The sequence below is a fragment of the Anser anser genome (genome assembly GCF_964211835.1).
Source record: "Anser anser genome assembly, chromosome: 9".
In the NCBI taxonomy this organism is placed as follows: Eukaryota; Metazoa; Chordata; class Aves; order Anseriformes; family Anatidae; genus Anser; species Anser anser.
The window spans coordinates 11,151,845-12,291,904 of NC_139729.1; the positions used below are offsets into that span (position 1 = coordinate 11,151,845).

The 1,140,060-nt window shown below is 42.9% G+C and overlaps 33 protein-coding genes and 7 long non-coding RNA genes across 174 annotated transcripts in view; 21 read left to right on the plus strand and 19 right to left on the minus strand.

Moving 5' to 3' along the window:
* Nucleotides 1-26,249: 26,249 nt before the first annotated feature.
* On the minus strand, nt 26,250-69,816 carry UGGT1 (UDP-glucose glycoprotein glucosyltransferase 1). 4 transcript variants are annotated; one of them, XM_083849331.1, is made up of 42 exons: nt 69,709-69,816; nt 69,500-69,631; nt 68,436-68,574; nt 66,901-66,983; nt 66,217-66,347; nt 65,275-65,387; nt 63,936-64,110; nt 63,033-63,129; nt 61,262-61,340; nt 60,954-61,054; nt 60,052-60,151; nt 58,881-58,941; nt 55,803-55,894; nt 54,992-55,142; nt 54,591-54,710; nt 53,711-53,796; nt 52,639-52,774; nt 51,774-51,905; nt 49,855-50,019; nt 49,556-49,676; nt 48,668-48,766; nt 47,312-47,335; nt 46,689-46,783; nt 45,840-46,046; nt 45,109-45,240; nt 44,028-44,158; nt 41,477-41,572; nt 41,054-41,156; nt 40,501-40,580; nt 39,576-39,765; nt 36,971-37,129; nt 35,166-35,251; nt 34,712-34,796; nt 33,582-33,670; nt 33,036-33,140; nt 32,433-32,517; nt 30,984-31,166; nt 29,612-29,772; nt 29,017-29,131; nt 28,198-28,314; nt 27,698-27,857; nt 26,250-27,244 (listed from the first exon to the last, which is right to left on the minus strand). In XM_083849331.1, the coding sequence occupies exons 3-42, from the start codon at nt 68,558-68,560 to the stop codon at nt 27,219-27,221; spliced, it is 4,596 nt and encodes a 1,531-aa protein (XP_083705457.1). In that variant the 5' UTR covers nt 68,561-68,574; nt 69,500-69,631; nt 69,709-69,816; the 3' UTR covers nt 26,250-27,218. The 4 variants fall into 4 exon arrangements, with proteins under 4 accessions (XP_083705457.1, XP_083705454.1, XP_083705456.1 ...); XM_083849328.1 differs by having other exon boundaries at nt 69,514-69,631; nt 69,709-69,764; XM_083849330.1 differs by lacking the exon at nt 47,312-47,335 and having other exon boundaries at nt 69,514-69,631; nt 69,709-69,768.
* A 51-nt stretch (nt 69,817-69,867) lies between these two features.
* On the plus strand, nt 69,868-89,631 carry SAP130 (Sin3A associated protein 130). Of its 5 annotated transcripts, XR_014588405.1 has the most exons (22): nt 69,868-69,958; nt 70,363-70,480; nt 70,625-70,860; nt 71,236-71,394; nt 72,471-72,582; nt 74,030-74,154; nt 75,005-75,129; nt 75,693-75,843; nt 76,075-76,165; nt 76,426-76,530; nt 77,628-77,769; nt 78,037-78,158; nt 80,784-81,086; nt 82,050-82,227; nt 83,483-83,587; nt 84,343-84,704; nt 85,952-86,200; nt 86,503-86,628; nt 87,557-87,660; nt 87,898-88,030; nt 88,340-88,453; nt 88,674-88,799. XR_014588405.1 is itself a non-coding variant. In XM_083849332.1 (21 exons), the coding sequence occupies exons 2-21, from the start codon at nt 70,369-70,371 to the stop codon at nt 88,830-88,832; spliced, it is 3,180 nt and encodes a 1,059-aa protein (XP_083705458.1). In that variant the 5' UTR covers nt 69,868-69,958; nt 70,363-70,368; the 3' UTR covers nt 88,833-89,631. The 5 variants fall into 5 exon arrangements, 4 of the variants coding, with proteins under 4 accessions (XP_083705458.1, XP_083705460.1, XP_083705459.1 ...); XM_083849332.1 differs by lacking the exon at nt 87,898-88,030 and having other exon boundaries at nt 88,674-89,631; XM_083849334.1 differs by lacking the exon at nt 87,898-88,030 and having other exon boundaries at nt 85,955-86,200; nt 88,674-89,631.
* Nucleotides 89,632-90,279: 648 nt separating this feature from the next.
* AMMECR1L (AMMECR1 like) lies at nt 90,280-104,901 on the plus strand. The gene is made up of 7 exons (XM_083849417.1): nt 90,280-90,460; nt 91,923-92,367; nt 97,717-97,827; nt 98,316-98,430; nt 99,143-99,233; nt 100,222-100,318; nt 101,475-104,901. The coding sequence occupies exons 2-7, from the start codon at nt 91,961-91,963 to the stop codon at nt 101,584-101,586; spliced, it is 933 nt and encodes a 310-aa protein (XP_083705543.1). The 5' UTR covers nt 90,280-90,460; nt 91,923-91,960; the 3' UTR covers nt 101,587-104,901.
* LOC310904533 lies at nt 103,856-108,853 on the minus strand. The gene is made up of 2 exons (XR_014588431.1): nt 108,138-108,853; nt 103,856-106,232 (listed from the first exon to the last, which is right to left on the minus strand). It is a non-coding gene; the product is annotated as an uncharacterized lncRNA (long non-coding RNA).
* A 274-nt stretch (nt 108,854-109,127) lies between these two features.
* POLR2D (RNA polymerase II subunit D) lies at nt 109,128-112,666 on the plus strand. Its single transcript, XM_083849419.1, has 4 exons — nt 109,128-109,439; nt 110,344-110,524; nt 111,041-111,136; nt 112,064-112,666. The coding sequence occupies exons 1-4, from the start codon at nt 109,367-109,369 to the stop codon at nt 112,140-112,142; spliced, it is 429 nt and encodes a 142-aa protein (XP_083705545.1). The 5' UTR covers nt 109,128-109,366; the 3' UTR covers nt 112,143-112,666.
* Nucleotides 112,667-113,051: 385 nt separating this feature from the next.
* On the plus strand, nt 113,052-181,246 carry WDR33 (WD repeat domain 33). Of its 11 annotated transcripts, none has more exons than XM_083849370.1 (22): nt 113,052-113,210; nt 130,527-130,751; nt 132,451-132,519; nt 132,960-133,064; nt 133,679-133,774; nt 134,269-134,420; nt 136,180-136,277; nt 161,919-162,045; nt 163,106-163,260; nt 163,395-163,473; nt 163,978-164,088; nt 164,902-165,014; nt 165,881-165,967; nt 166,209-166,348; nt 166,719-166,871; nt 167,207-168,253; nt 172,941-173,043; nt 173,323-173,785; nt 177,380-177,546; nt 177,677-177,769; nt 178,611-178,796; nt 180,585-181,246. In XM_083849370.1, the coding sequence occupies exons 2-22, from the start codon at nt 130,548-130,550 to the stop codon at nt 180,815-180,817; spliced, it is 3,981 nt and encodes a 1,326-aa protein (XP_083705496.1). In that variant the 5' UTR covers nt 113,052-113,210; nt 130,527-130,547; the 3' UTR covers nt 180,818-181,246. The 11 variants fall into 11 exon arrangements, 10 of the variants coding, with proteins under 10 accessions (XP_083705496.1, XP_083705499.1, XP_083705500.1 ...); XM_083849373.1 differs by having other exon boundaries at nt 164,902-164,996; XM_083849374.1 differs by having other exon boundaries at nt 164,902-164,996; nt 173,524-173,785.
* SFT2D3 (SFT2 domain containing 3) lies at nt 177,583-185,311 on the minus strand. Of its 4 annotated transcripts, none has more exons than XR_014588421.1 (3): nt 184,393-185,311; nt 181,412-181,500; nt 177,583-177,746 (listed from the first exon to the last, which is right to left on the minus strand). XR_014588421.1 is itself a non-coding variant. In XM_083849418.1 (1 exon), the coding sequence occupies exon 1, from the start codon at nt 185,299-185,301 to the stop codon at nt 184,693-184,695; it is 609 nt and encodes a 202-aa protein (XP_083705544.1). In that variant the 5' UTR covers nt 185,302-185,311; the 3' UTR covers nt 183,521-184,692. The 4 variants fall into 4 exon arrangements, 1 of the variants encoding a protein (XP_083705544.1); XR_014588423.1 differs by having other exon boundaries at nt 184,155-185,311; XR_014588422.1 differs by lacking the exon at nt 181,412-181,500 and having other exon boundaries at nt 184,155-185,311.
* Nucleotides 185,312-185,429: 118 nt separating this feature from the next.
* Nucleotides 185,430-218,795, plus strand: LIMS2 (LIM zinc finger domain containing 2). Of its 4 annotated transcripts, XM_083849413.1 has the most exons (11): nt 185,430-185,729; nt 186,001-186,091; nt 199,182-199,341; nt 200,124-200,190; nt 200,605-200,725; nt 210,744-210,893; nt 211,742-211,892; nt 212,715-212,807; nt 213,646-213,694; nt 213,881-213,956; nt 214,781-218,795. In XM_083849413.1, exons 3-11 carry the CDS (start codon nt 199,186-199,188, stop codon nt 214,926-214,928), a joined length of 1,011 nt encoding a protein of 336 aa, XP_083705539.1. In that variant the 5' UTR covers nt 185,430-185,729; nt 186,001-186,091; nt 199,182-199,185; the 3' UTR covers nt 214,929-218,795. The 4 variants fall into 4 exon arrangements, with proteins under 4 accessions (XP_083705539.1, XP_083705538.1, XP_083705540.1 ...); XM_083849412.1 differs by lacking the exons at nt 185,430-185,729; nt 186,001-186,091 and adding an exon at nt 186,625-186,759; XM_083849414.1 differs by lacking the exons at nt 185,430-185,729; nt 186,001-186,091 and adding an exon at nt 190,134-190,195.
* On the minus strand, nt 200,732-210,737 carry GPR17 (G protein-coupled receptor 17). Of its 2 annotated transcripts, none has more exons than XM_083849416.1 (2): nt 208,630-210,737; nt 200,732-204,080 (listed from the first exon to the last, which is right to left on the minus strand). In XM_083849416.1, the coding sequence occupies exon 2, from the start codon at nt 204,044-204,046 to the stop codon at nt 203,012-203,014; it is 1,035 nt and encodes a 344-aa protein (XP_083705542.1). In that variant the 5' UTR covers nt 204,047-204,080; nt 208,630-210,737; the 3' UTR covers nt 200,732-203,011. The 2 variants fall into 2 exon arrangements, with proteins under 2 accessions (XP_083705542.1, XP_083705541.1); XM_083849415.1 differs by having other exon boundaries at nt 200,732-206,881.
* Nucleotides 218,443-275,972, minus strand: MYO7B (myosin VIIB). The gene is made up of 49 exons (XM_083849369.1): nt 275,164-275,972; nt 271,318-274,824; nt 266,224-266,266; nt 264,757-264,870; nt 263,772-263,924; nt 263,097-263,281; nt 261,670-261,791; nt 260,833-260,975; nt 260,629-260,742; nt 260,006-260,159; nt 258,992-259,068; nt 258,550-258,669; nt 258,183-258,325; nt 256,398-256,608; nt 254,970-255,105; nt 254,543-254,703; nt 252,238-252,375; nt 251,158-251,310; nt 250,531-250,629; nt 249,890-249,984; nt 248,226-248,310; nt 247,300-247,449; nt 246,259-246,438; nt 245,288-245,497; nt 244,274-244,438; nt 243,915-243,995; nt 243,224-243,351; nt 241,585-241,711; nt 240,264-240,383; nt 239,249-239,422; nt 238,103-238,330; nt 237,509-237,676; nt 236,820-236,937; nt 236,605-236,731; nt 235,693-235,862; nt 234,902-235,083; nt 234,006-234,133; nt 233,311-233,468; nt 232,678-232,831; nt 230,626-230,781; nt 227,231-227,336; nt 226,982-227,095; nt 226,009-226,096; nt 224,742-224,848; nt 224,145-224,330; nt 223,252-223,368; nt 222,370-222,453; nt 221,547-221,666; nt 218,443-220,752 (listed from the first exon to the last, which is right to left on the minus strand). Exons 3-49 carry the CDS (start codon nt 266,239-266,241, stop codon nt 220,669-220,671), a joined length of 6,351 nt encoding a protein of 2,116 aa, XP_083705495.1. The 5' UTR covers nt 266,242-266,266; nt 271,318-274,824; nt 275,164-275,972; the 3' UTR covers nt 218,443-220,668.
* On the plus strand, nt 230,730-249,879 carry LOC310904534. Its single transcript, XR_014588432.1, has 5 exons — nt 230,730-230,976; nt 232,374-232,530; nt 238,081-238,452; nt 246,159-246,305; nt 248,115-249,879. It is a non-coding gene; the product is annotated as an uncharacterized lncRNA (long non-coding RNA).
* An 84-nt stretch (nt 275,973-276,056) lies between the features above and the next one.
* IWS1 (interacts with SUPT6H, CTD assembly factor 1) lies at nt 276,057-295,233 on the plus strand. 3 transcript variants are annotated; one of them, XM_083849395.1, is made up of 15 exons: nt 276,057-276,234; nt 276,679-276,794; nt 282,918-283,593; nt 284,166-284,358; nt 284,600-284,657; nt 284,997-285,097; nt 285,854-286,004; nt 287,477-287,559; nt 287,844-287,973; nt 288,838-288,955; nt 289,684-289,795; nt 289,987-290,043; nt 290,227-290,338; nt 290,948-291,106; nt 292,747-295,233. In XM_083849395.1, the coding sequence occupies exons 1-14, from the start codon at nt 276,201-276,203 to the stop codon at nt 291,074-291,076; spliced, it is 2,070 nt and encodes a 689-aa protein (XP_083705521.1). In that variant the 5' UTR covers nt 276,057-276,200; the 3' UTR covers nt 291,077-291,106; nt 292,747-295,233. The 3 variants fall into 3 exon arrangements, with proteins under 3 accessions (XP_083705521.1, XP_083705520.1, XP_083705522.1); XM_083849394.1 differs by lacking the exon at nt 290,948-291,106 and having other exon boundaries at nt 276,059-276,234; XM_083849396.1 differs by lacking the exons at nt 276,057-276,234; nt 290,948-291,106 and adding an exon at nt 278,936-278,990 and having other exon boundaries at nt 276,710-276,794.
* A 784-nt stretch (nt 295,234-296,017) lies between these two features.
* PROC (protein C, inactivator of coagulation factors Va and VIIIa) lies at nt 296,018-321,374 on the minus strand. Its single transcript, XM_083848096.1, has 18 exons — nt 319,505-321,374; nt 318,346-318,429; nt 317,808-317,968; nt 317,052-317,076; nt 316,400-316,510; nt 315,573-315,713; nt 315,086-315,195; nt 314,011-314,128; nt 308,899-309,465; nt 307,597-307,630; nt 306,083-306,186; nt 303,696-303,856; nt 302,052-302,076; nt 301,806-301,919; nt 300,515-300,649; nt 299,218-299,867; nt 297,712-297,829; nt 296,018-296,784 (listed from the first exon to the last, which is right to left on the minus strand). Exons 1-18 carry the CDS (start codon nt 319,587-319,589, stop codon nt 296,207-296,209), a joined length of 3,321 nt encoding a protein of 1,106 aa, XP_083704222.1. The 5' UTR covers nt 319,590-321,374; the 3' UTR covers nt 296,018-296,206.
* A 1,311-nt stretch (nt 321,375-322,685) lies between these two features.
* On the minus strand, nt 322,686-392,301 carry DGKD (diacylglycerol kinase delta). Of its 11 annotated transcripts, none has more exons than XM_083849383.1 (30): nt 392,191-392,301; nt 372,581-372,691; nt 370,389-370,469; nt 353,783-353,887; nt 352,806-352,938; nt 351,952-352,058; nt 351,259-351,384; nt 350,058-350,160; nt 349,397-349,559; nt 347,189-347,297; nt 346,290-346,429; nt 345,498-345,582; nt 344,821-344,915; nt 344,625-344,724; nt 344,199-344,472; nt 342,160-342,321; nt 340,773-340,901; nt 339,709-339,805; nt 338,688-338,798; nt 337,809-337,905; nt 335,654-335,761; nt 334,933-335,046; nt 334,453-334,587; nt 331,590-331,741; nt 330,706-330,817; nt 330,449-330,541; nt 329,934-330,053; nt 329,496-329,613; nt 328,121-328,251; nt 322,686-326,980 (listed from the first exon to the last, which is right to left on the minus strand). In XM_083849383.1, the coding sequence occupies exons 1-30, from the start codon at nt 392,284-392,286 to the stop codon at nt 326,891-326,893; spliced, it is 3,597 nt and encodes a 1,198-aa protein (XP_083705509.1). In that variant the 5' UTR covers nt 392,287-392,301; the 3' UTR covers nt 322,686-326,890. The 11 variants fall into 11 exon arrangements, with proteins under 11 accessions (XP_083705509.1, XP_083705512.1, XP_083705506.1 ...); XM_083849386.1 differs by lacking the exon at nt 392,191-392,301 and adding an exon at nt 389,251-389,271; XM_083849380.1 differs by lacking the exon at nt 392,191-392,301 and adding an exon at nt 388,433-388,611.
* Nucleotides 390,407-411,788, minus strand: SAG (S-antigen visual arrestin). Of its 2 annotated transcripts, none has more exons than XM_083849409.1 (13): nt 407,091-411,788; nt 406,489-406,549; nt 406,352-406,396; nt 405,902-406,095; nt 404,601-404,660; nt 403,374-403,441; nt 403,040-403,175; nt 402,619-402,703; nt 401,309-401,381; nt 400,265-400,402; nt 399,890-399,967; nt 398,432-398,496; nt 390,407-391,362 (listed from the first exon to the last, which is right to left on the minus strand). In XM_083849409.1, exons 1-13 carry the CDS (start codon nt 407,178-407,180, stop codon nt 391,319-391,321), a joined length of 1,137 nt encoding a protein of 378 aa, XP_083705535.1. In that variant the 5' UTR covers nt 407,181-411,788; the 3' UTR covers nt 390,407-391,318. The 2 variants fall into 2 exon arrangements, with proteins under 2 accessions (XP_083705535.1, XP_083705536.1); XM_083849410.1 differs by lacking the exon at nt 390,407-391,362 and adding an exon at nt 392,441-395,800.
* A 152-nt stretch (nt 411,789-411,940) lies between these two features.
* ATG16L1 (autophagy related 16 like 1) lies at nt 411,941-433,655 on the minus strand. Of its 7 annotated transcripts, none has more exons than XM_083849402.1 (19): nt 433,367-433,637; nt 432,630-432,721; nt 432,405-432,498; nt 430,073-430,178; nt 428,498-428,571; nt 428,048-428,299; nt 427,139-427,204; nt 424,782-424,871; nt 423,963-424,019; nt 422,900-423,002; nt 420,165-420,270; nt 419,976-420,046; nt 418,409-418,480; nt 416,280-416,400; nt 415,355-415,460; nt 414,703-414,852; nt 414,308-414,355; nt 413,847-413,948; nt 411,941-413,434 (listed from the first exon to the last, which is right to left on the minus strand). In XM_083849402.1, exons 3-19 carry the CDS (start codon nt 432,425-432,427, stop codon nt 413,341-413,343), a joined length of 1,641 nt encoding a protein of 546 aa, XP_083705528.1. In that variant the 5' UTR covers nt 432,428-432,498; nt 432,630-432,721; nt 433,367-433,637; the 3' UTR covers nt 411,941-413,340. The 7 variants fall into 7 exon arrangements, with proteins under 7 accessions (XP_083705528.1, XP_083705527.1, XP_083705523.1 ...); XM_083849401.1 differs by having other exon boundaries at nt 432,621-432,721; XM_083849397.1 differs by lacking the exon at nt 432,630-432,721 and having other exon boundaries at nt 433,367-433,655.
* A 211-nt stretch (nt 433,656-433,866) lies between these two features.
* LOC310904532 lies at nt 433,867-488,453 on the plus strand. 7 transcript variants are annotated; one of them, XR_014588424.1, is made up of 7 exons: nt 433,867-437,751; nt 440,641-440,906; nt 444,053-444,188; nt 446,786-447,051; nt 457,756-457,940; nt 472,637-472,759; nt 474,279-488,453. It is a non-coding gene; the product is annotated as an uncharacterized lncRNA (long non-coding RNA). The 7 variants fall into 7 exon arrangements; XR_014588425.1 differs by lacking the exons at nt 457,756-457,940; nt 474,279-488,453 and having other exon boundaries at nt 472,637-474,267; XR_014588426.1 differs by lacking the exons at nt 472,637-472,759; nt 474,279-488,453 and having other exon boundaries at nt 457,756-458,708.
* On the minus strand, nt 441,177-494,050 carry INPP5D (inositol polyphosphate-5-phosphatase D). 2 transcript variants are annotated; one of them, XM_083849393.1, is made up of 28 exons: nt 493,640-494,050; nt 488,466-488,529; nt 468,752-468,902; nt 466,337-466,508; nt 464,939-465,079; nt 460,068-460,155; nt 459,406-459,486; nt 459,121-459,192; nt 458,718-458,841; nt 457,483-457,589; nt 456,854-456,956; nt 455,849-456,045; nt 454,925-455,042; nt 454,329-454,425; nt 452,803-452,941; nt 452,004-452,112; nt 451,762-451,850; nt 451,444-451,525; nt 450,144-450,233; nt 449,851-449,964; nt 448,655-448,737; nt 447,528-447,615; nt 446,653-446,802; nt 445,789-445,882; nt 445,441-445,548; nt 444,568-444,837; nt 442,904-443,480; nt 441,177-442,217 (listed from the first exon to the last, which is right to left on the minus strand). In XM_083849393.1, exons 1-28 carry the CDS (start codon nt 493,771-493,773, stop codon nt 442,215-442,217), a joined length of 3,645 nt encoding a protein of 1,214 aa, XP_083705519.1. In that variant the 5' UTR covers nt 493,774-494,050; the 3' UTR covers nt 441,177-442,214. The 2 variants fall into 2 exon arrangements, with proteins under 2 accessions (XP_083705519.1, XP_083705518.1); XM_083849392.1 differs by having other exon boundaries at nt 444,568-444,840.
* Nucleotides 494,051-498,664: 4,614 nt separating this feature from the next.
* NEU2 (neuraminidase 2) lies at nt 498,665-537,064 on the minus strand. Of its 16 annotated transcripts, none has more exons than XM_083849216.1 (8): nt 536,936-537,064; nt 535,488-535,572; nt 532,940-533,092; nt 531,980-532,104; nt 517,722-517,767; nt 516,318-516,382; nt 501,514-501,718; nt 498,665-499,777 (listed from the first exon to the last, which is right to left on the minus strand). In XM_083849216.1, the coding sequence occupies exons 4-8, from the start codon at nt 532,042-532,044 to the stop codon at nt 498,839-498,841; spliced, it is 1,320 nt and encodes a 439-aa protein (XP_083705342.1). In that variant the 5' UTR covers nt 532,045-532,104; nt 532,940-533,092; nt 535,488-535,572; nt 536,936-537,064; the 3' UTR covers nt 498,665-498,838. The 16 variants fall into 16 exon arrangements, with proteins under 16 accessions (XP_083705342.1, XP_083705333.1, XP_083705341.1 ...); XM_083849207.1 differs by having other exon boundaries at nt 533,405-535,572; XM_083849215.1 differs by lacking the exon at nt 536,936-537,064 and having other exon boundaries at nt 535,488-535,807.
* On the plus strand, nt 512,431-563,555 carry NGEF (neuronal guanine nucleotide exchange factor). 4 transcript variants are annotated; one of them, XM_083849204.1, is made up of 17 exons: nt 512,431-512,720; nt 520,250-520,308; nt 522,867-523,246; nt 526,662-526,782; nt 536,911-537,075; nt 537,180-537,286; nt 541,768-542,042; nt 548,949-549,109; nt 549,310-549,462; nt 551,415-551,544; nt 552,293-552,367; nt 554,315-554,404; nt 555,977-556,140; nt 557,104-557,259; nt 559,725-559,804; nt 560,229-560,333; nt 560,942-563,555. In XM_083849204.1, exons 3-17 carry the CDS (start codon nt 522,979-522,981, stop codon nt 561,112-561,114), a joined length of 2,223 nt encoding a protein of 740 aa, XP_083705330.1. In that variant the 5' UTR covers nt 512,431-512,720; nt 520,250-520,308; nt 522,867-522,978; the 3' UTR covers nt 561,115-563,555. The 4 variants fall into 4 exon arrangements, with proteins under 4 accessions (XP_083705330.1, XP_083705329.1, XP_083705332.1 ...); XM_083849206.1 differs by having other exon boundaries at nt 512,433-512,720; nt 522,867-525,396; XM_083849203.1 differs by lacking the exon at nt 520,250-520,308.
* Nucleotides 563,556-564,036: 481 nt separating this feature from the next.
* On the minus strand, nt 564,037-575,082 carry SNORC (secondary ossification center associated regulator of chondrocyte maturation). Of its 2 annotated transcripts, none has more exons than XM_083849224.1 (3): nt 572,661-575,082; nt 564,340-564,522; nt 564,037-564,175 (listed from the first exon to the last, which is right to left on the minus strand). In XM_083849224.1, the coding sequence occupies exons 1-3, from the start codon at nt 572,755-572,757 to the stop codon at nt 564,066-564,068; spliced, it is 390 nt and encodes a 129-aa protein (XP_083705350.1). In that variant the 5' UTR covers nt 572,758-575,082; the 3' UTR covers nt 564,037-564,065. The 2 variants fall into 2 exon arrangements, with proteins under 2 accessions (XP_083705350.1, XP_083705349.1); XM_083849223.1 differs by having other exon boundaries at nt 564,340-564,525.
* A 152-nt stretch (nt 575,083-575,234) lies between these two features.
* Nucleotides 575,235-653,912, minus strand: GIGYF2 (GRB10 interacting GYF protein 2). 8 transcript variants are annotated; one of them, XM_083849198.1, is made up of 29 exons: nt 653,800-653,912; nt 641,425-641,503; nt 638,555-638,684; nt 636,188-636,283; nt 630,507-630,615; nt 623,572-623,683; nt 622,897-622,937; nt 602,811-602,990; nt 597,901-598,100; nt 597,637-597,799; nt 597,350-597,550; nt 596,649-596,839; nt 595,825-595,984; nt 593,715-593,881; nt 593,223-593,311; nt 592,085-592,192; nt 591,433-591,530; nt 590,850-590,950; nt 589,865-590,026; nt 587,939-588,040; nt 585,048-585,206; nt 583,696-583,932; nt 582,976-583,098; nt 582,157-582,360; nt 581,824-582,029; nt 581,370-581,524; nt 579,875-580,044; nt 579,345-579,492; nt 576,651-576,991 (listed from the first exon to the last, which is right to left on the minus strand). In XM_083849198.1, exons 2-29 carry the CDS (start codon nt 641,463-641,465, stop codon nt 576,924-576,926), a joined length of 3,921 nt encoding a protein of 1,306 aa, XP_083705324.1. In that variant the 5' UTR covers nt 641,466-641,503; nt 653,800-653,912; the 3' UTR covers nt 576,651-576,923. The 8 variants fall into 8 exon arrangements, with proteins under 8 accessions (XP_083705325.1, XP_083705328.1, XP_083705324.1 ...); XM_083849197.1 differs by having other exon boundaries at nt 587,939-588,037; nt 597,901-598,118; XM_083849195.1 differs by having other exon boundaries at nt 597,901-598,118.
* Nucleotides 602,997-617,259, plus strand: KCNJ13 (potassium inwardly rectifying channel subfamily J member 13). The gene is made up of 2 exons (XM_083849225.1): nt 602,997-615,669; nt 616,440-617,259. The coding sequence occupies exons 1-2, from the start codon at nt 615,192-615,194 to the stop codon at nt 617,060-617,062; spliced, it is 1,101 nt and encodes a 366-aa protein (XP_083705351.1). The 5' UTR covers nt 602,997-615,191; the 3' UTR covers nt 617,063-617,259.
* A 167-nt stretch (nt 653,913-654,079) lies between the features above and the next one.
* On the plus strand, nt 654,080-659,701 carry LOC310904214. The gene is made up of 2 exons (XR_014588119.1): nt 654,080-654,434; nt 655,072-659,701. It is a non-coding gene; the product is annotated as an uncharacterized lncRNA (long non-coding RNA).
* Nucleotides 658,051-674,212, minus strand: EFHD1 (EF-hand domain family member D1). The gene is made up of 4 exons (XM_083848621.1): nt 673,835-674,212; nt 666,323-666,470; nt 660,809-660,943; nt 658,051-659,698 (listed from the first exon to the last, which is right to left on the minus strand). Exons 1-4 carry the CDS (start codon nt 674,128-674,130, stop codon nt 659,564-659,566), a joined length of 714 nt encoding a protein of 237 aa, XP_083704747.1. The 5' UTR covers nt 674,131-674,212; the 3' UTR covers nt 658,051-659,563.
* A 254-nt stretch (nt 674,213-674,466) lies between these two features.
* On the plus strand, nt 674,467-714,274 carry SCLY (selenocysteine lyase). Of its 5 annotated transcripts, none has more exons than XM_083848596.1 (13): nt 674,467-674,755; nt 709,439-709,614; nt 709,689-709,789; nt 709,880-710,027; nt 710,404-710,531; nt 710,661-710,825; nt 711,137-711,243; nt 711,368-711,404; nt 711,772-711,855; nt 711,987-712,089; nt 712,256-712,331; nt 712,958-713,149; nt 714,012-714,274. In XM_083848596.1, the coding sequence occupies exons 2-12, from the start codon at nt 709,452-709,454 to the stop codon at nt 713,115-713,117; spliced, it is 1,272 nt and encodes a 423-aa protein (XP_083704722.1). In that variant the 5' UTR covers nt 674,467-674,755; nt 709,439-709,451; the 3' UTR covers nt 713,118-713,149; nt 714,012-714,274. The 5 variants fall into 5 exon arrangements, 4 of the variants coding, with proteins under 4 accessions (XP_083704722.1, XP_083704721.1, XP_083704723.1 ...); XM_083848595.1 differs by lacking the exon at nt 674,467-674,755 and adding an exon at nt 708,828-708,966; XR_014588118.1 differs by lacking the exons at nt 674,467-674,755; nt 712,256-712,331 and adding an exon at nt 708,828-708,966.
* LOC310904213 (autoimmune regulator-like) lies at nt 697,824-704,325 on the minus strand. The gene is made up of 12 exons (XM_083848622.1): nt 701,318-704,325; nt 701,040-701,214; nt 700,787-700,939; nt 700,620-700,691; nt 700,262-700,381; nt 700,020-700,144; nt 699,806-699,883; nt 699,427-699,659; nt 699,145-699,345; nt 698,956-699,052; nt 698,627-698,695; nt 697,824-698,446 (listed from the first exon to the last, which is right to left on the minus strand). The coding sequence occupies exons 1-12, from the start codon at nt 701,456-701,458 to the stop codon at nt 698,366-698,368; spliced, it is 1,545 nt and encodes a 514-aa protein (XP_083704748.1). The 5' UTR covers nt 701,459-704,325; the 3' UTR covers nt 697,824-698,365.
* Nucleotides 704,479-708,843, minus strand: LOC310904211 (uncharacterized protein). The gene is made up of 2 exons (XM_083848620.1): nt 708,703-708,843; nt 704,479-708,087 (listed from the first exon to the last, which is right to left on the minus strand). The coding sequence occupies exon 2, from the start codon at nt 708,052-708,054 to the stop codon at nt 707,188-707,190; it is 867 nt and encodes a 288-aa protein (XP_083704746.1). The 5' UTR covers nt 708,055-708,087; nt 708,703-708,843; the 3' UTR covers nt 704,479-707,187.
* Nucleotides 714,275-716,112: 1,838 nt separating the features above from the next.
* Nucleotides 716,113-722,895, minus strand: SLC35G2 (solute carrier family 35 member G2). Of its 21 annotated transcripts, none has more exons than XM_083848618.1 (6): nt 722,458-722,895; nt 720,978-721,028; nt 720,053-720,445; nt 719,307-719,355; nt 719,101-719,174; nt 716,113-717,906 (listed from the first exon to the last, which is right to left on the minus strand). In XM_083848618.1, exon 6 carries the CDS (start codon nt 717,882-717,884, stop codon nt 716,649-716,651), a length of 1,236 nt encoding a protein of 411 aa, XP_083704744.1. In that variant the 5' UTR covers nt 717,885-717,906; nt 719,101-719,174; nt 719,307-719,355; nt 720,053-720,445; nt 720,978-721,028; nt 722,458-722,895; the 3' UTR covers nt 716,113-716,648. The 21 variants fall into 21 exon arrangements, with proteins under 21 accessions (XP_083704744.1, XP_083704726.1, XP_083704736.1 ...); XM_083848600.1 differs by having other exon boundaries at nt 720,053-720,235; nt 722,369-722,895; XM_083848610.1 differs by having other exon boundaries at nt 722,369-722,895.
* A 369-nt stretch (nt 722,896-723,264) lies between these two features.
* On the plus strand, nt 723,265-910,745 carry STAG1 (STAG1 cohesin complex component). 10 transcript variants are annotated; one of them, XM_083848709.1, is made up of 35 exons: nt 747,006-749,199; nt 752,525-752,669; nt 762,676-762,811; nt 769,521-769,623; nt 779,091-779,270; nt 793,171-793,267; nt 821,335-821,411; nt 827,047-827,251; nt 829,977-830,128; nt 834,751-834,824; nt 838,879-839,002; nt 845,323-845,421; nt 850,222-850,301; nt 852,830-852,937; nt 855,071-855,185; nt 858,080-858,197; nt 859,338-859,441; nt 862,387-862,479; nt 862,602-862,691; nt 862,873-863,076; nt 865,091-865,161; nt 870,521-870,608; nt 872,142-872,222; nt 880,920-881,012; nt 885,457-885,631; nt 888,804-888,943; nt 889,842-889,943; nt 891,576-891,724; nt 894,282-894,410; nt 898,689-898,894; nt 902,223-902,394; nt 905,410-905,520; nt 906,465-906,579; nt 908,278-908,358; nt 908,452-910,745. In XM_083848709.1, exons 3-35 carry the CDS (start codon nt 762,783-762,785, stop codon nt 908,473-908,475), a joined length of 3,789 nt encoding a protein of 1,262 aa, XP_083704835.1. In that variant the 5' UTR covers nt 747,006-749,199; nt 752,525-752,669; nt 762,676-762,782; the 3' UTR covers nt 908,476-910,745. The 10 variants fall into 10 exon arrangements, with proteins under 10 accessions (XP_083704839.1, XP_083704838.1, XP_083704835.1 ...); XM_083848713.1 differs by lacking the exons at nt 747,006-749,199; nt 752,525-752,669 and adding an exon at nt 723,265-723,410; XM_083848712.1 differs by lacking the exons at nt 747,006-749,199; nt 752,525-752,669 and adding an exon at nt 724,024-735,962.
* Nucleotides 910,746-913,304: 2,559 nt separating this feature from the next.
* PCCB (propionyl-CoA carboxylase subunit beta) lies at nt 913,305-942,744 on the minus strand. Of its 4 annotated transcripts, none has more exons than XM_083848719.1 (15): nt 942,543-942,737; nt 940,759-940,878; nt 938,427-938,495; nt 936,504-936,560; nt 932,925-933,038; nt 930,100-930,210; nt 928,755-928,863; nt 927,686-927,806; nt 923,882-923,963; nt 921,692-921,815; nt 920,613-920,720; nt 916,217-916,317; nt 914,953-915,051; nt 914,629-914,722; nt 913,305-913,577 (listed from the first exon to the last, which is right to left on the minus strand). In XM_083848719.1, exons 1-15 carry the CDS (start codon nt 942,720-942,722, stop codon nt 913,456-913,458), a joined length of 1,611 nt encoding a protein of 536 aa, XP_083704845.1. In that variant the 5' UTR covers nt 942,723-942,737; the 3' UTR covers nt 913,305-913,455. The 4 variants fall into 4 exon arrangements, 3 of the variants coding, with proteins under 3 accessions (XP_083704845.1, XP_083704846.1, XP_083704847.1); XM_083848720.1 differs by lacking the exon at nt 942,543-942,737 and adding an exon at nt 941,798-942,482; XR_014588137.1 differs by lacking the exons at nt 913,305-913,577; nt 914,629-914,722 and adding an exon at nt 915,192-915,343 and having other exon boundaries at nt 914,985-915,051; nt 942,543-942,742.
* Nucleotides 921,751-930,211, plus strand: LOC310904253. The gene is made up of 2 exons (XR_014588139.1): nt 921,751-921,849; nt 929,917-930,211. It is a non-coding gene; the product is annotated as an uncharacterized lncRNA (long non-coding RNA).
* A 139-nt stretch (nt 942,745-942,883) lies between the features above and the next one.
* LOC310904252 lies at nt 942,884-948,365 on the plus strand. Its single transcript, XR_014588138.1, has 2 exons — nt 942,884-943,457; nt 943,935-948,365. It is a non-coding gene; the product is annotated as an uncharacterized lncRNA (long non-coding RNA).
* Nucleotides 948,366-954,809: 6,444 nt separating this feature from the next.
* Nucleotides 954,810-970,554, plus strand: MSL2 (MSL complex subunit 2). The gene is made up of 2 exons (XM_083848822.1): nt 954,810-955,085; nt 967,091-970,554. The coding sequence occupies exons 1-2, from the start codon at nt 954,944-954,946 to the stop codon at nt 968,686-968,688; spliced, it is 1,740 nt and encodes a 579-aa protein (XP_083704948.1). The 5' UTR covers nt 954,810-954,943; the 3' UTR covers nt 968,689-970,554.
* PPP2R3A (protein phosphatase 2 regulatory subunit B''alpha) lies at nt 967,342-1,026,535 on the minus strand. Of its 9 annotated transcripts, none has more exons than XR_014588197.1 (15): nt 1,025,610-1,026,534; nt 1,011,908-1,014,361; nt 1,001,174-1,001,434; nt 998,777-998,880; nt 996,400-996,502; nt 994,680-994,754; nt 989,505-989,591; nt 986,963-987,119; nt 985,074-985,122; nt 984,442-984,531; nt 983,008-983,183; nt 982,366-982,484; nt 980,609-980,715; nt 975,671-975,734; nt 967,417-967,480 (listed from the first exon to the last, which is right to left on the minus strand). XR_014588197.1 is itself a non-coding variant. In XM_083848793.1 (14 exons), the coding sequence occupies exons 2-14, from the start codon at nt 1,013,891-1,013,893 to the stop codon at nt 967,474-967,476; spliced, it is 3,321 nt and encodes a 1,106-aa protein (XP_083704919.1). In that variant the 5' UTR covers nt 1,013,894-1,014,361; nt 1,025,610-1,026,534; the 3' UTR covers nt 967,342-967,473. The 9 variants fall into 9 exon arrangements, 7 of the variants coding, with proteins under 7 accessions (XP_083704919.1, XP_083704920.1, XP_083704918.1 ...); XR_014588198.1 differs by lacking the exon at nt 967,417-967,480 and adding an exon at nt 969,517-973,137 and having other exon boundaries at nt 1,025,610-1,026,535; XM_083848793.1 differs by lacking the exon at nt 975,671-975,734 and having other exon boundaries at nt 967,342-967,480.
* A 1,833-nt stretch (nt 1,026,536-1,028,368) lies between these two features.
* On the plus strand, nt 1,028,369-1,036,913 carry DBR1 (debranching RNA lariats 1). The gene is made up of 8 exons (XM_083848826.1): nt 1,028,369-1,028,606; nt 1,028,686-1,028,810; nt 1,028,897-1,028,977; nt 1,030,276-1,030,361; nt 1,031,231-1,031,455; nt 1,032,309-1,032,389; nt 1,033,307-1,033,452; nt 1,034,001-1,036,913. The coding sequence occupies exons 1-8, from the start codon at nt 1,028,410-1,028,412 to the stop codon at nt 1,034,674-1,034,676; spliced, it is 1,617 nt and encodes a 538-aa protein (XP_083704952.1). The 5' UTR covers nt 1,028,369-1,028,409; the 3' UTR covers nt 1,034,677-1,036,913.
* Nucleotides 1,036,914-1,037,858: 945 nt separating this feature from the next.
* On the plus strand, nt 1,037,859-1,100,851 carry ARMC8 (armadillo repeat containing 8). 8 transcript variants are annotated; one of them, XM_083848814.1, is made up of 23 exons: nt 1,037,860-1,038,032; nt 1,039,843-1,039,919; nt 1,054,184-1,054,255; nt 1,067,244-1,067,386; nt 1,067,488-1,067,585; nt 1,069,482-1,069,574; nt 1,073,516-1,073,575; nt 1,074,780-1,074,860; nt 1,078,551-1,078,641; nt 1,078,732-1,078,822; nt 1,082,374-1,082,434; nt 1,084,365-1,084,565; nt 1,087,206-1,087,301; nt 1,089,086-1,089,168; nt 1,089,488-1,089,569; nt 1,090,256-1,090,342; nt 1,091,081-1,091,173; nt 1,091,675-1,091,824; nt 1,093,672-1,093,767; nt 1,095,451-1,095,546; nt 1,096,011-1,096,083; nt 1,097,388-1,097,481; nt 1,098,283-1,100,851. In XM_083848814.1, the coding sequence occupies exons 1-23, from the start codon at nt 1,037,985-1,037,987 to the stop codon at nt 1,098,314-1,098,316; spliced, it is 2,100 nt and encodes a 699-aa protein (XP_083704940.1). In that variant the 5' UTR covers nt 1,037,860-1,037,984; the 3' UTR covers nt 1,098,317-1,100,851. The 8 variants fall into 8 exon arrangements, with proteins under 8 accessions (XP_083704943.1, XP_083704940.1, XP_083704945.1 ...); XM_083848815.1 differs by having other exon boundaries at nt 1,037,861-1,038,032; nt 1,078,566-1,078,641; XM_083848817.1 differs by lacking the exon at nt 1,054,184-1,054,255 and having other exon boundaries at nt 1,037,859-1,038,032.
* On the plus strand, nt 1,054,263-1,063,477 carry LOC310904311. Its single transcript, XR_014588201.1, has 2 exons — nt 1,054,263-1,054,793; nt 1,056,120-1,063,477. It is a non-coding gene; the product is annotated as an uncharacterized lncRNA (long non-coding RNA).
* Nucleotides 1,100,852-1,101,609: 758 nt separating the features above from the next.
* Nucleotides 1,101,610-1,109,623, plus strand: NME9 (NME/NM23 family member 9). 5 transcript variants are annotated; one of them, XM_083848836.1, is made up of 6 exons: nt 1,101,610-1,102,368; nt 1,102,590-1,102,715; nt 1,105,564-1,105,621; nt 1,106,086-1,106,189; nt 1,107,234-1,107,305; nt 1,107,610-1,109,613. In XM_083848836.1, exons 2-6 carry the CDS (start codon nt 1,102,683-1,102,685, stop codon nt 1,107,739-1,107,741), a joined length of 399 nt encoding a protein of 132 aa, XP_083704962.1. In that variant the 5' UTR covers nt 1,101,610-1,102,368; nt 1,102,590-1,102,682; the 3' UTR covers nt 1,107,742-1,109,613. The 5 variants fall into 5 exon arrangements, with proteins under 5 accessions (XP_083704962.1, XP_083704961.1, XP_083704964.1 ...); XM_083848835.1 differs by having other exon boundaries at nt 1,101,611-1,102,715; XM_083848838.1 differs by lacking the exons at nt 1,101,610-1,102,368; nt 1,102,590-1,102,715 and adding an exon at nt 1,102,722-1,104,004.
* Nucleotides 1,109,624-1,109,742: 119 nt separating this feature from the next.
* The window catches only part of VPS8 (VPS8 subunit of CORVET complex), a 77,553-nt gene continuing 47,235 nt past the window's right edge, over nt 1,109,743-1,140,060 (plus strand). For 2 of the 4 annotated variants that reach the window (XM_083848785.1, XM_083848786.1), the window contains exons 1-24: nt 1,109,743-1,109,978; nt 1,110,399-1,110,467; nt 1,112,184-1,112,314; nt 1,113,622-1,113,715; nt 1,114,678-1,114,710; nt 1,116,069-1,116,123; nt 1,123,382-1,123,506; nt 1,125,014-1,125,100; nt 1,126,137-1,126,204; nt 1,126,848-1,127,001; nt 1,127,102-1,127,161; nt 1,128,002-1,128,109; nt 1,129,539-1,129,619; nt 1,130,803-1,130,973; nt 1,131,451-1,131,525; nt 1,132,197-1,132,232; nt 1,134,471-1,134,561; nt 1,135,717-1,135,763; nt 1,136,661-1,136,750; nt 1,137,090-1,137,136; nt 1,137,660-1,137,882; nt 1,138,090-1,138,179; nt 1,139,572-1,139,623; nt 1,139,910-1,139,952. In XM_083848785.1, the coding sequence (XP_083704911.1) occupies nt 1,109,841-1,109,978; nt 1,110,399-1,110,467; nt 1,112,184-1,112,314; nt 1,113,622-1,113,715; nt 1,114,678-1,114,710; nt 1,116,069-1,116,123; nt 1,123,382-1,123,506; nt 1,125,014-1,125,100; nt 1,126,137-1,126,204; nt 1,126,848-1,127,001; nt 1,127,102-1,127,161; nt 1,128,002-1,128,109; nt 1,129,539-1,129,619; nt 1,130,803-1,130,973; nt 1,131,451-1,131,525; nt 1,132,197-1,132,232; nt 1,134,471-1,134,561; nt 1,135,717-1,135,763; nt 1,136,661-1,136,750; nt 1,137,090-1,137,136; nt 1,137,660-1,137,882; nt 1,138,090-1,138,179; nt 1,139,572-1,139,623; nt 1,139,910-1,139,952 (2,168 nt within the window). In that variant the 5' untranslated portion in view covers nt 1,109,743-1,109,840. Of the gene's footprint in view, nt 1,109,979-1,110,078; nt 1,110,295-1,110,398; nt 1,110,468-1,112,183; nt 1,112,315-1,113,621; nt 1,113,716-1,114,677; nt 1,114,711-1,116,068; nt 1,116,124-1,123,381; nt 1,123,507-1,125,013; nt 1,125,101-1,126,136; nt 1,126,205-1,126,847; nt 1,127,002-1,127,101; nt 1,127,162-1,128,001; nt 1,128,110-1,129,538; nt 1,129,620-1,130,802; nt 1,130,974-1,131,450; nt 1,131,526-1,132,196; nt 1,132,233-1,134,470; nt 1,134,562-1,135,716; nt 1,135,764-1,136,660; nt 1,136,751-1,137,089; nt 1,137,137-1,137,659; nt 1,137,883-1,138,089; nt 1,138,180-1,139,571; nt 1,139,624-1,139,909; nt 1,139,953-1,140,060 lie in introns of those variants that run through there. The other 2 variants (XM_083848787.1, XM_083848788.1) reach the window with 2 other exon arrangements.

Below are 1,140,060 nucleotides of genomic sequence, written 5' to 3' on the forward strand. Positions count from 1 at the left end.
GCAAATATGACAGAGTAATTAACAGAAGTTTTTTTGTTTCATGTTTAGAAGTACTTTCACCAAATGCAATTTATAGAAACATTCTCAGAATGTTTCAGTTACAGAACTGAAATAAATTGTGGTAGGTAGACCTGCACCTATTTTCAATATAGTGAAAGTAATATAGTAAGTTAGGGGATAGGAAAATGGAGAATTACAAATGCTTTACTGCTTCTTAAATGAGGCTACCTAGACTTTATTTATGCAAGAGTAGCAAATAATACTATTTTACCTGAGCATCATTACACTCTACAGTTTTCACCATATATGCTGGAGGAACTAGAGGCATTAAATATATACCTTCCAAGCTGTGCTGCTTGGGTTTTCTTTTTTGCACCTGTGAAAATCAGCAGTAATCCCTTTCAAGCCAGCAGAGGCCCAACCATGTGAAACTTATAAATACTGCTCGCAGGAACAAAGCACTGCATCGATTCATACTGCTGCAGACTTGACTCCCAAGTTCCCAATTTTGTGTGCTGCAGCACTGGCAGTACTGCCAGCCTCCCATTGGCGTGGTGATACCGTTGCGCTGATTTGGAGGGGAGTGAAAGCCCAGAAACTTTGCAGTAATTTACTTAAGGTCATGCTGCAAGTCAGTTGCAGCCTTCCAATCGTGCTCCTCCAGCTTAGAGCCTTTTGCTGTAACCATGTGAGGGCTCCTCAGCTGAACTGTTAGATTGAATCACTCATCTGTTTCTCTTCCCCACAGCCACGGCTGCTGGAAGAAGAGTCTTCTCCCCCGCTTGCGCAGCTCAAACGCAGCGTAAAGTGGGGGCCGCACGATGGAGACTGACAAGTTCCAAAGGGACTGGGCTTTCAGCTCCAAATTTTATTTGTCTTGGAAAAGCAAGAGCAGCTCTTCAGATATGTTTTAAGTGATGGAGCGCCTCGCGAGCATTCTGAAAAGGCTGCTCAGGACTCATGGCAGCCGGTACCCCTGTGCAAGGAAAAAGCCCACGCAGCTGCCGCGCGCCCTGGGGCACGTGGCAGGGCAGGGAGCCGATGCCTCACCACTAGGCCTCCGTTGGCACAGCCCATTCGGGAGCCGCGGGCTGCCTGCCGCTGGGGCCAAAGCATGAAGCCCCAGGCAGAGGGGGCGCCATGCGGAAACTTCCAGAAGCAGCCAGAACCCCAGCGCCTGCCGCCATGCTTCCCCTCAGCCCTAAAATGGCGGCAGCAGTGCAGCGGCCTCAGCACACCGGTAAGCGCGGCCCTGTCCCGTCCCTCTAGCAGAACCACACGGCAGGGCCGCAGGAAGGCGCCGTGGGGTGAGCTGTGTGTGTTTCCCTCTGGGCTGGGCTGGGCTGGGCTGGGCAGGCAGTCCCACTGCAGGCTTGGGCACTTCTGCATCCGAACCAGCCCAGCTGGGAGCGGGGCCCGTGGCCCTTCCAGGACTCTAAGAGGGCACCGCAGCCCAGCAGCGGGCACAGCTCTTGCTGGTGGACAGAGGGAGCTCTGTGCTGTGTCACGGCTCCTGTGTGAAAGTGGTGCTCGTCTCCTCCTATGTCTTCCTTTCCCCAAAGCCTGAACGATGCTGTCAGTCACGCAGAGTCTGCAGGCAAAACGCTCTTATTTGCAGGTGGTCTTTCTGCACTTTCTGCACCATGTTTCAAATGTTTTTACCCCTTGATCAGTGCTAGAACACCAGAAAAGATGTAGGATAGCCAGCAAGCTGATGGAAGGGGGTCTTTGAATTCTTGCAAGGAAAAACTGGTGTGGGATGGAGAAAGCAGCAAAAACACCATTGCAGGAGGATTAAAAAAAGCAGAGATATTACTTACTGAGGGGAGAGCTCCCAAGAGTGCTTTTTGCTTGTTTTTTTTTTTTTTTTTTTGCCTTTTTTTTTTTTCCTTTTGCTGGAGCCTTGGTTGCACTGATGATTGTTCAGCTTCCTTATGCTCAAGTCCAGAATGTTCCTGTTCTATTATGTTTGGTCATTGTACATTATCCAGCACCTGTCTCTGGGGGATGTGCTGCCTCAGGTTAATTGGAAAGTGCCCTCCCTTACATCCTGCTGTTAGGCTAACAATATGCAGTCCCTAGCTGCTCTGCTGCCCCAGGTGACAGCCTGCTCTTCCTGAATGGAAAAGCCGATCCTGACAGTACCCTCTCGGAGGAGGTGGTGCTGAGCTCTTGTCAGAGGGTTGTGGTTTGTTTCTCTGGCTCAGGCACTCACGCAGAGTTACTTTAACTCTTTAATAGCATCTTTCTTGTCTTAGTCTCCAGGAGGAGGAAAAGCAGAGCAAGTCTGCTTTAAACACCGTAGTGCTAAAGTTTTTCTGCATTAATTGCTCTTTGGGTAGTACAGCTTTCTTTTTCCTCATTAAGCATTTTTGGTTGGATCCACGTAATGCTGAACAGACTCTTCGTCAAAGAGTAGAAAGAGGGGTGGAGATGATTTTATAATTAAATGTATATCAAACAATGACCGCATGTTTTTATGGACTTTGTAAAAGTGGGCAGTTTAGGAGAGCACTGTGCATGATAGTTCACAACACTTTATGACGTGTAAGTGGTACAGTAGGGATGTAAAAAAATTACATGTAGTAGATACATTAAAATTCTGGAGCTTGTACCTCCGGAAATGTTCACAGCTAACCTGGACACATCAGCTCAGACCTGCTCCGCTGCAGGGAGAAACCAAGACAAGTTCATATGCGTACAAAGTATATATATATATATCATAGCCATAATAATAAAGCAGTTTGAGTTTTACTGTAATTGTTATTTCATAGACTTCAAATTAAAAGGAGCGGTCAATGAAATAATCATGATTTGAGCAGTATTTAATAGATCATTGCCATCTGTTAAAGCCATCAGAGGCTGCAAGTGATGAAGGCTTCACTAGAAAAACCCTGCATACTTCAATTGATCTGAGAAGTAAGTGGCTTGGAAAATAAACTAAACATATTCATATTTTGCAAGCATTATCTACAAGCCTAATATGAATAAAATTGCCATTTGAAATTAATATTAAGCAGACCATACTCTGTAGCATATTCAGGTGCTTTGATGTGTGCTGTTGTTTCTTAGGCATTAGAAATTCTTTCCCCTACATGATTTTACTCCTTTTTGGTTATGCTGTTCTCAAAAGTTTTTTGTTTTTTTTTTTTTCCCATCTGCTAAGACTGCTTCCATATCTCTGCCCGCTCTTGCCCGCTCCCTGGCACTGCTACCCAAAAGGTCTAGCCCCAGCAACTGGGGATGTGGAATATCTCAATAGGGGATCCTGTGCCTGTACAGAGGGAGCCGCAGAACTGGACTACCAACACTTAGGAATCAATGCCCACCCAACAAGACAAAAGCCAAATAATGTGCTTCAGGAGCTGGGAATGGATGAGTGACTGCAGTGCTTTGCAAATGTTTAACAAACTAGATGGTATTTATATAATTATTTTGCTCTCCCCACTAATACCATTTTATTGGGCTATGGTTATGGAATCCAGATGTTTGTGTTATAAATGAGTGGTAATGACAAATAATAAGCATTTAATTCATGCTGCTTTAATATATTCTAGTTCTTACTGGATTCAGATTAAAAGATCCTTCCTTGTATTGACTTAAACCAAATGTTATACTCAGTTTCTCTGTAAATAGTAAAGAAATTCCATGTGGCCTAATCTAGTTAATTCAGGCTGGATACCAGGTACTGAAATGAATAGGTGGTGATCAGTCATCAATTTTCTGGCATAGGCAATGACAACATGTATAAATCATATGGCCTTTGTGAGAAAGTAAATAACTTCCCTGTAGGACCCTTTCTTTGGGATCATATTATTATTACCAGACACTGTTTTCAGAACAAGAGCTTGCAGCCAAATTAGTCAGTGCTCAGATGTTTTGCATACTGTAACAGCCCCTATCAGTACATGTTACTGCTGACCGTGTGTTCTTTTGTTTCCTTAATCTCAAATATTTTGATGCTAAATAGGAATTTATAAACTCATGCCAATTAGCCATATCTTCTTGTAGGCTATTAAATTTTACTGGGCTAATGCACAATCAAATGTGTCACGTTCCTGGAAATACTAAGACCAGCCGTGCTGCTTAGCACTGAATTCCGGAGCAGTAATGGAGGCTTTGCTCCAAGAATGGAGAATTTGGGTCTTGATAACCGCAGATGAGGTGCGGTGCCACTGGGAGAGACAAGTGGCTGTCTGGACTGGAAGACCTGTTGTGAGTCTGGTGAAGTGTCCTGGCTTCTTCAAATGGGGAATAATTGCAAAAATATTGCAAGAATATTGCACATTCAGCGGTGTGTGGTCACCTGCTTTGAGGGCAAGTCTAGTCCCCTTCTGAAGTAGCTAAAATTACTGACTTTCAGTTATTTTGGGAGTGGAGGCGATGGTCCTGTTTGAGGAGCAATCTCTTGATAGGAACCTAGCTAATTAGGAGTATCCTCTGTCACAACTCTTGCATAGTTTTTCCTGCACTGTGTTTGAGCCCTGTTGTGAGGCACGTTGATTTTCTCCTTGCTTGGAAAGCTTGTTGAAAGACAGTGTGGAAAATTAGGAGCCAGAGTGCTGACTGAAGACCTGGCCCTGATGGACAGGGACTGGTGTCTAGTTCTTGGTGGTCAGCCATCGAAAGAGAAGCCTATGACCTTCGGGAAGCAGCATTCAATCTGAGCAAGTAGTCAGGCTTCTCGTTTCGTCTTTGAGATACCTGAATAGCACAGGGGCCATTTTGATTCTCCATCTGCCAGGAGGAGCCAGCCCGTTCTGGCGGGTGCTGGTGCCCTGGCATGGCAAGGCGTGCCAGAGCAAGCAAGGCAGGGGAAGTAGCACAGCTGCCTTCTCCAGCACAGGGACAAAGCCGAATTAGCTATGCCAAGGTAGCACATGAAGACAGGGGCAAACCTCTGTCGGCAAAAATGTAGGAGTCCTAAATGCTGGCCCAAACTGCGGAATTGTGGCATGGATTGCTTGTGGTACAAGCATGCCTCTGGTGGAGATGTCTGTTAGCCTGACAGCTAAGTTTTGCAGGTGTTTGTGTGACTCCCTAATAAGCCTTCAGAGGATTCTCTTTTCCGTGTATATATATAAACATATGGAAGTTATAGTTATAGACAGTTCTTCTGGAATGTCGGTCTTTCTTTACTCTGTGCTTCATCAGTTCTCCATTGCTTTAAGAGTAAGTAATGCGTTTAAGTTAATCATTCATTCTAGGAACATACAAGACCTACGCATGAAGTTTTATTTGGATGTTTTAGTTTCTCTTTCGTTTTTAAGCAATGCTTATAGTTCTTTTAGACCATAGGCTTTGACTTTTTATACGTACATTTAAGGACCTGCACAAGAAAAACAGAAACCACATTTGCTGGGAGAGTATACCGGGAGCAACAACTACAGCAATAAGTGAAGCTTTCTGCTTGCATGCTGGCTAGCAGACTTCAGTGACATCAAATGGGCTGTCGTTTGTTAACAGTTACTTGTTAGGGTCTTTCTCCTCTAGGTTCATTCTTAGTTTTGTGTATGTATATCTTTTGGTCATCTTGACAAGAGAAAGGAGCTATATTAAAAAGCAGCACTTAAAATTCACAGTGTCAGTGACATCTGTTGCAGGATTAGAATTAGAAACCAATCAGCATATTTACTTTTTTAATTTTTTCCTCACTTTGGGAATCTCAATAGCTATTTTACATTTTTGCTTGTGGGTTAGACAGATAGGAAGAACTAGTAGTTTTGCCTGTAATGCGTCTGATGCTTTCTGCATTTCCATATATTCACTCCTATACTGGTTTCTTTATTTAAAGTAGAAATTTCTGTGACTGAAATGATGCTGAAATGTTTCAAAAGCTGGAGGATGAAGGTGGGAGAGGATGAGCAGAAGGGGATAAAGATGGACAAGCTGATATTCAGCAGACCATGTCTTCCTTATTAAGTTTAGGAGGGAACCCAAACATCTCCCACGGTTTTGTGTTGACAGCAAAGGCAATGTCACTGAAACCCAGTGCAATGTGCTGCTGTTTCCTGACCCTGATGTCAGTAACCATATGGAAAGTTCACCGCCTGAGATCCAGTGCAAAAGGCTCTGTGGGAGAAGCCGACTGCAAGCAACTTCTTGCCAATGGGACTGCTACCCAATAGCTTTAATAACTGTAGCAAGTTCATTAACCTTTCTTTCCTTCCTGCCCTCATAGAGAAGCACACAGATTCATACATGCTCTGAACTATACCCAAAAAGTGTCTACCACCTTCTGGAAAGCAAGGCTGGGATAACCAAGAATTCTTCCTTGCCCCTGCCAACAAAGCTTTATTTTTCCTTATGTTTTCCTCGCTTCATGTAAGGAGGAGGGTGACAGAAAGGCAGCACACTATCCAGTCATTGTTACAGAGGGCCCGTTCTCATCCATTAATCCTTTACTTTCTTTTCTTCTGTGTCTCACCTGAAGGTAACACAGGAGGGGTTTTGGTTGGGCTGTGGGATAATGGAGAAGATCAGGAACAGAAGTGTCCGTAGTTAGTGTGCGCTGGGCACTCTGCAATGCCATATATAAAACAGGTAATACAGAGAAGTTCTGATCTACAGTTAATTGGAAATACGCCAAAGCAGGCTGATGCACAGGCTGCTGGTAGAGATCGTGCTCTGTGATAAAATGAATTGAAAGGTTGTCTTGATTAATTGCCTACTTCTTCTCGCCCTCCCTCTATCTTGATCTCCCTGCCATCTTGATTACTGCAGGCACGTCTAACTTCTCAGCCATGTCAGCTAGCTCCCGTTTAAATGTGAGTAGCGGGTATAAGCCAAATTATTCTTCCTCTTCTGTTTCGCAAGGTGCTTCATGCTGTTAGATTTTGGTGTGCGATAATACAGACTTGCAGGGCAACGTTCTTAAAACACTGAAGTAGGAGGGGTGTTTCTCTCCTCTAGGAACTCAGTTGTCTCCCCTCTCTGTGTAGCTTCTGGCTTAAAAAGGAAGAAAAAAAAAAGCATCTCTTGTTTTCTGGTGTTTTTATTATTATTATTATTGTTTTATATATATATACATAGTTAATGCTGTAGGATTTCACGTATCTTATTATTTTGAAATGCTGTAACATTTGTATACCAGTTCATAATATATGCCCACATTGTGCCATGAAAACTCAGAGCAAGATGAGACCCTGCCTCAGGAAGCTGTTACTTAAATCAGGAGAAAGGAGAATTAGTTTTACCACACCCATGGGCTGTGGCAGCATCAGTTATCTTTGCATTAACAGTAAGGTAAGATTAGGAGTTTCTCACTGTTAATAGTGTGAGGACCTGCAAACTTGTCTCATTAAGAATAAAGAAAAGCTGGCTCTAGTCTGACTTATGTTTAGACCCCAAAAAGTGTTTCTAGCTTCAAAAAATTTTCCTTAAGTATTTTTAAAGTTGGCTTATTGGGGCATGTAAAAACACAAAATTTCTCATTACAGTTATTGTCACCCTGTTTAAATTAATCTATCATGCTTTCCTGATCTACAGAGCAGGGAATGGGTTATAATTTTTGAGAGGACAATGATGCGATGACACTGATGAGGGAGACTGAAGTCTCAAACTCCATCAGGGTGCATGAATCACAAGTTTTTTCCTCTCAAGTTAATTAGTCATTTCTCCTAGAATAATGAAGTCCAGTCTTTGATTTTGGAATTTTTGCCTCTTTTCAGATTTATTATTATCTCCAGATGGTCTGTTCTTTCTCCCCCCACATTCTTCTCGTGTTATGAGGTCGTTTTTTTTTATAAGCATGTAATACACTAGCTTCTTTTCTTTGATTAGAACTTCCCAAGGTTCTGTTTCATGCAACTAAAGAGCTGAAACTACAGCTTGGCATTTTATAGGCAATTATCTGCAGAGAAGGATGCGTTCGGATTTGCACTCTATCTGGGGGCTATTAGAACACAACTAAATACCAGTTTCTGACCTAAAAGCAGATCTTTCTGAGTGCCTCCAATGGCTGCTCCCCACGCAGCGCTGCTGCCCGCGTGCTGCAGTGCAGGAGCCGGGGAGGGCTGGGGACGTGTGTTTGGCGAGGCCGCTGCGGGCAGTGAGACCACGCACAGCGCCTCGGGGGCTGTTAGAGCACAGGGAGATCTGAGGGGGATGGCCAAGATTTTCCTCGGAAATCTGTGGGAGAGCTTAGCTAAGTATCAGCGGTCACCTCCATCTCTAGCAGATGCCCTGGCTCCAAGCCTTCTGTCTGTGTGGACATCCACTGTTTGTTAGGGTAGCGTTGCTGGGGGATTTGCATTATTTTGAAGGAGTATTTTTAAAACTGGCCCATCTCAGGGAGCTGGAAATGAACATCTTGTAGCAGCTGCTCTCTACCATGTAACCTTCCTTCAGAGTGCAAGGGCTCTCCCCATCTCCCTGTCCTGCACCCAGAGCAATGCTGATGCCCTCAGCAGCCGTCAGAACTTCGCGGTCTGCACCTCCACATCTCTCATGCGCTGGAGCAGGCCAGGTCTGGGCACGTGCATGAGCAGCATGAATTCTTAAATCCTAAGGATTCAGAGCTTGCAAGGGTGAAGAATGTCGTTTTGAAGTCAGGGCTGAAAAGAGTGGAGATAGCACAGTTAAACAATAACCCAACATCCAGGGCCATACTGCCAGCTGGGCGGGAGAGAGGTGATGGGATGGTTTGGGAAGTGAAATCGTGCTTGGCCCTGAGATTCAGAGCAAGAAGTGTGAAGGCGGTGCAGTGGAGGAGGAAAAGACAGCTGAGGGAAGGGAAAGGAAAGGAAAGGAAAGGAAAGGAAAGGAAAGGAAAGGAAAGGAAAGGAAAGGAAAGGAAAGGAAAGGAAAGGAAAGGAAAGGAAAGGAAAGGAAAGGAAAGGAAAGGAAAGGAAAGGAAAGGAAAGGAAAGGAAAGGAAAGGAAAGGAAAGGAAAGGAAAGGAAAGGAAAGGAAAGGAAAGGAAAGGAAAGGAAAGGAAAGGAAAGGAAAGGAAAGGAAAGGAAAGGAAAGGAAAGGAAAGGAAAGGAAAGGAAAGGAAAGGAAAGGAAAGGAAAGGAAAGGAAAGGAAAGGAAAGGAAAGGAAAGGAAAGGAAAGGAAAGGAAAGGAAAGGAAAGGAAAGGAAAGGAAAGGGTTAGAAAGCCTGAGCTCTAGCTCAGGGAGAGGGCTGCAGGCATCAGGCCAAGAAGCCCCAACACCCTTAGCAGCAAGTTTTCATTATAAAGATGCAGAAAAGAGATGGCTTCCACATTTTTTTCAGTAAAGTCCATGTTCAGACATGGTCTGTTTTCAGTTGTTATGTTCATAAGTGGCTACTAATAAAAAGTGTGCAGAGCTAGACTTGTGTAGGTATTGAGTTGCAAATGAAGAAATGACAGAGAGAATCTGAATCTGTTCTGATGGCTGCATCTGCCCTGTGAGGACTGCGAAGCTTTCGCAGGTATCAGCACACCCAGCACAGCAAGTAGTGTATTCAGCAGCACAGCATTCCCATTGCAAGCTACCTCCTTGCTCCGACTTTCTTATCCATGGGCTGCTTCTTACAAATGAATCATTTCTTGCTCCATTCCAAAGTTTGGTTTTGTTGCCGTTCAGCCCCAGTTCAGCTCCTTTTAATCACCCCATGCTTTCCTGTAGCTATTAGATCTGGCACAGCAGTGCAGCATTGAAGGAATTACCAGTCCAGAGTCCATAGAGAAGTCAGGGGAATAAGTAAATTTTCTTAAAGGTAAACTGTGCCTGCATCCTGTGGGAGTGGAAGAGAGCCAGGGTTTATTTAAGCAAGGATTAGCCGTACCTGCTGTCAAAGGCAACAGTTTGGTTCGGGACGCTCCTGCCATCCTCCGCTGGAGCAGACGCTGTCTCTTCCCATCGCCTCTCCCTTTGGCACTGCCCCAACAATACCTGCTGCGTTTATGCCTCACCAGTCCTGCAGCGACAAGAGCAAGTGCTCCTGTGCTTAGGAGTTTTTTGGGACTCAGGAATACATTCTGGGCCCATTCCACTAGCTTCATACAAACCTGTTTCTGCTGAAGACTTACGAAGATAAGTGAGGACTTCTCCCCGAGAGCTGAGAGGAAGTATCGATACCTGCGGGCTGTTGCCAGACTTGAAAACACAGAGGCTTGTGTTCAGTCCTCAAAGTGTTTTGTCCAACTGGGACATCAGTAAGTATATGTAGAAACGAAAAGAGAGCTGGGAAATTACTCATGCTTCCCTGTTTAGAAGTGTGCTGCTGAGAAGGAAAGTGATCTGCTCCATTTGGAGCTCCAAAGAGGAATCTTTCCAGATCAGACATTTCCCACAATAACGCTAGGAGGGAGTTTGTTGACCGCTGCTCCGGTGCAGCTGGAGAGAGCTTGGTGTTCAGCTGTGTGTTTGTGAGGTCGGCGAGAGGTGCTGCGCTCTGAAGCAGGACTTGAAATCTTCAGGAAATCTACGTGAGCTTGTGGAAGGCCACATCCAATTTTTATCTTGATCTCCTATCATAAAAAGGACAGGAAAGAGGATTTAAAAGAATATAAAATGCTTTTGACTTGTAATGAGTATTTCTTGGTTTTGGACATTGAAGGGACTCGGTACAGGTATAAGAGCCTTTCCCAGGGTGACATCTCATACATAAAAATGCTGAGGTCCTGACAGGGCTGCCACGGGGAAGCACGCACACTTAGCTGCTGGATGTTTGCATGCATGACCACCTCTCTGCCCTCCTCTCTCAGAGGGAGAAAAACAGCTCTGCTCCAGAAAAGGAGGGAGGGGAGAGAAGGAAAAGAAAATTTGGAAAGTAGATTGAGTGAGTAACGTGTCTGGAGGCCTGCCTGCCCGTCCTTAAACTGCTGAGCAACTGTGGTGCTGTTCCTGAAGTACTCAGGTGTGCGGAGCCACGTGGTAGGGGAAAAAAGTGCAAGTCCAGTCCTGAAAATGAGATCCTAAATCCATGTGTCTACTTAGGGTGTCTGAAAATCTTCGTCAGTGTAGTCTGAAGCTTACGTATAGAGAAAAGTGCCTGGCATGCAGCCTGGGTAAACCTTTTCAGTGTTATGCTCTGCACAGTTCATCTTCAGCCACTGATAGAAAGGGGCCTTAGGTGGCAGAAGTGGTCTCACTCTATTTTCTGTGCAGCTCAGCTGGAAAAGTTACTGTCTCTCTGCACCACGTGAATGTTATTTCAAGTCTTATGGACTAGGTTTAAGAAGCCCCAAGTGGCTCTTCTCTCTCATTCACTTGGTTTTGGGATCTGCTTTCCTAAACAGTCTGAGACAAGTGTTTGTGTTTCTTAGAAACTAAGGTCCTGATCCAAAAACCATTTAAATTTTCAGGAATGATTTCACTCCGTGGAAAACTGCCTCTCCCTACCTCTAGGATGGAACAAAACAGCTCACAGGCATTGACTTCCAAGACCCACAGCAGCAGCTGTCATATTGTCAGCCAGGGAGAGGGTGTGGATCTCCTGGCCTTTTCAGATTTCATGACGTGCCTGAAACCTCAGCTCGTGTGTTCATCCTTCCTGCCCCTGCAGCCAATTCCCATGCCGTGCTGTTGAGATTGTAGCACTTGCAGGAAAGTTGGTGTGAGCAAGAAGGTGGATGAGGGACCTAAAGTGCCTGTCTTGGGTTGATGGGCAGAGACTGGTGTTAGCAAAGCCCCTCCATTAGCGTGAGTGCCTGGCGTTTTCTCTGACGCCTGCAGTGTCCTGACCTCCCTCCCTGGAGTCTGGCCAAACATGTGGCCTTTGGCCCCGCACTGGCTTTGAAGAGGGAATACAGTGTCAGTGTTGCAGAGACAAGCTAGCACTATGGCCATGGTTTTCAGGGAATTCATTGTGCATCTTTTGTTTTTCCCCAAATACTCCCTACTGTTTTCAGATATTAATGGGAGCAAGGCTACAGCTTGGCTGCTACCTTTGGTATAGAAAAGGTGTAGAGCAGCAGTATGCAATTCCATTTTTCACAGGCTAATAACTTGTATTTTCCAAAATGGTTGCGCATCAGTTGCTTAACTGCCAGCAACAGACTTGTGTATTGTGGGTGCACTTTGTGAACCTCAGAACCTGTGGATTCTGCTTATGCCACAGTCTGTCAGATCAGAATAGCCAGAGAGGGGTATGTCACTTTCAGTACAGCTGTTCATGTGGCAATACATGCTGAATGACTGAGCTACAGCATGCAGTGCTTTGCAGGGTTGAACTTCTTGTCATCTGCAGCTTTTCATTTCAGAAACATATTATCCGTTAGAGGGCCAGACCCAGCCATGGTCAGTTTAAACGTTACTGGTTTAGATTAACCAACAACAACAAAAAGCTGTCTGCTGAGAACTGTAGGGACTGTGGGGGTATAAGGATCCTAGTGAAGGCCGTGGCTGACTGAACTGCGCTCAGACCTGGCTGTACCTCCCGGTGCTGTTTGCCGAGGGAGTGGTTGCACGAGTGAGTACCCTACGGGTTAGAGTGGTTTGCATGGAGTTTCCTAACCTGCCTCTGCCTTAACAGAGTGATTGAAAGCTCATAACCAGGCAAGCTTTGCCTGAAGTGTTTTACATGAGCATCTTGATGCTGTTTGAACTGCAGAAAAAATAAGCATGCTGGGGATGTTTTCAGGTAGCACAGCTGTTGGCAAGGTGCGTCCCTGTGCCTGCAGCACGAGATACAGACGGCAGACGTAGCTCAGGTTCTTATGTGCTGTGTTACAGGTGAGCATGTGCTCCGTTTGTTGCAGACAGACCGTGTGTATGTCCTGTACTAATAGCATACATACACAGACTGTTACTACAGAATGATATACTTTAATATCTGACGGAGTGCTGATGAGTGAAAATGAAAATTCAAAGTCACTGGTCAGTGTGAGTGTTTAGTTTGGTGATGAAATCCTTTCCTGTGCATGGCCTCTGCACTAGCCAGGCCTCAGATAAGACTTGATGACATGTTTTTTGCTGGTATCTTCACTGGGGGAGCAGAAACTCATTTAGGACAAAAATCATTTTTCCCCTTGCTACTTGATGAGCTGTGAAGTTCTGCTTCAGCTGAGTGGTGTGAAATTATTGCCTTGAAACCACTGATTAGACTGAGCTCTGTGTTTCATTACAGGTTCTTTGATAACAGAGAAAATGGACACCTCTTCTGGAGCAGGTCTCAGAAAATGCCTGGAAGCTTATGCCTGTTGATGCAGCACTCCTCTCCTAGCGGGTAAGTGGCATTTATCTCTGTCACAAATTGTCTTTCTGTTGACCTTAAATCAACAGCAAGACCCTGGTTCTCTGTTAAGTTACTTTCCTTTGCTTTTAATGGTCCAAATAAATAGTTCGGCAGACTCATGCAGCTGTGTCGTAGTTGTTAAGTTTGAAATTTGTTGGCAGTCTTTTGCTTGATCTTATCATTTGCTGCTCTCATTAATTAACTCACAGTTCAATGGCAATTAGCTTAGGATTCTTTCTCTCTGCAGTTCATTGCAGGGACTTGATGCAGTTCTGGAATGTGATTATACTTTGCTGTAGTATATTCAAGCGTGTTTAAATAATAGGTGGGGATTGCTCAGTAAACACCAGTAATGTGAATGTGTCACACAGCACCAGAGTAGTATGTAGGAAATTTTTTGTAGACTGCTTATTTACAGATCTAATGGAACTAACAGTTGTTAATGCAGTAACTTGGCTCAGGCATCAAGAAGTTAATTTGTATTCTCAATAACAGCTACAGTCTGGCTTCATTTAAATGCGTATTTTTACTTTAAATGTTTGCTTCTATATTGCATATAATTTTATGTTAACTTTCAGCAGGTGAAGAAAATAACAATTTAGTCCCAGCTCACCACCTCCTCTCTGTCCTTCCATTATATACATATATTTTTAATTCATTTGCTTCTACCACTTTTGTTTCTGTTGTATTTGGTGATGATGTGTTCTTAGAATCAGCCTGCTTGGTAAGTTGGCCTGTCAGAAAACAAACCCACTGCCCAAAAAAGCATTTATTTTCATCAGATCAACTGGATGAATCTCTTTGCTTTCAAGGTGTGCAGTTAATTCTGTGGCTGAAAGGAAGGGGGCTGAAGCCAGCCATTTCTGGGACCGTACTTGAACTAGGTGCAGGTCAGACTGTACCTGTGTTACCCACTCCTGCAGTCTACACACAATGAGATGCTCAGATGGGATTGATTTACAACTTTGGTAATACTAGCAAAAAATCTTGGTATAGTCCTAGGTTGATGGTTTTTTTTTTATTCCAAATTTCACCTTCTAAAGCTAGAATGTGCCTCTGTTTTTTGTTCTTATTGTGTACTTGGCTTCTTTTTTTTTTTTTTTTGGCTCTGGACATGCCAAGTATGATTACATGATGTTGCTTTTACATGAACAAATATGGTATTTTGCACATTGGATGATGTTGGATGGTATTGTGAGGGACAAGCCTTTAAATGAATGGCACTTGCTCTTTCACTGTCATGAAACGCCATTTCAAGCAAAGAAAAAGAATGGAAGTCAGTGGATTGTGTAATTTGTGTGGGTAATACATTCAATTTTATTGTAACAAATTCAAATAGTTGGTAAAGTTTTGCAAGCTGTGGCTCCAAAAGACTGCTTGAACGACAGAGGTGGTATTCTGTATGGAACTCTCTCCAAAATTCTGGTGCCTTGATCTGTACTCATAGCAGCTGAATTGAAATTTACAATTGACTACTTTCGTGTTTGCTTTTTCTCCAGAAATTACTTTAAAACATTTTTTTATTGTTTTATAGGTTTGAACTAGTCTGTGTATGCAGGTCTTAGCTACCATTCAGAAAAAGTCTCAAGTGTAATAAATTTTTAAATACTCACTGGGCCATACAAACAGACAAAATTCAGTTGGTGTGACTGAATACATTATTCATTGTTATGTGTTATTAATAACCTTGTAACTCACCAGTGACAGCAAATCAGAGCCAAAAGTGAATCAAAAAGGACATAAATTATTGAAATAAATAATGTATCTGCTTTCAGGTCATGAGTCCATCATTTAAACCACAGTGTTTTTCTTTGCATCCTTTTTATTTCTTTGCTATTTAGTACTTTGCCTCCTGCCACTAGGTTAGTTAGAGAAGGTTGTTTATTGTTTTCTAATCAGGTGATGAACTGATTCTTTCCCGTCCCTCTCGTTCTGCTTTGTATTTCTATCATCAGAGTGGCCTAGCTACTGATTTCAGTAAAACTTTAATTATTTACTTGTTGTTCTCCTGTGACATACAGACTGAGACGATGCAGAGCACTTGTTTTGGAGCAAGTCTTATGTCTCTGAACTCTTGCTGCAGGAAGCATGGGAAAACTAGTTTGTGAAAACTCCGTCCTCTCCTCCATGGGCATGCTGGGGTATCTTCTAGCCAGGTTCAGCAAATGATGTTTTGGAAAGATGCTTTGAATTGTGGGTTCCTGTTGTGGTACAGGCGTATACCTCCTTCCCCAACCCCCCTAATCCCAGGAAGCTAAAGATCCGAACAGAAGGGAGTTTGGGTCTGAGTTTGAACGTGATGCTCATGCTGGGGTTCCGTAAAAGCCAGAATATCGAACTCGTGGGTTGAGATAAAGGCAGGTTAAGAAAGGGGTGGGTAGTGGGGGAGTAGGGAAAAAGAAAAGTGGAAAAACAAATGATGCAAAATTCCACTGCAACGTTCTGGCTGAGCACAAGGTTCCGTGCTACGGGACAGCCCTTTGGCCAGCCCGGGCCCACTGTCCTGGCCGTGTCCTCTCCCTGCTCCCGGGGCACCCACCGGCACCTCGCTGGCAGGGCAGCACCAGGAGCTGGCGGGTCGTTGGCTCCAGGTGAGCACTGCTCTGCAACGACCGACACATAGCTGTGTTACCAGCACGTCCTGAATCCAAACCACAGCACCATACCGGCTGCTGGGAGGAAAACTAACTGTGTCCCAGCTGAAACCAGAAAACCATGACAGCAGAGTCTGTCAAACTTAGCAAAACAGATATGATGAGGTGTTTTGGTAGAGTTATCAGTCTGAGGGACATATTTCAATGTTAAAGACATTGGAAAGCTTTTCCCTGTCTAGAAATGGTGTTTTCCTTGCCACATCAATTCTGCTGAAATACCAGAAGCTGATGAGTCTTGCTGATGGTAGGGCTGGTGTGAGAAGAGAAGGCCGTCACTGTGATTCCCCAGTATAACTTGGCATAAAGTGGTAACAAACCAAAAATACGCCTAATTCAAGGGCTTTAAAACCAGTTAGTGAAAGTTTAGGACACTAAGAAGTAGCCAAAGCAATGGCTTACTTTCTCAAATTCTGGGCTGTTTACTAGCAGCAGATGTATTTCTGGGAGCATCTCTGCATGGCATGTGCCCTGGCCAGTGTTTTGGTTAATGTGCCAAGCAGCTACTGACCTGTAAGTGCAGCTTCTCTCCTGTTTTCTGCTACATGGGCATTAAGCATGTGAATGAGTGAGCAAACAAGCTGGACAGCTTTTAGGTGGTTGCAAGGTGAGGTCCTTACAAACAGAAACTTTCTAAGATTTCATTCCTTTTCACCTTCATCCCTGAAACATCTGGGCTCTGCTGAAAATCAAGTTCCAGATGTTAAAATATTCAGCTTGTGTTTGATGGGGCTGAAGCTGTCCTCAGATCACTCTCCTGCTTTTAGAATGCAGTTCTTGCTTTGATCAGCAGTGCTAAGCAATCCGGAGCAATTCCAGTGCTCCACAGATCCAAGATGGCCACAGGTTTCCCATGTACTAGCTGTCTGGCAGAGGGAAAGCAGGGGAGGCAAGAACTTCGAAGATGAGGAAGAGAAAGATCATATTTTGCTTCCCAGTGGGTTTGTCCAGAAAAATAAACAGCCAGGTACTTGGGAAAACAGACAAAAATGTGCTTCAAAGCGTCGAAAGAGCATACCTTTAGCTCTCATGTACGACTCAGATGGCATGTACTTTTGTGACAGAACTCAGTCACTGCATGCTTTTGTATGCTTTAACACTGTATTTCTGGTGTTCACAAACCCTTTTGAAAAGAAAGCAAATATATATCACTGGACAGAACAAAAGCCTTGAAAATGTATGCTTGATTTATAGAGCCTTATATGAGTCTCACATGAGTTACCCAGGCAAAAGCGTTTCTCTAAGTGGCATGTGAGAAAACAGCATCTCTTGGAAGCATGATCCTCCTGTAAGAAGTACTAACTTCTGCCTTTACGTCCAAATTCATTCTGATGTAGTGGGAGGTAGGAAGATGGTTTTAAAAGTATGCTGGGGGTTTCTAAACTACTTTCTACATAATTTTTTGCCCACTTTATCAAAAAGCTTGTGACAGTCATAATCAGACGCAGGACAGTGGCCCAAATAAACCTGGTTCAACCTTAGTTTAAAGATTTCTGTGTTTCCAGCCCATTTCTCCTAGAATCAACCAATTTTTGTAAAAGAGGTGGCCTAATTCTAGTGTAGTGCTAAAAAGGCAGGGTAACCTTCATTTGAATGAATAGATTGGCTCTTGAGTTGCACTAGAAAGTGGATGGTAAGTGAAATGGAAGTGGCTCCACAGGATTTTGTTATTAATAAATAGTGTGTGAAATAGCGTGTGCGTGTGTGGTCTCACTCTGTTTTATGTTAAACAACAACAACAGATCCAGAAGTGGATCTATTGGCTGCTCCTCTTCCTGGAAGCAGTTAGACTTTTCAAGGTAACTGTTTTTGAACTTCACCGAAAGCCTTTATAATTTAATGGCAGAAAGTCTAGCAAATGTACCAGTATTTCCCGTAGATGGTATTCCTTGCATGTCTTACCATGCACGCAATACAGCCAGTGCAGCTGCAGGGCATGACAGTGTGTTCTTCCTATTTGTGGCTGATTTGGGTAGAGCTTGCCAAGCTCCAGTTTTCTGTCTTTGTACTTTTTTTTAAATTTTTTTTATTTTTTTTTTAATCTGAATGTCACACTAGGCCACATGGGACAAATATTTCCCGATTTATAAAAATTGCTGGGAATTGCTAGAAAGGGGTCAGTTGTTGTTCTTCTCAGCAGTGCAAGTGCTCCATCTACAGGTCAAAAAAATCTGCTAATAAGGTCATTCAGCATTCAGCCTATTGAGACTGCTTTCCTTCAGGGTAGCAATAAAAGCACAACGCCCCTAAAGAGCTACCTCTGAGTCCACCAGTGTCAATCTGAGTAACCAGCGTCCAACTGAAAGCTGGGTCACCTACCGAAAGGTAGCTTTTTGGGAGAAAGAATTTGGCTTGTTTCTTCAATGAGAAAAGGGAAAATTGCTGCATGTGAAGGAGGAGCGGGGTGCCTGCAGGGATTAAAAAAAAAAAAAAGCTGTAGAAGTTAACAACAAATGTTCTCGTGAGGGGAAGAATGAGTGTGCTGTTACCACGTGTGAGGTTAGGTTGGCAACTGGAAGATGATTTCCATTACTGTCAGTGTGGGGAGGTTTGAACAGCTTCCCAGTAGTGGGATGGAGTAAGAAACCCAAACCTCAATTTAAAGTGATCTGGGTAAATTTGGGAATGGGGATTTTGCAATAACAGTTGTGGAATTCAGGTACCGGGTTTGGTGACTCAGGTGGTACCTTTCAGGCCAGCAGTCCACTATGCTGAGACACAAAATTAAAATGCAGAGACATATGGACTCGTACTTTTTTTTTTTCTTAAGACCCAAGTCAAATGGCCTGTGAAAACAAAACAATGTGTTCTTACACAGATCTGGACAGATCAACAGCAGTGAAGAGTTTTCTCATATAACCTTGCCAGCGTGCCTCCATTCTCAGTTAGAGACACATTCCTGGGGTAGGAGCATAATTCGGTCAGCATGTCTGTTAACTGGCCTCTGTGGCTGCCAGTATAGCAGCTGATAAGGCCTTATTTACCGAGGGAGAGAAACAGAGTATTGAACGCATCATAAATACAGTTCAATTTAGGGACAAGAAGTAGTACATTGAGAAAAAAGTTCTTAACCCATTTACGTTTGTTACTAGGTGAAGGTGACAATTTTAAAAATGAAACCAGGATAGTCCCTATGTGTGTGCTATGTGTGTGCTATGTAGAAAGAGTCCTAGTGGTGTGCTGTAGTTCCTCTATTGATAGCACTCCTAGCTTCATCAGTCTGATGCAATACATGTAAAGCAGCTAACGATTTTAAGCTTTTTTTTTTTTTTCCCTGAAGGGAAAACTCAGAAACTGGTATTTAAGAAGAGTATGAGGAGGTGACTGGGAAAATCACCAACCCAGTCATGCTTGTTTTTGATAACTGCGGAAGGCTGGTGTTCCACAAAAGGTGAAGCAAAGGGTTACTGGTCCAGACATCTGACACAACACAGGGGAAGCTCTTGGGACATCAGTGATGTCTTGAGAGCAGAAATGACTCTTGAGAGGATTTTACAGAACATAGTTCTCATCTGACAAGTGTGACTTTGAGGAATGATAGGTTTGGGCTTAATAACACCATTGAATGCATATATAAATCCTTCACAAAAGCCTAACTCGTTGCTCCAAAATAATGTTACTATATAGCCGCTCTCCAGAGCATGCATTAAAAGGATTAAGAACCTGCTAACAAAGTAGCAATAATTAGTGGGAATCCCTATCAGGTAGGTGTTTGAGATTCTTTTTTTTTTTTTTTTTTTTTTCCTGTAAAGGTTCTGCAGTGATCGGTACTATCCAGTGCTTTCATAAAGGTCTGGAAGTAATTGTGGTGACAGCTGTTTAGCGGCAGTGAATCATACACAGCAATGCAGATTTCTTGGGGCCTCTTTCTGGAAGGGAACAAAAATATATTAAAAAAAGCATTTCAGTAAGGCAAATTGGAAATTACACATCTAGGAATAAGACACACAAGGACTTCCTAGAAATAGGAAACTACATTTTTGAGTCAAAAAAAAAAAAGGATTTAGTGATTGTAGCAGACAAGCAATTCAAAAGAAATTCTCAGTAGGACAGGCAGAAAGCCGCCTGTTGTGCTCGAAGATACAAAAGGCAAATGAGCGTGAATACACATGCACACACATGTTAACGTTTTTCTTTGTGCAGTGTTGATGAAATTGATCCTGGAATACTTGGAATAATATATTCAGTTTTTGTGCCAGAAGTTCCTTTTCTTTATTTAAGAAATCAAAAATCAAAACCTAACCAACCAAGCAAAACAGAAAATATTAGGAAAACAGTTTAAAGGATGAAGGTACTATGTTGAACTCTGAAGTCCTTACTTTCTTTGTAATAAGTAACACAGGTGGAGAAAATGTTGGAGACTAACAGAATAAGATCTTAGAGATGTTCTTTTCAGCTGAGAAAGGAGACGTAGCAAATTTGAATGGCAGAAACTTTCCCCAGAAAAGGCAAGGGGAAAAAAAATGACAAAAAAAGATGCGTGGTTTTACTGTTGGGAACTGATTTAAGCAAACAAAGCAATTGTTTCTCCATTTTGTGGTATCTTGTAGCAGGGAGCTGCGAGTGTGTGCTGTACCAAGGGTGGCTGTGCTTAGTAGAGGGGCAATAGTGAAAAGTACAATGGCATCCAGCGGAGATGGTACCAGTGAGCTCTGAAACCGGTGACACGGTGCGTGACGTTCAGCACCCTCGTAGCTAAGGAACTGGCTGCCCGCTCCTAAAGATGGGTGTGTGTCTCAGCCAGTCCCCTACCACCTCTGGGAGCTGGGAAAGCTCAGTGGTGAGGATCTGGGCTAAGTGCTTGCCAGCGGGTGCCAGGGTGCTTCCCCCGTGCTTGCAGGCTCAGCAGTGTGGTCAGGAGGGTCCTGCACCTCCAGCACGTTTGCGCTGAGGTGCAGTAACGGCAGCAGTTACAGAGGCAGAGCACTTCCTTGTCACAGCCTCTTTCCTGACCTGCCCAGGAACACAAGAGGACCCTGCTGTGCTATTACCAAGTGTATTTCAGAGTTCTTTATTCCAGATCTTCACACAGAAGAAATGTTGCTTTCATTCCTCATCAAACCCCAAGCTGACTGACGAGGAACAAATTCAATGTATTCCAAGCACTAGGTAGTATGTCTTAGCAATGAGCCTAATAAAGTCCAGTCAGCAATAAACCCTAGCAGTCAGAAATGATTCTCCTTGAGTTTCCTGATTAGGGAATGCTCTTCAATTATCTGGATTCCAACAAGCAGCTGGCATACACACTGCAGACGGAAAGGGAGAGTGGGGGGAGAAGTCTTTTAATTATCTTCAAGTCAGCAAAGATCAGTATGTTGAATCAAAACAGATGGAGCGTAGAATCCACCAACAACGGTTGTGGTTGGGTAAATGCAGGTATATGGCTAAGAGGAGGAAGGCAAAGCAGACGCAGAGAGAATTTCTTTGAATTCTTTTGGCTTGAATGTTAGTATATTCACACTGTCACCGCTAGCCAAGGTGGAAGCATTAAGTGTAAATACAGCATCAGAATGAACCTTTCTGTGGTAACTCAAGGCAGCTCTGTGGAAGCTGCAGGGTGTGGGAAGGTCGGCTCTCTTTGAGGGACCTGTGCTTTGCATTGCTCCTGTAGCGGCTGTGGTAAAGAGGTGGCATGTTGCTGAGCGTCTTCGTTCCAGAGGGCGCAGGTTTAATTCCTTTCCTGGGGTGCACTTCAGGCATTTCTGCAGTGACCGCAAGTCAGGCTGGACTTGTCAGAGAAAACATTTTATGGTTATGAGTTGGTGAGATGTGTGACTGAGGAACCGTGCAGCAGCTGGGTGGATTTGTAATGGTGGTGGGAGCTCAGTTCTTTCCGAGTCCCAGCCGTGAGGTTTGCACCTACGCTCCGAGCACCTCCACTCACCTCCACGTGGTACTGGGAGTGACTAGACAACCTCGTCAACGTCCAGCAGGAACTTCCAGACAGGGGTTCCTGTAACTACTCTTACTGATTCATGGGGTTTCCTGGTGTGATGCAGATGGCAGGTGTCTGCTACAACAGGGTTAAAGCCAACAGCCCTTCCTACAGGGCTCATTGTGAGCCACTTATCTAGCTGGGTATTAGGACATCGAGCCAAGTACAGGCGAGTTTTGGTGATGGGACAGGGAGGCTCGTGGCACCCGGAGCCCAGCTGAGCAAGCCTGTGTGCGCACAGCATGGACAGGGATGTCTGTCTGTGCACTGGCACTGCCGCCTGTGGCCAGGCCGAACCAGTGAGCGAGGATTCTTCAGGCTTGGGGAGGTGGGGGGAGACTTGCACCGAGTATCCCTGCTGCTGCTTTTAAGTCCTGATGATAAGGGCATCCTAACTACTGTAACTTGTATCTCATAGCAGTCACAGGTAGCTTTGGGCCTCTGTTTTTCAACTGTTTTCCCTTAAACACAACCATGAGAGAAAACAAGCATCCTGCAGGCCTTACCTCTTCTGAACTGAAACAAGCGAGAAACAAACCATGTTTTCCTCAACTGCAGTGCAAGTTACCTGGTTACAACTTCCCTGCATCTGCCTCCCCTAAGATCTTCTAACTTCTATTTATTAGAACTATAGAATGACTGAGTCAAAATTTGGGTTTCTAAAATTTTGCAAATTGTTTGCAGTGAAAGACGTCTTAGGCTGAGTGGCAGAAATTTGTTCTGATACTGTAAAAGCAAATTCAGAGGTGAAACGCAGCAGATGGTGACAGCCATTGGTGTCAGGCTGCACCACGGACACGCTGGTGCCTACCTGTACCATAGATGAGCACTGTGGCCTCAGCACGGGGTGGGCTGGATCCCCACGAAGTCCTGTTACAAAGCGCACTGGATGACTGAGTCTCCCCAGGCTATTAATTCCGAGCAGGTCGGTAAGTCTTTCAGTGGAAAAGCTTGCTCTGCTTATGGATGAGAGTGAGCCGTAGTTGCTGGAAATTACTTTTAAGATCACTGTTGAGAAAGTGAACTGGCAGGCTGGACACTCAAGTAATGCCTTGCACATGTGGCAAGAGGTCCAGAGGCAGGCAGAACATGGTGGGCTGCTACAGCAACTCGCTGCTGCAGCACTGCAGGAGACATCACACGCCACGTGGCGTGACAGCCCCAGCTGGAGGAATGCACTTCCTGACACATCTGCGTCGAGCTGCATGTGGTGTGGGGCTGAACTTACCAGCATGTATTGGTAAGGTCTAGGGGGAAGGAAGAGGAAAGATCCTGGGTCAGCAACATCATATGCAGGCTAATATAATTTTAAAAATTGGGATTTGTACAGAAAGATTCAAAACTACTACTTTTCCCCCTTTAGCTAGCTCTTTGGTGTGAAGGGAAATCCATCTCAGATGTAAAACCATGCCTGTACAGTCACAGCCATAAATATATACTTTCAAAATTAAAAGGGAGGGTCTTACTGCTTGGGGAGGCATATGGCATGCATTTATTTTTTTCTTGCTGCTTCCTTTTCTGCTTTGTCTCCTAGGATTTGTTCTCATTTTCCAAACCTGTGCAAGTTCAGACAACCTACTGTAGGAGACCAAATACATATTTCTATGACATTCAACTGCATCTTCTGTGTAAAACTGTCTACGTTTCAGTTTTTTGAAAAATAAAAGACTCTGGTTTGGAGCCTTTTGTCAGCTTCCCATATGAGATTCCCAGAACTGACAATGAATTCCAGAGACCCAGACCCAGCTTTGTAGTTTTAAGAATTACGATTTGAGAACAGTAACTTTTCTGACTGTTTACTCTGAATTTAATAGCGTAATACTTAATCAGAAGAAGAAAACTAACCTGGAAGCACTATTTTTTATTAGTAGGTAGAGTTGAAAAAACCCCTCTACCTTAAATGTAAGATTTTTTCAATAATCTCTTTAAAAGAAATATCTCAGTTTAGGGGTTACTTTAATACCATTCTCAGCAAGACCAGCATGGAAGAGGAACTCTAAAACTCTTCCCCTGTAGAATCTTTTCAGAAAGTATCACAACTGAATACAAGAGTAAGTGAACAAAACATACTGCGAGTAACTCCATTAAAACATCAGTTATCAGAACCAAAATAACTGACAGGAGAAACATAGGTAAAGAACAGAAAATTTATTCTGTTAGTCGTCTTATTGTTGTCCCTGAACTGGGAAACTCCCTGTAATCTCAGTTCAGGTAATATTCATTAGAGAGTAGCTCCCGGTGTATTGGTTCACCAGGTAGCAGTGCCACAGAGGTATGGCATATTCTTTAACAGATTACAGAAGCGGAAAGGCCAGATGGTTTATGAAGGGTTTGGTTCCTAAAAAAATGACTGGATTGTTACTTTTTTTTTTTTAAATCCCACCCCTTTAATTTCCTTCTTTTACAAGAAATCCACCAGTAACTCAACGAAGAGATATCTTAACAACAGACTTTAGTATTTCTCTACTTGTTTTCCAGTAAGGCAGTGAAATCTTCCTTTTAAAATAATGTTTTTTTTTAGCGTGAACATCTCACCAACAGGACGAACTTGTTAGAGCCAGAGATCAGAAACAGCATCATCACTTTACCACAGAAGCAGCTTTCTAGACTGACGATCCAAAATTATGCTGCAACCTCTTTAACCTCAATTTTCTATTTCTTATAAGTTTTACAAGTTTACAGGAACAGGCCCTCAGTGGCATGATCAGAAACAGCTCTGTTTCAGTAATCATCTTGGAATAAGATGCTTTTTTGATTTATCTGGCTGAAGATTTTCTTTTAAGGCCCAACACCACCAGCAAGCATACGCACAGATCCAAAACAAGTGAATATTCTCCTTTCATTGTTATTCTTGTGTGCTAATAAATAGTAGCTTCCCAGGAAAAACTGTAGTAGTTCACATTTGGAATGACTAGTACCATGTGGATTTTATAATGTACTTGAGAATAGGTACAGGACTCTTAGGAGTATGGCAAAATGTACAAAATTTCACAATACATGTGTTTCTGGTTTCTTTCTATTCCAATTCATTTAGATTTTTTTTTTTTTTAATAAAATCTGAACAGGAGAGCATGGTCTCTGTTAGAGAGGGGGAAAAATTCTCTGTAGCCTGCTAAAAAGAAAAAAACAAATAGTGACATGGATGTTTAAGTGCATACATTAACTATTAAAATGGAGGGGCACATACTTAAAATAATTCGTAACTGACACTTAATTAAAAAAAATATTTTCTTCCTATCCAACTCCAAACAAGGCCTTGGAAATACTGTGCTAGATTTCAGAGGTTACTCTATTTTCTAGCTTCAAATAATATTTGAAAAAAGTGAAGCCAAAGATGTTTTTTGACAGCAGAAGGTCTTGTTTTGCGGAAAACTTGCAATTTCCTTGTTTTGATTGCTGGGACAGACTTTTCCCCCCACCCACATACCATCCATCCTATATAAGCCTCCCCTGCCGTCCCCTGCTTGTGTGCCATTCCATGTGCTCCAGAGAGGTGTAAGTGGGGTATAGCTGAGCACAGAAAGGAAAGCATTACAGGTGGTACATTATCTCTTTAAAACAGGCTAATTAACATAATATTGAGTGATTTTAATTTGTTGGCAGACATGTTACTTCTTTTTACACTAGAAAGAATCCTTCTAATGTAAGTCTGCTTAGCCTTAACCAGAACAGTTTGACAGCGAGCATGAGCCACGTGTAACTTACAAAGCATCAGGCAGACCACTTGAATTGAAAACCCCACAAAGGGGAAGATACCTAAGCTGAAAACTCATACTCAGTTCATGGGTCGATATCTACCTACTTACTAGAAGTATGCATGCAGCATGACTGGTTAGTTTACTGACCTGTTCAACAATGACAGTGCTGTGCATTTAAGGGACCCTCTTTATTTTCACCATCTTATTTAAGAGTGTGGTTAGTGATTTGGGCATTTTCTTAAGCTGCCTATCCGTGGCATTACCCTTTTGAACAGTTTGAACTCTACAACTGCTGTCTTTCAGATTTCTCCAAGACATATCACATACAGTATTTCCAGGCAAATATCTTAAGTCAGGCTTATCTTTAGTGTGAAGCTCTTACAGAACATTTACCTGTATAAAAACAGGAGATGGAAATGATCCCAGTCTGGATTTCTAAAGAAGCAGCGTATAAGGAGCTACATTTTACTTTAGAAGAGAAATGCTAGTTTAATTCTTGTATTTCAACTATTCAATGTCTCAGTGCTCTAGGGAGTAGACAATAACCTTACTGAATGAGAGAAGCAGGGTTTAAGGATTTCTTTAAGGGGTATGTTTGTACAACAGTAACTATTGCAGTTATCTTTAAAAATTAAACCATGAATATGAATTACAAAACTAGCCCAGGATAACTTATCCTCAGAGCAAAATGTTTCCTTGGCTGTAGAGTAAATTAAAACAAATGCAAGTAAAATATTCAAAAACCCAAAAATCAAATAAGGAGAATAATGTGTGCAAGCAAAAAAAAGAATGATGAAAGGACTGAATGTAAACTAAAGTTTAAGACCTAAGAACTCCGAAGTTTTTATTCATGTGACAACATTTCTGTTTAAAGAAAAATAAAGAAATTTACATGATGAAAAGCTTCCAAGCTTCCACAGATTTTTTCATAAACAAACAAAAACATTCATGAATCAGTGAACCACAGAAATGGTAAAACCCTACCAGTTTTGCAGATTGGTTTAAATTTTGAGCAAGAAGGAAGGAGGGCACTTTTATTTCCAGTCAGATGGGCTAGGATGAATTGAACTGTCAGATTCAATGTTCTGCTCACATTGTAAGCTTAGACATTTGTATCTGGGATGGGCATTTACACAGATTGCAGTAGCTTTACATTAAGCCCAACCTTCAAAAGTTGGGCAATAGAAGATGACAGGAAATGGTGACTAGGTAATGCTGAATTTGATAAAAAATGAAAGGCATACTGAAGAAATCTGAGAAAGCATTTTTGACTGTTTGAAAACTTGCAGATGAAACAGTATCCCAATTCAAGGCCTGATGATTCTGAGTCTTTTAAAGTCACCTGGAAAAATTAACTCCATCAGTTGAGGTTAGGACTTATGTTCTAGCCAGTTCAGATTGTTCTAGTCTAGTTCAGATTGCTGTGTCTGCATTTTCCAGGCTCTCAAGTTAGATCTGAGGCTAACAGGATCTTCATCAGTTGTGGAGGTAGCAACAGCTGAAGGAACAGGCTGTGGCTTTTCCAGTGGATTCTGAAGTTGTGATTCTGAAATGCTAAACTCCATCATGGGCTCTTTCATTGCCACCACAGGTGCAAAAACCAGTAATGCTAATTCCAGCAATCCAGATCTTATTTCATATGCAGAAATTAACCCATAGGCAAGTAATAAAAATGCATACATCATCCCATTCAATTATTCAGCAGTTTTGCAGACATACCGGAAAAAACTAGCTTTCAATATAAAAATTGTCTATGAAACAGTCTAACTTGAATTTTTCTCCATGGATCATAATTCCACATGAGCTGCTTGATCTGTAGAAGAGGAGAGAAGAATAAATACTGCATTTCCAGCTTCCTTAATTCACAAATTGGTTTGAAACTTAGTATTCAAACCCCAGACACTTGTTCTTTGCAAAGTTACCTGGGACTGAAGAACAATTAATTCCCCCATATCTATAATGGCACTGTAATTAAGGGTTAAAATAAGGCCAGGTTCATAAAATTGCAGGAACAGGGAGGATCTTTAATGGAACTGAGAAGAGTGAGAAATAGATCTCTGCTCTCTAGGTTTCAGCACGAATTTAAGTTACACGTGCCTGACTTGGCAAAGTGCTTCTGTGCCATTAAAATACGCAATTATTTAACGCATCCTCCATGCAAGCCTTTACATGGTGCAAGCTTACAGTGAATGAGCACGAGGCTTTACCCCAGTCCAAACAGGTAAGAAGGAGATTGCAGAAGAAGGAACACAGTCAGAAAGATTACCTTGTGTGTGTTGTCCTGACATCTTAGCTGGTGTTCCTGTTTCTTTTTCTTTCTGGAAAAGACTCTGGAGCTGTTTGATTTCTTGATCATAGTCCTGCCATTCTGGAACTATACGCATTGCTGCTTGCAACTTGGGCTCTTTGGTCATTGGGTTATTACACTGCAAACAAAACGCACCAACTGTTCAGACACTTAATGCATAAATAAGCTCTATTTACTGAACAGAGGAATGCTTCCCCCTGGTGGAATTAATCTGTTGTTAGTGAACACTTAGTACATGCCAGTATTTTAGCTAGAGTGCAGTGTAAAGACTCCTCACAAATTCATGATGCCACTCCTCTAAGAAAAATACAGAATATCAAGGGGGAAAAAATGAAGTACTGAAAACACTGAAGTAAAAATATATAGGATGAGGCACCTAGATCTGAGATTAGGAAATGCCCTAAAATTTATCACTATTTCATTGTGACATAAGAATGAGGGAGCCATACTGTACTTACTAGATCAATGGTTTTTGCTCTCTTCTTTGAGGAATCATCACACCATGTTTCACACCAAAGCCACTCCTGTGGCAGTGATTTAATTGGCACCTGGTGGATCATGTTGTTAGGCAAATCCTGTTGTGAAGAATAAGATTTAGTAGCAGTTTCCACAGGGTGCAGTGCCAGGGGGGAATAACTGTCCCACCAGACAGCATTGAGAAGTTTTGTGATTTCTGTAAGTAGAGAGGTTTGTTCCCCAGGACAAATGAAAAATGATGCATCAACCTTTCATTCCAACCAAAGTCCTTCGGAAAAAAAAACGAAACTGAATAATACAACTGTTAATCTTACTTTGTTGGAACTTAAGTCTAAGAGCAAACATGATTAAAGTAGTAGTAACAAACCTGTGTCAAACCTGTACTGGACCAGTTTGAAGACCATTGTTAAGTAAATAAAAGTGCCGTGTTACTTTTCTATGCTTGACAGTACAAGCCTTATTTCCACGTTATCAAGTCAGTACACAGTAAACCACTTGGAGCCAGACAGCTCAAGAAACATTCAGATACATTCTTCTTAACATTCAGCTGTGTTACATATTTACCTTAGAGTATACCGGAAAAACTGACAGTCTGAAGACATGTAAGAGGAAACTGTTGTTTCCACCTACCATCTACATTTGGTTCTATGCATATGTGCCTCATTTGATGGCAGGGAGTAATGGGACTGCCACTGGCATTTGGCTTTGGTAGAAGTTTGGCCAATACAGGAGAGGTCCTAATTTGCCATCATACCACAGTACATGCATGCATGCATACATACAATAAAATAAATACACACCTGATCGAGGTTAGACAGACTGTTAGGGTCCTGACTAAGACCCTGATATTGTCCTCTGAGTCGATCTCCAGCTGCTATCTTTCTGAACTTCTTCAGATCCACAACATACAGGGCACTACATGGAGATGACATAGTTAGCAGTGACATTTGACTGACGGGAAACTACTGCAGCGCCAGTAGACCCTGAGATTTAATATGTTAAAAACAATTTGATATACTGCCACCAAGAGATTATCTAATATAAGGAAGGAAAGCAGTTCTAACTAAGGTCATGGCACATACGTAAAAAAATACTCAACAAATCTATCTTAGCTTTGTTGTCATGCAGTCCCTTCTTCCAACATTTGTTATTAACAAATGAAGATGCCTGTTTAGTTAACACTTCAGTTCTTCATCTGTAAAAGCTGTATCATACTTAATAACTTCAGTGTCCCTAGTGCTTCCAATGGACCAGAGGCAATGGAACCTTAAAGAAGCAACAGTAAGCAAAAAGTGGTTCACTGCAGTGCTGTGGACCTCAGCTAGTTTTCTGCTAATTCTAATTCGTAGCAAAAGCTTTCTACTTGCATTTTGGGGGGGTGGAACTTTTCAGTACCTGATATGGTATTTTCTTCCAGCTAAATGACTTGCCCAGTATCCTGATTTCCAGAACCTGTAGCCATCCATTTCTCTTCGACTGTCACAGAACGGAGTATATCCATAAGGAGCACCATCTAGATTGAAATCTCTTAATTCCTTGAGATCTGTGCGCACAATCTGAAGGGAAAGGACGGTTTATTTTTATTTGTAGAAGCCTGCCAAGGGTTATTTTGAAATGCTGGTTAGGATTTAATTCAAACGGAGCAAACAGTGAAAAGAAAAATCATCTGTTACTCTTCTCTACCATCTTCTGCATTATGCATATGTAGTACAAAAACAGGGCACCAAGTCCCGTCTCATTGGAGCTGGGTCAATTAAACTGGACCTTAAAGTAATCTGATAGGGGTTTGCTTGACAGCTGAAGTGCCAAATTGTTGCTTAGCAAGCAGCAGAAGTTCTCACTATAAATGAACTCTGCTATGATCCCTTTGGTTTCCTTTCTTCTTGAAAGTTTGCAAACCCTTCAGAGATGAAGGCTTTTTAATGTCTTTCTGACACAGGCACTGTGGCAGTAATACTACTCTAAAAACACCACTCTAGTGGAAACAATCTGCATTAATATATCTTTTAAAAACAGAGCAAAAACTGGATAAATTGAGAACAGCATAGCTTGGAATTTAACCTAGGTGATACTTAAGCATAAGTTGTAATGGTTTTAACTGACATGGGATCATGATGTACATATGCCAAAATGCCGAAGGTATTTTATATTTACATGTTGATAATCCGTACTTCTCAATTTCATATAAGTTTTGGAAGGAATTTTTGTTGGCAGTTCTCACTGCACATGCACCGTGTACTTTCAAACCATTCAGGCAGTAAGTGCAGACAAAGCCTTATAGATATTGTTTGCTTTGCAGCAGGGCATGGCTTCATGCCCCAGGGAATTACTTTCTCGCTCCTCTGCAAGCCATTCAGATCTGGCCAAGTCAAAAGCAGGGGAGTGGGAGGAGGAGGGTGTTTGGTGACTTAGGAAAACACTGTGTGTGGTAAGTGATCTGCAGCCTGGGAGAACAGAGAACTGGAACTGGAGAAGAGGCAGGGCAAAATCAGAATCTGTTTGGCAAACTAGCTGGAATCACAACAGCAAGTAAGTGAGGAACCAGAGAAAAAGTAAGAAACAGGCCAACAAGAACAAATTTTCTGGAAACAGGCAGGAAAAAAACACATACTGAAGCATGCTATAGTTACAGAATCAACCTTCAGTCACGCCTGTGAAATGCCCAAACTTGCAACCTTTGTAATAACACAGAAATTGTATTCAAGAATATACTACTATTAGAGAGGAAAAAAGGAAAAAGATCAGGCAATTCCACCCTCTGTGTTACCTGATCAGCATCCACAAATAAGATTTTATCAACAGCTAATGGGAAGAGCACGTCTAGAAAGAGGATCTTGTAACCCCAGATGATACGCTGTTTCTCTGTTTGCTGATGAAGCCAACGTGGCCATTTATACTGGACAAGCTCATACTGGAAATTATACTTCTTTGCCATGTATGGGATGAACTCCTGCAGAGGGATGGGGAAAAAAGTAGATTATCTCAGTTCTTTGTTACACTGCAGGAAAAATAAAAGTGCATTACAAGAAATAGACTTCAGTCCCACAGTAAGTCACAGAACATTAGAATGAAGAAATTAAACAGCACAAAGAATAACTACAGTTTCATGGTTACTTCAGACAGATAATGACATAAACCCAAACTGTACAATCAATATAGATTGTAAAGCCAACTATCATGAGACAACTATTTTGGCATCCTTTCACCGCAGAATTCCTTATAAGCCATTTTATAGTGATCTATATAGATCAGTTTAAAAGAATGCATTACTCAATTTGTAGAATTCAAATACAGTAGAGATATTACTTAGAACTGTACAAATCAGTACATGGAAATAATAAAACTAGAAAAGAATCGGGAGAAATCCTTTACTGGAACAACTTGTCCCACTGTTCGATCCGATCAGTTGACATTCACGTCTGTGAGGCCTCCTCTGACAGTGGGAAAGCACACATTTAGCCAAGAGATACTGGTAGAACATGACCATTAGCAAGGGGGTACCATGTTGCTGCATCACCCCAAGAGCAGTCACAGCACAGACCATTTTTGTAGCAACAGGGACACTGCTAATTATTTCCCCTTGAGCTCATAAACTGGTAAGATTCTCTAAGAAAGGCTGCTTCCTAATATTACACGTTAGAACTTCTAAGTTCCTGAAATACACAGTTTTGACATTCATTTACTTCCGGGTTATGTTTTGAATTCTGCTATTTGATTCATGAGGTATCACAGATGTTAAGTATTTCCAGGTACATTCCTCTAGAGCCCGTAGCACTCTAGCATGCACCACTCATGTACTCCAGTCAGTCTGGAAAGATCGTTTTAATAACTACCTTATGAAGCTCTCACCATACCTAGTTGGTAAGCCCTTGCTTCTCTGGTAGTTTTTTTTTCTATGCTCTTTTCAACCATTATGTATTAGATGAAAGTTTATAGCCCTGAATTTCATCTCAAAATCTACGCCATTACCATGCGAGTTAAAAAAAAGGTTCAAACTCTTTCAAGTATCATTTTACTAGTAAGTGCTTTTCTCTTAAATATTTACCTTCAGCAGGAGCCCACTATTTCCAAAAGCTAGTTTGATGCTTTGTCAAAATAGAAGGTATACAGGACAGGAAAGCGTACATATGTTTACGTAACAGTATAATGCACAATTCAAAACATTTTTCTTATTTACTTTTTCTGCAACAGAATAAATTTCTAATTAATAACAAACCTTGAATGTAGGCGATAAGTAGTTCTTCAGAAACCAAAACTTTAAAGGAGTCTTGGTATGTTTCAGCACAGACAACATCATTATGCTATCAAAAGAAAAAATAAAACATTTACAGGAATAGCTACCGCCTGCTAGAGATCAGCTGCTTAACAGAGTACAAATTGCTATTTTAAACTAGACTAACTATAGTATGTGAGATTACTGATCTTTGTGCATGAAGAAAAAGTGGGTAGCTTCACCCTATTAGATATTGCTTAATTTTATCTAAAATATAAAATCTGTTGGTTTTCACAGTCTGTTGAGAACAGAAGTTCAGATTCTTTTCCAAGGCAACTATGACTTATAATTTCTTAACAAAATATTTGTATTTAATTATTTTCTAGGGAGAAATTTCTAGGACAGCAACATGCTATCTATTAAATTAAGTCTATTTTGAACGTCTGCATAGCATGCAGACAAAAGTTACTGTAATACAGCAGAGGCAAAAAAGAGGACTTGAGCTTTTTTTTTTTTTAATATTCTTTCAAATTCTAACCTTTTTACTTGTGAACAGCAATGCACATTTACCATTTGAAACCCCCAGAATATAAATTCTGAACTAACCGTAGGAATCGTTCATAAAGGTGTCCTGAAGCCACAGAGAATATATTTAATACATCATCTTTATCCTGTTTCACATCTTCATTCTTTTGTCCTCCTGTGAATCCCCTGGAAGGATGAATATGTTTGTTTAATATAGTACAACTGCATGGTTTGGTGTCCTCCTCCCCAGTCTGGGCATCACAGTCCACAAGGCAGAGCACTGCAAACACCAGCGTGGATGACCTGGTAGCTTATATGCGACCGCCTATTCAATTGAAAGATTCCTGGCTGAGATACAACTCTTGGAAACAGTGTTTTCAGACTTCCCTGTAGCACAGGTGGTAAGGGAACCTAAGCAGGGCAAAGCAGTAACCTCAGTTCTCTAGAAACAGAGGGGACCTATGAAAGACAGGGAGTTTGTGATGCACCGTTTTGATGAGTCAAGCCCTAAACTCAAGCTGTCTTACCAAATGGCTATGAAATATCACGGAACTAGCTGTGTCATCAGAAAAGCAAACACTTTTCCAGTTTCAAGAGGCTTGCAGGTTATTATTGAATCAGCTTTACCATTTGAGAGATTCCCAAAATCCAGATTCATTCTCACTGGTACCATCACTTAGTAGATCTTCATTCATCATGTCTAGTTTTTTCTGAACCTGTGAAACATATCACTGCTTTAGTGAGTGGAACTAGATATTGGGCAAACAGCTGTGGAGCGTTGTTTTGACACTGTCCCTGTTAGTACCCATTTCAGTTATGTCCAGTTAGCTGATGTGTAACCTAAGCTGTCTGGAGAAACAGCTCAGTAGTGAACTGACATTTTGAAAATAGATTCCAAAGCTGTTCTCAGATAACCAAGGGCATGTTAGTCTAGATGGTTAAAAATGCTTTGCTAAGAGGTATTTAGTGACTATCTTTGTTGGTGGAAATTAGCAGAGAAAAAAATTCATACAAACCAGCAACCTGCCCCAAAAACAACACAACACCTCAACATCACTTTCTGTTTTTAGAAAGTGTTATTGGCCATTGAAACTCCCAAGCAGTTAAGTAGATGAGGCAGAAAAAAGGAAAGGCAAAAAAGGGAAAAAAAGAAAGGCAAGAGAACATCCCAGAATTACTCCAACACAAGTAAATCCTGTGAGGAAACATGAGCCAGATGTGTCACAACCATCATTTACCAGTCATCCTCATTAAGCTTTTCAGCTATATTGTTATATAATAAGCAACCCTAAAAAGACAGTAGATTAATAAATTGCCTTTTTAAAAAAAAAAAAGGTATCCTCACCTATTCTATCAGATTGATAGATAATGTATTACCAGATGAGTAAATTTTATCTGTAACAAAAAATACTGGCTCAGCAGATACGTGGAACATTTATAACTCCACTTTATATATAAAAACAAAACTGACTTTTTTTCTTAAGTAATAAGCATAACTGAGTCAGTAAAATTTAAGCGTAATTGTTTCTCACATGCATCCAAAAGGAACAGCAGTTACATGTCATTCTCTTCTGCGTCAAAAGAAACAAAACCAAGTCTACAGACAATTCCCTCTATCATAAATGCTGTGATGTGAACATTTTGCAAACTGCTTCTAATGTAAGCTTGTAGGAAGGGATTATCAGGCCCTCAACAGTTCTTCCCCCACTATTGGTCAAACAATCTTTTTTAAGAGCAACTCCAGTTTTTATACTCACTTTCACTTTAATAATTTTGCTCTTGAAGTTGTTGAGAACAACAATAACTTCATTAGCTTCAGGTGGAGAGTCTGTGCCATCATGGCTGAAAATACAGCAAAACCACTTATTTAGTTTTTTTTTTTTTGAAAACACTGCCTTTACTAAAAAGTAGAAATATGTCCTTTATTTCTTCTACATGTTTTTCTACATACTATTAAAGCTTAGCATCGTAAGACAGGTTTGAGACATGCAACAAGATAAAGTTACAAATACATATATTTGAACACAGACTGAGTTTTGTAAAGGAATTCATTTATTTCATCTCAATTTACGTTCAGTAAAAAAATGCAATTTGCTGTACAGTTCAATTACACTTTGGCAAATGAACTGTTAGATTCAGGTATTAGCATGCATATATCTAATTCAAAAGTTTCACAAGGAAAATATCAAAGTATCTCTTGTGCTGTCCTACCTGTAGATTCTGTAGATATCCTCAGATCTGCCCTTTCTCAGTCTTAGAGTCCATGCACCAGGATTGGCTTTTAACTGGAAGTAACCCTGTAAAGGGAAAAGAGTATCTGCCAATTTCCAGAAAACACAAATGCAGAAAAACAGGTTTGTAAGTCATGTATTTTGACCCACTGTTTTATATCTGGAAATAGTTATTTGTAAGCTAGCTGATTAATATAACGATAAGGCCTTAAAACCCAGAGAAGTAAGCATGTATGGGTGTGGGTAACACCACAAAACTCAGAAGTTCCATTCAAAATCCTTACTTTTTTCAAAGAGAAAGATAATTATTAAAAGGTCCAGCTTAATTTTTTAGATGACAAGAAGTCTTCAGAGTGTCTTGGTAGGAACAGCACAATTGTAAAGTTGTTTCTGCAAAAGTCTGCTTTCGTGAAGGAATGAGCCAATTTCTAAACACTAGTTGGCAATTACACAGCAGTCTGCAAAACGTTTGCCTCTAAAAATACAATTTTTATCTATTGTGAAGCTATACAGACTGGTATTTCAGCTACAGCAGGGAGTAGTAACATAGGTTATATATTACAAGATTTCTCTTCTACAAAACCTAAAAAAATACAATGTAAAATTCCAGTACTGCATGCATTTCTTGTTGCATTTTCAGGTTCCAGATCTGAGAATTTGATGTAGATTATTACACCAAAAGTAAACAAAACATTTGTAGCAACATCTCAATGTCCCATTCAGTTTTTTACTTTGACCCCACAGGCACGCAATTCCACATATGAACCAGTCTGTGTTAAAAAAATAAAAAGAATAAAAAATACAAAAGACATTCCTGTTCTCTTCATAGCCCTTCACGGTATAGACACTGAGGAAGAGGATTAGCATTAATTAGAAAAAAACACCTCCATGTCATTAAGCTTTATTCCCTAGCATATTCATACACAATGTGATCATAAAGAAAATAAGGGTCTTTCTACAGTTACAAATATCACATCATTAACCTGGCTAAGCAAAGGCTTAGAGAAATAGAAAATAAATATAAGAATTTAAAAACAAATATTTAGAGGCAGTGGACATTTCATCATTATTTGTTCTTCAATACATTCAGAGATTCCAAGAAATACAACTGACAGGTTATTTCAGTTTTTCACTAGAAATGGTTAACTTCCCTTGCCATAATTTCAGACTATCACCTCTCACAGAGAACAGACACTGAAGAGAGACTGACCCCTTATGCATCTACCTTAAAGACAGCTGCAGGGCACAATCACATACTTGGATTTCAACACTTTTCCTCAACTAAATTGAGAAATTCCCCTTCTTTCACACTTCCTTTGTTTTCTACAATGTTGATCATTCCTGCTTATTCTATCCATTTGTTCTGTAGGTCTCCTGAAGAAATGGGTTACAAGTATGACACCTGTCCACCTGAAGCTTACAATATCAGAGTGGATGGTCTAAGGAGTACCGTCTATGAAAAATAGAACTGCCTGACCTGTCCTGGAAAGAGGTTACCTAGAGATATTGGCATAATTTTAAGATACTCCAGAAGTTCCTTCTCAGTAAGCTGAAGGGAAAGGAGTGCATCTTTAAAAGGTAACAGACAAACAAGTTTATTGCAGAGTTTTAGACATCAATGTGAGGAATGATGTGGTTCTGATATATTTGCAAGCAACTGTGGAGTGCAAGTGATGTCATATATCCATAGCCTACATACTAGAAGATATTTAATGGTTTAACGTAAGGAATTGTGCTGACTGGAGAACCCAAGTTATTTGTTGCCAATTTCAATCAAATGCTTACCAAGTTGGCCATAACAATGGTATCTACGATGACAGGATTGGTTGAAGTTCCCAGTGTAAACTGGAGTCCCCGAGGTGGCTGTCCAGTAGTAATATCATAGCAGTGTCCTTCCAAAAGTAGATACTCTAATTCATATTCTGCAGCAACAACGTTATCCACCTGTAAGGAGAAGATATTGCTGAATTTAGCATTAGCTCTAGAGTGCAATTCTTTTTTAGTGATTCAGTTACTATCTAAAATAGCCATAGAAATCAACTAGCACTTTACTGTACCCGAGTATTTCTATTAGACAAATACCTAGAAAACCTTAAAAAGCTTGGTTCCATTGAAGCAAAAAGTTTCATGACATGTATTGTTAAGACTGTCCTTTATCAAAACTCTCTTAATCTTAACTGGTAAGATGCTAGGATAACAAAAGTGAAGGACTGTTGCTCTATCTTACAACTCTTTTCACAGTTATTGTAGGATTTAGTCAAATAAGTGATCGATCTCACAAGAAGCCTGTTGACAGGCTTCAGAACTTTGAACCGAAATCTCTGTAAAGCTAATCTAATCTAACATCATCTGAAACAAATGTTTTATTTTGCTCTACATTACTCTTGCAATGTGCTAGGGGTACTGTCGGAAAGACTGATTCCTTTCTTCTACAATAAACAAGAGTCCTCTATACCTTATATAAGAGTCCTCTGTTCATATTTACCCTGAGGACGCAACATAAGCAAAATATTAGTCTAATCTCACAAAGCATCTTCTCTCATTCCCACCCCCCCTCCCTCAGAGTTTCAATTCATCTAAGTTGTGGGGGCAGAGGGTGGAACAAATTCAGAGGTTTGAAATGCATGGCAGTACCTGCCATTTGGTGGTTCATTTATGGCTTTACAGTTTTGTTTTGCTTTTCATCTTGGAACCTAACAAACAAAAAAACCCAAAACCCATGCAACAACAGCAAAAGCTCCCAAGCTCCCCCACAAGAAATCTGATTTCCTAGACTTCCAAATAAAGTCGTGCAGGCTTAGCAGTACTGGAGCACTGCACCAGATCCCCAAACACTACCAGAGATGTGAGAGTAAGGAGAGACTAATAGTAGGATGTTCTGTGATGAAGTAACCCACATTTGTAATGACCACAAGGCTGTCCACGCTGTTGCTTTGCAGAAGGCCTATTTGTAAGGAGCGTGACCATCTTGTTACACGTGCAGCAGGTGGGTTTCCATGCTGCAGGTGTGGGAGGACACTGGGGCAGGGAGCTGAGCTTCCCTCTCACCTCTAGAGGTGGCTCCTCCAGCTCAGGGCTAAGGCACACTGGTGTGAGGACGCTTGTCCTGCCACTGCCCACGCCACACCTTTCTGTGGATAAACAGAGGACTTGAGCCTCCAGAGCTGTCACATCTTTTGCATACAATATTATTTTTTACTCTCTCCATATATGCTGTTTTTCAAGGCCAGCTACAAAGTGGGTTAAATATTTTCCCTTAAAATAAGCATCTCCTTAGGCTATTGGCTTCACACCCTTAAGTCCAAAATTTTATACTTCACATCACGTATGGATTTTCTAACTTTTAGTATGTGCTTTTAGTGCACATTGTAACAGATTAGCATAGTGCATTTATAACTGTTTATGAGCCCATTATTTTTAGAACTTCTAAAAATTATTAAAGTCCAAGCTAATTTTTAACAGCAAGAGGTTAATAATTAGCACTGAATGATCTATCCCATTCAAGATTAAGTGAGAATCATCAGCTTGTACATACAGATATCCTTCTTTCGTTTTTAACATCATTTTGATACTAATTTCACCTCCTTGGATTTTCTTTTCTTCTTCACTTTATCCTTTAGTACAGGGGCACACTGCCCAGACCAATATGCTAGCGGTCTAATTCAAGGCCTGTTCTAATAACAACCACCTCCTAAAACTACTGCAATTGAGTGGTTTTCTGTTGCATCAGTTCCACTGTTTTATTGATACTGCATTCCTTTGTGGGTCACAAGAGCGTTTGTTGGTAACACAAGCTGTGAAAATGAACAAGTAGCTAAAACATGTTTGGTGGCTTCTCAGAGCAACGAAAAGTAAGTGGAAATCACTTACTGGAACAAGACTCAGATCTTACTTCAGTATTTCTAAGGACAAGCTTAAACAAAAAAAAAAGTGTCTTATTTTTTGTTATGATGTTAGCCGTAGGGAGCTCCAATGAGAAATACATTTTTTAATTCGTAAGTTAAGATGACCAACAAAGTTTGTTTCTGGCTCAGGACATTCTGAAATGTTATACACGCACACACTCAGAACACACGCGTATATATACGTACACACACGCGCACATACAGTCAAAACAGCACGTCTGTAGAATCTGCTTCAGACCTACAGTATTTTTCAACCTGTGGTCCCCAGGCATCCGTGAATATCTGAGGGCAGCAATCTGCCAGTGAACTTTATCTGCAACCCTCACGTAAAACTTTCAGGGGTCTACAAATGTATGTGTTAACATCTACACCTTTATGTTTATTATCATTTTAAGATTTGAAAATTCTTTCCCACTACAAAAATACCCCCTGGAAAAATCAACAATACCTAAATGCAACTATAGTAACATGTTGATTTCACATACCTCCTGTAAGTAAATATTATCAAGGTCATATGGGGTTCTGACAGATTCCACCATCCAGCTCTCAGGAGTATTTAGGTTCAAAGTGAACAGCGGAGACTGAGGCATATCCAAAAACTTTGCAATTGGTCCAGAAGCAAAGTTGTTATCTGCTGTGAAAGAAATTTCTGGCTCCAAAACATAGCGATAAAAGCTGAAATTTCAGAAAGATAATTTCAGAACATGTTTCTGCCGTACTCTGCATATATTTCACTGTTTGAACTTGCTGACAGCATCAATTTTTCCAGAGCTCCAATGTCTTCAAGAAGCCCAATATGGAATTTTTATTCCCTGATGTGTACGGAAGGCTTTGTCCAAAGCATCATGCTTAGAACAATCCAAATTTTCATCTTGAAGGAGCAACCAAAGTTTACACGACTCAACCATGAAGATTAGCAAGTTATTTACCCTTGCTCGTAGATATACAAAGACCCACCCAACTCGTAAACCAGCAGAATTGCCTCACGCCATCCACAAATTTCTATATTCTCTATGGGAAATCATGTCATTGTACAAATGAGTTGAAAGCAGTTAATGAGACCTTCCAATGGACATCCGACATGTCTGTGCTTGCACATTCCAACAAGTTTATCTTTCTCTCTCTCTCAAGGTTTTGGATTGTGTTTGGATGTTTTGTTTGGTTGATGGCTTTGTTTTTGGTGTGGATGTATGGGAGGGTAGGAGTAGAGGTTTGGGAAAAACAGCCCAGCAGAGTTGTGGAACCTGATAAGGGTGGTTTGCTCAAACAGGCTACACCGTAACTTATGACAAGTCTTCCAAAGGGTCACTGCCAACTGCACTGTTGTAAGCACATGCTTCCATACTGCTATTTTTCAGGTGTCTGTTTTTTTTTTTGTTTTGTTTTTAACCCCAGAATGGTATTGCTTACCTTTTCAGAGGCATGTCAGAAAGTTTGGACTGGCAGTTCATAAACACTCTTAGGTTCATATTTATCAATTGGTTCAAAACCTGAAGTAACAAAAGAGACATCTCTTAAAATTCTAACTAGGAACGCTGACCAATGTTTTCCTAGACAAGACCTCTCAAGGAGGCATGTAACCTGCTCGTTTCTCAATCATCCTTTTTCGTTATTTGCTTCACCACACCCATCTTTTAGCTGCTTGTTTTAAGTAGATCAGTTACATGCTCCCTCACACTGCAGGCATTGTTTTGGGGATGCAGAGACTTTCTTTCTCGAGAATAATTGTTGCAAACTGAACTTAAAATGGTGAAACTAAATGCTGACTAGAAGATATCTAAGCATGATCTTGCTAGCATGTAGTGCAGAGGAATTCCAATAATGCATTGTGCATTTCAGCTGCATTAAGAGAAGGCCAGTGGTCACTACAGAGTCAAGGTGGAAGACAAACATTGCAAAATTACAGATCTGGAGAGCACTTTCTGAAATTGTCATAAAACAAATTAGAACACTGTATACATACCAAAAGTAATGGAGCAAGTCTTTGAGCATCTCTGGTAACTGGATCAACAATAGCCACGACATCAAAGTATGTCTCCCCCTCTTTTGGTCTCAGTTTAACTGCACTAAACAGAAGAAAAAACAAGTTTAAACTATCAAATATATTGGATAAATACAGCAAAAACACTATCCATCTCCTTCTGATGTCAGATTACTTTCCAAATGCTATTTATCTTCTGAAATTAGATAGAGAAGAAAATACATATATACATACACATGTATAGAGATAGGTACACAGACGTGTAATTTATGAAATCTGACTGTGCTCTGAAAACTGTTGGGGACTTCCCTATTGCTACTTGGATTTTTTTTGACATTAAATGTAACTTAAAAACATGGGAATGTTAAAAGACAAGGAAGAGCATATTGCTTAGCAATCCTATACCTGTATCGTTCTTCAAAAAAGTGATATTCAATCCTTGCCTCTCCTTTTGGTTGAGCAGAGAGAAGAGCATCCACTTTCATTACCAAGTCACTAGCACTGAAGAAGGAAAAAAAGAAGTTTACAGCTAATCACAAAATGCATGTACCTACTATGTTTCTGTCAACTAGCAGCAAAAGAAGTCAGAACTGAATTCACATAAACTAACAGTTCTACCACCTCTCTTCAAAAGCATTTCCCTGCTTGCACATATTTATAATTAATTAATTTGAAAAACAGTAGCGTGGAAATAGATGATCAGTGCTTCTGAAAACACAATTTAATCCAAAATATGGTGCCCTTACTGTCCTCCTCCTTTTACTCCAAGGATTCTTTGAAGTAGCTCTGAAGAATTAAACAGATGTAGGAGTTAATCTACCGGTAAGATAATTTAAATGAGTTGCAGTCTTCTTATCCCTGATGGTACAAAAGGATTTAACTAGCAATCACAGAACAGCTGGCATTTTAGGTGTCAACCATGCTGCAGACACTGCATCCCTTAACTTGACCAACCTCTCTTAGATCCGTAAGAGATTCAGATCAAACCCTTGTTTCACAGCAGTCTTCTTGTTCTATACTGTAAATCTTAAGTAGTAGGAAGAAACTTTCAAGAGAGAGGGGTCCTATCATTAAAACATAATTACTTCTGACAATTTCTTTCTTTTTATTATTCCCATAAATTTTCTTTAGCTTTACCAAGAAGCAATGCTGTACTTAAAGGTCTGTCAGCTTTTCCTTTATTAACTCAGTCTCATAGATTTATACTGACAGCTGTTTAAATTGTTCATACCAAAAACATAAGGCTGGGAAAGCCTGCCAAGTTCTACAGTGTTTTTCAATGCAGCAGATCAGTTCAAAATTTTGCAAAAAACCTTGGCAGCGTTCAAATAAAACACACGCAAAAAAAGACTGCTCTGTCCAAAACTAGCCAATATTCTCACTATGACATCTTCTCCCACCCTATTATCCAAGAAGTCTTATATCCCTCTGGATTCCCAATACAGCAACGGATGTAAAAGCATTTGGAACACTGTTAAAACCCATCCTCTTCGGATTCAGAATCACAGATTCCTGCACAAAAGACCATATGCTTAACATATCTGATTGGCCTCTAACAGCCAAGCAGTATCACAGAAAGATGTAATGCAAAATGGGGGAAATATCTTAGTGATAACCTCCATCCCCCCCCCCATGTGCTTATGGACTTCAGATTTGAACCAGAAGATGTCTTTCATCTGAATACCTCGCCTCTGTTCTTTTTGTAAGAATTATCTAGAACTATGATTTTCACTATCTCATCTCTACCTCTTTTTCTGTAGTTTCTCTTTAAAAAGTTAAAAGCAGTTTACATGATTCTCTAGCACTGACAGCAAAATGTATTACTAAAGTGTTTCTGATATTGATAGGCCAGCAGCAGGTAGCTGAACTAGAAACAGATTCAGAAAGCATACTCCAGCATCTCATTTTCTTCCTTTCTTCCTCCTTTTAAATAAGTAATCCTACATATGAGTTATGAAAGCCTGGCACGTAGGAGGTAGATCGTTTAAAACAGTGTGTCAGTTAAGATTTAGCTGGGAGAAAAACCCACGATAAGTCTGAAGGCCTTAATATTAACAAGAAGTTAGACTTCTGTTTCATTTAGAGAAGCAGAACAAGTAATCCAGTGAAGAATGCATTTTCAAGAATAAATGTAATAACATATAGCAACGTATACCACTTCATAACACATACCGCAGCAGTAAACAACTCTCCTTTGCATATAGACAGTTTCTCTACTAGTAAAGCTGTCACCAATCAGTCTCGTAAGCCTCAAATGAAACTTCAACACACAGCAAGGAATTTAGCCAGACCCAGTAAAATGCACCACCACCCTCACTCTTCATTTTTTCAATCCACCTGTATCTTTTTTTTCCCCCTCATCCAACAAATCATTTCCAGATAACACAGCAGGCTGTTGCTGTGATCCAGGGATTACCTCTGTGATTACCAACCAATGCATTTACAGTTTCATGTTCACATGAACAGTTTTATGGTAAATTCCTACTGTCTTGAGCTCTTCCCCAGTTTCTTGCTGCTTGTCAGTGAAGCTTCAGCCAACACAGCTCCTTCAACTTCATTACAAGACATGCAGCCATGACAGATCGCTACTAGATATAGATAACAAATCAAGAATGAAGAACTCTGAGCACAGTACTATATTAGGGGTTGCTAGTACTCCCACTACAGCTTCCTGAATCTGGGGGATACAGTTACAGCTCCATACCTACACAAGATTCTGTGAACTATTCTGTGAACTGCAAAAAAGTCACTAAAACACTTTTAAACCCAACAAAGACAATTTACATCTCTGTCCTTTCCGACTTGCTCATCTGAACAGCTGAGCCTTGACCATATCAATACGTGTTAGTTTATAACACCTATCCAGTGTGTACTTGATAAAAGCTTTCTCTAGGCTGCAGAAAGGGACTTCATCAGAATACCACCACTTTTTGCCAGTTTCTTCATGTTTACTTACAGGTCTTCTTCAAATCCCAGCTGCTGAATTTGAGATTTGATTTTCTGTCCTGATGTCTTTAGTATGATATTCTCAAGGAGATGGAAATCATCCTGATTGAACATCTCACCATCCTCTAATGGGCCAATAATCTTTATTAAAAAAAAAACAAAGTGGGATCAGCACTAGTAGGTAAAGGCTACACTGAAAAAAAATCGTATATATATTAAATACTCAAGCCCAACCTTGGTTGGTTGTCAACTTTTCAGGCAAACATTAATGTCCGTGGCCACAAAGTTTAACAAAGAATTCTATTTACTTACAAACAAGAACAAAAAATACCCCAGTCATAAATTGCATGCTTAGAATTTTCACTGAGTGCTTGATTTGCAAAAATATAGCTTATTAAACTATACATGCAGTATTATACCTTGAAGGGTTAACAAAACACCAGGCCAATTGCAGTAGACCAGAAAAACTCCAGCAAATTTCACTCCTCTAGCCTTCAAAAGACTAAAAGCTTACGTAGACAATTCTTACTATTTTGCTAATGACAGAACTAGAACGCCACAACCCATCACTTAAAATTCTTAACCCACTAAAGTATGCAGAGTATACAGCAGCCACTGGAACTTTCTTCCCCCCCAAATCCTTAGCTAGCAAGCAGGTGGCAGAAGAAAACTAAATGGGTATGCGGCTGGGTTTCATTATTGGCAGTGAAATACTCTTGTAACACAATTTGCTTAATCGAAGTGGCTCTTGTAAAAAGAGCTAGTGGAAGAGATCAAGACACCAACATTGGGCAGTGAACAATCTACAGCACAATCACTCAAATTTATCATCCCCTTCAGCCCCTGGACTCAATTCATTGCCAACATGAGCGCAACTGCTATTGACAGAGCTGAATTTGTATGCAACACTAACAGCTAACTGTACACAGTACAAAGAAGAGGTCACTGCAGGTCTGAATAAATGAATTTGGAAGCAGTCAAGTGGCCTAAAGAAGGCAAACTCTCTGAATCTGATCCCTAGGCTGCCACTCAACCTCTGTGTCTTTCCCACATCTGGAATCTCTCTTTCACCATCTGGTGATTGATCTCACCCTTCCATTGCTGATCACAGCCCTCTGCCCCTTCTTCAGCTTTAGAACATCTCTGCAATATATAGCATGGGACAGAATAAAATCCACCTTAGGAGACTCAAAGGCTTCTTTGAAAATATTGATATCCATACCCTGAAAGAAAAGAATACCTGTCATTGAAATAGGAAGAAAAATACTCCTCTGAACACTTTTTAAAATACATCTTTTTTGTTTCTGTTCAAGAATATCTTAATGCCTTGCTAAGATTTATCTCCAGGCCCCTTCGTTTTGTGGTCTTAAACCTCGTTCTTGCCAGTCACCTTCAAACATTATCACAATTTCTGATGTGAAGGGCCACAACCCTAGTAGCTGTTGCTAGTTAAACCAGTAGTTCCATTCATTTGTTCTTAAGAGATTCTTGCCTAACCTTTTAAGACTAGTTTGAGAAAAACAATTTTTTTCTCTGCTTTTTAAAGAGATCATGAGATTGAAGTTCTCTCTTAAACCCCAAGAAACCACTCACTCAAATAGATCCCTGAATCTGCATTCGTTTGACTTTTTCAAGTTGTGTAGCTTTGATGTGCATTTTTAGATGGACTGTTTTATTTAGGTAAGCTCAAACTTTCAGAGCAATATAAAAAAAGTTACGTTCCATTGTTACTTTATCTTATCTTTATCTGAACATACTACAATAAGAAATTCATTAGATGAACAAGTACCCTACCTTTGTAAACACCAACAGACATGCTTACCCCAACAGCAAATTCTAAGATGTCAGCTCCTGCCTCTAGCGCCTTTGCAATTTCTTCTTTTGCCATTTTGGTGATGAAGTTCTTGGCATTATTTGACGTTTGTGTCTGTAGAGCTGCCCAAATGGCCTTAGCGACAAGCGTGTTCTTGCTGTTTGGATCTTCACTGGGATTATTAATCATGCTAATCCGAACATTATTGCTGGATTTCTGTGTTTAACCAAACATGCATTAGGAAAGCTTTAGGTTTCAGCTTTCTTTTAAATGAAAAGTAGTCCATAATATAGTAAACTCCATAGCAAAAGTTTGTAAGAGTTATTTTAACCAGAAAACCAGATTTCAAATCAGGCAAATAACAGCACAAGGTTAAAAGGCTGAACGAACTAATTTAACTTCAAGTATTTAGTTTACCTACAGGCATCACTGTGATATCTTCTAGATAATACTGTGCCACACAAGAGATTTAGGACCATGGCCAGCACTCAGAGAGCTGGCAAAAGCGTGATTTATGAGTAAGCTACGTATTTTTGTAATTCAGTTACCTCCCTGGAACAAATAAGAGCAGAGAGCAATGCTCATGTTAATCTCCAAACAAAAACACAGACATCTTCAATTTAGAACCAGAGGCTTAAAAGAACATCTTTTCTTTATTGTATTAGCATAGTGCCGAGAGCGGATTCTGTCCTAGTACATGAAGGTCAGGGATGTTCCAGCCCCCTTAAACAAGCTGGAAAATAAAAAACCTATCTCCCCAGGGTCATACAACTGGAAGAAGCACAACTTGTGTTTTTCAAGGCTCTTTCCACTGTTTTATTATCAATTCTAACCTGTGCAAGTGAAAACACTACTTACCTGGTGTTTAATGGCATCATACAACAATTGCCTCCCTGAAGGTTTATCAAAATCACCAACAATCCAAAAAGTAACTGGTCTAACAAAAGAATCATCTGCAGAAAAAAAAAAAAGAGGGTGCGGGGGGAATATTTGAAGGTGAAGGAAGGAAAGCTTCAGGTTTTCTTTATTTGGAGGAAAAACAAGGTGCACATGCAAAGATTTCAAAAAAAGTAAAAAGATATACGAAAAAAGTGGAGAAGGCTAAGCTAAAAAGTCTGGCAAGAGAGGAACAGTAGTATTGCTATCAGATTTCATTTACCTCATTCAGAAATCCCACATTGGACAGCATGCATTACTGTTTCTAAACTGGATTTCTTTATTTTTGCTACCGATTTAATTTAGAAATTATAAAAGGAACCTATAAAATAACCTACTGATTCCACCTAGGGTACAGACATATCTCTCCTTTGTACTGAAGCTGTTAGTTCAGAAAATCAGGTTTGTATAAAGAAAAAAAAGTGGTGAACCAAACATGCACTTAAACACCTTTCTTCATTTCTTGCTGGTACTAAAGCCAACGTTACAAAGGAACCAGAAAATTCCCAAAACAACAACATATGGAATGCTAAAGCATGTTTTACCATAAATCTCCTTGGAAGACATTCCTGGTCAAAAAGCAGAAAGGAAAAAGGGAAAAGGAAAGAGGCATTAATAATTTGACAGTAATCCTAATGCGTATCAAGAAGTCACAGCACTGTGCTGGGCATAATTGAATCACTGAAGCTCAGTTCCAGCAAGCAGCAGGTTCACCTTAATTTTATCAGAATAAACTTTGACACCTTCTCGCCACCAAATAGATTGATGCTTTATTTCCGTACCACAGCACTAGTCATAGCAGTTGCACAACACCCCATGAAGGTATTATTTTTAAGACCATTTGCAGAAAATGCTGTGCCATTATGACTTGAATTGTTTATCATCTTCCCTCTTCAAAAACTATCAAGACAGCACCATTTCAGTTCTACTGCTGAGCCAACAGTGAAGTTATATGTACAGATATCTTTAAAAAAATAAATGTGCTACAGCATTACTATAATCAGGTACCAGTTATTAAGTATCTTAATTGACCCAGAACTGTCAAGCCATGGGATTGCAAACTAATACACACTTAAAGGAGCATGTGGAGATAGAGGTTTAATTAATAATCTACAAAGAGAAAGCAAGAAACTCCTTCAGGTTTAAGTGGCAACACAACTCAAAGGCAAATACTAGACAGAAGCAGTGGGAACACTTAAGGTTCCACATGCATGCAGGTGGCTGAAGTACTACTGGGGAGACTTGTGAGAGCCTAGTAAAGAAGAGAGGCAGGAACAAGAGGAATTGGTTCAAATGACAGCAGCTTACTTATGATTCCTAACAAAAATGCAGGAAAGGCCTGATTAAACTCTGTATTATGTCTGTGCATGCATTTCTTATAATAAGCAGTATAGCTGAGTTTTAAGACTAACAGGGGACATGATGTATACCTATAATAAAGCAATGCCATCATTAAAAAAGCAGTACGTGCACTGGGGAAATAAAACCAGCACAGACCAGGTTGGCAGTTGTCTTACATAATGGGCAATAACATTTTTTTTCTGAATCGATACGACTTTTAGTAATTTTGAATTAGGAAAACGTTATAGTCCCCCTTTATATTTTTTTAGTCAGTGTAATTGGAGGACCAGAGCTTAACATTGCTGTGTTTCTGGTGGTTTTATGAATGCAGCAAGAGCACGTTGGGTGGGACTCCATTATTAACAGGAGGCTGGGTTTACAGAAGGGAACATTTTTTTTCTATGCAGATGTCAAGCCCTATAAAAATGTTTATTTTTAACACTTAGATCGTACCACTGTCCACAGGCCTGAACAAGGTTCGGTGAGTGTCTCGAGTACTGTATGCATGCTTGGAAACATGCAAGAATAAATTTGGGTTCATAATCCACTGTAGATGTTACCTTTCTTTGTTAAGTAGGTCATGCTGTTTGCTACAGCAGCTGTCTTCTCTTTGGAATCCAACGTGGTAAATCTAGCAAAGTCATCCACATAAAAATTATCTGACAAAGAGAAAAAGTATTTAGATACCAAAGCAAACAATTTCCATGTAAAATGAAAGAAAAAGGACTGCTATTATGAAAGCAGTAAGAACACATCCCACATTTTTTCCCCTGTGATACTGCTTTTTAGATTTAATTTCCATTACTAATATATAATAACTTTAAGAATGTATTTTTGTGTCATAAATTAATAACTACATTGCATTTTTATATGTAGAAGTTAATTGAAAGAATTATTTAAGTGTCACTAGGTTCAAGTTAATTTATGTAAACAATATACATTCAAAACCCTATTGTTTTACTATTTTTCGAGAAAGGTAGTTGAACAACTGTATTTGCAGCCCTGACATTATAATGCAGAGTCTCTGGATGCATTGGGTGTTATTACTTAATACTTTATCCGTGAGAAGTTCTGCTAAAATATATGGCACAGCAAATCCTAAGTAATTCCAGAGATGACTGTCATGCTCTGCTCAAAAGGAGGTTAGAAGAAACAAAATGTTGCTTTATATATAGAATACATGACTGTATTGTTTCTGACTTTTGCTAGTGTTCCTCAATTTCATTAGTCATATTCCCCTAAAGATCTGTATAGAAGTAAAACAAATTCCTGTTTTGAGAAGTTTGCACATACTGATGCTGTTATTGTATGTAGCATCTCCCCCAACATCAGGACTAGGATGTTACTTGGGGTGCTGTTAATACTTTGCCACTAGAGTTTTCCATTGGGACAGCAAACGTCTTTGAAACAGATATTTCAAGTTTAATTGAATTAAAAGCATCCCTTACTCATTGCTGTCAGATCTAGGTACTCTCTGTCAGACATTAAGATCCTCGAGTTAATTCTTGGAACAACGTTAGGCTGGTTCATGATATACTCAACCACATCTTGATCATTAGATAATTCACCCTGAAGAAAAGAAAAAAAGGTGATATTTAAATATCACACATATATTTGCCGTAGCTTAATAAAATACAAGAAATTTTGCAAATTAAATTGTTTTGTGTATTGCATATTTATGGACTTCAGAGAGAAACAAGATTTGGAAAAAACTGACTCAAAAGTCACAGCTGAACTCAGCACCTACCAGGTATACAGCTCGCTGGAAGATGCTTGTGGTTTCCAGGATTTTGTGCATCGTCACGGTTTCTAGGTCATCAGGATCCAGCTGATCTTTTTGAAAAGGCATTCCATTGAACAGCACTACAGGGAGAGGACCTACACCCGTCTGCTCATAGTAAGCTCTTGCTGCCTAAATCCAGGGAAAGAAGTAGCTTTACCATGTCAGCCTGTTACCACAAGGGTTCATAATGTTTCTACGCAATATCCACAAATGTCTGTTCTAAACACACTAAGATATCCTTTCAGCATTGCGTAAAACACTTTTTGTATCTTACATGCAAATGTCGTCCTTGTCTTTCAGAGTTTCAAAGCAAAGAGTTGTTTTATACTATGGAAGTGCAGTGGACTATCAGAATATCCCATTAAGTTCATACCGTAAACAAGTTGATTCTAATGAGCATGTTCTAGTAATAGCAAAAAAAAAATGGACAATATGAAACCTGCATTTCCCATTTAGTTCTCATGGAACTATGCAAGCATTGATATGTGCAACACAAGACAGGGTAGGATTTTTTTATTTTTATTTTTTAAGAACATATTGCATAAACATCTGAAAAACACGTAGTTTTAGGGCAGGGGGTTATTATGTCAAGACAAATTTCCATAGTTCGTGTAACCACTGAAAAATGTACCATCAATATCGATGCTCTGTTACAGATAGAAGTTAATAGCATTCTACTGTTTAGGGCTTTCAAGACCTCAAACACAAATCCTCACCTTATAGTTACTTTTTAAGGACACAGACAAATATCACAAGGCTTAGATCACATGAAAGAGTTCTCGGTATTGGTTTTGTCCTTTATACAGAGAGAAGCTCTCTCTAAAGGCTTCCTTCCTTATCCAAAGGCTTTTCCAGTGTTTTAAGACATGGTCATGCTGAATGGTGTCAGGTACAACAGTTGTAGCAAGGCCTCCAGAATGGCCTCTTGAGTCTTCTAGAGGACAGCCACTCACATCCGTTAGGAGCGTCTGAGGGGTTGCTGCTTTTGTTTTGGTTGGTTTTGATTTGGTATCCAGTACGTAAACTGAAAAGACTTCTCCTATCATTCAGTAATTTCTGCCTTTAGTAGGTTTTCATTCTCAGAATGCTTTCCCTCCACTTTCCTACATAGTAAGAACTAAAATGTCTACATACAATTCAATTTATATAACCCTGACTGCATTCCTTACATTTGAAGATGCAGGCTGTATCGTAAGTGTTACAAAGTTATTGGAGACAGTATTTTCATTCATTCTTCTAGAATATTCAACAAAAATAAACACTGATCCCCTATAGAATCCCAAATAAGATCTGTCTCATCATCACATAAAAGTGATCCAATAGTTATTTGCTCTCCCAACTTTCTCCACATAGGAAAGAATCAACCCTAAAAACAAGTTATTTGAGGAAGATTATTGAATGCCTTGCCATAGGAAGGCCATTTTGAATTCATCCTCATTGCTTTGTTTCATACAGTATTCAAACACTGATGATAATAATAGAGAAAACCCACACCAGTCCCTCCCAAACATTAAGCTCCTTGGTCTTCTTATGAACCATTCCAGTGCCTCAATTTTTTTGATGCAATTTTAAACTCTACTAAATTCTACATGCCAGAATGAACGTAGGATCTATGAGTCACAAGAAAGTTATCTTGATTCCTGTACTACAGAGATTTTAGAAATCATATAGTATATATCCAAAACATATTCTAATATATATTCTATAAAACTTTGCACTGAACATAAATACCTAAAGCATTATTAAAAGTCACACCAGTGTGTTAATTTACTAGATACATGCTTAGTAAATAAGAGAGCTGCATGAAAAAAACATACATAACCATAAATTCATAACAGTGTTGAAGCAAAAATGTGAAAATGTTCTATTTCCTGAATTCTTACCTTTCTGTTTTGATCATAGGCAGAATCAATTCCCAGAATGCTGTTCACTTCCACATAAGGATACTGTTTCTCAAGGACACTAACCACATGCTCCACTTTCAGCTGATCTCCTGTTTTTACTTTGTTATATATCTGGAAGGGGGATACAAATACAAGTTTGCAGGTAAGCTGACCCACCACCTGTATTCCAGTAATGGCATAAAACATTAACATTTGCAAAACATATTTTCTGCTGAAACACAATTATCCACTGAAATAACATCTTCTAAGTACAAAGCTAGAAATTACGAAGTACTCACAGCTGTGAAAATTATCCTGCTTTACCTTATAGTCATTCAAATGACTATTCTGCAAACGTATCTTCAATTACAAAAGTAGGACTTGGAGAAAGAAATGCTCAAGTAAAGCATATCCAAAGAGCTACGTTTCCCTTCTAAACTCCAGACGTGCTCATGAACAACTGAGTAAACCTCACATGTAAAATATACAACTGATTATGTTTCCTTCTTGAAAGCACAAGATTTTGCTTATTTGACTTAAAATTATATATTAAAAACAAAACTGAGAATAAAAGTCATTGTCTTGAAGCTACCAGCAGTATAATATCACAGCACACCCCAGCTTATAGATTTATAAAACAAAGTCAAACCACAAGTGAAAATGCATTTGCTATTATCTATATCACTTTACAGGGCAAAAATATGAAGCAGGAGCTATTCAAGGTAAAAATTATATTACATTGAAGATATACAGCAGTTTAGAATTCATTGGCAGAATGAGGAGGAATTAGAAAAACTTACCACACTAATCTTACATATGTGGAAAATATTAAAAATACTATTTTCCATTTTAAATGAATACTTACAGACATGATTGTCTGGAAAGCATAATTATTGTCCATTTCTTGTGCCACATAATTGTACACCCTAAGAAGGGCAACACCAGGATCCTGAAGTCCATCAACATCCTCTGAGTCATTAACCACAAAGACTAGTCCTATCCTGCAATCAAACAAACCCCCATATCGTGAATCTATTATACTAATAAATAATCAATTCTTCATACAACTGTGGGATACAATCACGATCTCAAGCAAAGGCTTTTTCCTAAATAGACTAAACAGAAGATTTTGAGCAGAATGGCCTGGAATCAACATTATGATGTACAATCTCTAATGGTGAGTCCATCAGAATCTTGCTTTTCATCTGTCTTTCATCCATAGTACTTGCTTTTAAGTTTGTTTTGGACTGCTGAAGAAATTTTTATTCAGCTTTGTTTTTCTAGTAGCAAAAGTTACATTCAAGAATTTTTAAGAAGGAACAATGTTCAGTAAATGCCATTCCCAGACACCAATACAAGATATTCAACATGCTCAAGCAAGTCCAGAGAAGGGCAACGAAGCTGGTGAGGGGTCTGGAGAACAAGTCTTACGAGGAGCGGCTGAGGGAGCTGGGGTTGTTCAGCCTGGAGAAGAGGAGGCTCAGGGGCGACCTTATCGCTCTCTATAGGTATAGGTACCTTAAAGGAGGCTGTAGAGAGGTGGGGGTTGGTCTGTTCTCCCATGTGCCTGGTGACAGGACGAGGGGGAATGGGCTAAAGTTGTGCCAGGGGAGGTTTAGGTTGGATGTTAGGAGGAACTTCTTTACTGAAAGGGTTGTTAGGCATTGGAATGGGCTGCCCAGGGAAGTGGTTGAGTCACCATCCCTGGAGGTCTTTAAAAGATGTATAGATGTAGAGCTTAGTGATATGGTTTAGTGGAGGACTTGTTAGTGTTAGGTCAGAGGTTGGACTAGGTGATCTTGGAGGTCTCTTCCAACCTAGGTGATTCTGTGGTATTTAGATACTTAACATTTCTAAAGTGTTCTAGCAGTAAGTACTTTACAATTGCAAAAGTCACAAGAATAAACATTAAAAAAGCAGAAAAATACAGTAATTACCTCAGTGGGATGTGGTTACTGAAGAACATCTCTGCCACATTCAGTAATTCTGCTGTGGTCTCGTGAGTAGGATCTACTATCAGCACCTGCCCATAAATTACAAGTGAAAGGTTTCTATTCCCATAAGAAGTCAAGATACTGTTTTTAATTCACATTTTGTTGCAGAATTATCATCAATCCCATTTTATACACTGACAGAGAGATGAGACCCACTAAGTCAGAGTTTCTCCTAAAACCTTTAAGAAATCCAAAATCATAATCAAAAATATCCCATCCAAGCTGGTCCTCTACCATTTACCTTCTAGAGCTACCATAGAGATCTCACAAACTCTTTATTGGATCTAAATATAACCAGTTTGCCCAGAGACTAAAAGGACACCCAGGATTAAGCTGAGGACTGATGATCATCTTTTGAAGTCTTGGTGCAAGAATGCTTTCTAACTAAAACAACTGAAGCTGCTCTTAACCCCATTAAGGAAATACTAAGTAACAAACATGAGGCATTTCATGAACCAACTTCAGGTATTACAAAGTTGTAATGCATACAAATTCTCCCTTGTCAGATGATAGTTTGTTCCACCAGTGGAGCAATTTGTGGATGTTTAAGTGGCATACACATGACCAGTCTAATAGATGCCAGAGAATCATGTGCAATAACCTCTGAGTCTCGGTCGTAGCTCTCTAGTAAAACAAAATATTTTAAGAGAGATCTCAAGATATTTAAGTGGCAGAGAATCCAGAGCACATGTAGGTTAAGTTCCAAAAGCTAATGTCCCTACGTTAAAAACAAAACAAAACCAACCAACACAAGAACAACAAACAAACAACAAAAAAACAACACCCATCAACGCATTTCATTTCTAGTCAGAATACTACTTACAAAGTTATGGAAGTTTTTTCTGATTTGTCTGATCACCCCTGGAAATGTGGGACGCAGCAGTTCTTGCACATTGTAAGGCCAGGAATTATACCGACTGTCAACTTCCAGATTGTTGATCCACTAACAAAAAAATAAAGGCATTTAAATGACTGTCTGTTCTTGCTCAAGCCTGAGATTCTAGAATATTTTAAAATCAGATGATATATTGAGTACTATGTGAATAAAAACAAACTTTTGAGAAGAGCTAATTACATTTAAAACACAGCATTTGTTATCCATACTGTTGTTCTCTTTTCTTCACTGCAATCGATTACGAGGTAAGAACAGAAGTTCCCCTGCCAGCTTAAGAATGCACCGCTCAAAGGCAAATAAGATATTTCCTTTATAAAAACCACACGCACTGAAATAGCAGGGCTTCTGATGTCCACAGCATAATCTGAATCTGATGGCTGGATGTTCAACTTCAGAACATTGTGCAAGGAAAGACCCTCAATTCCTAAGCTGTGCAGGCCTTCCATAACACGGGCTTCATTGCGTAGTACATCAATCAAGCTGCAAGGAAAAGAAAAAATTGATGAATGTTAAAGATGCAGCAAATAATTTGCTGTATCCCAAGACTAACAGGTGAAAGGTATAAGTAGTAGTGCAGAGGTACAGCAGACGTTTATTTTTCACCTATTTCTAACTGTCCCAAGGAACTTGAGACAACTTAAAGCCACTCAATTATATTTCTAGGAAAAACTACATTAAATAAAGATAAGTAAAGCATGAGACACATATGTAATTTCAATTCCATACTACTGAAACAGATCTTGGCAAAAATATAGGGTGGTTTTCAGATGAAAAATGTACAGGGACTTATTCTTTGAGAATCAAATAGTCTACTATCTTCAGAATAAAATATGAAGATGGTCCCTGGAAAACAAAATCTTACTTGTCCACAGGATGTATCACAACAATATAAAGGTGACTTCCCATTCTGATATTCTTGGGTATTGCACTTTTCTTATCAACATTTTTGTAAAACAAACTTGTTTGCATAATGGAAGGAAACATGATTTGCATTTTCTAGCAGTTAACTTTTAAACCTAACCTAAATATGCAGGCATTTTGAAGAAGATTCAAAACTGTCTAAATGACTTTACTACCCATACACAAGCAGTATACAAGAATCTAAATATGATACAATTTTTCTGAAGAAAACATTCCTACCTAAATATGTCTTGAGTGTCTAAATCAATAAGTAGTCCATTGATGAAGAGAGCAGAATCTCCCGGTTGTAATCCTAATGTTCCTTTGAAATACTGAAAGAAAGTAGAAAGAAGGGCATTAGAAGAACGCTGTGCACAGAATAAATGTTACTAGAGTTCAGTGTCAAAACTGTGGATTTTTATCTCCATTATTATTCCAAATTGCATCATATTACTTCCCAACTACAGTCTTTATTGACTTTGTGCACACACTCATACCAGAAGAAGATGCAATCGAAGCTATCTAGAGCATAGACACATAAATGAAACTTCTATTTGTTTCTACATGACTCACTAGCAGATTTGGAAAGTTCCTGAGTAGATTTTTAAAAGTAAATCAGATTACATCATTAGAAGTGCTTGGGAGATGTCATTTAGTGGATTGACAAAGTGGATTGACAAATAGCATCCAGCTAACTCTCTTAGCTTTTTAAAGCTCAGTTTTGAGCAAAGCAGATGTTTACATGCTGGATATTGAATGGTACTAGCTACTGTGTTTAAGGTACCAACTAAGTCATGAGCTAGTGGATATGTCATCAATGAAAAGCAGATGAGCTGTCACTGTAGTCTGATCTCCCAAAGATCAGGCATCCCACAAACAGAAAACTCTTATCAATACATCGGAATTTCTTCCAAGTACCTCTAAGCAGTACCCCAACTGAGTGGATATTTGTTGCAGAGTTGACGAACCATCACAGAGAACAACTTTGAACCAGAAGAGGTAAATAAAATACAGTCCTCCCAAAGCAAAGTTCACAACTCTAGCAAAAAAAAAGTATTATTTTTTTAAACTTAGAAGTGTCATTGCTGCCTTCCAGTACCTCTTGCCATGCAGTATCAGTTTTAAAATTCCCTTAAGAGGCACAATGAACACTGAAGGAAAAACACAGCATTTGGACATTAAAAAGCCTAATATCATGAAGAAGAAGAGCAAAGCAAATGGAAGAATAGCAAAGGACCAAATAAAGTACCAAGAATAAGAAAGCAGCATCTAGTCTGGAAGAATTTAAATATTTTATTAAATAATAAAATCTCCCAGAGAAGAGCTGAGTACATGCAGTGTTAAATTATACCTTTTTTGTGAATAATTATACACTAAACTATAACTTACTGAAGGCAGTGAACTTTACTACCAGGTAATATCCAGACAAACCGACAGTCATGCAAAGAATAGCTTTAAAGGGCAGGGTTAGATCTAGCCAGATCTGGATCTGGTAACCTAGATGTATTTGAAATGAAACCACATCCACCAAACCATGGGGGGTTACCTGAGGACCAATCTGATCTAGCACAAAACAGAAAAGCCACCAGGTAGCTTTAACTTGCACTTACATTCTATACTTTGTCCCTTCCAGAACCACACCAGACGACAGTGTCAAACCGCATCCCTTCTTTTCTCATTTTATCGCTATTGAACAACAAGGGATTTCTCTTTCAGAACAGGAATCTCAGGGGACTGGTAAGTAGCTTCCAGGTAACTTTGCATTTACTATGAGACTAGCGAAATATCATTGATCAGATTTTAAACAAAGACATAACTGTCTACATTTTATAGCAGCACAGATAATATACCAAAATCTATTGTTTGGCTTTGTTTTTATTACCATCTTAAACTTGTATTTTGTATTCTATCCAGACTGCACTACCATATTTATTTTAATTGTACTGTACAAGATTTCCTAGTGTTTATTATTTTTTTCAGTGCTTTGCTAACGCCAAATAAACAAGAGCTGTTGAAACATTAATCAATGACCTCCACAGATCCCTCACAACATTTGTTTTCATTTCAAAACACATGTAGACTTATTTAGATAACTTAAATTTTTATTCCTTTACTATTTTCACTCTCAAAACAACAGCATTAGGACTACTCCTCCACATAGTGTGGATCATTTTAAGACAGAAGTTTTCATGTTTATTATACTGTTTCCTTGTAAACACTGATCCATTCAGATATCTAAGCACCATCTCAAACTGGGTGATGAGAAATAAATTTCTTCTGCATCCTCAAAACCTATTGAAAGGTGCTTAAAACTTTTAAAGCAATAGCTTTCTAACAAGCTACATTCCATTCAGCTCAGAGGTTTTAAAATAATCCAATATAACTACCTTTTCACTAACAATTTTCACTAAAAAGTGCCCACACTTAATATCCAGTTGCTTTTGAGAAGTTCGAGATACAATCAAAACTAACAATCACTAACTTGAAATCAGTGTAAACCTCTTTTTAACTATGAACCAGAATGAGCAGTGCTGTGACATTCAGATTTTACATATCTGTTGGACTGTTCAAGCAAATATAAAGTCAGAGACTTGAAGGAACAGCAGAGACAGTTCTACAAGAAACTTATTAACAATATTAACAGCTTGAGCTAACAAGCCATCACTACAAGGGCATCATACTTGGGTGGTTGCAGAAGAAGCAAGGACTAATGTGACAGACATCACAATTTCTACTTCATTACTGATGCAGTCCTGTCCCGATTATAAGATTAAGACTGTCTACATGAATATCCTAAGAACACCTAAGCCATATGTTTTCAGAAAACAAATGGAACGAACATTTTCCCCCCTGGTTAAGAGTATAGTACCTTCATTGTATTTGAAGTTCATTTTATAATGGTAAATAAATACAGTTAACAGATTCTAAGTTCAGAATGTCACTTTCATATACATTAAAAAGTGCTTGCAAATAACTGTCAGAGCACTTGATTACTGTGAAAAACTATTATAGGGGCAGCTCTAAGAACAAAATCCCCATACCATCTTTCCTCAACATATTCTTGATCCTACTCGAAGAATTTTTTACCAGCATTTTCATATCTGAGTAAACAACCTAAATAATGTTTTTAACCCACGTTTGAAAAATTGAGCCCCTTCTTTGCTCCCCAAATGCATACTAAGACAAAGTTGTGTGTGAAGACAGTGTGTCAACATTTGGAGCAAACTGTGAATTTTTTAATAAATTATTATTTTCAAAGCTTGAATTTATATTAAAATATAAGCGCGAAAGCACTACATTACATTCTGGAAGCATTACCTTTTGGTTCTCTTCAATTTCTGCTCTAAGTTCGGAGGAAACAACTGTTTTTGTTATGGCTCTGCAGAAATAAAAACATGATTCTGTGAATCACCTTTCTGCTCTTCTAATGGATAGATTAGATATCTAATTATCCCACTTTTTGTACCTTAAGTATATTTAGTATTCTAATATACAGAGCTACAATCAGAAGAACTTGCACTTTGTGGTATCATCAAGAATTATATATATATATTTCAGGAAAAAACGCAAGAGAACATAAAACCATTATTCACATGCCAACTGCACCAGGAAAGACAAGCTTTTGACTCTCAGTGTCTAGTTTCATATTAATCCCATAATAAAAGTGGGCAGCTTCCAGAAAGGTAGAGGTGGAATCTGACAGCACGAAGTATGGGGATTTCACTCTCTATTGTGGGCTCCCATTCCTTTCCTTACATCGGATCTAGAGATTGCACCGTCACAGAACGGGCAAGTTCAGCTCACAAATATGACCAGAAACTAGGTGACAGGACAATGCATACCTTAAGAAGTTATAAAGAGTACAATCATAACATCCATCACTGGGGATGAGACCAGAACTCAGTTTTTTACACTCAAGTATATCTGCATCTACTCAAAAAAGCAGCTCCTATGTCATCATTTTTACAACCTGGGTCATGAAATCTATCAAAAGTAATCTATTTCTTCACTGGTTGGGCAGGCCAGATTATGACTGAATTACTTGAGAGTATTCAAATTAATTTCAAGAAATTGACAAAGTGCAAAGAACAGTGGAATTGCACATCAACATCTGACACAAGGTTGACTGGGCTGTCTGCTGAAGTAGATCCCAAAAGAGTGGGATCCAGTGAAAAGGTTAAGCCTAAGACACCAAATGGGAATCCTGTCCAATAAATTCTTGAGGACTCAATACAAAAGGTAGCATTTCACACCAGCAGCTCAGTTAATTCTGCCAAATTTTGTACTACTCCACACCAACTGCCAAAGAGAAACACTGTAAGATCCTGACTGTAACCATAAGCTGAAGAACTTTTCTGCATAAACCTTCTCTGGTGTTTGCTTTCAGCTAAATAGAAATGCAGACATTAACCAAACCACTGTTGCCCGTCTCATGTTCTGCTGAGAAAAATGACAGGAAAAAAAACTAAGTATTCATTATTGGAATTACCTGGCCTTTGTAGGAAAGTTCTGACTGAGATCTTTCATGACCATCAAAGCATCCACAGGGGGAGCAGTCAAAATGCGTGCAGCAGTTTGAAAACTTAAATCTACAGGTGAAACAACAATAAAATGTAAACATGCAATTGCAGTCATCTTAATTTTGGCTTTCAACTTCTTTGCTCATTGGTTACATAAAAAAAATTCTTTTCCACCTGCACCTTTAGATACCTTCTTTTGTCTTCTTCCCTTCTATTACTTGCCTTTCAGTATGAACCAATACCACCTACAGGTAGTTTCAATGAGACTAGACCATCACTTTTTTTTTTTTGGTCTGGGTAAGAGGATCTACCCTTCAGAAGGGGCCTAGGGAATTATTTCACAAGCTAGAGATACAAATACCACTTGATTGAATATAGGTAGATTCACTGTGGCTACAACACATGTTCAATATTTCCTATTATTTTTTTTCAGAGGATGAAAAACCCTTCCACAGACTTCTTCTGATGATTTGCAAGGAAATAGGTCACAGCTGCATGCAGAGACTCTTGAAATATATTTCTTTTGGTCTTGAGAAATCTCAGCTTTCCACACCAAGGATGTGATCGTGGAAACTTTACATTCCCTTTGCTATTCTGCATTTAGTCAGTTTAAGAACAAGTGGCTTTCTATTCTTCACAATATAGAAAGAAAACCTCACTTTAGAAGTCCTGTGAAATAATCTTTCACAAGGTATTTCAACAGGGCTCTGTAAAGAAGCTTTAGAAAGCTGGTTGTTTCCAGTGCAGGAATTTACAGTCAAGCGCTCTGAACTGTGTGCAGCCACTACCGGCCTCATTTTTATAGAGCATGGGAAGATAGGTTTACATTAAGTTTTTGCAATGCTGTATTGAAGCTGTTCATACAGATTACCTTGTAACTGCCATACTTTCAAAGGTGCCATTTCATTGGTACTCTCCACGAGGTGTTTTCTAAGTTCTTTCAGCTCTTCCATCATTTCAGGATACAACTGCCTAAAAGGGAATAAGGGTAAAGCAACTCTGGGGTTTCCTATAAGCAAGTCTGCTACTAATTTGAAGAAACTAACATATGAAGAAGTACGCTGCTAACACATATGGATAACCCAGACATTTAGAAAACAGTAACAAAGCAGAAGATTGGCACCTCTGCATTGAGTTCTTTAATGTGACAAAGAGTAACAATTTGCAATGGAGTTTTACCTCAATTTCCCAAAAAGAAATCCTTGCACTTCATCGATGGGGTCATTTTCATCTATTACTGTAGCATTCACATCCGTGCCTATAAACACAGAGAAGGAAAACACTACCAAACTATTCAGAAATAGTTTTCATGCCTATTTTGGTAAGTTCAACAAAAATGATACTGCAGTAACTGAGGAGAGGAAAAAAAAGGCAAGTTTCAGGTTCACTTTGGAACCTGTATCCAGGACACACTAACTGTACAAATGAAGACTATAACAGCTGAAATAAAACCCAGTCGGATTGTTTAGAAGCAAAAGCTTAAGCTGAATGGAAATCTCAGAGACTTCGGTGCTGCAGAAGAAATCACTAGGGCCTAGGAGCTTTCATGACATGCAAGTTTTACAGAGTAAGTGAAAAACTCCTATCAGGAGCATAATCCTGATTTTAGCCCCAAAATACAGGATAAAAACCAGGCTTAAATAACAAAAAGAGATCTGTGCAAAAGACTCGCACAATCTCCTAACTAGCTGGACACAAACCAGCTCCAATCTACAAGTTTCATTCTCAAGTCTAATCAAAGGTCCCAACCTTTTGGACGAGTGCTTGCTTATGGACAGGCAGAAACGGCACAGGCACGCATAAGAGACTGACCAGAATCAGACAGGAGTTTGATGAAAACCATACACCTCTAATCTGCAGCTTATCCACATGGTTTGCCTATTTTCTAAAGCATTTTTTAATCACTGCATCGATATTAGTGTAAAACTTTACAAGCTTACAGATAAACTTTTCCCCAGAATTACTTCCACACACACACTTGGAGACAAAGGCTTCCGACCTCCTATTTTACAAGCAATAACAGCGCTTTTGTATGACTTCTTGATAAGGTATTAATGGAAATTTAAACACTAGTAACAAAAATCGTAAGTTGAATCACCTGCTTTAGTATGCTTGTTCCTCTCAAAATTACATCTTTCTAAAAATAAAGACCAATAGTTTTGTTTGTCAATACTCTAGACCATGGCAAGATATTTTAAGTCAGAGTTTAGATCTGTATCTAGAAGCTGGATAAACTGCAAAACTCAGTTCAAAATCTAAGTTCTGTTCTTCACAGCTGTTATCTTTAACTAAAAAAAAAGTTTTTTTTTTTAAACGAAGTCATAAGTAAAAGCAGACAATTCTGTTTACCTTCATGTGTGTGTGTATACATATTCATCTGTATACAGACACACAATAAAATAGTTTTGGCAGATGCATGAGAGTTTGAAAAACAGATCTGTGCACTACAGAACAGCAAAAGCAAAAAAAAAACCTGCAGAGCATTCTATTTTTCCAAAGAACAACAGGAAACATTCTGCTCTGAGGATGGATAACCTAAGGGAACTAAAAGTAGGGGAAGGGAAGGGCAGTACATCTGCAAAGAAATCTGGTTATCTGGTGAAAAATTAGTTGTATTAATAGTGCCACTAATAAGATCTAGTGCAGTGCCGTGACACCGTTCTGCCCAGCATTTCACAAATAAGGAAAACAAGTGCCTTAGCAAATATGCGATTCAAAGAATGGAATCCCCAAAAGAGAGAGGACAGTGATTTTTGTGATTTCAGATCAGAAGGACAAGTATCTGCAATTCAGTCATTCATATATATACTCATATATATAAATATCCCTGTAAATATGAATATATATACAAATCCCATATACATTATAAATAATATATCTATATATATATATAAATATATCCCTGTAAAATTAAAATGCTCACATTAAAGTAGTCAAAATAAGAATTCACCTTTCACCTGTGTATCATCCTTGGCCTTGTATTCTGTACTTTTAATAGCCAGTTCCACACCATAGCCAGAGAGGTAGACTTTTTCTTTACTGGGATTCTGTAAGGAAAAGCAAACAGTACAACATTGCCACTCTTTGTTTTGATCTACAAATTAAAAGCTGCCATTTCCCAAAGCTAAGAAATTCCAAGCTCGTACCCATTTTAAACCCAACTGGTAACACAATTCAGATCCTAACTGCAAGTGAGAAACAAATACAAGTGATTCTCCAATACTGTACTGTAATAACACAACCGTACCAAGACCTACTGCACAACGACAAGGATAGACAAGTTACTTTTAAAAAGGGAAGTGGTGTATGCAATGTATGATTATTTTATCTGATGTCACTAGAAGTGACTTTTATTTTTTGCATTCAAGTCTGGCTACTAGCTGCTCTGCTGAAGGTTTTAGCACCATTAAACAATATTCAGAAAAAAGTCAAATAAAAGTCCAGAGCTTTTAAAATGTAGAGTTAAATATCAATCCAGTGGTTAGGGGAGGGAGATGGAAAATGGGACAAATTGCACTAGGACTGGCAAGTGGTTCTGTAACAAAATGGCCTTTCACTTGAAAAGTGGACCCTAAGGTTAATCTCTGCAACTCGAGTGGCCTGACTGTGGAAATATCTGACTATTATTTGCTAGAGCAATATTTTTCTAGGTTAAACTCCGTAATTTATCTGCATTTGTAAAACCAAATGATTCTCTTACTTAAACAATCAGGAGATGTTAAATAGTATGCGGTCCTCAGCCACATGCAATAATGTAATAATCTGTGAGTATTCCAAATTATGATCAAGCAGCAATGCATTATGTAAACGTAAATTTAAAGGAATCAAACTTTTACTATGCAAATATACTTACGGCAATATAGTGTCTGAGGATGTAAGTGATTTCTCCTGCCTCAGCCTTTAAAACAAGCTGCCTATGGAATCTGTAGAACTCCTCTGTGCCAATCTCGGCATAAAGTATGACGATGGGACTTTCAGGATTTGACGCTGGGTACCTGTGGTCCCCTTTGAACAAAAATGGCTTTGGCCTAAGAGTAAACATTGAAAATTATCACAGTGTGATTCATACTGTGTCCTTACTCAGTGCAAGATTCATCATTTCTTTTTCTCATGTTTAATCGCTGTTTCTGTCTTCACTGAATACATGTCAAGTTACTCCCACGTATTATCACAGTTGACAGCACTTGACGCATGTTGATAAAGCTTCATTAGAAACAGACATATGAAAATACAACAAGCATCTAGGTGCTATTTTTAATCTAATGTAATACTTTTTTTTTTAAATGGTAACTACTTCCTTTAAATTTTCTTTTTTGATTCAGAAGTTCTGTATAGAAATAAAAGGCTAACACAGCCAACGTTCTATGAACACAAAATCATGGGGACCCTGTCCTTAGCTGAGTATACAAATAAGAAAGTGAATGAGAAGACTATTTTCAACTTCTGTTTTTAAATCACGTCTAAGATACAATGAAGTATTTAAAATATTCCCAGTGAGTCAGCGTTAACAGCATATGATCTATTGATGCAATATGTCTGCATATTAACAAAAATAACTTATTTTTGCAAAAACAGAACTAGAAAGATTACTATGACGACAAACCACAAGACTTTTTTTTTTTAGGAGGAATTATATTTCACAGTTTATTTTTGTTACTAGAAGTTACATTCAAGTTTTGTTCTTCATCTTGTAAAGAAATCTGATTTTGAAATATATTGCATGGTAATAGTTTTCATTTTTGTTAACACTGAGAAAATTATATAGGGGAAAAATACTATGCATGCTTTAATATAGAGATAATTTTAATATAGAGATAACTTTATGAATGGATTAACTATCATTTTAAAATGCAGCCCAGATCTTTCTGTTCTCCCTGAATTCTGAAGACTTTACATATTTCTGAGAATTGTTAATGTCCTTCAACAAATTGTTTCCAATTTGTCCAAGCACTTTCACAGCATTCTTCCTCCTAACAACATATGAAAGAGAAAGGGACCAGAAAATACCAATTCCATCTTGATTAGCAAGAACTAAGAGACTGCCACTCCTGTGCAAGAAATGGAGAGGATAAATCAAAACCGACAAAGGTATAAACTACCAGAACTACCAGTGTATTACAGTCTCTTTACAGCAGTGAGTCTATCTAGGTTAAGTTAAGAGATAATTTTACGTTTGGAAGTTAAGCAAATACCTTTCTGAAGCTGTCTGTAAAAGCTTTCCGAGAGATTCAAATTCACATGTCTTCTCCCCATGCACAGCAAAAAATAAGGTACAGCCCTTTGGTGGAGGTTCATCTGCTGCTATCTGTATTAAAATGTTTACAATAAAGTAAGTCGAATGTTTGCCCTTAGAACAAGTGAAAGTGTTAACAGCATAACTCTGTAACAACTGGTCGTCTTCACCATTTATTGTGTAATTTAAAGACAAGGTAAAAATCACAAAACTAATAATTAAGTCCTAACTTTTTATAAATATTTTTTCCAGCCCATTAGCTGTAATAATAGTTTCAGGTACAAAATGTGAGGTTTGCAATTGTGGTGTGTTTGGGGTTTTTTTGGTGATTTTTTTTTTGCATTACATATCAGAAACCACTGTATTTGTTAAACGGCAAACGATAAAATGATTCAAGATGAGAAAGGAAGATGTCTTATAACATTACCCCAACGAAGCATACTATGAGGAGACAACTTGCAGTGAACTGTGTGACACCAAGTTTAAAAAGGAATACCAGTATAACCATCAGTCAGTGGGTCTAAATGTTCGAACCACATATTCACGGGTTACTATCTTTGAGTAAAACTGAATAACGGGAACATCACTAGCGCCATAAGCATCAGCAGAGCTGTAAAGATTTTCCTCATAAAAATCTTCACACATTTGTTAGTGCAGAGGGTACCAAAGATATACAAACATTTCAAAATCCCAATTCTTTAGTCTACTGTATACAGATGGACTCAGATTTGGCACACAATGAAACCAGCATATACCTACGTACCTTAGCTCCAGTGTACGAAGCGCCTGTCAGTTCAGGATTTTTGATATTCTGAAATGTTTTGTAACACAGATACCTCCTTCCTGGGCCTTACACAATGCTCTGCAAAACGTTTGAGGATTTCCCCTGTGCTGCACTAACCTGTTGAAAAGCTTGAACCGTTGCAGAATAAGAGCGTAAAGACAAGGAAAATTTCAACAAATTCTGCTGCAAAGGTGACAAACTCTGGCAGGCTACTTTCAGCATTCCATGGTAAGAAGTATAATCGGTACCTGCAAAGTCAGAATACAAGCGGTCATCTTTCTATACCATATTCCCATTGAAGAGGGGCTTTTCATCTTACTTGTGATTTATACGAACAGAAACCTATGACATGAATTGTAAACGTGCATTTGACTCTTCCTCAATTTTCATTACAACTAGTTCAACAGATGGAAGAGAGCTGACTTCAATAGAGATGCATGAGAAAACATGGACACATACAGATTCTTAAGTATGCAAACAGACTTGGAGAGGAGGGAAACAGTAAAGAACTCCCATGTAATTTCAGTTTAGAAACAGAAACACAGACAAAAATTATAAATAATGTTTTATGCTTAATGCTGAGACAAACTAGTGAGTAAAACACATTTCAGGCTTGTCGGCTACTGCTTTTCCCAAATGGATATCCAAAAGCCTTGGGCACTTTCACAGTAAAAACATTACTGAAATCAGTCCTGATTGGATTTTTATAATGCTATGCAATGGAAGACAAAACATTTTGGTTTATTTTTCAACCGTCCCAATTTCCAGTCATCGTTCAAGAAAAACATTATGAAAGCTTACCGTCATGTTCAGGTGTCTTAATATTTTGACTGGCTTCAACAAAGTTCCAGAATTTTTCTTGACCTTCTTCTGATAAAAATTCACTGAACAAGAAGAGAGGAGATAGCTAGGTCTTCAAATTTTCTCCACATTACAATGCTACTACGTTGTACAGCTTTACAGAAAGTTAGCTCCTACTGTATGTTTACCCATATCAGAAAAGTGTATGTTACTAGAAAAAGCAGACCAGGAAAAACAAACAATACCAAAGCAATTAGTAGGTGCAGGCCAGGACAAACACCTACTACATGAAAGAACCTTGCAAAGCACCTATTAAACTCTCAAGGCCCGCTAGCAGTTGCGTACATTCTGGCAGCTTTCCTCCTTCATGTATTTCTTTGCTAACTATCTTTTACAAGAAACATACATTTTTGCTTACTTTGTTGTAATAACCTATATTTCATTACAACTACTGGCTTTAGAGGTGTTTTTTTTTTTTTTAAATGAACAAAAAGAGAAGTCACAGCTTCAGACCATGGCATAATTCCCCATATATTAAGTATACGATTATGTAGGTATAGAGTGTTAGACAGCAAAATAGTTCTCTCAACTTTGCTAACAACAAATACTTTATCAAGTCTAAACTTGCAATGTGCTTCATACGCTAAAGGATGTTATAACACAAGCTTTGGAGCCCACTAGCTGCCACAGTAGCTTGTGTTTTCGTTTCAAGACATTCTAACCTAACGTGACAGACATTAATTTAAGCAATGAACCACAGGGCTGGGCTTAGTAAATCAAGCTCCAGAAGTAACTCGGCACTGCAGTGCTCTATCATTCTGGAGTTCAGCCCAGATGAACAATCCTACCTAAAGTCTTTCCTAATGGTTAGGTTACAAATGAAGTCTTTGGCACGTTATTACTGCTTACTATTTCATAGCCTTCTAGGGAGAGCCTTCCTGCAAGTCCCTCTAAGTTTTCCCCAGCAGAGAGTTTGACATTATCAGGGTCTTTAAATCCTGGCATTAACACCTGTGCTTTGTACTGTATTGCTTGAGCATTCTTCAGTCTTCAAAAGGAATTTCTATAGAGAAGGTTACAGAAAAATAATTTCACCTCAGACACCCCTATCTTGTCACCCAGAGCCATGCCCATTTAAATGAAGCCCATCAGCATCCAATTGTTTTCATATGAAAATTGCTGCCCCAAATGCAGCAACTCCCTGGGAACACCGGGGTACGTAAAGGTACTCAGGTAGAAGCAAATGGGATTTTTCTGACTACTTCTCAAGAGCTGACATATAGGAGTGTTGCCATTATACAGTCATGGGAACACAGCAGCAGGTCTGTGTCATGTGAAACGGAAGCAAAGCCCTCTGTGGCATGCTGCAGAGTTAGCCACCTGATGTTAGTGCTTATAACTAAGCTGATACATCACATAATAATCTCGCGGTAAATGGTAAAAACGTAGTTTACAGTTTTTAAAAACAGATAGATTAGATTATTTTATCCTCTAAGCATATTCTGATTTGCGAATGAAAATCACAATGCACTTACCTTGTTTCAAGTAACAGAGGAGTTGAAGACCACTTTGTAGTTAGAGATGTTGTCACAGCCTTAGAATGTCCTTTTACAAGTGAAGAGCTGAACCAGACTCCAAGAATTGCAACAAGTATTCCCATTTTATAGGGGAAGCCTAAAAAAGATGAAGAAAAAAGTTAGCTTTGCCTTGTCTCTTTTTGTAAGTAGAGAATCCCACATATCCAAGTACATTAAGGCATTTTAAGATTCAGTGGCCTGTTTCATGTAATAAATCAGTTAAATAATCACAGTCCTACCCAGGCTAACAAAAATCAAATTACTATTGAAAACATGAAAAGAGGCAAAGATTTTAAAAATCTGACCCCTAAGCTACAACTGAAGCTAAGCCGATTTCAGCTTCCTGTATGTTTGTGCGTTCAAATAAACTCGTTTCTGTTCTGGGACACACACGCCATATGCTACTCGCTTTAAGAAGACGTACTACAACCATAGAATGGCCTGGGTTGGAAGGGACCTCAGAGATCATCTAGTTCCAACCCCCCTGCCATAGGCAGGGACGCCACCCACTAGATCAGGTTGCTCAGGGCCTCATCTAACCCGGCCTTGAACACCTCCAGGGATGGGGCATCCCCAACCTCTCTGGGCAACCTGTGCCAGTGCCTCACCACCCTCTGAGTGAAGAATTTACTCCTAACCCCTAATTTAAGCTTCCCCCCTTTCAGTTTAAAGCCATTCCCCCTCGTCCTGTCAATATCTGACTAAGCAAAAAGTTGCTCTTCATCCTTTTTATGAGACCCCTTTAAGTACTGAAAGGTTGCAATGAGGTCCCCCAAGAGCCTTCTCTTCTGGAGGCTGAACACCCCCAGCTCTCTCAGCCTTTCTTCCCAGGAGAAGGCTCCGGCCCTCGATCGTCTCGTGGCCCTCCTCCTGACCCACTCTACCAGCCCCACACCCTTCCTGCGCTGGGGGCTCCGCAAACGGCAAGCGCTTCGAATGGGGTGGCGAAACAGCCCAGCGCTTGCTTTACGGAGGGTAACGTCCCGCTTCGCGCCCGCACGGACACCCCGGCTGGCACCAACCGGCGCCAGGAGACCTGGGCGAGGTGAAGGCTCCCGAGTCAGCCCCGCAGCGTGAGCTGGGCACGGCCAACGTCTGTGCGGAACGAGGAAACGGGCATCTCCCGGTGCGCTCAGCGTCGCCACCTCCAGAAGCTGAAAAATTAACAAAGAATCAGACGGTAACAGTTACACCGCCGCCCCCCCGCCACGGGGTGCCCTCCGGCCCGCACCTGCCGCCCTCAGCCCCGCGCCGCCGCCGCTTCCGGGCACGGCGCTTCCGGTGCCGGCCGGGCGGGGCCGGAGCGCGGCCGTGCCGCCATGTCGGCGCGCGGGGCGGGGCCGCGCGGCGGCAGCCAATGGGCCGAGGGGCCGCCGCGGTGGGCGGGGCCGGCCGCAGCCAATCGGCCGAGGGCGGCGGCGGCGGCGGAAGCGAAGCTCGGGGCTCGGTGGCGGCGGGGCCGCGGCGCGGAGCGGGGCCAGGTGGGGCGGCGGGGGGCGGCCGGGGGCGCGGGGGGACCGGAGGGGCGGGGGGACCGGAGGGGCGGGGGGACCGGAGGGCCGGGGCCGGGGCCGGGGCCGGGGCCGACGGCGGTGCTGCGGGCGGGGATGGGGCCGGGGAGCGGGGCCGTGCCGCGCCGAGCGGGGCCGGGCCGGGCCAGGCTAGGCCGTGCCGTGCCGTGCCGCGCAGCCCCGGGCCGGGCGGGGGGTGCGGGCGGCCCCGGCCCCGGCTCCCGCCCCGGCCCCGCTCCGGGAACATCCGGGCTCCGCCGGGCGGCGCAGGGGGGCGGGGCCAGTCGGGGCGCGGAGGGGGGGGGGCGATGGTTCGGGGGGGGCGGGGCCGTGACGCAGCGCGCGCCGTAACGGTAACGGAGCGGTGCCCGCAGGCGGCCATGAGCTCGCAGCAGTTCCCCCGCTCGGGAGCGCCGCCCGCAGCCCTGGGACCAGCGCCGCCGCCCAGCCCCGCCAGCGGCCCCGCGGGGCTCGTCGGGACCCCGGGCACAGGTACGGGGAGGGCCGGGGGCGGGGGGGGGGGGGGAGGAGGCTCGGCGGGGCGCGGCCCCGTGCCCGCGGTGCCCGCCCGGGGTGCTCGGGAGGCGGGGCGGTGTTTGTCTCCCCGCCGTTCCCTCAGCCCCTTCTCTCCCGCAGCGGGCGATGAGCCCGGCCGCGACGCGGAAGCCGCCCCCAGGGAGCACCTGGGCGCCGGGGCGCCGCTGCCCGCCCGGGAGGAGAAGCAGGAGCCGGTGGTGGTGCGGCCCTACCCGCAGGTGCAGATGCTGGCGCAGCACCACCCGGTCCCGCCCGGAGCCCCGGTGACCGTCACGGCGCCGCCGGCGCACCTGAGCCCCGCCGTGCCCCTCTCCTTCTCCGACGGGCTCATGAAGGTAACGGGGGCGCGGGGAGGAAGTGCGTTTGAGATGGGAAAGGGGAGCTGGGTTCTGGTTTATTTCTTCCCTTCGGGTAATTCTGAGATAGCTGCGGCGGTATTTCTGTATTTAATTACTGAAGTGCTGGGTATAACATATAAATGTAAGTCATAGCAAGAGCCTCGCTGCTTTCGGTTCTTGCTCTTTCCCTTTGTCCCATGCGAAAATGGAGTGGCTTTAAACAGACAACATCCATGTTTTTCAAACACCTGACTATGCTTATCCTTGGGCAAAGCAGGCTTTCTCTCCAGGCTGTCGCTCACAGAAATGTTCTTTTCAACACCGAGCTGTCACTTGGAGTTGCCAACGCTCCTGCCCTGGTGTTTCTTGCAGCCTCCCTTGAAGCCCACTATGCCCAGCCGGCCCATTGCTCCTGCTCCACCCTCCACTCTCTCGGCTCCCACAAAGGTTCCTGGACAAGTCACTGTCACCATGGAGAGCAACATCCCGCAGGCTCCGACAATTCCTGTGGCAACAATCAGTGGACAACAGGTCTGTTCCTTCTGTTCCAGCTCGCTGCAAGGTCAGATCAATGCTAAAAGCAGGGCTCTTGCAGCAGGAGGGAAGGCAGCGGGCAGACTTCCCCATTCAGTGGCCACTAGTTGTTGATCAGTTGTGCTTGGAGCACTAAACCTCAGCCTCAGTTAGTGCTAGCTCTTTAGAAAGCTGCTGATTTGTTGTAACCATCTGACTGACATAGCACAGAGGTTTCTGCTATTGCAGCCACAATCCAAAAGCTGTTAACGCAGCTGACTCTTTCCTCAAAAGCTCCTGCTGCTTCCCTGTTACTTGGAGCATTCACAGTATAGGCAACCTGTTGGGGTTCATTACTGCAGCGTTCTTTAGCTTTCCTGAGAGCAGACCAGAAGATATCGGTGAGCAGTTCAGTTTTGCAGTGTGTTCTTACTAAACCGCTAGAGACAGAATTTGGGGGGATGGAGGTGTGTGGATAACGATTTAGATTTTTTTTTCCCCTTCTAACTTTGAGTGCAGAGCCAGTCCTTGTAATTTAAAGCTGGTGTGCCAGAAAGCTCATCACTAACCCTCTGAAGTCTCAGGGCTTTGTTGCAAAGTACCCTTAAGTGGATTTGAGTTTGGCTGGCTAAGAATGGGCTGTTATCTTCATGGATATCCATAGGAAGTCCAGCCTTATTAAAAAATAGAATTAATTTGTTGCAGCATTTGCCAGGGTGCCACTATTCTTTTGCCTTTAACAGCAAGGCGGTATGAGTCTGTGCCTTAAGAGTCACTAATGACTGAACGGACATCTCTCAGGTTGACGTGTGCGTGACTGCTGACTGTCATCCATGTGCCAACCAGAAAAATAGGTCTCCAAAATGTGGACATCTTCCATAAACAGTGTCAGCCATCTTTAGTTTCATCCCATAGAAACATCTCACTGTTTCTCTGCTCACTTGTAATGCATGTAACCTCTCTACACCATGTATTTCTGCAAAATCTCATTTCTGTGTTTGGTTCTCTATATGGTAATGCTGTTAGCGTGGCCATTAATTTTCATTAATGCAGCTTATAGCTTATTCTGGATTTCTTTCTCTTTAACTCTGCAGGGCCATCCCAGTAACTTGCACCATATCATGGCTACCAATGTACAGATGTCTATCATCAGAAGTAGCGCTCCTGGGCCTCCGCTACACATTGGAGCTTCTCACCTGCCCCGAGGTAAAGATCCAGCTGTGCTGTCGCTGCCGTCTGTGCGGGGCCTCTTGGGGGCAGTGCACCTGGCCTTCTCTGAAATTCTCCTTGCTGCTAACACAGCCAGTATTCCAGCTGTTAAGGCTGCTAGCATAAACAGGACCTGAGGCAACTGCTGGCCTTTTAAGCATTATGTTGCCTTCAGTCATTTAAGGCAGCAGTATGTGACAGTTTCTAAAATGCTGGCAGGTGGCAGCACTTGAGTTACTCTACTTCTGTGCTGTTAATAGTGAATGCTAGGGAAATAGGGAAAAACACGCGTTGGTATAGAGTGGGCTGTTGTGCAAAACGTCACGCTCTTGGTAGTAAGCGTTGCTCACCTGTGACCCACCACTTCTCAGTGGCACCTGAGCAGTTAAAGTTCTGAAGCATGTTCTTGTACCCACCTGACACTGGATCTTTCATGAATGCAGTTGCGCATGCTGGTACTTTGTGTGCGTTTGTTTGCCCTCGGGTTTAGTGCTGATGCTAACGGCAGGCTCCTGTCTCCCAGGATTTTGGTTGCTATGGCTTAGAAAACAGATCAGCCCCTTAAAAGAAGCTCTGTGCTCAGCACACTCTCTGATTTCTGATCAGTTTTACTTTTCAAAGGCTTATGGGTTGGATTTCCAGTTCAAGTTTAAACTGATCTGATTTCAAAGTACCATTTATATTTTTATTTCCTTTCATATTAAATACAAAATGTATTCGTAGCTGAACTAAAACATATTCTTGTTCACCTGATTCTTATGTGACAAGAAACACAAAGTTTTTATTTTCATTTAGCATATTTTCTTTGCTCCTGCTCTCTTTCTCTCAGCTTGAATACTACCTTTTGAGGTAATAATTTAAATTAGGGATTCTTACGGAAGCTATGCAGTCCAGTCAATAAAATGATTTCAAGGCCACTTACCTTTCAGAGCTATTTTGTATGATCAGCAGTCAGCAAACCATAGACAAATAAACCACAGTTCTGTCCTGTTGCAGGTTTACAAGCCTTTTTTTTGTTCTTGTTGTTTTGTTTTCCTTCTATTTATTGTGCATGTATTTTTCTTCTGAACTTCAGTAGATGCAGGAAGATTGTTGTTAGTATCGGGTATTAGGCTTATTTACACACTAGCCCACTAATCAAGCTGTTCAAATTATTTGTACTAATTTCCATAGCTCAGAATAGAAGAAGATCAGATTTACAATATGAGGTTATTATAGGGGAATGAGAAGCACTAACAAACACAATTCACTCAAAGTGCCTGCCCTTCCCACATACTTTTGTGGATCTCGAGTATTTTTGTTGCAAGTCGTATTTGTAAACCAAAGTCATCTGAACTGAAATTTGTTCAAACTGGAATACGTAGCAGCTAACGTAGGAGCCTGTCTCTGCAGTCGCAGGGGAGCCATTTGGGTATCTGGTATTTTAACACACTTTGTTTCCCAGGTGCAGCGGCTGCTGCAGTGATGTCCAGTTCTAAAGTAACTACAGTCCTGAGACCAGCTTCACAGTTGCCAAACGCAGCTACAGCTCAGCCAGCGGTTCAGCACATCATTCATCAACCAATCCAGGCAGGTAGCAGCCAGGCAGCTCTGCAGAACACTAGCCACCTGCTCCGAATTCTTCCTGGCACCTATTTGTGATACAGAACCTGTCATTGTGTGTTTCCTGGGATGAGGCTATTGTCAGCTCTTCCAATTCAGTCTTTCATATATCAATTTCTGAAAGCAAGCAGTGAAAAAGTTGCATTAGTCGTGTGGTTTTATTTCCTTTGTAGAGTTGGTACTAGACGTCCTTGTTTGTTTAACTGTTAGCAATGTGCTTACAAATTGAGAAGACGACTTACTATAGATCTACACAAGATTTAGACTCTGAAAGGCCGAATGTGTTATGCAGATGAGGGTTATTCTTAAATTAATGTATTGATGTAGAATAGAAAATCATCTTAATACGCTGCTGTGTATCTCAGCTTATTTACGTGTGTAAGGAAAAAATGTAGGTATCTTCTCTCTGCAGTAGTACTAGTGTTCAAGGTAAGGATCAAGGGTCAAATATCTTTACTTCATGATTTCAGTAAGGACCCCAACGTAATCGTCTTTGACTTCGTGACTATACTTAGTACAGGGTTTATTTCCATTCTGAAGGGAACTGACCTTTGTTTTTTTCTCCTACAAACGCTCAAAAGTACTGCATTATATTCGTACATATCTGGTCACTGATTCCCTTTGGTGTACGTGTTTTAAAAATCAAAATGGATCTCGTAAGGAGCTTGCAGATCAAATCAGAAAGACTGGAAACATCTTAGAATGCCAAAAATGAGTGATACAATCTAGAAAATGCAGTTTTTGTCAAGTAATTCCGAGTTACTCTCTAAATCGTAGAATTTCTTTTCTGATCTCTCTTTTGTATTTGTTTTTGTAGTCTCGTCCGCCTGTGACGACTTCAAGCACTATTCCTCCTGCTGTGGTGGCAACTGTCTCGGCCACAAGAGCTCAGTCCCCTGTCATAACCACAACAGCAGCACATGCTACAGAGTCAACCCTCAGGTAAAGATGCTGAAGGCAAATTCTTTGAAACCTACAGTGCTCTAACTTTACAGAGGCTGCAGGAAGAGGAAACGTGTTAGTCATCACAAGCTGATTATTCTCTGGATGTGGGATGATATAATACAAAAATAGTAATGCTTGCACAGCGTGAATGCTTTCAGTTCTGTGAATAAAAATTACTATAAACGTGAACTGTTGCTCTGCCTTACAAGAAAGAAAAGGCTTAACAAATCAGTTGTGAGCTGCTGCTTCCTGGAAAGCAGAGTTTCTCTTCTAGAAGTTGTGGCTAATTCAGCCCATCTTCTTTATGAAGACACGGTGAAAAATGACACACAAATGTTGTAAAGCATCCCTGACAGAAAAAGCTCTTTTTACAGAGCTACTTAGGGTGGATGCATGATGACAGAACAGGGTAGTTTGAGTTTTTTGTGTCGCTTTGCCATGAATCTGATAGCAGCGCTGCTCTCAGTGAGGAGGAGAACAAAGCCAGGTGTCACTGCACTTTGTCTTTCGGATTCAGTGTCCACAGGGCTGTCTTCATGATTGTTTCTCCTTCTCTCCAGCCGACCCACGCTGTCTATCCAGCAGCACCCGCCTTCTGCAGCTATCAGTATTCAGCGGCCCGCGCAGCCGCGGGACACGGCGACTCGCATTACGCTACCGTCTCACCCGGCTATTGGAACGCAGAAGCCACAGCTCCACACCATGGCCCAGGTAGACTGGAAGAGGAGGGGGGAAGCCCTTGGGCTGCTTTCAGGCATCTTTCATTTACATTTGGCTGGATAAGATTAAATTTGGGAAAAGAGTATCGGGTTAGAAATTTCACGTTCTTTACAGTCAGTGCAATGTGATTCCAATCTAAGTAAATATTAAGTCTTAAGGCTTAAATATTAAAAACATACTGGTCTCTTAACTTGAAGCTTTTTTTTCTTTTTTTTTAAATAGAAAACCATTTTCAGTACTGGTACTCCAGTGGCAGCAGCAACAGTGGCGCCTATTTTAGCAACAAATACCATTGCTTCAGCAACCACAGCTGGTGAGTTCTCATGATGCTATTGTGAGGGAGTTGTTGTTTTTCCTCATTGAAGATGGACCCTAGTTAGTGTTGAGGGAATCTTTCTTTATGGTAAAGACAGAATTTGGATGTGCATGGTCATTGTTCAGGAGATAAATTCCTGAATTCTTCAGGGGGTTGTCCAGGTTGGGTTTTTTGCCCTCTTTATTTGGGTATAGATATACTTGTGTGATTGGGCTCCATAGAGACATCTCGTATGTTGTGTTTTTATTCTTTCTTAGGTTCTGTTTCTCACACCCAAGCACCTACAAGCACTATTGTCACCATGACAATGCCCTCCCATTCTTCCCATGCTACAGCTGTCACAACGTCAAACATCCCAGTTGGTGAGTGATTTTGGTTCCAAGAAGACCGTGTAACTAATGCTTCAATTTTACTGTTTACGTTATCAGTGTTTGTGTATATTGGCAAATTAAGGAGGGGAAGAAAATCAGTACAAGCTGGGAGAAGCTAATTAACAGGTCTGCTGTGGCACAGCTTTTGTTTTTTAACACCAGGAAGAAATAGATGCTCTAGGAGGAATAAGTAATAAAATGGCTCATTAGCTTAATTGAATTTTTAGACAAAGTTGGGTCTTTTGGCATTTCAGAACCTGCATTGTATGTACTAGGAGTTGAAGCTGCTTGGTGATAGAGTATAGCTTTCTTAGCTGATTTTTGCAAGTTGCTTCCTATGCTTTTGGAGGCAATAGGGAATAGCCCAGTCAGGTTGTGTTAACGCCTTCACTTGAGGGTAAAACAGCTCAAGTCTAAAAATGTGGAAATTATTTGCCCAGATGTAGAATCTGCCTGAGATGTTTCCAACAGAACTGCTTAAGCTTCCGTTGTTCATCTCCTCCGTTCTCCTGCCCACCTCCTTATGTTCTTGTTCTCTTGAAACTTTTTAATATCTTTCCCTGCTGTAAATTTCCAAGGAGTGAAGTTCCATCTTGATACACCAGTGTTAAGCTTTCGTAGGTGTTTTATTTCTTTTCTTTGCCTCTATGTATACTTGCCTACCTTTTTTCTCATTTCCCTTGGTCTCTGTCAAGCTTTGCTTTGAAAACTTAGATAAATAAGTTCTTGACAGCAGAAAGGATAGAGCTGATTGTTTAAGAACAAAATATAACTTCAATTGAGTTCTGGAGTAACTCAACCTTCTACCAAATAAAAGTTACATATGCATTTATAATGTCCTTGAATTCTGGTACAAATCAGTTGGGGGTGGGGGGAATGAGGTGGATTTACTTAGTTTCCCATGTTCATTCTTCCTATTGAGGAAATTTGTCATCACTGTGGATAGGACAATACTGGGGAGAGGGGGTACCTTGGGAGCAGGGTTGGGTGTTTGGTTTTTTTTTTTAAGAGACCTAGTCTCAACTTTGCAGTGTCTGTACCAACTTTTCCTTTGACTGTTCACTGATTACATGTTTGTCTTTGCACAGCTAAAGTGGTTCCTCAGCAAATCACGCATACTTCTCCCCGCATCCAGTCTGACTATACAGCAGAAAGGAGTAACCTCATACCCCTCTCTAGTCACCGGGCGTCTCCAAACCCAGTAGCAATGGAAACCAGGAATGACAACAGGTGAGGGGATAACATTTCTATGAACCAGGGAGTGTGAGTAGATTCTGAGTGCCTTGCTGCTTTTCTGGGTTAGGATATACAAAAAAAAAAATGTGGTTTTGAAAACCTGCGAGGGATTTAGCAGTTTTGAATTAATCATGAGAGTTAATATACTTGATAGCTTATGACAGATGAGATTACAAAGCTTAGGGAGTGGCCCCAAGGCAGGGGTTGAAGATGAACGGTTGAAATGGTGTGTGTGATGCTTGTTCTCTTTGTTGCCTACAGGCAGTCGGTGCCTGTCCAGTTCCAGTACTTCTTACCAACGTACCCGCCCTCTGCCTATCCTCTGACTGCGCACACCTATACCCCCATCACCAGCTCTGTGTCCACCATTCGCCAGTATCCAGGTAAGAGGAGCTCTGGGGCGAGCCGAGGCTTCGGTGGGTTGTTAGTTCACGTGCAAGCATTAGGGATGGAAGCAGCTACGAGGTTTGTGTGCTTGACTCTGACAGCTTGTCACAAAGTCTTTGACTTCTTGTTGGCTGAAGGGAAAACATAGGCAAGGAGTATTGAACTACTTCAGAGGCTTACTAAGCACAGCTAATAATCATTTTCCCAGGATTTTCACATTTGATATCCAGATATTTTGCTTCTCTTGATCTGATTTCACAGATCAAAACCAGTTCAATTCCTCCAAAACAGATGAGCTCTTTATGCATCTTCATTCCCTTATCTTTAAATACGTAGTTTGAGAAACATAAACCAAAAATGGAGAAAACAAGTTGCACTGCAAGCAGTTGTGTTCTATTTAAAAGAACTAGGCAATTAACAGGTTTGAACTGGTGCAGTAGTTTGCAGGTTGGCTCACATTATACATGTTTTTTGCCTATATAGTCATTCCAAACTTAAATTACTTGCCTGAGACAAAGCTTGAAGCACTTCTACCTTACTGAGTGGCTTAGGAGAGTTCTCTATGATATGGTAATTCCCACAATCCATAATCTGGATTTTTATGGAGTATCTGTGTCTGCTGGTAGCACGTTACCCTTGACCAGTACAGAGGGGAGTTGGAAGGACATGGAGGCTGCAGATCCCATTTGCTGAATGGGGAAGTATGCACAGGGAATTGGTGCAGTACTGCAGCCTGTTCTTTGTCATTGAGGTTGGAAATCGTCACTGAAAGTACAGTTGCAAGTCTTGACTATAAGTCCTGTCTGGATTTGAGGTGGGCTTCAGGATGATTAAATGACTTGTGATAGGGACGGGGGGCCTCTCTGTACCTTCCTGCGCTTTGGCTGGAGTTGTTTTAAAGGAGGATATGCAGGTGAGGGGCGCTACTTGGTGTTGGTAGCGGTGACTGAGTGCTTACAGAGCCCCTGATGAAAGCTTTTTTGCATTTCTCCTACACTCAGCTGGTAGGAGGGAGTACAGCAGTGTGCTGCAGGGCATCAGGCAGCAAGGACAGATGTCGGAGGAGTGTCAGTGTTGCCACAGGGACATTGTGCAAGCCCTCAAAGCCGGCTGTCAGGAGTTTCGCTACTGCTAGCATATTGGGCCAATGACAGGATAATACTGACTTCTAAAAAGATGACGTAGCTCACTGACAGAGACATTTTGTTTATCAAATTGGTTGGAAGCATCAGTTGACAGTACTAATTAGGGCAGTAACTGATGACACCTCAAAGTGGAGAAGTCTGAGTGTCAGGAGGGACATGAACCCCTGCTGAGGCAGCCACTGGAGGACTTAAAAGCATAGAGCAGACTTGCTAAGATCACTGAGCTCTGAGGAGTACTGCTGTGCTATTTTGAGGAAGGATGTTGAGAAGATCCCGGGCTTTCCAAGGGCTTGGTTGTGTTTACATAGTCTCAAGAATGATTTTGTTGGATAGACAGTCCTGCAACAATTGTTTCACGTAACATGTACTACGAACAGAATTAATACAGAGAAGCCACGTTCAGGGACCTGGTGCTGTATTTCAGGCTTTTGACAGCTGTTTTTAGAGTGACTTGTTAGCACAAGAACTTCTTGTTGAAATCCTGTGACAAAACCAGCTTGGTCTGTGGTGAGAAGGTTCGCTGTTGTTTGCAGGCAAGCCTGCTGTTAGCAAGTTAGCACTTGATTTTACTGTGCTGCTGTAGAAATTGCATTGCTGTTCTGTAACTGTAACTCTGGAGATCCAGGAGCTGCAGGTAGCCCAACATCACTGCTAAGTGCCCCCGGGGAGGAGCGCAGCAGTATGCCCCTCAGTAGATCTGGAAAGATGGAATTGTAGCTGCTCAGAGCTGGAAATCCAAATAAATGAATGGAACTTCCAAGGCAGGCGCATCACTGGGAACGCTGTTCTGCCGCAAAGATTCCACGATCGTTTTAGCTGTGAGATCCAGCCTATAATTGCAAGCCCTGTTCTGAGTCAGACAGGATTGTACTCAAGTTCAGAAGTTTGTCCAGCTGCACAAAGGAAAATTGCTTTGTTTATGTGGCCGGGGAAAGGAGAGAGAGAAGTAGGCCTCATTTTAAGGTACTTACACTTGAGTCTCTGTCTTCTCCACTTGCTTTTGTACAGTCAGTGTTGGTCTTCTAAATGATGCAGTTAGCTCTGTGAAAGACCATCTTTTGAAAAGACGGTTTCTTTCTAAAACTGATTTGACTTCTAATTTAAGCTGGGAAAACACCAAGTATTGATACTTATAAAGCCTTGCGTAAAAAAGTTAATAAATGCTGTAGTGAGCAAGAATAGTACACAGATTTCTGAGACTGGGTATGGAAATGTAACTTCAACTTAACTTTAAAGTCGATCTTTTCTCTCTTGCAATACGGAATGAAAATAAACAGTAATTTTAAATTCTTCTGGCAGACAACCTGACCTGTCCACTCTCAAATTTACTACTGCTTCAAGCAGGTTGGCAAACTATTTATTTTTTTTTAAAGAAAAATAGTCTTTGAGAGTAAATACTGGAGTGAAAGTGGGCGGGGGGGGGAACCACAGCAACCCGCGGTTGGAGTGACGAGGTGTCTGTGTTGCTGCTCGCAGTGTCCGCCCAGGCGCCCAACTCGGCCATCACGGCTCAGACTGGCGTCGGGGTGGCCTCCACCGTGCACCTCAACCCCATGCAGCTGATGACCGTGGACGCCTCTCACGCCCGGCACATCCAGGGCATCCAGCCGGCGCCAATCGGTGCCCAAGGGATCCAGCCGGCACCGATCGGCGCACAGGGGATCCAGCCGGCGCCGATCGGCACGCAGGGACTGCACCCAGCTGCACCGATCGGCACGCAGGGACTGCAGCCAGCACCAATCGGCGCCCAGCAGCCCCAGGCCGACCCCAAGACCTCGGGTGAGTGCCCACAGCACCGAGCCTCCAGCCCAGCGAGCCCCCAGGCGGCGGGACGTGACCCCATGGTCTGTAACCGCCCCGGCAGGGTCTGCGTCCCAGGGCAGGTGCAAAGTGCGTGCGTCCCAGTGCTCCCGTGGAGAACACTTCTTACCTCAGGGAATGGCATTCTTTCCAAAGCGCACCAGGGAGAGCTGCGGAGGGGGTTGGATAGGTTATTTCAGCAGGAAAAAGAATGGCAGTGCCTGAGCTTAAATGGTTCCTTCAATAAGGCCCTGTGGGGAGAGCCATTTAAGAGTAGATGATGCTTACTGAACTGCTCCACCTGTGCGTTAGATCACACGAGCAATTAAAACATGGCTAGGTGCCTTCAGCAGTCTGTAAATTGGTCTTGGACTGTGATGAAAACACACTTCATGAAAAATGATCGGCCCGACGAAGTCCCAGTGACTTGCTGAAGCAAGGGAACACGGCAGCCAAGCCGTGCGCTGTTTGCGGTGCCGGTGGAGGTGTCGCATGCAGCTGCCCAGGTGCTCAGCACCAGCTGGTTGGCCAGGCGGGCTTTGGCGGAAGGTCAGAACACAAACACAGCTCACAGTGCTCACCTACAAGTTGCCGCGTTGGCCAGGAGTTGTCCAGTTGCCAGGAGTGTTAGCCAGTTGACCCACCTGTGTTGGTGATCTCCGTAGCAATTTCTGTTTCTTCGGGACGATACATTTCTGTAGCAACAGCTGTGAGACCCAGTATTTTCCTTCTACCCGGCAGCTGGTCTAGTTACCAAATTGCTTGTAGTGAAGGTACTGGTTACGAAGTAGTGTGAAAGCACTGCTGTTAAAGATTGAGGGAGTCAAAGGAGCACAGACAGCGTGTGCTCTGCAGGCGCCTCCTTTGTCATCACACTTCCTTAAGTAACTGCTGCTTTTCCTTGTCTGTTCTCTCTCCCATGTCAATGCCTGTCCTCCCCAGCAGTAGTCTTGGCGGATGGAGCCACCATTGTAGCCAATCCTATTAGCAACACATTCAATACAGCTTCTGCAGCAACTACAGTTGTTCAAACCCACAGCCAGAGTGCCAGTGCCAGTGCCCCAGCCCAGGGCTCTTCCCCACGCCCAAGCATCCTCCGGAAGAAACCAACTACAGATGGGTGAGTGGGATTGAAGGTGACACACAAATGATACTTCTGTGCGATCCAGTCCGGCTAAATGGAATCATTTTCTGTAGATAAGAAAAGTTCTAGCAGGTTATTCAGTCAGCAGTGGTTGTGAGTAACCTGCTGATCTGTGAAACGTGTTTTCTTCTCCCCCGGGGCAAGCTATCGTTTCCTCTTACTCTCAGTAATAAGATGTCTCCAGCTCTTGCAAGTGACCTTTTGAAGGAAAGTGTTTTTTATTAATCTAAGCCAGAAAGTCTCAAATCCAAACAGCTCAATCTACTAAAATTAGAAATCTGTGCTTTGATTTCAGTGCTTTTCTTGGGAGAATCTGTGGATGGGTAGTAAGGACAGGATTAGTACCCTGCTGTGAAAATTGATTGGGAAAAAAAAGGTGGGGGAAGTAACTTAAGCCAGAGAACACAAAATATTTTCAGAGTTTGATTTTTAAATGTCTGAATAAAGAGGCAGGAGACAGCATTAAAATTAACAATCCATTTCCTCCTGACTAACAACTGAAAATGCTGGGAACTGATGTGTCCTATGAGACTAAAATTGCTTTCTTTTTATTTATTTGGGTGGAAACCTTTTTCTAAGACAGGAAAGCTGCAGGCTGTAAAACTGAAGCGTAAATGAGAGAAGCAGAGGTAGATCGCTGAAGAATTTTTCTATTTGAGAGGCTGACTGTTTTTGGTCAACAGTTTCACTTTCAGCACTGCAGGAGATAGAACAGCCTCTAAAATGCTTTTCTGCATGCAGCACTGTGCTGTCTAACATCCCTGTTCAGGGTCTGGAGATCTTGGAGTCAGGCTTTGACACAGCCTAGTCCAACTAAGCGAAGCAGCTGCCTGGCTGAGCGCTGTGGAGTTCCAGATAGTTTGCTCAGACCTGTGACAGCAGTGGAGGGCACTGATGTGGCCAGACCTCTCTTTTTTTCCCAACACCTGGAGCCTGGCAGTCTCAGTAACGTGCCCTGACTGGCAGGATGAAAGTAAGACTGGCATTTCTGGAGGAGTCCCAAATGTGAGGGAGACTGGGCCAGATAACTAACCTGTTATCTTTAAAGAAAGTAAAACTCAAAGACTAATTCGGTTCAAAGCCGAGACTCTTTCGGTAGCAGACCGGTTATATCTGTGTCGTTGCACTCAGCTTAACTCCTCTCCTGCTTTTTGGGTCGATTCCTTTGCTCTCAGTGGTATTTATCTTTGTATCAGAGGGGTGGGAATTTAGATCTGTCCATGTCTTACAGGCTGGCAGTCCGGAAAAGCTTAATTCCACCTCAGCCACCTGAAGTAGCTAGCACGCGTGTGGAGAATACTATGCGGAGCACATCTGGATCACCAAGGCCTGCTGGGTAAGACTTCGAGACAGCCAGCTGCATTGTACCGGTTTTATTGTGTGTGTTTGACTTGTGGTGGTTGGGTATTGAAGCGTGTTCTCTTGTGAAATTTATTTTGTATTTGTCCGTGTGACAACTTTGAACAGCCTTGAGTAACTCCGCTATTGTGAAGCTGAGGCAGGAACCTTTTGAATGATGTGCTTAGGAGCTTTCAAGAGGTGGGAGGGACATGACACAAAAAATATCATGCTGTGTTAAAGACTGTGCCTTAAAGATTTTTTCTAGAATTCTTGGGATTTAATCCTAAAGAAAGTTAAATGGATCTTCTACCCTGTTTCAGTGGTCGTGTCCAGTTGCTTTATAACTCATCGTTTTAAAACTACTAGCCACAGTGGGAACTCCCACAAAGTGGATGAGGGGCAGTACAGCTTTGGGTAGAAGTTCTTCTTGTTTGCACTGTGAAAGTGTCGTGCTCCTTTTTAGAGTGTTTGGAAGCTATCTGGAATTAGTCACGAGATTTACTTGTACACTGCGTGGAAGAAAACAGCATCCAAAACAAAGGGTTAGAGGGTACAAGGGGGGAAGAAAATGTGTTGGAGACGATGACACCTTCTGCTGTCACTGCACTCGTTACTGAGCCAGGTGTTATTTACCGGCGCAGGAAAACATAAGTAGTCTGAATCCGGCTTGGCTCAATCACTTTGTGCTAGAAGGCCATGACTGCGATGCCATTAACTTCACTTTGTTGTGCTTGTTTTCCAATTTCACAGTGCCAAGCCCAAACCCGAAATTCACGTGTCCATGGCCGCTCCGGTCACGGTGTCTATGGAGGCAGTGTCTAACCAGGGCAGCGAGCAGCCCACCATTGCGGTGCCCCCTTCCTCCCAGCAGCCCCCCTCGGCCATCCCAACGATCATCGCAGCAGCCAGCCCCACCGCACAGCCCGCAGCAGCTCTGTCCACCATTCCAGGAGCCGTCCCAGCTGCTCCACCGACTTCTACCACAATTGTGGCTGCACCTGCTCCTCCATCCACCATGAGCGGTGCCCTTTCAGCAGTCCTGGGGCCTGCAGTACCGGAGATAAAAATCAAAGAGGAAGTAGAACCCATGGACATTATGCGACCAGTATCTGGTAGGTTGCTGTTAAGCATCAAGTTTTTTCTCTTGTTCTTGAGACAGTGGAGAACTTAGGATTTCAACACAACCATCCTGAAAATAAAATTGCATCTCTTTCGTGGCAGCACATAACACAAGTCAGAGAGTTCCTTTATACTTTCTTTCTCACTGTTGTCTTCCCTTCCCACTGCTTTCCAGTAGAGAATAGGGACATGGTTTAGGCGATGTGATCAAGATATGAAGTGCTATATGAATAGAGTATGAAGTCTTAGTGGCCCAGTAAATGGAATGGAAAGCAAAGATTTGGTTGACAGTTAAGCTGAAACTTCAGATCAGCTTCTAACTCCTAGGAAGAAAGGGCATTGCAATGTCTGAGTTGGTTCCTGTCTCAGATATTAAGAATTGCAGGGTAGCAGCTTGGTGAGTGCATTTTTTTTTCCCCAGAGTTCTTCTTTGCCTTCTCCTTAACCTCCTGTGAAATCACTCAATGTGGGCACTGTTCGGCATTTGTTCTTGTTCAGATGATCCAGTTCCAAAGAGTCTGTGCGAATTGCTTGCTTAAAACGCGGTCATCAGTAGTGCCAATATAATACAAATCAGTACAGTTAATTTTGGTTAAGAGATCTCATCCCAGAAATTCTGCTGTGGATTATGCAGCACATTTGTCTCAGTCACGGCTGATTGAGTTTTTCCCTGCAAATGTCAAGGAGTATTCCCTCCAGCTACCTGCCGCTCTGCTGCCAGCCTGAGAGGCCGTTGGTGTGTGCAGTAACCTGCTGACGCGGTGCTGTTGACTTGGCAGTACGAGAACTCTTGGGAGGAGAGTACTGCAGTCCCAAGTTGACTGCATCTGACTCTATACTTGCATTGCAAAGGGAACACATTTGCTATTGACTGATCTGTGCTTTGAACATCCATTCAAAGATGTCGTCTTCACAGTACTATTAGCACAGATTCCTTTTTGTAGCATTCAACTCCATAGGTTTTGAAAAAGAAGGAACCGAATAAGAACTGTCTGCTCTCATTCTTTATGTCCTTCTCCGTGTCCGTAAGGATCTTAGGGTATAAGCATTGTCCTAATGACTGGTCCTGGCTTAGTATCTGCCCTTGTACAGGCGTGGAGCTGAGGCGCATCTACAGTGGAATGCGCGCTCCTCACAATGCACTGAAACAGCAAATAGTGGTGGAGATGGCATTCAGGCAATGCCAGTGTTACCTTTATGCTGCTGATAGCTTGACTTCTTTTCCTTTCTTTCTTCTCAGCAGTCCCTCCTTTGAGTACAAGTACTGTCTCTCCGTCTTTGGCATTGCTGGCCAACAACCTTTCAATGCCTCCAAGCGATTTGCCACCTGGTGCCTCCCCAAGGAAGAAACCCCGCAAGCAGCAGCATGTCATCTCCACAGAGGAAGGGGACATGATGGAAACAAATAGTACTGATGATGAGAAATCCACTGCCAAAAGTTTGCTGGTGAAGGCAGAGAAGCGCAAGTCTCCTCCAAAGGAATATATAGGTAATGTCATCTCTGCTGACTTCTTTTCCTCCCCTATGCAAATGTCTGTACTCTTTCTTCCCCTTTTCTCATGGCAATCTGTCATTCTCCTGCTTCCAAAATGTAACTAATACAGAATCCAACTATCTGATCCTCAATGCTTTCTAGATAGTGGTGTTCAGGGGAAGCAACCTTTTTGAAAATGCAGAGTATCAATTTGTATGAGGTAGTGCTTCCTCATCTCTTGCAGTTACTGTCATGTTGATCTCCCGCTTTCACCTGCCTAACGATAATAATGCAGTTATTCCTGAATGCTTTTCTAGATGAGGAGGGTGTGAGGTACGTCCCTGTGCGCCCAAGGCCGCCTATCACACTGCTTCGTCATTACCGCAATCCCTGGAAAGCTGCTTACCACCACTTCCAGAGATACAGCGATGTCCGCGTGAAAGGTCAGTCTGCGGCTCTGACCGGACACTCAGGCGTGCGGGGCGAGCGGCTTCAGCGTACTTGGTGACAGTGTCTGAAAAACACTCCTGGCTCCTCCACGTTGATGAGCAATACCACAGAAATTGCTTTCCTTGCAGTTGGGGAAAAACAAGTGATCAAGTGAGCTCATGGCTTCATTAGCTAGCTGTTGCCTGAATCTCTCTCAAAACAGGGAAGACAGAAAGGAAGGACCCTATATAGAATTAGACAATTTTGTCTAATTGTCTAAGATCGTACGTTTATTGAGAAATGTATTTATTTAGAAGGACAGAAACTTACTAAAGAAAGGAATTCTTAAATGATATGCTATGGTGATACGCTCTGGTTTAGTTTTCAGATCTTACTACCTAATAAACCTGCCAATTTAATAAAAAAAAAAATCTAGGTTTTGCGTAACAAGTGTTTTGAACTAACAGATGGGCCTTGTGGGCTTTTAAATCTCTTTTGCTCTATTAAGAGGAAAATTGAGATCAGATACGGTTTTTTAGGCTGTTTAGCTCACCTTAGACTCTTTAAGTAGATGTCTTTTTTGCAACTGTCTAAAGACATCAAGGAGGGAGTGGATATGTATTTCAGTGGGATGGGATGGACCACTCACTCTTCCATATAGGATACTTGAAACAGTGCTACATTTTTGAAAAAAAAAGGAAAACACTCCTCAACAGTGAAAAGAAAAATTCTGGAAATACATTTAACCTGTTAAAGAGCGAGAGCAGCCTTCAGATATGGGGCAGGTGGGCAGCTATTTTCCTGCCCCAATCAAAATGTTGCTTATTTCTGCTTACTAGGACGTGTAAAAAGCAGAAGCTAGGCTAAAGTTTTTGTTTGAGAACAGAGGCCTGGTGAATTTGTGAAATTTGAGTAACCGAAGTTTGCATTTCTTGGTGACAGAAGAGAAGAAAGCAATGCTACAGGAGATTGCCAATCAGAAGGGTGTATCCTGTCGTGCACAAGGGTGGAAGGTCCATCTCTGTGCGGCACAGCTGCTACAGCTGGTAGGTGAAGGGGACTCGCCTGCTACCTACAGCACGGGGGAACACCGGAGTTGTGTAAGACAGGGTGTTTTTACAAACTCAGTACATGCTCATCTGACACTGGGATACCATAAGCTGGTGTGTAGTGCCCAAAGGGAGTGGGATGCGCTTTCCCCTTTCTCAGGAATGTGGCATAAGTGGCTTGGAAACTTAGTGTTGATTTTGCTCCAGACATAAGAGCTGATGTATTTTGTACAGATGATCAAAATTGGCAACTCCCTCCTGCTGATGCACAGGTCTGAAGAAGCGTCTGTTTGGGATGGTGCGGCTGATCTGAGGAGGCAGCACTGATCCACATTCCTGGATGCTTCTGTTTCAGGTTGGGGGTGAGGTAGGTGCTCTGCATTCTAGCACCAAACTCCCCAAAACCTCTGCATTCCTGGAATAGTATTGTGAGAGAGAGGGGAAACAGTTCTGGTTAGGTTCCATACTTGTTCAGAAGTGGAGCAATCCTGTAAATAGGATGTTAGTACGAATGAATAGTGCCACACTTGACATCAGAGGCTCCATCTTCTGAATTACTAACATGAGCAGCTGAGAGGGGAACAGATTATCGTCATCTCTGTGTAGATTTCTTAATGTGGGCAAACGTTTTCTGGCCTAGTGGCGAACCTTTTCATGAAGTGCTAATGTCTTTTAGACCAACCTGGAGCATGACGTGTATGAGAGACTGACTGCCCTACAGGAGGGACTCATTCCCAAGAAAAAGGCAGCGACTGATGATGACTTGCATCGAATCAATGAACTCATACAGGTAGGTTCCCGTGGCCTCTCAGCCCAAAAGAATTGTTCTAGCCTTAATTACAAAATATCCTGCTGTGGTTAATGAGTGCTAAAGCTGGCTTGAAATAAATAAATAAATCAGAGAGGTACTCTTTCTGTGTTTGAAGCATCATCGGTTAAAGGTGGTGTTACAAAAGGAAGAGCGATTGTTTAGACTGGATGCTGTTAATGACGGTAGTATTTCATTTCAGGGGAATATGCAGAGGTGTAAACTTGTGATGGATCAAATTAATGAGGCTCGAGACTCGATGCTGAAGGTCTTGGATCACAAGGATCGTGTTCTGAAGCTTCTAAACAAGAACGGAACTGTCAAGAAGGTATCCAAATTAAAGCGAAAGGAGAAGGTCTAAAGCCAGAATAATGACTCTGGAAATGGAGAGCATGTACAGAATGGAGTTGGAACCTTTTGTAGTTTGGGTTTATTTCTAAGAAGAGCAGAAGAGCGTCTGAATAAAACGGATGAGTTTAGGGAACAGCTGGCAACAGGTGGACACGTGAAGCCTCGTGACCTGAAGGGATTGTCAGTGATCTGTCATAATGAACAACACTTTCTCTCAGGCTCATCCTTTTTTTTTTTTTTTTTAGTCTTTGCGGTCCCATTTGTTTAACGCTCCTGATGTGTCAGTGCCTACTAATTGGAACTAGTGCTGCAGTGTGTGGTGGACAGTGCTGTCCTTCTGTGCTGCAACTTAGGGGTTAAGTATCCACCGGGTGCGTGAACAGCTGTAGTAGATTCTGCAGGAGACATCAAGAAGAACCAAACCCAGACAGCCGTGCTCTGAAGCACTGAGAGTGACACTGCTTTCAGTGACCCCGTTCAGTTCTTGTTCTTCTGACCTTCCAGTGTCCGAAGTAGCCTTCTTAAGCCAGTGCCACCGCGCTGGGAGATCTGCCACGTTCAGAATCTCCCATGGTTCACAAGTCCTAGCTGTCAATTTGAGAAACAAAGAGGAAAAAAAAAATGGGGGGGGGAAATCATTTCAAAGTGATTTTTGTAGTGTCCGTGTGTGTGTGTCCATGTTGGTGTTCTGGGATACTTGTTCTGAAGTACCTCTTGCGGCAGAGTACTTCCTGTAGCTGGTGTAACGTTAACTGTATGTACCACATACATCTGAAAACATTAATAAAGGACGTGGGCGTTTTTGTATGTGAGCAGTTTGTACAGCTTTGTACTCCTGAGACGGTTAAACCTGGAACCTCGCCCCCAAAGCTTTGCAAGAGGCCTGCTGGGGAGGGGAAAGGAGGCTGGGAGGCGGTCAGCCGGGTGTGCTGCGCTGGGGCAGGGAGCTCAATTCGCGTCACAGCTCCTAAAGGTAAAGGCGCAGGTGCCACTTCTGTGGTAAAAGTCACCGAACTGGTTCACCTCCCGTGTCCCCAGCGCTCCCACAAGCCCTTCCCTCTCTCCCCCGGCCCCTAGAGGTTTCAGGCCTCCCTCCCGTCACCCTGAGGCGCCCCCTCCGCAGCCGGCCCCAGGCGGGCGATGGGGGCCACGCCGGGCCCCTCAGGGGCCGCCCCCGCCGGTCCCTCAGGGCCGGCCCAAACCCCGCGCGGGGGGCAGCGGCTCCCCCCTCCCCCGGGCGGCCAATGGGAGAGCGGCACCCCCGTCACGTGACGGCATCCCCGCCCCCCACCGCCTTTCTGCCCGTCACGTGCCGCGGCGGGAGCCCCGCCCCCCCGCCGGGCCGGAGCGGAAGCGGCCCGCCTCTATGGTTCCGCGCGGGGGAAAGAGCGCCCCCGCTGCCCGCGGCGGGGCCGACGGGAGGCGGGCGGACTATGCCCATTCCCGCGGCCGGGCGGGCGGCAGGAGGCTGCCGGGATCGCGGCGGACCTGCCCTCGGCCCCGCGCCCCGCTCCCCTCGCTGCCGGCCCGCGGCCCCGCCGGGCACGCGGCGCCCTGAGGCGGCGGCGGCCGGCGGCGGCGGGGCGGCGGCGGCTGGGCTGAGGCGGCCCACGGGCGGCGGCCGGGCGGGGGCAGGAGGTGGGCGAGCGGCGGGGCCGGGGGGCTGAGGGGGGCCGGGGAGGAGGCATCGGGCGCGGGGCCGCGCGGGGAGCGGTGCCCGCGGCGCGCCCCCCCCCGGCTCCGGGCTGGGCCCCGCCGAGGCCGCGCGGTGCTGGGGCGCTGGGGCCCGGCTCCCGGGGGCGCCCCGCGGGGCAGCCCGCAGCGGGCCCGGCGGGAGGGCGGCGCCGAGCCGGGGGGCGGTGTGCGGGTGGGGGGGGGTGTGCGGGTGTGTGTGCGTGTGGCGGGGCTGCGCCCCTGCCCCGGGGCTGTGCTCTGGGCTCCCCGGCCCGTCAGGTACCGGAGGCGGCCTGGGGGCGAGGCGGTGGCCTGGTGCCGGGAGCCGGCCCCCCAGCTGCTCGCGGGGCGCCCCGTGGCGGGGGCGTTGTGCTCGCAGCCCTGCCGGCGGGCGGGGTTGGTTTTGTCCCCGTGCGCGCAGAGCTCGCGGTGGCGGCGGCATGGCACTTCAGCTCCTAGCCCTGCCATGCGGTCCTTGTCTGCCCTCACGGGTTTTTGTGTGCACACGCCTTCCTCCCTGCGTCCTCCCACCCCTTTCTGTGATGTATGAAGTAGCATTCTCTGCTTTGCAGGCAAAACACGGTGCTGCTTTGTTTTATTCACGTATCTGCTTCCTGCTGTCACCACTTCCCTCCTTCCCAGCCCCGCTTGGTCCTCAGCCCTTCCTCTCCTGCATACCTGGGCAGCGCACCCACTGCCTCTGCCTCTGGGCACTGTCGGTTTACTGACTGACAGAAGTACGTGCAGGTTCTGCTCCTGGGCTCTGGGCAATGCCCAGCTGTTCACAAAGCAGCGCTTCAATGCTCGTAGCTTCTCGTTGGGTGTTGCTTGGGCCAGATCTACAGCAAGGGCAGCACCAAGCCCAAAGGTGCAACCCAGAGCTGTTGTTGTTACCCTTCTGCTGGGGACAAGGAAGGGAGGTGCAGTGGCGATGGTTAAATAGTTGTTGTCGTTGGTGCAGCTGTTAGCCAAGGGGGAGCAAGTGTTCTCAGGAAGTATTGAACGGGATATATCTATAGTCCATATCTATAGTCCAAAATATTTTTTTCTTCGCTTTTTCCCTGGTTTCCTTTCCTTTACGGGAAGGCTGGTCATGGTTTGTTTTGTTGGTGGGGTGTGTGTGTTTGATGAGGTGCCTATTTTCAAAGTGTTTAGTAAGCTGTACTGATAACTTTAGAAGCATGATTTGAGGTTGTGTATGCACGCTTTCGATTTATGTGTAAAAGCACACATTGTGCTCGCTGGATTGATTTTTGTTCTGTCTTAGAGGCACGTTGCAAAAAAGCTGCATGTTGCAAAGGCTTTCTTCCTCTCTTTCTTGCAACAAACCCAGCAACTTTGCAGAAGCAAGGAAGTAGCTGCTGTTTTTTCACCTGTAACTGTTCTGTGTATTGGTTTTTTTGTTTGTTTTTTTCCTCCTTGCCAGGGTTCTGCAGTGCTCCAGGAAGCAAGTTTTGAAGCAGGATGGGAAAAAGACGCTGTGTTCCTCCACTTGAGCCCAAGCTGGCAGCTGGCTGTTGTGGGGTAAAGAAGCCCAAATTGTCTGGGAGTGGAACGCACAGTCATGGGAATCAGGCCACGACGGTACCGGGCTCCAGTTCAGGTCCTCTTCAGAACCACCAGCATACAGACGCGAACAATGGAAGGGAGAACGTATCTGACTTGACTTTGGGCCCGGGAAATTCCCCAATTACTCGAATGAATCCCACTTCAGGAGCTCTGAGCCCACTTACTCGGCCCAATGGAACTGCCAACAGCACCAAGAACCTGGTGGTGACAGCGGAGATGTGCTGCTACTGCTTTGATGTACTCTACTGTCATCTCTACGGTTTCCCTCAGCCACGACTTCCTCGATTTACCAATGACCCCTAGTGAGTAAATCCATCTCTGGGGGAAAGCAGAGAAACCAGCACCTAGAGCTCTGCTTTGGTTAGGGGCAGCGGTGGGGGGAGAAGGGTTTCCACTGGGGAACAGGAAAACTGGCAGGGAGTTTTCCTGTAGAAGAAGGAAAGGGAAGGGGAGGAGGAAGGGGATGTTCTTCTGCTTGGTCTACCAGAAACAAAAAGGATACCTGTGAGTGCATGAAAGAGCAAAAACGCTCTGTTACGTTTCATGGAGATGAGTGGAGCTCTGAAGAGCAGTGTTCAAGTGGGAACACCGCTCTACAGAAGGAGAGCTAAGCAAACGTATGAGGAAGTGTGGTGCTTCTTCAGCTCGTGGTCTAGTGTGTTGCATGAGACAGTCCAGGCTTTTGTCGGGGAACGCAAACCTGCTTCGTGATAATGCTCTGCAAAAGTTGGCTCTCTGCTTTGCAACAGACTCCTCACTCTGCAAATAATTAACTGCACCATGCCTTCCGTAAAAGTGTACTAAAAGAACAGACAAGAAACTGAAATCAGACAGTTCTCAGAAAACAACAGAACAAAACGATTGATTTGAAGAGGGTTCTGCCTCTTAAGCTGGGCACTGGTTTGTTAACAGGACAAGGGAAGAGACGTTCTTCTGCTAGCAAAGTGGGAAGGGGGTTAAATAAGAAGTTGAAGCAAGTTCCTGGCTGATCCTGAAACGACAGCTGAGCTAGTGAGAATTGGGCAAGGACACCCCAGGGTGTTGGGTTGCCCAAGTTAATGGATTTACCAGGGAAGGGAACCAAACACTTGCAAGGAGTTGAACTGAAAACATGACTGTTTTGGAGATAGTGCTAGCTGGACTATACGGGGAGAAACAGAGAGTTGGCTTTCAAGGACGATACCGAGATTGAGAAAGGAGGAGTGTATGAAAAGAAGTGAGAAGCAGGATTTCAGGAAATGTTACCTGACATCTTGCCGAGTGAGATTTAGCCAGCCAATGTTTGTCTGAAAGTTGAATGTGTACGTGTGGAAATGTTAACGTTGTTAAAATGTGTGGTGGAAGGGTTGTATGGGGAAGATCGAAGACAGACAGACCTTCTGACGCTCCTCTAGGGACCACCTCCAGAACAACACATAAAATACAAAGTTGTTTCTGTCTTTAATTTAAATTCATGAATTTTAAATGGATGTAAAGGAGTAATGGCTTAAAGAGGTCAAGGACTTTTTCCTTGTATTGAATGTTTCCCCACCTTGCCGGCTGTCAGCGTAGAACCAGTGGGATGTAGGTTGTGTATCGGTTATTATCCTGGCAGGATTATAGATTCATGTTCTGAATGCTGCTGCAGGCTAAGCTGTTTAAAGTTGTAAATACAAGTGAATGGAAACATGCCCTGGATTGGAACGTAGAATAGTTCCGGGGACGCCCTAGGCTGAAATATTTCTACCGATGCTTCTCAGGCCTAAACTCATCATGCTCCTTTTAGAACATAATGCATTACTTTATTATTTGGTTGCTTGAAATGCAAAGGGGTTTTTTTTGTTCTTTAGTCAGTAAGGGAGATTATTCTCATATGGCTTCGTTATTTTGGCATCAAATCAAATGTCTAGCAGGATTTTGTTGCTGTTTCTGTTGACTAGGTTCAAAAAAGGCCCTATTTCAGGAACGTTGGTTGGTTGAATTGTGTGTCCGAATTTGAAAAGTTAAAAACTGTTCGTTGGGCATTTCTGCGCTGATAATTTGAAAAAAAAAAAAAAAAGTCTCTTAGGTCATCATTCCAAAGCAAGACCAGCTCCTCCTTTTTCTTCCCCATCTGGTCAAACGCCTGCCTGAATTTTCTTGTTTTGGCATCCGTGCTGTTGGTCGTAGCACGTAGCTGCTTGTACCCCAGGGAAAGGCGTGGGTTTGCTCCCAGGTAGAGCAGTGCGCAGGGATGATTTGTCACCCTTGGGCTGGTAAGGTAATGAACTTCAAGCCAAATGTTATCACGTGTGAGAGTAAGCAAAGTGAAAATACAAAGATAATTTGTACTGTTGTCCTTTGTAACGTTGCAAATGTCGACGTAAGAGATGCTTGAACAAAACAGATATATACCAGAAGTCTCTCAGGAGGGACAGAGAGACAGTTGCTGGAAGGAATAGAAAGATTCGCAGGCTTCTCCTGACCTAATTCTCAGATAGCATATTTTTTCAGTTGTTGCTAAACCCTAAAGATAGTAGTAGTGATGGTCAGGATCCCGCATAAACAGCGTGATAATGTGAAAGCTACAGGGCTATGGCTTGAAAAGCACCGTGAATTCCAATTACCAGCGTGAGAGGATGTGCATGTGGACGGCAGTCGTGATGATAATTGTGGGGCTGATAGGTGCCTGCAGAGCGCAGGGCCTCACCTATGTCTGAACAGCGAGGTTCACAGATCAGCGTAGAAGTGGCAAGATTCTGAGTTACGCCTAAATTAACTTGGTAATTGAAGAAAATAGTACCTTTGCTACTCACATGACTGAAAAAATGACAATCTTGAAGCTGCATGACATGCAGATAGTTAACTGGTTACTTCTGCCGTTTTAGTACAGCGGTCTGGTGGGTTTTATTCAATAGCAGGTATTACAGACTGATACTAAAACTGTACCGTGCAAGTTTCTAATTGCCATGCAAGACAACAAACACTTGCCCTGTACAATCTGTACCGTAACAGTTTTTTTCCCTAGTATAAGCAAGTGCTGGTTTGAACAAACCGTGTTTTGTGACTTTAAATGCCCCTTGTAGTTGCAGCTGGAGAAGCTGGTTTTTAGTTGCTGAAGCTCGCCTATGCTCAGCCATGCAAGCTGTAATCAGACAAAGGTAGGATGTCGTGGCTGGAGGGAAGTGGTTGCCATCATCTCTTCGGGATATGATTGCAGAGTATTGGAAAGTGGTCTTGGGTGAATGTGGGCAAAAGGTTATTGTGACTTGTCTTAAAGCATAAGGGAAACGCACTTCTCTGGGAGGGTCTACGGAACAATTGCCCTATTGTCAGCTGGACTTGTAATTTGCTAAGTGAATTTATGCCTGAGATAAAGAAGTAACATCTCTTCTACAGTGAAAAACTTTAATAGTGAATTTTTATGTACTTGTATGAAATTTTATACCTTTTTTATGCCTCAGTTGTTATGACCACATTCAAAAATGTTACAAATGAGATCTTTTAAAATATGACAGCCTTCTGAATGCAATTATCCTGTCCTTTCTGGTAATACCTCTTCTATTATAGATGCAGAAAGCTGTGTCACAGCTCAGTGGAAACTTTTTTTTTTTGTAAGGGGAAAGAGGTGAATTGGAAATGTGAACCTGTAAGATGAATCCAAGAAGAGAAGGAACTTACCTAGATTTGTATTCTATCAGTAGTGCTTTTCATTTTCTCCCTTCCCTTTTCTATGTGGGCAAAGTAACGGTTCCAAAACTTTAATTAGATTAAGCTATTTTTTCACTGAGCTTGTGACAGTAATGCTTCTCAGAAATCTACTTTGTAAGTTTAGTATCTTTTTTTGGTAAGCTTTCCAATGTGTTTTCATACGCTCTGTTTCTGTTTTCTCTTTCAACATATGGTAGCTAGATGAAAATGTAAAGGGATGATATCCTGAAAGTGCCTTGAAGCGGTGTTGGAAAACTAGGACAGTAAATCCTCTGGCTTGGTCAAGGAGCCGTAAGGTGGCTGATAGTTGCTGAAGAATGTTTCCGCTTCCTCTGTGGGCAAAGTGCTGCACAATTACCACTGACAGACAGGTTGCTATTTTGGGTAGCACTGCTGCCATTGGTCACAGCTGGCAACTAGATCCTGAGTGCTGGATTTATGCGGTGATCCAGTCTTGTAATTCCATTGTAGCTCTGGGGAACATCACTGGGCATTGCTTTGTCACTGCAGTGCCGGTAATGTTCTGATGACGTAGGCATAAGAAGCTCTGTTGCCTGTGTTTGAGGAGCCATCCGTTCTCCGTGCTGGTTTTGCTGTCTATATAGAACATCTTAGTGTTGTTGTTAATGTTTGCTGCAAAAATGCATTGCTTACACAAGCTTCAAGAATTTGAGGAAAGTGATTGCCTATGCTCTGATGTAGAATCAGTCCTTCAGTCTTCATGTTTTAGAACTTTTGCCAGTATTTAATTTCAGAACATGATTTTCTTAACGCTGTGTGTTTTCTATCATATTACTTATCTCTTTAAGTTCCATAGAAATCCACAGACTGATGTTTGGAATCGATAATGACCAACTTTCTCATTTATGCCTGGGTTCAAAGTGACTGCTTCTTTCATTCAGTACTCTGTAATCCAAAAAAGTAAGATCAATTACCCTGTTTTTATAATTAGATCAGCATCAGCAGTTGCCTTGCACAATTTTCCAGATGTTCAGACATTTTTTGTGGAGCTGCAGCCACCATTGTCTTTTCTTTACTGTTTTTCTCCGCAGCTGTTTGCAATTTCACTCACTTTTTTAAAAATGAACTTTCTGCCTTTAATATTCGCTATCTTCTTCACCTGGTCATCTCTCCACAGAGCTCTTTTGAATACTGTTTTTCTGAGCCTCGTGTTTTCTTGGGACTTAATCATGACTTTTGGCTTAACAGACTGAAATCAGCCTGCTGAATTTGAGAATCTAGTGTTATGCCTGTAGATTTATGATAGATCAGAAAATGCCAATCTGTGTGATGTTTAAGTAGGAAGGGTATAGTGATTTGGATATGTGTTCAACAGGAGAGAATGTGTGGAAATGTAAATCAAATGTAGGGTAAGCAAAAGGAGATGTGAACATGAGCTGAGTGCTAGGGATGGACCCAGAAGTTGGATCCTCACGGAAATAACAGGGTAAAAAAACAGGCTTGCTTTTTACCCATTTAGAAGAAGAAAAAAAAATACACAACTTTTATTGCAAACCTGAATAATAGATGGTTTGTAGAATGATTGGGGGGGTCTTTGAGGTTCCAAAGTACTATAAATAAGGAATCTTTTTTGGCTGTATTAATTTCAATTGTCATATAAGCTATCAGACGCTGCTGAGTGAGGTCACGATTCACAGAGGTGATGAGTAGGGTCAGATAACTGTATTACTCCTCAGAAAACAGCGCGGTCTGGCAAGGAGGGAGCTGCTGGAGACATTGCAGAGTACTGGTGGAGAGAAGGAACTACGCTGAAAAGGTGTGAGGAGGAATGCTGTTTATTAACATTTGGGAGTGTGTGGTTTTTTATTATTGTTAGATGGCAGGTGCAAAGAAGTGCCTGTTAGGGTTTATTGGAGAGAAAGCAAGTGCGTGCATACCTGCTCTCTTAGACCTTATTGGTCTCTCCTTAACCAAGAAATATCTCTAGAGACTGCAACATTTCTCTTTTTTTGCCTTTTCAGTCCACTCTTTGTGACGTGGAAGACGGGGCGAGACAAGCGGCTTCGTGGCTGCATCGGGACCTTTTCAGCCATGAATCTTCACTCAGGACTCAGGGAATACACATTAACCAGGTAACTGTGTTGAAAATGAAATAAATCTGAACTTACTTTAATTTGCTGAGGATCTGTAAGGGTTCAAGATAAAGATATTTTATTGGACTGACATAGTTAAATTTAATATGCTTCACGGTAAAATAAACACGAGAATTGTATGACAGGGTGAGGCAATATGGTGGGATTTAGCACGACGTATTTGTGACGAGTGAATTTGGTTGATGTTTTAAAGCTAATGTTGAGTCTGTCTTGCGTCCTAACAGTGTTGACATCTTATGTAGCACGTAACTGCTCTCCAGCTGCAGTAACTGGAGGGCAGTGTCAGGAAGCTTGTACAACTGTTTGCATGTTACAGTTCACTAGATCAGGAGTAGATGAAAATCACGTTCTCTGCAGTAGCAAATACAAAAACTTTTAATGGAGGCATAATCAACAAGGGAATAACTGAGCATCTGAGAGTTTCATCGGGCACTTGTAATCAGGCAATATATCTTCTCTTCCCCTAGTGCACTTAAGGACAGCCGATTTCCACCCCTGACCCGCGAGGAGCTGCCCAAACTCTTCTGCTCTGTCTCCCTCCTCACTAACTTTGAGGATGCCAGTGACTACCTGGACTGGGAGGTGAGAACAGGTGCATTTGGAACTCTGCATCACTCGTTCCGTTTGGGTTCGGGTTAGTACATAGTGATGTGTCTCCTTCGTTACCAGGGGGTAGGGGTAGTCAAGCTGGGAATAGAAAAAACGGGGCTGGGAAACCAGAAGAGAGGAAGGCGATGGGCTAACAGTATGGTTTTGGTTGGGGGGGATCTTGTCAATGAGACAAAGTGTTTAATGGATTTGGCCCAATAGGAGATAGGTTTAGATGTGTGTATGTAAAAACCTGGGAAGTGTTTTGACACTGTACATACAAACTGGGAGTAAAAAGTAGTTAAGACCTAAGATAGATAATTTTAGGACGTCGTACACAGAGGCGTACTTAGTTCAAAGAAGATTTAGTAGTCTTTGTGGTTGGGCTAAGTTAGGCGTGACTCTTGTTTAGGGATCCTTGTCTTGCTGGACCAGCATAAGAGATGGAAAATGTCAGACTTCTAACAAGACATACGTCAGGAGAAGTGGCAGGGAGACTGTCTGAGAAAGGCAGCAGAGGTTCCTTTATGCTGCTGCTTGTGAGACCTGTCTGGCCAGGACAGAGTGGGAAGAGAATGTCTTTCATCCAGGCGAAAGGCAAAGTGGTCAGTGATAGAGAAGTACACAGTGTTGCGGGAATGACAAATCAATCATGAACGTAGTCATAGCAAACGCCTCTTATTTGGCTGTTCATTTCCATCTATAGGTTGGGATCCATGGGATCAGAATAGAGTTCATCAATGAGAAAGGTGTCAAACGCACAGCCACATATTTACCTGAGGTTGCTAAGGAACAAGGTGGGTTTGAGATGACAGCTAACCACGTCAGTATGTTGTGTCACAGAATTGGGTAACATAAATCTGTGGATTTTGGGTTTGGATTGTAATGCTTTCCTCATAGTAGTGCCATGGATCCACCAGACTTAATCTGGATAACTGACACCTGATACAGCTGCTGCTGGGTCTTCATCTGGCCTGTCTCTCATCCCACATCTGTGCACAGCTGTATCTTAGTGTAAAAAATGTTTTAGGGCTTAAGAAATAGAGGATCTCAAACTATGGATCTTCCAGCTTCATTTAGCATTGCATCTTTCCTCTTCTATGTTTCTCCCACCAACTAGGATAACTGCAGGCTGCACAGCACCAACAGGAGAGTCCCTTTCCTCCTCATTGTTGCTAAAGTAGCATCCTCCAGATGAGGGCAGGAAACAGGGCCCCTCTGGAGCACACTTCCCATTCAAATATAGTAGCGGTCACCATGGTAACTTCTCAAAATATTGCCTCCTTTCCTCCACCTAGCAGAGTGGAGTGGTCGCATCCTCCTGGCTCTGGGGCAAAAGACTAAGGTAGGAATTTTAACTCTGATCTCTCACATAGCAGTGCACTGTGCTATCACTAGAGCATCAGGCTGATCCCAATTTGTCTATGTAAAGCTAAGTATTACCTTATTTTGAGACTTAAAGAGCTAAAACTGAGTGGCACGTGATAAAACGGTTTGGGGTCCCTGCAACAAAAGCAATGCACGGACCTTTGTAAGAAGAGAGGTCAAACGGAAAATGGAATTTCTGTTTTATAGACCACTGCAGTTTCAGTATGAGCTAAAAGGGGTTAGCATGTGCAGGCAGTGTGCATGCAAAAGGCCATGTATGTCCAGTTCAGCACTGGTATCTCTAAAGCTCAGTTTCCTGTATAGTTTGCTTCTCTAAAGGCCTTTTAATGCATCTCCTCTCTTCTTGAAACATCGTTTTTATGCTGAAAATCATCCCTTGCTTTTATTTTTCAATAGACTGGGATCAGATCCAGACCATAGACTCCTTACTCAGGAAAGGTGGCTTTAAGGCTCCCATTACCAATGATTTTAGGAAAACGATTAAGCTCACCAGGTAAGGTGATGTATTTGTTGCCTTTTATTTTATAGTGTTTTGTGGGTAATTTAAGGTATTTGTGCTTGGTGTGTGTCTTCATGCTCCTGTCAACGTGCTAGGCATAGGCTGAACGACAAAATCATAAATTCCATGTGTTAGGCAGGTAATGTGTTCAGTCCGTGCAGGATCGAAGTGAGCATTTTCTAAGAGAAGTGTAACCGTCTTGTAATATAATCATCCACGTGAAAGATCAAACGAAGCAGAACACTTGAAAGTTTAAATGGCTTATTTTCCTGTATGTTTAAAACGGACTTCCTTTTCTCAGTGTGCTGATCTATGGATCGTGGCGACAGCTGTCTTAAATCCAAGCCATACTCAAATATGGCTGCTTTTCAGAATTTGCTTTTCTATGCCCCTAGCTATCTATCCCATTGGTTTCAATTCCCTTTATGTTAGTTTAAAAAATAAAAATAAAATGTATAGAAACACCCTAATTTATCAGGTTGTTCCCTACCTCTGGAGAAAAGTTTTCATTAAAATCAGGTGTAATACAGACTTAGTGCATTTCACAGCCACTTTGAAGTTACCTCTTGTGTAGTATGCTTATAAGCACCTCTGGGAATCTCTGGTCTCTCAGAAGGGACTTCACAGTTTGTGAATTCTGATTCTATAACACGGTCTAAGTCACACGTATGCTATAACAAACCTCCCCTTACCCAACTCTGTGTCATCTGCTTTCACCAGCCTTTCAAGTATGAAGATCTGGAAAGCAAATAGTACTTAAATACTGGTTATTTAGTCTCCTGAAATGTTGAGTTTTCTGCTTCCAGCAACTCATGTCCTTTTTTTTTCCTCCCCGTTCCACAGGAAGTAGCTAAAAAGAATACAAATTAATCAATTGTTTCCCATATGCCACTTCAGGAGTCCTCTTAATTATGATTGCCTTGAATAGGGCTCAACTTTTGTGACACCGAAGCTAGATCAAGCTTCAAAGTTTATTTAACCAAACTCTCACATGAGGCGATGGCAAACGAAGTACCTTTTGAAGTCAGTGGGGGCCTCTTTGCCATTGTTAGCTGTGATCCAAAAGGTGATGTCGGATCAATGGTTTTTGCCTAGCCCAAACTGCGCGGTCTGCTTACGGTTCGTGTTCTTTCTGCTGCTGTGTCCACAGGTACCGCAGTGAGAAGGTGACAATCAGTTACGCGGAATACATGGCCTCCCGTCAGCATTGTTTCCAGAACGGCACTCTTCATGCCCCCCCCCTCTACAATCATTACTCCTGACACACGGCTGCATGACCAGTCCCACCCCCCTGTTGCTGCCAACGGCTACGACATCATTGGGGCGGATGCCTCCTCTTCCTGGTCCAGTTACTTCTATTACTGCACCATTTTATGATGCTAGCTTCCGTTGCCAAGTCTGCCTTCCAGCTGACCTGGGGGGAAGATGAGAGCATGACAGAACTTCTGGGGCCCAAGCCTTATCTCAGCCTTCCCTCCATGCGGGGGTTCAGTTGGATCGGGGCTCCATGCCTATGAACTGTTGTGAGGTGCGGAAGACCTCTCGGAGTGAAAGTGCCGCTTGAGACTGGTCTGTTCTTGTGCGTGACCGACACTCCAGAACCTCGAGCTGTTGGTTATGGAACCCCCCAGATCAAGTAGGAGCATTCCCCTGGCAGCCTGGGCAACGGAGTCCAACAAAACATTTTTTAGGTTCTTTTTAATTTTTTTTAACCTCTGGTATCTGTTGTGTACCAAGAGCTGATTGCAGTCCCCATACATCATATGGGGAGGGTTGAACATCTGGATAGCACCCCATCCTCACGGACAGAAAACAGTTAAAGATGTGAAAAAACCTCTGGATGGTATTGCAGATGAATCCAATATTTAAATAAACCCTAGAAGGCTTTAATTCTCAGATTCCACCGTAGGTTGGACTCTCTAGAACTCCTTTTGGTTTACCATTTGCTGGGTTTTTAGACAGTGCTTTGTAATGTAGCCTGCTATGAAGTAGAATGCTGTTAGGCCTCTAAGAGCAAAATGTGGTGCTGCGTATGCGAAGGACGAGGTACTGGAGTGCACCCTGGACAGTCTGCTCTGTTATTACCAAGTTTTGTGTCGAAACGTTTGTAACAGAGCCTGATTGGATTAGGGATGGGGGGGGGGGGTGCAGAGAATTGACTGTAGTCATACAAGGGAAACAAGTGACTGAAATTTGTTTAATTTAAGAAAACAGTCTTGGGGACCTTCCTTTTGATAGGACAGCCACTTTCTCTAGTGTGACTTTTGATTGTGAGAATTGTCAGCGTTCTAGTTTATAGCAGGCCTTAGGAATAAAACTGCGTAGTTTTCTTGGTAAGCTATCTTATACAGCTTTTCCATTACCACATCAAGGCAATGAGTGAGGAAAACGTATAGTACCCGAACTGTATGGAACTCACATGCACTCTGTACTTCTCCTATCACTGAGGACAGCAAGAAGTACTCTAGGAGGAAGGTATGTTATCCAGTTATTTCTGCAGCCTCATTGAGGGACGCCCTCTCAGTGAGGTCACTGGACTACAAAATGTAATTTTTTCCAAATTCCCAGAGGGTCAGCAATGATGAGAAAGGAAAATACAAGTGCATAGCAGAGTAGCGGCTATTTGGCTGCACATAGCTTTAAAGTTTGCTTATATGTGGTAATGATGACTTTTTAAATTGGCTGGTGTTCCAAGCCTGAAATTCTCTCCTGGCGTGGCAGGGAACAGGGCTGGTAGAAAGCTCAGAACTGCATGCTGCTGCTCCTTCTGGTCCTAGAAAAGCAAACAGGATGGTGCAGTTTTGCCTGGTGGTGGTGTCGTGTTCTGCTGCTGGAGGAGAGACGTGAGGGAAAGGAGGGGGTCCTAATCTGGAAAACTGTGCAATATCGACCCAGCTTTCCTCCTGTACTGGGTCATTCTTCTAAGTTGCCACTTTTCCCTTGTGATGTTGTTGAAAAGCAATCGAAGATTAAGGGATTGTTTCATGATTTCCTGCTGCTGAGAATAAATCGGTCTTGTTACAAACTTGAGTGGTTTGTAATTACTCTCCCAGGTGCCCTGCAGTGAGGGGGGAGGGTGGGGTCAGCTCTGGACATACCATTCACCTTTCAGCTGTCAAACAGTATGATACATAGGGCTACACCCATTACTGTTCAAGTGTTCTATGTTAGAATTTAATTTCTAAAAGGTTTAAAAAGAGCAAAAAAAATGGTGCTAAAACTTCACCCCTGAGCACGCTCAGTGAGACTGGTCATGCAGGCATTTAGTGCCGGGCTTCTCAACTATTGTTTCTTTTTCAACTGTTTGCCCTGTTCTGTGTCTTCAGCAGTGTATAGTGTTTTCCTGATTTCATTTTATTTGAATAGGGGATGACTAAGGGGTGGGGTGGGGAGGGTTAGCTGTCATTTTTAAAGAACAGAATTTTACGATTGAGTGACTTGGTTGGTTTAAGCTTGAAGCAGGCTGGATGGTTTGGGACTGAGGAAGCCTTATCCTCTCCCACTTCCATTTCCCTGCTCAGTCTGTTTAAAAAAAAAAAAACAAAACACAAAAAAACAAAAACACCTCTAAATATGTACTGTGTTCTTGTCTTGCTGCAGTGAGGAGAGGAGCTAGTAAATCAGAACCACTGGTCTGCTGCCTAAGAAACGGGCCCTCTCAGCTTTAGTCCCATAAGGGTCCAGCTCTAAAATCAGTCAAAAAAAAAAGTGTCGACAGTTAAATTAGCTCAGAAAAAATGTATGACAAGGACAGGTGGTCTCAGGAAATAATCCCATTTCTAGATCATTACATGGCAGCTATGCATAAGGATGAAAGAAGTGAACTAGAAACAAAATGTACTTTGATTGGCCTCAAGGTGGAGGCCACAAAACCCAGCGATTTAATAATTTTTTTCTGGGGTTACTTTGCTGGGACAGCATGTTAGAAATACTCCTTCTCAAAGCAATTGTCACCTGGTTTGATCTGGATTTATCTCATCCTTAGAAGCAAGTGCCTTTTGGTCTAGAAGGGCTTATTCTCATGATAACCACAGCTGAGAAATAATCTCACTGCAAGTATGAATTGTCTTTGTTTTACAGTAAATACAGAAGAATGTCTTTGATCACTGGAGTCTGTCAGTGTTGGAATGTTTCCACTGTGAGGTTCTTAAATTTTTTTTCATTATGTTCAACTGTCAATCTCAACTGAGATCAGTTTGGGAAGGTTTTATGGTCAAAATATCACATCTACAATTTATAAGAAAAAATCTGTAAGAAATCTAAAAGTTCATTTTAACCTTTGCACAGGATAATTTGTTTTCATAGTATACTAACGAACATCTGCAATCTTCACTGACTATTAGTGCTGTTTTCTGTTTGTATTTTGGAAACTACATGTTGTTTTGTTTTGGGTTATTTTTGGTTAATTTATTTCCTTAAAGCAGGAGACCTCTTTTGACCTTCAGTGCAGAGATGTCAGACCAATTATTTGTATTACACTTGGTTGCCTCCTACCTATATAATAACTTCTGAGTGTAAATAATTGAACTCTATCCTCTAATGAAGTATTGTAGAGAATAAATCATAATGGAAAAAGATTATTTGTACTGTCCTCTTTGTATGGTTTCTCACAGCATTTATAGGACATGACGAAATCTTTCTCATCTAGAAAGCTGAATAATATGCTATCTGTACAAATACCAAGCCTCCCTCCAAATCCTATTATACATTCAGGACAAGGGAGATTGCTAAAAAAATTGAATGGTAGCTGCCTGGAAGCATAAAAATAATCACGGCAGGCTCACTATAAGAAAGTAAAGAGACATAGTTGGAAAATTAAAAATAAAATTTAAATATTTTCATTAATATAGCATGATTCATGATACAGCAAAGAATCTTTGTATCCTCAGATAAAGTTCACTTGGCAATAACTCCGTTCATTGTCATGATGGTGAAATAAATACAGCACACACAAGTTGAATTCTTTAGCATTCTACAAATCCTGGATTTCTAAATCTGACTTGGTTTTGGTCTTTTAAAATGAACTAGTGAAAAAAGATTATCTGTACTTTACAGGTTGTTGTCCTCAAGTGATCTTCAAAATAAAAAATAAAATTAAAAAGAAAACAAACATTTCTAGTTTCTTACTAAGTACTTTAATGGCTGCTTTGGGACAAGATCAACTGATTTTAGACACACACATGTTTTCTTGTACATACCTCTGACTTAAATGTTTTTCCATACATTTTCAGGCTACCGGTCATTTCTGTCGTATGGCAGACATGTAGTTAAAGATCCTACAGTTCACATTTGTGGTTGTTGGGAAATGCAGTCCTGGGTAACAGTGAAGAACAGATTAAGACCAACAACAAAAATAAATATATACCCTAAGAAGGAGTATAGTTTTGACTCAAATATGCCCAAGAAACTTAGTGACTTCAGGGCAACTCCAAAGCATAAAACCTAGCAATTATATTACCTTGGAAGATTTAAGTTAATGCAAAAACTTATTTACCTTAATTATACTTCTGATACTAGTAAATATACATTTCTTATGCACTATGAGGGCTGGGTTAAGAAGGAATCTGTAGCTAGCATGATTTCCAGGTGACTTGCAAATTTTGAAGTCAACCATAAAACTAGCATCCACGGTTGCCGTGTGCCCAGATATGCTATCAGTTATATCCTCTCAGCTTCTTTGTTAACTAGAATACAGTGACTTATTTTTGTATATTTTTAATGGCATATATGTTTTTCCTTACTTCATGTGGGGGGGGGGGGGGGTCACATTTAATCAGTCAGACATCAAATCTTTGTCCAGTGTCTTTCATCAGAGGTTCTTGTACACATGCTTCTTTCTGTGACTGCAGTAACACTCAGCAGCTCACTGTGAAGATGAGGTCAGGCAGAAGCAAGTGTGTGCTTCATTCTAGAAGGAAATTACGGAAAGGTTAGGAGAAAGTTCTGTAAGATATTTCAAATGAACAACACTTGAGTATTTTTATTCCAAACATAAATTAGATGGGGGGGGGGGAGCAGGAACGAAACTTATATTAAGAGCTATCTAATTGTGATGGAGAAATGCCATGCTCAAAGATAAAAATTAAAGCCAGGACTCTCCCATCTTTCCCATGTGACTCAATAAACTCTATTAATATGTATACTGATCTACGCATTGTGAGTATTGCTCTCAAAATGACTTACGGTACATAGAGCAGAAAAGTTCCTGAACTGTTTTTGCCACAATCCAGGAAAAGATGAGTTGTGAATATGTTTGCTGATCACTCTCAACACAGAAAGCCTGGAAGACCTTTGTTACATGTTCCTTCAAACAAGTATGTAATGCTACAAACTGACGGGTACCCAGATTGTTGACCCATCATTGTTTTTGTTGTCAGTGAGGCCACTTTTTTTTAACAGATTAATTCTGACATAAATTATGCATTATACAACCAGTTGACAGCATGTTTAGATATCATCATATATGTATTTAAAAATGAAACAAATCATGCAAAAGACAGTTTTGCGTTCAGAAGCTTATATTATTATTATTACTGGGTATTAATACAACTTTGTATTCCTTATATATTAGATGTATTCATGATATTATTATATATAATATTAAAAGGAGTAAAAAATAAGGTGAAATTATGTGAAAAAGTAAACTTGGATAGCTATACTTTAAAAACACATTAAAAAAACACATGTAAATCTTGTGCAATAATGACTATGATAGCAGCTGTCATTCTAAGCAGGTGATGTTATCTCCACAACAATTTTGATCCTCTAGCACGTTAGAAATATAAATATTGATGACAATGAGATAAAGGTTTCAATATCCTAATCTTATCACTTCTAATAGATCAAAAGCTGCTTTCTTAATTAAAAAAAAAAAAAGTTGGGGGCATTGACACGTCACACTAAATAGAAAATTATGGCTACAAAGCTTAAAAAAATAGCTAGGAAGTTGAGCTTTATTTTGCTGGTGAGTCAGAAGGAAGGATCACAGAATACAGTTAAACTGATAATGGAACATCTGTGTTCCAAGTTCTTCCTACATTTTACCTCACAGAGATATTTAGCTAAACTTGTTTTGCTTTGATTGGTAAAGAGCTGTATTTGTTTAGTTAGTTGTTACTGGGTGTTTTCAAATTGAGGAAACTAAGAAATTACCATGGTAGGTCTATCTAACAAACCACTGTCTTATATGCTATCTCCAGCAATAGTCAATACTTTCTGCACTGGAATATGCAATAGCACACTCACGATAAACAAGATTTGTTCAACTTTTTTTTTTTTTTAATCAGTTCATTTTTAGGATGTGGATGGTCAACATGCCTGAAACTTCTTAAAGTCATTCACTTTGTTTTAATCTAGCGCAGCTTACTTTTTATGCACATTTTTCAATCTAATTCATAAATGTCAAAACAGGCAGCAAGAGTAGGTGAGGAAGAAGCCATTGCTTTTTAAAAATAAAAAAGCCTAGTGCTCTGTTATGCATGGTTAGTTGCAGAGGCTGAACAGTATTTACTGTGGGTTTCTTTAAGTGCATTTTTAAAATTCAAAAAAAAAAAAAAAAAGCGCCAGGGGAGTGGAGGAGAATCAGGTTCCATTCAGGAATGTTCTTATTTGTCTAACTCTTGAGACCTTAACCAAACACATCAGTGACAATGAACCTTTATCTTCCATGACAGCCCCTTTAGCTGTACCTTTAAACTCTTGCAAGTATCTGGCTTTCCCTTAATTGTTTTAGTTTTCATATACTTAAGTAGACCAGATCCTTGGGGGAAAACAAAGGTGAAATTCATAACCTAAGCCTCTGCAAGCTACCTACTGTTCTGAGAATCGTGATGTTCTGAGTAGGTGGGTTATTCAAGAAGCCGTCGGGATTCCAAGTGATTTTAAAGGCTTCTTTCCTCAGTCTGGCATGGATTTCCTTGTTTTCTTGTAAACGTAATTGAAATTGTCTAATTTGCCAGATGTTCCCTGAGATATTTTTGTTCTATTGTCCTCGTTGTACCACTTAAGAAATTTCTATCAGTTTCTCTGCCATGCTTGAATATTGTTGGCAAATATTAAAGCTCAACGATTTGATCCTGTAAATATTTCTATAGTTTACACTTAACATGTTCCTTTTCCCAGCACGCAAGACGCAGTTCACCTAGCATGGATGCAAGTTCATGAGAACAGGAGTGGTTTCAGGACAAATTCTCCAACAGTCTGATTTTGCCTTTCTTTAAGGGCGCAGGATGACATTTTAAGGTCTGGTAAGATGATTACTTTAAGAGTCTTAAGCCTTCATGTGAGCTCTCTAAGGAAAGTACTACTCGGTAAGTTATTTTGTTGGCAGTCTTCCCATGACTAGTGTCAGGAGAAATATAACTGTTTTCAGCCTCCCTATCACCTTACGAGGTCTATAGACTAGTTCTGGGTGGTCTGAAGACGGTGACCTCCCACCCAAAGCGTGCTATCAGTTCTCCTTCCTCCCCAACTCAGGTGTATTTAACACCGAGCTAGACAGAAATTCTGGTGTGGGTAGTTTTCCTAAGGAGATGGGTTGCTACACTTCTGGTGTCGCTGAAGCAAACCAGAGGCGCCCGTAGCTCCTGGCTGCGCTGCGCTGTGGGGTCGGGGGCTGAAGGTGCGTCTGTTGCCTCGGTGCTCCTCTGGGCAAACGCGTCCCGCTGCACTGGTTCTAACACCGGGCCCGGCGCAGTTCTGAGCTCTCCAGCTATTTCCTGAACGACTGCGGGAGCGCAAGGACCGTTCACTCGCGTGAGATACGAGCGCGGCTTCCTTCAGCGCTCACCCCACGCCTGCTCACTCGCGCCTCTGCTTTAGGCACCGGGAGATTTCGGGCCCCGAGCCCTAGCTCTGCCAGGCCGCCTATTTCCGGGTGACCCTCACCGCACGCTGCGCTCCGCGGGGCGCTGAGGGGCGCCGCTCCTCCCGGGCCTCGCCACCCCCTCAGCCGGGCCCGCCCCGCCCCGGCTCCCAGCGGCGGGGCCTCGGGGCGGCCGCGCCGCTTCCGCTCGCGGGGTTTCCGCTGCCGGGAGCGGGGCGATGGCGGCGGGCGGCGGCGACCCGCGCACGGCCGACGTGGAGGAGGACGCCTCGCAGCTCGTCTTCCCCAAGGGTGGGCGCCCGGCCGGGCCGCGCCGCGCCGGGACGGGAGGGAGGCGGCGGCGGCGGGGGCGGGAGGCGAGAGGGAGGCGAGCCCCTGGCTGTGACTTTTTATAATTTTTTTTCAGAAAATTATTCTGTGTAAATCCCAGAGCTGTATTTACTACTTAATGTCGGGGGGGGGGTATGCGTGTGCGTGTGTGTGTGTGTGTGTAGGAATGTCGTCCTGAAAGAGTTTTTTTTTTTTTTTTCCCCCTCATGATTTTACTCTAAAATCGCCACCCTGCCCGTGGTCAGCCCAAGTTACTTCACGGCTCCGTGCTTAACAGGGGTTGCCAGGCCCTTTCGAGCCGTGCCCTGCCGCTGGGGGCTCTCACGAAAGGGTGCTAAGGGTGCCCTGGGATAGATGCCCCCTCTGGTTTTCTGATAGCACTAAATTTCAGTGGGTCGATCTATGTTTCAGGCTCGTTAAAAATGTTCAGCAGCGTTCCCATTTACTTAAAAGCTCCTTAGAGGTCCTCCAAGACCGTAGGTGTCACTTGTGAATAATGCATTTCAAAACACTTTATGCCTAAACCGAGTCATACGCTACTGAAGTTCTGCCAAAAGTAGGTGAAAAAAACATCTTGCATAAGTGTGACAAACCAGGAGGCTGTGGCTGCAAAAGTAAAGTGTGTAATCGAAAATACAAACACATTGGGTAGTCATGAAAAACAGAGTAATTTAAATTTATATTCATACCTATATATTTCAGAAATTATGTCCAGTCATTGGCAAAAGGGCTTGCACGATTACAGTGAAGCACAATGTTATTTCCTTATTTTCTAAAGCTCAATTACATACAAAACTCCCATAAGTGGACTTTTTAATCCATGCTTTACCTGTTTTTATGTTGGTGTTCATTCATTCGAATGTAGAATTTGAAACTGCGGAAACTCTTCTAAATTCAGAAGTGCACATGCTTCTTGAGCATCGTAAGCAACAGAATGAGAGTGCAGAAGATGAGCAGGAGCTTTCTGAAGTCTTCATGAAAACTTTGAATTACACAGCGCGTTTCAGCCGCTTCAAAAACCGTGAAACCATTGCCAGTGTTCGTAGGTGAGTGGAAGAATTAGGATATAAGACTGTGTTGGTGAATTTGAAATGTAATATTGACATTGTTTTATATAAGTACAGTTTAGTGGTGCTTCCTGATTTGGACTCATAAATCTGAATCTTGTCTTTCTGGAAGGGCAAGACCTTTTATCATAATTCTTCATGTAGGGTTGTACTTGGTCTCAGTCCTGCCTTCTGAACTGCTTTGACAGCAGACTGACAGCAGATTTCAGTAAATGGGAGGCTTTTCTAGACTATTTGTAGTGTAATTCTGGGGGAAGTGGGGCTTCCCATGGTGGTGATTTTTTTTTCCTGTTAAATTATGTAATGTCTTTCTTTCTGGAATATAAAACCCAACAACAACAAAACAACAAAAACAAACAACCCCCCCAAAAACAAACAAACAAAAATTAATTCAGTGCCATAAGCATGGTAGTTCTTTGTTGTCTGTTTGGTTTGTGTTATGCCTCTTTATGTTTCTGTCTTGTAATTTCACCAAGTTGTTGTCTTCCCTTACAGTTTGCTGCTCCAGAAAAAGCTCCATAAATTTGAATTGGCATGTTTGGCTAATTTGTGCCCTGAGACAGCTGAGGAAGCCAAAGCTTTGATTCCTAGGTGAGCATTTATATATTGCAAAAGGACTGCTTTATACTTTCCTGTGATCTAAAGGTAGCTACGGACAGATACCTTCTTTTCAATATGGCTCTGTTGATGGAGAAGCTTTCTGTCTCAGTCTTTCTTCACCTATTCATTGATCTGACAGTGAAGCAAACTTTCTAAGTATCCCTAACGCACTTGAGATAAAATTTACTGGAATGAGCCAATGGCTCAAATTGTGGCTCTCAGCCCACTCAGCTATGTGTTTTTTGTTTGTTTGTTTCTGTTGGAGCAAAGAACAGTTTCCCTGTTCTGCAATGTACAGGTGGGACATAAACTTCTTCCAGTATCATATTTTGATTTGTTACTTCGTGGCCTGAGAAAGAGGAGGAAATCAAACACTGATCTGAATCGCATTTTCTTCCTTGTATGCTAAGATTTCACAGAACAATAGAATCTTTCAGGTTGGAAAAGACCCATAAGATCATCAAGTCCAATCATCCACGTAACTACCAAGTCTACCACTAAACCATGTCCCTGAGTGCCACATCCACGTTTCTTAGATACCTCCAGGGGAAGAGACCTCATCACTTCCCTGGGCAGCCCATTCCAATGCTTAACCACCCCTTCTGGGAAGAAATTATTCCAAATGTCCCATCTAAACCTCCCTTGGTGCAACTTGAGGCTCTTCCCTTGCTTTCTTCATAGTCTGTACTGGCTGATGAGCATGAGGCTAAGTGGGCTTCATTTAGAGGTCTGTTTAAGCCAGCATCTGGGTTGCCTTTTTGATACAATGATTTGAAATCATTCAGCAGAAAGTTCTGGAAAGGATGCAGTTCTCTCACCTACACAGAGGGCATTGCATGGGTATCTGAAAGGAATATAGAGGGTAGCAGGGAGACTACTTCAAAAACCTTTAATAAACCCTCGTTTTTTATCTTGCAGCCTGGAGGGCCGATTTGAAGATGAGGAATTACAGCAGATTCTTGATGACATTCAGACTAAACGCAGCTTCCAGTACTAAGGTTAACGCTCAACCCTTCCGTATAAGGCAGAAAAATCTGAGAGCTTTGGTTGTTTCTCAGCCCTCTGTACCAATCCAGCTCCCGGACTGAGTAAGGGAGTTGTGGATGAAGGGTACTCCAGCACCGGCACGTGCAGACGTTCTCGAACTAGGGATGAGTTTAGTCCTCTTGGTTTGTTCCATGTGTGTTTGGTTAAGGACTCCTGTATTGTGAGGGCCAAAGAACCTGAAAAGTCTTAGTGGCTCAAGTATTTGTTTCTTCCATGCCCCTCTCCCTGATTTGGGATTGTTCTGTGTGTTTCTGCTTTTTGGCAGAAATGTAGATGTGACTTTTTTTTTTTTTTGTGAACTTCCAAAAGAGATGGGGACGCTGCTTCTTGACTCGTGGAGACCTGACTCTTGGAAGATTGAGGGACAGGCAGAGTCAGTTTCTTTTTTAATCGTTCGATCGGGATGGTGGAATTTTACAGCTTCCGTAATTTTGTATTGCTGTTCAGTGTAAATTAAAAGACATTTCTAATTAACGTCCCGTGTTTTGTGAACGTTGGATGCGTGTCCTGGTTTTATTACGAGGGCCTTTTCAATAAACACTAGCATGGAAGGAGGAAAAAAAATGCTTTCGGGTGGGAGCAGCGGTGACGGGGGGTAAGATGGCCGCGGCGCGGCCCCGCTGCTGACAGGGCGCAGAGCGCGCGCCGGGCGGGGCCGTCCCGTCATGGCTGCGCGACCCTGCCCCGCCGCCGCCCCACGTGACCCGAGGCGCGGGGCCACCGGCCGCTCAGTGCGCACGCGCGCGCCGCTTGGCGCCTCCACCCGCGCGGGGAAGGAGCGAGGGGGCGGGGCGCCCGGCTTCCGGCACGTCGGGCGCCGCCGCGCATGCGCAGTCGCCGCGGCCTCTCGCGCCGCCGTGCGTCTTGACGTAGCGCGCGTGCGCCGCCCCCGTCGCTGGTGGGGGCAGGAAGATGGCGGCAGGCCGCGGCGGGGGCGCGTGAGGCGGTGGCGGGACGGGAACGGGGACGGACTGGACGGGACGGGACGGGACGGGACGGACGCGACGCCGGCGGGACGGTGAGTGCGGCTCCGGGGCTCGGGGGCGGGCCGCCGGCGGTGCCCAACGGCTGGGAGCGCGGCTCTTCCGCCATGTTTAGGCCGCGGCCCAGGCGTGGGGAAGGGGCCGAGCCCCCGGGCGCGGCGCTGAGGGCGGCGGGCAGGGCACGGCAGGGCAGGGCAGGGCGGCCAGGGGGTTTCCGGGGCCTGTTGTCGGGACCGGGGGGCGGGCGGCTGGGCCTCTCTCGCCTGCTGCCCGGCGTCCGCCCCGCGCCTCGCACGGCTCTCGTGGGCCTGCCTCTTCTTGGTTCCCCCTCCCGCCCTCCCCCCCTTTTTTTTCTTCTTTAAGCATTGCTGTTTCTTCTTCAGCCTTAGATTTGAGGCTTGGCGTCAGGCTGTGACCGCTTGGAGACGCGGGTTAAACAGCCCAGGCCTCTGCGGGCTGGGTAAAGCCCCAGGTGGTAGGCACTTTGTGACTCTGGAAGGGAGGGTGGGCTCGGTAAGTGTGTGGTGGCACATTCTGTCAGTAATTTGCCAGTCCGAATGAGTAGTAAACATAGGTGATCTCTTGAAGTAAATGCTAAAAACTGCTTTTCTTTTTTCAACCAGAGACAACTCACTAAACTTTGTACGTTCTTGAAAGTGGGTGTTAATTCTCTCTTGCTGTTAGATTCTTTTTTATAATTACATACTTGTATGCCTTGAAATACAGTATTTTACGGTGTTGATACTCATTTGAGTGCATCTGTCTTACAAAACTTGTCGTAGGTAAGTAGTTCTGTACTCTGCTGGTTTCGTACTTCATGAGATTCTTAATCACCATTTTTGAGCAGCAGTTGGGAATCTGTTTTTCTGTGTAGCTGTTAGTCCCTCATCCTTATTGCAACCGGTGTTTATGCTTTTATACTTTTCCTAACTCAGAAACGCTTCTGTGCTTCCTGTAGGAAAGGCACTACCACATCCACATCTGTCAGAAAGCTTGCAGTATGTAGACAATACTGTATGAAAATACTCGGGGTTTCTTCTTCCTGACTTATTTGTCAGCAAAATTGACTTTTAATTCTGAGCAGTTCGCTACAATTTTCTCATATCATCTGCAGTATAACAATACATAAAATATCTTTAAAAATCTAGTTCTTAACATCTTATTCAGTTATGCTATAGTATTCCTAAGGGGAAGCTCTGAAACTGTGATGAAAATACATTTTATTTAAACACACTCAGCTTAGTAAGAACAACTTGTTGTGCCTTTTGATTGATTTGCTGTTAGCATTTTTGGAGTTCCCTGCCCACCTGCTCCACACTTTAGAAGCTGGGCTTGACTTAATCTGCGGGCATTTGACTGTTTCAGAAATTGATGGAGTTAATCAGATTAAGGGCATCAATTTTGAGGAAGAAAAAATACTGACAGATCACGGAGGGGCATCACTTTGAGCTGCACAGAACGTTATGTGAAAATAACTAGTGCACGTTTGTCCTGGAACCATAGGATGGGTTGGGTTGGGTTGGAAGGGACCTCAAAGCCCACCTGGCTCCAGCCCCCTGCCCTGGGCAGGGCCCCCTCCCCCTCCCCCCAGCCCCGTGCAGCCTGGCCTTGGGCACTGCCAGGGATGGGGCAGCCACAGCTGCTCTGGGCAGCCTGGGCCAGTATCTAAACAGCATTTAATCTAATAAGAAACTCTTAGAGTTGATGAAACATTTTAACTCTTTGTAGTATCTGACACTAAAAGTTTGCCTTGGTTACATGAAGCCTCGGTCCTTCACTGGATCCTTGCTCTTTCAAGTTGTAAAAGAATGTCAGCCAAAAAGCAGCAGTACACATTGCTGTGTTTAAAACATGGGAATTGGAAAATTTCTCATCGTTTTTTTTGTTCCTGTTAGCAGCAGACCAGCACAGGAAGTAATAACGTGATCATAAATTAAGCTTGAAATGTAGGTAGTTTTTGACAGCAAAAAGAGGCTTTGATCAAAGGAGATGAGAAAGTTTCTGTTTTGTTTCCGTCCCTGGCAGATGTCTTAGTCTTCTGAGTGACGTGAAAAAAAATAGGGAGAATACTTGATTGTGTAGGGACGTGAAAAGAAGACAGTTTAACTTTTCACTGAGATAGTTCGGAGCAAAATATTTTACTTGTTGCATCTGCTAGCTGCAGGGTTGATATCTAGGGAATTTCTGTAGTTTGTTCATTAAAACTGAAACAGAAAATAGTTAGTGTCTTGCCCAGATGTTACTCTAGCTTATATTTTCAGGAAGCTAGTCATGTCTTTGTGCAGGAATATTCAAAAAGCAAGTTGGAAAACTGTCTGTAGTGTGTCTGTGAATTTTCCCAAGTTTGTTGTTGATTTGCCATATTTTTCTTGCTGTTATCGTATCATTTTGTTAATGGAAATTTAATGTAAAGTAAAAACACAGGTGTGCAGTTTGGCATAGTTAATGAGAAAAATTCATTGACAACTAAACTGCAGTTAAAATGAATGTTGCTAGAGCTTAATAATGGGGCACGGATATGGTAAAGGTCTTCTAAAAGATTAAAACCTTAACATTGCTTAAGTTTTCTTCTGTCACCTAGAGAATCTGTGGAAGTGAGAGCAGAGAAGTAGACTTCTGATAACTAAGCAGTTCTTGGTTTTGTGTTACTCACTTCACTTCAGCGTTGAGAACCCATGGTCCCAGGCTTCTAGAGTGACGCAAAACGTACCTGCAGTCCGTTCTTGCCCACTGGTGTTTAGAAACGACACTTGCTGGAATGCCACTTCTGGTTCAACCTGCTCTCCGCATTCTGGCTGGGTGGACCAGTCATTCTGTTGTGAAACTTGAAATGGGATACCAACTATATATTTACCAGGAAAGAAAGCAAGCCAGTCTCTCTTGTGCGGTATTACTTTTGATAACACCTTTGGTATAAAGACACTGCACGCACTGTGATGGGAAGTACTGATTAAAATGGTTTTTCGTTTTGTGGTAGGGTAATATAAATTGACGTTTATAGTGGGGAAAGGTAAGGCCTGAGTGTGTTTAAGCATAGTAGGAGCTTGCATTTTTGTGGAGGTTGTGATTAGAAATGTTGTCAAGTCTTCCAGCCCTTCATTGCTGGTTTTTTTCATTATTATTTTTTTTTAATTTCAAGTCTCTTGCTTTTGTCTAAAGGGGACTTGGTCTACAGAAAAAAACAAACAACCAAAAAGCTAACCACCACGCCCAGACAGTCGTACCTCTGAATGGCTTAAGCATAAGTCTGGACATATGACTTGAAACCTATGAAGTTTGTTATTACTAAGTTCACACAATATTTTGGGTTGGAAGGGACCTCAAAGCCCACTTGGTTCCAGCCCCTTGCCCCCAGCCCCACCCGGCCTGGCCTTGGGCACTGCCAGGGATGGGGCACCCACAGCTGCTCAGGGCAGCCTGGGCCAGGGCCTCACCGCCCTCAGAGGGAAGAATTTCTTCCATAAATCGAACCTAAACCTACCCGTTTTAGTTTAAGGCCATTACTCCTTGTCTTACCGCTACGCCCCCTATCAGAGTCCCTCCCCAGCTCTCCTGTAGCCCCCTTCAGGCACTGGCAGGCCGCTGTGAGGTCTCCCGGGAGCCTTCTCTTCTCCAGGCTGAACAACCCCAACTCCCCCAGCCTGTCTTTGTAGGAGAGGTGCTCCAGCCCCTTGATCATCTTCGTGGCCCTCCTCTGGCCTCATTCTAATGCTTCTGTGTCCTTTTTGTGCTGGGGCCCCAGAGCTGAGCACAGGCTCCAGGTGGGGTCTCACAGAAGCAGAGCAGAGGGGCACAGTCCCCTCCCTCGCCCTGCTGGCTGCGCTGCTGCTGGTTCAGCCCAGGGTACAGGTGACTTTCTGGGCTGAAAGCACACATCGCTGGCTCACATAGAGCTTCTTGTCAGCCAAAGTTGATGCATTCCCTCAAGCTGTTTTATGGTTTTGGTATAGTTCCTTCTTATTTTAGAGTCATCACAGTTATTTGTAATGCGTTCTCCGAATATGGAGGGATACTGGGGATCAAATCATTTTATGCTTTGAAAGGGAGCTACTTGGTACTGTTACTGTTTCCCTCCAACAATGCTACTCCGCCTCACATTATACAAAGAAATACGATTCTGTGTAGCAAGAATGGCCCTGATCTACAAAGAGCATGTAGATGGTCTTTACTAATAAAATAAAATAAAAATCTCATGTTCATAAAGGTACCTTGTTGTTCAGGAAGAATAAATGCTAACTTCCACAATATGGGAAAACCTACTAATAATGAATTGTACTGAGGAAGTTACAACAAAATCTTGCCAGGAATTGGGTTTTTTTGTTCTAAGCAGTTTCAGTAGCTGTTATTTTTATCAAAATTTCTCTCCTGCAGGAAGAAAGACTTACCGTACAGTATTAAACTTCACTGATGAATAACCCTGGTAAAACTTGTTATACACACATATTGTTTAATTACATGGAAGTGTTCATATACATGCATATAATACAAAAATTGATTTTTCGTATTTTTCAGTCATAAATGAAATAATTTCTTCCTCTCTGGGTGCTTGCATACTGCAACAAGTAACCTTGGTACATTTTTTCCTAACAGACTTACAAATTTATCTTCAGTTTCGTTTTTTCATTTAAATGTGATTTTATCCATGCTGTTCCTCAAACTGAACACGTTTTCTGTTTACTTTTAATTAGTGACTTCATTTTGATATGAAGAACAGTATTTGTTGTGAGCTCATTGCTGTTAACTAATCTTTGCTAAAATGATAGATAGTGGATAATAAACTTTATTTTATATAAGCTCTCGAGGCTTTGAAAATGTGTTCCATAGAGCTGTGAATTTGATATAACCTAGAATTTTTAGTGCTTTTAAATAATTTAAATTTAATTTAAAAGTTAAAAATAATAAACTATGCTTTGCTGCCTCTTCTCTCTTGGTTCCAGAGTTCATGCAGTTTCCCAAGCAGCTGCACAGGGAGAGCATTTCTGTGAGTGAAAGAGAGGCTTTTTTGGATAACTTTTATTCTGTCTCCATTTTCTGCTTTGGCCTGCACCTTATAAATGCTGGTTTTGGAGCAGTTGAGGCAGTAGGGAAAGAAGTGCTGCAGGGATCCATCCGTCTGTGCAGCAGCTTTGGCTGTTGCAGTACTGAGCGGCGGTGACCATGTCTTGGTAGGCAGGCTGCACTATTTGTGTTTTTAACTAATGCGGCAGCTCGGTCAGCTCTTCTGAAAATGCATCCCTGCATGCTTAAAAACATCTCAGGTCAGTAGCAAGCTGTAATGTAAGACAGTTGGTCATGAAACTTGGCTTTCAGATTGTGTAGTCCCTCCCCTGCAACTTTATCCGAAAGTGACTACCCCCAGTGGAATAAGCCAGCAGCGGGAGCTGAAGTGGTTCTGCAGCTACAAGTAGAGATGGCTTGAAACTGAGGTTCTTTTATGTGCTTCACGATGAGCACGCAGCCTTAATATAAAGCACGCACTTGAATTAATCAGTGTTTCTTTGGTTTAAATGCTTGTTTGAGGTTTTCTTTAAATCACTTCCCCAAATCAAAAAGAGGCATGCAGCAGATGTTAGTGTGCTCCTTTGTAAAGGGAGGCCGGGGACTCGATGGATAACAAGCAGTCCGCAGGATTTTCTGTGTTTGGTTTAGTTCTGGTGTTTATTAGCAAGCTTTGGCAACTCAGAGATTTGCATTCTGCCGTTGGTGCGTGAGTATTTGTCAACAAATTTGAGTCTGGCAGGAGCTGCGTTTTGGATCGGCTGCGTAACGGCCCAGCTCCGGGGGATGCAGTGCGTGACTTAGCCTGGTGGCTGCGTGGTGCTGCTGCAGCTCTGTGCCGTCCTTCTGGGCTGTCCAGGGGCTGTTTGTCATCCCAGCTGGCATGGCAGCCTGCAGTGGTGACTTCCCCTGCTCCTCCTTGCCATTTGTTTCCTCATCAAATGTCTGTCTGTCTGTAGGGGCATTCCTGCAACTCGTTAGTGAGTTGAGAAGATGCTTTGGATTTTGACTAATGATAACAAAAAAAGGTCTCTTAACACCTTAGGTTCCTTAGGTGGATGGCCAGTCCGGTCACGCAAATCCTCATTGGATTAAAGGAGGGGTATTACAGGGCGGGAACATGCAGTCGGGGGCAAGGCAGGACTTTATTTGGTGTCAGCAGCTTTAGGTTTGGTTCAGGTCATGACAGAACTTGATCTAAGCAATCCTCCAGGCTCTTTGTACTGAAGTTCACAAGAGTAGTTATCACCACATTTGTGTGACCAGGATGAGGAGCTGTGCTTTCCCACATTGTTCCCCTTCCCCCAAACCCAATAAAAATCAATTTCCTTTCAAAATGCCTTTCTTTCTATAGAGTCATGTTTGTAAGCAAATTGTTATGATTCTTTGCAGAGACTACTCACATTTTGTAGCAAGAAAGATCATAGATTGACCAAATCTGCAAGTAAAAGGGCTGCAGACTCTAAGTGTTAATACAGCGTACTCGTTCTCAAATGTTTGTGCAGTTCCTAAATTGTAGAGCTGGGAGTTAAACTCATACTTGAGCCAGTCCTCAAACCATGTTTTGCAATCTCTTTCTTCTGGTGGATGCAAATATTTCTGTGTCTCAACAAATTTGAGCCTAATAAGCATGCTTGGTCTATTTCTGGTAATATCTCCTGTAGAGCCTCGAGCGGTAAAGCTGCCGAGTATATTAGTACGGTAAGATGAAAATACCGGCCTAGAACTGCTGAGAGGAGTGCTGGTTTTGCCAGGAGAGCCAGCTGATATTCTCAGGGCAGGTGATGTGAAGTAGGAAAGAAATGCCAAGGGATTTTAGACCTTTGGAGAACTTAGTTTTCTGACCTGCGGCTCTGTGGGGACGTGTTCTCTTACTGAACTGCTGTTCTCATGGGGAGCCTGACTCTTCCTGTAACTGGGGGAATTGTGATTTGGCAACCTTTACTCTTTAAAAGGCTTTGTGCAGAACTGATGTATGTGAACTTGAATTTTCTTTACCGAAAAATGTGTTGGTGGAGAAGATGAATGGATGTGCTTTTATTGAACAACACTAAATGGTAAATACTAGTTACTAGAGAAGCTTAAGTGTGGTGGTTGAGCAGTGTACATAAGTCACGTACAGGCTTCGTAATCACACATAGGATTTGTATGCCTCCTGATTCATGAGGAAGGGCATCTGGATGAGATGCCTGTGTGATTTCAGCTAACACAAAATGTATTTCTAATTCATGTTTGTTAACATGGTTATGTTTCTGAATTTAGTGTTCAGTAAAGATGATGCAATTCTGTTCATTCAAGTGACTATAATGTAACCACATGAACTGGGCCTGGCTCTTTTTGTGCTGAGCTAGCAAAATGAAATGTCTTGTTTAACAAAATAAGAAAGTCTACAGTGCATAGTTGACTTTGCCAGAGCTGCCAGAAGTCTTAAATTCATGTTTGAAGGTTGTAATCTCTTTTTACTTCTTCGAGAAAGAGTAACTATAGAAAATAAGTGACCTAAGACTTAGTTTACACTGCATGACAGGATTGTATAATACCAAAAATAAAATTTACAAGAAGAAACAAGTCTTACAAAAACCTGAAATTAGTTATTTGGTGGCTCAGTTGAGTGAGTATGTGGTATATACATCAGCTATCACTGTACAAAGTGTTGTGTTCAAGGTTCCTGGGTAGGAGAATCTCCATGTGGGCTGTTTTCAAATAGGCGTGTTTCAAATCAAGCTGCTAGAATGGCTCAAGTAATGTTATACAGACTTGCAGACACACAGAACTGATGATTACAATTATCTTTTTTTTGGTTATTGTCAGCTTGTTCCTCTTTAGATAGTTTCTAGCCCAGTAAGTAGCAAACAGGGTTTATACATTGACCTTCCACAGCAAACTGGCAAAAGTTGAGTTTACAAATATGCTAGACTTAAATCTTAACTGGAATAGATAATGGGAAACTGAGCTCTGGAATTCTGTCTTTATCCATGTAACTAATGTCACAGTCATAACTCAATTCGATCAGAATAATTCAGAAATGTTTTCTTGCACTGTTTCCGTAATTTAGGGTTTTTTTGGTTGGTTGTCTTGTGGTTTTTTCTTTTTTTTTTTTACTTGTTTGTTTTTGAACTGGCCTTCCCTGACTCACCAGTAAGTTAACCCTACAGTGTAGTGTGGGGTGTGAATTTCTGTAGCAGGGTCTGTAGGAGTTATTTAGCAACATTGCATGATTTGGTAAAGTTTGAACTGTTCTCACCAGTTCCTCTATTCTTGATTAAACGTGTTTCTTCAATAGCTGTGTTGGGGCATAGCAACTGAAGGTATGTATTTGCATTTTTTCCTGTAAAAATAGCTGCTTATTTAACTGCACCAAACCCTGGGTTTTGGTCTGGGGAGGGACAACAAACAACTCTGCGTTTCGGATGCATTTCTTGTGTGCATCTACTACGTGTTTTCATCAAGAGAGCATCAAAAACCTTTGAAAAAAATCTCCTTGGATATTGCTAGAATATTCCAGTGGGCCAGTATGTTACAGGGCATTTATTCTGCAGCGTGGCAGGAGCAGTGTTTAGAATCTTCTCGTGTTGACTTCACGAGGTAAGGATGTGTTGAGAAGATGGGGGCTCTGTCTTGCAGAGGTCTCCGCTTCTGGATGTGAGTTAGCCAGGCTGCAGACATGGCTGGGGAATGATTTTGAGCATTAAAATACACAAATAAATAAAATTTTCTCTTGCAATGTTCTGTTCAAGTATAAAATCTTTTTGGAGAGAGAGGTAGAAAAGAGTTTGTAATTATATTTAATAAGTACTGAAAAAATCTCATCTTTTGCTTTTAGTTGTATTTATCACGAGTCTTGCTTCCTCTGTAAATGCACCTTTTCTTCACATGATTACGAATGATGGCGTTATTTTGCTTCCTCCTGCTGTTCTTGAGGGCTTCAGTTTCTTAGTAATGGAAATTTAATATGCTGTTCTTCTATTTTTATTTGGCAAAGAATCTGGTACGGCAAACAGCACTGCAGAAGACTGGCCAAGTAACGCCAAGGAAAAAGGAGCGTTCTCTGGGTCATCATGTAGAGATTTCCGTAATCCTTGTTCTTTGCTTTTAACGTTTGCTTTTATGTAAAAGCTGTATGAGTTATGGGTATGTTTGCTAAGTGTTCAATAGAGAAAGGTTATGAAGGACAAAGCATTGTAAAAAGTTTCAACTTATTAATTCCCAAGTCTTTAAAAAAAAACCCACAACTTCAATATTTTCTTGTTGTCATTGAAGTTGCAGTTCATAGGTACTCAAATACTCAAGTTTAATATTTTTAAAATGTTTGCTTCTGTTTCATGGCGTGAACAGAATCAGACTGTCATTAGATGATGTGGACTTCATTTATCAGCTGAATCTCAGTAGATTGTTCCTGAATCAAAGATAGCAGCTGCTGTGTTTTGTCCTGCAAACTGCTGTAGTCCCGCTGGTTCTTTTTCCCCTACACTGATCATAAAATTCTCAGAGGACTTTTTGTAGGATTTCTTTTCATTATGTTTTCCTGTTCTCTGCTGATTGTGTGTATTATAAAATGAGGGCTTGAGTCTTTTATTAAGGTCTCTCTTGCCAGGAGCTGACTGTAGCCAAATGAAAGCACAGTGGCTATGTTTCTTCCCTGTGGTGCCTACATCATAATTTGTCTCTAGAATCTAGAATCTTTAGAATCCAGAAAAGTTCCGGTTCAGTCTTAAGTGCGATGAGAAGGAAAGTTGATGACAAGCTGGTGGTTTGGGAGTTTACATACCTAGACTGCTCTTGAGTCGAGAGAGACCTAGAAACAGCAGAAACCTTGTGAAGATGAGCAAGGAGACCTGCAAGGTCTGTACCTGGGGCCTGGCCTTGTGCTCTTGAGCATCCTTAGCAGACGCAGCTGTTACTTTTTAATTTGTTTCTTGCTAAGATTATCATTAGTTCAGCAAGTCCTGATATAATGCCTAGCTGAAGAAGAATATCTTGATACTTAGGGTTAGCAAGCATGAGAGAGGCCTTTTGTGCTTTTAAGTTGTCTTTCCTTTGCTGTTTTTAGTGTTGTCATCCTGTGTTAAGTGATCTAAAAGTTAGTCCAAATTTTGCTTCCTAGCAAAGTAAGCTTCAGAGTAAAGCAGCATCGGTAACCACTTGTGCATGAAAACAAAGCTGGACAGCATTGCAGCGAGTTAAGATGAATTGCTATTGTATTAGTGACTCACAGTGGTAAAAGAGACAGACTGGGTTATAATTTAAATGCAGCTCTTGTCAAATGCCACGTAGGAGGCAAGATGAAGGAATTAATTGTTAATTCAGAGAGGAAGAATATTGTTTTAGTATTAAAACTGATTGCAAGTATTGCAAGTCAATTTTAATTTATGGCAAAACTATCAAATCAGTAACACTGAAATCATAGCAGCAAACCAAATCCTGTGCATCTTCTAGCTGAAGTCTAGTGCAGCCTTGCAAACATCCATCCTCGTTTGAAGTGCATGACAAGAAACTTGCTGTACAAGTCCCTTTTGTGGGGTGCAGAAAGGGAGTTGTTCTGGGGCATCTGACTTGGGGAAGCAGTTTTCTCTCCTGTGGCCAAAGCAGTAAAGCAGGAGATGTCTCTAGAGTCCAGTGAACTGAAGTATTTTGATTTTTTAATAATGTATTTATGCACCAGTCTTCTGCAAATGACATGTCTGTTCAGAATGAGTCAGGGGTTTAGTTTGAGCATAAGTTGAATTACGTCTGAGATCATCTTGGTTATTTGGTATTTACTTATCACTCGAAATGCAGATTTTGAAGAAACTGTTAAATGTATGTGTAAGTTAAGTGCAGCTGAGCAGACTCAACTGTTCAAGATCCTCAGGTTAACTAAGCCTAGGAGACACTTTCAGTCTGTAAAGTTTTTTCCCTTTGTAGCCCATTCTCCCTTGGGCTTTTAGATGTCTTTATTTCAGATTCTGTCTGCCTGCTTTCTCCAATGTTCCAGAGAGTCTTGGGGTTCGTGTGTTTGTATGTAAAACTTGAAAGGTGTAGGGCTTCCTTTGTCAATCAAATATTGACACTGCTTCTCCTCCTGCAGAGAATAAATCTTTTGAATCAAAATCAGCATCAAAATAACTGTATTTTTCCAGGTCTTGCTCACAGTATGGTGATTTTTTTTATATGCTAAAAATGCTACGTATTCTATCGGTATCATGTGAGTATATGTGTTTGGGATGCGTGAGTACAGAGCTGAAATGAAGGGGAAAAAGCTGTCAATGTAGTAGATTCAGGGCTGTGTATGAAACAAATCTTTCAGGTGTCTCCAAATAGGAAGAGGTTGTTAAGACTTTAGGGCAGAGTAATAAATTTTGACTTGGTCAATGGTTACTTTATCAACCTCCATATTTTTTCATGCAGGTGTAGACGATATTTTATTATTTTACATCTGTTGCAACAGAATGGCCAGGACTGGGAAAGCTACCAAATCCTTTGCCCCCACTTTGTATGGTCCGAATTCAGACCCCATTCACCTGGAAGTTCTTGTTACAGATAGAACACAGCAGTGATTGAATGCTAGTATGTATGAGGGGTGTCTTTAAAGGCAGTAGAGCCCTGGGGAAATCCTGGGAAAATGTTGATTAAAAGCAGTCTTGTATGATATAGGTCAGTATTTTTGTCTTTAGTTTTGTGATTCATGTTTTAGGAACATTTTTATTTAATTTTATTATAAATAATTTATTTATAATAAAATAATTTTATAAAATTTACTTAATTCAAAATCTGACTGAGATTTAAAAATACAAAGGACAGGAATTTTATGCATTTTCTCCTGTTACTGTAGGATTTTTTTCTTTTTTTAAAAAGTATGTCATTGCATGGTCACGGGGCTAAGTTATGCAAACTTGTACTGCCCTGTTGCATGTCAGTGACCAACGCAAGCTTTCCTTATCACTGCGTTGCATGCTCTTTTTTGTCAAAAGTCATGTTCTGTTAAGGAGCTACTTTTGTGTTCCTGCTTAACGTAGCCATTACCTCACTTGGGTAACTACCGGGAACGACATCATTGAGGTGTAGAACTGTAAATTAGTGCAAAAACTGTAAATCAGATGATTTGGGTTAGAAAGGACCTCAAAGACCACTGCCCCCAGCCCCATCCAGCCTGGCCTTGGGCACTGCAAGGGATGGGGCACCCACAGCTTCCCTGGAAGGGAAGGGCCTGGGCCAGGGCCTCATCACCCTCATAGGAAAGAATTTCTTCCTTGTATCTAATCTAAATCTGCCCTCTTTTGCTTCAAAGCTGTAACTCCTTTTCCTGATCCTGCACTCCACTGTAAAAGTCCCTCCCCAGCTCTCCTGCAGAGGCTCCCTTTAGGCACGTGGCTTCTGTGAGGTCTCCCGGGAGCCTTCTCTCCTCCAGGCTGCACAAGCCCAACTCCCTCAGCCTGGCTCCATAGAGAGGTGCTCCTACCCTCTGAGCGTTCTCGTGGGTCCTCCTGGGCCCCAGAGCTGAACGCAGGGCTGCAGGTGGGGTCTCACAGGAGCAGAGCAGAGGGGCACAATCCCTTCCCTCACCCTGCTGCTGTTGGGGCAGCCCAGGGTATGGGCGGCTTTCGGGGCTGCAAGCGCACATTGCTGACTTGTGGTCAGTTTTTCCCCCAAATCCAACCCCAGGTCCTTCTCCTCAGGGCTGCTGTCAATCCACTAATTGCTCAGCTTGTGTGTAACATAATGTTACTTTTTGTATTATGAAAAATTCATCGTTTCTGCTATTAATTATTTATATTATTTTTAATTATGAATTATATTTTAGTTTTATTTATTTTATTATTTTTAACATTACTGTTAAAAGGTAATAAAAAGGACTGATTAAATTGTTTGAGATTCTTGAGTGCCTCTCACACTTGTAAAATTTTCAGACTTCAGATAATTTTTATACTGTAAATGTAACGAAACATTTTCCAGTAAAACAGGAGGTTGAAACACAAAGTAGTTTGAATTGGTCAAAATAATATCTTCTTTACTAGCTCTTTAAATTAGCATCATTTTTTTAATGTTTTTTCCCTCTTTTCCCTGTGGAATTTTGTTTTGTACTGTGAAGGAAATGTGATCAATCTTTTCTTCAGAAAAATTGCAACGTCTGTGTAGAGCAGAATCAAAGTTACCTCTGCTGGGAGAGTTTAATTCATTGGCAGCTGGATCAATTGCTTTAAGCAGATTCCCAGTGTATCTTCAGGAAAGTGTAGTGGAAGTTGCTGTCCATGCTGTTTTTTTCAGCATTTCTAGTGATGTGTATTTCTAACATTTGTAGATTATAAGCGTATCTGCTTCAGCAAATGAAATAGGGGAGATGCAAAAATGTTGATTTAATCTTTTGCTCAGGTTTGTTCCCTCTTTAAAGGAAGAATTATTTTCAGAATGCTGAATTCAGTTAATTTAAAACATTAGGAAGACAGTTTACTTCAAGATTACATGACTTGCAAAAATAAAGAATCCTTTTTTATCTAACCCTCCCCCTGGTAATTTTGTGCTTCCAAGACAGGCCGATGAGTCTAGCAGTCTGTCACAGTTCAAAGCCCTTAGCCACGATGGTTTGCTCCATTCCCATGTAGTGGAGAGTAAAATGAGTGGTGTGAACATATCTGTGGTTTTGTTCTTTAAAACCTGAAACACTTTGCTAAAGATGGCAGGAGTAGCATGCATAAAGAGTATGTTCTTCCACATAATTCTTTTACAATGGGAAGAAGATTCCCAGGTAAGGAAGAACACTGCATGGTGAGATCTACAAAGAGGTTTCCCAGAAATAACATGAATGTTTCAGGAATGGGAAAGACATGGAAGTGCCCACTGCTGGTCCCCAGAGCAGAGATGGATGTTGTTTCAAAGGATGAAAAAGGGGAGAACGTTTTGGAATGCCTTTACTTGCAAAGCTTCAGCACTGAATAACGCGTTGGACTTGGTCTGATGTTTGTTATTTAGATATACTTAAGGATTCCTTAATGTAGAAGTTAAATGCAGAGTGTTTGTTTTTTTTTTTCAGAAATGGTTATTCACCGTAGGATTTTTGAAATTGGACAAGCACAGCTGTTAAACGTACAATGTATAGATGTTGCTTTCTTTCCTTTTAGTAACATTTCTCCAGTCAAAGAAGTGGGCGTTACTGATGTGTTGAACAATGACTTGTTATGCTGACTTTGCACTGTGGTGCTACCTTGTATTTTCTGCCTGGGAAAGCTGAAATAGTTCTTCTATAAACTTTTTTTTTTTTTTCCACTGAATGACCTGAATCATATTTTGGACTCCAATGTGCTATTGCAATGCAAATAATTACAGTTAATTTTCACTGTTTCTGTTATACTGCAAAAGTGTTTTCCTTTAAAGCTTTGTTTAACTTTACAGACAGTTTTTTTAGCTGATACAAGCAAGCTAAGGGAGAGACTGTAGAGACATTGGTCTCAAAAGCACAAGACAAGTTAGGGTACTGGTAGCTTCAATATTAAACTGCTGTGTTTGACTCAAGTAGAAGTTCTTGGAGGTGAATATTCAGTTTTGATCTGATAACTGACTGCATAGGCAAACCCTTCATTTCCAAAACTTCTCTGGAAACGTCGTTTGCTGTGTGTATATACACACACACCTGCACGCTATAGGTATGACGTATGCAAAGACGACTTGGGTGTAAGGATATTACGTGGATAAAAGCATGATATTTGAGGCATTATTAGAAGGACGTGATTATGAGCAGCTGGGTTAAATCCTTCTGTAGATTCATACAGTTTGCAACTGCACGTAGGAAGCTTTTTGTGATGGAGGCAGTGATCTAGGAAGTTGGAGAAAACAGTTTTTTGAAAAAGAACATAAAGCCTTCATTTCCTTAATCCTGTGCCATCTCGTGTTTTGTCACATAGTCTTGTCACAACCACGACCTCAGCGAGCAGTGTCTAAGTGTGAAGAGGTGTAATTAACATCCGTATATGCCTTTGATAACCATAAACCATTGTTTCCATAGATACTCCTGTTAGGTGAATGGTGTTTACAATAATCTGAGCCAGAGACTGCTTGCAATAGCTTTGGGAATGTCCAGTCTAAAATGCTCACATAGCAAATGTTTATTTACCTATGTTTGAAAGAGATTTTTTTTTTTCAGGAGATCCGGTTTTCTGAAATACGAGAGTGATTGGTGAATTAACCTGTTGCTTTGGAGCGTTTCTCTAAAAAGGCGTTTTTATAAAATGTCTTCTTGCAAATACCTGATCAGAGTGTTTTGGAAGCTGCAGCATGTGTGCGTCTGCATTCTTGCTCTTGGTTCTTCAAATTCATTTTTCCATTACCTATAAGGGAATACAGATATTGTGTGCGTTTGAAAAGTTACCTTTTTTTTTTTTTTCCCTCTCTGGCTTAAAGGTATCTTTAGACTTGAGAGTGATTAGAACTGGATTTTTTTTTTTTTTTTTCTTTTTCTAAGAGTTGTAGGAGAACCTGAGATAGCGTTGGGGTACTTGGCATACTTCCTGCGTCAGAAAGTTCTGCCTCCTTTTTCTTGTTTCAAAGGAGCTTAATGTTTCAGTAATGGTGTGGTGACAGCGATGTTACTAGGTCTACCTCCAAACACTATCTTATTAGGCCACCTGGTACTGAGCAGCTTTCAGGCAAATATGAAGGCTTGTTTACGTAAAAGTTCTTCTTTTTCCAATTACACAAGTTGGTCTAATGAAAGATGCTATTCCTGCCAACAGTCTTAAATTTTCTGACCTTATTTAAGGAAATGTGTCATTTTAGTTCAGACTTCTGTCTTCGGAAGTAACAGCCAGATGTCATCGGTGATGCGTGTTACCATTCACCTGACGCACATTCGGTTAGCAGTAGGAAGGAGTGTATGACTGCTAGGTTTGCAAAGCCTGTGCAGGGTCAGCCCTGCCCCATACCAACAACTGCGTGTTGGAAGGGCAGCCTGCACCTTGGCACTATTTCATACCTTCTTTTACATCTAACACGTCTATCTTACCTTTATTGCGCTGTTTAAAAAATTGAAACGTTTTTCAATTACTGAGATAAGAAAAGGCAAGATAAAGCTGTAAGCTCAATGATTGAAATACCTTTCCAGCTCCCTCAAATTGAGGGTCCGAGTACTTTAATTAAACAGGAAATTGCATTCATGGATGTCCAAGCAGATTTCAGTTTCTTGTTCTGAATGCTACCAGTTCCATTTTCATTCCTTTTACTAAATGCACGCTGACTCTGTGTAAGCTTTTTAGCATTGGTGCAAATAAGATTTCTCAGCATTGTTTGCTTTCTTCAATTTATTTTGGCTTAAAGCTCATGCCAAACTACAACTTGTGGACAGAGGAGTGCTAGCTGAAAATTAAGTGTGAGTTTTCACTGGTTCAGTGTGTGTCAGTACTTAATCTGAAGTCAGTATTTACATTGAAGACGGTATATTTTGTAGTCTTCAGCTGTGAGGAGCTTGCTGTGGTATCACTTGGAGATTTTACAGAAGTAAAAATTACTTTTAGGCTAGTTTCTCTTTGTCAGAAAAAAAAATTCGTATTGCTGCTGATGGTGAGCAATGGCATTTTGCATCATTAGATTTGTAAATTATTTTTGTTCTTATTTTTTATTGCCCTTTTTCTGTCCTATTAAACCTTCTTTATTTCAACCCACATTTTTTTTATATTTTTTTCCCTGTTTCTTTCCCCCATCCCACCTGGGATTGGTTGGTTGGAGCGAGTGGATGGCTATGTGGTGCTGAGCTGCTGGTGGGTTAAACCTCAACAGGGGCGATGTTTGGTTACACTTATTAGAGAATCTTGAAAATTACATAATTGATTTATTTTGCAGTAATGCAACTGAAAGTGTACCTTAAGGCAGAAAGTGATCTGTGGTATGTTTATTATAAGCTATGTAAAGGAAATGTAATTTTATTTTTGCATCCTAGAGTAAGGTTTTAGGGTAGTCCTTTAAAACTTTTTTCCTTGTTAATAGTTTAAATGGCAAGTACCATGGTGTTTCCTGTTGTATACTGAATCTGAAGCATCACGTTGTTTGGAAGGAGCTGCTTGTTTCTTGCCTGTATTATTCTTATTGAGGACATTATTTTCCTGCACAGTTAAGCAATAATAAAACAGACTTTATAGTGATCTGTTTCAGTAAAAAATTCCTCTCAGTACCTGATCAAAGTAAGTTGATCACTTGATCACTTTAAGGTGAGTGATGTGTGACACAGAGGAAGAAAAACACTTGTTCAGAGAACGCCGCAAATGTAACTTCAAGAAGTACTGTTTACTGGGTAGAAGCATTATTTATACTTGTAGACTTAAGTTATTGGAGGTACTAATATTGCAGTTTTATCGTTATTGTGTAGTAACCTATTGTTTCACTTTTTTCAGTCTTCCAGAAACAAGATAGCCATGGCCACAGAAATTGGCTCCCCGCCCCGATTTTTCCATATGCCGAGGTTCCAGCACCAGGCGCCTCGGCAGTTGTTCTACAAAAGACCTGATTTTGCACAGCAGCAAGCAATGCAACAGCTTACTTTTGATGGAAAACGAATGCGAAAAGCTGTGAACCGAAAGACTATAGACTACAATCCCTCTGTAATTAAATATTTGGAGGTTGGTTAATTTTCTGGTTTTGTTTGAAAAACATTTTTCCTTCATGAAATGTGGAATTCCGTTTTCCAGATGTTTGTAGAGCAGTCTGGAATATTGAGAGATCTACTGCTGCATTTTCAAACCAAGTGACAAATGCCTGTAAACTTGGTATAGGGTGAACACACGTTTTCGGTTATTCGTAATAAAACTGCACATATACACAACTGAATTTACAGTTAAATTGTAAGCATCAATTTTAACATTGTCTGTCTTGGAATTACAACTTGGGAGTGCATATTAATGTCTCGTGTGATGTTCTGAGTTCTTGGTGGACACAACTCAGTGTAAACAATGTAATTATTCTTTTATTTTGAAATAAAAAGTTCTTGAAGTGGGAAATAAACCATTTCCCTTTCTCCTCCAAAACCAGATCACCATAAAATGTATTTTCATTTTACTAAATAACACTGTTTAGAACTGTGGTCTCTGAAAATCCTATTCTGTACTCTTAAAAGACAGAGAACAACTTTAATGAAATTTTCGGAAGAAGTGGTTCTGTGAAAAGTGATTTATTAGCTTTCCTGATGGGGTGCTATTCATTTCTTCATAAATAAAATTCTTTGATCAAGATGTGCTCTACAAATGCTGACTATTAGCTCAGAAGACAAAGAATCAAATCAGCAGATAGAGGAATTGTTCAAATCTCAACAGCAACATTGCAAAGGTGTGATGAACTGAATTTGGTCTGCTGTGGCCAGTGCATGATTGTAGTTTGTAGATGTTAAAAATTCAAATGTTTTTCTTACTTAAATTTATAAGTTACTGTCTAAGATCTGTTTAAATACCAAATATTAAAACATTCTTAATATTTCAGGAATGCCCACCCCGAAAAGAACTCTAGTGGACAAATTGTAAAAAACAATTGTAGTAGCTCAGGACCTCTCTTTCACTTTGGCAGAAATAAGCTACCTTGTTGCCCTGTTTATTAAACACGTAAATGAGAGAGAGGAAAAAAAAAGATTTGTTTTGAGTGCTTGGGATATACCAAAATTCCACTTCAGTCACCATTTCTAACACTAAGATGATTTGATGTGGTCCCACAAAAAAGTGAATAACGGTTTATACGTAGTTCCTTCTTGGCTTAAGAAATTCTGGCAAACTGTAGTAGTGTATGCTAGAAATGTTTTAACTAATGTTCTAGCTTATGTTTCTAATATGTACACATGCAAGTTGGTAATATGAAGCCAAAATTTTTCATTTCTATTTCAGGGGAGGTTTAGGTTGGAATTTCTGAGACATTTATTCTCAGAAAGAGTAGTCAGGCATTGGAACGGGTTGCCCAGGGAGGTGGTGGCGTCACTTTTCCTGGGGGTGTTTGAGAAAAGGTTGGACTTGATGCTTGGAGATGTGGTTTAGTGGGTGACATTGGTAGTAGGGTGATGGTTGGACCAGATGATCTTGGAGGTCTTTTCCAACTTTAATGACTCTGTGTAAAGTACTTTTTTAAAGTTGGTGTTTGGCATGTCAAATTTAACACACCCAAGGTATTTTTATCACTGGGTCTTCTAAGTTTTATGCATTTCAATACAATGTTATCTTTACTTGATGCTTAAGCCACAGTGCTTTGGGATTTGCCAACCAGGCTGTCAACACATTATTTTCTGTTGTTTAACCGTGAAGTAGTGGAGATATGAACTAGGAGTTGTTTTCTTCTTTCCAGAATAGAGTATGGCAGAGAGACCAGCGAGATATGCGAGCAATCCAGCCTGATGCAGGATATTATAATGATGTAAGTAAAATCTTTCTTCTGAAACTGATGACGTTCTGTAGGTAAAATTGGTCCAGAAAATCAGAGCAACTCTGCCTGTCAGCTGAGAGTATCTTTTTGTCCACAAGAGGTCTCAAATATATGAAGGGAGTTTTCTCCCTACATTATTTTGTTCTGTTGAAATTTGCCCATGAGAAACCGCAATTGGGTAGGCTTTTAATTTATGAACATAAACTCTCATAACACAGTGAGCTTAGTACATTGCTCTTGAAGATGCTGGTTCTGCATGTTAGAAATGGTAAGTCATACAGACTTCTGCTTCATACAGTCTGCTTCCACGGACTTACTCCTGATAATATTCCTGCAAATGAAAAACTTGCTTTTCTAGAAATGGGTGTTGAGAATGCATGTTTTCCTTCTAGTTAGAAATGTCACTTCTAAATCTCTTTCTCTTTTTGTAGTTGGTCCCTCCCATAGGAATGCTGAACAACCCTATGAATGCTGTAACAACAAAATTTGTTCGGACATCTACTAATAAAGTAAAATGCCCAGTATTTGTTGTCAGGGTGAGTATAGTGTTGGATTTACTTAGACGTATTGTCTTATTTTAGAGTCTTGATATTCTTAACTGCAGAGAGAAACAAAGGATCAGATCAGTTAAAGCATTTTCAAATAAAACTAACATGGGATACGTGGATGACTACTGTGTCTACTTCTAGTCTTTTTGTGGAGGATTTTAGGAAATCAAATGGTAAGGTCTGAGTACAAAGTACTTCTTTCCGACCTTGGGGTGCATTTAATCTTTTTCGGATTGTTTTGGGGACTAATAATCAGATAAAAGGCAGTTAGGTCTTTGTGCACCTTGACTCTTGTAGAATCTTTTAACAACTTTTCCATTACGTCAGCAGTATTGTTTAGTATCGTCTGCTAGGAGTGTGTTGGTGCCAATAAACTGTTTCTTCCCTTTGGTTAAATTGTTGTTGCTTCTATAGCAGACTAGCTTTGTTCTCTTGTTAGAAAAGTCAAAAACTCTCTGGCTTCTGCATTTTTGTCTATTTTGCATTCACTGGCCAATCACTTAGTAAATACTAGTTCTGAAATTCCCTGGAAGAAGCTTGAGATTTATTTAGAGGATTGTGAAGAAATGCTACATTTACACAGTTAAATCTTTCTTTTGCAGTGGACTCCTGAGGGGAGACGCTTGGTTACTGGTGCATCTAGTGGAGAGTTCACATTGTGGAATGGACTGACTTTCAATTTTGAAACAATATTACAGGTAAATTCATCTGTCAAGATCTCTGTGCATTTCCTTGAGGTCCTGGAGCATGTTTTGGGGAAAATTTTTTCACCTGCTCCTCATCTTGGGCCAGTGGTCTAAGAGTGGTAATGGGAGTCTCTGGGTGGTTGTTTTTTTTTTTTTTTGGTTTTGTTCTGACCCTATGTCAGACTGTGGCTATAGGCAATTCACTTAATGCTTCTCATTCCATTTGCGTATGCTTTACTAACTGTTCTTAGGGATTCACTACTTATACTAAAACAACACAATTTGGAAACGAAGTGTATATACTCTTTATTTAGAGGGCAGTTGTATACAGTATAAGGGAATGTTTTTTTCCCCCAGCAAGAATTTATTGAATCTCACTGGATTGTTATTGTTCTCATTTTTTTTGTTACATCTGTTTAAGTAGGAACTTTTAAAAACTTTGATGTTTGTGTGAGTCAGACAGTATTTGAACAAGTTTGCTAGATGTTTTGTTTCTGAATTTACAGGCTCACGACAGCCCTGTAAGGGCTATGACTTGGTCACACAATGATATGTGGATGCTGACAGCAGACCATGGGGGATATGTGAAATACTGGCAGTCCAACATGAACAACGTCAAGATGTTCCAGGCACATAAGGAGGCGATTAGAGAGGCCAGGTTTATACACAATATACCATTTTCTGTAGTACCTATTGCCATGATTAGACTGTTCTCTAAGTGTATTCTGGGTGAAGAAATGCATGGGTTCTGTCAGATTCTGGGAAACTTCCTGCACCACATAAACACAATATTTTCTTTTGTTTCCACATTCTCACCGTTTTGCTGGCACCTTTCTGAATTAGTATTGTCCCAGTATCGGCCTCTGCAATATGTTAGAGATGTATTTGTCTGCCGCATTTTGCACTGGTATTCTTTTCATTTTTATATGGTGACGATGTGTATCAGTTATTCCTTTTTATACGCACTGTGTAAGACAACAATTTCATTCCAAATAAAGAATTCAGTCTTTAATAACGTAACTGAATAAAATATAAAGCCTTCAGAAATAAAACACCTGCATAGTTCTCACAAAATAATAAAACACTAAATAAAGTGAAGAACTGCTTGGCTTGGTGAAGCCAAGACTTCCAGTAATACTAAATACCCACGCAGACTGCCACATACAGAAGTCTAATGTTAATACTGAATGGGTTCTTCAAGCCTGAAACTGTAAGCAAGCCATTGAAAAGAAGACTATAGGATATTCTCTTGGTTCAGTGTTGATGCCTCAGATGTGCAAATGTCTATACATATAAAAAATGGAATCTGAAGTGATACTATCAGTAAGATGTAAATGAAGGATGTCTCTAAAGCAAACCTGCATATAATCTTTAGTAAGATACGGAAGTAGAAGAACTGTTTTTAAACTAAGCCTGAAGAGAAGCTGCAGACCCCAAATGAAGCTAAAGCAGTGTTTCTTCGGGTTCAGGTGCTGGCCCTTGGTGGTAAAGGTTCACTGCCACTAAAACGCGTTCCACTAAAGTCACCATTTTTCTTTGATAGGGTGTAGCATTTTCTGTTAGTTCGGTTATGAAAAGTGCTTATGTTGGATTCAGTTACTGTCTGACTATATTGTGGCCATACACTGAATTTCTCTACTATTTTAAGCTCTCTCCTGATCATAAAGATCCTAAGATTTCAAGAGGGCTCTCTCATGGACTTTCACTGCATCAGAAAGGGAGGGAGTGCTGTCAGTTGCTGGGGATGTTCTGGCCTTAATCACATGGCTAAATAACTCCTTGCTTTTCCAGTGACTTCCATCAAGTGATGTTGACTGCTCAGTCTGGAAGCTTCTGTGTCTGTAGAAATCTTTTCAGGGTGTTGATGGGGTTGGCAATAGAAGGGATTTTTTTCCAAATTCCATTTACAATAAGTTTTGTATTTGTTTTATGTATTATTTTTTTCCAACTAGCTTTTTCCTATGACCAGCTTTCCCTTATTTTTGCTTTTCTGCTGCAAAGCATCTGTGGCTGAAGAGGAGTTTTTTCCTAAGAACTGTTCTCCCGTGCCTCTACACAGATTCACTTTCTATTGGTATTGCCAAACATGAAAATCTAGGGTGACAGTTACCAAGTCATACTGACGTTGCTTCTCATCCTGCAGAGAAGGCACTACTTTATGCAGTCATAGGTAGGAAGGTGCTAAGAATAAATTCCGGATTTCCTATTTGACCGGGGACTGCAATGCAATAGTAATCCTATGCTAAATTCATGTCTTGTGATGAAGTGGCAGGCACCGTATTCACTTAAAAGTCCCTATGTTCAAATGCATCTTTCAGTGTATAACACCTTACAGTATAATTTTGCCCTGTCTGAGAAGCATAGATAATCTGTTAAATGCTGACTTCTTTCCCCTGCTGTGTGTCTTCATGTAACAGTTTCTCACCCACGGATAATAAATTTGCTACATGCTCTGACGACGGCACTGTTAGAATCTGGGACTTTCTACGTTGCCATGAGGAGAGAATTCTTCGAGGTATGTGTACCAAAAGTACTGATTGGGGTATTTCAGGAGGGGGAAAACCTTTTTTTAACTAGGTGTTCACAGTACAGAAATATCAGCTTGTCTACATTTTTGTTTTACATCCCTATCTTAAATCCTCCAAACAATTTTTTGTTTGGCTGCTGTCGTAGGTGCCTTAAGCTCAGACTTGCAGTTCACAATGGCATTACTTTCTTTACTGTCCACTTAAACTCTTAACGATGGAGGTAGATAGAAGGACATTTTTCTACCCCTATTGTTTTTCTAGGTCAGCAATACATTTACCTTTCTCCAGGCTTGAATCTTTGTGACCGCTTTTCCTTCAGAGCACACATTTTCATGTTGAGGATTCCATGCTTTTCATGGGAATGCCTTTCATTCTGATTTACTTGGAGGCAAGGTAGTTGCTGTTTCTCAGCTCTTAAGAGAGGGAGAGCTTAGAGAAAACAACTGCATTTTGATCGCATCATGCATAGCACATGCGAAGGATCCTAGCTCAGTAGTTTTCAGTCCAACATCTGTGTACACTAACTTCCGGTGCATTTCCGCTGATTGTGTAGAGCTTGCTCCCTCTCTTGCTGCAGTCTTACTGAATTGCAAAAATAGTTTTTGACAGCTATTCCTTTCTTGCAGAATACATCAAAGGTATATAGGAAGAGAATATATAAAAGGGTGCCTTGAGATTGGGGATTGTAGGCACGTAGAGAAACTGCAAAGAAGATATGCAATGAAAACACGGAATTAAGCTTCTAGGTGTTTGAGCTCGTTCACTGCTTTCCCAAACTATGGATTTTTCTTTTCTCTTATGAAATAGACTCTGTTTCTCTTGACTCTTAAGCTCTTCTTTTACTAATGTACTACTTTCAAACGCCGCCACCTTGAAAAGATACTGTGCTCCAGCATTCTTGCAACAATGATTTTCTATTGGAAGCTGTGTATAGGCATTACTGTAGACGTGTCCTTTACAGGAGCTGACAAGCGAATTTCTAGGTGGTATCATTTAGATTCATTATTCCGGGAGGACCCAGACAGTATTGGGACGTTTTGCTTGATGCTTTACAAAAGAAGTCGTTCTGCACTATACATGTGCTGTATCCTCCTCCAGGTTTGTACTTAACTACTCACCTAAATTGTGTGGAGGAAATGGGGATTGCCTGCACACACAGTTGTCAAGATTACAATAAACTCAAATTCTCATACGTTCTTAAAATGTTCGGCGTAAAGTGGAAGGAGTGAAGCATTTAATGTACACCATAGAAAACAGAACTTACACTACCTTTCCTTCTGTTACATTGTGTACTTGAACACTGTGACCACATCTTAAATAGAACTATGCTTTAATTTCTTGTAGTTTATATATAATCACAATCTGCAATTTTTAGTTGGCAGAACAGCTGTCTAAAGAAAATCTTTGCTTCTACTTGTACAATGTACCCACAGTATACTTTGTTATATAAGTTGGAAATATTTTCAAAACTTCACATCTCTGGATAAAATTAGACAGGCCAGGTTACTTTGTTTCTGCTGCTAGATAAGCAAGGTCTGCCAAGTAAAAACACCAAAAACAAAACAAACACAACCAACCAACCAAAAAAAAAGAAACAACCTAGAAACGCATACACTGGGTGTTTGGGGAGTGTGGGGGGAATGTTTCTATAAAACATACAAGTTTAGTTTTGGCTTTATTCCCTAGCACTATTTAAGTGATCAGAAGACATATTTGAGAGAGCTGTATGGGAAACACTTAAATAGCTTCCTTGGTGAAAAATACAGACTTTCATTAATTATTTGGAGTCTAGTGTGTATGGCTTTCAGAAACTGATCTTCAGCTTTTTGCTTTTCCACATGCATTTTGCCTTTAGGTAATACTTTGCTTAGTACAGCCTTAAAAATCTGAATTATTTTGTAATTGCCCTTCCAAATTTACAGTGATCTGCAAATTAAAATTCTGGTGGCGCTTCACTATACTTCATTATGTACAAAATTTTTTTATATCAAATACCCTGATAAATGGTTTTTATTACTTTCACAAACCATGTTTCAGCTGTTCTGGTTAACATTGATGCTGTGAAGTTTAAGTGATACTACAGTATAGTTCAGATAAAAAAAAAAAATCACTTAGTATGTTATAGTACTCTTCAGGTTATCTCACTCAATTACAAATTCAAATGAAATTGTCAATTTGCAGTCACATGTATTCAAAAGAAGAAAATGTACCACTCAGGGATAAAACAAATATATCGTTATTGTACTTCTCTATTTCTTAGTAGCCAATTAAGGAATGTAGTTTAAAAAAGCAGACTTAACTTTAATGCTAGAGAATGCTTTTAAAGCAGTTCTACGAAGAACTTTAAAGGTAGTGGGATAAGCTTTGGTATAGAAAGGAAAATATTCTGTGGACTTATTATAGACACTTCTGTTTGCACTGGAATCAACTGATACAATTTATTTCCATTATTGAATGAAATGGTTCCCTTTACTCAAAAGTGGTCTAAACGAGCAATTCTAGTCATAACTTCTAAGGGTTGAGAAAACAAATTGGAAGTGGTAAATTATGTGGGACTTCTTGTTTTAAAGGTTTTGCTGGAGTTCTTTCAGCTGTCTGCAGCAGGCTACACAGCGTAGCTAAAAGCTACATACAAGCTAATAAATAATACATATGAGCTAAATCATTCATTAAAGACATTTTCTGCATGAGGCAGAACGTTTTACCTGTCCAGCTTCCTTTTTGGTCAAAATGAAAATAAACAGTGCACCCTGTTTTGTTCTTCATACATAAGCCATAAGTTCTGGATCCTTTTTCTTTAACCTTCCTAAGAGACCCTTTGCTGCCTAGCTTTTCACTGATTTATGTTGCTTTCCTGCTGTTTCTACCATTGTGGCTTTCTGTATGGGGGTTTTCTGTTTTGTTAGGAGTATGTGCAAATCAATCAAGCCACTTTTTAATAACATGAAGAAGTAAATAGGATAAAAATCGTCCATTCTTTGGGGAACCATCCTTAAGTCAGTCATCTTAAAGTGAATTATCTTGCAAGAGTTTGAAGGTGGGGGCAATGGCATCATGTCAAAGTCATTTATCTTCTTGCTTCTCCTCAAACTAATTGTGGTCTGTCTTTTCTCTTGAAGCAAAGCTTTTGTTCAAATTCTGCACCAGTAGCTTCTGTCTATGTTAATTTCTGTAATGTTATTTTAAAATGATGGTAACAGGTATATTTGGTGTACTTGCTAAAAAGCACTGGTTGGAATTTAACTTGTTGAAAACAATTTAAAAAAAAAAATACGAGGGCATATGAAGCAGTCAATGGAATATCAGTATGTTGTTTTCATGTCAATAGTCTGTGACTCTGAAGGGCATTTCCTGTAATGACACATAACAAAACACTGTTTGATCTTCAGTCTAAGCGACTGCAGTGAAGTTAATGCCAGGACTCATATAAACAGTTCCCAGTTCTGTGTGAACTTACATGTCAATGGCTTTTAATAGTGCTAATTACACCTGAAACATTTTTTTTGAAAAAACATATTCATCAAGTGAAAGCTTGATGTCCCTTTTTGTTTATCAAGAAATTAATGTTATCAATGAGTTGGCAGGTGGCGGGGGATCTCTGGGTATTGGGTCTGTGCTTTTGTATTCCTGAAAACTTTTTAGGTAGATTATTTGTGAACATGTGATTTCTTAATTACTTCCAGCATGAAACCATTGGTTAGGAGGCTACAAATTCAATTTTCAATGTTGTCAATTTCATTGTCACTCCTTCTTTCTTTCACACTGATGCACGCAACATCTAGTTGAAATGGATACTTGTGAGAACTGTAAGGTTCTCATTCTGAAGTCCAGGTTAGCTGTGTGTTCCCAGGCTTCAGAGGTTTTCTGGCTTAAATAGATCTTTAGGAGAAGGTGAGTCCAGCTCTCTGAAGGATGGTGACCCAGGATTTAAGATGTTTTGTAGACAAATTTTCTGTTTTTTTTTTGACTGGAGAACAGAATAAATTCTCTTCCATCCAACATAGTAGATGAGGCAAAAGATTTTTCTTAATTTAACTTGAACAATGAAAAGCAATCATGATTCCTGTATGTTCTTGCTGGATTTAAAATTTGCGGTTTGTAACAGTACATAACTTCTTGCCAGTGCATGCTTTACTCTTATAGAAAGTCTTTTTGCTTTTATCTTCAATAACATTGTTCTGCCAAGAACTTCTTGTTCAGGCTTAACACCAGTCTAAAACCTCCTTACCAACAAAACAACACATATGTTGTGTATGTGCACACTTGAAATCGCTACAGTTATGGTAAACTATATTATTTCTCATTTGCTCACAATATCTGCAAAACGTATCTCCACAGCTATGATTTTTTTACTTCTTTTCTTCCTTCCTTCTACTCTGTTTTTTGGGTCTTCATAAACAAATGAAATATCATGTAATGTCTCTAATTGTTTAAGTAGCTTGTACTGGTTGTATACTCTGAACTTTCTGCCTGTAGGTGAAGGATCTCTTCATAGTTCTTGCTATCTGCTACCTTATTGAAATGGCAAATCTTGTACTTAAATTTTGGAGATGTGTTCAGTAGATGAAAGGAACCTGAGAACCAGAACCATATCTTCATATTAGTCCTCCAATTTTAAACGTTAGTAGCTAACTCTTAGCCTTGAAGCAGTGTAGCCTCAAATTGTTACCTTTTCCTGGAATGTGATAGAACTCTGTATTGGATGATGTAAAAGAAAAGATGGAAATAGCAGTATCGAGATTTCTTTTTCCCTCTCTTCTATATGAGGTTTTTCTTCTGTTTTTGTTACATTTGTAGGGATAGAAAACCCAGCAAATTCAAGAAATGCATTTATGCTGATGCTGTGTAAAGAAGGCAAGTCCTTGAATTTTTGAACTTAAAAAAAAAAAAAAAGGTATTTGAAATGTGAGTATAGAATCAGTTAAAACTCTTCTTTGTTGTTGGGCTTTAGAATGCCAGTTACACTTCAGGTCTTTGATCTTTGTGAATCTTCATTGCCAAAGCAAATTTTGGGATGGGATGAGGGTGGGGACTAGGTTGCAGCTAAGTCTGTTGAGGTACAGTTATACTCCAAACAGCTGTGCATCAAACTTCTCATGTGTTCTAGACACAAATAATGTTAGGGATCTCAGTAGGATGTTAATAATGACTCTGTGATGTGAGGGTCTCTTCTCCTCTTCACAGTGTTCAGGTGATTTTTGCTCCATCTGACATATTTGGGTACTTCTGGTCTGCTATATGTGTAGTGCCGGCCCTGATGCTTCTTTTTTGGAGTTGTGCAAGGTTCTTGACCCAGTCTCAGTTGTCTGCTACCATTCACTTTTTAATTTCATTAGGAAACCTCTCAGTTGCCTTTGTGAGATTGAGTTAGAAATACTGTACACAATTTCCAGCTTCATCAGTGGAAGTCATCAAGCAAAATGTATTTTCCTAGTGTCTTTTCTTTACTCTTTTCCCAGAGTTAAGTAACACTAGGGATTTGGAATGTGAATAAAGATACTTCCTTGAGTTCATAAACTGTATCAATCATTCTGATGCTTGTTAGGATGTACTTGTATAGTCCATGTGGTCGATGGGAAGAATCAAACCTCTTCTGGCATGAAGCTACTAAAATATGTTCATGTCACCTCATAACTCAGTTTTATTGCTGAATGTGCCTTTCAATGCTACAGCATCTTGGTTTTCTCTATAGGAGATTTTATTAAAATACCGAGTTCTGCTTGTATTGAACATAAATATGTCTCTCTGGGAGTTGAGAAACTTCCTGCTATGTTGGCTTCTATTGGGTTTCTATTTGAAAAGTGTTCCGTATTGAACAAAACCCTTTGTTTTGATCAACTACACTTGAGTTCCTTGGTTTCTATGACTAAAAGGCGGTGGTTAGGAGGTAGCTTCATGATGCTTTTGCTCTGATCCTAAAGCAGCACCAGGGGAAGTGAGAATATCAAAGACTGCTCTTGGGGCTTTCTGTCTCTGACAAGCCTGTAAGGTTTTGGTCTTTATTACAGTTCTGTTCTGAATTATGGTTTAAGTACAACATTCGAAGTCTTACAGTTCTGATTTTCATCTAGAATCTAGTGTTGAGTTACCAAAAAAAAAAAAAAAATTCATGAACTAGCAATATGAAGGATTCTCAACTGATGTATTAGAGATCATGAAAGATAAACCACAGCACCGTGCTTTAAAAAAAAAGTTAGCAGACACTTCTGTCAACGTTTTCATAATACAAGAATGAAGAGGCACTGTGTGGGAATGGGATTATTTTGGATTCAGCTTTGAAATTATTTTTTTCCTCCTGGTAAATATCCTGAAGTTGAAAGTTGCATAATCTGTCACATGGAGTCCAAGGGCAGATCTCACACTAAAAGAAGGTTATATTTGCTAATCTATTCTGTTAAGCTTGGAGGGAATGTTGGAAAACCCTAATGTTTCACAGGACAGCCAAGTCTTAGCACTGTTGAGATAACAGATGCTCATAAAAGAAGTTATGTAATTGTGTCAGTAGGGTTTCTTGCATCTACTTCCTTTTTTGTGTTTGGTAATTACAGGGGGTAGGTGAATACTGGACTAGGTGAAAACTTTCATGCAGCTTGTTAGTATAAATACTTCAGTGGTGAGAACTTCACTGTTACTTGTTGTGACTATATTCAAAACGAATATGATATGTCGCAACACTCTGCATAGTGTTCAGGATCTCATCAACGGTGAGAACCATTGATGCAGGTGTGTTTTATCCTAATGTTCTGCTTATTGTTTTTGAGAGGAAAAGCAACACTTTAATCAGATTTCATTTATATTAATGAAAAAAATCCCAAACTACATAGGCATTTAAATACTGATGCTAAGATAAAAACATTTTTGCTTTCTCTGTGCAAGTGTAATTGTTGAACAGAATGTGGGCTGTATGCAATTAGGAGTGGTAGCTTCCTTATAGCTACTCACTAGTAATAGTCATATTAAAGGTTCTTAGCAGAAACAAAATGGTCTGGAGTTACTCTTACAAAAGTGTTGTAACTCATCTTCTGATAAAATCTTACGTGGATATGTACTCAAAATCAGGCACTTCTTTTTTTTAATGGAATCTAGACTAGATTCCTACAGAAATACGCAATTTCCGAAGAAATATCAGAGGTTGTCAAAAAAAGAAAATCCTCATCAGTGCATAGAAGCTTTCCTTGCAGGCCTCTTGGTTGTTTGTTTTGTTTTGTTTTTTTTTTCTTGTGTGTGTGGGTTAAACAGACTTTTTAAACCATCCTGTAGTTACTGTACTCAAAAACTTCTGTGCATCTAGGCAAGCATAGATTTTACCAAGCTTTTGATATTTTATTTCACGTAATTTTAATTGCATGCTTAAATTACCTGGTATATTAATCTCTGAGTGATATTCTGACTTTAGTAGTGAGAGAGTTCAAATTTTATTATATGAATAATATTGTAGTTATGATACTTAACATTACATGTTCATAAGGACAGCCAGGCACCGGAAGATAGGGGGAAAGCTTGGAAACGTTTTCCCTAAAACACGGTGGCTCTTTTTTTTCTTTCATACTTGCCTGACCTTATCTTCTCGTGAAAAAAAAAAAAAAAGTTCTGCTCGTCGTGTTGCATTTGTAGGAAGACACAGAGCCAAAGCTGAAATTGGGGTGCATGCTGAAACGGGATTATGGAGCAGACCAGGAGAAAGGGACTGATAAGAATCCTGAAGTGGGGAAATAAAAAAAAAAAAAAAAAAAAAAAAGGAGGGGGTGGGAGGGAGGTGAAAAGTACACATACACGTACTTTTTTCACTAATATCTTTAAAATTTTATTTTCTGTGTCATGACTTTGAGAGACTCGAGTGTGAGTGCAGTTAGGAACACATTCTGTACTCATTTTGGCAATGAGTTTGGAGCGCTGTTTTAGCGAATGATGCCATGGCTCCTAGCTGTAAAGAGATAAAGCTCTCAGTACAGGTTTATTCAAAACTCAAGGTTTTTATCACTCCCTAAGAAGTGGTGTGGATTCTCTTTTTTTTTTTTTTTTTTAGAGTTTTGTTGATCTAACATCTTTAAAATATCTAATATTACTAGACTGAAGGCCTTCTTTGGATTGCTTCGTTTGCTACATATGCAAAGCACACACGTGCTGCATAGTTCTGCAAAAAGTGATTGGTTAGATTAAGCATGCAAACATGATTAATCAACATTTCTTTTCAAAGCAGAATGCCAGAACATTCCAAGTGACAAATTCATTTTACATTGAAAATCCAAACTGTTATTTAATTTTGCTACTTCCAGATAAGGATTTTTTAATGAAAAGAAAACAATTCTGAGGGGAAAATATTTTCATTTCTACTGCTGAAAGTATGTGTGTGCATGTGTATTGCAGTTAAAGTAACTGACAGAAATTTTATAAATTCAAATTTGATAGAGGAAAGTATTTTTGCACTTTTTTTTCTGTAAGTTAAATGCTGGGGCCGTTAAGTGTCACCTTCCAAAGAAGCACAGTCTTAAGGATCAGCAATTCAGCCGTATAGGAGAAAGTTACAACTTTAAAAAATATTTTCTTATATGAGAAATTTTACAGATTAACACTTCATCAGTTCCAGAGAGTTTAGTTTACTATTTGGAATGATTATATTGATGAAAGCATCTGATACTTCTAGTTCTGCAGGATGATATTTTCATACAATATTTAGTCCTTCAAGTTCTGGTTTATGTGATACTACCAAAACACAGGTTAGTTGTATTTTTCTTTAAAATGTATCTTCTTAATGTTTGTCATATTGTATATAAATTAATTTTAGTAAAGATATGTAGGTAGATAGGTAGAGCTATTCCAGAAGATAGCTACAGCCACATAAGGAAGTGGTTGTATCACTTCAGAATATTTTTCTGGTGTAGCCAAGCAAGGTCTGCAAGTATCTTGTATATATTGTCTTGGAAGATACAAGGTTATATTTAAGTAATTCTTCGTAAACATTGTATAATACTCTGTTTTGACCATTCATTTGACACTCATAGTATGTAGGTCACCAAAATAAGCTTTGAAAAGGAGCGTATGATTACTATTTAAATATGAGCCTGACCTGAGAAACTGGAAGTTATCAGTAACAGGGGACTGGAATATGAACAAGATGCTCCTACCATGTTCCCAAAATCTCAAAGTAAACTTATTTGCATTCAGAAAAGCTGAGGGATGTGTTCCCTTGCCGTCTTAAAATTGGGAAAAGTATGCTTTAGTAAAAAAAAGTAAACCCTGCTTTCTGGTATGTGATGTCAGATGCACATTTTCTATCTACCACATGTGGAATAATGATTTTCCTTGCCTTTTTGTTTAGAATGATGGAGAGAGAACATCTGATATTGCATTAAAATCTTACTTTTTAAACTTCCATCACTTTAAAAAAAAAAAACTTCCTGTAAACACGAAGTCATAATGCTCAAGAAACTAGCTTAACTATAACTGTTCTAGTCCTCAGAATATAAGATGAATTGGGGGAAAAATGTAGCTCAGGGTGTAGATTCTGTTGTTATTAATAGTAATTTCTAGACAGTGTTAGGGAAAATTAAGTGTAAATATTTATTAAAAAAAAAAAAAACATTTGAAATTCTCATTATAGCTGACTTTCTGTCCTCTCAAAGGCGATCCTATTCTGGTTTATTTTTCTGTGTGCCTCAAGATTTAAGGAAGGCATGGCTTTGATAAGTATTTACTCTTCTCAGGTTGAGAATTTACATAGCAAGACTTTTTCATTGATCCTGGTTTAACACAAGGCCTAATTTTCGTTGAGAACTATTTTTCATCAAAAGCTGATTTTTTTTTCCAATTCAGTATGAATTGGAAAATTCATTTCCAATTCCAATTTCATATGAAAGTAAAACATTTTCTTTTGAGAAGAGAATTTCCACAATTCTTTTATATTTAGAGATACGTAGCACAGCTTGATGTATAATTGGTATTCACAGGTAAGTAACTTACCATTTAAATACAAGTCTAAAGTTTGAGTTGAAACTCTTTTGATGTTCCAGGTATGTTGCCACTATGAAAATAAGTATTATGGATAAGTTAGTAGTTCTTAAAATGTATATACACACACACAACATCTCTCTCCTCCAGTCCAGTGGAAAGCACATTTAAAATCCCATGTTTACTTGGGAGATTTTTCATGTTTTTTGCTATTCTCTTACTGGTGTAATGAGAGCTTAGCAGAATTTTAGATACTGTGCTGTCTCTGTCTCTAGAGGCTTTCGAGGTGAAACTGGATAAAACCGTGAGCAACCTCTTCTGACCTTATAGCTTTGAGCAGGAGGTTGAACTAGAGAACTCTGAGGTTCCTTCCAACCTGACTTATACTCTGATCTTATGATACTGAATTCCATCTGGCAAAACAGAGGGAAAGAAAGGAACAAAAAATCCTAATGATTTAATTTTTAATTTTACTTCATTGTTCTGTATACATACCTACATATTTCAGTCAGTATTTATAAAGATCTAGCCTTTATAATATTACCCAGCAGCACACTTTGTATTTTAATATTAGTTTTCTGCGTCCTTGTTTGTGTCCAAATTATCTGGTCCTGAAATATATTATGTATACAGTGTTGTAAAGCCTCAAAATATGTGCAAAGGTAAAACAGACTGCTTTCAAAAAGAAATTAGATACTGCTTTACTCTTTAAATTGAATGAGCATCATTTTGCCTATCTACTTTGTTATTACTGTTCTTGAAAGTATATTTCTCTAGAGCATCTTTCTAAGTTCTGCAGAGGAGCTATAAGTAGACCTCTTATGTTTGTAAACATCATTCTTTCTGAATAGGTGAAATGGGTGTTAAATATATTTTTTTCTCTCGAGCAACAACATAAGGATGGTCATGACCAATTCAGTACACTATCCCAAGTCCTGACTGTCCTTTATCTCTAAGACAAAATATTTAATTTTCACGTTTAGGCATATTAACAAAGACTGTAAAATATTAGAACTTTGAGACTGTAAATAATCTTAAATAGGAAATCAGAAGTTACTTTGTCTTGAAATATGCTATTTCAAGCACTTGAAAAGTTCAAACTATATTTACTCTGGTGTTTCCATTTTTCTCTCAAAAATTCCATGCTTCTGAAGGAATAACACAAATTCAAAGAAACTGAATTTGAAGTGCCATGTGGAGAAACTGTGAGAATCCTTATGGGTTAGTAAAGATGAGTTTAGAAAGGAATAAGCACATCAAAATCTGTAGATGTAATTCTTCCTTCTGAATTGTAATTACTGACAAACAGTTGCACATGAGATAATTCGTGGGCAGCTACCAGACACATTTATATACAGCATAGTACGTGATGATTCTATTTTCTGAAGATTGACACGGTCTGCTGTTTGGTATGTTGCAGTGTGTTACTGCTGGCTGTTTGTGCCTGGTCAATAAGAATCCTGCCTTTTTCTTTAGGCCTACCTTTTTGTCTTATTCATACAGGATGCATAGGCAGAAATAATACTTTAAATTAGACCAGCTGGTGTAGTTAGAAAAAAAGATTAAAATAAAAATGAAAAAAAAAAATCCACACCTGTCCTAAGGACTCTAGATTGCTTCATTTTAGGTCAGCTGACATAGCTGGTATTCATCAGGTGTTGCCTTTTTCCAGCAGATCTCACTCTGTGGTCTTAAACTCTCACTGCAACAGTTACATCTTGCTTTGCTAGCAGGAACTGCACCTACTTAAGGTGAATGTATAAGGCGTTCTCTCTGTCAATGCATATAGTCCCATAATCATTATTAGTTTGCTATTTCCTATTCTAGTGGTTAGGAATATCAATAATGTCAATGAAAGTGCATTTCTGTAGATCACTTTCTCCATTGGGAAGTCCCTGTTCTCCAGAGACTTGAAAGTAAGCATATGGTATCGAGACTAGGAAAATAAAAAGCTAAATTTGCTCAGACACCTTTTTTATTACGTTAAATTGAGTTATGCTCCACAGTTGTAGTCTGGAGATCTCTGGGCAAAGGTAGGTTCTCTTTCACACCATTCAAAACTTACCAGGAATATTATTTGCTTCCAAAGAAACGGAGAAAAAATATCATTCCTATCATCTATGTAAACATTTCTGTAGAATGTGTTACACTTGCTGATGATTTAAAACCAGGCACTTATAAAAACATAATCAGAATTTTTAATGCTAATGTTAAACTTAGAATTTGTGTTCACACTACAAAAATTGGAACGGTAGAGGCTTTAAATAGCAGGTGTTGTCCTGCCGTTTTTGTAGATATGTAACTGCTGCTTCCTGTCTGCAAAAAAAATCCTGCTTGCTCAAAGGCTTCTTCACATGCTGTGTGCTTCTCTCCAGCTACCATTTTATTTTTCCTGCATCAAGGAATTCTTCAAGAAATATACAGTCTTCCTTCCTAAGAGCACTTAACTGCATATGTTTCGGTCTCCATTTTCATCACAATGATCTCTGTGCCCAGTAAGTCTAGATGGAAGTACTGGTAATTAAATCTCTGTTCTGCATGATGGTCGAACTTGCATTGGTGTCTGCAGAACTCATCCTAACAGGTATCATCACTGGAGCATCTAGCAAGCCATAGCGCTTCACTGAAACTTAAAGAAGGTTCTAATAATAATATTTTACTCCATAGAAATTATTTACCAGAAATACTAGAAGTTATTTTTAGCCTATTATGAAATATGTTACGGAACAAATTATTGTATTTGATTTTTTTTGCAAGATGTCAAAATGCAAGTAAGGAGTAAGCATTAGGCAGGTTTCCTTAAGAAATGCTTAGGAAGATTTCTTAAAGCTGTGTACATCACAGCTATCTAACAAAAACAGTTTAGTAGACATATCTGAAAATGAGCAATATGGGGAGTTGTTATTAGAGTTTAATGTTAGATTACTAATAGGGGACTTTGCTTAGAAATTTATGTTGAATTTAGTAGACATGAAGAACATCAGAATATTTTTCCTGCCACGTCTACTCTTTGCAATCCTTGCGCAGACAAGAGGACTCATGCGTAGGAGTGAAAAGCAAATTAATGTTTTCAATTTATTATAGTCTCTACTCCCTGGAGACAATTACTGTGAACTGGACATCTGTGTGGTAGCAGCTGCTAATCCTGCTGGTTTAAGGAATATGTTCTACTGATCAGATGTAAGGTGAATGGAACTCCAGTTCCAACCAGTCTGAATAAATTGGTTGGTAGTGGAAGGTGGTAAATTGTATTAATCATGTAGGACATCTGTCCCTCAAAAAAAGTTTCTTTTCATTCACTTAGAATAAAAATCTCTTCATAAAACTGCGAGGTATGTCAGGCATTTATTTAAAGTCTACTTGTTTGCATATGGTAGCAGGAATAATGTTTTTTGCTGTTTATTTTGCCATAGGATGCATCTGTCATGCATCGCGTGTCTCACTGTAAAAACTTAGCCCCCCATGTTTCCTCGTGTGAAAGATGCACTGACGCAGAGGCACAAACCACCTCACTGTTGTGCTGTCTTGAGAAGGTTAGGATACTGCTGAAGGCATACAAATAATTAAAGCCCAGTCTCCGGTAGGTGAAGAAACTTATCCTTAAAGCCAGGTATTTCCGAACGTGCTGTGCCTTTTCCTCCACTGTAGTGCTTGTGTCGCAGTCACCATGTTCATGACACATCGACACTTGTAACACTGCATCTAGCAGCAGATAATTCACAAGGGAATATGTGATCCAAAACCAGAGGCTAGTCTAATGAAGGTGTATTCTGTGTATTAAAGCAATAACTGTATTTTAAATTGCACTGAAAATAAACTGTTGACATGGGATTATACCTGCTAAAGCTTCCTTTTTTTTTTTTTTTTACTAACTTTTTAAGGTTAAAATGCTTTTTGATGCTCCCGAGTACAGGGTTGCTGTATTAACCAATATATTAAAAATCAAAATGGGAATTTGACAGAGCTGTCATCTTTTTGCATCATTTTGCCAAAAAATACCTCTTTCAGTTTCCTCAGTGGTTACGTTAATATAGCCTGTTCGAAAACAAAAATGATGCTGTCTTCCATGAAAGTGATCTTTTTTTTTTTGGTCTCTACTTCTGTTAGCATTTGAATGGGACTATGTACGGAGAATTATCTGTGTAACTGGAGAGGAGACTTAACTATTTCTTGCGAAGTCACTAACTCTATCAATAACTTTATTTTACAGAAGATTTCTAAAGTCCAGCTTCCTAAAAGAGAAATACTGCACTTTTCCATTCCGCAGCCTGAGTATTTGTACACAGCACAGACAGTACTGTAAAATGCTTTTTATTTGAAGAGCACAGATCAGTTCCATTCAAGGGTCAGGTTAGCAACCTTTTCCTGGTGGTGATTTTCCCTCACTATTTATATTCTTAACCTGCATACTTTGTTCCTTCTTTTATTTTGCAGATGTCCCATTTTTTCCAAAAGTACTGCCTTTTTGCTTCTGTCTGTACTTTCATATACGTTCCCAGTTCATTGTTATTATGTGGACTGGTTTGTACATTTCTGAGCCTGGAAAGGTATTTTATATTTCCTTTCTCATTTCTTCATGTGAGATTAAAAAAAAAAAACAACTTCAAAAACCGCTACAAAAAACATTGAGAGTAACTTAGATTCCTTAGGAAAGAACTTATTTCTGAATCACATCCATGCAGTAAGCACTTGTTATGTTTAGCCTTTTATTTTAAACTGATTATCTACTTGGCATTTTCTTTTGGTGGTTTGAGCCCACTTTTTTTTTAAAACACATCTGTTGTTGGCTTTTGCAGGGTTGAGGTCTAGCAGATACCTTTTGTGGGAGTGTTTTCATATAACATGCTGCTCTAAAAACAGAAAAATAATCGTGTCCCATAGATAACTTGTTTATATTTTCAACTTTTATTTCCAGAATAGGAATAATAAAAATCTCTAGTACTAATAAGATTGCTTCTGTCCTATTCTTGTAACAAAGACGACTGAGTTAAAAATCTGCAGGCAAGATGAATGTTTCAGAAAAAAAAGTTTTCTTTTTCCCTCAGCATTGATGAGGAGATAATCTGTTCTTTTCTCCTGTGCATGCACTTTAAAATAAATGGACGTTCTTTATCCTGGATTCTTCTTTTTGTCCACATCACTTGGCTTTGCATATTTTGTATAATTATTTAATTTCTTCCCTGCCTTTTTTTTTTTAAAGAAAAAAAAAGATCAAGACAATGTTTCTGGTGCTTACATGGAGGAGCATACAATAACATTTTGAGTTATTTGCCCCAGCTGTACATGTGGCTTTTGAATCGAAGGCTTTTCTGCTTAATTCACAAGAATATCCACTTATTATATATGTGTAATTGTTATGTTTTTATGATACTTTCCTGCAGACCTCCACATCATTCTTCCTATGCTTGTTTTGGAGCTTTTTAACATGCTACCGTGTGCATGCCCCTCTAGATTCAAATACAGATTCAGTCACAGACTGCATTACAGAGGGAAACAACACACTTAATGCTGGTTACAAAACAAATGTCTTTTTTATTGTTATTTCTTTGAAAAAAATAGTTTAAAAAATAAAATCTAACCTGTAGTCATTTCAAGAAACGTAGGATTCAACGAAACATCCAATCCATCTGTATTTAACATGGTGTGGTAGGGCTTGTTTAATTGCTGTATCCTCTATTCCAATCTTGAAAGAACAGTCTCTTAATGTGATATCATAGGCAATCTGTTTCACACCTGTGGGTTTTTTACATGAAGAAAAGCTTTCTTTTTTTTTTTCCCCTGCACTTAAAATCAAATCCTGCTGATTTTGTTCACATTGCTTCTGATGTCAGTAAATGGAGCTGAAAACAGCATTTTCCACCAATTGTTTTCAATGCTGTTTGCAACCCTATTTAAATTGTTGATAGGTCCCCTTGGCCTTTTTGTCTTATAACCACCTATGTGGTCTTTTATGTTCTCCATTTTTTTTTTTCTCCTGATTTTTATGTAGCAGAATTATTTAAGATCTCTTTGGATCGTTTTATCCCGTTTCTTCCTGTTGACATCTCTCCCTTTCTTTGTTAGGTTTTATCGCGCAAAATCCCTGGTAAGTTTTCAGCACCATCACACGCAAAGAGTTTTACTGTTTGATCCATTCATGTGCTTGTGGAATTTAAAGTGGTACATGGGTGCGCATGGTGTTTTATAGAGCTTCATTTATATTTATACAGCCACACTCTCTACACAGCAGTTGCTTAATTAGGGGACCTATTTTTAGAAGATAAGTAAGTTTTGGGTTCCCCTGCTTAAACAGGGACTTCAGTATAATTTTTAAATCTGAAAGAGGAAAAGATTATGCAAAAGATTTCAAAACTAATAGGGGACTGGAAAGAGAACTGAGTCCACAGACGTAGTGGTGATATAGGAAAGCTCAGAAAAATGAGAGGAAGTAAGGGCATCAATAGTGCAGAAAATCGAAGCAAGACGATGAAACATTCCCTGTTTCTGTCTCTTGTGAGCTCAGCTTTTTCTTTGCTGCTTGGAATTTCAGTGGAAGCTATTAAAGCTCTTTCAAGTTTCTGCAACACTATTTAAATCATTTTGCTCCAGCATTTTAATTACATTTTTGCACTGAAAATGTTTTTTTTCCATGTTACTCTCCTTGTTTCTCTTCATTAGCCCCAAGATCAGTAACGCATCGGACATGTTTGTAAGTCACTGTATATTACATGCCATTTTTTTCTAATTTTTGTTGCTGGTACACTACTCATTTTGAGTGTTTGTCTCTCTTCATAATTTACAGCCCTTTCATTTTTTTGTTGTTTGAAAATTGGTCCCTTGCCCTTGAGGTGAGAATTCTCCAATCTATTCAGCTTTTTTTCTGTATAGAAAGAACAGTGCTTTTAACTCAGGCCAACGTCACGTGCAATGCTTTCTGCCGCCAGTTTACTTCAGTAGACCTGCTGCTTCCTAATTTGCTCAGTCTCGGTGGTAGTTTAGAGTGCAAAGAGCAGTTTAAATGATCTCTGTATATCCCTTCTTGAATCTCTTGTACTTACTAATTGCCTGGATTGCTGGCTGAAACCAGTAAATCCTTTCCTAGAGGCTACACCAAATTTGACCGTCCTTCTGTTGTCCCCCCCACCTTACCCTTGGGTCAGCTGTTCACTTATTATTGAGAGCAGTTGCTCATGGGGTATTTGTCCTAGAACCAAAGAAGATACTTTCCCTAACTTCTTTTTACTTAAAATCATTATTTCTTCGCATAAAATTATAAAGGTCCCATACTTATGGGATGTTCTATATTAGTAAAGTGGCTATCAAAAGTAGCTTACCTGTTTTTTTGTTGGCAAGAAAAAAAGGTTTGTGTATATATGCTGTTCCTTAAAGTGAAAAGCTACCTGAACAAGCATTCCTCTTCTGTGACTGCCCAGATGATCATCGCTGTCTCTAAAAGTAATCTTTCTAGTAGAGGAGAGAGTTGGTAGTATCTCTTCTCTCAATGGGATTTAAAGTAGGAACTTGCCCTTTAGTCCTAACCACAAATGACATTGAAACCTATTCTTTCAGTCAAGGAAGATCAAGTTAACTGAAAGATGTTGGTAGTCCTTCTGGGTAGGGCATTTTTATTAAAGGATTCTGTGTTCGTTTGGGAGCAAGGGTGTATTAAGTTAGATAAAAAAAAACTTCTCATCACCTCTTTAGCTGTGGTCCACCAAAATTTTTCCTAGGCTTTAGCAGCTTGCTAAGAATGTTGTCTGCTCATGTGGTCATAACAATGGTTTGAAACTTGAATTAGCCTCTAAACTAGGTATTTGAACTCTGCTTTTCTCTTGTGACAGACATAATTGCCAGCAGACCTTTAAAGAACTAACAGGATGCTAAAGAAAAGAAGTACTGAAAATGATTATTGATGGTTACTGTTAGCTTTTGTGGAAATACGTTTCTCTTCCCTGAGTTTGGAACTAAGTATTCCATCTCTACTGCTTATGTCCTTGACTGAAATTGCAATCAGAATCCAGAGCTTGAGGCCAGCTGGTACTAAATCTGCAGTGTGCCCTAATTTCCTTCTTTTCCCCTACTTTTGCTAAATTGCCATGATGAATTTTAGGATGCAAAAAAAATTTATATGATAGCTTCAAGTTAACTTACAATTTTGTCTAAATCAGTGCTGGTTTTTTGGTGTTCCTTCTTTGTGTTACTTCTGCTAAAAATCTCAGACTTTCCTTAGTGGTGTGTTTAACACAGGTTAGGTGTAACAGGCAAAGGCCCGACGAGCAGGTGGAAACGCTGGGGATTTTGACATCTTGGTGGCAGCAAGTGGGTGGTAAACATTCTTAATAATTAAGTGATGAGCAAGTGTCTTAAGTATGCATTTAAAAAGAAATAAAACAAAAAAAAACAAACCACCACTGCAGCTACTGTTGGGTCAGTGCATTTTAAATTTACCTCACTTATTGGGCATCAGTTTTTAGTACGTTTCCCCCCCCCTTTTTTTTAAGTGCATGTTCTGACTGAACAACAGTTGAGTAGTTACTTCTGAGGTAAACTGTCGTGAAGCTTCAAATTATTTGACATTCTAATCAGACTTGTGACGTTGCTTCACTTTTTTTTGAAGTTGGCGGTTCACACTATCAGCATACTCCAAAAACACCTGTTTAGTTTATGTTTGGAGGACTTCACTAGGAACATTTTAACGTGGAAGCTCACACTTTTCTGGGATATGTTTGGTTTTGTTTTTACAACAAAAAAAATGCTGCCCAGCAAATTTGTTTTATGCCCAGATATAAAGACACGAAACTGTGGACTAACGATCAACAAAATCATTGATTTTTTTTTTTCATCTTTCAAGTTTACACTTTTTCTTCCCTTGAGGGACTGCCAGTTTTTCTATTCCTAGACACTGTTACACTGATGTGATTTCTGCACGGCATTATGTAGTAATTGCAATGCAGTATTAAACTAGAGAGCCATCTTGTCTGATGGCTTCAGACTGCAAACACTCATTAGATGCTGTGCAAGCTATTTCAGATCCAGTGGCTAGTAACAGGTACTTGAAAGGAAGGTGCCAGAAAACAAGCAGTATAAAACTGTGGGACAGTTTCTCTGTGAGGGAGTGGTTTTTTTTGGCCCCTGTGAGCTGATTATGTTATGAAGGATGAGAATTTTTCTTACAATTACTGTTCATTTTTTAATGTCTCTTGTACGTTTATTTTTAATATCATTAAATGTAAATACTGTTCTAAATAAATGCTTTCTGTCAATGAAAAGCAAGTGTGTTGCTGCTTTCGAAGTAGGCTGGCTCATTTTTGAACAGAAAATATCTTGTCCTAGCTACTTTACAGATACAGTAACAAGAAAAAAAATAGTATACTATCCTATCTTTTTAATTTTAAAGAAGCCCTACTGATTCTCTGATGAGTAACTGGAAAGGAATTGCAAGAAATGTCATGGGAATTTTCCCAGACAGGTGTGCCTAAGCGTGAAGTAAAATCCAATCTGCTTTTTCATAAATGTTTTAACTCTAACACTGTTGAAAAACCTGTCTTTGTCCACACTAACATATTTATTGAATAAGGTGTCGGACAGTTGTCATTTGGTGCATCTTTCCCTTTTATACTGTCCTATTTCTCCTATAATTTCTTTTAAGCTAGCTCTGAGCTTCCTGACTGCTTCCTATTTAAAACTGATGACTTCTCTATTAGAAATAATGACTGTCGCACTCCACTAAGCATTGTGCTGCATTTCAAAGCATCATCGCATAGGTGAACTCTGTGACAGAGATCCACTTAATGTTCTGCATGATTTTTTTGGTTAAGTGCATAAAAATAGTGGTAAGCTGAAAATCTGAACACGATTAAACAAAATTAATGAAAATGTTATATTTTTACATACTAAACTTGCTGATAATAATTCTGTGATAAGTCTACATAAAACTTAACTATGTCTTACGATTAGCAATTGTAAAACATGCATACTTCATGGACTGTCATGTAGTCCTCGCTGCTACGAGAATGTTAAACAGCTCTTTGTGTGTTACAGATGCTCTTCCCGTTACTTCCAGAGATATTGCCCAACCTGCTCTCAAGCTTATTTTGTCTCCATATGTTTTGCAACATACACAGGAAGTGACCTGATTGGGTGTAGATGTGGTAATGCTCAAAAATAAATTCAGAAAATTTTTAAAAAGGCAAATCCCTTTAAAAGGAAAGGTGTCTCTATAATGATTGTAGATTCTACTGTAAGTGTATTCAAGGATTTAGGAAAAAAAAAAAACACACAATCCCTGCCTCCCCCCCAAATCTAAAATAGACATTTTCAGTTGCATAATTTTTGTTTCTGTTCAAAGCAAAGTATTTCAGCTTTGGAAGTTGCTCAGTATTCTGCCTTCACTGAAGAATTTAAACATTCCCTTTAACATGTGAGTAGTCCCTTATTTGAAGACTGAACCCTGCATGATCCAGTTTCCATATATACTGGAACCTAAATGTTTTTTCCCCCTCTGTATAAATCCCTATTTAAGACATTGTCATTGAATTTCAACTGATACAAAGAATTCAGATTCCTGCATGCCGTTACTGGTAATTGCATTTATTGTAAGACGTTTTCAGGGTTTTTGCAGTGCATTTGCCACTATGTGAGCGCATAACTAGCGTTATGTTCAAGCTCTTTCTTGCTAACTGTTGTAGGTTTTTGCAGAATTCAAACTATTCACCAAATGGTATTAAGTCTTGTTGCACATACACTAGCACATACAAATTCTAAACTCATTTACAGAACTGCATTTTGGGGGCTTTTTGACTTCTCATGTTTGAGTCTGATTACCTGTTCAGTAGGGTCGAACTGGGAAATCTATTGTTTACTCACACCTGTTTTGTTAGAGTTTACCAATATTTTTTATCTTCTGATTTCACAACTGATAAAAAAAAAATTATCCTGTTCTAAACAACTTTTGTCTGGAAAAAGAGAACTGTAAAAATGGGCTTTGTGAACAAGACTTGATTATGTCCTGTTTAGCTGCTAGTCTACAGAAATATTGGTGATACAGGAGACATTCCCTATGGGTAGATTAAAACTCTGTCAGTCTCTCCAGATACCATTTTTATAACGTAGTAGAGAGCTAGAGAAAGATTCTGTGAGCAGATTCTGTGTTCAGAAAAGAAAACTTAACTTTAGGGAACGCGGATCTAAAAGTAGTTTGAGGCATTATTGTTGCAGGCTGAAAGGACCTTTTCATTTAATTTCTTATTCATCAACCTCCCACGTTATGCTAAAAAGAGAAAGCATACTGTGTATGTAGAGGGTTTGTGCAGGATTCATGTTTGGAGTGGAGAACAGGAAGTCACCTTGCTCATAGGGCAGCTTTCAGGGGGTGCGTAGTTCTCATAACGTGATGGGACGAAGAACAGAAGTTCCTGGAATTAAAATATCCTTACCCTTATTGCTAACCTGGTCAGTGTTAGCTAAACGGTACTTAAGAGTAGTAGTCTCATTTCTGATAGCCAGGTGGTGTTCAGGTCCTAAATGGGATGTGCACGGAAGCAGGGAATCGCTGGGTTAACGGATAGCTGCCTGATACAATTTCAAAAGCCTTCCATAAGGATGGAATAAGCAGAATAATCTAATCTGATAGCGATCCGGAAGCAACTAACGAAGTCTAAGGGAATTATATGGAGAACAGAACATCTTTTTGTTAACGTGGCTGTTTTCAGTTGTCTTTGATTTGCAGATGGTCTCGTTTCTATTGTGCTCTATTGTGGATGCCCTGGAAATAGTCCCATACAAAGGGCCTGCTCCTCTGAGGGGTGTCTTATTCTTTCAGGGATACAGATTACAGGAAGGGGAGCACTAATGTGCGGTGAGGAAAAAACTTCAAGTCTGACTAATTCAAGTGAAGGGTACACAGCACTATTCACCCCCCGTTTAAAATAGCCTAAGAGAATGATGAGCTCTTGTTTTTTTTTTTTTTTTTTTTTTTTTAAGTTCTAAGGAAGAAAGAAACAGCATTGTTGCAGTTAAATGTCTACGTTCATTCTTTAAAATATATGCTGTTAGAAAGGTCCATCTGTGTTTGAATGTGGATGTTACAAAAGTACAGGAAGATGCTCTAAAGTAGTGTCACCTCAGTATGTGTATAAACTTCAAAAATTGCTGAGAAGGATCTAGAAATCCTACAATATCATCCATAACATCCGCTTGCCCATTTACGTGCCTTTGAAACGGGGCTCATTCCTAGGGGAAAGGAGGCAAAGGAAAAAGTTGAGCTACACCATTAAATGTGGTATCTATACACAGTTATATTGTAAAATATATAGATCTGTTTACACGCTGATAAAAAGACAGTGATCTGCAGCAGTGATTTTTTTTATACTATATATAGAATTCACTAAGTCATACATGCAGAAAATAGGTTGAGGGAACAAAATAAGGTCTTAAATTTCTGTGCACTTTTTCATACTTGTATCCTGCTGGATTTGATCAAAAACTACTACACATCATCTTGTCACAGCTTGATACTCTTTTTCTACCAGCCAAAATGTCTGTTCAGTGTTCTTTAATGAACAATTCTTGAAATATGTTATCTAGAAGTATTAACAATCAGTATTTTAATTATCTAACTGGATTGTGACTATTGTTACTTTTTTCAGAAACTTACGTATATGAAAAAACATTAGAGAATATTCATATATGAATTTTTTAATGCATTGTTTTTCACTGATTTTTTTTCCCTGCAGAATTTAAGATTTTGAGTAGCTTTAGTACACTGAAACTGACAAATGTTAGTATATTGTTTTGTGCTCAGATGTTCTTAACGTGATTTTAAATGAGTTCAGTTTATCAAAACTCTCCTTTCAGTTGTTTATAAAATTACCATGATTTATAAACAGTTCCCACACTTCAATTCATTTGTCCTTCAAGCATCCTTGCAAGATAGGAAACGGCCAGGAAAAGCACTGTTCAGACGGTGCAGTTCCTATCCTGGCCCACTGGCTCTCCTAGGTCAGAGATGTCTGTCCAGCTGTTGGAGTTACAGAGCAAAAGCTGTGAGAGCCAGCAAATAAAGAATGCAAACTACAGAGGTTTGCATGATTTTTTTCTGAGCATGGTGCTTGGTGGCAGGGATTCTGTACCACAGGTGAGTCTGGCTCCCTGCTCTTAGCAGATCATTGTGATTAGCTAAAAAAGGAGGGTCCCGTGCTTTCCCTACTATTGCTGTAGTACAGAGCCCGCTGGTTGAAAGATTGATCTCTAGAAAATTTTGGTTACCTGTCTTTACGATGGCTGTGTTTTTCCACAAGTGGTACACTTGGTTTCTTCTGATCGCTGTGGTCAATTTTCATAAGCTGCTGGTGGTTAAATCCTGCTGATCAGTACCTATTGATTTAGCTGCTCTGGTTAGAGGTTCCAAGTGTCTTGGCATTTTGTTACTGCCTTTTAACTTTGTGGTTTGGAGTTAATATGCAATAACTGTCCAGTCTGGCCTCCAAGAAGCTCATCACTCCTGTACTGCCCATCATCATCACTCCCTTTTGAAACTTTTTACAGGATGGGTGCATCAGTTGCTCTGTTTCAAAGAGTGGCTCTGAACTTGAACTTGAAGGCTCAGTCTGAGCCTTTCTTTCCCTAGGATACGTATTTGGGTTGGCTTAGCTCATGTTAGATCTCCAAAGAAAAGCCTAAATCAGGCATTGCACAAGGTGAGCTTTTATCCAGAGATGGCCTTTTGCCAGCATCACTCATTTTCCAGATGCAATCTCACCAAGCAGAGAGTAGCTCTTTGTCTCTAAGCATTGTTCCATTACTAAGTCTCTTTATTTCAGGAGCAGCAAGGCCAATGTAATTCATGTCCATGTGGGTAGTTATTTTATTTTTTTGCTGGCCTTTTTTTCATATCTATGATATTACTAGAGTATTCTAGTCTGAGCATATTTTCGTATGGTTCAGCCAGTTATAGACCGTAATAGAACATTTCTGTTGTTGCCCTTGCTGTCTTTCTGGGGGCTGCAGGATAACAGGTGCCTACAGAATATTGTCAGTTGAAAACTTGCAAGCATGAATTTGCTTTTCACTATTGAGGGAAAGTTCTTTCTTCCTGCTGGCAGAATTGCTCCTCCCAAATAAACACACAGAAGCAGGACTTGCTCAGCCTTCAGCTTCCTGTTTCATCTGAAATGGACTTAGCCAGAGCCAATCCAGACAGACAGAACCTTCTAGTTCTTTCTGTTCCAGAAGAACCAGAAAGAGAGAAGAAACAATACCTCTCGGAGTGCCCCTGTGTTGGTAGGAAAGACCAGCACATGTATAGTCTTTGCAGCTTGAGGATCCTGCTCTTCCCTGAGACCATGCGTGTTCTGAGGCCAATTCTGCCTGCTGTGACTGGGGGAGGAGAATTGGCTTTCTTCATCCATACTTTCAATCCATTCAATCCTTGAAGTTGTTACCTGTATGTTCACCAAAGTTGTATTCACTTCTTCTTGGGTCAAGAAGTTGCACTCATTTGATGGAAAGTGTGCTTTGTGTGTTTAAATTTTGCTTGTAAGATAGAAGTATAATGCTTTTCCTAGTTGGAGTTTTCTGTGCCCTCAGGAAAATTTCAAGTCATTAATTTCTAATGTTTTGTTGAGTTGAGACCTACATTAAGTAAGCTTGTGCTGCTTCAAGTTACGTGTTCCACCTTGAAGGAAGGCAGTACCTGGAAGAACTGTCTGATAGGACCTATTTGGCTTTGATGCAACATGCTACCATTTTTCCATACCATTTTATGACTTTAGCGCCTCTTTGTTACAGACAGCCCTTCTTTTCTCATCTTGCTTTTTTCTTTACTTATTGCATGCTGCCTCATTCTCTGGCATTGACTGTTGCTGCTGGCTTTCTATTGAAGTGGGATGGCATGGAGAGATACTAGAGAAAGAAATTATCATTCATTACTTCTTGTGTAAATTCCTATATTTCAGCTCAGAAACCTCCTCATTTTATTGTGTAGCAGTAATAAGCATTTCTTCTTGGCAGATTTTATATCACCTGAGCAGCACAGATTCTCTGGTAAGGTCAGTCAGTCAGTTTAAATTAAAACGATATCATGAGGGTTTTTCTCTCCTAACTCTTGACTGTTAGAAAAACCTGAATCCTTTTGGCCTGATAACAGGTTACATCTCATAAGATTTCTTTTCATCATGTGCTAATTTAGTTTTCAGATCCATTATTTAATTTCTTTACTTATTTTCTGACAAAATGACAAAAGAGTACTACTGATAGGATGGGAACAAATACATGTTTGCCTTTCATTTCTACAGTACTTTACAGAAAGTGAAGTGTCACAGTGTATTTTCCTTTAATGCCTCTGTGGAAATGCTTCTTCAGCATGTGTTTAAAATACTGTGTAATAGTATGGGGCCAAAGCCCCCCCCCCAAAAAAGGAAGTATCAGTTTTAGCAGAAATATCTTAGAGAATGTTTATGTTGAAGTGAGCTTGGTTTATGAGCTGTAATCTGAGAAGATGCTCCCGGTGATTAGTACTATCTAACTATCCTGGGAGAGTTTTTCTTTAGCTTGATTTTGTGTTTTGTGAACTGTGCTGTGAGATTTTTTTTGTTTAGTTTTACATTACAATTATATTAAGTATATTAAGTAACCCCTTAATTTTTGGTGTCTTTTCAATTTCAATTAAATTTCTAAATGAATGGCTTTTATATTATTAACAGGACACGGAGCAGATGTGAAATGTGTTGACTGGCATCCAACAAAGGGTTTAGTTGTGTCAGGAAGTAAAGATAGCCAACAGCCGATCAAGTTCTGGGATCCAAAGACTGGCCAGAGCCTTGCCACTCTGTAAGTTCATGTCACAGACTTTGCTTTGCTCAAGTACAAGCTATCTGCATAAAACCACTGTCTCTTTTTAGCTTTTTGCCTCATGTCTTTTCAGCCATACACAGTTGCTTCAAGTAGAAAGCTAGTGCTTTAGCTGTGCCAGAAAATCTAGAGATTAGATCAAGTCTGAACTTTGAAAATTGTGACTTAAATGTTCCTTCTTTAAATTGACTTTGTCCTTATTCATAGATCTCCTAGTCACACAGTTCTCATTTGAAAAACAAATGAAATATGTGTTTAACTGACAGATCAAAAATTTCTTATGCTGCAGTAAAAACACGAACAGTAACTGAATTCTGTTTCAATGAGCACTACCAATTCCTCTGAAATACAAAGAAACAATATCAAGGCACAGGGCCTTTGTACAGAAAGCTGTAGTATTCTGGTTTAGCAGCCTGAACTAAGTGTGCCCAGTTCTGGGCTCCCCAGTTACCAGAGGGACAGAGAAGTACCGGAGGGAGTTTGGAGGAGGGCTCCTAAGAGGATCGATCAGAGGACTGGTGCACCTGTCACACAAGGACAGGCTGAGAGAACTGGGCCTGTTTAGCCTGGAGAAGAGGAGACTGAGGGGAGATCTCATAAACATATATTTAAATACCTGAGGTGAGGGTGTCGAGAGGATGGAGCCAGTCTCTTTTCAGTTGTGCCCAGCGACAGGACGAGAGGCAACGGGCACAAACTGAAGCACGGGAGGTTCTGGCTCAGTAAGAGGGGGCACTTCTTTACTGGGAGGGTGACAGAGCACTACAACAGGTTGCCCAGAGAGGATGTGGAGTCTCTTCTCTGGAGATATTCAAAACCCGCCTGGGTGCCATCCTGCGCAAGGTGCTCTAGGTGATCCTGCTCTGCGGGGGGGTTGGACTAGATGATCTTCAGAGGTCCCTTCCAACCTCAGCCATTCTGTGATTCTGTGAAGTACTTTATTGCTGACCTAAATATTTGGAACTGGTAAATAATCATGTTTGATTTATCTGAGAAATTGGTTTCTGTACAAACAGTGCTTTTCTTTCTGTACTTGCAGACATGCTCATAAAAACACAGTGATGGAGGTGAAACTGAATCTGAATGGCAACTGGCTGCTAACTGCTTCTCGTGACCATCTCTGCAAGCTCTTTGATATTCGTAATCTAAAAGAAGAACTTCAAGTCTTCAGGGGTCATAAGAAAGAGGCCACAGGTCAGCTTTTCTTACATTTTGTGAATTTTTATTAGTAAGTTTGGATTAAAAATGAAAGTTTTTGAGATCCTGATTTACATGAATTAGGAGTTCTAGCATTGTACTTTCTGATTGTGGTTTATTTTGTGTTTCAGCTGTGGCCTGGCATCCTGTTCACGAAGGGCTGTTTGCCAGTGGGGGATCTGATGGCTCTTTGTTGTTCTGGCATGTTGGGTACGTGGCATTTTTACCAGCACATTGGAAAAGATGTTGATCAGATGTGCAAGCCATAATACCAAACATAAAATATACTTTTCACCTTTGAATGCATGTGTCCTTTGAATGCATGAATCCTCTGTCACTGAGGATGTTTGTGAATAGGCTTCATTTCTGAAGTTTTTCTGTTCGGTTACATTTTTAAAGGATACAATAGCTCATACAGAAAGCAGTCTTTTGTTGAGGGGGTGATGAATGATTGAAGCTCCTAGTTTCTTAGAGTGGGTTTCTCATGAGACGTTGTAATTTTGCTTTTAAATATACAGTTAAAAAAAAAATTCCTATGTGACTGAATTCCCTACTAAGTACATCTGGGTACAATGGATTCATGCAACAGAAAAATAACTAAAGTTTTTAGCAAAGTGGGGGACAGAGGAATAGGAACAACTGAATAGCAAAAGTTTTATATTGTATCTGTAGCAGACATTCGTGTGTGTAACAATTGATGTTTTGATGCATCAGGGTTGAGAAGGAGGTTGGTGGAATGGAAATGGCCCATGAAGGAATGATCTGGAGTTTGGCATGGCATCCCCTTGGACACATTCTCTGTTCAGGCTCAAATGATCACACCAGGTATTTCAAAGTATTTAAAGAAAAGATCTAAGGGAATGTACGGGCATTTAGAAACTGAAAGGGTGCATGACATTGGTGAGCAAAGAATAGATCAGGATAGTTTGGATACACAACCAGTAGGGGAAGCAGAGAGAACTTACTTAAGTGGGAAGGCACTGATGTGTTTTACATGAAAATGTAGAGTGTTATCTCACTTGTCTTTCACCTAAGGAAGCCTTAAGAAATGAAAGGTTTGGGGATTGTGTGAGTTTTGAAATCTACCAAGAAACTTGTTAAAAAGGAAGTATTGTTTTTTGGCGAAGAAATATTCCCATCTCCAGTGTTTTTCCCTCAGGTCATCTGCTGGTCATGTCCGTCTTTTCACATTACAAATGTATTTTGAGGCATGTAGTTTGTGCTATGAACCTTTTAGGTAGAATATGCTGTAAACATGGAGTATTTTATAAGCAGAGTGATTTTTTGTGTATAGATATGTGCTTTGACAGGGTTAGTTTTATGTGAAGAATGTATGTAAATCAAGTTGTAAGTTCTTGGAACGGGCTGGATATCGGTGATACTGCTGCATTGTACTTGCATCCCTTATGCATTGAAGCATCTTCTGAATTGTAACTATACAGTTCAGTATGGTAATTGTTGGGATTTTTTTGTTTGAACCTCAGAGCTGATGTTCAGATGCAGTGCTGAACTTGATGAGGAGGAGCTGAACCCTTGTATAATCAAGATACTAAAATTTAAATAAGCAAGCAGTAATTACGTTAAAAGTACTTAATATTCTTGACTTTCTACTGAGATCGTATGACTTCCTTTTGACAGCAAGTTTTGGACTCGAAATCGGCCTGGAGATAAAATGAGAGATCGTTACAACTTGAATCTGCTGCCTGGAATGTCAGAGGATGGTGTGGAGTATGGTAAGGCCATTTCCATGAGTATGGAGAAAAGAGGGTTTGGGGTTAGGAACAAGCCTAGGGCATTTAGCTGACATTAGAATGCAGCTTCTGGGTAAGGTGATGAAACAGTATAGTATTGGTGACTAGCTAGATAAAGGTATCCTTTTTTACATAAATAATCTTATTCCCCATGTTTTCAGCAAGCACTATTCCAACAATTTGTCTTCTTTTATTCTACAGCTCCAGGAGGTAAGACGTGCTCTGTCAGTCACAGAAAGGAGGTTTGGCTCCCCTCTGGCACTGTCTCCAGATTACTTTTCTTCTTGGAAACTTCATGTGACTGCAAGACTTTCCTCAGTCCTGAACTACACCAGGAAGACCTTTCAAATTATTCAACTTGACTCAAATCTTTAAAATTTTACCCTCCTCCCTCTTAAGAATTCTTCTAATTTTGTGCTGCTCAGGGTTGCCCAGCTCTACAGCATGCGTCAGCAACCTTTTAATTCCCAGGATTGCATCTGTTTATTAATGTTTCTTATTACTTGCCCCTTTGGGTTTGGGAATGACAAAATGCATTATTTTAATCTGATTTAAGTTTTAAACTACATGCATTTGTTGTAACAAAAATGGGAATGGGTATGAGATGATATTTCCTTTTCGGACCCCCTACACTAAATATCACTTTTCTTAAAAGTATATAATTTCTGTTCTTTTGGGGTGTTTTATGAATCTGAATTGTCAATTCTTTTAATATCTGTAATTCATGTATGAGATCTAAAAACTGACCCAGCAGCTGTGAAATGCATAATGGTGTCGACGGAAAAAGCATGTGAGAATCTGAAAGAATTAAATTATAATGTAAAGCAAAAGTTTTTCAAGTATAAATATTTATTGTTTTCCTGTAGATGATTTGGAACCCAACAGCCTAGCAGTTATCCCTGGGATGGGAATACCCGAACAATTGAAAATAGCCATGGAGCAAGAGCAGATGGGTAAGTAGTAGGTATAGGGAGGCATTTTCCTGAGCCATCCAGATACTGTGTAACTCCTCTTTCATTCCTTTCATATAATTGGGCAGCACAGCTGTTGTTTTTTGAGGTTCTTAAATGCATATTTTCAGTGTAAAGGAAGAGTTGAGAACCTCGTGGTGTCTTTTGTTAAATAACTTGTAAGGAGAATAACAAGATTACTCTGTAACCTGTATTGCACTGTATGTTTTTCCTGGTGTTAAAGGGAAAGATGAGTCCAATGACATTGAAATGACAATCCCAGGACTGGATTGGGGAATGGAAGAAGTAATGCAAAAGGACCAAAAAAAGGTGCCACAGAAAAAAGTGCCCTATGCAAAACCAATACCAGCACAGTTTCAGCAGGTAAGTACTGATAAACAACAAACACTGGAACCACTTATAATCCCAGCTTCAAAATGTTTGTGGCTCTTGGAGTGTTTGGATTTCCGACATCATCTCTTGTATCAACATCCAGTGCAAAATAATTTACCACATTAGTTAAATTATTATTTAAGGATAAAATATTTGGTTAAATCCCCTGTATCCTGTATCTGTATGTTACAAGTTTGTAAGATATGGATGTTTTATTCAACCTAATCTTCAGCTTTTGAATATCCATAATGTTCAGCATTCCGGCATACCTTTTCCCAGTGCAGTGTTATATTATATTACATGTGTAGCATTCCTTAGTATTAGTATTAATCTTAATCTTAAGTTTACTAATTCTTCGTAGGCATGGATGCAGAATAAAGTTCCTTTGCCTCCCCCACCTGAGCCACTGAATGATAGAAAGGAAGATATTAAGCTGGAAGAGAAAAAGAAGACACAGGCAGAGATTGAACAGGAAATGGCAGCACTTCAGTACACAAACCCACAACTCTTGGAGGTATGTATGTAAAGCCAGTTATTCATTGGAGCTCAGCACCAAAATGTGTAGCTTGCTTTTGTAGTCTCGTTTTCGCTTTTTCTCAAATACGTCTAATTGAATGAGAATTGGATTCAATGCATGATGCTATGATGCCACCAGTAAGGTTTCCACATTTCAGTTAGTTATACCTGTTTATGGATCTCTGTAGTTGTATTTCTGTTAATTAAGAGAAAAGTACTAAATCTTTCCAAACTCCTGAGAACGAGGTGGCTGCTTCTGATTTTTAGTTGTTTCATGTTTTTCTGTGCTTAGTTGATTTTCTGGTTCACTTTTTTTCTTTTTTTTTCGGACAGCAATTGAAGATTGAGAGACTTGCACAAAAACAAGCTGAGCAGGTGCAGCCACCACCTCCAGGAGGTTCACTTCATGGACCCCAGCCTTTTCCAGGGCAAGGCCCAATGTCACAGATGCCTCAAGGATTTCAGCAGCCCCTTCCACCTCAGCAGATGCCAATGAATATGCCTCAAATGGGACCTCCTGGTCCACAAGGACAATTCAGGCCTCCAGGACCCCAAGGACAAATGGGACCTCAGGGTCCTCCATTACATCAAGGAGCTGCAGGTCCTCAAGGGTTCATGGGACCACAAGGACCTCCAGGCCCCCAAGGACCTCCACAAGGAATGCCACGGCCTCAGGATTTACATGGACATCAAGGAATGCAGAGACATCCTGGCCCTCATGGGCCAATGGGGCCTCCAGGTCCACAGGGTAATGCTGGTCCACAAGGCCACTTAGGACCACAGGGCCTACCTGGGTCTCAGACTCATTTAGGACCGCAGGGTCCACCTGGCCCACAAGGTCACTTGGGTCCTCAAGGTCCGCCTGGTGGTCAAGGATTGCAAGGGCCACCTGGTCCCCGAGGAATGCAAGGACCTCTTCCTCATGGCATGCAAGGAGCTCCAGGATCTCAAGGGATGCAGGGTCCTATATCACAAGGGCCGCTGATGGGACTTAATCCAAGAGGGATGCAGGGTCCACCAGGACCCAGAGATAACCAAGGACCTTCTCCACAAGGGATGATGATGGGTCATCCGCAAGAAATGAGAGGCCATATGCAAAGTGGTTTACTAGGACATGGTCCCCAGGAGATGAGGGGCCTACAGGGACCCCCGCCTCAAGGTACAATGTTAGGACCGCCACAAGAATTGCGTGGGCCACCAGGTCCACAAGGCCAGCAGGGACCTCCACAAGGCTCTTTAGTAGGGCCTCAAGGAAACATGCAAGGACCTCAGGGACAGCCGAATCCTTCAAGGGGGCCGCACCCTTCCCAGGGCCCTCTGCCTTTCCAGCAGCAGAAAACGCCTCTGTTGGGTGACGGGCCTCGTCCCCCGTTTAATCAGGTACGTGTCAATCTGTATAACAAGGAGAGTGTTCAGAGTGTAGGAACGGTAATGTCACATGGTGCAAATGCTGAGCAGGACCGGAGGGTCTGGAGGTTAAATGGATTTACAAGATACATTTAACAAGATCCGCCTCAAGAGAACCTAAATGATGATGAAAAAAGTTATGGAGCTTGGAAACAGCAGAGGTAATGGGAGAAAAGGGATTACTAGAAATACTGATAGAGAAATCAGTATCTATTAGGCAAAATGTAACCGTAAGAGAAACTCCAGATTTTTTAGTTAAAGGACGCTGAATTGTCTTAAATGTGGTATTTCCTAGGGATGTAGGTAAGCACTAACAAAGGTTGAATTTAAGCGAACTGAACATAAGAAATGTGTTAATTAAAACAAATTACTGTTGACTCTGAGTTGTCCCAGAGTAGTTTATCCAAACTATGGGATGACTTTGCTATAGATGCTGACACACCTGGAATCAGCGTAGGTCTGGTTGAGCTTTCCAGGTCAAACTAAATGCACAGGAGCACAACTATCCTGCTCCCTACACCGGTGTAGAAATTGTTTCACCACCTTTATACCTTCTGGGCCACGAGTTAAGAGATCGGCTTTGCGTGCCTGAGCTTGTTACTGCACCACGTGCTGCAGAATGCAAGGAGGGGGCACAGGTATCAGGCAGGGCTGGGTAGGACCAGCCCGGGGCTGGTGGGGTGGGCGCTGGGCTGGCAATCAGGTGGCCCTGTGCGGTGCTGCCACAGCACTCAGCTCCAGCAGGGTTCAGCGGCTCCGCAGTATGGCTGCACTCAGCTCACCTGGCATACTGGAGAGTGTTGTTTGTAAAGGCACTGATGATTAAATTTTCAGGGATTAAGTCTGGTTCAGCACCATCCTGTCAGGTGCAACCTGCTCTGCCCTCTTCAGCACCGTTATTACGGGGTTATTCCATCTTGTAATCACCACAGATACGGAGAGCTTACTGTACTTAACTACTCCTTACGAGTTCCCTGTTATCATGGCACTGGTTTTGTACTTAAAACTTCTTGTTTATCTTCAGCTTTAAGGTGAATTTTGAAGGGGATGTTTGGGAAACAAATCTAGTTATACAACTTTAAGAAATGTGGATTTTTTTTTTTTAAATAAAATAAAATTAACTCTTAGACTTGTCCTGAACAGTTCCTAGCTAAAGCTTTGGGCAGATATGGATATACTTCTTCATGTGGAGTCCAGCACCAATTGCAATAATGTGTGATGTCATTGAAATGAACTTTGTCAGTGGCTGGACTTCAGATGGACCAGAGTAGTCTACAAATTATGTATTCGTTTGAATATTTTTTCTTACGTATCAGCAATAACTTCCTGCAGACATCTGTAAATGTGTCACTGTTACTCAGGTTTCAGAAACATCCAAGTTAAGAGAACAGGAATTGGTTCCACAAGTATTACTCATCTAATGCATACTAGCAGTTGTGGTTTTTGCTGTTATCCTCAGGAGACTAATTTCTCTATCTAAAAATCCTTACTGAGCATGTGTGTGTTTACATACCTGTGTTGGGCTGTCCTTTCTGACCCTGCTGTTAACACTCAGGTCAGAATTCAGGAAGTTACTTGTGACAGGTGAACAGTTATTTTCAATAAATACTGCTCTCTGAAAGTCTTACAAATACTAAAAAAAACAAAACAAAAAAGAACATTTTGACCATTTTTTCCTTCCTTCTTTAGCTTTAGGAGGCTAATGTCTTTAGAAAATGAACAGATTTTAAAATTCATAACATTCCTGTCAGGTTTTGGTCTTGTTTGCTTCTGCATAATATAAATATAATGGTAGTTCCCTACCTTGGAAATCTTTAACAGTAAGCTTTGTCCTTTTTTTTGGTCCTAAATTTGATATTTCTCTTCTGTAAATTTGTACAAATTACTGACCTTCCTTTTCAATAGCAGGAGAGTAGGAATATTTATTTGCTTCATCAAGGGCTTGTGAAATTAATACTGCATATTTGTAAAGGTTAATCTCTGTACAAGATAGCAGTGTTACCTGCAGAGGTTTACTGCAGTTGTGTGGGCGAGATGCACATCTCTTCCTGAATGTGGGATCTGCTACTTCCTGCAAATACGTAACGGAACAGAAAACTGGTGGAGAAGGAAATTGCCTGAGATGTGGTTTGGCAAATTGTATTCTGGAGATAGGCACGTTGGTACTGAAATGCAGACGGGTAAATACAGAGTGTTCCCAGCTTAGCAGAAGTACTTTGGAGCCTGTTTTTGCTATTGCTAATTCAGAATAGTTGATTGTCCAATATCTAATCCTTCTGGTTAGATGTGCATCTCACTTGCTGGTTGGGTGAGTCTCGTCCACACAGTGGCAAACTTTCGGAACTTGTGTTTTAGTTGAAATGCATTTTTTTTCTTTGGGTCAATACAAAACATTCTTTCCCCCCTGGGCGCATACATTTAACTACTACAGATGAAGTGGCTGTGCTCTTTGCACGTAGAGGCCAGACAAGCCGGTAAGGTGGAACAGTTTCCTTTGCTGCCCCGGCTTACCTGAGCTGTGCAGAACCTCAGCACGCCCCGGGGAGCCCCGAGCTGGCCGTACGGCAGCGGGAGGCAGCTCAAACACGGCCGCCTCCAGGTGCTGGGCATGCGGGGCCGGTGGCAGCTCTGGGTGCAATCCGTCCTTCCGAGCTGTGCAAGTTAGTTTTCCGTAACGATTTTGGGACCCATAATGTATTTTAAAATGAAAGGCATGTAAAAATGCATTGTTACGGTTCTGTCTATCTTGTCAAAGCAGAGTTTGTTTGGAATAGAGGGTTTTGGCAAACACTAGTGAACTTCATGTAGTGCCTACTAAGAACTGACAATTTGGTTAAACAACAGTGACATGTTTAAGAAGTTCAAGAGTTTATTGTTAGTTAACATATGTTAAATACATCAGAAATTATAAAACGCCAGCAAGGTTTTGGTCAGGATTGGCAGAAGCACTGTGACAGCTGGATCTTTCCTAGACAGGCATTTTATTTGTTCTGGACTCAGGTCGTCATTCATTCCCTAGGGAAGTTGTGTGCTTTCTTCTTTAATAGACATTGGAAACAAGCCCCCCCCCCCCCCCCCCCCCCCCCCAAAAAAAAATGCATTACAAAAATACTCAATGCAAAGGTGATGTTTGTAGTACATGTTTTTGTGCTTTTTGCCACCTATATTGCAGTTCAATCTAAAAGTCTAAGAATATAAAAACAGTGTATAAAAACGGCATTTCAAGATATGATAGGAAAAATGCTCAAATGAACTTACTGCTACTCTGCAGCACGCACACCCCCCGCCCCCAAATAGCAGGATTTCACAAAAGTAGGTTCAGACCATGAAAATCATTTAACTTAGATTCATGGAGAGCTGAATCAGTACAATTACAACAAGGAAGTGTAGTTTTCAGTGTATTTGCAAACTGTCTGCATCTGGAAGGTTTTTACCAGCCAAAATGAAGGCCAAGTCTAAATCTCTCACTTGAAACATTTTAGGAAAAAAACCTATGTGTTTAGGGTTCTCTTGTATGTGATTTAGGGGGGATTTTTTATAAACATAAAAGGTTTTATGTACCAATCATGCAAATTTCAACTGTCTTGTTCAGTGATACATTTTTATTGTTGGATAATGTTGCTAGGCAGTAAGTTGTATACATGCCCCTTTCTAGTTTCAGTCAAATACAGTCCCCAGATGTCGACTTTTTATCTGGCCTTTCCTGCTGAAAGGCAGAATGAGACAGTTCAACCATGTTGTTTCCCAGTCATGTTTTGTAATTTGGTACCTGCAGAGAAATCTTTCAGGGGTCCCGTAATAGTGGTGGAATTTAAAGAACGTTACCTTATCCTTTAAAACAAACAAACAAAGAAGATAAAAATAACCAAAGGCTTTACATCTACTTTAGTTTTTCTTTGGGATGCTGAAACTTCCACAAACCTCTGCTTACTGTGTTTCTGCCTGAGAATAGCAGGTGACTGCAGCTTCTGCTTTTAGACCTGTCATTGGTTAATAACCCATTAACAACTTGTCTCGTTGTGCTTAGCCAAGCATCCTAAGGGTTTTAATACTTTTCTTTTGGTTTTAACTTTAGAATCAGGAAAAACAAAATTGAACAGCATGTTAAAAATTAAACTCACGTATTTCCATGTTAAGCATTTACACAAGTTTATAGCAGAGATTCTCTGATACCACCAGCAGTAGTTGGTGGTTGTTCCCCCACCCCAACATTGTTAATATTCTTATTTTTTTATTGTTTCATGTTTTTTTGTTCATTTCCAAAGCAAGCTTTTGGTCCATGTAGCTCTTTAACAGCATAAAAATCAGTACTTGTATTTTTCAAACAAATATACACAGTTCCCTTGTCTTTTCTAACAGGCAAATAAAACGTGAGCTTTTATCATCTTTGGTTGTCATGGATAGAAAGTTAGTCTTTGAAATGCTAAATTTTCTATAAAATTATGTATGCTGCTCAGACAGGGAAGGAAAAGAACAGCGTTAGTGATGTGAGCCTCTGAAAAATGAGGCTGAAACCACTGGAAAATCAGCTGTTCCTATTGTAAGAAGATGTGGTCTTTGTTTAAGCAAATAAATTTGGCCTACCCCCTTAGAAAATGCTTAAAAGCAAAAATGCTCATGCATGCTAATTCATATGGCTTCTCTTGTTATATGCTAATAGGACGGACAGAACCCAGGTCCTCCACCACTGATACCAGGACTGGGGCAGCAGGGAGGACAAGGTCGTCTTGGCCCTCACAACCAAGGACCTGGTCTTAATAAAGGTAATTAAATACATTGTCTGTTCTTCTGTGAGTAATTCTCCAAAAGGAAGCTGTTGAAGTGCAGTGCCTTTAGGTAGAAAAGGTTACAGCAGAACAAAGGGCCTTTGCTGAGAGGGAAGCTTCCATAGGCTTGGGCTGGAATACAGAGGAAAAGTTTTTCCCCAAAAATTGTTTAATGTGAAATGTGTGGTGTATGCTTTCTAGAACTGTACAAACTAGAGCATCCTAGAGCATTTTTAGAAAACATTACAGAAATCTGCTATGATTTTTTCCCTCAAGGTGAATCCCGTGGTCCACCAAACCATCACATGGGCCCTCTCTCAGATAGAAGGCACGACCAGAACAGTGGTGGTCCTGATCATGGGCCTGAGAGAGGGTTGTTTCGAGGTGGCCAGGAGTGGGGTGATGGTAGAGACAGCAGGGGCATGCCAGATAGACGAGGACCTCACCCAGATTTCCATGATGACTTTGATCGACCAGATGACTTCCGTGACGACTTCCATCCAGATAAGAGATTTGGCCATCGATTACGGGAATTTGAGGGGAGAGGAGGCCCACCATTGCAAGATGAGAAATGGAGACGAGGTGGACCTGGGCCTCCCTTTCCTCCTGATCACAGGGAATTTGAAGGAGGGGGTTCAAACCGTGGCCCTCCTGGTGCTTGGGAAGGAAGGAGACCTTCAGATGATAGATATCCACGGGATCCTGAGGATGCACGGTTCCGAGGAAGACGAGATGAGAGGTAAGGATACATCAACTCATTGTTTTTGGGTAAGGGGTGAATGGAGGGAATTCTTTTTTTCCTGGTTTCCTTGTCATTAAGGAGTCTATCTGTTTCAGATTTATAAACTGGAAACCAATAAGGAAATGAAAACTCTAATATACCTGAGTTATAGAGTCCATAAAATCATTCAGTAATAGAAGAAAACTTGAAAAATGGTCATTGTACACAGCAGCTTCCGTGTCTGTAAACAGTAAGTAAAGAGAAGGGAGGAAATTTGTAGAGAAGATCCAGTGACACAGGATGAAGATTTGAGATCGTTTTGATGAAAATTGAGAGGAAACTTGAAGGTTAAAGTGACAGACTTTTGAACACTAGAAGTGGAATTTGAGACTTGTCTCCAGTCACAAACCACAGGATGACTGTGGAGACTGTAGAATGAGATGTAATATACTTGTAAGGAGCAGAAACAGTGATCCTACTATCAAATATAAGGGGCAGAGCTACAGCATCTGTTGGACTGTTGAGACTATTTTCTCATGTTTTTGCTTGTAGGTATTTTATTTCTCTTTCTGACTGATTTCTTAACGCCAAACGAAGAACTCAAAAATAATCTAGTTTATAGCAATGTCCATGTCATTGCTCGCAGTTTCCAAATAAATCACAAAGGGATGACTTTGCTTCTAGTTATTACTGTAAATATGGAGGAATTACTCAGCTGGCAAGATTACCTGTCATTGAAATTGCTCCAGATTTATGCTAGCTTAACGGAGTTAAATTTGGCCTCCCAGGTCTAAGCCTCTCACTGACCACCAACTCCACATGTATAAAAATGTGTACTTGTACGAATATATTGTGGTCTCCACATAATGTGAATTTCGTGTGTTTTAGTTGCCTTTTTAATCATTTTCTTACATTCCTTTTACTTTGCATCTATACAGCTCTTCTTTTAGCTATTTTCTACCTAGCTCTGTAAAGACCTACCTTCCTTTTGTGTGAAGAGTATGAAAAGAAATGAACAGTAACTAAAAGAAGGTAACAATTAAAGCCATTTAAAAAACAAAAGTAAAAATAGAGAGAATCCAAGCTGAATGGTCTGCATTATATAATTCTAAAAGACATAGCAGACAACATTTTTAGAAGCTCAGTAGAGACTTTTGGATCTTATATTGGAAATGTGTAGGGTCTGGGAAGTATTTTTTTATTATCCTGATTTTAAAAAGGTTTCAGGAAGAGAGTCCAGGAATGTTTTGACCTGTGAATCTGACTTCTGAACTAACAAGAGTCTGTTTGTCACAGTGCAAGTGTTTGTACAGACCATTTAGTTAAAGAGAGTCAGCACAGGGCTGTAAAAGGCTTATTGTGCTTACAAGCTTAATGAATTCATCTGAGTGAAGCTGAATTAGATGCCATTTACTGCAGATGCTGAAGTGAACCTAAGAACCCCAACTACTCACTTAGCTGACTTGGTTTGGAATTTAGATTGTAATTGGTTTGATCAAGCATGAGAGGGAAGTGTATGTATGTGTGTTTCTCTCTAATTTCCCGTCCTTTTCATCCCTGTCCTGTTCTTACTCTACCTGTGCCTATCAACATGATGCTTCTACCGCAGAGACCTGCCTCTTCCTGCCTGCTAATCTGCAGTGTATTGCTCTGTACATTAAGGTCCTAGGCCTCAAGGAAGAAGATCTGAGAGCAGTCAAACAGGAACTGAGCCCTATATAAGGCAGGGTTTTACATGTGACTGATATGAAAAAGTGAAAAAGGAGATACAAAACACAATATTAGGAGCTGTGGCTATGTCAGGCATAGGCATGATAGATTTCAGAGCTAAACTTTGTCCATGAGGTTGCCTGGAAACAAAAGGCAAGGCCCTATTCCTGGTAGCCATGGGACCTCGTGTTGCAAATCTTGGTAACTTACAAACTAAGCAGAATCACACCAAGTCAGTATTAAAAATGGGAGGCCCTCTAAAGAGTATCTAGAGGACTGTGCTGTTTCAAGGCTAAACAACATTGCTATGTGGTTATTTGAACCATTGGTACCTGAAACTGTTCAGTTTGTTTTCACAAATCATCCAGGTTAATGTAAAATGGTTCATTGTCCATATACAGCACTCCCTCCATCCACTGATGCTGTACAGGCACAGCAGCCTCCTTTCTGTATTGTGTTTGTTTTCTGGGAGGTGGAGACAGACCTATTGTTTTTAATTAAAAAAATGTAAAAGTTTAAAAATATTGTATTGTGTTATGACTACTGTTAAAATATTTAAATTTGTAATTAAAAGGTTAATGTTGTTAAAATTCTAAATAAAAGTATCTAAAGTTTTGCTTGTAATAGGATGCACTGTGTCGTTAATGAGCTGGGGAAGGGGATGCTGCACAAAGCCACGACCACCTGAATATTATGGTGCTGCGGTTTGGCCAGTGTGGAACTGGGAGAAGAGGGGAGGTGGGGGGCGTCAGTGTGAACGGGGAAAGACAGAGCTCTGCATTATCACTGCTGTCACTGAGGGGTGGGCAGGAGCAGTGTGGGAACGCACTGTGAGGACTCCTGAACCAGTGTGCCAGTGCCACCTAAACATCCCAGCTGTGCTCGCACAGAAATTGTAGGAGCTGAGCTGTAACCTGAGAGAGCCCTAACAACCGGTGGTAGTGCACACCTCTGCAGTCGCAGTAATACACAGAGCACGTATGCAGTTTGACAAGCACTACAAGTGTTTAAACTGGTACTGTAAAAACCAAAACTGCTAGTATTCATGCAGCCATCTATAGGCTTACCTGAAGTGGCACCGACAGTTAAGAAGGAACCGTTCTCCTCTCTGAAGGTCTGTGTTTAAAGCCCCAGTGTGATACTGGAGGAACTATACTTATTTCAGATGAGATGCAGAACTCAGTCCTATCAAATTACTGAAGATGCCATGGTACTTACAAGAAGGATATTACTGACTTCAGGGTCATAACTACATTTTGCAAAACAAAATTATTTGTTACTGCGGTTGGATAAGCTGCTCTTGAGGTTGTAAAGGCCACTGTGCACACTGCTCAGCGATCAGCATCCCTACAGAGCCAAGTACAGGCTAGAATCATTTCCTAAATCTGTAAACTTAAAAAAATCCTCTAAGAATGGGATGAATAGGAGAATGTTCTAGCAAAAGAGTCCAAAATCAACAGGAATTTATGCTGGAATGTTCACTGTAGCCTTGACTCTCATTGCTTGTATTTTTTCACTTTTTGATCATTAAAAGGGAAGGGAAAGTAAGACCACCACAACTAAGGGAAATTCACTTGTCTTTTTCCTTACCTTATATCTATCATCACTCGGTGATTTTTTGTTTCCCTTTTCATTAAGTTAATGCAATATGTTTGACAGTATTTTTTTCTTGTGTGAAAAAACGACATAGCAGAAGAAAATGAGGAAAAATATTAAAACAACAAAGTTCGCAAAGGCAGAAAATAAGCACTTTTCCACCCACAAATCCTATTTGAATGATTGTATGGTGCTATAGTATTAAGTGAAACAGTTCAGAAAAGGATTATTAAGCTGAAGCTATCTCAAGTTTATCCATGTAAATTCTGCCTATAAACCAAATTTGTACCATGTTCTTTCTTGTAGCTTCAGAAGAGGAGGACCCTCAAGACATGAGGGCCGGGGACCCAGGGGGAGAGATGGCTTTCCTGGTCCTGAAGATTTTGGGCCAGATGACACTTTTGACTCTCCAGATGAAAACTCAAGAGGAAGGGACCATGGTGTTCGGGGGCGAGGTCGTGGTGCACTTAGAGGTGAGGGGAACATTCTTCCACATTGAAATACAAGGATAAGGAACCAAAGACATTTCTTGGGCAAATTTCAGTAATTTCATGAATATGATGTCTCTTCTCATTCTTGTTCCCTGCATCTCTTACTGCTCAGGGGGCCGGAAGGGTCTACTTCCTACTCCCGATGAATTTCCACGCTTTGAAGGTGGGCGGAAACCAGAATCCTGGGATGGAAACAGAGAACCAGGTAAAAAAAAAAAAAAAAGTTAAGGTTTGCTTCAAATAATAGACTAGACTTCTAAAACATAATCACTTCAAGAAAAAAGACACTATTTTGCCTGTACTTCTTATGCTCATTGTTAGTCTTTTATCACCAGAGAAACAAAAGGTAGTTCCTTGGACTTCTAACTTTAGAAAACACTTAACCGTCCAGAATTTTACTGTCACTAAGTGCAGCAGTCTCACTGAACAAAAAATGTTTGTGGTTTTAAAATCTTAAGTTAAAATCTTATACAGTCCAAAGCTGCACGTTGTTTTTCACCTGTGGGTGACTGAGGCATAACTTGTAGATTTTTGAGATATGTATTAATGCCAATAGGAATCTTTCTCTTTGATGCCATCATCTTTATTGTTTGCAAAATAATGTTTTTAGCTGCAGTGTGACAGCATATTGATACTAGTATTTGTGTTACTAAAGGAATGTATATAATTACATATAGGGTCAGAACCAAAATTTAGAATGTCATGGAAAAAGTGAGCACAAATGACACATGAATAATGAAGGTGAACTTGTGATCATCTCTAAAATACATGAAAATATTTATACTGAAAAGAAAGCTTTAAATCCGTCACTACTTTCTTCCTCATCATCTTTTAAACCTTTCTTATCTTTAGATTTCTTGCAACTTATTCATCCAGTGTTTGCTTGTTTGCCTTTTTAGCAGGTGGGGGAAGCTTTATGCAATTTTAACTCAAAATTTTGTGCCCTATAGCATGGAAAGTGTGTACGTTTATATGACTGCCTCTGAAAATGAGGGATAATGATCAGATGAACATTACTTAATGATCCTGTTTTTTCTCATGACCAGGTCCTCGTCCAGATCATCCTCCTCATGACGGGCATTCTCCAGCTAACCGAGAACGTTCTTCTTCGCTCCAAGGCATGGACATGGCCTCATTGCCACCACGTAAACGTCCCTGGCACGATGGACCAGGGACCTCTGACCACAGAGAAATGGATGCTCCAGGCGGACCCCCAGAGGAGAGGGGCAAAGGTAAAAAGTCCCTTGTATTGAAAACCTTATGTAACACTGGTACATTTTTCAACAGTAGTCTTACTCAGAATTTCTTTAAGAATCATAAACTCTTGACGTACACAACATACACAGATGCAGCTCTGGAACTTAACTGCTGCAGAGTGCTTTTTAAAATAAATTTTAAAAAGTAAAATGCTGCTTTTCTCTTGTTTTAAGCCTGTCATTCACTAATTTAATTCAGTGATGTCTTCCGTTTTAATTGATCTTTAATATCTCTGAATGTCACCTCTTACTGTATCAAACTTCATGTTTCCAACCTGAACTAGCTCTTCTCCATGTCAGAGCTCTGATCTGCTCATCTTTTGTCTCTGGAACGCTGTTCTGTATCTTTTACTATCCTTATTACCTTGCCTATATCTTTTTCAGTTTTAAATGGGGTAACTAAGAATTGCACAAACTACTTAAGATGTGGTTTAACCATTAATTTCTTCAGTTCACTTGGTTTTACTGTATTTCCTCCATTCTTTCCTAATAGCTCCTGATAATCACATTTGACTTTTTAACTATTACTGAACATTCACATGACACCTTCTTCAATTAGCTACTGCAACCCACGAAGTATCTTCTTTGGAGTCTAAGAGCTGGTTCAGAGCCTATGACTATGTATGCAGTTTCCAAAATAATCTTAGCAGCCCCACACCAGTTCTTGGGCCCTTTTCTTCTTATAAATCTGATTGCCGTTATCTTTTTAAATAATGTCCTTATACTGATTACCAACTGTTCTGTAGCGATTAGTAACCCTGATCCTTCTCAGTTGCTTCCAGACGTGGAGCTGCCAGCCTATAGTTGACATTTTTGTTGTCAGTCCTCTGCTGCACAGCTTTGCCTTTGATGCCATTCAATGTCATCCTGCTTCTGTTATTGTAGTTCCGAAGCTCATCTAGTTTAGAATGTATGCCAGTCCTCTGTGTGGACTGTATTTCCAATGCTGTATTAACAGCAGGTTTCGTCATTAATTCACAGATGTTTTTAGTAAAACTCCACTGGTAAACTCCCTCTGTATCATTATTTTTTCTTTCAAAACAGAATGTTGTGTTTTCCCAGTTAGTCATAGCACGTATGTCCATAAAGCACTTTTACTATTTATTTTTTGAAAACACTGCTTCTGTTATTTTGGGCTAATGACCTTTTTTTTTTATTCTTATGATTTTAACTTACATATCAGTACTAAAATGATCTGTGAGAAGCAGAAAATCCTGAAGCTCCTGGAAGTAAGAGCTTGTGTAGTTTATATTCACACATAGTAATAAAATAGAGCATCTTCCCATTATTTCTAGAAAAAAAATGGAATCTAACAGTAATGTTACTCATTGTTCTCACCACCAACCTCAACTGATCCATCAGTGCAATGTTGTGTTTAGGAGAAAAAAAAAAGTATTTTGCAATAAACATATACAAAGAACCACAGATGGTCTTGAAGGATAACAATCAGGCATGCCTGGCAGTTTTGAGGACACCATGACTATCGTTGATCTGACTTATTTAAGTACTAGCTGACTAGATCAGACATAATCTCCTATAATCCCCAAAAGATTGTTTGATTGCTGTTCATCTTCTGGACTGTCACAGAGATACTGAATCTATGTAAGAAAAAAATTGATAGAGGGAGCAGGCAAAAAACTACAGGTCTCAACTATATTCAGTTTCTGACTGTTTGTACCACCAGAGAGCTACCTAAGCAACAGCATGTCTGAGAAGAGGTGTGGCTTCGACTTCAAAATCAGTAATATTGTGCTTCATTTTTAGGACGTGGCAATTCAGGACCTTCACAGAGAGTGCCAAAATCTGGGAGGTCTAATTCTTTAGATGGAGACCATCATGATGGATTCCACAGAGATGAAGCTTTTGGTGGAGGACCTGCAGGAGGCAATAACCCTTCTAGAGGAGGAAGGAGTGGAAGTAATTGGGGAAGAGGAAACAACATGAACTCTGGTCAGTCAAGAAGAGGAGCATCTAGGGGTGGTGGAAGAGGCCGATAGAAGAGGCTTTGACTGGGTCACACCCAGTCCTTGCTGGACAATATTTAAATAGACTGCTACTATGGACTCAAAGAGAAAGTAACCCTGCAACAACACAAACCTGGATTCTTAACTGGGATAACTGAATGTGCATTAATTAGTTCCTAACAAGGGTCTTTTCCTAGATCAGTCAACTGCTACTAGCTGCAGTATTGCAGCTAGCTTTCTGTTTGTCCTCTCCATCCCTGATTTCCTCACCTTCTTTTACCTACTTTGTTTTGTGAAGAGCTGGAATTTTTTTTAGTGTTGAGACATGGAGCACCTCCACAGATTTCAGTTCACCTCCAGACAGAAACTTGTTTCTATATGTACAGTTTGTCAGAAGAGTTACGTTGGTTTTTTTGTATGAATACAGAATGTAATTTGTGCAAAAATTAACAAAAAAGTCAACACTGTGTGATTCTTTACTCACCTATTACTATAAAGTGTCATCATTAAGCAAACTTGTGTATCAGATGGAACAATAGAACTACCTCCTGCAATCTCAACTGTTTAAAATACTAACAGCTTATTCCTAGCTTTTTGGTTTATCATGTACAGAGAACTTTTTTTCACCTTTAAACACAGCTGTCTATGAAAACAAGTGGTGCTGACGTTAAAACTCCAAAACACAGGAAATCACTGCTGCTTGCTAGTCTATCACCCTGAAAGAGAAAAACGTGGAACACTGTTTAGAAAAAGTTGTCATAGACATAGTGTGAGTTACAACCTGGACTGCTAGCAAAACAGACAGCACGACAAGTATTGTCATTCTACACTTCATCTGGGTGAGTCAAATATATGTGTTCGCAGGAGCAAAACACTTGACACTTAAAGAAATTGGGGAAGAAGTTTAGGTGCTTGATTAATATGGATGCATGTGTTTTACAGTGGCTGTAGGATACACTGCTTAAAGATACGGGTGTCCAGCAGAGTGATCCATTCAAATACTGAAGTGCAAACCTTGATAGTTGATGGCTTTCATCTTAACATTTCCAAATACTTTTAGGGTATGGTTCCCTAGTTTTACTGGGGGGGGAGATGAGCAGAAGTTATTTCTATTTCCCACATTTCATAATAAAGCTGCTTACCAACCACAACTTTCCAATTTCCCCATAAACTGTTCACATCAATCATCTCCAGTCACCAGGCTCCTTTAATGTCTAAAGCCTGAATGAAAAGTTTATTACATAAGGAGGTACTCTAAAGGCAGCTCTCAGAAAGGTCCTAAATTAAAAGTATAGGACAAAGTATAACAAAAACTATCACTACCTGGCTTTTTTTTTTCTCTCCACGTGAATTTCAAAGAATGGTTTCTGTTGGAAGGGACCTTAAAGACCACTTAGTTTTACCCCACCTGCCCGCAGCTCAGGCTGCCCCCAGCCCCATCCAGCCTGGCCTTGAACACCTCCAGGCATGGGACGACCACAAGCTGCTCTGGGCAGCCTGAGCCAGTGCCTCACCGCCCTCATGGTGAAGAATTTCTTCCAAATGTTTAATCTAAATCTACCATCTTTTAGTTTAAAGCTGTTAGAATATTCATGATAATAAGGCAATGTAGGTCTGTAGCTGACAAAGCTACTGCAACAACATAGCAATACGCAGCAGCTATTTTATCTTGGCTTAGGCAGTCACACTGTTTCTTAAAAGACTGGCTTAAGTCCTTACGATCTACCTTTTTTAGAGAGATCAAAGTGTAGATGCTAAACTGCTGTTCTCTTGATTTGGTCACGACTAGGTTTTTTTCTTAGTTTTTAATTTGTAGTGTGCAAAATGGCATGCGAAAATTGTAATAATTAACTGCGATCGTTAGCCTACAACATCCTTCTGAGAGTGCTGTAATGAGACAAAAAGATCTGAAAGGAGTTGACTGGGGAAAAAGCTGAGATGCACCTGATGTGACAGTTTTTCCTTTGAGGAAAAAAATACGTTGTTTTTACCTCTACCTGTAGAGGGGCTGTGGTTGCTTTTGGTGTACCTCACGGAGTTAGGATCTCTCTTTTAAGTTTTGATGATTAATGCTGACAATTTAATCATCAGCAAAGGAGAAAGCCTTTTTTTTTTTTTAATATAAGTCCTATGTATTTTGTATATGCGGCTGAAAGTGACTCTTTCCTAGTAGTCACATTTGATTTAGAGGATGAGCTTTTGGCCCTTAATTAAGCTACAGTCCTCTGCAAAAAAATGAGTGTACCTAATAACAGGAAACACAGGTTTCTGTATTTAGACAAAATGGAAAACGCTTATTGTACTTGGTGTTACATTCTTCATGAGTGCCAGCTTTTTAAATTAAATAAGATTTTTGAAATAGTCCATGGCCAGTCAAGAGAAAACTGGACTGTTAGCTAGCTTTCATATAAAATCTTGAAGACCACAGCATATCAGAGGAGACAGAAGAAGGTTCCCAGTCTGACTGCTGAAAAATGGATGAAATTATTTAATGGGAATATGCTTCTGTCCTCTCCAGGTAAAGTTCTTTCACCAGCACTGCATGTAGAATCCTTACGCTCTACCTGCTGGTTTACAGCTTCACCTTGTCTAACACTTATTTTGATACTGCTGCTAGAAATAAGAATAATTTTATATACTATCGCTTAGGAGTTATAAAAGTGAGAAGACTAATTTAATGCTATTCCAGATGGCTCTGACTTACATTTTTAAGGAAAAAAGTGACCAGTAGTTGAATGTCTATACTGACATTCGGTACACAAAGAGTTTTATTAAAACAATCTATGTACATTTATGTACTCCCATTTAACAATTTTGGTTTAATTAAGAGCAACTATAATGTTAATAGGTTAAACCCTAAGTAGCGATAGCGGACGTGTATTGCAGTGTTTGGCTTTGTGTTGTATGTGAGGCACGTACACTCAACGAGGTATCCACTCGGGCCCTGAAGGGGTTAGGCCAGGCACTCCGTCTGTCTGCAGTAATGCACTGAAGTACCAAGCACTCCAGGGACTGCCAGCCACCTCTGTAAAGCTGCTTGGTTTCTGGATTGAAACGGAGCTGTGCTAGCTGAAGCAAGCTCTGACTAGTAGCAAATCTGTTTTTGAAGGTCGTGCTGTGACAGCAAGCGGTTCCTGACCAGTTTGAAAAAGTAAAGAGAAACATATATCCAGAAGAAAGTCTTAAAAGCTGAAGCTATCCCTTTGTGGTCCGAGTATTTGGTACCTCACAGCAGCTGTATGGCAGCACTCGCTGCGGAAGCCCTAAGGTTAGCACCTTTCGTTTGATCACCGCCATGCAAGACAGGCTACCCTTACAGCTAAGGACAGGCTTTATGACCCGCGGCCCCACCAAAGCTGGTTTCACTTACTGGATAGCATTTTAAAGACGGCTTTTCTCTATGCGGTTTAGGGGCACGCGGTGCTCACGTTCACTACCGGTCCGGGTGGCTGATGGCTGCGCTGCGCAGCGCCCGAGTTTGTGTTCAGACTGGAGGGCTCAGCACACGGGGGGCAACGTTAGAGCCGCTGCCTGGCTGTGAGCTCGCGACCCCGGCCGCGGCCCGGTTTGGCTGCGTGTCTGTGTTGGCACCGGTCAGTCCCACGCACCTCAGCCGCCTGCTGGCCGCGGGGCGGCCGGGCCGTCGCGTCCCGCTGCCGCCGCTCTCACTCACGCTTCGCAGCAGCCACGCGGTCCGGTACTCGCGGGGGGGCTGTGGGGTGCCGCCAGCTCCCACCGGCGCGGGGGAGGCTCCGGGACGCGGCTGCGGGGCTGACTCAGCGGCGAGGCGAGGCGCGGTGCCGGGGGGGCCGCGAGCGGACCCCGGCGGGGGGCGAGGCGAGCGGCGCGGGCGTCCTCCTTCATCCTTCCTCCTCCTTCCTCCTCCTCCTCGCCCCGGCCCGGCGGGCTCACAGCGGCAGCACCCGGCGGCGCAGCGCGGCGCCCCCGATCCCTCCCAGGCGGCGCAGGCCGGCGGCGCCCCCGGGCAGCGCGTCCAGGAGCGCGGCGGCCGCGGCCCCGAGCTGCGCGGCGGCGCCCAGCGCCGTGAGGGGGGTGCTGCGCAGCCCCAGCGCGGCGTACAGCGTGCCGCCCAGCGCCGCCGCGTACAGCGCCGGGCCGCGGCCGGGCCGCCGCAGCAGGGCCGGGCCGCGCAGCAGGGCGGCGGCGGCCAGCGCGCAGAGCGAGCCGAGGGACCAGAGCAGCGCGAACTTGCGGGCGCGGAGCAGCAGCAGCGGCACGTAGAGCGCGGCCAGCCCGAAGCAGAGGGCGGCCAGCAGCGCGCACAGCCCGGCCGCCGCCAGCCGCTGCCAGCGCGACAGCCCCGGCAGGCACGGCTCCGCCTCGGCCGCCCAGGGCCAGCCCCAGCCCGGCTGCGAGGGGCCCGGCCAGGCGCCCGCCCCGCCGTCCGCCGCCGCCTCCTCCTGCTGCTGCTGCGGCGGCTGCGGGCCGGCGGCGGGCGGGGCGGGGGCCTGGTGCCGCGCCAGGTACTCCCGCAGCTGCCGGCCCAGGTCCGCCATGGCCGCCTCGCCCCCCGCGCTACCGCGCGCCGCCCGCCCGCCCCGCCGCCATCTTGCTCGGCGGCCGCATCCGGGCTCGCGGCCATCCGCGGCCGGGCGGGGCGGGGCGCGCCTGCGCCTTGCTGCCAGGCGCTGAGGCGGCAGCGGGACCGGCGGCGGCGCTCGGGGGCCGCCGCGGGAGGAGCGCTCTCGGGGCTCGTGGGAGCCCTGTGAGCCTCGCCGCCTCACGGTGAGAGACGGGTGTGCCTGAGCCCCGTGGCGGCAGCAGGCGGCAGCAGGCAGCCGTGCCCTGCGGTCGCTGCCCGGGGCGGGCAGGTGGCACCAGCCTGGCACCACCCCGGGTCTCCTCACGCTCAGCCCCAGCAGCCTCCCGTTTCTTCAGAGGAGGGCTGCCAGAAGGCGGGCGCTGCCTGCTGTCAGGCGTTCAGGTGCTGTTACAACGGGAGAGACAAAAATGGGTGGGCTGACTGCAGACTTGGCTGTGCGCGCAGCCGGCTCTGCTGAATTGTTGGCTGTTAATTCATGAGATTGTCTCTTACCCATTTTCCAAACGACCGTTAAAATATGAGCATCGATCTCAATCCATTACCCTGTTTTAAACAAAGAATTAAAAATACTCAATCCATTACCTGTTTAAATAAAGTATTAAAAAATACCAAATGCTAGTTTAACCTGTATGATTCTAAATGTTTACCGCAGGACTGAAAAATGAGATGTTCGGGCACCATGAAGCACAGGGAGCACAGTTTCCATCATCAGCCCCAAGCTCATAAGAATATTTGTGGCAACGGTGAGTCATATCGCAACAGGCTACCTTACAAGCTACAAATAAAGTTTTAAATCAGTTTCGGACAGCAGCTCCCTGCCCCATTAGCATCGCATTACCCCGTCAGAGCACCCAGAGCTATTTAAGCACCCAGGACACAGCTCGGTCCCTGGCCGGAGGGGCTGGGTGTTACAGGTACCGCTGCACCCCGCGCTGGGGAGCGGGATCCCAACGAGGGGACCACTGCCGCCTCGCTGCGTTTCAGAAGGTGGCCTTCGGACGGGTCTTCTGCCGTCTGAAGCGAGTGTGAAACCCCCTCACGGCCGGCAGGAAGCGTGGCTCCTCGGAAAAATGTCCCGCCTGGTTTGCCAGCAGTAACTGCCCGCCGGGTCACGGCTGCAGGACCACGGCCGCCTGCCTCCCCCTCCGGCCCCGCAGCAGGCACCGGGCCGGGAGGCGGGCCTGGCCCCGCCGCCTCGTTGCTCAATTTTTCTTCCCTTTATAGGAAAAATATGCGCGGGGCCCGGGGGGGCTGCCCTGAGTCACCGGGGGCCGCCGCTGCCGCCCACGCCCAGGGGCCCGGGCCGGGGCGGGGTCTGCGCTGCCCGCCGGGGCCGGGGCCGAGCCGAGCCGAGCCGAGCCGAGCCCCGCCGAGCGGCTCGGGGCCCCGGGCGCGCCGCCATGACGGGCAGGTAAGGCCGGGGCAGCCCCCGGGGAGGCGGGCGGGGAGCGCAGGGCCGGCAGCCGGCCTGGCGGAGGGGCAGAGCCGGGCTGCCCCGGCGCGGGTCGCCCCGGCCCGGGGAAGGGCTGAGGGTGGGACGGGGCCGGAGCGGTTCTGGGCTGAGCCCCGCTGTGGCTCGGGCCCCGGCAGCCCGCTCCCGATGTGCCCCCACGCCGCCACCACACACCGAGCCGCTGCCCCCGTGCCCGTGCGCTCGGTGACCTCTTCTTTGGGCTGGCCTCGCGGATGCGTGTTCCGAGAACTCCTGAAATCGGGGGTTTGGTCCTCCTCCCGTGCTGTCTGACACTGGGGAGCTCTGTAATGTCCCCGAATTGACAGATGTGGATGAGAAAAGCAGCGGGGAAAGCGTTTGCTCGCATCTTCTGAGGGGTCGCACAAGTGCGTTAGTGTCTGCTCGCTCCTTTTCCCATCCGTAAAATAAAACCCTGATATTATGAATCAGTTTGAAAATAAGCTTGATTTTGTAAAGTGTCTTCAAAGACGTGAAGAAATAATATTAGCAGAAGTAGGATGCTTTTTTTATGGTCGTCATCACCCTGAAATCTGCTGTCATTATCGTGATTCTAAAGCATTGTCATTTGTGACCAGAAGCCCTGATACGGGGTAGTTTGTCTCTAAGTATTCACTCTCTTGTGTGAAGTCTTTATGTCTGGATTGTGCTGCTGCTTACAATTACTTGATGTATATCGTATTTGGTGGGTTGTTAAGTATGATAATGCACTGAATAGTCGTTCTGTCCCAACCAATCATTTTGACCAGTGTTATTTTTGCTGTCTGTGATGACAAATTGTTGTTGATAGGTGGTTGTACATGCTTAAAAAACTTTGTTTTTTTGCCTCCTGTCATAAGGTTCTTTTTCTCTGTCTAAATGACCACTTTTTGTTCTTCCAATGTGTCACATAGGTGTGCATTTACAAGTTCACATAAATTTATCAAAACTAGAGGAAGACTGAAGAGTCTTAAATGTTCACAGGTCATGGTACCCATGCAGCTCCTAAATAGAGACAAAAAAGGGAGGACCTGGGAAGAGTGTTGTCTGTGAAAACCCAACTTACCTAATTCCCGTACAGCTTTGGTGTGGTACTGTTTAGAATGACGTGTTCACCTCGGGTGAAATCACGCAACTACGGAGGACAGTGGGAAATGACTGCGCACAGCAATCCTCGTCTTTTCTCCTGTGCTTCTTCAAAAACTTGCCTTTTAAGTTACAAGAAGTTATTACTGTGTTCATAAGAAGCTCTGACATGAGGCTTGAGGCTGGGTGGAATGTTCCAAGGAAGCTGAGCAGGGAGGGTAGAGTGCACAGTTCTCCAAAGTAATGCAGGACTTCTGTCTCCTTTCCTTCCAATGTACTTCAGAGGGTTGTTAAAGTGAGCAGGCCTTGGCTTTGCTTTTGAAAAGTCAGTTGCATGAATGCAAGTGTTACTTAAAGTTTTCAAACACATTTATACTGGAAAGTTTGTCAATTATGAACACTTGTGAATTTCCTAGGACAGAGTGATTATCTTAGACTGGCTGTTTCTCAGCAAAACGAAACCTGCCTTTGGTTTTCAGTGTCTGGGAAACATTGGCACGGCTCAGCACCTCGCCTGACTGATGCCGTTCGGCGAGCACCATGTTCAGCAGCGGTTTCAGGGTAGGCCTGACTCCTAAGTCACGGGGAGGAGTTCAGCATGGAGAACAGGCTTCCTTGGACCAACCTGTGGGTCACTGAGCTGAGCTTTTGCTAGATGTTGTCTGATGTTTGTTATGTGGTAGTGCTCAAAATCTGTCTACAGTATGTAGACAGATCTCAAGCTTTTGAGATTGAGGGCTTCTGAGGTTCCAGAAGGAGACGAACTGCTTCACAGCTGGAGCATCTCCACAACATTGAGCAGTGGGAACCTTCCAGAGGCAGGAATACGACACAAACGTGTCTCTAGTCTTGAAACCGTTGACACACCAAAGGGGATGATTTTGTTTTTGTGATGGAAGGGGATGATTTTGTTTTGTTTTGCTCTGTAAAGCGAGGAAGACTGTAGGGAGGATGTGCAGTGCTGACACGTAATTATTTTTCGCTTCACTTTTCTTGTCAAACAGGAAAAAATAGGAACTCACTTCTAGGTACTGTGATTACCGCTGCATTATTAGCGATTAAGATAGGTGAAAAATAAATCAATTTTCATTTTTAAGTGTTCCGTCCTTTTTAGGTGCAGAGTGTGTCTTCTGAATTTAAGTAGCTACAGTAATTTGATTTACTGATTTCTAGCATTAGGGAAAAATATAGTTTCAGAAAATACAAAGACGGATGTGTACTTATATGTATTCATTGTATAAAATTATCAAAAATAAGTGACTATTTAGCAAGTGAAATCCAAATACTACGTGTATCTTATTCTGAGCTTACATTGCTAGTATGTGAGGATTTGTTTTATTAGAGAACACTGATAAGCAGATCACTGGAATTTGCAAATGCTAGAGCTGAATGCTGTGTCTTGACAGAGCAGTTTTACTTCCCTGTATCTTGATGTTAAAGGAGCTGTTACAGCCCCTAATTCCAAGAGTAGTCTGTGGTTTAAAGGGATGCTGTCAGCTTAAAAAACAGAACAGCCTCTGTTTGAACATGGCTGTTCCAACTAAGATTAAAAGATAATAGGACAAAAATAATTAGGGAAATATATATTAATTTTACTAACTTATGTATTGTTTAACTACATTTGGAAATAAACTCTGAAAGATAATGTAATATAAATATTAGATACATATGTGTAAAAATCAGTATGTTTCTAAGCAACCTTTCTATATTTTGCAGTGGTGAGTAAAATGCAATTTAGATGATTTTTGGTGCCTTTAGCACCAAATGCTACAGTACTTCTTTACAACTAAGTGCATGAAGACAGCTTGTGTACTTGATTTGGTGTGTTTGCTCCATCTCTTAATTTTTGCCTTTTTGAATATTGTTTTTTTTTTGTATGTGTCCCTCTTTCCCTTCCGTGTTTTGCCTAGTTTTCTTTGTTGGTTGTGACAGAATCATTCCTAAGAAAGAGGAGCAGTGAATGACCAGTGGGCAAAACATTGTCAAATGCCCAAAGTAGGAAATAAAACAGAATTGAAGATAATTTCATTAAGACTTTACTGCTGTGCTGTTGCGTAGGGATATAAAGGTAAAAAATGCCTGTGCTGTATTGTGTTGCCTTTGGAAATTAGTATAAAGATAATAAAAAGGCCAAGGAAAAATGTTCCCTTAGTGCATGTTTCAGGGCATAATTATTTTTGTAAGAGATCTTTGTCATCACTATGCTTGGTCTAATTGGGATCTGGATACGCCTATGTACTTCCTGCAGTCAACAAAAGAAGAACAGCTGCATTTACAGATCTGCTTATTGATTGTTCCTAATCCAGTTGAGGTAAGAAATAAGGGTATATTATTTACAATTAGCCAGTTTTTGACTAGATGCTTTTTAATTCATTAGAGAGCTGCTGCTGTGCTTGTGCTCCGTTTTATGAAGTAATTGCAAGTAAAAAGGTTTGATGGATGAGAAGGAGGCGAGAGTGTAAAGGTTGGGAGTATTAAAAAAGGTTCTTTGTGCAGGATAGAAAGTACCTGGATCAAACTAATGGATGTCTCATCTGAGTTATAAGCAGCCATTTCTACTTTTGGTTTGGAAAAAAATGTGGTTTTAATGTTACCATTTTTCCAGCTAAGTATGTTCTCTGAGACTCTCCAGATGCATTTTAACTTGTTGAAGGATCCCTAGTAGTCTGTTCTGGGGACACAGAGGTGCTTCCCTGAGGAGAACTACTTGTTAGTGCCTAAAAGGAATCTAGCTGCTTTCTGCTCTGCTTTGGCCCAAAAGTAATGTGCTGTCAGATTTTGTCATTGACCCTCTCTCTTAAAAGTGATCTGTCAAGAGGGAAAGAAAACCAAAACCATGCATTTTCACTATTTATGTGCAGGGCAGTAAGAACAGGAATAGGAGTGAGTGAGCACGTGTGTGTTTCAAGGGACGGAAGACAGGATGGTTATTGTTTTGATTCCCCCCCGCTTCACTCCCCTTGCGTTGTTTTTTGAACAAGGGACTCACAGTTGTCTGCGGAAGATTGGCTATTTGAAAACCAGTAAAATCGTTCTGTAGCAGCCCGGATGGTAAAAGCTTAGGTGTTTGAGAGGGGAGGTGAGTTTTGGCCAGATTGCTTAAGGCTGTGGGAGATAAAATGGTGCAGTGGCTTGATGTTTTACTTTATATTAAAAGTAAAAAAGGTGACTTAATATTGCATTAAGAAGTGTTTTATCACTTTAAAAGGTCAGCAAAATGACTCATGTTGGAGGATATTTTTATTCTTCCTTTCTATCTTCTGTATTTTATTTTTTACAGTTCCATTTATTCTTCTGTTCCGTAAAGTAGGAATGAATAAAGAACAAATGCAGTCTGCTGGAACCAGTAGTGGCAGATTGCTGTCAGACCTGAAACTTGCAACAACATGTAGGTTGAACTGTAGACTTTAGGTTACTGAAATGATCGTGTTCCCTGTTAGTGCCTTTTCTGGTGGATCCCAGTAAACCCTTCTGGTTTTATTTAGAGAACAGAAAGGATCTCTGCTGGTTAACGCTTACCTAATACTTATGAAATCATCACTTCTCCTTCTTTTACTTATTTTTCCTCCTACAGCTTGCCAAACTGTAGTCACAGAAGGCATTTCACTATCATGCTACAAAAATCCTCCTTTTTTGTAATTTACCAGAAAATAATTTGTTGGTGATGACTGTTGAGATGGGTTTCATGGTGATGCTGATCAGATGACACTGATTCAGCTGTGCACATTGTCCTCCATTCCTTTCCCTTTGTTCTTAAAAACTGACTTCTGTATTCTCGATTTTTTAATTCTTTTTATCCTCCCTGCTCACTGTGCCCCGAGCCCTTTGTGCTCTGTAATCCTTTATCTCCCTTGCAGGGGTGGGTGGAGAGGGGGAGCGTTAGAAAGGGCGAGCTCCTGGTTGGGGCCCTGCTCGGTTCCCTTCCCGGCAGAGAGCTCTGGAGGCTGGAATGCCAACTATGTGCCTTCTGCCTGCTTCCTGACCCTCCGCAGCACGCGGCTTCTGCAGGCTGCAGTGTGTCCGCAGAGCAGGAGCCTTTATGCTCTTGTTTCTTGGAGCATGCTTTCTCCGAGTGGAAGGAATGGCTCTGCTGCTTGCTGTGTCCTCAAGGCACTGCGAGTTGCAGTGGCCAGCAGGCAGCCACCGTAGAGCTGCCGCGGGCTGGTACTGAGCTGCGGTAAGCTAAAGTGCTCGTGGGCAACAGATCTAGTCATCGAGTTTGCTTTTCTGTATTTCTCTGTTGCTTTGATCAGAGAGTCTTGAATTAAACGGATTAATTACGAGAAGACTGAGGATTTTTTTTTTAATACAGTCTCATCTCCTGGATGATGGAATTTGTCCAGGTACGGTATGCCAGTCTAACGGAACTAATTGCTGGTGTGGACTCCTCGTGTGCTGCCTGCAGTAGGTAATTACCAGTGGAATACAGGAAAGAGGTTGTCTGGTCTTGGAGACTGTAGCAGAATGGCAGATGAAGTGTAAGAAACAATGCCTGAGCAGAAGTGTATGCATCCTGCTTTAGCTCTTCTAAAATGTAAAGGCAACTCCCCAAAGGAAGGTGACTCACTGAATATCAGTGCTGCTGGTGTTCTCTCCAGTCACCTCTCTCCATTCCCCTCCACGGTGGCATTGGGTGCCATGGCTGGCTTGAGGCTGCAGGGGCTGGCATCTTCCAAACTGTACCAACGCCGGCAGGATCGGCTAAGTGGCACAGGGTCACTCCTGAGCAGCAGGACAGATACAGCAGCTGGGAGACGTGGGTATGTCTCTGAGGTGAAGGGAATGGTGTTGATGAAGCATTTCCAAGATTTGATAGACGTTCATTTTCGGTGGTGGGTTGTTCCTTTTTTTTTGAAGTGGGAATTGTATGCACACAGCAAGAGGGGATGAATCTGTTTTTATTTCCAAGAGGCTTATGAAGGAAAGGACTTTCCTGACGGGGAAGCTTTCAGTTTTTAACAATAACAGGAAAGCAGTAATGGAGAACCTTTCCCATTTGGAAGCACTGTGCTGGACTGTTCAGATCCAGTGTCAGGGCTGGTCTTGTTGATGGTGAAGTGTTTAGGTACTGTGAGAATAAAGTATTTCTTTCACTGTTTGTGAAATGCAGTCATTTTTCAAAATGCTGATACAATTTTACTGTGCCTTGATTTTTAGGGCTCAGTAGTCTGTTTATTCTGTAGATAGCAGGCTAGTTGATTTTACTTTTTGTAAATTAGTCCAGTCTATCAGAAACTGAAGCTTCTAGTATAGCTGCTTCTCGAGCTTATTTAGAGCGCACCAGAAAAAGCTTCTTAAATCTGCCCAGACACCTACATGGCTTGGTTCAGTGGGTAATTTTCCTGTGTTTCAGACTAAAAGTGTAATTGTCTCCTCAATTTTCATTGAAGTTAACTTTGGGCAGAAATTAATTAATATTTAACGCTGAACACATTAATTCAAATGTAAGTATTTTATTGCATTTTGGGAGAATTGTGAGCTGCAGCAGAAGTATGGGATGTGAAGTCTGCGTCACTGGCAATAGCGGTGAGCATGCAGCAGAGGAGATTTTCTTCTGGCAGCCAGAAGTTCTGCATTTCAGTCTTTTCTTAGCTAGAGGTAGCCTTGATGCTTACCCGCAATAGAGCAGTTGGTTTGGCCACTCGGTTTGAACCCTGCATCCCTCAGAGTAGGAGGACAGTAAAGAAATGTCAGCCCCGTTGAGGGGAGAGGATGCTGATCAGGAAGAGTGAGAAGCACGTGAGGGAGTGGTGAGAGAAAAGAAAATAAGCATTGAAAAAGCAGCAAAGAAACAGACCTGTAACAGAAAACCAGCGAGACCTGATGATAAGAAGGACAAGGAGATGATGTAAGATGACAGCATTTTTCAGCGTGTGGTTTGCTTTCAACTGTTTGACTTTGTTGGTTTATATCCCTTCTTCACGCCCAGGACAGTAATCCAAAAGCAGTGTTGCTACTCCTTGGTGGAAATTGATGAACCCATTTGAGAATGATGTGTTTTGCCAGTGCTGGTGAACGCCCATCACAACATAGTCATTTTGGTTCCTTTGAGATCATGGAAGTGGAGGAGGGACATACAGAATGCGTGTGTGAGAAGTTGTTTATCAGGTACACGGTGCGGGTGAAGCGGTACATGCCTGATAATAAACGGGTGGTTCTGGTGTGCCAGAGGCAGAACCTGTTCAAAACATGCACGCTTCTTGGTTGTTGCTGCTTCCCTGGGCTGGGGGAAGGCTCTGCTAGGTGCGTGTCTGTTGAAGTAATCAGTCAGGGGTTGCTGGAACTGAGTGTTGCACTACATCGAGGGGGGCTACTAAGTACTTGTGGCATAGGATTTTTTCCGTGTGAATACCGACAGATTTCCATTGCTGCTGCGGGTCTCAGAGGTCTGCCTGCTGGTGGTTTCCCCTGCAGGCCACCTGTATGGACACTGAGGTCTGTTCTCAGCTCAAGTGTGTGAAGCAGCGGAATCGTTTTGCTTTTAAAATCTGTCTTCTACAAATAGCAAATTGTTGTAGCTGGTAGGTCAAGGAGTGAGTGATGAGAAGCTATAAAGATTTTTCTCCGTATTGTGACTGTAAGTTGCATTTGTATGTTTTTCTTAATTATCCTTTGGTAGTAAATAATATGAAAAAATGTTTATTTCATGGGGAGGTTGGGGCTGTGTAGTCAAGAAGATGTGCTGAAAGGCAGAAGGAGAAATTCTGAAAATGTTAAACTATGCTCGGGTTATCAAATGTACAACATCACACATTTAATACATGAGAATGCGTTTTTTTTTTTTTCTCCAATATTTTAGGACAGGTTTAATAAAATCATTTTATATTTTAATAAAAATACTTTGAGTTTTGAAAATCACATAACGTATTAATAATAACCGTAAAGAAGTTGAGCTAGTTTGAAAAATGTATCCAGGGAAATATCAACTACAGTGAAGAGATTTTGAAAGAGTGATAAGTGTAGCTAAAGGCTATTTTTCAGCAGTTCGTGACCTGATACACTTCCTCTTACTTCTTATTTTTATTGGTCATTATCTGTGAAATGAATCATAGCCTGGTATTGTCCCAGTAAATACTTTTTTTTTTTTTTCCTTTGGTCTTTGTCACCATTAAGGACTTAAAGCCCCAAATGCTCAACCATGCCAGGGGGACGGGAAGGAGCCTGGAGTGCTCCAGTTTTTCTCTCAGCTACGGGCTCTCTGACACAGACACGTGGTGTTTCTTGGTGTTGTGGTTTAACCTGGCCAAAAAGGGTAAAATGCTTGTGGGTTGAGATAAAGACAGTTTAATGGGACAGAAAAAGAAGGGAAGATAATACTTATAATAACGACGATGAAAGAATACACAGAAGAAGTGATGCACAGTGCAGCTGCTCAGCACCCGCTGACTGCTGCCCGGCTCCCCCGGCGTTATGGCCTAGCACAAGTACTTTTTTTCAGCTTCTCACCGGCGCTGCATCCCTGGGGACAAATGTGTGAAAAAGAAGGTAACATTATAGAAGCTGGAGCATTTTAACCAGCTGTCTTGGTGGTTAAGTCCAACTTTTTTTACTGAAGTAATACAGGCCCAGTTCCCAGAATCTAGAAGAGAATGTGGTGTAAGAACATGACGTTTGACAGACAAAAGATGTCTGAAACTATTTGTGGAAAATAAATCCATATTGACTTCAGTGATCTAAGAAGGTAGAATGCTTTCAAATCTTTCTACAGTAACTGTAGCAGCGGCACAGAATAGGTCTCCTAATAAACTTCCACTTCATGCAAAGGATGATTTTTCTTTTGGAACTTGCCAGCAATGCTGATACTTTACAACTAATATTTCTGAGAAGTCAAAGCGTGAGAAGCCCTCTCCTAATTATTATGGTAACCAACTGGTTCCTATAAAGTAGGCATTTTAACAAAGACAATTAGTTAAAGGTAAGGCGTGTAATGATTAGAGATTGGAAGGCGTACTGTTGAGCGCTGGTACTTTGTTGGGTTTACACCGGACAGGAGAGCCTCAGGATGCTGAGCTGGCCATGTTCTTAAAAGCCTTTCCTGTCTTTGTGTCACCCGCTTATTGTTAAAACAGAAGAGGATTTTATATTTCGCTGTGTTGCAAAAAATTGGTGAGCAAATAGAATGCAAGAAGCTTTGCACAGTGGCGACTGTCTTTTGTGGGAAGGACTCATATCTAAGTGTCTTAAGATTGTCACAGGAATTCAATCTTCTGTGTTCATGCTTGGAATCACCACCACAAGGAAATTTTTGGTGTTGCTCCTCCCCTCCCCATGCTACTGTCACAAGTGTTTTTGCAGCAGTGTGGTAAACTGGATCAAAGAAGTGCTCTGAATTAGAACTGTCCTCCCTCCCCCTTCCAGCCTTGGTTAGTTTTAACCTTGATCTAGTTGAAGAAATGCTTGCTCTGTCGCAAGGGAGAGGGCACACAGGGGTGTGTGATTGAGGGAAATTGTTAAACTATGGCATATGTGAGGGTGGAACTTTAAATAGATGCAAAGTCATGCACTTATGGCAGTGCCAAAGTTGCAAATTTTAGCTTGACAATGATAAAACATCTTAAAAACAGATGCAAAGCTGTAACTGAAGAGACAGCGGAGAGGTAAAGCTCAAGCTCTGATTGTCAAAGATCCACAGCTGCTGGTTTGTATCACAGGAGATATTGCTGGGGAGATCATGTACCGCTGTACGTGTCCTGCGCAGCTCTCACAACAAATTTCAACCGCCTTGTAATTGAGGCAGAGAACTGTGTTGTTTTGTTTTGTTTTGTTGTTTTGTTTTGTTTACGGGCTCTTCATTTTATTTTTATTTTTTACCAGATTAGTAGTTTCTCTGATGCATAAGAGTTGCAGTCGTTAGCGCATTTGCACAGTGGCAATTCTTGGGCAGCACTGGCTGTGTCACAGTCACCTTCCTTCGGCCGTTAAGGGAATCTTGTCTGCAGCAACCAAGTTCTTCTAGTGCAAACATTTTCATTTTGTTTTAATGATTTCCATTTCCAGCTCTTCGAAGTTTTTGTTTTATACTAGATTGCAAAATCTCTAGTGATTTTTTTTTTTAGCTGCACATCACATTCCACAGCTCGGAGTTGGACGTTTTGCATCACTGCGCATCAGCACAGTGGGGAATAGACTCGCGGGACTCTTGATGCTTCTGCAAGTGAGTGAGGGGAATGAATTTTTGAGAGTTAGAATAAATTACAACTCTGGATTTAAGGTCTAAGAGAGGACAGTGAGAACAGAACAACAGCACATTTGATTTTCACTTGGAATTTAATTTTCCAATAGATTTTATATTTTTTAAAAGTTAGGGTTTACTGTGAGACTCACTGAGACAGTTTTTTGCTCAGTTTTCTCCCATAACCCAGAGTAAGTTTTTCACTGGTGTAAATGTGAAGTTGTCTTAATTATGGCTTTTGGCTAGCTCAAGTCTTGGAATCCAGGCATCAAAATCTTCAAGAGAGAAGCCGTATTTGTTGGGAAGCTTGTATTTTCAAGTACTGTTGCATACTTGGTGCATGATTTAACTGGAAGAGTGGGAATTGAAAGTAAGCTGATTAGATCAGAGGCACGATCTCTCAGCTTTGGTGCAAGCACTGGTATTTTTGTGTTGACCTAATCTTTTGCTACTCTGGCAGGATAAAATGTTTCTTTAACCCATAGTCTGTAGTTTATAAAGTTACAGGATTTCCTGCTGGTCCGTAATTCCGGAGCGTGTCCGTTTTTTAAAGCTCCTTCCTATTGCAATAAGGAAACAAGTTCTAACTGGTTTCTTATAAATCGGTTCTCCATGCGTGAAATGATGGCCCTCTCCCTTGCTCCTTGGAGCCCGGGGAGCTGCGGTGGCAGGGGGAAGGTGTGCCCCACTGCCTGCCCCGCTGCCTGCCCCGCTGCCTGCTCGTCCCAGTTGCACTCAGAGCCCAAAGCGCAGGCATACGAAGTGCAGCGTGTGTTTGTAGGGATGCCTCTGACCAGAGGAAAGAGAATCTGCTGCAACTGGAACGTGGTTTTTGAATTACCGCTCTCTGTAAAGAGATGTGGAAAGTAGAACATCGGGTTGTAGAATAGCTCTAACAAAGGAAATGCAGCTTTTTACTACAGTAACAGTTATCACATCTTGAACAATGATGGTTCTGACCTCTAAGTATGCAAAAATAAACAATTTAAGTAGCTTTGTGTATGAAAATAAATTCTATGATTCTATGATTAAAATAAAGGAAAATAAAAAACTTTTAAACCAAGCCATCCCTTATTATATATATATATATTGTATATTGTGGTTCAGGAAAACTACTGCAAAATATTTCTGAGATCTTTGATGTGCTGAAAATTATTTATTCCCTTGCCTATAAAACTGCTGTCTTTCCAATGGTTAAAAGAAGGATTCTATCGAAACAAGCAACTGAGAGTCTTTCCTTATCATAGTTTTTTCCATCCTGTTTTGGACACGAGATACAGGATTTTAAAACTATGTTCTCTTACTATATAGAGAACTTAGATTACCATGGTGGCAAACATAAAAATCTCTTTGGAAAATGTTAGGTTCGTTCCACGTTTTAGGGGAGAAAGATGAAACAGTCTTTTGCATGACTTGGAAGTGTGGCGCTTGTTTTGTTTTGTTTTGTTTTTAGCCTTGCTTTCTGAGGAAATAAAGCTGATGTTACTGATACTTGCCAAGCGAGTCGGGGGGGTGACTTTCTTCCAGACATCTTTAATCCTTTGACAGTTTTAACTAATTTGTCAGGAAGACAGAGACATTGTATGTAATTATTTTTTAGTGAATCTTGTATGTAAAATGTATCTTGCGTACATAAGCTGCTTGGTAGAGGGGAAAGACCCTGTGAATTCCCACAGTGAAGGGGAGGCTGTGGTGGGAGCTCGATGCTTACTACACATTAGAAAATCTGAGAAGTGTGCATCCTGAGACCAGAAATCCTGAGAAGTCAGGATTTATTGGGTTTGCTGCTCTCAGAACTACTGGTTTATTTTAAATCGTGGATATTTGGTGTGAGGATGACATAATGGGGTGAAAGACTGGTGAAGCAGCCAAAAGTGTGCAATAGATATATCTGCTACATGAGTTCATTTAGCCACAAGGGCCACCCTGTGTGAGTTGCAAGAACATTATTCCTAACTGATGTCAGTGCTGAATTGACTTACTCATTGTTATTTTTTTGTGTAAAAGGGAGTTTAAAGCAATGGAAATGTTGTGTTTCTAGATGTTGGGGAAACTTGGATGGTATAAGTATACTCGTGGTTAGCTTGTGGCATTGCTCATGTTCTTACTCTTGTCTTTATTCCAGTAATATGTCTGATGCTCTTGCAAATGCAGTATGTGAACGCTGCCAGACTCGATTTGATCCTGCCGAGAGGATTGTGAACAGCAATGGGGAGCTCTATCATGAAAACTGCTTTGTCTGTGCTCAGTGCTTTCGTCAGTTCCCAGATGGACTTTTTTACGAGGTGAGGTCGTAGACTGTGTGTAAGAATAGGGAAGTATCATCAATAAAGGCAAGGAATTAGGTGAAAATTGTGGCAGAAATAGGAATTCTCATCTTTCCTGCATGTTTAATTTCTTAGCCCTAAACCTATGTTAATATTTTTTGAGGGATTTCCAACTTAGTTTCTTTTTTTTTTTTTTTTCCTTAAATACTCCTTCTGTTCATCAGTAATGACAAAAACTTTGTTTGCTCTCTGGGTAAGAGACATATCGAAAAGAAAACCCAAAATATTTCTTAATATTTCATTAGACTTAAGTGATTTTTTGTGTTTATTTCCAGATATTTTTTACCAAACTTTTCCATTTAAAAACAAAGTTTAAATATTTTTGCAGAATCTGTGCAAGTATATATTTTGAATTATACATTATTTTAAACGTGCTGCATTCTTAATTTGCTGTGGGTACATCTCATGCAGAGTACTTCCAAATACGTGATTTAAAGAAAAAAAAAAAAGACAAGTCTAGGAAAAGGGCTTGGGACACCTCAAGATTTTTGTTGTTTCATAAGAGCATTGCTATTGATTTAACTGTTTGCTAAATGAATTCACTAAAAGGCTGAAACCGTATCTGGATGTTGCTTTAAGAAAATCCTTGGGAGTTTAAAAACAGGTGAGAAGGGAGACTAGAACTCTAAAATGTGACTTACCTTGACCGATTCATCATTTCAATGGAAAATCATGCTGAACTATTCAAACTGAACATGGTTCAGTTATTCATGAGGACTACTTCTCTCTTTTGTTTACAGTTTGAAGGCCGGAAGTACTGCGAGCATGACTTTCAGATGCTGTTTGCTCCTTGCTGTGGGGAATGTGGTAAGGTGTCCAAATACAGATCTGTGTAGCCTCATCCAGCTATGGATTTACTACAGCTAACCTCAAGGCTAGGGGCAAGTGGCCCTTCTTTTAGCAGTGTCTCCCTTGCAGCATATGCATCCTTGTCAACACCACAGAGTAACAGCTACAGGGTTGTGCAAACCTTCCATCTCTGAGTGCTGTCCAGCCCTGGGCTGGGATTGCTGGAGTCATTTTAAGGAGCAGAAACTCTGGAGAGAAACAAAACATCATCAGCAGTGATTTGGGGCATCCTGGCTGTGGGAAGAATTATTTTTTCTGAAATTAGAATGTTGCAGTTCTTGTGGATTTAAAAGGGGAGAATTATGAAGGGCAGTACATTTTTGATAAAACTGTTTTCTGCCTGCATCTCAAGGTGTTGCTTTTCTTTTGTAGGTGAGTTCATCATTGGGCGTGTTATCAAGGCAATGAACAATAACTGGCACCCAGAATGTTTCCGTTGTGAACTCTGTGATGTAGCACTTGCTGACCTGGGTTTTGTGAAGAATGCTGGCAGGTAAGATAGAGCAGGAGCTCTGGAAGTTGTGTCACTATGTTATCAATACAGTAGGGAGATGTGGAGAGTGGTCGGTTGACTGTATACTGGGAGGTAAAGCTTGGAAAGGTAGAGGAGAAGCTATAAGGAGTAGCCTGTTAGAAGATGGGAAATGGAATGAAGAATAGTGTTCTTCATTCAATGAAATGCGTAGAAAGCAGAAATTCAAATTTTAGTAGTCAGTGGATAGGCTCTGGAAAAGAAAGGGATTATAGGCAAAAGGCCAGGTAGCAAGTGAGAAAAAGGGATTATGTGATGCTGGGTAGGCTATTTGTCAACTAAGCTGCAGAGCAGCAAATCAAGGCATAGCAAAAGTCCAAGAGAATAACATGAGGATTACATCAAAGCATATTCAGCATAAGATTCCACTGGTCTTCAGAAACCATTCATTTTACATATACAGAAACATAAAAATGGGTCCTAAGGTTGATTAATGCGTTTAATTTAGAGGTAAGAAACTAAAAACATAGAAAGAAGCTTGTACAAAAACAAATCATAAGAAAACAAAACTCTCTAGCAGATAGCACCCAGTGTTGCACAGTTCACAGTTAATTTCTGGCTGTCATATGTCTTGAACAGAGCTTACTAGTTTCCTGGAGTTTATATTTTCACTAGCTGAATGGTGGGGAAGTAAAGGTTCTGTATTTGTATCCTGTGCAGTGGGAAGCCGTCTCAGTCGCTTTTCTGTCCAATCCTGCATGCAACTTCTGTGCCTTAATTTTTAGAGCTGGGCGTAATAGATTTTCTTTTGACACTTTAGCTTGTTAGAATTTGTGCTGTTGTCGTAGCACCTAGGAGAGTTCCTGGGTGTTTTTAGGAAAGCAGCTAGGATTGAAACAATTCAAGAAAGAAAAAGTAGGTTTGATTTCATAATTTATGGACCAAACCTAAAATGGTAAGTAGCTCGTTCCTAAAAGCATAGAAGAGGGATGTGTGTGCCTAGGTATGTGTTTGTCCAAAATATAATTCACCTATCGTCATTTCCACTAACATTTATCACTATAGCATAGAAGCTTTCTGCTAGTAAATACTATCGGAAACTCTTGGGTCCTTTTTCCACTTTCTCATTGTGCCTGGTCTTGCCTGGTGTGTTTGTCATTCCCAGACATATTCCACTGGATGCAGTTTATATCAGTGAGGGTAGTTAAGGTAATCCCTACTTCATCTGCAGTGAATAAATAGTCTTGCTAGATAAATTGCAGAAATTAAATAAATGTAAAACATCTCAAAGGTAAGGATCTCCTTTGGGCAAGTGGGACTTCAGTACACTGGAGGTATTTAAGAGGCATGTGGATGTGGCGCTAAGGGGCATGCTTTTGTGGTGAGAGTTGGTAGGTCAGGTTGGTGGTTGGACTTGATCTCGAAGGTCTTTTCCTACCTGAACAATTCTATTGTTTTTTCCTGTATTTGCTTTTCTTCACCTTCACCATTTTTTAAGACAGAAGTTCACAGTACGTAGTAAAGATGAATGCTGTGTTCCTAAACTGCCCTCTTCCATTCTTCAGTTTGAGTGTTATCAAGACAGCTGATGTTTTGCATGGAACTACGTAAGAGATAAGGTGTAGTGGATGTTGTCTGGCCTTTGTCTGAAGCCATGGGGCCATGGCAGAGGGTAGATAGAAGTAGTAGTGTGAAGCTTAGAGCTCATCTCCAACTCTGAATGCTGGGAAGCAGTTAAAAAATTGTGAGTACTATCTGAATTCCAGTCCTGGTTGGGAGCGTTGCAGTATTTTGCTATTTTTCTTGCTATGACTTAGCATCAGTTTTCTGTCTGTGATGTATAAACACTTTGAATTTGCAACTTGAACAAAATGTGCAAGCACGCTCTCTCTTCAGGCAGATCTACTTCAGGAATGGGTCTCTACTGCTGGTACAATTCCAAAGTAGGCTGTATGCATTGTGCATAGGAAGAGTCCTTGCTGAATGCTTTGGGAATTAAGTCCTTTTGAAAAAAGAAGCTGTCCATTTAACAGCCTCTTTGTTCCCTTCCTTATTCCTAAGTGTTCAGCCATGAGTTTCGCATCTTGGAAATCAGTAGGACTGTACTTGTGTTTGCAGTTTCACTAAGACAGGAGCATGTGATCTCAGTTGTCAGAGGGGTTCTTACTAATTCTAGTTCCATTAAAATGATGGAACTTCCCTCCTCAGGAGTGAGTTTCACTTTGGGTAGACTGTCATGCTGCATATCTGCACTCTCTGCTGATTTTGGTGGAACAGAGTGTTCTCATGTTGAAGCAGTGGTAAAAGTCACAGTTCAGATTTAGCACTTAGCGAGCTTTCATTTGTCTTACCCTCATACGTTTGATGCAATATTACAGTCTTTTTACCACAAAACAGGTTGCACAAAGCATCACGGAATTTCTCAGCTACAAAAAAGTACATGACTGGGTCAAAGGCACCATTCAGACTCGTGAGGCAGGAAGTGATACGGTTACTGAGTGCTAGAATGCGCTGTGTTTCACAGGAAGTTTTGGTCCCGTTGTAATGGAGAATATAAATGTAGCGGTTGACATGATAAGGTACAAAGCAGATCATAAAGATCATTAGGACCATGATGATCATTTTGATTGCTTTTTCCTTCAGGTGTGTCTCAACTCTGTTCCCACTCTTCAGGCTTCTGATGATTAGTAAGTAGCAGGTCACTGTGGTAACAAATGGGAAGGTGAATGCAACTGCTAAGGACACAAGAGCATGACGTGATGCCTTTTCTCTGTAGAGCTGCAGGCAGATGGTTGTGTTGTTCATCTCTGCTGTCTGCACGCTGAGCAGCAGAGGTGCCATTGCAACACCAACTATGACCCATAGAAAGGCACATGCCACATGGGCATAAAGGGACCTGCGAAGCTTGATGGACTTCACAGGATGCACAATGGCTAGGAAACGGTCAACGCTGATGCACATGAGGAAGTAGATACTGGCATACATGTTGAGGTAAAAAAGGAAGCCAGTGAGTCTGCACGGGATCTCACCAAATGGCCAATGATTACCAGAAAAATGGTACACCAGGCGGGTGGGAAGCACCAGCACAAACGACAGGTCTGCCACAGCAAGATGCATCAGGAAAACGTTGGCAGGTGTGCCAGACTTCTGGTCCCGGATGAAAAGCCAAAGAGCCAGGGCGTTGCCAACAAAAGCCAAGATGAAGTCTAGGAAGTAGAAAGTGGCAAAAAGTATGTTCTCAAGGTGTGTCTCTTTGCCACATTGCTCTGAAGCTTCCAAAGAGAAGTTTGATTGATTTGAGCAGTTGAAAAGCAGGCTTGAGGGATCTGCTGGGCCATTCATTTTTCACCACAGTTTTGAAGTACAAAAGAAAAACCTGAAAGAATTGAGACAATATATTACAAAAAAGCCTGGTTCGGGGGGGAGGGGGTGGGAGGAGGAGGGGAGAGGGAGAACACAACACAACAAAACACATGGAAAGCAGTGATGTCTCACGTTTCCTGATACAGATATTTTATAGGTCATGTCAGTTTGAGTTTAATCATTTATATAAAAATTCTGAATACCTCCTGCTCAGCTGGGATTCCAGCCCATTAATTCCTGTTGAAGAAGCCACCATAAAGAGCTAGCTAGTTGTTTATGAGCTTGTCACCAACCTGTGCTGAGATCAGGTGAGTAATAGTCACATGCTTATGTGTCTGGTTAATGGAAAAGTGGAAGTGGGTTCTGCATGTCTAGCTAGAAAGTACTTGCTTTGTTTAATTTGAAAGACTGATATAGGACTGAAGAGATCCTAATGAATCAGCTTTTCTGAACACACACCTGTTGTAAGGTGACCTACAACAGTCTTGTTCATAAAAGGAGTAGAAGACAGGTCAGGTATTGCTATTAAAAAAAAAAAAAGAAAAGGAAAAGCAAGTTTCCTGAAAATCTTTGATGATTATTATTTTAGTCTGATGTCCTGTATTTGTGGCAAGCACATAGAGTACCGATATAAAGGGAAACTTTTTGGGTGGGTAGCAGCATCTCATTTGAACAGCAAAAAGCACTACATTGATTCAGAAAAGATTACTTGTAATGCCCATGCTGCCGGTTACTGTCAAAGTGCCATCCTTCCCTTACAGCTTTCTTCTTCTCCCAGCATAACTTTCTCTCTTTCTCCCTCAAAAGGCTGAGCTCCACTATAGCTTATCCAGGAGCTTTTCCAAGTTGGAGCATGGTAAAACTCAGCTTAGCTTTGCCAGTCTCCCTGGTGTCTGCAGGGTCCTGAACAGCATCAACAAAAGGCAATTAGATTTTTCTGAGCACCTACCCAGGGCTTTTTATACATTTCTTGTCTGTCGGTGTAGGTGGTAGGGCAATGCAGGCAGTCTGACTTCCCAGCACTGCCTGTTTCTTGGATTCCTCAGAGGTGTTGCAGTATCCACAGCAATACCTCCATTGTGCTCACTGTTGCATGTTGTACTGATTGACCATTGCTCCATAATACTCAATTCATATGCAAAGGATAAGCAGCTAAGGAAGCTGAAAAAAACTGAGGCAATGTTGTGCTCCAGCTTCTTCTTTCTGTGTACTTTTTTAGCGGTCATCAAGGCAGTGGCAAATACAACTGTATTTGAAAAGCATTATTAAAAACACTGCAGTAATGAAAGCTAAAGACAGGAAGAATTTTCATTGGCTTGAGTATCTGCTTTGCCTAGGGAAACAATGAAATGTCTGTTGTTTCTTTGACACCTTTGTCACCCATGAAAATGTCTTTTCTTTAAGATCGGCCTGCTCCATTTTCCTCTGCTGAGACTGACATTTGAAGATGGTGGCTGACATTATTACCTAGAATATGTAGTCTTGGGCAAAAGCTGTGCTATGTGCTGAAATCTTACAGCATTAGACAGCTGATCCAAGGTATTAGACAGTGCATCCAACTTGCCAGTACAATTTACAATTAGAATATTGGTGGCTGATTGAGAAACTGAAATGGGTGATTTAGAACAGCCCAGTACATTGGAAAAAGTAATTCCTGTCTTTTGTTTGGCTGCTGTCACTTTCAGGTGGGCAGAAAACTACAGTAGCTAGAAATGAATATGCTGGACCACTTTGCTTAGTTCAGAGTTAAAGAAACAAAAGTCAACAGAAGGGAGAATAAAGAAAATTTAGAAAATGAAATTTCTTCACATGGCCACAGAGGGGCCTTCTTACTCCAGGCACTGCCTAGCTGCACTGTATGTTTATGGCACAGAAAAGACTAGGTTCGACTCTCTGGGTTATTACTGCCTACTGCCGGCTGCGTTCTAGTTCGTAGTCCTAGAGAAGGCAACCACTTACTAGCTTGGAATCACTAGAAGTGCACATGCAAAGATGACTTTTTTCCAAGGGACATTTCATTTTATAAAAATATGTGACATCTTCTACTATGCAGTTCCTGCTACTTCCATGTACAAAAAAGAGAACTCACTGTTGCTGTTTTCTGTGTGAATTTCGTGGGGTTGCAGAGGAGCCCGCAAGTTTTGTTTTTAGTGTTTGTTTGTCCTTATAAAGGAAAACCTGCAAGTATTTTTTGAACACAAGAGTTTGTGGTTTCTATGTGTTACTAAAGTTGTATGCTCAAATATTTGTCCTGTCTGGATGGAATTAGTTTAAATATGTATTTTTATATTGCATAGCAAAGAAGTATGCCTTTTTACTGGCTGTTAATCTACAGTGGTACCTATCTTCTTTCCTTATTTTTTTTTTATGTGTAAACAATGTAATGAAGTGGTCTTTGTATATACATACACACTTGCCAGTGATGAGGTGGTCTGATGGTTAAGTGTTACTCTTTATAGGGTTGTGACACCATTGAAAAAGCAGGAAATGTTGGACTAGACCAGCTGAAATGGCTGAAGCGAGGGGAACTGACAGGGATGTCGCTCGCCTTGATGACAGTCATTTAAATCAGTTCAGGAAACAAAGCAGTAATCCCTGTTCACAAGGTAGATGCTAGGGGTTTAGCAGCCTGACACACCAAACGGGTTCTTACTTGAGCTTATTTCCTGAGGAAGATCTTTGGAATTCAGATTCAGCTGACTGTCAGTGCAAGCCGTGGAATAGCCAAGGCATTAAGTCAAGGGTTTTTCCTCGGTGATGTCAGTGTTGACTCTGCCATTGATTTCTATCTGGACATGTTTTCACTGCAAAATACTGTGGGGTGGAGGAGAAAGGAGAAGGTTAGACTATCTAGAAGCCCAGTGTGCCAGTGGCAAGAAGGGGGAGTCTTAGGGCAGATGACAAAATTTAAATAGATTCTGTCTCCTGCAAATGAGTGCCTTCACATGAGAGCTGCTGTTACCTTATTTACTTTTTAGATGAAGGTGAAGGAAGATATTTTTCATTGCCTGTTTGAAACTGTAGAAAAGAGAAGTGGGTCTCTTTCTGATTTTGTGTAGGTTTTGAGTTAGAAAGGAGTTTATATCACGTTTTTTATTTTCTTTACATTTCTGTTTGTTGACATGGAAAATTATGATGTAACGCTTGACTAGGACAGAAAAAAAGTTTTGCTAGTGCTAATTTGCTAATGTTTTGCGAGAATTAATTGTTGAGCTTATATTTAGAATTGTGTAGTTTTCAACAGCAAGCTGCAACTTTACAAAAATAATTACAAAAATGACAACTACAAATATACAAAAAAAAGTTTTTGTATATTTGTAGTTGCAGACTGTAGAAAGTCCTTTACTGTTATTTAAAGCTGCACTTTTGTTTTGCTTGTTTCTATCCTATCAATTTAAATAACTGTGTTTACTTTTTAGGCTTTTTCTTTCTTTTTGGCTTGTTATGCCTACAAAAAAGCACACTCTTAAGTCCTAGAAAACCTGTTGTACTCGTCTGTATGAATGCTGACAGCGAACTAGCAACTTTCCCAAATGGCCTAGAATGTGTAGTTTGTGCTAAGGCACATAGCATAGTGCAAGAGGCTTTGACTCCACAGACAGAACACTTCTTTAGGAGTCTGGCTCATTGTCTGCTTGCACCCTTGGTGTTGTGTGAATATGAAGTGATTTACGTATTGCTGAACAGAGCACTATTCTGGAGTAAGCCATTATCCCAGGCCTCCCAGGACTGAGCTGTGAGAGGAATGTCACTTCTCATTTGAAATGCAAGCACACTGACCATATTTTATGTGCCTCTTTCTCTTTGGCTCAGAAATAAGCAAGAAAAAATCCACAAGGCTGTCAGGATAGGTACAACATGGCTACCTTTTCAACAGATGCTCAACCTATCATTAATGCAACAATTAATAAACAGAAAAAAATAATTAGCTTATCATATGTTATTTCCCTGGCTAATTTGGAGATTTTGTTACAGTGTCCACTGCAGGTAAGTGTGAAGTATATGCTGAGGTTTGTGGTGGATTTCAGAAATTACTGTTCTCATGCTCAGCTAGAGCAGTTTCTGGTTTGGGAATATGCCAGTTTGTGGTGTTGTATGCTTATGGTTGTAGTGTTTTGTCAAATGGGAGTGTCTCCTGTCTTTCAGTGAAAGTACTTTTCGTTAGAAATAGTCCAGTTCTGACTGATATTATTCTCCTGAAAGCCGCTCTCTGCTGAGCCTCCCACCCTTCAGCTGAAATATTAGTTCCTTATAAGCATCAAAGCAGTGTCAGAGTGTGCAGGGCACACCACGTAACTGTCAGTTTTCCAGGCACAAATGGATGGACATGAAATACAGAAATTTGAAAAGTTTTATGTTTTGGAGCAGTGATGTAAAGAAGAGTGAGGATAATGAAGTTATTCTTTGAACTTGAAAAGATGCTGCCTGTTCTTAGTTTCAAACATTTCAATTTCATTCATCAGGCTCTCCATGTGTGTCTTTCCACCTCGCTCACACCAGCTAAAACTAATGCCACTAGGAAAGTTCCTTCATTATTCTGCTAACAGAAGTTTGTCTCTTACCTCTTTACAGTGCAGTCCTATGGGTGGAGTATAGGGTCCTTCTGGGGAAAATCTCAGGGAACTCCTGATGGCAGCAAACCAAAAAGAAGCAGCAGCGGTGAAACTAGGAGACGATCCAAAAAGAGCACACAGTTGCAGAGTTGCTGAGGGTGGAGAAGGGAGCCCCTCTATATAGTGTCCTTCTAGCTCTGATAGTGCATTATCAGCTCAGTCACACAACAGAGCAGGGGAGAGGACACCCCTGCACTGAAGAGCAGTCTTCTTCCCAGCTGAGCCCTTGGCATGGGGTTTGCTGCTGCTGTTACAGATATGAATATACTGTATGAATATTCCAGTGTTCATGGTGCTACTGTGGTAGCTACAATGGCTACTACTGAACTCCCAGCCTTTAACACAGACTTCTTGGAGTCCCCTGATTATTTTAGGAGGGTGGAGAGAAGCATTGTTTGGGGGAAGTCGGGTATTAATAGACACAACAGGACATTTCAGAATGGGATAATTCCATAATGGTGGGAGTGCGGAGAGGGAGAGGGGCGGCTGCTATGGTAACAGCTCAGCCTGTCCAACACTTCCCTTTGCTTGCAATAGAGGAGGGTCTATGGGGCGGCTGAGAGGGTTTGTGAATGAGGAGGGGTTGATAATGGTTTATCAGTGCAAATGGGTGAAGGCACCTTATTCAGCTGAATGAGAGGGGGCTCTTTCAGGACACTTGCTTCAGGGTCCCTATGTCCTGCCCCATATAATTACTCTCCATTTGACAGTGCCGAATAAAATTGATGCCTTTATGCTGAGATGAGCACAGCTGCATGTTTCCTTATAATGGGATGCTGTCTGCTTTTTCTGGACTCCGTCTGGGCAGACAGTAGTTCCAGCCCTGGAGAGAAACTCTTGCTGACAGGAGGGCTCAGATTTGGAGAGAATAATAATGATACTTAGCACTAAGACAGGCGCCTGCCAGCTGAGGGTCATAAATGTTTGACGTCTCACAACAACATCTGTGTTGTATCCGTATCCCCATTTTACAGATCTAAGGGTAAGTGATTCATCATACCAGAATTTTGGAAGGGGCCCTGCAGTGAACCCACCATCTCAGCCATAAATCCACCCTTTCTGTTTGAACTTTTCCTTTTGTCTGTGTCTGTTGAGAATGACCTGTAAATCTCAGAGTTTCTCATAGTGATATTGTGAAAGGAATTAAACAGGATTCTCTGTTTTGCGATTGTGAAACCAGCAGAACTCATTCCTCTCTCATTTTTGTTTTACCATAAATTCTTCCCAGCCTGCAGCATTGCTGCTAGAGCAGTAGGCAAATAAACTGAACAGTTTCTTCTCTGAGCTTCTAAGCAATTGAGATAAAACTGGTGGATTCCTTCAGCCTTTACCAAAGTCCCTTTTATGCCTTTCCCCAAGTTTTGCTACTGCAAATTTGGCTTATCTGCCTGTTCAGGGCTGTACTTATAATATGTTTTAGAACAAGAGATAGAAACAGTTACGTTTGCCATGTAAAACAGCATAGTTCTTTTTTTTAATTTATTTATTAAAACTTAGGACTAAAAGGAAGTTGTAGACAGAGGAGCTAGGATTCAATAGCTTCTTGTTTGTCCTAGCTGTTGAAGACTAAGGAATCCAGCCATGGTAAAGGCATTCGAGCAATGTGCTGTGGTTTAATAGTTTTTAATTATCATTCCTCAACTTTCCCCCCTCCCCTTCCCCCAGTCCTGTAATGCCTCTGATATGTCTGGATGCCATAGGTATTAACAGAGAGAGGGTGTTGCCACCTTTCCTTGTCCACCTCTCAGAAAGGATTGGATCTAGAAGAGCTGGAAGGACTACCTGGAAGACTGTCAGGTGATGGTAGCTGTGGAACATCTATAGTATGGTATATAAATCAGAGACTGTTGGAGGAGTGTTCTGAGGAAATATTGCTTGGAGACTGTTCTATCTGCATATTATTTTCTGTGCGACTGGTGTGACAGACAGGATACTAAACTAAATGATGTTCAGTTTTACCTCAGAAGATATTTCTCCGATTACATAAAGTACATCTTACAGCATGCAGTATACGTTTTTTTAGTAGAAAGAATTTCCTGATGTTTTCTTTCTTTGTTAACCAGGCATCTGTGCAGGCCATGCCATAACCGTGAAAAAGCTAAGGGCCTGGGCAAGTACATCTGTCAGAAGTGCCATCTGATAATTGATGAGCAGCCGCTGATGTTTAGGAATGATTCCTACCATCCAGATCACTTCAACTGCACCCACTGTGGGTATGTTCTTGTATTTAAACCCTGCCAACAAAGGAGAGAGACAAACAGTACAGTCAGCAATGCAGCCCTTTCCAAGGCCTAAACTTCGCTGCCTTCACATTGTTGAACAAACAGACATTCTTTGAGGAAAAATGGAGACATTGGGAAAGCCCAGAACTGCAGTTTTATTTTTCTGTATGTTGTTCTTCTGTCCTGTACTGAAAATGATAACAGTTCCTTGGTGTGAACTTACATCAAAGGCCGTGTGCAGATTATAATCAAAGTGCTGTACAAAGATAGTATTTACCAGTCTACTCAAAATAGTTCCATTTTGCATTTCTGGATCGGAGAAAAAAAAAAAGACTTGGAGAGGTGTGTCTGTCTTCTGGCACAGTCTATTATTACCATGCTGATACCTGTCTGACATAAGTTACTTCTCAGAGAGGCAGTGTAACTGGAGCATAGTACTGCCCTTGTATGGGTAACAGTGCCGAGGAATAAGGTAAATTGGTTGCTGCTGACCACTACTGGAATAGTCCTTTTACCTGAGCTATCGCATTCAAAGAAGCTTGAGTCTTTGCATGACACAATATCATTGCATGTAAGTGCACCTCATATTTCTGCCAGAGTATCTAGCTGAAAACATGATACTCCATGTGTGTTCTCTTGTAGCAACCTGAGAAAGAAAATTTAGAAAAAAACAGTCAACAATAGCTGTATTTCGCTAGCTGAATTTAATGACGCAGTATTTACAGCATGAACATTGCCAAAATATATTAACTTTCAAGCTTAGTCTTCTGAGATATCATCTCAGGATTTAAGGAGCTTCACTTGGTGTTCTTACTTCAGGGACACGTTTGTGTTTTCAGGAAGGAGTTGACTGCTGAGGCCCGGGAACTGAAGGGAGAACTGTATTGCCTGCCCTGCCATGACAAGATGGGAATCCCCATCTGTGGAGCCTGCCGCAGGCCCATTGAGGGACGAGTGGTCAATGCTCTGGGAAAGCAATGGCATGTTGAGGTAAGGCTTCTCTGAATCTGAAATGTCCTTCAGGAACCATTTTGGAAGAGGACTACCGCTCTTTGGAAGCTGTAGATGATTATGTGATGTGTAACGTAAGAATTCAGACAGGAAGCAATTGCTTATGTTTCAGATTTTCTTCACCTTATGTCAGTGAATGAGTATAGCAGGTTCATCAGAATTGCACTGCAAACCTTCTTGCAGAATATGGTTCACAAAATAGCATTTACTTACTAACAAATTTAAATAATTATTTACCTGGATATACTAACGTATATTCTTTCCACCCCTAGTTAGAAGGTTTGTTACAATTTTAGAATTTGTAATGTAGGCAAAACCAGTGCAATTTTCACCTTTAAAGCCTTTTCAGGTCATTTTTTTCTATAACTTTCAGCTGAGTTGTCTCAGCTTGCTCTGAAGTTTTGTACTGATTTATGTTTTTGGTAACAAACCTCCCAAGGCTGAACTGTGAAAGAGATGCTGCTGCTCATTTGGACTGCATTCATACCAACCCTATTTTATGTTCCTGTTTCTTTTCTCTGAAACAAGCAAGATAATATTCCACAAGTCTATCAGTATAGACACAATGTGATTCCCTTTCAGCAGGTGTTCTACTTATCTTTAATGTAATTCTTAGTTACTAATAACAGACTAAATATTTCCTCTTTCTTCTCACTCTCATAATTTCCAGTCCCAGTTTTATTAAATCATTAAGTCTCCTTTACTGAGCTATGATTTGCAGACAGAACAGTACCCATGCAAATTTTTCCCTGGTGATGGAAAAGTCACATTGCTTGCCAGTGAGTCTTCTTTCTTTTACAGCATTTTGTTTGTGCCAAATGTGAGAAGCCATTCTTGGGGCACCGACACTACGAGAAAAAAGGACTGGCTTATTGTGAAACTCACTATAACCAGGTAAATTCTGTCATCTGTGCTGTAGGCACACACTCTGGCTGCCGAATGCTTTGGTAATCTCAATTGGTAGAGGCACACAGTATTAAGAAATTACTGAGATTTAACTGAAAAATATAGGTTTTCTTGGTAGATGTGAAAAGTGATGCTGAGAACAGAATAGAAATGTCTTGTGGAGTTTGATTTTTCTTTGTTCCATTGAGAGAAGAAATACTGACTATAGGTAGCAATTAAAATCCCTTTAATTCTACTCCAAAACTATTTGTATGGACTTCTTTGTTAATTACTGACTTCTGTGGGCCTGAAATTTTTGTTGTGCTGTCTAACGCGTAAGAAAAGTATGTTTCACAAGTCAACACAAATGTATTTTTACTGTACAGTGGGCAGCTATGAATTTGGTATTTTCTTCTCTCAGATAAGTTAGTCTCTTTCTTTTGTAAGAGATAAGTGTTACTGTTTTGAAAGTAGCTGTAGGTTTTGTTTTGGTGTTTATAGTTTAGCATCAGGAGATGTTTGTCTTCAATGAGTGTCATACTTTACAGATCCTGTAATACTCAAATTGTCCCATGTACAGGACTTTAAGATCACATAACAGTGGTAGAGTGTGAAGCATCAACAAAAAAGGTCTTGTAGTATTTAGTAGTATGAGATCCAAATGAACATAGAAAATTTGGCAAGTGTATGAGAAGTTATTCAGAAGACTTAAATTGGTATATCTGGGGGCTACTGCAATGTCTGGTAATTCACTAAGTAGAATTTAATGTTCCCACCAGCTGTGTGATTTGGGGAGCATGAGCAGTCAGTAACATGAGTTCCTGTTCTTATTTCTTTTGCTGTGCAGCTCTTTGGCGATGTCTGCTACAACTGCAGCCACGTGATAGAAGGAGATGGTAAGATTTGTTCCCTACTTGTTTTGGGTCGCTGTCCCTTTTCCATTTGTTCGTGCAGCTGTTGCAATCCCACAGTTGCAAGGCACAAGTGTTTCTTTACACATCTGGCCTCATTTGAATTTGGATACAAATCCAAATTCAAATAATCTGGCAGTTTCCTTTTATTTTGTGCTTTTGCTTTTGCAGTGGTATCAGCTCTTAACAAGGCCTGGTGTGTGAATTGCTTCTCCTGCTCCACCTGCAACATCAAGCTTACACTGAAGTAAGTCAGTGTTTATAGTTTGCCCCTGAGGCAGGGTATCAGCTTGGGGGTGCCATGAGCCAGTGCCCCTCTGAAGGGCGATGTACTACTGACCCACTGAGCAGTAATGCTTTTTCTCTGTGGGAGTGGGTATTTTCAATCCCTTGGATTTCAGAACTGCAAGAGAACTGGGACTCAACGTATTCTCTACTTTATTTTCCTTCTGTTCATGAAGGAAGAATCTGTTCTGTGAGAAGATTGAGTAAGAGGACAGCTCTACAGAAGGAAGGCTTTAAACTTTAAGTAACTGCCTGTCCTGAAATACCTGTAGCTTCCATGGCTCCTTAGTCTGTATGCTCCCCTCACTGACAGTACTTGCAATTGCTTAGATTAGCATAATATTTTCTTTCAGATTAGTTACCCCAAATATGTAGAAGAGGAATAGAAAACAAAGTGATCCTACATTTTCTTTTCTCAGGTTCAAACCCCTTAACCTGCTATGCTGGATTGGCCCTACCGGTCTTGCATATGAAGGAGCTCTAATTCATCACAAAGGGGACCTTTGAAATTATATTTCCATTCCAAGATAGCATTGCTATTCTAGGCTGTTAAGTACAAATGCATAGCAAAATCTTGCTCCTTACTAAGCTAGCAATACTGAAGACCCTCATTCCCTGATTAAAATCTCATCTTTATACTTGCATGAGCAGACAAGGAGGTGAGGTGTTTTACAAATGCAGTAGAAAGCAAGCAGCTGCATTTATGTAGATGCACACAGACTTGATTTAGTCAGGGATATAGTTTGAAAATAGTGCTTTAATAGCTCTCTGTTCTTTGTGTTAAAGGAATAAGTTTGTGGAGTTTGACATGAAGCCTGTATGCAAGAAATGCTATGAGAAATTCCCACTGGAGCTGAAGAAACGCCTGAAGAAGTTGTCAGAGCTGGCATCCAAGAAGGCACACCCCAAAGCTCTGGATTTAAACTCAGCTTAAACAGGTCTGTCAGTCTACTGACTGTACTCTTACAGTCATAAGATGCTGCTCACAGCAGCTATTGACGTCAGAGAGAACAAGTGAACTAAGAACAAGTGAAAGAACTAAGAACAAGTGAAACCAAAGATAAGTAGTACCTTCCCCTGCTTCTGGTAATGTGGCTTGCATCTTTACTATCCCTTTTCTCAAGCAATTTTCTATTAACACTGGCACAAAGAGCAGTTTACAGGCTGGTTATTAATTTGCTAATAACTTTTTTTGCCTTTGTTGAGCTGTACACAATCTTTCCTTCTTCAGCTGAACTGTACTTCTCTTTCCAGTCCTCTATAGTCTAAAGAATTTGGAAATACTGGTTGAGTGTAGGGGTGGAAGAAATGTGTGGTTTGCTCTTTTTTTTTGGTTAAAATATAAATATTTCTCTTCTTACCCTGGGCGAAGACTTTTTTTTTTTTTTTTTTAAATATCCAGGCAAATACTCTGAAAGCTGTCACTCCTTGCTACATGCAAGATGCAGTAGTCATTGTCCAGATTCCTCCTGAGCATATATGGATGCTGTACAGTCCTCCTGGTTTGCAGGTTTACTGAGTAAGCCCAGAAGCCAATAGTTATTGTACTTGATGGCATCTACATTGCCTACTTGTCTGAGTCAGGACCAATGATAAGGCAGCTGAAGAAGTTTTCTTTGCTGCTTCCCTATTCAACAGTAAGAAGATTGCAGTTACCAAGGCCAAGTCAGCTTCTTCAAAATAGTTGGGCTCTCCATAAGGAGGAGGTGGCTATGGAAAAGCACAATTATTTTTTTTTTTAGAAACTGACACTATAATTTTCTCAGTCTGTTCTCTACTACATCATGGGTACTAGAGCTTCCAGTGGTCAACACAAAGCATGTCCTGTCCACTGACACAGCTGATGTTTCTTGAGGCAGTGTGGCTAAAGCTGTAGTCATTCTTTTGCATGATGAAATCCAGTTTATAATATGGTATTAATTTAAGTGCTTCAGTTTCAAATCCAGTCCTTCTCACTTTTGAAAGGTGAGAATATACTCTTAGGTCACTATCCAGAAAGCGTAGTTACATGAAGGAATTTCTAATATTTAGAGTTGATAGCAGATGCAATTTTGTGGAGAAAAAATAGTAAATATTTTTCTTAAATTTTTCAACCAAGTAAGAGTTACCCATCAACTTTCTTCTTAAGACCTGAGTGTACTTAAAGAGAGGACCTCAGACTTCAATCTGTACCTCTTAAGAGTACAGTTTTGCTTCCAGGTTTCTTTCTGCTCCATAGTTTTCCCTGTCACTAGTGCAGTTTCACTGGTCCTACTGCCTCTGCTAGTACAACCCAAGGTGCTGAGAAGTGTATTGGTTTTGAACATTCTCAGTACTTCTTTAAGGGTGAGCCATCAGCAGAGCTGTTCTGAGTCCACCTGTGAGCTACTGAGACCTTTGAAGGTGTGTCCTGTGGTTTCCTGTGCTGAACTTAGCTGAGCAGCCTGAGAATCCCTTTCCATGAATATTTGGAGACTATCTGCCCTTTTTGCAAGGTGAACAGGATGGAAGGCACTGGAGGACTGCTGTCCCATGTGTGACTTAAATCTGCCAAAAAGTGTATCGTTTAGTAGGTCAAACGAAGAAAGCAGTTGGGTCTTGGCAGCACCCTGCAGCCCCAGGTGAATTAGTTAGCAAGAAATTAAAGCTTCCTCACTTTTGACGTGTATGAGCAGCAACTGGGTTGGGGCAATAAGCTGCCTTAAAATTGCCCTCACTGCCATCGTACTCTGCTCAGAATGGATCTACACGAGATGATAGCTAAAGCACTGATAGCTGTTAACATGCGTGCTGTAGCCACTACCCATGAAACTGCAGCAGCGATATATCGTAGCAGTGGTGAGAAATTCTGGTTAACTGTGTGCAGGTAAGAATCCCACCATCTCTTAGATACTGGCTTTCCTAATTCAATTTCCTTCAGCTGCTTTGCTTTTTTGTTGTCTTAATTTACCATAAGCTCTTAACTGGGGTATACTGCATCCACTGTAACACTATGAGGGGATAGGCTTTAATCTGATGGTAGAACTCTTGCATCGTCTTCTGACCAATGTGCACTGCAGATTACACTAATAGTAGCTGCTTTTGTCACTGCTTTAGGAGAACATGTGACTTGTGCCTGTTCTCTCACTAGCCTTTAAATGGTCTTTTAGTTAAGGGCACAAAGAGCAGCATGTCTTTTAGTGCAGTAGTATGTGGCCACTGAAAAGACTGGTCTTGTAAGCCTATTGTTTGGCATTTGGTTGACACAGTAAAGCACAAAACTTCAGATCTAGGTGCAATTCACTATGTTACGCAGATTCTTCTCAGCACAAAGCATGGAGGTCTGTTCCTATAATCTTAGTCACAGGCCACACCTAATGCCAAATCTGAGCAGCTGTGTGTCTTCAGCTTCCTGGGAAAATGGTGGAGGAACACAAAGCTGTATGCTTACTGGTAAATGCAGAATGGCTGGTTAACTAGCTGGCAGTAGGAAATACTCTTTTAGTGGCCACTCAAGTTCAGCAATGGAAAATGCATGCATGTAGAGGCAAATGGAATTACTACTGCAAGTAGAGATTTAGTGTGTCCTCTCACTTTGTCTCATGTTAGAAATTCAGTAGGCCAAATAAGCTTCAGCATTCAAAGGATAGTCGATATCATTTTCTTTCATAAGCTGTTCAGTTCTTTACAATCTGGATTTTGCCCTTCTCTTCAGAGCATTTCTCAAAATTAGTGGAGGGAAAAAATCATCATAGTCATTGATCTCTATAAGTAGCATATTGTGACGATATGTTAGCATCTCTTGAATTATTATTTTTTCACAATTACCTTTCTTATCCTGCCATGTGCAGAGATAGAATAATTAACGTTACTCCTGTACCTTTTGTGAGACAGTGGAATTGAGGGAGTAAGAGAAATAATTATAAATACTTTGAAGAAGTGCATCTTCCCTTTACCTTTTTGAGTCTACTTTTTTAGAAAATAAGTAGAACATAATGCAGACTTAAAAATTCTGCTTAGTGTGTTGACAGGCTGACATTTTTTTTTTTTTTTTAAATAAAGTCAAGGTCTTGGTCAGAAATAAGCTGCATGCTTTTTTCATTGCTGTAAATAGACATTCTGACCAAATTCATCCTACGTGTCATACCACTGGAGAGCATAGATTTATATCAAGGCTGAATTTGGCTCAGAAGTCTATACTGACTAAAAGCTGTTGTCTCATTACATACATTTATAGTTTACATTCATATTTATACTGAATTACAATGACTAATATTCACTGACTACACTTGAAAATGGTTATGCTTTTAAAAATCACAGCATGTGAAGCTTATTTGTATTAAAAGGGTATGTTAATCACTTGCTGTCTTTCTTCATGGCAAACTAATCTGCTATCTAGGGTTTGCATCCCAGCCTTTATTTTCACAACAGTCTGTGCAATGTATGCAAATGTCCAGCCTTCTGTACAGAGAGCTTCTAGATGTTGTGTGTTTTGTATTAGATGATGTGACTGACGCTTTTAAATCAGTGGTTAGATGGTGAAGGAATAGGTTGCAGACGAATGTAATAAATGCAGTTGCACTAGTCTGTAAAGCACCATTAAGTGCTAAGGATGGCACAGACTGAGTAAAAGAACTAGCAGCTATTAGTCATGGTTCAGGCCTTGATGATAAGTGTAGATTCTGCACAGTGTGGAGCTCTCGTTTTATCACACATTGCTTATGCTGTCTAACCTAACGTGACTGTGGATTGAAATACTGTAATACTATACCTGTTTGTGTTCCTGTAATAAAGTTAATTGTAATACATTTTAAATCTTTGCACAAAAAAAAAAAAAAGAAAACCAAGTTGTATATAGTACATTTACAATTGCAGTGCTGACCAGTGGAGCATTACACATCATGAGGAGCTCTGAGGATTGCCCAGATCTGATTCAATGTTGTGTTGTGTTGAATTTTTTGGATGTGTTGCTTCAATGGTGATGTGTTAATTGATGAAGTTGTGCAGAAAAGGGATATCATTCTCTTAGAGGTTATGCCGTACAAATTGTATTGCATATACAAAAAGTAGATGAGATGCTATGATCATTTACAGACTGTAGTGGACAGTTTAAGTTGCATCGATCTGGAGTGAATACTCACTTTTCATGTTGAAAAAGACATCGTGGTTGATTTTCTGCAGAGTTTATTTAAAAACCAGAAACAGTACATTTTGGATGCAAAATTTCTTTTTGCACAGGTGAAGTATTGAATGCTTCTCACTTACAGTCAGTTAGATCAGACATAAGATGACAAAACAACTCAAAAGTCATTAGTCTTAAAAAGTTTCCATTGCCAGCAATGGACATTACAGCAGGAATATCTAATTGCTTGCAAAATGATCAACTATTCTGACAAGTGTGGCACTCATTTATATGCACAAAGAGGATGGGGCTCTTCCCTGCCATGCATGTACAGAACTCCGAAACAAGGGAACCATTGTGCATACATTGGCAAATTAGTGAGAGATCTAGCGGAGCTGCTTTTCCAGCGCTGCCAGATTGTGTCTCAAGGAACTTGGTGTAAATGCTTTAAGACATGTCCATGTTTCACCACATGCAAAGGAGGGCTTGTCACTGAGGAATGGCTGCTTGTTCTCTGGTGGGGTAAGCATCTAGGCTTACTGTCACTGCGGTACAGATGCTTTACGTGCTCTGGTTCCTGACGGTTCAACGCTGTGTTTTTACTAAGGTCTGTGAACAAGCGCTGAATCAAATTACCACTCAGTGCCTGAAGCAGGAAACAGCTTTAATTTTGCTTGATCTTTTCTACCATTCTTGTCTTGTGAATGAGTGTCTGCATAACTCCAAGCTGAGAACATTTCTATATAGCAGAAATATGTCTCTTTTCAACAGATATCTGTTAGACTGCGTTCTTCAGTTCTAATTTGCACTGAATAAGCATATCTATAACTTGAAATAGGAGCAACTGAGTAGAAGTAATGGGCCCAAAATCCAGATCCATTTCAGAGTTTGTTTATGCTTAATAGAAATTGCGGAGTAGAAAGCAATTATTAGTTTCTGAGTGTTTTATGAATTGTTGGAGAAAGAAAACAATTTAACCAAGGCAGTGATAAACTAGTGGACAGCCCACTAATTTTGCATCACACAGGAGTGACATTTATATTGTGACAGTAAATGGTTGTCATAGTCTACTGTAACTTCAGTACATAATCTAGTGGTAAAAGGATGAAAAACGTTATCTTGCCTTTCAGGCTGTCCAATTATCCTTCTACTAAAGGGCATTTATCCACTTTTAGAATTTCCAGTACGAAGGAAAAGATGTTACCTTTATTTGCAAATTATGCATTTGGTGAGAGTGTAGGAAACTAAGGGGGCTTTTCTGTCCAAAAGGAAAAAAAATCTGTTAATGTGTCTCTCTCTTTGAAAATGGAGGAGATCTGGAGTATTAGATTAAAATAGAGCTAAATGTTCTCTGAATCCAAAGACTGAATGGAATTCTAATACTACACCTAAGAAAGAGAAGTGCTGAAGATATTTGAAAGCACGTGCTCTGTGGAGCTTCTCTTGTGGTAATATTTCAGCAGCACAGTTCAAATTCAGTGTGTGATCAGAAAACTGATCAGCAAGATTAATATTTTTTAAATAGTTTTTCTTCTGGGAGATGAAATTACAGGTAGTTTGGCACTGATGTAGGTCATGGATTCTGTTTTTGCTTTCAGGCTGGGAGGCTCTTTTGCTTGTTTACAGCATTCATTAGCACACGTACATAGGATGTTAATAGGTCATCCATTTTGTAACCCTGTCAGAAAAGAAAGAAATCTTAAGTCTCTCAAATAGCCCCATAAGCAAAAATAACTGTCATTTCCTCTCTGTTTGACCTTCTTAGATACTTTACTGCATGGATGATGTCTATTCCAACAGCTATTACTGGTTTTATAATTATTTATCTATTCCTCCCTCCAGTCTTCCTTTCATAGATACAGAAAAGTTTACAGAGCACAGCTCTACTGTCATTGTTATATCCTTGTCATTCAAACCGAAATTTGACACTATAGCTTGACATTGTACTTAGGAATCCAAGGGTTTCTGTGAGAGAAGTTAGACCTTAAGTGTTTTAAAGTTTTCTTCACAATTTTACCTTTTACCTTTAAATATCAATACAATGATGCTTGTCTGAGTCTGAACAGTCTGAAAACAGTTCTTAAAGAGTCGGTACCATTCATTTAAAAGAGGAAAACCTTACAAGATGTCATTGTTGTATAGCAGATTAAACCACAGAAGATGAAAATCCTCTTAGATAGTTTTGTGGATAAGTGCAGTCGTTTGTTTTTCCCAAACAGAGAGAATTTTGATGTATGGGAAAAACTTGGGAATTTACTATTTTTCTTCATTTCTGTGGCTTGCTTTTTGCATCAGATAGCATTGCATAGCACCGAACTGGTTCTAAACTGCAGTTATACTGACATTAACAGTAAATGTTTTTGTATCTGCACTGGTTTTAATGGTCTGTTTTGGCATTACTGTTCTGTAACAGGTCTGGATTTAAAAGAAAAAAATAGGAGGCTCTTGTCTGTAATTTAACAAAATCCTTACCAGAGATGTCTCACATAAGATCCGGTTTCCTCGTACCAGGTTCCCTATTGTCATGTGAAAGTACGTGCTCCCACTGCTCCAATTGGAGATTTTGTTAAAGGGATAAACTGTTAAAATTTCCTGTAAGGAGAAACAAACCGATTTAACTGAATTGTACAATGTTTCTCAAATGAATATAGGCTGTTATATACAAAAACCTGTAGAGCAAAAGCATTGTATGCAGTGGATCAAGGTAGGTCTCGCATCCACACTAGTGGTATATGGTATTCTCACCACGCAGGTGTGTCTTAATCACTCTAAGGGACTTCCTCTTATTATGCGTTTTTTTTTTCCTTCCTTATCCTACTGCCATCGTATTTGCAATAATCTAAAACTCACTGGATATTTATTCTCTTATGAAAAGCAAATAGTGATACTTATAAATGTTTTTGCCTGGGAGCCTGGTAAGACCAGACAGTTTGGCTAGGTTAGAGGGCTGGTAAACACCATCATTTGACATGATCTTTTAGATAGCTTGTGTTTCCTGCAGAGCATTTTTCTGAAGCAGGCTCCCTAGTATATCATCCATCAACCTGATGCTACCATTTTGTGTAGGTCCATCATTATAACCATCTCTTTTTTCAGAGACACTCTACACTGTTCCCTTTTCAGTGCAGAAACTGCAAAGAAGTGATCTGAGGCTATAACATTTTCTTCAGTTTGTCACAAAAAATGAGTAGAGGGACTGGACTCTATCCTCTTCTAACACTGAGGTCCTGTTGCTGTCTCTAAATTAGGAGTGTCAGTGAAACCCTTGTTTAGATTCTTGAGAAGCAACTGTTACCTTTGTCTTCTGATGCATCAATGAGACTCCTTGCTTGTTGATTGCAATCAGCACAATATCTGGGAAATTTGGCTCGGAGGTTTGCTATAAATGAGCAACAGAGCAGAAAATAAACACAAAATGTGAAAAAATTATCTGTATTAGGTGTGGTGACACACGTAACGGCGCCCAGCACTGCTTGTTCTCTTTGCCAAATAAACACTGAAACTTGAAGCTCTTCAGTATTATGTAACTATTGCTAAGGATGAATTTTCTTGGTGTATAATTATGACTTGAGATACGTAACTCACTGCTATAAAAGCAGAATCAGGTCCATTATTTCCTAGGCTGATAGTAGGCTTAATGGTTGGTTGCAGATTAGTCTGGTAGGAGCGTAATGAGGAGAAATTAAAGGTAAAAAAGGGGGAATGATCCCTGAAGGTATACAGAGTCAGACCCCAGAAACAGGAGATTGGGCAGCATTTTGTTGTGGAGAACAATGACAAGACAGTATCTACATAACTCTCCCCCCGCCCCCATTTGCTATGTAGTCATAATATTGGGTATTACAACTGGATATAATGGTATTTGTACTACCACTGTGTTTTACAACTGGTCATTCCTCAACAGTGCATGTAGCAGCATGATTTCTTTGCAGTGTACTCCTACGTTTGGCACTTCTGCCCCTTCCAGAACCAGAACAATACAGCCAGTAAGTAACAAGCATTGTTCCGAAGGGATAAAGTAGTTATCTCCCCACTTTCAAGGAACCGCATTTTCCTCAGGGTATGATGGGAACCCAGTTTTATAATGAATTCTCACACAGATACTTTATTATGGTCCATCCATATCTCCTAGTGCTGGTCTACTACCAAAGCTGTTCATACAGGCCTTTAAACCTACCTTCACCTCAAAGAAGGCTGATCCAAACGTTGGCCACCGGTATATTATTTTCAAGAAGGCAATCTTGGCCTCGTCCACAGTTTTTTCTTCATGTTTGCTATATGCTGCAATAATGCTCTGTTTAGAAGAAAAGATACACAGCCGAGTCAGCTGGAGACAGGCACGTTTCCACTGTCTAGCATTAGCACTAGAGAAGGCATCAGACCATCAGCAAGGTCAGTCTTGTGCCCACAGCAACAGAAGACCATGAAAATCAGTTGCCTACCATGCCATGGGGCAAAGTGGGGCCAGAACTTCCCCAGCGTTTCTTACTAATGAGTTGTGTGAAGGAAGTCCAAGAGCTCAAGGGAACAGATTCCAGGGCAGAGAGGTGGTACTAGTGTTCCTGGCAGACATAGATCTCATTTTCTACTGAAACATTTAGGGGGGACCCTCCCTCTGTTTTTGAAGTATGTGCTGAAGCTTTCTTGCCTTTTGGTGAAGAAAAGAGCCTTTTGCTGTGAGTAGCATGTACACAGTGCAAGGTCACTGATTTGCTGGCCAACCTTTTAAATATTTAGCATGTCTTAATTTTCGGTTTCTGTACAAGGTCCTCAAATCACCATGCCCATCACTGACTTTCAATATCTAACTCTTCTTCTGGACATAGACAAGAGATTAATATCTCCAAGAAAAATGCACATCTCAAAGCAGTCCCAGGCATGCAGATATCTTTCAAAGGTTTGGTAGAGATGATGACTGCATCTAGATCATAAGTGGCAAAACAGCATCACTCTACAGTGCTTTCAAAGATTCAAATCAAAAAAGTAGTGTGGATTGATGTATTTCTTCTCTCATAAAGCTCTATCAAAGTAGTAAGAATAATAAAAGCCTTAAGAAGTGCTTTTTCTTACCTTCTTCCACTCATCTGCTGAGATTGCTCGGAGCAGATTGTCTGGCACCAGCTCCTTCAGGATTTTGGGGATGATTGCCAACTGTGTGCGGTCATTGTTAAAGCGCACTTTATAAATCAACCCTGCCAGCTGGACAGCTTCGTCCTTGGAACATTTGTGGTAGCCTCTGAGGTACTTTGGCAACTCCTGGAAAAGACATGCTCTGAATCCAGACAGAAAGGGCTGAAGCAAACACTGACTTATGCATACTAAAACTGTGAGGTCAGGGTGTGGGTCTCACCAAGCACATTCCAAGGGCATTCCAAGAACTTTTGGCTCCTTCTGGAGTTTCTCCATACAGTCATGGAGGAAAATGAGCATGTCCAAGGAACAATTAGGTTAAGGAGCTGTGCTCTTGACATAACTGTATAGCTAAGGCATGAACAATAAAACGTAAATCTGCTTCGGAGCCTGAACTGTGCTTCCCAGAGGTGTTCCTCCGGAGGCTTTATAATGTAGGCCTTGGTGAGTGAGAGGGTAATACTCCGGCAGGCTTACTTTTTCAGGAGTATTTCTTGGCTTATTGCTGATACATTTACACTTTAGGGAGCTGGTTACCTGGTGGTAATGAAAAATTGAATCAGCTTTCAGGTCCTTCCCAGGAGTTACGTTCAACCACAGCTTTCTCATGAAGTACACTTCATAAGCCACAGACATAGCAGCCCCTAAGGAAACAACATCTTGTCATTGTCCTCTGTATCACTGTAGAGTTCCACAGTGAGTGGAACTCCAGTTGTGAGTTTCTTCAGAAATACAGTTCTGCATTTAATAACAACAAAATTACAAACAACAACAACAGCAAAAACAGCACAGAAAAGGACATTTTAGATGGCCAAGGAATTGTGGCTAATTGTCAGTTCCTGGACACCCATCATGCAGTGATCTGAGGTGCAGCATTAGACTCTTCAGAGGTGGATGAATAATTGAGGGTCCCAACAATATGAGTGTTTGTTATTTCTTGCTGCTCGTGACAGCTATTTGCTGATCTTCAGCACACTTGAATTCTGTTACAGTGATGCTGGTACATTCCCCAGTGGATGTGTTTACAGAAATGAACTGTGATTTAGTGCACTGACATCTTTATGCTGTGTTTTTCAGAGATCCTAACAGCTGCATCAGGTGTGGGGAGAAGAGGGAAGCTAGAAAGTCTCTTAGATACCTAGTGCTTCTGGAAGTTGAACGTCACTGTCCTGAAATAAGCAAATGTCAGGGTCAATGAATATGAAATTTGAAGGGAGTTTGAGTTTGCTGTAGATTTCAAAATGTAAGTTATACATGGGGGTGAAGTGGAAAGAATTGCTGTCATTACTGTTATATTTTTTTATGCTAAAAACACATTCCTCTAGCAATACAACTTGTGGTCTGGTTATCACCAGGTAGTAATGCAGACAGCAATTTTCTAATGACCGAAGGAATGGGAATGACACTTTGTAAAGAACCTATTTACATGTATTGGCTGATACCTGATCTGGCAATGTATGAGCCTTGAATCATAAGCAGGATCAATCTATCTAACTTGCATACATCCAGATGTGTGTTTTGGATGCAACAAGTCAAAGAATAATTTGTACCAATTTAAAATCTATGCAGAGATCCTCAGACAAGATATTCTGGTGTTTCTGACAGCCAGTGGCTGGCTGCATGAGGTCACTGGATCTTAATGCTTGTGCAGGCAGGAACTGTGTATGTACAAACAAAAATGGTACTAAGACAACCTTGTCACACATTTGGCAAGATGGAATAACCCCTACTGAGTAAATTTGCTGCTTTTCCAGTTCAACACATCATTTCACACAGGTTCTTGTCATGCTGGTACTCCCCTTACCATCTTTCACTGGTTTATTCCTCCTGTTCCAATCTGTCACCTGCCTTAGCGAGTCAAAGAAATAGTCTGCTTCATTCTGACTGATCACCTGGAAGACACCAAGCAACGAAGGGGAGAAAAGAAGGATTAGTAGATTGTATAAAATACTACCTGTGCCCACATACGCAAATATTTTCTTTCCCTTTCTACAGCAAGACAGCACGATTACAGCAGGAAAGACGGAGGCAAGGGGAAACAAGTGGAGAAACAGGAGAAGGAAGAGGGCTTACATGATTTCCGTTTCACATGGGAAGGTTTATTCCATCTTCTGTTGCTTTTTTCCTTCCAACCTCCTTACTGAAGTCAAGCTGAAGATGCCTACCTTATCCTAGCTATCTCATAATAAAATATTGACAGATACTGGGTTCCTCTTCTCAGGAACACAGCACATCAGAAACTCCCTGTGCTTGGACTCAGTATTGCTTTTGCCACGATCACAATCCTCAAGCAGTTCCAGAGAGAAGAGACCTCTCAGCAAAGCAGCCTACCCAGACTTCAGGGAAGGCAAGATTTGAGAAACTAGAGAGCAATGACTGGTGCTGGTCAGCCACTGCTTTCCCTAAGACTAGTGAGTACTGCAGGTGTACAGCGTATCTCTTGGGAAAGCCTGAGTTCAGAAAGGCTGAATCCAGCAGTATGCAACATGCAGTTTGCTACCATCCTAGCAGCTGCAAGAAAAGCTATGTCCTCTGCTTTTAGTACCACATGTGTACCGGTAGACTGATAGAAACTCTGCCTCTCCATCCAGCTTCTTCAGGAGACTCAAGTGTCAAGTGCTAGAATTTCTAGACTAGGTTGTATCCCTTCAGCATGACAGAAGCAGTAATGACTGGCTCTGTTGCTTCACTTCATATATGGTTACTTAGGTAGCCTGGAGGAGAAGTAAGAGAGGAAGAGGGGGTCTGGCTACCCTGCCATAGCTGAGAAAAGTTACCTTGTCTGCAATCTTGACAAAGAGGCTGAAGCCTTCCCAGGAGCTCAGCTGTAATTTGGAAGCGATGTTCTGACACAGAGTCCGGATTTTGGTATTTGTTCCCACATCAAATGTCTGTGAGATAACAAGACTTTAGTCACAATGAGGAGAGGAACAAGTAAGGACACTGAACATCTTGAAACGTGTTCCTGCATAAATACATCATGGCTGGGAAAATGGTCAAGGCCGGGAAAACAAGTAAGTTCTCACCTCTTCTGTTTCATTGGGGAAGCAAATCTTGTGTGAGATCTTGGTGTTGTTCTGTAAGATGGCCTCAACCTCCACAGGATGAGGTGCCCACTTCCTGGAGCCACTCCTGGAAAACGCCACCACCAACATAAGAGAGATCAGTGCTGGATGTTTTAGGAGTTAAATGGTGTTTCTTCCAAACAACAGATTCCATTTAAAATGCTTAGCTCTGTGACATGGGGAGGGCTCTAATGGACCTGTGCCCCAGTGCAAATTCATTGTATTAGGAGCAGAAACTGAGGAGCTTATTAGCATGTATATTACAAGGCTGTTCTACTCTGCAAGGAGGCTGTATGAATAAGGCACCGTCCTACCCAGTACCAGCAATCCTGTGTATTCAGCAGCTGTTTTCCTTACTGTTACTGAAGTGTGAAGATAGTGGCCATTTTATTTTAACTCTTGCATCAGCTAAAAAATTTGCATACAGATATAAAATGAATATTACAGCTCAGGATACAAGTGTTGGAAAAGTTTGGACAGCTGCTCTAAGCATTATGGTTTATACAAGAACTGGCATGTAATCACTGACTCATGAGGTGCTGAAGCTGCACAGTCCCAGTTCATTGAAATTATATCTCAGAATAGAGCTGTCCTTTAACCAGAGGAACTGGGCCTAGAGTAGGAGTCATGCAAAAGCCTTGGTATGGTTAAAGCGAGGACAAGCCTAGCACGTTACCTTCCAGGGCTGGTCTTTTCCTGTCCTCAGTGGCATAGGGCAGGCTGTTGGGAGATGTTACATACTGTAGCTTTCTGCACCAAACTCTTCTCTCACATGGAGTCAAGCTCTTAGGAAGAGAGCTTAGTCTGGCATCCAGCTTTAGTTATGTAGTTTTGGAAACACTTTTTTCCCCAATCAATGAAGTAGCAGTTGGAGAAGGAAAACCTGACTGTAAACCCAAGTTGAACAGTATGTGTTCTGGTACTGCACAGGCCCTGTATGGACTGTGGACATTGCCATCTATTCCTGGACATGCTGCAGAGGGAGGCCACAGGAGACCAAGGATGTGCAGCAGCTGGGCTGGAGGCACAGGGCCATCTTCCCTTGCAGCCTCAGCTAGGAATTCATTGCTAAAGAAATAGCTGCTTAACACCCATCAGAATGCTCTCTGTTTCCCTAGCCAGGAGTCTGGGGATGAAGCAGTAAAGCTTCGTGTTTGTGGAGGAAAAGGTGTACCTAAGGGCTCAGTTGGCTTCCACTCTGTGTAATTGTAGGTCAGTCCTTTGAGCTGTCTGCTCACCCCTTTCCAAGGAAAGCAGGTTACTCATAGGGAGAAAAAATAAGAGTGGGTGCAGGAAAGCAAATGCTCTCAGAAAACAACATTTTGTCTTCGTTCCTCTTCCCCTCCCCCAGACTCCAGATCTGGGGCAGTTTAGCAAAAAGATCTCTCCTCCAAAATAGTCCATTATGCTTTCCTCTCCCTGGTTCACCACTCTAAAGAAGCTCTATACAGCTCAACAGGGCTTAGAGCATGAATAGCATATGATATAGGAAGGTGGGAAATTTTCAGTCTTCTCCATGGAAAGAATAATGAATAGCATTCCTCGCCATGCATTTTTTCATGCATTTCAAAGGCACATTCATTGTGCAGTGACATTTCTCCAGCAGTGCCAAAACTCATCCACTGCAAGGGGGGCAGCCACTGTGTTAGCAAATTCCTTTCAGTTTGCGTTACTGGACTTTTCTTTTAATTCTTGTAGCTCATCACTGTCTAAGGAGTAGCACTGCCATATGGCCATGCGAAGTGGCTTCCACTCCCAGCAACACAGAAATGATGGCCCTTGCATCGCACTGAATTGCACCCATCATGCAGAGCTGCAGAGCTTGGGAAGCACCATGGGCTGGACGCCCTGCTGCTCCAGCCCTCACCAGGACAAGGGTAATGCTTAGCACTCTGAGAAGTGCCCTGGTGTGAACAACCATGGAAGTCTCAGGGCTTTGCTCATTTGTGTTTCTTCAGAGAAAAGAAACTGACTGTGTTGATCTTTTCCCGGCATGGATCTGCTTTACTTCACAGAAAACCAACAGCCACATTAACACTCTGCAGATCTCAGTGACTTCACTGGTGTCACTCCACTGAAGTAAAACTTAGTATTTTACTCATCACATGAGTAAAATGTAGTATTTTTAGCTGCAAATGTGCAGATCTGTGCTACTGAGATTCAACAAAATCAAGACTAATCCTCAGGCACATACGAGGGAGGTAAGGACATGCTGCCTCACCAAAGGAGAGCAAGGTCAAGACCTCATCAGTGACGCCTCAGGATTTCATTTCACAGAATCATCTAGGTTGGGAGAGACCTCCAAGATCACCCAGTCCAACCTCTGACCTAACACTAACAAGTCCCCCACTAAACCATATCACTAAGCTCTACATCTATACGTCTCTTAAAGACCTCCAGGGATGGTGACTCAACCACTTCCCTGGGCAGCCCAGTCCAATGCCTAACAACCCTTTCGGTAAAGTTCTTCCTAACATCCAACCTAAACCTCCCCTGGCGCAACTTCAGCCCATTCCCCCTCATCCTGTCACCAGGCACGTGGGAGAATAGACCAACCCCCACCTTGCTACAGCCTCCTTTAAGGTACCTGTAGAGAGTGATAAGGTCGCCCCTGAGCCTCCTCTTCTCCAGGCTGAACAACCCCAGCTCCCTCAGCCGCTCCTCGTAAGACTTGTTCTCCAGACCCCTCACCAGCTTCGTTGCCCTTCTCTGGACTCTCTCGAGCACCTCCATGTCCTTCTTGTAGCGAGGGGCCCAAAACTGAACACAGTACTCGAGGTGCAGCCCCACCAGAGCTGAGTACAGGGGGACAATCACTTCCCTAGACCTGCTGGCCACACTGCTTCTTATGCAAGCCAGGATGCTGTTGGCCTTCTTGGCCACCTGAGCACACTGCTGGCTCATATTCAGCCGACTATCAACCAATACTCCCAGGTCCTTCTCCGCCAGGCAGCTTTCCAACCACTCATCTCCCAGCCTGTAGCGCTGCTTGGGGTTGTTGTGCCCCAGGTGCAGGACCCGGCACTTGGCCTTGTTGAACTTCATACAGTTAAATTTCAAAATGCATGTCTTTTAGTGTGTTTGACATAGCCCAGCTCTGGGAATTGAGTGATTATGTGTAATGCTCAACTTTTTAAAATGTTGCTAACACTGAAAGAAAGGAGTGAAACTGTGACATGGACCTCTCTTAGTGGTTCAAAGTCCCTAGGAGAATTAAAAGCAATGACCATTTCAAAGAAGAAGATGTACAGAGAGAAAGGAAAGTATGAGTACTGATGTTTTAGTCCATGCGATTTTCTGGCACCCGATTCATGATGTTTGAACATTTTGGGTTGGCTATATCTAGGACTGTGTACCTCATCACTGTCTGAATCCTCCGACTGCACTCCATGGCCAGTGGCTCTTTCTTACGCGTCTCCACAAACTTCTGGGCATGTTTCAGCAGTGACTTGCTGGGTGGGAACAGACCGGTGCAGAGCCAAAGCAGCTGCCAGCCCTTGGTCACACTGTACCTGTGAACGCAAAGCAAATGGTTCTGCTGTAGCTGCACGTAATTCTTCCTTTGACCACACACCAGCTTTAGGGAAGAGAAACACACTCGCATCATGGCACGCGGTGGCATTCAGCAGAGAGCTGCAAATCAACAGAGTCTTCACATAGGAGCTGACAGCCCTTTTCTGTGCAACAACCACAGCCCGTACGTGAAGGTAATGCTAAATCCTGGCTTATAAGTATCATAGCAGTTGCAAATCTCATGAATAAATACAAGCTCCAGTTTAACAGTCATCTTGGCAGCAGTGACCTTGGTGCTATTCTCTGCGAAAACCACTGTCAATTTACTGTTCAAGCTAACAGTTGTTTGGATTGTGTTATATCAGGCGTTTTCACCTGCCCTCTGTGCTGGGCAGCTTTTTTCAGAACACAAGCACTTTGCTTGCAATTTACTTTCCCTTACATGTGCTCCTCTTCTGAAAAATGAGCAAGCAGATGACATCGTGTAGTGAGGTAGTTACAGCTCTTAAAAATGACAGTTCCTCCAGCCTCTGGGTCTGTGAAATTTGCCAGCCAAAATTCTTCTGGCATCTCACCCTCATCAGTAAGACTCTGTAGGTGGTCAGTGACTCTGCTTTCAAAGCCAGGAGCAGAACACACTTCATCTGTGTCCCAGGGATTGCTCCAAAATGCTAAGTGATGTTGCTTGAGAAAGCCAGTGGGTCTGTCTCTGTATTGGCACCAGGACTCTGCAGAATAAAGAGGTCCTGGCTTCTTTATTCCCATTTACTTTTCCAGTTTTGCAGATGAAGAAACACTATTTCAATCCCATTTATACTGTATAGATCAGTGGTGTTATATATAGATCAGTGTCTGTTTGAGAGCAGGACACAGTCCACAGGGCAGGAGCCTGGGAAGGATAAAAGATTTGTTGCTGTGGCTGTTCTAGTGAAAATATATGGAAATAGCCACCTTTCAAGCATTTTCTCCACCTCTGATCGCTCTCAAAACACTGAATGACCCACAGGACTAAATTGGTAGAGTATAGCAGGAATGGCACTGGCACCATGGTTATAGACTGTGCATTAAATATCCTGTAAGCTTTACTGCATGCAAAATTTACCATTTAATAGTTACACTCATGGTAAGAGTTCCACTAAGTTTAATATTTGTACAGTAAGAAAAAAGACTCTAATAAATAGAAGCTCCTTCTCTAACTTTTGCAGTGACACAATGCATCCAGAAATTGACAAACCATTTTGTTAATAATTAGAATTGTTTTATTAATATCTTAAGCTTCTTTTTGCAATTCAATTCCTCTGGAAGTAGGTCAAATTACCATTTTATAGGCTGGGAAGCAAAACACCAACCTGTTTCCGAGACTTACCTGTGTGTAGGGGCTCTTGTGTAACAATGTGTTCTGCAAGCCTGTTGTGTAAGCTAATTAATGTAACTATTCAGAAGGATTCACTGGTGGTAAAAAATTTAGTGTGAACTACATGCTTGTAAGAGGGAAATATTGTCACTGGGAAGCTTAAAACAAATGGAGGGCTGGCAGAATGGTCACTGAAAGCATCCAAGAACTCTCTGCAATGCCATGTTTTCTCCACAGGCTGCCTTGGGACAAAAAAGGCTTCAGTAACACCTTTCTGGCCATAGCGCACAGAGATGAACAATGAATGCTGATGGGAACAGCTAAAGGGGGATGAATAATGGTCCCACTCCATGGCCTAGCAGTGCCAGTCAGTGGTTCTGAGTGCTCTGCAAAGGTGAGCCCCACAGAAGGTATCAGCCCATTTGCACACCCTTCTGCCTGTCCCCACCCTATCACAGGTGTAGCAGAGTTTCCTGATCACCACCTGCACTTAAGAACCCTGGGTCCTATAGAAGCAGACTGTTTGCAGTTAGGTGAGTACCTGTTTCTGTTCTCAGTTAGCTGCTTCATGATCTGACAGTAAATTTCATCCCGCAGGACCTCTTCCTGAATAGCTGCCACAAATATCTGGTCAGTGACTTCCACAGAAGAGTGTGCCTGTTTTGATGGGTAGTCCCCCATGAATTTCATGATGGGTAAATGTGCTGTTAAGGACAAAAGCAGGTCATTTTTGAAAGATAAATGGGAAGTCTGACCTGGATCCTAACATGTTAAGCTACTCTGCTGAGGTATGAGTGGGAAATACTGAGAGAAAGGTCTGGAATATATTCTGTGATCATCCCCTTTCCCTGGGCAGCAGTCACTGCCTGTTCTGGGTGTATGTAGTAAATCCCACTCACCCCTATACCCCCATTCTCAGTTAAGTAGGTCATCACCAGTTGTGGAGCATTGGGAGGAATAGGAACCTTTTCTCTGTAGACAAGAGAAAAATGTTAAGTTATGTAGAGCTGACTTAATTAGAACTCATACAAAGACACCATCCCTCCTCTGCTTAACATAAGTGAACCACCAGTAATGTGGATGTGGTATTATCTCAGTGGAGGTGAGTTTAGTGGAAGCAGCTCATCTTTCCACCAAGAGTCCTCAGGTCCCAAAAACAAAAGTGAAAGGATATCAATGAAGGCCTGACAAGCTAGGTCCCGAAGATCAGGGTCTGTGCATGCTTTCTTCAGCAAGGGCTGTTTTAAGGGCTCCTTAGAGTGTGCCCACAGCTGATTGCGTCCACGAGATTTCTGGAGAACAGCTTTGCTAATGGATTCCTTCTCAGGAGTCCTGAATGAAGACAAGTGCAGGCAACACAAAATTACTGGATCAGTATTGCTATGAACATAGATGATGATCAAGAAGAGATATCTCTAAGCATATTCTTTCCCAAGACAGTGATTTCATATCCCCTTTGATTATGCAGGTCAGCAAAACCCAGGAAAATGTAGCTTCTTTAAGATCCAGAAAGGAGGATGGTACAAAACAAAGAGAAGTTTTAGAAGTCTAGTTTTTCTCCCTCAGATTTTGTGTAAGTGGTAAGTGCTAACTAGTAAGTGCTGAAGAATGGATGAGAAGTAAGCACAGGGCCTGCTGGAAAGACAATAAAAAGTTCCAGCTGGGATTCTTCTACCTGTCCCTTTGTATTTCTGCAGACAAAAGACAGAAGCAGGCCATGTGACAGAATCTCTGCATGTCCAAAGTTACACTTCATGACAGGGAACAAAGAGAAGAAACTCAATCAGAAACTGATTACATCCTAGTTGTTCTTCAGTGATCCTTAAGCCTAGAACTTTCCTAGGGCCCATGCTGCACAGGGAGCTTCACCTGAAGTGTTCATAGGAGAATTCCTCCAGGGTGTAAGGCTTCACTTCGAGATCCTCTTCATCAGGCTCATCCATGTAGGAGTTCTGTGAAGCTGTCCTCCTCTGGTCTGGAGACATCATCAGCAAACTCTGAAAGGACACAGCCATGTACAGATGTCACATGGACAGGTCTCTGCACAGCTTGTCAAGTGTTACTCAGCATATATGTGCAGATGGTATATACTAAGCTTGAGTACTGTATGCTGCAGGAGATCTTCTGTCTCCTAAGCAGCATCTACAGAGGCTCAAGAAAGACTTGGGAGTAGGAGACTCAGGGAAGTGATTTCCATAGTCCCAGCAAAAGTAACCATCATAATATGAGGAATTATCAAGAGCATAATGCATATTAAAATTGCACCTGCTTAACACTGGTGTGGGTTTTTTTTTTTTGCCCACTTTGTCAGTTTATAACTTGTTAGCACAGTAACCAATATGCTGAGTCTCCAAAACTGAAGAAAAAATTGTTAACAAACAGTGATCAATGGGAAACCTTGTGTTGAATCCCTAGAAGATCATGTTCTTTTAAAGCACCCTGCTACACTTTGCAGGAAAGCATTTCTGCAAGAAAATTCAACTGCACATCTATTAATCGCTACAGGTTCCATGTACTGAACCCCCTAATAGTGAATGGACCATTATTTTGAAAGTCATTGCTGTTGTGTAAATGCAGTCTTCTCCTTAGCGTTTGGGCTAGGTTTAGTTTTGTTTTCAGAGAAGACAGAATAAAATGCCTTGTTTCACTGGGAGATATAGAACTTGTCTGAATTCAGAGGAACGATTAATTTCCATTTATAAATTTAATCCTATTTAACACTTATTTATCTTCCAGTCTCTTCAAAGAGTGTACAGCTTTCTTACCAGCACTTGACTAGAGGGTTTTGTGAGAGAAGGAACAATGTAGATCTCTTCCAAAAATACATTCCCTGTTTTGCCTGTCCTTTCATTCTGGGCATAAATCCAACCAGAGCTTTCATCTAGTCTTTTATCCTCGGTCAAGATTAGCAAGTCTCCCTTCTTGAAGGACAGGATGGCAGGATCTTCTGAAAAAAACAGAATAAGGGAGTACTGTTCAGGCTTGACAGTCCAAGAAATGTAAAGGCATTTCAACATGAAAGACAAGGGAATTGTATTTCGAAGGTCTGAATTCAATTAGCAACAGAAAGTGATTTGTGTAAATACAGCTAATCGTCCAATAACACTTCATAGAAATCACTTAACTTTTCTCTGCCAGACTGATTTTGATTCCAGTGAGGGCAAAAGTAGAACTCCATTTGAATCAAATGGATACAGAATTTTTGTCTAGAGCTGGCAGTAGAGCATGGAAAGAAATTCCAGTTTACCACCTGTGAAAGTTTTCTGGAAAGTATTTCCAGGGAACCCAACTCCAGCTTCCTACTATAAGCAGGCTGAGTTGTTGGCCACCTATCTAAACAAAATATACACGAAAGTAGAAAGTAGACTAATCTGTAAGTGAAGGTCTTGAATCACATTGCCTTACACTTGGCATAACTGTGCTGATCACTGTGCGTTCATCCTGGAGCAGAGCGACTCTTGCTGAAGTTCTCCCACTTCTCTGAGCTCTTTCAGAGAAGTGCTGTGGGTTCTCTGAAGGTTTCTTCCCTACTCTGTTGAAAAGTTCTAAAGCTTACCTTGGGATTTTTTCTCATTCATTGCCACTGCGAATCGTGATCTCTTCTTTAGTCCTTCCAGGAACATGACCACCAGTTCAGCAATCACAATGCTGTTTACAGATGTCAGGACAAACTCCTCGGCACGAAGTGTGATGAGAGTGCAACTCTGTCCAAATGATTTCACTGCCCTATGTGTTAATGAATAGTTTGTTACCAGAGTGTCTGAAAAACTTACAGAGCCGTCTGCAATCACAGTCAAGGAACCTACACCTCCTTGTAGTAGACAACTGCCTTAGAGTGAGCATTGGTAGATCCTAATTTGTCTTCTCATGATTTGGTAGGTCTCAAGAACTGACGTGCTTCAGGTTCTTTGGATTCCAGTGTCTTATGTACAAAAACGCTTCATTCTAGATAACACCTTTCTTTTGGAATAACTGGGCAACTAATTAAATATGTTTTCATCCTCACAGAGGTATTCTTCTTGTATGTAAGACCCTAAGCTCTAAATGATCTGATGCAAGGATGTGTGCCCTGAATGAGCCAATGATTGCACTTTTTTTCTCTCAGCTATTCTGTTCAGCTCCATCACACTTGAGAATTATATGAACTCCCCGCTTGTACAACTGTTGACGGCTTAACTATGCTATTTGGGCCATTCTTGTCTTACACATCTGTGCTTCCTTACACCTTTCCAGTTGAGCAGGGTCCTTTCACCGATCAGGAAGATTTGGCCATTTCAGTATTTCCTTTACAGGCTGCTCAGAACGTGCCCTTTTTGTTTCCCAGACTTAGGCTAAACCACCATTCCAGGCTCAGATCAAATCACTTAGGGGGATGGCAGAGAAAGTACACCTCCCTCCTACATGGAGGCCCCTTTCTGAATGTGGGCAGGGCTGCCTTCTTCAGATCTTGTATTTCTGGGGCACTCACCGATTGGTGTGGATGCCAGTTATCTCTGGGAAGGTCAGATCAAGGATCTGCTTTTCTGACTCATCCAAGAAGCAGATACCTTTCCAATTTACAGCAAGTATAAAGTGGTTCTTGGGCAAGCTGGGACCTGGAAATGCAGAGAAAACTACTCAATGCTATACAAGTCCTTCTCTATTGATCTTTTTTGTCCTCTACTCCTAGGCTCGAGACATTACCTGAAAACTTAGTGACTTCAAAGAATCTGGAAAAAAGCAAAGGCCACTGAAAGCGAGCAAAATCTACAAGTTGTTCTTTCACAGTCTGACGGGAAAGATGATCCTGTGTGTATGGGGCCTGCAACAGAAAAAGATAGCCGAATTTTTCTCAGTAAATTCTGATTTACATGGTCTGCAGACAGTAAAGAGCAAGTTCATTCCAAAGGTTCCCAGCAGCCCTCTGCTATTACTGATGTCCAGAGTACCTGGTGAAATTCAAATAGGGAACAATCTCCAGGGGACCAAACCACACGCAGCTAAGGCTGCCCACAGGCATGTGGATTTCAGATTTCCCTCAAAACCCCACTGGTGGGTTAAAAGTATAACACATTCTGGGTGCCATGAAAATTACCCAGGTAACCTATTTCCAGACCAAAATTATTCTCCATCCAGTGCCCATTCTGACTCAATTGTCAGATGGGAAATAACCTTAAAAAAGAGATTTAACTGTACTTTGTTCGTTCTGGCTCCCTGTTGAGCCCTATATGTAAGAATGGTTGGAAAGGTTCTCCTCTCTCCCAGTCCTAACTATTTGGGATAGACAAACAGATGTTTTTCCTTCTTCCCTCAATAGAATAGAATAGAAATGGTGAAAGATGCAGAAGCTGGTGCTCGAGAGCAGTTACCCAGCAGTGCCAGACGAACCTTACCTTAGCATGTGCGTAGGTTATAAGGCTCACCCACTTTTCCAGGGGCTTGGACTTCAGCTGTTTCACTGGGATGCAGTCATGGAGCACTTTCTGCACAAGTTCATTGTGGATGGAATCTCCAAACTGGATGTAACAATATTTTGCACCTATCTCCACCAAATCCTCCTCCTGAAACAATTAATCCATTAGAAGAGGCCTAGAAAAGTGTCACAAAGTCCAGCTAGCTTTGTTCAACCTTGAAGGCAGTTTAGGAACTGTTTTTTTTTCCCACCTTTTTCTGGATAACTCTTGACAGCCATACAGCATAAGGAGAGACTAACTTCATACAATCATAGAATCAAAGAGATTATTAACAAAGATATTTCAAAGGGACACAAATTGTTCCTCTGAACATGCCTCCAGTTGCCACACGAACTGAGCTACAGAAAAAAATCTATTACAGCTTCCAGCATGACAGCTGGCATAATCACCTTGACAGGAATTGTCCATTATACGGGAAGAGTTGTTCACAGCCATTAGAAACTTTGTTCATCCTCTCACTTTCTAATGTTCATTCAGTTTTGTCTCTTTAGGAGGATGAACAAGGAGACCCACCTTCTCACAACGGTACTCTCCAAACCGGATGCCACGAATGACTTGATGGTAAATGAGATCTGTGCTGATGGGATCCTCCTGGGAGTTGTGCCAGGGGGTGAAGATTTCCTTCCGAAAGTAAAGCCTCCAGGGTGCATTGCGTTCATGCGTGCCCTGCTCCTTTGCTAGCTGCTCACACTGAGAGATGGCATCTAGGACATGATCTCGTCCCCCACCCAGTGACCAGACCTAGAAGAAAGGGACACTGCATTTACTGGCATGTCTGCCTTGCATCTGAGCAAAGGACAACAAGCCCAAACCTCCTTAGTCTCCTGACAGAAAAAACAGCAACAACAAAAACCTCTGAAAAGGTGAGCAGATGGATGTGCTTTGGCAATAGTGTGTATTTTTAAGTGCAGGGATGGTACTGGGAAATATAAGTTAGAAGATGAGATGAGACAGCTCTGCAAGGTTTGCAATCTTCTGTTTGTCTCCTTTTACTTCTGCTTATCCCTTGTATATTCCCTTAAATGTGCATGCAAGTGTTGCTGTAATCTAAACAAACGTGCCATCTCTGAAATAATTTTTTTTGCAATTGGTACCTAACTCTGAGCACCAAGATGTCATCCTGCTGTGTATATCCGTTCCCCAGTATTACTGTTAAAAGAGAGAGACAGACAGACAGACAGACAGACAGAGAGAGGGAAAAACAAAACAAAACAAAAAGGAGGCTAAAATGCCATCATGTGAGCTAACAGTAGCAGCCCTGCTGCAAAGCTGGTGGCTTTCAATGCATGTGCCACGTGGCAGGGACTGCATCAGCAGCACCATATGTAACACAGGACAAGAAAGTTGTGTGCAGCACCACAGGTAGGAAATAGGCCTTTTAACAGGGCACCCTAGTATGTGAGACCTGCTAGCTTCACCCCATTACAGCAGTTCTGCAGTGCTGCATGCACGGCCAGCTGTAGGTGGGATCCTAGAACTGGGGGAGAACTGGGGGAGACCATAGTGCTGCACTGCCCTGGTATTCAGCTGGTGTTCAGAACTGATTTGATTCAAGCACTAGGATGGGGACAGACACGCTTTCAGAAGTCACAGGGATTCCTCGCAGCTGTAACCCACAGAAAGAGAAGGCAGCTTCAGTTCTAGTTTTCTGCACCTTACCTTATCAAACACAGCAATATAGAGTGAAAAACCAAACACATCCTTCAGTTTGGTTTTATCTGCTATGAAGTGGCAGATCTCTTTTGCAATGGAAGCAGAGTCTGCAGGGACAGTGATGCTTTGGCCGTTCATCAGGGTGACATTAAACATAATGGGTTTCTTCTGCTTTGTTGCCTGTAAGTCAGATGTAAATGAGAGAAATAAATTAGGGGCAAACCTTATTTTTCCATAGAAACTGAAGAAGGCATTTAGATTTAAGAGCTCCACACTCTGTACACCCTAGTCAACAATCTAAGTGAACCTCGAAAGCCCACCCAGTTTCTTCAATGCATAGTGAGTTTTAAATATAAATGACCTCTCTGGAACAGCACTGGAATCAAGTTCACAGCTCAGGGGAGCTGATCATTACATATCAGTGTGGATTGATAGACTTTTCCTGAGTCCTTTTTAGCACGTTGACTTTTAGGTGCAGCCTTATATGCATCAGTGGACAGATAGCCTGCAGCAAGCATTTTGCCCAGGAAGATGCATGTTAGGCAGTGGGGTCACTCAGGTTTAGGAAGCACTTAAATAGGGGTCTTAATTTATGGCTTGTGTGACTTCTGATTATTAGGTTGACATTTAAAGGAAGGGGGTGGGCAATGTAACAGTATCATACGCACTTCTGCCCTCCATTTTAAAAGCACAAGCCCTGCTCAGTTCTTTCCAAAAATATGTAGAGCTTCCCTCAGTAGATGGTTCTGGCCTGTAGCTCCTGAGTGGATGGAGATATCTCACTGCAAATCACGTGGTGTAGCTCTAACTTACGTTCTCCATTGGATTTAGGTTAGTGGAACAGCCAGAAAACCCATAAGAAACCTTAAGAAGCTACACAGACTAAGGCAGTTGGTCTTCAAACCCCTTGCACAATTCATTTCCACCATTGGACTTAGGAAGATCTGTTTGCACAGATTAGTAAACGCAATCCAGCATAAAATGACACAGTTCAATATAACTAAGCAAAAAGAGATGCTACCTGAAGTTCCAGCCAGCTTGGAGGTTCAGTCCTTGCTCCATTGACACAGGTACGCCTCAGACGTTCAGCACAATACGGTGCATAGCCTGTGGGCCCCTTGTGGATGAAATTCAGCAGGTACTGTATGCACAGAGCATAAGAAAGAATTAGGAAACAACAATGGCCATAAAACACCAGAAACCCTCTTTAGCTAATAGAATATATTACAATGATGAAGTATACCTGCATTCTGCAGAGTTTTTAGACTGAAAAGGAAGGCTTGTGTCAGTATATGTCTATTGTTTATGTTTAACTGTACCAGAAATACTAGACAATTGAGAGTGTTTATTCCTATGCTTATGCTATGGACAAGGGTTAGTGTTTCCAACTGAGGAGCCTGAGGTCTTGTGACATTCTGTATGAAGAGAGCTAATGGCAGGTTAGGGCGGCTGATTATGGTTACTCTTAGTTTTATTAAGTTCTCTGGTAATATAAATGGTTGAAATCCATGATTAATGGAAGAGAAGGATTGGAGGAACTGAGTTTTTGGAGTTGTATGGTTCAGTTACCTTGGATGATGTGGTATAAGTGTGGACTTACACCCCCAAGCAAGTATTTACATACTTGACTTGTATTTATTGCAAGTGTGGGTCTATGGCTTGTGTTTGGCTTTTGCAAATAGTGGCCACTTGGCAGCATTTATGAGTAATCATTTGAGCAAGGGTATCAAATAAAGAAAGGCTGAAGATTCAGGGATATCTATGGATTCTGTATGCCTCTAAGACTTAGAAGGAAAGCTGATGTCAAGTTGAAGCCATGGTTTGTTTTTCTTTTTCTGTGGTGAGGTGGATTTATCAATCTAAATTTAGAAATTAATGTATTTTAAAAAATGATGAAAGAGCCCAAATCCAAATTTATTGGATTTTATGGGGCTTGGAGATGTACGGTAAGAACTGGTAAAATATAGGGGGTGATTCTCCACTGGACTCCTGAGTATACTTAATCACTTGGATTGTAACTGAAGATAGGTTTTAAATGCTGGAAAGGCAGGAGTGGAGAGGGTAAAATCTGCTAGATTCTTTGCAGATTAAAGATCTAAAACGAAGGCTGGATCAACAACAATATCTGACTCATATGTCAAGAAAAATAGTTTAATGTGAATACAGTGATAACTTTTTAAATTACAAGATAAGCCTATGAAATGAGATTGTTTCTGCAAAAATCACAGTGCCAACTGCTATGGCAGCCAAACAGTTTACATGACTATTTGTATCAAAACACTACCATACAAAAGAAACGAGATCAGCTGAGGCGTTTAAGCTGCTATAGGTGAACAGTGTACCTTCAAAAATGTGTCTGAAGGAGGAAAGCAACCAAGGCAAAGTGACAGAAGTATCCAGCCTCGAGCATAGCTGTTCCTGTTGCTGTTTTCAGTGAGTTGTTTGCAAATCTGGCAATAAATCTCATCTCTGTAATAAAACATGTGAAAGCAACAGATAATGATGATTAACTGTCTTTGGCTACATTTCCATTACAAGCTTGGCATAATGAAGTAGATCTGAGCTAGATTTAACTACATTAACTAGGATACCACCCGCAGTGTGTGACAGAAAATAACTGTGTTGTTGCTTTGGTAGAAAAAGGCTCAAAATAAGCCTACTGTCCTTTGAAACCCCTTGTTACTCAAGCAGTTCAAGTGCAGTTTCCATGCTGGAATACCTCCCATGACAAGCGGGGGGACTGTGCAGGAAAACCAGCTCCCGGTTTATCCAGATACGAAATGGATAAACCAAGCATTGCTGCCTACCCCGTGTGAAACTTGCTCTAAGCTCTCCACAGTACGTGGCTTTTTTCTCATGGCTCTTGTTTGTCAGATCATATGTAGGTTTTGAGATAAGAGGGGGAGAGGGAGGGACATCCTGCTTAATTATATTTTTAGGAAACTTGGAGCAAATGGTGTGAGGCCTCAGACAGTAACAAAGAAAAGGGTGCTTCAGAGTAAGCTTCTGAAAAGGCAAGTTGCCTGCAGCAAGGACATATGGGAAACGGATGCAAAAAGCTGCATACAAACAAAACGCGTTTTAAGTTTTCTCTTGGAACACACATTTGATGAGTTTGATGTGGGAAGATGCAAGGCAGATGAGATTTTTGCTCACAGGTAGCGCATATGATGAAAAGCAGACTGAGGGAGCAGATAGTTAGCTTGTGGCCATTATGATACATTGATTGAAGGCAATTTTTGCCAGATGGGTATCTGCTTCTGGGAGCATTTTGACTGAAACAAAACACTAAGGTAGAGAGGAATGCAGCCCATGGCTGAGGCCAAGGCAGGGCCTGTGCCTAGGCACATTTTAACAGAAGTGTGTTGCATAAGCTAAAACAGGCTAAAATGGAAGGGACAATTCACAAGGTCCAGTCAGAAACAACCAGACTGTCTCATCCTCACACCATGCTTAGGCTAATGCCCAGCCTCATGCTGCTTGTGAGCAGAATTCCCTGTTTAGTGTCTGAGTTGCTCAGCAAACCAGCCAGTCTTTGATTTGAGTACATTGCTTGAGGCCCAGAAACAGGCCATTGAGAAACTGTGGTTATGAGCATGTCTTACACCTAGCGTTCATAAACCCCATATTTCTTACTCTCTCTTAGGTTTTCTTTTTCCTCATACAAGGGCTGTGTTCCACCTGCATGTGTTATTGGGTTACAGCACTGAGCTCTGCTCCATTACGTACCCGTGGGAGATTCAGAAAGCCATACATGGAGGCAGCTGACCTAAACTGTGAGAAAGGTGAACCATCCTCTGAAGAGGTGCTTGGCCTGGAGTCTCAGTTGTATGTGTCTAGCTTGGACTTTCAGTCAGGAACCCCCAGAGATAAAAGTGGGACATTTCCAACATAAGGAAAATGCGCCAGGGATTTAGAAAAGGGAATCCCCTTGATATAATGGGTACCTGATCCTGGAAAGGAGAGGTGCAAGTTTCCTACCTGATGGCAGGGCGCAGAATTGCATTGCCAATGATGAAGTGCACTTTTTCTAAGTTAGACATAGGTCTCTCAGAGATCGAGGTGTCCTCCTGGAAACCCTCTTCTCCACTTCTCAGCTGGTCTGTCACCTGAAAGAAGCCAACCAGAACTCCTGAGCACTTTAGAAACCTCCCCTCTTACCAGGCAACTCTCCCAGAAATGAGAGACATTCCCTCTCAATCTTTCTGGCTAAATCTCTTCCTACTCAGTGCAAAAGTGGTTAGGACCAGACCATATTTCCCCCCTCCTCCCAAGCTAAGTCATAAAATGCAGTATTACAGCGCTATTATTACTGGCTAGGAAAATGTTGTACTGTCTTGTACAGCCCTAAGCACATGGTGGTTCTCAGTCTGTACAGGACTTTAGACAAACTGTTCTGTAATACCAACAGTTCCCAACCATAAATTGTTCACTGTGTTCAGGAGTCACTCTCCAGGAGGAAGGGATGAAGGGAATCTGCCAGATAATGAATGATATCAGTGTACGTGGGGATAATTTCAAAAGGATAATAGTGCACCAGGTATCCCATAAACACAGCTGACCTTGCTTGGCAAGGGAATGAGTTCCCAGCCAGGACGCTGCTGTCACACATCTGTCAGACAGGCGGCCAGACAAAGAGACTTAGGGGATGCCATTTATTTCCAGCTCTTACCTTCCCTGTCAACTTGGAGGACCGTTTCAGCTTCAGGGAAGAGATACCCTTGGAAATCTTGTTATCCTTTCTGCTTTCTCTCTACAACACACAGTACCATTATAGGAAATTACTTTAATGCACAGCAAGAACTATTCATTAAGAAAGGAAAGATGATCAAATAGAGATGTTTTTGTTTTGTCCTCTCTTGCCAGAAGGAGCTGCTGTGTCCTAGGACTGACAGGGGCCCTTTTGCACTTCTGGTATTTCAAGTACTGTAGCACGCAAAGGTTCGTTTGCTTTTCTCAGTCTCAGTAGAACACCAGAGAAACCAAGGAAAGCATATGAAAATACAAACATAGCCTCATAGCTCATCTTACCATGCCTGGGCTGTCGTTCTTGAACTGGACCTGGTTTTTCCTGCCAAGCGTGTCATATATCTGTGTCATCACGGAACTGTTCTTGGTGACATTCCTGGCAAACATTGCTGGCTCTGGTAGGTCCCCCATGAATCTCAGGATGATTACCCAAACAACCAGAGAAGCCTGCAGTGACAGAAAGCACAGAAGAGAATTAAAGACCTCATGCCATTTCTTCCTCTTTAGATTAGACCACTTTCTTCTTTTACCCAGTCCAAGCTGTTAAAATCCCGTCTCTCCCACTATTTACACCTAAATTTTACTTTCATGTCATACCACATGTGAGCAATGTTCATGACACTCTCAGGAAGAGGGTGCAGCTCTAGTGGGAATATCAGGTTTGCTCTGTGGTTGCTGAGCCTTCACCATTCTCGTTACTGGCACTTTGCATGTGTGCTGCAGCCAGAGCGGAACAGAGAAACTGTCACTGCACTCTGCATTTACCCACCCGGACAGACAGCAATGCAGTGAGCTCTCCTAGGAGCCTGACACCCAGAACTAGGAAGCCAAATTATAGCAAAGTTTTTGCAGCACGGGATCCTCCATTCTACAAGGCTGCTTAGCATCAAGAAAACTCCCCTCCTCCATCCCCCTATGGTTCAACAGGAAAATCTGGTGCACAGGCCTCCTGTCCACTTCTGTGCTAACTCACAGAGCAGCAACCCTAGCAAGAGATGGGTGAGCCCTGATGCATTCCTCTCTCCCGTCCACTTTTATCTCCAGTGGGTATCTGGAGAAGTCAAAATAAGCCTCGGAGTTCTCTCTGTTGGCAGACTAAAGGAGAACAGATATCTTGTGCTGGGGAGGTATCTGTGTGAAATGCCTGCCTGCAAAGCACCACAAAATGCTGATGGAAACTACTACTTTCATAAAAATGCTTAGGAGTATTTGCTTGACTCTAAAGACTCTGGTTCCTAGGGCTGTCTGTGCCTGAGGCAGGGGGAACAGGTTCATCGACAAGCAGGAACAAGATACCAGGACGTTGTCTTTATCATCATGGTAAAGTAGCGGGTGCCGCAGTGGTCTCCGGATGTGCGTATGTGTAGACGACCCCTGAAAATAAGTAGCTGCAAACTTTGGGAAGGTGTACTCTTCCAAGCCATCTGTTTCCTCTTCTAGCTCCACACTCATGGGAATCGTGTCCAGGTCCACCTCTTCCAGCCTGTGGGGCTTTGTTTCCAAGTCCTGTGCAGAACATGGGGAAGAAGTATATTTTCTTTCCCTCTAACCCGATATTCTTATTTTATGGTTTTTTATGTTCTTTTTTTTTTCCTTTTATTTTTTCTCTTTCTTTTTCTGCTTAGCCATAGGTCCTCCAGAATGTGGCTTTCCAGTTAAACCCAAAGCCATTTTCAGCTGATACCAATAGACTGCTGGGACTCAGGGCTTGTTCTGAGATGCATCCACTCTATATGGCCTTCCTGCCCTGGTCTTCAGCTGGCCAAGAACACTGCTGTTTGGAAAATGCAGATACTCTCCTATTACTCATATCCTGCGCTAATTCAGACTATTCTGCTCTCCCTACCCCATTCTATCCTCCACTGTCAGGACTAGTATATTTCAAATTTTGCTTTTCAGAAAATGGGGTAATTTAGGTCATAAACTTCCAGCCTGTGTCAGCTGGAATATCACTAAGAGCAATGGCAGCAGATCATATGGTTGGTGCCAAAATGGAGAGAATGGCTCTATTTGGTGTGGGGGGTTGCTGGAGCAAAGAAACAAATATGAAGTGGCTTTTGAAGACACACAGTTCTTAAACTGCAGGTGATCAAAAACTTCCGGGAGATGATCTCTGAAAGCAGTTCCTGTCTGGATGACTAATTTGGGTGTATCTTTCACTGTACAGAAGTCCATTAAACAGAATTGACCACTGGTGAAATTCCAAGAAAGTTGATGGATTTACACAAGGAATGAACATGACCCATTACCACTCTGCAGCTCCATACCTCAAAGCCCAGGGGAGCCTGTCCTTCTTGGCCTCCGATCACAGAAGGTAAAAACCCAAAAATTTTGTCAACCATCTCTTGGTCACTGATAACATCATCATTTGTTGGTCTGTTGGCAAACGCGTCTTTCCTCCTTTGTCCTTCTTCCTCCTCGTCTCTTTCCAGAGTAGACGGGTGTTCCTTTAAACATAGAATTTGGTTAAGCATAACCGGAACATCATTCTGCTAGGAAGAATGGGTGCAAGCCTGAAAGGCAATTACAAAGGTGCTATGACAGTGAGGTCCAGCTCTGCTAGTGCAATGCTGGAATGTGAAGCCAAACGTTGCTTGTGCTAAGCAGTCACAAAGACGTATCTCATCAGCAGGGCTTTGTTCTTACAGCTGTCCCAATAGACTGTCGGTCTATTAGTAATAACATACAATTTTGAAGAACTGTATCACTAAAAGAAAAAATAAATCACTTTAGGAAAAACAAAGTATTCCTAATAGCAGAAAAAAAAAACACACCACAACACAATATTTAAAATTTTAAAATGTTTTGTGTCAGGAGGCTGTAATAGCATTGTGCATGCTTGGCTAAAGTGCCAGGTCATATTGCAAACAGAAATGTGCATGTGTTTACCTAGTCTCATTTCTAAATCATCCTTACAAGTAAGTTTACAACTCTGTCTGCCTCCTACTGTTCTCTAAAATATAGCAGTATTCAGGTCTTTAAGCAAGTCCACATGTAAATTGGGCAAGCCATCTTGTCAGCCAAACTACGTAGCGTTCAGTGTTCCTTAGTTGACATGCCTACCTCTTCTAACCTAATAGCTTCTTTTAAAACTCAGCTTTCATACCTCAAAATAAAATATTCCAAAATTAATATCCATATCCGGTGCTATCCAATGGCAATGCTTGCTGGTCATTGACTCTCAGAACCTCATAGAAACAACATCATATTCATGAGGTATCTGGACAGATACGCATACCTCCCTCTTCATCCTTTGCAAAATTTGGCAAGCAAACATGCCCCTTGCATTGTGCCTGTATAAGACATACCACTTTCTTCGATGTTACTATTTTTTGACGTATTAGATAACCACGGCATGCAGCTTGAAACCTGATGACACGAGCCCGGGCTGTTTCATACTGTTTGGCAAGCTGACGGCTCCGGTAGAGGGCCTGCAGGCGCCCAAAACCCAGCATAATCTGTAGGAGGTGGGAAAAAAAAAAAAGAAAGAAAAAAAGAAGTGATTGGTATTCAAAGCAAGTGAAACTGGGGTTAAGTTGGGATGAATAGACAATAACAAAATTCAGTAATTGGATAAAGCCACTGGAAGGGGTTAATGGGATACTGCCATCTATAAAAGAATGCTTTAATTTCTTCTTCCAGTGATATGCTTTTAAAACTAGATGAGACAGAGTTCTTTTGAGGAGCTTTTCTAGGGAGTGGCTTCAGGCAGTGTCAGCCTGAGATTTTGACAAGGGAAAGAAGAGAACAGAAATGAAACTAAGTATATCGGGAAAAAAAAGAACAGCATGGACTTGGGAGAGATAGGTACGTTAATCCTGATAGAAGCAGCAGAGTAGGACAGGGCCAAGTCCAGGACAACACCCTGGCTCTTCAGATAGGAATTGTGTTACTTTGATGCAGAATAGAAAATGTTTCTGACTGAAATTGGCAGTTTCTCCTCTCATTCCTCACAAATGGGTTGTTCTCTTATATAGTAATAACAATCTCTCCCATACAAATACACAATATGTGGGCACCGCCAATATGGTGTAGCTTTCCTCACCCACAAAAGTCACCATCTGTAGAAGTTCAGCTTATTAATTTTTATAGATTGATACAATGATTTTTTTTTCTATTACAGATTCCCAGTTTTCCTATAACAGTTGTGGAAGACCCTTTGCTCACAACTTGGTAGTGATGCGCACACACACACACACACACACACACACTTATATATACACCTTCCTCTTACCATTCTGAAATTCTTCCGGCAGCAGTAGCCTCGCCAGGCTGCCTGAATGGCTACAGCAGACTTCCTCTGTTTCAAAAACTGCTTCCTAAGCAAACAGACAGGTGAGGTGACAAGGAGTACGTTATTTCTGCTGCTTCATATGATAAGAATAAAGAATAAGGGTGGTGTTTTTTTGTTTATTCATTTTTTAATGTTTATGGGATTTCTAGACTCTGATCTCAGGCTAGACTCAAGCTAGACTGCTATCTAGGAACACTAGCGTCAGGAAAACTATTGTTAAACTTACTAGCTCAGATACTAGTAGCTTGCTAGAGCAAGCTTGAAGCACAGCAAGGGCTGTTCTTGCTTATGAGTAGCCCAAGAAAAGTATTATGTTGCAGCACAAAGGTTAGTCTGGTCAGATACTTTTGTACCATGTGCATCAAAATTATCCTTTCTCAAAGCATTTTGTCTGCTTACACCTTCTCTATGCTGATGGAAATGCCAGAAGAGGCTGTTTTGCCTGACCTTTTCAGGACGAGGGCCTTGAGGAATTTCACCAGGCTCAGCTCATCCTGCTAGTGAAGCAGCACCATGAATCAATCAGTTGAGCTCTCAAAGTGAGAGCTCTCATGTTTGGTTTGCTATCCATTTGCTAGTAGAAAGGATGAGACAAAAGTATTACTAATCCACCTTTTTACATCTGAGCTGACTTTGCCCTTTTATGCTGCAAAAATATTCATAGCAACTGCAACCAAATTCATTGCTGTAGTAGGAGAGTTCTGTAAGAGCTGAAAAAGTCTTCACATAAAGCAGGGATAACTTTCCCATCTAATGACCACTTGCTTCCCAATGTCCTAACTGCCAAGGCTAGGAGCACATGTGAGCAAGAAGAACTTCCTATGGTAAAAGCTGTCACACAGTGGTTGTCAAAGCTTGCACATAGCTCTGATAGTCTAAAAATAAAAGTCAGGTGAGTTTTTTAGAGAGGGGCAATACTCTGTTAGATAACAGGCAGAGCTAGAAAAAAAAAGGGAGAATTTTATTGGCATTTGTGTCCTGTGTTATAGTTATTGCTTCACCATTGTCAGGAACATTTTCTAAACCAAACCAGGAGTTAGTCTTATATTATGGTTCTGTTTGGGCAATACAAAATTAATGAAAAAAATATCATGATGTAAAGCGTTTTAGTGAGGGCAACAATTTATCTGACAGTGACTAAATTTTAGTTCTGGAGATATTTCAAACTAAACTAGAATTGTGCATCATTGTCAAGGAGAGGGACTAGTTAGTTTTCTATCTTTCCTATTCTTTTCTACCTATGTCTCATATCAAAGAAGCATTCTAAAATAGAAGATCCTACCTGCCATGCAGACTTCCTGCTCTCCAGATACCTATCTCTACTATTTGCTGTAAAGATTAAGTGCAAATCCTCCTTCCAGTCCTTCCTCTACGTACAAGTTGCATGTCCTGCATTTTGAAGAGCATCATGATACTAAACAGATAGTACGGATAGAACAAATCTTTGTGCGAAGTCTGCATGGATGCAGTGTTACATGATGAGCATTGAATTGAGAGGTAGTGGAAGGTATGAATTGATACATTTAATACTCAGGAATGCTTCACTTAGGATATTAAAACCACACTACAAACCAAAGCAAGTCCCATTCTGTGAGATCACTGACCTGTCCTTGAATCCTCTCATCACCTTCTGGATAAGAAGAACCTTATCTGTGAGTATCTTTTGTCGTTGCAACTCCAATACTGTGTCATGGTGATCCTGTTAAAAGAAAACATTGATATGCCAGCTGAATAGACATCTCCACAACTTCTGAAAACTGGACGCATGTTCTGAAAAAGACACAGAATCAGCATGACAGTGCAAGCTGTGATTAAAATGTGTTTGTGGAGCTGCAGTAGGAAGAGTTGTCTCTATCTGGCCACACCATGTCTGGCTATAGCAATAAACAAGCACAGAGTCTGTCTAGGAAAAGGCTGCTTTTACCTTGCGTAGGGCAAGGACTTCCCCTGGGACGGTGTGTTGGTATCCATTGTGCTTTGGGCTTGAGCAGAAACCAGTACATTGCTCTGTGCTATTTCAGCTGCACCACTGGAGCACAGGAAAAGGATCAGTCCCTCCTACACTAAGCTTGTGTCCATCAAATTACATGGTCTTCAGGAACACAGATCCGGTCTCAGATTCAAGAGAGAGTTTATAAGAGAACCCAGTCCTTCTGGTTCACCACTCTTACATTGACAAGTCAGGCTTAACTGTGAAATGCTCAGTTTTTCAGGGGAAGAGGTAATAAACTGTCCTTTTACTTACTTTAAGGAAAATCTTGGTCTCTCCAGCTTGCCAGCTGTCATCCTTGCCCAGCACTGCTTCAGAGATGCTGATACAGGACTGTCGAGCATCGTTCTTCAGCTGATGTGCAAAAGCATCATTATATTAGGACTTGGTTGGACACACAGTGGTGGTACTATTTAAGGATCTACTCCCTTGCATTTCATAGGGCAAAGAACACAAACAGTATGAGGTCCGACAGACTTCTGGCCTGACAGGATAATGAATGAAAGTGGTTCAGCTCAAATGGTCAAGAAACAGAGGAACATTAGTGTTTGGCGAAGCATTCCAAAGTTAAATTGCCAGGAAGCATGTCAGTGACCTCAGAAGTGTGTGATTACAGAAAACGAAATATCTGAGGGCAGTAGATATGCCACCATGCCTGGGATGTCTATGTGGAGCAACTCCAGGACCTAAAAGCATCTCTATTGTTTCAACTAAGGTCAATTGAGCATGTAAGTATTTAGAGTTTTTTGTAATTTACAGTTACTGTGATGACAGCTGTCTCAGCTGTGCGAGCAGTAATCCAAGAACTTTATACTATGGGAAAGACTATAGCTTCATAAGGAAAAGTTAGATTAGCCTTAAGTCAAGCTTGTGCTAACACACCAGTTTTTGAACAGACCACGGCAGGAGAACTCTGTATCTGTCAAAGAACTCCTCAAAGGTGTAGCGAATTGGGTAGCCAGCTTTCCTGATCTGAATGGTCTCCATCATCCCTGAATATCGCAGCTGTTTGATACACAGCTCCCGGTCAAATAACTGGAAGAGAAAGCAGACAAAGATGAGGCTTAGTACAAAAAGAAGCTGCACGTGCAGCATTCCTCAAAATATGTCTATTAACCTGTGACCTCCGAGGGCCTTTAAAATGGCCTACTATGGCTTTTCTTTATTGCACTTCTTATTTCAGTGTCCTAAATTAATTCATTACAGGCATAAACATGTCACTCCAAAAGGTCTTCAAATTTGTGTTTATTGGCAGTGGAAGCAGTCCATTAACTTCAGATTGTCTTTAGCAACCATTTCCAATTCTATAACTGTAATTTCAGGTGAACAATAAATCGTTCATGTTGTTTTGCAGGTGTGAGTAACTGTAGTAGAAACTTATGTTCTTTGGGTATACATAGCATGAGTGCTGCTTTTTTTTTTTGTAATGCAGATTAAAAATAGGTTCACTAGGCCACATGCAGTACTTTAAAAATGATTAAGTCACTTGACAAACACCATACAAGGATTTGGTGTAGAACTGGGTTGTGATCTCCCAAGTTCTAGCCAAGTATCTTAACAATAAACTTGCTCCTCTTCTTTTGTAGTGTCAAATTAGGCTACATTACCCCTCTCTCAAATACCAACAGCTCCCTTCATCTCTCTCAGGCTATTTCAAAATATGATCATGGCTGAATCCTTTTTTTTTTTTCATTTTTCCCCTTGATTGGGCTAGAAACTCTCCAGTTCTCTCCTTATCTTTACAGGACTGGCTTTTACAGCTCCTCCCAGGAACACATCTGTGTGCTTTTCTTCCATCCATCACTCTATTACTCTATCCTATTGCCCTTTTTCTTACAGTAATGGCTTGTACTCCAGCTCTTTTTGGCTGAAGTAAAGACAGAAAATGCTACATAGCAACGGATACCTTTTTATCATTAAAAAGTTTACTGAAAACAAGAGCTCATAATGTTAAAGCATTACCAGGGGTTTCTTGTAGTCGTTCGGTTTGATGCAGCGGATGAAGTATGGCTGGCACTGACCAAGGATTTTCATGAGTTTTTCTAGGGATTGCTTGAACTGTCCTCCCAGAGTAGAGAGCCGTTTGGAGGTATCCAAGCCCTGGGAAGAGTAAGCACATGCTGACTGCTACATCATTCATTGTCAGAGAGCCAGATGATAAATCTTCATATTTTTGTACGAAGTAATGGTATCAAACAGATGCCAGGAAAAGTTAATCTACCTATATGGGAGCTAAATCTGTCATCTGCATCTTATTTGGGAAGATTCTTTTGAGGAAACCCCACTGAGCTCCTTTACCTACTTGGGCAATAATTTCTAGCAGTGGGGGTGGCTGTGGTGGAAGAAATTCCTCCCACGGGGGCCCACATAGGCCTGTCTCTTCCATTCAAGGCTGTGCTTAGTGTAGGGCCTGGGTGTCAAACCATTATTCATGGATATGTGCCTGAAAGTTTGGTAAGAAACAGACATTTCCAAAGCAATAATAACCTCCAGGCCAGGCATTTTGCTGCCAGTTCATAGCTAAGTAGAATTGCTAAGGATTCCAAGCAGCTTATTCCTTAATGCTTCGGATGGTCTCCTTGCTCATTAATGCTACAGTAAGTAGTGAAAAGGCAACCTTCTACTGGAGGATAATGTAAAAGCTGCTCTGTCTGTGGCTGCAGGTACAGTGCTTTATGTCTGACAACGCCTGGGTTGAATTTTGCTTACAGGTGCAATAGTGTAACCCCAGAGGGACTGCACTTGGCTGCAGTTAGCTCCTGACTTCCCCTGCTTCACTGCAAGCACAGTTCTACCTCTTTTTCCACACAGATTATCACAATAACCCTTAGCTGCTGCTTCGATGTTTTAAGAGCATATTAAATTACAGTGACAAGAGTGCAGATTCCAGGTAACAAAAAGATTCCACTGGCCTTTTTCTTACAGGCTTTTTATAAGCTTGGAGCTAATCTTTGAAACACAATACTGCTATATATAAAGATGTTTTTTTCCTTCCCCCCCAAAAGCCCCCATTCAAAATAAATAAACCATTTAAAGCCCAGTGGCTCCCATCGCTTTAATGGTCTTTATAGTACCTCGTTACTCTGGTTCTTACATTTAAAGTCCCCTTTTTAACACTTAAGTTGCCACTTTCTTCTTTAAGCTACAGGACAATGCTGCCCTCCAGCGACCAAACCCTCATGCCTTGGAAAATAGTTCCTGGGAATGCTTCATAGCAGCTCTGATGCATTTTAGGGCTAGCAAGCTCCTGTTTGAAGTGGACAGGATAACAGCATATAGATGTTTAAGCTGTACGAGAGTTAAAAGCAATTTGCACTCTCAGACCTTAGAGGCCTTTCTGCTGTACCACTAAATCAGCGGGACAGTCACAGAAGGCTGAGGTCCAGGCCCTCATGGTCTCACAGACCACCTTCAAATACAACACTGTTAACCTGTCTTGTTGCTGGAATGGTGGTGAATTTTCTCCCCTGGTGAGTCAGCAGAGAGACTCTGAGACCTCAGAAAAGCACATTTTTTTTTCTGGCACTTCATTCACTGTTCTTTTCTGTAGGCTGCTTCTTAGGCTCCCCAGCAGTGGCCCAACCTATTTGAAATTAGTAGGGATGTACCACCTGACTTCTATGCATTTTGCAATAGACAGTAACCCACATTTAGTAGCTCCTTTCTTGACATGCTACTTTCTAAATGTTCTCCTAAGGAAAGTTTTTTTTCCAATAACACAACCTTCTTTAAAAAGACAAAAATCATCAGAGCAATACAGGTGGGCCTGATAGTTAATCTTAAGTTGCTCATAACATTTAATAAATGCTAAGCTATTTCTCGGTTGCTGCTTGTACCACTTCTTTCTTCTCCCACAGGTTGTTTACCTGTCCGTGGCCAGATGTTCTGAACAGCAGAAAACCACATTGAGATAAAGACTGAGGAAGAAAGAACAGGATCAGAAAACAATGCCAGGAGAATAAGCAGATAACAGGTAAGATAGCAAGCTGACTGTTTGCCCTCTACCCTGAGAAGGAAACTCAGGAATATAAACACTAAAAGCACTCCTGGGAGACAGGGCTGACATTACATTTCTTTACAGCATGAATGCCAGATCCTGACTTTTATTCCAGACTCCTTTGTTGAAATGGGTTGAAGGAAAGGGTATGCATGAAAATGTATTTGCAGAGACAGTGTAATAAGAAGAGGAGGAGGTCAAGAACAGCCAGAGCATTATAGAAAGGAGGAGAAATGAGTTGTTTCTGCAACCCAGTGTCATTTAGCCAACCTTGTAGGCCTGGTCACTTCCAAGACGCCGGATGGTCCCACGTCCCAGACTAGGTGGGGTTGTTTCCACCTGGAAAATCTGCCTCAGGAATTTGTTTTTGGAGGAATGAACCATTTGCATTATGTTAGCACTCAGTGTGTCCCGGTTTTTCCCTAGGAAACCTATAGGATGGAAAGAAAATTACAAAAATCTCTGCAGTCAGCTGGCTCTAGTGCTACTCTGGCTAGCTAAAATCTATTTCATCTACAGTAACTTGCTGATTAGTTTAGAGTAATCCTCCTGATCTTCTGACTTCAGCTAAGTAAACCTGAAGGTTTTGAACTCCCATTCTGAGAAATCATAGATCAACACTACCCTGGAGTGCTATACGCCCATGGCAAGCCATGCTTTTCTCTACACCCTCCACATCCAGCAGTGACAGGCTCACCTTTTGATTCATAAAAGACAGCCCCAGCAAAGTGGTTAATGCCAAACTTGGTGTCATGGTCACTCTTAGGTGGGATATAAACTTTACTTTTGCCATGGAGGGAATTGATTTTGATGAGCATGGTAGCATCTGTGCCCTAGAAACAAACACAGGCAGAAAAAGACAGTTAAGTAGGTCCCCTGTCCGCACTGGACTATGCTCAGCAAACAAACAGACGTGGTGCTCAGAGATAACAAAGGCTTAAATTCTGCTCCTAACTTGTGTAGCAAATCTGGAAGAAGTCAGTGGCAAAAGTATCTCCCCTTTTACACAGACCTTCCTCTCAAGCATCAGGACAGAACACAGCACTAGAGGTGTACAGCCCTAAAATACTAGGCCTTACAAAGGCTCTATAACATGACCAACATCACCAGGCATGCTGAAAATTTCCCAAATCTTTGGTGCTCACAAGCAGAATTCCCCACCAGCATTCCCATGCCATCCTAACCAGCCATGGTCTAAGGGGTGCATGCTCCTTCTTCCAGGTAGGGACACCGAGCCTTCTTTCACTCCCCAACTGGTATAAGACTCAGAAATCCCCAGAAGGCTGCCGAAGCAGATACCAGTCAGCGTGCCCAGATTGTGACTTCCACAGGCAGGCAGCTTCTCTTCAAGTGATGCCATCACACTCTCATCCCCTTGCAGTGCATGTGAGGCTAGCTCTGCTCACTCACCCATGCTAGGTTAGTGCTGTGCTATCTGAGAAGCCACGTGCTCTGGGAGTCGGAGAAGAGAAGGACCACCCTCTTCTCAGGGTAGAAAGGGGAAAGTTGTCTGTCTGTCTGTCTGTACACAATCCTCTTAAATTTCTGCCTGAGGACTGCAAGTGAGCTGAGGCAGGGGCTTGCTTTTCTGGTAAGCTGATGTTGCCATCTAATTCCTGTACTAACAGTCCTGCTTACCCTCACCATGCTCTGGAGATGAGGAAAATGTTCTGCAGGAATGTTTGAGATAGGATCTTCAACCCCTGCTCTCCTGTTTGAGATGCCTGCCCTTTGTAGAATGACATTTTTCACAATGACATTGCACAACTGTGACTGTCATACAGGAGAAGAGAAAGCTGCCATCCAGACCAACAGCAGAACAATACTCAAACAATATACAAAACCAAATATTTCATAAAAAGGCACTTCTAAATGATCAGGAGTCCTTCCTTCTCCGCTTGGAACAACTATAAGAGTTTCAACAGCAAGATACCAGGAAGAGCACACTCCAGCAAAGACAGAAGTATTCCTATAGCTAATTTAAAAGGGACACCTTTAAGGGGGAAGACATTGCCTCTCATGATGTCTCTGAGAGCGTTTTTGCACTCTTCCTTGTTAAGTAAGCCAAGCATTACTGATGAGCTGTGGTGAAAACCAAACATTACAGGTGAAACCTTAAAGTTACCTTTGGGAACTTGCTCTCTTCATCAATGAGGGAGATGATGTTCATGGGTTTGAGTGCAATGACTTCCAGAGCCTGGTGGTTGTCAGGGAATTCAATGTTGTTCCAGGCAATGTGCTCTGCAAGGTATTCCTCTTGTTCCAGCTTGAAGACATGGTGCACGAAGAACTGCTGAAGGTGCTCATTGGCAATGTTAATGCAGAGCTGCTCAAAGCTGTGGAAGGACAAGGTGGGAAACCATGGTCATCCCTGGACCTCGGCCAGTGCTGCACTGCTCCGTGGTATTTGTTCACTCTGTATTAAATATGTATCCAGATATACTACTGCTATATTCCACAGTGTTAATGATTACCACCACTGCATGTTGTCAATCTTAGGAACATAAGGGACACATTTTCTGCTGTGATAAAGACGAGCATAAATGAGCCAACTGATGACTGAGTGTTGCTGGGTAAGCAAGAAAAGATCGTGTATGTGTTTCAAGAAACTCTAGAGTAAAGGGGAACATATAACTGTGAGAATAGCTTGACTATATGAATGCGTGACCTATTTTTACTTGCACTGGCATTACCGCTTCTTTTGTCAGTTAGTCCTTAATGCTGCACCTGAGTTTCATTACCTGGTAATTGCTGTAGCACAGTGTGTGCCTGTGGAGTACTCACCACAGTGAGGCCCCATGTGGATTGCAGCCTTTGGGAACAGCATAAAGTAATAGATAGATAGATAAATATAGATAGACCGTGAAAGATGTAGGCTGTCCTGAACAGATCTTAGACTACGTTCCAGAGGTCAGTGAGGAATAATATCTTGCTGAAAGCAAGCAAAGTACATCTGTTGAAATGAATTGGAAAAAATTGCCATGCAGAATTTAGAAAGAATGAAAAACATGGAACGTTTTAAGTGATTTATCAAGGAGGGGTGACAAAGGTGGAGGGAAATAGAATGAGAGAAATAATACTAGTAATATTAATAATTATTACAATATTTAATATTGTAATTAATAATAATATTTGCACACAGTCATTTATTACATCCCTGACTGTAGCATACCCTGCTACAATAGTGCTCACATGTTGTCTGTGTCACAAAATGGAGAAAGCTTCTCTACTCTGGCCACCAATGTTTGTAGACTGCAGAGTACGGATGATGGTTTGTAGAGTACTGGTGATATGGTACCTACATACCATACAAGTTAGAGAATTGCTGCCTCTGTAAAGAAGGGCATATAGAAATGGTGCTTTGGGACTGAAATCACCAGTAAGAGAGGTAGCAGTGGGACAACAGTATACTAACCAGGTGTTTTGCTGACCTGTCTTTATAAGCAGAGAAATTAAGGAGCCCCCAAAAAAGCAACAGGAGAGCAAAAACACTGAGCAAAATAGAAGTATGGGCTGAAAAGGGAAACCAAATACAGCCTCTTTTGTACTATGTACAAAATGAATCCCAAGAGACATCATAAAAATGTTATGGTACACAGACAGGGGGCATCTGCTTGTAATGACTGCCTGCTCGTAGCATCTCCTCTGAGCAAATTCCTGAGGTTCTGGAATAGACGTGGCAATGGCTGCACCAGAAAGAAAGCTGAAGGAGAAGGCAGAAATGTGACCAAGACTGAAGACAAATGGTATCTGTGCAAGATCATCACTGGGAAAACTCAGTGATGGAAATTTCACTGCTTCTCTGAGAATGAGGACAATAATGAAAGAACATTTGTCTGTTTCTTCGTTCTTTCCATTTACATCAGCTGCTTTTCAGCTCCCCAGTGGAAACGAATCTAGAGCCTCTTACCTGTTGTTGCTAAAGTTTTCAAACCCAAAAATGTCCAACAACCCAATGGACTGATGCGTATTTTTAGGCTTCTCAGAAGTTGGGTTGGAAATGGCTGAGTTGATCTTATTCACTATCCACAGGAAAATCCGTCCATATATACCCTGGGGAAAAATTAAAGAGGAAATGGAAGACCATCGTTACAGTCTTTGGAGATATCTCAATGCTTTCCTTCGTGCTGCAACAATGATGTCAGACTATGCCTGAAGACTAGGAGGGAACAGAGCCCACTGGGTGAATATTTATCACAAAAGGCTCTTTCACTAGTAAGACAGACAGCTTTGAAAGCATTCCCAATCTTAAACAGAGAATACATAAGAACCAATACCTTCACAAATGCGTCCCTCCCATCTGCAGCTTGAGCTACGCTCAGAGGCCTGGACACACTTTCTCCTCGGACAATGATTGAGAGGTTTGTGAGACTGTTCTGAAGTTCACTGGAGTCCACCTGGAGGAACAGGAATGGCAATCTGGTCATTCAGGTGGATAAAGGAGATCCAGCAAAGGAAGTCTGTCTCAGGAAGAGGGCTGTAACAAATTGCCTGTCCAGCAGCATTCATGACAGCATTCTGCTGTCCCAGACTGAAAGCTCTCCTAGCTCAGACACATCTGCAACAGCATCACTTGAGTATCAGTGGGAAGAAAAGCCCTTTTTATGTGCTTCCATACATAAACACTCTACAGTGTTCTAATGTTCTAATCATGCTTTGTCAGTGCACTCAGGGAGCATGGATGAAGGAGAGAACTAGTAGAAGATGAGAGTCCGTTACCTCAAGCAATTTGGTTGCAGTCGAAAAATGTGGTGAATCCATCACATCAGAGCAGTCCAAGTTGTCGTACACAGCCGCTGGAATGAGGAAACAGTCAGTCTTGGGGTGAATCATTTCTGTCGGGGTGGGGGCTGTGCTATTATTGCAGCCGTATTTCTGTAACCCCATAGCTCTGGGAATGTGACAAAGCAATCAGTTCCCTGACGAAGCTCCCGGGTTTGATGATTTTACTAAGATGAGTTCTGATTTCAGTCAGGGATCCTGGCATGTATGGGGTCCTCCCAACTCCCGAACATCAGGCTAAAAGTCGCAGCAAAACTGACAAGGTTATTACTTTTAAACGGTAGCTATTGGAGATCTGGAGAAGTTATATCTGACTTCAGAAAATGTTTCTGAAAACATTTTTTCCTTATATCTGGCTTATGGGAAATTTAGACAAAAAAGGTTGTCTAAATGTTCCATTTTAGCAGCCAGCATTACTCCAAAGATCCCTGCTGGCATCACTGTACTGGATCCTCTGCATCACAAAGAGAAGGAGGCCTTTTCTAAAATGTGAGAGCTCCTGGCATCCTGCTGCTGGGTGTATGAGGCTGTACCTGTGCCATACAAGAATTGCATTCATACAGGTGGGTGTTCACCGTACCCAGCCAGGAGAATGACTGCTATCATATCCACAGCAAGCATGACTCAACTGCTCTTCTGTCCTCTGGCTCGTGGAGCACTACAATCAGCAAATGTAGCGTGGCATTATATTATCTAGTGTTTCAGTTTGCGTGATAAGGGTTTATTTGTAGCCATGGAAACCTGAGTGTGACAAAATTAGACGGATGTTTTTCAAAACATTACCTAATGTTTAATGGTGCTTATCTGCCTGCCCCTCCAACCCTGTCCACCTGCCTGTTAATACACAGCAGAGGAGCACAACCTAAGCTGTACAGTGGGAAGCAGACAGCATCTCTAGGCCTTTAACATTGAGTCTGAGGAAAGACCAAGCACAGACAATACTGAGTTTACCTTCAAACTCTACATTCCCCAGGTGCAGAATAGCAGCCAGCAGTTTGCTGATGTCCCAGTGCTCAGAGTCTGAGAACATGAGGATCTTCATAGCCGAGCGGATGTGGGCATACTCCTTCGCATCATTCCGGCCATCACAAGATGTGCAGTTGCCCTGCAAGACACCACACTCAACAGGCAAGGAAAATCTCTTGTTTCTCTTCATATCATATAAATATCAGATATAAGGATGAGGATTTTTGACATTGTTTCTGCTTATTCATTTTCTCCTAAGGTATACATACTTGATTAGCTTTCTCCCTGGCATTCATCTGAAATCTAAGTGTCTGTGAAAGCGGGGGATATTTCCTACATGCTTTAAGATGTCCTTTATGTTTCTTAAGGCTGACTTGGATAGAAGGCTTTGAACTGCCACAAGCTGCTTCTGTGGTGGACAGGTGGACCTTACAGTAAGTCTCTGAAACTGAGACTCACAGCACTTTTGATGTTACTGCTTCTGGTACTCTAAGGAAAGGACTGCTGATACTTGGTAACTACCCATCTGCAGCTCCTATTGATGGTACTTGTTTGCTGGAAGAAGTAAATGGCAAAGGGATAATGCAGAAGAAAGCAGAGATTGTTACCGTAGTGAGATAAGTGTACTCTGAAGCAGTTCCCAGATTCAGCATCTTTTTCTGCTCCAGATTCATCCCCATTAGCATGCAATAGAAGATGTGATAGTTCCTCTCCTCTGGAGCCTAGAAAGAAAGGAATAGGCCAATATAGCCTTGTTAGTACAGGCTTGTAACACAGGAGCGGGCAGAATGGACATCTGCAAGTGCCCTCACCTGCCGGCAAACGCGTGACTTTTCCAGAAGAAACTGTTCTATCTGGGCTCCTTCTATCACACCACTGCGGTTGAAGTAGATATCAATGTATTTCCCAAAGCGACTTGAATTATCATTTCGAACTGTCTTGGCATTTCCAAAAGCTGATTGGCAAAGGGCAGAGGTAGTATCTTGATTACTGCAGTTAATGAACATTGTGTCTATTTTTAAGTCTCTTCTGTTTTTCTGCTGGCATTTTACAAGTTGTGCACCAAATGATAGTGCTGACAAGTACTAAAGAATACAAGGACTAAGGCTCCCTGCTGAAATGACAGGCAGGCATACTGTGCATCCAGATAATTGGGCCCTAAAACATATATATTCAGATGATCCGCATATACACTATATCTGACCAGCCAAGGGAGCTGAGCACTTCTTAATTAAGACCTGCAAAAGGACTTTCTGGGAACTCACCCGATCCCTCTACTGAGAAAGATGGATGTCTTAGGGACCTACCCTACAGATGTATCTATTCGTAGTCACTTTTCCACTATCTGGTGCAAATGCCAAACAAGGGGGCTTTACCAAAAGGTCTCTGCCTTTCCAAAGGCTTTTGTGCTCCCTGCAGTTCTGAGTTACCTGCTATGGTGGCACCTCCTCCTGCAGCATGGGAGCTGCTGTGGACCTAATGGGGACATGGCAGAAAAATCTAGAGAATTTCTACGCTACATTGTCAGTACTTTAGGGTTTTTAGCTGTTATGCAAATACAGCAGTTCAAGGGTCTGTTCCTGAATTTTTCCTGACATAAAATTCCTGTGATAAGGGTGGTAAATCAGGCCTTTTTGCTAAAAACCCACCTTCCAGAATAGGGTTGGCCTCTAGGATTTGCTGCTCTATCCAGGAATGCTGGCCACTGACAGCTGCCAAAAACTGTAGTATTAGCTTTGTGCTTTCAGTTTTCCCAGCTCCAGATTCTCCACTGCATAAAGAAACAATATCATTAATGGTTTAATTTCTTCTTTTTTGGCTAGGGTGGCAAATGGCAGACTAAGGTGAAAAAATAAATCCTACTTATATTTACATTGTGGATGGCAGATCAGGCTGTCTTTCATGGAGGACTAGAGTATGGTAGTTTTTCAACATCTTATCTGCTAAAATTTAAGTTGTTTTTTAGACTAAGGTTGAGGATTAAATTCTCCCTCTGATTAAAAATGAGCAAATCCATGAAAGACATTCTGTACCAGTAGAAATTAAATGACCACTTGCTTTTATTTAATACATTGACAGATTTTCAGTGCTGGTGTTAGCTGAGGCAACTCAGTTGATGTACTATGGTCAGATATTATTGCAATGAGACTCTGATTATTCGCACTGATGATTAGCAGAAAATGGATACATGTTATGTGTTTATAGGATAAAGAAAGTTTCCCCTCCATTTTCAGGTTAGCAGTTTTAGGCCCCTCAGTACAAGAAGGGCATTGAGGCCTTGGAATGTGTCCAGAGAAGAGCTACGAAGCTGGTGAAGGGCCTGGAACACAAGTCCTGTGAGGAGCAGCTGGGGGAGCTGGGGTTGTTTGGTCTGGAGAAGAGGAGGCTCAGGGGAGACCTCATTGCTGTCTACAACTACCTGAAAGAAAGCTGTGGGGAGCTGGGGGTCGGCCTCTTCTCACAGATAACTGGTGATAGGACTAGAGGGAATGGCCTCAAGTTGCACCAGGGGAGGTTCAGGTTGGAAATGAGGAGGTATTTCTTCTCAGAAAGAGCAGTCAGGCATTGGAATGGGTTGCCCAGGGAAGTGGTGGTGTCACTGTCCCTGGGGTTGTTTAAGGAAAGGTTGGACCTGGTCCTTAGGGACATGGTTTAGTGAGTGACATTGGTAGTAGTATGGTTGGACCAGATGATCTTGGAGGTCTCTTCCAACCTTAATGATTCTATGATTCTGAGTTTCTATGATTCAGGAAATCCCTGCAAAAAACACAAGTAGCACAAGTATCGTGTCCCCAAGGTGAAGGATAGCCTTACACCACAAAGGATCAGATGTGCACAATGTATCACCATTTTCAAAGAGTCTGGGGAAAAACAATGGACTTTGGAAATCCCTTGCGTATGTTCTACCTTTTGTAGCCCTGACTGAAAATGAAGTAGCAGGGGAGAAAACTGTTATCTCAAGTCTTACTGTTATCTCAAGTCTGTGCCTTTGCATTTGGAAGACTTCCTATGTCCTCAAAGGTGCCCTAAAAACATGCCAGACTTGGCTTCTGCCACTCATCCTGAGTCCAGTCACCTGATCACACAGCACTGGTCTCTCTTATTCCTCTTCATATTGAAGTAACAATTGTCAGCAATGGCGAAGACATGAGGTGGCAGCTCTCCGATCCTCTTGTTGCAGTACAGCCTGATATAATCAACTGTGTAGAGAGGCAGCAGCTGGTATGGATTCACTGCTACCAAGATAGATCCTGTGTAAGTCTGGAAAACAGTTATGAGCATTACCTCTAGCAGCAAACCTGCAAACAAGAATACAGCCAAAGGCAATCACAGTGTGATACTAAGCAGAGGCAGGAGGGAAACCTGGGAGATCCATAGCAACACTTAGGTAAAGCCTAAGTGCTAAGGTCTGGTTGTTACTAAATTACCCAGGGTATCTTTTTTTTTTGCAGAAGGAATAATGATAACTATAATCTCCTGGCCAAATCACAGCTCACCTCGCTGTCTCAGGCTAAAACACAAAAGCTCAAATTGGCATGGCATTTTTCTGTGGTATCATAAGATGTTTTGTAGTGATTTTTAAGCTGCTTTTCTGTTCTGATGCAGATGTAGCTGAACTTTGCACTGGGCAAAGTTATGGTTGTGGGGCCCTATGCATGAAAGAAGGCATGCAGGCAGCTCAGGTCACCCTACTAAAGGTGCATTAGAAGTTATTGCTAGAAGTAGCGTGCCTGGTAACCTTGGCACTCACATAGATTTTGTGCTGCTGGTGGCGGATGAGGAGGTTGTGCACCATGCCTGCTTCATGAAGATCCCCAAGGCGGATCATGTCTTCCACCCCTTGGACAGAGGATGGGTGCATTGGGCGCACCATGTGCATGTTCTGGGCCATGATCCAGTGCTCCTGAAAAAGGCAAGGCAGAAGTTTTAATGGGTTATGCTGTTACCTAGAGGCAAACAAAGGAAAGCACCATGTTAGACCAGAGCAAGCTCGAACGTAGTCCACACTAAACCCAGCGTATTCTAACAGCTGACTGAACTACAGAAATTAGCAGGTGCGCTGCTCCACAGGACTGGATGATTTAAAACCTTAAACAAAGCCGTGTAGGTGAGTTCTGGACATCACAGAATCTTAAAGATGATCTAGTTCCAACCCCCCTGCCATGGGCAGGCATGCCACCCACTAGATCAGGTTGCCCAGGGCCTCATCACACCCAACCTTGAACACTTCCAGGGATGGGGCATCCAGAGCTTCTCCGGGCAGCCTGTTCCAGTGCCTCACCACCCTCTGAGTGAAGAATTTCCTCCTGGCATCTAATCTAAATCATGAGTGTTCACAGTGCAGTTCTGTCAGATCATTACAGCCAGAACATGTTTGAGGTAGGTGTGAAACTCCGGTTCAACAGACTTTAGCGGGATCATGATTTTACCTAGAGCTCTACTAAATTTAGGGATTGTAGCTTGTCTGTTTCCTGTTCTTAGCTACTTGGTTATAACCACTAGCTCAAGAAGCTCTAGATGTTCATACTGTTGGGATCTGTAGATACTAGGGAAGCATCACCCTATGTTGGCCTTATTTTTTATATTATTTCTTTCAGTGTATCTCGCCAGTCATTATCAAAGTCAGACTGTTTGCCTAGATGAAGCTTTGGTCTGATCCAATAAGTCCGTTCTTTTGTACTTTGTACTTTTGATTTTTATGTTTATCTTCTACAGAAAGTTGTAGCATGGCCCACCTTGCCTTCATCATCCTCCAACAAGATCCGTCCTGAGTCAGAGTCTTTCACAACTGCCCCAATTGGGACATTAAATTCACTGTTCGTATGAGTCTCCAGCCACACATGATCACCCTGCAGGGGAAGAAAAGTCATTGTCAGGTAATGTGACAGACTTAATGCCACGTAGTTCACATGCATATGTGTCTTGGTCTTAGTTTTCTATTGCTTTAATTTCTTCTGCACTGTCTAACTGGACAAGTTCTTACCACTTGCAGGTAGTACAGTCTAATTGTGATAGCATTGGGATCTTTGAGTACTATTCCCAGCACCACAGCTGGCATGGAAAATGGTTTTGCCTGAGTCATCCAGCCTAGTTGTATTACAAGAGCAAATAACATAACGCCTTTTACAAGGACAGTGATTACTCAGCTCCACTACCTCCTAGAAATTGGTGGGGGGGCGGCACTGTGAATGCTGGTAATGTGCCTTGGCAGCCTCACAGTAGTTGTGGTATTCTTTCAGGTGAGATGCTTGAAAACAAAAGCGTTCTTGGGGAAAAAAAGATGGACAGACTAGATGCCTGGAAGCGCAGAGAGCCCCGTTGCAACAGTTTTACATGTATTTTTTTCTGCTATCTTTCAAATCACTTACAAATGTGATTGCATCTGTGATCTGTCTTAGGAAAAAAATGCATTGTTTGTTCAGCCCAGCTCCTCTTTACATTTGTGGAGTCATGGCAACATCCTGCCTGCAGAGCCAGCATGCAGGACAGCTCTGCTGTCACTGGAGGAAAGGTGTGAGCTATGGCTGTCCTTTCCTAGGAATAAGCACCATTGCAGTGTTGCCTGAGCTACTGCCCTGTTTGTACTCCCCAGGCTCCCCAGGAATACCTACTCTTGCTCCAGGCATTAATTCAGATTCGAACAAAAAAGAAGTACTCCAATGACTAGAATGAAAATGGAACAAAGCTGTAGGCTGGATCTTCAAGGGGGTATGAATTGGCTTACACCTGCTGCGGAACTGGCTTTCCAGCTGACTGTCTTGTTGCATACAAACTTTGTTCTGAACATAGCACTTACTGTCAATGTTTCAATTTTTTTACTGAAAAAATATTTATTTTTCCTCTTAAAATACTTTATGGGCTTATGTTTAAAACCAAATAACTGGAGCGTAAACGTCTGTAAACATCACACAAGGTTATAAAGAACATTACAGTGCTCCGATTTGCACTGAATAAAATTCCAGAGGTAATCTGCAGTTTCAGTGCCACACCTTGTGACAGAGGTCACCAGCTCAGCGTAAGCACAGCCAGGCTAGCCCAAAGTTGGCATGACGCTTTTGCATTTTTAGTCCAGATTATTTTATATCTTGTTGATACGGGGTTACTTCTGCTGTTCTTTTTGAGATGAACAAGGATGTTAAGGTCCTTTTTTTCCTCTTTGGGCCCCAGCTAACCAGTAAATAATAGCAAAGAATAGGACTTACCTTTCTAAAAAGGACCATTATGTTTCAGATCACTGTATGCAACCTGCAGTCCCAAGAAGAACATAACATTAGGCCAGAAAAGGGCTCAGGCTTTGATCAGAACAGGCAGTGCTTCCTCTCCCATAGGCTACTACAGGTGGAATTTGGAAGATTCCAGGACTGTGATTTGCTTGCTACCACTCTTGGTACAGCAGGAAGGCTGCTAGATGCCTTTTACTGTGTGGGGGAAATCACAGGCAAAGGCTCTTCACAAAGTTCACTTTTAATGTTTGCAGAGTGTGAAAGGCTTCGGCTGAGACTAAGCCCTAGAAAGTAGACCACATTTAAAACTCTGAGTAATCTCTCATCACTCATGCAGACTTACAGTCCAGATAAAGAACACTGAGGAATGAATTAAAACATGATGTTGACCATATTTTTTTAGCAGTTGATAATGGTGAGCTGGCTTTCAAACTTCCACTGTGCAGGTAGACTGAATAAAACTCCAGTAATTGCTGAAAACTCTGCAGTAACTTGAGGAAGGCGTATTCCCTCATTCTCCGGTGTATCAGAGATGAGGAAGCACTCCTCTGTAGCAGAGCACACAAATTACGCATTCACATATGGCTCTATTAAACGTAACCTGGGTGAGTTCATGTCTGCTGATCCTGTGCTAAACAGTGAGTCCAGGAGTGCAGTCCCTGCAGCTCGCAACCTGTGCATCTGAGGAAAGGCAGGTACAGCCACAGGACTGGAGCGTATAACTAACAATGATTTGATTTCATGTATTCTTTCTTCCTCTGCTTGCTGCTTTTGGCTCCAACTCATTGCAAAGCGAGCTAGGTCCATCTCCCCACCAAAAGATAAGTTTTTTTGTTTTGTTTTGTTTTGTTTTTCCCTGTTATCTCTTCCTACTACGCAAAAGCCATTCCTGAATGTAAGGCTGATGAATAATTTGTGATTCAGTAGCTGGTGTGTGTCCAGGCCTCCACAACCTCATATTCACAAGCTCCTCACAGCTGTGTGACCCATTCTCCACTTCTCTAAAGGATCACTCCCCTCGCCCGTTGTTCCAGCACACCCAATGAGAAGGTTCAACTCAAAGTTCATAATAAGAATAAAATACTTGCAATAAGCAAAGTGTTCTGCAAAATGCTAACCTTGGACCAAAATTTAATTCTGTTTCTACCCTTTTATGATCTATTATTAATGATGTTTTCTTAGCATTTATTTCAAGCGGGTTTTACAACTTCCTGCTTGGATGATGCTCAACGAGGACATATTGAGTCATCTGCATCCCTTCTGTACATTCCTGTTTGATGGCAAACCTCTTGTAAACCATTTTACAAGAAGACAAGTGGACACTACAGGACAAGAAAATGATCTTTGGCACTTATTCTAGCTAAGTCCGTGATCTCTTGGAACACCCCCCATGAAGAAGAGAGACACCTGCCCCAGTTTTGTCTTTATACTCAAATTCAAGTTTCTTATTTTCTCATTGACTTTTGAGAAGTTATTTTGTTCTGGCCCTAAATTAAGATAGGATTTTGGACAGGTTCTCTGGAACGTTTGTGAAAAACAAGAAAACCAAAGATTAACTGAGTTGAATGTTCTATTTTTTACCTTTGCTATACAGATAATCATCAAAATCCCAGTTTGCAGTGCCATTAATGTAAGTGATTGATGGGATAATTCGTAAATAATTTCACTGAAACCCTTGAGATTTTTTTCTCTTTATCATGTGTACAGGCTTTAAAATGTTATGGTTAAATTTTATGATAACTATTTACAATTCTATGTAATATTTTGTATACATATTTTTGAGAGGTACCCAGATTTCATTATTTTTCTGATTTAATACTTTCAATTATTTAATGATTTATCATCATTTTATGCTGCAGCTATAGGAGTTTCTGAGATTTAGAAATTTGCAACTAAATTACTAGAAAAGTGTTTAAAGTAATTGTTTGATTTTGGAAATTCATACACTTGAAAAATGAAAATCAGCATTAAAGAAACCTTAAGCTATAGTTTGGGGACAACGTTGGTTTCTCCCTCGTGTTTTAATAAACTTTTGTATTTAGTGTTGGAAGAAAAGTCTGTAGTGAGAGAATTAGGGCTCATTTTATCATGTGCTTTCCTCTAACTGCCAACTTTTTTACCCCTGTTATTTGGGAAGGTATAACTAGCTTCCGTAAATCACAGCCTTAGTTAAAATTGATGGGTGTGTAAACCACCTTTTCTTCAGACTAAATGGAAGGAGCAATTATACCCCTATATGCAAGATACTGCCACTGTGTGGGTTACATCAATGTCCTAAACAGAAGGAAGGTTGTTATGGTAGCAAAATGGAAACTAGGAAGTACTTTGGCAAGCTGCACGATCTTTGTGCCCTATTCATGGCTATAAAGGGCTATATAGTAGCATGGATCTAACAAGTTTCTGAGCAAGCCCAGAACAATTTACCACTTTAAAATCATCACAAAATATGTTAAAAATAACCAGTTATCAAAATTCCAAAACGTATCTGTGACACCAAGGTAAAAAATATCAAGAGATGTCATCAAGAGAGGACAGACTATTGCAGTAGAAGTCCAATGCTAACGCACATTTTAAAGCAGAAATTTTAAATGCAATTTTCACATGTGACCCAATAATGGGAAGGGAAGTAGAACGTCACACAACAAAACGTGGCACATGGAGAAACAGCAACTGCTGTGTACAGTACAACATCTGGTGACTATATTAAGAATTCCCTGTGAGACTAGAGCTGCCTCCAGAGCTCATCTGTAACTAAGATGATTCTGAGTTTTGTTGCACGCCTATGAAAACTTAGCACTGCAACGTTCTTTCTGGCTGCCATTTTTTCCCCCTGTTCTTTATTACACTCTCTCAAGAAGGACTTTCCTTCTTTCAAGACCAATTATTCTTACGACCACATCCTCATGTCCGTATTCATGATGTGGGAACTGGATTTGCATGCTAGCTTCCAGAAGGGGTGACCTGTTACTATGAGTGAAGCCGGGTGGTACAGAATCACAGTACGTGGCAAACAAGACAAAGATGAGCCACGGTCAGCCACAGTGACTCACAATTGATAGGTACTTTCTAACCTGAGCCAGAAACCAGAATACTGCAACAAGGCAGAAATGGCTGCCCAGAACAAAGAGGAGTGCTACAAGTAAACATGAAGCACAGCCCTGCTGGGTCAGATCAAAGGCGTAGCTACTTCCAGACCCAGTATATAACAGTGGCCAAGAATGGACATATAGAGAAGAGATCCCAAATAATCCCAGGTTACACAGATTCAGCACTTGAAATGCTTATTCCCAGATAAATCATGATTGACCAACTCCCCTCCTGCTTGAATGGCAGCTTTCCCACAACACCTGGCTGTCTCTGTCGATTTTCTTTCTGAAGTAATGCAGCAATAAACCAATTTGCAGCCCACAGGATGGGAAATTACCTCTCCAGAAGAAATCTTCACTGTATGGTTTCTGCAGCTTAGTTCCCTGTTTTTCGTAAGCATAGGAGTAAGAAGGAAAGGGAAGGTGAGACTGGCATGGGTGCCATTAAAGGATCCCTCACCAAGTGGCAGTTTTCTGCTGCGCAAAGGCGGAAATAACTGAGGCACGGTTATTTATTACAGGACTTTGCTCCCAGTTCAGCATATATGTCATTTGCAAGTCAAGTGTTCCAATAAGCAGCAAGGCTAATTCTTGCCTGGCTGAACCTTAAACTTCAGTCTCTCCTCTGTGCCTGAATCCTTTCAAAATATCTGAAAAGCACTCCCAGTAGGAAACTCTTTAACATCTGGTCTTGTGCTGCTCAAACGCCACTGACTTCCCTGAGGTTCTCCTTGAGTGACCCTGTTAGATAAGCGGAAACTGGGCCCGTGTCTCTCATCTCTCCCTTTGGTGTTGTGCAGCTCTTTCTGCAAGGTCAGAAAATGCACATCAGTCAATGTTGGACTTGGACTTGGACTGTTGTGGACTGTGTTTCACAGTACCTAGAGCTCAAGACAAAAAGAACTCGGGGCACTTAACTGAAATACTGATGGTCACACGCACATCTAAAGGGACTGGGATTTGTAGTCTGTTTAAGACGTCCTGGTTTTGTTATCACTATCTCCTAACAAACACTCTGTCCCTGTGTTCTAGCATCTAGGCGCAAGTTAACTCCCTGGAAGTTAACTCCACTTCTCTCTTTCCACATTAGGACAGGATGGCTAGGAGTTTCCTACTTTCTGGTTGCTCCAAATGCACTCTCAGCAATCCTGTGCTCTTCTTGCATATGCTGTTAAATTCCAGCGCAAGATGTGATGTCTGGGAAAGAAACAGAAAGGTAGTATACCTGAAGTGAGGCAGATACAGGGTTTCTCCAGCTAGAGCAAGTAGCCAGGAGTTAGGCACATTTCATCCTTGAACTGCAAGCCCAAGCAGTGGGGATGAGTTTTTTTCTAGACACCCTAACCTAACTGCATTACCTTCCTTCAGGGCATTGTACGCAGTGGGTGGTTTGCCTCGCTATGCATTATTCTGTATGACTCTTATTAAATATGCAAGTGAAAATGTGCAATAATTGTGAACGTGTCCTAGTATACCTAATGCCTGAATTCTTATTTTCTGGTTTCTTAGGTTCAGTTTAGCTGCAATGTGTGATGGGAAAGATAACAAAAAGCCTCTGTGTCTGAGATTCTTGGGGTTCCAGCTGTAGTTCCATAGTGAAATTGGAGGTAAGCATTCAAGCATAGGAGTAAGTACGTGGGAGTAAATTGTGCTTATCCATGTTACATCTTTGTGTTTTAACGTTAGCCTCCTTACCTGAGTGTTTTGTTTATGTTTTACAGCAGAAATAGAGCATAGGCCCTTCAGGGCTCAGAGGCTTTTAGACAGTCAGGAAACCACAAAGCAGAGGGCATTTTTTAAGTTTCTAACTGTGCGAGTCATTCTGACTTGAGGATTTTGCCTCAAGCTAGTTCTTTAACAGACTTTTATTTCTGATACAACAGTTTTTAGAAGTCTATAAGCCGTATGTGATTAACAACATCTTCTCAAGAAGTTCTGATTTTTTTAGATGCAGGTCAAAAATCAGCAAATAAATCAAAGTACATACCTTTATAGTGCCAAGGTAGAAGTCTAAAACAAAAGGTTTTTGTGCAATTAGACTGCAGGAAAAGGTGCCATACATGTTTCTTCAGCAAATGAAACGTACCTGCTGAAATTCGAAATGCAGCATGTTTTTGGGCAGAGAATCACATTCTAGAACAGTACATTTTTAACATTTGTGACTGAAACACAGTAGCAGTGCTATTTCAGAGAGGACTACGGTATTTCTGTACTAGCACAACATGTAAACAGTATGAGATGGAAACACAGGGAACTCAAAGTGGTCTGAAGTAAAGCATAACTCATCATATGGCTGAAATACGTATCAGAAGGGAGGTGGATCTCCACAGTTAAGTCTAGACATACTGAAGAGGCAGGAAACGTAAACTAAAGGAGCAGAGACTTGATATACCAAGCAGAAGCAGCCTTGTTTTTTTGTAGTACACATGTACCTAGTGAGAGACGAGCAGGCAGCTTGCTACCGGCTTCTTCAACAGAAGTGCCTGTGACTGAATAGGGGGGAGCTCAGGTCAGGGCCACTGAGCTGTGTGAATATGGAAAGATAACAAGAGTTTGCCAGGAGTGAGCAACTCTGTTTACTGCTGAAGACAGTTTGGTAAGGGACTCTGCGAGGCATAGACACATTTGTAGTTGTAACTAGGGGTAACAGAGGCACTGGAGTAATTTGCAGTACATTTTATGCTGATGAATAATGCACAGAGAAATGTGACAAATTAAAATTGGATAATCCCAGGTGAAATTAATACTACCGTTGTGCAGAGCAATAGGTCTATCTGGATAGACATGTGTTAACAGAACTGCCTCTTTCTGACAGCTTCCTAATTAAGAGATTGATGTCAGGATCAAAGGGCTTAATTTGCACATAGCACTACCTCTCACATTTCCTCTCTAGCTAAATCAAAGTGGCCTTGTCATTTCCATATCACCGAGTCCTAGATGCCAAGGATCATTTTATGTTAAACTAGTTATTTTGATGAGGCTTCTGAGGGGAGGTGGATTGGGTATAACAATCTCCAATGTAAACAATTCATTCGGAAGCCCTCCTGTCTACAGTAACCGCCTCCCTCTAAGCAGATTTGTAGCTTTAAGTCACTGATGTCTGTTAACTCTGAAAGGCATACTGCAGGGACAAAGCAAGCTAAATAAGAAGTACGTACCAGAAAATGATTTTTCAAGTGCATCCCTTGATTGTCTTGAGCAGTCTGTCCCTCAGGGAAAGGCTTATTTCATTCCAGCCAGTTCATGATGGTGTACAGAGAGGCAGACTGGTGGGGCTCTGGGATCTGTGTCATTACACACCTCCACACACGCCAAGTGGGTGCTGCGTACTCTGTTTGCTAGAAGGCAGGTCATTCTCCCCCACTGTGCAATCCCATTATGGTCTGAGTGCCACTCCATCCTTCCTCTTGGGATGCAGCCAAGAGGGTATTACAAGAGTATATTATAGGCCAGCAAGTGCCACATGCTGGCTCAGGAGGGACAAAGACATGTGCACGCACGCTTGCGTGCTATTGCACACACAGAGATGTTACCTGCAGAATGGCTGTCAGAACTGATGCCTGACTATTCACCACTGCTGAGATGAGGTTGCTTAAGACACTGTCGCACCCTGTCCAGCATGGTGCGTGTGGGATGTCACAACAGTAGGCCTGGGGTTAGGTGGTTTCCTTTCAGAGACATGGGGAATTCATTACTTTTAGGGAGAAAAGTCTATGCCTCTTTTCACTTTCAGCAAATGCAGAAATTCTTTATTTTCTCATCTCAGCCTCATTACAGATGGAATTTGAGACAATGGCTTGACATCACTGCAGAACGTGGTATATTCATAAATAATTAATTAATAATTAATTTCCAAGGAGGGTTTCCATCATAATCTTATGCTGCTTTAGAACCCAGTAGGCTTCCATGTTTCATAGGCACCTTGGTACAATTCCCAGGTACCTTGGTACTCATTCAATCTCTTTTTTGTTTGTTTCTATTTATGTTTCCCCTTGTTCATTATTTTCTATGACATTACAGGTCAGAAAATGACAGGTATTTCTATAGACTGGGAGAAGAAGAACTTGAGAGCAGCCCTGCGGAGAAGGATTTGGGGGTCCTGCAGGAGGAGAAGCTGGATGTGAGCCAGCAGTGCATGCTTGCAGCCTGGAAGGCAAACTATGTCCTGGGCTGCATTAAAAAAGGAGTGGCCAGCAGGGAGAGGGAAGTGATTGTCCCCCTCTACTCTGCTTTTGTGAGACTCCACCTGGAACACTGCGTGCAGGCCTGGGGCCCCAGCACAAGAAGGATGTGGAGCTCTTGGAACGGGTCCAGAGGAGGCCCACTAAAATGATCAGAGGGCTGGAGCACCTCTCCTGTGAAGAAAGGTTGAGGGAACTGGGCTTGTTTAGCTTGGAGAAGAGAAGGCTCCGGGGAGACCTCATTGCGGCCTTCCAGTACTTGAAGGGAGCATATAAACAGGAGGGGGAATGCCTGTTTATATGTGTTAGTAGTTGTGTTGGTAGTGATAGGACAAGGGGGAATGGTTTTAAACTAAGACAGGGGAGGTTTAGGTTAGATATTAGGAGAAAGTTTTTCACTCAGAGGGTGGTGAGGCAATGGAACAGGTTGCCCAGAGAGGTTGTGGATGCCCCATCCCTGGAGACATTCAAGGCCAGGCTGGATACAGCTCTGGGCAGCCTGCTCTAATGGTTGGCAACCCTGCCCAGAGCAGGGTGGTTGAAAGTAGATGATCTTTACGGTCCTTTTCAACCCAGGCCATTCTATGATTCTCTGACTACTCCCAACTTGTTATTTCCTACTTTACTGCTTTGTCTGCGGAGACCTTTATTTACCACGTTGTTATAAGTCAGATTAAAGTTGTCATTACTTCTTTCTATTTAGTCAGTTGTAAAAAGCCATTAAATTTGTTTAACAAGTCAGATAAGTGAAACAATGGGAGCCTTCCGTCATATACTGGCACATGTGCCTGCTCCTTCCAGAGAAGATCCCAGTGAAAGCACACAGTGTAAAAAGATCTAAAAGCTGTACATCACATAAAAGAAGGGAAAAAGGGACACGATACCATTAAGAACACAATTCTGAGGAGAGCTAAGAGACCATGGAGGCTATCTGCAAACGAGCTGTGAAGAAAGAAACCTTCTTTTTATGTTTTATGTATGCTGCTTTTCAGGAAAAAAAAAAAGCCTTTTTGCTAAGAATATAAGATTGTGTCAAAGAATCATTTGACAATGTTTCCACTACCAATTTCTCCTTCTAAATGAAACACAGAAGATTCTGACACTTTGAGTAATGACTCGAATCAGAGAGTTTAGCTGTATTTAACATGGTAGAATTAACTTCGTGCATTATGACTGTGTTTGCTGCTGTGGTGTATGTGTTAATAAGGGCTTAACCTCTCTGCCGTCCATTCTGAAGTGTCCATAGCACAGAAGAAATGATGGCTCATTTTCACTTCAGACCAGAGTTCTCAGCTTGCTGAATTTTGATGTCCCTGAACAAGAGAGAAGCATGTAGGATTATAAAAATCACTGATGTTTATCAGAAATATCCCAAATGACACTGCTTCAACAGATGTTGTTTTCTGTTTGTCACACAAGAGCCTGTACCCCCTGAGAAAATTAAGATGTTTTGTCACTGAACAAGAAGAGGCAGATGAGCATCACATGGATATATTAGGCTTTCTATTTTAAAATGACTCATCAGTGACAGAAGTTGTACCTCGTAATCCTGCACTGACATATTGTAGGTGTTCCAAATAATTGAATAATGCAGCCACTCAGAGGATAAAGGTTACTAAAACAATTCCTGAAAAAGACATAGGTCTTTCTACCTGTTTACTCCGGAAGTCAGCAATTAAAAGACGTCTTTAAGGCCAACTTTCAGTTGAGACTGAAGGCTAAATCTGGAGGCACCACCCACACATGAACTGGATTGAACTGCAGCTTCGGATAGGGCAGGGAGACCTAAATGCATACAGACAGCCAGGCCTCGATTTCCAGAGCCAGCCTCAGGTCTCCTGTTTGGTCTGCAGTACCGTAACAGCAGCCAGTGCCCATCAGGGCATCCAGAGCCCACATGTGTGCCTGCTGCTGAACTCTGGTTTTGCTCTTCTGCTTTCTTGTAGAGATTCAAATTAATTCTTGTTAACTGGATCTGTGGGGAGCAGATCGGTTTGGCTATTTTTTAGATGGTAAAATCTTTGTTATTTAAGGCCACAGCTGAAATTTTGATCTCCCATCCTTTATCAGTCTTGGAAGTGTTTTTACCAGACGTTCCTTAGACCAGCTGAAGGTAAAAGTTGGGTAACTAGTTTAGTTCTGGATTGCGTTTTAGCAGTCACCTAATATTTTCTGTGTTTTAAGTCTGTTGGAAGTTCCCCAATGCCCATACAAGGAATCACCTTTATTAAAACAACAAGCGTTTTACATTTCCATACTCATTTCCATGTTGATACAAGGACTCAACATAAGTCTTTTTTTTCTCATAGCCTTCTTCAATTTCCTCAGTACTTAACTAAAGCTAATTTCTAGAACAAGAAAAAAAAAAGAAACTAGAAATAAGAAACTGAGCTAACTTCACTGCCTTGTACCCGTTGATTACACGACGCGAGAGCACCCCCTCACACCGTCCCCCCCACCCTAAGATGGCAGTCGCCCCCCCCCGAAGTCCCGCGAGAGCGGCACCGCCGGGGCGCTAGGGGAAGGGGGCGGGCGCCGCTGGCGCACGCGCAGTCCCGGCCGCCGGCCGTTCGGAGGGGAGGCGCCATCTTGGGCCGGGCGAGCCGGGCGGCGGAGGCGCAGGTCGGTGAGCGGCGCCCCGGGGGCTGTGCCCCGCCGCCAGCCCCGAGGGCCGAGGCGGGAGCCCGCCATGGAGAGCGAGTACTACGGCGGGGAGCAGTCAGGTAGCGGCGCCGGGCCCCGGGAGGGCGGGCAGGCGGGGCCTCAGCGGCCGCGGGGAGCGCCCAGGCCCTGCCCCGCACCCTGCCCCGGGCCGCCTCCGCTCGGCGCCCGTCAGCGGCCGCGGCCGGGCCCCGCCGGGCTGGGACGGGACGGGGCTGGGGCCGGGGCTGGCCCGCAGGGCGCTCTCGGGACCCCGAGGGCATGTGGAGCCGCTGCGGCCGTGCCGTGAGGGCTCTGCGGGGTCCTCCCGTTCTGGGGCTCCGCGGGGCGCTTGGTTCTGCTCCCGGCCGTCCTTCCCAGGGGCTCACCGCCGGCCCGCCGCGCTGCTGGGAGTTAGCCGGCTTCCCGGTCATCCATCGCGGCTGTCAGGGCGCTTCTCAGTGCTGCGAGACGTCACCGAGTTTCACTTATTTATTTATTTATTTATTTATTTCCATTTGGAGTAGATGATGGTGGAGCTACTCCGGTGCAAGACGAGAGAGATTCAGGATCTGATGTTGAAGATGAAGGAAATGAGCAGCATTCTGGATCTGAGAACGGAAGTGTAGGGCACCACTCAGAGGTACCGTGGGAACTTTGTCTAGATAAGGATGCTCTCTCATAAACTGATGTTCAATTTAGAGACATATCACTCTTTTAACTGAGACTTTTAAATTTATTGAGTTGTTCTTAAGTGTTCTGTCTGGCAAAACTTTTCTTCCCGAAAGGGTTGTGTCACATAATCTCCTGACCAAGAAGCAGGCTAGTATCTCTTTATTTCAGTCCTAAATTGTTATAATAGCATTCCCTGTTTAGTACTAAAAAAAAAAAGTGTAATATTGCTGTATTTGATTGCAAAAAGATAAATTTTTTGGGTGTGAAACTGTAAGCAACGGATTTTGAGGAATTCGGAACTTTGCTTTAAAATCTGCAAGGCAATGTAAAACCATGCATTATGGAGCATACGTTTCATTACCAAAGAATAAATGCTTTTTTGTGTTTAATCTTTCTTTTTGGATGTGAGAGTTACCGCTGAAGACACTTTTGTCCTATATTTTTTACTTTGTCATTCACAAAGGAGTGGGTCTCTATGTGGAAAGCCAGGTTGCTAAATGGCATTTGTCTTCCCTCTGACAAAAGCTTTTTTTTTGAGAATCCTACCCTATGAAAAGGGTGGTGGTGTTTGATCTGGGGTTGTGTTTGGAGGGGAGACACTTAACTTGTGGTTTGATTAGCGTAGTTGGAAAGAGATTCTGATAAAAAATGAAGGTTCTGTGTCTAGGACAATTCTGGGGTTAACAGTAATTTTAAGGATTTTTTTGTCTTGAGATAGAATTATATCAGGTCTTTATAGGGCCTTCTAGGAAGGAATAATTTTGGCTTTGAAATCCTGTCTTCTGTCAGCAAAGTTCTGTTATGGAAAGCTTTGTGATGCTCTTCAAAATTGAAATCAAAGACATTATACTCTGTTTTGCGAGTTCTGTTGCATGTTGTATAAAAATCAGGGTTGACTTTGAATGGGTTTTCAGTGGTTGTCCACTTTAAAATCCGCTTAAAATGCGTGATACAATCTAACATAGAATCATAAAGGTTGAAAAATACCTCCAAGATCATCTGGTCTAACCATCCTCTACCTCACCTCTGTTGTGGTATAACTTGCAATCCTTTTTCTTTTTTCTTTACTGAATTTGTAGTTTCATCAGAGTTAGAAAGTAAATGAATGTGTTTTTAAAGAGTATAAAAGGGAAGTTCTTCGCACTTAGTTGAATTTGAGTGTAAAGCAGATTCGGATTTTTTTAAGCTTTGGTACTTATTTACAGTGGAAGAAATTGAGTTGTTGTCAGGCAGTATTCGCTGTTGTCATAACCAGGATTTCAGTGGGGGAAAACGTATGGTTTTGTGTGTGACAGAAATAACTGTCTTTGGTAAGGATTAAGTGCTTCTGTTTTAGTGGAAGGAAATTCTGATCAGAGCATGGAGAGTCATGTTGCTGCTACAGTTATGTTAAGCTTTTTCTTCAGTTTATGAAAACTTGGTCAGTTGTTCTTACTCTTCTGTACTCCTTTTGTTTTAAATTTTGCTTACTGTGGTCAAGTAATTGGAAATCTGGCCTAAAGAACAGAGTCAACTATTATTTACATCTCTGGCATGACTTTTTCCAGTTTAAATAATCAAAAATACTAGGACCTGTTATCATTGCTTACGGATCCTCTTCATGTACCTCCACTATTGTAAGGGCTTTGTTCTGCGATGGCTGTTGAATCTTCCTCTGTAGATAAAATAATACAGAAAGTACATTTAAAAAACACAAACAAAAAAAGAAGGATTTTTAAGATTCTAACCAAATCGAATCAAGTGCTAAGGCTTGAAGGTTCACGTTCACTATCAGACGCAAAGTTTTAAGTACTTTCTTTTGTTACGAACTTTTACGTTCCTAGTAAATTGATGTTTTCCGTACATCAAGTTCAAAGTGCAACTCAACTGATAATGTGGAGCTGCTGCCTGTGAAAGGAGAGTAGCTTTCAGTAACTTATCATTTATCTTAAATTTTCTCATCCTCTTATTTCCTTCATCTTTAGGAATATGTGGGAGGAATGACACTCAAAGGTAATAATACCTTTGAGACAGCCCAATCAGTTAAGTCTATTTAATTACTATTTCGTCTCTAATTTAGAACACAAATGTAAAGAACTGAAGTTTTAAACTTTCCAACTTTTTTTTCAGGTTCTTAACTTTAAAGAAAAGGGGAATCCTGAGGAATTACTTATGTAGGTCTCAGGTATGTGGGTTTTTCTTTTCCACAATTCTTTTCTGGCTTTCCTTCCCCCAGTCCCACTTTATCTATAAATGTTCTCCTTGATGTCCTTACTGATTCTGTTTCAGACAAATAGAATTAGATAACACATAGTTTTAGTACAGTAATGAATATTAAATCACATTTACAGTGTTTGTACGAGTCAGGCTCATACGGAAATCTTTAATGGCTTAGATCTTACACTGTAACCAAGTTGCTGCTGTCTTCTTGATTTAAGTTATGGTTTGACTGTGACTGTTAAGAAACACACAAATATCTTACATTTCTGAAAACAGAAGCTTCCTGATCTGCCTGTGAAGGTTATGTATACCTTAGTTTAACACATGTCATTCATAAGACTGTAGTGGATGGGTCAATTCTGTTGAACTTATTAAACTACCCCAATAGTACATCTTAAAAGTGGCTGCATGTTGATCCAATAAACTACTTGCTGACTGAAGCTTTTATATGGAAGGATAACACTGTAAATTTGATTTTTATGTATTCCTTACTTTATACTGTACTAAAGCCTCATGTTATAGAATTCTTTCAGTTAAAAAAATTAAGGACATCTCAATTAAGAAGTTTATAGATAAAGAGGAGGAAGAAAAGAAAGCAAAGGAATTAGAGAAAAATGTGGTAGCAATTACCTGAGACCTACTTGTTTTTGAGGATGTCTAAACTTCTAATTAAGTAATTGGAAAAATAAAAATAGAAAACTCCAAAATTACGTAATTGATTTCTTTGAACACTCCTTTTTAGAGACAAATTAGTTTAAAAGAAAAGTGGGGAGGGGAGGTAGGGGAGAGACGCAGGCGGACTGTCCTGCAGAGTTTAGTCATCTCATTGTGAAGTTGCACTTACTTACATGAAATACATTCCAAAACATTCACAGATGCATTAATTTATTCAGAAGACCTTGCACCAACAAATGGCTGTGGACAGGGCCTGTTTGTTTTGCCTGGGTTCTGAGCGAGTCAGGTGTGTCTCCGCTCCGCTTTAGAAGCTGCTCAGTTGTGTTGATGTAGTGCTGAGTCCGAGGTAGCACGTGTCATCCCACTACAGGGCTGGCTGTCTTGGCTCGTCCAACTGTGTGCTTTTGCGTTAGCTCGGGTTGTGCTTTACAGGTTCAGGACTAGAGTAGATGGTATCTGTCTGTCCAACCTGTGCAGGGACACCTCTGTTACCTGCTTTTTCCTGAGTTCTCTCCTAAGTGGTTCTACTGTAGGTGATGGTATCTCAGTGGAGTTGAGAAGCTGTAATTACTATCGTGATTCTGTGGTGCAAAACACCGTATGATCGTGGTGTGAGCTAATTAGGATGCGTGGATGCTTCCCCTCCCCAGATAGCTTCCTTCTGAAGAGTGACTGTCAGTTTGCATAACAGGTTAGAGGTTCAGTATGTTGTAAAGTACTTTAGTAATACTGCTATATAATTGGAATGATTTCTTACCAAGTATTTTGCATAGGAAGTTCTTTGTAGTTCAGCAGTATATTCTGAATAGGTGCATACGTAACCTGCAGCTATGCTTTCAGCCTTAGAAATGTTGAGTGGCTAAGAATCGTCATAGATTCAAGTTGTTTTTTTAATTCTGTTTACTTTTTTACTGAATACTTTCTAGTCTGGTAGATAGTAAACCTAACAGCTTAAACAGAAATATTTCTATTGATTTCTTTGGTTTTGTTTAGCAAAATCCTTTATTGCTGCTGATATAGTTATCAGTACCTACTCAGCATCAGCCATCTGAAATCAGGAAAAATCAGATAAAACCACCAAACATTAAATGGCACAGAAATAAGGGTTGAAGAACTTGCATTTTAGTAAACGTCAACTTAAGTGTAGACCTTTGCGTTTCTTCACCTCTCAGTGATCCAATCTGTAACGGTGTTGTAAAATCTGCATTTCTTCTTCCCTTTGCAGCTGTAGCTTTTTGTTTCTTCTTCGCTAATACTGTAAGAGAAAATACATCACAAATGCATGCCCTTAGTTTGTTGTTGGGAGATATTGGGTAGGAGAGGGCAGTCATTAATATTTTGATGAAGAGCACAAAATAAAATCCTATGAGAAACAGGGAGCAGTTTGGTTGTCTGGTGTTCCTCAGTTGTGCACTCTCAATTCTGTAACTTCTTCCTATTTAATGCTTTAAAATTCCAATTTCAGATTTCTAACTGAACTGTGTTTCCTCTCTGTAAGGAGAAATGAGAAATACCGAATGGTGCCACCAGCATGGTTCAGAAGGCTGACATCACTGTAGGGTCACGTACAAGCAGGAGACTGAAAAGTACTTGAGTTATCACAGCTGCTGTTCTATAGCTAGCGTTAGGTAACATGGAAGCAGTGAAGTGGTATTTGAAGTGTGTTTTAAAATTATGTAGTCCTGATTTTGTTCCAGTGTGTGGTAACTTTCTGTTAGTAACTTTGCAGTTATTTAGAAGTTGTCAGTTTGTCAGGTACTAGCCAAGGGAATAAATGCATAAGATCCAGAATCTTAAAAAGTGATGTTATTTATCAGTTAATATAATTCTGGAAGGAGTAATTCGTAAAAGCTATTATTTGTATTATTTAAAAATTCCTTCTTATTCATATGTAATAAAGATTAATAATACTGCTTGTCATACCTGTAGGATAGATACACCTGCATTGTTGTGTGTGGCTCTGAACGCGGGGGTGGAATGACCATAGAAAATAAAAAGTCTGTCCTTTCAAGGAGAAGAGATTGCTAACAAAAGAGACTTGGAAGCTCTAGGACATGTAGGTCTTAAACTATCTCGTAGGACAATAAACACTCAGTTTGCAAAGGTGCTAGTGAATAGAGTCCACAGCTGAGAAGACAGAATCACCCCTGAAAAAAGCTTCTCTGAGAAGTATTTAGGAAAGAGGTTCTTCTCAGTGTTCTTTTCAGTTGAAAACGGGATTATTGTGACAGTGACTGCTGTAGGCATGCTGAATTAAGGCATGAGAGTTCAAGAGAGTCCAATTTTGTTTTCTTAGGCAAATGCATTTTTTTTCCAAGTGGAACTTAGATCTTTTAGGAAAGATAAAACTGCATTCTGTCGTCAGTCAGGATAGGGACAGGTGGCTTGTTGAAGATTTTTCCATAAATGGAATGTTTGGCTCTGCTGTTACTGTGTAGAAGACAAAGGATTGTGTTTCACTAGTTTTCAGAATTTTGGTGTGTTTATACACACAGGTTATCTCGGGTATCCGTGTAGGCATGGGAGCTGTGAGCTTAAGGGAGAGAACCGTTGAACCTGTTCTTAGGTTTTTACCACTGAAACACAAAGCTTCTTAATAATACTCTTAAGGGTCCGACTAAAACTTTACTCCTGTTTTTTATAGGCCTTTGGTCTTGGCGTATTGTTAAGTAAGGAGAGGGTGCAAGCTCTCTTGAGCTTCACTCTGAAAGTAATGCATGCAATTTCAGTAAAATGTATTTCGTATGAAAATGTGTATTTGAGATCTTCAGAAATGACCAGTGTGGGAGGCTGTTTACTTGCCTTATTCTGTGGGATTTGGACTAAACCATTTTGAAGGCCCGACTTTTTAAAATGAAGTAATTAAGTATTTACACTTGAAGGACTGGACCCTTCTTGGGCCTCTTCACTTGAGATGTTGTTTTTTTTTTTGATTCTGTTTCTAAAATAGAATTGAGTAGCAGGATGGATGGTGTTCTGTTGATCTCTTAATATTTTTCTTGATCTGTAGTATATGATAGCGAGTCCTTTGACTCAAATTGTCTAATTTCTGTATACATTTCATATATATAAAAAAAAGTATTTCAGTCTGCAGTACCTTGGGCAATCACGTGGGAGGAAGGACAAGCAAAAACTCAAAACACTTATTGTTTTCTTTTTTTAATCTTTTTTATATAGATTTTTGCTTACTTGCCTAAAATTACTTTTCTTTTTTCAGAATGAACACAGTGATGGAGAAGAGGATGGGCAAACGGGAGAGCCTCATATGACAGACTCTGAAAATGAAGATGTACCGAGGCAAAAAGACAGTGACTCAGATAATGAGGAGCCTCCAAATCACAATGTAAGTGATTCAGACAATGAAGCAGATCGTGGAGGGAAAGACAGTGACTCTGATGCTGAGGACCGTCCAAATCAGCATTTAAGTGACTCTGAAAATGAAGATGCCTTAAATCATCAAGTGAGTGACTCTGAAAACGGAGAACCTCACAGGGATCACAGTAGTGATTTTGAAAATGAGGAAACACAGAAGCAGCCGGCCAGCGACTCGGAGAGCGAGGAGGTCCGCAAGCAGCCGGCCAGCGACTCGGAGAGCGAGGAGGTCCGCAAGCAGCCGGCCAGCGACTCGGAGAGTGAGTCTGCTTCCAGACACAAACAAGAAATAGAGTCTGATGACAGTGATGGGGAGGACAGGAAGGAGGAGGTGCAGAATGACTCTCATCATTCAGATAACGAACATGCGAGGGAAGGATTTCGGGGCTCTGACAGCGAAGAGGAAGGTCCTAACAGACGAAAAATCTCAGACAGCGATGAAGATGAGAAAGAGGAGGAGAAGACTGTGAAGAGGAAAACAGCTATCCTGTCTGACAGTGAGGATGACACTGAGAAAGCACGTAAGCAACTTTAGGATGAAAATAAAAATGTGATGTGACAAGTAGTAACGTTATAGTTAATTCCTTATTTTTATGTGAAGAAAGCATCTAAGATAAATATGAAACGTGGTTTTGCTTTTAAAGTACAACTGCTTTTGGAGAAGGTATTGTTCTAACTGCATTTCTATGTGAATACATATCTAATGTATCTAATATCTAATACATATCTAATTTCTATATGAATACATATCTAATGTTTTGGAGTAATAGGTAGGTTTAACGTGAGTAAAAAATATATATATATTCTGCAATAACATTGCTTTACACTGGCATCTGTTTTCATGTTGAGTATTTCCAGTGTACTTAACTTCTTTACTTTGCTGTTTTTTCTCTATATTTTCTAAGATATACTAGGGTAAGTTCTGAAAAAAAAAAAGTTCTTACTAGAGTAAGTTCTGAAATTACAAGTTTGTATGGATGGTGTACTGTATGTAGTTAGTTACCGACTGATTAAAACAGATTTTAGAATGGACATGATTTTTTAAAATGGCAGTTGTGTTTGGGCAGGCAGTAATGCTTCTTTCTGTTGGCAGCTGCAAAAAAAGTACGAATCCTTTCCGATGTTGAAGAATCAGATAGCGATGCTGCCTCAGAGAAATCTGATAAAAGGAAGAAAAATATGGTATCGGATAGTGAAGAAGAGGAAGAAAGAAAAGAGAATGCTGGGAAGAAAAAAGAAGAGAAAGATCTGTTTGGCAGTGACAGTGAATCTGGAAATGAACAAGAGTAAGTGCTTCTGGGAATATGAATTCCTTCAGGGCTGCAGGTAGTGATGCTGGTCATGGATGGGAAAATGGAGGAAAACCAACCGGAGAACGAATGTCTGCTTTTATTGGTAGTGCGAAGAGGAAGGGCATTGTGGCAGAATGGAAGGTGGATCTCCACTCAGTCATATTAGAAATTTCTCAGGAAATGCAGTTCTCACTACTGCAGTATAAATAGATAAGTGTTACTATTACCTTCACAGGAACCTGATTGCAGATATATTTGGAGAATCTGGTGATGAGGAAGAAGAGGAATTTACCGTAAGTGCTATTGGGGATATTTCTTATTCGGTTGCCAGATCGAATCTTCATGGGAAGCTATTGCCAGAATGTCTGTTGGGGTTTGCGTTCATGTTCAAGGATGTACTGTTTTTGGATGGAAGATTTTTATCTGCTGGACTCATTGAGGTAGACTGAGTTAAATAACCTTCACAACTCTACTACTGGGAGAGCCATTGGTGTGACAGTCATAGGTGAAATTAGGAATCCTTTGTTCCTCGTTCAGGTAAATCTGAAGAGGATTTAGAGTATAAGAGTCAGGCACCTGCATAGATGCTTGGTCTTAATCCCTGCACTGACTTGCGCTGCCTTTACCATCAGGGCTTTAACCAGGAAGACTTGGAAGAAGAGAAGGGTGATGCAGAGATGAAGGAGACAGCAGACGAGTCAGACTCTGATGATAACATCAAACGAGGGAAGCAGTAAGTCGATATGTTACATACTCCTTTGTTAATAGCAAATGCAATATTTGAGCAAAAAGGTTCATCCAAAACCTGGGTAGACTTCATGAAAGGCAAGGAAGGGGCTGTGTGTCTACAGAAAGCATGTTTTTATAGACCATGAATTTCTCTGCTTGTACAGTTCAGTCACTTGGCAATCTATAGCAGACTGCCTATGCTGCTGCTCCTGCTCCAGAGAAGAGTATTTTGTAGGTCATATCAAAACCTGAATGAAACAAACATCTAATCAAACAAACATCTAACCCTGCTCCTAGCGTCGGGCCATGCAAAGGAGCACTGGAGTCACAGTTTTGTTTCTCTGCTGGTGTAGGGGATAAGGTGTGGCAAGGCTTGACCCCAGCTTCTCTCCTCTTTCCTTCCTGTCTGATCCAGTAGAGTTAGAGGAATGTATTGCAGGTACAGGAAAGCTAAATCTTAGTTAGCTTCAGTGACAACTTTAGCACATTTTCAACCCTGAATGTGTGCATCTCCTTAGGCGTTTCAATAAGGTCTTTTACAGACTTCTGAGGGCATCTCAGAGCTGCTGAAGCCCTTTGCTAGTTTCCCAGTTAGCATATTGAGGAGATCTAATTATCTTACGGGGGCATTGAGACACAATGCTTGTAGAGTTCTTGGAGATTTTTGGGAAGGTTGTTAGAAAAATACAAAATATTTTCTACAAAGATGGTGAGATCAACCCTCTTCTGGCCATCAGCAAACTTTCTTCTTGCATTTCAGTATGGACTTCATGTCAGATTTTGACATGATGCTGCAACGAAAGAAGAGTATGAGTGGCAAGCGTAGACGAAACCGTGATGGTGGAACTTTTATTAGTGATGCAGATGATGTGGTCAGTGCTATGATTGTGAAGATGAATGAAGCTGCAGAGGTGAGTTTTCTAGGTTCCAAAGACAACAATTTCCCCTGTGCAGTCAGTAAAATAGAGGTATCTGGTACTCAGAAGTAGTAATCTGTATGCTACTGAAAGCTTCCAGTATCTAAACAACTGTTTAATGTCATTTTGCTAGTCTGAATTACTGATTTGTTTTAAAGATGATATTTAGTTAACTTGGTAAACTGATCAGCTGAGATCAACTGCCCTATAAAAAGGGATGAATACATGTTATATAAAATGTGCATATATCAAATACTGAGATAGGGACTATGGTTTGATTTCACTCTGCAATTAGTAGTATATACAGTACTTAATTGTTTGTTCCTGAGAAGAAACCTTTTCTGAAGGGCTTGAATGACAATAACGTGGTAGATGATTGTAGAAAAATAGAATTATCCCTTGGCAGACTCTTTCAAGGAGTTGTGTTTAATTACCAGCGTCTTGCCTTTTGTTATTGCTGTACTATTTTTGGAGTAGCAGTCAATTTAACAACATGGTGAAACTCATTAAAAGCAATTGGGGGGCAATTTTAGAAAGAGGAATCTTTCTTAATGTGTTTGGGGAAGGAGGGCAGAGTAAGATAGTGATCTGGGAGACAACTGTGGTTTTCTTGGTCATCAACAAGATGGTGGTCAAATGTTTTAAATGAAGCAATGAAGTTTGGAATACTGGAGAGAGGAAAAGCTGAGCTCCGGTGCTGTGGTATCTGTAGTTGTTTAGCATGTGCCTATAAAGCTATTCTGGAGCAGAAGGGCATTAAAAGAATCTCCTCTCTCACAATTAAAAAAAACATCGTGTAGAAAGAGCCTTCAGTGAGTTAAGCACCTGGAAAGGTACAAACACAGCAGGAGACAAATCTGTTGATTGTAGTGGGTCTCTCTGATATTTAATCCCACATTTTGAATAGATAGTGAGATAATGGACTTGGGTGATTGTCACATCATTTTGAAACTGAGACGGCGTTTGTTCTAGCACTTCATGCACGTCTGCATGCTTTAATGTTAATTCCACCATGCGTCCCTCTAAACCACCAGGTTTTACAGTTAGGTTCTTAGGTGAAGTGAATGCACGTATTTTCACTTGTTACTGTTATGGCTAGTTAGTTGTTGTAGTTTGGGTGAGATTTGCTATGAGCGTTTCTAGGATAGCTACACATAGCTAGCATGGAGGACCCTGCAGAATTCCAGTTTATTGCAATAAACGTAAATCGTGAAGTAGAAACACAAGTCATTCTTTCCAGGAAAATGTTGATTAAGGTGGGGATTTCTTTTTTTGAAGAGAAACTATTGTATAAAATGTATTTTGGAACTGTAGGAAGATAGAGCCAGGTTGTAAAGTTAGTGTGGTCCTGCTAAAGGTGAATTCTCCAGTAACTTACTACTGACCTTTTTCCTGTAAATACTGCAGGGGATGGGAGTTGCTGATTTCTTCTTTTGATTGACTTGCAATTCTTCAACTCTCTACAGGAGGATCGACAGCTGAATACACAAAAGAAACCCGCACTAAAGAAATTAACTTTGCTACCGACTGTAGTTATGCATCTTAAAAAGTGAGTCATTCTTCCAGATGATTATCATCTTTGGGAATATTGGGAACGTGGTAGATTTCATAGGGTGACATTACAGTTGTATTGAGTATGCAGTGAAACACTTTTCTTAATACCAGGTAAATGCTGGAGCTAGGTGACGTCAAAAAAATGAAAAACGATCCCTAATTTTACCTGTTAAATTAACAAACTCAAACATACTGTTGTGTTTCAAGGACCATTGCATCTTAAGATCTAGATGTATTACTATATGATGTCGTGGCTTATCTATACATTAAACTTTCTAGGCAAGACCTCAAAGAAACTTTCATCGATAGTGGTGTAATGTCTGCCATCAAAGAATGGCTCTCTCCTCTTCCAGACCGAAGTCTGCCAGCACTGAAGATAAGAGAGGAGCTTCTGAAAATCCTGCAAGAGGTTTGAAACTGACTTCTAACTGTATTTGATTGGTAGCTTCAGGTTTTTATGGTCATGCTTTATGGAGATGTGTGGTGATAACTACTGATGGTGCATGCAGTGAAATGCAGGAGGAAGCAAACAGCAAGTTACATACGTTTGGTTTAAACTTCACATCACTTTTAATGAGTATTCCTTATGTTGTAGATATGCCGTCTATCTGAGCAAAATTTGACTAGGGAATTTCGGACACGTAATTGTTACAAAACTTTTGCTTGTGTTCACAATAAAACAAATAGCTCTGCTGGCAGTAGGCCAGGAGATGTTTCTGTCTCACGTGAACCATACGTGTGAAGTTCCCTATCCTCTATCAGGGAGGTACCTGCTATGGCTTTTCTAGATTCTGGATGAATCTAAATGGCTTAGTGACTTACCTTCCCTCATTCTCTGTGGCTGATATATTGTGATTGTTCACTTAAGTAGCCTTTGCTGCGTTTGTAAAATTAGCGTGGTATAGTCTTGATAGCAAAGCAGAAGTTAAATTTCTCTTGCAGCACGACTACTTGGCTCTATTGACTGAAGCTTTAGAAATTTGTTGTTGCATAAGAATTTGCACAAATTCTGACTGATTCAGGTTATACTTGAATACGTGGCTTTTGCCGTGTAAACTTTTATCCTTGTAAGATGAATGCTTAGAAGATTTTTTATGTTTGGGTGTTCAATACTTGAACCTTTAACTGATTCCTAGTGGAAAAGTGCAAACACATATTTTTTTTCCAAGATTATTGTGAAGATAGGTTTTGGTTTTTGCAAAGTTCAATGACACCATTAAAGTTCAGACATCATTTCTTGCTTTTTTTTCCTGACTTTTCCTTTGTCTTATAGCTGCCCAGCGTGAGCCAAGAGACTCTGAAGCACAGTGGCATTGGAAGAGCTGTGATGTACCTTTACAAACACCCCAAAGAATCAAGACCTAACAAAGATATGGCAGGGAAGCTAATCAGTATGTAAACCTTTTGTCTTCCTTCAGTTAGATTTCACTGGTAATTTAATTTCTGCATCAGTCTTTCTGTTGCATGTTGTTATTGTCTGTACTAGAACTAACTCTGCAATGTAGGAATCTCGTTAATCTCTGATAGTTTTGTTTGCAGAGCTCTTATTGAACACTGTTACATTAATGTCTGCATGCAGTTTTTCCTGTTATGCTCTAAAACCAGATAATAGCTTTTATGTTGCCCAAATTCTCTCTTGGCTAGTTCTGAAGACCTCATCTACCTGTTACCAAAGGAGGAAGGTGCTCCATTTATTCCATGGAGGAGAGGTCTTAAATGACCATCTAAAAATTTACTACTTAAACAGCTGTAGTCATGTGTAGTGTATTCCATCCTGAATGACTGCAAACTAATTACATAATTGTTCTGTTCTTCAGGAAGTATTTTTCGTATTTCTAAAATAACACTTACTGTGGCATCCAGGAGTTTCTGACACTTAAATATTTCTAGAGCTAAGAGAGATTCCAAAAAAGCAAGCAATAGCAAGAGACTTTATGGATGAAAGCTGTTTGTTATTGTCCACAAGGTTGGATTTCCCTGAAATATTAAGAGTTTAAAAATCATCTGTTTGGTTGAAGGGAAGTATAAGTGAACATTGAAAGCTGTGTTTAGTCATCAGAATGGTTTAGAGATAGAGAACTTGATATGCTCAGTGCTTATTAACCTATTTATTTACTAGATGAATGGTCTCGACCCATCTTTGGCCTTACCTCAAACTACAAAGGCATGACAAGAGAAGAGAGGGAACAGAGAGATCTGGAACAGATGCCTCAGCGAAGAAGATTGAGCAGGTAGGAATACCAGAGAGAAACATCAAATTTGCTTTCTTTCTAAGACTCCAACAAGAAAAGTTGTGTGTAAGTAACAAGGGAAATAAAAAAATAATGATTTCTGATCTCTTTCTTCTTTTACCGCACTTGTCTTTTAAAGTTGCTATCTTTCTCTGTGTGTGTATGCCTGTAAAATCTTATTTTTCTTGCAGCTCTGGTGGTCAGACTCCCCGCAGGGATCTGGAGAAAGTATTAACAGGAGAGGAAAAGTAGGTTGGATTTTTTTATATTACTGTTTTGACTAAAAAAAAGTATTTTAATAGTGCTAAAAATGTGCAGTTTGAGTTTTTTAAAATCAGTGGTTGTGCCCTGTTTCCAGAGGTAGAACACTATCTGTAGTGCTCCTTCTGTGTGAGATTTCTGTGTCTAAAAGCAACATTTCTCTTCTGCAGGGCTCTTCGACCTGGAGACCCCGGTTTCTGTGCCCGTGCGAGGGTGCCAATGCCTTCCAACAAGGACTACGTGGTCAGGCCAAAGTGGAACGTGGAGATGGAGTCCTCCAGGGTAAGCGCTGCAGTGCAGGGAATAGCGTAGCCTCTTTTAGTGACTCTGTACCTCAGCTGTCTAGGAATAAGCCTGGGAATCTGTCGCCTTATTGCTGTAGTTACTGTACAATACAACAGTTCTTCTTATGTGCCTCTTCTAATTTGAGTAGACAACAAGTTCTGCTATCAAATGGTCTGTGTTAAACCCATCAAATTCTTCTACTCAGGTATCATTGCTTCTCTTACCAGAAAGAGATTTTCATGCTGTCTGTTCTAGAGCTTTTCTTTAGGGGTAAGAATCTGATTATAGGCCTCTTAATTTTAGAACATTTTAAAATAAAGCAGCAGTTTAATTAGTATGTCACCAATATTTTTATCTTTCTTCCATTTTTTTTGTATCATGTTCGTTCTTAAGATGATTTTCCAGTTTGTGAAAACTTCAAAGTTTTAGCAAGCTTCAGTAGAGGCCTTTGCCTTGTTTTATTTGGTTCTTCTATCTACCTTGTATGACTTTAATCTAAAGGTTGGTGTATGTGGTAGAACACATGTAAATGGAAGAAGTAATAATTATTGTGATTTTTCTGCTGTTATCTTTCCTTCTTTGCATTAATTGAGGTATTATTTCTAGCCCGGGACTATTAAGAGAGGTATTAGTCGCTTGGAAAAACACAAGAGACGGTTTGCTGAACAGAAACGACTCAGCAAAGTGCATCGGGCCATCAAGTTCAGCATTGAAGGCAACAGGATGCCCCTGTAGCCATGACACTGCCTTCCCGAAGTTTGAGAGGTATCCCTCAAGGGAGGTGTGAACAGTGCATGTGCTTCAGCTGTTGGCAGTTTGCACATACAGGAAAGGAGTGTGTACACCCTAACTTAAACTTGGAAAACTCTCCTTGTACTCTCTGAAGTCTGTACCAAACCTAAATGGTAACTTGTGCAGGAAAACGTACATTGTAGCACAGAACATCTGCTATGATACCTGCCTCTGTGGGTTCAGGGTGTCCAAATGACAGGTATTAAGTGAAAATACCTGTGCTCAGAAATAGCTTTGCACCTGTAGTTTTGGGTGCTCAACACCAAGATGAGCAAGACTGAGCATTGTGAAACCTGTTCTCATTTAGGTTCTCCAGGTTTGCCTGACCTGACACAGGAATTCTTAGCTCTTAATGTAGGACTTCGTGGCACTGTGTACTAACACCTGTGCCTGTTTTACTGGTGCAAAACAAGGTACTTTTCATGCCTACTTTTCTAAGGTCACTGACTGATGTGAGAGTTCGGGGGTGTTTGACAGCAGGAGGAGAACAGGGCAGAATTCCCTGCTGTGAATGGGGACTGGAGGGAGATCAGTCATTGCCTGATCATCATGAACACGAACATCAGCATGAGAATTGTTTGGGCAATATCTTGTCTTGTTTCAGTTCTGTGAGCAGAGGTGTCACAAACTAACAGTGACAGAAGGCTAGCTTCATAATTATTTCTGTTAAAAAAAAAAAAATCTTTTGGAAATCAGTGAAATCCTAGATACAACTTCAGTGGATAGTTTTATGAATAAAGTTCATTTTAAATGAGGGTCAGGAACCCCACCTCAGAGATGGGATCAAGCTCTTCATAGATGGTTTTGTCAGGTATTAAGTAGTATATTCTGGATATCATTTTTTCCCAAACTTAAAAGGTTTGAAGTTGCCATCGCTGTTTCTGTTGTCTAGTTGAGGGAAATTCTTTTCTAGAAAGAAAAGGGATCAGAAGGTCCTTGTTGCTCTTCAGCGGCGTTTCTCTACAGAATTACTGTATTTTTGTAAAAAAGCTGGCTGTGTCATCTCAGTTTCTCAGCTGCAATTAAAATACAGAGATGAAATGGAGCAACTTTGTGGCAATGTGTATAGTCAGCTTTTCTCAGGCATTTCTTTTGCTTCCAACCTTACCTCCTTCTTTTCCAATAATTTCTTGCTTTTTAAGTACTAATCAGTGACTTTTAAAATAAATTGCAGTTTGGAATTGATATGTCAACTCAACCCACTTCAGTTACTGTGTAGCCATATCTAAAATCTTCCACCCACAGGAAGCTTGTATGTAGTGAAGTATGTTTCTGTCGTTAAACTCCAGCTGATACAGATATGAAACTATTCCAAACTGTATATTCAGCCAGTGTGTGAACAACTAACATGGTTATTAATCCTCATAATGGGAAAGCTTTCCCCCGTGATGTGTGTGTGACCACTTCTGTATATGTGATGCCTATATTGGGGGGATTATTTATCCGCTGGGGCGAGAATGTGTGCACCCCCTCCTCACGCCTCCTGGCCCCCACACCAGTGACCTCATCAGATCCTTCTTGCAGGTCCAGCCTTGCATGCATCGCTTTCTTGAACCTTTGGGACATCTGCTTTTTTTTTTTTTCAGTGATAATTATTAGTTTTATTTTTTAAGTTCCAGGGGACCTCTAAGAAAGGGGTGAGTCGACTGGACAAACAGATGCGGAAATTCACAGATATCAGGAAAAAAAGCAGATCGGCCCATGCAGTGAAAATCAGCATTGAGGGCAATAAGATGCCATTGTGACCCTTCATTGAATACCCCATGATCTCTGCTGTAAGACAATACACCCATAGACTCTTGGGAGACCTTTAAATTTTTTAACAACTTGGTTGTTTTTTTTTTTTTAGTGAATCTTTAAATTGTTGGTTCAGGTTCTGGTATAAGATGATGTCCAAGGACTGTGAATTTGGGGACTTCTTTCTCCTGATTGTATTTAAACTTGCTCTATTGTGTCCTTTGTACAGATCACATATTTGTTGTATTGCAATACTTTAGACAATAAAACATCTTCTGTTTTTTTTTGGGGGGGGCTGTCTATTAATTGCTCAAGACAGTGTACGCATGGAGTCCTGAGAAGACAGTGGATATCTGAAATTTCCCCCAAAAAAAGTGTACTTGACATGTGGAAAGGTTGATAATCATGAATTTTGTTTACCATTTTGCATTTCTTATTTGTTCAGTGATTTTTAATATAAGTCAGTGTATCTGTCTTTTGAGAGATGCATATTGGAATTGATAACAGAAATACTGATCATCTTCCGCTTGAAGGATTCCATTTTTCATGAATGCATGATGCAAAGTTCAAGAGAAGACCAGAAGGCTGACTGCAAAAAAATCCAGCTGCCTCCAGTTAAAATGGTTGGTGTAAGTAAGACAACAATATTCTACTTGTATTGATCCTTTGTGCTAACAGCAAAGCCTTCAACAGTGACTGCTACTGGAGAGCAACTGACTGCAGCTGGAGGGCTTTTCTGCGAGGCACCAGAGCATAGAGTATGTGTACAGTAAGCCATACTTTGGAGTCAAGGGTGTTGAGACCGCTGGGGAGGACTGCCAGATTGCTGGGCACTTCTCAGAGTGCTCAGCTCAGGACTCTGCCTGTGTGGAGCCTTGACTGCTGGTTTTGATGCTGCCGTGACTTCATTTAGTACAGTTGAAAGACGTTTACCTTTTTTTGTCCTGCTGTAATGTTTGGGTGGAACAAACATGTTGTTTGTAGCCTACTAAGGACTTTGCAAAAGGCTTATTTTATCAGTGGTAAGGAGAAGGCTCCTGTCTCTGCATTAGGTAGATAATGCTGCTATTTGTCCCTGATGCTGCAGAGCAAAACTGTGTACCTCTGCTCTGTACCATTGCCTCTGAAAGTCTTTTTGTCTGCTGAGCTTGCCTACAAGAAAAGGATGACTTCCTGCGTGGAGAACTGGCAGCTGGCATTTCAGTAAGAACGTTGCCTTTATTCCAGAGGAACGCAGCCTGTTGGCTTATGAAGACTAACGTTAATTCTGTGAGGTAGGGATCTTGGTGTGGAATGACATAAAAAGCACTTAGCATCCCCAGTGTCTGCTGGAACTGCTAGTGGAGAGAATGCAAGAATGTGGGTGCTTGCACTTGAAATATTTGACAGTGGGGGGGCTGTGATGCTAAAGTAAAGCTGTATGTTAGGACATGAACGTTGAGCACAAACTGAAGAATGCCTGCGCTGAAGCCTGCTAAAGGAATTCCAGTTGTAAGATTACTTCATCTGCTCTTAGCAGTTATACTTGTATGACTCAGTAACTTATCTCAGGTGTGTGTTTTTTGGTTTTAGTATGGTAAGTGTTCCAAGTTTGTTTTTTTTTAAATTAAGAATTTATTGAATGATGGGATTCTTTACTGCCATATTGGCAGGTGCAAACTAAGTGAAAATAAGTGCAGTATGGATCTGTTCCTGCCCAAGTTTCATTTGGTCCTGGTGACCTATGGATTAGGATAGCTTTTTACTTTGTTTTTTTCAGACTTTTTTTTTTTTTAGTTCTGGTACTGCAGTCTGGTACTGCACTCGGGGTCGGGGGGGAGTTGTGGGCTGTTTTAGCTTAAGCATTTCCTTGAAGTACAGACCCTGGTGGTCTTGGGTTGCCTCAATATGCAGTTTCTTGTCATCAAAATTAATCACAATAGTGCTATATCATATGTTCTGTAAGACAGACAAACAACAAGGGTTTGTTTATTACAGAGTGGGAATAATGGACTTGTATAAAGCTGTGAACAAAGCTGAAGAAGAGACCTAGTAATGTACATCTTTTTTTTTAATTAGAACTTAATAGTGAATTGCAAGAAAGGTCCCCAAATCAAAATGTCTTTGGACATAGGTCACAAAGACCATCTGTTAATTGCAGCAGAGAAAAGTGATTCTGTGTTTGGCAGCGTAGGTACGCAAAGCAGGTAACTAGTTGGGGGATCTTACTCTGGCCCACGGGTATTTTGTTCCATCTGCATCTTTGTCATTGCGCACTTGTTTGAAGCGTGTGGTGCTTCTAATGGTATGTGGAGAAATAGCCTCTTAGAGGAATGGCTAGGTGCACATAGTTAAAATGTTCTATCATAAAAGGAAGTTGTTTATATGTGTGGGTTGTTTTTTTTGATTTCTTTTTCTCTCCCCAGTCAAGCATGTTCACATTCTTTGTGTTTGAAGGGCTGGTTTTCAACACATACTGTGAGAGCTAAATAACATCACTGCGTAGGGGGTGAGGGAGTCTTTAGAATAATTTTTTTCCCTTAGAAAAAAGGTATGAAAAATGGACAGCTCTGTTTGTCTGCTGCTCCTGCAGCTCCATGTTCTGTGGTTCCACTTCTGTAGTACTCTGCCCAGAGCTGGATGGGTGAGGCACACACCCCATCTGCACACCTTTCCTCACCAGCTGCAGCAGTTCCTTCTTCCTCTCACCCCATTAAAGTAACAATTTTCTTTCAGAACTCTACCATGTAATTCTTCTGTTTGTTTAGCTGCAACCAGGTGAGCTCTCTCTCCTAGAGTTTATCCAGTGCACTTTGTAATACAAGATTCTATTCAAATGTTTTTGTATCAGAAAGCATTTGTATTTTAGTAAAATGAATTGTATTTGAAGTAACAGTTGCACACATGATGAAACTTCATAGAGCCTGAACTACTGTATCCAGCATGGTGTTTGATAACCATAGAACAAACACTACTAGAAAAGCACGTCATTTTTAAAGTGACTAATTCTCGTACAGGAACCGTAGCTTGCTTTTGTGATGTGAATGTATTCTTGAAAAGCAGAAAGTTTATCTTTCTCTAAAAACCAAACACAACCGGGTAACAACAACAAAAGTACAACCAAACAAACCCAAACCTTCCTGAGAGGAACTTTACATAGACAAAAAGTTGCAGTTGTCTCCTTTGTACTTAAAGGATCAATTCTTTATTATACATAAGTATTTTGCTTAGTAATACTTGAGTCTCTGTTTACCATAGTTTGTTAAATTGTTCGTTCTTAATTGTTCATTAAGGACAGGAACTGAATCGTGTCTCAGACTCAAACACTGTAATAAAAATCACTTTTTAAAGATGCTATTAAGAAAAGTTAATGGAAAACTTTTCTGAATCTGCTACACTGTCAACAGTCTCTTTAATCCATGTAATGTAATTGGCTACTCTTGTATACACACCGTACTTTCCTTTTTCAGCACAGCCCTCACCCCAGCTTACAATGCCTAAAAGAAACCAAGTGTTGTGGTAAGGTACTGCAAAAGGGCCGCCACTATCGCCCTTGCAGGCATCTGCAGCTTCAGTGGCGTAGCCTGCGCAGAACATGTTATCGGTAATGATTCTGTCCGTCGCCTGCTGACACGTGTCCATGTTTACAATGGGCAGCCTGACTTTCATGAGGAAGCGCAGAGTTGAACCCCTGACATGAGTGGCACCCCATCCGCTTACCATCCCCACTGTGCCTTCCTCAGACAGCAGAGCTGCCAGGTTAGGGCTAGGAAGGCAGATGGGAAGTACATACTCATTAAAAACGACGTCACTGCTTAAGTACAGCAAGGCTATGTCACCGTTGTAGTTATTTGAATCGTAATGTGGGTGTGTCCAGCTCTGTTCCACGCCAATCTTCTGTTCATTCAGTTCTCTGCGATACTTGTCAAAATCACCTGTGGTCACAAAAAGGTAAAATGTGACGTGAACTGTAAATGGCCTGTACTGTATCCTCAGGGGCTAAAAGGAAGTTCAGTGGATTAATGCTTTGACCTTTAGTCCTAAGAAGACACAGATGAAAACAAGAGCAAGCTCTGTAAAATAACCTTTTATATTGCAGATGTGATTTCCCCCAAATCAAACTTACCAGTTTGCTCTTTAGGGGCAAAACAGAGTTGTTGATAAAGGTGTAGATAAATAATGTAGATAAATGTGTAGATAATGTTGATAAATGTGTGTAGATAAATAACCATTTACAGAGAACAGGGATTCCTGTGTAGGGATTTTACCATAAATCCTGTCAATGCCTTTTAGTAGGAACTGTATTTTGAACAGTTTGTCTAGCCTTGCAGTGGGCCTCAGGAATATGACAAACATTAAGATGCAGTCATGGATAAAGCTGAAGAATTGTTTCTTACCAGTTACCAGTGTTGTATTCTGTTTGCTCTTGTTGCACATTTCTTTTCCAGCGGTTTCAAGCACAAGACTATTTATGGCAGCACGCCTACTGCAAGGGCATCTAACTCCTGCTATTGTAACCTGTGCTGTAGTACATTACCAGGGTACAGGTGCTTTCTGCTCTGAGGCAGTTCTTGGCAATAAAAAGTGGGCCTCTCGATAAGAAATTAATCTTAAAGCTGACGTGAGAGTAAACCATCAGGCATCCTCCTTCCTTCTGAGAGGTGCCATGGCTAGGGCACCAAACACAATGAGTTTGCAGAAATGGGAGACAGAAAAATGTAAATTTCTGCCATACAGTGTCAAATTCTCGTGAAAACTGGCTGGTTGTTTCTCAACCAAACCTTGCTTATGTACAATGCAAAATATATTTTAAGAGATTACCTCTAGGTTTATCGAACATAGAGCGCAAGAACAGTACTTACCCACAGTAACATGGTGTGGCCTAACGAGATCGAGGCAGTGAGCAGCTGTGACCACCCAGCGGCTGTTGATTAAGCTCCCTCCACAAAAACCATTTCCTCCGCTACTTCGGATCAAAACCTGTATGGAAGAAGAGGAGCAAAGTGTTATTAATCGGTGCAGCTACAGTGCATCTAGCAAAGATGATGACGCTAAGACTAATGAATCAAAAAGCTGTGAAGAGCAGAAACTGACGATGACCTGATCGGTACTCTGCAGTTCCAGAGAAGTGAATCATCAGATGGTAGAAAAAGCAGCAACAGTCTGGTCTAGTACCTTGGTCTAGTGCCTAGAGTAACGTCATGTTTTACATATGCCATATTGACTTAATTCTGGGTGCTTGTAATGCTTCTAATTCTGACCAATAGTGCTAGAGTAAAAACACTGAAAAGTAGCAAAGAAAACAACCTGGAAAATTCTGTTTTGGAGATAAATAGCAAGCATGAAAAGTGTTTGAAAGATTCTTCTTAAGAAGGGGAAAAAAAAATCTACTCCCCCTAATTGAGATAATGTAAATTTAAAACTTCCGTAGTGGTAACACTTTGTATTTGAAGAAGAAACTATACTTCAGCAAGCATTCAGCCCATATTCCCCTCTTGCACCCCAAAATCGGGGCTCATTTGCTTAAGTGGCAAGGGGTAGCTTTCTTATTAGAAGTGTGTAAGATGGTGGAAACCAACACAGTTGGTAGTGATGCTTCAGCTTGCAAGAGTCCAAAATGAGTGCACTGTCCTTACACGTTGAGCTTATTATTGGTCCACCTGTAAAACACCTCCGGATGTATGGAAAGGGAAAAATGTCAAATTAAAGCAGTAAAACTGACTGACAGAACTCTGAGGGTTTTTTTACATCAGTATGTTACCCTTCTAAGCAGAAGCCCAGAAATAAAAAAGTATACTGACGGAATGGAGACAATATAAATAAGCAAAAATTAGTAACAATGAAGGACACGAAAAAAGCAGAATAATGGAAATAAGGGAAACACTTCAGCCAAGTTCCCTGATTTGCCACATGCCACTTGCCTTCAGTTTGGAGCCCTCAGTTTTACCTTCTTACCTGTAACAAGTATGAAAAGCTCAGTGCACGAGTCTCACCTGGTGACAGAAAACTTTTGTGAACATACCATCAGCCATTCCAAAAGGAGTCAAGCATCAAGAGCCTCAGAAACAAAGAATCTGATTAACAGAGCAAGAAAAGATCTGATTTATTTAGTTAAGAGAGAGTGTACTAAACTCTGAACACAGAAGTGCAGAAGACAATGCTGGGGACAAGGGAGAATGATGAAGATGACAACTAAAATGTATACACTCAAAAAGAACTGCAGAAGTTTGAGAAGTATGTTACCTCTATAGGTAATATACTTTTCTGTAAAAAAAAAAAACACACACATGCTTATAATGATTGGTGAAACCTGCAACAGATGGTCCCCACGATAAAGAAAGCAAGCATTCTGTTTTGGTATTTATTACCTGCCAGGGGCAATGTCCGCGATGACACAACGTTCCTCCGGTTATCCTGGAGCTGTCGTGCTCTGAGGTAGAGCTGATGTTTGGCTGGTTGTGCTGAGCCATGCCTGAAGCGTTTGTGGCATCACTGCTCTCATTAAGCCCATCGCACATGGTTTGAATTGCCCCGGTTTCGTTTTGGCACATGCTCTGCCCTGTTCGGTTCTGCCCAGAAGCATTTTCCACTGTTTCTTCCTGCCTGGCAGCAGCTGCTGCGGTCTCGTTGTGCTGTGCAGGGCCCTGGGGCGGCTCACTCCACCGCAGCCCAGGCCTGGCTGTCCCCTCCGTGGCTGCGTGCTCAGGGGTAGCCCCCTCCTGCCCCAGCTGCTTCTGGGTGCCAGAGTCCACCGGCGTCTCGGTGCAGCTGGAAGCATCTACTCCCACCTCCTTTGGTCCAGCAGCATCCTCCACGATTGTGCTTTGCTCAGAATCATCCTCTAATGTTTCATTTTCCCTGACAGTGCTTAGCTCCATCTCAGAGGGCTTGACTGTTCCTGCCATGCTCTCATTCCATGTGGCCACATCGTTCCTCAGCTCCCTTGGGATCCTTGTTTGCCCCAGAGGCTCCTCTCGCACGGCACGCCTGGCTTTAATCAGGCCACACGGAAAGGGTCCTGGAGGGAGCAAAAAAAAGCTTTGAGCTTAGGCTGCTTGGTGTGGTGTCACACAAAAGCAGTACTTTTCCTGTCAAAAAAATCAAACTGACTGTAAGAGCCCAGAAACGACCCGGATGCCTTGATGTCAAGCGCCTGCCCCCCAATCACCCAATCAAGGTGCATCAAGTTAATTAGTGAAAATCCCAGCACATGGCTAGGCCTCTTCTGAGCCACCGGCATCAGCCCTGGCTGGTACCACAGCACCGCCTGCCAAGCGCTCGCTTCAGGACAGAAGGGGAACCCACAGCGCCCGATGCGACATGACGCGTTGGTGCCCTAACACGGACTTGGGCAGAGCCCGCGCTGTGGTCGGGTCCCTTCTCCTCAGGAAGCTGAAGGGTGGCGTCGGCACGCAGGGAAATGGCTCTGAGGCTACGCTGCCGTCCAGACCGTGCTGCCCCTGGGCCCCTGCTTGCTCAGGGGGGCACTGCGTTAGAGAAAAACCTAAGGTGCACCTTAATACTAAAGGCAAATAAATGACTTTTTCTATGCGTTAAAGCAGCTACACAGTGTGTAGCTCTTCTACAGCTAGTGAAAAGAAAAAGAAAAGGCAGCGCCTGTCAATCTGCGCCTTACCCAACGCAACTGAGCTGATCACACCTCACCTGCTTGCACGCACCTCTTCCCGTCCTCGTGCAGGGTGTAGTCCTTTGTGCAGGAGCATTCCACATGAAAGGAGCGACTGCTGTCCCTGCAGTACTGCCAGCACCCACCGTTCTTATACCAGCACTCGAACTTTTCTGTGAAGGAGACAGGCAGCTGCTGGGTTAGTGCTGCCAACAGAGCCTGAGCAGCTCGTCGCTGCTAGCACTGGGGAAGAACTGTGTCAGAATGTCGGGAAAAAACTGCTGAAAACTGGAATGGAAACAGCAGGAACTACTCACAGGCCCAGAAAAAAAACACCCTGATCTGTGTAGTAAAACAAGCACGTTGCCATATGTCTACTTTAGTTCTCCTGTTTGTACCATTTTATTATTTATTTGCCTGCTTTGTTCCGAGGCCACAGCTGAGCTCTAGGCCTTTCTGCCTGTAAAGCAGGAGCAATAACATGCCTGGAAGACCCCACGCTTCTACATGCATCCACTTTTGATCCTTCTTCAAATCTTTCCTACCGTATTATAGCAGATTTAAAGAGCTGAGTATTTTGGTGGGAAGCCAAGTCTTGTGGAAAACTTATTTATGACTTGTAGTTTCCACTTCCGTGATTTCATGCTTCAGTCATTTGCAGACTGGACATAGTATTTCAGAGGACCAAGAATCTGGTAAGAGACATGCGACTTTTCTATTTCATCCCTCATGATTCTCACATTACAACATAAATACAGAATTTATTTTCTTTTTCTTGTTGTTGTTCTTTACAACAAGCTTTGGCTAATTTGTCTGATGGATTTACTCAATAAAATTAAAAAGAGAACAGGGCTTCACCATGAAATACAGGGCCTCACCATGAAAGATCGCCAGTGCAAGCTTCTATGGAGTTGCTGAATTTGTTATCACTCTAAAGTGATAAAAATAACTAATTCCTTGCCCTTTCTTGGGGGAAGATGGGAGATGGACATGTGCTTTCCTCTAGGCTTGCAAAGATCAGCAAGAGCCCAGAACTGCAGCTGCTGTGTGACACAGGCTGTGCCACCCTCCTCTGCACAACACAGCTAGAACCAGCTACAGACACTGTCGTGACTCCCTATGGTGTTGCCCCAGTGCCATGTCCAAAACCACCATTCTAATGTGTTAATCTTAAACAGCAGCCCAGATGTGTATGGGACACATGAAGTCAACACTGATAACCTCAGTGAAAAAGCTTGTGTAAAGGCTCAGCTCAAGTGTCCAAGGAGCAAATTCCAGCCTTAACCCTTCCTTCACAAAGAATGTCAAAGTGTGTTTTCCTGTACTCACCTTCTTCACAGGTGTCTCCTCCAAATTTTGGGGGGCAGATGCAAAAGTAATTGTAGTGTCTTATTTTGCAGACTCCACCATTTTTACAGGGATTTGTACTACATGGATTTAAACCTAAGAAGAAGAAACAAGCCATAGCGTAATTCCAGGAATTAAGAGAAGTCTGTTTTTTAACTTCCACATAATTCTTTGTATCGAGAAGGAACACAATAAATAGATTTTTTTTAAAATTCCTTTTATACCTACCTTTGTAATTGAACCAAAACTCCATCTGCAAGAAAAAATCACAAATAATAATAAAAATAAATAAATAAAAACCAGTCATTAAATGGCCATACTGGCTACTTGTCATTTAGAAAACCGTCTATCTAGGGCGCATTATAAGATTTTGATTAGAACAACGAAATATATTCTTGAAGCAGATCTCTTGATCAACCCCATGCAGCTCTCTTCAGATCAGCCACAGAATGCATAAACTGGATTGTACTGGGATGAAAATCAAACAAAGCTTAGACCCATAAATCCTCCAGCCAGTGAAAGGTCTGTGGCACCATCCTAGTAGTTTGAAACGTACCCCCTGCACCTTCTACCCAAAATGTGCCCATGCAAGACCCTCAGCATCAACTGCTTCACTCTTAAGAGCCATTTCTACTGCATAGTACTACCTGCTAAGTAGATGCCACCTAGGTAACTCAGGGTAGAGAGAAATCAGGCACCTCTAATTAAAACTGCAGTTCCAACTCCTGCTTCAGCAGAAAGGTCCCCAGCAGAAGGCCTGGAGCCCCACCTCCCAGCTGGGTGCTAGGAGGCCATGAGACCAAGGTGCTCCTTCCATGTATTTGGAGGGATCTGATGGATCATGATCAAGCAGGTGCCCTCTGAAAATGCCAGAATCATGTTTGTGGACTGAGGCTCTGACTAAAGTAAGTTTTGTATACTTTAAAGGAATTGTGTTAACATTTATCTAACAACCTGATAATTACAGCACTTGCTTAGAAAGCAAGATCTCACAGACTGCCTTGATTGACTGTCCTGACTACGAAGCTGCAGAATCCATAAGGATCAACCTGCCAGAGTCAGGCCACAGGCTGCAGCAGCTTTGCAAGGATTGCTGCTGGTGCCTGTCAGAGCTAGCAGGTTTCCCAAGGTGGGTCCCAAGTGAACGTCTCTGCCTGCTTGCAGCTCTAAGCTTGCCGGGATCTGGCAAGGGCCAGAATTCCAGTCTGAAGCAGCAGCTTTTCCAGCTCTTCAGTGCACGGATCTTCCAAGGCCCTTGTCAGAGGCACCTGCCCAGAAAGGGTAGGTGAAAAAGAAAGGGTGCCCCTGCGCACCCTATACCCAGAAAGCAGCCCAGGCTCCTTGCAGTGTTCTGGACAGTCCTGTAGGCTGGATGCCTGAAGCTAAGTGCTGCAATGTGTGAACAACTTTAAGCAAAGAGCTGCTGAGAAAGCCCCTCTGTTCAGCAGTGCAGACATCGGTTAAATGTGCTGGTTAACTGGGGACAGTAAGAGTGAAGCAATTAATGCCATTTTAACTTTTGCAAGACACAAAAATTACCTTTTTCTGAACAAGATTAAGGCAAATGGACCATGTAGCCCCAGAGTAAACCAGTGTTACGTTGTAACGAGAATATCCACACTGCAAGTTCATCAGGAATATCTACTCCACTTCCCATACACCTTCCAACTAAGCCCAACTTGCCTCCACACATTTTCTGCATTGTGGTTTTATAGCTGATTAGATAGTGGGAACTTTGAGTAATACACAAAAATAAAAAGGATAGAATATTTTTTCCTATTGGTAAGTCATTTGCAGTTAGAGTACATGGTTTATCTTTTGGTGGAGTCTTGCTGAGGGCAATTCCTTGTATCTCACCATTAATTTCCTCACCGTTTTTTCCTGTGAATGGAAGATCTCCTTAGCCTCCTCAAATGAACACTTTTCCTCATTGCATTCTCTCTCCAAGTTCCCTGGACGAATCTCTTCCAGAAAATAGTTAGCACGCTTCTGGACTTTCAGCACCTGATGTGCTTTGTCTCTTGTCATGAACACTAGAAAAACAGAATCAAACAGTTAATGACAATGGAAGACCACAAACCTGCATCATTACAGTAATAGCCATGCATGCTTTCAGTTAGACAAACAAAATAAAGTATAGGAAAAAAAAAAAGCAAGCTATATAAGCAGCACAACTGAAAATAAAATTAGTCTGTGTCCTAACCAAAGGCAATAGTAGTTTAAGCTTTATTTTAATGGATTTAAATGATCCAGCTCATTTAATAGAACCAGATCCATGACTTTGAGTTTTTTTGCTTTTTTTTTTGAAACTGTGCCAATCAACAGGCACTGTAACTGAAGATTTACTAAGTGAAATAATACTAGATATTCTTAGCTTGCTTTCTCCTGTGGAAAGGGCTTAAAAACATTATATAAGACTATCCCTAAAATATCTTGCTATATTAAAGATATGATCACCCTCATAAGGAAAAAAAAGCCAACAAAACACAAACAAACCACAAAACCTATTATTGTGTTTCAACTTAGGTAATTTGCAAGTCTGTGGCAGTCACGCTGTGGCTGTCGGCATGCCCTGTCACAGCACCAGCAGCACTGGCTGTGTCTCAGGAAGAGACGCAATTGCAGAGCAGCTTCCATTAATTCAGAAACTTCACACCTCTGTGCCGCTTGTTGGAGGAATTCAGACACCTTGCCCAAGCCTGGGCAATGACATTTAGAAGCAAGAACCTGCTGGTTCATTACTGAGACTTGTAGACTAGCACAGGAATATTTTTTCCCCACAAGACTCCTGAGTATTGCAGCTTCTTTGGAGCTGGTTGTATTTTTCTGCCTCTTTCCTGATTCACAGTGATTACTAGTTGCCTGGCTGCGTGTGCACATGGAAATAAAGCTGAAAGCAGAAATTTGATTTCTATTCAATGTCACCTTTTTTAGATGTTCAGTAATGGAGACTTTCTGGGTAGCTACTGTGGACACAATAATACAGATGCCACTCCTTCATTAAAATAAATACATAAAGTGTCAGTTTTGTACTTATAGTCAGTTCATTTCCACTTCACTGCACAAAGCTATCTGCTGCAATGGCTCAACAGCTATTAGTGCCAACAAATGAAGCAAAGAGTGGCCAGAAGAGGGAATACCGCAGTAAGGTCCTCCCCATCTATCTCCTGCTGATGCTACCAAGCCTTTGCTATTGCATCTCGAGCTGAAGCACAGTGACCCCAGGATTGTCCAGCCAGGATGCTCTGAAGGAAAGTGAGGGCTCGTGCAGCCCTTGTGGATGTACCGATACCAGGTGCCATCTCAAATACCTCCAGACAGTTACATGTGGTGACTGAATTGAGCCCTGAGTCACTACTTAGAGTACAAGGAGATTTTTGTCTTTCTGTAAGATGTCCAGAAGTGGGGATCTATATTTAAAACCCATCCATATGTGATAAAACGTGAAAAAATGATGGTAAGAAGTGTTTTAAGAAGTAAGTTCATTCTCTGACAACGAGCCCACTTTTGCAGATGGACCATAAGTTCCCACATTTCTTTGCAGTTGCAGGATCAGTATTTACAGCAATGACTGAAACTCTAGAATAATATCAAATTGCTTCATTTCTAGGCGTCTAGAAACAGCCCACAATAACTCTTAGCTGAGAAAAGCTTTGGACAGATCCTGATGTCCAGTAAAGGCAAAGTTGTCTTTCACCTGGATCAGTGAAATTACCTTTTATCACCCTTTGAGTTCTGTAGTAATCTTTAAAGGATCTACCAGTTCTAAGTACCATCACATAGAGGATATGCCTGCTGTAAAGCCCTCTGACTTGCAGATACCACTTCTACTACTGGTATCTTCTTCTGCTCCTCCTCCCTCTGCAAGGATGGCCATAATGACCTGTGAGATCCTGCACATTCTCACACGTGCTCTAAAGCTCTCTGAAACCATTTCCAAATCTTGTATAACTGTAGTAAAATCAACATTCGTCCGAGAACACATGTTGAAAATGCCTAATTTTAGCTTCCCAAATTTAAAAACATCGCCATGCAAATAATAATTCAGATTTTGGTTCCAATGTCACAAAAGGATACAGGAAAAACAGGATAGTGGTCTAAGAAGGAAGTTATGAAAGGCTGATTTCTCTCGGAAATACACACAAGTACTCATTTTTCTCTGATGTATTTCAAGAAGTGTTTCTTGAACCTCTAGGACCTTGTGCTGAGATTCTCACAAGAAAACAATTAGGTTAAAAATGTAAATCAGAAGCACCTACCTGAATACGGACAGCTGCTGTTGACAGAGCACATTAATAGGAGAAACATCACAAGCGAGGAACTGCTCTCCATTCTACTGAGCATTCGGAAAACTCTGACTTTCCTTCAGAGGGGAAAGGTGAATGAAATTGGTATATGGTCACAAAACCAGCAAGGGTGAATTAGACTGCAAACAAGACAAAGACAAAATGAAGTGCAAGCAAGGGGGTAAAAGAAGGAAAAAAGAGGGGAGAAAGAAAGCAAATTCTACTGAGCTCATTGCGATGGGATTTCCATTGTTCTCTAACACTGATGCTGCACACTCTAACAGGAATCCCAACAGTTTGCAAGGCAAAATGCACAGATTGACCTAGCCCAGGAAGTGGCACAGGGTCTGATCCAAAGCCCACGGAAGAAATAAAAAAGCTGCGATGAACACGGCAGGCTTGGATCAGGCCCAAACTGAGCAGAAGCCAGTTCCAGCGACAGCCCTGTTCAGCCTGCGAAGGATCCCAGGCTGAGGTCTGAGCCGCACGCTTCAGCCAGCAGCTTCTAACGGCAGCGGCTGTTGTGCAGTTCCTGGTGGTCCTGTCAAGTAAGATCACAGCTGCAAACTCCAATTAGGAAACCATTTACCACATACCTGGCAGTAAAAATTACGTGAGAGAAGTTTGCATTTCTTCACATTACCTTCACAGGCTGAATAATTTATGGGGGCTTGACAGCACATACCTCTTTGGTATCTGTGTCATCTTCCAAAAAACAGGCTCAGAATGCATTTGCTTTTACATAGAAGCATGCATTTATACTCACTTTCTTTTCTTTTTTATTTTTAGGGGAAGGCAGAAGAGATATTTGGATGCACACCAGGAACAGCCATGAGGTCAAGAGGTTGATCATTAACCAGTCACAAATATTGACAGAGCAGAGACAACCTTCTGGCTTCTCTGAAACTGACTTGCAATCCAAAATAAAAAGAAAATTGTGTTGCTACACACATACACGTGTGTTTGAACTAAAAAGTCATTAAAAACATCCTCCAACAATAAAAGCCATTTCTTTGTAACAACGCTCTTCAGGAGAATTTGTTTCTTTTTATAGAAGATTTCTGACACTCCATCTTCTTTCAGTAGGTAGGATCAATTGATCTGGGAAATACATAAGCTGCTCTTTGAAATATGTAAACCTGTGAGTGTGTAGGAGGATTCGTAGCAGTCACCTGCAGGAAGGCAAATACTGCCTGGTAACAATCACAGCTATTCACTGACATCATGATTTCTGCCTTTAATTAAACCCATGCTTTACTAGCTTTGAACACAGTACCGTTTTTCCTTGTAATTCAATGTCTAGCAATATCAGGCTTTTCAGAAGCTTGTATTCTTGGTACAGGCCTCGTCTGGAAGGCTGCTGCTCAAAGAAGTGTAGTTCTTTGACATGTTGATCCTTAAGTCCAATACCAATTAAAAAATGGGAGGGGAAAAAAGGACAAAGAGAGACAGAGACAGGCTGAATGTACTCTTCAGTTGCAGCTTACCTCCAACATGAAGCCCTTGGCCTGTCTGTTGCTTCTTTTATTCATGAATCAACTGCAGCAATTGCTAAGGAAGTATGTGAGCAGCTTGTAAGTCAGTAAGACTAAGTCTACAAGCTTAAGAGATACTACACTTCTTTGCTGACAGCATATTAAATTTCTTACAAATTCTAATACAATTTTGTCGCAACTGAGTCGTTTTTTCATTTAACAATCTCATCACAAGAGCAGACTGACATTCTTCGCTGATCCAAACAGGGGTCCAAATATTGACCGAGATGTTGGAAACCTGTATCACTACAGCAGAGTTGGTTTCACCTTGTATCTACAAGATTAATTATATTTAGCAGGCTTATATGCCAAGATTAAAATCAGGTATAAATTGTGTTTGTATTAAACTTCATTTTGACTATTGCAACTTCCTATGAACTTATTGGTGCTATATATCTTTGTTACTGGTATACACACATGTATAGATATAGATGCAAACACATACATACACACTAAAATCTATCAGTAAGTATTAGGAATGCTAATTTAGCCTGCAGCTGATTGTGTTTAATAGAATAGGAATGAACAAAAGAGTTTGCCTAGCTTGCTGATTAGATGAGATTTACAGACATTAGGATAAATAGAGCATGCAAGAGTTTGGAATTAAACCTCCTTTTTGAGTAACAGCAGAGTTCCCACTTCTAAGGACTTGTAAGGAAGTCTGGTGGAGTAAAATCAGGCACTGGATTTGCAAGGAATAGCAAATATGGAGATCTACTGACCTGCTGAGTCGCTTAACGTTTGAGCACTGGATTAAGACAAGAATGAGTGGAGGCAGTGAGGAAGTTATTAACACTGCATTTTGTTGAAAGAAAAAATATACAAATACAGAGCAAACCACAACAGTTATTGCGGATATGTTAGAGTAAAGCTGAAATGACAGAACTGTTGAATCAACTTAGAATCACTAAGTTGATTTTTTAAACATTTTTTCCTAAATAGATCTCTGTTTCTCCCCCTCAGCCCAACCAATTCAGTCATTTTTCACTTAAAAGATTTGTTGGACCACAGACTATCTTACTTTCTACAATGCTGTACAGCCTCTCAGCATAACAGGGTACTACTATCTTTATAAGGCCTAAGCAGGACCATGCTACGAATAAACAACATAACCTGGAGAAAGTACCAAGGAAAACACTACACAAGGTTAACATATACTCAATATTTAATACTGAAGATCTGACAGTACATTACACTGCATACTGTCACTGGCACATAGCCACAATATTCCAGGCTCGCAGTACCAGAATCAACCCTTCCAAGAAGGTGACATCTCATCTATGTGGTGCTGGATCCATTCTAAGTACTGACTAACTTTGGTGTAGACTCCAAATTTCTCCTTTTTTCCACAGCCTTCACCCCAGCTCACCAGTCCTACCAAAAACCAAGTATCCTTATACTTAGTGATCATAGGGCCTCCACTGTCACCAATGCAAGCATCTTTTCTGTCTCCTAAAGTCCCAGCACACAGCATGTTGTCAGAGATAACATATCTCATCACTTGTGCACACTCGTTCCTGGGAACCATTGGGATCTCGATGTAGCTGAGGAGAGTTGAGTAATTCTTCTTTTCCATATCACTTGTGCTGCCCCAACCAGTCACTATCATCTGCCTCCCGTTCCTTGTCAGCTCGTGCTCTGCCAGGTCCCGTGTGGGAAGGCAGATAGGGAGCGCATATTTGTTATACATCACAGGCTCAGCCAAGTGCAGCATGGCTATGTCATTATCGGTGGTCTCCTTGGTGTAATTTTCATGGCTCACACATTTATCGACCCAAATGGTTTGCTCATTTGCCTCAGTACGGAGACGGTGGTATTTACCTGGAGGAGTAAACAAGAAGATGAGAGATGCTCCTGAACATTCTCATTTGTCAAAACAAAGGGAGCCTTCCTTCACCTTGGCCACCAAAGCACCTGCAGTACAATGGGGCTTTAGGACTCTACTTCACGTTTTTAATTTGCTTGTAAAATAGACACTTGTTCATTTTATGTTATAGGTTAACAGTTTTTTACTTGATGCACACATTGTAGACCTTCCAGATTTGCCTAATTCATGAATACACACTGTACTTAATTAGTTAGTATCCTAGAGCTACGACCATCAGTTGGGAGACTGAAATTGCCTCTGTATTGCCCTGTTGTGTTCTTATTACAGTACACCTGCTCAGCTGAAGAGATGATCTTGAGAAGGAAAACAATCTTCTTGGAGTCACCATTAAAAGCAAGGAGAGCAAACATACAGCAAGGCAAGACATTTATAACAGTACGTTACTTTTTTTTGCTGTATAACCATTGTTTAGATTGACTGACCTTCAGGATTTAAAGGATAAACGTGACTGATTGGTAAGACTATTCCTTTCTAAAATCATGCATCTGTATTTTAAGGAATTTTTGATTCTCAGTTTCTATTTGTGCTACATGACCACGGACACTTCATAAGCCATGCAGTCAAGCAAAAATAAGCAGGAAACTAAGTTGAAAAGAGACAGAAAGGCAAAAGCAAGTCATTTGTGTGTGATACACTAGAAAAGACAGGAAAAGATCTCTCTGATAGAATGAGAAGTAGCCACAAAAAGCAATTAACAGTGGTTGCTGCATTTCTGAACTGTGCCATCAGTTAATTTAAGCTTACATCCAATGCACGTTTCAGTATTTACTGGATTAAAATACTTCTTTGGAGATCTGTCCACTTTGCACATTCAAGCTGCAGGAAGGCACGCATCTGAGCACACGAGATGGCAGGACACCCAGGCTGGCACCTCACCTCTGCCCATGCTGCAGGAGTGTGACAGTGGCACGCTTTCTTCCTTCTCAGTCCCTCTATAGGTGAGTTCAAAGTTGCTCTTTATTACCACCTTTTCAGATGTGTGCTTCACAATACTGTCCTTCGCAGTTGTTGCCCCCCCAATTAACTTCTTACTTCCTTCAATTTTACTTTAATCCTTCCAGACACAAACCTTAAAGTTCCTCTGACTTTGCATTACCAAGGTCTTCTGGAGCCTTTTGCTGTGCTTGAATCTGTCAATGGGGTATTGCTGCTGTGTTTTTTTTTCTGTACAAGAGTGAGAGTGTCTCCAAGCACAGGGACTTTATGACCCACAGCAGTTCCAGAAATAGATTCTCAAAAGACCCTGTAACTCCAGCTTTGGATCTTGGATGTCCAGATCAGTTATTTCTGAGACTCTCATCTTGTTCCTTTGTCAACGGCCACTGCCATTTCATACATGGCCTCGGTAAACAGCTCAGACTACTGAAACTGCTCGAGTGATCACCTGCATCATGCAGTACCAGAGCCTGAAGGACTTCTTATTACCAAGCCGTCACACACAAATCAATTTTTTTCTGCGATCTCCTCTTTGTGGTGGCAGTGTCCCAGCACCCTGGGAGCACATTTCCTTGCTACGTTCTCCCACTCTGCAGCCACTGCGGCAGGGGGCTGACTGGTAGATTTCCGAGGATAAGAGGCAGGGGTTTATTCCTGTCTTCACAGATACAAATCTCTACTTTGGGGCTCAGGAATAATTCTAGACTCGATCACTGTCAGAGCACCTCCTCTTGAAGAAGGCAGTTTAGTTGCGTAGGAGCTTCACGTGCTCTGTATACAAGCATGGCCATGACTATCTGTATCCTGAGAGACACCTGTGAACAAGCAGGGGACAGCTCTAAGATGGGTGCTACTGTAGCAACAGTTCCCCCTCACCTCTCCACAAGAGAATACCATCCTGACTTCCTATCCACACCTGGACATACCAAACCTGGAGCCTGTGTGAAAAGCACCCAGTTCCTCCCCCACACCGAGGAGAAGCATAATCTTTTTGCTGCTGGCAGAAAAATATTGCTGTGATGTTCTACATAAACGAGCAAATGAGGAACCTGTTCTCTGATGGCAGAGACGGCATTCTGAATTGATGCAGATATGATTACATTCACCTATCATCTTGGAACACACTTCTGGATGCAAACTGGAGATGCAGGAACAAAAGCCACAAGAAGAAAATCTGGGATGTTCTCAAATTTATCTTCCAAAACTTCACCTACTTTGAGACCTAAAGAGGAGGCTGAGGGGAGACCTCATCGCGGCCTACAGCTTCCTTACGAGGGGAGTTGGACTCAATGATCCTTGTGGGTCTCTTCCAACTCAGGATAGTCTATGATTCTATGATTCTCCATTTCAGACACTAAGAAGCCATGTGAATCCTGCTACAAGGCTACTCTCCAAGCTCACGAGCGCAAACCCACATGCGAGACTCCCCTCCAGTTCCACCCTTACACATCGTGAGCAGAAAGGTGCAGCAGGACGAGGCCGTAACATTGATGGGCATCCCAGACTGATGGAGGCAGGTTTAATATCACCTGTGCAGTCTTGATACAGACACATTCACTACCATCATCGGGCTTACATCTGCCCTCACAGGCATGGCAATGTGTCCATTCAAAACTCTGTTCCATGTATCTCATGGTCTTAATGGTGGATATCTCTACAGTTTAGAACATGTGTCCTCCTCTGATGAGGACTGCTTTCTTAGTTGCAGCAAAATGCCCAATAGGTACATGTAAAAGGACAAACACATGATGCTTAGGTGAATCTTTAAAAAGTTCCTTTCTTCTTGACCAGGGACATCTGTCCCGCATGCCCACCTCTTCTTCACCAACCCAAACAACACTAGAGGACCCTTATGTGGTTCCTATTTCACCACAGTATGATTCCTTGAGATTTAACAAGAGGGGTTCTCTCATAGGTGATAACTCAGTCTATGGCCACACACTTGCTTCTTCCTCTATTAACAAGGAAGGTCTTTCGGGCAGCTGGGAGAGGGGGAGAAATTTGAGCCCTTACTGGTGATTATCCTCACACTGTAAATTACTCTGTATGCTCAGCCCAAATTTGTATGTGAGGTGTTTCTTGAGTTTTATTTCAACCAAAAAATTGATCTTCCCAAACCATGGTTCTCAAGTGCTGACAATTTTCTTTGCCCACTGAAAATCATTTATGCTCCATCTTTTTATTTGGTTACCACAAGACTCTCTTGACGGATACCACCCCTTGTTTCTTTCCTGCAGAGAGATCTTTGGGCACTCTATCCCAGCTGAAAGCTTGTCACACTGCATAGATCTCTACCAGGACCTGCAGTATGAGGCCGGGTGGAGCCTCAGTATTTCCCCTAGTTAAAATTTTCCCACTAACCTATCTCCTTCAAGTTACATCAAAGCTCCATCTAGCACCGCTGAGCATTCAAACACCACATCTGATGATTGCTTTTCCCTAAAACATTCCAAGACTCTTTACCAAGTTACCTGCACAGGTTCCCGCTTCTTGGGCCTCACTGTAACTGAATATACGTATGTTAAGTGATCACTTCACAGGGAAGAAAACTTCTCAGCAGTAACTGGAAGTGCTTGGGGATGTGCAGTCTGCATGCCTATTTCCAAGCTAGCACATTCACTTCTACTTGATGTCTCTCTTTGGAAAAGGTGAATATTCTGGCTCTAAAAGGTCACAAGGGTATATCACATGGTTTTTTACATTCATCCTGTACGTTGAACAATGGATGATAGACATAAACACTTCCACCCACACGTGCCTTAGTGTCTCACGTCTCAAATGTTTGCACATCCACAGTATATATGGAACATGCATACAGACAGCACATTTCCAAGACTTTCCCAATTACTGAGAACAACCTCTCTTCATTAAAGGAGAAAGAAAGGAATTGAGCTGTTATGTCTCTAATGTCATCAACAGTAGACAGAAAATACTAATCTGAAAAATAATTTCTACTTAAATGTGAATGGAACACTGATTATTTTTGTTTGTTAATTGAGAATTAGTACTGTATTCAGCAGAGGTTTTCTCATGCTTAAGAGCAGCAATGCCAGTAATGGCAGTGTTGCTGCAGTGCCTTTCCTGCTCTGCTAAAACTCTCTGAAGTAATGTTGTTCAAATGTATCAAAAGGCAGGAAGAGGCACTGTGACATTCTCCTCTTGAGCTCAAGACTTCATATACGTTTTGTAAAGAGTGGCTTTTTTTTTTCAGTACTGGAACAACCTTGAATACTTTCATCAACAGAAAAGTTCAAGCAGAAGAGATTTCCCCAAATGGACTTTTCAGTCTTTCTATTGTATAGACAATCAACAGTGCTCAGAAGACATCAGCCCACTTCCACAGTAAGGTTGATACAGGGTCAAATGAAATCAGGTGGTTTTACTGATCTTTTTTGTTTTGTGCTAAGGTGCATATTAAATACAATCACACTCCGGCATCCAGGACTTCTGTCTTTATAACCTGCTGGTCTTTCTCCTGAGATGATAAACATTGGGAATTAAAGAGTCGTATTTAAAAAAAAGGGATGGATTTTTTTCCATACCAATTCTTACTTTGAAACCCTCTCCTGAATCAACGCAGTGTGCTGCCGTTAGGACCCAAGATGGATGGATGAGAACACCCCCACACAGAAATCTCCCTTTGCTATTTTGCAGCATAATCTGAAACAAAGAAACAGAGAGGTCTGACACTGCAGGAAGCATGGCTCACAAAATATGGTACACATTCTTCTTTGTGGTTGCAAAATGTACAGATGCATCAAGCACCAAAGCATGTCATGTTCATTGAAGCCAAAGCTCTACAGTGGAGCAAAAGCACTGCGAATACAGTCTCAGTGGAACACCCACAAAAATTTTTGAATATTCTTCCCAAATGAAGGCTGGCTTCATCCAAACCAGCAGAGGACTATGCTGGTCACTGTAAGAAAGCACTTTGGTACTCCAAAACTTTGAAAGGCAGAGCTCAAATGAGGGGATTATTTTTGTGTGCACAGAACACCAGAAGACAGTGTGTCATCTCATGCTGCAATTCTCATTTGATGGTGTAAAAAGGCCTTATTGTCAGAGACAGATAGGCTCTGATTGTATGCATTCACTAGTTCCATAATATGGTCTGCGAGGTCTCCTCTTTCTCTGTGACATCCCAACCTTCTCTGTAAAGCTATGACTTATTTAGCTGATTAAATCTGCTAACTTGAATTTACAACAGGCAAGGCTTATAAAAACATATACCTGCAGAAGAGGAGAGATTACCTCACACTCCTACAATAATGCTGTTACAATACCTGGAGTGGGCATCAGGCAGCATGAGCTGCAGTGATTAAGTGTCATTCCCCAGCATGGAGTGACAAAGCAGGTATTTGTCATCACTATCCTCTCTCTTGACATTCTCAACAAGGTAAAAAACTTGACAACAATGGCAAGGCCAAGAGTCTTAACAGATATTTCTTCTTGTTACTCCAACTTTTTGGTTGCTTTTGAAAGAGCTGAGCTAAGGGAATCTTAGCTTCACGTGATGCCACAACTAGCAATGTAGGAGTCTCCTTGGAATAGGGAGGCAGGCAGAGCTGTTCCGGAACGGCATGAACTGTCTGTTGTGAAAGATTCTTTTCTCCTTACCTGCCAAGGGCTGTCTCCCCTTCTTCCTGCTTTTCCCTCAATGAGACGGATATTGAATCCTGCTTTGGCTTCAATGTAGTCCATTTTCACTCTTCCACAGGGGAATTCCACTACAGAAGATGCAGAGAAGTTAATTAGCACAGACCAACTCACCCAACATAAAACCTCTTCTAAAAGCATTCCCCCCGGCTCCCTAACCTGGGCAATACAATCCATTGGCTTCAAGGAATTCCCTCAACACTTGCAGAGGAGGTACTTTTCAGATTGCTCTATGTGTCTCCATGATGCAAACACAGGCACAGGTTAGACTATTAGTGGTCATAAAGTGGGTATGGATTTGGGAAACACAGGCACGGAATAATTCTGCATGGAATGGCTGTTGTGAAAAGTAGTACAAAGTGCAGTGCAAATACTTCTCCTGCAAACTCCCCTTATTTCACGTTTGAATAACCCTCTGTCAAATCTCCTGGGAACATCCTTCTCTTACCTACAGGCTTGCACGTGGTATGGTCATTTACCAGCTGGTACCCAGATGCACAGCTGCAATAGCGGCACTGGTTGGCAGGGTCATCCTTGCAGAAATGTTCACAACCTCCATTATTGACAGAACAGTTGGTGTATTTCACCTCTGGGGAAAAAAGGAACAAGAGGCATGAGAAGTTGGAAAGCCAGAGTCACAGGAAGGTAAAGTGGCAAAATGACATCTTGATTCAAGTGAGCAACAGCTGACAGTGGATTTGGGATGACAGCTGCAGGATTTAATGGCACTAGGGCCCTTCAGACAGCAAATAGACCTTGGTCCAGAATAAGACAGTGGGGAGACTGGGAACCCAGAGATTACTGTCTGGGCAGGCAGACTGGAGAACAGAAAATTCTGTCACTTAGTGTGAGTCAGATGGTGGAAAGCATTGATGATACATGGTGTATGTACTCCTAATTAAATACACTATAGAGCTTTTCTCTAGGGAAGACATTGTTACAGTAATGACAATAAAATATTGCAGTGGATTTTTTTTTTCTCTGTATTATAAAAAAAATAAAGTAACATCACTCCTATCCCATTTTACAAAAATATCAGAAATAGTTCTGTAAAACACAGATATCTCAGATCTCCAAACGCTTCCCATGGCAACACAAACTTCATTTTGCTTTAGATAAGCACAGATAATCCTTCTACCACATCATGAAGTAACAGAGAATTCACATCAATAATGAAAGCAAGCATACTGTGCAATGCCAGAAGTGTCGATTGTTATACGCTGAGATCCCTGTCATGAAGAATGTTATTTTATCGTGGATTAAAGACAGCATTACCATAATTGCACAACACTCCCTCCCAGCCTTTGTTACAGATGCAGGAAAACTTTCCAATATTGTCCTTGCACATCCCATTGGAACAAGGCTGTGGCTCACACTGATCTCCATCTGAAACAGAGGCAGAAAAACTCAGCCCTTGAACCACAGCTCAGATCAAACATTAACATGAGCAGATCCTCCCCAGATTCCCAAGTACCACACACCATTTCTGCCACTGAATGGTGGTAACTCTGTGGTCTTAGCCCAGACAAGGGCACCTGTTTAGGTTTTGAATTACAGCTCTAGAGGGAGCGAGCAGAAGGGAACAAAAGAGCAAAACCTGTGGCAGACAGGGCAGAAGCAAGTTATTGCAGAAGTGGAGAGCAATGGTGGGGCTCCTCTTTGGACCCATGTCAGGCAGGGTCAGAGTATCAGCAATCACTTTTGACCAGTGCCCTTGCTATGAGAAGGTGACTGATGATAGACACAGATGCACCTGAATTTTTTAAGAAGTTGCTTATACAATATGACAGGAAAACATTCTTTGCACACCTCATATAAAAGAGAATGAAAATATAAATCAGTATGTGATATGTGGCAGCAGGAAGGCGGAGTACCAGCTAACCTTGAGGAAACAGGGAGAGATGATTAGGAAAGTTTTTTTGCTTACCTACGTATTTGCTCCAGAAATTTAGCTGTAGAGAAACAAAGTTTATATTAAAACTAGAAGCATATTTATCACAAGCAAGGGATTTGAAGTGAATGACGGCTTTGGCCAACACAGCACAGCATTCTAGCCAACAGTGTTGGTCAAATTCTTCTTGGCAGTATAGCAACATACACTACAACAAAACTGGCCAACCCCAACATTCATGCACTGCATGGCCCTCCTCAGCATAGATCCCCCCTGCCCTGCTCACCCATCAGCACCACAATCCCTCAACATCCCTACAGACTTTGTTTTCTTGTCTCTTACTGCCAGGTAAGTCACCTGTGTTGCTGAAATAAAATCACACTTGTGCCTAGTTAGGCAAAACAGGGGCATTGTGAAGACTGTAAAAAGAATCTGGTGTCTCAGGGACAGCAAGGACTGGTTCATCCTATATATCTAGGATAGGAAGGACTAGGAGAAACTCAGTGGTAGCAAGAATAGCCAATGGGGTCATACACGGATTGGGATTACCTAACTGGGACCTAAAACTCAAAACTGGGCCAGGTGGGACAGACATGAGCAACCAAGTGCTGCGGTGCAAACAAGCAGTGGTATAACTTGGCAATCTCTGTCAAGCAATTACATTCAAAAACATGTCTCTACCTTAGGAGTCAGGAAGGCTGACAGCAAGATCTCCCACATCCCAGTTTGCAATACGTTAAGAAAATAATCTATTGGTTAAGTCTTATATTCCTCCTTACAGAAGCAACTTACTGTTGCTTCCCTGGTTTCAAATATCTCACTGGCTTCCTCAAAGTCACACAGCTCTTCCTTGCACTCACGCTCCACAGAGCCTGGTTTGACCTCCTCCAGAAAAGAGTTTGCCCGCTTCTGGATTTTCAGGACTTGGTTTGCATCTTTGTAGCTGTAAAATACTAGAAACAAAAATGTGAAAGCACAAGCAGGGAAGAGAGCTGGCTGAAAACTGGCAGTGGTCCTTCTTCAAGAATGCTATTCTCAGAGCAACAGCCCCTCTCCAGCACTGCAAGGGAGCTTGCTCTAGAAAACATGGCCTGTCAGTGCTGCGCTGCAGAAGCAAGCCCAAGCCTCTGCTGTGATGCTCAGCTTGCAGGGCTCATGGGCGCTACGCCAAGGCAGCCATCATGGCCCTGCACTGTCTGTAAACCTGTTAGAGGAATCCAAATCCCTTAATGGGAACAATTCCAGCCACTCCCTGTCGCTGACAGGGAGCAAGAAACACGCTTGCAGCAATTGGAAGAGGGTGAAAAGTACCTGAAAAATGAAAACTTACTTGAGGTACTACACACTTGTGAAGAGCAGGCAGCCAGCAGAACACCTATGGTGACGAGCTTCCACATACTGCAGCAGAAGTCCCCTAAAAAAAGAGAAGGCAGGTGTGAAAGGGACTGCACTACTGAGCTGCAGCAAAACCCCCATGCTGGAGACTCAGAGCTCAGCCAGTTCCTTCATTTATTTTTCACACAGCAGCTCCCTCACTGAATGCTGTGTTGTGCCATGATTTTCTCTTTGATTTCGGCTCCAAAGCAGCCGCTTGTTAGAGGCCCTCCAGACTGGTTTGCTAAGTTCCCTTTAACCCATCAGCAGCTTACCCAGAACATTTCTTGTCTGCCCAACATCCTCCCCTTGTCACCAGACATTTTTTACAAGCTTCATGCTTCATTAAATAAAGCTGTACTGTGAAATCCTGAACGATACAATACTTTTGAAGCACTTACTGCTTTATTCAGTGTGAATCAGCGTGATCTATTCTTCCGCCATGAGCTCTGCTGGAACCTAGTTAATCCATAACTTCAGATATTTACTCTTTGGAGTGACATGAAGTGCTTTCTTTTTAGTCATTAAACAAACACAGCTCAGGGGGAGCTTGACAATTTACCTTCGTGTACGAGAAAAGTGAAATAGTTGAGGCATCCTTTCTGCCTTTTCCAAATCTGTTTTGTGGTGGTAGTTTTTTTTTTTTTTTTTTTTTTTCTTTTGACTCTCTGGCAAATAGTAATGGTTATATTCGGTTTGAAAGTGTAACCACACCAGTGCTGAAGTCCCTGAGAGATCCCCACCTCAAAGCCCTCAGTCACTCCATGTGGACAGAGATCGCTGTTTTTAAGTCTTTCCACATTACTTTCTCATCAAAGTTTCCACCACAAGAAGTCAAAGCCTCTAACCCTCGTTACTGCTGCCTGCTTTGAGAAGGCAGGGCAAGAAGCTTGTGCCAGCTCGCTGCATCTTTTGGCATACTGGATTAGCTCTCATCTGCACAAAATCTTCTAATGCATTTTGAACGTTCAACATTTTAGAGAAAAAGCACAATTCTTTTCAGAAATTTTCATAAATCAGAGATGGTACGAACCAGTGCTCCCCTTCTCTGAGGGCAGCTCTTGCAGCAGTACCTCTGTGAGCCATACAGCCTATGACATCCTCATGCAAATTACCTGCACAGCCACGTGTCCCTCTGGTTCCCGCATCAGAGAATGCCACCCCAGTGTCGGGAACAGGTAGCCTAGGCTTCTCTACCATCTCAGCTCACATCTACTGACACTGTTTAGGACAGTTCCAACTGCTTGAAAAACTTTTTTCGTTCTCCCTTACAAACTTGGCCGTGGACTTTAAGTTCATCCATTTCAGACTCATGCTAAAAAAAAAAAAAAAAAAAAAAAAAAAGCGGCATCCAAAACTGCAGTTGTGAAAGACATGTGTGTACAGTGAAGCTTTGCTGCTCAATTCAACCACTCAATAAAAAAAATCATCTGAGATTAATGATAGCAGACCTTTTTCTGAAATTAAGTTTTATGAAACACCTGACCAACATGAAACAAAATAGGAAATCTAACAGGAATCAAGTGTATTATTATATACTCCACCTACTACACAACTAATATTTGTAGCTGACTTGGCTATCTAGAAACAGTGCTTTGTTGCCGCATAAATTGCATGTTTTTCACTACGCTTTTGCTTCCAAGAGTTGGTATAGGTTGGCAATTTAGGACAAGCACATCAACTATCAACCTATAGCATTTAAAATCAATACATCAGCCTTTTAAGAACATTTTCATTTTCTTATTTTTATCTTATACTCAGAAAGAACGAACTTAATTCTTCATCAGCCCTTGCATTTTGGGCTCTTAAACTCCTCCTTTGCCATTTCTCTTGCTACCACAGAATATGTATTTTAAAAGCCCACACTTGGGTTCTTGCATAAACATTTAACTCCAGGAGCAGGGAATTCAAGAAAAGATGCTCCAGAATACATCGAGATTTGCCCAGTTTTGCATGCCAGGGAACTGTTTCAATCTAAACAATTACAGTGCTGGGCTCACTACTTTCTAAATGACTTTCATTAAAAGAAGAGCAATTTTTCTGAGGAGCACTACAGGATTGTAAAGAGGAACAAACAGAGAAACTTCATGAGAGACTGGTAATACAGAGGAGGCTCCATGTCATTCTAATTAACACAGTGGAAAGTCATGATTCACACAGTATTAAGGACAGGAATAATCGAAGGAAATCACTTCCCCAAAGCAAGGAAGTATCATGGATGTTTCAGACTTCATTTTTTTTAAAGATATTCTGCGTATAAAGCAGCCAAAAGCTTTGCTTTCTTCTTCTAGAGGAAATTTTCTGGAATTTTTTGCTCTCTGCTTAACTGTATACCCACTGGAGGCTGCAGCTGTGCATGGCTTTTAACACAAGGGAGACACTCCTCCTCAGGCAGCCTGGTAGCCAACCTGCTTATGAGGACAAGAAGCCTAAATCTTCCCCCTTCCCCACACCCCTGAGGAAAAGCTGTATGCTACAACTGACTCTGACATCAACAGAAGTGCTGTGTCTTTTAGGTCATATGCAAATTCTTCAACTTTTTCCTCTCTTGTGAAGACACTATGACTTACTACCTTAAAGGTCACTTGATAAGACAGCATAATGCTGGAACTCTTCAGAGAGAAGTTGCTAGAAAACTAGAGTATACTTTTTACCTATAATGACCGTTTTATCTTCATTCTGCCCACATGAGAATTAAATATCTCAGCTTGCCCAAGGCCCAGAAGGGCACACAGTTACTAATCCCAACAAGGTACAGGGCAGCCAAACAAGGAATTTACCTTATGATGCTTAAGCTACTTTACAAGTAAGGAATGACAGGGCTTGTTCTAAACCTGTTTGCTTCCAGTGTTGCCCATTCAGTGGGAGCAGATCTGGATGGCTCAACTCTCCTGATGCTTTATACTGTATTTAAAAAAAACAAAAAACGTAAGAACTGCAACCCAACAACACACAGGACAAGATGGGGAAAAGCCAGAGAACACTTTTTTTTTTTTTTTTTTAAAAAAAACAACCCTCATTGGTACTTCAAGATCTTTACAGCACACCTCCCTCCCAACCCATTCCACCATCCCAAGTTCCATTAGATCGCTATCAATCAAACCAAGAGGACTGCAGCCCTGATAACCCAGTAATGACACACTGAGTGGGGCAAAGAGTTTCTTCCTATCACTTTCTGCCACCTAAATAAAAAAGACCAAAATTAATTACCTGCATCAGAGGAGTAAACGTACCTTCTCTCTCTGCTGCTTCTTTCTTTGCATGTTTTCTCTGGTGCTTATTGCAGAGCCTGACACTCAGGTCCAGTGTGTGTGAGCAAAGGCAGTAATTTTTCTTTTCTCTTTATGACTAGAACTAAGTAACTAACATTTTAATGATGAATTTTTACCATTTTCGTCTTGCTACAGTATATAACATCACCATGATTTCTTATGTTCCTGTCACATAAACTATTCCCTCCATAAAAAGACAAAGTATATCCTTCAGTTTAACTGTCAAGCACAAGGTCTTTTACACAGAGAAAATATTCACAACCTTATGTTACTTTCCATTTGCTTTTGCAACAGCACTGTGGAACTCTATGACCATCCTCTCAGTTTAAAAGCAGTCTGTCTGACGTTTCTTGTCAACATCTTACAAACACATCAGTCAGTACAGATGGAAGAGAAAGCCCATCACAACGAGATACGTGGACTGCTCAGCTGAATCCTTCAGCTTCAAGTTTACAGGTATCATTTTATGGCAGTCAATTTCCACATTTCATGAGAAAATTAATTTCTCCCACATTTTTGTAAATATTTTTTCACTTGTTCCAGTTACTGTATACATTACTGCCTGTAATAAATTGAAAGCATAGAGGCCCAAGCAGAGTAGGGCAACAACTGTTCCCCTCTCACCAGGGCACTGCACCACCACGATCAGGAAGCTGTGGTCACACCACACAGACTCGAGAGGTCTAGGAGCACATGGGAATTTCAGTTGCTCACTCCTGACAGCACAAAAGCAGAAAGACTAACTGACAGACAAATGCCATGCTGAGTTTCTGAGAGTGCTTCCCATCCAGCTGTGGGTTTGCAGACAGTGGAACTACAACCAGGACGAGAGACTGCAGAACCATCATTTCTTAAACACCTCTTCTTTTGTTCACTGCAGATAGAGCCAATAAAAAATTAACTACATAAAACTACCTCACACCAATTACACCAACACAAAATTAATCTACAACAACTGCATTTACCATTTCACTTCTCTCTAAGGAACAGCTCCGAACTTCTGATGCAACTCAGGATAAAGCCATTTTATCACAGCACAGATTTTTATTAGCTGGTTCCCACCAAGTGGGCATTGCAGCCTTCTCACACAATGAAATCAGTAACAGAATATTTACTGGAAGCTCAGAAACATGTTTACTTTATATACAAGAAAAAACTTATTTACAACAATCAACAGTAAACTATGTACAAAAAAATACAAGAGACATTTCCATGATAACTGTATAAATTAACACAATAAATAGGAGGGAAGCAGGTCCCATTCTTAAGGCACAAAACCTTCTTCCCAAGACTGTACAGGGATTCATTTGCTTCCCTATGCTTCTGACAGGATCACAGGAATGGCGCGGAGACCCCTGAGGAACAACAGTTGGTGGACGGTGATACAGACATGCAGTCACTGCTGACAGTTGTAGAAAAACATCATTTTTCATCCTTTCTTTTTTTTTTCTTTTTTACAGTACACACACCTTAAGATACAAAATATTTTGTGTAAACAGTCTTTTTAAATCACATAGATAGTATGCACATTTTTAAATAACACTAAAACAACGAACACAGCTTTCCGTACGATTTGGTGCAGAAACGTTCCCAGGACGGGCAGCGGAGGCCCCGGCAGGGCTGGAGGCTCTTGCAGCACGCCAGCACCCCTGGGCCCCGAGCCACAGCTCCGCTGTGCTGCAAGGCTCCCGCAGTAGGGCCGCACGCTCTGGGCACCACAAGATCCCACACGCAAAACCAGAAGGACTGCATTAGCCTAACAGCCCTCCCTACGGGCAGAGCAGGACATTGCTGATAGCTCCTTCACGAGCCCAAACGCCCTCTGGTCTCCACTGCATGCAATCCCACTGAAGCAAATCATCCTAACACAGGGCACGCTACTCCCCAGAACCTGCCATTCAGGGTGAGTTTCCAGGGCAGTGCCAGAATGAGAGACAACATACTGAAAACTCATCCTAGCACGTGGAACCATTTGCCCAGCTCACCGCAGACACTGCCCCAGCTCCTTCCAAATCACTGCCAACAGGGAGGGTTGATAAACAGAGGGTGGCACAAAGCTTCCACAAGAGTAGCGTTTTTAGGAGACTAAACATACACGTGATGTGTGCAGTTCTAGCTTCTCTCAAGCTGGTGTTTTACCTGAGACTGCAGGAGAGTCTCTTTTTTTTTTTTTTTTGGCAAAACAGATATGTCTACTGTCTAATCGTCTTTCCTGAATTTCTCTCCCACAGAAAAATGATCAGATGCCAGAAGAGGAACTCAGAATAACGTAGCCAGAAGTTCAGCCTGACTGCCTGCTTTGCAGATAGTTCTCACTGATTTTTGACACAAATCATACTAGTCTACTCACAAAATCTCTGCAACCGCAATCTGCATTTTTCCCAGTGAGACACATACAGCTACAACTTTTTGTTAGATATAAACCTTAATACATATTCAAAGGCACTCAGGTTAAATATGGATCCCATTTTCTAGCTCTTAAAAGAAGGTAGAACTCCCTCCCTGCCTTCAGTAAAAAATAGACAGGAATATACTGGCTATGAACGCTTTGATAAAATGTGCACCTACACAAAAAGTATTTGAACCTATCAACAGGACAGAATATAAAAGTAAAAGACAGGAAAATTGGTCTCTGCAGGAATCATCACCCATAGCACATGGCTAATGGCCTTCAGGCCTCTCCAGATATGGCACAAATGAAGGAACAAGCCTGAATGTAATAACTCTTTGGATTCCTGTTACTCTGAGCAGGAAAAGTACAGAGGAGCTGTTTCTAATGAGGCAAGAATCTATCCCCCAGAAACGCCAAGAAGGCAAGTGCATACTGTTTATACACCTTAAATCATGACGTTCCCCGGAGAAACTTCACAGCAACAACAACTCCTTCAGCAGGTAAAGGAGCAAACAGAGCTACAGAGCTACAACCTGCCTTGTGCGCCCTGCTGCGCTCTCCGGGGAAACACATGAACATCCTGACCAGGCATGCTCCTGGGGACAGGCAGTGAGCTGCACCTCGCTGCCACCAGTGAGGAAGGACGTGTCCTGGGGCTCTACTTAGTGAAGGTTTCTCCTCATTCTCATGCAGATGCTGCTCAGTGTCCCAAACACTTTATGTCTACTATTCTTACTCATCCGACACCTCAGGAATTCAATACAGTAACAGGGTTTTGTACTGACAAAGAAAAAATATGGCCAGGGAAGCAATTGCTGATGTATAGATAGAAGAAACAAATTCAGAGCAAAACTGAACATATTTCTTGTTCAGTCCACAGTATTTATACCAGAAATTTTGCTAGTTTGATGAAGCATGTTTAGTCTTCTGCTAACTTCTCATGAGCAAACCCTGTCAACTCACTAGGCTGAGAGGAAATGTGTGGCTGAATGAGTTAAAAACAGATAGGGAGAGTCAGAATAATCCTTGGTGAAGCCTTAAAGAATGCAATGGAGTTTGCCCAGCATGGTATCAGCCCACAACCTTTTGAAACAGACAAGACTTTACATAAAATAACTTGGTTGATTGTTGTTGTGACTACAGAGCTGATGTCAGGTTGATAAAATCCTTAGAAACAACAAAGAAAAAGACGTCCTCAGGAAATTATCTCTCATGCCACTGTGTATGTAACCATTTCTTTGTCTGCAGCCATAGGTGGACAACTGCCACTGTAAAAAAAAAAAAAAAAAAAGAAACAAAAACCATACAAAATTACAAAGTAATTAAAAATTCCTGCTGTCTCTCCAGCTTTACAGCACTGAATATTCCTAAATTCCTTCTGCAGTGATAAACATGGCAATATAATTATGCATGCTGGTCTTCGGGCTTTAACAGTCACCTGACTGGGGTCAGGCAATACAGCGGAAATTTGAAGGCCGTCTAGGAACTCTGAATCAGAGGCACTGATTTTTCCATGCTCCACTGTTGGTGGTACCAAAGACTATTTACCAACATACTACAGTTTTCATTACGATGCTTGTCCACTCTGTAACAATTCTCTTTATCTCAGGGCTCTTACAGGAGCCCTGATGTTTGACAGGACGATTGCTCTCATGGGGGTACAACCCAGGAGGACTGAGGCACCCTAATCTTTTGGTATCCATCTTGGGGTGAAGGAGCAAGGCAGTAAGAGAAAGAAGCAAGGTGGAAAAGCTGCTGGAACCAAGACAGGTCAAAAGACGCAAGTACTATGAATAGACCATAATTTTTGTGACAGAAATAGTTTTCTGCAACTACAAGTTGAAGAAAAGCAAGAGCTTTGTTTTCTGTGGCCACGACAGTGGGACCAAATGGACAGCAAGCCACTCCTGGCTCTTGCCAGTCATGCTGCTCCCCACGTCAAAGTGGAGCAACTTGTTCCATATCTTACTTCATTACATTACATTTCTTGCATGGCCCAAAAAGCTAGTTAGTGTTCCTCTCCCCTTCATTTGGTCTCCTGAAGATAAATGCAGTCAGAGCGGATTTCCTGTAATCTTTTGGCTCTTGAGAATTTTGTCTTTAATTAGTGTCAGGAATTTCCAAACAATTGTTTGTGATGCCTGAAAACCTACACGTTGTACCATTGTGACTGGCTGAAAGAGGAGAGCCAGGCCCAGTGGAAGACCACGCGGTTTTAACCACATGCATTGTTTGTTGCAAGGCATACGTGAGTGAGGATCACTGGGAGTTCATTGGTAAGGGGAGGTCTATACTGGCTTTGAATTTCTGATGCAAATCACATGCAACTACAGGCTTGCTAAAAATGGGTTAGTAAGACACAAGGACAAGCTCCGTCCCACTGAAATGCTCTAAGATACAGGTAAGACATACAGATGAGCAGGAAAGTTTTCAGTTTGAAAAGACTGTCAGATGCTCCTGAACTAAGACTGGCCAATATATCTTTTGCCCTGAATAATTGTACTGTGATGAAGTTATCCAGTAAAGGTAGCTGTGTTGCAATTGTCAGGAGTCCTGCACTATCACTGGAACCAGAACTTCCCACATTGGAGGACATGGTTCTTCAAACAGCAAGTGAGTTCTCTTTCGGGAGGCTCTGCCTCAGTGCAGATAAGGTGCCTCTTGACTGTATGCAGCCGTACCCCACAGGAAAAAAGGTAGCACCATGCTTGGTTGATATGAGCTCTGAACAGCTGCAGTTTGGCTGTTCAGTAGAGACAGTTGTGAGCACATCTGCTCTGTGAGGTGACTGCTGTGCAGTTAGTGGGAATGGTAGACACAGGCTGTGAAAACAGAGGCTAAACCTCGCTGACAGGAGTATTCCGGCTCAGCTCCTTGATCCCGTGTAATATTCTCTTCATGTGGCCCACTTTGGTCACACCCAGGTCCTGGAAAAAAAGAGAAAACCTTACCTTAAGAGAAAGTGGGGGAAAAACACCAGGTCACCAAGCAGTGGTTACAAACTAGTCAGCCAGTTACAGAGAGGAGGAAACCAACCAAAAAGATTACAAACTTGATGGTTATATATGGAACCCCAAACCACATGTCAAAAAGCGACCAGAGCATGACAGGGTAAGGAACAGTCACAGAGCAGGAACAGAGCAATGGAGAGAAACAACTGCAGACCATTAGCCAGAAATGCAAATTGCTTTGACTGTGAAAGGCCAAAGCAGGAGAAAAGAAAGTGCATACAGATCTCAAGGACCTAAGCTTGTAGCCAAACACATGCAGGAAGAACCAACCGACCACTGGTCACATCAAAACACGTGTGAACACTTGGGTGCCATGCAACAAAACACACTGTAGCTGGATGGCATGCTGAGGAATCAGCTACGCAAATTAGAGCAAAACTCAGAACAGAAAGATGGTTAAAATCACAAATGAAGATCCAAGGGCCACTCAACAAATGCTATGCACTGCTTTATAACAAAATATTTTCCTGCTATATGCAAGTCACTAGAATGATGACAAAATTATTTTGCACATGCAAAGAACCATCACTTTCAATTTCCTCTTCAGAGAAAGCATCTCCTGACGAGAAAAGTTGTACAACGTGCTTATTATATCAAAGATTCTCTCAATCTAGCAGTGTCATCAAAGACCATGACCATTTTTTCTTGTAACAAAGAAATGCAATGATCTATTTAGTCCAGTGACTACAACTTAAGACCCAAATTTTCCAAACCACAGCACGTTCTGCAAAGATGGTACAGCAGCTGAGAAGTTGAAAATCCCATTCCATCATCAAAATCAGAGACTCTCAAGAATACTGTCTGCAATCTGTGTGGACTTCTCCAGGAAGCTGTGAAGAATTAGACAGCTGGTCTCTCAACTAACTGTTCTACCTCCCTGCTACTAAACATCAGGTGACCTGAAATGGTGAGAAAATAAAACAAGGCCACAATGAACCCATTCATCTTGCCAAGGCATGTGGAATGAAGAGTGGGCAGACAGCTTCCAAGCACATTCAGCACAGAAGGTCATGCAGATGCAGCTGGCTATTTCTGATGAGCCAATCATGAAAGTACCTTGAGGTCCCTCCGTTCGAGGTGCAGGAGCTCAGAGCCCCGGACGTCATGCCGGATGAAGATATCCTTATACTCACAAAGACTGAGATGCTCAAGCCAGGCCGCAACCTCCTCCGTTCCCCAGAGGTGAACTGTTAGAGATGGAAAAGCAGGAGTGCATTGAGTACCCAGAATCCCAGGAGAGAGTGAGAGGTGAGGACACCATCAGCACTCAGTGCCAGAGAAGGAGGGCAAGCAGTACCACAGCCTCAAACCAAAGAGAGGGCAAGGACTGGTAGCACAACCTACAGTCTCAAACAAAGGAGGTAGGGCAGAGTAAGATCAGAGGTATTCTCTTAAGCAGAGGCTATAGCTGTAGTAAAGCCAGGAGGAAGCACATGCTTGTTCTGACAGGATTGGATAAACTTTTTAAAGTTTACCCCCACGTTTATGAGTAAAATCTTGAAATTCCTCTGCTTACAAAACAACAGAGTCATAAAATGTATAAAAAAGAATCAACCACAGGTTAGTTTGCTATTATGTATGAACACTTGTGGTCTGTAAACAAAGTGGCAACCTCTCTATCTGAAGTCTGAGGGAGAGAGGAAGAGCTTGGACTTCCACCTTCTTGCACAGCCTCTAAATAAGAGACGAATAAAGTTCCCAAATTCTGGGGGGCAATGGATGAGCACCAGCACATCAGACAGAAAGAGACTGTACCCACAATTCCATGGCAGAGGACAGGACCCAGGAACCCACAGAACAGATAGTATTTCTGAATTTCAGAAGAAGAAGGTCTTCATAAGCACAATATAAACCAAAAATCAACTAACCCAATTGGAGAGAAAGTGTCTTGACTGACAATTTTATGATTCATGGCCAGTTTTTATCTACTGACCAGTAGGATTAAAGGTCAGGGCTGCACCTGTGGTGATGCTGATCCCCTTAGACATGAAACCTGATTAAAGCCTGAAGGTGAATCAATGAAAGAAACATCATTAACCGTATCACAGAAAATCAGCAGTGAAAAGACTGGAGTTATGCGGACTTGGGCCCCACAGTCGTTTTGATACCTAAAATGCCAAAATACTCAAATTCACTGCATTAAGCACCTTCTAAAATGCCCCTGAAAATGGCCAGATGTAGGCAGAATTCTTCAGAGGGTACCTCCTGTTTCTGCTCAGGAATACCTGTTTAGTACTGGGGGATCATGACTCAGACAGAACAGAACCATAAACTACTTTGCCATGTGAAAAAGACATTATACTCAAAGAAAAGGCAGATAAGATGCAAGTGAAACAGAAGAGGGAGAGAACATGAGAGGAAACACAGAATGGGTAGGGTTGCGACCACACTAGTGTGACAGAGAGAGACAATGAATGAGCAGACTTGGTACCCGGCAATCCCATGCTACTATGAGTCTCCTTATTTTTGTTGTTTTTCTCCTTTTTAAACTTGGTCACCAGACGGAATTTGCCACTGCGGCTGCGTTTAGAATAATCCAGCATCTGGTTCTATAGGAACAAGAAGAGAAAATCAGGAAAACATTCATAGGTCCCCCTGAAACGAGTAAAGTCAAGCTCAGGTCCATAACTCTTGTAAAAGAGGAAAAAAACCTCTAAACTCATTCTGACCAAGACAGAGAAGGAAACAGAGAAAGTTGATCCCATGTCAGTCAAAGGACATTAGCAGGAAATTACTTTCTCTAGCCTTAGGGAGTCAAGTTTCCTTCTTAATGATCTTTTCTCGTATCAGCTCTATATTCACAGAAAGGCACACAACAAACTAGTGAAAAAGAGAATAGCTAGGGAAATACGGCCTTGGTCCTCCTCACCTCCTCATCACAGGGCTCCATAAGCTGCCACAGCCAAGGGATGTCTGCCAGTTTCCTCAGTTGGAGGTCCATGTCTGCCAGGGCTGCTTGGAGCTGCTCCTTCTGGGGAGGATCTAATTGCTGGATCAGAAACGGAAGCAAAGCAGAGTTAAAAGCCACATGGTGGAATGTATAGTCATGCCTTTTGTCTTGAAATTCCTTGCTAAACAGAGCAGTTCCTCCTTTTAAAAGGAAGTGCACAGCAGTCACCCTGCCCAGACATCACCAAGTTCATAATTTGTATCTTTTCTGAGCTCCAAACTTGGAGAAACTAGCCTGACTGCTCATCATACTAATGTAACAACACCATCCTAATTCCTGGATGGAATTCATTTGGAAGTTATTTTCATCCTGGAAGTCATTTTCATTGACTTGTTACAAAGAAGACAAAGACCAGCAAAACGTTGCTTGCCAAGGCCACAGTATGAGATGAGAAAAAGTGAGAGGCTGCTTTACTCTTGCTTTGTGCTTCTTACCAGCGCCATCTTGCCCGCCAGCAGCAGCTCTGTCTCATTATGCAGGGCTTTGACATTATTCACCATCTCTACAACAAGGCTGCAGTTCAGGCCCTGCGGGGAAGCAATTCATGCGCAAATTAAGCCTGGAAATGCAGAGGTCTGAGCAGTCAAAGGAAGAAGTCTTAGAGAAGCAAGCCCTACTTTTGGTCAATCAGAAAGGGAGACCAAGAGCTATGGAACAAGGACAAAATGAAGATGCCAAGTGAGTGAAGTACCTCTGTAGACTTGGATTTAGCGTAGACTTTGTCCATAGACTTGGAGCTGGCATTGACAGCATGGGCAAGCTCCTGTTCCATGTCCTGATAGGATTGGGCTATTTCCCGAATGCTAAAGAGAGAATTACAGATTGCATCAGCATATGCTCAAAGCAGAGATCTTTTCTGACTGGGTATCTCCTTTAATACCCATCTGACTGACAGGAGCAGGGATAAAGCATGGGAGAGGTACAGGCTCTGGCAAAGCAGGGCTGTTTTCCCTGCTACAGTGAGCATGCATACGCAAAGCAAGGCAGATTTCACATGCACAACTCCAGATGCATATTCAATTCTGCACACGAGTTGGAATCAGTTTGAAATATGATCCAGACATTTTAATATGACCATAGTGATGTGAAAGGCAGCTGCACACACTGCAGTTTAATTAACACTTCACTGATGAGACTCTGGGCATTTTCCCTCAGAGGCCCAGACCAAGCAGCAGCATGTCTGAGTAAAGGATGAGCAGATGAGCATAAAGTGACTTCTTCCAGAAATCTCTGCTGGGCATCATGGTTACAAGAACCCAGCTTGTCAACTGAGCTCTTAAAGAGGACTTTGTTTTACTTCTGATAACAATCATTGACATTCAAAGCCATTGGGTTGTTTCAGGATTAAATGATCTGTGATTGCTCGTGAAAGCGATACATTTTGTTCAGGATGACCTATGACAGTTTATACAATTTCAATCCTCATGCAGCCGGGACAGTGCATAATGAAAGAATGGTACCCCAGCGACATGGACCAGCACTGCCCAAGAGAAGAGTCTCCAGGAACAGGGTGTCAGACAAGAACTTTGGGCACCAAAGGAGGGCTCTATTCACTAAAAGCAAATTGAGACCCACCTGTGGATCAGAGCACCTGCAGCTTGACCAAATTGGTTGATCTGGGTGGATTCTTCTTCTGACATGATCTCTGGTTGCAGTGAGAAAGAGGAGGGTCGGGACAACTCACATTTCTGTTTGTCCTCCCAGGACTTCAGGGTGCTCTCAAATGCCTAAAACCACAGCAAGCAAGCTATAAGATACCTTATGTATCTCCTATAAAAAAACAAGGTTCTAAGTGCCAATGACTGTAAAACACTTTTCTTTGGAGGACCCAGTTGTTCAGCTGCTTGTAACTTTGCTAACTTTAGCTATTTGGGTTGAAATTTTCTATGCCACGTGCTTGCCTTGGTTTAATTTTTACTTAAGCCTTATTTTAGTCAAAATCATTAGGCCACTTCTGAGGACCAGACCAGAAGAATCCACCAGTACACTAGTGGTGGCAGCCTTTTCTTTGAGTACCTATGTTGCCTCTATACCTTGAACCAGAAACCAGAATTTTGACATGTATGCCCAAGGAAGAGCCTTTTGTTATTCAGTAAAAACCCATCCAATTCAACTAATTACAAGCTTTGTGGAAAGGAGGGAGCAGCAGTATTAGTGCACATCTCTTCAAGTGACATCTTTGAGCTGGAAATCAGAAATGTTCAAGACTCCCCCTTATCTGGAAGTAAACTGGGCTTCCCCAGTAATTGGTGGACTAGCAGCTGAACTCTGAGGCAGAACTTGTCCCACTTGCACTCTTACTGATCCTCTTGCTGCCATCAGCTAGTGCTTCAGAAAAAAAAAGAAAAACACATCCAATGCAGAAGGCTCAAAATTGGATATGGTGAGAAGGAAAACTGACATGTAGAGCCTCAGGGCAAGGAGAGATGAATCGAGTGCAAAAAATGGGAAGACAGATGATTAGATGAGAGAAGGCACTATGGGAGAGGAAGACTAAAACAGGAAGCAGAATTCAGAGAAGGGGAGGATAATGATCAGGAGTGCACAGCATTCACGGGGAAAAAAAAATCAGCATCTGGAGAGCCAGAAAATGAAAGGAGACTGAGTGTGATGGGTGGGGGAAAGAAAATAGTAGTCCTGGATCCTGGTCCTGGGAATTCAAATGAGATGACTACAGAATAGGTAAGGGGCACAGGACTAGAGGGAGAGGAGATGGATGTCTGGAGAGGAGATCCAGTGTCTACGAGAACACAACTGCCATGGGGGCAACCCAACGATCTGAAGACACATCATTTTCCTGCATCTGCAAATACTTGTGAAGACCTGTGGTAAAGCATTCCTTTCCCCTACTGCTTCTCATATAGGACAAAAACAAGCTCCGCCAGCTCTGTACAAGCTATCTGCTGATCTCAGCCTTGCTGATGACTCTTCAGTGGTCCAGAGGAGGCCATGAGGGAATATGAGTTTTTCCATCTTCTGCTTAGGAAACCAAATATCCCAAATCACATTTGAAAAATGCTACCAAAGGTACAGGGTCACCAACTCAAAAAGAGGACCCCACTTCATCTACTGCATAGGACAGACTGGCTCTGTGAAGGAAAGGGTGTGCAATGATGACCACAAGGACAGCAGGAGAATCAGGGATAAGCCCATGGTCAACATGAGAGCTGAATGCTGCTCTGCAAACTTGCAACTTGCTCCTCAGTGGCAGTTCCATGCCTGCAGAACCTGGTTTGCAGGCAGGGAGGAGAGGGGTAGCACAATCACAGCCATGGCTTCAGCTGGTCCAACACACACAGCATGCTCACTAGGGACTTGTGTGTCCTGTCTGCCTTTTGTGCTTCACTCTCCTTTCCCACTGTACCCACACGTAGGCTGCCTCTCCTTTTCTCTCTCCCACCTTTACAGCAGGAACTCTGTTCCACCTGACTCTGTCCTATCTCCTTCACTCATCCCACTCCCCTTCGAGGTTCAGTGTGACATTGCAGAAGCTTTCCATCCCTCCAGGGAAGAGTCTGCTTGCTATCCCCTTCTCCTCCTCTCCCCACCATCCACACCAATACCCAATGTTCTCTCCCAGCTCAAGAGGTCTTGGGTATTTCCCTGTCCTACCATGACGGGGGCTCTGTAGTCCCACTTTTGCTTTCTTTTCACACTATCATACTTGTAACTTCCTGCCAGGGAATGTTTCCAATCTGTATCTGGCTGCTTTTCCTTTTTTCCTCTTGGTTGTTCTCTCATTTCTTGTTATTCAGCAGGTGAGTCCTTTGCGGAGGACTTCAGTTTGCTCTGGAAACTGGGTAAAGGCATATTATTCTGGGAATTTTTAAGAACTTCTATCAACCAAACTGTTTATCCACATAAAATTACATAGTTGGGGGAGAACCATAAGCCTGTCTGTACCACAGCAATACCTTTATCCTTTCCTTTAGCTTCCCACCATTCAGTAATACATTAAAATGGCAAGGACACTTCCTTATATGCTGGTACTTATCAGGTATATTTGAGAATTAGGAGATCAGACAGACACAGACTGATGAACGAGGCATGAGACACTGCTTTTCTTGGTCAGCGAGGTATAAGCCACATTCTGAACAATAATGAGAAATTAAGATATTGAACAGCTGAATCTAGACATTCCACAGCACTCAGCGAGTCAGGCATCCTGTGGGAAAAACAGCATGCAAGTATGTTAAGAAATGTTGTGTCACAGGGCACCTAGAAAAGGATGCAAAATAAGCTTGCAGAAACCTTACTTATTTGATTTCCCAATTAGTGAACGCAAGTTTAGCCGTGTTCTTTCCAGAGGGTTTTATAATGTATAGCAAAACATAATTCCTACATCCACCAAGATAATCATTCATATGTGGCCACTGACACGCTCCAGGAACAAGTAACATCGAAAGCATGAGTACAGTGTATCCAAGGCTGCTCTTACCCTGTCTCGGGTCAGGGTCTGTGCCCTGTTCTTATGAACAATCCAAATGTAACCTGGAGGCTGGATCCAGGCTTCTCCATCCACTTGTACAGGAACTCCCTCTTCTCCCAGGATTGCTATCTTCACAGTCCGACACTGCAAGAAATGATTGCATTACAGCTCTAAAATGCTGTTTTTTTTCAAAAGCATGAGACATGCTCTTTCTTTCCAAAACATTTCCCCAGGTAGTGTACAGGCATTATTTGCTATGTCTTTGGATTAACCTGTATTTGAATTGCTAATCTATCTCCTACCACAATGAAAGCTGGCAAACAATTCCATGCACCAATTGCCCCTGAACACACACCTTTTCAGCTTTGGTGGACGTTCCTTCCATGGACAGAACAGAGCAGAAAGGAGGGCTTTACAGACTGAAACTGGCAAAAACATCACGCACTGGAGATGGGGGAGGCAAGCAGAGCTCACAAAAGCAGCTGATACCTGTGCAATCCGGTGATGCTGTAGGTTTATCACTCGTGACACTGCCATCTGCATGCTACCAAACACGGCTACCACCTCCAAAATCTTGTCATCAAAGGAAGGGGCTGTAAACGTCTAGTCAAATACAAGGGAGAGAGAATTCAACTGACATACAGCTCTGATAGGGAGGTTTCCTTTTCCCCACTGGTGCACAATTGGTGCTTAATCTGTACAGAATTAACAATGAGGCTAGAAGGTGAAGATTTGCAGTGACACAGGAAAGAGAAAAAAGAGCCTCAATATTCCAACTGTGCTGTCAATGGCAGCTAAAGAATAAGTCCAATACAAAGACTGTAGTCACAAAGGAATAATTCTTCTTATAAGAGTAAGCACTTTCTCTTTCATTTCAAACAATACAATGTTTGTGAGTGGATATAACTGCCTTTGCCTTCAAGGGGCTTTACTCCTCAGACAGCATGAGGGGAGAAGGCCAATTTAACACGTTTCCTGGAAGTCTAAATGCCCTGGACAGCATCCGGTTCCTTTCTGAATCGCTACGGATTGCTTGGGTGCATAGCTGCTGAAGATTGGCCTTTCGGTATCCTATCCACCTCACAGAGAAAGTACATGCAGACAAGCTCCCTGTTGTCTTCTTCCAAGCACTATGGGACAGTCGGGGGCTATGACTCCAGAAGCAACACTAAGTTAAAATGTTTCTTGGACTGTCTTAGGAAATACTCACATCATCTTCCTTGGTTCCCCCCCAGAAGTTGGTGCCTCCTGCATAGCTGGGAATGTTGAGTACGGCAATTCCCTGGAGACTGGGCAAAGGGATTGGCCTCCCATCACACTGTACAGAAAAAAAGGTATCATTACTCTCAGCACAGCAGTAGAGAACCCCTCCAACCACAGCATATGCTCTGCAACTGGAAACAGCCTGCACAGCTTAGTAATAAATTAGTTCAGGTTTCTTCAGTTTATTCTGATTCTGTGGGTAGCAACCTGATTTAGTGGGTGATGTCCTTGCCCATGGCAGGGGGGTAGGAAATAGATGACTTTTAAGGTCCCTTCCAACCCAAGCCATTCTATGATTCTCTGTCTATCAGAGTAGAAGAATGTATTCATTCATGTCTCGTGAATCACCTCTCCTCTGGCAGACACAGGTTTTAGAGAGACTTGCTTCTCTTCCCCAAACAGGAATCACAGAGTCACAGAATCACAGAACTGTAGGTGTTGGAAGGGACCTCAAGAGATCATCGGGTCCAACCCCCCTGCCAAAGAAGGTTCCCTAGGACAGGTTGCCCAGGTAGGCATCCAGACGGGTCTTGAATATCGCCAGAGACTTCACAACCTCCCTTGGCAGCCTGTCCCAGTGCTCCGTCACCCTCACCGTGAAGAAGTTCTTTCGCATGTTGGTGCAGAACTTCCTGGGCTCCATTTTGTGGCCATTGCCCCTTGTCCTGTCCCCACAAACCACTGAAAGGAGGTTGGCCATATCCCTCTGTCTACCACACTTCATGTATTTACAAACATTGATAAGATCCCCCCTCAGTCTTCTCTTCTCAAGGCTGAACAGAGCCAGGTCTCTCAGCCTCTCCTCACAGGGGAGATGCTCCAGGCCCCGTATCATCTTTGTGGCCCTCCGCTGGACTCCTTCCAGGAGATCCCTGTCTTTTTTGTACTGGGGAGCCCAGAACTGGACACAGTACTCCAGGTGAGGCCTGACTAGGGCAGAGTAGAGGGGGAGGCTCACCTCCCTTGACCTGCTGGCCATGCTCCTTTTAATGCACGCCAGGATCCCATTGGCCTTCTTGGCCACCAGGGCACACTGCTGGCTCATGACCTGTCCACCCTCTCCAGCAGGTCGTCCCCCAGCCTGTACTGATACGTGCAGTTGCTACTTCCCAGGTGCAGGACTCTACACTTGCTCTTGTTAAACCTCATTTGGTTTCTTCCTGCCCAGCTCTCCAGCCTGTCCAGGTCTCGCTGAATGGCGGCACAGCCTTCTGGTGTGTCGGCCACTCCTCCCAGCTTTGTGTCATCGGCGTACTTGCTGAGGGCAGACACTATTCCCTCATCAAGGTCGTCGATGAAGATGTTGAACAGGACCAGACCCAGCACTGACCCCTGGGGAACACCGCTAGCCACAGGTCTCCAGCCAGACTCTGCACCGCCGAACACCACCCTCTGAGCTCGGCCAGTCAGCCAGTTCTCAACCCACCTAACTGTCCACTCGTCTATCCCACACTTTCTCAGCTTTGTTAGCAGGACGTTGTGGGAGACAGTATCAAAAGCCTTGCTAAAGTCAAGGTAGATGACATCCACTGCTCTCCCCACCATCTACCCAGCTTGTGTTGCCCTCATAGAAGGCAACGAGGTTGGTCAAGCAAAACAGGGTACACCAGAGGCCTGGCAGAGCCTGTTGGTCTATTCATCTAGACAGGCATAAAACTTCTGAAAAACCTACACAGTCTCTGTGATAAGGGTCTCCTCTTACAAAACTACTTGTTTATGCTGTCAATGGGCCATACAAGAATATCTTCCTGTTTGATCCACATTATAGCACAGTTAAATTAGCAGCTTTCTTCCACACCTATGGACTAAAATGTTTTTACAAAAGACATCAGATGTAAGGCAACAATCCTATCTATGCTGAATACCTTGTTGGGGATGGCTACTGCATTGCAACAGGATGACACTTCCTTTATCAGCTGAGAAAACAAGTTATCTTCCAGAACCAAGAAAAGCCACTTTTAGCTAGGTGAGACAGAGCAAGTACATTTATCAAGCAGGCAAAGGAAATGCCCTGAGAATCACCCTGCCAAAATCCAAGTGTCTGAAGGAGATGCAATTAGGCACCGCAGTTTTAGCAACAGATGGATGTGCTAGTTCCTCACCTCCAGCAACACTTTCTGCTCCAGGTTTTTATATGTTCTGTGCAGCAGCTCCTTGGTCCCCAATACTCCGTACCACATCATATTTTTAGTACGACTTCTAAGGGAGCAAAACAAAAGAGAAAAGGTCAGGACTGGCATTTAGCTGTTCACTTACAGGTGAAATAGCCTATATAGTTTGAAATGGTACCTCCTACATCCTAAAACACAAATGTGCCTTGCTTCCAAAAGGGTCAAGCACTCAAAATGGTCATAGATTATGCTAGGAAAATATTCTTCTTGAAAAAAAAAAAATCACGTAGGAATTGAGGATGACTGAGTAACACACATTACCAGACACATACAGATTCCCCAGCACAGAATTGGTCAGTTTCATACACCAGGGCATCCACAATGTTTTGCGGTATTAGCTCAAATAAGCATAGCAAATGTACCAGTCCCAGGCTATACAGAACATCCTGTACTTGCCCAGATATGCAAAAGTGCAAAGCCTGTGACTTATACAGTGGTTTGTATTAAGTTAGGATCAAGGCCAAAATCAACCTCTGTGGCGCTGAGATGTGATTGTTTCTGAGCCAAACAGCAAGTCCAGGAGAAAAACCCGTGAGTGAGATCATGAAGTGAATAGAACCAATACACTGGATCCACACTGATGCAGCTAGTCAAAGATCTTATACTATCCAGAACAGCGTAACAAATCAGTAATAAATCAGTAACTTATCCCCTTCATCATGATTTCAAACCCTGAAGATGATGCAGACGAGACTGATGATGTAACTATTCAGCACACTTTTAGACAACTGGCTTCAAAAGCACCCATGAAAACATGAAGTGGTCAGAAGCGGTCACTTCTGGCCAAAGGTCTGTCAATGAAAAACCCACCTGCACTTCTCTGGGTGCTCATCACGTTTGTTGTTGAAATCCAAAGAAATCTTCGCATCCAGTCCAATTCCAAAGTAATTATTCATGACACACTTCTCTGTGTAACATTCACTGTCAAACAAAAAAAAAAACACACTAAACTCCCATCCCTAAGTCTACATACCACTTGGTATACATCTCACGTGCCTCCCTTGGCTACCTTGCATAAAAATGTGAAGAACAAGACGACTGTACGCCAACACGTCAGATAAACACTGCTGGGAGCTGCCTAAAACCCACAGGGAATACCTTAAAAGTTGCTGTTGAGCAGTGTCCCTGGCCTGCAGCCTCTGACCATAGCCAGAAGATCTGTAGAGGAATTCTCCCCTTACCAACAAAACATACACTGAAGTCTACACTTGATTTACAAAAAGCTATGCTCCTGGTCACTGGGGTTGTGTAAAAGGACTCAGAAAACCTTAGGAATGCTAATTGCTAAAGCATGTGTATGTTAGGTGTTACTTACAGACAGATTGTCAAATAAACTCAAGTGTCCACTGGTAATCTCAGGGGCACTGAGATTAGGAAAAAATATTTAAGTGTGTACCAACTGAATTTTTACTGTTAAAGAGTTTAGCAGAAACAGCTTGAGAAAGTGTTCATATCACATCTCCCACTTGTCTGCCACAGTGTGGCCTGCCCATGAGCTTTCTTTGGCCTCCACGCTGGAATGGTGCTAATTCCCCCACAAGTTACTGCATACTCACTGGAAGCTGGAGTCATCCCTGAGTGGTGGGAGAAGACTGGTCTGAATTTCATTCTCTCACCTAAAACCTAAAATCTTCTTCTATGAGTCTGATACATCACTGTATGTCTAACTACATAAGTTGATCCTCACTGGCATCAGCATATGAATTCGTTTACATAACTCTAGGTTGCTGCAGTCAATTATTTAGCTCTCTAAACTAATCTAGTTCTCACAGCACAATGCTGACATTCATTTGGAAAGACCCACTCCCTTCAACGTCCTGAGCATACTCACAGATTTTCAGGCTCAGAGTTGAAGGGATCAGCATGGATCAACAATCGGCTGATGACAGAGCTCCCAGGCAAAGACCCAGACATGCCGGCACGGATATCTGTAGGAAAATTGACAATGGGGAAGACTGTGATAACAATAAACAGAAAACGTAATTTGGATCTCAGACTATATTAACTCCAGTCACTCACTGTGGAAAGCAACTAGCAATAGTGCTTTCTTCCACTCCAGGAGGGTTAGCACTCTCAGTAAAGAGAAGGGTTTCTAGGGTTGCCTATGGGGTTTTGGAGTGACAGGATATCCCGAGGCCAACAGTGCATGTGAATGGGAAATAGGAGCGTATTCACTGCAGTAGCTATGTGCTCCAGGGTGGGACATGCACCATCCTTGCTTCAAGGAGCAGAGGGAAAGAAGGAGGACTGAAATTATTCTCCAAGTCACTCAAGAATTACTGCCTCCTGCTTCTAAAATTATTAGCTGGCAACACAAATATGAGCTTTTTCAGAGAAAAAGGAAATGGCCTGCTTCCAGAAGAAACAGTTTGAGCAAGTAAATTGGGGGAAGAGGTGGAAGGACAGCACTGCAGTGATGTGGAGAAGCTGCAACACAAGATGCATGAGGTGGGAATTGTGCATATATGCTGGATCTGTGTATTATCCAGTGACTTCAGCTTTCACACAAGGGGACTGCTGCTCCCCATCCATGGCTGCCACCCTTCAGAAACCTCTCTCAGCCACCTGGCACCCTACCAGCATTCTCAAGGTCCCTTAGAGCTCAGAATACCTTTGTAATCGATATCTAAATTCTGTCACTGCACTGTGTTAATAAAAATCTGTATTTAGGTTTTCTCAGCTGCATATTGATAACTATTACTAATTCCTTCAAGTCTCCACTGTTCTACTCTAGTGGAAAGTTACCTACAAAGGGATTTCTCTCCAAGTGGACCCAGCAAAAGAACATCAGGCAGAACAATTTTTGTGTTTTCATACAGAGAGTTAAGCCTGTGCTGTTGTCACCCATACTACATTTTGCTGCAAAAAATGGGAAGTGGTGGGTATTACACTCACTTGGATAGAGGATTTTTGTGTTCAGCATTGGCAAGTTGTCCCGGTTTCCTGTCTGGGGAGGAAGAGATGCAGAGCTGCCCAGCGACAAACTTCCTTTGTTTATTTGTCTTTCGCAAGGAGACTTGGACGCTGTAAAACACAACACAAACATGGCTATTGACAAACATGACGTGATTCAGGCCAGCACATAACAGCACAGCCCAAGCATCAAGACTGGGCTACGAATCACTCAACAGCAAAACACTCTAGCCACTGTAAAACGAACAGCTGACAGAACAAGTCAGTAACAGACAGAGATGTGGCATATGTGCAGCCGGAAAACTTCACAGATTGGAGGTACAGAAATATGACTCTGCAAATATTAGAAATGGAGATGAGAAAAAGCTGGTGACAGCAGCACAACAGACAGGGTAGTTGGCTCCCAATCCATACTCACTAGGTTCCAAATATACTTGGAATGATTGGGGATCTCTAACAAATTACTCACATAACACAGTTATTAAACCAAACTGGCTTCTGTTCTGTCATCTGCAAAAGCTGGCAGGGGCTTACAGAGAAATGTCATCAGGTAGATGACATGAAAAATGCTCAAGATCATCTTTGTCCAAGCACAGAAAGCCAAGAGAATGCAGATTACTGCTAAATTAAAAAAAAATAAATACCTGAATGCTAGTTGCCATATGCTAAGACCACAAACCAGCAGCCATCAAAAATGTATTGAAACTGTGTGCAGTTCTGGGCATCACAGTACAAAAAGGACGTGAAAATGTTGGAGAGTGTCCAGTGTAGGGCTACAAATATGGTGAAGGGCCTAGAGGGGAAGACGTATGAAGAGTGGCTGAGGTCACTTGGCCTATTCAGTCTGGAAAAGAGGAGGCTGAGGGGAGACCTCATCATGGCCTACAGCTTCCTCATGAGGGGGAGCGGAGGGGCAGGCACTGATCTGTTCTCTCTAGTGACCAGCAATAAGACCCGAGGGAATGGAGTCAAGCTGCGACAGGGGAGGTTCCGGCTGGATATCAGGAAGAGGTTCTTCACCGAGAGGGTGGTCGCACACTGGAACGGACTCCCCAGAGACACAGTCACTGCACCAAGCCTGTCGGAGTTCAAGAAACATTTGGACTGTGCTCTTAGTCACATGGTCTGAATTTTGGGTAGACCTGTGTGGTGCCAGGAGTTGGACTTGATGATCCTTGTGGGTCCCTTCCAACTCGGGATATTCTATGATTCTATGATAGTGTGTATGATGCACAGGGTTGCACACAGAATTGTGCAAAGAGTAGCATCTGAGGTTTAGAGCAATCATGCAAAAATGAGAGAAAAACAGGACTCGGAACAGTGTAACGCTGTTACATGCAAGATCTGCATGGTGGCAGCCCCAGAGTACCTTTCCGTTGGTTCCTCACTTTGGACACTCCATAGCTGCTGCTGTGTGATGACTGCAGGGAGATTTTATCCTCATTCCTTAGCTCCTTGCCCTCTTCAGAAGCTGAGAGACTAAGGAGGAAGCCTTCCTGCTCCTGAGTCTGGGCATTTTGTTCATCTACAGCTGTAAAGAGAGAGAAAGTAGGTGGTTACTTCACAACTTTTCCATCAAGAAACATCTCCCACTGACAAAAATAACAACAGAATGAGACCCTAAAGGTCCTGACTCTTTAAATGAAAGAATAGGAATACAGGAAAGCTCTCCTATATCATTTGTCTCACCTAAACCCAGCTCTGAAGGGCTTTTGGAACTGGGATGGTTTAGCCTTCTGTTCTCTCTGCTGAGATCTTCAGCAGCAAGGTTCTAAGTAGAAGTGTCTGACTTAAACTTTAAGCCTTTTAGTCGGGCTTTCCACGATGTGAACTGTGCTACAGTTGATGGGCTTCCATTTAATCACATTTAGATGCCAGAAATTCTAACCAGAAGGACAATAAATGATAGATTAAACTGAATTTTCTGTTTGCTTGATCTGCGCTAGGACAATAGGATAAGTCACTTGAAAAGGACACTTGGACACACATCATCAGGAGGAAGAAAACAGTAGTTGGTAAAAAAACAATACAAACAAAATAATCAAATTACATACTTCGGAAGAAGAAAAACAGTTTGGATAAGTTGAACAACTGGAGTAAGTAGAATTTGCCCAAGAGCTGGCAAGAATTAAATGCTAGCATGTTGCCTAAAGAAATCAAAACTTCCTTTCTATGTAAACAACAGTCCTCCCCAGCAAGCCCTCACAGAATGCAACCGATTTACCACCTCACTGCTTCTGAAGGGTGACAAGCCCCCTCCCTTTCTTTCACGCTCTCTTCCCCTTCTTTGTGCTGATTCTGCAATTCATCAGAACTATCCACAAGGAAATCCAACCCACTAGCCCTGCAGAAAAGTAAAACTTCTTGCTGAATTAAGCAAATTGGCTGGGCTCCAAAAGAACTCCAAAAAGCATCAAATCAGCATAAGATAAGCAGCAGCAAAGTGGGGCAGCAATGAAGTCAGGACCTCTACTTCACCAGAAGCAGGCTGTCTGCTCAACTTCCATCACTTCATATACCTTCACCTTCAGGGTAGGTTGTATACAATATTGCCGTGCTGGAAATCCAAGTAACATTACAATGATCTACAACTTACTGCACAGTTGTTCTTCATAGTGCACATTTCGGTGCGCATGGACATCACATCTGCAACTTCAATGCTTTTATCTCTGGTAATAAGCTGTTAAATACTTCCTTTGGTCTAAGTTTAACATCACTGAGTTTATGACTAACATCTGTGACACCGACGCCTTTCGAAGGAAATGAAACTCTGAGCTACAGGGGTGAATGGCTGGGGAGAGATAAGGGCCAAGATGGGAGAAGAGGGTCACCTTCCCTGGTATTTAACATAGTAACAGGATTGATTTGCATCAAGGTACAGTATTATAATGTTTTCCCAGTAACAAAGCTCATTTAAGAAATTCCTGCTTTCTCTTGCCTCTGTGCTACAGTTCATTGCACTTTCAGTTGTACCACTGCACTGTTTTACTGGGCTGTACTATAAAGGGATTGCTGAAACAATCCAAGTTAAAATACTTAAAATATTTTCTTCCCAAGTATTTTCAGATCTGTTTTACACCAAGGCCACACAAACAGTTGCAGTGACACAATTGCGGTATGGGTGGAGACAGACAGGAAACTCAAACAAATAGAGTGTGGGAGGGTAGTAACTTCCTAAACCAGCCCTACGGGAGAGAACATACCTTGAACTTCAGGTTCATTTACCAAGCAATGTTTCAAACAGGTGGGCTTGGCAGAGATGGAACTAGGCAGCCAGGCTTACTGAGCAGTTTCTCTAGCTCAGGAAAGCTGTTGTTAATAAAAAACCCTACTCCCCTCTGGAATACAGGAAATTTATACTTCTCAAGAGCTCACAATAAGCCACAAGTAGGACACCTAACATGTTACCTTTTTCCGCATGCTCTATAATCTGACGAATGGCTTTTTTCAAGCTGTTGGCTCTCAACATGAGCTGCTCCCGGGGGCGAAATATCTGGGGCCGTGCAGTACATGATGAGCCCACCGACCGGTCACTAGAAGAATCACAAGCACTGCCTGACCCATCACCATCTTCGGTTTCCTCTGCAATGGTGGGAGGAGGATTTGGCAGAGATGAAGATGCTTGAGATTCATCATTCAGTGTCTTCAACAGTGAGTCCAGCTTCTCCTTTAGGACAGAGCACTACAAGGCGAAGAAGAAGTTTTAACCAGAACTAACAGTAAACTTAGCTAGCTCAAGCTTTTAATGCCTGCTGGTATGCCATTATCCTATTTCCCTGAAAACAAAGTTTTCCGCTTCAGAAGTAGAAAGCTATACATTTTTTCCAATTTTACCTTTCTGGCCATGACCTCTGATTCCTCTGAGCTTTCTGTTGCCTTCTCATAGGCTTTCCCTACTCGAGCCACAAAATCTTTCACTGTCTCACAAAGTACCCTAGACAAAAAAGGTAAGGAAAACAAAATCATGCAAGGATCATCTCAGGATTTTCACAGTGCAACTTTCACTTAGAGCAATTTTTTAAGTACTCACTTGGCTGAGGAGATGACCACCGAATGTTGGTCAGAAGTCAAAATTTTGGACAAATGAGCAGCCACAGAGTCTTCATAGAAGAGAATCTTCTGCACCTGGTGACAGTCAGAAACAAGCCACTTGGGGTGCTGCTTCCCAGCAGTAAAACACCTGCTGTGTGTCTCTGGCTCCCCAGAGAGTACCTATCATTCTATAGCTTCTTTTTGCCCTGGAAATGTTCTGTGGCTCAGGGCTCATTTACCCACTGAAGACCAGAATTTGATGAAGATGCTAATTCTGCACCTAGAAATCATCAGCAGTGCAGTCCTTATGAGTCTCTCATCAACTGTGGATTTAAACACTGAGCTTTTTACATTTCCTTTAACTGCTACTCAGCTTTCCACAATTTCAACAACATCCTGTCATGACAGCAGGGTAAAGTCAATCATTTCCTCTCTCTTCCTGTTCCAAATCATCTTCTCCTCATCCCCCATTACAGCTGTTGACTCTGGTAACCCAGCCTCCATCCTTCCCTACAACACTTCATTAATTTAAAGGCCCAGGATCTTTGTAGCTCCTACTACCCCCCAAGTCATAGCTAAGGCCTGCTCCATTTGAACTCAGCCACTGTCTCCTATCTCGTCCATTCTGAGGCTGTTGCTCCCAGTTCCCTGTCCCCTCTGCATCTTGCGAAGTACCTCAGAATCCTCACTGAAATCTTCAGTGACCGTGGAAGTGGAGGCCTGGCGTGGGAGTTTGGTTTCATATACCATGATGCTCCACCTGTTGAAAAGGAGGCATCATAACTGTCACTACAAGGCAGACAATTTCTTCCTTTATCCAAAGGACGTAACAGGTCAGAATCTCAAGCAGAACAAACAGCACTTTGTTAGGGGCATGAATGATGCAAAGAAGCCATAGGGATGCACTGAAACTGCAGAGGGGCTGAAGTGAGGCAGAAGGAGGGATAACACTATGAACAAGTATCCTACAGCACAAGCACATTCTCCGTCCTCCTTCCCTCTCTCACAGAAATCCTATGGTCATAATTTGATTCAACATGCCAGAATACAAATCTAAAGTCAAGAAATGTTTTCAAAAGTAAAAAGATGTAAAGGCTTTATCAATACTAGGGGTAACGATTTCTGTTTCTGTTTTCAGCTTTCATTTATAAGCCAAACTTGAGATAAATTGCTCCAAATTTATTAAGAAAAAATAGTTTAAAACATCACAACTGTGGGATTGTCAAATTCAATTGTCAAGAACTCTGGAACACAAGAGATGACACTGGACATCAGACAGAGCGACAATTTCACCCATTACTATTCTGCAGCAGTGACACAGAAAGGAAGACTATCTTTTTTTGACAAAAGGTGACAGAAGATTATCAGTAAAAAATCATAACTGGAACTATAAAGAAGCCCAACAGATGGGCAAAATCAAGCTCTCCTAGAATGATGCTTTCAAGCAATTCACTGTTGACTACTCACCTGTCCAACATTTTGGTACTCGCCCTCTCCAGCTTCTCCAGGATCTGGGGGAGCTGGGTATCGTCATCACAAGCAGACCCCCAGCCTAACACACGAGCAAGGTCATTCCCTGTTCCCAACGGCAGCACTCCCAGCTGGCACTGCAGCAGAGAAAAGGAAAACAAAATTGATATTCAAATAGGAAAACGCAAACCACTAACAGTCAAAAGTAACATGACTGATTCCTTACAAAGAGCAGTGGTTGAGAACTAGCTAGTCCCAGGGGGAGGGGGAAAGCAACTGGATGAGGAAAACAGCCAGAACAGCATGCAAGCAAAGACAAGTTCCCTCTGCTTTTAGGTTGTTACTTGAGAGAGGAGTGCATTACAGCTGCCACCCAGAGAACCTTGCTAAAAGATACTTCATCCTGCAGATATACTCATTTAACCATCAGGTGGTGCTATTGCCTTTTCTGTAAAATTAGCATAGCCCTCTACAAGACAAAATGGAAACAAATTAAACCCTGTAAATTATGTCTAATCCAATGAAGTTTCTAGCTATCCGAGGACACAGAAACACCATGAGAATTACAGGGAATAGATGAGGATTGCTACCCTTGTTGAAATGCTGGTTTTCTAATTGCAGCCCTTTCCAAGTTTAAGTCCCTGGTGGCAACGGAGCAGGAGTAACTCAACTACTCTAAAGACTGGATACAAGGGAGTTGGAGAGGAACACTGTAGATAGGAATAGATAAGTAGTGCTGCTCCCTGCAGAAAATTATTGCAAGAACACTATTGTGGTAAGCTTTCAGCAGCTTCAATCCTGGGGCAAACTACATCTGTGTGATCAAAGAAAGTCCTCTTCAACCCATGTTGTTGTTCCTTCTTTCTTACAACCAACCAAGCTCATTGGGCAGGTACCTGCTTGTGAAGATTGAGACTATCAATTTCGGAGAGAACCCAGCCAACACTTCCATCCCCACCGCAAACTAGAATCCGGAAAGTGTCAAATTTCTGGAATAAGCGTAAACTACAGAGAAAGGAAAGAAAAAAATCAAAAGAGAAGAGCAATCAGCTGTTACAGAAAGGAACGATAAACAATTCCAATCTAGGCTATAAACATGTCGGATTCACTTAAAGTAGGCTCTGATTTTGTAATGAATACAGGCCACTGTCAGAATACAAATGAATTCAAATAGTTATAAATAAGGAATTATAAATACAGCTAAGCAATTTACAATGGCTATTCACCACAGATATACACCCCAGACACATTCTCCTTCTAAAGCAAGGCACTTTTGTCTGAACGGAAGAGGAAACAAGCATGTGATAGCTGATTATCCATTGAATTAACTCCTTTTTGCAGATCTGCTGCGTTCAGCCTAACACTAGTTATTTGTCACTATCTGGAGTGCTCTGATGTCACTGCCTCCGCACTAAGGCCACGCCAATTAAAGCAAAGCTTGAAGAGTGGGAACTTTATGCAGTCATTCAGTAAGCAGACAACTGTAAGAGGATATAAAGCCTCAAAATTTCAGTCCTTCTGGGAAAGCAACATAAACCACTGCTCTGGCACCTTCTCTGGCCTGCAGGCAGGCAAACAACTCTCCAGCAATACAAATGTGAATTTATCTTATTCACTCATTCCAGAATATTAAATGTAAAAACAACCTCTCCTTGAGCTGTTTGAAACTATGTTTCTTAGTGAACACCCTCCAGAACTACTGCATGCTTTTATTTATTTGTTAAGTAAATACATATATTTATTATTACCTAAACAGGATTTGCTGTAGTACATGAAAATCCTTATTTCTTCAACCACTACTGACACATGAAAAACAGCTATCAGAAATGACAACATCTTATGGTACTATTTGACTGGCACAAGTTTAGATTACTTAAATTATTAAGAAGTGGTCTTTACCCAGTACTATCGTTTGCTTTTTAAAAGAGCAAAGAGCAGCTCTTTGATTAGTGTGCATCACAGCCTGAGAAAGTAATTGATTCCTTCTCTTCACTCCTGATTAAAGGCAAAATTCTTCTCTACAATCAGTCCAACTGGGGTGAGGAAGAAGAAAAATATTTAATTTTAAAGTTTTCTGTAAATTATTTATCAGCCAAGCACATCCCTTGGACTGCATGCTACAGTTTTAAAGGCCAGTCTTTTGCAATGCACTGTGGCAACAAACAGCTTTTTACAGTTCCAACTATAGTTCTCAGCAGATCCTAGTGGTCACTCATCCACTCCCCAGATTTAGCACCCTGCACCTGTAGGTTGTAGTAATAGACTTTGAGTCAATCACATCAAAATATGATAGAGATTCATCTTGTGTTGGCTCTTATTTATAAGAAGTACCAATTCCTAAGAAAGTCACCCAAATTTGATGCAACAGAAACGTTTAGAAGAATCAAACTGGAGACCTTTTTTGTTTGTTTTAAACAGAGTTGCAGAAACAGTAAAGAAATTTATTCCACAGGTTGCTTGCTCTCTCTTTTTTTTTTTTCCTTAATCAATAGATTTTCTAGTGAAATCTGGTAAACAAGCCTGAAATGTCACCTAGATCCCAGGGCATAAACAACTTTAGTGAAAGCATTCATAAGAGATGTTTTTCCAACATCACCATAAAATCTTTAAGGAATGGATGTTTCACGAACTTACCAGGTTAAGTTACTTCTGAATAAATCTCATTTTGACAATATTCATTCGCTATCTGTGATATCCGATTGTTCACTCAAGTTAACTCAAGTTTAACTCAAGTTAACACTCGTTAACAGTACATTAGGATGCCTGTTACAAGTCTGTTGTCAGTTTACTTCTGGATTCACAATTTCCATGCTTGGTCTTCTTCCAGGGGAGTGTTTCTGGAATTCCCCCAAAATCCCTCAAGCTGTTCTGCTGTTACTGATGAATGGACATAACAACCTTTTTTCAACAACATGTTTTGTTTTAACTAATCAATAACACTAAACACAGAGAGGGGAAAACCCCTCCAAACTTTGCATGTGCCCAGTCTTCTCAGAGGAATAGGTTCCTTGTGACATTTGAGGATGACCTTATAAATCAAATAAATCCTTCGAGCTTTTCTGGTATTTACAGGGAAAATATGCCTCTATAGAATATCTGCTTACCCAAGGTGAGGTCCTCCATTCATGAGGTCAAAGACCTGGGCTGGATTCAGTAGCTGTTTGAATCTTCGTAGAAATTTTACTCCCTGGTTGTCTCCACTTTTTGAGTTGACAAAGACCAACAAAGGACTTGTGCAAGAAGGTGGGCAAGTAGCTTTCCAGAAACCTATGTTAAGGAAAGAGGTAGCAGGGAGGGAGGAAAAGCTGAGAGATGGGGTGAGGAAAAAACCACAAAACACCCCATACTCTAGCACAGCAATGAAGAAGCTAATACTTTCTTTGTGCTTATGGCACTCACTGGATACATGCCAAATGCACACAGCCCTGAATCCAGCACGAACCATACCTCATGCTGCCAAACGTCACACTTATCTCCTAGCAGTATGCCAAAATTTTCAGCTTCCCCAACCTTCCCAAACTGCTTCTGCAACATAGTCGTTCTCAATAAATTGTAACAGCTGCAACTCAGCAAATACTGACGTTACAGGGTAATAAGCAAAACGAACAGCTCAGCACCATACTTCAGCAAGATCTTCTAGTCTGGAATTTCAGCAACACCAAAAGCAGAATCGTCAGTTGACAGAGCCTGGGATTAATAGTGTTATCTGGAAGGACCATGACTGAGAGGAAGAGAAAGAAGGCACTACTTACTAGTGATACTTACCATCTGAATCAATGCTGTTAAGAGCAGTAGGAGGAATGACAGATACTTTGCACAGCCCAAGAGGGCACTTGTTTGGCAACAACTCTTTACATGCTGTGTGTACCTGAAAATACCAAAAAAAAATAAAAATAAAAAAAAATCATTCGCACCCTTTTGGGCACTGTGGTATAACTCATAGAGCCACCCAACAAGAGGTTGTAATGGATAGGTAAGAAAGAAAGAAAGAAAGAACCCAAGGAAATGTCATTAATAAGGTCATGTTAAAGAATGATCTGATCTGTTTTCTACCAATTCTCCTCTCCTCTTTCCATTAGCATGTGCTTTTTCTGCCATCTGAATGCAGGAGACAAGCGTTTTGAGTGCTGAGAGGACCAGATAACAAATTATGTGGTTTTAAAAGCCATCCGGTACTCTGCTTTCAAAATCCTAGCCTCAGCTGAGATCCAAGGAAAGTAATAGCTTCTTGAAAAGCCACAAAAAAAGATGCTGAGAATTCAAGAAAACGAAGTAGGAGCACATAAGGGACACAAGAGGAAAGAGAAGAAGGGATTAGAAAAGCTAACCAAAAAAGTAAATATGAAGTAGAGTTAGGCACTTCAGTCATTTCTAGTACATGAAGACTGCAAGACAGAGGGGTCTGCTTGGGGTCTGAGCACCCACCCCAACTCATTATAAATTTTGTGATACTTCCATTATTAACATTATAGACAACTGGAAACATAGCAAGATCTAACTACAGTGTTTATGTAAGAGAAACCTATTATAATGGGAAGGGAAATCACTATTATTAAAATAACTGAGTATTATCATCTTTTCCCCCCTCTCTTTTCAACTTGTAGAAATGCCAAAAAACAGCTCCTTAAAATCAAGTATCTCCCATGCCTGAGGCATTGATTCATATCTAGAATAATTGGATTCTTTTATGAAAGCACACTATCAAAAGAAACTGAGCTTGCAGAGAAGGCAGGAACTTATTTCAGGTCTGTCTTTTATGCATCACAGTGATGCTTTTCATCACAACTTAAACTTCTTTCTCTTGCAGGCTGTTTATCACCTGCAGCTTGAACAATCAGGTCCTTCCTGGCAAATACTGACGGCATTGGTGGAGATTTCATTTTAAGTAAATGTCACTAAAAGAACACATCATAGAGCTGATCAAAGACTACCCTTTTACTGGAATGGTGACATTTATTCAACTCACCATGGCTTTGCACCAAAGGCAGCGCCAGTCTTGCAAACGCAGGACGCTGCCGCAGGTTTTATCACACACAGTGCATTTGGCACTCACTGGCAGGTTTCCTTCCAACCACTGATGTGGCATCGAGATCTGCAAACGGAACAGAGGGAGAGGAGAGAACCAATATGGACTTTCCATCATGCAATTTAAGGTCACAGGATACACTGTGGCTTTCAGATATATACAACTGAAAGCCTTTACATGCACTGTTTGAGGACAGCAAAGGTAATTTCTAGAAAACACCTAACCATCTTTTTTGGCAGTTTACAACATGCTCGAACACAAAGAGACCAGGTGATTTACCCCAGGCTATCGAGGAAACAAAGACTTGCATCAGACATCCCATATGCTAAGATACTGTTCCAACCACTCATTTATCTTTCCTTTACCAAAAATCAGGCCAGATTCCCTGTGCCTCCAACTATCTAACCTCAACTCCCCCTGGTCTGTAGCAGTTTTCTCTTGCTATTTAGGAGTCCTTGGTACCCTGGTCAGACCTTTTGCACAGAATCTTATGCTCTGACAGTAGAGACCTTTCCCATATCACTAACACATAAAGGCACAATTACTACTTGTACAGTGCAGAAAGCTGCGTAGAGCACACGCCAGTGCTTCAACATCAAGATTAAGGCTACAGGAATTGACAGTAATGCCTACCCCATCTTCATCCTCAATGATATCCTTCCCGATAGAGGCCAGAGTTGTCCACTTGCAATTATTAGTTGCCCGCACGGCACACCGCTTGTGGGCCTTAAACTTGCACACTAGAGAGGAAGAGAAGAATATATTAATCCAGCTTCAGAACATGTAATGTGGCAGTCTGTGTGAAAGCTTTCCCAAGTGACCATATTTGGCTCCAAAAGAAAGCATAGGCACACACTACCCTTGTTAGCACTGCCAAAACTATCAACTCTAAGCATACTGAGTAAGATGAGCTAGCTATTAATTCTTGCCTCATCACTTTTACTAGTTCCTTGTACAAAGCTTCGTTATCACCTTGTTAAATTTGACGTGATTTACATAGTTATACACTCCGTCATCCTTTTACACAGTGTGGGTGTAACCTCATTCATACTACAAGTACGAGCTGTCCGCAGGCATGCACATCTGCTATGCTAAAGCTAAAAAAATAACCTCCTGGCATTTAAACACTTAACAAGGACTTTCTTATGAGTATTCTTATGAACAGGAGAATTCTTATGAATATTTAATCTCATACCTCAGAATTACATACCTGTTAATTTCAGAAGCATCATTTTAATAAGGGATGTCAGTATTTGGGTAATGAAAAAAAAGCTATATTTCTGTCAAGTCTAATACTAAAATCAGCATGAAAACATCATCATTTCTGTTATTTTTATATTTTTTTTTTTTACAAAATACCAAGAATCTGATTCTGTCTTGTATGGAAAACAGACTGTTAACAAAATTCCTCTTAAAAGATCTCTAGAACGTGGCTTTGAGCTATAAAGATGACACTCCCAAAACAGGAGACAAAGAAGCACTCTTACCTTCACATGAGAGCCCATGTGACGTGACTCCAGATAATGCCTCCCGACACACATTGCAGTATGTTGGCCGAGCATGTGAGCAGGCGTACCAGTTGTGCATCCCTGAGAAATGGTCCATGCTGTACTGGGTAGACTAATAAAATAAATGCATTACAACAAAATCTGAAGCAGAGACACAAGACCACTTTTCCTTAGAACAAAGACTCGTGCAGAGCAGTCAGGAAAGGCAGAAACAGAACACTTTACTAGGGAAGAGCTGGCCGCATGCAGTTTACACACAGCAGCTCTAGGTGAAGAAGCTCTTTAAGCCAGAAGAGCTCAAGCTTCTGCTTGAAGAAGAAGCAACACCTTCATTCTGGCTCCTGTGCTATCTCTCGTGCTTGTCTCACTACAAGTGTGCGTAGGACAATGAACTGGAGAATTTATCTGCTGAAGTCAATCCTTCCCTTCTCCATTTTTTTTTTTATTAAGCTTTCAGCAGGATCAGTTCCTCAATCCAGTTCATTGCATAGCAGAGGAATGTTTGTGCCAGCATAATGGAGGGAACAGGAAGACAATCATCAGAGTGAGAAGAACTCAGGACAGTTTCTTTTGCTGGCAGTTCTGGTCTAACTACAGTCCCAGAAAGCAAAGATATGCACTGAAACAGGCAGAATAGCAAGCAGACAAGGTGCAAATTAGGACAGGGAGCATAACAGAAGAGTGAAAAGACAATCAAAGGAGAACTGTGTTTCATAATCCACCTACACTCTCAAAAAAAAGTGCTCTCAAAGTTACTAACAGAGTATATAAAGTATACTCTTCGGAGAATCATTTCTGTGTATCTGGGGTACTTTTTACAGAAGGCCTAATGCTATAACCACTACAGTCAATAAAAATTACTTCTGTTAATTTCACTGAAGGCTGACTCAATCTCAAAACAAGCTGTTATTTAGCAGAGGATGCACAGAGTATAAAGGAACACATTTTCCTATTACCTCAAAATGTTCACGGTTCTGTACAGTCTTCAGTGCTGCAATCCAATCTTCCATCTCTTTTCTGTTATCAGCACAAAGGATGAGCTTCCGACATGGAGTAATAATCTGAAGGGAGAGAGAAAATTAATGTGTATTCTGGGCATGTCAGTGAAAGACAGTGAGAGAATGCGTTATTGCTAGTATTGAAGCTATTTTCAGAAGCAATGAGATTCACAGCAGAAGTCATTTACACCTTTGAACTATGTTTCCTTTCTGCCAAAATTTACATTAATTCTTTTGATAAACTTACAGAACCACAGAGATATTAACTCTCATTCTCAATATAGAACTGAATAAAGATATGTCTCATATCCCAGTAATAGCACAACGCAAATCAGGCACTGGACAGTAAAAGTTAATATATCACATGTGCAGACCTTGCATACTTTTTTATGTACTTAAAGACTTTCTAAATTGGCATTAAATTTGCAAAAATATTTTGTTAACAGCTTAATGTACAAGTTTCTATCAATTAATATATAACATATTTGTTAAATTAGACTGAAAGCACAATACTAAGTATTTAAGAGGGAAAAATCCTAAAACTAGTAGACAACATAAATTTCATCAGATCAGTGACTAACATATCAAAAGAATGACCCATAAGGGCTGTTTTCCTTAAAAACTGGCCCATATCCCCTATTCTGTGGTTTCTTAAGTATACTATACCATACCCAGCTACAGTGTGATTGTAGAGCTCACAAACCCTAATGCTCCATCACATCATACTAAAAAACAGTTTAGATTGATGACAAGTGAGGAGAGAGGAGGAGAGAAATGAAGCAAAATAAACAATCTGAAAGAGAAATGACAGTACTTTTAATCCTCTTGTCTTCTGAGAGCTTGTTCTACATTTGGGACAGAAAAGATATTCCAACCAAAGTTCCACCAGCAGCTTGGGGTTGTGGTGAGTTTGCCTCCTATAAATACTGTTTTCAGTCTGCTTCTACTCTAGGCTAACTCTGATGTGCTGGTTGCCCCATGTTAAACAAACAGTTCAGTGTTTAACAAACAAAGTAGAAGACATAAGTGGTGCCAAAGCTCCATTCTGCCCAGGAAGGCAGACAAGCCTGTGTGTAGCCTACCACCAATGTTCTCCTGGTTTGTCAGATGGCGGCAGTAGAGAGAAATAAAAGGTCCTAACTTTTCAGGGGACCTTGTCTGCTATCCACAGGGCTGTCCATTCAGCTGGGGTCCCAACTTGACAATAAATCAACGTTTATTCTTCCAAAGACAAAAGTGTTTCTTCTCCACACTATACTAACACTGCTTCTTTGTGTACAAGTCTGTCTGATTTCCATCCAACTGACTTTTTAAATAAGAACAATATTGAAGTGTTTGCAAGACCTGGATTTAAGAAAATCCACATTAAGGTTAAGCATCATTAACAAAAATCAAAAGGATCTCCTCTATGTCGATGTGGTGGTTTCACAACAATGGACAGCTAAACTCCACCACAACTGCTCTCTCACTCACCTTCTCCAGAGGAAGAGGTGGAGAACATACAATAGAAACAAGAGTTGAGAAAAGGACAAAGAAATTGCTCAACAGTTACCATCATGGGCAAACCAGATGCATTGTGGAGAGATTAATATCATTTATTGCCTATCACTAGCAGGCTAGAACAGTGAGAAACCAGAAACAAACTCAAAACACCTTCCCCACCACCACCACCCTCTTCCACGTCCTTCCCTAAGCGGCGCAGGGGAACAGGGAATGGGGCCTGCGGTCAGTCCCTGATGGATGCTTCATCTCCGCCGCTCCTTCTTGGTCACTCTCTTCCCCTGCTCCATGTGGGGTCCCTCCCATGGGATGCTGTCCTTACCAAACTGATCCTGCATGTGCTGCCCACAGCAGCAGCTCTTCAAGAACTGCACCCACATGGCTTTGTACCACAGGGTCCATCCCCCAGGAGCAAACTGTTCCAGCATGTGTCCCCACGGGCGGCTGCTCCCCCCAGGCCCCCTGCTCCTGCGTGGGCTCCTCTCCACGGGCTGCAGCTCTGGCCCAGGGCCTGCTCCTGCGGGGGCTCTCCATGGGCCGCAGCCTCCTCCAGGCCACATCCACCTGCTCCACCGGGGCTCCTCCACGGGCAGCAGCGTGGAGATCTGCCCCATGTGGGACCCATGGGCTGCGGGGGGACAGCCTGCTCCAACAGGGGCCTCTCCACGGGCCGCAGGGGAACTGCTGCTGCGTGCCTGGAGCACCTCCTGCCCTCCTGCTGCACTGACCTGGGGGTCTTGCAGGGCCGGTTCTCACTCCTCTCTTCCAGCTTCTGTTACAAAACAGTCTTTTTTTTTTTTTTTTTTCCCCTTTCTTAAATCTGCTCTCACAGAGGTGCAGCCAGTGTTGCTCAGTGACTCAGCCCTGCCCATTGGCGGGTCCCTTCTGGAGCTGGCTCTGATCTGACACGGGGCAGCTGCTGGGCTCCTCTCACAGAGGCCTCCCCTGCAGCTCCCCGCTACCAAACCCTTGCCACATAAACCCCATACAGTCAACTCTAAAAAATTCCAGACACTCCTTTATCCCTCTACATTTTGTATATAAAAAAAACCCATCATTTTCATTTCCAGCAAATTGTGCTGTAACATCTGAAACAACAGATTAACACAGACTAGGACTACATTAGGTTGATGAGGCCGGTGTGACTCTCACAAGCATGCCACCAAAGTTTTGTTAAGCAGCACTAAAAAACCACACACGCGTCATCCCAGTATGTAACCCGTTAACTACCATTTTCCGGTCCATTTCTCATTTCTCTCATTATGATTCATAAAACAGGTTAAAAATAAAATCCTCTGAAGCTGAAGATCAAACTTCTTGTTGATGTCAGAATAGCTCAGAGAGTGCAGTAAGAAATGTATACGTAATGACAATAAAAAAAGATATATCTGTAAAATTCTGGGTTATTTTAAGCCCTTCAGTTTTCACAATATATATTTCTTTTTATAGGTTAGACTGCAGCATTCAACTGCAACAACACTAACTATGCTAAGGGGTACTACCAGTAACTAGAAAAGCACGCCACTGCCACTAACATCAAGTAGACAACAAATGGAGCTAAATGCCTTTTCCAAGCAAGGACTGGCCATTTATATTAGGAACAGTTTCAGCACGTAGCATTCTTTTTTGAACAAAATTATCCAATCTGTATCAATTGTAAAGAAACAGAAATAAGTATTTACAATTTTCTAAAAATAAAACTTCAAAGGACTTCTTCCCTTTTCCCTGAATTTTCCTTTAAACTATTCTAGTTCTGACAAAATGTATTCTGAAAGAGGGCAATCACAGGAGTCTTTCTCTTTCCTTGGGAAAGAGGAAAAGTGGGAGATTAACTCTATTTCCATCTGAGATTCTGCTATGTAAGAAAGGTTACCCTAGAGAAACCTTTTATGGAGCATAAAGCAGTACTGCTAAAATCAATGTGAAGTTGAAGAAGAATGAGCAGCATCTCTGAAGTCCTGCTAAGAAGAAGCAGTGCAGGGCCTCACTTTGGCTGCAAAGCCAAGAACATCTGTAACTGCCTATGTACAGCAGTACCCTATGGAAAGGCCAAGCATCCTAGGACAAGAGTCCAAGGACCTTTCATTCCTTTGAAAAGAGCAACTTTTTTATGAGGAACTACCTGTTTATTTAACAAGTCCCTGGCACGCTCCTGGGCAGTGGGAAAAAATATTTTAAAACAGCTAGTAAAATTAATTATCATCAGGATTCCTATTTCAGAACACTCCCATACAGTGCTGTACCTTTTACTATTTCTCTCTATTAAAAAAAAAAAAAAGGCAAATGCACAGAATCGCTTTTAAGTCACCTTGGAGGACATGAAATCTAAAACAGTGGTAAAAAATATAGAAATGTAGATACTTTGGTTGAGAACTCATTTCTGAGACTACAGACTGCACAGATCACTGGGGAGACTGTCAAATATAGGAATCACTAATTCCTTCTTATACCATCTACTACAGCATCTTAAAAATCCCCACATTCAGCGTTAGACAATCCTCTGTTCACAGAGTAAAGTTAAGGTTTATAAGGCAGAGGACAAATAAAGAGATCAAGGAGATTTTCATACTTGAATCATCCAGAGAGACTCACAGAATTAAAATAAAGGGTCTATTGTGTAATTACAGAACTGTAAAACACAGCTGTAAAACACAGCTTTGTGCACAATAAATTTATGAAGAACATTCTCCATTAGTCAGTGCTAAATCAACATTTGCACTGGGATTTAGCAGTATCATCAGAGATCGGAAATAAAAGAATACAATTGCAAACCTCACTCCTAAAGACAAACTGGGACAATTCAGTCTTCACTGTGAAGGACAGATAAGATTTTAACATAACTAGCGTAACAATTCTTGGGGGAAATTAAGAAAGCATACAAACCTGTTTTTCTGATTAACCCGCAGTGGTGTTACAGTTAAACATTTTAATGAGGATAATTAGGAATGCAGGAACACATTAGCAATAACACTTCCTTCTCGGAGCAGTTCAGCAGTTCCCATCTTTCACACAGCCTCACGCACCCAGCGCCGCGCACCCAGGGAGTGCTGCTGGCCTCTCACCTGCGCCGGCTGATGCGCAGCAGGCACGTCACAGCACTATTCCCAAAAAAGGCACCACTGAGATTACAGAAACACATTCTCACTCACAGGGAATGAAAATCACTCATCCTACCACTTTGAACTCCTTCTGCATGTGCCAGTAATTTCAGCTCCAGACATCCACCTGTTGAAGGACACTAACACAGGGACAAAGGCTATTACATACTCTGTGCTGTCTAGATGAGGCCGACGACCAGTTGAACGTCTCACATCAGAAAGAAGCCATTCTTAGCATCTCCAGAAGAAGCCACAGCAATCTTCCCCCTGAAATCCTGTCCTCTTCCAGACAGGGAGTCTGAGTGTTTGCTCTCAGCTACAGCCGCGCTGAGCCGATGCTCTGGAACACGAGACTTGGTCATCCCTGTTGGCAAGCGTGGCTAGAAACAAGCATGGCCCAGCTATTTTTTTATGTTCCAGCTACAGCTTTTGACTAACATCCTGGAACAGCATATTCCACAGGATGACGACGCACTAGGTGAAGTAGCATTTCCTTCTATTTGTTCTAAATTTACAAAGCAGTAATGTCATCCAGTGACCTCTTGTTCTCATATAAAGGGAGAGCACAAAAACAACGATCTGATTGCTTTTGAGCTAGGATGGAGGCTGTCTTGCTACGAGTTTAAAAAAAATCAACAATAAAAAGTCCTAAGATTTATTTATAATCTCATACATTTTTGGCTTACTTGGGGATTGGCAGAACTCTGAGTGTTCCTGCCCTGAAACAGCACAGAATTTTATCTAGATATGAGCTATTATGTATATTAAAAGTGCTTGCTCTTCCTAAAAAGGGAATATTAAATAAGTTTTGGATCCCAAATGCTACTGAGCTTTCTGGGCGGGGTCCTCCAGATTTCACTTCTTAGTAGGAACTGGATGCCCGCCCAATTGCAGCTGGGGTCAGAGCTCAGCACGTGGTGACTTTATTGAGACTAACACTGACCAGCAAAAGAGCTCAGTAACAGTCATGAAAAAAAAAAAAAAAAGAAAAAAAGCTGCCAATCATCTCATCGATCCTGAAGAGCCATAAGGATGAACGAGAATGGTAGGAAGGCTGAAAGACACATCAAAACAGGACGCAGCCTCATTTACAGACTCCTCGCTGAGAACGAACCCCCTGAAATATCTTTGGCGGAACCACGGTGACAATCAGCCCCTCTGTAGGCACTTATGTGCCCTCCACAAGTCTGCCAGAGAAACTCTCAATTTCCAAGCCTGCCCACTCGAAATCTAAAAAAACCTAAATCTAAAAAAAAAAAAGCCATGCCTTCATCGACTTCATCGAATGTCAATACTGACATTCCGCTGATACTTTTCCAAAATTTAGCTTCATCTCCTCCATCTCTTCCTCCGCCAGCACATGCCCTCTTACCAGGCTGTAAATCCTCCCCCCCACCATGTTGACCCACACTCTCCTGTCCAAAACTAACACCAGTTTTCTGACATTTCGAATCGGGCCAGCTGGCAAACAACAGAGCCAACCAAAGAAAATTTCTCATTTCACGTTCTAAAAATGGACTGGATGTGCCTGGATGTCCTTCCCCAGTGAACAGCTGTGAATAATTGGATTAGAAAGGCAGCCCAAAAAAGACTACTTATATTACACCAAATTTTAAATAGAAATCTGCTATACTTCACCCTTTTGGTGTTTCCCTGTACTGAGCAACCTTCCTCCACCCAACAGCCAGAGAATAATCTTCATCCTCTGGTCTTGCTGCCACCAGACAACTTTATCATCTCTGCTCACTTCCTCCTTCAGCATTTTCTGGCTGCCCAGAAACTTCTCAGCAGAGAAGTGGCAGCCTAGCCAAACACGCAGTTGGACTGTTTGTTATCAGAGTGGATCTGGTGAGCTCAGTGACCACAAAAGACAGCAAAACAAGTTAAGATCACACTGGCCCAATCACGGAGCTGGCTGAAGAAATGCTGCAGGGGGAGCTGGCGGGGGGGGGGGGCACACAACCCTGCTAAATATAGTTTTTCTGATGTGATACATTTCTCAGAGTAGCCAAAAGTGGGTGCATGAGAACACCTGCTCATTCTGACGGCTTCCTTTTACTCACATCCTGTTCAAATATAGTCTTATGTTCAAAGGTGTTAGCCATAAAACCCCTGAAGAGATCCTGGATTATTCAAAACAGTTGAGGATTTGGATGCAGGGACAGCAGGAATTTCTGGAGCTCAGAAGGCCAAGGAACTGCAACCACAAAAATAAAAGAGCTAAGAAAATGGCTTGATCACATAGGGCAAAAGCAGGGAAAATGTCCACCAGCTGCAGCTAACTACTACATCTGCTTCTGTATTTTGGAGTAAGCTCTTGGTATCCCTTGAACCCAAAAACTCAGGAAGGAAAGTTGTGTGAGATTATACTGAGGACCCAACCATTTCATTCACTTCAGCTCCTGTTCTGGCAACAATGACAGTTAAATGAACAACGGCATGTGTAAAAACACCTCACCTGGCTCTTCAGCAAGATTCACAAACCAGCAAAGTCACTACACGTTTTGAACATGACTGCTAAACTCACAGAGGGCAAAATGGACTAAGCGTAGATAATATAAGTGCTACTCCCTCAGCAAATGCACAAGGTTAAAAGGAAGGCCAGGCTGGATGGGGCTTTGGGCAACCTGGGCTAGTAAAAGGTGTCCCTGCCCATGCAGCGGGGTTGGAACGAGATGGTCTTTAAAGTCTCTTCCAACCCTAACCATTCCATGATTCCATGAAAACGAGAGAAGAAAGGAAAATGAAAGACTGAGTTTCAGACTCAAACCAGTCAGTCCTTTACAGCTAAAATCTTAAAAGCCTGACGGCAGTTTCTGAAACAATGTGGAGCCGAGCATTAGGAAAGGAAGGCCTTAGGCAGCAAAGCGACAAGATTTTAGGAGGTCTCTGAAGTCTGGAAGAGAGAAATAATACGAGTATCAACACTTCAGACTCATAGGGGACTGAGGCTTGCCTTCCTCCACAGACAACATCCCTCTTCCCATTTGCAGCTCAGCCTTCAGTTTTGCCAGCAAATTCAGTCCTGATAACTCAGTGCTTAGATCAGTTAGAGCTCCCTAGACCTAATCATCATGGAATATTTACAAACATCAATGCACACCCAAATCGCACCAATCCTCTCTCCTTGAAATCTGGACGCTATCCTAAAGGGGGAAGAACAAAGAAGCTTCTCATATGACACTGGACTATGACTCTCCAGGAACATTTTTACATGATTAGGTTCAGGTGGTTACACACTACAAAGCACATCTTCTCTGAGCCCTGCCATTGGCACTTACTGCTGCTTCGCTCTCCCCGCAGATAAAGTTCACTCCTGTTGACCCTCCATCTGTGCTTCCTCCCAGTCCCCATCTTCCCTGTGATGCTGCAGTGGGAAAGCAGACCAGACAGAGCATTCCCTGGGAAAATGATCATCTCTCATACCAGGGTCACATTCCTACATGCCTCTGGAAACTCTAATCCTAAACAAGGCACATTCCTGTTCTTGGCAATCCGTAAGAGGAGCACAGACGGGGAGATTTTAGGACTTCTGTAACCACCTCGTAGCTGTCAAAACCTAGACTATGCAAGAAGAACCTTGTCACTGTTAGCAGGTATGAAATGCAGACAATCCCGATAATGTGTGCATACTAATCACTAGAATTCTACATGGATGAAGAAAGAAACTGGGAATCCATAGGGCTGCCACACCAAGTGCCAAAGCACATTAGGACAGCTCCATCACCCACCCACCCTCCTCTTCACGGAGCAGATGCGCACATACATCTTCTCTTCATCTATTCTCCAAAGGATGCATTCCTGCCAGGAAGAGTTCCCAAGCACAACCACGCTGTTCAGAAAGAGCAGCACATTTGGGAATGTAAAGGATATTTCAGAGAAACCTTCCTATTCATCCAAACAGAAGCAAAACCATGAAGAACAGAGGGGTAGGTCAATGTTCACCAGGGCTAGGGCTGCTGTCTCAGTGGTCTCATGCACATCAAGTCTAGCAGCTAATAAATCACAAGACTGAGCAATAAAAGACCTTGCCTACGGGTTACTGACAGCTTGTTGTTAGTAGCAGCTCCTCACAGAGCCCTATCCTCAGCTGCATTGAGAAGAGGCAGGTAGCTAGCACAAAAGGAGAGGAACAGCTTTCAACAGCCTGAGGAAGCCGACAGCTTTCTGCACTGGGTACCCTGCAACGACCAGTCTTGTTTTGTGTACAGCAGTGAAACCATCACAAGCATGACAACTGCAGAGAGACCTCATTGCTGTGATTATTATTAGCAAACCTCTCCTTGTCCATAAAAACAGCCAGAGTAAGGATGCACATAACAAAGAGTCTTTCTTCTAGAGCAGCTCCTATGTAAAAACAAACCCATCTTGTTCTCAAACAACCTCTTGTTTACCGCAGGTTTTTCTGCCTTTGTGTCCTCACCTGGAAGGGGGAGAAGGCACTGGAATCTGCAGACTTGTTCAGGAAGGTGGATAAAGCACCAAACACAGCACGAAGGTTACAAAGAGCAAACAGATATCAAACAAAAGCTCCCATTGTTCAGGCACACGGGCAATAACAGACACTAATTTCAAAGCAGTAAACTTTCCTCTAGGGAAAAAAAAGCTCTTCACAAACAGTCCCTTTCACTTTCCAGCTCTCTATCCTGTCTCACAAAAACGTTCATAAATCGCAGTCTGACCTCTTTCTCTTACAGTAGCTTCATCTTTTTTAAGAAATCTCCTAGCATGTTTTTGAGTCATTCTGTAACATGCAGCAATAATCACCAGGTCTCCCCACCCAGGGCAACTTCTTCCAGGCTCTCTAACTCTTTCGCGTTTGTCCTCACTTAGATGTGCTTTTCTCCAGATTTTTTCCTTCTGTGGTGTGAGCAGACTACTGACCAGTTCCTGCAGGAGACTGGATTAAGAGTCTCAAAAATACTTGACATGAAAGGATTTTAAATGACTATTTTCACTGACTAACAGTGACTCAGAAGGGTCTGTTTACCGAAGGGCTTTTTCTCAAGCTGAAAAAAAAAAAGTACTGAAGTCTGGATTACAAACTACTAAAATAGCAAAGTATTTTGAAATTGCAGTGGTTCTGACAGGAAATGGGGACTGAACTGCACTTAATGAAGGGAGGGGGGAAAAGAAGCAGAGAGACTCTAGACATGGCAATTCATGGCTTTAGTCATATTTTCAGTTGCTTATAAAGGAAATTCTGACAGCTGCCAATATAAACAGAGTAAGTGCACTAGCAGAGTGTACGATTTCTGAACGTGTACACACATGGGTGTGGAAGAGACAACAACCCCCAGCAAAGCCTGACTTTCCAACGTGCACTGTAATTTTTTCCAATTTAGAGAAGACAGCTTAAAAAGGAGGGGGGAAGAACCATCCTGATCGTGAGACCTCCTTTTCTAACCTTCCCCTTCTCCAAACCTTAACAAGGCAATCCAAGACTGTGTACGAAGAAGTGGGGTGAGGAACCATCTCCCCCAGGACACTCGGTGATTCCCCTACGTAACTATGTCTGTCCCAAAATTAATAAGTCTTTTTGCCCACTTCTGAGAGCTGACGTCTTCCCTGTAGGTCTCTCAGCCCCATGCTGAGGAAGCAGAGGAAGATGCCCTCCCTCACTAGGAAGCCCGGTTACTCTCTGCAGCATAGTTTTAATGTCCATCTTTTTCAAAGGGCTGAGGCCACATGGGGCAGACGAGGAACCTGTGCAAGTGTCAAACCACACTCTTTTCCCTGACTCCTGCGAGCCCAAGCTGGAAGAGTCCAAGCCTGACTTTCTGCAAACAGCTTGTAACAAAAGGTCTTATATTCTTTCCCCCGTAAAAAGCAAGTCACATGCCCTTTCCTGAGGCTTATATTTCAACCCAGCACAAGTAACCTCTGATCCAGGTTCCTCCTGTTTCTAGTTCGTCTTGTTTCAAGTTCCTCTGCTTTGAGTTCTGTGCTTTACAGGCACACAGGTCCTGAACTGAACACGAGCAGCAGACTTTGTCTGACACGCAGCTTCAGCAGCTCTGTTCACTCTGTCAACAACAAACTCTTCATATTAAAAACACTAACACAAATAATTTAATTTGACACAAAACCACAGAAGAGGCAAAGGCACTTTCACTTCATTGTGAAATGAATTTGCAGACAACAACATACTCTCCTCATCAGGAAGCACCTTCAGCACTTTTATCTTTTGTTAAAGCTCAAGCACTTTGCCCTGAGTTTTTAGGACAGGTTAATTACCCCAAAATGAAGATTCATGCTATTTTGCCACAGCAGCAACAAGTCCTGGGACAATACAGCAAAAACACAGTCTGAAGGAGATCAGACAGTCACATAAAACTTCACAAGACAGAAACTGGCATCTTTGCTGCTGAATAAACTCAGTTCTGAGTAACAAATTAGTAATAATAAAAATTGTAGCACACCTCAGGCTTCCATATGGCTGGAGAGTGAGATCCACGTTGCTTCTCAGGGATGACAGCATGCCCTCATTCAGGAGCACCAGCAATTCTCTGTTCCTCAACCTGCCACAACCATTGTTGCCTCCAGTCATGCAAGTGCTCTGATGGAGAGGTATTACCCTAATCTCAACACTTCCTCTCTCCTGTGACACAGGTTAGGGTGAATCATCAGTTAATAAACAGTATTTCTTAACTGATGGGTGCAGCATTTCCAACAGCACTGCAGGCACATTTACCTTTACCCCCGTTCTGAAGAACTTATCTACATAAATCCATACAGGAGAGATCACCTGAACAGTAAGAGCTTGCAGCACACTTATTCAAAAGAATCTGAGCTCCCGATGATCTGTTAGGCTGGCACAGGTGCTATTTTTCTCAACGCTCAGTCCAGAAAACTTAAGACTCCTGCTCTTACCTTTAACGTTCAATCTTCCTCTAAACTAGTGTCCAGAGCAGCCTACTCCCCTAGAAAGAAAGACTAAATAGGTTGCTTGACACGCGATTAATAGGATTAGTCCCCTCTGTGGCCAGTCTTTCTGAGCTATGTTCCACTTGCCACAAGCTGATTAGCTGTCTGCTTAAGGAGGAGCTGGGATAAGTTTCCTTCTGGCAGCAGTGAAGTGGAGAGGCAGGCACTGACTGTAATAATATGCTGTTTCCTGTCTGTGGCTGAGCTGAGAGGTACTTCCCAATAGAAAAGGGTTTACAGGAGCACAGGAGTTCAAGCTCCACCTCTTCCAGTGAGGAGCCTTTAACTATGGAGGAGGGACCAACACCATGGCTCCTGGTGCTTAACAGCATGCTGTGTCCAAACTTAACTTCCACTAAAGCACCAGAAAGAAGAAATCAAACTACCCACATCCCTCTCCACAGACAGAAGCTTTCTGACGGGATCTCAGAGCTCTCAGTAATGGGATGGGAAATGAATGTTGAAATGTTGTTGAATGTAAAAAGTTACGTGAATGAGGGTAAAAGTCCACACCACCAATTGCTGTCAATAACTGGAAAACATTCACAAAAACAACATATGAAAATCATACTGAAACAGAACATATGTACCTGAAAAGATCTGATGGCCTTCCTAGGCCCCCTCCTGTTTACGACAGGTATTGTTCATTATTATTAAATAATACACGTATTAGATGTTTCCCCTTCAGCTTCACATAAATCCTGCACAAGCCAGGGAAGGGTCAATGAACTGATAAGGACTCGCTCCATCAGTTGGGCCTGTCCTACTGAAAGCAGCAGGATTGATTCCTTTGGAACCTTATAGAAAAGAGCAGATCTTCAGCTAGCACACCAAGCTGAGAAGTAAGAATTTGTTCACCGCATAGAAATTTACAAAAATGTGCCTAAGGAGATGATGCAATGTCCTTTCAAAGACTCTTGAGGGGCTAGCTGTGCTGGCAAAATGCCTGCCTGAGTAACAGGCAATAAAGCAATTTGTACCACCCAAATCTTAAGGGCTTCATAATGGGGAACGGGGATGCCAGATAGCTCCTGTCCATGACACAGGTAAAGCAGTTACCTCAGTGGCAAACAACAGGCAAGAACACGTGAAGCTCTCTCCATACCCTGGTGAAGTGATAAAGCTGTATAAGGCCTGCCAGCACTTCTGCAGAGATACCAAAAAGATCTGGAAGTCTGCTCCAAAAATAATAATATTTTACTGAAAAGCAAGAAATGTTCAGGCAGTGGTGATTTAGCTAAAATCTTTGCAACAAAGAGAGATGCTGGTGATTATTCTTAATAGACCAAAGGACTAATCTCCTGTCCCAACACAAGGGTGCTATGTCATCTATTTGGGTCTAGAACGGTCCAACTTTCACACACCATTCTCAAACAAGGTGAAATCCATAGGAACAAGGCAGAAATTTTAAGTAAGCATGTCCCACCAAACTAAGGGCACAAATGATAGAAGCTCTGCTTTCTGTCCAGAGTCAAGGGAACGGAGAACTCCCAACCATGCTGGATCTGGGCATTACTGAAGATTCCCAAAGAAAGTGAAAAGTTTTTTAATGCTGTTATAACAAAGAACAGAGAGTTCTGTTCTGTTCTCAGTATGACAAAATGGTGCCTGGAGGTTTAGATAAACTACTAGGTAGTTTTAGCATTGCAAAATACTTCACTACACTGATTCTTATACCTGCAATGGCAATCATCCTTTTGTGTCTACAGAATGTAACCTTTCCAACCACGTGCTGTGGAGAGAAGAGAAAACTACATCTGGTACACCATGTAAACTAGCTAGAAGTGACTATTCACTAAAAAATTCACCAGGAAGACCGCTGTGGTGCCACCACAAAGCTTAAGAGTGCATAACGTGGTTATCCTTGGGTTTGTACCACAGCAGATCTTCTCTGAGGCACTGTGTGAGATAGCAGCTGAAGCAAAATCCACTGGTGGGAGATCTGTACTCCAAGTACTAGGGGATAATACATGCGAAGAACCAGTCACTTTCAGCTCAGACATCTAAAAAGAATTTACCTTGTAGACAGATGGGCAGATAGAAGGGCAGAGATGTGACAGAACTGGCAAATATTACATCTACAATCCCCCGGTTGTGGGGTTGCTATGTGATTTGTTCCTAGAGGCTTCCTGCGAAATAACTCCGCAGCCACTGTGCTTGACCTAAAGGAACAATAGCTAAACATAAAGCTTTTCCTTACACCTCTCAGGGGACACAGCTGCACAACGTCTTAAGCTCAGAGACGCCCCTAGTCGCATGCTCCCAGACCATTTTATGGTCATGCATCCATTAACTTTGGGTAGCAGTCCTGAAAACTGTTCTGACAGTGCAAACAGAATACATTCGCTGAAAGACTGACTAAGTAAACAATAGTGGAACCCATATTACATTCTCTTCTTTTTAAAGGAAGAGGTCTTCATCTTAATATCACTTCTCTGTCTCTCCTGCCTGCTCTAGCAAACAAATTAGCTGTCAGATTTATGTACTATGTAAAAGGTTTACTGTCATCTTTGTTTTTTAACCTTATTTTTCTATCGCTCCTAAGTGCTTTATCCAGTGTTTTTGTTTTCTGCCTCTTTTGTTAGTACCTAAGGAGTGTCATTCATGCAACTCTCAGAGCTGATCAACTCTCTAATGCCTTCAGTTGTATTTCTCTATTTAAAGTAAAATCAAGAACTGACCAATGAAAGTCATGAAGACTGAAAAGAGAACAAGTCACAGTGATGAGATTCCACCAAGAAGCCCAGCTTGGAGACTCAGAGTGTCTGCATAATGCAAATGATCTTAGTGCAAAGATTAGGTAACCTGGACAACAAACATAGAAGAAGCAGACAATACCAAGTGTGAGTTTATACCACTTTATGAACTAAGTATCTCCAGCCCTGCAGAACCTCTGCCTGAAGCAGTATAAATGCCTGAAAAGTGGATGAGTTTCCTCAGAAAAAAATCAGTCTTTCCTAAATCCAAAACTACCGGTCTCCCTTGAAGAAAAAGAAACAGAAAGAAAATCAGAGCATGTGCAACTCCAAGATAACTGTTTTACAACACCGTATGTTTGACGTTTCCAGTTTAGGACAAAAACACAGTACTGAATACCGCTGATTTGAATCAGGAAAAAATGAATCAAAGAACTCTGAATTTTAGAAAGAAACTGAGGTGGGAAGATTCAGAGGGGAAGCAGAGTGCTCTCAAAGAAAACCGAGAGAAAATTGCAAGGCTGCAAGGAATCCAAAGCACTGACACAGTGATGTGGCAGACCAAGAGCAGCAACACTAGCCAACCTTTTGATTTTCATAGTATTTTTATAGCTCATGGTAAACCACAGTCAAACCCCTCTATAAGCAATGACAGATGGAGTAGACAGAAATTAAGAGAGGAGGGATGTTTTTCCTGTAGTTTACCTGGGCACCCGTGATACAGCAATCAGCTGGAGACAGTGCAAACTATCTCTGCTGCTCGAGCGTCAAAATAACCCTATACCCTTTCACCCCTTACGGAAGAGAAGGCAGGGACTGGAGGAGCCTGATAGTGTAGTCATGGAAGTAACTCCTCACTGCTGGACTTGGAAACAATTTGAGAGAGCAAACAGTGTTTCCTCCCGTGCCTACATCCAGTGTCTTTGACAGAGATTAGCTCTCTCCCAACTGCAACAATAAACAAATCAGAAAAAGTTCTTAACCTGAAAAATCACCCTTATTTTACATATGGAAAAACTAATGCAAGATCCTAGAAAAAGGGTATTATTAACAGGAAAATAGCTCCATAATCTTGAAAATGTATTTCCTATAGAAATCACCACAAAATCCTTCTCTCTGTGCACACACACTGATACCTGTTATCAATATTTAGTGTCAGATGCAGATGGGCCTCCAAATTGCCAACTAATGATGTAGAAAGTGTTTTCAAACTTGCAGAAAGTGTTGGGGTTAATATGGGCATAGGGATGGTGTGGCAGCTGCTTTACCCAGGTACTTCAAAGCGAAAAGTTACAGCTATGTAATGGAAATAACCTTTGCTAGACGTGTCTGTTTAAAGCAGTGGGTCGCTACCATCGCACAGCAAGCCATACTGCTCAGCCCTGGTCACCACCTGCAGGTCACCACCTGCAGGATCAGCTTCCTTCCTCCACCTGGATTGCTCCCGCCTTCACCTTGCCTTAGACAAACACTGTTTCCTTTCTCCACTCCCTCTTCCCTCTCAAGCCCTCAGGAGGCTGCCTGGAGGCTACTGCAGTCAGCCAGCCCCAAAGCTCATCACACTGCTGCTTCGCACTTGCCCTGAACAGCCGCTGTTGCTGGCTTTTCTCATGCATAGCAGGAGCGCTGGCACCAGGCTGGGCCAAGAGGAACCAGGCTGCAATTCCTGTCCTGCACACCAGGCATTCCCGCAAAATGGAGCTCAGGTAGCACCTGCACCCCAGAAATGACTGTGTCTTTTCTCCCAGTTGCTAAGGTCAGGGAAAACGGAGCAGCGACACCACCACCTTTCCAAATTGCACATATTTGGCATATTTTTCACATCTAACAAGTATCCTAAACCAATTTCACAGTTATCTCTGCGTGGCTTCTTTCTGTTCCTCCTTTTGCTTTGCCACTATATATAGTGTGCGTATATAAACACACATACATCCACATACAAATAAAGTCAGAGAAAGAAGTTTACATATTTTCAGGCCTGAAGGGAAAACTAAATTCCTTTAGCAAGACCTCCAGCATAAACATCACCATCACCCCCAACTCCCTCAGCATAATAAATTTTTTTGTCTTGCTGTGTAAATGGATTCTATCAAATCCTCCTAGCTTATAGGTAAGAGCTTCCCTGAAAGCAAGATTTTAGCACCATACATAGTAAACTGAAGTATTTCCCATGTGCATGGAGATGAGTTATGGTTGCTGTAAGGAAAAAAAGATTATGAGTTTTTGTGTAAGTAAAAGAGGCTGTGAAGGTTGTTCGTATGTTTTTGACCTACGCAAAAGAGAAGAGATGTGGGTGAAAGACGCAAGAAGAAAGGAAAATAATGCAAAAATCTTTAATCTTACCGTGAAGCTGTTGTTGACATTCTTAGTGCTGGATTCTGCCACACTGGCATCTGTCAGATCCACCTCATCAAAAATAATGGACTGGAAAGAAAAAATTCAAACCCCCAATGAATCAGTGAATCCGATGTATACACAGCAGATCCACTTCCCACTGACAGGAAGAGGGGAAACATAACCCCCATTTTTAAAAAGGGAAAAAAGGAAGACCTGGGGAACTACAGGCCAGTCGGTCTCACTTCTGTACCTGGCAAGATCATGGAGCAGATCCTCCTGGAAACTCTGCTAAGGCCCGTGGAAAATAAGGAGGCGATTGCTGACGGCCAACATGGCTTCACTAAAGGCAGATTGTGCCTGACAAATCTGGTGGCCTTCTACAGTGGGGTTACAGCATTGGTGCACAGGGGAAGAGCAACTGATGTCATCTACATCAGTTGTACATGTGCAAAGCATTTGACGCTGTCCCCCATGACATCCTTGTCTCTAAATTGGAGAGACATGGATTTGAGGGATGAACCACTCGGTGCGTAAGGAACTGGCTGGATGGTTGCACTCAAAGGGTTGTGGTCAACGGCTCAGTGTCCAGGGGTCAGTACTGGGACCAGCGCTGTTTAACATCTCTGTTGGTGACATGGACAGTGGGATTGAGTGCACCCTCAGCAAGTTTGCCGACACCACCAAGCTGCATGGTGTGGTTGACACACCGGAGGAAACGGATGCCATCCAGAGGGACCTGGACAGGCCTGAGGGGTGGGCCTGTGCGAACCTCATGAGGTTCAACAAGGCCAAATGAAAGGTCCTGCATCTGGGCCAGGGCAACCCTAAACATAAATACAGGCTGGACAATTAGTGGATTGAGAGCAGCCCTGAGGAGATGGACATGAGGGGGTTGGCGGATGATAAGATTGACATGAGCCAGCAATATGCGCTTGCAGCCCAAAAAGCCACCCATAGCCAGGGCTGCACCAAAAGCAGCAGGGCGAGGGAGGTGATTCTCCCCCTCTGCTCTGCTCCTGTGAGACCCCACCTGCTGTGCTGAGCTCAGCTCTGGGGCCCCCAGCACAAGAAGGGTAAGGAACTATTAAATGGCCAGAGGAGGGCCACGAAGATGATCAAGGGGCTGGAGCACCTCTCCTACAAAGACAGGCTGAGGGACTTGGGGTTGTTCAGCCTGGAGAAGAGAAGGCTCGCGGGAGACCTCACAGCGGCCTGCCAGCGCCTGAAGGGGGCTACAGGAGAGCTGGGGAGGGACTCTGATAGGGGGCGTAGCGATAAGACAAGGAGTAATGGCCTTAAACTAAAACGGGTAGGTTTAGGTTAGATATTAAGAAGAAACTATTTACTCTGAGGGTGGTGAGGCACTGGCACAGGTTGCCCAGAGAAGCTGTGGATGCCCCATCCCTGGAGGTGTTCAAGACCAGGTTAGATGAGGCCTTGGGCAACGTGGTCTGGTGGGAGGTGTCCCTGCCCATGGCAGGGAGGTTGAAATTAGATGATCTTAAAGATCCCCTCCAACACAAACCATTCTATGATTCTTCAATTGATTCAAAGGGACATGCCTGTATGTCTGCCTAAAACACTCCATCAGAGCCTTTTGTGACCTGAAGGAAAGGCCCAGCACCAGCAACATGAAGTCTAGTTCCAAGCAGAGGTGCTCACATTTGCCTGAATTCAGTCAGCAAATCCAATGACTTGACTTTCATTAGGGAACTACTTAAAAAAAAAAAGTAACAAAAAACCAATGGGCTTAGTTCTTGTGAAAGGAGCCAGACTGATATCTAGTGAACTATCAACGTACTAAACCAGATGCATGGCTGCCTTATGGTTGTGTGATAAGTTCCCCTCCATTTCTTCTTTTCATTCATATTTTCTCACTTCTATTTCAGCTTCTATTCATTCAGTGACTATTAGCTAATAAAACACACCAAGGGATTGAAAAAAAAAAGGTGGAAAATCAGTATCACAGGTCCACATGATGCTTTTCTTAAAAAAATAAAAAATAAAACAGGATTTCAAAGCGTGAGGCAAAACACGGGGAACTTCTAGCAGCTGCAAAACCTGAAGATGGGTGCTTTCGGATCACGTGATCCTTTCTGAACTGAGGGCTGCCTTCTCATAGACACCCATCTGCCTCCAAGGGTCCAACACTGACTTTCTTCTTCCCTTGGAATGGTATAATATTTTCAAGACCTTACCTTAGCAGTTTTTGCATAGTAGAGAGTTCGTCCTCGCAGCTTAAAATATCGTCTCTTCCAGCGCTGGAAGGAGCTGGTCTGTTTCATCAGCATCCCCTCTTTTATGATAGTCTACAAAACAAGGAGAGGGGAGGGGTGAAGCACACATTTTACTTTCAGGCATCTTTCATGCTCTCCCAGTATATATCCATGCAAAAAAGACTGCAATTTGAGATCAGTAATCTTAGTGCCCTCTGCTGGAAGTGCTTAACAATTTCATTCACATAAGGAAGCGGAACTTATCAAGATTAAACCATCACAATGCATAACCCACGCTGGGGTGGGGTTTCATCCTTGTCTCTGGTGCTATCACAATATCAAAACCAATAAATAACTTATGACTGTACAAGCATCTCAAAGTCTAACAAAGACTCAGGGAACGTAACAGTTAAACTCACTGAGGTCAGATTTCAGTTGCCTTTCATTTAATTGATATTTGATCACAAGCACGCTCACGCCACAGCATATCTGCCCTCGTCTCCAATTCTGCTTTGTGAAATTATCTGCCTCTACCTGGCACAGAGCTGACAAGCTGCAGGCACACAGGATGAAGAAGGAAACTAGAGCAAAGAGGGAGCTATATCCAACTCCAGCATTTGGTATTCTTCAGATAGTCTTGGCTCTGCCTCAGTACGCTCTGGCTGGCTGCCATTTCCCAGGGCTGGAGTGCCAAAACTGTCTACGCACACTGCTTTTTTTTTTTTTTTTTACTGCTTTATAACTAGGTTGACATACCAGCATACACAGTCCCATATGCTCACTCACATACTATGCATACATAGGGGTATGTATTTAATCCACATGCACTTCATTCTACTTCGTCAAATACGTTTGATTCCTTTGCTGAGGACAGATTCTGAATACCAACAGCTACCTTCAAATAATCTCAAAGGCTGTAGCTCAGAAAGACAGAGAGCAGGGAAGTCAGAGCTGAGGGTTCAGCCCCATGTTACTGACTGAAGGTATTGCCTTGGAACAGCAAATGGTGCTGTGTGGTACCATGAGAAACCCACTTCTCTCCCCAGGAAACAGCCTCCAGGAACCCACTTCTTGCTGAGAAAGCCCGACGCGATAAACACACAGTTAAAATGCAGGAAACAAATGGTCTGGCTATCTTGTAAGACAGGTTATTCTGTATCTCGATGCCAGGAAAATTACACAGCTTTAACATACTTGAGGTCTCCATACAACCCAGGTTTGTAGCAGTTGGGTCAACCAGTGAGCATCAATTAATTCACAAACGCAGCGTTACACATCCACTGCCAGGCTACTACAGAGCACAAAATAAATACTCTTACTGATCCAAAGGGTTTACATTGTTTTAGAAATCCCTTCCAGGGCACTAAACTTGCTTTTAAAATGCTATATATATTTCTAATGCGGGTCTTTCCTTTTTGAAACAGCTGCAGATTTTAATACTTTCCACACACACTGGCCCTTGCCAAGCCCAAAGTTTCCTCAAAAAGCACTTGGAAAAAAATGCTGACTATAAGAAGAAACATCCGCCTGACAATGCTGCTTCTCTCTTGCTAGACTGAGCCATCCTCACGCTGCCCTGAGAGCTCAGAGGCTGGAGCACCACGGCGATGCCTGTACCCACAAGTGGCTGCAGAAGAGTGGGCTCCCGAGTACGCCCAGATCCCAAAGGGAGATGCTGGCCTCAGGAGCTGCATCGTACCTTCCTCCACTGGGTTGGAAAAGAGAGAAGGGTGAGAGCTCCCCAACTTTCTCCAAAGCAAACACCACCTACCTCGAAGCCTGGGAGCTGGCCCACCCCCATGCTAGTGAGCCCCAAGCCTCACCACTTCCCAGTGCTCTTTCTGTTTCTCCGAGCCACCTGCACACCGGTAGAAATACCCGCCACTGCTCAGGCAAACACCAATGTGCCCGGTTCAAATGGCAATCTCCATGTCCCACTCTGTTTTCAGCAGAACGAAGAGGGAAAGAAAACTCACGGCCAGAGACTACGCTGACAACAAAGATGGCCACCTCCCACAGCAGCTCCCCGCACCCCCGAAGCGGTTGCCAAAAGGCACCTTGGCACCATCTCCCCCCATCACGGCAAGGGCACCGCTGTAGGAACACACTCCTGTAAGCCGTAAGGCACCTGGGAGTGGCTTTAGTGTCCAGAATTTAAATGCACTGCGCTGATAGTCAGAAACAAGATGTTAGGCTAACTTGGAGCTGGTGCTGTGCACTACCACGCAAAGAATCCCAAACTCAGCTGTGACCTTCATCTGAAGCTTCAGCGTACGAGAGAATGAAGTTCAGAGACAGACCCCGCAGCAGCCCTTGCTGAAGCCACCCTGCAGGCTAGGCCAGAGCTGAAGGAACTGGGAAAGGTACGCTCACTCCTACTCTGCCGCGGGCTTTTTACGGGATCCCAAAACCATCATTTTCACCCTGCGTGTCTCCATCTCCCAGCTCCAAGTGGAGCAAACAGCACTGCCCAGCTCTGTGGGGTCCTACAAGAATACGTACATACGTCTGTCTGATGAGTTACTTCAGCCTCCAGCACCCGTGCATCAAAGCGACAGATAAAGCAACAGCATCTGACTTACCCTGCGAAAGAAATCACACATTTCTGCAGCTCACTTTAGCCTGACACTACAGGGAAGGAAATGGAACAGTGGCAAGAGATTCTCCAGATTAAAACAGAAACACGGAGGGATCTCTGTGCATTCCTTGGACAAAAACACATATAATTAAAAGAGGAGATGGAGAAAGTAGCTACTGAATCCTGCAAAGTCCTGAACTGAAGTCAGAAAAGAACTGAAAAATTCCTGGGGAAGACTCCCAGGCTGCAAAGCCCACAGATACCCAGCCAGCCAAGAGGCTGATCAAAAAATAGCAATTCGCAGGAGATTGCAGGCCTCTGCTGCTCTGCTTATTCAAAGAACTACTTCAGCCAGGGCCAGCCGGAGCCGCGCGCTCCCCAGGCTCGCTTCGCAGTGCTCTGGCCGCTCGAGCTCGTGCCCAGCCCACCACAGGAGTACCTCACAGCACGGCGCGGCCTCGGCCTTCCCGCAGCTCCCGCCTGCCGCGCTCGGCTCCCTGCACCTCAGCGGGGCTCACTCACCTCTGCACAGGGCGTGCAGTCCTCCATGCCTCTTTTAAACAGCACCCTCTTTTTTTTTTTTTCTTGCCTTTTTTTAAACCAAAAGGCAACAATCCCAGAGGTCACCTTGCCCCTCCCTAAGCAGGGGTTTATGTCACTTGCCAGTCTCTATCTATAGCAAACCTCATGGCTTCCTAACTCAGACATGAAAGGCCAGTGAGGAGCGAGCTCTCGCGCTCTCGTACGCACGCACTGCTCAGCGAAAACAAGGCTCTGCTTCAGAGCTGCCCATCTCTGCACGAGAGCTGCTGTTCTATTTATAGGCACGCAGCTCACGAGAAGAGTTTGGTGGGTTTGGGCGGAAAGGGCTGGAGATAAGATCAAGATGACTTTATAAAATGATTCAGACATTGCTGCCTTTCCCCTCCTCTATTTTAATTTTACAGCCAAAGGACTTGCTACTTGCAGAGGAATGCAGCTGAAGAAAATTAACTGGGGAAGGACCTGACAGCAGAGTGACAGAATGAAATGAAAGGGGGAGCTGAACCGTTATTTCTGTTCACCAGCCTCTCCGTAGCACGGTTAATCGAAGATCTACTCTGATCAGATTACTAACCATGCAGTTCATCCAGACAAATGTGGAATTACTTCTCCCATACAGGAAAAAAGTAAGAATCGAAGCCATTTTTAGTGTCCATTTTAGTTGGATCCCATGGGAAAAGCTGCTGCCCTGAAGCACGATGAGGTCTGATTAGGTGCATCCTACCGGGGATAAACACAAGTACTGTTTGTGAAGGAACTACCCAGGCTGCTTTCTGTCCAGCTGTGCTTCTCTCCAGCACGTGTCCCGTGGCGTGGCATTCCACGGGCGGACAGCACCATGAAAAAAATAAAGTATCTCCTTGAATCAAGCCCACAGTGATGTGCTGCTGGTTTCAGCAGTGACCCCCTTTTCTCCTGTGACAAGACAATATAAAAAAGGCTGCTGAACAAACTGACCATTTAAAGCAACAATGCACAAAGCAGAGCCTTAAGCATCTCTGCAAAGAACATGATTCGACAGCTGAAAGGCAGGGCCTAAGAAATTTCTAGCATTTCATCATCTTTTATCTTTGGCCTTGAAGAAAAGTGACTTCCTGCAGAAAAAAAAAATCAGTTCACCATGAGCAATACACAACCCTCCCCCTGCTACCACTCCTCCCCATTTAAAGCTTGACATTTCGGAAGGTAAATAATAAGTTCTCAAATTTCTCCTGTTGAAACGGGTGCAGTGTGTAGGCCTAATCCTGAAGTGACAAAACAAAAGTTTTGCCGCTGGCCCCTGTGGGAATGGTGTCAAACGCCTCCAGGGCTCGACTTCCCCTCGGCGCGATCCCACCACCGAGAGCACGAAACCAAACGACTAGCAGCAGTCACACACCAACCTACGAGACGCGGCCGTGCTTCTGGTAGCACGGCTTGCCTGAGGTGTCTCTGCATCCGCTAACCCACATCAGAGACCAGAGAGCTGGCCTACACAGATGAGCTGCTTTTTACGCTGATAACGTGGATGACTCTAGTAAAAGGAACGATCGCATCGCGGTTCAGCTCTGCTCGGAGTGCATTCCTTTTCCTCCTGCGTGCAGCACTACCCACGACGCCAGCGCAGGGGCAGCCCATCCTTTTGCGAGGCTTAGGCCTCCAGCCCCCTTTGGAAGCAGGACCTTTGATGCACCCAAATTCCTAATGGGTAACACCCGACCTCGCGAGCCAGGCTGAGGGCAACCATCAGCCGTAGGCAGCTGTCAGACTGGCAAGTGTCCTGTGGCACGGGGAGGCGCCAACTGCGTTCGATATGGAGGGCGAAGAACAATGCAACCTATTTTACAGCTGAGATCATGACATATTCTTAGGGACAGTTACTCAGGGCAGCGCATTTGAAACGAGAATTTTGCTCCGGTGGTATTTCTTTCCAGTGTTTTGCAGAAAAGAACTGCACAAAAGTTGAAAACAATCATTCGAAGCTATCTAAACAGCAACTAAAGAATCCTATATACCAAAGTCTCAACATCTGGATTTCTCTGTTTTCCATGTGTCTCCAGAATGTAAAAACTTCAGGGCACAGACTGTTTTTATTTGTATGTACTATAAAACTTCGAACAGGCTGCTGATGCCAACAACAAATAAATAACCAAAGAAAGAACTAATTGCACAGAGAAGGAGAGAGCAAAATAAAAATGCAGATGCAGAACTGACAGGCTGTCTTTACGTATCTTGTTTAGGAATTTTTGTAAGGGTGAGGGTGGACGATCCCTGGGGACCAAGCAACGCTGTCTAGCCACTGACTCTGGGCGAGCTGTGGCAAAGGAGATGGGAGTAGCTGCAGTCACCCCATAAACACAGCAAGATACCCTTGCCAAGCTAAGGCAGGTAGGGATTTGGAGTGCTGCACCTTGCTTTGAGTAAAACAGTTTTAGTAGCTGGTTCCATAAAAGCTCTGTGGTCATAAATACAGAACTAATACAGATAATTTACAAAACAAATGAAATACACAAAATCTGACAAAGAAACTACAGGAATAAATCTAAGCAACCCTGCAGAATAAGACACGAGAGGTCAAAAGGCTAGGGGTTAACAAGCTAATCCGAGAGCAACATCCTTCCACCAGACAGTGGTCACACCCTGGAAATTAACTCCAGGAAGCTTCGAGGGGGGAAATGCAGATCAGTAAAGCAATGCTAAGTATGGGACACACAGAGAGCTGTACAGACCTATAGCGGAGCACAAGCAACTTACGGGTTACTTGGTCCTGTTTGGGAGCTCCACATGTAAAGCACCTGGATCTTGCAAAAGCGAAAAACACATTGCGATTTCTTCCACTGGGACAAAAAGGACAAGACATCATGTGAGCTCACTGCAACAAAAGGACTTCAGAAGAGGGGAAAATATAAAAGAAAATCAGAGGTCAGCCACAGGAATCAAATGCCAAAAGAGAAGTGAGGGCTGTGAGTAGACAGGCCAGTAACAGAAGCCGTGCTCTCCACTGAAGGGGTATGGCCTATGCTGCTGGTGGACATCACCTACGTACACTTTGTTTTCATAACTTGTGTTTTACGAACTGGGAAGCACCCGTGGCAGGCTGCAGCACAGGGCTCAGTGCAACCTCCCGTGGCAATCACCATCCCTGTCGTGCCTCAGCCGCGCTGGCAGAGCCGGGGAGCTTGGCAGGCAGCTGCAGCACAGCCCCAGCAGCCTCCGCGCCCAGCGGGACCCGGAGCCACCTGCAGCGCTCTGCCAAAAGTGTAGCCACGGTATCATGACACAGGAGGCTCAAACTTATGTCCTGGTTCCAGTTAGGACAGAGTTAAGTAGCTCATAGTAGCTGGTAGGGTGCTATGTTTTGGATTAGGATGAGAAGAGCGCTGATAACATGCTGATGTTTTAATTGTTGCAGAGCAGTGTTTACACCAGGCCAAGGACTTTTCGGCTTCTTGCTCTGTCCTGCCAGCGAGCAGGCTGGGGGTGCAGCAGGAGCTGGGAGGGGACAGACCCAGGACAGCTGACCCAAACTGGCCAAAGGGGTATTCCATACCATCTGACGTCATGCTAAACAATATATAGGGGTGGCTGGCCGGGGTGGGGGGCCGGCTGCTCGGGAATAGGCTGGGCATCGGTCAGCGGGTGGTGAGCAATTGCATTGTGCATCACTTGTTTTCTTACACATTATTATTGTTAATACTATTACCATTATCACTATTATTATTATTATTGTTATTATTATTTTCCTGTCTTAATAAACTGTCTTTATCTCAACTCACAGGCTTCACTTTCCCGTTTCTCTCCCCCATCCCAGAGAGGGAGGGGGGAGGGTGAGCGAACGGCTGTGTGGTGTTTAGCTGCCAGCCGGGTTAAACCACAACACTTATTCTTGGGATCGCCAGCAAAAAACAGGAGTTTGTACCAATCGGGCCGCAGCTAGAATCAGCCTTGGAACCGATAAATAAAAGGTTCAAGCACCTCGTTCTTTGTCAGTGAACGCTGTGGCTGGTAAACAAGGAGTAGGTCTTGAAACCAGCTTCTTTTCGATACCACATTCGCTGCTACTGATGTGAACGATTCTCTTCTAGAAGGGGCAAGCACTCGCAGAGTGAAAAAATTAACACAGAAAACCAACTCCGAAAGCAGGCAGAAAGGTTGCACATATATGGGAAAGGAAATACGACATAGCAGCATATCACCACGCAGCTCCCTGGTGAAAGTAGCTGGGTTACAGAGCTCCAAGCGAAGCACTTAAAATAGATGAATACTCTGGTCAGCAACCCAGAGCGCAGAACGAACAGCACACCAGCACTCTCTGATTCAGGATGAGTTAGTAGCTGGACAACTCCAGGCACGCTACCGGTGTAAGCCCTCAGTATGCTTTCCATAGGCTCTGGGCATCCTTCCCAAACACATTTATCAAAGAGGGGAGCTGAGCATGAAGCTCAAGTCACCCCAGCACACTAAAACACAGATGAAGAAGAAGGGTTCGAATCTATCCACAGAGATAACCAAAGCTAAAAAAGCAATGGTTTAAAAGTTACCTGAAAACCTTGGAGCGAATTAAAATTTTAAAGGGCACTAATTAAACATGAACTTCATACATTTAAAGGCAAACATGAAAAAGCATTCTGCTACTTTTTCTGTCATCTTAATTACATGTGCACGCCTACATCCCTTCCTTAAGCACCAGATTAACCAAGCTGTGTTTTCCCCATACACGCAGAAAGCTTTGTAAAACATCACCTGCTGTGAAACCCCCAGCTCCGAGAGCCGCCTGTCCCACGGCCCCACACCAGCACCGCCGAATCCCCACTCCCAACGCCGGAGCACGCTGCTCTGCTGCTGAGAGGCAACAGCCAGCAGCGCTGGAAGCAGTGCTGGAAGCAGTGCAACCCCGCGCCGAGCCATGGCGCTGCACCCGGCACAGGGGAGCCCTCCAGTGCTACAGCCTGCGGCACCAGAGCTTGCTTAACGCTCTTGTTCCCGCAGAGCCAAATTATTACCCCAAAGCACGGCCGTCCATCTCAGCCCTCCCATCCGCTTCACCGGCCGGCAGAACAAGCTGGGCACTTACCATAGCGGCATGTCAGGGCCATCTGGTAAAACAGTATCAGGCAGGGAAGGCGCGCTCGCAGCTAGTACAATAGCGAACGTCAGGGAAGGCACATCCAGAATACAGCTGGGGATCTCATCCTCACAGTCATAACCACCCCATCCTTCCCATCCTGCTAAATGTCATGGAGAGCCCGGCCAAGTAGGAAGGAAAAGCCAGCAGAAAGTACCGGTATGGGAACCTCGGGACACGGCAAAGTGAAAGTCACACCTTGAGGAGGGAAACTGAACCCTCTTCCCTCGTGTCAAGGAGGCTCGGAGAACAACAGGGCTTCCTCCCGCTGTGTCTGGATTCCCATCAACTCTGCTACTGAATCCTGCGAGGAGCCTTATTTGGTAGCGGCTGGTAGAAGTGGGGCCAAATCCTGATCCTTTTACTCCGACTGGTATTCCATGGGATTACACTGCTGAGAGCAGAAAGCAGCTTTTGGCCTTTGGCCATTTAATTAATACTTAAGGTATCCTAGAATTTATTTTTATCTCATCTGTAACAATCGTCGTTATCAGATTTTCCATATTTATGTATTAAACAACCTATGCTTTTAAGTTTTTTTTTCCTCATCCATTTAACATAGTTTTTAAAGGATACTCCGAAGTTTTTAATTTATTTTTCCATTTTCCCTGTTTTAATGTCCTGCAAATACCTCTGACCATGCCAAGACATCTCGATCAGCACCAGCAACAACAGGGAAGATTAGCACAGCCCTGGGAACACCGTTTTGTTAACTTTGAGCGAAACAGAACAGAAGGGTCTGGCACGAGCTCCCAGAATGCTGCTTTTTAATAAAATCTCGGCAACAGATCTGCACCATCTGAGACAGTGCTGTGACCTGCCTTGGAAGAGAGCAGTTTGAAAAGCAGGCAATGCGTCCCTCCCGAGTTATCTGCCACGCTTCTGTCAAGAAGCAGCCGAGAAGGCTGGCCCAGGGGTCAGGACGCTGCCCCGGCGCTGCAGCACCTGCCCGAGTTCCCAGCTCCCCTGGAGACACCCAGGGTGATGCCTGCATCTCACACAGGACGGACGCATCTCAACGCTGCGTGTGGGAAGCGGAGGTGGTATCGCCTCTCCCCACCAGGATACTGCAAGGCTAAAATTATCGGAACGTTTGAGACTCGAATGCAACGTGTGTGATACGAACGTTATGTAATCAACACGGTGTTTCCTCTTGCAAAAAAAGCAAACCACAACATCAAAACAGGCAGCAGATGCAAAACTTCCCGATTTAGCAGAGAGACTGTGAGTAAATAAGATTTCCCCTAAAACCAGAGGGACTACTCGCATATTAATCGATCACCTAACCCAGCAGCGAGCTTGCAGCCTGGCACGCCGCCTAGCTCCTCCGTGGCAGGAGGGCAGCAAGCTGTGGTCCCCGCAACATGCTCCTTGCTTTCAGGACTGCCTTACGTGAGAAGGGAGCACAGGAGATGGCAGCTGAGGGGGAGGACTGCTGCTGCTGCCCCAGCTGTTTGTCAGCCCGAAGCCGAACTGTCCCCAGGTAACGGTCCCGCAGGGCTGCGGAGCCAAGCAGAAGCATCTCCCTTCATTAAGAGGCACCTACATAAATCTTCAGGGAAACACGAAGCAATGACCGCTCAGAGTGGAATAAGCAGGGAACAAATAGTTCCAGTGGAGAGTTAAGTCGAATTCATTGAGATAAAGGTTTGTGAATTTGAAACCCTGAAAAAACATTACAAGAGGAAGGGGTTTTCTCCTCACATGGTATTTTGCTCTGAAATTTCTGATGCTGCTGTGACAATACCTAGTATACATCTTAAACTCTCAGGGAAATGGAGAATACAAAAACCTTTCATCTCACTTCTGTTTTCCTTTAAAATAGGAAGGTGTATCTGCTACTTTAGAAAGAATAACCATCAGATTCGTAATTTAAGAAGGTAAAGCCATGCAAAGTTTTAGACGGTATACTGACTTTAATTATCAGGGAAACCGCAGATAAACATTTCACAATTTTCATTCATAATCCAGTACTCATCCAAAGTAAAATATAAAAAAATATTTTTTTGTAACAATAGGTTTTGGGCGAGTGAAGTACTCTGAACAGCTGATTTAGTTTTGTTTTAAAAAAATAATACTTCTTTTATTTTGTCTCTAATTTTTTTTGAAAGAACAGCTACCAGCCTCACAATGTACTTTTTGGCAATGTGGTCTCGGTAAATCTATGTTCTCAAAACGTGCAAAAGTTTGATGTTAGCTCTTTAGTTCCTGGAACCAGAACTATAGTTAGAAGGAGAAAAGCTGCAAGTGTGTGTGGTTTTGTGCTTTGTTTTGTGTTTTTCTTTTTTTTAAAGAAGGAAGTAACAGCTGTTGCTTTCACATAGCATCCAAAAATCTCCAGCAGCGAGGCAAACATACAGTACACCAATGGTAACGCAGCACTGGGAGGCTTCCCAAATTTTGTCAGAACAGATGAGTCTGAAGAGCATGCAAAACATAACGTAGTTTAAAAGGCAAAAACGCTCTTACAGCAGTGTAACACAGCCTAAAATCCTATCTTTGTCCTCAGCATTCAGAGAAGGAACAAGTCTGTGGTGTTAATCCAAGGAAATACACAGCTTTAAGCCTGTGTTCAAGAAGTTCGCTTTGGATTCAATCACAAAAACTGCTCTTTCGCAGCAACTACGTCTCTTAAGTGAAAAGTTCCCAATTTTGACCAGAACTAAGGCATGAACCACCACAATTTATGGGATGTGAAGCCATAAATGAAGCCATAAATGTGAAATGTCCTCTTCTAGACATCCTGTTAGAAGACAGCATAGCAAAATCAGACATCTCAATATGTTTTAGCAGAGGATGCCACAGACAGAATGTGAATTAAACCATAAATTCCTGAAAATTCCCTCCTTACTTGTGACACTTTTCTTTTACAGTGTCTCTTTATTGAAATGCACTGTTTCTAACCTTAATACTGTTTTTAATACTTGTATCACAGAATCACAGAATCATCTAGGTTGGAAGAGACCTCCAAGCTCACTGAGTCCAACCTCTGACCTAACACTAACTCAAACTAACAAACTGCTCATTTTCCTCATTCTCATCTTTTCTGAGAAAATCTTAAAGCATTTGCCCTCCAGAAATAAAAATAACACTTCTTTACCTATAAAAAGGACATTTTTATCTATTAGCCTATACAAGGAGAAATCAAATGAGCTTTCTTCATTTGCTTATGCTGCCTGCCATATGTTTGAGAACTCAGTTTGGTCTGCTCTGGGAGCTTGCACAAAGATGTGGAGAAACATTCTGCTTCCCCTTGTTTTTCCTTGCTCGTACTTTTCAGGGTGGCTCCTAGACCTCAAAGCTAGTAATCAGAAAGAGAATCCCAACCTCCCACGGCGCCAAGGTCTATCTATACCATGGGCTGCTACACAGCATCGACATCAAAAACTCGCTAGTTCAGACACTGCACAAAGCCTGTCCACAGCAGCTGAAAGCTTAGTACCAGGTAATTTATCCCGCTTTTCATAGCATAAATTAACCTGATATCTCTCTGCTCCTGGAGCTAGACAGACCCAATACCCAGGCTTGGAGCGCTGTTCGCTCTGTTTGCGAGTCTGTTGAAATACATACTGCAAATCTGTCTTAAAAAGTTCAAGGTAATGATGAATGGGTATAGAACTGAAAAGCTACAGAAAAAATTGCTCATAAAAGTAAACAGAAGTTAGACTGATAGTCTAAACAAAACCTCCTCCTGATGCCACCCAAGGACATTGCTGAAATCCTGTCTGATAAACAAACTGAAATCTCACCACAGCAAAAGGGGCACGCTGGGAATTACACCCAGCTGATGAATGAAACGAGAGGACGACCTATTCATCCCTTCTCCTGCTTTCTGAGGTTCATAGCGCGACACTTCCAACGAAAGGGCAAGTGTAAAGGAGGAAGAGCACTTTGTTGCCGGAGCCCATAGAATGTGCGCTGCTCCTCTGTTTCACACCCTCAGCTCCCAGGACCACTTTTGATGTTACTCTGCCTTCGCGCACAGCTGGTCAGGACTGAGCTGGTATTATTACCACTCAGACGAGTCCTCAGTGCTGCTCAGAAGGTGGGACTTGGGGCTCCTGCTGTCACCCCACCTCACACGCATCGTCCTCCTCTGTTTTATTTTGGCTCTTTCCTAAGTCCCATCCGTTCAAAAATACTTTATCTTAGTTGACCAACCGTTTCTTTGCCTGCACCAATGCAAGCCTGAGACCAGGAGAGGGGCTAAAAGCGGTGTTCTAAGCAGCCCGATGCTGGTACAGGTCCGACAGGTCTCAAAATGGCTGATCGAGCAGTCTGTGCAGTCTACTTCTTTGCCAGCTCAGACAGCAGCAGTTACACTACAAGCTATACCTTATTACGCTAGTGCTTCTTCTGTCCCCAGAATAATAATCATCGAGACGCTGCTAAACATACTTCTCTGCCTATCTTCTTCTCTTCCTCTGAAACTCTTTCTAGCTAAAAATAAATAAGTACATTAACACACAGTACTCTACTTTCCAGACACTTAGCTTTCCGCTCCCCCGGCCCGTATCTTCGCAAGGGGCAGATTTTTCAGTTACACACATACAAGCTGTGATTTGTCTTCAGGCCCTGCACGCTGATTTCAGAGTAGCTATAAATCCAACCAGCTCTATCTGCCCCACAGTATTACTACACCAGTGTATTTCAGCAGAACACAGCTGGGCAACCTGCAGGCTCTGAAACAAGCCCACTGAAGTTTGCTGGTCCTGTGAGCAGTTTTATTTTACAGCTTCTCTTGGGAGAACCCAAGGTGCAAAAACCAGAAGAAGCAAAACACATCTTCAAAGTGCTCGCACCTGACTCTGACAAACAAGTAAGTTCAGAGGAACTCCACGGCTACAGCAGGCTTCACACCCAAGCTGCCTTAACAGTAAGCTTCTGTTGTGATTTAACTGTACTTACAGGCACGGTCTCGAGCTAACTGCAGCAAAAGATGTGGTTAGATGAGATTTACAGCCTTGGGGCATGGTAAAAGTCTTTCTGCATCTCTTACTGTCACTCTGATGGACCTGTCCAACAGCTTCTACAGCTTACTGCAGCCTGCTCTCCATCATTCAACAGACAAATTAAAAATCAGGTCTGCCTTCACAGAGGAAGCAACGTCCTCAAAGCCTCATCAGAACAATGAGTAGCCATGAAGATGTCTTCGCTCCCTGCCCTAGGGGCAAGGAAAAGTACACATACGGCAGCGTACAGAAAAGATGACAATGAAATAAAAGGACATCAAAAAGCAGCAGAAGCAATCAATCCTCAGTATCATAATACCTGGGCTGACTTACAAGATTTGACAGTGTTTAGTTGAAGTCTTCTGCAGATTAACACACAGGAGGCTTAATAGCTGTAGACAATATCTGTTTATAATCCTCGTTCTTAACATGTTTATGTTCACGTAGTACAAGTGGCTGGTTTAGGCTTTTTCCAGCCATGCTGACGCAGGAAGTGATGTAAAACAGGGCAAATGATTAAGTAGGAATATGCGGACGTGTTCGGCTTTATTCAAACAAAAGTAAAATTCAGTGCACCTTTTACCTTAGCATCTTTAACACCCTGCCATCAGCATGAGGTCCCACACTAGCACCGAGGAAGGCATTGCTCTTGCTCTTATCAGAGACACCACCACAGAAATATTAAAGTTAGACCCTGGCATCCTTCCTCCCTGCATGCACGAGCCCCCTGCCCCACGTGGTAGTCAGAAATCACAAGGCTCATCCATTCTCCTGCAGGACAAATTGCTGCCATTCAGCACCCCCATCGTGCAGGAGATGACCACAAAAGGCTTCTCTTTCCACAGCCGATGAACAGACCAGCTCAGGTCACCTGAGGCTGCAGCAGGTCTGAGATCTACCTGCTGCACCCAGCACCACCCTGCTCAGAGAGCTTCGCCGCTGGCTGTTGTGGCCGAACGAACCGTCCTACCCACCCGGCGCAGACCCTCGGTGTCCAAACCGAAGGAGGGAACGGCGGGGTCAGCGCGCTCGGCAGATGGAGGAAGCAGCTCGGCCATGCGTGATAAAGCGAGCAAACGGGCCTCGTGTCTGACTGCGCTCGGCTGCAGGGGGGCGGGTTGGAACTGGGACCAGCGTAGCAAAACGACGGCGAGCAGAAGAATGGCAATGCGTATGTGTTTAGCAGCATGGCAAACTAGCCAGCAGAAAAAGATCCCTGTGAATAACGCTTCAGGCTCTGCACCACGCACAGACGTTTGCTCTCCTTTGCAGCAGAAAAATGATAAGCATCGTCAGCACCAAGCAAGCCTCCTGCATCCCCACAGCCGCAGCTGTGCCTGCCCATGCCCCAGGGACAACAGTAACGCGATGGCAGAAGAATAACTACCCTGGCATTTCCAAGCAGAAACACATCACACAACAATCGAAGGGTTACACAGGACTTTCACTGCTACAGAGAAAAATCATGCAGCTATAGTAAAAATAGTACAGAAGAGGGCAACTCCCTGTGGGTGTTTCCTAGCCTAAGACCGAAGGAAATCTTCACGTCTTCTCTTACAGTAACAATACGGAGGAACTACAACTACAGCTCCTCCTGGGGAGCAAAATACTGTCACTATCCCTAAAAATGGCATTATTGCTCCACAACGAGCCTAAGGGAAAAACGCTCTAAGAGAATCAGTGCAGAAATGACTGCTGCCAGACCAGGGAGGTGAAGTGAGGTAGAGAAAGCTGGGAACAAAGGCTAACCAGCCACGAGACCAGTGCCTGACCAGATTGGAGGCTAAGCAGCACCGCTGCACAGCTACAGAAGGGAACAATAGCAGAGAAGCAGATGGGGAGCACTGGGACGCGACCACGACAGCAAGGGGCAGATGCTGCGGGAGGCACGCACCGACCACAGGGGATACCAGCAGCAGCTGCACGGCTCGGAGCAGAGCTGGGAATGGGGTGGACGTGACAGGGCTCCAGCCTGTCCGACAGGGCGAGGGGCTTGGGAAGGGGACAGCGGAGGAGGGCACGGCGTGACAGGGAGATGAGTCGGGGCAGAGGCCCTCGAGGAAGGCACGGGGAGGCGAGGATGTAGGGGAAGAAGAGAGCTGCAGCCTCAGGGGGTGGGGGGGGTACGTCCTTGGGGGTCAACCCTCAGGTACCGGGGCGGCCCTGAGGGGGCAGCTCTGAGGGGGCCGCTCACAGCCCTGTGTGCAGCAAGAGGTCACGGGGGGGAGTTACAGCAGGACACGGGTGAGGTCCGTCCCCCGCGGGACGGGACGGGACGGGCAGCTCCCCTTCCCTCCCCTCCCCTCCCGAGCCGTGTGCCGGGGCGGGGGTCGCCGGCGGGCCCTGAAGGGCACTTGGGGGGCAGCCGCGGCGGCACCTGCGGAGGGTTTGCGGCGGGGGCGCCTCGGGGCCGGGGGCGGGCCGGAGATTCGGGCTGGGGGGTCCCGAGCCGGTCCCGGAGGGCGGGGAGGGGGGGGCAGCAGGCGAGTCCCCGAGGGGCGGCTGGGGGGGGTGTCCCCGGCCGGTGCCCGGGGGAGGCGGCGGGCAGGGCCTCGGGGGCGAGCTGGGCCCGGCCGGTCCCGGGGGCGGCGCAGGCCGGGCGGGGGGAGGCGGCGCGGAGCCCGAGGCCCTGCGGAGCCCCCGCCCGCCGCACGCACCTTCTGGCGGATCTGCCCGGACGTGGAGACCTTGCGGATGAGCTTCTGCGGCGAGCCCGGCTCCTGCTCCGGCTCGCTGTCCGACGACTCGTCCGCCGCGGCGCCGGCGGCGGCCGGCCCGGCCCGTGGCTGCGCGGTGCCCGCCGCCGCCATGCTGCGCCGCGCCCGGCGCCCCCTCCCGCCCCGCGCCGCGCGCTGCAGCCGCCCGCCCGCCCGCCTCACGGCCCCGAGCGGCGCGGTGCGGCACGGCACGGCCCGGCACGGCACGGCCCCGCACGGCCCCCTGGCGGCCGGCCCGGCCCGCGCCCTCCCGCTGACAGGGCGGCAGCTGCCGGCCGCGGGGCACGGGACGAACGGTCGCGGCCCGGCTCGCTGGAGCCGGAGCCAGGAGAAAGCCCCTGCAAGCAGCCCGGCACGGGCTAACGCGACAGGCGGGAGCCTAAAGAGCTTTTTTCAGTCACAAGTAGCGAGTTAGCCCTTGTGACTCCACCCTTTCCACAGCACAGCGCAGGGTGACTTTGTGACTGAAGTCATCGCCACAGATGCACGTGAGAGGAAAAGCGTGCAGAAACAGATGTCTTACACGCTTGACACACACGAAGGAGAAAAAAAAAAAAAGGCCTCTAAGCGTGCTTGCAGGTCCGGTAGCCAGGAACAGTAACGGAAAAGCCTTTGTGGGAGAAGCTGCACTTCAGAGGAGGATGGAGAAGATTGTCACAAACTAGCCCCGCTCCTCTTTTTAATATCTTTAAAGGAGTTCCTGAGCACCAGCTCTCCAAGACCAGCTTATCCACTACCAACATTTTGCTCAGCCTTACCGTACCAATGTGTTCTTGAGTCACCAAAAAATTAATAATACCAGAGCAATCATTCAAAAGACCTTTCCAGAAATTCAGGTACAGAAGCCTGACACCCCCACCCCAAAACTAAAATGGAAACCACACGTTATACTGACTAGGAACACCTGAAAATGGTTGCAGTGATTCTTTAGCAGCACAGTACACGATGCCGAGAAAGAGCAAACCAAACACAGTGCCTCTTGCAATTTCACCTAAGGTGAAAGAGCTGCAACAAACAAACACCAACAGGTGGTGTGAAGGCAGAGCACTGATGGAGCTGTGGAGTCAGCTGTGGTCTTCAGCTCACTGCTTTCAGCATCTTAACACAAGCCCAGTTTACAGAACATAATAAAGCAAAACAGAAGGCTTTATTTCTAACCAAATCTATTTATAAGTGTTAGAGGCCATGTATAAGGTAGTTTGGTTAAAGACTTTGGGCCATTTCTAAAAGTAGGGCTTGTAACCCTGATGGTATCAGTAAGAGAAAACGTGCAAACAGGAAAAAACAAAAAACAAAACCGATCTTGCTCAAAAAATGAGACCTAAATATAGCATCATTCTTCAGAAATGCCTGAGAGCAGCCCACGTGTTTCTCCAAAGCAGACTGCTTTCACAGGTTATAGTTACCAACAGAAACCAAAGCCAGAGAGCGGGAAAGCTAAGTTTATCCAACCTCTGCAGTCTGAAGCAGGACGGAAGTGCAACTTGCTTACAGCAAGCTTTCATGAGAGTCCCACTCCTGCTGGGAGGAAATGGACATCTCTAAAACGTGTCCCTCATTTTCTTCTCTACGAAGTGGTCATCATTGATAGCTAGGATCTAAGAGGGAAGCTCTTAAATCCAGTTTCCAGTGCATAGGGTGAGATACATAAATTTATATTATTTAACATAGGCCCAGTATTCAGACTTTCCAGGAGAATTGAAACCAGAGACACTGAAAAACAGAGAACAAAAACAAGAAAAAGAAAACACCTGTCTTTTTACACACAACATGTAATTAGCTGATACAACTCACTTCAGCAAAAGTCTACATGAGACTTGGGAAAGGATTAGACATTTACACAGATAATGAGAATATCCAGATCAACAAGACGCACCAATGTTTGCAGAGTACAATCTCATTTCTTAGAGCACAAACTGATCTCTGGCAGATGGATGTAGGGAAAGCCTCCTCAGGGCAGGCTGCCCTGTGATTTCCTCCTTAATTTTATTGTACCCTCTTCTGAAGTACTGCTGCATATGGGAAACTAGATTATATATAGCATTAGTCTAGACTACCAGTTCTCTGTTTGGGGTTGTATATAGGGATCTTTGTTAAGAAATTCATGTACAATGCACATTTCCCTGATCTTTAATAACATAACTATTAAACATATTGCAAAAAAGCTAACATAGTATCTCAGCATTACAGTTGCTGTGAAAGATGACTTGCAATACATTTAATGCTAGAGCAAATGGATGTAAGCAATACATGGGGACAGTGCAAGCACTGAAAATATTAACTAGATGAATTTGATAAAGGAAAAATGCAAAAGCAAACAAAAGGAAATAAAATCAATTTTGCATAGTCCACTGAGGAACTTCAAGTCAAAGGCAGCGAGCCAGCCATTCAAACTAGAACTTAGTTCGCTAGCATTTCAAAAGCAGAGACTCCATGACCCCAGCTAAGTGTAAGCAGGCTGCACAAGCCATCGTTTAAGCCCTCATCAGTGGTGAAAGTAACCACCATTTTGTTAGGTGCCAGTGAAGCAGATGTCACAGCAGAGCAGCCTTCCTGCCCTCCTCTGGTAACTAGAGTAAGCATCGAGTGTTGAGTTTGCTACATTTTTATGGAGCTAAAACTTTTAGTAAGCAACAGAGATTCATGATTTTATGTCTACTGATCCTTGAAAGACAATGTATGCACTCAGAACATGCAGTTTACCAGGAACCTAGGTCCTAAATTTCTAAATGATGCCAGACTATACAGATTCTCTAGCAGCTTGCTGTTTTCATCACTCATCAGTTGAGGAAATATTCTTGTTTTCTTCATCATCAGGCATATCTTTTAGCTGTTGACGAGCAAACTCCTCAAATACCATCTCTGCATCACTGAAATTGAAGAAACACAGGTGTTTCAAAATGATGACAGCCATTTTTTATACCAGTAGACTGAAAGCAACATGCTGGAGGAAGAAGAAAAGCCTGGAGCAGTCTCTGGTGATGTTTCTTTTATCTCCAGAGGGATTTGGATCATATTCCCACACATACTATCTTCGTTGGTGCTATTCTAAGATAGTAGGAAAAGCAGTTGATGGAACAAAGCAGGACACAAACTGAGGAGGTTTTCATGAACCTCCTGTACCGAACCATCCTCATTCCAGCTTAATATCTATCAGCTAGCTGAACAGTCTGCAGCCTGAAAGGGTCTTTGTCTTGAATTAAAATGTGAAACCTTTCATCCTTATTTCTTCTGTGCTTAAAATATAGGCACATGGTTGAACCTATTGAGTTCCTAAAACTACAGAGCATCAGCTGACCACAGATATCTCTTTCTGTCCAGCTGTCAGGCAAAACATGGTCTCAAGCAACTTTCACATGGTCGGTCATTGCTGTTCAACTGATAGCAATAACTTGTCAAGCCACATTAATTTTTTAAGCTCACACTCTGTGAACCCTGTGGATTTTTGAACAATTTTGAGGAGCTTTCAAAGAGTCAATGCACAGCTGCAGTTAGAATTTGAAATACCATTAAAAGAAACTTACCCATCCTTCCCTGCAGTCATCAGCATGCAGTAAAGGAGGAGAAAAGATACAGCAAATAGTTAGAACAGTGGATGCTAAAAACAGCAAAATATTTATAAACAAAACAGTGACAAGCAGCAGGATTTGCAGCAATACAAGAAATTCTGGAAAGTCTCAACATGTATGTGCACACACCTGCCAAAGCAAAACTAGGTCTCCCCAATGGAAGAGCACCCCAGCAATGTTGCCTAAGACATCAGAAGAGCTGAGAAACAAACAGATTTTTCCCATTTATGCTTGCTAGCAGTCACACCTGAGAGAAACATCTGTGCACACGCTTCTCAGATCACAGTGCTCGCCTGACATTAGTCTTAATTGGTCTGTCACTGTGGTTTAAGTAGCCAGCTGATGGGAAGACGTTCTCATTCAATAAACTTGAAGGTACTGAAATCGAACAGAGGCTGGAATACAGAAAGGATTAGGTGGTCTCTCATCAGGCAGATTACGCATATGAGAAGCAATACTCCTGATTTCATCCTTGCCTAAACATAATCCTGAGACCTCTGGCACTTTAATGTGTTCCTTTGATGGGATCTTCGCTAACCACACTGTAACAAAACAGCATTCAGGCTTGCTAGCAGGATCCCTTGGAAGGTGTTTCAACACGGCCTGAAGTAAGCAGAACAGACTACACTGCAGTGAAGAAATGGGAACATGGATTGTTTTGCTCTTACAGTTACTTAAGCTTTAGCAAGAAACAGTTGCTTCACTGGCTTATTTCTCATGAGTTTAAGTGAGGGAGCAAAGTGCACTAAAGCCATTGTTCCACAGAAGTCACCAGGGATTTGGGATGCCTTGGTGATTGGGTAACCTGGAGACTTCCCGCCCACAACACACAGAAATCAAAGGCAACAAGTGGTGATTAGCATTGCTGGAAAAGTCAGCATTACAAGTGTGCCAAGTAGGGCACTGTAGCCAAAATGCCTCAAACGACAGATCACGTAAAAGCGTTCATGATGGTATTTATCCAGACTCGGAAAGGATAGCTTCCTCTACTCACAGAGGCCAAGATGAAGTCTGGAAAGTCTCAGTGCACCCGTACTTGATCGAAATGGATTTAAAATGAAACGTTTAGAAGTTTTAAAGTTTCCAACACATAAAGCAGGGTTGTCATTTTATTTTCCTCCAACTTGTAGTCTTTAAATAGTCCACCCTCTTTCCCCTCTCCGGAGTGTACTCGTTACTGTGGGAACAGTGACATTAATGATATGGGCAAAGCTGAACAACATCCACCAATGTGGTTGGAAGTTGATTTTACAGAATGGGCTGAGGGGAGAAAGAGGTATTGCTTTGGTAAGGCAAGTTCTTTTCTGTCAGATAAGTACTTACTGTATCAATACAAAGGTAGCGTGGCAGTATAGTAATACTTCTCATATAGCTTATATATCAGATTACATTCACAGATGCATGGACACTATTTTACTTCGAGGCTGCTGTAGGCTTGTTAAATGTCTATATTACCACTCTAGGAGGAATTAAGTCCACTCCACAGGGTTATTGTGCTGTCCCATGGTTTATTTAGCATTAAAACATTGAAGAAGTCTCAGGAACCTGAAAATGGGTTGTTGGGTTTTTTTTTCTCCTTATTTTTAACTGGCATCCCAGCAATCATTTTGAGGGCTGGGATGGGAGGGGGCTGTGTTCAAGGACAGATGAGGCTCCTGAACGTCATCATACCCTCTGCAGAGGGTTTTCTATAAGCTTTTATTATGCAGCCACAGGAATGACTCCATGTAATTAAAGTTGTGACATATGGTAATTTTCATTATAAGCTTGCTTTTAACCTCTTTTAGCTTCGTGGTGGAAAGAAAAAAAGAAAAAAAAAGTAGGTTATGTTACATTTCAAGACATTCAAGCCCTTTGAAAATTCACTAATTTCTGAAAGTTACAATATCAATCCAGGGTGGGAATAATGTTAATGTTAAAGGGATATGGTACTTATGGGTTTCTTGGAAGGAACCCTTTCATGCAAGTTTAACAAAGAAGCAGATAAATGACCATTTGTTGAATAACAGCCAAAACAAAGGTCAGTGTACAAGACATAGGCCCACAAAATGTGAAACCTCAAGACAAGGGCAAGAAAACCCCAGACCAAAGAACTCACGCTAAGAGCACAGCCTTGAAAAAAATCCCAGCAGGAGCTGGGCTAACTGCTGACAAGGAAAGGTCTTGAAAGCACGAAGAGACATGGCCCAGTTTGACTCTGTCTTTAAAAGAAACAGATCTATATCCATTTTTGTCAACAGGCAGAAAAGACAGGCTGCCAATGTGACAGGAGCTGCTTTGCCTGAAAATAACCACCTGTGAAACACATGGGTCCAAAACCAGTACACATGTAACATGCAAATGCTGGCCTACAAGAAGTCCAAGACACAGAAGCTAAAAATAAACATGGGAAAGGAAAGGTAGCAAGAAGGAAGAGCAAGCAGTCAGCAAGAGCCATGCACTCTGACAGACCTGCTTTTTACTGAGGGATGACTGCTTCAGAGCAGACGGACAAATAAAAAGGGCAAAGCAATATACTGTGAAATACAGTACAGTGCAGCTGATCACACTTGCCCCCATTTGGCCCTAAAAAATAAAACTGTGTTCTTGTGAAGCTTATTTTTTCTGACGTTCTGAGGTTCTCTACACTCAAGTCAGCCCTGCACAATTAAATACACTGATGCTACACGTTTTGTTTATTTTTGCCATAAATCAGCTAGAAAAGAGAAAAGGATATTACCCCTCTGCAAGGAATAAGCCATAAAGTCACAGTATGTGACATTTCTAATTCCACATTAGCCATGACTTTTCCTTTCTCCCAGCTGCAACATTAGTGACAGTCAAGTAAGAAGGGAGGTGCAATGGACAAATTGGTTACTGACTCATCAGTAAAAACAAAAAGGAATGGAAAAAGAAGATAAGGAGTGATCTCAAAATTCCCTGTGCATGCACCCTTGCCTACACCCATTGCACAGGCTGCTGAACAAGCCATCAAAACAAAATTATATCTTGTGGGGCCTTTAAGAGTCTAAACACTGTTTGCTGAAGCTCCATCTCTGCAATTAAGTCTTGTTTTGCTCGATTCCAAATTGGATGTAATTTCACTAATGAAGCACGTCTTATTTTTCAGAGTTTATGACCTAAGGTGGCAGAATAAAAACTGCATCTCCAAAACATGAACTCACAATTAGAAACGGTGATTAGGCACAGGACACGGAAAGCCAGTAAGAGTTTTAGTTTACTGTCTTCACTCGGGAGGCTGTTTTATTCCCTGTAATGAGCTGAGACACCACAATCCAGCACAGTTTTCAAATCAGTTATGCAGGCTTCAGAGAAATTTTCTTTTGTGTTAGTTTTCTTGTTTGAAGAGAAAGCATTTATTTCTCCAGTTAACTGTTTGTAGGGCTTTCCCATGGGATAGCTCCTGAAACTAACTGCATTTCTTTTTCAAGTTACCCAAAACCTGCAATTTCCATCTGAAGAAAATGCATGAACCACAGCTGTCTTCTGACAGAAAGCTCCTAGAAGGACTTTGATGTAGCAAACAATATGTGGGCTGCGCCTTTGGTAAGAGGATGTGTTGGGGGAAGTGATCTGAGAAATATTAAAGTTTTCCATTTCCCTTGTAAGTCTTCTGCCCACATCCTTTTGAGTGTACTATATAAAAGAGTATATCAGCCATCCTTCGAAACGATCTTAGAAGGGAGAACTGACTTCCATTCTTCCTCAAGCTACAAATGCTTCTGCCAAAATTATCTGCCTGAAGCACAGAAAATAAAAATGGGGTGGTTGCATTAACACCAAAACATGGTGTCATGTCCAAAAAAATCCACACTGTTCTAAAAATACACACAGAATTCTTTACGGTTCCCTGATCCTCTAAATAGTCCGTGTTTAACATTTTCAAGCTTTTCTCTGAACCCATGAAAGCCCCAGTTGCAGCCCTGAGCTGCCCCCCCAGCACCTCTGCCACGCGAGGCTCCCCGTGGACACTAGATGGCTCTCACCAGCCACCTTTCCTGGGCCCACCAGCACCAAAAAGGTCCCTGGCCTTCGCCAAGCTTGTAGCCAGGGGGATTCCTGCAGGAAAGTCTGAGGGAAATACTTCAGTATGTGCAAGCTACCGGAACAGCCATGAAGACCCTTTCCAAAGCCGCTCTCCTACCACGAATCCCGCCTTGAGCTCACGATCAAGCGAGCAGCAACCTCAGTGTTTTGCTGGCAGAGCTTTGCCAGCCCACAACATGGAACAGAAGCCCACAGCACGGGCACAGCTGTGCCAACAGCAGCATTTGCCCCACAGCAGCTTCCCCAGCGTGGTCCAACCTTATGAGCCCTACAGACCAGCCCTGAGGACCTGATTTCTGGAAGCAGATGCAGTCTGCTTGCAGCTGTATAGCGAGTGCCCTGTGCTACCCTTCAGCGACGGGGCTGCCTTCCCTCCGGCCACAGCAGAACGGGAGCGAGGGGAAAATGGGCATTGTGGATTTGTGCTGACAGTACTTCCTGGACTCACCGTGCTGCTCTGATGGAGGTGCAAATGCACAAAAAACTTCTCCTATGAGCACGCTCTGTGTCTGTGCTGAGAGGCCCTGCTGGCACAGCTAACAGCAGAGGTTTTCTAGGGGAAATATGGGTTTCCTGTGGTGCAATTCCCTCACACTGATTCCTAGCCAGAGCACCTGAGGATAGCCAGTCCCTCTTCTTGCCACTCAGGTTTGAGTCCTCCAACAACTGGTAATAGAATAGTTCAGATGGAAGGGACCTTCAAATGTCATCAAGTCCAACTGCCTGACCACTTCAGGGCTAACCAAAAATTAAAGCGTATTATTTTGAGGACATTATTCAAATGGTTCTTGAACACTGACAGTCATGGGGCAAGCACCACTTTGCTGGGGAGCCTATTCCAGTGTTTGACCACCCTCACATTAAAGATTTTTTTCCTAATGTCTAGTCTGAATCTCCCCTGGTGCAGCCCCGTGCCGTTCCCTCATGTCCTTTCATCAGTTATCAATGAGAAGAGACCGGCACCTCCCTCTCTGCTTCCCCTCCCCAGGGAGCTTCCGAGAGCAATGAGGCTGCCTGTTAGCCTTCTTTTCTCCAGACTAGACAACTCAAGCATCCTCAGCCTCACCTCACAGGACATCTCTTCCAGCCCTTTTACCAGCTTTGTTGCCACCCCCCCCTCCAGATGCTTAACATCCTTTTTATGTTGCAGAGCCAGAACTGTACACAATATTCAAGGTGAGGCTGCACCAACACCAAATACAGTGGGAGAATCGCCTTTTTTGACCAGCTGGCTTTGCTGTGTTTAATGCACCCCAACCATTTAACACAACAAGGACTAAATCACCCCTTTCTAATGCTTCCAGTACAGAACATAGAACCTATCCCGGGTAACTCCTTTCATAGGCTCCTCCATCTTCTTCTAGTAGTCATGTTCCTAGATACAGTGGCTTTAGATAAGTTTAGATGTTTAGATAAGTTTAGTGGTTTTAGATAAGTTAGCCCAATGAAAAAAAAAATGCAGTGCAGAAGCAGCCCTGGTTTTATGTTTGAAGCCTACACAACTCCATCCAAACACAGATGGCAGGACAAGGTGACTCATCCAGAACAATCCCAACATCGAAATCTGGCATAATCTTTCGTGTTAAATAGCTGCCCCAGATGCTGTACAGGAACTTCTGATTTAGTCTAAGCACGTTGCAGTTTCCATACGTTCACCATTACAGAACAGAGCCAGTCAGGAATTGAGGAAGCAGGAAGACAAATGCTCAAGACAACCTAAAGATTTGGCATCCACTCCTAAGATCTAATATTCCCTGGGAAAGGTAGCTCCTTACACTGTACCATGATTTATATATATTTATTTATATATATATTTATATACATATATATATATTGAGAGAGAGAGACACTGTGGCCAATGCCACGTAAACATAATAGGGACACTGTAAAATCCTGAATGGTTTTATCACCTTATAACTTTGCTTAGAAATATTTTGCTTTTTATAGTGTTGTGTGTCTTAGGCATTTTCTGTGACATTCTCATTTGCTATATTAGAATCTGGATAGGAACTGTTAACAGCTGCATCCAGGGCATTTTGCACAGTAGTCATGAGATTTAACTGTGCAGTGTTTCCTTAAGTCCCTGTGCTTTCAGTTGTGATTCCACAGATGAAAGACAAAGGGAACATGACCCATTTCTACCTTCTTCCATCTCAGCATCCCTTCTCCCTCTTACACTGTGCCTTGAGGTTTTCTCTCCCATACACATGCAGCAGCCCCCAGCGCTGGCTTCCAGACACTAAGGGCTAAATGTCTGCAAGCCTAGCAATGGTAAGAACTCACCTGAGACAATAAAAAAAGGCAAAAATGAGGCACAACTGACCTGCTGGGTTCTTTTCCTCGGGTTTGGGGTGCATGAGACGAAACGGCAGCTCTGTGCCCACTTCACTTTGGGGAGAAGAGAGAATGCATCAAATCCACAGCCCCAGTCATGCCTGGTTCAGTCTCCCTCCCAGCTCAGGCCAGCTCAAGCCTTCAACTCCAAATTTACTCATTCTTTCATCATTTTTCTAATCCTAACTCCCCCTTCAAAAAGAGTTAAGCTCAGATTTCTCCACAAAAAAGAAACACAAAACACATATGCATATCCACCCTAATAAGCTGGGTTTATTATGTGCTGAACATTGCGTGCACATAAATTTGATGCATTTTTGCAATTGCCTCATTTTCACAGCTGAATTTGCATATTTCTTATTTCTATCAGCTTAAGGGATAGTTAGGGAGGTGGGAAGGAGAATAAGAGGGTAAGAAGACAAATTAAGAGCTATGGCTACATGGTCTGAAAAGAAGACTCTTACCTGGAGGTGAAGTCTCCCAGCATACTACAGAAGACGACAAGAAATATATAAGCCTATTTAATGCCTTCCCATTTTGGCACTCTAGCAAATAGTGTTTTACTGGTGGACTATTGAGATCACCTCCCTCGTATATTCTTACTTGCCTCAAAGCTTAACCTCCAAATATACTTGTTTTTTAAAAAAGGCGACTTTAATTTTTCATATCCTTCCCACGGTGAAAGAGTAAGTTTCTGAACCCCTGACCAAGCGTTAGCAAGGCTCCTTTGCTGAGGGCCTGAGAGTCAAAGGACACGGGCAATCCAAGCGGACCACAGAAGGCAGCAGTCGTTTTTATCATGCTTTAGGCAAATCGTTGACTTATTTTTGTATTAGAAAGAAGGATAGATGAATTGAAGACAAATGTAAACAGTGACTATAAGCAACGCTTCTTATCCTCTTTTGCGCTGTATGCTGGGAACTATCTCATGGTGATACCATTAGCTTCTCCCATAAAACTGGCTCAGTACAGTACCTTAGCTACGGTATTTATGACTCTCAGGCAGAGATGCACCTACCTTCTGCTCTGGGAGAACAAGAACAGCAACAAAGGTTCACACACAGTTTCACTTAAGCCTTCACAAACTAAAAATTATCGCAATGAAATAAAATTGCATTGCAAACCACAGGTTTCTACTTCAACCTCTGGTCATATGGCCAAAGTCTTATCATAGCTTTCCTTAAAAAAAAAAAAAAAGCTTAGCTTTCTATAGGTAAGGAAAGTAATCCAACACCTCTGGCTCAAGAAAACTTTTCTGGCTTTTTTTTAGGCCAAGAAATACACAACTTCAAGGAAGTTCATGCTTTAAAGTTAACCTAATATCCCTACAACATACGCCCTTTCTCTTAGGGTGGAGTGTCCTACCCTCTCCCCACTAGTCATTGGGGTACACGCACTTCCCTCTCCTAACTCTAAACAGATGTAGCAAGAAGTCTGGTACTCTTACCCCGAAACAGTGAGCTTCACTCGGACCTTGTAGGAAACGAGAATCCCCATCACTGTCTTGTCTATTCCATCCTTAATACTACCAGAGAAAACAAAGTGGTGTTAGATAGTACTGCAACAGAGCAGCCGTACGTGGCAGGAACGAGAACTAGATGAACATTTCTTTCTCCTAAAAACTATGGAGCAGAAGAGCCTTAGGGACAGCCAATACCTCTCCAGATCTGTGATCACGCTTTAGCCTGAACGACTATGATGGGTAGGTCATGCAATCAGATGGACCCATCAGGACAGGTACAAACATCTGATAGTTCAGTTTCCTCCATCCTCCCCTCTTCTTTATACCCTTTACCAGTTGGGACCACTTAAAACCACTCACATGGTACTAGAAGCCAAGTTGGTGTCCTCATCCTTCAGCTTTCCATCCAGGGCTATTTCCCGGGTCTGCCGGTTATTTGCTAGCAAGGGCAAAACTGTCAGTGTCTTGGTCAGGCTGCTGTTTGGCTGCACCTTCTCCCTGAAAATAAAGAGAGGCGAGAGGGAAAGCGATACACTCTGATCTGCCTTACAAACCCAACTAAGGTAATTTCAGAGCAGATTACAAAGCCATCCACAAGGAGTGGGATTTATCTGTCCAGATTTAGATGTCTACAATGCAAATGTCTACATCTGAACTAGTCAGAAAAGTTTCCTTCGTAATCAAACAAGTATTTGCAGAAAATCATTAATTTCACATTAAGGCATACATCTAAAAGTAGGTCAAACTATGCTGCAGACCTCTACATTTGGACAAAATGAATCCAAGTTTAGAAGACCAGTACAAAAAGGAAAACATGGCCCTAAGGTACAGAGCAAAAACCAGAAAAATATAAAATGTATGGGTGTACCCAACCCTCCTCACAAAGCAAAGTTCAATGCTGCACTGCCAACACACTGCAAGGCGTAACAGCAAGGGGTTCTCCACACCATCAACAGTCCCCGAGGTTTTTGTGAGCTAAGGCCAGCAGAAACCAAGTGAAGTGTTGTGAGAAAGACTGACACCAAGCTAGAGCATCCAGCATTTCCAGGCAAACAGCAGCACTTTAGACAAATGTTGCAGCTCTCTTTAAAGGTTTCAACCAATGGAGAGCCCTACATAGGCCCTGCTAAGCTTTTCCAGTAGGTAATTACTCTTCAAACAAAGTAGCTTTTCTGCAACCTCCCCCTGATCTCTGAAAAAAGGAGCAGGGTACCTGCTGGCTACACGAAAAGGAGACCAGCTGCCTCGACTACAGCTGGTGTCAAGACACACACAATGTAAAGAGAGCAATGTAACAGCCGGCAACTGCCAGACTACGGCTAGGAGCACTTCCCATAACTGAGGAGGGTAATTAAGAGGGAGGAAGGAGTGTAGCAAGAACGGATAAGCAGAATATTCACTCACTGTACTTCCTCAGCAGCTACCACTTTTGTATAGTAATCACTGGAGTACAAAACCACATTGGCAACCTGCTCCACTTGGCGAGAAAGAAGAAAAGGGACAATTAGTTGTGCGTAGGCATCAGAAACAACATAACTGTCCCACTGAATCTCAGGAATGGAAAACACGAAGACAGCAGAAAAATCCATACATTTAGAGTCTGAAGGGACCACCAGGTCAGGCAGCCTGATCTGGATAGACATTGGCCACTTGTGTGTTGCTGGTCTCTGTCTTGCCTGAAACACATCCAGCCTTGATTTGCAGATAACAAAGTCAGCAGCCCATGGTTTCCTTGGGGAGCCTGCTCTTTCCGTTTTGAAGATCTCCCTTTCTAAGTGTGTTTGCTTTCATCTCTGGTCACTGGTATCTCTTGTGTTTCTATAGCCTATGCATTTGCATTCATGAGACACCAGTATCAAGCAGACAGGATACCAAACTACAGTCAGGATCCTGTGGCAACAAATGATTTGTATTCTCCAGTCCTAATCTAACACCAGAAAGGATATGGTAGTTTTGACTGAAACACTGATGAGAAAATCTGAAACTACTAAGTCTTTTTAAGACAGGCAGATGCGTGCCAAGCTAAAAAAATATTTGGGAGTTACTAGACAGTGCATGCAAGACTGACACTGAATTGGCTACGAAACCCTCAGCTACTTTGTTCCTTTCCTGCTTTCTTTTCTCTTTCTCATCGTTTGTGTCTCAGATTGTCTTCCCCAGGCCCAAGAGCAACAGGGTTTGTGGGATGAAAACAAGCAGTCCTACAAATAAAGCATAGGCAGTACTGAAACTCAGGCCCTGCCCTCAGCTTCCTCGGGAGGAATTACACCATCACTGGCAGAGTGGCCATTCCTCACATTGCCAAACATTTCTGAAACCCCAGGCAAAACTGTACACAACCTGGGCATGTTTACTGTTAGCAGGAGCATCCCACTGACAGGGTAGCTCTTCCCACCAGCCTCCCAAAGAGGCAGATTTCCCCACAGCACCTGCCTTGCTTACCATAAGTGTCTGTCCCTTCCTGCTTAGATTGTACATACAGGTGCCCGAAATTAAGCCAGGCAAGTAACCATGAGTCAGGAAAAAGGCTGCAGTGTTTCACTTGATGAACAGCAGCAAAGAAACAGCAGCAGAGAGGGTGGATTAAACAAATTCCTGACGCACCCCATGCTGCCTGCTTAAGTAGTTACAAGCACTAAATTCTGGCTCTTTCAGCCCTCCCACCAAAGAGTCTTCCCACCCTAAGAGAATACCAGATAACAGTAAAAACCTACCCAGGACTTTGATCTTCTTCACTGTTTTCTCTGTGTTGTTGGTGACTGTGATAGTGACTGGAATGGGCTCGCCATGGTAGTACACCTAGGAGGAATTCAATGCTCAGAAACCCAGTCAGGAGGCTTCTCCCAGGCCCTATACCACTCCAGTCCACACGAATTCAATCTCCTTCACAGAGACCATATAAGGCAAGGTGACCCTTCCTTCAATGATTTTGTCTCAAATGGCTGATAACAGTGTCCCAGGCTCCACCAGCAGTAGCTACTGACAAAAGCTACATTAAAACCCTCGAGTGGTAGGGCAAGTCGGTCTCAGCTGAGACAGAGTCTGGGTAACACACAAAATAGCTGCTTTAGGCAGCAAAACACATATTGGTATTGAAATACTATGATGTTCATACCCCAGGGGCAAACTCCTCACCTCTTTACTGAGGCAAGCTTTCAAGTTTAACGGCTTGCTGGACATGAAGAATTGCCACGTGGTCTCTGCGCAAGGTTGGGGTCCTGGCTGTTCTGGAGCATATTGCACCTTTCGGATCAATAGGCGTGCAGAGTTCCTGAGAAGCAGCAGAAGACAACAGGGTGGTACGTTGTGCTTGGCAGAGGCAGGAGTTTTGCACTCATGTGCTTACGCTCAAGAAGTCCACTGGCAAGTGGAACAAAGCTGAACAAGCAACCACGGTGCATTACTGAACGTTCTGGCCCTCTTTAAGAGAGGCACAGCTGAAGACAGACAGACACACGTATTTTATTACCTCTTATGAATTCTCTCTTCCACATTCTCTGTTGAGAAAGCTTTCACCTCAAAGTCCACCCCGCAGCTCTGCCAGAAAGAAGTCAGTGTCACAAGCCAAGAACATCTGCGGATGTTCAAACATCTTCCTGTACACTAGAAACTGGCAGATTCCTGCCAACTGCAAATTCTTCTGGCCTCCAACCATTGTAACAAACCCTCGCCAACTGGTGTGGCAGCGCTCACCTATTCCATGCTCCTCCTGATAAATAAGGCTTAGTTCCCAACCTCTGACAAATGACATCCCTACTCCTAAAAGGCTTTCTGTGAGAGCACTGTTGTAGAGGTCACAGCATGCTACAGGAGATAACACTGACCAGCCTGCAAGGCTCTTCGGTCCACCCTGAGTTTCTGAATTGGCTTTGTAATGCCAATACCTGACTCGGGGTCAAGCTTTTTACTTCCCGGTGTATAAGGGCTAGGAGCGATCAGGCCAAGCTGATCTTTGCTTTAACAGTCGCCTTCAACACTGCAATGGGACATCTGTGAGAGTCCCAGATAACTTTGGAGAAATATGTTAACTTTTGCTACAATATCAATCCTTCCGAAACACATAGCTTGTCCCTGTGGCTCTGCATTCTACAACTTGCATCCCATCTTGCCTGGTTTTAGTCTAACCCAGATGTTCAGAGAAGCATCCCGTGAAGTACAAAAGGACTATTTTAAATGCTGTCAGAAACCTTGCAGAACATCACTTTATCTAGCGTTTTTTCCTCCAGGACTTTTGTTTTGTTTACACACGTGTAAAACAGCCTGTTTCTGTATTTGTTTTAATTCAGAAGCAGATCTTAACACATGCTATTTATAGGGATCTGTGAGAATTCAGGCACTCAGTCTCCTTTTCTCTCACGTGACTGACTAGCTAATGGAAGCCTGCCTGACATTTTTGTGTGTGTTATTTTGTGTGTGTCCAACCCACAAATCATGTGGTACCCTTAATGAAATTACAAGCACTGCAGATTTAGCAGTCTTGCAGCTATTGAACTACATTCCTTTTCTTATTCTGAGGAATTGAATTCCGACTCTGACCCACACTGTAGCTCTTAAAAGTCAGGTTCCTGACATTGGTGGCATAGCACAACAAACCAGAGTATCAACTTATTCCTCTCTCAAGTTAGCCAAATAAATTCACATGACGTTTTCCATACATCCTCAACCATGATAAGCACAAGTGTCCCATTTGTCTCACCTTATCAACATCACGAGGTGCAGGCTGCAAACAGACTGAACAAGGCAGGTAATCTGGGAACTGTGGGAACAAGGAGAGAAAAATAACCCAAAGCAATATTATGCAGATTTCCAACTCTGTGATATTCTAATTAACTTGCTGCTTACAAAAGGTACAAAACAACCATGAAGACAACAGGGCACTTGCTGTAATACAATAATCCTTTGAAGTTCCAGCTGAGACAGAAGCTGAGCCTTATGCTAACCCTGTAACAAAGTCTTTGTGGAAGAGAGGGGCTAAACATAAAGAGCCAAGAAAAAGCTGACAAAAAGTAAAAAAAAAAAAAAAAAAAAAAAAAAAAAATCCAGACACGTGAAGCTCCTGAGCTAAAAACCAAGCACTAGAGGCACAGCTCAGATTAGAAGCTGGGACATGTGGCTCCCCCACCCAGGATCATCAACACTGCTCACAGCTGTGCCAGTCATCACTGCTCACATGGGCTTGAAGCTTGAGCAAAGCATTCTCTATTCTGGAAACACAGCTAAGGCCACAAAGACCAGCCAGCCACCAGCCAGTGTCCATTTGCTTCTGGACTAGGCAGGGCCAGCAACTTCAGACATCAGCTGGGAAGACTGCAGAGCAGCTCATGGAGACATGGAATGCAACACCCCATCAAAGAATCCAGCAGTTTGGAGATCACTGGGTTGTATTTGAGTGGTCAGCAACATATGACAGGTACCTATCCACTGAGCAGATTCAAAGACTTATTTATTGTTATTTCAGAATATGTGGTTTTCAAACCTGGATCTCCCTAAGGAATGCTAAGGCAGACATGTCAGTGACAGTACTGGAAGCACGTCCTGTCAGATTCAGAATTTGGCAATGAGCTGTTTACAATGTCTGGTAACAAGCTTTTCATTTGTTTGTTTGATTAAAAAATAAAACTTTTTTTTTTTTCTTTTTTTTTTTTAAAGGAAGAACTTGACACTTCCTTTGTAACCACTGTGGCAATGGTATAAAGTATTCCAACCCCCCTGGAATTGGGAAGACATGGATATTTGGAGCTGTGGCTAGCACAAGGCCATTGTGTAACTCCTTGCCTCTTACAAGTACATTTCACACACAGTTAGGACAGTTAGGATATTCTTGCAGTTTACCACTTGGTAATAAAAAAAAATGGTACATTGCCTTTTCCTCAAAACTTGAGCCTCACATAATACGAACTTAATATTAATCCCTGTCTTCAGTCCCTCACTGAGTGTCAACAGCCCAGTAATAAAAGACAAGGAGGAGAGGGTCAGAGGCTCTTACAGGATACTCACTGTAAAGAAAAAGGGATAGGCATTTTTCCCCAGCTTCTTTAACAGAGATTCCTGCAAGTGGGTGAGAGAGTCTGGCTTGTCAGCAGGTGGGTACAGCTGGACCCTAGAGAAGAACAGGTCCCGTCGGAAGGTGAGGCCAATCACATCAATGTCTTCCTGGCCATACCGGAAAGCACAGGTCAAGGTCACGTACACTGAAAAGAAGCAAACGACAGGTAAAGCATGCAGCAGACTAACAACATAGCCAGGGTGGGATGTAAAATCCTGCACTGGAGTCATGGAAACCCATTTTAACACTGTTATATGTGGTATGAATCCTAACTGGGTTACACAAGAACATATGTTATGTTGAATAAGAAGCCCATTCATTGGGGAAGAGTTATATTAGAACCATTTTACATTGCTATAATGGTACAGACTCCAACACATATGTTGCATAAACTCTCAAACCTTTTTTCCCCTTGATCATTGCAGGATCCACCAATACAACACCATCTGAAAGAAAGGCAAAAAAATGAAGAAAGATTACCAGAGAATAATCAGGGTTAAGAGAGCAGAAAGGATAGCGCGTATGCTTGTGGACTTACCTATAGGTTCCACAGTCCCCATGTTGTCAACAAAGTCACGCTTTCCCAGGTAGATGGTCAGCTGTAGGGAGAAGTAGTACATGGTTGAAGTTCAAAGTGTTGATAATTTGGAGAGGGGGTGGGGGGGCAGAATGGAAAACATGGTGTGGAGCTAGAAATCTTGTAGAGAACGATTCCATTTTAAACTTTTACTTTTTTTCCCAAACGAACATGCGATCCCCAAAAGACAATATTGCTATTCACATGTTTCAGGACTTCAGAAGAGAGAACCTAATGTGTAGAAGAACAACACAAATACTCATGGGATGGGACAAAGAACTATGGATTTAAAAATTTTTGATGCCATCAGAAACATAGTGCATCAGCTTTGTTTTAAACATTTACAGGCAGGAGTACAATCTAGGAGGAGTGAGAGGGGAGCTGCCTTCCTATGCAAGACCTACTGTAAACTTGGTTTATATTGTGTTTTCAAACTTAGCACTAAACACAGACCATGGTCCTTCTTCAGAAAAAAACAGTAAGGGCAGGAAAGATTTGTAATGTTTCCAGCCTGACTACAACTGAAATTCATACCTACTTAGACCCATTATTATGGTACTTACAGCTTTATCACGGCTGCTTTTTTTGAAGATAACTTGTTTTTGAGGGGAACCAGCATTCTTCCCTGTCTTTTGAGACTCAGGGCAGCTCATGGCCAAAGATGGGTATGTGACCGTGGATGAATGACGCTTTTCTGCCCCAAAGGCTCCTGGGAGAAATATCAGGAGAAAAAAAAGGATATGTGGATGAGATAAAACTAATTACACCTGGTGGGTACAGCATTCTACTCCCATGGTATAGTTCACCAAATGGACTATTTAAATGGGTATTCAAGTGCAGCACAGATGGTGGGCTTTTTTTTTTAAATAAGGAACTGCTAAAATGAAATCTATTTAAAAACAGCTCTTCAGAAACATTACAGAAGACCTAGAACTCATTTTTAAGTCAAATTCAAAAATTCAGTAGATCAGTTGAAAATATATGGGGGTAAGAGAGAGAGAGAGCTTGGCCTCTGCAGAGATTTGTAGAGAGATAGTTTGTGAAAAAGTCTGCAGGAGTAGAGATGAAGGTAAGCTGGATCAACACAAGGTACTTCAATTTTCAGAAGGTACATGAAGATTTGTCATCAGAGGCTCTAAATTGAGATAAGAAGAAAGTTCAATCTCAGCCAATTGAATAAAATCTAGGAAATGATATCAATACATGTGAGTTTTGGCTGCTTTCTGGGTTTTTCAAATTTTCACCATTGCAAGTATACAATAGCACAGCAGCATCTGTCCTGGGACATTTGCTATTGAACGTAGTCTTGAATGAATGCAAAAAAGCCTAGATAAGGAGTGAATAGTCTGCCCACAAATAGAAAACCACCTTTGATTGTCAAAAAGTTGTCTGTGCTAAGTTGGAGGAGTGCATCATGAAAGAGACCGGATATGCACCGAAATACCATTTATTCTATGACAGCAAGTGCAAAGTATCACACTCGAGGAAAATGCAGCCACAGTCTGACATGTACAATCATAATTGTCACTACGTAGGAAGAAAGTCTTGACGTAACCAGAAAAGTTATTAGGAAATTAACCAAGAGCATAACAGAGAATGTCATTTATGCTATTTTAGAACCCCTGATGTATAAGCATCTTGGAGACAGCATGCTTAGTTTAAGACCCAGAAAGGCGGTATATATTGGTAAAGAGTCAGACCAAACCCAGCATGAGAACTCATCTCTTCCACCGTAAATTTCCTAAATCAGAACTGAATGTAAACCATTACTTTCAGAGTGTCACTGAATTTGAAACAGAAAGCACCTTAATATAACAGTCCAGCTACTTGCCCAGGAAAGTAACAAGTATAACTGGGGGGTAAGGAACAACTTGCACTGAAAAACAAAGCAAAAAGGTGCAAGCAACAAAGCAATAAGATTCTTCAGGGGAAAAAATAAGAAAAAAAAAGGCGAGTGGAAGGACCAAAAGGACAGGAGAGATGTCCAAAAAAGATGTCCAGAAAACTTGAGTGGCGCAAAATGGAGAGACTTTTGTTTTTCACTTTGTCTTAAGTCAAAAACTATCAGCATCCAATTAAGTGGACAGTAAATTGAATATAAAATGAATCTTTACCCATATAACACAAGATACAAAAGTACAATGCGTTATTGCAGAAGGCTCTGGAAATCAACAAGGTAAATAGATTCACAGGATTAGACATTCAGAGGGAAAAGGTTTTTGACATATGTTGGACAGGATGATCCAGGTGCAACCCTAACCCCATAAGACACTGAAGCTGAGAAGCAGCATCAGGAAAGGATGATGCTTCACGTGTTTTACTTGTACCCTTCTCCCTTCTGTACACCGTTGGAATCAGCGTACTTTGATATGACTGTGTATGACTGCTTGCAGTTTTCCTCTATTCTGGTTTTCTACTTGCTTTTCCATTTTAAAACTGTTTCAAGAATAGAAACGGTTTCTATAACGTATTTGCAAACTCTACGCTGCAGAAAAAGGAAATACTTCCCTTAGACCACTTGAAGATGTAAGGTGGAGATTAGAGACAGGCATTACACCTGCTCGAGAATCTGTATTTTATGAAATATAAGTAGGTTTTCCAAGTCTGGAGTAGTATTTGTGGTCAAGCAGTCACCCTATTCACACTCTAGACCCAAAGAACAAACCAGCAAATAACATTAAATACCTTGCTGTGTTCCGAACACCACAGGAGCTGCCACAGGACAAAGTCGTGAATCTTAAACCGCTGAAGAAAGATGAATTTTCCACGCAGTTGTGTCCTATGCTTCTTCCCATCAACCAGAGAAAATCACTAACCTCTTAGCCAAGAAGGAAGACAATTTGTAGGGGATTTGAAAGCACGTCTCTAGTTGCGTCCTTCCAGGTTTTCAAGAATTAATCCCCCTCCAAGAGCAAATATTGTACCTGGGCTAAGATTCAACTGGAAAGTGGTTAAGTCAGCAACATAAAGCATTACCTAAGGAAGCCCAGATCGTCAATGAACAGGTCTACAATGTCATCATCACATGCTTTGTAAGACTGCAGACTTACATAGAACAGGATGGTTACTGAAAGCAGCTTTATTCTAAAGCTCTTCCTCTATCTTCTCCTTCCTAGGGTTGCAAGTCACCCAGCCTGATAAGAAGCTAAACATAGAAGAGCTGTTTATGAAAAACGGAGTTTATAAAACAGCAAACTATCTATAAACACATGCCATTAAAAAGGGCTGCCAAACATTATGAACAATATATTAATTCAATCACTAGGCAGTTTATCTATTATTGCTCCACCAACACCCCATTGGCTTGCTGTTGGGAAATACATTGCTCGCCACCTTTCCTCAGTTTGCTTACAAAAAGTGAGTCTCAGCACTGAGGATGTAAGACACATGAACTTCAATCAGTTTAGCTTTACTGTTCATGAATGTTCCAAGAATGCTCCTCGACCCTCCCCCCTCAGTGATTTTGGTCTTGATATTATACACAACATGCAATTTTTGTTTTGCAAGCTCCATGAACAGCTGTAGCTTTCCCTTGGGCTGCATCTGTTAGTCTGATTAGAAACATCATGTCGTGCCCTCGCCATTTGCCAGCCCGAATAGCACCCTCCACTGCCCACAATCCTGTGGTCACAGATCAAGCTTGCTCGTGCAAACAATCACCAACATTTGCCTGAATGTAGAGGCCCCTGTACACAAATTATATAAAAAAAGAATGTAGAACAAGCATTCCTCAGCTCTGTCTGTCAGTGTTTTCAAAAATTCTTGCCACGTTTTATTATCTAGAGGTGGATTATCTGGGGAGCTTAACGACTACTCTGGCAAACAAAAAACAACCAGCCCTAAAACAAGGAAATTCACGTGAGTTCTTGATGAAAAGCTAGATCCTCTTTGTAGGTGGTAGGGAAGAGGCCTCACAAATTACCCCAAAAAATTAATGCATTATATTCAATCACCAGTACCAAAGCAAAAAGGAGAGTTAGTTAACTCTGTGCTGCTGGCACTGCAAGATGATCAGCCCTCCAGGAGGGGAAGGGGCATTCCTGTTACTGTTGTTACTCCTCTGAGGGCCTGGGAGATGCAGGCGCATGCGGCAAAGGTCTCTGGGAGAGCTTGGAAGTAGCTTCCCCATAACACAAATGCTTTCTGTGGCTGGAGAAAGATATCTCCCCCTACCCCCAACCACTTGAAGCGCAGCTCCACCTTTAGCAGAGAAGCAGTGCAGCGTGACAGCCTCTGCACAGCAGGTACCTTCATTTTCTCTTCTTCCCTCTGCAGGTTGAACCAGAAGAGTGGGCAATAAAATTAATTTAAAAAGTACAGCAAAATAAAAAAGTTGAAATTGGTCACTGGAATTTCCTAGAAACCATGCTCCTAAGGAATTTCCACTTAAAATGCTTAAGGTTGTAGCTAGCTAGCCATTATCCTTGAGAGTGTTGAATATTAGCCTATTTCATAACAGCATCAACAGGCAAAACAAAGCCCTTTAAGAATGTATGTCCATGTTGTAGAAAAATACAAGTGTAGTAGCCTAAATTATAGATGTCCTAAACCCATTCTGATCCTTCTCAGCAGAGCCTGCCGAGATTTTATTAATTAGCTTAATCTCCCAATAATCTTTCATCATGCTGACTTGTCATTTAGTGATCTGCTTTCCTGCAGTAACCCAGGGTCACCTGGCCTCTTGGTAGGAGCCTTTTGAGACAGACCTTCCGCCACAGCAATGGGCAGAAGGGAAAAGCACTGTCTGCAGAAATGCCTCAGAATACCGTGTTTTGTCTTTCCTTTTTGCTATGGTTCTCACTTCCAAGAGCTGGCCAGAAGGCTTCTTCACTTACGAAAAGGAGAGTGGTCAGCGAGAGCTCATGGTTGTATCTGGATGTTAGCATGTTAACAAAAGCAGCTGAAGGCTTTCCCTCATTGCTCTGAAGTAGGAACCAGAGCAGTATTCAACAAGGTTCAACAAGGGGTTGTGTGTTCTCCAAAGCATGCAACTCCTATCACTGTCTTAAAAATTTAAGAAGGTAGCAGTCAAAGTACCACAGGACAAAAAGCCTTCTATTCTCAGTGTCCAAAGTAGAAATACTTAATTTCTTCAATTCAGTAACGTGTCCAAAACACCCAACAATACCTCAACCTTTCAAGGACAGCGACACTTAACGTGGCGAGACTTCCTTCAGTCTCAAGACAACATTCCTGAGACAGGGCAAAACAAGGTTGTATCTGCTGGATGTCCAGCTTGAAGCTAAGAGCATTATCCTCTTTCCCCCCCATACCAAATCCCACAATGCGGCTGAACCCAAGTCTACGATTCATCAGGAAAGCAGCATAGAAAGACATTTCTGTCCCCACTCTTTGCTCATTCAGAACATCTCACACACAAGCACACACACAAATGAATCAGAACATTGTGGGGTTTTTAAAAGCAGAACACAGGTTTATTTACAATCAAGTTCTTATGGGCAGCTGAATAAATAAAAAGTTTGCCCTGTATACTCTAATTCCCCTCGACAGAAGGTGCCTGAGCAAAAGGCTAGGTTAGTGAGACGCCTGTTACAGCAGCTGCCCACTAACCCAGCCCCTCCAAAGAACACACTTCCTTAGTAAAACACAATCAGGAGAGAAGAAAATAAAGTGCAAATAAAAAGGCAATAAAACGCTGGTGGCTTGTCTTGAGGCCCAGACGATGTGGATAGGTTTAGCTGGATAAAGTCACCAGGTAGCTCACACCCAGCCACACTGTGGTTTTGGATGCTTTAACAGGGACAGAGCCAAGACGCTGCTCCATAGCAGAGAGAGGGCTCCAGCGCAGACGGGAATATTGCACATGTGCTCAAGAAGGAGAAAAGAGGCCTGGAATTGCCAGCACCAAAACAATGGAATTGAGATTTAACCCCGCTGCTCCCCTGTGTTCTACTGACAGCCTCCAGGACAGGACGGATGAACAGAAGAAGGGACCAAACATCTCTGTTCTGGTACTGAAGTCACAGTATGACTACATTCCTTAGCACAGCAGCACGGCAGAAGCTCAACTTCTCTCATCACACCCACTAACCCAATTGCCTGTGGAGTAAAAAGATTTAAGATCTCCTATTTTGTGGTACCCCAGCTGTTGAGGGGCATTTTAACAAAAGGGTGCTTAAGTCCTGAAGAACAGTCTCCTTAAAATCAGATAAAACTGATAGGAGTTTGCATGACAGCACTGGAGAACCTGTGTCAGAATCAGAGCAGCTCTGAATTGAGCTGATAACTCAAAGGCAGAGCTGCCAGAGCTACTGGAGATGCTACCAAAGCTTCCCAACACTTCAGCCTGCCTAGGACCCATCCCCATTTCAGGATCTTCTCACCCCACACCTGAACTAGGCCACAAAAATGGAACACAGGAGACAGGACATGTATTAAGCCAGCATACAGAGTAACTTCTTTCCAACATTTCCAACTCAGAAGTGCTGTAGGTACATTTGTGTGATAAGAGTATTTGGCACAGCTGTCTGGTGAGGAATCCCGCTAGTATCTTCAGCTCCACTTGGTGCATAGCTACTGCACGTAAAGGCATGACTAAGTAGCATTCTCCATCCAGAACAGCTAATCCCTTGCCAAGTCCGAGTGCCACAGTGTGGTTACAGCCATAAGAAGTCTCTGACTCAGGCTCCTTCTCCACTGCTTTGGAACTTTCCTCTGGAAAGCAAAGCCCACGCACTTGTCAATATCCCCGTTCCGGATGGATCTGGGCTCGGGTCTCCATTCTGCTTGGCCACGGACCAGCACCGCCATACACAGAGGCGCCGGACGCTCTGCCCTCCACCCTCCGTCCAGTCAAAATTCAGCCCACAGGACAGCCTTGTTTCCTTTGTCCACACTGACCACATGGGCACCTGCTGGTGACCACGCGACTGCATTGATAGAAGAACTGAAAGGGAAGCCAGGTATAAGTTTAAAACAAACAAACCAAAAGCTAATTCCACAACAGCACTTAACAAGGGAATGAAATATTCTAGTACCCTGACTACAAAAGAACAAGCACTTTTATTCTCAACTCTCAGGATAGTCCTGCTTTCAATAGCCTAACAGGGATACTGTTTTTTCCAGAATGTGTTAAATGTACTTTATTAGAATCATATGTCAATTTAAGAAGTTGAACAATAACAAACCTAACCTTAGGTCAATCTTGAGAATACTGACAAGAATTCACAAAGAATCTGAATTAAAATTCTTGCACACCAATGTGAACAGTAAAGCTGTATGACTACAGTTCTTTCATCGCTCATCAAGGTTCACAACCTAGGTCCCTGCTTCAGATTAAATGGCCAGCTTCCCCTCACCTGTGATGCTTTGCAAGAGTCCTCTCCAATTTCCCAGTGAGCACATTCCAAATGTAGAGGGCCCCGTCAGCTGAACCAGCAGCCACGTAGTTACCATCAGGGCTACGAGGTCAGAGGAGTAGAACGCACAAAACATTTTCTTCAAGTCAGCAATTTATAAGTACAAATCATCATTTCACGTTCAACTTCCTAAGCAAGCAACTTGGTATTGTGTATTCTTTAAAAAACTGTGTTAGCATCTGCTAAGAGCAAAAGAACTTATAAATCAGAAAGCCTCCAAGAAAGTTGATCAAGACGTACAGATACACTGTCTTGAATAAGAGGTAGCCTTGAGCAAATAACAAATTCTGTCCAAAGTTTTTCTAGCTGTAAATGGAGACAATACAGCCAAACATGATGAATCTCTCACTTGCTGGGGATCAGATTTAAACAGAGGATATCTTCCTTATATCTGACCTTACCTGAACACAACTCTCGTCCAGTCAGAGCCACATTTGAACCCTTGGGCACTGAAAAGTTAAAATCAGATAACTGTAACATCATTTTTACGAAGATGGTTCAGAATAACCTCCAGTACCCCTTTATCACAATTCCTGTTTCTCATACACAAAAAAATCATGTCTGAAGTAGTTCTTTCCTTTACCTTTCCCATCTACCTCCTTTATAGAGGCAAATGAAAAGACACACCATAACAGAGCTTTGCTGTTAGACTGCAGAGAACTTTGCTACCAATGTGGGATTCATAAAAAGATAGGGGACAAAGCAGTCCATAGAAATGTTGAAAAAATCCGATATTGAGAGCAATCAGCAACCAGAGGTTTGAAATTCCAAGTGTTCTTGAGGGGAGCACGCTCACCTGAATGTTTGCTTGACAGCACCAACCCGCAGATCAATGATCTTTAGTAGATCATCACGGGAACAGGTCAGCAGCTCTGTTCGCTCGGAGTTCAGGTCCAGAGCTGTGATCCTCCCAAGCAGCTCCAGTTCTTTTACTATGCTTTCGGTCCTAAGACAAGATGGGAAGAAAAAAGAAAACAGTAAACCAGAGTCCAGAAGCCAAACCATTGCATCAAAACGTTGACTTATCTTAATGTGAAAGAGGAAGAGAAAGAATTACTGGCTTATTCTCACATTTTGAGTTTTTCCCCAGCAAGATCCCACTTTGTGGGCAACAATACCAGCCAACAGCCAGACCCTATTTTCCTCACAACTCCACCCACTGAAAAACTAAATAACGTCTAGAGAGGCAAGTATTGACCAGCACAAAATATCTGCAATGAAGCAGACTGCCTTTCCAGGAAAAAAAGGCATCCTAAAAAAATCCCAACCCCACAAAAAAAAAAACCACACAGTAATAAGAGCAGTAACAAATGGTTCTTTCACTAGCTTTCTAAAACTCAGACTAGTCTCTCCAGCTTCCACGCTCAGGAAGAAGAGTGGCCTAGCAGCTTACACTTGGACAACAATTCTAGAGCTATTGCTGCAGTGTAAGCACTCTCAACTTTTACCTGATGTCCCAGAAACGAATTTTCTTATCGAAATGTCCACTCATTACACATTGCTCGGTACATACGATGTCATTGCAGCTAGATCCTGCAAACACTGTTTTTATACCTAAAAAGGATAAATCAGATCTGATGAAAACAGAGTCAGAAAATAATCACTATACACACACGTAACACAGCAGCTACACAGAGCAGTGCCCACAGAGCATCACAGGGCAGTCAAACTATCTTAGAATAATCCTGACTTAAGTCTTCAGCAACCTCTTTGCCCTTTTCAATCTCCTTTGCTGTATCTAAAATCCCTTTAAATGCTCCCAGGACAGCTGCTTTACTTCCACTTCCTATTTAGCTAGCTATAATTTGCTACTGCTAAAGAACGTGAAACTGTCAACATGACCTATGTTTGGGGTATGTATTAGGGTAGCCTTGTATCCCGATTCTTCTCTCGTTCAAGCAAGTTCAAGAGCCATCAGTAGAAGAGCAGATTAGGAAATAAAGTGTTTCTCACGAAGAAAAATCTGAATCTGAGCAACTCCTTCATTTGATACGTTCTGACACATTTCCAAGAGATATTTCCATATACCTCAGGGTTAATAAAATAAACAACTGAGTTGGCTCCAAGTGGAAGCCTTTTTAGTGGAAGACTAAAATACCCACTCCATAGATTGATAAACAAAGAAAGCTCACAGAACACAGCTGCTCTTAATATAATAGCATTAACAGTGCTTCCTGTATACATGATTTCTTATTCTTATTTTAGGTAACAAGCAGAAAGAATCTGATTACTGGAACAACAACAGAATGTAGCATGGCTGCTGGTTTTTGCTTTTTTAGACTAAGAAGAAGATGAAATTATCTGGTTTATGGCAGACTTCCATTTACATCCACTAGAAACAGAGAACGTGGATGAAAAGTTAGGCTTCCTTACAAACTTTGCTGCGGAGGTCCCAGAGCTTGAGGGTCCGGTCATGACTTCCCGAAACAATGCGTGCATTGTCCAGCAAGAACTTGGCTGACAGAACTTTACCGCTGTGACCTGTCAGAGTGTGCTGAGGAAAAGAGATTTACACAGTAAAAGCGCACAGTTCCACTTGCTCGTTTTCTCATAGGTTACCAATTCTATACAACAACATCACAACCTTAAGTCACGATTTTCATGTCTACTGCATTGCATGAAAAAAAAAGATCTATATATAAACAGCGATCAACACTGAGTAGGAATGTTAAGTACCGCAGAGCTCAGCCTGAAGTTTTGAGACACAGGTCACCCGTGGCTGCAATTTCTTTAGCTATCCAGGGAACCTGTGAGCTCTCCTTCACAACACCCCATTACACCCTAGTTTCATGGGTAGATGGCAACTGCAGCACAGCCTTGCATGAGAAATGAGGAGAAGGGATTACTGAAGAGGGAAATGGTGTTTTCAGGTTTTTATAATGAGATCCTCTCAAGGATACGGCAGGATATCTAGTCTCATCTGTTGTTACATTCTCAAACCTGAAAGCTAAGACAACCAAAGATTTTAGAAAAACTCCCTCCAGCAGTTTCTGTAACTGCCTTTGTTTTCACCCAGTGCAGGGGAAGGCTCTCTGGGGCTAAGAGGAACATGAACTGCATTCACTTCAAATTGCTGAATATTTACATGCCAAATCACAAAACAAATAATGAGCGACTGAAGTAAGACCTTTGGGGAAAAAAAACACAAGAGAAATCTCTGGTATATAATCAAATTTTTTTTTTTTTTGAAATACTCAAAGGACTGTCAAATTACACGAAGCAATCTGGGATGGGAAATACAGAAGAACAAACCTGAGAAGAGAAAGGAATGTGAGCAAAGCTTGATAAAAAACACACAAAAAACAATTAAATCCACAACAAACTCTGAAGCAATGCATCATCCCGTAAAGACCACGTGGTCTCAAGAAAGGACACATTTCAGAAAGGAAGATCTGCATCTCTTTTCTGCTGTTGATGCACAGTCATTACATATACTTATTTGCATTTAAATACTGAATTTGTGGCAAAGTTTACCATGATTTCAGCTTCACTGCCTCCTGCTCACGTGCAAGGCATGACAAATCCATACCACATACTTGAAACAATGCAGTATTTTATCTCAGCGCTAGCAAATGAGCAGTGAATGCACTAGTCACCAAGACTACCAGAAAAATTACAGGGCGATATTGTGAAGCTAGATAGATGCTTGTGGGGATTACTCATCGCAAAGAAGTTAGTTATCGCTAGCCTGCTAAACTTTTACTCACAATAACTCACAACCAACTGTAGAATTTGCAGCCAAAGAAAAGCTGCAAAAGAACCTGATGCATTCGTCACTTCCATAAACAAGGCCTGACTTCCCCAGACTGGGAACTACCCAGTGGATTACAATGCAGCTGTAGGTTATAATTCACATGTGACGTACCAGAAGATTCAAATCAAAGTAGCAGCTTCCTAAAATAAAAAGTTGAGGAAAAGTGTACATAGGAATGGTAACAAACAAAGCCTTATGGAAAGCTGAAAAGAGATTTTTTTTTTTATGGTCAGTCACAAGTAAACCCTTCTTTAAACATGAGCTAAACTGTTGGATAAGAATGTGAGTACGAAGAAGGAATCTTTCAAAAGATATTGAGAATAAATTCAAGCACCTTTAGGCTTGCTGCCTTTAACAGCTAGGCCAAGGACTCAAGAATACTGCCTCGACTTCCACAAAAACAAACCCCTTTCCTGCACCCCCTTCTTCAGCAGCTCTCTCCTTAGACTGAAGCTAAAATATTTAAGTAGCTCTTCAAGAACAATAAGAAGCATTTAAGTTTCCACATAGAGGGATGTAAAGTTTCATATTAAGTAAATACGTGGTTACACAGAGACCAATACTTTATTTTAGGTCTTGCTGCAAAGATTTTTTAATTAAAGAGAAATAAAGATCTGTTTAACAAAAAGAATTGTTGAAAGTGTCTGTAAGTGTCCAGCTTTCAAAACTATACTGGCCCCCTTAGACACAAAACTGGAAATACAGGACAAAAACATCCTGAGCTCTTTGACTTCTTCAAGAGACTCACCCGTAATCGATTGTCATCAACCGTCCAGATTCTGCTGGCAAAGTCATTTGAAGCTGCCAGGAGGTAAGAACCCTGCGAATACAAGATTAATTTAAAACTACTGCTGCTAGTCAATATGGAAACGAAAAGTATTAAGTATTTCCAATAAGTCATTAGAGCCGTATTAGTGCTATATTGCCAAGGGGAAAAAAAAAAAAAGAACAAAAACCTAATAAGCACATAACCAGCAAGGAAAGCTAGCGTGACAACTTTCTAGAACGCCGTAGCTTTTTCTTCTCACCAAACAGTGACAGCGAATTGTGGAATCATGACTACAGATGAAAGGAGTTAACAATAACCAGACCAGAAAGTACTTTCTCCTTCTTCTGCCCCCAGCTGCTGCAGTGAGGAACTGAATTCTAGTTCACCCTTATCTATTCTTTTTGCCGTCATGTTGTACAGGGAAGAACCCTCCCAATAGCAGCATTCCTCAGAGGAGAACTGGCCCAATTCTTGCCATTTTCATTACAACTCTAACATATTAAGATTCCAAGAACTACATCCATTCAAGGACAGACAGGTAGATTTGTGCATGGCTTTATGCTTAGGGCTTTCAAGTCATCCCAGATGAAAAGTGCTCACTGCGAGATTCACACTTATACTCCTGAGAAACTCAAAGACTTCTGTGAGGCAAAAAACAAGTCCTTAAAGTCCATCAGCATCTCACCTCAGGCAGCTCTCACCTCAAATGTGTTCCACCTTAAACAAATAAAAATCAGAACTAACTTATCATGCAGATTAACCACCCCAGCAAATCTCTAATGAGCTAGTTAACATCCGAAGGAAAAATGCTATGGATGTGTGTCAGTAAAGTTCAGCACAGAGAATCACCAAATTGATGAAATTACTTCAGCTTTGGTCTAGTCTCTATGTGTTGTGTTATGGAAGCAGCCCTGGCAGAAGAGACAGATCCTATGTCCAGATGTAACAATCCAAGACCTCAAACTCCTTCAAGTAGGTCTGTTGGATGCTGATCACAATCCTATCTGCAATACTTTAGGTTAACAAGAACCGAGCATACCATGAGCTGTCAGCAAACATGCTGCCAGTCACACCAGTATTGTGGTGTGACTGTATTCTGGTGAGAAACTGCTGGGAGAAAAGGTAATGGAAGTGCAAGTCTCAAGACAATGAGAGCTTTTGCTATTCGTCACAGACCTCAGCAAAGCACCCGTTAAAATAAAAGCTTCACAGAAGTAAAGTCTCAGTGCTATTTGCTGCTTTTGTGCTGTTATGTCACCTTTAGTGGAAAGACTGATTCCATGTTACACAAAGCCTAAAGCATTTTATCAAAGTAGCCCATAAAAGCTGATGTCTGAGCTGCATCTGAGTTGCAAAGCCAAGTTCAGAATTACACAGACTGCAGCTTATCTCTTGTATAATTTTGGACCATTTGCAGTTAACTCTTCGTAAGTGTTAATTCATACCTTAACTAACTTCTCAAAGCATCAGAATGCTGGTAGCAGAGCACAACATGAGTTTCTTAATTTATACCCAATTACAAACAGTGGATATCACAGATACTCACAGCACTATCAAATTCTATGCTTGTAATCCCAGCATTACTACCAGAGAGGGAACCTTTGGGCTCACATCTATCTGCACAGAGAAAGACAAACAAAACTTAAGCAATGGATTAGAACAGAAGCTGACACAAAGTGAACTATAACATGAGTTTATTTAATACCCCACAATACCCCACAGTGAAAACGTTTACCTCCCAGGACTTCCCAAAGCTTAACCCTCCGGTCCATGCCTCCTGTTGCTAGTAACCGGGAGCCAGGGCTGAACTGCACTGCATTCACCTCCCCATCGTGTGCATCCTGAGGAGCAGGAGGAACAGAACAACCACCCAAAGTGGAGTTAGCATAGACCCAAAGCCCACGGATTAGAAAGCTATAGAACTTAAAGGCAATACAGAACTACAGTGGTAAATCTTCCAGCAGCACATCGGAAATAAAGCCATGGGCTGAAACTATGGTTGATGGCATACAAACAGAGCAAAAAGGCTGTTTCTTATCTAAAGAAATCAAGAGCCTATGAAGGAAAATACAAGCAAAGGCTTAATCCTGACAATAAACTACCAGAAGCCTTACAATGCTTTGTAAGTTCAGTCTTCGTAAGTTACAGCTTTTATTTTCAGTTATAACAGAAAAAAAATAAGGAAAGGAGAGAGAACATGAACTGGTGACAAGTCACAGAAGGAAATTAACTTTTTATTTCTTCACCTAGAGCCAGCAACGGAATATGATCCAGCCAGTTTATGCAACCACAGGACACAAGTCAGGCTTGAGTTTGGAAAGTCTGCTTGAAGACACCATAACAAATTAAGTGCATTCATGCACTGTATTGGAGATACTGCAGCCTTGTATTGCAATTAAATAATAACAGCATGGTTGTGACTTGGAACAGCACTTCGCTCACAGGGAACTTGGGTTTAAGCCGTGGCTCCTATTAACAGGCGCAGCGTTAAAAGCACTTTTTAAAGCTTTTGCACAGCTTGATGTTTTGAAGCTTGGTTTGGCCACTTAATAGTGATTCTTAACCTTCAACAGGAATGGTAATTTTAGTATCAAAATCCTTTTTTTACCCGACAATTTTACAGTCTTACAGTACTTACCCCTTTTCTTCCCCCACAATATTAATACCATGTTCTTCACTCATTTGCTGTACTTCTATTTTTTATTTTTTAAAGAACTGTCGGTAAGTGTTCTTGTGAAATCAGTTTTCTGGAAACTTTTTTTCTCCTGGAACTTGTTGCTTCAACTTGTTCTGTCAGCTCATATTTAGTGGTCATCACAGTTCAAAAGCCTGGTCTTTCTAGAAGTGCAGAAGAGCCATTCTGAACAAAATTAGTCAAAATTCTTGCTCAGAAATGACATCCCACAATGCTGGCTGAAGTGACAACCTCCTCCTCCCTACCAAGCCTTTTCTGCTTCTCTCTCTCCAAATATGAGCCCTCATCACTCCTTGAAATCCAAGACTCTCGACATCTGCCAAACGTCTGACAGACTCCTTCCATTCATTTTCAGAATGCTCTGCACTGCTCTATTGGACCTAGACATGTCCTCATACTCCACCTGGGCTCCAAAAACAGGAACTAAAATGTAACACAGATCATCTCCAGGAGGAACATATGGGTTGTCATGGAATGAGGAAGCAGTTTTTCCTTTCAATATCTCTCTGCTAACCAAGCATCACCTCCATCCTGCCAGTCTGACAGACTTACCACTGCGACTGCTTCTATCCCTGCTGCAACAATAGGGAATTAGAACAGGGCAGCATTTGCCATGTTGCCAAGATTAAGGGTCAGCAGAGTTTACTGTGGCTTGCCCCCTCACACTGTGCTGCTCTAGAAGTTCAGACGGTGTTACAGAAGATTCAGAGAAAGGTACAAACAGCCTCTCACATGGGTCTTGAACACCTCATACACGTATATGACAAAATTACTTAGGATTTTCATTTATTAATCAACTCCACTTGCTGTACATAGCCAGAGGAGGAGAGAGGCTTTATCACATACCATAGTCAGGAACGCCTCCTGTGAAGCTCCCTACTCAAGCCAGCTCCACACTGTCACATAGGTTATGGCCCTATTCTCACCATCAGGTAACACAGCTACCACTCCCTCCACCACACAACTTCCACTAGAGAAGGAAACAGAGCAGGCCAGCAGCACACAAGCCTCCATGCTGCTGTGAACTCTATCTATATGGCCACTCCATTTTTCTGAATGGAGAAAAAAAAATCAAGTAATTTCATATCTATGGTAGCATTGGAAAAAGCTTTTGATGGACCGCCTGAGAAAACTCAAGAGGAATGTCCAAACAACTATTTTACAAGACGATCCACCACAGTATCTTTCATTTCATTCAGAAGACAACACCCATCATGGAAATTTAAGTTTGGCCTCGTGAGGCCACAGCAATGCATAAAGGAGGTCTCAGCTTGAAAACTTTAGATCACACACAACCAATGAAGACACCCCACTACCACAAGCTCCTCTTAACCACGTCTGTTGGATGACATTCAGTGCCACAACCCCTTCACTGTGGAGAACTGGAACTGAATTAATCCCAAACTGTCAGCAGTCTCTTCCTCAGTCATAGCTCTACTACGGCATGACAGAACAAGGACTGCTGGGAGCCGAGACGGTAATGGGGTGTAACTCCCCTGTGCCATCAGACCTTTTACTAGTCATCATCGACCTCAGCAAAACAGACATCAGGGACATGTGGAACAGAACCACACCTGGGAACGCAAAGGTTCTGAGAAACTTTTGGGCTAAAAATTAAATAGGCTGAACTACGCTACAAAATCAAGAATTCCTTCTCGTTTGGCCATGTCAATGGAAGCAGTTTCAGGAGATCAATGTCCAGGATGCAGATAGGATTCACTTCCTCCAAAGACAGTAAAAGGGATGGTAGAAATGGGAATTCCTTCTGTACTTACAAAGACACATATTGCAGTAGTGGGCACTCTCACTTCTTTACTGGCACCCGGATGTGGCTCTGCGCTATCCTGGGGAGCAGGGTACGAGGACAAAGAACGTCTCCTGAGATGAAACAAAGAAATATTTTACAAACAAACTTAATTAACATGGTTTCTCCTGAGTTCATCCAGATCTGTACCTGTCACTTAACTACACTGTACAGGGATAAAAAAATGGGGGGTGGAGTTTTTACTTTCTTTTATCCAGTCTTTCAAAAACATTTATCATACAGCACTACATCCGCTTGTGGCTTTAGATATTTCACAGTATGCCAGATAAGTTACCAGAACTGATTACTGACCTCATCTTGAAGCAGACATCTTTTTCTAATAGCACAGAAACATGGGAGTGATTGCAGCTGAGCTTAGCTGGAGAGACTGCAGCTCTGTCACTGTGTCTAGGGAGACTGAACATCACTGCAGCACTACGTTCCAGGCAGCAAAACACTCCAGTCAAAAGCTCAGGCTGCACCACTTAAGCAAAGACCATCCACCTAATGGAGAGCTTGACTTAGAAGGTCTGGCTCCACTCTGGACACTAAGCACAGAACCCAAAGACTTATTTTCAAAATAACCCTATTAGAGGAGCTAAGTGCAGTGGAAATTAAGAGCAAATCCCACATATTCTCTCCGCAAAGAGGGGCTCATTGCATCTCTAACTGCAGACAGTTTCTAGCCAGGGATATCAATATCTGAAAACTAATCAGGATAATGCAGGTTTGTTCCATGTCAATCCAACGGAATACATTTACATGCTAGACTAAGAGCGGATAATGTTTTTCACCTGGCAGCATCAGAAGATTGATGTCCCAAAAGGGGAGAGTCAGACAGACTGGAGGGAAAGGTCAGAGGTCAGCACACGGCAAGATGGAAGAAACAGGAAGTTGAGGAGAACAAAAAAGAAAAAAAGAAAGGCAGAAGCTAGAAGAAAGGCTGAAACTGTTTGTATTCCCTGCATCACCAAGATTTTGGTGTACATTGAAACCAATACATAAAACAAGGAGGTGAAAGTGTTCTAACCTACCCAAAGATATTAGTGATAGAGTCCAGAAGGCCTCCAGCTGGCTGGGAGAGTCGCTTACTGAAGGAGGGGAGGACAGGTTTAAACCTTGTGAATAGCTTCTCCAAATAAAGATCAAGACAAACACAGTTCATAGCACCAAGTCTCTGGAAAGATTCCCTCCCGCACAGACCCAGTCCCAAGTCAGAAAACACCAAAGGCAGGCATCAGTACAAAAGCCACCAAACTACAACTCAGAGCACAGCTGTGAGGGGAGTTTCTTCAACTGCCCTCAGCATCCACTCTGTGAATTACTGATTTTAGATATAACAATTTGCCAAGTATTAAGTTTCAATCAAATTAATCCAGGCTCTCATAATTCCCTCTTACTTTCCACTCATGATTTTAGGAAAAAATGAATTTAATCTAGGTGAAGATAGTTTCAGTATTTCAATAGAATCCCAAAGCCCAGCTGTTTGCAAAGCCATGTTGATACCTTGCACAGTAACAGATAAAATAGAACAGGCACTGTGGTATCCATTTTATTGCCCATTTTAGTTTTAAACCTTTGTTTTTACCATTACCACATTTTCAGACACTAGTTTAGCTTGGTTAAAACAGCAAAGGGAAAACACAACACATCTAGAGCACAGTAACAGAAAACACAGCCTGTAGCGAGTTTCCTACTGGAAAGCAGGAAGTACCTAAGAGGTGGAAATACTGAACTGTGCTCCAGATAAAGGTGAGTAAAAACTAAGTAATATTCCCAACATCATTCCTTTAATTGTTCTAAATCTCTTGTTCTTCCTCAATGACAGGGTACAAAAATCTCTGTGCACAAACCTGGATGCTCGGCTAACAGCTCGCACTGGAGACGTCTCCTCAGCTGTGTCGGAGGTTTCATCCGCAAGCACTTCAATATCATCATCCCTGCTGAAGTAAGAGAAAACACCTCGTTTCCAACCAGCCACACACAGCCTCCCGTAGAAGCCGCCTACTGATGTATGGGAACCGAATGGTTGGTACTGCTTGACCCCAGCCCACATCCAGGTTTACTCAGCTGGGTGACATGGAGGTAGATCAAGACAACAGACACCGATCTAGCTGTCGCTCAGACACTACATTCAACATACACTGTTGGAAAACAAGCACATGCAACACAAATTCAGGTTTGTTCTTTCAAACTGCCAATTATACTCCTCAGTGACAGTTTTTCCCCTCTGTATTTACGCTGACAGGCACATTTTGCGGATTCTCTTTACTACAGGCATTGTATCTCAGCCTGCAGTGCTACATATGCTGTAAGGATCCAAGCAAGACTTTGCTACTCTATTAGATGAAACAATTACCAAACAGCAAAAAATCAGAGTTGTCATTGCGGCCCCAAATATAGTAATACCCTATTTACATTTTTCCCTTTTTTTTTTTGCCTTTTTTTTTTCCAAAACAAGGTTTTATTAGGTAAGCAAAAGGGCTTAAACTCTCCCTCTTCATCCACAGCAAGTAAGTCCTAATACTTTCTATACTGTAAGCACGAGCATGTTTTGGGTCACCACGTTATTTACACGCCAGTGTATAACTGAAGATAACTGTGAGGTTCCAATTTATGCGCCATAAATTAATCCAGCTAAGCTGTTTAGCGAATGCCAGAAGGTTTTTCTCCCATTAGTTATCACGGGCTCTGACAGCCTAGGATTTTTCCTTCAAGCACTGCTGATTTTGCAGGACAAACTATTTTTAAACATATTGTGTCAACCTGATGACATTTGACTGATCAGGAAGTTTAAATTTGGCATTTAAGTACGAATAAACTAATGCCTGCCATCAGGAAAGACTATCTCAGCTGCAAAAGCGCTGAAGAGGATGGGAACATTTTAAATCTCACATTTCATAAACATAGCTGTGATTGAATTTCTAAAATTTTGGAGGACAGCGTGTATGAGGAGGCTATGGAAAATACCTACCCTGGCTGATAGTAGCAGGTTGATATTTCTATAGAACACCCACACGTTTTGGAGATACTTGTTTTTTAAAATCAAAATCTTAAGATACTAAAATTGTATATAGCAAAAGAACTTCCCATGTTAACTTCACATTTTTGAAGTGAATTTAAACATCACAGCATACTTCTTTAAATGCTGCAGTTTTTCCTTTCAGTAAGCAGCGTATTTATACAGTAAAAACCCTCTAAAATTATGAAATCAAAAGGAAATCAAAAACATCTGTGAAGCAGAGTTTGAATAATTTATAAAAGTATTTTTTTTTTTAAACAGGCTTCTTTCCAACTTCTCAGCATCTCATATCAAATAATTTATGAAACATTGAGACCATCATCACCACAAGAGGAAATAAAATATTCAGGACATTGTGCCATAGGTACCTCTGAGCTCAGCTCTAGGATAGGAAAGTCTCTTTGGATAAAGGAGAGGAAGAAGCTTAACAGGGAAGATAGCCACAAAAAATCGCACAGATTTCCTCTCTCTGTACAACCTGGTCTAGCGGGAGGTGTCCTGGCTCATGGCAGGGGGGTTAACACCCTATAACCTTATCAACCTGGCACAAAGCACATATACCACCAATTTCCCATTTCAGTCAGCTGATTAAAGATTATCCAGGAATAAACACGGCAGTGAATATTCACGTGCAGCTGGCTGCTGCAAAGAACAGTAGACTTGAGATGCTTATTTCTGGATTGCCAGGAAAAGTAACACCGCATCTTTCTAAATTTTTTTTTCCTACAGTATAAACCTATTCCAGTATGGAATTGGTCAGCATCTTTTCACCTCAACTCGCACAGCACCTGTTCCAACAGGAAATGCATGAGCACAGCTATTTGTAGTTCACGCACATGAAATGTAGCTCTCTCCAAAGTGTATTGCTCCATGATTACAGAACTATTTGGAAGACCAAGAGCACTACATAACAAATGTTCTCCTGCTGAGATAAGGATACATATTCACTGTATGAACTGTTCTTAGGACTTTGAGTCCAGATATCTCTTTTTAGTCAAAACAGAGTTCCTTCTTCTGGAAATTCAACTAGGGAGAGTTACTGTACATTTTTGACTTTACACCAAAGTTTAAACACCCCTCTGCATCACCAAATTTAGAAATAACACAGATGTAATTTATCATGCATCTGCATAAAACCGAAGCAGGAAGTGATGAAGGAGAGGAACTCCATAAATCAAGACTGCTTACGGTTCAACAGGCAGGGGTTCTTTGGCAGCCTCTGCTAGCTCCTTCTGCAACCTGGCTTGTCGTCTCCTAAGAAGAGGAAAACATGGTTATTTTAAAAAAATCCTTAATCTCATCTCAAAGATTACTGTACACAGTTCTGATTGACTTCCTAAGATTAAAAAAAAAAATCTGAATATTGCCCCAATTTTATCCTGCTTTTCCAGATACTCAGTGCAGAAGAGGCAGTTTTCCTATTGTGAACAGTCACAGACAATACCGATAGTTGAGCTAGATGGTATGGCAAAGTGCACTTACAGCATACCTTCAGCACATCAGCCCTTTATGACCCATATAATTGCAGATTTGCTCAGACCAAATAATTGCAAGAACTTTAAAGAAAAAAGCTTATGTTAGTTGAAGTAATACAGAACTACCACATAGTATGATATTTGCCTTAGAGCCCTTGGTCTCCAAGTATCGTTAGCTGTTGAACAAGAGGTAACGTGGAAGAAAAATTATTTGCTTTTACACACAGTTTAGTCTCATGGCAACTCCTCCTTTTAACAGGATGCCAAAAAATTGCTTAGGCTAAAAAAGGCTAAAACTAGGAGTATTATCAAGACTCAACACAAACAAAAAGTGCAAGTCTAATACTACAAAAAATGCCAGCGTGATTTATGATCTTTAGTCCATAGTCCATTGTTGCTCAAGAAACAAAAGAACATGTTTTATTCATTTGAAAGACAAATATTTTCAAAAAGCATTTAACTGTACTGGCCAGAGGAAGTAACACAAAGTTCTGGACTCTCACTGCACCGTGCGTAAATCCATAGGTCTCGAGATCAAAGCTGGATGTGGTTTTATTCTATCCACTCCTAACTATTCAAAAGCATATTAGGAAGTAGTTTATCAAAAAGAGATCAATCTCACCTTGAATCCTTTTCATTTTCTGCATTCAAGCGATTGGCTTCTTGTGCTTTCTCTGCCATCCAACGTGAGACCAGCTCCTGGTTATCTTCAGTAGTTTTCCTCAGTTTCTCCTCCAAGGCATTGAAGGTGATCTGGAGAGCATCATATTCATCTTTCAGTGTCTGATTAGCTCGCTCAAGATCTTGTAGTTTGCTACGCAATTCCTGGCACTCTGTCTCCAGTTCAGAGATTTTTTGCAAATACTCCGCAATCCTGAAGGACAACAAAATGTACAAAACAATGAGGATCTCCTTTGGGACCTATACCATCACCTTTGTGCTATTTGCACAATGCACAACAAAGGAGTTTTTAGCCCGTAGGTAAGACTCCTAGAAAATATCTTAACATGAATTACCCAGAGAGAAGTTTGGGTCTCAAACCAACCACACAGAAGTAACTGTTCCTACTCACTTTGCTTCATTCATCTGCATCTCTTTGTCCTTCTGCTGCATTTGGTTATTCAGATCAATTACAGACTGGGCCAACTACGGAGAGAAGAAATTTGCATTACAAAAATGCAGGGTTGCCAGCTAGACAACAAATACTGAGCAGTTCCCACTGAGAGCACAGACCAATCTATCACTAGAAGCACAAAGCATACCTTTCGGGTCTTTCTTGATCTTCTGTACCAATTTGTTTATTGTCCCTATCACACAGGGGATTAGATCAAAGAATCTACTTTTAAAAATGATTTTTCAAAAAGTTATTGTCCTTTGGCATCTCACTCTCTTCCCCCATGTTTCTTCAGTAAAGCCACAAACAATGTATTTACAGAAAAAATAAATAAATAGAAAAAAATCAGAGTAACTAGAAATTGCCAAATTAGCAAACCAACAAATAAGTATCAACAACCAAGCATCGGTCTTTCAGGTACTCATGGACAGCCATCACTGGAGACGTGCAACTCACATATTGTAAATATGTGTTTCATAAACAGCTTTGCTGCAAACAAAGTTGCTAGGGGAGCCTCTGCAGAGCACAGGAAAACAGAGGGGCAGAGGCCAACGCTAAGGAACTGCTGCTACCAGCTCGCAGCTACCCAGGCAGTGAGCAGCAGAAAGCCCTACAGCACCCAGAGCCTCGGCTGCCTGGGAAGAAGGAAGACTGTTTTGAGAAGGGGGCCTGCCTGGGTAGATGGCTCAGGACACCAGGCTGGGGGGAAAGAAGGAATTTTCAGCGCTTTGACTAGCCAATGCATGCTTCCTGTAGAAAGCTACCTGCTCTTTGAGAAGCTCAGGATTACTGACACTAGAACTTCTCTACAATTCCAGTGAGGTGTCATCAAAGGAGCGTGACTTTCCCTGGGTCATTGCCATCTCCCTATAAAAGTCTGAGTAGCATTCAGGTACTAGGTCCTCAATTTATTCTCTCCACTGCTGTGGTTTTTACACACCCAACTCTGTTGGTGGAGCCTCTGCATTTTCCCATCCAAAAATTGCACCTTTTCTCACAGGCCCAACTCATAACTGATGGAACTTCTGGGCTCCCTATTGCATTTACATGGCAGAACCAGTGATCCCTTTTCAGTTGAACATCATAGCACTTTGAACCTTTGCTTGTTTTATCCACTCCTACCTATCAGTAGTCCTGCAAAGTGAGAGAGAAATGGAACTACACATAGCCACTTACCCCCCTCACTTACTCTGCTCATTTAAAGTCTTTCCAGTGTAGAACTGGTGGTCATTTGCAGCTCTAAGCTAGATTAATTCCTTCCTCCTCTAATAAATACAGTTAAAAGCACTGATGAAACACAAAACTAAGCAATTCTTAGAAATAATGCTATGCTAACAATGTAATTTCTTATTTCCTGGCAGCCAATTTGAAAGACCAACCATCTCTGATTTATTTTATTCATCAGCATGGGTTGCTTAAAAAGGCTGTACATGAAATGATGAAAAAGCGATGACGAAAGAACTCGGTACAATTAAGGCCATGTTTGTAAAGGGCCACGTTTGAACCATACAAAACACAAGAGGACTTTCTAACCTCGCCACGTTTCTTATGTAGTTCTGTCAGCTCCTCTTGATGCTTTATCTTCAGCTGTGCCAGTTCCTGCAACTGAGCATCATTCCATGTGCCGTCATGTCCTGGACTGCAGTTTGAGAGAGAAAGAAGAGATGTCACCAACTAGAATCCAATTGCTTCCATGCCTTTGCCAGTTGGTCTCAGGACACTATCTCCCTTGGATTTTCTACACTGCCAAGATACAGTTCATCCATAACAAACTAAACCACAGCTAAACTCCACAACAATACAACTCTCACTAACCAAAATGCCTTTATACAGTACTGTAAAATTAAATTTGCTGAGGACTTCATTCACTTTTTTTGTACGTTCCTAAAATAGAATTGAAACTCAAATGAAAGATAGCTAGTCTTTGCCTGAATTTGCACCAAGGCAAGTAACTTTTAAAAGTACACTCTCCAAATGCTGAAAGAAACAGAAGCGTTTTACCAAATCAAATCTGTTTCGGAGGGTGCTGGTGGACCTTGAAGATGCTCAGTATCCGGAGACAGTATGCCATAGTGGACAGAGCCTCCAGCTAGGGAACAAGTGCCTTGGGTTTTACAGTCCGAGGTGTTGCAAATCACTTCTCTATTGCCCCAACTGTGTTCTAGCCCCTTGTGGTAAGAAGTTTTTTAAAATTATTGTTTTTGTGTTTGAATACATGCCAACCCCCCCCCCCCCAAGAGCTATGATTGTAAAGGTGATCACTCGCGTCTTTGAGAACAGAGACATAAGTTAGCTTTTTAAAAGCACATGCACACATATGTATCACACCTGCACAGAGACTCTGAGCAGCTGTATTTTAAATTATAGTTTTTCAATAAAATAATTTCATTCCTATAATTGCAAGAAAATTGCAAGGAAATTGCAAGCATCTATTTCTGCAGTCATTCTACGTGACAGCAACCCAGAGGATAGTAGATGATGATTCAGAAGCTGGAAGGCCCCACAGTGGCATCATTAACTTAGTGGTCTTCTCAAAACAAACAAAAAACACCTCGCTGAACCCTGAACCAATGCTGTAATAGAAGACACTGCACTTCTAGAAAACCGTTGTCTGAACAGGTAACAGGCTAACTCCTGTGGTGATATCCAACAGGTCCTATAATTCTGGCCGTGCATAAATCTATAGCCAGAACTAGATACTCCTTCTTTCTGTTATGGTAATTAAAGGCATTTTTCTTCAACTAATTTAGTATTAGGAAATTCATTCAGTTTGAACGAACTGTCGTATTCCAAGGGCAGTATCAGAATTCTGCTTAGTATTTAGTTTGAAGACACTGTTCATTTCTTCTTATTCTCTTCTACTCTCAGTCTCATCTTTTGGAATAGGTGTTCAATCAGGATCTGATTCCCATAAACTACAGTTGGTTCCAGACAACTACAGTCATCAGAAAGCTCCTGAGAACAGTCACAAAGGTGTTAACTCCAGCTTGCTGGCCAAACACTGAAGTTCTGCCCACAATTCCTGGAGAATGAGTTGTACTTTCCTTACCAGTGGTAGCAGTACACAACAGACATTTATTTGCTTTTCATCCCAATGAGACACACATACAGCATTGTGTCATACAGCAAAAAAAAACTTCAGATGCAGCAATTCTTATGGAAGCAGGTAACTTTGAGCTAACTAAGGAGAACCCAGTAGTCCTTACGTGCTGGAATCTGCGTGTTCTCCAGACAACAGAGACGCTGCTAGCATACTGGTTTGCAGTGGATTCAGGTGCCAACAGAATAAACAGCATGACTGCTGCCTGCAGCACTAGTGTTATTTCCACATTAGAAAGGAAGTTTCCTGATAAAATCCTGCTAAAAGCAGGCAGATCATGTGTTTTCTTTTTTTTAAGCGTAAGACGATTGCTTAGGACTGACATTTCACAATCATGCATTTCTCCACTGCCCACTCTACACAGTAACACAGCCTCCAGACTGAAACTAAGACAATGGTCTCTCTCTGCAATGCTTTTAAGATTGGACAGTTTCAAGAGTCAGGTCATATTCATTATGTATTAACAGCGGGCAAACACAGGAGAAGTAAGAGCTCAAAATGGTCCATTTCCATACTTGGAATTCATGGTAAATTACTTTCTGTCTAAAACATGATCAAATCTTTCTCCACCACATAATGTAAAAGTACTGTAACTTTATCACATTTAGAGTTTTAGCTTATTTTTTAGTTCAACCTGTTTTTCACTTTATTTAACTCCAAGTTACTGTAATAACCTAGAAGTTGTCTGTACAATGCGTCAATCAGTGGTTCGGGTTACAACACGCAGGACAGACAGCTGACTGACACAAAAGAAGTTTTAAATACCTGATCTCATGTCTGCTCTGCATGTCGTACTTTTCAGCTTGCAGCTTATCAGCAAGCACTGCGTGAAGGTCCGACTTCTCTAGTAGCTTGTTATCTGAAAGGACAATAAGAAAATAACCAAAGAGCAAAACCAGATTCCCACCCTGTTCTTTTCACCAGCTAAAACTTAGTATCTTTAATTATTCGGACATGACAAAACATTACGTAAGTCTATACCACACTAACGAGCACTCCTCTTTGATGTCAGCAGGCTAAGGCAGTATTCAACAACAGCTCCAAGAATTCCTCCTTAGTTCAGATGCTGTGAGGGACTGGATCTATGAAAGTTTGGTAGGGAGACTGCTATTACTTAAGTGTATTGATATCTGATTAAATGCAAGAAGTTCAAAGTTCAACCTCTTTATAGTCCCTTATCTGACAGCAATGAAGAAAAGAGCCCTGCCAGAGAAGTGAGCCCTGGTCACACTCAGCACTGCACACAGTCCTGCTGAGCTCTGTTTGCTTCTCCCCATAACAAAAAGCACCTCTGCGTGTGAACCAGCAGCCGCCCGGTGACCCCTCCGCTTCCCCTCGCCCTGCTGCAGCTGGGGCAGGAGATGGATGGGCCAGGAAGAGCTGGATGGGAACCTGCCCCTGGGCCGCCCCAAGTCCTACAAAGGCTCACGAACATGGGCAGCAGCGCGACTGTTCGCGAATCCACAACCCCTGAGGTGGAACCACGCAGACAATTTGAAGACAATCCTCACGCACAGAATAAAACTGGCTTAGTGGGCGAGGGGGCTGGGAGAAGCAACTACTTATTCTGCCAGTAAAGCCAACAAACCAAACTGAGCAACTTCCCTCGCTCTAAGAAGCGACCCGCAGCCACTCCTCTGACAAAGCGACGAGCGAGGCCCCGAGGTCCCCACCGCGGCTCTCTGCCCCCTCTCCCCGGAGCGACCGGGACGCGGCGGCCCGCTTACACTGCCCGATGATCTCCTCGAAGGCCTGCCGCTGCAGCCGGTCCCGCCGCCGCAGCTCGGCCGCGATGTGCCGCTTCCAGGGGGGGAAGCCGGCGGCGCGCAGCCCCGACGCCATCTCCGCGGGGGGCAGCGGCGAGCGGCAGCACCGGGGAGACGCCGGAGCTGGGTCCGGCCCGCGGCGGGATGGGACCCCTCTCAGAACCGAGGCTCCCCCGGCGCGGCCCGCAGCCGCCGCCCCACGCCCGCCATGGCGCCGCGGCCAAGCTCCGTCAGGGGCCCTCGCACCGCAGCGGCGCGCCGCAACGGCGACAGAGGCTGCCCTCGCCGCCGCCTAGCGCCGCCCCCGCCCCGCCAGCCCTCCCCTCCGCGGGCAGCGCCGCGGCTGCTCGGCAAGCACGGAGCCAGCCCCGCCGCCGCCACCATCACCATCGCCGCCACCGCCCGGCGGGTGGGCGCCCTGCTGAGGAGAGGGGGCCTCGCACGGCGCCATTTTGTGCGCCCTCCCCGCAGGCGGGCCGCGCGCTGCCGCCATCTTGAGAGCGGCGAGCTGCGGCGTCCGCCCCGCGCCGCCATTTGGAGAGGGCGCCCCGCGGAGGAGGCGCGTGCGCACGGCCCCGGGGCGGGCCGTGAGGGGAGAGGGGGGAGAGGGGCCCCGAGCCCCTGGGAGCGGTCTGCCTCGGGCCGGTGCTCCGTCAGGAGAGGGTGCTTGCTTTCCTTCCTCCCTTCCCTCTGAGTCATGGGGAACGAATCTGGGAATTCCTGTAAACTCGGAGAAGTCGCTAGTAATTAAGTATCACAAGAGACCTCTTCCAGCAGTTCTTCCAGTATTTTGAAGGGGGATGAAAAGACGCTGTTTCAACAAGCATGACTCACAATATATAAAGAGCTTCCCTGAAAGAATAACCAAAGCGTTTGCTATTAAGTCACATAGCAGAGCTATGAAGAATGTGAGACTTTGCTGGGGCCTAGTGAGCCCAGTCACCAGTGCACGTGCAGTAGTGGGCGCAAGCCGTCTGACCAGCCCGCCTGATGTTTGTGCCTTGCCTTTTATTTTTAAAGCGAGCACACAGAACGTTAAATAGTTAGGGAAAGTTATATAGTTAACAGAAAGGTAATGTACTGCATAGCCCAAAATAGAGAGGTCTACAATACGACTTTGTTTTTTCCCCAAATCTCCACTATAAGCCAAACCTCCAGTTACAGTGGGGCACACAGAGCAATGCGGTTTCAAACCTTTACTTATGCAGCTGCCCAAGGAAGGTGGTGATGAAGCGTGGTTTGGGGTTTTTTTAGATGGGATTACTTTGAAAAATTATTTGGAACACAGCATAAACTACAAAGGGAGCCTTCACTGCAGCAGTGCATCCTGTCCAGTGTCATGAAGACACCATACATTCTCTGGCAAATGTAAAAATGTACAATGTCTTGCTTCATTGCTTTACTTTAAACTGCTTAATGTATTAAGTAATGTGTTAGGTAACCACATTATTGTAACTTAATTTCAAACCGGGCAGAGTTCATAAAGCTTTTTGTCTCAGACTATGCCAAATTGTTTTGTTTTTCTTTTAAGTAAATGAATGAAGATGCAATTATTAAATTGTAACAAAATAGATTATTCACTAGATTATTACACCGGAGGAGAGAGCACTGCTGGCTGAGTTAATAATAGTTCATGCACAGCTCTGTCTTACCAAGTACACAATACACAAGGTTATACATGTTCTCTACAAAACTAATTTGGCCAAGTGTAAGCACACAGCCTACGTTTTCGTCTGTTTGTAAACCATAAACTCAAATTAGATGTTAAAAAATGTAAAATTACTTGTAATTGCATGCTTAAGTTCTAATTCTATTGATACAGTTACTGGACTCTTGACAGGCAGAGCTGAGAGAAATTCATCCTTTCAAATTGTCTCTACATTTTAACCCTCTGCAAAGAAAGAGGAAAGCAAACATGAAACATGAGAAGGGAGAAGACTCAGTTGCTCCTTTCCCAAGGCTTTTTCTTGTCCTTAATATGTAATCAGCCCCAAAGTCATTACCTTTTAATTGATAACCACCTGTTTTCTTTCAGCCTCCCCAACAAAAATCCTTCTGCTCAAATGTGAGTAGTCTTTTCTCACTAAAACTGAGAGAAAATAATTGTCCACTATTTCTCTTGGTATAAAAAAATTGTCCTCAGGCATTACATAAATTATTGAAAACACTGTATATATTTTACTGTTTAAAATAATGGCTAGACTATTCCAAGGGGAAGATTTCAATAAATTGTCATCTGTACACGTTTAAATCTTAGAAAAATCATAACATATTAAAAATGCTCGCTTTTCTTTAATCTATGATTTTCATCATGGGTAGGACATCCTGATTTTTTACAATACCTGCTAACACTGCTTTTTCCACTTCAATACAAAGTTCCTCTTTCTTCTTAAATTCAGCTTATGCTTCTGGCAGTCTTTCTAATAACAACACATGCCTGCTCCATATCATCATAAACTTGCTGTCCTTTTATATCAAGAAGGGTTACAAGAACACATGATAAAACAGGGCATTCAAGCTGAGAATGGCTCCTTTCTCTATTTGAAGGATCTTTCTGCTACCATGGTTACTAAAATCTGACAACTTGTCCAAAAATTTAAAAAAAAAAAAACATTAACAAATTTCATAATTTTCAGAAAACTCATTCTGCAGTGCAGAAATAAAAACTGTGGTTTCAATGAGGTTATGTTTCATTCTACATACATAGAGGCTGAAACTTCCCATGCAAAGCCTACTGTGTGTTTGGTGGGTATATATCCATGCAAAGGAGAAAAAAAAAACCCTTCAGCAGATACTGAATAGGGTGAAACACAGGGAGGAAATTTCAGATGTTAACAGCTGTGAAGGAAAAGATACTGGCACTAGACATGTGAGATTGCTTAGAGACACAGAAGAGGCTCATATCAAAATAGCTGTCAATCTATGTGCCATGAGGGCCAGTTCTTTACCAGATGACAGGCCGGCATGAAGTGCCTCTTGAAGAGGTTCTTAGTGGAGCTAGGCACTGTGCTAGTCATGGTATATGATAAAATAATAATAATAATAATTATTATTACTTTTATTGCTGGGAAAACTTCCCTCTGCACCCAGGTGTCCTATGCGTGGGGCCATGCCACATCTCCACCAGCCTTTGCTAATGTAAAAGCTGATGAAGTCTGCTTGTCCTAGCTGTGTTCTGAGGTTAAACCTCCTTGGGACATAGTGCCCTTTTAAGGGTATAATCATAGACCAGATTACAACAGTTTCTGTATTTAATTACTTTCAAATGAACAGGAGATGGAGAAGCAGCAACATGTAAAAGTATCCCAGCACCGTGTTGTCACCAGAAAGTGTCACTACAAATGAAAGCTCTGTGCTACGGTCTGCATTTAAGAAGGTTTTCACTTGGAGTCTTTGCGCTTGCCCCTTGTGCAACTGCAGCACTCCTAGAAGGTACCGTCCACTTTGTGAGATCTCTGTTGCGTTTCTGAATCCATTTCTGTTGCTGATGGCAAGCCCCTGTTTTGCATGTTGTTGCAGACTGAAGACTTCAAATATGCCAGAGAGTAGGTTTCTAGTTCAAAACTCTCGTGACAAGCAGGATGCTGTAATGCACGGTACTACCTTAGACGGGAATAATTCAGCAGACAAATACAGAAAGGGCTGTAGGGAAAGACCTAAGGTTTGTATTGGTTTACCAGCTCGAGTCAGCCACGGTGTACTATCACAAAAAAGGCAAACCTCATCTCAAAGAGATAAACAGGACTGTCATCAGCGAAAGGCATCAAATGATCCTTCCCCTTTAATCAGCAAGAACAAGGTTTCTGGTGGAGACGTATCCAGCTTTAGCCAGCATATTTCAAGAATGATGTGGAAAATCTAGGGTATTGAAGTAGACTAGCAGGAAAAACTGAAATATGACCCAGAGGAAAGATTTAAACAGTTGGAATTGTTTACTCTAAAGAGGAGGAGGCTGATGGGAACCATGAGAGCAGTATACACACAAGCTGTGTAAGAAAATGAAGACAGTAACCTGATCTGATTGTTCACAGGGGACAAAACTAGACTAAAAGAGCTTAAAATACAGCAAAAACGCACATCGGAGATTAGGAGAGAGTAGTGAAGTTCTGGAAACAGACTGCTTGAGGAAGATGAGAAACTCCCATACTTGAGGCATATAAAGCCAGTTAAAAACAGTCCTCTGTGAAGAATTTTGTAGTTTACCCTTTATTGGTGTAGTAAATGGACTATATGGCCTTTCAGGGTCCCTTCCAGATGTAATTTTCAGGGATGATGTGCTGAGATGGCTGTTTTGATTTCTTAACTACTCCTGACGCTCAAGTGATGAAATGGATCCTTGCAGAAAGGTGAGTGGAAGAGTTTCTCATCCAAAGTTTCCCTTTAGACCCATTGCGAGGTCAGGCTGAAGCTTGCTGAGCTGATCAGTTACTTGCTGCTTTCTGACTTAGAACATAAAATATTCTTTTTTTTTTTTGGAAAGATGTTGATCAGCAGTGTTCTTCCCAAGGACTAAGCTAGATTGAAAGCTCCATTTTCAAGCTGGGCTTTGTTTTGGATCTTCGAGTTCACATTTTAAAAGAGAGACTATTTCCCACACCCATTTGCTTTCTTCATACTTACAAACTACAATTATGAAGATGCAAATTGCTGTAAAGTATGGATTAGACATATTTTCCATGCACACTCTTTATGCTTTCTGTTGCAAAGCTCTCATTTCTCTTCCATTTTCTTTGCTGTGTCTTTCCTTCTTCCTCCTCTGGGTCAACTGTTTCTACTGGAGACTTTTTACCCTTCTGCTGGATTCTCTTTCATTCCACAGATTCTCTACTCACTTTTCAGCAATCTTTCTGCTTGTTGCTGGACCCTGTCTCCTTCATCCATTCCCATTCACTCATTGTTTCCAGAGCACATTTAATACCTTGTTGTCTGCAATCTTTATCTCAGTTACTTCTGATATAATCTGATGTTCTATGGTATGCAAGGTTAATTTACTCTGTATGTAATGTAGTCCAGACCTTGAAAAAAAATGTAATAAAGTGTTAATAATAATCATATTGTGTAGCAGATCACCATCACTGGCACAGAACGATTTCACTTAAACATAAGCACAGAAGCACAGCATAGCTGAGGATGGACATTGTCTAGTCCAATGCCCAAAATCCCAGCAAATGCTCATGGCTAATGTGCATGATGTCTCCTGCAAGACAGGATCTTTGAGAACACAGTTTTGATTACAGTTCTCTGAATGCTACTGAAGAACGTCAGTTATTTTTCACTTAAAAGGATATGTTGAAGCCCTTCCACGTGTTTGCAGTGACTGAGTCTCTTCATGCAAAACTTTATTTTATTCATTGCTCAAAGCTGAAATCAAATAAAGCAGAATTGTGACAAAAATAAACCATGGACTCATACCTATGACCTTGTGAACCAGTGGATAGTTCTGCAGAGCTGAATTAAACTCTGCATGTCTAATGCACCTTTTGTTTAGTTGCCTTGGGAGCTAATGCAAAGATGATCTGTAAATAAAATTAATAAAGCAGGATAATGGTAATGAACTGAGTACAGAACTTCAGAGAAATATGGTGATGCATAATGAGATAAAACATTACTCTGATAATGCTTTATCTCATTATGCGTCACAAAAAAAACATAGCAAATTACAGTAGGTAAAAGGAAATCTCTTCCGTCAACCTGCGATTCAACTGGGAAAGAATTTTTTGAAAGACTTCAGAAGTCTTAACACAAATCCAATCCTAAAATACTTTTTATTAAGAGCCACATTTGCAACAACACCATGCGCACGGTGGAATTAGAAAGATCTTTTTCATATTCATGTGAATAATAATCTGATGTTTGCTTATATATAGAAAGAACATCGTGTACCTCTACAGCTAACACCTCTTCTACGCTCGGGAAATTTGGCATGTTGAAATGACTACTTGGCTTCTGTAGCACTTGCATAACAAGTCCCCTTCAGGAGCGCTCACAGGAAGGCACAGGTGACTGGGTGGCAGATGTGAGCAGCTATGTGAGACATAGCTCCAGCTGCACTCAGCTCTTGCTTCAGCTGTGCATAGGAATTAGAGAAAACTACTAAGTCCTTCTTTCAATATTTCAGCCTCAACAAAACGAGCATCATGCAGATGCAGCTGGCATATATTATGGCACCAAACTGTTGATTTTTACTGCAGCTCAAGAGCTTTCACCTTCACCTCAACTTTCCTAGTACACAGTTGACCAGTCCTCTCCTGCTGCATCTCTACTGTATGTTTTAACCAAGGGATACAACAAATAAGGATAGGGGTGGAGTCCCTTAGTCCTTTTTTCTTCTTCTATTTTCACTCCTTGAGCCATTTTCTGTATGACTCTACACCTTTAACAGAAAGTAAATAAATAGCCCAGTACAGCATTTTAGGAAAAGCCTTAATAGAACCCTTTGATAGTTTTACAGTTGAAAGTACAAATAAACTCGTGTTAGATTCATCAGGTGCAGGCAGGAAACAGGGTTTTTAAAAGTCACTGTGTTCTACAACACTACAGCCTGCAGCCAGGTACTTAAAACGTTTTTGACAGCTGTGTCTCTATGGAAATAAGTACACCAAGACTGCAGCTATTATAAGAACTTAAAATAAAGGACATTGGAAGGTTGCAGATAGGTAACATCTGGGGAAGATCAGTGAATTTTTGGACAATTCATACCCTTCGCTTCCTATCTTCTACTTGTACTGCCTGTACATACTTATTAGACTGTAACAGAGATTGAAGAAAAATGTTTCTGGTTTGGCAAGAGAGAGTCCTGCACCCAGGGATATGTGAGAAAGAAGTTAGCATTCAGTCTCAACCAGTTTCATCTGGTTCAGGACATGGGTAGTAAAACCAGGAGAGATCATCTTAAAGGCTTTGACAGAAAGTATTTAAAAAACAAACAAGCCATAGGCACAAGACTTATTTGTAAAATTCAGTTTTCTAATATTCACATCTAAAAAGCTTTCACAGCTTAGGGAGTCAGTGGAAAAACACTTCCATCACAGACGAGCTGAGTCTGTTTCATTATCGAGACGTTAAAAGCTTTTCATAGAAAACCTGTCATGTTTCCATTTCCAAACATACATGAGCACACCACAGACCTTGTAAGAGCTGATCTAACTCTTCAGAGTGGATAGAAAGCTCACCTGCTCCAGGAAGGTGTTTATTTATTTTGTTTAGTTTTGTTTTTGTTTGTTTGTTTTTTCCAGTGGCTGTACAAGTTCTCCTGGAGTCTGAAATAGAAAAGCGAAACCCTCCCCAGGGCCAGGGAAATACCAGAGCTTTTGAATCAAGGGAATTATGCATGAAGGATTCTGTTGAATAAAGCAAGAGGAACGTAAGCTGATGGACTGTCTAACTTACGAGGCAGCAAGAATCAGGTGTTTCAGCAATGATGCCTTGAAAATCCAACCTATACAAGGTTTGTACCTACAAATTATCACCTCCCACCTATGCTTGGCCTCTTCTACCCCAGGTAAGCTTTCAGTGTATTTTCTATACTCATACAATTGGTAACTGTACCTGCTAGCAGGTGCTAGAATTTCTAAATCAGCTGTATCCACAAAGGGTCTGTGCACAGACACAAATACATCCTAGTTGCAGTATTGAGCAGCAATGTTGCAGCTTCCCCGCACACCTCGGTGCCTGTTGTGTTTCTTCTGGGCATTGACTACAGTCACTGAGTGAGCTGATGTAACACTGAGCTATAGCTGGCAGGCAGTTCTGAATTTTCAGCAAAGAACGATCAGAAAGGTGACTATTTTATTATTTTAAAGTAATCAACATGGAAACAATAGCAATGAATAAGTCACAAACAGGCATAGCCTAATTGTAACCACTGCATTAATACTTAACATGAATATAACAGAAATTACAGTTGTGTTAACATTATTCATTCTCAGTCAATGAACAAAAGTGTACAGTAAGGTCAGCATTAATCTATTAAGAATGCTACAAAACCAGCCAGCCTTTATCTTTCAAAAGCAGAGTGCTGGCCATAAGAAAGGCTGGACCGACTGCTGCCCCTTCAGGCAGCTATACTCATAGACTACGTACAGCCCATCTGTTCTTTCCCATTTCTGCACATAATTCTGACATCTCGCTTTGTTTGTTAGGGGTATGCACTACCTGCTAGGGAAAACAAAAAAAAAAGAGCTACAGTGTCAAGGGCCAGCCCTCACACTCTGCATGAATGCATGCACGCAGCTTGGGAGCTCACACGAGAGGCCAAGCCAGCCCCATTGACAGTGTGACATTCATCAGAATCTGCTATTCGAACTCTTTTCCCACCCTCCCCTAACTCCTTGCTCCATGGATTTGACATACTTTGGAGCTGTACCGCTTTCAGAATACTTTCTTTTACATATCACTCTTTATTAGGAATTCCATAACACAAAATAAAAGAAAATTGCTTTTGTGAAAAGGGGATTCTTTAAATACACCCCTTCCATCTTCTAGTCCTTATGCCGTACCTTCCTCTTTTTCCAAAACATTTACCAATGCGTGTACTTAACCACCTGCCTCTTAGTAGAAGTACCAAAGTGACAGTACAAAAGGCTAAATTGCATTTGTTATTGTGGTCCTGGCTCCTCTTGGTCCGAGCAACATAGGCTAAACTTCTCAGCTAGAACACTTTCAAAATCACAGAGAGGGATACACTCTCAAAAATAAAAATTCCCAGTCTTTTTAGGACCAGACCAGAGGTTATCAGTGTGAACAAAGCAGTAATCGCCGTCTTTCTTCCCACCAGGACTCCTCTAGGGTGCCATCTGCCATGTTGTTTTCACTGTAGAGACAAGAGTAGACATCAGCTTGTCTATTGCCCGTTTTTATGAAGAAGAAAAAAAAAAAAAAATCAAACTTACAGCTCACTCACTCTTTTTGTCCCAAACCCACTTAAGATCTCCCCTACTCCTCATTCAGCTCATGACCTTCTGAAAACGACAACAAAAACAGCCCAGGAAGGTAGATGTGTGATTATTCCTGTAGAGGGCTCAACGATGTCTTTGGACAACACTGCTATTAGTTGTTAAGTGTTTCCCCTAGATGAGTACTTTTAATAATCTTTCTATTAGTTACAGCAAAGCAAACCTATCAGCCTGGACTGCAGTTTTGTGCTGTGAGGCCAAGTTTGGGCATTCTCAGAAACAATGCAGTATGCACCAAACAAGCAATAACAAAGTAGCTGACGATTAGCATTCCTCTTCTGGCCATCAAGCTTAAATGGTTCAGGACCAATTAAAACTCTATGCAAAACTAAGACTACAGTTTCACAACATAAAAACTGCTGCTGCTTTAAGAAATTCCCTCACATCCCCTGCTCTGCAAGCCCTGTAGGTCAGTGGGACCGTGCTCTGAGCTTGGTCAGGAAATACAGAGGGCATACATTAAGCCAGTACACTTCTTGTAGTTTTCTGCTGTGACACCACAGTCTAATAAAACTCCCACCCCTTACTCCCACAAGAAACACACCGGTGTGGTTGTCCTGCCGACTGGCCCCTCTTCTGTCCGATGCTTCCCGGAGTGTGGCAGCTCTGAGCTGTCCCGATAGTCTCGGCCCTTGGAGTTCTGCATGTCCAGCACTGCCCGGCTCTTCGAGGGAAGGGGCGGCTTGTTGAGCTGTCCCTGGGTGGCTGAGCTGACTTCAGACCTTGAAGGTTTGACTAATTTTTTGAGTGGTGCTGAGTTTTCTGATGACACAGCCATCTTCGTTTTGCCTTGAGTCTTTTCACTTGTATTCTTTTCTTCAGATTGGCTGGAGCAGGTATAGGAGCGAAACCGCTGTGTGGGGACCAGGAACGGGGGTGATGGTTGTTTGCCGGAGGTCTTGCTGCTCTCAGGCTCTTGCAGCTTTGTGAGAAGAAAGCTCTGATCAGGCAGCGGCACCTGCTCTTTTCGCGAGGCCTTGGGGTAGTCCTGTTCTTTCTTTGATGCCACCTTGCCCTTAGAGCCCATACAGCCGTACAGTGGGTTCTCAAACATCTCTGGTTTTTGCTGTCCCTCCTCCTGAAACAAAGGCTCTGCCATGTTCTTCCCCAGTTCAGGCGGCCTACAATCATCAAAGCAGTGTAAAAAGGAGACTTTTGAAGAGCAGGCAAGACACAGTGACTGATTTAGGAGAAAATGAATAAGAAATGAACATGATAAAATTAAACTGACTGCACAAATGGGTAACAGGATAAAAAATAAACTCAGGGGGAGAGAGCAGAATTGTATATGGCTTCTTTTGTCTTGTTTAATCTCTGAGTGCAGATAGACATGGTGCTGTACAAACTCCCTGCTGGACTACAGTCTTGTCAAAGCGATGCTTGGCTTCTCTTTCAAACAGAGATAAGATACTGAGCCAAACTGTACGAAGTGCTTTGATGGCTATGTGACATACACAAATCTGAATTGAAATGTTAATAAGAATCTTCAGATCTGTCAGGGAGGACTGAAATGGCTGTCTGGACAGTTAACAGTTAAGAGTTCACATCATGCTAGATCATTTTACAACTAGGTCAATCTCCTCTTTTTACCAATATCATCTGGTATTCCTACGGAAGGGATAAAACTGTACCAGGTACATAACAGACTGAGGCAGTGTTTGCAGCTGTGACTCCTGCAAGTTCTGTCTTACAGTGTGCTGAATACATTTACCAGTGAACGCTAGCCCAGACTCAGAAAGCAGCTGTCACTATGAAGAAGAGGCCTGGAACGAGGACACTGAACACATGCAAGCACTAGGGTAGAGTAGTCTCATCACTCCACTAAGTTGGTAAGTACTGGATATCTTCAATTGCAGAGTGGGAATTCTGCAGCAAGACTTGCGATAGATGCAGACATCTATAGAGAGTTGGACATTTGTATAGTAGTGCAAGTAGAAATCCTACTGAAGTACTGCACACCCAACATGTGACAGAGCTCTCCTTCCCATCTTAACTCCTAAAGCTCAACTCCTAATTTTAGTACGCTAGTTTCTTTTGAGTATGTGATGCCTGCACTTGCGACCTTCCCTTACCTATTTCTAATTCTAGAGATAAAAGGCTGAAACAATATGTTCCGCCTTGAACTATTCTTACAGGTAATGAAATAGCAACTGTGCAGAATAAGAGAAGAGAAGGGGAATAGCCCCGGTGCAAAAGGCAAAGACTCACAGATGCTCTTGACTCCTACTAGAGATGCTTCTGTTTACTGTAGGCTGGAGGGACGGTTTTGGAGATAGAGGTGACAAAGAGGGTGATGTGGAGGATGACTCCCTCTGTCCCATTACACAGGTATTCTCTTTGGGATTCTGCTCGTAGTTCCAGAGAGAAGATAGCTGGTCTGGTGAAGGTATCTGCTTAAGCTGGCTTGCTGCAGAAGGTTGCTGAGAGAAAGCAGCCATCCCCAGGTAGTTGGGGTTACTGATGTCTGTGGGAGTGCAGCTGCTGAAGAGAAGAAATATTGTTAGAAAGATACATGCAAAAATATATTTTTTTCTGTCTCTGTGCCAGCTACAAAGGAGTTAGTGCCCACTGACTGCTTTGATTCAATACCACCTACTGTGCCTTTTTTTTTTTTTTTTCTGTCACTGTTTTTTCAGAATCAGAGAGTAAGTGGGAGTCCTGCTAGCACCTAGCTCCCCTGGGTCACTGGAGAGGAAGCAGCTAGGTCCAGGCCACCTCCACCAGCCCCACAGTTCCTCTGGCATGGCAGACACTTCCATTTCCAGGCTGCAGAGCGCACTAGTGCTCAGCTTTTGCAGCCACATACAGGGGCAAACAACACTTGTACGGGGGGGGTGGTTTGGGGCCCAGCAGTTCAGCTGGCAGCTGCAGCAGGATGGCTCCAAGCAAGAAGCAGATCACAGCACTGGACAGCATTGCACCGTGTAGAAATATGCTGCTGGAGCAACAGGAGAGACATTTGGTCTTCTGAGGTGTACCCACATAGATTTGCGGGCAGAGGGCAGCACTCTCAGAACGGAAGACAGGCAGTTTAAGCATAGCTTCCCACTTAAGCTGGCAGAGGTAAGGCAGCAAGATTACCGTAACATATCCTCCTTTCCCGGGTTGTCTGGAGAAGAGGAAGCACTCCCCCAGTAGCGAGCAATGGCTGCTGCCTCTTTGGCCATCAGATGAGTAGATTTTGGTTTTCTGTTGGAAATGAAAGGACCCTTCTTAAGGAGAGGTGTAAATGGAGAGCAGGTGCCCAGTTTGACTTAAACGTTCTCATCTTTCAAAGTTTTGAACTCAGAAGAATTGACCAGTGCTGACCAGAGGGCCACAAAGGCAGCAACCCAGTGCTCATCATGCCTATTAAAACCCTTCCCACAGCAAGCCCAGCTTTACATTTTTTGAACCAACTAGTTTTCAGTAACTGATTTACCCATTTACCTGTTAGCCTGATCCCAGTCTTTGCTAGGCTCTAAATTGCTGATGTTCTTTGGTTTCTGCCCAGTGATTTCATCACGTTCAACCTTGACAAAATCTGGAGGAAAGAAAAGGCATTAAGGAGTGCTTGGGCAGCTTCAGAGTCCAGCTCCCTAGGTTTTCTGTATTACTGCTTTTATTAAGGCATCTCAATGTGTATCAGAATGACAGTGAGCAGGTTCTAAACAGTTGTTGCTGTTATGTTTTTAACTGCCCACTAATTCATATCATGTTTTGTTGACATAGGAAAGACAGTGTCTGTCCTGAAATACAAACAAAGGTTGCAAGCCCCCAAACAGTCATATACAGGTCATTATCAAGAATAGTAGTAAATATCATTAGGCCACTTTTGTATTCTGAAAGAGAACAGCAGGCAGCAAGGTGATAAGACGACAGGTTTGTGATCTTTTAGCTGAGAAATTGCTCCTTGAGAGCCTCACATACTGTTTGCAGATGTTCCCTGGGTTGACTAGTGGAGGGACAGCTTTGGCACTTTAACATATAGCCACTGCGAGTGGAAATACGGTATCATCATTCAATAAAACCAGTATCAGTGACAGACAGGGGGCTCTCTCAGTCTGTCAAATTTACTTGAATGATGAAAAAGAAAAACCCAAATGGAATTGCTGTGAATTTCTGACAGCATGGGTATACTCCTGAGAGCTAACAATAAAAAATATATCTTCTTGCAGTTAGCATCAAAAACTCTTACCTATTTGGGACTAATAGCACTGCAAGGATAATTTTCAATTCCTTGATAGTTATCAGACATCTTTTAAAATGGAAGTACTCTACCGTGAGCGTTACAGAGATGATCTAGTTCCTTACCATACAGTTTCTCTCTCTGCTTTCCTTGCGATGTTTGCAACTTGATTTCACCTTGGAAGACCCCTGTTTTCTCACCATGGTGTGTCAGCACAGTATGGATAGGAACTAAGGATTCTGTTGCTTCTATTCGCAGGGCAATGCAGCCTTCCCCTAGAAGATGAAAAGTAATAAGCCTCGGACTAAGAAAAAAAGCACTGAATTCCCTTTGTCATGTCAGTCATCTACATCTGTGCAGACAGGGCTAAGATTACTGGAAAGAATCTGCTCTGGACCACAGTAAAGGCTGTCGTATTTCTTTTACGCTTCCTCACACGTTTGTGAAGGACTTGGACATTCCAGACACCAGCAGGCGACTACAGGGTTCTGAGCTTCCATGACTGATAAGGAAAACGTGAGCAGGTAACTGCCATGTCAGTTAATGTGATTTCAGCAGAGAGCCTTCTCTGGACAAGGACTGCAGGCTAGCTGATTAGTACTTGGAAGCAAGCAGCAGTGACAATGACTTTTCTGTAGCCAGGAGAAATGCATCAAGTAATTGCAAGTGAAACAGGATTTGCATGTGCTGAACAAACCCATTTAAACAGACTGACTCCTGGTTTAATTCCAGTAGAGTACTTTCTTTTTAAGCCACTACTCTTTTATGGCTTGTAAAGTTTATACAGATTGATGACTCTAGTTCATAGTCCTCTAAACATCATAACCTCATAAAATATTGCCCACGATGTATTTTTGTATGTATCGAGCTCTAAATCAGAAGCCGGAGCATCATAGATGTTCAGTCTGTAAGAGTTTTCTGTTCTCTCCCACTCTTTCAGCGATTTGGGAAAATCTAAGTAGATTTTGACTCATCAAGAACTTTATAGCTAAGCATTTACCATAAGATTCATCACTGTCTGATGACTTAATGCTGATCAGGATGTGTTGATCCAGTAGGTATTCAGGGTCTGAGATAATTGGAGTCAGCTGAAAGACAAATTAATGTGGGTAAATACAACAGGTGGTCTACATGAACCAAGTTCTCCCTGTGCCTCAATCCCAAATGAACAAAATTCAGCTGGACAGACCTGTGAGGGTATCACATCATGCCCAGGTTCAGGCTCTTCAGTCATGTTTGGAGGTCTGTGATAGGATGTTACACTTTCTAGAGTCCCCTGCTCTCACACCCCGCACAGCAGCTAGGATGCTACAAATCACTTGTGTTGGGCTCAGCTTCATTTTTGTCCTAAGGTGCAGGACTGAAAACTGCTCTAGGAGGAAGTGATCTAGACTGTCATTACAGGCTGTTCCCCAAAATCTGTTTGGCTCTTATTACAATCACTTATTGTAGAATCTTTCCCCAGCCTCTGAGTGTAAGGCATTCTTTCCAAAGTCAGCAGTTCCTCTTTTGGGCTATTCAGAAACATACTGACATACATATTTGTTCCAAGTCCAATAGCTCTGATAATTCTTCTAGCTCCCACCATGCCAGGAAACAGAGAATGGCTCCAATCTCAAGGACCGGACTTGTCTCTGACACTGAAGTACAGAACACTACATGTGGCCACTGATGTTCTTTTTAGCACAGGTAAAAAAATACTTAGTTAACTTTTCACAGAAATACCAAGAAAAAACTTTTTCTGACAGGGCAAAGAAACTCTGGGGCAGAGTTACTCATTATTCTGTTTTATCTTCCATCTAAAACAAACAAAAAACCAGACCTGTTTAAAAGACTTGTCAACACAGTTGTGTTCACTTAAAAGGGGAGGAAAAAAGTCATACTCCTGAGTGACATAATCATGCCAGCAAAATTCCTGATACAGATGGAAGTGCACTGGCAGGCAAGTCCTTTCCTTCTTACAAACTACTTGGCTTAAGCACATCCTGCATTCTTACGGACTATTTTGGGTGTAAATAAGACCACAACAATATTCCTGAAAACAGTATTTATATGAGCAAAAGGGTTAATGTTGCTTATGGGATGCAAGTGGAAGACATCTCTTCCATATGGATATTTCCAGCTTACCTTTGGAAGAGCGTCAATGAACTTTACCACAAGCTCTCCTTCGTTTCCATCCTCATTTTCTCCTTCCTGGCTCTTTACAAAACCTACAAAGTGATGAGAAAGGAGATCATCAGAAGAGAGACAGCAAGAACTTGGCAAGAACTTGGCCTTTTCAGATGCTAGATCTCCAAAAGGCCAACATTTATTTTCCTACTTGGACACACGTTTTAGAAGTATTAAGAAGCTTATGGTTTGAGCTACAGGTGAACATTTATATGGAAAATTTACAAGTGATCTTAATGGGGCATTGTTAAATGGTTTTATTTTACAGTTCAACTTGGCACTGAAAAGCTCAGTGCATACATGGACTGGAGGATAAGAACATGACAGCTCTTCCTACGCCACTCAAGATAGCACACTTTTGAAATTCTAATTTAAGATTCGTAATACACTGTTTCCATAGAAATTTATGCAAATTTTGATACAGCCAAAAAATAATCTTTTATGGAACTGTCTTTGACACAGCTCTCTGACATGCGATAATGTGATGAAGCGTACACCGAAGGCATGCTGTCCCACTTAGAAGAGCAGTCCTGTGATGGGGATTGCTTAAAAAAAGCACAGTAAGGGCATGTAGGCTTGCATTACATAAACAGCTGAGACTCAGCCCTGCAGCACATGGACAGAGAGTAAAATATGTAGTGCTGATAGGTACACAGTCCCATTTACAGAGTCATCACACCATCTTTCTGTTCACTTTAAGCTGATCCTCTGATTTATTCTTTTCAAACCAGGGGAATCACATTGTATTTATTAGACTAATGCAGATGCTTTATTTTGAAAGCACCTGATCGCTTGTAGCAGGCATGATTAGAAGTTTAATCAATCGTGTGTTAGCTAAATAGATATTTTTTTGTGTGCAGAAACAAGAACAATACACATTTCTCTTCAAAGAAGAGATGATCAGATTGCCAGACAAGATGGAAGAAATGGCAAAAGGTTACGTGTCTAAGCATGGATTACAGCTAAATGGCTGTAAGTATTGCTGACAGTAAAGGATGACTTGCAGAATGCAACAGATCTCTAGGACATTCCTTTTTTGCACTGAGACAAGTGACCTACACAGCCATTTATTTAGATCAAAGCCAAAGGAAGGGGAATTAATTCAAACAAACAGGGAACTTTAACAGAAAGAATAAAGATGGGTAAACCCATACCTTCTAAGCAACTAGAGTGAAACTCAATGTAGAACTTGGTCTGGGACTTGGTCTTTAGAGTAGCATAGCAGTGCAGGAACTCGATCTCCCCTTGAGAGTCTGTATACTTGGAGTCTAGGAAAGAGGAGGGAAAATGAGAATATTTTCAGTAGGAGAAAAAGAGAGGGCATTTTTGAATGGACTATTTGAGAATCAGCTTTTTCTTTCAATATACACAATATGTGGCATTTTATATCCAAAGATACAAAGACAGATATATCCAAAACAGTACATTTGCATTCAGTCTGACTAACCATTCTTTGAAACAAACTGCGAGGTGACTCCCACTTCAAAGGTGGCAAACACAGGACTGTGGTCACTTGTCATGATATCAGTGGTGCAGCCTGCCAACAAGAGAGGGAAAACAGTTACCACCCTGCATTTCTGCCCTGCTCCATTGCCACTGCAATAGGAATATTATTCAGTAATTTTCCAGAAAACATAACTGTCGCTGTGGTAACTGCTTCTAGTCAAAGGTGTTGTTTCTACATAATCTCATATTAGCATATAGGAATGTAACTCTTCTATCAAAATACATGAAGATTTATTTAATGGACACAACTTTACCACATCATTTTGCAAGCGACTATCAATGTTAAATTTCCCCAATACCGAAAACCCTTGTGGTGGTCTTGGTTATGTTTGCAAGGTGCACAGCTACCTCAAGCTCTAATAGGGCAGGCAATCACACAGGAATACATCATTGCCACTTCTGCACTACAGAGCCACTCATGGCACAAAATTAACAGCGGAGTAAGTAATGGCTTGGCATTATCTAGGCACATAGTGAGTTCCAGCTAGCCCAGTCCATTGAACAGAAGGGTGTATAGGCAGACGCCATACTTCTAGACGTGCTTAATTTAACAACACATTCCATCATCATAGGCTCTGTGATCACATCAGTCCAGCTTATCCCGCAAGAGACTTCTACAGCCCTCTTCTCAATCCCATGCAGAGAAAATCATCATCATTATACCTACATGTTTAGTACTGCATATAGTCAATGGAATTTCAGGAACTAGTATCTAGGTCTTTTTTAAACAGGTCTTACAGGTTTCCCCTCTTCCCTACGCTGTATTTTTGCAAAGCTTTTTCTCAGCAAGAAAGGAACAGGCAAACACTCCTAGTACCACACATCCTTCTGGAATATGAATTGATAGAAGAGAGATGTTTGCAGCTCCAGCCTCTGCAGACTGGACCATGTACGAAGGGTCCGTCCTGCTGGCACCAACCAGGAGCTCCTGGTGGCAACTGCATAGGAAAAGTGCAGTTGTTGTTGCCAAGAAATAACTGGTGTAAAGGGCTCCTATAGTGTATCCTAAAGCTGGACAACTGCAGCTGCCTAAGTGGTATTCTGCATATAAAAGAGTAACAGAATTAATTCCCAACTTTGTAAGGTTACAGGCAGAGAGATTTGGATTCAGTCTGCATGGTTTAACATTAGGTCCCTGTATGCTGAGTGCCTGGCAGTGCAGGGAGATTCCTACAGACTGCTCTGAATCATTTCCGTTTCAGACTGATTGCTTTGCTATCTACAATCTGTTATCTACCCACCATAGGACTGACAGACAACGTGCACCATGGGGTATGATTTCCAGAGCACTCGATCACACCAGGACGGCAAATTGTACTTCATCTGCAAACCAAAGGAGAACTGATGTCAAGAAGAAGGGAAAGGACAGGTTCACAAAAGAACAGGAAATTCGTTTGCCCAAGCACTATATTTGTGTTAAATCTTTTTGTCTGGATTGACTCCTTTCAAAATACTATGAGTGCAGAACATGGAAAGATTTGTTTTGGTCACTTCCTTCAGTAGGTGTCACTTTCCCTGCTCTGCTATATACTCATGAAGTGAAATCAGTTTTCACCTACCCCTGTAGCTTTTTGCTTGGTGTAAGCATACTTCTCCCGGGTACCTCTTTCAAAACGGTAGGTTGGAGCAAAAGTTATCTCTTCTTCCTCTAAAACAGAGACAGCTTGGTTACAATTTGGCCTGTTGAGATCCCTCAGCTGGACAAGACAGCCACTGCTCCGTGCACCCTGTCCCACATCAGCTCTGGCAGAGAAAGTTGCTGGAACTGGGAGAGGAACCTACCAAAGAACTAGAATCTTACCAAACTGCAGAAACACCTTGTGGTCTTTCCTCTCTATGAGAAGCTGGTCGAAAGCCAGCAGCTCCGGATACTGCTGCTGCCTGATCTTCTGGATAATATTCTCCGCTTCCTGCCAACAGGGAAACAGCAGAGCTGCAGATGATGCAGAACCTTCCTATAAATACTCCTTCATGGGTGAGCAGGCAAGTGCTTCCAAACTGTTTCACAGAGCCATACCCCTTGTCACCTGCCCACCTTTCCGTTTACTGGAAGGCCCAATCTTTGCTGTCTGGCTGAACATTTCCCTGTTAAAACCTGCATCAAAATGTTGACATATCCCCTACATGAGCATGCACACACAAAGCCCACTGAGGCCTATCCGATGTTATCCAAAGCCACACTGCCCACTGAGGCCTATCCAATGTTTATTATGGCTAGCCTGTTCTGAAGTCCTGTTCTGAGCCACTTGAAGCCAACCAAGCAGAGCAGAAAGAATCTCTGCATCTAACTGTTCAGAGGCAGATGCCTCTTCGCAGTGGGAGGGAAGTAGGGTGGTGCAGGTTTGGGGAAGCAAAGCAGAAGCAGCAAAGCATGCCAGATGGCATTCCTGGTGTGCCCTGGGTCCATTAAGCCTTAGAAAAGGCAAAGGGGATTTCCTTACTCTCCCTCAGCTGGTGTCACACTCGTGCCTTGGGAAATCCCTTCTGCCTCCCCTCTTTCTACCACTTTTTATGCCATGTTGCCCTAGATTAGAAAAAGACAGTGCTTCTATAGCAACACTGTAGTTTGTCTCTCCGGGGATTCATGCAGAGGCCCTAACCGTTGGGGGCTGTTCCACACGGTAGTTCAAGTCTCCCAGCCAGAAGAGATGAGTAAAGCGATGAGTGATGTTAAACGGACTCAGTTTCTTATCTCCCAGTGTCAGGAAGCGCAGGATGTTCGTGTAGTTCTGGTTGCGTCTGTCAAGACAAGAAACATCTGCCTGACATACTAAATTGCCATGCAATTTCTAACTGCCTGGGCTGGCAGAGTGCCACTTTACCAGGCAGAAACCAATCTGGCTCAACACTTGAAGAGCAGAGCTGAAGATGACAACTTGCCATCCCTCTCTCGCTCTGCACCTCAGGGGACAGGCCCAGGTAATGTGCTCAGTGTCTCCTGGTGATCCAACCTACTTCATATTATCAATAACGCAGCACAGATGTAACCTGGGGAAGGAGCAGAAGCTGGTGCAGGTACATGTGGGACAGCACAGGCTGCTGCTCTCATGATGCAGCTTCTATCACACGTGGCCTGGGGAGCTAGGGGGCAGTGGCCATGAGGAGGGGGCAGTGGCATTTATACCAGCTCCTGACTGCCCTACCTTGGGTGTCAGGCTGTTTCCACCTGAACTGAAAGGGTCAAAACCTGTCCTAAAGCCACTTCTGTTGCCTCCTGCAGCTGTGCTTTTCTGAGCTGCACGTCCTAGAAACCCAGCATTAGACTGTTGCCTTCAGCTTTCATCAGGAAACACATAACTAGATTTTGGCAGCTATTCCAGGCACTGGGGAACTATTTCATAGAAGTTAACTCCATCAGTGGCAAAGACCCTGTGCAGAAATCCCACACCATCTGTTTTCTGGGTCCTGGACCAGGAAAGATGGCAAGGCAAATGACTTCATTTCAGCTCCTCTTTGCTTTCAAAACAATTCCTTCCAACTGCTCCAGCTCCTCCCAGCATGGGCATGGAACTCCCACCAATGTGAGATCTTTCCCTTCCAGTCCTGTGCTGCACAGGACCTCTACCTACATCACAGCAATTAATTTCAGGGCTCAGTATAGAAAATTAGCCACCATGGAAATAATTCTTAGCATTCCTCACAGCATGTTCTGCCCAGCAGGATCTTTCTCAGGTGTGCCTCAGAGTGCAACAGAGCTCTAGTGCTCACAGCACTTCCTACGGTGAGGCACACAGACCCCTTCAGCATAGTATTTCTGGGTGGGAATGGCCTTCCGGCAGCTCTCCACAACACTGTAAATCAGGGAACTGTTTTCCTTGTGTACTGGGCTTGCATGACAGGTTACACAGGTGTTGTGCAAGATCTTTACACTTGGCGCTTCAATCATTTTGCTGTTCTCTTCACCCGCACCCATGTGGTGTGACTGTATAGCAGAAGTTGCTCATTTAAAAGGTGACACTGTAAGCAGGGTGTTTAGCAGAGGTTGCTCTGAGGAGACATTTAACATATGTTTAGGGTCAGGAAAACATGCCTGCAGCTGTCTGGTGGGGGTTCCTTCCAAACATGGCCCAGAGAATTTCACCCTGGGTCAACATCCATTTTTGAGAGGGGGGAAGACGTATTTTACCTGTGTTTCTTTTCACTCCCTGAAGTCAAATGGCTGTTAACAAACCCAAAGGAGGTTCCATTAAACATGAATGACACCCCCACGGCTCCTTTATTACCTGGGAAAAGATAAGCCAAAAAGGTCAAAAGATCAATCCACCTCCAGGATGAGTCTAGCAAAGATAAAAAAGCAGCTAGCACATCTTAAGTGAAGTGGAGGTTGGAGAAGAGAAGTAAGGTGACTTAATCAGCAGAGAAAAAATTAGTACACGCTGCATACAGTGTGGTAACAAATTTTCTAAAGGATGTGAACAAAAAAAATTAGCTGAAGTGAAAGAAGTGCAATTTCTTTGTGAAACCCAAGAAAGAGCAATCTTTCAAATGCCCAAAAGCATTTGCTGGGAATATATATATAAGCTAGAGTATACACACAAACAGATTTCCTCCCTTACAGGGTACGATATGATCGGTGCTAATGGGATATAACTTCAGTAACACTAGTGTCACATAAGTGTACTCAAAGGAGTCTTGTGGAGAAAACTGTTCCATTTCAAGGACGGTATCGGCACAGACTGAATAGGTAACAGTCGTTTGGACACGGCGGGGTCTGTTCCTTACCCAGCGTGTTTGCGATGCCCGTCTTGACATTGTCTGTGCAGATGTGGCTGATCCGGTTCTCGTGTTCTGGCTTGGCCAGTACAACAATCCTGATGTTCCAGAGGGTATGGATTGCTATCTGCAGGAATGGGAAGGTTAGAGGTTGTAAATCTTCACAGATCTGCAAGCTGTGCTGTAGCTGCAGTCTTCCTGACTCCTTCTCTAGTACTCTTCCTACACAATTTTTCTTCCTGTGCTCAGAATCTGCTCTCAGTCATTTTAATCAAAGGTGGGAGGAAGGACCTTGCTATTTTCTAGTGCTATTTTCTAGTTAATTGTTGGATTGCCTTGCTTGCACAAAATACAGTTTTCCAATCACCATGAGAGTCATTAATAAAAGTTCTGCTTTCCTGTGGCCCTCCAGATATGTTTACATTTGTTTCTTGACACTACTAAAACTTAGAAATGTCCATACCTGGTCTTAGCAATGCTCAGTTTCTCTTATGATTATACCTATGTGCCGTGACATCCTGGTTTGGAAGTGCAATAGCCTAGGGTGAGATCTAGGCTACAACTCAAAGTTTTCATCATCTTCTTTATGAAGGCCAAAACATCATCACCACTTGACTCAGGTGCTCAGCATCTTCCCCTTGCTCCCAAGCCGGCAAGCAGGGGAACTTCATGGCAGGGGCCATGCTGTGGCAGAAGGGCAGAGGGGGCACTGTCCATAGCAATATGCCCTTCAGCCAGCTCCAAGAGAGGACTTCATGGAGTCCACAGACAGATTCAGTTTGCTCTCCCTTAGCCAAATGTGATGAAAATAAGGGGAGGGAAGGAGAGGAGGAGTAGGCAAAATGCTTTTTATTCCTGTGTCTCTTTTATTTGCACAACATGTGCTCTCCTCCTATGCCTGAGTTATGCACAATGACTGGAATAACCCCTCACCACTTTGAAGCTGATGCTGGTGATTTCCTGCAGGGATTGCCTCAGAGTCTCCAGCCATTCCTTCTCTCCTTGGGGATCCTCCTGTGTGCCAATCACATAGATGTCATGAGGAATGTAGTCAGCAGTGTCATCACGGGTCTTCCCCTGCCCCTTGGAGAGAAACCAGGAGGAGATCTTCTTTGGGGGAGGTGCAGCACCTTTTATTAATAAATCAAACACCACAATAAGTCAGCGTATGTTCAAACACAGGACACCAAAAACCCATTTATACACATGCGGGGACAGAAATAATAAGCTTCACATTTGCTTTGTCCCGTCAGTTTCATATCAGCTAGGGCAGACTATTCTAAAGTGACAAAGATGCTAACTCCACCGGACTCTTAGATAAGGACTGACTCTGCTTTGACCATCTTCCTTGTTTCATTAGCTTACCAAGGCCAAGGCTAGCTGAGTGTAAAGGCTGGCGGCTGTTCTGCTGGTCTGCCCCGGCCTTTACCTTACCTGTGAGCTCAAACAGCAAAGCTCACAGTCTTGAAACAGACTTTTCTCCCATAATGTGAAAAATAAATTCCACTGTTCTCAACTACACCCTGACACCTTATCTAAATATCACAGATACTCAGCTTGCTTTCCAGACTGGACACAGTCAGCTTCAGAAGTGTCTGACATGCAGTTATCGGACATGCTCCTGGCCCTTCTGCAAGACAGGTAATGGTGCAGACTGCTGCACCACCCTCATGCCAGCCATCATTTCCAGCATCATAGGAATCTTTCAGTACCCGTCTAGGCCAGCTTTATGATCTTTTGACTAGAACCATGGAAGATGTCAAACCACACACAAGAACAATCCTAGAGATCAGCTTCCTTTCTTCCTGTCCCACCGGGATCTCTAATGTATATATCTGCTCATGAACAAACACGGTATCTGGACTTGGCATTGCAGGTGAGCACAGGCCTTTTTTGCAAGAGTCTGAAGGAATGACCATGTCAGAAGGGAGCCCATACCCATATTCCAGGTCCCAATGAAGATGGTGATCATATCAGGCTCTGGTTGCTCGGAGTGTTTATTCTTCATTTGTTGCAGAAGTTGACAGAACCCTTCTCTCTTCTAGACAAGGAGGAGCAGAGACAATTAATTAGAAGCTTAACTCCAACAACACAACCTCTTGAAAAACTAGCTGAACCAGGAAACTCCCAGCACACTTGAAGGGCAGACTAGCTCTCTACCATTCTGAAACCTTCAAAGAGGCTGTCTTTCCTGTGGTATTTCCTTAGGCGCTTTAGCTTGTGCATTACTTTAACAAGTGCTGAGCTGTTCAGAAGGAAGCTTCCTTCTTGTTTGTCTTTAGGAGCCTTTTTGGAGCTACCCTCAGACTCCTCTCTCACTGCTTTCTGACTCTTTGTTCTCTTGCCTCAGTGACAGCACCTACATATGTTTGCTGTCTCCAGTATCTCTCTTTACAGTGTACTTATGTTCATTTTTTGGATGTTTCCAGAACAAAGGACAATATTCATTTTTGCAAAGCCTACTGCCACCTTTCAACAGTTTCTCTTTCTGCTAAGGAATGCCCTTTGTATCTCTCCCACGCAGATACCTGATCCAGGCTGGCGAGTAGGAAATGCTGTGTATTTACCTTGGAATCAGAAAAAACATATTCCTTCCGCTGTGTTTTTTCTTTTTCTGTTTCCAGCACGATGACCAGTTTGTTAGGGACCTTCTGGGACTTGATGAGCTGCAAGACTAAACAGAGACTAAGTGTCATGAGCTACAATCACCAAAATTAGAATTCCACCAAAACTAACAGAACCCTGCTCCCAGGCTCAGGACTTGCACAGTCCTTTATGTCTGAGCCTTACTTTGTTCTGCCTAACTACACTTTAATGTTGCTTAATCTTGTTCCCTATAGGAAGTGATCTTGACCTTGAAGGAAAAAGGACCCCCAAAATCCCTCCTGCTTGGAACTCGTCCATACCAAGCCCTGCAGTCTGATGTGAAGACTTAGCTTCCTGCAGCCAATCTCTCTGTATCCTGACCCAGCCTACATATATTCTTTCCCCATCTGTCAAAGAGGAGGTAAAACTCTATTTGAAGGTAAAGGTGATTTTTCCCCATTTAAAATAGCAGCTAAGTAATTACATACAACAGCTGGAGAAGACTGTATGTGAAAGTTAACATTATCAATCGCAGCCAGCAACAGGTTGATTTTCTATAGAGGAGAGAGCCCAAGGGCATAGTTTCTCTTTAACAAATCCTTCTGTGTTTGGCAGCGGGGTTCATGGAAGATTAGGAAAAGAAAAAAAATCAATAGAAATATTCCATGAGCTGTCTGTCCAGAAACATCAGAGACACAGGGAAGTTGTTTAAATTGGGTCTTTACAGACCAAACTAGTATTGCTCATCAGTAAAGATATTGATTCACATACAACAACAAAAATCAAGGGGAAATTCACTGAACAATGCTACTGAAGCTGAGTATCTGGCTTCTTACCATCAAAAATCATCACAGAAGTCAGTATGTTCATGCAGACTGTTTTTTTTCCAGTGACATTGCTTTTCAGCAGAAAATGGGTCTGTTGCAACCAGCTCTAAGTGGAATCTTCCATCAAAACCTGCTCTCACTGTCTTCGTTTAGACCAGGAGGCCAGACAGTTTACCTTTTAAAACAGCCTGTGAAAGTTGGTTACCCCAGTATCGATTCCCTACCCTCTGCTGGCTGCTTTGGGGATGGACAGTCTGGACTGATGAGCCAAGCAGACATTCCTGCACTCTGGACCAAACCTTGCCCTGAGTGGGGTCGAAGGGAGACCACCCCCCATCATCCATGGGACCAAAAATCTAGTCCAACATTTGTGACCTTAAGTATCTTACTTTTCTTGTGGGTATAGAATTTGTCTTCTGGACCATCCTTAGCTCTCTTGATAATTAGTTTTCCCATTTCCACATCAACCTTGAGATGTATTTTTGAGAAGATTCCTAGAGAATCAGCTTTCACCTACCAGAAAACAGAGAGATTTTTCATAAGCATTCTTCTACACTTCAGTCACATGTATTACAAAATGCAACACTTGCCTGAATTCATAGACACATAACGTCGTTATGCCAATCCCTCTAGACATCTCTTAAGCATTTGAATGGTGCTAAACAACATCCAGGAATAGCTGTGTTATCTCTGTGGCAGCACAGCAAAGATCCCAGAAACTGAGATACTGACATAAATCTGCTTTACTGCCCTTCCACATTCTGATTAGCATTGTTAAAGAAGAATGTTTACCTCAAAAGTGACAGGGGGTATAAGGGAGCGCCAGTGTGTTGAATCAGGACCTTCAATCAGCAATGTTTTCACCTGTAAAAAACTCTGTGTGTACTGAATTGCATTTGGTGATTCTACACTACACCGAGAGCAATACAGTCAGAGCAAAGAAATCTTACTGTTGCAGAGGATTGCACTGATGATGAACAAGAGGCATAAGAGAAGCATAACTAGAGGCAAAAGATGACAAGAAGGTAACATAAAATAGCTGTGTATGTGTGTATATATATATATATATAACTCTACCTTTTCTTCAATGGAAGACAGCAACGAGATCAGCTGGTTAAGTTTCAATACAATATTGACTGGACTAGCTTCACCAAGCATCTGATAACCACAACATAGAAACAAAGAGAGAGAGAGACGTGTGATTACCAAACCCACAGAGCATGGCCTGGAAGTGCAGCAGTCTCACCCCAGGAACCCCTCGCACACAGGGCAAGCAGCACTGGTGCCTCTGCCACTCTCATCTGTAATGAGCAGCACAACAGCACAGGGTGTGGCTGAACATCTGCAAGTGTGGCAGGGTGAAAGGGCAAATTTACAAACTCTGTGTGTAGTTACAGGCAGCTGGACATGCAAGTGGAGTTTACAGGACAAATGTGCGGTCCCAGCCCACAGGCTGAGGGAGGATAGGGAGACGGAAGCCTCCAGGCAGTTTGCTGCACTTTCCTCTGGGCAGAAAGGGGAAGCAGGCAGAGGAGACCATGGGATAAGTGAAACTGTGAGAATGTAACTCACTGTGTGCCCTCTACACTGAAACCAGAAAGAGGCTGAAGAGACCAGAAATGGTAATTTATCACCTGAACCCCACCAGTCACTGCCGTGAACCCAGAACCCTTCCCTTCCCTGGGTGACAGCCACCCGTACTCCTCTGTTCTCCTTTTCCCACCTTCTGGCCGACTTACTTGTGAGCGCTGATGGATACCGGGGTGCAGCTGCTGCTCAAACACCTTCTGGATGGACTCCAGAGAAGGGAGAGTCCGAGAGGCTTCACTGGGAACAGAGACATGGCAGAGGTCTAAGGCTGAGGGCCGGTCTTTGGGTAGGTCAGCACTTGCTCTTTGGACAAGGCTGCACAGCAGCCACCACAGGCCTGCATTTGCACCAGGCCTGCTCACGCCACGTGCCGTGCTCTCAGCCCCTACTGCTTGCTGCCCTCTGAGCTGTGGGGACGGGAGACGTGAGCATTTCTTAGTGCCCTAGCGACACAGCCGGTGAGGGCAGATCAGAGCCAGGCACCCGGCCTAGCCCTGTGGCAGCTGGGCAGGGGCTGTTCCGCTGGGTTCCCTTTGGAGATGGCAACTTCCTACATCTCTCTGGAAGATGTCCCAGTCTGGGCCAAACCAGAGGACATTGTGTAAAACCAGCATCAACACAACAACGGCAACTGACAGATCAAGGTGCACTCAAAAACCTCAAACCCAGCAAAGTCTGGAGCCTGTGAATGCCCCAGCAGGAGGAGGAGCTTGGTTTAGCAGAGTCCTTGCACAGCTGCTGACACTGACTCAGGATGCTGGGAACACTGGCGAAGAGGAAACTCATTTTCAGATTTTTCAGCTCACATGACAAAGAGAGGCTCTGGGCGCAGCGAGCGGGTGGAAGAGCCAGCCTTTAATCTCTTGGACGGGAACCTTTTGTGAGTTACAATGAGATTCCTTCAGCATTTCCCAATTATATTCCACAGGATGCTCATTTGTCAAACCACTGTTATATGAATTTGGCACAGAAGCCACGGTCTGATAATGACAAGACTTATCATGGAAAGAGCACACAGGGAGTGCAGGTCAAAAGGAAGGTGATGGTGGGGAGCAGTGCTAGGATGCCTGCACTGTGCCTAGTCAACAGGGGATATTAATGATTTCCCTCACTTTCCTAAGTCTGCATGGACCGGATTTTGCTCCCTGTTTGTTGGGGGAAAGTGCTCTGAAGTGAAAGTGTGCCTGACAGTGTGAAGATTAGATATTTGTCTAGGTACTGAACCATGGATGATTAATTACCTAAACTAAGCACTGAAGTTTGAAATTTTAGTCTGAAAGCCTTTGCCACAGAGCACACAGAAGTACAAGGCACATTTAGGAACCTGCTGGATCCACTAAACCTAGTCCTGCAACACCAATATTCAGCTTTGGATCAACTAGAGCCAATGTCACTGCAGAATGCTCTGGCCCCCAAAGCCAAGACTCCCATTGATTTCTGTGGGCACAAAGTCAGGCCCCCTGAGGCAGCAGGCAATTGCAAGAGTACTGGGTTAAATTCAGTTTTGAAAGAACAACAGGATATTTACTGTGACCAAAAGTGCAGGACATATAGCCCATCTCTCGAAAACACAGAGCAGCAGCTGCTTGAACCAGTTCAGAGAAGATTTCTCATGGGAAAACTGCCCTCTGTTTACTTTATGGTGCAATATGTAGTGTGGCTGTCAGGATGGGGGAAGAGCATCTGCAGGCGTTCAAACTCAACAAAACCACAAAGTGGTTTGAATTGCACTTTTGTTTTCTTCTCTTGATAGTATAAAGGAAATATATGTAGCGATCTTTATTGAAGTGTCAGAAGCCTGTGCGTCCAGATACAATTGCACAACTGCTGGTATCACAAGTGCTTGGAAAACTACCTTAAAAGCTCCATGTGGAAATTATCCAGTGAGGAGGAATAAAGAGGCATCTGCAGAGCTGCGATTGATGACCAAATGATAGCTTCACACAGTGACAGACTGAATAGGCCACTATTAGGGCTTTTCATTGGTAGGGCACTCTGAACAAAGTCCACTCACATGGGATCTCCCCACTCCTTGTTGCACTGGTGTTAAGCTCTCCACGAATCAGCTTTCCAGCCCCTGGAGGATTCTCCCGACTAAGGAAACCCTTGTATGACAATTTACTTTAGCACTGAATACTTTACAAAAGTACCCATCAGCTTTACAAGTTTCTGCTCTGCTTCAATTTTAGTATACGAGCCACCGAAGAAAAAAGCCTCTCCCAGGAGGGTTGCTCTGCTGTTCCCTGGACTCTGATAAGAAGATGTGCCATGGCTGTCCTGACCCCCTCGCCACAGCTAGCCCTAGAAGGTGGGAGCAACTTCCAGCAGAGTTAAATCCAGCCTTCAGTATCTTTAATGCACACTAGGGTCTGGCCCTTGCTGAATTAATCAGGGATCAGCGGTGAGGGGGGTGAGGGGAAGAGATCACAAACAACACTTTGCACTTCTGGTCTGCTGTGGCCCACTTGTGCTTGAGTTCAGAAATGAGCCCTGCACCTGCCCGTGGATAATACACAAACAGGGAAATGCACGTGGAGTTCACAAGCAGTTGGTCCAGTTCCTCTCCTAACCCCACGTGCACCATAAGCTGTGCTCCTCTCCTAACTCCCGAGCAGCTCTAATCTGCATCCCCACTACCTTGCTAAGGCCGGCAGTCACTGCTTGCCCACATCCCGCTAAGAAAACATGGAGGTGAGTCAGTCAAAGCGCACTGGGATGCTGTTTTCACAGTGATGGCAGCATCCTGGTGCCTGAGAGTAACCCAGAAGATGGCACAGCTGGGCTCTGGGAGACTGCAAGAAGCCAGAATACAGCATTGCAAAAACCAGCTTCACAGCAAAGCAGCCTGGCTCAGGGTCAGCTCAGGCACAGTGTCTGCTTGCTCACTCTTAATCCTCAGCAGTGCCAGGAAACGCAAAGGTGCTTAAACTCCAGTGAAAGGGCTCAAACTGTGCCATTTTTTTTTAACCTAACCCTAAATATTGTGAAAATAATGAAATAGAACATTACTAAAGGAAAAGAGGAGACAGCCTAGCAACACAGGAATTATCTGTACCTTCAGCTGGAATCCCTGCACGGCTGAAGAAAGCTGAGGTAAATAAAAACTAAATTTAGGTAATGCCACTGATTGAATTCGAGTTCAGAAGTCTGATGAGGGAAGGAACATAAAGCCCCAGACAATCTCAGGGATTCTGCACAAAACAATACAATGTCAAAGCATGACGATTAGCTGGCTCAAGCTAAACAAGCAGCTTGGCAGGATGGTACAGATTCATGGGACAACTGGAACAGCAGCAGAGAGGTCCCCCAGACAGATCTGTCTGAGACTGAAAACAGAACCCGTATCTATTAGACACTCATGAAAAAGAAAATGGGAAGGCAGCTTCATCTGACTGAAATAAGGGGCAGATAATAAGGCAGAACTGGGGAGAAAATGCTGGAGAGCAGGAGAATTCCACGAGGACGTAACATTTTCAGAACTACATGCAGCCACTAAAGGGGTGGAGGCCAGGCTGCTTGTCCCTTGCTGTGTCTGGTGGTGCTGTGCCCCTGTGATCAGCAGGAAGAACTGCAGAAGAACTGACCCAGATCTGTTTGAGGACGATGCTTTGCAAAGTCCAGCCACCAAAAATCCTACAGAAAATCTGGAAACGTAAAAGTTGTCCTGGCACTGTAGAGGACTGTGAACCTGTTGCATCTCTTTCTTTCTTGCCATCCCATGCACATTTCTGAGGGTTATGAAACCCAGAGAAGGTGAAGGAAAATAAGTTGGAAATGGAAAAAGCCAGCCATCATCAGAACAGCAGTACTGGAAATATTTTAGCAGCACAAACTTTCACTTGTGATTTCATTAGATTTTAGTTTCCATTGATCAGATTTATTCTTAGCTGGCCACCTGGGTCTCCCCCATGTGGGCGTAGAGAAGCAAAAACTCTCACGCAGGGTGCAGAAGAAGGGCAACTCTTTGTACAGCCCATTCTCAGTCCTGCTGGGGCTCATCTGTGGGTGGCTGGCTTCTGGCAGAAGTAGCAGGGCGGCGTACGCCTCGCCCTTCGCCTGGTAAAATGTGCACTGCGCCCACCCACGTCTTCAGGGGAGTAATTGTGGTCCCAGGCAGCTAAGAACGTCACTCACTCTCTGCCTTCTGTGCATGGGTTAATGCTAAGCAGATCACCAGTATCCTACCCTCATTTTAGCTCATTTTAGCCTTGGTGAGCTCTAGGAGTACAAGACCAGGGCAGCAGCACTACCAGCCTCACTTCTAAATACTTTGGAGAGAAGGATATTGCAAGCCACACATAAAAACGTGGAAGTGGGCCCTCTGCCATAGGGTGCTTTCTTTAACATCTTTGTGACAGCGTGTGCTAACCTCATTTGCTTACAAAAGCAGCAAAGAGGGGAAATCACATCTTTCCAGCAGAGAAAATACAGGGAGCTCTGCAAGGTTTTAGTTCCGTATTGGAGTTTTCCTATTTGGGGCCTGGAAGGGCTATAAATGGGAAAGGTAAAATTTGTAGAGTCTTCGGCTTATTTCTCTTTTCCTTTGAGCTGGACTTTACTGACATCAGTGGAATTGCTCCAGGTTCACAATGCTTTAGTGGGAAAGAAAATCAGTGTTTAAAACATAACTATACACCAATATGTGCTTGTTTCCATAAACAACTTGTGCTTGACAATTCTGTGGGTGTCATTTATGCATTACCAAATTATGCAGTTAATCGGTTATAGTGAATTTTTTGCTTTTTTCTTTCTAAACAAAGAAAAAAAGCCCTCCACTAAAAACTCCACTGACTGAAACCACCTACAGGTAAACTTCACTGTCAGAGCTGTGTCTTTTTTACATAGATTTCACATCTTTGGGCCAGAATCACAGGTCATGAGATCCAAATACAATGTTTTTGAGGGTAAGCAGGTTTACTGTGCCAGCAATGCAGGTTCTGAATGCATGCATGTGGCACCTACATTAAGCTACAGCATTACCACATTATACTGTTATCTCTGAAAATCAGCCTGTAATTACCTGAAGAGTCCTTTGCAAAGAAGCGTAAGCAGTTTCTTCAGCTGGGGAAGATTGCTTGAGCCAGTCTGCACCATCTCAAAGTCACTGATGATGTGAACTCGCAGGTAATCCTGGATGAGCTTAAGATGCTCATCAGAGACACTGGGAAAGAAACATAAAAGTCAAAAAACAGCTCTCTGCTCCCAAATATTAGGCAGCTTTATAGCTTTTTTTTTTTTTTTTTTCTGAAACATCCAGTGCCAGCACAGACAGATGGGGGCAGTGTGCCTTGGATTTCAGTTCAAATATGCAATTTTCAGAATTGGACTATGGATCCCTCCCCCCACTGCTGATACCTTCTCCTCTCTCCCCTTCACCACCCTAAATTCTCTCCTTCCTGACTGCTGAGCGCTCATGCCAGGGGAGGTCTTGTGATGCCTAGCTTTGCCAGAGCCACAGGCAGATCATCAGCCCTGGAAAGTGAAACCAGGCTGCTGAGAGGTAGCTAATAGTTGACAATTTGGGGATTCTGGGGAGATGAAGACCCCTTTTCATCTCATCATATCCCACTTAGAAGGCTTTATTCCAAAACAGTCTTGAGGGCTGCGGAGACTGCAGAGCTGTATGGGAAGCACTGCCTCTGTGGTGCCTGGACTCCAGCACCACAAGAAGGGATGAACCAAGCAGACTGTATGTGCTGTCCTGTGCTCTGACAAATGCAGAAAGTCCCAGCTGGCTGACAGCAGATGAAGTGGTGCAGGCAGCCAACCAAAACTGGGTTTCTCCCAGTGAGCCAGCTGCTACTGGCTGACCACAACAGGACCTGTGCTGCCATGCACTACCACTGTTTGCTCACCCAGCCTCCCACTGCCCTGCCCACAAGCACGCCTTCTGATTATATTATTTTTTTTTTTTTAGTTTTGTAGATTTGACCATTAAATGTCACAAAGTTTCCTCTAAGGCTTCAGTGGATGCCCAGATTTGACACACCTAGCATGTGGGACAATGTGAGTCAGACCTGTAGCTGCAATAAATCACTTTGAGCACCTGTAAATCCACACAGCAGTTTATTCTTTTTGAGGACTTGCTGATGGCTCCTGATTCAATCTGCAGTTTAAGTGCAGGGCTAGTATACCACATTCTCTCAGATATCACCACACTCCATACAAAAACTATAACTTGGTGGAGAAAGTCTATTGTTGATTTTAATACTTCAAAAAAGTATCTTTCGTAGATGACAGCTTGACCATAAGGTGTAGCCAACACACCATAGGTCTCAGTCTGTTCTCTGTTCATTAGTGTAAATGAAGAGTACTTTGGCTGAATCTTTGGGACAGCTGGGGACCTATTTGAGAGACTCCAGACAGTACAGAGCTGGCCTAAAGGCTGATTCTGCTGCTTGTGACTTGCCAACCTCACCTGCTCGTGTCCTGGTACTGCAGTCGCTGGAGTAGTGTCTCAGAAAGGGACAGCTTGTTGACATCTGCCACCCTGGAGTTTTCAGGGAGAGAAGACACATCCTTCGTCTCGCTGCTTGGTAATGCCATGAGGATATTGCGCGGGGGCAGGATGGGAGGCGTGGGTACCAGGTCTAACAAGGAGGAAGGGACAGGCACAGTCATCCCAGCACAGCAACGTGACCACATCCCCCTCTCCCACAGGCAGGGCAGAGTTTGCACCACAGTAGCAGTCATTGCAGAAACCATCCATTCGGAAAGGCCTGCGGTTCCACAGCTGGAAAGCTCGGGGCTCGATACTGGCCCAGTCATACCCTCAGTGATGTGAGACCAGCAGGCTGAGCCACCAGGCTTGGACCTCCTGTGCACTTGTGCTCTGCCTTGCAGTACAGCCTTACCCAAGCCACCCTGACTGTTCCATCTGCAGAGCAGCTATGAAGGCTAATTAGTTACTATGAATATAATGCTTAGAAAGCATAGCTGTACCTCATCCATATCATTACTGTTATCATGGAGATGTGCTGCTGGGGCAGAACGGATGGAGGGGCATGTTAGGAGGAGCACCGGAAGCTGCTAATGGAAAGAAGCAGACAGCTGAAGTAAGCAGACATGGATGGAGAAAATGTAATGCAATACAGAGGGACTGAATACCCTGCCTTGTCCTGTAGCCATCCAGTTGGAAATGTGAAGTGTTTTCCTGCTCTCTCAGACCCCTGTCATCTTGCTGCTCAGCATATTATCCTTCCCTTTCCTGGGAGAAGAGTGGGCCTCTCCATTTATCCCAACCCTTGTTGCCTTTCTTTTCATACCTACTGCTCCAGCACTTTGTTATGCCTGTCCTATGTAGCTGGTTGAGTCAGAATCACAGAATATCCTGAGTTGGAAGGGACCCATAAGGATCATCGAGTCCAACTCCTGGCACCACACGCCACCCAAAAATTCAGACCATAAGTTGACCAAGAGTTGTGAGGGTTTTTTTTTTTTTTGGTTATTCCTAATGGTCGAATTTTCATTATTAAAAAAAACCACACCATCAAAGAACTGATCCTTTGCTCCTGGGCAGAAGCTGTGACTCACAGAGCTACCACAACCCTGAGCAACAGCATGGCTGAGCAGTGCATCTGTGGGGTATCTGGGTGCTCATCTGCAGACAGAGGCACCTCTGCAGTTCTGTGCTTAGGACGGGCAGGCATCTATAGGCCCTACATGGGTCCAGGATGATGGCACCAAAAGCCTTACAAAATTAAATTCTGTATATAAATGGCCCAGCCCACGTGCTAATATCTCTTCATCTAAAGGCTCTTAGTCTTGGCTAGAACTTCACTCCCTGCTGCTTGCTTCTCTGTGTATTATTTTTGCTGTAGTTCCCTCCCCCGCCCTGAGAGCAGGAGATTTAATGCAGCTGGCCAAAAAACAGGAACATCTTTCCTGAGCAGCTTTGCAAAATTTTGTTCTGTTTCTTCATGATAATTGCAAAGCAAAATCTTTCAGCTCCTATTAGAGATCCATTGGATTGCACAAACATACACAGGCATATCAATCTGTTTTAGTGAAGATGCCTGTCTGTCATGGGGAGCAAGTCCTTCAGGCAATTTTTATTGTAATGCACATCATTTCCGGACAGACATCAGAAAGGCCAGGAAGGATGCCTCTGTGGGCACGACCTTCCCCTGGGATTTCGGAGAACAATGACAGATCCAAGGGATGATCTAGGAAAAAAAATCCAAGGAACGAACCTAGACCAGTGAGTGTCAGGAACTCACAGTGACATTTCATATATAACATTTGGGATGATGCCAGTCACACCTCTTCATCATACATCTGCCTCTGTACAAAGAGCTAGACTGTCTGCCACTGTGGGATGTGTGCCCTCTGGCTATGATGGTTAGAGACTTCCTCTAGATCAGAGCAGAACAGGGGGGCTGAGTTTCAGAGGGTCCAAGACCCACAGCAACTGCAGGCAGATGCAGTGCAGAGAGACGCGATCCAAGTTTCTAGGGGAGCACCGCTGCTGCTGGGACAGCAGTCCTACGGCTGCAGTGCAGGGAGAGAGGTGCAGAGACATGAGAGACGGCTGAACATAACCCAGTCTGAGCCCAGGTGAAGGACAACAGATTAGTCAGGCCTGCACCCAGGACAATACACTCTGCAGAGAGCCTCAGTGTATTCCCTCAGGGAGCTAGTGTTGCTCCAGATGCAGTACCTCTCGGGGGCCATGGGGATGCACTGCCTCAAGGTCTTGACAGCTCAGGTCTCTCTGTGCCCTGCACCAGTTTTGTTGCACAACACCCTCTAATCCTCCTGCCAGTACAACTACCTCCAGTCCAGAGTAAGTGTCAAGGGTCTGCCTCATCGAGTCACATCGTGGGCTTCTTACCAGCATCCTCCTCTGGCTCATCTGGAGCTTCTTCCTCTTCTCGCGGCACTGGATATTTGAGGTGCCATACCAGACCCATGTTCTCTTTCTTGTAAAATTCTATCAGTTCCTCCAAGTTCTCAAAATACTTCACGGGAACACCCTCTGATGCCTGAAACAAAAACACAGAGGCTGTCATGGCCTGGGATTTCCTACCACAGAAGCGTTGCTCCTCACAAGGGAAAAACAAAGTCATAGAGAGAGCAAAACCCACGCTCACTGTCCAGAGAAAGCCAGCCCAGCTCTTCCTGCCCATCAGACCACTGGCTCTGTGCAGAACAACACTTGCAGTGCAAACAGAAACAGATATGCACACATGTTCCAGCCAGTCTCAGCAAAAATGGCAGCCTCAAAGGTTCAGTGAAGCCAAATGGAAGAGCTCTCTCGCTTGATTCAGTGTGCTTGGCATCAAAGCAGAAGAAATCGTTAAAAACAAAGAACTCTCCCAGATTAATTTTTTGCATTCCCTCTTCTGCTGAGCACAAACCCCTGGACTATCTTGTATTTTGTGGCATCCAGGAAGAATTTTTCTGTGAAATTGCAAGGTAAACATGTCTAAATCTAGATGTTAGCATCCTATTCCTTCCAGGATTCAAAAGCTCAGAGCTACGTTCAAATGCAACAAGCTGGCAAGGCACTGTCATGTGAAAAAAAGGTGCTCAAATGAAGATTTCAGAAGCTGAGGACACAGATAGCACTGTGAATGCATCAGGCAGGCATGACACTGAGCTTGCCAGCTGAATTTTAACTATGACTAAACCTGTTTCTAGCACAGCCCTGGCCACCAATCTCAAGAAATAGATACTTGTAAATGGCAAATATAGGGAATAAGGTTTTAGACATTTGCAGAGGCAAAATTTTAGAGCAATTGTATCTATATATCCGAAGTTGCTGTGAACGGTAAATCTGTTGGGTTCGCCAAGCAGGAACAGCAGCCATCCCTGCAATCCTGCTACTTTGCTCCAACCAAGGGCCATACCCAGGGCAGAGAAATGCTTTGTCACGGCTCTGCACAGACCTCCCCGCCTACCGACACGAAAGAGCAGCGTATTATCTCCAAAACTGCACTTAAGGATTATGCAAACCCTTAACAGAAGCTCTGATCACCCCTCGCGGGGCGTGCTCTTTCTGGACGAGAGGTTTTCCCAGAGAAGCCAATACAAGCAAGCCCCACCTGCACGTGCAGCAGAACATCAAGGACAGGGGCAGGACCGTGCGGGGTAGCTGCTTTCCAGAGCAACACCGGGAAGTGTTCACACCTGCGGACACAGCAGTAGCGGGCAACCAAAAGAAATACCAGATGATGCTAGTGACAGGCTTGACTTGCACTATTTTACATGTATACAGCTAGATTTTGCACAGGAAACATGTTTATGGTTTAGTTGCTTAAGCCTGCAATCTGAAATAACTCGTTATGCAGCCATTCTTGAGACATTCTGGCTAGAGACAGGCAGGACACATTCATTTCTTTTTGCTTGCAACAATTGGCTGTAAAAATTAACATACATAAGTTTTAACGCAAGTTTGAACAGGCTTATTTACCTGCCATTTGTTTGCCCAGTCTCTTATTATCTGTGAACCTTTTTTAAAGGCAAATTCATTAAAAACAAGAGATTAAACAGGAGAAACACTGACATAAGCCTTAAGTGAGCACAACAGAAAAATGTCTTCAGTGAGTCCTAGCAACAAGATTTCTTTTCAGCTTTTCCTCAAAGAGTAAAATCTCTGGCCAAAAATGAGGACAAAGCTTTCAATGCTGAACCACATTTGAAGCCTTCACTACCCTCAGGCCTGTCTTTCTGTTTTAACTACACCCGCATGCCTCTAAAGGCACAGCAAGAAATTTTCCTAACTAATGCGTATGATGCTTGAGAGCTCTGCCTGCAGCCTCCCAGGTGTTCCTGCATTTAGCAAGATTTATTCTTCTCGTATTCTGGAAAACGGCACATTCAGCATTGAGGCAGTGCTTGGGCAAACAGTGGATTATGTTTTCGTTTTGCCCTGAGCTACCCCGAAGGGCACCTGGAAAAAGGCAGCAGGCCCATGAGAGCACGCACTGAGACCCTAAAACACTTAGAGTGTAAACAGGGAGGGTCGGGGTTTGTCTTCTAGATCTTTGCAAGAGGAAAGCTTTGCTGTCAGAGCTCTCCCCCACCTCTTGGATCACTGCAGCCTGCCCCCGTTCCTCCTCTTTCCAAACTTGTCTTCACACTCCTACTTCACTTCCAAAGGCCTCGCTGTTTGCCTGCTTCCCTGACCTCCCCTGACGTGGAGGTGAGCCATCCCGCTCCTGCACAGCATCCCTCCCACCCCAATGCCCAAACGCTGCCGCATCCAGCCTTGTTTTGCCTCTCAGCTCCTGCAAGACAACAGCATGCCCTGCGCAGCTCTCTTCAGGACAAATGGAGCCTTGATGTAAGTGGGAGGAAAGGCTGAATTAGCACTTTTTGCTGCCAAGGAGAGTTCAGTCTCCAAAACCATCCTGGTCTCTGTGGTAACCAGAAGCAGCAGCATTTTCTAAGAGGCCTCCTTCCTCTAAACTCATAGCCTTGCATTTCAGGAGTGGACCGAAGCCTGTGGTCCAGCTCAATTTCCCCAGAGAGGCGATAAACCCTGGCTCACGTGCAGGAACAGACATGCAGAGAGGCCTGGCCATTACGCACCTTATTTCTGGCAGCTTGGCTCAGGCACGCGGGCTTCAGCCACCTGCATGAACCCAGCCATCTCCTCTCTCATGGATAACGGGGACTCGTGGCCACCCCAGCCTTCACTTGCCCTGCTCCACGCTGCACCCCTGCCATGTGGAGTAACTGGGAATTGGATGCACCTAGATCCAGCCGCTCCTTCCCAAAGAGAGCCAGTCTCCATCCTGGCTCCTCCAAGTGCCCTCCTTCCACAGCATATTCAGGGCAAAAAGGACCCGCTCCCCACTGTGCACAGCAAACATAAAGGACAGCACTTTCATGTTAGGACAGAATTCAGCAGGGAGCTGAACGCATGTTCCGAGCAGCTGCACAGGGATGATGAGAGCTGCAATAAGGAGGCAGGGAGGCAGGGGGGGTCAGGAGCTCCGACCAGCTGTGGCCAAGCAGCGGGAAGGATGGGGTGGCCTCAAACTTGCTCGGCTTCCTCCTGTGGTAAGGGAGCTCCAGCGTCTTCCCCAGTTGCTATGCATCATGAGAATCTGAAAGGAAAGATCGCTGGATTATCCTAGCTCATTTTCTTTTGTGCTGTAATTGTTATTTGCAAGAACCTCAATGGAGGAAGCACGTGGGAAGGGCTGTTCCCCTCTGGCACGAGCAGCGCCCAACAACCCTCTGCCTGTTTGCCTGTGCTGTGAAATGAGCTCCTCTTGATCCAAGGCAGCCCCCAAAACTCCTGCTCCCCCTGGGAGGGCAGGGCACGCAGCTTTGCACTGTCTCCCTCTGCACAGAATCACAGCAACAACTATATATTGCTTGAAAGGGGAGAGAGAGAACTGTAAAAGCAAGACCACACTGCACTTGCCTCTCCTCATGGGGAAAGAATGAGAACAAACCCGGCATGACAAATGCTAGTTGCGGTATTTGACACGCGGCTGCAAGTTGTCCAGGTGCCAGTGAGCAAGGACATACGCTTTCTTCGCACCTGACTTTGCAGAAAAGGTTCATAGGCTAAGGAGGGAGAGCAGTGGTGGGAAGTAAAATACCAGCATTGTGCTGCTCAGCATCCTGTAGAGACCATCAGCAAAAAACAGACTGGTGGTGCACTCTGAATAAACAGCCTCCAGAAAACCACATTGGATGTCAGGAGCAAGGCAAAACAGAGCCTTAACTTCATGCAAACTTGCTCTTGTGTTTGAGACAGGGAGCAGACGTGGAACAGGGCAATGCAAACAAAAGCGAGCAGGATGGGGCAGCGCAGAGCAAGCAGGAGCCACCCAAGCAGAGCCCAACAATGAAATCCACTTCCCCCCACCCCCTTCATTTAGTAAGTATTTCCTTCGGCTTATCACAGGACAGATCTTGTTTTAATTGTAAAGTGAATTGTTTCAAGTCATTAAAAACGTGGATGGCAAGTGTCATCTCCAGAACAACACACCACATCCCCAGAAACTTGCTCACACAGCTCACAGGACGGGGGGCAGCACAGACGGCAGGCTCTGCTTCCAGGGTGCCGTGCTCTGCATTGATTCCTCCAGCATCACTGCAGGCACCTCAGCTTTGCACTGATACACACATACAGAAAGGAAACACTGAGCGAATATATGTAATATAGGGAATGACCTGTAAAACTGCAGAATTGCACAAAGAAATCTGGATAACAGTGAGTCAGGCTGTGCAACAATTTTACAGTGGGAAACTGCATCAGAAAAAGCCTATGTCTTTGTAAGATCTATTAGTGGGACTGTCATATGAGACCCAGGAAGAAGCTGTCTTTCTGTACTCGGTGCTGCAAGGCCATATCTGGACTGCCGCATCCACCCTGGCACCGTTTTTTAAGGAACAAATGAAAATACCAGAGGGAGTCCCAAGGAAAAATGACAAGGATGGCAGAACAGTTGGAAAATGTGATTTACAAGCAAAGCTTGAAATAAAAGTCTTGGTACAGTCCAGCAAAGGGGCAGCCTGGAGAGGTCACGATAGCCGTCTCGTAAGTTTAAAATTCTCACATAAAGAAGATGGCAATCAGCCGTGCAGTAAGTCCCCCAAGGACAGCAGATGTGGCTGGCTTGCTTTGCAACAGTGGAGATTGAGATTAGATCTCAAGGGAATTTGCCAAAGACAGTGCAGTCAGGCTACACAGTGAGTGTCCCTGTCTCTGGAGGTGTCATAGCAGAGCACCCAGGCATCCCCCACAGCTGGCTAGTAAGCACCAAATCCTGCTCCAACCTGAAAAAAGGGCAAACACTGGATGTGGAGGCCTTACAAGGCCTCTTGCCACCCCTAATTCTGCACCTGTAGGAAGCCCCCTTCCAATCTGCCCGCTGCCTCTTTGCCCAGACCTCGCTGTATCCTTGAAGAAGGCTGGTGAAACTGAACGTGAGCTTGCTTGTCACAGTCACCCAGCTCTCTGAGCTGCATCCCAAACCAAGCTCTCAGATCATCCCCTTACCCTTCTTACTTCAGCCTGCTCAGCTAGAAACCTTTTCCCACAGGATGTCCTGGTATCTCCTGTCCTCCAGAAACTGCCCTCAGCTCTGCGAGTCCTTCCACTCATTTCTCTTGCACCTTCTTTAACCTCGCTGTATGATTATTTGAAACAGTAGCTATAACTTGTTCCCACTCTCACACTGAATAGGTTTCTGGGTTCTCCATTTCAGAAAACATGTATGGCTAAAGCCCTTAATCACTGGTCTTTGGCTAAATCTTGTGATCCCTTTCCAAATTCATTTACCTAAACTTTTTGACAGCTTTTAATATGGCTGATCATCTACTCTTCCTTTATACCTGGTGTACAAAGGCCAACAGGGCCCAGCCTAAGTCTGCTCTTCTTCATTATCTCCAAGCAGCGTCGCCCGGACACCGAAACACCTAGACAAAATGATGCTCCTGATGCCGGTGTGCTGAGGAGCAGCTCTGAACACACCTTTAAGAGAAGCTGCAGGTGGACTACAAGGACAAAGCAACAACAGATTTAAACAACGTAGAGCCCATGCTATGGCAGGCAAGGAAGTGGTTAATGCGGGGCTCATTACAACAACCGTATAAATAGATGGCACAGGAAGTCTGGGGCCCTCAGGAGGAAGAGGAAGTGTTTTCCTTTCCTGAGCCAAGGCGCAAGGAGGAACTAGGAAACTGGTCATCTGCTTGTATTGCTTAAAGGCAATCTTTTCTAACCAGAGTGCCTTAAGCCAGGTATTTAAATCCATATATAGGCATTTCAGGACCAGTCAGTAAGTTCTCAAAGTTAAAAAACTCCTGTAATACCCACCAACTTAAGTGGAAGCTGAAAATCAGGTCACTTCTACTTTGGTGCTAAATGCTGGAAGGAACATTTTTTCCTTTTAGATTTGAAAAAAAAAAAAAAAGTCATAGCTTCCCTGCTTCGGGAAACAGTTGTCTTCAAGACTGTCTGCTAGCTAGGAAGTCTAGGTGGCATTTTTAAATTTCCTTTTGGCTCTCATGTAGGCAGGCATATATATTTCACTAAAAAGCTGAACTTAAGAGATAAGAAATTTCTGGTAAATGATTTCTAAAGCAGCCTGTTTGGGCTTCAGTTTTGTTTTGTTAGAAAGCATTTCTTATTCATAGATGAAATCTTGTGCTAAGCAATTTCAGGAGCATTTCACAGGAATGGGACCATGCGCAGGAATCACAGCTGGGAGAATAAGCTATAGCTACTTCCCAAAATACAAGTCACCCAGAAACGTACCCTGTCGTGAATGCAACACCCACGGCAGGAAGAAAACGGGGCTGAGCACAGAGCACAAAGGGAGAGGAACAAGTAAGTGGCTGAGGAAAAGGGGGATCCTGTGACAGGGAGAGTCAGTAAAGGAATGGACTTTAGTAAGTGGTGGGACAGCAGCGTTCAGGCACTTGATAAAGCTCAGTAACAGGGGCCCAAGTACGGGAACTGAGCAGGACAGAAGGGGCAAGGGGAGGAAACCAGAGAGCCCAGGCAAAGGATGCCCGCGGGTGGTCAGAGCTGCACCTCGACTGCAAAAAATTGTATAACTTTTTGGGAGAACGGTACAGCTTAAGTGTGGTTGTGGGATATATAATCCGAGTAACGGTGGACAGAACCTAAGGTGAATAGTTCCTGTCTCCTCTGAGATGCTTTCTTGTCCCATTTTGCATATGGTTTGATCCTGATGCTCAGGTTTGCTTACTCTTGTCACTTTTGCTAGAGTGGCCTTTTACATGTAAGACTTTGGGTAAAAAACATGGAAATTAGAAAAATCCTGGGAAAGATGGCTTCAGAAGTTCTGAAAGAGGAGATTATTGATGGAAGTAAACAAGGAATTGCAAATTATTTAGAACTAAGTATGCATTACTTCTGTGTTTTGTTCCTGGCTGAAAATCAGACATCACAAACAAACAAAGCACTAAGTTAAAAGGAAGAAAAAAATAATTACTGCTTTGTCAATCCTTTAAAACCCCCCTGTTCCTAAAATGAAACTGAAAGCCACCATCATCACATATTGCCTCTACCACAAGCTTCATTTCTTTAATCATCATACTGACTTGAGATGTTGTACATGAATTACTGTCACTGCATCACAATTCCTTTCTCATAGTCCATATTAAAAAATGGAATGCTAAACAATTTTCATTTCATAATAGCATGCACAAAACATTTGTTAAAGTTCAGCACCTACTTCCTTGCTTGCTTGAAATATGTGCACAAAATATGAATCCTGTTAATGCTAGACGGAAACAAGTTAACCAGGTGCAAATAAGCATTCTTGCCTCTGTTGCTAACTGGGAAGGAGACAAATGCTGACCCAAGCTACAGTGAAAATCTAGTTTAAAACCTGAACTCTTTCCTGATCCGATTTTGGTCAAAATGACCATCTCATTATTTCCTACCCACAATTTCATGGGAAAGACTTGAGGAAGACAATGCATTCTGTTCATGCTGTTTTAAGGGTTTAACATGCTCTGTGTGGGGAACGTGAGCACAGTTTGAGTGAGCCTTAAAAAGATTCTGTCCTATCTGCCAGTGCCGAACTCCTCTGGCCCTGTGAGAGTTTTCATCTATGTGATCCCACGCAGGCTACATTCTGGCAGCCTGACAATTGGCCATGTTCACAGGTAGCAAATGCTCCCATGGCAGAATCAGAACATTTGCAAATTAAAATACTCTGTTGAAGAGAAGGAAAATTGAAAGGAGTTTTTAGTAGAGTATAGCTGACTGCCAAATTTTTATCTCAATTTTTTAGTAAAAATTCTACATCCTAAAGAAAAACACATCAGAAGTTCTGGAAGGTAAAGAACCCACAGAAGTTGTTCTAACTGGCATTCTTTCACACAGAATGAAGACATAGGTCACAAAATTAACGTACCCAGATCCTATATAAAGACCCCATTCCATTCTGCTCTGGCACTCCACAATTCACATAAAAAGCATGGCAACTGCCAAATATCTAACTAATATAGTTAGGTACAAGCTATTAAGAACACCAAGCAGTTACAGAAAGCACCAACACCATGTACTCGAGGAGCTCCTTCACACTAAATAAAACTTTCAAACTCTAGCCATCGGAAAAGGTTTCACCAACAGAGCATACTATGATCCAACTCATAACAAGAGGAACCTCCTGAGCAACCAACCCTTTCATAATTTCTGTTATAACAAAAAAGATTTACATCTACAACAAGCAAACAACAGCATGGTTCCATGACAGAACATGAGGGACTGTTGTTAAATTTAGCTATAAGGTGCAAGTCAGATGAGTTGCTGATGAATGAGCCAGGACTGCAGAGCCATGGGGATCCAAAGCAATTTTTAGCACTTCTGTAGTGTGTGGGTAGAATTTAAGCAAAACTTTTAGAGTACACTACTTTGACGACTTTTTTTTTTTTTAAATTTATCACAAGCCTTGTGCTTTTCATTTTCCACTGAAAAGCTTCAGCACTTTGAGTCAAATGAAAATTTCCATTTTCAGTTCTTTGCAAAGTATTTAGGCCCTAGTGGTTACCAAGACAAACCTGAAAACATAGGTCCTTGACTCAACAAAGTAACCAAAGGCAGCAAATGCAACAGTCTTTATTTCTGAAGGCAGTTTGTGGAGGTGACCATTCTGATTTTGTCAAAGCTCACATCTGACAGTAACTGAGCTGGGAAAACTATTGCTGGTCACTGATACCTGCTCCTCCTTGGAAACTCCCAAGTCCTCTTCAGCTTTTCCCCCATTACGAGGCAATAAATAACAACAAATAATACCCCCAGGCAACAGTGCACAGTGCTGGAAGTCCTACAAGAAAGGCCTTTTCCCTGAGGCAGGTGGATGTGTGCCTACAGCAGCTGTGCCTGCACAGATCAATCCTACGCTGCATTTCAGTGTGTGGCCTCTCAGCTGTGCAGTCAGATGCGAAAGGATCCAAAATCAGCTGTCTGCCTTCCCTGTCGTCTTCTGTGCTGAATGGATCCCAGTTTCAACAGACACCAAACACTAAATACTGGAAAAGGAAAGGTTTGGAGCCTTGAGATGGAGCTGGGAGAAGGGACCCAACTTAAACTTTCAGCGGAGAACCAAGACGGAAAACCCTGTCAGAAGTTATGAACTGAAGACAGAAGTCAGACAGCAGGGCAAAGAACTAGGAACAACCGAAGGCTGCATTATGATTTCATTCTCAGAGGGACTACGAAATGACCGAATCTGAGCTATCTTTGCTGAAGTCTGTTTCGTTTCCCCAAACCATTTTGCCATTTGAAATCAAGTCCTGTGTACCTTGCACTTACATTTCAACCTTAAAACTAAAGGATTCCCCATTTCTTCAAAAACTTTAAATGGAATTTGCCTCAACCACCAAAAGGTCAGTTTGAAAGGTATTGGCTAAATAACTTTGTATTGGTAAAGGTAAAAGGTTAAACAGATTGAGTTTACCTACAACAAGTGCAACTAGGAAAATCCACTCAATCAGATGTTATTAAAAGGTGATTGTATCTTTCTATTTTTCACAGGTTAGCCATCAGTAATAAGCAGCAGCACACGCGTAGGGTCTACTGGCCCAGTTACCTAAGGCTGCAGAACAGATCAAGTGATCAAGGTCTAACTGGAGCCTAAATATTACATGTGACCTGCTGGGTGAGTTGCATCTCTGTATTGCGGGCACAGCCAGCAATGATGCATCTCATCAGCAAATCAAGATAAATCTCTGAAGAAAAAGGGGCGTCACCCTTCTAGTAAAAGTACAGAGGTGATTTTGTACAGACAGCGATATTTGCTGTAAGATTTATAGTAAGCAAATTCAATAGCAATGTTTTCTAAGACTTGTTCCTATTTTAAATGATCTATTTGTGAAGTACAAAAGCCTCATATCACCAGCAGTATATTAGCTTCTTTCTTGGAGAAAACGTCTCAAGACTTGCCTGAAAATGAGTAGTTCTCCCTGTGACCTGTCATGCCTCAAAGCACAGAAGCAATAAAACACAGTACTGCATTACCACACAGTCAAAAGGGGAATGATCTGCTGTCTCCATGAATACTTCAAATTCAGTTATGAAACTTCATCAGAAATCTTTGAAAACATGAAACAAAAAAGATAAATGCTTTAAACTCTGACGATATGACTGATAATATGAAAGCTGAGATCCATCAAACTACTGAAAAATGAGAATATTTTCTTGTTGATAACATTGATTGTGTAAGCTTTCAATTATTTTTCTACATCTGCCAGGTGAGTTTTGAAAATACAAGAAATCTTCATTTTGTTGGTCCTGGAGATGCGGGAGGATGCCCCCAAGTTGCTCACCTTGGTTAGGATTATAACGTTTTGCCTCTCAAGCACAGACTGTAATAATGTGAAAAAACTGTTTAAAAACAAAACAACAACAACAACAAACAGCACCTTCTAATAGTTCTCACTTAGCAGAGATTACTACCCTTCCCTTTAAAATGTGCCTACAAAAGCAGCTGATTTGGGATGGAAATATCTGCAGGGGTGGGCAGAACTTCCTACAGAGTATTTCATGCTGGAGAAAGTTCCTGTGCCATTGGAGACTGAGGCTCCTACCACCTCCTGGCCACTTGTTCCTATCCTCCAGCCAAAGTGTTTGCCCCATTTTTGTGCCAGGAGCAGACTCAAGCACTTGTGTTTGTGCATTCACACGTTCATAGTGGGAAGTGAAATATCCAGCGGGGTAGAAAAGAGCTGCTGGGTGTGTGGTTGTGGGTAGTCAAAGCCTTTCAAAAAAAGAATAAGGTGAAACAATTATTTTTCTAGAACAATCACTGTTGAACTGATTAGTCTTTAACAGATCTAATTTTGCCTTCTGAATCTTAAAAAATTTTGCAGCTCCTGGAAGTTACTTCTGTATATTCAGCAAGGACTGCCAATTTTCAATTTTCATTTGTTTAAGCATGATGAAGGCTTTCAAGTAACAGATTATTTATATTACTTTCAAAATCTGTTAAGATTTTTTTTAGGTATAGTTATAAAATTAGAACAATCTGCTTGTGTGTGCAGTTTGTGACATAACACATTTATTGGAGGGCAAGCTGTAACAAAAATTGATGATATTCTTTGGCATTAAATGGAGTTAAATTTTATCTAAAACCACATCCCAATAAAAGGAAAAGAGATCTAATTTCATGGCATGTGACAGCTTCCAAATACTTGATTTCACTTTTTGATGTTTGCAAAAAAAGAAATTGTATATATACACAACTTTAACCTGATTTAAGCCACCTTCTCCGAACTTTTTTTTTTTTTTTTTGATATTTGCAGGAAACTGGAAACGTTCTGAAAGGGTTCAAACTAGACAAAAGCTGGATATGGTTTGTTTGTATGAAGAATTTTGTATACTGAGGGATTCAGTAGCGGGAATGTGTATGTTTCAGGAAATACCTAGTGTTCTCTTATTAAATCTGCTTCTTTCAGTTTTCTAAAACCTGTGAAATGCATTATGTTTATTCCTACCTCAGATTCAACAGCGGAAAGAACATTTTCCTTGTATAAACAGATCTGGATAGATTGCAGAAACAAAGTATGCAGATTCTGCTAAGCCCTGGCTGTAAATTAACTTCAGTCCTACATTTAAAGAGTGTAAAGAGTTTTACAAGTTGATTTAAAACCAACATTATACTGGAATATATTCAAATTGGAATATGTACCATTTTCAGCAATAAAATGAAGCTTAATATAAATTATATATTTGAGCATGCTAGAAATCTGTTTCCCTAACTACGTTTCAAGATACTGTTCCTAATTACTATCTAGTTGTCCTCTTGTCCCTTATTTCCATGCAAGAAAAGCGATCACCCCAATTATAGCTTAGACCTTCACAGTCAATGGAGTACCACAAACGTGGTAGGTTTTCTGAGTAAACAGTGATTTTACCCAAGTAATAAATAATTTAGCAAAATCAATTCTATTCTCAGCATTAATTTTCCTGAAATTTACAGTTATGAGAAGCGTAACTTCCCAGCTTTCCCCACTCCCTTTGGTGACCTCCTCTCTGCTCCCTACTGAAATACTACGTCCAAGCTCCCAGTACCCCTCCATCCTAGGAGCAACGCTGCTTCTCCCTGCCTTGTAGCAGTGCAGGTGCTGTTGCCCCCGTCCGGCCCCCAGGAGCACCGTCACACAACCTGGCAGCACACCAGCCCAAATACGCGCACCCCTGCCCACCAGGTCCCCCTGCTCGGGGTGGGTGGCCATCCAGGCGCTGTGTCCCACCCCACCCACAGAGCTGCACGTCCCTTGGGGGACACTTGGTCTCCTTCTGCCTTTCAGCACAGAGGGAGGCCAACAGCATCCAATGCCTTCAAGCTGCACGTGAACCATGGATGTCTTACAGTCTCCATTCAGGCTGAAATTGTTTTTGGGGGCAGACCTGAGCCTGCCCCGTCCTCAAAGGAGCCACGAGGTTTTGACATCAATGTGAGTAAGTACAAAGCAAGGCCTCATCCCTGTACAGCTGGCTGGCAGAAGCTCTAAGAGGTTGCAATGTTGTGAAGGGGTTACCATCACCCAGAGGATTATGCTTTGCATTATCTCTCACTGAAAGCATCTCAAGAGCAGTTTCCAAGTAGACAGGTTTTGATCAGATATAGATAGATGATCAAACTCCAAAGCAAACCACAAAATCTTTACCACAAAAAACCCTTTCTTGGCCTCAGGTGTCAGAGCAGTGCAGCAACTTACAGTACGGTCTCAAAGAGAAGAGACAAAAATGCCCCGAACGTCGCCCCTCCTTGCAAGGGGCTGACAAGGGACTTGGTGCTGCATGTGCTGCACAGCCAGAAACTGCCTCTGACGTTGGTGACAGCAGCAGTGACACCAGGAACTGACCTAAACTCGTGCTCTTATCAGATCGTGCTCGCAGGATGGGCAGCCGTACGTATGTCTGCACTCGGGGAGCAGGTTAGCGCGCCGGATGAAGCTTTTACACTGAGCTCCACCCTGCAGGACTCGTAAACAGAAACCAGAGCAAATTACCCCCGAGGCTGGGACAATCCTGCTGACTGGCCGACAAACTGGCAGCCCTCTCACTGTATGTCCTGCCTGTCTTGGGACAGAAGATTTTGGTCTTTCTGGCATATTTAGCCACATAAACAGAGCACAAACCTAGACATTTCCCCAGAAATATGTTTCTAGAGGTGGGCTGGAGAGGGAGGGTTTCAGCAGGAAACCCTATACAGAGAATTTACCAGCTCTCCTACTTTCTGGGAGCCCATGCTGCAAGTACACTGGTAACCTACAGCTTCAGTGTCAGTTGATACATACAGTGAGTCACAGCTGCTGGCCTGCTTTCTAACTGCTCACATAGCACCATTTGTTTCCTGTTGCATGCAGCCTCCTATCAGGCTAGAAAAAATTACCAGAGGGGGAAAAAAAAAAAAAACCAGCTAGATGATCACTCAGTATAAAACAGTACTGTTAGGGCATCTATAATTTTCCCTGAAGTCAGCAAAATCCACAAGTAAATAGGGTCAGTATTTGTTGCAAAGGCAGGGTCTAAGTATAAATATAAGTAATTTATAAAAAAAAAACAAACTTTGCAGCAATGGTGAATTTCAGCACAAATGCTGCAGCGCTCATGCTCACAGAAATGATGTTCTGCCACTAGAGCTGCACAATGAATGTCTCCACATTTACCCACAGAGCAGAGTGCAGGAAGATGCAGGCAGACCACTGCTTTCTGTCAGGGAGCTGGGAAGCTACGACAGTTTGGGAAAGTGAAGTGGAAAGAAAGATACAGACAGGAACCTTAAAAATAACAAATGTTTTCCATATTGTAATATAATAGTCTCTTATGCAGCATGAGAAGGCAACTGCTTTCCATGGTTCCTTTTCACAACAAAGTATTCCATGGAAATTGCCAAACCCTGGAGCTGGTCAAACAGTTTTGCTCAAAGCGAAATAAATAAAGAAATTAATTAAAATTAAAAATTTAAAAAAATGGGGGGGGACTGGAGCATGTACTATGCAAGGAATGGTCTTCATTCAGCCTCACTTTACCCCCACCCCTTAATTAAAAAACAAACAAAAAAAAAAGTGAAAAGTTCAAAATTGCCTTTCTGGACTCTTTCAAAAGGGCGGACCAATTTTTCAGTCTGAAATATTTTTCTTCAGCAACTGGCAACTTGTGTAAAGCCCCAAAACAAAAATTAAACATTTCACCTGAATGCCTTTAAATTTTCCAGTTTGCTTGAAAACGTAACATGGTTCCCAGTCCTGCTCAAGCCAAGCTCTGTTTCTGCCCTCTCCCCACGCTGCAGGCAGCCACAAGGTACAAAAACAAGGCTGGAGCCTTGGTCTTCTGCAGCCCACAATGTGCGAGGCAGGTACCTGACGTGAGGACAGCTCAGTAGCATGAATGGGTCACATAGGGAAAAAAAACACTTTGGCAATAAGGAGAAGGGAGGAGCCCCCCTGCAGAAGGCAGCAGCGGTGGTTAGGCGAGGCCCGTGCCCTGCGGTGTGGATGAGCGTGCCTGGCTCGAGTTCTGGACTGCAAAGTGGAAATGCTACGTGGCTGAGCTAAAGCTCACGTCGTGCCCATGGGACAGCACTGCGGACACCAGGCTTTCCTAAATCTCAGAGGTCAGGCTGTGCTGCACAGCACTCCAGGATACAGCACACAAATCTAAAATCTGCCCAAGGTACCGAGTTACCAAAGCCTGCTCAGCAGATGCCCCAGTTTCTTAAGGGGACTCCACCTTTTGCAAGGACCTCAAGCTGTTCCCTTAACTACTGCGGTGGCTCTCCCCCTAACCACGGCATCTTTGGTAACAGCCTATTTTTGTAACGTTGCCATCTGTCCATCGGGGTATCTCCCCTGCTGCCTTCACACAGAGTGTTACGGGCTAAGTGCTTGATCCTGCAAACTTGACCTATGGGGCGTTATCTGATATGCTGCGAGCATAAACCAAGATGCAATCTAGCTGCCACTGAGAAATGACTGATTGCGCAGCAGCTCGATTGCTGAGCAGCCATCAGATAATGCTAGCTGTGTGCTCCTCCTTGAGATGAGCCAGAAATCTAGAGGGACCAAAATCCACGGGTTTTTAGCAATGCTCCCACACTACCCTGCACCAATCTGCGTTCACTGACCAGCCAACTCCAGCATCTTCTCCCTTCTCACCACCTCTTTCGAGATGATTTTTATAAGGATCTTGCAAATTTATCCCAGTCTAGCTCTCTCCTCACTCAGGAGGCAGGTTATACTTTTGACAATAACCTTTTAAAATTACAGTACAGAAAGGCAATACAAGGCAAAGCATTAGGCAAAGGCAGCAACTTTTCCACAGCAGCTTTTGACCTCAGTGCCCTTTCACACTGAACAAGAGTGATCTGTAATGGGAATCTCCTCCCTTATTTCGGCTTGCCAAGGGCCTGGCAGTCTAAGGGGGTTCTCCAGACTCTTTAGCCAAGAGAGAGAAAAAGGACTTGCCAAGAACAATTCAGCCCACCCAGGTCAGAAACCTGTATCTTCCTCACTGACCACAGAGGTACAAACTCAGCTTTGACTACATGTGACAGCACAACTAAAAGGAGGAGAGACAAATATTCACAGATCACAAACATCTTCTGATCCTGGGAAAGTTAGCAAGAGACTGCTAATTAAGATTATTTTGGTAGTCCAATCCTCCTTAACAGATTGGGACTTAGTTCCCTGTTTGTAAAATGGGAACAATAGCACTTCCCCTGGTTGAGATGCTAAACTCACAAGGAATTCAGATTGTGCAGCGATAAGGTTTGCAATGACACCTCAGCTAGATGCACAAATGTGACACTTTAAGTGACAGTACAAGAAAGTTTTAACTGCTGTTAGTCTGGATGGCAAGAACTGACCACAAATGCCTGGCTTAGAAAGACACAGCTATGCATTTAGTTTGATCTTGTTATTTCCAAGGTCTCCTTTGCTCTTCCAACACTCTTTGTACAATTTCAATTATACTAATCCAGTTTCCAGACTTCCAACAACTCTGCATTAAATGTACCTCCGCATTTGAGCAAGGGAAACTCACATCTGTTTTACAGAGAAGAGAGCTGAAGCACCCCAGCTGTGGCTTGCCAAAGACAGGCAGGTAGCAGCTAAGCTAACTCAGGGGCAGCTGATTTCCAGCCTCATGCCTCTCCTCCTGGATCTGCGTTACTCTACATCTTCTGCTCTCTTCCTGTCTCAGCTTCTCAGTTCTTAGCGTTTTACTACAGTGAGAGACTGCAGGCTAACAGACATATCTCGATGACTAATTGTTCTCAGGCTAAGGACAAAGATCTCTACTCACTGTAAGAGATCCTGTGTTTCAAGGGTTTTTTGTTACTCCTCCCCCCTTCCCTAGCTATGCTTTCACTGGCAGGATGCGAGTTTGATTCATTCAAGCCATAGATCCGTTCATCTACATTTTGAAGTCTCAGGTAAAGGAAGGAGAAAATTCAGCAGTCGCAGAAAAAAGAACGGAAAGAGGAGGGAAAAAAAAGCCTATGACTGTAACCACTACAGTCTGGTATGTCTGGGGGGATACCAGTTTGGTTGTAGATACGGCAGGAAAGAGGGGTTCCAGACCTGACCATGCTGACTGCTGTACAGCTACAGCAGATGCAGAATGCCAATGGCAGATCATGTAGCATGCCACAAAACACCGGAGGGACGTATGCAAATATTTTTTTCTTCAGTTTGAATGCAAAAATGTGCACCTGTAATGCAAAAAAACATGCACCTCCCCTTCTGCCACCTGTACTAAAAAGTCAATTTAACCATGCAAACAATAACACTATCATTCCACCAGTGCCAGACCAGGCTTTAAGTAAAAAAAAGAGAAATGAAATCTATCCACCAACAACACTCAAAAAACATGAAGTAACTTGCAGCTTTAAAGCTGAAAAACTTCATAGAGTGGCAGAGGGAGAGCTGTCATGTCACAAGTGCTGCGAGTGTAGCTGTGATATTACACATCTTCTGAACCTGCTGTCATCATGAGAAACGTCTGACAGACAACAGCCCAGATCTGGGCAGGAAGACAACTCTGTTAGCTTCAGGAAGGAGCACTGTGCAAGCAAAAAAAGGTCACATTGCACAATTCAGGCTAACCTCAGGACTTAGTACTGCATCTTTCCTACATCTTTTTATTTTTTTTTAACCCAGAAATGAGAAGCATCTACTGATTACTGTGTTAATTTAACACCTGGTCTAATTCCACAGGATTAGTAGATTCTTTCCTTTTTAATGGATTTTTGTCAAAATGTCAAACTCCTATTTAGCAACTTGTACCTCCTTGCCCAGTAGAACTGTTCTTTTCAAACTGATTCTTTGATACACATGAAGTAGTTTTTGTTTTATCCAAAACTCAACAGACAAGCAACCAAAAATGTCTGGCCCAGCTGGAGCAATGTACCAAGAAAAGCAGCCAACAACATGAGATTGTTTTGCTCCAAGCCTCAATTACAACTCTCACTGTCTCTCTGTCTCTCTTGCAAGAAGCAGCCAGCCCCCTTCTTCTGCCTCTCCCACAGAACTGGAATAGTGCAACACAAAATGAGAGGTGTTGTGTCTTGAAAACTTGAGTTAACAACACACTTTATTTAGACTACTCTTGATATTCAACCTACAGCTCCTGGCAACCCATGTACAAAGGTATGCCACCATATATCCTCTGCATCTCACACAGCAGACACGAGAAATCCCTCACAATCAGACCACAAATCCCAAGAGAACTTTATCTATCAGTTTGAGTGGACATCTAGTAGATTGTATTTCCTTAAGAAATCTACTGGATTTCAAAAGGTTTCATTCAGAAACATCCAATGAAGACCTAAAACGGCTGTCTGGATCCAGTGGTAGTCCAATAACCTCTCCCCAGAAATGGTGAGGGCATAACTAATTGCAAATAATACCCTACAAAGAACTGTGGGGTGATGAGGAGGCGTATGTGGTGGGGAAAGCCTGAGCTGCCTGACATCAGTTTGATTTACCTGACTTTATGCAGTCACTTTTAGTTTTCACTGGCAGCAGAACGAAATCCCACCTTCTGCTTGTTCACAAACTTTGATTCAGTGTTACAAGCTGCCATCGCTACAACAGAAATACCAGTTTCTCATGGCTGCAGTGCTTTGATTTGTGGACAAAAGGAATAGGTGCACATGAAAACGGGCCCTTTGTCACGGCAGAAAGGATTACAGAGCCAGTACAAAGTGCTCTAATGAAGGGAAATGTGACTTGCATCTTCCTGGGTGGTAATGCACAGAAGTACCTGCCCAATCTGCACCATACCTTAAGCCGGTGGGTCCTGGGAGCAGCCTGTAGCCCAGCACGCTCTGGAAAGCTAACTGAACTCAGGTTTCCAACCCTCTTGTAACACCTGTGCCTTTCTATAAAAGGCTGCAGGCCAGGCTGCGTGTTCCACATCGCTCACATGATGCTCCAGTAAGACAGCTGGGGAACAAGGGGCCAGGGCTTGCCCAGGGTGCTGAGCCCCACGCAGAGCATGTAAGGGTGTGCCTGTAGGCAGTGCAGAACACGGAGCACAGCCCACAGCTCTCCACCGTGTCCCAGCTGCTCTGCCCCAGAACTGCCTGCTCAGGGCGCTCCCAAGGGCATGCAGGAAGATGGGTTCTGTAGCTACTTCTGCAGGCAACCTCCAGCCTTCCCTTCTTCCTCCCCCTCAGGTGAAAAGTCAATATATGATCATTTCTGTGCTTATTTCCTAAAAGACAAAGCAGCTGCCACCCATTCAGTTAGGGTTCCACAAGTTAACTTCCTCACCACGGTGCCAGTGCAAAGAACAAGGACTTCATCAGCAGGGTCTGGCTGCCCCCTGGGCTCTGCCCCTGTGCTGCTGTGGGATTTGGACAGCTGTACCATTCCCTGGGCCTCAGGTCTCTCCCACGCTCTTCCTGCCCGGGGTGTTTCACTTGTGAGCTACCTGGCACAGTACAGCTCTGATCTCAACAGCTGCTCTAGGTACTATAAATAATGATAAACGCCGTATCACCTTCCAGGCACCTGTCTTAGCACGACAACACATCATCACACCAGCACAATATGCCAAAGCACATTATTTAGGACAACGAGGCTGAAATAAACCAGATGATGGAAAAAACAAGTACTACTACAAACAGCCTGCAGCATACAGCACGGAGCCATATCAGTGTGCCAGGTCCTGCGTTCCAGCTGGGCGCTGGCCCCAAGCTAGCAGGCTGCAGAGCCAGTGCATGCTCCTCTGCACAGTGTTGCCTGGTGGCCTGGGAGGATAGATGAGCTTCTGTGTCACGCTATGCTGACACATAAAGACCCAGGTGAAATCTGTCATAGCGTCCTGCTGCTGGCTCCTCTCAGAAAATGGAAGTGCTGCAGCAAGGTAGGCAGAACAGTTCTGGGGAAACCAGCTGAGGCTGGCAAGGCCAGCTGGGACACAATGGTGGCAGCAGGACCTGGGCACAAAGGCCCCTGGACACAGTGCTGAGAGCCTGGAATTGACTTTGGTGTCAGTACAGCTGTGTTTGAGCACAGCTGCATCTGAAACACAGCAAGCAATACTAAGCGCATCTTTGCAGGACCAAATGGTTCACCGTGTGGCTTACCTGGACAATTAGCTTATTCTCTTTATCAGGCAGAATTCGGTAGGTATACACGCAATTCCGAAACCTGGAACAGATCAGAGGAGATGCTGTTAGACTGTCTGCAGAAGGGAATGAATCACACTGTGGCACCCCTCCTCATGAGAGGAGATATTGGAAGATCCTGATAAAGATAGAGGCCTTCATGCACAAGAGTTTTAAACATTTCTTTCCATTTTCCTGGAGTCTCCAAAGTAACACAAACCTGAAGTGTTCCTGGTCACTGAGACACGTTTGCAGATGTCAGTGCAGAAAGTGATATCAGAATCAGCCTCAGAATGAGTTATTCAACTCTTCTTCTGGCCGGAAAGAAAGAAAACACCAAATGGCTCTGGCTGTCAGTAGAGTGGGCGTCTCAGGAAGGAGTGAAAAAGCAGAAATTCAAAAGACACTGGGCCAAAATCAGCCCAGTATGAGGCTGATTTTGAACTTACAAACGAGTAAATAACTTAAAAATGAGTAATTTGAAGGGCTAGTATGTGCTCTGACTTGTATTGGAAAAAAAAAAAAGAACACAAATATAATAGATTTCAGCTAAGTCACAATAAGACAACTGATTACTAGGCACATTGTCATGCACAAAGCCTAAGTGACAGGTCTAAATGAAAACCCACCTCGCTACTGTGGTACAGATGCACACTGTACATGTGCATCTGCAGATCAGCCAAAAGTAACATTTTGTCCCAGTTAAATTCAATTAGATTTTTATTGAAGGAAGGATGGAAAAGGCTTTTGCCCAGTGGAGGGCCACATTAATGTGCAAGAGCTCAAGGGCAAGGAAGGAAAGCCTCAGCAACGCTGTAATGTGGTAAGCATGACCTTCCTCAGCAGCTGCTGAGCTTTGTGGAGCTTGCCCAAGAAAAGTTGGCTGAAAAGTATATTTTTACTTTTTCCCCAGTGAAAAACAGATTGATTAAACCTTTCAAGTCACCTGCAAAGCGTTCTGTAAAAACATACACTATGGCTTTAAGCCAATGAATGATGCTGGTTTCAACCCCTTCCTCTCAGGAAAAACTGGAATCCATTCTCAGAGCCTCCTTGCCTGTAACAGAACCACTGCGTTACCCTCAGGATCATCATGAAACGTGGGCCGAGGTCAGCCCTCCAGATGGGGAGATCACTAAAACATCCTCGTCTCTCTTACAGTTACATTGTGAGCCTATTCATCATGTGCCTTTCAGAATCACTTTATGCCAGAGAGAGAGAGACTGCCAGGATTCTAGGTAGCCTTCCTTATACAGGGAGTCACAAAGACCAATTGGAAATGAAAGAAAATTACTCATAATTCATAGAAAAATTTTTCCAGGGTGTTTAGAGGACTTTGTCATGCATCTGTATGAACCTGTCTCTTTCTGATGACATTAATGCCAAGGATACAGAAGAATTACAACTGCTCGCGGAGCTCAGTATCACTTCAGTAAGTGATGTGAGACCATTTCATAGGCATCTATTCATTCACACAGTGGAAGAGTTGCTACTACCAGAAAGTTGGAGTCACAGACATGATCCTGAACTAGTTTGGACCACTACAACTCTGCTAATTTCACTAAGCCCAGGGCAATCAATGCCAGATGAGGATATGCCCCCAGGAAGGGTATGGGTTTTGTTTTTATCTGTCAATGCAGTTCTCTTACACCATTTCCTCCTCTGATATGCAAACAGGGCTAAGCAGAACTGCTCATGCAGCTGATGAGAGAAAATTTGTGTGTGTGTGGAGATTATGAACCTGATAAACAAACCAGCTCAATGGCTCTTGCGTCACAAGAGGACCCTCCATGAACGTACCCCATCACATGGGCCTTATGAGGCAGCTGTCATAATACTTGTAAAGAGGTTTAAGCTGAGGAAAGGTAAAATTGGTGCAGAAGCCAGCTAAGAGCTGTTGCGTGAGATAGGAACAGGGAGGAGTGCTTCCTCGGATCAAAAGTAGGGGTCCTCTTTAGCAATCCCCTAGGTGCATGTGGCTAGAGAAGACTGCGACTCTTACTTTGTTTCTACCCTTAGGCTTTCTCTCCTCAGCATCCTGACTGTCAAGTTATGCGGTCCACTTACTGTCACGTTCCAGGTCCTCCCTAAAAACTGGGTATGACTTCAGAATTGCCCAACCACTGTTGAGCCTGGCTACGTGGGGGGTAAATACAATACCTGCCTGATATTAAACATGCCTCCAAACACTTTCACATGTCCCTGTTCTCTCTGCCAGCTGGAGGAAGAAAGGGGACAAGGCTTCTGTTTTCTTTCCTCTTTCCTCTCCTGCTGTACATACTCTTAAGTAGGGGTGACAATGTGCATATTGGGGGTGTCTGGAAATCCTAATCACAAACAGGTCTGCCATGCTGGGCCTTACCTCAGTGCACCTCAAGAGAGGCCATCCCTCCAGGGGGCTGGAAACAGCACCTCACAGGAACGGTCCTCTGAGAGGGATCCCAAAACCACAGCTAGGCTTTGAGGATCTTCTCTAGAAGCACTGTTATTCCTGCAGCCACTCACAAAGGAGCCTCCAACAGAAGGTCCCCTGGAGGAATGATCCCGATTTGCCATGTTGTGAGCGCCAAGAGGCTCTTTTTGATTTTGGGATCCAGGCATTCCCCTCCCTCCAGGTGAGTTAGCCCATTTCTTGTGAACAAACCGTGAAATCAAACAATCCAGGCTCAGAGAAAGGAGGAGGAAAATGACTTTGCTTCTTGCCTTTTATGGGGCAATGTGGCCAGCAGAGACAGCAGAGGACAGCCGTGCTGGGGGAGGAGTGTTCCCTCTGTCTGCTGACTGCTTCAGCTCTCGGCCCAGCTCAGCGCTGCTGCTCCAAGTTTTAGAAAGGGAGGGGAGGCACTCTTAAAATGCCCTGCAAACACACCTCCCTTACTTGTCTATATTTATAGAATCCATATTTCTAAAGCAGTTGTTCAAGAAAATCACTATCTTGATCTATAATATAATAATAATAATCATCACTTTTGCTGGATTTTGACTGATCTGCCCAATAAATATTAGAGCGTTGGAGAATATGACACTTCTTTTTCAGAGCAAATTTCATGTTTTTTTTTTTTGTTTTCCCTATCTATACACAGTTGACACTTTCTCGCTTTCAACATAATTTTTTTTTTTTGTGTGAAAACCTTTTGCAGTCAGGCTTTCAATTCCCCTCTTTCGTTATCTCATTTTTTGTCTCCAGCCTCTCCATTTTTTAAACAGGAGAGACTGAAGAGCTCACACTTCAAACACCTTCCAGTCAATAACACAGCTGAAACTGACGTATCTCTCAGAAAGTTTTCAGCTTCAGCAAAGTTATGCATTTTGTCAAGACAACATTCAGAGCGAAAGGCTTATTCACCACCTCTAACCTTTTTTCTTCACAAACTATTTGGAAACCAGCATAAGCTGAAAGCACGTTGCATACTTTGACAGAAGTTTTTGGGACGTTTCTCAGACTCTAACACCAGGCTGTTGCACCACGGATCTGTCTGCTCTTGGCTGACAAAGCTGGGTGCTCCCCATTTCTTTAACGAAACCATTCATGTCGGCCACCTCAGAATGGATTTAAGAACATAACCTTTGGCTCCCGGTTCAGAAAATCCTGGTCATTATATTGTTTCTATTTCCTGATCCCATGTCTCTCAAGGCACAAAAGGCTTTCAAAGTTGGCTGCATAAACATTTACAATGGAAAAACTTATGCAAATGCATGTTAGTTGACATTTTTTTACAGCACCGTCCCTTTCTACAATCCCCATCACCACTCTGTAAAATAATCTTTGTGTGTGTTTGTACATACCGGTTACTAATCAAAGCAGTTGTGCTAAAGAGACTCAATGGAAGCAGCAGTCTATTCCAGTAAAATGGCCCCTGAGTGGCACCTTGGGTCCTCCCATACTAGCATTGCCCCTCCGTCCCACCGCTTTCCCTGTTTATCTGCAGCCACCCTTCTTTCTTCACTCCCTCCAGAAAGAACAAACTCTTCTCTTCCCCACGTCGTTACAAACACCTTAACAAACAGGCACAGAGGCTCTCTGCACTCTGCGAACACCCCCATTTCCCAGCCACTGATCTCTCACAATCCAACACCTACGCTGTGGGGCAGCTGCCCAGCCCCATGCTTCTCTGCAGGAGATGAATCTTCCGCAGCAGCCTGTGCTGTCACCAGAAGCCTGACCTCAGAGACAAGCAGTTAGACCAGAGTTATAAAAAGCAGCACCAGCTTCACAACTGCAAGAAACATACTTTCAGAAAGAAACTACACTGAGAAGCCGGCTTGTAATTTCATGGGGAGTAGGGGAGAAATTATTTTTTATTAATCTGTTGCATGATGGCAGCAACAATGATCTGACAGGCAGAACAGGGTCCCACAGAGGCTTTCTTGGTCTCTCCTAAGCAGAGAGAGACAGTCTTATCTCTATGTAATGCAAAGCTAAGTGCCTCAGACCTGACCTGCTGACTCCGGTCTCCTCTTGCCCCTGCACTCCTGCCTCTAGGAATAACCCTTGCCCTCACAGGAGACCCTGCTCTCCGGTCCAGAGCCCCGACCCAGAATGCAGGGGTCAGGGCTGCCAGCATTTCCCTCCTCTCCCTTATTTTCCACATGATAATATTTACCCCATGAGCCACGTTAGTGGGGCAGGTGGACTCACCACTGTGCTGGGGGTATCACGAACAGTTCCAGGAACTATTTCAAGCCTTTTGCTGAATTGGACACAGCACCGTACAGGTTGGTGAGTCAAACACACCAGAGCAAGAACGTGCCTCGGAGGGTACCAAGCTCAGTATTCAAGTTGTTACACGTATATAAAAACCTGACCCAAGCTGCTAAGGGGCTCTAAGAGGTCAAGAGCACAGAGTGAAGCAACTCAGAGCGCAGCAATTGTATCTTTGATTATTCTCCCCTGTCAAATTGGGGAGAAGAGTGGCGTGAACAGTACAACAGTAAAAGAACATGGGTTTGTTCAGCCTGGTCTTGCTCCCTATCCATCCTATCCTATCCTATGGCCCAGAACAGGGAAACCAGCCATGCTCTGATGTGGGCTGCACCTTCCTAGTTGGTACAGAGGCTGTTTGCCTCTACCAGAGAGGACGAAGGGGATAACACCCTGCACGAGCAGGGACAAAAGTGTCCGCGTGAAGCGCGAGGTCGAAAGCCGTACTTACAGCACGCAGAGTGCATACGCCGAAGCAATTGACTCACTGGCCCGCACAAGGAAGCTGCCATCCTTGCCTACTTTGGAGAGCAGGTCTTCAGCTCTGGAGCGAGTGATATTGCCGTGGTACCAGCACTGATCCATTGCTGCAGCTGAAGGAAACCTGAATGCCAATACAGGAGCTGCCAGAGCTGCCTCTGTGTCTGTGCGTAACGATCAGGCAGCTTCAGCTCACCAGCTTCCTGTTTCAATAGTACAGAGAGGGAAAGGAAACTCAGCCGCGGACAACTTCCTCAACTCAAACAGCTCAGAGAGTGAGCGTGACATGTTCCTGCAGCCCCTGCTCTCTCCTCATGCTGCAACTGAAGTGACGAGCAAGCCCACATTCCCTGACTTTCCCTTCCCCTTCAAGTCCTAATATTCTGTATCAAAAAGTCCCAGCTGGGGATCCCTTCTGCCCTCCCGCTGACTCAGTCCTGCAGGCTTTGGTGGCCTGCCTTCCCATTTCTGATCTCTTGCCAGATCCTCTGGGTTTCCATCTTTTTCCTGTCTGTCAGTCCTACCCACTACAGGTCTCCATGGGGAACAAATAAATCCTAGACTGACTGAAAACAAACTGTGCATTCGGATCCCTTCACACTGACTGCCCCATTCCCGCATTGTCTGGTCCTCACATCTAGGTAGGTGTCAGGAGGGGACTTGAAATAACCACTATATATATATATATATATAAAAAAATATTTTTTAAAATAATTATCCCTGTATGTTTCCATGCACAGAAGCAGGCTTAAAGGCTGATTTGTTCTGGGAATTAGTGACCAAAGCTCCCTGTCAGCTACTGTGAGATGGATTCAAAGGTCTTTCCTACTCTAAATCCCCAAAGATGGGATGGAGCAAAGTAATTTTTGGCAACCCGCGTCAGACAGGGGGAACTGGGGCTTTCACTTCCCTTTTCTTTGGCTGTACATCTGCCCCTTGTCTGGGCTCTGTGTGGCATGCTCAGCACTGCATCTCCAAGGCAGAGCGACAAGGGCACACTTGCAGCAAGTACGGACATTGCTGCAGGAGCAGTGCTTGCACAGCAACTTTGGTTGCCTCTCCTGTACCTCCAGCTACTCTACCTTTGAAGTCAGTACTTCTGCACATTCACATCTGAACTGTAATCAGAAGCAGCAGCCAAGCTGGGACTCTGCTGGGACTCCGCGTGGAGAGGGAGCCCCCAGGCAAGGCACAGGCACTGCTAACCCTATGCGACCCTCGACTCCCAGAGCCAGGAGTACTGTGGCTACGGATCACACAGCATGTACTGGAGTGCTGTTCCCTTCCACAGCATGGATGGCAAGGCAGGAGACAGCAGCCTAGACCAAACTGGGAGAGACCAGAACTGGTGGGTATGGGAAGGGAGACTGAGTCAGTACAGGCCAGCATCCACCCCTATCTGCCTTCCTGGCGCTGTCAGCTATCCACACATTTACTCCACAGTGTCCAGCTTAATCTCAGCTGTTGGGATTAAACTGTGGGCAACAGCAATTCAGAACTGTGCAACCCTGCTAAATGGGCAGAACTGCAACGTGCAGGGCTTCCTGTCCACGCTGAGCAAGCACTGTCTACAGACCAAAATTAGCTTAGCTGGATCTGCCCTTCATCTTCACCCAGACCCAGTTGGAGCTTTAGGAGCCAGTCTACCATGGATTCAGGTACGTAAACAGAGTCAGATGCTGAATAGCATGAAGCATGGACAATAGCTGTGGGCTCCTGTAAGCTACAGAGTGGCTGCAAACCCTGTTCTCCCTACTGAGAATAGTGTCTGCATATTGCAAGGGGACTATGTACCGCCTTTGACAGTCCTGCCTTGCCACTAGTGTGCTGCTGGCCTCACCCATACCAGCTCTTTGGGGTGTCTGAGACAGCAGCTTCTCTGGAGCATGGCTGCAGCAGGAAGTAGAATGGCTCTGAATGTCAAACCACTGCTTGGCCTCACCGTGCTCTCCATGCAATGGACCTGTATGATGACACATAGTGGACAGAGGTGCTGCACTGGATGAGTATTCCTGGAATGAAACTGCATTTGCAGAGGTTCTGATCTACTGCAAGTTAGCAAAGAAGTACAAGCCCTGGTCAGACAGCTGAAAGACTGATTAGCTGCACAGTTAACACCTCATTTCTATCCATCCTTCCAATGACTTCAGCTGTTAGGGAGCTGCTGCTGCTTCCTTCAAATGTGTGCACTCCTGTCCAGCCACACACAACTTCTCAATTTGTAGACGTGAATAAGGGGATGGGATCCAAATGCATGCGATGACTGTGGCCGTAAAAAGTGCAGGTTGGTTTCTGCATGTATTTCTTGGTCCTAAAGAAAAGCACAGTACAGCTCCAGCTGCTCAAAAGGTGAATCCTAAACCCCTAGCATAAGCCTCTCTATGTTCCCTAAAGGCTCATCTGCAGCACTGCCTGAAGAGGAAATGGCGTCTGATGTACTTCTCACGGCACTTACATCTGATCTCTGCAGCGCTGGAGAAAGACTGATCCTTGTGTGGTCAGTGCACGTGTGTGCATATTCTGAGCTACCTGCAGCCTGACTCCCAAAGGACAGTGGTAACTTCTTGTCCCCCACAGACTCAAGAGGCTGTTCTGCAGCAGATATTTATACCATTCATTTTCTTTCCATGCATGCCTGTGTTGGAGAAGGCCTGTGAGCAGATCTGAGAAGGAAGAGATTAGAGAAGAGGAGAGGAGCTAAAGCGTTTGCCAGAGAGGGGGACTGCCGGGATCAGACTGCATGGAGATACAGGGCACATAGTGATACTACAGGAGTAGCCAGTACAGCACTAGGTTTCCACAAGAAATAGGATGTGCTTCAGATAGTCTATACTGTCATCCCAAATTGGGACAAAGTATCATGGAAGATCTCCCCTTGTAAAACAAAAGAACAATGGGTATCAGTCAGACAAATGCAACCCAGACCCAATAGTAGCTATTAGATAACCACAGCAGCAGTATCTCACTTAAACTTACTTGAGAGAGTGAGGCCACAGACAAAGAACTTGGACACATTTTGTTGTTGGATAATCAGAAATTATAGTCTACGGACAAAGCAAACATTATTTTTCCCATGTTAGGGTGTTATTCCAAGCTCTGGAATAACAGTGCAATAAGTGCTTTACCTGAACTGGGTTTGCTACCGATGTCCAGTTAGTATTGGATCAGCTGGCTGCAAACTCACCAGCCTGTCCACAGCCAGTGGGTAAATACTGCTCGTGGCATCATTCAAGTTGCATGGTGGGCACCCAAAACAAGCTATTTGGCCACAGAAGTACATTTAGACTCTGGCCTACATCTAAAGGCCACATGAGCAATACCCACAAAGTACTGGTTTGCTCAGCCGCTGTGCCCTTTGAGGCTGTGACCCAGCACATTACTGACCTGCTGCTTGAGGAAGGCTCAGCGAATTACAGGTGTATTTGTGAAGGCCATGAGATCTCTTCGCTCCCTTGGAGCTTGCAGCCTCCAGGTACCCTGAAACAAACCTAGATGAATGAGAAAAATCAGAAGCCCTTCTCGCACTTTCCCTAAAAGCTATAAGCAATAAAGAGCAAGGGTGTGTGTAGGGGGTAGGGAGGCAAACACTGAGGAAGCAGAGACTCAAAGACCTGAGCAGTGACAGTGCAAAGGATCCTACATGACGTTCTAGAGCTCCCCAAAGGGGGTGCATGCTGAGAACACTCTGAAAAGCAGGTATTTTTCTTCAACAATAGAGCAAACAAACATACTTTCCTTGGAGCCGTTCCACACGTGCACACACAGAGAATACAGCATGCAGAAAACAAGCACAGACTCGTTTGTAAAGAATTTTTCCAGAGGCACGGGTAAAGCTTTTCTGACTCCTTGTGCCCTTATGTGTTGTCCTTGGTGCCTGCTCATTCCTGGTCAGTCCTCTTGTCTACTCACAGTATAAACTTCACACAATAGCCTCAGAAGAGCCCATCTCTCACCAAAACTGGGGGCTGTTTCTTTCCAAAACCTGCTGAAAAATGTTTACTCTGAAAAGACTTCCAGCTTGAGCACTCTCATGCTGCTCTGGGCTTGGTCAGGTCCTTCTCCTCCAGCATTTATGCCTTTGCAATTTTCTGGAAGTGAGGCAATGTTATTTGTTTGACACACTGCCCCATATGCCAGTAATACTCTGTAATAATAACAGCCATGCTTGCAAGGCATTGGGTTGTCAGAGATAAGAGCAGTTGGATCAGAGCTAAGCACCTGTGTTAGACAGACCAGCAAGTATTTCCCCGCCTGACTATAAATTGGAGCTCCCCCTGCAGACATGTCCTGATCCTGCAGTTGTAGTACACACAAAATGCAATTTCTGCCACTTGCCCTGTCCCCAAACATGGGGCTGGGGGGTCCTGCACGGGTCCCGCTCTCCCTGCCCATGGAAAAGGAACAACTGGAGCACACGAGGCTGTGGTTTTCTTACACATGAGAAACTGCAGCTACTTAGTGCAGTATCAGCAAAAGGGCAAATAAAGCAAGAACATGGGAAGTAAGGAGAAGGTGAACTTAGACAGAAGTCTCTGAGTAGCCTGAGAACTCAACACAGCAACCCCAAATCCAGAACAGAAGTGGGCTGGGAATATTTCAAGACGATAGTATCCCATGGCCTTTCTGAAATCATAAGACAGCTAGCCCTGAAAGGTAGAGTTGCTAGCAAGTACTACACTGACTACAAGAAGTACACCTAATCAGGGCCAAAACAGCTTTCTGAAAATAACAGCAGATACAGGCAGTAAGGCAGTGTCCTTTCCAGTACTTCCCCCACAATTTACTAAATACAGCTCAACATAACACTGCTGCCCTCTAATCTCAGGCAGTCCCTGAGCCATCAGCATGCACATCCCTAGGCAAGACTGTTGGAGGCCTTAAGGCGAGAGACCCCATGCAGAAGTCATACTTGCTTTGAGCATGTGATGTTTAAGGTAGCAGCCAAAGCAAAAGGTGAGGCAGGAGAACAGGCAAGGGAAAACAAAACCAAAATATGTTTAGTTTTAGTATGTTTAATAGATTTTGTAATCTACAGATGGTACAAGCCAATGGCAAACCGATGGTGCACAAAGAATACAAAAACCCTTTTGCTGAAAGATGAGAAGTGACAATGAAAAGAAGCACCAGCAACCGTGGTTTTCAGATGGATCCCGATGAAAAGGCTCAAGACTCAGCACTCAGATGGGAAGGCTTGCTTCAAAGTGAATATTACAAATATTATCTCTTCACATTGTTGACGGGTCCCATATTCAAAAAGGCAGGAGAACAAGGGTGAGCCATCTGGCCCAACCCCCATGTACTGCAGATCTGAATAAGCACACAAGCCCTTGAAGAGGATGCTTGGCTTTGTCCAGTGTGCTGGGTTTAAAGGGCTTTTGTTGAGGTAAATTCCCAAATCTCTTCGACCCTTTGGGTCTGTAGGATGAGCATAGAGCAACCAACTATCTTGGCACCTGGCATCAGGGGGAGGTGGGAAGGCAGTAACACTTCCATGACATCCAGAGGGAGGCTCTACAAGCATTTCAACCCGTTGGCCTCCCTCAAAGTCTACCCCGTGGTTGTAGCTGACGGCCTGGATTCTTGCTCCCCTGCTGCTCCTTGCGTTGCAGTAGAGCACCCTCCTGCCACAGGTGTGTACCTCGGCTACCTGGCACTCCACCGCACTCTCCTTCCCCACAAAGTTTCCCATCTCCCATGTCGCCCCATGGTCAGAGCTGATGAAGCAGAAGGCATGAGGGGTGGGGTGTTGCTTAGGGTCGAGGATACGATAGGCATAAGCAGGAATCACAAGGCTCCGGGCCTCATTGAGCAGCTGTAATCCGTGGCCTGGCCCCACTGCAAAAGTGGCCCAGTTCTTGTACTCGGAGCTAATGGCACCCTCAGTGATATCCTGGACAGCGCTCCAGGTGCGTCCTTGGTCCATGCTAGTGATGTAGCAGAGACGCACCAGGTTGATCTTTGTCCTCAGCTGGTGCTGCTCAGAGATCTTTCCTGGGACGGCTATGAAGAACAGGATCAGTTTCCCTGAGACCTCATCATAAACAGGACAGGGATTCATAGACCGGTGATCTTTCAGCTGCGCACTGACAATGGTCTCCATGCTATTCCACTGCCAGGGCCGTGTGAAGGGAGACAAGAATGAAACACACTGTTACAAGTAAATCCAGGTTGCAGTGCAAGGATACCCAGATAAAAGTTACAGAAGAGTTTGAGAACACCACAGGAGAAGCAAGTTTGCAGATAGAGCAAGAAAAAGGCAGACAACATACCAGCACCATCAAATGTAAATTAAAATAAATTAAGTTTATTTGGACAATGCAGTGCTCATGTGCTTCATTGAACAGGTGGGTTATGTCCTTTTTAAATTAGAGCTCACTGAGGAGCTGATAACTCTGCATCTCCGTGCAGCTGGTGTCTGACTACACTGTTAAAAAAACTACAGTAACTGAATTTTAAGGAATTCTCACAAACATTTATATATACACATATGACACAGACATATAAAATGTGGTTAAAATGTGCTTGTAGACCCTTCGCTCCGTCAGTGCTTCCTAGGAAGTGAGGTAGATAACTGAACCCTTTCGAAGTATACTGGATGCTGACAAATCCATTTGCATTAAGACTTCTGCTCCTCCATTTTGATCCATGTCAGCCTGCAGTGAGACACCTTGCTGGAGCTGATCACGTGGCATTACACACCCTGGTGCGGAAATTTGGACCGAGTTGTCCAACATCACACAGAAAATAGGTTGCAGAACAAGCATGCCAACCATCCAAGCCCCGCCTTTCTTCACATGAATAGCATATAATACAGCCACATTTCAAACACCAACATTGCAATTAGAAAATTATTCCTACATAGAGTTATTGGTTTGGTAAAAGAAGCAGTGTTTTCCAATAAGATTATACTAATTAGCTTTTCTACCCTGACTAGCTGATTACCCTTTTTGGTTATGTCTTACCTTTGTCTATTCAACCAGTATTAACTTTTTTTGGGAATATTTAGTATTTCAATTTTAAGAAACCCTAGCATATGAACACAAATTACTGAGCTTATGACCAACTGAGCCCTACTTAACTGAATTACAGGGGTTACACAAGGTGTTACCTGAATGGTACGACACTGCAGATGCACTCAGAGGCTGCTTCTGCTAGGCAGACTCCAGCTCTTAAGAGTCTATAATCTGAGACAACCAGTCACCAGTGAAGGATTGGAATAGAAAAATGACTTCTTTTTCCCCCCCAAAAAAAGACATTAATGCATTTGCAAATGCAAGAAATTATTATAAATAGAGTATCCACCACCCCCAGCCACCCAGCAAGATAACTGTTAATAATAACTGGTAGATTAATAAGGTAGCCAATTCACTGGCACAGACAAAGCAGACGACACTCTTTTGCGTGGGGAGACTAGCTGTTCTCAATTGTTTTTTAAACCAGGAATTAGTTCTAAAAAGATGAATTAAAAAAATAGTCACTGATTGCTAATTCACTCCTCCCCATCCCTGTGATACTGCTCATTTCTGCCACTTTTCCACATCTTTACTATTGCAACAGGACTTTTGCCCACGCCCCTCTCTCTGCTTCTGCAGAGATGGGTCAGAGCCATCCCCAGAAAATGTACTGTACCTGCTCCACTTTAGTCCCTCAACAACTGCCCAGTCATGGGGTTGAATCCCAGCAGTTATAAAGACACGTGCATTACTGAAAGGTGGGCTTGTTTCCTACAGCTGGGAGAAGTAAAAGCGGTTTAGCTACAGCGGAGAAGGCAGACCCATTCAACTCATTTGGGACAGGGTAGCAGTATGGCTGGGCAGTCTCCCTATTTCCTCCCCACTCTGGTACCTGAACATGGTGCGTGGTTGGGTCATACATGCCTCTGCGCATCGCTATCAGCTTGGCATGTTCGTCCACCACATCCTCTCGTTCCTCAGCAAATGCCAGGATGATGCTGAAACGCGGCAGGTAGAGCAGGGCTGGAATTCGGTAGCTCCACGTACCGTTCCGGAACAACGTCTCTTGCTTCAGGACAGGAAACGAAGCCATCATGCTAAGGAAAGAAGACAAAATACACTGCATTTTAACCCACACTTAGCCCAACAAAGCTTGACATGGGCAGATTCCACTGCTTTCTGCCCTCCCTGCTCAGTGGGACCTGACCTGCACTGAAATGCAACTTCTGCTGCTTTCACTTTCATCTTTTTCTCGTGCTCTTCTAAAGAGAATCCACATGTTGCATAGTAGCTGGCCACGCAGACCAGACCTACCCCAGAAACAGCCTGGTTAATCTTCCTGGAGTTAAGTACACTAAATACAGTTAATTAAAAAGCTGTCTGTAGTTTGTTTTTTCTTCTTAATAAAATTCAGAAGCTGGGATTTTTTGGGGGTTGCTTTGTAATTCAGAAGACTGTTGATAATCAAACATTTCAGTATTTTGCCTCAGAAGAGCATTACTATCTTTGTTGATGGTGTTTCCAAAACCCAACACAAAACTTTTGCTTTGCCAAATATGAACTTTGAACCCCGTAATGACAACACAGTGAGGCAATCCATGGCCACAGCCATGCCCCTATTTGAGGATGGTAAGCACTGAGTATGAAGAAAAGAAAAAGAGAACATCCTCTCTCACAAGATGAAAGAACAATTCAAAAGGTGTCTAAATGGTGAAACTAGAAGGTGTCAACCAACTGGATGTAAGACATCTGAGTGTGCCAGGAGAGGCCCAAGGCAGGAGAATTAGACTTACGTACTGGGTCCTGCAGGTTTCTCATTTGGAAAGGCCACTGCTTGCCTGGAGCAGACATGAGGTCTTACAGGGCCATCAACATGTTCCTAAGGGCCTCACAGAACTTGAAAATAAAGTAATCAGCAATATGGAGCTAGTAACACATCAGGTAGGACACTTGTCATCTGTACAGTGACTTAAAAACAACATCAGGGAAGAAGGCAATCATGAGGGGACACTAGGGAAGCTGCCTCTATGGACCTGGTCTGTGCTATGTCTGCATATTGTCTCTCTTCCTCCCCTTGGATCCACTTATCTGTCTGTCCTGTTGCACCAAGCCTCTCCTGATAACTGATTTGCCCTGGCAAAAACCCACTGGCTCAGGGGAATTACATCTGAGCAGAGTGGAGGGGAAAAAGGGAGGGGAAAAAAAAAAAAAAAAAAGGACCTCTGACACGATGCACCAGAAACTGAAACTGAGGGCCTGAATATCCTCAGCTCAGCAAAGATGTTGGGGGGATGGGGAATAAAATAAAAACAACATTCAAAAAAAAATCAGGCCTTAGATCTCTGACGCATTGAGTGGGTAGGATGGCAAGGATAAGATGACAATACACTATGAGTAAGAAATTCAAATGCCTCCTACCTCAGCTGAGGCAAGACTTGCAATGCTGTCTTAAGAGTTGAGGATTCTCCACGATTTAGATAAATAGGAAAGTGCTATAGTGGCTATTGGCTGTGTATGAGATCCTCATGTTTTGAAGGCTGTCTTGATAATTCAGGACCAGATGGAGACAAACTGAAGGTTGCTTATGCAGCTGCAGAAAGCACATATCTACCTGGAGATCAATTTTCACTCTTCCATCTTTTTTCTTCTAAGAATTATCCAGCCTAACATAGACTTGATTAACAAATTTCTTTTACAGTGCTGATTACTGAGTTAGAACAATGCAGATAAGCAGTTTGTCCTCCTCGGACAGGACCATCACATTATGCTCTATCCAGATCCACAGGTAGGCAGCAAGCATTCAAGTATCCCTTGCTTTCACCTTCCAGATGCTATGAATACCCATGAAATTTTTAAACTCACAGCACTGATCAGAGGGTCCTAACTGCACCATTTTAGCTAAAGCCAGCTGTACAGACCCTAGCCAGCCCCAGCACCGTCGCTGCTCAGATGCAAAGCCACAGGGGAGAGAAGTCCATCTCCAAAGGGTAGCTGCTCCCTCCTCACCACCACTTCCAGTACAGCAGCCTATGAAAAGCCAGCAGCACAGCTACTGTACAGAAATGTTACCACAGATTTGATCTCAGCTCTCCATGCAACGCCATGAAGAAAATAGGAAGACTGTCCTAGAATAAATAACTGTTGTTCACTACAGAGCAGCATGGATCTGGCTATTTATACAGACTGTAGCCGTGGCTGTTCTCATGGTTCCTGAAACAGAAGCTCACCAGAGTACTTCCAGACTATTTAAAGGGAGATTATTTAAAGGGATATTAGTCAGCCTGTCTAGTGCAGCACAGGTTCCCTAAGATTCCTGCTCATGGTGCCATCCTGATACTGAAATCCTTCTTGAGGGCAGGGCGGGGGGGGGGGGGGGAGGGGAGAAAAAAGAAAACAAAAGAGAGATCTGGTCCACCTCCATGAACCCGTGATGTAGAGCTGAAAGACCAATGCCACAGAGGCTGTGCTGCAGCATGGGAGTGGGAGCAGAACAGCCCACTGCAGCCTAGTCCCTCCTGTATGATCCTGTCCTCTGCAGGCATCTCTCCCCATGCTCTTGGCCCCTCTGCGAGATGCTCAGCGTGCGCGTCACAATGCTCTTCTGTTCCTCTTAGTGCTAAATGGGGAGTGAGGGAAGGTGGGGTGTTCAAGGGCTGGGAACAGCTGCTGTTGGACACAGCACCCACAACTACAGCCGAGGAAAACTCTGGGACCAAGTGGCATCTGTTCAGAGACTAGACAGGGACGTGTGTGTGTATACACACATAGACACACACGTGTGTATACTCCCCACACACAGTGTGCATATTATGCTTGCATGCATATACACCATGTATCCACCTGCAGAGAAACTTTTCCATCCTTTTTCAAACACTTAAAAGTCAGTATTCAGCTTCTTCTATCGTCTTCTGTGGTGGATCCTCAAGCAGCGACTGACTCACAGCAGCTTCAGTTTCACACAAAATAAAAAATGCAGAATCTTTAAATAGCTTAAAGCTCTTAATATTTATTAAAAAAAAAGAGTGCTGCTTTAGATACTCTCCAGCCAGTTGAAAAAAACTAATTTTTCTCTTGACCTCTACCCATTTTCAAAGGTAAAAACACTGGCTACATTATCCTAAATAAGAGAGAAGTAAAATTAGCAAATCATCAACAGAACAGCAAATCATGAACAGAACAGCCACATGAGGCGTGATCAAGAGCTCACACTCCAGCACTGCAAGAATTCAAATCTGACACACCAGCCTCTCCAGGATTAGATTGTCAAGGGATGCATGTGTCCATGATGCTACTCTATTCCTGCTGAAATAACACTGGCTGGCCTGCAAGGAAGAAGGTGGTAGCGTTGCAGCCAGCATTGATCTAAGGACACTGTCAAGACAAAGTTTGTAGACCACAGCAGTGTCTTTTGACAGACCAAGAGCTATATCTGGAGGAAAAAAAAAAAAAAAAACCACAACCACACCAATCTTCTAGGAACACAGAGGCCTGAAACACAAGAAGGAGATTGGAGAGCTGTACACAATTTGCAAGTAATTGCTCAGACTTGTACCAATTTGATTACCTTGGGGAGAAAAGTTAGCTGTACTTCTGTGAGGTAAATGGGCAGGGAAAGAGAAGTGGAGTTGACACAGTAATTTATTTCCTAAGAGGTCGCTGATAACCTTTTTGCAGATGACAGAGAAACTAATGGGGAGAAGGCAAATTTATCATGCAGCCATTAAACCAGTATTGCCTCCTGGGTTTTGGTATCTACTGGAGTTCTGAATTTACTTCCCAGGCTTACCCTTGAGAAGTGTGCTGTTCAGGGATTATTGGCATTTACTTGCAATTCCTTTCCAATGCACCAGGGAAGTTGCTGCCCTGAGATCCAGTACCCCACTTCCAAGCAGAACTGGGCAGACAGGGAGAAAGAAAAGCATGGTGGAATTACATAAGAAGAGTCATGAGTTAAATTGGAGGAAACCGTTGCTCAGAGTTTGCAAGTTATACAGCTGAAACGATTTCCAAAGCAGAGACTGTTTACAGCACATCAGAAGAGTCAAAAGAAATAACAGCTGACAATACAATGAATTTATGATGGATCTGAGACCTGGAGGAAGGAGCTCAAGCTGCAGTAAGGGATAGGTTCTGGCAGCCACCAAGATCAGGCATTTGTTCCTTCCACTTCTCTCCTTCAAGGCAGCTTACATGGTTTGTTGTTTTGTTTGTTTTGGTTGTTTGTTTTTTTTTTTTTTTTTTAAATACAGAAGAGGATAATTCCTTCCATGCTTATTTGTTTTAACCCTCTCCAAGAAGAGTGACTAAAAAGGATAACATTTCCACTGACCTCAGCTACTACAAAAAAACTGTCTTAACAAGTTCAGATCCAAGATGAAAAGGCAGTATGTCTTTAAAAACAAAGCAGCAGAAATAAGGTAATAAACTGAACTCTATCTCCTGATCCCCATCAGGGTGCCCTGCTGATCTGTGCAGGAGCCAGATTGTTCTTGGAGGAATCTAGATAGATGCCAACCAACCAACCAACCAAACCTCGTCAGGGAGGTTCGGGGAAGAGGGGCAAGGAACACAAACAAAAGAACCTGAGAAAGCCAAGTTCAAAAGCCAACTAAAATTCTGCTTTTCAATACAAGCACAAGAATCTGTCCTTCTCCGCTTAACATCAGACCTGGACTTACAGCGTGTGCCAAGCTTATAGAAGTCAGCTGAGCGCTATCCTGAAATATATATCTATACTGTTTCATTTAAAGAAAAGATGACACTTCCATTAGAATACTGCACAGAAAGGGGCCAGGAGAAGCCATGTTCCAGTTGTATAGGGCTAAGAAATAGGAGACCGAGTTTGCTTCTAAAATGCTTGCTACACAGTGTATTTCTACGTGCAAGCCATTCCTCCTAGCTAAACGGAATGACTGTACCTATTTCTGCTGAAAGCCAGCACCAGAGAGCTATTCCAGCCTTCTCAATCCCCTAGAGCACATCCTACACTAAATCCAGATCACGGGATTTCTTAACAAGCCAGGCAGCACCAATAAATAAATCAGCCTCAGTGCAAGGTCAGAAAGTAGAGCTATCAGTGACACCTGTCAAGCAATAAACTTTAAACACATGACTGTTTAAAACATTCAAAATTCAAAACTGAAAAGGCGCAAAGCTGGAATTACTTTAATCCAGCTGCCGGCTAGATTAAACTTTTTAACTATACTAGAAGCAAAGTTTTTCTTGCGGTAAAAACTTCATACCACACTTACAAGGGGATTTTCAGCCTCCTCAGTCATTGCTTTCCTAAACAATCAGTCCAGTTCTGCTTTCAAAATGTTGTGGTTCAGCCTGGCAGAAGCTCCTGTGCTTTAAAACACAGGTTTTCTGAGCAGTACAGAGGAATTACATGAAACAGCATTATTTTTTCATAGCACATCATTGGTAGAGGACTACACAGACTGTACTCCAACCTGAACCTAAAAAACATTGTATTTAGCTTTTTAGCTCCCAGCAATACCCACTAATATGGAGAGGGAAAAAAAAATAAAATACCTCTTTCACTCTGTGCCTCCTGGAAGTCACGTCAAAAGCAAAGGAAAAAAAGCACTCTTATTGGATACAATAAAAAAAAGGTTCACCACACTCCTACCACCTAGTCTCCAACCTGCAAAATTATTTATATTGGCAGCAATGTCAGCTGTCTCAGATCCCCCAGGAAGAGCTAGCAGCTGACACATATACACAAGCCGATATTTAAATGGCAAACCTGTTTTGCATATAAGGGGAGGTTCCATCTGAGCTGGACAAATGCAAGGGAAAGATTTTGAAATGACTGTAGTAATTAAATGACATATTTCTATCTGCATGGGTTGACAGGACTACAGAATAGCTGTTGCTGGTAATGGTTATGCAGTTTACTCCTGCCTGTCCTTTCCTGCTCTTCTTGTCCCCTTGTGCTGAGGAGGGGAAAGTTCCTCTAGTCCCAGCACGCTGACTCCCAGCACTTCCTCTCAGAGTGCTCCGGAGCTCTATGAAAGTTTACCACAAGACCTCAGAAAATGGTTATAACCAGTGAGCGAGGGTGCTGTGACAAGCTGACATATTCCTCTGCTGGCACCACCCCTGGCATCCATCAGCGTGCTGTTTCTGGATGAAGACATGGGCTAACGCAGGCAGCAGTACAGGAACATGCTGCTGCATACAGATGCAGCTCCCAGCAGCCAAACTTCATACCAGCAGCTGCAGTCAATGAATCAATAGGCACAGTCAAGCAGAAGAAAGGAAGGGAGAGTGTGAGTGTAGGGTCCCAGCAGGTGGTGGGAGGCTGAGGCAGAAGAGGACAGCACCATCCCTTCTCCCAGGCGTGGCCTGCTGAGCTTAGGGGCAGCACCTGCAGCTGCTGCTGCTGGGAGCAGCCAAGCAAATTGACTTCGTGACTACCTTGTGCTACTGATGTAATGTGGTGCTGCTGCTGTCAGAGACAGCCTTGCCTCACCTTTCCCATTCCTGGCTGTTTCTCTTCCTTTATGTTTTCTCTACTGTGTTTCCATTGCTGCCATTAACACTTCTTGGCTCTAAGATTATTGGGAAAATAATAAGAATAATAATCCTGCAAATAGATCTTGCTAGTAAAGAAAAAGGAGGAAGCAAAGTCTACCCACTTGACAGCAGTTGTGGTTTTGATCTGTGCAAGCCAAATAGAGAGTTGCTAAGGTGTTGATTTACAACCAAGCAATTTAATTAAATGCTTCTGTATTACCATCTTCCCTCTCTCTTAAGCAACCCTGCATCCCTTCTTGTGCCAGCACTGATGCTCATCTTACCTTGGCAAGCCATCAGAGGATGACAGTCTGACAGAAAACTAATCCAGGGAAAAAAAAAAAAAAAAGGAAAAAAAAAAAAAAGAGGAAAAAAAAAAAAAAGAAGTGAACAGCTTTCTGCTGGGTCACTGTCCTGGACTACGTCAGCAGGAGTCAGACAAGCAGCAGGATCTGCAGCAGGGGAGGGAGGAGGAGTACGAAGCTGTTGACAGGAGGCACAGATTCACCTCTCTGGCAGCTAGCCATTAGATCAAATTAGCTGTATTGTAAAACCACACCCCATGTTTATGAACCTTGCCTTAACTGGGCAAGTAAAGTATTGCCTTAACAGAGACACACAAAAGAAGCCTTAGGGCATTTGTATCTTGCTGTTATATCTGGAATCACACAATAGTCAATGTAAGGAAAAAACCTTCCAGACAATGGCATTGATATCCACGAGATATTAACTTCTAACAGTGAGTCCTGGAGAAAATCCAGAGTCAAGCTAAGCAGAAACAATTAAGAAAGGAAGAAAGACACCAAAGAGGCTGCTAAGACACTGCCTGCCAGAGAGTGAGACATGAACGATTGCTTTGTGGATTTCTTCACCTTTTCTCTGCTCCCTCGCTAACAGCCGTGTTGCTCAGGTGGTGTTCTGAGTCACGCACGGCTTCTGCAGCCAGCCAGACCATGAATGCTTGGTTGTTTAACAGAACTCACTTTGCCTGGCCGCAGCTTAAAACTGGCTGTCCGTCTCTCCTCAGGGTGGGAAGTCCCGAGCGCGGCTCATAGTGCGTACTGTGGTACCAGTGGTTCCCTGCTCTACACTGGCAGCACGTGCATGGCAGGGTGGCTGTGCCCTTGCCACCTCCTGTCACCCAGCTCCCTGTCCCCACATGTCCTTACCCTCCCTCCCAAAGCAAGAGCCCCACCTCCCCGGGCAGCCACAGCCAGCCAGAGTGCCCTCTCCCCAGGGCAGGTAGCAGACGTGGCTGTTCAGAGGGTAACAGCTTGGAAAGGCTAAAAACCACTCCCCGGACTAAAAATTCAGGCTTAGTCCTGTTGTGAGGTGAACCCCAGTGCCTGAGCAGGGCAACCACGCAGCCACCAGGTGGGCACCCTGCGGTGCTTCCCTGGCACAGCCATCGCCGAGCGCTCCCAGACAGCATCCAGGCCTCCAGCGCTGCTCTCAGACACCAGCCCACACTGCAGTCCTCTGCAAAAAGGCCACCTTCCTTCCTGATAGCAGTGCTCTTACCAAACAGCATGTTGTGTGCTGTAACTATTTTATAAAACCATTCCTCGTTGACTACAAAAAATGGATTTCTCCGTGTAGATGTGCTGGGTTTGATCCCCCTACTTCCTGCTGGGGAAAATCAAAACCAGTGGCACAATGAAGTTTAAAATGAGTATAGGTCTAGGGAGAATCAAACTCGTCACTTCTATTATTCCCCACTTACTTCATTGCCATTACATCTGATTGTTGTAATGAAAATGTTTTAAAAAAGGTTAAAAAATGCAAATGGGGTGTGTGGGTGCATTAATAAGAGGATATAAAAATAATGCAGAAGATAATGTAATGAGAGAATACTGAACAATGGAGCATTTGCATTTGGACGACCAAGCTCAATTTCAGGTGCCACTTCGCAGGAAAGATATAGCAATAGCTGCAAATGAAGGCTAAGACAGCTAGTACTGCTGAGCATATATGAAAACAAATAAGTAAGAAAACAAGAGATGCTACATTTAATGAGAGTGACATCTAGTCCATCAAAAACTATCAGTGTGTATTTCCCTTGCAAAATATTTAAACCTGAATCTGTTGGTTTGTTAAACTACTAGAAAAGCAAACCTGGCACAGGTAACTCAGTATTTGTGGCTAAGCTACAGAGTGTAGCAGCTGTCATCAGTCAGCTAAAGTTAAAATCAAGATGTCTTATATGGAGTTAGGCCATATGAGAGAGCAATTACACAGCTTTGCAAATTTTTAGTTAAAATCCTATGGGCTGCACTGCAGACATTAGGGAATATGGTATCATTTGTGCAGAATGTAAGTCCTATGGACCTGGGGGCTGACTGAAAGTCTGCGCTGTCGGGAAAAACAAATCAAAATAAAACAAGAAAAGGACAAATTAATAATAATGAATGTAACTCACAAAAGTGCTAATAGCAGAGATCTTTGGAAAAGAGGATTCTTTGGACAAGGGAACATCTGCCTGTTTTGTTCTGTGCTTTTTTTTAATTCCACCTCATTACAGAAATGAGCCGTTGCGCACATTCGAAGCCACCACCTCGCTATCCTTATCAGTTGTGAGAGCAACAGGTATGAGGAGCGGGTACTCTTGGGTTTGTATCGTTTTACTCTCCAGCGACTCCTGTTATGTTAGCTTTGATTTCTATCAAGAGTAAGCAAATGATTGTGCTCTCAGTGTTTACTTTCCCAGTAATAGCCTAGCTCTTAAAAATGATTTCCGCTCCTCATGGAGAGACTTGGGTGAAAAAAAAATTTACTTCCTCTACCCAAAGGGCAACACCATCACTCTAAAATGGGCCTGTATGCCTTCTGGCACTCCACGGTGAGTTCTGCATTTGTCACAGGGCAGCCTCTGTCCCCTGTGGAAGACACTGCCCCATGAACAGCCTACCTGTGATACACATTATACCATTTTTTCACCCCGCCCATTCTATTTGGAATGGAAAAAATAAATGCACTGTTTTTGTAATAAAATGGATGAAGATCCATGAAAAGCAAAAAGAGAGGTGCTAAGATTCACATATCGAAAGGAGGCTGTAGAAAAATGATTTATTTAGTCCTCAAAATAGTAAAGTTGATAAGGAGTTGCTCCAGGAGAACTGGAGCAATTTAATGATTGAAAAATGCAATAAAACTGGAATCGCTTGCCTCATGTACCCTGCCAGCTCTGGGGACGCTCAGATAAACAAGTCTAAAGCACAAGGCTAGCAAGTTTCACCCTGAAGTGACTCTTGTGGTAGGAGAACCCAAATTCCAGTACATCCCTCATGCCCATGGCCCACTAGCTCACAGAGCAGGAGTGCACAGGTCTGACAGTGACCTTGATTAATCATTACAGGATTAACTGCTGACAGCTCTCCATGCCCAGGTCAGGCCCTCAGCTGGTATAAAGGGATAGTGACACTGGTGACCATGAAGCTACGATGACCGACCGCAGATGGACCAGAGCTTTACTGAATACACATTTGGATTTCTACAGAGTAGATTGGGCGTGGGAAAAATACAACCAATTTTAAAAGGAACAGGGTAATTCTATGACCAATTAAAACATTTAGAGATGAGGCAGTTGGCAAGTTCAGTGAACTTCAAAAAGAAAAAAATCACGGGAAAGACTAGCATCAACTTCAGCAGGCACTACAGTGCTTTGTGTCAGTCATTCAATCTGCAGGCTTAGAAATACCAGGTGAGATATCCAAGGATGAAGGAAAATGTTTTACCCAAGTATAGCAGTATATGTATATATATATATATATATATCAGTATAGGTGTCTGCAGGTTTATTTGTCTTCCTTTGAAGCATCGGGCCCTAAGCTGTTTGTAGAAGGACATTCAGACAGCAGAAAGCAAGCCCACCTGAAAGAGCAGCGAATGTAAGCACAACCTGAATACAAAATCAAAGTATTTCATGGGAGAAAACTATAACACTTCTGGATGAACAGATACAAAAAGCCTTAAAATGAAACCAGGCTGGCTCTGCTATATCCATCCCAATGCCCAGGTATGTGAACATCCATGAAAATAAAAAATGGCAACCTAAAAATAGTCATAAACATTGAGGTCTTTTCACCTCATATGCCCGTAAATAATGTAAAGCAAGAGCAGTAGCTCAGCCAGTGGGCCTGAAAAGTGTAAGCAAATACCATTTACTGTTTCCACTTATTTGAGTTTGCAGATTTGGACCAAAGTTTCACCCAGCTGTTAAAGATTTATATGGGAGGTTTAACAAAGCCCTGTCATTAAACCTTTGGCGCAAGCGGTGCAAAGGACATTCAGAGCGTGTTTGTACTAACTTACCTAGATAAAGGGAAAGCTGTTCCTTTAAATTGTGTTTGCCGTGACTCTGGAAACTAAGCAAACAAAGTCTGAGGGAAACTTTACTTTCAAGCAGAACTGACAGAAGGTACAAGGACTGAAGGACAGAGATCTTCAGTAGGACACACCTGATCAGGATTCAGAACTGAATTGCAAATTTCTAACAATTTGTGGGAGTTTAGTCCAGATTTGTTGGACGGACCTAATCCTGATGGCAAATGAGACACCGGTTCAGCCCCAGACAGTCAGGTGAGTAAAATCCTATTCTGGGGGGATGCTGGAAGAGGAACAGTCTGAGGAAGAAACCTCAGACCACAAATAAAGGCACAAATCCAGTGCCTGAGAAAGAACCAGCTTTGCTCCACCAGCAAAGTCACCCTGAAGGGGTCCTGTGCAACCCAGACAGGGCACAGCCAGGACACTGTTGAAAGACTGGCTGGTGGAAACGAGAGACACCACTGGCACAGCTTGACAGGCATAAAAACCACCACAGGGAGGAAGCCTAGTCAGAGAGGAGACTGAGGCTGCACAAAACAGGCATTAATGTGACAAACTAAGCAGCAAACATCCCCCAAACCAATCAACCAAACTGTGTGTCTTTTTCCAGGGGTAGGACAAGTTGTGATTTTTCCTGGCAAATCTTTATGTGTGATCTTGCTTAAAAAAATAAATAAAATTAAGACAGGAAATATGAAAAACAGCCTGTTTTCCTCCTAATGTCAGGCTGATCTTTTCCCTTAGCTGATCTTTCCTTTCACTCTCAGGAGACCAATTACTGTGTATCCACTAGAGCTGTGAACTCTATCCCAGCATTTAGGTATATTTTTAAATGCACAAAGTAAACAAGGACTCAAATCTCATAAGAACAAGCTAGCTCTTGAGATATTAACCTATTGACAGATTCAACTGTTACAGTATGTCTGCCAGTTTCAGACTTAGCTGAAAGTAGGAAATTGCATTAAAACAAATGAAAAAAAAAATCTTGAAAGGTTTCACTGAACTTGCAAAAAGGACTAATTGGCTGACATTCACTTTATGAGATGGACAGAACTTTTATTCAGGTCTGACTGTACCCAAACTCCAACATGGACTGATAAATCCAATCCACTTTAAGACCAACTGTAAATATAAGAGTATGCATGAAACAACACGGTAATTGACAGAAAAGAAGAGCCTAGAGACAAAGAACACATTGTCCCACGCTGCTGTAATTTGGAGAGGATATTTGCAAGACAATGTAAAATGCTTTAACTATATAATTACCATTATCTGTGGCCAATGCCTGGGGTTTTTACTAAAACTCTACTTTTGGAAGTAGCTTGTCCTATGATTTCTATAGGCAATTATATCACCATCTTTACCACAATAGTGCCTGGAGGCAACATTTTTTGTTTCCAAGCAGCACCCCATGGAAGCACCCCCATTAGATCTAAAATAAGAAAAATGGACTAGATTCAGTGAAACCTAAAACAATCTAGAAACCTTGGCACCTCCCTGCCTTCTCTTTCCCAGCCAAAATTGTCTTTGAAACAGATGTCTATGAAAAAACAGGTCTAGCTTAATCTGCAAAAATTGGACTTTGCTATTCCAGAAGAGGGCAATTCCTGAAACAATGACCACTTCTTAGAATAAACTGCAGCCAGCACAACTAAAATTAGGGAGAGTCACAGTAACACTGAGGAAGTAGGAATCTAGACAAAATGTCTGCTTTTCACTTGGGGTTAAAAATATAGGAAATAGCAAATTAATAAAACAAAACAAAAAAGAGAGAGTACCCAAACAGGTCATACCTTTATTATTATTATTATTATTATTATTATTATTATTATTATTATTATTATTATTATTATAGTATTGTCCAGAGCTCTTTTGAATCCATAAGGCTCTCTTTATTTCATTCTCTTGTACTAAATTCCTGCTCTAGTAGCTCCCAAGAAAAAAGATCATGGGAAAAATATAGGAGTACTTATATACTATCGAATACCACTCCTAGTCTAGAGAAGGGGAGCTAAGACCAAGGAAAATCCCTGACTTGTTCAAGATTGCTCAGGGAACTGCAGCAGAGCTGAGAAATGAAGTCTGCTCTCACAGGAGCCAATTCAGTGCCACAGTCATGAGACTTCCTATCCTCATCCCAGCCTTGCTCTTTCTGTGCTTAAAAACTGGGGAGAAGAGGAAGGAAACAACTGATGTTAGTGGGAAAGGTCTGAAAGGAAAAGCTTTGTGGCTCTTTTACAGCACTTCCACTAACTAAATTGAACTACATAATCATGGTTGAGGAGACTTGTTTGACAAAAAATGAAGAGTTACTGCAGCCAAACAGCACTGCATGGGTGCCTGTTTTTCTAGAGTGCAATACTGTCTAGTGCTGTAGCAGGCAAAATGGAGGCAAGCATGGGGGTTTCTGGATGTGACTGCCAAAGCCCCAAACTGGTACCCCAGTCCTGGAACAGAAGAGACTGCTCTGCAGTGGGAGCTGCAGTCCTACAAACCTCCTTTCCTGCCAGTCTATACTTTGAGGCTAAAAAGAACAATTCTGGAGGAGAAGTTTGCATTACTGATGCTGTTTGCTGCACAATTTCCAGAGTTGCCTATCAAATATTTTTCCTGAGTGCTAAAAATTTGTGGAATCAGTGTAGCAGGCTGTAAGAATAGTATCAGTTTACATCAGGTTTGAATTTAGCTTGATGCAGTTGACAAGGATAGCCTAGGAGAGCAGCACTCCAAACTTGCCTGGCATTTCAAACCAGTAGAAACCAGGCTAACAAGATTCTGATGTCTTTACTGACTTCTGGCTTCCCTGCAGCTACGAATTTGCAAGCAGACTCACCAAACAGGCACTCCTTGGGCCCTCCACCCAATAACCACTGGGGGAGGAAAAACTGAGAGCTCTACTATTCCTTGATGAACAAAATCAGACCTTTTTTTTTCCTTGCTCTGTGGATGTTTTTGTATAAAAACTCCTTTGAGTTCTGACCCCTGCGGTTCAAATAACCACCCATGCTCATTTCTTCCTTAACAAGTGTCTCATACACAACCAGCAAATCTGGAAATAGAAGTGGATGTCACTATTTTTTTCCCCAAGAGCAGCACAGGTGTTCTCCGCCCCAGGGACACTGAGCTTGTCTGCTTACTAACCAGTCTTGAAAAACTTCAACCAAGACATCTGCTAACCTCTCTTCGTGTATCCCGGTATTACTAAACCCCTCTGCTTTCAGCAAGGCATTATGCCCAGGACATTATTTCCCATACCACATACTTGACTAAACCATTTCATCATAGACTAAACTTCCTAAACCCGGCTTAATTTTTAGAGGCTGTGACATTTCTGGACAAAGTTTAAGCTTTATGTTTTATATTCTTTCCATGACTAGAAGGTTTCACACGGTCCAAACAGAAGAGAACAAACAAAAAGAAACAGAGACCCACAATTCCCGTGTGCAACTCTGTAAAACAGGAAAGAGCACTGGTCAGGCTGCTGAGGGTCTTCTCATGTACTTACACAGTACACTGCTATCTTGTGTTTTGAGACTACGTCCTGTGATTTGCACCTAGTCCTGTGTGGGTAGTCATATACTCCCCCTCTCGTAGGGAAAGCAGTGTTTTGGTTTTAATTATTCACCTACCTTCCAAGGATAAACCTGGAAAACCACGGCTACTTAGTGACAATTTCACTTATATCTTCTAAGCAGAAATAGGGAATGGCGTGGCATCAGAGGCAACAAAGGCAGGATTATTATTATAATCAGCAGGAAATAGGAAAGGGGGCTTCCCTTAGAGACAGGAGTTCTTGTTAGTATATAGAAATATGTCAATGACGTCAGAAGAGCAAAATGAGTTTTATACCTGTTACTTCTCAGGATGTTCTCAAAATCTTCAAGCAGGGATGTACTTTCACCATTGCATGTGCACTAATTTAAGGAAAAGAATAAAAATAAGGTCAGCTTTTGGTTTAATTAGTTTTAAGCGCTTATAATGAAAACCAGAAGGGCTTGTAGATTTCCACTTCTGTATGCTTTAAAAATTAGGTTAACTCTCCCTATACAGATGAGAGTGTTTGTATGTGTTTATAGATGTATATGTATATATGTATGTACATATACATATATGTAGAATAGCTTCAGACAAGGAACAGTTTAACATCTTATAGCTCATAGCTGTATCTACTACATGAGACCTAGGGGCTGAAGCATGGAATGCAATGGGATAGGGCTGGACTACTCTGAGATACATGGACCAAACAAATATATCCGTGAGCAGAGATGGAGTTATTAATGACATACAAGAAAGCACATTATTTTAATCATGATTTTTGACTCATAAGGAGGAATCAGTAAACAGCAGAAAAGATAAATCATGCTGGCAGCAGAAAAATATGTAGCTATTTAGTGTTACTCATTAAGTGTATATTGATATATACCAGTTAATTAAGACAGAGTAGCTGCTATAAACACTCAATTTTTCATGCAGAGGGAATTGTGTGAAGACATATCTGTTTCTGTCATATGTAAGTAGCCATTTATAGGATACACTCATTTTGTATCTATGTTTACACACGTATACTTACTTCTACCCATAGAAGGTCCCACAATGCCAGACTTAATTCTGGAAACATTTTTATATCTAGCAAGGCCATTTGAGTCATTTTTAGCTGTTTTAAATATACTGGTTTCTCTCTCCAAGCCCCGTTTGGTTGGTCTTATGGTGTCTAGTGCACATGACTCTGGAAGCTATATTAAACAAATCCAATGTATTTATTTTTAGCCTCTGAAGTGTTTCTAAAACAGGTTCTCTGTAACATATGTGCAAGACATAAAGGTTTTATTGTCACAAGCGTGTAATGAACTGCATAATTCTCTCTTGGTTTGCTTGCTATAAATAAGGTACCATCACTAAATCATGGCAACAAAACCATTCTGTTCCACTTTTCACCTGAAAGATTACCTCAAAATCTGGGTGGTTGTAGTTTGATTCTGTTAGGACTGGTGGTAGAATTCAATCTTATTTACAAAATAACTATTTGTTTTCTGGAAACACATAGGGTCAAATAATTCAATATTCCTTCAGCTAACATTCCCAAACTTATTGTCTACTTTTCTCTGGCTTCTGCTATCCTCTTCGGTCTGTCTCTCACTTTCTGGTCAGTCTGTTCCTGTGCTCCTCCTGGTTTCTCCACCCCCATGCTTTAATCAAATAATACTTTGGCCTTGTACCTAAATAGTTCAAATTCTTTTGTGAAATGTCATGTACCTTTGCTTTGGACAGGGACATGTGCTTAACTATCTCTGGCAGCCATCTGAAAGAAAGAGTTGGGATTGTTAACAGTTCCAAGGAGGGTTATCCCAACCAGTAACTATGAAAACATAAATATATGCATAGCCATGCAGCTCAGGGCCCTGATGGCTTTAGCTGTGGCTGGTTAGGGTATTACCATGCCGAGCTACCTATGCGTCCTTCTGCTGGAAGTTAGTTCCCTTGGAGCAGGGGTGGCTCAACAGGCCACGTGAGAGTGCCTCACTCGCACCAGTTTAAAGTCTGTGGATTAGCTTCAACCACTGATGAGGCTAAATGAATTCATAGCTACATCTGCTGAGAGCTAAATCTGCCAGAGCCTAGGGCTGAGTCTGTGGGTGTTACTATTCCCCTGACTCAGACAGAAATATCTCCCAATGCAAATGCAGGCCTGAGCCTGTGTGGAGCCCCAGTGCCTTCGGTGGGGCCCACCCGCATGTGGCACTCCTTAAGGGATTGGCACCCACGTGAGCGAGAATGGCAGCGGATGAGTAAGGCCTGCTGCTGGATTTTGGACTGTGCCCCATCCCCGTTTTAGCCTCATTATGATGCACAGTGAAACAGTCTAGAGATGACATTCCACTCCTCTTAAAACAGAGGAAAAGAGGAAAAAAATCGATGTCTAATACAAGAGCAAGGATTTAATGGGGGACTGATGGCGGTGGGAGGCAGAGAGTTGTTTTCAGTTTGCAGAAGTCTTTCAAAATAATTAAAACATTTCAGAAAGACACCAATATGATGTAGCAAAATAAGCATCTGCATGTATACTCAGACTGTATTTAAAGAACAAATATTAAGGAAGCAATGTTCACTCTGAGGGGGGGAAGACTGTCCTAAAAGAGCTCCGTCTGGTTCATCAAATGGACATGAAAGCTGCGTCTGTACATTCAATGTGCAAAACCTTCCAGATGAGGTCATTAATAAGGCTTTACATGTGAACATGTAAAAAAGAAGAAAAGATGATATGGCCTTCTGATCTTCTACAGCATAAAAACTCTACAGCCAAGATGATAAATTCTGATTGAGGCCAAAACTTTTCATTGAGCTATACGTAATTTAAAAGGGCATCCAGTCTTCATGTCAGGATTTAAGGTCATGGCAAAACTAACACACCACTAGGTAATTCATTGTAGGGGTTCATTGCTCTCTGGGTTAAAAGCACCTGCCTTCCTTCTGGTCTGACACAATCCTGGCATATTTTGTGTGGTCACTCAGACACATGAATACTCTTATCTTGTATTCCTGCGCTGGAGGTAGGAATACGTTAGACAATCAGATAAAGGCAATTCATCCTCTGTGACTGTACGTCCCTATATATATAACCATACAGTCAAGTTGTACTCATGCTTGCTAGTTCCTGTTTCAAAACATGCCTGCATTGCGTAGCTGGAGACTTCAGTCTCTAGTACTAATGAAGCAATCTTCATTACCTTTCCAGACTAGGCAGCAGCATGTTAGAGCAAATGAAGCATTTTTCATTTCAAAATCATTAGGCATAAACTAAGCATATACTACACACAGTACTTACAACTTTCCAATCAGACAACAGACTTCACCTTATTTTTAAAACAGATGATTGCCCAGGTCGGCAAACTACCAGGGGCAGCAAAAGGTCTGTGATCCAGCCGCTGTGCTGATCAGAAAACCGCTGCTGAAGAGGGGTCAGGGTGCGTGGAGCAGGTGGCTCTGCTCAGCAGCAGGGACACCGCTGGCTGCCCTCCTGTTTCAGCAGCAGCCCAGACAGCCAGCCTGGCTTTGCGGGGCTGCCAGCCCCAGCAGCTCCCCTGCTGCCGGTGGCACCCCGGCTGGCGCCAGCATCCAGCCACACGGCCTGCCTCTGCCGCGGCTTGTGCGGCTGCGCCCACCTGGCACGTCGCGGGCTGAGCAAACAGGGAGAGGCGATCAGCCACCGCTCTCGCTCCGGGCACACTCGGACCAAATCTCTGGGCCCAGACTAAACCCGTTCAAAATACATGCAGGCCTCCAGAGCCGCAACCTCAGCTTCCAGGGTGCAGCTCCTGCTAGTAAAAACATTGTTATCGTTCATGAGATATAACTGATTAAAAGGAGTTGCTCTTTCGACCCACCCAATACCCTTTGAATTCCTGTCAGCCCATTCTCTTTGTACAGCCTGGACCAGCAGCCACTGGCTGGCATCCCCAGCCAGACCATGCCTTGAAGTAGATTCGATCACACCCTCTCAGGAGCAGCAGTGGGTCCCTGTTTCCCCCACACACCCATGTGCCCAGGCCCACATTAACATCCCCAAGTTCTCGTACTACAACAATTTTTTGTTATTTACTGGTAAATTACTTTTTTTTTTTTTTTTTTTAACATTGGCAAATAACATTTCTGTACAGTCAGATTCCTGGAGGCTGAGTTATGTGTGAGTCAAAATGCATATCTCTAATGTTGCTACATGTGTGTTACTTGCTGCTTTTTTACTGTTGTCATCTGTCTTTGCTCTGCATCCTTTTTCTCTACAGACTGCTACTTTGGTCTTCTTGAACTATGGGCAGAAAGTTTGCTTGCAAAGAAAAGCCAGGTAGGTGGTGACACTGCAGCTAGACGTGCTCTCACGAGAGCATGTGAATGTACCCGGGATGGGTTATTCCTGTTGCAAGACCTGACACTCAGCTACCTGTGACTATCAGAGGCAAATACCTTCTTCAAAAATTAACTACAAGCATTCAGACAGGGATGGTTGTAGTCCACACCTGCTTGAATCATTCATTCTCTGCCACTGAATAGCTTGACAGATACCAGAATAATATAATACTACATTTGATTATATCCTTGAAACTCATGCCTCACTCCTAAAGCAATTAAAAGCCAGGACTTTTTGATTGACATATCAGTAAATGGCTTCTAAATAATTTCTTAGAGTATCAATTTTGTAATTGGAAGGACTGCCTTCATAAATACATTCTCTTCTTGAATTCTTCATTAAAGAAAGTAAAAATATACACATTCTGTACAGCCATGGCAATAAACAAATCTCCCCTCACCTCTGCCCCTCCTAGAAATCAAGGAAGTCTTTCCCTCCTCCACTGCTGCGTTCACTTCTGGCCAAACGTCTTGTTTGTGAGGGACTGTTTGGAAGCCTGACAGTAAGCCAGCTGTTCAGGACAGGCCTTCTTCATTCCTCTGATAGCCAAAAAAAAAAAAAAAAAAAGGTTCTTTGGGCAGCCCAGCTGAGGGAGTTTCATTTAGTCCCACAGAAAGGTCCTTTTCTGGCAGGAGCGCTCTCTCCATGCCCTTTGAAGCATACGGGAACTTTGATATAGAGGTTGTTACAGATCCATGTCCTTGGGCAGGTGATGGAAGAAAAGTGAATGAAAAATAAGTGGTTGTTACCATTTAGGGTTAGGAGAGATTCCATGTGCAGTATTAGTTGTGGTCCAGTTAACTGAAATGTTTCCATTACAGTTGCAAGGATCAGGCCTTTGAGGAGTCAGTTTTGGGACAGGAAGAAGCACAGTCAGAAGGGCAAGGGAAAAGAAATAGCCTCTTCTTTCTTTTCAAGCTCTTCCCAACAGCAGCTGTTTTTATTTCGCTGTTCTACTGAGCCACAGCAACAGAAACAGACTTAGTGAATCTCTGTACCTCAGAGTAATTTACAAACCAAACTTAACACCACAACCAACAAACGGGCCCTTCATACACTTCCAGTAACACTGGAAACAGTCCCAGAGCAACCACCAGCTCCAAACCATTCCAAAGTCTTTGAAACCGGGGCTTTGAATTGAAATTATGATCCAAATTTAGCAGCTAAGAGGTGCATGCTGTGGTTCAGGTTGTGAAAGGAAAAAGCAGACTTTCTCATCTGTGGAGCCAGGAAACAGAACAACCCAGGCCCAGTGCACGAGTTCAGATTGTGGCCTGTTCTTTGTAAGGATAAAACACGGGGCCCTCCATAATTATGGAAAGCAGGGGATTTGCAGATTATATCCCAATTTACCACCTGGAGTGGCCCTGGGGGCAAGAAAGAAAAAAGAGTGTGGCATACATGGGTTCACGGAGATTGCAGAAGAGCCAAAACAGAAGCTGAGATGGTATACAAGATATATTCTGGAGTACCTTGTACGTTGGATATTTTGTAATGTTATAAACCTGTGATATATAGAACTTATCAAAACAAAAATTGCTGATCTATAGCACAAGTTTATGCCCTTCTCTCAGTGAACTGTAAATCTTATATTCACATTTCCTATACAGCATCTCTTTCTACTATTTATGTTAGCCCCAGCAGTCACAAAATTGTGTATGTACTTAGAAAGGCTTCAGTAGCTGTAAGAAGTCAACAAGAGGCAGCCAGCAATGAATGCTTAATTAATCAGTTCATATTTTACCCACTCTTGGAAAGGTCCACCTGCAGTTTTGCTGCTGTAGAGGTCTGTCTCCTACAAATGCCTGGGAGTGCTGACAGAGGCAGCACCGACGCAGTGCGCAGCAGGACCCCTGCGCGGACGTCCGCGTGTCACTGAGCGGGAACGCTGGCATATGAGGGCAGCTTTGGCAAATAAAATCAAGTCTGCATGCTCTCCGTTGCTGCCTTCTCTTTTCTCTTCTGCCTCCACGGTGCTTAAGGATGTTTCTTCACTTCACCGTACTGCAGGAGTGAGTATTAATAAGTGTTAGGAAGCCACCTGGCCCTGTAAAAGGCATTCCTGCTTCTGTTACAGTGAAGTGGTACAAAGAAAGCACACGGCTTAACACAGCTATCTTTTCAGGTTTTACTTTAAATTCCAAAACATTTTCACCCTCAAAACCAAGAACATGGCCATTACTGGAAGCCGCTCTAAACTGACTAGTGATCTGCTGTTCCCAAGAGGTCAAAGGGTGTGGTCATCAATGGAACAAATACAGTCATTTTTCCACTGACTTCTGAAGTGCCACGATGTGTCATGACAGGATGAACATGTAAAAGCAAAGTTCAGGACATTAGAATAAGGCTTGTAAGGTGTGGGATGGTCTCCTTCCTCACAATGATCTCAGAAAAAAATCCTGGGAAGTCCCCATTACCCTAAATAGATGCAGCACTGCAAACTCTGGCCTAACTAGAAGTTTTTCCTCTCTTTTCCTGATGTGTTCTGTTTGTAGGTCTCCAGCTCTAACTGAGGTAAAGCTGATGGAGCTGTGGACGTTACCTGTCTTTGGCTGCTCTGCTGCTGATCCATCCTCTCGGTTGCTATAGAGACGAGCTCTGGAAGCCATGGATGGTCTCGGGGGAGAAGCCTCCAGCAGGCTTTCTGCCGGTGGGCACCAGCAGGCTGCTTCCCAGCAGGTGCTGACAGAGCTGCGTTCGGTCTCTGACGGTGAGGAGGAGTCGGAAGGTGCTAACCTGGCCACCCAAGAGGGGAACTCGCACACACAATACATTGCCATTCAGAGAAATTCCAGGTACTATCGGTCCATGAGGCTGCCGAGCAGATCGAAGAGAAAGACTACGAGAGAGGCAATGCATGGGGGGCATGCTGCAGGTGAGTACCACCCCAAACAACATCACGCTTCCTTCTGCAGTGAGATCAGAGCCGTAGGAGCCAGGGAGGTTAGAAAAGGGACAGGGAAAATAGAGAGTGGACTCAGTGGTCAGCACGCTACAGAACACCCCTGACTGGCAGGTTGGCAGGTTGGCATCCCTCTGTGCCAACCTGCTTTGCTCAGCCTGGAAATGCAAAACGGTTGGGTGGTTAAACAAGCTTCATGGTGGAGAATCTAAACAAATCTGCGACTCTGCTCTGCCGTCCCCCTGCTCTCTCAGGGAGCAATAACTCAAACAGGGAAAGAAGCCGTCTAAAGAGTAGGAACTTCTTCAGAATACAGAAAGGATATGTTCAAAAAGTGGGATCTGTGCAAGTAATTGTATGGCAAGCTGAGCGGCATATGGAGGAAATAGCCAGCAAAGGCAAAGCAGCACACGAAGGGGCCAAGCCTGCAGAAATTGCGAAGAGGGGAGCAAGACTTCTGTGAAAACTGATGCCACCACGCATTGAAGACAGCTCTAAGCAACACTTGAGCTCCCTTTGAGCCAGGAGGCTGAAATAACAGAAATACTACCCAGAACATGCATGCATTGAGGCATGGCTTGAGTATAAGTTGAAGAAGTTGGCTAAAAGGCTTTCTCTGAGTACGAAGAGTACAGAGCATGACTGCAAGGCTAGACTTTCACTGAGCTGGCACACTGTCTGAGCAGCTGTCTGTGAAAGAAACAAGAGAAAGACAGGAGAAGCTGCAGAGAGAGCCAGGAAAGGAGCTATCTCAACACGCTCAGAAGCGCTGGAAACCAGGCTGCAAGAAAAAACTTAGCGTGGTTCTAATTCAAATGTTAGATGAGCAAGACCTGGAACTGTGAACACAGAAAATGCACTCTGCTTGATCTCTTAGGTATTCAGAGAAACTGAATTTTATAACAGTCCTTGTAAATAAAAGGGGGTGCAGTGAAGATACCTAGTCTATCTTCAGATTATAATCTAACAAACAACCCACTGGACTCTGAACTTTGGCTAGCTGCATGAGTCAAAACGACCTAACAATATTCCTGACGTTTGAGTGCTATGCAAGCCACCAAAGGCTATTACTTTGTTATGCAGTAGTAATAAAGCACACCACGTCAGCTCCTGAAAGCAAACCCAGGTCTCTAAGAAAACAAAGAACAGACATCCTCCACCCCAAAATAAAAAAGGCCTGGGAAATGTCCCCAAGAAAATAGGTGTCTCCTGCCTGCCTCGCCAAGGGAGCCATGCTATTTCAGCAGTATAAAGGCTCATTCAGCCTTGTGGCATGGACAGAAGGAAAGTTCCCTCCCTTCTCCAAGTTTCCAAGCAGACAGCAGCAGAGCAAAGAGCTCCTGTTTAATATTCTGTTACTGTTGTCAATGAGGTTTGTGGATAAACGGAGCACTGCTGATGCCAGAGCAGACCTGCCCTCCGCCCTGCCAATGCAGCAGCAGGACCAGAGCAGAGCCGTCCTCTCCCTGCTTTCCCAGAGCGCTGCTGCAAGGGGAGCAGAGAGGAGACCTGCCCTCCCTCCTGACTGCCGAGCATCACGACATCCAGCGGCTGCTGAGGAGGCCCTCTTCCCTCCCAGCAGCAGGTGCCACTGCAGCAGGACCAGCACAGAAGGACGCAGCTTCTTCATGCATCTGCAGCGTCGCAGCATTGGGACAACAGCCAGGAGGACATCCCTTCTGTCTAGCCAGTGTCATTGAGGAAGGACAAGCTAGAAGAAAGGCTTCTCTCTTAGCAGCTCACTAGAGCATCCACAGCAGCGGACCTGCGCTTCTCTCCTGCATGCTCCCTCTCGGTGTTACCACTGCTGAAAACGGATCTGTTCCAAACAGGGCTTTTTCTTCCGTATCTGCAACTGTTCAGCAGGACACACTGGGAACGTTTCTTTTCTCCAGTCCACACAACAGGACCTGGGCTCTGAGCAATAGCCCTTTCTCCACTATGACTGTAGCAAGTCCAGCTTTTAAATTCAGCTAGTATTGTGTAAGCAGCCTTCACCCTCTGCTCCACTGACTCCATCCCCTCTCCCAGAAACTGGACAGCGGGGGCTTTTACACCAGCCTCATTTGTAGCAGGAACTTCTTCTGACAGCATTTGCTGACGTGCATGGAAACAAGGGATGGGTGAGCTCTTTTATCTTGACTTCAAACCCATTTGAACAGCAGCTATCCAAGAGTTTGACTCAATCTCAAATGTTAACCTGTTCTCTTTTTGCCTAGGAATTGAGTGGAGGGGAGGAGAGGGGAAGGAAAGAAGAAAAAAAGAGAGGGAAAGGTACAGGGGAAAATACAGGGTAGGATACCAAAGGAGAGAAATAAAGACTCAGGAAATGAGAACACAAAAAATACTTTAAAAGCATATCAATCCAGCAGAGAGAAAGGCTTTTATAAAGGCTCCCTTTGCACCAGCCTAGCTTTGGCTTATAGCCTAGGAGTTGTGAAGTATAATAGATGCTTTCCTTTAATTGGAAAAAGAGTCTACGTTTTTTTAAGCAATCTCTTCTGACAGGAGTCTCAAATGCTTAAACTATTCAAAAGGCAAAGAGAATAACTCAAGCTAGCATTTCGTAAGCCCTTGGCACTTTTTTAGGAAGTTTAAAAGGTCTGGATTTCATCCCTTCAATCTGAAAATCCATAGCACTGATTCAAAGGGTGTGTCAGAAACCAGCTTCATTTAGTGTTGACCTGCCTGTGCCGTCACCAGTTTGAAATGCAAACAGAATTATGACTTAGACCAAAATATTTCTAATAAAAACCAACAAGGCCATTTATCAGCAGGCCTCAAACAACAGGAGGTTTCATTTGAAAAGTGAGATGCATCCCTTCCTGCCAAGTACTGCAGTAGTAAGCCATGGACTTCACACAACTTTGGCGCCCTGTGAAAGGACTGGAGGTTCATCTGAGGGAAAGTGGAGAAGCAATTAAAAGTAAAGCTCCTGTCTCACCCAAATCTAGCCTTGATTTATCCAGTAAACTGAACTTCTACTGTGTGCCTGAAAGCAGAGCAGTAATGAAGCCCTGACTCGGGAAACAAATATTAGCATGTACTGGCACACACAGCTAAACCTTTCCTCCTTAAATTGCACCGAAAATCACTGCTGTGGGGGCCCGAGTTAGAGAGCCACTTGCAAACAGGAGAACTGGTAGAGTACATCTACCTTCCCCTCTTCTTGCTTGTGTTTGCAGCTGTGGCAAGGCTGTGCAATCATGCAGTATGCAAGCTAATGATATGTAAATCTTGCTTGAAAATCCAAACTAAAATGTAGCTTTGTGTCTTTGGTCTTCCCGTTGCCTTTGGTGTAACCAAACCTCCACCGACAGTACCAGTGAAGATGGCCCTTAGGAACACAATGATTTTAACATCCTCTTGGCTTTCTCTCATGTCACAGGGTCACTCAGAAACAATGAGCCAGTCAAAGAGCCCCTGAATATGGATGTTTTGTCTCACAAGGGATCGCCATCTTCAGTAGACTCTGATAAGACATCTTTAGAAGAACTGTTGATCCAAAGGTAAGGAGTACACACGTAGGGTATTCACTGTGCTTCTGCAGAAGAACACAGAGTGGTGTAAGAGCAAAAGTGCTTGGTTTTGAAGAACAGCTGGACTAAGCTGTAGCTGCTAATCCATGCCTTCTCACCCTGACTTGTAGCGCAGTTTTCAGTCTTGGTGATCTATATCATATAGTACTGGGTTTGTGGTAAAAAGGATCTTAGCAGCACGCACTTGGAGAAAAAAGTGAAGGAGAAGTGAGGGATAACATGTAGACAGCGGGGAAGGTTGCAAAAAGGGGAATGTGATGTAGGATAACCCAGAGCAAAGAGGGCAGGCTACCTTAAGAATCTTGTTGAGAAAATAACAAGAGCCTGCAAGCATTTCCTTACGGAACAGCCCAATGTAAGGATGACCCCATTCACAGCACTCCCAGAGGGCTCTCCTGAAGCTTGTTATACAACCCCATGCAGAAAACAGGTTTTTGTATCTACAGAAGTAGCTACAAAGATGTTTTCTAAAGCATTTTGATATTGTGTTTGCTGTTTACTTTCAAGAAGTGGTGGCCAAAGGAGGTCTTCAGTGAGGCTTAAACCCCTCGGTGACCAAGGTTCAGCGAAAGGCCCTGATCCCATAACCAACATAGTGCAGGGCCAGGGGAGCCTGATGGACTCCACGCCGAAAGCAAATGGCAGGCAGGTCCAAACACGACTGACAAATAGGTGCAGGATTTGCATACAGAGTGAAAATCTCATCTGCCTTGTCTTAGAGGTGCTATGTCTCGCGGTGCTATGGCTGCTCTGTACACAGACAAGAAGTTTACCCACACTCCTGCTCTCTTGCCCACTGCAGCCAGGCAGAGAGATAAGCAGCTACCTAGCCTTACATTTTCTAATACCTCAGTCATGTATTCTCCCCAAATCCCTCTCCAGCTCCTTATCACTTGTGTGTATAACTGTGAGGTGGTCCCTACCTGTACAACAGAAAACCAAGCCGAAAGCACTGAACACTTGCCCTCTAAGGGTGTGGGCATTATACTGCACCGTGTGGTTCTAGGGGCTGAACCCAGCTGTGTTGGTATAACGCACAAAGAGGACTCCAGTGAAAAAATTAGCCAAACTGACAAGTTGGATTTAAATAAATTAATTGCCCTGGCTGAAATTGATTGCCCTTTGGCATTAAACTGAGCATATGAAACTAGACAGTTACAGTCTGCTGAGATGTCATAGCCATCTGTCTTCCTCTCCTTGCGGCATAATCATCGCTGTCAGTCTCTGACATCCTGACACTGCGACTTAGGCAGCTCTGAAACACACACATTCTGGTTCCCCCTGGAGCTGGAAACAATGAGCCTGCGCTGGGAGTCAGTCTTTATCAAAGAGGCTGCTGTGTGCAGAGCTTGACAGGTCAGTACAAGTTCTAAGTCATGTGTCTGCTAAAAGCGCTGCTGAGTGGCATCGCCTCGTGCAGCTGAGCAGAGAAATTTGACAGAGAATGAAACCAGAGTTCCAGCTCAAACTGAGCCCATGTTCTCCTTCTCCTTTCTCTGAAAGATCGGCTGTAATTTTTAAGAGAGCCACTAGAAATTTGCATTGTGAAAAGCCTGCAGGACCCTAAGGATATTGCCATTATTTGCAATAACCGCTGCCCTTCCCCTTCTACAGGGGAAATCAGTCCATTGTGCAGGTAAGACATCCAAAACATTACCACTGATCTCAAGAAATGCATTTAATCTCTCCCAGAACAACAACAAAAAAGTACCTCTCAGCAGAGAGTTCTTCTGAAAGCAGAAGAGAGTTCTGCAGAAAGGAGAGTATGGGCACCTCTGAGCAGAACCTGGGGTTCTCAGCAGCGAATCACTGCAGGGATGAGGGCAGGTGGGGCATCGCTGCCGCATCTCTTCACATTCAGCAGCATCTCTACAGCAACTGGATAAATGCGAGGGCTGGGCAGGCACAATCCCTTCTCCTAGCATGAAGGCAGCCAGCAGGTCTGGCACAAATGTGTTCACAGACAGGGACGTCACTTCACATGCGCCCGTGCTACGTAATTTAGGACAGGAAGTGAACACAACTGGGGAACATAGTAAATGGCACAGGAAAAGGAGTATTTCTCGGAATTGAACTCAGATGGGATATGGACTTTAACACTCTGAATAAGGAGGAGCACTACAGACTCCTTCAAACCCACCAGTGACTTGAGTCTAGGTGTCATTCCAAGCTGTGAGAATAGCAGAGCAGTTCGTTGATCTCAGACACTGAAAACCAAAGCCTGCAGTTTTTCAAGCTGGCCTCTAACATTGCTGGTGCTCCAAAATCTGCCATGCACCCTCCACAAAATACTTATTAAAAGCACTTTTACACCTACCTGTTCTCAAATGACTTTTTTCCCATGACCTTTCTCCTGTGCGGCCCCCAGCTCCCCCTAAGCTCTCTAGAGTTCTCCACAAGATCCTGTGGCTCCCTCCCAGTCTTCCACATAGCACAAACACCCAAACCTCGAGTGCGATGAGCCACTTCCAACTACTCGGCTAACTTGCTCTGCACATTTCAGTGCTGAGCTTCTAGCACAACTTCCGTTCTTCAGCATAACCAAAGCCAAAGGCCTGGAGGGAACTAAATTCAACAAAAGCTGTTCGTTCCCACTGTGATCAGTCCTTCCAGCTTTGTAGCAGCAACAATTGTGCAGATTGAGATCACAGAAAAACATCCACCCAGGGTGTCCATCCACAACTGTCAGCCTCAGCTGAAGGCAGCTCCCACAGAGAGCAGCCAATCATTCATTTCAAACCCGAGAAAGGAGATCCACCAATCGCTATCTGCCCTATATTATCAGCCAACAGGATGCTGACTTCGCTTCATTTCTAATACAACACAGACATTTTAGCAGCAGGATTATATTATTTACCTACCATTTCCCTCTGTCAGATGGAGAGTCAGATGCTAGAAATGATACATATTCATTATGGGCCAGTAGATACACTAGAGAAGAAACTCAATGTGAAATTTCATGTTGCAAAGCTCACTGCAAGGTCACTGATTTAACAGTGCAGAGCAATCTGCTTCTTTAGGCTGGTTATGAAACCTCCAATGCAGAGAAATAAGGATCATCTAAAATCAGTGGATTATGTTTGATCTGAGCTAATAGAATAGATGCACTACGACGGTGAATACAAGCAGTCACCTTCAGCAGAGAGAGGGAGTCTATCGTGATTGAATTCATGCAAACACATATATCAGAAAGAAACACTGGCTATGTAAAATAGAGTAGCACTGAAAGACGTTTGTGTAAATTTGGGTTAGCTTCCCACAGCACAGCACTATTTGTCCTGGGCAGCAGAGGGCACTGCTTATATAGCCTGATTTAACCAGAAAGCCTCTAGAGAGGCTGAGACCTAAGGTCTTACACCATACTCGAGGAGTTACCTCCTGCTTATGAAATAAATTTCTGATGGTCACCTCGTCCCTATGATGCCAATGGGGCTTCAGCTTGCAAGTGGTGAAGTCAGGAATAGCTGGGGCAAATGTGTGTTGCCCAAACCTTTATATATTTTGTCACCCCACAACATTTTTTTCTCTCTTAGATAGATAAATAATTCTTTTCATACCCCTCTTTCTGTACAACCTAAATCTTAAAAAGCCTAAGAACAACAGTATCAGGGGGTGGGGAGGGAATTTTAAAAACTGAACAGTCTTCTGTGAAAAACAGTCCCTGTAGATATTAAAACATCAGTGTCAAAATCTCAGGTTTCACAGAACCATACAGAACAGCAAGCAGCAACATATACAATTCTACTGAAGCATCCTTCCAGCCTGCAGCCATTGGCGAGCCTCATCCCAGCCTGCCCACCTATCCCACCCAGTCTCTGCTCCTCAGGTGTTTCAGCCCAGTCACGGTCTCATTGTGCAGCAACGTCAAGGCTCTGCCCTCCAGCTCTCCCAGTCTGATCCACTTCATCTGGGCATACCCTGGCCCTCTGGTCCTTAACCAGTCTCATTGCTTCCCTCCTTTTCTATCAACTTCAACTCGTAATTCTACACCCGATTTCCTCAGTCTACTGCTTCCCCGATGCGTTATTCCCCTCTCCTCCCTCCTGCATCTTGTATCTCAGTGTCCTGCTGTTCCCCAGGCTCTTCAACCTTTGGCTCCTCACACAACCTTAGTCTCTCATCCTTCCTCCTTGTTTCAGTGCTGCATTTTACAGCCCTCTCCAATTCACCATTTCCTAAAGCACCCAGCTGTGAGCAGTTCCTCTCTTCATAGCACTATTCTGGTCCAGAAGTAGACTCTTCTCTCTACATGCTTGGGTCCTCCTCCCTCTGCTTTTCCATCAACTAGTTTCCTCGTTGTGCTGCCTGGACCCAGTGTGAGGATCACTGAGGATACAGCAGAAACGGCCTTTATTCACAGTGCCTAGCACTGTACCAGGCCATTTCTACAGCTGCAGTATCAGAAATGCATTTCTCAGCCCTGGACAGGGCACACGTTTTCTCCATGGGCAGCAGCTCAGGGGATTTTAGATGCTAAAATCTAAGTCTCCAGTTTGTGTGTATTGCACAGAGCGCAAAACGGCCTACAATTTCCATGGATTTTCACAGGTCAGGCAAAGATGAAGCCCTGGCAAACCCAAATTTCAACCTATATTTCAAAGCTTCTCCAAGGATAAAACAACAGGTTTCCAGTTTTCTTTTAATAGGCATCCAACAGTAGTTTCCTAAGCCTAAGAAATTGCTGAGCCTTTTTTAAAATAAAATATAAGCAGTCTATGACAGACAGTCAACAAGTAAGTAGTCCTAACGATAATGAGCATCAAAACTTAGAAGCACCTAAATGTAAAGATCCTGTAATAGGAAGTTCTGAACATTTTTAGTTATCAGTAAGACTGCCATCCCCAATAGATTTAATTAAGGTATTTTGGTGAAAACTTAAAGGAGGTTCAGGAGAAGAGATGTGCCTTTGGCCTTTACAATCTAAAAATATTAGGGATTAGGAGTTTCACTTATCTCCCAGTAAAATGTCAAAAAAAGGGGAAATAAAATTGCATTGAGACACCCGTTGTCAAAAACACTACTAAAAAAACATACATGAGCAGAAAGAACCTGAATGAACCTGAAGTATGAAAATATACTTGTCTAGGTATAACATTATTCAAATGTATTACTAACTTCACACTTCCCTGCAAATTTGGTTAGCTCAGATTAAAACAGGGCTTCTTACCTCATCTTGTGGCCTTTCTTGGTGTGAAACTCCCACTGACTAGAAGGGTTCGGGGAATTTTTCATGAATAAGATCTGCTGGCCTGCATCTTCTGTTTTTAGTTTCTGAAAGAGGAGGTCTAATTTCTGAAAACAGCATTAGGAGAACATTAAAAATATGCATTTCAACATATTTGAAAACAAGCTCTTTGCATACCTAAGGATTGCTTTTGAATTTAGATAGACATAAGAAAATTCAATTGAAATGGTTAATCATTTTTCAAAATACCTGGAACATGAATGTACAGGCCAAGATTGGAAATTCATCCCCCAAGCATAACTTAAGTGAGGTAATTATATAAATAAACTAATTATAAACTCATACCAATTTTCACATTTTTAATGCAGCCATGGACGAGGTCAGCCAATATTTAAAATCTTTTCCAGCAGCACTACAGCAAAGCTGGAAACAGTCTGCAACCCCACAATCCCCCCTCTTCCCTTCCAGAGTATATGCAAGCTCAAATCCACTCTCCTTCACCCACTGGGAACTGAACTGTGGCCATGCTCCACGTCACCAGAGCATGACCGTCGTTAAGAGGCCATGAGGATAGTTCCCAGTGCCTGCGTGTTTTGGGAACTTAAGAATTCCTGAGAGAAAACTGGGCTGTAGTTTGTCATGGTTTTGCAATACTTCTGTCACCAACAAGAGCACAGCACATGCAGGACCGCTCGTGTGGTGCTGGGGTAGGATTTTTAACTATTTGCTTTAATGTATGTTGTTCAAACAGTCAGATTCTTTCTCTCCCCCTACAACTATCCAGGGAATTTTAGTACAAAATACAAGGATTTTGGTCAGAAAGCCAAAATCATCATGAGATTTTACTGATTTTGATGATACGGGGGAAAGCTTTTTAGGTTACAGAACAAATTCATTGCTGATACAGTGAGAAAGACAAGAAAACCTCCTCCTATCTCCTACCTGGATGGTTAAGATCTGGTGGAGAGGGGACTTCTGCCTAAGCCAGCAGTTTCACAAGCAGCTTAAGACGATCCAAGGTGGCACAGCCACCGTCCTGACATGCATCTGCACATCTGCCACCTCCGCTGCGTTGGCACTTGCATTGAGCTGACCCTGTAGTGAGACAATTCACTGGTCACACACACACACACAAAGCTAGTTCTAAGAAAAAAAAAATAATCTTCCACCGGTTTAGGTGACCAAACCAGCTCACCAAGAATGAGATGAGCATGAGCTCTGGCATAAAAGTGAAGGCAGAAATCTGCCTCAGAGAGTCAAGTGAAGAGTGGAATTGAGCAGGTAGATCAGCCTAAATTGCACTGGCAATTGTGGAAGAAGAGAGGGAGATAGTCCATTATTAACTGACTTAAAGTGGTATCTGACGACCAGGGGATTCCCCTGGAAGGGATGGTCAGGTTCAAGTACCTGTCCCAGTGACCAGAGAGAGCAGAGCAGCTCCAGGAGCAGAGACTGATCCACCCTGGACAGGCAGTAGCAAGTGGCATGTGAAGGAGTGACACAGCAGTGACTCCGACTTGGATCTCCCACACCCAGGATGAACATACCAGCCTCCAGACCTCTGTGAGGGAATCACTTGTTTGCTTTCCTTCATTTTTCATGACAAATTTGGAAAGCTTTCTGTTTTGTCCCCAAACAGAAAAGCAAGCTTTAGAAAATCTCAGTAATGTTTGCAGGACAAAAATATCTCCTTCTCGCTAAGTATCTTTTTTTTTTTTTCACTCCAGTCCCAGAGCGCTGGGAGCACTCCATCACCTCACTTGGGAGAAAAAGTATTTCTCAGGCACTTGTTCACTTTATGGATGGTCTCTGTACATCAACATGAAATATGAGGCTGTGCTATGAGCCTGGAGAGAAAGAAATAGCAAGATTTTTGAAAGACCACATTACAATTAAGAAAGAAAAGTTCTAAAGGAAGGAAAAGTAGTCTATTAGTCATTGCTACACAGCGGAACAGATTTCAGATACAAAAATACAAGCTGTGTCTTCCCATGGCCACAGGGGGCATTTCACTCTCAGCTGGTATTCTCACCTCCCCATAGCTTCCAACATTTTTATTATCACTATTACTTTTAGTGACATTTTCCAGGTTTTCATCTAGACCAAAGGTGAAATTGTTTTGGAAAATCTGAAGAAAAAAGAAAGACAGGCAGGATCAAGTTACTTAACAGTTATGGGATCCTGAGAAGATGCTTTCTATTTCTGAATGTTTTTCATACCGTGACCCAGATGCTTTTTCTAAAAAGAAATTCCAATTTGTAATAGACTTAACTGTTGAGAGTGAAGCTGTGTGAGGGGTTAGAAGTTGTTAGCCTCTTAATGCATATTTCTGAAACTTTTTTTTTTAGTAGATACAGCCTAAAGTTATATTTAGATATGTATTCATTCTAGCAGTGTCGGTAAGAGCTTATGCACTGAATTCTCTTTGCATACTTGGAAGAACTCACTGCTCTTGGTCCTTCTCTTCAGCAAACAGCATCTCTACATTTCCAACATTCAAAATAACAAAGGTGCTCAGTACCACTAATGTCCTTCCTCCCCTCTTCGAAGAAAGAAGCTTTTCAGCATCCCACCCACTTACGAAAACCCCTTACAACATTCCCTGTCAGCAAGCCACCAAAACGTCAATCATTTTCCAGAGTTTCAGATAGTCTCTCCTCACTTATCCCTTCGACAGGGTTTTGGCTGCCTCCTCAGTCATCTGCCTCTCCATACCACCCAGCCCTGGTGTTTACTGGCTGATAACCCACTTTCATACCATCCTGACCCAACCGCCACACACCTCCCCCCGTCTGTCACCCTGTCCTCCTCCTCTCTAAGTGGCAAAGCAGGCTCCAGCGCCCACCCTCACGCTGACGAGACCCCACATTTTCCCATCAGTGGTCTGGTCTTTCTGACCTCCCAGTCCAGGGCTGGACTGAAAGTCTAATCTGAACCCTCAGTTCCCTCACAGACATTTCCAGCTGTTTTTCTCTCCCGTTCTGCCTCTAAACAACTTAGGGACTGAGCTCTTCTAGTGTGCTAGGTCGAGATCTAGTTCATGTAAGCCGAGGGAGTTTTTCTGAATGTATAGTCATGTGCTGGCTAGAAGCTATCCTGATATATCGTTTAGCAAATGCAATATAAAAACGATAAAAGCAAAACCATTTTACATATACAGACTGACGCAGGGATTTTATGTTGTTGCATAAATTACAGTAGTACGTACAGAATAGAGCATGTTTATTTATGCAACGGGGAGAAAGTGAATGTGAGGAATAGCCGAGCATTTTCTGACTGTTAACTCCTCAATCGCAGTGTGGTGCAGATGACGTTTTTTGCTGGGGGTTACTAACGCGCAGGGAAGAGCTGCACCCAACATGTCCATGAGCACACAAACCGATCCGCGGGTGTAACCGCACTGTGGAGCTCAAGAGGATTTATCCCTGAGGCAGAAAAACAATTACCTGAACGAAGACAGAGACAGATCATTGAGTACTGAGATACTTACTGCCTAAACGAGAAAATATATCCTCATGGAAGTAGCGACGCTAAGGAAAGGGAGACGGGGGAAATGACCGAGCGGGTGCAAAACCCTGCGGGAAGACGCGAGGAGGATAATGGTCAATCCTGGGGGGTAACCAGGGGTGCAGCTCCGGCAGGAGGGATTAGGCTGAGTTTCTGAGTTACGTTCCTTCCTCCATCTCGGGGTTTCATTCCCGGAGAAGAAATGCACCGTATGCACCAGCTCTGGAAGCGGTTCAGGAAAGCCCCCCTCGCCCACCCCCTCTTTTCCCTCGAAGCCGCCGCCAGGCGCACATAGGCGGAGAGGCGCAGGGGCTTGGGGGAGAGAGAGGTCAGTGCCAGGCAGGGCCCCCTCGGGTGCGGGGTGGTCGCGCTTGGAGGAGAGGGGCTGGGGCAGGGGGTCTGAGGGGTCTGTGGGGTGTGGGGGTGCCTGCCGGGGAGGGAGGGAGGGATGGAGAAGGGGCTTCCCTGCTTCTGAGGAAGGAGCCTCTCTGCAGGAGAGCGGGGGGGGGATGGAGGTAGGGGTGCCTGCGGAGGTGGGGGGTCCCCGGGGCAGGGACTGTTGCCTTTTGGGGGGGCCCTCGGGGAGGAGGCAGTCAGCCTCCCGGCGGAGGAGGGACCTGCGCGGGAGCGGAGCTGGGGGCCGGGGCCGGGGAGGTCTCTGCGGGCGGGGGGCCGGGCGCCTCGGGGCGGCTGGGCGCGGGGGGCTGCGGGCGGCTCTGAGGGGCAGTGCGCGGGGGGGGGCAGCGCGGGGGCTCTGGGGGGGCTTCGAAGGCGTTTTGGAGGCTCCGGGAGGGTCCGCAGGGGGTGCGCTGAGGTACGCGGGGGGCTGCGGGGGTCGGGCGGTATCTCTGAGGGGCTCCGGAGGGGCCGCAGGGGGCTCTGAGGGAGCCGGGTGTGGGGAACCCGACGGGCTCCGCAGGGGCGAGGGGAGCCCTGAGGGGTCTCGGCACGATCCCGGGGCAGGCTGAGGGGGTTCTGCGAGGCTTTGGCGGGGCTCGGGAGGGACTTGGGAACGCGGAGAGCGGCCGCGAGAGGCGGGGGGGGGGCTCTGGAGGGGCTTGGGGAAGCCCGACGGGGGGCTCCGAGGGGAGGCGGGGGGGAGAACGGGGCCTGAGGGGATTTTGGAGAGGGAGCCTCTGGGGACGCCCGGGGGTAAGCTCTAAGGGGGTCTGAAGGGATGGGGGGCAGGCTCCGAGGGGATTTCGGGGGGCTCCGAGGGGATTTGGGGGAAGAGCCCCGGGGAACGCTTGGGGGGGGGGCTCTGAGGAGAGGCTCCGAGGGCTCTCCGCGGGGGCAGCTGAGGGGGTCAGAGGAGAGGCCGCCGGGGGCTCGGGCGCTGAGAGGCCGCCGGGGGGCTGCGGGGGCGCCCCGGGGGCGGCCGCAGCTCCCCTCTCCGTGCCGCGCAGGCTGCTGCCTTCCTACCCCCGTTACCGTGGCAACCGCCCGGGCTCCCCCAGCCCCGCGCCGCCGCCGCCGGAGCCGCTCGGCAGCCGCCTGCCGCCGTCGGCCATGGAGCTGCTGGCCGCGGCGCTCAGCGCCGCCTGCGCCCTCGACCAGGACGACTCCGGCAGGTGAGCGAGGGGAGGGAGGCGGGGAGAGAGGGCACGGCGGGGGGCTCGGAGGGGCCGCCCCCCCCCTCCAGCCGCCCCGCCTGAGGCTGCCCCGCGTCCCACAGGGAGCCCCCCGCGGCCGCTGAGGAGAGCCCCGCCGCCGCCGCCCAGGTGCCGCCGCCCGCCCACCCCATGACGGCCGACTCGTGGAGGAACCTGATCGAGCACATCGGTAAGGAGCCGTCGAGCGGCCGGGCCGCCCGCCCCCCAAAAAAACCCAACCCCAGCGGCTGCCGCCGGGCCCGAACCCCAGCGAGGAGCGGAGCGGCCCGTGAGGGCGAGGCGAGCCCCGGGCTGGCCGCGGCCGTGCCATGTTGCCTAGCCTTCGGTCCGCTCCTCAGCGAGGATGGCTTTCTGTCATTATGAAGCGCTCAGTCATCGAGGCTACGGCCGACCTGCTGCTAAAAGCTGGTTTTGAGTGCCTGAAAAGGTGTAAAAGGCAGTCAGTGGGTTTTGGCACCCCTGCAGTGGCTACGCTGAGGGACCCGGACTGCCCGCGCTGCGTTCAGTGCCTGCTCGCCATGGTCACACACTGGCAGCCGAGTGCATTATTTTTCCAAGCTGAGTTTCTCATGGTCTCTTTGCAAAGGCAGAGTTGAGGTTATCTGGGCAGGCTGTGGAGGAAAGGATTGCCGTGCTTTCTTTTTTGTGGTATTTTTGTTGTGTGCAGCCAGAATCCTTTTTATGGTATGCAGAGAGGACCTTTGCTGCTTGTTTCTTGGTTTCCCACATCGGAGTTGTGACATTGCCCAGAGAGATTTGGGCAACTGCAAAATTAGCCCCATCCCGAAGCAGTTTTTGTGCTGGGAACGTAGAAGCTTCCTTTTTAAACAGTTCAGTTTAATTTCTGGAAATGATAGCGCAAGATCCTTGAATGTGGAGAGCAGGGACGTAGCGCTTCGCATGGCAAAATCCGATAGATATTCTCATGAGCAGCAATTCTCATCTCCCTGGCGGGAGAGAGGAGGCTTCTTGTGCTGTCGCTGGGAGAGGAAAGCGGCTGCAGTTTGCTGTCAGCTTGTGGTGGCAAGGCTGATTCTTGGAGCGCCGCTGGGACAGGGACAGGGCCCTGCAGGAGGCTGGTGTGAGAGAGACCCGCAGCAGCCTGCCAGCGGCTGTCAGGCAAGGCAGATGAGTGCTGGACTCTGTGGAAGAGAGCGGTGACCAATCTGGCTGTATGTTGCCAGACGTGTTACTTACTTTTGGCTGCATAGGTACTAATCTCCCAAGGCAAATGTGCCAGTATGTCCTCATTTTACTGAGACTGTGCTGCTAAGAGGCATGATAAAATACTAAAGCCAGCAGGACTTCAAAGCAACCTGGTTGCTATATTCATATATATTTTTGTGCTGTATATCAGAGGGATGCTATGTGATAGCACTACACGTGCCTGTTCAATTGCAAATAGGTCTTTTGTGCCTTGATGGAAGGAGACAGGGTTTTGACAGCCAGAGATGCTACCCTAATCTTCAGGAAAGAGGTCATTTTAAGTGGCTGGAGCACACTTGCTCCCTTTCTTTCCTCCTGCCTTTGAGGCACTAATGGACTTTTTGCCTGAAACTGGAGCAGAGAATTTCAGAAAAAATGTCTATGGACCTCCTGAGATTTTACGTATCTTTCAATGTAAAAGCGTTTACTTTAAGATCACTCTCTAAGGCGAGCATTTTCCCCAATTAGTAACGAGTTTTGCAATTCCCCTCCCAGTTTGCAAGGGATCCAGGAAGGGAGACTGACAGCAAAATGAAATAGAATAAACATGAAGGGAAAAGTCTAATATAATACTTAGAAACTATGTAAACATCCCTTACGAAGAACAGTTTCATAAGCTTAAGCACTTAAAGTCAACAGGCAGCACCAAACCCATGCTCTGAACACATGGCTAGCCTTTAACCAGCTGACAGTAGTGATGGCTGGGACGTTAAGGAACAGACAGAGCTCTTACAGGTCTCTGACATTCTATACTTGCTCGCTTACTAAACATAGGCATTTACTAAATTATCAAATGTTCAGTGTCGTGTTCAACTACTGTTCTCAGCTTCTTTCTGCATACTCAGTCGGTTGGTTCCCAAATTTATCGCTCTCCTTTCAACATGTCAAGATCCCGTTCCCTCACCTTGCATCTGTTATACTGCCTGTCCTGTCCCATAACCATCTCCTGCTCCACCGAGAGCAGGCTTTTGCTTGGTTTCTCCAGGTCTCTCTGAAAATGTTGCAGGTAAAATCAGCTAAGCCTTTTCTTTCCCAGTCATAACCTCCTTGCCAACATATAGATGTACCTTTCACACCAAGACTGCAAGGAAATCTTACGTCCTTGCTAGCACAACCCTCTCTGTTTCCTCCTACCCTTATTCTACCTAAACCTGTCTTTTGTCTTTCTGCTGATATCACCTTTCTGTTTCTTCCTAATATTGCTGTCTGTGGAAGACCTTCAGCCAGTCTCTCCTCAGCTCCCTCCTTAAAATGTGTTACCTTGGTGGCATTTCCAAACGAGTTCTGGCGGGCAGATGCCTTTAGTCAGTCAGGTCTCCCCCTGTCTGTACTCGCATCGCCTGCAGCTGAAGGCTCTGTAGGTCTCTCTGTTTGATGGGTCAGACGGGAAATCTGGAAGCAAAATCAAGTTTCATTGTCTGGACGTTATTTCCTTAAAAGCAAGGGAAGAAAATGTCTCAAGGATCTTTTGTAAAGGGCTGCTCTCCAGATCTGCACAAGGGAGACTAAATCACCCTCACACAAATACAAAATGTCCTCAATTGCCTCTGACTTGCAGGACAGACCCACCAGTGCAACGATCAGATACTGCAAATGTAATTATCTCCGGTATGAGTAAAATAGATAGATCGTGCTCCAGTTTCTCAGCACGTTTTCCCTTGAGCCACGCACTGGCCATACTGCTTCAGGGTGTTATTTCCCAGCCTGGCCTACTCTGGTGTGCAGGTCGGTAGGGCAGCAGGTACCCAGTGCCCTACTGCACCAGAGCCTTTGAACACTGGCTGAACTTACCAGAGCAGCGCTTCTGAAAGCTGCTCCGATTCAGCAGGCTCTCCGCTCTATTCCTCAAGGAGCCTTTCCAGCCTGCCACATGCTCAGCACCCTCACTGGTGCTGATTAACAGACAGAAATGCTTAGGAAAGCCATATAAGCCTAGTTGACGCAGAGAGAAATTATATAAGTAGCAGCAGGATGCAAAACTTCAGGGGAAGTCTCCTCTCTTCAGTTATCATGTAGGAAGCTAGCAGAAGACTGTACGGTTTCCTAGGCACAGCTACCCTTACTGCTATTTTAATCCAGCGTTGAGCGTCTTTCCAGGGAGAACAGATAACAGGATATACTCACAGACTGCAGTTCTGCTGTCCTTGTGCCTGCACTTTTCCCCCAGCATATTTCTAGAAGAGTTCTAGCAGTGACTGGTAGAGCCTCGTGAAAACTGGTCCAGAGATTTATTAGGCAGTGACAGCTACAGTTCTGCCCTCCCTAGACAAACTCCTGACCCAGTTGTCTCTCACCTTATTACACGTGGAATCTGCTTTGAGATCCAGTATCATGACTACATGTGACCAGATGGATTTTAATCCCTAATGATTCAGACAAAATAAATTACTTTTTTTTTGTATTATTATTATTTTTAATATCAAGGACTTTTATCTTTATTCATTTTACATTTCTGAGATTCAAGTATAAACCAAGGGAGGTGATGTACTTCATCAGCTTTGGTAAGTGAGAAGATTGACTCAGACTAGGTTCTTGCTCTCCTGTCTTGTATCTTCTAAATAACATTTTATATTCGAACAATTAACGTTCTGGGCCCGACAGATGGCTTAGAAAGAGATATGGGACAAGAGCCTCCTGCACTTATTTCCTGCCTTAGGAGAGAGGCAGGACCTTCTATAGATGGCCAAGGAACTTCAGGATTCCTACCTGTTTGGTGCTGTCAGTTGAAATCAGGAATTGGGGCAAATTCTGTGCAATTTCACCTGCTGCTGAAGTTAGTAACTGAAAATGCGGAAGACACCTCGTGTGATTGATGTGCAGCAAGATGGTGCGAAGTCACAGCCTTTTCTGTGGTGCTGTGGCATTCAGGCAACTTTGAAGCATTAAATTAATATCTTCAATCGTCATAGAAACTGAGAATTAAAAGAGAAAGAAATTAAGCAACATGTCCAATGCTAACCACAAAGTCAATACCAAAACAAACAAGTAACAGTCCCCATGATTCCCTTGTGTAATGCCTTCATTACATGCAGCAGCCCAGCATCTCCTCCTTAAGGATTTTCATAGCCATCAAATTGATCCTTTAAAGTAGTTTCAGTGTATGCAGTGTTACTTTCCAACACACACACCTTTCAATTTATACAGCTTGTAACATCATAGTATTACAGAGAATATCAAGGTCTTAAAGAAACATTTAAAAGCCTGGCAAGTAACCAGATGGATTCATACGACTGTTACTACATGTTTTGTGATAGCAGACAATTGTTAGCAACACTGTAGACGTAGAAATGGCCTTCCATTTAGGGTTGCCAGTCCTGTTTGAAATAAAAACACCATACATGGCTTTTCTGAGGTGAACTAATGCCAAACAAATACCCGTTCCCATCATATGCTGCTACTCTTTTGTTCACTGTAACCTCTGAGACTTGTTACATTGCCTCCTAGGGCTCCTGTATCAGGAATATCGAGATAAATCTACACGCCAGGAGATCGAAACCAGACGACTGCAGGATTCACAGACAGACCCTGAGGAGAGTTCACCCAGTGAGGAAACCCCGTCTGAAACAGAACCTACAAGTACGACCGAGAGCAAAGCTGCACCACAAATCAATTTGCTGAGGAACTCCAACTCCAGGTTCAACTTATGGCAGGATCTTCCGGAGATCCGGAGCAGCGGGGTCCTTAGCATCCTCCAGCCAGATGAGATCAAGCTGCAGGAGGTAAAATGGGGGAAGGCGGAATGTTTCTTAACTGGGTTGCTGCTTAAAAGAGTGAGAGTCAGGTTATCAGGATTTAAAAACAAACAGCTTCACAGCAGTCACAGATGAGCCTTGCTTTGCTAAACACCTTTCCATGTCACACTGGTCAGCACCACTCACTTTTTTGAAGCTACAGGGTGTTGTCCTATACGCTGTTGCTGCTGGATATTTATTTAGCAAAAGAGAAATTCTTTTCCCTTTTCTGCATCAGTGCTAGGAGCCGTTTACAAAGGAAGGGAGAGATAACAAAGGGGTTCTTGCAGTAAAGCTTTTGGTCCCTGATGCGTATTAATCCACCAAAAATCTTAGAAGAGTTCAAGAGTTACCTGTAATCTGTTTTAAATATGATGGCATTAGAGGAAAGGGAAGTGATGGAGATTGATAAGCTTCCTGATTTTTAAATGCCGTTACTTGGAGTCTTGTGCAAAACAGTCAAAAATATTGACAGACAATTTTGCATTTCAGCCATGCAGCACAGTAACATCTCTGTCTGAGGGTCGTACACCATTAATGTACAGGGCTGCATCGACCAGGAGCAGAGTAGGTGGGGGTAGCTGCCGCAGTTAATGAAAACATCAGTCACACAACAGTTTACAACTGGTTGCTATTTTAGATAGCGTGGGGAGCATGAGTGCTCTTTGGCAGTGCGTAGCACCGGATCCGCAGCCTGCAGCGGAGATGAACAAACCTTGTTTAGGGTGGTGTGTGTTGTGATGTGAGCGAGGGACCTTCACAGGCTTGGCCCCGTGAATCCGTCTGTGCCAGGATGGCTCGTGGTGAGGGCGCCCTACCTTTGTATCCCTTCTGTCCTGGCACGTGTGATTGAACTCAAAATGCTGAACAACATCTCAGGGTGTGAGCAGTTCTCCCTGAGCTTACTTGTGTCTGCCTAGTCAAGACTTATGAATCGCTTGTGTGTACAAGTCCCACCCTGGTCCTGGCCAAGGCTGTAGCTTCGCTGTTTCCCTGGAAGAGCTGGTCTCTCACATCTCAGGGGCACGAGGGGCAGGGCTTCAGCTACACCCTCGGTGGGAGAGACCTGCGTTTGTACAGGGTAGCTTAGGCTGACAGCACAGACTGCTAGTGTGTCAGGGTTACAGCTGAAGGTGACTGAAATCATTTGTTGCTTTTCCATGTTCTTCTGCACTGGTTATTTCCATATCAGATTTGTTCTGTTTACCTGGCAAAACAAGGTACTTCTGACTGCCAGCATTACAAACACAATCTGGCATCTGAAAAACTACAAGCTCTTCTTTTTCTGCTTCAAAATGAGGAGTCACTTATAGAGAAACATCAGCTTAGAAGTTTGCATTATAGATTTCAAAAGCTGCCGTTTCTCTGGAGTTATGTTCATTACCTGTAGGTGTTCTACAGAAAAATATCTGCTAGACCCCAGCATTACGTGTGCTGAATTTTCTTCTTTCGGCTTAAATAACAACAGAAATAAAGCAGATGGAGGTGGGACAGCGCTGCCTTAAAGAAGTGCTGTGCTCTCCCTTCTTGTTACGTTATCGGAGCTAAAATTTCCTTCCTGTTTGTTCTGGATTAGTACAGTGAGAGATTATAAAACTGCCGAAAGCCAGAAAGCTGTGAAATTGGCTGAACATCGAACAGATAGAGTGGAGAATTTGCCTTGTGAGGAGAGTCAAGCACAGGAAACGAGGAGTGCTGGAGAAATCACTGAGGCGATTAAAGAGATGATGTTGAATTCAGCAAGTAGTGGTTGCCGCTGCAGAGCTGAATTTGAGAGAACTGTTCTCACACATGAATTGGGAACAGCAGCTGTATAGGAGGGCTTCAGTGAATGGGAAGAGTTCAGCTTCCTGAAGGAGTATTGGAAGAATCTACCTGAAGCAGAGGACAGCAGAAAATCTGGAGTAAATGTCTTAAGTGCAAAATTGTACCTTTCTGGCCTGTTTTATTTTCAAAGCTGTGTTAAACACAGTGACTAGAAGTGCTTGCAGCTCTTCAGCCGGGAAAAGGTAGAACAAGAGTATTAGTCAGACCGCAGGGAGGAACATGAGTACACGAATGGAAAGGAAGTCAAAGCAAAAACCTGTGTTTACAGCTGAGGAAGGGAACACCACCACAGCCGGGATGGTGCAGGGCTTAAGCAGTCAGAGCTAAAGTTGTTCGCCTGCAGCAATCTGCAAAATGAAAGAGGCAACAGTGAGAAAGGTGACACCTGCCAAGAGGAGGAATCTGGTCTTCATTATTGGTGATGGTGGAAAATAACCAAGCAGGCCATCAACACGAGATAAAAACCAAGACATTTGTTTTTCAAGCATCAAAACAAGAAACTTGACTGGAAGAGCAATGGATGTTTGAAAAGTCTCCTGAAAGGCAATTTGTTATAGTCCCCACTGGAATGAGTGACCCAGAAAATGAAGTTTCAGGGAGGAAAAAAAAAAAACAAAAAACATACACCCACCTCCTCTCAGCAATTTCAGAAAAAAAAATTGCAGCATGGGCCATTAGCCCTGGGAACTCAAACAGAATTCAGACAGCAATGGCTTCAGCCACATCAGTTTTTTTAATTTAAAGCTAATGTCAGAGTAACAAAATGTAAAACAACAACTGGAACTGTCACAAAAATGTAGGCAAAAATGTAGAAAAATGAAGAACAAAAGAAAAAACAAAGAACATGTTACAGACCGCAGGGGTCAGGGAAATACACAAATTATGTGCTACTAGAATAATTATCAGAAATGACTAAATCATTCATAGGGTAGCTTAATTATCCAGACATCTGTTGAGCATCAAACACAGCAAAACATGAATCATCAAGGACTTTCTTATAAGTACGTAGAAAATTTAGTGATGAAAAAAGCAGACCAAGCCAAAAGAAGTGCTGACATGGAGTCAGTGCGAAGGAAGTGGCAGGCAACACGTATGTAGCAGGAGGAACAAGTGACTGGAGAGAAAACACTCTGTGTATTACATGTAATGTAGGCTAAAACAAATTCTGTCGCAGAGGTACTAGGCTTTGAAAAGGTAGCGATCCAGAGGTAAGAAGGAACAGCATTTAGCCTATGAAATGTTTTAGCACGAACCTTAAATTCCATTATTGGCGTTGTCTTTTTGTGGAGTGGCTCCGGTTTACTCCTCCTTCCGAGTTCATATCTCTACCTTTCAGTTTGTTGTTGTTTGACTTAACTACATTGTTTATTCATTTTGTCCTCTTCTACTTGCTACACGTGACTCACCTTCCGTGTGTTAGGAGATTCCAAGCTGAGTGGAGCTGGCCAAAACAATTGACAGATTAAAAAAAACAACAGCAATGACAAAAAACATTGAGTATGAGTAATGTATCCTCATAACTTGAACGGAACCATTGTTGCTGAGATGGTTTGATAAACCATAGGCTTTGATAAACTTTCTCTAGGGATTATTTGGATCCTGGTCACTTTGGTGTTAGAAAAATTGGCAGGTAGACAGACTAATCTGCACCTGCATGACACAGTGTGAATCTGGATCACAGGGCACCTGCTGTGAAAATCTTTGCTTAAGCAAAAGAGGGACTCGAACCCGGTGCATGCAGCAGTGATGTGGCCTCTGTGGAAGAACGTTTGACAGGGAGGCAGTCTTTCTCTTGTTCCATTTCCACAAAAATGTCCAGAAAACATTTAATTTCCTTTCCTTCTTTGAGCAAGCCTTAGCTTTTGAACATCTAAATTTGCTCTAAAACTGAGCTACCCTCCTCCAGAGAGCTCTTGGGCTGTCCTTACTGCACTTTTGGCAGGTGGATGTCGTACGCGCCCTGTGAAGATGACCAGGTCTGAGAGCTGGTCACAGCCAATACTGTGGCATCAGCTCAAAACAAGATCCCTCCTAGGCTGGGTCAGAATCCCCCCGTATTCGCTGGTGGTTTACAGGAGGATCCGAGCTACTGGGAACAGATATTTTCAATCTCTGCAATAAAACATCATATTGTCTCAGACGGGATTTAGCCTTAGGGTTACTTACTCCTGTCTTTGGTGACTCTTAATTTTTTTTCCTTTTTTAATCTTCTTTTTTCTTTTTACTTTTGCTTCACTTCTCTTTCCTTTCTTAGTCTCTCTGCCAAAATATAAGCAATGAAAACAATTAGTACAGCTCTTATGCAAGTCATAGATTTCATGAAGTTAATGACCCAGAGGACTCAGGAAACTCTTGGTCATGTTTCCAAGAGACAGTTTCAGACTGTTTATAGACTCAGGGAGACAGTATTACATCAGTTGACATTGAGTTCACATTTTCTCTGAATATTTCTGCAGCTCTGAAGCCAGAAGTTCTTTCTCTTTTATCTAGTGTCACAGAGTTCAGCTGCTCTCAGAAATCTCATCCTTACATCACAGTTCAGATGTTTGCAGTTTGTTTGTACCATTCAGGTGGGAAAGAGCAGTCTGGGCTCTTTAGAGTAGGCTTTGGGGTACTTTGGGTCTGCAGGGGACCAGCTAGATCTCCAAAGTCACTTGAGGAACTTGTGCCTTGCACATGCTGCAGTGAACACTCAGAGAAGCTTGTCCTGACCAGCAGAGATAACGTTTCCTTCCCTGGCATCTCCTTTAAGTCAGAACCTTGTGATATTTTCTCTATGGATTTCAATATTGCTTGAAACTTGCATTCCCTTAGCGCCCCCCCCCCACACACACACACCATGGTGGGCAGCAAACACACAAATTAATTTCTCCAAACATAGGCAGTGGGAACTTCTGTGTCTGCATGTTAGGAAGCAAGCTTATAGATTAGGCAAGTTGTCAGAGGGTTTAAAGACCTTAATGACGTGGCAGATCTTAACCTTGACTCTCGTGGTCATCCTGCAAAGACCCAGCAGAAAATAAAGTCCTGGCCTGGAGTATCTGGAAAGCTGCAGAGTGAAATGACTGGTAGTACCAGTCCTCAGGGTACTGGGAAGGAATAAGCTATCCCTACACATCCCATCTTGTTCTTTGTTGCATCTTTACCTGTTCTTCTCCTCTCGGTTATTAAAACAAGCTATTGTAAGAAGTGTATTTTGGAGACCTAGCCAGTCATCCATTTTTCTTACCGGGAACCTGTTCTTGAAGAAAATAAAACATTCTTTTATTCCTTAAACACCAGCTGTTCCACATGCACCAAGTGCCTTCATTTCCACCTGCACCCTTTGCTTTGTCTCCCTTCAGGGGCTGTATGGGCACAGCCTCCTCCAGCGCAGGACAGGACCACCTGCTTAGAGGCCCGTCTGACTTTCTGCCCACTTATTTCTTATGATGTTAACCCTACAAAGAATGGAAACATTAGTTCAACTGATACTTCAGCAGTTCTGGATTTGATAACAATCCCTCCCTGCTGTGCCCATCCTCCCAGCTCTTGCCCTGCAGCAGCATCAGGAATATTATCCAGGTCTCTGTACCTTGGGTCCTCCTGTAATGCACAGCAACATCTCCAGGAAAAGCCCAAAAACTGATCAGCGGAGAGTTTCATTTCTTTAAAAAGAGAAACAAAACAAATCAGTCCACAAGACAGACCCCCTGCTAATCTGAAAGATACTTTTCCATATGTACAGCAAAAAATAAAAATTATACTGCACATACCTGCCGCTCTTTTGTTACTTTAACAACTCTGGTTGGGCCCATGGAGGCTCTCAGGGCTGGTGGCACTCAGGGAGTCAAACTGCCAGAGCAGCTTTAGGGGCAAGAAAGTGAGACTTTTGCTACCAAAAGGTCCTTTTTCATTAACAGCAGCACGGCCCAGCCCCAGGACACGCCTTCATCAAGAGATGCCTGAAGGAGCTAATGATTTTCTGCCATGTCAAAGCCTTTGCAAGAATCTTAAATTAATCTTACTTAAACGAATGGATTTGGTATTTGTGTCAATAACCACTTGCTTTATCTACCTCTGCACGCAGCCTGGAGTGTAATTACTCTGTGTAGCAATAGTGCACTGTCCCTCTGGCACCTGCTATAGACAAGGCTTTACATCCTCACCTCATTAAGATGTATCTCTGAAACAAGCCATTGGATTGTCCTTCTGCTTCCCCAGACCACATCCCTGGCCTGAGGAAGCTGGGCTTTGCGCCACGACTTCGCTTTTAACAGGAAAAGCAAGTGCTGAAATTCAGAGATTGTTTATACCTTACAGTAACAGTTAGGGACTGCTGTGCCTTGTCCCGGTCCTCGGTGAAGTGGGTCAGAAAAGTGTATGGCTGGGCTTGGCCAGGGAGCCTCACCTGGGCTTTCCTTAGGGTCAGGGAACACGCAGGGCTTTGCAGCACCACAGCTGTGCGTTTGTATCAGCTGTGCCCCAAGGAGCACGTGTCGCACGCTGGGACCGCAGGGTGCTGGTGTGCAGCCAATCCCTACCCCACGGCTTTTCTAATACGGGCATAGGTGGTGCAACGAGACCCTGCTGGGAGCCCAACAAGCCACAGCAAGCCAGTGCTGCATGATCAGCACGGGGCTGGAGGGGGTGTGCAGACTGCCAAAGGGAACTCCTTGTAGGGGAGAGAAATGTGCAGGGTGGTGACAGGGGGTGCAGGGGACTTGGCACCCTCAGGTCAAACTACCTGAGTGATGCTGGGGAGGGTGTAGGAAGTGCTTTTATGTGAGCACGTGCACAACGTGGGACTGCTCATCTGAGAGACAGAATTCTGCTGGGAAGGTGCAGTGGAAGGAAATGTGGTCAAACAGCTTAGGAGAGAGGAGAGGGAGATGGGGAAGATTTCCTATCCTATGTAACACATGGGAAATACCCCTTCACGTTTACCTCTCCCTGCACGCGGGGTCTGGAGGGTGGGGGCAATGTCCATGACTTCATGCAGCACAGATGTTCCCATTAACGCTGCGTGCACCTCCCTATGAAAGTAGAAGGTACCTGCTGATGGCCGCCTTTGGGATTCTCCCCCAGGCAATGTTTGAGCTGGTTACTTCCGAAGCCTCGTATTACAAGAGTCTGAATCTGCTGGTGTCTCACTTCATGGAGAACGAACGCCTGAAAAAGATCTTACACCAGTCTGAGGCACACATCCTCTTCTCCAATGTCCTGGACGTCATGGCTGTCAGTGAGCGGTAAGACACCTGCCGCTGGATTTTTGGCTAGCTGAATGGCATCTCTTCAGCTAAATTTGTTTGGAGAGCAGACTGAGCAGTCTGCTACCCAGCCTTTTCAAAAAGCTTGCGGACACGTTAATTGCTTTCAGCCCGAGGGGCAGAAACTGGGAATTATGTTGAATGTGCAGGTCATAATGAGTGCTGGTTTTCTTATCTAGCTTCCTGTTGGACCTTGAGCAACGTGTGGAGGAGAATATTGTGATCTCGGATGTGTGCGATATCGTCTACCAGCACACCGTTAATCACTTCTCTGTGTACATCACCTACGTCTCCAACCAGACCTACCAGGAGAGAGCTTACAAGCAGCTTCTGTGAGTTCCAGTGCTTGATGCTGTATTACTTCCCAAAATGGCATAGGCCATTGATTTAGCAGTAATTTCAATATTGCTAAATAGTACAGAAACAGGATTTCCCACTGCACTGATTTTACTCTGCATTTATAAAAAAGGAAACATAATTAAAAGGCTTTATGGTAAGGGTGGGGTGAGAGAGTAGGCAAGGAGCATACCAAATGAATTCAGAGCTAGCAGTTCCCAGCTGTGGGAAATGCTTTCAGTGGACATGAGAACACACGCTTGTGAAATGCATGCATTTTTAAACTGCAAGTAGAGACATGAGATCGAAAGGCTGAGAATATGATGGAGCTCTCTGAAGGCAAGAACAGCCACTGCTTTTCCTGAGCTTCTCAGCAAGGCTGAACCTTCCCAAAGTTGAGATTTTTTTTTTTCAAAAGAACAAAACTTTCTTAAAAGGAAAAAAAAAAAAAAAGGCATTTTCATCACATTCTGGTGTTACAAATACAGGCACGATGCCTGAGGATATAATCCAAGATATTTTTGCATTATTTTTCAAGTTCAGCTAGTCTTTTGGTCCGGTAGGAATTCTACCATCTCAAAACGAAGAGTGCCCTACAGGCTTGTCTTCGAGCAGGAGGATTAATTTTTTCTTCAGTTACAATGGCCTGGATTCCTTCAGGACAGCCCATTGAACATGCTGCACTATATTTCCTCCCCATAGCAGCAGCTGGTTTGGGGGAGTGTAATGAGCCCTAATCCTTTCCTTTCTCTGATCTCCAGCTTTTGAGGCAAAAAAAAAACACTCCAAGCGGCCTCTGCTGAGCTTGGCCAACTGTTCTCTCTAAAAGGAGGGTACTGCAGGGTTTCCTTGAGTCAGAGGTGAGCAATATAAACAGTGTGTCCAGAGTCATTAGCTAACTACTCAGAAGTGAACCAGCAGTAGGCTGGATTACTTGAGCTTGAAAAGGACCTATTGGAGTTGGAAGTATTCCTAGATATGAATTGAGAGGGCAGTATTTTTTTCGTCTGAGAGAGAATATGGAGGACTTTGAAAAGAATAGACTCTCTTCCTCAGGCTCCAAGCTAGCCCAAGAATTTCACAGCACTTGGCTGAACTTGAAGCCTCAGGTGTTTCACAGCTGCCCCCACTTTGGCTGTGTTTCTCAAACACGCTCAGGTCCGTTCTGCTGTGGCTCTGGCAAGTGACACGGTGACACAAGTACCTGCTGCAGCAGGAGAAGCACTTAGAGCATCTTCTCTTGGAGTGCTGTGAGTCACAGGTAGTGAAGACAGGTTCTGCATGGTTAGCAATGTCTTCACATCCATGCTGGTTTTGCTAGCCAGGGCTCCAGAAGTCTTCCACGTGGCTGCTGGCCCTCACAATCACCAGGAGGTGCTGGCTTTGACTGCAGCAGCTGGGGCTTGTGGAACTGCTCAGCGCAGCCATGTCTGTGGCTCAGCAATGCCTGGGAATGGCCTGGGGGATGGCCTGTGCTCTTCTCAGGCCACATAACGATTTCCATCCTCCTGCTAAGCAGCCAGGAGTAGCCAAGTTTTGTGGCTTGTCTTGTTCTTATGACTGTGTGAATTTCACCTTGTCACAGAGATCCAACTGTGTAAAAATATATAATTATGCCTGTGACTCATCTACTTGGACACACACCCCATTCACACACACCTACGCACACAGCGTATGCTGCTAAGCTAGATGTGCTACACATGTGAACATGCTACCATGGCTTGTACATTAAAAGACTATTTTTTCCATCCCCCAACTCTATAAATAGCTCTGGATTCAAACCAAAATACACCTAGAAGCATTTGGTTCCTCCTCCCTTCCTTTCTGTTCCTGGGAGAAGCGAGGCAGATGCTGTCTGTGGGACTGGGCTGCTTTTGGGTCACCACCCACACACCAAAGTCACATGCAGGGTGGCACTCTCTCGCTCTCTCTCTCCTTCCCCCCTCAGCCAGGACAAGCCAGCTTTCCGGGAAGTGATCTCACAGCTGGAGCTGGATCCCAAGTGCAAAGGCCTGTCCTTTTCTTCCTTCCTGATTTTGCCATTTCAAAGGATCACTCGGCTCAAGCTACTCGTGCAGGTAGAGTTTTGCTCTTCTGTGTTGTCCAAAGGTCTTCTGCATCACTCCTGGAGTTCTCCTGTCCAACGGTTCATAATGAGGCTTACAAACAGCCAAGATCAGCCCTAGAGCTGGGTGAAGCTTTTCCACAGAATAGGACGTTGTCAACTATGGGAAAGTTTTCAGTCACGGAGAGAACATCTCCAACTTGATGTTGAATTTGCCTTGTAGTTTTTACTAAATAAGAGTTGAGGAGGAGCTTTACTGTAGAGCTGCTAGAAGGGGTAGCAGTGGTACATGAAGCCAACTGCCTAATGGTTAGGCTGCTCATGTACAGGTGCACAGTGTAAAACAGCTCCAAAATTGTGTGTAATACCCAAATCATGGTGGCTTGGGCCAGACTGCGGCAGCTGTGCTTTGCCAGCACGTCTGAACATTGCACTAGAGGACATGCTTCTAGGGATGAGGCGGCAGCTCAGTCCCAAAAAGTCTTATCCAATTTGGATTAGCAAACACTACCTGCTAATGCCAGCTTTATCTATTTTTTTTTTAATAAAATAGGGGTCTGCGTGCTATACTTCTTTTAGATATTCAGTAGTAGTCAGATGGGAACAAGCTTTAATGAAAAACAGGAGCTAAGAGGTGGGAGTCCCTGTACTCAATCATCCACCCTGTAATTAGGCCAATGGCCAGAAATAACTCCAGGTATAGCAAAGACCTTTCTGTGCTGTCAGATTGGAAAGTTAACACAGCCTTTGCTCCCCTACAGAACATTTTGAAGAAAGTAGAAGAGAAGTCTGAGAGGGAAACCACTGCCCTGGATGCACATAAGGAGCTAGAAACAGTAAGTTTGAATGAACTATATTTGAAGGCCGTTAAGATTGAACAAGTATGCCCAGTTTCTCCCCAGAAGAGACCTACAAACTGCATTCATTCACTCCTGGAGCTTCCTTTTAAATCCTGACGCTATGTTTCAAGAGGTTTTTTTTCTTTTTAAAGTCTTCCTTGCTCTCAAAGATGAACCAATCCAGCAGCTATTTAATGTCAGTCAGGGAAAAATCCCTTACTAACAGCAGATGCGTATGTTTCCTCTCTAGGAAGGGCTGAGACAACGCTTTCCCTTGGGGTTTTCAAGAATACAAGGTGTTTTTGCAGATGCCTGAGGGTGATGGATCCTACTGAGAGATGTGTTTAGCTGCAACAGGCAGTCGAGTATTACTGTATCAGGTTTCCTCCAATGCAGCACATCTCTTCCTCTGACCTAGAATAAGTTTCTCAATGAAGTGAACATACCTGCTTTTATCCCTTTTAACTGATGATGGTACAGTCCCTGGTGTTCAGGTGGAATTCAGTTGTGCTTGTTACTGCGGTGCACAAAGTGCTGGACAGGCATTGTTTTGCATCAGGGCTGTTCCTGACGTGGTCATACGGGGTGACCCCCCTTTGGTCGACACGTTTGAAAGGTCTGGAATGCCATCTGGAGTTGCTGGCAGCTACGTGGCTGGAACAGGGCACTACAGGGACCAAGGTGTTTGAATCCCCTTCTCTTAATGACCTTCAGAAGCTTGGAGTATCTCTTGAATCCTGCAATTCAGAATAAGCATTTCAAGTTGAAAATTGTGCTCGAGCATCAGCCTGAGGATATGGTTGCAGCTTATGACTGAAATACTAAAATAAAATGACTGTTGGATTTACCCTAAACTAGCATATGAAGTCTACACTTGGGAGATTGCTAGGGATAAAAACAGAGGCCTTAATGACAAAGAATATTCTGTGTTACTTCATATTTGCATGATGATGATGCATCTGCCAGCCTATTTTGTTTTTTCCATTGGTTAAAAGTTTGAGGAAGGCCGTTACTGTAACATGCAGATGACAAGGACTGCTGTTGCAAAAATGCTCGTTTTGTAGTTGATTTCCTAACTCCCTTCTTATGGTTACTTACCTGAAAATGTTTAAGTTTAGATGCCTAGCATCCAGCTAGATGCAGGCATTACAACAGAGGCCAGCTGGTGCTTAATTTTCACTGCAAGCATCTTATTGGATAGGTAGGAGCAGCTTGTGGTTTCACTTGCTGATGTTCTGGTGGATTTTCAGTAACAGAAGCAGTGCACAAAGTGGAGCATGTTCTCCAACGTAATTTTTCTACCTAACCAGTTCTCAAGAGAGTTGCTCCTTATGAAAGAAGCAGTAGCATCTAGGTTAAGGTCCCTGTAACAGGGTAGTGCCTGCACATTGACTGTGCTTTTTCTGTCAAAAGTTTGTACTTGGTCCCAGATGGACCACGAGGAACATCTCTTTCATGGGACATTCCATCACAGCCTTGGCAGCTGGTGCTGCTTGGCAGAACCACAGCATTTCTACCTTTGAAATGAAGATCTTTGGTTTGTTCTCTTCTTGAAGATAATACTGTGCATGTACCTTTTTTTTTTTTCAAATGCTGGAAATGGGGAAGAGATGCATGGTGTGTCAGAATCTGGTAAACGAGCTGTTCCCTTTGCTGCACAGCCAGGAGTGTTGCTTAGCACTGTCTTATTCAGTACCCAAAGGCAGCCATCTAACATGTCCTGATATTCAGCTTCTGGCTATAACGTTTCCTGGGTGCTGTTTTTTTTCCTTTTGTTTTGTTCTCCTCCCCTTTTTCATGTGAATACAGTCTTGGTGGAAGAGCCTGGTTTGTTCAGTTCCTGTTACAGCAAGGCACTTACCCTGTCAAGGTCAGGCCTTTCCGTGCTTTACAGCACTTACCTGTTCAGGCCATCAGAGACAAATCTTCCTATTCTTTCTCCAGGTGGTGAAAGCGTGTAATGAAGGTGTCAGGAAGATGAGCCGAACAGAGCAGATGATCAGCATCCAGAAGAAACTGGAATTTAAGATCAAGGTATAAGCACGGGTTGGTAACAACCCCCTGCAGACAGTGAGCCAACAGCATCCAGGTGTTGCACACGCATACCCAGCAGCAGTAACCCAGTTGCACTCCTTGCAGTGACATTCAGTTGTGGCAGTGCACTGCCTGTCCACGCTGTCCTGCTTGAAACTTTGAAGGAGAAGTGCTGCCACGGGCACTGCACCCACGTGGGCACTAGGACAGTGCCTGTGGTCTCAGGGCACTGCGCTGCAGCAGCTGGGGCAGCGCTAGAGGCAGCGTGTCGCACATGCGGAGCTGTGAGGCACTGGCAGCTGTATCGTACATTACAAGTGACATTAAAGGAAGATTAAATCTACAAAGAAAAACACTTCAAAGCTGGAAAATACCAAAATGAAGGCTGTCCCCCCATATTTAATTCATCCATGTCTTCATGCATTATGCCTCTAATCCCCTGCTGATCTGTTCTGGGTCCACTCAGGGAATGACTGAATATTTAGGGACTTCTGACCAGATCTTATTTAATACATGCCAAGAAACTCCAGTGCTAAGTATAAAGTCACTGGTTCTTTTCATGAGCGCTGTGAAAGTGCTCCTCAGATCCGTGTGCTTCACTAACTTTAAGGAACATACTTAGTTTCCCAGCAACCTTTATACATACCTGAGCAACTGAAGAAAAATAAAAAATAAATAAAAAATTGAGACCATTTGTTTGGAAGGCCACACTTGGCACCCCAAGAATTTGATTTTCCAAACCCCTAAACCAGTGGGTCTAGGCAAGACCACAGTCCTCAGGCCAGCTTTGGGTTGCAGTAGCCACAAGACTGCCGTCATCGCTTGCACAGCTGAGGCTGCAGTGGCAGGCTGGAGCAGGTCACCCTGGGCACTGACACAGGCAGGGCTCCTCTGGTGAAAATAATGCAGGGGCACAGAAAGAAAGACTGCACCACAGGGCATGTGACGAACATGGGCGGGAGAGGTGGTGGAAAGGGTAGCAGTTATGGTGATATTTTCAAGTATTTCAGTCATTTGACCAAAAATGTAGTGTCCTAATATAAGAAGGGCTTTGTTCTAGGCTTCTGTTTTTAAAATAATATTTTGTAAAACTCTAGCATAAATGCTGTGGTGGCTGCTCCTGGCTGGGACAGAGCCATCCCCTGAGAACTTGTTTAACCTGCTTTTTTCACAGCCAAAAAGCCAACTACATGTTTTTGAAAGCCAGTCTCCCTGGCTCGGTGATGAGACACGGGATGCTCCAGAGACTGGATCAGGCTGTGCCGGGCGTAGCCTGGTGTTTAAATCCAGCACTGGGCACTCGAGCACCGCTGCCCTGGACTGTTTGTTCGTTCTTGGGCCCCTGCTTGTGTCCCTGTCTGAGCTCTGTTACTCCCTGTGCTGGGCTGTGGTGTGGCTGTAAGAGCACACTGCGCTCTCTGTGCAGCTCTCCATCCATCCTCTGCGGCAGGAGATGTGATGGGAGCTCACTTGAAATTCCTTCTTCGTGGCCTGTTGCTTTCAGCATCTGAAGTGCAAAAGCCCGTGGATTTGTTGCCCTTCTCACTGTTGCTGTCTTTTTCTAACTTCTAGTCCGTGCCCATCATCTCTCACTCCCGCTGGCTGCTGAAACAGGGGGAACTGCAGCAAATGAATGGTCCGAAGACATCGCGAACGCTTCGCACCAAGAAGCTCTTCAGAGAAATCTACTTGTTCCTTTTCAATGATCTGCTGGTAATTTGCCGGCAAATTCCTGGGTAAGTGGAAAATTCAGGTAGCATACAGGCACTTTAAGCCCTTTGTAAGCGCAGGCGGGGAGCACTGGCTATTCATGGGTGGTGCAGCTCGCCAGCTGAAACTTGATGGCAAACAGGACTTTCTGTCAGATTTGTGCAGATTTCAGGGCAGGTCTCCCAGCAGGAGAAGCAAAGGCGTATCCACCAGTTTCTGCAGAGTGGCACTGAGCTACATCAGCTGGCGGGCTGATCCAGGAGGCCTGTCTTCCTGTCAAGAAGTGCTTTTTTGACTCATCGCTGCCTGAGGAACAGCTCAGATTTAGTCAGTTAAATTTCTAAGAAAGGAGTCTAGAAAATCTGAGCAGTGGGGAGGGGTATAAATTTAGGCCTGAGGCTAGCGGTTATATTTGACGTGGTATAACCTGCCTCAGGAAGAGGGGAATGTCATCGTGCTTAGGACTGTGTTTTGTGAAGCTAGAGACCAGTGAAATACAGCAGCACAAACAGACGGGTCCCAGAGAACAGCGCGTTCTTTGTAGCACTAACTAGACTCACCGGTAGGGAGCATCTCGCCAGTCCAACATTTCTAATAAACATGTCGCCGCAGTGTCTGTACGCCTGGAAATATTTTGCTTCTGCGGCAGCTTGTATCCAGAAAACACAGAGGCATTTTACAAATAGGAATGAATTGAGCCTCACAGTCCCCTTTGAGGGAGCACCATCTGTGTTTTGTACACGAGTTGCACAGAGCAAGCAACTTGTTTTCGGCCACGCGGGATGCCTAAGGCTGAGCAAGGAGAGGGTCTGTTGCTTTGCGGTGAGGTTTCGCAGCCACCCGCTCGTCCCTTCCCACAGCAGGGCATCTTTTCTCCTCCTTCCATACAGAGGTTCTTGGTCTGGCCCCAGTACAGTTCTGGGTGGATGAAGACAAACTGTTGTGCCATACCTGCAGGTTTTCCTCATCTTCTCTTTAACCCCTCTCAGGGACAAGTACCAAGTGTTTGACTCGGCGCCACGGGGGCTTCTTCGGGTGGAGGAATTAGAAGACCAGGGGCAGAGTTTGGCCAACGTCTTCATCCTGAGGCTGCTCGAGAATGCAGACGACCGGGAGGCCAGCTACATGCTGAAGGCGTCATCCCAGTGAGTACAACGCGGTCACCCCCCAGCACGCAGCGTTGCTCCCTCCTTACTGCCAGGCAAGGGCAGCAGCCTGCAGGCACGGGGAGCAGCCCTCAGGACTTACCGGGGTCAAGTACCCAGAGATCCCACTGCTCAGCTGGCCTTAGGCCAGCATGGCTGACCCTACAAATTGTTCTCCCATGGCCACCTTCAGTCTCTCCTCCTGAAAGGCATTAGGGAAGCAGGCAGGTTTCTCTCCTGTATGGTGGATGTGTAGCACCCATGGTGGAAGACAGACAGGCACTTTGCGTCCTGGGGCAGAGTTCAGAAATCAGTCCTGGCCCAGGAGCCCACCTGATGTACAGCCTGCAGCGTACGCAGTAAAACAAACACGATGTGTCCTGCACACGCTGCCAGCGGTCAGCCACCGAGACAGAAGCCATGCCTGACCAGGCCTGCGACGCAAAGTGACTCCTGGTCGTAGGCAAATAGGAGAAGACAAGGCCTCTTCCTCAGCGCCTTCCATAGCTGATCCTGACCTTGCAGCAGCCCTCTGCTGCTCGGGGCCTCCTTGTCTCCCTGGATATAGCTTATTTCGCTCATGGATTTTTCACTTCAGGCTCCAACAAGCTCAGACCGGGCAAATGATTCAGCTGCACTCACACAGGCAGGATTGTTCTGGAGCTCAGTGCCTGACTTTCTCATTGACCCAAGACTCACCAGAGCCACGTTTTTCCAGGCACAGATCCTGTGCTGTTAAAGGTGCCATACAGGCAGACGTACCACCAGTTAAGCAGCTACTGGAGACTGTGCACCCCTCAGCTTGATGTTGCTTCACTGTTCAACAGTGTTTGACATCCATATCTGCAGCACCAGGATGAGGAAGACAAGCCCCCGGCACAGCGAGCACCTGCACCTTCCCCTCAGCTATGTGACTGCAGCTTTCCTGTGCTGAAAATAGAGACTTCAGTCACATCGTGCAGGGCAAACGCACGGCTGACGTCTGTGAGCCTGAGCTGTGCAGAGAATGATAAACCAGGCCAGGGTTTGCCTCAGCCTGGGGAGACAATTGCGTTTCTGTGTCCTGCTCTGTCTTTGAGCCACTGTGAGCGTGAGAGCCTCCCCAAGGCGTGCCCACAGGTCTGGTGGCCTGAGGGTCGGTGTGGTGCCTGCCGGAGGCTGCTGTTCTGGAGCTGCAGGAGAGGTCTGGGCAGTGCAAGCCACGGACCAGAAAAGCGAAGAATTAGAAGAGGGAAGCGGATGCCAAAGAGCACCTGCTGCATGTACTTGACAGCTCTCACAGCATTTCCCAGCGCCGTACCCACACAGCAGCGACAATCTGCTCGGTGGCAGCTTGCAGCTAGCGCCCCGGCTGGGCTCTGCCAGCACCAGCAGCTGCTCTGAGTTTGGGCACAGCTGGGCACAGGGGCGGGCCTGGCGCACACGCGGGCCCTTCACTGGCTGAGAGAAGGCAGGGCGCTGCAGGGAGGATCCAAAGAGCCCTGCAAGGAACAGGCCTGCAGCCAGCACCGCAGCGAGACTCGTGAGCCGGTCTCTGTGCCAGCCCCTCAGAGCACAGGGCCCCCATCCCGTGCATCTTCCCCCTGCGGGGCTGTGCTCGACCTGCAGCTGGATTCACTGGCCCCAGGCATTGCACTTTGCCGCCAGCTCTGCAGGTCCAGCTGTCAGCACATTTCCTTCTCAGCTCCCTTTTAGCCGCTCCTCCCAGAGGAGGCTCCAGTGGCTTTAGGTGTGCATCAAATTCAGGTTTAAAAGCTAGCATCCGAGGAGGGAGAAAGTCCTGGCTTCCCTCCTTCAGCCAGAAGCTGCAGCACGCGAAGAGAAAGGGAGGGGATGCCAAGGCAGGGGCTTCTCGAGCACATGTGAAATCTTCATCCTCCTACTGCAGGTCCAGGCCTCGCCTTTAGTAACCATGTGCTGGAGCTGACAGTGTGCTCACGTGGCTTTCATCTCAGCTGCTGCCAAGCGAGCCATACCTGGGTAGGCCACAGCGTTCATCTGCAAACTGCTCAGCAATACCCTTCAAGTGTTCCTGCACAGCAGCCGTGGGAATAGATGTTCCTCTGACTGTGTTTCACCAGGGAAAACTGCTCCTGTTGACCTCACGGGGCCAGGAGCTGCTGTTCCTGGGCAGAGCTCGAAGGAGGCCAAGCTCCCTCCTGCTGCCGCTGGCTCGCTGCAGCCATGCTGCTCGCAGGGATGGCCAGCACCAGGGCCCAGAGGCCAGCCGGGCCTATGGGGCAGGGCTGGGGCTTGGTGCCTTGGGGCACTGCCACCCGTGGGACATCCCAGCTGGTGTGTGCCAGAGGGAGGCTCAGCACCACCAGTGAGTCCAGGACCCCAGGGAGATGGGCAGGAAAGGGCCGTGAGAGGAGGAATCAGGAGCTCAGGGCTGGGCAGGTAGGAGAGGTGGTGTCTCTAGGACTCTCCTGTACTCACAGCCTCGGCTTATTTCCCCTGTGCAGGAGCGAGATGAAGCGCTGGATGATTTCGCTGGCCCCAAACCGAAGAACCAAGTTTGTTTCCTTTACATCCAGGCTTGTTGGTAAGAGACACCGCACAGCAGCCAGGAACTCTTCACCCCTATCCCAGGGCCCCTTCATCTGCCTTGATCTCCCCATCCCGCCCCAAGGCCTTAGGGCCCTGTGGGAGCCTCTCCCTGGGCTCCCCTTGCGTTTGCACCACTGATACCCACTTGTCAAGGCCTGGCCCTGACCTTGTTCCCCTTCAGCTTGGGCTGGGCAGCACCAGCACTCCCCATCCCGCCTGCACTACTCAGGCCCTGCAGTGCAGGCTTGCACCCCAGGCCCTTCCTCACAGAAACGCTCCCCAGTGCATGCCCTCCACAGGGTTTCTCACTAGATCAGGGGGGACATTCACGGAGGTCGCGGTGTTACACCCCCCGAGCTGCTGTCCTGCAGCAGTCTGTGTCCTGGCCTGTCCCTCACTCTCGCCCTGTCCCCTGGCAGACTGCCCGCAGATCCAGTGCGTGCACCCCTACGTGGCCCAGCAGCCGGATGAGCTGTCCTTAGAGCTGGCCGATGTCCTCAACATCCTGGACAAGACAGACGATGGTAGGGGGGGTACGGGGGTACAGGGAACAGGTGTCTGCGGCGGGGTGGGCTTTGCCCTCGGCTGAGCGGCCAGGACGGGGGATCTGGGTGGGAAGAGGCAGTGCCAGCCTCGCAGCCGAGGGAGCTCACAGCAGAACGAGGGCATTATTGCGGCCTCTTAATGCTCAGCAAACCTCGGCTGCCCTGGGCCGTGGCAGGGCTGGCACAGACACCCAAAGCGTGACCCGGAGCCGTGCCTACCTTGATGATGCTTCGCAGCCTGGTCCATATCTCTGCCTGGCCCACACTTGTAGCTGATGAGCTCACCGGGTCTCTGCTGGGACCCCTCCTGTGGTGTCAGGGACAGCAGAGGGGGCTCAGTGGAAGCACTGCCTGCCTTCTGCTGGCTGCCCTTTAGCCAGTTGTCCAAACACAGCACTGCTCAGGCAAGCGGGCCTCCTTGACTAGACTTACAAACTGGACAGCCTCCAGCACAGCCAGCCCCCGAGGAGCTAATGGCAGCTTCCAGCCAGCACTGCCAGCTCCACGGCTCTTCCCAGAATGGCCGCCCCAGCACAGGAGCAGCGGCCAGGCCTTCCTGATGTGTGCCTGTCTCTGTCTCTGCTCAGGCTGGATCTTTGGGGAGCGTCTTCACGATCAGGAGAGGGGCTGGTTCCCCAGTTCTATGGGGGAGGAGATCCTGAACCCCAAAATCCGAGCCCAGAACTTGAAGGAGTGTTTCCGGGTGCACAAGTCGGATGACAGTCAGCGGAGGAAACTGGGCAGCAGGAACCGCCAATGACCGCTGGCACACCCGAGCAGCTGGAGCGAGGCTGGGAGGGGGCAGAGGACAGAGGCTGCCGTCTGGGAGGGGGCAGTGGTGCAGGACCTGGCGCGCCAGACCGAGCACACACATCCCTGGATAAACGGGCCGCAGGCGCTGGGCTGCCCGCCACGCTTTCTGCAGCGCTGATCCTTCCCTGGAGCCCAGTGCTTCCAACCGGCTAACAGAACACCTTTCCAAAGAGCACGAGCCCAGACTGACACAACACGAGGTGCCAGCCAGCTGAGCAGCGAGGGAACCAGGGGCTGAGGGGGGTTCCGCCTTGACCCCCAATTCCCTGCACATGTTCCAGCTGGAGCTGGCTCAGGCTGCCTGGGAAGGGCACGTGGAGCAAACGGAACACAGCAATTCGCACTGCCCATTTGAGCGCTGCCAGCTCATCACTACCTTCTGAGTTAGAGGCTTTCCTAAAGCTGCCTCTTACAGGCGTGGAAGCTGAAGCAGAGGAGCTGTCTCTCATCCTCTCACACAGCCCGTTAGCACCAGGGCTGGGAAGAGCCCCAGGAATCCCATTTCCCCAGCCCCGGCGGCTTCACAGTAGCACCTTCCCCCGGCAGACCCTCGATCCGCTTCCAGACGCTGCGAACACGGCCCCGTTCCACCAGCGGCCTGACCTCGAATGCCCCGACCCACGCCCCTGCCACCTGAACGCTCCGGAACACACCTGGGTCCTGCTCCACAGCTCACTTCTCTTCTACAGCTGGCAGCCCCTCCGCAGCGCTGCTGCAGAAGCCGGCACCGGGGCCTTCCCTGGCTGAGCCGGTGCTCACAGGAGGCCAGCGCCTGCACACGGTCTGCGCTGCCCAGCGCCGCCCCACCACGTGCTGCAGGGCTCCGGGAGCGCCAGCAGAGCCGGGCGCCGTGCAGCAGGCAGGTGACAGTCCCCCGGGAGCTGTTGTCACACGGCGCGCTGCAGGAGGCCCAGCGATCACACCTGCATGCTTGTACCCCGCTCCTCCCAGCTGCGCGCACAGCCTCCCTGTACAGGCTCACCCCCGTGTATATACGCAAACCCCGTCGCCTGCAGAGCCAGGTCACCACTCCTTCCAGCTGTGACACTGAGCATCGCATGGAGCCCAGGGCACAGCATCAAGAGCAGCCAGGGGACAAAGCCAGCACGAAGCAGCCTGGCTGCAAACAGGCCCACGCGTGGCCGCAGGCTGGTCCCAAGCTGCAGCTGGCATTGGTCAGGGAATCACGGTTATTGAGCAACTTTCTGTAACGCTGCAAGGAGTCTTCCAAGCGCTGCCTGGGGCCTGCGCTGCTGCATGCTCCGCTGGTGTCCTGGCTGTGCTCAAAAATGGGGTGGAGAGCAGCTGCCCGCCCGTGGGGCCACGCAGCAGCCCCACACAGGGCAGCGGAGCGTGGCTGCGCTGGTGGCAGCAGGGGAGGACAGAGGAGAGCTGCTGAAAGGGGGCTCTGCAGAGCTGCACTGGGGCTGCGGGTGGAGGGACTAAGTCACGCAGGGGTGCACGGCCCAAGGCCGGCTACAGCCAGACCCCAGGAACAAACCCGTGGGAGCCACAGCAGCAAAGGGAGCACAGAACGGGTTCCTCCCTCAGGCCCAGCTCGGTGCCAGCACCTTAGCAGGAGCACCTGGCAGCAGCCAGCACGGCAGGGTGTCCACCTGACAGCAGCATGCACAGGCTGGAGGCCCCCAGCCCCCACCAGAGCCCAGCCCCAAGGCGGGGGCCCGCAGCCTCCAGCTTGGTGCCGGGGCTCACCCACCCACCAGGGACCCCCCAAGTCGCTCCCCCCTGCCCCCAGGCCGTTTTCTGGGCACAGCCAGAGCTCCACCTCAGGGCCCAGACCCTGCAGCAGCTGCAAATCCTCCAGTGCGAAACCCGGGGGAGCTCTGGCTCCAGGCAGCCCAAGCTACCTGTGAAATGAGCACAGCCCAGAGCTGCAGCCAGCCCAGCGCTGAAGTCCCACATGCCTACCTGGGGTGCTTCTTAGTACAGAAAGGCTCCTGCACCCCTCAGCAGCAGCTGTTCGGTAGCGGAGGGGCTGACCCAGGTTCCCCAGTGCCAGGACACGGACGCCCCGCTGTATTCCTTGCAGGGGAAGAGGGGCGCGGGGCTGCAGCATGCTGTCCCACCCCCCACCACCAAACCCTGGGACTCACTCTTGCTCTGTTGTGACCTTTTATGACTTCAAACCCTAGGCACAGGCTGTGCCGTTTTCAGGCACCAAGTGGCATCCAGTGTTATTTCTTCAGACCCAGCCCTGCACGCCTGTTTCAGTGGTCTCAGTGTTGTACAGGGCCAGGCCTGGGCCCCACAAGCACGGGCTGGAGCCCCCTGGACCCCGCCAGGCTGCCTCAGTGAACTGAGGGGAACTTCTCGTCGTCTCGTTTGCCGTGTGATGAAATATAGCTGAGCGAGCCAGCGCCAAAGTGACACGCCTGCCTCTTCTTCCTCCCTCAGACCAACTGCGTGCTCCCCCCGGTGCGAGTGCTGGGGATAGGGGGAGCTGGGCCAAAGGCAGGGAGTGGATGTGGGGAGGGGTGGGAAAATGGTGTGGGGTGACACCGGGGAGAATTGGGGTGGCACATACCACCTAACCACCCTCTCCCAAGGAAAGCTGTGCCAGATGATACCCAACACCATTACCACCCCACCAGGACAGACTTGGAAAGCTGCTGCCAGCCCAAAGGCCCTTGCTGCCACGGGCTGGAGGGGTGACACTGCTGCGGTCGAGCCTGCCAGGCATCAGCGTGCCCACAACTCACACCCTAAGAGCCAAGAGAGATGTGGGGTGCAACACTGCCGCCCAGCGCAGAGGCTGGAGCACCCTTAGCCACATCTGCAGCAATGTTTCTGCCCCAGGGGCCCCCAGCAGATAGGGAGCAGCAGCAGCGGAGGGCAGGATACAGGCTGGTTGTGTTACAGAAACATCTTTTATTGAGTTCAGGAGGCAGAGAACTTTCTCAGCGTGATGACGACCAAGGCCACAAGCACAGATGTACCCAGGAGGGAGGCGATGACAATGGCACCAATAGCTCCGGGCCCCAGCGAGCCTGCAGGGACAGAAAACAAAGCAGCGTGAGGCTGGCAGGTCACAGAGGAGAAGGGCAGTCAGGCTCAAACCCCCTCGGGGAGGCAGACAGCAACCCTGCTCCCAAACCCCTGCGGGAGGGACCTGCATGCAGCCCAGGGACCCCGTGGTGCCGCTGCCACGTACCGTCCCCGGTGTCGAGGCGGTGCAGGTGGGTGGTGTCCTCGGGCTCCAGCTCGGAGGTGTACGGGGGGAAGGCGGTGGCGTCTGAGAGCCGGGCTGTGGTGGTGGCGGCGTCGAAGGGGCCGGCTCCGGAGGGCAGCTCGGGTGGCTCGTTCCACAGTGTGGGGACCGGGCCCTGCGGGTACTCTGCTGGGAGACAAGCACCGACCGTCACTCCTGTGCACAGGTGGCCCCAACGAGGCTGCTGGTCACAGCAGGAGCCTGGGACAGCCACAGCTCAGCCAGGCCCTGGGCTCCAGGTGCCCTGGGACAGATGGAGCAACTCTGAGGGCTGTGAAACCCATGGGGCAGAGCCCCAGGCTCTGGGAGCACACCCCCAGAAGACAATGCCTGGGCTCCATGGTGAAACCAGGTGTTCACACAGCACAAATGGCACAAGGGAGACTATCATACCCCTGCAACAGACAGAGGCCAGGCAGGCACCCACACACGGCCTGCACTGTCTGAAACCAGTGCTGCGGGGCCCTTCTGCCCCGCACCGCCACGTACGCAGTGCAGGACGCTGGAGGCGCTGCCCAAGCAGGGGAGCTGCATCCTGCAGGCCCCGGAGCCTCAACTTCCCTCTGCCCCCACCTCCACACTGTGCTGGGGAGATGAAAGCAGAGCCGTGCTCTGATGTTACCATTCATGTCCTGTTATTTCTTCCCCCTGTGGGGTCGGGAACCAAAGCAGAGAGCCCTCCCTGTTTGTGTGTGGCTGAGCCGAGCGCTCCCCGTCAATGCCTGCCTTGTTCAGGTGGGCCCCGGCGGGAGCAGGAGACATTCCACAGCTCCCCGCTGAAACCGCTGGGAATGTCACACTAGGATGGGGAAAAAGGGAAAAAACGAACAGCATCCAGTTCCAGGGCCCACCTGAACCGACACGGTGGTTTTCTGGGCCAGGAAAGAGGGCAGCAGAGGAACTGGAGCAAACAGCCCGGGCTCCCTGGGGCAAGGCAAAGGGGTGCGTATCCATCCTGCACGGTGGGTGCTGGAGGGGCTGGGTCACCCGGGCACCCGGGCACAGTGTGCCTCACTGCCATGGGTACACGTGGGCTCACCCCTGCCCAGCCTCTCCAGCAGCCTCCTGGCCTCTCCCTGGCCCAGCAAGGGAGGTGGCGGCAGCGCCAGCCCCAGCTGTAAGTACCTGGAGCCCTCCCTGCCAGTGCTCTGTGGGAGCAATGAGCACTGAAGGACCACGCTTGGTTCTCCTGTAGGAACCCTGCACCCAAAGAACAGGAGGGCCAGCACCAAAACGCCTTTGCTGCCTGTGCAAACCCCCAGACAGGACTTGCCGCGGGGCTCACATCAAAGAGCGGCTCCCACCTTCCTTGGAAGCTTTCAATGCTGCCTAACAGGCTCAGGAACACAACACAGCTCTAGACTACATTTGCAAAGTTATTCCTACAACCATAGAAGCTACAGGATTTTCATGGTGAGCTGCCAGCTTAACTCTGGCCCAAGGAGCAACAAGATAGGCAAATCAGTTCCCAGCCTGAGGTCCGTGCCAGCGCTCGCTCAGGCAGTGACCCAGCACGCTCGGGCTGGCTGACCCACCCAGGGGAGAAGCTGGACATGGCATTCGCCGCTACTCCCATCTCGGGTCCCCAGCAGGAGCGCACAAGAGTTGCGCTCCACAACTGCTCCCCAGAAACACACGAGCCCTTGGCAAGGCCCTTCTCAATCTGCCCTGCACACCCAGCAGCAGAGCTGGAGACACATCCCATCCAGGGGCTCTTCCGGAAATCACTATTTCCAGTGGACCTCTTTTCTCAAAATCCTGTGGTTTTGCTACCAGAGAACAGATCAAGAGTAAACACAGAATTTAGTGGATAAACGTAGTTAAATCAACATGGAAAGGACCCAAGCAGAGCTAGGGCTACTTAGTTAGCAATGGTGGCATTAGGAAGCTGTTGGTTTAGGCACAAACCAAACGCATGTAACAGTTTGAAGCCCTACTTCCAGGCTGCTTTGACAAGTGGAAAAACTGCTCACAGAAGAGCTACACTCTAGCTGTGACCTTCCTTGCTGCACCAACAGCGGAGCCATTCCCACCTGGAAAGGGGGAGCCGTGCTGGAGGAGGTCACTGTTGCATTTCCCAAGAATGTTTTTCTCTCCAAAAGCCAAAATAGCTGGACACACCCCTTGCATCGGGCCGTGGGTCAAGGTGTTAGCTCAGGCAATCTGTAACAGATGCAGACACCATGCATGGAGACTGTAGGACCTGGACAGGCTCTTTCCAATACCCTGTTCTCAAGGGGACAAGGAGGCAGTGCCACCCCTTCCAACAGCAGGGCAAAGGCTTGTTTTCTAGCCAGACCCACGGGTCCCAGAACATCTCTCCAGTCCCAGCAACTCAATTCCTGAAAAATGCATTGCAGCTCTCAAAGTAGGGCACAACTTATTTTTGATAGCCAAGTGAAGAGGAAACAGTCTAATTTGTTTATGATCTCGGTGACTTAAGACCTGTATAGAGGATAGGTATTTTGTTAATTCCTCTCATGTGATTGAAGCGTACATTCAGTCCACCCTCACAAAAAGGGCAGAGTGCGCTGAACATGAGGTTTCTGTTCCAAGTTCTTGTGGTTTTCCCTTAACGGTACTTCAGCGGCTGCAGAAAACAACTCCCTTCAGCCAGGCCTCGTGCTTCACTACCAGGAGCTGTCAGCCCCGCAGCAGAACCACGCACATGAAGTGAAACACCCGCGTCTGACCACCGAGCACCACCTGCTCCGCCAGCCCTCACTGCCAGCCCTCCTCACCGCACCTCACTCGGTGCTGCTGGAGCAGCTGCCGAGAGCCCTGCAGCGCTCTCCCTCCTGAACTAACAGCATTTTCCCTCCTGAACTAACACCTCACGTCTCGCATGCCTCCCTTCTCACCCTTCTGTGAGAAGTGCAGCCACCCATCTAACTATCCCCACACGTCCCGTTGGTTTCCTGAGACGCTCGGGCACTCACGCCCGCTCCCCTCAGGAGCACCACACAGCCCGAGCCCAGCTCGGCCACGCTGCTGCTGGCTACGAGCAGCGGACTCGCGAGGAGACGTGGTCAGTGCCATGCTCTCGGTTCAGTCCCCTGGTGAAAGCAAGGAAAGCGAGGGGGAATAGCAGAGTTGTAGCTGTTGCCAAAAACCAAGGCGGTGAGACAAGGGGCTCTGCCAGCCGCCCGCTCAACACGCGGGACTGGCGGCCAGGTGCAGGCGTGGGACGCAACTCAGGAGGCTCAGGTCCCTGCTCCACTGACGTTTTGTGTAACCACCCCAAGTCACTTCTCCTCCTGGGCTTGGTTCCTCTGTACAAAAGCAGGACTCCAGCAGACCTAAATATGACCCACAAGAGAAAAAGCATGGGCAGGCCCAGGCCTTCCCACATGCACGGTTACTGTCTTTACAGCAACCTGCCGGTTATATCGTCACATCCTTACTGTGACAATGGCACTGTGCCCCTGAACAAATGCCTCCAAGTGACAGATCAGACCCAGCTGCAGCTCTCCACTGGCAACGGGGAGGCTGCATGGGGCCTCCATGGGCTTGGTGCAGGCACAGCACTGTTAACTTGTACAAAAACCCAAACACGTTGCAGTCTTACGTGAGGGTGTGCAATTGAGGATTGAAAGCCAAGTATCAAGGGCAAGTTAGCATATGGTTTTCCTGTTCACCCAAGAATTTTGTAGAAATTAAGAACTACCAAGAAACGTGCTAAGAACACCTCATCCATCACAAGAGCAGATGCTTAACATCTGAGTCAGAGACACGTGTGTTAGCTGATCCCATCAGTCTTGGGATCAGTCCTATCCCTAAGAAAATCCACCCGTTGTGCTTGCTCTGGGGTGAACAAACCATGCAACTCAGCAGGAGGGCACACAAAGCGGGTACCAGGCTGCTGGCGCACACAGGTAAGCCCACCGCTGCCCTGCCTCAGCTCTGCATGCTCTGAAGGGAGAAGAACTGTGACCCCGGGGCACACGCAAGCCCTCTCCCAGCGCCCACCCTGTCTCAGCACTGGAGCACAGAGGAACCGCCACTCCACAGGCTGCTCAGTCAAGTGCACTTCGTAAAAATACAGCTCGGGAGCACTTATGGGAGAGGTGATAGAATGAGATGACAGAATGATCTTAATTACTGGGGTTTTTAACAGTGCGGAGATGGAACCCAGAGAAAAATGGACTAAAAGTAATCCATTGTTCTGCAGCAGGCCAAGTAGAGGATGACACAGATGACACCTCTTACTTCTCATATGTTGAGACTACAAGTCATCTTACTTCTGGGAAATAGCCTTCTGGGAACTGCACCACTTATCCTCCCTCTCAACAGCACAGGTTAGTTACGACTGAGGCCAAAAAAAAAACCAGAAAAAGTATCAGGGTTAGTACACAAAGAAATACGAGTTTCTGAATGATGCAGGAACCCACCAAGACTTCAGCTACATGGACTGTAGCGACATCTAGAAGGGTGGACGCCAAGGGCAACTTGAAGCAACTGCTCCTTCCATGGTCAGTGAGGAGGCTGGGTGGGCTGTGGGCACAGTGACATGGTCTCCTGTGCCCCAGATCTTGGGCGGATGAAAGGTAAGACTAGACACATCTCCACAAGTGATAGCTCTTGAAGCCGGACAGATCTGAAGGATCCTTCAAGACACCTCAAACAACCAGAACCTTCCCCCAGGCACATTGCAAGACCTCAAGGCAGGCAGGCATGGCCATCTAACATCTTCATCCCTGGAGAGCAGTCACCAGCAACCATCACTCTTCTTTGAACAACCTGGTTTCAGGACCTCATCATCCTCAAAGCCTGTCAATAGGAGATGACAATGAGATGTTCCTCCTCCATAGGATGATGCTTGCAAAGGCAAGAGCACCTGTTGTAACCTGAACATGGCTCACCATTTCTTCCGTCGCCACCATTTACAGGTTAACTTAATGCCGAACTCCACAGCTCACATCCTTTTCATAACTTGGGAGCTCTTGCCTTTTTTTCAGTTACAGATTTTTGTGTCTTTTTACATCCATTACAAGGGGTGGCAGTGGTGCTGGGGTATGCGCTAAGGTTATCTGCTGCTTTCTGGAGCACACTCTCCACCTCCAATCCAGTAACCTTAACCAGGAGCTGATAATAAGTATCAGTAATTTATAGAGCATTGGTGCTGAGCAAGTCTGAGTAATGCTCTACAAAGACTTGTTTTAAGCCTGGACCTGCTAGAACAACCATGTCTTTAAGAGATGTGTATGACAAATTATTTAATTCCCATATTCTAGTACTTGAACTTCAAAAATTTCCTAATAACCTTTTATTGTATTATTGCTGAGAACAAAGACAAGCTGCTACAGACAAGGCCTTATCCTGTGCTTTCTCCTTTATCATAACAAAGACCATCTCCTGTTCTGCTTCCTTCCCATCCTCCGTATCCACACCGACGCGCTACTGCAGTATAACATATTTCCACATGAGCTCAAAACAAAAAATCCAGGAGCCCACATCAGAGTTCAGATACAAAAACACATGACTCAGAAACCAAGGCCTCGGCAGTCTTCTTACCAACCTGTGCTTCAATTGGAGTCCTGAACCCATTATGGGGATTGAAACTGGTTTTAGTAATAGAAAAAAGATTCTCTTCACCATCCGACCATGCTCTAGGTCTAAGCGCCACTTGCGTTTGAAGAAAGCAGAAGCGGAAAGAACTTGGTGGTGCAGAAAGCCCTTACATTTGACCCTTTTCCTGTTGCACCTACATGATGTGGACAAAGAGGGACTCAGGTGTCGTCCCATCTTTAACAAATGCAATACTGGAAAGAGCTTACTAGCTCAGAAGTTCATATTTCCTCCAGTCGGAGCCCTGAATGCTCTGCTCAGGAAGCCAGCCTAGCTGGGCAAGAAGCCAGATCAAGGTACACAACCCACCAGCACCCTGGAAGCGCTCTGCTACACCCCGATGGGAAGCCTCAGCTGCCAGGAGATCCTCCATGTCTTGCTGAACTCCCAGGTGCTTACCCCAAGGCTTTGGCACTAGGTAGCTCTTGAGTCATTGCTGTGACAGAATCACGTCCAACGAGGAAAGCAAGACTCATTCTGGACCTCAGGGTGGCATTGCCAGCGTCCCCTATGGCCCTGTCTGAGGCAGAATCCACTTTTGCTCTCCACAGAGGGCTTTGCTACGGAAAGTACGAGGTGCTGACATGGGAGGGCAGGGGCTGCGTGAACTCGGAGGCCAGCAACAGGCTGTCCAGCCCCAGGTAGTCACAGCAGGCACAGGGCCAGCGCAGGGATGAAAAGAGGCCTTCATGGGGAGCACAAAGGGCAGCCTGTGATGTGCGAGTGCTGGAAGCTCGAGTGTAGAGCAGTGTAGAGAAGTGTGGTTCTGATGAATGTTAAATAAACTTGTTTACAGAAAGGCTGGGCTGCATGTATATGCACAGAGACCAGAGGGCTGTCTGTATGCCCTTCCCTTCTTTGTCTCCACAAGGCAGGAAATTTCCTTTTCTAATGGGGTGAAACGCAGAAAAAATTCCACTGTGTGCTAAAAGCCCCCATACTGGGGATGGTAACTCTCCACTCCTAATAGAGAAGTTGTTCTGCTCCTGGGATGCCTCACAATCCAGGCTGGTTCCCTCATGTCCTACTTCGATGTAGCAAAGAAAAACCAACTTAAGAGGGCCTCAAACTTCTAAAATGCAACTGTGAGAATGCATAGAGCCTCTCCTGCGCCCCAGGCTGACTACTGCATTCATCAATGCAAAGCTCTGAGAGCTACCGGCCTCGCTGTGCAAATGAGGATCACCCAGTATCAACCTGGAGTATTTCACAGGATCAAAGTGACAAACAGAGGCAGTGACAGCTGGTTATAAACTGCAGCTGCAAAGCTGAGTGACGAGCAAGTACACAGGAAAGCTGGCAAGGCAGCGGAGAGAGTGGGCATGCACCAGACCCTGGGAACTTAAGCTAACATGAAAGATTCTAGCTCAGAGAAGAGGCAGGTCAAAGTTTCATTGACAATGAATTGATTTCTGAAGAATGAAAAACTCTAACAGTTAAGAAAAAAAACTTACCTGGTTTTGGGGAGGAGCACTGCTACTGCTTCTGGGAGCATAAGCAAGGTATAAACTGGAACGTCATGCTTAAATTATTAATGTTCCATTACAGAAAAATCAAAGGCCAGCATTTGAGAAGGAAAAGATGCATTTTTATGGCTCATCTCACAGTTACTTTGAAAGTTTGCCCAGCAAGAAGGCATCTTAAAGTAGTGGGACATACAAGGGCAATACCAGCTACAGTAACTCTGTTCTTGTACCTGCAGATGCAGCCATCAATTCCCCTGCCTGTATGAAAACTCCTTCAAAAAGCCTGCTAGACTGCTGGCCAGGATTTCCCTGCTAGGCAAGGTGCAAAGAACAAACCAAGGGAGCTGCAGTTTAGTGTTGCACTTCTTGGAAGTCAGAACAAGAATTCAGGAAAACAAGTGCTGTGCTCTTGCCTGTTATCTTGGCCTGAGCCGTCTGTTCAGCATCTCACCTGCATTTAAGGAAAGAGGCTTTGGGGAAAGGCAGTTCCCCACAGGAACAAGTAGGGCTGAAGTTATTAACAACCTCCTTGAAAAACTGTGCTCAAGAGAACAGGTGTCCCATGCTAACCCTCCTCCCCTCACCACCTTTGTGCTGTTTCAGGCTGCAAGTGAACCATCGCTGAGCAGGGGTCAGAACTACGTGCCCTGCCAGCCTGCTGAGGCTGCAGTGCCTCACTTACACCCAGTCCTAAACAGAAACTCAAACAATTCAGATAGACAACTCAGCTTTTGACTGAGCTACACGTTTTCACAAACAGCTTCATATTTCTATTTACAACACCTGCGGTAACATACTCTGCTACAGCAGAAAACTTAAAAGGAACCAGAAATTGGCAAATAGGCTTTAGCTGGAGAATTTTTTTTAACTTTATCCTACAATTAAAAGTAGACAGACAAGCTGTCCCATCAACTGCAAAGCACACCCCATCCACTGTCTACTGATTATCTATAGTCACCGAGACTCACACAGGCACTACTGCTGTTCATCTCAAGTTTACAAAGGATTTACGCCCTTCTCCCCAACAGCAACATGGTTTCAGGACAGAAAGTACATTCTTACTTGATACTACCCCACTGACTTCAAAGCCCATTTCCATTACTCAGTTAGTTATAATTCATTAAATACTTATGGATGTTTTTAGGGGAGGGAAAGGAAGATGGAGCTACACGAAGAGATGCAAGTAAGAGACCTCCTATTCTTTCGGAGTGTAAATGCAAAGATCCTTACCTGCCAGCACAGCAGGGAGCAGGATACCACACAGCGTTAGCAGGACCAGGTGAAGGACTCTGTGGTAGGGCATGGCTTCCCTCAGGAAAAGCATCATCAGGAATTCTTAAACTCTTCAAAGTACGAAACAACTTGGAAATTTCACTGGTATAAAAACTTTGTCTAGTCAGGGCAAAAAAAAAAATCCTTCACAAGAGCAAGTGGATAGAGAGAGTGCAAAGCCCAGCAGAGACTCGCTCTCACTGACTTCTCGAGCACACCTCCTCCTGAAGGCAGCTCCACCCTCTGAAATTTATGCCTAAGACCCCATAGGCAGCCGAGCCGTTAGGCATCCGTCACCCTGCCAGGCCAACGCACACACGAGCAGTTGTTGGTGAGCCCTTCCTGGAGTACCCGTCCCCGCGGCCACCCGGTCCCGCAGCACGGCAAACAGCGTCGGCTTGGTGGGGGCAGCAAGCCCCAGCACCGGGCTCGAGGGCTCTGCTCGCCTCTGCCTGCGGGGTGGCGGTGGTCCTTCCATGGTGGGCACGGCAAAAGAACAAGGGCCTCAATCTTTTAAGGTTAAAATACTCTGAAACAGAGCCAGAGCAGCTCCGTGGCACCCTTGTTTTCTGGCTGCAGTGCTTTGAGGTGGACTAGGAGCTGTGTGTGGTCTGCCCTGGCAGAAGTACCCCTTAAAACCTGGTAACCGTCTTCCAGGGGAAATCTACTTTGCCAAACCATACCTGCCTCCTCCTCAGGTTTGAACTGAATAGATACTGCCTCTTCCCGCAGCCTCCTGCCATGCTGTTCATCTCCTTCACATGGATTCATGAGAAATTCTCAGCAGAGAAAACTGAGGTTGGTTTTCAGTCACATTTGCACTGACAGAGACTTGGGAACAGTTGAAGTGAACAGAGGCACACTCCGGCTTATCAGAGGACAGAATAATTGCATTAGTAGTGGTTTTTTTGTTTGCTTTTAAAATTCATACGAGGATGAAATATTTCATAGCTTCTGTACGGGAGATGTTGTAATTTAACTACATAAACATCCCCAATGTCAGTTCTTTATGTTTTGAAAATATGATACAAATAGTTTTATCTTATGTCTCAGATCCAGAGTTTTCTGGTAAATGATCTCTGATTTTGGCACTCTGACAGGCAGCCAGATCCAGTTCAGCTATCCTTTTAGGTGATTCTACTTGGTGCAGTTTCTTTGCAAAAGCACTTTGCTGTGAGGGGAAGCAGGAAAAGCAGAGACTGAAAACCGTCTCTGCAGCGAAATGAGATGTTTGGAAATAATCTGGTGAAATAACACTCAAACCTCAGAGATGTCTAGCATCAAACTCAACATCTTTCAAACTTTGACCACAGCCCTACTAGCTATCCAGGTTCGTGTCCTGTCTGAAAGGAGACTGACATGCATAAAGATATATCAGGTGCAGATGCAAAGTTGTAGCTCCTATTTTTCCCATCCCTACCAATGCAAGAGACCTTTACTACTGCAATAGGTCCTCTTTTAGTCACAGAGGTGAAAGGGCAGTGACCTTAGTGTACAGTCTGAACAGAACAGCATCTTACCTTTGTACAAAAACAGAAGTCAGAATATTAAAATACATGAGAACACGATCTCTTCCCCACAGGTCCATTATCTACAAGCTCTCGGAAGCAGAGCAAGATCCTCAGGGTTTCACAGATCACTGCACATTCTCCCCGCTTGCATTTCTGCATTTTCATTTAGCAATCAGTGAATTGTTCCTTTCGAACTCCCCAACTGAGCTGGAAATTAACAGGCTTTTTCTTGTAGTCCAAAATTAGCTTGTAGAAATTAGATCATACCATTAAAAAACAAAGTACTTATGAACCAGAAACCTTATACACCAAAGTAAGTGAAAATTTTAAAACAAAGTCAAATGATCAGCCAAAGCATGTACTGTTCTCTTGAGGACAACAGCTGAACATAATGCAAAACTAATATAAGTTCTTCACTGACTTGGTATTTCTAGTGGTCATGTGAATGACAGAATAACATTCATCATCAGCCTTTACTGGGATTTTCCACACAAAAACAAGAGGCAAGTAGAAAAAAAGAGGAAAGTAAGATTTTGTCTAAAAAGAGAAGCGTGCGAGGTGTCTGTGTGGACTTGAAGCCGGGGGGGAAAATAAAACCTCCCATTTAGAGAAGGGAATTGGAGTGGGCGGGGTGGTACCACCTGGCAAAAAAAGGGCTCCATGACCAAGTGTTTGTAGTAACAGAAAACCAGACAGGGCTTCATCTCTCCTGCATAAACAACATGCGTGTGAATGCACGTGTTTCTGTATGCAGAGGGGGGGGCAAAAAGTTAAAGCTTCCTTGTCAAAATTTTCCAATCTTGACTTACTGGTGTTTATTTGAACTCTAAAATTATCAAGTAGAAAAAACCCACCGGTATTCCTCACTAGGGAAGAAATAAAGCAGCAGTTGTTGTTCCGCATCTTGTATACTTCCTTCTTGTTTCTTGACGAAAGCTCATGAGTGTCAAGTTTTGGGTCAGTTTTAGCATCAGGAATTATCTCAAAACTCAGCTTGGACAAAAGCAAGCAGAAAATTTGCTCTGAGATATAATACAACCAGGTTTTATTTAAGTTCTCTCTTTCCCCCCCCCCACACTGGCAAAAGTTCAGAGGGAGTTTAAAGTTTTGTAAACATTTTAACTACCCCTCTTCCCCCTTTTATGAATTTACAAAGCAAAGGAGACAGGGAGACCAGATTTGCAACAGTTCCAAGTCTCTCCATGCTATTGGATCCAAAAACTATATACAAGTCTGCAGCAGTCTCTGTATAGTTACTGTACACGTTTGGGGGCTGGGGGAAGAGAGAGGACAAGGAGGACGAGGGGAAGGTGACCCCAAAAATGAATAAACCAAACAAAATAAAATACAAAGCCAAACTGCTCTTGAGCAACTCGAACTGTTTTCTTTAGGCAGTGATGACAGAAAGACAGACACCTTTATACACCTCCACCAAACTGCAGCGCAACTCCCTTGGCAGGTTATAACCCTCTGGGAATAGGAGATGGGACCAGGGTGTTGAAACTAAGTGCATTTGGCAGTTTTAGTTTTGTTTATTTTGTGGTGTGTGCATGTGCGTGGGTGGAGAAGGGAAGGCCGTGGTAATCTTTCGGTGAGAGAAGAAGGTTATGATTCCATACTTAAACATGGATCCAAGTGAAGGTGCGTGATGTAGCTTGAAGTGTAGACGATACGCAGGGCTGTCATTGCACATAGCCTCACCCTCCACAGTCTCTTTCCATTACAAAAGGGCATCTCTGCTTGTTAACCTAAGCACTGTTTGAAATGACAACTGTCTAGGACTGCTGGGATATGTATCTGAAAGCCAGTGTTCACTCTCACCAAAGACTAGAGATCCAAAGGTAAAGATCCTACTGTCTCTTAAACGAGACAAATTTGCAGGAAAAGAGCTCAAAATAGACTGGTCCTAACCCTCAGAAGGTAGCATTTAAGGGATAAATTCAACCTGAAAGAAGAGATGCCACCCCTCTTTTTCCTCAAGAGCAGAAGTCCCCCCTCGTCCAGGAAGGCTGGAGTATGCTGACAGGAAACTCTACCAGCTTCAGCATCACCACCTAATGAAGACAGACTCGAGCTTTCCCTCCAAAATAATGTGCTGAGAAGGGCTGGCAGGGGGTGTGCAACTTCAAACCAACCCAAGCTAAACTGCGCCCGCCACCGCCCCTCTCCTGCTGTTGCCAGTTCTAAGGTTAGCTTATGAATGCAACTCCTGGCTTGGGAGAGCACCACTTGCCCTGATGGAGCGCGGAAGTCAGTATCTGTGTGGCATTTTGGTTTTGACCAACATCTGTTAACCACAAACTCTCTCTCTCTCTCTCCATGACTGCACGTGTTGGATGTGGTAAGAGTAACCAGGAGAGGGAAGCAATGGTTTGCAGGATCCCAATCGATTTTTTTCCAGGTATGTCAGCAGAAGAAATCACAGCACAGTGAAAGCTTGCTGCCAAAATCAGCTTTGTTGTGAACAAATCCTGTCTCCCACCCTCCCAGGACTCTGAACAAAGTCCACTCGACTCAAGGCTGACAGCAGGAACGACGCCTGTGCAGTCCTGGGCAGAAAGGGTTTGCCGGGGCTAGAGGAAGCAGCCTGAGATGATTGATTCTGTGATTCACTGCGAGGCGAAGAAGAATGCATGGTGGAGAGTACTGTGTCCAAAATGGAGAATCCAGGGTTAACAGATGCAGCAAAAGCCAGCTGATTTGCACATGCTCAGTAGTCTTCCAAAGTCTCTATTTCTCCCATATTGAGCCGCTCTGATGAGGCATTCACTGAAAACCCTGCAAACCAAAGAAGAGCTGTGTTATAAGTCTGATTGTGGCATATTCTGTATGATACAATGCATCTGTTACATGCAGCAGCTGTTTAAGATAAAGTGAATAGATACCAAGTAAAAACCCAAAGGAAAATACGGCTAAATGTAACAACCCTAACTGTTGTGTTCCCTTCTGACCCCCCCCCCCCAAAAAAAAAAACCAAACACAAAGATAATTCATGTACTTAGGTAAGTATCACTTGGTCTTTAGAAACAGATCAGTAGAAGCCTGATTTCAACTTTAATTTTCAAGACATTATCTGCAGAGCTAGTACGGTATCTAGGTGCTGTGGAGACGTGGCTCAGCAACATCTCACAAGACAGCGTGTTTGAACCAGCTGGTACTTGGGAGCGCCTATCGCAGTACTTACAGAGTCCAAGAGGCAGAAATAGGTGTTCTGTAAGCTTAAAGTGTTGATCATGCTTAGCACTTCAGAGGGTGTGAGCGATGCTACTCCTTACTTTAAAAGCATAGACACATGCACCTAAGAAACCTCGTGGAAGTTCCATGCATTTCCAGGCCTTCGTTTTTTTTCTTTAAACTCCTAGCTCAGGAGGACATGAAAATGTACAAAGCTACACAGGGCTACCCAGTTGGCTCAATGTATGTCTATACTTTGAACCACACTCTTAACTGTAAGTACCGAGGACGCAATGTCAGAAGAATGAGAAAGCCAACATTTTCTACAAGGAAAGACTAATGTTGTATCATATGGAAATTTTCTATCAAGATTCAGTTTTTATTGTAGCAACCCCGTATGAAGTATAGGAAAGATGAAAAAACTTTTTTTTGTGTTAAGCTGTTAAACACAAGCCTGGCATTTCATTGTCTTGAGACCGCTGTATAGGCTTGCTCTGTGCTAGAAAACAAACCACTTTTCGCAGCCATCATCTTCAAAGTGTTCTGCTCGGGATGTTTAAAAAACTGCTCTGGCTCCCTCTCGTGGCAGTACATTACCTAGAGATTTTTGGAATTTTGTAAGAGTGTACTGATTTTTAGCAAGCTGTTGTGTTAGTTCTCTTATAGCTGAAACTTCATAATTGCATTTAGTGATTTCTAATATCAATTGACCAAGTGCTTTTTTTTTTTTTATTTTTTTAATATCGAACTGATCACCCACATCAGATTCACTAGATAGGCATCTAGGGGTGGCATAAGAGGATTCCACTGAAGAGTTCATTACACTTCAAAGCAGAAATCAATTTAATTGAAAAGCACTGATTGTGCTGATAACAAAAAGGCAGCGACTTGCAGGCATATAAAGCAGCTTGCTATTAACCAAGTATGGGTTCGGCAGTGCCAACATACCAAGTACCTGCTCAGTGTGGTGCCCCAGTTTCCATTTCATCACACGAAGCACAAATAGGACACATTTGTTCTACAAGAATACTTCAGCAATATATTACATACCTCAATGCTCACTGCTCTCATGTAGATAAGTGATGCCCCTGTTTTCTTAAAGGCCACTTAACAGAAACCTTTCCATCAACGCTGTAAGCGCAGGCCAACAACTATCCTCACAAAAATTGAGAGAACAACAAAAAAAGACTACTAACTGATGTCAGCATCTTCACTGCCTCCAATTCCAAACTCTTCAAAACAGATGTATCTAAAGGCCTCGTTTGTTCTGCTGCACTCTTAAAGATCCAGGCTATCTACAAGAATAGCCACGTGTCCATGACAGGCAGCTTCCTTGTCTCAGAGACCAAAAACTTACAATACATGAAAACACGGTTTTTGAAGTCTTCAGAGTTGTTTTCACCTCTCAAAAAATAGTGTTAATGGCTATATTGTTTAAAAAGGAAAATAAACAACTAAATTACATCTCTTTCCCTACTTTACAAAACTTTTTTCTCAGGCAACTAAACCCACTCCTAATTTACCCCCAAAACACAGTGTCACTAACAAAGACACTGGAAGTCTGCCTTGTTCTTGATATCAAGGGCAGGCAACAAGTTCTCTGTAAGACCCCTTTTCCTTATCTGCTGGTTGCATTTGGACAAAGAATGAATGCACAGGAGACTCCACAAGAGACTCCTCTGTTCAAAGAGTGTCATTAGTGATTTACATCACTATCTTGTCTTCTACTTAACACGAACTTGAGGCCTGAACTGCCCCAGCAGCAGAGGCATTCACAAAAGCTTTTACATGAAACTGATGCATTATTTTAAAAATCCTAATACTGGAACAAATTCTAAGGACACTTCAACAACTACCTTTTCTGCTTGAACTCAACACTCCCATTTAGGTTAATGTGATTTTTACACTCAAGGCTTTTCCCAAAAAAACCAATTAGTTTCTAAAAATTAAAACTGACCTAACAAGCTAGGATCTGCGCGAACCATTTTCTGTTTCTTCTTCTTCTTCCCACTCTGCACAGCCTCAAAATTGGATTGCTGGTTGTTACTCTGATTGGTCTGAAAGACTGAATGTAGCGAACTATGATTCATCCCCCACACTGAATCCTAGAAAACAAAGCAAATACATTATAAAATGGAATTAAGTTTTGTTTATTTATACTGAAAACGCACAGAGAACCCAAATCACTTTCTATATCACACGTTGTAGCACTAAGCCACTGATGCATCCATCCAGTATATCTACCTCATCTTCCTGAAGTGTATCCTGGATCAGCATGCTAAGGGACTATTTGATCCACAAGGGGCTTCAGCTGTTAACTATAAAGAATACTTGATTCTGCAGTATATGTTTGAAATCTGCTTTATTCTCTGCATTTCACATGGCCTGTAAAATCCTGCTCACCCTCCTACCAATCAATCAGAAATGCCAACTCCTCAGACTGGAATACAGTATTTATACATTCCTAAGGACTGTAGCAAGATTTACCTGTTGCTGCTGCTGCTGCCGCTGTTGACTGGCTTTCTGTTTGGCACGGCGCTCAAGAAACTGCTTGGCAAACTCCTTGGCCTCAGGAGTGTCCCCAAGATATGCTCTGATGTAATCATGGACCTCATAGGGAGATTCTACTTCCTTCAGGAAAGAAACAAACGTGGGAACTGCAAGAAAAAGACAGACCATGAGAGTGTGTGTGCAGATGTGTGAACACATGCATGCAAAACCCATACCCTTTGGATTTGTTTCAAATATTTGCTAGTCTAGTACCTACAAACAGCTTGCCCTGGTAAGCTCCCTTTGGTAGAGTCCCACAATGTTTCATTCATTCTATAGGGAAAGCAACGATAAAGCTAGTGAATGTAGTAAGAAGGAAAAAGAAATCCTAGGGATACGTTGGCAGTGTCTAAAGCTGATGGGCTGAGAAACTCATTCAAATGTAATGCCTGGCCTAAATGGGTAACACTCTCCTCTTCCACATGCTGCCATCAGTACATTCTCCTTTCTGCTGAAGAATGACAAGAGCACACTCCACAGTGGCTGACATGACCCACAACCACCTGCAGTTCAACAGCTAGTTCAGTTGCAAGCCTCCTTTATCATCCTTTTTTCTTTAAAATACCTATGTTGAACTGAGTTGTTTGTTTTTTTAAACATGGATAAGGGCAAAACAAATCACAAGCCAGGAAGACACCATTGCAACAGGCTGTCACCTCAAAAGCACAGAAGCTCACTGCAGAGATGTGACACACAGCAGCACTGCAGAGCCACTGCCTCTTCAGACACCAGATGCAACTGATTACTTTGTCACAGGTGGGGCCAGGTTACTTCTAGATTCTCTCCTCGAGGAGGAGGAAAGTTGCAGCACTGTATCTGTGTGAGGTGTCATCCTGGCTCTCGGAGCAGCACTGGTTCTACAGTCATGTCCAAGGGCCCCAAAGAGCCACAGCTGTGCAGCATACAGATGCTGGAGCACAGGGACTTACACAGGTCAAGACTGGAGGCAGCAGAATGCCCGCAGAGCTTTGCTACAAAGGAGGTACCAGTTTGTGATCTCAGAGTGGGAGTTACTCTATGTGCCCTGCAGCACAGTTGGGCAAAAAAATTCACACAATTTCACACAAAAAATGCTTTGCACAGGGACATGTGATAATTTAGCCTTCACTTAAAAGTGATCCGGATCCCCACTCATCTGCCTGATATTGCATTCACCATCAAGAAGTTCTCAGCAGAGCTCTGAGTGGCAGACTTCGGAACTATTTCTTTCCAAGCACCCTTTGATGTGTAATATTTAGTCCTACAAAAACCAGAGAAGATGATACAGCAGTTCTTCAGACCTGTATTTAGAGCTAATGATACCATTTTGCTGACCGCATTATAAACATTATTTTGATTGAAGTCATTACTTCGCTTCAGAACTATCTGCTCAGGAAACAAACCGGACACTTTTTTCCACAGCAGAATAGTTGCAATCCTTCCCACCTCTTACCATCTAAGTTGTTGGCTGTGTTGAGTGCATGAAGCATCTGTTCACACCACTGAGTGAATCCATCCTGGGCTTTATTAACCCCCTGGAACAATTTCAACAGCTTCTCCTCTTCTTCTACTTTCTTATTCTGTCTACTTGTAATACCTACAGATTTACTGAGATAAAGAAAAGGCATAATACATTATAAACTAACCCTTAACAATAGTACAGTATACAGCACAGTGCTACATACAACACTCACTAGTTTACACAACACAAGCACTGTTTAAAGAACTAATTTACCAAGGAAATTCCGAAATAAATAATGAATGGCTACCTATTAGCTACTTTTGTTGTCCAAAGAGATCCTGAGTGACACAGAAAGAAGTAAAATACATCAAGATACTGTAACTGCTAAGTCATCATCTCAGGAGCGGTAGCCTTTCTTTGCAAAAGCTCCTTCCCCAGTTCCTACCTGAGGCTGGCATTGCTTTTGTTTTTATTGGTCGAGTTACGAGGTCCCACTTCCTTCACTGCATCATCCCAGAAACCCATGTTTGAGTTTTTGGTATCAGCATTACTCCAGATGCTACTGACTAGGTCAGATGCCCACTGGTTGCTGGGATTAGTGTTTAGGGAGCCCCACACTGAATTCCCAATGCTGGTGTGCAGGTTAGAGTGCTGTTGAAACATAACAAAGAGATCCTGGGTATTAGCACCAGACCTGGCAGAGCAGTAATGAACACACACGGAAAACTGTCATCGTCTGTTAACCCCCACATACTGATTAGATAAATAGTGGACGTACCGTAGTATTTCTGACTCTGTTTGGCTGCTGGTGCTGCTGTTGCTGCTGTTTCTGCATCTGCCTTGCCTCTTCCTGCTGTATCTCCAACAGGGACTTGGTAGTGCCTGTTGGTTTGGTGACATTACCCCAGCCTGACAATTTTTGCTGCTGTTGTTGCTGCTGTTGCTGGAGGGCTTTCATTAGTTCACGCTGCTGACGCCTTTGCTGTAGCAAACAAGACAAAAACGCTTGTCCATACTATCAGGAGATCATTACTGTTCCAAATTCTTGCTGGAAATTTTTTTCAAACTGATTTCATCTTATTCTGCAGAATGCTGAAGTACTACTATTTTTGAGCTGTTACATTTCCTACAAATAGGGATGCACTAAGTAACTAGGGAAAACAAGCTGTTTATTAGCCCAAAACAGAATGAACTTGTCTCATAATTATGAATGCTGTCTGCTAAGCATTTGGGGTCTTGGAGGAATACCTTCTCCTACCACTTATTTTTCTTTAACATGTCCTGGTCTTGTGCGTATTTGCAAAGCTATATGCTATAGATGTGAAATCATTTTATATTGTTTAGTGAACATATTACATTCCTAAGGTTTAAAGAAAAGGGTAGAGTTCCCCACCCTTTCAGATATTTATATTTAGAAGCTATAAAAAACCTTCACAGTACTCACTGAACCTACACCTGAAAGATAGGATTTTACCTGGATTATACTATTTTAATAAACTCATCCTCACCATTACTTCTAATAGCTTAGTCAATAGTTAAGCAGTCACACAGTGGAGTCCACTCTAACAAGTTAAGCTCCCTTAGCATTAGTATTTACCTCTTCTCGAAGCTGCCTTTCTCGTTCTTCTTCTATCTTTTGTATTTCTGCCAATGACAGTGTGTTCTGGGATTGACAACCTCCTGAATTTGACTGCTGACCCCATGTTGAAGATGAAGGGAGCTGTGGCAAAAACACACCATTAGGGATTAAAAAACCTTTTAACGAACACTGCTGAAGTATAATCATGAAAAAAATCAATATAAGCTCAGAGCACAGGGAAAAGAAAGGCCACCTTTAAACTTCAACAAAACATTTCAAAGTATAAAATGTTATAGCAGTATTAAAGTGTACGCTTCAAGTATCAAGTGTATGTTTCTTCAAACTGCCCTCTGATGTATCATACTGTCAAAGCACATCAAGAATAAGGTAATAAATACATCGCTATCTGAAAAACAGCAGTTTTTATTCCAAAGACTTCTGAAACTGCAGCCTTTAGAAACTTTGCACTGGCCCTTCCTCACTGGAGCAGAATAAACATCTGTATTGACCTGCAAATCCCTTGTCGGTGAGCTTCTTCTGACTTAACCTTTTCCTTTTGTTTTGCAACTTACCTTCCTCCTGCATCTCCCATCAATTTCAAAGCCAACTTCTGCCCCTTCCAGATAGTCCATACCTCTCTGGCTCAGTTCACACTAGCCTAGACAACCCTGAATTCCTGTTGTGGTTTTACACAGCACACTAAGTTAAGAAGGAGGTTAAGCCATAGAAACACTTTACCTTCATCTGGGCAAGTTGCTGCTGTTGCTGCTGTTGTTGTAGCCGTCGTAAAGCCTCCTGCTGCTGCTGCCTCTGTCTCATTATTTCTTTCTGGCGCTGGAGTTCCAGCTCCTTGCGCTTTCGCTCTTCTTCTTCAAGCCGTTGTCTGGCTGCCTCTTCTTCCATGCGTAGCCGACTTTCCTCAAGTCGCCGTTGAGCTTCCTCCTCTTCACGTGCCCACTTTGCAGCCTCCTCTTCCTTCCCAGCACATAAGGAAAAGTAAAGTCTTAGACTTATAAAACTGAACTACTTCTGCTCTTTGGATTTGAGATCCTAACAGAAGAAAGGGGCCTTTGTGCCTTTAATCTGTGCTGTTAAGTTTACCATTTCTCAGTCAAGAAAGTGTGGTAATATTGGCTAAATACTCTCAAAATACAAGTTCACCCATTTTTCCACCAAGGGACTTGAAAAAGAATGACATCTTTAGTTCAGACTAGCTAATTGTCTGAACCACTTTCCTTCTAGAAGTCATGCATCTTGCAGTCTGAGCTTATTCTATTTGCTTGTACAACTTACAGTCAAGCACTGGCGTACTTTCAATAAAATAAAACTTGACAGGAATAAGGGGAGAAAGTTTTTAACGTGAAAGAAAAAAACAAAGTGATGTTTACTGATGAAAACTAGAGCTGCAAAGGAAAAGATGCTTCTGGTAACAAACAAGATGACTGTGTGGTGGGCCAGAAATGGTGAGGAACATCACATCAGGGAGGGCCCTGAAAGAGATTTTTTAAATAACTAGCAAATCCTAAATGGACTAGAAGTTAATAAGCCACTCTCATTTTAAGATTTGACGTAGAGCCTGTGACAGTATCAACCAGGGGTCTAAAAGCTCAAGTTCCTCAATATAAGCTTCTAAGGCTGACCCCAAAGGAAAAAAAATAGTAAGACAATAGAAGGGAAAAAATGCTTAAACTCTGACAGCCTTGGCATAGTACAGAAAGGCGGGCAAAACTGATCATCTCAGATGATATTAAAAACAGTACTATTGTAAACACTTGTAGAATGACGATTTAAAACAAATCATTCCAGTACTGTATTCTGCCTTTCTTTTGAAAAAAGAACTAGAAGTACTATGCTGCAAAGCCACTCTTAAGGCTCAGATGTGAAGGAAAACATTCAACACAGATTTTCCAAAGGGCAGTTCAGATTCCGATTATTTTATCTGAAATGAGGAGAGAGGTAACGTCCCTGAGCTTTGCCTTCCTCCACAAAAACTGATGGTCTCTCAGGCATAGATCTAGTTTCAAAGCTTGTTGGCTCTGGTAGTCTCCATAATTAGACATAATGGATCGATCCCCTTAGCTTGTTTTCACCTGTTTACGAAGTAATTCTTCTCGCTGCCGTCTTTCCTCCTCTTCTCTTCTCCTCTCTTCCAATCTCCTAAGTGCTTCCTCTTGCTGTTGCCGTTCCTCTTCTTCCCGCTGCCGTCTTAGTGCAATTTCCTGCTCTCGTTGCCGCCTCAAGGCTTCTTCCTGGAGTTGGGAACAGAATGTCCATCTATAAATACCAAATCATTGATGAACCGCATCAGAACACAGACTACAACACGGTCTAGCTAAATGAATGGCCTCAAGAAAAGATCCTTAATATTTTGTTTTGCCAGTGCTTAGCTTAAACTTAAACAAATTGAACAAGTTTAGGACCCACAAGTCAACAGGTTTTCTGATGCATCTCATAAACAAATGAATTATTTTAATGAATAATGAAACACATGAAATCAAGCATTATCTTTGTTTTTCAAAAACAATGGCATTGAGAAAGAAAACAAAGGAGGGTGCAACTCCTCCTTCCAGTTTATACTAACTGAACCTGAACATATATATTTTAATGTGATCTCAGCAATTCCTTTTTTGGCTTGTTGGCTGTAAGTGGAAATTTCTCCTACTTAGAGGAGTTACTAAACATTGACTAACAAACAAGTGCACTACAAAACTGAAACCACATGTCCAGACACAATAAATAAGCCAAAGAAGCCCAGCATATTTGAGGACACTGAATCTTTGCAAGCCCCAGAGATATGGAACTCTATGGAAGGGCTTTCATCAGCCTCTTCCTACACTACTTAAATATCATAGGCAATGAAATGTCTCGAGGGCTTTGGTTTTGGCCTATTGCTAAGTTATTTAAATAGCTTCCATTAAGTTATGTTTTGTTTTCCAAGTAGCAAAATTATTTGGTTAACTGAAAAATAAACATCAGTAACCTTTCCTAATGCTGTCAAGATCAACAAATATTTTCCCATTCTGCTACCTCGTTTTTAGAGGAATAGGGCACAACCAGCCTTCTGCTGGTCTCTTGTGTACCACAGAGCAGGTGCACTCCTGTCCAGCTTTTCCCCAGTTGTGACCTCCCCTTGCATAAAATAGCTTTTCTTTTTGCTGCCTTTTCTGATCTTTGAAATCCAGCAACTGTGCAAAGGGCACCCTGTTTTTCATCTCTTCTGTCCTACTTATTGGACAAGAATTTAAGCTTCCATATTTTCCTTTTGAACAATCAGTACTGTGCAAACGCACTCTTTAAAGTTTTCTATAATACAGAAAGGACTAAGGGAGATGACTAAGGGAGACTAATTGTGCAAGATAGATGTATTAATTTTGAACTCCAGTAAAACAAGAAGTTAATTCTGAAATCTAAGAGCCTTATACTAAATTGCATACCAAACCTTTATATAGACATGGCATAGGTACACTGCAATACCAACTGGACCAGGTTTATGATAGCAGCTCACTCCAGATGTCTACAATATAACTATCCAGTAGACAAAGCATTTTTATACCCAATTTACTGCTGTAAATTCTTCTACTAGCTGGGTATAAAACAGTAGCCTGTGAATTATTTCCTGTTTAATCATTTAAGGCTTTGATTTAACATATTCAGAAAAGCTTTGAGCACAACGCACAACATCTAGACCATTTTTGTAACCTGGGCCTATAACTAAATTAATGGGACACATACAGTCAAGTCACAATAATCATGTGTCCCAGTGCAAGTGCTGAGAATTTTCTGCTTCCTGTTGCTTTTACTGAAAAGTCTGCTGAGGAGGCTAGAAGTGTGCCTGTATTTTGCTTGACTAGAGACCACACCAGGAGCTTGGCTCAAGACACCCAGCCACCAGCCAGGCTGGGGGATGTTTGGCACTAGTCATCGACATAACATGCAGTACCTGAGAGAGGTGAACAAAGTCACCAAGTCCTCCTACATAACAGCAGTTCACTGACATCTCTGCCCTACTTTGCTTTTTAGAAATAAGATTGGCAGCAACAAATAAAACTGCAGGGATCTCTCTTCCTCGGGAATCCTGGAAGAGACATTGCTGAACGACAAGAATTAACAAAGGACTCTTCTCCCCTAGAGAGCTAAAGATGAACAGTAGTGCATCAAAATGAAAAAGCTGCATGATCATAAAAAGCTAGGAGCCACATATCTGATAATTCTTTCTAGCCACTCTTCACAGCTATAGGAAAGGCTCTCTTAGTATTTACTTCTGCATCTTTCTTATTGTTCAGTATTTTAGTTTGAGCTTATGACCAAAACTGTTGAAAGCTCTCCAGCTTTCTGCTATTGACTTTTATGGGAAATAGACAGACTTGCTCCTTTGGCCTTTGCTGCTCCCATATTCATAGCTTCCGACTCCAGGAGAATCCCAGCTTTCTTTAGCATTAACCACCTCTTTTCTTACAATTATTTTTAAGGACACATATTGCTTTGTAGACAGTTTACTTCAGATCTTTTGAAATACCTACAATATTGCCCAATATCCTTAAGTAGTAATTCTGATTTCAGTAGCGGCTGCTTTCTTAAAGTATTCTAGAACTTTTGCAGCTGGTAACACCCACAATTCCCCTTGCCTATGTCAATAGGGCTTACAAATCTTTTAGTTTTGTAACATTCATGTTTGGGCCAAATGCTTTGAAGAGAAACAGTAAAGATATAACTCAGACAATTACTAGGTAAAATTATTAAACCTCAAATTGTGTTCCTGAAAGTGATTAGTCATTACAAAATAGAAGATATGAGATCAGACGCAAAAAAGAAAGAAGCTACACAAGCTGAGAAATATTGTTTGTAATTCTACAGTGCAGGCAATTGATGAAAACTAAGAACAAAACTGGATTCAACATTTGGTACGACATTTCATCCTACAGAATTGAATTTCTTTTTTTTTTTTTATTTAGAATTCACCATCAACAGCATATTTACTAACCTTATATACTAGCCTTTTATGCAGTATTACATCAAAAGCCTTCCTGATGTCCAGGCAGATTAAGTCTACTGCTTCACCCCTCTCAGCTCTCACTGTCACCTCCTCAAAAGAAGTTAATCAAATTTGTTAAGCATCATCTCCTCTGTATAAATCCATGCTAATAAATCAGTTCATCCCTGACTCTACAATGCCTTCCAGTACAGAAGTCAGATTCAAATATAAGACCAGTTTGTTTTTTAATTTAAATAAAGAATATTTTTCTCTTTCCAGAGAAGTGCTTAAACCCTTTCTTATCTTATCACATGTTCCTGCTCAGAATTTTGCATTATTGCAATTATTACACTGGTAATGAGCTAAAATACTTGTTACCGTTTTTCAATCCCATTCTGCTTCCTCCTTGTAAATAATTATTTCCCACTGACATTGCAGAAAGGGAAAGTCAGATTACTTACTGTACAAATCTAGAGTGGCCAATAAACTTCAGAATTTAATGTACATTTCTACGAAGTCATACACAATGGCAAAACTGTTAGCCTGAAAAAAAGCATATCCCAAGTCTATTTGGAGCCACAATGGATGAAACACATTGAGATACCAGGTGATAACTGAAAAATTAGTTATTACTAAAACAGATACATAGCAACTTAACTCAAAAGTTAAGCTTTGGAGTACATTATTGCTTGAAGGCTACTATAAATCCTGAACTTGAGCAAAGGATGCTTTTCAACTGGATACCATCATGACTTGCTATACACGAAGATGATATATTAAAGCAAGGAGACATTTACTTATTGTAGATTTCGTTCTTAAAGATACCATGAGAGCTAACTATGCAACACACTGTTCTGTTAAAATACATCTTTGGTGACAAAACCCAAACACTGAGTGAATTAAGGTCTATTACCAAGCTGCAAATAAAACTAACAATTCCAGACACTTCTTTGGAAATGTCTGAACCTTAAAATCAGAAAATGCAATTTTACAATTACCTAAGCACATAAAAATATCATAAAGAAAAAAAGTATTTATTACTTCTTGCTGTAATACGTGTGCTACTTTACAGGCCATTTATTGACTAACTTCTTAGTAAATAAGCTCACCAGCGTGCTTGCCCCTTATCCTTTATGTGTAGTGGAAACTAACTTTCATATTTCCCTCCTGCTATGCCTATAGAACAATTTATGTTTCTTCTATGGGGAATTTAGAAGTAACTGCCAGAAACTTTAAGCTAGTAATGCCTCCATGTTCTTCTAAGAAACGACATGCCATAAATCCTACATACATTCTCCTATTGAACACATGCCACATCATTCATTTTTAACAAATATGCTTGTCCATTGCTTCCAAACTATATCCCTTCCTTTCCTAAATATCAGCTTAAGAAAATAAAGCTGATACTAAGACATAACCCAGACAATTTCTTCAGCAAAAATGCTTTACTAAATTAAAAAAGGAAAAAAAAATTTTGCATCAGGTTGTTTCTCCTGTGTATCCCTCTACATTTGATTCATTTAAAATAGATGCTTAGTCTGCAGTCTAGTCCCTAACATATCCTTATCAAAGCACTAGATTGCATAAACGGTCAATAAAGATTACATATACAATAACTGGGCAACTAACTGAAGTCTAATATTGCTCCTAAGAAATTTGGAAGGAATATTCCACATGGACTAAAGCCTCTCAGCTCACAAAAAAGAACTTATCTCGAAGTACACCATTAAAGCCCATTTCTCAGATTGCAATTTGGGATCTTGAATTTAAAAAAAAAAATCAAGAACGGAAGAATCATTTCACATACTCACATGAAAAAAATATTATAACTGTCTTCATACACACCTATCAAAGATTAGTTAGACCCCACAGGATTCTTAAAGTGAGTTTTATAAAGTATTAAAATTAGAGATGAACTGCATTGAGAAAACTCACTTGCTTCCTGCGGGCCAGTTCTTCTTCTTCCCGTCGCTTCCTCTCATCTTCCTGCTGCCTCCTAAGTAGCTCTTCTTGTTGCCTCCGAAGCTCCTCCTGCCTTTTCCTCTCTTCTTCCTCTCGTTTGGCCCTCATTTCCACTTCTCTCCTCTCTTGCTCTAGCTACAATTCACATAAAACTACACTCAGATGCAGGTAAGGTATTCCTACACCAATTCTCAGGGCTTCTCTGTTAAGATTATAGAACAACATAACAAATGAAGCCTCTGACAGATGCTCTCCCTTAATTGCAATGTTACCTATGAACTAGCTGCCTACTGGGGTCAGATTCCTGCAATACTGTATAGGACAGTTTCTGTTCTGTAACGAGCATCAGTTCTCTAGTAAGTCTTTCATCAACAGCTCCTTAAAACAACCTCTGACTTAAGAAGCTAGCAGGGACTTGCTTTGCAGTCGTCATAAAATAATCAGTTTCTGGGAACATACAGAATCAGACAGGTCCAAACTTACCAAAAGAATTTAATCCTAGAGTAACTGTGAAACCATCCCAGCAAATAGAACTAACTACTCCCCAAACCAATTCTGGTGAGAAGATGGTAGAACTAAGAGAATGACTAACTGCTCCTACTCAGGCTTTGCCATGAGAGCTCATGGCGATACCATTTAAATCAAAGGTGGCTTATGAAGTGTTTTTTGTGTCTTTTGTTGTTTTTGTTTGTTTTAAATGACAACTATAAGATACAACCACTACGTTAGAGGTCTGTAGTACCTCCAAGGCAATCATTTCCAAACAGCAGTCCAAAAGGATTTAATCACTGGTTTATATAACCCATTTTCATTGAAAACCCCATAAATAGAATATCTAATCAAACTGAACAGTGTGGCTTGAAGTTTAAAAAGCTAGAGGTCTTACATGAGCTCAAGAAACAGAGCTACATTGCAGAACAGCAATGCCGACTCCTTAGAATACAAAACAGTTTCTGACCTTTGCAGCTTTGGCCTTCTCGAGCTGCTGAAGTTGTTCTAGAGCTGGTCCCTGAGTTGCAGTATCGATGGGGAGATCCCAGACACTGCTTCCTTCCCAGACTAGACAGTAAAGAAAACAAACATTTATAAGCAAAAATAAGTGCACCAATAAAAAATAACTGAAAGGGGAAAAACTTGTGCATGCTATTATATTTTATGAACTAAAATCATAATACAATATTTTTAGTCACTAGAGGGCCACCTTATCTTCTGTAGAAGAAAGCTTATTCAACCAACAAGGCTGGGTTTCCTACAAAATTCTAAACAAGAACCAGCTATTCCAACTCCTCCCATCAGAGGGAAACACCTTCACAACGTAAGGCTCAATCCCTTTGGATCCAGACTTCACATCACCCTGTGAGGAATCTTCCTATCACTCCAATGTAAGTTAAACAGCAATGCAAAGTAGCCTGAACCAGTTACAAAATACCGATGCAGAAATAATTTTTCCTAGCATCAAAAAGGGAGCAATTATCTCAAAGGTACTGCCTTTTAATTCACGAACTTTTCTCAACAGACCTGACAAGTACTAAGCATCTTACCTGTAGGCTGCGAAGCTGATTGAAGTTCCCATATAGAGCCAGTGTCCGGCACTGACACAGACCTTGTAACAGGCGGCATCATGTTCTGTTCAGATATTCTGTAATACCAACAGGAAGAGTCAACATGCCACTTCCAGGGAGAGGAATGCTCTGAACTCGCATGAGATTCAGAAACTTGTAACATACTCCTTTCCTTGCACACCTCTATTTAAAACAAAAATGTGATGCGGACAATACTACTTGCTTGCAGAGTTCTTGCTCATCTCACCCCTGCTGCCAAATCAAGGACTAAGCCAGCTATACTGTTACAGCTTTGCAGCTGCTGCCCATAGGCTACCAGATACAAGTACCTAGCACTGCAGAATTCAGTTGCCAAAGCCATTCTGTTACCAGCAAAACAGATCTGACAGAAAGGTCTGATTTCAGCCATACGATTTTCCTCATTTTCATACACATTCTGAGGTAAAAGCTACGTATATAAGGAAGTATTTCACATTCTGCAACTGCTTCATATTCATACAGTCTTTGAAACATGTAATGCCCAAATATCAGCAAGCTTGAATATGATGGACCACTGACATAGATTATAGTTACATACATATAGCCAGAATATAGCATGAATGCCATTCAGTTTAAGTCTGGGTTAACTCACCTTATCTTCAGGGCCTGGAATTGTTGCAAGAGAATAGCAAGCTGCTGCTGCTGCTGGGATGAGAGGGCTGCTTTTTGCTGCTGAGCCAGCACCTGTGCATATTGTTGTCTTCAAAAGAAAGCAGAGAATCACTGGTATTTTGTTCACTTCCTTACCTATATAATGACTAAGTTGCAGAAGTTGCACATAGATTCTCTCTCTATGACTAATGCCCACTGACCAATTTAATGTACATGCTAATTACTAGAGGAAACCACAGAATGTGGGCCATGGAAAGAATCAAAATACAAGGCACACAACAACCTGGCCCACATGCGCAGAACCAAATCTCTTTTCATCTTCTACTACACATACTGGTTATTTCTGTCCAACACTTTGTTTCTAGGCTATGTAACACTACTTCCATTTCTCTGTAAATTACATGCAGACTGCTCATAAATGAATCTGGTACCTACACAAATCACTCTTCCCTAGTATGTCAAGGCACTCCCTAGTCCATGGGCAGGGCTCATCTTACCAAATAAACTGACAATCCATATTTAAAAATCATAATCGTGTTACATATTTTCAGAACCCCTTCAACACATGCTCTACCTAATTGCTTTCTTTTCTCCAGTCTCCTACAAAATAAGTTGTTATGAACTGGCCAGAATTAAAATGCAGCTGACAACTTTGACAAAAAAGTGAATGATAACCTGCTCTTCTCCAGCAGTTACCTTGCACTGATCTTTAAAAAATTGAGCAAATAGACCAAATAAGTTTCCAAAATAAGTTTATGGCCTTCTCCATCTCCAGTTGAGATGTGCAGCCTTCCCCTGCTCAAACATCAGAACTGCATTACAAGGAGAGCTGGGATTCAGTTTGACCCTAACAGCTGCCTATATAGCAAGTCCTGCCAAAGTAGCTATGCATGACACAGAGAAAGACTCTGCATAGTGTGCCTGAGGCAGCTGCTCTCTGCTCTAATCCAGTAGACTATCAGGCCTCTGGTGCTCGGGGAAGCAGGCTGCTGCTGTTGGAGGTGAAGCACTACCACCCCCATTGCCCGAGGAAACAGTGACAAGAAGCTGAACCCTGATGATTAAAAATACAGAGAAGAACACAGCCACGGGAAGATCTCTGGAACTGGCAGTCTTACTGTATAAGAAGGTGCTGATACTGGAGGTGCTGCATTTGGATCAGGGCCAATTCTTGTTGCCTAGTCAGACGCTCTTGGTCCAGCTCGCCCTATGTTTAGGAATAAAACATTAAACTATTTTAACATACAGCAACAGTAGCATACTGCAAATGCAAGCAATATAAAATTATGCCCTGTTCTGAAAAAGCGAAGCAAATAGACTAACACCTAGACAAAGATTAACATTTACAGGCAGTGTGTAGCACAGTGAGTGAAATACACAACACTTCCATGTATCACAGCACAAAGACTAAGCATTACAGTCACAGATGTGACAAAACTCCCATTCTTAAACTGAGTGTCTTTTCTCATCTTAAAAAACGTAATTCAGCACAGGCTTCAACTTTAGTGCTCAGAGCACCTGCATTTAGAGGACAGATAAGTTGATATGTACATAATTCCATTTCCACTTATTGCAGGACTATTTGAATATTTTAACTGTCTCATAATTACCAGATGTGGAAGTGGTGCTGGACCTGGAGTGAAGGGAACCCTGCCCCACATTTTCATGATGTCTCCAAGTGGCTGAAAAGTCTCATCACAGGCTCTCTTAACCAACAGCGACATAGTGAAATATCCAGCCTGGAACCACTCTGCCATCTCCTGATTACTGAAAGGACCTGAAATAACATCAACCAACACACATGGGGGGAGGGGAGAGGAAGGAAGGCCAAGTTAAGCTTACTGGAAACAAAAGAGCATGGTGCTTGTTAAAGTAATAGTACCTAGCATCAGGCGATTCTTATCCTTCTCATCCACTTGTCTGGACAGTCTACATTAGTCTGCATGCAATGCTGGAGTGTCAATGCACATACCTGGATCACTACAGTGGCCACAACACTTGCCCTTTACTGAGAAGTGTATGATGGCTTTTACCATGCAACAGAGGAAGATGAGTCAGCTCTGAGATGAATGGTGAGCAGCCACAGCACTGAGGGGCTCAATCCAGCTAATGTACATCCTGCCGTGCAGCAAAGCTCACTTCTCCAGGCTTAACATCAGGTTAACAGTTCCAATTTCCAGTTCAGACCTCAGCAGTGCTATCAGCTAGCAGGTACTAAGATCCCAAGCACCACTGTGCCCGCACACAGATCAAAGGTAGCTAAGTGATCTTAGCCAGTTTCAACCCTTGCCTTCAATTTGGCAGAATTCACGTTTCATACGAAATTTGCTTTGGAACTGACTAAACGAGCAGAACCCCCCTCTGGGTGTACAAGATGAAATTTTTAAAGATGTAAGGGAGAAACTGGTTTTCTCATTATCTCAAAAACCTACCAATCTCTCTTTTTCTTGAGCAAGATTTCAGTCACTCCCTTCAAAGGAGAAACTCCTTTTTCCTAATTCCATACATCCAACTAGAGACAAAGCCAATACAAAAAAAGTAAATTCTTTAACAGAATAACTACACAGAAGTGTTGCAAAAATATTTTCTGAAAAGCACAAGTGTTTGTTCAGTAATTCTTGCCTTCTCTGTATGAAGTATCTCTGGAAGTTAATTCCTCACAGAAAATGTGAAACCACAAGCCGCATCCCAAGAGAAAATTATGTGGGAGCATTCATTTCTGTAGTTCAAATTCAAGGAATCACTTGTTCCAACAAAAAGATGTTAAACCATCACTGAGCATTAAACACCCAGTAGCAACTAACAGTCTGAAGCACACTAAGCAAGTGTTATATGTGCTATACGTTTAGCGCACTTCAGGGTTTTCTGTTCACCCCTGGAATCTTAAAGATGTGTAACACCTGCAGGCAAGAGACTGGCACTGACCCCACAAATAACACACCCACGAATCCTATCTAGTTCACAGCTGAGGAAGCCATTTGCACTAAGCAACATTAGAAGTTACTACACATAATGAAATACAGCACATAAGGAACTTATTCTTCAACTGCATTTTTGTGAGACAGCTATGCAGCTGCTTAAGCAGAGCCCTAAGACGTAAAGTGCTTTTGGAAAGGAAACATGCAAGTATCTACAGGAAAGGCCTGTTGCAAATTGTGTTGAAAGAAATGAGATGACTTAAGTGAAAATGGCAAGCATGGAACAGTTGGTATTACAGGAACTCATCATGCACTGGACTGCAGGTACAATTAAAATTGAGACTATGCATGAGCACTGGCTTGTGAAAATTTGTTCCCTTTGCTCTGAAGAAATTCTCCTTTCTTGAATACTCAATGTCTTTGGGCTGAGACTGGACAAGTGATTTCAATGCTTCTCATTGATTTTTCAAGATGTTTCAGCATTTGCAAATTCTTGTTTTGTTTCCCTTATTATCTGCAAATCTGAGTAACTGTTGGCATGAAAAGTTTAGTCTAACCTCAATTTACAAAAACATGAAGGAATGGCAAACCTTAGCCATAATATTTAATTCTGGACACTGAGTATGCTGATGGGGGCAGTGATGGGTAGAAGGATCCATTTTCAAAACCTAATTCTATGGAGGTAAATTCCCTGTGCTGCCTTTCTAACAACAAACATCAGTATCTGCTGGTGGTAATTTTGTGGTGAAGTCTTTAACAGTTCTGTGAAACAAAAGAGGAAGTGTAAAGGGCACAGACCTACCCTGAATTTCTCCTTGTGGATCTTTGTAGTACCACTTCTGCATGGCTTCATGGAACAATGGCATAGAGGAACCCTTTGCTCTGTGCTCTTGAATTTTTGCTGCTAGTCTTTCATCATCAACAGCACTGTCCTGCAGATATGCCACCATTTTCTCTGCTTGCTGCAGAAGACATCAAAACCACCAAGGAATACAAGAGTTAGTTGTGTGCTGAGAGATTCCAAAATGACTGTGGTAAATACAACAAGCTTGTCGTACCGAGTGCTCAGAACTACGAACTACAGGCAACTCAAGGACTGGTGTTACAGCACCAGAAACCCTTAGCTCAGTCTGCCACCTTGTCAGAATCATGAATAAGCATAGTTTGCATGCTTAAGTAAAGGTTTAGAACAACTATCTACAAGGTCCCACAAAGTATCATCATGATAAGGAACAAAACACATATGGAAGCGATAGCATAGAATACGCTCTGCTTCCTGGCAGTCACTCAACTTCCACAAATGGAGTTGGCACTTGGCTTACTTTTTTTTTTTGCATGCACATCAAGCATACCATGAAACAAATGACAAAGCTAATTGACAATATCCACAAGCCCTGGAACCTGTAGCTCTTGATCACTGGGTACAATACTGTTACTCAGAAAACTACTACCCTAACCTTGAATTATTCTCTGAGAAAATCACGGAGGGAAGAAACATTGCTTCAGAAAACATTGCAGACTATAAAATTTTATCTGCATTTTTGTTTTTATGCACTTCAAGTATTTCTTGCATTCCACATTCCTCCAGTCTCATGGTTGTTAACAAAGGAATTTGAGAAATTTTACCTGCTCTAGGTGTTTGAGGCCTTCTTCATCATCTGGGTCAGTGGGAATGTTGCCCATGCCTGGAGCAGCTGTGACAGGTGTCTGAACTGGTCGCAGAGTAGGATTTGAATTGGAAACAGGAGGAGAAAGATGAGCAGGAGAAGCTGTGTCTGCAGAAATCTGTGGCAAAGGTTGAGCAGCAGAAGCCAAATCTAAAGAAAATTTTTAAGGTTAGCTCAGTATTTTTAACATAAATTAGAACAACTTTTAGGAACTTACTGTAGAAAGATTTCAACAGCCCAAAATTAGCACCAAAGCAGTATTTTCAGATCTTCCTGTAAATGACTACACAGTGGTACCCTTTACTGCGCAGGCACCCAGCCCAGCCTTCAAGGAACAAGCAGTTTAGTTCTAACAAATGCAGTGCTCAGCACAGATCAGCACATCCTGTTCTGTGGCCACACACATTTGTCCAGACTGCTCTGCTCTACCACAAGGCACACTGGCAATTAGCTCGTGTTTCACTGGACTGCATTGCAATTTGAAGTATAGGTGGGTGCACTGCAAGCATTTGAATTAGCATTTCCACTAAATCCTATTTGTATTTATTTGTAGACCAGCTGGTGAATTCTGGATTTTCATCACCATAACCCAATCCTTAAGGAAGGCTTGTAAAATCACAATGAGTAACAGAAACCTAATGAATTAATCGATTTTATTACCTTCCCCTCTGTTGGACATTTTGGCTGGTGGTGTATTCTCTGTTCGATTCTCTTTATCTTCTGTTTTTTCTGTTCTTTCTGGGACAGACTCCTCTTTCCTTTCAAAAAGGCTTGTCTGCAGTGAGTCTTGTGGCTGGGATTTTGGTGGGGTATCTGACCTGGCAGCTGGCGAAGATGTTTGGGCTGCTTCTTCTGCTGCTTCTGTAATATTGCATGGTTCTACTTAACTGAATTTACAGAAATTCTACACTGTAGCACAGAACAGATGCGAGAGAAGTCTGCCTTACCTGCCACTATTCTATCTGTTTTCTCCCCCTCTTTCTTAGTGGTCTTCTCATGATCTTTGGCTTCTTCATTGTGGCTCCCTTCAGAGTCAGATCTTTCTTCCCCTTCCTCCACAGGTCGGAAGTCCATTTCCTGTTCCTCTGGGATTGGCTCCTTCTGTACCTTCTACAAAGTAAACAAGCATCCATAATCCACCTGATGTAACAGGACATTCGCTTAAAGTGAATAAAACACACAAGACAGCTTTTTTTTTTTTTTTTTTTTACCTTTAAAGAAAGAAATGCTCCAGAGGAGTCAAACGTTCCCATTTCTTCCTCTGCATCTTCTAAGCACCACTCAGGTAGGCTGTCCCTGTCATCATCCATGCTGCCACTCCCACACCGCACTCGTCGATAACCCCGTTCATCATCTCGTTCCCGGAAATCAAATTCAAACCTCCGTCGTCGCTCCATGTGCTCTCGCCAGCCTGCAGAACGAGGGCCATCTAAGGTGGGGGGAAAGTAACTTTACAAGACAGTCCCGGGGGTACTAGCTTACTTGGAACGGGTGGGTGGAGGTGACAAACAGTGACAGAAATTCAGAAAGCCACTATGGGGTACAATCCACCTATAAAGCAGGATCTTAAAGGACAAGGGAAAGAAGAGGACAAACTTACCAATAAAGGAGGAGACTTTTAAGTATTGTACATACCCACATTATAAATAGTATTACGACCATTAAAAGCACCACATAAGGCTAAAAAAGGTGGGCTACATCATCTACAACATGCTGGAGCAAAGTAAGGCAAACACTGGATGCTGATTGAGTTTATCAACCTCCTTCTACCAGCCACCATTGACTTAAAGATCTAAGATGTTACATCTTCTCCTACACCCTGAGCAAACCACCCATGCTTTTTTCCTCTAGCCCTCAGAGAGAACTTTGTGCATATGCATGGAAAAGAAGACTGATGACTGTTCAAGTCCTTCTGAAGGAACTAAGTCTCCTGAATGGTAAATTTCAGTCATGGAACTTGGAATGATAATACATAAGGGAAAGAGAAAAACTTTCCAAATTTAAGCACAACTTTAATTCCATTCTAATATATTCAGAAGACATCTTCATTCAGCCAAGCTTAACAAAGTCATCTGACTGCAATATTACTAACTTTATGCTGGAAAGAACCTTCAGCCAAAGAAAACAAATTGGGAGCAAAAGCATTGTAAACAACTTTCAAAGCTCTTCATCCAATACAAATTATTTTTACCAGAAAGGTACAAAGTAGAAATGAACACATTTTAAGTTTTTAGTGCTTTTAATGGTGGCTGCATTCTGTTCTGGAAAAAAAATGTCAAATTTTGTGCAGTCAGTGGAAATCAACATTTAGTCTACCTGTGTGTCAAATGGTTACCAAAAAGTTAAAAAAAATCCCCAATTCTGTTTGTTTCATATGAATGAGGCAAGTTTCTACAAACCCCGCTAAAATATTAAGACTAACCATGCAAAAAATCCACCTTTGTCTCACAAGAAACTAATAACATGGTCCTCTGCAAAAACTTTGAATTTTAATATTACATTTTATCAAGGAAACATGAAAGGTTAGACTTTAACAGAGCCTTTGCTATACTGTATGTGCTTATTTGTATATAGTTTGTATACAATATAGCTTAATCTAGTTACACCTTCTAAAAAAATAAACATCTTAGTATGTGAAACTCAGTGTTCTGAGGCAAGCCTTTTCATGTCATTAATAAATAACGAACAGTAAGCTTGCACTTATTTCATCTGTCTGCTTTTAAATAGTTCTTAGCATCTCCTAGGCCTATTATGTCAACATCCTGTTCATCAATAACTACTCAGAAGACGTGCAAGTGAAGATGGAGGCTCACTGAAGATGCACTGATGGAGTAAGTACTCCAGAGAGTTCAAGTAATAACCATTTCACGCACTATCTTCTGAAAAGAATGCCAGCATCATGCTCCATGCACCTCTGCTTGCAGCTCAACCTTTGAAAAGCCTCTCAAAAATAAAGAAGAGCAGCAACCAGAAAAAAAAATCTTTATGAAATTACAGATTAAGGACTCTCTAAAATGCTTTAAGACATAAGATCTTAGTAGAGCTGCTTCAGGGAACACAAAAATCTTATCAGGGAAGTTTTAGGCAAGAGATTATTCATATTCCTTCAGAATGACTTGGTAACAAAAAAAACCAAATACATCATTCACTAGTTTTGAGACAAAAAAAGGTTTGCATCTGTATCTGATAAAATGGACTTGCTCTGCAAATTTCAAGGGCAATCACTGTATGAATACAACAACTGGAATAGGAGAAATAAGGGGCATTTTAGGTAGGCAGTCACTAAATCATTAAAAAAAGGATGGAATTTAAAGCTATGGTCACATTCCTCTTACAGATAGTAAACCCAGTTCAACAATCCTTTTAAGATCTATGATAAGAGTGGTACCAGGTTTACCCAGCACAACTAGCAAAACAACTTTTCCGTTGTAAAAAACAAGGAAAGAAAACTTCACAGACTTTTAACAACAGTGCAAAGACAGCAGCAGAAAAAAGTAGAAAACCCCATAAGCTCTGACTGGAAAAGCCTGGTAATACAATCCAGACCATTTTCATGCTGCAAAAACAGACAAGTTTACATCCTTCTGCATTATGTGGCAGAGGATGGAAAACAGTGTTGGGTTCATCTATTTTTAGAAGTCAGGCAGATTCCTTTCTTCACTTTACTACCAATATTCAGAATTTTGCTCACTTGTAATTAAGTATAGCCATCTAACAAGGGAACTGTTTAAACAGCACATACACAAAACAGATTTCTTCTAGTACGTCAAGAGACTTAGATTTAGCTATAACTAAAACCACAGAATCTAGAAAATCATGCTTATGGTCACAATACTGTTGAAGCAGACTTAGTCCATCCTCTTGACCCTTTGTGCCTATCAAAAAAAAGCATAAAATGAACAGATTTAGGTCAGCCATCCTGCAGTAAACACAGCTGAAAGACCAAGAGGAATTCACAAGCTGGAAAAACTGCAGACTGTGGGAATTTAACTATTCTCTGTTTAACAAGAGAAGATGATAAACTCAGGCATGACAACTGCTACGCTCTTCTAAACTGTTCTCACCCCAAAGTAAAAATCAAACAGCACACAATCACCTAGGTAGCACGCAGAGCCAAGTCAAAGGAAGGTCCAACTGGACAGATGATAGTGATACTCTGAGAAGACATTTATTGATTTCTGGCAGGACACATCATCAGTACTATTATCTAACAGCAGGAAAAGTACAAAAAAGTAGTTTAAGCTACACCAATTTGAGTTAAACTCACTGTTTACTGCAAGGGTGCGATTAAAACTGTTTTGATGGTTCTGGAGCTCCTACTAACACGAAAACTCAAATACAACTCTGACCAAAGGTAAGAGACTAGCTATCAGCTCAGTTCTCTTCCATCTCAAAATGAGCGACTTCTCTGCAGGTTATCAAAATTAAAAGGTATAATAAAAAGCCTGTCGTAAGAAAATTAACTTGTAATTTAAGTTAGCTGTCCACTACAGCAGAAATTCAAATAAGCAGTAGTATTCCCAATGATGGAAGTAAAATTAATTTTCAAAACCTTCCCCAGAACATCTTCCAAAAAAGAGTTCAGAAGATGAATGAACTTGTGAACTTCATTGTCTCTGTGCTTCCTTTTAAGCTGAAACATGCAGGCTTGCACTCTCAAAATACTCCACTCCCGGGTAACATGCTACATCTGATCATCATGAGATACTATCTTAGCTGGCTTGTTATCTGAACTACATAACACAGTAGCAGTGTCTAACGAACAATCATGACCAAACATTGGGGAAAAGAAAATGACCTCCTTCAAGATTTGCCCTTTAGCCCTGCTCTAAATAGAAAGCATCTGATAATACATCTACCCTTGGGCTCACTGCTAAATTTTAGTACAAGCTAACATTTGTTTGAGGGCAGAGTAGTACACGGCTGTGGACAGGGTTAGAAATAGAGGTAACAGTTGCTTGCATTGTAGAACTCTAAGTCCTTTGGGACGTTCATAAGGGTGATAAATCCCATTGTGAGAGCAAATGTGACCCTTTATTTAATAATGAAATTAAAGAGAACAGTCATCCACCTCAGCCACAGAAGTGTCTCATGCTTCCCTTGTTTCCCTACGAAGGTGTAAGAGCAGGAGAGCCACAATCCTCCCTTGGTTCCTCAGAAGCTTTATGTAAACAAGAGATACTTCAAACCAAGATCCCACAAGAGGCATAGTTGGCTAGCAGCACCTTGTCTTAGCAGCAGAAAAAAGCCTTGTTTCAGCCACATTACTCAACTCTCCTGCAACTCTGGCAGAACAATGCTGGTAAGCAAGTGAACCAGACTGACCTTGTCAGGCCAGGAAGAGGGACAGCAGCACCAAAGAGATGCCTGAAATTTAACAAGAGATGGGACATCCTTGTAACTACCTACAAGAGGTACAGAGCAACTTATTTTGAGATCTTCCAAGAATGCCTGTTGGTATTGCAAGCACCTTTTGAAAATCAGAAAGAGATGAATAACCTGAATGGTTTAATATCAGCATTACTCCATAACCTTAGATATGCTCCCTAACACATGTAACTGCTCTCCCCTCAGCACTACCACCACAGAATAACCGTACTACGAAAATGTGATTTCAGACACCTGGTACACAACAGAGGCAAGCACATACCTGAAAAACATTGCTTCCTTAAATATATTAGGGCACTGAAGACATTAAAAAGAAAATAAAATGCTAGTATTTTTGTTCTCACTAATGTTTTTGTGATCAGGAGCCCCATGTAAGCTGACACAATATGTAGTTCTTTACTGTGAGGCACTGGCACAGACTGCCCAGAGAAGCTGAGGATGCCCCACTCCTGGAAGCGCTTGAGGCCAGGCTGGATGGGGCCCTGAGCAGCCTGGGCTGGTGGGAGGCATCCCTGCCCAGGGCAGGGGGCTGGAACTACGTGGTCTTTGCGGTCCTTTCCAACCCAAGCCATCCTATGATTCTGTTCCTAACGACCAAAACTACAAGAACCTTACCTGGTTTTGGCCTAAGCCTTAGGCCATCTTCCTTCTCTCTACTTCACCCAGGCCCTGATTCACCCACTACCATTTCTCTATAACCATGGCTGTATTTTTACTCCTGATCTCCTCTCACCTGGACTGTGAGGACGCCACCTCTCACCATCCCTCCGTGACCCAGCCAGACGCCAGCCTCCTTCATCATCTTCCCCATTTTGTTCCTCCCTGAAGATGCGCCAATTCTCGCTCTCAGAGCGTATAAACTCGTGTTTCCTCCCCGTTGCTGCTGTCCCACCTTCCTCAAAATTCGGTCTCACTGCAAAGAAAACACATAAGTGAACATGCATCCAGTCTAGAAAAATGCATCCAGTCTTCAGGTATCTAGAAATACAAAGTTTTTAATCTTGCTCCAGACAAAAAGCACCAGAAGGAGTGACAGGAGTCTAACAGAAGAATGGAAGTTTAGGGAAGGAAATGTCTGACAGAGGGAGACAGATTTAGTAAATTCCTCCACATCATAACGTACCTTGGGATGGAAAGACTGAGCAAAGGGGCGTGGGTACACATACAAATACTATGCAGAAGAAAGCAACATATACAAGCAGTTCTAACATGGATAGGAATGACAAAAGAAAAGATGACAGATTAAGAGACATAGGGAAACATAAAAAGGTAAGAAGCCAGAGCATGCAGAAAGAGTAAACCACTGTATCATGAAAAGACTCATGCTAAAGGAAAGTGAGGATACAGTTAAAACTGTAAACATTACACACATTTTACATAAACCAAAGATATTTTCTACTTGCATATTAAAAAGAATATGAGCTATGTATTTAATCCAATAAGATGTACTTCATTCTTGCAAAATTTTAGGAAGGATTTTAGGAAGGACTGAAAATCTAAAGTAGCATTAAGGATTAAACAAAGTGTTTTACAGTTATATACAGTTACATGGTAGTGTTAATATTACCCTGTGAATACATCTTCTGGAGAGCTTAGGTCAGTATGTTAACACAAGTAATTATGCTCAAGCTTAAGGAAGAACCTGCCAAAAATTTAGGAGATTGGATAGTCGTTTAGTTCCTCATTTACACTAAGGTGTATTTAAGATGAAACCAAAGTCCCAGGTACTTAACAAAAGAGCAACACTGTCACAAAAGGATGATATAGATCACTTTCGTAAAAAGAATCCACATTATATGTCAGTAACTTGAGCTAGACACATGCTGCTCTTACTGTTGACTCATCCTGATGAGGGGCCGCTACTGCTGAAACAAACAGTAGTGCTAACTTCAGGACATATGGATCATGTATTTCTTCAGGTCTGTTTAACTCCGTAGCACCAGAATTTTCACAGGAACCCTGATGCCACTTGACTGATAGCATTAACCTAGCTAATTTGAAATGTTGTTGTTGTTGTTGTTTTTTAGTAAGTATTCAACTACCAGAGAAAGGTATGCTGAATTTTCCTTAGGTCTTAAAAGCCAGAAATAAAATAAAATATGTAGTATAAAGATTGTATAATACACCTGCTTGCTTAAGACGGGAAGAAATGTCTGCATTAAGATTCCTGCAGTAGAAAACATTTAAGTGACATTTTAAAGAATTTAATTTAGGAAGGGCCAGAAATTGTTCCCTCATTTTTTCCATCAACTGAGAAAGCTGCATGTGAAGAACGGGAAATGCAGAGAACCTGAAATGCTATGGCTTACAGAGTGTCCATTTAGAAGAATTCAGAAGTTTTTCATACATAAGGATATTGCATTCTAGAGACAGAAAACAAAACACTGCCTTTGGACCTTGCAGTATGCTCAAAAATAACCAACATCCCTTCTCCACCATCTCAAAACACTGACAGAAAACCCCTTTTCCTTTCTTCAGATCAAAGTTTTCACTTACCGTGAAAACCCTTTCAGGGAGAGACTGTGTTGGAAGAGTACAGGTGAAACTACATCAGAGCACAAAACCCAAGATGTTTTCAGTTTCTTCCAGTTTCCCACATTCCAGGTTCACACAAAATACTTTCCTAACTGTCACAGGAACAAGTTTCTAGAAGAATTTATTTATTAAGGTTGCGTGGCCTTGACCTAGCAAGTAAATAGGAGAGGCAGGAAACACCCCAACAATTAAGACAAGAATTCTTCCATCCTGAAAGTCACCTGATGACCTCAGAAAGGTAACTCTGCCACACACTCTTTTTATGTTGTTTCTATGTAAAGAAAAGGCTAAAAAGCACATGGGGGTAATTTAAACTATATCATTGGTATCAAGAGACAGTCTCAGCTATGAAGCTGAATATAACTCAGATACACATTTCCTTCAGCATCGTCAACACCTGCCTAAATAAAACCTCTGCACTTGCTGTGCTCTGAGAACGAAGTTTTTAAAACAGTGTATTTAGGGAAGTCTTCACCTAATAGAAAACACAACAGCAGAGCCAAGCTGTCTGAAAGCAAAGTACACAGAGATCATCAATAGAGCAGCCCAGGAGAGAACTGCAGTCCAAGAGATCAGGTGAGCCTAAGAAACAGAGGATAACGAATATGGCTCATTCTTTCTCTGAATTTTTGAAAAAAGGCACCTTTTATACATTTTATTCTGCAGCACATGACACAAGCTTGTTTTTCCTCACTGAGGGTTACCAACAGAAAAGTTATTCAATTAGCTATTTTCAGTCTTGAAAGTCTTAAAGACACATCTATTCTTTTCAGAAGAATTCACAGCTATTACCTGGCACTCATTTAACACAACATTAATTTGGGAAGTTAGAGGAGATCCTACCAATTAAGAAAAAATGTCATTTCTTTCCATTGTTATTAAGACTCCCAAGACTGCTCTTTAACACTAGCAAAGTATCAGCCCATAGGCTCTACACTGCTGATGCGAAAACATTTGGGGTTTCAAAGTAAAAGGAAGTAGACTTCATAAAGAATATTATTTACTTTAAGAATATTGTCTACTTTAAATATAAGAGTGAAAGTCTACTTTGGCATTGAATACCCGTATCACTCATGATTTAGCCAAGTATGCTACAGGCATACTCAAGGCAATTCAGGTTTTCTTGTTCATAGTCCTTAAGACAGCTGGTTTTGCTCCCGAGATTTAAACTGCCAAAGTCAGGTTTTGTGTCCTGAACATGCAGGAGATGCTACCCCCCATTTCCCACCGTAAAGTCTGAAACACACACCTCCAAAGAGGTGACATAACTTCAAATACTGTTTCCCAAGACCAAAAAGAAGAGGGGATCCTGTCTCTCTTCTGGTTTTAAGTTATACAGCATTAGAAAACTAAGAAACAAGAGGAGAGTCACTTAAAGGATCAGCATTATATGTATGTGAGGATGGCATCACCTGTGATTCTAAAAACCTTTTTAAGCAAAGCAGCACTCCGGTGTGTTACATCAGGTGACTGACCTGACAACACACTTCTGTGGAAACAACGAAAATGCAGTGTATTGGGACATAACTACCTTTCCTGGTACTGAGACACCACAGCAATCAATATTCAAAGACAGCAAGGTAAGTGTCAAAACAGATCAGGCTATACGTGATATTGAACACGACCAATCAAGAAACCAGCTCTGTACGAAGTCCTAGTATATTGCCTTTGCAAACTGTTCCTAGATCTGAGAACACTCATTTCAGCTGAAATGACTTAGTTCACAGAGTCAGAATTTGGCAATGTTTTAAGGATGAAAAAACTAAAATGCAATCTATGGTTTTGCTTTGGACTAATTGACTGGACTTCCTGAAGAGAAGGAACAATAAAAGGGCACCTCTGTTCAAGTCTGTCACAAAGCCAGCAATGGTGTTTACAGAAAACTTCAGATAGAGCCCAGTAGTATTCAGCCAAAAACAGCCTACAGCTGTGCAACATGGAGTGGAAGGGAGACTAACTGTAAAGAGCAAGACTGGGATTTGGGGACAGTCCCACAGCAACGTCTTCACACAGAGGACTTACTGCTGTAACAGCAAGTAACTGACATTCCCATGCTGTCCTGCCACATTTCCTATGACATGCTCAGTGTTCGGAGAGAAGCAGCAGGAAAGCGATTATGGCAGCTACGCCATTTCCTCTGAACAGGGGAAAAACTAGGTGAGTCTACCGAGTACTTGAATTTGCTCTACTCCTTCTGCTACACACTACACATTTCCGCAAGAATAGGATATAGGATAAAAAGAATCCTTTGCAGCTTGTGTTTTTAAAGGCATTCACATAACTTTGCCTAGATTATTTTGTAGCTCAATTTACAGAAGAAAAAAAACAAGTGGCCTTAAGGTAACAATTCCAAAGACGTGCCACTTTCTCATCTGGACGGCACCTGACATGCTGGGGACAATACAGGAATAGATGCATAGTAAAGTGACTCACTTGGAGCCAAAGCGAGTAACAGAAATCAGGAATTCTGATGCCAGTTTTTCATTCCGTATTTTCTCTCCCTCCATAAATTTTTAATCCCAGCAGCAGGTCTCAAAGGCATACCACTCAAATATCACTCCATTTTTTCACTAAATCCACCATTAGCCACTGGCATGGGTATGCATGAGCCACTAAATTCTAAGACATGAACACAAGACTTGAATTCTGTAACACACACCTAGAAATAACATACTATAGCTATTTCATCTGCTGTACAATCACCCTGTTTTCAAGATATTCAGTTGAATCAGATTAGAAGACATTCAGCTGGACACCATAAGCTTTCTAGAGTGCAAAGTACGATTTGTAAGAATAGGGTGCTTTAAAAAAAAATGCCCACATCACCCTACTGGTGAATAAGAGGCCTTCTTTAGAGGAAGTTTGATTTGCTGGAGTGTAGAGGGAAGAGTCAAGGGCAGATCACATCACATTGTCCTAGCTGCTTACCAACGTGGTGGCACTACATTATTTGCACTGCTTCTGAAGGTCACACCATGCCTATCCCCATTTTCAGTGCTGTGCCTGAACACGTATTAAAAATGTTCCATGCTAATGAAGCAAAGTATTAACGTTTTGCAATTTAGGGTTGGGGGAAGGTTAAAGAAAAAACGAGGGAGGATTTTGTTTCCTAAGCAGGAAAGTCTACATTAATAATTTTCCCAGCAGGCCTTCAGTAGTTTTACTGCAAACAACACAGCCTTTGTTTCTCAGATCCTCTTACATCTGACGTTCGATCAAAGCCCTCACATCAGCAGCTCACAAAGGGGGGGGAAAAAAAGTGTGAACTACAACTGCATTACAATGTTGTCCTCAGAGTTCAGTTTAGTAGTGCAGCATGACCGCCACTCCGCACGTTCCTTCAGCTAAAACATCTTCCTTAGAACTCTTCCGGCTTGTTCCAATTTAAGTGAGAGAGAGAAAAGAGCTGAAGTGAAAATGGTTTCACTTGCTACATGGAATCAGTTTCACCACATCTTTAAAGGCAGCAACTTACCTAATCTGTATTGTTTCATTCCCAGGCTTTAGCAAAATCCTGTGATTAATTCCATGTTTTCACAAAGGAGCAATGTGGAGGTGCAACAGAAGTGGCCAGATCTACATCTTCTGACTAGCATTAAAGCTACATACAGTTCAGCAACACCCTCTGGAGACCACAGGCTATACTATTTGCTGCAGCCCCTGCCTTTTTAAAAAACAAACAAAAAACTACTGACACTCAGGAGCTTGGGACTTAAGTAGAAGAGGAAGTAGCAGCACTAGAGAAGCAGCAATGAGACTGTTTCCCTTTTTACTTCAACAAACAGTAGTTGACACTGGTTAGGAAGGAACTATCACAGAACAGTTTGTATTTTAGAGCAGCAACATCAGAGCTTTTTCCACTCAGCTTTTCCAGAGGAATTTTGGCCATCTGAATTTTCAAGTAAAACTTTTAAGATTATACAAACCTAAATAATGATCTTGATTAAGGAGGGGAGAGGAAAATGCACCCCTTCTCCAAGTAATGGTTTGAGGATTTCTCCTTGGCTCCTAAGGGTTTGTGTTGGGTAAAGAAATGCTCCTAACAAACCAGCATTCTTTTCCACATGATCAGAGCTAACTGGCCCCCCTGCAGGCAAAGTGACCAATCGAATCAGCTTCAGATGAAAACCAACCCCCCCCCCGCATTATAAACAGAGGAATGAGACATACAAACCCCCTTTTTTCCCCTCCTATTTATTTTCTTTATTTTTTAAAAGGAGATCTCTACCAACCATTTGTAGGAAGTTTCTTGCCAGTGCTGGCCCAGTCCCTTCTCTGGAGCCCAGGTGTTCCCCTTCTCCTGCATACAGGGAAACCCTTCCAAGACTGGTAAGTACACATTTTTTTTTTCCTATTATACATTTAGAAATTATTCTGTCATTCCATAATGAAAGAAACTGAAGTTGCTTCTCAGGGCACAGTTTTATTTCTAAGACTTGCCAAATTAAGTGTCAAAAAAAATCTACTGAAAAAGAAAAAACTCTCAGATGACCATGGGCATAACAGCACGCAGCAAAACTAAAGTCAGCATGCAATGTTCTTTCAGAAAGCTTTCAAGATGAGAAGTATTGGTAAGACTCTGCACTGCTCTGCCAACAAGGGAGCATTGCAGCCTACTGCTAAGGTAACCAGGTGTTACACAGACAAGCGATAGAAGAAAATCATCTTCCTCTTCTTGCTGTGTTCATCAACTCAGCATTTAACTGCGGTTCCATCCTAAATTAAAAAAAATAAGCTCCATCTATTCAAGACCACTTTTATAATTTCCAATCACATCTCATGCCTTTGATCACTTTCAGTCGCTGTATTCTGACTGTGCTTATGAACGTGCTGTTGTGAGCTAGCACTACTGCTTAGGGAACCATGCATGAGCAAGTATGAATTCCCACATCCTAGGAACTGTCATTCTAGACAAGCCCTTGGGGAGTCTGCATCACATAGTGCAGGACTGCTCTTCAAAACCAGCTAGTTCCACAAAAATGAACAGCAGACTTCTACAGACTTACATCAAATAACATCCTCACTCAACTCTAAACTTACTCTGTTATTGTCATTTTGTATTAAGTATTCTTGGTGAAGTATTCAATATATACCAGCATTTTAAAACCTTAAAAATGTTTAACCAAACTAGTTTAAAGTTTTTCTGCTTTTCTAAAGGTGGACAGACTAGTTGGCCCAATGCTTAGATGCTACTTCATAATAATTAGGCTTTGAACATGCTATACTATGTATAATGTTTTTTCACACAAATTGTACATTACAGACCTTCCCAAAAATCAAGTCTCTATGGCACAGAACAGAAGACTTCTTAAAGACATACTCTATTCACCCATCTCATCCTTTTTTTTTTAGTGCATTCTATAGTAAACAGTCACAGAATGTCAGAAGAACAAGCTCTCACATCCAGTACTTTGAGCTATTTGCTTTGAAAAGCATGACTTGGGCCCAGCAAATTCAAGTTCTCATTTTTACTACTACTTTATAAATGTATCAAGTCCTGAAAACTTATCTTAATTCTGCAAACCATTTGGAAAAAAAGGTTCTGTCACAAACCACTCTCATTCATCTAAAATGAAGAATTAGCTACAAAACCTAAAGGACAAACATGTTTGAAATGTTAACTATCCTACTAACAGCTGCAGCATAAACTTTCAATTAAAGTAGCTATACTAACTGAATTTCCTCCTACTTTTCTAAGATTGTCCCCTAATGCAAATTGTATGATCCAGTCATGCTGTCAATACTGGAAAAAAAAAACAAAAAACTTTTCCTCATGCTAATATCAAAGCATCAAGGATTGCCAACCAATGGAAAAACAGTAATACTGAGATTTTAATAGCATGAAAGTGCCTTGAACTGGTAAACTTAGTTTGTTCCTTTTGCAAAGTCCAGAGGCAGTAACACATCTAAATGATCAAAGCTTACAGCAAGCAACTAGATGTTTAAATCTGAAACAGCCACAAGATTACCTGGACCCAGGTCAAGTAAAGAGGGAACGTACACACTCTCAGAAGGGGCATGCCAGCATCACTTGGGTTCTAGTAAATCTTCAAATTCTGCTACACTTGTAAGCAGGTTTTACAGTTACTCTCAGCCAACAGCAGGCCCTCTTGACTGCTCTGCTGTTGTAATGAAGCAGCACACTGCCCCAAATCCCTTCCATCGTCAATTGGAAGAGATTTGGTGAAGAGTGGAAGTTGGGCACGTATGGTAACACTGTAAAAGTCTCTCCTGGACAAAGCTCCACATAGAGGCATTCAGGCTCCTTAAAAGGGTTGCAAGTGCATTAGGTGTACCAAGACAAAATCAGGCTGAAAGGGTCACTTTCCAGTGCCTTCAACTGGGAATGCAAACAAAGTAAAATGAAGACTGCTGCAAAGGAGTCCCCACCAATCCTACTGGAGTTGTAACAGCTGAGCTCCCGCTGTCAAGAGAAAGGCTAAGTAAGGGATGCTTAAAAGATGAGGAAAGCACTGCAGTAGTATAAAGCCGCAATGATACTTCAAAAGAAGTGTCACAACTCAACACAGACTATCTCAATAAGAAAGGCCAAGTGCAGGAGGACAGGTGTGTTGGACTACAAATTTCAGAAATGCAAACAATATTACAGAGCTGTGAGACAAGATTTTTATTACATATAAATCAGTGGCATGTCAAGTCAGTTTAGAACCTGTCTAACTGCTACATGAAACCGTAGTACTCACCTTATCTTGATCTGTCTTACAAGATTGCATAAAAAAGCCATAATGAGGAACATCAGTAGTAAAGTAAGAGGTTTAAAAACAAAAACAACTAAAAGAATTGCCAAACACACTAGAGTTGGTGGTAACCACTGAATTTTCAGAAGACTGGAAATTTTAGAAAGGATTAGGATTGGAAAGGATTAGAAACACTGAATGCAACTTTAAGACTGGTCAGCAGGTGAAGAGAGGTTTAGACGTCATATTTAACAGTTCCTGCCTTTCCACTGAGGGGTTATCAGAAGGAACAACCCAAAGTCACAGTTTCACAAGCCAGCAACAAGGAAAAGCCAAGCCAGACAAACAGCACAACATTAACGTTAAAAGATGACAGAGAAACTTAGATTGGAAATTCTGTGCATTTAGCAGTGGAAACGTATTACCCAACAAACAATGCAGAAGTCAAGGTTACCTATCTTTCCTAAAACATATATTATTTCAAACCGGGGTTGATGAGAGGATATCAAGGAGCATGCTGTGCAGTGGACTGGGTCAGACCAGGTGTTCCAAACTGTACCTCCCAATTTTATTCATCAGCATCGGAGAAGAGGATATTTAATTTTTTGACTACAATGGACAAGCAAAAAAGTATTCAGAAAACAGTAATTCTAGTTCAAATCTGAAGTCACATTCACTATTAAGTTGACTGTTTTTGCAAATTCAGAGGTCTGATCATCCAGCCTGAGCAAGCTATTTCCCAAAGGGCAGCTGTTCTTTCACCTCTTGTTCTGAACCAATTGCATTGCTCTTGGAGCCTCTTTGCAGTTTCTTAGCAGTTTTCCCCCCAAGAAGTTCAGATTTGTGGTTCTTAAAGTCATTAACAACTTCTGCAAAAAACAGGAACAGTTTTTGAAACAAAGCTTCCAATGTTATCGCTGCCATCTCATCAGCTACCTAATATTTTAAGCAGTCCTAAGCAAGAAAAATCAGAGGCCTGTATCAAATGAGGCCCGAGCAGTTACCTGGTTAACCTCACAGGCAATTCCCCTGCTCAGAGTCTCAAGGAGCACCGAGAAGGGACCACTGTTAAAATGCAGTGCTGGAGACTAGCAGAGGTTCTTTCCCAAGTACCTTTGAATTGTCAGTAATGGATCTTCCTCCACAGAAAACATCCTAGAAAGCCTGATTATGAAGACTGGCTAGATTTTTTCAGAGCTTTAAGTGAACATTAAGTGATTAACCACCACCCTAGAAAGCTCCTTAATCAACAAAATTGAGACACTACAATACTGACAGCATTTTGCTGAGAGTAACGTCTGCTGCTTTTGAGTACTTTACCTTAACATTGGTATTTACCTTAACATTGAAATGCGGAAGATCTGAAGCATAGCCAAGGAAACATAATACATGAAGTACATTTTTCTTTTCCTCTTACTGTATTTAACACCGTAAATGAGGATTCTGCCAGCAACCAGTCAGTACCAGATTCACATTCTGTTGGCGTATGTTTTACAAGTCCAAATAACATGAAGGCTATGAAGCAGATGCTGCCCTCCAAAATACCATGAGAATTTACACACACTAGTGTTTTTTCTTCCAAGAATGCAAGAGGTTGCACCCAGAGGCATTTTGTTCTGCAAGTGTTCTCCTCTATTCAAACAAGGGAGTGCTTCTTGTAAGCACTGATCACTCTAAGATAAAACCAAGGCACCGCCCACAGTTCATCCTGCACATGGTCCCCACCATCCTTCCTATTTAAAGACAACCATTTTCCAGCTCCTTCAAGGTAGTGCTCTTCTAAATCTTAGCGTCAGGACTGTGCTTTACAGCCAAGTCACTAATCTTCTGGTACATGAAACACCTAAAATTGTACTCAGGCTACTGTAAATTTTATAGCAATGCAGCAAGACTCAAAGTTATTTAGAGAGCTATAGACTGACTACACCACAGATCAAATGCGGAAGAATGTGGCGGGGAGGAGAGGGGTTGTATGCTGCATGGACTATGGACAGAACACACACACCCTACCCCCCCTAGGAAACAGTTGTACAGATGAATCTCAGAAAGGCCGCTGTATTCTTTGGGCACAGGGAATGGTTTTCAAACATTTACTGCAGACATAGAATGGAAAGTGGAAAAAATATCAGATTCCACTCAGGCCATCAGCTACCCTAACTCCTTTGACTACAGCATGGATAGTAGAAATAGTTGAATGACTTTGAGAACCCACAGAAGTGAAAAAAATGATATTAAGCAAACTAGTTGTGATGTTAATCCTCATACTTCAGCATGCATTAAGCCTAAGTAGAAGCCAAAGAACGTTTTGTAGTTACTTAAGTTTATTATCAAGATGAAGTACACAGTCACGAAAACCACTGGTTTACAGGATCGAAGAACACATGACAGATGTGGAAGTCTTTCTTGGAAGTCTTTTCCAACCTTAATGATTCTATGAAGGCTGGATGTGGTGCTTAGGGACATGGTTTAGTGGGTGATATCAGTGGTAGGGGGATCATTGGACCAGATGATCTTGCAGGTCTTTTCCAACCTCTATGATTCTACGTCATGTTATACCTTTCATCAACTCATTCCAAAATTCAAAATCTTTAAATCTTATGTTTCAACATAAAACTAAGATGGCATTCTTGGGTTGGGGGGAATCCAATTCCTCTAGCCTGTATGTACACTTGTATTACACACTGAGATGGCTGCAATTCAGAAAAAAGTCTAAATTGATGAGAAACATACAAATTTGATTAAACATACCATGTAAAACTATGACTTCCAGAAGTTACATATATTTTGAAAATCCTCTTCTATTCTGTAAACAATCATCCTCACAGCCATCTTTAAGTAGGTCGTGCACATTATGATGTCTATTTTACATGAACCCATATTTATTTTAATTGTACCATGTGAACATTACATATTTAATACTAATAAAATTTATGGATTTGGGTGGCCAGTGTCTTTTCAAAGACACTCAGCATCTCTGACAAGTTTGCTAAGTTTTGAGGTATAAAATTAAACTGTGAAGCCTAACACAAACACAAATATCCATTTTGCTTCCCAAATATCCAATTCTACCTTCACCCCCCTAATGCCCATACACTTGCTAACCTATTTTCTTTCCTATTTGGACACAAATAAAAATACACTGCTTTGGCAGACAAAGTTTCCAAGTATATTAGTGCATTTTCAGTATTGGTTTCCTGTTCTTTCTATCCTATGCTTCCAGAAATGAACTCAAGGCTCACAGAAACAGCTATGCCCTGAGTACTGTAATTCTACTTAGTGGGTACAGACAGCAGTCATTTCCTGAGCTAGAAAACTCTGAAAGGAAATCTGTTTTGTTAGAAATTTGGTAAATTACAGCATCCCCTAAAACGCATAATCATGTTAGAAAATAACAATAAACATTATTTTCACAGTAGCATTAATAGCATGCATAATAGTATTGGTAAACTACTATACTCTGCTTTAGTTACAAAAATTAAACTGATCATTACAGAACTGAACCAGTAAAAGACAAATCAATTTCTTTTCAGATACTATGTGCCTAACTCCTTCCCCTCCTTCAAAGAGTTAAAGCACGTGACTCAAATATAAATTTAGGAAGGTAAAGTATGCAAGTTTTATATAAATGACTAAGCAGGGAAAATTTGAAAAGTAGTCAGATTTTTAAACTTAATCTTTTTTAGCAAAGTATTACCACAAACAGTGGTAAATTCCACTCCAAGCTCCTGATTTAATCTTCTCCGGATTGCAATGTATAAGCCCTCCTTTGTTGGCTGCGGTATTTCAACCCCTGCTGATGTGTCAGAAACTGTGAACATTAGGCAAAATACAAATAGGCTGCATTGTATCAGACTATTTTCCTTTTTTCTCTTTTCCAGAAGATGAGAACAGATATGATAGAGAGCAATAACACCAAATCCAGTGCTCCCCTCCTGACCCGAAGATACTTGAGGATGGTCACAAAGGATGGACACAGCACATTCCAGATGGATGGTGCCCAAGGAAAAGGTCTGGCATACCTCCGAGATGCATGGGGAATATTAATGGACATGCGCTGGAGATGGATGATGCTTGTCTTTTCCGCATCTTTTGTCATTCACTGGCTAGTCTTTGCAGTGCTTTGGTACGTGCTAGCCGAGATGAATGGGGACCTGCAGTTGGACCATGATTCTCCACCTGACAACCACACTATATGTGTCAAGTACATCACCAGTTTTACAGCTGCTTTCTCTTTCTCGCTGGAGACACAACTCACTATTGGTTACGGCACTATGTTCCCAAGCGGGGACTGTCCTAGTGCTATTGCTCTGCTCGCAATACAGATGGTCCTGGGGCTCATGCTGGAAGCCTTCATCACAGGTAACCTTTCACATTCAATCTTTAGCTACGGTAGGTTTAACGAAGCCATTAAATAAATGAAGTCAGAAATAAATATCATACTGATATTTAAGAGAAAAAAGAGTTAAGATCAGTCACTAAAAGGATAATGAGATTTTAGCTATGTAATGTTAAACTCCTTTCGTTAAAAGGCATAAATTAGGTGGTGACAAGATTTGTATTAGAAAGTTCCACTATTTGTTGCTTGATACTTGTGGTAGCTCCCCACTTTACAGTCTTAAATAACTTATTATACCATAATCTCTTCATGAAGAGAGATTCTTTTCAATTGAATTAATATGTATAAAATCAATTTATTTTGATAGTTATAAAGTTTATTTTTGTGTAGGTGAAGTATTTTTGATGAGATTTTTATTCATCTTTAACTCAATATTCCCCAGTACCCAATGTAACAAAAAATTTTAGGATGACAGTCATTTGGAGATATTTTAAGTTTCTTAAAATAATTTTCAGGTTTAAAGTATTTCAATAGATCTAAATAAACAGGTTTACTGTACATTAAGAAATATCTTCTCCAGTGGTAGCTCACCAAGATTACGTATTCTTGCTAATTATAGTACATAGTAAGAGGACAGCTTAACAGTTTTCAAACAACGCAGGCTGACACTAGGAAGACTACATGCACCCAAGTCTGTTTCTGATCCTTTGGACTGCTTTATCTAGCTCAGTGACTGTAGCCAACCAACCCAGGCACAATGCTCATATTCACCACATTCCTTCCCATGACACAGGTGCTTTTGTGGCAAAGATCGCCCGACCGAAGAACCGGGCGTTCTCCATCCGCTTCACCCGCTCTGCTGTAGTGACCCACATGGAGGGGAAGCCATACCTCATGTTCCAGGTGGCCAACACACGCTCCAGCCCGCTCACAAGTGTCCAGATTTCTGCTATTCTTTACCAAGAACAGGAGAACGGTCAGCTGCACCACACTAGTGTTGACTTTCACCTAGACAGCATTACTTCAGGCGAGTGCCCTTTTTTCACCTTTCCACTGACCTACTACCATTCTATCACTCCATCCAGCCCACTGGCTGCTCTCCTCCAAAGAGAGGCTGCTCACCATTTCGAGCTGGTCATCTTTCTATCGGCTGTGCAGGAGGGTACTGGAGAAATGTGTCAAAGGAGGACATCCTATCTCCCCTCAGAAATCATGCTGTACCATCGTTTTGCTGCTGTGCTAGCCCGCAGTGCCAAAGGTGAATATCAGATCAAGATGGAGAATTTTGACAAGACAATTCCAGAGTTCCCAGCTGTGGCTGACTCGAAGAGTCCCAAAAGGACTGCCAAGGAGATCCGCATCAACGGACAGCACGCCGACAGCTTCCAGCTCTCCGAGACTGGCCTCACAGATTAGACAGAACAGACTTTGAACTTTGTGTCTTTTTTTTTTTTTAATTGTTATTACATTAAAATTTCAGGTCCCATTTACAACCTTCCTTCCTTGGCTGCCACCATCTAGTGATCTTTCTCATACTCCCGTCATTCTAATTACAAGGTGATATGCAGAGCGAAGAGAACTGGTGTGCCCATGTGAGCTGGGGAGAGACTGGATTAACCACCTAGAACAAAGTCAGGTACAAGAATCACAGTACTAATTCTGGGAAATTAAAAGAGCTACCTGCTGAATTCACCAGACTATGATTAAAGCTGCACTGACCCCGAAAAGGAGAGACCTCCAAAGCTAAACAAAATCCTAATTGAACAGCTTGTGACAAGGACAGCAACAACACAAAAAAATCACTCAAAACCAATACAGGGTCATTCAGTAAATACATTAGTACTGGGATAAGCAATTCAGTTGATCCAAGACCCTAATTTTTCTGTTCTCTTAACTCTTCGGGGATATGGGGTTATATCAGTTTTCAGATGGCTGAACTGACTCTTCGAAAGTACTGCCAATCTCTCATGGCAGTGAAAAGCACCCCTGCTGTGCTTGCTTGTTAGTCAAAATTGTAAATACTAACTGTAGTTCTTCATTCTGCCAAGTAAGAGGAGAACACATCATCTCAAGATAGGTCTATGAAGACGCTATTAAAAAATCTTGACACATATGGCAAATGCTGCAGTGGAAATTTTTTTTGTATTTGGAAACAATGAATAAGTTATTTAGGAGTGGAAAACAAACTATTCTAAATGAATTAACGTGCTCTTTTGAAAGGACAGTACATCTCATGTGTTCTCAGCTTTGCGCCGCTTCTGTCAAGTAGATCTGACCCAGGAGGATGCACTACGCCCACATGAGGAGGAAAACTGCATCCATTTATATTTCATGCTTTTATCAATATTTGCCTGTACACACAGCACAGAAGTATTTACAAAGACACTTAAATCAATTTTAAAATAAAAAATTAAAACGAACTATACATGACTTTTGTATTTAAGTGCCTCAAGCCTACTGCAATTAAGACTATCTCAATAAGACATTCTAAATAATTTAAAAAGCTAAAGCATAAATAATTATCCATCATTCTATTTACAAGCTCTTAACAAAAGCAATGTCTATTATGATTGTTCATACCTGAACAGTCAAGTTCCAAAAAAAGTAAAAGTTGTCTTTCAAAGGTAAAAGACACTTCCCAGAAACAAAGATGGCACACAACTTCCATTTACAAATGAAATACTCTACCAAACATGCTTCCTTTAAACTTAATTGGTCAACAGCAGGAAAAAAAGGTCTGAAGCCATCTGTTGAGATACCATTAACTCAACTCTTCAAGCCTCAAAATTCACTTAATTAAAGTGTATTCAGAATGCAAAAAAGCTGAGCAAAAAGCCACTTTGTCTTAGGGTCCATACTTCCAAAGCTCTGTAACGTGATGACTGAAAATACAGCACAACTCTTCTGTGCCAGCAACTGCTGTAGTCGCTACAGAGTCACCTTCTTCCTTCACAAATGGAAACAGCAGCCTCAGAGAGCCATTTCACAAAGGAGGAAGAAAGAGGCAGAGGGCCTGTGTTTTCAGTGCAATTCCACTCTTGTTCCAAACTTGTTTAAAAATTGCCTCCCTACATTCAAGATCTTAGAGAGATCTGGTTTTGTTACAGATATTCTCAGAATCTTTCTTGGAATTTAGTTTTATATAGAAGTATTCACGAACACTGTGGAGCTTGCAGAGCAACACTATCAAATTACATTGCCTTCATTCCTACTTTTCAGTTGTTGACCCCACATGCAATTTAAAGATCTTTCCTTCCACCTTTCTATCAGTACCAATAATTGTCAAGTATTTCCTTCTAGCATTTTCTTCATGTCTCATGTCCTGTGCCAATATAATGCATTGAGAAAAGTCTTACAAATGGAGAACCAGGTACAAGAGCAGTAGAATACATTTGTGTCCGTGTTACTTCCGTGAATTAACCAAGAGCAGTGTTTTGTGTGAAGTATTTCTTCTGTATGTCACATACTCCAGTCTCAGACAAACCAATTATTCTAAAATTCAGATGTATAATCCCAACAGGGTGGCACAGTAATCTCACCTTCTAAAACCAAAGCTATAAAAAGCTGTTTCTAATTTCAGTTAGCATCTAATCACCAAGTGTAGGTTGCTTAGTTCAATTTCTAAATTGACTTGAGACTTCCAAGTTGTCCTGTTCAAATCACTTTCTATTTATAGATCTGGTTTAAAGGGGGCTACAGCAGCACATATAAAGAAAAAAGTGTTTTAGTATATGCTAGATGCAGTGTTATGTTCTATTTTGGAACGTACAACTGAAGAATACCACTGAAGCAAGTTAGACATACAGACAACTGTAGTTATTTCAGAATAGCTACAAAACAAAAGGTAGACCACCACTATTGCTTTTACAATTCTGCTGATTTGGTGAGCTGTGGATGTCTCAGGAAGTATTGGAAATATGCTATGGTCCAAATCAAAATACAAACCTAGAATTGCTGATCAGCTCTGATGCAACAAAATTGCATTCTATACTTTCACTAACATTGCAGGAGCCCTCTGGTGATGAACCTTCTTTGCAGATACCTCTTGCTAGCAAGGTAGGGAAGAAAAATAAGCAAGGCAAAGAAAGTCAAAGTGTGATTCGAAGCAATTCAATACCTTTTGTATCTTCACTTGAGCACCCTTTTTATATTCAAGCTTTTTTAACCTAACCAGTAAACACATATTAAACAGAATTCAATCAGGTTTCACAAATGAATTTCTAAATGTCTGGTTTAATCTACAATTATTTATTACCAGTGTGTAATTGCTGGTAACTAATCAAATCCCCTCAGCTACTAAGCTGGTATTAGTCAAGAGGTTGCACAAAAAATTAAGCAGCTTTTGTGCAGCTCTAAAAGACAGCTGTGATCAAGAAAACAACTTGCTTATTTTCTTTGCTAATGGCCTCCCCCTTCCAGAAGCAATTTGCGTTGTCAATGAAGTTTGTCAAAACTGTGACAATCTGCAACAGAAACTCACAAATACTTCATGCATCTTTAATTTTCATACTGAAACCTGGAACAGATATTGCTGTTTATGTTGGGAATCACGTAAGTGTGAACTTGCAAACTGTTACGAGTGCTGAAAAGCCTTTTAAGAACAGTATATTCATCACATTTGGAAAGCAATTCTCCACTGCAGGTCTATCACTTTTTTAATCTCATGATTTTTAATCGAAAGGTTCTTACATTGTCATTCATTATGAATGCCCAGAGAAGTTTCATATTTGATCTGTTATTTTGTGATCACCCTGAACAAAGAATATGAGAAGTTGACAATCCAGTAAATTATGTAATTTGAGGCTGATCTAAGGCCCTACAAAAGAGCAATGAAAAACTGAAGCACAGCAAAATTGGTAAATGGCGTGTCAATTCACTCCATCTTTCCGCTCTAACTGCTATATGAGTGGTCTACTAGTGCCTAGTATTAGCATGGGGCTTTTTGACACATCTGCATCCCTACTTCATGCTCAAAGTATTTCATGATTGGAAAGCATTTACATAACACAATTTGTTTATTAATCAAGGCTTGAGTCAAAACAGACCAACACCTTCTGTTAATAGTTGTGTTCTCCACCTTATTTCTCTTCGAAGGTAAAGAGGAGAGAAACAGTCCTCCCACTTATGTGGCCTTTAATCTCAAACACAGCAATAGAGAAACATATATAAGTGACTAGTTAAAATAATTATTTTACATTAAGACCTCAAAAAGATTGTCTCTTGCCTCTATCATACTGTGCTACAGAGATTTTGGCCAAATAAGATTAAACTAGAAGAGTAATAGAACAAGAGACTTAGAGGAGGAGCAATCAGTACTACAGTTTCAAAAGTTGAGAATAAGCATTCCATCCTTCACGACACAACAGGACATGCAAGAAAGCACAAGTGGATACTGTCTTCAGAAAATTGTTCACAGAATCTGCATTCCAAGTCCTGATCACTAGGTGTTGTTACAAACAGTAGGTGAAGCCTTAATGCCCCATGTTCAGGCACAAGTCAGCTTCAGTAAGGACAACTTGCACACTTGGAAGTTCTCAATTTCAGTTGAGAGGTGCATCTCATGCTGAAGTGACAGGCAATATTTTCATCACAGTCTTAATCATAAATGTGGTGCATTGTTTAGTATGGATCTGAAAGTGTTTATCACATGAGCAGGAAGGGGCTAAATAAATGAAACTAAATCTACTATGGTAGATATTTCTGCTGTTTCTACATTTGCCTCTCATTAAAAAAAATGTAGTCCTGAAGTTTCAGCAGTACCTACCCCTCCCTATCCCCCCCCACTTTTCCTTTTTCCTCCCCAAAAGATCTCTGAATATAAATACGCACTAAAAGATGAATTTCACAACTGGCAGTAAAAGAAAAAAGGAAATCTCAGAGCAATCTCATGTTATTTTTAAGATTAACTTCTTTTAAGTAAAACAAAGGATGAGGAAAACTAGCAACATCTTTGTTTTTCAATTTGAAAAAGCAGAAAAACAAAAGCATTCTTTAAAATTATCAAAAATCAACATATACATGGAGAGAAAATTCAGATGGCTTTGAAAGCAAACATGGTAATAAGACACCTAAAGCATGGGCCACCATGATCATCTAGAAGATTAACGTTATAAAAAAACTATTCTTCCAACAAAAAAAAAACCTGACTGCTGATCAGGAATTAAAACACATTCCTATCAACTTCTAATTGCAACCGAATCTCTTTTGTCTTAAAACACAACCTGCTACCATCTTTCCTGACCTATGCTTTACCAACACATTCACTACAGAAGCTGTTTAGCCAGGACTTCTTCACAAAGCCCAAAAGACCTTCCGGGCAGTAAAAAGCCAAGGCCATTAGCAAGCTTTCAGTAGTACAAGACTTCTCACTAAGCACAGCTGCAGTACATGCACATGTAAACAAACCACAAAGACAAAATCATACCAGAGAACCACCAATGCATGACCCCACAAAACATAAGTCAGTGCACTTGTGCTATATTCAGTTGACAGATAACTTCCTTCTTACCACTCACCAAGTATAGATTTTTACCTGATTAGATATGTTTCATCTCCCAGATAACTCAAGTTCAGGTGAATACTCCAGCAGATACACTGGGTCAAAATTAATTACCCAGTATCCTGTCTAAATGTGGCCAAGAAATAGAATAAGAAACATGGCAGGTACACTTCTTGGTGCACTCTCTCACCTTTACTGGGTGAGAGGGGGAAACAGAATTTAAATGAACAGAGGACTTGTGTGACAACTTTAATTTGACAGGCATTCATTCCATAAGCATGGGAACCTCAACACATCGCCATTAGGATCTACCACACACCAGCAAGCATTCAAAAATTAATAGGTTCACACTGTCCAGAAGTTCTCAGTACCAAAACAGCATAGGCCAGGAACACTTAAAAGTTGTGTTTAAAAGACAAATTCACACAGAGTGCCCATCAATCAATAAAGGCTCTTCTCCGACATACAGGAGTTTAATTCCAACTACAGACACCACACCTTAGTTGAATAAACAGAACCTAGTTGCAGCAGATTTCTTCCCTAAAATATGAAGATCTCTAACAGTGAAAACAAGACAGAAAAAAGCAAAGCTGAAAACACATTCAGAGTAAAGCAGCACAGTACCACGAACCCTCTATCAGGGATACACCTGAAACAGTTAAGAAAGGTTTATGTACATACAGGTCCCTTCCCCAAAACACGCCCCTGCTCCTCCCTCCCATTTTCTGCACATACAGTAACAAAACCATACCTGGATCTTTTCGCCCTGGTTTTTCAAAGCGTCTGTCTCCCCTAGAAAGGCAGAATAAAAGTTTCAAATGAGGTTTGAGAACTACTCCATTCATTTTAGGTGTGAGGTGTTTTTTTTGTTGTTGTTTTTTCTGTGTGGGTTTTTTTTTTTTTTGGCTTGGTAGTGGGGCTTGTTTTTTATTTTATTTTTTTTTTTTTAAGTCAAATCTTGGTGGACAGTATCTTTAAAGATCCAAATGACAACTGAACTTTTCAGGAACACCAATACACATGTATTCATTGGCAAATATGTTATGAAATGTGGAAATGTGGCCTTAAGTATCATCAACAGAACAGTGTCAAGATGAAAAAAATGAAGTGAATCCTTCAGAAATCCACATATTCACCCCACAGGTTACTGACTTCCATTTTAGCTCCCGTAATGTATATTCTCTAAGCAGTTTTTTCTTCCCAGGAAACTGATAGAGAACTGATAGAGAAATACTTTGCAAAACTGCTCTTCAATTGCTCCTAAGTTTCTGGAAACATTACTATATTGGCTCCACCTTAGAAATTCAGATGCTCCACTCACAGGTATGCCTGAGCACCTTTCCTAAAATATTTTTAAGTCAAAAGGCACAAATGGAAGCTAAAAAGATGTATATACAGAACTTTAAGGTCTAGAGTTTTCTGTTACCTTTCCTCCCAACTCTGTGATCTGTGCATTTCCCTGCCCCCTCCTCGCCCAAATCCACCCTCCACTTCATCAAAACTTCTTTGGTAGAAACCGCTTTCTCCTCGGCCTCTGCCTGAAAAGACAAAAAACACAACTGTTTGAACAAATAGTAATAGAAGTTGAGAAAGTCTGGTAGGATGCCCTTTCCTGGTATCCCTGTGAACTAATCTTGCAGTCGTAAGCCCCCAGTAAAATCATCTGAGGTAAAAGGGAAAAAAATGAATAGACTCAAGAACGAGTCTTATACAAAAACTCTTATCAAGAAGCACAAGACCAGACTGAACAGGCAAACAATTCTGTAATAAATGCTATGCAGAAAAAGACAGAGCATGTACTTACCCAACAGAAACAAGGATGCATTGTTCACGCAACATCCACACACGTGTACTTTACAAACAAAAATCAGACAGCTTTTACCAGCAGCATCCAGTATAAGGGTGCTATGTTGCAGATGTACTCATGACTACTACTATCAAGGCTAACAAGGGAGAAGGAAGCTTCGCCACTCTTCATTTCCAGTGATTCCCTGCAGAAATCTTCCCCAGGAGCAGTGGGAAGAAAAGAAGAATCACAGGATGGGTATAGCAAGACAACACGAAGAACCCCAATAGCTACAGAATAAATATTTGCGTCCTCACTTTTTGAAGAAGTGATTCTCTGTAGGTGGCTATCAATTACCAAGCCTCAAGACAAAAAGTTACAGATGTATCCTCAAGTGTAAAGCATCTTGAAGCACATCTTCAGTGTTTAGTTAAAAAAAAAAAAAGAAAAACGACACCCACATATCCCCAGAGCTTCAAGGTAACTTCCAGCATGGGTTAGATTACTGGCTGTGGTGAAGTTTTCAAATCTACAAAAGATTACAGGCACTGCTCTACAGACTGCTACAGCAGAAGAAATGAGAAATTTTTTTCTGTTTGTTTTTCAAGTCAGCTGACTTACCATTTCAAGGATCCAATGGAAAGAAAAAAAAGTGAAACAAATCAATCAGCTAGTTGTCAGGATAATTTCTTGCCTACATATACATGCAGCCCCTATACAGCCTAGTCCAAAAGCCTAAAAAGCACCTGATAAATAGAATTCTTGTCTGTAAAACTATCGCAAACCTCAATCCTTTCACACTTCCAGGCTTAAAGAAAACAAACACCTCTAAGGATGATTGAGAAACCAGGCCCAGTATCTGGAGAAGTAAGACAAGACAGAATGACCAAATGAAGCAGAAAATAAATATCTTGAGAACAGACTCCAATCTCTGTAGTCTTCTAAAGAAAGTAATGTTAACAAGCTGCTTAATCTGAAATCTAAAGACTCCAGGATACAAGGAATTTAATCCTCTTTTTTTTCCCAAAATGAGGCTCTAAAAATATTTTGAAATGGAAATCATTAAGACAGCTGCAACAATGTCACTACTACTCTATACAAAACCTCTTGCAAAAAGTTTCTTCCCAGATAGCAAGAGAAAAAAATAGATGCTCAGATATGGGGAAGCCAAATAAAATTAGTCTCAAATTCTTCCTTCTGCTTCAGAAAGGGGGTTTTAAACATCCTCTTTGAACAAAACTATTAGGTTTCCTAACACCAGCAACGCAGTTCAGTGGTGGAGCTCTTCGTCACAGATGCGAACTTCTTTACCACAGGGTTTTAGGGATGCTTCAAGTTGACAAACCCAGATGGAGACTGGACAAAACTTATGAAAGAAATATCCTAATGTTAACTAAACACAGAGACTACATCTGGCTCAGGAAATGCACTGAGTTGCCTATGTCTGGAAGGTGAGCATTTCTGTAATATTTCATTTTTGTATTTTTATGCAACCATAATCTCTTGTCAAGTCACCTGCTTTTGGATGTTACAAGAGACAATTATGGAGTAAAATGAAGCCCTCCCTGACTGAGCAATGCTGTTCTGTGTAAACTCAGGTGGATGCAGAGGAGCCAACTGAGCACTCAAGACAAGAGAATAAATTAGCATCAGACCAGTGGCTGTACTATAAACAAATACCTTCACTATGGGTAGTCTGATACTACAAGGTTGACAATAAAGATGAGTGCAAAGTCAAGAAGCAGCAAAGATGTGATATAACACCAAGAGAAGCACAGTGTTTATTCAGTTAAGGCACGATGGGTCCCCTAAGATCCTGTGACTCTCCACATATAAAAAGCCAAAGGAGTTTTAATCACCTCTTGCAATGGCACCTTTGTCTAGTTTCCTCACTACAGAAAAGCTCTCTTCCTCCCTCTCACATAAAATAATGAAGTGAAAATAGCTCACAAGAGAAAGACCCAGGCGGTCCGAGCCAAAACAGAATTAAGACAGACTCAGCTCATCTCTTCGAGGTAGTGGAAGTCGAAGTCGCATGCGCTTTCCCTACAAAAGCAGATGTCCTTTTCTGTTCTCACAGTGAAGGACAGCAACATTTGTAGTGCTCCCCTTATGTCTGAATGCACGCCGATTACTAATACCAGACACACAACTAGCAGGCAGAAGGCTAGCAAACCAAGGCAAATGCCTTGTATAAGGGAAAGAAAAGCATCAGAGTTGTTTTAACAGCAGGACAACAGATACCAGCTTTGCAGGTACATGAAACAACAGCCTGCTTACCCCTCTCCACCTATGACAAGGTTCAACAGTATTTCAGCTGTGCTCAACCAGCCACCAAAACGGTTGGCATTAAAAGAAAACTTTGAAAAAAATCCAAACAAAACCAAATGATCTCAGCAACTCACTTTAAGTCTATGGAGCAGTGGTACTGACACCACACAGTACTGGGCAGTACCTGCTGAAGCCACCTCTGTCCTGGCTGGGTTGCCACCCACCGCCGCTGCTCTCTTGCGGGGACACTGCCCAGGTGTGCAGCCAGGCACACGTGTACCTACAGCAGAAGCCAACTAGACCGCTGCATGAGAGCCACGCTGTACTGAAACAGATTCTGCCAGGCTACAGGAGGTAGCTAGCTGAAGAGAACTGTGTTGATAAAGTCAGTTGCTCAGCAAGTAGACTAAGTAGACGACCGACCAGAAAGCGCACACTAGGACATGTAATACTGGTATCAGAACAAAAAATACGAAGCCAGCAGTGAGGATGAAACCACACATAAGCACACTGTTTGCCACTCTGTGCCTTTTTTGTTTGTGGCTAATAAATCTAGAACCACGTGCTTATTTTAAATGCCATGCCACTTCCAAAAAAGATGTCTGGAATAGGGGGAGCAGACCTTTTGAATGTAGATGTTGAACAGAAAATATTGAATAAACTCAATAAACGTCAATAAATCCTTCCAATAAGAGCTGAATAAAGCAGTTGTATCATTTCGACTTCAGTAATTCCTTTAAAACCTCAGAATGAGGACCTCAATCCACTGGATATTGTGATCATAATAGGCAGAAATAGATAACCCAAAAACCAGACAGGTCTGAATTCAAGGAAAACATACAAGACAAAAGCAAAAGGGCAAGAAGCAGTACAGTCATTCTAACTGTCATTATAAAAAAGCAATGCAACAAGCAAGTTCTTAAAATCATTGGACAACTGGAGTTCAGCATCTACTACCAGTTATATTATTCAGGAAGAGCAGGACAGTTGTTGATCGATTGTAGCTGTTTAGGTATAAGTGAGAAGTTTCCTCTTTGGCACCATTTGCATGCTTTTGAAAAAAACAGTAAGGACAGATTATAAAGGGGAAAGGAGATGAGAGGGGACAGAACTCTAACGGAAGCAAAGCACCCTTCGTTACGGTCTTCACCAAAAAGAAGAACAGCTGCAAAACAAGGTGGCTGTAAGCCTGCAGCCCATTCCTGGGACTACTTAAATCCCTCCTTATCTGAGGCTCTTATTCATGAATACTGACATTCCAGTCCCACCAACACAAAGCATGGGCTTAACTGCACACCACGGGGGAGCTCCCAGGCAAACAAGTCAATTAGGAACAAGGTCACGTGCAAGTGCTTGGCTTTCTTTGGAGAATACAATTTCAGAACCGAATCAAGAGCTTGGGATTTGTGTCTCAACACCAGACACGCTGTATTACCAATGGAAGTTCAAGACTGCAGCTGGTTTCAACAGTAACACCAAGCTGTAATTCAGTGTACGGTCAAAAACATTAAACAAAAATCAAACTGCCTGTCACACAGTAATCATCTTCACATCAGCTAGATGCAACCACTGTCACGAAGACAGGGGATGACTATGGAGAAGGTATTTACCGAGTGGTATGTTGTAGTATTAAATGGCAGTAAGTGAAGTCACACTTAAGAGTTCTAACAAGAACTTCTGACAGAAGTTTTTGTCCTGCCCCCCCCCATCTTTGTCAGGAACTCCCTCTCCCAAACACTGTAACAAGTCTGTGATTCGTGCCTCAGTGAGCAAACTTAATTCTAGTTGTACATGCTAGTTCCTCCTTCAAGTTACAGTTGTGCAAGTCATTTCAAGACAGTAACCTTGTTTTGGTAAAGCTGAAGCGGAAATTCCATCAGCAACAGCTTTGTTGCATACGATGATGCAAAGTGCATTAAAAGTACCAGATCACCTTTAGAATCCAGACAATTTTGTATGGCAATAAAGTAAAATGTTTTCCAACTCTTAAGTGAGGCAATTCATTCAGTGAACAAGCTCTGAAAAAAAATCCAAGTCATTTTCATTGTAGCTTGACAAAACAACTGCATTTAAAGCTTGCTATTTGCAAGCCACAGGTTACTTCTACAGGTTACTTATCATTAGGCCTTGGCTGAGTATTTCACAAGTAACTGTTACAAAGTTCTCAAATAGAATAACATTATGTGTGAAATTATTAAGAATGTAAAATTCTGTCCCAGCAGAAACCCTGATACGTTCACTGAGATGGAGAAACTTGGGAAGACTCATCATGCCTAAATCCCAAGGCTAATTGTCTATGGGAAGAGTGAACAAAGAGTTGCAATGAGGACCAAGGGAAGAGGAAAAGCTCCGTAATTTATTTCAAACTGTATCAAGAATGGAAAAAGAATGAGCTAAGGTGGAGAAACACATCCTCTACAGCTCAGCAGAAGATAAGAATGACAGAGTAGCCTAACTAGCACAGCATGTAAAGAATCGTAAAATGAACAAAAAGATGAAGTGAGGTTGAAAGCAAAAGTGAGAAAACTTCTGCATCAGAGTTCCTGATACAACATTAAACATCTCTTAAATAAGTATGAAAGCATCCATATATATGCAGTAGGGGCTTTCAAACAGCCCTAACAATATTGCATAAATTTTAAGTTTTGTCCACAGAAGTGTAATGAATCAAACTATCGCCAAACAAAATTCCCTCCACACAAATACATTTAAGTAATGGAATTGCTGGATTAGGAGTCATATTCTGCCACATTTAACCTTGTGACCTCATTGAAACTAGTAAGAGCAACTAAAAAATCCACTGCTCACTGTGTAAGGATAACATTCATGGTTAATGGTAAAGAAATGAAACAAAAAAAGAAATTGGACAAAAGAAAAAAAGGGAGTTAGACAACATAACGTCCTAATAAACTTGAAACTAGAGAGCACACTAGTGGTCAGATGATCTCAAATCACCAAATTTTAAAGTGTTCATTTCATCTGCAGAATTAAGCCTTAAAGCATTTAGAGAAAAATAGCTAAATACGTATTCCTAAGGAGAGCTAACCATGGACAGTAACAGTGCAATTTCCACATTTAAGACACAGCAAAAAAAGCAAGCTTTCAAATATAGAACAGAAATATAACAAAGCACAGATAAGAGTTTACTCCCACATCTACATATGCACACATATCCCCCCTATTTTTTTTCTTTTTTTTTTTTTAAAAAAAGAAAGCCCATAGCATTTGGACAAAGCTGGTGATAAATAAAGAAGGCAAAGCAATAGGGCATCAAGAAACAGCTTCCTAGAAGCTTAGATGTATATGCCTTGGCTGAGAAACAGTCATGAGAAGGGACACAACAATCTACAAAACCAAGAAGGAAGCATGATTAAGCTGTGAGAACATAAATGAGAGAAAAAATCAAGTCAAAGCAAAATTTCGGTCAAGCATTTAAATTACATATGAAAGATGTCTGAAGATGTTACTGAGAATATCACCAGTTAGGGACCTTTAAAATTAAGTTAGAAAGGACCACAGAAGAAATCTTATTTAAGCACCTGTAAGGACAGAGGTTACATGACTGATCACTCCTAGTATTTTTCAAGCTAGTAGCTTCTAGTATTCTAGATGTAACTCATCACATTCGTACATAAAAAAACAGAATAGTGTTCACAGCAGTACACACATTGAAAGTGAACTGCCAAGATAAATTCTAAGTTTAACGTTTTGTTTTGAATCTAGCGATACTGCTTTACTGCTTGAAGACATTTTCTCAATTCACTTGCAAACATTTGAAGCCATCCAGGCTTAGACATTGACTACAGCCATGCACTAAGACAAATTTCTCCCGAACAAATTAAATTAGGTCTTTCCATTACCTTCTCGTTTATTCTTGGCATATTAATAGACAAAAGTGACTATTTAGAACATTGAACAGCACCTACTTCAATCTTAATGTTTTAACTAGATTTATAGATTCTTCTCTCCTTCCCCTACAAATTGGTTTTATACCTTTATTAAAGTTATTTCTAACCGTTCTGAACCAAATCATTTCCTATTCCTTCTCAAAACTTCCTTTCCTTTTGCTTTCCACACCCAATTTGATGAAGACACATAACAGGTACCACTCATTAAGGTGGTATGCAGAACCATCACTAAATATATTGATTCTTTGAATCCCTTCCAATATGATGATGTTAAAGTCTTAAGGGAAGAAAAATGGGCATGAGAAACTGGCTATTATTAAGCTTCATCTAACATCTTTCAGAAGCTTTAACCTGCATCACCTACATACATTGCAGCACACTCCACTAACAGCTCACCTCGACCTCTAGAGGAACTTCGACCTCGAGGAGCCCCTACCACCGTTCCTCCTCCACGTCCCGTCAATCGCAGGACTGCGGCACTGTTTACAGACATCGAGAAATTTCTCTGCCAAGAAGAAGAAAGAGCCAAGGTGAGGTTCTATTAAAAAAGAAAACTTACCATTACACAAATTTAGCTCAATACCAGCTCTGCTTTCCTTTCATTTATTACACACTCTACAACTGACTAATATTGACAAGGAAAAGGATTCCTTGGAGCCATGAGCAGCAGCAGCAGTCCATAAAAGGATCTTCACCAATATTAGTTCTTCCAAGTTACTTACCTGAAATTTCCATGCTCTAAAGGTAGCAAGTGAACATCTACTGCTTTACTGGATAATTAGGCTGATCAGAACATCAGTAGCTTTATGCACTGCCATTCAGATGCAAAGAGTGACTGATACTTGCCAGCATTAATACCAATTCTAAATTCCCCTCTAAAGCAAAACAGTAACATGCACAGAGCAACAGACTTGAATAAAATTGTATTTACTGCTTCTATTTCCCTTTTGTAGAAATAAGTCCTTTTTTTTCCCCCCTTCTAAATGTATCACAAGAGTAACCTGCTTTGGGGAAAACTAAATGTATTTAAGGCTTGTGAAACTTAAGCGATGCTTATTTTAGTAAAACAATGAACACAAGTGAAAATCAACTTCGTGTAAGTAATAGGTGAAGAAAAAGTCCTTTCAACAAAGAATGGATAATTTTAACCAAATCTGACCCCATTCTCTGAGCACAAGTAGTTGGAAAACAGCCAGAAAGCACGCTCAAGAAACATTTACAAGCAAACCTGAATTCACACACTTTCTAAACACAAGCTTTAAGTAATATACAAAGGATCCCAGTTTCCTGTGGCTCCTTGACAGAACTCAGAAGAGGCAAACTGCTTACATGAACTCATCTTAATTATTATGACTTTGAAGATCTTCAAAGAATAATGAGACAAGCAATTAGATTCTCTTTAAAATCTAAATAGGTAACATCAAAGCCAACAGGAACCTGAAAGAATTTTAACCTATTTCAGAAACAGGTCTAACTGCTTGGTATGTTCTTTCTACAGAGTAGATCTTCCTTCAATAGAGAGTTGGTAGCTAAGTAGATTTGAGGAAAAAAAATCCAACTATGCATAGCAAAACAGCAGGGTCAGTTTCCAGTTAGGAAAAATCAAGTCAGATATACTGTCTCTTAAAATTTAAAGCAATCATTCCAACATAAGTCAAAATGAAGCACCTCAATTTGCCTCCACACAAAGCATCACCTTTCCTGCTGCAGATACTTCTGCTTTTTTTGTGAAGCAACTGAATTTGAAAAAAAAAAAATCTACTGTTGGTTTGTTGTTCCCATGTGTTTGCTTTTTAAAGCCCTGAACACTCGTGAACTATTTTGTACATTAGTACAGATTAAGTTATTAAAAGCAACACATGCCAGCTGTGGGCTTCAATGAGGAGACGCCATCCCTCAAAGCACATTGAGCAGCTAAACAAAATTCTTGACCTCAAAGTAAAGAGAGCAATAGGGGAGACACCATTCAGGAAAGTCCTTTGCTTACAAGAGCCAGTAAGCTGAGTAGCTGATAATGAAGACAGGAAAACAGGATACCACCATTTCTCTTGATTTAAAAAACACACAGATCAGAAGACTGCTCAAACTGCCATTTGTACACATTGTCAGTTCTTCAAAAACGAAGAATTCAAATTTTCTTTTAACATCATTTAAAAATCATTACTTACAATCACGACTAAGCACTGTTTTTATAAGTAACGATCTAATTTTCTTCTGCATTCATCTCTAATTATCTTGTATTTTTTTGACATGAAAATCTGGATGCCAATACAAACACAGATCAACTTGGATGTTTAAGATGAGCAATTTTCTGTCTTTCACTCAGACCTAGATGAGTTTTGACAGTTGATCCAGCTATAACTGTATTGTGGAAGTTTCTACTCATCTAAAGCATACACCACACCTACAGTTTACATCTGTTATTTTACTACAGATAAAACTGTAAGCTATTGATCAGATTCACTGTTTTGCATAAGAGCTTGCTTGGTTTTTCCAATGCCTTATTTTTCCAATAAAACAAGATTTTAAATTCGCTTTTTTTCTCTGCCTGAACTCTGAGCAAGTTCTCCCCAACCCTCTGCATGTGGCTTGCTGTGGTGAAAATGCAATATTCATAAAGTCCCTAACAATATTTGACATAGCAAGATCACAGTAAGTAACATAAAAAAGCAAAGCCAAAAAAAGAAAACCCTTCTGCTGATGAGTAATATTACACAGAGAGTGTCCATCCCTGACAATGCACACCAAAGGGCGAAGTTACCCTCAAACACAGGCTCAATTCATTCTTTATTAGTAAATGGAGGATGTTCCAAGAAACAGACATCAGGAACATAACCCATTTACACAAAAAAAAACAACTCCATGATATTTAGCAAGCACTTGAAACTCCCTTACTCCACAAGCAAATTCTCAGATTAAGACAACTGAATTCCTTCCTAATACAAACAGGAACATGAAAAAAAAAGGGCCATATGCTGCTTATTGCCAGTGATCAGTGATGGAAACCTCAGAAACCCCTGTAAAAGCAACCTGCAAAAACTTTCTTACCTTCAAAAGACAGGTTCCTTGGAAACAGAGCTCAGGCAAACCTATCATCTCATACACTCAATAAAAGGTGAATCAGTTGGATTCTGTTAGCTCACCATCCTCATCACCAGGTGTAGTGGGTTTATGTGGCAAGGTTTTGGTAGCAGGGGGCCATAGGGGTGGCTTCTATGAGAAGAATCCAGAAGCTGCCCCATATTAGATAAGGGCCCTGCTGCTGGCCAGAGCCACGCCAACAGGCAGTGTTGTTTGTGCCTCTGTGAGAGCAGATTTAAGACGGGAAAAAATGCTGCCAAAACAGCAGCTGGGAGAGAGAGGAGTGAGAAACAGCCTTGCAGGCACCAAGGTCAGTGAAGGAAGAGGGGGAGAGGTGCTCCAGGCGCCAGAGCAGAAGTCCCCTGTGGCCTGTGGTGAGGATCATGGTGAAGCAGGCTGTCCCCCTGCAGCCCATGGAGTACCACGGTGGAGCAGGGTTCCACGCTGCTGCCCGTGGCAGAGTCCCTGGTGGAGCAGGTGGACCTGCACTGATGGAGGACCCCTGCTGGAGCAGGCCCCGGGCCGGACCTGCAGCCAGTGGAGAGGGGACCACGCAGGAGCAGGGGGTCTTTGGGGAGCTACTGCCCATGGGGGACCCAGGCTGGAGCAGTGTGCTCCTGAGGGTTGGATCCCATGGTACGGACCCATACTGCAGCAGTTCTTGAAGAGCTGCTGCCTGTGGGAAGCCCACGCAGGATCCTTTTGGGAAGGACGGCATCCCGTGAGAGGGACCCCATATGGAGCAGGGGCAGAGAGTGACCGAGAAGGAACAGTGAAGACAACGTGCCATAGACTGACCACAAACCCCATTCCCCTATATCGCTCGGGGGGGAAGAGGGCGCATGGAGGGGAAGGCATTTTTGGTTTCTTGCATTTCTCACTTCTCTAGTTTGTTACTAATAGGCAACAAATCTTACTATCTCCCTACTCCCAGTCTGTTTTGCCCGTCACCATAATTGTTGAGCAATCTCCCTGTCCTTATCTCAACCCTTGAACCCTTTGCATCGTATTTTCTCCCCCTTTCCCTTTGAGGAGGGGGAGTCAGAGAGCAGCCATGGTGGAACTCAGCTGCCCATTGAAGTAAAACCACTACACCAAGGAAGTTGCTTCCCACTGGTCCTTTTTATCTGTTCTGTGATTCTGTCCAAACTGTAACTTGATAATTTAATGGGGGATACTTTGGTCACAAGTATCCGACTACACTTAAATTTCACAGGCAGTGTAGTGATAAGACAAGGAGTAATTAACAGCTTTAAACTAAAAGGGTACATTTCAATAAAGCATTTCTTCTTAATAGCTAATTCTGAGGGTACTAAGGCCCTCAAACAGGTTGCCCAGAGAAGTTGTGGATGCCCCACTCCTGGAAGTGCTTGAGGCCAGGCTGGATGGGGCCTGGGCAACCCGGGCTGGTGGAAGGTGTCCCTGTCCATGGCAGGGGGTTGGAACTAGGTAGTCTTTAAGGTCCCTTCCAACCCAAACCATTTATGACATGATTCTAAGATCTTATCCCTGAAGCTCAGAAGCACCTGTCACCTCCATCTGTACCAAGAGGCTACTCAGCACACTTTCAATACCACAGACTTACACTTGATTATCCCTCTTGAATACTATCTTGACAATTACCAGAAAAAGTCAACATCCCCTTTGACCATAAGAGGCTTGTAGTTCACTGTCCAAAGGAATCCACTATCCACCAGCAAAAAAAAAAATGTCCAAAGTTATTTAACACGAAGGGTCAGTATGGTGTGCTACTCTATATGTGGATGACCATTTCCTGGGCTCACTGCCTGAATTCCTCCTGTTCCCATTGGAGAATGGGAGCTGGGCTAAGATTTCCCTTAAAAGCATCTCCTCAAACTCAGCTGCTTTTTAAGACTACAGTTATGACATGAAATGCCTATTGTGTATTCGCAAGAACTTAAACATGGCTGCTGATTAAAAGCTGAACTATTAGCACCCTATGTCAGAGGATGATACACTAAACAGAAGAGAACTATAAACCAACTCTGAAGAGGGAATTCCAGAAGAGGTAAAGAGGATATGCCAGAACTCCAAGTCACAAAGATGATGAAAAATTCAGGAATACAGAGCAGCATGGGACAAAGGAATAAGGATGCTCTGAAATCTTAAGAAACTAATACCATCATTCCCCAACTCCCTGCTAAAAATCCAATTGCGCAAGTCAGTAACAGCACCTAGATTTCTGTTATTTGAAAACCACAACAACCACAAGCCACAGAATTTTGAAGTAAGAAAACTAAACTGTAAAGAAATGACAAACCAGAAAGCAACTGCACAACCAGAATTTCTGAAAGCCATAAAGAAGGAATCAATTCAGAGTCAAAAATCAGAGGCACTTAGATAGGGGACGGTAGACAGTTTTCCTTGCTAGGAATTGGCTTGAAAGTAAGGGCTTTCAAACTACTTAGACCAGCCATCGTTGAAACGCAGTCTTGTCGTGGACTACCTGTTCTCACTCTTATCTTGTTCACCAACTAATTATTATAACTATAGAAACCAAACAAGATGCTCACATATGTAGTTCACATTTCTTAAGAAGGTGCTTAATAGGCAAAAACTTCAACTCTTTCCCCTAATACCAAAAACTAAGTTTCAGAATTTAGATCCTTCAGAGAAAGTGGCTCCAAAACTGTAGAGAAAGTTTCACTTACCAAAATGCTGTGTACTTAAAAAAACATAATACTTCTCAGATGATCCTAGATGTAATGAATTGTTCTGACATCAACAGAACACTTTATGAAAAATATTTGTTCACATTTAAGATAATCATTGAGTATGACTATAATTTAGATGCTATGCCAACACAGACCGCTTTCAGAATCCCTTTCCCTGACTGAAGTCTACCAATCTCAAATCTGGGGTTAAAACTAATTTTATGGTTTTTCAACAAAGGCACACTCATCATTTTGCTTTTACACTAATGACAATCTACATATTAAAAAACCAAAACATTAACTCTCTGTAAGGATACAAACCTGTTCTTCTTCTGTAAAAGGTACAAGTGCCAGTGGTGGCAGGGGCTCTTCTTGTAAAATAGGCAGAAACTCCTTATCCAGAAGGTCTGAAGGTATCTATATGAAAAGCAAATAATAGACAGTTACTTGAAATACCCAGATACTTTCATTTCAGGGATGATGCCACATACAGTATAAAAATACTTGTGTATATCACTGTCAACTCTCTCTCCATCTACCCAGTACACCAGTACTTTCAGTAACAGAACTGGAGTGGGTGCAACTCCACTAGAAAATTACTTCCCCATTAAAAAAATGTATAGACAAAATAACAAAGCACCCACCACCTACGACTGAAATATCCACAGCAACAAGATCATATACAACAGAATTTCAAATTGTACATCAATTCAATTTAAATCTGAACCAAGTGAAATTTCATCTGTTTAACAGAGAAAAGTGTTGCTTTTCTAAACGCAGTGCACATTTATATCCAGACTTTTATCTCAGTAGATTAACAGAGCTACCATATATAGCACAGAGGTTGTATTTGATTGAAAGACAGTATTTCTAATTTAACCAACAAGGAGAGTGAAAAAACAGTAAAATGAAACTATAGGTACAGATTTATTAAGCAAAGAACACTGATCATTATTTAAATCAAAATAAATTTGAACCCTAATTCTTTTGATGGCAGGTCCATGAATAGTTGTGAGCCTAAGCATGTGGATGAGAAGCTACCATCAGTGCAAAGCAAACTCTAGTTATACCAACAGAGAACTCTGCTTCAAGAATACCTAGTTCACAATACTAGAGTAGCCCTTACGGACTTAGGACAATTTTAGTTGAAGCAAAGCAACCCAGTGTTTTGGGATTTTTTTTTCCATTTGGGTACATACTAGCAAAAGTCTGCTTTCAATCATATTTTCTTTTAATCAGAGATGCAACATCTCCTAATATTCAGCCAGCAACAAATGCTGATGACAGTGAAAAAAATTAGAGTACAAGTCACAGCTTAGGCTTAAAAACAGTGGATCTAGTAGCTGACTACAAACTTTATCAGGAATCCTTTCAGTCTCAATAACTAGAACCACTCAACGCCATAGAAACACATCAAAAGACATCCAAATTTTCTGTTAGAAAAGCATGCCACACTCTAATAACGCCCTTCTGGCACACAGGCATGTGGAAGAAATAACCTTTTGGACTATTGATAACCATTGGTGAGCTTCCAGTAAAAGAGCGTATTAATAAGTTGTTTTGAATCAGTTTTAACTGTAGAGGTCTGAGTATCATCTGATAACATATACTCTGCATGAAACAATGACATTTGACAAGCTGACTTATTCAAGCATAATATTAATGTTTAAATCACAACTTATCAAAGTACAGCACGATAATTCTGTATGTAAAAGCACAGCTTTAAGCAGTAACACACTTACCAGCTTCTGAAAAATCTTTGACATTCAATGCCCTTGAATCTGTGTGTAAGCAGAGCAGGGCCCCCAGCACTGTATGAGAATGTCAGCACATTCATGGTAGGGGAAGAGCATGGAGGTGTGCATGCACATCTACGTGCAAAGCCAAAGACGCAAACTGAAACAACTTCTTGCCATCCCTCCCTGACTTGAGGATAAGGCTCTTGGAGAGATTCAGACTTCCAAGTCACTATGTGCCTGCTGCAACAATAAACCAATCTCTGTCACCATCTACATAACAAACCAATGTTTACAAATGTGGCATGTATGACTCATTTACCTGAAATGCCCTCTGAAATATGACTTCTGTATCATGGAGAACCTCATTTGTAATTACACCAGATGCAAGTTCTTGACTTTTTAAGCTGTTTATTTTATATTACACGTGCTAGACTGTATTTGTGACTTGAGTCCCAGAGAAAAGAACAGCCTGAGGACGGCTGACTGGGCTGGTTACCTGCTAAATCAAACTGCTTGAAGTCAGGGTAAGTGGGGGCTCTTGCCACTTTCTTTAGGTAAGGTGCTAGTATGATTTATTGCCTGAATTTCATGGTGAGTCAAATAACTATTTTAACTATATTAAATGAAAACCTACCAAGACAAGCCAATCTGAGTGGCTGCAAAGAGACTTTAACCCTCAGCAACCTGTGGCAGTACATCTGAATAAGACTTTTTTTTCTTCAGGGTATACAAGAATTTGCCATTCTGAAGTGGCAAAAAGAATTAAACATAATGAATGCACTAAGAGTTGGATCAAACAAGCACACACCCACAAAAAAATCAGACCTCTTCAGTTCTTTGCCAAGGGATACACAATTTCTGTGTCCATAATCACAAAATACAAGTAACTATCCCTAATCACAAGTCTGTGCACATACACACATCAGGCCTTCTTCCTCTTCCTGCTCACCTTATTATCCTTTAGAAAAAGTGCCAACATTTCTTCTCTCCCATAGCGATAGTCTGCTAGTTTGTACTTTGGCAAAGCCGGAGACAGAGGAGGGGATGTCACACTCCCACCACTAGACAAAGCTCGCAGCCTAAAATAAAGCAGAAAAAGCAGTGAAAATTGAATTGAAAAGAATGCATCCTCAGCTCCATTATACTCTGCACATTTAGAGATTTGACATAAAATAAATCCTATCCTGAAAGCAGAGCACAAACATTTACTAGTCTAGCTTCAAAAAACTTACTGCTTCAACAAGAATACATTCCCTCATTTTTCCTGCAGCCAAAAGAGAGAGAAAATATTCCCAAACACTTCTTCAAAAAATTCAATTCATCCCCTGGAGAACTCCTCTATGTTGGCTGTGTAGTGAGCTAGCTACACCCCTGAACCCCTTAACTATTTACACTAGGTGCACAAAAATCAGTTTTATAATGCATCTTCCATAGATAAATATTGACAACAGCTTTTTTTTGATTCCTAGTTCACAAGAATAATTCTTATCACACTAAGAACAGTGCAGGAAACAATCTATTTTAAGGAAAAAATTTAGATATTTAGTAAAATTTAACAAACAGTAAAAGACAGCAAACTTCAGTGAGGTTCATTCCTCTGTCACTGCAGTCTCTAGACTTCACTACTACTCCAAACTCCTTTTGCAGGAATTAAAAATTAATAGCATTTCTCACTGTGTATATCTCATAGTTGCGTGTTTCAGTATAAAAGCTGTAGTAAACATAGCCACACTTCCCTTCTGAGACATTTTAAGCAATAAGCTAACTTAGGACCAAATTCAGTATTTGTCTGTCGTCATGTCACACAGGCAAGCTACTCAACCACTTGCAGGTAGTATCTTACAGTTGTATGACATCAGTCCCACTCCATAGATTAGTTTCATTCTATACAATCATTTCCTCAGCTAGCCAACCACCTTCTATTTTCAAATCTGAAGAACGTTTTACAAAAGGATGCAAGTCAAGAAAAAAGAAGTAGGCCATTTTTCTATGCTATCCTCTGACATGCATTTTAAACAAGTAAAACAATGGAAACTACTTCCAACGATTTCAAAATTCTTGGAAGGAAAGCAATCTAAAATATTGATTCAAGGGCCACCTTTCACCTAATTACTGAAGCACGCTTTCTGGGGGTTGTTTTTGTTTTGTTTTCGTCCTTTTGACTGCACAGAAAGGAAAATAATTTACAAGTCAAACTAGTATATGATTTTTTGTTTGGTGCCACCCAGTGGCAGTTTCTTTACACGTCACTTCCAAATCAAAAATGCCTCAAGAGGCATTATTCAGAGGATTAGATGGATCAATGTAATGTTCAGCTCCAATCCAGATTAAATGTGACCTAGAGCTTCACTATTAAGAAGTGATACAGCAGCACACATGAATATACCACCTGAGTATACCTCAGCCCAAAAGAATTACAAATCTTACAAGAGTAATGGAATAAAATCGTAAAAATCAAGAAGCACAATGAAGTGTAACATACTTTCATAAATAAGCTGCTTTTCAAACTAAATGGAGATCGAAGTCCTTCAGTATGACACAGCAATCAAATCACTGTTAAAGTGCCTTTTTTTTAAAAAAAAAAGTTACCCCCCCCCCCTTTTTTTTAATATAACTTTAGCTTCCTTCCACCAATGAATCTAATCATGTTTGTTACACTGAAGAGCACTTCAGCATAAGCTATCTGCCTAGTGGGTGTATTTATAGATAGTGATAAAATCATTCTTTAACCTTCTTTCAATCCAAGAAAATAGACTAAGCTCTCTCATTGTTTTCTGAGCCACAAATCATGTCTTTTTCATACCCCACTTTTTTTTTGTAAATTACCTATCAAAATGTGTCAGCAGAAGTATGTTATTCCAGTGATAGCCTTACCATGTGCTACACAGCAGTTATACTTCCTATAACCACTCCCCACATTTATACATCTAAGGATCAGTTACTCTTCAGAAACCACACTAGCTAAAATTCTTGTTTGCGATCTCAGGTCATTAACAGTTTTTAAAAATGGAACAAATACTGAAAACTTACCACACCTGTGCAGTTACTATTAAGCAAAAGTCAAGACATGTCAGACAAGCTGGAAAACTTTCTACATCAGTATCTCTATACAATGCCATGGATTCCCTTACTGCAGCTTTTCAATACTAAAAGGGGTCTTATAAAAAACAAACTTTTTTGCTCAGTCCAATAATGACAGGACAAGGGGGAATTAAACGGAAAGAGGGAACTTTAGGAGGAAATTCTTCACTCAGAGCCTGGTGAGGCACTGGAACAGGTTGCCCAAAGAAACTGTGGATGCCCCATCCCTGGAGGCATTCGAGACCAGGTTAAACGAGGCCCTGGGCAACCTGAACTAGGGGTTGGAACTAGGTGATCTTTAAGGTCCCTTCCAACCCAAGCCATTCTATGAAAAAAGTTTGCTTACATACAGCATTCAATCTGCTGACAACAGTGTACGAATTTCCCTATTAGTAAGTATCACATGGGAACACCAAACAACAAGAAAGCTATCTTCCTCACTTTGTATTCCTCTGAGATCATGAAAACGGTTCCTCTCCCAGTACTTGGTAGCAACATGAATGGTATGCACAACCATAACAAACTCTTTTCATACACAAAACAAATTCTAAAAACGAAGGTTAACTTTACAATATTGCTTTCAGCAACAGGTCAAGGACTGCACTGAAGCAGTAAGGAACAAAAGCATTATATCCCATTCAGTCTTATAATCTACCCAGTCCCAAAGAACAGGAGTCCGTAACAGTCTTCAAAAATTAAGATAAGGTTCCAGAGTCCCACAAAACAGAAAAAACTCACCATTCAGGCCCAAAGTTAAGTGTCTGAGTTTCTGCTGCCATTGTTTCTTGTTCTACTCCTCTTTCTTAAAAGTATGAACCTGAAAAATAAAAATGTTTACTATGAGAACAAGATGAATACAGTCCTCCATAAATACTTCAATGAGCCCAGCCCGTGGTAGGTGGGTTGGAATTAGATGATGTTTAAGGTTTTACGAACCCAAAGCATTCTAAAGCTAAATTTCTTTCCAATAAAAAATATGGCTGGTCACGCAAAAAAATGAAGAAAATCACTATGGGTTTTATTTTTTTTAAATAAGAAATCCGTTCCAGCTAACACAGATTAATTTACAAGTATGGGAGCAACTACATCAAGATCTCTTGGTTCAAATTCCTCTTAGCAGCTCAAACAGGTCACTGGATCAGTGGGGTCCAAGGAAACAACTTGTACAAGCAGCCACTTGTCAAATCAGTCATTATCACAAGACAACCAAACATGGAGAATTTGATGCATAATCCTCTTCTGTAAGAGCAGTAATGCTTAATTAACAGAATTGCAGCTTCCTGACAATAATAAGAGGATTAAAAACAACACTAGAATTAAAGCAAGAAAGATTGGCCAGTTGAGTGTCAGAGCATTCAAGAAGTTTCCACTGTTCATTCTTGAAAAATATGCCTCCTAAAGATCGAGTATAGCCAATGCTGTGACAACCTCCGAAATCTGCAAGCAGATGATAGTATTTTTACTTTCTTAGATTTATTTAGCTTTATTAAGCAAAATATGCACAACTTTTGACATCAGTTACTCTCATTCCTATTAGATAGGTCCCCAAAGTACCTAAGCGAAGGTCAGCTCAAGTTCCTATATATCAGGAGTATATGGACAACAGCAGACAAAGCCATGCTGGATGGGAAGGGACGAGACCAAAGCTACCTGGTTTTCTCTATGAGAAGCAAGTCCAGCCACATTGTTCTGAAGTAGTGGCTTTTGCAGTAAGAAAACAACAGCTCCTCTTTCCTTCCAGCAACAGCAAAACACAAAGAGGAAGTTTTTGTTTTGTTTTTAATATCAAACTCACTGTTGCTGAAGGCAGTGCTGCCCTCCCCCCTCTCAAAAAAAAGAAAAAAGGATTTGAAGCATTACCTACAGAAACTGGTTGATTAGACTTCAAGAGCCATAAAGACAGATGGCAGGGAGGGAGCTTTGCTCTATCAGAATTCTGTTCCTTAATAGACCTAAGGACTAAATAAGGAGCTTGCTAAGTTTGTCTATACTTTGCATGAAAACGTGATGGAAAAGAAAAAGACGGGCAGATAAAAGCAGAAAGGACATTAGTTTCTGAAGAAGAGAGAAAACTCAAGTAAGCATTTTTCTAATGTATGTACTACTGAAGTTACTGTACTAAAACAAAGCCTAAAAATTAACAGCCTGAAATTTAAGAAAAAGTCTAAAAAAATGCTCAAAATGCTTGGGCAGACCTCACCAGATCTTCTGGGCATAGACGTTACAAATAACTGCAAAACTTCCTGCAGCTTAAACCTACCAAACAATGTTTGGCTCATGTATTTTTTACTACATGCCATATTATTTTTTTCCCCATACTCTCTATATAATTTATATACAAATCCACAATACTTCTACGTAACGAAATGGGATCATCACTGCTTCATGCATCAGAAGGTAATACAGATTAAAATCAAAGTATGCAGCTAGTCTCAGAGGCCTAATTTGAGATTATTTTCATCCGCCTTTTTTGTTTTAAAGCAGCCAAAACTGATTAAGATATTGAAGACAAATCCATTCATCAGTTCTACAAATCAAACTTGAAAGGTGAAGTCAGGTGCCTAAAGAAGATGCACAACAGGCACCTGTGAAAACATTGTCGGGCAGTTCAAGCAAACCATCACACGCACGTTGGAAGAGAGAAGCCCCTGACAACTGCCAGTAGTGTACTGCTGCCTTGAGTGGACATCCGTCCCATCGCATCCTGCACTGCCTGTAATCCTTCTGCTGGGGAGCGTGGAGAAGAGGAGCTTCAAGATCAACCCACGTGGATCACCAGAGAAGCTGAGATCATTAGCTCCTAACACTGAAGTTAGTGCAGCATCAGTAGTACAACATAGGCTAGCACTGAATGTTAAACTGCAATGAAAATACAGCTGAAAATCATCAGATAAAAGGACAAAGAACTAAAAAATGGTTAAGAGCAGTTTGCTGGTTATGGACCCACTGGGCTCTACCCCTCTTCAGCCTTCCTCAAAACTGAAGTTTCTTTATTTCTCTATTAGACTCCTCAAAGACTGCTAGTCTCATCCCACTGTGCTGCGAAATAGTTTTCCTTGTCTTTTTGACCACCACAACTTCAGTTTGGGAACCAAAGCGTGGTGGCTTCACTGTCTTCCCTCTGTCATGTTCAGGTAAGTTACCTTCTCCCTTTAAGTTATTATGCCTGTATGAATCTTGAATTGAAAGCAAGACATCTGTAAGCGGATGAAATTGTAGTTGAACAAGAGAAAAAAAACAGTAAAAAACACATCTGCAGAAGATTTGAGGTATAACAGGTGAATTTACTCTAATAGGCAGTATTACCCACACACATGACATGCATGGGAGAGAAATTACAGGCAAAGCAGCACTCTTGAGAAGGAAGCACTCTGGAAACAGATACTGATTTGGGAGGAGGGCACCAGGAGGGGGCCAAGATGACACTCAAGAAAGCTGAGATGCCAAGAAGAACACACTGAGCCATGTCAAAGCAGAGAAGACAGGGAAAACAAAAACTGTGTGCTGCTGCTGTCGACTGGTTCACAAAGTGGCAGTCAAAAGCTGTGAGCATAAAAGGCAAAGTGGAGAGGAGCCTCTGACAGGGACTGCAGAGCACCTGCAGTCAGCAGGTTAGGGAGAAGCTGTCCTAACTGGAAAGGCAAGTTGGGATGGACCACACGATGCTCACACAGAGGGAAGAGTCAGGGTGGAGCAAGAAAAAAGGTGAGGGACTAAGAAACACAGGACCTGATCTTTTATTCACTTTCAGCTATTTTGACCAATGAAAAGGCATGGATTTATCAGGTCTTTGTCTAGTTAATTCCTTAGGATCTAAACTTCAATATAATAATTAAAATGTTAATTTGAGTCTTTTTTAAAAAAATCTACACTGCCTCCTTATTCATCAAGGATGACAAATTACAAAATATGTATACACACCTATTATACTTCGTCCTTGCTATAATTTGATGAGGGTATAACCTCTTTTTGAACTGCAACAGTTTTGTAAATTAAGACGTTCTCCAAATTAATGGCTACTGATTGAGTAATCCACACAACCACAATTTTTAGATGGGCAAAGAACATACAGGGAGAGTTTTAAGTCTAAACAACAAACCAAGGCCACATTTGGATGAAATCCAAATAGTACCACTGGCTGGGCAAGAATACTACCTGAGGGTTTCCCACCACTGCTTCAAAGGACAACTTTTTGGTCAAGATTTTCTTCAAATCGGGTCAGTCCTTGATCAAGATGCCAGTGCAACCCTACCAACAGTTGCAGCTTTCCACAGCAGTTTTGGGAAAAACATCATAAACTGCAATTGCTTCCTAAACTGGTACCGAGACCACGTTTTCCTGGGGCGGTACTGCAGCCACAGACCGGCTACCAGCACACAGGACTGCAAAAAGAAATCACCGACCCTGGACTGGCCAGAGGAAAAAACATTGGTTCTACCTTGTCAGCAGCTTAGTGCTCTGGAAGTCAGAAGTCCATCCACTGAGCGCACACAAAATGTAATCCAATAATGTTAAGCCTTTAAGTGGCTTTCCCTCACAATTAACAGGTGGTCATATAGGTAGCGAAGTTGCTATCAGCAACAGTAATTTCATCGGTTTGCTTTAGGTACAATATTTTAGCAAGCTTGTGTTTGTTGGTTTTTTTTATTTTTTTTCAAGCTTTCTACTTAGGATCTGACAAATCTACTGAAGCTTACACAAATATCTACTTCAAACAAGTTTGAACTTGATTCTATCAGATAGATTTGTGTTAAAACGCATAAGAAAATATTTCAGTTAGAAAATCCAAGGGCAGTTTTACAACTATTCTGGCACATTTTGGCCGTGAGCTCTATTTTATTAAAACATGTAGCTATTTAACAGCTATCTAGGCAAAAGGCTGCTTTTCAGAAATGTTGAAATATTTGAACTACCATGTTTTTCAGACTTTGCACAACCTCTGCATTTTACATAAAACATTTTAAGTCTTGTCCCTTACTCAGGCGTGCCTGAGTTAAGGTTTTCGGGAAATGCTAAATTCCTACAGCTCTATTTCAGAATTCGGCCACTTTGTACTACACTGCAACCTGTCTCATCAGGGTGCGTTGCTGCCTTCAATGGAGATGAACAGCCTTAGCATCCCAAGTTTGAGGCTATGCAACAACTGCATTCAGGTCTACCCATCTCATCTCTCCTACAGTTAAAATAATTAGATTTAGGCTGTCACTGCAATTTATACCATCGGGGCTGCTGCTTGCTTGGTCTTTTTTTTTTTTTTAATTACTGTTATTAACTTTGCAGACCTAAACTTTGGCAAAGCATATACAACTAGCATCCTTCCTGCACCCAGCCATTTTATTCTGACATCACCAACCGTTTGATCTAAGATGCTCAAGTATCCTTTCCTTCCCTTTCAAGGTAGTTCTGCTGCTACTGTAGGTCTGAAACAGCTTTAACTAAGAAATTCACTAAGAACATTTGAGACCCGAAGAACACAGTGAACGTCTAATGCAAGCAGATTTAAGAGCAAGGAACCGGGTTTTCCTTAAACATGGAACAGGAATTTAACAGCAGCGCTCCGCTACACAACAGCGGCATTACATCAAGACGATAAAACTTCATGTTTGCAAGCAGCTATAGAAAGCATCCACCAGGCACTACTATGGCTAACTAATTTCAGTGCCATTAACTGTTAAAAAAAAAAAAAAGCACATTAGCTGAGCATTAATGCTGATTTTCTCTAACTCTTGATAAATCAAAGAAAATCCAGAGCCATATGCAAGCGAGCTTTTAAAGTTTCAGCACAGTGGTAAACAGGATGACTCAGGTAGCTACGCTATCAGTCTGTTAGATATTAATCATAAGCTAAAGCAGACAACACTGATTAAAGGACACTGACAGAATTAAGGCCAACCAGCATGGATTTACGGAAGATATTCAATCAGAATATACTTTAAGAGTAGACATTTCACTGCTCAAGTAGCTGAAATAAATTTTAACATCTGCAGGACATCTCAATTAAGCACACTGCTAAAAAGGACAAAGTCATTCAGAACTGCCTGATAAATCTCAAATCACCACTTTTTTTTTTTTTAAGACTTTCAACCTCCTCTTTTAAAGAATCTAAAAAAACTAATCTCAGAACATAAAATATTCTCAAAATACAGATAGAGTACAAATATAAGTAGCTGTCCTAAACTTCCATGGAATTCGTAGCATTGGCTCACATTACTTCTAAATCCCAGGGATGACAAGAATGGGTATGGTAATGGAAATGACACATCATCAATAAAACCATCATGAATTATTCAATTACTTGGTCCAGTATAGCAGGTTGCACTTAATAGGGCCAAGCATCCAATCAAAAGACTCACGAGCAGAAAACATAGGTGATGTACAACAGATGCAAGACTACTCTGGAAAAACAAAGTCCTTAAACAACCTGAGATTTATGACAATGATCAGCTGAAAAGGAACATATGATACAACATGGACTAGAAAAGCTAACACAAAACACTGAATAAAGAAATAAGGAAATGCAGAGCAAAGAAGAATACTGCTTTCAATTCTATTTTCAATAAGGCAAGGAGGCTGATAAACCAGGTGTTCAGAAATTGACAGAACATGACAGATACGCCTTACAGTGAAAAAAAGAAAAAACACATCTAAGCTCTATTTATTGAGCTTAAAGTGCAATTTAAGAAATATCTTGCTCAGTCTATGAATGATCATGCAAGTAAAAAAGGCTGAAGACCCAGGATTATCCAGAGAATGGACTGAAGCAAGAAACTCAGAGATAACCAACAGAGTAAGCTGTTTCCAGGTCAACACCAGATGATTTTCTGAAAGGTATGTTCTAGTTTAAGCAGAAAATTAATCAAAAAATCCATTACTCTTATTACACAAGATGCCAGACAAGTCACAGTAGTCCCTTCTGACTTACCGAGTCTTTATCCTCATAAAGGGAGTGAATTTTTCAAGCCCTATCTACCCACATGCCAAGAAGTTTTCCCTAAAGGAATAATGTCTGAGCCATCCATTTCTCCAGAAACTATGCCTCTATTACAGTTGCATTTTCAGATCTCTTTTAAAGTCGTATCTTTTCTGTCTCAAATCACTGCAAAAAATCTCTCAGCGATTTCTGGTCAAATATTGCCTGCAACATTCTCAAAAGCAGGACCAAACTGACCAGCTTCTGCTCACTTCTACATTCACCTAAAACTTCAAGGAGCACTGCAGCTTGCAACATGTTGCACCATAGTCAAAAGTGAAAAACACAAGAAGTAGGAAACAAAGCTATTTTGGGATAGGATGACAAGAGAGACTACAGAGACCTGCACACCTAACAAAATCCAAGAAAAATAAAGCAACAATTAAATACCGCATTGCCAGATGTTTTCTGCCTTTCCTACCTGTTGTGAGCTTGGTGGTTAGAGGAAGGGTAGAGAGTTATCCACTTCTTGCTTCACCTGAACACGAGCAAACATGAAAGCTTTTCCCCGTGTGTCAGCCAGAAAGCAGCGTGACCTCCACCTTTATTATGAGACCTCAGCCGGAGGCAGACAGCAGCGATTAAGCTCCAAGCAGAGTCAGGGGACCACACCCTTGGCCCTGCCACTGGCTGGAACACAAAGCACTTCTCCTTCCAAATCCTGGCCCAAAGCTCTGCCAGCACTGCTTCCCAGCCGAAAATCACTTTCACATCTGTCTCTACCTTGTACACAGAAAATCTGCTGCTAGGTGAATATTTAGCTCGTGTTATTCCACAGAGTGTTACAGGTCAGGATGCTGAGTTTGTCTACCTGCTTCTGGTCAAGTGCTTCACCGCCAGTAGCAAGGCTACAGGAATGCAACCAAGAAGTCACTGCAGCATTTCTCTCCTGCTTGTCACACACATTACACAGCCCACGTGTGTACATGAAATGGCAGAGCAAAGTTTCAGACTACATGCACTGAATTAGTCTGGGCTGTTGTGGTTTTTTGGTTTTGCTTTCATTACCATTTCTACAAGCAGCTTCTTCGGGCTTTGTAGAAATCTTCCCTCCCTGCCTGCCCCCTTGAGGTTTCCTATGCATGCAGTTCTGAGACATACTATACTTTAGAAAAAATAATATTCAACAGTCAGAAAGTGTCAAATAAAGAGTCTCAGCAGAGAGAATTAGTATGTGTATCAGACTGCATGTGTTCATCAACCAGGAAATTAGAAATTACCTTGTTACTACATATGAATTACTTGAGTTTTTAATAGCTATCACTTTTTTCTATTTATGTTATTATTGCTAAAGGCATCCACTTGCTTTGATCTAAGAACTGTATCTTTGTAAGCTAACTTGTGATGCGATCCTGATTCTGTGCCTTAGGATAACAGATAAAGAAAATGACATATGCAGATGATTCAGCATTAACTAAAACGAGTAAAATTTCCACTGGTTTTAAGGGTAGTTAAACCAGTCCTCTAATTTATTAAATCACGTTATTAGTTGTTTATACTTTCAGGCCTTACCAGATGATATTTCTATGATCAGCCTCTCTCACTTCTATCGCACACGTTATCCAGCCTAATGCTTGACACCATCCCTGCTGTGAGCAGGGGCTGGAGCAGGCGACCGCCAAAGGCTGGTCTCTTCCAACCTGTACTGTCCTCTGATTCTGCCACACATGGCTCACAAATCCCGGTTTGAAAATCCATTACTTGTCAGTCACATCAACTCCTTGACACATCTATCCATTCATCATCACAAAACTTCACCCAAAGTAATCTGCGTATGAAGTTTTCCTTCCGTTCCTTCCTATCTGAACTGACACACTGCCATATCCAGACCACACATCTTTTACCCAATCTGATCTACACATGTGGAGTTACAGTCTCCGAATCTCCCTGTCACACAAATCAGCATCTTTAACATAAAAGACTATCAACAGAATACAACGCATTCAAATTTATCATCAGTGACAGGGGGAGGTATTTCTGTACTGAATGAACGTGATTAAATATGTGGGAAGAGAACATGAACTTCACAAAATACAACGCATCATGCTTACTTCCACTACTGTAACAGCTGTTTAACATGTGAAAGTATTTTTCCAACCAGTTTATTTTCCTGACATATTACACGTAAGTTAGCTTATCTGTTCATAATGGAAAGTTAAATATACAATAGACGCTGATGAGGGCATCAAATAATCATTCTTCTTCATTTGCCTAGATTCTTGAAAACATACAGCCGAAGAGAGAAAATTATAATGCACAGCTTTAATAATTAGCTGAAGGAATCAAAGACTAGAAAGCAATCCAAAAGGTACTGTCAACAAGACACTATTTTGAGACAAGTTTTCTAAATGACCATCAAAATTACTCATTGACCTATGTAATGACTCCATTACTTCTACAGAGCTCCTGGTATCCTTTCTGCTTTTCTCCGAAATCCCCTGAGGTCTAGATATCCAGCTTCTACATATTACGAGCTTTAAGGATTGTAGTAATAGCTCACTCCTGAAAACACACACTGATATCACACTTGCCCAAAGCCTCAAATGCATCAAAACAATTCTACGCATTCTTTCCATACAAAAAAATCTAGCAAGAGGGCCATATATTTTTCAATGGGAGTCTAGTTTCTTGCAGACCTCAAGCCACTGCTGCAGTGTTACTACCTTCAAGGACTATTTAAACACTTTCAGAAAGAATGGATTGACAGCCCGCTCTGTAAAAAGGAGAACTGGGCACATTTTGTTGATTTTGTAATCAACAACACTGTGGCAATCTTACCTACTAAGAAAGCAATGCAAAGATCTTGGTCTTCTACAGTCCCCTACTACCGTCTGAGCTAAAGATGAAAAAATAATGATACTGTCACTATGATGAGCTACATTTTTATAAAATATACGTATATATTTATATATATGTATTAGTATGTATACACACACACTACCACCAACCACAAGAGGGCCAATGTGGTATAGACCTTATAATTTAAAGCACTTAATTCTTAGTTCTATCCACAACTTAAGTACATCTTGAGTAAACCTGCTAGGTTTTCTGTTCGGATGGTTTTCCATCAAGACCAATCTTTTCGGCAGTCAAAAGATGTTCAGAACTTGACTACAACAGAAGAGAGGCAAAACCATGCTGCAAACTGACTTCATTCTCATCAAATACCACCCTCCCTGCAACATTTCATAAACCTAAGTTTTCAAATGTCACTCATTTCAAAGGTCAATGTTTATATATAAAGCGCCTATCACCATATTGATAAACACTCTTTGGAACAATTAAAATCAATTGTCATTTGTCACAATTGTCAAATGTCACAATTAAAATCAATTAATGAGAAAGCCACCCAAAGAAAGAGTCCTTTTCAACAAAAACACTTCTTCAATAACAAAGAGGAAATAGGTTTTTCCTTACCAAAATGTCCGATGGGTCTCTAGCAAGATATATAGAAAGGAGAAAGCAGATCAGGCCTACGCTCTTGTTTGTGAACTGTAATTTTGTTGCTCAGTCCCTTACCTCTTTCTAGCTCTAATCATGAATTAAACACAGCTCATCTCCCCTCATCTTTGAGCAGCACTGAGGAAAAAACAGAAGTATGACAAAAATGCTACAAAAATGATTTTATTTTTTTTTTTAAACTCAGACTGTGAGAAGATTTAACCTCACAGTTTAAAAGCACTATGACGGAATTTTAAAGACCTCAGTGAAAGAATAAGAAACATACATGTGACAGTTACTTGAACTTACAAGATCAGACAAAAGTAGGCAGAGTCAAATTTCATATTCTTGTTATTGCAAACAAAAAAATCTGAAGAGCTGAATGCCTGAACCAATTCAGAGGAGGGGAAAAAGGGGAAGGAAGAGACAATGGTTCAGATGCCTTGCTCATCTTCATAAATTACTGTGCACTTATGTTTCCCTTACATACTTACATAATTACAAAGATCTTTCAGCAGAGGCATGTAGTAGCAAACAACCTCTTCGGCCAGTCTGCGTGGCTACCCCAATGAGATGATCTATGACTGACATCCAGCCTGCTTTAAATGAAGTAACTACAAGTCTTAGAAGCGCTACCAACATTTTTCTTACATTCAGGTTTAAGAACCTCCAGTATACTGGAGCTTCCTGGAGCTCTATTTAGACAACTGGCTTGACGGTACGGGACAGCAAGAGTAGATGAGATGCAGTAGTATTTATTCTGAATTCCTCAAAGCAACCTTCCTTATCCACCCCCCCCCCCCTTGACATTCAAAGTCTTCATCAATCAAGGATTTAACGGTTTGAAAAATGAAGTTGTACAGATACCAACTCCGTATTTACAAGCAATTCTCTCATGTCAGAATAAAAATCACATTTTTCATGTAACATACTGTTTTGTTCTTATTTTAAAATACAGACTCAAGGAAACATTCAGAAAAGGTCCTAAAATAAATCCTGCAACCAACTACCCCCACACATGTTCATGTAACCAGGTACTGGGAGATCCCAAGCAGCTCTTGAAATCATTAAGAAAGTCCAGTATTCACACACAATATTGTCAGATACCAAAAGGGCCTATCAATGCTTCAACACAAGAATCAGGTCTTGCTGGAACTGACAGCTTGCATTCAACTTCCACACATAAATCTTTACCTTCTTTTTAATACAGTTGACTATTAGACAGAATCTTTATTTTCAGTCAGATACAGTGAGGAATTAACACTAACACACATGACCTTTGACATCAGGTAACTTGCAGAACATGTGCCTGTAAGCGCGTGGTGGGTAAAAGGGGTGCAGAGTGGCAATAGACACTCCAGTGTTTCTGCTGATCCCCCTAGGACTGATTACGGCACGCATTTTTATCTCGACATCTGCTAACTACTCAAAGAACGCCTTGCCAAGTGAATGACAAGAATACCAATACCTCACAATGCTAAAAATCTCATCTATTGGAAGCCACCACCCAATAACAGAGCTCAACAACCTCAGAGGAGAGCTTTTGTTGGTGACTGCAGCAACCGATTTTGTTTACAACATTTCCAAAACATCCCACTGTCCATCTACCAAGTGTTACATTGAGGGAAGAGCAAATGAGTTTTTGTTTACTACGAAACTTCTTAAAAACAAAAGCAACCAGCAGCATTATGGGGAAAAGGAAAAGAAAATTACACGTACTTTCCAGGAACTTGCCCAAGTCAGCTCCTGAAGCAAGAAAATAGAATGAGCAGCAAGAAGTTAGACAGAAGAACGTAAACAGAATTCAGAAGTTTGTTCCCCTCCCACCCAAGAAAACACACCTGTAAGAATTATAGTAAGAGATAAAGCATCACAGCAGCAAACCAATGTTAATCTGATGGTTACTGAGGAAAACAGGTTTTATTTCAGAAGTACTAGTTGGCAGCATCTCATTTTGGTCTACAACTTGTCCCACTTCAAAGTGCAATTACACAGAGTTGAAAAAACGGCAACTGCTTTGTTTACACTGAAACTACTTGTCTTGGATCAATACCAAATGTACACAACTGTGATCGATGTGCTCTCCGGGCTACCAAGGCCTCGCCACTCAAACACTGCCGGTCATTGCTGCTCGCGACGCCCTGCCGCCCGGGGGGCAGAGAGGGGCTCGGGGCTCCCTCCTGCCTCGGGCCGGGTACCCTGACAGGGCCGGGCGTGCCCAGAGCGGGACAGGAGCTGCTACGAGGGCGCACCTGCCCGAGGCACGGCCGGAAAGCGGCCCAGGCCGCCGGGCTGGGAATGAACGGGCGAGTTCACGCAGGTCAGCGGGAGGGGACCCGGAGCCGGGCCGCAGCCGCCGGCCCCACAGGGCCCGAGGAGCCCCAGACGGCCCCTGACAGGCTACAACGCCCGCCCCAGGACCGCGAGGACAAGGCCGGGCCCGCAGCCCCGGGGCAGAGCGGGTCCGGGCCCGGCGGAGCCCAGGGCAGGGCGAGCAGGAGGGGCCCGCAGAGCCGGGCCGGGCCGGGCCGTGCCTCCCGGTAGGCCGCGGGGCGCCTCAAGGCTGCAGCACCCGCGGCGGACGGGAGCCGCCGGCGAGACCGGTGTTCGGCCCGCGGCCTGAGGTCCGGCCCGCGGCCGGGGGCAGGCGACGGGGCCGGTCGGGGCGGCAGCGGGGCGCGGCGGCGGCGGGGCGGCGTTACCTGCGCTCCCGGACGGAGAGACCCGCGCGGCCGCCGCGACTCCTCGGCCCCAACAACACAAGATGGCGGCCGCGCCGCCACGCAACGTCACGTGAGGGCAGGCCCCGCCCCCCGCCGCCGCCGCCGCGGGACCCGGATGCCCGGCGGCCCCGCCCCGCCCCTCCCCCCGCCCTCGCGGAGGCACCGCCCGCGGCTCCGGCGGCTGCGCGCGCAGCCCCGCGGGAGCGCGCCCCCTGCCGGAGGCGCGTGCACGCTGCCCCCCTCCCCCCCCCCGCAGAGCCCTGTGGGAAGGAGGCGGTGCGCGCCCTGAGGGCCCGGCGGGCTGTGAGGCGCTTGGCCCCAGCCAGACGGAGGGCTCCGTCTCAGCCCTGCCCGGCTCGTCCCTTTAAAAACCAGCAGGAGCTCAAAGCAAACTTTTTTTATTTTTTTACCCAGCTAAAAATACTGTTTTATTTTTAGTCCTAAAATCCATATTAGTCCATGGTGCAGAATAGCCCCATGTGGTTCCTGCAGCCCCAAAGCCTATTCTTAGCCGTTACGCACCAGTGGAGATATAACTGTTTTCAGCTGAAACAGTTCCGCTCCAGTCATGATTCCAGCCACGGTCCATTTGGCTTTCCCCCTCCCTCCGCTAGGTGAATAAATACTTGTCATTGTGCGCTGAGCGCCAGCCAGAAATGATGCAGCGGTGAATGCAAGTGGTGCCTCCGAGCTGGGGGGCTGAAAGCCTGTATTTCTTGGCGTTTGTTTTTTAGCTGACAGCAACAGACTACTTCGCCCCAAAATCTTAGAGTGAAATTTCTCCCTTAGGAGGCCATGATGTAAAAGCAAAGCTCCCTAACCAGGAGCTGGCCTCTGATGAGCTACATTTGATCCCCCTCGTTGCTGTCACACAGCTGAAGTCAATGCTAATAACGGTCTGGGGAGAGGGAGAGGCAGCACTGCACCGCGAGCTGTCAGCAAGAACTTCCAGCTTTGCTACAGAAGTGGCTGTACCTTATTATTCTACTTAGTGAACATGAGTCTGAGTACTCAAAATATTTTCACATGCTGTAAGGCAAGCTTTATCTGAGCTGGGAGATGTTTAGCACTCGTAGAGATTTTTTTTCCCACAGTTTGTATAAAGATATCGTTGAGACAAAAAAAATCAGGAAGAGAATGTCTATAAGATGTCTCATCTGCAGAATTCTTTTTTTATTTTTATTTTTTAAATATCTCAGGAACCTCAGATGACTTTTTTTAAAATCCTTTTGTGTTTTTTTTTTGTAATAGCAGGTGCCTCTTCAGTCCTCCACAACTCTCAGTCAAGCAGAGCATGAAGACTGGCATGAAAATTCAAGACTATATCCGTGTGGTTAAATTCCTGCATGGTTTAATTAGAGGACTACTACATGTTGTCTATGTATGAAATTACCTCAGCGGCTAGTCTGACATTTACTAGGGTACCGAGGGCATGATGTACTTCAGAGCCCTCTCAATTACCATACCAATTCATCTGCACTATTAAAAATACAAGTGCAAGGGAAGGGCATCCCTAACGAACCAGAAACCTTCCCTATTGACCCATTGTCGTCACCCATCCTAGCCCGCCTCCCTCTGTAGAGCAGTGGAGCAATGAAGACAGAGCACAGCTTTGAAATGGTAAATAATCATGATAAAGCAGCCCTGAACATGTGGCAGAGTTTGTCATGTCTTCTCTCCCCACCCCCAGTTTAGTTATTTGGAAAAGCAGCTCCTGTTTGTTGAAATATTGGGCATTTTGTCTGAGAAGAGCCAACATCTTCTCAGCAGCCTGTCTTCCATGGGAGCGGAGAAGCATCCTCATTTGTCATGTCCCTAAAATAATGATAAAAACAGCAGACAAGGCGGGCAGGTGAACATCCAACTGTGGTTTTTAAAGGCAGTCACTTCAATGCATCTGTCACCTCAGACGGCTTACGTTAAAAGACAAAGCACCACTATAAACACTGCTACTTCTGCAACACCCAATTATTTTAAGACATCCTTCTCACATTTGGCAAGCTGAGTTTGAAAAGCAAGAGTAAAGTGCTCCAGTTATTCCAATCCATCTTGCGAAGGGATTTATTTGGACACTCCCATAAGATTAAAATTAAATGTAGTCACCTATGTAACCTCTCAGCTAAAGCCTGAACTCTAAGCCATGAAGAACCTGGAGGAGAGAGACTCCCTGATCATATTGTTTCCCTTTCCCTCTTGACTGTGCCTACACTGAGCTTTTTAGGTAAGACATCCTGCCATCTATCACATGGTGTCTGTCCTCTACAGCCCTACCATGAGTATGACAGTAGCATCAGTGAGAAACACGCTGCAATCCGAGTATCTGCTCTCAGTGCTGGCTGAAGTGCTCATGACTTCTCTGCTGTACATTTCCTACTCTGGGAAAGTTTAAACAAAATTCCTCCAGGGATACAGGACTAGCTGGAGTTCCTGTTCTAGGAGATAAATGACTTGACACAAGTCTTCATCCATTCTGGGAAAGACCTGTATCCGCAGCAGGCTTTTCATCAAACTTCTCTACTTATCCTCACAAGCAGATTTAGAGTCACTTGGGGCATCAGTCAGACTGGCATCGACATACCAGCAGGCATCAGTAAGTAAAGTTGGTATTGCCAGGACCTTTAAAAGCCACCTGTGATGACACCAGGCATAAAGGGAAGACAGCATCAAGAACTGTAATACATTAATTATAGGTAACTAAATTTAAGTAGATCTTGTCAGCCAGTAACTATTGGCTCAGGCATTCAGCTAAGCAATTTCTTTTTTAGTATTTCTGTATGACCTAATGACATTGTTATTTAGTTTGATAGTTGCCAGCAAAACAGAACAATTTAAAGAACAATTAACTTCCCAATCTCAATTCTTGCAAAGCTGATTTCAAAATTCACGTTGCTACAATTTCAAAATAAATGTACATCCAAAAGCATTTATTCTTCAATGCACTGAATAAAGGCGACAGCTAGCAGCACCTGTTTGAGTTGAACAAAGCTACTCTGGCAGAAAACTGAACACTATAAAACCTGACACTCTCGTCCTCTAAATGCCAGAGAAGACAATCCTCATAGAAGAAAGCTGGGCTGGGACAAAATCCAATTAACCCAGGAGACTGGCATCCTTTTGGAAAAGGACTAAGGAGCAAAGTCTTGATCACAGACAGATAAGTTCCACAGCTGACTGATACTCCTTTAAGAGGGCAGCTGCAGCAGTTTTTTCCGCACATTTACAAATTCTCCCTGTTCCCATTGAGCCAACACAGCCACCTTGTCCTGCTGCAAATGCACAGCTAAAAGCAAGAACCCACCCTCCCAGGCTCTGCAGCCTGAGCTATGCCCAGTTCAGACACTGTTGATTTCCTCATTGAAACTTGTCAGCTGGAATTGAATCAAAATTATTAAAAAACAAACATTAGAAGTTTTCTTTCCACTCTCCCCTGCTGCTGCCCCAGCCTCCTCACACAGCTGCATGTGCAAATCAGCAAATGGCAGCAGTGCTTGCTTTACTGCATGGAAAGAGAAAAAAACTAAAAATAAAAAATAAAATCGAGAGCTGTAGTGTTGCCATTTTCCCACAGAAATGAAGACTAAGGAGCCCTCATCCAGATTTTACTTTATCTCAGAGACCCAAGAGCTCATACACACAACAAACACATCAACTGTCTACAACACGCAGAGCCATACTGAAGGCCTATGCTGGATAAAATATTTACATCTTTCCTTTCATTACTGGATTGTGCCTGCACTGATGCACAGTTAAGCCTGCTCCTGAGCCCTCCATGCTGGCCCCGCCAGCAAAACTTAGCAGATCACCAACACCAGAACCAAGTGCTTGGACACACATTCAGACTTCCATGCATCTTTTTCCACTTATATAAAAAGGGAAGGAGGAAATACAAAGCCATATGTAGCTGAAGCAACCTGCCCAGCTCCCAGCTGGGGCACTACCAGGGCTGAGATGCAGTGGCTATTTTAGGAAAAGGGAAGGCTGACAGAGTTCAGCTGTCAACACTTAGCAGTGGACAGCATTTCAAATATTTACATGGTCATGTCTCTTTGTAAGGAATTGCAAACATTGGACTTTTTCATCCAGAACTGCTGTGTAGAAGGGGAAAGCCGAACTCTTCCTTGCTCATCTAAGTCAGGATGCCAAGCTTTAGGGCTCAAACACTGGCACAGTCAGGAGTGAGGGCCACAGGAGTAGTTTGTGCACATAACTAAAATAAGCAACAGATGAGACTGGAGATAACAATGCTTTATTTGTACATTTCAGCAACAGGAGAAATAATTGAAGATGAAATTATCTGCTTTGTTGTAAAGTATAAAAACATTTAATTATAAATATTTAGCTAAAAAAGCGTGATTTTATAAAATATAATCTGTGAAGATATATACACAGTTTAATTGTTTAGCAATTCTTTCACCTGACATTAAAGAGTAGAGGTTTTTCTATTCATTATTCCATGCTCACAGTTTAGTGCTCACAGTTTAAGAAGCAAAACAGACAAGTGAAAAGATGACTGGTGAGTTTTGATCTGGAAAATACAGAAAAGCACAAACTGGGGCAACAGCAGAGGCAGAATTTGGGCAAATTCGTGTTTGGAGAGGTCTCCCCAAGGGAACATAGCTTCCCTCTGTCATGACCTACAGTGTATATCCAGACAAACATCAGACATTTTAACATTTGTGGACAAGTTTCCTGTGTTTGTGAAAGAAAATAGCTAAATACAGTGCAAGCCCTCTGAATTCAATTCAACTAAACATGCTAACCTCTCTGGTCTTCACTTCTTGAGAAGGGATTGCTCAGTATGCTGGGCTGGTTTTATCTGTCATGGCTCTAATGAAATCAAACAATGCCACCTTTATGATTCAGGATGAGCACATCTCCAGATAGAAAAACCCAGCATTCCATCCAATTTTGTCATCCATCTGGCAAAGCCCCCTAAAAACAGATTGGAAGGTTGGAAAATACAGTAAAGCCATACAGTACACTAAACATGATGGAATGTGAAAGAAGATACATGATTAGGCAACTCAGTTTTCTATTCCTTGTTTAAGAGAGCCAGCTTCCTCTCTTCAAAGTTCTCAGAAATCTTGCATCTTATTGAAAGATTTGTTAGTATGGCACTTCAGAGAAGGAAAACTGGAAGACTCTCCAACATGCTGGGTAGCAGAAAAGTCTACGGGAAATAATTTGATCCATAGCCATAGTAATTATCTTTCTCTCTTCACAGTGTTTTCACAGTGCCTGGGGCACAGGGCTTTGAGGAAGAAGAGGGATGAAGTCAGGGATGTGTGACAACACCCAACAGCAGTACAAACATACAGGAAGTGAATCTGTACTTTGTACACCCTGCTTTACACAAGACCTCACTTGTCTGTAAGCAAGGAATGAATTAATAAGAAGTTAAGAGAAAAGTTATGTATAGAAAAGAAGGAAAGAATGAAGTGGCAAACAACACTTCTCAGCACTCACCCTGATTTGCTACCTGCTGTTTCTACTTCAGGGTGATGCACTCCTGATGGTTCAGAGGAAACAGCATGTACACAACTCTTACGATTCACATCGTTATGAATGCACAGTAACTGCAAGAGTTGCATCCTTAGGAGCTCAGGAGGATCTTCAAGAGAGGAAGACTAGCAAAGCTGTAACGAATTTTAGACAGGATCCAGGCAGTTCTCTCCAGGTAGAGCCCTGATCTGGGAAACGTACCAAGTTATGTGCAATCTTGGAGTGCATATTGGCTGGTTGGTTACTGGGTGAATGCAGACTTTAACTCCCTGAATGCTGCTCGGCGGTGTTTCCTTTCCTCCTCTTCCCGCTTTCGTTCATCCTGTTCAGCTTTTATCTCTGCTTCAAACTTACTTGCTGAAGAAAGGGCTTGAACCTTTATGAGAGAAAAAGTAAAAGCTCATCAAGCCTTGCATCAGAAGCAGAGTCTGAATTACTCTTGAGTGAGCAATGCTGAACTGTCTGCTGCACCTCCCATTGCTTGCTGGGAAGCTGTCAGAATGGGTCAAGTATTAATTACACTGCAATGCTTGGGTATTTACACCCAGTACCTGTTAGTTCACTTTGACCTTTCTTTTACTGATGTCAAAGTCAATTACTAATAAGTCACTAGCAAGCAACCAAAACAATGCCATCAGTGCTAGGTCAAATACATTATTTCTGTAAACAGGCAGAATAGCATAAGTTGCAAGTATACAGTGGTAGAAACTACTGCAGAAAACAGTTCTAAATCATAGCCAAATCTGAGAACATCATACGACCACAGATAATCTGCAGATCAAAGAGATGTTGTGTTTTTTTTTTCCTGGCTATTTTTCCAGCTTTCATCTTAGTACATCTGCTGTGCAATAGCTGTGCTATACTCTGAGGACAAAACTCCTTATATAAACAAGCAGGATTATTCTCTCTCCAAAAGAACATTCAAAAAGGGTGCTTTGTCAGATTCGAATTGTGTAAAGCTCTTTTTGCCAGCTCCAGGACCCTGTGGAATAATTTTGATTCCAAAGGTTACAGAAAGCTGCTCAAGAAAGACATCTGAAATTCCATACTACAAAATACGCCATTCACTACTAAACTCTGAGTGCTGTGGTCAAGGCAAGTTTTGCAAAATGAGAAAATCAAGTCCTTCACATGAGCTTCCAGGACACTTTTGTCTTTAAAAGCGGTCAGCCAGCTAGTTCTGTACAGCTCCCAGCCACAGGGATGCAAGTCAGCCAGTCTACCAGGGTAGGACCCACAACAGAGACAGTGTATGAAGCCATTTCAGTGTTGACTGATTCACAAAGGAATGCCCTAGCAAGATTATAGCAAAGTTTGAAGGGAAAAACAATGGCTATGGTTAGGGGCAGATGAAATACACTTCCTTTTAGATAGGTAGAAAACTATCTTCTACTGAAAAGCAAGCAAGGTCAGCGTCTCTGTGACAATTAAAACAATTAGTGCCTGTGTGCAGAGTTGTTTCATGTTCCTCTTTGCCACACCATACCTTGGCTTCAAAGAAGTTCTTGGCTCCTTTGACTCCCTCAATGGAGACGTCTATCTCTGAAAGCTTTGCAAGAGTCAACAGGCCGCTGTCCTCTTCAAGTTCCCCAGCTGCAGCTTTATGGAAAATCAGCAGGAACTAGCAAGACAGAGAGGAAACATTCAAGTTCTTCGCTGAGGTGAGAACTTAAAGCACAAGCAAAGCAGACATTCATCTGGGAGGTAGGAATTTACATTTTAGAGCAAAGGAAACCAGTTCTATATAAACCAAATAGCACTAAGCAACTTGTGCTTCAGTGCCCTGGCTCTACCACACAGCCCCATTGGACCAAAGAGATTTTTTTTTTTTATTTTATTTTTATTTCTTTTTTTTTAGGAAAAGACGGTTTTCTGTGGAGCAGAGCCATGATGAATCATAGCTCCTAGACTGCTACAGGGCAGGAGGAAGGAGGCCATCTCCACCTGCCCGGTACAACCATAGAGTGCTAAATCATGGCCCACCATATGTCCCCACACCCTAATGCTATATCACAGTCCCCCCAGCAGCTTCCCCACTATTTTGGGGTCTCAGATCACATCCCACAGGAATAAAAGCAAGGCAAAGACTGCCCTGGCTCACACCCAAACCCCAGCCTCCTTGGATAGAGGTACCAGCACAATTTTATTAGAGAGGACATCAGCTCAAAGATGTGCACTTGAAAGGAATCTGGAAACTGCTCAGCTGCCAAGAACCCTGCCTTCAGTCCTTTCTAAGCATAATTGTCCATACAGTATGGAAGGGGAAAACCAAATTAAGGTCAAATGCACGAAGAACAACAGAACACGGTCACTTCAACTGGTCCTTGCTGAGGACATGGGAAAAGCTACTTAAATCAGTCCTTGGAGCTATGCCTCAGCCTGTTCCAGGGAACCCAGACTGGTTTAGCTATAATGAGCAATGGCAGTGTATTTCTGTTGTGCCCATTAAATAACATACAGGAGAGCTTCTCAGACGTATCCGTCAGGGGTCAAGTCAGGGGCATGCCCTTGTGATAGTCAGAGATGACTTGAACAAGTACCAGCCTCTATAGAACAACTTGCTTTGATACCATTGTCCTGCACTGGACTACAGATGTTTAGCAAACCCAGAGTCACTACAGTAGACTGCAAATTGCTAAACGAATTGTAAAAGAAAACAAAAAAATCTATCATCTCTCAGGAAAGCACTATTTTTTTTTTATTCTTTTTTTAAACAGGAAGGATGAGACCAATCTGCTTGAAGACAAATACCTCTGCATCACCTTCCAGCTGACAACCACACTCCTGTAACTCCCAGCTATTCTCAGGCATCCCAGGAGGTGTCTCAGTGCTGAAGCACTGAAGGAACAGAGCCAGGGACAAGCCACCCAAGTACAAAGCAGCACAAGCAGCGATGCACCACTGCGGCACTTCAGTCCAGGGCAGAGAGCTGAGAACACCACATAGGATTACTGTGAAATCTATCTGCACAGGCATGTCTGACATCCCTGGCACTTTATGACTTTGTTCCCTCCTCCTCCAGACAGCCTGCATTATCCCAGAGGAGGGCAGCAGAGTCCCAGCATCTGCACCGAGACAGCCCCACTCTCCCATTTCAAGTTGCTTGCAGAAACCAGTGGAGATGCAAGAGTTTGGGAAGACTCCCATGGGAAAGGGTGTGGAGATGACGGCAATGCTGGCTGCCCTCTCACAGATGCAGCGTTACCAGGCCTTGCTTCATGCAGCGGCCTTGGGGCCCCTGCGTGCTCAGCACAGAGCAGCCAGAAAGCAGGCTATTCTTCGGGAGGGAAGTTATCCCCCTCCAAACACATGTAACGAATTAAACGATGCTCTGCTGAACAAGCAGAGCACCTCAGAAAGAAACCGAATCTTCCCCAAGACACCCTCTCTGTGCTCAGATCCGCTGCGTTTGGGATAGTTCCTCTCCCTTGCCCCCACTGCTGAGCGCAGAGACACAGAGGGCCAGCCGCCAGGCTGCACATGCTGCTGTTAGTCATGGTTCCTCCTCGCAGTTTCTGCTCCACCCTTTTAAGTCCCACTTCCTGGCATTGGAAAAGGACAGTGGAAGCAGCACAGTCCTGAGGTCTGGTACAGCTGTCACACAGGGAGGGACTGGAAACACCCAGTCACAAGTGCGCATGAATCATCCTGAAACTAGGGGATGGGGCAGCAATCCGCCACTGGAACACCGGCTGCTGCAGCCGGGAAAAGCAGGCTGAGCTAAAAGGAAAGCAAGGACCAAGCCACTGCTGGGGTGGACACAGCATAGCTCCAGCCCTGAGGGCCCAGCGAGGCAGACTATGGGGCATCATACTGGTTTCCACAGGAGCTCAGGATCAGTCCTTCCTTCTATCAGCATACCACCCACAGCCCACTGGTCATTTGCTATTGAGGCATCAATCCTCTCACTAGAGAGCAGCAGAGGGAATTTACATTAAGTTTCTCGATGAACTTCTATTCCTAATTCACCTCATCCCCTTGCTAGGCCCAGGCTCTACCACACATAGCTAACTAAGCCTCAGAAATGTCAACAGAAGCTAAAGTGAATAATGCTGGTACTATTGAAAATCCTGCTCTCATGGAACATGGACAGCAGGACACACTTCGTACCCCACAAGCTTTGTGGGAGTTAAAAGATATATCCACCCTCACATCACTCATTAGCAGAGACCTAACCAGTGCCAGGTCTCAGAGCAATGCTGCACATATGCACCCCACTAAACACTGTGGTTGCCTCCTGGACACGAGGGCAGGCGTTGGTCTGACTGACAGCAGCAGCCTTGCAACAGCTTACCAGAAAAAGCAGTGCCACCCAAGTCTGTGGTTTGCACAAACCCTGCTAGCAAACACATGACGTGGGTCTGCATTTACACCAGTGGAGGTGTGAGGGCAGTGGGTGGATTTTTGCAGGTTGTAGATAGCAGCGGGGATTGGGCATTACTATTATACCAATTAACTCTGGTTTCCTGTGGTAATGATAAAACCAAACATTGAGATATTTTTTCCCCCAGCTGTACCTGATGTTTTAAGCCTAAACTGCTTTGCTCAAGTCACAGAGGGAGTCTTGTGCAGTTAATTGTTGATGTATTTGTGGACTCTTAAAGGTCAATGGTACAGGCAGCATTCCTAACAGGGCCAGTGGTTTGTGAGCAGCAAGTCAGAGCAACACAGGCCTGCCTTCCTGCTTACATGGGGTGGGAAGACACGGCACTGCTCAAACCAGCAACAAAAGCTGACCTGTTGCAAGTGGCAGAGGTCCTTCGCAATTCTCCAGACAGACCTCAAGCAGCACATCCTCAGGCAGATTTGTCAGGACCTTCTCTGGAGAGGCAGACAGGAGCCTGAGTTGCACACTGCTGAGTTCAGACATGCATTTAAACCAGGGTTTCTCCTTGGGTTATCAGAGTGGTCCAAGTCAGCTTGATCACTCCCCATGTGCTTCCTGGTCACTACCAGCAGCAAGTGGAGCGGGGCAGGGCCACAGGCTGGTTTGGGCCTCCTCACCCACCGGGAAACCTGACTCCCTGTGGGTTTTCTGCCCAGCACACCTGCAACAAGGCAAGAAGCATCCTGCTCCTCTCTCCCACATGAAGCTGTGAGCACCTGCCAAAGCTGCTAAGTAATTCGTCCCCAGAGCTCTGCCAGCAATACTCCCTTGTTCTGATCTGTGTACCACTCAAGCTCGCATTTGCTCGACCATCTTTTTGCATCTGGTGAGAAGCTGCAGCAACACCAGCTGCCTCCTGCCACATGCCAAGGGCTGGCAGCAGGCAGCCCGTGCCAGCAGATAGGCGGCCGTGCTCCAAACAGGTGGCAGCAGAAGAGGAGCCACACTGCCACCCGTGCGGCACCAACAGAGCCAGGACACCAAGGGATCTCCCAGCACCCTGGGGGATAAAGGCGCTTTGCTTTTGTGGGAGAGGGTGTCTGCAGTACTGCTCACAAAGCCCAGAAGCTGTTCCTAACTCTTTTCCCAGTCTGACAGCAAGCTCAGGCAGCACGCAGCAAGGCGGAGAGGGCTCCTCCAGCACATGCAGAGATTTGGCAACCACAGCTGCATGTCTGTGCTGCCTCCAGTGCTTATCTTGCCCCAGTCTGACCTGGGGCCAAGGACAAGGTGCTCTTCCTGCTCCGCTGGATTCTTTGCTACCTCCAGTTCACCTCTGCCTGTGCATGTACGCTCCCCTGTGCAGAGGAGCTGCCAGCTTAGAGCTTTGCAGGTGCAAGCTGAGAGGCTTTCACTCAGGTTGGAAGCATTTCTCCAAGCAGTACTGGGAGCACGGTGCATGAGAGGGGACAAAGCAAACGTGTACAAGGAACAGGAGTGTAAAGAAGTGTTTCCCACAGCTCACTTCAATGCTCTAAAGGGTGGACAGGCAACCTCCTTTCCCCCCCCCCCCCCCCAATATTCCAAATAAAGAACAGAACATCTGAAGCCACAGAGAGCTCTGCACCTCATCCCCACAACCAAATCCCCACTATAGAAGAGGCATGGCAAGAGCACAGCCCCTTCACAAACTGGGAAGCCCAGATGCTCATGGCACATCTCCAGCACCTCCTGGAGGGGGAAGAAGCAGGATAACCACACAGCCCACAGCTGCCACAGGATACAAGCAGTCCAGGCTCTCATGCTGCCTGAGGAACTGTTGGTTAATTTAGAAAGCCACAGCGTTACGCACACTATTGATTCAGGCAGTAATCAAAGCCTAGCAGAAGATGATGCAAGAGGACGTTGTGATAACTGCTGAGAAGAGGGCTGGGTACTGTTGTCCACGTGCAGGTCATTTAAGTGTCCTCTCTTCCTTCACCCAGCAGCTGCTCCTGTCCTGCCCACACCACTCTTCTCAGCTGCCCCAGCACGACTGACACCCCAGCCGCCTCAGAGCACAGTGGTGACAGACAGACCGACCTGCTTGCTGCCCGTCCCTGCTGAGCCAACACGAAGTACTGAACCACAGCATCTCCCAGCTTATTCCTTGCTGCAGGGACACTGAGCTTGCTGCGGCAGGTCACCGTGTGATGTAGAGGGGCCCAATATAAACCGGAAGGAGAAGCCTTCTGCACTCCATGAAACGGGCTGCTCTGAGCAGAGTCCTTCCCCTGCACTTGAAATAAGGCCTGAGCTGCTGTACTGCAGAAACCCAGCAAAGACTCCTTGTGACTGCAGGGATGTGCCAAATCTGTGCCACCCCCAGCTACAGCAGGGAGCTGTCAGCACTCCCGGGCGGCTGCAGCAGGGCTCATATGTGCTCCCCAAGCAAGCAGGGAGGTTGAAGCTCTTCAGCACCTGGTACTATTGTTGCCACATGGAAATAGATGCTGACAGTGCTCCAGCTCAAGCTGTCCATGGTGTGGGGAAGCTCACTTGCTTCTCCACTGCACCCCACAGCTGGAGGCACACAGAGGGGATGGGGCTACCTACAGCCAGAGAATGGGGCCCAGATGCCTCCTCCCTCTGCCCCACAATCATATCCCCAGCTGTGCCCATGGTCACCCTTACCTCACGGAAGCTGAGCTTCCCATCAAAGTCTTCGTCCACCTCCTTGATCATGTTCTTCAGCCCCAGGTGGGTCTGAGGGGCTCCCAGCTTTTCCATCATCAGTTTCAGCTCCATCAGATCGATGTACCCATCCCGTCCCGAGTCGTACCTGTGGGGTACACAAAGGGGAGAGCGTCAGCCCTCATCATTCCCCACTCCAGGAGGATCTTCCCAGAAGAGGAACTGGGCAAATGGAAAAAGTAACATGGTGGTTCAAAGCTCAGGGGAGAGGAGAAGCTGTACAACGCAGATATATTAAGTTCAGGGAAGTGGCTTGCAGCCTTCAGAGCTGTCTCTTCAGAGAGGGAAGTGCTCAGGGGAGCTTGGACCAAATGGCCCCACACAGAAAGAACACAGAGGAACTCAGCTTGTCTCAGTGGGATTTCCATCACACCCACTTGCGTGTCCAGCACAAAGGTCACTTACACACAGCTTACACCATGCACCAGCATGGTGGGGAAGAGGCATGCCAGCTGTCGCCAGGTCTCAGGCTCATTCAGAGGAGAAACAGGGAGCACAGACCACTCACAAACTTCCCACAGCAAAAGGCCATCTTTCTTTGTAAGCAAAACACACCCGTCTGGCTGTGAAGCTCTCTCCTCTCTGAAACACTTTTGTACTGCACAAGTGCTCTGCTTCAGGGCAGCTGCTGGTTCGGTGCCCCGAGGCTGAGCAGAAAGACAGGCTGGGGAAGCAGGGAGCATAGCACTAAGGGAATCCTGGCTGGTGCCTGAGGGCTAAAACACAGCCACTGGTGAGATGAGAAATCCACACCCACCTCAGGACAGCTCTAGGAGCAAGGCTGGAGCGGGTCCATGCTCCCAAAAGAGCGCAAAAGACTGTGAGGACTCCTTGCAGGAGGAGAGAGCACAGACAGGGAGGCAGTGCCCTGCGACTGAGTGCCCATTCCTCCAGAGCATTCAGCACTTCACATCCGTGAGGGTCATGACTGGGTTTCAAAGTCCAAAGCCTCAAGGATGAGCGCTCTGCTATCAGACAGCCCTGTGGCCCTCCCTCATCCCGCATTCACAGTGAGTGAAAGGCCCCACCACAGCCTGCTTCAAGACACGTTCCCAGAGCAGAAAGCAAGTCGGGACCAGTGCTGGCCATCAGGGCCTGGCACAGAGACAGGGCTCACACAGGGGGACGAGGCAGCATCTGCCTGGCTGGGCTCAGCCCCGGTGCAATGCCTGCTGTTGCTCCTGGCCTCCCTCCCCACCACCATCTCAATCCCGATGGAGTTAAATCCTTTCAGCTCTTTGGGGAAGAAATCCTAGGCACGGTGCTGAAGCTCTCCCCCCGGCGGGAGCTGGTGAAACCCTTCCACCCTTCATTCATTCACTGTTAGCTCTCTTCCAAAGAAAACGACAGCTGTAGCCGTCCCAGCCCAAGACCTGCACAATTGTGGTTGCCCTGGAAAAAAGCCCTTTCCAGCCGAGAAGCCTTGCAGCCGCAGAGGAAGCTGTGGCAGAGGAAGGCGTGAACAAAGCCACTGGCACTGAGCCACTGGCAGGCGTGGGCGGCATGAGGCAGGGCTGCAGCCCAGAGCATCGCCCCTGCCACAGCACCAGGTGCTGCTCCTCCAAACCGGGGGGGGCTCTGCTGCTTGTCAGACAGCCCCACCGCTTCCAAAACCACCTTTTATCCCATCTCTTCAGTTCCAAGAGGCCCAGTGTATCAGGCCCACGAGACCCCAAGCGGCAGGGACATCCCAACCAGGCTGGCTTGCAGACCCTGCTACCAATCTGCCCGCACATCTGCATCCAGCAAGCACAAGACCACCAGATTGGACAGCTTTCTGGAAAACTAGGAGAGAAACCAGGTCACAGAGCTGACGGGTCAGGGAAGGAAAGACAGCAGGTACATTGTAGGAAGGCATCGTTTAATTAAGGCACATGTTAGCAGCATTACCAAGCCCAACTCAGAGCTGCACTTTCAAGGCATCACAGAAGCGCACTAAGTATGACCTCTCCCATATTTAATCGGGAAATTGCTTTTCCTGTGAATTTGGGAGTAAGGGTGTGGAGCTGTTCTTTTGGAGTGAGGCAGTGCCTTTGATCAGATAAAGCAGCAAAGTATACCCTGGCAGGGGGACACTTGGGATTTTTTTCTTTGTTTTTGAGCCTAACAAGCTAACATTGCTCTTTGGCTGGCTGTGGAAGCAGGGCTGGCTACAAGGAGTCCTTGAAGAAGGGCTGCTTATCTGCAGTCAGGACACTGCCTCACCACTCTCAGAGTGGATGAACAATGGAGATGAAGTCAGGAGGAGGAAGACACCCAGCCCACTCCTACTGTGCTCACCTTGCCCTTGTCCTACAGGCACTGCCTGCACAAACACCAGTCCCCGGTGCCTGTCCCTATCCCGGCACGGAGCCTGAGGGGCAAACACTGCCCCCAAAGGGTTAACCAGCCGTGCTGGGTGCCGTGCTGCCAGGCACAGCTTCACCGGCCCTGCAGAGAGGCAGCACAAAGCCAGGATTGTGAGGAATGGGCGGCCGAGCAGCACGCAGTGCCAGCCGCACAATAGGTGCTCAGTGCACAGGCAACGCTTCTCCAAGCGGGACACTGCGTGGGACCGGCCAGGGACAGGGGTTCAGGTGGCATCCATCCACCCCGAAATAGTGCTACCAGTCACTCACAACGGGGGTGACACTACAGCTCCCAGATACCCAGTGCAAGCTGTGGGGCCACACAGCACCCTGCTCACTGCTGCATTTCCTCCCTGCCCCCACTCGCCTCCAAAAGCAGCCTGAGTATTTTAGGACCTCAGCACAGCCACACGACTGTCACAGAGCCGCACAGCCAGACTATTTAGGGAGAGGCGTATTTATAGGGCATGAGAGACGGCGTAATTCATTCCCCGCCGCACCCCCACAGGCACAGGCTCTCGGCGCAGCAGGCACAGCACAGTTGTTAGCATGGCAGTGGCTGGGGAGCATCAGTCCTGGCGCCCCTCAGCCCTACCCCAAATCCAACCGTCTGTCTTCCAGGAGCTCCCCAGGCCCTGACAAGGCTCTCACCTGTTTCACTGCCTCACAGCAGCTCCGTCCCTAGGGGGTGATGGACACACCGAAAGGGTATCACAGGTACAAGCAGAGCTGGAAGAGGGCACCACAGCAGGTTTGGTGCCTAAATGTACCCCAGGAGCCACCCATCCCATACTCCCAGAGGGGCACAGCAGGACTGTGCACCACTCATGTGCCCAGGTGCCGCAGCAGCCTCCTGGTGCCCAGCACCCACTGCCGCCCGCTGTCCTGCTGTGACACCGGACCTTTGCTCCCTTTGGGCTCAAAGCTCCCTGGGCTGCCAGCCAAGCCTCTTCCTGGTGACGCGAAAGCATTACGGAGGGGCTCTTGTGCTGACGGGCAAAGACGTCTCACGTCTCTGGCATGCAGGAGACAGGGAGGCCACTCCAGCAGCACATCAGTGCCAGGCCACCGTGAGTCCCCCTCCTGCCACAGCACAGCCAGGCCCCCTGGGAGAGCCAGGACACTGCACGCAGTGATGAGCCCCGTAGCCAGCGCAGCGAGGCTTCGCAGCACAGCCGCAGCCACAGACCTGGCAGCAGACAAGACACACGGGGCTGCTGCCAAAATCTGCTGCAACAAGGATGCGGGTGGATTCCCAGGCTGGCTCCCTTCCACCCAGGCTGTGCTGTGTGCCCGGCTGCTGGGGCACCGGCGGAGGAAAGCAGCAGCAGAAATGGGGGGGGGGGAAAGGAGGGAAAGAGGGAGTACTTGCTGAACTAACTTGCTGAAGAGCAAGAAGTGTTATGCACAGTTACTGTGCTAGTACAATCATTGCAATGGTGCTGTACAGCACAGCCGGAGGGTTGCACCACAGAAGGAAGGAGAAGGAAAAGCTGAGGACTGCATTACCAGTACCGACTTGGCAGTCGCCTCCCCACCTGCCTGAAGAAAAAACAACTTAAAGGATAGTTGAAAGAAATTCGAAATCCTGGAAGATCAAAGAGCAATTTCTAAACATTCATGCTTCTTGAGAACGCCTGGAAAGAAAGCCTGCCCTCGCTGTGCACGTTCACTGTACCTGAGCTTGCTCCACACAATCTGAGCAACTGTACTTTGATCTACAACTCCTGCGTGTTGCAATGGCCCAACAGGCTCTGAAACAAAGTAGAGTAATGGTAAGAGAAGTGGTAATAAGCTCTTCTTAAATATTTCAAAATCCTTTCTAAGTAGTACTTCATTTCCACCAAGCATTGCATATCACCTTACACGCCAAGAGCTTTGAAAAAAAACTCCTCCATACCAGGGACAAGAGCAGCCTCACACCACCAGCGACTGTTTCCAGCTCCTCAGCCACACGCAGCTCCAGCAGTGATGTGAGGACAAAACGAAAGCCTCCTACACCAGGATTTCCTCTGAGGCATTTGGCAAGACCCTCGCAGGGCCCAGGCCAGGTGCTAGGCACGCAGGGCGGTCAATTCCCCATTGGCATTACCTCCCTGACCACAGGGGTCCCAGACACAGCTGGTGATGGTCAGAGACAGCCGGTCACAGCGGGAGCACGGCAGCCTCAGGAGGACAAGGGGAGTCCGCAGCCTCAAGGCAGGAGGAGGCACAGTCGCAAAACAAGTGGGCGACACACTGAACTCCCTAAATGCAGAAGTGACAGCAGCACTGGAATTCAAGCACTTCCTCCCACCCTGCGGACTAATCTGGTGGCTGCTGTCCTCCCCCACCACGTCCCTCAAAGGTCGCTCAGACCTGGCACAGCCCGGCTGTCACATGCACCCTGCTCACACAGCCGTCCCCGAGCTGCCTTGGCTTGGGAGGGATGGCAGCAAGGTGAGCTGCAAGGCCCCAGAGCTCCTCAGGGTCTGCTGGCAAGGCTTTGGGAAGGGAGCTTATCGTGGTTACCTCCATCCCCACGCGTTGTCAGAACAGGCAGCTAATTAGGTCACGTTATAATTAGCCTGAGCTGCAGACTTCCTGGTCCCTCTGCCAAAAAAAGCCCACCCCAAGAGCACCTGGGGCCACCTGGGGCCCCTCTGGGCTTGGCAGCCGTGGCCCACAGGGCAGCAGAGCCCCAGCACCCGCTGCAGGCACTGGCACAGCTCAGCACGGGGTCACAAGGCTGGAACAGGGGGATGAGAGGAGCCCAAGCGAGCCCCTCGCATGGGGGCTCCCAGACCCACAGAGGGGAAGTTCCGCAGCAGAAGCCTGGCATCCTGCAGCATTGAGGAGACATCCCTGGCCGTCAAACGCTTGTTTTCTAACATTCGTAAGAAAGATCCTGGGTTGTAGCTGCTGGGGCCAGTAAGCTATACAAAGAATAAAAGCCTTAATCACATTAACTCAAGCTCTGATTGGCAGGACTTAAAGGGAACATTTCCTCTCCTTCTGGAGCACGTGGTGTTGGCCAGGACTTGAAACATGTCTCTGGGACCAGATGGAGCAAAGACCAGATCCTCCGAAGCACAACTCCAGCTGCCTTCAACAGAGCAAACCCCGAGAGGGGGTTTCTGTGCTCCTGTCTGCAGGAGGATGCCCACCACCGCACAGGGCACGCAGCCCGACCCCGTCCCGTTGGGCTCCGCCAGCCCGCGCTCAGCTGCGGCCGTCCTCACAGGGCACGCAATGTTTCCCAGCGGCGCTGAACTGCTGATTAGCATTCAACTGCAAAGCCTAGGTTTCCCTCTTGCAAGGCCTGCATTTAATGAGCTCATTGTCTAAAAATTCAGCTGCAATTCAGTTCTTCCACTTTTTATTTCCCCAACCAATGCTATTCCTCCCCTTACCCCTATGGAGTCGGTGCCACTGCCTGCTCCAGGCTCCTACCCTCAGTCTCTGGGCAGCATGCACCACAGTGGGCTGCCTGCATGCTTCGTCCTCCCGCCCTCGCAGTCCCACAACCCGGCCCCCCGTACTGCAGGGTCCCTTTTTACCAGTTGTCAGAAGAGGCACATGAACAAGCAGAGCAGAAATCTGGCCCGGACACATCCCTCCCTGCGCCCAGCTGCCGATGCAAAGCAGCCTGCACAACAAAGAGCTCCAGCACGCTCACAGAAACGCCTTGCCGAAAAGCACACGGCTAGGTCTCCCGCAGCAACAGCCCTGTCTGGGGCCAGCAACACCCCACGGAGCAGGGAACTGGAAGCGTTCAAGCAGGCTCCGTCTCTTTGCAATGGTTCCAGCCCCCAGGATGCTGAAGGCAACATGCAGGCAGGAGGAGGACCTAACAAGTTCCGAACCCTGCTGCAGGCATCTGCGTAAGCTGAAGTGGCTCTTGGCCACTGACTTTACGCTGACAGCCCACATAGCAGGAGTCCTGCCTCCTCACACCAGACATCAGCTCACCCCCTGCCCTGACATCAGTCCCCAGGAGCACAGCGGTCTGTGGCCCTGAAGGGGAACCTGAGCACAGGCAAACAAAAGTACCCAGGCACAGCCCAACTGCAGGAGTCAGCCGGGGGACAGAGAAGGGCTGAACACGGCCCTGATAAGGGGCAAGCCTTTCTGCTTACACAAACAACTCCCTGCACTGCCAGCTTGAATTCAGTACAAACCTTCCTGCTGAGAAGGGAACTCCATCCCAGCCCCCAGGAAGGGGGGAAAAAAGAGGAAGCCACGCTCAAGCTTTATTTTGGTACATGGTAAGGAACACAAAGCCCGGCAAACAGGACTGTGAATGGAGCTACAATGCTGCGGAGCAGAGCTGCAGGGGACATTCAGGAGCTCAGCTGCTGAAGGCAGACGTCAGGCATCACTGCGAGCCCTGGGGACACAGAGCTGCCAGATGCCCCGGGGTGTGAAGCAGGACTGCTGCAGCAGGCTGTGCCCTCCTGGCCATGCAGGGGTACACCGGAGGGGCCAAGAGTGAAGGGGAGCCAGGTGGGAGGGCTGGAGAAACTGGGAGGCAGGGACTGTCACCACTAATGCTCAGCAATACAAACTACACAGCATGCAGCCCGTGCACCCCCTGATGCAAGGAGTTGGGGCTTGTACCTCTCCATGTCCCATGCAGAGTTTCTCTGGAAAGCCACAGCGCAGGGGTCCACCACAAGAACCCTTCATCCTGAACCCAGGAAGGGCAACCAAACAGACATGGCCCTGGGCTGTAAGCTGAGCGTGGGGCTCAACAGCAACCCCCCAGCCCGAAGCAAACTCGACAGCCCTCTTGCTGCTTCCTCCTCCCTACCTAAAGCACGGGGGCAATATGTGCATCAGATGGTGCTGCTAACCTCAGGGCAGCGCCTTCCATCAGGACCGCAAAAACGTGCAGAAATGCAAACATATCGCCAAGAGCACGCAGGCTTGGGACAGATGTCCGCCCTCCCAACCCCCCAGGGGAAAAAAAAAAAAAAAAAAAAAAGCCCTGAGAAGGACTGCAGAAGAAGGGCAGCTGGCAGAGCCCCAAAACCCAGGGCAGAGCCCCAAAACCCAGGGCAGAGCCCCCAGCTCCCGGCAGGACCCCCCCCATGCCACCCCCCCGCCGCCCCCCGGCACTCACAGGCGGAACATGCGCTCCATGTCCTTGATCTGGCGGCGGCTGAACTCCTTGAACTCGGTGTAGGGGTTAAAGACGGCGGCCAGCCGGGGCTGCGCCGCGCCCTCGTTGATGTCGTGCCGCCGGGCCAGCTTGGCGCTCAGCTCCGCGCCCGCGCTGCCCGTCAGCGAGCCCCGCTCCTCCTCGCCCGCGCTGGGGGCCGGGGCGGGGGCCGGGGCTGCCCCCCCGTCGCCCTCCGCCCCGCTCTCCTCCAGCTGCAGCCGCCGCTGCAGCTTCTGCGCCAGCTCCTCCGAGGCCATGGCCCCGCCGCTGCCGCCTGGGCCGGCCCCGAACTTTATTCCCGCACTCGCCGGAGCGGAGCGGGGCGGGCCGGGCAGAGGCGGGGCCGGGGCGGGCACTGAGGAGGCGCCGTGGGGCTTGGGGGGGGCCCGCAGGGGGGGGGGCGCGGCACGGCGCTCCCCGGCACACGCCGCCTCGCCGCCCTGACCCCCTCGGGCTAAAATTAACCCGGGACAAAGCCGTGCTCAGCCCTGGCCCCCCTGCGAGGGGGGAAGGCGGGCGGCCCCTCGGGGCGGGCGGGTGACCCTGCGGCTGCCCCCGGGCGCTGGGGGACAGGGGCGGCCCTAGGGGTTCAGCGGAGCGGCCCTCCTGGAAAGGCCCCCTCGGGGTCACGAGAGGGGGCGGGACATTGAGCCTCGGGACAGCGAAGCCAGGGCCCGGCACCTCCCTACGGCCCCTGGTGCCCGCCCCGACGTCACGGAACGTGTTGTGCGGTCACAGCGCCTGCACCGCCACGGCTTCACACCTCGGGGCGGCACGGAGCAGCCCCCGCCTGCACGCGGCGCGGGGCAGGCGGCAGCCCGCCGAGCCGCCCCAAAAAGCCACCGCCGAGGCCGTTCGGAGCGACCGCCGCCACCTCCGCAGGTACCCCAGCTCCGGCGGGGCACAGCGCCGCGCGCAGCACACACACCACGGGGATATTTCACACGGGGAACACCAAAACCACCGCCGATCGGCACAAGGCATGGCGTAGGCCACGCTCACGGTAATGCGCTCTCAGGCACGGCCACAAGGGCGGCAGAGGGCACCTCCGCCTAGCACTGGGGAGTGGGGACGCCTGGGAAGAGCTGCAGGACAATGGGGACAACACGTGCCTCTAGGCGCTTTGGTGGCTGCTGGTTTTGCACATACCTAGCCACGTGGAGGGTGCTATTGGCGACAAATCAGCTAGGATGCCACCTCTTGGAAATAATCTGTAGGGCTATAACATAGACAGGAGTAAAAATAAGAAAGTAACACAGAACCCGAGTGGCACGTTAAGAAAACAATGGATATGACACAAACCTGGATGAACAGGTTCAGAAGAAAAATACCATACACTAAAAAAATAAAAAACTAAAAACTGTATTATCAAAAAAATGAAATGAAATAATACCTTCGAATGGAACTTTTGAAAAATAACACAATATTCTGAAAATATGACAAATATTTTCACTGTTTTTCAACATGCAATATTTTCAATATTCAATAAAAATATTCATTAATCAATAATATTATTATACAATATTAATATAACAATTGTGAATATTAAATATAAAATTTATATTTTCAATATTCAATATTTTATAAATATTATGAAAAATAACACAATATACCAAATAACAAACACCCTGGCAACGCCCGATCTCGTCTGATCTCGGAAGCTAAGCAGGGTCGGGCCCGGTTAGTACTTGGATGGGAGACCTCCTGGGAATACCGGGTGCTGTAGGCTTTTGTCTTTGCCGTCGGGGGGCCTTTGCGGGGCCAGGGGCGCCCCCTTTTGCCAGGGAGGCGGTGGCACAGGCCGTCGCCTAGGGTGTCGGTTGATGGTGCGGGTGTGGGGAAGAGGGCTGTTGCCGGGGAAGAGGGTGCCTACGGCCATACCACCCTGGCAACGCCCGATCTCGTCTGATCTCGGAAGCTAAGCAGGGTCGGGCCCGGTTAGTACTTGGATGGGAGACCTCCTGGGAATACCGGGTGCTGTAGGCTTTTGTCTTTGCCGTCGGGGGGCCTTTGCGGGGCCAGGGGCGCCCCCTTTTGCCAGGGAGGCGGTGGCACAGGCCGTCGCCTAGGGTGTCGGTTGATGGTGCCGGGTGTGGGGAAGAGGGCTGTTGCCGGGGAAGAGGGTGCCTACGGCCATACCACCCTGGCAACGCCCGATCTCGTCTGATCTCGGAAGCTAAGCAGGGTCGGGCCCGGTTAGTACTTGGATGGGAGACCTCCTGGGAATACCGGGTGCTGTAGGCTTTTGTCTTTGCCTTTGCGGGGCCAGGGGCGCCCCCTTTTGCCAGGGAGGCGGTGGCACAGGCCGTCGCCTGGGTGTCGGTTGATGGTGCGGGTGTGGGGAAGAGGGCTGTTGCCGGGGAAGAGGGTGCCTACGGCCATACCACCCTGGCAACGCCCGATCTCGTCTGATCTCGGAAGCTAAGCAGGGTCGGGCCCGGTTAGTACTTGGATGGGAGACCTCCTGGGAATACCGGGTGCTGTAGGCTTTTGTCTTTGCCGTCGGGGGGCCTTTGCGGGGCCAGGGGCGCCCCCTTTTGCCAGGGAGGCGGTGGCACAGGCCGTCGCCTGGGTGTCGGTTGATGGTGCGGGTGTGGGGAAGAGGGCTGTTGCCGGGGAAGAGGGTGCCTACGGCCATACCACCCTGGCAACGCCCGATCTCGTCTGATCTCGGAAGCTAAGCAGGGTCGGGCCCGGTTAGTACTTGGATGGGAGACCTCCTGGGAATACCGGGTGCTGTAGGCTTTTGTCTTTGCCGTCGGGGGGCCTTTGCGGGGCCAGGGGCGCCCCCTTTTGCCAGGGAGGCGGTGGCACAGGCCGTCGCCTAGGGTGTCGGTTGATGGTGCGGGTGTGGGGAAGAGGGCTGTTGCCGGGGAAGAGGGTGCCTACGGCCATACCACCCTGGCAACGCCCGATCTCGTCTGATCTCGGAAGCTAAGCAGGGTCGGGCCCGGTTAGTACTTGGATGGGAGACCTCCTGGGAATACCGGGTGCTGTAGGCTTTTGTCTTTGCCGTCGGGGGGCCTTTGCGGGGCCAGGGGCGCCCCCTTTTGCCAGGGAGGCGGTGGCACAGGCCGTCGCCTGGGTGTCGGTTGATGGTGCGGGTGTGGGGAAGAGGGCTGTTGCCGGGGAAGAGGGTGCCTACGGCCATACCACCCTGGCAACGCCCGATCTCGTCTGATCTCGGAAGCTAAGCAGGGTCGGGCCCGGTTAGTACTTGGATGGGAGACCTCCTGGGAATACCGGGTGCTGTAGGCTTTTGTCTTTGCCTTTGCGGGGCCAGGGGCGCCCCCTTTTGCCAGGGAGGCGGTGGCACAGGCCGTCGCCTGGGTGTCGGTTGATGGTGCGGGTGTGGGGAAGAGGGCTGTTGCCGGGGAAGAGGGTGCCTACGGCCATACCACCCTGGCAACGCCCGATCTCGTCTGATCTCGGAAGCTAAGCAGGGTCGGGCCCGGTTAGTACTTGGATGGGAGACCTCCTGGGAATACCGGGTGCTGTAGGCTTTTGTCTTTGCCGTCGGGGGGCCTTTGCGGGGCCAGGGGCGCCCCCTTTTGCCAGGGAGGCGGTGGCACAGGCCGTCGCCTGGGTGTCGGTTGATGGTGCGGGTGTGGGGAAGAGGGCTGTTGCCGGGGAAGAGGGTGCCTACGGCCATACCACCCTGGCAACGCCCGATCTCGTCTGATCTCGGAAGCTAAGCAGGGTCGGGCCCGGTTAGTACTTGGATGGGAGACCTCCTGGGAATACCGGGTGCTGTAGGCTTTTGTCTTTGCCGTCGGGGGGCCTTTGCGGGGCCAGGGGCGCCCCCTTTTGCCAGGGAGGCGGTGGCACAGGCCGTCGCCTGGGTGTCGGTTGATGGTGCGGGTGTGGGGAAGAGGGCTGTTGCCGGGGAAGAGGGTGCCTACGGCCATACCACCCTGGCAACGCCCGATCTCGTCTGATCTCGGAAGCTAAGCAGGGTCGGGCCCGGTTAGTACTTGGATGGGAGACCTCCTGGGAATACCGGGTGCTGTAGGCTTTTGTCTTTGCCGTCGGGGGGCCTTTGCGGGGCCAGGGGCGCCCCCTTTTGCCAGGGAGGCGGTGGCACAGGCCGTCGCCTAGGGTGTCGGTTGATGGTGCCGGGTGTGGGGAAGAGGGCTGTTGCCGGGGAAGAGGGTGCCTACAGCCATACCACCCTGGCAACGCCCGATCTCGTCTGATCTCGGAAGCTAAGCAGGGTCGGGCCCGGTTAGTACTTGGATGGGAGACCTCCTGGGAATACCGGGTGCTGTAGGCTTTTGTCTTTGCCGTCGGGGGGCCTTTGCGGGGCCAGGGGCGCCCCCTTTTGCCAGGGAGGCGGTGGCACAGGCCGTCGCCTGGGTGTCGGTTGATGGTGCGGGTGTGGGGAAGAGGGCTGTTGCCGGGGAAGAGGGTGCCTACGGCCATACCACCCTGGCAACGCCCGATCTCGTCTGATCTCGGAAGCTAAGCAGGGTCGGGCCCGGTTAGTACTTGGATGGGAGACCTCCTGGGAATACCGGGTGCTGTAGGCTTTTGTCTTTGCCGTCGGGGGGCCTTTGCGGGGCCAGGGGCGCCCCCTTTTGCCAGGGAGGCGGTGGCACAGGCCGTCGCCTGGGTGTCGGTTGATGGTGCGGGTGTGGGGAAGAGGGCTGTTGCCGGGGAAGAGGGTGCCTACGGCCATACCACCCTGGCAACGCCCGATCTCGTCTGATCTCGGAAGCTAAGCAGGGTCGGGCCCGGTTAGTACTTGGATGGGAGACCTCCTGGGAATACCGGGTGCTGTAGGCTTTTGTCTTTGCCGTCGGGGGGCCTTTGCGGGGCCAGGGGCGCCCCCTTTTGCCAGGGAGGCGGTGGCACAGGCCGTCGCCTAGGGTGTCGGTTGATGGTGCGGGTGTGGGGAAGAGGGCTGTTGCCGGGGAAGAGGGTGCCTACGGCCATACCACCCTGGCAACGCCCGATCTCGTCTGATCTCGGAAGCTAAGCAGGGTCGGGCCCGGTTAGTACTTGGATGGGAGACCTCCTGGGAATACCGGGTGCTGTAGGCTTTTGTCTTTGCCGTCGGGGGGCCTTTGCGGGGCCAGGGGCGCCCCCTTTTGCCAGGGAGGCGGTGGCACAGGCCGTCGCCTAGGGTGTCGGTTGATGGTGCGGGTGTGGGGAAGAGGGCTGTTGCCGGGGAAGAGGGTGCCTACGGCCATACCACCCTGGCAACGCCCGATCTCGTCTGATCTCGGAAGCTAAGCAGGGTCGGGCCCGGTTAGTACTTGGATGGGAGACCTCCTGGGAATACCGGGTGCTGTAGGCTTTTGTCTTTGCCGTCGGGGGGCCTTTGCGGGGCCAGGGGCGCCCCCTTTTGCCAGGGAGGCGGTGGCACAGGCCGTCGCCTAGGGTGTCGGTTGATGGTGCGGGTGTGGGGAAGAGGGCTGTTGCCGGGGAAGAGGGTGCCTACGGCCATACCACCCTGGCAACGCCCGATCTCGTCTGATCTCGGAAGCTAAGCAGGGTCGGGCCCGGTTAGTACTTGGATGGGAGACCTCCTGGGAATACCGGGTGCTGTAGGCTTTTGTCTTTGCCGTCGGGGGGCCTTTGCGGGGCCAGGGGCGCCCCCTTTTGCCAGGGAGGCGGTGGCACAGGCCGTCGCCTGGGTGTCGGTTGATGGTGCGGGTGTGGGGAAGAGGGCTGTTGCCGGGGAAGAGGGTGCCTACGGCCGTACCACCCTGGCAACGCCCGATCTCGTCTGATCTCGGAAGCTAAGCAGGGTCGGGCCCGGTTAGTACTTGGATGGGAGACCTCCTGGGAATACCGGGTGCTGTAGGCTTTTGTCTTTGCCGTCGGGGGGCCTTTGCGGGGCCAGGGGCGCCCCCTTTTGCCAGGGAGGCGGTGGCACAGGCCGTCGCCTAGGGTGTCGGTTGATGGTGCCGGGTGTGGGGAAGAGGGCTGTTGCCGGGGAAGAGGGTGCCTACGGCCATACCACCCTGGCAACGCCCGATCTCGTCTGATCTCGGAAGCTAAGCAGGGTCGGGCCCGGTTAGTACTTGGATGGGAGACCTCCTGGGAATACCGGGTGCTGTAGGCTTTTGTCTTTGCCGTCGGGGGGCCTTTGCGGGGCCAGGGGCGCCCCCTTTTGCCAGGGAGGCGGTGGCACAGGCCGTCGCCTAGGGTGTCGGTTGATGGTGCCGGGTGTGGGGAAGAGGGCTGTTGCCGGGGAAGAGGGTGCCTACGGCCATACCACCCTGGCAACGCCCGATCTCGTCTGATCTCGGAAGCTAAGCAGGGTCGGGCCCGGTTAGTACTTGGATGGGAGACCTCCTGGGAATACCGGGTGCTGTAGGCTTTTGTCTTTGCCTTTGCGGGGCCAGGGGCGCCCCCTTTTGCCAGGGAGGCGGTGGCACAGGCCGTCGCCTGGGTGTCGGTTGATGGTGCGGGTGTGGGGAAGAGGGCTGTTGCCGGGGAAGAGGGTGCCTACGGCCATACCACCCTGGCAACGCCCGATCTCGTCTGATCTCGGAAGCTAAGCAGGGTCGGGCCCGGTTAGTACTTGGATGGGAGACCTCCTGGGAATACCGGGTGCTGTAGGCTTTTGTCTTTGCCGTCGGGGGGCCTTTGCGGGGCCAGGGGCGCCCCCTTTTGCCAGGGAGGCGGTGGCACAGGCCGTCGCCTAGGGTGTCGGTTGATGGTGCGGGTGTGGGGAAGAGGGCTGTTGCCGGGGAAGAGGGTGCCTACGGCCATACCACCCTGGCAACGCCCGATCTCGTCTGATCTCGGAAGCTAAGCAGGGTCGGGCCCGGTTAGTACTTGGATGGGAGACCTCCTGGGAATACCGGGTGCTGTAGGCTTTTGTCTTTGCCGTCGGGGGGCCTTTGCGGGGCCAGGGGCGCCCCCTTTTGCCAGGGAGGCGGTGGCACAGGCCGTCGCCTGGGTGTCGGTTGATGGTGCGGGTGTGGGGAAGAGGGCTGTTGCCGGGGAAGAGGGTGCCTACGGCCATACCACCCTGGCAACGCCCGATCTCGTCTGATCTCGGAAGCTAAGCAGGGTCGGGCCCGGTTAGTACTTGGATGGGAGACCTCCTGGGAATACCGGGTGCTGTAGGCTTTTGTCTTTGCCGTCGGGGGGCCTTTGCGGGGCCAGGGGCGCCCCCTTTTGCCAGGGAGGCGGTGGCACAGGCCGTCGCCTGGGTGTCGGTTGATGGTGCGGGTGTGGGGAAGAGGGCTGTTGCCGGGGAAGAGGGTGCCTACGGCCATACCACCCTGGCAACGCCCGATCTCGTCTGATCTCGGAAGCTAAGCAGGGTCGGGCCCGGTTAGTACTTGGATGGGAGACCTCCTGGGAATACCGGGTGCTGTAGGCTTTTGTCTTTGCCGTCGGGGGGCCTTTGCGGGGCCAGGGGCGCCCCCTTTTGCCAGGGAGGCGGTGGCACAGGCCGTCGCCTAGGGTGTCGGTTGATGGTGCGGGTGTGGGGAAGAGGGCTGTTGCCGGGGAAGAGGGTGCCTACGGCCATACCACCCTGGCAACGCCCGATCTCGTCTGATCTCGGAAGCTAAGCAGGGTCGGGCCCGGTTAGTACTTGGATGGGAGACCTCCTGGGAATACCGGGTGCTGTAGGCTTTTGTCTTTGCCGTCGGGGGGCCTTTGCGGGGCCAGGGGCGCCCCCTTTTGCCAGGGAGGCGGTGGCACAGGCCGTCGCCTGGGTGTCGGTTGATGGTGCGGGTGTGGGGAAGAGGGCTGTTGCCGGGGAAGAGGGTGCCTACGGCCATACCACCCTGGCAACGCCCGATCTCGTCTGATCTCGGAAGCTAAGCAGGGTCGGGCCCGGTTAGTACTTGGATGGGAGACCTCCTGGGAATACCGGGTGCTGTAGGCTTTTGTCTTTGCCTTTGCGGGGCCAGGGGCGCCCCCTTTTGCCAGGGAGGCGGTGGCACAGGCCGTCGCCTGGGTGTCGGTTGATGGTGCGGGTGTGGGGAAGAGGGCTGTTGCCGGGGAAGAGGGTGCCTACGGCCATACCACCCTGGCAACGCCCGATCTCGTCTGATCTCGGAAGCTAAGCAGGGTCGGGCCCGGTTAGTACTTGGATGGGAGACCTCCTGGGAATACCGGGTGCTGTAGGCTTTTGTCTTTGCCGTCGGGGGGCCTTTGCGGGGCCAGGGGCGCCCCCTTTTGCCAGGGAGGCGGTGGCACAGGCCGTCGCCTGGGTGTCGGTTGATGGTGCGGGTGTGGGGAAGAGGGCTGTTGCCGGGGAAGAGGGTGCCTACGGCCATACCACCCTGGCAACGCCCGATCTCGTCTGATCTCGGAAGCTAAGCAGGGTCGGGCCCGGTTAGTACTTGGATGGGAGACCTCCTGGGAATACCGGGTGCTGTAGGCTTTTGTCTTTGCCGTCGGGGGGCCTTTGCGGGGCCAGGGGCGCCCCCTTTTGCCAGGGAGGCGGTGGCACAGGCCGTCGCCTGGGTGTCGGTTGATGGTGCGGGTGTGGGGAAGAGGGCTGTTGCCGGGGAAGAGGGTGCCTACGGCCATACCACCCTGGCAACGCCCGATCTCGTCTGATCTCGGAAGCTAAGCAGGGTCGGGCCCGGTTAGTACTTGGATGGGAGACCTCCTGGGAATACCGGGTGCTGTAGGCTTTTGTCTTTGCCGTCGGGGGGCCTTTGCGGGGCCAGGGGCGCCCCCTTTTGCCAGGGAGGCGGTGGCACAGGCCGTCGCCTAGGGTGTCGGTTGATGGTGCGGGTGTGGGGAAGAGGGCTGTTGCCGGGGAAGAGGGTGCCTACGGCCATACCACCCTGGCAACGCCCGATCTCGTCTGATCTCGGAAGCTAAGCAGGGTCGGGCCCGGTTAGTACTTGGATGGGAGACCTCCTGGGAATACCGGGTGCTGTAGGCTTTTGTCTTTGCCGTCGGGGGGCCTTTGCGGGGCCAGGGGCGCCCCCTTTTGCCAGGGAGGCGGTGGCACAGGCCGTCGCCTGGGTGTCGGTTGATGGTGCGGGTGTGGGGAAGAGGGCTGTTGCCGGGGAAGAGGGTGCCTACGGCCATACCACCCTGGCAACGCCCGATCTCGTCTGATCTCGGAAGCTAAGCAGGGTCGGGCCCGGTTAGTACTTGGATGGGAGACCTCCTGGGAATACCGGGTGCTGTAGGCTTTTGTCTTTGCCGTCGGGGGGCCTTTGCGGGGCCAGGGGCGCCCCCTTTTGCCAGGGAGGCGGTGGCACAGGCCGTCGCCTAGGGTGTCGGTTGATGGTGCGGGTGTGGGGAAGAGGGCTGTTGCCGGGGAAGAGGGTGCCTACGGCCATACCACCCTGGCAACGCCCGATCTCGTCTGATCTCGGAAGCTAAGCAGGGTCGGGCCCGGTTAGTACTTGGATGGGAGACCTCCTGGGAATACCGGGTGCTGTAGGCTTTTGTCTTTGCCGTCGGGGGGCCTTTGCGGGGCCAGGGGCGCCCCCTTTTGCCAGGGAGGCGGTGGCACAGGCCGTCGCCTGGGTGTCGGTTGATGGTGCGGGTGTGGGGAAGAGGGCTGTTGCCGGGGAAGAGGGTGCCTACGGCCATACCACCCTGGCAACGCCCGATCTCGTCTGATCTCGGAAGCTAAGCAGGGTCGGGCCCGGTTAGTACTTGGATGGGAGACCTCCTGGGAATACCGGGTGCTGTAGGCTTTTGTCTTTGCCGTCGGGGGGCCTTTGCGGGGCCAGGGGCGCCCCCTTTTGCCAGGGAGGCGGTGGCACAGGCCGTCGCCTGGGTGTCGGTTGATGGTGCGGGTGTGGGGAAGAGGGCTGTTGCCGGGGAAGAGGGTGCCTACGGCCATACCACCCTGGCAACGCCCGATCTCGTCTGATCTCGGAAGCTAAGCAGGGTCGGGCCCGGTTAGTACTTGGATGGGAGACCTCCTGGGAATACCGGGTGCTGTAGGCTTTTGTCTTTGCCGTCGGGGGGCCTTTGCGGGGCCAGGGGCGCCCCCTTTTGCCAGGGAGGCGGTGGCACAGGCCGTCGCCTAGGGTGTCGGTTGATGGTGCGGGTGTGGGGAAGAGGGCTGTTGCCGGGGAAGAGGGTGCCTACGGCCATACCACCCTGGCAATGCCCGATCTCGTCTGATCTCGGAAGCTAAGCAGGGTCGGGCCCGGTTAGTACTTGGATGGGAGACCTCCTGGGAATACCGGGTGCTGTAGGCTTTTGTCTTTGCCGTCAGGGGGCCTTTGCGGGGCCAGGGGCGCCCCCTTTTGCCAGGGAGGCGGTGGCACAGGCCGTCGCCTGGGTGTCGGTTGATGGTGCGGGTGTGGGGAAGAGGGCTGTTGCCGGGGAAGAGGGTGCCTACGGCCATACCACCCTGGCAACGCCCGATCTCGTCTGATCTCGGAAGCTAAGCAGGGTCGGGCCCGGTTAGTACTTGGATGGGAGACCTCCTGGGAATACCGGGTGCTGTAGGCTTTTGTCTTTGCCGTCGGGGGGCCTTTGCGGGGCCAGGGGCGCCCCCTTTTGCCAGGGAGGCGGTGGCACAGGCCGTCGCCTAGGGTGTCGGTTGATGGTGCGGGTGTGGGGAAGAGGGCTGTTGCCGGGGAAGAGGGTGCCAACGGTCATACCACCCTGGCAATGCCCGATCTCGTCTGATCTCGGAAGCTAAGCAGGGTCGGGCCCGGTTAGTACTTGGATGGGAGACCTCCTGGGAATACCGGGTGCTGTAGGCTTTTGTCTTTGCCGTCGGGGGGCCTTTGCGGGGCCAGGGGCGCCCCCTTTTGCCAGGGAGGCGGTGGCACAGGCCGTCGCCTGGGTGTCGGTTGATGGTGCGGGTGTGGGGAAGAGGGCTGTTGCCGGGGAAGAGGGTGCCTACGGCCATACCACCCTGGCAACGCCCGATCTCGTCTGATCTCGGAAGCTAAGCAGGGTCGGGCCCGGTTAGTACTTGGATGGGAGACCTCCTGGGAATACCGGGTGCTGTAGGCTTTTGTCTTTGCCGTCGGGGGGCCTTTGCGGGGCCAGGGGCGCCCCCTTTTGCCAGGGAGGCGGTGGCACAGGCCGTCGCCTGGGTGTCGGTTGATGGTGCGGGTGTGGGGAAGAGGGCTGTTGCCGGGGAAGAGGGTGCCTACGGCCATACCACCCTGGCAACGCCCGATCTCGTCTGATCTCGGAAGCTAAGCAGGGTCGGGCCCGGTTAGTACTTGGATGGGAGACCTCCTGGGAATACCGGGTGCTGTAGGCTTTTGTCTTTGCCTTTGCGGGGCCAGGGGCGCCCCCTTTTGCCAGGGAGGCGGTGGCACAGGCCGTCGCCTGGGTGTCGGTTGATGGTGCGGGTGTGGGGAAGAGGGCTGTTGCCGGGGAAGAGGGTGCCTACGGCCATACCACCCTGGCAACGCCCGATCTCGTCTGATCTCGGAAGCTAAGCAGGGTCGGGCCCGGTTAGTACTTGGATGGGAGACCTCCTGGGAATACCGGGTGCTGTAGGCTTTTGTCTTTGCCGTCGGGGGGCCTTTGCGGGGCCAGGGGCGCCCCCTTTTGCCAGGGAGGCGGTGGCACAGGCCGTCGCCTAGGGTGTCGGTTGATGGTGCGGGTGTGGGGAAGAGGGCTGTTGCCGGGGAAGAGGGTGCCTACGGCCATACCACCCTGGCAACGCCCGATCTCGTCTGATCTCGGAAGCTAAGCAGGGTCGGGCCCGGTTAGTACTTGGATGGGAGACCTCCTGGGAATACCGGGTGCTGTAGGCTTTTGTCTTTGCCGTCGGGGGGCCTTTGCGGGGCCAGGGGCGCCCCCTTTTGCCAGGGAGGCGGTGGCACAGGCCGTCGCCTAGGGTGTCGGTTGATGGTGCGGGTGTGGGGAAGAGGGCTGTTGCCGGGGAAGAGGGTGCCTACGGCCATACCACCCTGGCAACGCCCGATCTCGTCTGATCTCGGAAGCTAAGCAGGGTCGGGCCCGGTTAGTACTTGGATGGGAGACCTCCTGGGAATACCGGGTGCTGTAGGCTTTTGTCTTTGCCGTCGGGGGGCCTTTGCGGGGCCAGGGGCGCCCCCTTTTGCCAGGGAGGCGGTGGCACAGGCCGTCGCCTAGGGTGTCGGTTGATGGTGCGGGTGTGGGGAAGAGGGCTGTTGCCGGGGAAGAGGGTGCCTACGGCCATACCACCCTGGCAACGCCCGATCTCGTCTGATCTCGGAAGCTAAGCAGGGTCGGGCCCGGTTAGTACTTGGATGGGAGACCTCCTGGGAATACCGGGTGCTGTAGGCTTTTGTCTTTGCCGTCAGGGGGCCTTTGCGGGGCCAGGGGCGCCCCCTTTTGCCAGGGAGGCGGTGGCACAGGCCGTCGCCTGGGTGTCGGTTGATGGTGCGGGTGTGGGGAAGAGGGCTGTTGCCGGGGAAGAGGGTGCCTACGGCCATACCACCCTGGCAACGCCCGATCTCGTCTGATCTCGGAAGCTAAGCAGGGTCGGGCCCGGTTAGTACTTGGATGGGAGACCTCCTGGGAATACCGGGTGCTGTAGGCTTTTGTCTTTGCCGTCGGGGGGCCTTTGCGGGGCCAGGGGCGCCCCCTTTTGCCAGGGAGGCGGTGGCACAGGCCGTCGCCTGGGTGTCGGTTGATGGTGCGGGTGTGGGGAAGAGGGCTGTTGCCGGGGAAGAGGGTGCCTACGGCCATACCACCCTGGCAACGCCCGATCTCGTCTGATCTCGGAAGCTAAGCAGGGTCGGGCCCGGTTAGTACTTGGATGGGAGACCTCCTGGGAATACCGGGTGCTGTAGGCTTTTGTCTTTGCCGTCGGGGGGCCTTTGCGGGGCCAGGGGCGCCCCCTTTTGCCAGGGAGGCGGTGGCACAGGCCGTCGCCTAGGGTGTCGGTTGATGGTGCGGGTGTGGGGAAGAGGGCTGTTGCCGGGGAAGAGGGTGCCTACGGCCATACCACCCTGGCAACGCCCGATCTTGTCTGATCTCGGAAGCTAAGCAGGGTCGGGCCCGGTTAGTACTTGGATGGGAGACCTCCTGGGAATACCGGGTGCTGTAGGCTTTTGTCTTTGCCGTCGGGGGGCCTTTGCGGGGCCAGGGGCGCCCCCTTTTGCCAGGGAGGCGGTGGCACAGGCCGTCGCCTAGGGTGTCGGTTGATGGTGCGGGTGTGGGGAAGAGGGCTGTTGCCGGGGAAGAGGGTGCCTACGGCCATACCACCCTGGCAACGCCCGATCTCGTCTGATCTCGGAAGCTAAGCAGGGTCGGGCCCGGTTAGTACTTGGATGGGAGACCTCCTGGGAATACCGGGTGCTGTAGGCTTTTGTCTTTGCCGTCGGGGGGCCTTTGCGGGGCCAGGGGCGCCCCCTTTTGCCAGGGAGGCGGTGGCACAGGCCGTCGCCTAGGGTGTCGGTTGATGGTGCGGGTGTGGGGAAGAGGGCTGTTGCCGGGGAAGAGGGTGCCTACGGCCATACCACCCTGGCAACGCCCGATCTCGTCTGATCTCGGAAGCTAAGCAGGGTCGGGCCCGGTTAGTACTTGGATGGGAGACCTCCTGGGAATACCGGGTGCTGTAGGCTTTTGTCTTTGCCGTCGGGGGGCCTTTGCGGGGCCAGGGGCGCCCCCTTTTGCCAGGGAGGCGGTGGCACAGGCCGTCGCCTGGGTGTCGGTTGATGGTGCGGGTGTGGGGAAGAGGGCTGTTGCCGGGGAAGAGGGTGCCTACGGCCATACCACCCTGGCAACGCCCGATCTCGTCTGATCTCGGAAGCTAAGCAGGGTCGGGCCCGGTTAGTACTTGGATGGGAGACCTCCTGGGAATACCGGGTGCTGTAGGCTTTTGTCTTTGCCTTTGCGGGGCCAGGGGCGCCCCCTTTTGCCAGGGAGGCGGTGGCACAGGCCGTCGCCTGGGTGTCGGTTGATGGTGCGGGTGTGGGGAAGAGGGCTGTTGCCGGGGAAGAGGGTGCCTACGGCCATACCACCCTGGCAACGCCCGATCTCGTCTGATCTCGGAAGCTAAGCAGGGTCGGGCCCGGTTAGTACTTGGATGGGAGACCTCCTGGGAATACCGGGTGCTGTAGGCTTTTGTCTTTGCCGTCGGGGGGCCTTTGCGGGGCCAGGGGCGCCCCCTTTTGCCAGGGAGGCGGTGGCACAGGCCGTCGCCTGGGTGTCGGTTGATGGTGCGGGTGTGGGGAAGAGGGCTGTTGCCGGGGAAGAGGGTGCCTACGGCCATACCACCCTGGCAACGCCCGATCTCGTCTGATCTCGGAAGCTAAGCAGGGTCGGGCCCGGTTAGTACTTGGATGGGAGACCTCCTGGGAATACCGGGTGCTGTAGGCTTTTGTCTTTGCCGTCGGGGGGCCTTTGCGGGGCCAGGGGCGCCCCCTTTTGCCAGGGAGGCGGTGGCACAGGCCGTCGCCTAGGGTGTCGGTTGATGGTGCGGGTGTGGGGAAGAGGGCTGTTGCCGGGGAAGAGGGTGCCTACGGCCATACCACCCTGGCAACGCCCGATCTCGTCTGATCTCGGAAGCTAAGCAGGGTCGGGCCCGGTTAGTACTTGGATGGGAGACCTCCTGGGAATACCGGGTGCTGTAGGCTTTTGTCTTTGCCGTCAGGGGGCCTTTGCGGGGCCAGGGGCGCCCCCTTTTGCCAGGGAGGCGGTGGCACAGGCCGTCGCCTGGGTGTCGGTTGATGGTGCGGGTGTGGGGAAGAGGGCTGTTGCCGGGGAAGAGGGTGCCTACGGCCATACCACCCTGGCAACGCCCGATCTCGTCTGATCTCGGAAGCTAAGCAGGGTCGGGCCCGGTTAGTACTTGGATGGGAGACCTCCTGGGAATACCGGGTGCTGTAGGCTTTTGTCTTTGCCGTCGGGGGGCCTTTGCGGGGCCAGGGGCGCCCCCTTTTGCCAGGGAGGCGGTGGCACAGGCCGTCGCCTAGGGTGTCGGTTGATGGTGCGGGTGTGGGGAAGAGGGCTGTTGCCGGGGAAGAGGGTGCCAACGGTCATACCACCCTGGCAATGCCCGATCTCGTCTGATCTCGGAAGCTAAGCAGGGTCGGGCCCGGTTAGTACTTGGATGGGAGACCTCCTGGGAATACCGGGTGCTGTAGGCTTTTGTCTTTGCCGTCGGGGGGCCTTTGCGGGGCCAGGGGCGCCCCCTTTTGCCAGGGAGGCGGTGGCACAGGCCGTCGCCTGGGTGTCGGTTGATGGTGCGGGTGTGGGGAAGAGGGCTGTTGCCGGGGAAGAGGGTGCCTACGGCCATACCACCCTGGCAACGCCCGATCTCGTCTGATCTCGGAAGCTAAGCAGGGTCGGGCCCGGTTAGTACTTGGATGGGAGACCTCCTGGGAATACCGGGTGCTGTAGGCTTTTGTCTTTGCCGTCGGGGGGCCTTTGCGGGGCCAGGGGCGCCCCCTTTTGCCAGGGAGGCGGTGGCACAGGCCGTCGCCTGGGTGTCGGTTGATGGTGCGGGTGTGGGGAAGAGGGCTGTTGCCGGGGAAGAGGGTGCCTACGGCCATACCACCCTGGCAACGCCCGATCTCGTCTGATCTCGGAAGCTAAGCAGGGTCGGGCCCGGTTAGTACTTGGATGGGAGACCTCCTGGGAATACCGGGTGCTGTAGGCTTTTGTCTTTGCCTTTGCGGGGCCAGGGGCGCCCCCTTTTGCCAGGGAGGCGGTGGCACAGGCCGTCGCCTGGGTGTCGGTTGATGGTGCGGGTGTGGGGAAGAGGGCTGTTGCCGGGGAAGAGGGTGCCTACGGCCATACCACCCTGGCAACGCCCGATCTCGTCTGATCTCGGAAGCTAAGCAGGGTCGGGCCCGGTTAGTACTTGGATGGGAGACCTCCTGGGAATACCGGGTGCTGTAGGCTTTTGTCTTTGCCGTCGGGGGGCCTTTGCGGGGCCAGGGGCGCCCCCTTTTGCCAGGGAGGCGGTGGCACAGGCCGTCGCCTAGGGTGTCGGTTGATGGTGCGGGTGTGGGGAAGAGGGCTGTTGCCGGGGAAGAGGGTGCCTACGGCCATACCACCCTGGCAACGCCCGATCTTGTCTGATCTCGGAAGCTAAGCAGGGTCGGGCCCGGTTAGTACTTGGATGGGAGACCTCCTGGGAATACCGGGTGCTGTAGGCTTTTGTCTTTGCCGTCGGGGGGCCTTTGCGGGGCCAGGGGCGCCCCCTTTTGCCAGGGAGGCGGTGGCACAGGCCGTCGCCTAGGGTGTCGGTTGATGGTGCGGGTGTGGGGAAGAGGGCTGTTGCCGGGGAAGAGGGTGCCTACGGCCATACCACCCTGGCAACGCCCGATCTCGTCTGATCTCGGAAGCTAAGCAGGGTCGGGCCCGGTTAGTACTTGGATGGGAGACCTCCTGGGAATACCGGGTGCTGTAGGCTTTTGTCTTTGCCGTCGGGGGGCCTTTGCGGGGCCAGGGGCGCCCCCTTTTGCCAGGGAGGCGGTGGCACAGGCCGTCGCCTAGGGTGTCGGTTGATGGTGCGGGTGTGGGGAAGAGGGCTGTTGCCGGGGAAGAGGGTGCCTACGGCTATACCACCCTGGCAACGCCCGATCTCGTCTGATCTCGGAAGCTAAGCAGGGTCGGGCCCGGTTAGTACTTGGATGGGAGACCTCCTGGGAATACCGGGTGCTGTAGGCTTTTGTCTTTGCCGTCGGGGGGCCTTTGCGGGGCCAGGGGCGCCCCCTTTTGCCAGGGAGGCGGTGGCACAGGCCGTCGCCTGGGTGTCGGTTGATGGTGCGGGTGTGGGGAAGAGGGCTGTTGCCGGGGAAGAGGGTGCCTACGGCCATACCACCCTGGCAACGCCCGATCTCGTCTGATCTCGGAAGCTAAGCAGGGTCGGGCCCGGTTAGTACTTGGATGGGAGACCTCCTGGGAATACCGGGTGCTGTAGGCTTTTGTCTTTGCCGTCGGGGGGCCTTTGCGGGGCCAGGGGCGCCCCCTTTTGCCAGGGAGGCGGTGGCACAGGCCGTCGCCTAGGGTGTCGGTTGATGGTGCGGGTGTGGGGAAGAGGGTTGTTGCCGGGGAAGAGGGTGCCAACGGCCATACCACCCTGGCAATGCCCGATCTCGTCTGATCTCGGAAGCTAAGCAGGGTCGGGCCCGGTTAGTACTTGGATGGGAGACCTCCTGGGAATACCGGGTGCTGTAGGCTTTTGTCTTTGCCGTCGGGGGGCCTTTGCGGGGCCAGGGGCGCCCCCTTTTGCCAGGGAGGCGGTGGCACAGGCCGTCGCCTGGGTGTCGGTTGATGGTGCGGGTGTGGGGAAGAGGGCTGTTGCCGGGGAAGAGGGTGCCTACGGCCATACCACCCTGGCAACGCCCGATCTCGTCTGATCTCGGAAGCTAAGCAGGGTCGGGCCCGGTTAGTACTTGGATGGGAGACCTCTTGGGAATACCGGGTGCTGTAGGCTTTTGTCTTTGCCGTCGGGGGGCCTTTGCGGGGCCAGGGGCGCCCCCTTTTGCCAGGGAGGCGGTGGCACAGGCCGTCGCCTAGGTGTCGGTTGATGGTGCGGGTGTGGGGAAGAGGGCTGTTGCCGGGGAAGAGGGTGCCTATGGCCATACCACCCTGGCAACGCCCGATCTCGTCTGATCTCGGAAGCTAAGCAGGGTCGGGCCCGGTTAGTACTTGGATGGGAGACCTCCTGGGAATACCGGGTGCTGTAGGCTTTTGTCTTTGCCGTCAGGGGGCCTTTGCGGGGCCAGGGGCGCCCCCTTTTGCCAGGGAGGCGGTGGCACAGGCCGTCGCCTGGGTGTCGGTTGATGGTGCGGGTGTGGGGAAGAGGGCTGTTGCCGGGGAAGAGGGTGCCTACGGCCATACCACCCTGGCAACGCCCGATCTCGTCTGATCTCGGAAGCTAAGCAGGGTCGGGCCCGGTTAGTACTTGGATGGGAGACCTCCTGGGAATACCGGGTGCTGTAGGCTTTTGTCTTTGCCGTCGGGGGGCCTTTGCGGGGCCAGGGGCGCCCCCTTTTGCCAGGGAGGCGGTGGCACAGGCCGTCGCCTAGGGTGTCGGTTGATGGTGCGGGTGTGGGGAAGAGGGCTGTTGCCGGGGAAGAGGGTGCCTACGGCCATACCACCCTGGCAACGCCCGATCTCGTCTGATCTCGGAAGCTAAGCAGGGTCGGGCCCGGTTAGTACTTGGATGGGAGACCTCCTGGGAATACCGGGTGCTGTAGGCTTTTGTCTTTGCCGTCGGGGGGCCTTTGCGGGGCCAGGGGCGCCCCCTTTTGCCAGGGAGGCGGTGGCACAGGCCGTCGCCTAGGGTGTCGGTTGATGGTGCGGGTGTGGGGAAGAGGGCTGTTGCCGGGGAAGAGGGTGCCTACGGCCATACCACCCTGGCAACGCCCGATCTCGTCTGATCTCGGAAGCTAAGCAGGGTCGGGCCCGGTTAGTACTTGGATGGGAGACCTCCTGGGAATACCGGGTGCTGTAGGCTTTTGTCTTTGCCGTCAGGGGGCCTTTGCGGGGCCAGGGGCGCCCCCTTTTGCCAGGGAGGCGGTGGCACAGGCCGTCGCCTGGGTGTCGGTTGATGGTGCGGGTGTGGGGAAGAGGGCTGTTGCCGGGGAAGAGGGTGCCTACGGCCATACCACCCTGGCAACGCCCGATCTCGTCTGATCTCGGAAGCTAAGCAGGGTCGGGCCCGGTTAGTACTTGGATGGGAGACCTCCTGGGAATACCGGGTGCTGTAGGCTTTTGTCTTTGCCGTCAGGGGGCCTTTGCGGGGCCAGGGGCGCCCCCTTTTGCCAGGGAGGCGGTGGCACAGGCCGTCGCCTGGGTGTCGGTTGATGGTGCGGGTGTGGGGAAGAGGGCTGTTGCCGGGGAAGAGGGTGCCTACGGCCATACCACCCTGGCAACGCCCGATCTCGTCTGATCTCGGAAGCTAAGCAGGGTCGGGCCCGGTTAGTACTTGGATGGGAGACCTCCTGGGAATACCGGGTGCTGTAGGCTTTTGTCTTTGCCGTCGGGGGGCCTTTGCGGGGCCAGGGGCGCCCCCTTTTGCCAGGGAGGCGGTGGCACAGGCCGTCGCCTAGGGTGTCGGTTGATGGTGCGGGTGTGGGGAAGAGGGCTGTTGCCGGGGAAGAGGGTGCCTACGGCCATACCACCCTGGCAATGCCCGATCTCGTCTGATCTCGGAAGCTAAGCAGGGTCGGGCCCGGTTAGTACTTGGATGGGAGACCTCCTGGGAATACCGGGTGCTGTAGGCTTTTGTCTTTGCCGTCAGGGGGCCTTTGCGGGGCCAGGGGCGCCCCCTTTTGCCAGGGAGGCGGTGGCACAGGCCGTCGCCTGGGTGTCGGTTGATGGTGCGGGTGTGGGGAAGAGGGCTGTTGCCGGGGAAGAGGGTGCCTACGGCCATACCACCCTGGCAACGCCCGATCTCGTCTGATCTCGGAAGCTAAGCAGGGTCGGGCCCGGTTAGTACTTGGATGGGAGACCTCCTGGGAATACCGGGTGCTGTAGGCTTTTGTCTTTGCCGTCGGGGGGCCTTTGCGGGGCCAGGGGCGCCCCCTTTTGCCAGGGAGGCGGTGGCACAGGCCGTCGCCTAGGGTGTCGGTTGATGGTGCGGGTGTGGGGAAGAGGGCTGTTGCCGGGGAAGAGGGTGCCAACGGTCATACCACCCTGGCAATGCCCGATCTCGTCTGATCTCGGAAGCTAAGCAGGGTCGGGCCCGGTTAGTACTTGGATGGGAGACCTCCTGGGAATACCGGGTGCTGTAGGCTTTTGTCTTTGCCGTCGGGGGGCCTTTGCGGGGCCAGGGGCGCCCCCTTTTGCCAGGGAGGCGGTGGCACAGGCCGTCGCCTGGGTGTCGGTTGATGGTGCGGGTGTGGGGAAGAGGGCTGTTGCCGGGGAAGAGGGTGCCTACGGCCATACCACCCTGGCAACGCCCGATCTCGTCTGATCTCGGAAGCTAAGCAGGGTCGGGCCCGGTTAGTACTTGGATGGGAGACCTCCTGGGAATACCGGGTGCTGTAGGCTTTTGTCTTTGCCGTCGGGGGGCCTTTGCGGGGCCAGGGGCGCCCCCTTTTGCCAGGGAGGCGGTGGCACAGGCCGTCGCCTGGGTGTCGGTTGATGGTGCGGGTGTGGGGAAGAGGGCTGTTGCCGGGGAAGAGGGTGCCTACGGCCATACCACCCTGGCAACGCCCGATCTCGTCTGATCTCGGAAGCTAAGCAGGGTCGGGCCCGGTTAGTACTTGGATGGGAGACCTCCTGGGAATACCGGGTGCTGTAGGCTTTTGTCTTTGCCGTCGGGGGGCCTTTGCGGGGCCAGGGGCGCCCCCTTTTGCCAGGGAGGCGGTGGCACAGGCCGTCGCCTAGGGTGTCGGTTGATGGTGCGGGTGTGGGGAAGAGGGCTGTTGCCGGGGAAGAGGGTGCCTACGGCCATACCACCCTGGCAACGCCCGATCTCGTCTGATCTCGGAAGCTAAGCAGGGTCGGGCCCGGTTAGTACTTGGATGGGAGACCTCCTGGGAATACCGGGTGCTGTAGGCTTTTGTCTTTGCCGTCGGGGGGCCTTTGCGGGGCCAGGGGCGCCCCCTTTTGCCAGGGAGGCGGTGGCACAGGCCGTCGCCTAGGGTGTCGGTTGATGGTGCGGGTGTGGGGAAGAGGGCTGTTGCCGGGGAAGAGGGTGCCTACGGCCATACCACCCTGGCAACGCCCGATCTCGTCTGATCTCGGAAGCTAAGCAGGGTCGGGCCCGGTTAGTACTTGGATGGGAGACCTCCTGGGAATACCGGGTGCTGTAGGCTTTTGTCTTTGCCGTCGGGGGGCCTTTGCGGGGCCAGGGGCGCCCCCTTTTGCCAGGGAGGCGGTGGCACAGGCCGTCGCCTGGGTGTCGGTTGATGGTGCGGGTGTGGGGAAGAGGGCTGTTGCCGGGGAAGAGGGTGCCTACGGCCATACCACCCTGGCAACGCCCGATCTCGTCTGATCTCGGAAGCTAAGCAGGGTCGGGCCCGGTTAGTACTTGGATGGGAGACCTCCTGGGAATACCGGGTGCTGTAGGCTTTTGTCTTTGCCGTCGGGGGGCCTTTGCGGGGCCAGGGGCGCCCCCTTTTGCCAGGGAGGCGGTGGCACAGGCCGTCGCCTAGGGTGTCGGTTGATGGTGCGGGTGTGGGGAAGAGGGCTGTTGCCGGGGAAGAGGGTGCCTACGGCCATACCACCCTGGCAACGCCCGATCTTGTCTGATCTCGGAAGCTAAGCAGGGTCGGGCCCGGTTAGTACTTGGATGGGAGACCTCCTGGGAATACCGGGTGCTGTAGGCTTTTGTCTTTGCCGTCGGGGGGCCTTTGCGGGGCCAGGGGCGCCCCCTTTTGCCAGGGAGGCGGTGGCACAGGCCGTCGCCTAGGGTGTCGGTTGATGGTGCGGGTGTGGGGAAGAGGGCTGTTGCCGGGGAAGAGGGTGCCTACGGCCATACCACCCTGGCAACGCCCGATCTCGTCTGATCTCGGAAGCTAAGCAGGGTCGGGCCCGGTTAGTACTTGGATGGGAGACCTCCTGGGAATACCGGGTGCTGTAGGCTTTTGTCTTTGCCGTCGGGGGGCCTTTGCGGGGCCAGGGGCGCCCCCTTTTGCCAGGGAGGCGGTGGCACAGGCCGTCGCCTAGGGTGTCGGTTGATGGTGCGGGTGTGGGGAAGAGGGCTGTTGCCGGGGAAGAGGGTGCCTACGGCCATACCACCCTGGCAACGCCCGATCTCGTCTGATCTCGGAAGCTAAGCAGGGTCGGGCCCGGTTAGTACTTGGATGGGAGACCTCCTGGGAATACCGGGTGCTGTAGGCTTTTGTCTTTGCCGTCGGGGGGCCTTTGCGGGGCCAGGGGCGCCCCCTTTTGCCAGGGAGGCGGTGGCACAGGCCGTCGCCTGGGTGTCGGTTGATGGTGCGGGTGTGGGGAAGAGGGCTGTTGCCGGGGAAGAGGGTGCCTACGGCCATACCACCCTGGCAACGCCCGATCTCGTCTGATCTCGGAAGCTAAGCAGGGTCGGGCCCGGTTAGTACTTGGATGGGAGACCTCCTGGGAATACCGGGTGCTGTAGGCTTTTGTCTTTGCCTTTGCGGGGCCAGGGGCGCCCCCTTTTGCCAGGGAGGCGGTGGCACAGGCCGTCGCCTGGGTGTCGGTTGATGGTGCGGGTGTGGGGAAGAGGGCTGTTGCCGGGGAAGAGGGTGCCTACGGCCATACCACCCTGGCAACGCCCGATCTCGTCTGATCTCGGAAGCTAAGCAGGGTCGGGCCCGGTTAGTACTTGGATGGGAGACCTCCTGGGAATACCGGGTGCTGTAGGCTTTTGTCTTTGCCGTCGGGGGGCCTTTGCGGGGCCAGGGGCGCCCCCTTTTGCCAGGGAGGCGGTGGCACAGGCCGTCGCCTAGGGTGTCGGTTGATGGTGCGGGTGTGGGGAAGAGGGCTGTTGCCGGGGAAGAGGGTGCCTACGGCCATACCACCCTGGCAACGCCCGATCTCGTCTGATCTCGGAAGCTAAGCAGGGTCGGGCCCGGTTAGTACTTGGATGGGAGACCTCCTGGGAATACCGGGTGCTGTAGGCTTTTGTCTTTGCCGTCGGGGGGCCTTTGCGGGGCCAGGGGCGCCCCCTTTTGCCAGGGAGGCGGTGGCACAGGCCGTCGCCTAGGGTGTCGGTTGATGGTGCGGGTGTGGGGAAGAGGGCTGTTGCCGGGGAAGAGGGTGCCTACGGCCATACCACCCTGGCAACGCCCGATCTCGTCTGATCTCGGAAGCTAAGCAGGGTCGGGCCCGGTTAGTACTTGGATGGGAGACCTCCTGGGAATACCGGGTGCTGTAGGCTTTTGTCTTTGCCGTCGGGGGGCCTTTGCGGGGCCAGGGGCGCCCCCTTTTGCCAGGGAGGCGGTGGCACAGGCCGTCGCCTGGGTGTCGGTTGATGGTGCGGGTGTGGGGAAGAGGGCTGTTGCCGGGGAAGAGGGTGCCTACGGCCATACCACCCTGGCAACGCCCGATCTCGTCTGATCTCGGAAGCTAAGCAGGGTCGGGCCCGGTTAGTACTTGGATGGGAGACCTCCTGGGAATACCGGGTGCTGTAGGCTTTTGTCTTTGCCGTCGGGGGGCCTTTGCGGGGCCAGGGGCGCCCCCTTTTGCCAGGGAGGCGGTGGCACAGGCCGTCGCCTGGGTGTCGGTTGATGGTGCGGGTGTGGGGAAGAGGGCTGTTGCCGGGGAAGAGGGTGCCTACGGCCATACCACCCTGGCAACGCCCGATCTCGTCTGATCTCGGAAGCTAAGCAGGGTCGGGCCCGGTTAGTACTTGGATGGGAGACCTCCTGGGAATACCGGGTGCTGTAGGCTTTTGTCTTTGCCTTTGCGGGGCCAGGGGCGCCCCCTTTTGCCAGGGAGGCGGTGGCACAGGCCGTCGCCTGGGTGTCGGTTGATGGTGCGGGTGTGGGGAAGAGGGCTGTTGCCGGGGAAGAGGGTGCCTACGGCCATACCACCCTGGCAACGCCCGATCTCGTCTGATCTCGGAAGCTAAGCAGGGTCGGGCCCGGTTAGTACTTGGATGGGAGACCTCCTGGGAATACCGGGTGCTGTAGGCTTTTGTCTTTGCCGTCGGGGGGCCTTTGCGGGGCCAGGGGCGCCCCCTTTTGCCAGGGAGGCGGTGGCACAGGCCGTCGCCTAGGGTGTCGGTTGATGGTGCGGGTGTGGGGAAGAGGGCTGTTGCCGGGGAAGAGGGTGCCTACGGCCATACCACCCTGGCAACGCCCGATCTCGTCTGATCTCGGAAGCTAAGCAGGGTCGGGCCCGGTTAGTACTTGGATGGGAGACCTCCTGGGAATACCGGGTGCTGTAGGCTTTTGTCTTTGCCGTCGGGGGGCCTTTGCGGGGCCAGGGGCGCCCCCTTTTGCCAGGGAGGCGGTGGCACAGGCCGTCGCCTAGGGTGTCGGTTGATGGTGCGGGTGTGGGGAAGAGGGCTGTTGCCGGGGAAGAGGGTGCCTACGGCCATACCACCCTGGCAACGCCCGATCTCGTCTGATCTCGGAAGCTAAGCAGGGTCGGGCCCGGTTAGTACTTGGATGGGAGACCTCCTGGGAATACCGGGTGCTGTAGGCTTTTGTCTTTGCCGTCGGGGGGCCTTTGCGGGGCCAGGGGCGCCCCCTTTTGCCAGGGAGGCGGTGGCACAGGCCGTCGCCTGGGTGTCGGTTGATGGTGCGGGTGTGGGGAAGAGGGCTGTTGCCGGGGAAGAGGGTGCCTACGGCCATACCACCCTGGCAACGCCCGATCTCGTCTGATCTCGGAAGCTAAGCAGGGTCGGGCCCGGTTAGTACTTGGATGGGAGACCTCCTGGGAATACCGGGTGCTGTAGGCTTTTTTTTTCCTTGTCCCACCTTGTATATTTGCACATTTATTAATATGTCATCTGTTTGCTTAGTTGTGGAGTTTGTGATCATGTTTCATCCACTTTTTTGTTCCCTCTCGTTATCTTTATGTAATTAACCAATCTTGTCAGGTTGTGGGTTTTTTGTAACTCACTTTTTGTATCTCCTTTTATTATGTGGTGGTCATAGGTATACATCAGCATCTGTGCTCTTACCGGTGCACAGCTGCCCTTTAGCATTGGCCTGCAGCCTGTCAGCTCCCTGGTGCCAGCTGCATGCACTACACGAAGAGCCCATGGGTGTCTGCGAGGGGCCGTGCCATGCTCTGGAAAGCCCACTGCAGGATCCCGTCCCAGGCGCCCTGTGGGACAGCCCAGGGGAGGAGGTCGCTCTTGATTTTCACCTACTCCCAGCCTCTTGGGTTTATCCTGGCTCTCACTTGCATGCTGCCCATAAGCTGAGGACCTGATGTGGGGTTACCCCAGGCATTCAGTTCCCCGTGGTTGGGCTCTGCCTGTTGGTGTCACCACCTATGAGTTACCTCGCCCAGGAGGGCGTCGAGCTCATCCCTGCTTAACACGGGGTCACTGCTGGAGGCGCCACACTCTGCCTGCGGAGGAGATGGGTCGTGTCTGGTGACGTGCTGGGTTCAGTCCTTCAGTGCCTGCAGCCCAGCTGGTGGCTGCCCTGTAGTGCACTGTTCCCTTCCAGCCCAGCTTCAGCAACACTTCCCACTACAGCTGCTTGTCCCTCACGCAGCCCAAACCATCACTCCTCGGCTTCATCGCTCCCATCTCGTGTCCTCCTCCGAATGCCCTTGCCCAGTGCTGCCACTCCCCGGGCTGTTCCCCCAGTGCTGCCTGTACTGACCTTTGCTGCCTGATGCGCGTGGTCTCCAGCAACTGCGGTGTTCCCCACGCTGCCCATTTCTGGGGTGCTCCCGCAGGAACTGCAAAGCAGCAGCCCCCTGCGACCGAAGGCAGTGTCACAAACCCTCTGGGCAGCAAGACCGGACCCAGGGGGTTTGAGCTGAGATGTGGGGGACCGCGGGGGCCTCACCCAGGGTTCCCGTTGAGTGCAGGGCAGTGTTGGGGTGTAGGGATCCTGGTGAAGCAGCGGCTGCAGACACTCCCATTGCCTCTGCCCATGTGGGCAACACGTTCTTCCTCCCCAGGGATCGCGGGGGGCTGCTCTGCAACCTCGTCTGCCTCCCGCAGCTGGCCCGGCTTGACCGCACATGAGCCGCACTGCCACGACCCGCTGCGCAGCCAGAGCGTGGCTGTGAGCGAGGGCAGGGACGCCCAAGGACACCAGAGCCACACGTCCCACGCTGGGGCTCACCTGGGGACGCGGGGCAGCGGGGGCACCAGACAGGCGAGGTGGAAAGCCCGGGGGCAGCCATCGCAGCAGATGAGCTCTCCACCGTCACCGCACGCTGCGCACTCGTCCTCATTCTCCTGCCATGGGGGAGCGGGCAGGGGGTCGCTGCCACTGCCACCCTGGGTGGCACCAGGGGACGCTGTCACCCACTGCCTCCTCGATGCAGCTTCCCTCGGCGCCTGCCCTGCAAACACCTAAACACACCAGTGCCTTTTGGCACAGGGGTCACCTGTTCCCAGGCTGCCTGTACTCAGCCAGCACAGGCAGATACACCGGGCGTATCCCGACGGGCCCAATTTCAGCAGGTGCCTTTTGGGGTGCTGACATGCCCGGGGCTCACCTGCTGGGGCATGGGGTCCTGGCTGTGCATGGTGGGCACTGGCAGACAGCCCTGGGGTGTCGCTTGCAGCCCCCCGCTCTGCGGGTAAAATGAGAGAGGAGTTTTGGGAACCACCAGCCACTGGGACAGCTGCAGGGAAGGGAGGATCCCTGCTGCTGGGAGGGCTCATACGGCTGTAAGATGCCGGGGCGGGGGGGGCGGGGGGGAACCGTACGCTTTGGGGTGCCCTGGGTCGGGCAGCGGGTTTCAGGCTGCGGCTCCTGCTCCTGGCCCCGGGCTCCTCGCCAGCAGCTGGGTCGTAAAGCTCGTCCCCGGCTCTGCTGCCCGCCTTGGCACTGCCTGGAAGAGAGGCAAGCACCGTCCCCACCACCCCCTGCCCCTCTTTGGGGGCCCTCCCAAAGAGGGGGGGGGGTCTTCTGAGGTGGGGGGGGCCACCCAGCACCTGCGCTTACTCACTCGGCTCCAGCCCATGTCTGATGAGGACGTGCTTCCCCTCAGCAGCCCCGCGGGTGACGGGCACCTCGCTGGCTGCCACCGCGACCACCCTGTGCACCGAGGTGGCTGCAGCCTGGAGGCCTGAGGGCAGGGGGGGCTCAGACGGCCTCATCTGAAGCCCCTGGGGGCTTAAATGCAAACACTGCCCCACTGCTGCCCCTTGTCTCCCCTTGGCCCAACCCACCCCTCTGCCCAAGCCTGCTGGCTGCAGGTGCCCGCTGGCCTCTCGCAGACCATCGCCATCCAGCTGGGACTGTTTTGGGGAGAAACCTGTGGCTGTGCTTGTCCCCAGGGAATGGAAAAGGAGTTTGGCACTCACTGCTGGTACGGGGTGAGTGTGTGGTGTCCACACTTTCTGGCTTCTTCATGGTCTTTGCCTTTGCCAGGGGCCCTGGGGGTGTTGGAGGACTGGTCACCCTGGGTGACACGCTGCAAGTGCCCCGCCACATTTCTTCCCTGCATCCACCCTGCACCGGGTCTCCATACCGGGGCTGGCAGCGTGCCGTGGCAAGGGCTGTGCCATGCGGGCCCCATCCCGCTCCTCAGGAGCTTTTCTCTTGCCTTGGGGTCTGTGTGGGACCGGTGCCATGGGGCTGGGGGACAGGCGCCTGCTGCGGCGCTGCCGCCCGAGGTCCACCTCTGCAGAGTGGGCAGGGACAGGCACAGCCAGCCTGGGGTGTCACCCCTGCCGCGGGAAGCCCCCGGGGGTGCCGTCTCCTCCAGCCTGGCCTCTGCCTACCTTTGGGGAAGGCGCTGTGGAGGGGCCGGAGCCGGGTGTAGCGCTCCAGGTTGTAGTCCTTGAAGAGAACTGCCCAGAAGTCGCGGACGGCGGTGACATCACGGCCCAGGAGCCAGGTGAGCAGGGCGTGGAAGGCGCGGTGGGAGCCCTCTCGCTCCGTCTGGCTCAGCGTCTCCTGCCGATGCCACCACCACCCGTGGACACGCATCCAGGTGCCGCCAGCCAGCCCCAGTCCCTGCAACGTGGCTGGGGCTGCGTTCACCCACCCCGTGCCTCACCTTGAAGACGTGCTCGGGGACGACATCGTGGTCGGCGAGGCCATGCAGCAGCGGGAAGACGTCGTCCACCGCCATGGCGATCTCAGTGCGGTGCAGCTTCAGCAGGTGCCGCAGGTCCCCGTCACCCCCCGGCCCAGCCATGCTGAGGCGGCAGCGACACGGCTGGGATGAGCAGCCAGCCCCAATGCTCCCCTTTAATACGCCCCGGCTGCCGAAAGTGGGAAACTCGTCAGGCTCCCACAGCGCCACTCATTTCTGTACAACACGTAACCTGAGCTCACGCCTCCGGCCGTGCCAGCTCTCCCTGCAGCACCGCGCAGCCGGGCTTGCTCCCGCGCTGCCACCGCTGCCGGCCCCAGGGATCGGGGTCAGGCGGCTCTCCACCTGGCCTACCACCTGCTGCTGATGGCTACGGACACAATCCCACCCCAGTGACCACCCCAGGAGAAGGGAATTAGCCAGGGTGCTGGCACAGGCAGCCCCTGCCTCCTTCATCCCTGCGGTCAGCCAGGCGTTGTCCCAAAATTTCTGGACTTTCCACAGCACCTGCTTCTCTCATCCAGAAACTTAGCCACATGTGGGAAGGAAAGCCCTGAAATCTAGGGAAAAGAGAGACAGTTGCCATGGTCACACTACCTGCAAACCACCTTCTGCAGGCTCACAGCTGAAGCACAGCGGGTCGACAAACACCCAGGGAAGCACTGACACCTAAAAAACTCTGCAGTTGCATGTCTGGGTACAGTGACCAAGGAGCAGTGCTGCCACACAGCGTGACACAATGACGGGCAGTGCCCTGAGCACACCCGGGGATTACCTGGCCACACACACAGCTCTGTAATTGCTCATTATGGGAAATTGGGCAATAAAGTGATTCTCCAGAAATGCACAGCTGTAAAAAAACTGAGAGCCAAAGCGGAATTGGCACTTTGTGAGCGTCTTGCCTAAAAAAAAACCTGGGGTTGATATGCTCCAACATACCTGGTCACTCCATACCAGGAGCCCAGGAAAGGGAAAGCTCCAAGGCTCCCCTCCCACTTCCCAAACGTTTGGGATTTCCCCAGGATTAGTTTCCAGCCCCAGAGTCTCTCCAAAGACCTGTCCCCACTGCCAGAGTCAGCCCAGGCAACTCAGCCGCAGCACCGGGGCTGTGCACGGCCCTCCCTCTGCTGGGACCATGCCTGACACAATGTGTGCAGCAAAACCCAACGCAGGTGGGACCAGGAATGGGACCAACAAGACAGCCCTGTTGTGCAGTGCAAGGTGATGTGGGCAGGGACATTCATCAAGTCCTGAAGGACTGGAGCATGTTATCTGCTGGCTACAGAGCCATGCCAGGAGACAGTGGCTTCTGTCCAGAAACTCGGGAAGAATAACAAGACAACGCCCTCTGCAAGGGCAGGAAATGCCCTCATCCATTTCTGGTTAACGCACTAACGTGTTTACACAAAAGAACTCTCTCCCCGAAGCTCCTCTCAGGATCTGGAGTGATTTTTCCCTTGGAGGCACTGGGAGCAGTGGGATGGATGCCAGGCAGACACTGCGCCAAGTCCTTGTGTCCTACGGCAGGGTTTTGGAGTCCCACTGGCCCCTTCCCAGCAGCATCTGCAGCCCCCAGAAGCTGGATGAGCAGCCAGCTCTGCCGCAGCGGGGACATGCCCGCAGCACGCAGGGGACACATCACGGCTATCAGGTGAAACAGGAGGTTCATCTCCCGACCAGGAGCTGCTGCAGTCTGGACCAGGCACTGAGCATCAACGCAGCCGTGACAGTTTCAGGGCCTGCTCCACCCTTCACCATGAGAACTGTTTTCCTCAATGTCCCACTCAACTTGCCAAGCCACTATCTGTCACTGTCACCCTTTGTTAAGCGTTCCAGCACCGCCAAGACAAGGCGGCTGTGCCCTCCCCGTGCCCACACACCCGCACACCCACGGCTACAAACAGCCGCTCCTTCACGCGCAGGTGCTGCCCAACGCCGCCAAGAGCTGTGTGCCCACAGTGCTTTGCTTGCTGGGCTTGATTGGGCTTGTTTTAAATTCCAACTTTGTGACTGCTTCTCTGCTTGGAATCACAGATAGATTGTTTTTCATGTCCAGCTAGCTCAGCAGTGCAATAATTTGCATTTTGGGTTGTTTTTTTGTGTTCCTTCCACTTTCTGAGATACCATGCAGGAGGCAGAGCAGGGGCTGCCAGGTGCCATAATGAAGAGGCACGTGCTTGCTGGCAGATCAGAGGGGTATTTCTGTAATGCCTTGCTTAGAGCAGACCTTGGCAGTGAAAAGGCTGAGAAAAGTCATCTCTTGCTTGCAGAGGGTGTAAAACCCTCCCTGGGGCTGGCACGAGCCCTGCCTGGCCCCGAGGACTGAAGGCTGGGGTGCAGAGGCACCTGGCCGCACTCAGGTTTCAGGATGTCCTCTCCTTTGTATCGCTCCTCCTGCAGAAATCAAAGCAAAAGTTTCAAGGTAGGAGGGCGCAATTCACACCATCCAGCTGCAATGGCTGGAAGTATTTTTCCACAAATGTCCAGTTAAATCAACACCTCAGTATCCATCAAAAGCCCCTGTAACCCCTGGGATGCACTTTGATTCCCTCTTCTCGTGAAAAGCTACTGAAGCAAAGGTGCTGTTAGCAGCATTTTTTCCTACCCCACTTCCCTTCCACCCTGAGGTTCCGCAGGCCATCGCCCTGTGCGTCTCTTGGACACCGCCGGCCCCGCACTCGTCTCTTACAACCCCCTGAACACGGCCCTGAGTCACAGGGAGGAGCAGGCACAAGGGGGAACCCACCCACAGGGCAGGATCACGGGACCACTGCTGGGAAGGAGAGCGTCTCCGACACTGTGCCTGCAGCTCACGGCCAGTCAGAGTGAAATGCCACCACCAGGTACACGAGTCTCAGCCCCCTCCCCATACCTTCGGCAGCTCCAGGCTCCAGCGTTTGTTGTAAAAAGGCTCCCGGTGGGGCTCAGGTTCTCAGCTCCTCCTATCTCCAGAAGCTTTCCTACTGCCGCCCCGCGCAGTCCAGATGAAAGCAGATCCACCCACATGCTTCGCAGCTGCTCCTGCAAGAGCCTGGTAGGGAGAACTGTAGTAGAGAAGATTCATTTTAGCTTCAGTTTCCTCTTTCCTCCCCCTTTAGAAAGAAGAAACAAAAGCCCAGAGGTATGTTATATTAATTTATTTGGGACACACCAAAAAAGGAAAGTCAACAACTGTTAACGTACAAAAGTACAGAATCTGGGACAAGATTTACTGTCCTGATTAAAAAGGCACCATGGTCCCAAAGAAGAGTAATCAGAATACATCATTATAGAAATCTTCCCCCTGTTGCAGCAGAAACAGAGCCAGGCTTTGGCTCTATCCACAGTCAAACCCAGTTAAAAAACAAACATGATTTAAATGCAATAAACTCTGCTCAGCCTGTACACAATGTCATGAAAAGAATCACAGCCTAGAAGATGGTCATAATTATTAAACAGCAAATGATTAAGTATGTAACTGAGGAAGACAGCAGGCTTCTGACGTCTTCAGCTCAACTTTCTGCAAGACACATCAGTTAAACTGAAACCAGTAGGCTGAGTATGGGGCTTCTGAATGAAATGTAATTCCCTGTGGTATACAGGAAGTCAGATTCGACAACCTTAAATTCCCTGAATCCCTGAAAATCATAAAGCGCTATACAGCTGTGTTCCATACTCAATTCAACCCTGTCGGATTTACTTTACACGCTAGCACTTATACTTCATCTATATTTTTAATACAAAGGGAGTTTTACAGCAGTTATTACAAAAACATCTATTTCTGCGAGGTCCGAGCTTGGCTATATTCCCTGCTGAAACAGAGCTGCTGGTGTAAAAGCCCAGTGAGAGGCTAGAGTCCAGCACCTCAGGGCTGGAAGGCAAATAGTTTAAACGTGACATCATTTGCACGGGGAAGTCAGTGAAGCACGTCAGAGAGAGGAGGAGAGAGAGGGCTGCGATCTCTCAAGCAGAGGAGGCCGAAGGGTGTTGCAGAACGCGGGTTCGTGCAATTAAACCTGTAACAACACTAGCAGTGACGCGGAATGCACTGCGTTCACTAGATATTCTGGAGCCACTTACCACGAACTTCTCAGAGACACAGAATAAGGATCCTGGCAATTAATAAAGAGCGAGTTCACTGGGAAGCCGACGTATCACTCAGAGCTGGACAGATCCGTCCTTAGGCAGAGGGACAGAGCGGATATACGCTGCAGCCTGACTACGCAGCAAGGCCAGGGCTGCTGCTGCTGCTGCTGCTGCCTGGGCTTTGCCTGGCTCTGCTGCATCTGAATTGGAACAGCGGCTAAGTGGCGTTTCATTCCTCCTTTGGCATAGGACTTCAAAGCAGTCCAAGAACTGATTCATCAAAGTAACAGGAGCTGTCAAAATTATTTGTACATGCATTTATTGTTAAAGGAAGCAAAAGCTAAAGAATGAAACAGCACGAGTTAATGTCAGTAAAATGATATGCAGGACATCTAGGAAAGAAACGGGGAAAAGCTGAGATACTGGAGTGGGGAAATCAACGTTCACACTGAAAGGTAAATTTGAAAACCAGGCAAGTTTGAGCTCTTTCTACCGGAGTATTTCTGTGGACAAACCGAGACTTCACTTTTTGTTGTTAAATGTCATCTGGCAAGCTCTGGAAATCTCACCAGAGAGATCTCCAGCGCTGGGTTCCGTACAAAGTTCAACTCTCTCATCTTTAAAAACCAGTAAAGCAACCCTAACTAAGAACGGCAGATACCCTTGTATTGCACGTATCTAAAATCACAGACACGTCACTGTTGAGGATATATGTGGGCAAGAGGATTATACTTTTTTCAAACAAACTCTTGGTGGAAAACTACCACTTCTACCCCACTGGTCTGCACGTACCTACAGGGGGAGGAAAAGCAAGCCCAGACTTCGGTGCCTTTTGCTGCAAATACCACAGCTACACACGGGGAAGTTTTTTTCTTCCCTATATCCTAAGACAACAGGATAATGTAATGATTTCTAAAACTCTTCCCATTTTAAACTGAACGATGCAGTCTGCATCCTTCCCTCTATCTTCACACCACTCCCCCTTCCTGGCAAGGTAAGACTACGCCAGTTGGTTTAGGATTCACACCTCTGATCCTAGATTAGGGACTTTGTATTAAAACTCATCCAATTACAGGAAGGTTTATCCTGATCAAGGAAATATCGTTAAAATAGAGTCCAGAATAAAGCATCCAGAACCACCGCTGCTTTTACAGCCAAAGCACTCAAACATCTCCTGATTCCTCTCTCCCTCCCTCCCCAAGCAGAAGAGCAATCCCTCCACGACATGACAGGACGCCTCTCTAGGACCAGGTAACACAACGTGAAAACTAGCTTCCTTCCTCACAGAAATGCCAAATTCTGCTGAAAGGGGCTGAAGACCTCTCCCTCCCACCGAAACCGGCAGGAGCAAGGGCTCTTCAGCACATTCATTTTATATTAGCAACAAGTCCAAGTTATTTCCCTGCAGTAAATCAGTCCTGTTAGGCCACCACTGGCTCAGAAATGGTGAGAGACTTCCAAAAACCCACTGATGTAGACAGGACCTTGGAAGAAGAGGCTCATGTGCTACATAACCTTACATCATCCGCTACGTTTGAGTCTTCGTGTCATTAGTCTCCGACTACTTATCCTTCCAAGTCCACGTGGTTTAGTCCTTGTCGCTGTTGTTGTCGTCCCAGCACCCTTCCCCGGAGGAAGGATGTTCCTGAGCTCTGGCTGGGGATCTGCGACACTCGCTTCCAATTGATTCTGGGATTTCAAACTTGCCTAACGTGTGTACTGCCATCTCGTACTCCAGCAGCTCTGCTCGCTGACCACAGCATACACTAGCAGTTTTCGACCTTCTCCACAGTCTCGTAGAACCCAGGCCTAACTCTCCTGATGCTCATCCGTATATGCTGGCACTCCAGGGGCATGGCATCGCTGGCAGGAGTCGCAGCACCCGTCGACCAGGCAGTGCAGCGGCGCTTTCTTCTGCCCCTCAGCGAGGAGGCGGGAGCCCCTCCATTCTCTTCCTCGGCGAGATAGGATTCCTCCACACTCGTGCCTTCATCCGATTGCTCATCACTTTTATACGTCATTTCCTTCGATTTGTTTCCTTCCTTCTCCTCCCTGGCAAGCTTCCTGAAGTGCTCCAGACATTGTATCTTCTGCCTTCTTTCCATCATCTTCAGTTCCTGCTTGTCCGTGAAATCTTCGTAGTACATTTTCCTTTCGCTTCTTTGATCTTCAAGAAATTTCCATTCGATGCCAGTCATTTTTATTCCACTGTATTCCTCCAGTTTATTTCTTGTCTGCGTGTCTGTACAAAATATGTCAAAGAGCTTCTCCGAACTCTCATTGAATTTGTCTGCTCTCTCTGTAAAAGCCTGGTTCTGTCTCTGCTTTCGGGTCTGATACAATCGGGTAAATTCCTCGTACATTTTGAGGATAAGTTTCTTTATATTTTGTGTTCCGATGGTGTGCAAGTTGCAAACCAACCAGTGCTCTTGCAGGTGCTCAGCAAGCAAGTGGGCTGCATCCTCTTTGGAGCGCTGGGCCTGGCCAGCTCTTTTAGGCTGTAGTAAATACAGCATGTTCTGCACCACATCCTTCTTCGTCGGCAGTATTCCCTGGGTGAAGCCTGAAGACTCTACATACTCAACAGTTCCCAGAGTCTTCCGTGCTTTCACCTCGGTATCCAGTGATTCCATCACTGCTCGTCTATCCCGTAGTTATGACATAATCTGAAAGATAATTTGAAAGACGGTATGTGAAACGAGGCATCTTTTTCTGCAACGCAAACAAGCAGAGGACAAACCGTGCTCAGACCAACGGGACGGGGGCTTTACAACGTGCTGCGGGGCGGCTGCTGCGTGAGCCCGGCCCCGTGAGGCGCCTGCAGGCCGGGACTCCTGCTCCTCTGTGCGGCGCCGGAGGTCTAACGCCGCGTGTTTGGTTACGCTAACCGGAGTGAGTGGCACTTCGCGTTAATATTGCAAATTACAGCAAGCTGCGGCCGCCCCGGGCGCCGGGCTCCGCTCGGGGCACACACAGGGCCCGGCCCCAGGCCTCGCCGGGCGCTGCTCGGGGCCTGCCCGGGCCCGCCCGCCCCGCAGCGCCGCCGCCGCCCTGCCCGGCGGCCCGGGGGGCTCGGGGGGGCTCCGGGAGGGCCCGGGGGGTCCCAGTCCGGCCCTGCCGCCGCCGCCTCGCCCCCCGGCCGCCCCGGGCGCTGAGTCACGGCGCTGCGGGAGCCGGGCCGGGGCCCGGGCGGGTCCCGCCGCGGGGCGCTGAGGGGGCTGAGGGAGCCGGGCCCCGGCCTGCCCCCGGCCCGGCGCGGCCCCTCCCTCCCCGGGGCTCACCGCCATCTTGGAGGGGGCTCTGCCGAGCTTGCGCAGGAGGGCGCGGGGGGAACGGGCCGAGGTCGCCGCCGCCATCTTGGAGAGGGGCAGCGCCGCGGCCGCTCCCGCCCTCCCCGCCCGGAAGGGCCCGCCCCCGGCGCGCGCGCGGCCCAGCGGGCACGCGACGGAAGTGCGAAGCGCCAGCCCGCCTCGCGCCCGCCCGCCTCTTCCGCCCGGCTCGGGATTGGCCGGCGCGGGGAGGCGGGGAGGGAGCGGCGCGTGACAGTGAGCGCGGGCCTCGCAGCGCCCCGCGACGGGGGGAGGGGGGGAGGGGGATTCGGGGGGGGTCCCGCGCGGCCCTCGTCCGGAGCCGATTGGCCACGAGGCGCGCGCCGCCTGCCGGGGGCCAATGGGGAGGGGGGCGTGCGGGGCGGGAAGGAGGGCGGGAGCTGATTGGGCGCTGCGCGGGTGGTGGCTGCGGGTAGCCAATGGGGGAGGGCGGTGTGGCCGTGGCGGGAGCCATTACTGCGGGCGAAGGACTGAGGGAGCCCTGAGGGAGCCCTGAGGGAGCCCTGAGGGAGCCCTGAGGGAGCCCTGAGGGAGCCCTGAGGGAGCCCTGAGGGAGCCCTGAGGGAGCCCTGAGGGAGCCCTGAGGGAGCCCTGAGGGAGCCCTGAGGGAGCCCTGAGGGAGCCCTGAGGGAGCCCTGAGGGGCTGTCCCGCAGCACAGGGCCCCCATGGCTGCGCCCTTGTCCCCAGAGCACTGAGAGCGATGGGCGCCGGGACAGAGCCGCCGGGCCCTGCAGCAGGCCCTGCACCTAGCAGCGTGTACCTGGACTACAACGCCACCACCCCGCTGGCCCCCGAAGTGGCCCAGGCGCTGGGGGAGGCCGCCTGCCAGGCCTGGGGTAACCCCAGCAGTGCCCACCCTGCGGGTAAGGCGTGGGGCAGGGGCTGGGTGTGGGGGCTGTGGGGAGCAGTGACGGAGCGGCTGGGCCTGGCCCCACAGGCAGGAAGGCCAAGGAGCTCATCGCTGGTGCCCGGGAGAGCCTGGCAAGGATGGTGGGAGGCCGGCCAGAGGATGTCGTCTTCACCTCAGGGGGCACGGAGGTGAGGGTGCTCGTGTGTGAGGAGGGTGGGGAGGAAGGGCGCTGTGCTCCCTCTGGGTGCTAATTGTTCTCTCTGTGTTCCTCTTCCCAGGCTAACAACATGGTGATCCACACCGCCCTCAGGCACTTCCGAGAAAGCAAGGGGCAGGACCGGGGCACGCCACACATCGTGACATCAAGTGTGGAGCACGACTCCATCCGTCTGCCGCTGGAGCAGCTGGTGAAGGAGAGCCTGGCAGGTGAGCTGGGTGCTGGCAGAGGGACAGCGAGAGACAGGTCGTGGACGTTTGATCCCAGGCTCAGGTTTGCAGCATGAAAAGCAGGGGATTTTCCCAACTGGCAGTTTTGCTGTGCTAAGGGTGAATAGCAGACAAGGACAGGGACCTGCTTGTTCTGTGGTGTTCCTCTTTTTCCCCCTCAAATGGCACTGACTCTTGACATGGTGCCCATGTTCCAACAGGCTGGATGTTTTACCTGGTTGGCATCTGATGCTGCTACTCTCTGCTTGCATGCCAGCTGCCCACATAGCCCTCCTGCCCTTTCAGCAGAGTTTGGGCAGCCCTGGACAGTGTGGGGCTGCCCAGCAAACCTGAGGGCTTGTTTCTTGGCTTGCAGAAGCCACCTTTGTGCCTGTGTCCCCACGAAGCGGGCAGGCTGAAGTGGATGACGTCCTCGCTGCGGTCCGGCCGACCACCTGCCTGGTTTCCATCATGCTGGCCAATAATGAGACGGGGGTCATCATGGTGAGTCTGCGGGCAGCAGGCGGGATGGGATGGGGCCAGGAAGGTGTCCGGGAGACATCGTCACAAAAAGGTCCTTGATAAGGGGTTGCAGACGGTCCCTGTGATGCAGACCTTTCTCCTTCCTGCCAGCCTGTCTCAAAGCTGAGCCAGCGCATCCATGCCCTCAACCAGAAAAGGGTGGCAGAGGGGCTGCCCAGGATCCTGGTGCACACAGATGCGGCACAGATGATTGGCAAGGGGCGTGTGGACGTGCAGGAGCTGGGGGTGGACTACCTCACCATCGTGGGGCACAAGGTACAGCCCTGCTCCTGTGGCCCAGTCACCTCTGCAGACATCCATGCTGGGGGGACCTTGGGTGACTCCCACAGCATGGCCAGAGCTGGGCAGCTGCAAAGGGCTTTTGGGAGATCACTGTGGGGCTGCGAGTCCCCCAGATGAGAGCTGGGGAAGCTGGGTGATGGCTCTTGCCAGTCAGGGGACTTGTTTGGAGGGGCTGCAGGAGGTGGCTAAGGCCTGGGGACAGCTTTGGGGTCGGGCAGGGTGCCCACTGCAGGGCATCTGGTGCTGTGTCCATGTGGTTGGTGCGGCTCTTTTCTTCCCTGCAGTTTTACGGCCCGCGGATCGGCGCACTGTATGTGCACGGCCCCGGCACCACCACCCCACTGCACCCCATGCTCTTCGGAGGGGGACAGGAGAGGAGTTTCCGGCCAGGGTAAGGTGCCTGGTTGGTGGCCGAATGGCTAGGGGTCCCATGCAGGGAGAGTCTGTGCCCCGAGGCTGGAGAACAGACTTCTAGTCCAGAGAAATGCAAGTCCCTACCCCCTCTTCCCTTCCAGCACCGAGAACACCCCAATGATCGCTGGCCTCGGCAAGGTGAGTGGGTGATGGTGGCGGGGTAAAGGTTTCTCAGGGCTGTTGCCTGGCAGAGCCTGCGTGGACACATCCTGCTGCACACCCCAGCCTCTAGAAGTGGCAAGCTCTGGGTGTGGGAGGGCAGGCGAACTCCACGGAAAGGAGATGGGGCTTCCTGGTGCCAGTCCAAGGAATTGCGTCCAAGTATTTGCTGCAGGTTTTGCCCCGCAGTCTCCCTGGCAGCAGGGCAGGCACAGCTGGCACTGCACTGCAAGCTGTCGGGACGGGACCTGGCGGGTGCACTTCCTGGGCTGCACTCACGCTGGGAGGCCGGATGTGGAGGGAGATGCCTGGGGATCACTGAGGGAACCTCTCTGGGTCTCCTCAGGCTGCAGAGCTCGTGAGCAGGAACTGGGAGGCCTACGAGGCCCATATGCGGGATGTTCGGGACTACCTGGAGGCCAGGCTGGAGGTGAGCAGATCTGGTTCATGTCCGTCTCTCCCCTCCCTGGGACTCAGTCTGCATGGTGCAGGGCCTTGAGGGCACGCTAGGACAGAGCTGCTCGCTTCCCAGAGCTGTCCGCAGCCCTCTGATTCCTCCAGGCATCCTTTGGGAAGCAGAGGCTCCACTTCAACAGCAAGTTCACGGGCTCCAAGCGACTGTGCAACACCTGCAACTTCTCCATCCTCGGCCCAGGCCTTCAAGGTAGCTCTGCTCCCACATCCCCTGCGCGCACTTCCCCTGCTGTGCCGCAGGTGCTGCGGGCCTGAGGCATGTGGGAGCTCGGCCACGGCTTGGGCACAGAGACGAGGCGGGCAGCGGCCTTCGGAGGGAGCCTGGGCACGGGGAGACCTGCGTGTGTGTGCTGCAGGGCGCAGGGTGCTGGCTCACTGCAAGACCCTCCTCGCCAGCGTCGGGGCTGCCTGCCACTCTGAGAAGGGGGATCGGTAAGCAGCCAGCTCAGGCAGGGCCTCTCCTCCCAGGAGAGAGGGGGGGGAGGCAGGGAGAGGGGCGGTGGGTGGCTGTGGGCAGCACTGCCTGGAGCAAAGCGAGTGCAAAGCTTTCCCGAGAGGCTGAAGAGCAGCGCAGGAGGTCATTGCAGAAAACACGGCTGGAACACGTGGCTGCTGCGGGAGGGACTTTGTCCCCCGCGGGCTCTGGTGATCCAGCTGAGCTTGGAAGCACTCCTCAGCATGTGGCACCGCTGGCAGAGTCTGCCTTTGTCTGCGTGCCTGGCTCGCCCAGCCAAGCCTACGTGGGGGCTCCAGAGGGCTTCTTTGGGTGTGCGTGGGACAGCAGGTGCTTTTGGGCTGGTCTAGAGCGGTGACACAGAGCTTGCAGTCCTTGGAAGCCACTGGGGCAGCTCTTCAGAGGGGAAGAGCCAGATCTGCCCCAGGGCAACAAGCTCGGTGCGAGCAGGTGCCTTTGGAAAGTAAGGAGGGCGCTTCCCTGGTTTGCCTCGAGTGCATCTGTCCAGACGTGCTCCTTCCTACGGCTCTGTGAATCTCTCCGGCGATGTGTGCGCTTCTTTGGCCTCCCAGTTAAACCCACTCCCCCCGTGCCTGTGTTTCAGGCCCTCCTCAATTCTGCTCAGCTGTGGGATCCCCTACGACGTGGCGCAGAACGCCCTGCGGCTGAGCGTGGGGCGGGACACCACCCGTGCGGACGTGGACGTGGTTGTGCAGGACCTTGTGCAGGCTGTGGCACAGCTGGGCGAGGACCAAGCCTCGTAGCCCCCAGGACTCACTGCCCAGCTGTCCCCCAGGTTCTCGGGCTGGGATTTTGCTCTGCTTCGCCCTTGGGTGCTGGCTGCGTGCAGGACAGGGAGCAAGAGCTGTGTAGTCGAGGTGGCCATCCTTTTTGTGGCGGCTGTGCAGGGGCAGGATGGTGATAAACTGACAGCAAGCCCCTGCCCACAGGATGTGCGCTTCCTGTCCTGTGGCTGCAGGCTGAGTCAGTTTGGAGTCCAGTTCTGGCAGGAATAACTTTCTGCCCGACGGCCCAGTCACACTGAGCCAGCCTGCGGTTTGGAATTGACATGAGGGAAGCGGTGGCTGGAGGAGGAAGCGAGATTTCTATTTCGGCAGCGCTTAGTTCTGCTTAGCTATCTGTCAGCTCGCGCTCGCAGGGATCGCGGCAGGGCTGGTTTGTCTCCACAGCGCATGCCGCTCGAGCAGAGAAGCTTTCTCAGACGCTGGGGGCTGTGCTGGGGAGGGGGCTTTGGGGCTGGGGCAGCTCATCACGAGCCTGCTTGGGACTCCCCGCTGTGTGGTGCGCAGTGTCCGGCACTCCTGGTTCCCAGCACCTTCACACGTGCTCAGAAGTTTCTCCAAGCTCAGCTCCCTCCAGAGCGTAGCAGGCGTGGAAGCCGCAGGGGTTGGAGCCTTCTGCCCTGGTTGCTTTCCCCAAAGGAAGCCTGCCCGCTGCCTTACCGCTCGGAGGAAGAAAGACCATCTGTCCCAGGGCGACACGGGCACTGCGCAGCAAGAGGCTGGGCTGGGAACTGCGCTGCTGCTGCCAGAGCCCTGACCTCCCAAAGGACATTGGGGCTGGGAAGGGGGCGGGCATGGCTTTCCCAGCACAGCATTGCGTTACCTGCTCTCCCTTTCCTCCCGTCCTTCCTGCAGTGGGCAGAGCTCCTGTTGCCAGCTCTACGTGCTCTAAAAGTAAACAGCAGTTGTGGCTGCCCTAAGCGTGTGCCAGCACCTGAGGAAATGTGTCATCCCTGCGTGCCAAGGCGCTTGCTGTGATTACTGCCGTAGGAGGACACGCATGTCGCACACAGGAGGAGCACGGCAGTTGGGCTGATCCATCTGGGGCTATCTGCTCTCCCTTGGTATTCATAGGAATAAAAGCAGTTGCCACTGCTGTGGCTCTTTCTTAAGTAAAATATACTTTTTGTGGTGTTTTGGGGGATGCAGGGCTGGCTGGGGTCATTAGAGGGATGTTTTCTCCCCTCAGCAAATGCTCGTGTCCCAGACCACAGGCACAGCCTGCTGAGCGGGGAGGAGCTGCCGCAGTCACCGGGCAGGGCCGCAGTCTCGCAAGGCCTAGGGTGGGCAGGGGGGGGCCCTGCTCACTCCCTGCTTGCTCCCTGCTGCTTGAGCCGGGAAGCCCAGCACAGCGATAGGGGCACACGGGGCCCTTTCTGGGCAGCCCCCAGCACGTTTCCAGAGGGCTGAGGTGTCTTGGGGCTGCCTGGGACCTGGGGTAGGCACAAAGCCGCCAACTTCTCTACTGCTGGTTTCCTTCTGGGCCTGTCCCACGGTGACCTCTTGCAGCCCTGACGGGCAGGTGAGCTCTGAACACCCAAGTTTGCCATTTTGGATGGCAACCACAGGGATGTCCCTGGCCAAAACGCTTCTCAGGGCTGTGCTTCAGCTCCAGGCTGCGCCTGGGCGCCCAGTGCAGGTGCCAGTCCAACGCTCAGCACTGCGCCCCTGCCACAGAGTCTTGGGTTGGGGGCGTGGAGGGGGGAGTCTTACTTGTGCCCCTGCTGTCGCACTGCTCAGGGGTGTGTGAACTTGTCACAGCGTGCCTGCTACCTGCTTCAGGTGCTTCCCAGATATCCTGGATACAGGGAACAGCATGGGTGACTGATGACACCTCCTGGTACGTGGTGGGCCTTGCACCCCTTCCTGCCTCCTTGGGGGTTTTGGGAGCCTGGAGTCCCTGGGCCACTGAGTGCAATGGCTTGGGTTTGCATCTGAAAGAACACCGGGAGGTGTCATCTTTGTTACTCTGTTTGCAGGTGGTCAGAATCAAGGGGTTTGTGATGCTCTCTGTTATCATTAACTGTTATATCTGTTAACATTTATCAACAAGGAGTCTTGTTGATATCTTATCTCCCTGCTCAGAGACCCATATTTAATCTATTCCAACCGTTGCTGTGGTTTTCCAGCTCAAATGCCCTAAGAGAGCAATTCCTGGCAAGCAGCACTGAAAGCCCTGGCGTCCTCCTGTGCCTGGTGGGCACGGGGTGCAGAACAAACCCGTCGCGTGCTCAGATCCTCCTGCTGTGTCGTTTCACAGGAGGACAAGAAGCTGAGAGCAAACGCTGCTGCCTAACCTGCCCAACCTCATGCTGTTAGCGAAGCTCACAACAGAACAGGAAAGGTACGCAGCGGGGATTAATGCAACTGCTGCGTAGCAGTTAATTGCAGAAAGCACAACTGCGGACACGTTCTTAGACACTGGTCTTGCTGTTTACTAGCCATACACTAGCACAACTCAAATCAAATTTTTAACCATAAATCAGATTGACAAGTCTAATGGGTTTTGTAACTGAATTGTTAAGACTCAAGCACGCTGACTTCAAAAAACATTGAAAGAGGACTAGGGCTTCGGTGTTTCCTTGGGTTGGGAAATGCATTTAAGGCTGACTGTCCTGGGAATGGCTTAACTGGATGCCCGTTAGGCTGTTCCTCGTTAACACCACTGCTCACACCTCAGTCTCAAATGCAAATCTTGTTTTTCCCCTTGCGTAATAGTTGAAACGTCTTTTAGGAAAAGTGGTTCCAAAGAAAGAACGTTGCTCTGCTCCAGGGCCAGCTTTTTTATTATCAGAGATCTTCTAGTTTTTGGAGACCTCTTTCACAGCTGGGACACAGGTGGAGATCCAGTTCTGGGGGCTGTTTTTTCCCCCACGCAAGGGGGTGGGGAAAAGAAAACCCTAGAAGGCTTCCTGTGTCAATTCAGAGAGAAATTTAACCACAGAGCACAAAATGCTTTACTGATATATTCTTTTGTTTACACATGCACAGGAAACACAAGTAGCCATCACAGAAACATTACCATTTCTTCATTTAGAACGTTACAGCCAAAGCGGAAGAAGTGTTACAGAGGACACAAATGCTCTGCTTGACCATTTTAATGTTTTTACTGTTCATTTCCTACTACCACAGCGCATGGGACTGACAGTCACAAGTGAATCCGTCTGTCTCCGTATTGCCTTATCCCAGGAAGGTGAGGAGGAAAATGCCTATGGCTTGGCCTGCACTTTGGCAGGCCAGCTGTGCTTCCACTCACGCACCCTATGTGCTGCAGACAAATATCCTTTTCTCATACGACATAAAAACGTCAGTGGTTGTATGCACTAGAACAAGTTCTTCTGTCACGGAAATCTGAAAATACCAATGTTGCTACATCAGCTGTGAAGTTAAACAGTAGAGAGCGGACCTGACCAGTACATGAGAACACAACAGAGTTGGAATATGTCACTTTCACGTGGTCACGCAACCAGAACTGAACAACAAAACTGCGCTTCATTTAATGGAAGAATCCACGATCTCCTGATAATCCTGTCTTCCTAAATTCTTCCAGGACAGTTTATAACATGCGAGAAAAAAAACACTAACCAAAATAACTGCTCCCCCAATGAGATCATAAGTACCTGGGAAGATGCGCAGCACGATGAGCTGCAGGACCATGGCGATGACTATCTCCAGGTGCTGTACAGTGCTGACCAAAGCGGGATGGAACTTGCTCAGGGCATAGTAGACCCCCAGGAAGGCTGCCGTGGAGCAGAGGCAGATGGCAAGGAGATAGCTCCAGGTTTCTCCATCCAGCGGGACAATTGGCTCCTGAAGCACGAACATGGTGGATGCTCCCCACACTGTTCCCGTCCAACTGAAGGTGAACAGTGCTGTCCACATGCTGATGTTGTCTTTGATTGACCTGTAGACTATCATGGAGAGAGCAGTCGTCAAGCCTGCCATAACGGTCATGGTATAGCCAAAAGCTTCCTTCCAGGTGCTCAGCAAAGAGTTTTCTTCCCTGACGATGTTGGGGATCATGACCAGGCAGACGCCAAACACACTGCCAACAACAGTAATTATGTCTACGTAAGCCATTCCTTCATCTACCAGTAAAAAAGCCAAAATGGCACTGAACACTGTAGTGGTAGCCCTCCACATGATGGTCCCATTACTGGGGGGAACTATGGAGAAGGAAGTGTAAGCACAGGTAATAGAGATAACATTGCAGACCCCGTAGAAGAAGAGCCGGAGTCTGTACCCTTTGGGGCCAAAGGGTGGCTCATGGTAATAACACACAACAGTAATGGACAGCACCTGTAGGACCGAGCGGATGAAAATCAGCTCTAGGGATGGCACTTTGGAACGATCGGAAATTAATCTTGTAATTAGAGCCACGCATCCATGAGCCACAGCAGATCCAAAAAGGACTATCCACATTTTCCTCGACTGCAGTATATTTCCTTCGGGAAAGTTCTGGAAATGCCCCATCTCACTGGCTTTTGGTAGTTGTGCTGGCTGGAGCTGGGTGTCTATTGTACCGAAAAAGGTCCTTCCTCTCCTTTTCCCATCACTTAATAGTCTTTTTTTAGGATTATCCTCCATAAATACTCCAGTATCTTCATCACCATTCTCATATCCCTCTTCTCCTGGCTGGGGATAATGAGAAGTATATTTTACTGTTACCGTGTTGGGATGAATTTTCACTCGCTTTTTGACTGGGTACTTTGGGGAAGATGTATCCATTTCCTCAGAGAAACGTCCTGGTCTTGAGGAAAAACATGGGGATGCACTGTTATCTTTTTATGTAATGGATAGTGAGAGACTCTTTAGTATGTAAATGCTGCTAGTGTTTACAAGCTATTTTTATGAACCAAGTCCAAGTACTAGTAGATTGTTCTTGGTTTTGCTTTAATTTTCCAGTCTGTTACTGCTAAATACCTTTGATAGTCAGGCCATTTGGATCTCCTTAAAAGCCAACTACAGAACTTCACTTTAGTCACTAATTTTTGAAAATAACATACATTCACGTTATGTTATGGTGCATAATGTTCTAGTATATTCATATTCTAAGAGGAAGTTCTCTTGCTAAAGCATTTTGGATGGTAAATACCCTGCAATTATGAACTGTACATATTGTTAATTGCTTGCTAATGTTACAAGATTACAGAAGAAGTTTGGCAGGAGGAGATGACATCCTTGTTTGTAAACTGGCAGGGAAACAGGAAGGATCCCTGAACAAGTCAGCGTACTACGTGAACAAACAACAAATTTTGTAACAATACTTTGACAGTGTTACAAACTCTTTCTTCTTTTCACATCTTATTTCCAGTGATTGATTTTGCAACAGATTTGTTTTTCAAGTCTGAATCAATATTTAGTTATTTATTTCACATAGAGAAAATTTGGAAGGGCTGATCCAGATGACTAACCAGGCCTCCTGCTGGCAGCCAAGGAACAGGTGGATTTACAAACACCACAGGAGAAGGACCGCCCTTCCATCTCCTGCTGAAGGTCCACTTCACACCGCACACCAGAGTGAGCCCTCCCCTCAGTGCCTGTGTTTGTGCACACCGTGACACACGCAGCAATGCACGCAGTGCAGCTTGTGTCACCACAGTGGCATCAGCCTCCCAAAACGAGCAAACAATCCCTTCACGGCACCCGGTCATCAGCACAAGCACTGCTTGGGCTTTGCTGTCACAGATACATGCAGGGGGCCCACAGGGAGCCCCCCTGCAGCCCAGACTCCCTCCAGCTCTCCCCTGAGCATGCCATCGCTGTCCCCAGGCCCAGGATGACAGCACGGCGTTGGTTTAACACAGGCACAGGGATGCCACCAAGATTACTTTGTTGTGCACAGTGCCCTCCACCACCAGTCCTTCCAAATGAAGCGGCAGCAAGGAGAATGTAACCTGCCTTCTGCAAACACCACTGGGCCCCAGCAAATAAACATATTTACCTGCTCTTGAGAGGTTTAATTCCAAGCCCGAAGGGGAAAACACCTTTCCATCATCTACATCTTTGTCCGGATGTCTAAACAGAAACAACAGATGCTCTGATACCAAACAGAACGGGTTACAATGATCTTAGCACAGCAAGTAATACTCAAGGTAGGCACAAAATGTTCTGATTGTTGTTCAAAGTTGAAAATCTGAGACACATTACCATGCCTATGAGGCTGTTCTCCTTGGGAACTGGCAACCCCAGTGCATCACTATGGAAAAGATAAAAAGAAAGAAAAGAGCAAGCAGTCAGTGTAACCTTGCTAAAGCCACTCCTCAACCATCTCTCAGAATTCTTACTGACTGAACTAACCTGAAGAATGAATGGTGGTTTGCGAGTGTAAGGTTCCTGCAGTTTAATAGCAAGAAAATTTGATCATCCCCTGCCCACCATCCTGCCTCACTGCCTTTGCAGAGGTGAGGATGCCCTGGAGGACCCATCCTCCTGACCCAGCCACCAGGAGCCCAGCCCAGCGCCGCTGGTCACAGCGGTTTGGTCTCTCTGGTGCCTGCAGGGGACGGGTGTGGAGATCCCTGCAGTCCCTGTCCACAGGGTACCTGCACCAAGACAAGGCAGGCCCCGAAGGTGCAGGACCACAAGGGAGCGAACAATCGGGCTGTGGACAATCGGGCTGGACGCACGACGGCACATCCTCAGGGAGACACAGGGGCAGAGCCACAGAGCAAAAGGCAACGTAAGAGTGGGTGCCAGAGCTCTTCACTGAAACGCTTCTATCGGGGGCCAGGTTCAGCCTTGGCATTTTCTCCATCCATAATGTGCCTCAGCCAAAGCACTGCCTGTGCCTAGCTGAGGAAAATAATTTACATAAGAATGGGACAGGCTTCCTCTCTCCTCAGGGACTGAGGGATATTAACCCCTTGCTATATCCAAGCTAAGCTGTCGCCTACCTCTTAGAGGTGGAGTGAGTGAATCTGGTAGGGACTGCGAGGAACGGGAGAGGGGCAGGCACCAATCCCAGCTCTGGAGCAGGCGGCAGGGCCAGGCTGGACTTGCACAAGTAAGCGAGGTATCCCGGGGTACCACCTTACTCTTGCTTTGGCAGGCTACACTCCTGGCCTTGTGATACCTCGCTGAAGCAGAGATCAGTACACGTTAAAGGGGTCTGAGGGCAAGAAACACCTCTGGCTACCTCTGTTAGCACTCCTGTTCACATTTCTGCTGCCAACCCTTTTTAGGCACAGCTCAGCTGACAAAACAAACTGTACGACTAAATGCTCGAGGGCTCCAGAGTTTCCATGCATATACAGCGTATATACGGCAAGAAACCTGAGAAGAAACAGCTGAAATGCAAAGGAGAGTAAATAAAAAGGGTAAGAGCTGAGTAGTGGGCAGTCTGAACAACCCATCAAGCAATTAAAAAACAAAACAAACAAAAAAACCCTACCAGAAATGTAAGCCAGTCTTATCATCTACTACTTGCTTTTTTTTTTTTTCTTAAGGCAATCTGTTAATTTCAGATTCTTTTAACAGGCAAATGCAAAATGAACTGAATGAGGCCAGGAAGGCAGTGCCCCTCACAAGCACAGCTTTTCCTACCTACCATTTCCATCGTGTTTTAAATTCACAATTCTGCCTTGCCCTCCTCCCCACACCTTAAAATTAAGACCTTCTTGATCTCCACAACGTATGGATCAGGGACAAAGCGCGAGGAAAATAATACAAATGGTGCACAACTGGCATTATTATCAGAGCGGCAGTGAATCCAGCCTGTATAACCTCAGTCATCTCATTAAGAAACAGATGAGTACATGCTGCAACTATTGGCTCATGAAAAAAAAAAAAAGGAAAAAAGAAAAAAAAAAGATTTCTTACCATGAGCATATCATGCTTTCTTTCTTTCCTCCTGAGGTTAGATTACATTTTCTTCCAACAAATAATAAAAAAGGGAATAGAAAAGAGACAACATGCATTTGCAAATTTAGTACTGGACCTGTGTAATGTATTCAGGGATCTCTCTGGAGGAAAACAATAGATCATGAGCACATAACTCAAAATGGCTGTCCTATACAGACCCAGTATTTCCTTCAGCACCACGAACACTAACAGTTGGAAGGTCTGGGAACTCGAAGGGCAGACAGATGAGGCATGAGAAAGGCAGGAAATGAGAAGTAACAAAAAATAACAGGAGCGCTTAAATCAAAATTTAATTTTCTCTACTAAGCAGTGAATATATGACAAATGTCATGCCATCTCTCACACGGGAGATTTGTTTGTACTCTTTGGTGATCTTGCTTCTCTTAACCATCAAGAATTTCAGTTCAGTGCATAACCCAAATCTATGTTTGTCAATCCTCAACACAAATTTAAAACAAATGGAAGTTAGCACAGCCTGTGCAGAAAACTTGCTGCTTCTCCTTCTTCTGATTCCTTTTGTGGAGATCACAGGAAGGCATTTTTTTGTTTGTTTTTTCCCTTTGTATCTGGAAACTTAAGATGGTTTATTTGCATGTTCTCTGAAAAATACAATTTGATTTCAAATCCAATTTAATAGAATGCCAACAATTAAATACTATGTCAAATTCTCATGTCATATAACAAAACAAACACTCTTAATTCAAACAACAACTTGAGACACCCATTTAAATTACCAGCTCTTGGAAATTGCTGGCTGTCAAAATGTGAACTGGTTTCCCATGGGTGAACAACTAATCACAACGGATGCAATAAACATCACAGATCACTAATACAATACACTCCATGACTTCTTTAAATAAAAAAGGCAACCCACCGCAGCCCCCAAAGCATTACACACGTGCTGCTTGGGAAGGCAGAACTACTCGGCTATACGCCGCTTCCCTATCGAGGGGTGGGAGGCTGAGCTCGCCTTCTTGCCACGCCTGAAGGAATTAAGCCTTCGAGGTCTGTCTGGTGGTTATAACCAATAATTTTCAATAAACACACCAAAACACTCTCGAGCTCTGCCAGATTGGGCCAAAATCAGCCAGCCAACTGAAAAGTTGTTATGGAAGATTTGCAGGCACGGCAATTGCCGTTCCCCCCGAAGTCAGGAACAAGCAGCCAGCTCTCCCCGTGCCCTGAGATGCGGGCCTGGCAGGTTGTTCCTCTGCCGCTCCTGGGGAAAACCCTCCGAATCCTGACAGACTGCGACTGTCAGCGGGCCGCGGGCAGCCCCTGTCGGGGGCTGGCAGTTCTCCCCGTCAGTGCCCAGCAGGACGCCCCGTCACCCCTGCGGCTCCCGTTACCTGACTGAACCCGCGCCTCCTCCGCAAAGCTTCCCTCCTGCCCACCGCCCGCCGGCGTCCTCCCGAGCTGGTTCCTTCCAGTTCCTCACCGGGAGCAGCGGCAGCTCCCGGCCCCGTGGCACCCTGAGCTTGCTGCTGCTGCTCCGCTGCCCGACGGCCCGGCCGGGTGCCCTCAGGTGCGGCGGGAGCAGGGGCAGCGGGAGGCCGAGGCGCCGTGAGGCGCGGCAGGCAGCCACGGGCGGCACGGCCGGGCCGGGGCCATGCCTGCGGCACCGCCGAGCGGCGTGACGGGGCACAGCACCCGCACCGCTGCCGCCACGGCCCGGCTGCGCCAGGCGGTTTTAGTGAGACCGGTTATGTGCAACGGGACTTTGTTGGAATCTGGCTGTGACAGGGGCAGTAACGGGGAGGTTGTGCTGCTTAGGCACGGCGGCGAGCACCGCGCACGGAGCGGCACAGCGCCGTGCCGCGTCTCCGCGTCACCGGGCGCGGACAGAGCCCCGACCGCCCAAACCGGGGGGTCTGTCAGGGAGCCCCCGCCCCGCCCCGCCCCGCCCGCCTCGGCCCGGCCCGGCCCGGCCCCCCCCGGCAGCGCGGGCGGCCGCAGGGCCCGGCCCCCCCTCAGGCCCCGCCCACCCCCGTCGCCATGGCGACGCCTCGCCCCCCTCCCGCTCGCCCGCCCGCACGCGCGGCGCACGCGCGGCGTTTGCGCGCGAAAGACGTTTGCGGCGCCGCGTGCCCGCCCCGGCCGCGCCCCCCCCGGCGGGCGGGAGGGGGGGGGGGAGGCGCGGGGGGCAGCGGCGGCGGCGGGCGGGCGCCAGGGGGCGCCGGGGCTCCGGGCTCGGCGGCGGCTGCGCCATTGGCGGTCGGAAATGCCGCCAGATGGCGGTTTAGGATTGCGGCTCCGCTGAGCGCGGCCCCCGCCGGCGCCGCCGCCGCCGCCGCCCCGGCCCCGGCCCGCACCCGCCCGGCCCCGGCCGGCTCCGGCGCTCCGCGGGGCTCCCGGGGGCGCCGCCCGAGCGCGGCGCGGCCGCGGGCCGAGGTGAGCGGGGCGCGGGGCGGGCGGGCGCCGCGGCGCCGATCCAAGATGGAGGCGCGAGGGGCGGGGGCAGCGGGCCGGGGCCGCTCGCTCGCTCGCTCGGTCTCCGCGGCGGCCGGGCCGGGAGCGGGCGCTGCCCGTGCGAGGAGAGAGGCGAAGGGGAGGGGAGGGGAGGGAGGCGGCGCGGGGCGGGGCGGCTCCTGCCGGAGCGGCGGGTCCCCCGGGCGCGGCGCTCTTCGCCGCCATCTCATTGTCCCCGCCGGGGCCGCCGGGGGCGCGGGGCCGGGCTCGGCGGCCTTCCCCCCCCACACCCCCCCCTCCGCCGCCCGGGCCCGGGCGCCGCGCCCCGGGGCCGCGGGGATGCTCGGGCGGAGCGCGGGTGGCGCTGCCGGGGCCGCGGGCGGGGAAACTTGAGGGAGCCGCCGGCCGCCCGCAGCCGGCCCGGTTCGGCTCGGCTCGGCCCGGCCCGGCCCGGCCCGGCCCGCTGCCTGGGCCCGGCCCGCGGGAGGGCGGCGGGACGGCGCCTGGCTGGCGTCCAGGGGCGGCGGGGGGGGCGGGAGCGGCTGGTGCTCGTGCCCGGGTTGTGGGGGCGGGCGGGAGGGAGCGAGGCCCCGTGAGGGCCCCTGGGGACACGAGGCCCCCTGGGGACACGAGGCCAGCCCCGAGGGAACCCCCCCGGGCCGTGTCACGGAGCGGTGGCACCGGGCTGGCCGCCGGCGTGATGGGGCTGCGAGACGTGGCCATGGGTCAGAGCCCTGCCGGGAGCCGTGTGGGAGCCGGCGGGGTCCTGAGGCGCTGGATGGCCCCAAACCAGCCCCCACCTCGCCCGGAGCTGCGTGGGGTGCCGCTGACTGGGGGCCTGGCCTTCTGGGAGAGCTGCGCTCCCGGGAGCGGGAGGGCGGCCGTGGCCGTGGAGCACGCTAACGGGACGTGGCTGCCAATGTTGGTGTCAGAAAAACTTAGTTTCCACTAGCAGCGTGGGCCTAATTAAACTCAGTCGAGCCACTTGATAAGTATTGATGATGTGTTCCACACAATTTCATGGTACTTCTGGTTCTGTAGAGTTAATCTGGTCATAGCCTGTACTAAGATGTTGAGGGACAAAAAGCCTTCTCCAGATCACAGAACTAAGACAACTGTTCCTGCGTTGTCTCATGTGTTTGGTATGGTGGATGACATTAACGTCTGGATTCAGGCATCTTAAGACTTGCCCAACTTCCCCATGTTATTACAGCAGAGATAGGGGTGGTGTGAGTGAAGGATGAGTCCAGATTTTCCAGATCCAAAGGAGTTTTTGCCTTGCGTAGTGAGCTTTTGCTCATCTGTAGATAACGAGGTCACTGAGTGAGTATTTCAACATTATAATCCATCGAGCAATTTGAAGAAATCACTGGACAAGAGGCTACATGTACGTTTTCTGCTTAAAGGTGTCCTGAGCATGGGGAGAAGTTCTTTTGAGGCACTGGAGGCTGGTTTATCCTTTCTCTCTGGCTCTCCCGTGACCACCTTTGGTGGATAGCCCGAGAAAGTTCTCGTGGCAGGTGCGAGTTTCTTTTGAAATGGCAAGCTGGTCCAAGCAGCGGTGCAGTGACGCAGCAGGATTCGCTGGAGAGCAGGGCGGAGAGGCTGACTCTGGGGCTGCGATTAGTCTGATAGGACGTAATTGTTACTGGTTGCTCAACGCAGGGTGCTCCGGCGAAATTCTTGGTCTCCACCACCAATGGACACGCCGATGGATTTACAGCGGTAGGAGGGAGCAGTGAAAAATGGTACTTTCCTGAAGCTCAATGAACAGTTAGGGCCAGCTGTGGAGGTTCGGAGCACCTCTGCTGCAACTGCTGAGCTTAAGGACCAGAGCATGTGGCAGCTGGCAGCTCGTGGTGTCCTGTGGTGACTCACATTTTACAAATGTGCTGAAGTTCACTGAGGCTGCGTTTATGGCCAAACTTCCACAAGCAATATATTGTGGATGGAAGTTCTGAGAGCAGCTGGAATCATCATCTCAAAGCTTTACAACAGAGGTCTCCAAGGTTTTAGGAGATAAGCTACTATCTCTGTAGCCTGCCATTCATATTGCGCCAAGTTTTATGTAACGTCTACTGAAACTGCAGCGCACCTTTTGATAGCCAAGAAGGCTCGTGAACATTAAGTATTTGGATGCATTGGCGGAATGAGTTACTCAGGATGTTTAGGAACTCGGTGGGTGAATATTCTTGATTTGAAAGAATGCTTGCGTAAAGAAGAATATGTACATTGAACTTGCTTTCTTGCTGTTTCCCTTTGTTGCAAAGACTTGCTGTGATATGAGGTGGCTCAACATTGGCATTTTAAATATAATTTTAGTAGGCAAGTGAGCCTGTGGGAGTGTAAAGATGTGGTGGGAGAGGAACGCTTAATTGTGATGACTTACTAAGAAAAGTCCTGTTACTGGGATAAGAACATGTCTTTAGCATAGCATTTGTAAATTGTTTTCTAGCAAAATGCAAGAAAGACTCCAACACGCTGCCGAAGATTTGAAAGCGCTAGTTATGTAAATAAGACATACCCGAACCAACAAACTTGGCTTCTCATCTGCGTAAGTTGTGCAGTGATGGCAGAGTGAATTTTGATGCGGCGCTATTACTGAATGGGTGGCTGGCATCAGAGATTTGGTTTTCCCAGCTCTGCACCTGGAAGCGCTGAGTGTTTGGGTAAGGCTCTGCCTTTGGGTGCTTGAAGCCAAAACCGAAAGGCGGTGCTGGAGTCTGGCGCTGAGATAAGGATGCACCTCATCTAAATCTGATATACTGGCACCTGGATTGGAAATGGCAACCAAAATTTGTAAGATACTTGGTGATTTATTTTATTTTTTAACTTTTGGGGTTTTTCTTCTCGTCACTTGTTTATCATGTGGAGCTCTCACACTCCCCTATTGCAAGTTGCCATCTCTGCCTTATTCGCAGTGCAGCTGTGTTCTCTTGGTGGCTAAAAATAGAAGGGTGTAGAGTTAGTTTTCTTTCGTGGAAGGGAAGGAGAAGTCTTAGAAAGTGTGAGGTCACCAGCAGATAATTCTTCTGTTGTTTTTGCTCAGGGCATCTAGAGATGCTCTTTATTCTTCTTTATTCTTTGGTGTTTTGCACTTCCAAACTGATCTCACTTTGTAGATTTGGATGTTGAATATGTGATCAGAATGCAAAGACCTTTCTTTGTTCCTCTAGAAAATAACTTGAGAGAACGTTATGACCCCATGTTGCAACTTTCAGTGTGAAAATATGCTTCCAAAAGCAGGTGTGATTTTTTGGAAGATCCCTATTTATTTATTTTTTCATTTTAAGGTAAGCACCACCTTCAGCTGGCTGAAGGAACCAAGGAGGAGTTGAAAAGGGGAAATTCTATCAGTCTTTTTCTGACTTAACTCTGACTTTGTAGCCATTTCCGACAATCTGACAAGTCCTATTGAATATCTGAATATAGGTAGTGGTTTCACCACTTGACAATCTGTGTGTATTGTCCGTGAGAGAACACCCGGGGATTTAGGTCCTTTTGCTAATGTTAAAGGAACTGCACTCCTGGTTTCAATAATTTTACAAGTTTATTTCATGTACATCTCTGGAGGAAAATCTGTAAAATGCTTTTAATAACTGTATAGTTGAAATAGCAGGATGACTTACACGATAGATTTGTCAGGTTATCTTTACTGATCCCAAATGATATCATGTGCCCTATTCTGAAACGTAAGTTCAGTCTAACCTTGGTGAATTTGGTAATTCTGCTTTCATTTACACAAATCTCAGAACCACTTTATTTTGGAAGAAAACGTCCACTGTATGGGTGATGCCGTACCTGGTACAGATGGTGCACATATAACTTTTTTTCCCCTCAAGCATTCAGGCCCCCAGCTTGTATATGTGCAGATCCAGAGCACTGCCCAGACCCAAGCTGCATGTCAAGTGCTTGTTCCATGGCTACGATGCTTGTCCTGCCTGGGATGGATTTGTAGTCTGTCTTAAAACACACGAGAAGGTGTCGGTTGCACGGCGTATTTCGATGGGCTAGGCCTTTCAGCCACAGTTGGCAGCAGTGTCAGACTGGAGAGCTTGACGTGGGAGTGTGTTCTGAGTTCCAGTCACCCCACCGTTGTTTTTTGCAGAATCAAGAGCAAGAGATTGAATTGTGAAGCCTTGCCTCCCTCAGCTGAAAGGCGAGCCGTTTCGGGTGGTTCCCAAAAGTAATGTTTTACTAGAAAGCAGCGTGAGGCAACATGCAGCCAGCATGTGTTACTTGCTGTGCAGGAGTTCACTAGAATAAGTGCCATTTATTCTATAAATAAATCAAACGAGCCTATATTCTGTAACTTTCCACAGAGCAGACTTGTATTATATTGGCAGGTTAGCCGAGTGAAAACAACATTGACAGATTGTTCAGCTTGTAGGAAAAATATTTCCTTGTAGAGGTGCACAGGAACAGACCTGTGCGTCACAAGTGTTTCTAAATTCCAAATATTTACTACAATGAAAAAAATCAAAACAATTCATCTTGGACGCATGCTTCTTTAATAGCAGAGGATAGCATGTGTTACTGGTTTTTGGAACAGAAAAATCAAATGACAAGCTGAGAACCGCTCTCCCCCAAACGAGGCTTTCCCTCCCCTTTTGAGGGTTAGAATTCCATAGGAGCAGGAAGATACCGAAGTGTTAATGTTTGAGAGTGGAAAATACAACTGCCTTTGCAAATGACTAATGAAGTCCATCTTAAGTGAGAAATGTGCCAGTTTTGCACTGCTGTAGACATGCTCACTAGGACGGCGCGAGCTTGTTCCTACGACGGGAGTCACGGAAGCTGGGCGAGCTGGGCCGCCAGCCTGCCGCAGCTGACAGGGGAATCTGCTCCACGGCCTGTCCCTTTCCGTTGTGCTCGTGCTGCTGTTGCTGGTCCCGGCCTTCGTGGAGCTGGTTGGGTTCACCACCTGGCCACAGCCAGCTGCTTGGGAGGGGCGGTTCTCTGCCGGGTGAACGAATTGAATCAGATCAGTGCGAGGTGATGCAGAGTCAGTGGCAATAGTGTTTTAAATCCCCACAACCATTTTCCCCAAAACTCATCCTGTTTTCGGGTGGGAGATTCAGATGGACTCAGTGTGTTTCCAGGTGTGAGAATGCCTTAGAGCGTGGGCTCCAGCTCGTGCGCCTGTGTCACTTTACTGGTAGGTTAGTCTGTTGTTAGAGATAACCACTTGTTGTTGCTCTGTTTCCCATCTCTTCACCAGATAACGTATCCATGCAAGGCCTTTTATTGCCACAGCAGCTTAGTTTCTTTAGGAGCCTTTTGTGAAGAACCTTAACATATATATTAGAAATTAAAGCGGGCTTTATCCAGAAGAGTCTCTAGGTGTGTGGGTAAGGGAGATCTTTTTAGAGAACTCTTGGAGGTTTGTGAAACTTGACTTTGCTGTACGAAAGTGGGGTTGATTTGTCCTTTTAAATGCTGTCATTTATTTTTAATTATTATTTTGCTGTCTACTGGTTTAGTCTCTAGAATAGCTTCTACTAGCTGGTCTGTGAGGCTCTCTGGACTGTGGCATCACAAAGTGTTAGGTGGGAGAGGAGACACGATTATAAACTGTGCCCAAGAGTAAGCACCGCTTCAGACAGCAGAATTTTTGAAGGCTGTTTTCTTTTGAGTCTTCATTACATGGCTTCTTTGGTGTCCGATCATGTGATCTTGCTGAATGTAGCAGAAATTGGTCCAGAGGTTGAAAATTAGGGGTAGTGGGAATTAGAGGAGAGAACAGAGAGAGCGAAGGGTACGCACACAGAATGCGTTTGTGTAGGCCTGTTTCTGTAGGATCACGAGTTCAAATTCACAGTTGTGGTGATACTGTAAAATGACATACAACAAAACAATATAGTACAGGGCGTGCAAGTTGCTGTCAGAACCTCCTCACTGATGGAGCTGAAGTCTGCCTGCTTTTGACTGCTTCCAAACTCTTCTCAGCTCTCTTTGACGTGTGTTTTGCTGTATATAATGCTCGGAGAATGAAAGTCTGAGTGAAGATCAAAATGGTAAGGATATCTACCAAGTCTTTTGAAGGACTTCTCTGAAAGACTGACGTTTCTGATCCTCTGCCCTTTTAGGTACAGATCACGGTTTGTTGTTCTTCATCTCCTTTCTATTCCACAGTTCCAGGTGTCTTTCTTTAGCTCTTTGAGGCTTTTTCTATTTTAGCTCTAGCTGATTGTTCTACTTGCATTTATGGAAGTCAAACTCACTGATGTGTCCTTCCTCATCCTTCTAAAAAGGGTCAGAAGAAATGGTGTAATTTCTGTAGGTTTGCATGCATCTCCTGCCTTTCCCACTCATGTGGACATTTTTAAAAAATATTTTTAATATGTATCGTTGCTGTAAGCTCCATTTGGACCAGTGTTTTCTGCCAAAGTGGTTAACACTGAGCTGAAACTTTCTTTGTCTCAAAATGCGTTTTAGGTAATTTTTGGATACTAATTGTTACCCTTTTGTGCAAGATGCTGGGTGCATTGAGAACCTCAAGAGGAAGAGATGTTGAGTACTGTGTTTCACTTAAAATGGCCAATCTGAATTATGGCAGTGCTGCCCGTTTGGCAGACGAAAGGACGGTAGGTTGGATGACAGTGAGAACGTGCAGGCAGGTCCCATCGAGTATCCTCGTGTTGAAGTGGAACAAGTGAACTGCCTGAGTGGAACGGAAGGAGGGACTCTGTTCCCGCAGCCTGTCTGATGACTTGAAGACTTGCTCTCTGTTGCATTGAGTGGGAGAACGCAGGCAACAGTTAGTCAAATTTCAGGCGTAACCTATGTTACCAGTGCTCTCAGAAAAGGAATGGAAACGAAATGCCCTGCTTCTGGCTTTTTTTTTTTTTTCAACATGTGTGCTTCAAGATCATACTGTAATACTTATTTTTCTTCCCCAAAGAAACCAGAACAAGCTGTGTTTGCAAAGGAAAGATTTTTACACGTTTCTGTTGCTGTGTTTAACTGCAGAGCACTGGCATTGTGGAATGAAAGTACTCGTGGGTGGTTCTTGTACGCAAATCTTAGCGCCCGAGGTGACTGTTGAATTGTGAACCTCTTGTCTTGGGGTTGAAATGTTTGTTAATGTTGTAGCCATTAAAGCTGGTAAAACAAACTTTTCTCACTGGTACGCCTTACTTTTCTGATTTCTTCTTACTGCTTGTGTGTCATTGTCCAGGTAGAAAGTTCAGAGGGAAAAGAAAAGGATATTAGTGAGAGAAGTAAGAACCAAGGGAAGCAGGGAAGCAAAAAGTCACACTTAAAACAGATGGCTGGCTGTTGTAGCTGCCCTTAATTCCTAGATACTTTGTTTTCTCTAGGCAAATGAATTGTTATGAAACTGCTAAAACTCGAAAGTGTATCCTGCTCAAATCCTTCAGAATATTTTCCAAGAGACTTCTGCCAGGACTTCACCCATGAGGATCACCAGACCTTTTGCAAGAATGTTGTTCACCGTTGTCCAGAGCCTTTGTGCAGAACTTGCAGTCTCTGCTGGTGCAATGCCAGGATACGCCACCTGTATCTTCTGTAGTAAATTGTGAAGCACTGCTAGGTTATGCCACTGATGTAGTTGATTTTATTGTGAAATAAGCAGCTAAGAATAACCCTTTCAGATCTGACTTGCTCGTAAATTTTTTTGGCAGTCAGCTCCTTTGTTGCATCTCCCTCAAACAACTTCCTTGACCTAAAGTCATGCTTTGATAACACCCACATCTAGAGTTTAACTATTGTGTCTGCCTTTGTCCTGAAGGCAACGTGTTGCTCCTTTGTAAGTCGTGTTTGTATTCAAGCTTGTGGCAAAAGATAATGACTTTCTGTGAGGGTAATCACAAAAAGCATTGAGTGCAGGGGACAATCGGAACTGATTTGTAGTTCCCTGGTTCTGATCTCTGCAGCTACAGGACCGGTGAATGCGAGTAGTGCTATTGCTGTCACAAAGCACGCCTGGTTTTACTTAGATTGTTTGAAATTTGAATGCATGTGCAGGTTCCCTGCTACTGGCGGGGTGAGCAGGACGCAGGGAAAAGCTTATGGGATATACAGTTGAACAAACACGTGATTGAAGAACATGGGAATATACAAAAATGTTGACTTGTGGCTAGCTAGAAGAAATAATTGTACTATGAGCTCCTTTTGGACCAAACAGAGTGACAGGGATAAATGGACCAAATTGTTCCCATTGCATGCCTGTGGCTGCTAATAAAGGAAGTACTGTGCACAGTAACTACAGCTCCGGCTGTGTTTCAAGAAAAAAAGGTATCCTTTTTAATCTCTGTTCGAGCTATTGCTAATATTCCTTGCATGTCAGGCTCTTTCAGAGATGACTCAAAAGAAGAATGTGTCTCAGGTTAGTTTAAGAACCATTCTGTTCTTCCTGCAAGCTCCCGTGGCTGAAGTTACTGGCAGAGTTCCCTGAAGTGGAGGTTTACATTGAGAAGACAAAAAGCTGTGGTGAAGAAGGGGAAAAAGATACTGGTAGAAGATTAGAAATGATCTGAACATCATCTTTCTTTTGCTAACCTTCCCTTTATTATTTTTTTTACAGCAACAAAGACCAAAACTTGTAGACACAAAGAATGACCTTGTTTATGTTTTTCTTAGATGTAGGTTCAGGCAGTTAGGGACATAGCTGCTGGTGGTTGTTGTTGTTTTTAATTCTAAAGGGGAACTTTGGTTATTGCATTGTTATAGATGGCTCAGATGAGCATGCCTGTGGTTGGGATGGGTATTGTTAGGCAGTTCTTCAGATCTCGTTTCCAGCAATATATGTCTCTGACAAATGAACCGTTCAGACTGGAAATTCCTGTATTAGGCTTTTAGCTGCAAACTGAATATTTTTGTTATATTCCAACAAAAAATATTGAAATTAATTCCTGAATATGAGATAAAGGAAATTTTGTGGCCATGGTAAGTATGCTTTTTTTTCCCCTTAAGTATTTCAGTGGGAAAATACTGCCGAGTTCTCCTGCTTCAGAGTAAAAACCTGTAACTGACCTTTCTGTGGCTTTAGTGGGATAGCTGCAAGTTGGTACTTTAAAAAAAAAAATAAAAAAAATCTGTAGTAACCAGTGTATAAGCATCTGCAAAATAGTAACTGGTAGCTTAGTAGAGACCATAAGATACGTTTTTTGGAGTAGATCTGCACTCAGCAGATTTCACATAAGGAACAGATTGCATATGCCTCATTGAGAGTAACCTGCACTGTATCCTTCCAGCTTTGTCACGGACGGGAGTTTGACAGACATCAGTCTGCTACTGTGTAAACACAGGCCATTCCCCGAACACCATGCTATCTTAAGCATAACTTCCAGGGTTTGAAAACCAGGCTTTGAATTCCTCGTCTGCTGTCATAAGGTTGCTAAAAGGCAGATCTTGCCAGTCGTGTATCTTCTGTGCTGTGTTCACGTTTCTTCCAAAGCATGAAAAGTTACCGAGAACTCAAATAATGAACAAATGTTTTTCCTAACTTTGTTTAGGAGAGAACATTTGTTTTGGCTGAAATCTTCCAGAGCAACTTAAATTGACACCAGCATGGGAAAATTAGTAAAAACGAGCAGGAGGTTTTAGTGCTTGGGCAGCTTATAACATTATAGTGGAATGAGAAGGAAAAGAACAACCTAAACTGCTTTTAACCTTTACAAGGTCAAAATTGTTAGTGCTTCAAAGTGCCCTTCAAAGGTGAGCAGAAGTGTTCACGTATAGAACTTCTCAATTTTGCTGTGATGAATCTTACACGCAGGCAAGACATCAATCTACTGGGGAGCACTTTGGTGACTTTGTTGTATGAATATCATGGCCAGCAGGGCTCTCACCAGTGAAACCCAGTGACTCTGATACTATTTTTTTCTCTTAATTCTAAATATCCTGATTATTTGTGATGGCAAAAAGATGGAGATGCCTATGCCCTCTCCATATTCTGTTCTTTACAACCTTTTTGCCTTACTCCGTCTCAGAAGAATTTTCCTGTATTGCCAACACAGATTTATCCTTGCAGTATATTTCCTCGAAGACCACTGCCCAAAACGTTGAATTGGTTAATAGCTTAATAGTGGTTTTGCAGCCTTCTAGCAACTTGCTTGCAAGTAGACATATGCTATTGTTTTGTCTTGCAATTATTTTCCTTTAGAAGCCTTGATTTGTTTTTGTAAAATTGCAAAATGTTTATCACACAGATGACTTCATCCTCTAACAGGCATGCTCTCATGTGAGAATATATTCTATAAAGATTTTTTTTTACCTTTGCAGTTTTATCTAATGAAAGAACTGGTCTTGGGGAGACTATTAAACTGTGTTTATATCTAGTTATCCTTAATATTTTTACTTTTTTTGTTCATTGCTGGAATCCCTAGCCACATAACTCTAAATCCAAGTTTATGTTGCGCTTACAGCTACAAAGGGATGTCAGAAGTGTAGTGTCCTGAGATCTCTATCCAGTCGTGCTTTTACTGTAGGAAGGAGTCGCACTAGAGTGGTTATTTATTTACTTTTACTTTTGTGGTTCTGTCTGGGCTTTCTTCATTCCTGGAAGAATACCGAGCAACAACAACAGCAACAAAAAAGGATGAAGAAGGACCTAGAGTTAATCCTTTGCTCTGTCTTGGGGGAAGATCACTTACAATATTCTTGACAGATGCTTGTCTAATCTCCTAATTGCTGGGAATGCCACTGCGTTTCTTAAGCAGCTTATTCCAGTGCTTTATATTCTTGCTGCTTGATGTTTTCTTAAGGTTTAACTGACAACCTTTGCAGGAAGCGTTGCTTTCTACTTTCTCATGTCCAGCTATTTCTGATGTTCCTGGATGTATTTGAGCTGTCATTTTTCCCTTGATCTGTTCTCTAACACTGGTTGCGTGCCTTTAATTTCCAGTTCTCCAGTGTTTCCTCGCAGATCTTGTTTCCTTTTCTTCTGACCCAACTCACTGCTTTGTAGACTCTCCCCTATCGGTTCCTGTCTTGAAGACTGGAATCCCAAACGGGGCATCCTGCTTTAACGCTGAAGGCTCTCTAGTGCTAGGTGGATTGCTCTCCACTTATTTATTTTTGAAGTGTTCTGCACAGGGCTCCGCTGCTCAGTTGTTTTCCTTTTGTTCACCGTTCGGTGTAAGGCTTTGCAAGCAATCCAACTTTGAGGTTCTGCATTAGCCTGTACTTGGCTGCGTGTCTGGGTTCACTGTTGTTTTCTGTCACTCAGAAGGGCATACTCATCTTCCTCCCAAATGGAGGAGTGAAAGGCAGGGTGGGAACCGGCATGGAAAACAATTGTCACCAAAACAAATGGGTGTTCGCCCCTCTGCGGAAGCAGCTTCCCCTTTGTGGTTAGCAAGATGTACAATATAAGTGATTTCTTGGCTTCTTGGCTGATGTGTTTGATCAAACAGGAGCTGTGGCTTTTTTCCTTGCTCTTGTCTAGAGCATTAGGACTTGCCTTTTTGATGCTGTTGCCTGATGGCAGTTGTCTGTTGTCATTTGATTAGCTGCAGTCTTCAATATTCATGAAGAGTAGTGAAGAAAGAGGCTGCCTTGTATGTTCAATGTTAAGCTGTTGAAAGCGTACGTGGAACATTGGTTTCTCTACATCCTTTGATTTCAAATGCTGTTTTTTGTTACTATAAAGTGGTACAAATCCTTATGACTACCTCTGACAATACAGAAAGAGGATTTACTTTTTCGTGGTAAAAGTATAATAGCAGCTTTAGCAGGAAAAGAAGAAAAGATGAGAAAGTAAGAAAATGTATGCCAAAAAAGTGTAGAAGTGATACGTTTAATGTGAATGTAATTTCTGGTTTTTAGTTTTCCTCTAAAATTTGCCCAATCAACAACTATCTTCCAGCACTGACTGTATTTGCAACTTTGGTTTCTTTCAGGCTGTAGCACAGCCTTTCAGTTTCTTTCAGGCTGAAAGTACTTTTGTACCAAGAGGTATGTTTTGGGCCTTGCGACTAATCTTTTAATTATCATTTAATTTGCAACATTTATTAAATAACTGTTTGGATCCCAGCTTCTTCAAATAACAGTATTTGTATCCTGTCAACATGTAATCTTCAAAGAGTTAGTTTAGACGTAGATTTGAGTTGATACTATATCATGTGCGTGATGATTTTGAGGCATAAATTTAATTCCTTTTTGATTATTTTTGAAACTGTCTGTTAATGTGTTTTACCAGCTCATTTTTCTTGGGACTATTGGTAGAGGCCAAATGAAAATTTAGAATTGCAATGAGACTGTCTTGTGGTTTTTAGGCTTTACTGAATTTTGTTCGTTCAGTAGCTTTATACAGATTAACATGCCTGAGGGTTTTTTGGTGCATTTTTGTTCTCGATTAGTGTTGTCCCACCTCTTTTTTTTTTAGGTGACAATCACTGCTATCACCTCTGCTGCCCTCCTGTCATCCCAAAGTGTCCGCTTTTGACTGATGAGCCTCTGTTCCTCGCACCCTTGCTGCTGCTGCCTCCACAAGCAGTTTGGCTCCTGCTTGGAGCACAAGGTCATCTGCCTGGCAGGGCTGAGGGGTTGTTCCAGGCCATGCCTCCGGTAGGGAACAAGTGCTCTGTACAGCTCTCCTAACAGAACGGGTGATACTGCTTGTTTCACCTTGCTGCTACGATGCTGTCTGTGTGTGCTGAATCGTTAGTAGCCACTACGCTACCTCTGTTTTTCTGGAAACACTTGGAATGAATTTGAAATTCATTAACATTTGGTTTGTCAGCAGATGAACAAGTCTTTCAGTGGTGGAAAATCTAAGGTGGCAGTGATTGAAGAAGCTTCCTCTTCCCCTGCGTGTCCTCTGTGTGCTAAATTACAGCTCCCTGGCAGTGCTAGCTGTATTTTGTTCTACTTTTTATTTGGTGGTGGCTGTTAGTAAAGGCATGTAGCAAGACAGGTATCTCTCTGCAAGTCAGGGAGTAGTCTGTGGTCTTATGTATAATAATTGTGATACTGAGGTTTGTCTGGAGGTAGAAAAGGAGCTGGCACTTTGCTCCTGTACTTCAGTAGCAACCACATTCTTACTGCGGCTGTTTACATAATGGAGCCTGCTTTGTTCTGTAATTAAGCATTTTACTGGGTGTAACAGAGTATAGTGCAGATGGTTTCTCAAACAAATGGTTTCTCAACTCACCTGGTTAGTTTTCTGTGAATATGGATTTCTTCCCTATTGTTGTGACTGGGAGACTGTCAGTACTTTATTCTTCAAACGTACCACCTTGTAGCGCCCACGATTATATCGCTTACCTTGCTGATGTATTGCCCCTTTTCATAGATTATAGGAAGAACCTTTGAGAAGGTCAATCTCTTATCCACCTTCACTTCTAAGAGTTCTCAAATATGCATGTCCAACCAAAGTCAGCTGCTTTCCAATTCCTTGAGAGAGTGGCGTTGGATGCGTGTGAGGTGCCTGAGCTCTACATGTTTACTTCAAAATCCATTCAGTCTCACTGCCGCCTTTGCTCTGGTTTCATGATTTTCACAATTCTGCCAGTTTCTGTTCTGCTCTGTTCAGACTAAGTAAGGTTTTGAAGACTCTGTTCCTTGCTCATGTTCCAAACCCATTTCCTGCTCCTCCATAGCAGTCAAGGAGTTTTCCGCAGTGGCTGTATATGAACACTCAGTCAAAGAGAATTGCTAGGATTTTGTTTAGTTCTCAAGCACAGAACAAACAAACCAACCTTTTGTTCTTGTCATTAATTTCACTAACTTGTAACTCTTCTTTATCTAAAACAAAGTAAGAAAGTAAGAAAAAGAAAAGCTGGAATAGAGTGGAACAAGAGCCAGTTGGAAGCAGAAGCTAAAAGACTGCATATGGGGTATAGCAGCTTGAATCAGGATTTCTTGCCTTTGACAGCAAAGAACTGGGTGCTTCGGTGTTAGGAGTGAGAGTCTCACCAGCTAGCCAACAAACTGATTTGCCCTTACGTTGCCTACTCACAGCGTGAATTTCTTTGACATGAGGGATTCATTTTCCCCCATAACTTGGAGTGGGGTTGTTTGACAGACACACAGACTCTGCTCAGAAAAGAGATCACAGACTTTAAATGCTGATTTTGATATTACCTTGTAATGACCGTAGCTTGTGGATTTCAGGAAACTATTTTATACCTGCAGGCCAAAATTTACTATACTTATCATTTTCTCTTCCATCTCCCTCTAAGGCAGTCTAACTTTAGCCAAGTCATCATCAGTCCGAGACTTTGCATGTAGATTAAAAATTAAATGTTGTGTTAGGGAACAGGCAATAATAAACATCCTTTTACATATTCCCATTTGAATAAAAAAAAGTTTTGTTTATTTATTTGCCTCCTAGTAAAAAAGATAAATACCTTACCTCCTTTGTTGTATTTATTTACCTCCTTGTTAAAAAAAAAATAAATTACTGTAAAATGTGTTCAGGTTCCAATTTTTCCAGTGAATTAGTCTCATTCAGTTTTCTTCTTTCTTCCTTTGGCAATTAATCTGATAGTCTGTTTCTCCTAGATCATTTTCCTGGTGTTTGAGTAAGGTCAATAGCTACTTAAAATGACAACCTTTTTTCAAGTGTGTCTGCCAAATTGCATTTTCATGTTCAGGAAGTATCTTCTGCCTTCAAAGAAAACAGGGATGCTCCTCTTCAGCAACGTTAACTGTTCCATTTCTGCTCACTGGTTTTAAAGAATCAGTGCTCTCTCCTTCGAAGAATAAATGCAAACCAGTGGAAGAGGTTTTTGTACCTACGGGTAATGAAACTTCTAAAGCCTTAGAATACAGGAATGTCTTAGCTTTACTCTCAATGCTGGTGAGATGTCTTTAGCTTCAGTATGGGAAATTTGACATTACTAAAAACTGGCTCATTTTGCTTTCTCTTAATCTTTCCAGTATATCTGAAACTGGAAGATAGCTATGTTGATAAGCAATTAATTTGAGTGAAACGTGGGGACTAAAGCGCTGAAGAGTTCCCTGAATTCTGTCTGCAAAGGAAGATTTGTGTTGGGGGTGCTTAGCATTGTTGAACTTAGCTAGCATTGTTCAGATGGTTGGCATTAAAACGGATTTTTCTTTAAAAGCTGCAGTAACCGCAAGTTAGATTGCACTGAAACAAGCCTTTGAAAATGCTAATCTTTGGTCAATTGATCTTTCTGTGGTGACTGCCTCTGTCTTATGCAGGCAAAGAAGTGAGTTCAGTCTTAATACAGCAGAGTAGCAACCTAATCACATTGCTTTAATGTGAGCTGGTGAATGTGCTAGAAAAGCATATAAAGTTTCTAATAGTAGCATCCTTTTTTCCTGACCAGTCATCTAATTGTTAGTTGGTACGGTATGAGTTGTGGCGCTGTGAGGTTTGGCTGTTCCTGTGACCCAACACAGGTAGAAGACTTCAATTGCAGCCCTGTAGGGGATGGAGAACTGAATCTATTTTAGGCCAGGGTTGTGTGCCAGATGTGTCATCAACTTGTAGTACAAAACCTGTAAGAAAACTAGTTATGTGTCTTAATGAAATGAGCCAACTTAATAAAATGCTGTCAGATCTAAAATTTTAGTTTACACCATTGAAGACACCAGATGTACTACAGTTGCATATTATGTCAGACCTGTTGATGATACTCCTGCCTACAATGTTACGTCCTAATGCTATTTTTGAATGTTGCCTGCAAAAATAAAAGGTTTTAGAAATGAATTTCATACCTCTTTCTCTTGTATAGATATCAGAAGGAAAAAAAAAAAAGGCATAGGAAGAAAGCTCAAATGCAGTAAAACCTAGTAGATGTGTTTTTAATTTTTTTTCCTAAACGTATCAAATGGGCAGTTAACTTTATGTTCTGTGGGAGTTCTATGTTCAGGAGTCCTTAATCCTTAGGAAGGGTGTGCTATTTTCAACATACGTATTTTAGAACACTGAACACTTGCTTTTGGCATACAAAAACGTCCAGGTTTCACGCTGCAGGTAAGACAGGTGTCTTCCTGGAAGAATGGAAACGCAGAAGTGATTCCAGAGTTCTTAGAAAAGAGCAAGAAACCTATGGGGGTTCATTCAGAAAGGTAATTTGTTCCATTTTCTGTCTTTAGTGATATTAAGATCAGACTTAGGAACACTTTTGATGAACCTAAAAATCGCTAATGGAAATTGCTCTAGAGTTGCACAGCTTCTGAAGCACCCATTTCTCTCTTGTTGCCTCTTCCAGCCAGGCATGAGAAAGCTGCTGGGCAGTTCTAGCGCACATGTTCTGGTTTGGACATGTCTGGAGGCTTTGGTTAAGTTGGTAACATGTTTTGCTAGAGGCTTTATAAAGGCCTGTTAAAGAAGCATATCCATACTGAAAAACATTATTTAGCAGGCAAGGTATGACATAAGGGAAGAATACTGTAATAATGGTAGAAAAGGCTCTGCTGAGTTAAAGAATGAAAGGTGTACTTTCTTACCTTTCCTCCCAGTCATGTACTCAGAATCGATTAGGGCAGTACTAGATGTGATGTATGTAATTAATGATGAAAATGGCCTCAAGCAAATTGGGTGGTGTTGAACAAGAACTGTATCATGAAGCAGGGAGGTGAGCTCAACCACATTAAATGGGGGATAGAACCTGTCTCATCTGCAGTATTAAAAAGCTGTTTTAGTATTAGAAAACTCTGCAGTGGTGGCATACTCCAATTTAGAGTACTTAGCATAAAAATTTTGAATGAACCAATTAAGGGTGTTAAAATGGCTGCAATAAAATTTGAATATTGAAAGTTTATAAAAGCTCTAAGCAGTAATTAAGGATGCTATTTTAATTTATAAAATCTATTAAAGTTGAGCGAGGAAAAATCCTGCTGCAGCCCATGAGGGTAAGTGTAAAAGGAGAATCTGCTTTGAAATTCTTGTTATAGTCTCTGTTGGATTTAGTTAAATAGCTGTGAAACATGAAGCTAGACGATTCTCTTCTCATATGTGGTATAATTTGTGATATTCCCCTGTCCTTGCTAAAACTGGAGAAGATAGTCCTTGGCATGTTTATCTAATTTTATACTTGAGTTGATAAGGGATAAGAAACTAGATTTTTTTGTCTGCTCTGTATCTTCTGAGATTTTTCGATTTTAGAGCTGCTGAGATCACAGTTGAAATAAAAATTACGCTTTTCTGCGTAATCAAGCAGCTTCCTCGTTTTTAGCTGATGAAAGGTTTTTGGCACCTTGTTCTCAAGCTATCCTTGCTATAGCTGTCAGGTTACTACTGCTTGTATAGTGGCAGCTCCCCGAAGGAAATGAAGAGAAGCTCAGTGTTTGTAGGAGCTGACTCCAGGTGTGCCTCTGGTGCCTGGACCTGCTCAGCCAAGCAGCAGGAGAAGGTCCAAGCTGCCTCCTGTTCAGATCAACCCGCAAACCTTCGGGTAAGCTCCGGCAGTAGCCAGGGAGCTGCAGGGAAATAAGGAAATCACTTCGGCAAAAAGTTCCCTAGTTGCACAAATTTCTTCAGAAGTTCATCAGAACCTGTAGCGGGTTATTTTGAGTATTGAGTTGCATCATGTCACCTGGAAAGATATTTCTCCAAAAATGATTTATACCTGTGGTTTTGAGCCACCTACTCTCTCTCATTCCTTGCAGTAAGGCAGTTATTTGTCTTTTGTGTGGTGGTAGGTTAAGTAGAACAGGGCTTGTCACCAGCTGCTTCTTAACTGCTTTCCACTATTCCATTGATCATAATCAGGATTTTTCATTTACTTCTTACTGGGATGGGCCCTTTTCTGCTAAATTGAGGACACTCTGTGTATAGCAAGCGCATGCTTACACCATGCAGAATTTGGGCTGCCGCAGTAGAGACGTACATGGGCAACCAAGTTTGAAGGGTAAGGCTAAGGCAGATTACAGTAGCTAAGTTTAGCTGAGTATTTGGTATAAGCACTGTTACCTTTTGCCAATAATGAGAAGTAATTGAAGTTTTCTGTCAAGATCTGAGCAGTTCTAGCTCACTGTTAAAGTTGGGTGCCTTTCCTAAACGGAGTTTGAGCATGCCCATTCCCTCCTGTTGAAACCCAAAGCAGGAAAATTGCTGTTTTGTCATTGAACAGATAATTCTGGAAATGTTTTCATTTGCTTTCAGTTACTCTGAAGTTTATACTCACTGCATCTTGAAGTATTTCTGAAAAATAAGGCTATTAATTTAGCTGACTTTCCCTCAAAATATGGGGAAAGGGCTTTTTCTTGTTACATGTAGCTGTGTAAGTGCATGGTTGTTACCTTAACTACTCAAATTCCTTACAAAATAGTACCAGTGCTCTTAGAGCACTTTTTTTTGTATATATGATTGCATTGATGTGATCTTTAGTGTTTCTCTTAGGAGGAATGCAATCAATAGGATACTTCAAGATTTCTCAGAATAGACTCAGATTCAGATAGAATGTGAATATTAATTTGTAAAGAAAAAAATCTTTAAAAATGGAAATTTTTCCTCTGGAAGTGATTATGCTGTTGGCTCATTTGGGAGACAGAAACAACTTGTTCTGGACCAGGAGGCTGCCTCTCATCCCGCATCCTTACAGTTGTTCGTTGACTGCGTTCATCGATGTTCTCTGTTCGTACCAGTGCTTTACAAGTGCATATCAAGGAAGTCATAAACAGCTTCCTTTTCTCTGAGATTATTTTCTAGGTTCATAAAAGCCACTTATCATTCAAAGTTTATTTAAACAGCAAAACAATTCTAAACGTCCTGGTTACAGAAGGTCAGCTGGGAGAATGACTGAAGTATGGCTGTGTTACTGTGGCTGAAGTAGAATAGAGTGGGGTGTTCTCTGCATATGCAGCTGTCCTAGGTTCTTGGTACTTGCTTGGGCAAAGGGGAGTCTCTTTAAACCTATGATGTTGAGCTGTGCTTTTCTTGTGGAAAGTCCAGGCATTTGCTTTTAAGGGATGTCGTCTCTTGAGTACTGGAAAATAGAAAGGAGTTAGTTTAAAATCTCTCTCTGGGAGGAACAACTGCATTTATCATAGCAATTTATTATTTTTCTATTATAAGACACTCACTGAGAGATTTATTGTAACTTCCTAACTGCCCCCTATTCAGGGAGTGTAGTTTTGTGGGGTTAGACGTTCCTAGGTACAGTTTGCTAGGTAAAAAGATGAAAAAAATATCTCTGGTTTTCATGGATATTAGCTGTGTTTGCAGTAGTCTTTAGATTTATCAGGTAGATTTTGAATTGATACCAGCTGAGGTAGTGAAGTGCTTTTTGGTCTTAAACTTCTTGAAGAGTTATCATATCCTGTTTCATAACATATAACCTCATAACTTTTCTTGAGGTTGTAAGATAGTACGCTTACAGGAAAAAAAATGCTTGTCAACTGGAAACAATTGTTTGTAGTATCTCCTTTCGCTTGTTTTTGAGCCCTTCCTCTCCTCTACTAAAAATAAAAAGGCTCATAACTCAGAAGGGTAGAGTGATAAGCACTAAATCCTGTGCTACTAAAGCTCTGGGATATTTGAAATTGTTTCTTTTTGACCTGTGTTGAAATCTGGGAGATAGTGAAACAAGCATTTGAAGTAAGGATCATCCATTAGTTGGTGCACGGAGCAATCAGTCCTTTAAAATAACTTTTCAGCACACATCTAATCATCCATGTGTATTCCAAACGCTTTTAAAGTAGCAATGGAGCCTGGAGACTTTTGGTGAATAATATGCTGCTTGGATGGAAAAACAAGATTTTTGCCTGTTGTTTTCTGGGGAATTTCTTGGCTTTTCTTGGTCTGTGTGATTTATATATCCGTATAGGCAGTTTGATGTCTTGTTTGGAAGATTCATGCTGCTTGGTTTGGTTTTCTAAGGCAGTGAGGCTTTGCAACTGTGTCAGGTACTAATGTCCTTGTCAGAACAGCAGGGTGTGCAACCAGGGACAGACAGACAGACAAGCAGAGGGGCGTTGGGAGGGCTGTTACAGGAGCAGGACAAGAAGCGTTGCTGTTCAGGTTGCTTTTTATATTGTTAATTTTTGGTCTTGAGTTATTTTGAAATAGGGCAGGGTTCAGATTTTTAGGGTAAGGCATCACGTGGTATGTTAATGTATGAAAAGATTGAGTTGCTGCGTGCATCTTTTGAACACAGTGGCCAATTCTGATTGAAATTTGGAGGGATGAGGTGGGGAAAGAGAAATTCCTGTGGTTTTCGTGAGGGGTAGATAGCTGGCTAGAGTTACTTTGTTAATATTAATCTCCCTTTCCTATCCCTCTCCTACCCGCTGCCCCTAAACAAAAGCAGCAGCAGGATCTAAATTATTTCGTGCACCCTCACTAGAATTCGTGCAGAGCTATAGGACAGCAATCTGTTGAGAACCAGGCGTCGTTGTTTCCACTGCTTATGAAACTGCTGGAAAAGACAAACACAAGGAAAGCGTAAGTACACAGAAGTCTCAGTTGGACAAACACTAAAAAGAGAACTCAAATGAGTCAGGATGGCAACACAGATTTTTGAGTCCTTAATTCCTGAGAGCAGTAATAATGTTCTTACTCGTGAAGGAAATCTTGAACACAGAGCAATTTTAATACAACTTTAATACAGAGCAATTAGGTTCTTGGGAAAGAGAGCAGAAAAAACAATAAATGCATTGATACCTTCTCAGATCCCTGTGAAGTAGTTCATCAGATTTAGGATCCCACTTCATGGCTGAAGATGTGTGCTCTTGCAAATTCATCTATTTAAAGTAGGACTGTGCTTGCCTGTTCCAAAGCCACATAATCCACTTAGGGCCTTGACAGAGAGAAATCCATGAACAAGAGCAAAATACTGTTAGATGAGATTTTCCTGTTGTCTGGGGAAGGAGAGTTTCCCTGTTCACTCTTTTTCACCAGTGGTTAAGATAATTCTCTAAAGCAAAGGGGGTGGTATGCTCACCCTGTCACGCTGAGGCAGCAAGTGGTTGCAGGATGGGAATGCACACTGATAAGTGCACTGGGGAATAAGGTTTTATTCAACTTAATGCATTAAAAAATGTGAAATGTTATGGAAAAAACATTTAAATTTAGGAACCACTTTGTTTGCATTAAGTTGTTTTTTTTTTATTAGGCAACTTCTTGAGGGCAGTGATCCATTTGCTGGGGATAAAATCAGCTTGCTTGAGGCTTCAGGTCAAATTGGACACCTGTACCCTTCAGTTTTGTTCATTGCCAGTGACAAGCAGGGAATTATTGCTAGACTGCTGGTAAATATCACTTTATACAGTTTAGTGTTTGAAAAGGAAAAAACCAAAACATAGCCCTCAAATAAAATGGAAAGCCTGGTGAGTCCCACAGCCTTAATACTGGTACCTTTTCAGAAGGAAAGAAAAAGTGTGAGAATGATATTCATGATGAATAGGTTATTGGAAAAGAGCCATGTAGGCTTCACTTAAACAATCAATTTTTCATGATGGTGCTAATGTATTAATTTAGTAAGAAACGATTATGTTCCAGGAATCCTGATAACAAAGCTGGTATTAATGTGGCCTCTTGACTTTGGTCTGAAGAAGAAAGTCAAAAGATGACTTCAGTTTTCACTCGTAAGCATCACAGTTCAGATATTTAATTATAATGGGAGATCTATATAGAAAGAAAACAGTGGACTTTGTAAAAATGCACCTTGTTTCTGTGAATGCTAGCACTGCAGCTCCTCCAAATACGAAGACAGAAGCAGAATGCATGATAAATATTGAGACTCATTTGGGGCAGGGGGAGAACCCAAGAAGTGCTTGGATTTAAATGTTTAGGGTCAACAAATGAATTCTAGAGGGTTTTATGGAAGGTAAGAAAGAATGCAGTTAAATAGTATTTTTCTCAAAGCTGACTGCAGGCTGCTGCCAAAAAGTGTATCCAGTTTCTCCTCCATCCCTTTTCCCTTGTTTTCCGAACCAACTTTATGCTCTTGTCAGCACAACCTGCATCACAGCAACGGAGAGCTTCTCCGAGGGACGTGTTTGACATTTGTGAACACATCAGTTTTTCATTGGAAATATTTTCAACTTAGAAGGGGAGGCTTGGGGAGACAGAGGAAGTATTTGAGACTGAAGGAGAGAAGCAGGCTTTCAGAGGTGATCCTGCTGGCAGACCTGAGCCCACGGGCAGGAGCGTAAAGGGGGACAGACTCCAGGACTAGGGAGGGGATGGGGCCTGTGGGGGCCCTCACCTGGGCGGGTAGAAGAAGAGGGACGGGGAGGGGAGCTGGCTGCTGGCAGGGGGCTGGTTTGCTTCTGGCCTGATCTGCGGGGCTCCAGTCGTGGTCACTGAAGGAGAGGAAGCTGCGCCAAGATCAGCACCATCAGCGTTCCTTCATCGGGAACGCTTGGAGAAAGCCTCCCTAACGGTGTGGAGGGGACACAGGAAAAGACGACAGGGAGCTGGGCATGGTCGTGGCACTCGGACCACGACAGGGAAACCCAGCGTCGCTTCTCTGAATTTCAGCTGATGTCTAGAGGTCACAGGGAGGGTGACAGAAAGGCAGGTGGGGGGTTGTACTGGATAAGGGGAGAGGCAGATTTGGAAAGCAAATGGGAGCAGCTACAGCATGGAGATGGTAATGCAAGATAACTTGGCTTGCTTCTTCTTAGAGGGGTGTGTTTGGGTGGGACATGCCTACCTTTCTGAATAAGAAAAAACAAATAGGGAGTGAAAAGGATTGAGTTCAAGGGTAGTGTTGATAAAAAATCTAATATATGTAAATACAAGCAGTCAGAAAGATCTGAGTTTTGAGATTATTCTAGGGGAGTGTGGCTACGTGCGTGTAGGTGCCTTGTGCCCTGCTTTTTGCCTCAGTCGAAATACCAGTCTTGGCAAATCTTTTTCTGCCCAGTGTGGTGTTTTTATAATTACTGATGTATTTATACTGGTGTTTAAAAAACAATTAAGAATGTATGTGTGAATGGGTATCACTTTTTGAATGACTTTCAAGGTTAAGACACCTTGCCTCTTTCTCAGTTACATAAAGGTTTGATCCATGAAACTGGTCAGCTACAATCTGGAATTAAAGTTGGTTACAATTTAAAACTCTGGATACAAAGCTAGGAGTTGTGTTTAATGGTATCTTATTGAAAAGGCTAAAGGAAACTTGATTGTCAAATTCAAACAATATTGTTTAATCAGTCCTGTGTCCCATGAGTGCTGCCAGTTGTCCACAGGCAGCAGGAAAAAAAAAAAGCGCTCATCCTGATGTAAAGCTGGCTTTTTAATGCAGTACTTTTCTCACTATTCTTCGGTGTTAGAAGGTCTATAACTGGAAATGAAACATTGGCAATAACTGTGTGTGATTTGTGCTCTTGCTGCGTGTCAGAGGGAGCCATCCCTGGGCCGCCCCGTCGTGGTGAGCCCAGCACCAGTGCTGCTGGGTGCTGAGAGCTTGGTGTTTATCCTGAAGCAGCAAATATAATGGGAAAGTGATTTTTTTTTTCCTCTTTAACTATGAGAAAATGATCTGAACTGGATTTGGAGGATGTGAGAAAGAAATCGAAACACTTTTCAAGGTTACATTACAGCTGAGAAACCGCTGCCGTGTTTCTGTATCGTTGACAGAGGCAGGCGGCACTTGATCATCCAGAGTCCTTACAAAACTCTCAGATAAGCCTTTGTGTTTTATAGGGGGAGTATTCTCCACTTCAACATGTGCTTAGCTTACAAAAGGTCAGAAAGGACAGTCCAGGAACAGGACATATGTCATAGCCGAGATGGTAGGTAAGGCAAAAACTTGGTATTTAGTACATGCGCTTCCATGAAAACCTGCTAGCGCAAGGTGAGGGTTTCAGGAAACAGTACTAAATATAAATAAAAACTACTCTTGGTAGTTTTACAATACTGCCAAGATTTTAAATTGTGATAGTTGAATTGTCCTGAATTTTTCTTTTGTTAGTAACTAGCTGGTATTTTTGATGTGTATTTCTTAACTGTAGTTAAGCTCTGTGCATCATAGCTATCACACCGTAAGACAAAAGACATCCAACCAAAAAATGATAGATATCCAGGTCCAGGGAAAGTCGGTATTATTCACTTAGCCTGAGTGTTAATTAAGAAAGACTTTACTGGGTGATTTTTTGAAGTCCAGTGAGCTTGAAACTGCATACTTGATTTTTGCTTTAATCGATATATTTTGAAGTACCATGTTTTTTCTTATTTCAGGCTTTTTACCCTAAAAAAAAAAACCTCCAATTACTTTGTGTATGTTCCTGCATTTTGATTTTACAAGTGGCTTAAACCATTTAATGATACATGAATGATTCCCCCCTTATGATTGCAGTGTTTTTTCCATAGTTAATGAATTTTGTTCCCATACATAGAAATGCAGGAATTGCATCTTGCTGCTAAATATGTCATCAGTTTTTTTGGTAGTGAGTCTAAATCTGTAAAGGGTTTCCAGCTATTTCATTTCATAGACATAAAGCTATACTATTTTTGTTTTTTTTCTGTATTTTTTTGGTGTATCTTATGTGTTATCCTGAGCCCTGGTTATTAATTGACAGATGAGTTACACTATGATGGCACTTAAAATGCACAACATGTATTTCTGAAAGCAGTCGTTGCTATAGCAACTTTCTAGTAGGTCACTGGCAGTGTTGTGTGAGTGTGTGCGTATGATTTGGCTGTTAATGCAGACTAATACAGATAGAAAAATGAGAAATGTAAGAATGAGGAAGAAGGTAGCCCTTCCCCCCTCCCTGTTCACTCCCCTCCAAAACAGGGTAAGATCATCTTGTGGGGGAAAAATGCTTAGTTAGGATATTTTGTGAATTGGCGAGAAATTGGCTATCATCTGCCATAATTAGATGCTTATTTCTATTTATGCAAAGATTGTAAGACCAAATTGCCTTAATCTCATTCTGCTTTTCTTTTGGCATCTTTGAAGTTTGTTTAGGAAAGGAGTATATGTTCAATTATCAGACAGCAATACCTGGTATTTACTGAGCATAAGGATCTATTCTTAAAGACAAAGAGCTGCATTATACAATGAAAATTTTGAAAAAAAAGCATTTTTTTCCTCATCTGGAAGACATTTCAGCAAGGTACCTGCATTTCCATAGCAGTGCGGCCCATCTACGTGCCCTGGTCGTCCCGTTCCGCCTGGCCACGCGGCCGCTCCATCGCCTTCTTAGCGCTGGCCCTGCGCGCATGTGAACAGGGGGTGAGGTGGTTTAGGGTGCTGATCCAGACACGATCAACTTGGAAAGAAGTTTAGAAATTGCTAGATGATTGCCTGGATTGTGTAAATGGGCGGAAAGCCAAATGTCAGTACAGCCACAGGAGCTGCAGTTCAGGTTGGTGTGCACGGTAGTGACTGTGGGGCTTTTCAGAGGGGCCAAAGATGAGATTCCTTGCTGACCTATGGTTTTAGTTTGCTCTGAAACTTAACTAATAATATTGCACAAATACGTGTTTTCTTGCATTTGTATTTTTCTTTGAAATAGGTCTCTAATAGGGTCTCTTCTGTTTTTGGTGTTTTGTTTTGTAATAGCAATGTACTGCTTTAAGTAGAGGTCATTCATGTATCTTTTAGAGAGGTCAAGTTATAGGCAGGGTATTATTTCCAGCCTCAAATTAACAGTGCCTTAAGATATTAGAGAACTTATGATTTCATGTAACACGTTCTAGAAATGATAAACAAAAACAATGTCAAGTGTAGCAAGTGTTCTATGATACTGTAATCCACCATAATTTTGTCAAATTATAGAGCTGATTAAAAAGAAACATATATAACAATTTGGATTTTGTTATGCATTGACTCTGTTCTTTTCCAGAAGAAACCAACAAGTCACACTTCATTTACAATTGAACCAGTAAGGTAGAATTGGTCTGCTCTCTGGACAGCAGTGAGAGATGATGGTAAGGAGCGGAGGGAGAGGGCCGCAGGGACTGGGCTGACTGCCACCTTTTTTTTTTTTTTCCCCAGTGTCTCCTGTCTCTCCATTCACTGGTGCACCACGAGTCAGACCAGTGTCGAGGTTGTTGTAAGGGCAGAAGCAGGAACATGAGGTCAGGAGGAGGAAGGAGCAGGGACTGTGTTTCTGGACAGCAGCAACCCATCAGCTGGGTGCAACTCTTGTATGAAACCTCATCCCAAGACTAGTGACAAAGAAAATCTTTGCTCCATGTATTTTACTACTGATGTGTAACCACGTTCTCTGTGTTTTGAGAACTTGATTCGCTGGAAGTGCAAAGTGTTGATTTAATCCCTGAAAAAAATCTTCCTTGGTACTTTTGTATCATTTAAATGATTGTTGAATGCTTTATTAAGTATCCTCATTGTGGATACTGTGTACTCTGGAAAAGCTTGCTCTAACTTTTGCCTCAGGGGTGAAGGCAATGCTAAGAGACTAATGTTTAAATTTGTTTGGATGTTTTGTAGGGAAATGGGTACAAGGAACAGGTACAAGAGAAAAGGAAAGCTTATCCTCTTTGTATCTTCTATAAGAATTGTTCCCAGAGGAAGCATTCCCTTATTTAACTCCTGGGGTTAGAGCTTTTGGGTAGAACTTGTTCTTACCTCATGGGAGTTGAAAATCTGTTTAAGGAAATGGTTCAAAATATTCCTGCTCTTGCTCTCACAGCCTGACAGCTTCAAATGCCAATTACAGTATGTATTTTCACTTTGTGTAGCTGTGTAAAAGATGCTGAAAATTTATTTCCTAACTTTCCGAAGTGCAGAAGAAAGTGTCTGCAACATGTAAAACTGCATGCTCTGATCCCTTCTCTGCGAAAACAAAAGCCAAGAAGTCTTCCAGGGGAAAATAACCTCTTGGGTGGATCAGCTGCTGGAATTTCCTCTTTCACTGGAGGCCCCGAGCTGCTGGTGATGGCAGTTTGTCTCATCCAGGGCTTCTGTTATATTTCACTCAGTTTCACCAGTAGTGCTTAGAGAGCTTTTTTCATTTGCAGTGTCTTCTACTTGATGATAGAGGGAGGATGATTCTCTTCTAGGCTGGAATTTTTTCCCCTCATCCGTTGCTTCTCTCCTTAGTCTCTCATTGACTGGGAGGAGCTTTGTAAGCAGAAGGCTTGGTATCAGCAGGCCTGTTGCAGACCTTCGTTATAATTAAGCAGAGCTCTGTGAGGAACAGATATTTTGTGCCATCCGTACTCTGAATGCTGACCTTAACCCTGTCGTTATTCTCTTCCCCAGAATAAAGTTGTGACTTCCTGCAGACTCTGAAACCAACCAGATACCCCTAGGCACCCCATACCTTTACATTTTTTTTTAACAAGTTCGGTTTGTATCAGGATAGCCTCAGGATTTTGGGCTGCTCTTGCTCCCTGTTCTGGGTCCTCGGAGGTGTTGGTTTGTGCAGCACAGCTTGTGTCTGTTCCTGATCTCACGTTAGCCTGTTTTCTGTAAGGCAACTCACTGCAGCTGCTCTATTTCTAGCTGAGGGGAAGTTAATCCTTTGTTTCCCATCTCAGTTCACAGTGTAATTTAATAATCTTTAGAGATCAGGATAGGGATTCTTCCCTCCCTGATGGAGGGGGAAAAGCTTGCTGTTTGGGTTGCCAAAAAAAGCCCCCTGTTCCAGCTTTCTAGTACCGCAAGGCTTCCTCTTTGTTTAGGCATCTTCAGCAAAGTAGAGCACTGTGCCAGTTCATACTGCAACCTTGATGGCTTCACTGCCAACACCACGGAGCAGCTTTCATCTGATGAAAGATGAGGCAGGATCTCTTCTTTCTTCTGTCTCTCTTTAAGTGGCCTGTTTTGACTAAGCAAGTCATTTTACTAAGCCCAATAGCTGTGTTGGTCCAACAAATTGTTTTGGTACGTACCTTGTAGGTCAAAAAATATTCTTGCTTCTCCAGGAGGATGGACTGCTGTCGGAGTTACTGGGAGACGGCACATTGGACTTGTCTTCAAAGCTCACAGGACAACAGCACAAAAATAAGCGATGTGTGCTCAGCCACACTTTGCAGTTTGTCATCTGCTTTTCTAAGTAACTTCAGAAATAAAAAACAGGTGTTCCCATATTTCCTTCAGCAGTGCAAAATGCAGTAAAAAAAGTTTGCAAATACAGTCTGAATATCCAAGTAAATTGGTGACAGTTTCAGAGCTTGAGTTCTTGTCACATGTTCAAATATAAACGTGTTTGTACTGACTCAGGAGGAAAAGCAATCTTCAATACAGGCAGAGAGGAAGAAGGTGAGAAACATGTTGTTGTTCTATGGTCGGTGGAATTAGCAAAGCCTATTTTGGCCACCCTGTTTTATTTCTTACTGCATTGAATCCACCGCCTTCCCCATGTCCTTGAAGGCTTCCCACCTTGTGCGTAATGCCTCTGCTGTAGCATCGTGCGCTGCTGCACCTTCGGCTTTGCGTGCCTTGCCTTGGGCCGAGCAGGACACGCAGGTGGCTCTGCGCTGCAGCTCACGCCTCCACAGGAGCACGAGGCTCAGCCAGTGCTTCCTTACGGAAACCAGCTCGGGGGTACCTGTCCTTCTGCCAGATGTCTTTGGGTTTGCCAGCACGTTTATCGAGAGACAGAGCGCAAACAGCCTGGGTATGTGTGGAGTCCTTAGGAAGAGAGACTGGATCAGCTGCTTGTCTGGCTTGCATGTTGACTTCTCCGTCCTTGCTGCCTCCTCCGTATTTCACATAAAGCTTGTCTGGTTTTAGTTTGGACGGTCTGGAGCTGGGCTCTCAGCTGGTTTCACATAGTACGATTATCTTCTGCCATCTCTGCAGTCATCATTCCTATATCTGGGCCAATGACTGAACAGTGAAAGAGGCAGTCTTTGCAAACATAATTTCCCAAGCAAGTTTCCCTTTACTGGATTTATTGCTGTGTGGAAGACATTTTTAAGCAGCAAAGAATAGGCAGTTTCACCCCCTACTGATTCTTCCTGGGGCTCTTGACTGACTGAGATTCATTTCATCGCTGCATGACAGAAGCTTTTCTTCAGGATTGTTTACTAAGCTAAAATAAATGTTGTCCCCAGGTGCTAATTTGTCTTTTCCCTAGTGATATTTCCACTTTGGAGTACTGCAGAACTATTTCCAATTTTGTGTAGTACTTGACAATAACTTCTCTTGTATTCACTGTTATCATTGCATCAATTTCCTACACCTGGTGTGTCGGAGTGGTCATTAGGGAACACGGGTGGGTAGCAACCCCTTTTATCATATCTGTAATGTCTTGAATCCCTACATTCCTCTCTTTTCCTCCAGAGTGCCCTTGTGTTGGAATCCAAGTCAGAAGGCTTGTAGGTGCGGGTGAAGTATTTGGAGGTCAGATGATAGTGCTGTGAAATAGGAGACACAATTCTGTATCAAACACCTTCAGTGTGAAGTGAGATCACAACCCTCGGTGCAGGTGGGAAGCAATTGCTGTGAGGTCTGTTGCAGTGGGGGGAGAACATTAAAGTTATTTCCTGTGGGGCAGAGAGACAAGTTACCTTCACCATTGAATGTGGACATAGCATAACCGTGGGGATGGAGGAAACTAATGGGTAATAAAGCCACGTTCACTTTTGAGTCAATTATTTTAAATGATTGTCAATTTTTAATTTCCAGACTTGTTTCAGTAATGCTTAGGATCATGAGCAAGAACTTAATTGGAGTAGTTTTGCCCTGTGAAAAGTGTTCTGCTGGTAAATAGTTATTGAGTTGATGCTGCTAGTGCTGCTGGTTTCAACGGTGTAGCTTTGGGCAAGTCATCTTCAGGCTTTGGTGACTTACATTAGCCTGGAATATGCTTCTGTGAGATCTGTGGGTTTGGGTTTGCATTTTGATCGCAGTCCAAAACATCTATTGTGGTCACTGGGGAAACGTGTTCGCGGGTTGGTTTTCTTATTTTTAGCTCCAACATGGTTACCTGTGTCCATGGAAAATGTGCTTCTGCTCACAGGTGTGTGACAGCCAGGTTGTTTGGAGACTGGGAGATGAAAGGAGAGTGTTTGAAGGTATGCTTTTCCAGTAGAGGTTTTAACTGTATACTGGTATAAGTCATAAGCTGTGTGCCACTTGTAAAAACCAAGGATACGACCTGAGGCAGTGGCTGTTGGAGCATGGTTCGGTGATGTTTGTTCAGCTCATTCAAAATGTTGATATCGTGTCGTGTAGCGGTGGCTTTGGGGAAAGTTCTCTTTAGATCAGCAAATGAGCAGCACTAGGTGCTCTCGCAGCAGCTGCTGCGGTTCTTGGTGCCTTGCAGCCTGTATGGGCTCCCGGTGGCGGTGGGCCTCGTGGCATCAGCTGGGGGGGTCCAAAGAACGGTCTGATAGAAACGTGGCTGAGGTCATGGTTTCTCAGGAAATGGTTGGGATTGGGAGATAAGGTTTGATTCTGTAATTGGAAGATGGTTTTTATAGTTTTATTGGCCAATTTTATCTTATCTACCTCTGCTATGCTTTTTGGCTTGTTCAGTTTTCACAGAGTCTTCTTAGGAAGTTCAGGTGTTCGTAGTTTAGGTACTCTGATGCTCTTTCTGTTAGCAGCTATGTGAATTTAGGGGAGGTTATCATTTTATTGACCTTACTTTTCTTGAGCATTTGTGTGCACCCCCCTAAAGATCATGCAAGTGCCAAAATCAGTCACTTCACAGAGTTTTCCGTTTATATGTGACTTCAAAATGCTTGCGTTCCTTGGTAATCTGGACAGATTGTTTTTCAATTTCACTAGGCTTTTCTCATTAGCCCTTTGGGGGGGGGGGGGGGGATAAATACAAAACAAAGAAACAAATGCTCAAAGAGCAAAAGCCTGAATCATTTTGAGTTTTCTCCTTTCCTCTACTGTTCTGTGTGTCAGGCTTTGCTTCTTTTTTTTTCATGAAAATTGGTTTTATTGTTGGCAATTTTCCAGATGCAATGCATAATAGAACACCAGATGTCCACTGCATAGAAAAATTACAGATGAATAAACACTCTTCTAAGGTAGCATAAAAATCTATTAACACTGCTTCTGGTGTGCCTGTAGCCTGTCTACAGTCTTGGCCCATTGTGCTGTTCGGAGATGAAAATCCCAATCCTTTGTGTCTAAGTGTGACTACATGAGGGACCCGTGCCCTCCCCAAGATGGGGATTATTTTGCAGGAATAAGCACTCATTCAGTGAAGTGCTTGAGTGTGAATTTAATCACTGGATTTAATTTTAATTATTGCCACATACAGATTTTGTTGAGGATAAAAAACATGCTGAAAAAGTAGTTGTCCTCCTTCAATCTCATCTGCTCCCAGCTTTCCCCTCCCATTGTCTTCCTTTGCACAGGTGGTTTTGTGCCTCCTGCAGCCCTGGCTTGGCTCACTGAAACTAACCATATGAAAACCTGAAAGCTTTAATGCTGCTTTAGTCAGCTAAGGAACCAAATGAGTAGGGTGGCCCTTTTTGGAGAGAAGCATTTCATGTCACGATAACTATTTTCTGAAACCTTAACCGAGGCTATATTGAACATTTATGCTCTCCATATCATCATTCAGTCTATTTCTGGGTTCTCATTGCTCAGTCGTTTGTGTAGAGGATGACTCCTGTTTCACTTCTGTGTGCTAGGAAAGATCTCTTTACTTGAAATGTATCCAGTGGTGGTTGTGGTTTTTTTTTTTTTTTTGTGACTTCAATGCCCTTGCATCTCCTTAAAAAAACATGACTGAGTTGATCTTATCAAGGCTTCTTCTGAGTCTTGGAAATACAGGTGCAGAGAAGCAGAAGACTTCAAGGATTCGTCTATTTATGCTCACAGTCTCAGGACAGTAGAACCTAACTTTTTAGAGCCTTTTTTTTATTACATGTATTTTATGTTCAAAGCAGGTAGGGAGGAGGCCGGTAGGTAACTAATCGTAATGAATGGAAAGGGGAAAACTATTAGTTTAGACTCTAATAATCCAGATTTTGGCCTAAGATTAGAACTCAGTGCCATAACTCTTAGTCTTGAGCAATCAGACCATAATTATTTGCTTATGAGTGATGGTGTGCCTGGAGCCCCTGGTGATCTCGGTCACAGTTGTGAATGCTCAGTGCTGCAGAAAATCAGGTCAAGTGTCTTGCTGGGTGTCCGCAGAGCAAGGAGCAGTTATGGCTAAGAGTTTGTAAGAATAACAAAAGAAAAGCAAGCCTGTTTCATATGTTCAAGTCTGTCAAAACTACTTTGATTTTGAAACAATAATCTAGAAAATGAAAAAGATTTCTGTTCTTGAGAAAGCTGTCTCTTCCAGGCAATCATCTGCTTTGGGGCAAATGATTAATTTCTTTAGTATTAGCCCTCCTAGGTGTTATAAGAAAGCAGTACATGATAACTGAAGACCATTGAAATATAAACACTGGACATGATGAAACAAAATTGAAGTGTGTCTTTGGAATGAACTACACTGTTAAAAACTGTGGCTAAAAGATTGTATCAGCTTTCCTGGGCAAAGTTGGCAGCATCAGTGCCTCAGTACAGGAATTAGCTTATACTTTTTGGAAATAGTAGCAGAAGATACAGAGAAATGGATTGGTTTTGACAGTTCACATGTTTTTTGAAACAGAAAACTAAATATAGAAATGCGATAGTATAACTTAATGCTTGGAGGTTTTTGTCATTTAAGAATTTTTTCCCAGCTCTGCAAGAAGTGATTTGCGTAACCTTTCAGTGTGAGGTCTTGCATTTGTAATTGTGGAGTGCGTGGAGTAATATTGCATGGTAGAAAGCGAGACTTGAGATGATATTTCTGGCTGGCTGGGCAGGACATCTCCAGGCTAAAAGAATTTGGTGAGAGGAAGCAGCAGCAGCTGTTCTGCACGTTGTTTAGAGTCAGTTCTACACGTTGGTGAAACTGTAGATAAACTGAGGAGACAACGGAAATTGAAAGCAAAGTTAAATGGACAGCTAGGGGTTGCCACTAGATTATTTTTGTTCCCGCATTTATGTGTAACACATCTGGAAATGTCTTTAAAGAAGGAAGGGGGAGTAAGAAATCTTAGTCAATGGTAATGGACATCTACTAAACACTTCAATTTTGTGTTGTTTTTGGCTTCACTTTTCTCAGCTGTCCATTAGCTTTTTGAGCCCACTTCCATTTTTTCATTTTATTCATTAATTTCCTATTGAAGTTATCCAAGGAAAAACAAATTATCTACCTTCAACTTGGTGTTCTGATGTTGCCCCCCTGAAAGACCTATAACCAAACTGTATGCTACGCTCTTCAAAGCTGTTCCTTTAGTGCAAAACCAAATGTCCCTGTCTCTGTTGTACTGGAGAGCACAGTGATGTGGGGCTGCGCGTGGGTCTCCCTGGCTCTGGGTGGAGCAGAAGGATCACCACCCATGGCGTGCTGGCAGTGCTCGGCACAGTGCAGCCCAGGAGATGCTGTCGGCCTTTGCAGCAAGGGCACATTGCTGTTTTGCGTTCGAGTTGTGGTCCACCAGAACCCCCAGGTCTTGTTTTGGGAAAACCGTTTCAGAAGGTTGCAGACCACATGTCAGCTGAGCTTGCTGTGTGCTTTGAATACTGAAGGAACTTGCTGGTGCTTGGTGTTTTTCTATCACTTAGACTTTTGGTCTTTGGCATACACATTTTAGAAAGTACTTAAAGTGAAACAGTTTTTGTGTAAAAACAAACAAACAAACTTCAATGAAATATTCTTAAAGGTAAGCTAAATAAGCATTATGTTGTTTGGCTTTAAATTATAATACTAATTTTCAAAGTCAGGGCTGTGAAAGAGGTCATTTAGTTTTGCTTTCAGCTTACGTGGCTGCAGGGTTAACAAATTGAAGTTCCAAACCTGCAGCAGAAATCAAGCTTATGCTTTTAGAAATGCATTGGGTTAGTTCTTGTCAACTTTTTTTTTTAGTTCCTTGGGATTTAGAATTTACACTTCCAATTCCTAAATATTGTCACTTTGCAGATGGGATAGCTGAGCAGTAAGGATTTAAGCGGTGTGCTCAAGGCCATGCATGGGGCTGGATGAAGCAATAAAAGGCTAGAATCTATCTGCCTGCCTGCAAGATCCTCTTTGCTCTCTCACCTTGTTGATCAAAGCTTTTGGAGTTCTGCTTCAGTGTGCAGCATGCTACCTTCTAACAGGATTGTCATTTGCTGCTGATGCAGGCCTTTTACTAGCTGTCAAATGCTGCTGTTGGGTGGGATTACTGAGGGGACAAATCTTGTCTCTGAATATGAAAAACTTGAGTTTTATAGGTCTTCTTTTATGGTGCTGTATCATGGCTTGCCATTGTGTATTATAGCTTCTCATCTGCACAAGCAAGAACTTTGGAGCTGTTGAGTTTCCTTTAGACCTTAATGGCATGGAGAAGGGTTCTGCTTTATCAATTTTAAACCTCCAAGAAGAGATGTAACAGGAAGCATCGAGAGAGAAAGCAAAGTCATTTTAAATAGAAAATGAAGTTATGGTGTGGAGACATTACCAATTCAATAGTAGAAGGTACTGCTCCGTTAGAAGGAGTTTGGATATATTTTGTGCTTGGCTGGGACACAGTCACTTGGTCAACAAAGGAAAGGGTTTTGAAAAATGGAGTCAGTCAAATACTGGCTGTCTTTTATTTTGCGTATCTTCTAGGCAATGTAATAAATAATGATGTAACTCATTACTACATTTAGTAATTTCTTGTTTGTGTTTTTGTTTCAAGTTTTGGTTTCAGGTGTATGACATGTAGGTACATAGGTCAGTCAAACTTGCTCCAAGCAACAATCAAATCTATCTGCTTTCAGGTTCGTGTCAGGGGCAAATAATCTAAAGACCTTTGGGGGGGGGGGGGGGTAGCTTTTCATGTTAGAAGGACCTAGAGCAAATGTTTGCAGAATGCATGTGTCAGACTTGTAAAATTGCAAAGCTTTTCTTAAAGCTAAGCTCATTATGAAATACATATTGAAGAAAAATTAGCATAAAAATAATAACTTACAGGAAAAGGTGGTTTTATTTTTTTCAAAGAAGCAGTTCTATGTAATGATCGTTGTTTCAGCTTTGGTTATTGTACATATATTGAAAAAAACAGAAGTGAAAAAGGGGATAGTTTACTTGTTTCCCCAATGTATGCTTCAGCTGAATGGTCTCTTCTACTCTCTGCTTCATACCCTTTTATTGGTCATTTTTAGCTATGCCAACATAAATTGATGTCATCTTAGAATCCAGATGTGCAGGTTTAAAAAGCTGCAAACATGCTAAGATGATTAAAAATAGGATTGAGAGAAAGCATCGCATCTTGAAAAATGCCTCAAATAGAAGCAGTTGGCTGCAATTTATTAGGACTTGTTTAACTGTGTCATGTTTGTGATAGTTTAAATAACCCCAAAAGCAAAAGTTTGATGTGTTCCTCCCCTACTCTTCTCCTCCTCTTCCTCCTTCCGCAATGTGATAGGAAAAAGGTGACAAAACAGGAATCTGTTTCAAGCTTTCAAGAGTTTGTATAAATGGCTTTATATGACTGAATAAGACAGAAAGGGGGAGAGTTTGACAAGTTCATAAGAACGTCATCTTTAAGAAGCAGGTGTTTCTTTTATTAAAACCAGAGAAAACACAATTGTATATTCTATAACGATCAAGGATTTTTTCACAAGTGTTGAATTTTAATTGCAAGACTAAATTGAGAACTCTGTTCCAAACACATACAGCTTTTCATTAGCCATTATAGTAACTTAAATTTTATTTCCAAACCAACCTGAAGCAGCATGGGTGATAATTAAAAACCGAATTTTGGAAACAAGTGGTGGTGTTTCTTTGATGTTAGAGGAGCTTTGTCATTGCATTAAGTTGTAAAGCCAACTGTAAGGGTTTCCAAGCTTCAGCTGAGGAAGAAAGACTTAACATCCAGAACAACAGCCAGCACAACTGTATTGGATAGAGATGAAGGATACAGCTGACTCAGACTGTGTAATGGGGTGGTGGTATTCCATGCAGTGTCAGACTCCACTTCTGATCAGTCCCATGAAATGGGCAGGATTGTGATGACTCCTTGGTTTGAGCTTCTGGCTCTGAGCCATTCCTTTCTCAGCTTTTCAGCACTGACAGTTCTTGTATTTATCAGTCTTTGGCTTAACACTTGTTAACTGCCTTTAAAACTTGCCTTTATTCAAACAAAAGATGTTAGAAGGGCAACTTCATCGTTTTCTAGATGTCCAAGTCTGGATCTACGACATATAGATGATCTTTTTTTTTTCCTGTTCAGCATAAAGACTTCGAGAAAATACCAGAGGACCTTGCAGTTGCCTTGATGTCAGCTCGTCTTCCGTTTGCACTGTGTTGAGGCTGTGGGTCCAGCTTTCTCGGTTCTTCAGTTGGTTCTGAGTGAAAGAGCTCACCTCTTCTCCTTGGGGCTTTTTATACCCTTAATTCCATGCTTTCTTTTAGGCCAGGATTGTGCTTTTCGAGTAAGCTATATCTGAGCAAGTACACTTTCCCTCATGTGTTGAAAGCACTTCTAGTTACTGTCTGAGCATGTAAAGCACAACAGTTGTTGAGGGTGATAACTAGGTTGAAAAGGAAAACTTAACAACAAAAAGAACAACAAAAAACCCTCCACATAATCCACATAACAGTTGCACAGAATGCATTATATGTCTGTGTAAAATGTGACACCGTTTCCCACAACATTCTCCTCAAGAAACTGGCTGCTCGGGGCTTGGACTGGCGCACGCTTTGTTGGGTTAAAAACTGGCTGGATGGCCGGGCCCAAAGAGTTGTGGTGAATGGAGCCAAATCCAGTTGGAGGCCGGTTACTAGTGGAGTCCCCCAGGGCTCAGTGCTGGGGCCGGTCCTCTTTAATATCTTTATCGATGACCTGGATGAGGGGATCGAGTGCACCCTCAGTAAGTTTGCAGATGACACCAAGTTAGGTGCGTGTGTCAATCTGCTCGAGGGCAGGAAGGCTCTGCAGGAGGATCTGGATAGGCTGGAGCGATGGGCTGAGGTCAGCGGTATGAAGTTCAACAAGGCCAAGTGCCGGGTCCTGCACCTGGGGCGTAACAACCCCAAGCAGCGCTACAGGCTGGGAGATGAGTGGCTGGAAAGCTGCCTGGCAGAGAAGGACCTGGGAGTACTGGTTGATAGGCAGCTGAATATGAGCCAGCAGTGTGCTCAGGTGGCCAAGAAGGCCAACAGCATCCTGGCTTGCATAAGAAGCAGCGTGGCCAGCAGGGCTAGGGAGGTGATTGTCCCCCTGTACTCGGCTCTGGCGAGGCCGCACCTCGAGTACTGTGTTCAGTTTTGGGCCCCTCGCTACAAGAAGGACATGGACGTGCTCGAGCGAGTCCAGAGAAGGGCAACGAAGCTGGTGAGGGGTCTGGAGAACAAGTCTTACGAGGAGCGGCTGAGGGAGCTGGGCTTGTTCAGCCTGGAGAAGAGGAGGCTCAGGGGCGACCTTATCACTCTCTACAGGTACCTTAAAGGAGGCTGTAGAGAGGTGGGGGTTGGTCTGTTCTCCCACGTGCCTGGTGACAGGATGAGGGGGAATGGGCTGAAGTTGCGCCAGGGGAGATTTAGGTTGGATGTTAGGAAGAACTTTACTGAAAGGGTTGTTAGGCATTGGACTGGGCTGCCCAGGGAGGTGGTGGAGTCACCATCCCTGGAGGTCTTTAAAAGATGTTTAGATGCACAGCTTAGTGATATGGTTTAGTGGGGGACTTGTTAGTGTTAGGTCAGAGGTTGGACTGGGTGATCTTGGAGGTCTCTTCCAACCTAGATGATTCTGTGATTCTGTGAAAATATTGCACAGGAAATGCACGTGAATTTTGTTGAACTTCTTTGTGAGATTGAATTGGATGCCTAATACCCTGTTAGAATTAAAGACAAACTGAAGATCCAAGACAGATAGAACAAGATCCTCTGAAGTCCAGTTAGCATATGCAAAAGTATGTGTATGAGTGCACGTGTGCTTGTGTGTGTATACTAAAAATATATTTTTTCTGCTTTAAATAAAGGGAAGGTATTACTAAAAAGGACTGACTTTTCCAGTCAAAAACGCATATACATCACGGTGTACCTGATGTGCTGTCACGGTGACGAGATACTTTAAGTAAGCTGTAATGTAAAACTGTTGATAGCATGAAGTAGTAAGTACTGGCAGAAATAGTTGTAGGCATCTGTGAGTCTAATTGGAACTGTAATAACCAGAGGCAAAAAAAGTCTGTTCACATTGTACGCTTAAATTTTTGGTAAATAAAAACTGATGTGTATATATAGTAGGATGGAAAATAATACATGTTGTACTGTTTTGCTTACACTGGTGCAGTTTTATTTAGATATTGTTTGGTGCTAGTCACATTACCTCTTTCTGGCTTGATTTTCCTGCTCTGTCTTGTGCAAAACTGCTAGAGCACAGAAAAGACTGCCTGGTGAGAAGAAATTAAGGACTTAAATAATAGAGATTTAAAATATACAGGTTTTTTTTTTTTTAAAAAAAAAAGCAGCCAGGATAAATTCTTGGTAATTACCATTATTCAACTGTAGTGCTCCATGTAACTGTTCATATTACCACAAGATCTGTAAAAGGAGGAGGGGGGGTGAAACAAATTATTTTAGTTTCTCCAGAACTTGCATTTTCTGGAAAAATAGGATGGCAGTTGTATGTTTTATTTCATCAAAGATTAGCACACCTGTCAACTCCTTGATCCGTCTTCCAGGTAGAGATTTTACCAGTGGGTCTAGAGATAGCATGGATGCAGTCTAATTTATTGTTTAAACTTAAAACTTTGGTTTCATCAGATTAAAATATTTCCTATTGCAGCTAGACATTTCTCCAGCTTCTGAGTTATCTTCTCTGAAATTCAGTCACATAAAACTGTGAACCTGCTATTCTGATTGGATAGGTGTAGTTCCATTAAGGGGGATATTATCAGGAACACTGTCTTTCACCAGTTTTGTTGTTGTGCCTAAATCAAAACTTGTACATTTTTTGGTGCAGGTCTTTTTCATCTTTCATCTTTTTCTTCATTCAAAACTTTAAAAAGGACTGTTTCTCATGAAACAAATCTTTTTTCTTTCAAGTTTAGTCTATTGTGTGAGTAGAAAATAGATTCCTTAAATTTTTATTATCCCATGCCTTATGGTTGCTTATGCTTGTATGTTTCTCATGTTTATTTAAACTTTCTCAGAGTTCTATTCGTATTTTTACATTAGCTACAGTAAATAAGTGCGTGGTAATACAATACTTTGTGTAATCAAAAAGAAAAAAAATAGATAAAAAAAACAACTAAAGTTGCCTATGCAGAATTGTAAAAACTGAATGCAAGAATATCATTAAGGTGTCCTGGGGACATTTATTCAAAATTTCAGGTGGTCTAATAGTGATGACGCTTCGAAGTTGAATTCAAAATTTTTGTTTATAGTGTTTTATTCAGTGTATAACTATTTTGGAACTGCAGCTAACACGTTTTTCTCTTTTTTTTTTTTACAGACTGAGCTTTGACATTCGTTTCATGAAAGAGGTTTACAAGTAGTTGTCTTATAATAACTTTGAGAAGAAGTTCTATGTAGCTCTTACTTTTCAAGAGTGCTGCAAAAATGATTACTTCAGATTTGCCAGTACTACAGTGAGTATTCTTTACGTATTTGAATTTTTCAACTTTCAAAAGATAGAACTGAGTAGGAAGCTGAGTATGAGGATAAAGCATCAGCTTGAGAAGAGCAGATTAATGTGACTGTTCCAGGTCTTCTGTGTTGTATGCTGAAAAACTGTGAAAAAATAAACACTTCCTTTAAAAGATGTTTCTTTACATGGAGATTTTACTTTGTGAAAAGCAAAAGCAAATATTTGCTACTTTTATGCTTCTGAATGTTGTAAGATTTTTAAAATAGGATTTTTTTGTCATAATTGATCATAATTGCATATTCCAATTGTGTACTTTCTTACAATAAGCTGTATTTATTGTGGAAAAAGTCTTTGGCTTCTGCAGTTGGAGAGAGCAAGTGGTGTTAGCGTGTGTTAGTCATGTTGGGAAATGAGAGGCTTATACGCATGGGAATGTCACTGTACCTGGATAAAGTGAACTGCTGGGGAGCATGGAGTGGCAGTCGATCATGAGAGCTGCATAGCTGAGAAAGAAATTGTAGAAAGGAGCAAAATTGAGCTTTATTTGGTGTGGTGGGTTGGCCTTTGCCAGCTGTGCTTTCACACTCCTCCTCAGCCTTCCCTTAGGATGCAGAGAAAAGATGTCAAAGCCTAGAGATTGAGAGGGAGATCACTTAGCAGGTAGTGACATGGGCAAAACAGACTCAACTTGGGGAAAAATAATCTGCCAGTTAAAACAGCTTTGGATGGTGAGTATTGGCCGCTCCTCGTGCCTTGCCCCTGGCCTAGAGTCACAGCACTTTTTCCCCTACTGTTTGCACTTTGCTGCCCTTTTTGAACCCCACTCCCACAGTGGTGCCACTGGCCTCGCTGGCTGGCAGAGCCATGGGGCGGCCATTACAGAACTGGCCTCTCCTCACAGCACTGTTGCCCTGCGGCTGGCAACTCTGTAATGTTAACCATACTTTGTTAGGAATGAACTATGAAAATGGCAATTACAGAGTGTAAAAGAGCTGAGATTTTGTTGAGTGATGTGCCAGACTTTCAAGTCCTTTTCTGTAATTTCTGTAAGAATCTGAACGTTTGGACAACTGTAAAGTTATTTCTCTGCCCTTAATAATAGCATGCACAGTATCGCCTTAATTTTCAATGTCTTTAAAACCTTTTTCTGGGAGAAGTTAATTCCTGTGGGTGAGCAGGTGGCTAAAAATGGGGATGACTGGGATGGATACCTCTGTTGGAGGGGAGAGTTGGGGCTGCTGGTGAGCTTGTAGGATAGTCTGAGAAAACATTTTCGCAGTTAATATTTTCTAGATGTTCTGGGTTAAAGGAGTAAAAGTGTGCTTGTGAAATGTGCCAAGGACAAAAAGCAGTTAGTTTCTGTCATTGTAATTGTGGGAAAGGGATATTCCCATTCCTACTTCAAGAATCCAGATGGCTTTAAGAAGTGAATGAAATTTTGTGGAATTTTAAGTTATAAAATGCATATTAATGGATCCCATAACTCAGCATAACAGCTGAAAAACATAAGGGAGTTTGGCATTTTCTTGAGTCAGAAGATCGTAAGCCCACCAATATTATGCACCTTAAAAACAAAACAAAACAAAAAAAAGCTTTAAGGCTATCCCATTTAAACAGTCTTAATGTCAATTTGTTATTAATACACTTCACTTAGAACTGTATCACTTATTCCTTCCCATATTCTTCCCTTTGAGAGAACACAAAAGGAGAAATCTTCCATTTTTCTGGATTTGTAGAAGTGGCTTCAGAATGCCATGGGGACAGAATTATATATGACAGAATTACTGGTATTTCAGATACAGGAAAAGAAAACCCACAACTGTCTGGTTTATTTGACCTGGGTGACTGACTGTTAAGAGTCTTGTCTCAGTGGGATGACTCATTTGCTGTGAGGCATGTTCTTCTTTAGATTTGGAAGATCAACCATGAGAGCTGATTCATCCATGATTCATGAGCCTGTGCATTTAGCCATTTTTGTTCATGAATGCTTTTCTTCACAGGGCTGAGTCTGGTGGTAGCAATTTACGAATTTATCTCTGCCAGAACCTTGAGACACCTCAACAACACAAAAAGCTTATAAAACTCTTCTTATTTCCTAAAACTGGTACAAGTATTTGGTGTGATGTTTTTTTTTAAGGTCATGGTACGCGTTCTATAGCAAAGGCTTTATGTAATAGTAGAAGGTAAATTTACTTCAATTGATCATATTTTGCAGAGACGTGACATTTACTATGTCAATGGAAATATGTTCTTCAGAAACATGGCAGCAAGGGCCTGCCCAGTAACCTGTTAATTCTTCATTACCATATAGTTAGTTTTAACGACTTGCTATGATAACTTCAGACTAATATCTGGAGGATTTAGGGGGAATCCTGGAGTTATGGCCAGCTGTTCTAGGATCCCTGAGTCACTGCAGAAACCAGAAAGAAAAGCAGAGTATATTTGAGTTCCTAAAAGGAGTTATGATATGTCTCCTTTACTCTGCTCACCTTATTCTTGTAGGTCTCCTTACACTCTTGAAAGTTCTCTTATGTCTCTACCATGTTCAGAGGTGTTTTGGAGAGGAAGGGCTTAGCCTTTGGCACTGTCACCTCTCCTTCTCTTTCATGGTGCAGATCTCCTTAGGCCAAGTTTACTTTCATAGAATCGTAGAAGTTGGAAAAGACCTCCAAGATCATCTGGTCCAACCATCCCCCTACCACCGCTGTCATACACGTCCCTAAGCGCCAGGTCCAACCTTTCCTTGAACACCCCCAGGGACGGTGATGCCACCACCTCCCTGGGCAACCCGTTCCAATGCCTGACTGCTCTTTCTGAGAAGAAATGTCTCCTAATTTCCAACCTAAACCTCCCCTGGCGCAGCTTGAGGCCCTTCCCTCTAGTCCTATCACTAGTTACCTGTGAGAAGAGGCCGACCCACAGCTTCCTTTCAGGTAGTTGTAGAGAGCAATGAGGTCTCCCCTGAGCCTCCTCTTTTCCAGACTAAGCAACCCCAGTGCCCTCAGCCTCTCCTCACAGGACTTGTGTCCCAGGCCCTTCACCAGCTTCATAGTCCTTCTCTGGACACGCTCCAGGGCCTCGATGTCCTTCTTGTAGTGAGTAGCCCAAAGCTGAACACAGCACTCGAGCTGTGGCCTCACCAGAGCAGAGCACAGGGGGCCGATCACCTCCCTGGTCCTGATGGCTACACTATTCCTGGTACAAGCCAGGATGCCGTTGGCCTTTTTGGTCATCAATAAAGATATTAAAGAGGATGGGCCCCAACACTGACCCCTGGGGAACACCACTGGCGACCAGTCACCAGCTGGATTTCACTCTGTTCACCACCACTCTCTCGGGGCCTGGCCATCCAGCCCGTTTTTAACCCAGCAAAGAGTGTAAATTTCTATCCCAACAGCTTCAGGAAAGATGAAGGATAAATTGTGGCGAGACCTAAGTTTTCCTCTCAGGTTACTAGTCACACATATGAAATAAGGATAGGATAATTCTGGTCTATTAAGATGTGGATGACTGCCATCAGAAAAATTGCTTCCTAGCAGCCTTATAAGATGTGTAGGGAATGAGGGAGATGGATGCTGGCCAGATGCTCTTCTCAGTAAGTGTTAAAAACCTGACAGAACTGTGAGCAGTTACAGGATGCTTCGCTCCTCCCCTGAATTCAGAAATAAGAAGAAAGGGGGCTGCCTGTGTGTATCCAGTGCAGCTGTAAGGCTTTGACAGGAGCAAGAAGTACTTCCTCCCACACCAAAGGGACTCGGCCTCAGTGCAAGGGCCTTTTTGCCCGGGAGCTGCATGGTTCAAACAGAACTCCCTGCTTCTTGAAATGCTGCAGGTGTTTTAGTGTTAAGTCAGCCAAGGACTGTAGATTGTCCTTATCTTCTCTCCTCTCCCCAAATAACGTGATTTGGTTATTATTTTGTAAGGAGTAGAGGGAGAACAAACTTAGACTCTGCAGGAAGAGGTGACATATTATTAGGGTGAGATTAAGCTTGATTAATTTTGAACATTCATATTTGAGATGCTTGTCTAGATCAACTTACCATCAGTGGAGAGGAAAGAAAATTTTAAAAGCATAAACTGTCTGGCCTATTTTGGACACTGACCTTAGCATGAGGTATATTGCACCTTAAAATTTTCTGTTATGTGCATTGTATATGTGTAAAAGTTAGATGACATGAATCTTACCCTTAGTAATTTATTGAGCCTTTCCAAAGGGGCTTCCAGCAAACCAGAGGTATTTTGACAGGAAAAATAGAGAAGTCTGCTTATCGGGTTTAAGACAATACTCTCCTTAAGAAAAGGAAGAGAAGGTTGTTAATTATTCAAATGTTCCTTCCCTATGTAGTGTTCTGAAGTGATTGAAATTTCAACTGCTAAGTATACAAATCTCAGTAGATTGTGAAAGACCTACACACGGGGCGTAGCAAAATCAAGCTGTCCGTGGACTAGACGCAGGCAAAGTAGTATGGTTTGATTAATTTGTTTATATAGCTCAGAGTTGCAGGGGAAGTTTTACAACCATTTGTTGAGGTACTCTGCCGAATCTGGTTTTAATAGAGAAAAATATTTGTCTTGATGATATTAGGGGTGTGATTTTACAAGCTAACAAAGTTACGACGTTTCCACAGAAATGTGAACATTGCTGGGACTGCACCATGCCTGAAACTTTTGCAGTAGAGTTCTCTGTAGATCAGAGAGCAGTTTGTTTTTTCTGCAGAGAGCAAGAGTGAACGTTTTAATTTATCTGCAGTAATACAAAGCAGCAGATATTTTTATAGGGGTTCCTCATGTCTGTATTGAGAAGGGCTTTTTTGTTTGTTTGTTTTTTAGAAAAAGCTGTAATTGTGAGGCAGTATGTGTTTTTGGCAAATTGAGTTGCGGTGTGATGGTTGATCTTTGAGCAAAGGCTGGATACATCCATCCACATAGACATCTTTGCTGCATTGCTGTTCATCAATGTGACACTATTTAAGCAAGTCATTTTGAACTGTTTTTTTTATTTGGTTTCAGTTATTTTTTAAATTCATAGTTCAGTATTGAGTTTTCCAGATTTCATATATTATGAAGCAGTAAAGTTACTTCTCTAAAAATCATCACAACTAAGCTACGTCTTAAGTATTTTGTAGAAATACGGTTGTAAAAGCATATAGCTTGGAAACTCCAATGTGCTTGAATACTGTTTGTTTTAATCTAGGGTGTATGAACTTCTGGGATATGTAGAACATTTTGAAGTATTCTGTGGATGTTATGTTCAGAAAAGCAGATAATTGCATTTTAGCTTTTGTGAAGGGTTATGTACACACCTTGGTGTTTTTGTGCTTGCAAATTGGAAAAGGTTGGAAAATAATGCCTTAAAATACTAGAAGGACACCTAGAAGAATACAGTAATTTCACTGAAGAGAAATTTCAGAAGATTCTTGATTCTAATATAATGATGTTCGCATCTTTCTGCATTACTAAATAGCTTTCTTGGTGGTGCAGCAAATTTGTGAAGTATTCCTCCTTTGTGTATTTAAAGAAAAAGTGGCAGATGTATGTAGATCACGGCTTGCTGAAGTTTCTCAGTTTCTGTAAACCAGATTACCCAATGCCCTCTGTTATATTTGAGGCTACACAATGTAATGGAATAGGCATGATTTTTTTCCCCCCTTTCCCTTGCACAAGTTTTAAAGCAATTTAACTCCTTTTAGTTCAAGGAAATTATACTGGCCTTAAGGAATTCTATGATTAGAACTAGACTTCACCAATCTTTTGAGTAAGCTAGCACATTATTACAGTTATTCTTCCATTTACGTAGATCTTGTGAGTCTAGCAATGGTCTCTCATGGTCTAGCAAACTAAAAATAAAGCACATCAGTAACGAATGGTTTTGCTTGTGGGCTCGTCTTGGGCAAAATTTAACGCCTCAGAAGATCACTTAAAGGCTGGGGTTCTTCAAGCAGCCAAGCCTGTTCTGAAGGCAGTACCTTTTGGACCTGGCTTATAGGGGGAAAATTGAAGAAATTTGAGGTAACGTTTCTCCCCTACTCAGTATGGCCTTAGTCTAAAATGGGAATGATTAAAAAATATGGGTTTCTCTGCTAATAGCCTGAATATTTTGGTTTTTTATCGTTGTACAAGTGAAAATGTTTTTCTAACTACAAGAATCTTAAATGTCTTAAGATTGAAGTGAGTTTTCTGTTTTGAGCCTCCCGGTCACTGTTAATCCTTTCTTTATTAACAGCTGCACAGTGGCATTGTCTTCAAGTGTGACTAAAACCGCAATTTAACCCTAGTGGGAACCTGTGTAACTGTTCTAATGATGTGGTAGCTGGATCAGACTCCTGATTGCTTTCTCATGACCTTAAAGCAGCTCAAAAGTAGTTAACAAGAGTAAAAGAAAGTTGATACTAGTGAATACGTTATGTGGGATGGGTATGTTGAGTTTGCTGTTTAATATAGCCAGTTTTTTGAAGTGCAACTTGGTTTCAAAAGAAGCTGTTAATTTAAGTAACTTTCAGTCCATAAAATGACATTCCAGCCTATAAAAAGGTAAGGCTTTTTGCCAGAGCTAGCATTGCTTAGTTCCTTAGCTTGTAGAATAAATGTGGCAAAACTTTTAATGCTGACTTTTTTTTTTCCTGGCTCAGGACTAAATATTTAATCAGTCAGTTATAGATTACTTGTTGATTTCAAATCATTTTAATTTATCTAGTATTTTTCCCCCCTAGGGATTCTACAAATGAAACTACTGCACATTCAGATGCTGGCAGTGAGCTTGAAGAAACAGAAGTCAAAGGAAAAAGAAAAAGGGGCCGTCCTGGCAGGCCTCCAGTATGTGTAATTTAGTTTTGTTTTGTTATGCATCTATTTAAAATTGACTGCAAACTGTTTTTCATCTAATCATCTTGTGGTCACATAAATAGGCTTTTAATGAGTCCTATGTCGAACTTTATGAAGACTTGTAGTATGAAATATTTATCAGATTGAAATATAACTGTTTGAAGTGATTAAAAAGGGACATAAAATGAGATCATAGTAGCTTTTTTCTTTTACTAGGTATGTACATGAACGTTGCAATTTTGTTGTTGTTGTCATATCACAACATTCTTCCAGACATGAGAAGAATCTCAGTGAACATGACCACTTTGTTTTGGAAGTTTTAATGGATTTCTTCAAGTGACAAATGACCCTTGAGCTATCCTCTTTGTAATTGATAATCTCTTAATGTGAATGGAAGAGTTTCAGTATAGTACTAACATAATGTCTCAGAAGATCCATTAACACATCTTCATAATTTATGTAATTGACATGTGTGATGTCCTACATATAGATGGGGAGCTTCAACTTTTTATCTAACATAAAATGGGAGTTAATCCACAATTCTGCTGACTAAGATTTACTAACAGAATGCTTTTCTTCACTTGTCTTTGTCTGTTGCTGGTCCATGAATGGGAGCATGCTGAAACAATTCCCTAGTACACATAGTATTAAGGTGCATTTGTCTTCTATTTTCATTTATTTTATAAAATCTTACCTAATTGGAAAATACAGAAGTTCTGTTGTGTCTTGTGCTCATTTGTTTCAGTTCAAGGTCATGAGATGCAGTTCTTGTTTGTTTGTATCGCTTGAAGCACACAGTGTGGAATGAGATTTTTGGTGGGAATTTGTGTGTTTGCTGTTAATTGTTTTGATTCTCTTCATGGCGTTTGTCTACAGGTATACCCGCAGTATGAATGTCTAGATACACAGCACTTAGAGATTGTTTGTATGTGTTTGGTTTTTATCCTTAGAGCATCCATCTAAATTCCGAAGCATGGGGTAGTGACACTGTAGGAATGGACAGAAGCATGTGTTCCTCTCAAGCAAGCTGGCCAAGCTGGAGCAAGTTTCTCCATCATATTGGCTTCCAGTTTGGTGCTTCACAGTTTCTGGAATGTGGGAGTGGACATTTTAAATGCTGGTCTTTTCCATGCAACTTTTATTCCCTTTCTGAAGGCTTTTGAGCAGGGTTTCCTATGGGGCCCTGTGTTCTTCATCAGATGGACATATACGCTCACTTTGTCTTTACAAGAAAGATTTAAAGAGAACAGGTTCTGTTTACACAGCCTGTAAGCAAAGGGTGAAATCAGAAATTGTTAAGAATATCTCACTGGTAAACTTACCAATTTTTGATGATCCAATTGAAGGAGGGAAAAAAAAAAGAAAAAAAAAAAACAGTGGTGTAACCTGATTGCTAACCCAGAAGGTTGTTAGTCTAGGAATTAAAGCAAGGTGGGTAGTATTTTATACCCCTTTCATATGCACTGGAAAGGGAAGATGAATGTTACAAAAGGCATTCCTCATCCTTCTCTTTGAGCTTATTAATTGCTCCTCTGGGAATATTCACTGAAGCACTCTCCTGGTCCAGTTATCAAGTTTCTGCAGAAGCCTTTGCTTATTACGTGTAGAACAACTCCAGGCTCATTAAGTGTACATGATTAAGTGTTGAAAATACAGGGGAAGCAGTCATTACTCACCCAGAATGATGGGCTGTGAGCTGACTTTTGCTGCCAAGGAGCAAGATGACACAAAAGCATCATCTTAATGTTTAATCTGAGTCAAAAAAGCAAATCCAATATTAAAGCTGAGGAAGACAGTAGAAAATAAATACTGCATCCTTTTTATAACTCTGGCTTGCCAAAATATGGAATACTTTCCCTAATTCCGGTTTCTTTATTCCCCCCCTTTCTACCTCCAACCCAAAATCTCAAGAAGGGTGTACTGGGACTGGAAGAGTGTTGGAGGAGAGCAATAGTGATGGTCAGTCATGGAATCATTCAGGGTGGGAGGGACTTTTCTTAGCTGCTCAAAGCAGGATCAGCGGGATCAGAACTCACTGCCTGGACCTCTTTCGGTCTGGTTTTGTAAACCTCGAGGGCTGCATACTGTACAGCCTCTCTGAGCACTCTTTTGTTTCTTGTCTTTCCTCGTGGTGAAAAACCTCCTTTTAGCTGCTCAGAAACTTTCTTGTTTCAGTTCTTGACTGTTGTCGCTTGTCCTCCCACTGTATACTGCTGCAATAAAGCCTCATGGGGAAGTGCCCCCAGCCCCCTGCCCATGTTGACAGCCTGCTGCTGAACTTACTCTAGTTTATCAATGTTTCTCTTGCATGGGGCTGAAACTGGTCGCAGTATTCCAGCTATGGGCTAGCAAGTGCAGAGTAGAAGGGGAAAATCCCTTTCCTTGGTGTACTGGCTATGTTCCTGTTTGTGCAGCCTAGGATGCTGATGGCCTTTGCTTGCCAGGGCATACTGCTATCTCCTGTCTGCCATGAACCCAGTGTCATTTTCTACAGAGCTGTTCCCCAACTAGTTAGTCCCCAGCCTGTGTTGGTGCAAAGATTTGTTCTTCTGCCAGGGGCAGGACTTTGTTCATGCTGAATTTTGGGTGCCCTGTTGGCCTAGCCCTCCAGGCTGGACCTTGCTATCAGTGAGTGGTCTTCTTGCCAGTTCCCTGCTATCTGCACCCTTGACAGGAGTCCATTTTTCACCCCATTTGGCTATCTGATAAAGGTGTGAAATGGGGCACATTCCATCACAGACTTTTGTTGTACTCCCTTATCACCAGCATCTAGGTAAAGGTTGATCTGTTAGCCTCTGAGCCCAGCAGTTACCCAATTGTCCATCCATCTAGTTGTCTCGTCTGCCCATCTGGATCACAACTTCCCAACTTGAATACAAGAATGTTGTCAGAGACTGTTAACAGCATTGCTAAAATTGAGATAATTGACATCTACTGCTCTCCCCTCACCCTTAAATTCAGTCTTTTTTTTATTTTTTTGGGTGGCTTGACAGTAGATGTGTATGTTTGGATCCACAATCGCATCCTGCCTCCACAGATGATACTGCAGCAATGGAAAAGAATAAATCAGAACCTACTGTAAAAAAAAAGGCTGAAAAGGAATAAGCCACTCAATCTATGCTATCCTTGAGGAGAAATGCAGGCACCTTTGAAAGACTAGTTCTATGCATTTACATTTATAACATTATTGAATACTGAAAATCACAGACTTAGTAGATGAAGCATTGGTTTTGCGAACAATGTATTTTCACTTTTCCTCCTCCACATTGCTAACCTACCCTTGTTGCGATCCTGTCCACATTTCACAGGTGAATTTGTCACAGGAGGCACAGCTCTAACATTTCTTCCCACTCCTCCATCCGCTAACATCAGTTTTATTTCCTCCATAGATATTATCTACCTTTACTCTTAGGTGTACAACAAATTATTTAGAGCTGTTCTTCTCAGCTGATACTTAGCTTTGTTTTTCATTTTTGTAACGTTAAAGAAAGATTTCTGTGCCTGAAGGTACTAATGGGTTTTGTGTTTTTTTCTTTTTTTCCCCCCTTTAAAATATGATGGTCGAATAAGATTATTTAATCTCTCCACACAGCTGTTGACTTGCTTATGTCCTTAGGCCATTGCAGCTACAGTAACACGTCTGCCATCAATGTATTGACCTCTTTTGGAGAGTTCACTCTTCTGTGCCATTTTCCCTAGCTGTGTTGTTCTGTTACAGAGCTGCACACAATGTACTCTGTCAATATACGTATCTATGTATTTATTTTAAAAAGATTTAGGCGGTAGTGTTGTAGAATGGACTTGGCTTTTATTAGAAAGATGGAGCTTTTTAACAGACTTCTTTTTCCAGAGAAAGATTTTCTCATTGCAAATGTGAGACTTCTGTAAGGAGGTAGACCTCATTTGAGAATTCATCATTCGTAGCAAAGATCTTTCCAGTTCAGAGAGAACCTTAATGAATTGGGAAACCTTTCCTTCCTGAAAATGCTGCTTCTCATGTTGCCCCCCTAGTTCTCTAGAGACTGCTCTAATGAGTCTACTCTGTTCGAATGAGTCTAGTCTACTTCACTGAGTGTACTAGACAAGTGGCTTGCGAAGAGATAAAGCATCTTGGTCCTTCAGAGTAACTCTCGTAATGTAACCTGATTGTCCCAAAGTCACCAAACTATGCAGTGAACACAGCAGGAGTTGCACCATGTCCTGTTCTAGCACTGACAGTGGCTGGGGCCAGCCTCCCCCTTGCACATGTCTGCTTCTAAACACCCAAGCATGAAGAGCAGATGCTTGTGGAGCAATTGGCTGGGAGGTGAACCTGTCCAGTCAGTGGGATGTATTGGTGCATATATTTACATGAAGCTCTATGTGAGCATACCATCTGGATACATATTTAGCGAATCGTGTGCTGTGTATTCAAGGAGTGATGTATGGCAGCCCTCTGCTTGGAGTTGCTGAGTAACATCAGCTAAAGAATGTCTTTTCTGGCTGCTGCATTATTGAAATACATGGGCATGGATGCTCTCTTCTCTTCTAGGTGGGGGATTTGAAACCCCAGTGCTTCTTTCACAGTAGTGAGCTGAGGCTCAAATCAGTTAGTCATTCAACCTTTTTGCCTCCTCTCTTGGATCAGTGCTCTCTTAGAGGGCTGGTCACTTTCATTGCCATGCTTTATATTAACCTACCTGGTCTTACCTCCCCAGGACCTCAGAATAGCTCTTGGAGGTTGGAGGGAGTGAGAGAGATCCGTGACTGTATTTCAGCTATTGTATTTTGCAGAAGGAGTAGCTAGAGATTATCCTGTTTGACTTGGAGGATAAGAAGAAACATCAGTTTGTCCCAGAGGGGGCAATTCTGAGATCTCTGCTGGGGTGTGGCTCATCTCTTAGTCATGGAAGCTGCTGCATGCCTTTCTCCAACTAACTCCTCGCCTCATGCTCCTTTCTGAGGCAAGGTGGAGCAAGGCACTTTTGATGCTTTTGTCCCCAGCACAGACTGTATGGTTTTGCTTTCATTTTCTTTTTGTTTGTTTGTTTGGTTTGCTTTGGTTTGGTGTGGAGGAGAGGGACTACAATACCTTATATTTGTTTTCATACGTAAAATTTTAACTTTGCAGCAGATTCAGCATTATTGAGTCTTGTGTTACGGATGATAAATACCCCAGAGGATTGACTTTCCCTCTTAGTTCCAAATCACACACGTCCTGATTAATAGTAGGAAGGAATATTCTTAGAAGAAATGAAGTTGTTTTCACAGTAGTTGAGGGTTGTGGCTTAGTGTGATGTACATCAGAGTCCTGTTTCAGCTTGCTCGCCTGATATTTTAGGTCTGTCCCTTAAAACTGGAGTTGAATAGATCTGCCTGCATGGCTGAAGCAGCTCTGTGTGCTGGGTGTTAGGGACCCTGGATCTGTTATTATTTGCAGGGTGAGGTTTTTCACAGAGAACACCTTGTTTGTTTCTGTGATGAAGACGTTCACAGGGCTGACTGCTTGAATCCAATAACTTCTTCCTGGATAACCATGACAATGTTATGAAATGTTCATGAGCTGCCTTTTTTAATCAGTATTCATTCGGAATGAGCTCAGACATTACCTTCTGCTTAATAGCAGAATAGAGACTCTTCTGCTTAATACCGTGTTACAATGCAGAGGCCTCTCAAGTTGATGGTGCCTTTGAGAGGCAAGTTCTTCAGTCTTACTCAAGTGGAAGGTTAAAAAGTTTCTTCCAGCTATCTTAAGAAATGGGGTGTTGCTTTAAATGACTTATTACATACTATGTAATTATGTGAATGCACATATAGGCCATTACTGGAGGGGGAAGACAGGTGAAATTAATGACCTGCAGCACTTTAACTGTCTTTATTTCTTCCTGAAGTACATCAGATCAGCTTGGGCACTGTTAATGGAAAATGTCAAACCACTGTTTTTTGGTTTTATTTAGTGTATAAGTTAACGTTCGCTCTATTACTTGTTTTTACAAATGTGGGTCACTTTTTTCCCTTCAGAATCATTTTAAAGACATTAAATGAAAGATATTATCTAGCTAATGTATTACACAATTCTGAATTTTTCACAATATCAGTTTAATTACAGTCTAGATAAGTATTTTGTTTCTTCTTCCTTTGGTTTATACCATAAAACAACAGTTAAACTCTGTGGTCATCAGTATGGTCATTTTAGAGTTTCTTCTTGCATCTTCTGGAACTTCTGAATTTCCTAATGCTTATGTGGATAAATTCTCAGCCTTATTTGCTGTCAGTTGAATCTAATTTACAAATCTGAAAAATAATAACTTCTGTTTTCATATGGCTGTAACTTGGAAGCTTTCACATATTCGAGGCTGATCTCTGACAAGAATTACTTGGAACAATGTCTTGGTTGTGAGCATGAACAGAGTCACTTCAACTGAATTGTATGGAAATGAAACTAATGTCCACGTTCCTGGAGATTGTTTTGGTAGAATAACAGACATTACAATGTAAAGTACTCTGTGTAGGTTGAGCTGTAGAACTTCATCTTGGAATAGTTTAAATAAGTCAAAAAAGAAAAAGACGAAGATAGGATTTCTTCTGGTCTTTGTGGGGAGACCCTAGTTCAGATCTCACACACACATAGTCCACTTGGACCCCGCCACTGGTCTGACTCTGTCCTGGATCTCAGAGTGAAAGCAGGGATATAATGCCCCCCAGCAGCACCTTTCTCAGTGTGAGATTCAAGCCTCCAGCTTGCTTTCCTTGCATTGCTTCTTTATCCCTCCTCCCTCTGGAAGTCTTAATTCACTTCAGCAGCGTCTGCTCTGCCATTGCAGCAGATGCCTGGAATATGAAAATCATTAGAAGGATTTATTAATGCATTTAGATACAATACAGCTAACCAGCTTGCCTTTTCCATGACTTTTTCAGGGATCCCTGTCATAAACAGATAACAATTTTGAGTCTGGAGAGCAATCAGATCTTACTTATCTAGGGATTCTGATGGATACTTAAAATGAAAAAGGAAGCAAACAAACAACAACAACAAAACATTGTGGGTGACTGTGAGCTTAAAAGGGCTTTAGGTAGAAGCCAGCAATTTCTGGCTTCTCACAGGGGCTGAAAGGCTGAGAAGTGGCAAGCAGTAAGCAGCATTGCTGCTCCTATTAGAAAGCACAGGGCTCTGTTTTTCCCATATCTTGAGGACCGTTTGGTGGATCCTCGGGAGAGGGGACTTAATACAAATCCACTCTTGTTTGTTTGATCTTATGAAATGCCATATTTTATACCTGTCAGTGATAGTCTGACAGCTTTACTGGAGCCAGGCTTACCTTTATGCAGGGCTGTTTCTATGTGGAAGCTCTTCATGGCATTCGAGGGCTTTCTCTTTTGGGTTGAGCTGAAGGACCACCCTAACCTGTGAATGCAAGGGTCTTTCTCTTTTGAGATGCAGGACTACCTGTGTTTGGCACCTTCAGCGTGTGCATTTCACATATCCTTCGATCTCCTATTTGTTTTCCCTTAATCCTTGAAGTATTTAATGTCACCCTTTGAATTTCATGTTGAGGGGAACTGAGTACAGAGGGGACCTGTTCTGGCTTACATTAGCATCTGAAGAGGGCATCAGCTTGCCTTCCTGCTTTCCTTTAGCGGTGCTTCTAGCTAGTGTAAGTGCTTATAGCTTATTGTCACTCACATTGAGTGAACAGGTGGATTATACATTCCCCAATGGAATCATAGGTTTAGGTTGGAAGGGACCTCAAAGCCCACCCAATTCCAGCCCCCTGCCCTGGGCAGGGCCCCCTCCCTCCAGCCCAGGCTGCCCCCAGCCCCATCCAGCCTGGCCTTGGGCACTGCCGGGGATGGGGCAGCCACAGCCGCTCAGTGCAGCCTGGGCCAGGGCCTCACCACCCTCTGAGTGAAGAATTTCCTCCTAATATCTAATCAAAATCTAAGTCAAACAACTTTTACTTTTTTTTTTTTTTTAATTAAATAGTGATCATGTGTCTCTTCAGAGCTTGGTTGAGCTCAAACATTCCATGTATTAATTTATAGCTTTCTTGCTGGTAAAGGCAGCTTTGCAAAACAATAATTGGCAGAGATCTCATATTCTTCTACTCATAAATGCAGATGTTATCCAAGAAACTTTTCATAGAGATTCTCCCATTATTTTAAGCTTTCCTTCTTGCGTTTGTATGCAATTCCTTAACTGAGTATTTGCAAGAAGCAGTTGTGCTCCACCTTGACCTTTTCTTTATCTCCCTGTCCCCACTGGCAGTGACAGTTTTAGAGCAAGGAGAAGGCTAGGGTACCTCTCTGTCTTCTACCGTCTGTCTTCCAGAAATGAGATTTCTTTCCTCTGCAGGAAAATTCTTAACATGTCTGCAGTTGGAAGATGCAACCAAAAATGCTGACTTCACATTCTTTACTAAAAGCTTTAATGGAAACTGGGTGCCAGTGTGGTCAAGGTAAATGGTACCATGAGGATACTGTACAATTGTGGAGTTGCTTGCATGTTTTCTTTAACAGAATTCCTCAAAATAGCTTCATCATTGTTCTGTGGCACCTTTTGGTTTTGTCTGCCTCGCAGTAGGAGAAAAAAAAGATTTTAGACATAAGCTTGTAGCAGGAATCTCACCTCCCCCCCCCCAAACTGATTTTTTTGCATAAAGTGACTTAAATTCAAAACAAAATGTTCACTGTGTGACCTATCACAAGTAGGATCTATAGCATCTGATTATGAGCTTGAGGAATCTGGAGAAAGTTTACATTGAATAATTTAGTTTCACAAGGAAAATGTTTAACTCAAAATTTTAAAGCAAGAAAGGGGCTATTATTATGATCTGCTAAATCTGATTATAAGTTTAGTTATTTAATTTTATTGGAATTGAGGAGTTGAATCTTTATTGTTTGTTATAAAATTACTATATCTACTTAAATACAGAAATAGACTGTTAACAGGACAAGTGTATGTTTCATAAATTATTTGTTGTCTTCCAAAGTTAATTATGTATTCTGAAAATTCACTTTGTTTGCCAACAGAAAACATTTTTTCTGTCCTGTCTGTAATTTGCTGCCATTCATATATGTATCTAGTCATGCTGTCAACTATCTGTTTGTGTTGATCAATTAATCATGGATATTGATGTGAACTGGTACTTCAACACTGGGAATTCAGCAGTGTTGAATTCCTTGACTGTGGCTTTAAAGTTGTTTCTCAGTGAGTATTGGTAATTAAAAATATATGTACCTGACTGGATAAAGCCCTAATCAACATGGTTGAATTTCATAGCTGACATTGCTTTGACCTTGCCAGAGGTCAGACTGGAGACCTGAGATCCCTTTCAGACTGACTTATTCTGTGATATTCGCGTGTATTTATATGTGTGAGCGTATAAATATATGTGTAATATATGTATATGATTTATAGAGACACTTTTGAGTGATGTCAGATGTCATAGCTATAATAAATTTTTTTTTTCACTCTGCTGGTTTTCTTTGCCCAGTCTGCCGCTAAGAAACCTCGGAAGTCTCCAGGAGACAAAGGTCGTTTGGAGGCTGGAGCCAGGGGAGCAAGTCGTGGAAGAGCTAATGGCCACCCTCAGCAGAATGGAGAAGGGGACCCTGTCACTTTGTTTGAGGTGGTTAAGCTGGGGAAGAGTGCTATGCAGGTAAAATAACTAATTGTGTTACACTTTCATCATTCAGTGTACCCTGACTGTAGGAGTTCATTCTGAGCTATGCTTTTGTAAACAGTTGGCTTTTTTTCGCAAGCTGTATTGGTCCAGTAGACTTTCATGTTTAACATTATCTTAGTCTGTATATGATAAAGAACAGAACATGCTGTCGTTGAGTTGGGGACTGCCACATGTTTCTGAAAAACGAGACAGATCAGAAAAGTCATGTATTTCACTTGAATTCTCCATTATTTTGTCCATTGCTTTCAAATTGTAAATACATGTTGGTATTAAGCAGTCCATTAAATGATAAGCTGTAGCAAGTTTTACAGGAAGAAAAAGTATAAGATGATACTATTGATGGATACAAAGCTTTCGTTCTTTTTTTCCCCTTTTTTCTTTTTTTCCCCCAAAATAGCTGCTGGCTGAAGCACTTTTGAGTACTTCACACTGCAGCTTGCGTTCTTGCTGTCCCCACCAGAGTTACAGATGAAGGCTAAACAAGTTGCATAGACTTCCTCTGTGGCTGAGGGACAAAGATGGACACACCCTGAGGGCGAATTTTTCATTATAAGATAAATATCTAAGATAGCTATATTGAACCACCTCTGGAGGTGTTTCTTACTCGTTTTAAGTTTTGATCAGTTACTGAGGTCTTAAAGCATTTATTGGGCCAGATGAGTCCCATCTCAAGAACCTCTGTAGATGATTGTTTCTGACAGTGTTTGTATGCTTTTTGTAAGTTACTGTACTTCAGCTATTTGTTTTTGGCACTCAGAGGAGAAACATGGGCCCAGAATATCAATAACCCATTGCAGTTAAAAGCCAACAGTGGTTCCTACTGAAGGGTTGTTTAAGCAAACTTCCTTTACTTTGCATTTCAACAAAAGAGAATCATACAATATCAGTTAGTATGTTTTGATTATGTGGTGCCAACTGACGTGAGCAAAATTATAAATTAGGAAAATTAGGAGCAAAGTACCATTCTTAATGTTACTTTTGGTGCAGCATAAAACCTAGGACTAATGTAGTCTTCCACATGAGTTCAAGCTATGGAATATTTTCTCTGAGCCTCAAATCTGAGATGTAGTTTTAAAGTACTAATAAATAGGAAGAAAATATCAGTATTTTTGTTCTTCATAGTGGCTGTTTTTACAGTTACACAGGATTGACCCTTCTTATCTAGTAGGTGAAGACAGAACAAATTTACTGCTAACAAAGCTACAGATTCTTTGTGCCTCTTCTTCCTACATGTTTTACGTTGGGCTTTCCAACTTTCCTTGGTTTTCGACACATTTTCAAATTTTATTTTTGGCAGGATTTGAGGAAACATCTGGAGTCTATTTTCTGGTTTTACTGCGGTACCGAACATATATTATGCTTTACGTAGTATGTTTGTCTTAGAGTTATTGATATTTGCAGGCGCCAAATGAGAAGGAATGTGTGATTGCTTTGATGTTTGATGACTGAGTGCGTGTGTGGAATTGACTTTGATACATTTCATCTATTTCAAAAGAGATGCCAACAGAAGTCTTCCACAAAGGAATTTCTAAAAAGAAATAGTCTGCATGTTTGTAGTAAGAAACCTTTGGAATTCAAATTGAACTGAATTCAAAGGAATTGTTTTGAAAAAAGTACTATTTGTGTACAGATATATACATAAACACACACACCCCTGTATATACATATGCACACACATGCTTAAAATGCTCTTAGCCTACATCTTGCGCAGATGAGAAAGAAGTAAATAGCTTGTTGGAAGCCGTTCCTAATAAGTAAACAAATAGTAAAAGAGTAGGCAAGTCTATTTGAAGGCCTGGGGCATAAATGCCCCATTTTTAGGGCCATATTTAGGAACCATAATCCTAAGTTCAAGAGTATGTGCCACTTGTGTACCTTCAAAAGTTTTACTATTGATAAAAAATAAAGAGATTGACAGATCTGTGTAGTGGGAAGCAAGATGCAATTATAATGTGATTAAATTATTTTTAACTTGAACTTCTGGATGATAATCCCACATTGAAACAAAGGTTCTATAAACCAAGTTTATTAGCATCTTTATATTTTTTTTTTCCTTATTAGCTTAGGGATTTTTATTTAACAATTAGGAATGCTTGGCATTTTTCTTACTCATAGTTTTGATGCAGATTTTTTCTGGCCAATTTTAGCAATTTTGTCAGTATTGCCAATTTTCAGATAAATTACGTATATTTGCATTTGTTAGAACCTCTTTTTTGTTGATATTCAGTTATTTCCCTGTAACATGAACTTACTTTTTTCTGTAGTGCTCTTAAGTTTCCAGCAATGAAAAACAGAAAAGTTCATTTAATATATTTTGAGATTATGTGGAAATTTTACTTAATGTGCTTTCATTCCTGACCTGTCTGCTCCAGCTGCATGCTCTCAGAATATATTTTAGTTGTTAGATTTTTCTGTCTTTGTATTGCCAGCTCATGGAAGCCTGTAGCTGAATTCAACTCTCATTTCTTTAAGTTTGTCCTCTATTCTGGTTCTTATTGCAGGGTTCATTTACCTCCCTTCAGGCTTACTGCAGTTTGGTTTTTCCAGGGAAACAAAGTAATGTTAATATTTTGTTTTTCAAGTACACATAACTTCAAAGCTGCTCTTTGCATGTAAATTTTTGCTTCTGTTGTGAAGTGTTAGTTGTATCCAAGCTAAGTCTTACTTGAACTCTGTAAATCAGTTTGGTACCCACATTAACCTAGTATTGGATTGTTGGCACTTTTAAAAAATTTGTTCTGTAACCTATTGTGTGGTTAGTTGCTTCGGAAGATTTTCTGTTGGCAGCTCTCTCCGTATGTAGTGCAATATGACCAACCTACCTTCCTGTTTTCTGCTGGTACAGTTCTTTAGTCTATCAAGATTGTTTGCAGAGCTTTTTAGGCACACATTTTTCTTTCTTAGGGAATTCATGACACTTTTCTGCTTTTTGTCATTTGTCTCTTTTTTTCACCTTGAATGTTTTTATGGACACAGCTATATCCAGTATATTTCCCCACTCTAAACTTCCGCAGGCAGAACAGACTGTATCATCATTTCTCATGTGCTGAACTGCCTGAGCTTACCCTGGTGGGAATGAAGGGCATGGATGAATCTCCACTCCTGCAGCTGAGCCCCAGTGCAGAGGCTGACTCGTAGCTTAAGCCTTCGTAGGCGCTTCTGTACTGGTCTCTGACCCTGGCGTTAAGGCAGCAGTGAAGTAAAGAGCATGTGGTGGTTGCAGATTTTGTTTAGGCTTCAATCTGAAAATTTCTTGAGAGTTAATTATGTCCAATTAGCTGTAATAAAGTTTGTACTTTAGTGTTGGTCAAAACAAGCGTAATAGCATTTTGCTTTCTTGTGTGCAAAGGAGATTTGTGCCTCCCCCAGAAAATCGGAGATAATCATCAGTAGTCATACAAGGTATTTGATACCTGAACCTGAACAGATCTATGCCGAGATTACTCAGTATTATGTGCATAGCCAGTCATCCTTATCTGCAGTGAACTGCAAACGTCAATTTAGATGTTGATTTTTGAAATATTTGAACCCTCTGCTTATGCTCACCTAATAAAAGATACCGTGGTTTAGAGTTAGACATGGTTCAGAGTAAATATGGCTCCATTATATGGCAACGTGCATTTAGGATCTGTATCCAAAGAGAGATTTCTGGCACATTGAAATGGAATTTTTCATTGTGCTACTAGTTCTTTGTCTCGCCAGAAGTCAAGAATATACCTCAATTCTCGCTCTTCTTGTCTGCCCATCTAGGCACGCTTGAGTACTTTGAGATGCCCTCCCTGTTCAAGTTCAGCTGCATTTGCAGCAGCATAAGCTTACCCTGTCCCATGAGGAAGTTCTCTTGGTTTCCTAGTTTCAGTTCCTCACACGTTATTTCTTCCTCGCACCTGCTGGGCTCAAGCTGGCTAACTGTGACGCTCATTCACGGTACCACACTGGCTAGAAAGTTCACGAGCATGAACTTTCATGAGCAGGAGGAATATCACGAGACCTTTTCTTTCCATTCAGTTGCTTATCTGAAAGGATTAAAACGTGTCATTAATATTAATATAAAATATTTCTGAAACGTTAACAGTACTTTCAAGATAATACTGATTTTCAGCATTTATCCACCTGCCTTTGTTACAGACTGTGGACTTCAAAATCAATACCTGCAAAAATAAAGGGTATGCATCCCTTACAATTACATGTTTGGTCTGTTGGAAATAGTAAGAGAGAGGGAAAGCAGACGCAGCTTTCAGCAGTGCTTTTTTTGTTGTTGTTCTGTATGCACTAGCAGCATACTGCATGGTTGCCAGTTCCTTTTAATTTAAAGTATTGGGTTTAGATCAGGTTCAGTTACCAACATCTGTATCCAAAATACTTTTCTGATGGGAGTTGCCAGTACCTCCAGTATCTTCTCCTATCGCTTTTAGATTTGATGACTTGTACAAGATAGGTAAGGTAATCAGTTCTTCCAGAAAGCTGATGTGGCTTATATATCTTGTTAATACGGCATATCCTCTACTGTTTAAATAGCTTTGGATATGCATAACATTTGGGGCAGAAATAGACCACTGTGGTCTGTAAACTACCTCCTTGCATAGGTCAGGCTGTGGAATTGCACCCATTCCTGTGTTAAGTCAACAGATTCTTCTACGACCCCTTTTTTCTCTAGTAATAATAATCTTAGTTTCATTTAAGTACAAATTAGGGTGGGCCAACCTTAGCAGCTGCAGAGAATCAAAGGGCTGAACCGTACCCTTCCCCCTCAGGTCTCGCTGCAGAGGGTGCTAGTGGTGGCAGGCACCTCGGCTGTTGAGTGGGGAGCAGGAGGGGGCACTGCCTCGAGGCAGAGGCCCCCAGCGCCACCCCACAGAGCCAGCCTGCTCCTCAGATGTGCTTTCTCCCCGAGAAGGAGGCTGACAGCAGGGCAACTGACTGCACAGCTTAATCAGCTGCTTCCCAGCACTTTCAGCATGGATTAGATTTTGCTTTGCTTACTTCTCAACTCCCCGGAATTTTATCACACGGTTATTTTAATTACATAATTATTATGCAATATAGATAATCTCTATGCTCCTTAGTCCTCCCAGTGGTTCTAGTTAAGAAGAATTGTTATGTGCCTGCTTTAATCTTGCATGAACTAAGGCTGCTGTTGAACAGATTGGTCCCACCTTCTCTCACACCTACAGCTGTTGTTTTTTTACACCTTTCTTGTGTGTTTTGTAGTCACACCAAGAAATAAATTTAATTAGAACGTGACACTTTGATGGATTTTTTTTCAGCTGGATCAGCTCCCTGATTCAGCTCATCTCTGGCAGCAACTCAGACTTATTCTTGATTGAAGTGACTGTATAACCATGACGGTAGCTACCTTCTATGGGAGGAATTGTTTTACATGTATGTCTTGTTACTCGAGCTCAAAATTTAAAGCCTGCTGGGTCTAACTGGATCATACCAGAAGTCCAATATCCTGTCTCTGACAAAGGCAGATAAGCAAGAGGGTAGATAAGAAGGTAAAATGTAGTTCAGGAGTTCTCCCTACCTCTGTCTGTTTGTATCTCAGGGTGAATATGGTTTCTGTATAAACAGTAGCCTTTAATGGCTTTCTTTTTCCTGAATTTGTCTGTTCTCCCTGCTAGAAGTCCTCTTCAATGGATAGTGTGTCTGCATCTACCTTGGCTATTTCAGTAAAGGTCTTTGCTGAAGGTGTAATAGTATACACACATGATATAAAGTATCATCCATATTTTTTACGTTGAAGGCATTTTTTAGTTTAATTATGCTCTGTTGAATTCTAACAGTGCTGTGTTCTCTGACTTGAAGGATGAATAATGACCTTGGATTTCACTAAGCTGTCTCAGAAACTCCTCAGGAGTTTTAAGTACACATTCTGTAAAGCTTACAGGATAAAATAACTGCAAGTATTATTGTAATTTGAAATAGTATTTAGTTTTGATATTGCTAGATGGATTTCTTCTGCAGCCTAATCTTGCTGTGCTTTTGGTTATTATATGCTACTGGATTAAAAGGAAGAATCAAAACTAGGTATGCGTTCTCATGATTGTTATACTAGCAACAATTTAGCCACCAGATAAAACATGAATTAATTAAAGAGGCTTCCCTTAATACCAAATGAGTTTTTCTGTTGCTTCTCCCTTGTGTAATTCACAATTGATGATTTCACTGCTAAGGTATGCTGCTTGTATGCCAGTGGTGCAGCATGTGAAGACATTTATGCCTGAAAATACCCATTATGGTTAAAGCCAGAGAAGTTTTTTACTATCCAAAATAGAATCATTTTTTGAATTATCTGGGGTGATCCATGAACTGTTTCCAAATTAGGCTAGCAAAAGAATTTGAAGTATGGCTTTTAATAAATTGATGGGTCTCTTATTGGTATAACTGATTTTGTTTCTGCACTCCCTAAGGATTTTCAAAGCTCGTGCACAGTGTATGTAACTGTTTTTTATGCTTTGTAGCCTCTCAGAACCATTCATGCCTGTGATTGGCTCAAGTTAAGCAGACACAACCCTTAAGAAATTGTGTAGTATGTAAATTGTGAGAGATCAGCAGCTAACACCAAATGTGTACCCTTGTAGGAAATAGACTTGGTATGAGGCGTTTGCATATTCCACATCTTTTCTGAGGACTCGGGTGAGGAAGTGCAGTTCTAAGTACTGCAGATGCGCTGCAACAAGAGTACTTCTCCTCCGTAGTTCTTACAATCTTAATCCATCTGCAAGGATAATTTTTCCAGTACGTTTTATGCACATAAGACTAATGCCATTTAAATCATGCCATTGTAGCACTCTGAGAACTAAATATTTTTATCTTTCCAAAATATTTTTATCTTTCCAAAGTGAGTTTTTTTTCACCCAAATGTTTCCATGTAATGTGTTACAGTGATTTCCCTGCATAATGATAGTTCATACCCATTCTACTGCACAGAAGTAAGTATTTATGTGAAATGCTAAACACAGATAGGTCTGTATGGAGAGCATGGATTTCTTAGTTTTATTGGGAATAAATTATTTTAAGATTTTATTCCTTCCCACCCTGTGCTTCAGGAAAAAAAGAAAAAGCTATATAGATAGACACTGCATTAAGCAGATTTTCTTTTCTCTGCTTATGAAAAAGAGAAACAAGAAACAGGTACTGTTACATTAAAGTAAGATTTACAATAAAGAATCATTTTCAGAAAATGCTCGCTAGGAGTTAGCAAAGCATGAACTCTCATAAATTAAAATGACCATCTTTAGAGGAAAAAGGATAAATTGCAGCTTTTCAATCTACAGTTCTGTTTTATTAACCTTATATTAGTTTTTTCATTGGGTGTATATTATACTTGCTGTCTGCAATTTGGAATGCTACCAGTCATCTTGAGGTCTAATGCAGAACGTGAAATTGTGTATACTTGTACACGCTAGGGACTACCTTCTCCCCGGTAACTGTCTGTGTGATTACCTCAGTCTTCACAAAATTTGACCTTAAAAGATTTGTGTTATTAAAAAAAACACAAAACCCTGCGTAAATGAACTTAAAGAATTTTACACGGAGCATTACAAGTCTTTTGCTACTTCCATTTCTTACCTTATGTTCTTATTTTCACTGTTCTCTAAGTTATTCTCACCACCTGTTAAAGCACATTTTTTAGCTTTTATCTTCTCTTCAGGGTGCTCTTTATACAGATAGTGGAAATTTTTTATTTCCCTGTGCTTTCCTTTCTTGTTTCAGTAAGCTTCAAATTTCATATTGGCAGAAGACATTAGTATGCCTTATATACTTTTATTTTGATTTTTTTTGGTAACTTTTATATAAACACACTGTGCGCCCATCCCAGTCATTTTTTGTCTGTTGTTTTCACTGTAAGTGAAGCATGTCCATGATCAGTTGTATGAAACGGCAAATTATTTAAATGTTCCTTAGCCTCGATTTGCCGTAGTTTACAGTTGACTCAGATCTTACACTTCAACATATAGTGTCATTTGTTTTTACTTTGTTTTAGTAGCACTGCTGCCAAATTGTTACTTAATTTAAATTGTGAAATAGCTTTATGAAATGAACTTTCATTAATATTTAGCGAGACTGTGCTAATTTACATGAGCTGGCAAAGTATCATCTGCAGTTAGTCCCTGTGGTTCCTCCAGCACTGTAGTAATGTTCTTGCACTGAAGGAATATGAAATGGATTCATAGCTGAAAAGCCTCCAGGAGGTAACAAGATAACTAGTTTCATTATTTCATTCATTGCATCAGACTTCTGCTTTTACTGGCAATTCAGGCTGCTATTTCTCTTCAATACTAAAAAAAATTCTGATTTATCTTTTATCAGACTTGAGATGTGAAGGTCAGTATATCTGTAAAGTTTCCATGATTGGTTTTAAGCTGTTTATTCAGACTGTGGATCTATTTTGCTACTTCCTTAACTTTCTTTAAGCTTCTCATTTCTTGCCTATTAGGCATGTTAGATTTTGTCTTCCAACTGTGCTACATGGTAGTTTTTGAAGCAGAGTCATTGCAGAGTAAATTTCTGCGAGATTCTCTTGAAAGCTGTTACGGGCTTTTGAAAATCTCTGTGCTGACTACGTATTTGTACTATCTGTCATCTGTCATTTGCAGAAGATCTTGATTTTTCACTTAATTCTCATAAGAATAGAAGCATTTTTCAAATTTGAAAAAATACTGAATGTCATTTATGTAGAATGTAGTTGTACGGGCTTGTCACAATGACTGACTAAGAGATGTGGTGCATCTCTGTATATATATGTTTATCTATAGCTTATATAGATGTACATGCATGTATATATGTATGTGTGTCCATATATATATGTAGCTGCTTTCTTTTTTCTTTTCTGAGCAGGGAGTGAGAGGGAGTCGTGGGTGTGTTACTGGAGTAATTTTCATCTCTGTAATCGAGCTAGATAGTTTTTGACTTTTCTTAAAATTTAGTTACAATACTCCTTGCCTTACTTCAAGCTGGTAATGACGATGAGAAGCTCATGTAATTTCTCATTTGTTGTACTTCATAACCTTGTCGGGGCCCTTCCCCTGTGCACACTCACTGAATTTGGTGAATCCTGAAAGTGCTGGTTTCCTGCACCTGGGCAGAATACTGCAGCACGTGCTTCCTAGGAATGCTGAATTTATCGCCTCTGTCATGCAGAGCATGTGAAGTGCCTATTTCCATATGATAGATCCATGCTCCCTACTGCATCTGAAGGTAGAAACATCTGGCAGCAGACCGGCACCACGAGAACAACTTGTGCAATCGAAGCGTGCCATCTTCCAGAAGCATTTTGCAGCAGTAGGCGAGAAGCCTCTCATTGGGATTAATTCTTCCGGATGGAGCTGGCTTGTAGCTCTCTCCTTTCCAAAGGTCCTTTCCTCCTCCTGTCACTACATGTGCCTTCACCGCAGTGTCCATCCTGCATTTGGGACAGATGACAGGGAGGGACCAGGGCAGGATGGTGACCAAATGTGGGCCACTGCTGGGAGAATTATTAAGGGAGTTTGCTGCTTGCTTGTGCCTGAGAAGCTCTTGAACATGGGGTAACTGGAAGGAGGGTGCTCACAAGATGAAATCATCTGGAAGGGTTTGTAGTAACCTGTGGGTTGTTGGCTAGATACCTTTGTTTTTAACAGGAGTCTTTTCCTCTATCCAATTTTATGCAAAATTGTCCTTTTCTGGCAATGATTCCTCACTGCACCCTTTGCTCTACTGTTGCCTGCCTGATTTCTTTTTCTCTCATATTCGGCCTTTTTCCTGGTTTTTGGATTACTGTTGGATTTTTGGTTCAGTTGATATTTGTCTCTATTTTTGGTCTGATGGCTATCTTTTTATTTTTTCATCCTAATGTTTTCAGTTTTTATAGCTCTTTTCTGTTGCATCAAAAGTTAACAGTTTGATTAAGTTCCAACTGTTGTAGCATATGTAGTCTGGCTTCATTATCTCCTGTTGCCTTAAACTGTAATCTCTTTTTAAAAAATTACCAACAAGCATGCCAAATGTGCATGAGAGGTTGAATTCTGTAGATGTGTGGGTGTTACTTTGATTTTGATACACTGAAAATCCCCCCCTCGTGTTTAGGGGTTAGCAAATGGGATTTGTGTGGTTGGGTGGTGATGCCCACAGGTTGGGTGCCTCTGTGCCTTGTCACCCTCGTCCCCCCTGAGATGCAGTGGATTCTACCTGGTGTAATCACGAGCAGGTTTAGGCAGGAGTTACCTTACCTCGCAGTGCAGACGTGCTCTGCACAGATGAAGTACGCTGTCAACTCCACTGAATATTGCCTATATATGTGCGTGTATGTATAGCACACATAGGCTGTTCAGTACAAAGGGAGCGACTGGCTGGCTGTGACTATGTGGGCTATGCGTGTAAAGCTAGGTGAGATGAATCGTACCCAAATATTAAAAATGTTAGCTAAAACTTTCTGTCAATCCTCTATTAGGTGCAGACAATACAGGAGGCAGTCTTTGCCTGCTGTCCCTGCTCCAAACCTTCACTCTGGTTTTGCTGTTTTTATCTGCTGCTGGTGCTAAACACTCTGCAGTGCCTCAGGTCCGGTCCGCAAGTCTTGAGATCAGCTGCTTGACTTCGTTCTTCTGTGAACTGCATCGGGGTTCTGGCTTGAAAAAACAAGTACTGTACTAGGCAGGATGGAGTGGACGCTTCTTGCTCAAGGACATAGCATGTCCCTCACAAATTCTTTGTATATAAAGAGACCAAAAAATAGCAGAAGGTAGATGAGCTGAACTAATGCTCTGGTTTTGAGGTAGTACTGCAGAAGGCAATTAAATAACTGCTTAAAAGAAGAATCAAAATGGAAAGATCTTCGTACAGGTCTTCCCTCTGATCCTCCTCTTTTAAATCCAGATGGGTCCATTGACATAATTTATAGCACAGACCAGAATCATTTGCAGTGCTGTAGCTGAAGGGGCAGAATGTTGTAGCAAGAAACAGGAGCAAAACTGAATTTGGAAAGGAATCTCTCAGGCTAGCCTTACTTCTACAAGGAGTGCTTTATGTGAAACAAGTCTATAGGTAGAGCATAGACACTGGCTGAGAACTAGTTACTAAAAACAGAACTAGTTACTAGAAAAAACATTTGAGATTTTCCAGGCTTGAAGAATATAATAAACTTATTTAGAAATTATTAGAAAATGTTAAGAGATGTGTGACAAGGATGAACAAAGATAAGGACATGAAAGTATTTCTGTGCAAGCCACAACGGCACAGAGTAGGATTCTTCTGCCTGAGAGATGCGAAGTGGAGAATATGGTGGAAACATGGAAAATGGAAATAGGTGCTGGAGGTTTGTGTTCTCTTCTTCCTTAAGAATTAGGTAGCATCAGATAGAACTAGCTATTGGCAAGTTTAAAACAAAAGTTGCACTTTTTTTGCAGTGAGTATTTAACCCTTGAGACATACTGCTACAAGATGCTGTAGATGGTAACATTTTCTGGCTCACAGACACATTCATGAAAGGAAATATAACGTCTGTTGAACCATATTCACGCTCAGGAAGCTTCTGAGCTGCAAATTAAGAGTCTGGGAGAGTAACTGGGAAGTATCGGTATATTCTTGCCCTATTATGTTTTTCCCTACATGAAGCTCTGTGGGGCGGGACAACCTGTGGTCTGACCCAGCACAGCTGCTGGTTTTTAGAGTGAAAAAATTTGCTGCTGGCAATTGTATGTTGCTCTGATATCTACACTAATAAAGCTGTTCAAACAAATGTTTTAAGTTGTCAGTACACCAGCAGGCTGGTCGTTAAGCTTTGTCAATATTTGTTTTAGTAAATAATTTTTACATTTGGTTAAGTTTGGTTTTATGTGCTGTGGTGAATTCGATGAATGATTGATACTGACAGGAAGAGGGCTAAATTCGTGATGAAAAAATAGCGAAGCATTCTGGATAGTCAGTTTTGTGCTACTGCTTTATGTTTTCTCAACAAGATTAATTTGAGGCCAAGACTTTCTTTTTGATTTCTTCTAAGTAGCAGATGGACAGTGTTTTGTAAGGTTTCTTCTCCTACTGTGCATGCGAGTGTATTCGTAGACAAAACCTCTAAAAACTTATTTTTTTTGGTACCTTGAATGTGTAGAGATTCATGCTTGTTGTTGAACAACATGAGAATGCTGATAGTCTCATCCTGACTTGGGTTAGGAACAAGTATAGTGACCTTTGTTAAAGATGGAGCGTGTTGGCTCATTTCACAGAGGCTGTCGTTCCTAGTATGTACAAAACTGTTTTCTTTCTGCTTCCCTCTTCCAAACACTTGCTGAGGTCCTACTGGCAATCGGGAGATTTCATCTGGATAAGCTGGCAACTGCAGAGGGATGTTTCCAGAAGCTATCCTTATGTCTGCCAGTTCAGAAAGAGGCAAAATTTTTCCAAGAGGTTGAATTATTTGAATTCTGACCTTCCTATTCATTCTTTTTCCAGCTTGCTTGAGAAGCTGATTGAGGGGGATTAGGATTTTTAAATTTAATTTTATAGAAATGCATTATAAACCTGAACTCTCAAAAATCAAATAATCCATTTGCAAGGTGTGTTCCAATAGTATAGTCAGGCTAATCAAGCTTCTCTTAATGAATGCTATCACATACATGGAATGGTAAAGATTTTTTTTCTCCTAATAAAATAAGTAAAATATACTATTTGGTTACATTAAATATGTACAATTCATTACCTTTATTGTGTATGTAATTGAGGAGGTCCAAATAGAGAGGTTTACTATTGCTGTACGTTAGTGACATGGAAAGAGGTCATACTTGTATTCCTTAAGTGTGAATCGGGCTGAAGAGGGACCTCATCAAACCCTCTTGCTCTTCTAGAACAGTTCTTAAAGCACTTCCACAGTTACTTTGTTTGCTTTGTCCTCATTGCTCCATTGTACTAACATCAGGAGTTTTAAAAATCCTGGGTCCGTCCCCCTGGCACTGACAGGGTTCGAGAGTCAGAATGTGTCTGTATGGGAAGCAGCTACAGGCTTTGCCATTCACCGTGTGGCTCCACATTCCTTTCGGCTGATGTACATCTGCCATTAACTCTTTCCAATGCTGTGACGTGATTGCACTTTTATGTTGACTGGCAAAATTCATTTAGTGCCATTTCTCATCAAGCCGCTGAAGCATGTACTGTGTCGCCAGAAATTAATACATGACAAATGACAAACCTTGACACCTGTCTGCTTTCTGTCCTCCTCCCTGCTATCCTTCATAATAATCACTGCATGCTACGCCTGCTTATCAGTGATTATAAAAATATCTCCTGACTATATATAGTTCTGAGTGCAGTTTGAAACCGACTCCACTTCATATACAGTGATTCGGGTGAATTATTGACTCCCAAACACTGTAAGACCAATTTCTATATGTTTTGTATTCACAAAATAGTCTTCATTGCATTCTGTCTTCCTGAACTATGTACAGTGTTTATGAATGATTGATATACTGCTTAGACCTTTAGAAATACTGAGATGTGCATTATGCATTGTAAATTCAGTTTTTATCCTAAAATGTTTCTATTCATTAGTTTTCTGGGAGTGTATGTTGGTCATTCTGTATGGAATTATAGTATTTGTTTTTTCAACACAACTGTGAAACTGTATAAATACTGCGAGTTTTGAGAAATTAAAGTGATTTGAATTTGAATCTGTGTTTATACGATTACAATACCAGAAAACAATGCATACAGTTCTGTTCTCTAACAGTATTTGTTCTGTCTCCACCTTAAAAGAAGGTGTATAGATTTCTGCATTTGCACACACAAGTTATGCAAAATAAATTCTCAGTTATAAAATTATATTCTGAAAAGAATAGTGATTGCCTTTAATAAAACACTTTTTAAGAGTGTCTGATAAGTATTCTTTTTTTCTTGACAGTCTGTGGTGGACGACTGGATTGAATCATATAAACAAGACAGGGACATAGCACTTCTGGATTTAATCAACTTCTTTATCCAGTGTTCAGGATGTCGAGGTACAGAACGTTGGATACAAGTTGTATAGAATAAATCTGACAGTCATACAAACGTGCGTTAGTGCAAATGCTGGTAAAGATGTGGGAGGCACGTGGCTTGGTACTCCTCATATGCATGGTTGGTATAGAAATATTGTCTGCATTCAGGAATAATTTTATTTAAAGCTTGTTTGTCAAGGGCATACCCTTTCTTTTTCTCACTTTCCTGCCATCATCCTAAAGTGTACAAATCCTCCCAGAGATACTCTTCTCGTCAGCAAAAGGAGACCAAAGATCTGTTAATCAAGGTAGGCGTATCTTTACTTCCCCTTTCTCTTTCTTCCCAAATATTTTCTTATTATGAGAATTAGTAGGTGTAGCTATGCTTCAACTGCTTTTTTATTCCTCTCTCTCTAGGAAAACAAGATTTTTTTCATCTGAAGAGGAGGGAGTCAAGCTTCAGTTGCCTTCAATTAGCAAGAGAAGATTTTTTTGGATAAAGCACCAATCTTACTTCTTCCTCTGCAATACTTTATCAAGTCAGCGGCGTAGACAGTCTTTTATACCCTATTTAATCAGCCTCCATTACCTGGAATGGGGCAGTATTTCTAGCATTCCTTTGCCACATTGTGCTTTCTAACGAGTTTTTCATGTGTTGTTTTTTTACAGTTAACCTTGAAAACAGAGAGAAACAAAGCTCTACTCCCTCTGTAGCATCCAGAACCAAACTGTTGTTTGTTTCCTGATGCTTCCTATAATTTGCTTTGAGTATAATTGAAAATAACCTATAATTCAAAAATGCTTTTTACCCATTTTGTAACTGATGTGCAAATACACCGTTAGACCATCAAATGATTTGGGTACAAGTCCCTTTTCTTCTTTCTTAACTATAAGGAGAAGTCCCATGTACAGTTAAAAGCATCAGAGAAAAAGAAATATAAGCCGTCAGTAGTAGCTTCAGCAAGCCTTTTTTTGTAGCTTAGGGAAAGAAACTTATTTTATGGATTATAGGAAAGACTGGAACTGTGGAAGCATTCTGTGAAAGGGCTAAAGCTTAGGGTTTATGTTACCAACCTCTGTCAATGTCTATACTGTTCACACAGATTACCTAAAATATTTTTCAGACTTGTTTTGCAGCTTGTGTGAAGATGGTTGCATTCTGTTCGCCCTTTTTTAACACTTTTAAAGGTGTACATGAAAAAAAAAAAAAAGAAACGTCTTTTCAAGAATTTGGGCAGCATTAAACCAAAGGGGATCCATGGCCATATGTTTTTATTCTTAATGGAAGCTTTTGGTGTAGTCATGTCATAAGTATATCTTCATTCCCTTGCTGTTCTCCTGTACTTTCTACTTCCTTTCTTTCTCCTTGTTGGAGAAAGCAGCACTCTTAAAATCTCAAAAGAATCATATTTTTTAACTTTGTTTCTGGTTGACACAGGCTGAATGCCAACTGTCAACCATATGCTTGCTATTGGAGCCATTGCTTCCCAGAAAAGCTTTCCATTATTGGCTACAAAGCACAGCATTTTAAGTGGCTGATGTCGTTTACTTTTTTTCTTGGTGGTAGTTTTATGTTTTGTTGTGGTTTTTGTTTATTTGTTTCATTTTTTTATAGTGACTTTCTATCTGTTTTCAGTATTCTGTTTTGCACCCACAGGAGTATCTCTCTGCCGAGCTCATGTTAGTGGTCCTCCGATTCTAAACAGCAATGATAGGAAAAAGAAAGCAAAAATGACTTGTCCCTTGACTTTACAGCGTGTTTTGAGGGATTTATTTTTGTGATGGAATTTTTGCAGTGAGTATGGTCACAGCTGTTATCAGGGTTAAAATCCTGGCAAACAGCTCTGTTCGTTTCTGTTCACAGTTGTGGCTTTTCCCCTTCCCATTCTAGTAAACATGCATGCTCACTAGAATAAGTAAAAGCTTTTTCAGAAGAGAGAGGATAGGGTGAAATGCATAATAAGCTATCCTTAATTAAAATGAGGTATGGAAATTTGGGGATTTCCTCTGTTTTGTGAGGAAGACCAAAGTTTATTTTTCATGGCAAGATTATATGCTCTAATATATCACAGATAAAATTCCTCAGGGAATTTTGAAAGTGATGCTAGGTTTGATAAATCTAGTGCTTTGATAGTGCTTAGAAGCATTTGATATCTAAATCTATGTAAAATGCACTTAGCTTGACATTTCTTGCAACAGTTGTAAAAAGGTAAAGAGCCTGTGCCTATTTTCTGACTTCAATTAGATATTTTAGGCACAAAACTTAATAGCTTTATTTAGCAATAGTATTGACCCTGACAAAAATATCTTTATATTTAGAGAAATACAGATCTTTATGTATTTATCCCATTCTATTGGGCAGCGCATACACTTGAATGAGCCTCTTAGCATCCTCCGGTTTTGCTTAGAGATTTTCCTGAAATTAGAAGTGATCTGTTGTAAATATAAATAAGCAGGCATGTTACATAAAGTATTTTAAAATGGAAAATTTATGTATTTTGCAGGTTAACGTACAAGAACTGTGCAACTTTGAATAAATATTAACCAGATATTCAAGCATCTGTCTGTCCTTTGTCAGCTCTTCTGAGTATTTAATTAGTTACTCTCTATGTAATGTGTTCTGGCTCATACAATGACAATTAAAACACAAGAGATTTATTTTTAGCATGACTTCAGTTACCTTTCATGTATTCTAAGATTTGATCTTTCTTTGATTACCAAAAAAAAAAAAAGTGAAAAGAGTTAAATTTTCCTTTATCCTGCCTTTTTTTGTTCTTTGAGAATATCTGCCTTTCACAGTTTATTGTAGTTTTCTTTGTGATGTGACATGGTGTTTCTCTGAGAGAATGGCTGACAAGGGCTGGTAAACTGACTAAAAATAGATTATGTTTTGTTTGTTTCGTACCATTTTAAAATGCATTGCATTTCCTAGAAGGAGGATCTTGTATTAGATGGTACCTTAGAAAGGTTAAAAAGTTAGTGTTCAGTTTTAAAATAGCTTTTATTTTTGGAAAAAGAGCAAATAAATGCTGTTTACCATCACAGGAAAAAGGTTTGTTTGTTTAGTAGGAGGTATTTTTCAGAGTATTCACAATCCATAAAGGTGTTGTTGTATTTGCCGCCTTCTTTGTCTGCCAGAAAATAAATTTAGGGTTTTGTATTTTTAGTGAACAGGGAACTTTCTTGAATTTAGGCTGTCATAATGATAAATGGATTTTTTAATTAACTTTCACTTGGCTGGAAGGAGAAAGTGTATCCATATGACTGAGTTTTCCATTTCAAATTTTGTAGCTTGGCTTGTAGCAGTGCGGATACAGGCATCCTCCTCTCTTGCAGACAATTTGCTGATCAGTGTTCAGTTTTCTGTGATTTTTTTTTGGCACTCTGTTCCATTGCTTTCTTATTTGAAGGATTTTTTTTTTTGAATACTTGCATAAAGCACAGCGTAGTGTGCTTAGATCTCTGAGCTAGTTGCAAGCAAGCTGAAATGTCTAATCAGCAATATGCGTGCCCAGGTCCCAGAAGCATTATAACTGTGTCAGTATGATGCTGCATCTGGGCTAATTAGCTGTGCCTCTCAGCCTGAGTAATTAGCTCAGGTATCATGCTCTGCTGCTATGACAACCAGGCTGTTTCCATTTCTGGAACTCCATGCATTTAGAGCTGCTTTGGGGATCTGCATTACTGTCTGCTTTTGCCTTCTGTTATTGATATAAAACAAACAGAAAACTCCACAAGCACTCTGACCTTTCTGGATTTTAAAGGCTGAGAGCCATGCTTGTGGAATAAATATATTTTTTCTCCTAACCAGAAGCAATTAGTGGTTGAAACAGCCTCTTAAGCTGTGAAGGACAAACCAACCTATCGAGTTCATGTAAGAAAATAAGCTTTCTTTTGCAGGGGAAAGGGGTCTCTCACATGTTGAAGAGAACTACTTAAGTACTTCAAGTACACAGTGAAATCATTCCCATTCTTTCTCTCGCTTTCCTCTCATTTCTTTTCTGATAGGTAAGCCAGAAACCTGTAACTTCTTAAGAGGATTTTCAGAAGTGCTTTGAGCTCTGCATCTTCTGCTAGCCTTGCCCTGTATTGGACAGCTTTAAGAAACAAGTTACAGGAGAAACAAAATTGGTGAAACTTCCTCACGGTTAAATTCTTAGCCTTATAGCCTTCTCTGGATTTTAAAGGGCTCTCCCTTAGAAAGTTTGTGATATGGCACGCTTAAGTTGATTTTAGGAGTAGTACTGTTGGTCAAGGAAATGGGTGGATTCCCTTTACATGAAGATTTTCTCATGTGTCATGTTCCACCTCAAAATCTTCACTATTATTTTTTGTTGTTGTTTGTTTGTTTTGAGGAATTAAATGTTAATGAATAAATATTCAAACTGCCATCAGTCAGCCATTACTGCTGCTGTTGTTTAGTGTTATTTTTTTAATTGCAAGTAAGCAGGAATCTGCGTAAGAACTTTGTGCACAATATTGAAGCTGAATGTTTTTTATTGACATTTTCCTTGTGAATCGGGTAGTTAGGGATCCACACTCTTTCAGCTTGAGCTTTGAATCTCTAGCTGTTCCTGACACATTCTGGTAAGAAGTTCTGAAAAATTCTGTGGTCAAATGGTACAGACAGAGTCAACAAGCGCGGGATTTATGAGCTAGCTTGTTTGAACACGAGATGCATGCTCATTTTGATTTTTATTAATGTTCTGTGCCCTTAATTAAGGACATGGAGCAAGCTAATAGATTTGTGTTTTACCTGAGGAAATTGAAGGCTAAAACCAGGAAAAAGCACTGTGAAGTGGCCATTGTATGATTGGCAAAAGAAATGAACAAACAACTGCTTGCTTTGCTGTTGGGCAGGATTTCAGAAAGCAAATTAGTGAGGAAATAGCATTATTTACTTTGATTAATAATATTTTAATAGGATAATAATGTTGTAAATATAATCATGTTTTGGTTTAAAAAGGACAGTCATTTATTGGTTACTTGAACACAGTTTTGTTTGTGGTCAGTGGAATGATATTATTCTTACAGATGAATGCTATTGAGCACTGAAAGAAGACTGAATGATAAACGTAATTTCCTGCAAATGGTCCTTACATAAGGAACTGCAAAATTGTTTGAGAGAAATGTTGCTGGCTTATGTATGTGGTAAAATGCTTCCTCTTCAGTCATTCATGTATTATTAAGTAACTGGTAGCCTGAACATATTTAATATTTTTAACAACTTAGAAAATGAAGTTATTGATTGTGTTGGAGTTCACATTTTTATTATGGGTATAAAGCATAAAACGCACTTTCTCAGTTTGTTCAGTAAAACCCCTTTTTAGTGTGTGAGTATAGGGGAGAATTTGCAAAGTAAATGACTAGTGCACATTAAAAAAAAAACGATGCGTACCTGTACATGATTTAAGTCCTAGTAATGTCAAGGTTTTATAAAATATTCTGTATGCATAGTGTACAGAAATAAATATACATCCCCAATACCTCTATGAGGTATTAAAAAGATACCGCTAACCACATTCAGAAATTGGCAGGTAAGACTGAAGGATAGAAATAACTCAATTTTCTTTTTAATTTCACATGTGATGAAGATAAACCAGATCTGAACTTTCTACTTCTTGATTCTGAGCCTCGAGGTCATTTTTACAACGTGTTTATTTTGAAGTGAAAGCTTACAACGTTCAAAGTGAAAATAAGATGCAGAATATTAACTGGCTTGGGTGGAAAATAAATTAGGTTACCAGAGCTGCATTAAATGTTTCATCAGTTCAGTTCTTTAAGTGAAGATAGATAAAGTTGTCATATCAAACATTTGACAAGTAATATGGTTATGTCCAAAGTGAATTTTTGTGAAAATTTGCGTATGTATTCTTTTTGTTAAATTTCTTGAAGCTCAAGCTTTCGTGTCAATGGCTTTTAAATCAGAAAACTTTTCCATCTTTCCTTCTGTTTTCCGCAGAATGGCCTCTATACTTTCATCTCATGTACTTCTTCCTATCTTTTTCTACTCTTTAGCTCTTCAGAATTTGCCTGTGGGAAGAATAGCTACAAAACTCTGCTTTGTGGGTTTGTTTGTTTTTAAGCTTTCCAGCTTTCTGACTTTTCTAGAAGCCTTGAAAAATTAAAAATAAAAGAATTCAGACTTGAGAGTATGGAAAAGGTTTGAAATAGTACATCACAATCTTATAAACACCTGTGAGCTGATGGCCTCTTTTTCCTAAAAGGTGCATCCTACTGCTTTCAGAAACCAGTAGAAAAAACTGCAGAAATCTGCTGACTCTGCAGTACAGCGGACATGAATGAAGGGCATGCTGTGGTTTCATAAATTGCTGAATGAAATACCTGCTGTTTTGACCTCTGACTTCAGTCCAAGAGTTTTCCCTTGGAATTGGTAACAGGAGCAATAGTAATTTAAAACAAACATTTACATTTTTTTTATTACTTTCTCCATGAATACATTGAACTATTTGTATATCAAGTACAACCAAAAATAAGTGGACTTAAAATCAGATATTAAATGTTTTATTAATGTGAATGAATTTAAAATTTTAATTTATGTAAAACAAATGTATTCAATTAATTGACAGGACTAGCAATACCGGAATGTTTTAGAGCAGCCAAATGCATAAGGAAAGGCAAGCTACCTTTGAATTTATAGTGAATAAAAGCAAGGTCTGCACTGCTGGTGCTGTATCATATGTTCAAATCTCTGCTAAAAATGAAAGCACTTGTAAGCATGGAACAAAGTTTGTGTTCTTCTTCTGTGTACTACTTAGTGAATTCATAGCTTGTAACATCATTTTTGGGACTGCTCATTGAAGATAAATTGTGTAAGGCTTTCACATATTACCACTTGTTTTCCAGTGTGTTCAGTTAATTACATACATATCAATCAGGAAAATGGTACTACCCATGTGACTGTAAAGACACTATTTGAGAAGTTCCTATCAGGTCTATCATGATGCTTTAGTGCTACAATTATTTGAAAAGAGAAGACCGATAAATACCCCTTGGTGTTAAGGTTTCAGAATAGTTGTGTTACAGGTCATATCTGTATAATTTCCTCTTTAGTTATGCTTGGTTTGTTTTTTATGTAATATAACTTGTTGTAGGAGGAACCCCTCTGTACTAAACAGATAAGGGAAAACATCAGTTTGGTGGGTTTTTTTGACAGTACTGCTCTAAGACTTATGGGCAGATTATGCCTGCCTATGAGTTCATCTTTACCTATGCATTAGATACGTTTGCTAGAATTTTTTTTTAGATGACTTAAAATGTACTTTCTGTGAAGACAGAAACTAATTATAAAAAGCCATCAAATACCACTAGATCTTAGTGCTTTCTAACTAGGTTACAGATACAATGACTTTTTGCCTCTCTTGCCTTTCCAAACATACAAATTCTGCTGGTGTTAGTCAGATTTTCCACACTAGGAGTAGGAATTAAATTCTAAAAATGACTTTTTTTTTCAGGTAACACTGTAGTTGTGGTTCTCTCTCTTTTACTTTAAGGAAGCCATACTTAGTTTATTATGTATAGTGCTAGTACACACTTCAGTTATTACTTTTGAAGAGAAAGTCAGGGATGATTAAGAAGGTCTGCATTCTAATGAAACAGCCTTATTCTCCGGCACAAAGAAAGTTGTTAAACCCAGTATTACCTTAATCTGCAAGGATTCAATAGTAGCTGGATATAGAAGAAAAAGAGCAGCTACAGTTTCAAAGAAGGTGCATCAGAATTGGAAAGAATAAAAAGCGGACTCTTACAGAAGCAGATACAATACTCTAACATTCCAGTACTACTTACTTTATTCCCTATTTACATCAGCCTTCAGCCTCAGTCTTCTTCAGCCTGAACTATGACCAGACGAGCCTTAAAATTTTTCGCCTCCTTTTAACTGGAAGTTAGGACATTTCATGGTACTGTCAGGATCAAATCTGTTACAGGGCACACTGGTATATATGGCCTTTACCTCCATGTTCTCTTCTTTTCCTTTTTTTGCCTCAAGCAAGAAGCATGGTACAAATTTCTGGGATACCTGGAAGGGTGGAACAGGGTGTTGCACAAAAGTACCATAAAATCTTGCAAAAAGAGGTTAGGAGCAACCTTTCCAGTACTCTGTATTTTTGCTTAAGTAAGCCAAGCTGAACCCAGTTTTTGGATAACTCATCAACTGAGAAGTGGGTGCATAAGTAGAAATGTTTGGCTTCTCTTTCAGTTAACATCATCGGCTTAAATGAAGCTGGTATTCATATTTGCCATCTGTAGCATTGGTATTTCAGTTTGAAACTGCCTGATTTCATAAAGGGATGAACTCTACAGTTACAAGGTTAAAACACCTTTGACTGTTGAGAAAGTCTTTTCTCTCAGAAGTAGTCTGCTGAGTTTAATAGGCACCATCTGTTGTGGAAGTAAACCTCTACAAAGTCATAACATGATCTTTCGAAATACCTTTCATATAGTCGTCAGATTTACCACAGTCCCTACTATTTATTTGATTTATTCATTCATTCTTGAAATGAATCTAGATTGCTTGTAAAATGCTGTGACTTAGGAAAGCAAGATCATGGAAAAAGGGCCTAGAAATTTTTGCCACTTTTTGGAATGAAAACTTACTGTATATATATTTAATTATATAGGTCGTAATATTGTTGTTCTTGTTGACCATATGTAGATATAGCCAATAATGGTATTAGAAATAACCTTTTATTACAGTCAAGAGATTATCAGATCCCACAATTCTCAAGGGATTAACCCATTAAAGCAGGTTCTGCTTCAGATTTAATTTAGTATGACAGTAATGCATTTGCTATTGATCTTGTTTATTCCCAGTACAGTCTCTGGATGAAGAATATATAGCCAGCTATATGAATTGAACTGTGAAGTAATGCAGGAAGCTCTATGACAAGAGTTAGAGGTCATACTTTTCTAAAATACTGCTAAAGAATGACATTATTTTTAAAAAAGGCATTGACATTATAAAGTGATTTTCTTGAAATTTCTGCCTGGGTAATTGTGATTATTTTTGTAATCAAATAGTCACCTGCACCTCAAACAGTTTTATTTTGGAGATTGAATTGGGCTTCTGTTTACACAACTATGCAAGGCAGTAAATTGGATCACCACAAAGCACCTCTTACCAAAGGTTTTTGTATCATCCAGATGTAGAATCAGATACAACAAAATACAGAACCAGCCCTACCTCAAACAACAAAAACAACTGATCTTTGATGTACTAAAAGTTGTTTGGAAAGTAGAATCGCAAATCTTGAAAAAGGAGATCATGAAGTAAACTAATGAAGTCAGAATCAAAAACTGATCAGATCACGCTCCTAGACTTAGAAACAATTTTGGAATAATATCATGAAACTACCAGAAAATTATGTAGTCTTCAGTTATTCTTCCAGAGAGACGACAGACTGGAGTTTTACATAGGTTTAATTTGTCTCTGGGGACAGAAGTAGGAGTAATACTTTAGAGCTCAGGCAGGTGGATAACAATAAAATTAATGAATGAAATAAGATAGAAAGTGGAAGGTACTACGTTCTATAAAAGAAAGCCACATTGTTTTAGCGTACTGGCATCCCTTAAGCATAAGAACAAAGTAATGTGGAAAAGCAGGTGTGCACGAAAGCTGTTAAGAAAATTAGTATATGGCCATCTATTAAAAGAAAGGGCTAAATTTTCATTTTGGGAGACTAAAGCTTATTAGTAAGTACATCACATGGTTTATATAGGGAAATGGGAATACGTGGAGTGCCTTTAATTATGTTATTGAATAATGAGGAGATTTCTGAGGGACCTAACAGCGCTGCTAAGTAGCCTTTCTTTTATTAAATTGAGAACTATTATTGATTACACATCTATTTGATGATGGAAAAAAATACTTCTTTTCTAAATAGTTTAGCTGAGAATAGTTTTGCAGATTTTGTGGCGGTAGTGGCACTTTAAATTGTGGTGACCTGAGTGTGTGGCAGGTTTCTGTTTGTTGATTCAAGCCATTTTTGCCCACTGTTTTCATCTTGCAGTTTTCAAGTCATTTTAATTAATTAGCCAGTTAGGGTGACTCTTTGCTCATTGATGAAGAAGAGGAGGATATATTCAAGAAGAGCATCTTCGGAGCTTAACCGAAGATTGCTGTTATTCCTGTGTTCTTACTGGTTGCCTTTTAGCTATTTTTTTCCTGATGGTGGAGACTAAAAAGGGAAAGATTTAGCACACCAAGCAAGATACATTTCCACAGATCCCCGTAACAACTTGATTTATTTCTTCCAGTTAGAGCTGGTTTTATTGATTCCCTTTTTGTTTGTTAAGTTATGATCCCAAAGAAACTGAGAATCTTTACAACTGGAGTTTATGTGAATTGAATTCATACTGTACTAAGTGAGCGTGTGTACGACAGTGTGTATGTAGGGAGCTCCTTTGGTACCAAGGATATTGCTCATCCGACTTTTGTTTGAAGTGAACTCAACCCAAGTCCTCAAATTCCCTTCAGACTATTTTACAACCCCAAAAGGCATTGAATCCTGTGTCATCCTAACTGCTTCTGTAAATCAGCCTCAAGGATCATGTGACATGTCAATTTTGGTCTCTGAAACTGTCAGTGGATTATTAAATGTTAAGGAACAGACAATGGTTGCTGGGCCAGTCAAGTTACCAAGTGTCCTTTCTACCCTGACACCAAGTCTTGCAACAGAATTTCTTGTGTGGAGGTTTCAGAGTATAGAGTCAGCTGAAGATCTCAGTTCTTGTGAAGCAAACACCGGTGGGGAATGTAGTGGAAATCATTAAAATCCTTTCTTTCAAGTCTTTGAAGACGAGTTACTTCAGATCTGCAGTGAGGTGGTTCTTCTAGAACTGTGATTTAACAAAAAGAGAAAATCTGTTTTTTTGCAGTCCAAAATAGAAAATCAAATGTACTAACATTTACTTTTGAAGTGAGAAGAATGTGAGTATTATGTGTGACTAGAAATCATAATTTCATACTGCTAGGTCACTGGTGGTAAAACAACGGTAAAGCACATTCTCGTCAGCTTCAGAGGAAAGGTGTAAGTTTGTTTTCGTATCTTGCTGTGTTATTTGGCCAATGGGTAAATGACCACTGTCAGAGTAGCTTTTTGCCTTGAATTATAAGAAGATTGATTTATGGATTGAGAGCACTTTGATTTATAATTTTCCAAGCAGCTGTTGAACTGTAAGTCTTTTCAGCCAATTACCACTGACTTTGCTTCCAGAAGATGAAGTCTTTTCCATTAATAGACAGAAGAAAATATATGCTACTGCTGGTGCTACTTGTGGGTATTTCTGTAATAGATTGGAATTTTATGGCCTGATTAACAAAGGAACCATAAGGGATTCAAACTGTCTTGAATTCTTTATCTGAGTTACAAAGGGTTTAATCTTAATGGTAAAGGTACAGGAAACATGCATGAGTTAATCTGCTCTTTGTTCTTAAATTATATATATATATATATATTTTTTTTTACCGGACACACCAGTCTTCCAGTGCTAGTATTACAACCAATGTAAGGAAGGTTTATAGTTGATCCAGAGATTTGACTTCTTGATGATGTATGCAGAGTATAGCTTATTCTCTGCCAACTTAACTCACATGATATTTCACTACTGAATATACTTTTTGACAATTTATAACTAAAGCCATGACTTAAGTTTAATTTACAAAGTGTACATGGAGTTATACTAATGTCAAACTTTTTTTTTTGGGGGGGGGAGTACATTGGAGCTGTAAATATTTTCAAACACTCTAAATTATCATATCGTGCTTCTTTGGGGCAGAATGTAAAAAACATACCAATAGGAAAGATACCAGCCCAGGCCCGTAACAAGCACTTGCCAGCTGTTTTGTCGAATAGCAGTGAAGGATGTTCTTACTCTCAAATGTGTCTGATACCTAATTTTCAACCCATTTTTATTTCTGGTTTCCATGGTAGCATGTAACAGTAGGTATTGTACTTCAGCTGTGTGGTACTTTTTTGCTATCACTGTTTTGCTTTCTAATACTTCACTGGCTACTTCCTTGGGATTTTTTTGGAGACATAATAAATTACTTAATGTATAGATAAAGATACAGATACTTTGTATAAATCATTCATAACTTTTGGGTTCCCATGTGGAATTTTGTAGGGACTTCTCATAACCATGTTTTCCCCACTTTTTCCGTTTTATTCCAGTTATTCTTTGTATTAAAAATGCATTGGTTGAGATTAAAGAGTGAAACTGCATTGATACCATCTTTATGACCAAATCTTATTTCACAGGGTTCTTATGTACTAACTTGGCTGTCACAGCCAGCTTCTGTCCTAAGTTTCTGGGATCTCTGCACTCAAATGAAGCTTAGATGTAAGCAGTGTGCTGATAAGGAGCCGTGGCTGGGTTCAGCAGTTCACAAGGCGTTTCCAGAGTACATTTGTAACTGCTGGGTATGAACTTTTCCTTCTTGAGAAGGAAAGGGTGGCCTATGAAAACTGGCAGTTGGTTTAACTTTGTATATTGCTTTATGGCTCTGATTGTCTGATACGTTGGCCAGTATTACTGTGTAGTGTTACTTGGCATATTATGTATATAACACCACTATTGTTTTTTATACCTCCTTAATTAGGATATAAAATTAAATTTAGCATTGACTTAGTGCTTTTCTGCATGAATGGTAACCTAGTAGATTTAACTCATTGATTGCAGAGGTGTTTAATACATCTTAGGGAGAAAGGGCAAAAATATAATCAGAGGTTGGGGCAGGAGGGAAGAATTTTGACGTTCAAAGTAAATTAATAGATCTCAGCTATGTACTAGATTAATTTTAGTTTAGTACAGTGTAAATTAATGCATATTAATATAGTACAGCATTTTAATAGTAAAGTGTATTTATTGTAGCATACAGTATTAATAGTAGAGATCACTTGCATTGGCTTTGCTCTGACTGTGGTAGGTTATAAAATCAACAGAGGTACTGTGGACCAGGTTCAATATCCAAGCTGTGAAGATGTGAGACAAGTTACAGATAAACTGCAGGTATTGTATCTAGGTTTAACATGCACAGATGAATGCACAGGCGGATATCCTGCAGCTTTCTTTCAGGGTAATACTCAAAGAATTGATCTTACTAAGTGGCTAATGTATCCCAGTGCTCTGAAGGGAGACTGAGCAACAAGGTGCTTTTGGGAAAGACGAGCATCTGCACTCCTCACCCCCTGGTAGTATTCCTGTCTGCCTACCTGTGTAAAGCAAATCTAGCAGTTCATTCTGATTAGAAACAGTGAGAGGCATTTCGAAAAATGCATTTAACCCTTAGGTATTTTGAGACTTTGATCTCATGGAAACAGTGTAAGGTGGCAGGCATTTTGAAAATGGGAAATGCTTTGTGCATTTCTTTTTGCTCTTATCAGCTTGCAATAACAGCAAAAAAGTACTAAAAATCCTAGGGAAAAAAAATATAATAATGTGCTGAGATCTCATTAGTAGGGAAAACTCAAGGAGAAAGGGAAACTGAAACATCTGTTTCATGCTTTCCTGTAACAGAGGAATGAAGGATGTAGAGGTAAACCTGTGGATTTAAATGCAGGGAATTATAAAACCAGAGGAAAAAACATTGGACTCCAAAATCTACAAGAAAAGAATGTGTTCCCTGAGATGAGTGTACATCCTATTGGTTTAGCTCTGCTTCAGTGTCCAAAATAGCAGTAAACCCATTTCATTTGATGAGTATGTTGTGGGGCTGCTTTACACTGCTGCAGAATGGTACAGCCAGAATATACTGCTGAACAGCACCATAAATTAAAAATGTAACTCAGTTTTTGAATAATCTCATCAAGTGGATGACCCATGATATAACATCCTTTGGTGCTTCTGTTATGGATTTCAAGGAAAATTTCATGTAAGAAGGATAAAAAAATTGCTAGACATTTTCTATGTTTACACTGAGTTACAGCTGGAAGTGTCATTATGCCAAAAAAAATGATTTCAGCATTACAGTTGATCTTAAAAATTTGAGCATATTATGGTAAAGACACCCTTATGTTAAGATTTCCAAACATCTTAAACTGATAGTGGGGAAGAGGGGGCACTGAGAAAACTAAAGGTTTGCCTAAAGTGCTGAAAGGCAAAAGGAAAAAAATTACTCTGAGTAGTTTGTTACAAGCTATTGTGAAAAATAAATGCTCTTTGCAAAATCAAACATTAGCTGTAGGTTATGTTAAAATATTTTGCCCAAGCATTGCTTCGTATATTCCCTCTTTAAATATATTTGCACCACTCCGTAAGACAGAACCAGCGGAGTAAAGTGACTGCATTAGTGGTGTCTTGCATTTGGAAATCTACAGAGAAATGCCCTAGTAGCATAGTAAAACTTGATTATTTTCAGTGCCATTTTTAATTCAAGCCAAACACACCCTTTCAACTAATTCTACTATTAATATTTGTAAGGTAGAGAGTGCAAAGCAATCTGAGAGGAGATTGTAAATAAGGATTTAAGCCATTTTCCAGATTAAGCCTGCCTCACTTGCTGCGTTCCTTTGTGTTTTTGATCTTTTTCCGTAGTGGTACTTGATTAATTTTTCCCCTTGAGTCCACCATCTTTGTGTTAATTAGTGTTCTTCATTTCTTCACTTAAGCTCTCTATTCCCTCTTGTATTTCATCCTCTATTTGTTGCTATTGGTCTTGCAGCACTCTCTATTAGTTACTGCTTTATCACTTACAATACTAGAAAAACAAAACTTCACATAACTTTACGTCAGTCTTACTTTGTCTTCATTTTGCTCTCAGATAGTGAATCCTAGATATCTACTGTTGAGAAACAAGTTCTATGTTGACCTCTCATTTTTTTTGCACCTCTTCCAAATTCCCACTTAAATTTGTTGTCAACACTGTTGTGATCTCTGTGTGTTTTCCAGTCTTTCCTCAGTTTGCATCTTCAGTTGCCACTCCACAGTTTTTGATGATCTCAGATTTGCCCTAGGATTGCTGTTCCTCCAGTCTTGTCATGAGAGCTGCCAGCAGTTTGTCTTTTCTCAGTTCAGAGGTGACAGTTCCCTCTTGCATTACATTTATCACCAAGCATATCCAGATTTTACTGATTTATGCTCTGGAATGTGCTCTTTTGTTCTCTTGCCCCTGCCAAAGTGTTTGAGCAGCTATTGTTAAGTTCACTTGGTGTTGCTTTAAGCTCACTTTTAATATGATGCTTTCTCTTATTTTTCGGTAGTAGCCCAATCCTGATGAGGAAAAAAAAAGAAACCTTTTTTTCTCATGGGATTTTTTTTTGTGTAGGATTTCAACCAATTTTTATTTTTAAGTCCCTTTTAAATAAAGATACTGCCTCTCTTCTGTAACTGGCTAACACACACTGTCATTGATTACAAAAAAAAAGTTTTTGAGACTGCAAATACGATATCTGTACCACTCCCTGTGGGGAGTTTTTTCCAGATAACATACTAAATGTTTAAAGCATGGCTGTTACTGACTTCCTACTCCTTATCTTCAAATTGCTTAATGACTGGGCTCAGAGTACCTAGAAGATTTTGTGAAGTTCATGGAACGGAAACTTGAAGTTCTTAAATTTGTGGAACGGATAGATATTCCCAATTGGAAAAAAGCAGGACTCAAGCCCAGGCCCTTAGAATGTAATCTTCTCCAGTAAGGAAGGGCTAATGAAAGCTTTTCCTCTTTTTCTTTCTTTCTTTCTTTTTTTTTTTTTTTTTTACATACCCAAAGGAAGGTGTTAGTCAGTGTACATGCAGATACAGTTGTTTGTATGCTGCACTTTGAATTGATCCACGAGACTGCAAAGTAGATGCCTGGAAGATGAAGAATGTGCAGTTACGGACCATTTTTGACATAGTTTAGATTGTCCAGACACTCATGGGAACTCTGAACAGTAAGAAAGTAGCAGTCTGCAGCATCCTGATCAATTTCTTTTGTAAGACCACCCTCTTTCTTCCTGCATTTGCCTGCCAAGTTCATTGGCTGTAGCAAGAGCTGCACACAGCCAAGATACAATAATTTCACCTGCACAATCCCTGTTCATTTCCAGAACTGTCCTGTTCCCTGTGCCTAATGAGGCTAGACAGTCACAGTGCACACACATGAGACTAAATGAAGGTTGCAGAGAGCATCTTAATTCTGTGATGTGCACAGATCATGCATATTTGCAGGTGGTTTCTCGATTTCTTATTATTTCCATAGACAAGGAACACCTCCACACATGTGTTCAGATTTCCAAAAAGTATTGGAGTGAGCAAACAGATAATAGAAAATGGATTTTTTTCCTAGCAAAGAAGGAAAAACAGTTACATGAAAAAGGAAAATTTCACCTTGCATAGTTTTAAATGGGGAAAGAGGAAGATAAAGGCATTGCTTTGAGCCAGCTCTGCTAATTTTTGCATTGCATTTTCATAGATCATGGGCAGTAAATGCTTTTAGTCTTTAATATACTGGAAACAAGTGATTTCAGGAGTAGCAGGAATAATGAAGAGTGATATCTAGCGTATCTGTGTTCATTGTTGTCTTCACTGAACTGTACAAAAGCTGTTGAACATACTCATATAGTGTCAGATACTCTTGATGAGAGATGAAGTTCTGAATGCCATGTAATTCTCTCAGAACGTTCTTGAAGCTTATAACTTTTTGGAAGCCGAATAAGCTATATAGCAAGCACTAGTGTGGAAGAGGTTGGTGTGCTCCACTTGAAGCTTTTCTTGAAGAAGCAGTGGCATTCATGATGCTAGCGTCCCTGTATTTCTCCTTCCTCAGAGGGGTTTTTGGTGTCTTACCAGGGACTGAGGTCATGGTTTGTAGCATCTTTGTCTTCTACTCAACTACCTGCTTTTGTAAAATTTATTGGAACCTTTTATATCTAAGATCTGTCAGATTGGTTGAAAGAAACGGTTCAGATTTCATTAAGCAGCATAATTACAGATAGAAATGCACCCATAAGTCTCATCTTCTTTTTCTAGAATAATAAAAAAAGCAGAGAAACATTTTCAGGCAGATGACGACTTTCATTTAACCAGGATAATCAAATATTTTAGACTTAAATTATTTCTAAGACATTTCTGTATCTCCAGTCTTTGCTTGTGAAGCAATTACTTTTTATGAAGTTGACTGTTCTTTAGCTTTCTGCTGCAAATCTGTTTTGCAGTGGTTACAGTGTCAATTTTACTGTTGTACTTTAACATATCTGCTTTTTTTATTTATTTTTTTTTTCATCAGGTAAATGTTATGAGAAGGTACCAGCCAGTGTTTGACTGCCTGGTAACTCTCAGAGTGATGAATGAAGAATTCTGAAAAGCAAAGGTTGGATTTAGAAAACTGGGAGGTGTTGTGGTCTCTTTGGTGGTGCTCTTGGCAGTATGACTTGTCACCATATAGGTGCTGCAAATACAGACTCGTTTTTCTTATCCTTTTCTTCTATGTATTGGAACAGCAAAAGGTTTAAGTAAAATTGTAGAGGATGTGTACCAAGTGTATTTCTTCAGAGCCATGCTTCAAAAGTTCTCATGCAGTTAACAGTGGCTTCCTTCTCTAAATAATAAGAGACTATGGAGACAGTGCAGACAGATGCTTCTTGCAGATCCATAGCAGTGTGTCGACAATAAACCGATACAAGTTGAAGCATGGGAAATTTCAGTTTGACGTAAAGGAAAACATTTTTGCCATGAGGTAGTCAGGAACTGGAGATGTAAGGGGGAGGTTGTGGGATCCCTGTCCTTGGATGTACTCAAAATTCTTTGGGTCTAACTGGCCATGCATTGGGAAAGGTTTGGACTAGCTGACAGCCAGGAATCCTGCCAGCCAAAATTATTCTACGATTCTAGATTTCTCAGGCAAATAAGTAGATGTAAGTTTGTCCCTGCATGGAGCAACTTTGGTAAAAATCACAGGAAATAAAACAGGAAAATCAGTCATCATCAGTTGTTAAATAATCATCATCTATTTATTATTTTCCAAATTGGTGGATTAAAACTTTACTATCTAAAAGAATGTGTAATAAAGAATCTGTAGTATATGAAGTGTGCTGGAACAAAGGTCTATTATTTTTACTTTAAAGAGTATTTTTAAAACTGCTCTGGGGTTTATTGCAATTAGTAGAAAACATTGTAGATGTCACATGGACAGTATGGTGGCACATTGCAGGTACAGAATACTGGTACAAAGCAATTTATCTTAGCCAAAATCAGTTTATCAGACAGATTCTGTGTTTTCAAGGCCTTTGCTATTTATTATCCCACACTTCAACTGTGCGTTATAACAGGAGACACCTGGTACCAAGCTGCAGTTCACACAGCAGGAGCTCCTACCACGTTGGTAGCTAGCCTAACAGCACGGGGCTTGTGCAGTTAGGATGCCTGTAGCCTGTTGTTAGCAATGGCAGTAATATTTCTACTCAGCCCTTGGCTACAGGAATGCTTACACAGTTATGCTCTGTTAGTGTGCTCTTGTTTGGTTGTCTGAGTCCTCTGTCGCTGGGCACCACTGAGAAGCCTCTGACTCTGCTGTCATTGCACTCTCCCACCAGGTATTTGTACTTGCTGATAAGGTCCGCACCCAGGAAGCAAGAGGAGCTCAGGTACATGCTGGGCCTCTCTCGTTACAGAAGGAAGCTTATGGGCCTGCAAGCTAGCAGTGCAGTTAATGTCCTGGATGTGAAGCCAGCCCTGATAAAAGTACTCTCAAAGAGAGATATACCTAAATGGACTTAATTCAGATATTTATGTTGTTGTATCTTATGCTTAACTTTCAGCCCTTCGTCCAAACTACCGATGTTTCTGTCACTGGATTTGAGTAACTTCTGACAGCGTGAAGCCAAAGTTTGGTTCTGCATATGAAGTGAAGAGCTGTTTTGCTCTAGAGCCTGTTGTCATTGTGAATAATTAGGAAATATAATCTCTTTGCTTGGCAATGCTTTGAGAGGTGAAGTAAAGAATCGGAAATAAAGGACAAATTTATGTCTATAAACAAGGGAGTCTGTCTTATAAACTTGCATCACATCTGCATCTTGAGCGTTCAATGCATTTCTGACTATCCCACTTCCAAAAGAATATACATAATTCGAGAAAGAACCAAGCAATGGGAAAAAGAATGACAGGTAGAGGAACAATTATTCACTGTTTCTTGCAAAAAAAAAAAAAAAAAAAGATCCCATGCTTATCAAATCAAATGATCAGGCAGCAGCTCTAAAAATAGAATGAGTTCCTTTCTTACGGAATATAGAGCTAACCTGCAGATTTCATTGATGCACAGTTCTGGGGAGATGAAAAGTACAAATAAATTCAGAGGTGATAGATCCACTAGCAGCATTAAATACAATAGTCACAGTGTGGCTTAATAACCTGCAGCTCAGGTAAACTCTAAACTACTGCCCAATGCAAGGTTCATTTATACGTGACCTGAACTTGCACCCCTAACACCTAGTGCCGATTACTGAGTACAAAAGTCCTTATGTTATTTTTTTGTTTCATCAGATCCATGTAGAATGTTTCACTTAACCAGTTTCCTTCCAGCATATGTGCAGGACACTGCAAGAATGAGTAGTGCTCACAAAAAATGAATCGTAGAACCAGTACTAAGTAGGCAGGTGGAGAGTTTCAGAGGAGTTTAAACCCAGGAATACGTTGGAGTCAGTGCTTTCCCTCTCTCCTCAGGCATAAACATCCTCCTTGGTCACAGACTGCTCGTTCAACCACAGTGAAGTGAGGCAGTGCAGGGCAGGATGCAGCTGCTGGAGGTCTGTAATTGTGGATGCTTCCAACAAGTGTGTTAAGACATAATCAGGAACAAAGCACTGCCTTTGGGATAGCAAAGGCTCCTGAGCTTTTACTCATGTTCATGTCATTTGCTGTTGTTCAAGTCTGCAGTTCTCTGACAAAAAGGTGGATGCCTTGTGAGAATTATTACTTCAAGCCAACAAAGCATGAAAGGATCCATTTTGTGAAGTCATTCACTACAAATACTACATTTAGTGGCTTTAGTTATTAATTATATGGCTTCTATTATTCAAAGTCAGTGACGTTAACATTAAGATGAAAGCAGCTTACTGTTTCCAAATACAAATACTGTAGAGTTATACTAAAACAGTATTATCTGACTTAGAGTGAAGAGGTTTCCTTTATCAGAATTTTAAGACATAAAGTGTGCTATTTCTGGATGCATTAAATTATGCAGGCCTGCTGCTTTTTCTAGTAGTAGTTTGTGGAATTAGCATGCTTTTTTTTTTCCTAAAGAGTATTATTTGCCATTTTTATCATTTTTGTTACTATGAAATCCTTTGGAAGTGGTGACTGTCAGCTTTACTTCTAGTTCTTCTAAATAATTTTGTTACTGGCAAAGTGTGCCTGCTCCATTATTCATCCTTCCTTTGAAAGCATTTATATCTGCTGTTTAGCATGTTTCTGTCAAGACCTGTGTTTAGAAAGATTTATTCCATTATGAAAACCGACCATTTTTTCCTATTATTGCTTTTTTAATCTTTTAATCTAAAACAAACTTTATTACTGCATGACAACTTCTTTAAAAACTAAGATAAGGGAGTTCATTACAGAATTTTGAAAATGGATATGTGTTGCATAAATGAATGACTTTTAGCTGCTTATTGACGCTTGTGGAGCTCTAAGGGATTTGCGAAGCATTACTTCACAAAAATAACATCAACCCATGAATAGGCCCAGTGGTTCTGTAGTACATAACCTTCTAGTCTGGCACAGTGATCAGATGTAATAGTAGGTAGTTCTTTGGGTCACTGCTGGATTCTGTATTTTTTCTCTCTTTCATTCTCCAGACACTCAGGATACTTGTTTAAAAAGAAGCAAATTCTAATGCCTAACTAGGAGATTAGGAATTTCATAGGATTCAGTTTCTGTAAAATACACATCAAGTTTCTATCACTTTTTACAGTAAGAATTCATAATTATTTTTTCAGTCAAGGGGAAATAACTGGGTTGGCATTGACACAAATAATCTTCCTCTTTGTAACATTTTCAGGCAGACTTTGGTGTATTTCTTCCTGTACATGTAATGAAGGAATTGTTACCTTCACTGGTATCTTCTGAATCAAATATCACTTACGTGTTTTTTTTGGAAAGACTTGAGCAGTCAGAGCGTATGAATCACTAGTTGTATGCATGAAGTTACCAACTTCTTAATCTCATTCAGAACTTTGAACTTAAAAGTATAACATAGAATAGTTCACTTCAAAAATGAAACAGCTATCCTTGAACACAGGTATTGGAAATAGTAAGCGTTTGATACTGAAATTCCAGTTTTGTGCAGTGAACCCTATGATAATGAAAAGCTTAGAAGTCCTCCCAGCTTTACGGGCCCTTTGACCACCTGTATTGATACTGTTTAAAGCTATAGTCACTATTACATTACTGGTTGTTTTAAGTCAGTTTCCATTTTAGTAAACTTTTGAGGTTTCCGTACTGGATATCTTCCTTTAGGCAGCATTTGGTTTTGACAGGTCAGCAGTTCAGTGCTTGTGCTAAAGATCTGTAAACTGAAACAGTAACACATTTCTGTGTGTTGTATTATGGAGGACATAAAATTAGAAATGCTTTAGCAGTGGTCCCTTTGGACGGCCTCTTGCTGTCTCAGTCAATTACTGTGTGTGTTATACATGCATGCCACTGTTGGACACGTAATGAGCACAGAGTAGGAACTGTAGGTGGCAGTCAGGCATTGGGAGGAGAGAGCACACAAAAGGGCCCTAAGAATGAGGAAAGGACTGTAACAACCAAAGTTTCCTCCATTCCAGAACTTCGATTTTGTTGCAATTTTTTCTCAACTTTAGCATCGCATTGCTATGGAAAAACATGTCTCTGTCCTCAAGTAATCTCATCTCATGAAGCAATCTCTTCATGATGACAAGTAAAAAGTAGTTTGTTACTTTCTCTGCTATCCCATGGAAGTCTGTTTTATTTGTATGTTTCTCATACTGCTTAAGACTCATGGTGGGGCTAATGCAGTTCTCTATAAAGGCATTTCTGGTCTTTATCTTTTCTTTGCTTATTCATTTAATTCAAAGAAAGAACTGCTTGGAAGAATTTTTACCGAGAAACAGGATCTGAGCATTCAGGAAAAGAAAGTTGCCCCTAAATCTTTCTCTTATCTAATATTTGTTTTTATTTGTTCTGAAATCTAGAAAAGCTCTCTTGAAAATGACTAGGGAGTAATAGAAAGAGAGAGGAGGTGGGAGTTTCTGCTGTAGAAGTTTAGACATAAAAAAGACATAAGTTTAGACATAGTTTAGACATAGAAGACATAAAAAGAGGAAGGCCAGATACAAAAGCTTTACTGTTTTAAAACAGTATATAGTTCCGTAACGTACAGTATTTGCTGAGATGGAGGGACTTAAACTAGTGAGGTATCATCAAGGAGTAGGACATAGCAAGTCAAGGGCTGTCCAAGTAGTTCTTATAATGCGGTGGGTGACTCTTTGTCGATATGAGAACACAAATGGAAAGCACTTTCTATGAGACGTAATTCTCATTATCAGGATGGCAAAGTAGTGAGCGTAGTCATTAGAGGAATATTTCTAGTTCTGCAAGAGCAATGTGAAGAGCACAATAGTGATGATTGTCTTCAAAAGAGGACAAGAGTAGACAGGGAACATAGATACACAAGTCTTCTTGGGAAACACAACCAAGGGAAAAGAATGAACTTGTTGTTCCTAGAAATGATACTTCAGAGCCAAGTGCAAAATGACCTAAAGCAAAGGAAGAACAGGAATTATAGCAAAAGAGCAACTTGAGTCATGTACGATGCAATGGTCTAAAAATCAAAATGGAAAGTGGAAAATCAAATAATTAAAGATAAATATTCAAGAGTTGTAAGAGCATGCTGGACAAAATCAGAGCAGTGCATACAATAAGGAAAACAAAATTAAAAATAACAAAATGATATTCTGGTAAGCAAATTAATAAGTGGAAGATCAATTAAAGAGTTGGACTGCAACAAGAGAATTCACTTAAAGTGTGTCAGTTGAACGGTAAGGTCTTAACGTTGCAGGGAGAATTCAAAGAACCCATTCAAATCTATTTGGGGAACTGACACATTAGATACTTGGTTTCTGTTTTCTTGTAGGAGGACAAATGTAGACAAACTGTTAGAATTCTTTCTAATAATTGCCTATGATTCTCTGGTTGAAAAGATTTTAATTGCCTGAAGCTGTGATTTGTTTTTTTTCCACTGGGATTCTTGCTGATTCATTGAGTAAGTTCATGGTCCGAAGCGGTTCTAAGGATGAATTAGGTCTATGTCTTTTAGGATGATACTAGCTTTTGAATACTGCTTCATTTGTGACAGAAGCAGGGCAATGCAGAGTGAATGCAACAGGAATAATTGGGGAATAGGTCAGTAGAAGCGCCTTCTATTCCTGGGTCTGCTGGGGAAGTTAAAATTCAATTGTTTAGGGTGTCTTCTTTCTAGAATCCTGACTTCTGGGTTCAGTAGTGTATTCTGTTTTAAAGATGAGAAATTAATGGAAAATTAGGAGCCCTGATGAGATTTGGGATGTTCAACACCTGTTTGGATGTTCTTCAACTAGCTTCAGTGCTATTTCCATTTAGATTAACATCTATTGATTCCAATCAGGTCAGATCTACCATAATATTTCTATGTGATGGTAAGCAAGTAACAGGAAAATATATATATATTTTAACCAGTGTGTAATTTTTGGTTAATTTCAAGCTGCTCTCTTCTGGGAACAGTAAATGAAGTTTTACGGAAGTATACTATGACCCAGGTTAAGTCATGAGATATAATGTTCACTGTATGTTCACCTCAGTCTTCATCATCTTTCATATTGAGTTTTGTCATTAACACTTTTCAGGTGGTTAAAGTCTACACTTTATGGACGTTGTGGAAGTGGATTATTTCTGTTTTAGTAAGTGGGGGAGGAAGTTACAGGAAACATACACGGAATGATGCTGGAGGAAAGAAATATTGCCCACACAGCAATTCTGTAATCATCATCCATCTTAGCAAGATCTGTGCTAAACTTGCCCTCTCTTGACAATTTCACAGTGCTCTGATCCCAGCTATTGACTTGGAGCCGATACACAAGAGAGCATTGCCTTTTTCGTATTACACTTTTCAGTGCAAATCTCCTAGTGTCTTCAACTTGATGCCTTTGTAAATCTTTCTTCCAGTTACTGTTCTACCAGTTTGTGCGGTTGAGAGCTAATAATCACTCACCGTGTATTTAAGGTCCCACAATTAATCCTTCTTTGGCAGGAGAGTGTGGACTTATTTTATATCCATTGACTTTTTAGTCTTGAGCTGGAATTTTCTCACTTCTTTTTTTGCAGTTTTCTGAGTAGTCAAAAAGAGAAGGGATTATATTGGCTTTGTAGCTTCCATGAATTAAGGTACCAGAGATTAAAACTGACTATGAATCATAGGATTTAATGTGTTAGCAACTTTCAGGAGTCTCTTTACCAGTGAGCAATTTGTTTTCGTTAGCCCACAACTGTGGCCTGTTAGAGTAGCACTTCTGCAGTGGCCTTGTTTCTGTCATATAAACTGTCCTTTCTTCTACAAGTATCAGAATTGCCAACTTTTAGAGGTTTTTGTTGTTACTTTTCTTTTGCAGGGCTTTCCCTAATAACTTGTTATTCTTCCCAGTATAAGTATACTTTTTGAAGCCACTGAGTTCACTGTATGCTGTATTTCCTGGAAGTAGTGTGTTTTGTCTTGTGCACAGCTTTATTAAATTGTATTCATGCAATTTTGTGTGGGCCTTCTTAGTCCTTCTCTTCTGTAGTTGCATTTACATTGTGTCATCTGTATGTTTTTTTCTTTTCCCTTCAAAAAGCCATGTTGGCTGACATGATTAATTACCAATGAATTAAACTGATAGCTGTCTTTAGCTGAAAGTTACATTGGAAATTTTGTCACTAAGGAAATAGACTTACATGTCAGTGAGAAGACTTAAAAACACAATGTGGGAGAAAAGTTTGAAACTGAGAACTTTCAATGGGCTAAGATAATTTAAATAATCTGCATTAAATAGTAAGAGTTAGCTTCATGAAATAGTAATATCAATAGTAAGAGTTAGCTTCATGATAGAGATAAAATTCAGTTAGAAGAGGATAGAAGGCTAGTAGCAACATGGCTAAGGCACAGACTGTAGGAATACAGTCCACACCTTCAATTAGATTTAGTAGAAATTCTGTTTAAGGATTCACTTTAAAATCAGAGAATTTAGCTTTTCATTAATTATAAAAACTACCATTTTCAACAGGATTGTGTTTTTCTTGGGGGGGAGGGGGGGAAGGTGGCAGGGGGGACAGCGGGCAGGCCAAAGCTGTTCCCTGTTGCCACTAAGGTAGAAATGCTCATTTTGCTTGGCATGACTTCCAGTAAGAGTGGTTTGTCACAGAAAGTGGGAGCAAGAATGAGACATGACAGTGAGTTGATAAATGCTGTCAGTCATCACTCCTCTTAACGCTTGCTGACACCTCTGTGAGCTCTTGTCCACGCTGGCATCCGCAGGAGATGTTGGGAGCTTGTTCCATCCTGCACATACCCCCAGGGAGCTGGGAAAAATGTGTGTGTGGAGTCTGTATGAGCCTCAACTGGACCACCTCTGCGTAGCGTCAGGAGAAGTCCCTAGGTGCCCAGGAGATGGATGATGCTGTCTTAGTTCTGGTCATGGAAGGTAAAAGCCTTTCCATGGTTCAGAGGAGGCTGCCTGGGGTCTGCAGTCCGGTGGCTGCAGCCTCTCCCCTGGGCCAGTGCAGCGCGCAGGTTCCAGGTTTCTGCCGTTGTGGCACAGGATATACGATTTGTTGTCTGACAGTAACATGGGGAATGCCTCTGGTACCAGCCATCAGTTTTCTTTGAGCCCTGTTTCTGCATCTGCAAAGCTGCTAAAGAATCAGGGATATATAGACCTAGTCATAAATAGTCTGCATTGCAGCGATGCAATTAAAAAAAATGCAGTCCTTTAAGCAGTTACCTCCTGAAACCAATTGCTTTAGAGAAAGCATTCAAAGGAAAATTTTACTTTACTTGACTGTTAAAAAAAAGCAGGAGGTCATTAAAAAAATTAACAATATCCAAGCCACCAAGTAGTGCCCACAATATAATTACATTCCATAACCTTAGGGAGTAAAGGTGCAGAGAACCACAGCAGAATTACACTAAATCGAAGGGAGGTTTGAATTGAGGGAAATGCATTAACAGGGCATTTTAGTTGCACTATATTTACTTTTTCTGGCAAAGTAATGTGGTAACATATTGTAAATATACAAAGTAAATATACAATGTACAATGTAAATATACAAAGTAACATGGTTATATATTGTACAGAAGTTATTTAATAAATAAATTGAATGAATAAAATTTGAATCAGGACTATAAAAAAACAGTCAATAGTTTCTGTACTCAGTGAGGGTTATTACTAATCAGAAGAAGAACAGATGACAGCATGCAATGAGAGGTATTAATGCAGTTGAGACAGATTTCTAGGAATAGCTGTTCACTTTCCAACATGCTGAGACATTGAAACAGTTTCACTTATTTAAAACAAAACTTTCACTGTTGGGGGAAACATTTAAACTATAGCTACATATAGAGGTAATTTCAAAGCTGATAAAACAGGTCTTCAGCTGTCATACAGTAGTATTTGTTTGTGTTCTTGTTTTATATCAATATAGTGCGTTACTAATTGCTTATTAAAAATATGTAAATTACCATGCACAGACGTAAATCACCATTGTTAGAACAGAGCTTGACTGTTAACCTAATAAGAAATAGATAAGTAAATATTATTTCATAAACAAGCACTAACAAGTCAAGAAATCAAAATTTAAGCTCTGTTATGAAACAGTATCCCTTCTAAGAGATAGAAGCTGTCACTATGCTTGCATGTTTTGAAATGCATATGTTTCTAATGCTTGTTTTTCATGGAATAAAATAGCGGAATAAAAACATTCCCACAATATTTAGTATGTTTAACTTCTCTTTATTTATTCTTCGTACAAGAGTTAATAGTGTTAGCTGTTAAGTCTCTACTATTCTGTTTCCAATTTTTGAAGCCATGCAGTGGATTACTAATCCAATTGACATTTTTGGAAAACTAGGGAGATTTACTCTTTGTAATGTTAACAAGGTTGGGATGGGAATTGTAGCTCTGCAGTTTGCTTAAATTTTATGTATATCCTCCATTAACAAAAGACAACTGTCAAGTGGCAAAAATGTAATGCAGTAACAAAAAAAAATATTCCCTATGGTGACTTACGTTATACGGTTAGAGATTTAGACAAAGTTTAGTTGCAAAGGCAATAATGTGATATAAAGTGTGATTTCATTCAAGTTGCATGTGTTTTCATTTATTGCTATTGTATTATATTTTCAGTTCTGGTAGCTTTGTACAATTTACAGTGAAACGTTACTCCTGTAAACTTCATTGTTCAGGTGGTGGGGAAATGGTATAATCGAGATGAAGGAATAACATAGTTGCAGTTGCCGCTTTTGGTCCTGAGCCGGCTCACATCTTGACTGAGCCCTTTGGAGCCTTTGGTTTTGGAGAGACATCTTGACTATAGCACCACACGATGCAATTGTACTAGCTCTGGTCTGCAGAGCTCCATTCACACAGTGCTGTGCCTTAGTAATAAACCATGCTGGTCCTGAGTTAAGCAGTTTGGAAACCACTCTTGTGTCTCCACGTAGAGGTCATGGTATATCTGTAATCTATAATCATAAAAAAGTGGAGAAATACTAATAACGGCCATAGAACTGAAAGACTTTTATTTTGCACACAAAATTAAAAACATTTGGTAACTGCAGATATGGTGTGAGTCTTGCATTGGTTTTTAGTTGCTCCTCTATCATGTTTGCTCAGTTGTGAAGAGTAAAAAGGTGGAAAATATTACTAACTTCCATTCTGATGGTTTTACTTGTGTCTTCAAGAGTCATTTTTTCTCAGTGTTTTTTCTATAATCACATTAAATGCTCTTTCATATGTATTATTGAGCTGTAAATTTAGCAGCAGAAAAACATTGAGATTGTTATTTTGATGTAAAAAATGCGTTATGTTAATTTCTTTTGTTCCCTTATTATATTACAGGTACTGTAAGAATTGAAATGTTCAGGAACATGCAAAATGCAGAAATCATAAGGAAAATGACAGAAGAATTTGATGAGGTATGTTATACAAATTGTGCTTTAAACATTATGAAATACATTACAGTATTCTTTTGTTTTAAAATAAAAATGCAGTGGATAAGAAACCAGTGTATAAGCAATGTCTCAGTATAAGAAATTATATTGACAAGCAAAGCAGCAATTTCAATATTGAATGAGGATCAACAGGCCAGCATGAGCTTTAGAAAGAATAATTATGGAAAAACGGAAGGTAGTGAAATAATTTGGAAGGGTGATTACAGTCACTGATTTTGAAAAATCAATGTTGTAGATTGAGTAGGCCTTGGATGCTGAAATACCGGTATTGAAAAGTTTGTGACCTAAGCAGGTGAAGGGCGTAAGTGTACTATCACACAAAAGCATGAAGCAAGCTCACATGAAACAAGCTATAGAATCATAGAATCATTTCGGTTGGAAAAGACCTCTAAGATATAAAGTCCAAACTCTAACCTGGCACAGCCAAGTCTAGCACTAAACCATGTCCCTTAGCACCACACCTACATGCCTATGAGAGAGCCTAGCCACATGTGGCTGCAAGAACTAGCTCGGGTCCATGCTAGTCCTTCATACAGACTCTCGTACCTTTGAATGATTTTAGGAATATTCTTGTCAGCTCATATCCTGGGTAGTAGAGATGACTGTATTAGGAGGATTAATAAGAGGAAGCAGTAAGAAGAACAGTAGAAAATTTTCTCATCTAAGTTCAGTTGGTGGTGGTATGTTGGATGCTGTAGTTGACCACTTGAAACTGCCATCATGCGACACAGAACTCTGGATTCTTGAGACAGGACTACAGGCTTGGCATTTGCAGCATTCCAGTCTGTTTTCGATGTGCAAATTTATGTTTTGTTCATTTGAATTGGCAACTTAAACCAAACTTGACATGAAAGTTACCATTTTGGAACAGTGTTACAAAAAGAAATCTCTCTTTCAAAAGATAGAAACATTTTGTTTGAAACAAACATATTACAGTTCAGATTGGGTATCTTCTGTCAAAATAAAAGTTTTCCTAATGAACAATTTTTAGCTTTGAAATTTTAAAACTAATTCCTTTGATTTTTCTTGTATAAAAAATATTCTGAATATTCAGTTTGCTTAGTAAGGAAAATGAACATTGAAACGCAAATTTTCTGTAGGGCAGCAGTCTTTTTCTGACCAATTCTAGATAGAATGTCAAGGCTGTGATTCAAAAAATTGAGCAAGAAAACTGAAGATATGAACATTTTTCTGCTCCTACAAAAGCTTTACTTTGTGTGTTCTGTGAGATACTCTCCATGTAGATGAGACCATCCTGTGGCAGATCTTAGATACTATCAGACAGCTTCTGATCAGCCAAGTATCACATCAGTGCTCTGTGTTTTTACAAGTGTTTAATATCTGGTAAAGTTAGGAACACAACTGCATGTATTTTCCAAGTAAGTATTCAGAACAGAAACATTTCTCAGAGAAGATAAAGAGCTGGATTGGCCTTGCTGGGGCATCCACACTGACAGGGATTGATCTCTGGCCAGGTTTCCTGTTGACAGTTCCTGTACAATTCTGGCTGTTCCCTAGCATCTCTGCATGAAAAGTACAGTTATAAAAAGTCTGATCTTGCTGCTATAGAAAAAGAGGCTCTTTCTTTCAATGAAAATGTGCAACTATCTTGGAAAATTTAGGAAGAAATGCACATGAATTTTATTTCTGTGATTAGGATTCAGTCCTTTTTGCCAAGTATGATCATCCTGGGAGGGCAGGAAGAGATTATGTCAGAAACAAAGAGGGAGGTAGAGAAGAAGTCTCTCCCTTACGTGTTTATGCATGGTGGGAATGTACATGTAAGCAAAATGTTGCAAAGAATTACAGTTACTAGTGCATAAACTTTATTTTTCAATTCCTTAAAACTTTTCTGAACTTCTGCAGTTCTAACAGAAAGCTTCCATTTAGTCTTCTGCCTTAACATTTGAGTAGGTATGTGAAAGAATTTCTGGGTTTTAGTATTAAAGCATGAAATTGTTAATCTTAGACCACAACCCAGTGAACATTTTGAAATCTGGAATAAACGCATGCCCCGTTAGCAGTGGAAAACATTTTAAAATTCGGTGCAGTTGGTGATGTTCATATATCCTATGATCAGCATGGTGAGTTTATAATTGTTATATGAGTCATTTATTCATTTTACTAATCATAGTATTTCAGAATGCTCTCTGCGTAGCAGGATATCATATGTCATGAAAAAAGACCAGCCAAAATATAAACTTACAGAATGAGAGCAGCTTACATTAGTGTGCAGGGTAAAATGCATAATGAAACAAAAAATCTTTCTGAGCCTTCACCAGATTTTAAAATTACAATTGTGATTAGCTTGGCACCAGTCCACTTCTTGGCCCTTTGGTTTGTATTTACCACTTCATTCTGAACAACAGTCATTTGTTTCTGGGAGAGCTGGATAATAGATAATGGAATAGTTCAGCTGGCAGGGATCTTTAAGGATCACCTGTTCCAACTGCCTGAATAATAGCTAATAAATAGCTGGTGGTTGCAGACACCATTTGCTAGTGACAGTCCTTTGACTAAAGGCAGCTCAGGCTAGATTTGGCAGATCGTCTTGATCCTTCCCACCTCCCAGCCCTTCTTTACTTGCTGGAGAAAGAAGAGAGCTTATGCAGGTCTACTTCTTGCCTTCTTTCAGCAGTGCTATTGGCTGTGCTCCCTGATGCCAGGTAGACTGACTAGACAGCTTCCTTGAGCCACTGTTTTTGTTTGTTTGTTTGTTTGTTTTTTTGTTTGTTTGTTTTTGGTTTCTTTTTTTTTTTTTTTTTTTTTTGCCAATTCTATAATAAGCAGTGAAAAAAAGGGAGCCAGAAAGAGTTCAACATTGGAAGCTGGGTCAAGTGGTCATATATTATCTCAGTAAAGCATCAGTATTTTCTACACAGATGAGCAACAGCCCTCTTGATTCTTCATTCTAAATACTACTGTTGTTGGCATTTTACCTGTAGTACGTCTTATGTTACCCCAGAACTCCCAAATCCCAATGTCCATCTCCCCTGTGTCATCCTGAGACAAAGCAGATGCTTAGGGCTACTGCCACCTTCATTGTCATCTTTAGACCTGTCATTTTCAGAGGGAGGAAATCCACTTCTATGGCATATTTTCCTCCCTGTACCTAAAATGCCAGGTCTGGTGTATCAGATTGGAGTTGAAAGGGGGTAGTGCTCACTGGTACATGTGTGTAGGTGGTATAAAATGTCTTTTTTGTATTTTTGACTTGATAAATGTTTTCTACAAGCCTAGAGTTATTAGGAGAAAGTAATAAAAGTGTAGTAATAGCTGGAGTAAAATTTTGCATTGTGTATTCACTAGCACAGTATGGTGCCCAGAAAATATCTTAATCTCCATTGAAGATGTTCAGTTTCGCAGCTTCCTTTATTTTTTCTAAGATAGTCACATTGTTCTTCCAGCACTGCAGTAGTCAGCTGGCTGTTGGTCCTGATTTCTGTATTTACGGCAGGGATTGGACCATTAATTGTTCTGATTATGAACAGAAGAACACTTGCGCAGGACTTGGAAATGATGGAAATAACTTCATTCATTGCTGCTACCAGTTCAGATTGAGATGGGGAATTCCGCAGACAAGCCTTTTCTGCTGCACTGTTTGGATACTTGGCTTATGAGCACAGGCATTTCATAGACAAATTCCCTCTTAATTCTTGTGCTACAGTAGCAGATGAGCAATAAATTGGTTTGGTTTCAGTTTTCTAACAGTTGTACCATCAGGTATCACATATATTGGTATCACCAACATGCCACATTTTTATTGGTATTCAAAAATAAATGATCCAGCAAACCAGCTTTACTGGAAATTTATTCTTCCAGTTTTAGAAGATGAGATGTTCTCGGTGCAGTCTTCACATACCTTTCAAAAGGACCATCTGATATGTAATTGTGGGTTAAGAATATGTCATACAAATATGAGTAGTTAAGCACAGCACTAGAGATCCTGCAGTTCTGTTCTACAGATTACATATCCATACATCTAGAAAGCATATAATATTTATGTATAAAGCTCACATACAGAGTTCCCACAGGTACTCTGGAGGCAGAGAATTAGTCTGGAGGTTATTTGTGAAGATAAAGGTACAAGCAGGAAGAAGAAAAGGGTAAAAGAATTCTGGAGTGTTTGTATGGGTTACTGCCAGGCAAATTGAAGAGAAGCCTTCAGCATTGTAATTTCAGTCCTAAATTTAAATAATTAAAAGGCTAATACAGGGCTCATATTTACACGGCAAGACACTGTGCCTTGCTGAAATTCACAAATAAGCATTAGGCATAAACAGACTGTTTAAGAAATAAAAAGAACACTTCAAAACACAGGACAGGGTTAATGATGTTGCTGTTTATCTGGGTTTTTATTATCAAACACTTTCGTCTGATTTACAAATGTTCTTAGAACTCACAGCTACAATTGAACACGCTAGGAGATCTCTTTGTATCAGGAGCATGACAACTCTGAATCTTTTTATTTTTTTTGAAACAAAGCTTTTGTTTCTCTCAAATTGGGTATTCGAAGTTAGAAGGAAAAATACTGTTTGCTAAGGTAATGTTATTCAGCATAGTAATGAAAGAGAAACTATGGGTCACTATGACTGCCTTACAATTTTGTATTTTTCTAACATTTGAATGCTTGCCTTGGTATTTTAAATCATTTAAATAATTCTAGTATGGTTGGAATGTGTGATTTAGTTAAAACTGGTAAGTTTTTTGGTTTGTGCAGTGGAGTATCTTCTGTTAAGTATAGGTTAAAGGATATTTGATTAGAGCTCCTCTGCTCTTAAGTTACTGGCTTTACAAGGGTCAGCCTGTGCAGTAAGACAAGACCCAAGGTAATAGAAATACTTGTTCTTCACAAAAACAGAATAAATATGTACAGTTAGATTTAACCTTTATTCTGCTGACTTCCTATTTTGGGGGAGAGATTCAAGATGGAAAATTGCCTTGATCTTTTGGATAATCTGGAATTGGCTTGTGTTTTCTAATTGGGGGGAACAGTCTCACTGAGATTGCTTGGTTGCTTGGAGGAAGAATAGTGAGAAATTAGTCTTGGAGAGGAATTAAACTTGAAAAAATTCTATTGCATTTATCAGAAGGTAGGTTTAACCACTAGAAAAAGGGTAAGCTTATAAGATCACAAAGGACAATCGTTACTTTCTGATAAGATCTCAATTGCAAACTTGAATAAAGCAGAGTTTGTGGGGAGAGGCAGCCAGATGATTAGAATATTAATGGAATGGAAGGTGGGGAGTGGAAAATGATACAAACCTTCAATCACACAAGAATTTCTTTAAATTTTGATCTTAAATACTTTGAAATGTGCCTTGCTTATCCTTTATCTCCAATTCCTAACCTGGGACATAAGAAAAATAATTGAGTCTGGATGCATATTTTGGACTATGCAGAGCTAAGAATGCGAGTATAGAAAAATTACAATCAAATCTCTCAAAAAGGGTTTTCATGCCAACAAGGTCCTTTGTTTATTGAAGAATAAATTGTTTTTGTTGCTGGCTGTTTTCCATTAGCTTGGAGGAAAAGGATACTGTTTAACTTAGAAACTTGGTCTGTGTTTACTTAGTATGCTCATTTTCTCGTTCTTCAGGACAGCGGTGATTACCCACTTACCATGCCCGGGCCACAGTGGAAGAAGTTTCGATCCAATTTTTGTGAGTTCATTGGAGTGCTCATTCGACAGTGTCAGTATAGCATCATCTATGATGAATACATGATGGACACGGTGATTTCTCTTCTGACTGGTTTGTCAGATTCCCAGGTCCGGGCTTTCAGACACACCAGTACGTTAGCTGGTAAGTAAGCAAGCACAAAGAAGGCGGTTTTCAAAGGAGTTGTTACAGGTTAGTTGGTTCGAGAATTACTGCTAATTTTGATACAGGTGGAATTTGGCAAGTCCTGAGAACTCTGGAAAGCTTGATCAAATCCAATTAACACACATGGTATAACTTTACTGACAATACACTTTTCCTTTTGGAAGGGAGTATGTCTCTGCCTCACAGGGGACTCCAGTAAATCCTGTGAATCAAAAGTGGCATACTTATGTGTTTCTTTATTAGTTGTTTATTTGTTGGTTAGCATGCCTTTGTAATTTGGCATTTTAGAGTACAAAACTTATTCTAAGTGTCAATAGAAATCTGTGTCTTCACTCTTGAGAAGCATAAAATTTGGGAACATTGGGCCACTATGCTAGGTCACTCTGTTTTCTACCTCTGGCTATGCTGCATCTTTCAACACACCTGCCTACATTTAAGTCAGGCACTGATTCTATCATGAGATAGAAACAGACTTTTCTAGAGTGTATATCATCTCACCTATATTAGATGTCTCCCATAATATGGATGAATTGCTGTGTAGAAGTAGCTGTCTTTCTCCAATTATAAAGCAATACCAGGATTTCTAGCTTGGATGTAGGTGTCTAACACTAGTTCCATCAGGTAATGTCTTTCTACTGACCTCATGTGCTGAAATGCATCTTACTGGAAGACTTTTCCCTGGACCATTTATAGATCATATCAAATATGTGAAGCTTTTATAGGAGATGTTTGTCATTAATCTGAATATTTTTACTGCTGTTATTTTTTACTGATGTAGTTAGTTTTTGCAGTCAGCCTCTTACAGTTTTGTTCAGGTTTCCAAATGTTCAATACCCAGAGCAGAAATCAGATTTATTTTTTAATTTCATCTCTCACTAATCTAAGTAAGAGGCGGATTACCAGTGATTTTGAGAACCCAAGTCCAGATGTGATTGGAGCTTGATTTTAAAAATGAAAATCAAAACCTTCAACTCAGAGTAACTGAGCTCTATTTTGAAATCCCCTTGTATTCTTCACTTTATTTGGTAACTGGGAATGGTAAAATAAAATAATAATAATAATAAAAAAACGTGAATAATTCAGACATAATTGACCACATTGCAAGTTTGTCTCTACAAATTCAGTCTTCAAAAGCAAACACTACCTGAGCTGGAGACAAAGAACCTGTTGGAAATCTGTGCCAGTTACTTAATCAGAGATGGAAACAATTTCTTTCCAGTTTATACTGGATACTGATCTTCAATTCCAGGTGATTTTGATTTGCTTTTTGCTTAGATTATGATTGATTGTTTTATAGGAAAGAGATTGTGGAGTGAGGATAATAATAATATGCATTTTGGACCATTTTGATTGGTTCACCCCTTTGTGGGACAGGTGTTCGAAAACTATGAGAAGCTTGATTGGAAAGAGGAAACAGCCACATGCACTAGAGACGTGACCCTGGAACCATGCTTTGTAGAAGAAATAGTTGCTGTCATGTAACTAGAACCTGCAAGCGTGGATTAGCAAATGCCAAGGCCTAAGTTTTTCACAACTGGCTTCAGTTATTTAAGGCACTGATGGCTTTTTCCATTAGAGGCATGATTGATTATTTTGCCATACACTTACTTATTTTTATTTATTAACAAACATGAGAGCTTTGTTTTGATTCTGCAAATTTTCTTCAGGCTAGTTTTTGCACATTGCATTATATTGCTACTCTGCAGAGCAGAAGTCAGCATGATGCAAGGAAGCTCAGTCTTGATAAAAAATTATGAAAACCTACTTTTAGAATTTCATCTATTCTTGAAGGAGTGTTTCTGAGATCTTTGTTTTCAGTTTTCATCCCTGCTAGCCAATTTGAATGAGAATTGATTCATTATAGCAAGAATCTAAGGCAAGAAGACGTGAGTACTTCTAGATTTGTGAACTTTAAGCAATAGCAAGATAAGACGGAGTTAACTATAAGAGTAGCTTCACTTCTCCATTTGTATAATTGCTTTTTGAACTTGAGGACAATGCTGCATATTTAGCCAGAGAGAATGTGATTGATCGATAAATTTCTTCTGGTGTTTTCAGTGTTGTAAATTGTGATATGCTGTGTAACCACACAGAACATACATGGGAAAGACACTTAGAAATGTTTTTGTAAAACTAAATTAAGACAGAAAAATATGCATGAACAATAGTAGATCCAGAAGGTTTGAAAATGTGTATAAAGGTGCACATGAAGTTCAAATCATATTTTTTATGCAATTATACACTTGACTTTAGAGCAGGGTCAGACTTTCTTTCAGAGAAACAATGTTGTGGTCCCTTGCAAATTGATTAATCTTCAGAAGTTACTGGTTAAGGGTTACCTTTAGCATGGAGGCATCTATAATGATATTTCTCAACAGAGAAATGTCTGTAACTGCACAGTAACTGGCTTAATGGTGTGCACTGATCCTGTGGGTTCACATGTTTGCTCTGACATTGCAAGTTGCATATTTTCTGGAGAGAAAGATAACTAACACTGCCTGGAGCTCAATGCGGTATGTGTACTCCGATTTCTGATTTTTAGGTCAGCCAAGTGATCTGGGTATTTTTTGGGTGGGAAGTGGCTTTCCAAGTGGTTCTGTGCCAGGGTCGAGTTGGTTATTTTCTGTGTGTGGATCTGCTTGAGGCAATATTTTTGAGCTCTGACTACAGGTAAAGAGTCATATTCTGTGTTCTGCTTTTGCAGCTATGAAGCTTATGACTGCTCTTGTGAATGTTGCCTTAAACCTGAGCATTCATCAGGATAATACACAGAGGCAGTACGAAGCTGAGAGAAACAAAATGATTGGCAAAAGAGCTAATGAAAGATTGGAGCTGCTGCTTCAGAAAAGAAAAGAGGCAAGTGAAAAGATGATTTTTTTTTTTCCTGGTACATGTGCACAACCTCCAACAGAAAGTCCAGGGTGGTTTGTGATTTTAGTACCACAGTAAGAAATGAGATTACTTCTGCTGTGGTGTTCATATGATCTCAAGCATGTTACTAGGGCTGCATTTTAAAATTGTGTATTATTACATACAGTTGAGTTTGTATGCTGTTCTGCACAGAAGATTACAGTTTTCAGTTTTATATACATGACCAGGCAAGAAGAAAACTAGTTTCAAGTTGTATATGAACACTACTATGGTTACGCAAAAAGATTTTGAAAAGAGAGTCTCATGTAGTCCATCATCATGCTGCCCATTTCTGCCGTTGATTGCTGCAGTTACTACGTAGTGTCTCATTAGTACTTCTTTCTGTAGCTACTTTCAAGGAACATGGGAGTAGGGGCTATAGCACCTGGTCTCAGGGAGAAGAAGCTAGGAACACATTAAAGTCACTTTTAGTAAGTACCAGTCTGGCATTAGGTGGGCAAAACCCTTAGAAGGTTGCTCTAATCATCCCTAAATAAAATACCATGTCCCAGGAAATGCAGTTTTAGAGTTGTACTTAAAAGAAATCTAAAAATGATAAGAAGTAGAAAGTGGATACATAATACATGCAAACATACATAATCTTTAAGGATACCATGCAAAACTCATAAGATTGAAGAATTTAAGTATATATGGAGATTGTAGTATATATGGAGATATTGACTTAGATTTAAATTTATCATTTTTAATATATTCATTTTGAATACATTTCCTCCACCACTGCTTTACTCTGTGGCAAATTAAGGATGTCAGTCTGCCTTACCTGTGTGCACCTTGGATTCTTTTATGTATAACTGACTTTAAATTGCTTGACATTCTAGCCTTAGTCTGGGGATAATTACAATGATGTATTTTTATTTGTATTTTACCCCTGTAATCCATATCAAAAGTTTTGTTGGATTTTATAATTATTAAAATATAACACACAATTTAATAATACACAAAGCAAGAACCACCTCTCATGCCCTAACTGCAAGGAAAACATTTTAAAGGAGACATGTCAGCGTTGAAGCATTTTGAAAGCAGAATTGCTTAGCTAAAATAGCTAGAACACAGTTTCTATTCCACACTAGTTGATGGTTGCTTGAATTTTCCAGAGAAGGACAAAGTAGCTATTTACGTTGAAGAACTTGCTTCATTATCTCAGTGTCTGTGGACATCTCCTGTACTTGTTCTTCAGATGTTCTTTTCAATGTCTTTTGGTGACACAGTATATAATTGCTCTGGGCAGACTTTGAAGCATTGATGCCCAGGCTAGCATGGGGCAGTGAAACCCTGAAGGAAGAATAAAGGTTAAGCATTTGGCAACCTTCACCTCTTGGCATGTATGTCTCTCTCATACCACCACTCATGAAAATTAATCAAAATGTTGCATAGGTGTAAGCCAGGGAGAAGTGGTGATGACTGACACGTTCTCAGATGCGTGGTGGTAAGCGTAGCAGAGGAAGTTGCATAAAATAGCTTCATTAGGTCGAGACGGCATAATGGCCCCGTGTAAGTATTCTTAACATAGTACTGTTTATTTCCTGTTTTTAAATATGCTGAATTTACAATAGCATTCAGTGATGGCACTTTCTTAGTTGATTCTTTTGATGTAGTGCCATCATAATAAAACTTCATAAGCACCTACATCAGCATGTGTTTATCCTCGTGAAGTTACATAGGCCAGTTTGCAAGCTAAGTGTGGGAATTAATTAGAAGTTGAAAGTATGGAATGCTTTCTCTAACTGGTTTCATTCTCATGTCATCTTCTACATATCTAATGTGAGAGCAGATTAACGGTCTGTTCTAGTCAATGAGATTTTCAAACTGGATGATTTTTGTACTGCAATAAGCCCCAAAATAGAAAAAGTTGTGTTTTAGTTGCTGCCAGTAGTACTTCAAATTTTATGCTTCTCATACACGTCTTTTTGAGTTCCCCAATTTGTCTGCAAAGTCAACAGGAGAATGTTCTCCTTATTATTACTTAGATTTGAGCAGGGGAATGTTAAATCACTTTTGCATTGGTAAGAGCGGGAATCCAAAGGCAGTTCTCTCTCCAGATGCCTAAAGTTAAGCATTCAAATTGAAGTACATGATCTAGAAAAGTTGAAAGTGTAAAAAACTGTTACAGGGAAACGTCAAATTTGTGAAAGAGGTGTTAATTCATTACTGAAGCTGAAACACATGTGGATATTGTATCTCTTAAATATTAGTGCACAAAAGATTCTGTAGGAATTACGCAGATGGAGAGTCTTCTCTGACCACCCCACCTCTGTTGAAGTTAACATTATCTTAGTGATAAGTGACACGTTTGTACATGAGCTGACAAGAGCTGGCACTAATAATGCTGATGCTGACTTTCATTTATTTATACCAGTGCCTTGGTTTGTGGTTGGGAGATGGAAAATAATTCATAAATGTCAACAAAGTACTTTTGATCTTTAAATAGCTCAGAACAGTATCTCTTGGCCAGTTTATGCTCACTGAAGTAAAATGGATCTCACCTGGAACTACGAAAACTCCGATTCTCCTACACCAGCTCTGCCCCAACACCTGGATCCCTGTTATCAGTTGTATAGCTGATAATTTACAATATTCATAGGGAGCTGTAAATTCCTTGGAGAAAAAGGAGGAGAGAGTAAGCCATCCATGCTGTCCCCTCATCTGTGCTTTAGTCTTTGTAGCTGCTCGATTTTGCATTCAAAGAAATGTCAAAATACACTTTCGTTTAGCATCTTAATCTTTTCATGGCTCATAAACTTCCATCTCTCCTACCTCTGTCCACCTCTGTCCTACTTCATATCTGAAGTTCTCAGGCAGCTACCCCTTTGCCTTTCAGGGCCTCAGTAGTTTTTCAAACATCCTCCTGAGGCTTCTTGGTTCATTCCCGTCCTCAGTTTATTCCATAGTCTGTGCTAGCCCCGTGTTTCTGGGGACATATGCCAGCCTGTGACAGCAGCCAACTGAGGAGTGATTAGAAATTCACTCTCCCTTTTGCACTGTATAAATTTTTGAATGAGTATTTATTCTGTGCATGTTTGGGTTGAGCTTATGCTGAAAACAGTGCCTCTCCCAGAAGCCATGCCTAAATATGCTTGTTTAGTGAACCAACCCTTTGGTATACGCAGTGCTGGCATGCACCAAATTACTCTCTTTGTACACAATCCCTTTTACTGGGAAATTAATTTCTTTCTCAGGTGTTTGACAGTTTAGTCAAGAACCCTCCATGCCTGAGTTTTCCCATTTGTAAAATGGAGGCTGCACCTCCCTACGTTTTAGGAAGCTTTGAGACTTCATTAACTGAATATTGCAAGCTACTTTAGATCTTTTCTGGAAGGTACTGTAGAAATATTTATAAACATGGCTTGAAAAATATAAACCCTTAGGTGAAAGTGTTTATGAGCTCATGCTATGCAGGAAGACAAAAATGCTGACAATAATTTTGCCTCTGGCTTTAAGATATTTTATCTGTTAAATGTATGATTACACAGTTTTTATTGTTTTGTACATACATACAGTCTGTACTAGCAAGGCTCTGTTGTGGTTTTCATGCTGAAAATATGAAGAGTTTATATTAACATATATTGTGGTATTCTGCTTTGACATTAAGAAACACCTTGATGGAAGAATGTTGGCTTCGAGTATTGTAGCAGTTCTGCTCCAAAAGTTGATTGTATAAAATTGGCATCATCTTATTTAACAAAACTGTGTTTTGCTGTAATCGAGTCATCTTTATTTAATTTAGCACAAAAGACGACAATATGAGAATACTTCAGTTGTTTCCAGGATGTTCTTTCAGGATTTATTAACATACTCATTGACACAAAGTAAACTTTCCATAGTACTTATAAAGTGCAGTCATATTACAGAGGAACTATTAAGGGATGTTTTAAAAACACTCTTACTGCTCGTAGCACCTTTTTTATTTTGTTTCGGTGTTTGGTTTGGTTTGATTTTTTTGCAATATGAGGCCTGAAACTGTGTGTCAGCTGTGCTCCAGTGGTAAGCACCCATGCTCTGATTCTGGAAAGCCTTCTTGCTCAGAGTTTCAGTTATCATGGGCGCTGAAGTTAAAGCAACTTACATTTATACTTGAGATTGAGCACGTGCAGAAGTACTTTCCTTAAGTAGGACATTGAGTTTTTCAGGGTGACTTGCTGGTCTGTTGCTGCTCCTTTCAGTAACAGGTTTCGTTTCTCCAGTTGCCATTTGCAGTTCTGTCTGTTTGACTAGTGGACTGCTGACATTACTGAGCATATAGCGTCTACGTGCCTGAGTTTCTATAGCAAGAGAACAGTAATGACCTCAGAGGACTAATTGGATACTAAATTGATTGATGTTTGTAGAGAATGTTAACTTTCTTCCATTAAGGCATTGCATATATATGTATACATACATATGCATCTGCACACAATATAAGCATGTGCTGGAAAAACAGAAAATGGGGAATTTACTAATAATTAATTAAGTGCTGTTCCATGGTCCTTCTAGTGCTTCCCAATAAGGAATTGTATCAATAATATCAAATTATAATAAGTAGTGATCTTTTATTTATTTTTTTTTTTCAGCTACAAGAAAACCAAGATGAAATCGAAAATATGATGAACTCTATTTTTAAGGGTATATTTGTTCATAGATACCGGTAAGAAAATAAGTGCTACAATATGCTACATTAGCAAAGTGTAATCATAAGTAATGCCAAGGACATTTTCTATGTTGATTTTTCTTCTAATGTAATGTTCTGGATGTCACAAAAGCAGTATCAAAATAACTGAAGTTCTGGAAGAAAATGTAAGCGTAACCCCCAGTAATTGCCCAATAGATCTGTCCACACAGCTTTTTTTTTTTTTTTAATTCAGTAAAACAGCTTTAAGGAGTTGTGGAAGACAACTTCTTCTCTCTAAAAAGAAAAGTTGTCCACAGTAGGAGCATAAACATCACATATCTTTAGAGTAATCATGATCTCTGTATATCATAATAGGGCAGTTTTGGTTGTTGGGTACCTCTGTCCTGCATTTCCTTTTGTATATCTTATGTATAAACAACACATTTCTGATGTTTTCCATAATAGACATTGACCACAACTGTAACATTATTTTAGGCTTTTTCCTCTTTAAACGGCATAAAGGCACACGAAAACCTTAATTCCACTTAACACATAGCTTTTGCTTGTTAATCGTTTTGGATGTTTTTATCAAGAACATTAAAAAGTAATTGCACTGTTAACACATTACAATTTCTTTCAATAGTTATTATGAGATGTCTTGTGTATAGAAAAACTCATCCGGTTATATATTCATGTGCATGTGTGTATGTGCATGTGTGTGCACTCTATTCTAGTAGATACGGACTGTTGCATGCTATTTTGGAGTGTGGCTTATCAGACAGCAGTAGTCTTTTAAGATAGATTTAGGGTTGTTTTGCATCACTAAATACCTCTAAGCATCTGCAGCATTTTGGTGAACCAACTCTTTAAATGTTAATTAGCTTATCGAAGTCAAAAGATAAAATTCAACAATACTAAACTATGCAATTAACCTTTTAGATTTAAATTCTGGTTTAAGACAACATCGTGTATGAAATCTTTTAGACAAATGGCAGAAAGCAAGAAAAAGGTGTTTGAGAGGAGGGTTAGAATGTGAAAAGGAACCTGTAGTGGGGCAGAGGGATAATTGTAATTATGGAGAAAGGTGTGTAGGAAACTTTGGAAGAGGCCTGTGGTAGGAAATATGTGACTGAACAGCACAGTGGAGTTGGAGCATGTCTCTTCACATCAGTGCAGATTAACCAGGTTAGTTTATATTACCTTCAGCTTTGGTCTTGATTAACCTAAGCTGCTGATCAAATGGACTGAGAGAGCTCAGAAGGTACAATGAGCAGCCACTGTAGCACTGTCGTTTGAGAAGCATATCCCAGTTATCCATTGTAGACTCTGTTTCAGTGTCCTAAATATTCTTGGCCTTGATCAAAATATTCAGATGTAATTTAGCATGAAATAAATGCTATTTCCTGCCAGTGTTTGCTATGGTTTGTCCTAAATTTAATGGGCCTGACTTGATAAATCAACATTTTAGAAGCAGCCAGTGAATTTTTTATCTGATCCTCCATGTCCAAAACTCTTTAGGAAGTTCCATCAGGGGGGCATCTTTACTAAAAGTAGGAACATAGGTTGTGAATTTTGCTGCAAATGGCTATCTGAGTGTTTCCCATTCACCTCACAGACATTATTTTGCAATTTGTGCTGTATGGAAGGTCAGAATATATATACTAAATCTCATAACTAGTTTAATAGCTTTATTCTTTGTGTCTGTCTTTCTCTCTTGGAGTGAATGTTTTTAGTGCCTAGGGATTCCTGAGAATCTTTGGATTGAGAATCAGTTTTTCATTGTCTGCCTAGGGAAGGTTGAATGTATTCTTACAGAAAAGATAATTTTTCCTGATTTTGGCTGGCTGTGTTGCATGATTAAATAGCTGTTGACACTTGAGTTCTTCTTGGGATTGCCATTAAATCCTTCCAAAATGCTTCACAGTTACCAAATTTATAAGGTGGTGAAATAACCTACTTGGATCTGTGAACTCAGGCTGTCATCCCCTAGAAGAAATATCTATATGGCTACTTCGTGTGGCTGCATATGTGGTTGCCCCTTTTTTTGTTTCATACTTAGCAGACTTAGAGATTGCTATTTGTCTTGAATTCTGATTCCTTCCACCCAGGTTTTGCTTTTAAAATAGTTATAATTCTATGTAAGAGATTTACTATTTTAGTGTGAATTAATATAGAGTTAGACAGAAATATATATATATATATGTGAATATATGTGTAGTTTTAATTAAAACTTCATTGTGGCTGCATTCTCTGTTACAAATGCAATTTTTGTAGTACAAGCCCTTGAATGTAATATTTTAGCACATTCATCCTTACAGCATCTAAAACCTGTTTGAGAATTCCCTGGTAGGAACAGCTTATTTAATGACTTACCCTGCTTGTAAAGCACCTTGTCTACATGGTGGATTGACAATTGCCTTCTAGTTTTTGAGGTTATAGCATGACTGTCTTCAGGGAGTTTGACAGACCAGTTTTAATGACTCTGTTTGGAAGTTGGTAGAATCAGTCTGTCTCACTTTGGACAGAGAGGCAACAACAGTGATTTGATGACACGTCTAGAAATTCCCCAATTGCATTCATACGTTATCTTTAAATGCATGTTTTATGTTGTTATATTGCTACAGTCTCCTCCTTATGATAAGAAGTTTAATGAGAAAAACAGAGACATGACTTTAGAAATGTCTCTTCTAGTCATGTGTGATACTACGATTGTTTGTTGTGTCCATGTAGAAATTGTGGTTTTCACCTTGGTGCCTGGAAGGTGTTACAGAGTCTTCCAATGTGAAGGTTGGAAGGACGTAGGCAGTTACAGTATGGATAGTATAGCAGTTTTGTTATACTATATTCTGTGAATTTATGCAATAAATATCTTGAGCATAAGATTAGGAACATTTTATTTACATTTTGTAAAATTGAAGACTTTAGGAAAAATACAATTGCACTTAGCAATTATTCTCTTGCTTAAAGCTTGAAATTTATTTTTTTCATAAGTTAGATTTGGGGGGGAGCTCTGCTTTAGAATGAAATCAATATTTATTACTGTTCACAAAGGTTTTTGTTTGTTTGTTTGTTTGTTTTAAAAAAAAACAAACAAAATGAAAACAAAAACACGAAACAAGGGTCTCAGTTATAAGCAAGACCAGTGTTTGCAAAGCACCATTCCCTTCTTCTACGCAGTGGCTCTCTATGTTCTTTTATTACAGCTGAAATTTGGAACTGTGAAGCAATGCCAGCTGGAGTGGCACAAGCAATTTCTCATAGTAACAGATGTCTCAGAGATGAAATTACTAAAGGGCCAGATGGCCCCAATCCCTTTTCCCGTTGTTTAGCTGTCGTTCATTATTAGTAAATATGCCATGCTCTGTGTCAATCAGGCAGGAAAGTGCCAATCAGATTCAAGTCATTTCCATTCCTGATCTCTTTAGATGATCTCTCCAGACAGTTTCCTGCTCCGCTACCTCAGTAAGAAGCTCATCAGTCTGTCTTTGCCTCTTCCATCACTTGCCACAGTCAGAATGTAGGAAAAAAAAAAAGCAAGAAAAATAGAAGAAACTAATGTTGACGTATAAACATTTTTCCTGGCTTTTGTTCCAAGGGCTTTCGTGTGCTGCGTGAAGCAGGTTCTCTTGACATAACAAATTCCATTCTTCCTCTTTGCCAGGCTCCTTTGGTAAAACCAAGTAACTTTCTTCACCTTGCACTTATTCTGCATCTCTAGCTGGAAACTGAGGTCAAGCCTGCTTAGCAAATCACAGTGACAGTGTTTCAGAAATAATTATTGAGAGGAAGTCTGTAGCACTTGGATTCATAATTCTGTTTGAAAAGAGGGAAGGAAAAGGTGAAGTAATAGACTAAGAGGCAAAATAGAATGAGATTTTTTTTGAGATAATGGAAACATATCTGAATGTAGAGAGATTGAGATGATGAGATGGATCATGAGTGAGCACTACATAGTGACAAGTCCTATATAGTGAAGTTCATTCAACCCAAGTAAAAGCAAAATATTATAGCTACAGCAGTGGAAATGAGTAAATGAGGTAAATGGTATGTGTCTGTAATTTGGTTAACTTTTTTTTTTTTTTCTTGCTAGTGATGCTATTGCTGAGATTAGAGCTGTCTGTATTGAAGAAATTGGTGTCTGGATGAAAATGTACAGTGATGCCTTCCTGAATGATAGCTATTTAAAATATGTTGGTTGGACACTACATGACAGGGTAAGTATTGTGTATTACTGTACGTAGAAGAGTATACTGTAAATAGCTACTCTTCTACTACCCAAGACGTGTACTATATCATCTTTGGTTTATAAAGAGATCATTCTTTTTTCCTGCAGTTCATTTATCTTTCAACCAGTGTTTTTTGATGCATTCACTTAAATCAGGATACAGTTATCCCAAATCACATGATGATTCATGTGGTTTTTATTTTTTCAATCTCTCTTAGAGTATCTTAATGGAAAATTTTGCATGCTGCTTTTCTTCTAATTAAAAGAGAAGTAGTCTCGCTGGACATTCCTTAGAACCCTTGCGTCTGAAGTAGAATCAAAATGAGATTTCCAGTCAACTCTTCCATTTGCATTGCTCACTAGTTAGAGGAAAGAGAGCATCTCTGTGTCCTAGAATTAACTGAACGGGCCTGATTGGTGCCTCAGTAGTGGAATTCTCAACAATTCATTTTCTCTTTACTATTTTAGGTTTACAGGCATTTCAGCTCCAGCTGCCTTTAAAGGACATTTTTCTAACCTTATTCCTCCATCTCCTGAAAGCATCCATCAGTTCTTTGTGGATTCTTCAAAGCTGTCTCTTGGTGCCAGCTTAGAAGAGCTCAGATAGTTGGTTGAGTTAGTTTTGGAGAGCAGCCATCACCCTGGCCTTTCTTGCAGTAGAAATTGTTCAAGGTCCTCTCTAGCTTTGTATTAAAAAAAAAAAAAAGTTGAAAGGTTAGGTGGAGTTGAGAAGATACATATATCTGAAGGTTCTTTCCTGTCTGACCACTGTTTGTTCTTTAATACTAATGGTATCCACAGCCTGCCTTTTCTGGGTGGTTTGAGGCCCACACACCAGTCAGTTCCTGCAAGAGTGGACCATTTCTAATGCTAATAGAACAGGGTTTTACACTGCTGACTGTACGGGATTTTTTTCTACACCAGGCTACAAATGGGATTAGCTATCCTCCCACTTTCACCAAAATTACTAGAAATACTTCTTTTACTCTAAACAGTCTTGCTAGGAGTGTCCAAGAAAAGCAGGTGAGACCTACATATACTGTTGAAATGCTCGTTAAATTCTGGCATGCTGGTTTAGACTACTCTTTTTTCTCTAATAATGCTGCTGGAAAAATTCAGAAGTCTGCAAGTCCATTCTGATGACTTGCATAACTAATAGTTACCATCTTTTTTTTAAAAGGTGTTTTTTTTTCTATAACTTCAGACAGCATATTCATGTAAAGAATATGACTTGGTCACTCTTTTGCTGAGGTCTGAAGAAGATCATTTAGGAAGAGACTATACTGCTGCTGAATCTTTTGCTTTAGCTATAGCTGTCACGGATATGCATCTTCCTTTGACTTGGACCAGCAATTTACTTGTTAAGAATAGCCTCTGTGCTTTAGACACCAGATATGCAATTGCTTTCCTCTCTAAACCTGCCAAACTTCTACATTTCATCTCAATTTTAGAAGACTTGAGTAGGAGGAAGATCCTCATTACAGCTGTAATGAGCCCTAACAATTATTTACTCTACAGACACTATTGAGAGTGCATACCTAAAGGCAACAGTGGAGTTTTGGGCACTCTAATCCCAGCAGAACATTTTCACAAAGTAGCACTTCAACGTTAGAGAGAATCTAGTATTGCTGTGCTTCACAGCTATCAATCCCTTTCTAGTGTGTGTGAAGTCCAGCCATTTCTCACATAACTCCTTTTAACCATCTGTGAAATATATCCATTCCTCAAGGCACTATCTGTGACTTGTGTTAGCTTCTCACATTGTGATCTGTTGCACCCAGCAATTTCTGATGTCATGTCCAATAGTTTTCTCACATCCTCCAGAGTCTAATCATGTGTCTGCAGCCTTAACATATATTTTACCTCAGCTATCCTAAAGTTAATATGTTCTTTCCTATCAGACAAATTTTCAATTACCGTGTTGCATTAGAAAAAATAAAAGTTTTCCATCTGGACCAGACATGGAAGAATACCATCAAGCTGATGTCCTGCCCCTGCTGTTTTGTAATATTTATTGTTGCAAGCCTCAGATGTGCCTTGGGGTTCTCAGTCTATAAATCACTAGCTAATCTGACTGTTTAGTAGCCTGATATGCATGCTATGTGATGTTTTTTTTTTTCTTTGATGTGGTGTATGCTTACTATATAGGGTGAGACAGATTGCATGTAGAATAGGGGAAGAGTCAGAGTTAGCTGAACTATGTGCCAAAGGATGAAAAGGAAGCAAGTGGAGAGAAAGAGACATTTGGGGGACAGAATGAAGGGGGGAAGTGCAAAAGGAAGCACTTACTGAAAAAAGATTGAGTAAGAACCAGTTAAAAAATGCAAGCCCTCCAAAAGTACAAGATCTCTTAATAGCTTGGTTTTCATTGGCACTGTCTGAAAGACTTGCCTACTGGTACCCCAGTTTCTTGGTTTTGCTTTGCTTTGACCAGGACGTAATTTTTGCTGTAATCAGTACTTAAAATAATGTAGATTTGAAGGCTGAGGCAATAGTCATAAGGTATTTCTATTTCATATGAACAGAAGCCAAACCAAAATGATTAACTTCTCTGGAAGCTTATTTCTACTGAAAAAAGAGGAGGCAGCAGCGCAAGAGATCATGAGCAGTTTCATGTTCTACTTCAGAAGGCATACAAATTAAACCACAGGGAAGACATAGTTCTTACATTTCTTTGTAGTAGCTCCAGTGTGGTCTTTTGGAGGTAGGATACAGCAGTTTAGTTATAATTTGTAAAATTCATCTATTTTCTATGTTAATCCTGTCCCTTTCCTGGATTTCAGATGAGTATCTTGAGTATCTTAGGACATTTTGCTTTTTATTCAAGACCATTGTCTTGTTTAAATATGGGCTTCTAGGTCTGTATTTCTCTCCTTTTAAGCTGCTTTTTCTTTAATGTAGATCTGGGATCATGAGGTAAAACCATTCTAAACTGTAATGTAACTCCATTAAAAAATCCCTTTAAAAAAAAAAAAGGCAAGTCAGACTGCCCAATCTTAATTTTCTTCTACTTAATTGATGCACGGAACTATTTCAAAACCATAATTGTATCTCTTGATACGTAGACAATCCTGATTTGGGGAAAGTTGGAGAGTACAAGAAATGCACTAGATGATACACAACATCTTCAGAAATGGTGTTGTGTGTGCCTGTGCAGACAGCGTACAAGTTCTGCTTGCCTCCTGTCAGGAATACTCCTGACGTAGGTACTGATGTGCTACAAGGCATTGTAGTCTGTTTCCCTCTGGCAGGGTAACTTTCTGTCATTAGGCAGCAGATGACCTCAAAATATGCCACCCTACAGCATTAAAATCGTGATTGTGGGAGTAATCATCTTCATGTTACCTGCACCTTCTTCTGGTGTGTGAGGTGACACATAGCAGTGCACCTATAGTGAGAATTTAGAGAGAATTCTGGTTATCACTGGAAGAGAGCAAATGAATGCTCAAAAGTATCAGCTAGATGAGAATTATGAAGGATCTGAGTTGGCTTGATGCCAGGCTGTATGTCACTGTGAGGCTTACACAGGAGTTACAGGTCACTGGCTCAAGTCCTGTATATAGCATGTAAAAACAAAATAAAAACGGTGTGCTTCTGTCAGGATGGATTCTTCTTTGCAGGTCTGCCATATTAAAGAGTGCTTTGACTAGAGCATGGCTCACCCAGATAGCCTAAACTACCCCACACTGCTGGCGTGAAAGGTGCATGTATTGCTTTTTGCTTCACTAGCAATGGTAACAATTTTTACTCTACAAACAGAAGTGTCAAGAGGATTATTTGATCAGAAAGAGGGAAAATATGAGAAATGGTTGTCATTTAATGGTGCCGATAAACGTTCTATGTTTTTGTTTCATATTTTAATTTCATATTATAAATAAAAGAAGGCAGTTACAATTAATTAGTGTAAATAATTTCTCATATTTTTGAAAAAGAATGTTAAATGATTATTTATATATTTTTATTAGCTTTCATATATAAAACTTTTGAGAGAAAGAGAATTACAGGAATAATTAGACAGGAGAAAGAGGCAAGCATAGAACATGACAGTGTGACTGAATTCAGGATTCTGCAATCATCAAGTGTCCCAATTACAAATTGGATTAAAAAAGTAATAATTTTTCTGGAAGATTTGGGAAACTTAGGAGAATGAAAGACCTTAGGAATTACGATGCTGAGAATGCAACCAGTCCGTCCATTATTTGCTTAGAAAATGGCTATTTTTTCAGACATGTTCTTTCTGTGTGTAAAGCATATATGTGACTACAGGAAAGTAGTTGGAAACTGATGCTCATTTTCTTTAATGGAATTAAAGGTTTTGCTTGGTTACAAATACTTGCCTTCTTAGGTTGACATAAACTTCAACTCAGAATTGCAGAAAATCTGGCTAAAAGCTAGTCTGGGAAATAATACTGCTTATATCTCTCTTACTTGGGGCAGAGTCCACGATATACCTGCAGTATTTCTCTGAACATTTTTTCTAAAAAAAAATGTAGTATTGGTTCTTCCACAGCTTTCTGTGGCAGCTTATTTGAATGCTTAACTGTTTGCAACTAAATGTTCTTTCTTGCATAAGCTAAAAATTCTGTGCATAATTTTATTTCTTTTCCTACCCACTGTGCACATAAAAAGTAACTAGTCCTTCAAAGCAAGCTATTTTTTTGTTGTTGTACTACAAAGATATTTACAGAATGTTTTCTTCATTACATCTTCTGTCCATTCCTATTATGCCCTGGCCTTTCTTATTTTGTTTTCTTATTTTGTTTTTCTTTTTTTTTTCTCTGAATTCCTCTTGTGCTTGACCTCCTAACAAGTTCCTTAGTTGAGTAAGTTAATCTCTTCGTTACATAAGTCTCTTCATTTTATTGCCCCAAATCAATGTGTTTCCACCTTTTATCCTAAGTTTCTTAGGAATTACTTGAACTTGAACATCTGTACCCTTGGTAGGCAAGAAAATTCTGCTGTGTTTTTCCCCAAAAATATTTGGGACGTTGAAATCTCACATTAATGCTCACTTTCTGTACTCCTTATGGTTCTCATAGTTACTCAGGAAACTTCTTGTGTCTGGTATATTGATGATCCATGGCACATTTTCCCTCATCCATTCTGGACTTCAGCGCAGTATAACCATGTACAGCTTCACTTCTGCCTTTTTTACATTCTCACCCAGGTCATTGCTGTTTGTGCTTAGTTGTGGGTTTCTGTCAATAATCTCCACTGACGCTATTTTAAAACCTTCATAACACGATTAGCAAACAAATATGCTCTTCCCTCTCTGAAGTGATGAATTTCAGCCTTGAACACCAGTTTAAAAAGCTGGCCTTTTTGCTGTCAGAGACAGTAAGTCCTCTTAGTATTTGTCTGCCAAGAAGGGCAGTCATCTCCAGGGGTTGCCTCTGTCCGTGCCTCTATCTTCTATTGCCATTTTTTAAGTTGGTGAAAAGGAGACTTAAAAAATTGATTTTTAGCTTCTGTTTCTATGTCAGTCTCTGAATGTTCATTCAGGTTTGAGCTTGAGCAGTTTTTTAAATACAGACTTGATTATAGAATAGACAGACTCAGAAATGAAAAGCAGGTTTGGGTTTATAACCTTTTTATTATCTACAAATATTTTTTAACAAGAACCCATAGTTTACCAAGACTTTACCAAGACCGTAAAGTATGTTTGCAGCCAGCCAGATGATGCACGTGTGTCCTGGGGAACCATGTATCATCAGTGTTCCTATAGGTGACAAACCTTGATCTGTAGCCATGGGCTTGCAATGTCCACATTTCCTGCCTACAGCCCACCAGATCAAAGCAATCCCTATCTAAAGGGTAGCTGGGAGTTAGGTTCTGCCCAACAGAACGACTCAGACATGCAGCCTACACTCAATCATTTGAACACTTGTCCATTGATAGTAAGCAGCAGGTATCAGGAAAAATTTACTTGTTAGTCTCTTGCCTAAAGGTAAATTGCTGTGCTGTCTTTTCACCAACCACCTTAAAATCAGATGTCTTTATTTTGTATTTGCTTACAGGCTTGTTTGTCTTTTTGTACTGTGGAGTTACTTGAAAGGAAAAGGGAAACAGTGAGAGACATTAAAGTAATGGCACCTTAAATTCTTTATACATGCAAATAGAAAATTTAACATTGTTTGTAGGCAGCTGCATGTGGTTTTTGGTTTTTAGCTGAATTGCAAATTGGCTTTGGTAACTCGTTAGCATAAATTTGTAAATGTATGTTAAACAAATTATGAAATGATATTATTTAATATTCATGTGCATTTGATTAGGATATTATATCAGCTAATCTTAGTGTGTTTTATTTAGCAAGGTGAAGTGAGGTTGAAGTGTTTGAAAGCTCTTCAGAGTCTGTATACCAACAGAGAGTTATTTCCAAAACTGGAGCTCTTCACTAATAGATTCAAGGTAAGAGAAGTACAAAAAATAAAAGTATCATCTATCTTATCATGTTCCAGTCTTTGACTCATGTATTAAATGCAAAAATACACTTATTTACTTGTCACAAGGCTTGTAACTACCATAGCAAAACTATTAATGAATGCTGAGATTAAGACAAATTAATTTTACAGTGTTTATCTTGTAAAATTTGTCTGTCTTGGCCACAGTGATTATTTATCTGTATTATTGTCGTTTATTCATTGTCATTATTCAATCTGCTTCTGCTTATTTAATTTTAGATTTACTGAATTTTAAGGACTTGTACAGGGGTTATCACATAAAATAAATCCAAATGTAACAGTCTGAAAAAAATGGTTCATAAGACAGGAGTTTACAGTGCACTTTCACTCCTCCTCCTCCTCCTCCTCCTCCTCCTCCTCCTCCTCCTCCTCCTCCTCCTCCTCCTCCTCCTCCTCCTCCTCCTCCTCCTTCTCCCTCCCCTATTAATTTTTGATTAATAACAAGAGTGTGTCTGTTAATTCATTTTGTGGCATATCAGTGTGATTTCACAAGTGAAGTTATCTGGAGAGATGACTGTGGAAATGCTGTCATTGCTTATGCTTGGATGCTCTGTAAAGAAAGCTTCCAAGTGCTGTCACCAGTTCAGCTGGCACCTTTTACCATAGCTTTTGTGTTTTGGACACAGAACTATGGTAAAGGCTATCACCCCAAGGAAAGACTAATTTAATTTATTTTTGTTTAAATCATGATTACAATGATGATGAAAAATCCTGTTTAGAAAAGAAGTGGAGATTTAAATACTCATAAATAAATACTGTGCAGCAGACTGAAAAACTTACTGTAGATTTTATACTGTTTCACTGGTTATGTCTGCCATTGCAGTTACTCTTACGTCCTCCAGTTTGATCTAGAAAAGCAGAAAATACAGAGAACTTGCCATATATTTATTCTGTATAAACAACTGATAAAAACACATTGGTAATCAGCCTTTCACTACCACATTCATTTGAGAGATGGAGAAGAAAACATGCTGTGGTAAAATCTAGGTAATAAGAAAGTCTATTTGTCCAAAATAATAGTTATATAATAGAACAGACTATTGAGAAAGGTGATGGAATCTCCTTCTTCTGCGTTTTTTTTAAGGGCAAGTTAAATAGATACTGTCAAGACTGAGCTAGAGATAGTTGATTTTAAAGTAGGAGATGTGAGATCCCTTTTGTGAGATCCCTTCAGCGCCTATATTCTTCTGATGTTGTAAAGTCAGTTTCTGTAACTATTGCAGTAAACACAAAATTTCCTCTCATAGAAGAGTACCTGGCAAACAGGGATGGTAGAAGCTTCACACTACTTCTGTAGCACCTCCATAAGTCTGGTTTGCTTAACATCTCAGGACAACCAGAAATGCTAGTTAGCTCTCCAGAAACATGAACCCTCCAAGCCTCTGCAGCATTTCTTGTTCCTTCTGTGCAGACTTAAAGATTTGCTTGTATCTGCTGTTTCTCTAATGTGATTTCTTTGAAATAGGCATCTAAAACTCTCATGGTCCTATATCTGCTTCTCTTTACTAGATGTGCTGGATGCTTGCTTTTCTCTTAGCCTGCTACACTTTAATTTGTAGCTGAATAATTATGCTTTGAGTCTGAACCTGTCCCGTCCATCAGCAAAACTGACCATGGGAGGCACTGTGAGAAATGATTATGAAGTAACGTGCTTCAAAAATCTACAGGAACATGAAACATCTAAATACTTCTTCCTGGCTTTTTTTACAGTGCAGACTATTTTCTTTGTTAGAAGTCATGTTAGCCTGTACATTGTTTCTTGGTTTAGAATGGAGCAAAGAATTTTCACTTCTGTCAAAAGGAAAAATCAGAGGAAAGAGAGCCCTGTTAGGAGTCTTATCTTTCCTCTGTTCCAGTAAAGATGTTTTGTCCATATAAATCTGTTTCATTATGAAGTAAATTATGGAAGAGGTGAGTTCAAAGTCTGCGTGAGCATAGGGAAAAAAAATGTTCAACATGACGGAAGATTCACCTGTTTCTGTTCCAGCCGCATTCAGTAGAACAAAAAGCTGCCCTTGCCTGCACGTCAGCTTACAGCTGTGCTGATAGGGATGCAGCCTTTGGCACCAGGCTGGAGTAGACTTTCAAATTAAGACTCTTTGTGTCTATGATACCAAACTTAAATGCTGTGCCACCACAAACTCCACCACCACCCCGTGCAAAATGCTAAATGCTCTTCTCGGTTCCGTGGCTCCTTAAACGTATTTCAGCAGCAGCCCTGAATTCACCCGCGCAGTTCAGCTGCAGTTCAGCTCAATCCATTCAACTTGTCAGGAGAAATCTCTCTAGAGATGGTCTAGTTAAAAGCATAAACTAATTTGTTCCAGAATTACTTGTATTGGCTTGTTAATATTTTACCACATAGCCATGTGAAGGATCTGATAATGTCACTTCTCCAAAGGGAAGATGTCTGTTGTTTACAGCATTTCTGTTTGTGTTGCTAGTACTTGATATGCCCGAAAATAAGTCCTGTCTACCCCCCCCCGCCCCCGACAAAAAAAAAAGCTTTGTCCATGTTTGTCCATCAAAGAAAAGACTTTTGTTTTGTGGTCTGATACAAACATTATTTGAAGCAATACGGAAAATATGTGAATTAGCTCTTTTGCAGTGCAAAGGCAAAGCATCAGCAGATATAGCTGTAGCCACTTATTTCCCGGTCCTCATCCCTGACCCTTTGCAAGATGGTGCTGTCTCCATGTCTTGAATGGCAGCAGGGGATTTGTTCTTCAGCCAGTATTGTTCACAGCCTAATAAATAATGCAAAGTGATCTTTATAGTGTAAATTAAAATTTCAAGTTAAAAATACAGATGTGTTTTATTCTGCTGCTGTACAATGGCATGGAAAATTTCTGTCAAAGCAGATTGAACAGCTGGGTTTTGGAACTGAGAACACTGCTGAAATTTCATCTTCTGGGACATTAGGTGTTAAAGTCTCATTTTCAAGGGTTGTGGTATTGGGCTTACAGGTACCATCACTGAGAGATACTGGCATTTGGGCAGAAAATAAGAAATTACACATCCATGCTGTTAATGCTATGCCTGGTGTTCCCGGCAAAACTGAGTGAACAGGCTTTTTGGATAAAGAAGCATTGTCGCATCTGTCATTGTCAAAGACTCCAAATTCAGAGAGCCCTTGCTCTGTAGTCAGGAGAGAAGAGCCCTTCCCTTCCAGGATTCCTTCAGAGGTGTAAAAGGAGTTTTAAACTTGTGTTCTTACTCCTTTCTGTGCAGTTAGTTGTCTCCTTGTGGTTCCTGCCATTTCAGATAGACTTTGAAGAGCTGTGTGAAATTCCACCGATACTTTTAAGAATAGTATTGCTCTCACAGTTCCTTCTCTTGATATTGGTATTGTTAGTTGTTGTTGCCTGGCCACGAACTTTGGAAAATTGGCAGCAATTTTCATCTTGTACACACACAGAATTTCCTATTTGGAAAATTATTTCACTGTCTGAGTCTCTTCTCACAGTCTCGAAGACTGTCTAGTTGTAAGAGTTAAATGCATCAGATTTCCCAAGAACTTAATGGTGACAGAGGTACAGTCAGTATTAGTGACAAGAAGTGTCTCTGCAGACCTGTTTTTGTTAAGTAGGAAACATTTAAGACAGCCACAATGCATTACTTATATACTATTTCTAAATTTCAATATTGAAATAAGCATCTGTTGCTTTATATACACAGTCAGCCTTTTATGCCTGGAAGAGTAAAAAAGATGTAAACACTTTATTCTGTTCTGATTTATTCTTGGCGACTTGTGCTGTTGCTTTCTAATACACACTTACTTTTCTTCTTTTCCTGCCTTCTATTTTTCACATCCCCAAATGTCATATATTAGTACATAGTCCTTTATGAATCAGTTCAAGTCACAGAAATAAAGTTTTATTTCAAATGGCCCAATTTATTTTCATTAACTTGATCAGTCAAACAAAAAACATCAAGACGTATGACATTTTTATGGATGGATAGAAATTCTCTCCACATAGGGAGGACAGCAACATTTGCTAATCACATGTATTGTAGGTAGACAGTAAGCAAACTGAAACTAAGCATATAAAGAACTTCAGGGGGCTTCTCCTCGTAACTGCTGGGTCCTTAGAAGGTGTAAAATCATCATATTTGATAGGAAAGTTGTATGCTTTTCTGTGCTGGAAAGAATATAGGAAAATACAAAGTCATACCGCGGAATTTCCCACTTGCTTGTGGAAGGTCTGTAGTGTAGTAGTTGAGGCCAGCTTAAAATCTTAGTGTTGCCAGGCATAAAGGCCCCAGCTTTATAGGCAATATACAGGTGCATATATTCATGTGCAGTTTTCTGCACAGTATTTCCAAATATGCATAATGTGCAATATTATTGCATATATATAACTTTATCTAAAATTATTTGTTTACAGGGGAATGAAGTAGGGCATTTTTTCTGCCACCAACTCAAACACATTCCTTCTGAAGAGAGAAATGTCAAGTAAGACCAATGCAGAACAATGTTTCAACTCCAAAGCCTTCTTGCTTTTTTCTTGGAAATTATACAAGCTTTTTTTTCCCATTCCTGTGCACATACCTATTTTTATTTGTGCACATAGCACACAGCTTCCTAAGATGTAAATTAAATGATTGAATGGTATCAAAGGGTTTTCATGTGTCCAGTTGAAAGATCTTTCTTCACAAGAGTACTTATTTTTTCCTATAGCATTCTAAATCGGATAGCTTTTTGTGTGTGTGTGTTTTTTGTCACTGTAATAAAATTCCTTTTCAGGATCGCATTGTATCAATGACACTTGATAAGGAATACGATGTTGCTGTGGAAGCCATTCGATTAGTCACGCTAATACTTCAGTGAGTATTTTTCAAAATTAGTGTATTCCCTCTAAAAGTTACTTAAGCCAGTAATATTTAATTGATTTGATTTCTTCACTTGCATAATGAAGTCAATCTGATACTTTACGTTTACTATGAAGTTGAACTAAATATATAATGGCGTGATCATGAAGCTAAAATGAAATACTCGATCTCATAGAAATGCAATAGGCAAAGTATAAAAACATATATATTTATTGAGACTCTTAGTTTTAGTGCATCCATTGTTGAGGAAAAATGCGAGGCAGCATTTATACCATTTGCCAAGGGCAAAATGATTGTCCTTCCCAAAGCGTGCGAGCACGAGTTACATTTGCTGAAGTAATTCAAGTAGTAACAAAGCAAAGATGGTGGGTTAGGAGATTTGATTATCTGACAGAGCTGGGAAGAGAATCATCTGGCAAGTACGTTGACAGGGAGAAAATGGTTGCTTCAACACCCTTACTTGGGTTATGTGGAGGTGGTGGTACCTTGCAGTTTAAAACACTGGGCCTGGCAGTAGGAGACATGCTTCCAGACCCGAGCTCTTTCTTACCCAGGTGCAGTGGCTTCCCTGAGGTAAAGATCCGTTCCACATGTAACCAGCCCATGCGCAGACTGCTTGAACCAACCTGTCTCTAGTAGCCTGTGACCACAGCAGCCTCATGAATGTGCTGCTGGAGGAACTCTTTCCTAAGGTTATATCACACGTTCACTGAAGCGTGTTAAAAAAAATGCATGTTACAAACAATGCATAGAACTCCTGCATCATAGGTTATATACTTGGTGACTCTGAAGAAATTTTTGGACATGGAAAATTTATATGAAAGATTAGACTAGCTTTCCCTCTTAGTAAAAGAAATCTGGGCTTCATTTTTTATTTACGGGTCACGCTGTTTTGAAGATATTAGACTTGTAATATCAGGAAGAAGGGGAATCTCATCTACTTTCATGTTTTTAAGGCAAATATAACAAATATCACAAACAACATGTAGAACATATCTATCCCTTTTGGGATATTGGGAATGCAGTGAGATTTTAGGTCAATATTTGTCCAGTGCATCTTTTTCTTCCCTGTCCTGTTTTCTCTTTGGTTGCGGGATTAAAACATAGCTAAGTGCAAGCAATGCGCTTGCATCATTCTTGGACTAGAAGAATAAAGGTCACATTGAACATCACAGGGCAACATTCTGGCAGGTAGGAGCTCTGAAAAGATGTTACAAACAATTGTGATGGGGAATGGCCAATTAAAAATTATTTGTGGTACAAAGCCAAATAAGATGTATAGAGTCCTGATACATAAGTGTTTCTGATAAATACTGACTAAACAAGGAGGGAAGTAATACTATTCCTGTATGCGATGTCAGTGCTATCATCGATGGAATATAATTACAGTTCCATTGCTCACAGCATTTTTCAAAAATACCGCTGAAAAAGGAAAAATATCCTGAGTTTCAGAAAACTCGCACAAAAAATCTGACTTAAGCTCAGAAACTGCAAAAGTGCCAAATATATTGTTTTCTCAAGACGGGGGTAAAAGATTCCCTGTTCTTGTCAATAAATAATTACACAAAATAAACTTTTCATCAACTTTCATCCAACACAGCATGGGGTGATCAGATTCACTTCCTCAATGTTGAAAATGAGAGTATATATCTAGTCAGCACAATAACTACTGTAAGAGTGATTGACATTTTATTGTATCAGCACTATTGTAATTCTAAGCCCACATCATGATTCAATCCTAAAGAGATTATTAGATGATTTTATTGGTATATGTTCAGTGCTAGTTGTGTGTTGCACGTGGTGATGAAATCTGGGTTTAGTTTTCTGCTGCCTCTGTCCAGGGAATTTCTGACGACTTCTCCTGTAGCTGAGGCAGATTTATCCGCCTGGCCTGGCCCTCTCTGCAGCAGGAATTGGGAGTATTCCTTCCCACTCACCAGGCCAGCGGAGAGGTGCCTTCTGCCCAGCAGTGCCAAAGAGCAGGAGTGCCATGTGAAGAGACTTAACTCCTGGGGATGGAGCAGGACAGGAGGCTGAAGGAGAAGAAGGGTTGCCCAATTCAAACTTTGAATATTTTAAATATTTTATGAATTACAAGCTTTAAAAGCAAACAGACATTGAAATAAATAAATATAATCAAGCCATTGCATTTTCCTCATGTAACATTCTGTTTTTTTAATTTAATAATGCTTGGTATCTTACAGTATGCATTCTGTAGTTAGTGTGGTGGTTTGAGTAATTAAGCTGGCAAGATTTGTAAGCAGTGATGAATTTTTTTACATTAATTATTGTATGTATTGGTACAACTGAGAGAAGAATATCAAACAAATTTTCAGTCTTACAGGCTCCTTAAATGTTTCCATATTTGGAAATTAAACCAAAGGCTTTTGATGTTAGTGTTCCTCCATCTAGGATTTTGTACAAAGGAAATCAGTCTTGTAACTGTCAAAAGCAAGTTATGAGAGGTAAGGGGATTGAAACGAAACACTGGTTTTACTTGAGGTGTTTTCTGACTATTTCAGTGGAAGTGAAGAAGCTCTGTCAAATGAAGACTGTGAGAATGTTTATCACTTGGTGTATTCAGCACACCGGCCTGTTGCAGTAGCAGCTGGAGAATTCCTTCACAAGAAGTAAGTTATCAGGTACCATGGGAGAAGACCAGATTCATAAATGCTTTCCAGTACTGGTAAGATCAAAAGGCAAAAAAGCAGTAGGACAAAATACACCAATTTATCAAGTTACATGTTTAATTTCAAACACAGGCTTACTATCTTTTTTAAAATAAAAACCTAAATACTTAAAGAAACTAGATTTACCTTTATCTTGCTCTAGAATTCAGATAATCTTTACTAACTCCTCAAGGACGAATTGTAAAAGGCTGCACACACCTCACTATATTAAAGTTGTTTTAAATCCTGAAGTTTTTATATATTAATAATTAATAACATTGTTTCTAAATTCACCGACATCCCCTGAAAATATGTTACGCTATGATTCCATCTTTCATGTACTGAAAGATGACAAAGGAAATGAGCTATTGTTTCCATGGATGTGAATCATACTGCACTGATGACTGTGAGCAGGACATTGCCACATCATGGTAGTTAACCTTCTGATTTTAGGGTTTGCAGTTAAATGTCTTTTAGTAGTAGTGTTCTTTTTCCCTCAGTGGTTGGGAGATTAAAATTCTGTAATATACTTATAGATACTGTACTATCTACTATATAGATACTGCCAAGATACATGACAGAAAAAAACAATTAAAAAGATCAGTTTTTCTTTGCCATTTTTTTAAAAAAATTGTGGTTTATTTGTGATTTAGAAATCTACATTGTACCTGTAAGCTTTTGTGGGTGGATTTCTGGAATTACATCTCTGTGATCAGACACTGTCTGTTTCAGGGAATTAATTTACAAAATTCAGTTACATTTAGTCCCCTATATGATGTTTTACAAGGAAATGGTTAGATTTAAAAAAAAAATACATACTGAAATTCCCTTATAAATTCCTATGTGAAAAATAATTTCAAAAAATGACTAGAAGGTAAATACATTTGTTTGAAGACATATCTATATCTTAGTGTAAAGACAAAACTTTATCCTAACTTTTCTTTACAATGAGATACTATGCTATGTTCTGTTAAAATATGTCTCTCATATATATAAGTAAATAACATCGAGGAAAAAATGTCCCATTCCTAAGACTCGTTTTCTCTTGGTTTCTGCTGACATGTGAGTGTTCAATTTTAAACAGAATCTACTTGAAAAATTTGGGATGGGATTTATCTTGAATAATTTTATACATTTAAATACCACTTTCCAAGTGTAAGCTAGTCAGTGGCTTCCCCCTCTGTAGTTAGCAAAGGAAGGCAAATGATACAGAAGATCACTGACTGAGCCCTGAGGTGGATGTTTAAGATATTTCAGCACCTGCTGAGGTGCTCGTCTCTTACCTGTTAAGATGAGCAGAGGGAAAAAGCATGATGTCTTTAACTAAAATACAAATGTGTGAGTAACTCATCCTTTTCAATGAATTCTGGCAGTGAAATCAGAATACTGGGTTTCACATTTAGAATTTGTTTCATGGTTGCAGCTTATCTGTAAAAGCAAGGAGCAGTTTTCAAACTTCTCAAAGTAAAACAATCATTGCTGTAGCTGAAATGTAGGTATATCTGAGATCTCTGTAAGCTACTAAATTTGAGTGGTGAGAGTAGTTTGGAGCTAGCGATATATCAGAGAACTCAATGCAGAATGTATAATTCACCTGAAAAAAAAAAAAGTAACTTGACTGGTAGCTTGCTTTATCATTTGTGCCACTACTAGTACCTGAGGTTGGTTGTTTAATGGAATGTTAGGTTTATTTATACTACATCTTAGTCAGCATGACTACAGTGAAGATACAACCATAGTTCTTAAGACACTGTAAGTGCTACCACCATTGAAAGATTTGATAACTAAAAATATAAAATTTTATAAATTACACAAATATATAAAGCTGTGCAAAATCCTTCAATATAAATACGTTCTAGAGAGCTTTTTCCGGTATGAAATTCCTCTAGCCCTATGAACTTGAAGATTCTGAAGATATATTTTTCTCTTCAGGCAGGAAGAGGTCATGCCCTCTTTCCCTTGAAAAAAGAGCTTGAGATACTTTCACTGCACTTTATGAACAAATCTGCTGTATCAGGAATGACTGTTCATCACATTTTTGAAGAAATAAGATTTGTGTTGATAAACATCACAGCTCCTTCTGCTTATTTTTAGACTGTTCAGCAGACATGATCCCCAAGCTGAAGAGGCTCTAGCAAAGAGGAGAGGGCGAAATAGTCCAAATGGAAACCTCATTAGAATGTTGGTTCTTTTCTTTCTTGAAAGTGAGGTAAAAAAACGTTTTTAATTTTTACTTGTTTAATAGAACCTGGAACTTAAGTAGTGACTTAGCAACATACAGTAACAAGTTGGTTGTTTTTTCATAATTTCAGACATACTGTATGTTCTTTATTCTGCCCCCCAGCTCCTTGTCCATCAAGCAAATTCAATCCAAAAATCTTCTGCATGGTCTAGTTTGTTCTTGCATGTCCCCAGGGTACTTATTGCTTCATTGATGGTAGTACAGTGTCTACCAGGTTTCATTGCTACATAGAAATGTTACTGGTTGTTTTGGTGTTTTTTAGATGACCATCTCAGGAGTATACTTCTGGAGTTACTCTTTGTGAAGTAAAATTATTTGAACCAGAAAGGAACAAAATTACAATCAGAATCATGTCATAATTTGGAATGGAAAGGATCTGAGGGGCAATTTAGGTCAAAGTGGAGTCAGCTATGATACAAGATGAGGTTGCTCAGGGCTTTATGCAGCTGCAGCTTGAAAACATCTGAGGATGGAGACTGCAGGCATATGTACAATTGTGTTTGATGACCACATTCAGGATGGGATTGTGCCAACAGTTTATGTGTATAGAGGTTACATATATGGGATATTTTATGGTAAAAGTACTAACAGTAATTTAGGCAAGGAAAGGCAGTTGAATGGAGGAAAATTTGAAAAGATAAACTGTCAGGTACAGAATGCTCTGAAGATACTAAGGGAGAAAGGTTTAAAAATGATACATTTGATTCAGTAATTAATAGGTGGCAAAGGAGGACTGAAAGAAAAGAATGACAGAAACATTTCTCAATAGAATGAATGGTAGTATTTTTTTGTGTAAAAAGCAAAAAGGAAGGTATTGCTACCAGGTGTTTGAATTTTTATGAATGCTTGAACAAAAGACTTGACTGTGACGATGAAAATAAATAATCAGAGATTCTGAGAAGGAAGGATAACATTTAGGTACAGTGTTAATGTTTAGTTAATGTTAACACTGTTTAGAAAGACCTTAAGAACCAAGAAGACTTGGTGAAACATTGCTGCCTGTGTGGGCCTCCAGTCAGCTATCTAAATGTATTTCTAGCTACAGCTTCTTCAAAAAGTAGATTGTAATAGATCATTCTATCTTCTAGTGAAAATCCTGAGCTGAATGCAGAGAAATGATGAAGTTTTGCTGCCTGATGTAAATCACTCAGTGACAGGTCATTAGGTGAAGAGATCAAATAGCCATGGGCCTTAGATATGCCCACAGCCACTAGAAGATGAGAAAAACAACATGCCCAGAGAGACTAATTGACAGAGAATGAGGAATATTTGTTCTGAAGATGCAGCACAAGAAAATGGGCTTACTTGCCTGCTTCCTTAGGACAAACATATTCTTTCAGACTTCGGTGTCAAGGTTACTGTTCATTGCCCGTCCCTTGCTAGAAGCTGTATCTGTTGATATGGCGCCTGTGCTGAACTATCATTCCTAGTGTTCTTCATGCCTTAAATCCATGTGTGTGTGGTGGGGAGTTACCTAGAATTATCTTGTCCATGCATCTGACAAGAGAGTGAACTCATCTTTGCTCCCAAAGCCATGATCAGCAAAATGTTTTCTCATAGAAGCCATACGCTGCTTGCTGAGACCCTTCTCTCTCAGGGTTAGCTTTTGCTATTGCTTTTTTTGAGAAGGTTGTTACAAAGTAGGGTATTATGACTCCAGTTTTAATAGAGCTAGAGATCTGGGACTTTCCATCTGCATGGGATGAGAAGATGTAATCACTGCAGTCTGAGAAGGTGCATTCAGAAGGCAGTAAAGGTAACCCTACGACAAGCATCAGAAAGCTCTGTGACACATGTCGTTTTCCTCAAAGCTTACAGAAACTGAAAAATGAATAGACATACTGGCATCCCCTTCCATAAGCTCTTAGGTGTTTTCCAGTTTAGAAGTCATTTCCATGTCTGGCAAGCAATTCAGCTCTGCACAATGTGTTTGTTACTTTTTGATAGTGTTTAAAGATTGGTTTCTAAATCTGTAGAAGCCCATGGATCATTTTTCTCAGTTTACAACAGTTGTACTCATTCATATAGAACCCTTTTTTGCAATTAAAAATAAGTTACTGTTCATTCTATACCCCCTGAAATCAGTAGGATTTCTGCTGCTGTTTTCTGAGAAACCAGAATTAATATACAACACTTTTGGCACTCCATCTGTTGTAGACAAATCACAAAACTGTACCTGTTGATGACTTTGGATTGTTACATGGTTATTTCAAAATGTAAATACACATATAGCTAACATAAAATTTGTAAGTATCTTATTTTATAATTACTGTATTCCTAAAATTGTAAATGTTCTGTCTCAGTTATTGATGTATTGTTTGAATTGTGTTGATAAATACTGCCTTGTGTTTTCCTGTCTCAGCAGTTAGATGTAATATGAACACCATTACACAAATTTTCATTTTGTTGTCTGTTGCATTCACACTAATATTGGATATTATAAATATCCATATCCATGTTCTGCACAGAAAAATAAATGCCTGTTCAGAAAGAATGTGTTACAGACCCTTCTTAGTCTCATGTCTCACCATCTCTCCTTTTTATAATAGAGTAGGAAAGTGAGAATATGTAAGTTTTTGTCTCCTAAGTCACAACTTTGAGAGGTTTTTCACAACAAGCTACTTTATGGAAAGACACGCTCATTTTATTTTACTTCCATTTTCCATTTAAGTGTATCGCCATTGTCATGCAGTTATATCATTCAGATGAAGGGAGACCTTCCAGAGTTAGTTTCAGACTGAATTTTCTTTCCCCCTCATGTAAGAAGACATGGACACAGTCCATGCCTAAATGATTGTGACAGTTGAGGAACTACAGCTTGTACCAGAACACTGTACTGACCATTGCTTTGGATTTTCTAGTTGCATGAACACGCAGCCTACTTGGTGGACAGTTTGTGGGAGAGCTCTCAAGAACTGTTGAAAGACTGGGAATGCATGACAGAATTGCTCTTGGAGGAACCAGTCCAAGGAGAAGAAGGTATTTGTTGAACCTCTCTGCTGTACTGATATTGCGCAGTATTTTTAAATACGCCTTAAAAAGGTGTTTCACTGTGGCAGATAGAAGTATTTGTTGTGGTTTGTTTAGACAGCATATTTGAGGAAGTACAAATTACTTAGATTTTAATTTCATTCATTTTTAATGCACTCTGCCTCAGAAGCAGCAGTTTTACATTACACTTTCCAACTCATGAAGTCTGCTGTAGTGTTGTTGCCTAATATTAAAGTCTAGGGTTCTTGTCTGAATGTTTAAATGACTAGTGTATACATGAACATTTCAGTAAATTCAGTAGCTAATATGATTTTGAGTTAACAGGCACTTCAGGTGGTGTTAATTAAATATGGGGATTTTCCAGACAATATTAAATCCTAGTGAATTCTTAAAAGGAAAAAAATAAGGGAATTCTTTTGCAATTAATTTTGTATCTTCTTTGGTTAAGAATAGATCTGTGGGCATCAGGTAGCCAGGGAGGTTGGTAGCAAAGAGTTGCTAATGTTTGTCATTCAAAGTCCCTTATAATTCTTCAGGATTTTCCTTCTTCAAGTACCTTCACAGTGGTTAGGTGGCTGAAAAACCAATGTAGTCGGTCATCTCTGTGTTTCAATATCTGACTTTTGGTATTCACTGCTACAGTTGTGGTTTTTTATTTACATGAAAATTTCCTTAGGAAAGGACCTGGCACTTTGGTTCTTTTGAGGTTTCTGTATAGCCTAGCGGGGTTTGGCCCTCTAGATGTGACCAGAAGTACTTCAAACAGACCAGAAATAATACTTCATGATCGTGCGAATATTTTGTAAGGAGTGACAGTGAATAGTCAGTCCCTCTCTGTTCTCCATGACACTCATTATTTTATAGATCTTTGTTGTATTCCTCCCCTTCATTCATCATTTTTCCAGACTGCCTTTCTCTGGACTTCTTTCAGTTCTGCCATATACATTTTAAGATGATGTGACTAGTAATGCACAGAGTGAGCAAGCAAGCTTTAGTTTTATGAACAAAATGATGTCTGTTTTTTTCTCTCTTCCCTGTATTTTACAACTGCATTCACAGATTTGTCTTCTTTAGGATGCCTTTCAGGCATCATCAAAGCTGATCTTTGTTGTTCTCTTCCCTCCATAGCAATGTCTGACCGGCAGGAGAGTGCTCTTATTGAACTGATGGTGTGTACAATCAGACAGGCTGCTGAAGCACACCCTCCAGTAGGCAGAGGCACTGGCAAAAGAGTAAGTGGTACTATAATGGGTAGCTCAGACCTGTGTGTGTTATTATGTTACCCTATTAACATAAACTATTTTTTCTTAATACCACATTTTGACACTTCTAAATGGGATTTTTATAGTCGGTGTTTCATGTGAATGTTTTTTGAAGAAAAATAATGATCTGTTTTTAGATACGTTTAGTTTTTTTCTTTTTCACTTTGGGTTTTGCTTTGATGGCTTAAGTAATGCAAACTTAGAGCATGAAAATCTTTTTAAAATTATTTTTAAATTTCCTTTTTATCATACCCCTGGCTTAGACTTGGAATCTACCAGCATCTACAGCCTTCACTGCTCATCTAGATTAGAGCTGAGAGTGTAGAACTCAGGAGCAGAACAAGGTTATCTTTGGCTGTCTTGATAAAAAGGAATGTGCTGCTAATATAGACATAAAATTTGCAGAAGAAGCCAACAGTAGTTTCATCTCAAGAGTAGTTAAGTACTGGAAAATAGGCTGGGCTGAGTGGTTGTGCAGTTTCCATTCCTGGTGGTTTTCAGGATCTCACTGGACAAAGCCCTGAGCCCATTGTCTGACCCCAGAGCTGGTTCTGAGCAGGAGGGCGGGATGGGACTGCAACCTTGCAAGGTCCATCCCAACCCGAATGCTTCTGTGGTGTTATGTATCCATCCTCTTAGGCCTTTTCCACTGGGTGCTCATAACATTTCAAAATTTGATATAATGACCATACTCTTTTCTAGGTTCTTTTTTATTTATGATATAGTGGCTCTTTGGAGATCTACATCAGTTGAATTCCATTCCTAAGGCTAGGCATGTACTTTAAGCATTTCAGTGTAAGTCACCAGGTCAGGGTAATCAACAGCTTTCACCTGTATTCTCCATAAATACAGTGTTCACATTCCAAAAGAGTCTCAGCTTCCCAAACTTATTTCCCTGATTTTTTTAGTCCCCCTCTTATTTACATTAGACTGTAATGAAATAAAACCATGTGAACGTTTGGTACTTCTGTTAGGTTTTGCTCTGAATAATCATAACTAGGTTATTAAAGGAATCCTCAGAACTACTTAAGATGAAATCTAGAGATAGACTTATCACACTTTATTGCTAAACTAAACACAGCTACTTAGCTTCTTAGTTTTTATGTACCAAAAACAGGTTAGCATTATGTCCTGAAACAGCATGCCAGGAAATGTTCCAGGAAGCCATCAATTTAAACTTGCTTTTTGTACTTTATAATGCATATTCTAATAAATTTATAATTTATTAAAACATTTCAGGGATAAGGGGGGCAATCTACAAAGGTACTTCCTCAGATTTGCATGGGCATGTAAATATCTGCTGTTAATAAAACCATATTGCAAGTATAACTTTACTTCATGTTTTGCCTCTAGCTGTAAACCATTCTAGAAGATGAAACAATCTTTAAATTGAAGGAAATATTCATGTTTGTATTTTCTGTTTGGAGCACCAAATAATGTACTATTAGCTTTCTGGGTAATTTTTTTCTCTCAAAAGATCTACGTTTCAGTTGACTTCACAAAATTTCTTAGTCTTAGATTTTCAATGTCTCTATTTTTACAAAGGTAAAGAATAAATGTCACCTTCTGAAGGATGATCAAAAGAGCACCAAGATCATCCTTAGGGACCCAGCTTAATAGCATCACTGAACTGAGCAATGTTTGGTCACCAGGATACGACTGGGTTGTTCGGGTGTGGGATCCTGAGTTGCTAACTGCCTGAGTTGCTAGCTGCATTCGTCTTGCCTTCTGATGAGCCAGCAGCTTTTGCTGGCATGGGCAGGTGCTGCACTGTGTGCTCGGACGGGAGTTGTATTTGCTGCCCTGTGTATCCATCTGCTGTGTGCTATGGAAGTGTTTTCTGACCTTACTGACAAACCTTTAGCTGTTCCCCTTCACTTCCATGGTCATTTGGGGTTCCTGCTTACCCAATAGGCTACTTGTCATCCAAGCACGTTTTGTTTCCAGCTGTTCCTTCTGACTCAAAGGTGTAGGTATGACATTTAGCTTTTGCTTCTTTTCAGTTAGATCATGAGTTGTGGGTTGGTAACTGCAGAGATCTCTTGACTTGTCAGTAGAGGTTTGTCATGTTCTCATGATCTCACTAGCATATTCTCTGAGCTGAAATGGGAGCAGATTTCTAATTATGCACTCACGTTCTTGTGAAATAGTTTCCACTCTGACTTTAGCTTGTAACCCTTACTGTGCAGTCTGGCAGCTTTGCTATATGTAAATCTTCAGCTAACTTTAATATTTTGTTATAATTATTTGTTTTCAAAAGTATTCTATATGACCGCTCTCCTTTTCTGAAGCCAAGAAGCCAACTCTAAGCTTTTATGAATCGTGCTGTATTGATTATTATCTATCTATTCATTGTTTCAAGGTGGTTTTGTGATGACAGCATTTGTAGCTTCAACATACCTGTCACTGAAATTTGTAAATGAGTTCTGTGAACTTGGATGTATGTTCTCACTGAGAATTACGTTCCAGTTTAGAGATGAGGCCATTAATCTGTTAATGAAAATCACTGTTACAGTGTGGTTTGGTTTTGGTTTTCTTAATTATACTTCAGTTCGCCCTGAGGTCTTACAATGAACACTTTGTTTAATGTGTGAGAAGCAGAGCTCAATTCATTTGGAAGCAGTAACAAAACTTCCACTGACATGGGTTATATTTGAATTTCAATCCTAAAAACATGTTGATGTGTAGCAACAATATCAGGCTGGATGATGTGATATTTTCCTTTTCAGTCACTTCATTTAGGACACATGGTCCTCCTATTTAATCACTCTTCATGTGTTTTTGAGTGTTTTTCCCTCCTCTTTTGATTTATTAAAAATGTACTTGCATGAGTTTTTGTTTTTAATATCAACATCAAAAAATTAATACTATATGAAGAAATTATATTTACTGTAGCTATTTTTGATCACTTGCAGGTCTTGACAGCAAAAGAAAGAAAAACTCAGATAGATGACAGAAATAAATTGACTGAGCATTTCATTATTGCACTTCCTATGTTGCTGTCAAAGGTACCATTTTCTATAAAATAAATTGCTCACTGGCATTTACAACTGACTTTAAACTTTTTTATTTTGTAGTGTAGATGTTTATTTTTACTTCACTGTTTTGTTTTGTTTCAATGACATTCTAGTATTCCGCTGATGCAGAGAAGGTTGCAAATCTCCTGCAAATCCCTCAGTATTTTGATCTGGAAATCTATAGCACTGGCAGAATGGAAAAGGTATAGTACCTTGGGCAAGAATGCTGGTTGCTTTCAAGTATCTGATAGTTATTCTAGTCACACAGCACTGTGCCTTCATTTGGCATATTAGCAATCTAACCTGGTGTATTTTTGACTGACTTTTTCTTTGAGTTTCGTTGTTCGTACAAGGTGAAAGCTGAGCTTCTTTTCTGATCTACAGCATCTGGATGCCTTACTGAAACAGATTAAGTTTGTTGTGGAAAAGCATGTGGAATCGGATGTTCTTGAAGCCTGCAGCAAAACCTACAGCATACTCTGTAGTGAAGAATATACAATCCAAAACAGAGTTGACATAGCCCACAGCCAACTTATTGATGAATTTGTGGATCGATTCAACCATTCTGTAGAGGATCTGCTGCAGGAGGTTTGTTTCCTTAAAATGAATTTAGTTAGACTATGTAAAATACATTATGATAGACTAGAGAAAAATATTCCTATTAAGTCATGAAGTTACCAATGTGAAGAGATAGTACAGCAGCAACTGTATCATAATTATTTGGAACTATTTCTTCATGTGGAAAATTCCCTGGACTAGCATTAAATCTGCAAAGAATTGATGCTGTAAAACAAAGACCACAGGAAAATCCTACTTCTGAAAATGTATTCTAGTATTTAAACAGTTCACATGTGAAATGAAATGGATGAATAGGTGAAAGCTGAGGAAAAATACAGAGAAAGGTGCATTTACATTTATGCTTGGGGTGATTCCAGTAGTCCCAAATGGATATGCAGGCTGCAGAATTAAAATTGGATTAAGTCTTGAATGGAAGAGAGGATTTAGGCAAATATTTATGATGGCCTATTGAAAGAGCTCTGGAAAGTAGGAAATAAAGATACAGGTCTGAAACCTGGAGGTGTCTGGGATTTTCTTCCCCTGAAGAATTTATTCTTCAAAATGCATAAGACAGAATACATTAAATAAGGATAGAAACCTTACTCATTTTTTCTTGCTTTACATAAATTTGTGTAGCACTACCTAATTTGTTGTAATTCTCCTGCTTTTTAAACATAACTTAGGGGCTGCATAGATCTTTTTCTGCACATCATATTGTCATGCATTGTGATAAATCCACTTAATTTTTGATGTACATTTCTAGAAAATTAAGCTACAGTCTTTCTTTTAGAACTGTGTATTAAATAAATTGTTTTTTGTCTTTAAGTAATATGTTATATACATACAAACTTGTCATTTCAGACTAGATAAAAACTGAGTAAATAAAAATAAAATTTTATTTATAGAGTAAATAAAAATAAAGATGTATGACATGGAGAAAGATGTGGAGACAAAAATAAGACAAAAGTGAGAGTAAGCAAGAAAGAATATAGCAATAGCAAGGATTTAAAATGCTGGCCTTTTTGATATTCTCTGCTGGATGATTCTTTGCAGAATAACTGATTTTCATAAGTTTATTTTATCATTTCAAAGAGATTTTATATTTGAAAATTTGTATACTTGTAATCAAGCAAGTATTACATTGTTTTACAGCTTCCCACTAGGTTGATAATGAGAGAAACATTGATTGACAATTGCATCTGAATGCAGGGAGATGTTTTAATTGTTGGCCTTTAGCTGGAAAACAGCTAAACAACTGTTCTGATTGATCAAAACAAAATGGAGAAGAATTGCTTTAAGTGGATTACCTATTTCAGAGAATTGCTGGAAAAAATAAGTTTCAGAAGCATCTTATTTCCACTTGTTTTTCAGTTTAAAGGAAATATTAGGATAATGATATTTTAAAACGTAAAAAAAAAATGAAAAATTAAAGATTTGTTTGAGTTGTGCAGTATTTATTCTTGGACTGTTGTCTCCCCAGATTTGTAAATCTTAAAACCAAAAACAAGCAACAAAAAAAGCTTCCATCCAGTTCTGACTATTTGTCATTCTGTGCAATGTAATTGTCACGTATTACAGTGTGTGACACAGTGAATAGCAATGAAGGATATGAAAAGAAAGGAATTTTCCCACTGACCATTTTAAAATACTTTCTATTGACATCTGCAGGTATCTGGTGCAGAATGAGGCAAGCATTCGGCTTTATACTGGTAGCACATTCTTCAGCTCATGGTTAAATTGCAGTTCAGTCCTTTCTGTAAAATTAGATTTTTTTTTTTTTTTTTTTGTCCAGGGAATGGTTTCTACTACTGGAGGATTCTGTTTTTGGTTTTTTTGCATATTGTTGGGTGATCTTGCTTTTCCTAGTGCTATGCAGTAGTTATTTAATTATTATTATTACGGAATCTAGATAAAAGTCATTGTAAAATTTAGATTCCATTTTGCTGTCAACATAAAACCTCAAAGAAATGTGCTCCTCTCTATGCAGAAATGTACTCTCGGGTGAACTGCCGAACTCCATTCATGAATTTCTTTTCATTTTTAGGGAGAAGAAGCTGATGACGATGACATATACAATGTTCTTTCAACGTTAAAGAGGTTAACCTCTTTTCACAAGTATGTGTTTTGTTCCCTTGAAAATTTGCAGTTATCATTTCAGCAAGTATTAGCTGGTGTCTGGTGTTAAAAAATGAGAACATTTAAGGTGTAAAATACGAAATAGAGATTGATGAATGACTGGTGGCATTTGTACTACTGCTTGGATTCACCAGCGTCCTTGGTTAGTTAATGGCTACTTTTACAGATTTGGTTTGCAAATGGCATAACCTCCCTTGCACTAAATGATTTTATACCTGTTCTACCACAAAAATGATACTCTTCTGCATGACATACAGTCAGTGCACAAGGGACACTTCTTATCTCTGGCACCTGTGGATGCAAAATAAATCTTTGCTTTGACCTTCAGCTTAGAAAGGCCCTGGAGGAAGTTGTTTTCTCAGTTTCTCAATGCCTTTGAAGTGTTTCTGCTCAAAATTAGGAAAATGAGCAGTAGTAATAATTAATGATTGATGATAAAAATTTGGAAGATGCTTTCTCTTCCTGCTGAAGTGCCAGGAATAGTTTCTTGTGGAGTTGTTGGCAACATTTTTACTTTGTGGGTTACACAGATTCTCCTTCAGTAAGCTCAGGGTGAACCAGCCAACTGGAACCAGGCAGCAGCTTTCCAGGGTTCTGCTGCTCTCAGTTATACCTTTGGGCACTCTCGTAACTTGTAGAGCAACCTGGAAATTTTCACTTGAATTGTCTGAATTTTGGTATATAGCACAAAGAACTAATCTTCCCCTTGTATCAACTATAGGAAGTAATTGCTCTTGTTAAGCATGTAGGAAAGCTTCATATTCAGATGTCTGAGAGCCACAAATCATTTTTTCCTTATGACAGGATTTGAGAGGATCTTTTTTCTGCCACCTCTTTTATACCGGTTAGTGGTTTTGGTTTGGGGGTTTTGGTTCTCTTTCCTTACTGTGCTTACTATTCACTTATCTTGAATCCTGTATTGGATCACTGTATGATACGGTTCTGAACTGTCTGCTCTTTGTTTCCATTCAACAGGAGTCCCGCAGAGATCATTAAATTGTGTCTAATTTCTGTAGTGCAGCAGGCTGACACGTGCAAATTAGGTTTTCAGTCTCCCTGGTAACACACTGGAGCCACTTCTGCTTTTCCTGAGAGGACTGGTGAAAGCTGTAGTTCACAATGAAGAAAAAAGCACAAATCTAAAGACTTTCCTGAGGTTCTCCCATATTTATTTTTTTCCTTTAGGTTTCCAGTTCTCTAGAGAGAGATTTCAAATTCTAAACAAAGCTTTGTGGAATGACACACAAATTAGGGTAAGGGACGTCTACCTTCATCTTTAAACAATAGGAAAGAGAAAAGAATCAATCTTAAAAGAGCTGAAGAGCAGCTGTGTATCATTTCTCAGCAGATTTGTTATAAATAACAGATTATTATAGAAAGATTATAGTTCAATGGGAATTTCTAATTAATATCTGCTTGCATCTAAAGAAGTAATGAAATCTTTTCATTACTCTACTGAATGTTACATCCGCCGTGACTTATTTGTGAAGGGAAACAATCATACCATCTGAGACAGAATTTTTGCCAAATCTTTAGCTGTGAGGTTAGGATCTTCAATTCTAAACTTGCATTGAGCATTCTTATCTCAAAGTACAGTTGCTCTTGTCAGATACTGTCATTGTCTGTCATCAACCGCAAGCCAAAGTCAATGGAAGAAGTTGAAATTGCAGGCTAACAACAGATACCTTTCAGATCTTATAAAACTGCTCTGACAAAGGAAAGCAGCTGTTGGGAGCTTTGAATAGAAACAAGTCTCTCCTATGTTTCAGTGACAGAAATTTACCTTATTTGTGCTTATGTTTCCTTTGTAGTTACTGCTTCTTCATACTCCAGGAAAAAGTAACCCAGCAAGTTGGAGTGACCATGGCAGGAATTATCAGAAAAGCCTTCCAGACCAAAAACCCTTCTGTACTGAGATTTCCCAAGCCTGAGCTAATCCTCTTTCCAAGTGGATCATTTCTTGGCGATTTTTCATTTGGGAATGACTTAACTTTAAAAGTGGATCCTTAGAAGATCAGGAGGGATATTCTGTAGACCATATTCGCTGCCCAGTTTTCCTCCCATTTAAGCTAATTTAAATCAAGTTTGTTAATGAAGTCAGTCAGTACTAGAAAAGATCCATCTCCCTACATTCTGGAACGGTGCAACCAATTCAATGGGAGATGGATGTTTTGGAAAGGCCATAAAGCTACTTCAAAAAGGGTTTGCAGCACACTTTTTAATAGAGGTCTTTTCATCAAACAAGGATATTCATATTTCAATACGAATGAAATTCATCATTACAATGTTTATTTCCAAGTTTTCAGAATGTAATAATAAGTTCTTTGAGGTCTTCTGCACAGAACACCTGGAGTAAACATCTAAGCTTGTTTTCTAAGATTGTTTTCTTTGCCAGGGTCTCACTGACATTATAGCATTTTTTTCTGTCCTTACATACATGGAGACAATCTTTCCATATAGGCTCAATTCATCTGAGCTTTCACACTTAATATATCAGTGCTGTAGCAGTTTGTGTATCTGCAGTTGTTATTTAATCACTCCAGTTGATTCCATGACATGAATCTCAAGTATCACCTCTTTTCCTCTGGATGTGCCCTTTTCCATACTCCCTTGTGTATAGAACATTGTTTCTTATTTAGAAATCAGGATTGTTGTTATTACTGCCCAGTAGTCCTCAAACATAATACAGAATTTGATTCCTCCCTGCCTCCACTCTGACTTCAGAAGCTTGGTGATGGCTATAGTAACTCTCCAGACACGACTTGTCTTTTTATCAGAATAAGCAGGATCAGGCAGGGCTCTTCCCAGGACAGGTATATTCATGATCAGATCTTCTCTTCCTGTTAGAGAAACCCCTCACTTAACCTTTTTTTCCAGTAGTTGACCAATACATCGTAACAGATTCCTTCAGACTAAGTTATTCAATCTGGAAGAAGTAGAAATTATGATAAATGAAACCTTAGTAGAGAAATAAGACTGCATCCAGCAGAGCTGTTCAAAGCCCAAGGTACTGCTTCTGTGACTTTGTGCTGCTTTAATAAGAGAACAGTTTCATGGGCAGAGAGATCACTTCTGCTCCCAGGAATTTTTGTAGGCTGCTTCTTTCCACGCTTTCAGAAACACTGTGGAGATGGTACCTTTACTTCATCTGACTCCTTTCTGGTTGAAATACGCCCCAGCAGACAGTGCTACCCATAGGGATGAAAATAAACCTCCTTTGATGAAGTATTGGGCCTTGTTTTCTGTAGTCCAGGAAGACTCTGAAATGGAAGGGATTAAGATAAGGAAAATGCTGTGTTGTATGAATTTTCGTTCTTGGAGCCTCAGTGTTGGAAAATCTGAACCTTTGTGGAGGATTGGGTTGTGTCCAAGTTATCTTTTTCACTATCATTTTGGTTGCTAATTAGTTCAAAAGAGACAAAAGTGTACTAGAATATGTCTAAATTTAATGTGGAAGCTTTTATTCAAGGAAGTTTATATTGAAAAAAATACTCTCAAAATTGTCTCTAGTTAGTATTTTTCAGCTTTGGAAGCTGGATAGATCTTCCTGAGGACAGTTGTAAGGCCAAGCTCCAAGCAAAAAGCTAAGGTGCCCCCAGCTGTCAGGATAATGGGGAATGCCCCCTGCAACAGCTGCCTGACAGTAAGGGCTCTAAAATGAAAAGACAGACGTGAGACAATTTTTCATTTTGTATTCTTTGTAGAATAATCTATGGTGATATCTGCCTCTGCACACCAAGGAGATTTTACTGCTTTAATTACAGTGCTGTAATTAAGGAGGTACAACTCTGCCTTGCTAGCAACCCTGTGATTTGCTGAAGCAGGATCTGTGTGCTTTATATGCCTTATCAGAGGCATTTCTCTGACAGCCTATAATTTATCTATAAAATATTTTACTTCCATACTTTGAAGATAAATCCAGAAGGTGGAGGAGATGTTGCTTTTTTGTTTGTTGGGGGGGGGGGGTTGTTTGTTTTGCTTCATTTTAAATTTTCCTATAGTTTTTCTTCTGTTCATGGACCTTAATTAGAAGTTAAGATGCACCTTTGCTTAATGGCACAACCCTAGAGAGCATACTTCATTTATTTTCAGGTCGAGGACACTAAGTGCTATGTTTTCTGTGAAAATTTTATCAGTGAGGTTTTCCAGATTATGGGGCCAACACACTCCAGACTGGGAAACATTTCATACTAAGGGTCTCAGCAGGATCTCAGAGCTCCTGGTTCAGCCTCTGTTCGTTACAGAAGTAGAGAATTATTCTTTCTCACTGAGCAGGGTAGTTAATTATTTAAACAAAGTCAGGCAGCTCCAACACAGGGCAGAAGCAGAGTGGTGGGAAAAGTGGGCATATCTTGGTGATGAAGGTGCTGGGATGAAAGGGAACTAGACGGATGAGACTGCTTTATCTAATTTAGACCAGCCAATTCAGTCTGAGCATCCCTTCTTCTTCCAGGTGAGTATTTTAATCACCACATTTTTTATTATTTTGAGGTGGCATTCTCTGTTATAAACATATAAATGGTTTCAAATTTTCAGTTTTACTCTACTAGAGAACAGTATTAAAACTAAATTTGTTATGAAATATAATTCTTGTCTTTCATGTAACCTTAATGTTTTGTAATTTATTTAGTATTTCTCAGTTCTTTATTAAAAAACTATAATATAAGCTGTTGGAAGTGTGTAAGACTATAAAGTATATGTTGCTAATCTCGTTTGTATTCCTCTCCGTGGCAAATCAGGTTGGTACAATTGAAATGTGAAACACTGAATGGAGGGAGTGGTTAACACCATATCTGTCTCATATACATGTACATCATTCTGACTTTAGATATTCCAGGATGTTTAGTGATAAAATATATTATTTTTCGCCAAATGATAAGGCAGAAGATTATGTAATTTTTCCTTAAAGCAATTTTTCATTCAGTATACACTACTGCAGTTGGGCTATAGTTCCTGCTGCATGCCAGAGAAGTGTCTTCTGAAGTTCTGCCAAAGTTTAGAACAAAAGAGGCAACAATTATGATTTAGAGGCAACACTGAGAAGGGGATTGTAGCTACATTTAAGTAACTTTAAAGTTGCACGGTATGCATCAAGTTTACCTCCTTCCTACAGAAATATAATGTAGTAAAACATTCTTATCCTCTATCATCAGAAAACCTAACTTATGCTTTTAACATGATGTGAACTAATTGTGCAGCTGCCTTGTCAGCATACTCTATTGTCTCGGCTTTGCAAAAATACCGAACTGCTCACTGAGCTGCCAGGTCAGACTATATTCTTGCTGTGATGTGGAGTTTTGGGAAATATAACTAATCTCTTTATTATCTCTCGTTCTAGTGCTCATGATCTCACAAAATGGGATCTGTTCAGTAACTGCTACAGATTACTAAGAACTGGAATTGAACATGGAGCTATGCCAGAACAGGTACCATCAGCAACATGTGTCTTGCATCATCTGAGGATTCAGTGTTTAAAAGACTCTAGTGATAGAGAAGTTTAATAAATTAATGCACTAGTGGCAGTTATTTACGGAAATCATGGAGTCTTAAATGAAGTTACTCTTGTAGTGAAGCACTGTCCATGAGGTGGAAAATCTTGGATACTGCTCTTGTTTTTTCTTTTTACTCTGTGTGATTTTGAGCTACTTGCCTCACCTTTCACCTTTCTCATTTGTAAAGTAAGAAATAACTAATGTTCCTGGCTGTGAAAAGCACTCCATAAGTCATGATCTTTACACAGAAACCCATCATTTGTAAACCTTGGCTGCAGTTCAAATTATTGCAGTTATTGTGCATTGAAGGTACAATGGGTGCTTATGAAAACCACGAACCTTTCTCATTTCAGTTAGAAGCCAGTTGTTAATTCTAATCCAACTTCATTTAGGAAAAAATAAATCCATGACATCCGTTGAAGTGCTTTTGAGGTAGGAGGTGTTGGTAGGTCTGAGGCTTTTCTCACAGCCAACGGAGGTGAAAGTAGCTGGAGCCATAACAGAGACTGACTCTCCTAGCCAAACTCATTGCCACATGCCTGTTTCGAAGCCAAGGCTTTAAGCAGTGGGACCTTCTGCTCTCTCTGCATTTGCTACTTAATGCTGGAATTGTGCTGCCTGGAGGGAAGGGGCCAGCAGATAAAAAAAATGTTCTTGCAACTGCCAGCCATCTTTTCAGCTTCTGGGCTTAGTAGATACATGTGTAAGCTCCTCAAATACTTCTGTAAGGCCTTGGGGAAAAAAACTTCTGAAACCTGAACTCTCCTCAGTATTTCTTTCCTCAGTCCACTGGAAGGAGTTTTCTGGAAAGGAACAGTTTGGCTTTTAGTAATATCTTTTAAAAAAACATTTTTTAAAGCAGCTAAAAGCTGTTACAAACTTGACTTAGTATGCACAGAATCATTAACCGTTGGAAGCATCTTCATACTGAAAAGATTGTGGAATTTTTAACACCTCTTATAGAACTGAAATTTTTAAAAGACATTGATGCTTTTTAGGACATCACAAATACTAATCCTGTCTTTCCATGAGAAAAATATTTATTTACTCTTTTTCGTTTTTAAAAACTGGGCTACTAGTTCATTTGATAATGGAACAAATTTCAAGGCATTTTTACTCGTGAAGTAAGATTTAGAGGTATTTAAACAGATACTTTTGAACTGAGATATGTAGATGTTGGGTTGTACATCTGTCATGCTGTGATGTCACCTTTTGCTGTATTCCCAGGCACAGTTTTCTGTTCTGTTTTGTTTCCTAGCATATCCACAGTATTTTTTTCATTGTAATAGGCTAGTTTCTTATTGCACCAACCTGACCAAGGAAAAACGTACCCTTGAAAATTAAAGATACTACCTGTGAGCTGCTCCTGTTTTTCTCCTCAAAATGCGTTATGCATTTTACATACACTTCACTGATTTGTTTGATATTTCCAACATGCTCAGATTCTGTGTGTTTCCTCTGTTACAGATAGTTGTTCAGGCGCTGCAGTGTTCGCATTACTCTATTCTCTGGCAGCTGGTAAAAATCACTGAAGGCTCCCCTTCCAAAGTAAGTAGATTATACAATCTTTGCTGAAGAAACACAGCTTAACCTAAAAAGACATAAGACCTGATTCTCTTTAACTCCACCAAGTACAGTCATTTCATGCCCTTGTGAAGCTGATATAAAATGTTTGTTTTGACTTACTCACTACTTTAAGATCTGTTTAATATCATGCATATGTCTCAGCAAGCCAAACAAACAGCAGAGGCTTGTCTCCATCAGGATTCGATACTAGTTGATTTTTATATTTTTATTGCTGAAGATACTTAATGCACTTTATTGTGAGTTTGCAGTTTGCATGAATGAATAAGTTGACAATGCTTGCCTAACAGTTGCAGGCAATGCTACTGATTTGCACACCACAGATAGCTTAGATTTTTGTGTATTTAGCTTGTTTACCTTTTACAAACGTCTTTCATGTTGCTAAATATAAATGTAGACTTACTAGCAGGAGACAATACTAATAAAAAGCAAGTTCATGCAAGTGTAATCCACTAAGGACAATGTTACATGTAACTTGATCATTATACTTAGCTTTTCCAGGGCCTATCCTTAGCAATTTCTCAACGAGAGGCCAATACCTGGTCTTTTAGGACTTCTTCAGAAGTAACACATCACATTAAAGTTGTATGAAAACTGTAATAGTAAGTGTACTTCTCCATCAGCTTCAAAAAGTGCTATACTAAAGGACTAATAAAATCAGCGTTTTATGTACTTAAAATGATAATTCTATTGTAATTTTTTTTCAATGCTGACATTGACATTTAAAAGAGCTACTAGAAAATAGGAATTATTGATACTATTTATTCTGAATTTCGGAGGTGTTTTCTCAATCTCTTTGGCATGGTAGTAGTATTTAGTATCACATTTCAATTCCTTATAACTGGAAAAACTGGATATATCCCGTTTGGTTTAAATGAATTCAGAATCTCATCACAATAAAGCATCTCAAGTCCTCCTAGCTAGCAGCATTGTTTTCCTTAGGGAGAAATTTCACTTTGACAGAAGGAGATAAATAACTAAAACTAAATTCAGGAGGCCATATAACACGTTAGCCTGTAAGTCCATAAAACCAACACACCAAATCTTGTTCTAATGGTTCCCTAGTAAAGAAAACTGGACTGCTGGTTATCTGTACTGGGTGCAGGGAGGCAAGAACTTAGAGCACTTTGGTCGACCATTGAAGCCTAGGCGCTGTCTTCAACAGCTTTATTAAATTCTTCCCCAAGTGCTCTGATTGTTGGGGATTTGCTAGGTGACTTACCCACTCCTGAAGATGCCCAGCAACTCTGTCCTCCTGCTTTCTGGGCCTTTGAGCAGTGGATGCTGTCTTACCCTGCTCTGGTTGTATAAGCTCAGAGCATTCAGTGAGCTTATTATCTCCTTTCACTGCATTTTTCCATTTTTTTAAATAAATACAGTGAAGTGGTGCAGTATAATATTGATCATGAAGAGTGATAACCAGTAGCATTACAGGAAAAAAGGTTTTGTGTTTTCTTGTCTCTAAATTTTAGCAAAAGAAGCATACTTACCATAAAATGCAGGTAGCAGCCAATATATATGTCATCTATCTGTACAAGACCTGGTCAAGAGGTTTGCATTTTGGTATTTATGTGGTCTGTTGTTTGCAATTTTGGTATTAATGTGGTCTGTTGTTTGCAATGTCAACAGGATGGTCCAGTTAAACTGAAAGAGAAAAGGCCCTTTACTTTAGTAAATGGGTTTTTCTTGCAGACAAGCTCAGTGCAGTTGTATATTTTTTCCTACTTTTCAAAATAGGATACATTTATATGATGCATTGTTTTATGAAATGGATGAAAAACAGCTTTGACCTTTCATGTGCTTCTAGTACTATTCATGTATTCTGTTCTGACTCATATTAGTCATTCTGTGGATCATAGGAATTTAAAGGACTATGAAAGCTCTGTGGTGAACAACTATTTGAAGTACAAGCCAATTATGTTTCTGGAATCCCCAGTGAAAATCATAATCACTCTAAACTAGAGAGCTCTTATTACTTTAGTGTTTGGGGTTTCACCTCACACCTACAAAAGTAATCAATGTTTTGCATCCTTAGTTCTACGGAGCACTCCATTGATGCCCTTCAGCTCTTCCTACCTGAACAGGAGCCTCAGCTTTGCCCATGTGTTTGTCCTATGTGTTTTTATATGAAACTTTTAATTTTAATTTGTTGACTGTGAAAATGAATACAGAGTGCAGTATATCCATCCTTTAATCTGTTAGATCATTTTACCCATGGTTGTTTGCCGTGATTTAGGCTTGCTTATAAGTTAGCAGACATTAAATGGAATCAATCACTTCAGAAGTAAGATGTATGGGAAGACAAAGTCATTAATGGGGAGCATATCAGAATGAAGAATGGTGTATTTCATTAACATTTTGAAGTTATTCAGGCTCTTAAATGAACAGTTCTAACACATTATTGTAATATGTAGATCCATCTAGCTTTCTAGTGGTCCTTTTCTGTAGCTGTAGCTTTTCTGTACATCTAAGGACATATGGAGGTGATGCTTTGTAGACTGAAGTAGTATCTTTAATAGACCAATGAATATAGCTGTAAAAAAATGATAGGATTTTAGGCACATAAGCCCTTTAGGTTTAAAATAACAGCAGATTTCAATGCAAAATATAAAGTGAGAATAATTTCATGGTTTCCGTTTAGATACAGACCAGGTAAGCTGTCTCTGAAAGAAAAGAAAAAGGTTGTTCGTACCTATAGGAAGGTGGGAGCAAGGGAATTGGAGGTGATAAGAAGCTACCAGGTGGGAGGTAGGAGCTGGATAGTGGGAAGGGAAGGGAAGGGAAGGGAAGGGAAGGGAAGGGAAGGGAAGGGAAGGGAAGGGAAGGGAAGGGAAGGGAAGGGAAGGGAAGGGAAGGGAAGGGAAGGGAAGGGAAGGGAAGGGAAGATAGGTGACAGATGAAAAGGCTAACGGGGAGAAAATAATTTATAATAGGCTGTAAAACTAATCTGTCCAAGTCTTTGTTTGTCTTGTATCTAGTAGATTTATGAATTGTGTTCCCAGGCTCATGTTTAGAAGATGATATTTTTAGATTTCCCTTGAGCATCCAGGCTGAGAGATCAGAGATGGAGGGATTGATTTGTAAGAAATGTTCATCCGCTACCAGCTGGGTCATACTCACAAATAGTAGTTGCTCTGTTGCTCTTTCAAAGTGAGTTCTTTGAGCAGAGTTCAAAATTGCTTAATAATTTTGTTAATAATTTGGTTCTGGGGTAAGGTCATACATGACAGCTAGGGATATACCACTGGGAACAGAATCTTTTAAGAATGAAGTTATTCTTTATCTGGTGTTCAGATGGCTCTTCCAGAAATACAGCCTCTCTCACAAAAGGATTGCCCTTGTTTGGAAGCTGTCTGTTTAGATCACCGTGGCAGGCATTATGCCCAAGCCCAGGATACATTTATTGCTTTCTGTGGGACACTTTGTATTACAGCTGTTGGGCATGTCTTGGATTCTGGCTGACTACATGAGGCTAGGGGTACTGGTGTGTAGGCTTAATATGTGTGGCAGGGAAAAGCTGTTTGACTCTTGTTTAAATCAAATTAGGGTCAAGACAGCTTATTGATTTATTAAAGACACAAAATTGACCTGCAAGCAGTGAAATACATCTCCAGGATCAGTATCAGCAATACAGCAGGTAAACCACAATATTTGACACTTCAGAAATGCTAATTAACATGTACACATTTTGAAGTACCCTGCTGGTAACTATTTACAATTGACTCCAATCCCCTCCCCAACATACACAATTCAGAGTTACACACACATTTAATTACACATGTACACCTCCACTCCCACAGGACGTGGGAGGTGTATGTCCACTGCCCTTCTTTAGGGAGCAGGAGATCCCCTACTTACACACGGCTGCTCTTGGACATGAGGGTGCTCCAGCTTCATGTATATCCATGCCACTTCCTCCAGTCTGCAAATCCATATGCCAGTGCAAAGCACTCTACAGAGTCATCTGGACACCCTTGAGGTGTACGTTCCCACGTGTTGCACCCCAGACTGGCAGTCCTTCAGCTGGATGCAGGCTACTTAGGGCTTGCAGCAGGGAGGATGCCCCGCGAGGCCTAGGGAACGGTGGCAGCGCTGCGTGTCTGGTGTGGTTTCACTGCCCCACTGCTCCACCCCAAGGGGGCTCCTTGATCACAAATTTTCACAACTCTTTTGTAATTCTTTTCAAAGTGATTTCTGCTTTTCTCAAAGGCTTATTGGTAATCTCCTGGTTACTGTTTAATCCGGTCATTTTAAGCAACTTCATTGTTAACTTTCCTTTTAGCATTATCGGTTTTTAGGCAAACAACCCCTCGGAGCGGTTGGTGGTGGCTGCTCTGTCCACACACACTGTTGCACTCATGTTCTCATCATACCGGCTGTTGGTATCCAGGCTTATTACCAAGAGGATGCTCTGCAGATTTCCCCACACTGTGTAATATGGTTTGCAGATTGCAATTTTGATCGTAATGCTTAAGAGAATGATACCAGCATAGAATACTTTAAAGACATTTTAATGTCTTTAATTACTGATTATTTGAAGTAGTAAGAAAGTCCAAATTCTCTGCCAAGTAAGATTCCACCAGTTAACTTAAATACAGCACAGAGTTGAGACAGAGTTATTTCAAAACTCTTTTTCAAGGTGTCCTGTGGAAAAAAATGGCATCCTGTAGTGTCATCTTGGAGTCTAAAATCTGGAAGGAAACATTGATTGGTGGGTAAGGATGAAATGCATAAGCCTGGAAGTGTCCTTACTCCAGTGCTCTGATCATTGGCCTTGCCTCTTGGAAGCGTTCAGAAGAGGCCGAGGCCAGCACCGTGGCTGTCGGTGAGCAGAGCAGGGCTCTTCGTGGTAACTTGCACACTGCTCGGGGGAGGTGATTTATATTGTGCCATTTGTGGGACCGGTCTGTTGTAGCCTAGAGAAAAAGCTTTCTTCAAATTAAAAGGGGCTTGAAGGTAGTTTCAAAGGAAACTGATAATTTCCCAGTGAGAGTTCTCTTGTCTGTAGATCATAGGGAACAAGTCCAGTGCTTTGAGGTAGAAGACAGGTATTAGATTATACAGGTTTTTTTTTCCATCTAGATCTATGCATGTATTCAATAAACCAGGTGCCTGGGACTGTTGTACAATGCACTGTGCATGTACATAATGAAAAGGAAATATCTATAGAAGAATAGAGTCCTAAATCTTATAACAGTAAGAAAAAGGATGAATAGAGCAGGCATTCATAGGCAAGACAAAGGCGAAACAGTTCTGAACGAGCAGCAGCCAGACTAGCCAAATGCATAGCTATTACTAGCTGATTAGTAGGCGGAGGAATTAGTAGAGAGGAATTAAAGAGGGATTTCAAGAACAACGTAGTGACTTGGTGACTTTTCATATTTATATTGGCACAATGAAAGCAAGCACAAAATGCTGAAGGGAAGAAAAGAGTCACAAGGTGCAAAAGGTTGTGCTCCACAGTAGCATCGAGAGCTAAGGGCTCTTGAACATTGTAATGTTTCTCAAAGAATTGGAGTTGCAAGAAGAAGGAAGTGAATACTCAATACAAGTAGTTTAGAGGAAAGGCAATGGGAAAATATGAAGAAAAGCCACTAGCAAAAGTACAGCATTTCTGAAAAGCTTAAATGGGGGGGGGGGGGGAACACTTCAGTTTAAAGCTAGAAAATAACTGCAAAATTTTAGGTAAGTCTTGTGAATACAGTTGTTCAGTTACAGTTGGTGGCAAAAACAGTCTAAGTCCTTGCTCTTAGTGGCTCATTCTTGTTCCATGTACTAGTTAAATTTTAAGATATAAGCTGTACAGTTCTGGAAAGGATTATTTTTATCCTGGGTCACTTCAGTAATTCAGTTCGCAGTGTGACCCCATGGCTTTACCTTAGCAACCTAGAGGACAGTAAATTTTTTATACCATTCTTCTGCTGAAGCCCACATAGCATGTAATCACACCTCAAGAACCTTGGCTGTGTTCCTTAGAGTGGTGAAAGACTTGAAAATCGAATTCATTTTTTTCCATACCATTTTCTTAAACAAACAAACAGACAAATAAGCAAAAAAGAAAAAATAAAATCATTACCACTCTACAGTAGTCTGGGGATTTCTCCAAATTTAGCAAAGTTCCAGATGGCTCTGTTGCACTGTTCAGGGGGGCTTTCTTTTGCTGTTTCTAACTTTTCAAATTGAATGTTTGTCATGCCGGCAAGCAAGAGGATAATAAATAGCGTATACCTAGGTGTTATTCAGCTGTTGACAGAAAGAAAAATGGTAGACATGCAATTTTTAACCTTTATCTAGGATTTTTTGTGGGTTTTAGTTTCTCTTTTGAATTCGCTAGCATCTAAATGGAAGATAATTATGATGAAAAGCAATTTCTATAGATAGATAGAAATTGAAGTGATTGTAATACCAATATTTAAAGGCATAAATCATATGATTATGTAACACAGCAAACGTATAAGCCTAGCATCAGTCCTAGGTAAAATACTTGGAATGGCTGATAGAAAACAGTCAGTACAAGGCTGAAGGACACAAAGAACATGGCCAACAAATGAGACTGGAAGGAATAAGGAAATTTGTTCTTGAGAAGATTGTATTTTTGACTGATAAAAACACTATTTTGAAATACCAATTTCTGTGGACATTAGTATCACATTGCATTTCAGGTTAATATGTGCATTTAATGTAATTTATATTCAGTATCTCAAAACTGGTTAATATATTAGATGAAAATTGAAATTGGGAAATCATCACACAATGCAACAGCTTCTGATGCATTCCAAGAGGAATCCATTTGCAGCTAAAAACTGATTATTATTTTTAACAATTATGAGGGAAGGTAAAGTAAAACTTTTTAAAATGCGGATCAATTGATAAACAAATTACAATTAAATAAGCAAAGAGGCATGTTAATGCAGCCAAACAGAAGACATATCTGGGAACAAGAATGCTGATCAGTGGAAAGTTGTGACTTAGAAGAGAGCAGAGCTACCTTACACGTCATGTAATCGTGGTGTAATGCAGTTGCAGAAAGGGATCCTTGCCTTTATTAACAGAGAAAAATGATTAGGAGTAAGAAGGCAATATAACTTATAGATCTTCAGAGTCCAGATTAGAAAACCACACTTAAGTCTATTGAAAATTACGAGAGGTTCAGAGATTTAGGAACACACTGGTTGCTTCAGTGCAGACCTGCCTTCTGTTGTGAATCAGTACAGAAAGAGCATATGGGCCACAAAAAGTCTTTCAGTAAACAAAGAATAACAAGATCTTACGATAGGGTGCAATAAAAGAAATTAACACTAGAAATGAGCCGTATGGATTGAGCATCCATCATAATCAAAAATCAGTGCATATGCACTATGTAGGTTCTTTAGATTTAGGTTAGATGTTGTTCTGTAGGGCACACTGTCTTCCATCGAAAAGCTGATACAGGTAGGTACCATGGAGGGAATGGCAGCAGTAGTGGTATGCCAGCAGCCTCAGTGTGAATTAATGGCTGTGACGAGCCCTCCTTTATATGAAATCTCTGATGGTGAAAGGGAAGAGAAAGATCTTCAAAGCAATGCTTGCAGGTGAATGTAAGAAATGCAGCCGGACAGAGGCAGACAGGGCAGAAGCTGTATTTGTATCGCCTGAGCAATGCAGAGTAGCAGAATCTGTAAATCAGTGCTGACAAAGCTGGTCATTTTGACAAAACATGAAGCTAACACAAAGTCCTAGTGATCTGTGGTTTGTATTTTGTTCCCTGTGTTGAGTTTGGTCCTAATGTAAACAGAGTAATTAAGTAGGTGCCCAGCTATGTAGTTTTCAGTAAATTTCTTGGCTACAAGACAGAGGCTGTCCTAGCTTTTCACATAGGAGCTTTTCACAAATATTTTCTTCTGTAATTTCTTACTTCCAGGTGGCTGTTTGCTACATACTTAGGATTATGCTCCGGTATCTTATGTTTTATTTTGATTTGTTTTCACCAGTTCACTTTGTTATCCGTAAAAAAAATACGTATTCATCAGGGTACGTCATAAGTAGCCCCAGGTCAAAGTACCCAGCTCTCCTATTGAACCCGCCACTTCTGGTACCCACAGCTAAAATATACATGGATTGTCTCTAGATGAAGGTGATCAAACCAGGCATTTATTATTTTTTTTTACCCACAAATCCTTCTTCCTCCAGATCAACAAACCTCCCTCCTTCTTCCCTAAGTCATTAGATTTCTGTGATATGCCTTCACATTTCCAACATCTGCACATGGTTAGGAGAATGTTTTTGTTGAACTCGAGACACCTTATTGGTATTTTTTGTTCACATTGATTAATCTACATACAGAATTCTTTATAAACCACCATGTGTGTTGACCTTGATGTATTGAACATTTTCTTCTGAAACATTTATACTCTACATCCAAATAAAATACAGATAATTTTACCTCAGGAATGTATTGCTTTATTAGTAGTATTTATTACAAGGAACCTTGGGCCATTCTTCTGAAAAATAATGACTTGTTTTACTCTGTGCTATATGAATAGCATACGTTTTATGGCCTCTGTCTATGTTTTGGTAGTGTATAGGATTGAATGTATGAAATTATCACCATCCTCTTGTTTTGATTTGTTCTAGCAAACTTTTATTAATATTTATATATTTCCCTTTTATTCCTTATTCTAGGAGGACTTACTGGTATTGAGGAAAACTGTGAAATCCTTTCTGGCTGTCTGCCAGCAGTGTCTATCAAATGTCAACACTCCAGTAAAAGAACAGGTAAGAGAAATGTCTGTCACATGCTTTTACAAAAGTGTGAGTATTGAACTGTAGGAAAACTCAAGATGACACTTACTACACCAAAGTTAAAATAAAGTCATGTGTGCCTTCTGTCTAAGTAAAACTGAACAAACACTTCATAAAAAGAATTATATTAAAATTACCTTCAAAGCACAGCTAATGTCAGATTCACTTTTGATATAATAGTGGATGCTTAGGCTCATGTTCAGCTGTCTGTAGGCATCTAACTGAATCACCAAAAATTAAAGTCTATTCCTTTACTTAATTACTGTATTAATAGACAGAAACAGGCACTTTTAGAGGATGATTGAGACCTCAAATTGGCTAAATCTTTCTCTGCGTGTTTCTGGATTTTTTTCCCTAGTATTGAGTAATAGAGAATTTAGAGTGACTACTTTCCTACACAAGTCAAATGTCTGAATTTAGATTGGAAGAATTGAAGCCTTGATATTTATCATTATTTTGTCATCCTAATAATTCCATTAAATGTAGCAATGCATGCTAATTTTTGTGTCTCTTTTACCCATGGTAGCTAATGAGAGAAAACTGAGGTTTCTAGCAGTACACATCATACTTCTCTATATTTTCTAGCAGGAAATCTATGTTAATTAATTTTACAAAAATACTCTGAATTGCACTAAGAATGTAGTTTCACACTATGCAAAACTAGTTGCTTGACTGGTAGTTATGTCGCCTTGGTAAATCAGAAAAAAATATCCAGTTACACAGTGTCTTCATTATATAAAAAACAAGATCTGGAGGGGGTTTTTTAGATTCTCATGAATGTGGTCATTACAGCTCAGGTTGCTGTGCTTCCCTATTTGGAAAGCTGACTGAAAACATAAGTGCGTACATTTGTCTACATGTGAGCGTATGCCAAAGGTTTGTGTTTATGAAATATAATTATAGTAAGGTATCCATTTTGGGGGATTCAGTGTAGTTATCCAGTTATCTGTGTTAGATTTTTGGAAAGGCCAAGTGCCGGGTCCTGCACCTGGGCTGCAACAACCCCAAGCAGAGCTACAGGCTGGGAGATGAGTGGCTGGAAAGCTGCCTGGCCGAGAAGGACCTGGGAGTATTGGTGGATAGTCGGCTGAATATGAGCCAGCAGTGTGCTCAGGTGGCCAAGAAGGCCAACGGCATCCTGGCCTGTATAAGAAGCAGTGTGGCCAGCAGGTCGAGGGAAGTGATTGTGCCCCTGTACTCGGCTCTGGTGAGGCCGCACCTCGAGTACTGTGTTCAGTTTTGGGCCCCTCGCTACAGGAAGGACATGGACGTGCTCGAGCGAGTCCAGAGAAGGGCGACCAAGCTGGTGAGGGGTCTGGAGAACAAGTCTTACGAGGAGCGGCTGAGGGAGCTGGGCTTGTTCAGCCTGGAGAAGAGGAGGCTCAGGGGAGACCTCATCGCTCTCTACAGTTACCTGAAAGGAGGCTGTAGAGAGGTGGGGGTTGGTCTATTCTCCCACGTGCCTGGTGACAGGACGAGGGGGAATGGGCTAAAGTTGCGACAGGGGAGTTTTAGGTTGGATGTTAGGAAGTACTTCTTTACCGAAAGGGTTATTAAGCATTGGAACGGGCTGCCCAGGGAGGTGGTGGAGTCACCATCCCTGGAGGTCTTTAAAAGACGTTTAGATGTAGAGCTTAGGGATATGGTTTAGTGGAGTACTTAGTGTTAGGTCGGAGGTTGGACTCGATGATCTTGAGGTCTCTTCCAACCTAGAGAAATCTGTGTGAATCTGTGAAAGCCACACATGCACAGAGTGAGAAGCTTCTGCTATGTATGTCTAGAAATTGAAATAAAAGAAATTAAATCCAAGGAGGAGTTGAAATAATTTGTGGTCTCTACAATAAACAATAGCTGCTTTGTTTGCAAAGATCTTAGGAATGTTTGCTGATTTCTATCAGGTCTGTTGACATCTTTTAGTTGTCTAAAATTGCATTTCTGTGTCAGCACTTCCATGATTTTGCAAAGACTGTAACTAAATGGCACACATTTACTTGCTTATGTTTTTTTTAAAAGATAATACTTCTTAAAAGATAGTTTTATTTTTTCAAGAGATAGCTCTGCTTGGCATTTACGCTGTGTTCTGCAAGTTGATAAATATGAATATTAAAGGCTCAGAGATCTTCCTACCTTATGTATTTTTAAAGGACTCTTATATGTCATTGTCTTGCAGCAGATTTAAGTTTCGTAATTATATTTAGTACTCTGAGTAGTTACTCTTAACATAGAATATATTTTATTAACATTGTATAATGTGAAGATAATGTCTAACTTCATGAAAATACTAACGATTCTAGCATAAACTAGGTTTAATGTTGCTTCTACATCAACAAGTGGTAAATGATCCTTACCATTACTGCCATGTTTTTGTGCTTGATGTATTTTGAAATGTTTTAATTCTCTTTCTCTCAAATCTTCTTTTCATTGGTAATTTAAACGTTTCTTAGAAGCTCCTTTTCAGTTCACAATTCTGTGGAAGTTTTCAAGACTCTGCTAGACAAAGCCATGACCAACCAGATGTAGAGACAGCAAGAGTCCCAGTCAGAGTAGGTTGGGCTAGAGACCTTCCAACTAATTCTTCTATGAACTTTTTAATTTTCTTCCTTAAAAAGTCTCTTTCTGCAAGTGCAGGAACTGTTCCTTAATCCTTTTATTTTGCTAGATCTTTTGAGAATTCATGTTATATTTTCTCACTAGCTTATTTGTTTCTTAATCTATACATTATTCTCAGAGAAGATCAATTACATATCGAAGGAGAGAAAAATGTGTTAAGTATTTATTAGAAACAGAACTGAAACATTCCAAATTTTCTTAGACTGAGTGAAATAAATCTGTGACTAGACATATTTACAATATATAGACATTTGTACATGCTGTCTTTATATTGATCAGAAATAAAAACTTTCAGTGTGTGATTTGTATCCACCTGTTTTTTAGAGGTCTACATTAGTATTAGCTTGAATGTCAAATGTCAAATGCATGTCAAAGGAGTTTAGAGCAGCTGAGATCATCACTGAAATCAATCCCGATGTTTTTTAGATGCTGTGAAGAAAAATCCCAAATACTGGCACCTGTCTCCAAAGTCTAAATTGATCATGGTTTACAACTATTTGCATTTTGTTCTTGTGTAAGTGTAGCTCACTCGGATTTTATAACATACTCCACGAGATGAGTGAGCTGCTCTGACACTCAGAATTCACAAAGATTTCATGTTGGAAGTTTGTAAAGCAGGTTGCTCTCACAGCTTTTCTGAAGGTTCAAAAATATGTTTAAATACACATTTAACTGTGTTTCTCCTCACCTACCTAAACACTTGTTCTAAAGTCAGTCTTAAACACTAATAGGTGGGAGTTTATAAAAGCATGCATTCAGCTGTTTGTAGAGGGGAATATAGGGCTGAATTAAAGCCTATGCTGGATTTCATTAATCAGACAGGGCTATTCTGCAGTCTGTGTTCATTTGAAAACCCCTTTGGCCTACCCCCTACCTGGGAATTGTGATTGATACTGCCCGGAGTGAGACTCCTGCAGGCTCCTGGGAAAGACGCAGCGTATCCAGCGTTGATCTTCTAGGAGTCTTTTTGCACATTTGTACTTTAAACCTTCCTCTCTTTCTCCATTCTCAGAACCAAAGGTTAAAGATAGAGAAACTAAAATGATTAAGAAATTCTATCTGAAAGATGCTCAGGCATTGAATGTAATGCAAATAAATACAGCTAGTTATACTGCTCCAACATAAGCCATTGGGGAGAACAGTATTATTCTCATGCATGAGAGTATACAGATAAACCCTTGAAAGAAACAAAATTACTTATAGCTACTTTTTCTCTTTTCCCAGGTAATGAGGGTATAACAGTAATGAGTAAAAATCATTAAAAATTCTTCCCTGATGGACTGTTACCTAGATTTGAAAGCCATGCAGAATTACTTGATTGTTTCCACAGAGAATTGTTAGAGAAATTCTGCAAAGATTTCATTGCTTACATCTGTTTCCCTGTATTTTCAGGATCTGAGAATGACTCAGCTTGGATTTTACCTTATAATGTTACTCTTTTTTTTTTTTTTCTCATTTAACTTTTCTATCTGTTTATCAACAAGAGGTGTTTTTTCTTTACTACAGTCCTTGGAGCAGAGGTATATTTAGAGTTCTCGTAGAGAAGAAATGGAAGTGTAGTATCATGGATGTGGTACGAGGGGTAAACACAGTTCCCAACATTAGAAATAAAAGGCATAATACTTTAAAGATAATGGAAACCCTAGTGGACGCTTCTCACAGCACAAAAAAAGCTATGAATCAGTATAGTTAAGGACGGATGTTTAATAATAGTGGGAAAACATTTAGAAATCAGATAAATGTTATTTTGTTTTGCACTTACTTGACGTACGCTTCTTACTCTTAATACATCTCTTTTACCTTTCAGGCTTTCATGTTGCTTTGTGATCTCTTGATGATTTTTAGTCATCAGCTGATGACTGGAGGTAGAGAAGGTCTTCAGCCTTTGGTGTTTAATCCAGACTCAGGCCTTCAGTCAGAACTTCTCAGTTTTGTGATGGACCATGTCTTCATTGACCAAGATGATGAAAACCAGAGCATGGGTATGTTTAGCCTTCATGTTTTCTACTTACCTTTTTTCGTAACAAACACATAAGAGAGAAGAAAATAGAATTTTCAGAAAAGTTTGCTCAAAAATGTTTTCAGAATTACTGTTCTTTATTGGGGGGGGGGAGATAAGTGTGAATATGAAGTATTCAATGTTATGTCTGTTAAAGAAGAAAAAGTAGTTACAAAGTTCACTTCATAAAAATGGGTGTTTTCAGAAGACATGGGACTGGCCTGTAAACTACATTTTATTAATCCGTACAAAATTATTTACTGATCTTTTCCTCTGCAGTATTTTTGAAAATAAATACTGTCTTAGTTCAGTGACAGACTTCATTTATCACAGTATCACAGTATCACAGATTTCTAGGTTGGAAGAGACCTCAAGATCATCGAGTCCAACCTCCGACCTAACACTAAGTACTCCACTAAACCATATCGCTAAGCTCTACATCTAAACGTCTTTTAAAGATCTCCAGGGATGGTGACTCCACCACCTCCCTGGGCAGCCCGTTCCAATGCCTAACAACCCTTTCGGTAAAGAAGTACTTCCTAACACCCAACCTAAAACTCCCCTGTCGCAACTTTAGCCCATTCCCCCTCGTCCTGTCACCAGGCACGTGGGAGAACAGACCAACCCCCACCTCTCTACAGCCTCCTTTCAGGTACCTGTAGAGAGCGATGAGGTCTCCCCTGAGCCTCCTCTTCTCCAGGCTGAACAACCCCAGCTCCCTCAGCCGCTCCTCGTAAGACTTGTTCTCCAGACCCCTCACCAGCTTGGTCGCCCTTCTCTGGACTCTCTTGAGCACGTCCATGTCCTTCCTGTAGCGAGGGACCCAAAACTGAACACAGTACTCAAGGTGCGGCCTCACCAGAGCCGAGTACAGGGGCACAATCACTTCCCTAGACCTGCTGGCCACACTGCTTCTTATACAGGCCAGGATGCTGTTGGCCTTCTTGGCCACCTGGGCACACTGCTGGCTCATATTCAGCCGACTATCAACCAACACTCCCGGGTCCTTCTCTGCCAGGCAGCTTTCCAACCACTCATCTCCCAGCCTGTAGCGCTGCTTGGGGTTGTTGTGCCCCAGGTGCAGGACCCGGCACTTGGCCTTGTTGAACTTAAGTATTTATATATATATTTAGTATGGCTTCAAGGGAAAAAGTACGACAGAACAGTACATGGAAGAAAAATCCTTTCAAGTTTCAAAACAGAGTTACAGGACTGTGAGACGAATCTTACCATCAAAGCTCTAGGCAAGGATGGTCTTAAGAAACTCTGGTGTTACTAAATAAATACCCACTCTGCTTTCCCCCCACCCCTCCCCCCTCACCCAAAAAAAAAAAATAATAAATCGAGCTCAGGATTGATTTGAAAATCATTGGAGACTGGGAGACTGCTTGGAGAAGTATTGCGTGTGCTTGCTTGCTTTGTTGTTATTTCCTAGGCATCTGTGTGTGTGTGGCCATGCTTTGAGAAGCGAGAGTTAAAGCATCTCTACTTCCTCAGAAGGATGACTTGAGATTTTTGGCTTTCAGTCAGGAAGGGTTGGATTTGTCATTGACATCTGTTTTTAAATAACTCACTTCTGCTGTGTGTTACAAATGCCTAAGTGAGATACAGAGGTACCCAGCTTCTGAATCCTAAATATCTTTGGACAAGCGATGGATTCCCAGATGGTCGAAAAATATGAAACACGTGCTGAATGTGTACTGTAGTGTTCTTTTTGCACATTTTCTGAATTTCCATTGAACTCAGTTACTTGTATGTTATGGTGGCATGTAAGTGCTATTTTTGATCTGTTAAGACAGTAGTGGGTAGAACTACGGTCTCAGAGAATTTATTCTTGCTCTAAAGGTCCTTTCAGCCTTCTAGATAACATCTTTTTTGAGCATCTTTTTAAGGGTTACAGTGGCCTGAGAAGAATGCATTTTGACACACAACTCCACCAGAAATCCACAGTGCAAGTTAATCATACTTTGTGAGTTCAAAGTTCAGAATAATAAATCAAGAATAGATTTTAGGAGGACAGTATTTATTTTTCTTGGCTCTTGAGGAACATTAGGATTTTTTAACATCCTGTGATTGGACTGGGAAGACAGCAAAAAGATGGATGAAGATCTTTTTATGTAATCTCCATTCCCTAATGCTACTCTGACTCCATGAAGTCCGTGTGATGATTTACAACTTTAGGTATTCAGAACATATCAGTAACTATAAAAAGAAATGAAGAAAAATAGGGGGGTGAGGGAATGCTATTGGGCTTCAATTCTATGGGTTAAATCATCCAAAAAACATCATGTATACATACTCACAGTCAACTCCACTGCTTGTAAGAGGTGTCCTGTGGTACAATATATGACTTACACACTCTGGCTCTGTGGAAACTACAGTAAGAGTGCAGCAAAAGAGTCCCTGTGACACTGTGTTCCTCCTGCCCCCTACACAGGCCTGTATTTCTTTGGACTGGTTGGAAGACTCCCATTAAGAATGATCTCTTCTAAATACCACAGAATATTTGCTATTATTATAATTGTTATAACTGATTTCATTTTCTTCTGTAAATTGTGTAATATGGTTTTACTATATGATAATATATTTCGCATGTGTATAGTTTAATTTTCATTCACAGAATAGATCCTTACATGGGGATTTAATACATATGACATTAGCACTCAATGTCTCTTCCATCTGAATTTTATTTCCTGTTGTTTATTGCTGCTGTAAGACCATGGGTTTCATGCCTGCAAATCCAAGGCATGCAGAAGAAGCACTGGCTTCTAATTTCTCTATATGAAACATTCATAGTTCAGTCTTGTTAAAGAAGCATCTTCAAATGTCCTTTGATTTCAAAAACTAAGCACAAAGCATTCAACAACTGTTCATTGTGGCCTTTCACAGGGTAAAGAAAATAAGTGATTCAGTTCCATGTGGATTGTGTTCAGTATTACTCAGGACTACGGCGTCCTTGGTGAATGGTTTGTCATCTTCCTGAACTTCCCTGAAGGTCCTAACATTCAAGAATAATCATCTTTGATTTTAGCTTCTCCTGCAACAATTGTTGCTTCATTTTAAATAATTGATTTTTTTCTAAAAGCTACTCTTTAATAACATTGTTTTAGAATATAACATAATATAAAATTTTTTATTGTTGTTGATGCTTTCAGAGGGAGATGAAGAAGATGAAGCTAACAAAATAGAAGCCTTACATAAGAGAAGAAACCTCTTGGCTGCCTTCAGCAAGCTGATAATTTATGACATTGTAGACATGCATGCAGCGGCTGATATCTTCAAACACTATATGAAGGTACAGCTCTGTGTATTCTCCCCCTCCTAAGTGAACACAGATTGTTGTGTCAGGTCAATTGTTTTACTCCCTTCCAGTGCAGTAATTAAAGACTGAACACTTGAAAGCTTTTCCAGCCTTATTTGATTTCTGTACTAGTTTTTCCTTTTTAAATTATACCTGTCTCTGAGAAGCGGTAAGCTCGGAATTTGCCTTCCTACACAGCAGGAGTGCCTTGTTAGAGGCAGCATCAAAAGTTGGTCCTACACGGTGCCAAGTATTTTCAGAGAGACTTACCTTTGCAGAGAATTTCTTATCCTGCTCCTCAAAGGTGTTCCTAGAATCCACAACAACAGTTGTTTGTTCAATGTCATATTTCACTGGGAGTCTCTCAGTCTTGGCCAGAACAAGGAAGCAGATTTTTTTATTTTTTTTTCTGTGGGAAAATATCATTTTAAACAGGAAAGCAGTAAAAAAGCTTGGTGTTGTAAGTGGGTCTGCAGTACCTGAATGTTTTATCAACTATTAACATAGGGTGTTTCCATGCAATATTGAGGCCCAATGAAATTCAGAAAGACTTGCTGTTCAGCTGCCACTTTACCCTGTACTTGCAATTTACCTACCAGAAGACATGTACGTTAGCACTCCTTACACTACCAAGCTATATACTATAAAGCCCCTCAGTATATGGCAGATTGACAGGTGTACCCCACCTGTCTCTCTGTAAGAGATTAGTCATCACAAAGAAGACAGAGCAGCGGTTTCAAGCTGTATTTGAAATTGTTTTTTGGTCTTTTTTAAAAAAAAAAAAAGTTACCTTTTCAAGACAAGAACTGCAAGTAATCTTTCTATAAGAAAAGCTGTGAAAAATTATATGGGTTTCAATTTTAAAAGGATTTTTCCCCACATTTTTTCCTAGTACTACAATGACTATGGAGATATCATTAAGGAAACCTTGAGCAAAACAAGGCAAATTGATAAAATCCAGTGTGCAAAGACACTCATTCTCAGTTTGCAACAGGTAAGAATATTGATTTTTATTAGAAGTCCTTCATTGCAACAACTACTGGACAGGATTTTTCTCTGGTGCCCTTTACATTGAAGCAAAAAAAATACGCTTTTGTTAAGAGACTATCTTGCTCCTCAGTTCAAATTATCACCACTGCTTTGTCTCTTTAACCTCTGTATTCTTAAGACAACAATAGGCAAAGTTTTGCCAGATTAAAATGGAAGAAAGGGAGAAAAAAGCCTTGATGGCAGTTTGGTCCAAGCTGATTCATAGTGTTTGTTTACTGGTACCTATCAAACAAGAAGAATTAGGATGACTAATAATTAACTAATATGACTAATGACGACTAGGATGACTAATAACTAACTAATAAAAATCCTCATAATTAGCTGGAAGTAATGCATCTTTCTATTTTGTCTAAATATTGATTGATTTTTCAAACTTTGAGATATTTATTTTAAGTCTTTCAGTATTATTAAGCACTTTTTTTCCTCTGAACAGTTTACTTTATATCAACCATAAACTCTTAGTTTGATACGAAAGCCATCATTGTTCTGCTGGCAGCACAAAGTGTGTGTTTCACTAAATACTGTTTTGGCACTGGCAATTCCAGCTATATCCATTATGTAGAGAAATTTCTTACATAAGTTAGATGTTTTCAAATTGGCTGGGCCTTCCAAAATTCATTCCAGAGTACAAAGGGATTTCCTATAACAATCTGAAAGCTGAGTGAGATCTGTGAAAATGTGAGAAAAATAGAAGAAATTCCAGAAGAATTAGAAGAATTGACACTGGCAAGTGTCAAATTAGTTCCTGTCAGAACTTGGAGAGAAGAAGAAGCCAGGTGCCATACCTGTCAACTGTGTACAGCCTAATACCATGTCATGAAAAAAATATATATTAGACAAGCTATTGGCAAGTTTCTAAGTGATAGGTAGCAGCCAGTATCAATTTGTCAAGGAGAAATCATGTAAAATTGAGCAGCTTTCATTAATTATATGGTAATAGAGCCTGTGGATAGGAGAGGAGTATATTTAATGCAATTTGATTTAATATTGTTGTTGACACAGTCTCCTTTGTTAGTGTCATTAGCAAGTTAGGAAAATGTGGTCTAAATGGCAGTAACATAAGAAGATACAGAAGTAATTGGAAAATTACTGAGTAAATCATTATTGTGCTGAAATGGCATTACCAAGCAAGCTTTGAAGGCATTTACCCTGTAATGCTGTTCAGATATTCATTGTCTTGCATGATGGAATAGAAAATTTGGTTCCTAAATTCCTAGATGATACTGATCTGATGGGTGGTGCAAGTACTTTAGAAAGCAGCATAAGAATGCAAAATCATCTTGATGAGTTCAGAAAACAATAGATACAATCCAATGAAGTTATGTGCAAAATGCTGCTTAGGAGTTATTTTCCACACAAGTACAAGGTGGGGGACAGTTGGTGAATATCAATTACGCAGAAAAAGGTCTGGGAACTGAAGTGGATTAGAAAATGAATGTAAGTGAACTCTGTTAGATTTTTGTTAAAAAAGTTGTTATAATGTCCATTCATAGCCCTAACAGGTTAAGAATAAAAGTCTTTGTCAAAAAATGTGTTTTCTAGCTCACAGTTTTTAACAACTGAATTCTTTCTCTAGCTGTTCAATGAGCTTGTTCAGGAGCAAGGTCCTAATTTGGACAGGACATCTGCCCATGTTAGTGGAATTAAGGAATTGGCCCGTCGGTTTGCACTCACTTTTGGCTTGGATCAGATCAAGACAAGAGAGGCTGTGGCCACACTACACAAGTGAGTGGTGGTAAATAAACTAGATTTTTACATTACGTCATACTAGAAGTTTTGCTCAATATACATCTTCTACAGGGACATAATCTTAACCTGGTCCTGGAATAATGATTTATTTCTTCTAATTTAGGTAGAAAAAATAATGGGGGGTAAACACATATCTATGTATGTAAGAAAGGAAGAAAAACTAGCTGCTGCCTATTTATTTGTGTGATTGGAACGACCATATTTATCTATCTCAGGTAAAACCTTAGCTATCATACACAGTTGTGTGGACTGTATCTAACAAGTGTAGATAGCTCTTTGTAACACAACACTGTGGATTCTGTGTGCACCTAGAGTTTTTATAAAAAGATACTCCAAAAATATTTTGTGCTCTATTTTTTTTTTTAAGCAGATTGAGGCTTTTTATGTAACTAGTGTGTAGGAAAGCATAGAAAGGTGTTTCTAAATTTAAATTATGACAGCCACATGCCATAAAAAAGTTAAAATATTAACATTTGCTGTCTCAGAGTGTTTAGACTAAGACTAGCAAAGCAATGATCAGGACTTTGTATCTGAAAGGATGCAAATAATAGAACAAATATGACCAGGAAAAAAATGTGAGTGATACAGAGGTTTGGAGGAGATGAAGAAAAAATAAGTCCTATATGAAGATGGATATCAGAAGAATTGTACCTGCTAGTTTACACGTCCCTCCTAAGTCTGGACAGAAACCCCAGATTCTCCTTCTTACCCATCTTAAGCTTTCAGCAGATATCTGGGGAACTCTTGGAGAGTTGTAATGTTTGTCCAAACAAAAGGTGACGTCTTAGCACTACTCCTTTAGTCCAAATGGCACCAGTGTAGGTGTTGAGTGTGACCGTTCCAGTCACATTGCTAAATAGTGTGTCATACTGCTGATGGGAAAAGTGTGAGATATTTCATACTAAAAAGTAATGTGAATTCCTTCACATCTCAAGTTAAGCATGCTGTTGTTTTGTTTTGAAGACGACATCTTTTTTATTCTGATTGGTTAATTATGACAGTTATTTATCCTCATGATGTATATGTAAGGCGATACGCATTTTCTGTCACGCTCAGTCCCCACCGTCATTTTTTGCTGCTTCCTTAAGCATCCAGGTCTGAGGCCATCTGCAGCAATTTTTTTCTAAAGTAGTTCTCAGTGTGAGGAAGCAGCTTCTTCCCACACTGTCATCGGTCCCTGGTCATGTCATCAGTACTAGTGAAGACTTCCAGTGAAAAAACACATAGATTCTGAAAGAGTCTTTTGATGGTCTGTCCTATCTCAGTACCCTCAGCCTTGCATGCCCCCTAACTTCTCATGGTACTGAGAACAACTGGCCCATGTTGTCAGTCCTTTTCCAGAATTCAGGGGGAATGTTGTAATACACAGTGAACCTGGATCCCTCTGAAAAGAAAAAATTCCTTTAGCTGTAATAAATGGTTCAAAGTGACTGAAACTGAGGGTGAGTAATGAAGGTAAAGGAAAATAGATGTAATCACCAGGCCGAGTCTTGTCCACTTTGTCAAGTACCTTTTTGGGCATCCTTTATGCTATTGTCAAGGCTTTTTTCATAGCGTAAATACCTTCGTTCTGACAAGAGAACCTTTCAGCAAGCAGACTATGAGAGGGCATGTGAGCAAACTAGGATGGCACAACGTCTATTTTTCTGCCATGGTCACTGCAATACAATTGCTAGGAGAACCAGAGCTGCAGATACACCATGCATGTCCCTGAGAAAGGTCCCCATTCCTGGCATCTCAGCAATGTTGCCATCCTGGCTGTCACACCTCGAGCTAGAGTTCTCGCTGTTTGTGTAAAGGCATCTGAGACCAAGTCCTAGGCGAAGGTCTTGTGACTATAGTTTCAAGATGTGTGAATGTAATTGAGTGAGCATTTTTAGGCTCAAATTTACCAGTACCAACAGTTTTTTTAAGATTTATAGTCATTCTGTGCTTCCCATCCACTCTCTCCTGCACTCCTTTCTGGAGTGCAGGACCTGAAAGGAAATCAATATGCTGCTAGACACTTAACTGTGAGAAGGAAAAGAGAGGTCCAGACATGCATTTGCCTTTATTGGGTAATGTGAAAATAAATTGTTTTATTTAATTTTAAATGATAAAGCAAAGATAAGGGATGGATCAGTGTACCGGTAAGTAAATTCTCTTCTCTGACTCTTGACACATAAGTTTTATCTTGTTATTTCTGATATCTTGTACAAGCTTCTGCTTCATGCAAAAACAAGAAAGAGACAACTGGCCATTCCAGCTTAAGGCAGTGGCTTTCAGCACCTGCCAAGTTTCTTACATTTTGATAAGTTCTTTCTAACCAGGCAACTGGCAATACCTTGTCTGAGTTTGAGTCCTCATAAATTCAGAGGGAGCATTTGATTCCTCTTATATCCAAAAGCTGCTGTTTGCTAGTAATGGAAAAAAAAAAGGTTAGAAAAAGTTAGGATTATCACAGTTTGGATTTGGGGCAGTATTTGGAGGTGATGAGCTGACTTTTTTTATGTTCTAACAAACATCTGAAAATTTTGAAACTTCTTTACTGTAGAGATGGAATAGAGTTTGCCTTCAAATATCAGAATCAAAAAGGACAAGACTATCCACCTCCTAACCTTGCATTCCTTGAAGTGCTTAGTGAATTTTCTTCTAAACTCCTGCGACAGGACAAAAAGACTGTGTAAGTAATAGTCTTGCTTTCTTCTGTGGGTTTTGCTGAGTTGTGTTAATCAGTGTAGTGTGTTTAAACTCTCTGCTTTGACGTTTTCATTATCTAATGTGGGTTATAGGAAGTCCCAGTGAGACTTTTCACATACTTATTCATTGATTTGTATTTTAAAGTAATAAAAATAAATGAGAAAAGGAGAATCAAATCCATTGATTATTAGGTGAGCTCGAGACCTTACAAAACAATGTTCCTTAAAATTTCCCATGGGGCACTGAAAATAAAAAAGAAAAATTTTACAGGATAGCAGAAAAAGGAATGAACTGTTAGTAGCACAGGAAATTTACAGGCCTGTAAACATTGCAGTAACATCTCTTTCTGTTAGATATTTATACAAAATATAAGCATTTATTTTTGTTTATTTTAATATATTGAGTTAAAGCGGGCAATAAAACATCATCAAGGTTTCTGTTACTGGCACAACAGCATAGAAAGACAGGGTGAGAAACAGCACTATTGTTAGTTGGGACAGAGCAAGGTGATAGATCTCAGGGGCTAAAACACGCAGCCTGAATTTGGTATGCCAGGCAATGACTGCAGATGAAATACTGAAAATGAAATAAATCAGGTATTGTTGATAAGAACTGAATAAACAGAAGGAAATACTGAGCAACATTTGAAACTAGGTAGCTTTGAAACTAGGGTAGCTTTGGATATTAAAAGAATTGGTGAAGAGAAAACTGCATTAGTGAAAGCAAGTTCAAAGTAAAAATGTGTTGTCAGCAGAGATTACAGCCTATGTTCCTAATATGTTCTGTAACAAATAGCCAGGATTTGGCTGCAGCATAGAAGTAGTAAGGGAAAAAGGAAGAGTGTAGTCAAACATCATCCTAGCACTATGTGCCCAGTGCAGAACCAAGTTCTTTGAAGAGTTTTATAACCATTTAAAAATATACTTGCCAGATCTTCTCATTTATGGTTGTAACTATCTCTCCACTTGATTTTCTGACCACGTAGAACTAGCTGAACTGGCTCTTCCTGTCAAGCGTTTCAGTAGTTTTTCTGTCAAGATATTTGTTTTAAAGGACCTTTCTATTGGGGTTAATAATTATGAATTTTATAGCTCTAGGCTTGTTCTGTGTTACAAAATTGCATCTTGGTTAACTTTGTGTAAATTTTAATGTATAAACACTTGAACCAATTTATTTAATTGTATAAGTAATTTGTCAAATCAGCAAACACAGTACAAGAAGTGGTTGAACCAGCTTGAGAATGAGATGATCTAGCTGGGCTAGCTTGGCACTTGGTTTTTAAGTCTGCCCTTCATTGTGTATAGCCTTGAATTTTGTCACCCTCTGTTTTCTTCTTCAGGACAGGACTTACGGGTACAAGGATTTTACAGCTTCCTTTCTAGACAAAGCATAGGTTCTCCTGCATCTGTTAGCTTAAGTGTCATTAGCCTGATTCCAGCTGAATTTATTGAAGCTTACTCTTCCTGCACAGTCATCATCCCTTCCACAAGTTTCTCCGGTGTCTAAAGTCTGAATCTGTATTATGTGTACACAGTGTGCATGACAGCTTTATTAGACCTGATCCTTTGCATGAAATTCAGTGTTTCAAGGAGTCTTGTTCCTTAGCATTCCACATTACCATTTAATTTTTTTGTTATGTTTTTGTCAGGACTGCAAAGATTGCTGAGTTGGAAACCATTTCTCCTGATTTTATCTGACTTTCTTGTAGTCATCTGTATCTGAGCTATTTATTTTAGCTGCATTTTGAAAATTAATGGAAAAAAAAAAACAGGACATGATTTATTAGATCTGTTCTAAATTACTGTTTTAAGATGAGTTCAGACATGCTCTAGATTCCATTGGCTGTTGTAGCTATGAGTAGAGTCAAGATTACTTCCTTTCATGCAAATATGGTTTTTTGGAGATCTCTGCGTTCCTTCCCTTGAGAGATCTGTCATGTTCGCACCCATCAGGCAATGGGTGCGTTGCCCATAGTGCTTCGCTGACAGTTCGCTCTCAGCTATGCTCTGGATAGTTGATTTGCCCTTCTCTGTAGAATGACTCCTCCAATCCAGAGGGACCTCGCCCCCTCCCTGCAAAGGGGTAGCCTACGACCAGGAAGGTACATGACCACCATCTGGTGGAGAAGTCCTGTGTACGGGATCATTTACCTCCCTCCCTGGCTTGATCTCCTTCTGCCAAGTGACTGTACTTAAGCTCAGCAATGGGCTGTTATTCTGGAGGGAAAAGTGCTCTAGAATAACCCTGCAAGTCTCACCAGCATATCCGCCTGTCTTCCAGAAGCCCTCCAGCTTGCCTCCCCTACTTCAAACAAACAAACAAAACAAATTATCTACTCAATATGTCTGCATGTGCCATCTGCCCTTGGTGCAAAATACCATTCCTGTCACAGTTCAGCAAACACTACTCTCTGGCTAAGCTTCTACTTCCTTCCTGGTTTATTGCGTTATTGTTAGTTATTTGGGGGGAGAAATGGGAGATTTTTTCATTTTGGGGGTGAGGCAGTAATATTGGTTTAATTTAGTTTTGCTGTCTGATTTATTTATATGACTAATTCTTTTATATGTAACCCCCAGAATTAGTGATAGCCATTTATAGATTTATTCAAATCTATGGATATATTATAAACTATGCATTTAAGGTGCCAGGAGCTTATACTTGTCAGGAAAAGACTTTACTAACACAGTTACAAACATGCAGGGCAGATAAAGGCAAGGAAATCCACAGGAATTAATCTAAGACGGTACAGAGGTGAAATGCCTGTGGAGAAGTTTGTTTCTCTCCAGTAGACAGTTTAGACTAGACAACTGACTGCTGGAGCCTCAGCACATGTTCTTACCGCCACAAGTGTGGAGTTCCTAACCTGGCTGAAGCTGGTAAGAACTGCTGATACAACGCTCCTCTAAAATGGTGAGCAAAAGTTGTCTCAGGTTTGGCATCAAATAAGTAGAGAACAACCAAGTGGTATATTTTGTCTTTCTTTACAGTTTGGGCATAACCTCTGCACTCTGGTTGTGTGAATATAAATTGGTTGCAGGAAAACATCTTAAGTTTCAAGGCAGTTCTGCAGATAAGTTCTGTGAAATCAGGAGGCACTCACATGTTGTGCTGTTCAGTACTGTGAGAGAGAGAGCAAATAAACCAAGAATTTCCTATTCATTCCAAGGTTTGGATATTACTGGCTGTATACATGAAAAGGGCAAGCAGTCACAATATTGAATAAAACAGACAGAAGAATGTCAGTTTCTTGAGTAAAGTGATCCTATTCACCAAATCAAAACAAAATCCCATTTAAAAAAATTGATGTGTTTGTTACCCAGGCATATATAGTGTGGCTCCTTGTCCTATTCTTTCACCTAGACTGTGCAAGAAGTTTGAGCCTGCCATGACCTTAACAGAGCAAAAGGGGGATGAAGAATTTATTTCCTTACTGAATTTGTGGGTTTGACACTCAAGTGATGATAACCTAGCAATGTGGTGTTGAATGAGATTGTGATCAAGGCGTACATTGTCATATATTTGTTGAAAGGACAGAAGTAATGTTGAAGTACCCTGAGTTCAGTTGCCTAACTTCTGAATGCTTGGTTCTGTAGCTTGAAACTCATTAGAATCATTTTATGTGGATTTGCTTGCTCATTTTATGGACCATCTTAACTAAACGATTGTTGAAAAAAGAAAGCAATTCAAATGCCCTCCAGGCCATATACAAAAATAAAGTTGTTTGGTTCCTCTGATAAATTAATCAGTGTTTCGGACTTCTCCATAGCAAAGGAACAGATCTTCAATATTTTAGATGAAAAATAACTGCTTGCATTTAAGGAAACCATTTGTTTCCTGTTACAAGATGCAAAAGAATCTAAAAGTCTTCAAAATAGTGGTTCTAATTCAGTCTGTCTGCTGACACAGTAGCAATATATAGAAGTGGCTTCCTTGCTGTGCAAAACAGAGAAGGAATTCAAGTAAAGCATGCTGTGAATGATTGCAGACAAATGTGGGAGGAAGATGTCAGGGAGAGAACGTTTTGTATTGTTTATCTGAGTAACCTGTACACAATTAACTATGTTCCTTTGTTTTGAGGGAATTACGTGAATTCTTAATCAGTTAAAGGTACAGTGCCTTATCAACGTATGTTATTAAATTAAAATAAGGAAACACCGTGTGGGATTTCTGTTAAGTTGTCAACAATATGAAGAGGCCTTGCAGATTAATTACAGGGAAAGCAACATGCTGAGCCTCTGCACTCATTGTCTTCTATTTTCAGTCACTCCTACTTAGAGAAGTTTCTGACAGAACAGATGATGGAAAGAAGAGAAGATGTATGGCTTCCACTGATTTCCTATAGAAACTCACTAGTTACGGGTGGCGAAGATGACAGAATGTCTGTTAACAGTGGAAGCAGCAGCAGCAAAGCCTCTTCAGTGAGAAATAAGAAAGGGCGACCACCGCTACACAAAAAGAGAGTAGAAGGTTTGTATGGTTTATATTGCCTACTTGAGGTATTTCTCATTTTGTACATACATTACAGCTTTCCTTATACTTTTTACGTAGAAATAACAAGACACTTATTCTGCAAGCTTAAACACTTCCTTATGAGAAATGCCATCACAAGTCCTTATTCCTGCTTGTCCACACTAAGATTTGCTGATTGAGATCTACTGAAAGCTTTTATTGAAGTTGGAAACAGGAGGTGATTGTAGAGCTACCTGTTCTACACCTTTCTCAGTCATGGATTCTTGTTTTTTCTACTCACAGATTCTTGTTTTTTCTACCTGTGTTTCAGCCTGGAGCAGCTGTTAATAGGGTGTTAGAGCAAGGCCAAGGCAGAAATTCAGATACAGATCACTATTTTTGTAGGACCATTGGAGTATGCTAAAAAGATGCATGTTTTTGTTCAAAATGATATCAATACACAGTGTTTGTATTTACTCTTTCTGTGACTTGAGGAGTGTTAATCAGGAATTTGGCTATGATATCCAATTTTTTTACAAGATTGCATCTGTTCCTGGTTAATCTGCATGAAATCGCAGGATGTAGTGCACATTTATGTGAATATATGTTTACTGTTTCAGTAGAGTAGGTGTAAGTCGGATCTTTAAACTTCAGAGATTTTTCCAAGGTTGGAATCTACTGTAGTAACCCCTCAGTGAAGAATCTAAAGCCAATTCTCCTGAATATACAGCCATTTACCAAAATACTCCAGACTTCAAAAGTTGGTCTGTGTGCACTCCTACAATCAGGTCCATTCTCTCCCCTACAGCTTATGCTGAGCAGTACATGAGATATGTCTTTCAGTTTCTAACAGCCAACCTGGAGTCTAGGTAAATAAAGCACTGCAGGTAAATAAAGCACTGCTTGCTTCAAACGTCATTTTGCTTCCTGCAGGTTGCCATATTTTTCACAGAATTCAACTGCTGAAGATTTTTTCTTTCTTCCTGTTATTATTTTCATTATTCTACCGATATCCTTATTTTTCCTGGAAAGTGTAGTAATATCCTTGCTTCCCTATAAGGCAAGTCTTAGGCTTAGGCTTTATGACATTGTTTGCTCCACCTCTTTTCGTGCCCTCTTCTTTCAGTGATCAGTAGGAGAGTTTATTTGCAACGCTTTCCTTTTGACTATCACCTTTCCTTGCAACAGCTGTGGTCCTGAGTTTTTCACCAACATCACTGACTTAAAATAATGGAGGCCCAAATCCATGGTTATTCAGCTGTTTGTTCGGTTCCTGAAAAATCTGAATGTACAGCAGTTTCCAATGAGACTATGCCAAGACTTTTTGTGGGTCTGACAGGATTCTGACATCTACAGAGTATATGAGGGTCTGCTTACATCTTATCAGCACTGTGTTGTCAGAAGACAGCAAGGTTTTATCTTTCCTTAGACAATGTTCCAGTGTCACTGTTCACTATAGTAACCTGAAATTCCCCCATTAGTAATTGGTGGCCAGAGAGAAGACAGATAAACACTGCCTCTCCTGGAGTGCTCATGTGGGTGGGATATGTGCATGTCCTCTGAGCACTGTAAATACAGTTCTGGGTTACAGTATGACATTTAAGAATAACATGTTTTGAAGAACACCACTTAGGAAATGATTCCCTTCTCCATTCTTCTATGTGAAACCTAATAGACCTTAAATTGACAGATCTCTATGCAGACCTGTATTACTCATAAAAGCTTTTCTGTACAACCTCAGCATATAGGTTCAGGGAAGATGCAAGGGCTTTATTTTGTGTGTACAAACAATGAGCTCATGAAATAATCAGAGATGTAATCCTCTTCTTAGAAATAGGTATTTACTGTTTGCTGGTCTGTAGAACTTGAGCTATGAAGAACCAGTCTTATGAACGGCTGGATGCCTACAAATTACTTGATGGTCTGTACACAGCATGTACACAGGTCTTTGTTGTATTTTATCTTTACATATTTTTATAACCCTTCCAAAAGTCCTACCTTTAATTTTTATTTGGCATTAAAATCACAAATGTGGACCTCTCTTTGAATCCTGCTAAGATTAAAAAGAAAAAAAAAATCCATTCTAAAGGAACTAAAGCAGAGACATGGTCACTGCAGAAACTATCGTAGTATCAAAGAACCAGAGCTAGAACCCCTGGTTCCTTTCACCTAAATCCAGTGTCTGTTGGGTTCAGCAGACTGTCCAGGTTGGAGAACATTCCCTGTTGTTACTGAAAGTCAATCTGCTCCCTGTATTAGACAGTTCTGACATTTCTTCACAATGCCTTAAGAAAGTGAAACATGAATAGGATTTTTAAAAAATAGCGTTATGAAATGTAAATTCAAGGACAAATAGGCAACTTTTAGACAACTTTCAAGCCTAAAGGGTAGTAAAAGGTATAGAAAAAAATGAAAAGATCCGTAGAGGTCCCCACCTGCTTTCTCACTACATATTTCTTCCTGTTAGTAAATCTGTGATCTTGTCTTTTCCTCTCCTGTAATCTTGTCTTTCACTTGCTCCAGCAACTTCTGCATGTCTCTTGCCTACACACTTGTCTGCTCTCTCAAGTGCTCGTCTCCTCCTCAAGCCCCCCACTCTCCCTTCTTGTTTGCTCCCTTCTCAATATGAGCACAGCATCCCATTTACACCTTCAGTCACCTTCCCACTTCCATTTCTCCCATCTGCTCTAAACTCTAAATATACTATCTGAAATCATAGTTCAGAGTTCACACCAGCCAGACCACTCCTTATTTTAAATGTCCCCTCTGTACTTCACTGAAATGATTCTTACTGAATTTTCTAACCGTCTATGCTGACCAGATTTGGTGTTTTATCCTCCACCCTCATTTTAGTGTTTCACTATGTCATTTGCTTTATGCATATGAGGTTCATGGTCTTATATTTAAATTACCAGCTCAATACTTGGGAATTATCTCTGTTAAATGTGTGCAAGACACCTGACAGTTTAGGCAGTGCTGGAATGCAATATTTGTTTGCAATGTTTTTTGTTTTGTTTTGTTAAATATTTCTACTTTGAATAGTTATTATTCCTGAGAATAACTAGTAGTAATCCTTCCTTAAAATAACACAAAATTTATCATTTTGAGTATTTATCCAGTTGATCTCTTAAAGGCACACTATTTCAATAGATACTAAACTATTGAAAACATAAATTTGCAAAAGGTGTTGACACTAAAATGAACTGTATTGAAGTGTGTCAGTAGATGGAAGGCTTTAATTACTAACGTAAGGTTCAGTGAGTTTGCTGGAGGGATGCTAAAGGCAGTAATACTGCACTGCTTATTATCACAAATGGATCAGTAATTTTAAACGTTTCTTTCCTAGATGAGAGTCTAGAAGGCTCATGGCTGAACAGGAATGAAAACATACATACTCCAGGGACACTGCAAGCACCACAGCTCACCTCAACTGTCTTGAGAGAGAACACTAGACAAATGGGAGAGCAGATCCAGGAGCACGAGTCAGAGCAGGGATCTGAACAAGATTTTTTACACAAGTAAGTGTTGGAACATCCCTACCAAACAGAGTGACAGCCAGGCAAAGGAGTTGCCTGTTACTTATACAGATAATCTGTGGTTCCATAGACACTGTTTATTTGCAAAAACAGCTGGAAAGGTCTTGGCTATAGCTTAACAATACTTTTATTATTTTAAATTCCCAGGAAAAATATGTTGTAATGAAATCAGGGTAGAAATTATTTATGTTAAAACTATCTCAGACCATATCCACTTGATTATGGTTAAATCTTTGTAGTGTTTGTGGCCCCAGGCTGGATTGAACTGTTTCTTTAAAGACCTGTTAGATTTTCTCTTTTCTTTCCTTCTGCCCTTGTACGGTTAAGGTTCTCCAGACATCTTAACTGATTTCTTGTAAATTAACCCTTCAGTCCAATTCTAGCTGCTGAATTAGTCATTTCCATTTCTGGGCAATTTTGCAGGCAGTTTTATTTTGCCCTAAATCATGTATACATTTTTGTCAGTCAACTCCATTTAAATCCATTTAGAGGGGAAAAATGGTGATGGTTATCTGTCAGTAGTTCATTTAAGAACAAAGACGACTTCAGAGAATGCTATTATTGCTAATTCTATTAATTTAAAGATAAAAGTAGTAACTGGTTTGGAGACTATTTTTATAACTTTTATAGCTAACTTTACTGATCTGGTTTATCTGTATAAAAGAGCGGTATTATGCTGGCCAGATGAGTCAGGTTTCTACCAATGTAGTGTATAATAACCTGGCCATGGTTTTCCTCTAACTTCTGTCCATCATGTTTTTCTTGATACGTATTTGCCAGCTTCCCAGTTCTTCCCAAATGTGCACTCACCCTGCTGTATCCTAAGTTGTACTGCTTCATCCTGCATTCTCTAATCACAGAATTTTTTTAATAGAAATAATTATTAACAATGGTCATTATGCCTTGGGAACGTTAAATATTCTCCGGTCTCAAATGTCAGTGGTGTACGTATACCACCCTGTTGTACATACAAGCTTTAAAGCTTGTGGCCATAGGTGCTCGTAAAATCTGAGCAACATCTAAAGAAATGTCCTCTCAAAGGCACAGCCTGTTCTCCCTTAGCTGTGTGTGCAACGTGCGCAGGCAGCAGCAGCACAACAGATGAAGCCCTGATATGATCCGTGAGTCAGTGCTCACCACAAGAGATACTTACAGCTCAGCTGGCTACAAATAACTCTTTATTTTTGGAGCACTTATTTGTTGTTTCCATAAATGAGTTGAGCCACCTTTCTTTCCCCATACTAACCGTGTGACCACCACAAGACGGAGTGAGGTAGGGTGGAAGGATTTCTGGGCTGCTTCACGCTGCAGCAGGGATTTGCGTGGTCCTGTGCGAAGGACATGGGCTCAAGTTTTCCCAGCTGGTGCTCCCTGGAAGGAACAAGGGTTGGCACATAAAGGTGTGAGTGCAAGGCAAGTGGGGGCATGGATTTTATTTTCTCACCTCTACAGTTCAGTCTGGCAGAAAACTCCAGCTGACCACAAAGAAAGCACAGCTGAGGAAGAACCCCTGTTAAGTCAGACCCATAGTATCTTTTCACCTTACTCCTACGGCACGTGTAATCTGGGTTCATGTCTCTTGCTTGCCTTCCTGCAGCCAAGGATTTGCCTCCCCAGATGTTGCCGTAACTTCTAGGTTATAAGGAAGACTTTGTGGCTCTCAATTTCTCCTTTTTTCTAATCTGCAGTAAAAACAAAAAAAAAATTGGTGAAGTGAGAGCCTTTTTCCTGACCCCCTCTAATCTAACCTTGGTGTGCTGCACACTAAGCTAAATCTCTCTCTGTGAATATTTAATCAGTTGGGGAAAGTGGGACAGCTTCCACTCACTCACTGTGTTTTACCCTTCTGAGCCTGATGAGCAGGAACTGCCCTAAGATGTGGGAGAACCTTATTTCTGGGCGGACGCTGAGCCACACTTTTCACTTGGGGCTTGAACCCCTGTTTCTCCTATCTCAGATGAATGCTGCAAGCAGAGTACTATTGAGCATCACTCTCCTCTGTTTTTTTCAAAGAGCTGGATTCCACTTGCAAGTTGACAGTGTGAACTAAAAAAATGGGGAGGAAGTGTTTCCTTTCAGCCTGGCTTTAGTTTGTTTTCCCCACACATCCTACAGGTCACCTTAGCTTCCCACTTAACATGCTGTCTCACATGAGTCCCAAGATACCTTATAGCTGGATCATGATGACCCTTGTAAACTGAGCCCAGGGATCCTGTGCATTCTCTAGGAAAAATCACTTAAAATTAGTTACACTTAACCTGTATATAGGCATCTAATGCCGCTTTTAAAATGATGGTTGAACTCAATGTGATCATGAATGTCTTTTCCAGCCTAAATGATTTTATGATTCTATGAAAAATGAGGGTCAAAAATGTGCTTACTGCAGTCTCAGATTACGTAATTAAAAATGGGTGTTGCTCTTGAACAGCTGCACTTATTTTCCTACTGTCTCTTTGTGCTGCAACACACAAAACATACCAAATATATTGCTGTCTACTGCTGGGTTGAGTTGGTGTTAAGTACAGTCTTTCAGCATTTACATGTGGGTAAGTTACTAGATGCTAAAGTTGATGGGGGCTAAATACTTAAAAGCAATTTGTTTTTCACTTTGTGTGACATTTTTGTCTTAAAATGCGTGTCAGTTATTAATTTGGATCTATTCTGACTCATATTTTGCCTGATCTGAGGCAGTGAAGTAGGATTTAATGAATTTTAGAAGCGCTCCCATTTCAGGTGCATGCCACATTAACGAATGAGTAATGTTAGCATTTTATGTAGCTGTTTTTATTACAACAATTAATGGATTTTTTTGTGCACATGCAGTGGGAGGAGACAAATTGCAGAAGGGAATCCAGAAGACTTGTACAATGATGGATGTGATTTAAATATCTTAATCTAAAACATACCCAGACACAAAACTTGAGGAGCTATTGTCTAAACATAGCCAACTCAAAATTGTTAGTGTTCTCAGTCATAATGCTGCTTTATGTTTGTTAGTCCCCAGATGCAGATATCTTGGTTGGGCCAACAGAAGCTAGAAGATTTAAATCGAAAGGACAGGACAGGAATGAACTACATGAAAGGGAGAACTGGTGTAAGGCATGCAGTGTAAGTGTTCAGAGCACATTCATCTCCAGATCAGAATCATTTTAGATTACAAAGTTGCATTTAAATGTTACCTTTTCTGGGTTGTTGCTCGTAATTTCTGTGACATTTAACTCTTCTTAATAAAGGCAGAGTAACAGCTTTGTCATGTTGCGATGGATACAGGGCCATATGGCCCCTCTAGCCCGGTGTTCTTCCTCTAACCATGGCTGTGAGCAGGTGCCTAGTGAACAGGGCAAATGTGTGGAACAATCTTTCATAATTCTCTGCCAGCCTTCAACTATTTTGAGGCAGTTTCCATGAAGCACTGTTATGTCTATTAAGTAATTTGCAGTGAATTTTTCTTCTAAGTTGTTGTCCAGTCTTCACGTGAACCTGTTTAAGCTTCTTTTATCTACATCATCTTTTACCAAGGCGTCCCACTGGGACACACATGGGCGAATGCTGAAGCGTTCTGTTGTGCAAAGTGCTCCATGCTCTGGTGCTGACCTAATCAAGTCTTCCAGCACGTCAGTGCTTTTCAGGATGAGGGACAGAGTCTCTTGCAAGATCAAATCCTTATGGCATTAAAAACTGGTTTGGGATTCAGTGGTGGATTCCCAGGCATTTACCAGTGATATTGACAAACAGCGTTAACTCCTTTTTGTAAAAGGGCAAGCAAACACAGTGACGTTATTGCCTTTTTCTTGTTAAGGACAGTTGTAATTAGTGTTTATAATGATACTACACTGGACTTCCTGCTTTAGCCTCTGCAAGTGCTAGGTTTGTTTTTACATAAGATTTTCTTCAGGCTAATATTAAGAAAATATGCTGGCTTGATTCTTAATGTAAGATTTTATGTGAAGATATTAAGGGATAGGATTTGAGCCTTGTTCTTAATGAGAAAGTTCATGGTTGGGAAATTTATATGCTTGAAAATGACTTTTTCTTTCTCTTTATTTAATCAGACGAGGTCTAATGGAAGATGACGCTGAGCCCATCTTTGAAGATGTAATGATGTCTTCACGAGGTCAGCTAGAGGATATGAATGAGGAATTTGAGGACACAATGGTCATTGATCTGGTCAGTAAATCTTATTAATAGCAAGTTTAAGGTGGTTAAAAGATAATTTAAAAGGCATTTTTAAGTGTAAACAAAAATGTCCAAAATTTGAGCCTTATTTCTTGTTATCTGAGCATTAAAAAGTGAAAATTATCTGAATATTCCATGGAACCTAAAACTGCAGATTCAGGCCCAATTGATGTTTTTTCGTAGAAATACAAGAAGCAATGCTTAGCACTCTTCCTGATGTTCTAGATTCAGGCAGTAGCAACTGCCTGAAGCACTCTCATTCACCTTTAGCTTGTCACCCTATGAGAATTCGGTTGTGAATTATAGCGTATCAGTTATATCAGTGCAGATCACACCTCTCAGGTGAGTGCTAAAGAAAGAGCTGAGCTGACTTGCTCTGCAGTCCGCCAAGTGCTAGATCCACTAAAGGGCAGAGGGAGTGCTGGTGGGGAAAAGAGGTGAGACCAGCGCACCCCATCTGATTGAACATCACACGAAGCTGCCTGCTCAGCATCATGGAGTGCAAAGGGATGGTCCAAAATCCAGTAACAGCTTTTGACTCAGGCTGTTGCTTGACATTATGAAGAGTTTAGAAATTTATAATCCAAAGATATCCTGGGTGGTGTTTCCTTCCCTATGCCATTGTCACAGGCATCATTAACTCTCTTGCTGACATAGGTCTTTATGAAACCTCACTGTGGTCACAGAGTTGTTTCTGTCCTCTAGTTCGTTTGTTTTCTGGGAGGTGGGGTGGATAGGGGATCCTTAATCATGGTGTCATCCAGTTCACAGCCACACGGAGTTGTGCTGGCACAGCAGAAGGGAGAGAAAGCTGTAGTGGATAGGCACTGAGGGAGTACCTTACGCTACTGGTATTGCTCCTAACTAGGTGGCATCATCAGATTGTAACTTTGGCTCTTTTCATGGTAATGTGACTGACTACAGGCAGGATTGTGTTTGTAAAGACCATAACCTTACTAGCCTCTCTCTGCTGAATGAATACTTTTCTTGTAAAATGGGAAGGAGGATCAGTTTGCATTATACACTTCACTAGCTTTTATGCTTTCATATTTCTCCTTTAATATCCAAATTATAAGGCGTAGGTTATTTTAGGACTAGGCTATAATGTCTTGGAAAGAAAATGTAGGCAATAATTCAGTTGCTGAGATTATTACTAGCATTCAAATTATTATCAAGTAAGTAAAGATTGCCTTTAAGTGGCAATCCATGGAAAGGAAATGAAGGAATTGTTCAAGCCAGCGCAGGTCACATTTATTCTTAACATTTCTATGGCAGGACAACACAGGTCAGTCCTCAGAAATATTCTAACATCATAAGTACTGTTTAAAAAAATCCACTTTCTGACCATGTCAGAGCTGGAATTTCATCATAAATGTAAAAGCATAAAGCAGACAGTTTCTATGCAGTCTGGCACAGTCTTAACACAAGAACACGGTTAAGTCAGCAAGGGCCATAAGCTTTTACTGGCCATAAGCTTTTAGTCCATTCCTTACATAAAATGTGAATTTAAGAAGTACGCTCATGTGTCGGAGCCTATATTTGTATCTGAGCTTTTATGGAAATCCATGCATAGCTATTTTTTAAAGGAACAGGTAAAGATGTTAGTGCCTGTTAGCTGTAGAGCCACAGGAGTCCTTTATAGTCAGTTAACTGATCTCATGTACTAAAATGTCTGACTCACCTCTTTAGCCACCTTCAAGAAACCGACGAGAACGGGCTGAACTGAGGCCAGACTTCTTTGACTCCGCAGCTATCATTGAGGATGATTCAGTAAGACTTTACTAGTACTTGCTGTTTATCTGAGGTTCTTTTATGATAACTGTTGCACTTAATTAATTACTGTCTTTTAAATCATTTTTCTAGGGATTTGGAATGCCTATGTTCTGAAGTCTGCTGAAGACATTTTACAAATTTGGAACTCTATTGTTTAGAGCTAGAGGCCTATATACTGTGATAGCTTGTATGAAAACCACATTTTTGATGTGATACGGTTTGATTTTTAACCAAATGATTAAGGTCAATCCCTTTTTGTAGTGACAGAAAGAAGAGGAACTTCCTAATGACACAAAGGAATGTTGGCCAATCCAGTCACCTCAGAAAGGCTGACCTAAAAAATCATTTGTATCCCTGTTCTTGACTGTCCTAATACAGATTTTTTTTTCTGGATGAGGAGGAAGTTTTAAATTGTTAAGACAGCTGTCAAAATAAACACTGTTCTACATGTTTTCTGAAAACAACATTGAGTGAAAACAGAACTTTTTACCTTTATTTTTCTGCTGTACAATTTAAAACAGTTTTAACATTTGCCTTTTTATGTTTTAAAAGCTAGCCATTTTTATTAAACCTATGCCTATCAGCCATTGACTAGCAATGATGCTATAAGCAGGTCATTCTGGCTACAGAAAAGTGTTTTTGAACACACTGGATTTGATTAACATTATGGTACGCTTATGTCCTCTCATAGGCATTGAGAAGAACACTCTTATAGAAGAGGTTAGAATTCTAATGACGTGCATCTCTGCCAAAAAATTTCAGATTCTGATATGATAAACCCAGATTTTATACTCTTGAGAAGATTTATTTTTATTTATAATGGGACATAAAGTAAGAGATGTCCATGAAGCCACTTTTCCAACAGATGCTGTGTAACATTCATTTTATATAGCACATGGGGACACAAAAACAGTAAATTTTCTATTGGTACTTGCTCTGTGCATTTTTAGCAACTTATACCAGCAAATAAAGTATTCTCAGTAAAACACACAAATGGTTCTCAAGTAATCACTTTGCTGTTTTTACTACCTACTTCAAGCCCTGCCAGTCCAAGGTACATAAACAGCAACTTTCCTATTTAAAAAACAAAACAAAGCAAAACAATAATTCAAGGGTGGGGAAAAGGAATCACTTTAGCATACTAAAAGCAATTTTAACTGTACCATAAAAAAGTCTACTTTCCATGCCGTAAATACCCTTTTGCGCTATTTTTGTAAATTAATTTTGCCAGTTAGAAGTACTGTATGTGCTGCATAGAAATTTGTGCTTAGATGGTGAAGTTCTTAAGCTTACAATGGAATACAGCTACATTTTCAGTGTTAACTGTGCATATTAAGAGTAATTATTTGAAAAAAATACGATTTTTCAAAAAAGTAAAAAAGTCAAAAAAAAAAACACAAAAACCCAAAACATTCTCAGCTAATTCATTGTAATAAGAGATTTTTCAATGTCTTCAATAATTTGGAATTTCGTTATGCTTCGATTTTATGACTCTGCCTAGTAGCTGCTACTTAGTTAAAACTGGCCTGATATCAGAGGTGCTGGCCATCCACAACTTGCACTGACTCTAGTATCTCTAAGAATCAGCCCCAAAATGTTAATCTTCCTTTCTGCATTCTAATATTAGCATTTGAGATACAAAGCAGATTGACCCACTTGGAGCACAGCAGTTTTAGAGGTGCTTTTTTTTTTTTTTTTTTGCAGCAACAGCAAAATAATCATGGAGCTTTTTTTATTTTACAAGCTTATTTAAAAACAAAACAACGTTAATACCCAGTGCTTACTTGCTGGGAGGGAAAAGAATCTAAAAACAAACCAGCATTTCACAAAGCTGAGGTTTGTTTTTTTTACAACACGTGCAGTTCTCAGACAGAAAAATATGTTGCCAAAAATGTTTGACTAGCTAATTCAGCCATTCCTCTGACATTGGTTGGGTAATGTATAAAACATGAGACGTGGCTGGAACTTAATAAAATAACATTACCTCCCTTTCTCTTCTGTCCATCCCAAAGGTAATAGGGGTGGGTAGGAATGGCTGCATTAAATTAACATCACGATAACTCTGTGAGCATAGTAGCATAATAAATGCTGCCCGGTTTGAGTCATAGTCTCAGACGAACCTTGTGCTTCACAGTCCTCTGTGTGGAAAACTGAGTCCTAATTTAACATTGTAGAATACTGTATAACAAACATTTATTATCACGGTACCTGCAATGGGTTTCCAGTTCAGTTTGCAGTCAATAGGTTTTTTGTATTTTGAGTGTCTCCTTGATTGGTTTTGCTAGTAATTCTGTAAATTGTACATTTACAATATGAGGTTTTTTTTTTTCCTTTTGTACAATTTAAAACTGATGCTTCACCTTTCATTTAATAAACTATTCAAAATCATGAGTATGATGAGCACCCTGTTCACTACAACTTTTTAAATACTGGTTTGGGCCATCACATCCTGTCATCCCATTTATTAGCCAGATGAAATACTGGAAGGTAGTTCTCATGTAATACAGGCTTCACAACCAAATTTCTTACACCTACCTTAGCCAATCAGCCTTAGAGAAAAGGAAAACCCTGTTTGTTCTTTTTAATTTTTTCTCCACTGCGGTATATATTTGGTTTTTGGTTGATCTTGGGGGTTGTATTGTGGGAGTGCTGCAAATTTGGTAGCTCATCACACAATTTGGGAGAGTTGCATTGTTGAAAAGTTTGAGTGTTCTCTGTCTTTGCCACACTATAAAGCTTCTAATTGTTCAAAATGTCACAAAGTTTGAGAAAAATTTCTCTCCTGTCATGTACGTCTCAAGTGATCTGGACCACGTAGAAAGAAATAGACATGGTAAAGGCCTGGAAGGGCTAATCATCAACTGGGCTAAAGGAAAATTTGCAGGTTCACTAAATTAAATGCTTTTTGTTATTCCCATGTCTCAGAGAAAGAGGTGCTATTTTTGTCCAACCCATGAATGATTTCATCTTTGTAGTGCTAAAGAAAAGTGACTTACTTGTCATCTGGCATGCCTCCCAAGGAAAAATCATCTGAGACAGAGAAAGTAACAAGATCCAGCAGGTGAGGAATGGGGGATTCAAGGAAAAGACAGTACTCTCTTTTCAGAAGGATTCACGGTCTGAACTGCATTCTGGGTCTACTGAGACACAGCCTGAACACTGACTCTCTGACTGCTTCTAAGTTATGCTTAACTCCTGACGCAAAATGGAACACAGTAAGTCGCTTGTCGTGCTTCTAAGTTAAGGACTTCTGTTTGTTGAAAGGATTTTTATATTTTTTGTTTCTGCAGGGGATTGGAATTCAAGAGAAAATTGGATAGCGTGGCCAGATCAGCTTTCCAGTGTGTTTCTAAAGCACTGTGCAGGTAGAGCAACTGAGTGCTTGGAAATCAACAGGATATACAAGCCAAATTGTTGTGCTGGCAAGGGGTAGAAGAGAGGATGAGGTCTACATAACAAAGGTTAGGAAACAAGAACGGTTGGTTACGCTTTTTCCTTTGTGACATAACAGTTGGGGGTTCTTATTTAGTGTCTCCTGACTCTGGTCAGACTGAAAAAACTACGTGCATATCATTTTGCTGACTTGACTTTTGCCTCTAAACTTGGGACAGCCACTCTCTTAGCTACTGATTAGCTTTGAAAAAAATCCTATTATTCCTTCTTGATTAACTCTTACAAACTCTAGATTAAACCATTTCTCACAATTCAAGAACTCAGTTCATTGCAAGGACACACCCCCGTATTTACATTTCAGCTTACCTTGCCTTATTGTTGCAGCACGCTGTCTGTTTCCCAGGGCCCTAGGAGCAGGCAGTGCTGAGGTACAACCAGGTACATTCATGCAGCTTTGGTGTGTTTGCCGCCAGGACAGTATAGCCGTAACCTGAATACATCGCCTCTAGTTATTACAGAGCTGGGATCATACTTGAAACAGTCCTTCTGTACTGTCTTTTCAGATTTTTTTTTTTTTGTGAGTATGGTCTGCAAGCTCCATGGCTGAAGTCAGCAGGACACCAGCCTGCACCTACCTGGGAAGAGATGCTCCCTGGAAAGTTGCCATCTTATCGCTTTCTTCCATTTCACACGCTTGGGGAGTGAACAGGAGCAGCTATGATGTACAGGTGTAGTAATTCTCTACCTTATAACATTGTACTGTTAATTACTGAGGTTGCTCACAACAGATGTCATTACAGGGACTTCACATGATTGGCATGTGTTTGCAGTAGCGCTAAACATAGTAGCCGTTACTAGCTTCTGGGGCTGTAGTTACAATGCAGCTCCTAATGTGCAGACTGAGCACAGCCACAGTAACAACTACTGGAGTGGTTCCTTGCAAGTCTGGCAAATAATCATAGGAGAAAAATAGGCTGGAAGGCACCTCTGGAGGTTTCTACCTTAACCCCCTGCTGAGGGGAAAAAAAATTGTGTCCCCCATTGGAATGTCCCTTTTTTTCAACTTGGGCAAATTGTCTCGTGTCCTTCAAGGGGAATCTGGCTCCATCTTCTCTATACCACCTATGCCCCCACAGCTCGGGTATAACTTGATACCAACCTGGGACCCAGCGCTGCTTCAGCCAGCAAGTAAAATCTGCGACTTGGGAAAGTCTAACAGAGAGACAGAACAGGTTAGCCTGCAATATGCAAAGCTTGGATTCCAGTGCACCAAAATCCAAGCCAAGGATTTCTTCTGTCAGTCCATGGTGCAGCAAGTAGTCAGATTCCAAGGGTGCAGACCCAGGGCTGTGCTTTAACTGCACAGATGTCTGATGGCTCAGCAGCGAGAGGTCACTGCAGCTCTGCCTGACTGAGCCACCTCAAGGGCCCAAAGAAGCATTCAACCTTAAACAATTAGTAACAGCTTGTCTGCAGCAGGCATTGCAGGTTGTGTTGATTATTAACCTACAAAAAAATGGTTTACAAAGATGAACCAGTAAGATCCCAAATTAAATGAGGTACGTACTATAATTTATTGATGATTATTAGCAAAATCAAAGTAAAATACTTCTATTGGAAAGTAGAAAGCCACATAAACATAAAGTATTTGTATTCGGAATACTGCCATGTCTTCCAGCATGGCCAAGTCCCTCCTTACACTCACAGTGGGATATTAGCATGTTTCTTCCAGGGACTGGACTGTGTTTTACTAGCCAGCACATCAAGGTCACGGCAGATGCGCGTGCGGGTGGTTGAAGGCTGGATGATATCATCAACAAACCCTGTAAAAACAAACAAACAACAGCCAACCATGAAGAGGCTGCCTGTCAACCTTCTATATATAGGTTGTGATGTAAATTTTCAAAATCAAAATGATATTTGAATAAACAGTTCACAAGTTAACAAATTAACTTAAGAATTTAAAAATAGCTTAAAGAGGAAATACTCCAAGTTATAAAATTAAAAGCAGTTGTCTGTTTGTTTGTTTAAAAAAAAAGCAAAAGTTAGCAAGCCAAAAAATTTTAGGAGGAGGAGGTTTTACTAAGTACTGCTCCTGTTACCGCAGAGTTTCAGGCATACCATCTCCACGAATCCACTATTAATTAGTCTGACTTAAAGGTTCAGAATTGCTGATTAGAAGAAGAATCCCTTAACTTTGCATGTGCAGCAGTCTATTTTTTTTCTGGCTCAAACAGCAGTAACAGTCTACTACAGAACCAGAGGGAGTGATACCGTAGATATTAGCTGTGGTGGAAAAGAGCTTGGATTGAGACATCCCAGCTCTGTGGCGCTATTTACGATAATTAAACGTAGTACAAAAACAATAGAGTAAGCCAGCATAACTGGAAACATGTAGAAGTGACTACAGATTCTACAGAACTGCCTTCCAGAGCACAGTTAATGCTTTGAAGCTAGACGTAAAAATCCTTTTAAAAGAAAACCAGGAAAAATCACCCCAAGGAGTCCTGGACTTCATCACTGAACTGGATTGTGACCCTTTCTTAAGGCCACTGATCTGCATCTAGAACCATCAAGTAAATTGTCAAAGCACCTGTAATCTTTAACTAACAGTCTTGCGTTTCATGGTGCTTCTATTGCCTACAAAATTGAAAGTAAGCTTTTCAGTGCAGTCCCCATATCTCACCAGTTTCTTCCCATATGAAGCCTTTCAGAGGTGTTTTTGGTCTAGATGTGGTTTTCCTTCTCATGCCCAAGTTATGGTATGTCTTGCCTAAATAACCTTCTAGCAAAAAGTTTACTCAGTAGCTACAAATTTATCTACATGCAATGTCAACCTCAAAACAAGGGACACAATGTGTGAGATAACAATACCTCTCATGGCTGCAGGAAAGGGGTTTGCAAATTTTTCCACATACTCTGCCTCTGCATCTGTCTCTTTTCCTCTGAAAATGATCTGGACAGCCCCCTAGAAAGATAAAGTTCACAGGTAAGTGACAGTCTTCAGCCCACACAGCGGGAACCTGTCTGCTTTACCAGCTCCCTCCCTGCCCGCTTTACCAGCTCCCTCCCTGCCCCCACCACGTGCACTCGGGTAAGGTGCTTCATAGACGACAGTCTTCATCTGACAAAGCTGCCACTGCAAAGACTGGGATGGCTGCTGCACACCAGCATGAGAGTCAGCATGCATTTATTCACCTTGGCACCCATCACTGCCACCTCTGCAGTAGGCCAGGCATAGTTCGCATCTCCTCTTAAATGCTTTGAACTCATCACATCATAGGCACCCCCGTAGGCCTGGAACAAAAACCAAGGGATTAATTAACATGAAGGGACCTCACAGAGAAACAGTTTACTTTCTTCCCGCAACTTTTATCATTCCAAAGACAAGCAAGTGGGGCTACACTTGTACGTGTAAGAGAGCGTGCAGAACCTACAGGCGGCTGTGATTTGGTCCATCAACACACCGGTACAAGGCTCTTGGCTTTTGCAAGCACACGTGTTCAAGACATTTCCACTTCTTTGGTCAAAATCATGAAGAATTGTAAAAACTCCACTGCAACAATCTCCGAAGACTAGACGTCACAAACTAGAACCACAAAAGAGCAGGGAAGGGAGCTGCTGAAATGCAAGGCCATTCTTGATGGCAGATAAGAGGAGTCTGCATATCTGCAGCACTAGGCCTCACCCTGCACGTGCATTCAAACAAACCGGCTGCCCCGCTTCTGGAATCTCCTGGCCAGGGAGCACAGCACTCAGATCTGCAATGCTCCACTCTGGTACTGGAAGTGGTCCAGACAGCAATGGTAAACGGATACTGCAGAACTGCAGAGCAAACTGCAGCAGAGTCTGTTTCAAGGCATTCCTAAAAACTACGGCAAGGATGCAAGCTTGGAAAAAAAAAAAAAAAAAGAAGAAAGTAATATTCAGAAGGAACAGGGAAGGCAAAGGGATAGAAAGCTGAAAAGTTTTTTTTGCTTTTCGCCATCCTAAGTCTATCGGAAAAAAGCTTGTCAGGAAAAAAAAAACAACTAAACAAACAAACAAGCAAAAACAGAACAGGAGGGACAGACCAGCAAGAAAAAAAGTTGAGAGATGTTTAGTGAAACCTTTAGGAGCATAATGTACCTTATAGAAAAAGAGAAAGCAAGAAAATTAAGGGGAGTATAGGAGAAGTATATCGAAGAAGAGAAACCACACAAGTGTTAAGCCTGTGAGGAAAGCAGAAAGACAAAATCAGCACTGCTTCTGGAAAAGGAGACTGAAGTTCCAGGAACAGAGCAGTAATATTCTAAGAATAAGAGAAATGGCCTCTTGTACACTGACAAAGATGGGACAAATGGCGGTATAACAACTGCAGAAAGCAGGAGGATAGACATACAAAGCTTCACAAAAGTAAACTTGCTGTTAATGAAAACAAACTCATTTTATAAACCACCACCATGGAATTATACCAACTTACTTTTCTGGTGATGACAGTAATTTTAGGCACAGTTGCTTCTGCAAAGGCAAACAGTAGTTTGGCACCGTGACGGATGATTCCACCATACTCCTGAGCTGTACCTACAAAAGCCAGAAATATTATTTTTCACTCCAGGAAGTTCACAAAAAAAGGATATACAGTTGGGCAAGTGTCATCATCTATTACCAGCAGCAAACCTAACAACAACCAGAGCGGTGTTAATATCCACGAGCAGGTAGTATTGCAGGCGATGTTCTCCATAAGATGCGGAGCAGCTCTACAAAACACCTCACCAAAAGAAACATAAAGTAAGTCTCTGTGCATATAAGGTCACAGAAGTGTAACGCTCACCAGATGGTATCTTCCCAGGAACAAAATTCAGTTACATAAGTTTGAAGACTCCAAATGTGATTAGCAGAGAAACATGCAGCCTAGATTCACTTCTCCAGAAACCCACACTCTTCCAAAAGCCTTTTTTCTAGACCATATTAAAGGCAGCTTGGCTACCAGACCCAAGACCTGTGCTAGTCTTCCTTCAAGCAAGCCCAAGATGGTGGACCTTAGAGGACACAGCATGAAGTCCTCTGTAAGCAATCTCACAGCTGGTAGTTTATGAGAATGATCATATGCAGCAAGTAGGAATACAGGTCATACATTTTTAGAGGATGTCCTACAAAGTTCTGTCACAAGAACAGGCCTAGCTGATAGTCTTAGGATCATGACTTCTCTGAAGATACAATCAGAGTATTCAGCAGCCGTAGATTTTTATCAAGGCCCAGCTCCAGCAAATCAGTACCTAAAACAACAACAACAACAACTATCTTTGACCTCTTTGCAAAAAACATATCATAGCAAAGCCAAAATTGATGGTAATGCAATTATCGGGTTCAAATTCCTACCTGTGAGACCCACAGAAGATGGAAGACTTGATTATTTTTTTTGTATTTGCCTACACTATTGAACTTGCAAAAGGAAATGGTCAAACCAAAAGTCTGACAAGATGAAAAAGCAAAAAGGCACAAGATTCCAAAAGAAAATACACAGCGATGAGCAAAATCTGAGATAATTACATGCAAAAATGAAAATAGGTAAATCCGTGTCAAAACTTGGGTTCAGTCAGAGCCTTAGGGATAACTGATTGCTTTCTGTTAAAGCAAGCCAGGGGAAAAAACAAAACAAAACAAAAACAAAAAACTTCAAGCTGCACAAGACCCCAGCTTTTGGAGCACCCACCCAACCTTTCCGAAGACTTGTCTCAGTCTCAAGATCTTAGGCTCCTACTTGCAAGAGCAACTCTGACCTTTCTGAGGAAGAAGTTCTTCAGCAACTATTTTCCCTCTTGATGGCACAGTGTTCACAAGACCAGATGATTCTGATCCAAGCACCAAAAGCCCCAGCTGCAACAGCCAGTTGAGGGAACACGACCACCCCAGGAGGCGTAACAAACTGATAAGTAACTTTGGAAAAGCCTTTTACAGAATCCAAAGAAATGACAGAAAAACACTTCATAGATAGCAAGAAAGACAGCTAAGTAATTCATCACCAAAAGACTAAGTAACAGCCGGAGGACACTTGGTATTGCTCTGCCTTGCGTACCCACAGAACACGCACATGGAGGCAGTGCCTTCAGTTACCGTCTGTCATGATGGTGCCAGCAGTAAGGAGCATGTATGGGATGAACCATGGGTGAGGCCTGGCACTTGGAAACAGCAATCTCACGTACTTCAGTTCTAGGATTTCTGAATTTCATACCTCTGTGTATGTAACTCCCCAGTTACTTTCTAGCAGTTCATTCACCTGCTGACTTTTTTTTTTCCTCTTTCAGCACCTGAGATTAACCTCTTACAGTAATTTGGGGTCTTTTTAATGAAAGGTTTAAAAAATAGAGGATTTTAAGTTAAATATGTTTTGTGAGATTTTTTTTAAAACTTACTTGTTAGTCTTATTTGCTGGCTTGACTTCAATGCTTCCACTCAAGTGTAATTTGAGTGTCCAATAATGTATGCCTACACTTAAAAATGTCTGTTCTTAACTGCAATTTCACTTTGGGTTCTTGTATTTCCCTCCAGAGTGTTGGACTTGTCAAACCTACAAACACTTTCCAGTGGCAGACATCTGAACAGCCAGGTCTTATGCCTGGAAGCTGTCAGAAAACATCTGAGATGCTCAACCTACACCCAGAAGCTGGCAAGTACAAACCCTGCAATCTAGTCCCAATCTTAGTTTCTAATTCAGACTTATATTCACTCAGAGTATGTTACTTGAACTGAATTTCCTAACGGTAATGTACTGATCTTTCCAAACTCTGTAAAATCACAGAATCACAGAATCGTCTAGGTTGGAAGAGACCTCCAAGATCACCTAGTCCAACCTCTGACCTAACACTAACAGGTCTCCCACTAAACCATATCACTAAGGGCTACATCTAAACGTCTTTTAAAGACCTCCAGGGATGGTGACTCAACCACCTCCCTGGGCAGCCCGTTCCAATGCCTAACAACCCTTTCAGTAAAGAAGTACTTCCTAACATCCAACCTAAATCTCCCCTGGCGCAACTTCAGCCCATTCCCCCTCGTCCTGTCACCAGGCACGTGGGAGAACAGACCAACCCCCACCTCTCTACAGCCTCCTTTAAGGTACCTGTAGAGAGCGATGAGGTCTCCCCTGAGCCTCCTCTTCTCCAGGCTAAACAACCCCAGCTCCCTCAGCCGCTCCTCGTAAGACTTGTTCTCCAGACCCCTCACCAGCTTCGTTGCCCTTCTCTGGACTCTCTCGAGCACCTCCATGTCCTTCTTGTAGCGAGGGGCCCAAAACTGAACACAGTACTCGAGGTGCGGCCTCACCAGAGCCGAGTACAGGGGGACAATCACCTCCTTAGACCTGCTGGCCACGCTGCTTCTTATGCAAGCCAGGATGCTGTTGGCCTTCTTGGCCACCTGAGCACACTGCTGGCTCATATTCAGCTGCCTATCAACCAGTACTCCCAGATCCTTCTCTGCCAGGCAGCTTTCCAGCCACTCATCTCCCAGCCTGTAGCGCTGCTTGGGGTTGTTACGCCCCAGATGCAGGACCCGGCACTTGGCCTTGTTGAACTTCATGCAGTTGACCTCAGCCCATCGGTCCAGCCTATCCAGATCAAATACAACAAATACAACAGCATAGAATCGCTATAAAGCCTCAGATCTTCTTTCTTTAGCTTTCTCTATTTTGTATTTATCCTCCATTTGTCTACTTTAAAACAACATTCTATTATGCCATAAAAATTTACTATTTCTAACTGGCTACATGAAAATAACTTTGTTCTTGGGTTGTATGTGGCCACACTGTGGCTACTGAAGTGCTAAGGAGAACCAAGTTGTTTCTTGATCCAAATAAGAATAGGAGGGTGTGTCTACAGGAAAGAAAGGAAAGGAGGCAAGAACAAAGAGGAAGTTCTCTTCTGTATTGCCTCATTGTTAAAGCATGCAAAATGTATTGTATTAAGATATGAAATTGAATGTTGACTAGTGACATTGACTGTATTAGTTCAGTACCTCCAGCAACGAGCAGATTTTGAACACAAAATGCATCTTCAAGGTGCCCTCAACTGACACTCCTAGCACAGCTTTGACCTGCGGCCTCCCTGCCCACAGGAGGATCAGCGGAGCTGCTCTCCCAAAGAATCCCACCTGCAGGGCTGGAAGCTGGGTATCGGACTGCTTGCCACTGCATCTGGGGAAGTCCCTGCCTTTGCAGAGCACTCTGGTAACGCTGTCCAGCCTATAGGCACATAAATAAAACAGGTGAGTCTTTAAAGGGACATGGAGTCTCATTATAGCAAAGAACGTGAGTGTTACTTCCATGTTGTTTATGGCACGGACATCATCTCCAGAGAATGCAGGGTTTTTGTCCTAGATAAGTCACCAGCTGCAGCTTTGCAGTTGTGCTGGACTCCCAGCAAGGAGGTCATCTTAACCCTCCTAGATCGATAGGCCTTCACCTCACTCTCAGCCCTGGCCAAGTGGTCATCCCAGTGTCTGTAACCAGTCTGCTAACCAGTTCGGCACTAACTTGCTGTATGAACTGCCCTCTCTTCAGTGAAGCCCTGCAGAGCTTTGTCATTTTAAAACACACTTGTAGAAATATTATTGGCTTATTTAAGCAATCTTTTTTTCTGGAATATAACCTGCATATCACATCCTATTGTGATGACTGGTGTACTTAGAATACAGAGGTTTTTTTGTTTGTTTCTTTCTTTCTTTCTTTCCCCAAACAGTAGCCTTTTAAAATCTGTCTTATTTAAGGTCCAGTATAATAAACAATCTTCTTAGGGAGTCATTAAAACAGGTTTTTACACTGCCACCTTCTCCTACTTCCCCTGCCCCAAAACTAACTGAAATAAAATGACAAGGCATACCTGGCAAAAATCCAGGAACATCCACAAAAGTAATCAAAGGTATGTTGAAAGCATCACAGAAACGAACAAAGCGGGCTCCTTTCACGGAAGAATTTATGTCCAAGCAGCCTAAAGTTAAGAAAACAGGGTAAGGTGTTAATGATCTGCTAATGGCAGTAATTCAAGGCAACATCAAAATCACACTCTGTATTTTAGCTGAACTGTTTTGAAAAGAAAAAAAATCTTATCTCTAGCTAACGTACAGATTATCATGAATTTTGCTGTTTCAGTTCTAAGATTAAAGTACAAGTTACATTCTACAAGCAGTCATTTCATTTTTCTGAAATATAACCTGCAATTTCAGTATCCTTTGGCAATGACCACTGTGCATAGAGAGCTCCTATCCCAGAGCTCCTATCCCAAGAAGTCTCAGGTTAAATTATATTCTTGTAATTTACAAGAAATCTTTTGTTTAAATTTTATCTGTATTGATTTTTTTTTCCAGGTCATTCACTGGAACTATGCAAAAAAAAACTTTGGCAAAAAAAAACCCACTCCCTAGTTAAAAAGGGAAGGGTGATCTTAGCTACAGGTGTTTGTACCTTTATATCTAAATTACTTGAGATTGAGCCCCACACTTGTATGTCTGAAACCTTTGCATTTTCAGAAGAGCTACACTACAGAAGAGCTTTAGGTATTTAAATGCTGTGGACCTGAAGTATGAAGTTTCCATATTATGCTTAATCCAATTAATTACAGGCTGCTGCCAAGTCAGTGGTGGTCTTCTACCCACCCTGTTTATGTGCTGCTACCACTTCTCTTGTGCTAGATACAGCAAGCCTTTTGTTACATGTTTTGTTGATTCAGTAAAGAAATGTGTGCTTTTTTTTCAGGCAGTTTTACAACTCTCAGCAAGCAAGTCACAAAAATGCACAACAAGATTCAAGACAAAGAAAGTGGTAGAAAAACACGGTATGATAGAGTGGCAGACAATACAAACCATAACCAGTTAATTTCATAGCCAGACAGCAAGTGTGCAAAAAAGACAAAACACAGTTCATTAAAAAGTTTCACATCAGACTCCTACAGCTGTCTCCAACCTGATGCTACTTTGGGTTGGTTGCCCACAATCCCAACAGTTCTTCCGTTCATCCTGGCAAACCCAACAACAATGTTTCTGGCATAGGAAGGCATGATCTCGAAGAATTCCCTTTCATCGACAATCTGCAAGAGAGTTAGGCAGAGCCCTCAGGATGACGTAAGTATGTTTATTTCTCTACATAGGCAAACATAAAATCAGCTGTTAGTATCAGAAATCTTAACGTTTCAGAATTTGCAGAAAAAGAAAAAAAATGAGGAGAGAAAAAAAATCTTTTTGTCATCTTTGCAGGAAGCGTCTAGTTCTGCATTTATTATCAAAATTGCCACCTAAGCATTCCATCAGAGAAAATCATCTTTATGACATTTCCTCTGCAGTAAGCCTGTTTTCCTAGCTTATAACAAATAAAAATCTCAAACCGGATGCTGAGAACTTCTTTCTCACAAGGCAATTACTGGCAAACTGCACGTTTAGAATAACAGTTTCCAGTGATAAAAAGCAAATACTACTTCTTCAACTCAGGGACTTTCCTTTATATATATTTAATACCTACTCTATTTCTTTACAAGTTCAGAGCGCTTTATTAATAATAGAGACCAACATAAGGTGCTCTGCTGCAGCCGTAGCTGTGCACATCCCTGAGGTCACTGATGTTGCATAAGATAGAGGGGAACGGAGAAACACTTTTATCTGCAGCAGAGGGAATAAACGAGCTACGTCAAACACACCTAACTGGAAACACAAATCCTTGGTCGCTGCACTTCTCTCTGAGGTTGAAGTTCCAGTGTGTGCTCTGCAAAGTGACATCCACTGGTGTGTAAAGCAGCATCAAAATTCACATGTTCAAAAAAAAGATCATAATTATACATGGAGCAGTGGCGACACCTATACACGGCTGCCAAGTGTTTTCTACTATAACTCCTTGTTTTCAACTGTTTATGACAACTTCACCTATACGCACTGCAGTTTGACAGTCCTTCCAGAGAATGAGGCAAATGAAAAGGTGCAAAAAATGTATTATTTAATGTATTATTAATGCTTTATTTCCTTTCTTAATACTTCTGAGAGTCCGTAGGTGCTTTTTTTCCACTAATTCACTTAAGAATGTTTTAAATTTCACCTTTTCACTTGGAACAGATAGTACTGAAATTCAGAATGGAAGAAACTACAGATTAAAAACATATCCTGAGCTTTCCTTTTTCCACTAAAATTAATCTAAGGGCAGCCAGTTGCAAATTGAAGTGTTCACTGAGTAAGGGTGTGGAGAGAGACAGTCAACTCAAATAGCAAAAGGGAAAAATCTGGAAAAATCCTACAAATCTGAACTCTCCCCAGCCACCATATACAAGCACATACAAGCTGCCTGTGAAACTGACTCAGAACCCTAGGTCACCTGCCATTCAGCATCTGACTGGTAGAAGTACCAGATGGAAATTTTAATATTCAAAATTCAGACTCCCCAGGTGCTCCACACCTTACAAACCTGTTCTCTGCACAGTTGTTTACAATGTAGTAAGTTGTTACAACTGTAAAAAATGAATTGCTCACTTAGGCAAGCGCATTACCAACATTGCTTATGCTTCTTTCGTAAAATCTTCATTATTTATATATTACAATACTGGTTTTTAGTTAAAAAAAAAAAAAAAAAGGTTTATTTCCCTACCACCCTCCCAGGAGATCTGCCCCACTCAGTGAAACATTGATGCTAGAGTTTGCAAGCTTCTGACTGCTTGACTTAAAATTAAAAAAATATTCTTGTATTTTGTGTATGTACGTGACTTAGAATAATTGGTGACGTGTAGCCCTTTGAATGTCCTCTACGTAGTTTATTACCTTTTATGAAAAAAGTGATAAAATTCAAGACAGCAGTTAACAAACAAGGGGAGGTTCAACTCTACATGGAAAACTGAGTTATAGCATCTTTTATCGGTACAGTTATGCATGCAGCGTGCGGAGATACATCCTGAAAAGAAACATTGAGATTCCTTTTATCTGCTAAAATCTTGTTTCTGCAGCTTTTGTTGTCCCTTCATGCATGGCCACTACACAGGGGAAAAATAAGTAACCTGTAAAGACTAGAAAATAGATCTTAAGCAGCATTATTAGCTTCTTTCCATTATTTACATCTATATATACACAGAATGTAAGATATTTATACTTTTCTCAGCAGTGCTCAGACTCGCAGACTTACAGAGTGTATGATATCCAGCATGTCGTAGGCTTTAGTAGATTCAGTTGGGACAATTGTGTCCAGCTCAGGAACCAAACGGTCACTGCAGAAAATAAGGATAAAAGCAACAATATTTACAGATCAGGTGAACACCAAGAAACGAACTCAGGCAAACAATTTCAACTCTCTGAAACTTCATGGGAGCTGCTACTCGAACATGGGGAAGGAGACAGCGCTCACTGCAGCCCTTTGTGCCGCCGGCCACTGAAGGGACGATTTGCTGCTCTGAGCTCCTTGGGAAGGAAAAAGCCCGACCGACCTCTCCCTGAAGGAGACATCTCTTTCGCTGGTACCTCTGCCCATGAGCTCACCCCCTGGACATACGCTTTCTCCTCCCTGACCAGAGGAGCCACTATTTATTGCCTGTGATGAGTGTCAGCAGGCAGACTGCAGGGGCACGGGAGGCAGGTCCGGCAGCGCTTGGGGAAACTCAGCCATGGGGAAAGCATTGGGAAGAAGCTCAAGTGTTCATCAGAGGCAGCACAGCCTGCTTTCCCGGTAGTTACAGCTGGAGGGGTGGAATGGTTTCTCCTGACAATGTTTCCTTGTCATGTACCTGGACCTACTGCACATAGCAAATTTAGTAGCTGCACATTTACAACTCTGATGCTTTCCCTGCCCATGCTGCGCAATTGTCATCTGAATAAACTTAACCACAGGAAACTTGTCCATACTTACCTGCCCTGCACCAACCAAGGAGAGAATGGTGGGAGGGGAAAGCACGTCCATTCACAGCTTCTTCGGTGTAATGGCTGGGGCTGCAGGATCCTTACCATTATTTGGGTTATCTCAACAATGGTGCACTTCACATGGAGCTTCACATTTAACAAAATTGTGCCACCCTGTTAGCAGCTCACACTATCAGCTACCTCTGTCTTCAATTCTATTAGTTTTGTTAAGGACTTCACAAGTGTTTGCATTCATTGGGTCTCTGGGCTAATTCACAGTCCCAAGAGGTGTCAATTTTTATGAGTCACCTCTGAAAAGGCTTCCAGGAATATTACATTTGTACTATTCCTTACAAAAATACTCTGTTATAAATCGTGTTTCTGCAAAGTTTTTCTTGAATTACTATTTTAATGATGCCATTACTCATACATTTAAAATAATACAACCCACGGCTCTACACATCCAATTTAAAACTGAAGTAAATGATCTGCAGTTTGTCAAAATCAGGCAAAAAGTAGTAACATCAGTCCCTCAGCTGTCTCTGTGCTCACATGCAGAGACTAGGCAGGCACAGCTCCATGCCGAGAGAGTAACACAATGAATCTTACAGTGATGTTCCTAGTTCATTTCCACAATTAAGAGTATTACATACAAATATTTTCATAAAATGTTACAATGAAACCTTTATCAGCTGAAAGCAACCACTTTTAGGATACTGAACCCCAAGCTACAATGAGTACTTTTGCTTTCGCATGAAGTAGGTACAAATGTGTTTTAAATTCTGTCCGTTACCTATGGATTATATTCTCAGGTATCCCAAGGGATAAGGAAAATGGAAAAGAGAAATTATTGCTCCCATAAATTCACAGAGACAGAGAGGGAAATTATAATGGCAGTAAAATCAACAACCATTGGTAAAATGAAGACATTACCCAGGATATCACAGGGGAAAAAAATCACAGATAAGGGACATCTGGAGCTTTCTAGTAGGGTCACTGGACACAAAAGGCTGAGAATTGTGTTTAAGATCTCATTTATTAGAAAAGATTTGCTCCTCATCATCAAAGCAGTCATCTGAAGACTGTGAGAGCTTGAGAAAACTGTCACCCAGATCAATACCGGGTTTTATTACACAGAAATATGAAACTGCACTAGGTTACCAGCAGTCAGTAAGTACCTCTTCCAGAAAGTATGCATACTTCAGGCTTTCAAGGAAACAGAACTTGCTTACAGTCAAAAACACCAGAAGTTAAATCACACCACACAATGTAGAACTAGACATTCTTCAAAACTGGTGGCCATAAGCACCATAGGAGCCCTCTAACTTTTTACAGAATCCAAGCCACTGACATTAGAAACAAAAAACTAACCAGCATGAGTTTCAGCACGCAAACCTGACATTTTTCAACACCACAAAGAACCTAACTGGAGAGGGAAAGAAAAACAATAGAGAGGGAGAGTGCTTCTGGACTTAACAATGAAGATGAGAGTATTTAACATTTCATTTACATTATTAGTGGCAATTCCTCCTGGCATAAAAATGGAGCAAGGAGAATGAAATTAGTGGAATGGGCGTTGACTGAAGGATCAACCACAATTCAAAGCAAAAGGAGTCCACTCAGATGTCAGTGTGCTCAGGTGAAATATTACCAATATAAGTATTAACAAAACTGGAGAAATATTGCAGATGCTGCTATACAAACAGGTAAATTTACCAAGCAGATCTGTCTTCACATGTATAAAGACAACTAAATTGAACTTAATACAAATTACTGAGTATTTATTATACTGTGATCCTCTAATAATATATCCAGTGCTACATAAAAGATTGTCTCACTTAAGAACTAATCTCTCAATTAGTAGCTACAGGGTAACTGAAGCTTCTCACAAGAAAATAAACTGCCCATCATAAGATACAATAATTAAAAAATAGACTCTTGCTTCCATAATGAAATTCAAACATCACATTCAAGCCTAGAGAAGCTAAATATCCCAGTACTATGTGTTGAATGCTTAGAAAAAGTGCTTACTTCAGACATAATCCCCCAAATTTACCAAACAATACAAGAAATTTGCTCTGGCTTGTCATTATCAAGACAGAGCAGTCTTCCAGTTTAATAAACTCTTAAAGATCAACATTGTAGAAAATTTAAGGACATGTAACTAATTGATTTGTCTGACCGTTCTCTAAACAGCAACTGGCAAATTTATTTCTCTTTACAGTGAACAATGTATTTCAGACGCCAGAACAGTGATCTGTAAAGTTGATCTAAAAAATCTCCCGAAATTGTTTCAAAGACATTGCAAAGAACAACGAGCACAAAGAGAGGATAACAGTCCCATCTCCCGCGTTCAAATCTACACATGCAGAACCAGAAGACAAACACCACACACACCTAAAACCAAAAGGAAGAACAAGTGTAGGAGCAGCTCCCACACAAGAAAGTGTGGCAACCTTTCAGGGGTTGCCTCCAGAAAGGGCTGAACAAGGGGTGCAGCTGGCTCAGGTTGAAAGGCGTTTACTCCACTGACATCCTCTGTCTTTACGAGCAAGGTTGCCTATTGAAGCAGTCCCATGCTGGCTCTGTCTCGGAAAAATTCTCTGATTAAAATCCCAAAGCCCTTCCTTCACTGTCAACTACATAATGGGCCTGATAGGCAGCAACCTAACACAAAAAACTTATAGCCTCCTTTACCTCTGTTGCTACCCCACCTCTAACCTTAACAAACCAAACTTACCCAACAGACACATTACTGACAAAGCAGGGCAAGATCCCCACTTTTGTGCACTGTGCAACCTTCTGCCTCACTGTGCTCATTTGAAGGACTGTGAATCTGGACACAGATTACTTTTCCCCATGTCCTGGATACAGCCTGCCTAACACTGCTTTCAGAAAATAAAAAATTAAATCTAACAATGAGCATGTACGTATATACACATGCACAATGGAACACCTCCCGTATTCCCACACTACAGCACAGAAGTATCAGCCAAGTGCCCGGGCACAAGACACTCATTTCTTTACGCTCCTTGTGCCAGAGAAGCCATGGAATTCAGTGGTCAGAGACCACAGTTCTCAGCCAGTTTCCTCTTACCTGGGGTCATGGCATTCACAGACTGGAGCAGGGTCACGGTTGCTAAGAGGTAAATAATTAAAGAACTCTCGGAGATTAAGTAAAGCATCTATATCATTCTCAAAGGCTCTGTGTGCGACTCCTGGAAAGAAGCAATTATTGTAATTATTTTGCAATGTTTCATTTTCGAGTATGTATCCATAAAGATACAAAGAGCTAACAGCAAGATTTTTTAAACCTAGTCTATTAACAATTGGGAATTTCAAGCAACCAAATCCAATCAGCTAAAAATGCCTACAAACTGCGTGGCTATATTAGCCTTTTTCCATGGCAGGTCTGCATTGTTGATTTTATATTTAAAATAACGTGAACTGGTTTATCAGCTGTCACAGACCTAGCAGGATCCCAACCTCCAGGAATTCAATACAGGTTGCGGTGCTGGACTCAAGCTTTGAGCTGCACGCTTTTTCATAAAGCCTGGATCCAAGGGGGGGTGGGCGTGCACACACACGTGTGCACGCGTGGTTTTGTTTCATCAGCAGCACAGTTAACACAGAATTTGAGATCCCAAATGAGCCTCAAAAAGATTCATGAGTCACCAAGTCTCCCCAGGGGATTTTTTTTTTTTTTTTAAATAGAGCTTCATCTCATGATGGCACTTGGTTTTTAGTCGGGAAGTTCAACCAATCACGCTACTAGGCAAACAAGGGATTGTTAACAATCTTTTCGACCTATGCAAATTTCTGGAAAACAAGCAAAAAACTCACCAACCCAAACCTGCCTTGGGAGCTCTGCCCTCCTACAACCTTTTCACTTCTGGAATCTTCTGGATTTGCTACTTTCTCCTCAAAATCCCAGAACTCTCCCACACTCCCACTTTTCCTATTTTGTCTTCCATTACTAAAAGGGACTGGTAAGAGAGCCCTACACGCGGTAAGATCACGAGTCTAAGTAGAGCTTTATCCTTTAGACTCAAGTGACGCCTATGACTACAAAGATCTGTATTAGGTAATCAGCTGTCGAGCCAGAACAACTCTGTCGTTTACTCTGAAGAACAATTAGTACATGAAGTAAACTATCCAGGTCTCACCAGACACAGCAGTGTGCGTCTTCGCACCCCCAAGCTGCTCTTGTGTGACATCTTCATTGGTAACAGACTTAACTACATCTGGGCCAGTAATGAAAAGATAGGACGTATCCTAGGGGAGGGAATAAAGCAAAAACAGTCAGTAAATGCTAGACCCAAGCTGAAAAAGCACTTAAGGAAAAGCAACAGTCTCTAGAGACTTTCCCCAAAATAAGAAAACAGTATAACATAGGGAAGAAATTCCTAAAAAATCCCTATTGTATTATACCACAAATCCACAAAAAAATCAGTTATCTGCAGGTTACTTGGGAAAGTTATTCTTAACTTTCCATGAAGAATAAAACTGAATCCAATTTAATTTAACCTAGCCTCAATATGGAGACATACTTTGCCATTTCTATACACCCTTTATTTTCAATTTCTGTACTATTCTCTCTGCATACATTATCTCTTTATGCAGAAAAATAATTTAAGACAAAAACAAATTGTTATGTAAAGACAACAGCATGTACTGCTATTTCCTATGACAAACTAGGAAAGACTTGTCAGCACTGAAATACACTTGAAGAAAGACAGGCGGAAGAACTTTTTGCTGAGTATCCATGAAACTTTAAATTGAATAGGAAAGAATAATTATGGTTCTACGGGTCAAAGTACTAGCATGAAATGCCTAAAAAATACAAGGGGATGAAATGTTTGTCTCACCCCACCTATAAACACTGATTTTGGATGTTACAAAACTCATTAACAAAAATTCTTCTGAAGCTCTTTACAGGCATTACTCTTTTTCTAAAAATCACTTAAGACAGCCTTTTTCAATATTCCCGTCTGTGCTTTGAGCAGTAACTGTCACAACCTACCTGCAATCAATACCTGCCAGGAGCACAACATATCACAACAGTTTATAAAATGAGGTAATGGTATGTGTTCAAAACCAGGTCATACACTTGCCACGCTACCTGACCATATGGAATTGGCAACCTTGGCATTCCAGACAATTTGGTAATATATTAAGTACTCTTACATTAAATACTTTAGACTTTCTTCAAAACTGAAACTTAAAACAGAAACTATGCAGTTTTGTTGTTGTTTTTAAGTGAGCATCTTGAACAAAGTGATTTTTAACAAAAAAAATTAATCATCTCTTCCTCTATCCTATGTGCAGAATAAGGGAACAGACTATTCCGGTCCTGCTGACAATGACAGTAATGATATTCCTGCAGCAAACTCCAAGCCTTTACTGTTCCAAAGCAGGAGACCCTCACCAACCAAATCCTTGATCCACAATCAGTCTGACTGTGACTGATCAATGCAACAAGCAGCAGGTCAGGACACACTGCACCCTTACCTTCACCATGAATGTGAAATCAGTTAAAGCAGGTGAATACACAGCTCCGCCAGCACAAGGACCCATAATGAGGGAAATCTGAGGAACTACCCCAGAGCACAGAACATTTCTCTGCAACAGAAAAAAAAACAGACATCTAGTTTTTACACCCTCCCCAAAAAAGTATCTGTATCTTTAAATCTGTTCAGAGATTGTGCAAGAATTCACAATCACAAACAGGAGAAGACATCTGAGTGTATTTACTGGGAGACAAATAGCTGGACAGAATGCCTTAATGCAAATAAAAGCAAGATAATTGTTTCTACTGTTTTGCTTCTTTCTGTTCATGAGCACAAAAGTACAAACTATCAACAGGCAAGAGAAGGTCACCACACCATACAAACTCTATTGTTTCAGCGACTACCTTAATCTCCCACATTCTTGCACTAAATCCTCTATACCTGCTCAAAATGATGACAGAAGTAAATTAAGTGTATTTACCTCCCAAAAGTGAACTGCAACCTGGTTTATCTCCCTTAATTGGGCAGCAGGGGCCATTGCACCCATACTGAGAACAAATTCATTACACAATACTCAAGGAAATGTCCTAAGCAAGGAATTCACTTGTCATGTTTTCCAAGTTGCAATAAATTTGATCTTTCTGTGCATCATTTCCAGCCTTATATTGGAGGAATAAAGGTCCAGAGGGATCAGAAATTCAGTATTAGAAGTGGTTAGCAATAACACCTGGAATACTGAAACTGTCTAAAGTGAGTATGAGAGATTTGGAGCACTTCCTGGAACTTAGTGATACACTTTAACCATCAGTTAAACCTATAGTTTCTGCACCTCATGTTTTTTTGAAGTACTAAAACTTGGTAGAAAGGGAGGTCCATGTAAGGCCTCTTTTAATCTCATGTAAGGCCTCTTTCAATCAAAAACAAGACTGGCTGGCTTCTCATGGCTACATTTGGAGCTTCGTATCCTGTTTTGGGCCCCAACAAGTCTGACAAACTGGAACACGTCCAGGAGATACCACCAAGATTGTCAGAGACTGGAGTAGGCAGTGTCCAAAGAGAGGGTGCAGGAATGGGGTTTGTTCAGCCTGGAAAACTAAAACCAAAGGGAGAGCCTTCTGCTACTTGCAGTTATGCTGAAGGGTTCTTACACAGAGGAAAGTGTCAGACTCTTCAAAGACCCATTCTTTGAGGAGCAATGGGTTCAAGTCACAGCAAGAGAAATTTCAACTAGATAAAAGAAAAAAAAATGATTCAAAATAAAAAAAAAATCTCTGAGGATGGTTTAGCACTAGAACACAGGCCCAGCAAGGCTGTCAAATCTCCATCCCTAGAGATATTCATAACATGACAGGACAAGATTAAGCATCCTGGTTTACCTTTAAAGTTGACCCTGCTTTGAGCAGAGCGTTGGCCTATGAACCTCCAGATGTACCTTCTGACCTGAATTATTCTGTAATTCTATTCTAAAGTGGTAAAGCTGATGGTTGGCCATGGTCAGCCATTAATCAAAGAAACAGAAAAGCAAGAGAAAAGTTAATTTTGAAAAAACCCATTGCCCCAAACATACCACATGGTTGTAAAAAAGAAAAAACTAGAAACAGGATGAACTTTGTCCTTTCGGTCAGTGCTACAAAAATCAGATGTCATTGACCCACTCAGCTGCCATTATGTTAAAAAAGAAAATCAAAAGCCAAAAACACACATGCAAAACTAAAGCAAAAAGAAAACTTCCAGTAAGATGACTGATGATGGTTCTCAGGATCTATCTGTCACTTGTTTTCAAAACAATTCTAAAATGTGTTTGTGATTATTACTTTTCCTACCATTTGCAGTAAATGACATTTCTCATTCCTACTGAAAGCAAATCATGTTTGTGTTATGTTCACTTACTCTAAAACTATGTGTTTTGGTAGGCATAAAAAATAACTTAATTTCAGTGGAAAAAAGATCAGTAGTGTGTGTAGAGGAAAAAAGTCTTTAGACTGAAAAACACAGTAGAAACATAAAACTTTCACCAGTCTAATCAGTCCTGGATGTCCTCAAATGATAAGATTAACAAGTTCCATTGTACTGCAAACTGCTCATTGCACAGAAACCTCTGATTTGCATTTTTTTTCTTCCCTCATTGATCCACCATCTTGATAGAACAGGCACTTGGTGCTTCTGATCTGAGTTCTCACATTATCTTCAAGCGCATAGTGTTTGATTTACTCTACGTCCTCCTTTCTGCAGCAGAAAACTCACCGTTATCAGCCCTAGTGAAAGCAAATCTCCATGAAATCCTTGACATGTCTGTATCTCAGACAAGACACAGGGACAACTAGCGGTGGATCACAACCATCAGTCACCTAACAAAACACACTCTGGACTAGAGCATGCCCGCTTGTCTCTGACAAACACATCAACACTTTGTGAGAAATTAAAGCCCAACACGTGCAATATGTACTCAGCATGAATCACAAAATTAAATAGTTGTTTGGGCTTCTCTTCCAATTAAGGAAATTGCCTGTTCTTCTGACAAAGCTCACTATCTAGTGAAACTCCTACAGAGCTTCTAATCAGCTCACAGTATTGGACAAGGTTTAGCATTACTACTGTTTAACAGATGGGTAAATGGAACTAACAAGTAAAGTAATTTGACTAAAGCCAAAACCAAGAAGAACCAAGAGGACAGCCTGTGTCTCGCAAACTGCTTTATCCACCAGGTAACACTGGTTGAAATAGGATGATAGTATCCTAAAGTTTACTTACAAACACCAACTTAAAAACAGGCTTTGTCCTTCTTTGTGGATGGCAAGCCTTCTGGTCATCCAGCAGGCCACTTACCAAAAATATATCTGCATAGCCAGCCAGTGACTCCACTCCCTCTTGGATACGGGCTCCTCCTGAGTCATTCAACCCAATCACAGGCGCGCCAACCAGGGCAGCTTGATCCATGACCTGAAGATGAATACAAAATCCTCATTATTTACCTAGGTAAGCTAAAACTCCAAAGCAGACGCCACCTTCCTCGTCAAAGTGTACATCCCCTAGAAAAAAATCCACCTAACAGAATTTGAACTGCTTGCATAGCGCTTAGCTTCTTCTCCTTTTCTTGTGTTAATTATCACAGTCTCTAACTGCTTACGGACACACAATGTTTTGGCTCATGCAGACTGTAGGCACATTTAATCCCTCGTGTCCCTCAATATTGATCTGCCTTACTAGCTCTGCATCTCTGTACTCATACTGCATCACCCAGAGCTTGTGCTAAATGACACAATCACAGAGGTTTGGACCAGAAAGGGCCAATCTACCTCTGTTCATGAGAAGTCTCAACTGCACCTAAACCATTCCCTTGTGTAAGTCCAACCTATTCTTAAATGTTTACTGCAGTGGTGACCATGTAATCTCCCAAAGCAGTATATCTAACGCTTGACTATCGTTCTTCACAGAATCACAGAATCATCTAGGTTGGAAGAGACCTCCAAGATCACCTAGTCCAACCTCTGACCTAACACTAACAAGTCCTCCACTAAACCATATCACTAAGCTCTAAACCTAAACATCTTTTAAAGACCTCATTACAAGTTCTTTGAGAAGACTAAATTTTTGAAATTTAGAACCATTACTTCCTTCTCAACATACAGTAGACAGGGAGATAAATTAATTCACTCTGTCATTTACAAATGCCTCTGCCTTCGTAAACACCCAAGTACCTCAATCTCCCCTCAGTCTTCATATTTCCCTTCATGTTCCTAGACTAAGTAACATCAATTCAATCACATTTGTCCTTTCTACAACCTATTCTCCAGCCCTCTGATCATTTTGGTAACTTGCCTCAAGATCACACACAATACCGCAGCAGAGTCTTGAGTGGGAAGACTGAATTTCTTACATGTTATTTAAAATATCCTTGCTTATTAGATCCCAGCAAAACATCCACCATTTTCAAAACATTACAGCATTGGCATATTATATTAAAATCTGCTTCAACTCCTAAATATTTTTTTCTGTAAAACTACACATGGTCAATCAATCTCCATTTTGGTATTTTAAGTTGCTTTTTCCTGCCCTTTCGATCACTGTTACTCAATTATATCTTATTTCAGACTATCTTTAACTTTTTAAGATTTAACAGTCAGTCCCGTCTTTCAGAGGTCTTGCAGCATCCACGTTGGATTTTATATTGCCTAGAAACATAGTAAGCATACTCAGGCATGTTCAAATCAGTAGCATCCCAGCAGTACTCCAATTCCAACCAGAACACGAATCAGAAATAACTGTCTCTGAGTATCTGCAAGTAGAAACAGCGCCAGTTGAGAGCTAACAAAGTAAACCAGCATTCTTCAAGCTTTGTGCCTGGGTGCCTATTTAAAAGTTGGAACATCGCTGTGGCAGACATGGGGAATGACTTTCCAGTTTAAATACAATCCCATGTTTAAAAGCCACCTCTGTGGGTTACAAGCAGAGGCGCTGTGAGCCACGAGTGGCCTTGTTTGCTTAGAGGAATGTTAGGCATGGAGTTATCAAATGTCTTATTAGAAATCAGTTGACATTTATTGCTTCTTCCCAGAAGGCCTGTCATCCTATCAGGTCAGGTTAGCGAAACAAGTTCACTGACACTTTTTACTGTTTTCCAAGGACTTACAAGATGAATTAATTACTTATTTCAAGGTGTTTCCACCTAAATTCCTAAAATAAAAACCTAAAATAAAGCACACATCAGTATGCACATTTAGACTACTCAAAATGTGCTTATAGACTTGAAAATAGACTTTTTTTTTGTCATGCCAGTTTTTATGGGGAACATTTCAGGCTTCACTCTCAAAAACACTTATTTTTCTTCATCTCATGGACTCAACAATTGTCTTGAAACTTGACATCATAGGTGCACATTAAATAAATAGGTTCTGAAGTGTTCTCCACCACAAGTGGAACACATATTACCTTGAAGAGCCACACTAAATCCCTGTTGCTTCAGAGAAACCACAGGCATTTAATGTGGTCTGAAAGACCATAAGGCTCTTCTGCAAAAGGAGTAGGCAATCTGTAGCCCAGACGTACCTCCCTGGCAGCTGTGCTGCAAGATGCCAAACAGCCCTGCCTCTCTGTAACTCCAGGAAAAATGCCCATGGCAGCTGATCACCATCAAAGAGGCAGATCTCCAGAAAAGCCCTACTGAGCAAGAGCAACTTCACCCCCACGTTCCGTGACATTTTACTTGCCTCAAGCAACTGATAAGGTTTGCAGGAGCCAAGATTGTCTCCCAGAACTGATTTCTGCTTCCCACAATCCAGCCCAATAAGAGCTAAAAGAAATGTGACAGACAGCACACGCCCTGCCAGTCTTCTCTGAGCCCTCTGCTGCCCAAGCTGCAGCCTCACAGACTGAGCAATTAATGCACCCAGACCCTACAAACTTTGGAGGCTACCATTGAGACTGATGCCAACTGAATGCAGCAACAACTAGAAAGACTCATTTTTTTTCTAGTTCTGCTACCAATAATCTCCCTGCTTCTTTAGAAAACGGAGGTTAAAAAAAAAAAAAAACAGGAAGCATCCCATCATTTCAGTACCAGTACTTCTCTCCCGTCACAAAGAGACATTGCAAAGTTCCAGCATAAAAGGATAACACAAATGCCCTTCCCAATATCGATACCTGGTAAAGCCAAGTATTTATCACCCATCCCAAAGTCTTTGTGTCTCCTAGTTTTATATCCCTCACTGCTTAAGGGTGTATGCTAAAAAGTAGTAATTCCAGCAGGAAAAAAGGCCTTGTGCTCAATACCTTGATTCCAATTGCACAGCAAGAAAAATTCTAGAATTTTCCCCCAGCCCATGCCACTGAACACCCATGCATGAAAGAGCTGTTGTCCTCCACACCCCTGGAATTCAAACACCACCTTTTCCAGTGAGACAAGCAGGCAAACAAGAATAGCCACAAGTGCCTGATAACAGAAGCTCTGAGTATCAAGGTGACCTCTAAGTTGTAAAACTGTTTGTCTTCAGATTCTTGTTACATTTGCTTTTTATAAATATTACACTTCACATAGCACTGTTTGTAGCAAGAAGTTTCTTCCAAGTCATTTCATATTTCTCCAGTAGGCAATGGCTACTTAATCTATATTCATACTTCGCAAGTCTCTCTGATCTTTCGTACCACAGCAGAAAATCAACTTAAGTGTGTATTATTTAGGAAAGCCCTCTTATACTTGAAAAGCTTCCAAAGGGTACCTCTCTGCTCACCTGTGCTGTCACATCTTAACAAACAGAAGGAGACAGGCATTTTCATATTGCCAGGGACATATACCATAGCCCACTAAGTCAGTCACAAATCATCTTCTCCAGTCATTAGCACAACAGATTGGAAAAAAAAAGGACACTGACAATCTTTTTGTTGTTGTTTTTTACTGGGAAATATTACCTTGCAGATCTTCTGGGCGTGAGCTCCAGATAAACTACCTCCAAATACAGTAAAGTCCTGGAAGCAAAACAAATTCTGAGATTAGGGAAAGAATCATTTCAATAACAAGCAGACGAATGAATCCCAATAACTGACCCTGATGTAAAATGCGGCAAGTAAACAGAATAATCCTGCAATGCTCTACATTTGGTGAGCTGCTCCAAGGCAATCAGGCTCCCTACAGCAGCCTACAGATCCCTCTTGTTCAATCCAAGTCTTCTTTACAAGTAAAAAGATCTTTTATACAAATTTTCCAGTCAATTCTACGTTAAAATTACAAACTTGCTATGTCTCACTTACTTTTATTATTCTTCAAGCAAACACTCTCTACAAATATATGTTCCTCCTTCGTGGAGGAACTTACCAATACTGGAGTAGACTGGAGTAAGCCTGAGAAAATTCACGTTAAGGAGCATCCCGCTCCAAGGGGCAGCGGTAAGATAAATCTGCAAACAGGCAGAAATCCAGAACTGAAAATGTGCTGTTGCTTTATACTATGCTCATGAGTTATGCTCCAGGAGTTTACTGCTCTTTCACGGGTGCTGCAATGACTGTGTCAGACGAAACTGAGTGTTGGTGCTACCTCTGGGCCTGGGCAGATTTTGAACAAACAACAGGAGGCCCTGGGACTAATCCAGAAGGGAAAAGGGATATTGACACCTACTGGCACCAACAGAGCCCAGGGTCAACATCTGGTGTGTTTCACTGATGCATTCCCACTGAGTCAAAGAAACTCTAAAACCAGTGTTGACAGAGAACACTATGACTAGCAGTTGAACCAAAAAGGAAGTGACGTTTCAGGCAACAGCTGAATTTGTAGAGGAATGCGGTCTTTTTAAAAAATATTTTTTTAAGTGAGGGCACACATTTAAATTCTTTTCATATAAAAACTGACCTTTACTCTTGTTCTTTGAACAAGGCCTCTGTTCAGCTTCTATCTTATGTTCAGGCCCTGGTATCAACAGTGCCTTTCCCTGGAAGGGCTACATACCAGAAACAAAACAGGCAGGGTGCACACCTCGCTCCAAGGTCACATAGCAACAACCATTAGTGGCTACGGTGGCAATCTGAACCAGGGCTACTTCACTGCCCAGAACAGAAGGACAGGTATCAATGAATTACAAGAAAGCTCTTCTTTCACCGTGCTAAGACTTAACTAAAAGAAATCTACATCTACGGTGTTCCCTATGAAACATTTTTAATACAAAAAGTACAATTATTCTCTCTCTTTGACTAATCAGAGAGTTCAAACCTGAAAAAAAACAGTTCAAGGTTGCTCGGGTACCCTCTACCATGAATTCAACTCATTCCAGTTCCAGCTGACACCTCCGGCAGGCAGCCCCAGCTCCGCAGCTTCAGACAGGATGGTGGCTCCCAGAGCTCCCAGTAAGGCGGCTCCCAGAGCTCCCAGTAAGGCGCCTGCCAACACTTGTGTGACTCCAGGAGCCCAGCCATGCACAGCCAGCTGCCGCGACACAGTCCAAGTTCTCACGTGCTTCCAGCACACCGTGCTCGCTGGTTCCTCCATTAATTCACTCCTTGCATTTTGGGGGGCTCCTCCTGTCTCTCGGCATATCAACACCCCATGGTATCACACGGAAGCAATAACAGTTTCTTACTTCAGAACATTCTCACTGGCTCCTCATTTGCTTCATCTCAACTTTGTCCACAACCTCATCTCTTGCCAAAAAAAGTTTTCAGAAAGGCTTTTTTTGCCTCTTCTTGTCTGAAAGTGCCCTGCTTCTTCCCACAGAACGTTGTATCTATCTCACGTTTATTGGCAGAAGTAAACAGGTATATTACTACATGGTCACGGTGAAATGTTGTAAGTTTATTTCAAAAGATAAGTTCGCACTATTTAAAAAGTAAGAAGCAGAAACATACCTGACTGAAAACATAAGCCAGTCTCCCATTAATCCGTCCGCGGCCAGTCACCACACTGTCTCCAGGGTACTACATTCAAAATAAATAAAATTAATTTAAAATAATAATTTAAAATATCAGAGCAGCAATGACGTCCATTAAAAGAAAAACACATTAATCTGTATTGACTACTAGGTCAGGGCAAAGACCGGCACTCTCAAAGGGCTGGGCTTTCATGTTTGCAGTGGGGGCTCCACAGTGACTTGCCCCAGTTCTGAAAAGGAAGGGTGGAGGTAATGCCATATATTAGTTGTGTATACATGTAAAGATTTGTGAATTTTGCAATTTCCCCGCAAATTTCAGTACATCTGGAGTTAAGGCAAACCATGCCCTCAGAGATAGGATGTACCTTTTATTAGAACCAGCTGATGATTTTGAAAGAAGAGACACAGTACATGAACCTTTCTTGAGGTCATAAATACAGTTAGTCATTGAAAACACTTAAGCTGGACCTGTACTATTTTTCAGTCTGTAAATATGGGAAGAAAAAGGAATTGGAAGAGGAAATACAGCCTGTGAATCTTAAACATCTCCTTATCAATTTTGTCTTGCTTTTGAGTAAATACATAGACATCTTTCAAAACAGCAGCAGAAAATGAACTTTACTGCTCTGTCACAAAGGAATTCCAGGCATTTCAATGCTTTTTGCTCTTTGCAGGAAAAGTGTATCGTGTAGGGTCCACTCTAAGGCCCATTTATACACAACGTGGTCTGTTCTCAGGAAGGTCACACCTGTTTGTGGGCTTTTCTCAAGCTGCGCAGACAGCACTGCTACCAATTCATGGTTTTTGGCATGCAGGAAAGCAGAAAACACACCTCCAGTTCCAGCCTTCATATCTCAAGGATGACTTCTAACAGCCCAGGCAGCCAATAGCGTCCTGGAAGTGAGTGCAATCCTCACACTACCTTCAGAAACTTCCAAAAACCCAGAGAAATTCTGTGCTAAACTAATATTGCAGCTCCCTGCCCACCAATTAGGTCATCTGTCATGAAACACAACCTGTAGCTCACTGAAAGGTGAATTCTGAAGGACATGGAAAACATTAACCCTGTTGTCACCCTCGGGACTTTGCTGCTCCTCATATCTTCAGAAACAGCACCTTGTTATCAGCACTGTGGGATGCAGCATTGAACACTGTGATGAAAAGTAGCACAGCAGTTCATTCAATTTGCTGGGGAACAGTAAGAAAAAAAAAAAAGAAGGCATTTGCTCCTGCATTCAACCAGAGCAGGGAACATCTAGCATGACACCCCTCCCAGCACTGAGTCCCACCAGCAAGCTGGCTACTAGAAATGAAAACAAGTCCTTCACCTCTGCCAGTTTCCCATGCCCCAGCTGCTCACGGTGGAAGCCTGTTGATCCCTCCCTCGCCCACAGCATGCAGCTGGAACTTGAAGGACTACAGAATGATCAATGGTTGAATTAGCGCATAAACAGAAGCTGTAGCCACTGTATGCAGCACGGGGCAGCGACACACATGGAGCAGCTTCTCACCACATCCCAAAACAGTACAACCCGCAGGAAAGAGGGCCTTCTGCCACAGGAAGACTCACGCTGAACAGGCTCATCTGCACTAGCCACCTACACATCCCAGCATGCTTGTCAGCCACTTCTGTATTACACCGCAACAAAATACTTTTCCCATGTAGTGATTTGTCAGGCATCGATGTTAGTGTGAGAGACTCTGGGGAACCACACATTGTTCCTCTACATGACAAACCTCATGTACCACGTTGGTTCAGGATACAAGGCCACATATCAAAAACTGCGTAAGCGAAGCAGATTGCAGCTTGCTAGCAGACCAGTATAACTGCTTGAATTTCCAGACATATCAGATTATAAGGCCCTAAAGGCTTTTATGACTCTGTAGTTTGGCAAGCATAAATATAGATCTGAATTATTATTTCATTCTATAACTCTAATGATACCTGTAGAGAGGCAGAAGTATCTACCTGTACATGAGTTTTATATTTGACTTGACCAACAAAGTTGTAACCACAAAGCCCTGCAGCACTCCTCTATTACTTAAAATACAAACCTAAGACAATATCCAAGGAGATATTTGAACCAAACAGGTCATCTTCTAAAAAAGTTATCAAATTTAAACAATAGAAAAATAAACCATGTAAACAGTTAAAAGGAAATTACAAGTGACAAAAGGACATTTGCAAACCCCTTCCAAACCCAAAACAGTAAGTTAAGCTGTGTGTGAACAGAAGAGTCTATTTTCAACCACTTGGCTGGCTAAACAGCAAAGAACAAAGAAAAAAGAGTTATATGAAATCAAAATACCTTATTCTTACTAGAGTCCATCCCAAAGTCAGAACATCTGTGTTCCACAAACATGTCATATTCATCAAAACTGTCAGGGTCCAGCAACAGAAGAATTCGTTCTCTTGCTGTCAGCTTTCCCTGAAATGGAGCAAGCAACAATTAATGCAGCCATCAGGTGGTTCTGGCTCTGTTTGCTGACCATCAGTAGACATACTTCAATGAAATTGTCCCTCACTTGATCTGCTATATTGGCCCCGCTAAGGAACTGCACACCCCTAAGCTGGAAATAGTGATTATCCTCCTTAAAAACAACGATAACGCAAGCCAGGCTTTGAAAAGAAGGCTAGCTATTGAGCAGCACTGCCACAAGATAAAGGAAACCATCTCAGAGTCTTTTCAACAAGATATAATAGCATCACAGCTGTTTTTGCTTACACATTTGAATGATATTAAGGCCTTTGTTCTATTCCTAAACATGGAGCCCTTCCACAGGTAAACCTGCCTTTACCAACAGCTCAGGGCACTCAACGATATTTGACTGTGTCAAGCGAAAAGAAAAAGGAAATATAACAGCCTGCAGGGATTTTCTGACAAGTTCCTTTGGTTCTTTTTCTGTTGGACACCAACGCAGGCAAAAGTACAGCAAGGGCCAAGAACCTAATTAACTAACCAGATATGCATGGCCCTTGCTCAGTACTAATGATGCCAAGCAGCAATAAGTGATCAAAAGGTTCTTTTTGTAAACTTCGCCTTCCAAACAAATGTATTTCCAAGCCAGGTAAGCATCCATCTACAGAGATCAGGGCTTGCTACAAAGCATGAGCTGTGCACCCAGACTGCCTTCTTTCTGGGGACTCTGCCTCAACACGACATTAAAACAACTGGGCTCCTCTAGAGAACTTCTGACACATAGGTTAAAAGGTTCACGAAGCGAACAAACGCAGGACAGACAATGTGAGCTATATGTTTAATCTGTATAAAACATGGGATATGATGTTTGAGGCCCCTCGATGAGCAGAAATGCTTGTATATTAGTACGTCAGTGTCCCGAACTCACTCAGTAAGCCTTGAACTCTTTTCAGATGCTGCATATCTCCAGGAGGGAAAATGCTGACAGGCAGACTGACCACCCTTGTAGTCTTCACGTGAGTGGCTATTGCTGCCTCCGTGCTGGTACCAGGCCATCCGAGTACCGCTGGGGCCTTGCTGGGACCAAAAACGACATCCCAGCCAGAAACAACGAACAGAAACAGGGAAATGATGTTGCCACCCTCCTCAGCATTGCCTAAATTCTGAGACTAAAAATTCAATCGTCGTCGTCCTTCCCATCTGCCTTTTCCTCTGTCCTGTTTCCATTCGTATAGCTCCGCGCTCTCGTCTCTCGGACGGCTCGGGCGTGCAGCGGCAGAGTGAAAGGTGAAGCCGTGGGGCACGCCGTCCCTGCAAACCCGGCTGGGTGTCAGGCAGCCTGGGACCTAACCTCCCCCGACAGACCCACGCCGCCACCTGTGCGCGTTCTGCCCCTCGTCCGAGTGCTCCGCAGCCGGTCGCGGTGGCGCAGCCGACAGAAATTCTCCTTTCCTCACGGCGAGCAACAGGTAACGCAGCTCCCGGGCCGCTCCGAAGCTCCCCTGCGGGACAGCTCCTGCCACCCAACCGAGAACCGGCCCGCGGCGGGGCGAGGGCGCTCGGGGCCGGAGGCCGCCCGACCGCGCCGTGCCGGGCCGGGCCGCGCCGTGCCGCCCCCCGCCGCCTGGTGCCGCCCCGAGGCGGGATGGCCCCGCCACGGCCCCGCTCCTCACCCGCTTGTGCTGCGCCTCGATGCGGCCCGTGCCGCCGCCCAGCAGCGCGGCGCGGCGCTTCTCCTCGATGCGCTGCGGCACGGCGGGCGGGCGGCCCCCCGAGGCTGCCCCGCGGCCCCCCGGAGCCGCCCGGCCCCGCACCGCCCCCGCCGCCCGCCGCAGCAGGCGCAGCGCCGCCATGTCCCCGACGGGCACCGGCACCGGCGCCTGCGCACCGCACGGCCCGGCCCGGCCCCGCGCCTCCCCGCGGCCGGGGGACGCCGCGGCGCTGCCCCCGAGGGCCGCGGGCACCCGCCGGGCCCGGTCACGGCGCTACCCGGCCCCAGCGGCCTGCCCGCAGCCCCCCCCCCGCCTCCAGGCCGCCCTCCCCAGCCGTGTCTGGGCGGAGCGGCTCTGGCAGAGCGACGTGGAAAGTCACCCAGCCTCCCCGCCCCGCTGCCTGTTTTGTTTTGTGACTGGTTGGGGTCTGGAACAGCCGCGGGCCCCTCAGAAAATTTGCGTTTCAGACGAGGCTGCAAGCGAAAGCGTGCGATGTGCGCTTGGCTGCCTTGTTGTGCTTCTGAGAGCGAGAAAGTATTTGCTATGAAAACACAGCCCTGTGGTACGGAGGAACTGATTCCCTCCCTCCTCATGGTAACAGGCCATCTGGCTCTTGTCACAGCACGCTTTCATAAGGATGAAAAAAATTAAGATCCCATAGGAAGGGAGAGGCTTAGGGTGTTTGGGGATCACAAGGCACACAGGCCAAATGGCCGTGGTGCAGTGCATCCTCCATCCAGCGGCCTGATGCTGTCAGTTCCCAGCAGGTCTCGGTTTTGCTCAAAAACAAACACGATTTACTGTTACCTCCTGTAGCCAACCTGAGATGCCAACTACTGAGATCACGGGGCAGTTGAAAGGAACTGAACCTGCCAGGTGAGCATTGCCTTGTGTGTCAATATCCTAAGCACAAAGAGGAACGTGAGCATGGTCCCGTAGATCTCACAAGGGTGTTTGAAGAACCTCCAGAATTGTTGGATTTCATAGCATACACAGGTTGCCATACAATAATTCACCTTAGAAGAACTCTCAGGCTCCAGTCTAGCCACCCACTCAGAACAGGGACAGCACTGAATTTATGCTAGTTTTCTCAGGGTTTTGTCAGTTTGAGCTAGAAAGCCCACAAGGGTTGGGACTGGCATGCCTTTGAGTCCCTATTTCAGAGCCTGACAGGCCTCCCAGGGGAGACTAATTTCCCCCCCATCCCTTCTATTAGGTAGGAACCTACCCAGTTTAGGTCAACTAACTCTTGTCCTTGAACTACACACCTCAATAAAGAGAGGAGACAGAGACAGGCTCTTCAGTACTAGAAGGCTGCTAATAGGGGTGTCCTCAAAGTCTTCTCCTCTCCAGGCTAACGAGGAAAAAGGCCTGTACCTCAGCCTTTCCTCCTAAGACACCCTCCAGCCTACAGCCATCATGGTGTCCCTCCTCTGGTCATCTACCCAGCCATCATGGTGTCCCTCCTCTGGTCATCTACCCAGCCTCGGTGCAATGCCCCACCATGGAAACAACCATACTGTAAGAGATGCTGTGAGAAGCCTTTCCCAAGTCCAGGTGGATGACAGCCACTGCTCTTCCCTCACCCACAGAGCTTGTCAACTCATTATTAGGAGGCGCTGCGGTTGGTCAAGCACGATTCACCCTTGGTAAATCTACGCTGGTTATTCCCAATCACCTGCTCCTTCATGTGCCCCAGGAAGGCATCCAAGAGGATTTGCCCCATAGTTTTCCTCAAAGACCAAAGTGCAACTGACTGCCCTGTGGTTCCCCCATATCATGCTCCCTGTTCTTTTTGTTGATGGGTGTAATGCTGGCCTTTCCCTAGTCAGTGATCTCCCCTGGTCTCCACAACCTTTCAGAGATGCCTTGCTATGACTGCAGACAGCTCTCAGCACACTCAGATGTCTCCTGTCTTGTCCCCCAGACTGTGTGGGTCCAGCTTTCTCAGTAACTGCTGACTTTCTCCTCCTCCTCCACCAGCAATTGCACCTCTTTGCATCCTGCCTCGAGGCTTGAAGACCTGGGGAGATCTTGTCAGTGAAGACCAAGAAGAGGCAGGCACTGAGTACCTCACGCACACCCTGGCTAGCGTGGGACTGTTTGGGGCTGTAAAGTTTCCAGCCCTCCACACCCCAGCCAGAATAACTGCAAGATACTAGCTGCATTCCTGCCTATCTGAGGCAGCTGCTCCTCCGCAGCAGCTGAATAGGTACATGACACTCCCTAACCAGGAGTCAGTCAAAAAACAAGAAGTGTAGGTTTTCCCTGATCGAGAAATAGCCAAAGCAGCAAACAGATAGGAGGACATGTTTGAAGCGAAAGCCTCCACTGTCCCTCAGTGGAAAATATTTGTTATGCTGCAGGTTGGTCAAGTATCACTTGGGCTGGCTCCAACAGCTTCTTCATTAAAGACACATGTGAAGAGCAATTCTGCAGCTTTAGAAATTAAACCGACCACTATTCAGAACACAGATCGCATGCAAGGAAGGTTAGAAAACTGCATTCTGGGAACTTAGAGACTTAAAAAAGACCCCATCCTGGAAGAGAAAGTTGACTTGCCTCAACAGCATGGCAAAGGGGTTACTAGAAGCAAAGAAGCATTCTTCAAATAGTTGAAGTGCTGCCCAACAGAGGAGTAGAGGGGAAATGGAATTTAAACTGTTGCAGGTTACGCATAAACAACAACTACAGAGTGGAGAGGCCAAAAAAGACTTTTAGGAACTTGCTAGAAGTATGAAAACTAGTAAACACTTTTTCAAAGACATGAGGAAAAGGAAGCATGCCAGAGAATCTGGCAGTCGGACAAATCAAGATTAAAGGGATCACTCAGAGATTATAAAACCATTGCAGAAAAAATATATATATATACATATAATCCTTTATATTTGAATTCATTGCAAAAGAACTTAAGATTTCTGTGCCAAGAACTCTTTTTACTTGATGAAGGGATACACTGGAGGTTCTGTTTTACACTGAAGAGTGGGAGATTAAGTTATAGAATAAACCATTAACACTAATACTAGCAAGTCTCCAGTGTGGCGTAATGACCACACGGACACCAGGGTTCTTTTAGGATCAGTAACTGCTGCTACTTTATTGATGACATAACTTCACTATCCATGTTGCATCCCCATCTTGAGGACAGGCTCCTTTCTTATATTATTCGCCCCCCAGCAGTACTTTTCCACTAACTATTCATTGATCAACAACTTTGCCCGGCAACCAGCAAACCCCCAGCAACTTCCATGCCTTAACGGCTGGAGAACAAGCAACCCGAGACGGCAAGGCGTCTCCTCAATCGCCCTTCTTTGTTCCCTCTAAACTCTTTACATTCCTGATGGCCTCATCGTTAAGAGTCTGATGTTATCACCAACCATGGGGCTTGTCGTCCCCCATGGCCACACTCCCACTCTCCAGGACCAGACTGTCTTCACTGCAGTGTTATAAGATAATTCAGAGATGAGCTAGTTTAACTATTAAGTCTCTTGCTAAAAAATCCTTTGCTACCTAGATCTGGTAGGTGGTTATTTCAATGACAGTTTTTTAGGGAATTAAAGAAATTATAAACCTCTAAAGCCAACATGAATTATGAAGCAAGTTATCAAAAAATATTAGTGAACAAGTAAATAAATAGAACATACCGGGGAGGGAGCAGTTGACACAGGTTTTGTACAGGAGTTCATGCCCTACAGATCTCATGGCAGTATTTAATGAAGTCAAACCTGAGAGCAAAGGAAATTCAGTTCGTATAATTACTAGGATTTATCAAAGGCTTTTGAGGATTGTCCCTGATTAGAAGCTCTTGAAACTAAGTTGTCAACGGATGAAAAGGATGGTCCTGTCACGAACAAACAGCTGTTTAGGAGACAAAAAGTAAGAGTCGGTTTTTCACAGTGAAAAGAGTTTACCAGTCAGACCCAGAGGACTGAGTTGGGACCTATTCTGTTCATCACAGCTATGAAAGATACAGAGAAAGATCAGTGAACTGCAGTTTCCTGCTGAGACCAAGTGATTTGGTTAACAACAGTTATGATGCTTGACAGAAGAACTCAGAGAATGCTGAACTCAGAGAATGCTGAAATCCAAGTAGATGTCAAGTGATGCACTGGGGAAAAAAAATGCCAAGAATACATACGCATCAGACTCTTAAACTGTCTATTACCAAAAGGAACAAGTTCATAATACCTCTGCAAAAACATGAGTTCAGTTTTCAATAGTGGTGAAAAAGTAAACTGAGTATTAGTAATAATTATAAAGGTGATCAAAACAGAAAACACATTATGCCACAGAATAGAGGCATATCTCTAATATTGTGTGCAGTTCCCATCTCTAGCACGTCGTGCCCCACTCTTGAAAATGAGATATATTTATGTAATTTTATACACTCCCTAGTACTTATACACACACACACACACAAACACATACAACCAGAAAGACAGAAAAGAACAGAGTTGATAATCAAGTGTACAAAGTGACTTCTGTAGTTCTGTAAGAGAAGCAAGTGAATAGTCGTCTACCTGGAAAAGGGACAGCTAAGGGAGCATGACAGACACCTACGAAATCAGGCTTGGCACAGGGGGGTGGCTGGGGCCTGACCAGTCACCATCTATTCCAACACAAGTATTACAGGCTTCAACTGGAACAAGCAAGTGGATGATCCGTTAAAAAAAACACAAAGAGGTACTTTTCCATACCATACAAAGCTGAAATAAGGAAATACCAGAGGATACCGTGTGTGCCAGAAGTATTTGGAAAGCACCTGCATGAATTAATGGAAGATAAATTTATCTAAGACTATAAAATACAAAGGTATTACTGCTGTCTTCGGATGTGTCCAAGACACAAACTGCTGGAAGATAGGAAACTATGCTTGGAAACTAACACTATATGCTTAATTATTACTGTTCCCTACATATTTGCTGGTGGCTGCTTTTGGAAGCAGGATACTGGACTTAGTTCTGACACAGTCATTTTTACACTCCTGTACTGTTGTTTTAAGTTAGATATTGTCTTAGAGATGTGACAGAAATGTCACAGTTATCCATGCAGTCAGCAACAAAAATTCCCCAGGTAGTTTCTCAATAAATGTAATTCAGTGAAAGAGGAGAAAGGATTTGGAGGCCAAATCCAGTTACAAGAGGGCTTTGAACCACAAGAAAGCAGTATCCTGCTATTCCATTTTTCCATTTTCAGGCAAACGGTAATTTGTGTATATTTTTGGTAAATAGAAGCAGTCAATAAAAAACAGCTCCATCATCAATTCATATTCTTACAAGAAACAGCCCAAGGTCATGACTGTTGGTTGATTTGTTAACTCAGGAGGGTAACTTGGGCATATAAGAGGTAAATTCTTTTTCCCAGCAAAGTATGTTCAGCAGCACCCTCAGTAAACCTAAATGAAGCCGTGGAACACGTGCAGAGCTGAACAAGTGTTTCTGCACTAGCAGTTTGGCTCAGATTCAGCCTGAATATTTAGTGCTAATCCCAGATCATCTCTACTTGCTATGTGCTGTTCCAAACTGAACTAAAGTGAAAGTCCTGTTCTGGCAGAACTCCTACACTCCTGGAAGCCCAGGTGCTGAACCAACTCACACCACAGATGAGCTAGAGATTCACAAAAATCAGCAGACCTCAGACGAGATAAAAAGCCAAATCTCGATTCATAAATATTAAAACCAGAGTGACTGCAGTGATTATGTCAGACATGCTGTACAACACAAGATTGTCTCAGTTGTATATTTTATTGCTATCAAATATTGGTATTACATTGTTTAAAACTGAGAACTTTATATTCTTTTTTTCTGATGTGGTAAAATAATGAGTCTGTACTGGTTTCTCAAAAGACTGTCAGAAGACCTCTGAGTAAAGATAAAGCCTTTGTCAGGGGAGTAACTACAAAGTATCTGTTGAAACAGGCAGTTGTAGTCTTCCAGCTTCAAAACAAAGAAAAAACAGCAGGGGAATTAGCAATCTAACTATCATCAGGCAGAAGATTTTTCATTAAATACAAAAGGTCAGAAATGTGTTAGTCAAAGAAAAAGTGCACGGAGGGCATGCAGATCTAAGTCACCTCTAGGAAGTCACGGTAATATGTATTTGCCTGGAGGGATAATTAAGCAGTCAAGGAAATGAGTAAGACCAGTGCTTTCCAGCAGTTTTTCTGTCCTGTTTGCAACTCAGATCCAAAGGGGAGAGGTCAGAATATCCCTGTTTTAATAATAATAGTTAAACCACCACGCTAAAAAATAGCCCATGTTTCTGAAAGAGAGGCTCCTTTGTGGGAGTTTCTGTAGTGCTGGTCAACATCGCAGCTCATGAGCAGTTGGGGGAATGACCAAAGAGGAAAGAAGCAAAAATACAGAATTTGTTCAAATGTCCAAATTGATTTTTGATTTTGAGCTCTTGCAGTGTGATTTGGAAACAGTCATCATCCTGAGCTGGCTAGCACATGGGAAAGCTAGAACAAGAAAAAAGTGGCACTTCATCTAAACTGAAAGAGGCCCTGAGATTTTCCTGGCATTCACAGAAAATAACAAGAACTCTGAGCCTAAAGTAGCAACAGTTGATTTTGGATTTGTGGTACTGTATTTGTAAGAAAAGGCTGGAAGAATTTTTATTTCTTTGTTTGGCAATATCATAAAAAAGGAAACAGCTTCAGCGAGGAGGTGGACAGCTGTGAGCTTTATCAGTATCATTCCACATCTAATACATATGTTGGAAATCTGCTTTGTGACATTTTCAAAGATACGGTAAACAGATTTATTTTTTACATTAGCCACAATATAGTCTACACACACAGTTCATTTAAATACCACTACAGGGGAAAAAAAATAACCAAAAAGGGTACTTTTACAAATATAAAGTAGCTTAACATGGAACATGTCTAGCATCTAGTAAAAGCTCTAGGGCCTGGTTCTGGAAAAAGGAGGAATTGATCTCATTGATCTCATTGATCTCATCTGACAGAACTTGGGAGTTACAAAGATCATCCTCATGGCTTCTGCTTATACCTACACAATTTAATAACAACAGGAGGAACTTGATTACCAAAGATCTAATACGATATGCAAAATGCATGACTGTACTTGATGCCGATTCAGATAGAACAATTATTAGGCCAGGCATGCTCACACAGCTGGAGAATAGATTGCAGTTACACCCACTAGCCTGTTTCAGATTTGTGAAGTGCTGGGAGAACAGTCATCCTCTAAAGGAGAAAAGCTGTACTGAATAATAAATGCTGAGGAATGTGTCCTACAAATTCAGTCTATGAAAATTCCTTCTAAACTCATCACCCAAATGAAGTAAGTGAATTGTGGGTTACTGGCTTGTAGACAACAACAAGAAAAACTTGCAGCAATAGAGGGTGTCTTTTGTACTGAGATCCCCAGCACCTTAAAATTCCTGGGGAATATTAATTGTCAAGTCCTTATGAATCCAAACCAGAAACAAATTCCTGCTTGGTTATCAGGTGTTTCTGTAAAGCAGAAGATAGTTTAAAAATAAAGTAACCACAGTTGCAGGGCACCGGTGGGCCTAACAAATATTCTTACAGAACTGTTCAGAATTGTGTATTTCAACATTCAATAACAGTGTAAAAAACTTTCTAGCTTAGAACAGGGAATTCCTCTGTACCAGTAAAGATACAAATGGCATTGCACTGCTTCAGGTCTTGAGCTTGATAACATAGATGCCTTTTTTTTGGAAGGCTAGTTGCAAGTACAGACCCAAATAAAGAAGCAGGGATTGGTTTCTTCATAAGTAGATGTGTACTTGAAAGAAAGGGCCACCACAGCTCCTCCTATAGCTCGTAAAAATAGGTTATCCCTAGACGTGGCATTGAAGGCATGACCTTCTCAAAGCAAAGATAGCCAGTCTTAGAGAGAGATCCTCATATTAGACCAGTAAGCAACTGGAATTCCTTTTGGAAAATGTGGCCACTCTGGAATAACACGTGAGAATACTTTTGAACACATAGGGAAAAAACTTGTTACAATGGGAAAGTCTCCTGTTCGCTCATGATTGCAAGATGAGGCAAAACCAAGGGATGGGGGGATGCTTGTATGCCATTTTACCAAGACTCTGAAGTCACGTTTTTATACTACCTCAGACATTTGGGGGTGACAAAACATTACAGATATTTCTGTAAGACAAAATGGAAGAAGAATTGGGGGAAAAAAGGAAAGAAAAAGGCACAAACAAGGTAATTGATATTTTGTTGAGGTCTTGTTGGGATGGTACCAGGGGGGCTCAGGTAACCATGGATCACCTCACAGGAAGGCCTACAAGCTTTGCAGAGTAACGCTGACCATCTTCAGTTCCTTCTGATTGCTTTTTGGCAAAAATCAGTCTTAGTCTTTCTTGGAAGCTGTGAGAAGGTTTGGTTTTGCTCATTTCTTCTGTAGTTACTGTGATTTAGTATTTATTAGTGTTTGCCTTTATAATTATTATTATTATTAATTCATTGATAACATTGGCTCAGAAAACACAAGCACCACTGACTGTGTTAGACTGTGACTGTTACAATCACTCCAGTCTCACCCTGTCTCTCTTCTCATGATATCCGGCATGTAATGGCACAGAGGGAAACATACGTCAAACCCAACAAGACAGCAATTAGAATCAAGTTTGCCATTGCCATTGGTCTCCTATTTGTCTGGGGAAAAACAAAACAAAACAAAACACCAAACCACCAGTTTCTTCATGTCAGGCTTTCTGAAGCAGCATACGTGGTCACCTCTTGTTTTCTTTCCCTTTTCAACTGATTTAGTAAGTCAATGACTTTCCCTTAAAGATGTAGCACTACACTAATTATACGCTTTAGGACATGCCACTTTCACAACAGAAGGATCTCTTGACACAGGGAGCTCCATCACCTCATGGTTTGTATAATACATTTACGATGAACCATCCATTGAGATCTAAATAGTTATTCTGTTCAGATCTAAATAGTTATTCTGTTCAAGTGCTGTAGTAAAGACTCAAAGGCTTAAAACTAGTTCATAGGCCGTATTCTAACCTAATCTGAATGAAGTGTCTAGTTCTTCCCAAATGCAGCCATGGGCAGAATTTTCATAGGAACTAGAAATGAAATAACATCCCTATTCTAACCTTATTCAGATTCATTCTACACTGAAAATAGATAAAAGGTTGTAAATCAAAAGATTAGCACACAAGCTCAGACTCTAAGTGACCGAATAACGCATTGATCCGTGACCACAGTCACCTGAGGGCTGGTCAGTCAGACAGCTTACTGACGGGCAGGGAGGGGTGTGCAACTGCAGAAGTAGCTTACGGGTAGCCTGTAACCTCCCTTGTAAAGAGAAGGTGCTTGTTTGCTGGCCAAGACTGGGGAATTTGGTACATTGAAACAGCACCAGGTTTGAAATATTGAGCTGATTTTTAGACACAAGGAAAATATATAAGAACTTTTTGCCTTTTTTTTTTTAAGTAACATTCTCAATAGATTTTATAAATAAATTACCAATCTAATAAAGGGTACTGAAAGCTGCTTCCACTGGCATATGAAATGGTTTATTGAGTGTTTCAGGACTTGCTCAATATCCAGCACATACCACCAGCTGAAGAGGTAGACAAGCAACAGGAATACTTGCACCACAAGGCTTTTAGTACCAGGGAGCTACACAAGTGGCTACTCCACAGGGGAAGGCGAGCCTGGAACAGAGGTTTGCAACAAGACAGGCAGAGGCAGTACAGTCGCTGACAAGAAACACAATGCCACAGTACCCAAACAAAAAGAGCAGAACAGGTCCAGCAACAGCAAAAAGAGCCAGCCCAGCAATTGCCAGACCTCCGCAGTGATGAGGTGGGTCCAAGGCAAGAGCAGGAAATCAGCAGGCCAGACACAGCAAAGCTCAGGAAAGGGTAAGGTCTTGAGCTTGGAGGCAACTCCTAGGGCAAAACAGAGAGGGCATAGCTGAAACTTCTCACAACGTAGCTCTTTCCTCAGCAGTCTGACCAAGGTCACACAGCTGTACCACATCAGAGCTGGCCTCAAGCTCAGGCAGGCAGCCAAACTCCTGAGGGCAAGGAGGGAAGACCTTAACAAGACCCTAATATTAATCCTACTACTCTGTGTCCTAGTGATCACAAACAGCTGAGGACCTCAGGAATCGTTCCTGAGAACATTGATGCTGATAGACTAGAAGCAATCACAGAGGTTGGAAAAATTATATCTGCCTCTTGGACTGCGCTAATAGAAACCTGGACCCTCAGGTCAAGCGTTTGAATAAAACAAAAGTCAAATGCAGCAGATCATCTGACAATATTTAAAAAAAAGCACTGTGGGCTTTCCTTGGTCAGAAGCGTATCAGCTACCCAGTCTTGCTATCACATTTTTGTATTAGATTATTACTGTAATTTTCAAGAGTAAGATTTACTTGCAGTTCTACAGAAAGTTTGCATTAACTATCCTTCGAGGCTTGCAGTTGTTCTCAGGTAGTACCCAAACCTATGTGCGTAGCTCCATCACAAAATTTAAGAATACATCACATCACAAAACGTAAGCATAATGCCATCTACACCCTAAGGTTGAAGTTGTGCATGGGGATACTGAAGCTTGGTCCTGGAACACTACAGATGCCAACTGCTCGATCTAGGTCATGCACAATGTCCTGAAGGACTATGTCACAGAAGTCAGGCAAGACTGGTAAAAACCCTTTGGATGTCAGCTGTCAAGTTAGCTCCTCAGATGGCAGCCGGAGCAGTGGGATGTAGTCAGGGAAGGGTTGAGAAAAGCATTCAGGACACTCTAGGTTTGTATTAGGGACTCTGATGGCAGCAGGGAAATGGTGTCATGGAAAGGGTTGGGAGGGGTGTGCTTTGAGTATACACCAAGGATTGGGATAATGGCTGAAATGCTTGGAAGTTGGAAGTTTGAATCTACCCTGGAAAGCTGCACCTAAGTCTTGTAAGGTGGGCTAAAGGCTAGTGGTAGTAGGTGTGCGTTGGCCTAAGTGTTTGGTGCCAGGGACCTCTCGTGTGTATGCGTTTTTGGCAGAAGATGGGATGCAGGGACATATATGAGAATATACTTGGAGTTTTACTTGAATGTTATTTCACTTTGTTGTTGTGGTTTGGTACATAAGATATTTATGGAATGTGGCTGTGCAGTGTGACAAGGACCAAAAGTGCTATGTCTGTGTAGCTGGAAGACCTAAGTTCCTGTGTTCTGTCTGCACGTTAATGTTGAGTTGGGCTGGGACGTTGGGGGATTCACGAGAAGAGCCAGGGACAAAAAAGTACCAGTGTAACTCCTAGGTTATTTTAGCACAGACAAGCGTAGGTGAACACGGAGAGAGACGAGTCGGCAGAAGTTCTCTCAGATAATTTTCCAAAGGGCCAAACACGTTAGCAAGGAGAACGCTGCCTCGCTGGCGCTGGCAGTGCTGCAACACGGGCCTGGGCGCGGGGAGCGCTTCCCTCAGCGGTGCTTGCAGCGGGGACGCCAGAAGCTCCCTGCACGCAGCCCCCCCAGCCGCCTGGCACCCGGGGGGGGGTCACCAACACCTCCCGTGACGGCTGCCCCGGGCCCGCGGCCGCCCAGAGCGGCGGGGCGCCCCCAGAGGCGCGGCGTGCCCGGGGCGGGGCGGCCGCGCCGAGGGGACGGCGCTGACGCGGCGGGGCCCCGCTAGAGGGCGCTGCCCCCCCCCGCGGGAGGCGGGGGGGCCGCGGCCCCGGCCCCGGCGGCGGCGCATGCGCGGCGGCGGCGCTGGGCGGCCGCGGAGATGGCCCCGCAGTGACGGTTGGCGCTGGCTAACGGTCGCCGTCGCCATCGCGGCGCGGATCGGGCGGCGGACCCTGCCCCGCCGGCGGCGCCCGCCCCGCGGCCGCGCAGCCTGGAGCGCCGGCCCGGCCCCGCGGAGGAGGCCGCGGTGATGCGGCCGCGCTGAGGCCCGGGTGCATCCGCCTCCCTCCCTCCCCGCCACCCCCCCCCCCCCCCACCTCAGCGGGCGGCCCGGCCCCGCCGCCGCCGCCCCGCGCTGCCCCCGCCGCCCCCGGGGACGCGTCGGCCGGGCTCGGAGCGCAGCGGGGCGGAGCGCAGCGGCAGCGGCAGCGGCAGGGCCCGGCCCGCCATGGCCCGCGGCCTGGAGTAGCGCCGCCGCCGCCGCCCCTCGGAGCGCCGCGGCCGCCCGGCAGCCAGGCCCCGGCGGGGCCGGAGGAGCAGCGGGGCCGGGCCCCGCGCCGCGCTGCCCCCCCCGCCCCCCCCGCCGCCGCCGCGCGGCTCCGGGCGGCCCCGGCCCAAGGTGACACCCGGGCTGCCCCCGGCCCGGCCCCGGCCCCGGCCCCGGCCCGCGCCCTCGTCTCGGCCCGGAGCCGGCGGCGCGCGAGCGGCGGCGATGAACCCGGTGAACGCCACTGCTCTCTACGTTTCCGCGAGCCGCCTGGTGCTCAACTACGACCCCGGGGACCCGCAGTCCTTCTCCGAGATTAACAAGCTCCTGCCCTACTTCAGGCAGTCCCTCTCCTGCTGCGTTTGCGGTGAGGAACCCTTCTTTGTTCCCGGCGCGGCGGGGCCCCGGGGCTCGGCGCGGCCCTCGGGCGGGCTGCCCGCACCGGCACCGGGGAGCCCCGGGGAGGGGGGCGGCGGTGGGGGCGGCTCCGGGCAGCGCCTTCCCCAGCACCCCCCTGCCCCGAGGCGAGCAGGGGGCGTGCGGCTGGCGGCGGGGATCGGGGCGGCTGGGGGGGTTGTGGTAACGAGGAGGGGGCCGAGAGCAGGTGTGGGCCGAGACAGCCCGTGTACAGCCCGTCCGGGGGGGAAGGAACACACACGCACACACACACCGAAACGTAAAGAACACAAAGTAATGCAGGTTGAGGGCCAGGAACGTCAAGCGCACAAAAGAAATCCAAAGGCTGTTACCGCGCGGAGCAGATAATTCTCCCGTGACAACAACCGCCACGGCGAGCACGCAGGCCGGCAGCCTCCCGGCGTTTCCCCGCCGCGTTTTGCCCCCGAAAAAGAGCGATCTGCGTGTGGTGGGGAGAGGCACGCATCCGGAACCTCGCCGCTGCCTTCTGGAGCGCTTGGGGAGGGTTCGCCTTCTGCGTGGTGAAGTGGGGGCACGTGGCTGTGGCCGTGGCCGTGTGGGGCAGGAGGCTCCGCGGTGAGCTGTCAGCCCTCCGCCAACTTTCCCTCGAGGCACCGGGCAGCGCTGGGAGAGGGAGGCCGAGCTGTCAGACCTCTCGCTTGACTCGCTTTGTGAATTCTGTTGTTCTCTGCTGATCCGAAGCCCTGGCCCTGCGTGTGTTTTTGTTTTCTTACCGGACGGGACTCGTGTCCTTTACGTGCGCATGTGTTTTTCTTTACTAGCGTGTGTGGTCCCATTAAGGCTTAATCGAATTAGCGGCGTTTACAAAGTTAAATATTGTATTTATTTACAAGATCAGGACTTCAACTGTTGAGGCTGCTAAACAAGTCTCGGAGGCTTCCTATCCTGTAGCAGTAGCTCCTCCCACTTAGAGTCTTAGAAAATAGAGATCAGTTTGTACTGGGAAAGAGGGAGCCTGTTCCCAGGATCACGGCGTCGTCATTTCCTGATATAATTTGTCTAAGGTTTTTTTTTTTTCCACGCATAACCAATGTCAGTATTAATGCAACTCTGCTCTTTATCTCTCACGTAGTACCTTAGGCCCTGTTACTTCCAACCTTTAACTGTTTTCTTCCATAAGTCATTGTTGCTTTTGCTCAATCATCAGACAATTTCTGCCTAAAAATATGCTAAGATTTCTCTGTGTGTTTTTTTTTATTTTTTTTATTAAGATACTCATGTAGGGACTTTGTGTCTCTTATGTGTCGATAGGGACTCACTACTGTGCTGCCGGACCTCTCTGCTTTGAGACTAGTCCTCTGAAACGCGTTCTTTGTTCTCCTTGCCTTGACTTCTTTCCTTTTTGGCCTGTTGCAGTCTTATTTTTGCACTCTGTGCTGTTGGAATTGTCTATCTATAATTTGTCCCTGCCCAAATTCCTGAGCTACTTTTCCCCTCTTCAGTTTTTCTCGCGTGGCTTTTCTGTCACTTTCAGTTTGAGGGGGCAGCCTGTGCTTGTTTAGTTTTTCTTCTATGGGCTCGTGCATCTATGGATACTCAGACCAACAAACTACTTCTTGATGGTTCTGCTTCATCTCTTATTCAAATTTTAGGGGGTGCTACTTTGGCTTTTAATTTTTTTTTCCCTACTGCGTCTAACTTTCAGATAACTGTAGCTGCTATTTGTTTCAAATATTTTGTCTACAAGTGATTCCCCAAGATTCTCTCTCAGCGTCTGGACTTCTGTTTGTGGCCCAGTAGCGTACAGAGGCCTCAGCAAGTTCCTGGTTCTTTATGAGGCTGGGCGCTACGCACCCAGGCCCTAAAATACAGTTTCTGTCCTGCAGAGTTAGTGAAGTGCTGTTCTTGAACCTGCAGGCAGTTAGTCATGGGAGAGCGCTTCTGTCCGACACAGAACTGCCCGCGCTGGTGTTGACCAGCAGTCGTAAATCTTCAGCTCGGACTGGTAAAGGCAAATTGACCTCCTTGTTTGCTTTTTGTGTTCCTTTTCTCTCTCTTCTGTCATGGGTGAATATTGGTGCCTCTTCTCTCTTCAGCCCTCTGACCTTCCTGCGGTATTTCCAAAACACTTTTTTTTTCCTTGTACACATCGGGGCTAAGAGCTGCTACGCTTCCTGCATATGTGAGGTCATTTAAAGCCCATCTTCTGCCTTCCTTCCAACCATCAAGACTTTTTTTAATTTTAGACAGCATTTTAACAGATAAAGGTTTAAGTACTGAGGCAAAGATTACTTTTGTGAGATGTCATCGATCACAGGAGCGGGTGCTTTGACCATCCAAAACCTAACAGTCTGTTTTGAACACACTTAAAGCTTTTCCGACATTTGCTCTTTTTGCCCATCTGTAGTCCGTAAACTGTGAGATCCAAATATCGGGATGCGGGTTCGAGTACATGGGACATTGCATGTCTGGTGCTTTCCTTTGCTCAGAACTTGGTGAAATGAGATCTTGACTGTACATGTCTAAAAGTCATGCTTTGTTGGAGAAATGCTGCGTGAATTATCAGTAACACATAAACCGCCTGCACTTTGTAGAGTTAGGTTTGTTTAAGTCCTGTGCAGGACTTCTAGCACTTCCCTTGGGATTTCACTCCCCAACTTAGCGCTCCTCATGTCATCAGCTGCAGTATTTAATCTCTCTGAATGCACCCCGCTATGCTTTGTTATTCTGTAGGTATTAATTCTGCAGTCAAGACTGTCCGTTTAATTTTACAGAATTGTTTTTAGAAGTGACAGCTACATAAATCAGCTGACGTTATTGTGCTTTCACTATTTTCTCGATGCACTAGACATAAGCCAACTGATTTTCTTCTGATCTGATAGATTTTTAAACCAGCTTTCACAGCAGGGGTGGCAGAAGTTTTTGGACCCACATAATTAGGAAGTTCTAATTAAAGTTCTGATTTTAGACTCAAATTGGCACGCCCAAACTTACATCAGCAGAAAGCTGTAATGTAAATACAGCCTGGCATTGTAAATCAGTCAACTAGATCTGTTCTGGGTGGATTTGAGGTCTCCTAACGGGCCCTACCTAACGGGTTGGAAAGGTTCAGTTACCCCGATGGTACGGCAGTGTGTGTATGCTTTTGGGATGTGAGTGCGGTCACGCGATAGTTTTGTAGACAGTGCTGCAGGAAATGCGTTGTCCTCAAGGGATGCGAGAGGTGACATTTCCTAGAGATTTTTAAACTTAAAAATAACTCCTCTGAGCATGCCTTACAGAGAAAAGGTATATGCCATACGTGTTTTGAGGATGTGAAATCTGCATTTTAGTCTCTAGACTAAAGTGCTTATTGTTAAATGGTGTGCTGATACCTCACTTCATTTAAAAATAGCTTAGTAGGATTTATGCAACAAACTTTTAATGTTTTAAAAACACTGCCTATTGGGATAAAAATCTTCTTAAGAGTGACTCGCTCTGTTTCGAATCCTGTGTAGGTTACTGCAAGCCACTCAGAATCTCAGTTGGCGCTGCCACATTAACACACTTTTTTGCAATCCAGTTAAAATGTTTAAGTGACAGATTTTGCCAGTCAGATCAGCTGAGTTTTTTATCCTTGGAAGACTTCACCCTGGAACCTCTGACGGATATTTTAAAATGTTTGACAGATTGTCGCTGCCGATTTAGAATGCAAAAGCGCTGGAAAGGTTGTGGGGCTCCAGCGTAACACCGCGTTGGGCTGGGCACCCAGCGGCTGCTGGTGCTGTGGAAATGCAGGATGAGAACCAAGTTCTTGTCCTAAGCATCCTGTAATCTAAGTAACGGGATGTGAGACGACATGTGGCTTCAAAGAGATTAAGGGGTGGGAAGGAACAAAGAAACAATGTGGTGGTGCTGACCAGTGTCCTACACGGCTCCCGCTGGAAGCTTTGAAATAGCTCTGGAGAGTTTTAGGTAGGGGGCTGAAGGCTCAGTGGTCAAGTAGCGTCGTGGAAGCAACTGCCAGCATGGGAGTGGTGTGGTTTAAATAAAAAGAAGTACTTTGTTGACTTATTTTCTTTTCTTTGATGATCAGTATAGGGATGTTACTTCCAGGCTGCTCTTGTATAAATGTATTAGCTTATTTTTTGAAACTTTTATGCTGTAGATAGAAGTTGAGCCTTACAGAGTTGATTCAACTAGCTAGGTTTGAATTTTCTCCAGAGTCGGTGGTATATCGAGTCGTGTAAGCACCTGCATCTCTCTTCCATCCTGTCTGTGTTGGCAGCCCGGTGATGGCTCCTCCTCTTCTTCCTCATCCCTTCTCTGTTGCTTTGCCCCGCGCTGCTCCGCGGCGTGCCTTCCTCCAGACCCCTTGTCCGTCCGCAGCTCTCGGCAGCACCGGTACGGATCCCAAGTAGCGCTTACGGCTTTAGGCTGTGCTTTGCCACTGGGAAGTTGTGAAGTAGCCTTTTTTTAACAGTGCAATTTCTTTAAACTTCCATAATGAGCATTTCTACAAATACCTAAGTGAAGAAGCTCCAGAAGCCAGTGGAATGCAAGTGAGTTATGGGTCTGTGGTACCGAGGTATCACATACTGTGATAGGGTTGCTGATGGTGCTGAGGCAATCGGAGGCATGCAGCAGCTATGCAATGTCCTTTGGAGAAGGCAAGATTGTTGTGTGACACCTATATAGATTTAAAACTTCTAGAAAATTCAATTTCTAGTCATGGAGATGGAAAAAGGAAGAAGGAACAAATTCCCACTACTGAAAACGTAATTATATGCATGATACTAGACTTTCTGTTTGGGTTTTGAGCTGTTTCTGAGTGAGTTAAGCCTGGATATCAGTGTTTTAAAGGAGAAAGCATATTTAAATCTTGTGATGGAAGAATGGAGGGTACAATTCTCATTCTTTGTCCGTTCTCCTTTTAGTAGGGAGGGTGAAGGCTGATTCGTGCCTGATCAGTTGCCTTTTGTGTTTGAAAGTAATATGCATTGGTGACTCTTTTCAGGTATTTTTTTGTTGACGTTTTCTTCTTTTCTCCATTTTAATTGTCAAAAAATACTGTCCAGCTATCAGGTATGGGTAACTCTTAAGTGTGTTATTTCCCCCCTAAAAATTACATGGAATGGTTACCAGAATACTTCTGACTTTCTGAAGACTGTGCAAAATAACCAGAATTCCTGAAACAGCTACCACGGAGCATGAAATACAGGACAAAGTACCTATAAAATATCTCCTGTTGCAAGTATTCTTTTCCTTCTGGTTTCGGAGGTAGCCACCATGGGCAGTTGCCTATGAAATTTCCACTCTCGTATCTCTGAATGCACCAATTTTTAGCCAAGATCATGTTGGTTGATTTTTCTTCCTCTTTGTCTCCTCAATTAAATTCACCGTTTCCCTTTCCTGTTTGAAACCCTGCACGTGACTCTTGGGAGAAGTGCTTTTTCAAGGTTGTCTGCTTTGTACTGCCTGAGTTTTGACAACACAAAGCTGTACCAGTTGAATTTCAGTGGGTTTCTTAATAAAAAATATTCTAAAAATACTCCTTTGTCTTAAAACAAAATTGGAAGCATAGGAGGAAGAGAAGTTCTGTGGTTTCCACCCTGAGAGCCGGTTGGTACCAGACTTGAAAAGGAGATGGCAAAGCGAGGGTTACAGTATTGTCTTCTGACTTGATTTGTGTGTTTCTCATTGAGGCAATGGGAGATGATGGACTAGTTTTGATGGTCACCTGAGGATATTGATTAAACTGATTACGTTTCATAGTGTTTAAAGAAAAGTTAATATGTTGCCAACAGGCACCTTTACTGGGACAACTTAATTGCTCAGGTCTATGGACTTAGGGAGTCCAAACACAGATTTCTTTGGTTTGTTTTCTTACTATGTTATGATTTACAGATTAGTTTGAGTAAATATGGAGCAAGGAGGTGCTTGATATTAGGTTGGAATTCTGCGTGAGGCCAAAAAAGATTCTTGATGTTTCCATATAACTTGAGAAATAATGCACAGCACATCGAGCACTGTACTTCTCAGGGAGTTAGAATTGTCCAGCTTTTACAATGGAATTTGCTTTGAAGTCCTTCAGTGATAACTTTGTGGATCTCTGTCTCCCGAGCCTTGTGGTCACGGCCCAGTGCTTGCTCCTTCTCCAGTGGGCTTGAAGAGCAGAGTTGTCTTGAAGGTTGTGCAGTTAACCTTGATGGCGTAAGAAGTTTTGTTTGGTGGAGGGAAAAAACAGTTTTCATTACTTCTTGTTTGCCTTGAGAATGTGATAAATTTAATTAAGTAGACCTACAACTTTCAAAGCATGTTTTAACTCTTTTGAGTGCTTATGCTGTATGGAAACATGCTAAATGTGTCTTGTACCCACAGTAGATGTGTCAACATTGCCATTTAAAGCCTCTTAAAATACAGCAGCCTTGACTTTTGGATGACATCGTTACATGCAAAATGTTGCCACCGTGGCCATTGTGGTCATTGCAACGTTTGGTGTTAAAAGCCTGCCTGGGTTAGGTGTCCTTCCTTCATCCCTTCCTTGCAGCTGGGAATCCCCCATTCACGTCAGGCAGAGTGAAAGCAGTAGAGGGCTGTGGCTGTTGAGCTTTCCACTTGCTTGCTGTGCACTATAAAATGCAGGTGACTTCTCGTGATGTGAATGCAAGTGAGGATTAAAGATTTTGTTTTGGCAGACCAATATTTGAGATTAACCACGGCGCTACATTCATTTATACTTGTAACAAAATTTGTCTTCATAATTTTGTCCTAGTTGGCTTCATCAAAATAGACTGCTGTAACCTATTAAATCCTTAAAACTTTGAGTCTTCAAAAATGCAGTATGTAATGTTTCAGTAGGCTTTGCAAGGGGCGTTTCATGTGTGGGGCCTTTACCCCCTTTTCTACGGCACTGTGTTTCTGCCTTTGCTCAAGGTAGATGAGAAAGAAAGGAGATATCCTGTTGTGAATCAAGGTCCTCTTTTTTGTGTATTTCGCCCATTTGGAGCACATTTGCTGGATACATACACCTAATAATCGCGTTGATTCCCAATTCTTCTCCTCCTTTGGTCCGTGAGATACAATTTGCAGATGCTTCCCTTCTTCCTGCAGCTGTGAAGTAATGCTCATTAAGGAACACAATAGGAAGTATTCCTTGTGGTCTAAATGACCTCCCTCCTGGTAGCAGCCTTTCCAGGACAGCTGTGGTATTTTGTAAATAATATATTAACAGTATTTTCTCTGTGTATGCTGCATATTAAGTGTACGTGCTCATAATTGAGTAGATGTTTGGTGAACTTTTCTGAGAGTAGGATAGTTAAGCTCTGATGTTGTTTAGGGAAATTTGAAGCCTCTTACTGGAGGCTTGTTAAGAACATGATTTTGCTTTTGGTGTATTAATATCCCCCTCGCAAAAGAGGGTGAGCAGAGATGAGGTGAAGTTTAGTAATACCAAGCTATCTAGGGTAGTAAAAATGAAGGTCTGCATTGAGTAAACGTGGCAGGATCTGATGAGGATGAATGATTGCACAGTAAAATGGCAAATTAAATTTAGCTCAGATAAATATAGAATGATAAACATGGAGAAAAATATTACAAACTTCTCAGAGTCCATCATTTTTATATAAATTTGTGAATGTATAGAAAGTGGCACTATTGATGGCTACCAGCCAAAAGCGAGATCTTGGCTTCTCAATAGAAAACTCCGTGGAAGTATCAGCTCAGTACTGGGTATCAATCGAAAGTAAAACAAGTGTTAAAAATCAGAAACTGAATAGAGAATGTAGTGGTGAACTTCACTGCGGCGCTGCATGAAGCTGTGTACGCCAGAACCCCTCGCTCTGGGAGGGAGAACGTGGGGGAACGCAGTACGTGACTGTGAAACCCGCGGCGGTGTGGAGGAGAGCGGCAGGGACTGACTGCTGCCTCGTCCAGCACGCGAACCGGAGATTGCTGAGTGAACCCAGCCGGAGTAACGGTTCAAAGCAAAAAGGTTATTCTCAGCACAGTGACCAGGGAACTTCTTGTCAAAGCCTGTTGTGACTGATAACATGTTAAATAGCTCAGGAGGGGAGGCAAGCCTCTGGAGAGAGTCTGAGGCTTACTGCGTACATGGAAACGCCATCTCCCGTGAGGAGCATCTCAGCGAATGATGGCTAAAGGCTGGGCAAGCACTCGGGGTTTGCTTACCTCCTCCTCACTCTGTGCCCACAGCATCTGCTTTGGGCCGCTAGGGAGGGGGGATGTCGCGCTAGGTGGATCTTTGGTCTGACCCAGTGGGGTCATTCTTAGGAGTTTGAGGATGGGCTGGGTCATCTCAGAATCATTTCCGTTTTATTGTCTTGGTGAAGTTTGTAATCTTAACCTGGGGGGATTTGGTGATTTGCAGCAGCAATGAATGTTACGCCCTGGGAGCCTGTGGAGCCAATGGTTTGGAACATCCCGAAGCTTAGTACCTCCAGATTCTCAGTAGTAGCTCAGGTGTTGGCTTTCTGGGACAATGCTGTTGACTTAACAGCATTCCCCAAATATTAAAACTAATGAAACCTAAATTTCTGTGAATTTGCATCTCATGGTCGACTTTTTTTTTTTTAAAGCTTAACAGTACTAAAACTGACGAGTGATAGGTGCCACAGAATCCATAAAGGAAGAAACTTTGCAGAATGAATATTCAATGAGGTGTGAGCTCAAGCTGAAAATATTCCCATGGTTCAGGCATTCCCAGTGTCTCTTCTGTGTAGGTTGCTGGCATTTACTGAGGGTAGAACTCACTGTGTTCTTTCCTCCGGGGAGCATGTAAAGTGTTTTGTTTTGTCTGTCCATCTGTCTTTCTCTTCTAAGCTTCTGGATTATTTTATTTTTCTTCCAGATTTTTGTATCCTCTTTTAGCTTTCGTACCCATTCAGCAGTTTCAGCCAAATTTATTTTGGGATAAGTGTAATTTTTGGGGATAAATGAAATGCACAGTTGGCAATGAGATGTTTTAAAAAATCTAATTAAAAGTTAAATTGTGACTGTAAATTGTTCATTTGGTCTCATCTGTAAGTATTTTAATACTTGATAATCTGCCACACACTGATCATCATAACTCCCAAGTAGCAAAACGAGGCTGAAGAGGACCAAGGAGCACACCCAGCTGCTTTGTTTCGCTGGGTGCTAATGCTAGAGGCCTTTTGGTGGTGGAAGTGCTGTGGATGCACGCACACTTTTACAATGGCTTCTGCAGTCTCAGAGCATTAAATGAGAACTGTTGTGGGCGTTTGCTGCTTGCTTTGGTCAGAGCAGAGTTTCTGCTGTGCCTGGTGGGAAGACCCAAGATCCCGAAGGGCCAGACAGTTGTTTGTGAACTCCTTCTGCCTAAGGACATGACTTGTGAGACCAGCTGGTGTGATTTAAAGCTTTCTTTTGTTTCTTCCCTAATGGAAGTCCCTGACTTGGCTCACAAACTCGAATCCTATCTGATGACCACCATGACATCTCTGCCTGCCTTGCTGTTTAAATAGTGTCACTGAAAGGGAACTTAAGCATTTTCATTGCAGGTTGCATTGTGGCTTCAGGTTCTACCTGTTGGCTTTAAATCTTCACTGCTTAGCTCAAAGAGGGTTTTGCTGTTGTCTTTGTAGGGTCTTCTGGAGTCAGTTTTCCTCAGTCAGCTCTTCCTCATTAGATGAGCAAAGAAAAGTTAAATATCTAATCTTTGGTCATAAAATGTATTTTCCAGCCAAATATTGCTGTAATTGTGTCTTGAACCTTTTGCTGTTCTGCAGCTTCTTCTATTCGTTGTTCCTCCTGTATCGCTTTTAGGTAACTGTGATCAAATCCTGTCCATTTCCATATGGTTACTCTTCCACTTGCAGTGTAATGACAGTTCTTACTCGTCATTCTGTTGATGTATGTCACCTGGTAACTTTCTAAACAATCCATTTTCTCTCAGTGTATTAAAAAACACGAATAACGATGCCTTAGGCACTGACCCTTGTTATTTGCTTCTCAAAACTCAGCTTAAATCAGGTCACTTTTGCTGAAAGATGGCTCAGACAGAGGAGGGCTGCAGCAAGTATCAAGGGATTTGGGCTTCAGAGGGAACAGGGGATAGGTAGTCTCCATCAGCTCATTCACAGAATTCAGGAGTGTCGCAAAATGACTGTGCTAATGCAAGTTTCCTATTACTTCAAACACACAAAGTTGAATTTTCAGAAGTTGTTTCAGCAGTGAAGAGTAGGGAGGGCTTGGTTAGGAAAGGGGTGGAACATCTGGGCAAAAGATACAGAGTGTAGGGACAAGTTTTGTGTTTGAAGGCTACTGCAGCTAAGGATTAGAACAGCAGGTCTTGTTCTCCTGCCTGAGGGATTGGATTCTAGACTAAGCTATTACAGCATAGAAAAGTTGTTTTTTCTTACGTAGTTCATAAGTTGGTGCACTCAGCTAGGTTCAGCAAATTGTATCCCTCCAAAGGGCTGTCATGAGAATCCATTAGGGAAGGTTCACGTGATTAAAATTTCCTTGGAAGCGGCTGATGAGAGAAAATACTTTTGACTGGGACTTTTTATCTCAGTCTGTTTTACTATATGCACTTTGCTTTCTCTTCCCAAATTGCAGAATTTTATTAATTTGTTCCTAACAGCATGTTTGCACTGGGGTGGGAAATCTGGGAGAAGATTCACTGATTGCTGTAGCTCATCCAGAAAAGGCTCCTCACAGGGAGACAGTTCTGATCAAAGCTGAAAATCTGCTGCTGGAAAGAAGGGGAAGAAGCCCGCTTTCATAGCTGGCTATAGATACTCTGAAATTTATGTAGAAGTTAGAATATCTTTCTGGCCTAGAGTTCGCTAAAGATAACAAAGCAATACTGTCGTTTTATGGATGTAGTTACTAGCTGGATTATTTCTGTGCAGAATTTCAATTAACGCTGTTCTTTTACTTTATTTTATCCTTATGTGTTACTGGGCTAGTTCTTAAGATAAGCAAAAACATCCTTCCGGACCTAGTTTCAGAGATCTGGAGATCTGACAGGTTTTCAGCACTAGGTGTCTAAAGCCTGTGCTGTCAGGTGACTTGAGTCCATTAGCAACTGATTTTTTTAGTTTTTTTTCTTAACAGTAAGATCTCAGAGAACATCTTTTGTGATTTCCTCACCCCTGCGCAGGACATGCGAGCTGTTGTTGACACCTTAAAGTATTTAAGCATCATGGCTGTGACTACTACAATATTAAGTGTTATTTCACTGTTACGTGTCTGTGCCTTGGGAAACGGGGAGCCACCGCTCCTCAGGACGTGTTAATAGTTGCCCTGTGCCAAAACAGAAAGTGCAACAAGAGCAATCTATTAAGGAGCATTATATATATTTATATTCATTTTTATTGAAATACAGTATTAGGTGTTTTATTTGGTGCTTGTAAGAATTCATGGGGGACATTTAACTGTTCTTGTTGCTCACAAAGCTGAAATCTTTGTGCTTTATTCGTGGCGTTGACTGTCACAAAGCTATGCTCTATTTTTAGTCCCAGCCAAATGAAAAGTAAAACAAAGTCTCTGCTGTGTGTTCTTTCCTTTTGGGGTTGGTATTTCATCATTTTTACATTCCTTTTAGGGTTTCCCTTTGCTCAGTTTCCATTTGTTTTCACTAATTTCATTAAAATCTCTGCAGTAGCTCTTCATGGGGGTTTGTTGTTGTGCTTTTGGAAAATTCATAGAAATCTTGTGTGTTTTGTAACTTTCAATGGAAGAAACTGCTGAAGGGGATAAAGGGGCTGGTACTATTTTAGCTAAGAGGGTTTCTAAAGGCTGCGGCAGCATGACAAATTATGGTGGGATGTTCTTCTGATTTTTTTTTTCTAATATTTTAAAATCAGATATGGCAGCTGTGAGAATTTTTAGACTATTGGATGGTATATTTTCTTGTGACTTGCTGAACTTTTTCAGGCAATTTTTTTGGCTTATGTTACAAGGAATTCATGCTATGTTATCCTGGAAATGTGGCTTGAGTTCATTGTAGTCTTTCTTTTTTTTCCTTAGGAAATTTGCTACAAGACCCTATTGCTCCCACAAACTCCACGTGTCAGCATTATGTCTGCAAACCTTGTAAAGGCAAGAAGATGATGATGAAACCGTCATGTAGCTGGTGCAAGGACTATGAACAGTTTGAGGAGAATAAGCAGCTAAGCATTTTAGTGAACTGCTATAAGAAACTCTGTGAATACATAACGCAAACTCCACTGGCACGAGATATTATCCAAGCAGTTGATTGTTCTGCAGATCTTTTGGCTTTGCTCAAAGATGGATCACCACTCCACGAAGAGACGGAAAAATCTTCCGATACAGCCTTGGCTTTGTGTTTGACACATTCCCCAGTACCTTCCACCTCAGAACTCACAAACGATCCTCCAGCTAGTTTTACGTCAGTACCTGAAAGCACACACAACGCTGATGTTAGAGGTTCTGTTATCAATGGGTTGCCCAATTGTAATGGGCTTTCAGTAGATAAACTTGGAGTGAATATCCCTTCTCCTGAACACGCGAACACGATCGATGTATGTAGTACTGGAGAGTATATAAAAAATGAAGATATCTCTAGCAGCCTGCAGCCTGTGTGTGATACCGTTTCTACTAGTGACTTGTGTACGACAGGCATTGACATCTGCAGCTTCAGCGAAGACATAAAACCAGGTGGATCTCTTCTCCTTAGTGTTGAGGAAGTTCTACGGAGCTTAGAGACCGTTTCAAATACCGAAGTCTGTGGTTCTAATTTGCAGCCCAGCTTGGAGACAAACATGACTAACGGCCCTTTCCTGCAACTTTCTCCCCCACCCCTTAGCCATAACATTTTCATGTCCTCAGATGCTTCTCCTCATGGAATCTCGTGTACAGCAGCAACGCCTAAGGTGGTTAAGTTAAACAGAAAGCGATCTCGATCGGAAAGCGACAGCGAAAAGGTTCAACCTCTGCCCATTTCCAGCATCATCTGTGGCCCAACGTTGGGAGCATCAGCTCCTGTAACAGTGAAACAGGAAAACAAAATGTCTTTGCAGCCTATTGCAACTGTACCTAATGGAGGCACTACTCCCAAAATAAGTAAAACTGTGCTCCTGTCTAACAAAAGCATGAAAAAGAATTTAGAACATGCCCCTAAGAAATCTCACCCAAAAGCCAAACCAGGAGTGCTGAAAACAAAAGACAAAGCAAAGGAGAAAGTTCCTAGCAGTAATGTTATGCCAGGAAGCCCGACAAAAACTGTGTATAAAAAGCCACAAGAAAAGAAAGGGTGTAAATGTGGTCGTGCCACCCAAAATCCAAGTGTTCTTACATGCCGTGGCCAACGCTGCCCTTGCTACTCTAACCGCAAAGCCTGCCTTGACTGCATATGCCGTGGCTGCCAAAACTCCTATATGGCTAACGGGGAGAAGAAGCTGGAGGCATTTGCAGTGCCAGAAAAGGCCTTGGAGCAGACTAGGCTTACTTTGGGCATTAATGTGACAAGCATTGCGGTGCGCAATGCCAGCACAAGCACCAGTGTAATCAATGTGACAGGGTCACCAGTAACGACGTTTTTAGCTGCCAGTACACACGATGATAAAAGCTTGGATGAAGCTATAGACATGAGATATGACTGTTGAATCTTTCTTTCTTTTCCCTGCCATCAGTAGGGGAACTGCGACAGTTTTAAGGCAGCTATGGTTCTGTTTAACTTGCTGGAGCTCCTGCGTTTAGATCACTTGTATCAAGTGTTTTTCATTGCTATGTTATGTGTATTAGTGTCTGGGAAATAGTTGCAGATAATGGAGGAGTTACCCTAAAACTGTTTTTTAGTTCTTACAGCACCTCATAGTTTGAGATGAATTGCTGATGTAAATGATTTTATCACAAGATCTTTGGCAAGGAATATATTAACCTCATTGTACTCGGTCATGCTTTGTGCTCAGTCAAAGCTTCCGCGTAAATGTAGCGAAGTGGTATCTAGTTAGTCCATTTCAACTGTGCTAGATTATGATGTAGAAAAGTAATTATCAGTCAGTTACAGACACTATTGCTAGAAAATCACCGAGTGTTCCTGTAGGAAATGCAGCTTTAAGCTGGGGAAACCAGTCTGAAAAGGCCCTTGGATAACTTTTGATTGTGAGAATTGGCAATGGAGCACTTTAAAAATGAAAAGATTGGGAATATAGTGAGAAAGCTAATAGCCCCAAGAGCAGTCAGTCTCCAAACAAGGGTCAGGAAGATCAGTTGCTTACATGTGAAGGTTAAACTGCTGACTCCAATGTGCCGTCCCGTTAACACCAGCGCTTGCTTTTTCCTTGGCAATTCCACAGGTTGTTTTCCTGATCCGTCATGCCCCCCCCCCCCCCCGCCAGCTCAATTTGTTTGACATGTTACTATTTACTATTTTGATTGGGGCGGGAAAATTGCTTATACACAAAGCAAGTTTTATTAGCACCACTCTCTCCTCTTTTTTTTTTTTTTTTTTAGAGCTTTTTTTTTTGCGGGTTACAGAGGAGAGAGGTTCTGTGGCTGTTCCCCCCGCCCCAGGCAGTGTCTGCAATATACAGAGACTTCCAGCAATTATCACTGTTGATTTTTTTACCTTGAGCATAGTGCTTTGCTGACAGGTATCTTTCAGCTGGGGCAGAAAATTATTTTATCTAACAAATATCCGAAATATCTGACCTTAGAAATCAATCTGTATAATTCACCCAGAATACATCTCGTTTTTCTTTGATATATTTAAAGTTGCTTTCAAAGGGTGATGCTTTTTGACCTGGGCCGAAAGGCTTCAAATGGAAAAAACACAAAGTTGGCAAAGAGCTTATTTCAAAAAGCATTAAAAATGAAAGCACCTTTGTAGAAATTCAGCTTTATATGAAAAAAAAAAAAGTTTTATTTCATTGTAATTCCTAAATTAGAGTAGAAGCATTTAGTCTTGCATTTAAGATTTCATTGGCAACCTAAAAAAAAAATCAGTTACTTTGTGAAAGCAGAAGTTTTTCCTCTTTGAATGATACAGCACAAATGGGCTGACTAGAACACAAAACATTACCTTCTAATTTAAAAGGCAATTCCTGTTTCAACAGCATGTTAAATAGTACGTGAATTTTTCAAGTTAGTTATAACTGCTTCCATCTTTCCTTTAATTCATCTAATGAAGTCTGCAGCGCTTTCTGACCTAACGTTAGGTGTATTTTGATTTGGCACAAAGCATATACAATGATGGTTACTCACCTAAGAAATAAGCAAAAACCTTTGGACACAAATGACACCTCCTTTTGTTTTGTAGTGTACCATGGTGTCATTTTCTGTGAATGTGGTCAGATCTTTTTGTTGGTTTTGGTTTGTTTCTCCCCCCGTCTTTTTTGTGGGGTGGGTAGGGTGGGGGGTTAAAGCCATAGGAAGAAAAATGTGATGTATGTGTCCAGTCTGTACTTTTTTGTTTTTGTTTTGCAAGAAGAGTTGAAAAATATTTTTGATAATGAGTAAATGGTGGAAAATGCTTCTTAGTATTCTTGTCTTTATTTGCCAACCCAAGTACCTAAGATCTGTGTTTTTTAGCCCTCATGAGATTTAATGATGTCCTATTAAAATGTATTTAGTTAAACTTGTATGTGATTTTTGTGTTGACCCAAGAGGATCCTACCATTTTCTGACATGGTGGTTTGATCGTGACCTACTGATGTAAATCTGTTTATTAGTCCGCTACGTGTAAGAAAAGTAGCCAAACCAGAGTCTGGTTTAAGGGGAGTCAGATGTGCAGCACGGGTTGTTTCTAAATGCTTTTGCAGAGCTGTTAAGTTTTGCTGGGATTGTTGATGGTACATTTACTAGGACTTGTATTACATTATATACGTAGTACCTTTGCTCCACAAATGTGGGAGGACTTGGAATCTTCAATTTCTCACTGCTGCATTGAATATGGTACCAAAATCTGGTGGTTTAGGTCGAGTGTGTTTGGAACCGTTGACAGGAGAGCCCTGATCGTTACTGTAAAAGTGCAAATGGTAGATTCAGGTTGTTTCTAAAAACATTTCCTTTTATGCTGCCACGTTCTTGAAATGTATATTAAAATTCTAATTGATTTAATAAATGTTAGTTTTCTAATTCTATTTTGCAACTGCTAAGGGCATCAGTGTGGCATATGTTGAACTTATTGTCTAAATACTACTTAGTCTGTTGATGACTAATTCTGTAATTGTTTAAATAAGGGCTTGTTTGGTTTGCTTTTTCTTTTAAACCTCCTGGCTAGTAGTTGTTGAATAAGCTGAGTGATGGAAAGGATCATAATGTTTCTGAAAAGAATTGCAGTGGTTCTAGTTTGAAAAGCTTTAGTTTCCATTTTACAGGGACCTTACAGCGTGGTGTTTGGGGACCTTCCCACCGTTGCTTGTCGTCAAAAGGAGTTAAGTGAAAACTCCATCCAGCATAACCCACGGCAAGGCCTCGCTCCCTGTTGGCCATATGTGGAGAAGCACTGGGGAATCACTGACAGAGAGCAGTTGCAATGATAATTTTAGCTCTAGCTTAGCCTGTCTGGCCTGGGCTGGCGGGATTTCCCCTGTTGCTGCCGACCTGGCGTTCCTGCTGTGGTGCTGTTGATGAGGGGAACTTTTCTCAGTGCTGGCACAGAGGAGGCTGCTTGGGGGTTTCTTTTCATATAGGAAGGGTGTGATACTTCAGCCTTCTTCCCAGTCCGCCTCAGGAAGTGATAACTTCCAAACTTTAATAAAATTCTGTTGTTTGTAGAGCTGGATTGGAAGGAAAAAGCAGCAAATGTCTTGCTATGGCAGTCTTCCTGCCTGGAAATGTCTTGAAGAGATGGGAAGTACAGAGCTTCCTCTGGAAGGGGCAGACTTTTGATCATTTTTGATGTGTATCAGTACAAAACTAGCCTAGTGCTTCTGGTCATCTCAATCCGAACATATGGAGGACACTCTTTCAAGAAAGAGTGTCCATTTAAACTTTCATTTTTAATGGAAAGGCTCTTTCCATGTATCATGTATCACTGAAATCACTGGGTTGGAATTAAACGCTGGAGGGAGGAGGGGAGGGGAAGTGAAACTGGAAACAAACACTTTGTTTGTGTTGACTTGGCTGCTCTCATAGCAGTTCATTCGTGCAGGTGATGTTCTTGTTCTCTCACCTGTCCACCCCCAACATACGGTACCCGGGAACAGTGGGGTCACTGCAGGCTCTTCTGTTACTGTTGAACTCCCTGCAGAAGTTCTTGTGCACGCACACGAATTTGAAAACACTACCACAAACGGAGGAGGCAGGTAACAGATGCTGTCTTCTGCAGCTGCTTCAATTTGTGTCATCGTGGAGTTTCTGTGTACATAAGACGAGGGTGACCCCCCCCCCCCCGCAAGTACCATCAAATTTTGAATTGTCAGAAAAGAACCTTGTAGAGTTGCAATGTACCAGCAGTCTGAAGTAAAACCTGAAAACCCTGCTTTCAAAGGCAAGTACTTCTAGCACAGAAAGAAGCTTGTTGTTCGGTGAAACTGATGGACTTTGAAGAAAAAGATCATACAGATGTGGCACATGAATCTTGCAAAGAATTCTGATGTGATCCAGACTAAAAGCATCTCTTTACTGGATATAAGCACACACCCCAGTCATTTTTTATGTATTATTTTTTTATACAAATTATATTTGCAGTAAAAACTTGAATTGTTAACAGAAACTTTCCTGAGGAGTGAAACAACAAAAAAGAGCAGCTTTGTATATGTCAGAATATCTTCAGATGTATGCGGCACAGCTGATGAAATTCACTCTAAAAGCTGTAATACTTCTTATAGTACTGATAATGTTGCAAGCTCATCTTCTTTGTCCGGTCTTAACTATTCCATTTTTAGAATTGAAGTGCATTTGGTATTTTCAAGGAAACCAGAGGTCCCTACTGAAAAGTGTGCAATACACAGATATCCATGGGAAGAATGCTGAGCTGTCAGTCTCATGCTCACGGATGAAGTCATAAGATAAGGCAGCAATTCTGCTTGAGCATTTGCATATACAGAAATCAAAGTTTTTTTGTTTTTCCTTCTTTCCATGCCACTTGCCAAAGATCCAGGAGATGTCTGTTTTAAGGAGAGATTAAAATGAGGGACTTCGGAATTTTGGTAAGTCAGCACAGGGATGGTGCTCTACGTTGAGGAGGATGTGAGGAAGGTAAGTGCTAGGATGGTTTCTTTTCCACAGTATTTTATAGAAGAAAGCCTAGCCTTTTGGTTTTGGTAGGCTTGCTGACAGGTAACTGGATGATGTGAGCTCAGTAGCAATAGGGAAGACAATTTTGGGACAGCAGCTGGAGATTAAGTGAAAAAAAACTAGTCTATGCCACTACCATGAGACAGGTTTTACTTCTTCAATTCAGAAGTCCTTTATTTGCCAAAAAGAAAAAGAAATTACAAAGTAAAAATACAAAGATAAAACCATGCCAGCACAAAATGTCTCCAAACTACTTTTACAAAGTATGAGAACCTTTATTATTTAAATATTCAGTTTCTAAAACCATCACCCATATACCATCACAAGATTAAAAGGGTAAGCATCGTTTACATGTTTTTATTACAGCAGCTCATGCTCTTCACTGAGGTTCATTTTTAATTGCATAGACCTAGGTTACTGTGATTTAGAAGCGCCATACTCCAGAAGTACACACCGTTAAAATGACACTTCAGTGACCTCTTTTTTCTTTTGGTCTTCCAGGCGTATTTCAGTAACTAAATACAGTACACCTTGGTTGGAGTATCTCAAGTCAGCTTTCTTAAATTCTTAGCTCACGAAAGCAGGAAGGTTTTCTGCCATGTTTTCTGTAAACCTGAGACTGACTGGAATTGCTTTTTGCTGTCCGTGTCTGTTTTGCAACACTGCCGCTTGGTGGCAGACCAGCAGAAGGGGAACTATGCCACTGCCTGGGCTTTGCGGACAAAAACTGTAGTGAAGGAATTACTACTGAGATTTTAGGAAAGGAAAAAAAAAAAAGTCAAGCTAGTACCATTTGAGCAGTAATTGCATGTGGTTGTATCAAACCACATCTCCTGTCTTAGTACTGCGGGGAGAGTATTTGTGAATATAAAAATAATAAGTGAGGTTTTCTGTAAGGACACGGTGTATTTTTGCTAGATAAAATCAGACTAGAGCTAACAAACAAAGATGTATTCTTTTATCATGCAAAACTGAATTTTACTCATTTTTCTGACTATTTATAAGGAAAAAGGAATCCAGCTCATAATAGACTTCTGAGATAGACTTCCAATGAAAAATGCAAGATCTGTCTTTAAAAGTATGCAACATCTAAAGTGGCACTGACAGTTGCAGACAGGAGGTGAAGTCAAAATAAGTGGGTTCCTACAAGTTTTCTGTGCTATAATTCTTAGGTTGCTTTATTTTAGAGAGCTTTGTAGCCTCTGAAACGTGTGTGTTGCAGCTGAATAGATTGGTGTCTGTATTGGCAAACATCCTGGTCTTTTTATGTTTTGACTATCCCAGAAAGAGAACCTCTGAAAGTATGACAGGAGTTCCCAAATTTACTATGCTTATATACTGCAGCTTTAGAAACCTTCCATCTGGAGAAGCTATGAGCAAGGCTAAGTTGCAAGTCGGATGTAGAATATATGTCATTTATCAATTGATCTGTGGTTGCTGAGTTACGATTATTTGTACGTGTATTTGCTCAGATACAAGAGAGAGACTGGATTTCTACTCCAGAAGGAAATACTACAAATTACTGCATATTTTGCTTTGATATCATAGTAGTGGTGGTTTCTGTAACTTGTCCTTGTATGTGAGGCAAAACATTTGCTGTAAGGTTGTTTGTTTTTAATTTATTACTATTATTATTATTCCTTCAATTAGCTTTGTTGTGTTGCCCTGCTAGAAAAGCATGAATTGGGTTTGAATCACTCTACTTTGTCAGAGAAGCAGTTGAAGTAACACGAAGGTTCAATTTCAGCCCAGAATGGGTTATGTTCTTGTTCCGTTGAGTAATCTTTGTCTTTGGAAAGACTGAAAATTTCATCAAACTATGAGTTATGGGCCACTAAACCCAGATACTGAAGAAAAGAGTTGCAATGCTTTGCCTTGGTTCTTTCAGGTGAAAAGTGGACAGAGCTGGTTACACTTGGCAGTTGTGCAACTTTCATCCTATGTACATTTCTGCAGTCATTCCTAGTTTTTCCTGCATTTGTGTCTTTGTGGAGTCTTTCCCAGTAAAGCTTTTCCTCTCTGGGTTATAGCGATGATGGAGATGTAACTCAAACATCCTGATGTTGAGCAGAGCTGCTCTTGTGTGCTTGTTGCATTCAAAGAGGCGTTTAAGGGGCTTATCCATTAAGGGGCTTGGTCAGAGTGGTGTCTCTTCCCTCATCCCCCCTTAAATCTTCTACTGTAGAATGCAAGATACCTCAAAGTGCCTTTGCCAAGAACCTGGGCATCCAGAGTTTCCCAAATATATGAAAAAATATATGCATCCCAGGATCCTGGATTTTACCATATATGCATCTAGACAAAATAGCAGCTTTGTTCGTGGAAAAGAGAACAGGTCTGCAAGCCCAGTATAGCTAAAAACTTCCTCTTTCAGATTTCGATCTTGATGAGCAAGTTACTAACCTCAACAAGGCAGCAGTATGTCCCACCTAGGCATCGGGAGGCAGGCATGACACTTCAAAGGCTCCTGGAAAAGTTGAAGCTGCATTGTAGTGATCAGCCAATTACTTACTTGGTTATTAACAATAACACTTAAGAGGTATCATCTAGGGATTAATGTACCATTGTGCTAGCATTTTTATGTACAAACTGTGCTGGGCTAATAGTGTCTGCATGTATGTACAAGTTGCCTATTAACTGAATGGGTTCTGCCTTTAGCGCAGACATGGAGCTGCCTGCTTGGAGATCTGATACTGGCAGTTGTCTCTCTGGTATTCTGGCAGCAATTCATACAGGGATGTCCCGAAGAGTCACGATTTGATATTCGTGCGGTGAGGCAACAGGAAATACGGTGTATACATACCAACCAAGCATTACATACTTGGGCGCAGTTACGATAGTTGAAATCAAGTATGGCAGGTGAAACCTCTGCCAAACCGAAGGTAAGTCCCAAATCTATTCCTTTATCATCTATGGCAGCCAGAAGTGAGGGCTGATACAGTTACAGTGAAGACTGTTACAATCACCTCTGTGCTGAATCACAAATAGCTACTAGTCGGAAAGGAGGGACAGCTCCAGCAGCGGATCATGTGCTGTTACTGGAGACACCAGCTGGAATTCCACAGGGAGTCAGTTTAGTTTTGCACTTGCAGCAAGAATTCATCAGTTACACCATTTCCTCTCCAAGACTAGGTCTATTTCATGGGTGGAAAAAAAAAGTCAGCAATATTTAGGGATTATTTCTTTTACCAGTTAAAGAATGCCTCTGTTAACAGAAATTTACCACACTATGTTAGGGTTGATGGTTTTTCTTCATGATCTCAGCTTAGTCTCTTGCAGAAGGCTACAGATTAGCAAGACTACAAGGGATGGGAAGAGCAGAAGAAGGAAACAGAATTGATGCACACAAAACACAGCAGTTTCAGCACACCAGCTGTATGTCTGTTGTAAATATGCTACAAAATAATTTTATGGAGACAAAACACTAGCCTGATTCATAGGGAAGATACTCTCATGCACAGGAGAATATGTATCCTAAATTCTCAGAGAAACATTATATCATGCGGTACTTTAACTGTCCACAGACTGATGAGTAAAATTTGTTCGCTATCATCTATAAAAGCTTTAAATAGCAAAAAGGGACCCCACTCTCTCCCTGTGCAGGCATGGTGCCTTGGTTTCCAGGACACTTGCAAAAATAAGAACTTCATTGTGATTTGTATTTCAGAAAATTTCTAGATGTACGTTTAAGTTAATTCGGCAATTCATGTCACTGGTATAAATTCAAAGGGTCATAAAGAGACAGGACCGAACTGACTGAGAGATGGCCACTGTAGATGTTGCATGCAGTTCTTAGTTTATCGTTAGATGCTGGCATTTATTGCACATCTGGGGATGTTTATATGGAAAGATATAAAGGAAACAAGGTGCAATCACCATTTTTAATGTGTGCACAATAACACATTGTAGAAAGCCTTTTTATAGAAATTGTTATTTCAGTTATACAAGAAGAGAAAAAGGGTTCTCAAATTACAGTGTACAAAATAAAGCACATTGCGCCAATGATGGACTTAAGAAAAATCCCTAAGTGTCCCTAAGCGTCTTGGGACTGACTGCTATCCAGTTTGACAGATATTGATTACACGTTCTCCATTTCTCTATGCTGAGAGATCTGAGATAACTAGTTTGACTTGTCTCCAGTTTCAGAGGGAGATAAGACTTCATCTGTCTCATAGTCTTCTTCAAATGATCTGCAAAGATAAAAGGTGGGTCTTTAAAAGCTGTATTTTGGTGAGAGCATTTTTCAGGTAATTTATTTCTGTGGCCGCTAAACCATTTGGCTAAAATACAATAACATGCAGGATGTTAACCTCAAGGAGGCTGTTTATAAGGCACTGAAAACAGTGTGGCAGTAATCAGTATTCTGACAGCTGACATTGTGCTCCCATCCATCCTCATTCTTAAGTTCTGAAACAACTTTTCACTGGTGTTTAGCATCTTAAAATTTGAATACAGGCTTAGTGACAGTTGTCAGTATCTTGCAGTAGCCTTAATAGTTCAGTGTAGGAATAGAGTTGCTCAGTCACAGATTCAGGTCCTAAAGGAGATTTGGCTTGCTCAGACTTGCTCACAAACACCTGGTTTCCAAAGCATCTTTTGGCTTAGGAGATACTTTGCCATTCACAGAAAAAACAACGGTGGCCACACTGTCGTGTTCCTCTCACTTGGTTTGAAGTTTAATATCCAGGTCTTAGTGTTTATGGCTTAGGGAGGTTTGCCTGCAAGTTCTCATCTCCAGCTGGTTGCATATTTGGGCTAGTCAGGTCCTATGCTCTGCAGCAGAGGATAGTGCTTTGGGGCTTTCATCCCCTTCCTGTTGGTGAGAAATGATGTTTAAGATGTTTTTTCCCCTGCCTCAGCACATCACAGTTATCCTCTGAACTCCCAAGAAATTCAAAGTCTTCCTTCAGTTCCAGACGCAATGCTTGTTAGGCAGGAAATGGTGCAGCGTGTCTTCCAAGGGCGAGCGCAGCGATAGACAGCGATAAACTCCGATACCCCTGTGTGGGCAGCGCCAAGAAAGAACTGTCTGCCACTTCTAATGTTGTTCTTCCCTCTGCTGACCCATGTGCAGGCACGAGTCCTCAGGAGCCACTTCTGCCTGCCAGGCTGTATGTCCTGCCGTGGGGAGGGTTCTGTGTAAGTGGCATCCGGTGAGTGTCCACTGCTGCCAGGCAGGCCCTGGCCTGGGCTGCGAGAAAGCATTTCTGCATTAGGAGCCTCTGTGGTCGCAGAAACTAGTGTTTCTGCCTTCAAACAATAACATGCACATGCATTCGCCAGGAAGCAGGCTCTCTTCATCAAAACCTGTACACAGATATGTAAACCAGGAAACATGGCTGAGAAGTGTTCAGATCACCTTAAGCTTCCAGTAAAAAAGCACGCTCCAAGTGGTAGTTTTGAGCAAAAAGACATCTTGTCTTCTTTTTGGTGATTGTATTGTGCTTGTGTTTTCTAATATGGGTATTAAATTTACCATAGCAGTGCTTAGAAATTTCTGAATCTGCCACTCAGGATCAGAAATAAACACCACAAGATCCTCCTGCCTTACAACACTACATGGACAGCATCTGACCAGCTCTCAACAGAGTCACAGCATCCGTGAAGTCGTGCTGAGTATCCACTATGTCTTGGTGAGATTCCTCTTCCACAAGCAGTGCTCCTCTCACGGGCAAGTCTGCAGGCACCCAGACACTGATTGGTTTTAGGAACCTTCCATCCAGTGAAGCTATGGACAGGGTTAAGTCTCAAATGTGGTGCAGAATGCCCCAATAATTCATTTGTGACTGCTGAATGATGGTTATTTTCATGTGTATTAGTAAGACAAATAATGGATTTCAGATTCTGTCAGCTAACATAGCCAAAAAATCTTCTGCTCCCTCTAAGAGCTCATAAATCCTCTTGGTTTTGTCCCCACTCTGTTTCTGTCATCCTCAAAGGACAGCAGAAATGATGATTGTGCAAAAACTCAATGCCTCTTTCTAGCAAACTTGTTTGGGCATCCAGCTCTCTGTTTCTCATTTTCCCTTCCTTTTTTCCTGCGTGCTCTGTTGCTATGTTCCACAAATGAGATCTAATCCTGCTGCCATGACTACAGAGCTTTTCAGGGGCTCTTAAAAGCAAGCAGCAAGGTTGCGACGGAGCTGTTTCAGACAGACTTCAAAAATGTGACATCACCTGCCAATTCAGGTTTTGGTGAGTTTGGTGATTTGTGGTCCTGCAAAGCTTTTATGGCAGACTCCTATTTCTCTTCTGTGCTAAGCACACAGCTGTTGCAGAGTGGCTGCAGGGAATACAACAATTTTATCTTCCAACCTACGTTACCTCATCTTTCATTGTGAAGGCCGCAAAAAGGCAAGGCAGCTCAAAGCAGCTCATTGTTGTTTGGATGCACATCACAGGGAGAAAGGGAAACACAGCTCTCAACAGCTTTGCAAATTTCTGTGGCTAATTACTAGATGCTACTGTTATCCAAGATGTTTCCAGTGTGGGAAGTTTTCAAAATTATGCAATTGTCTCAGCACTCTTATTTAAATGGCTCTATGAATACTGTTCAAATGGATGAAATTCTGAATCACGCAAGATTAACATGGGGTGAAAGCACAAGCTGCTTCCTTGGATGTGTGTTATAGTAACCATAAAGAGATTCCAGAGAAATACTCTTAAGAAGCTACTTCCACAGCCACAAGTCTAAAGGATAATTACAGCAAACCTGCATTAGGAAACTCTGTGGGATACCCTTGCACACAGCATTCCTTGAGCTACTGCTCTGCCTAAATTGATTGATTCTAAGGATAGCTGGAGGGTCTGTCCACAATTTTACAGAAGTTTACAAACATAAGTGTAAATATTGCAGAAACCAACAGTTTTAAATAAAAAAAATCAAAACAAAATCAGTAAATGAATTAAAATGTTGAAAGAGCTTATAAAGAGCACAGACTAACAGGTGTATAAAGTCTAGCAGAAAGTAAAGTTATTTGACTAAAACAAAGTTTCCACTACTATCATAAGTCTAAGAGCTACAGCTTCTGATCCATGATAGTGTGCATGATTAATACATGCCCAGGACTACCAAAAGTCATTTGAGCTCTTTTTTGTATGGTTGCCAGAAGAAAAAGGCTTTGTCCTTTTTCTCAGCTATCTTCGTATCTGTAGCGTGTGTAGCTAATTCAAACGGCTGCCACAAAGAACTCAGGATGTCCCAAGCCCCTTGTGTCAAATATACCGATAGTGCCTTTTGGAGCAACCACTTCAGGCTTCACCATGCTCCCATGCTGAGAGTCCAGACCTCAGCTGGAGCCAGGCAGCGCGTCCCCGGTGCAGTGCGACGCCCATGCTTACCCTTCTTGTAACTGGTCGTTCCCAGACTCCTCAGCCACAAGAATCTCATACTCTTCAGCAGCATACCTGTCCCAGTCAGAGGGTTCAGGGCCGTCATTTTCGATATCCTAAAGAGAGCAGATGGTCAAGCACACTATGTCTATACCTCTCTACAACTATGTTTACAATAAGATCATGTGTGAAGCACCAATTCTGGGAAGCAACCGTATAGAAACAGTCAAAAATGTTAATTTTTTTGTTAATTTTGTTAATAATAAAAGATTCATAATTAAAGTGTATTAATATCTGCACATAAATGACTATGAAAAAATACTTCACATAGTCTACAAAGATCAGTCTGTGACCCGAGCTGCCAAGGAACAGAGCCTTCTCCATTTCAGAAATGCTGAATGTTAATAACTGCGTGTTTTCTTTGCTCTAGCTCAGAAAGCCATGCATCTGCGCACTTCGTAATTGGTTAAGGGACTTAATACTTTAAGATCTTTAATTAATTGTTAATCATAACTGATCATTTGTGGAACTCTTGACAGTTTGCTAAGCTTGGGGAAATTTGAGAGATGGTTACAAAATAACACCCCTGTAAATAGTTGGCCCTCTGCTATCTACTGTAAGATGGGGGGGAGGGGATAAGTAATACACCCTGCTCCCACCTGCCTGCTCTTATGATGATCCAGTTTAAAAAAAAAAAAAAAGTGGCTCTGGTTTGGGATACATTTAAGCCTAGAATTGTGGAACCACAAAGTTCTTCTTACAGGTAATGTGGGAACATCTGGGAAGGATCCAGAGTTGATTTTGGCATCCCCACCACTTTACTGTACTTTGACCAGTTAAGGGCTTTCTGGAAGATAAACTTTTAAGCTGTACTCATCTGGTTTCGGTGGATAGGTGAAGGGAACCAGAGATGGGGGACTTCACACCAATAACTGACAAAGCTCAGGTCTCAGAACTACAATTAGTCTGACTAACAACTGGAAAATACAAAAGTGACAACCTCTTACATGTTTGCTGGCTAGGGAGAGAGGATGGTGACTGCAGCCAGGCACAATGTGCAATATCCAAGCCTTCCATCTAGTCTACCACCTGTGGTTAGATACCAGTTGGCATCTCATCTGCCTTGGCACCTGTGTTGTAAAGGAGGTCTCTGGTTCTGTTTAGGCTACTGAAAAATTGCTAATGCCGTTTTAAGGATTAGAATCCAACCAGACTACTTAATAAATCTTCCCATGTAGCCTATTTATTTATGAGTGCAGTTCTGTAGTAGACAGGAAAAGATAATTGGGATCTGAAGTTTTCAGTCTCACAGCTCTGTTCTAAAACGATTGAAACAAGTTCCTTTCTAGTTCTAGTCTTTCAGCCTGATGAATGAGTGCAACTCAGCAGGCTTAGGTCATTCTCTCTAGAATCACAGTGCTACACCATCAGTGCTGGTGTAATAGGATCAGTTAAGGCAATCAAATCATAGAATAGCGGAATAATTTGGGTTGGAAGATACCCAGGACATCTCTATTCCCAGCTTCTGGTCAAATCAGGGTTTGCTATGAGGTCCAATGGGGAAGGGTCAAGGCTTTGTCTGGTCACATCTTGAAATTCTCCAAGGACAGAACATGCACAGCCTCTCTGGGCAACCTCTTCCAGTGTACGACTGCCCTAACTGTGAAAAAGGGTTTCTTATATTCAGTTGGATTTTCCCTATACCCAGTTTCATTCCAAAGATGGGTTTGAGAAGGCCTGTATTTAGAAATAAAAGTGATTTATACCTTTTGCACTGCAAAGGGATCCCTCTGTTCGTTGTCCAGATATTTCTCTAAATTGAAGAAGGTGTTGAAAAATACATGAGCCATTCTGCACCTCTTCAAGTCTCGCAGGGTTACTCTTCCTGCGGAAAAAATAACATGATATTGTGCTACTAAGTTTTTCCTTAGTAAGAGACCAGACCCCCCCCTCTGGTCAGTCTTGTAGCAGCTTTGTAACACCACAATGCTATCATATTGCAAAACTTCCAACTCAGTCAAGAACTTTAACATTATTTAATACATGGGTGTGTATTAGTCCTAAATTTCCCACACATACGGAGGTCTTTCACAGTCACGTAAAATGTGAAAGAATGTGAGGGAGGGTGGTAGTTTCACAATCTAGGCTGTCAGTATTTCCACAGCTGGAATATGCAAGACGTGTTGCTACAGTTCCAGAAAGTTCATTCATAAGGTCTCTTGGAAGTATTTCAAACCTGTTTATGTATAACATTAAGGCACAACAGCCATAGATTTTACTCTGTACAGTACTTTCAACCCTGTGATTCTAACACAAGACTGTACCTACAAATGGGTTTCACAGTAACGTTACTTTCTCAATCCACCATAGATCAAAGAGCACGGAAACTCCCATTAAGCAGGACTTACCCTCCCTCTCTGGTTTAACAAGATCAAGCATCTGACACAGCAAGTCCTGAAATGGCAGTGGTTCTATGCCCATCACTTCCATCCGTTCACACTGCTCCTCATAGAAGTATTCCAGTTCATACATGGAGAGCACCCCGTCTCCATCCAGGTCCATGCACCGAAACCAGTACTCAATGCTGGGAAAGAAGAAACAGGATTAGAGAAAGCACAGTGACTAACCCCCACCCCCATTCTCTAATTCTCCTGCCCAAAGGCTGGCATAAAACCAGGAATGCAAATACCCTTTAGGAAGGATGAGGGCACAGGCCAATGCTCAAGAGCACCTCCTGTTAGTCTCCTTTTAGGTGACTTGTGAGCGCAGCCACGCTCATGACCTCTGTCACCAGGCGGCTGTAGCAAGTGCCCAGTGTGCTGCAGCTCAACTGGCTCACACAGGTCATGGTGTCCCTGTCCAATTCAGCAGCAAAAGTTGTCTGAATACAACCGAACCTGAAACCAGGACTCTGGCTGTCCCTGAGTGACCCTGGTGAGTAATGAGGCGGACATGGTATGCACTGATTTCCTCAGCTCCTTAATAGAAATGGCAGTTCTTTACGGCAGCCGCAGAAGTTAAGTTCTTCTCGTCTTTACTCATAAAATTCCTTGTCCTAATAATTGTGTGCAGATCTAGTTCAGCTCTGCACAATAGTCTCCCACTGGCAGTACAAACGAGACACGTGGGCAGGTTTTACAAAGTGACACCATGAGGTTTCCCCACAACTTCCAAGGCACTTGCTACACGCATGAAGGGAACATTCCTATTCGTGGCAGACCTCGCAGGGGTTACCCTGTAGCCAAGGGTAGGCCAGGAGCTGCAGCCCCTGCTATTGCTACCACGGACCCCCCCACTGCAGCACGCGCCAGCCCTCGCAGCTTGGCTGAGCTATCAGCTCGCCTGGTCACAAAGCTGCAGCCATTTGAGCTGAACTCTGCCCAGGGAAGCAGGAGCTCTGTGCTGACAGATGGTATCTTTGGCTGCTTCTGCATAAAGGGCCAGGGACTGCCCTTGTGAGGAGTCATCCTGCCTGCAGTCAGTGAGATCAGGACCTGTAGGGCAGTGTGATGGAGACCAAACAAATTCAGTTCTTGCAGATCGCTACTGCTCTCCAAGCACTTCCTCAGTGATAAACCACTACTAACCTTGTGGGCACAGGGTAACCAAAGTCACTGATGACTACCCAAGACATTTAACATTAAAACAAAACTCTGCTTTAAGCAATCTCTCCTCAAAAAAGGCAAATGATTTCACCAAATGTTGACAGTAAGTTTTTTTCTTCCTAATAATCATGGAAACCCAAGCTGCTGTCTGTTGTGGAAAGCAGTAGGTCACAGAAGTTTCTGTACACTTATCTGCACTCCTCAATACTTTTATTAGGGCACAGGAATCAGTCAAACCTTGTAGCACTCCTTTTGTCTTCCTCCGAAATGAGCAGCCACACAAAATCAGCATAACTCATGCGGCCTTCCTTCTGAATTTCATTTCCTCTGGAAAACACATGAAAAACAAACAAAAAAAAGCAACCAGGCTCCTAAATACTCAGAATGCTATCAACACATTTTTTAAAAAGCCCCAAATCATTTGTGAGAAAAAATGGGACATCATTGCCCATTCAGCCTGTATTCTCTGCACTCTACAGCACCAGTCCTTCTGCCCTTCCCTTCAGGCACAGCGTTTGCTACCTCGCTTGCCAAATACCCTCCCACAGCAAGTGCTGGGCTGTTCAATTTTTTGGAGGCTTTGTACCAGTGGTCTCCAGCTATCCCTGTGCTGTGTGGGGCACAAACACAAAGTGCCTGCATGTTCCCACCGGCTACAGACAGTTTGTTCTACAATGAGGTGTGTAAGTGATCATCCTGTGGGATTTCTAAAGATACCCAGAAGTCCCACTCCATTTTCAGGCAGCTCCAACCAGAGCACCATGTTGGAAACCATACTGATCAGTGGGATCTGAGAGTATCCTGCATTTCTAATTGGCCTGACAGAGATTCTCTTCACTTCCATTCCCAGCCAGTACACTATTCCTCACCTCACCACAGCGCCGCTGAATATTCGCTCAATAATCCTGCTTGATAAAGCTGGAAACAAAGAAAACAAAGAAAACAGAGAAAATGAAGCTACAGGTCACAGGGATAACTACATGCAGTTGTTTATGCTGACCCCACACAAAGTAATTTTCCATTGCTAAAAGAAAACTCTACCTACACTGTCTGTCTAGCCACTTTACAGGTCTCTGTTTCACAGCATTTTGTAAAAAACAAAGATTATACTGCCAGTGTGTCTGCCTTTGGATCCTACCAAACACTGTTATATCTTGAAAGTATGGTAACTGTGTGTGGTTTGTTGCACATGGGCAGTATTACTCCTAGTTTGCTGCAGGAGGACTGTTAGAAGCAGACTACTTCAACGTGTACTGCAAAGGAAGTTCAGCTATCAAGCAAACACCACACATCGAATCCCTACAAAACACTTGTTAGCAGAGCACAAGGCATGGCAGTCCTGCAGGGACTGACACCTCCCCTTCACACCCCCCCTTCTCTCTTCAGCTCCACAGCACGCAGTGCTCTCAAGCCTCCTGTGTAACAAACACTCCACTCCCACACTCCAGCCTCCCCAAAGGGACCAAGTTTCAGTTAGCACCTACTTGAAGCTGGGCACTCCTCATCCTCAGCCCATCCAGGCCTCTTACCAGCGTCCTGACCCCTGTGACTGCCACACTCACCCAGAACCCCCATGGCCTTCCCATAAATGCCTTCACGTGAAGGACAGGGGCCACCACACCACTACAGCACCCATGCATTCCTACAGCATTGTCATTCTCATATCCCCTTCTTTCTTCCTCGTTTCAGCCCACTAGGACCTTGGCTCCTACAAAGCATTGTGTGTCCCCCAGATCTCCAGCAATTTCTGGCAATTTTCACACCTCCAGACCCCTGCAGCCCGATGCACTGCAACACCTTATCCCCTGGCACCTCCAAACCACATGTGGTGTCCGAAGATCTCCTGTTTCTCCAAGCCTGACTCTGTCCTAGAGCTACTTCCCCCAAAAGCGCAGCAACCACACAGAACAGTTCCAGACAGCTTTGTCTTCAAAATCAACGTGCTGGTCAATAGCTTGAGCTCTTGTCCAAGACACTAAATCATGAATCCTAACTGTAAGTGTATGGGCATATATCATGCTCCAAGATCACAGACAATCTTAAACACAGCCAAACTGACTGGGTGCCTCCATCTAGCCCAGCAAACAAACCATACAAACCATAACCACACATTCAGTGACTCTTCACTAGCACACTTTTTCAGCCTCGAACAACTTGCAGAGCACAGACTTCCTGAGCCAGAGGAAGTGCCTTTGGATTATTTAGCCCTTTGTGGATTTTTATTCCATTAATTTATCCATCACACTTGAACCTCTGAAAATTTTTAGCTTCTGCTCAGCTTGAGGCAAATATTTCCAGACTGAACTCGAGAGACAGTCTTCAGAGTGCATCTGCAAACTGAAATTCATCAAGCCCTGAGAAGCCTCTGAAATTTCTCTCATACACAACAAGATTGCACTTCAGCAATCTTTAAAGTTCATGGGGGCTTTACCTTCTCGTCCATAGTTCAAGTACCTGCAAAACCCTCAGCAAATAAAAAGGTAGTTTCAGGGCATTATTTCTAGATTGTCCTTCTGGCAGCAACCCTCTGTAGCTCCCTCTCTAGCTACTCAAATGGAAAACAGTATCTGCTGCATTTCTCTGTGTTTAAGCCCCTAAAACTAGGTCTGTAAATCAGCATTTGTGCAAGAGAAGGATGGCTCCACTTAAATTTTTTTGAGGCATCAAATTAGCTGCATTAAAGCCAGGCTTTACTCTTTAGTAGGAGCATTCTATTTTCAGCAACACCTCCTCCCACCACAGCTTGCAGGCAGCATACCTTGATCACTGTACCTAGCCAGATCCTTCTGGCTGATATAAAGGTCATGGTCAGTGTCCAGCTCCCAGAATTTACAGTATATAACATAGAAGTGCTCGTAGGAGAAATAATCTGTGATCTGATTTATGTCATCCTCTTCTTCCAAGAGAGCAAGAGTCTGAAACAGTACAAATAAAGTGGGAAGTTAAACCTGGACAAAAAAGCAGTTCAGCAGCTCAAGCCCTTCAACCTCTAATGAAGCTGGGTGAACACTGCTCCGAGAGCTAATCCAAAATGTAGCCTTTCCCACTGTAGATTTTGTTGCTGTGTTTGATATTCAACAGGCAGTCACAGAGCATCTAGCTTGACTATCCTGGTTAGCATACGTGTAGAATACTTTTGCCAGTCCTATGAACAATTCCTGTTAATTTTCAGCTATAGCGAAGAGTCACGCAGAGGAACAAGAACACAACTGCTGTCTCAGCTGGGATCCATTATTTGTGAACTATCTCTGACCTGTAGCAGAGGCTCCTAGAGCCATTTACCACAGCAAATCCACAGTTCTCCACAGCAACTGAGATATATCTTGACACTGCACACATCCCAAAGTGCAAGATCAAGTCTTGCTCCAGACTCACACCTGGACAGGGGAAGGAGGGATCCAAGGCAAGTCAAACCAATCACACTGAATTTCCTGGGCTGTTGCTGACAGGAATCAGTCTGCTTTAACTGGGACAGATTTCCAAACAGGATGTCTGTTACCATATCCTATTTAGAAATGTTTAGTAACAACATCCTCGTCTCATTCCCACTTTACACCTACCTCTGTCCTTCCCTCTGCTCCACCTTCCCACTGGCAGGAGGGTATCGCACGTTCACCTGTGGCACCTCCCTGCCTGTCTTTCCCCTAGTGCTGAGGCCAGAGGACACCGGACAGCCTTTTCAGCCTAATGAATCAAGGCTTCAGGAATGTGAAAAGGCCAAAAGACTCACATGAACTATGGGTGTTGTCCTGTCCTGCCCTCACAGCCCCTCAGAAGGGAGGAGGTGAAACAGTCTAAGAGCTACGCCAGGGAGCTGTCTCTAACCAAGCAGGCTCAGTGGCCTTTCTACCATAAGCATAAAAACACACGCTGTGCTGTATGTAAGCACTGATAGTTCACCATCAACCTTCAGTCATCTCCATGTCCTAGGAACCCAACTGGGTCAGCACAGAACTCCCACGTCCTGCTAACCACCAAGTTCAGCAACATTTCAGACAGGGACAACAGGATGGCACTGCCAGACTATTCTGTCTTGCTGACATTTAAGTCTAAAATCTCTGAGCAATCACTCACTACCCTCTTCAAATTCTTCTTAGGTCTCTCCAAGTCTTTACAGGCAATAATCATTTGGGGAAGTTTTTCAATAACTTTTTTTTTTAATAGCTCACACCAAAATATGCCATTTACACACGCAGCAAAGAGCTGCCCAAAAAAAGTTATGGTCCCCAAGCTGAACTTCCCTGCTGCAGAAGATGAAAAGCAGAGAAGGTACACAAGGAGAAAGACAGGAAGAGTATATAAAGGGAGAAAATGGGCGAACAAAGATGTAGGCTAAGCTAGAAGGATTTGTTTATAACAGAGGACAGGGAGGAACTAAGATGATAAGGCTTGGATGGGCACGAGACTGAAGGGACTACTGATTATTAGTTGATGTGATCAGTGGGGCAGAAGAGGTCTGAAAGGAGAAAGAGCATGAACTCATGCCCGAGGCCTTCAAGAAAGCACACTACGTCTGAAGGGGAAAACAGGATGCAGCAGGGAGAGCTCACTGCTTTAGCTGTGTCTCATCTTGACCATTCAGCCTAAAGACTTCTGGCTTTTTAGGTTGGGCTGGAGCTCAGCAGCCTTGTACAATTTTAACCCAATGCTCTTTTGGGCAAAATATACAAAGAACAGAGACCGTTATCCTGAAACCTCTGTCCAGCACCCCCTGCTTTGATACACCACAGGGACTGTAACAAGTGCCATGCTTCATTTGTCAACTTTTCTGGAGAAGCCTACTGCAGAATTAGAAATCAGTAGAAACTGGATGGTGCATCCTGAGATGCACAGTCTTGCAATTGCACAGCACAACATGCCTGACCAACTGTCAGGCGGCTGATTGCCAGCTGAGAGGCAGGAAATTGGCTGTCCTACCCACCACAGATCATAGGCAATCCACCAGCTATTCTTGGCTGCTCCACAAGCCACTTAACATAGGTGCACCGCCGTCTTGCTTCCCTTCCTCTTTGGCTAGATCAGGAGCCAAGAGCCAATCTGCCCGACGTAACTTCAAAGCGGGTGCACACTGTCACCCTTCTGGCACAACTTCTGGCCAGTGCCCTCTTGGCTGCTCTGGTTCTTGTTCTCCTCTCATTTTGACTCCAGCACAACTCCTCCACCAGTTCTGCCCGATCCTGGTGCCGAGCATTTGGCCCACCTCGCTACAAGCCAGCCAGTTCCCTCACTACACAGTACACAGGAGCAGAAACACAGGGACCTGTGCATTCTACATCCTCTTCAGGCAGAAACCAACATACTTGCAAGAAGTTGCTTTTCCTCAGCTCTGTTAGAGTGATCTTCCCAGACCAGGATCGATTGACTGTGTAGAATATTCTCTGTATAACCTGCAACACAAACAGCGTTCTTTGAACCAAGTCCTTAAACATAGCAGTTAGGGAATTGAAAGAGAATGCTTATTTGGTTTACTCACTCATCCTAAGGAGACCTCTTTTTGAAAACTATTTTTTTGTACATACTGTTATCCTTAATTCACTATGCAGTTTGAAAATAACATTTGTTTCTGAAACAGTATTATGCATTTCCACTCTGCAAATATTTTCACTGCTCTTAATTCACATCTTTGAGCAAGCAGATGCATTATTTATGTCAAATAATATGTTCAAAGCGCTGACAAATCACTCAAACAGTTTCTCACGCTTTAGGCACTGCAGCTCACACGGATCTCAACAGATAGCGTTCTGCATTTCTGAAAAAATCAGGACTTTCGAAGAGGAAACAGGACACATAAATGAAAGCAGCAAGTGTTGTCTGACCTATTGTGTCTGTAACAATGCCTCATCTTCTTGGTGGCTCCACTGAAAGTAATCAATAGAGATTATCTGTCTGCATTTATCTTGGACATGTTTATATCATTCAACTCCTTCACTGATCTACCTCTCAGGAAAGGGAATAAAAAGCACGGTGGGGAGTGCATACACTTCTGAGAACTCAAGAGGAACAGTGCACAGTATGAGACCGAGCACACACAGGGACCTAACGAGCAAGTTGAACCCTCCCTGCTCCACTCCTTGTTAGCAGGAAAAGTATCAACATAGAGCAGGGAAAACACAAGTGTACGATCAAGCGCATGCAAGGATAAACTTAGTGTGAATAAGACCATATAAACCGCACTAACATGACATCTTCAACACGAGAAATTAGAAACCAAGTTAATGACTACCAGCACTGAAGTCTATGGAATATAATTCTTGTCAACAAAACCTACGGCAAACAAACCTTTGATGTGTCTGACATGTTGACATTTTATCCCAGGATTTTAGTAAACCTTAATAGCACATGCTACTCCAGCGTGAAAATTAACTTTACAAAACATGGATATAGTAAGGGATTAAATCTAGTTAACAGATAGACTGGGACTGGTTTCTTTCTGAGCCTAAGCGTAGTTCCAAGTGGGCTATCACCATTTAAGGGCCGTGCTTTGACTCAGTCACACAAAGACAGGTTCTTAGTCCAGAACAGATTTGGAAACAAGTATGAGATCATTGCTAACAGTCTGCTTTGGATACACAGATTGGTGAAGCAGTAAACGTTGATGAGCACAAACAGTTTTGGGAGCAACAGGACTGATTTGAGGTCTCAAAATGTGTCCCAAAATGAGAGAATTAGCAGTCAACTTAGCTCAACATGATATCTGTTGGTGCCTATCCCGCTCCTTAGAAGCCTACATGGGGATACGGGGAGATATGGGACAGCAGAACTTTTTGTCCCTTAAAATACATAACTAGAAGCTGAAATCAGCCTACTTCAGACTGACAGGAGTCCTTTTTTTTTTTTTTAAATATTAACACTCCTGATTATTAACCAATGGAACAACTCTCAGAGAAACACAGCAGGATCTTCCATCAAGCATGAATGTCTTTCTAAAGTTGGGTGTCAATTCACTTAAAAAATATATATATGTCCTAACTATAGCAATCACTGAGCAATGTTCTGTAGCCCATGCAATGCAAGGGTTCAGCCTAGGCAATGACAGGGGTCTTTTCCGCTTTTAAACAATTAAAAAGCTGTCTCGTTCTTCTTCAGTGCCGCTGGCAGCCACTGCCATTCTGGACTATTTTTGAACTTGGTTTGGCCTTTGCTTCCAGGTTGCCAAAGAGTACAGTGGCTGACGTGTCTCTCACCTCATACATGACCCAGTACCGCACCTGTCAACTCTGCAGCAGCTTGCAGAGATACAGGCTTCTCACACCATTTCAAGGACTCAAAAATAAAAATCCCACGACAGAAAAAGGACCCCTAACTAGCAACATTTTTCTTTTCCTCTGCTTGCTGGCTAATAGAAGACAACAAAGTATCTCAACACAATGTTAGTGACATGCAAGAAACCGTTCTTCTCAGATCATATTGATAAAGATGTCTCTTCTGCTCTCTTCTCACCAGCTGTAAACATAAGACATACAGAGCAAAAATGTCTTCTTTACCATGTCTGGTCACTCAGTGCAGGTTTTATTATTCAAGTAACAGTCCAGTTTCAGTGGGTAGTACAGAGTGTATATGTACGTATAAAGTATCATTACTTCTCTCTTTGCCAAGTTACAAAGATAAAGCTGTCAACAACAACAAAAAAAAGCATTTCGAAAACATCCTAGGGCATTGTCATGCAGCCTGAGACGATCTGCAACACTCAAGCCACAGCCAGTGTTTGCTGTAACAGAAAATCAATTCCTGTGGCCTCCCTGTTTTGTCTCTCACAGAGAGCAACAGCTGCATGATCGCAGCTGCACTGCAAGCTTCGAAACCAGGCCCCGGGCGCAGGCTGCTACGAGCAATTCTGCTCAGCAGCTATGACCTTCCTGAAAGCCTTAACTCTGGCTCTGTTCTTCCTACCGTGGCTTTTTATTCCAAATTCAGTACATAAGCCTTCAGAAGGGGAAGCCCCTTCCCTATCTGCCCAGTCCTGTCACGTAATCTACATCCAGGTCCAAAACCACTGATAGGTCAGTTCTAGACTTTTCCCCACTCTTCCCACAGAAGAAAAACAACACCATTCTGGGGAAAAATAAATAAATAAATAAATAAATAAACCAAGGCTTTATTAAACCCTGTAGGCCATCTTCACTTTCCATATTCAAATTGGTAATACTGCATGAGCTGAGCATTTTTCAACAAGCAGTAAGTTTTTCCAAGTTGTTTTTATTTGACTCAGCAACAGCATGTAGAGCTAACATTGAGCTTTCTTTGCACACTCTGGGAGAAGTCACACATTAAAGCTTTCATGTTAAATGTCTCATGATATTCTGCATCATCTTCACCAACTTCAGGAGTCTGTTGAAAAAAACACAAGTATTTTAGTATGCTGGCAATACAACAGCTCACATATACTGATGCAGATTAAAGTACAGATTACTGTATCCAAAAGGCACCTCTAAAAGGTGCAGAAAAGGGAAAAAAAAAGAATTTGAAACATGCATACACATCTTATCCATACTAGACTGTTAGCTTACTCTCAGGTGATTTCAACCAAGTGATGCTGTATCCAGCAATGAACACAAAAGCCAGTGTCTCCTTATGGCCCTCATCTGCAACACAAAAATAAAATGTAATTCCTGCTCTTGCAGCAAATACAGCACTGTCACTATAAGTATAAGGCACTCTACCTTGATGGGATTGAAAGGATCCAAGTAGTCTCAAAATCCAAGGACAAAGCTGTTTCCTTCATTACCTCCTGGTGGAAATACTGAATTTCATGACATTAAAGACAGAACTGCCAAACTGTCTGTGGGTGGAGATGTGAGAAATAGGAATTCCGGGTGTCAGAGAGAAGAGCCACTGCTGCAGTGGGCCAAGTACTGTCACTCCACATGGGAACAACCTGACCCAATGGACTGTGTCTCCTGAGGTCTCGACTCTGCTCCAACTCAGTGATCTGGCCAATGCCAAACACAGAGCTCAGAAGGAACGTGTCTGTCAGCACAGACACCCAGAACAGCATTGTCCTGCCAGTGTGAGGAGTCTGTGAAGGACACTGCAGCTTTGTAAGATTTGCTGCCACACACCATCCACCTCAAACACCCGCACCATCATTTCCTGGGTGCCTGAGAGCAAGCTTAGAAAGCCACCACTGTCAGTGTATTGTGCATAAGGGTTCCTAAAGGCTCTCAGGCTGAAGTAGGGAAGCACAGTGAAGATGAGCAGAATTAAGAAGCACTGAGGAACCTTACATACACATAAAGCATCCAGTTCTGTGACCAAATTTATGGTGGTCACACAGGACCTCATTCAGACACAAGGGAAGTTGAGAAAGGAAGAGAGATGTTGCTCTTTTTAGTAGCAGCCTGGACTTCAGTTACCTTGAAGCAGAACCTCAGCTTCACATGGCTGATCTCTCAGACCAGAGCATGCATGGCACCTGGTGAGGTCCAGAAACTGCAGCAATTCACCCATTTGTGTGCCTTCACAATCTCTTGGACATTGTTACACCTACTCTGACCAGGTACTATGCTTAAGGTACCTTGTTGCACGGGCACTGAAGGTGCTGATAATACACCGGTGTTCACTGTTGTATTCAAGCACATGTACACATTTGAAATTGTTTCTTATTAAAGATTTTCATAAAACATTAGTGTGATGGTTCAGGATATGCCCAGAGTAACAGAGTGTCTTTTTGCCATCTGCTCTTTCCTGTAAAGGGACAAGCTTGTGCCTGTCAGTAATCTCTCAGCTGCCAACACGTGGTGCAGCTGGCCCCCATGCAGAGCCTGGCAAGCCAATAGGAGGCAGCTCTCTTTAGCCCTTTCTTTATCTGATTTTTTTATCACTGCAGAGATAAAACACCCTATATTTATACCTTTTATTCATATTCATACCCAACATGAGACAAGTTAGAGGCTTAAAATAAAATCCTGGAAACTTATTCAGGTAAAGCACAAATCTAACTCCTTACTGCAAAGTTGGAACAAAGCTACAGAACAACAAACAGTAGTCACAAAAGCTCAGCAATTCAGAAAGACTAGACAGGCTTTCTGGCACGTGAGATGCAGGAGGGATGGACATTGGTGTAAAGGATGCTTTGTACCATGGGACAATCTGATTCTCCGTGCCTAAATGACAGAAATCTTCAAACATGAGACCTTCCACGTCTCGGCAGCCCAGCAGAATTAGGGGTAACTTCGCAGCTCTCAAAGACCAAAGAAGGACCACTCTTATTTTCCTTCATCATGATTAAAGGCCAAAGTTGTATTTAAAGATATGCTTAAGGCCAGAAAGAATGACCATTACCCTTTTGACTGACCACTTGTACAAACAGACTGATTAATTTTTTGTTTTGAAGTAGTTCTTAACAAAACTCATTGCTAGCAATATGAAAAACACATTTTTTTAAGTAACTGAAAGATCTGCTGATGGGCACAATGACAAGTAACAAAGGAGAGTTGGTTCAGCAGTGTCACAGGAGATCAAAGAAGCCAGCCTACCGTTGTAATATACCGGGAATGGAACTCCGGAGCGTCCTTCAGGAACGTCAGGCCAGGATGCGTTTCTACCACATCCTGCAAGACCAAATAAAATGAAACATTTTCTTCTCCTTTTACTTAATGTTCAGATGTTACTGGGTTTACAAACCAATACTTTTGCTTATTTTTGAAACTGTATTTGCAGCATTAACGAAAAAACTGAAATGATATCTTTTAATCTATAAAGTGAACCTTCTAGAAGTAAAAGTAGAATACATTTTCTGGGCAATACGCACCTGTTGGGCCATTTTGATTTACTTAAGGACAGAAAAACAAAGGAAGAGAGTTAGTGAGAGGATGAAAACTCATTTTTAGTGAATGAGACAAAAAATTAGTTAGTTTACCATGCAACCATCTCTTCAAAACCATTTTTCCATTCATTGAAGATATTAATATTTGTTAGAGATAAGTGTCAGAAATGAATTTTCTTTGAAAGGTTATAAAAGTTGCCTTTCATGTCCTCCACAACAATGACAGCTCTTGTGAACCTTAGAATGCATACAGTTGTGACCAATGCTTTTCTAAAATTTACTTCTACGATGTATGGAGATTTGTTTTTCTCAAGATCAGCTTTTTGTAAGCCAAACACTCACTCGTGATGCCAAATCTGCCAAGAAATGCATGACCAAAGACATAGAGAAATTGCTCAGATCTTGAATGAATCACCTCAGGTCCTATATGCATCAGACCATCTGTGTAATTTTGGTATGTCTGACTCCTCTACTCCCTAAGAGGTGTTCAGAATTTTGCTCTGTTTATACCATGACGTGGCAAAGGGATAGAGTAGATACAGTGCCCTTAGGGGTGTAATATGACCAGGTTTTGGCCAGTCTAACTTGACGTCTAATATGATGGTGCCGTATGGTATAATATTGCTTGTCTCTGGTTGACTGACAAACAAGCTTGTACACGCCTTTGGCTGAGCCAGCAGCTAAGAAGCAGAGCTGCTATCAGTCAGGAAAGGCAATACGCCCAGTGGAGAAAAGGTGAAAAGTAACATGAGAAAATTTACCCGTCAGTCCCAGTTAAACTTGTCTGAGACACAAATGTCCAGTGCAGACAAAATCTTTCCCCAGTAAAGCAACTGCACAGAGGTTTTGCACAGAAAGCAATGGAGTGTGTTAAATCTAAGAATATTATGGAATGGCTTCAAAACAGTATCAACAGATAATCAGAGGAACAGATGGACCTGATTTACAGAGAAACTACAAAAAAGCTAAATCTATCCAGTGCTTGCCTAAACGGCCACAATACTTTGCTTTCATACTTGCTTTGTTAAAAATATCACACCTGAATTAAAGGGGAGGAAAGAAAGAAATTAAATTAGGATGCACAGAGTTTTGCCTGAATATCAGGAAGAAATGAAATCAGGATGAGGAGACTTCAGCCTGAATATTAGGAAAAGTATCATCAGTATAATTTATGTACTAACAGGTACAGAGGCGCACACACAGCAATTGGGATGGCAAAATTTTCTGCATAGATTTCCAGGGGATATTGCACCTGATAGTCTGGCTTAACAAATTCAATTATAATTGCAATGTCAAGCAACCCACCCAGGTGCTGTTCAACCAAAGGTCTGCATATCCTTGGCAAACATTTAAAGACATGAGAAAAAAACAGTTAAAAAAGAAACACTGCTCCCTGTCCCCATCAATTCACCGCTGAGCAGCTGATGTACCTGAAGGAGCGGGATGAAGTCCTCCTGCTCAAGGTAGTCACAGCTAGGCTTTGCTACAAGGTAGGTGAACCTGGATGCATCATCATGGCAGTTACGTAGGATTCTGCAGGAGAGATGAAAAGTTACTCCAGCTGCTTTGCGTCCATCACAGATCACAGCTAGATAATCCAGACCCTTATCACATGTCACACAATACGCCTGCAATATGTATTATGCAAAGTTGACCTCAATACTAGTATCAGTTTGCTTCTTCAGCAGCACCAAGGTATTTCTGCTCAGCGGAGCTTTCTTCACGTTACCATCACTGTGGTAAACAAGACGTTTCTTTCTGAAGACTCTTCTTATTTTGATTCCACAGCACCTTAGGAAGTAACCCGACTTTTCAAAATGCTGCATGCTCACTGACCTCATTTGAAGTCCAGAGGACCAACCTAACAGGATGCTGTAACAGATGTGCTTCCCAATTTAATCTTTTACTACGTTTCATTATTTGAAGATGCTGTCCAACTGCAGCGACTAAGTTTTGAACCAGAAAAATCACTCCCCAAAAGGGGAATGAGCATCTCTTATTAATTATGTCATGACTGGCTGCTGTGCAGAGGAATACATGGAGAATAGCCTAATGAAAGAGTGAGCAGGGTTGAGAACTGAGAGGGACACAAACATTGAACTATAGCGTTGAAACGCCTCTAGTTTTCCTGCAGAGATCACACTAACAGGCCTGACACTAATTATGGCCTTATTACTCTTTACCAAAAACAGACTTTACCAAAAAAGATTTTATTATTATTGTCGGCACCCCGCCCCCCCCCCCCCTTTTTTTTTTTTTAACTTTTTGAGTAAGGAAGAAAAAAAACACAAAAACTAGTGGCTGACAAGCAATTCTGTCAGCTGCACATTTGTATCATGCTGTCAATTAACAGATACATTCTAAATCAGCTGAAGAAAAGAGGTGCTTTTCATTTTTTTATTTATAAATCATGCAACATAACAATGGGTTCCAAAACCATGTTTTAGTGCCAGACTAAAAGCTCTGATTTTCAGAAGTATTCTACACCTAGCAATTCCTATTGACTTCAAATGAGATCAGGAAGCACACAGCAATTTGAAAAATTAGGTTACTTACTAAGATGCTTAAATATAGACTTCAGTGATTACAGATTCCTGTTTTCAAATTACGGCTGTGTTCACGCAGTTGTAGTGCAACTTTACAAAGAACACTACTTTTATCTCTAAGTATCACATTTCCAGAAGTAATTTTGCAACTGTCGGAGGGCAGGACAAAGTGGGGAAAAAAAATCTTTCTAAAAGAGAAATTAAAGTGAGGAAAACATTAGGCAATGGCTTGTAAATGGTATGGATTAAAGGAATACGGAAAAGGTGTGTGACCACAGTCCGCAAATATCTGAAGGATGTGCAAGTCAGAGGGAGTGAAAATATGTGGTATCATACATGAGGGATAGAGGGATTAATTAGAAGTAATTGAAGGAACCTAAGGGAGAAAAAAATATCATCCATGTCAAAAAAAACTTACTGATTGCAGTCATCCCTAATATTTTTGTAATTTTGCCAGGGTAACTAGAAGATGTTTCAATAATATTATCACAGGAAATAATTTGGGAACTCAGGGTTAAAGACCATTTCAAAAATCTGAAGGGTGATCATTACATCAAAATATAGAAGTCTCTCTGGATAGGAGGTGGAGATATTATTCAGGTGTTTCACAAAGACTAAGTTGCCCTGGAGGGAGAATATTAGGCAAGAGAACAGGTCTGTTCCATCTTGCACCTCTGACTCCAAACACGATATATGCAGAGCTCTCAATTTTAAAGAGAAGCTTCGACAATGGTATGTGGAAACAACTATTGAAACCCACAGATTTGACTGTAAAACGGTGTGCTTGAGGAAGGTAATAACTATCAAAGCTTAGTTTGGTCCACTTGTGTGGTGCTTCTTTATTTCACATTCTTCTTCCTGTCCTGTAACAGGCTTCCTCTCCCCATTCCTACACGGCACTCACTTAATGCACCAGCGTATCAACAAGGCATCAGATAAATATATCCAAGAACCACTGACATCTATCAGCTATCTCTGAATATCTGACATTTCTTGGGACTCTGTTAATATATTCTATATGCCAACCAGAACATGTTTCATCATCTATACAACTCATGCAAACTTTGTTGATGCAGCATGGAAATCAGTGTTTGGGAATTTATATGGAAGGAAACTTAAGCTGACAGAAATCTTTAAGCTGTTTATTTTCCTCTGAAGAATGGACAAAGATTTGAAAAGTATGGTGGAAGAAGAACAGAGACACATCTATGGCAAATTTTTCCTTTTTCAAGAAAGGGAGTTCTGCATTTGTTACACTCACTTTCTCCACAAAGATACAAATGAGTGTACAGATACACATCCTGTCCTTTCTCCTCCTGAGGCACTGAACATGGGTGCTTTCCAGAAGAGTGGGCAGCCACAAATCTGTAACGAAACACAGGAACAAAGAGGAATACAACAGCAGTCACAAGCACAGCCTGCTTATACACCAAATTCACACTTTCACATACGGGAAATGAAGCAGTAATGGCATACAGGTGAGCCAAAAAGCTTTTTGCTGTGTGCCATGGTTCAGAATCCACCTATAACATTCTACTTTGTTGTATGCCTTTGTAAGCAGCTGAGAAATACATCCTGTCAGGGCCAGAGACTCTCTCAAGCTCCTAAGTTCTGTATTTCACTAACTATATAGCAAAGCAAGTGGAGAGGCACCTTCACCAGAAGACCACTCACACCAGCTACCTCGCTGACATACCTGAGAACGGGATAACCCGTTCTTTGTATGGGCTGACTTCTCATTGACAGCAAGGGAACTTCAATTCTAATCACAGTTAACAACTGAATATCTGAAGGTGAAGCGATTCCAGTCCCATAGCTTTCAGTGCAGTGCCTTTTACCCTGAACAGCCCATTTCCCAACACTGCTAGATCTCAGCAGGATAACCAAAAATGAGTGCACAAATGGAAAGAGGCCAATTCCAGCAGAAGGACTGCCCGAACACAACCTTTTAACTAGCTGCTGCGTTAGCATTTCTATCTGGGTAGTTTTCAGAGCAGTAATCAATGAAAGCTCATGCATTTTGGGCTTTCTAGCACCTCAGAAAAGCAGGCTTAAAATTACTTCAAACACTGAGTTGCTGATACCTTCAAGAAGCCTCTGCTTTACTGCAGAGATCTTTCTAGCCACCTGCACAACTCCAGCCAAGGCATCAGAATATCTGCAGACTATAGACCTTGGATGGAGCGCCGCTGAGTCGGGCAGGGTGCAGGTAGGAAGGATGTCACACTAAATGGAAGGAGGAATGTTTGAAAGAAATCATTGAGGCACCCCTTCTCCTTTCCCCACAAACCCTCTTCAACCTCTTATCTTCTAGTAAACGAGACTATTCCTGCAGTTCTGTTCACAGGTTTTTGTCTGGGCCTGACCGCTTCCTTGGGAACGCCAGTCAGCGTAAGAACTGCCTTAGGATTAAGCCAGTCTTGTGTTAGGTGACTGTACTTCTATAGGTGTTTTGCTGTTTTGAGGAAAAATTATCATCATCTGCTCTTTTCTTTGTGTAGCTGGTTCTCCTGCATTGCCTTGAGAGATCCCAAACTAATACCATTATCAATAATCCCACAGAACAGCAGCAAGCCATATAACAGCCGAAAAGCATGGAGCACATCCATCTAGAGATGGTTGCAGAGCCCAGGCAGAAGGGCAGTAGTCTCCTACACGACTCTCCTGCTTTTCCCAGTTCGAATGCGACAGGCCACACACAGTTACCTGTCTTGTCATAAAATCAGTTTCAAAATTTTTCAGGTCAAGCCAATAAATTGTCCGTTTGCATTTCCAGAGATGGCTTACGAATGTGCCACTTGATTCCTCTAAAAGCAAACATAACACAAACCAAACCCCAGTCTCCCCTTTTGGAAAAATCTTCCTTCTGAGAAAACAAGTGCTCCCCTTGGACAGAACATCACTGCTCAACCTGCAGCGCCAGAGAGGCATTCATTTACAGGGCAAGCTGAACATATGAGATGCGTCTGACAACTGCCAGTTTTAGATCAGCATTACTAAAAACTATGGTTGAAGGAGAGGAAAATAGAACAGCCCATCTGCACCGTGCTCCCACACAAGTGCTGTGTTTTGTTCCCTGAAGCCAGGAACTCATTAGCAGACTGCAGCTACGCCAAGTCTGCTGACACGTGCATTATGGATATTGAACATAAGCATCTCAGTGCATCGGGGTTGACTAAGCATTTCCCTCTTCTGCTGTGTCCAAGGTGGCGTAGGCTGGAAGTTGCTTTCTCAAGCAATGCTGTTGCAGTATACATAGGTCATGTCCAGATTAGGGGGACAGCCAGCCACAGAAAGGGTAACCGATACTATCTGAAGTCACAGAGGCACTTAATTTTCTGCTATCATCTAAGCATAATTATGGAGAAACAGGAAAACAAACACATTTTTATCTGGTAAGAAACCTGATAGAATCATTTTGTAAATTGTAGCAAGATGGAGCATACACACTAGGCGTGACAAACAGCAATCTTTTCCCACGGACACTTTAATTGAGGTCATTTTTGTCTTCTTCATTTAAAAGAAAAAACAAAAAACTTTCAGAGCAAAATAATATAGGCTCTTTTTCACTAAAAAATTAGAAGAAAAAGTATTTTAATAGCTTTAGATTCAGTCTTTCTCCCTCTCCAAAAAGAAAAGAAACCCAGAGAGCGGTTACCTTTGCAATTTTCCCCATTTCACAGATATTTGCTTTCTCATCCTCAAACTCTGTAAAGGCTTCTTCAATCCTGGCAATGATCTCTTCATGATTAGTGCAGACATTCGGAAGTCCTTTAGGGAAGTAGAAACGTGGAATGTTTATGGACAAAGGGGTACTGCTGGTGGCTTTATTCACAGGCAGGAGAGCACAAGGGCTAACCACTGAGTTCAAAGGGACGGGGGATGAAGTTCCAGGTTTCTTCTCTTGTTTACTTTGAACCTGAAAACATAATTAACAAATACTTTTTTTTTTTTTAAAAAAAAAAAAAACAACAGCATAGCACACCAAGAAGAGGAGAAAATAGTTTGTGTTCTGAGTGACCAGGAAAAAAAAATCTAAAACCATCAACAATTAAATTATAACACAGGGATAAAAACGTATGCCTTAAGTGTCAAATTTAAGAATTAGTGCAATGTCAGAAGTAGCAAATTTAGGATATATCACACCTAAGGCTGTTTTTGCATAATATCTGTGCATTTTGCTTGTAGCTGTGGATTATAATACACTATTTAAACACAGGAGAACATACTCTGCAATTCAGTAATACCAGAGAACATGGACAGTGTTTGCTGTCTCTCCATATGCTGGTCCCTGTGCTGTCACTCTGCCCCACAAGCAGTACAGCACCACAGTCTGTTCCTAATTAGTATTTTTCACATTTTTAAAATCGTTACTGTATAAGCAGCAGAATTCAGATGTTGGAATGCCCAGGGATTAAAAAAAATCCTTGCTCCCCCACAGACACACGCTCTCCTGGGAAGAGGCAATAGGCTTGCCTATTGCACAATGGTGCAAATGCAAGAGTTGTTATTAATATAACAACATACGTGATAAGAGGCTAATAAGGAAATAATCAAGTAAATACAGCTGCAGCTTTCAGTTTATTTATTCTAAATATTTAAAAACAAAATGGTTTTAGGACAAAGTAGCCAAGTCCAAGCTCACTCAATACAGAAGAATGTATACGATGAACTGACTAAATTCTTTGCCTTATTATTTTCCAGATATTTGGGAGCTTTTCTTAACACATACTGAATAACACAACTTGCCATGGGTTTGCCTGAAGAAGCGAGAATTGTAAAAGCTTCCCTGAGCCATTTTCTCTGAAGTTTAAAATACTTCACAATCTGTTCTTCAGTGACCTGTAAAACCACAGATCAAGGATTTTCCTTCTCTTCACTCCTTTGCATCACTGCTCTTTCTCTAAATGGGGAGGACCTCTTCCTTCTTCCTAACGCCATTCCACTTCAGGAGCAGGAACACGTGTGCTTGCACACATACACCAGCCCAAACAGACTTTTGTACTGTAACCGCTCTACGTTCACCTGGAGCTTGCATTTCTTTAAATCTTCCTCTGCTCCCTTTACAAGAGGCCTCCAACTGCCTGGGAAGCAGTGGGTTAGTGGATTGGGCTCTGGCTCCTCAGTCGGGCTGGTGATTTGGCTTGGAGGAAGCACAAGAACATCGCTACTTCTGTTCCTACAGCCTGCCGCCACCCCACCTGCCCCGTCTGTTTGGTGAGCTTCGGCCACGACCCAGCTCTGCTCCGTAGTTTTCACCTTCTGGCTTCCTGCAGAGGGGAAATCCCTGCTGCTCTCTTACCGCTCTGTATTCACACCAAGCAAAGCTGGAACAGGCGTCGGGGTGCCACCTCCTGCCACTTGACTCCTCTAACAGGACCTAACACCAGCTTCTCTCGAAGAGCCACTTCTCAGAAGCAGGTTTAGTGCTCATATGCAGACACGCACTGCTAGCTGCCAGGACCAGGAACAACTCTAAGAAATGACTCAAATCTAACAAAAACGTCCACATATGAGAAGAAACCAAAGAAACATATTGTTCTTCCAAAGGACTCATTGCTTTACCGATATGTCCTCATTCCCTTACAGACTAATAAAATCGGATTTTCTCCTTCGAAGGCAAATCCTGAGCCCAACACCATGACAGCACAGCGCTGTTCTCCTGTGCTGCGTGCCACACACCCCGTGCAGCACAGGCCTCCAGCTGACCATCTCTAACATGGCTCACCCACGTTGCCCCGAGCCCTGTTTTCTGAGGAGCAGGGCAATCCATTTTCCTCCAGGTGTTGCCAAACTCAGCACGGTTTGGCACCAGCTCAGAGGAGCCGCAAGCCAGCCCCCCAGGATCTAGGTGAATTTCCTGACAACCCCAACCCAATGCAGGAGGTTCAACACCTGTGGGACAAAGCCTCTAAGTGGGAAAGCCTCTTTCCCACTGTGGGAAAGCCTCAAAGTAGCGAACCTGTTCAGACACAGCAGCCGGCCTTCCCAGGAAGGCTGAATCACTAACTCCTGCTCAGGCCAAGGCAAACAAGGTGGAGGCAGAGCTCACAAACAGCTTCTTTTTGGAAGATCCTACCGAAGCAATAGAAAGGGAGAATATTTTTGGCCTTTGTCTTCTTCCTTCTTATTGAAGAATGAGCTGTCTACAGCAACAAGGAAAACAACAAGCAGCAACTAGCTCCTGATGATACTGCTCCCTAGGACAACCTCGCAACTTCCCCCCCCACCCCCCCCTAAAAAATCACTTTGGAAAAATGTTTCTGGGATGGATCTATCCCGATGTCAATCACTGTGGGCACAGCAGGGAGCTAATGACAAATACTTGTGAGTCACTCGTGAAAAAATAAAGGAAGTGATATGAGGGGAGTTTTGTGGCAATTCCTTGGGGAAGAAAAAAGAACAACGGTTCCTTAGTGCCAGAAGTTAACCATAAATGCTGTTTGCTTAGTGGAACATCTCTCCAAAAGGGATGTGCATTTTCAGGAAGGACTACTAAGGAAGTAAACTACAAATGCTACAATAAATCTTTTACCTCTGCTACCAATTGCTATTTTTTTTTTTCCTAAAAAGAAAAGTAACATTACAAACCAGTTTTAAATACTGCTTTATAGCACGGTTTAAATTACCTTAACTAACATCTGTCTATCCACTGTATCATTTTTGGCCAGTCACGCTATTTATTTCTGGGCAGGCTGAAATAGTGACATCTGCATTATTAATAAACCAGGCAGAAGAACAGCCTCCCTGCAGCACGCAGACAAAGCCCAGAAACTCCCCCAGCCTCCAGGCACCACCGGGCCCAGCGCACAGCTCCGCGAGGAAGCAGCATCGCATCAAGGGCTCAGATATTTTCTGTTCTTTTCTCCTGGCTCCAAACCTCCAGCAGGGTCCTACAGGATAAGCTGACCCGTTTATTGCTTTCTTCAGAAAGAGACTCTCTCCTTTTCTTTGTAGGGTACAGTGACTCAGCCTGGTTACTCACAGTCCACAGAGCTGACTTAATGTCTCCTTTCATTTTAGCTGTTCCTGCCTTACTGAAGTTGGATGATAACTGGACGCAGGCCATCCTCAGAGATCAGCGGTTCCCCAGAGCTGATTTGTATCAACAACCCAAGACTTTCCCTTCCTTCCTTTCCTGAAGCCCTTCCCCACCATTACATCTTTCTGCTGCCTCTGTCCCACCTCGCAGGGGACTAAGAGCAGCAGAAGTTCGTTCACATGCACACGGCTCTCGCAGAAGGAAGGGGAGAGGCAATGAGAAATCATATTTCTGGATACAATTTTTTCCTACTGTAAATCGTAAACGCACCAGCAGCAGCAGAGTCCCATCGCAGAAAAACACAAATGAAACAAACTAAGCAACGCAGGCTCACAGAAAAACTTAGGTGGGAAGGGACACAAGGCTAGCTCTAAGCTTCGGTCAAGTTCCTCACGGCCTCACGCAGCTGGGTTTTCAAAATACTCGCCTCACGCCTCCTCTGAGGGACGCGCCTACAGATCTTAGCGTGCCCTTCCTGCCACTGAGGCACTTCAGTTCACGCCCCAAACCTTTCTGGAAGCCCTGCGGTGGGAACCAAGCCGCCTCCAAATCCAAAGGGCCACTTGTGGGGGGCCCTAACCCCTCCCCCCCCCCGCCCGCAGCTCTCATGCCCCGACCCGCGGCTGACACTGGCCGAGGGGAAGGCTGACGTGGTGAGGAGGAACCTCAGGCCCAGGTGGCCCCACAAGTTTGGATTTTACACCTCTGAAGAGACACACCGGTGTTACAGAGCACGCTCCTCTCTCCGGCCTTTCTGGCTAAGGCCTGCAGGGCCCATGTCACCCCTCTCCCTGCCTCGTCACCCTCCATCCTGCGGGCACTGCCGCTCCACTTGCAGCCCCACCAGCCCTGCTCCCAGCTCTCCGGCTTCCTACCAGGCCGAGTTCCCATCCACCGGAGGCTGGCCGAGCCTTCCCCCTGGCCTGTAGGGGACCTCACCTCTCCCTGCAGCCCAGACCCTAATCGTGCCCTGGGGCGCTCCGACAGCCGCGCCTGAGCCCACGCTGGGGGCGAAGCTGCTCGGCGGCGCTGCGGGGTTCTCCTTCGTGCTCCCCGCCCAAGGCATTGCCGCACCTCATTGCTTCATGCAATTCTCCCCTAGGGAGTGAAAAAGCGTGTTCCAGAGATTAACCTTATATACTGACTTTAACCTGGCACCAGAAGTCATGGAAACAAAATGTGCCCCGTGCCACAAGACCGTCCAGAGCTATTTTAAGAGCTATTTCTTAGGAAACAGCTGCACTGCTGATAATTTCACCTTTTTACTTCCTCACTGGGTCACTGACCATCTTAACAGAGACGAGGCCCATGACGGGGGATTTCAGCACACTGTGACCCCCCGTAAGTCAGGGTGGCTACCTGCCAACCTGCTGTCCTGGCACAAACTACTCCGGTCTTCCCCAGTAGTCCCAGAAAGCGAGCACAGAAGCTGGGATTTACCAAGAAACCTATCTTTGGTGCAGTTTCCATTTCTTTGGCTACATCTCCTTCAGCCACAGCCCGCAGAGCCTAGGAAACAGCCCAAAAAAGCACCCTGTGATGGCAAATCTTTGCCAAAGCCAGGTAGGCTGGTCTGTGCCCAACCTGGGCAGCAGAGACCGCAGCCCCCTCGGTACAGCAGAAAGCTGGGGTCGTTTGACATGCAACAAGAGACATTCAGAGCAATCACACAGAAAGTGGGCTTTTCTTACAAAAATGCAGGGAAGACCTAATAGTCTTCCGCTATTTCTCCCTGTTAAATCACTGCCCTTGCCATTACGTTTTCCCCTTGTTTACAAAGACACTTTAACTGTGCGCTCTAAGCCTGGAAGGTTTATTTTTAAACCTGCTGGTATCTTGCTGCAAATAACTTTCTGCAAATAGACATGCCTGGAGGGGACACAGTTTGATTCTCTGATCCAATGAAAAATACAAAGCAACAGAAAAAAAGTAAAAAGAAACGCCAAGCGCTCAAACCTGGGCCTGCTGGAATGACTTCAGCCTCTTCTTGAAGCGGGATGGAAGAACAAAATCACAGCCCTTCGCGAGGAAAGCTAGCTCCCCGCCCAGGTCTGGGTCCCTCCGCAGAGAATGCTCCTTGATCATCATCCTGCTCAGCTCCTAAGCTGGTGGTGCCCGCTCCAGAAAAGGACTCTGTAGGAGACCACGTCAAACCCAGTAGGTTGCTTTCTTGGTTTGGGTTTTTACAGGCAAGAAATGGCAAATGGCTTCCCGCAGAAGCATGCTATGTCTTCTCTCTCTTCAGAAAGACAACATCTAGAAATCGTGTCTCGCTCCTGAAGCCAGACCTCCCTTTTTTAACTGATATTCAACGTATCCTTCAGTACCACCAGGATCTTCTGCCTTCTTGTAATACTTTAATTGAGAAACATGATCTACAACAGAATCTATTTCCCTGCTGGCTACATGACAGACAATCTGTCCTTGGCTTGTAATAGGCCAGGGGTAGCATGGGAAAGGAAGCACCCACCACCACTACCAAGGTGCTAAAATTAGACGGGCTGCAGAAGGGGCTAAATATACCATCTTCCCCAATAGTTCCTACTTTATGTGCTTCAGTGCTGAAACATGAGGTGCAAACTTGCATCAGCCAGACGCAGCTAGAGCGAAGCCACACGCTCGCAGCCAAGACCCGCACGCACATGATGCTGGTGGTTTGAGGTCTCTGCCTCTGAGGTGATGAGGCAGATCGGCACGCGCTCCACTCTAGACCAAAGGCTGCAATTTTCAGGAAACATCACTTTTTCCTTCTTGCCTGGAAAAAGCAAATCAGCCTGTTTCTCCAACACCAAACAAGCACATAAGGATGATCTTGGATAATGAGCTCAGGCGTTTAAAATGACTCTTAATAAAGTGGGTTTTTAAAGGCATCAAAACACATCATCCTTTTTATTCCCTTTTTCCATAACTCTCACGAGGCAAAGGCTGCTCCCCAAGCCAAATGCAAAACAGTTCTCAGTAGACGATCTGCTCTTTTTCTACATGACCTTAAGCAAGCAGACTTCAAACTCTTGCTCTGACTTTGTCCTGACCTGCTACAAGCGTGTTCTCCCTCACCTATAATGACAACAGCGCTGAGCAGCGACCTACATCCAGTTCTCACCCCACAAGATGACAAGCACACAGTCCTGCAGCCTGCTTTCCTTCCTTGGCTTTAAGAATCCTAGCTGCTTCGCCAGGTTACTTTCTGAGCCCAATAACAAAGAACATCACCTAAGTTCTAGCCTTGCTTTTATTACAATACTGTATTTGAAATGGAAAGGTCTCACCGAGCCTCACCAGCAGAAGAGGATAAAAACTGGACCCTGTGTGCTTCTGATGTATCCGTGGTGCATTCTGTATAGCCAAGAAGGGCACCAGCTCCACGTGTTCTCAAAACAGATTAAAATTCTCCAGCAACAGCATAACTCTTTGTTGGTTTTAGAGCCAACCAGGCTGAAAAACTCAACTTGTATCAGTAGGCTTTGTTTCAACTACCTTCAGATGCCCATTTTAAGGTAAAAAAAACAACTTTGTGCAAGCAGAGCTTGTATCTGTCCTGTTTACAAAGTTTGTGGCATGTGGGCTAACATCTCCATGTGTGTTTGGTGTTGGTTCTTTTAATTCTTTAATTTCACTGCATTTCTTTTTTTTTTTTTTGGCCATTTCTGATTCCAAGATACTTTAAAGATTCAGTTACTACTTTCATTTATTTCAGTAACTATTACCAAACAAATAAAAAGTCTTTTCTTACCATTTGGGGTTAGAAAGCATGAGTAGCTGATGCTTGAAAAGAACGTAGATGTGTATACAGCTTAACTGACTGATATTACTAACATCTGATCAAAACTATTTATAATACACGTGGAGGAAACCTGATTCCCCAGAAAGTTTTCCATTATATCGTGACTGCGTTCTGAGAAAATGTGATCATTTAACATCGGAGCTAAAGGCACTGTGATGTTGTAGAAGACACTTTTTACAGTTAATTTCCCCACCCAAGGTCCTCAAGAAGCATGCAATTCGATCTGCGAGACAAAGCACCCCGAACTAGGAAACAGCATGATGAACGGGCAGGGTTATGAAGCTGGAGGCTCAACTTGAACTTTATAGGATTATGAAGCAGCTTTCATTCCACTCAGAGCATTCTTCAGGCCACCCGTTGAGGCACGCAACAGACATTTTGACGTCTAAAAGCAAGGTGTGTGGCCTCAGGACAATGCTGTGGAACAGACTAAGCTGCAGACCCTCCGCTCCCCGAGGCGCAGCCCCTGCCCAGAGGCAGCTGTACGCCCATCCCACCCAACGGGAGCCGTTCCACTACAAACCCTAGGCTCATTTTCTGCTAACGCAGCATCTCGTACATAAGCACCAGGTGCGGCAAAAAGGAAGATTCAAAACCATGCAATAGGAAGCGGAGGCAGGGGGAGAGAGGAATAGGAAGCAGGACAGCTCCTTCTGGCTCACTGCAGCTCAGCAGGCCTTTGACACGGGATGCCCACTGGCAGGCCCTAAAGAATAGCCCTCTTTTAGCATCGAACCCTTGTCGTGGTTCCTGCTCCCAAAATTATTCACAAGCTTCACCCAACGGTTCTTAAAATAATATGCATGGGCAGGGCTTGGAGCAGAGGCTTGCACTACCCAAACTTGATTCTGAAAGCAGAACGAGTGTGTGAGTTTCTTACAGGCTTTTCTAGGGCACTTTTACTGTGGTACTAGGTATTTCACACGCATTAATTACCTAAACTCAAATACTTCATCAAACCAGCACACAGAGAGGTTAAGGTCAAAACCTTCCACCACTGACTTTTCCAAGGGCTTTGCATAAGACATTTGCCTCAAAAGGGAACCCCCTTTACCTTCCAAAAAGCCCCAACAATCAGCACTCCTGCAGATGGGGCCAGCCCAGCCTCTACTTCTTCACCACCCGCTGGTTCGAGCTGGCCCCACTTCCCTCACACCTGCCATGCCAGCCAGGCTTCACTCCTTACCTTTCTCCTATCTACAGGCAAAAAACACAGGAAAATATATATTTTTTCTGCTAGTCTTTCTCAGGCTAGAAAACATTTATTGTGTTTTGGTGTTTTTGTTTTTTTTTTTTTTGCTATCCTTTAGCTAGTCAAACAGCTGACCTGCTTTCACTGAACCTTTTCTTTCAAAAACAATGTATAAAAAGGATCAGCACACGGAACAGGAAATTTTAAACCAAATAGTTGGTTTAGAGATAAGCAGCGGAAAACTGGATCTCAGAATGGGAAATGTTGGACAGTGTAAAAGCATGCCGAGCTTCCTGGCCTGCCTGGAAGAAGCGTGATGTGCTCATTACGGGCTCTGCAAAACTGATGGACTTCTTGAGTGTTCATTTCCTAGTTTCTAAATAGTTGGGTTCTGAAAGCAAAGAAGCGAGTAATTCTATTGTTCTGTGTGGATGATCATCATTGTTTTTTTATGATAAAGGGAAAAGTCTGTTGCTGATACAAGTTAGCCCAGTCTGAGCCAGCAAACAGTCTGGTCTGAAGTGTCTTCCCCTTTTCTTTTTCCTTGCTTGAGGGATATTAAAACTGTCACAGCCTACATCAATGAAAGCTGCACTGCATTGTCATCAATGTTAGATCTGGTTTTGTGTGTGCATGCCTGCACAACTATTTGATAACAGTTCTATGAAAGAAAATACAGCAAATACTTTTAAAACTGATGCGCACACCTGCAATACCAAATCAGAAACCGCAAGGAGCTCCAGCCAAACCCAGTTAGCTGCAAGACTTAGGGATTCCCCAGACGCTACATCTGCAGAGGGCCTCGCACCCACGACCACATCTACATAAAGCACACCAAACCTCAGAGGAAGGCCAGTATAAGCAGCAGTGCAGGGGACTTGTATTCACCCCGCTAGGGGCCAACCCACTGCCCAGAGGACTGGCAGCATGTACACAGCGCTCAGCCCAGGCCCCTGGGTCCCCGGGACAGTTTTCTTCTGTGAGCTTTGGTTTCAGGCGCCAACACAAAGCAAAAGCCGAGCTGCAGCGTGCAACAGGAGCTCCTGCAATGCTGCTGCAGACAGCAGGCTGGGAGCAAACACACACACCCAAGACGTGTGGATGATGAGGGAAACAAACCGAGAGGGGACCAGACCGATAAGCTGTTTGACAGACAGCATAAGCGTATCCAGTTCTCAAGTATTGTAGAAAAACAGCCACAAAATTCAGTGTCACACATGAGCAAACATTTTTGTTTCAAGTTCACAAGATAAAAAAAATAAAAATCTCGTAAATAACCAAGGCAAGAGTAGCTATTAAAAGATCACGTCAGAGCTTTTGGAGTCACTTAATTCTGCACTCTGAAGAAGAAGCCCTTCTGCCTTGCTGGAGATATCAGACAAGGTTATGCTTACTGTCTTCCATAAGCAAAGATGTACAGAGAAATATCAGAAACACTTGGAGAGTACCTAGTCTAAAACAAATAATAAATCCCAGTCATGTCAGTTCGGTTAAATAACCCTTCTTTCCTCCCTCCCCCCTTTCAGAATTGCACCAAATACCTGTATTTTCAGGCAAACAGTTTTGAAGACATGCAAGTACGGTCCTGTTGGAAGGAGCTATGAAAGCTCACTGCTAATCTGGACATCTTCTCAAGTACGTAAGTGGAAGGTGCGTTTTGGAAAGTAAAGCCCTTTATACTTTCTATGCATTTGGGACTTTGGCACCCTGTTGTTTTAAAAATTTGGCAGTAGCACTTTCCATTTGAAAGCAAAGGGCTGGGCAGACAGCCTTGGCTCCCCTCTAAAGCAAGCCCCCGTCGAGAGCCTTTTCCTGGGAAAACCTGCTCCTCATGTGAGAGGCACGCCATGCAGACTCCACAATGACTCTGCACTGGGGACACAGGAAGGGGAAAAAAATAAATCTCCCTAGACCCTGACCTTTGTGCCATGGAGGATCTCTCTTTAGGAACCAGCGATAGGCAGGACAAAGAAAGTTGTTGGAGCCTGCTCTGAGATGGGAAAGGGAGAGGTGGAGCATCCAGCTCTCATGGTGCTGGTGAGAGCCAGACCAGTACCTGCTCCCAGGAATGAAGTACGAAGCTGAAAAATTCTCTCCCTATTATATAAAACCTACCTAAACTACATGCAAACTCAGCCTACAGGAGCACCAGCAGGAAAAGGACAAGGTTAAAGGTGAAACTGAATGTCAGGGCCCATTTTGTTTGCTCAGGTTTTGTTTCCTTTTTTGTTTGTTTTTAAATAAATACTACTGCTGGATGAGTATGTTATTCCACACTGCAGCATCCAACGAATCACTTAGCACCTGTAACTTTTTTTTTTCCCGCATTTTCCCATGTTTGTTCTATTATCCAGTCAAAGGCTTGTTCTCTTACCTTAATCACTTCTGGGGCCTGCTGAATCAAAGCTGGAACAGAGTCTCTGGAAGCAGCCCCAGCAGAGCTTTTCTGCCCTGGGAGGATGGACTGAGGAGGAGCTGTTAATGTTTCCTGAAGAATCTGCATCACTTCCTTCTCCTTGGACAAGCTTCCCTTGCCTGTCTGGAATTCCACCAGTTCCTGGGCAAAGTCCTCAATGCTTTCCAGAATACGCAGTAAAAGGGCTTTGTCATCTTCCTCCATTTTGTGGCCGTTGCTTTCCATGATTTTTGACAGAGGGGAAGTAGGGTCAACAGGTTTACTTTTGGGTTCAAGAGCCAGAGGTAGTGCCGGCCTACCCTGCCAGCCAAGCACCTGCAAACAGGCAGGTTCACTCTCCTTTACGGGTTCCCTAAAAGTACTCTCCATTTTCTGTGAGAAGCACTCCAAGTCCAGCAGCAGTTTATCTATCTCATCCTTATCTATCTTGCACGTCTGTTCTCCTTTGGAGACATCAGCCTGGGAACCACGCGATACAGAATCTGAAAGCGGCTTTAGAAGAAGTTTCTCAGAAGCACAGGAAAGCTCGTTTCCCACTCCAGCATGTTCTGGTTTAACATCAGCACCTGCGTCTGAACAACCAGAGAGCTGGTAGCTGCGCTCTGAACTCTCCCAATCTCCTTTCTCCTTTATTTTCCCTAATGCTCTTTCCCCATCCGACTCCTCCTCAATGTACAGAGCCTCAGCGGAAGACGTGCAGTCAGAAGGGCTTGTGGCTGGTAACTGAGGTAGAGCACAAGCATCTTTCCCAGCTCTCACACTGCTCTCCTGTGCAATGCCCTGAAGGGAGTTTGAGGTAAAGCTCACAGTACTTGTCTGGATGGACTGAGAGGTGCCCGTCACCTCACTCTGATCACCTGCTGGTCTGAGAGGAACCGTGCCTGAGGATGGCAGCTGAATAATATCCTCATACCTAGGTGGCTGCTCATCTCCAAATATTGGGGAAAAGGGAGTTTGCTGCAAACTATGAAAACAGTTAACTAATTCCACCAAGTCACTAGCTTCCTTGTGCCCAGCTGGCTTGAGCTCAAAGGGCAGCTTTTTTAGGTATGAAGAAAATCTCGTCATCAAATTCATATAAATCATTTCTGAATTAGCCAGGGGATCACTGCTGTTCCCTCCACTAACGCTGTCTGCAGATTTCTTTTTGATGCAATGCTTTATTATGTCGGTGCACTTTTTCAGATCCTCCGAGCACTTGAGCAAGATGTCTAAGCACACCTTAATATCTCCACCAGAAGAACCATCCAGCTTGTGCTTTTCCAAAATTTGGGTAATGAAGTTTTCTTCAGAGAAAGAATGAGGTGAAAAGGGAACCACGGGATTCATGCTGACTTCTGGAGCATCGTTGCTCTCCTGCCATTTCTCCACAGGTGAGGGACTCTGCAAAAAGCCACAGGGAGGGCAGTTCTCATCATTGCTGAAGTGCCCATAAATCACGTCAAAATCAAATGATCGTCTGCTAAACGATTCTGACCGAACTTTCCTTCCTTTTCTGTAGGCCACGTGACTGGAAGAGTTTTTGAGTTTCTCAAAGGAGAATTCCTTTATTTTACCACTGGCAAGATTTATTGCCTCACCAGTAATGTCTTTCAAACTGCTAGAAGCTTGCACTGAAGAGCCCTTTTTGATTCTTGGATTATTTGGGAGGATTTGGTGATAGTCCTCATTTCCAGGCAAGGCAAGTCCATTTTCACAAACAGGAATTTTATGGTCTTGGTTGGCATCTTGGACGCTGAGCTCAGCACACACGCTGTGGTGGGCAACTATACATGTGACTCCTTGCTTAAACACCTGGCAAGTGCCCGTGCAGTAATGCACGGTGTGCTGGAAGTGCTGGTCTATCACCACGCTGCTGTAGCAGTTCACAGTTGTGACCATAAGCCTGTAGGTTGCTGCCATAGCACGGATCCCACGTGGAAGTGAGGCTTCAAAATTCACCATGAACTTAGCAGGAAGCTCGCACCCCCACCCCTACTTTTCACAGCCACACCAAATTTAACAGAAACATTCAAATGTCAGTTGAAAACATTCAAACCACATGAGAAACTACTGGCTTGGAAAGTCCTAGTGAAGTCTGGAGTGGTATCAGCAGTACAGTTACAACAATTAGTGCAACTTGCATACGGTTTGACTTAAGGCAACTTGATTACTGTATTCCACACGGAGAGCTTTGCTGATCAGAGCTGCAGCCCGAGCTGCTCTGTTTCTAAGGTCCAGGTAGAATCTCCAGAAGGCGTCATAAAATTCAGCCAGCTCTCAAGTAGAAGTGAAAGACACTGTTTTTTTCTTGGATCCTTCTCTCTTTTTGAGAGAATCATTAAAAGATAGATGATAATCAAGTAGCATGTACAGATAAAAAATCCACAGTATGCTTGTGTGATCCTCTTCTCACACTGGTAAGGTAGGTCCCTACAAGAAAAAACACAGGCAAAAGTCATTATGACTTACATATAACATGCAGCAGCCGTGTCTGACATCAAACAAACGGCATCGGACCTTAACAACCAACATTCAGGCTCGTACAGAGTGAGAGTAGGCTGACATTTTTCCTTCACTCAAATCTACCATATAAGAACACTGCTAAGGAGCTAGCCTATATTTATACACAGGCTGTCTGTGTGTTGCTGTTTTAACAGCTCTATTTTAACCACTCATTGATTTTTTTTTTCCATACTAGCTTTTTTTCCTCTCCAGACTGAACAAAACATTACCTTTAATTCTAATGGAGCAAAACATTTTGATCATGTTGTGAATTTCTGGCTTTCGTTTTCCAAGACCCTCTAATGATAAGGAAGAGAGCAGCAGAGAAAAGCGCTTTCAGAATTTCCAAACACTCTGGATTATAAAACACTGCAAACAGCCTGGAGCAAAGCAGATGAACTCTAAGAATGCGTGGCCTTTTGTGGAGGCCACATTGGCTTCCATTAGGCTTTCACCAAGGTCTCTGGGACCATGGCAAAATATTTTAAGGCAGAATAACTGTTTTTTAGTCTCCTACAACCCATTAATAGGCTGCTGGCGTAGACACCAAGAGCAGAATGTAACAATTGTATAGAAGTTAAGGCTGTGAAAACTAGGAATTGAGAATTTTACACGTAGCGCACTCACTCACAGCTGTATTTCCTATCATGATGGTTAAAATTATAACAGGAAGAACAAAGGCTGCTGAACTTTGTTATTAAAAGATATTGAAACCCCAGACTCAAGCATCTTACACTTTAAACATTACTATATCTTTCATGAACACATCAATAATCAAATTAAACCACCCCAATGGTATTCTGAGCACCCCCTATTCCTGCAAAGAAATCCATCTCACAAAACATGGTTAAATCACACTGCACCGCAGGTTTCTTTTGTTGTTTTCAAAGGTAAACACCTAGCACTATGCGAACAGCCAGACCTGCATCTGACGGAAGGACCCTCCATGCACGTTACTGCCACCTACCTTAGCTCCTAAGTCTGGATGGTTACAAAGGGAAACACCTTAGAGTTTAGTCTTGTAATTAAGGACTGGGGATGGCACAAGACTGATGAATGTTCCCATTTTACCTGTTTTAAATCCTTAATTTGAAGGTGAGAAGAACCGATTTTAAGATTATTTGATGGAATTCCTAATGCGTCATGTCTGCCCATTGCAATTGGGCAGAGCTGCACACAGAAACACTCCTGGTTTGCTCCGTGCATTATATAAAACACTGCAATGATTGCATTCAAGATGAGCTAGCAACTGCTCCAACTACCACGCTGGTATCTGTAACAGGCTGCCACCTGCCTACCGAGCACCACCGGCCAACCTGCCTGCTGTGCCAGGGCCGGCTTCACAGCCGCTTCTGTGCCTGCCCCGCGCTGCTCCTTCCTACACCCACTGGCACCACCCCAAAGCCCCACAGGCACAGGAGGGCCTTCCAAAGGGATGATCAGAGGTATGGGGTGTGCCCCAGCCACAGCCCTGAGTCAGTGGATAAAGGGTGTAAACAGAGCCGTTTTTGAACCCCGGGGTCCTTATCCCACCAAGCACAAGGCCAGGTAATAAGACTCCACGCCCTGCAGTCACTGACTCTCAGGCTTCCCAATCAGGTGTGCTTAATGCTTCGCTGAATCACAGCCACAGTTAAAAAAGTCCTATTGGCTCACCAAGGTGTTCATCTTATAAGACTTAGTGGGCTTTGTTCAGACAGGAAAACCCATGCTTCCATGACTCCAAGAAGTCTAACCATCCCTGGACTCCAGGACTCCTGTCTAATGCTTTGAGACACAAGGCTGATGCTTGCTCTCTTCTGAGTCTCCATCAACTAGGGACAAACTTCCTGGCATTTCCTGAAAGAGAACGTATACAACATTCAGAGAAAGCAGAGGTCATCAGAGCAGCAGAATTGAAGAGGATTTAATATCGCTCCCAAAAAACCATGGGACTTCTTCAGAGCTCCTTCCTCTCTCCTCTGTGAGGCACAGCAGGGAGACCTCCGTCACAATTGCTCGTCCTCTCTTCTCTCCTACTTCCCTACTGCACAATTTTTTCACCACCAAAGAAGAGCCTGAGTTATACCTAATTTGGGAAATAATTGCATATTAATGAATTTATTCCTTAATTAGAAGGATAAGGTGTTAAACCTCACTGTCTCCTCCTGTATCACTCCAAGGGTGATTTCCCCCTACACATGTACTCCTTGCCCTGGGACTAGGGCAGTTTCTCCAACCCTTTAAACCGTCTTCAAGCAATGAAGCCTTCCATGTCCTTACGGTTACTGCACAAGGAGTTCTTTGGGGAAGAGGTCTCCCAGATTCCCCGCCTAACCTGACTCTTCTTCAGTTCAGCTTCATAATTCAAACTGTGCCTGGCACCAACTTACATTTACTAGAGAAGCGGAGACAGCAAGAAGAACTGTTTAAGTGATTATGCCCTAAGCCACTGCCTGGCCTTGTTACGGAGAGTCAGCCCCTTCAGCTTTGGAACAAGACAGGCCCTTCAGACGTGCTTGCTGCATTCTCTAATCTCTTTCCAATTTGTCTATTTCTGTGGTGCTATCACATTCAGGAATCAACAAAATCCAGACACAAACTTGTCAAGGCTAAAGCAAGATTACCTCCTCCTCTGTGCTCAGATGTCTTCAGCACCTTTTACTGCTGTGTGTCAGGGAAAGAAGTAATCCAAGAATGAATATTAAGAACCTGATACCCTCTTTTTTCAACCAGATTAATGTCTTCTCAGTGATCACTACTTGCCTTATTTTCACTGTCTGCACAAACACGCTAAGGTTATTCGAGGTGCTGGAGTACTTGCCTCCAGCTAAAGACCAAAAACCGAAAACCATCTAGGCAGCACAACTGCTTAGGGATGCGGAGGAGAAACTGTTTTTCTCACATTTTACTGGCTTTACTTGACCAGAGTTAGCACATGCTCAGCTCACAGCTTTATTTATCCATCAAACAGGATCCTGCATGTAAACCCGGTCAAGACAAAACCTTAGAAAAGTGCCTTCCTGTTAGCAGATCTGGGAATCTGGTCTCAAACTCAGCTTGAATGGGCTTTTGTTGGGACTTTGGGTTGGTGACTAAACCCTACAATTTATGAATAGCAACAATGGAAAGCCTGAGTGCATTAAGACAAATTCGTACTTCCTCCTTTTCAGCCTGCCATTTTGTTCCAGTTGTGACTCTAGAGCAGCCCCCAGTTCAGATACGCTGCAGACAGATTCTGTAATTAGGACTGCTGCCACGAAACCAGCTCCAACCCCGAGGATACGGGATTGGTTTCACAATGTAAACTGTGAATGAATAGGGCTTCTTGTGCGACTGCAGAATAATGCTTTATGTCTTTCCTATCTGCAAGAAGACATGAATCACTTTACAAGGGAAAAAATTATTGCAGATACTAATGATATAAAAGGTTACTCTATAACACACAAGAAATTCTATTCATGTAAAGATTATGCTCGAGTTAAATAACTGAACAATGACAATCTGTAAGCGAGGGGACTGTCAGCCAGCACTCAGCTTACTTGCAAACTGCAATCTAGAAAGCTACGGAGCAGGCCTCTACAGGCTCTGAAAGTTTCAAAGTAGGCAAAAATCTTCCTTCATTTCTCTCACCAGTGCTAGCATCAACATTAACAGTAACCAGTAATGAGAAGCCACCACAACGCAGTATGGAGGAGAGCAGCTTCCCTTCTGCACCATGGCACATGCGTCACTCGTAAACGCGCTCGTTCCTAGTGGAAGAGGCGGTGGGACACGTACTCCGTTCGGCTGCTTTTGTCAAAGTACCAAAACCACCACCACCAAAAGAAAAATCAATAGCTTTGCCATTTGGCCAGACATCTGTACTGTAGCAGAAGCATCATCACAGCTATACGATCAGGTGTCTGGTCCTATGTCTTGGACAAGCTGGTGGTGCCAAAAAGCAGCTTAACTGCATCCCATTCTTTAGAAATGCTTGATTTTTGTTCACACTTTACTGAAGAGAGCAGATCTGGCAGCGAACTATATTGATTATGGAAGACAACAGCTGGCAAATAAAGTGATGTTTTCTTGTAAAGCATAACTTTCAGCCAATCTTTGGTACTTTGTCAAATAATAGAAAAATAAAAAATGAATTCATCATCTACTGGTGTAAGTTCTATAATCCCCAAACGCACTACAGAACGGTAGTGGACCTTGGATGTATCGTTATCCTTCTTCCCAGTGGGCTCAAGTCAGAGTACTGTAAATTATAAGATTAAAAAGCACACGTGCAAAGGCAGACTCAGAGGATGGAGATGAGAACAGACGAGGAGTCTCACTTTTTAAGAGAGCCGTTCAGCAGCTCCTGGAGGAGCTGGCGCCGTGCCCCGTTCCACCACAGCCGAGGACTCTGCTCACACACACGCACCAAAAAAAAAAAAAAAAAAATCAAACCATTTGGCTCCTTTGTCCTTTATGTCCTATTTTTAAAGCTTATAATATTTGATATCCTTAATTGCAGCACGTATAATTAATCAAGGACAACTTTTTTTTTGTACGTAGGACTTAGATGGGAACTGCCTGCTGTGCTAACTCTTCAGCCTTCATGACCAGTGGGAATTTGGTGCACATGCACACGTTTCAGCTACAGTGAGTCCATGAAGGATTGCACCTGTAGCAAGGCATCTTGTGTTTAGTTTTAAGAGGGTTTAGCCAAGTCCTTGCACGCTCTAGAGACTGCAGTGGACTGCTACGGCTGCGGAACCTGACTTCCCTCATATCCCAGGCCAGATCTGACCTGGTCAAACAAACCTCTGTTTGAACCAGAGCATCTCTCTTAATACGCTCATTTCAAGATCTTCAATACTTAATCACATTTACTATAGAAAAGGGGTCGTGATTTCCAGTATGAGTATGTTCAACATCAGGTTCCAGCAAACACTTATCAGGCTTTCTTAAGCTGACTTAAGAAAAGCTTTCAGGGAGAGAGATTTCCTCACCTGCAGGTACAGACACACTAGGATCAAATTGCCTCTTGGCTTTTTCCAGGATTTGCAGGGACAGTCTGGAACAGTGATGTCTTTAAAGCCAAAGCTGTAGCCCTTTTACAGTGGCTATGCGCCAAAACTCAGGGAATAGCATTAGAAAAGAAATTCTGCAGTCCCACGGAGCACTCTGCTGAGTTGCACCAGCTTTCAGCTTGCAGGAGCGATGAAGTTGGGCATGGTGTCCCTGGATTCAGCAGTCCTCAGAGGACTGCTCTCACACGTGCTTGCACATCTCCTGGATTCCACGGAAACATTTTGCATCCGGAGAATCTTCTGACAACATTCCACCACCCACCAACTACTTTTGATTTGGCCACTCATCAGCTTCAGTATCCCAAGACCTCGTACTGAAACAGAGCACAAACACTGCAGTGGCTTATGTATCATCCACAGCACTCCTGAATTTACAGCACTCAGCACCACCTCCCTCAGCCATCCCTTTTCCAAGACCATCAGCCCCTGTTTACTCAGTTGTTCTTGTACTGGCACAATTTCATGCATTTGATCTTTTCACTGAGGCCCTCATAACCTCTTCTGGTTCAGCTATGTACTTCTTTTTACGATGTAGGAACCCAAACTGCGCGCAATATGCACAACAGATGAGAACCACGTTCAGAAATGATTTTTTAAAATGCCTTTCAGAAATTAACACTATCACTATACAGTGCCTTCACCTTCCAAAACTTGCTCAGTGTTTTTCAGCTATGACATTCTCAAATGTCTGTTCTCTTAACCACCTGGGTTAATCCATATCTTTGTCCCTTTTTCTACTTCCTTCAAAAGAAAACAATGATGCTATTGTCCTTTGTGAAATGTGTAGAGACCTGCTCATAGAAAGTCCTAAACAAGCGACAGATAGTCACTCTTATTAGAGACTGAAGTTTTCATACAGTCTCATAAGAAATATTAGCAGATGACCAATAAGAATGATCCAAAGATTTTGACCAGCTTTTATGTGAGGAATGACCAAGCAGCATTTCAGACTGAAAGAGAGGTGACTTCGGAAGAATATGATAATTAGTGGTCTACTAAATCATGCATGGCATGGAAGGGGTGGATAGGATCTGACTGCTCACCTTCCATTCCAATAAAAGAACTGGACGTGATTGATTAATGCTACAGGAACCAGGCTAAAAACAAGCACGCATGCAGCAAACCTGTGAAAAGCCCATCAAAGGATGCTGTGGATGCAGAAAGTTCTGGGGAATCAAGAGGTCCCATTTTAATACTCCCTCTGTCAAAAATTACCACCAAGAATCGTGAGAACCTCCTGAAACTGCAGTCATCTTTTGTTTCTGCTACCCTAATTTTGCAATTCTCAGCATATACTGTCACTTCATTAGTCAGTCTCTCTTCCAGATCATTTGTAACTGTGTTGAGCAACACAAGCCTGACTACAGATTTCCCTGGGACTCCACTAGTGATTACTCTTCACTAGAAAAACTGACAGTTCTTCCTACACTTCAACTAGGTATTAATTAACGAAAAACTTACACTCCCACTGCATGGCAGTTTATTTCCTTTAAGAAATGTTAATAAAGAACTTAAATTCTCTCAGGAAATCCATAACAAGTGGAATACTTGCTTGTTTATCTTTTACTCTTTCTTGTCAAACAGCTTCTGACCCCCCAATTTCACCAGCTGAAGCGAGACTTCTGCATTCATGCAGCGAAGCATGAAGGTCACTGCAATGGGAGGACTAATCAAGGCTGGCTTCCAAGTAGACATGACCTTGAGAGTCACTGTCTGTGGCAGGATGGTAATACTGCTTCGCAGTCAATACAGATTTAGAGAAGTCAATTTTCACACCAGGAAATCTCTGTTTCAGTAGCTTTACCTTTAAAAAATAGCACCCAACACTAACTTAAAAACAACCTCTCTGTTCACAGCAGCTGTGTAAAAGAAACCCAACACTCAAAAAGATTTGGTATCAATAACAATGGTCTACACTGCTCTTGAAAATAAACTCGACACTAGACCCTGAACTATTGTTCTAAAATACTGATTTGGTCAGTGAACACTGAGCTACTCCATGTGATTCCTTCAGGTTATCTAGCGCACCAGCACTGCTTTACCCTTCACAAGCATCAGGGCGCAGGGGCCCTGGACACAAATATATGAGGAAATCTGCTGTGAAGAACCGATGTACGGGCCTTGATAAGCTTTTTGTTCTGGATACCAGCTGGGGGAGTGGAGCAGTTACTATCCTCAAGAAAGATTTCACTCTCTTCAGTTTTTTCAGGAACACCTTTCTTCAACTTTCCTTTTGCACAGAGACTTGGAACTAAAACTGACCAGACAGGAACGCGTCCCAGGAGACTGGTTTCCAGTTATACAAAGGAGACAGCAGGAGAGTAAAAGCTCACACAATTTTTGACATAATAACTCGCTAAGTGTAAATAATTTGCCAGCTAATTAGTTCTAACAGACACGGGGAGCAATATCAGTTAATCTTAGCTCATTTTGCAGGCCCCAATATACTAACAAACTTGTCGAAGCTTAACAAAGCACAAGTAAAAAAAACTAAGTATAAAACCTACTTAGTTATGCTGACAGAAAATAAGGTGACCAACCAGAAGACACTGAAGGTGGAAGAGATTCAAAACCACATAATTAGCAAGGCTCAGGACAGAGGTCAGAAAGCCAGCTTGATTAAGTAATGTGTCTCTTGACTGTTTATAACCTTATATGGCAAAAGATAATTTCATATTAGCAAGAAACATTTTTTCCTCTAAACAGTTAAGTTAGTGTTAACAGTATCCAATTAATTTTTGTTTTTTACAAATTAAAGTGATTTTTATTAAAGTGTTGAGAAAAGAAAGGAAAAGTTGTGTCCAAGATGGCGTTCCTTCAGTCGCAGACAGAGGTTACCATCTACAGATTTCCCAAAACCATCTTTGAAACTTACAAGTTAGGTGAAATTCCTCCTGCAGGCAGACTAAACCAGATTTTTAACTTCATAAAAATATTTTCCTTCATTACCCCTCCATTCATGGCTTATACACTCCTCATTGCTGTCCTATCTGACAGCGTGCCTCATTTGTATCACATTACTCTATTCACTTATACTGAGATTGTGGGCAGAGCTCTCTGTCTAAGGTGAGAATCCGTTTCGCCAGGGTAGCCTTGGTTGCCAGCCTGGCTCCAGCTGGAGTACCGTACATCTTCCGCAGGTCAGCAGTGCGAAGAGTGAAAATGCCAAGCTTGGGAGAAACGCTCCGGTTCCATGCTGCACGCCCATCCTCTCCTCTGAGGCATAATCACAGGAATAAAGAGCAAGCAGTCATTTCCACCAGTCATACCTTCCACAAGCCCATTCCTGCCAGCCTCCGCTCATGCTCCGAAGACGAGCAGCTGTTGAAATGTAACAAATTAGGCCAAAAGGTACAGCGTGTCCCAGCATTCAAACAGTCTGGCACTGCTACAGCATTTACTGCTTATGACTCGGATAAGCCACACCAGAGGCGCAGATCAGTGTGATCAAAGCAACAAGTAATTTAAGGAAGCTTAACTTTTCCATCCCCTTCCCTCCACCAAGGAAAACCAAGGGTGCTTCAGCCTGACCTCTCAGCAAGGCAGAGGAAGTCATTTCCCCTGTATCTTTACTAACCCAGGGAGCTTTACAAAACAAACCAAGAAACAACTTCTATTCATTTCTCTCCATTTAAAAAGAAGCAGATGAAAAAGACAAGCGATACAAAGAAGAAACTGAAAACCTATCAAGTGTAAAGAATCCCATAATATAATTTCAGTGAACAGCAATCAATGTTTACATTTCATGAAAAGAAATGAATATTTATTAAAATGAAGTCATTTTTAACAAGCTTGCTTACATGTGTGACCTCAGCTATCGCTTACTACATCCTGTTCATACGCTAGTCTGCAGAGTGATTATTTTCTCTTATCAGTATAGTATTTAAATGCTTCTTAAACATTACCTTATTTCCACAACTTTTCACTAATGAGGGAGCATTATCTTCATTTTACCCAGTAAGAATTGTGGCAAAGAAGAGAATACATCAATTTTCGGTGCCTTGCCTGAACTGCTAAAGGCACGTGGCATTACAGAACGTTTCACGCAGTCAAAGCACAGCACCTCCAGTTGCAACTGCCCCTACAGAGACTCTGCAAATCAGAATCAGGAGGGAAAGCACAACTGTAAAGTCTAGGGGAAGAAGCTTATCCTGTAACACACCTGAACCCAGTTCTGTAAGACAGAACTTAACTGCCTTAACTACGAATAAGAAAATCCATTTCCTCCCACAGTTCTACTTCACTGTCCAGTTTCTGCCAGAATTGGAGCACAAGCTCCAACCTCTAATTTAGCCTTCAGAGAAGTACAGTTCTGTGTAACAGGACAAAACCTCGTTGCATGGGGAAAAAATAGCATGTGCTCATTTAAGACAGTATCGGAAAGCATTTGTACAAAGAAAGTGAGTTGAGACTCCAGAGAACCTCTGTACTTTACCAAGATATCCCAAATTCAGAGTTACTGTTCAAAGTTATGTTTTCTGTGGGTTGCAGGAAGGATGGGGAAAGGTACTTTCAGAAAAAAATAATAATGGAAAAAGCAACTTTCACTGTGCAGCATTACATTTACACCTCCATGGCTACTGACAGTGGGTGTCTGACCACAGGGCTCCACTACAGCGATCTCTGAATTGCCTGAGCCACAACGCTCATTGTCTGCTCTGCAGGCTGCAGCTGAAGGAGCTGAAACATGCTTTACCAGTGCATCTCTTCAGGACTCAGCAGTCACGTATCAGTTAACTTCACATTGAGGCGCTTTGACCACAGGTACCTTCCATGCTGTACCTCTGTGCAAATTAGGAGTACAAAATAATAGGACGCACAACAGCGGTTGCAAAGGTCTGGGTAATGGAAACTGGCTATGTGCCATCAGGGAACTTCAACTTTTAACTCTGTTACCTTAAATACAATTAATTGTTGCTTCAACTTCCCAGAATCCAGCAGACAGCAAATAAATAATTTTATAAAACCAAGCAAAGTCTAACAGTACTGTCAATCTCCTCATAGTTTTTGTGAGAATAAGTTCCCTGTCTGTAAGAGCATTTGAGAACAGACCAACCAGGCTCAAGAGAGTCACAAGAAATAATCAAGAGAGCTAATTTAAAGAAATGCCTGGAAAGTTTATTTCTTAAAGCAGGCATCAGATCCCACAAGGTAAAGCCATGAGAACACCCCCAACAAAAACACACCCGGCCTTTCAGGCAGCATTTCAGCAGCAAACACCTTGCGGACTGACACGGAGTCCCCTTGCACTGCTAGCCTGCCTTTACAAGGGAGCTCAGGGCACAGAACAGCACATCTTCCAGGGCTTCCTTCTTTAGTGTGAAGAACAGAGGTAATAAAATTAGTCCCGGACTTAATATTTACATTACTTGGGACCAGCACAGTCTATGACCTTCAGAGAGACTTACTCCAGCAGGAACACATCCTTCAGTAAGTTATTCCATTATTCAATCACATTTTTACAACTTTATGCCCAACTTAATCTTGGATTTGTCTCCCAGTGAACCAAGGAGCCTGGCAGCCAAAGCTGTTCCCTTTCTTGCTCATGAAAGAATCTTCTCTGGCTTCCTAGAAAATAATTAAAAAATAAATCCTACTTTCCTGACTACGTATCAACAGCTGCCCTGAACAAGACCAAAGGTCCAGAGGCACCCTAGGGTCCCGGGGCAAACGGCCGGCGGTCACAGGAGAGGCGAAGGAGCCGTGTCACTGCGGGGCGATCTCTCCGGTGCTCCCCTCCTGCCTCACAGCCCCAGCAGCCCGGGGCCGCCCCGACCCGTTCCCTGCACCGGATCGCGGCGTTCAGCAGGGCTCTGCCTCCCGGCGCTCCGGCACAACTCTCCCGAGGCGGCTCACAGCCTCGGCCCCCGCACCACAGCGCTCTTCCCACCTTAAACGTGCGATGCGAGCAGTCTCTCCTCCTCCTCCTCCTCCCCGCCTCCAAGCTGGGCGACCCGGGAACCCCCGAACCCCGCGGGCTGCCCCCGGCCGCCTCCCCGCTCCTTCCCCGGCCGCCGCGACGCCGCCGCCGCCGCCCCGGGCAGACCCCACACGGGGCCCCGGCCCCGGCCCCCTCACACCGCCGCCGGGCTGAGAGGAGGCAGCCACTCGGCCCCCGGTCCCGCCACACCTACCCGCCCGGGCAGCTCCCCGTCCCATGCCGGCGCCGGGCGCGTCGTGCTGCCCGGCCCCGCCGGCCCCTTCCGCGCAGCGGGGTCCCCGCCCCGGAGGCGCGGCGGGCGGGCGGGCGGCCCCGGGCTGCGGGCCGAGGCCGGGCTGCGAGGGGCAGGCGGCGGAATGGCGCTGCCCGCGCTGAGGGGAGGACGGGGGGGAGGAGAAGGAGGAGGACGCGTCCCTCCGTTCCCGCCCTCGGCTCCTCCTCGCCTCAGCGACCAGCTCCTCTCCGCACGCCGCCCCCCTCCCCGGCTTTTTTTTGTTTTGTTTTGTTTTCGTCAGCCGCTGTAGAAACCCAGCGGAGCCCGATGTGGTGTTGGCTGGTTTTCAGCCCGCTGCGGCTCCAGGCCGCTGGCGCCCACCAGCAAAACGGCATGCTGGGCGATGGAAAAGGGCGTGCTGGGCGATGGGTGCCTGCGGGAAAGGGGAGAAAGCGAGAGGCAGGGGAGCCAAAGTGCGACCGCAGGGGGAAGGCAACCGCCGCGCCTCGGTGGTGGGGCCCGCGGGGGGCCTTGCGCTGACAGTGTGCTTACTGCAGGTCGTGGTTTGGTGCCGCAGTTACCAGACAGTACTGGGGGAGGAGGCGCCCGAAGACGCCAAAACGTCGTTGCAGGTAAGTCTGGTGATATTTAGGCCAACCTCATGGGTTTTTCTCCTCAGGTAATCTCTGAACTCTGGTTGCAGCACCCTCTTCCTTCTGTGCCACACATACATACCAACCCTCTAGCCCACCTTGCTCCCTCACAGCTTACAGGGACACTTCAGCCTCAGCAGGAACACCTCAGATTCCCCTTTCACACCTCCATTAAATCTCCCTCTCCTTCACAAGCACATAAACTGTCACCCTCCCACCGTCTCCCCCCTGTACCTCTTTTCAGCCACACCATTCCTCCCAAAAAGTAAGCCACACATGCCTCCCTTTTGCTGTTCATTTTAGTGTCTTCTAAGTGCATTTTGGTACCTTCTAAAAGTGCTAGCAAGCATTTGACAGGAAAGTTTCCAAGAGTTTCTCCCATTCTATTCTCAGATTTGAGGGATGCAACTCTGCCATCCCTAGCCCCTCGGAATACCTTTTCTTAATTTCTTTGGAGATAAAAACCAAGCTACTTCTATGGCTCTAAATTACCACTGCCAGCTCAGGAAAACAAAACAAAAAACAATGTACAGGTTGGTATAGGCAGGCAACAGCCTAAAGGGCAAATACCTCACACCGAAACAACCCACTGATCTGAGCCTGTTTCTTGGGACTCTCCTTTCGTGGCCTTGTAGTTCCTTCCCCTGTCACACAGCACAGGATGTGCATTTGGTCACTTAAGAGAAGTGCAGGCCCTCCATTGTAGGACTGGACATGCAGCCATGAGAGATGTGCACAACCACATCCAGGCAAGGAACTGGCTGCTGCAAAGCCCTATCCGTAACCAAAGGTGTATTAATCATGAGGTGGAAATGAGCTGCACTTCAGTCACTTTTTTTTTTTTAACAGTCTTGAAGGACTGAACAAAATAACAATAAAAGAGTTAAGCATTAACTTGCCATTACTTACCCTGTAAATAGTAGTGTGACTGCCTCCCTTTGTGGTCTGATTGCTGCGGAAAGTTCAGAGCGGTTTTACTCAGTCAACATCCACACTTAAATTTGGTATGTTAAGATGCATAATGAATAGTGCAAAAATACTAAAATGCTACAGCATAAAAAAAAATCTAAAAAAACCTTACAGACTCAGCTGTACACCAATTTACTGGGGATAAGTGGTACATGGATTATGAGAAATGAGCCAGAACTAACAAAACCAGGAATTACAATTATAGTATCGGTTTACCTTGACTGGCTGTGGACATGGCTGGGAAGGCAGGAAAGGGTAGGGCTGTCTCGGGAAAGAAAAAGTGAAGACCTGGCTGGCTGGAGGAAGTGGAGCAAGGAGGCATCTCCTGGCAGTCTTGGGGAGCTGCCCAGGATGGTGTATCCTGAGTAAGTCGGTATCTTCCAGAGACTCATGGACATTTCTCTGTCTTTCACCTGCACCCTTCTAGGAAGTCTGAGATGTGGCAAATGTGAGGGGCTGCTGCTTGTCCCTAGAGAAGCTGGAAAGCCTTCCCAGGAGATGTGATGAGCTGACCAAGCTCTCACACAACACCCAGGTAAGTCTCAGGAAAAGTTACTGAAAGGGCTGGGTACACCTGTGAACACTTTGCTGTGTTCTTACTCTAAGGACGAGCGGGCATTGAAGGCTCGGAGAACTTTTCCCTTCATTCCATCTGGGCTTGGATGAGAGCCCCGGAGAACATGCAGTAACCCAATATTGTGAAATTATGAAATGTGTTAAGAGAACACCCTTATTTTCTGAGTATGGAAAGAGGCTGGTGTGTGGTATTTGCTGCTGTAGGGGAACAGGAATGTCTGCTTCATTCCATGATTACAGGGTATGGAGCAGCAAGTTAACGCTTAACTATGCAATCATAATTTTATTCAATCCCTCAAGATTGTTTAAAGCACAGTGGAAAAAGCCTGGAGTGGCTTTATTACTTGACACACAACCACCACCCGACGATGCGATTCGCCGCCCCTCGAGAAGAGGAGCTCGGCGCTCTCCACAGCGGGGGGCTGCCGGCCGCTGCGCAGGGGGCGAGCGGGCGGGTCGCTCGCCTTGCGCATTCTGCGTGCCGCGCTAGGCAGGAGGCGAGCGGGCGGGTCGCTGGCCGTACGCACTTTGCGTGACGCGCTGGGCGGGCGCGGCGCGTGCGCGGTGCCGAGGCGGTGGCCATGAAGGTGGCGGTGGCCGGGTGCTGCCATGGCGCCCTGGACAAGCTGTACGAGACGCTGGAGCTGCTGCAGCGGCGGCACGGCGTGCGGCCCGACCTGCTGCTCTGCTGCGGCGACTTCCAGGCCGTGCGCAACGAGGCGGACCTGCGCTGCATGGCCGTGCCCGCCAAGTACCGCCACATGCAGAGCTTCTATCGGTGAGCGCGGCGCGGCGCGGCCCGCCCGGCTCGGCCCGGCCCGGCCGGCCCCGCCGCTGCAGCTGTCGTGTCCCCGCAGGTACTACTCCGGCGAGAAGAAGGCTCCGGTCCTCACCGTGTTCATCGGCGGCAACCACGAGGCTTCGAACCACCTGCAGGAGCTGCCCTACGGCGGCTGGGTGGCGCCCAACATCTACTACCTCGGTAGGCTCGGCTCCCGGCCCCGTTCCCTGCCCTGTCTTCCCCTTCCCTGTCCCCGCCGTGACGAGGCGCGCTCCCCTCTGCCCTAGGTTACGCGGGCGTCGTACGGTTCCGCGGCGTGAGGATCGGCGGCATCTCGGGCATCTTCAAGTCTCACGACTACCGGAAAGGTACGGCACGGCGGGAGGGGGGCGCCGTGCCCCGGCTGCGCCTCCTCCACCCTTCTGAAGCGACTGACGCTGGAAACCCCTCTTGGCTTAACGCAGGGGAGGGTCTGGAGGTGGTCCACGTAGCTGCCTGGCAGCCGTAGCAGGAAGCAGTGTGCCTTTTCAATGTCCTGGCTGGAACAGTCTTGATTTTTCCATGGTAGTGTCCTTCTAGTGTACAACACAAGACTGTTCAGTTTTACATGTGTAAAGCAGTTGATTTATAAGTGCGATACTGTACAGATGGACCGGCCTGAACTAAGGCTTAGTGTCAGTAAGCCTCGAGATTTGTTTGCCTCAATTTTCCATGTGTGTGTTCAAGAGCTCTTCCTTGGTGGAAGAGTCACCAGCAGTGGCCAGAGACCCGATCACAAGCGATGCCAGGTGTCAGCAGACACATAACTTAGTCTTTCTCATTCATCAACATATATCCTTTAGAGAAGCTTTGGAGATGGCTTTCAATCTGCAAAGTATTGAATGGTTTTTTGGAACACTTAATTCTGTTTAATACCTATCAGTATTAATTAAATCTTTTGTTATCAAGTATACAAGTTGCATGTCTGGATATTGCTTGTGGTAGATGAGACTTTCAGTAGTTAGCATTATCATCAAAGAAGTAACATTATTTTGTGTTGCTGCCAGTCTTCTGCTTGTTCCTGTCTACCTTACATTCTCTGGCTGTGCCAGTACGCTTGCATATATAGCTACGATACCAGGTGGCTGAAGTAGATAGCTATGTTGCATCATGGCTGTGCAGCAAACAGCTCTCTATATGTGATGGCACATGGCTGTGCAGTGTAACTGTGGAGGTAAGGGATATGGGGAGGCAATGAGGGCTGTTATCTCACCTGAGCAACACGAAATCTCAGTCAGGAATGAAGTACTTAAGCTTTTCTGGCAAAAAGTACTTGTTTCAGTCGGCCTGGGTTTTAAGAGTTAAACTGTGAGCAGTGTGTTTTTTTTTCTTCCCCTATAACTGATTTTCTGTATTCTCCATAATTATATATAAAAAAAAAAGACATACAATGGAAGAAACGTTCAGTTTTGTAGACATTTTTACAACATATTTGCCTCATGCATAAAAAATTAACAGCTTGTCAGCATAAGCCTCCCGTAAAGGAAACGCAGCATCTCCTTCAATTACTGGCAGCCTTGTACGTGTTATTGCTTTAGATGTCTATATGACTCCAAGAAGCCAGCTTGCAAACAGTGTTAGGAGGGAACTGTTGATTCAGGCACCTACTCTTTTCTCAATGTTTCAGGTCACTTTGAATGTCCACCGTACAACCAGCAAACAATTAGAAGTGCTTACCATGTGAGGAATATCGAGGTCTTCAAACTCAAGCAGGTTAGCAAAAAATGTATATATATATTTTTAACAGTGATATTTTTAATTAATTTAAAAATGAGATGTTAAAGCTGTCCTTATGCAAATAAAAAATGAAATGCGAAGGATAGCTTTATTTTTGACCCATGTCCTGCACCCTGCTTTGTCACAAGAGCTACTCTGTTTGGCTGAGGTTGTGGTGTGAACAGATGTATTTATAAACACCTTGTGAATGATTATTCAGATTGCCACTGGGGACTCAAGTGTTTAGATACAGGGATGCTGAATATGGGACAAAGGTTTCTGCCCTTATTAAGGGTTTGATGCGTTTCCCTGAGTTTATTACTGGACTTGGGTTTCGTTCTGATACAGCTGATGGAGATGAATTGAGTATTGAACCAAGCTGTACTTAAGATGTTGACTAGACTTCTAAGGGGTGCTTCCTTTGAGGAGGAGTATTGTGCTTAGCCATTCCATTATCCCTTCTGAACAAAGATTTTAAAAATTCACGAGGAAGATGACTGATAGTGTGTCGAGAACTTGCTCTATAGTTGTAACTTAGTCTTCTCCTGGCTGCCTGATGCTTCCTGGGACGATCTCTCTTACAAGGCAGTATACATAAAACACAGCTGACAGACCCAAGAAAGTGTAGTACGGTCCTTGGAGAATGCTTCAGAGTAGTCAAAATGGACTACTTCCATTTGACAACTTCAAAGGCCATCTGAAAGCTGTACTAATTGCTCTAAAAAGGGAGGTTATTGGTCACAGCTAACTCTGTATCTGACCTGAAGTAGAACACAACGTGTTAGGCACGTTCTGTCTTGTGATGTGTAATTTTGAAACTTTTATCATATGTTTTATTTATACCATATGCATTTTTGGCTTGATAGTTAAAGCGCCCAATGGACATATTTATGTCACACGACTGGCCAAGGAGCATATATCACTATGGAAACAAGAAGCAGCTTCTTAAAATGAAATCCTTCTTCCGTCAAGAAGTGGAGAGCAACACGTTAGGAAGCCCTGCTGCTTCAGAGCTTCTGCAGCACCTGAAACCCAGTTATTGGTTCTCAGCACATCTCCATGTTAAGTTTGCAGCTTTCATGCAACACCAGGTAAAGGGGAATAAAACCAAGAGCGTATGCTTTCCAAGGATGTTTCAGAATTCTAGTGCAGGTAGTCGTGTCCAGAAAAGCAGCTTCTTAATGTGAATTTGCTTAGTAATTAAAATTCAGCTTAAGCCCCAAAATCTTAAATGGTCTTAAGACTACTGCCTTATGGAAGTTAGAGATGTTATAAATCAGTGGTGGCACCACCTCATCTTCAGGTACAGCATGAAATAGCTAAAGTTGCTGCACTTGAAACTTCTTAATTTAAATTTTACAGAAAAGCACCCTTTTTTCCCTGCTTTACTGGGGAAGGATACAGCTTCAAAAGAGTGATAGAGAAGCAAATGAGCAGACTGGTTAACCTGGGACGGGAGGATACCTTTACTAAAGCTTGGCAGGTGAAACTGGCTGCCTAGGTAAAGCCAAAAAAACCAGTCCCTGTAGGTTGAAACTTCTCTTTGTTAATTTGAATTTGTGCTGAAAGTGGTGTGACATGCTATTCGAATTCGCAATTCATTAGATGTTAAAAGGTAACTCTAGACATTTTGGACTCAAGTCTGCTTCTAATTATGTTGAAGTTTTTCTTTTGGCATCAAGGCTAGGTATGTTCAGCTGCCTTGGTTGAAGGAGACCTGTGGCTCTTGCTTTATCTTCCTGTTTTCAGTGTCCAACTTTTTGTTAGACATCTGCTGACGTCTGTCCTCTCTCTTTCTCCATCCCTTTTTTATAATCCCGTGCTGCTTCTCTATTTCAGAAACTATTTTAATGTAAATTGTGCTTTTAAATCTCTCTACATAACTTGTGTAGAATAGTGTAATTTCATAGGAACGCTAATGACTGTTAACATCTTGTTTCCTAGACAAACTCCAAAGAAGAGCTACCAAAGGCAACAAAATTTTTGGCTTTGGATAAATGTCTGCCTCACAGAGACTTCCTGCAGGTGATGACCATGTGCAGTGGGTTAGCTGATAGCATGCTCTTCAGATGCAGTCAAACATCTCAGTAGTCTTACTTTAAAGAAGCTCTTATTTGTTGTCTTAAAGGGAAGATGGTTTGTTATGTGTCTTTAGGATATGTGGTGGGATCCAATTGCTTTAGCTACCTTTGAAGATGAGAGTCTGGAGATGGGCTTTTGCTATGCAGAGGTACATGGGGGTGCTAGTCTGCACCTAAAATCCCATAGGAGAACTGATCTGCAGTAATACTGCCTCCAGCAGTGTGGTCGTCCACCCGTGTTTAGCTCTGTTTTACAGCACATTAGAAGGCTGAATTTCTTTTATGGATTATTTAAAATCAGAGTTGACTGGTGCAGCTTGGCTAATCCAAATTGTTTGACTTAGGTTAGTGTCACTGAAGACAAAGTGATTTGGGTTTCAATCGGTCAGCTGCTGAAAGTGTTTAAGAACTATCAATGTTAATTTCATTCTGTGCTAAGAATGTCCATAGAAAAACTTGTCGTCAGTTCTTCACAATTTTTGGCTTAGAAGAAGGTATGAACTTAAGAGTAAGCAAATTGTTTTCTAAGTTGTGTAACTGTCTAGTAGCTGGAAGTAGGGAGAGGAGGGTGCTCTGATTTTGAGTTGCTCTAAGCTAAAATACAGAAGTGTTACAGGAGAGCCTGTTTTAATTGCTGATTGTCCTCTCTTACCTCCTTACTGCTATAGGCTTCTATGTAGGACTGCCCTGAGAGAGCATGTTTGATTGAGGCCATTAGCTTAGCATACTTCAGACTTAATTACAACTCTGTACCATGAAAACAGCACTTCAAAATTTAATTGCTTTCTGGTGTCAAGAGAAACGTCTCACCTCATCTGTTTTACGATTTTATTTTGTTTTTTGTTTGCTTGTTTTGAACAGATAATAGATGTAGAGCATGATCCTACTGCAGGTGACTCGCTGGAGTACGATGCTGAGTGGATTGCAGTCCTTAAGGCCACCAACAGTCTTGTTAATGTGACTCAAAGCTTGTGGAATATGCCTGAAAATAATGGCCTCCATGCAAAGTAAGTAGCACGCAAAGTAGAAAGTAAAACATGATTTAGCTGGGCTGGAAGTGTACTGACCTTTTATAGTTGTGTTTCTTATCTTATCCTTTATAGTTGGGTTTCTCTGTTCTGCAGCCTCTAATGTCCGTAGGACTTGGTAAATGCTTTGGAAAACACAGGGGATGATAAGGGCTGTGCTGTAGAGCTTACAGGTTCTTTACTGCTCTGTGCAGGCAGTTAGTTTTCTTTGGCAGACTTGGGTAACACCATTCAAGGGGCAAAGAATACATGGTGGCTGATCTTCTTGTTGGTCACCGTGAGACTGAAAATCAGGCTTCCAGGCTTTACTGGGTGGGTTGGCATCGTAAAATCTGCACACCTTTGGTGTGCAGAGCAGAATCTCAGTATTGACCAAAGGTAATATGCTTGGGTGGGGTGGGGGGGGCTGAGAAATTGCCTGTTGTAAGATGAATTTGTTACCCATGTTTAAAAGTTTATCTTTGCAGTGGGAACAGAAAATACCTTTTGACTAGCTGCACTTTTGTTAACTTCATGAACTTATTTAGGTGGGATTACAGTGTAACAGAAGAAGCCATCAAGGAGGTGTTAGAAGAGCTGAATCATAACCTCAAAATTCCTTGCAACTTCACCTTGACAGCTGCTTGTTATGATCCCAGCAAGCCCCAAAAAAACATGGAACCAGTCCATACCATCAATCCGCAGACCACTGAGTTTTGTGCCCAGTTTGGCCTCACTGACATCAATGATAGGATCCAGCAAGTTAAGGAAGAGGGCTCAGTACGAGAATATGAGGAGGAGGAGGAGGAGGAGGAGATGGACAGTACTGGGTCAGCAGAGGAACCCAGTGAATATAATACAGATAATTCTGGACTTTCATCCATTAATCCCGATGAAATAATGCTGGATGATGAAGGAGGTGATGAAGACTTGAGTACATGTTCTGTAGATCCTTCCCCTGATCATCCTCCTGAGTTTTCTGCAAGTTTTTCTGATATCAGGATCATGCCAGATTCCATGGCAGTATCATCTGATGATGCTATGGACTCCAATAATGAGGAACTGGAGAAATCTGGCGTGTGTAAGCAGGCAGAAGAGAAGAGCTTGAATGAGAGACCTTTAAAGCGCATTGGTGGTAATGAAAATGGGAACACGGGCATTAAAAAAATTAAGAGACGGAATCAAGCCATCTATGCTGCAGAGGATGAAGATAAAACAGAGTAACACTTCTATGTTGCATAACTAAGTTCTCTCCCTACCCCTTTATGCAGAGGTCGTGAGAACTATGGTGAACTACTCATGCTTTTAACATTATTTGATCTTATTCATGCTGCTTTCTTGAGGTGAAGAGGCTCTACGTACCTCTTTCAGGGAAGAATATTTAGCTTGATTAAACATCTAAGCCAGAAGCAAAGTTTTCCAACAAAGTGCTTTGTCAAAGGACTTAAAGCCCATGTATAATCAGTCGATTTTGCTTCGGTTCTCGGTTATTAGTGTACATATACCATGTATCTTGAGCTGTACTGCTATTCAAGAATCACCGTGCTGGTTTAACAGGAAAAGAACTCTTAAACTATAACTCAAGTCAAAGTGAGAGGATGCCTGACTTATGAGACTGAACTATTTGATTTTATTGCTTTTGTCTTGTTTTATACTGAACTTTTAATACAAAGTAGCATATGCAATAACTGCGTGAACTAAATTTGGAAGTAGAATTCCCAGGATAACAAAACAGCAAAAGAAGAGTGAGGATTTTTGTTTCTGCTGACATTCATACCATAGAAAAGCTTCGTGGTCATAAACAAAACAATGTGCATTGTCTAGTATTGGCTTTTAATTACTGTTTTGGTACAGAACCAAACCCCTTAATTTGAGGCATGACAGTTTTATGAGGACCATGCAAGAGAACATCTCTGTTCTTAAAAACTCACTTGTGTGCTGTTTCTTAGAAGTTGAGAACCATATCGTAAAATTAAAACGCATCTGTTTACGATGAACAGCTTTCTAAACATGGACATCATCACTGTCTCAATTCTCACTAATTAAGGCTGCGTTGTATTTTCATGCAAAGTGACTGATGCTTCAGACAGCGATGCTTACCATCATCTTTAGCCTACCTTTTCACCTGACGCTTCTTTTCAGTACGATGTAAATTCCTAATTCCTACAGCTCGGTCTGGAATTTTCCAAAATACCTTCATGGACTTTACCTATGGCTGGGCAGCTCCTGTTCTCCTTTAGATCTTCTTGGAAGTTTTCTTTTTATTCTTCTTACTCTTCTTCAGTTTTCCCTGAATTAGCAAACGTATCATGCTCCTTTTGGCCTAGAAGGCTGTGAGGATAACAAAACTTAGCGAATTCATGAAAACAAGTGTTTTCAAGTACAATGGCACGCCATTAGACTCATTAGCCTTACAGTCAGCTTCTGTTGGTGTTCTGTGCTGAGCTTTCAGAATCAGAGAAGGAATTCCTCATGACTGTGCTGCCCTTGAGATGAGCAGTAGTTCCAGTGTGCTTTTACTCATCTAAGGCCTGAGCACTATGGAGAAGAAAGCATTCCTACAAGAAAAGAGAACTGGACAGGGAGCCATGAGTAAAAATAGACTGGCGAGTTGTAGCAGGGAAATGCTTCAACTTGTCTTTAAAATCAGTCAAATTCTGGGATTGACCTTGGTTTCTCTCCTGCCAGCAGGTCACTATGCAAACTAAACGCATATAAGTATTCAAGAACTGTCAAATGTCAAAATTAACGCTCTCCACAGTTCTGATTAACAGCTTTATATTGGTGTGCTGATACCATTAACATCCCGGGTTTCTTTTTTGTTCCAGAGGACAGTATCTTGTTTACTAAATGATTAGCTGGATCCTATTAATGTTCCTGTATCTCTCTGTGCCTGCTCATCTGTCAGAAAACCCACCAAAAAGAACTGTGGTAAGATGTGATAAAGAATTGGGGGAGTTTGGTGTAACCCCCAGGTTATCTAAAGTAGCTGTTAAGGTGGCCTACGTTACTGAAAATAGTTCAGTATCTTTAAGGGTCTTGGGTCTGTAATGTTAAAACCTTAATCATGCTTGCATTTCCTTGTGATATGAAGACTATCATGGTAATAAAGTATTTCCTCTGTACCATCGAAAAGATGCGATTTTAAGTATAAAATATGGTATGATCTTGAAAAGTCACCGAAGAAATCTGTGTGGTGTTCAGCTGTCAAATTCTATGTGGCGTGGAAGATGTAGGTTACACTTAATGGATGCTTTTGTCTAATTTCATATGTTTTTAAAGCAAATTGTTTTGTTGTGTCTTCTACTTTCTGATAAATGTGTTTTGGCTTTCTAGAAAGGAGACTGCCAAGATGGAATACAGATTTTTAGAATCTTTAAAGGTGTTTTTTTTTTTTAATGAAGAATGTCAGCATCCATTGAGTGGAGTGCAGATGTAAATATACTTATTTTTTTTGAGTATGAACCATGTGTGATCTATATAGACTTATTGTGCCCTTTCTTGTAGTCGCTTGACCTCTTTGCAGTTTGAAGTATCCACCTCTACTGTATTATCATCCACTATGGATTTTCCGTGTCAGCAAGATCCTCTGTTACATGTAAAGTCAGTTGCAGCTCTGAACTTGATGCTTCTTCAGTTAAGACCAAGTACTCCAAAAAGTATGTAAAAAGTTAGGAAAAGCTGGCAAATTTAATCAGTTCTGAATCCTAAGATCCAGAGTCCTTTAAAGGAAATTTTAGAGTTTTTGAAAAATTTTAATATTGGTAAGAAACATCTGGAAAACGTTTCTCTGTCAGACCTGGTACATTTATAATCACAAATTGGTCAGTAGATGAGACTTGCGCTTTTTATAGATAAAAGCAGAAACATTTTTAGGCAGTGCTTGAGAAAATTATTCACTTGTTTCAGTCCAGGGGATTTTGTTCAAACTGTGTTATCAATCTACTTGAAGAACAAACTAAGAACAGGGGCGTAGCTTTTTCATGAGCAAATATATTACTTTCTAAAAATAAAGTTAATTTAACTTGCACCCCAGTCCCCAAAGATGCTCCCATTATTCTGTACAAGATCCGTGGCGGGTGCCAAAGCGCTGTTTACCTCTTGATAGCGAGAGCTGAGACAAACGAGCCGTGACCTGTGGCGTTCCCACCGTCCCTTACCGCATTAACGCTGTCCCCAGCAGAGCAGCGATGGATGCAGCACCCCCTGGGCCTGTGAGCGCAAGGGAGGGTGCCGGCGCCTGCCGGCCGAGCCGCGGGCGCTCCGGGCCCGCTCCCCGTTGGCGGCTCGGGCTCGCAGCGCCGCCAGGGGCCGCCCTCAGCCCGGCGGCGCATGCGGGGCGGTTGGGCAGGGCCGGGGCCCGGCGAGGCTGCGCGGCTCGGCCCCGCCCCGCCCCGCTCGGCTCCGCCCCGCCCCGGCCGCCCCTGGTCTCGCCGCCCCGCCCCGCCATGAGGCCGGGCCCGGTGGCGGCGGCGCTCCGACGCGCTTGAGGGCGCCGCCGGCGGCGGGGCTGCGGCTGCTGCGCCGCCAAGATGGCGTCGTGCGTGCTGGAGGCGCCGCTCCGCATGAGCGTCCTCTCGGTGAGTGCCGCGGGCTCTGTCCGCCCGCCCGTCCGGCAGGGGGCTCGGCCTGACCTTGGCCGCCGGCTGCGGGGGGCACCTGCGGGCCCTTTGTGCGGAGGCGGGGGCGCCCCGTCCCGGCAACTTTCCCCCGGCGCCGCCCGTCTGCCCCCCCCCCCCGCCCCGGGCAGGCCGGGACCGCCGGCACCCGCCGCCGTTGGGGCCCGCCCGCCGCCCCCACCGCCCCCACCGCCCCGAGCAGGCCGGGGCCGTGCAGCCGCGGGCCTGGCGGAAGGGGCCGCCTGCTGCCGGCCCTGCCCGTCCCCCGGGGAAGCCCGGCACCCCGGTGCTGCTCCCCCGACCCCTGCGCTGCGAGGAACAATGCAGAGGGTACGGCGTGGGTGCCGCTTGGAGCAGCCCAGGGCGTCCTCTTCGTGTTGTTTTTTTCCCTCCAGAGCGCGGTTTCTTGCTGAGCAAGGGACCCGTGAAACTGATGATGTTGATAGATTCTTCATTTTTGGGGCCTACCTGAAGAACTTGTTGGCCTGGATACGAATGCCCTTCTGCATTACAACCCTACTGGCTGATAAGGTGAAAGCCAGGGTATTTTAGAAACGGAGGGCAGTGGGACCGCTGGAGTCCAGAACACTTTTACATAGAAATACATAGATTGGGAAGGTGAAAGTCCACTGCTGTTCACAAAAATACTGCCCTCGTTACATGGTGGATGCTTACACGTAGAATTTATTTAGCATAATTTAATAGTATTCTCGTAGACAAAGGAGTCCTTCTGCCTCTAGATTCTTCTCTCAGGCTTATGTGAGACCATGAGTGAGCTGCTGGTGATTCTGTGTCTGGCTGGGGAAGCAGGCACAGGTTTAGCCAAGAGTTAGATACCTGCGAAGCAATGAACAGTTTGCAATTCCCTTATAGTTCCTTTCAAGGAAAACTTATAAGGAAAAAATAGGAAAAGCCTAATAAAAGGTTGAGCTGGCAAAAAGAAAAAAAAAGAGATAATGGAAATGCTTTCTGGCACGTGTTTGTGAGAACCTGGAGAGAAATTCTCTTCCCTTTTCCCACCCATGTTTTTTGGAACGCTTTTCATCTTCAGCTTTGGATCTTCTCAAAGAGAATAACAAATCATTGGTGCATAAATGTTTAGCTTACAAGCATGGTCCTGTTACCGAGAGGAGAGTTCACTTTCTCTTGTAAAGTAGTTATGGGAAGTGTTATGGAGAATATTGTGCTGCTGTCCCTGTTGAAGTTGTGTGGGACAGTAGGCAGTCTGTCTTAGAGAAGGACAGTCTCTGCAATGTGTGAATTTGTTATGATAAGGTAAGCTACAGAGAAATGTCTTAATATGCGCTTCCGTATTTTCAAAAGCTTGTTTGTCAATATACCTCTTGAGCAACATTAACAGCTCTTATAACTTTTTCTTGCAGGAATTTGTGGTTTTTCTATGCAGTAACTGAATATAAGTAAATTGGAATCTAAGATAGTGTTGATATCTGAAAGAGACCCCTTTGTGTGTCCTTTTCATAAACTACAAATACCTACCAGCACTCCATTAACTTTCTCTGACTCATAACGTATTGTTATCTGCAATAAATACATCTTATTCTTTAAGTCATGCTTAAACATGGGGTTAATTCTTTGTGCAGATGTTGCCCAGCAGTAACATACTGCACGTTTGAATATGATCCTGTGGTTTGGCTGCTGTCTTGCCTGGTAGGTTTTGTAGACGTGCTGTTGCTTTAGTCATTCCTGTTTTTCTGCCATTATATGAGTTGATATAAACTATTAAAAATATGTATCATTTTTTTCCCTGCAGGAAGTAACGGCCAGTAGCCGCCACTATGTTGACAGATTATTTGACCTCGATCCCCAGAAAGTTCTGCAAGGTGTCATGTAAGTCACCTGAAACACATTTGGGCTGTTGGTTGTGCATAAGCTAGGTTAACTTGAATCCCGCTAGAATTGTATGTCAAGAGGAAGAAGCTCTGCCTCTTTTTGAGAAATCTTGTTGGAAAATTTTAATACAAACATGATAGTACTGTTTTAGCACCCTATTGCTATGTAGTGTACGTAGCCAGCCTCACAGGTGTCAGAAATGTGGTTAAATATTCTGTGAGCATTCAGAAAAAAGTTTTTTGAAACATTTCTTCCCTTTGGCCACCTTTTGATTCTCTTCTAAGTCTGCTTTTCTCTAATTCTGTCTTAAAAGAATTTTTTTGTCCACTGCCAAGTCAGTGTACCTGCCTCTTTCTTTTTCCCCTGCTGCCATGCCTGAGTGTTGATTTTTGATGCATGGCTTCTATCTCAGTAAAGGGAACTGCAAGCCAAAAGAAACTACTTCCACAGAAATTAATTTGGACGCTGGTTATATTTCAGTATTTCTTTTGCATGCCGATGACAGTGGGTAAGGACTGAAAGATTAAGAAGAGGCCTTGCCCTGTTGAATAGGTGGTAAAACTGGTGCAAGGATCCGGCTGTGTTCTCACTGTCCTTGGGCTATATGCTTTGCGTTATAACCACACCGTGACGTGACTAGTGAGTCCCTGCCCAGGACTGACGGTTGGTGAAGCCAGGCCTGCTCAGGCTTACCTACAGTTTGCTGGCTGTGGTTATCTAGCAAAACACAAGAACATTTGGTCAAAGGACCAAGTGGATCAAAAAGCCAAGAACGTCCATTGTGTTGTTCAGGACAGTCTGACGAGTTTCCGGTAGGAAAGTAGTTCAGAAGGTGGCCCGGGGATGGAGTAGGCACCATCAGAATTAGTATTCCTCTGAAATTACGTGAGAAACAAAACACAAATATAAAACTATCTTGGAAAAACTTTTATTTGTTGAAATATCCTCTTACGTACCAGAATTTTTTGTACAGATTAGTGTGAATATTTGCAGGTTCTTAACTCTTCTCTGTAGAAGAGTCTAACACTTCTTCTAACACTCTTGGCCTTAGTCCACTACTCACAAAGCTGGCTTGGCTGGTCCCAGGGTGAGGATGCGTCTCATCCCACATCCACGTGGTTGGCTCAGCCTCCTTGGCAGATGCTCTGGGCACTGGGTGGCGCTCCCTCCCTGCTCTCCTTTCTTCTCCAAGGAACTGGAAACAACAAGTCTTGGCAATCCCTTCCCCATCTTCTGAGGTGTTACTCACATCTTTTGAAGTCTAGTGACTTCCCAGAACCAAAAGTCTTGAGCAGTCTTTTGTCTTAGCTAACACCTTGAAATTCTTTGCGTTGTCCATGGGTGACAGTGGAATCTATGCTGAGCTGCCTTTTAGTTTTGCTGTGGTTCAAGAATAAAATGAATTGATGCAGGGTGACTATCTCGATGAACGGGCTTCTCCAGTTAAAGTTCATCATCTGTCCTTTTAAAGAGACCAATATACCAATTTATTTTGCAATAGCTTTCTTTTCGGTTTGCTGCCTTGGTGTCTGGTTTCCGATGCAGGAGATGTTATACTGCTTTGCCGCATAAAGTTTTCTAAGCTCTTTATTTTGGTCTTTGCACCACGCAGCATTTTCAGCTCATCCTTTCTCTTCGGTACCTGGACGTGTCCTTTATGGATCTGCTTTGTGATTTTTCTCTTTGCGTTTTGGTACTGGTACCATGAAGACCACCAGGCGGTGTCTTTGAGGCCGAGCTTTGTACAGGAACCATTTCTTCTCAAGCTAACGCTCTGAGATATGGGGAGATGATGAGCAGTAAGTGTAAGGAAGCGTTTGAAGACCAATCCTTTTAAGAATGGCTCAGCGTTCTAGTGGTTGAAATAACTGGTGCTGCCGCTTAGAAGCTGCTGAAGGAATTTATGCAAAAGTTATCTTCTCTTAGAGTTAGACCTTTTAAAGCTACACATTTGATAGGATAAGTGTCTTTGAAGGGTGGAGGGGAAAAAAAGAGGAAAAAAATCACAGCGCAGATTTGGTTGGTAAGCTACATGTGCGACACCTTGGTTAAAATCCTGATTCTGAGAGTATGTCTTTCCTGACATTAAGCGAGTCCTGCGTGTTGGATTTGTTATTTTCCAAATATTAGCAGATGGATGTGCTACAGTCCAATTTAAAGTAGTGTATAAAAAAAATTCAGTCCAAGATTCCTTTTGGGCAAAAGAATATGGCTTTGCCCTCCTTCCTTTGACTTCAGGTATCCGAAAAGTTATTGAAGTTGGAACAAACTGAGATTTGGGGTGGTCCACTGAGGGGTGGGAGGGTAGAAGGTGTTGGGGTGGAAGAGGATTAAAGTTCTACCAGAAGTGTGTCTCAGAAGCTTTATCAAGTATTCTGTGTAATTCCCTGAAAATCTTTGGTTCCTAAGATGTGCTGTTTTTTTCCTGCATCCTGGCTGAAAGTCTCGATGACGTAGATTTTTGTTGTGATTGATGGAACTGTATGAATATCAAGGTTCAGAAAGGGCTGGCTTAAGAGGCTTTGTTTCTGCAGATTGTCTTCAGTTACAGTCATTCTGTTCTTCATATGCTCTTAAAGAAACTTGAATGAATAACTTCTGTTTGGGGCTTTCTTTAATTGCATCCTTTTACATTTTAATGAAAAACAACTTCTGAATGAGGTTTGATTAAAGGTAAAATACAGCTAAGTGCTTCTTGGACTTGAAAACCATGCCAATCCAGTAGTGGTCTTGTAAATTGAGAAGACTTAAAATTACATATTCTGAAAGTCTTTAAACTACCAACCCTCTTTTTTCCCTTTTTTTTTTCATGATTTGTCAGAGAGGTTATATTCAGAATCATCTTTTGTCCGCAGAGAGAAGTCTTACATGGCTAGGGGCTTTTTTGTTTCCCTTCTCATGGGAAAACTGAAAAACCATTTCTCTTTTGTCCGGTACTGCTGGATGTGCTTCTGTTGATCTTATTGCAAAATGTCAAGTTTCCTGGGGAACTTCTGTTTGCATCATTCCAATCATGTTCATCTAAGTATTAATAGTAGGTTGGAAGGGGAGAATTGCGTGTACCTGTCAGTAAATCATTAGCTTCAGTTCAGGATTTGAAATTTTGGGGTTCTTACAAGGATGACTACTGCCTTTTACTGTACCTGATGGAGAACTGTTTAAAGTGCGCAAGGCCCATTTCTGCAGGCCCACATCTGTATGGAAGTGTGTGTGTTTGCCTTTCTATTGACTGTCTTTATAAATGAGCAAGCTTAACATGGTAGTTTCCTTCTGTAAGCATAAACTGTTCCATGTGTGTATGTGTGTGCTTGAGAGGTCTTACAGGTTTGCTTTGTGTCTACTTAAGTGCTTTTCTAAGCCTTTCATCTTCTATATTACTGTTCTACAGTTCAGATGTTCTCAAATACACTTTGACTGCATTCTGCAAGGTCAGCAGCAGCGCCAGGTATGCAGCAACTGAATTTATTTAGTGTTGACAGTCCACAGACTACCCCAAACAGATATTGTAAGCGATTAAATGCTGTGTTCTCTCAGAGGTTCTCTTAAATATTTTGCCATTGTTGGCAGAGGAACAGAACATAGCTCTGTATATTTCTGTGTTGTTGTAAGAGCTTCATGTGTCCCAAGATGCTTGCTGCAACAATAGCTTGTGCTTTGCAGCATGGCAGTGTATTAGACTGCAGTTTGGTTTTCATCCACACTTGAGCTCAGGACCACTTTGTTCAGGTGCAAGACCAATGCCTATTTTTGTCCACCAATTTATTTGCTGGTCGGAGGCTTCTCTGAGAAACACTTTGTCATGCGTACAGTTTGCCTGATGTCTTCAAAGGCGATCCATCGTTTCAGAAAGCTGTGCAAATGGCATCGCAAAGCCTGGTTTTGAAAGGAGCATGCTTTCTGAGAAATCTGGCGTACTCTAGGTGCCAACTGTTTCTCATCAGGCTGTTCCTTAGCAGTCAAAGGGTGTCATTTTGTATGGCTTATAAATAACCACCATCACAGTGCACTGAGAATTCCCATGCTACTGCTGTTTCTGCCCTTTTTGGATGTGCTTCATCCAGTCCGCTGGAGTTACAGGCAAGCATTTTCCAAACTTGTGTGAACGTTCTATTTCCCAGGAAAAAGGAAGACTCACCCTACGAAATGATGCTGCGTACTGTTTACGGTATGTGTACGTTTATGGGACCTTCCTTTTTCCCGGGGAGCGTGTCCAGTGCTGTGCTGGGGATACTGGTATAGATCTCTGTGGTATATTTACTTTGTGACATACACGCTTCCTACACAGGATGATTTTGAGTGTTTGAGAGTCCATGTTTTTGATATGGGAAGTATAGTAATTGGCATCTGGGGCAGAACTTGTGGACCGCTTTGAATCGGACAGTTATGTCTCAGAGTCCCTGCAGGCTTGGGCTGGCAGTGTTGCAGCAGTTAGTGGTTATGCTCAGTGTTTTGAAGGCTGTGAAAATGATATTTTGGTACAACCAAGATGTAATTGGGCTTACCTTTGCATAGGTTTTTGGATGCAAAATTATGAGGTGTGTGTTAAAACCTCCTCTAAGGGGCAATGGAATTGTATTTGCATTTGACTGAGGATGTTTTTACTTCTTGCTGGTTTCTGCCTTCTTCAAAGAGAAGATACCAGAAAGTAGTCGCAAACTGGAAAAAAATGAGCATGTGTTTTAAGTAGTAACAATGCTTTTGTGGTACCTATCTTGTGTCTCTTTTGTGGGCAGTTGCTTTGAAATTCGTTGGGAACACCTCAAACTGTGCATTTGTTACATCTGTCTTCTTCGCTTGTGTATTTTTGGATTTGAAAAAATGTTCCAGGCGTGTTTAAATGATTTTATAATAGTGTCTTTTATTTCTCAGCTGTGGCAATTGGATGCACACATGCCTACAGGGAAAGCTGTTTGAAATATAAGAGACAGCTTCATGGAGTGGGAAGAGAAGAAATTCCCATCTCTGTTCTAATGGAGCAACAGGTACCCCCTTCAGCCAGTTACAAAGAGGCTACTTCTGCCTCTTGTTCTTCATGTCCCATCAAACAAAAATCTTCCACACAGCAAACAGCGCTTGTTTTCACGTTGTGCATCCAAAATACATACAGTCACATTTTCCAACTCTCAGTGGTTGGTTCTGGACTTAAATTTTCTGCAGGAGTCTTGCTTTGTTCATTGCATATTCCTTGCCTCGATTTTCACCAGAATGGCCCCATGAGAAGAAGAGATCTTCAGAGGTTCCTGTTATGCTTTGTTTCTGTACGTTTTCAATCAATTCTGTCGATCTTCTAGACTTGGTACTCTGTGGTAAATATATACTCGTTCAGATGCAGCAGGAAACTTTCAGGTCTCATTTTTCAGGTCAGAACTTGGAAAATTAGATCACTTGTAGATGAAAGTGTTTTTGTGTAGCCTCAGTCATCTGTTGAGGGAAGAGGCTGCTGAGTCTTCTGGTGATGCTTCTTGAGCTGCGGGACAGGCTCTTTGTGGCTTGGAAATCGAAAGCTTGTTCTTTAGGATGCAGAATCTGACAGGGAAATTTGAGCAGGGCTAGGTGAGAGGGAGCCGGGAGCAGTACTCCATTTGTTGATCCTCCCTTTCAAGAGGTAAGCTGAGGAATGTAATAGCTAGGCACGTTTTTCAGAGTGACGGGATGAAAGTGAAAGGGCCTCAAACATTGTTTGAGAATTAAGTAGTGTTCTGTGAAGAGTGGTTTTCAATATAATAGATTTTGCAGAGTCAGGTGGAAAAATAATGTAGATACAGAGAGAAGAGGGGAGGCTATAATAAAGGCAAAAAAAGTGCGTAATACTCTCTTAGAATAAGATATTTTCTCCCTCTGGGCTTGCTTTATAATGCAGCAAAAGGTACAAATGCATAATACTGCTTATTTTATTATTTTCGAATAAATTCTGTATCATAACTCCTGGTCTAAAGCCTAGAGGTAGGCTAAATTATGGGAAATCAGGTACACCTATTATATCTGGCTAGAAGTCGTCAGACTGGTAGGGTTGTTTAATATCTCGAGCCTTGTGGCTGCTACTCTGAGCCTGAGAGAGCATTGATCAATGAACCTGTTGAGGCTCTGCCTTTCAGAGAGACCACAAAGCTGTCTTCTCCAAAACTGCGCTCCTGATGCCAGCTTCAGAGTAGCAATGTTGTTGCTGTGATGGTTTCATGCTGTAAGCAGGGTAAGAGTAGAGAAGCAACTTTTACCAGACTAGCTGATGTAGCTGGAGAAAATCAGGCAAGTGTTGGTCACAAAGGTCTCGAGTGGCATACTTCAAGCTCAGCCCAGTTGAATACTGAGGTCATTAAGAGTTTAACTCGACTTTGTAGTTGGCTAACAAATCGATAGAGGATAGAGGAGAGCTGGTTGTAAGGGAGAGAGAAATGCAGCAGGCATAGGAGGGAGAAGTAGTCACTGTGCCCTTTGCGTGTGTGTGTGGGAGTTAAACTGAGCTAGGAGTTGGGCTTGAGGGGAATGTGTGCCGTAAAATCAGCAATGCTACCGAGTTTGCGATTCCGAATATCTGGTGTTTGATTTTTGTTCTGAGGTTCTGATTCAAACCGATCAGAATCGACTTTAAAAAATAGTTCACTTCCCTTTCAAAACAAGCTCATTTCCAATTTGCAGTATGGAACTATGTTCTTTTAGGTTATCTCCCTGTAAAAGGTTAATGTTTCTTGTGGCATTCAAAGGATAAAAATCTGTTTACATTTATTTGTCTGCCAGATGATTAAAATGGTTTTAGTATGTGTGCTCTATTGCTAGTGATGAACTGATAAATATGTTGGGATTTTTGCTTTTTTTTTTTTTCCTTTGGGAATGGAAAGGTAACAGGAGGGGTAGCTGGTAAAATTACTTGTTAAAACGTGCTTTAAACATGCATTGTCTGAAACATCCAGAAATTGTCCCCCAGATGTAAAATGGGAGAGCTGAGTATTGATAAATTTTTGTCCTAGTGAGCACTTACCAGCACCCATTTGAAAAACAAATTTAAGGCATGTCTGTGTACATGGATGCCAGTACACTATCTCAGCTGAAAGCTGTTTGGAGCTAAAAATTGAGGCAATACTTTCATGTAGGAAAGATTTGAGATTATAATCTAGTAGGTAGTAGTTACGTCAAACAAACAGGTTTTGTTGATCTTTTGGTGATTGCTGGCCTAAGCTGATATGGACAGTGCCACCCAAAATTTATGACTGCACATCTGAGAACAGCTGACCAGGTACCTGAGGACCATTTTAAGGTATTTTCCTGTACTGAATAAAACTTAAGGTTTCTCTGTGTGAATGACTTGGGGTAGACAAAATTCTTTTGCTACTGAATGGTGGGTTTAAAATGGGAGAAATGGGAAAGAAGACTAAAGCCAAGAGAGTGAATATATATGATACGTATTTGATAGCTTGGGTCATTTGTCTGAAGCAACTGCAGTGCTTCTCGGATGGTCTTGCTGCTTCAGATCAGCTGTGAAGAGAGTATTTTGCTGCTCTTGGCTGCTCCGTCCCAGAACAGAGCACCTGTTTCCAAGAGTTCTACTCAAGTGCAGCTGTTTCCCCCACACTTCTGTTCAGATGGTCTTTGGTGTTGCAACCTAGTTTATTTAAGTGGTGGGGTTTGATTCTGAGGTTGATATGAGGATGGTGCAGAGCACTAACCGTCGTTTGTATGTTGTTGGTTTTTCAGTTTAAAAAAGAGTATCTAAACAAGCTAGCTAAGCTCCCATCCTCCGCTGACTTAGAGCATTTGAAGTTTGAAGCTGCATCAGATTTAAGTAGGCAATTTTTCAGCTGATTAGTGATCTCATCCGGCTTGTAGCACTATTGCCAGAACCAACAAAATTGCAAAGGATGAGGCAAGAAAACATGCTTGAGAAAGGTGGGAGAAGCAGCAGCTCCCATTTTGCCTGTTAACCTGGAGATTTGAAAGGAACATGAGTTGAAATGAGTTTGGGCAGTGAAAGGTGCGGAGTCATTATGCTAGCTTCTGCGTCGTATTGCTGGATCGACTGGTTTAGGCTCTGATGTGGAAGCCAAAATTTGATATGAGAGGACTCTGCAGTCACGTGCAAATGCAGCAAGTGCTGGAACCTGAGATGGATTCAGGGTGGGAATCAGGTGCGAATGTTTCTGACTACTGGTAGGGGTCATTAGAAACAGCTTACCTTTCCATGTGGGACACTTGCCTTGGCAAGAAAACCTGTAACAAGGTAAGTTACCTCTCCAAATGGGATACCTCAGAGAGGAGTTCAAGGCTTATTTTGGCACTGTGATGTGGAGAAGATGGATTAAATGATCACTTTTAGCATTATCTATGTTAAATTGTACGGTTCTGCATTGCTGTAAATACAGCCATATGCTATTTTTCTACAGCACTCACATTATATGTGGTGTCTGAGAGAATTAAGATTGGGAGCAACCATGGATTTGGGGTTTCCTTGTTTCATTGTTGAGTTTGTTTAGTTTGCGCAGTCTGTTAATTGTGTAACAGTTTCCAAGCGTTAAAACACAAAGAACCTGAGTACCAGTAAGTGTCTGTGCGTGCTACTTTGTTCTTTTCTGAGTCTTTTTTTTTGATACACTGATTTTTTTTGAATGAGATTAGAAATACTGAAACTTTTCTTCCCAACCTGATCATTAACTTTAAAAATAAGCTCTTTTCTGATTTCTGCGGTTTGCTTTGCTTGAGTTGGCAGGAGTTTTTAGCATTTTATTTACCTGGTTGGAGTAGTAATCATGATCATACAGATAGGTTTCCTGACAAGAACAGAAACCAACTCTCCTGTTGGGCATTTAACAGATGTTCAAGCTGTGGTAGCATCCACATAGATATTAACTATAAAATAGCGGACATATTTTAACATGCGAAAATTGTAATTATTTTCTGCTGTTGATTATTTTGCATCTGCCCATTAAAATGGGAGAGGGGGAATAAGGGAGAAGGAAGAAGAGTTGAAAGCTGGAGAAAGCGTAGTTGTCAAAACAACTTGGCTGGACAGCTTCTGTCTCAAGTCCAGCTGCTCCAGGTAGCATTTGCTTCTGTGATACTGAAACGTAGCAACTCTTCTGAACTTGGGGCAGACAGTTCTTAATTTAGCTCTGTCCTCGTGTCCGCTAGCAATATCCCAAATGTCTTTCAGATATTTGAATTCTGAGTTTTTGAAAACCTTACCAGAAGGATGCTTTGCTTCATCCTATCGCTCTAATTTTGATCTGTCTCTGCTAGATAAATCTTCTGGTCTCACAATGCATTGTTTTGGATGCTTCCTCTGTGCACTTAATCTTCTAACAATCTTCTGTAATTATTGCGTATTAGAAGTAAAAGCTCTGGCCTAGAGTGTCTTGGACGACTTTTCCTTCTGTGATTTTTTCATCTTATGTTGGATATTCTTCTCTGTGTAGGAATCTTCTAAATATGGCTACCTACTCTATTTTCAAAAGACGTACAGGATGAGAAAATATGCAGACTGTTCATTTCCCCTTCTCTGTAGTTTCTTTTGTTTCTTCCTCACCAAGTAGGTCTAGCTTGCTCCATGGTCTTAGGTGTTGCATTGCTAGAAGGTGATTTAGGAAAGTTCCAGGGCTTCCTATAAGATTTTTAAAGCTTCTGATGTTTGTGCTAGATTTATTGTGTTTAGAAAGGTAGGTAGAAACAAAATCTTACCGAGGAGTTCATGTACCATGTTGCTTTCTCACGATCTCTTTTGCAGAAGAGGTACAGGTCTCAAGGCTTGCTAGGAATGCTTTAGAGGTCTGCTCTTTCTCAGCTAGGATGTTAATTTGCACCAGTTCAGAGAACTGTGAGCTAATTACAGGGCACCTCTGGTGTTTTTGTCAGAGGAGTCCCAAACTTAGAATAAACTTCATGAAGATGTTGAACTTAGGTAATTTCTGCTTAGGACAAAGGTCAGCACTTCAAATTGCTTCTACAGTAAGAATTTACATCAACAGCCTAGAATGCTAATTTTCTCGGTACTTAGACACCTCATAATACTAATTTTTATTGGCAAGGAATCATTAAAACCTAAAGACTTTATTTTACTTGCAAATTGTTGTGTTTATTATTGCTTCTTGCTTCTCTGAAGTGGGCTACATCTGGTACTTTTAAACAAGAACACCTTAAGAATCAGAATAAAAGTATATTAACTCCATACAAAACTGGCAAATTAGTTCCTCTTGTAGCTTTTGTCCAACTGCATTTGTATGAAAATTAGATTTTTTTTTTTTTAGTTTAATATACTTCTAACATATTTTAAACAATCATACCATGACCATATATTGACAAAACTAGCATACGTTGCATCTTGAAAGTGTTGCTTGTAGCAAGTTAATTGAACTGATGATTATTTCTGGGTTGCTATGTTCCAATAGATTGTTACAGCTGATAAACCTTACCTGATATATTTTTTTCCCCTTTTCTAAAGTTTGGAAGAAGAAAACAAGGTTTTCTGTTTCTCCAGCTTCTACATACTTTCATAACTTTAAACTGAATTGTTACAGGATTGAACTGATGAAACTGCGTTCTTATTGATTTAAAAAGCAGTAAGAGAGGGGAAAAAGCTGATGTAGCACTTCAGGAAGCAAAATTTCCAAGAGATTAGTTAGGACATCACCACATTCTATTGCTAGCAACCTACTTATCCTGCTTGATTGTTTTTCATGTAAATTATTTTACTGCATTACAGTAAACGTAGGCATGAAAATCACCTACCAGACTTTACATCTTTGCATTGAAATTAATTGAATTTTGAGTTATTTCATTAAATGAGTTTTTGAATTTAGTTTGAATGGAAACTTTAAGGTCACAGGATATTAAAAAAAAAAAAGAGGAAAAGGAAAAAAAAAAAAAACACCTCAAAAGCATCTTATGACTTCTCTCATCTGGAAGTTTCATTGTCTTTGACTGTATAGAACTATAGAATGGTTTGGGGTGGAAAGCTACCTTTATGAGGCTGAGAAACCTACATATGTATATTCTTAAGATCTACCTTTTTCTTCTGAAGCTGCTCATGCTCTGCTCTTGGCAGTAGGGTTGGTGACCTATCTGAAAGCTTGGAACTGATTATTGGGAAGCTTGTGTATCTTCCTCTTCCGGATCACAGTCTTCTCACAGATCAGGCCTAGAATCACCATAGATTAGTTGTTCTTTTGAAGTTCTCATGCCTTCATAATTGTTTTTGCTGCTGTTTACTTCCCCCTTCATTTCAAGGATTTCTTCACAGTAGGAAATGGGAGCAGTGTGCGTGATACTTGGAAGCAAAGCGAGCATCCAGTTTTGGACTGCAAACTTCTGATCTTTCTTAGTTACCACTTGTTGAAGATAACGATCTTCACTGTTCTGTCTTGGATGAATTTCATGTCTTCTTGGATCTGAAGTCAGTCAAGTTCAGACTTGTTAGAGATGATGTTTTTAGGTAAGGGAGTTGCACTCAATTCTTCAAGGCGCATGATTCACCAAGGACCTGGTAGACTAAGACGGCACACGGCACTTCTTTACTTCTTATGGAGATTACCTTGCTGATCCAGAAAATCTCCATAAAACAGAATATGGAATTGTGTAATTATTTTTCATAGTAAACCAAATAGAAATCTACTGTTATTCAACTTTGGGTTACACAATTCTAGGGGTATTTTTGGTTTCAGTATCTTCCGGTTTCTTCTCTATTAAATAAACTCATTTCTATTAGTTGCAAACTTGAAGAGAGAGCTGTGGCACGTAACTTGGGAGTGCCAAGACATAATGTACACAAGCATAGTGATCCTCTGACAGTTTTTGGTCTGCTTACCAATTTGAAAGTATTTCACCTGATTGCAAGTCGGAACTGCTTGAACCTGTGTTGGATTTGTCTGGTATCTCAAGTTTACAATATTTCTTGTCTACTCATCATGACCTTCCGAAGGAACTTTATGAACTGAGGTGGAGAAACTCATCTGAATCCTTTACAGATCAGGACTGTGACCTCACTAAACCTCTGAATTCGTGTTATGGAACTTGGCTGTGTTCACGCCACTTCTGAACAGGTCTCTAAATCAAATCCTAATAAGCAGTGCTCGTTGTGTATTAAATGGATATAAAGTTAGCAAGTTATTCTATCGTAAAGTTGTCAAAAGACCCTTTTGTGTCTCTTGCACCACCTAAAATGTGTAAAATCATCTGAGGAGAGCATCGAACTGTCACCAGAAAACGGAGTGCTTGGCAATTCAGAGTGCTTCTTGTCTTCAGGATTCTTCAGAGCGCTTGGCAAGTGCCTTCTCTTTTTTGCTTCTCAAGATGCCTTCATGGGTAGGTGGCATGATGTAGCCTTTCTGATGATTTTGAGAGCTGAGGTCTAAGAATAACAGGTTAGGTAGCCCTGGAGAGGCCCGAGCAGCTTAGTACCTGAACCTATCTCATCTGTTGTACAGTTTAAATTCCTTTCGGAGATCTGGAGCATTGATTTTGCCATTGATTTGAAATTACTTTTCTACTTTAAAAACATTGAAAAAATAACTGGGACACTTTCATATCAAACCTTCAGCATAGAAACCACTGATGTACAGTTTCTGAGTTCCATGCAGCCTTCAAGTTAATTCCTTAATTTTTTGGGGATTTCCAGCTTAGCCAGTCATCTAATTTTCCTCTTTGTTCTCTATCTCTTGTCATGAGGTACAAACTCACCAAACTTAGGGGAGATGTAACAGGATAGTCCAATGTTCTCTACTGATACCCGGCTGTATACAACTAAACTATGTAAGCAGATTTCTATTAAGTAATGTCTCACTTGACAAGTCAAGTAGCTTCATGCCTCTGCCTGTTTCAAGAGTTACACTGAACTGCAGTGTGGAGTTCAGTCTGCTTCCAGAGCTGCTCCTTTGCTGGGACTCCAGGATCTCTGGCCAAACTTGAGAATTTAGCTTGCTTCCTTTCGCTTAAAATTCCTGGAGCACTCTTCTGCAGCTCTGTAACTGGATGCAACAGGAGAGTGAGTCACAAGGAGAAATACTTCAGGAAGAACGGTCAATTACCTTTTACTAATTGAGGTTTGTATAGGTTGTGTTTACACCAGTCCAGATATTGCCTGCCTTGACCAAGAAGCTCTTTAGAACGCATGAAGTGAGCTGAACGCTTGGGCCAACTGCTCATTGCAGTGAAACTTTTAAGAACTGTTAGTGGTATGTTCGTGCAGGCCAGGGTGGATCTTAAAGAACAGGGCTGCCCTAAGTCTCTTAAGATTTGCAGACAGCAAGTCAAAGTGATATAATGGCAACAATATGCCCTAACTAAAGCAATCACTAAAGTTTCCAAATTATTTGAATGAATTATAGGCATAGGTTAGCCAGTGATTATTAATTTTGCAACTTTTTGTTATTTTGGTAAAGAATTATCTTAATTTGGACTGTTCCCCCCTCCCCTCCCTGTAGTTTATATTATAAAGGTTCCTACAGCTAGAAGGTTTCCTAGAAATGTCATCTTGATTTTCCTGAAACTGGTCATAAGTTGCTAGCTTTCTTTCAGATTCTCTGGATGTTCATATATGCTCAATGCGTTCACATTTAGGGGAAAATACTTTTAGAAGGTGGTGATGCTTTTTAGCATATAGTAACAGATTTCTGAACAATAAGGTTGCAAACCACGCGTTTTCATAGGACTTGATAGTGTGCAGAACCAGTGTTCACTTTCCAAAATGCTCCTCTTGCTCATTTACCATAGTATGATTACCTTTAACGCTCAGATAGGGAAATGCTTTTGTTTCAGCTTTGCTTCTGGGATTTTGAAATACAGATGCTTAGGTGTCCTGCTGAAATTGCCAAAGCCTGTGGTGAGAAGAGAATGAAAACTTTTCTCCTTTTTTTCTCCTTTTTTTTTTACTTGTCTATTCCTGCACCCAGTAGAGTATTCAATTAATACTTGAAATTATCAACATTTGATTCCCCAAGCTATATATATATTTCCCTTTTAGAAGTCTAGTGAATAAATGGGCACAAAGAACCAGTCTGTCTAATTTTGCTCAATAATGAGACTTCTTTATGTCTGGTGTGCATGTGAGATAGTTTGGGATTTTGCTTACTTGCATAAGCTGGGACGTAATGGAATCCCAGAGCTCTGGGGTATGTGGCTGTGGGCTGTGGAAACTGCACTGGAGCACAGTCCTGTAGGTGCAACATGAAGATGTGAAAGGGTACTTGATAAGCCTTCATGGAAATAGTAAATTCTATAGATTAAGCCCTCAGTACCTCAGCATAATTTACCAGGGTTTGTTTTTCTTTCTGGATTTACAGAGATATGAAAAATGCTGTAATTGGAAACAACAAACAAAAAGCCAACTTGATTGTTTTGGGAGCAGTTCCAAGGTATGTCCTTTGCTACTCTCCTTTTCACTGATTCACAACAGGTCTGGAATAATGATCCATAGATCACAGGCACTTTTTTGTTTTAACTTTGATTGTAGTTGACTGCATACTTTCTATAATGTAACTGAGAGACTTGAAATATCTGTTAAACTCATGTGTTACAGAACAGGCTGTTGAGTAATGCTTTTATTTTAGAATTTCATAGAGTTCCTTAAAGTAGTCTTGGTCTTTTTTATTAAACTTTATCAGTTCAGGAATTAAATCTGTTTTTCAACTTTGATAACATTAATGATGGATGAAAGTGGTTGTATCTTAATCCTGTTCTGCAGCCAATATCCTGGTGAGTGCACAAGTGGAAATGTGTAAGGTTGTTTAAAGTATAATTTAAAAATATTAATAAGCATCTGAGATAATTTGCTTCTCTTCTTCACCTGCATCAAAGGATTAGAAACCATTGATCATGCTTTATTGCTGAATTACTGCTTCAGCTGACATTAACACTTTCTGGATCCTGATTCCAATAGTACAAATTTAACAGGTAACTTTAGCTACTGAATTGCTTACTACAGCTTTCATTTCACTCCTCTTCTCCTCCAGCTTTCTTTCAGCTACAATTTGCAGCCACGGCGAAGGAAAACATGGAACAGTGCATTACTTGTGCTAATAGTATGGGACCTACTGATGATCATTTTGCTTAAACGGCAACTTGGTCTCAAACTGTCCTGCTTGAGGCAGCTTCTTTTGGCTTGTCAAAAGATGCACTTAGTTTGCAGGGAATATCTTCTTCTCATATACAGACTGAGTTTTGTGTTAAGGCTAGCCCTTTAAATTCTCTAGGGATTAGCTGTGGGGAAACTACTCTCCAAAACCTGGTGGATTATCTTCTGTTTTGACCAAATGTAAGCAGGCAAAGAGAAGACTTGACCCGAGATGTAAAGATCAAAGTGGGCATTTGCTAAAGCTTATGCAAAGTTTAAGGATTTTTTTTTTTCTGCAACAGGCCCTGTGGGATTCTTGTGACTGACATTTATTCTTCTGGTTCCCGTTTTAAAAACAGAGGATCTCTGACTTGCAAATCTAGAATCCACCTTTTCTTAAATTTTGTAGGACTTCATGTTCCTTCAGTTATCTTACTTTCTCCTTTTAGTTGTTCTATGTCCAATAGTGAAAATCCAGAAGGTTTTTTCTGTTAATATCTTCTGGCTGTGCAAGTGAATTATATGATTAACCTATTAATGCAAAGAAGGGACTGTGTTGGAAACATCTTAAAAAGTAAATGGTCGTGCTTGTGTTCAGTTCTGTATAAGTTATCCTCAAATGGCACCGATTCGTATGTCAAGGCTTTTCAGAATAGGTGTACAAAAGAACATAAATCGACCATGATATTGTGAGAAAAGATGATTCTCACTGGCTAAAACTTGTGGCTTTGTCCACCTGCAGGTGCCTTTCTGAAGGCTGTAGAATTTCCTTGGGGTGTTTCAGACAGACTTAGATTACAGACCATTTGTACTGGAGAATTCCTGTTTCCTCTAACAAGGCAGTGGGAATTCATTGGGTGTTTGACAAGCTTTCTAATTCATTAAATGGCTAATGGAACTGTGAGTACAGGAATCTTTGTAATTCTAATCTGCAAAGTCAAACTTCTCCCCAGTAAGAATAGGTATAAGGAAGCTAGCATCCTTTGCTTTAAGTCTCCTCTGCAAAGCTAACTACACACTTTCTCATAGTTAGATTGCAGTCTCCCAAGGAAAGCTGATTCCTTTCTGTAACAGTGTGGGATTTTTATAATTCAGCTGCTACTGCTTTGTCCTGGGGCTCTACTACTTGTTTACACATTTCTTTTTCTCTTCCCTGCCTCCCCAAGTGTTCCTGCAGGAAGTTTTCATGTGGTGAGAAGAGACCATTTTGATCCAAAGCACGCCTTCATATTTCTGTCACTTGGTGCAAAAGAAAGCAGCATGTTCATATACTAGAACAGATCCATATGAGGTTTGGAAACAAGTCAAGGAAGTATCTTTTGTTTGAAATCAGGCCAAATACTAATGGTTTGTACAAGCAATATCTGCTTTAATGTATCAGGCTGCTACTTGGTTGGAAAGAAATGTGAAGTCCTTCCAAGATCTCCATACAGGAAGGAATTACTGGTGCAGAGTAGCTGAATCACTCCCATTCTGGGTCAGTGGCCTCCTGTGTCCGTAAGCTGACTGTGGAGTGGTGTTGTCTTTAGGAAGAGACGTATATCCACATAGGAAATGGCGTTTGCTTTGTACCTTTGAAGGTCAGTCTGACCTGCGGTCACTTTCTGACCATTTGTTCTGAAGATGGTGCTAAGAGAAACAAAAGCTATTAAAAATAGCTCTCAAAATTGCATTAAGCGCAATTGTTGTGTCTGGGCACTCTTGTATTAAGAACTGTACAGATGTATATATCGATGTGGTCTTAGGTGATAGGAATGTAGATAAAGCCAGCCTGTATGTGGATTTTGTTTCTTATGGAATGATTTTCTGTATCTCTTCCTCTATACAGAATGAAGCATTGCCCTAAGTTATTCCTTTACATCCTTCTGAGATGCTGGCCTAAGGCACTACTTTCAGGACTTGAGAAATTTTACTTTTTGAAATTGTTACTGTTTATAGAAAATAGAATTGCTGAAGTTCAGGGGAGAAAATATTTTAATGCCAAAAGATCTAGTTCTTCCAGTGGCAAGCTGGCTTAGAAACCATATACAAAGTCAGCTTTTCCTGAAGATGGTTTATTTCTTGTACTGTCCTTCAATTATTTTCAATTTTTTTTTTCATTCTGCTCTATATGAGCACTTGCAGGGACTGAGAAAATCCCAATTACTGGTGTACTTCTTCACTTGACAGTTTTATAAAAACAAACACTGAACTTTTGTGCCTATCAAAATGCCAAACACCTCTTTGGAATCCAAGTTCAGTATTCAGAGCTTATTGTCAGTTACTTTTGTGTCCTTAATTTCAGGAAAATCATTGGAAATTTCCAGTTCAAATGTAGATTTTTTTTTTTGTAAGCTATCTTGATCGGACTTCTGACTTAGTGAAACAACATTAACTTAGTAGCAGTTAGTCTGTAGTGCTGCTGGTTCCCAGTCCTCTGCGGGCTGTTATCAACCCCCCTTTCTGGTGAAGTCAATAGAGGTGAGAAAAACATTTGTTTGCAGTTGAATTCAGGCTGAAAATCATATCCCTGCCACTTGAGTTCCCCTGTACCTTAGGTGTCATTCTTCGATGTAAATCTTTGATGTAAAGATTCTCGCTTAAGTATGTAACAGGATGATCCAGGTATCTTGCCATTCTTGCACATAACCTAAGAAGCAGAAGAGCACCCTCCACATCTTGTATACTCTTCATACTGGAATACGGTGTACTTTCACTGTGGGAGCAGGTGCAGAACTGTGGAGTGAAAGACCACCCTGTTACCTAAAGCTTTTCTTGGAGTTACTCAGATAAATGTCAGATAACATTTTTAGTCAAAACAAAAAAAACCTCTTTAATTAGAAGATAAGCATCACATTTCCTATGCTTGGGTATTTAGGGATGACATTTGTGCATATATCAACTACTAGTTTAGTTTAACACCTAGAAATTATGTCTGTTTGTGTCCTGGAAAGCTTGGCCTCATGGCTGAGATGTTGAGCAGTGTGCTCTAGTTGATCTCGGGTTGAGCAGGGGGTTGAACTAGAAGTCCCTTCCAATATCATCCAGTCTGTGATTCTGTGATAGGATTTAATGATGAACTGCTTTTACATATATGTTTTTTGCTTGGGGTTGTCCTTGAATTCAGGTACTCCCTCTAGGAGTTCTTTTAATTAGTGTCCTTTATAATACTACTACTAAAGGACTGGCCATCCTCTAACTGTTGGAATGCAAGTGTCTGCTTGACAGGACCATCTCCGGTACAGACAGGAGTTGTTAGCACATGGCTCAGTACTGGGCTCTAAATCCATCGTTAGCTAGATAAGGTAAGGTAACGCTCCCTTGTGAGCAAGGAATGTGGTTTCTCTTAAAGTCTTGATTCCTGAATTCATAACTTTATATGCTGAAATTATGCACGAAAGATGTATTCAAGCAAGATGAAAGAAAGATGTATTCAGGCAAGTATATATCTTGTGCTTGGTTCATGTGGTCGTGCAAATCTCTTTTTAATTGCTGGCTGGTTCGGATTAGAAACAGCAGTATTGCATACAGTTCTATCCCAAAAGGGCTGTAGGCTGAAGTTCTCTCAGCCACCTTTGGAGATATGCAGCGATCCATGAATCCAGTATTGAATTTCAGTAAAGAAGGAACAGCACAATAGTGGATGAGGAGTTACCATGCGTAGGTGTGACATTTTTTCTTCATTGTACATTGGGTAGTAAAAATGTTGAACTGTTTCAGAGAGCAAACTTCTCTTTTCAAGGCAGTGGAAGGCTGGGTTACTAGACAAATACAACTAGGTTCAGCAATAATTTGTTGAATCCTTTCTAGTTTCTAATCTTAAATAGCTACACAAACACAAAAAAGTCGTTTTGTTGGAAAAGTTCTGGTATCTGTAAAGTAGAAAGAGGTGAATGGTGGTAACTAGTATGAGAAGTATTTAACCTCTGTGTGACTGATGGTAAATGATGTCTACTTTTGACTATTTTTGTATCTGATGCTTTATTTTCTCAGCTTCTTTTTTAAAGAATTAAAAGAAAAAACCCTCATTAGCTGCAGAGTGTTTTCCTTGATGAAGGATGAAGAATATTTGCCAGTTCTTATGAATATTTGCCAGTTCTTATGAATAATACATACCTTATCAGCATTCAGTACATTTATAAAAATATGAAAAACTGTACCTTTGGGTCTTTTCTAGATTTCCTACCCATCCCAATCTCATTTTGCTGTGAGGAGGGGAGAAGGGAGCAGCCAGTTAGTTTCATGATATGGACAGGAGAGAAGAAACCTCATTATGGAATGTCTACCCCTTTTATAGAGAGGAGACTGCAACTCCTTCCTGTGTAATTTATCTGTGCAACACCATTTGTGAGAGAGAAAAAAAATCTGAACCGTTCTTAAGCATGAGAGGATAAAGCATGCCTGCAGTTGCTCCTGCAGACCTGTGAAGCAGGATTTCTAGTTCAAGGACTAGAGAAAGAGCATCTCTAGAAATGTGAAATGACAGATATGAATCAAGCAATATTATTTTTGTGTGTTTTGGGTGGTAAATTGGACTTGTATGGCAGCCCCATAGAAGTAGAGAAGTATATGTACTCTGCAGCATGCAAGGGCTGCAGTTGGTGACAGTGTGGTAAGACTCCAGCAATTAAATTGTTGAAAAACAAGCAAGAGGGTAACTTCAAATGACCTAATGATTGGTGATCCTGCCTCGAACCGAGGGCAGTGACTAGAGGATGTGTCAAGATCCCTCGCAGCTCTGGTTCTGTGATCCCCAGTTCCCACCAGTTGTCTGCTGACCGCGCGGAAGTTGTAAGGCGTTCAGGTCCGCTTGTACTGCGTGCCCGCTGCTGGTGGGGCCAGTAAGAGCTGTACCAGTTACCAGCTGGGTACATCTTTTGAAACATTCATGATCTCTGGTATGTTACCAGCTTCCATGCAAGAACTTGGGCACTATGCTTGGACACAGTATTACCAGGCTCCTCATATATGTTAATGAGGTATTTTGTCCAAACTTCATAGACATCCCTAGGAGGGCAGGGCATAGCTGTTTCCTGATGGCTTTTTCTGTTCCTGGCTGCACTTTGGGATTTCCTGTGTCAGGTACTCCATGGGGTGGGGATCTGTGCCAAGACCTAGCGGCTTGTGCGCTTGGGTGAAGGAGCTTCATCTGTGGTGCTGGTACTTGTAACACCTTCCCCACACTAGGGTGGTAAAAGGTGTGGAGAGCAGAGGCCCTAATAGGGCTGCCGTTGTTGTCCCTGCTTTTTTCTTCAACGCGACTCAGGAGTCAGGGCCTATCTACATAATTGTACCTCTCTCTACGAGGAATAACTCTCACCCTGAGAGTTATGTGTAACTGGAACAAGGTATTCTTCTAACCCTGCTGCAAAGTACATGTGAGTCAAGGCAAATATTCATAGTCAGCAGAATTGTATTAGAGCTGGTTTTTTTAAGAGCTTCATAGCCTTCTGTCTCTGAAATGTCTTTTGTAGTAAGAAAAAGGGCATTGTAATACTTCTAATGACATCCTTTAAATTGTGATATTTAATTGGAATTTTAAGATTCAGTTTTTTATTAAAAAAAAACACATGCAAAATTAGTTTTGTGATATCTCTTGGAATCTGTTTGTAAGGAGCTGTAAGAGTCAAATCTATAAAAAGTATTCAAGAACCTATTCTTGATATCCCTTCATGTGCAAATACCGAATGGTGGACAGATGCTATCATATGGAGTAGAAATATGGTTTAGCCATTTTATATACAATGAGGAATTTCAAAACACAGATGAATGAAGAGTCAAACGTAACTTAATTCATGTTATAAAAAAGCAAATAATTCTTGCTATTTCATATTGCAGTCATTTTTGGAAGAAACTGATCATTAGGGTGAGAAGAACTTGATCCTAGTCCTTATTTACTCTTACATGAAAAATGTTTTTTTCTTTAGTTCCGACTTCATACAGTCTGGTAGGTATTACAGTTCTCCAGTACTGGATTTAATTGTCAGCAAAAATCAAATTTGATCGAATTTACATAATTCTTACAGGGGAAAAAATCATGCAATATTAATGTAAGTGAAGATGTCTAAATGTTGCAAGAAGTTACAGGAGCTTTAAGCTGAGACTTTATTTTGTTCCTAAAAGAGAAACTTTATTGGCAATTTACTTCCCTACCACTTGCAACGTCGTAATACATCCCCTTGTAGAAGTAGAAGGGTATTTTTCTCTGTAATCCACGTGTCAGTTAAGTGTTTGTGTTACCAAAGTGATACTTCACCAGAACTGGTCTAGAGATGATAAACAGTCACTTGAATTAAAAGATCTTGAGATACAAGGTACTATAACTTGAATGCTTATTACCCTGAGCTCTTTTTCCACATGCCTGCTTATGGGGTTTGATGAAGTGCTGAAAACGTTCTATCTGTTACTAACAGCTGAATTTCACCATCTCTTTGGCAGGTATTTTAAGAACTTCGGAGATTTTTGTGACAACTTGTAAGTGGAATGGAATGTCAGAGAGTAGAAATTTCCATTATTTTTAGCTAGCTGTGTGAGGTCTGTGTCAGAGCAGACTGATGAGGTCTAAATCACACAAGTGTCTTTTGGTGAGCAACTCTGATGCAATGCCCCCATATCAATTATCTTCAAAAGGAAGGAAAATACGAACTGCTTATCTCCCTTGCTAAGCTGCTGTAGTTATCGTTTGTTCAGCAGCTACATTCTTTAAAAGTTTTCTCCTTAATGCCTAGAATATTGCATGATTTTCCTAGATGAATCCCTGTCAGTTGTTCGAAATAAATCGTGCCTCCAGCTGACCTTATTTGCAGTTCCTAGGTGTAGCTGTTCATGACGTTCATTGACGTATCTCTCTGGCTGGATTTACTGTCCTATCTCATTTAGTTCCAATTGCCTGGGTACCTTTACTGACAGCTGAGAAAGAGGCTTTAATGTATTGCTCTTAAAAGTGCAGGGATGGAAGAAATTGTGTTCTGTATAAACTTTAGATTAGGGAAACCTTCTAGAAACTTGAAAAAGTCCAAATACTGTGTTCTAAATTACCTAGCAGAAGCCTTGGATTAACATTCATGAAGATGTTGCAACATCTTCCCATTAGGCTTAATTTCATTTTCTGTCCCATCGAGATGAGTTTTACTGGGGGATCGCTGGCTGAAGAGTGAGTCAACAAGAATGTTAGCACCTTTTTGCATCTCCCATGCTCTCAGTATCTCCTGAAGCTCTCAGGCTCTACAAAAATGAATCATGGTGATTCTAGCAGAGCCTTTTTCCAGTATTTTCCTCCACGTTCAGTGGGAGTCAGATGGCTGGCTACTTCTGTTTCTGAGCCTTACACCAACACCTGTAGCTGGAGATAAGACAAGTACCCCAGTACTTTGTTTTTCTAAATCTCCAAAATCTGAATTGTAACATTCTTTTTCTCCCTACATATACATGCTATTTTTCTACCTTTTTATCCTTTTAATCTATATACACGGGAGGAATGGATTACAAATCTGTGTCCTTGCTGAGTTCGTCTGTGCCAGACCCTGGAAACAGCAAACCAGTCAAGGGTTGTGTTCCTGTCACAATAAAAGGATGCAGTCTTTGTCTGTAATGTTTAGCGGTGGTTTACTAATGCATAGTTTCATCTTTACCAATTATATGGGTTCTCTTCATCTGAATTCTTTAATAATTCTACAGTTTGTCATTTACCTTGTTGATTTTCGGTATTACTTGGTGTCAGTTCTCTCTTTAAAAGAAAATAACAGAAAGTGTTATAATATGGATGTCTAGTTCTGTGGAAACCCTAAATTGAAACCCAGGCATATTTTAAAGATATAGGAAAGGATATTATTAATATTTCAAAAACTTATTGTATGTAAAAATCTGAATTTAAATTTTCATCTCACTAATTATAAAGCTGAGTTAAGTACTTCTATTTTAAACACAGAGACCATAGATTATAGTCAGCATGTTTCATTTTCACACATCTGCTCCAAGTGCGGAGTGTTAATGGGAAAGAAAACAGCAATTATGTTCTTTGTAAGAGAACGGCCTTCAGAATTAAGCCCGCTTTTGGATTTTGTAAAACTTCCTTTAAGAAAAAATAGAAGTGAATGTTTTAGGGTCTGACTGGTCATTTTTGTGTACAAGGAACAGATTGATTATCAATAATTATTAATTAATAATTAATAATCCAAGAAAGTTATTGGTGTGATATGTACAGAGATGCATCTCAGCATTTTTTTCAGGACATTATTACTGAAAATGGAAGGAAATACTTTAGCATTTCTAAATTGAGGTCTAGGTTATTGAAAGCTTTTTTCATACACACACTCACACGCACACACACACTCTCTCAGGAAAAAAAAGTGTCAGATACTGATGTTATCCAATTAGCAGGTGGCTGCGTATTTACCAATGGTTACATCAGAGAAGTATCCCTGTATTCCCCAGACAACTCAGTGTCTTGTTGAGTGGCTGCTTATGTTAGAAAATAATCAATGAAAAGACTGGCTTCTTTACTGTCTTAAATACCTTATTTAAGATTAGTTTTTTTTTTTTTTTTAACCTGTAACAAAAGTGTTTCAGATGATTCCAAACAGAAACTCAACATGTCTCCAAGTTTTAATAGTGGTTTGTAGTAGTGGGTAAGCTTTCCTCCACAGGGGAAGGGGAGGGATGCTGTTGGCAATTGGCTTTGCCCCAGCATTCTGACAAATATTTCCCTTATTTCCTATTTCAGTCTATAAAAAACAACCCACCTTACAGCATGCTGCAGGCACGTTTGTCTTGGGGTATGGTTGTGGATTTAGGGAGGATGGAGCCTTTAGTCCCATTTTGGAAGTTGTTTCGTTTGCTTGATGGCACCATTTCTGTTCTATACATGCTGAATTAAACTGAGTCAGTTTTGTGCTCCTGCATCATAAATGCATCGTACTGCAGCATGGGCTGTATGTGAGCCTGGCTACGTCTTACACCTCCAGTCCGTGAGAGTTCTGATGTTTCTGCATTTGAAGGAGCAGGTTGAGAGAGTATAGTGACAGCAGAAGGAATTAATTTTAGCAAGACTTAAGGTATTTCTTACGTACTAAATCATTTAAAATAATTATAAAATACATATAAAAAATAAACTACTTATACCTAAAGCTGAATGTTAACAGGCTTTTCATTTTACTCTCTACTCCCTGTGCTGAGATGGAAGATTATGCATTATGTCCTTGCTAATTTCTGTTCCTGGCTGGTCTGGGTTGGTTGTTGTAAGTGTATTTTCTAAATGCCCCGACTATTTGAAGTCAAATCTTTCAGCTTGCTGTTTAAATAATAACGGGAAAAAAAATTGCCAAACTTGTCATGAAGTGCTACACATCATACAAGATGTGTAATTGTTTCTTAGCAGTGTAGTTACTAGTAGAATATTTTGAAAACTGCACTGCAACATGTTTGCTAAGTGTGTGTGTGTGTGTGTAAGCCAGAAACCGTCAAATAAAGTCAAGTCTTGGGTGTTAAAACAGCTGTACAGGTTACTGCAAAGAACTTACTCATCTTCTGATCTGCTCATGGCAACTCCTGTCAATTTTTTTTTCTGTAAGAGATTTGGAGTTTTTCTTTGCAATTTGAGAATATCAATTAGAACAGTAGATGGGATTGCGCTGTCCATATAGTACCATAGTGTCCAAAAAGACATCTCTTCAAGGATCAGTTTTAGCCAGCATCACTCAGTGCATTTGGATTTTACCAAAGAAGCTTCTGTTTCCTGGCAATTCTTCCCTGACCTAGAAGGCTTAGATCAAAAGCAGCTGTCTATAGAGAAGTAATAGTAACACAAGGTTATTCTGTCATATTAGGATTGGGAGTGAGATGCTTTTATTCTTTTGATAATTTTGCATAACCTTAATTATGTATTTTACTTCTTTTCTGGTCTTTCAGAAACAGCACTAATCTTTATATTGAACATTGCACAGCTGATACTTCAAAGACAGCGCCAGAATTTTTAGTTTTAGAAGCATGTAATGTAATTGGCTAAAGTATATTTTTGTTCTTTTTCTAGAAGCCGATCACATAGGCACAGTTGGAGTTTGCCCAAGTGTTATGTGAGGTGTGCTGTGTAACAACGGATAATCTGAGCCTTTTTTTTTTTTTACATGCTTTGTTCCATTGATGTTAAAGAGGTGCCCAGAGTGAAGTGAAAACCTTATGGCAGATCAGCTACACCGAGCCACTTGGGGCCAAAGTGCTCCAGGAAAGGTGACTGTTAGCTGTTCCCTGTAAGAAATGAGGTTTATATATATATATATGAAGGGATAATATGCATGCAATGCAAACTTGATATAAAGTAGGAATAGAGATTTATACAAGAAATTCAGATCAGTTTCTAAACATCAAGAGTAAATGATCTTTCAGATAAAACAGTGGGGACATGGAACCTTTATTCCTTTTACATCTGTTCCATGTGTGGAAGGAGCAGATTAAAAAACCAGAAGTGATTCTGAAATGTATGCTATGCTGAATTTACACCAGTCTGATTCTTTGAATCTGAAAGAATTTGAAAGGAGGAAAGGTATTTGAGTTGATTACATCACACATGCTAACTGAAGGATGGAATTACTGTTTTTGCAATTTGTATTCACGTTTTAGAGCTTTTTTCCACTGTTAGATTAGCTACATCTGAAAAAGGGTGCAGTGGTGCTTTGGGTGACACTAGAATAACCTTATCTTCCTTGTTAGTATTTAACCTGCATTTAGGGCAGAGCAGATTACTTTTGGATTGCACACCTGCTAATTTTTCATTCAAAAAAATTATTAGCAAAACTGGATGATTGTTTTGCAGTTCTCCAGGACCTTGTTAGGTGATCTGCTTCCTGGGATAGTTTGAGACAATGCATATCCTGCTTCTAGGTATTGAAGAGACCTTTGATTTCAGTTCTATTCCTCTAACATGATATAGTTTTGTCTGTTGGCCTCTTATTTTAGGTTTTGAACTTAAGGGATTCTAAGAAGCAGTTCTGCCTTGTGTAAGAGGGAAGCATGTGGAGTGGGTGTTTTAAGATACCCTTCTGTGTACCTGTTTGTGTGGGGCCGATGGCACTTCCCTAATTGGCCCTTTCCAGTCCTGTGTTCCTAAATTGCATTTAGCTACTGTATTTCTGGTTATTTTTTCACTTGCCTTTGATTTAGGCAATCAGCTCTGAGAGGATTTTGTTCAGGGGTCTGTTCATCTGAGTAGCTAATTCTTTCCCCTTCAGCAATGGGATGGATGTTGACTGGTGCCTTTGTGCTCTGGGAGAAGGCTTTGGTGTATTGCCTGGTTTTAGAAGAGACCCTTTCAAACTAGACAGAGCAGTTCCTTACTACACTGAGACTATTCCTATCTTCGCACAATAAATCTAGAAAAGTGACTGTGTATCTTGCATACACAGAGGATTGTATCTCAATGTCCAAGTCATCTTACCTGTTATAGTTCTGCTGAGACTTGTAATGAGGGAACCCTTAGTTAAATGGATCTTATAAACGATGCCGATCTTAAAGTGATTATCTTTTGTGCTGGTACAAGGTAGGAATCTGGTTATTCTCTGGGCTCTTTGTGAGACTCAGATTTATACTGAAAGTGTTTGGTGACCTCTGCTGTGTTTTGGGTGCTACCAATGTAATCTAAAATATGTAAGATCTCCTAGGTATCTTGACACTGTATAAATTATCCATAGCGATTGAAACCCAAAGATACACATCTAGCAAGACGTTTTTTTTTAGCACTGAAGTGATCATGTTTACCTACTACTCAGCTACTGTTCTGCATATAAAACTTCTGTGGGCTTGCTTTATGTTCATATAGGCTAATGTCTCAGTGTTCAAACTCCCAGCACCAATGTCGATGCTCGATGATGGAATTATTTTGCAACTGTGATCCAGAAGAAGTTGCTGCCGAAGATAACACGTATCACAACAGCAATAATCATTTCTCTAGGTGTTAGGGGTGATGTGTGAGGTTCCCTTTCCCACTGACGTCAAACTACAGACTCATTTCCTTTAATTCAAATTTGGGATCTTCCTGGTAACCTAAAAGACATCATCCTGGATCTCAGTACAGTGGCATTATATTTTTAGAAAAAGCAGTGTGGCATCTTTCTAGCATAACAGCAAGTAAAACCTTTGTAGGAACATACAGTGTAAAAATACTCTTACGACAAAAATGTTCAGCATACTCTTTTGTTTGGATTTCATCCTTGTGTTAAGGACCTTAACTTCTTTACATAGCAGGATTCAGATTACTTTTTTACTTGACTGACAAGTACTCTTCTATTTGAATTTTCTTCTAAAAGTAGTTCTGTTTCTAGGTTGCTGTATTTGCTTCAGCAAGAAACCTCCAGCACAGAACTGAGAACAGAATGTGCAGTGGTCCTGGGAAGCCTTGCAATGGGTACAGAGAATAATGTCAAATCCCTACTAGACTGCCATATTATTCCAGCCTTATTGCAAGGTACTTTTCACTCACTGTAATCTATGTAAGTAAATGTTTCTAAAGTACTTAAATAAGCCAAGAAAATGAAACTGAACATTAGTTTTTGCTTATATGTATAGGATTACTGTCGCCAGATTTGAAGTTTATTGAAGCTTGCCTACGATGTCTCCGTACCATTTTCATTAGTCCTGTAACTCCAGAGGATCTACTATACACTGTAAGTTGTAAGCAGATTATTCTGTCCTTTTAATTATAATGCTATTCTACTGTGTTAAAGCTTACAGAGTTGGGAGCTTCCTAAAATTAACAGATAAAGACAAGAATCTGTTTTAATGGGTCAAATGTGCTACACCACAGAGGAATCCTGGGGATATCGTCAGTTGGTTTTGCTTTAACTTAAGGAAGGAGATGCATAAAAGTTTCAGAGACCTGTTAAGACTTGTGAAGATTTTAATGTGTTTTTCTTGTGAGCAAGGCTGGCTCATTAGCTGCTTTTGGTTTCTTGTAGAAATTTGCTGTTCTAGTTGTCATATGCCCAAAACCCAGTACCTGTTTGGTTTATCCACCACTGCAGGCTTACTTTGTGAGGGAGAAACAAGAAGACACTTCATGATGGTTATGACCACCAGCACTAATAAAATATACTTGAGGGTTTAATACCCAGTGTTGTCCCACAACCAAACCAACTCCTTGCAAGCCCTTGGACGCCGCAGTTGAGAATCAATCAGGGTGTTTGTTTATATGCTGTGTGTAAAGGCAGAAGATCAGGTGGAGCTACTCTAAACCAGACTCTAATAATACTGCTTAGAATAGTTTGTCCTTTGCTTCTCCTATGCACATAAGCATGCAATGAGCATGGATGTACAGCTGGTGTATCTGGAAGAACTCCAGTTCCTAGTAAGTAACTTTTCCTATAAGACGTTGAAAAGGCAAATAAGTCTGTACCATGTCAATCCCTTTCAGTGATTAAGAAACAAACAATTGAAACAGAAGTTACTTTTGTTCTCTATGTGTTTCTTGGGTCTGTCTATCTGTTTTCTGTTGAGATGAACAAGTCTGGATTGTTGGCAGCAAAATTTTCTAAAGTCAGTCTGCTAAATTCACAATATTTAAACATAAATCTTAAAAATACAAATAAATATTGAAAAGCTTTGTTTAATCTCAAATGTAGATACAAATAGAATAGGAGAGACTGAATGCATGTTTATTTTGCTCATGTAAAAAGTATTACTAGAAACTTCCCAAATAATTGAGAAATAAAATTTCAGAAATCACTGTGCATCTCTGAAGCTATTGTCATTATAACTATTGGGCTACTGTTATTTTCGTTATCATAAAAGTAGCTAATGAGCATGAAGATTTTGCTCTACTTGTAATCCACTTCTCCCCTGGTAAGAGAGTTGCAATTTATTAGTCATTCTCCTGCAGGTAAAAGAGAGTCTGATTTACTTCTGTACAGTCAACTTATACTGTAAGTTCTCTGGACAGGAAGAATCCTTGAGTTCTTTCATCTCTTCTGTTTGGCACCTTTCATCTCATGGCAGTAATTTAGTTTTTCACCTTTCCAAACTGAAATGGTCAGTGTTCCTGTTAATGTTATCCCCTCCGACTGAGAGATACTGGTAAAAGTAACTGATGGCTTTAAAATGTTGTCATTTTGTACCTTGCCATAAGGCTCAAGAAGTAACTGGATGTGTTTTCAGAAGGGAAGTTCCGTGTGCAATGATTTTCTTTTGCTGTGATTTACTTGGAGTTCTTTTTTGGTTTTGTTTTCCCATGAAGTGAAGTTCCTGGACACAAAACCAAGAGCTTTTATACCTGGCACTGACTCCTGTGTCATTCCCCTATCCTCCCTGCCGCGAGGGTGCCTCTTAGAACTGTCACTTGTGTCTTAAGTATCTCCTGTACTACTTTAATGATCTTGTCTTGTGTCTTGACCTGATGGAATTGAGAACTCCAGTGTTGCATTCTGAAACAATTTATATCAGGAAATGAAGAATGTGGAATTAGGAAATGTGTAGAATATGGAATTAGTACTCCTTTAAGTAACAAACTGTTAACAAACAATGCTGAAATGGTCTTAATACTTCTTTCTTTTCTGGCTTGTTTCCAGGATGCTACAGTTATCTCCCACCTCATGGCACTGCTCAGTAGGTCTCGATATACACAGGAATACATATGTCAGATCTTCTCACATTGCTGCAAAGTAAGAAAGAGAATACATATTCTCTTAGACTTCTTGTGTTTCTGGCATATAAGAAACTGTATGAGATGATAATGCCTTTTGTGGCAGGAACATAAGGACAGTAATGACTGAACTGCCATTGCTCTGGGTTTGTTGTCACGTTTACTGGGGTTGGTAGATGTTTCTCTACAGTAAAACAAAACATGCAAATAAGTAATTTTTGGGGTGTGTGTGTGTGTGTATATATATATATGGCTACTAAACAAAATCAACAGTCTAGGCAAATATCAGTTCTCACTATTATCGGTATAAATGTAGGAAGACTTCATTTTTTTCCTCTGGAAGTTTCAAAAAGTGTGAGCATCTCTTTGCAGAGGGCTTGCATCTGCTTTCAAACCATCTGTTTTAAACCCAGAGAATGGTTTCTAAGAGGTGGTGTAAGCTGAGAGGAGGAACCATACTCTTCTCAGTTGAGCTGTACCAGTTTCAGGTTTATCCAGATACGTGTTCATTCCTGTTATATAATGCAATTCTCCTAATCTGGGAAAACTTCTAATTTAAAAACAGCAACAACCCCACCCCAAACAGAGTTTTGTTCTCAGGCTGTCTTGTAGTCTTGAGACATTCTGATTTTTTTTGCACTATAGCCCCAGTTTTCCCACACCACTATTTTATTATATTATTGTTGTTTCTTTTGGTAGTTACTATATCTGCAGGTTATGCAGTAACAGTTTCAATTCAGTGCCGAAAATCAGAATTGTATAGCATTGTTCCCATTTAGAAACAGTTTATAACTAAAATATTATAGATTGTATTTATCTGCTAGACTGAAAAATGAAAGTATTCCAAAATATATGAATTTATCAATATTTACCTCCAAAAGTCTATGTTACTGCTTAAATATGAGTCTTCAGAAACTGTGAATTGTTTCTTTGTTTTGGATGTATGTTTATCCAATTTCATTTCTTCTGTTAAATGAAACTGAGGACTGAAGACTGTAAGAGTGATTTGAAAATGGAACTCAGCTGCTCTTATTTATAGAATTGTTAAAGCAAGCATAGTAAGATAAAATCCTGCACTGGACTGTAGAAGTTGAAATCTGTAGTTAATGTTGGGAAAGGAATTTGGTATTTTAAGAAGAAAAATGCACCAGTGGCTCTCCTTTCTGCCTGTTAATTTTTTTATATATTTTTTTAATTTGGAAAGTCTTAGTGCTAAAAACATTATTGTAAAGAATAAAAAATCTAATAGGATTTGAATGAAAACATCTGCTTCTCCTGGAGCTGCTTTTAAGTTGAAAATTAGAGCAGCTGGAACATCCAAGTGGTGTATCCTTCAGTCTTCTTATTGGGGGGAAATACTAATTTGAGTAGGAATTAGTAGTTCATCCCGCTTCCCCTTATCTGGGGACGAAGAGAGGTGCTGTACGGGCATGGAGCAGGCAGCGGGAGAACTGCAATGTGAGCTGTTTTGTCTGATTGTTCCTAGTTACTGTCAGGTCAAGGCACAAGTAAGTCATGCCTGTCTAATGACAAACACGGGCACCTCGTGTTTAAATGGCCCTTGAACATCTCTGTAATAGGCTGAGTAACTTGAACTGTTGAAAAGTTGGGCCTTGTTGGCACACAAGAAAAATAACGCAGGACTGATTACATACGGAGGTACAGAACACTTGTCCAGTCAGGGTTAGGTCGGTGGCAATACAAACCCTGCTGGCTGTGTGAAAACTGCTGCGTAACTTCAGGTAGCTAACCCAATTTGAAAACAGTTACAGTCATCCTTTTCCAAATGAGTTGCTTCCTCTTAGCTCCACTGACTCCTGCTGAGTTACATCTCAGATATATGGTTAACAAAACGTAAGCCCAGTCACACTGTAAGAGAATAAGAAATGTCGTATGAACCCGCTATACTGTTTTCCAACGCCTACTCCACTCCCAAAGCCTCTCTCAAACAAAACTTGCAGCGAATGTTTTCAGCAATCCCCAAGTTTTTGGAAAGAAGAGGTTGATACTGTGAACAGACAGAAACATGAATGCACAGGAAAAGCAGAGTAACGGCTATGAATAGTAGGACATATAATTGCATTTACAGAATAAATATTTAGCTATGTAGCAAAGAAAAACATTTGTGGTTGAGTAAACAGATCATTAGAAATGTTAAATTGATCAAGAACTCATTTCTCTCTTGTTCTGGCAAATGCATGTCTTGAGTGTAGCTGTAAACTGTCTCCTTTCTTATTTTGATTAATTCTTGGATTTCAGATCTGGTAACTAAGACAAAACATCAATTCTGTATTCTCAGACTTAATAAAATGCATCTAGTAGAGTGAAGCAGGGGACTTTCTGCTTTGTGTGATAAGTACATTCTTATCACTAAAAAATACTAAATACTTCTGAAAGTTTCGGTATTCAGAACATTTTTAATGAGGACTCCCCCTAAAAAGTCATGACTGAGAGAACCCGTATATTTTTTCCTGAAGAAATGTTACTATGTAATAAGTATTGATGTTTTATTTTTTTTCTGTTCATGTTAATCGATGTATGCATTAAACAACTGGTGACATATCTCAACTTCTCCCCCCCCTTGTTTCTGCGTACTCTTCTCTGCTTAAATCTTGTGCTCCGTTTTCTCTCTTCCTGGCCAGAGTCTTGTTTGGTCGGGTTTCTCAGGTTCCTCGTTTCGTGCCTGCTCGGATTTCACTGGAAAAGCTCAGGCCTGTTCTCCTTAGCTAGGGAATCCTTAATTCAGGTTCCTAGAGTATTGCTGTTGTTTTCTGCTTGTACTTCATGCTTTTACTGCTTGTCACTGCATTTTTAGAGTTAAAATTGAGTGGTGGAAAATGCTGACTCTGGAAAAGAGCCATTCTAAGCAAAGGAAAGTGTTGGTTTACAGGGGAGTGGATGCAGTTTTTAGCATACATAGTTAGGACTCTATCAACATGCAAGCAAAACCAAGTGAACTGAAATCAGGTTGATGTGCAGGGCTTGTTAAAATGCAAGTCAAAACGTACTTTCTAAGATTCTCTATTACAGTTGATTCGTTTCCAGAGAAAGTGACGTGAGTAGGTAAGCTTTACTATTTTAATGGTCAAGTTGGAAAGATAAGGTATGCGTTTGGAAACAAATGGTTGAATGAATGATTTGAAAAGATAGTGCTGGAAATTATATCTGAACGTGGTGACATCTCTGCATAAGTAATACATTCACCGCCAGCTGAAAATTAAAATCTCGTGTCTGGGAAAGATCCAGGATAAAGCCTGTAATCAGGGCAGCTTCCTCGTAAGCCCATTCTGAGAATGTTTTCTTATGTGATCCTAGGCCTGGTGCTGAATCCCTGAACCACGGTACATTTACACTTAGGTATCTGCTTTTAAAATTTCGTTATGGAATGAATTGTTACACTGTTCTATCCTACTGCTTTCTTGAAAAATCTGCATTTTATGATGGAAAATTATACAAGAAATGTGATTTCTCTCTGGAATATTACATCTCTTGATTATATTTGGAGAAAAAGATCCCTGAAATAGAACTGGCTCCTGGAACTCTGTTAGGATGCCCAGAGAGAAACAGAGTGAAAAGGCCTTTATTATACTGCTGTCGGAGATACTTGGAACTAGAAAAGAATGATGCATTGTGATGGCAAGATTTCACGTGTATGTTTGAAGCTGTCTCTGTTTATGAGTTGGTACTCAACCTGACTGTGCATTGAGCAAGCAGGATTGGTGCGTGCAAACACAGCGTGCACAGATTGGATATATTCAAGTACAGCAAGTTATGCAGCTATGAATACACCCAAGTGTTACCTCTGTACTTGCACCCGTCCTGTTTGCACAGAGTTTACCTCTTCATCTCTTTGAAAAATCAGTAATACCCATGAATTACTAGAACAATCTTGGTCAATATGATTTTTTTAAAGTTTAAGTTCATTCATATTTTTCACATATCTTAATATCTGTTCTTCAGCTTCAACACTGGCATAGCTGCGGCTTTAAATCATTGCCTCAGCCACTTCTGTGTGCCAATGTAAGTTGTTTTCCTACTTCAACCATGCTATTTTAATTGCATTTTTTTGGTAGAAAGCTCTTGGTGGCAGTAGCAGCTGAAGCATCTCTTAAAGCACCAGATATGTTGCATCTAAAAGTAACTTTCATACTTTTTTTTCCTTAGAGGTAAGGGGTGTTCCAAAAATGTTCCTTTGAACATAAAAGGAATCTGATTTCAGCTGTATCTCAGATGTGAAAATAAAGCGTCACTTATGCATACTGGGGTGTGTAGATATGCCCATGAACTCAGCTGGGTTTGAATATAAAATTAAGGAGTGAAGATGCTTTCTTCACTTGCAGATTAGTTGAGAAAATGTATCAAGGTACGATTGATGCTGTGACATTACAAAAGCTGAATTCAAATTGCGCATGGCCGATGTTTAATGCAAAAATGACTGGAGTCATGAATCTACCTCTAAAGAAGTGTTTGTAAGTCACAGACCAAATCTCCCAAGAGACGCTGAGAGCTGTGGGCCCCACTGGTGTTTTGTGGTTTGTTTCTGACCTCGCTGAGCCTTGTCATGCTACAGAATTTCTGAGACCTTTCTACTGCAGAATTCAGTACTTGTGTTTAATTGCAAATGCTTTTTAAATCTAGGAAAAATATTGATCTATCAGCCATGGTTGACTTAAGTCTTGAAGCCAATAAATGGGTGATGGCTGTCTAGATTTATGCCTAAATATGTTTGAAATTAAAATAATCTGTAGGAGGAAAATGTGAATCTGTTCTCAACACACTGTCACATTCTGTCTGGAAACAGTTTTAGAACTAATTCCATTTCTTCTGAAGTTAGAATTGTTGAAAATGTTTAATATTACACACAAAAAAAGTTAGTGACTAGAGATATTTCAAATGATTTGTGGAGAAAATCGGGAGCTTTCCATTGTTTCCAATATGAGGAATAGAAACATAAGTAGTCTATCCATGTTTCTTTATTTATGAAAAATAATAGTTTCCTATTGAAGTGAAAAGTGAAAATGATTACCAGAAAAGGACAAATGGTATAAATTGGAGATGGACTTCTTTATTTAAGAAATAAAAAGTTGGTATGCCAACTGATTTCAAAGTACATGCTAGTAAATCTACCTTTAAATACTTTAAAAAAAAAACTGAGCTAGTGGAAACCTTATACATGTTTTTTAAAAATATATATATAATTGCATTTTTATGTTTTCCTTTGTAGGGTCCAGATCACCAGACAATCTTGTTTAACCATGGAGCAGTTCAGAATATTGCACATCTGTTAGTCTCCACCTCCTACAAAGTAAGACATTAAAATTATTCAAAGTTTTGTGTATGCTTATGAAAGGGATGCCAGTGATGTTGATTTAAAAAAAAAAAAGTATACATGTATGAACTAAAACTGTAAATATGTGTAATGTTCATTTCTAGAATAAAAATTGTTTTTACCTGCCATATGGATTTCTATCAAAATGAGACCTATTATTTTGGAATGCTCTGTTAAGTTAGGGTATCGTTAATTAAAACAGAGCTGGCATTTGTTGATCTGACAGAGAGCAGTCACTTGGCAAACCAATAAAAATGGTCTAATATGCTGAATGTTAAATGATTTAAAAAAAAAAAAATCAGAAGAAAAGCAAAGGTGAGCTGTCCTGAACAGAAGTCATCCTTGAGAAAACATGAACATGGAATGTGTGAAGGCCACCAGCTACCAGTGTTTTCTGCTCACACGTCTCAGCTCCATTCTCTGTTATGTTTTTGGGAAGTCCATCCTTGGGTATCTGAAAGTACCACTGCTGGGAAGAAGCATCATAGTGTACACATATTGTGGTGGCAAGGAGGGTCAGCTAGCTGTTTTCAGTCTGAGGCCAAAATTTCAAATCCTAAGCATAGCTGTAAGAGTCTGCCGTAAATTACTTAATAAAATGTTTGAGTGTGTGAAGTGCTTTCCAAAGCTTTTCAGTGTAACTTAGTGTTTTGTTTGTTTGTTTGGAGAGCTAGCAGATATCTGGTATGCAGATAATCTTGAAATCTGTCAGAAGTCAATCCTGTGATCTGTAAGCAGTCAAATTGTTATAGACTTTCTTATGAAGTTATCAGTTTATTCCCCCCTCCCCAAATGTATGAATATCACCATTCTAAAAATCAGAAACACATGAAAGTATCCATATGTATCCCGAGTTATTTTTATTGCAATATCTAATACAAAATATCTAATGTTTTTGTGCCATTTTTATTTTGTTGAAAAAAGGCTGTTCACTGCTTGATGAAGACTAGAGAATATAATCATTCTTGTCTTATTTCGGTCTGCAACCTAATATAGAACATTCTCAATAACTAAAGTATCTTTCAGCAGGAAAGCAAGGCTTCAAATAAGAATTTCATGTAAAGGGAAACTTGGTGTTTTGTTCCAGGGCCTAATTATCTTATGTGGTGGTTTTTGTTTTTGTTGGATTTTGTTTCTTTTTATAAATCCAGTTGGAAGTATGCTGTCTTTAATGTTTTGTTAGTGAGACTGACAGATTTCTGTTTTCTGTCTTTCTGTATTAAGAAGTTTTCACCGTGATTAGGGAACATTTTGTTCGTTCTTCTGTCAGCTGATTTTTTTCAGCCTGTGTTGTAAGGTGAATTTTCCAAGCCATGCATCTGTTTGAACCTTCCTTAATTTTTTTTCAATCAACTTTTTTAAAATAAAGAAATAGGAGCTTGGTAAAATTTTCAAGTCGCTTTTTCACCAACAAGATACATGTAGCGTTGCATTAAAATACATATTTAGTCCTACCTGACTGGAAGACATAGGACTGTTTATTCCTTTGCTAGTTTGGTCAAACTTCTAAATTCTAGGTGTACATACTGAACCACTTTTTGTTGCTTTCAATACACTTCCCTCTGTTAATACTCCCAAGGTTACCAGCCTTATTGTTATCTCAGCTGCTTTCTTAGTATTCTCCATTAAATAGAAATTCTTGGCCTTCTCGTGTAATTGATGCATTTTTGTGGAACACAAGCTATTTCATTCTCATACTTATCTACCCAGTTTCTTAATATATAGCCAAATAAATAAGAACATGACAGGCAACAACAGCATTTAAAAAGCTTGCACATTTTTAATACTTGGAGTAGAGGCCAGTAAGGTATCTCAAGTGATTTAGTTGATAGGACCATACCAATAACCGTCAGAAACCCCCCAGAATGGGGTTTCGGTTCCCATGAAAAGAGTTTATGTAGGTCTGCCAGGAGAATTGCCTATTATTTTTCTTTGGTGTTGGGATTTTCCCTTCTGCAGTTGATGACGTGAGCATCTTTCCCATTTGTTATATCATTCCGAGTGTGCATCTTCACCAGTGAGATGTCCGACACAAAGGGACTACAGCTCTTACAGTGCAATACAGAAAATCTTTTCAAGAGCATATTTGCATGTTTTTCCACATCCCTGCATTGTGTTTCTCATGTAACTACCGAACTAATTGCCGTTAAGTAGACAGTACTAGAAAAGAGAGTAGTCATTGTAGTAATTTTTAAATCTTTTATTAACAGAGCAATATCACATAAAATAATTAACTTCCAGGTAGACTTCAGTGGTTCTGATTAGAACATCTATAATGCCTTCTCCCACCTCCCAGCCCCCCTGCCCTGCTGTTTCTTCTGGCTTGAATACAGCACTTCAGCTGTGGGTTTGACTCTTTTCAGTGCTTTTTGATATACAATCTCTGTTTCCTGCTGCTTTGAAGCATGCACTATATTCATTAGATCATCTGAGAAGAAATGTTGTCAAACGAGGCTTTTGTTCTGAAACCAGATATCCATCTCTGCTATCCATTTTTCCTTATTAAGGCTTCACTGCTACTGATGAGATCTTACAGTGGCTGTAATGAGATATTATAAAATAAGTGCACAGAAGTTTTATTCTCTGGGCTGTTGTTGTCTACCTTTGGATTTCCATGTTTCTAGGACTTTTTTTTGATGAGGGTAGGATGGACCTAAACCGAACTTGCAGTAATTGCAAATGCTTTCTTTAGTGACAGGGTTTTTTAGGTCAAAATTTTGTTCCATTTGCTTTGTTGTCATACTAAGCATGTGGTAACAGGAACGTGGAAAGACATGGACACAGCTTACCTATGTGGAACTGTAGACGGTGAAGTCAAAGACTAATATCTGAACTAAATTAAATTTTTTATCTGGGAAGATGATAATGAATGGTCTTCCCTGTGTCAGAAAAGAGGTTTTAAGGGCTTCATAGCCTTGCTTGACTAGGTAACCATGAAGGTTTGATGGTTAGATGGTTTTGGAGTTTAGGTTGCACAGAGAGGTTGTGGGGTCTCTCTCCTTGGAAATAGCCATCTGGACATTGTCCTGGGCAACCAGCTCTAGGTGGCCCTGCTCCATCAGTAAGTTGAACCAGATGACATCCAGAGGTCCCTTCCAAGTTGCATATCGTTTGTGATAACTGAAGTTGCGTGATAACTGAAGGTGAGGTGATAACTGAAGTTGCGTAATAGCAGCACAACTTACGGTATATATTTGCTTTAAGATTAGTTTAGAATCAGTTCTACTGGATGGTTCTCTTTAGACGTTTTTATTAAAATCACCTTTAAAGACTTATGAAATATACATCCCAGTGGCACGTGGTTTAGATTCTCTTGGGTACTTATGAGTCCTCAAAAGACTTTAGTATTGTTCTGATACCTCCATTCTTTTGTTGTTGTTTTGCATGTTTTTGAGTAACCACAAATGAAACTACTGTTTCTGAATGGCTGATTCCCACCTGCCAGTCCTGTCTTGCCTCTTTTTCATGAATAGTTCACAACATCCAATCTAGAAAGGATAATTCCAGCAGGGAGATCACAGTAGTCAAGCTGTGAGTTAGATGTTTCCATCTGCCTTCTATTCATTGTCAAACAATCTTATTGATAAGACAGTTATTTCTGTAAGCCTGTACAACAGTATGATCCAATTTTACTGTTAAGTTAGCGTTTACATTTATGTTTCATAGTATGTTTTTACACAGGTTCGAATGCAAGCCTTGAAATGCTTCTCAGTTCTAGCCTTTGAAAACCCACAGGTATCAATGACTCTTGTAAATGGTAAGTATAATGCAATGATTGCTTGTTTGACGCTTGTTTTATTGACTGGTTGAATGAGAGTTGCTTTGAGTTCTCTTTCATCTCTTGCAGTGTCAGTTGATGGAGAATTGTTACCGCAGATTTTTGTGAAGATGTTACAAAGGGACAAGCCTATTGAAATGCAGCTCACATCAGCCAAATGGTAATTTTCATCAGGAATTAAAATGAAATAGTGTGCAGTTTAATACTTTTTAACTATTGCTTTTTTCCTTCTTGCAAAGTTATATGTGAACTAAAACATTAGGTAGGAATGATCACAGATGATATTTACATTACCTAACCCCTTGAAGAAGTTGTTCTCACCTAGTAAACTCACAGCATAAGTTTCACTTTTTGTTGTATGTAAAGAAGAAAAAAACCAACAACAAAAACATTGGTGGGCAGCAGTTTTACCAGGAATGTGTATTCATACATGGATTTGCTTTCATGCATGGGTTTGCATGGAATTTGCTTATGTTAAGTTTTACTTTAAATAGGCTATGGTCAATTGTGTGTCCTTACAGAGTATAATACAGATTATAATACTTCCCAGGTGTTTTAATTAAAATAATTATTTTTTAAGCTTCATGTGTTCATACAGCAGAATTAAAGTTATTAATTTTATAGTTCAAATCAAACTTTCCCTTTTGGTGTAGGCAGGTTCCTGTGTGAGTAACAGTAGGGTTGCTCACTTCATAAGCTGAGAATTGACTCTGCTTAAGACCCTCACCTGTCTGTTTTGTTGATGATGATGGAATAAATGACTCAGTTGATTAAAGAGAGAAAATTACCTGTCATTATAAAGTACTAAAATCAATTGTAAGTCAAGAGTTTGGCTACTGATATACTGTTTGATTTGATCTCTTCTAATTCTCTACATTTACAACTTCCATTTTGGATTTTCATGGCTTATTTTTGAACTGGGTCAATGAGTTCTCTGATTCAATTCACCAAACAATTTCACTGACACTTGTGTTAGTGCAAAGGTTTTAGTTTCAGGGTGAGGAATAAGTGGGGTAGGTAGGATGGTCTTTTTTTGTTCATGTTGCCATGCTATGGTGACTTAACCCGTTCGTGAAAGCTTATAAAGTGAAAGTTATAGAGAGGTGGGGAGGGTAGCGTTGTTTTAGGGGGGTAATCCCCCTGTTTTTGGGAGGTTGGGCTGGAGACCTCCCACACTGCCTTCCAACCACAGTTGATCTGTGCAATCTGGTTTTTCTGGTTTTGTTAAAGTAGTGAAGAAGGCAAGGTAATTTACCTGTCTTGTAGAAGTCTGTCACAATTGATTTCTTTGTTTCTTTGACCATTCAGAGAAGACACAGAGAATTAGGATTAAAATTTTAGTTTTAAGTATGAGAAATATATATATTTTTTAAACTTAGCTCAAGATATGTGGCTGTTGATTAATTACAAAGGCAGACTGGAGTTAAAAATGTGTTCTGGGTTTGGATTGTCTCCTCATGGGATGAATGCTCTCAGGTGTGCTGGTGTTCTTTACTGACCTGCTTCAGACTAGAAGGAGTTGGGTGGAGGATCTCATCTGTTGCTTTGCAGTACTTTGACTCAGATAGATTTTTGAAGGCGTAGAAGAAAAGGGCACAGTGAAAAGCACAATAGGGAACTGCAAGAAAAAGGAAAACAATCCAACATCTTGTCTTTCAGACTAGGTTTCTAATTAGTCCCTGGGCAGTCATCTTTCTTAGTAGGGCATTCAAGGCCTCAGTTTCTTAATAGTCTGAGGCCTTACAGAGACCTACTGGTTTTTCTTCTGTAAGTCCACTCCTGCTTGATTCCCTCTGAGTCAGTATCTCCTCTTTCCTTTCTGTTCTTCTAGGTAGAGTAGTAGGTGAAATTGTCACAGGTCCTCTTTTTTCTGCTTCTAAATTAGACTTCACTTCTGCCATGCCAGTTTTGGTCAACTAATGCAGAGCTCCACTCTGGTTTATTAGTAGAGTCCTTGGAGTGCAGAATTAGAGTTCTTTTTGTGAATTTATGAAGCCTTTTGTTAAATTTCTGTTTGAATCCAGACTGGTGTACGAGGATGCCTTAAGAAGGTTCCTTTGCTTTTCAACAATTGAAATAGACCTGGAAGACCTGAGTTAAGACCTTGATTGAAATGGAGTAAGGATCTTTCATTTGAGCAGCAGTGTTGGCACAGAGGGAGCAATAGTAAGCCTCTTGGAGGAGTGATTTGCACCTAAAAGTGGAGCAGCAACCTTTTCTACTAAAATTACTGGAATTGCTTCCATCTAAGCAAAGCCCATCTTACCTGAAGTAAAAGTACTTTGACCTACTTCATGTCTGAAGCTGAGCCACTTTGTCCAACATAGGATCTAGCTAGAGTAAATGGCAACTGTCAGACTCATGTTTTCTCCTGATTGTCCAGGCATGAAAATGAGTATTTTCTCCTGTTAGTTGCAAGGGTCAGACAGTGAAGTTTATAAAATAACCTCTGTGCTAACAATCATTATTTTTTCACTTCAATCATTATTTTTTCACTTCTGAGAAATAATAAAAAAAAAATATTTTTGATTATGGGATTTTAGTTATGTCTGCCATTGATAGGTGTTTAGAACAGGTTTAGTGATACTATCTTCTTAGAGGTGAAATAAATCTATTTGGGCACGTGTGAAGAACTTAGGCATGCAGTGAAACATGGTATGATTAAGGTATGTTAGCATGTTACTGCTCCTTAGCTGAGCAATTATGATTGATCCTATGCGCACTTTTAACCTGCTCAGCTGAGAGTTGAAATGTCAATTTTAAGTCACTTTTACTAAATTGCAATTATTTTTTTTGACCTCACAATTGCAACATGCTAATACTTAGTCAGTTGCAATGGCTTAGTTCAAAAGCTAGAACAAAAACTACTTGACTGTTCTTGCACTGAATGCAGAACAGGTACCCTCCGGCTTTATTCTGTTTCCTTGTTTCCGAGCAGGTAAAAGTGATAAACCATATAAACCACTTGTATTGGTCAGTGAACTGCTCGGCTTTCTGGTATTTTGTAGTGCAGAGACAGGTAGATTAACAAAGCAATGTATACATTTGCCACCGTGTCTCAACACTGGAGTTTGAGACCTTGGACTTGCCATTGCCACTGCTGAACTTTACCACTAATGTTGTCTAATTAAGACCAAGTGCAGCTTTGATTCAGTGTCAGAGACTTAATAGGGTTCTTCATCAGCAAGGATGTGCTTATTCTAACAGTGTATTAAGATGTGCCTGTGGACAAGCATCAGAACTGTACCACATCTCCTAAGCTAATGCAAGGCGTGTATGTTTTTTGACCAAGCTGTCAGACTGTCAACCCTATATTGACTCTTCCCTTACTGTTTCAAGTGCTTGCCCATGCTGTGGGGGCACAGGACAGCTCTGTGGATATTGCTGCTTTATCTTAGTGAAGGTTGTTAATCTTGTTTTGTTGGTGTAAGAGGTTTGTGCATCAGTCAGACTTGATGGTTAGACCTTTTGTTTGACCGGTGTGGTGTACGTAGTGGTCAGTGCTCCAGCAGGATGTTCTGTACTATAAATCTACTTAAAAGTCTGCCTGTAGTAATTTGCTCATGTTCCCAAGTCTAGTAAGCACAAATGTATTGAAATCAACAGTAGAACAGAGGGGAGTACATTTCATTAGTGTAGCTGATTGTTCTGCAACATCTCAAGTGCATAAAAAACAAAGATAGGTGAATGTGTTTTATTATGTTCTTACAGCCTTACTTCCATGTGCAGAGCTGGAGCAATACGGACGGATGATTCCTGCATCGTTCTTAAGGTGAGCTGATTAAACAGTTCTCTGTTTAAAACAGTTTTCTCATGTGAGTCTGTGTTTTTATTTGTCTAGTATAAAAAGTAACAGTATGTTGTACTGAAGATCTCAAAACACCAAGTTTCCCTGATTTTTATTAAAAGAAATTTTTTTATTAAAATAATAATCAGTTACCTAATTCCCCATTTGTGCCTTTAAGCTGTTGTAGTAACATGGCTCTTTTAAGAATTTTTAAATAAATAGTCATACCAAAGGGTCCATATCCAGGAATAATTATCCCAAAGTTGATTATCCCACAGCAATTTGAGGTTTGTAATCATTTAAATGACTGTTCTCAAGTAAAATGGAAACAGTGGTCCCTGTATATAAACAAGGCATTGCCTGGTCTTTCAATAGCTTATTTCAGAAGACTATAGTCAGAATGCTTTCACAATGTATAAATGGAGTCTTTCAGAAGCAGATAATTTCTCAGGATTCACAATGTTTTTGTAGTTTTGTGTGAACGTTAGTGCTTCCTACTTTGGCTAGGGGAATTTGTTGTTTGTTCCTTTGTTTTTTAAAAAAAGGAAAAATGTAGTGCTGAAATAGTGGATTTGATTTTTATGCTGTATGTAGCTTTACTAGGAAATTCAGTAGAGGAAATTTCATTAAACACCATAGGAATGTCATCTCTTTCTTAAGTCACACTTCTGTAGCTAGTCAGGAAAAAAAAAAAAGCTGTTGATGAGCAAGTCTATCAGCCCGAGATTAGAAAATAGTAACACTACCACTTCTTGTTTCTCCATGTTACATCGAAGTATTACTGTAATACTGCAATAAGAAAGTATATTTGCTTTCTTTTATAATTGTCTACCAGACTGCTACTTTCAAGTTCTCAGTATGTTTTTAGCATCCTTTTTTTCCAGAGAATAACACATAATTCAGACTTCAGAAAATGCAGTTTAAATACCTGAAAGATCTTATTCCCCCCACCCCCATAAGCTTCTCTGTTCTGAAACTGAGAAGACCCATGTTCTTACAGCGAATCTAGCAAGTGAAGGAAGGGTCTAACCAGCCACGCAGTTGTTATCGGTGTTTGGTGGTGTGAGAACTGATACCCAGTAACTTCTTACAGTTCTTTGTCTTTGCTGTGAAGGCCGCTCTGTGGTTTTAGATCCCCTCATGGGAACAGACAACTGATAAGGGTAGGCATGACCATAGCATGTGCTGCAAGGCCCTGGTATTGCAGGTAGCTATGCGTACTGCTGCTTAAAGCAGTGACTACTTCTCACCATCAGAGGCTACTGGTTACCAGCTTCTGACTGTGATCTGGTGCAAACCCTGGCTTATGCTAAGTTACACGTTAGACCAGAGAACTGTCAGCAGTGTGTGAAGAGCTGTCCCTAAGTCCTATGTCTTGGTAATGCTGGGGAAAGGGTAGGTTATCTGTAAGATACTGCAATAAGAAAATTTCTTTCAGTGTTCATAGCAATAGAGTCTGGTACATCTACAGCTTTTGTTGGTGGCATTTTGGTATCTAGCATTCCAGGTAATGACAGATGAAAATCCATATGTTGGAGTCAAAGGCCCATCCCTCCAGTCTTTTTAAGCAAGAATATCCAAAATGCTATTCATTCCAGTGTAGCTAATGTTGATAGTGACATCTGTTCTAAACATGACTAAATATCACTTCTAAACATGACATTTATGCAGACTATTTTGACTGCATGAGAACTTAGCTGAAAGTAGCTTACTGTATACTTAGTAATGCCTGAGCAATTTCTGTCTGTAGTCTTTAAAACCATTAAAATTATTTTCTTTGAAGGTACCAGTCTAAAGAACCTTAATGACAATTGCTCTGGGATAGCTATTTGAGTTTGTGAGCTGCTTTATGAGCATAGCTGTTCCAAACAATGTTGGTGGTTCTTTTTTTGTTTGTTTGTTTTAAACTTTTCAGACTCTGCCATGTTTGGTTCGAATGTGTAGCAAGGAGAGACTGCTGGAGGAGCGAGTAGAAGGAGCAGAAACTCTGGCTTATTTGATTGAAACAGATGTGGAGCTACAGAGAATTGCCAGCATTACTGACCACCTCATTGTCATGCTTGCCGATTACTTCAAGTATCCCAGTTCAGTGAGTGCAATCACTGATATCAAAAGGGTATGTTTCCCTTCTGAGTCTTTGAAAGTGGGCAAAACCAGTAATAAGTGGGCTCGGGATGTTTCTTTATTCTTCTTAAGCCTTGTGTCAGAGTTCTTCAATGGAAAGTTGGCCAGAGGTCCAGCTGTGATCCTGACGCATGTAGTCCCCAAATCTGTGCTCATTCGCTGCTTTTTCTGGAGCCTGAAATATCCAAACTAAGAACTTAGTGTATATTTAGACTCTGCGTCCTGTAAGAAGGATGGTGCTGTTCTTTGTAGAACACAGAGAGATGGGCTCTGGGTATTTTAATACAGCAAGTATCATATACGAGTTTCATGATGTTTTCCCAAGATAGGAATGAAGTACTAGACTGGGGCATCTGCAATGTTCTTTGCAGAGTTTAACAGGCTTGCCTTCAGGAACCAGAGTATTGCAGCTTCATAAGGGGTAGTTCATGTGATACAACTGATTTCAATTCATAGGTCAGCTTTGTGAAAAATGGCAAGTTCAGAGATGGTTCTGCTCTATTAAGCAGAAAAACATTTGGATGTCATAGCATTTCACATTATGTGCAGATATTATCTGCATTTGCAAGAGGTTGGATAAGCAGAGACCAAAAATATACCTTGGAGACTTATTTTCATAGGTATTTTAGACACTCTCATCTGTGATTTTTTTTTCCAGCTTTGCATAAACTTTCCAAAGCACTAGTAGATCAGTAAACCTCAGAAGTAAGATTGTTCTTGATATTCTTTGTAGGGAAATATCCATTATGTATTCCCTTCTGCTCTCACTGAGTATGATTTTTAGAAAGTACCCAAAAACTGGATTACAGAGCATTTGTTTTTCTCTGAAACTATCCCAAGAGGTAGACACACTTTTCAGGTTTTTGTAGGATGAAATTGATACTGCATATACAGCTACCTTGAAGTCTGTGTAAAAATGCAAATTAAAAACAACAACGACAAACCACAACCCAACTGTAAGTAGCAGAATGGATTTAAATAAGCAAAAGGAAGTTTAGCAGTTGACTGGGGAGTAATAAACGTTGGCTGTAGCATCAAAACATGATAAGGTTCCAAATGTAAGTGGGGCAATTATAAATATGGCATTGCTTTGAGTGTTCAGAAAGACCCTAAAAATAGTCAGCTGTGCAGCCAGGGTGCTAACTTTGTGGGTTTTATTTCTTTATATTAAAAAAAAAAAAAGCTTTGAGTTACACGCTCTAAAGTAAAAACTAGATGAGTGAGGACTCTGCAGAACAGACTACTTATCATTGTTAAAATATTTAAAACAGACATAATACATTTTGCTCTAATGTACCTGCGCCAGAGAGAATTAATCATACAGCTTATTTTTAAGGTGCTTTTTAAAATTATTTTTTAATTTCAATGCTTTGCAGCTTAATCCTAGCATTTTTTCTGGCATTTTTTATAGACTTTAAGTTTTGCATTGTTATGTGGAACCCTTTGGTTATGTGGAACCCTTTGGTGTACAGACTTTTGAGGGCTGTGTGGATCAGAGTAACTCTGGTTGGAAGGGATGTTAAGAGGTCTTAGTCTTAATTTTCTGTTCAAAGCAGGGGCAGTGCTGAGTTCAGATGAGGTTGCTTACTGCTTTATCCAGTTGGCTCTTAAAAATTGTTATCAGTGGAGATTAAGCAATCTTTCTGTGCAATCTGTTCCAAAGTTCACCTCATAATGATTTTTTTTTTTGCTTGCGTCCAGTTAGAACATCATCTGTTTCAGTCTGAGTAGTGTCTCTCCTTCTTTTGCTGCACACCTCCATTAAGAGTCTGGCTTTGTGTTCTTTGCAATCTCCTTTTAGGTGTTGGAAGGCTGCTCTTAGGTCTCTCTCTGCTCAGCCTTCTCTTCTCCTGGCTGAGTAAACCATGGTGTACTCCATGTGCTCATCCAGGTCTGCTCTCCTGAAGTCAAGGCTTTGTACTCTTTTCCTTGCCTTCCTCACACCTTGCAGGAACTTGAACACCACTATTATACCTATAGCTAATGCTTCTATTTGATTGTCATAACCCCAAACAGTCTTTCCTGATTTGTGAGCAGTGTATCCAGTGGTGTATCACTGTAACCTGCCCATCTAGCACCTGCGTTAAGAAGTTACCTTCCAGAAACCTCCTAGACAGTTTGCACCCCTCTGTGTTGCCTTTACACAAGAAGTTGGAAGTCAACATTCCCCTTAAGCTGTAGGTCCTATAATTTAGAGATGGACTTCAGTTTTTGCTTTTTCTTCAGTTCTCTTGAGTTCCTTTGGTTCTGAAGTGATTTTTTTTTCACTTCTGGTTTCTTCCTGTTAGTTTCTGTTGGGTAAATAAGACTAGGTTTCCCCTTAATAGTGTCTGCATAGAGCAGTAACATTGTAGAAGTGTTTTGGCCTCAAATTGTTGTAAGCAGATATTGTTTGTTTAAGTTGACTTCTCTGTAACTCAGCAGAGAAATTAACTGTTCACTTCAGTTATTGCATTCAGTTGCTAAGTGTGGACATCAGCTAATGAAATATCAGTTCCTTTGCCAGTGTTTCTGGCTGCTCTTGGTGTGGTAGACAAAACCCCAGAACAAGTATTAGTTTTACAACAAATGGGGAAATACGACCTGTAATTTTTTAGTGTCTAACTTTGACATCTGTGCTTTGTTTAAATAGCTTGACCATGATTTGAAGCACGCCCACGAACTGCGCCAGGCCGCTTTCAAGCTGTATGCTTCCCTTGGAGCAAATGATGAAGATATTCGAAAAAAGGTGAGTTCATGAAAATGTTAGCATCCAAGCAAAGACATAGCTGAAGGAGCATGCAAGAATGTATATTTTGCCCTTTCTGCCCTTTTTTCTTCGTTTTAGAATCATAGAATCATAGAATTGTTAGAGTTGGAAAAGACCTCAAAGATCATCTGGTCCAATCATCTTCCTGGCACCAATATTACCCAGTAAACCAGATCCCTAAGTACCACGTCCAACATTTCCTTAAACACCCCCAGGGACAGTGACTCCACCACCTCCCTGGGCAACCCGTTCTAATCCCTGACTGCTCTTTTTGAGAAGAAATTTCTCTTTATTTCCAACTTGAACCTCCCCTGGTGCAAGTTGAGGTGATTCCCTCTAGTCCTATTGCTAATTATTTGCAAGAAGAGGCCAAGTATAAGTTTAAATGCCAAGGCTTGCTTTCTGTTATGTTAATACAAACTTTTACATTGCACTTTCCTGGCATGGGGTTTGAAGAGAATTAATATTTTTCAGTAACAAAATAGAGTGAAGTTTATTTATGCAGTCTCTTCACAGTGGTGAACTAGATTTTGAAAATAAACTCTTCAACATGTTGTGGTCCTTGCTATTCAGAATAGAATAGGGACCTACAAATTTCATCAATCCAATTGCATAAGCTATGCAGGGATATAGTTGTGGCATATGAGTATTTTAACATTTCTAAAACCTATGTTTTGAGGGAAAAAAATACACCTCTGTTATGGATCCTATTATAAAACAAAGATTTGCTCTGAAAAACAAACATAAATTCTGGAAAGTGTAATCATATTGTGATACAAAGTCACATTTTTTTCCATGATTCTGAAGCGACCAAGGCCTTTGTGCTGTTGAAATAAAGTAGTTGGTGTGAAGGAGAACGAACTCTACGCAACACGGGAAAGACTGGAAGATAGGAGCACTCATTTACTTAAGAATTAACATGCGGAAAGTGGAGGGAAATTAAGCAACGAATGATGAAAAGTAGCATTTTTTTTTTTTGAAATGATGTGTTGTTGCAATGTCAAACAAATGGTAGGTACAAGAGGCAGGAGAATTTTCTCAGTGTTTGCTGGCTAAAGGGGAAAAACAGAAGGAAGAAGGATATGGACAGGTAGGAGGTGGAAAAACGTTATTTAAAAGATGACAAGCCAGGAGATCTGTCAGTGGGGAATGATTCAGGATCTCCAGAACTCAAACCCAGAGATTTCTTTTGTTGCAGGATTAACTTCTTTAGTTAATAGCAAGGATCCCATCCTTTATGTATCAAAGCATTGTTTTTAACAGATGGTGGATGTGTAAAGACACAACTGATTTATTACGGAAGAGCCATCTTTCACCCTGGTATATTAACTTCATTTTATCCTAGTCTTCAGCGCTTGTGTTGGCCCTGTCTAAATATGGAGGATGTATGACTATCTCTCTCTTCCAGACCATTCCAAAACATGTCTCTAATCTGTAGTTTGTATATATTACGTGCATTCACACATGCTGTCTTCTATTTTTATATGACATTAAAAGTAATGTGCATATATAGCCCTCTTTTTTTTCTTGAGGATTAATAAAGTCATTTTGAAAGCAATAGTGGAACAAGTAGTATAGACGTCTACTAAATTGTATGCAGATGCACACTTTGTTCCACTTAATAAAGGACTGTAAAGTGTCTTACTGTTTTAAGCTATGGTTTTTTTATGTGATATTTTAAATATTGCAAGCAAACAAAAAACAACAACTCATAAATGTTCATACTGTTTTATTCATATAACATTGATTTCTTTTTGCTCCAGATCATTGAGACTGAAAATATGATGGACCGTATAGTTAATGGCTTATCTGAATCCAGTATCAAGGTGCGATTAGCTGCAGTCAGGTAGGGTGCTTTTCTGATTCACACAAACAATTTTGTCCTGTCAAAGTCTGATGCTCCATTTGCTAGAACTTCTGCTAATTTTTCAAAAGCTAAAGTTAGTCTGAAATCTTTTCTATTGTTGGAAAACTTATTAGGGGAAAAATACTCTGGACTAGTATGGTATTTTCTTTTTGCTGTTTACAGGCTAGTAATCACCAAATTCTGACTGTATCCTAATGTGCAGAAGCAATGTATTTATATGTGTAGAAGCATCTGTATAACTCTGTGTGTGTGTGTCCATATACTTTTCTCACAACAAAGGTTTCTTTTTCTGTTATAGATGTTTGCACAGTTTGTCCCGTTCTGTACAGCAGCTCAGGACAAGTTTTCAGGATCATGCTGTATGGAAACCTTTAATGAAGGTAAGTAAAGTCAAGTTGCAACCACTCAAGTGTTCTGTTCAGTTAAAGTAGTAACATGGAGGATGTGGTGTCTGTTCAGTTTGAATGTCTTTCTGTAGAATCGTAATAAAAATTAACTAGAAGTCAAATTCCCTGACCTTCGAAGAGCCATAAATCAACAAAAAGCCAAGCAGTAGCGAAGAGTGCTGTAGTCCATGCTTGGCTCTCTTTTTTTTATTTTTTATTTTTTATTTTTTATTTTTTATTTTTTGAGTCAGTAAAGCTAAATTATTGCTAGTGTTTAGTCACATAGGACACTAGATCTATATCCCCTTTGGTTTCGGGCTCAGACTTGGTCTATAAGTGCTACAAGAGAATTTAGATCTACTTTTTTCCCCAAAGTTCTGTACCTTCTAGATCTCATTGCAGATACTAAAACCAAAGCCAAAGAGCTCAGCAAGGCTTTTAAAAATAATTTTATAGAATGCAATTATCCATAAGATTGAAATGGATCAAAGTGCTTAAAGTATATACCATCGCATTAAGTTGAATAAGCACCGTATGGATCTGCGCTACTGGCATCAAAGCATCTCCTAATGTGTAGAATATCGAAGTGCTGCATAATTACAGGTATTCCATTTCAAAATGATGCCTTCCTTATCCTACTAGTTAACAGAGATTCTCCACTCTCCCCTTTGTGACTACAGGTTTTACAGAATGCTCCAAATGAAATGCTGGTAGTAGCATCTTCCACGCTATGCAATCTTCTTCTGGAATTCTCTCCAAGCAAAGAGGTAAGTATTTGTCTGTTACCTCCTATTATTTCTGGATAAAAGCTATGTTATACAGTGGCTCAATAAGCATAAGGGCATCTTTATTGTTAGCAAATGCTTGTAAAGCATTATAGAGTTGTAATATTAGGCATACTGTAATCACTGATAGCTTGTTAAAAAACACATCTGAATAGTTAAATGTAGTCTCTAAAGGAAAAAAAAGTAGACACAATTTTTGACTTCTAGTTGTAAAATGTGATTATCTTAAAAATAAACAACACAAAACTCATGAGCAACAAGAAAACAAACTTCAATTGGTGATATGATCCACTGTCTTAGAGAATTACTACTGTGATCTTGAAAAATGTAATTGTGATCTCAGAAAATGTAATTGCTCAAGGAAGGCCGTGTTTTTAGAGAGCAGCCTCAAACTGAAAGCTGTTGGGGAAAACATTTGCATATGTGACTGTGGCAGATACATAGATGGTATCACAGCAGTATGTGTGTGTGTACATGTATACAGATGCACATGAGAATAAGGCCATGTTGACATGAATTTTTCATAGAAACCTACATTTTAATGCATATGAATTTAGGGCATGGCTTGGCCAGTTCATCAGAGTGGACTGAACATTTTGTAAACTGAAGAATAATAAATAAAATAAATACAAGAAAGTCTTGCTTATATTTAGTTTTATATGTATGTCTAATTATTCTAAGTAGTGTTTTAATTGTTTTCTCCCCACCTGTTCATTTTAGCCTATTTTAGAATCAGGAGCCATAGAACTTCTATGTAGTTTAACACAGAGTGAAAATCTTGCCTTGCGAGTGAACGGCATTTGGGCTTTAATGGTAAGTAAAACACTGTTGAAATACTTCTTGGAATTGCATTTCTTAAAAAGGTTGTTAATGTGACCTAAAGAACTTTTGAGTTGTTGCTAAAAATAATATAAGTGAAGTCTGGCTTGTCTTTCCACCTAACGAAAGAATGAAAACAATATCAGTCTGGAGTACTTGATCAGTTAGTGATAAAATAAAACCCTTCAATTCTCATACCACTTTGGTTGCTGTGATCAGTCAGGGAAACAGTCGAGCAGTGTCAGTAGTGTGCCAAAGACAAATAAATGCGGCTAATAACCAGGTCAACACAGTCAGTTGTAAGAGCACATGGAAATTTAATGCACTGCATAACTATAAAGTCACTCATATGAGGACTTTATAGTTCTTCATAAGTTAAAACATTTTCAGGATTAGTTTAAAAAAGGATATGCTTGCAGTTAATAGTCTACTAAGAGTGCAAAACCCAAGCTTAAGGTAAAAAAAAAAAAAAAGGAAAATTTCTGTCTCTTTCAGAATATGGCGTTTCAAGCAGAACAGAAGATCAAATCAGACATCTTACGAGGTCTGAGTACAGAGCAGTTATTCCAGTTACTTTCTGATTCTGATGTAAATGTTCTGATGAAAACTTTGGGACTGCTCAGGAATCTTCTTTCTACTCGCCCAGTAAGTAGAGCTGGAAACAGACTTTCTGACTGTTTGTACAGACGATATAAATTAACTCTTACTCTTTCTGGTAAAACAAAGATTTTGGCTGAGAATACAAGTTATGTTTCTGTTTGATTGCTATTTGATATATTGCTAAAACAGGCCTCTGCTTTGCATTTATCCAAGTTTCTCTAAACAAACGTACAAACCAGTGTCAGAAAAAGTTTGAAAGAATTCTATACATTCACTGGAACTTGGTAATTATTAATTACAGAGCTAGACAGTTACATTTAATGATCAATTCCGTTGCATTCAGCTTTCAGCAAAAACATTTTGCTGGAAGTGTAAATGCCTTTCTGTGAAACTTGCCCAGAACAACAACAAGAGGGTTGCACTTGTGAATCTAAGTGTGGAGGGGTACTTATATTAAGAAGACCTGTGTTTCTTCTTTCTTGATACCTGAAATATGGCTTTTCTTACCCAAGTACATGGAGAGTACTGGCTTTTTGAATTTGACTGCAGGATTGTGCACTTAAAAAATACATACATTCATTTTACACACTGAAATAAAATGGTTTGGAAATGTAAGCCCATGAATTGTTTTTGATGGGAAGAAAGAGATATTTGTGGGGGAAAAGATATAATCCCCTGTAAAGAAAAAAAGGAAAACATGCAGCAAACATTTGACAATGCAAGGTTTTTGTGTGTGTGTGTGGGGGAAACTGTGAAGCCTCCACTGTGCGTTTATTGCATACTGTTTCTACCACAAAAAGATCACTGCAAAAAATCTGATATTTGTATTCAGTGAGTCTCAGTAAACTTCATAGAAAATTTGCTCTGTCTTAAAGTGAAAATTTTAATGTGAAATGAACAACCAGTCATTCATTAAATTGACCCTGAGCTCTGACAACAGTCTAGTTATCACGTTCGGTGTTCCTCAGCAGAAACTGTCCTAGCTTCACCTGCTGTCTGTAGCACACTTCAGAGCCAAAATCAACCATTATCATTCTATAACAAAAACTTCATCCAGAATAACTTATCTGGCAGCTTTTGAATCAAGTTTCATTACTAGCAATTTTAAGAAGTCCTACAAGAATCCCTATCTTTAAGAAATTCCATCTTTAAAAATTGTAGTGTATGTTATGTGGTGGTAATCTCTGGTGGCTGTTTGCTGTTGCTCCTGAGTTTTGTTGCGAGTTCATCCTGTAGATTTACTTTTTTCTATTCACGTTTTTCTATTATTCCTCATGACTTATTATATTCTAGTATAGGCGTTTATAGTTCCTAATAAAATGACCCTTTATCTGTAAGTCTGTAACCTTGAACCAGTTTTCCTGGACTACAAGTAATTTATGTGCCTTATCTTTCTGAATCCTTTAAGATATTTTAAATGTGGATATCATACCTGTACCTATGCAATGTTTCAGTAAGTGTAGCAAAAGTTCCAAATGATTTAAACAAACAAACCCAACAACAACAAAACAAAAACAACTTTCTTTCCTTCTTTGAGATCCTCCTGTTATAAGAGGGGGAGAGAAGGTGGTTCTTTCTGACTGCAACATCATACCGAGAGCTTGTGTCCTGCAGGATTTAGTCTGGGAAAAATGGGAAAACAGTGTTTTTCCTACAGGTTTCAGTGAAATCAGAACCAAGGCCTGTATCATGCCTTCTGAAACAAGACAAGGCTTCAAATGAAGAGAAGTATTACAAAGTTTTCCTGTTGTGGTAGACTTTTGGGTTTGGGAGACCTCACGAGGAGCTAGGATTTTTGTGCAGTTTTTGCTACTCTTTAAGTAATTCAAGTAGGAATGCTACTTCTTTGTCTGGAAAGTTACGCTGACTGTGTTTTATCATTGCTTTGGCAGCACATAGACCATATAATGAGCACTCATGGGAAGCAGATCATGCAAGCAGTCACCCTTATTCTGGAAGGGGAGCACAATATAGAAGTCAAAGAGCAGGTATCTTTTTTTGTTTCATGTTGTCATGGCAGAATACAATTTAAGAAACACCTAGAAATGCTTTGTGTTCCCAACATGTCGTTTTTGTTTGGGATTATGAAGTGCTGAGAGCATTTTACTGACATCTCTCAGTTTAAAAACTTCAGTACCTACAAGAACATTCCTCTTCAGAGCATGTTACAAACATGTTTGAGTTCCAGAATGTTTTTTTTAAATTTGACAACTGGGGAACACTATATATGAAAGCAAAAGAATTAAATCTAAGGCAGTAGCATGGCAGCTAGGGGACGGGAGGAAGAAAGGAAGAGAGTAAATCCTTCATTTCCCACTGAGGAAGGCTTCATGGTTCTTTGCTTCTACAGCAGCCGTTGGAACAGTCAATAATAGCATCGTTGCTTGCCTTGCTGGCAGCAGTGCGTGTTCTGCTGGGAGATGTGGTATCCCAGCTGTGCTGGGTGCCTGGGGGAGCCAGCAGTGATTGGAGGAGAGGAGGCAGCAGCAAGGAAAACAAGCACGTTGCTGTAGCCCAGGAAAAGGTGGGGAGGGGCACTCTCTGAAAAATTACAGCTTTAAGAAAAGCAACGTGCAAGAGGAAAGGGAGATGGCCAGTAGGGTAAAGCATCCCGGGTTTTATTATGGCAGCGCAAGGGGGCCAGGGACACTTGCTGTGGGGATGCTATACCAAAAGTAAGAGGATAGATGGACAGAATTGTGCTGATTAACAGTTATGAAAGACAAGATGGGAATGGGGCTCTCTCGAAAAGTCTTCCGGGGCATGTGATGATGAATACTGGGGGCAGTGAGAAGCTATGGGAGATTCCAGAGGATTGCTTTGTCTTAGGATGGGTATTGGTAGCAAACAGCATGGCAAATAGCTGTAAAAACATAGCTAAATCCAGACAGTCTAAATTTCTGCTCAGTAAAGAATGGGCTGAAGGTAGAGGTCTTTGGCCTGATCATTCTCCAGTGCTCTCCCATAGTCATCCCTGCCCATCCAGAAAACATGGCTGAGTTATTCCACAGCTCTCTGGGGAAGAATTTGCAGAGTATCTCCCTGTGTCTCCTGAGAACCAGGAAAGCTGCCTCTGCAGGTCTTAATGTGATATGCATGTAGTGCCAATGTGGGCTTAGTTGCTTCAAGGTTATTTTGTAGGATTGCTTCTGTGATTTGCAAGAAATAACCAGATACATTAGTAGTTTGCTTGTGTTACCTCTGCAGGTAAGATGTGTGGCTAGACTTGGAGGGGGTGGTATTATTACTCTACTGGATCCGCAGATAGACCTCTGTTTTTCCCTTTCCTGACCTGAAGAATTGGATGGATGTTTTTTTTTCCTAATTCTGATACAGAATAGACTGCTTTACTTTCCAGTGTATCTTATCTTTTCTATACACTGCATATTTCCCTGACAGACTTAAAATTTTACTAATTTAAATGAATTAATGAATGCGGCTTTTTATTTTCAAATGGCAATGACTTGTTTTTTGCCAGGGCTCTTCAGCCTCAGCTGTTAATTTTTTGGCATTGGCCCCAAATGTAAGCAAGCTGGAAACTTCAGATTAAAGATATTAAAACTAATTAAATGAATTGTTTGTTACAAGTTCAAAGCTGTCAGGAAAACTGTATAAATCATGAAATGTGATCTGCAGCCAAATAACTTACCAGTTTTTCTTTTTGGTTTCAGACATTATGTATACTTGCCAATATAGCAGATGGAACAACAGCAAAAGAACTGATTATGACCAATGACGACATCCTGCAGAAAATCAAATACTACATGGTATGGGGGAATTTCTCTTAAAGGTTTTATGTTGGTCTTTTGCCAGAATGAAAGATGGCACTTTACCATGTATTCATGTAAATTCTTATCCAGTATCATGCACTTAACGTTCATGTACCCAATTGTGTTTTAGAAACCATGGCGTACAGCTCTATATGGCAGAGTGATACTGAAAGTCTGATTAAGAGGAAAATCCAGTAGTTATTTCTCATAAGAATGTTTCAGTGACTTAAGCAATACCTTTACAACTTTGCATTGAAAATGTTAAATGATCTTGAAAAAGGGGCATCTTGTAGACCTCTTAATAAGTATTTGGAAGGAATTGACTGAAAGCTACTGAAGTGCTGAAGGAAGTTATAGATAAGAATTTTATCCCAGCTTCACTACCTAATTTATTACAGAATGAATGTCAAAATGTAAATGTGAGAAATTCTAAATTTGAGTACTATTTTTTCTATATTTAGAGTCATTCAAATGCTAAACTTCAGCTTGCTGCCATGTTCTGTATATCTAATCTCATATGGAATGAAGAAGAAGGTAAGAAAGCCTCATTACTAATACATAGACAAGTTACTACCCTGATCAAAAGGCTAATGTAACATACTACTCAGTACTTGCAGTGCACAGCACAAAGGGAGATGTCATTATAGGTATAATATGGAAGAAGTGAGTGAGGTCAGGAGGACGTTGAGGAAAATCACAGAACCACAGATTCTGTGCAATTCGGTGTAAATTGTAGATTCTGTGTAAAATGTAGAGAGCTGTTCTGGGGCAGGAAGGGGAGGCACAGGAAGAGCGTGTCAATAAAGAGGAGCCTGATGAGAGTCAGCAGTGGGAGGCTTCCATCTGCAGCACTTTCGTAAAACCTGAAAACAATTGGAGTGAAAGAGAAGCCTAGTGAGAGAGCTTCCAAGTCTAAGGAGGCAGTGGAAAGTTATCATTGGAGGGAGCAGGTTCACTGGAGAGGATAAATGGCAACTGATTAGAAAGGGGACATGTTGGAAAGGAATTTCGCCCAGCATGGATGACTTAATGGGTTGGGCAGTGAGAGTCTGAAACCAGTAGAAGGACTTGTGGGTGAAACTGGAAGGAATGGAGAAGGCATTCAGTAAGAAGAGCCATGGCCTGGAACAATGGAAAGTAACCAGGAGGTAGCTGAAGGATGCTTCTGCACAAAAAAATGTGATTTTGTTGTGAGGAGTGGAGAGGGCAAATGGAGGCCTTCGTGTGGAACTGGAAGGAATGGCAGGGGAAGGGTGGGTGGGAGTTTGTGTGCTTTGAGAAATGGAGCCAGGAGGAGGACTTTGTTAGATGGATGACTTACTGATGATTTACAGATGATTGACCATGCTGCTCTTCAACAAAGAAATCGGTGTCTCTAGGGTATCTTTTTCCTACTCCTATTCCACATCTCTCAGGTGACAGAACTTTATTCAGCGTGTGACACTTAGTTATGCTCCTGGTGGTTTTCTGCTTGCAGGCATTGCACAGTGCTACAACTCAGACTCAGAAACATACCTCCAGTTAAGTGTTCTCTGCATCCAAATCTGAGAGATGAGAGTAAAGAAGCTTGACTTCAATTGCTTGCTTTAGGATCAAATGTGTTCAGGCTTTTGCCTTCAAAAATTTATTCTCTTTACACTCATGCACGTTAAAATACAAAAAAGAAACTAGAGCTCTCTTTTGAAGTAGCCACAGCTGGGGGAGTTTTTCATTCCTGTGTTTTAGCTGAACTGTGTTCCATAGCCCCTCCTTAGGCTGTTTTCAGCTGCCACTCCTTTCTTCTGTTCTGCATACATTATTTTCCGTGGTATTCCCAACAATGTGATTTATTGTTGTAGGTTCACAAGAGCGCCAAGATAAACTACGAGACATGGGAATAGTAGATATTCTACATAAATTGAGTCAGTCATCAGATCCAAATCTGTGTGACAAGTAAGTATAAAAAAAAAATAATCCAGAAACAAGATTAGATGGAAATCTTTGTTTTTAATTACATTATCTTCTTCTGGGTTGCTGAGTTGGATTGGATCTTGGAAAGGCCAGTCAGAGGCATGATAGCATGGTTGGGAGGTGTTGGGTAAAAGGAACAGCAAAACACTTCAGGGTGTAGTAGACACTGAATTAGCTGAAATACTGATGAAACTGCAACCATAGATTTTTGGGAGGTATTCTTAAAAAATTTGTGCAATGTTAGGTCACGTCTATTGCAATCCTACGCTGACTGCTGCTTTCCTACTTCTCACCTCCGTTCTATGTTTTTAGTAGGGACAGTCTGACTAACTTGCCTCTAATGTGTTCTGAGTTACTGATTGTAGCATTGGATTTCTCAGCTAAAGGACCTGTTTTTCATGGTGCATCTGTATTACAGAAGAATTGCTTTTTACCAACTGAAGGGAGATTTTTTTATGTTTAAAAAAGTCTGTTGATAACAAGGTTCAATATGCTTCTTAATTCCCACCATACTGGCCAGTTGCTAAGAGTATGCTGAACATCTAATATTCTTGATGAGATCATCTTATTCTTAGGTGCAGGGTGGATTCTTGGTTACAGTCCACGCCGAACATTTCTGCACCAGAAACTAGATTCTTCCAAACTGAAGGAACCAGCTGCTTGGCTTCCTTTCACCTCACTAATTCATCCTCCCTCTTACTGGCATAACTCATAGTTTTGGACAGAAAGTTGTTGACGATAAAGCCGAACCCCAACGTTTAACAGGTTGTTCTTCTCTTGCAGGGCGAAGACAGCACTCCAGCAGTATCTTGCATGATCAAAGACTAATTGAATCTATGGACACCCCTCATGTCTACTTAAGGAATAGCAGGAGATATTCCTGACTCCTTATATTTGCACAAGTCACCTTGGGCTGCATTTTTCTCAGGTGCAGGGAGCTGCTTTGCAGAAACAGTTTAAATGATCAGGTCTCCAGTGCACTTGAGAATTTTTTTTGAGGTAGTTTCTTTACTCAGAGGACTCTTGGGGGGTTGTTTTGTTCTTTTGGTTTTTTTTCCTGAGCTACCTGGACTTTCGAATAGAACAATCAGTCGTCATTTTCCTTTTGGGCCTACAATTTTCTGCTTTTGCTGCAGCCTGCGTGTGTGTGGGAGTGTTTGAGTGTGTGCGTGTGCTTGGATGAATGTGCGTGGGTGTGATACCTCAATTTTGTTTTTCCTTTTTTGTGTGAAAATCTTTTTCTACAGGTTTTCAAGGGTTGACCATTGTTTGCTGTACGAATACTTCAGTGAATTATATACAGTTTGAATGAAATGTTATTTAAAAAAAAAACTGTTGTATCCCATAAAGTTTATTTTGAATTTTGAACAGATGAATGTTTTTAAGTAAAATATATGCATTTCTGAACTTCAGCTTAACTTAAATTATACTACCGTTCTAAAGAGGAAAATAGAGGGAGACAGTAGACCCCAAATTATAAGCAGCACGTTCTGTACTGACAAGATCCCAGAGTTAGCATTTTGCTGTCATACAAGGTCACTTGGTACTGATAACATACTCAAATCAACGGAATGGGTCAGCTGGATTGTTTTAGGTTCCTGTACATTTTTTAGAAGGCTCGTACTTTAGAGTTAGCATGACTGACTCTTTTGGAAAGGAACAGGTTGCTGCAATATCAGCATGCACAAGCTATTGCTTTAGAAGCCAAGAATTTGCTCGGATAATTGCTGGAGGGTTAGCTTATTTCACTGGTGATAAGTATTTGCTGATCACTGATATCAATAGAGTGAGCAGCATCTTGCAAAAGCTACACTTTCAAGAGACCAGAAGAAGCTGGCAAGCAACGATTAAGGGATTGCTTTTGTTTTGCATCCTTTGCCTCCAGACATAGTTAAGTGACTTACAAATTATTTCCATTAACAGGTGCATTAAGTTGGGGAAAGGAATGGAAAAAATACTATTTTTTTTCTTTTTACTCAGTCACGTTGCTATAAATTTTGTGTATATATGCAGATATACACACTTGCATGGATTTGGATACCTGGATTATAAGCAAGGGGATTTTACTACATTCAGAAGCTAGATTGTCCATAAGTTGCTGAAATTGTGCCTGTAAGTGTGGAGAAAAATTGTGAGTACAAACGAAGAAGACAGTGTAAGGTTAGGCTGGAACGCAAGACCCACCCAGTGGCGGCAGGAGTCAAATAAGCATAGAAAGAAATGAGAGCAACAAGGAGCTCTCCTCCTTGCAGTTTCAGGGTTCTTGCTTTCTTCCCGTGTCTACTTCTGATTTCAGTTTAGACTATAGTTTTAATAGTCATAATGTCCAAACACTATATTTATGTAGCACTAACAGGCACGCTAAAGATTGCAGCCTATGTCTTAAACCAAATCTTTCTCGTGTTACATTGAGCTTCAGGAAGGCTGCAGCAAGAAGAGAGGTCTGTAACTTTGCTAACCAATTTTGATAAGTATCTTAATCTTTAATCCTAATCAGAAGGTCAACTTGTGATAGCCTTACTTTTTTTCCAAGGTAACTACTTGTGTCAGAAAACGTGACCACAGTTTGGCCTGGAATTTGAATGTGCTATGTATCAGATAATTTACCACATGATTGCAGAGGAGATATATACATTTCATGTAATTTCTTCCACTCTTGAAAGACAAATAAAAGCAAGCACCTGACACTTTTTCCCCAGGCATTGCAGTAAGTGACTGGCAGTTTTTTAATGTCCTTCTGCAAATTTTTTGTGATGGACTTTGGGGGCTGAACAAAAAGAAAAGTGAAAATATGTGAGAACTTGATAAATATCAGTACCTCAGAAGTGAAGTCTTATTTATAAAAATCAATCACATCTTTTTGCTTGAACTCGGAGAAAGTTCTGAGGCAGGTATTACAAATGTAAAACTTCAGTGTGCATCTGGCTTCTAAATTCACACTCCTGCTATGTACATTTAGGAACTCAAGTTCTTACATATCTCTTTTTCCCCTCCTCCTCCATTCACGTTTCTAAAAACAAATCTAAGTTTGATGCTATAAAACTTCGGTGCCTAAAAGTGTTCAGAAAAAAAGGTGAGTAAAGTATCTATGTACATCTTTGAGGTTGTTTCCTAAAATTCTACCAGAAAAGCTTAAAAAAAAAAAAGTAAAAATAATAAAAATGCTCAGACAATCTCGTTGCTGCATGAGAACAGTTGACATTTTCCACAGGTGTGAAGTTGATAGGACAAACTGTTGGATGAGAACATTTTTACATTCAGTTAAGCTTTGTGAATAATTTTTGATGTTGCTATAGGTATGTACAAAAAGAAGAAAATGAATACTGTAAATAAAAAGAACTTTACCAGAACACCTAGGTTTTTCTGAACTTCATGGAAAAATCTGAGCTTTCTGTGCCATCTTCTCCACAGCCTCGTAGTTGCTAGCCTGAGACTTACAATGGGAGCAAACTTGTTGGCCAGATGTTTACCTGCTTTGTTTGGGCGGCGTTGTTTGTGAGTTACAGAGTTGCTTGCATCACCAAAACAAGTAGAGCTTGTCTGAACAGGATACACATCCTCAGATTTCTGGCACCCTTGTGCCATCTCTCTTCTAGAAAACCAGTTGTAATCAATTTTGACAAGTATGTTCAATTTTTGTTCAGAGGGTCCAGTGATGATGTTCAATCTGTGAACGTGTGTCAAAAAGCACAGTTTTGCATGGAGTTTGGCGTGGTAGTTATCCGACAACTGGTACACTTGGTTGTACCTCACCACCCCCAGCTTATTTGGAGCAGTCTCTCCCACTCAAAGTCAAATGAGATTGAAAATTTGCCTCTTGTTCCTGTCACAGATTCACATCATGATACGGTATTGAGAGAAGCTATGTGATGTGCTCAAAAGCATCTTGTGTCGGTATGGTTTTAAGGCAAGCGTCTCATATTTTTTAAAATCTATTTACAGATTTTAGCTGTGCAGTAGCTGCTACACCTCCAGCATGAAACTGCTAAAGCATAAGGCAGAAGAATAATGGAGGTGCATGAAATTAAATTCTTGAAGACTACAAAATTGGTTTACTAAGAGGACTGTCTAGTAATCCTAAAATGTAAGGACACGGTACGTGTAAACATGTAAAAATTCAGTTGTGGTCAAAATGATCGGGACTTTACTGAAGGCTTATTTCTACAAAAAGCTTCTGGGGGTGTCCAGGGGTGCAGCTTGCTCCTCTGAGCTGGTGCTGGAGGCACTGAGCAGTGTTCCTCGGGCTTGGCAGTGGCAATGAGGGAGAGCAGTTGACGTGCCAGAAGCCAGACTCTCAGCCAGGAGAGACCTTGCCCAGCTGGAGGCCACCGCGCGCCATGGGACAAGAAGCCCCACTGGGGCCTGCGCCTGGAGCCCAAGGACCCCAGGGACGGGAGTCAGCGGGGTGAGCAGCAGCCCTGCCGAAATGGACATCGCCCTGCGGGCCAGAGTGTGACCCAGCAGCGTGCTCTTGTTGTAAATGAGGAGGGGAAAAAGCTTCTAAAGTTGAGCTGCATTTGGAGTGGGGCCAGCGGCTTACCCCCCACCTCTGCTCGGTGCTGGGGAGGTCAGGGCTGGCTCCAGCGCCCCACGCTTGGAAGGGCCATGGGGGGGGAAGCAGAGCGGGGGGATGCATAGTGGGGCTGCGACCATGGGCTGGTGGCAGAGCTGGGCGGGTTCGCCAGGCAAAGGGGAGGCAGGGGGGCTCCGAGTGCAGCTGCTCGGAGGGGAATCACAGAGGTGATGGAGCCAAACCCTCCTGGCTGCGGCACAGACGAGAAGGGGGAGCGGGGCAGGCTGTGCTGCTGCTCCGCCCCGCGTTGCCAGGGCTGCGGTAGCAGCATTGGGGTGCTGCCAGCCGCCGCACAGGTACCGCCAGGCCCTGGCCTTGTCCCTTCTGCGACCCCCGGGGGACAGGGTGGGGGGCCTCTGCTGCGGTTTTGGAGGTGTGCGGCAGTTCAGGCCCTGCAGCAGCACTTCATCTCCAACCGCGCACCTCCAATCCCTCCGACTGGGCAGGGATGATGCAAAAGGCAGTATGTCCTGGAGAGAGGAGCAAAGACAAGTGAAAAGCTTTCTCTGTGGTGCAGGTTGACCAGCAGCTGGATTCGCATAATTAGAAGACTTCTGCTGTGCTTTGCACTGGGGAGTGCTGCTCAAAGGACCCTTGTTGCTGTAGGAGAATGGCTGCAAAGAAAAAGGAGGTAGTCCTTCAGGTCAGTAGGAGCCAGCTGTGATAGAAATGCCTTTTAAGACATCTTTTAAACTCACAACAGTGGAAAGAATGATGTTCAGTCCTAGGGTAACTTGCATTCTTCTGGCAGAGCCCTATTGCGAGGACCTCGTGGTGGAAACGTATTTCTGAAGGCAGGTGGGAAGCATGGGAAGCAGTGGCAAGTCAGCTATGTCCCCCGGAGTCAGGGGTGCAGAGAGTTCACCGCAGGTTGCATTGAAGAGCTGTTAATGTGCTGGCACTGTCCTGTGGTGTGGCTGCTTTCAAAGAACACGCATTCATGTTTCACAGGAGAATTGTTCATAGGACTTCCAGAAGTAGGGACTAGGGGGGAAGAGGGCATTCTGCTGCTTGTTTGGTGAGTCTCTCACTGAATATTTCTGACCAGTACACATGTTTAGAAAGGTTGCTGCAAAGCTGGAAAAAAGTTAGGAGGTGCAAGAAGAATTCAAAGGCTGAAAAAACTATTTCACAGTGATGCACAGAAGAATTTTTCCCTATTTACACTGTGCAAGAGACCTCATGATGCTTTGTTAGGAGGGGGGAGGGGATTTCTGAGGGCAGATTAGCATGCAAAATCATAGAAAAAGCCAAAAAGGAGGTCATTAACATCTTGAAATTTTGAAGTCCTTTACGTGAGAGAGATACTGAAGGAAAAAGTACATAACCTTGTTTGTTCACTGTAAGAACTGGAAAACATCGGGTGAAAGTTTGAGCGTTTGTATAAGAAGAGAAGGATGATCGCTTTGTTAAGCTAAAAATTATTTATGCTGCTGCTTGTCCCACTGTGTTCCTGTGTGATGGGGAATGTAATTTAAACAAGATTTTTCACCTTTGGCAGCTGAATGTGCACCCAGCTTAGGAGAGCCTGGTCTAGGCTTGCAAAAGTGTGGTTGTTCACACCTGCAGGTGGATGTGAACCTCGTGTTGGACACAATGTGATGTCCTATAAAAGTTCTGGTTGTATTAGAGAACAGCAAGTCCTAGCTGCCTCTGGGCATTCAAATTAGCAAAGCACTTTGAACAGCGTTGGCATTGCTTTCCAAGTCCATCAGTCGAACTTGCAGTCGAACTCGTTATTGCAAATTATAATCATCATAAATGAGTTGAACTCATTAACATTCTTGAAACACTATGAGAGTGGTCCTAGCACTGATGATACCTGGAATAATTACATTTCTTAATTCTGCAGATGTTTGCTGAAAAAAAATTAGGCTTGGGTTCACATGCTGAACAAGAAAACAGACAGATGTTTGAACAACTCCCCATTCTGTGAGTGCGGCGGGGTGCTGGAGAAACCATACAATGTGACCTCCAGTAACGTCTCTGAAAATCTGTAAAAGGCTGCTTAATTTGCATGGGAATTTCCACTCTTCAAATTCTTTACTTTGCAATTTTAAAAGTCCTTTAATGTGTGTTCGTGTTAATTATTGAATAGTAGCTAGCCTTATTGCAACATACTGTCTTCCAGCGTAGACAAAATGTATTTAGGATTAATGATACTGAGAAAGTTATTAAGAATCTTCATTGTTCACTACCAGCACAGCAGCAACAAACTGCATTACCAATGTGATAACGAGAGTGATTCTTTAAAGTCACTTCTTTGAAGAGTCAAGATTTTCAGAACAATTTGTTTAAAAAATATCAAACACTACTAACCCTGGGCTTCCACCCTTTTTTTCTCCCCTTTAAGTCCAGCTCAGCATTTTTAGCATGTCCTGTTGACATGGTTAGTATATTGTGTTATTGCTGACACTCAAGTAGCTTGTGCTGAGCCTTATTTATTTATTTATTTATTTTCTTTGCAACAAGACCCTGTGAAAATTATTCTTTGTTGCTCTCGCGTGACCTACACTTACAGAAATAGGCTAGTCAGCAAAGGAGGTTGCTGGCATTATTGGAGACCAGCATTGTGTTCTAACAGCGTGATCAGTCACGGGGGTCACTCAGTTCCTGCTTCAAGCAAAGCTGCCTGGAGTGAGGGAGGAAAGAAACTACTAATGGAGGGAGAGAGGGGTTGCAGCTGAGAAGGATAAATGTGTCCTTGGGATTGGTGAACAAGTCAGCCTGAATGCTGCTTTCACAGCTGCAGCCTTAGGTGATCCCTCAGCTGCAGCCTCTTGTCTTGCACATCAAAGGACCCAGAAAGCACAGAGCGGTGTCCTGTAGCTAAGATCGAGACTGGGGCACAATAAATCCAGATACCCGCCACCACCTGGTAGGTTCAGCTGGGAGACTGGTCATTTGGCCATGATGCTGATGCCCTGCCAAGATGCAGGGGCTGTTTCCTCAGTTGGACCCCAGAACAACTCTTGGTCTCTCTGCAAACTGATGCGAGGGTCTGCAAGCAACCAGACTGTTCAAACGGTTGCTGCAACTAAAAGGGGGAGGGCTTGCATTTGCCTGGATGCTCCTTTTCTTTCCATATGCCTTTCCTTCTTTCTGAGACAACTTAGGTCTCTAATCCATTGAACTGCTCCTTGGGGCTAGCTGGCTTGCTGGTGGGTCTCTGAGAGCTGGCATCCGGTAGTAGCAAGAGCATGTGGGAAGGAGGGGAAGAATAAGAGTTTGGGGGCAAGAGTATCTGAATTCAACTGACTGCGTGGTTTTTCTGAGAGGTCTCCCACCCATGTTCTAGCACAGCTTGGCACTGCCCGGCTGACCAGAAGTGAGAGGATTGCAGTCAGAAGTTTTTTTCTGAAGTGTTCAGATAGCAATACCTCTGTATGTCTGATGTCTGTCTTACGTGCAAGAATGCAATGATCTGTCAGTATGTTTACAGCTACCTGATGACTTACTGTTGCTCTTACTGTTTTTAAATTTTCACACAGATTAACATCAATAGCCAGGAACTCTGGGAAGAAATGCTGTGTCTCAAAGGCCTCATTGGTAAGGGCTTGGTCAACATAGGAGGTTTATTTTTTTCTGTGTTAAAACGACTCCAGTCCTGTCAGGAATCAGTTTCTACTGGTATGCATGTTTCAGTCAAACCCTCTGTTTCTCTTGCCGTGAGTGGAAGGAACAAATAACCCTGTAGATGCAAGACTAGCTGGAGATCAGTCTTGAGAGCTTGAGAGGTTCAGACGGACCTTAAGCGTATCTCCTTCCCTAGGAGGGTGGTGCCACAGAAGTCACCATGGGGTACCTCAATTCTCAGAGGCTTTCAAGTTTATTATTATTGTACTAAAATTCTCAGAGGTTTTCAAGTTTCTTATTATTGTACTAACAACCTTTTTTGTAGTCCCCTTCCAGAAGATTACACTGCAAAGTGGACAAGTGCACAAGCCAGCCTATTGGTGTATGTCTAAAAAGGCTCATTTTGACCTTTTTCTTATACATTTCCATGCTTGTAGTTGTTGATGCATTTCAAGCCTGGTGTGGTCCCTGCAAAACAGTAGTGGATCTTTTCCGAAAAATAAGGAATGAAGTCAGCAGTGATCTCCTGCATTTTGCTGTGGTAAGATCCAATTTGGCACTGCTTAAAATAACCATTGCCCTCAACTTAGCAGGTAACTAAAGGCTGAAGTCATTTATCTTTCCAGTATTCAGCCAAAATGGTAACAGTGCAGGAGTTCCAGCTTGTGTAAGTCTGCTGGATGCAGGCAGTTGGTTACATCAATAAGAGCTTATATCATTAAGAATTTTTCAGGCTTGAACATTTTTTCAGATTTCTTCTGCAAAGGAGAAGACAACTTGAAGGCAACTGATTGTTTTTTTTCCCGTCTTTCATATTTTACCACAGTCCAGCTCTTGCTTTAGCCCTGCCAATAAACTTGCTGTTCTTCTTCGGCAAGATGACAAGTTTGTTGGCAGATGCGTGTTTACTGACATGGTGAACTTTTCACAGTACTTGTTTCTGCAGCGTGCAGCAAACTGCTTAAGCAAGTAACTCTAGACAGAATCGGTAGCATATGTATTCCTCTGATGTACAGGGGAGAGTCTGAAAGAGCTGGATTTGTTCACTTTGGAGAAGAAAAGATCTAATGGCTGTCTTCACCTGTCTAATGGAGTGTTATTAGAGAAGGCAGAGACCAATGTTTCTGAATGGTACATGGTAAAAGAACAAGAGGCAACAAGATCACCTTGTAGCGGGGAAGATTCCAATAGATACAAGGTAAAAAGAAAAGTATTCGCAATAGGAGTGGTCAGGACGCTGGCACAAGTTCTGCAGAGGCGGTGGAGCACCGTTTCTTGGAGATGCTCAAAACTCCATGTCACGCAGCCTTCAGCAACCTCCAGCTGCTGTTCAAACTGCTGCTGGCAAAATCTCCCAGAGACATCTGCCTGCTTCTTGTGTCTCTGATGCTGAGCTGAGAGAATTGTGTCCTTGCTCTGACCAGTGTCATTTTAGCCCGTAAGCCTGGGGCACAGAGGTGCTTCGCTGTACGTAAGGGATAAGAGTTGGCAGTTGAGGATGTTCACGTCCAGTCTGTTGCATGTGTACTCCTCTGAAGCAGAAACATTTTTCAGAAACACCTGTTTTATTTTACATTCCTTTTAGGCTGAAGTTGATTCCATTGATGCTCTGGAAAAATACAGAGGAAAATGCGAGCCTGTCTTTCTGTTTTATGCAGTGAGTGACAATATTTTTACAATAGTTGCATAGCAATAAACATGACTTGTCAATGGGAACAACTGTCCTCTTTGAGAGCTGTCCTACTGCAGGACCTCACTCTGTCACATGCTGCTTCAGTTTGCCCTAAGACTGATCAGGAACAACAACGAAGGTTGTTCCAAAGTTTCCCTTTCTTCTCGAGCAGAGCAGCTCAGTCTGGTACACAAAGTGATATGTGATGTTCTCCTCTGGTGATTTCCAGAGCTCAGAGAGCTCCACTGTGAACTAACTTACTGACAGACTTGCTTTTCACACCTTTCAGGGAGGAGAACTGGTAGCTGTTGTAAGAGGAGCGAATGCACCGTTGCTGCAGAAGACCATTCTGGAACAGCTGGCAATGGAAAGGAAGGTTTTAGAACATGGAGGAGAGTGTGTGGTGGTAATCAAGCACTGAATCCTCAAGTAACTGTAGTTGTTCATGCCACAGGAGAGGTTCATTCTCTAGTGCCAGCATAGCTCTAAGTAGGGATACTTCCTTGTAAAAATACTTTTGTATGTCCTTTTGTCTGAATTGAGTCTGAAGTCTGGCTAACATGTCACTTGAGCCTCCACAAAGCTGTAGAGCCTACCTTGATGGAAGAAGCTGGGAAGGGTGATTGTGTTGTTTAAAACTTCTGTCCCCTTGTTAAGAGGACAGGTGATACATGTCATCCAGCATTTTCCAAGAGAAACCGTACTGTGTTTTGTCTTGACCTGTTCACCCACCCCAAGCATTAATTTTATTCCTTAAAGTTACCTTCTTGGCTTCTAGTTCCAGAGTCTCTAACAGGTCTGTTTGTGATGGCATTTCTCAGGCTGTGGTGGATGACAGTTCGTTGCAGTCTTAGTCATTTCTGTTCCTTGCTGTGCAGGACCTGCAGCCTGTACTTGGATATCACTATGTGCAATCACTCTGCCTTTCAGCGGCTCTGTAATATAGTGCTTGTGCGGTCTGTAGTGTCTGCTGTAAAGCTCTGGGTTGTTTTGTGACAACTATTCTCCTCCCTCCAGCAGCAAGCTCTGGTGTCGGAGCCCAGCAAACTCCAGCGGCCTGCTGCTGTGAGTGTAGTAGGGGACAGTGTTTCTGAAAAAGTGCTTCCTTTAATTTGATCTCAACTTGCCGTGCAGTGGTATCGGTGAATCCCCTTTGTTCTCATATAGCAAAATGACTCGTACTCCCCAGACACCTTCTCCGTGTCACTGATGATTTCCTTAGATGGTTATTAAATCTTTCCTCTGCCTTGAGACCTCTGTTGTCATAAGTGTCACAACCCTGGTTTGGTTCCAGGTTCCTACTACTGCACTGCTGGTACGGGGTGTGTGCTTGGGGCACCTAATCCTGGGCAGTCCTGGGAGCTGAAACCAGAGCCAGCCGCAGGCCAACCCCTCCCCAGGCCAGCTGGTCTGCTGTGCTGCCGGCATGAGGGCAGCCTTCTCATGTGTGCTCTCCTGAATCGGGCATTTCCAAGGAACAAAAATGACTTTCCGGCCTGTAACCTGCTAGTCTTAGGGCATCTTCAAAATACAGAAGTTGTTGTGTTGGTAACTGCCAGCTCCTTCTGGGGGGCAGTGCTCTGGTGCTGCTGACTAGCCTGTTTCTGTGAAGGATTTTCCCCTGGCTTTTGCCAGACACCTGACGGAGAAGTCACAAGGTGATGCTGGGCAGGTAGATCCTCTGCTCACTGCTGAGGATCTACAGGACCAGCAGGAACAATGGCTCCTGCTCAGCTGGAGCTGGAACTGGGGCCCTGCCTGGCAGACGCGCCTGGAGCCTAACAGGATGCTCAGGATGCTCCCTGCTCCTCCGTCTGCTCTTGCTGCTAGGTACAAGACAAAGCCTTCTCCAAAGAGGAAGGAAATGGGGCTGCTTTTTGGGAAGAACAAGGGGAAGGCCAACTAGGTAAGGCAGGTACAGCTGCAGGATGCTCTTTTTGCCCTTGGTACGTGCCTTTGCTGAAGCTGGAACCCAAAACACCCCAGCAGCTGCGGCGGGGACACCAGGGGCCCTTCCTCCGCGGGTGCCCCACCAGGAGCTTCTCCCCCGCTCTGACAGATCAGTACACGCCCCAGATCAGCACAGGGAGGCACCAAGAAGAGCTGAGGGTAGCTGTGGTGCCTGGCAGCGTTAGGCTGGAATTTCCAAGCGTTTGCTTCTTTCCACGGCGTGGGTGTTACCTCCTGGCCCTTCCCCTTGCCTGCTAGCCCGGGGAGGGCTATTGCAATCCCAGGTGCCTTTCACCTGGCTTGAACAAGTGCTAAATACTGAGCTAGCTGCACATGCTGCTCCATTCCTCTCACTTTGCCTTTTTCTTAAAAAAAAAAAAAAAAAAAAAAAAAGAAAAATAAATAAACAAACTTGTTCCTGCCAGCGCCGCGGCCCCTTTAACACCGCGGGGGGAGCCGCAGCGGCTGCGCCGGCGCGGGGCGGGGCGGGCGCGTCTGGGGCCGCGGGTTCGAGTCCCGGCGGTGCCGGCCCGCTCCTGGCCTGCCGCCGCTCCCGGCCCGCTGCCGCCCATGGACGCGGCGCCGGAGCCGGGCGCCTGCCCCGCGGGAGCCGAGGCCGAGCCGGGCGGGCTGCCGGGTCTGGGGCCTCCCGCTCCGCGGCTGACCGCGGCGGAGCTCGACCGCGAGCTGGACTCCCGCAGCGAGCTGGTGCGGCCCCAACCCTGCGGCCCCGCGGCTCACCCTCACCGCACGGCCCGGCCCCGGCCCCTTCCCCGTCCCGTCCCCGCTGCCCCCTGCCCTCCCTGCCTCCTGCCCTCCCCTCGGGCGGCAGCGGGCTGCTCGGGGCATGGCTGCGCGCCCCTCGCAGGGCAGGGCGGGTGGGCAGCCGGTGGTGCCTCGCTGAGGAATTTCTCGTGTTCCTTTTTCTGTGCTAAATACCCCAAGTTCCACCTTCTCACGTCAAATTTCAGGCAATTAGTTTCAAACAAGAAAATCTGCGTATGCGTGCTGCGTTTGCGCAGAGGTAGATTAGAGGGGTAGATGTTTAGCTGCTTTTTCTTTAGTTAGAAATTTGCTCAGAAGGTGGGGTGGGCAACCTAAACTCAGTCTGTGGTTTCTGATGTCCAGATTGATGACAAAGAATTCGACATTCCTCAAGTTGATACCCCTCCAACGCTGGAAAGCATCTTAAATGAGGTGAGTGGCCTACCAGCCAGCTGCACTGCGAGGGTGGGCTGAGCTGAGGCACCGTGTACTCCTGTGGCTGTCCTCATATTTTCTTCTGGGAAATAAAATTACATAACCCCATAATTTTCTGATATTAATGGCTGACAAAGCATATGTTTGTTTGAGTAATTGCTGTACCATGAAGTAAGACAGAGCTGCATTTTTCAGTCAAAATACTCGCAGCTGAACCTTAAGGGGTTTCCATCGAAATTAACTGTGTTCAGCTGTGGAATCGGACAGAGTCACCTGGAAGCTATACTGTCCTTAAAGGTCAGGGGCATCAAGCAACTTTATTTTTAGCTTTAAAACAAACATACACAATCCAACTCTGAGCTATTTTTTAAGACGGGGAGGAGATGAGAACTAGATTCTTCACAACTCCCTTTACGTGGTCTGTTTCACGTATTTAGCCCTGTGGTAGAAGTAACAAGCTCTCAATGCCTGATGTTGCAGGGGAGGACTGGCTTTGCCTCACACCCAGTTTTGTGTGTGTTTTCCAGTAGCTGTGTGAGTGCATGGTTTTTAGAAAGGTAAAAGAAGGGTGTGGAAGTAAAGGCAAACTCCAAGGTAACAGGCTTTTTAGCAAGTTGAGGAAATTGGTGGTTGGACTTCCAGTGAAACCAAGATAAAGGCAAGGAGTTTGGGACAGGTTACTTCTTTTAAAAAGCTACATTAATAAAGGCATAAAATGTCCTAAACAGTTGGATATAGTCTCGGAACTGGAGGAATATTCGTCAGTGACTTGCTGCCCGTGCAGAAGGGGATATTGAGTAGTGGTGTACAGGGGCGTGACCTGTTTCTGCTGATGCCTTCGCTGGTGAAGGCAGGGGGAATGTACGGGATTTGGGTGGTACCGAAGTGGGAGCTGCAGTCACATCCACGTCAGGGTAGCGGAGCTGTGGTCACCCAAAGAAAACATAGGTCTGCAGACAAACAGAGTTTTATCCAGTGATATTTATCTCAGTGTAGACAGGATGGGAATGACTGCTAAAGGATCTGCTGAAAAGGATTTTAGTGTGGAGCACAGTCTGACTGAGCACCTGCTCTGATCTCTCTATGTTTGGCAGTAGGTGGAGTATTGTTTGCGCTCTCTGGCTCTGTGCTTCAAGGGCAACATGACCCGTAAGGAATTTAGAAGACAATGGGGAGAATGGCCATTTAAAAATAACATAAAAACAATTTCAGGCAAAGGCTGAGGAGAGAGAGAGCACCAGCAGAAGACCCCAGTCAGAGCACAGTCAGCCCTCCTGTTGGCCACATTCTTGCAGAAGCCCCTGGGCTCATAGCAGCCAGCGGTGCTGGTAGACCCTTAGCCACCGTTTGGTCAACTGCCGGAGGAGCAGATGATAACAGTTCTAGGACTTCTCTTGGCAACTGGAGACATTTGAGAACAGCTTACTTAAAAGTCTGTTAAAAGTTTGAAAGAGTAAATCATATATGGGGAAGAAAGATTTGTTAAAATCTTTCTATCCAGCCTGCATCTGTGAGTACTGAGAGTTCTGAAAACTGGTTCTTCAGCGATATCAGTTCAGTGAAATGATAGTTCTGTTTTTCTAAGGCAGACTGTCTTATTATCCGCAGCTTCTAATTTTTTTCCCGCTTTATTGATGCTATTTTTCTGTTGTTTCAGTTAGGTTGTTGTGCGTTGTGAACATTTACTAAGCTGTGGTGATTCTCTTCCTTCAGACTGATGATGAAGAAGAGTCTTTCATTCTGGAGGATCCTTTTCTCTTGAACATCGATAACACGGATACACATTCCTATGACACATCTTCTGTAGCAAGTTCTGACAGTGGGGACCGGACACACCTGAAAAGGTAACACAGGGCTGATTCCCTGGAAGGTTAAATGAATTTTAAAACAGCACTGCATATATCCATTAGAGTTAGCCTGTTTGAGCAATAAGTGTATTTCATGGGAATGGAGTATTAAAATTTATTTGAATGTTAATGATGACATTAAAACACTGAACCACATTGACTTTAAAGAAAATCTTTCAAAGATTTGATGGAAGTCTGATGACTTCCAGAGCCTGCAAGCAGCTGGTGGTATTTTTAAAAGGTGAGTGAACTGCTGTTGCTCCTGTAAGTGGAATGTTAATCTTGACATCTAAAAGCAGCCTGGAATGGTAGTTAGCTGTAATACTGCTGACTTGTCTCATTAATTAATCAAATGTGAGGGCTTCATCCACATCCTGAGCCACTCCTATGGCTTTCTTACATGCCATAAGAAGTTGGTGTTTGGCTTCCCGTATGTTATGATTGTTACATGAGTGATTGCGTAGGATACAAGGCTATGTGACAGTTTGTTGTGGTATATGCTGGTGAACTTACTGTCTTTGTTTTTTTCAAATAAAATGAGTCCTTACCCATAATATAGACTATTAACAACATGTTTTGTCAGCCTACTTGCAAGCTACGTGTTTATGTGCCTCTGGAGAGATAAGAACCAAATGTTTTGTGTGTTACTTCTGGAGTTTTGGAAGCTTGACTTTCTGGTGGAGCGTGGCAAAAAAAAATCTAATTTTCACGGGGCATTTCTCTGTACTGTGTGCTATAGTATGCCACAGCTTTTTAGAAGTTACTGTCCCATGTACACTTGTTCACTTGTTACTTTTTAAAGATATTTTCTCCATAAACACCACCATTTACCTTTCACATAAAATCAGCTGTGTTTGATTTGAACGTTATTCTTTAAGCATACATTTAGTTTTCCCAAGGGTCTGTATTCTGCTAGTGAGCCTTTTTCAACTTTATATTTTCCTCAGATGTTCACCTTTAGAGGCTGGAGCTTCCTGACTCACTAAAAGCTGAATTAAAGAGCAAAAGTGTTGCTTTTGGGATTTATTAATAAATGCTAAGGTTTGCAGATAAATGCATGAAATTGAATATTTGTTTGAAGGACTTTCTTTTTCCCCAGGAGATGAGTTTAAAACAAATATTTTGCAGGTACAGTGGTACATTGTAAGCTTTGCTAATAATTTAATGTCCATTTGATTCTGGTCATGTGAGCTTCAGGAATAAGAATGCAGGGGTTATGGGTGCGTGCAGAATTTACCTATTGGTTTAGCTGTGGGTTAGAAAAAGTTCTAAAGCCGTATTTGGTTTGTTTCTTGTTTTCGTAGGAAGAAAAAACTCCCAGATTCTCTTTCTCTCCATGGATCAGTTATACGACTCTCGCTTCTGAAAGGAATTTCTGCCCAGATTGTATCTGCAGCAGTAAGTATCTTTTTCTGCTGGTTGCATTCATTAATTAAAATGCCAACCTGCTCTGTTGTAGAGGGATGTGTGCATTCTCTTCCCTTTCCCCATTAGTTCTGGATAATATTGATGTGTTTGCTACATAAAGTACTGCTAGGAATGTCTAGCTAGGAGTGAATCAGGTATTAGCTGAGATCTTGCAGCAGCAACGTGGTGGGTCCTCTTTACCACTAGTTTGTGTTGCTAGATGTCAGTAAAGCTGATGGGAAAAAAGAATATAAAACGATAGCAGTACTATTGTTCTGCTTGCTTCAAGATGCTAGAAACAGTTTTGCTTAATGCCTGCAGCAGACGCAGAATGCACTCATCCCAGGCTCACACGTTCCTGGGTCTGTGGCTGCACGTCAGGCCTGCCTGGAGTTTTAGCTGCTAGGGGAAAACTGACTGAGGCTGGAGTTAAGGCACTGATTTATAAAGCGTGTTATTTCTGCAGCACGCATGGTAGGCTTGTTAAAATAAAATACAGGTGACTCATCTCTGAGTGTTTTTAGGATGGTTGTGTGACTGGAGTCTGAACGTTAGTGTGCTGTAGCTAGTTGTTTTGTTGAGGGATGTACGGGTGAGCAACCCAAATGGGAAGCTAATAGCGTGTGCATGAGAGCAAAGTGGTTTTGCATTGGATACCAGTGCTGTGTACGTAGAAAATACCGAAAATTGTTATTCAGGTGAGACTGCTTTGAGAACATGATAGCAACTTTCCTATGGAATTACAAGATGTTCTACTTGCTCTCCAATTCCGTGCGCTTTCACATTCTCTCTGGGTATTTCTAGCCAGTGGTTCTCTCTGCAGTCTCTGCCCTGCTGGAACTGTTAAAATGTAACTTGTGTTGGTTTTAATGTGTTCTCTAGTTCTACTTATTAGAGAGATGCATTGAGCTGGGAATTCTACCTCTTACTTATAACTTGTCCTGTTCTTCTAGGACAAAGTGGATGCTGGCTTGCCCACTGCAATAGTAAGTACTCAAATTCCAAGCACCGTATAGTTTTATAAGTTTGGTAAATTTGAAGCAGTAATTTAATACAGCTGATAAATGCATGCCCAGTCTTATCCTTGCCAAGAATTGTCAAATCAGGGTGGCAGAAGCAACATGAAAGATCTACCTTCTGGGAGCAGAGTTCAATCTTTCCTAAGTGCTCAGCTGCCCCTCTGCTGACCAAGCCCTGCAAGTAGATCACCTAACATTTCCTCATGTTGTAAGTGTTCACCTATGGAACACTTTGAATTTTCCTACCCATTTCTTCTTTGCCAGTCATTGCTTTGACTCCTAACAATGTTTTAAAGACATTTAAAATGAAGTGATCATAAAGTGATGAGTTCAAAATCTCTGTTGCTCAGATGTAACTGAAATATGGTCTTAATGTATAAAATTTCACTAAAAGCCTTTTGAAGGACGCTTCTGTTTAGCAATTTGCACTAAATTTCTTGAAGTCAAGCATGCTAATTAAAATACATTGAAAGTAAAGCTGCCCGTAATCAGAGAAATGCTTTAAGTAGGTGAAATACTTAAATATTTCTGTCATTGTGAAATAGGTTCTAATATTTCATGAAGAAAACAAAGATGTACTTGGTCACTTTGACTGTAGTAGCAGCAATCCGTAAGAAATGATACTTTTTGATTAAAAAGAAAAACTGGACACTAGGTCTAAGGGTTGCACAGCAAAATTGAAAGCCTGTATGTGACTGAGGTACACGTAGGATGAAAAACTATACTTAGGTACTCCAGACTTTTAAGCACTTTACTTTTTTCATCTGACTTACAGCATTACATCATTTCTAGATCTGCTATGAAGTTTTACTTAGGTGCAGTTTGCAGGCACGATAGAACTCTTGTAGCTGTATTTAGCTCCACCAGACGGGAGTTGGAGGCTCTGGGCTTGCTGCACAATGTCTCTTCAGAGGACTGGTGCTGCCCGGGGTTGTAGAAAAGTTCAGATATGGATGTAGCAGCTCAGTGAAGAAAACCCTCTGAATATTTACACTCAGCTACCACACCAAAAGAATGAGGCTGACTTTACAGAGAAGGAACTCGCTGTGAGAACACTCTGAGCATTTGAATTTCAAAGAGCAGAGGAAAAGGCAGCCCCCTGAACCTGAGAAAATCTGGGTTATGATCATTCAGGTGTAATACTTTTTTTAGCTTTCATGTAGGAAATTTCTACCACTTGTATGTTAGAAAATGGTTGTACCTATAACCGTCTAACCTTCTTAGATCTCTCTCTGGTAAATTTTGCATGAGTGTAGTAAGACTTTAAGTGGTGGATTTGCGGCTGACATTTCTCAATTTTCAATCTTTCTGCATGACTTTTTCAGGCAGCATCAAATCTGATAGCAGTGGGGACTTCTCATGGGTTAGCACTGATTTTTGGTAAGTTAAAAATAAAGCTTTAATTTCTTTTTTTTGCACGTTAATGATCTTAACAAACAAAACAAAAAATCCCCAAACTAGCTAAAGATAGAATTGCAGGGTGGATTTATTTTAATATATTGTTTGTGCTAACTATAACATTCTTGCAGTAAAGAAATAAAGTACAAGTATTATTTAATTTGTCCTTATTTGCGTAGTTCTTGCTTCTGATCTGCTGGGGATTGGCATGTGGATATCAAGGAAGTTAGCTCCTTGGCCGTTGTATAAAGAACCTTTTCTGCATTTTTATATATAACTTACTCTGTTTTGATGTCGAAGAAACCAGAATCAGTATGCATCAGTCTTGTACAGTATTAATCTTCTCCCCTCTGACATAATAGCTGCCAGGATTAGGAAAATTAAGTGGATTCCTTGAGAAGGGGAGCTTCTACCCATAGCTACCTGCAGACTTGCATCATAGGCTTCACCTTCCCTGACCTTCTCTTGCACCTGTCACCTCTACATCCCTTCTTTCTGTTGTTCTTTCTCTTACCACCAACCTGCCTCAAAGTCAATACAATTAAAATTAAAAATATCTGAGCGTGTGCCTCTGACTAGCCAGTTCAACAGTTGGGTAAGAGCTGTTCTTGAAGTGCTCCCGTACCCATCCTGTTTGTGTGCATTATGTCTGTGCAGCACCAAATTCTTAACAATTTTAGAAGTGCAATTATGTTTTCTTTCAAAGTTGGCTGAAATTATTCGAGAGACCAAAAGTTGTGGGGGGACAGGGTACAACAGACAGATAGGAAGGACTGTGACAGCGTAAGACTCGCATCTTGGGAATCTAGAATTTAAACCATTTGCTTAATTCAAAATATAAATAATTACAGGATGTACTTAATCTGAGTGTAACTAACGTCTTTACTACAGTTAGCATGTAGTCTTAGTGAGATTTTAGGAGTAGGTCATCATGTTTTTTCTAAAATTTGCCCAGTATGTGGAGCTACTACAAAAGAATTTTTTTTTCTGTGATTTTCCTATCGCTGTCTTTCTATGCAGACACTTAATGAAGTTAGGAAGCTTTTGAACAAGAAGTTGTTCTCTGCAAATGTCATAATAAAGAGAGATTTTTAGCATTTTACATTCCAGAAAGGGCTCCGGGAGTATACATAAGCATGCGAAGAGGAAGGGTCGTTCTTTACTTTGTTATGACTATTTCTGCATCAAGCCCCACTCTAGAGGATTGATCACTGAGTGTCAGAGAAGCTTAAAATGCAGTGGTATTTCAGTTTTTATATTTCATAACATTTTGTTTCGTTCAGCAGGTGTGTATAGTGAAGTTTTCCTTGTTACGCTCTTGATTGGTTTTGGACCAACACATTTACTGCTATTTTCACCATGATCTTTGCATCTCTATATAGTTTGTAGCTTCCAAAGGCCATGTTGTGGCCTGTGGAATACTTGGCAGAATGCCAGCTTTTTCCCCCAATTGAAAGGTCCTTGACTATTACTAAAGTTAATGCTTTAAAAATTTCTCTACATACCTGCAACAAGGGCTTAAAGTTTTCTGATCTATTGAAACCTATAAAGTTATTGTTTATACAGTCACATACTGGGCTGTGTTATCGTAAGGGCATTCAGCGGGTGGAAGAAAAGATTATTTCCTTCTGCTTTGTACTTATGAGATCACATCTGAAGTCCCGTGTCTGGTCTGGGGCTCTTCAGTACAAGAGAGGCATGGAGGTACAGGAGTGAGCCCAGCGGAGAGTCACCGAGATGATTAGGGGGATGAAGCACATGGTGTATAAGGAGAGACCGAGAGAAGTGGGTTTCTTCTTCATGGAGAAGAAGAATCTAAGGGGATATTGTGTTGCTGTCTTCTACTACCTAATGACAAAGCATAGAAAAGAGAGAATTGGACCTTTCTCAAAGGTCCGTGGTGTTAGGATAAGAAGCAGTGGACTCAGCTTGCAGTATATGAAGCTCTGATTATTATTATTATTATTATTTTTACCATGTGAATGGTTAAGCACTGGAATAGGGGTTGAGAGAGGTTGCAGAATCAGCTTCCTTGGGATACACAAAAGTCAGCAGGGCCCTGAGCAAGCTGATCTCATCAACCCTGCTTGGAGCAGCAGAGTTGGGCCAGGGACTGCCATACCTGTCCCTGGCCCATAATAATTTAGGCCGTAACTACCTTGCAGCCTAAATTATTCTGTAAGTCGTGCTACAGTTTAAAGGTGATGAGGGATGGTATGTCATCCAACTTTGTTTCAGACAGAGTCAGGAATGATTCCTGCACACTTCTGTTCTCTTTTTGTCTTTAATTCACTGAACTCAATTTATAAACTCAGTTTTCCTCAGTGACTGCACACTTTTTAAACTGCTTAGTTTTAAAGCATTAGCTATATCGCAGCATCCTGGGTAACTGAACAAATCAAAAGGCCAAAAGTTACCAAAAGAAAGCACCATCAGCAAAATCTGAAGGTTCTCTGAGGATTATCACGTATGCTGTTCTGTACTTCGCTCCTTTCTTTTATATTGATTTCTGGCTTTTTCTTTCCTCTTTTGGCCCTTTCTGTGTGGACTGAAAGGAAAAGGTACAGTAATACTGCGCTGTGCACGTACCCTGCATGAACAACTCCCGTCCTGCCCGGTTTGCATGTTGATGTGCTAGGTTACTCTGTGCTGGAATTTAAGATGCCAGATAAGCAGCAAGAAAGAAGGCAGGGCAGTAACCAGTCAGTGGACAGTACTGCTGGCCAGTCTGGGAACTGGTTCTTGAATGCACGTGTACCAAACGCTTCCAAATTCTCAGGGCAAAAACAGAGGAACACGTCAATGTGCCATTTTTAATACTTCAGGGCAGGACAGGTCTGTAGCTGCTTGCAAAGGCATCGTTTCAGGGCAGGACAAAGCAGGGCTCTTCCATGAGATCACCATCTACCTATTTCTGCCTGAGAGCTCTGTGTGGGAGCGCTGCAGATCAGACACCTGATGCAGGGAGCCGCGAGCCAGAAACTGGAACACGCGCACACAGACAGCAACTTCTGGAGCACCTGCTCGTGCACCGGGTGCGCAGCTGAGGAGGGAGCAGTGGTAGCCACAGGTGGTGTGCCTTAACCCCTGCTCAGAGTAACCGGTTTTATTAGCTCAAGCTGGGCAGGAGGGTTCAGCACACCCTAGCGTAGGGGATAGCTGTCGTGTCACTGAGGGAGAAGGTGTCCAGAGCCTGTTCCTTTAGCTCATGTCTATTGTTCTCTTGATCCCCAGGCCAGGGGGATACCTCCTGGCAGAGTGTTTTCTGGTACTGTGCTTAATAAAGGTGGGAAGAAAGCATCTCGTCTTAAAATTTGTAGTATCTGAGTAATTCTGCAGGAAATAAAGTAAGTCTTTCAAACTCAGGGAAATGACGCATTAAGGAACAGATCTGGTTGAAAACCTGAGCACTCCTGAAGTGATTACCTCTCAGGTGATACGTTTATTCCTATGTTCCAGAAGGTGACTTAGTTCATATTCACAGGCTTGTATTTAATTTTCTACTTGTAGAGTTGTTTTAAAGTGCTATAGAGTTTTAACCTCAGACTTTGAGAGCAACACCAGTAGTTACTGCCAGAAATTTTTCAGATGAGGAACTGCTTTTTTTAAATTTCAAAATTAAAAATATTTTCTTGTCAATCGATAGCCATCTTTGTTTCAAGCATGAGGAAAAATGCTTTTCAATCCTATATCTGCCCTAATTAATAAAAAACTGATAGTCTGGAAAATCATCAGATCAGTTTTTATAGCCTTCTGCTATCTTTGTTATTTCATGAGTTCGTTAATAGGAACTCGTTGATTCAGACACCTTGCTTTGTCTTGGAAGTGATTTCATCTGTTTCATTTGTAGTTTTTAAAAATATATCTAATGGGTCCTTCTTGTCTGTCATCATTTGACTGGCTGGAAACAAAGACAAGTACCGGCATGTGTTTCTCTGGGGTTAGCTTTCCAAGGGATGATTTCTCAACTCTGAAAATGCATCTTGGGCAAGCGTTGGCACTTGCTTCTTAGGAAGGACTAACCTGAGTGTTACAAAGCATTTAATCTGCGGGTGAGGGTCGTCTTGTTTATTTTGAATTGATATTGTGGTGGAGGGAAGAAGAAAATGGGTTTGGAAGTAGTACACATGTAAAGATGCAAAGCTGGATTTGAAGTAGTGATTCCGAAGCTGCTGCCCTTTTCAGAGAGAAAGCTGTGAAAGGTCTTCCTTTTCCATGTTTTACAGGAAACAGTTTATTGATTGACATACCAAGTATAGAGTGTGCTGACTTACTGGTAGGGTAAGCCGTCATTAAGCTGAAGTGAAAGACAAAAGAATGCAATTCACCCTTTAATAGCAAAAGCTGCAGTATTCACGTTTTTTTAAGCATATTTTTATGGTTAGCAGATGGCCTCTTTGTAAACGAATTGTATTTTCAGACCTCTGGAAAAGGAATTTCTTAGGGCCTTGAAGGCACCATTTGGGGAATACCTCCCTGGGGAAACTTGTTTTTCAGCTGTAGCTACTTATCTGTGCTCTCTGAGCTTCCACCAAAACCTTCCACGAACTGCTGACTGCTGTGATCTATGCCGGCGTGCTCCCTCGTCACAGTGATGTCAAGGTGTTTTCTAGTAGTGTGGCGGGGTTATTTTCACTTCCATCTCCTCCCAGCAAGGAGAGCTGTGTGCAGGGCAGTGGCCTTGTTTCGGAGGCGTTCCCCCGCCTCGTGCTGTGCAGCAGTGCTGGTGGCTGAAATGCCGCTCGCACCCCGCCTCTGCCCCCGGCGCAGAAGGAGCAGGGGCTCGCTGTGGCCCCAGGGCACCGGGCTGACCTTCGGAAGGCTCGACCTTGTGCTCGCATGCAGATGGGATGAATTGCACGGTGCTTTTCTCATTTCTTGCTTTAGTGATACTGCCGAAGCTGTGGCTCCATGTTCCTCGTACTGAGTGAGGGCAGCAGTTCCCAGTACAGTCGCTCAAATTGCGTGCATCCTTATTTAAACATGAGCATCAGGGCTTGTAAAACTTCAGTCTCTGAACAGTGCCTGGTGTGACTGACAGCGCTTGCAGAGCTGCTTCTGCACACTTTGAACCTTTGTGTTTTCTGTGGCTGTCAGAGGACTTTAAATTGAACATCATGCTAATTTAGGAAGTTAATGGAAAGCAGTGTTTTATGCTGTTTCTGATTATTGAACTGTGAAGAATAATCCTCACCTACCTGTAGCTTAACTGATTATCTCCTACAGCAGAGCAGTTTGTTTATGACACGTTTTGAAGCACAAATGAGCTAATGCCTGTTCTCCTTTGGAAATGCAACTCTTCTGTGCTGTTTGGCCTACGCCAGACGGGAAAGAAAGAAAAGGGAGAGGCTCCCTTCTTCCTGCAGCATCAGCTGTTGCTCTGCTGTGCCTCCCAGAGCAAGCGAACAATGCGTGAGCTGCCTGGGCTGCTGTCACCTGGTGAACAGATAATGGTTTTCGTAGATATGGCCAGCTGTAGGCCCCTTTCTCTTTTCCTCCCACAGATTTCAAGAGTGGGAGCACCCACTTGATTTCTGAGCACCTTTAACGTACGGTGTCCTCTTGACTACTGCTTTCATCATGTTTTAGATCAAAACTGATGTTTTTCCGCAACATATCTGAGCTTTCCTTGTATGTTTGCAAGACAGAGCATGGCCTTCTCTCTCTCCCACAGCTCCTTTGTCATTTGGTGTGCAGAACAAGTAGTGTTTTTAACATCTTCTCTATCCCTACCCCTCTGCTACCGCCATCCAGATATTGCAAGAAAAGGATTGGTTTTTTGTTTTCTTTCGGGCCACTACTTAATAGGGCAGTCAAGTTTATTAAGATACGTGTAAGAAAACAAGCAATAGTGCGGAAAAAGTATTTCAATATGGCCCTAGCCTGTTTCTCCCCCCACTGGCAGTGCTTTGGAATAATCCATTGGTTCAGGTGATCTTCTCACTAGTGTTTTTCATCCCTCCCACTTCTGTCTCTTCATGCTGGCAGAATTTGAAAGGTGACTCCCACTGTGTGCTCAGCCATCAATCTGTCTGCGTTACAGAGTACTGTTGGGGAGGAAATGAGAAATACTTCCATGCTCTGTTTCACATCTAGCACATCGCTAACGGTGCTGCAGCTCGAATGGAGAAGTGTCCTGTGCCTTGGGCGCTACTTCCAGGGGGTTTCTGGTGCCCAGCTGCTGTCTGTTACCCCGGATCCTGTCCTTTCCCTTCCCTGCTCAAGGTGAAATGCATGAACACGTTGTCACCATGGTGCTTCTGATATATTTCAAATCTCTAGTCTTCATTCCAACAGTCCCCACAAAGCATCTTTTCTTCTTCCTCCCTCATTCAGAAGCAGCACAAAAATAGAGGGGTGTGTAAAACCAGATCCAGACCGTATGTTTTCTGAGCTTGTAGGAGCAGTACACCAAAGACAGAGGGCTATCATTTGTAACGTCTGAAGTGCAGCATCCATAGAAAACAATCTGGGACCTCGTGATGGAAATGCACAAGAGCCCAGCAGGAACAGAGGTGCCTGTTTGTTGTGTTCATGGGGCAGGCCGAGCACGCCCAGGCAGCGGTACAGTCCCTGGGAGGCTGTGCAGCCACGAGCACCTCAGTAGCAGAAGCCCGTGTCTCCTGGAAGGAAGTTGTGTCACAGCGTGTTGGTCGTTGCCGCTTCCTTTTAAAGTACGAACTGCGTGCACTGAAGCTCACAGAGCATTTTAACTGCGCAGTTATTTGGGGACACACGGTCATTTTCTCTCTAGCATCTGGTCTTTATCAACAAAACCAAGGAATAAAAGTTACATAAAACTGCACTTATAAAAAGCCTGTGTTGGGGATTTGTAGTTGATGTCCAAATCGCCATAAAGAAGCATGAGACCGGGAAGATAGAATTAATTTTGTCGTCTTCCTTGCTGCCACTTAAGCTCCGTTGTAGAATAGTAAAAGCAAAGAGAGATTGCTATGACTTTTCTACTAATTTCTTATTCAGTTCGTAATGCCTCTGCATTCTTATACTCTGTGCCTGTTTTCTACTTTTTAAACAAGTTTTTGTATTTCCCTGCAAGACAGCGTTCCGCGATCTCTGTACAAACAAGTGCTCTGATCTGATCTAAACTCATCATTAGGAACTTAACTGTAAGCCTATGAATCATTAATGTACCCCAAGTGAATTGTGTATGTAAATAATTGCATGACGTTAGAGAGAAAGAATGGTGATTAAAATGAACTTATTAATTCTTATGCTCTAGACCAAAACCAGGCCCTTCGACTGTGTCTGGGCAGCACTGCTGTTGGCGCCCAGTATGGGGCTATCTCGGCTCTCAGCATCAACAATGACTGTTCGAGGCTCCTGTGTGGCTTTGCGAAAGGACAGGTAATTCCCATAAGATGAGATGGTCCAGTGCTGTGTCCTTCCTCAGACAGTTACTGCAGGGTTATCTACGTATGATAGGTGACAGTAGGCCCTGGGTGACAGTAGCTCCAAGCTGAGCGCACTCAGTACGTAGCTGTTATTTGTGCGGAGAAGCACCACGCATGGCTTGACCTGTCCAGAGCTCTTCTGGCCAACCAGTTCCTGCAGGCAGTGAGCTGACCCGGATCATTTAGGGTAGGTTTCTGTGTAGGAAATGGAGAATACGCAGAAGATAGTGTAGGATTTAATTAATCGTGGCAGGTTGTGGCATAAGTTTTCTGATAAACAGAGATGTGCGATGGCCCACCAGGACAATCAGCTTAGTCTTTCTAGGTCACTTTGTAAGACCTGCACTTTGCAATTAAAGCTAGTTTTTACTGTGGTGCTAACTTAAAATTATTCAAAGTTACATCTAGCCCCAAAGTTTTGTTGCTTCTGTTGTATAACAGCAGCATGGTTTCTTGAATGCAGGGAAAAAGGGTTTGAATCTGCTGTTGTAGTTTTACGCCCGTCTTTGAACCTGAAAAGAGATAGCAATTCCTGAGCAAACATCACAGGACTAAAACAAAATAGATCAAAGTTAAGTTGGTAAAATTTAAGACCATGGGATACAAAGGAGGCTGCTTTTGTTTTTCTTTAGTTGTATTTCCCTGTGCTCCGTCAGGTTTCACTTTCATTCTAGATAAAACACACTCCAGTGCCTATGATAGGGCTAAATGACACTGTCCAAGACCATATGGAAATACAGATTTGAACAGTAGCCAGTTTTAAATTATACTCAGATAAAAATATTTTAAAGCAGCAGTTTTGAAAAAGCTGGCCTATAAAGCTTTGATGAATGATTTATGGAACCGTATGATACAGTATTTCCAATAAAAAGTTTGATTCAAATTGTAATCTCAGCTCCTCTGGGCAAAATATTCCTCAGTTATGCAGAAAGTAGTTTGGGGCTTCCTGCTTCTTAGTTGAGAAATTGCCTGGTTGTAATATCCAAGAGCAAGCCAAGAAATGCAGGCTGCATAGTTCTCTCTGACCTGTTAGCTGAGCAAATACAGGAGGAGAGGAGCGATGAGGTTCGTGGCAGGTTCCTCTCTTTTGTGAGAGAGGAATGTATTGAACCGTTTTGAACAGTGTTGTGTGGTAGCAGACTTCTCTTTAATCTTGTTATCGGGCAGGTACCTGTGTGGTGAGTGAGTTTGGGCAGGTGGTGAGAGCTTGCCAGAAGGACAGGGTTCAGAGGTGTGAAGTTGACAATTCTGAAGTTGTCAATGAGCGTATAAGCAGGTGGGGTAAACTGCTTGGAAAAACAGGATGGGAGCAGGGTTCCAGATTACTTTTCTTTGATATGGAGGCATACTAACTGAGGATGGTAATGGGAATACAGAAACTTACTGATGTACTAACACACAAGGTGATGCAGAGAAGCTCTTGGCAGCAAACATTTATGCTGAGAACAATCTGCTTGCAGATCACAATGTGGGATCTGGCCAGTGGGAAGCTGCTACGATCAATAACAGATGCCCACCCCCCAGGAACAGCTATTTTGCACATTAAGGTAACAAACGTTGCATGTACTCTTACACCACCTTTTTTAAAACAAACAACCACACTCATGTTCAGTCAGATGTGCTGGCTTTCTTTGTGTAGTGCTTCTAGATTTACAGATGAGAACAGCTGCCTAGGAGGTATGTGGCTATACTATCCAGAGGTGAGAAAAGTGAGCAGAAATTATTCTTAAAAAAAAAAAAAAAGAGTATTTTGAGAGCTGAAATCACAGTATTGGCTGTGAGCTGCAGTATAATGAACTGCTCTAACCGTTTATATAAGCAACTGTTGTTGTCTCCTGTAACTCCAATCTCCAATAACAAAAACTGTGAAGAATTGGTTGCTAAAATATATTTATCTATATCGTGCAGTGGTTTGAACTGGATACAGGACTTACCAACCTTAAACTTAAGCATTTGAAGTGTAGAAAATAGATTCTGTCAGCACTTTTTCAAATCTTCCCCTTTGCCAAGTCCTCTGTTCTTCGTGGCTCCCTTTTGTAGCTCGTGACTTGATGACAGCATTGAAGAGCACTCAGACATTGGTATCCACAGCTGCTTGTATTGCCAGGTCCTGGGTTGCAAAGTCCTCCGGAAGGGTGCCTCAACTGTGGCTGTGGCCCTTTCTTACCTCGATCATTTGGTTTCAGTGGTAGTTACGGATATTTCTGTCTGTTGGTCTGTTCGTGACTCACAGACCATTCATCAGTTCTGGCACCAACTTAGGGTTTCGAGGCTGTGAGCTGTTCCAGTGGTAGCACAGGTTTGGTACCCTGCAGTTTTGAGCTCCAATAGAAAGTAGTGGGGCTTTGGTAACAAAATCCAACGATAACTTGCTGAAGGTATGAGGGCAAAACATAAAACCTTGCATTTCTTACACACAAAAAAGCCACTAATTGTACTTCATATTGTATGTTAAATGTATTTCTGATAGATATAATGCATGTACTTTTGTGTGCTGTTAATCATACTGTAGCACAAAGTTTTCTATCGTTTTTTTTTGTTATTTATTTCTTAGTGCTGCTTCTAATCCGATTATCTGCTCAGTTTACAGATGACCCAACACTTGCAATTTGCAATGACAGCGGAGGCTCCGTATTTGAACTGTCATTTAAGTAAGTCAGTAACTCTTTACCTCATAGAAAGTAGCAATGCAAACAACTAATGCTGGGTCATTTTTAAAACCTAAGTAAAAAAGCATTGGAACCAATAAAGCTACTGCCTGAATGTTGAAGGTGTAGTTTGGGGCTGCAAATTAATTTCACAGTTGAAGCAAGTCGCTGTCTGGCTGTCTAATAGTCAAAGAACAGCTTAAATTATGAAGGTGTCTGTCTAGGTATTGTTCAGGATCTTGACATTCCTTGATGACTATTAGAAGAAGAGGAGACGCACTCGTAAAAATTCTGCTTCGTGATTTCCCTTGTTTAGTGAGCCCTGCAGTAACTGCTCATCCTCTTCTCAGCCTTCTCAGAGGATATGGGACAGAGAGGAAGGGTTGGGCATGACAGTCTGGGCAATCTGATCATTTCCGGGAATTATTAGGACTTTACTCTTCAGTAAGATCTCAAGGAGTTCTTGTCTATGCCTGAGCAGCTGTTTGGGGCTGCGTGTGGTGCTGTTCTAAAAGAATTCCTGGAGCTGTATAAAGGGCTTTTTAAAAACAGTATTTATGAAGGATTGTGTTTAAGATTTCATGAGATTGTTAGGCTTATCTCCTCTGGGACAGCTGGCCACCAGGCTCGTTTCTCTTGTTTCCAGGAGGGTTATGGGAGTGAGAACGTGTGAATCTCGATGTCTATTCAGTGGCTCAAAGGGGGAGGTTTGCTGTATTGAACCACTACATGCAAAAGTTGAGCTGAGAGACCATCCTATCACCCAGTATTCGCTATTGGCCATGGCCTCCCTAACAAAGGTAACCTGCTGCTTGCAAAAAGCTTTGTGTGAGAAATCACCAAGGAATAAAATTCTGCTATATACGCAAATGTTTTACTTTGTCTTTGTTTTTTTTGAAGATACTAGTTATTGGCCTGAAGCCATCTCTGAAAGTGTGGATGACTTTTCCCTATGGTCGTGTGAGTAATGAAGCCAAATGCTTTTTGAATTATGGCCACAAACTGTTCTTAGAGTGAAGCAGATGAGGTCAGGATCAGGTGCTGATATTACTACTTTATTGGCACTCATTAAACTCTGTGTTATGGAATTATAGTGCTCATCTGTTGGTCTGGTGTGTGTAAATTGTAGGCAGAGAGAAGTGAAAAGGTTGCTTTCACCTGTACCTCTGTGAAGATGCTGACTCCAATAAGTGGGAAGGGAAGAGCTCAGGAGATGCTCAGCTTCTTGTCTTCGCTGCTGTGTCCCAGAAGCTCCCACAGATGGGATGCTGACCTGATAATGGCTACAGTCACCTTGCACTGGGGACATTGTACATAAAAACAAGTTCAGTCATACAGTAGAACCCCTAACTGCAGGGCAGAAACAGTGTGGGGTTAGAGCACTGAACTGTCTTCTAAACTCTTGATTATTTGATTTCACTAGTCGCTGGTACAGTTCCTTTTGGAAAAGCAGCTGTGGGGAGACATGGAGTATGTTAGATTGGGAGAACTGAGGACAAGGCTGCTAGCAAGCTGCAGCTTGCACTAGTCCTTCAATCCATGTGGGACTGGATCTGCACTAGATAGCTAGGACACAGTTGTTCAGACTGGCCATCTACTTGGCCAAGAGATGCATGTTGCCTGTAAATCATGGGGGTGGAGAGAAGACCATGAGCTACTGCTCAGCTGCCAGTACACTAGGACACTGCTTTATGGCCTGTGCGTATACCTGGCAAAGTCAGTGAGTAGCAGCTGAAGAACATCATGTGTCCTAGAACTAAGGTTCTGCCTTAAATATCGTTTGTGCTTTTTGTCTTGTAGATGGACCCTTCTAGTGTCCCTCTTCTGGCATGGCATTTTGTGGCTGTACAGAACTCTGTGAACCCCATGCTTGCATTTTGTCGAGGTGATGTCGTTCATTTTCTTTTGGTAAGCCTGAATGTTTTATACTGCTTTTCAGATAGTCACTTGTTGTTCAATTGACTGAGTCAGGGTGGAAGTCTAGTATCTGTGCATGCTAGGGATGTCTGCAGCTTGCAGCTAGCTTGGGAAAACAAACTGTTTGGTCATTGTTCTTCAGCAAGCAGTGGTGCTGATCCCTGAGAATCTCCTGGGCTGAGTTTTGTGTATTGCAGAAGGAAGTGTTGATCTGGACCTCATTTCACTTCCCCTGGAGCTGAAATAATGAGGATTGTTTTCAGGAGAGCGTGTGAATTTGAGATAGTATTTTATTTTTTCCGTTAAAACATGGGTCTGGAAAACTTATATAAACTACTAAGAGACAACTTTCAAGTCTTGCTGGCATATGAATTGAGGCATGCCACTGGTAAAGTTCTACATGCAGATTATAGTTGTTATTGAAGATGATTTCGTGTCTGATTTCGGCATGAGGGCAATGCTCAGGTTTCAGAAAATTAAGTACTTGGGCTTTGGAGTGCTAGGTTTGGTTCCAAGCTCTGCTGTTATCTTGGACCTTGAGCTTTGCTCAAGCACCGGATGTGATGTTGTATGGATTAAAACCTCTTCCTCCTCTGTCTTCTCTCATGGTAAACTTTTCTCTGTGGAGAAAGAAAAGGGTGTGGGTTTACAATGATCCTGTCTTGCTGGTCATGTTTGTGCATGTAGTGGCACCAGCCTGTGCACAGATACCTAGTTCACCTATGGCAGTGGCGCTTCTCTGCTTATAGATCGTTAAACGGCAGCCAAGTCAGCTCCCTCTTGCTGCACTTCAAATTGTCAAAGTGTAAAACAAACAACAAACAAAAACAAACCAAAAGAACAACAAAAAACACCCTTGTTTTTCTTTGCAGAATGCTTTTCTTCTTTAAATTACAATGACTTAAAGCCTTGACTGGGAGTTGTCTTTGTAACATCTCCCTTGAGTTCATTATTCTGGTTGGGGCTGAGTCCATTGGTCATCAGTGGATGCAAATTAGTCCTTCAGTGCTCTCTGTACGAGTGCTGGAGTTTTGCACCCATTTTAGAAACTCAGTTTCTTTGTACGATACATGAAGAGGTGAGTGGTATAACCATTCCTTGAGTACGTATACTGCTACTGGTTTATGGCGTACACCTCCTGTATTGCAAACAAATGATTTAAAATTAATCCAGCAGAGGGCATTTATTTTTGTGCTCCCTACTCAGAGCCAGTCCTTTACTGTTTCCTCACTTATCTGAGTGCTTTTGAAAGTGGGATGTTACACTCCATTTCAGAACTGTGCGCACTGTTCCTGCATGCTCAGCCTGCTTGTCTGAGGGGAGCTGCAGGCTCCCGGAGTTGGTGTGATGTACTCTGGGAATAGAGGTTGAGGTGAAGAATGTCTTTGAGTTTCTCAGCCTTGTCTGACTTCTCTCTCAGGTAAAGAGAGATGATACTGGTGCAATACATGTCACTAAGCAGAAGCAGCTCCATCTACACTATGACCTCATCAACTTCACTGTAAGTTTCAGTACTGTTTTTTTCACTAATTTTCTTGTAAATGTACCTCAGTAGTCCTTAGTTGTATGTTGCTGAAGTACTGGCTGTATTTATCTGGAGCTGAGTAACTGAAAATATCCTTAAACTTGGGACTCACTGGAAAACTAGCACATAGAAATAGCAAGTAGTATTAAACAGGTATAAAAAACAGTAGCATGTAGGCAACAATACTGCCCTTTCTTGGGAAGGGAGTAGCTTTGATAAGGAAATACTTTCAAGAGCCAGAGAGAATCTGACAAGAAAGATTTTTATTCCTTATAAAAGAATGCAAACTAGTTTGTAGTTAGCTTAGTAAAATTCTAGTGTTTCTGCATATGTGTGCTTGCTAAAGCACCATGATTATTTTATTTCAACAACAAAAATGCTCAACTCTAAAACATATTTACAGAACACAGAGAATAAAACATGAAAGGTCAAAATACCAACGTGGGCATCCATACCAGCTACAATTTCATAGAAGTTAAATTTAGGTCAGACATTAGAAAGCAGTGTTTTACTGTGAGGGTGGTGAAGCATCGGAACAGGTCGCCCACGGAAGTTGTAGGTGCCCCATCTCTGGAAGTGTTCGAGGCCAGGTTGCCTTGAAGCAATTTGAAATTTGCTAATAAATGTGTTAATGTTTAAAAAAAGGTAAAAGGAAAAAAAAAAAGTCTTTTTATTTGCTGAGTTTTGATCATAAAAGTAGAGGTTGAAGAACCTGGATGACAGGCTTTGATTTAAACTTGGAAGTACTATTTCTGTTTTTAATGCCTCTGGATGCTATATTTAACTCTTAAGGCATTTGAGAACAGGTGTTGTAGTAGTCATGCTTTTGAGACCTTTGGGTAGAAAGTGTGCTAGAGCATAAATACTGCACCTAGAGGGCAAGAACCCTGGAGGATTGTCATTTGTCTACAGGTGTTTCTCTGAAAAAATGTCCTTGTAGTTTTTCTCAATGTAAAAGCTGATACTCCAGAAGTAGACTCCCCACCTTCACCTTTGCAGTTATGTGTGGGTGCTGTTGTGGAGTGATCACGTATAACAGCGAAGTTACTGGCGATTGTAGACATCCTGGTGTTGATACTCAGGGATATGTCCAGAGCCTGTTTAGTTGGTCTCTAATTATCTGTGTGTTGCTGAAATGTGCAGTTTGTTGCCTTTTCAGTGGATAAATTCACGGACAGCAGTGCTTCTGGACAGTGTGGAGAAGCTGCATGTTATAGATCGTCAGACACAAGAGGAGCTGGAGACCATAGAGATTCCAGAAGTTCAGCTGGTCTACAACAGCAGCCACTTCAAATCGCTGGCTACAGGAGGCAATGTCAGCGAAGCACTGGTGGGTGCAAATGGTGCTTGAGGTAGCTAGCTCTTTGAGATATGCCCTAAGTGGAGGAGCCTGGAGCTTTGGAAAGAAGGGTTTTTGAAACCTGGGATTACCATTAAAGCCAGAGTCATGTGGCTCGAAAAAACTGTTTCTAAATTGTTTTTGTCCCTTCTACACATCTTCCCAAGGAAGGAGCCCCTGTAACTTTCTTGCTACCTGAGGATAGACACAAAGCACTGCTGGTGGGTCCTTAGGACTCCTCTGTGCTTTCTGGGCAGTCAGAGCTCAGCACCACTTTAAGCTGCATTCATGAGCAGGAGGGCATGATAGAAGAACCTTTTTATTTACTATTGCCCAGCAGCCTGTGTTATTCTTTCCCAGTCCTCATTATGATTTCTGAATGACAAAATTCAAGTATATATACATATCTTGAGAAAATTTGCAAAAACAAGAGGCAGTTTGATTTGCATGATGTTCTTCTCCCTGTAGGCATTGGTTGGAGAGAAAGCTTGCTACCAGTCCATCAGCAGCTGTGGTGGTCAGATCTTTTACCTGGGAACTAAGGTAAACGTGGGGAATTTTTAATGGAAATGCAAGGCATTCGCTGTTGATAGTAGCTTATCTTTTGGAGAAAGGCAATTTGATTTTTTTATTCTATGGAGACATGAATCAAGGTTGGGCTGTTTTTGCACTTATATCATTGGCTTAAAGAAATGGGCAACAGTTTGGTCTTAGCCCAAGGTATGGGCTAAGTAAGGTGGTGTCACAGTTTCACAGTACCTTGGTACATGCTGTTTCAGTGTAGACTTAGCACGACTTTACGGACATCTCCTCTGTCCTAAGTTTCAATTTCTGTCTTAAATGTGCTAGTGAGTAAACAGAGGAAAATAAGAGGGTACTCCGCATTGCATGGAATGATAGAAGGATTATCCTGTTTGCTTTTCCTGCCCTGCAGTGCAGACACTGTGAAAAGGCAGAGAGAGGTGTGCTATAGGATGGCATGTTGAAGTAGAAAAGGAAGTGAGGGATGGTACCTTGGAGCAAATGGATTGTAAGGCTGTGCAAAGGATGATTTCTGTTAAATATAAGCATCTGATTTATCCTGCCTTGCCAAGTTTGAAGGTTGCTTTACTTAGCTTAATTTCTTTGTTTGTACCAGCATGCTCTGGTGGGTCTGTGGGATACCACAGGCTACATGAGCAACTGTAAGTAAATATTTTTTTTTCTTTTTTTAGTCTGTTCACGTCATGACATTGAGGAGCTGGAGAGAGGTAGGTTGAGAGAAAAACCGTACAGCTTAGTAGGTCTGAATTGCTGAAATACAGCTTGAGAGGAGGGAGGGAGCTACAGAGCTACAGCATTTGTGAAGCATGATCTGAGCACTATGTTCAGGACCCCTACGCACAGCCAGCACTGTAGGTACTCTGCTTTCCACAGTGGGATGCTATGGGACTGCTGTTTGCATAAACTTGCAGGCTGGATAGAGACAGACCTTGCTCTCCCAAGTGAGGCATATAATGCCTTGTGATGTTTCAGCTTCTGTTAACGTGGCAGAGTTACTGCACTGAATGACTTTGCGGTGCAAGCTTTCTGTCAGCCAGATAAGGATACAGGAATGAAAGGAAATCTAATTCCCTGTATTTTGTTTCCAGCTATTGCAGAAGCTTCACCATGAAACTTATCAAAGGCTACCTAGAAAGTTCATTGGATTTTTAGATCCTTCTTTCTGTTGCTAGAAGCTGTTTTGGATCGTTATTTCTCTGGCAGCTGAAATCCTATCTCTTTCCAAATTAAAGTTCTTAGTGATCTGTTTGTCTCTTTGTTGCTGTGCTGCTTTTTTAACTTGAGTTAAATGGCAGTTTTTGCCTTTCTGGGTCATCACTTCACAGTGTATTTATTCAGTATATGCGTGTTCTCCTTCAGACTTTGTTTTGCAAGGCTAAGCAAATATTTCATCACCCTCTTGTAAGACTACCTGTCCATTTCTTTCTTTTTTTCATAATCACCATTCTCTGCACATCCTCTACGCTCAATTTCTCGAACATATGCAAATAATTTGATGCACATTGCCTATGGGAGTGGCAAAACCCTACCCAGAGTAATGTCATCTGATTTTTCCCAGTCTGTTAGATATGTTACGACTTGTACGTCATTGGGTCTCACTTTGCTGTTTATTTGGCTACATCATGTCAGTGGCTTGTGGCACTCCTGAGATTCACCAGTTCCCAATAGCAAGGCTGATTACTGCTGTAAACTGCTTGTACCATTGGATTGCATTGTACTTCTATTACCTGGCTTTAGGGATCATCCTATTGTTCTCTGTCTTTCTGGTCTACTGTCCATATTATATGTTGAGAGTTGGTCATCAGCAAACTTCATTAATAAATTCTGCTTGTGCCAAGTTAGTCTACCAAATCATTATGTGAGGGGGGGCTTTTAAGTCACCTCTTTCTAGTTTCACAATTTCTGCTCTAAGCAGTGACCATCTTTTTTTTTTTTTTTTTTTGCTTACCTGTGTTACACTACATGTACTTGTCCACAATTACGAGCTCCTCCATGTGACACTGTATCAGGGCCTTTAACAAAACACGACCAGTTTGTCTCTGTTGAACTTTTATGCAGTTGTTGCACTTGGTTATGATGATCACTCTCCTCTGCTACTTTTCTCTCCTGCCATTCACTATCGCCTCAGCTAGTGAAAAGTCTTGCTTTGAACCATGATTTTATGTACTAGAGTTTTTATGTATTAGATTTTAGTTCCTAAAATTCAAAAGTCAGTCGCAACGTACATGTTCTGAGCCAAGCTCATTCTAAATTACTATATGGTTTCCGTTGTATTCCTCTTTATTGTAGGGGATTTACTCAAGTGTTATCATCAAGTATGTGACATACTAGCGTGTAAAGCTGAGATTTACTTCATGCCACAGTACAAAGTGCTGGTCTGAGATTCAGGCTCTCTTCTTTCAAACAGTACTTACTAAAATTTTGACTTAACATATCAAGAGTAGTGGTGCTTGACCGTATGTATTGTTTCCTTAAAGTAGAAAGTACTTGTCACCTACTTCAGTCCTTGTTGATTGTGAGCTCAGAAGAAAATAAAGGGAGTAAGATGTTCATCCTTTATGTTGAAAACATGGCAGAGTTTTGTTGTGCTTAAGTGGTGAGGCAGGGATGGGGAATGGAAAATTTTGATTCTTAGTGGTTGCAGACGCTGATGCTGTGTCTCCATCCATCAAGCAGTTGACCTAAAATGTAGCTCGCAGGTTCTTAATGTACTGGGGCCTGACATTTCTTAGTCCCTTTCAACTGTGCAGCAGAAAACATACATGTGAGAGAATCTTTTTTGAGATACTGTCCTTTACTGCAGTGTATTGACAGCTTCTGAGGGAGGTTTCCTGACCCCTTGCTGCTAGCAGTCACGACCCACTGCTGGAAAACAATGATATCACATAGGAAGGGGCAGTCATCTTTTCTTTAATGCTAAGGTCCAATATTACTTGTTATTTTAGAGAGTTGACCACCTTCTGAAACAAGAACGTCTCACTGATGCCCTGGCTCTTGCTTGGTCCTTTTATGAAGGTAAAGCAAAGGCTGTAGTAGGTAAGTTTGGGTTTGTTGTTGTTTTGTTTTTTTTTTAATCAGTTTTTTTTGGCCTTTTTTTAAAATTGAAATCACCGGGGAAGTTTTTAAACCTAGGCATATACTGAAATCGTTGTTTCAGGGGGGGAAAAAAAAAAAAAAGGTTAGAGAATTGAAATAAACACAAGAAAGTAGAATGTGCTGCTTTGGGTTTGGCAGAAACAGCACTCTTGATATGGATTGATTTGGCTTTTTTAGAGTCATGCCTTTAGCAACCACCTATTTTCAAATGAAAATCAGACCTGGTCTGTATTGTGCCTCCTATTGGTTGTCACTTTGCCATGAAGGAGATGGATCCAAGTGTTGAATGCTAAAATATTTCTTAAGGTCAAGTGTAACCTGTAGGTAACCTTCAGTGATGCTCTCAAGTGGGTACTTTCATTGAGGTTTCCTCTGACTGTACAGCTGACTGAAAGTAATGCTGGGTTTTGGCACCAAATTTTCTATAAAGCACAATGTTTTGTGAGCACTTAGCTTGTTATGAGAAACATGTTGATTATGCCGGAAACTGCTGCTTGAGTGGTCTGATTTGGACTGGCCACGTAGAATTTTCAGCAAATAACTTTTGGTGGTTTTAACAAATGACTCTGCAGTTCTTAGGATTAGATCCTTCTGCTGTAAAATTGCTAGTATATGAAGATTGTTTTTGGACAAAATTTGTTTAATGGACAAAATGCAATTAAGCAGATAGTTTTTTAGTTCTCAAAATAATTACTGTCTTCTGAGTTGCTTTTAAGATTTTTTTGTCATTACAGCTCACTAAATTCAGTTTCTTCACATCAGTGCATCCTCCAGCAATTAGTCTGTTATACAGGCTTTGACAGCCTTCCATTAATTGTTCTTTTGACGTTAAACTTGGTTTCTTCTGCCAAACAGCACTCAGATCTGGTCTTGCTGTTCCTGTGCTGGAACAGTCTTTAAATTGAGAGAATATGACCTTAAGAAGAAGAATGGGCTAAAAGCAGATCACAAAATTGTATGTCTAGATACTTGGACTTCTGTATCTCAAGGGTAGTGGTGTGGACATCTATACTGTGGGATTTACAGTGTCCTTTATGGTACCTTAGATGAGAAATGCTTTCCTCCCCCCTCTCCCCCTCCGCTCATTCTTTCTAGGTTTGTCTGGGGACACAAGCAAGCGGAAAGCAGTCATTGCAGACAGGGTGAGTCACTGATCTCTTCCTAACTAGATTTTCGTGTATGCTGATGTGATGCTAGTTTTGTTCCTGGAAGGAGTGCCTTCTGTCCTCCAGAAGTTAATCCTATTAGCTCTAGAAAGTGTATATGTGCCATTCTTGCTAAGATTGTGAGCAGGATTTTATAAGAGACTGGGAAATACCTTTTGGGTTAAGGTGGGAATAAATGCTGCAGCATTAGCAAAACAGAATGTGACACTATCATCCAGGCCTTGAGATGTCAAAATCCAGTCTCTTGCCTACTCACAGTGGATAGAAACCCTTTTTGTAGGTAATTTCAGAGTTTTCTGATGTTTAGTTGTCAAGTATCCATGGGTATGTAACTTGCTCACTCTCAGGATGGAAACTTTGATCGTGTATATATGGAATAAACTTTTCAGCTGATTCTGTTCAGTTGTCATAGGATTGGGTTTCTGAGAAGGATTTTTAAAATAAATGATTATTGCAATAATTACTCAGTCATACTTTATTCTTAATGCACATTGTATTTGTAGGTAAATAAGTTCTACTATTTAAGATACTGTAACTTAAGCTTTGGGTTAAAACATGGCCCAGATGAGTCCTGTGCCTCAGAATGTGCTGGCAGACTGGCGGTCCAGTGCCTCAGTCAGCTGAAGTTAGTGTAGGCCTTCAGTATCCCACTGAGCCACTTCTGTGCCATCTCATGCAGTTGTGTCTTGGCAGCTGTGCTCTGAGTACTAGTTATTGCCTCTTTCTTCTCTTCCTTACTTCCCACAGTAGTTCATGCCCAAACTGGAACAGAGTCTTCAGTGCTTCCAACCCCAAGTCAGGCTATTAAATGTGCTACCAAGTAGGGCCTCTAGAGTAGGATGAGAGTGAATCTTCATGTTTATTTTAATTCAGATGGTTGAAATCCTTCTCCATTATGCTGATCGGACTTTGAAGAAATGTCCTGACCAAGGAAAAATCCAGGTTATGGAGCAACATTTTCAGGTACGGTGTTCCAGAGGACTCTCTTGTATAGATCTTTTGAAATTTTTAATCAGACACAGCTTTGTTGTAAAAGTTACTTGTGTAACAGCCATGACCTGTTGATGAATGCTCATGTGTTGGGTGTGAAAGTGACAAGTACGTAAGTGACTTTGTCCTCCTTTCCCAGCAAACTGTGGTTGGAAAAGCTGCAACTGTGCCAGCTACCAGCTGACTCAAAAACTTCATTGATTCTGTGCTGTATTGGCCAGGCTTCATTTTGTGCTGTGCAGGATATACTATTTAGCAGGATCTTTGCCTGTTGCTACAGCTTTTCCATGTGTTTTTCTTTTTTTGCCATAGGATGTGGTGCCTGTCATAGTTGATTACTGCCTCTTACTCCAGCGCACGTAAGTCCAAGTTTGCAAGTGTTTTCTCCCAGGGCAGGCCACTGACCCATGTAGCCCTGAGTGCTGTCTCCTGTAATATCGCATGGTTTAGAGGAATCGTATCACACCACATCATCATCATGTCGTATAACACATCTCAATTTAGAGGAATGCTTAAAGACTGATGCCGAAATCAGGGTATTCAGTACTCAAAAAAGAAAATCCCTCCTAATTTTTTATAGAGGAAGAAAAAATTGGTTCAAATTTTCTCCCACACCACCTTCTTAACAAAGAATCTGTCTGGATAGATTTTCCTGTCATCATCATTTCTCCTCTAACAGCGACTTTGCTGCTGCAACATCCATAGCAGGTTTATTCTGTGTAGCTGCCTATGACTTAGATGTGCATGGGAGACGAACGGGGCATTCAGCTGCTGAGCTGAAGAAAAGCAGAGTAAATAGAGTATAATTTGGAGCCCTCAGAAAGTAGAAGTAATAAGATGTTAATAAGATTATTTGATAACTAAACACTTCTTTCCTCCTAGGGATCTATTATTTAATCAGATATATGATAAGATGAGTGAGAATTCTGTAGCTAAAGGCATCTTTCTGGAGTGCTTGGAGCCATATATCTTGAGTGATAAGCTGATGGGAATCACAGCTCAAGTGATGAAAGACTTGCTGCTTCACTTCCAAGACAAGAACAGGTTGGAAAATATGGAAGCTTGCATTGTGCATATGGATATCACCAGCTTAGACATACAGCAGGTGAGCTGCAATAATGAGTGCTGTGTCAAGTTCCTCTGAATAAATGACAATATTCCCTAGCTGCAGAGGCAAAGTTCTTATGCTTTTAAGTACAAGGTAGCATGTGGAAACGAGGTGTCACCTTTCAATGGAAAACTTCTGTAGTCCAAACCACTGGTGTCTTTTGGTCACTAACTTGTAATAGAACTTGGCTCTGTGTCCCTGCAGGTAGTTCTTCTGTGCTGGGAAAACCATCTCTACGATGCCATGATCTACGTCTACAACAGTGGGATGAATGACTTCATTAGCCCCATGGAGGTAGGAAAGAAGTTCAGTGCAGGGAGTTTTGTGTGCTGACCACGCACTCTTTGTGACAACCTGCATTTCAAACTAATGCATCGTCTTCTCATTCAGTGTATACATGTTCTTGTTCTTTTTTATTCTGAGGGTGAAATCATATACGACTTACACAGTTTATCCAGCTAGATGCAGTAGAGAAGTAATTTGTAGTTACTGTACTTTAGGCCACAAATTTCCCTTTGGCATTGTAGATGAGGTAGGAATGCTCTGCAAACTTAGAATGGGAAATTCAGTTGTGTTAATTAAAAAAAAAAAAAAAACTGCAGAAGAGAATAACATGATGAATTAAGGAGATTGCGCTGCAAAACTGTCTTTTAACATGTTTCCAACGGTGAGCCTGGGCAATGTGGCACGATGTTCTGAGAAACAACTTTCTGCACAATGGGATTAGCGGGAGCGTAGGCGTGAGAGGTTCTGTGAACACCTCATGCTTTTTTCTTTCATACTGTTCTGCTGACACAGTAGTGTATTAATGCATAGTAAAGAATAATGGAAACAAAGGGTGAATTTATCTGTGTACAGAATTCAGCAAAAAGGCAAAGACTGCTTCTACCACGGAGCTAGGCTTTGTTCTTAGCACTGGGGTGAGGTCAATCAACAGTAAAAACAGGACTCTGTAATGCTGTAACTGTTGATGCTGCTGATCATGAAGATGTGCCTGATGCACCAATTGCTCTTGAAGCCTATAGATATAATACGAAGGTGCTTCACTGTGGAAGCGCTGCTGCTGTTTTCTCAATAGTGCTAAAATCAAGAGCTTTTTGCATCTGAGTGTGAAAATCTTAAATCGCCCAATTCATAGCAGTTATAATGTCATTTAATTTTCTCAGGAACAAAACTCTTTGGGTGTTCATGATTTTAAAAAGGACTTTTAGAAACCTAGCGCTAGCTGTACAAGTACAAATAACTTTTTTTGATTTCCAGGGCTAAGTATTTACACTGATCCTTGCTCTGTGTTCTCAGACTAAAGGCTCTCTGATGAACCTGCTAGGTAGTCTGAAGGTTTGCATAATCTCTAGTGGCAGAAGTCTCAGGAGCAGGAAGTGAAGCTAGTCAGTTATACTCTGAATGTTACTTCTGGGACTACTGAACATTTTTTTTTTTTTAAGGGTGGCCTGTCTTTATGGTTAGATCTGATGGTCTGAATGCTGTTTTTTTTGTCATCACATTAGCCAGGATAAACATCTTTTGTCACATCTGGTGTCTTCTTTTCCTGTTAATTGTAAGACATCATGAGAAAGCAGAGCTGCTCTGGGGAAGATGCTCCAGTAATCTCTGCTTTAAAACCAAGCAGAATCTTTGATTTGAGCTTTTACAACTGCATGAGCACTGCTCTCTTTCTTGTTACAGAAACTGTTCAAAGTCATTGCTCCTCCGCTGAATGCTGGGAAGTCTCTCACAGGTACAGAATTATTGCCCTTTATAAGTGTCTAGTTCTGGTGTTTGTTTCAAACATCGCTGGTCACTTACAACAGAGAGATTGCAAAAGGGAAATGTATACCTACTGTCAGGGTCTTGGAGAGCAGAAAAGCGCTCAAGTACTGCTTAGTGTGCGTAAAGCTGTTCTACTTACTGTGTGTAAAACCGTGTGTGTCAGATAAGATATTTTGCTAACTGTTGGGAAAAACAATTGCATCTCCGTATGTTGCCTTGTGAAGAAAAGGTGACAAATGATTTTTGTTTTGTAGATGAACAGGTGGTAATGGGCAACAAGCTGCTTGTATATATAAGGTAAGGTCGTTTAAGGATATGGGTGGCATTGCCTAGTGGTACCAGATTTTAACTCATTATACTTGCAAAATGTCATGCTGTATTTCAAGGTCTGAGGTATTTTGTAAA

Bases quoted from the DNA above. Each gene is read 5' to 3' on its own strand.
- UGGT1 (XM_083849331.1), bottom strand. From the start codon at position 68,560: ATGGGAATACTTGTTGCAATTCTTGGAGTCTGGTTCAGCTCTTCACTT. The intron at 35,252-36,970 runs GTAAGCATTTGA...TTCCCTTTACAG, and splicing joins CCATTGTTATGGCCAACTTG to GGTTACTTCCAGTTAAAAGC. The intron at 27,858-28,197 runs GTAAGTACAGTA...TTTTGTTTGCAG, and splicing joins GAGCAAAAACCATTGATCTA to TGTAATAACCCAATGACCAA.
- SAP130 (XM_083849332.1), top strand. From the start codon at position 70,369: ATGAGCTCGCAGCAGTTCCCCCGCTCGGGAGCGCCGCCCGCAGCCCTG. The intron at 76,531-77,627 runs GTGAGTGATTTT...GTCTTTGCACAG, and splicing joins AACGTCAAACATCCCAGTTG to CTAAAGTGGTTCCTCAGCAA. The intron at 83,588-84,342 runs GTAAGACTTCGA...CCAATTTCACAG, and splicing joins GGATCACCAAGGCCTGCTGG to TGCCAAGCCCAAACCCGAAA.
- AMMECR1L (XM_083849417.1), top strand. From the start codon at position 91,961: ATGGGAAAAAGACGCTGTGTTCCTCCACTTGAGCCCAAGCTGGCAGCT. The intron at 97,828-98,315 runs GTAACTGTGTTG...CTCTTCCCCTAG, and splicing joins AGGGAATACACATTAACCAG to TGCACTTAAGGACAGCCGAT. The intron at 99,234-100,221 runs GTGGGTTTGAGA...ATTTTTCAATAG, and splicing joins TGAGGTTGCTAAGGAACAAG to ACTGGGATCAGATCCAGACC.
- POLR2D (XM_083849419.1), top strand. From the start codon at position 109,367: ATGGCGGCGGGCGGCGGCGACCCGCGCACGGCCGACGTGGAGGAGGAC. The intron at 110,525-111,040 runs GTGAGTGGAAGA...CTTCCCTTACAG, and splicing joins ACCATTGCCAGTGTTCGTAG to TTTGCTGCTCCAGAAAAAGC. The intron at 111,137-112,063 runs GTGAGCATTTAT...TTTATCTTGCAG, and splicing joins GCCAAAGCTTTGATTCCTAG to CCTGGAGGGCCGATTTGAAG.
- WDR33 (XM_083849370.1), top strand. From the start codon at position 130,548: ATGGCCACAGAAATTGGCTCCCCGCCCCGATTTTTCCATATGCCGAGG. The intron at 163,474-163,977 runs GTACGTGGCATT...TTGATGCATCAG, and splicing joins TTGTTGTTCTGGCATGTTGG to GGTTGAGAAGGAGGTTGGTG. The intron at 173,044-173,322 runs GTAATTAAATAC...TTTTCCCTCAAG, and splicing joins AGGACCTGGTCTTAATAAAG to GTGAATCCCGTGGTCCACCA.
- SFT2D3 (XM_083849418.1), bottom strand. From the start codon at position 185,301: ATGGCGGACCTGGGCCGGCAGCTGCGGGAGTACCTGGCGCGGCACCAG.
- LIMS2 (XM_083849411.1), top strand. From the start codon at position 193,874: ATGATGTGTTTTGCCAGTGCTGGTGAACGCCCATCACAACATAGTCAT. The intron at 193,993-199,181 runs GTACACGGTGCG...TCTTTATTCCAG, and splicing joins TGTGAGAAGTTGTTTATCAG to TAATATGTCTGATGCTCTTG. The intron at 213,695-213,880 runs GTAAGATTTGTT...TTGCTTTTGCAG, and splicing joins CCACGTGATAGAAGGAGATG to TGGTATCAGCTCTTAACAAG.
- GPR17 (XM_083849416.1), bottom strand. From the start codon at position 204,046: ATGAATGGCCCAGCAGATCCCTCAAGCCTGCTTTTCAACTGCTCAAAT.
- MYO7B (XM_083849369.1), bottom strand. The intron at 263,282-263,771 runs GTGAGTGCCAAG...ACTGTTTTCCAG, and splicing joins ACCAGCAGCACAAAATCTAT to ACTTACACAGGATCTATCTT. The intron at 222,454-223,251 runs GTAGGTTTAAAG...GCTCATTTATAG, and splicing joins CAGCCTTCTTTGAGGTGAAG to CAAACCTCCGAGCCAAATTT.
- IWS1 (XM_083849394.1), top strand. From the start codon at position 276,201: ATGGAGAGCGAGTACTACGGCGGGGAGCAGTCAG. The intron at 284,359-284,599 runs GTAAGTGCTTCT...TTACCTTCACAG, and splicing joins GAATCTGGAAATGAACAAGA to GAACCTGATTGCAGATATAT. The intron at 287,560-287,843 runs GTGAGTCATTCT...TAAACTTTCTAG, and splicing joins GTAGTTATGCATCTTAAAAA to GCAAGACCTCAAAGAAACTT.
- PROC (XM_083848096.1), bottom strand. From the start codon at position 319,589: ATGGTAGAGAAGCCTAGGCTACCTGTTCCCGACACTGGGGTGGCATTC. The intron at 307,631-308,898 runs GTTGATTCTGGT...CATGAATAAAAG, and splicing joins GATGTCACCTTCTTGGAAGG to AAGCAACAGACAGGCCAAGG. The intron at 306,187-307,596 runs GTAAGCTGCAAC...TCCCCTCTGAAG, and splicing joins CCAAGGGCTTCATGTTGGAG to GAAAGTCAGAGTTTTCCGAA.
- DGKD (XM_083849380.1), bottom strand. From the start codon at position 388,585: ATGGCGGCGGCGGGCACCGCGCAGCCACGGGCCGGGCCGGCCGCCGCC. The intron at 351,385-351,951 runs GTAGGCATTACT...TTCCGTTTGCAG, and splicing joins TCATTGAGGATGAAGATGGG to ATCTCGATGCCACATCAGTG. The intron at 335,047-335,653 runs GTGAGTATTTCC...GTATTTGACTAG, and splicing joins GGGGAACCAAGGAAGATGAT to ACGTTTACAGCCCCTTCCTT.
- SAG (XM_083849409.1), bottom strand. From the start codon at position 407,180: ATGAGCTGCCCTGAGTCTCAAAAGACAGGGAAGAATGCTGGTTCCCCT. The intron at 403,442-404,600 runs GTGAGACAAATG...TCTTTCTGGCAG, and splicing joins CACCTCGTGATGTTGATAAG to AGCTGCGGGGTGGACTTTGA. The intron at 400,403-401,308 runs GTGAGTGAATAT...CTTTATTTTCAG, and splicing joins GTAGCTGCTGAGGAAGTACA to GGAGAAGGTGCAGCCAAACA.
- ATG16L1 (XM_083849397.1), bottom strand. From the start codon at position 433,481: ATGGCGTCGGGGCTGCGCGCCGCCGGCTTCCCCCCCTGGAAGCGGCAC. The intron at 432,499-433,366 runs GTAAGCGGGCCG...TTGTCCTTTCAG, and splicing joins CGAGGAGATCATCGGGCAGT to ATAACAAGCTACTAGAGAAG. The intron at 413,435-413,846 runs GTGAGGGGAAGC...CTTCCCTTTCAG, and splicing joins ACTCTTGCAAAGCATCACAG to TTCTTCTATCAATGCAGTCG.
- INPP5D (XM_083849392.1), bottom strand. From the start codon at position 493,773: ATGGATCAGTGCTGGTACCACGGCAATATCACTCGCTCCAGAGCTGAA. The intron at 457,590-458,717 runs GTAAGATACTTA...GTCTCTGTTTAG, and splicing joins ATTCTATACCCACAAGAAAA to TCTTGCAGCTCATCAAGTCC. The intron at 445,883-446,652 runs GTAAGGAACTAG...TCTTTCCTCCAG, and splicing joins GCAGAGAGAGAAACTGTATG to ATTTTGTCAAGGTTGAACGT.
- NGEF (XM_083849204.1), top strand. From the start codon at position 522,979: ATGGATGGTCTCGGGGGAGAAGCCTCCAGCAGGCTTTCTGCCGGTGGG. The intron at 523,247-526,661 runs GTGAGTACCACC...CTCATGTCACAG, and splicing joins GCATGGGGGGCATGCTGCAG to GGTCACTCAGAAACAATGAG. The intron at 549,463-551,414 runs GTGAGTTCCAGT...TTCCCCCCTCAG, and splicing joins AGAGCTTACAAGCAGCTTCT to CCAGGACAAGCCAGCTTTCC.
- NEU2 (XM_083849216.1), bottom strand. From the start codon at position 532,044: ATGAAAAATTCCCCGAACCCTTCTAGTCAGTGGGAGTTTCACACCAAG. The intron at 517,768-531,979 runs GTAAGAAGCCCT...TCTTTCTTTCAG, and splicing joins AAGAAAGGCCACAAGATGAG to ATGGCTGCCAGAGATAGTTA. The intron at 501,719-516,317 runs GTATAAAACTCA...TTCTTTCCTTAG, and splicing joins AACATCCTGAGAAGTAACAG to CATGATGGCTTCGTTTCCTG.
- SNORC (XM_083849223.1), bottom strand. From the start codon at position 572,757: ATGATGCTTTTCCTGAGGGAAGCCATGCCCTACCACAGAGTCCTTCAC. The intron at 564,526-572,660 runs GTAAGGATCTTT...CTTGTCTCCCAG, and splicing joins GCTCCCTGCTGTGCTGGCAG to CAGAGTACCCGCAGGGCCCG. The intron at 564,176-564,339 runs GTACGTGGCAGC...CTGTCCCTGCAG, and splicing joins CCGCCTCGACACCGGGGACG to GCTCGCTGGGGCCCGGAGCT.
- KCNJ13 (XM_083849225.1), top strand. From the start codon at position 615,192: ATGAGAACAGATATGATAGAGAGCAATAACACCAAATCCAGTGCTCCC. The intron at 615,670-616,439 runs GTAACCTTTCAC...CCCATGACACAG, and splicing joins GCTGGAAGCCTTCATCACAG to GTGCTTTTGTGGCAAAGATC.
- GIGYF2 (XM_083849195.1), bottom strand. From the start codon at position 641,465: ATGGCAGCAGAAACTCAGACACTTAACTTTGGGCCTGAATG. The intron at 623,684-630,506 runs GTGAGCTGTTAG...TTGTCTTTTCAG, and splicing joins AAGTTCCTCTAGAGGTCGAG to GCAGAGGCCGAGGAGAAAGC. The intron at 582,030-582,156 runs GTACGTCCACTA...ATGTTTCAACAG, and splicing joins ACAGAGTCAGAAATACTACG to CACTCTAACCTGCACACCAG.
- EFHD1 (XM_083848621.1), bottom strand. From the start codon at position 674,130: ATGGCCTCGGAGGAGCTGGCGCAGAAGCTGCAGCGGCGGCTGCAGCTG. The intron at 666,471-673,834 runs GTGAGTGCCGGG...TGTACCCCACAG, and splicing joins ATGGAGCGCATGTTCCGCCT to GTACGACTCGGGACGGGATG. The intron at 659,699-660,808 runs GTATGGTGTGGC...TCTCTCATAAAG, and splicing joins AGAACTTCTTTGAAGCCAAG to GTTCAAGCCCTTTCTTCAGC.
- LOC310904213 (XM_083848622.1), bottom strand. From the start codon at position 701,458: ATGGCTGGGCCGGGGGGTGACGGGGACCTGCGGCACCTGCTGAAGCTG. The intron at 701,215-701,317 runs GTGAGGCACGGG...TGGCATCGGCAG, and splicing joins TCCCCGAGCACGTCTTCAAG to GAGACGCTGAGCCAGACGGA. The intron at 699,884-700,019 runs GTACGGTTCCCC...TTTTACCCGCAG, and splicing joins GACCCAGGGCACCCCAAAGC to AGCGGGGGGCTGCAAGCGAC.
- LOC310904211 (XM_083848620.1), bottom strand. From the start codon at position 708,054: ATGGAATCACTGGATACCGAGGTGAAAGCACGGAAGACTCTGGGAACT.
- SCLY (XM_083848596.1), top strand. From the start codon at position 709,452: ATGGGCGCCGGGACAGAGCCGCCGGGCCCTGCAGCAGGCCCTGCACCT. The intron at 709,615-709,688 runs GTAAGGCGTGGG...CTGGCCCCACAG, and splicing joins CAGCAGTGCCCACCCTGCGG to GCAGGAAGGCCAAGGAGCTC. The intron at 709,790-709,879 runs GTGAGGGTGCTC...TCCTCTTCCCAG, and splicing joins TCACCTCAGGGGGCACGGAG to GCTAACAACATGGTGATCCA.
- SLC35G2 (XM_083848608.1), bottom strand. From the start codon at position 717,884: ATGGATACATCTTCCCCAAAGTACCCAGTCAAAAAGCGAGTGAAAATT.
- STAG1 (XM_083848713.1), top strand. From the start codon at position 762,783: ATGATTACTTCAGATTTGCCAGTACTACA. The intron at 830,129-834,750 runs GCAAGTGAAAAG...TTTTTTTTTCAG, and splicing joins TGCTTCAGAAAAGAAAAGAG to CTACAAGAAAACCAAGATGA. The intron at 902,395-905,409 runs GTAAGTGTTGGA...TATGTTTGTTAG, and splicing joins GAACAAGATTTTTTACACAA to TCCCCAGATGCAGATATCTT.
- PCCB (XM_083848719.1), bottom strand. From the start codon at position 942,722: ATGGCGGCGCTGCGCCTGCTGCGGCGGGCGGCGGGGGCGGTGCGGGGC. The intron at 938,496-940,758 runs GTATTTTGATTT...TTTTGAATGTAG, and splicing joins TGGACTCTAGTAAGAATAAG to TACCCTGGAGACAGTGTGGT. The intron at 933,039-936,503 runs GTAATATTTCCC...ATTCATCTTCAG, and splicing joins ACGCCCAGAAGATCTGCAAG to GTCATGGATCAAGCTGCCCT.
- MSL2 (XM_083848822.1), top strand. From the start codon at position 954,944: ATGAACCCGGTGAACGCCACTGCTCTCTACGTTTCCGCGAGCCGCCTG. The intron at 955,086-967,090 runs GTGAGGAACCCT...TTTTTTCCTTAG, and splicing joins CCTCTCCTGCTGCGTTTGCG to GAAATTTGCTACAAGACCCT.
- PPP2R3A (XM_083848792.1), bottom strand. From the start codon at position 1,013,893: ATGGTGAATTTTGAAGCCTCACTTCCACGTGGGATCCGTGCTATGGCA. The intron at 1,001,435-1,011,907 runs GTAAGAGAACAA...TTATGTTTTCAG, and splicing joins AGGCCCCAGAAGTGATTAAG to GTTCAAAGTAAACAAGAGAA. The intron at 982,485-983,007 runs GTAAGTCCTGCT...TTTTTTCCGCAG, and splicing joins TGTTAAACCAGAGAGGGAGG to GAAGAGTAACCCTGCGAGAC.
- DBR1 (XM_083848826.1), top strand. From the start codon at position 1,028,410: ATGAAGGTGGCGGTGGCCGGGTGCTGCCATGGCGCCCTGGACAAGCTG. The intron at 1,028,811-1,028,896 runs GTAGGCTCGGCT...CCTCTGCCCTAG, and splicing joins GCCCAACATCTACTACCTCG to GTTACGCGGGCGTCGTACGG. The intron at 1,028,978-1,030,275 runs GTACGGCACGGC...TCAATGTTTCAG, and splicing joins GTCTCACGACTACCGGAAAG to GTCACTTTGAATGTCCACCG.
- ARMC8 (XM_083848814.1), top strand. From the start codon at position 1,037,985: ATGGCGTCGTGCGTGCTGGAGGCGCCGCTCCGCATGAGCGTCCTCTCG. The intron at 1,069,575-1,073,515 runs GTAAGAAAGAGA...TCTGTTCTTCAG, and splicing joins TCTTCTCACATTGCTGCAAA to CTTCAACACTGGCATAGCTG. The intron at 1,074,861-1,078,550 runs GTAAGACATTAA...TATGTTTCATAG, and splicing joins TAGTCTCCACCTCCTACAAA to TATGTTTTTACACAGGTTCG.
- NME9 (XM_083848834.1), top strand. From the start codon at position 1,104,983: ATGATGCTGATGCCCTGCCAAGATGCAGGGGCTGTTTCCTCAGTTGGA. The intron at 1,105,100-1,105,563 runs GTTGCTGCAACT...ATTTTCACACAG, and splicing joins GCAACCAGACTGTTCAAACG to ATTAACATCAATAGCCAGGA. The intron at 1,107,306-1,107,609 runs GTGAGTGACAAT...CACACCTTTCAG, and splicing joins CTGTCTTTCTGTTTTATGCA to GGAGGAGAACTGGTAGCTGT.